The sequence below is a fragment of the Drosophila suzukii genome, chromosome 3, assembly GCF_043229965.1.
Source record: "Drosophila suzukii chromosome 3, CBGP_Dsuzu_IsoJpt1.0, whole genome shotgun sequence".
Lineage (NCBI taxonomy): Eukaryota > Metazoa > Arthropoda > Insecta > Diptera > Drosophilidae > Drosophila > Drosophila suzukii.
In genome coordinates, this window is record NC_092082.1 from 2,351,652 (window position 1) to 3,409,559 (window position 1,057,908).

Consider the following 1,057,908-nt stretch of genomic DNA (forward strand, 5'->3'; position numbering starts at 1 on the left):
GAGCTGGACCGTGTTGCGCATCGTAAATGAGTGCGGATATTTTAACAGGGCTAATGTCTGGCCAAGCGACTCATTGGGGGCTACGACCATGGCATAATAAACATTCATTGTAATCAACGTTTTATGGCATCTTCTTTGTTGAACTAGACTGGATAGTTCAGCCGAAGGAATTTCATAGCGTTTAATATTACATCAACCAGTAATGAATGCAAATAAAAACCTTTATATTAATTTAATTGGATTATCCTTTTTCTCTTGTTATTAAACAGATATCATTAACAAGATTTAAAAGTGGTGTCGCAGTTAATTTCTAAAAAGTACTCTATGTCCAATTAATCATAGCCCATGGATTTAAAAGCCCTTATGCTACTTCCTCTTCCTCTTATCGCCCTTAAAAATATAAAAAATTGTAATAAACTAATAAATAAATTGATAAACACACTCACCACCGTACGATATTGATCTTGCTGTTGCTTAGTGAGCTTTGACCAAAGCATAGCGCCTTTTTGTAGCCTTTTCTTGACGGTCAAGTGTTCATTTTTCTTCCGGTGCTCGGACAAAAAGTTTATAAAGGCGGTACTCATCATGGGATTTGGAGGAGCTCGTCTGGCCCTAATCATAGCCTTCTTGGCTTGACTACGCATACCGCAAAGGGCTTTCTTCTGCTTGGTCGACAGTTTCCTTTTCACAATCAATTTTCTCTTGACGGCAAGAACTCTGGGTCTCACCTGCATACGGAACTATATGAAATCTGCGGTCTAGAAAACTAATCCACTGATAAAACTCACTTCAAAGTGCTTCTTTTGCTGGGGCAAAAGCTTCCCCCAGGCATTTTCCCCCGACCTTTTGAGCTCCTCTTCGTCCATGCCGGCATAATGCCTCCTGAAACTCCTCATGAACCGCTTAAGGGCCTTGGACTCTGCCTCCGAATAGGGCCTCACACTCGTGGCTCCCATGGCACTGACTAACTAAAATTCTACAAAATAAACGCTTGCCAGAATTTGGCACAAACATACACGAATTTTGGAACATAAGATAGTTGTACTAGATTTCTATAAAATTTCCTTACGAAATAGTAAAACAATTTTATCACAAATTTTGGTTGTGCTAGCTGTGTTCGAAATTTGAATTTGAACAGTAGATGTTCATCTGAATACTGAAGGAACTATCGTAGCCTGCCTTTATTCCATATGAGGATTGTTTTAGCAGGCCCTTTAGGGTCACAAGTTGATAATTAATTGTATTTGGAAAGCAAATCTCTTTGTTGTTTTTCCCCACTCATCTCCATTATTTTGGCAAGTAATTAAGCAAACTTTCTACTGTCTTTGGATTTTGTTTTTATATCTAGGCCATCACGTTTGACGAGCCTTGACATGGCCGACAAGAAAATGAAGAAAAATAGGAAAAGAAAAACCAGAACGGTCCTCAATTTTCTACGTGCACACCATAAAGTTGATGTGTAATTTGTTTTTATATGCATTCAACAGAACTTGCCAAATTCTATTACAAGTTTACAATTGTATTACTACGGCAGAGAGCTCTCCGACTCGTCTCCACCTTAATAAACCATAACTAATGGGGTCGCACAAGCAGAAGTATCAACTTGTGTGCTGAAAATGTGTGGAAATTCCGGCAAAATACTGGAGGAAGACCGCCTTTAAAGCGTCAAAAGCAGCTTAGCAGCTTTCAATTTATCAAAATAACAACGTGGGGAAAACTGAGTGTAGTTTGCAGCCCCCTCCCGAGGAAGGAAAAAAGCAAACAAGTAAATGAAATTTCCGTTCTGGGCTGTTCCTCCTCTGCTCTCCCGATCGTTTAGTGTATCAATAACTGAATAACAGGCTAAAAAGACTACGCCCTGTGTGTTTGCTTGGCCGCTTTGTTTGTCCCTGCAATTTGAAGTGCCGGAAATATGCTTTAGCTTTATGGCCTTCTGCGCATCTCACAGCCAGTCAGTCCTGGAATTCTGGCTAAAAAGTTAGCTCAAATTACTGCGTCTAGCCGCACAGAGAGTTACATCTCGGAGATAATATCTTTTGATTAGTGGCAGCCGCAAAAACTTTAATTAAATTCGCACACACAGTTCTCTGCTGGAAAGTTTATGCAGCATTTGTGCCCTGTCACCAGATAAGTTTCCATTGCCTGGACAACACACGCATGTGGACCGGCGAGTTTCAGCTTTTGTTTTTCCCCTCCAGACCTGGGCTTTAAGTTTAACAATTCGGAAATAACTTAGCGGAGAAAAGTTTTCCACAAAAGTTATGCAGAGTCAAGGGGTGCGCAGTGGGCGAGATCTAATGAATTAATTAGTGGATTTCAGATGAAGCCAGAAAGCTTCCGCCAAACCAGAAACCACTTGAAGCCGTAATTCATTCAAAATTCATCGTTTAATTTATTTTGTTTATTTATTTGGCTCTGATAACTTTGGCCATTGTTTGAGGGTCACAGTTGATTTAAAACCACTTTCGTCTAAAATGTCTGCTAATTTATGGCATTTAATAGGTATATTCATGTTTAATTCATTGAAATGTTGAATGTGCCACAGCTTTATATAGATTCAAATTGGTCAATTTATAAAAGCCAATAAGTAAGCATATGCAGTTGACCCAAAAACAAACACAATTGTTATGTACAGGTTAATTTAACCTGCAGTTAACTGTAGCTCCGAAAATATGAAATTTTCTATATGTTGTATAAATAATAATTATAATAATAAGGCACTTTAAAAGCCAAACATTTTTTTATTTACTTTAATTTATTTTATTTATTTACTTCAAAGCCCCAATTGGCTGCGGCCCAGTAAAAATTCATTGTTACATTTTATTATATTTATTTATTTAGTTCTGGTAACTTTAAAGACACACGAGTATATTCTCCCTCACATTCCTATGCCATAAATTTCAACCAGGGCGAGCTCAGGACAAAGGCAACGGCAGCCAGCGACTCGCAACACACTCCCCAGAAATAACTCATATCGAATTGCACCATTTGTTGTTTTGTCTCCCGAGAGGATATTGAGTTACGCTGGCTGGGATTGGGATTGGGATTGGGATTGGGTGGAGGGCTGCGGCTCGTTGGCTCCCATTGCCCGATGCCGATGGATCGCCGCCTGGTGGCATTTTTATTCTGTTTCATTTTTTGTTTGCTTCGTTTGACGCTTTCGATTTTGATAGATTTATCACAGCTTACAAAAATAAGGCGAAAAGTAAAACAATAAAAAAGGAACTCTATGCAAATGAAAAATCTAAAATTATGTCCATTAATTGGATGGTGTGGTGGCCATCCTGGACATTGAGCCACGCCCACGCCCCCGAGCATTAAGTTTGTCTTCGCTCGCACTCTTGGATCGGGGGTCGTGGGCATCGCTGACAATGGGATGCAACATTAACACCACACCATCCTTACATATCGTCATCTCCTGTCTAAAAGTACAAAAAGCTAGAAAATCAAAGGGTTGCCCCAGTGTTTTGTCGTATATAAAATACAATTGAAATACGCTTAACCTACGACTAAAGTGTTTCTTGTTTCGTTGTCGTTCACCGACTATTTGGAGCTCTTCTTCTTTTTGCTCTTGGGCATTTCCGCCCACAGCCGGAAGAAGTACTCGTCGCGTTGGAGCAGCCTGCCGCGGGCATACGAATGGATGTCCGCATCCATGTTGTGGTCCCGCAGCCACGAGGAGGTGTTGCACGAACTCATCTCCGTGCGCGGCTCGTCCGGCAGGCTCTCATGACCTGGTTGTGGATGAGAAATTTGTATAAATAAGTCTTTAAAAATTGTACAATTAGCCAGATTCACAGTTGCATTCGCACCGGTAGTAAGTCTTTTGAGAATGAAATGGAGCAATACTCCAAGCAAGTAATTCTTAAATATGAATTTCTTTAATATACTGTCTAAAAGTATGCAGTGGAAAAGGAGTTAATTCCAAGTTTGCTGTTGCATACTTTAAGACACATATACATACTTGTATACATTTCTGCAATATACCTTTACCGTTACCCAAAACTGAAACAGAAAGTTCGAAAATATATCCGACTAAACGACACTCACCAGCAGTCATGACCTTGTAGGGCTCCTCCGATTCCAGAGGTTCACTCAGACCAATCTCGTTCTTCGCGAATATGCGAATCATGTACTCGTGGTTCTCCTGCAGATCTCTAATCTGGAACTTCTGCACGCCAGCTGGCACACGACCCACCTCGATCCACATGGTCTTCTTCATGTCACGTATAGCAATGTGGTAGCCGAGCAGAGGCGCACCTCCATCTGACTCGGGTATACCCCATTCGAATATGTGGGCATTGGCGGCGAGAACGCGCGCCTCCAGTGGAGCGGTCGGTGGTGAGGGTACGGCTAAATAAGGACCAAAATCAGTATGAGAATTTTCTAAGGGGACTACCCATTTTAACGTACTAGCATGTGTCTTGAGCGATATGCTCTCGGTGACGGCTGGTGCACCTAGTCCAACCTCATTCTCCGCAGACACACGGAACCAGTACTCGCACTTCTCCTTCAGATTGTCAATCGTGTAGTGCAGCTGGTGGGCATCCAGTGTGATGACCTTTGTCCAGGTGGTAGATGTTGAGGAACGTTTTTCCACGCAGTAGCCTGTGGGTGAGGCAACTAGTCAGTTGAGCTCTTATTATATAACTTGTAATTTTTCACCAGTAATTTCGGATCCACCATTGCGGGCTGGCACCTCCCAATCCAAAGTGACACTTCGGCTGGTAACATCCGGCGCCCTCAAGTTCTGAGGTGGCGATGGCGGCGCTGAGTATTAAACATAACCAATAACCATTAGTATACATATACCCCAAACTTTTATAACTGGTTCCTCTTACGTACCTAGATCTTCATTATCATAAGCTGTTGTCGTTTTGGGGTTAGAATTGCGCATGTTTAAGCATTAGTAGCGATTAAAATAAAAGAAGCATTTTGCGAAAGCAATAAGCAATTGTGATAATACAAAGACATCTTAAAAAACTTACTAATCTTGCGTCCCACGACAATCTTTTCCGTGGTCTCGTACGCCTCGCTGGTGCCAACCTCGTTTCTCGCATAGATGCGGAACAGATAGCCCTTGTTTTTGAGCACCTTCTCCACATGGATATTGGTGACAGTGCCCAGGGTTACGCCCACCTTTCTGTAGGTGGTTTCAGTCTCTTCCCTTATCTCCACAATGTACTCTATAATCTTTGAGCCACCATCAGTTTCCGATGGCTCCCAAGCCAAGTTGAAGACGGTGTCGTTCATGCCCGACACAGTGGTTGGACCACGTGGTGGCGATGGTTTTTCTGTGGGTTCATTAGGATTTAATGTAGTAAAGTAAATACATACATCCCTTGGAGTTTTTGAAAAGGAAAAAATGGGATTTCCAACTTACCGAACTTCTTAGTTATAGTCACAGGATCACTTTCCGTAGGCTCGGATTCGCCAATTGGATTGGCAGCCACCACACGGAACATGTATTGCGCATTCATGGATAGTTTCTGAACGGCATACGATTTAATGTCTTTGTCAAAGTCGGAGACCTTCATCCACACGTTGTTTTGGATGTCGCACTTCTCCAACGTATACTTGTCAATCTCCAGACCGCCATCATCGATGGGCGGTGTCCATTCCAAGGTGATCGAGTCCTTCTTGATGTCCTTGATCTCCAGGGACTGAGGTCTGCTGGGCTTGTCGATCACCTGAACCGTGCACTCCACATACGTAGAGCCGGATTCGTTGGTGGCCGTAACCTTGTACTTGCCGGAGTGCTCGCGGGTCACCTTCTTAACCGTGTAGGTGGAGGTAATCTCTGTGGTCTCGATGGAGACCGTCTTGGTGGTCTTCTGCTCGACCGTCTCCTTGTGCCAGGTCACAGTGGGTTGTGGATAGCCGCGGACCGTCGCTGGAATGGTGAGAGTGCTGCCCGTCCGCAGTTTCTGTGTCAGATACTTGTCCTCCACCTCGAGGACCGGTTTCTGCTGCAGTTTCAGGCGGCACGAGGTCTCAACGGAGCCCTTCTCATTGGTCGCCACGCAAGTGTAGGTGGCTTCAGTCTCAATGGTTGTCTTTTCAATGGTGTACTTGGCCACACGGTTCTCGTAGCGAATGCTGCTCGACTCGAACACCTGGCCGTTCCTCTTCCACGTCACCTTGGGCTCTGGAATGCCGCCGAACACGCAGGACAGCGTCACCTCCTTGTCCAGTTCGCTGACCACATCCTGCAGGGGTTCCCGCACGCTGGGCGCCTCGTTCTCGACCTTGGGAACCAGGCGGATGGGTGGCGACAGCGGCGAGGGGGGCGATGGTCCCACCTCGTTCACGGCGATCGACCGGAACACGTACTCCGTGTCGATCTTCAGCTTGCTTATGGTGTACGTGGTGTCCTTGATCTTTCTAATTTCAGTCCATCTGCGGATGAATGATTTCACTTGTATAGTACTTGCGCAACTCAAAGGATAACATATAAGCCGTAGGTAGGAGAACATTAAGAATAGGGTTCACGGACTATTCGTGAATTATAAGAAAAGGACCATTATGGTTAAATGTCAAAACCTGTTAATTATTTAAAATTGTTTCTTAAAGAACACTGATTTTAAGTAAGTTCATAATAATACAAATTATCTAATATTTAAAGATAATTTATATAATATTAGTGCGGAAAGAACAATATTTTAATATTTATTATTATGTTTAAAGAAATGTTGTTAGGATTACTTGCAAATTCCTAGGTACCGCTTAAAACCCCAATTTTTAGTTAAAACTTCGAACTATATTTTCTTGTCCCACTTACTTTTCTTCCTTAACATCGTGATACTCCAGAATGTACTCGATAATTTCCGACTTGCCATCGTCCTCCGGCGCCTTCCAGAAGAGCGTAATGGAGTCGTGCATTATCTCCAGGGGCTGGGGTGTTCCAGGTGCCGTTGGCTTGCCTAAGTATTTAATTAGGGTCTTCGTTCAGTTCCGCACCAATTAACTGCCATATAAGCTGTGCTACTTACGCATAATGACCAGATGTAGGCTGGCCTCCGCCTCGCCCACCGGATTGACGAGCTTGACGGTGTACTCGCCCTCGTCATCGTCGACAACCTTCTTGATGGTTAGCGTGGCCGACTGCTCATCGATGGCCGGGATTGTCCGCTTTGACTTGGGTATGACAACCTTGCGCGTGGTCCAAACGGCCTCGGGCGTTGGTACGCCCGTGTACTTGACAGTGAAGGTGGCATCGTCGTTCTCCTTAACCTTGATGGTCTGATCCTTGTCAGAGGTAATGACGGGTGGCAGTTTGAGCTCCTCGACGCACAGCTTAGTGCTGCTCGTGACGTTCTCGGCCACGCAGCTGATCTCACCAGCATCCTCGTCGTTGGCATCGTGGATGACAAGTCGTCGAACGGTACCCTCCACGGAGACCTCGTGCTTCTTGTTGGGCTTGATGGGTTTGCCCTTCTTGCACCAGGTCACCTCAACATCGGGCTGGGACAGCTGCACCGTAAACTCGGCATCCATGGTCTTGGTGGCCAGCGTAACATCCGGCAGGCGAATGACAAAGTCCACCAGGGGCTCCTCTACTGTCAGCTTGCCCTTCGAAGTCTTGTCGCCCACCTGAATGGAATATTCGCCCACATCTTCGGGCTTGGCCTTGACAATGCGGAGCGATTGCTTCTTGCCATCGATGGCCAACTGAATGCGCTCATTAAACACAACCTCCTTGCCGTTCTTGAACCATTTGACCAGGGCATCGCCCTTGCTGAGCTCCACCTCGAATATGGCATTCTCACCCTTGGTCACCGAGACATCCTTCAGCGGCTCGACAATCTCGGGCGGTAGCTCGATGACAACCAGCTCACAACTGCACTCCTGTCCCTCAATCTTGCAAGTGTACTGGCCCTCATCGTGGATAGTGGTATCGCGGATGACCAGGCGACGTGCCTTGCCATCCTTTATGAACTCGACATTCTTGTTCTCTGGCGTGATCTTCTCGCCGTCCTTGTACCAGGTAACTTCGGTGCTCTCTGTTGTCAGTTCCACATCCAAAATGGCGGTATCCTTTTCGGTTACCTCGTAGTCCTCAAGCACCTTGATAAAGTCGGGCTTACGCTGCAGAACCTCAACAGTAGATTGAGTTTCTTGCTTTTTGACCTTGCATGTGTAGGTTCCGGAGTCACGTAGGTTAGTGTTCCTGATGACCAACTTATGAGTCTTGCCATCCTCAACCACAACACGGTGATCCATGCCACTGAGTTCCTTTCCGTTGAAGAACCACTTGGTGGTTACCACATGAGAGGTCTCGCACTCCAGAGTAAGAGATTGTACCTCCTCAATGGTGATGGTCTTCTTCAGTTTCTTAGTGAAGGTCACTTCATCGACCTCGACAATCACTCGGGCACCATGAGATGTTTTGCCTATAGGATTACTGGCAATACACTTGTAGTCACCCGAATCGGTTTCTGGGTTGGCATCCTTGATGATGAGCTCGATGTTCTCGCCATCGTAAATCTGCTGGATGCGCTCGCTGGGGAACAATGGACTGTTGTTGAACAGCCATTGGACCTCGGGCACAGGATTGCCGGAAACCTTGGCTGGCAAGTGAATTTCGCCCTTCTGCGGCACATTCTGCTCCTCAAAACGTTCCACGAAGAGTGGTGGTTCAGCATTGCCACTTGTGGGCTCTAAATAAAAAAGTAAACGATTCTAGTTAGTACTTGTTGAAATAAACACTTTTTTATAATCGAACATGAAACATAGAACCTACCTTCAATTGTTAGATTAGCAGTGGTCTCTACGCTACCCATTGGATTAACAGCCTTGACCGTGTATTCACCCTTCTCAGACTTTTTGGGTGTGATCAGTGTTAGGGTATGCAAATCCTTATCAGACTTGGCATTCTTAACAGGCTTGCCATCCTTGTACCAGGTTACCTTTGGTGGTGGGTTGCCCACTATCTGGGTGGACAATACCACACTCTCGCCCTCACGTATGACCATGTTGCGCAAGGGTTCCAGGATCTGCGGAGCCTCCTTGTCAGTGGTTCGTACCTTCAGGGTGATGGGCAGACGTGCCTCGCCCTCGCGATTGGTGGCAATCACCTCATAGGTTCCCTCCTGCGACTTCTTCACCTTGGTGATGTGCACCACACTGCAGTACATGTGCATGTCCGATTCGGTAACGATGCGAACGTTCTTAATCTCCTCCTCGTCAATGTCTTCACCATTGAAAGTCCAGACAATGTCCGGTTCTGGCACGGCCACCAGTCGGCACTCAAGGATCACATTCGTGTTCTCGTCGACATACTGAGCCTTTGGTTTCTTGGAGAAGGTTGGTGGAATGCCCTCCAAAATGTCAGCCAGCGAGGATTCACGTGACATGCTGCGACGTGAGAGGGCTGTGGCATCGGATCCGTGATCCGAAAGTGGACTCTCTACAATCAGTTCCGTTGTGCTAGAAGTAAATCCAGCTGCATTCTTGGCTACAACTGTGAACTGGCCAGCATCCTCGGGGAACACCTCGCGAATAATCAGAGTAGCCACATTATCGTCATCGTAGAACATTTGGAAGTCCTGTGAGGGTTTGATAATGGCAGTTTCGCGGAACCAGGCAATCTGTGGACGTGGATTTCCCTCGACCTTGCACTCGAATTGCACCGTGTAGCCATCGGGTGTATGAATCGGCTGCAGTTTCTCAATGAATCTCGGGGCAATGGGCTTGTCTTCCGGTCCAGGACCTTAACAGTTCACAATCACAACAAAACATAAAATAATTGGTTAATGACAAAACGTAGACGGCGACGAAACAGTGTTTAGGCTAACAAATATTCCTTTTTTACCTTTGGTAAAGACAATAACTTACGTTCAAACACAGGCAGCTTATCAATTTTCTCATGCAATTTGTTTTGCACATACTGCGCGTATTCTTCGGGCTCCATCAGATATTGAGCTGGAACCCAGCCTTCCTCTTCCGTAATGCTCTTCTTGACATACCACCACTCAGAGCTGTGTCGTCCAACGACTGTTACCTTCTCACCCTCTACTAGGTTAATAGCCTCATCGTTGTCGGCAATATAATTGCAGATGGAATACATAACATTTTGATTGTCGGATTCTAAAATGTATAAAAAAATATATTACTTATATGTAAAAATGTCCTTCACAATATGACAACATACCTTCAACATTCATTTCTCTGGTTATATTAAGCGAAGCTCCATCTGTGTAAAGATTGAACATTATTAATATCTTCTCTCGAAATAATTTTAATTATTTGTTTTAAGTTGTGAACAATGAATGGTTAAGCGTTAGCAACCGACATTCAAGTTGGGTATTTTTACCTTGCCACTCTGATATCATATAAGCTGATATTTATTTTTGTAAAAGTAAAGCATTTTGATTTGTATGTAAATTACCGTTATTGCTGACAAAAAACGACTTACCTTCATTGAAAAGTTGTTGAACAACTTTACGTTTCTTCTTAAAGGTTAGAGAATCCTCATCGTAGGTCACCGAATCGCGTTTCGGATGACGAATGCCAATTAGGAACTGTTCTTCCTCCTCATCTTGAACGGAATAGGCTGGCTTTGGCTGCTTCCTTGGCTTCAACTTAAAGTCCACTTCGTCTGGTGGTAATTCCTCAACAAAGTATTCTTCTGGTTCCTCGACTTCATCGATAGTATCCTCATCGTCTCGAATTTCTTCGATGATGGGCTCCTCACCGTCGTCGTAGTCCTGAATGATCCTGATCTTGGCCTCGTCGGCTGCTTCAGAGAAGGTCTTCTTTATCGGCTTTTTAAGCTTAATCTTTCCAGACATAGAAATCTCCTCCTCGGCATAAGAGTCCAGGGCAATGTTGAACTCCTGATCGACATCTTCCTTGGTCTTGGTACTTCTGGCACGGAATGTGACGTTTTCAACATCAGCGTATTCGGGAATGTCTACTTGCTTGCGACGCTTAAGTTTCTTCACCGTATAGGCCTCCTCATCTTCTTCTGTGATCTGCAAAGGCTTTGGCTTTCTTGGCTGACTGACGACGAACTCTTCGACATCATCGCCCTCTTCGTATTCTTCTTCTTGACGCTTAATGGAAAGCTCAGCCGCAGCTTCATCGAGAGTGGTGGGCTTGACTGGTCGTTTTTTCAGCACTGTTGCAGCCTCCTCCACGCCCTCGTTAATAGTGTGGGGCTTTTTGAAGGAAAGACTGAACTCAGTTTCTTCGAGATCTTCAACCGATGGCTCGAATGGCTTCTTTGGCTTCTTGCGAATAACAACAGCTTCTTCAACGATCTCTTCTTCTTCAATTTCCACGGGCCTTTCTTCGACAACAGTTTGCTGGAGCTTTAGCTCATCCGCAGCCTCCTCCACTGGTTTCTGTGGCTTCTTCTTCTTCTTGAGCTGTACAGTTTGGTCAGAAGTTTCCTCAGTAACCTTTTTCTCTACCGGCAGCTTAACATCAACAGAGAATTCCTCTTCGGTAACCTCCTTGGGGGCCTTGGGTTTCAGGGTGACTTCAGCCACCACTTCCTCTGCCTCTGCTGGCTCTGGTTTCCTTAGTTTCACAACCGCTGCATCGACAATGTCCTCTGGCTCAGGCTTTTCTGGTTTCTTTTTGATCTGGACTTCTTCGATCACCTCTTCTTTCACGATTGGCTCAGGGATAATTTCTTCCTCAACCTTGACCGTAAGCTCCTCAGCTGCTACCTCTTCGACAGGCTTCTTTGGCTTCTTCTTAACAATCTTAGCTTCTTCCTGAACTTCTTCGACCTTTAGCTTTGGTTTCAGAGTTACTTCGGCTTCGGGTTCTTCAACAACGGGAACAGCCTTCGGTTTCTTTTTCGGTAAGATGACTTCTTCTTCCTCTACAACTTCCGGCTGAGTTTCCTTAACGCCAATCTTATACTCAGTGGGAATTTCTTCCACGACTTCTTCAACTTCCTCAATGATTTCATGAACTTCTGTCTCTGCCGGAACTTCCTCGGTGATAGTTACCTTAAGTTCTGCAGCTGCCTCTTCTTCCTTTAAAGGTTTTTTAGACTTCTTCTTGATCTTGGCTTCCTCGGTAACTTCTTGTACTGGCTGCTTCGGCTTAACTAAGAACTCAGCTTCAGGCTCTTCGATTACCTCGGCTACTGGTGCCTTCTTTTTTTTCTTTTGGATCGTGACCTGTTCTTCCGGCAGCTCTTCTACAGTGGTTTCCTTTTCTGTCTCCTTTATGGCAAAACTGAAGTCCTCAGGTTTTTCTTCTGGGACCTTTGGTTCCTCGACGACTTCAATTTCTTCAATCTCTTGGACAAGTTCTTGTGGTGGTGCCACTTCTTCAATGATTGTGATCTTGAGATCAGCGGCCTCCTCCTCGGTCGGTTGTTCTGGAACAACGGCAATACTGGTCGTAGCTTCCACTTCATCAACAGGCTTGGGAGCAGAGACAGTAACTTCCGCCTCGGGTTCCTCCTTAATTGTTGGCTTTGGCTTCTTCTTGCGAATAACCTTGACCTCCTCTTCGATGACTTCCTCAACCAGTTCACGGGGAGTTTCCTCAATGACTCTAACCTTATGTTCTTCGAAGATTTCTGGTTGCGGCTCTGCCACAATTGGTTCAGTTACCACCGGCTCTTCTTCGACAATCACTTCTGCAGGTTTCTCTGGCTCCGTTTCTTTGATGCCAATTGTATAAGTCCTCTCTTGAACCAACGGTTCTTCTTCCTTGACTTTAGTGATCACCTCTTCCTCCTCGATTTCCTCAACTATGGGAACTTCTTGCGGAATCTCCTCGGTTATCTGAATCCTTAATTCCTCAGCTTCCACTTCCTTGACCTTCTTCTTTGGCTTTTTGGTCTTGATTTGAGCTTCCTCAGTAACTTCTTCAATGGGTTTGCTTTCCTTAAGAATGATTTCAGTTGCGGGCTCGTCGGCGAAAGTAACTGAAGGCTTGCGTTTCTTAACAGTAAACTGTGCCTCACTTGGTTCTTCGGGCTTAGCTCCAGTTTCCGAAATTCGAATTTTGAACTCCTCTGGCTTTTCTTCCACAACAACTTCTTCCTTCTTTACAATATCACTCTTAGGAGCTTCAATCAACACTTCTTCGGGAACAGGGGCTTCGGATTCGACAACCTTAATTTCTAACTGAGCTTCTTCTTCGGTTTTCTTCGGCTTTTTGGTCTTCTTCTGTTTGATTGCAGTTTCCACAGTCGTTTCTTCTGTGACCTTTGGTTCAGTTATTACAAACTCGGCCTCAACTGTTTCAGGTTCCTTGGGCTTTTTCTTGAAAACAATCTCTTCAGGAGCTTCTTCCTCGAGCTGTTCTTCGACTGGCACCACCTTTTCTGCTTCAGTTTCCTTAAGAGTGATTTCATAAGAATCAAACTTCTCGACAATCCTTTCCTCTACGACCTCCGGTATTTCTTCAAGAGTTTCCTCTACATTTTCGGCTGGCTTCTCTTCAACAGCTTCGGTTTCAGTGATCTTGAACTCATAGGACTTCGGCTTCTTCATCTTCTTCTTTTCTTCCTGTTTCTCGACCTCCACAACTGCCTCCTCAACTGGTTGGGCTTTTTCTTCTTCTTCCACGACAACAATCTTATCCTCCTTCACTTCTTTTACAGGTTTTTTCTTGCTCTTTTCTTTGACTAAGACTTTCTGTTCAACCGGCTCTTCCGGGGTAGACTCAGTCAGTTTAAGTTCAACCTCAAACTCTTCTGGCTTCTGTTCAGGTTGCTCAGCTGGCAGCGAGATTTCAGCAGAAACTTCTTCGGGCTCTACTTCTACTTCCTTCGGCTCCTTCAAAGTGACTTCAAACTCTTCCGGCTGCTGTGGCTTAGGTTTCTTCTTGCGCGTCACCACCTTTTCTTCAATTACTTCTTCGGTAGTTTCTCGACGCTCATCGAAATCAATGACTCGGACTTGATGCTCCTTTGGTGCCTCCTCTGGCTCCAAAACTGTGGTTGTTATCTTGTACTCCACTGGTATCTCCTCGGGCACTTCTTTAGGTTCCGGCACTTCTTCAGAGACGACGACTTCCGAAACAGGTGTTTCCTTAGGCTTCTTCTGTTTCACCTTCACTTCCTCTGGCTTTTCGGTTTCGACGACTTTCTCCACTGGAGCTTCCTCTTCTTTCACTAAAACCTCGAACTCTTCTGGTTTCTGCACAGAAATGTCTTCCTCCTTTGGTTGCACCTTTTTAGGCTTTGATTTCTTTGGCTTCTTTTCCTCATCCTCTGATTTCTCTGGAATTTCTTCAGGCTTGGGTTCCTCTTCCTTTGGCTTAACGAGTGCTTGCTGGATGGGTTCTTCGGCCTTAGGAGTCTGAGGGACGGGACTTAGCTTTATTTTTGAGTCCGTCTCTTCTGGAGCGTCTCCCTGGGGCTTGCGGAACTTTACTTCCATTTCGGGTATTTCCTCTTCCTCCTTTGGTACCCCTGGAACGATCTCCGAAATAATTGTTTCCGGTTCGGGCTTTGACTTATCTTTAGGTTTGTATTTTGTCTTAGTTGGCTTTTTGGGTTTATCGGGCTTCTCTGGATGTTCAATTCGCTCTAGCTCCTCGGGCACATATTCAGGACTATCGAATTCAGATGGCTCGAATGGCTCTACAACAAACTCTCCTTCCTTGGGTTCCTTTGGTTGTTCTTCAACAACAACCACCTCCTTTGGTTTAGGTTTCAGAGCAACTTCTTCTTCGAGTTCTTGTGGCTTTTGCGGAATCTTTTTGAGAGTAACATTTTCGGGCTCGTCTTCCTCCTTTGGTTTTTTCTTACCCTTGCCCAGTTTGAGCTTTACTTCCTCTTGTTTTTCCTCTGGCTTTGGTGCCTTTTCAGGTTTCTTATAAGGCGCCTTTTCCTCCGGCTCTTCTTCACTACTGACGTATTTTTCATACTTTTCAAGTTCCACCTTTTCTAAATCATCCTTGATTTTCTTTATTTTCTTAGTCTTACGCGGCTTGAACTTTAGGACTTCTTCAGCCTCTTCAATATTACGAGATAGTTCACCGTTATCTTTAATGGCTCCAATATCAGTTATCTTCGGAATTTGCGGAGCCGGAGGGTATTCAACCATGGCCATACGGGCCTTGAGTCTGAACTTGGGCAGTTGAACAGTCTGCTCCTCGGCTGGTTTCTCCTTACGTTTACCGGGCTTAAGCTTAACGGTTTTGGGGACATCAGCAGCCTCGACAATTGTTACCTTTGTCGGTTTTTGTTCCTTGCGCTCGATTTTTATTGGCTCAAGAGTGGCGAATTCCGGTTTGAGTTTCTTGGGAACATCGAATTCAATTTTCTCGTATTTCTCCAATTCCGTCTTCTCGATTTCCTGCTCCAACATCTTTTTGATGAGTTCGTCATGGTCATCCGTCTTCTTTTTGACAATCTTCTTCTTTTTAGTCTTGGGCTTGGTAACGTCCTCAACAGTTCCTTCTGTAACGGGCTGTTCTTCCTCCTCTTCAACCTCTTCCACAATGGGCTGTGATTCTTCGACCTCTGCGACTTCATCGATAACTCGAACCTCTAAAATCTTTTGGGGTTGATCTTCCTCGACGGGCTCTTCATGAATAATGTTTATTTCATAGTCTTTCTGAACCTCTGGTAGTTCACCTGTTATGAAAAATGCATTAAAGTTTAAATAAATTGTGCTAAATAAGGGAGTTAAACCCGGGGAACCGTGCATTGCTTTTGCAAAGCAAGCATATCGGTGAACTGGACAGAAGACATAATTTGAAGCTATATTTACAAAAATAGCAGTTGAAGGAAAACATTTAAAAACTTAACCAAAAGAAAGGATTAAAGTCAATAGCTTAAAAATAAAAACAGTTACAAAATTACAGTTTTAATATGGTGGTAAGTAGGTATGGTAATTAAATTAATTGTATAATGAAGGAATATATAGGTGAACAACGGATTACATAGCGATTGGAAGATTAGTGTGAATTTATAATTGATACTAGTTTCTACATGTGCATAAAGTTATATATGTTGCCGTTATTTATCTATAACTAAAGGAAGCGAACGAATAATTAACGGCAAATATATGAGTCTTAACAGAATTTCTATACTACTTTAAGGTTACAATCGTTAATCATGCATACGAGAATATTTTATAGAGTTACTGTGTTGGGAGGCTTTAAAGTTGAACTGGAAGAGATTAGCACCGCAAAAATATTGACTCAAATTTATAGAGCCGAAATTCGACAGCGAGAGAAAAGAAGAGAAATATAGGAGGGAATAGGCGCAACAATTGAAAATCAACGAGGTTTCAAGGGAAATAAATAAATGCGAAGGACACAGACAAAGGAACAGAAGGTGCTGCAAGGGCGGCGGGATTTTGTAGGCTCCAAAAACTCTCTTCTAATAACTTACTTGTTTCAACGCTTTTTTGTGTGTCTGGTTTTGTTTTCTTATGTTTAACTGTTTTCTGAATTGTATCTTTAGTGTCATCTTGAGTAGGTTTCTCTTCTTGTGCGCTTGGTGTAATTTGTGCAGTGGCTGTGTCCTCGGGTTGTGCAAATTGGGTTGGTGTGATTTCTGCTGTGTCAGTGATGTCTAAAATAGTCTCTGTCGGTACGTCAGGTTCTGTTTGGTCTACGGCTTCTGTCTTTGGTTTATGAGTCTTAGATTTCTTGGGTTTGGTTAAGTCGGTGACATTTGTTGTTGGCTCGGTTGTCTCAGATTTTGTCTCTTCTGGAATACTTTCAGAAGGAGCTATTTTACCAGATTTCTCTGGCATTTCTACCTTTTCATACTTCTCAAGCGCTACCTTGGGTATTTCCTCTTCAATTAGTTTCTTTACATAATCGTCTAAGTCGTCCTTCTTAATCTTCTTTACTGTTTTCTTGGATTTTGACTTCGGTTTTTCATCAGCCTGCTGTGGCTGCTCTTCGATGGACTGTACGGGCGCTATTTCTGGTTCCTCATCAACGATAACCGTCACTGAGTCGTTATCCTCGCTTTCAATTGTTGTAATCTTGAACGTGGTTTCTTCTTCAGGTCCCTTCTTCTTCAAAACTCGCTTGGTAGTTTTTTCCTGAACCGGCTTGCCTTCTTCAGTAACAACCTCTTGAACATGTACCTCAACTGGTTGAACTTCTACAATTTCAACTGGTATTTGAGGTTGCTCAGGAGCTTCCTCTTCGACCACTTTGACTTCAACCAACTGCTCTGGAACGGGACTTTCCTCCTTTGGAACTTCTTTGGATTTGCTCTTCTTTTCTTTTTTTGGCTTTTCAGAAGGAGTTCTTTCAACTATATCAATCAAGTCATCTACTGGTTTGTCCTTGACAGTCGGCTCAAATTCTATTTTCTCATACTTTTCAAGCTCGGTCTTGGGCGTTTCCATTTCAATTAACTTTTGTATGTAGTCATGAAGGTCATCCTTCTTGACCTTTTTCGTTTTCTTTTTGGGTTCCCTGGGTCTTTCGTCTTGCTTTTCAGGTTCTGGTTCATACTCTACAATGGTTATTTCCGCCTCAGGCTGATCGTCTCTAACAACTTCAATAATCTCTATTTCACCTTCACCGTCAGGTCGTTTCAACTTTCGCTTGGTGGTAACCTGCTTATGAGTTTCACCAGTGTCATCTTTGGTTTCTTCAACCTTTGTTTCGCTTTCAATTACCTGAATTGTAAAAGGCTTTTCTTCTTCAGGTTCCAAAACACTTTCGTTAACCGAAATTTTGAAATTTTTCTCAGAGGGATGGTCTGGTTTTTCTGATACTTTTTTAGGAGCCTTCTTGCTTTCAGGTTTGGGCTCTGTAAGTTCTTCCTCTTTGATTGAAACACTAAATTCGCGAGCATCTGGTTTTTCAGTGTCAGATTCCTTCTGTGTAACCTTTGAAGGCTGTTCTTCAGTTTCAACTACCGGTTGGTCCTCTTGAATTAAAACTGATGACTTTGGCTTTCTTTTCTTTTCTGGTTTCTTAGTTTCCTCAACCTGATTTATTTTCAGTTCAGGCTCTTCTACGAGTGGAACTGATTCCACCACAGTTATAAGATCGTCACTAACTGGAGAATCCTCCGAAATATTCTCGATGACGGAAACTGCATTGTCTTCAGGCACAGTAGCCTCAACTAAAGGTTGTTTTTCTTTCTTTGGCTTTTTCCTTGTCTTCTCCGAAGTTGGTTTAAGACTGGACTCATCTATAACGGCAACTACGTCTTCGGGTTCATTCGTCTTAGGTGTCTCATCCTCAATAACTGCCATAATAAAGTCTTCGACTTCGTCTTTCTTAACCTTCTTGGTCCGTTTATGTTTTACTAAAGGCTCTTCTCGATCAGAAGTCTCCTTTGGAGTGGTGGTTGTGACTGTTACTTCAGATTCGTTTGTATCCTTATCAGTTACCTCGACTATGTCGTGAACTATTTCTTCAGGACCCATCTTCTGCTTTATCTTTTTAGTTTTAACCACCTTTTCCCTTACTATTCCCTCATCATCTGGCACCTGCTTGGTTTCTACCGTTTCTTCAAGGACCACTATTTCAAAAGGCGATTCTGCTGGCTTTTCCGGAAGAAATTCCGTTAAAGTAACCGTGAGCTTCGGCTCGTCCTTTTCAACTTTATGAATTTCCGAAATCTCCTCAACAGGCTTATCCTCAACCGGCTGTTCAGCGCCTTCTGTTGGCTTTTCCTCAGAATGCTTAAACTTTTTGATAGGTTTCTTCTTCATTTTGACTGGCTCGTCCAAGTCGATCTTTTCATATTTTTCCAGTTCGGTTTTTGGTATATCCTGCTCAATAAGTTTCTGAATATAGTCATGAAGATCGTCTTTCGGAACCTTTTTGGCTTTACGAATTTTCTTTTGTTTTTCCTCCTGTGGAACTTCTTCGTTAATTGTTTCTGGCTCTTCAGTCGTGACAATGACTTCATACTCTGGAGTATCTCCCGTCTTAGTTTCCACGATTTCGATTATTTCTTGCTTGTTGCCAACCTGTTTTTTTATTTTACGTCTGGTAACAGTTTGCTTTGCCGCTTCGCCCTTATCATCGATTACTTCCTTTTCTACTGCCTCGGTTTCAATTTCGTCTACTTGGAAAGCTGGTTGCTCAGTTGGTTTATCTTCTTCAGCTTCAATCACGACTGCTTCATGTTCAGGGATTGGCTCTTCATCTAGGTTTTCTTCAAAATTCACCCTTACAATATAGTCATGGCTTTCTTCCACTGCAGGCTGCTTAACGGTCTTGGGCCTGGTTAGCTTTTTTGGCTTGGGTTGTAGCTTTTCGTCAGCCACAGTTTTTTCTTCTATACCGATTGTATATTCAACAGGTTCTGTTGGCTTCTCTGGAACGGACTCAATCGGTTGCTCGAAATCTTCCTTAGCCACTTTAGGTACCTGGCTTTCTGTGTGTTCCTCTTCAGTGACTGTGTAAGTTTTCTGAGATTTCTTTGGTTTCTTAGTTGTTTCCTTCTTCACTTCTTCTACTTCACTTTCAACTACGTCAACTGCAACCGGCTGTACGAATTCATCTATAATATTAATGATGTATTCCTCAATTTCGTCTTTCTTTAATTGTTTTGGCTTTTTAACAATCTTTTTTTCCGGCTTTGGATTTTCTTCGGAAACTAATATATCATCGCTGGTCAACTCGACTACTGTAACTTTGGCCGTAGGCTGATCAGCACTTGTTGTTTCCGTAATTTCGAAGACGTGCTCTTTAGATCCCTTTCTTCGCGATACCTTTCGTTTCTTGACAGTTACTTCTTTTACAGTTCCCTCTTCAGTGGGTTGCGTAACGACTTCAACAGTGCGATCCATTTCTTCCAATGGAGCAGGAGACTCAACGACCAACTTATTTTTTAATGATTTTTCTTTTTTAATTGGTTTTTGTTTCTTCTTAGGAGATTTTTCGATTGGCTTATCAGCTTCCACAAATTCATCGGAAATGCTTACAAGGTACTTTGAAGAATCGTCTGGCTGTTGTGGTACTTCCTCGACTTCCTCCAACATTTCTTCTTCCTTATCCGTATCCTCAGGTTCGGGTAATACTTCCTCAACATCGAATTCGTGAATGGTAATTGGTAACCCATCAACATCTTTAATTGTCTTTTTGTGATGAGTCTTTACCTTCTTCTTAGGCTGTTTGGGCGTTGAATCCATTTCTGTTGGTTCATATTCTTCTAGAGGTGTTTTTGTGATTTCCTGTTCAATTAACTGTTGTATGTATTTATCAAGATCGTCCTTAACTGGCTTCTTCTTCTTAACCTTTTGAATAATTTTGAATGGCTGATCATTTTTGACATCTGGTGAGTCCTCTAAAGGTAACTCTGTTGTAGTGAATTCGATCTCGGCCTCAGGCTTATTCTCTTGATAGGTTTCTGTTATTTCAATGAGATACTCCTTTGGACCTTCCTTTTTCTTAAGTTTCTTGGTTGTTTTTACTTGTTTAACTTCCTCGCCCTTTTCGTTTACCACATTCTCTATAACAGTTTCAGGAGCTACATCTTCAATATAAATAGTCGTTTCAAGAGGTCTTTCGGTCGGCTTCTTTGGCTTCTTGGTTTTGATTATAGTTTCGTATGGTTCTTCCTCAGTAGGCTCTACCTCTTCATACTGTTGAGGCTCGCTAAACTCCTCTATAACATTAACAACATAGCTTTCAACGTCTTCAGGCTTTAGTTTTTTCGGTTTCTTTAATAGTTTCTTTTCCTTAGGTAAAACAATATTATCATCTATAACCTCGACAACAGTTACTTCAGCCAATGGCTCGTCACTAGTTTTCGTCTCGGTGATTTCAAATATTTGTTCCTTGGGACCTTGCTTACGGGAAACCTTCTTCTTCTTAACCTCAACCTGCTTGGTAACGCCATCATCTTCTATAACTTGAATTTCCACGGATTCATCAATATCCCTAATGACCGGTTCCTCGATCTTCTCAAACCTCTGCGGCTCATTAAACTCCTCCAGAACATTAATTACATAGCTTTCGACCTCTTCAGGCTTTAGTTTTTTCGGTTTCTTTATTGGTTTCTTTTCCTTAGGTAGAAGAGTTACTTCTTTAGGCTCATCATCTGTAACCTCGACTATAGTTACTTCAGCCAATGGCTCGTCACTAGTTTTCGTCTCGGTGATTTCAAATATTTGTTCCTTGGGACCTTGCTTACGGGAAACCTTCTTCTTCTTAACCTCAACCTGCTTGGTAACGCCATCATCTTCTATAACTTCAATTTCCACGGACTCATCAATATCCCTAATGACCGGTTCCTCGATCTTCTCAAGCCTCTGCGGCTCATTAAACTCCTCCAGAACATTAATTACATAACTTTCGACCTCTTCAGGCTTTAGTTTTTTCGGTTTCTTTATTGGTTTCTTTTCCTTAGGTAGAAGAGTTACTTCTTTAGGCTTATCATCTGTAACCTCGACTATAGTTACTTCAGCCAATGGCTCATCACTAGTTTTCGTCTCGGTGATTTCAAATATTTGTTCTTTGGGACCTTGCTTGCGGGAAACCTTCTTCTTTTTAACCTCAACTTGCTTGGTAACGCCATCATCTTCTATAACTTGAATTTCCACGGACTCAGCAATGTCTTCAATGACTGGTTCCTCGGTCTTCTCAAACCTCTTAGGCTCATTAAACTCCTCTAGAACATTAATTACATAGCTTTCGACATCTTCTGGCTTAAGTTTTTTCGGCTTCTTTATTGTTTTCTTTTCCTTAGGTAGAAGAGTTACTTCTTTAGGCTTATCATCTGTAACCTCGACTATAGTTACTTCAGCCAATGGCTCGTCACTGGTTTTCGTCTCGGTGATTTCAAATATTTGTTCTTTGGGACCTTGCTTGCGGGAAACCTTCTTCTTTTTAACCTCAACTTGCTTGGTAACGCCATCATCTTCTATAACTTGAATTTCCACGGACTCAGCAATGTCTTCAATGACTGGTTCCTCGGTCTTCTCAAACCTCTTAGGCTCATTAAACTCCTCTAGAACATTAATTACATAGCTTTCGACATCTTCTGGCTTAAGTTTTTTCGGCTTCTTTATTGTTTTCTTTTCCTTAGGTAGAAGAGTTACTTCTTTAGGCTTATCATCTGTAACCTCGACTATAGTTACTTCAGCCAATGGCTCGTCACTGGTTTTCGTCTCGGTGATTTCAAATATTTGTTCTTTGGGACCTTGCTTGCGGGAAACCTTCTTCTTTTTAACCTCAACTTGCTTGGTAACGCCATCATCTTCTATAACTTGAATTTCCACGGACTCAGCAATGTCTTCAATGACTGGTTCCTCGGTCTTCTCAAACCTCTTAGGCTCATTAAACTCCTCTAGAACATTAATTACATAGCTTTCGACGTCTTCAGGCTTTAGTTTTTTCGGTTTCTTTTCCTTAGGTAGAAGAGTTACTTCATTAGGCTTATCATCTGTAACATCGACAATAGTTACTTCAGCCAATGGCTCATCACTAGTTTTCGTCTCAGTGATTTCAAATATTTGTTCCTTGGAACCTTGCTTGCGGGAAACCTTCTTTTTCTTAACCACAACCTGCTTGGTAACGCCATTATCTTCTGTAACTTGAGTTTCCACGGACTCAGAAACATCTTCAATGACTGGTTCCTCGGTGTCCTCAAACCTCTGCGGCTCGTTATACTCCTCTAGAACATTAATTACATAGCTTTCGACATCTTCTGGCTTAAGTTTTTTCGGCTTCTTTATTGTTTTCTTTTCCTTAGGTAGAATAATCTCTTCTTTAGGTTTCTCATCTGTAACTTCGACAATAGTTACTTCAGCCAATGGTTCATCACTTGTTTTTGTCTCTGTGATTTCAAAGATTTGTTCCTTTGGACCTTCTTTTCGGGAAACCTTCTTTTTCTTAATTTCAACCCGCTTTGTTGTGCCATCTTCTTTTATAACTTCTTCAACTTTGACAACCTCAGAAATGTCTTCAATAAATGGTTGTGTCCTGTCGTCGTCGCCCTCCACAAGTTCTTCGATTCGATTGGGCTCAGAAAACTCTTCTAGAACATTAATGACATAGTTTTTGATATCTTCAAGTCTCACTTTCTTTGGTTTTTTAATTGGTTTGTTCTTTTTCAGTACTTGGAATTCTTCTAAAGGCTGTTCTTCTGTTACCTCGACAATAGTTACTTCGGCCAAAGGCTCATCACTAGTTTTTCTTTCGGTGATTTCAAAGATTTGTTCCTTCGGACCTCGCTTGCAAGAAATTTTTTTCTTCTTAATTTCAACCTGCTTTGCTGTGCCATCTTCTTCAGTTACTTGTACAAGTTGTACAACCTCCGAAATGTCCTTAATAACTGGTTGCGGCAGTTCCTCTTCCACAACCTTGGCCTTTAACAATTTTTTCGATTTTGGCTTAGGTTTTTCTTCTAAGACCTTTGTTGTTACATCCTTGGGAGCTTCTTTTGTATCCTCACGATCAAAGTCTTCCACAATGACCTCTTGCGGCTCAAAGTCTTCTTGATCGGGCTCGAATTCTCGTATTATTACCTCGTGCACAGTAATCGGTATGCCGTCGACAATCTGGGTCGATTTTTTGTGATGTTTCTTGATTTTCTTGGGCTTTCTGGCCTCTGGAGATGTCTCTAATACATTAGCTTCATGTTCTTCAAGATCCAATTTAGGAATTTCCTCTTCTATCAGTTTTTGAATATAATTGTCCAAGCTTTCAGATTTTGGTTTCTTCTCTTTGACAATCTTCACCTTGTGGTTCTCTTGAGGGGTTGAGTCAATTGATGGAGTTATTTCAGTAGTCTGGATGACAATATCTGCTTCGGGTTTATTCTCTTCATATGTTTCAACAACTTCAATAAGATATTCCTTTGGTCCCTCCTTCTTTTTGATTTTTCGTTTGGATATGACTCGTTCAACTTCCGTACCTTCTTCGTTTACTATTTTTTCGGTAGCAGTTTCCGGAGCGAGCTCCTCTACTCGAATTGTATATTCGCATATGGGCTCAGCGGTAGACTTCTTCTGGGGTTTCTTTGTCGTTTTCTGTTTAGCCTTTGGCAAACTATCTTTTACCTCTATCGAATAATCATCCGCTTGCGGAATTTCCTCAGGTTCTAAGAGCTTTGCTGAATATTCTGTGGGTATCGAATCTTCCGAACTCGGAGAAGGTTCAACTTCAGATATTTTTATCCTTTTCTGTTTATCAGTTTTCTTTTTCTTGTCTTTAGGAATACTAGCAACATCTTCAGACTTTGTTTCTTCGGGTACGAAAGGCTTAACTGTTTCCTCCTCAATTATTGTAGTGGTAAAGGAAGTATTTTTATCTTCCAATGGGCTTTCTCTGGTTAAAGCTGATTTAGTATCTTCAGATATTTCAACGATGTGTTCCAATGGGGCTTCTTCGATAATGTTGACAATGTACTGCTTAAGATTATCTTTCTTCACCTTCTTGACGGATTTCTTTGGTGCTTCCGGCTTAACTAGCGCAGGTCCGTCGGTTGTATCTTCAGAAATTTCCGTCGTTATAACTATAACCTTTGCTTCTTCTGGTTTCTCGTTTTGTGCATCGGTTTCAATTATTTCAATTTCGTACTGCTTTGGACCCTTTCTAGTTTTGACCGTGCGTTTCTTAAGTATTTTCTCATCCGTTATAGAAATTATTTTAGGAGCCAGTGGAATTGACTCAAGATCTTCCTCGACTACCACAATGGGAAAAGACTCACTTAAATCTACTAATATGTCATCCAAAGCCAGAGAGATTTTCTCATCTGCTTGTTTAATGCGTTCGTCTGAGCTACGCTCAGAATCATTTTTTTTGATGAGAAACTCATCGAATACCGGAATTGTCTCGGTTTCAACTGTTTCTTCTTCCTTAATTGCTTTCTTTGACTTTGGTTTCTTTGATTTAGGCTTTTCGATTGGCTCGTGCTCTGTGACTCCAATTTGAAGAGTTTCGCCTTCATCTATAATTGCCTTCTCAAGCTTGACCTTTTGCTTCTTGGGTTTTTTCGGCTTTCCATCTACATCGATTTTCTCATATTTTTCCAGCTCTGTAACTGGGATCTCGGCGTTTATCAATTGCTGAATATAGGCATCAAGCTCATCCTTCTTCATTTTCCTGGTTTTCTTTTTAAGTTTTTCAGCTGGCTTCGCTTCATCTTCTTCTTCGTTTGTTTCGGTTGAAGTTACAGTGATTTCATAGAGTGTTTCTTCACCGGGAGCAACAGCCGATTCGACAATTTCCAGAACTTCCACATCATCTCCTTTTTCAAGACGTATCCGGCGCTTCTTAGGTTTTTCCGTTTCTGACGGCAACTCGGTCAACTTTACTTCATAGAAGTCATGCATGCTAGTTTCATAGAACTTTTGATCCGGTTCTTCCTTTAGCTCTGTGACAAAGTCATCCAGTTCCTGTTTGTTCATTCGCTTTACCTTCTTCTTAAGTATTTTGTTTGGCCTTTCGTCAGCTTGAACTATTTCAGAGCTTGTGACTGTTACTTCAAAGATTTTGTCATCGTTACCCTCAGGAGATATTTCTACGATTTCGATGATGTTATCTTCTTGCTCCGTCTTAAGCTTGAGCTTTCGCTTTTTCTTAGGTTCCTTTGAAAGCTTTTCAGTGGTAGGTAGCGTTTCAGACGGGACGTTTTCAGGCTCCATCTCTATCACCTCGAACTTATAGAATGGTTTAAGCTTGAACTTTTCCTCTTCAGTATCAGGCTTTTCACCCTGGCGCTTGTGCAGTTTAAGCTCATCCTCCGGGATTTCTTCTTGTTCCTTTGGTTTTCCGGGAGCTATTTCGTACTGGTTTTTCTCTGGTTTGGAAGTCGGCTTCTTTTTCCTTTTGTATTTTGGCTTCCCCTGTGTGAATGTTTCCTCGGTCGCGGATGTTTCGGACTCTTCTGGAAACTCAAAGGAACTTTCAACATCCTTAAAGTCAATGGGCTCAAAGTAAAGTCCATCTTCAGGCTTGTCGGATTTTTTGGTCTTCTTCTTTTTGATTACTTCCTCTCCCACCATCTTAACTGGCTTTTCGCCAACTTCTTCCTCTGCTATACCTAGCTCAACCGGTTTCAAGCGAATTTCCTCAACAGCCTCAACATTTTGTGGAATTTTACCCTTTCCAAGCTTAAGCTTTCTAGTTTCTTCCGGAACTTCGTCTTTTAACTTTTTAGTACGTTTGTACTTCGGCCTTGGTTGCTCTTTATCAGATGGTTCTGAATTTTCAGAGTCAAAAGGCTCCAGGTCGGCTTCTTCTAGTTCCGTTTTTTCGGGCTTAGAAGGCTTGAATTTTCTCGGCCGCAATTTCAATACCTTTTCGGCTTCTTCAACATTTCGTGAAAGTTCCCCCACATCGCGATTAGTTTCCAATTCGGTTACAACATAGGGGAAGCAATATGGTGCATATGGTATAAACCTAATCCAGCTCTTTAATCTTTTGTTCTTAAAAGATGCTTCGTTTTTTCTCTTTTTCTCTTCCTGAGGTCGTTGCTTCGGAGCTTTAAGCTTAAGCATTTGTGGAAACTCAACTACAGAACTTATTTCAACCATTTTAGGCTTTTTAAATTCTACTTTTTCGATTTTCATAGGTGTAAGCTTAACCGGCTGTTTGAAAGACGAGTCACGACGAGCCCGTTGTGGAAGTTCCATTTCCGTACGCTGGTAACCTTGAAGTACAGTCTTTGGAATTTCTTGGTGTATTAGAAATTGGATATAGTCATCCATTTCATCACGTTTTGACTTCACCACTTTCTTTTTCTTTAGTTTTTCCTTCTTTTCAACTGGTTTCTCATCAGCAATAATCTCTCCAACGTTACCCTCAACCTTTTTCGACTTTCGTTTCTTATCTGTCTTGTCAGTCGGTTCCCCTATACTTTCTTCAACAACAATAGTCTCGTCAACTTCCTCAATAGGAGTTTCTAGTGTCTTTTTCTGTTTTGGTTTTTTGTCTTTAGCTGGTTTTTTTATGCCGTCAGCACTTGCCTCTTCAGGTTCAGTGATTGTGTATTCTTTGTTGTATTGGTCTGTTTAAAAAAGAATTACGTGTTTTGTGTTAGCACTAAACTAATTTTTACATATATATTTGCATTTTATATAATGCTTTGTACCACACAAACTTTGTTCGGTGCGCAAAGTTTGGTGTTTAGCGTTGCACGGGTTAAAAAATTATTAAAATTTTAAATGTGGGTTCTTCTTTTACAAACTTTAACACTTAAAGAAATTTAAAAATATACTGATTGTTCTTGTTTACCACCCTTTTTTACTGAACGGTAAGCAATCTTTAAATTTGTAAAAGATTCACCCACGTACGTTTAAGGCTTTTTGGGTATAGTTTTAATTTTAAATCCCACGTACTTTTGAGTAAATTAGGTAAGTAGTTAGTATGTATATTTTCCACAGAATATCGATCATGTTTGTTTGTATGCACTTTTTGGAATGTATAATCTGTATATATAAATGTATAACAAAATGGAATTGATCTCTACTGTCCCCAACCTTATTAATTGAGAATGTAATTTAGTTGTACCTCAAATATCTTATTAATGGTTCCTAATGTCATTTGGTTATGTATAAAAATGTGTATTTTGAGAAAAAATCACCTGTTGGCTCGCTGACTTCAATAATTTCGAGGTGTGATTGTGTTGTGTCTTCTGGAATGAGTTCTGTATCACTGAGGACTTCCTCAACAACGATGCCTTCCTCCTGTGAAACTCGTTTGTTTTCAGTTTGTATGGTTGTTTCTCCATCTTCGTTTTGTACAGACTTAAATGTCGTGATGTATACTGGGTGTTCCGTTTGTGTGTTAGCGGCCTTTGGTTTCTCCACTATATTAAGGTGTTTATGTTTGTTTGTGATTTGTGGAATGATCAAGAAAATATGTTATTAAAAGGCTTTATCACAGGTCAAATAATAATAGAGAGATATAATAATACATCTATGAAATAAATGACGAAAAAGCAAAGATTTTTTGCGTATACTTCAATTGCAGTCTTTTATGTGGAATGTGTATTGGAATGGTGTGTTTGTTTGTGTTCTTACCCTTCTGCTTGTGTGGCTTTTGTTTGTGTTTCGAAACTTTTTCATCTTCAAGCTTACTAATATCGATAATATCAGCAATGTTTTCATCGCTAACAACTCGTATGAGTGAGACGGGTTCCTTGCCCTCTTCATCAACCGTTTGAATTTGGAAATATTCGTCGTCCTCCGGACCTCGCTTTTTAAATGTTCGTGTTTTGGTAGTTTTCTTTGTTGGCTTCTCATTCTCGTCTAATTCTTCGGTGAACACAGTTTCCTCAGGAAGCTCTTCTATGGGTATGGGTGTGATGGATATTTCGTCAGCAGGCACAACTTCTATTTTAACAGTAGTCAGTGGCTCTTTATCTTCCTCCTCGATTATATGCACAGTTGTAACTTCATCAAGATCATGGTCGATGTTCTTTTTGAAAGCTCTAGACTTAACGGTCTTTTTCTTTTTCGTCCCATCAGGCGTAACAACTACCAACTCTGTCAGGTGTTCAGGCAGCTCAATTAATTTACTGTCATTTGGCGTCAAATCCGTTAAGGGCTGCTCTTTTATGGATACTGAATAGATGGGCTCAGTATTGTCTTGTTCAACAATTCCTATCTCAGTAACTTCTTCGTTATTTCCAATTAGAGGTTTTTTAATGACACGCTTCTTGGTTTTAATTATTTTTGGAAGTCCTTTTTCATCAATAGTTTTAGACTCTACCACCTCATCAGGCAAAATTACTACTTCAGAAATTTTTTCTTCTGGAAGTTCTGGGAATGGAAGCTCAAAATTTTCAACCGTTACTTTAGTTTGTGGTGCTTTTTCATACTCCTCAACAGTTTGAACCTTTGTAACTTCCATGTTCGAACCTTGAATCTTCTTGATGATTTTTGTTTTAATAACCATTTTTGTTGCAGTTCCATCCTCTTTTTCTGAAAGTATCACTGATTTCCGCTCAGGCAATTCAAATACCGTTACTTCATCTTCTGGCTTTTTAACGATTATTCTTTTCTTTAGTTTAACTTTGCCCACAATTGAAGTACTTAAATCGGTCTCTTCGACAGTGACTGTTGTTTCGGGTTGTTTATCATCCTCCTCGACGGTTTCGATCTTTGTGACTTCTTGTTTGTCACCCTTGACCTTCTTAATAACGCGAGTGCGGATCTTCTTCTTCTTTGGCTTGCCGTCTTCGGTAATGGTTTCAACCACTCGAACCTCCTCTGGAAGCTCATGAATTTCTTCTGGCTTTTCTTCTTCAAACGGCAGTTCTTCAACAGTAACAGTGGTTTCGGGTTGTTTGTCATCTTCCTCGATGGTCTCGATCTTTGTGACTTCTTGCTTGTCGCCCTTGACCTTCTTGATAACGCGAGTGCGGATCTTCTTCTTCTTTGGCTTTCCGTCTTCGGTTACTGTTTCAATCACTTGAACCTCCTCTGGAAGCTCTTGAATTTCTTCCGGCGTTTCTTTCTCAAACGGAAGTTCTTCAACTGTAACAGTGGTTTCGGGTTGCTTGTCATCTTCCTCGACCGTTTCGATTTTCGTGACTTCTTGTTTGTCGCCCTTGACCTTCTTGATAACGCGAGTGCGGATCTTCTTCTTCTTTGGCTTGCCGTCTTCGGTAATGGTTTCAACCACTCGAACCTCCTCTGGAAGCTCTTGAATTTCCTCTGGCTTTTCTTCTTCAAACGGAAGTTCTTCAACAGTAACAGTGGTTTCGGGTTGTTTGTCATCTTCCTCGACGGTTTCGATTTTCGTGACTTCTTGCTTGTCGCCCTTGACCTTCTTGATAACGCGAGTGCGGATCTTCTTCTTCTTTGGCTTTCCGTCTTCGGTTACTGTTTCAACCACTTGAACCTCCTCTGGAAGCTCTTGAATTTCTTCCGGTGTTTCTTTCTCAAACGGAAGTTCTTCAACTGTAACAGTGGTTTCGGGTTGCTTGTCATCTTCCTCGACCGTTTCGATTTTCGTGACTTCTTGTTTGTCCCCCTTGACCTTCTTGATAACGCGAGTGCGGATCTTCTTCTTCTTTGGCTTGCCGTCTTCGGTAATGGTTTCAACCACTCGAACCTCCTCTGGAAGCTCTTGAATTTCCTCTGGCTTTTCTTCTTCAAACGGAAGTTCTTCAACAGTAACAGTGGTTTCGGGTTGTTTGTCATCTTCCTCGATGGTCTCGATCTTTGTGACTTCTTGCTTGTCGCCCTTGACCTTTTTGATAACGCGAGTGCGGATCTTCTTCTTCTTTGGCTTTCCGTCTTCGGTTACTGTTTCAACCACTTGAACCTCCTCTGGAAGCTCTTGAATTTCTTCCGGCGTTTCTTTCTCAAACGGAAGTTCTTCAACAGTAACAGTGGTTTCGGGTTGCTTGTCATCTTCCTCGACCGTTTCGATTTTCGTGACTTCTTGTTTGTCGCCCTTGACCTTCTTGATAACGCGAGTGCGGATCTTCTTCTTCTTTGGCTTGCCGTCTTCGGTAATGGTTTCAACCACTCGAACCTCCTCTGGAAGCTCTTGAATTTCCTCTGGCTTTTCTTCTTCAAACGGAAGTTCTTCAACAGTAACAGTGGTTTCGGGTTGTTTGTCATCTTCCTCGATGGTCTCGATCTTTGTGACTTCTTGCTTGTCGCCCTTGACCTTCTTGATAACGCGAGTGCGGATCTTCTTCTTCTTTGGCTTTCCGTCTTCGGTTACTGTTTCAACCACTTGAACCTCCTCTGGAAGCTCTTGAATTTCTTCCGGCGTTTCTTTCTCAAACGGAAGTTCTTCAACTGTAACAGTGGTTTCGGGTTGCTTGTCATCTTCCTCGACCGTTTCGATTTTCGTGACTTCTTGTTTGTCGCCCTTGACCTTCTTGATAACGCGAGTGCGGATCTTCTTCTTCTTTGGCTTGCCGTCTTCAGTAATGGTTTCAACAACTCGAACCTCCTCTGGAAGCTCTTGAATTTCCTCTGGCTTCTCTTCTTCGAACGGAAGTTCTTCAACTGTAACAGTGGTTTCGGGTTGCTTGTCATCTTCCTCGACCGTTTCGATTTTCGTGACTTCTTGTTTGTCGCCCTTAACCTTCTTGATAACGCGAGTACGGATCTTCTTCTTCTTTGGCTTGCCGTCTTCGGTAATGGTTTCAACAACTCGAACCTCCTCTGGAAGCTCATGAATTTCCTCTGGCTTTTCTTCTTCAAACGGAAGTTCTTCAACAGTAACAGTGGTTTCGGGATGCTTGTCATCTTCCTCGACGGTTTCGATCTTCGTGATTTCTTGTTTGTCGCCCTTGACCTTCTTGATAACGCGAGTACGGATCTTCTTCTTCTTAGGCTTGCCGTCTTCGGTAACCGTTTCAACCACTCGAACCTCCTCTGGAAGCTCTTGAATTTCCTCTGGCTTTTCTTCTTTAAACGGAAGTTCTTCAACAGTAACAGTGGTTTCGGATTGCTTGTCATCTTCTTCAACGATTTCGATCTTTGTGACTTCTTGTTTCTCGCCCTTGACCTTCTTGATAACGCGAGTGCGGATCTTCTTCTTCTTTGGCTTGCCGTCTTCGGTAATGGTTTCAACAACTCGAACCTCCTCTGGAAGCTCTTGAATTTCCTCTGGCTTTTCGTCTTCAAACGGAAATTCTTCAACTGTAACTGTGGTTTCGGGTTGCTTGTCATCTTCCTCGATGGTTTCGATCCTTGTGACTTCTTGCTTGTCGCCCTTGACCTTCTTGATAACGCGAGTACGGATCTTCTTCTTCTTTGGCTTGCCGTCTTCGGTAATGGTTTCAACCACTCGAACCTCCTCTGGAAGCTCTTGAATTTCCTCTGGCTTTTCTTCTTCAAACGGAAGTTCTTCAACAGTAACAGTGGTTTCGGGTTGCTTGTCATCTTCCTCGACGGTTTCGATCTTCGTGACTTCTTGCTTGTCGCCCTTGACCTTCTTGATAACGCGAGTACGGATCTTCTTCTTCTTTGGCTTGCCGTCTTCGGTAAAGGTTTCAACCACTCGAACCTCCTCTGGAAGCTCTTGAATTTCCTCTGGCCTCTCTTCTTCAAACGGAAGTTCTTCAACTGTAACAGTGGTTTCGGGTTGCTTGTCATCTTCCTCGACGGTTTCGATCTTCGTGACTTCTTGTTTGTCGCCCTTGACCTTCTTGATAACGCGAGTACGGATCTTCTTCTTCTTTGGCTTGCCGTCTTCGGTTACGGTTTCAACCACTTGAACCTCCTCTGGAAGCTCTTGAATTTCTTCCGGCGTTTCTTTCTCAAACGGTACTTCTTCAACTGTTACCGTGGTTTCGGGTTGCTTGTCATCTTCCTCGACGGTTTCGATCTTCGTGACTTCTTGCTTGTCGCCCTTGACCTTCTTGATAACGCGAGTACGGATCTTCTTCTTCTTTGGCTTGCCGTCTTCGGTAATGGTTTCAACCACTCGAACCTCTTCTGGAAGCTCTTGAACTTCCTCAGGCTTTTTTTCTTTAAATGGAAGTTCTTCAACTGTTACAGTGGTTTCGGGTTGCTTATCATCCTCCTCGACGGTTTCGATTTTTGTAACTTCTTGTTTGTCACCCTTGACCTTCTTGATAACGCGAGTACGGATCTTCTTCTTCTTTGGCTTGCCGTCTTCGGTAACGGTTTCAACCACTCGAATATCCTCTGGAAGCTCTTGAATTTCCTCAGGCTTTTCTTCTTCAAACGGAAGTTCTTCAACTGTTACAGTGGTTTCGGGTTGCTTATCATCCTCCTCGACGGTTTCGATCTTTGTGACTTCTTGTTTGTCACCCTTGACCTTCTTGATAACGCGAGTGTGGATCTTCTTCTTCTTTGGCTTGCCGTCTTCGGTAACGGTTTCAACCACTCGAACCTCCTCTGGAAGCTCTTGAATTTTGTGTGGCTTTTCTTCTTCAAACGGAAGTTCTTCAACTGTAACAGTGGTTTCGGGTTGCTTGTCCTCTTCCTCGACGGTTTCGATCTTCGTGACTTCTTGTTTGTCGCCCTTGACCTTCTTGATAACGCGAGTGCGGATCTTTTTCTTCTTTGGCTTGCCGTCTTCGGTAATGGTTTCAACCACGCGCACCTCCTCTGGAAGCTCTTGAATTTCCTCTGGCTTCACTTCTTCAAACGGAAGTTCTTCAACAGTAACAGTGGTTTCGGGTTGTTTGTCATCTTCCTCGATGATCTCAATCTTCGTGACTTCTTGCTTGTCGCCCTTGACCTTCTTGATAACGCGAGTGCGGATCTTCTTCTTCTTTGGCTTGCCGTCCTCGGTAACGGTTTCAACGACGCGAACCTCCTCTGGAAGCTCTTGAATTTCTTCCGGCGTTTCTTTCTCAAACGGTACTTCTTCAACTGTTACCGTGGTTTCGGGATGCCTGTCATCTTCTTCGACGGTTTCGATCTTTGTGACTTCTTGTTTGTCGCCCTTGACCTTTTTGATAACGCGAGTGCGGATCTTCTTCTTCTTTGGCTTGCCGTCTTCGGTAATGGTTTCAACCACTCGAACCTCTTCTGGAAGCTCTTGAATTTCCTCTGGCTTTTCTTCTTCAAACGGAAGTTCTTCAACTGTAACAGTGGTTTCGGGTTGTTTGTCATCTTCCTCGATGGTCTCAATCTTCGTGACTTCTTGCTTGTCGCCCTTGACCTTCTTGATAACGCGAGTGCGGATCTTCTTCTTCTTTGGCTTGCCGTCTTCGGTAACGGTTTCAACGACGCGAACCTCTTCTGGAAGCTCTTGAATTTCCTCTGGCTTCTCTTCTTCAAACGGAAGTTCTTCAACTGTTACAGTGGTTTCCGGTTGCTTGTCATCTTCCTCGACAGTTTCGATCTTTGTGACTTCTTGTTTGTCGCCCTTGACCTTCTTGATAACGCGAGTGCGGATCTTCTTCTTCTTTGGCTTGCCGTCTTCGGTAATGGTTTCAACCACTCGAACCTCTTCAGGAAGCTCTTGAATTTCCTCTGGCTTTTCTTCTTCAAACGGAAGTTCTTCAACAGTAACAGTTGTTTCGGGTTGCTTGTCATCTTCCTCGACGGTTTCGATCTTCGTGACTTCTTGCTTGTCGCCCTTGACCTTCTTGATAACGCGAGTGCGAATCTTCTTCTTCTTTGGCTTGCCGTCTTTGGTAATGGTTTCAACCACTCGAACCTCCTCTGGAAGCTCTTGAATTTCCTCTGGCTTCTGTTCTTCAAACGGAAGTTCTTCAACTGTAACAGTGGTTTCGGGTTGCTTGTCATCTTCCTCGACCGTTTCGATTTTCGTGACCTCTTGTTTGTCGCCCTTGACCTTCTTGATAACGCGAGTGCGGATCTTCTTCTTCTTTGGCTTGCCGTCTTCGGTAACGGTTTCAACGACGCGAACCTCTTCTGGAAGCTCTTGAATTTCCTCTGGCTTCTCTTCTTCAAACGGAAGTTCTTCAACTGTTACAGTGGTTTCGGGTTGCTTGTCATCTTCCTCGACAGTTTCGATCTTCGTGACTTCTTGTTTGTTGCCCTTGACCTTCTTGATAACGCGAGTGCGGATCTTCTTCTTCTTTGGCTTGCCGTCTTCGGTAATGGTTTCAACAGTTTGAACATCCTCTGGAAGTTCTTGAATTTCCTCTGGCTTTTCTTCTTCAAATGGAAATTCTTCAACTGTTACAGTGGTTTCGGGTTGCTTGTCATCTTCCTCGACCGTTTCGATTTTCGTGACTTCTTGTTTGTCGCCCTTGACCTTCTTGATAACGCGAGTGCGGATCTTCTTCTTCTTTGGCTTGCCGTCTTCGGTAATGGTTTCAACAACTCGAACCTCCTCTGGGAGCTCTTGAATTTCCTCTGGTTTTTCTTCTTCAAACGGAAGTTCCTCAACTGTAACAGTGGTTTCGGGTTGCTTGTCATCTTCCTCGACGGTTTCGATCTTCGTGACTTCTTGTTTGTCGCCCTTGACCTTCTTGATAACGCGAGTACGGATCTTCTTCTTCTTTGGCTTGCCGTCTTCGGTAACTGTTTCAATTACTCGGACCTCCTCGGGAAGCTCATGAATTTCCTCTGGCTTCTCTTCTTCAAACGGAAGGTCTTCAACTGTAACAGTGGTTTCGGGTTGCTTGTCATCTTCCTCGACGGTTTCGATCTTCGTGACTTCTTGTTTGTCGCCCTTGACCTTCTTGATAACGCGAGTGCGGATCTTCTTTTTCTTTGGCTTGCCGTCTTCAGTAACGGTTTCAACCACTCGAACCTCCTCTGGAAGCTCTTGAATTTCCTCTGGCCTCTCTTCTTCAAACGGAAGTTCTTCAACTGTAACAGTGGTTTCGGGTTGCTTGTCATCTTCCTCGACGGTTTCGATCTTCGTGACTTCTTGTTTGTCGCCCTTGACCTTCTTGATAACGCGAGTACGGATCTTCTTCTTCTTTGGCTTGCCGTCTTCTGTAACTGTTTCAACCACTCGGACTTCCTCAGGAAGCTCTTGAATTTCCTCTGGCTTCTCTTCTTCAAACGGAAGTTCTTCAACAGTAACAGTGGTTTCGGGTTGCTTGTCATCTTCCTCGACGGTTTCGATCTTCGTGACTTCTTGCTTGTCGCCCTTGACCTTCTTGATAACGCGAGTGCGAATCTTCTTCTTCTTTGGCTTGCCGTCTTCTGTAATGGTTTCAACCACGCGAACCTCCTCTGGAAGCTCTTGAATTTCCTCTGGCTTCTGTTCTTCAAACGGAAGTTCTTCAACTGTAACAGTGGTTTCGGGTTGCTTGTCATCTTCCTCGACGGTTTCGATCTTCGTGACTTCTTGTTTGTCGCCCTTGACCTTCTTGATAACGCGAGTACGGATCTTCTTCTTCTTTGGCTTGCCGTCTTCTGTAACTGTTTCAACCACTCGGACTTCCTCAGGAAGCTCTTGAATTTCCTCTGGCTTCTCTTCTTCAAACGGAAGTTCTTCAACAGTAACAGTGGTTTCGGGTTGCTTGTCATCTTCCTCGACGGTTTCGATCTTCGTGACTTCTTGCTTGTCGCCCTTGACCTTCTTGATAACGCGAGTGCGGATCTTCTTCTTCTTTGGCTTTCCGTCTTCGGTAATGGTTTCAACCACTCGAACCTCCTCTGGAAGCTCTTGAATTTCCTCTGGCTTTTCTTCTTCAAATGGAAGTTCTTCAACTGTTACAGTGGTTTCGGGTTGCTTGTCATCTTCCTCGACGGTTTCGATCTTCGTGACTTCTTGTTTGTCGCCCTTGACCTTCTTGATAACGCGAGTACGGATCTTCTTCTTCTTTGGCTTGCCGTCTTCTGTAACTGTTTCAACCATTCGGACTTCCTCAGGAAGCTCTTGAATTTCCTCTGGCCTCTCTTCTTCAAACGGAAGTTCTTCAACTGAAACAGTTGTTTGTGGTTGCTTGTCATCTTCCTCAACAGTTTCGATCTTTGTGACTTCTTGTTTGTCACCCTTGACCTTCTTGATAACGCGAGTGCGGATCTTTTTCTTCTTTGGCTTGCCGTCTTCGGTAATGGTTTCAACCACTCGAACCTCCTCTGGAAGCTCTTGAATTTCCTCTGGCTTTTCTTCTTCAAACGGAAGTTCTTCAACAGTAACAGTGGTTTCGGGTTGTTTGTCATCTTCCTCGATCGTCTCAATCTTCGTGACTTCTTGCTTGTTGCCTTTGACCTTCTTGATAACGCGAGTGCGGATCTTCTTCTTCTTTGGCTTGCCGTCTTCGGTAATTGTTTCAACAACTCGGACTTCCTCAGGAAGCTCTTGAATTTCCTCTGGCTTCTCTTCTTCAAACGGAAGTTCTTCAACAGTAACAGTAGTTTCGGGTTGCTTGTCATCTTCCTCGACGGTTTCGATCTTCGTGACTTCTTGCTTGTCGCCCTTGACCTTCTTGATAACGCGAGTACGGATCTTCTTCTTCTTTGGCTTGCCGTCTTCAGTAACGGTTTCAATCACTCGAACCTCCTCTGGAAGCTCTTGAGTTTCCTCTGGCTTCTCTTCTTCAAACGGAAATTCTTCAACTGAAACAGTTGTTTGTGGTTGCTTGTCATCTTCCTCAACAGTTTCGATCCTTGTAACTTCTTGTTTGTCACCCTTGACCTTCCTGATAACGCGAGTGCGGATCTTCTTCTTCTTTGGCTTGCCTTCTTCGGTAATGGTTTCAACCACTCGAACCTCCTCTGGATGCTCTTGAATTTCCTCTGGCTTCTCTTCTTCAAAGGGAAGTTCTTCAACAGTAACAGTGGTTTCGGGTTGCTTGTCATCTTCCTCGACCGTTTCGATTTTCGTGACTTCTTGCTTGTCGCCCTTGACCTTCTTGATAACGCGAGTGCGAATCTTCTTCTTCTTTGGCTTGCCGTCTTCGGTAATGGTTTCAACCACGCGAACCTCCTCTGGAAGCTCTTGAATTTCCTCTGGCTTCTCTTCTTCAAACGGAAATTCTTCAACTGAAACAGTTGTTTGTGGTTGCTTGTCATCTTCCTCAACAGTTTCGATCTTTGTGACTTCTTGTTTGTCACCCTTGACCTTCTTGATAACGCGAGTACGGATTTTCTTCTTCTTTGGCTTGCCTTCTTCGGTAATGGTTTCAACCACTCGAACCTCCTCTGGAAGCTCTTGTATTTCCTCTGGCTTTTCTTCTTCAAATGGAAGTTCTTCAACTGTTACAGTGGTTTCGGGTTGCTTGTCATCTTCCTCGACCGTTTCGATTTTCGTGACTTCTTGTTTGTCGCCCTTGACCTTCTTGATAACGCGAGTGCGGATCTTCTTCTTCTTTGGCTTGCCGTCTTCGGTAACGGTTTCAACGACGCGAACCTCTTCTGGAAGCTCTTGAATTTCCTCTGGCTTCTCTTCTTCAAACGGAAGTTCTTCAACTGTTACAGTGGTTTCCGGTTGCTTGTCATCTTCCTCGACAGTTTCGATCTTTGTGACTTCTTGTTTGTCGCCCTTGACCTTCTTGATAACGCGAGTGCGGATCTTCTTCTTCTTTGGCTTGCCGTCTTCGGTAATGGTTTCAACAACTCGAACCTCCTCTGGGAGCTCTTGAATTTCCTCTGGTTTTTCTTCTTCAAACGGAAATTCCTCAACTGTAACAGTGGTTTCGGGTTGCTTGTCATCTTCCTCGACGGTTTCGATCTTCGTGACTTCTTGTTTGTCGCCCTTGACCTTCTTGATAACGCGAGTACGGATCTTCTTCTTCTTTGGCTTGCCGTCTTCTGTAACTGTTTCAACCACTCGGACTTCCTCAGGAAGCTCTTGAATTTCCTCTGGCTTCTCTTCTTCAAACGGAAGTTCTTCAACTGTTACAGTGGTTTCGGGTTGCTTGTCATCTTCCTCGACGGTTTCGATCTTCGTGACTTCTTGTTTGTCGCCCTTGACCTTCTTGATAACGCGAGTGCGGATCTTCTTTTTCTTTGGCTTGCCGTCTTCAGTAACGGTTTCAACCACTCGAACCTCCTCTGGAAGCTCTTGAATTTCCTCTGGCTTCTCTTCTTCAAACGGAAGTTCTTCAACTGTAACAGTGGTTTCGGGTTGCTTGTCATCTTCCTCGACGGTTTCGATCTTCGTGACTTCTTGTTTGTCGCCCTTGACCTTCTTGATAACGCGAGTACGGATCTTCTTCTTCTTTGGCTTGCCGTCTTCTGTAACTGTTTCAACCACTCGGACTTCCTCAGGAAGCTCTTGAATTTCCTCTGGCTTCTCTTCTTCAAACGGAAGTTCTTCAACAGAAACAGTGGATTCGGGTTGCTTGTCATCTTCCTCGACGGTTTCGATCTTCGTGACTTCTTGTTTGTCGCCCTTGACCTTCTTGATAACGCGAGTACGGATCTTCTTCTTCTTTGGCTTGCCGTCTTCTGTAACTGTTTCAACCACTCGGACTTCCTCAGGAAGCTCTTGAATTTCCTCTGGCTTCTCTTCTTCAAACGGAAGTTCTTCAACAGTAACAGTGGTTTCGGGTTGCTTGTCATCTTCCTCGACGGTTTCGATCTTCGTGACTTCTTGCTTGTCGCCCTTGACCTTCTTGATAACGCGAGTGCGGATCTTCTTCTTCTTTGGCTTTCCGTCTTCGGTAATGGTTTCAACCACTCGAACCTCCTCTGGAAGCTCTTGAATTTCCTCTGGCTTCTCTTCTTCAAACGGAAGTTCTTCAACTGTAACAGTGGTTTCGGGTTGCTTGTCATCTTCCTCGACGGTTTCGATCTTCGTGACTTCTTGTTTGTCGCCCTTGACCTTCTTGATAACGCGAGTACGGATCTTCTTCTTCTTTGGCTTGCCGTCTTCTGTAACTGTTTCAACCACTCGGACTTCCTCAGGAAGCTCTTGAATTTCCTCTGGCCTCTCTTCTTCAAACGGAAGTTCTTCAACTGAAACAGTTGTTTGTGGTTGCTTGTCATCTTCCTCAACAGTTTCGATCTTTGTGACTTCTTGTTTGTCACCCTTGACCTTCTTGATAACGCGAGTGCGGATCTTTTTCTTCTTTGGCTTGCCGTCTTCGGTAATGGTTTCAACCACTCGAACCTCCTCTGGAAGCTCTTGTATTTTTTCTGGCTTTTCTTCTTCAAATGGAAGTTCTTCAACTGTTACAGTGGTTTCGGGTTGCTTGTCATCTTCCTCGACCGTTTCGATTTTCGTGACTTCTTGTTTGTCGCCCTTGACCTTCTTGATAACGCGAGTGCGGATCTTCTTCTTCTTTGGCTTTCCGTCTTCGGTAATGGTTTCAACCACTCGAACCTCCTCTGGAAGCTCTTGAATTTCCTCTGGCTTCTCTTCTTCAAACGGAAGTTCTTCAACCGTAACAGTGGTTTCGGGTTGCTTGTCATCTTCCTCGACAGTTTCGATCTTCGTGACTTCTTGTTTGTCGCCCTTGACCTTCTTGATAACGCGAGTGCGGATCTTCTTTTTCTTTGGCTTGCCGTCTTCAGTAACGGTTTCAACCACTCGAACCTCCTCTGGAAGCTCTTGAATTTCCTCTGGCCTCTCTTCTTCAAACGGAAGTTCTTCAACTGTAACAGTGGTTTCGGGTTGCTTGTCATCTTCCTCGACGGTTTCGATCTTCGTGACTTCTTGCTTGTCGCCCTTGACCTTCTTGATAACGCGAGTGCGAATCTTCTTCTTCTTTGGCTTGCCGTCTTCGGTAATGGTTTCAACCACGCGAACCTCCTCTGGAAGCTCTTGAATTTCTTCTGGCTTCTGTTCTTCAAACGGAAGTTCTTCAACTGTAACAGTGGTTTCGGGTTGCTTGTCATCTTCCTCGACAGTTTCGATCTTCGTGACTTCTTGTTTGTCGCCCTTGACCTTCTTGATAACGCGAGTACGGATCTTCTTCTTCTTTGGCTTGCCGTCTTCTGTAACTGTTTCAACCACTCGGACTTCCTCAGGAAGCTCTTGAATTTCCTCTGGCTTCTGTTCTTCAAACGGAAGTTCTTCAACAGTAACAGTGGTTTCGGGTTGCTTGTCATCTTCCTCGACGGTTTCGATCTTCGTGACTTCTTGCTTGTCGCCCTTGACCTTCTTGATAACACGAGTGCGGATCTTCTTCTTCTTTGGCTTTCCGTCTTCGGTAATGGTTTCAACCACTCGAACCTCCTCTGGAAGCTCTTGAATTTCCTCTGGATTTTCTTCTTCAAATGGAAGTTCTTCAACTGTTACAGTGGTTTCGGGTTGCTTGTCATCTTCCTCGACGGTTTCGATCTTCGTGACTTCTTGTATGTCGCCCTTGACCTTCTTGATAACGCGAGTGCGGATCTTCTTCTTCTTTGGCTTTCCGTCTTCGGTAATGGTTTCAACCACTCGAACCTCCTCTGGAAGCTCTTGAATTTCCTCTGGCCTCTCTTCTTCAAACGGAAGTTCTTCAACTGAAACAGTTGTTAGTGGTTGCTTGTCATCTTCCTCAACAGTTTCGATCTTTGTGACTTCTTGTTTGTCACCCTTGACCTTCTTGATAACGCGAGTGCGGATCTTTTTCTTCTTTAGCTTGCCGTCTTCGGCAATGGTTTCAACCACTCGAACCTCCTCTGGAAGCTCTTGTATTTCCTCTAGCTTTTCTTCTTCAAATGGAAGTTCTTCAACTGTTACAGTGGTTTCGGGTTGCTTGTCATCTTCCTCGACCGTTTCGATTTTCGTGACTTCTTGTTTGTCGCCCTTGACCTTCTTGATAACGCGAGTGCGGATCTTCTTCTTCTTTGGCTTTCCGTCTTCGGTAATGGTTTCAACCACTCGAACCTCCTCTGGAAGCTCTTGAATTTCCTCTGGCTTCTCTTCTTCAAACGGAAGTTCTTCAACCGTAACAGTGGTTTCGGGTTGCTTGTCATCTTCCTCGACAGTTTCGATCTTCGTGACTTCTTGTTTGTCGCCCTTGACCTTCTTGATAACGCGAGTGCGGATCTTCTTCTTCTTTGGCTTGCCGTCTTCGGTAACCGATTCAACCACTCGAACCTCCTCAGGAAGCTCTTGAATTTCCTCTGGCTTTTCTACTACAAAAGGAAGTTCTTCAACTGTAACAGTGGTTTCGGGTTGCTTGTCATCTTCCTCGGCGGTTTCGATCTTCGTGACTTCTTGTATGTCGCCCTTAACCTTCTTGATAACGCGAGTGCGGATCTTCTTCTTCTTTGGCTTGCCGTCTTCGGTAATGGTTTCAACCACTCGTACCTCCTCGGGAAGCTCATGAATTTCCTCTCGCTTCTCTTCTTCAAATGGAAGTTCTTCAACTGTAACGGTGGTTTCGGGTTGCTTGTCATCTTCCTCGACGGTTTCGATCTTCGTGACTTCTTGCTTGTCGCCCTTGACCTTCTTGATAACGCGAGTGCGGATCTTCTTCTTCTTTGGCTTGCCGTCTTCGGTAATGGTTTCAACAACTCGAACATCCTCTGGAAGCTCTTGAATTTCCTCTGGCTTTTCTTCTTCAAACGGAAGTTCTACAACAGTAACAGTGGTTTCGGGTTGCTTGTCATCTTCTTCGACGGTTTCGATCTTCGTGACTTCTTGTTTGTCGCCCTTGACCTTCTTAATAACGCGAGTGCGAATCTTCTTCTTCTTTGGCTTGCCGTCTTCAGTAACGGTTTCAACCACTCGAACCTCCTCTGGAAGCTCTTGAATTTCCTCTGGCTTCTCTTTTTCAAACGGAAGTTCTTCAACTGTAACAGTGGTTTCGGGTAGCTTGTCGTCTTCTTCGACGGTTTCGATCTTCGTGACTTCTTGTTTGTCGCCCTTGACCTTCTTAATAACGCGAGTGCGAATCTTCTTCTTCTTTGGCTTGCCGTCTTCAGTAACGGTTTCAACCACTCGAACCTCCTCTGGAAGCTCTTGAATTTCCTCTGGCTTCTCTTCTTCAAACGGAAATTCTTCAACTGAAACAGTTGTTTGTGGTTGCTTGTCATCTTCCTCAACAGTTTCGATCTTTGTGACTTCTTGTTTGTCACCCTTGACCTTCTTGATAACGCGAGTACGGATCTTCTTCTTCTTTGGCTTGCCTTCTTCGGTAATGGTTTCAACCACTCGAACCTCCTCTGGAAGCTCTTGTATTTCCTCTGGCTTTTCTTCTTCAAATGGAAGTTCTTCAACTGTTACAGTGGTTTCGGGTTGCTTGTCATCTTCCTCGACGGTTTCGATCTTCGTGACTTCTTGTATGTCGCCCTTGACCTTCTTGATAACGCGAGTACGGATCTTCTTCTTCTTTGGCTTGCCGTCTTCAGTAACGGTTTCAACCACTCGAACCTCTTTTGGAAGCTCTTGAATTTGCTCTGGCTTCTCTTCTTCAAATGGAAGTTCTTCAACTGTTACAGTGGTTTCGGGTTGCTTGTCATCTTCCTCGACGGTTTCGATCTTCGTGACTTCTTGTTTGTCGCCCTTAACCTTCTTTATTACGCGAGTGCGGATCTTCTTCTTCTTTGGCTTGCCGTCTTCGGTAATGGTTTCAACCACTCGAACCTCCTCTGGAAGCTCTTGAATTTCCTCTGGCTTTTCTTCTTCAAACGGAAGTTCTACAACAGTAACAGTGGTTTCGGGTTGCTTGTCATCTTCTTCGACGGTTTCGATCTTCGTGATTTCTTGTTTGTCGCCCTTGACCTTCTTAATAACGCGAGTGCGAATCTTCTTCTTCTTTGGCTTGCCGTCTTCAGTAACGGTTTCAACCACTCGAACCTCCTCTGGAAGCTCTTGAATTTCCTCTGGCTTCTCTTCTTCAAATGGATGTTCTTCAACTGTTACAGTGGTTTCGGGTTGCTTGTCATCTTCCTCGATGGTTTCGATCTTCGTGACTTCTTGTTTGTCGCCCTTGACCTTCTTGATAACGCGAGTACGGATCATCTTCTTCTTTGGCTTTCCGTCTTCTGTAACGGTATCAACCACTCGAACCTCCTCTGGAAGCTCTTTAATTTCCTCTGGCCTTTCTTCTTCAAACGGAAGTTCATCAACTGTAACAGTGGTTTCGGGTTGCTTGTCATCTTCCTCGACGGTTTCGATCTTCGTGACTTCTTGTTTGTCGCCCTTAACCTTCTTTATTACGCGAGTGCGGATCTTCTTTTTCTTTGGCTTGCCGTCTTCGGTAACGGTTTCAACCACTCGAACCTCCTCTGGAAGCTCTTGCATTTTCTCTGGCTTCTCTTCTTCAAACGGAAGTTCTTCAACTGTAACATTGGTTTCGGGTTGTTTGTCATCTTCCTCGATGGTCTCGATCGTTGTGACTTCTTGCTTGTCGCCCTTGACCTTCTTGATAACGCGAGTACGGATCTTCTTCTTCTTTGGCTTGCCGTCTTCAGTAACGGTTTCAACCACTCGAACCTCCTCTGGAAGCTCTTGAATTTCCTCTGGCTTCTCTTCTTCAAATGGAAGTTCTTCAACTGTTACAGTGGTTTCTGGTTGCTTGTCATCTTCCTCGACGGTTTCGATCTTCGTGACTTCTTGTTTGTCGCCCTTAACCTTCTTTATAACGCGAGTGCGGATCTTCTTCTTCTTTGGCTTGCCGTCTTCGGAAATGGTTTCAACCACTCGAACATCCTCTGGAAGCTCTTGAATTTCCTCTGGCTTTTCTTTTTCAAACGGAAGTTCTTCAACTGTAACAGTGGTTTCGGGTAGCTTGTCGTCTTCTTCGACGGTTTCGATCTTCGTGACTTCTTGTTTGTCGCCCTTAACCTTCTTGATAACGCGAGTGCGGATCTTCTTCTTCTTTGGCTTGCCGTCTTCGGTAACTGTTTCAATTACTCGGACCTCCTCGGGAAGCTCATGAATTTCCTCTCGCTTCTCTTCTTCAAACGGAAGTTCTTCAACTGTAACTGTGGTTTCGGGTTGCTTGTCATCTTCCTCGACGGTTTCGATCTTCGTGACTTCTTGTTTGTCGCCCTTGACCTTCTTGATAACGCGAGTGCGGATCTTCTTTTTCTTTGGCTTGCCGTCTTCAGTAACGGTTTCAACCACTCGAACCTCCTCTGGAAGCTCTTGAATTTCCTCTGGCCTCTCTTCTTCAAACGGAAGTTCTTCAACTGTTACAGTGGTTTCGGGTTGCTTGTCATCTTCTTCGACGGTTTCGATCCTCGTGACTTCTTGTTTGTCGCCCTTGACCTTCTTGATAACGCGAGTGCGGATCTTCTTCTTCTTTGGCTTGCCGTCTTCAGTAACGGTTTCAACCACTCGGACCACCTCAGGAAGCTCTTGAATTTCTTCTGGCTTTTCTTCTTCAAACGGAAGTTCCTCAACTGTTACAGTGGTTTCGGGTTGCTTGTCATCTTCCTGGACGGTTTCGATCTTCGTGACTTCTTGTTTGTCGCCCTTGACCTTCTTGATAACGCGAGTGCGGATCTTCTTCTTCTTTGGCTTGCCGTCTTCGGTAACCGTTTCAACCACTCGAACCTCTTCAGGAAGCTCTTGCATTTCCTCTGGCTTTTCTACTTCAAATGGAAGTTCTTCAACTGTTACAGTGGTTTCGGGTTGCTTGTCATCTTCCTCGACGGTTTCGATCTTCGTGACTTCTTGTTTGTCGCCCTTGACCTTCTTGATAACGCGAGTGCGGATCTTCTTCTTTTTTGCCTTGCCGTCTTCGGTAACGGTTTCAAACACTCGAACCTCCTCAGGAAGCTCTTGCATTTCCTCTGGCTTTTGTACTTCAAATGGAAGTTCTTCAACTGTTACAGTGGTTTCGGGTTGCTTGTCATCTTCCTCGACGGTTTCGATCTTCGTGACTTCTTGTTTGTCGCCCTTGACCTTCTTGATAACGCGAGTGCGGATCTTCTTTTTCTTTGGCTTGCCATCTTCAGTAACTGTTTCAATTACTCGGACCTCCTCAGGAAGCTCTTGAATTTCCTCTGGCTTTTCTTCTTCAAACGGAAGTTCTTCAACTGTTACAGTGGTTTCAGGCTGATTGTCATCTTCCTCAACGGTTTCGATCTTTGTAACTTCTTGCTTGTCGCCCTTGACCTTCTTGATAACGCGAGTGCGGATCTTCTTCTTCTTTGGCTTGCCGTCTTCGGTAATTGTTTCAACCACTCGGACTTCCTCTGGAAGCTCATGAATTTCCTCTGGCTTCTCTTCTACAAACGGAAGTTCTTCAACAGTAACTGTTGTTTCGGGTTGTTTGTCATCCTCCTCGACGGTCTCGATCTTCGTGACTTCTTGTTTTTCACCCTTGACTCTTTTGATTAAACGAGTTCGAATCTTTTTCTTTTTCGGTGTTCCATCTTCAGACATTGTATGAATAATTTGCACAGTTTCTGGCGTTTCTGTGATTTTACTCGCCCGGGATTCTGATGTTTGTGTTGGTGTCTTTTGTTTTGTGTGTGTGGTGTCTGTGCTTTGTTTTGTATCTGTGTAAAAAAGTGTGCATTTAGAATATGGTACTGTATTGGTTTTGTGGCATTGCTTTGTTTTGTGTAATATGTGCTTTGGGTTTGGAGGGTCAATGTGAAGTGGAAGTAATACGCCTTTATTGTTGAACTTCTTATTTTACACCTAACTATGTACTTACCCAAATATTTTTTTACCGTTTTATCTAATCTTTCTAACTTATTAAATTCCTTTGTCATTTTCTTCTGAGTACTATCAGTGTCATCTTTTGGTACGTGTAATGGTGTCTGTGACTCAGTTGTCGTAGAATGTGCTTCTTCGTGTGTTGATGTTTCAAAGTGTGCATTTTTAGTCATCAGTTGAGGAATTTCAAGCAAGGACTCTGACACAAATTGTGTAGCTTGTAAAGCATTTTTTAAGCTACCTTCTATTAGCGTTGTCTTTAATATGTCTTCAGTATCAGGACTAAGGCGAGTTGATGTTTTGCTAAATATGTTTTGCATTGCATTTTCCCGAGTCTTTTGTGGCATCTCTTCTAATAAATGAACCTGCTCATGTGTTATTGTTTGTTGGTTTAAATACGTACTCTCTCTTTCGATAGATGGTAGCGCATGTTCCTTGTCAGCTTGAAACTTAATAATTTCCTGAACAGTTCCCTTCTCACCTAACTCGGTTGTTAAAGGTGCAACTCTAACATCACATGGTTGCGTTGTTGCATGCTTAAATTGTGACATTTTGTCTTCCAATAATGGGCTAACAGCTTCACAAGGAAGTTCCTCGCAGTAAACAATGTTTTTGTGTAAAACGGTTTCTGACATTGCTTTCAGCTCCTTTGGTGCGTCTGTTGTAAGGCTGCCCAATGATGTTGTCGCAGTCACCTCTTCTACTACGGAAACCTTCAGCTCCGAAATCGTTGCTGTGTCTGGCGAGAGCTTTGAAGTATTTGGCCTAAAATCACCATGACCCTCAATGTTTTCGTAAACATTTACGATTAAGCTTTCTGCTGGCTTTTTAACTGTTTGAACTGTGCTAGTCTTCGTGCGACACTTTTCGCCCGGCTTAACTACGAAATCAGGACTTTGTTCATATGCAATCTGTTCACAAACGTTTGCGGCCTCATGTGGAATTTGCTGCGCTACGTTGGCTTTTCCTTCGGATGGAATTTTAAGCTCAAATGTTTCTTGTATAGAACTTATGCTGACAACCTCTTCGGTAACCAAAGATTGAAATTCAACATTAGACAATTGAGCTGTATCGTCAAATACTTTAAGTTGGGGCAGGGTGTCCTCTTTTACGAATGTCGACTGTATTGTTGTCAAATGAGTCTTGTTGATATCTGCGTCTTTTGATATTTTAACAAATAGGCCCTGTTCCTTTAGATCTTGAAAGTCTTCGGTTTTTTCGTAGAAATTGACTACAGATACGGTTGTGGGTACACTGACTTCATCTGATTTGACCTGGGCATGAGCAATTTTGTCGGAAACAACTTCAGCCTCACTTTCTATTTCTAAAGGTATTTGCGTTTCTACAATGTGCGATTGATTGATTCTGTCGTTTGTTGTTAGACAGCCTAGGAATGTAACTGGCTCTACCGGTAAGTCAATATCACCCACATTTTCAACTGTCACTACTTCAGTAACAAGCATTTCCAGCTGAGGGCCTTCAATAAATGGTTTTCCAAAATACTCCCCTTGCCTATTTTCTAAAATATCTTCTTTCTGCATGATTATGTTATCAAAATACACCTGCACTTTATTTGACTCTGTAATAGCGACAAATTCTTGTTGCGCCTCCTGTACAGTAACATGAGTATCTTTAATATAAGCAGATGTTTCTAGGGCAACACTATCTACTATTGATGTACCCTGAAGGAGATCTACAGTTGATTTTGCTTTGGCCTCCTGAGGGAATGCAGACAATATTGTTGATTCCTTTTGGAAAACACGTGGTTGATGAGACTCCGGTGTGGCCTTGAACATTGTATCAATGGACTCCATAGCGGAAACAGAAGGCAGCCGTGCCTCTAAGAGTTCTTTGGATTCCTCAATCGCTCGGACTTCGCTAATAATAACTTCATGCTGTCTTCCTTCATAGATTGTCTCAGCAATCGATTCGTTTGGAGACAAACTTAATAGGTCATCAATTCCTTCAACAGGCTGAGTCTTTGTAGTCATCGCCAAAACAAGCCTCGATGGTATACGATCGGTCGTTGCTACTGAATAAGATTGCTCCTGACTTCTTAGCTCTTTCTCAGCTTCAACAGCTAGCTGTATATCCGTTGCATGAACTTGAGCGAATTCGTGAGTGACTTCCGCTTGCTGTACACTATACTTATCTACTTCGTGAGATTGTCCCATGGCGTCATAGGTGGTAGCTTCATCCACAAGCCTAGCATGAAGGTTTTTTAATTCCTCCAGAAGCTTAGCATTCTTGCTTGGAGCTTTTTCCAGTCCAAGAAAAGTTTCAGACTCCAATATACTTTGATCCTCTGAGATAATTGAATGACTTAGGTTATCCTGAATCTTGGTTGCGATTCGTTGATCAACAGATAGGTCTTCAAAACTCTCAGCCGCATCAAAAACAATGCTTCCAGTCACCATAGTATGCACATGGGGTACTAGAGACTTTTTGGGCACTATGCTTTCTGGCAACGCTGAATTCACAGATTTTGTAACGGAGTCGTATACAGTCGTTTCAGATGATTTTGTTTCATTTATAAGATCAATTTTGGGAGATGCAAATTTGTTTGATGCTGAGAAATCCTCCAAGTCACCGGTGCTTTGGCTTTCTTCCATATGTTCAGTTACAGGCAACTGAAGGAGCTCTGAAGATACGGGTCGGGCTCTCTCCGACCGCATTGAGGGAACTTTAAGATCCTGTTCTTGCTCGAGGGTATCTTCTTGTCGAACTAGAGCTATGCCTGTCGTGGAGTCCAACGCTATCTTAATAAGTTGTTCGCTTGGCTGGGCAACACCTTCCAGGAGATCTTCTTTCTCAAAAACTTCAGTTTCTCTTACATTAATCTCGAATAAACTATTTATTGAAGATTGTATCGTTTCTGTGGTGGGTAAAACTTCGATTAAGTCCGAAACTTGATCAAAAACATTCGCACGTTCTGAAATAGGTATTTTCTGTGTAGATTCACCCAGTTTCGGCTTAACCTGGACTTGCTGAGAAATATTTTGGTCCTTCAAGTCCGATGTATGTTCATTAACAATAGCAGTAGTCGTTTTCAAGGCTGTCATATTCTCGAAAAGCTTTACACTACCAACAGATGACTTGTTATACTCTGGTACATTGTACTCGCTTATGACATCAAGAGGGATGTTTTCCTCAACATTTGGTAAAGTGATTTCCCCGATATTAACATGTGCCTGGTGCTTGGGCTCTCTCTGTTCGTCTAGTCCTTTCAGCGATTCCATGTGTTGAGGTCTCATGGTGTTGGCCACTTGCAAAGCTGGCGAGGTTTCAATAGCAGCACTCTGCAAAGAGTGGGGTTCTTCAGCTGATAAAATGGTCTCCCCCTCGAAGGTTACGCATGAGCTGGTTTCAAGAGGTTGCAGTAATCCGAAGTGGCCTTCTGTTGTTTGAGTTTGAGGCTTTACGTCTTCTTCGCGTTGTTGAATGCTTTCCAAGGGCGCCTGCTCTCCAACATTGGTTCCAAATTGTCGCGACATGCTTATTTCAGCTAAAACTGCCGTTGGTTTGATTTCTTCGGTTTTGTCGGTCGTGGACTCCATCGGAACCACCTCCAGACCCTCGGTATACTTCAAAGCTTCTGTGACAGCTTGGGCTTTGCTAGACTTCTGATTGGGAAGGACATCAATGAGCTCCGTGCTCATCTCGGTTACTTGTACATTGGTCACCTCCAGAGGTTGTTGGTTCTCATCCAGAATTAAGCTACCTGTTTTGAGTTCAGGCTGTTGAAGGTCTTGCAAATGACTGGTGCTCTCTAAGAAATCAGGCTTACTAGTAACCCCAATCAACATAGCCTCAAAGACTTCATTCGCAGATACAGACTTTGTCTCTTCAGCAATAATATCAGAAGATGTCACGCCTGGTTGAACCTGGAATATGCTAGATACTTTCAGCTCAGCAGTAATCATCTTTTCTGCGGCTAACTGTGAGGTCGGTCCTTTATCGCAAGACAGGATCTCTTCCTTATCCACAGTTGTGTCCTGATTAATCTCTAATGCAGTCTGCTCGACGAAATCTAACTTGGCATCCACCATTTCTGGAATTGCGAAAATAAGTTCTTCTTCTTTGTCAATTACTGTTGAAGTCTGAACTTCTGCCGCAATTTCACATTCAGAGAAAACTACTTTACCATGTGCTGTCTTGTGATCTTCATCTGGTACCAAGCCGAGTGAATCAAATAGGGCCTCTTCCTTACTTTCTGCTGTCCCATAGGCCTTTGTTAAGGTGCCCTTTGCTGGTTTCGTTGATTGCACAATTGGTTCAATAAGCTCATCTGCTGTTTCCACAATGTTGGTCTCCTGTGTTTCGCCGATAGTCAATGCACTGGATTGCCCCAAAGTTCCCTCGGCAACATTTGGAGTATCTTTCAGCCCCAAGTCCTTTGACGTCTGTTCATTTGAAACTGTTTCGAGAGTTATTACATGGTGCTGCACCTGCATATCCATAATGGCTTCTTTCACATCTGCCTTAAAACTTGGCAAAGCCTCATTGATTGGACTCTGAGAATCTGCGGTAATATTAACTAAGCCCTCAGCTAACTCGAACAGTTCCAAAGCTTTAGTTTCGACAGTCCGTTTCTTGGTAACCTCGGCTCCTTCTAGACTCTCAAGAGGTTCGATTTCTTGCACCTGAACTGGAACCTCCTCGGCGTTAATGGTATAGTCCGCCAAACTTCTGGTCGGCTGCGTCTCAAGTGGCATTTGCTCCACGCTTTCAAAAACTGCCGTTGCGCTTCCACTGACTGCCTTGTGTTCTATTACTGACGTCTTAGAGGATTCCTGGCGTGCCTTTGCATCTGGTTTTAGTTCGGCCAAAGAGTCTTCTGGTTGGCACTCGCTAATACCAAGACTTATGTTGGGCGTTATTTGTGGTGTGATATTTTCTCCAACTGGCTTCGTCTGAGTGGCACCCCTTCCAACTGTTTCGGTGCTGATTACTTCAGTGATAATAAGCTCCTGCTGATTCAGAAGTCCCTGCTGAACGGTTTCCTCCGATGCTTGGATTGGCTTCAGCTTTTCGATGCTTTCCAATGTAGGTTGCTGTTCTTCGGTTAGCTCATGCGACAATAATATGTCACCATGTGCCTGTTGAGTTACGGTCTTCAGTGGCTGTAGATTCTCGATAGTTTCTTCCACGCTGGGAGCTTCAACCAGCAAAGGACGTAACTCCTTAACCTTGTACTGGGCCCTTACGGATTTCGGTATTTTAGAAGGCACCAGTTCTTTAGAAGACTCGTCTGTTTTTGTTTCGTCCACATTCACAGCATGCTTTTTTCTCACTTCCACCTTTTCGCTAAGCTTGCTTTCTTCTTGTCGTGGCATTGCCTTTTGCAGACCAACCTGATCGAATGGTAAACACTCCTCCCTAATGGCCAACACCTTTTGAGGTAGTACCTCGTCCTGCACCTGAGCTGAAATCGGTTTCGGAGTAGAAAGTTCTGTGGTGACTGCAACTGCAACGGATTCCAGCGTGTCAGTTGGTAGATTTTGCATGGTTAGTGTCTCGTATGTTGGCAGAAGCTGTTCAATTTGCTCGAGAGTTTCTGCCTGCGGTGATCCCGTGGTTGTTTCACGAGCCAGTGTTTCTCTTTGTTCGTATTTGGTTGCTGTGGATTCGGAAACTTTCTGTTCTTGTTCTTGTATGTGTTTTTTATGCTTTTTGGTTTTCGTCTTCTGCACAATTTGTTCAGTCTGAGCCTGTATTTGCACTTGTTCTTGTTGTTCGTGAATTTGCACATGTTCTTTTTCTTGTTGCTGTATGAATTGTTTTTCCACTTTAGTGGTTGCTGTTTCTGTGAATGTAATGTAATTAAACAATGACAATGTCGACCTCTCTTTGTGTTTCTATTACAAAAAAACAATATACTAACAATGATGTTAACAGCTTTAGGCCGTGCAAGCATCAAGCATTTAATATTTTTGGCGATAATTATAGCGAGCGGTAAAGCAAAATGCGTTGCACAATAAACGATGGGATGAATAATAATAGTTCTTCGTTCTATTTACAGGTGGTATGCAAACAGACAGAAATTTGGGATAGACCTTACCTCATTTGATATCCGGAAGTGTTCCAGTTTGGCGTGCAAAGGAATAAAGCTCTTCTACTCTTGAAAGTGAATGCGTATTGCAAAAGCATTAGAGTGTGCAAAAGTCAATAATAGTTTAGCTTATATGGTATATAGTAGCAGCAAGATATTGAACTTAAAATCAGGTAAATATACAGCTTTTAGTGGTAGTGATTAGCGGTTAATGGGTAATTTGTTTATTTGGTGGCGTCTTTTTAGAATATACACATGATTTTTTGGTTTCACTTAACAAGATTTAATTGTTATACTTGTAAAGACAATATTTATTATTGTTTTTGTATTTTCTTGTTTATTAATATTAATTAGACTGTAGTTGAGTAGTTCGTGGGATAGTACATCGTTACTGGTGGGATATTTATAACTGGTGGTTTGTTTTTACAGGACATCTGTGTTTATGTTCAAACCTTCTTGGACAATTATCGTTCGTTCCTCGACAAATGTTTCCTCTGTTGAATATGGTATATGGGAGTTTTTGGCCGTGTTTTGGGAGTGGCACGAAAAGCGTAGGTAAGTTTTACAAAGCAGAGTTACATATTAAAAAAAGAGATAAATATAAACTTTTTTCAGTACGCAAATTATAAAAATCTCCTTATACTAATCGATTTTAGGTAAGGCTTAAAGAAAACTCCTTTTTTCTTACTGACACTCACCTATTTTCACATGTGTGATGGCCTCGTGACTTTCAATTATTTGCGATGTCTCTACTATTCTCTAGATTTCCGTGAATCAAATTAGATAAAAATTGTTGAAATGTGTAAATATTTATCTGCCCACTATATACTGATTTTCTTTAAGCTTATTTAACTTTAGTTGAAATGCAAAAATTAACCCAAATTAAGGAAACGAAAATTCAACTTTAAATATTTTCTTTAAGCATTTCAACTGTCTGCACAAAAAATTTTAAAATCGAACACAACAGATACACATTGAACATGATTCAAACCTCCTTTCCACATATTTTCCAGTCCTGTGAAATGAAGTCCTCCCTAACAAACTTTCGGATGACGATCTCAATGGTGATTTCATACGTTTGAATCATGCGTATGAAGGCCTTGAATCCCACAGTTGCTGCCAGGATGGTCTCGTCCTCATTGGAAGACTCGCTCAGTATTTGGGAGATCAGCTCTTCGTGACCCTCTCGCTCAACGAGCTGCACCAGGGCCGATTGGGACTCGGGTTTCTTCAGGGATATGAATATATTTTGCTCATACATGTAGGTAATCTCGTAATGCTCACAGCCATAACGCAAGAGCAGTCCAATCGTGGCCAAATCTCTCAGAGCAGACTCGCCAATTTGGCCAAAAGACTCGGCCTCAATGGACTCGAGCAGCCACTGGACCTCTTCGTGGTGCGATAGGACTTGAACATCCTCAATCGTTATGATCTTCTGGCTGATTTTCGTGCGTATAAGTTCCACAGTTTTGGTTATCTCTATTCTCTTGCTGGAAGTGTAAGTTTCTTTTTGCTCTACTTTCACCTCAATGTCTTCTTCCTCGTCATGCTGGGCTTTCTCCTCAATCTCTTCCTCCTCCTCGAGTTCTTCGACCTCTTCGATTATATGGCTCGATCGCTTTTCGGCATCGGCAATTTTGCGATCTTTCACTTCCAAAACCTCGGATACCTCGCTCTTTTCTACGAGTATGGATACAGGTTGCCTCACTTTGATCACATTCATTGTAGTTTCTGCCGTGCTGGCTGGAATAATTCGGATTTCTGTCTTTTGAACGGTCTGCGACTCTGAGGCCCCGGATCTCCTAATCGTTGTCTTTTTCCCGGCCTTCTTTTTAACGGTAGTCTTAGTCTTAGTCTCTTCGACTTCGGTGCTTGTGGATGATATATCAAATTTGGCACGCGTCATCGTCATGCCAATCTCGTTGATGAGCTTGCAGTTGTAGTAACCGCAGTCTTCATTTGCGATTTTCAGTATTTCTAGCGATGCTTCCTGTTCCTGCACTACCATGCGATACTTTTCAGATGCCCTAAGCTGAACGTTGTTGAAATACCATTGAATATCTAAAGTCAGGGGGATTAGGAAACAAACCAAGCTACATCAGGCCCCGAAACTATAACTCTTTTTGGGATACAATACCTGGTATCGGGTTGCCTGCAAACTGAATCGAGAACTTGGCTGTTTCGCCTAAGGCAGCACGGCAGTCACGCATTTCGTTTAGTAGTGATGGCGAGCATTTAGCAGCTATAAGCACAAAGATGGCATAATATCTATGGATTAGAGACTACCAGGATAATCTAAAAGCGGGATAGATAGGGGCGTGTTTATTTTGTGTACTTACACAGGTCGTTTTTCTTTGTGTGCATATATTTTTTGTCTGTTTGTTTTCGAAACCATATGAGAAAAGAGCTATGAACAGTAACACTGGAACTTTTTTAAATACATGCAACATTGGATTATTCGATACAATGTGAAGTGTAGAGCAAGCAGCGTTCTGGGAATGTTATACATTTTCTTTGAATTGGATAAAAAATGGTGGGTTAGCTTAAGTTAAAAATAATTGCGAATTCAAAGAACCAATTACTTGCAGATGATATACAGATATGGATACTGTAAGAGATACATTTTATATACGATCGATAGATAATTTGTAATTTATACTATAAGTTCTATATTGGCGTTTACTTTTGGGATCATTTTATTCATTAAGGGCTAAATGGGTTGGGAAAAGGGGTCAAGCCTTAGAGCTGTAGGGAACCGAGACAATCGCAAAGGTACAATTTCTGGGGGAGGACACTTCACAGATTCACATATTTGTTGCTGTTGTACATGGACAAATACAAAATAGAGACAGAAAATAGAATAAGACAGGAGACAGAGGACAGACTTTGTGAATTTTGTTGTTGTAGTTTTGTGGTTTAAGACAAAGGTACAGAAGACGTTTGTGTGTTGGTAACACGAAATTAAAACACATATACACATAACAGTGGTAACAGAGCTGGCATTAGTCGAGAATACATACCTTTGAGAGCCACCTGCATTTCTTCCATCTGAGTCACCCATTCCGGCTTGCGGTAATCCTTCGATCCAACGATGCCTTTAGGTATAGATGTGAACATAGTGAAAGTAACAAATAACAATCAATTATAATATTTGTTTGGAAAAAATAACACATAGATATCTGTAAAGTTTTTCTGGTTATCCTTAAACTAAAGAAGTTTTGCCTTTATGTAATTTTCTTGTGTGAAGTTCTGCAAGTGTATAACGTATAAGTGTAAAGGGGATTTTGGGTAATAATATATTGAGATTGGGTTCGGAAGGGATTGGGTCATTTTATAAAATGCAGCTCCAAATATCTGAAAAAGAATTTTACTAACAAAGCCAAATAACAGTTGATTCAAATTATTGAGTGAACTATATGCGGAATAAACCATATTAGTACCTTCGACCGCAAAAAGCGCCGTGGTCACTGCCACACCCAATGGATTGTATGCCTCGAAACTAATTGTACCCAAATCATCGGGATAGACGTGGTTAATCACCAACACTGAGGTGCCGTCTTCGAAATTTTCGATCTGATATTCCTCGGAGGCGAATATCTGCTCGTCGTCGCGCAGCCATTTGACCTTCGGTTTTGGTTTTCCAACGACCTTAACCTCCAGCTTCGCTTGCTCGCCCTCTTTGGGCTCGATTTTCTCTGGCAGCTTTTTAATTATTTTCGGAGCTTGTTCGTCGATCGAGAGAGTCTAAAATAATTTGCGTATTAACATTTGGAATATTAGCATGGAATATCCGTCGGTTGCAATCTCAAGTACAACAATTACGCTTACTCTATCTAGTAGATCCTCCTCAGATCCTGTGAGTCCAGTGATTTCAGAATCGGGGATATATTCAAATGCTAAAAAATACACATTCGAAAGCTTTATCAATATAAGGGTGTCTCCACACGGAACTTTGATGCAACGAACTCAAAGAATAACGGAAAATTATTTACAAAAGAATGGATCAGTGGGATCGACCGTGGGAAAATAGGAGAAAACGATTTTATGGACTTGATAGACAGTAAGACTTTCAAAACAGTAGAATCACATGCGCAGGACCACAAAGCCAGTTAGTAAAAAGGGGGACGTTCAAAGAACTAAGTTGACGGGGGATAGTGTAGTTATTGAAAAACCTATCTAGGTGTGGGATGCATGTAGTGTGTAGAGTGGCACTACTTCCAGCTGGTTAACTAGTTAACTACCGATAGATACCATCTCAAGTACCTTGTATTTTAACGTTTGTCTTGCTCACGCTCTTGCCAACCTTGTTTGTGGCCACGCACTCGTATTGGCCCTCGTTTTCGGGGAAAACTTCCGTAATCTGCAGCTGGCAATTGCCTTGCAAGTCTTGCGATATCGTAGTTTCCTTGTTCTCAGAGATCTTCTCAGCATTGTGATACCACTCCACCTTTGGAGTGGGCTTTCCGGTAACTTGGCAGGTCAGCAGCAATGCCTCGCCATCCATTACCTCCACGGGTTGAATGAGTTCCTCGACAAAGCGCGGCGATTCGAACTCCTCAGCCTCCTCTTGGGGCAGAGCTTCCGTTAGGTTGACGGTGGCCGTTGACGTCACTGAACCACCCACATTCTCGGCCCGGCAAGTGAAAGGTCCTACAAATTGCTTCTGGAAGTCCTCAATCAGCAGCGTTGACTTGTTGGCCTGGCTAACAATGCGCACTTCGTTGGAACTCTTGACTGGCTCATTGTGCACAAACCACTGGAAGGAGGATAATGGCTCAGAGTCCACAACCGCTTCGATAATAGCCACTTCATGCTCGCCAAAGTATTTGGGCTCGAGGGGCTGAACAAATCTTGGTGGCCTTATTTGCTCATCGGGCTTCTGATCTGAGACCACCACCGATCCCGAAGACTTGGCTTCGCCAACCTTGTTCTTTGCCCAGACTTCGTATTTGCCTGTTCGCTTTCGCGTCATATTGATAACCTTAATAGTGGTTGTAGTCTCTGTGGTTTCTATGATAATCTCCTCATTCTCGATGACCTCGCGACCATTGCGCATCCATTTGACCTCTGGCCTAGGCAAGCCATCGTATTTGGCCTCGAAGAAGAGAGTACCTCCAGTAGGTACAACTACGGCGTTCAATGGAGTTACGGTGGGTGCCTTGAGAATCTCCCGGGGAACTTCATCAACCCGACTTAGGATATTGGCATTGCCAATGGCACGTCCAAATTGATTCTGCGCCTGGACAGAGTAGACAACTGCTTCATTGGGAGTGGGGTTGATAACCTCCAGAGCCACATCACCGGTTTTCTCATCATAGAACAATTGCACGGTCTCACTGGGGATAACTTCCTCTACACCTCTGTACCATTTCACCTGAGGATTGGGTTTTCCTGTCACTTGACAGGTCACCGTAACCTTTAGCCGCTCGGGCTGCTTCTCCTCAGTAAACTCAATCTTTAGTGGTTTTGTAAACTGGGGTGCAACTCCTTGTTCTTTTTCTATATTTAATGTGAATAAGTGTATTTAAATATCATGTGTGCTTTTGGTCTAATGTTAGGGAATTATATACATAAAGAATTGGGGTCAAGGTAAGTTAGGTTTAAGGTCGGCTTGAAATACCTCACAAAAAAGTCGTAAGGATTACACTGAATCAAAAAGAGATTCCCGCCAAATAAACATAAAAAGTCTTTTTAAAAATTAATGTTTGGAAAATCAAAACTTTTTGAGTTTTTTAAACAGGAATCCTTTTACTATAGCTAACGGACACTTACCTAATATAATGTTGGTACGACTTGTTGCGACTCCAGCCTCGTTCTTGGCCTCACATGTGTAGACGCCAACATCGCTGGGTGTGACCTTGGCAATCTTCAGCTGTGCCACTTGCTCGACGACAGTAATCTCGTACTTCTCCGAAGCAAACAGTAGGATATCATTGAAGTACCAGTTGATCTCAGGGAATGGAACTCCTTCCACCTTGCACTCTAGCACGGTGGGTTCTTCGGGAACGCATTGACGAGGACGCAGCTTCTCGGTAATCCTAGGTGGCTTAATCTCCTTCTTCTTCTTCTTAACGAGCTTGCGCTCCTGACCAATAACCTCAGCGGTGGTCGTCTCTTCCTGGTTTTGAGTAAGCTGCTGGTCCTCTATGAGCTCCTCGTCGGCCACCTTGTCAATGCCTTCTTGAATTCGTTTCTGCGTGATCAACTCCAACTCCGGCAGGGGTTGGCTGTCGTCCAGCACCACGCGACGTTTCTCCTTTTTGATGATGTTTGATGTGACTTTCATCTCGAGATCACGCCGAACGTCTTCCACATCCAGCTCGATGAGCTGTTCAGTCGTAATGAATTGAGGTCTTGTGTCTTCAGTCTTCTTGAGTAGAGTAATAGTCTTTTGTGAGATCTCTTGGGATATTTCATCCACCTTTTCGATTTCAGCAACGGCCGCTTCTAGTAGCTGGGGTTGGCCCTCGATGGAGGCCTCCTTTAGTCGTTTTGTGCGCTTCTTATGTGCCTTCTGCTTGGCCTCAGGCGTCTCCTCTGTGGGTACAACTTCCTCTTCGGGCAGAACGTCTTCCGAAACTGCCACGACCTTGATATCTTCCACTGGCAACTCTTCCACTTGATCTTCCTCCACGATGGGCTCGTCGAAGGGCACAGCCTCTTCCTCCGACACCTCATCCACTGAGGGTGTGGCCTTCTTCAGCTTGGGCTTCTTCTTTTTTTCCTTCTTAACCATAGGCTCCTTAGGCTGCTTATCTTCGGGCAGCTTGAAGGGTTCAAGCTCCAGTTCCTCCTCTTTGCTTTCTGGCTTTTCTTCTGGCACAAGTTGTGGACCGGGGATGGCTTTTTCTGGCCTTTGCGGCTCTTCCACTGGTTTTGAGGGAATTGGCTTGAGTTGAACTTCTTCCGGCTGCTCTTCGGGCAGTGGACGGCGTTTACCTGATGGCCACTTCTTTTCCTCCAAGACTTCCTCGTCCGGTTTCTTCTTCTCTTCTCGCTTCCACGGCACCTGAGGTTGCTCCTCTTCAGGCTTAGGCTCCTTCACAATGTCGATATGTTCGGCCTCCTCCAGTTGGGTTGGCTCAGCATCGGCAATTTCGGGCAAATCTTCGTGTTTCGGCTTCTTCACCTTCTTGGTCTTACGCTTCTCCTCCTGGACGATTTCTTCCTCCTTTCTCTCGACATGCTGCAAGTCCACTTCCTCCAGCTTGACTTCTTCGGGCTTGATAGAGGTGCGTTGAGTTGGCTTTAAGCGAACTTCCTCGATGGTCGCCTCCTGGGGAAGCTCTTTTCTTGGCCGAGTTACCCGCTTAAGAGCAACTTCTTCCACCTTCTCGATGATTTCTTCCTTTCTTGGCTTCGGCTTGGGTGTAATTTTTTGTTCGGGGGTAACTTCCTCGACAGGCTGTTCCTCAGGAATATCTTCGACTGGCGTCACTTCTTCAGGCTGAGTTTCCTCCTCCTCAAGCTCTTCGATATCTTCAACAGGCTCTTCGGTTGATTCTTCGGTGGTAGTTTTCGTCTTAGGCTTCTTCTTCTTGACGCGCTTTTTCGTCACATTCACTATTTGATCTTCAGTTGTGACAACAAATTCTTTTACATCGAATTCTGTTTCAGGTGTCTCGGGTTGTGTGGTTTCTGAAACAACTGCAATCCTTTTCAGGGGTTTCAACGTAACCTCCTCCAATTGTTCTTTCTCGGGCAGAGGACGTTGTTTTCTTGGTGCAGGCTTCAGCGAAACTTTTTCAACTTGCTCAACCTCTTGAACCTTGGGAGCAGGCTTGGGCTTTTTGGGTTCATCGGGAACAGATTCTTCTACTTCCTCAACTGTAGGTTCTTCAACCTCTTCTGTCTGCTCTACTGACTCCTCTTCGGTGACCTTCTTTTTCGGCTTCTTAATCTTTCTCGCCTTGCGCTGTTCCTCTGCAATTTCTTCCAGCTCCTCGGTAATTTCTTCATCTTGGAGAGTTTCCTCTACTGGCTGTTCTTCTTCTACTTCCGTCTTTTCTAAAGTCTTCTTGGGCTTCTTTACTTTTTTCACCTTTCGCTTCTCTTCCAAGATCTCTTCTTGTTCCACGATCTCTTCTTGTTCTTCGATGGGCTCCTCTTCTTGAATTTCCTCTTCTGGCTGTTCTTCAACATCAGTCTTTTCAACGGTTTGTTTTGGCTTCTTTACCTTCTTGATCTTTTTCTTCTCTTCCACAACCTCTTTCTGTTCCTCCACGACCGGTTCTTGCTCTTCAACGATTTCTTCTTGCTCTTCGATTACTTCTTTTTCGGGCTGCTCTTCCACTTCTTCTGACTTCTCAACAAAAGCCTTGGGCTTCTTAACTTTCTTGACCCGGCGTATTTCTTCAACAGTGACCTCTTCCTGGTCTTCAACAATATCTTCTTGCTCTTCGATTACTTCTTTTTCGGGCTGTTCCTCTTCGGTCACCTGCTGCGTTGGCTTGGGCTTCTTTGTCTTCTTCAGCTTGCGTTTTTCTTCAACAATTTCGCCGAGCTCTTCGATAACTTCTTCCTTAAGCACTTCCTCTTCGGGAGCAATATCCTCTTCCGGCTGCTCTTCAAACACCTCCTCAGGTGCTTCTTTCGTGGGCTTTGGCTTTTTGGTCTTCTTAATTCGACGCTTTTCTTCGACAATAGCCTGCTCTTCTTCAACGACAGCCTCGATTTGGGCATCTACCTCATCGGTATGCACTTCCTCAACGGGCTCCGGCTTGGTAGCCTTCTTCATGCCACGCTGCCACAAGACAGGCTCTTGCCTCTCCTCAGCCTTGGGCTCTTCAGGCAGGACATCGACTGCTTCCTCGTAGGTCTTAACAGGAGCTTCCTCAATCTTCTCAACAACTTCTTGTGGTACCGGCTTCTTTTTCTTACCGCGTTCCCAAGCTACAGGTTGTGCCTCAGGCTGAACAGGCTTAGCCTCTTCTTCCAGAGTGTCAACAGCAACCTCTAGTGTTTTGGGCACTTCTTCGATAACTTGCTGTTCTGGCTTAACCTTCTTACCACGCTCCCACAAAACAGGCTGAGGTTGAGGTTCAATGGGTTTAGGCACCTCCTCTTCCAGAGTGTCGACGGCAACCTCGAGAGTCTTAGGAATTTCGGGCAATTGCTCTTCGGGCTTCTCGGGCTTCTTCTTGCCACGCTCCCACAAGACAGGCTGCGGTTGCTCCTGCACTTGAGGTAGTGGTTCTTCAGGCAATTCATCGGTTGCTTCCTCATAAGCCTTTTGCGCCGGTTGCTCCACTGATTGTGGTACGGGCCTAGAGCTTTTTAACGGTTTCAGTTGGATCTCTTCAGTCTTCTGAGTCTCCTTTGGACGAGGACGGGGAGTTGGCTTCAAGGTAACCTGCTCCACCTTTTGCTCCGGCTCTCGTGGTGGAATCACCCGGCGAACAGCCGTCTTCTTTGTTTCCTCAACGATCTGTTGCTCGACCAGTTGCGAGGATTGCACGGTTTCCTGGGAAGTTATAACTTCCTTCTTCTTGCCACGTTCCCATAAGACTGGCACAGGTTCTAGTTGCTGGACGGGAGTGGGCTCATCCAACTTGTCGTGTGCCTCCTCGAAGGCCTTTTCTTGTGGCTGGGGTTTTTTCTTGCCCCGCTCCCACATGACTGGCACCGGTTGGGGCTGTTGAACCGGAGTGGGTTCAACCAGCTCATCATGCATTTCCTCGTACGTCTTTGGCTTCTCCTCGTATTCTTCCTGAACAGGTGCCGCCTGGGGCTGAACATATTGAGGTTGTTCCGGCTTCTTCCTACCACGATCCCACATCACAGGTTGTTGCTGCAGCAGCTGCTGCTCCTGCGTATCCTGACGCTCCTGTAGATGAAGCAACGAGGAGTCCTCCACCTGAATGAACTTTTGAGGCTCGCGTGGCTGACGCCAGCTAAAAGCCTCCTGCTGGGTGCGTTGGCTTATGATCTTCTGGTGCTCATACTGCTCTAGGCTCATCATCTGCGAGTCCTCGATCTGCGTGAACTGCTGGCGCTGGGCCTCCTCGATGAGGCTCTGCTGTTGCACTAACTTTTGTCTGTCGGTAGTCTGAGAGACTATCGTGTCCTCGACTGATGTCAGGGGCTGCAATTGTGGGCGCTGTTGTTGTTGGCGCCAATTGACAGCATGCTGTTCGCGTATCAATTTCTGGGCCTCCAGTTTCTCGCGCTCCGAAACATGCATAATATTCACATCCTCGGTGGTGATAAACTGCTGCTTATAAATGTTGGACTGATCTTCGTACTGCTGGAGTTCATCTCGACGCATAACCTTAGAGATCGAACCCTTGGAGCTCTCATCAATCATGACGTGTGTCTCTTCGGCTATACCAGTTTGATATTCTTCGGTGATGGCTTGCTGAGCCTGCAGGTGACGCAGCTCAACTTCCTCAATCTTGAACTTGTCGATCTGCTTGGTTACCTTCTGCACACTCTTCAGCTGCTGGCGCATTTCCTTCCAGGGAATGAGATCCTTGGCGTTTTGCTGCTGTGTGATAAGCTTATCGATCTGGTCAGTCATCTCCATAATCTCAACACTTTCCATGCTCTTTAACCGCTGAATTTCCTTGGTGCGCTGTACCTGTTCTACCTGAGCTTGCTGCGGTAGCTGCTCATCGGTTTCGATTTGACCCTCAAGGGGTCGCAGGTAGACCTCATCCAGATCAAATTTGTTGAGCTGTTGCTGAACACTCTCGACTGCCTTTAGTTTTTCGCGCATTGTTATCCAAGGAACTGCTTCCTTTTCGGTCTTCCCAGCAATGATCTGCTCCAGAGTAGCACCCAAACTCATGATACCCTGATCGCGCTCGGTTTTGATGGATTTCAGAACAACCTTAGCTGCTTCTAGTTTGGGAGTAGGCTTCTTTTTCTCAATGGGAGTAGCCTTTAAGCTAATTGTCTCCTCGGTCCAGGATTTAACCGGCTCGGGCTTGAAGCCGGGCAGAAAGACACCCTTATCCAAAGAACGTCCACGAGTGGGACGCGATGATTTGCGCCACGGTATCACCTTGGTCGCAGGCTGCAGGGACTTGCTGCGCACTTTGGGTTTCTTCTGGCGCGATCTTCCCTGGTGCTGACCCTGCCCGTTAACGCCCAAAAATTGACCAAACTGCTGGCCGGGTTGCTGGCCAGGTTGGAAAGCGTTGGGCGACTCGGGGGCACTGTCCTCCCGGCCAGAGGAAGAGGACTCATCCTCGGCGGAATCAATTGTTCGCAATTGAAAGGCCGAGATGCGTCGTTCTAAAAGGGATCAAGGGGAGGTGGCATTTAATATACCCATATACCCATAGCAAAAAGTAAGACTTATGCTAAACACATCCAGAGTTCGAGTAGAGCAAGAAAACCTTTTAAGCTGGAACTACTTACCTAAGGGTGGTTAGAAAATAAATGGTTAATGCACAGGAAGAACATTTAATGAAAAGCTAAAAAAGTGAGTGTATGCAAAAATCGGAAAATATTTTTTAGTCCATTTAGTTCAAGAGCGTTGATTGAAATCTTAAATTATTTAATCTGACAACTCAAGGCGCTTATAATTTTTAAGGTCATTGAGATTTCAAGTGGACTCCCTTATCCACCACTTACCTGCCCTCCCCCATGCAAATGTTGATGATTCGTTTGAACGGTTCTTAAAAATAAATCATAGTACTTTGACATATGTGAACAATGAACTTGAATATTTAAAATTAGTATGGTGAATATCAGAGCATACATTTTACACATAGAACGGTCTCGAAGCGGAAACCCAAAACCCTACACCTGAAAAAATGTGCGTGTGGGGACCACAAATCAAATTTGCCTGGCCGACAGCTCATCTGCGTTGACCGTGAATAACGCATAAATGGGATTGGGCCCTAGGTCAATACATATTTTTCATAATTGGCATTGATAAAAATAGGTGCGAGTAGTCAGAGTGAGGTCGTGGTTTATCTATGTTTTGTGATTCACTAATCGGGTGTGACGAATCCACTTGGGGATGATTAAAATTGCATTAGCCTGCACCTATTCTGGCACATTGTCATGACAGCAATTGGGCAAGTCGCAGCGAATAGTGACATTCGTTTGACTTGAACTCATCATCATCGTCTTTATAGGATAGGAGGGGGATTGGGACTGGGATTGTGGCCAGGCAAGTGCACAATTGAGAGCGAACAATTCAAATGCCAGTGTATACATTAAGGCCAAAAATAGATATCTGATTAGTGGCGGCTACGTCACCAGGTGGGGCTGCTCAGTTCGGCATCGGCAGAGCTACTACAGATTTATGGGCGGGGTGTGTCCGCTTCGATATTCTCGGGGCCCATATAGACTGGCCATATAGGCAGAGCGCAGTGCGGCGCACTCCAACGATCTCATTCGTTTGTAGACAACAATCGGCCGCAGAACAGAACAGATCACAAGGTAGACAGTTCTTGGATGGGGCATATAGACGTATACCCCTGCATTGACATTACCTACCTGTAGTCCTCGATTTTCTGGCGACATTTGGATGACAGGAAGCAAGCAACAGCGGTGCAATCAATAACAGCGATAGCAGCAGCTTTGTGGCAAGGAGAGGAGCGTTTGGCAGTAGTTATCAAAAACAAGTTTCCAATCATAATGCATTTCGCTTGGATTTATTTATAGACGCGATATTGGTTTTAAGTATTAAATACATGAGAGATACAATTAAACAACAAAAGAGTGTACGCGAGTGTTGGTCTAAGCCAAAATCATTTAAATGGAAAGAAATCAATCAAAGTTCAAAGTCATCGTATTGTGGTCGAACATAAAAACATATCGAGTAAACATAAACATGACAGATAATCGGGATTCTAGATACAGTAGATAAGACTTAAAACGAAGGTCGCATGAGTTTTTATGATTAATTTTTTAGTAAAGCTTCTCGCCACAAAGGAAACATGTAACAAAAAAGTAGTCAACATATTGGCGGCATAAGCGGCAAATACTTTTGAGATTCGTTCGGTTTTTTTACACGAAATGGATGATTGATTGGTGGTGAACAAGAGCGAAAGTGTGTGACAAACAAAGTATGGTAACGAAACGAATTAGTAAAAAGCGGTAATAAAAAATGAATTATAAAATCTCATGCAACATCACTACAAAATAAATAAAGTTCAATTAAATTAAATTCAATTAAAATAAACAATACAAGTTCATCATCATTTCAACATCGCCTATTATCAACATCATCATCATCATCGATTTACTGAAGGACTGGAGCGTACGACATCGGTTCGGTTGGTAAAAGTCAAGTATAGAATGGTATCTTAAAGCTTCCTATGGAACCCTTTCTAACATGGATTTCTTTTTCAGGCTGGGGACTACAGAGGGTAAACCATTGCTTAAGGACCGGAATCTGTTTCAACCTGGCAGCTAAATATAAAACTAAGTGCAACCATGAATCACTGAGGCCCGAGGCTCGATGACTGAACAGCCGTAACTGATTAATCTAATTAAATTCGTTTCTGCACCATAAACAGAATCATCAATTCATGTTCTTCCCTAATGACCAAGTGTATGAGTCGCCCGACTAACATCGGTATATCTCTCATCTCTACCTGATCCACCTTATAGACAGCATTAGCAACAACAACAACAGGTAATTTATCATTCTATTCTTCTCTCTAGAACCTAAGAAACAAACCCCAAATATATTTATTTCGGTTTCGGTGTTTTCGTTTTATTGAAAGAAAATTGAAATAAATTTCAAGATTTACTTGAGAAAATACATGAATGTTTTTCATTGTAGCTGAAAGCCAGAAATCCAGACAGCACCGCCTGGCTAAAAATAGCGGAACGGATTTTTTAACGCTAATCTATTGGAAATTAGTTCTCGAAAGCCAAACATTCTCCAAAAAAGAAATTGAAAATAGAACAGCCGCTGGGCGTACATATGTCTCTATATGTCTGAGTAGGGTGGCAGCTGAAAGGCTTTCAATATTTTAAGTTTTCTGTTTTTCAGACCGAAGTCGCTGCTCGATTTGTGCTAGTTTTTGCGCACGTTCATATGGGGGCGAAGGAACGAAAATTGGAAAATGGGAAATGTGTATCTGGCAGATACAAGATACTCGCACCACTGACATCGCCACTGTGCGCTAGATGTGTCATCCATAATATTTTATGCTAATATTCAAATGAAAAATAAAACTTTCACGCTCGAGCGGAGGCGGGACAAATGTGCGTTTTGCACACGGCCCCAAAACTATCCATCCTACTCATAGATGAGGCACATAATATCTATATGTCTATAGGTATATTTACGGACGGGCACTGAAGAATATATTATGTATGCTTAAAGTGGCCTGCTCTAGAGTACATAAGCTGCCTTATATTTATAACTCAACTCAAGGGGCTATATATCTCTATACATATTCTACATTTGGCTTTTGAGTCATTTCCACTTTCACTCAACTCGCTGCAGAAATTTTTAAATTTTCAAATTTTATTTAATGGCGGCTGCTATTGTTGCTTCTGCTGTCTTGGCCGTGCCAGAAAGAAAAATGGTCTATAAATATTTATGTTGCAAAATACTTGTAATTATTTTTATTATTTTTCAATTAAAAATTGCTTTCATTTTTTTGTGGTTCTTTTCGGTTACGTTCTCGTGTTAGACATCTTTAAATTAAATGTTTTAGCTGCATCTCATTTTTTTTTTTGTTTGACATTTTGCAATGGTTAGTAAAAATAACTCGTTCGTTTGATAGTTTAGAAAAAAATCCATGTTGAAAGTAGTTTCGACAGGTTCGCTTTAAAATATTCTTCACTCAAACTTTTACGACTAGTAGTTGATCATATATATAGGTAGGTTGAGGGGTAGTAGTAACTGTATGTAATACGTCAGTAACTCGGGGATTAATAGTAAAAGTTCTTCACGGTCGTTGTTTTGTTTTTGTTCTTTTCTTTTTTCTTTTTTGAGCATTCTTTGGAGTTGGTTTGTTGATGTTGGTTGGTTTGTTTTGTTTGTTTGAACACGGTTCGCTTACGTTTGGTTTTCGCTTGGTTTCGAACTCTGGTTTCGGTTTTGGCTTAGTTTTAGTTTAATCCTTACTTTTAACAGTCAGTTTGGCTGAGGATTCAACCTGGCCGGTGGACGAGGTTACGCGTACAGTAAAGATGCCGGAATCCTCCTCGTAGGTGGTGCCAATCAGGAGCACAGCGCTGTTGCCATCGAAGATCATCTGGAAGTAGGTAAGGGGATTGTTAGCTTTAAGTCTACACTAAAATTTTAAGGTGTCAGAATAGATAAAATAGGTTTAAACAAAGCTCGCATGCAGAAGGAGCATATACCTCTGCCTTATGCCGATAGCTTAGGAATCTTCTTAAATATAATCATTTGGTATCTCAACCCACCTGGAAATCTGGGGTTTCGGGAATCAGCTGACCCTCGCGGAACCACTGGACACTGGTGGCCTTCACTTTGCCGGTCACAGTCGTCTTGAACTGGGCGGGCATGCCCTCGGTGACGGAGACATCCTTGAGGGCGGTGATGGTGGGCGGGGCGTCCAGGTTCTCGATGGGACGGACCTTCAGCTGGGCGCTGGTCTGAATGCTGCCCAGCTTGTTCTCGGCCACGCACTTGTAGGTGCCCTCGTCCTCGGGGAAGGCCTCCGAGATGACCAGCTGGTAGTACTCGCCCTGGCGGCTCATCTGGAAGTAGCGCGATGGCTTTACAAAGTTCTCGCCTCGCATCCAGCGGGCAGTGGGGGTGGGCTTGCCATCCACTCGGCAGCGGAAGACCACTTTGCTGCCCTCCTCCACGGACTGGCTCTTCAGCTGCTCCACAATATGCGGGGCCTTCTCGCTGCCCGGAGTGGTTGGCTTCTCCGGCTTGGTGGGCGACTGGACAATGCAATCGCCATCGCAACGAGCCTCTCCGGCGGCATTGACGGCCACACACTCGTAGCGACCGGAATCCTCGGCGAAGGGTTCAATGATGAGCAGGGTGTGAACACTGTCCTCCTCAAGCATCTTAAACTTGATGCTCGGCTGAATCTTCATGCCGTTCTTCAGCCAGTAAACGTCCAGGGGGCGGGTTCCCGTGACCTTGGCATCGAAACGAGCCAGCTGTCCAGTGGCCACGGTGGTGCTCTGGATGGTGGTCACAAAGCTGGGAGGCTGAATGCCACCCTTTCCGGCACGACGACGCTCCTCGACCACGAGATTGGCACTGCACTTGGCGGTTCCTCCACGATTTTCGGCCACACACGAGAACACGGCAGAATCCTCCACGAACACCTGGCGGATAATCAGAATCGACTTGCCGCTAAAGGTGTGGATCTGCAAATCTGGCGAGTTCTGGATGGGGAAGCTTTCGCGGTACCATTTAACCGTGGGATTGGGCTCGCCATCGAATTCCACTTCGAACTTGGCCTGCTCGTTTTCAAAGACGCGGCAAGGTTGGATCTTCTTGGTGAATACCGGAGCCTTGGCTGGCTTCACAGGTCCTTGGACCACACGCTCCTGAATGGTGCCCTTGTGCTCCACCTCGGTGGTTTCGGTGGCGGTGATCTTACGGGTAATCTCGAGGTCACCCTGGATCTCTTTCTGGACCTGCTGCTGCTTGTTCATGTGAACCTCGCGTCCATGGACAGAAGATTCGGAGGGTTCAGCGGTGCCCTTGGGTGGGGCAGCCTGCACCTGGGTGGTACTGGTCTTCTCTTGCCTATAGGAAGGGGGTTTTAATTGTGTTCACACTGTACTGCTGCTTGACTACTCACAGATTTTCTTCGTACGACTGGGCCATTCCCTTGGCCTGAGAGCTGCTCACGACCTTCTCGCCGGGAATGGCGTACTGATGATTGTCCCTACGAAGGTTGGTCTCCTTTAGAAGCTGCTCAGTTTCCAGAGTCTGCAGCTTGTTGTAGTAATCTTCGCTCTTCTTGGCCTTAACATTTTGCTGCCAGTCAGGTGTTGGTGGCTTGTATTGCTTGGGCTTGAGGTGCTCCACTCCCTTCAGGGTATGTGAGCTCTGCTCGGAAAGAACCTGCTTACGCTCATCGAATACCTTCTCCAGTTCGTTTTCCTGGCGCTCCTTCTGGTAGGCAGCTAGTTCGTAATCATACCAGGCTAAACAAGAATTCATGAGATTATTCAGTGTCTCGCAGAATATATCTAAACAAAAATTCTTCATAAAGCCAGTTATAGCTCAATCACATGCACTTTCTGGATGATCTTGAAGCGTTAGAAAATAAATTCAACATGCAATAAGATCTTAAAAATTATTTACAACCGTCGACTTAGTAGAAATTATGATTAAAGAGTTAAGAACTTGGGAGGGTTTCCACAGAGGTTCACTAGCTCTTTTTGGGTTCTTTTCTTTGGAGGGGACAGCAAATGAGTAGAGACAGAGAGAGGGACAATGATCAGCTGGATGATAACCACAGTTTAGAACAGACGGAAAGTGCACACGCAAAACTACGTTATAACCATATTACCCCAGGTCCGGCAATACTTAGAAAGTCGCTCTTCTTGGTTTCCTCTGCGCGATTTCCTCTTCTGAAGTCTCTCGCTGACTGGAGTACTATAATCGATCTTTTTTGGGATTTTCAGGGATTTGGGAAGCATTTTGGGTTTTTGGTAATATTGTGCTTGTTGTCTATACTGTTTAAACTACTTGGAATGTGGCTATAGTAGTGCAATTAACGTGGGTACTACGGCTACGTAAACTTTTGTGGCATGTTGTATGTTGGAATGTATATATTTACAATGAGTTTCTTTTTGTGATATAGCATGTGGTGTCCATATTTAGTTTGGTCAGCTAAAGTCTACTGCATTTTGAAAATTGTTAACGTTCTAATAGCTGTTATATAAGTAATTCTTCCCAGATTTTCTGGCTTGTGTTGGAAATAAAACTTACGGCGTGGCGAGTTCTTCAGCACATTACGATAATCATCCGAGCGGGCAACAACCTTCAGCTCAGTGCTGGCAATCGATTCGCCCACAGAGTTGCGAGCAATCACCTCTACCTTTCCAGTATCGTACTGACGAGTCTTCGGGACGTCCAGATGGAACATGCCATCGTTGGTCAGCTTGTAGCGGGAGCCCTGTAAGGCATCACTATTTAGTTTCTAAATCTTTAAAAAGGAATCTCCAGAAAACTTACATGTACAACAGTGTGTCCATTGATCAGCCACATAACCCTGGGACGTGGGTGTCCAGTGACACGGACACAGAATCTAGCTGAATCACCCTCCTCCACAGTCTGGGGTTCCAGTTTGCTCACAAAGACCGGCTTGGTTCTAGGCTTGGCGTCGGGATCAACCTCGTCGGGCACCCTGTGCGCAGGATCGAAAAATTAATGTAGCTAATGTGAATGCGAATGTAAGGGAGCATTTTTATACTACGGACAATATTTCGTCATTAAATGTAGTATCTTGAATGCTTTAAACGGAAATTCCCTATTATCATAAGTTTGATACTTACACTTGCCATGAGGCTTCCATTTCACGGATGCGGTCAATGCTCTGCATGTGAGCTGGCAGCTGGGAATCGTAGACAATGCCGGGCTTGCCAGAAACCTTGATGAAGGCACGAGTCTCGTCCTTGCCATACAAGTTGGTGGCGCGGCACACGTACTCCCCACTGTCTTCGGGATAAACCCAGCCAAAGTTCATTGCCACATAACCGAAGTCATAGATGGGCTGGAAGCGGTTCTCTGCAGGGAATTTAAATATTTTAATAAAAGCTTGGAACGAAACACCATTCTTATAAAACTTACTGTGCAGCAAAGGCTTGCCATTGAAGAACCACTCGACCTTCATGTTGGGATCTCCCACAGGGGCTAACTGGCATTCGAACTTGGTCACGGCCATTTCGGTCAGGGTAAGCTGTTCCTTGATCTGGGTAACAAAACGAGGAGGCTGCTTGCGATCGGGATCGAAGAGATCATCCTCGGTCAAATGGACCTCGGAGGTATACTTCTTGATGGTGGCCTCCATTTGAGTAAGGGCATCCGAACGCTTCATGCCGCGAGGCACTTGGTTCTGGAGCAAGATGGTGGGCAGTTCTAAAGAAGAAATACATATAGAAGCAGAAGTTGATACTTGTACTTTCTAACTTACTCTTGCAAGATACTGTGGCCCTGGTGCGATCCTCGCCATGATTGTTGATGGCACGGCACACGTACTCTCCAGAGTCCTCTCCGTAGACATACAGAATATCCAGGGAAACGAATCCCATGTCGAAGATGTTCCTGTAACGGTGTCCGGAGGGCAGGGGCTTGCCATTGCGGTACCATTCTACGCGCAGGCTGGGGTCCGTCTTGGGTTCCACCTGGCACTCAAATCGCACGGCCTCTGCCTCATCGGCAGTCACAGAAGTGATCTGAGTGGTGAACTTCGGTGGTCCGAACTCCTCCTCAACCACCTTCGGGGCCTCTGGAATGCGTCCGCGCTCCAGTTCCTTCAACTTATCGGATGTCATGCCCTCGGGCAGTTGCGATTCATAGACAATATTGTGCTTGCCCTTGCAGGTGACCTTGGCGGTTGTGGTGGCAGTGCCCCACTTGTTGGTAGCCCGACAAGTATACTCTCCCGAGTCCCTGGCATAGATGTAGTCAACATCCAAGGCGATGAAGCCGAAGTCATTCAGCTGGTGGACCCTAGATCCGGTAGCCATGACATGACCATTGTAGAACCACTCAATGCGCATGGTTGGATCGCCCACAGGCTCCACGCGGCAGTCAAAGTGAATTGGACCACCTTCGGGCACATCTAGGTTGTCCTTTATGTCCTCGGTGAACTTGGGTGGGTTGGGCTGCTCGTCGTCGATCACAATCTCCTCACGCTTGTGCATGCTTTCCTCCAGTTTCTGCAGGCTCTCAGTGCCTGTGCGGAAGTTGGAGGGCAATTGTGGCTCCATGACGATGCCCTGGCGACCCTTGACCTGCAACTTGCAAGAGACTGTAGCCTCACCATGCTTGTTTGTAGCCTTGCAAGTGTACAATCCCGAATCACGCTGATAGCAACCGGCGATTTCGAGGATCACGAATCCGAAATCGTTAATGGTCTTGATGCGGGAGCCAGCCCACAAGGCCTTTCCGTTGTGGAACCAATCCACACGCATCGACGGGTCGTTGATCGGCTGCAGGCGGCACTCAAAGTGGGCCAGAGCATTTTCACCAATAACCATGTCGAAGGGTGAGGTGATAAACTCTGGTGGCTTGCCAGTATCGTCATCCGGCACAAATTCGGTGCTGCGGGAGCCCAAGCCCTCCAATTCGGCGATGCGATCGATGGTTCCCTCCATGCCCTTGGGCAGCTGAGATTCCATGATGATGCTGCGCTTGCCCTGGATCTTCATCGAGGCCGTGGTCACTGCCTCACCATACTCGTTGATGGCGCGGCAAGAGTACTCGCCGGAGTCCTCGGGATAGACAGGGGAGATCTCCAGGATGACGAAGCCGAAGTCGCAGAAAGTACGGAAACGAGAACCGGCCTTCAATGGGCGTCCGTTCCAGTACCACTCGACCTTCAACTTGGGATCATCGGCCGGGGTGATCCTGGCCTCAAAGTGGGCATTCTCACCCTCGCGCAGATTGTCGATGTTCTCTAGCGGCACTGTGAAGACTGGAGCCTTGCCCTTTGTCTCTTCTGTGGTTTCTTCGCGAGTGCGCACCATGCTGTACTCCAGGTTGGCGATCTTCTCCAAACCACCTTCCATGCCTCGCGGCAGCTGGGAGTCCAGAATGAGGCTGGCCTTAGAGGCGCACTTAAGCGTGGCACGAGTAACATCCTCACCATACTTATTGTGAGCCCTGGCCTCGTATACTCCAGAGTTCTCCTCGTAGCAGTATAGGATGTCCAGGATGACAATTCCAAAGTCGTGGAAGGTGCGGAAACGGTGTCCATGCGGCAGTTTCTTGCCGTTGAAGTACCATTCCACCACCAGGTCGGGATCTGTAATTGGAGTCAAACGCGCCTCAAAGTGAGCCGACTGTCCTTCCACCAGCTTGGTGACATCCACGATCTGGGTGATGAACTTGGGTGGCTCAGCAACCAGAGGAGCGGAGGTATCTCCCTGCTGTCCTTGTGGGCACTCCAGCTCCCTGATCCTCTGAAGCGAATCTGGCTGCAGGCTGTCATAGAAGACACCACCACGTCCTCCGCAATTGAGGGTGGTGCGAGTAAAGTCCTCGCCGTACTTGTTCCACGCCCTGCACACGTACTCTCCACTGTCATGATCCTGCAGATAGGAAATGTCCAAGACTACATATCCGAAGTCGGACACGGTCTTGATGCGGTTTGAGTGACGCATCAGCTTGCCGTTGTGATACCACTCCACCTTCAGCTCCGGATCGTTGACAGGGATCAGAGTGCACTCGAAGTGGGCGGACTGACCGTCCTTCAGGCCCTGCAGCGGCTGGATGTGGGAGGTGAATCGCGGCTTTTGGCCCCTCGGTTTGTCCACGCACTCCAGGTTGCAGCTGATCTCAGCGGTTCCATGCTTGTTGGTAGCGCGGCAAGTGTAGATGCCGGTGTCCTCGATCTTGGTGCCAAGAACCTCCAGAGCCACTGTGCCGAATGCGTAGATGGTACGCACACGGTGGCTGGCTTCCAAAACCTTGCTGTTGTAGAACCACTCGATGACCATGCTCTGGTCGCCAACGGGAATGAGATTGGCTTCAAAGTGAGCCAGCTCACCCTCACCAATGTCTGCGATGTTGACAAACTCTGTGGTGAAGCGTGGTGGGATTCCTAGATCCGGTTGCTCTGGCTTGGAGCCGTCCTTGCGGAGAGAGTCTTCTAGGTCCTGGATCTGTTCCAAGCCCTCAGCTCCCTTCGGGTGCTGCGTAGAATCGATGATGTTCTCCTTGCTCGAACAGAAGATGGTGGTCGAGGTGAAGGCCTCGCCAGCCTTGTTGTACGCTTTGCAGGTGTAGATGCCTTGATCGCGAGCATAAACCTCGATCATGTCCATGGTGACGAAACCAAATTCGCTGGTCATCTTGAAACGAGAGCCATGCTGCAGCATCTTGCCGTTGAAGTACCACTCGATGAACAAGTTGGGGTCCTCCTTGGGCTCCACGTTGGCCTCCAAATGGATAGGTTGGGCCTCCGACAGATGGAATTCAGCCTGCAGTGGTTTGGTCCATACTGGTGGTGGATATTGGGTCTCAGGCTTGGCGGTCTTGCTGGTATAGCGATTGGCCAGCTCCTCCTCAGTTTCCTGAACAGCCTCCAGACCGGCCTCACCCTGTGGATGCTGGGTGTCCAGGAACATGGTCTTGCCACCGGTGCACTTAAGGGTGCCCGAGGTGGTAGCCGATCCCTTGCTGTTGGTGGCCTTGCAGGTGTAAACACCGCTGTTCTCAGCATAGGAGTTGGTCAAATCCAAAGCGCAGTATCCAAAGTCGTAGATGGACTTGAACTTGGCAGCGGCCTGTAGTGGCTGACCGTTGTAGAACCACTCGATAGACATGGTGGGATCGCGAGCCGGCTCCACATTGCACTCGAAGCGCACGTTGTCGCTTTCCTTGCACTCGATGTTGTTCAAATGAGTGATGAACACGGGAGTTTCGTATGTCGGCTCTGGAGCCTCAGGACGTCCCTCCTTGGGCGCCTCCAGCTCTCCAATGCGAGGTAGCGAATCCGGATGTAGGGACTCGGCGTGCAGCCAGTGACGATCCTCGATCTTGAGGGAGGAAGTCGAAACAGCTTCACCGACCTGGTTGGTGGCCTTGCAGGTGTAAATAGCCGAGTCATCCGAACGCAATCCGTTGATGGACAGAGTGACCAGTCCGAAGTCAAAGGTGCTGCGGATGCGGGAGCCAGTGGTCAGGGAAATACCATTCTTGAACCACTCAATGCGGAGGTTGGGATCCGCACGAGGCTCCACCTGGGCTTCCAGAAGGACGTGCTGACCCTCATGCAGCTTGTCGTAGCTCTGCAGATGGGTAGTGAACACCGGAGCCTGCTGTGGTGTCGAATCCACAAACATTTCTGGCACACGGTTCATAGCAGCCTCCTTGAGACGAATTGCCTCCCAGGACTCCGGGATCAAAGGCTGACCATCGATGTTGGACTTAGTCTTGACCTTCATGGCGGTGGAGGACACAGCCTCACCAGCGGCGTTATAGGCACGGCACATGTAAACACCGGCATCCTCGGGCACCACAGCGGTGATGTCCAAAGTGACAAAGCCAAAGTCGTGAGTGGTACGCAGACGAGAGCCCATCTGCAGCTCCACACCGTTGATGAACCATTCGAACTTAAGCGAAGGATCTCCCACAGGCACGACTCGTGCTTCGAAGTGGGCATGAGTTCCCTCCCACAATTCCGAAGGCCCAGTGAGCAGTTGAGTGAAGATCGGCTTCTCAAACAAGCGTTCTGGCTCGCTGGGACGCGGAGCCACTGGTTTCTCCAACTGGTGGATGCGGCTGATGCTGTCCGGGTGCTGGGTATCCATCTGGATGCTGGCCTCGGACACGACACGCATAGAAGCGGTGGTCACAGCCTCTCCCAAAGGATTGACTGCGCGGCACATGTACACGCCCTCATCTTCCTTGCGAATGTGCGAGATATCGAGCGAGACAAAGCCAAAGTCGTGCTGCTTGGTGATGCGGGAACTGTCCTCGATGATCTTCTCGTTACGGTACCACTCCACCTTTAAGTTCGGATCTCCCACGGGAATCAAGCGCGCCTCGAAGTGAGCCGTCTGGTGCTCATTGATCCTATCGATGTTCTGAAGTGGTTGAGTGAACACCGGGCGCTGGCGAGTGCCAGGAGTCTCAGGCTCCTGGCGCTGATGTGGCGCCATCGATTCCAGCTTGCGGATCTTCTCCAGACCCTCGGGATGCTGGGTATCCGAGATGATGGTACCACGCGGAATAACGCGCAGATTGGTCGACGACACAGCCTGACCCAAAGCGTTAACAGCACGCACGGAATATTCTCCGGCGTCCTCGGCCACAGCATGAGTGATGTCCAAAGATACGTATCCAAAATCGAAGGTGATATGGAAGCGAGAAGCCGAAGGCAATGGCTTACCATTATGATAGAACTCGATGCGCAAGTTGGGATCGTGAACTGGAGCAACCTGGGCCTCAAAGTGGGCGGTTTGTCCTTCATAGATCTCAGTCGAGCCGCGAAGCTCGGCGGTGAAATGGGGAGGACTGATCGGAGTATCTCCAACCTCGGTACGGGAGTTCGGAACCTTCGACTCCAGCTTCTGGATCTTCTCCAGGGCATCGGGATGCTGGGTATCCAGGATCATGCTGCGGCGGTTCAAAACGCGCACATTGCAGGTGTTTACAGCCTCACCCAGCTGGTTGGTGGCCTTGCAGATGTAGGTGCCGGTATCCTCGCCATAGACGTACAGGATGTCCAAGGCAACATAGCCAAAGTCGTGGGTGGTGCGGTAACGATGACCTGTAGGCAATTGCTTGCCGTTGCAGAACCATTCGATCTTAAGGTTGGGATCGTTGATCGGTTCCACTCGGCACTCCAAGTGGGCGTGTTCGCCCTCCTTCAGGTGTTCCAGGTTGCTCAGCGGGGTAAGGAAAATTGGCTTCTGTCCCTTCTCCTCCACCACTGGTTTAGTGGGAGGAGCATAGTTCTCCAGCTGGCGAATCTTCTCCAAACGCTGAGCATCCAAAGTGTCCAGGTCGAGCGTCTTGTTTGCTGTTAGTGATTGAAAGGGGATTAAATAATTATAAAAGAGGCTTAGAATTCTTTGTACTACCTGTTACGTTTACAGCACAAGTCGTGACAGCTTCTCCAATGGCGTTCTTGGCCTTGCACATGTAGGTGCCGGTGTCCTCGGCATGGGCATACAGAATGTCTAGCGCCACGAAGCCAAAATCGTAGGTGGTCTTAAAGCGGTGGCCCGTCTGTATCGGTGTACCGTTGCAGTACCATTCCACCTTCATGGTGGGATCATTCACAGGGATCAAAGTGGCCTCCAGATGGACGGGAGTTCCCTCATTGACCTTGGCATTACGCAGTGGGCGCCCGAATTGAGGACGTTCTGCATGGAACTGCTCCTCGTCGGTCTTCCTCTGGAAGCGCGAAGTATCCTCCAGATGCTGGATCTTGGTCAGAGCCTCCTCGTGCTGCGTCTCATGGATGATAGACGAACGCGAAGTCACGGTCAGAGCAATCGAATTAACTGCCTCACCCAGGTTGTTGGTTACACGGCAAGTGTACTCGCCGCTATCCTCCGCGTAGACAGTCAGGATGTCCAGAGCGGCGAATCCAAAGTCGTACGTGGTACGGAAACGATGACCAGTGCTCAGGGGCTTTCCGTTGTGGAACCACTCCACCTTGAGATTGGGATCTGGATAGGGTTCAATGCGGCACTCGTAGTGTGCGCTCTGACCCTCAACCAGATTGCTGGGTCCAATCAGCTTGGTTACAAACACCGGGGCGGTGGTCACCGTGTACTCCTCCTCCTCCCTGCGCTGATACCTGCTATGATCCTCCAGCTGGTGGATCTTGTGCATGGCGGCCTCGTGCTGGGTCTCCAGCTGAATGGACGTCTTCGATTGCACAATAAGCGAGGCGGAGGTGACCGCCTGCCCCAGCTCGTTGACAGCACGGCAGGTGTAGGTGCCGGAGTCCTCGGGATTCACATACTTCATGTTGAGAGCCACGTAACCAAAGTCGTGCATGGTGGTAGTGCGGTTCGAAGCCTCAATGGGTTGACCATTACGCAGCCACTCCACCTTCAAGTTGGGATCTCCCACTGGAATCAGACGAGCCTCGAAGTGCACCGCCTGGTTCTCAGCCACTCGGACATCCCTTACCGGCATGGTGAATACAGGCGCCTGTGACACGAACTCATCCTGAACGCTGATGCGCTGACGCTTGGAGCCATCCTCCAAGTGCTGCAAACGTGGCAGAGCGGTCTCATGCTGCGACTCCAGGTAGATTGATTTCTTGGTGTGTACGACTGCCACAGCGGAGGTAATTGCTTCACCGACGGCATTGAACGCACGGCAGGTGTAGGTACCGGCATCCTCAGGCAGAGTGCACATAATATCCAAAGCCACAAAACCGAAGTTGTTGGTCTCAGTGAAGCGAGATCCAGACTTCAGTGGCAGATTGTTGTGGTACCACTCAACACGCATCGAAGGATCCGATACGGGAATCAGGCGGCACTCAAAGTGGGCCCTCTGGTTCTCCTTGATCTCAACGTTCTTTAGGGAGGTGGTGAACACAGGAGCCTGCTTGGTGCTTTCATCGATCTCCTCCCGACGGGTGTACCTCGTGCGATCTTCCAGGTAGTGGATCTGCTCCAAACCGGCCTCGTTCTGGGTGACAGTTACGATCTGCTCACCGCTACGGCACTGCAGCTCCACCTGGGTTTCATCGGAGCCGATCAAGTTAACGGCCCTGCAAGTGTAGACACCCGAGTCCTCGGCAATCAAATGGACAATGTCCAAGGCCACGTAGCCAAAATCGTGGATGGGACGGAAGCGATGACCTACAGTGATGGGGCGGCCGTTCTTGAACCACTCCACCTTCAGGTTGGGATCGGTGACCGGTTCGATCTTGCACTCGAAGTGGGCGTGACCACCCTCACGGGTGTTGGTCAAGCTCTTCGGATGGGTGAGGAAGCGCGGACGAATGTTGACCACCTCGTCGACGAACTCGCTGCGGCGATGGCGGGTCGAGTCCTCCAAGTACTGGATCTTCTGCAGACCCGACTCGTTCTGCGTCTCCAAGATCAGATCGTTCTTGGCGATAATGCGCACGGAACAGGAGGTGACTGCCTCGCCCAGTTGGTTTCTGGCCTGGCAGGTGTAGACACCCGAATCGATGGCGTAGCAGCCAAGCAGGTCCAAGGCTACGTAATCGAATTCGTAAGCGGGACGGAAGCGGTGCCCTGTCTTCACAGGTTTTCCATTTACGAACCACTCGATGCGCATGCTGGGATCTCCCACGGGCTGCAGGCGGCACTCCAAGTGCACATTGGTGCCCTCGATGGTTTCGATGTTGTGCAGACCCCTGGTGAACTGGGGCGCCTGCATGATTGTGATGTCCTCCTCCTGGTGATGGCGACGGCGAGAGTCCTCGAGCAGTTGGATCTGCTCCAGCGATTGTTCGTTCTGGGTCTCAGTCACAACATCCGTGTGATCGATCACACGCACGCAGGCTGAGGTGTGGGCCGTTCCCAAGTGGTTGGTGGCCCTAACGGTGTACTCCCCGGAATCGGCGGCCGTGGCCTTGATGATGTCCAAAGCCACGAAGCCAAAGTCGTAGTAGGTGCGGAAACGGGAACCCACGGTAACGGGGCGACCATTATGGAACCACTCGACGCGCATGGTGGGATCACCCATCGGCTCCAAACGGCACTCCAGATGGATGTTCTTGCCATCGTGGATGGGTTTGGGATCGCTCAATGGGGTGACAAACACCGGCTTAGACTTGGAGATCTCCTCGATGTCGTACTGAGGCTCAACGAAAGGCTTGTTCTCCAAGTTCTGGGTCTTCTCGTACAGGCCGCGGTGCATGCTAGATGTGTCGATACTGGAACGAGCTATGAACAAATAGGATTAGCTCTGATATCATAAATTCCTATAAACCATGCTATACTTACTTTCCACTATCATCGTTGCTTGCTGCTGAGCTTCACCTAGCTTGTTCCTGGCCACCACGAGGTAGACGCCAGCATCTTCGGCGCGCACCTGGGAAATGTCCAGGGCGACGTAGCCGAAGTCGTAGTAGGTCTGGATGCGATTGGCGGCGGTGATGGAGCGACCGTTATGGTACCACTCGATCACCAGACCCAAGTCGCTTTGGGGCTCCACACGGGCCTCGAAGTGAGCCCGCTGGCCCTCGAGGATCTTGGTGGTGCCCTTCAGGGGACCGAGGAAACGGGGAGCCGTGGTGACGTAGGTCTCCTCCTCCTCGCGACGTCCGTAGCGCGATGAGTCCTCCAGATGCTGGATCTTCTGCAGACCACCCGGGTGCTGGGTCTCCGAGACAATTTCGTTCTTGGAGATCACCGTCAGCTGGGCCACGGTGGTGTCCTGACCCATGGCATTGTAGGCACGGCAGGTGTAGGTGCCGGCATCGTAAATGGTCAGCTGCTTGATGGTCAGCGCCACATATCCAAAGTTGTGGTACGTGGTGATCCTGGAACTGGCCTCCAGGGGCTGACCATCCTTCAGCCACTCCACGCGCATGGTCGAATCCCCGATGGGTTCGAGTCGCGCCTCAAAGTGCGCATGCGCGTGTTCGCGCAGATCCAACTGGTTCTGGATGGGAGTCTTGAACTGCGGTGGGGCAATTGCCTCTGCGGCCTCCTGGACATGGCGACGCTGCTGGGACTTGCGGTAGTCCTCCAGTTCCTCCACCTTCTCGATGTAACGCTGCTGCTCCGGAATACCCAGATCAGCAGTGACCTGGGAACGTGAGTGGACACGAATAGAGGACTGACTGATGGCCTCTCCAATGCGATTCACCGCCCGCACCGTATAGGTGCCTGCGTCTTCGGCTCTCAGGTGCAAGATGTTCAGGGAGACGTAACCGAAGTTGAAGATGGCGGTGATGCGGGAGCTGGCCGTGATGGGCAGTCCGTCCTTGTACCACTCCACCCGCATGGAAGGATCGTTTACCGGGGTCACCTGGGCCTCGAAGTGCACGTTCTTGCCCTCCTCGAACTCGCCGAGATCGCGGAGTTGGCGGATGAACTGCGGCGCCTGGTTTAGCTGCTCATCGACGCTCTCCGTGCGCTGGTAGCGGGAGTAGTCCTCCAGCTGGTTGATGTACTGCAGACTGTTAGGGTTCTGCGACGACTGCTCGATGGAGGGGCGCTGCACCACGGACAGAATAGCCCGGGACTCGGCCACCCCACTGGCGTTGCTCACGCGGCACATGTACTCCCCGGAGTCGTGGCCCATGATGCTCAGAAGATCCAGGGCAATGAATCCGAACTTGAAGACGGATGTGGCGCGGGCACCTGTGAATCGAAAGCCATTAGCCATCTCCCCAAATTATCTTGATAATCTTTAACTTACTGGCTGCCAGCGGACGTCCATTGAGGTACCACTCGACGACCATGGTGGGATCGCCAACAGGTTCGATGCGGGCCTCCATGTGGACGCGGCCACCTTCGGTCTGCTGCACATTCTGCAGCGGGATGATGAACTGGGGCGGCGGATAGACGCGATCCTCCTCACCAGGACGCAGATGGGGCTTGGCGCGCTCCACATGGCGCAGGTAGATGATTTCGGGGCCAGGAATGGGTCTGATTAAAAAATAATTCTATGAGTAAGGTTCCAAAATGATCAAGGCAACACTTAGGAAAAAATCAAGATATCTTCGTAAATATAAACTGAGGAGTACTTGCTTCTTGATTTAAAGAACGATTCTTCTCGAATAAATGAGAAGACAAATTATCAAATTACTACCACTTGATCTTGTTTTTTTTCCGTATTTCTATGGGTGTAACTTAAAAACTCACTCTGGCTCGATGACTTTCGTTGGTCTCGGGAGATTGAGACGACGCTGCTCGTAACTTGGTTGTTCCCTGGGAACCTCGACATACAGCCTGGCCCTATTGGCCGTGGATCCAGCGATGTTCTGGGCAGTGCACTGGTACCATCCGGCGTCGCTGGCACTGACGCGCGGAATCTCCAGGCAGGTGGCCCCACCGTCGATGCCCACGAAGCGCTCGGCGGTGGACGAGATCTGGACGCCGTCCTTCTGCCAGGTGATCCGCGGCTGGGGAGTTCCAATGGCATTGGCACTCATGGTGATCGGCTCACCCTCGCGCACAGTCATGGTGCTGAAGCGTTGAACAAATTGTGGTGCGACAACCTGCTCCTTCTCCAGCACATTCAACTGCGCCTCGATGGCCACCTCACCGGCCTTGTTGCGGGCCAGACACTGGACAGCTCCGGCATCCAATCGGGTCACGTTGGTGATCATCAGCGAGTGGCTGCCGGATTCGTTGACCAGAATCTTGTGCGAGGCATCGTCGCGCACTTGGCGGCCGTTGATCAGCCAGAAGACCTCGGGGTAGGGATTGCCGGTCACGCGGCAATCGAACCTGGTCATGCGACCCTCGGTGACCTCGCGATCTCCGAAAGCCTTCACAAAGGACGGGGGCAATGCCTTGCCGGCCTCCAGTTGCTCGGCCATCACATCCACGGGCTTCGGTTCGTAGGCGGTCTCCGCGGCGGGTTCCACGGCCAACACGGCGGATGAAACCACACAGCCCTGCAAATTCTCGGCGAGCAGGGTGTAGTGACCGCCATCGCGAGCCGTGGCGTTCTTCACACGGAGCGTGGCCACGCCACTCGAGTAGGAGATCTCGTACTTCTGCGAGGCCACCAGACGCTGGCCATTGTGGAACCAGGTCAGCCTTGGCTTCGGGTTGGAACCCACGCGTGCGGTGAACACGGCATCGGATCCCTCGATCAGCTTGGAGCTGCGCGGCTTCTGCGAGATCTGCGGCGCCTGGGCAGGACCCTGGTTGCGGTCCAGCTCCTGGGAGAGCTGGGAGTCCTGCTCGTAGCCAGATCGGCGGGTGATGGCCTCGCGGAAGGAGACCTCACGCAGCAATCGGTACTCGAAGGTGTCCACACGGAACTCCTCCTCGATGGAGGTGTACGAATAGCCATTCGAGTAGATGTTCTTCTCCAGATTCTGGATGGGCTGCAGGGCCGGCATCGGAGCTCCCTCCGGCTGGATGTAGACGCTGCAGATGGCCTCGCCGTACTGGTTCCTGGCCGTGCACGTGTACTCGCCCTCGTCCCCGGGTCCGATCTGGTTGATCAGCAGGGACACGTCGCCGGTGGCCTCGTTGTAGCTCATCCGGAACTTCTGCGACTCGAGAAGGGGTGCGCCTTTCCGGGTCCAGGTCACGAATGGCTTCGGGTTGCCACGCAGGCGACCCTCGAAGAGGGCGTTGCCGCCCTGGGCGAAGCGAGCGTTCTTGAAGATCTGCTCGAAGACGGGCGGCGAGATGTCGCCCTGGGCATACACGTGTGTCAGCGAGGGGGGCACGTAGGCGCCTCCGATGCTGCCACCATGATGTTGTTGCACTGCAAGATCAATGGTTGGAAAACATTCTCATTAGGATCACTCAGTTGTGGGGGCAGGCGCGGGAAATGATTGCGAATGCAGCATTAGCTTTTATTAAATTTACCTTGAGTTCTATTATAATCAAAACAAAAATCGGCAAGTAAAGAACCAAATCGACTCTTAATAGTCAAGTTAATTATCATTTTGAACTATTTTAATTTTGAACAATTTTTATTTATTTTCTATTACTATTGTGTTTTGTATTAAAATATAAAACTAATAAATTTATTATGTAGTTATGAAAATTGGTGATCGAATATAAGAATATTTAACTTTCCCGTTAATGCATCTAAATTACTTTATGTACAGGCTAACCAAAATATTGAAGTGACAGCTCTCCCAAAGCTAACGACATTCTTCTTTACATTGCTAAATTAAGAAAATCTGGTTTTTAGAACTATAAGTTTATTATCTTCTGCAAATGACTTGAATTCTAAAACCGGAAAAAGAAATTTAAAGATAAATTATTTTAAGTTTATGTCCTAGGAAATTAGTTTGAATAAGTTTACCATAAGCTGATATGTGAAACCCATTAAGAAGTTAAACTAAAATTCACTATCTTGAAGTCATTCATAATCTTCATGTTCAATTCATGAACTATACCAAAAAGTTTATTTCCTTTTGATGCGTATATTTAGTTGGCACACGTACCAAACTATTTATACTTGTAATCACCCAAAAGTAAACACCTCCAAATAAATATCTATATTCGTTTCGGCACCTGTATATATAATATATATATATGCATTTGTTTATCATTTGAATCTCTTGAACTGTGTCATTAACGTTAAGTAGATATAGGTTGTCGACTTTCAACACAGCTGATCGGAAAAACTGCGTGAGGTAAACAAATGTGAATATCAGCTGACGGCTCTCTTTTTTTATCCTCTTTCACCTCTCCTTCTGACTACTCTCTCATTAGCTTCGGGTTTTCATCTTCGGGAAATCGTCTTCGTGTTTTAAGTATAAGAGAAAGCCAAACCCTTATATTCAATTCTCTCTGACACCTTGCACTCGCCATCGTGGGAAAATGTAAACAAATTTCGGGGAGTACGAACTCTTATACGATTTATATATAGTATCGGAATATGTATGTCAGTGCAGTCGTGGGAGATGAATAGATAATATTATAAATAGACCCACATTTCGGCTGTGTTCATCAATTAAGATTTAAATGATGAAACATAAGTTGACACATAAATATATATTGGAAAATGTATATCAGAACAGTTTTCAGAGCATTTGAGGGTGGCATTTATTTTTGATTTTTGAAAATTTCAACAGTGACACATGCGAGTATATATCATACAGAAAATAATTAAAGCTAATGTGTTTAATTATGTGTCTAAAGCCCCCTTTGATTTTTAATTTTCCTGGTTATATCTATACCTGCTGGCTCAAGGTGGATTAATCATAGAAATAAAGCAGATTGTCTGAATTATGAACCAAGTGCAATAAACAAATGTGGGGCTATATTTCTTTCTCTAGAATACTTTTTGTATATTTGAATTAGTCATTTTTCGATATTCCTTTCCTGTTTATGTTTAAATTGTGTAATACAGATTTTAAAAGTATTTCGGACATTGATTAATTATGAGGAAGGTTGGAAATGGGTTGCTTCTATAGATTTGGATTGTATTATTGATTAGGCGTCTAAGTAAATATTAAATACAATAAAAATCAGAGTGGTTCCAAAATTGTAATGTTTTTTTTAGGAAAGGTGAAAACTCTCATAAATAGGTAGATCGAATGATCGAATCACACCAAATCAATTGCTTAAGTTTACAATTTTTGTGGGTACGGCAACTGCTGACGATATTGAATGATGCATTCAGTATAAAAGGAAATATTATATTGGGTAGTTTACACAGGTGCAACAGAAATCTCTGGACTCAAATGTTGACATTAGTTTCGAGAAACTTATATTTGATTTATAAATATCAGTACTTTTTTATTGCATAAGACATTTTGAAACCAACAGAATAAACAACTTGGGTTAAAAGTAAGTTGACTCCGCTCGGTTCTAAATATCTTTTGTAAATTTAATATCGAATATTAGCTTTCTAAAAATTAGATACTACATTCGAACTTCCCTTACTCGAATCACTATCTGCCACCGAAACAGTTCGAGTTACGGAGACTTTGAGCTACAGAATACAATAAATGAGCGCTTATGCATTTAAGATAATACAACTGTAGTTCGACTTATAAAGAATTTGAGTTAGGGAAGTTCGAAAATGAACAGTATTATTTTGTTTTCTTAATTGGATTCTGATCTCAGTCCTTATATAAATTTCGAAGATAATGTTAAAAAGCTTTTATTGTAGAGAGCTTTTCGCAAACATTAAATTTTGAAAGAAAACACTTGGTCCTCTTTTGACCCTTAGTGTATTCCATCTTAAATATATTACAAAAAATAATGGAATATGTGTTCTAATTTTAAAAAGTTGGTTAACCACATTCAAGATCTTATTTCTGTATAGGAGTATTTTCTCTATGATTTGTATGATTCAGAATATATCTGTGACTTTAACTTTTGATAGAGGTTTTTGATTCTAGCGAGCAAGCTTTTATGATTTCAAGGCCATTTCAGTGAAGCAGCAAGCAGGATGGAAAGCATTGTCCTGGATCCTTCGGCCAACCAGCGGAAATTGCTTGGGGACAGTGGGGATTCTAAATCCACGGTGTGAATCCCACTGAGCCTCGCAAACTTCCCCCGAGATCGGCCGCCCTTCGGACACAGGGACATCCAAGGACACGGGTGACTAGGACGAGATGGAGGACTGACCTTGCCGCTGGGTGGTGACTTGGCTGCGCTGGACGTGCTGCTCGGTGCGGCTAATCCTTTGCTCCTGGTGCTGCTCCTGGCTGGAGTGGGAGTACTCCTGGGTGGAGTACTGCTGCACCTGCTGCTGTTGCTGCTGGTTTGGCTGCTGGTACGGGTTCGGATTTTGTCGTTGCATTTTGCTGCGTTATATATCACTATATATCATTTAAAATGACAACCAAATCGTTGCAGAATGAACTGCACTGTAGAATTGAACACCTCGCGATCACTCTTTCTTTGATTTGCTTCTTCACTTGATATACTTCTATATATATTTTTCTCTCTTTGGTCGCTTCTTTAAATTGCTGAAATAAAAACCATAATTGTTCAAGGACTTTCACTTTAATTAGGCAACGGAAAATTCACGACACTTGGCTTATTTATCACTGCCATTTTGTCCAACATTTATATTCATTTTGTGGTTTTTGTATCTTTGATTTACTTTCATGTTTGCCTGTCACACATTTTGTTTAATGGCTTTGAATTTTCTTTATGCGTTATGCCAGTAGATATAAATCAGGCGAGATCGGAGATCTTAGCATGACGTTCATATCACCCATCCTTCTTCATATTCATTTTCATATTCTTTGCCTGTTAGGCATTTCCAACTATTTTTAGCCTCGAGAATATTTCACTGCGACACACAGATACGCACTCACACACACTCCCTCTCACACACACAACACACACACACTCAGTGAAACACAGTCGGTGGTAGCTTCTTATTTTTCACGGGGCTATTAATAAACTTTTTTCTGGTTTCTCCTATAGGAAAACCTTGCATTGGCCCAATGATCTCTGTTGAAGGGTTTTCACAATTTTCCTAGCGCTATCCTGGCCGTTCCAGCGGGTAATCCTTGCCAGGATCAGCCAGGATAATGCACATTCACACACATGGCAGAGGGAGCGCATATACGTGATCTTTTGATATATGCAGGTTCCAATATATATATAGATCGCTTGATATCTGTTTGCACACGATTTCACAGTCCATTCGTTGAATTGGGTGCGGACCCACGAAGAACCGATCCAATACGATCCGAATCGGAATCCGAAACGAAGCACCCGATCGGGTGATATTTTTAGATATTTAGCGCACTGAAAAATTCTTTCGGCATTTTTCTCGAAGTGGTTTCGTAACCAGAGAAAATTTTCATGAACACTTTTCCATTCACTATTCCTTCAGGATTTTCACATTTTTCACACTTTAGCTTGATCCTTACTCGAAATTGCGTTATCCTTTCGACGTTTTATATATATTTGCGTGCGTGCGGGACTCTAGGCGAACGAAATGGCTGCGAACGTATACATATATCTGTACCGTGTGGTGCGTTTAGATATAGATATATGTATGTTCTTTTAAAAAATATCTATTTTCAAACTGTTTCAAGTCATAATCCCCGAGACTGAAACCAAGACGTCGATCGTTTGTGAGGTGCGAGCGAAGAATGACAAAATCTCGCGGAGAATGCGATCAAGTAGCTGTGCCTGCACAGCCGAACTTCGCCCGAATCCACACGATTGCAAACGATCTCCCACCGAGAGAGAGGTGGAGAGTTCGGCGAGTGAAGATCTTGCTCCACATGAGATATTTTTGCATTTTCCTCGGGACCCATCATGTGGTTGTTGTTGTTGTGGGAAAATACTCTGAGAGTGTTGAATGCACTACACATCACTGTGGGGCATATAGGTTCTTGGGGTCAATAATGGGCCAGCATTTATATAGTAGGTGCTTATCCTAGAACTCAAGAATTCGCGGTTTAAATTTTCAAAATAAAGTCAACCATTAAAATAAATATGGTTTCTTGTCTGTGAATTTTCTGTTTTGTTTTAATATTTAAAAATTACTTATAATATCAAAGAGCATCTTTATGTCGTGAATATCTCGACAACTCCATGCTGCTTTTCTCAATTGCATTTCGATCAAAATCAAATTGCTGGGAGTCTTTTGGCCCGGCCATTCGATAGTTTGATAAACATTTGCCCCAGGAGACTCGACAATTTGCCTTGGATCGCCAAAAAGAGAGAAAGATTCCTCCGGGGAGTCTCTATAGTCTCCCGCTGCTGCTCATTGACTCTCTCGTTGGGGATTTCGAAAAGTGTTCGGGTTTTGAGTAAGTTGGCTAAAAATATATGGCGATTTATTTTTGACACGTATTTTTCAACATTGTGTGCACGAAAACGAACAACAAGAAGACATCCTACCGAAATTCTAGATACTGTGAGAGACAAATGCATACACACGGCACAGATCCGTATCTATTGATTCCAGCTAGAGATTCGTTCCTTATGTTGCCCTCTATTCTACTCCAAAAACCAGGAGGAAATGTCCATCACAGTTGAAATTGTACAAATAAATAGGAGATCCCAGTTGCAATCAAATCTTGGAATAATAGTTTGCACAATATAATTAAAGGCTTTGGGAGATTTGGCTCTTGATTGCTCTTCCTTCGTGGGTTTTTCACTTTTTCCACATAATTTATTTTGTTTGTCTAAAATTAAAACCACATAGATGTATAGAAATGTATAAAATTTGGCTCGTCCGCCCGTTTGATACATATAACTTGATTATTCATTTTGTCTCTTAATCATCAGCATAGAGATAGATGTGTGTTTCAGTGACCAATTGGCGAAAAACTGTCGCAACTTTCTATTTCTTTTTAGCCATTTCAGAAAATCTCAAATACAAATTGCACCTAAAACGACGAGTTGGTTTTGGCCTTTTATGGCTAGGAGTTGCCCCAAGGCAGCCACTATATCGCTGTATACGGCAACCTGGTTTGCAATGGTCATGCAATATTGTTTTTTATTGTGCACAAATTAATTGTTAACATGGCCAGTAGCACTATAGTAGTAGTAATGGTAGCACAGCAACTCAGTAACAGAATCATTAAATTACAGACTCGGCGATGTAGATTCTAGGCAGCCAGGCGCAGCGACGGCAAAGTTTCGACTGTCACCGACAAGGTACAAATGTATCTACAACCATTAGAGTGGCTCGGGCAGAGATAAGCCGAGAAACAGGCAACACGCACCGCGGCTAGCTTTCTTCTGGCTGAAATATCCACTAAAACAACAACAGTAGTAACAGTTAGCCGGTTCTGCAAGGCAGATTGCAAAGACAGTTTGCGTTTTTGTTAGCGATGCGCTACGAAAATGAATAGTATGCACTGAGAAAAATTCAGTTCATTTCATGGCCGATCAAATATTTGTACATGAACCATTTTGAATTAATTTGTAAAGGCATTGGGCATAACAAATAAGAATAATTTATATAATGATTTTATTTTTTTTTAAAGAAAGGTCCACACACTGCGGTCCTAAAATTCCCAACCAGTTCAAGCGGTGCCTGAATATTCGATTAGTAATGAATTTATATTTGTGATAGTTATAAATTGTTAGCCAGAGTTCAATTAACATTAAAAATACATTTTGCACTTTTATAACAAAAATATAAACAATAAACATAATATACTTTAAAATATTCGAAGTGTATAGTTATACATAGATAAATTCATTAAATGCTAATATATCTGTGGATCTTGTCGGCTTGATCTTAGCCTAAAATTTTTCCAAGTGCACAGCTTTTCCAAGCAACCATTCGCTTGACAGCTGTCCGTAAGATTAACAGCACTTATCTATCTGGCCAGGCTGAGGCTGTATCTGAATCTGTATCTTATCTCGCAGATGCTCTGTGCAAAAATATTCGCCCAATTATGTCACTGCCAGAGAATGTGCCAACAAACACAACACGTATACAAGAAAACATTTCACTTGTCTTTTAATTAGTATTATTAATGGTTTAGTACATATAATAAGGCAACTCTGTAGGTTTAGTTCATTTTAGTTTTGCTCAAAAATTAGTTTGGCTTCTCCCAGCTCTCGAACTCGGGCGATGCATTCAATTTACTGCAAACAAGAAAAAGAATCCAAGATCAATCAACGATCAGATACAGACAAGATTGACAGAATGGAACAAACAGATGCTGGATGAGTTGACACTTGAGTTGGAAGCGGGCAAAACATGCAACATGCAACAGGCAGCGAGAATGATGGATAAATATGGATAAATATAGTATCTTTGGAAGAATGCCACCCCCCAAGCCGCTGAGCTGGCGACCCCAAGCCAAGCCGAGCCCATCTTGAAGTTATAAATACACTACAATACTTCTTTATTTTTTACCCAGATGTAATGAGTCGCGTAAGCAGATCTGCATTGCCAACGACTCGTTTTGGCATCGAATTTCACGACCATTGCAGCCAGCCTCAATCTCAATCTGAATCCCAATCCCAAGTCCCAGTCCCGGTCTTGGGCCCCTCCATTCAGCAAAACCATAAAACCGAAACGAAACGTCGTCAACTACGATGTTGCGGCGACTGCGCCCCAAGAGCACTGCATGCCAAGCGGCAATTTAGGTATAAAATGTCCAAATGTGGTCGACTTAAACCCACGAAAAGGGTATAACAACTATCAAGTAATTTTAATTTTGTTAAGTTCTAAATTAGGAAAAGTTTGCTCATTTAAAATATTTGTATAGAATGCCTGTTATATTAAGTTATACAGATACACAGACCTAGGCTGGTTATTCAAAATATTTTATCAAGAAAGAAGAATACATTTTTAAAAGATTTTATTTCATGCAGAAGTTTTTTTTTTTGTAATAGAAATTTTGAGCAAGCATATAGGTAAATTCTGAATAACTTTCAACTGATCTTTAGCCCCAAAATGTTCTTAAATTTCATTTAAATCTATCATTTTCGACATAGGAAGAGTATCCCAGAGTCGACTCTTCCTAATCAATTTCTAACTCTTCTTCAGCCTTTTCATATCAATTGTTTATAAAATTAGACACACGAGTCGCAGTCAAAGTCTCCACCTCCCAGCGCCACTGGTGAACCTCCCTTTCTGGTAAATGAAAGTTGCAGTGTGGTGCAGAGCAGTGGCTGTAATCTATATTTAGTGATTTTACATGCGGTACCTCAAAGATATTCGAAATATGTGTGTATGGATAGCGTGACATGGCAAATGGATGCGAGAGATTGAGATTGAGAGATCGCGACTGCCCATTTTGTAGTTAGCAATTTTCCAGATCGCTTGAGGATCGAATTGAGGCATTTGGCCGATGATTAATTATGGATTGTGTTATGGAAACAACATTTAATGTAAGCCTAACGAAAAATGCCAATAAAATTGTGGAATTTGTTTACCTGTTTGCTCGCGTAGCTGCGGCTCCTGGCTGAAATCCGAAATGGACACGGTCTTGGTGCTGACGTAGCTGATGGACTCGATGGTGGTCTCCCACTTCTGGAACGTGTTGATGGTGTCGCTCCGGAGAGCCCGACTCGACTGGGAATGATGATTGTTGCTCCTCAGAGGCGTCGAGGAGCGCAGCGACATGGTCGATGTGGCCGAGCCCATGGAGGAACTGGCCGGCGAACTGGTCGACGTGGAGGAGAACGAGGCTGATTTGCGCAAAGGCGTTTTATTGGCGCCATTATCTAGGGGCTGTCCCGAGGCCTCCGGCGCCGGTTCCTCTTCGGTTATGAGCAGGCAATCCGTTTGGGTGCCTTGATCTGCAGAAGATTACACAGAAAATAATATGATGTTGAAATTAGTATGAATAAGACGGTAATCTTATATAGAAACCTTTTACTACCACCACCGAAAGTATGCAAGAAACTTGATTTATACTATAAGCACTATGAAGGTTTCAAAGATCTATAGAAACCACATATTTTCCTGTTTACATATGGTATTAATTATAGATATTTAACAAAATACAAAACCTCCATTGATTTTCCTAGCATTCCTTTAAAAATATTACTTAATTAAATACTTAATTTATATTAATTTCTTTCTGTGCAGTCCTCACTGCGAGTTTTGGCGAATTAGAAACGCGGAAATGATTGGAATCTTCAGATTTTATAGCTGCACTGCTGCGTTTTTATGTTCTTGCTCAATTAGCTGAAAACAATTAAATAGTAGCGCCTTTCTGGCAATTAGCGGAATTTGTGTTTATGCTCAAACTTGGCCCCGATTTTCAGCGGAATAGAAATGAAATCCCTGCACTGTATTTTCAACACACCAAATTGTCTATTGTTCGCCGTTTTGTTTGCTAATTTACAGCGTGCGTATAAATAATCAAGTTGCCAAGAATCTTTTCGCCGCGAAAAGAGTGACTGACTTGGACAGGGTCATCAACGCGTGGCGGTAGCACGGATGTTTTGGGATCCCATTCCTAGGAACCAAACCCATTGCCATTCCTCAGTTGAGGCTGCCTGTCATCGGGGATTATGCAACTGAGTTTCGCGGCTCTTTCAAGGCGCCAGTTTTTAAGTTTGTTGCGCCCAATTAAATTAAATCTATGCATATAGACATTATAAATATTTTGATGTTTGCACAAATGCTGGGCGAACTGAAGTGCTAAATGCTTCTGGTTCTAGCCAAACATCTGCGCAGTTCTGGGCCAATTCCTTTAGTTCTCGAACTGCTGCTGGTTTATTACATTCTTCTGCTGGCCGTGGGTGTGAGGAAAACAATTTTACGAGCCTCCCAACTACTTTATAGTATCGAATTCGAATGCCTTTGGCTCTTATCCAGTTTATAAACATATATATTCGGCTAAAGTATCTATAGATTGTCGCGGCAGCCCAAAAATTTTACCGAAACCAAAGCGGAAATAGTCTTATTAAAATTTATATGTGGCAAGTGCGCCGGCCATTCAGAATTATTTGCCAGAAAATATTAATTATATAAAACAAATATCTATATTTCAGCAGTACGGCGCAGTTGTCTTAGGGATATACTCAGTAAATAGCTCATTAAGTCTCCTATGATCTTAAAGACCCTAAATTATTCTGCATTAATCAGAAGTGCGACCACGCCTTTGCCATGTTGACCAATCCAATATAATAAACCACTCAACTGGATCCCACAGAAAGACCCATCTAATGGATCACCAAATTGTTTCCTCATCCTCAGAGATCTGAACAAAACAAAGAAAAAATCTAAGAAATATGAACGAATGCTTAAAGTGGCAAAGGAAAATTTGTGTGTGGTTTGTGACTTGTTGCGCTGAGTTCATTAGCTATTTTGGGAAAATTACCCAATTAATTTTGAAAAACACTGGGAGCAGGGAAAAACCATAATGCGAATGTTTGTATAGCTGGTGGAAAAGACTCATCACAAAAAAATGTAGATGGGACACTTTGGTGGTCAAACTGTAGCCCATATTTTGGCACTCTGTGCCGAAAATCCAGGCGATTTAAAATCGTATTCGAAAAAGCGATGTTTGGCTTTGGGTATTGGAATCTGGTGAAATAACATTTACCATTTCGCGCTGGCAAAACATTTGCCACACGATACACAGATATTGTGTTTGCTCTAAAGCGAGTGAAATTTTGCGAATGTGCCAAGCAAAAAAAAGAAAGATTTTCTACGAAAAAGAAAAAAGAAATAGATATACTAAACAAAACGGACACGGCCCGAATATTTCGGATTCGCATTGGGGAACGCCACACGCGAAATGTTTTTCATATTTTTGCATCGAATTTATATTTTGACATAGTTTCATGATATATATCTCAGCGTTTTATCGGTGCGGGAAGCAATTTTATGAATCATTAAGGTGCAATATCGGGCCATATGCTCGCACTCAAAATCCGATTTCAATGAAATTACCACGCCGTTATATTTTCGTAAACGATGCACTAAGCACTGGCCATGATGCTGCAAATGACTCAGAGTACTTGCATTTGCCCTGTGAGTGGGATCTAATTTGTTTCTTGGACCGCTGCCTAATGACTAGAACACTTTGGCCAGGCACTAAGCACACACAATTAGAATTGGCAGATTGGCAGGCGGGGACCTTGAACCACCCACAAATCCCCAGCCAACCACTCGACCACCCACCCACCAGCGACTAATCATCGACAAAAGTGTGTCATATGTCCCAAAGTAAGTGGGAAAGTCAGGCCAAGAGATGTGCCAATAATCTGGGTTATGTTGAGGAATGTGTATCCCTTAAGAATAGGATTTAAATTTGAATTGTAGGTATAGTAAAATAGTCCCCTGTTTAAATATTTACTTTTGAGATACAAAAACAATTCATTTTCTTAAAGAAAAACTTATACATATTAAAAACTTAATTAAACTTTACCCAAAATGCATCCGCATTGATGATATGATGTTTAAAAAAATACATAAAATATGATTTGATTGATTATTTTTTTTACCACAAAATGTTGGATTATTAAAACTTAGATAAAACTGACATGATAACTTTTGACTTTAGAGGTTTAGAAAGTGTGAATACAAATAAATTAGCTAAATAATATTTCGATATCAAGAAAAACCCATATAAAGTTCACAAAACTGTTTCAATTTAATTGACCTCTTCTACCAAAAAAGTTTGTCTACTTTCAGTGATTTATTCTAGTAGTTTGGCAACTCTGCCGGTGATTTGGGTTCGGTGTCAGTGTCAAGGACTCTCTAAGGCCTACATACTGGGCATATGTGTACCCAATGCCTTGACAGCCGAGAGTGTTTACGTCTGGCCTGTCCGAGTTTCCTCGCTGCCCCTTTGTTTCTTGAAAATTGTTCGCATTTTGCGCGTTTTACTCGCCGTTGATTCTTGGCAAGCGATCGCCACAAAAAGAACATGCCAAGAAAATTAGATAAATAAACATTGCCGAAAGGCAAATAAATCATTTTTGAGCAGCAAAGCGAAACTTAGTCGAACCGTCAACCGCCCACCCACATTTTATTCCACACATATCCAAACATTTGTTCTACCGTTGCCTCTAAATTTTTTGAATCATTTTCTGACCTGATTTTGAAAGTAGTTTTTTGGCCTAGTTTAAATATTTATACGGCAATGAGTAATGAAAAGCAAATGACTGAAATTAATTGGTAGTCTTAGTGCTCAGCGTGAAAAATGGGACTTTAAAATTCTGTAATTCATTCAGAAAATTAAATTAAAAACTTTTCCCGAGAAAGCAAGAAAATGTGTGCTAAGAGAATCATTAATCTTGAGATCAAAGATAAACGAAATTAATGCCAAAACCAATCTGAAAAATATTTTTCAAAGATCTGAGGGATCGATTATAATGTAAACATACTATATGCACAAGGAGATTAATCAGTCATTTTTCAATATAGTTTTTAAGAAAATCTTAACCATATGGCTTTTATTTATAAATTTAAAACCCAATATTTTTTAAAATACCAAGATTAGCGATCGCTGGGCGCCATCTAGCGCCTTAACGACTCGAAAGCTTTTTCGAATAAGCGATTATAGCTTTTTCGAACAAAATGTCAGAAATTCCACATAGAGAGCGCCACTTATTAGCTTTTCACGATCAGCTGTGTACGGAAAAGCCGGAAAATGCATTAGGTAGGCCAAAAAAAACACACTTTCCTCCTTCGTTTTAATATTTGTTTATTTCATTTTCGACAAAAACACAAGTAATACTATAATCCTCTGTTGTATGCATGTATAATGGGTATTTTGGCCGAATGTTTTTCTAAAATTCCATCAGCCCAGAAAACAATAGGGTATAAAATAAGCGACGCAGGCACAGTGAATACATACACACAATAAGGCGAAACTTTGGCATTGAACAAATCATAAAGCAAATTATAATAATAGTTGCATTTAAACAAGCTTAGTATCTAAATCCGCGGTTTGTGCTCGAAACGGTCAAGTTTCCGCTGGTGGTGGCCGCTCCCAAAGGATTCATGGCGGTGCAGGCGTAGTTGCCGTTGTCGTCTGCCGGATCCCGAACCATTCCAAAGGATGCCGAGAATTCCAGGAGGAAACGAGGAAGAGAGAAGGTAGAACGATTAATGAGCTGCCCGATTTGGTTATACACAGTGCGAAATTTGGTGTACTAGTAAGGCCTAGATTATCTTGATTACATTTTATTGGTAGATATACTCGTATACCATACATACTTTACAATTAATTCAACTTTCAATTTAATTTTAAATTTTAAAGAATTTTTGAAAGCACTTCTTTGATAAACTTTTTTTTAAGTATTAATCTTATTAATACAAATCAAAGCTTTCTAGAAAATGTAATATATCTTAATAAATCATATCATTTAAGATAAGTATATATTTAAAAGACCAATAAAATACAATCCAATTACAAGTTTAATGTTTAGAATACTGGTTTAGGAAGATATTTTAAGTAATAAATAAAGATACTTCTAAAAACCATTAAATGAGATGAATAAGATGTACTTATTTTGGGAGACACATAAAGTAAATCCTTTTTTATCTATAAGTTTTTGTAACAATGAAAAGTCCTCCAATACAGCCCCCAATTTCGCACTGTGCAGATACTCGGTCGACCTGCCTGTCCGCAGTACTTACCCGGATAGGCCTGCGGCAGAGTCAGCCGGCACACGCCGTTCCGGTACTCGATGCAATGCCGGCTGCCCGGCTCCAAGTGACCGCCGTTGTGCGTCCAGTTGACCTGCGGCTGCGGATGCGCCTGCACAATGCACTCGAAGCGCGCCGTTCCGCCCACTCCGACTGCGATGTCTTTCAGCGGCTGTCCGAGGTGGAGATGGTGATGGAGATGGATCGGATCGGGGAGAGAATTACGGGTTTCAGTACTGGGGGTCGGACACGTGGTTCTTGGGTTAATGACTCGGGCTTACCGTTATGAATAATGGCTGCCTTTGTGCCAGCTCATCGCGACTCAGATGCGCATTGACGGGTTCCGTATTGGGCAGTTCCGGCACTGGAGTGGTGTGGGTAAAACCATTAGAATCTCTGGCTCAGCGTTTTCAAAGCGCATCCATTAGTGGGATTAGCACGCGGCAGGCACGGAACACAAACACTTAGAAGTACGTTTCACTTTAGGGTTTAAACACGAAGAACGCAAACAACAAACTGGTCATGCAAAAACAAGGCAGCGAGCTGGATTTTTCGGTTAGCATGCTTTTCGACTTTTGGGGTTATAACAACAAAAGGTCCTGCTTATTTACACACTAAATAGTACTGGCGATGACGATTTTTGGGGTTAATCACAAGGGCGAAAGACCACGAATGCCGCATATTGGCTCAAAAGACATAAACTTTCAACATCCATTTGGAACGTCTTTTTCAGACTTTATTCACTTGTACCTTTTAACTCTTTCTTTAATATTGGATATTTGTTATAAAATGGTATAACCTTTTCGGTCAATTTATAGGCAAGATATAAGCCCAATAAAAAGTATCAAAAGGTTAGTGAAAGCAATATACAAGTTCTCTCGGGACTTGATACTAATTGAGATTGTAGTTCAAGTTTTTTCATGAGCTGGGTTTCCAGTTTATATCTTTTGTGTTTTTTTGGTTTAATATACCAAGCGACAACCGTGATCACAACATAAACTTGTCCTAGACTAATTGACAACATCGATAGCGATTGTGATAGCGTAAGCCGTTCTGATTGATGGCTCTCATCTGGTGACAGCCTTCTGGACCTTGAGTGCTTCAATACCTGTGCGGATCATCTGATCCGGAGGCAGTCGAGGTGCCTGGGCATGGAGGCGATCCAGGTGGATATCGAGGTTGTGGCAACTGGGCAGGCTATAGCGTTTCTGGCTGTTGACTGCAGTTCGAGGGGCCATCGGCCTGGAAGTCGAATAGTTCCTGGCCTGACTCCTCCGCTGCACCTCGTTATCGGAACTGTATCCTTGAGCGGATCTCTCGTGCTGCACGGGAATCACCAGCTCATTTCCGGGCGGAAGTTTCAGTGGATAGGGAGAGTGACGTCCGTTTTGGATTGGCTGGGCATTTTGGCTCTTGCCACTGCTGTTCCACTGGCTACTGACGAATTTGTGACCCTCGCCGGGAAACAGGATGCCAAACTCATAGCCGAAGTCGTATTTGAAATATATTAAACCGGTATTGGGGTCGACGCATTTGGTTCCTGATTACAGTTTACAGACAAACATATACGATAAGGGTTTTTCTTGATGGCTTTGATTATTAGCGTTTTGATATAAAAGCTAACTTTAAATAACCCTGAGCTTATGAAGGCATTTTTATGTGTGACAAATAAAATGGTAACAAATCCTGGATGATAACGAACTGATCACAGATGAGAAACTTATAACTAAACATAAAAAATAAGGGTCTCGATTATACATAACTCATAAGATTAAACAAATTATAAATATTTACAAATAATAATTGGCGAATGGGTAAAGATTAGTACAGATCGAATTTGAACAATGAAAATAAAAGGTAGTTTAGATAATAATAATAAAGGATTAGTGTTGTATAAAATAACGAACTGTTCAATAAGATAATTTCAAATTAATTTATAATTCAACCTGATAAAAGTGATCTCAAGATGATAACGGATTAGTACTGGGTATGTCCGGTATGACAAACGAATGCAAATTTCTCAAACCAATTCAACCGAATTCTCAATTTTCAAATTTAAAATCTCAAAATACCAATTCAAGTGAGGGGAGCTGGCTCCAAATCTCTACTGCGGGCTTAGTGCGAGGATTGGATGGATTGGACTTACCATATTGGGAGACTCGCGATTCATCCCGGAAGGCCTGAGGTTGCTGGCTGCTGCCCTCGCTGGGAGCCCTCTTGAAACCCGGTCGGATGCCTATTCCATTCGATGCCGAGCTCCTTACATCCCTGCTTACTTCATCGACGAACTGATGGGACTTCTGGAGGAAGGTGGAGCCCATTCGTCGGCCCTGATTCTCGGCCTGCTGCTGGAGGGAACTGTAACCATATCGGGGCAAAGTTCCGGCCCTATCAATCTGATCCATGGACTGCTGCTGCTGTTGCTGTTGCTGTTGCTGCTGTTGCCTCATGGTGGAGTTCCTGTTCAGGGATTGAGTGCGATGCTGGGTGGTCACTGTACTTCCTCCGCGCTGCTCTTTCTTCAGGGTATTGATATCCACGTGGATTTTGCTGGGCATCTCGGGACCCCGATCGAATTCCATGGGTGATAGGACCCTCTCGTAGGTTCTTGGCAGGCTACAGGATCGACTGCCTCCTTGGGGCGGGGCCACTCGCCTGAAGCCCTTGGTCAAACCATCGCCATAGGGTGACCACAGAGGTTGGATGCGTGCTCCCTCAATCTCACTCTCGTAATCACTCTCCCGGAATTCCCCAGGCACAAACTTAGTGGGCGTGGCTGGAGGTGGCAGATGGGACTGCCTCGAGGGAGTACGACTTGTGGCGGGACTGTAGGGGAAGTGTTCCTGCACGATCTGCTGATCCCTCTGCTCCTGGGGACTATCAAAGTGGATTATCCTCTTGGTCTGCTGCATGTTCACCACACGCTGCGAACTCTCCGTGGACTCGTGCATCTGCATCACGTTCTTGGTCTCGGAGGCCACCTTGGCCAGGTGCATCGGAGCTCCAGCAACAGCATTGTAGTACATGGTCGGACGGGCGGTGGCCTGTGGTTGCTGCTGCTGTTGGGTGGCCGCTATGAACTTGGCCGCCACTGGTTTGGGCTTGAAAACAGGCTGACTTTGATGCTGGTTCTGCACGAACTTTGACTGCTTGGAGCTGCTCTCCGTCTTGATCTCATGGCGAATCTCCTTGCCAATCGGTTCGAACTTGGGCCTGGCATACTCCTGGGGAGAAGGCTCAAATTCCATGGGCGAGGGAGTAATCACCACCACCGGGGACTTGTGGCCATTGGTGGCTAGGTTTGTGCGCGGAGTGGGTGTGGGTGGGAAGACCACTCGATAGCCCTTGATCTCGGCATCGGATTCATTAGCCCGAGACACGGAACGGAAGCGTTCGTCAATCTCACTGCTGTAGTCACTAAACTCCGCCGCCGGGGTCTTCCTTTGGGCAGGAATTGGACTGGGATAGGTCACCACCTGCGGTGGTGGTGCTCCTGCCGTCGAGGAGAACTTGGTCTCCTTATGGGAGGAGCTGCTGCTGCTCTGCATGTTGTGGGAGTAGTTACTGGTCATACTCGAAGAGGTGTACTTGTAGTCCTAAAGAGATAATGCATAGTGTTATTAAAGTGTTACTTTGAATAAGGAAGACACAAAGGGAAATGTGAGTAAACGAACGGGTTTAGATATCAGGCAAATCAGTTAGGGTTAGAGGGTTGGGTAAATGAAGCATCAATCAAATGAACGAACAGGAGATCTTGTCACTTTAAGGTTTTAAGATTGAATGCTAAATGTTGATGATAATCAAGGAGCTTAGTGATTAATTGGTGAGTTTCTCTTGGGGCTTGGGTGTTAGCTAGTTAGCTAGTACGAACAATAACGACACAGAGGCTTTTTGCTGGTGTAAGGAGGAGCTTTCTTTTGAGCTCCCAGTGCTAGCAACAACGACATTGAACGACAACACAGATAGACACACAGAGAGAAAGATCTAATGCGAACCTTCGCCTCCTGGCTGCTAAAATTCGATTGAGATGGTGGCACCACCTGGGGTTGCACCTGTGGTTGTGGCTTCGGGGTAAAGTAAATATGTGCCGGTGGTTCGGGCTGCAACTTGGGCAATGCATTTCCCAACGAGGATGATGACTTGGTTTCGTAATAACTTGACTCCGACTTGCGATAGCTCGAATGCTCCTCTGTATCAGCCGTATATCCACTGGACTTAAAGGAAGTCTCCATGGAGGTTTGTTGGGGTTGATTGCGGATTCCGGGCTCCACGTCCGATTCACTGCCACTGTACTTGTACCGATCACTCTCGTAATCGCTTTCGTAGACTCCCAATCGGGTGGGTATAACAGGAGGGGGTGGTCTATAGGTGGTACCACCCAAGGGTTTGGGCTGTGCCGATGGTACAGTGGCTGGAGTCAAGGTGGGCACCGAGTGGGGCAGGACTTTACTGGGTCCCTGGATCAGGTTCTGTTCCAACTTATGTTCCATGCTCTCCACCAAGGATCGACGACGTGTCTCTTCCACCTTGGGAGCAAAGCAAATCTCTGGTGGTGTCCCTGGTTCCAGTTCCACATTAACCAAGTGAGTTGCAGGAGCTGTTGTAGCGGGTATGCTCTTCACTATCTGATTCACCAGGAAGGGTGCATTTAGCTCTTTCGTTGGCGTTGGTGTGGCCAGCTTGGAGATCACTGTTTTCTCTGACTTCTGCTCTACATCGCTGGTGTAACCAGTCACCCCAGTGGGTGTCCATAGCCTCGACATGGCCACTCCTTCGGCGGAGGGTTTGGGTGAGGGTGAGCGAGGATTCTGCTGGGCAGGAGTGGCCAACACTGCTGCAGGTCGCACAATTGGTTGTCCATACTCCACCTTCACCTCCTTGGTCGTTGTGGTTTCGTGCTGCACCGTCTGGAGACCTAGAGGTGGCGGGAAGACTGGTACACCACCCTGTGGTGGAGGTTCCTTGGGTTGCACCTCCGAAAGTATCTTGATCTTCTCGGTGATTAGTGGCACCTTTGGTTCGCTCCTTTCGGTTTTCGGCGAGTAACAGAACTCCGGGGCATCTCCTGGTATCAGGTTGAGAGTCCTTAGTTCCTCAGCCAGGGATTGCGCCTGCGGTTGTCTCACCACCGTCTCCAGGGGCTTGAAGGTCAGTGGGTTTGGTCGCTGGATGACGGTCTCCTCATCGATCTTCTTGAAGTAGTCAAACGAGGATGAGGTGGTGCTCGACTTGTGCTCGCTCTGCTCGTATCTGGTGCTCGTCAGCGTCTGCGGTGGTTGCTGCTGTTGGCCAAAGGTGGTGGCCACCACTGGTGTACAGGGTTTGGGTGGCACTGGTGGTGGGGCTTTGGTGGTGTTGACGGTGGGCTGTATCTGATCTGGCTGATCCATGCTGGCAGTGGCAGTGTTTGAGGTGATGGTGATAGTATCGTTTGTGGTTGGTGTCTTGGGACGCGAGGTCAGCTCCGGCAGATCCAGATAGTTCGATTTGTGCTCTAGACGCATGGTTGCCTCGGTGGTGCAACGATGCTCAGTGATCACTTTCGACTCGGACAAACCGTGGAGATCATTGGCACTGGTCACATCGGTCTGACTGCTCTGGAACGACTGTTGGTTTTCGCCGTTCTGACTTTGATTCTGATTCTAAATCGTTTTCAGTGTATTTTTGTGGGATGATGGAGTAGGTGGTGTGGTAAACCCGTGGAATGAGCAAAGCGAAACGAAAGAACGAACGACGTTGATATCATGAGAGGAGAAAATTCACAAAAGTTTGGTTTATTATATTGATCGATATTAAAGTATAAGTTAACAGAGTCGAAAAAGAAGAGATAGAATAGATCGGAGTAGATTGAAAGAGTTGTATAGGTGAATCGTGGAGGATAATGCATAGTAGTCGGTGGTTAGATATTGAGCACATGCACACTTACTTCGGTTTTGAAATCGCTGGATGGGACCACAGGAGCCACGGGACCCGTCTCATAGACAATGGTCTTGACCACCTCCTGCATGCGTTCCGGTGAGGGTTCCAGGATGGCACAGTCGGCGATGCTCTTGGCCTCGCCTCCTGCATTTGTGGCACGCACCATGTACTTGCCGGAATCCGAAGTTTGCGCTAAAAATAGGATAATTAATAAATTAGAGCATGTAAAATAAGTTAAATGTACTATTAAATGTTTTTTTATTTGTTTATGAAAGGCTAACAAATAGTTTCAATCGTCAGTTAGTTAGGATGTTGATATATGGCGATATTAAATTTATTTTTATATATTCTTTTATAATGTGCACGACTGCACTGCACAGATTTGCGCGTTGAAAGTAAAACAAGCAATTAAAACTTATATAAACATTTTTTAGGACCCAAAGACTTTGCATGAGATGTTTGCAAAAACATTTTAGTGGTGATGTTCGATAAAATAAACATTGCAAAAATGTGGGTTGAATAAACAAATTGCTTGTTTTGCCATTTGGCTGTCATTTTCTTTCTACTTCGCCAATCTCGAAAGAAAATTCGAAAGTAAAATTTCTAAATACCCAACATATGTGTATTCGAAATCGGAAGTTTAATATACAGAAGTTCATATTTACCCTTTTCGATTATAAGCCTGTAAGAGTTTCCTTGGGCCAGCAGGCGATGTTCAGAGATCCCAGCGTCCTTTAAGGGTTTATCGTCCTTCAGCCAGGTGACCGTGGGTTCGGGCAGCCCGGTGACCTCCACCTCCATGGTCAGCTTCTCGCCCTTCTTGCTGACCTGAGCCTGCAGTCGTCGGCCAAACACAGGCGGGAATATGGTCTCTATGTATTTCAAAGAAAAGAATACCAAACAATAAGCATTAACATATGTATGCCTTTGTGTGTCATTGCAACAGATTTCTTGCTAAATAATTTACTTGAACAGCCGTCCCAATAATCGGCCATAATGAATAATTCGTTTAGACACCCGACAGGCAGTAAAAATAATCTGAAACACACATTGCAGGCAGCAGCGACAAATCTGCAAACGGCCCGAGTAAATAAACGATCTCGGTCTTCAACGCGATTTACATAATAATAATTGCAGACATTATCCCACAGCCCCAGCCCCAATCCACAGCCATATCCACATCCCGTTCAACAACCACCCCCACGGCTGCCAGTGAATATTTATAAATTTTTGTAAGAAAATCTTTTGCATTGGCCAAGAGATTCTCCCTCACCCGGGCACATCAGCCAACAGAAAAGATTGAAATATAAACAAGAACAATATAGCCGAGAATCTTCATCATCATCCTCCAACAACCCCGTCGACGACCACTAAAAACTCATCAATATTCTGGGGAGCGTTCACGGCATTGACGTTTGAAGATCTATTGGCGCTCCGGTCCCCTCTACCCTCGACAATGACACTTTAATGCTCTCCGCTGATTGATGTGGACAGAACAAACGCCAACATATGATATAGGGTCTATAGCCAGGGGAACATGCGTATGCGGTTTTTTAGATTTGTGAACACTTTTTGCCAGGTTATTTAGTTCATTTAATTCTGGGAAATCGATTTCCTAAACAAAAGAGTTTGGGGTGGTCGTAATTGGATAGCTTAAATTAGGTCGCAGACAGCCTAACGTTGGGCGCCATTAAATAATTAACATTTAACATTTCCGTTTTTGCTAGACGTTTCTTAAGAACATTTTTAGAATGTGTTTGGAATAAATGGGTTAAGGTTTTTGAAGTAATAAAAGTATTTTGAGTCCGCCAACAAAATATTTCTCATTAACAGTAAGGTATAAAATTAAATGAACTGGAGATATTTTTAATAATCCTACTTCAATATTGAATTTAAAACTAAGCCGTTGGAGTCCTACCATTTAATATTTAGAATTCTCTTATGAATACCATATCGAATACTCACTTTTAACAACCAAATCCGCTGTGCTGGTGGACTGACCCACTGTATTGGAGGCAGTCACCGCATATCGTCCCGCATCTGCCACGCCCACCTGTTTGAGTTCAATGGTCACGCGATTGCACTTGTTGGAGATCTTGGTGTGGGCATCCTCGAACAGCTGACCTCCGTTCTTCTCCACCTTAATCTCGGGCGAGGGAAAGCCATCGTAAATGGCCTCCATGCTGACATCGGCACCTTGATCCACGATCTTTCCGCTGAGGGGAGTGGTGAACCTCGGAGCGATTTCCCTCCTGAGGCGAGTGGGTGAGTCTGGTATGGCCACGGTGGATTGCCCATTGGGTGCACTGGATTGGATGAAGCTGAAGGACTTCTGCTGCACACTGGGACTGCTCATCTCCTTGCTCTTGTGCAGCTCCTCGTAGTGGTGACTCTCCACGATCTCGGGTCTTTGCTGGCCAAGTTGCTTCAGGGATTGATCAATGTGGGCGGAGGAGTGGTGCACCTCGGTTTGCGGGGCATTTCCCTCATAGGAATTAACCTGCGAAGTGGAGGTGGTGGTAAAGGTTTGTTTCTTGATCGTCACCCTCGAAGATCCAGTATTGTGCTCCTGGCTCACTGTTTGAGCATCACTAGAGGCGGGCAGACCGCTTCCGAGGATATTTAAGAAGGCAACACAGGTGGCTTTTCCCGCCTCATTCTCCGCCACACAACTGATCTTGCCCACGGCATCGTGGGTTAACTTTTGGATGGTTAACACCTGACGTTCTCCACTTGTAGAGACCAGAAAATTGTGACCATGAACGGGTTGGTCGTTGAAGAACCAGTGGACCTTTGGTGTGGGCTTGCCCTTGACAATGCACTCGAACTTAATCACCTCATCGATTTCACCTTGTTTGTCGCTAAATAGTTCCTTAAATTCGGGACACTGATGACGATCTAAGATTTCCACTGAGGATTGACTACTCCTACGATTCTCGGGAGCATTCACGGATTTCACTATGAGATGCGAAAAGCACTTGGCATCTCCCGCTGGATTGGTGACCTTCACGGTATAAACACCCTTGTCATCGCAACTCACATTGTTCAGGATGAGTTTGAAGAGGCCTAGTTCCGAGTCGGATTGGGTGGTGATCCTTTGGTCTAACTGGAGTTCCTTATTGGTCAGGAACCACTGGGCAGTCAGAGGTTGATCACCACTGGCCTGAACTTCAAGGACTACCTGCTCACCCTCGTCAGCCAAAACATCAGAGAGAAGTCTTTCGAACTTGGGCAGGGCATCCTTGGGCAGGGATTGCCTCTCCGCCTGAGCCCGAGTGGCAGGTTCTGCCTGATTCAAAGGAGTGACCTTGAGTTCACAACTACTGGATGCTTCTCCCGCCGAGTTGATGGCCACCACTTTGTAGTGACCTGCGTCTTCTTGGTAGACCTCTTGGATAATCAGGGAACACCTGTCCCCTTGGAAAAGCAACTGAACATCGGCGGACTCCTTGACAGGTCGCTCGTTGTGATACCAGATCACCTCGGGCTCCGGCTGGCCCACAATCACGCAGTCCAGCCTCACGGGCTTGCCCTCGAATATGGAGACATCCTTGAGGGGCAGGTGGACGGCTGGCTTGATGGGCTCTATGTCGCTGGCCATCTCGGAATCGGAGGTCTCGTTGGGCAGGCGACCCTTCACTATCACGTTGCAACTGGTATAGGCCTCGCCAGCTAGGTTCTTGGCGCTCAGGACGTAGGATCCGGCGTCGTTGGGATAAGCCTGCGGGATTATCAGCGTTACGCGGCCGTATTCGTACTGAAAGTGCAGAGAGAAAATCACGAAAAGTCTAGTCAGTTTGGGTTTCGGAATTCACCACACCCCGAAAAACGATGGTGGATTTTGAATGCTTTCGGCTCGTTCTAGTTTTGTATGCTCTCTTTTTTTGCAATTAAATTTTCCTTCTTTTTTACACCGATTTAAATCTTATTTACGAGTGTGAGTGTCTATGTCTGCGGATGAGGCACATCCGGCGGTCTGGAGGGGCAAACCAAAAACACTTTGTTTATTTTCGCACAACAAATGATCTTTGTTTTGCCCCAAATTGCAGGAAGCACCTGAGTTCAGGTGTTCAACGCTTCAATGGAGAACAATCAAAGATATTTCTCCTCTAATTGAAATGGTTTAATTCATCAAATAAAAGTGAGATCATGTTGTATCAAACAAGCGACGACGGGGCAATTAAAAGTGCGGCCAATGAAATCATTTCTTAATTTTTTCATATTTTCTCCTGATTTCTTTTTTTGCCAAATGAAAATGAAAATCTGCAAATGTATATACGTAGATTTGTGTACACAATGTTGGCGCCCACAATAAACAAATTGCCTGGCCTGACTGTGGTGAATTGGATTCGCTATGGCCGCATGGCTTGTTGCACGGAGGAGCTGCCAAAAAATGCAGCTATTAGATATTATATGGCAAATAGCCGTCTGCCCAATTTATGCATCGCACTATCTGTCCGCGAAGTGCGTTGGCCTGTTTTCAAAACGATCGCCTTGAATTCTGTTTGACCAACGATCATAATTTTTCGGGAAAGAGGGGAAATGCGTGACTGACGTCAGTCAAATGATTTCTTTCGAATTATGGAACTACGAGATTGCTGAGTCTGAACCGCACAAGCAACGCCCACCGCAAAAAGTGTATAATTCTCTCTGGTTTTTCCAGCCAAAGATTTTCATGGGATATATACAAAGTTGCTGTGTATATGGAAATGGTCAGTCGCCAGACTGTTGGGGGAATTGTACTGGGTGGTATTTGTTTACCCTTCGCATGGGGAGAAAGTCGACGGAAATCTTTGGGGGTTTCCTTTCAAAAACCAAATTAAAATAACATATTTATGCTGATTTTTCTACTACATAGAGATTTTTTCAATAGTTTCAAAGTGGAAGCATAAAAAGCATGTTTTGCCAAATATTTGAACATTTTTTGTTTAATGGTTGAAACATTTCAGACGTTTGGCTAATTGCTTAATTCTTAACAACGATATGTCAACACTTTGTCTATTCTTTATAATTTACGCATCACAAAAGGGGACAAAATATTGACCAAAAATATAAAAAGCCAAATCATTCGCAGAAAATTTTATAAATAAATTTCTTGAATTACGATCTATCCGGAATTGTCAAATATATGCACTGAAAGATATTTCCAGCATAAAATATATTTTAAGATAATATTCACCTTCTAATTAAACAGACATCGAACTCACCTTGGAATCGCGGGGCTGGAAGGGTTTGCCGTTGTGCAGCCAATAGACTTCTGGCCTGGGAATTCCACTCACGATGGCCTCCAGTTTGATCTTCTGACCCACTCGAGCCATGGCATTTGAGAGGGGAACCTTGAAGCTGGGCAATTCAGTTGGCTCCAAAGCTGAAATTAGAGGAGCAATAAATTATATATATATTCCTTTATTCCATGATTTCGAAAAATTTAAATAAATTTGAATATATTCTAGCTATTAATACAGATCATAGTTTACATTATTATTCAATTTAAAATTTATGTTTGATTTAATAGGATTTGAACAAGAACCTTTCAAAAAATAAATGTTTTTATAAAAATGCGATCCACTTACGTTCCACAATGAGAGAAGCGGAACAATGTTCAATTCCCGCGGGATTCGAGGCGCTGCAAGTGTAGACCGCATCATCCTCCAAGAAGACCTCCTCGAACTTCAAAGTAGCTTCACCATTATTGTAGCTGATCACATAGTCCGGCGAATCATCGATGCACTTGTCGTTCTTGAACCACTGAACAGTGGGCAAAGGAACTCCGGCCACCACACAAGCGAACTGGAAGGAACTGCCCTCGGTGGCTTTGCCGCTCTCCAGGAACCTTAGGATCTTTGGGGGAACCAACTGGACTTCGGCAGCATTTTCCCGGACGGATAAAGTGGCGTTGGTATCGCAAGTTCCCACCAGATTCGAGGCACGGCAACTGAAACGGGCTGAGTCGGCGGCAAAAGTTTCCTCGATCACCAGCCTGCAGATTCCCTTATCGAAGGTGGTTTTATAATCGGTATTATTCTGGATGCTGATGCCATCCTTGAACCACTCAACGGAGGGCTCTGGAGTACCTGTGACCTCGCATTCAAGAACCAATCGATCTCCTTCGCGAGCAACTGCATCTTTCAAAGGACGAATGAAAAGCGGTGAGGCGTAGCGCAGTTCCGTGAAAATGGAGTTCACCTGGATGTCCTTGCGGATGTTTTCGGTCACCAGGCGCTGTTGATCCACCTGATCGCGAAGAGTCTGGAGCCTGGTGATCTCCTCCCGCTGGATGCGGGCCTCCTCTTCTCGCTTCGAACGGGACTCGTTTTCTCTTCGGAATCTTTCCTCCTCCTCTCTGCGGATACGGATCTCCTCATCCCTCTTGTTCTGCAGGCGCACTTCCTCTTCCCGGCGAGCAATCTCCCTGAGGGATTGGATCCGTAACTCCTCCTCCCTGGCAGCCTGCTCCCTGGCCAGTTGCTCTCGCGTGGCCTGCTCCCGAATGGCCTGCAACCTGGACTCCTCTTCCCGGACAGCCTGCTCCCTAAGAGCCAACTCCCTGGCCGCCAGTTCCCTTTGAGCCTGCTCGATGGCCGCCTGCTGGCGCTGGTTCTCCAGGCGGGACTGCTCCTCCCTGAACAACCTCTCCTTGGCCTCCGCCTCCCGCAGAGCCTTCTCCCTTTCAGCCTGCTCCCGGGCCTCCCGTTCCCTCTGCTCCTTCTGGCGCTGCTCCTGCTTCAGCCGCTCCTGCACCACATTGATGTCCATCTTCAGCTTGATGAAGGACTGGAAGATGTTCATCACATCGTTGTACAGGGACGAGACCTTGTTCATGTCGTGGGCACATTGCGAGGCACTATCCAACTTGGAGCGCAGGGCAGCCTCCCTGCTGGTCACATAGTTCTCGATATCATTCACCAAGTTGCCGGCCTCCACGGAATCGCGGAGGTAGGGAACCTTGTTGGAGACGCTGGTGTAGAAGTAGCTAATCTCACGGTACTCCGCGTCGATCTGGGGAATGTTAATGGGTTATTAGTATTTAAGGAACATTTTTGGATTCTTAGAGTTAGATAATGAGTTATATATATACTTTTTAAGACGTTGATAATAAGTACGAATTATTAAAATACAGTAAATGAAAAAATCATTAAAAACGTTTTTACGTTTTAAAAAAATACAAAATATAACAAAACAAAAAATCAGTAACCACATTTTTAGTACTGAAGATGTACTGCTTTTATTAGAAAATACTTTTAAACCCGAACAAATTTTAGGAACAAATTGTAAACTGTTTTTATGTCTTGAATTTTAAACACAGAAAATGTAAATGTTACTCAACAAAATCGTAAAAGCTTTGTGAATGAAAAGTCTCCTACTTACAATCCCTCTTAAAACATAATTTATGGGACTTTAATAACCCACCTTTTCGACCACCTCGAAGAACTCGGTTGCCTGGTTGAGGCTCTTTCGTTTCTGCTTCACCTGATCCTTGAAGCCCTGCCACTTGTCGTTGAGTTTGCGCAGTTCGTCCTTGACGTACCGCTCGCTCTCGGGATTGCTTATCAAAAGCTGCTGGCTCGTGGACTCCGTAAACTTCTCGATCCGCTTCTCGAGCAGCTATACGATGTGGGTGGAACGGAAAAGAGACGTGGTAATCTTTAGAGACAGCCAACAAATATACATATATCGCCAGCAAATTAACCCATTAGGCAGCAACTAAAACGCAGTGTGTCTAGGCAGAATGCAGTCAAGCGGGAATATATTCTTGTACACAGAACAAAAATCGTAGGGGCTTTCTGAATGATAAATAAGGTGTTTATGACTTGCAAAATATGAATGAAAATTAGGATTTCTTCTTTGTATCTTTTATAAAGGAGCATATTTATATTTTAATGACAAAATATAATACGGATAACTGATTAAAAACGATCTTATATTTTTTCTCCGTGCATATCCATCTCCACCCGCTTTTTGGCTTAGCTGGTCATAAAAATCGGAACGCCAGAAGCAATTTATAACAGCAAATGCCCAACAGCAAATAGAAGTGCATTAAAAAGCGGTCTGAATGTGTTTCTGTTTCGGTTTGCTGTATCCGTATCTCTGAGTAGTATTTCATGTATTCGGCCCAGAGTTTTTAATTACAAACTAACGACAGCTGCCGCTGTCTGTCTAAATCGCCCATCGTCCGCCGTTGACAGCGACAACATTTTGAAAGTTGCGATATTTTCGAAATGTCATCCCGGCAGTGCGTCGTTTCGTTTCCCATTTGGAAATTTGATGAATGTTCTGGGGCTGCCAGTTGGATGTAGTGTTTGGATGTGACCACCCAAAAGGGTAAGCGGGAAGTGATGCAAAAATATAAAGACCATGCAGGGATCGATCCGGTCTCTATCTATATATCTACTCTATGGATGTGGTCTATGGTCTATATATCCATGACTGTGGCTACCTCGATCGTGTGGGCTGTTTGGCCCCAGCGTCGCTGATGGCGCGTTGATTTCAATTGCCTGGGCATTGAACACTAGAATGGGATTAGATCATTCAATAATTTTAAACCCATCAAATGTCGACGCTAAATCTATCAGGAGAAATCTGTTCTGCGTCGTGTGGTGTCATCATTAAAGAAAATATGTAAATTTGCTCTCGAATAAAATATTTTGCATATGGCAAATAAATTATTAGTTTATGAGTTGTAGCAGATTGTATCGATATATAAGACAATACAGCTATGATATAAGGTCAAATATTCCTAGAGTAATAATGTACTTTGGGTCCTGGGATATAAATACTCCATTTAAAATATATATCTTTTATATCTATAGTCCAGTAGTGTTTCTATTAATTAACTATAGAGTTTCTAACGTTTTAGCACTTCCGTTCAGGTGTTATTTATTTCCTAGCTCATCTAAGTTTTATCTAGAAAACAAATAGTTCTGCTTTAGATTCCAGTCACTGTCAATCGACAATCCACAGATTCCCTGCATTGCATCGCTTCGTGGCCAAATGTTTACCCAATTTAAATAAATAGTGCCGTGATCGCCCGATGCGAGCGGTCCTAACCCACCTCAATAGACCGATCGGCGGGAGTTCACTCACCTCTATGGTCCGTTCAAAGTACTCGAACGCCAGCGACGTGGTCTTGGCCGCCGCCAGACTGTCGACGCTCTGGTTGTTGATCTCGTGCAGCTGCTGGCTCACGCTGTCCAGGCTGCGATCGATGTCCTCCAGGTCGGAGCGGAACTGCTCGATCTTCTCCAGGCGCTCCAGCGACGACATGCGGGCACTGCTGTTCGACTCGAAGTGCAGGCGCAGGTTCTCGAGCAGCTTCAGAATGCGATCGGTGTCGATTTCGCGGGCTCCCGGCGGTTCCAGTACTCGCACCCGATCGATCAGCAGTTCGGATTGTGTGATTAGCGATCTAAATTTATCCATGCACTGATCGCGGAATTTCTCGTGCTCCGCTATGCTGCGATCTGCGCCGGAAGTGGGTTCCTTCTGCTGCCTGGCGAAGTAGTCGTCGATCTCGCGGCGCAGCTGCACTATATTCTCCAGAAACTGCACCACGCTCTCGACCAGAGTGCGGTAGTCGTACTTGATGCCATCCAGCTTGGCCTTCAGCATGCGCAGGTTGTTGATCACCTGCTCGATCTTGGCCAGCGACGGCTGATCCTTCGTCTGGATGCTGAGAGTTGTCTGGATGCGCTGCTGGATCTCATCCTGGGCCCTCTCGATGTCCTGGGTCACGTGGGTCAGCTTCTCGCGGGTGCTGATCAGCAGCTGCTTGGAGTCCACGCTCTGGGAGGTGAATACGGGATATAACTGGGTGTCCACCTGTGTGCTCTTGGCCACGGTCTAGAAAGGGGGTCCAATTAATAAAGGATTATTGGAGGTTCAAGTACTATCTTCAAAGTTATATCTTTATGTTTATCAGTATCCTTATTTAAAATAAGGAAATGGGTCTATATGTACAAATACCCAAGTATTTCTTATAGAGCTGAAACACTCTACTAATTAATTGAAAACTCCTTTGATCTAAAGTCTTTAAAGCTGAGACAATCCATAAATCTAAAATCTCTCAGAATCTAATTGGCATATGTCTGTACTTGAAATTCGCTCAAAATGCATTTCAAACAAACCTCTTCAAGGAAATGCGAAAATCTAAATATATTTGTATTTTACTCTATAAGATCCCGACCAGACGCAATTAAATTCAGAGATCCCGATGCCCGCACTCACCTCCTCGTTGTCGCTCATGACTTTCTCGAGTAGGTATTCGACTTCTCGCTTCTCCGCAATGCTCGTTGTCCAATTCTCCAAACTGCTCGTCACGTCGACCTGCCGCTTACTGAAGTCGTTCAGCGTCTCTTGCACCGCCTGTGCCGAGGATTTGGTCTCGAGATATGGATCCACAATCTGCGCAGCGCGCCGTTAAAAATAGCATGGAAAATAGATGATTTTTATTTTTATTTCCATTTGATTTTGGTCGTCTTTTGCTGTATTTTAGTTCGGTTTTTTCTGCTGTGTCGCGCGAGCAAGGAAGGGAATTATTTTCCGAGAAAAGGCGGCGCGTGGCACGCTTTTGTGACTGACTGTGGCCAGGGTCTGCTGCCTTCTGCCACTTCTATTCGAGTCCAGGCCAGGCAGATCCGACCGACCCGACCAGCCAGCCACATACAACCTATCTATAGCCCGGCAGCGCAAATTGCTTTCTTTATTTATGGACTCAACTCGAGTCGAGCCAACAACTCTCGACGCACAAAACTCGCAGCAGAATCTCCGCGAAGAGCAAAATTTCTAATTTCAAAAATTTCTTTTGCGCCTGTTTGGCCGCATCTTCCCGGTTTTATGTTCACGTATGGGGCGAAATGACGTTGTCGTTTTGAGTACATGTTTATGGCTAACCAAATCATATTGTTTATAATTTATAGGCCCAGAGCGGGCTGGCGAAAAAAAAGGAGTGCTGGGAGTTGAAAACTGGAATACACTTGCGATTTTAAATCCTTTCTTTCAAAGAAATTCTTAAACAAGTCTCTAAACTAACGGAAATACCTCGTAATTTGAAATCACTTATAAATCTGTCCAAAAGTATGCAATGTAAAAATAAAAGTGGATCCAAAAAGAATCCATCGTAGTTACGTACTCTAAATATATCGTTGCATACTTTTAGGTATTTTTTGCAATTGTTTTCAAATCACTAGGAATATCTCTAAAATGTTTGTATTTTGCATTAAAATAAATTGAAGAGAATATAATTAGCGAAGAGTCACTTGTAATTAGACACATTTAAATGTGATTCTTCAACTTTTTTGAGGCATTTATCATTTTGCATATGACTAAATAGTCCCTAAATCGTCTGAAAAAATGGGAAAGCCAAATAAAACATTTTTTTAAGTGTATATCCCAGTTCTCCAACACCCACCCTTAGCCAGAATGCCCTATCTGGCCAAACTTTTTCGCGATTGCTTGTGCGGCGTCAGCAAAATGCTTCTGGGAGCTGATGGACAGCGTGCAAATGCGCCAGCTGTCAGCAGTTAGTTGTTCCAAAAGCAAAGTTTGCGAGCATAGATGAAGCATAAACATGGTGCAGCATGCATAACCAAACAGTGCCGCCCTGACATTAGAGAATTCCTCAAAACTTAGATTAAATAACTTATGTATGGAACTAGCTAGCGGGAAGTATGGTGGTACAAGTAGTTCGCTCCCCCGATACAGACTTTCAAGTTGATGAATCGCTGTCCTCGGGACTTCAGTTCGCCGAAGGTGGCCGCAATGCCCGTCCAAGTGGCCTGGAGGAATTGCAGCTTGTGCTCGTCGGGAGTTTGCTGCAGTTGGCGCTGCATGTTGTCCAGCTGGCTGGAGAACTCGTTGGCCAGCTCAAAGAAGTCAATCAGCAGGGATACATAATCCACTCGCTTGAGAACCAGATCCTTCAGTTCGATCCAGTGCTTGTGCAGCGACTCCGCCTTTGAGTCCACATCGTAGCGCTCTTGGGGACTCAGGGACTCCAGATGGACCTTGATGGATTCCAGCAGCAGGTTGATCAGCTCGCCTTTTATCTAAGGGGTAAACAAGGGTATCGTTGACATTAACTTCGAAATCACCTTTGATATTTGCATATACTTCTTAATAATGTAAGATTTATCAAACATTTATTAATTTCGTTAGGAATGGAAGCCATAGAGTAGTAAATGTATATTATAGGAAGCGCGGACTCACCTGAATCGAAGAACATATGTAAAGAAATTCTTTATAACGCATTTTGGTGATATAATTTGTATACCAGACATTTTTGTATAAAGATTTTCCTTTCATAGGTAGTTTGATTCAAGCCTTAAGTAACAAAAGTATTGCATTTATTGGCATGTAACTTTTTTGGCGTTATTTTATCCAATATTGAAATGATTGTTAGAGGCGTTACTTTATCTATTTTAAAATATTTGCTTATGCAAATAAATGACTTTTACTATCTCTACCATCCCTGCGTTATTTAATATTTTTGTAAGGATAATTTAGACCCACACACCTCGAGATCCTGCATGAGTTCGTGGTGCTGTAACAGGAACTGCTTGGCCTGCTGGAGATTTCTCCCCATGTCCACGCTCTGCTGAAGTTGCAGTTGGCCGGAAGCTCTTAGCCAGGCCAAAAGCTCGTTGTGATGGGTGAGGAATTCACTCAAGGCCCGCTGCACCTTCTGCTGATCCTCGCTACTGTTGGCGCAGATCCCCTGGATATATACCTTCCGGTTCTCCAGCTCATCCAGAACTCTCTTCACTCCCAGAGTCTCCGGCTGAGTCCTGCCCACTTCGTCGAGGATGCCGTAACCCAAGCGCAGAGGTTCCTCGGTGAAACTGCGGACATCTCGATCCACCTTGGAATACATGGCATAGCTCTCCGGGGAATGAGGTGGCAGTTTCACGCTTGTGAGCTCCAGTTCCAGTTTCTCCAGGACACTCAAAGTGTGCTCGGCCTTGGCGAAGAATTCCCGGGATTGATGCAGCCAGTGTTCCCGCTGATCCACCAGATCTAGGTGTTCCGTGCAGCCACTCAATACAGCATAGGCACGAGCACATGCCTCGTCCTCGGTGAAGTGACCAGCGGACTGAACCTTTTCCTTGGCCCGAGTGATCTTGAGAGCTCGATCCCGGAGGATCAGAGCCTGTTGCTTCCACTCCCTGTACTTGGTGAGCATTTCATTGGCCGTGTGCTCACATTCACCCAAACTGTACATGGTGTTCAGCTCCATCCTGGCCTGTTGGAGAGCTGCCTCCAGATCGACCAGCTCCCTACCCAGCAAAGCCAGTGCCAGGCACTGTTCCATCTGGGTCTTTCTCGTCTGCCAGGCCAGTTCCAGGGAGTTCCTCCGATCGTGCAGGGCCTCCAGCCACTGCTGAACCTGGTGAACCGCCCTCGTGGCATCTCGTTTGATGTGCTCCGGTCTTGTGTCCAGGGTCTCCAGCTTCTCCAGCTCCTCCAGCTGGGCCAGCAGTTCGTTGCCATCCTTGAGAGCGGCCATCACTCCGGTGAGCATGTCTATCCTCAGTTGCTTGAATCTGTTGAGGAACTCCTGGACACGTGGCACGTCCGGCGGATGGAGGGTCTCTTCGCAGGCCAATTCCAGTTGGTCCATTTTTCGGAAGCACTGCGTCATCTTGTCGTGGAACTGTGTGCAGAGGATTAGGAGGTGCTGACGGTCCTGTAGGAGGTTCAGGATGTCCTGCCAGATAATGTTCAAGGTGTCGGCCATGGCATTGACCAGTTCGGAGCTGATCCGCTTGCTGGCCAGCAGCTTGTCTGCTTTCTGCACGAACTCATCCATGGGTCCCGGCAGGCTCTGAAAAATGGAATTTTACAGGGTATTAAAGTTGTTGCTTTTTGAAGATTGCATGGACTCACCTGTAGATTGCGCAGGGTCTCATCGTGCTCCCTTTGCATGCGCACCGATTCATCCAGGTTCTCGCCAAGAGCTGTGATCTTTGGCTCCAGTTCCACCACTTTGATGTAGATCTTCTCCGGACTCTGAAAGATTTAAGGATTTTATTATAGGATGATGGATGTTTGAGTTTTTAAAGATGATTACTCAGTGATGTGATAATATAGGGGTTTTTTAGGAAAATGAATACTTTTAAACGATCTTTTATTCGTTTATCCCACAATTTATTTTCAATTCGGTACTGTGGTACGCATTTCTAATATTGTAAGTAACAGAAGTTAAGAATTCCTTAGCTTTTAACTATCACACATTCGGTTGAAGATCTATTTGATATTTTTACTTTCCCCCACAATTTCACTTAAATGCTTTTACCATCAAACAATATATATTTTCCTTGTAAGTACTAACAGCAAGATCGATTAGTTACTGAATATTTCTAGATCACCCACATTCCGTTTCGTTATTTTCGCATTTCCCAGGGATATCACATAGGACCCGAGCAATTCGAAGAGTTTCTCCCACAAGGGTCCGCGGCATTCCTCGGCCTGTCCCCAAATCCGTTCCAGTCACGTTCCTCCTGGGCTGCCGAGTTCCTGGGATCCCAGCGGCTGGCTGCATTCCCATTCATGCGGCTCGCAGTTGACATCGGAGGCCAGGAGAGACGTGTGCGATGATCTCGAGCGGCGGGGGAACAGCAAACCTGCTCCCGAACCACAATATCTAGCTTCTAATTTTGGTAGCACCACCAGAAGCTGCCTCCGAAGAAGCCGAAGTAGCAGAAGTAGCAGAAGTGGCACCACAACCTCAGCTCTGTTTGATTGCAATGAAGGTCAGCATCGGCTGTTTATGGTAATGGCATCCGTTAGCTTTTCCTGTTGGGATGAGCATGTGTCGATGGAGCTGGAGCTGGAGGCGAGGAAAAGTGCCACATGCCAAGGCGAACCATGGAGAACTCTGCAGTCTGATGGTTCACAAACGGCTTCTTCTTGGTTGCCACTGGTTGGGTTTTATGTTTAGGGAAAGCTGCGTGGGCGTTAATTTGTTGAACGAAAATGTTTTGGGCAAGGTACAGTCGAACCTCGGTAAATGGAAAGGCCCTTATTGTAAAGTTACCGAAGAAATAAGATCGATAAAAGCTTATATCCACCATTAGGAGCCCAAAGCTGCTGTAATATATTATAAAGTTGAAATTATAAAAAGCTCTCCAACTGCATCTATATACTAATAAATCCTTTATTGTCACTTCTTTTTTTATTCTATATACCCCAAAGTAGTTCTTGACGCAGAAGTTTCACTGTAGATTTCCAATTTAGTAGCTCCAAGGGTTTCGAGCCAGATCTGCGACTACCATTAATCAATTACAATATAAATTAATAACCCGGCTATTAAATAAAATTGTGTGCCCCACTGGCGGCGATGTAAAGCGATAAAAAAACCAGTCGAAGTCACTGACTCAATGCGACGTGAGTGAGTTTTCAATACACATGTGTGCATACGCCAATGATTCTCGAAAATCTGAATAAATTTTAAAGTGTAACGGGCTGCGGGAGTGGGGAGTAATCACGTCGCCTAACTGAAATATGAACCATAAATGGCATGACATCACTATAAACAGGCCGACCATAACTAAGCTTATGTACATACGTATATAGCATAAAATAAACCATTATGCATATGGACGGGCGCCTCACTATTTCCCCTCCCCACGAACATACGTCACTCATTGCGAAATTGAATCGTATTTCAAGTGGCTCACAAGCACGCACCGAGCCGTTAAGATTCGTAATATGCATTTGGACATTTAGAAGCGTCTTCGCTTGGCATTAGTGTGGAGGTCCGAATGGCGGAAGTACTCCAAGATCGTGGCCAAGTGGGAGTGGGAGGATTTGTGTTCGCTTCATACCCCACTCCAACCCAAAGACCCGACAAAGACGACGATGATATAATGCCAAAAGCCCCATCGGCGGTTCAAAAACAATAACACCCAGGCAAGGAATGCAGGGTGAGAAAGATGAACATTGAAATACCCTTGCCTATATAATACTTACAATCATAGTAATACAAAACTAAACAAGTGTATTTAAATTATATAGAACACCTACATAATTTTAACCATTGTCACAGGCTTTATCAAAATATAGTAATCACACCTTGACAATATTTATAAAACATTATAATGATCATAGTTTTTCCATATTTTACAGAGTGTATTATAACATGTTGATCTCAAAGTATAATCAATACTGTCTTCTCTATATTTAGACCACCTTCCCTGAATTTCATTGCATATCTTATAATTTCCTAAACTAAAGTACATAACAATTCCAGATCTTATAATTTAATGATCTTGAAGGAAATATCAAATATGGTAGTTCAATGTATATCATTTCATTTTCTGAACAACTTCCTAACTTAACAATATTTCATTAAACGAATGATAATTTCTGCATATCTAATGCTCTAATTGCTGGAATATTACAATACCCTTTTGAAGGGTAGAATGAGATCTACCAAAGCCGGATAGAATGATCTGCAGGAGATGGACGACGAAGAGGGGCTACAATCGTCCACTTTGAGGCGCTTAGCGTGAAACACGTTTTTGGCTTTTAAATTAATACTTTGCGGCAGCGGATAGAACACGATTTCGATATGAAATTACCTCGATGCTGTGGCCGTTGTTGTTTTTGCTGCTGTTATCGTTTTGTGTGAAATCATTGCGCATTTTTATAGAGCGCCGGACTGAACCGCTCTTTCATTACGGCCATTGGCTACGTATACGTAATCCCGAATAACGATCGCCGATTTAATTGGGAATCGCAGCTTGCGGAGGCGTTGGCTTGTGTTACCTGATTTATTTTACCAGATTGCCAGATGAAAGGTGTTGTTATAGCATCCTTTTCAAGATAAATTACATAAAATGTTGGAGTTTGCTAACAAATTGCTTAAGAACTTTATTCTAGGATGACAAGTTAATCATAAGAGTTTGAATGAGACTTACAAGATAAATTGAAAATATTATAAGAACTAAGAAACTGTTCATGAATCATCCTATACCATAAATCCTATTTTTCTTACAAAATTGTATGCTAAATTTATCAATCTCTTTTTTCCTATTTACATTCTAATCGAAAAATTTGGTTCACTTTTTTCGAAAAGTTCACCAGCCAGCCTTGACCCAAAATCCAAATCCACTCATCTGCCCATTAATATTCAATTTAGGTACATTTTCGCATCACATGTTTGTCTTTTTGCGACAATTTCATTTTGTGGCTGTGCGAGTGCTCCAATAAAGGTGAGCTAATTGAATACAAATTGAAATTGGCTAATTAAAGCGACATAAATCAAATGCCCGTGTGCATGTATGTTTTGCTCCTGATCAAACACAGGCCACAGGGGCCATAAAAAGTTTGTATAAACATACCAATAAAAAAACCGCATCAATATTCGTGTGTGTGAGCCATTTGATAGAGAGCAAACAGCATTAATGTATTCTACAAATATACCCATATGCAAATGAATTTACTGAATTTACCTTTTTTTGTGTGGATAGCACGCTCTGACGCGTTTGCTCTGTGCCTCCATTAAACTTAACTTGATTTTGTCATAAAATAAAAAAATAACAAAATAAGCGGCAAAAAGCATTCTGCTATTTTGTTATTGTTCATTTAGCAGAGGTTTTGCTTTTCGCCTCGATCATCAGCAACCGCCCGAGTGATGTCAGACTTTTGGGTTCTATAAATACCCATCGAACATAAAACAATTTTCAGGTTTTTGTTTGTAGGTCGCACTTTCCCAGGCCAACCGAAAAAATTATGAGTACACGTATTGGGCAATCTTGTTGCTGCCATCGAATGCAATTTAAATTTCAATTTAATTCGCAGCCAACAAAAAGATAATTTCTATAATTGTTTCTACAAATTGTTGGCCACGACTCGCGACTCGCATCTCCCATCTGCAACATCTGCAGCAGCAGCAGCAGCATCCCAGCAGCAACATCGGTTGCTGTTGCAGTTGCAGCAGCAACATCAGCAGGAGTCGCCTGCATTGCGCGACTTTCATTGAACGTTTATCGGCGACTATCAGTTGCCATGTAAACATGCAATATATTTCGCGTCTCTAACTCGAAAACCGCCGAGCCGTCGCTTCCACTCCGGTAATTACAGCAGCTGGATGCTCTACAGTGGACCCCCGGAAAGCGGAAATTACAGGGTATTTGTTAAGCAACTATCCCGTGAAATTGGTTATGTATGTTGAGATTGTGTGTATGCAAGAATTTCCCATTTAACATAGCGATAATGGTATAATAAATGGTTCAAAAGAAAGCTCTTGAACAAATTTGTATCATTTAATCTCTGTTGATTCTGGCAGGTTTATTTAATAGAAATCAAGCTAGATATTGAGAAATTCGATGTCTCTTAATAGGATTTTAAAATGTAACACTTTCGATTCAGTTTTGTAAACAATTTTAGGGAGCGGGGACTGTATATTTTGACGTGGCAAATTTATGCCCGACTGGTCTGCTCCTCCTTCTTTTCTTTATATTTTCTTGTATTACATTTTCCAAGACCGCTTTCCTCGCTTATCAATCAGTGCGTGCCAAACTGTTTTGTCAGTTGCGCTAAGTAGCAGCTGCATTAAATCCACCGATAGACAGCATATCCCCAGCCGGCTTTCGAGTGGATCCCCAAACCCATCCCCAGCCCCATCCGATCCTCAAAACCATATCTGAATCCCGAACCCAAAGACAAACTCAAAAGGCAAAGAGACAGGCGACTGCGTCTGCGCATAGAATACATTATTTTTAGCGCTCGAAAACGCTGACGACACTCACCGCCAGCTCTTGGTGTTGGATACTGTCAGTTAGTGCTGGAATTTTCAATTACTGATAAGATTTACGGCCTATTCCCCGTGACACGCCATCGGATGGATGAAGAAGTGGCCCCGTCGAAATCACTGCCTGAAATTATTTGCGTATGCCAGCTTTGGGCGTGGATTTAAGTCTTCTTTTTATGGCTGTATTTACTTAGATCAAAACATCATATAAAATTTAGGGCCAATAACAATAATGAATGGAGCTTGCATAAAGTCTGGGAGTATAATAGTATTGTTGATGAATTGGATGTGTGGGAAGTCTTCATGTAAAAATTCTCTAATGAATTTACAATTTCAATCAGGTATTGTGAAAACAAGGAGGTAACATAGTTAATGGCGCTGGCAAATATTGTGTGTATTATGGTGCCAACAAAAAAGCAAATATACAAATTTTGAATAATTCTTTTAAGTCACGACATTTTACTAATGACCAGTGACTCATTTCCAACATTGATTAATCTAAGAGTATTTTTTGAGACCTGACGTAAGCAACCTAGAAAGTGACAGCCACGCCCTTGCTGTTTGCCGCAAGCCGAAAAACCATAAATCCCAGTGACAAATCACTATCACGTGACTGGGTGGCAGATCTGAAGTCACAGTTTCTGCAAAAAGCGATCCCTCGGATCTTTGCGAGTCTGTGGAGAGCGGGCGGAATGCGCAGCTTTTCATGCGTAAATTTATGTGCCTGCCAAGCGTCGTAAACATTTCTTTCTTTTGAGCCTTGGTGCGGCTTTCTATCGCCCGTCTCTTTCGCCGCGCCTGGTGCCATCTCTTTCCCCCGTTAGACAGTGCGCAGCTGCAGCGTTTCACCCACGCCAAAAGGCCCAAGGCAATGGCACATAACTCGTACAGTGCCGGGCATAAGTACATGCTCATATGTCTGGCCGATTTATGAGTGAAAAGCTGCGATTTTACAAATGAAACTGCCATAAATTCAATTAGAGTTTTCTGCGGCTGGCGCCTTTTCGTGTGCAAATCAGAGCAAATCTCGAACCAAGATCTGAAATCAGAAATCTAAAATCCAAAATCCAGGTCGCCAGTCGCGCCCCAATTGCTTCATTATGGCCAAACCAAAGACCCAAATTAGTTTCGCGCATTAGATTCAATTAAAAGAGATCTTCAGCATTCGCGGCACGCTTCAGGTTTACACGGAAATCTATTTATTTAGAGAGTGAGTCTAGCTAAACAAATATGTAAATCTTCTGCCTTTGAAGTTTCTCTTTCCAGTTTATTTCAGCCTTTTAATTGCCTTGAAGTTAATTTTTCATTTTCAGAGCCAGCAGAACACACATAAAGCGATACATTTTGTAACCAGGCCCAAACCATTCCCCCCCCCACATTTCAAACACTTGTAAATATTTTCGTGTTGCATCAACCAACAAACATTGTAATCGAAATTTGCGTCAGAGCCAAAACCGAATCATCCATTGAGATTGATGCCCGGATGGCCAAGAAGTTGGATGGTCTGGTCTGGGATAATTACCTCTGGGTGGGGCCCAATACCAACGAGTTGATAGTTTTTTCGAGAGGGGCAGATATGTAAATCATGCCAGGGCGATTTTAGTACAAGATGAGCTAGGTTGCCCATGGAGATAAAGTTCCAATTAAACGCTTTGCTGACAGACAATGTGTTTTGGGCAATCCCTGGCCTTTGTGCAACTTACCACATGTCTTGAGCATTGCTTTCAACGGAACATCTTTCAACTATTTTTCACAGGCAAATAAACGTCATTCAAGTAGTCACCACAAAATCGCATTGTGCCACGAAAAAACTTTGCAGATATTCATATTCCCTGCCAGCACTTAACATTCAAAATCTTAATAACTCAACTTTGCTTTGCAGTTGGAGTTGGGGCACTGAGAAAAAAAAACATATTATTATGAAAACAAAAAAACTATTTTAATTTAAAAAAATGTCTTAATCAAAAATCTGTTATTAAAAATATTTCTTATTTTAAAAAGATTATCAAAAATTATTTTCTTACAAGATCGTAAACCATACATCATTAGCCGATTTTTTATAGTGCCGAGAAAAACTAACTGGAAGAATTGTCTGTTGCTTGTTTCGAAAAACAAACCCAGAAAGGAAGGAAACTTTTGACATATTTGCATAGTTTTAAGCATACAGCCGGGGGATGGAGAGGGTTATGCTGCCAACTTATTGTTTCTTTAATCTTATGCTAAAGCAGAAAGTTTAAGGAACTTCCGCTGCCCATTTCCCCCCTCGAGAAAAAATTTCGCCCAACGCCCACGTGGAATTTATAACAATAATACCGTGCTGAGCTCATCGAACATTTTTTTAGCTCATACATTTGTTTCGTTCTTCTGTGTTTTTGTTATACATCTGCTGGCGTTTATTGTGGAATATCGTGTATTTATTTGTACTCTTTTGTTGTTCTTATTTCAGCTTTTTTTGGCTCTGTTCAGTTGCTAATTTGTTTACCTGAGAGAACCTGTGAGAGAAATCGAATCGGCGATCTTGTTTATTTTCAACAGCATTTTTGGGACCAGTTCGAGAATAACAACAAAAACAAGGACAGGTAAGCAACATTTTAGTTTTTCGATCCCGAAAATCAATTTGATTCCAAGCAGGCCAGCGGAAACTTGAAGAAATCTGTGTATTTTTGGGGTCGCTGAGTTTTCGATTCATGGAAATACGAGCATGTATTAAAACAGAAACGTGTTGAAAGGCTCGCAAGTAGAATGTTTTTGCATAATTTCCAGAATCGAGAAGTGGGGGTGAAAAGTGGTAAATCAAATTAAATGTTTAACACATGGAGGCCCGTGAGTCTCGAATGGCAAATGAAGCAAAAATTATTATTCCGGTGGGGAGAGAAAAATTGGCACAAAGTGGCACGCCGAAATTTCAATGGTCCGCTGGTTGAATGAACAGAAAAGTTGGGGCAAAAAAGGGGTAAATTCCCCTTACCCCAAAAACCATATAACCGATGCTCTGCCTATAATTATTGAATGTTCGCTTTGTTTTTTCGTTTCAGGGCATGAAACTTGTAGCGCTTCATCAGAAATGTTTCTCAATCTCAAGTTCAAGTCGCAGCTTCAAGTTCGAATCAGTTGGTAGGGGGGCCAAATAAAGTTTCTCTCTTAAGAAACCGATTCGGGCAGCCAGAAATGAAACCCAGACAGGTAGCAGCTGCGCCTAATTGTCGAAAGTATCTGGCAGATACATTTCTTTTTGTCACGTTTAGTTGGCTTTTTGTGTCTTGTATCTTGTTCTGATGTCAGACAACCTTGAACCTTTTTGTGGCGCTTTTCAAATATTTATAACCGCTATCGACAACTTTTGCTTTCGTTGCTCGGAGTGCTAATTGGCGCGGAAATTGTTGGAAGCCGGTTTAAAGTTTAAACAATCGAAAAGTGTAAACCAGTTTTGGGCATTAGAAGCCCATGAATTTTTCAGTGCTAAAGTCACATAGTTTGCTATAGATATAAAAGGGGGCACATAATTGAATGAAGGTAATGTCTATTGGATAATTATAGGAATTTATCAATTAAGGTCGGAAATCTTGGAATTTAATAAATAAAGGCTGGGCCGGAGGCTGGTAAGTAATGTAATGTTTGTGTGTTTTTTTGAAGCCAATTGATTGATCGATATATTGATAGCAAACTGAGATAAGACATCTAATGAACTATTATATTGTTATATCACAGTCTTCCATCAAAAATATGCTTTTCCAAATAAAAAGTAACACCTTTATTTCAAAGTCAACTGTTTCATCATTATTTATTACAGAGAAGATTATGTCGTCATTCAAATGATTATCTCATTTGCCTTGACGAAAGGTCAATTTGTATTTAACAGATCTAATTGATCTACAGATTTTATATGGCTTGATGAAAAGTATAATTTGATTCCAGTTAATTAATAGGTTATCTAATTATAATAGAATAGCTTTATTTAACCCAATCATTTCATTCCCAAAACTATATAAATGTCAACCTGAACCCTGTTTTCCGACCAAACTACCCTCTAACGAAGTGATTCCTAGCTTGCTAAGATTTATGATTTATTCAAGATCTCCCAGTGGCATGTCCCAAATCTCTTTCCAAGTCCTCCCAGATCGCCTTCCGCATAAATTTTCGCGCACTTGAAGAGCTTTCTCCGAACACTTCTCCCGTATCTAGATAAATGTTTCTTCATGTTTGTTTCCCATTTCTTGGTCTTTTTTCCTGGTGTGTGTTTTGTTTGGTGTCGTTTTTAGTTTTACTTTATTTTCTGTTTTTTTGGCTTTTTGCAGAATACAAGAGTACAACTCACTTGTAGGAGCGCTATCACCAGCTGGATGGGTCCGCAACGGACGACAACGGTGCCGATGGTGGTGGCTCTGAGGGAGGTGGATGGTGTGGAGTGGGTGGTGCCCGATCCAATGCCCGTTCCCGTTCCCGTGGACATGGCTGTGGACATGGCCTGACTTGGAGTCGGCGACGATGATGACATTGTTGCTGAATAATTGAAGGCGTCTAGCTGGGACTGCTGAGATTGCTGCGACTGCTGCGTCTGGAGCTGGATGCTCTGCGGCTGGCGGGGATTGGGGTTCGAGGAGGAGGCGACCGAGTAGAGCGAAGACATCGATGAGTCTAGGGCTTGGCGGCGTTCCATGGTTGCTTTTCTTTCTTATTTTCTACCAACTTTCGAGAATTGAGTGCTTGTAGTTTTGTGTGTTTTGCGTGGGCGTTTATAATCTCTGTCGTTTAGTTTTACTCGTATTTTGTTTGGTTTATTTCCCCTGCTTATTTCGCGTGTTTTGCATTTTGAACTCTGCTTGAAAGTTGAACTATTAGATTGAGACACTCGCGTTGGGCTTTAATTTATGGGGTTAGTTATTGTAGTCAGGGGATTCGTTTCGATTTCGTTGCGAACGCTATCAACGCCGGCGATCGTCTGAGAACCTCTGCGAATCGGTAGATTTTCGAATCGTACAATTCTTTTTGCCCGCCGCGATGACTATGACTTCATACTCGCGCTCTCCCTGTCGCTCTAACGTCTGTTTATTATGGTATAGTGTCTATATATATAAGGCTATATAGCCGAGAGAATCGTGTGTACTTTTTGCATATTGAGCCTGAGAAAATTGCCTTTGATGCGTGTGCTAGTCTCGTTGTAGACCCCTCTACCTCTCTCTCTTTCCTGAAAAATCCCAAAGACAATGCTCGATTCGCGTTTATTTTTAAAACAACAAACTATTGAGTAATTTTCGCGATGCTAAACTGTTGTTCTAGCCCAGATACTCAGATACTACAGACACTATATAGCATATAGCATATAGCATCTAGCCAGAGATAAAGCGCACGGATGTGCGTCAGATCTGTAACATGTGCCAATTGCATTGGCAGGAGTCGTCAGTCAGTCCGTCATCTTTCATGGATTCTACAATATATTTTTGAATACATTACGCATACGTCGTGTGCACCCAGCTGCCTCTATTAGGTAATTTTTGGTATTTCTCCCAATTTTTAATAGTCGCCGCCGTCGCTGGCGTAATGTAAACTATTTTAATTGTACTTTGCGCTGGCTAAAAATAAAACAGCGCACAAAAAAATTGGGAAGAGCAAGTTCCCTTTTATAAAAGTTTACAGTAGCACAATTGAGGAAATGCTGGCCATCCATATGTTGTTGTCCAAAAAAAAATATAAACGAAAAAGGAAAAGGAAAATTGTTGATTGAAATTTTGTGGGGCGTGAACCGTTATGCCTTTTCAATAGCAAAGAAAAGTGCACATGACTCAAAAGAAAATCGCTTTTCAATGCATCAAGTCACCGAAAATTAAAAAAAAAAATATTTATTTGCCCGCATTTTGTGTCGAATTCTATTTGTAAAGCATTTTGTTTTGTATTTGAGGGTCGTCACAAAACTGAACATTTGACAACAACAATAAATTTAGCACACTTTGTTGATTTCATCTTCAGACGAGCGAGCATGAAAAAACTAGCGCCAAGCGTTTTTGAATGTCAAAAATGTTCTGGCTAAATTATGGCTGATTATTTTAGTTTTTTTTCTTTTTTAAAGTGCAAAATTTATTGTTTTCTTCCTCGTTTTTTGTCTAACTTAATTTACATAGATATTTTTTTATTCGCACATTATTCAAGCGCAGGAGAAGCGGAAAACTAAAACGCGCGCGCCGCTTTACAAACAGCCGAACAACCGAACGCCGCGAACTTCGAACAAGACTGACCAAAGATCCGAAGACTGAAGACCGGAGACCGAAGACTGCGCAGATTCTACGGGCAGCAGCAGATGAGAAAGAGCGAGGTGTTCATGTAAAATTTAACCGATTCGCTCAATTGATATAGGAAAGCTCTCTTTTTCGTTGATCTCTTGACTCTCGTTAAGCTCAGTTTTGAAAAAGCCGGCTTTAATTTTGAGAAGAGAGTGTGGGAAAGAGAGGGGTATGTAGGGTAAAAAGGAAGGGAAGACGAGGGGCTTCAGAGGAGACGACATAAATAAACAAGTGCTCTTGGCATTCGCGGCGTCGTTAATTCATGATTTCAATTTTTAATGCCCTGCGCCCGGCTTTTCAACAATTACAATACCAACAAAAGGTATGGGGCGATATAAAGGGGGATTGAGAAAATAAGAAACGAGGAGCTTGTACCCTGTAAGCTCTATTATTATTATTATTATAAATATCAGTAAGTAAGGTATATCGAAAAAGTGTTTTTTCCGATAAGACCAAAATTTACCTAACAAGTTTAGAAATTATATAATTCTTTTTTCAGAAAGTTAAAATTAATTGCCTTGGGATAATGATTTATATCACAACTAGATAATTCTTATAAATTTTCTTACAGTTACTCAAAAAATATATATATATATACCTTTGCCTCATATACCCCATATAATAAAGGGTACTCCAAACCACAATATATTCAAGTGCAGCTTTGGTACTTTAATAACAGAGTGAAGAGAGGAAGAGCAAAATAACAACACCAGAACAGCAAAAAAACCAGACGGTATCGTGTCTTAATAGGGGGCAAACTGACCGCCCGCATTTAAATCCCCTCACCGCCCATGATACGATACTCTATCCCTCAATTTATGAAGTATTTTTCACCCAAAATGCGTGTCTTGAAGCCTGACTTTGGCTCTGGATTTAATCTTCGTGCAATATCCATCGCATGCAACCAATACCATCCAGTTGAAAGTTATTATTTTTCGCTATCATCGTTTCGGACTTATCAAATTATTCTTTCAGCGCCATCACGTCACGGAATCTGGTCGATTGGCATGAAAAGAATCTCATAGATATTTGGTCTTTCTGGATGATCAGCTTGTTAAGTATAAGTTCTTTTCACTCACTCACCACAGTCGGAACATTTTATTTATATGTTTTTAATTGAGATTAATGAGCCACTTGAGTGAGGAGCTCACAAAATGAAAACCACCCCTCTTAACCCCAATTTCCCCTTTGCCCACTGACAGTTCACATTTCAGATAATTGAAATCACTTGAGGACCACTTGTTAAATGTTTAGGGAAAGGGCCACCCACAGAGGCAAATTTTAAAAAATTATGTAGGGTGAAAAAAGTCCAAAAAAACACTCAGGGGTTAAGTGCAGATGATGGCAATGACTTTTCTCGATTCCAGCCTAAGGTTATGCAATGTTTTTCTGGAATTTTGTAAAATTAATTTTACACTTGCCCTCTACTTACTTTTGAACTTAACATTAGTAATTAAATTATGTATCTGAAAACTTAAGAAGTTATTGACAAAATTGTATATGATTAGCTTTATTTTTGGGGTAAAATATTTTCCAATATTAATTGCACTATATTTTGTGACTGTGTGGGGAGAAATGGTTATAAATAAATATTAAACATACAATTAATGGCAAAATTTCGACTGGCTGTGACTGAATTTAATTTCATATTATAAATAGTTGATATATATTTTATATAAACATTTTGGAATTCTCTAATTTTGCAGGGCTTAAACTAAATTTGAACTAAGAAAATAAATATTGTAACTAGTAATTATAAAAGCTTGGAAAAAATAAAACGGAACAGTTATAAAATATTTAAAATAGTTTTTCGCAGGCAATTTAGTATCTTTTTTGGGCGAAAATAAAACAGTGAACTAGCATGCATAGTAAATTAGCAAACAAAACAAAACAGAGGAAAACTTTTAGCTCATGGGCCAAAATAAGTTTTCAGGAAAACATCAAAAATAATATGCCAACTAATTAATGGCAAGAATGTCGAGCATCGGCAGAGAAGCAAATGGCGCGGGTTAATTGGGCGGGAAATCATTGAGTTCATCTTTCAGGTGGGACAGGTGGGTCAGGTGGGCCAGATCTTTCAGGTCATCCAGATCTTCTAGAGAAATCCCTTGATCGTTTGTTTCGTTATGTTCTCGTAGTATTTACTGCGTCGCCAGGACGTCGGCGGTTTCGATTCGTTGGGGTTAGTTGAAGCCGGAGCGGTGTTATCAGCGGATAGGTAGCTCACCTCCGGCGTGTGGGCATTGGGAATCCTGGGGGTCATCTCCGTCGTGATCCCCGTGGCCAAGCTGAATCCCTCCATCTCACTGTCCGATTCGATGGCCTGGGGCAAGGGGAGTGGCAGGAGCAGGTGCTGCTGCTCCTCGTCGTCTGGAGTGGGCGTCACACTCTGACTATGCAGCTCTGCCACGCCCACCACACTATCCTGATCCTCACTCTTCATCCTCTGCTGGTGGGCGGAGAAGTAACTCAGTTCGGAGCTATCGAAGGACATGTTCACCGGGGAAGTCGGCAGTTCGGGTATCTCAAAGGTGCTCAGGGTGGAGTCATCCGCCTCATCGAAGGAGTTCTTGGCCGATCCAATGTAGGAGCTAGTGCGTCCCGAAGCCGTTTGGAAGGAGGAGGAGTGCGAGTTGGGCGTGAAGTTGCCCTCGGAGGCGGTGGCGAAGGATTCGTCCTCGGTGGAGCGGGAATGCCAGTCCTAGGGGAAATTTAAGTAGCATATAAAAAATAGCGACATCAAAGATATTAATAATGACAAAAAGTAATAGGTTTCTTCCCTAAACTTACCTCGATGCTCCCCAGTTTTTTGATGCCATGTCCTGCGGTGCCGTTGGTGATTCCATTGCTGGCTGCTCCCTCCTGCTGCTGGACATCCCGGATGACTGCGTCCAGGGACTCGGCCACCTCGGCAATGGCTCCCAGTTTGTGGGAGATGGCGGCGCAGGCCAGTTCGTTGCTCCCCGTGGGCACCACCTGCACAGTGGCTGGCGGGGATTCTGCGGGCACCTCGCTGCCAGCACTGCTGGTTCTTCCACTGTCATGGAGTGGACTTGGACTGCAGTCCAGGGGCAGTTCATCGGCCACGACACTGAAATCACCAGAAAGACGGGGGTTATCGGGTGCTCCGGAATCCACAGAGGCAGTGCGTGAGTGCGAGGGCGTTTCATTATCAGTATAGTCGCTGTGTGGATATGTTTCACTATCGTTGCGAATGAGGGCCTTGATCTTGTCCAGACTTTTGAGTGGTGGCCCAGAATCCACCTCATCCTCCTCCTCTTCTTCAGTTTCCTCTGGTATGATATCTCTTTCTATAGAGGCCTTGGCTATTTTGGTCTTGACACTCGAAGTGCTGGCCGTCTCGTCATCATCATCATCCTCGTAATCCTCATCTTCACCTTGGGTATCCTCACTACTCACTTCCGGTAGTTTACTGGCCTCATCTATGGCCTCCAAAAGTCGGCTGAGATCGCTAGAGGAATCACTTAGGATCTCATGGGGATTTCCCGCCAAATCCTCTTCTTCGCTTGCCAAGGGAGCAGAGGTATTAGTCAGATTGTGGTCCCCATTTGGGAATTTATTTTCACTTTCCTCCACTGGAGACTCAACCTCATTGGGCGGTTCATCCACCACAATGCTGGGTACTTCCAGCCTCGGGGTAACCTCCTGCTCCACTTCCTCGTCTCCCTTTGATTTGGCAAACAAATTACGAAATCTGGCAAACATTTTGAGCTTTTTCAAGTAAGTTGTCTGGTTGGCGCCTCCCTTTTATTTGGCTTTCGGGGGACTGGGGAACAATTAGTTTGACGTAAGACGCTATAACACGCTTTTGGCTAGTGGCCAGTTGAAGGGAGCTATGTCTCTCTGATAATTGTAGATTCAATTATTCACTGTGCCGGGATTAGCAACTATTTTTCGGGGAAACCGAGAGTGGCAACCATGAAGACACTTCTATATTTAACACCTTCCTATCACAATGCTCCCCAATTTGACCCACTTGTCACGCACGTTCTCCAGGAAATTCACTCTTTATCGCGCATACACTATATATATATTCTTTCTGAGTGTTCCATTAATTTGACAAGCTGACAGTTGTCTTGAAATCTCCCGCTCCGAACCGAGGAACCAATTCGAAAGAGGACCGAACGACGAACCGCACTGGACCACGCACTGAAATAGACTAATTGGATTTGGACGCCGACTCTTAGGCGGAATGATCTTCTATATAGCATAGTTCTTTTATTTTATTTTAATATTTTTTGTGCTCTTTTTCGGATTTTGGGTGGTGGAACTTTTCGAGTGCGTCGCGGCCGCTTGACATTTGTTTCATTCTGTCAAAAATTATTTTTGGTTGTCTGCGGTTACTTGGGAATTATTGTGCGGTTTGATGGGCATTAAAAGTGTTGTGCTATAATTCTTTACAAATTGGAATAAACATGTTCAATTTTATGGAGACATTTAGTAGGCGTCTTCTATCATAAAATATGATGGAAGCTAAATTAAGTCCACAACAATATTGTATATTTCCTCTTTTTATATATTTATGTTTTCCTTTTTAATTTTTAAAGAGTATTGGCCAGTTGCCTTCCTGTTTAGTACGTTTCAATTCCCATTTATCATTTCTTTTAGTTTTATTTCTAGCAACTTGTTAGTTCTTTGCTCTTTTCATTGTTGTTTTTCCTTAGTTAATTTGCCGCGAACTCGTGTGATTTGAGTGAAAATCTTTCTCATGCTTTAGTTGATATGCAAAACGTTTTGCTGTTTTTTTTCTGAGTTCTATGCGTTGAGCATAATGAAGTAGCCGCCGATATAAGGTTGAAGTCCAGGCACTCACGCAACTGCAGGGGTATTATAGATTATAATTCACTTGAACTCACCTCTTTCCTGTCAGTGCATCCAAGACGAAGGGCTCTTTGAGCCGCTTCTTCAGCAGTCTTCCCAACCTGACCATTCTTCCCACTTCGACCAGGAGTTGCTCCCTGGCCACCAGATGGCGCTGCAATCGCGGAGGCATTTCTCCCAGTGGAGATAGCCCCGATTCGATTTCTCCCTCGGCATCGCTACTGATTCCACTGCTACTGCGATTGTGCTGCTGTCTTTGTTGCTGCTGCAGTTGGGCGGATAGTTCCTGGGTCAAAAGAGGACGAAGTTCCCGCAGCTGGCGGTAGTAGGCCTCCACACTGCGATGGAAAACGGCGGAGACCCGCAGTCTGGTCATCTGCTCCTGGGCCACGGACTGCAGGCTGTGCCACGTGTGCTGCAGTTCATCACTGATCAAACTCTGGCCGGGATTGGATTGCGACCTAGATGCCGATGGATCCATGTTGCAGCAGAGACGCAGAGTTTGGGAAGCCTCCAGCAACTGGCAGCCATAGTGGTAGATGCTCTATGAAAGGGAGATAAAAGAAAAGGGCATTAGAAAGTATCAATACGCAAGTAAAGAAATAATATATAATTCTAAAGAACATAATTGTTAATATATTTATAGGTTTTAAGATATTAGAAAAAAACATCTCAATTTATATCTCAACTAACAAAATTGTTACATTTTAAGAACAACAATAAATGCAATTTTATCTTCAGTACTTTTATATTGGCTTAATAATTATATGGTGATGGGCCAGCTGGAAAACTAGATGGGCAACCTTGTATCAACGCAAAGAGGCCTTGGTTTTAAGCCAGAAAACTCGACTGGCACTTGGTAACTTTTCGGTCACTCTGCCGTTAGCCAAACTGGCTCTCCCTTTCTCCGTCTCGCACGCGGATGGACTCCCTCCACCTTAATTCCCCCAAAATAAGTCCAAAAGAGGGGAAAACTCACCCGGCCGGTTTCCTCGAACCCCTGCAGCTCGTCCTTCTGCAGCTGGATCTCGTGGATGTTGCAGCCGACATGGGAGTGGCAGCGCAGCAAGACGGCATACAGCTCCTGCAGCCAGTCCCGCGCCCTCCGCGCGTCCTCCTCGTAGGCGTGGATGTGGGTCACCTGCTCCAAGGTGAGCCGCTGCAGCGCCATCCGATGTCCGCACACCTGACGCCGCCGCCTGCTCTCGTCGATCTGCCGCCGCAGCTGGGCGATCTCGGGGCTGTAGTCCAGCTGGAGGTCGCGACCCAGAGCGTCTTTCACCGGCATCGCCAGCATGTCGCTCAGCTTTTCACCTTCACGCACAAGATCGCGCTCGACGTGGCCTGCGAATGTTAGATACATTGTATGAGAGAGAGATAGATTGGATATACACATATGGTTTAGAGATCGGTTAGATTTAGGAAATGTACCTACGAAAAAATGCACTTCTTTAGTTCGAGTTTCAAAAGATCTTTAAGTGAAAAAAATCAATTTTTTTAATAATTTTTGGATGATTACATTATGATTTAATATATAAATATGGTATGACTTAAGATCGCCTGGTTTCCATGCTTACAGTTCGAAGCATGCTCGATTTTTATAAAAATTTAAAAGCGTGACAATTGTATAATGTATTTGCTATGCGTTTTCAGTTTGAAATATTATTTGTCATACCTATGATAATTGTAAGAGCAATTTTAACATACTTTTGTCAAGGTTCGATGGCTATAGCTTTAGTTGGGACAACAAAGTTTTATACAATTTTCATTTAAATTGTGAAAGCGTGACTTTTGCGTAACAAAACAGATGTTGTAAATTTTTAAGTATTTTTTAAAACTCACCCATCATTTCCTGGTTGTTCTTGAGCTGCATGAGTAGCTGCTCCGCCTCGGGCCAATCGAGCGCTCGACTGTCCACCTCCACCACATGGTTTCCAGTGGTCAAAAGCTCCTCAAATTGCTCGAGGAGACGGTGGAACCTCAGGGCGGTCATCAGGACATTCCTTCGTCGCTCCAACCTCTTAGCAAATGAGCGACACACAAACTGCATGAAATCCCGCTGCGAGAGGAGATCCTGGCACAGTTCGATGTCCTTGGGAGATGCCTGCCTCTCCCCGGCGAATCTCTCGATCTTGTAGAGCAACTCGGCATAGCAACCGTAGGTTTCCCGGCACTCCATTTCCAGTTGATCGTGGGCTGATCGCAGGGCCTCACTTCCCCGGACATCGCCAGCAATGTTTCTTTGGCGGCTAAGTAGCTGCTCCGCCTGCTGCAGGATCCAGTTGGTGACGAAGGACACCCCCTCCTCCAGAGTGCTCAGCTCACGAGCCTCCCTCAGGGATCGCAGTAACTCCAGCCAGGCAGTCCGAATGGCCGTCTGTTTCTTCTCGATCTCATTCAATCGCAACTCGATGCGGGCCCGTTCACACACGAGATCCGGGGGCAGGAGGGGCTTCTGCTGCTGCGGGGGAACAGCAGTGGCGGAGTGGACGGGAATTGGAGGGGGGCTCGCAGGGGACTCCGAGGCAGGTGCGACCGCTTGTGGCGGCGGTGAATGCGTCTCGTAGACCTCGTTGAAGCGGGCCAAGATCGCGTTACCTGCACAATGCCCAACATGCAATAGAGTCGAAGAGAAAAGGGAAAGGGGTTGAGAAATGTACACTGTCAAAAATGTATTAGGACAAAAAATATTAATATACTCAAAATACTGCATTCAATGAAAACTTTATTCGCGCCTTATTCTAAAATTTGTATACTCGAAAGAAACATTTTTAAGCATAGGTATATTTCTAGACAAAAGTGTTTTTTCTAAAAATGTAGAAAAGACCGCCACTAATTAAATTGAAAAAGTTCATTTCTAACAGTTTTTTTATATAATAGAACTATGTAGATTTTCTTTGAACTTGCAGTAGTTTATAAACAAGTAGTGCAGTGTTAAGATTCTGCTAATATTTTACCAAACATATAAATTCCTCATTTTCTTTTTCCACAGTGTATTTAGGGCTTTCTTCGCGGGGCAATCGGATCTATGGCCATTCACACATCCACAAAAGTGAAATCTCATTCCCGGAGAGGCTTTAAATCCGAGTCTGGCTCTGTGGACTGTGGCATGTGCCACCATTTCGTTGCGCATCACAGACTTTTGTGGCTTTAAGTGAAAGGTCACGTTTGTCGTTGTTGCCAAACCCACGCACTCGAATGAGAATTCGACCGAATTTGAAGTCGTTGCTCAGAAATTGAAGTGTGAACACTGTTAAACACGGTTTGCTCAGGGCACAATGATCTCAAACCGCAAACGATTCTCGAAAATAACTTAATGAAGCCAGAAAAGTATTTGATTCTTATTCCTTAAAAACTGGTTTCCATAATCATTATAAGCCTCATTTGGTGTGTTATAAAATAAATGTTAAGCCTGTGATGAAAAACCTGTTAAAATAATATGATATATGCAAATTCTATAACTTTCGTTAACCAATCAATCAATCTTTTTAAGTTTTCTAACAATTATCCGTTGTAAACAATGCCCACTCGTATTAACAACGGAAATTTTACCTAAAAAACCTTCCATAGGCCGCATTTTCAATGTTATTCAGTGCCGTTACAGTCAACCCACAATAAAAACGACAACAAACGGCGCGCGAAAAACGAGTTTGCCAAACGTGGCGCATTTCCAATTGAAAAACACACACAAAATTCAATGATTTACTTGTCACATGTGTGTCTTTCTCCCCATCTCTGTCTGTCTCTCCCAACAACTCGTTTGCTTCGAGGGCAAACCGAATTATGTTAATTGCTTGGGGGGCAGCAAACAAAAAAAACACTCAAGAAACAAAAGACCCGAGCCACGAACTCGACTCACCCATGTCGATGGCGGATTCTATGTCGTTTTGGACACCGGCATGCAGCTGGGCGCACTTCTTCAGCTCCACATCCGCTTCCGCCGGCCGCAGGGACTTGTGCTCCCGCAGCAGAGCCAACAGTTTCTCCATCGAAGCCAGAGTCTGCACATGCGATTTGGTGAACTCGTCGATGGACTGTGAATATATAGTCATTAGGTGCCGTTCGAACGGGGCAGACACACTGAAATTGGGGCACTTACCTTGCGCTGCTGCAGCCACAGATCGTAGTTGAACTGCAAGGTGCCGCCCAGCTCTTCGGGCAGGTTCTGCGGCTCTATGAACTTGAACAGCCTCGCCTTGGACAGCACCAGGGGCTATTTCAAAATACACAGGAAAAAATAATCAACATTTTGCCGTTTCATTGACCACTTAAGTGAATTTTGATGTGCATTGATTCTTAGTTTCGAATAGATAGCTTGTATATTTATCTTCATCCGAATCAATATACATTTTAAATGTTCCAAATTATTATTATAACTATTCTTTTTCCAAGTGTATCCATTATATTAACCCAATCTAGGTCATTAGCTTACCTCTCCCTTGACCTGGGACTTGGTGCACGGCTCCACATGCTTCTCCCAGAAGCCCTCCGCCCTGACTAGATACAGATCCACATTGATATCGCCCCCGAAGAGGGAGTATATCTGGCGCACCTGCTGCCGCGAGATCCGCGAACTGCTCTCCTGGGCATTGACCACCACACTCACTCCGTTCTGCAAAACCGAAGCGCTGAAAGAGATTAATGCCGAGATGGTTAATCGGTTGGGTTTTCGAGAGAAAAGCGCTTTTAAACGCTTCATTAGCTTGCCAGTTAAGTTTGGCTTTAATTAACCCCTCTTTTTTTCTTTAGGAGGGAAAAAACTTATGTGACCCATTGGCAGTTGATTGATCACAATCAATAAATCCATAATTCATGTGGCCTTTTCTCTGTTTTTAAAAGTGTGTTTAATGGCTACCTCGTAAAATTAAACAATTTGCCTGTTGTGCCAATAAAGAAACGAAACTGAAATGGGGAAATAACAAAAGAAGGGCGTTTCTGTAGAGCCCATAGGCTGTTGTTCGACCTTTAAGTAGGGTACGAGGGGTATTTAATTTTCATGAATTAATTTTAGAGTGTTATTTTCATTGGGAACATTTATGGCAATGGGGTTTTATTTACATTTATATGTATTTTTAAAACTACTAACTTTCCTGTATATATTTGTTTTATATTTTTACAAATGAGAAACATTGCAATAATCTGTCAGATATATTTATTTTATTTATTTGCATATTAACACTTTTCCCCCTTCTACCACATGTTCAAACATTTAATTAGCTTGAGAACTCTGACACTTTGCTTATAAATAACCAGATTTTGTGAGGCCTACTCCGCACCCAAGACCCCCTTTTGGAGACCCGTTTTCAGACCCCTCCCAGCCGAAAGCCGTGTCTAATGAAAAGTGATGCATTAAAAGACGACTGAAAAATAAACCTTCATCATCTGCGGGCTATTTGCATATTTCGGCCATATGCTAATGAGTCGTCGGCCTTTCTGTTTCTAATGCCCCTGCATAAGTCCACTTGATTCCCGATTCTCACCTGAGCGACCGCTTCAGATAGTCCAGAGTCACCTGCAGATAGCGGCGATTCCACAGCTGCAGATCGTTGAACGCGTTGACAACGAAGATGATGCGCTTCTGGCGATCGAATCCGCCGGATAAGTAGGCACTCCGCGTCTGCAGGGCGTTCAGCACGTCCTCCTCCATCTGTATAGGGATTTTAATGATGGGATCGCGATGATAATGCCGCTTTTCTAAATGCTAATTGAAGCTCTTGTCGCCGCACACATTTTTCTGCTGAGACAACACGGGATTAGGATTTTCTTTTTGTTTGCAGCTTTGGAAAAGCTTGAAAATTAATACAAGTCACAGTTATGCGAGTTGTTTTCGTTGCTGCTGCTGTTTTTCTTGCCGCTGCACAATGCTGCACATTTCCAAATGCCGAGAGACTTTGTTGGGGAACACGTTTGACAAGTTGCAGCCTGAAACTTCGGTTGCCTTTACTTTACTTTACTACAATACACCAAAAAAAAATCCTAAGTTACAAGAAAAAATATTTTATGACCTTTTCATTCTTTCAAAATTTAACTTGTATTTTAGTAAACATTCCTATTTAACATTATTAATTGCTTGAGAACACCTATCAATAATACGGCATTATATAGCTCATACAAATTAATACATAACCTCATATATCTAATAATTTAAAGTTCAATAATATTCAAAGTAAGTTATTTTATATAATATTTGTTTTATCATATATAACACCATTTTTCCCAGTGCCTAGCCAGTCTCTCCACATGATTTTCACTATTTTCATGTTAGTTTAGGAGTTTTTTGTTGGTTGTTTTTCTTTATTTTTTTTCTGTTTGGGGTCTCTATCTCTGGGGCCTAATGGAAAAATTCCATTTTTGCGCATGAGTATTTTGACACAAATTGAAGTTTTAGCTCTTTTCCATGCCGGGCAGCAAGCAGCAGCCGTTTGAACTTAATTTGTCGGTTGATAAGGGGCGCGGCGAACTCAAACACTATATAGTACATAGAGGAGTAAAAAAAGAGCCAAGTAATTCTTTCACTTGCGAGCAAGAAGTACGTGCAAGAAATCCTGTTTGCTGGCAGTCTATCTTACAGTTATGCGTAAGTGGTCGATGCCTCTTTTCCTGCCTCTCACTCTTCCCATTCCTCTGGCAATCTTGCTCCGTTTTTTTCTATACTCTTTCAAGGGGTATTCAGATATTTTATAGATTTTGGAGGTCTAATTAAAGTATGTCTTATAAAACCATTTTAATGAAATGGACATTCGAGATAGATAGTAGTTTTGATACGATCTATTATATAACTGACCCTTAACTTTTTGTTAATATTATTATCGATTTCAACAAGCCAGTGTCTGTTCCATTATAGCCCAATACAACAATCAAATATTATTATTGTTAAAACTTTTGTTCATATAACTTCTAAAAATAAAAAGATCTCTTTTATAGATCTTATATCAAGGGTATTTCACTATCTGCTTCTAAGCGTTAACTTCCTTTCCCGTTTTTTATGTTCTATGTTGGCAAAGCAATTTGCACTACTTGGCTTGATGGAGCAACCTGTTCCTTTGGCTGCTTTTGGGAAGCAGTAATAATTGTCATTGCCTAGCGGTTCCCCCGCTCCCGAAAACCCCCTCTCACTGCACTTGCCTCCGCCCCTTCCGCTTTGAATTTCAATTAATGGCAGAGGACAGGTAAAAACAACCTTGCTGCACAGCAACTTCGCGATGGAGTCTTCATATTTCTGGTTTCAAATGTCAGTACAAATATTACGTGCAAAATATGAACGAAGTTATGTCTATATTTTTATATCCCACTGAGCTCAGCGAAAATAATCACGAAAAGGGTAGCTGAAAGTTTAGAGCCCTGCGGGGGACTCGTAATGCCTCGAATCTTTGGAATCGGGCACACCTTTCGGCCTAAAAAAATCACTTCCAAAATAGACAGCAACAACCGTTGCTGTTTTGTTTTCTTTCAATTTCGGTAAACTTTCTTGAGAACTTTTTCCGTTTTTCTGTTATTTTCAACTCGGCTTGGGCTTTTATTTTGTTTTATGATAGGGCGATAAGATCTATGCCAACGACGACGGCGGGCTGTTAAATTAATTGAAAAGTTCAGCAGCAACAACAAAAGTCTTTAGCATTTCTCCACACAAAATTTGTTTTAACAGCTGACAAATGTTTTCAGCTGTTTCGAAATGAGATTTCAGTTCATTTTGCGTGTTGTTTAATGTTGGGTTATTTGACTGGGCTTGATATGCAGACATACTTTCGGGAATTTCGAAATTAAAGCAGTTCTTATCGCCTTTTTCGACAGCACCGAAATGATATGACACCGATTATCGTTCATCCGCCCCGTCCGCCCGCCTGGAATTCTCGCGCTCAACTGAAAGATCTCCAAAGCTACCGATCCTAACTATGATCTTTTCATACCGGGTTTTAAGTTCGAGTTGGGGTTCGAAATGCGTTCGAGTTGCATGTGCTTGCGTGTCAGCTGTTTTTTGTAGCATTTCAATCGATTGTGGATTGTAGTATTTTTTATTCAGTTTCATTTCAGGCCCTTCTTTGTGGGGCTCCAAAACCGGTTGGGCACTTTTTTCTGTCGAGTGCAAAATTAAAACAAAACATGCGTTTTGTCTGCCGATGGAGATATCGGAGATTCTGTGGGAGCACTCTCTTATTTTCTTTATTTCCACTTCTTTCATTGCGTTTTTATGGGTATGATGAACCTGGCAAGATAGTTTTAAATGTGGGAACTTATTCAAATGGAATCACATTAAGAGAATTAATTAAATTACGAGCTCGAGCGGATGGAATATATAAGTAATCTTTACATTACATGATATGGACTAAAGTTTCAATGCTTTAAAGCATATTTCTCAACATTACAGCATTTCTTCTAATACCGTGTTTATTAATTGTGTTTATTCCAGGGCATCATCCATTCGATACATTTATTTTCCTTCTACACGCACTGGTTTTGTTGTTTTATTCATGTATCGCTTGACGTGGGAACTTTTAATTGTGCGTGCCTGGTATTTCAGACAATACCAGGAATTGCTGCCCACTTCACCATCTTCCGCCTCGCAAAGGAAAAGTACTTGAAAATGCAAAAGGATATTAGTATGCTTTTCTGACAGCAAAAATATCAAAGATTTATTCTTTCGGGGTAAACAAAATAAAAGAGAGCGAGCAGTCCAGAACCGTTTTAGGCTTCACTTGCTTATGAAAGGGACGAAAACAAATATCTCCACCCGGAAAAGGGTCACTCCCTCGAAAATTGGGGCTAGAGCATGGGGTCTGTGGGTTACGACCCTTATAAACATGTCAATCACAAGTAAATTGTTGCAGATTTAATGGTCGTCCATGGAATGTGGGTCTGGCAATAGGAATCTCCGCCTCGACAGACCGAAATCACTGAAATGCAAACGGATATTCACTGCTGCGTCAGCAGTGTCGGAAAACGTCGAGAGATACAGTAAGCACTACAAAGTAGGAAATTAACTTCATAATAAATTTCTATCTATTTTTATGTTTTTTTAATGAAAAATCATTATTATTAGGTATTAAAGGACAAATAATTTTAAATGGATCGTTTGGTTGCTTGGCAGACAGTTTACTGTACCAAATATCTAGAGCCTAGAGTCCTGTCATAGATTTCGCTTTCCATTTCACTGGCTGCCATGAATTTATAGGCAATCTTCGGAGGCCTAGGCGCGATGGTTTTGTTTAATGAAACTTAAAGTGCGTGCCAGTGCGCTCGGGCACGTATCCTTGAGCCCCTCGAGGGATCCTTGAGGGCTGCGGAGAGCGGAACTGGAAGCTGATGAAGTCAGGGCTGCACTCAATTGCAATGGCCGGCCGCAAAATGGCGTCGAAAGCACTTCCGCTCGGGTTAAAAACAAAAAGTCATGCAACGGAGCATCATCGGACGTGGAAAGTTGTTTTCCTTTTCCATTTTTTTTTTTGCTAATGTTTCTGGAGGAGTGCGAGAGAAGGGGGGACAGCTTTAACGGCTATTAGAAAATTGCGAAAATTGCGCACACGTTTTTGCAGGGAAAAGCGAAGAGCGTTGCATGCGGCAGGGCAATCGAGTGCAGTTTGTGGCCTCAGATTTATTGCACCGAGCTGGGAATATTCGAGATGGCCGGCTCGCATTTTAAACAGTTTTCGTTAAGTTTGGTTTATTAAGCTGGGCCTCTGCCTCTGCCTCTGCATAATTCATTCGCGTCAGGTTTTCCCTTTTCCCACCAATTCATTTCAATCAGGCCAAGAGAATTGGGTGGCTCGTTTTAAATCATTTAATGCGGTAGTTTTGGCCATTTTATGAGCCCGACTAAAGGAGTGCCAGGTGATGTTTATTGGACGTATGCATGCCGCATCGAAAGCGCTCCAGAATCGCTTTAGAGTTTTCCCCGGAGAAATTTACCGACTTAGCCTTGAACTTTTCCCATTTGCTGTACAAGTTTATGGTGACCAAAACTTATTTAACTTCGACATGGCTGCTGTTATATTATTTTTCTATTCGGCAATCCACATAAATTTTAAGTTATTTTAATATTCCCAACGTTTTTATTTATCACGGTCGTTAGTATTTCCGAGTGGGATTTAATTTTACCCCTGAGCATAACTTTGAGTTTTCATTTAAAAGTGAGTTATAAATTCCCCCAAACATAATTCTTGAACTTTTTCCAATTAGGGCCGAGTTGATTTAAGGTTCGCTCAAGTTTCTTGACTAAATTCTCATAAATCTTTATTTCGCGGAAGTGTTCATCTACTGAAAATGATGGCTTTCTTTCACTTTCATTAAGTGCCCGCCCGCGTATTCATCAACTTTCCTGGCCATTAGCCAGCGAAACCCAAAACCAAAGAGATACATGCGTTCTCCGAACAATTTCCTTAACCTCTTTAAGGTGCTTAACCCAATATCACACCAAAAGAAATTGTTGCTGAAATCAGAGGCGGAAGGCGTTCAAGTTTCCCAGCCATTCAAAGGGAATTTAAGTGCACACGAGCCGGGAATCACCGCCCAACCCACTTTAATTTGCAAATCTAGGCATATGCCGTCAAGGCCTTATGGTTTCCACCTTCGAAATGCCAAAAAATGAATGGAGGGAAACCCTGGGGCGTCTCTGATTACAACCGAAATATGCCACGTGTACTTGGTAGCTACACACATATACGAGTGTGTAAGAAGGTTTAGCTCTCTAAAATGGCAAAATCGATAGTGGAAAAACGGAATTCTCGTGTATTTTCTTGCCTTTCCACTCGAACGTTAATTGATTGAATTAGCAAGCCGAGCGATGTGGCAAAAAGAGGAAGCTCCATCCATAAATATTAATATTGGCCAATCAAAGCGAATGACAAGAAAATTATGCGATACAAATGTTTAAAATTCAACAATTTCTTGGATAACAACAAAGTGTTTAAATTAATAAGTGCCACTCCCATTTCCACACCCACTTTTAATCGTATTTTGCCGCTTTTCGCTGTTAGGCTTTCGCCCAAAGGTAGGCAACGAAAATTTCCCACGCTTGCGGAAAAATAAATTTTCAATGAAGCAGTCTACTTTTGCGAGGACTGAAAACTTGGTCTGGAGTTTCAGTTATTTAATTTGCATTCATTTGGTTAGCTGATTACTTTCTAAATTTCCGTTGTGGAACTATTCGCATTCTCCTTTTTTGATGTGAGGAAAATACGAGCTCCCTTTCGAGGACACTCATATATTTTCCATTGGCTTGGGTCGCCTCTTAACTTTTTGCGCTCTAACGGATCGAAATCTATGGCATCGACTGCGCTAATTGTTCTAATGCGCTCAAGCTGTAAGCTGCTTAAAATTGCTTAAATTGCAAGTGGAATAGCGGTGGGGGAGCAGGAAATTCTCGCACAAGGACCTGAAGCGAAGAAATATACCTATCGGCATAGCACTGCCTGCTGAGGCATTGACATCACTAAGGCAATAATCCATAATTACATATCGGCTTTGGAAATTACTAAGGGGTAGGAATGTGTATGAAATGAAAGAAAGCTTTTACAAGCTTAATTTAAAAAAGACACAATTTTTAAGGATTTATTTAAATTGGAGTACCTCAGGTTTTATAACAACAATTTGTTTCATATTAAGTATCGCAGAAAATCGGATATTAAAAAAATGACAAACAGATTAATATTGAGCTAGAGTTTATTATTTTATAGTTTGCTGCGATTATTTTTACTCCTTTTGAAGAATCTCTCCTTTGAGCTAAGGTCCAGCTCCTTGCCAGTTAGAGACTAGGAATTCAAGACTGGAGGTCGATGATGATGATGAAGGGCACATGTTCGATATTTCCGTATTTCCAAGTGGTTCCAGAATGGGAACCAAAAACTGCACTTCTAGACTTCATAACTCGAGTTTTTCGAGCCCGATTTTGACGTGGGATACCTCTATGAACTTGTGGTTGAATTCTCTAATATTCTAAATTAAAATTGATGTTAAAAATGAGGGTCCAAATTTTGACCCGTTTTCAAGTCTGGTTTTTCCGTATTTCCCATGGCTTCCAGAATGGGTACCCAAAACTGCACTTCTAGACATCATAACTTGAGTTTTTCGAGCCCGATTTAGACGTGGGATACCTCTATGAACTTGTGGTTGAATTCTCTAATATTCTACATTAAAATTTATGTTTAAACAAAGGGTCGAAAATTTGACCCATTTTCATGTCTGATTTTTCCGTAAATCCAATGGGTTCCAGAATGGGAACCAAAAACTGCACTTCTAGACATCATAACTCGAGTTTTTCGAGCCCGATTTAGACGTGGGATACCTCTATGAATTTGTGGTTGAATTCTCTAATATTCTGCATTTAAATTTATGTATAAAACGAGGGTCCAAATTTTGACCCATTTTCATGTCTGCTTTTTCCATAAATCCAATAGGTTCCAGAATGGGAACCAAAAACTGCACTTCTAGACTTCATAACTCGAGTTTTTCGAGCCCGATTTAGACGTGGGATACCTCTATGAATTTGTGGTTGAATTCTCTAATATTCTGCATTAAAATTTATGTATAAAACGAGGGTCCAAATTTTGACCCATTTTCATGTCTGATTTTTCCATAAATCCAATAGGTTCCAGAATGGGAACCAAAAACTGCACTTCTAGACTTCATAACTCGAGTTTTTCGAGCCCGATTTAGACGTGGGATACCTCTATGAATTTGTGGTTGAATTCTCTAATATTCTGCATTAAAATTTATGTATAAAACGAGGGTCCAAATTTTGACCCATTTTCATGTCTGATTTTTCAGTAAATTCAATGGGTTCCAGAATGGGTACCCAAAACTGCACTTCTAGACTTCATAACTCGAGTTTTTCAAGCCCGATTTGGACGTGGGATACCTCTATGAACTTGTGGTTGAATTCTCTAATATTCTGCATTAAAATTTATGTTAAAAATGAGGGTCCAAATTTTGACCCATTTTCAAGTCTGATTTTTCCATAAATCCAATAGGTTCCAGAATGGGTACCCAAAACTGCACTTCTAGACATCATAACTCGAGTTTTTCGAGCCCGATTTAGACGTGGGATACCTCTATGAGTTTGTGGTTGGATTCTCTAATATTCTACATTAAAATGTATTCTTAAATCGAGGGTCAACATTTTGACCCATTTTCATGTTTGATATTTCCGTATTTCCAATGGGTTCCAGAATGGGAACCAAAAACTGCACTTCTAGACTCTATAACTCGTGTTATTAAATCCCGATTTAGACGTGGGATACCTTTATGAGTTTGTGGTTTAATTCTCTAAAATTCTACATTAAAATGTATCTTTAAAACGAGGGTCAAAATTTTGACCACTTTCATGTTCGATATTTCCGTATTTCCAAGTGGTTCCAGAATGAGAACCAAAAACTGCACTTCTAGACTTTATAACTTGAGTTATGGAATCCCGATTTAGACGTGGGATACCTCTATGAATTTGTGGTTAAATTCTTTTGTATTCTGCATTTAAATGTATTTTTAAAACGAGAGTCAACATTTTGACCCATTTTCATGTGCTATATATATTCGTATTGCCAATGGGTTCCAGAATGGGAACCAAAACCCGCACTTCTAGACTCTATAACTCGAGTTATTGAATCCTGATTTGTAGGTAAGGGACAGATAATTCAAGTTATTCGTCATTTATATTTTAAAATACTTTTCATGTTAATGTGAAAGCTAAAAATAAACTAATAAAGATCTATTAGTCAGTTTCTTTACAGTTTGCTGCGTTTGTTTTTGCTTCTTTCGAAGAATTTTTCTTGTTGCATTCGCTTTTCCTCAGCACTTAGTTGCTGTTCCTTTCCACTTAAAGACCAAGAAGTCAGAGTTGGAGGTCGATGATGCCTGATGAAAGGCACTATGTAACGGGCACACTCCTCGGCGGCATGGAGATGAACGTGATGAGTACCCTCCACCTCGTAGAACTCAAAGTGCGGATTAATTTTGTGTAAAATTGCTATCGGCTTTTCCACTTTAGGTCCAATGTATGAAGACATTGAGGCTTTAATGACCAAGTAGGGCTTTCTTCCGATCCGTTTCGTCATCTCCTCCGCGAACCCAGGTTCCATTTGCGTTACGTTGTAATACTTAACCCGACCATCCCTGGAGAAAAAAAATTTATCTGGATAGAGCTGTGACCTTAACACCTGGCGGTGCAGCAGGTGCTTAGCAAACTCGGGAGTGACAGAGTTAAAGCTTCCTTTGGCGACGACTTTGGTCATCTCAGAAAGGGTGTACGATGGCGGCTCGTGAAGATTGCTCTCCACCTGACGATCCTCTTCCACAAGGTGTTTCTCCATGCTGTGGATTACATAGGCCAGTGCCTGCTTGGGAGCCAAACTCGAGGGAAGCAACATGTCCAAGGAGATAACCATATCCACTGTATGTGGCGCCAGTGCGGTGTAAATGAAGCTTACGATGCCACCCAGGGAGTGACCCATCAAGGAAACTTTTGACCAGCCGTACTCCTTCATCACTCTAGGAATGATCAGCACGTAATCGTCGACGGCGTAGTGCATCCCCGGCTGAAGGCGAGCGGATCTTCCATGTCCGGGAAGATCGATGCAGAGCACCCCTATATAATCGGGGAGCAGGGGAATCAACCGATCGAAGGTTCCCAGATTGTCCAACCATCCGTGGATTGCGAGGATCGGCCGTTCGGTTCGATTACCATACCATCGTCCAGAGATGTGACCCCAAGGTGCAGGTATTCTCACCTCTTTAAACTGAAAAGAATATATCAGCTTATTTTCTTCACAATTACACTTCTTCACAATATATAAACATTTTGGCGGTACCGGCTGATTCCGCTTATCTTTCACTTTTGCTTATGATTTAATTTGTTGCTTACTCACGTCACTCAAAGACAAAGTTCCCATCCCAATCAACGGTCTACTGAACTTTGTACGTCGGCAACTTTTAGCCAAGATCTTGAATTGGTGGCACACGTTCTATGTTATCTTAAGTATCAAAAATGGAACCTCCTTAGGGTACAACAGCTGGTCATAGACTAACGTCCACAATTGATTTTTGCGGCTTGGGTAGGTAACAAAAGAGAAAATAAGCTGTGAGTAATAACAAAACACCGATAAGAGAGCGGCAACTTTTTTAAAGAGAGGGAAATATAACACAACCATTTAGGAAGAGAATAATCAAAACAACATTATTTAGTGAAGCTTTATTAACTCATATAATAACTATAATTAATCTCGATGCATAGATACCGGTATTATTTTCTTGCCTCTTTTATCACAACTTCTTAGCGTGCAGTTTTATGGTCATATAACTTTATAAATTTCTTTACAGCTTGCTTTGATTATTTTGACTCCTCTCAAATAACATTTCTTGAGGCTTGAGTTTTTCTTCAGATCTTAGAGTCGGAGGTCGATGCCGCCGAATGAAGGGCACTATGTAACGGGCGCACTCTTCCGGGAATTTAAGATGGATATGATGGGTACCGCCACCCACCTCGTAAAATTCAAAGTGGGGGTTGTTTTGGCTCAGGATAGATATGGCATACTCACATTGAGCTCCGACAAAGGAAGACTTTGATGCCTTAATTAACAAGAAAGGATTTTTTAGGATTCTTCTTGTCATCTCTTCGGAAAGGCCAGGTTCCAGTTTCCATAGACGGTAGAATTTTACCCGTACATCCCCGGATAAGTAGAACTTGCCTGGAAACAGCTGGGACCTTTCCTCCTGGCGATGAAGAAGGTGCTTGGCCAACTCTGGTGTCACAGAATTTAAGCTCCTCTTGACAACGATTTTAGTCAAATCAGGAAGTGTGTAAGATGGGGGTTCGAGAAGATCACCCCTTACTTGACGATCTTCTTCAACGAGGTACTTCTCCATGTTCTGAGCCTCAACGTCCACCGCTTGTTTAGGAGTCACTGACCTAGGCAGTAAGACGTCCAGGGATATGACCATATCCACGGTGTGCGGAGCCACCGAAGTATAAATAAAGCTTAAGAAGCCACCCAATGAGTGACCCATTAGGGACACCTTCGACCAGCCGTACTCTCTCATAACTCGGGGAATAATGTAGACGTAATCGTACACGGAGTAGTGCATCCCCGGCTGAATGCTAGAGGACCTTCCGTGTCCAGGAAGATCGATGCAGAGTACCCCTATATAATCGGGGAGTAAGGGAATCAACCGATCGAAGGTGCCCAGATTGTCCAACCATCCGTGGATTGCGAGGATCGGTCGTTCCTTTGGATTGCCATACCAACGTCCTGCGATGTGACCCCAAGGAGCAGGGATTCTCACTTCTTGAAACTAGGAAAGGAATACGTACATCTATCAGCAATACAATACTAGAGTTAATGGAGAAAGTTAACATGAATGGTTTAAATCTTCAGATTTATCACTTACACCAATTTATCTATAACAAGATTTTAATTTTGAACTTGTTAAGTTATCCAATTTTGATGTTTTGATTTGAATTCTATTGGTTTTTACGTTGATTAGAAACGCTTTAGTGCAGTAGAAATCATCTTTATATATATTCCAATTAGTATAATCCATTGATATGCCAATTAATCGAATTTCACTGTGAATGTAAACGTGTGAGAATTGCGCCTATCACTTTTTGTGGCTTATGATTTTATTTGGTTGCTTACTCACATCACTGAGTGACAAGGTTCCCATCACAAAAGAAAGCCCTTTGTACTTTGACCTTTAGACTCGGTCTAGCAATCCAGTAATTGTCCACCTCCAGTATTATCTTGAGTATCTGGTTGGAAGGTCAACGTTCCGATTAGGAATCCGGAATTGCTATCTAAGAATTTTTCTTCCTACAAGGGTAACAGCTGTTCGACGACTAACTCAGATTATCACTGAGTGGAACTGCACTAAAACAGAGATTGTAGAAAAAAGCTTTTTAAGAGTGTGAGAGCAAACAAAACGATTACAAAAAATACTACTGTTAGTTCTCTTAAAAATGTATAGATATCAAGATTGGAAAACAGAAATACCTTTATTAGTCAAGAGAATTTTACAACAATTGGCATTTAATACATTGTTTGTGATTTATTGTAGTTGCTTATGTATAGGTACATTGTCAAAATTACATGGAAAGTAATACTCAATATAAAATAAAATACAGGGCTTAAAAAAAAAAAAAAATTTTGGTCTTTATGTCTAAAACAAAAATTTTTTTTAAAAGATAAGAAATACTTAAGCTTTACTTCTAAACGGAATTGGACTTTGTACTATCCCTATTTTACAACTTGCTCCGGTTTTTCTTGGTCCAAGCGAAGAATCCTTTTCGGTTCCTTAAACTACGGCTATCCTCTTTTCCGGTAAGGGTCCAAGAGGTCAAGGCAGGAGGTCGATGATGCTGGATGAAGGGCACAATATAACCGGCGCACTCCTCGGCGGCATGGAGATGAAGATGGTGGGTGCCATTCTTCACCTCGTAGAACTCAAAGTGTGGATTATCCTCAGCCAAAATGGAGATGGCCTCATTGCAACGGGATGTAAGATATGGCGACAGTGAGCCCTTTATGATCAAGTATGGTTTCTTGCGAATCCGCCTCGCCATTTCTGCACCAAGATCCTGGTCGATGTCTATGTTGTGGTAGTATTTCACTCTTATATCCCTGGAGAAGTATAACCTTTCGGGATATAACTTCGACTTGGTTACCTGGCGATGGATGAGGTGCTTGGCAAGATCCGGGGATACGGAGTTAAAGCTTCCTTTTGCCAGGACTTTTCCTAGCTCAATGGGAGTGTAGGAGGGTGGCTCACTGAAATTTCCCAGCTTCTGCCGCTCAACATCCACAAGTTGCTTTTCAATACTTAGGACCATGTAGTCTATATTATTTCTCAACGGAAGCAAAATGTCTAAGGAGATGATCATATCCACGGTTCGAGGGGCTAGAGAGGCGTAAATAAAGCTCAGAACTCCGCCTAACGAGTGACCTATCAGAGAGACCTTTGACCATCCGTACTCCTTCATCACCAGTGGAATTATAAACACGTATTCGTAGACGTTGTAGAACATTCCCGGCTGCAGGTGCGAGGATCTTCCATGTCCCGGCAGATCGATACAGAGTACTCCTATATAATCGGGTAGAAGGGGAATCAGCCGATCGAAGGTGCCCAGGTTGTCTAACCATCCGTGAATCGCCAGGATGGGTCGCTCCTTTCGATTGCCGTACCAACGACCCGAGATATAGCCCCAAGGTACTGGAATCTTCACCGCCTCGTACTGGAAAATGCAGAAATGGTAGTTCTGTTTTTCTCCAAGCCACTTATTAATGCCAAACTAATTTCTCACAACTGGTGAGCAAAGGTCGCTCATAAATCCGTACTTATTTCTTAAGCATTTCCAAAGATTACTTACATCACTCAATGATAATGATCCCATATCTTCAAAATTTTAGTATTGTAACGGCGATGGATTATCATGCGGAAATTAGTTGTGTTTTTTCTAATTGTTGATTCAACTTTCCGTTTTAACATCTATGCACAAACTAATTTATTAACTTGCAAGTCTTCGGTTTAGCAACAAACACGTACCGAAAAAGAGATTCTTATAATAATATTTTAAAGAGAGTTCCATAAGAGAGGCAGATTTGTCATAAAAAGCTTTCCTTAACAGTTAAGAGATATATATGCGATATCAGATCGCATTGCCATCAAATTTGTTCACAAATATTCACCGCAATTTACATACTTAGCGCGATTAATATCACTTTTTACTCCAACTTGCTATTTCATTTGGTTTATTTTAATACACTAGCCTAATATATTTGTAAAAAATCTTCAAATTCACGTGCGTTTCGTTTGACTGATACGACAATGTGTGCGTATAGATGGCCAAACGAAAACAATAAAAAAAGCTTCTGGTGGAGGGTTAGCTTTCTTTGTTCTCGGGGCGAATGGCATTACAAATTTCGGTTAATTCAAAAATTACTTAAAGCTACAGTAAATTTAAAAAAAACTTTTATGTTACGTTTTTCTTGATATATTTCTATTATAAAGGAAAGTTTTTTAGACATGCTTCCACCACAATTTAACAGAAATACTGACTTAGTTGATTCTATTTAATTTACAAATTATTTAAATACTCTACGAAAGTTAATTTTGAGGGACTGGTCTTGTAACTTTGAAGGCTCCACATAATCATTTTAGAATTCAAAATTCTAAACTGGTTGATATTACGGATACTTTTTTTGTATATGGGGAACATCCATTTTATGGTGTATAAAGATAATATGTGATTAAACAGCATTGACCCCTCATCTAATCTTATCGTTGTCTGCACGTATTCACAATTTGGCTCGGGTTTTTTTTTATTATATTATAACTTTCCTTTATTGTCCATGATACATTTTTCTGCATTGTAAATGGTGTCATTTTTTATACATTTGAATTACATAATTAAGTGCAATAGACATATGTATATCTTCCAGCACAACTTTGTCCTATAATAACAAATAACTAATCACAGTTTGCTCCATTCAATCGATCTCAAACTTATGTGGTCCTTACCAGGAGGATGATATCGCCTTATAAACGGCACAATATACCCCGCACACTCTTTAGCAGCTAGTATATGGAAGTGATGCTTACCCTCAATTTCGTGAAACTCAAAATCCGGATTGTTGCGACCCAGAATCGAAATAACATCGGACATCTGTGGACCAATAAAATCTGACTTGCTACCCTTTAAAATAAGATATGGCTTTGGACTAATCCTTTCTGCCATTTCTGCCGCCAATTCTTTGCTTGCGAGATACAATTTGGAAAAGTACTTCACCCGATCATCTCTGGTGGATATAAACTTATCTGGGTAAGCCTCCGATCTTTTAGCAATTCGATGCAGCAGATGATGGGCCACGGCTGGCGATAAGGATTTAAATGATTCCTTTTCAATCAATTTAATTAGGTCTTCCTTGGAACGTAGAGGTTTCTCCTGACCGATTAGTTCATCCAATTCGAGGTGTTTTTCCTGACTGAGCCGGATCCACCTGATGGTTTCTTCGGGTTCTCTGAAGGGCGGTAGCAACAAGTCCAGGCAGATTACCATGTCCACCGTATTCGGAGCCAGAGAGGTGTAACAAAAGCCGAGGAATCAGCCCAATGAGTGGCCCATCAGCGAGACTTTCTTCCAGTTGTACTTCCTCATGATCCGAGGAATCACCTGTATGTATTCCTCGGCACTATAACGAACTCCGGACGGGTAATGCGATGATCTCCCATGGCCCGGAAGATCTATGCAGAGTATTCCTAGATAGTCGGGGAGCAGCGGAATCAGTGGGTCAAAGGTGCCCAAGTTGTCTACCCAGCCGTGAATAGCTAGGATCGGTCTGTCTGCACGATTTCCATACCAACGACCGGAGATATAGCCCCAGGGAACTTCTATCGTCACATCCTCGTACTGCAATAAGTCTAAGTTGGAGAATCTTTTCACCACTCAATTGAATTTCATGAATCACTTACCTGTTCCAGTCTTAAAGTGCCCATGTTTTTTTCGGTACTTTCTCTTCAAACATTTCTTGGCAACTGATTAGTGAAAGAGCTTTTTCGGGTTTTTATTCTCCAATTTTTAGCTTTCATAAACATTCTAATTCTTATGCAGAGACCACTGAGAGTTGATATACACCTGTGTTCAAATCAATAGCAATATGTGATGACATAAAAACACAATAAAAAAAAGGATAGCAAAGAAGATTTTACTTTTTAAAAATTTTAGCGTTATTAAAACCATGTTTTTAAATACAATTATATATTTTTAATAATTAGGCCCGGCCAAATATCCCACAAATGGAGACACGGATCCCTTGATGATCTGATAACTGCAAGACTTGTTTCGATGTCAAATAATTGATAGAACTTATCACGTCCGTCCCTCGAGAAGTATAGTTTTTCCGGGTAAATTGTTGTCACCTAGCGATGGAACATGTGACGGGCCAGGTTCTGCGGAACCGAGTTATTGCTGCTCCTGGAAATCACCTTTCTTAAATGGTTGCTGATTGCTGGGATACTCAATCTTCCTGGACAACAGAACATTCAAAGAGATGAAAGTTAGTATTTTAAATAGTACTGTGTTTAATGTAGAACTTTTATTTATGATAGAAATATTTACAAATTTTTACAAAGAACTTAAAGGAAAAATACTATGTCTTATTTTAAGATCATAATAATTTTTGTATGGCTTGCTGCTCCTTGGAGATCTTAACTTAACACAGATCTTAATAATTTTTTTAAATGTTCCTTATAGCTTGCTGCTTCTTGGAGGTCTATGATTTTGGATAAACGGTACGATATAGCGGGCACATTCCTCGGCAGCTTGGAGATGGACATGATGTTTGGCGTCCTTCACCTCGTAGAATTCGAAGTGAGGGTTATCCTGAGACAGAATGGATATCGTTTCGTCGCATCGGGGTCCCACAAATGGAGATAGGGCTCCCTTGATCACCAGGTAGGGTTTCTTCTGAATACGTCTCGCCATCTCCGCAGCCAGTCCTTCTTCAATGTCGAATATATGGTAGAACTTTACGCGCCCGTCCCTCGTAAAGAAGATCTTTTCCGGGTACATCTGTGACTTGGCCACCTGGCGGTGGAGCATGTGATCGGCCAGGTGATGCGGCACCGAGTTATTACTGTTCCTGGCCAGGACCTTTCGCATTTTACTGAGGCTAAACGAGGGCGGCTCATGCTGCGTTCCATCCGCCTGTCGCTCCTCCTCCACCAAATAGCCCTCTATGTCCTTGGTCAGCTTGCTGGGATCCTCGATCCTGCGGGGCAGCAGCACATCCAGGGATATGATCATATCAACTGTGTTTGGAGCCATTGCCGCGTACATAAAGCTCATCACTCCGCCGAGGGAGTGACCCATAAGGGAGACCTTCGACCAGCCCAACTCCTTCATCACCCTCGGAATGATGAGCACATAGTCGTACACGTTGTAGTGAACGCCAGGCGGAAGGCGCGAGGATCCTCCATGTCCGGGAAGATCGATGCAGAGCACTCCTACGTGAGCGGAGAGCAGTGGAACCAGCCGATCGAAGGTGCCCAGGTTGTCCAGCCATCCGTGGATCGCCAAAATAGGCCTATCAGCTCGACTGCCATACCAACGACCTGATATGAAACCCCAAGGCGCCGGTATTGTAACCTCATCGCTCTGCAGTCGAATCTAAAAATATAAAATATTTAATTTAAGATTTCTGTAATTAAACATAATAAAGTGTGATAACAATACTGCACAAATAGCAAAATGTCATGGTCGTACCTCCAAAAATTGCAATTATTTTTTTATTTATATATAGAGTACATACTGATAACAGTTTATGAAGTCCATCCAACCAATGTTTGCTTAGTTAAAACATGTACCATCTTTATCACTTTCACCGTATCACGATTAAAAGTCAGATGTAAAAAATTCTGTTCTTGTGGCTGCATGAGTATAAAATTTTCGACCAGCTAAAAAACAATACTCACATTGCTTGGTGATAAAGTTTCCATTGCGTCTTGTACCTCCCTATCCAAACAAATGTTTCTGACTTCTCAGACAGCCTTGAACCTGAATATTTGTTTCGGCTTTTCTGCTCGTCTATTATCTTTATTATCCTATCTGAGTCGCAAAACAATTAAATTTTAAAAATTCCCAAAAGTTGAAAACTGAAGCACCGACTTGAACAGCAGAACACACCACATCAACTGAATTGTGTTTCCGACAAACATCGCGAAAATAATGCGAAATCTGGAAAAGGAATACGGTTAATGACCAAAAATGAGATAGAACAAAATTGAATTAACCCATTATCACCCATAGGTGGTGTTACTGTAAACGTTTATATAATTAATAGTAGATTAATAGCTAAAACTCAAAAATCTTTTATGCAAAATACTAAAGGGTATATATGTTAAATAAATTTTATATTTATTTTTATGAAATATACGTAATGAATGTACTAAGAAGAAGGGTAAAAGTATTTAAAATACTTTAAAATATTAATTGCTAATGTGATAATTTTCAACTGGTGGAAGTGGGTTAAGCTTGAAGAGTCGATGCTGAAACTCGCGAAAGGTGAAAGACACTCTCAACGCACTTGATAATCTAAATATAAGCTTTCATGAGTAGTGGAACATTTTCGACGATTTAGGTAAACAAACAAAGCTTCAAAGTTCACTTTCTTATAGGAGAAGATGATTACCTAGTTTTGTTATCAGTTGCAAGTTTGTATCACGGCTAGAACTGAATAAAGTCACGAAATTTTGATGGTTCAGTCATTCATGGACGTCGGGTCTCAATAAACTGCCGTGGGAATTTGGGAATGAGTCGATTACTACGTGACCCTCTCGTGAAACCGAGTTTTCCACTTCCTGTGTCCACGTCGATGCACTTGGTTACGCTGTGCTGAATTGGAGTGGTCATGTTCTTGGTCGAATTTCAGTTTTTTGGCACTGACGTTTTAAAAACTGCGACGAGACACGTTTTTCCCTCTTTCTGTAAAAGGTTTGGCGACGTTTACCTGCAAAAAGGCATAGGTAGCAACGGTAGCAATGTGGAATGCCTATGTCTGGTTTATCACTGTCTTCATATTCTTCATATATATTCTATTTCAGCTTAAAGCTCTATAAATAAAATACAGGTATCTTAGCTCTTTAGTGCCCTAATCAAATTGTATTGAATTAAGCTTGTGCTGTAAGTCCTGGACTCCTTTTCAGGATTACTTGGGGCTTCTTCCTGCTCAACTGTCTCCCAAGTGTGACTACCTTCCGCTGTCTTTCCCCTCGACTTGGTACGGTTTCTATATACATAGTTATATCTGACCCCTGCCCAAAACACTAATTTGCATTTCGCCCAAATTTCCTTGTGCATTTCAATCGTGTGTGCAAGAAGCTGCAGCTTATGATTTATCTTTAATTTATGTTTGAGTAATTTATCATGTCTGCTGGGGTCATGACGTCACCTCCGCCTTCCACTGTGCAATTTTCCCCAGGCAGGGCGCTATGCAAATTGTCTTGAGCTTTCCCCAAAGTGAAAGTGCCATTTCGCTGGCGAAATTTGTGCGTGTGTATTGGCCTTGAATCCATAATTTGCCTGTCAACGGCAGAAAAGCAATGTCGTTGTCGTTGCCGTCGTGGCCCCAAAAATGTTGTGCGCACATAATTGAGTTCAAGCATTTGGAAGCCAATTATGATTTCCCACTTTTCACCCAATTTTCTTTTGTCCCTCGCCGCGGCTCCTTTCACATCTCAATCAAAAGGGCCGCGCCAGGGCCTTTGTCCTTTCAACTTTCTCCTCCGTGGCTTTAATTGCCTCTGCCACTTAACGTATGCAAATTAAATTTAATTCTTTTCTTTCAACCGGATCTCTGTCGGTTTTTTGGGTCACCTTAAGTGGGAAAGCAGCTCACCTTCGGTTTGATAAATATTTATGATACCCAATGATAGTTCTGCAGAACAAGGAAAAAGGATTGCCGGTTTCACCTTTATTTTTCTTGTTCACAAAAAGCAAATATATGAAACGTGCACTCAGAGAAAAGAGGGGCTGTAGTACATATCATTAAAACATATAATGTTTTTCAAAAAATATATATTTCAACATGATTTTAATGAATGCAAGATAAATTTTAGTTTTTAGACACCATTAGTCAAAATAGCTAATAAGAAAATCCATAAAATGTTTTCATATACATTTTTCCTAGTGTTTGTAAAGCACTATATATGATGCTTTCAACCTGTCAGCACAGCTCCCGAAAAAATCCTTGAGCCGGGGATCAGCTTCACAAAGACACCGCCGGAAGTCTCAAGCTGATACGCATGCAACTCCCGAAAAAGGAGAAAAACCCAGGAAAAATGGCAGGAAAAGTGGTGGGGGATGTCGGCCACCCTATGCTATTATGCTTTATGTGTTGCTATTTTCCTCTTTTTAGCCGGAATTTCTTTAGACCCAAAGTGCGAGTGAGATTTAAGCCCTAACAATGGATGGAAAAAATACGGGAGTGTGTAAGGAATTGCATTAAGAAATCATTTTCGTTTTGTCGGTTTCCATGGAGGTTTTCCCAGAATTTCCCTGGTTTTCCCAGCTTTTTCACGGCTCTGCGAGTCTAATTCAAATGAATTATTTGAGCCAGAAAGTTTCACCCGCTGTATTTTTCTGGGTGTGCGGTTTTAACAACATTTCTTTGGCTAATGAATTTGACTATTATATCAGCATGTACGAGCGAATGTGTTTGCATTTGCATGTGTGTATAAATAATTGTATTTCCCCTAATTATACAGCAGAGCTGGAAATTTGCATTTGAATACATTTATATGCAGTTTTCCGGGGTAAGTCCACACGGGCATACATGTTCACGTTACAATTAAAAATTCCGGAGAATTACGAATGTAAACCAGAGCTTTGTGGCATGAAATTTGATGCTGCATTTTGGAATCCCAAGGCTTGGGTCTATTAATTGAAAGGTACAGAGTTTGCAGCTAGCCAGTTGTGTAAATTTGATTAGATTGTATGGCACAATTTAGCAGAAAGTAATATACGAAGTACATATTAGTTTCCAGTGCTACATAAACTTGGCTTGTAATCTCTATTAAATTGTGGATTGAAAGGAATATCTTGAATATAGGTATGTTGTAATCTTTTAATGATATCTACCACAACTCATTAGCTTAATCAACACAAAGAACACGTAAAGCTCAAAAGGAAGATTAATTAATAGCAAGCCAACCAGAAAAAGTAACACATTCTCGCATTATTAGTTGAAGAACTCATTAATCCACTCGATGGCCAATGTCGCGCCTCTGAGGCTGCCATGATTTATGATTTCACCCACTTTCCCCGCCCACATTTTCCTGGCTGCTCACCTAAGTATGCAATTGTTTATGTTGATATTTAGTTAATCAAGTGTCCACAAGAGTCACAATCAAGAGTCAAATGGCACGTTTCCACACTCAATCCCCAATAAATTAATTAGCCGCAAAATTTATGATTATTTCCGCAATGAGTTCGCTTTTTCTGGCGCCTTTTCTTATGGCTTTTGGCTTTGATTTACTTTCGGCCGTATTTATTTATATTTGTGGCCAAATGTTTCCACTGGCGTTTCATAAGTAATTCCCATAATTTATGCATTGTCATACACTGACTAATGGCGGTGGGGGCGTGGCACTTGACAGGCGGAATAAACCCATTGTTTACATTTCGTTCGGTTCGAAATCTCAATTGCCTGGCACTCAATTTGCAAGGGCGGCAGAAAGGAAGATTTCATAATTCAAATTCTTCGATTTATGGCCAGTTGGTGTAGTGTCCTCCGGGTTTTATCGAAGCCTCGAAGGCTACGAGTCGAAACTCGGCAAGCATTTCGCACATGAGCCAGCCCCCTGGCAATCGTAATTTACGAGGAACCAACCCAAAAACGCACTTCACTTGTGCGTAATGCCAAGACAATTGTGTGCACAAAGTGCAGAAATACTCAAAGAAAATGTTTCTTTGAAACTATGGATTCATTTTACTGCTAGCTCAATTTCAAGTTGAAAAGAAAATGTTTCAGCAGTACTGATCAAAATTTAATTCTTCATAAACAAAGACGCCTTTGAAATCACATTTGGTCTAAAATCACTTATGAAGATGTCCCTAAAGACATTATTTTTACTACTTTTTGGCACTTTTTAAAGAGGTTTCTATTCACCATTATATGCTATAAAATATTTCTTTATATATTCTTAAATATTTATAAGCTATAGATTAAATATCTATTATATTATAAGATATATGTTAATATTATTTTAGGGCTATACTATTTTAAAGGTATTTTTCCCAAGTGTGAGTGCAATCCAAAATGCAGTAGCCACCCATAATTCCCGCCTCCCACAGCGACTGCCCCCCGAAACTGTGTTGTTACCGTATATCGGATCTTGTCTGGTCATAAATTTCCGTTTTTGGTTAACTCCTGCAACTGCTGGCACTGCTACCAACTTCCGTAGGTGGCTTTACTACCGCTCTTAACCCGGAGCGAGGAAATCCGGAGGAGCATTCCGGCGGAGAAGGGGGCCCTGGAGAATTCGATTCTCCGTTGGGCTTTTGAGGTGGCACTCAAAAATTATACTGTCCTCTGCACATTTTGCTGATCCCCCGTTTGTAATTGGAGATTGCAGTTGGAAAAGTTTGCCATTCAAAGTTTACTTTTTGATGCAGTTTTCAGAGCCTGGCATTTGCCAATTTATCCGTCTGCGTTTATATAGAAATATTCTGGTGTGTGGGCGATGTTTGTTGTGGGCTGTCTCCGGGCAACTTTTAACATTTTGACCAGTAATTGAACTCGACAAAATGTCACAGACACAGCTCAACTTTCCTTCTAATTACAATCTCTCATTGGTTCGTTGTCTTTGCTGAATAGTGCCCAAAATGTACGGGGGTCTATTTCGGTTTTAATTGGGGTCGAATTTGTGTGTGACAAACTGGGGAAGGCATAAATCTTTAGCATTTCATCTGTAAAATTGCATCAAGTCACTTAGATGTGCAAATATTTTGCCTGTACCCTTTTCATATTCATAGTCTAGCAAAGTAGCCTGAAGATCTGGCAAGTTTTCTAATTAAAAACAAATTCATGAATGCAATTTGCATGAAATTCAATTAAACTTTTTATCTCCGGTCCCATCTTTACAGAAGTGTTTCTTTCTGAGCAGTTCAGAATTAAGTATACGCACTGTTGTCCCAGAGTATGTGTGTGTGATTGCAATCAAGATGATTCTAAGCATCCTTTTTGGTCAAAAACAAAAAGTGAACCGGAAACGTGGGAAAAAGAAAGTAAACTGAAATGAATAAATGAGCGAAATGAACGATGCCGCAAGTATTTTCCAGCGAAACGTGCCACAGTGGCGGGCAAAAGTTGCTGCACGTTCGCTGCATCCTTCGGGTTGTTTATTTGTGTTTGCATTTGCATTTACTTTTATTTCACTTTCTGGCTATAGAGCTCCCCGGATCTCTGGCTTCTTCTTCTCCGATTCTTGGCTCGTTGCACTCTGTTTGCCAATGGCGATGGCCGTGTAATTTCACTCAAAAACATCAACATCAAGTGCAGCGGCAACCAGAACTTTGTTTCCCCATTTTCCCCAGTTTTTTATTTCGACTGTTCACTCGCCGGTTGGTTTATTTCGGTATCAATGTAAATTTTAATTTGTTACGCAAATATTTTGTTACTCAAGTGCCGTGTGGAGCCTTGTGAAACACCGAATGTGCCGGAAAATTACAAAAAAAAGAGGCTGCTCGCTAATTTGCCTGCAAAGCATGGGGAAAAACAAGAGAAAGCTAACTGAATTTGCCAACTGAAGTGTAAAGGATACCCTAGAAAGCTTAGAGAGTAATGAGGATACTCATATTACAGTCTATTTAAAATTATTTAAATTTGTAAAATATTTTTTCACACGAAGTATTTTGTTCGGTCGGATGAATCTAAAACAAAATCTAAGCTAGGTTGTTCAACTTTCGATGAAAGTACAACTTTTAAGTCAGCTTTTTTATTGCTCGTGAAAAAGTTTTTAAACTGAACTAAACCAAAAGGCGGAACGGAAGGACTTCCTTCCTATGTATAGTATAAGAACATGTGAACATGCAACAAATTCATGAACTTACACTCTCCCCCAAAAAACTTGTTTCACTTTTGATTGTCGGCGCGCATTTAAGTGCAGAATGTAAAGTTTTCGGCCCAACTTGATCGCAACTAAGTAAGTGGCAAGGCATTTGCACGCATGCCACAACCAGTCTTAAGAACCCCTCTCATCGCTGATGTCCTGTCACTCCTCAAGCGCTTTCGCCTCTAAAGGTCCTGACAGCAAGGCTCTTTTGAACATTTTTTTAAAATTTAACCAAGGGACTGAGCTCACTGAGGGAAAATAAACTATATTAAATCAGGTTTAACGATTTTGTAATCTGAAATCGCAGAATTTATTTGAGAAAGTCACGGCAACACATTTGTATATAAGCTCCTAGATTGTTTTGACCTCTTTATACTTCGGTACTCGGATTTTTTTAATAAATTAAACAAATATTTGATCTATTTGCGATATAAAATTCTGGACTTGATGTTATTGGGCACAATTTTCCCTTTGCACTACCGTATTTTCCCCAGTGTTATTGTGTCAGTTGGACGACTTCTCCTTGGCGACAGTTGCAAAAGTGACGATGACAGGCAGGAGGTCGTCGTCATCATCGGGATCCTGGCTGCTGCTGTCAGGCACGTGGATTCGTACTTCATGTGTGTAACTGAGCAGAACTGAGGTCCTGTCCAAGGGTTTCCCTGCCCAGTCTAGACAGCACCCCACAGAGATGAAGCCTTTCTATATTCATATTAGAAATCTGCAATTTCTTTCAACTTTAAATTTAGCAACTTTAGCGAAATGAAAAATTTCTGCTTACAAAAACTTAAAATAGCATTGTTCCTATCGCACATCTCTTTGGACATTATTGTTCCGGGGACTATAAAATAAACAAAATTGAAATTTTATGCAAATTACTGAGATGTTGTAGGACAATGTGAAGCGGCAAGGCCAAATGACAATAATAATGTCAGGAAGGAGCCACGAGGATGAGAGGCGGAAGCGAAAGGAATATGTTTGAATTGAGACAAGAAGTTCATTAGGGGAGTGGTAAAAAGTCCTTTGGGCGGTCTGGTAAATGGAAAACGGGAGATAGGACATTAAGAAGCACAGGAAGTGATGCCATTTTGCTGAACAGATTTTTATAAAAGTTGTGCGTCAAAAACATTTTCCAGTTTTCGATCTTTTTTAACTTAATCTTTTATTTAAGATGAACCTAAATAAATTTAAAATCCTTAAATTTATCAAAAATACGAACCTTACAAATACATTTAATCTAAAACCCCTGAAATCAAACCCCAAATATCCTAGTTTCCCCTCAATTTGCTTTTAATTTAATCCTGAATAATACACAGCTTTAAATGTTCATTTCCGGGCAGAGACAGTCTTCTTCTTTGGCACTCGAATTTCCTTAGCCATCCTCATCCTGCCAGCGTTACTTTAAATGCCAAATGAGCTTCCGTTGGGCCATCTCAAGTCCCATCTCCTTACCGATTTTCTTGGCCGTAAGTGGAGTGGTCGAGTGGAATCCCAATCCCAAAGCCAAATAGAATCCGGGCTCAGCAAATGTCCATCCATTCGACTTATTACATAATTAATAATTATAAGGGGGATGCTGGGGAGGGGCAAAGTATTTTAATAACCCATCACATCACTTGGCCCACTCAAGTTTCGACTTGCCTTCCGCAACTGGCACATGGCAATTGGGTGGTGGTTTCCCTTGGTTTCCTTGGACCAGAAATCAATGTGTGAAACGTGCTAATTGCGGCAGCTGTGCAAATGTGTGCCTGGCCATTTGATAGTTGACCATCATTTTGATGGCCCAAAAACGGGAAAGAAGTGTGGGAAACTGGCCCTGCGGATATATCTCTAGTGTGTGCGGTCTCTGGGAGGAGAAAAAACTAATTGCCGGAAAGTGAGTGAAGGCGAAAGTTTTGCATAAATGGCAGCTCGTCTTGGCTTTCATCTCGAACTTTTCTCTTGGCCAGAAGTACGCCAGTGAGAATGTGTGCCAGTCGTAAAAAATGGCAATGGCGCACTCACGACTGGCGTAGCCCGTAATGAGATACTTCAAAATGATGTTATTGCTTTATTTATAGAGCTGCATAAAAAGTCCAGAAAAAGTGGTGAATTTGAAGCTAGGATGTGGTACACTTCCGACATAGGTTTTTCCTCGCCCCCGCTTCATAACCTTTTTTATGCCCCCTGAATGGCCGGTAGTTCGGTTTTTTGTTTCATCACATGTACACCTCCTGTCACTCTTTTACAGCCGCTCTTGTTTATTAAACTTTAACTGTCACACACGATGGTGCACTGATAAAAACAGGGTACAACAAATAGTTTTAAAATACTCCAAGTTAAAGGAGTTCCTTAAACCATTAATAATATTTGAATATCGATCGAAGTTTGAATAATATTTACAAAAATTAAATAAAGGTTTTTTTTTGAAGGAACCCCGTTGTCATTTTAATATTTTCTTAGAAAACAACTTCCTTGGCATCGTTTTTAATATTAAAGAAATTTCGTTAGGTGTACGGGGAAGAATACATGGGGCTACAAAAACTACCTATCGCTTGTGATGGCTGCATAAATCTTATCTGTTGGCAAATAAAAGCTGCAGCCAGTCGTTATCGCTGTCTCTGTCTCTTTCCCTGTGTCCATCTCTTTCTCCTCTTGTATTCTTCTCCCTTTCTATCTATCCATCTGTCTATCTCCCTCTTGCCGCCTGCTGCTTTATGATTGCCTCGAATTGGCTAATAACTTTCATGGAACTCGTTGAACTTGAGTAATTGTGCTGGCTTTCAACGCTCTTCTTAGACAGACATTGTTTAGATAAAAATAATTTTCAGTCATGAAATTATTCATGGCCGGTTGTTTGATTAAAGGCTAGCCAGCAGCGGAAAAATGAGGAAAATAAAGTGAGCTAACAAAGGAGGAGCGACAAAATATATACTTTCCTCGATAATAATAGATGAGGTCATGTCGCGGAACTAAACTTTCTTGTTTGCTTTTCCTCGCTAAAGCTTCATTTTAATTGAAAGCTAATGATAAGGCGACTTTGGCTCAGTTTTCTCAATAGTCAGCAGGATCAAAGGGTTAGCTTAATCAGCTCCATGTTCCCTTTAATTTTGACCCCTAGTTGGCCATCAACTTCAGCTGCTGACTCATGAAAAATTAACACACAAATCGCATGAGGCAGACATTTAAAATGCACTTTGTTGCAGCTGCATTGCATAAAATTATTGCTGAAACAAAAATGGTCGGCGATAATACCAGCAAAACCAACAGCGACTGAGAAATGAAATTGAAAATTGTGAAAAATCAACGACTTGGTGGATGCCTTACAGGATAATTAGATAAGATTTTAAATTGTAAAGATGTGTAGGATAAAACATACCATTTTCCAAAATCCATTTAATGCTTTCGATATTTTGTATAAGTGCCTTGGTATCAACATTTATTTTTAATGTCGATTATTATAATTGTCTAGTACCTACCTATTTGTGAGGAACTATACATTATATTGTTGCATACTTTTAGACACCTAAAAGTGAGTTCAAGTACTTACAGATTTTGTTCCTACTTTTTTTTACAAATCGTTATACTTCTACTAGAAAAAAGGTATGGGAATAATGCTTTTTCCTTGACTTGCAGCCCAATGCTTTAAAGTGCATCAATTTTAATGCAAATATGCAGCAAGCAGCATTAACTTTTGCTGCGCTCTTAAAAATTTACATAATTGCTGAGAGTCAGGCGAGAGGCGCATTTCCGACCCCCTTTTCCTCATGTGTGTGCAATGGGCATAAAGTGGGGGGGAAACTTTAATGAAAAACGTCCAGCACTTTGCACAATTAACGATTTTTCATGATTTCCCCCCACCGACCGCCCTGCCCGCAGGCAATTTGCATAAATCAGTGCAAAGTATCTGTGACACATGGAGAGCACGCCTCGTAGGTGGTAGCTTTTGGCCTGGTCAAATGGGTGAAAGTGGGTGAAAGCGGGTGGCTTTGTGCGGGGGTGGTGCCTCTGAAAAATGTTTACACATTTGCAAACGTCTGAAGGTCAGGGGTGAGGGCGAGAGGGGCGAGCCAGCGGGCTGTGCAACATGATTTAGGCGTTTGCCCGCTGAGTAATTGTTGTGCGGCGGTTCCGTGGCTCACTGGCGCAGCTTTAATTTAATTTATGCAACGGAAGGAGGCACTTCCTCCGCCTCCGGCTCCTCCTCCTGCTCCTCCGCCTTGTCGAGGGCCACTAAGTGGCCGCTTCAGCGAAATTAAATGCACTTTCCCCGGTTGTTGTCGTCGTCATCGCAGTTGTTGCAAGCGATGGCCACGGGGTATCACTGGGTATGTGATGTCGTGTAAATACTGTTTTCAAAATTATACTCATTAACCTCATGTAAAATATATAAAGAAGATCTACAAATCACTTTGTAAAACCACTTTTGAAAGTGGCTGAAAGTATGCAACATTATTATTCAAAGGATCCGCTTGGTGTATTCCTTTTTTGTTGCCTACTTTTGGACATCCTTAGAAATTAAAATTTGTTTCTTTTAAAATCTTGCTTTAAAAATTAAAACGCTTTCTAATTATTATACAGAGGAAACTATAAGTAAATCCAAACAAATTTAGCTTAAAGAGTTGATAAGTTAAATATTAAGGGAGTGGTTTTACCCAAGACTTTACGATTACAATTGCAACCGAACTTAATGAACAGGAAAATTGGTGTTCATTAGTCTCAATGAAATGAACTATCCCCATTTAATCGCTGATTCAAACCAATTCCACAGTATTTAACGGCTGAAATCAATCCCTTCCCATCACTATCTCCCCTGGCGGTGCTTAAATTATATTACTAGCCATCAAACGGTCGATTCTCGGCCATTAGAAAATAATTTCATTTGCTATTATTTACGCTGGCTGCAGCTTGCAGCTGCCGCTGAACAGAATTTATTATTATGGCCGCACAATGTGTTTAGTTTTATGGCCCAAGACGTGAAGTGTTTATAAGGAGTAGCGGGCGGACTGCATTCCCCGGACTTATTTAATGCGTAATTACAGCGCAAATCTTGTTAAGCAGTCGAAGCAGCAGAAGGAGAACCAGAAGCTAAGACTGCAAAAGGATGGATGGAAAAGCGGAAAAGCGAGACAGTTGGCCCCGAGCGTTCTCGAAAAGGCAACACTTTTCCGAGGGCCAAAGGAGCAGTGCTGAGAGGCAGCTTAGTGTTTGCTTCATTGAATTCATAAGCGTCTCGAAAAGTAAATCCCAGTGAACTTTAGTGAAAATCCTTTGCCCAGATAGTGCAAAAAAAAACGCAGAAAGCTAGAAAAAATCCCTCACATAAAAAGCTATGGGGTAAACCGAGGATTTTTTCGAGCTCCTCCTCATCCACATCCATGTCGAGTTTCCCAACCTCCGAAGAGGACAGCGGGTCGTCAAAAGTCAATTAACTGCAACACTTGCAACACAACTTCAACTAATTAGCGTGATGCTACCCCAGGTGAAGAGGTTGGGGGTTTAGGATGAGAACGAGGATGAGTAGGGGTAAGGATGTACGAATACCATCTGTATAAAGCCCCCGGGGACCCAACAAAACACACAAAAATGTGTAGCATGCTTTTGGGCTTGTGGTAAATAAGAATGCACTTAACGTCGGGTTTTAGATGAGGATGCATAGAGAGAGTGGTAGATACAGGGGTGGATGGGTGTTCTCTAGGGGCGGGAGTACCTGACTTTTACGAGGTGGAAAATTGGAAAGTATGTCAGGCTGGGAGAGGTTAATTTGGGTTAGTTGTGGCCAACAGGGAATTCCATATAGATGGATAGGTGAAAATCAAGGATGGATGAGGAATAACGAATCAATTAAAAATATATTTATGCTTAATCCCTTTAGCACTTACAAAATAATATAGCTTATCCATAATGTATAAACTGATTAAATGTGTTTAAAAAAAGCAATTAAAGGCTATTAATTATGATGCTATCAAAATTATCATAAATCATACGATTGTTTTTATACCCCAACTCCCCCATAGCATTTTGTTGCGCAAATCTATTGTTCACCCCTTGAAACATTTGATGTTATGAACTACGTCAGTGAACAGAAATGGGAAATAGTGTCAAAGTGATAAGGAAATTATTAACCAAACATGTGTGCAGTGCTTGAAATAATCAGAGAACATATGATATTAATTTGTAGCTATCATGATTTATTATAATGCTATCAAAGTTGTTATCACTGATGCTAGTGGAGTGTTCTGTGTATGTGGTAAATTAGGTTTTGGTCCCCTAGCTGAAGTTAATTTATCTCTAAAAACTAAATATAGCTTTTCCTTCTTAGTTATAACTATAAATAAGTTGATTTCCCCAGCTCTAACTAACTTCTGAAAGTTTGGAGAGTCATTTTGCTATCTTAGAGGTTCTCTGTCCCTCTTCTTTGGGTTTCTTGGGCCAATCATCATCATCATCTGCGTTTAATTAGGCTGTCGCTTGTTCCATGGGCTCTTATCTTATCCACTGCCTTGGAGACATTCGCAACAAGATGTGCTATCGGGTATCGAGTGATGATAACCACCTGGGGAAATGGTACCAAACCTCGGATGCATCTCCATTTCGACTTCGATTCCCGTTTGGAGTAGATGTGGCGTAAATTTCCAGCTGAATGAAGCTGCCTTCGAAGGTGGATAACGTGTGGAAGCGTTTCTTGGCCATGTTGTCGCTGCCGGATTTGTTGGGTGAGTCAAGTTCTGAGCTCAATTTATTTCAGCACTTACTTTGCCTTTGAATTCTGCACTTTCTAGTCCTCGGCTGTTTGTGGGCCAGTGGCTTCTCCTTGGGTTACTATGCCAAGTCGGCTTATGTGTACGATAACCTCTGGCCCCATTGGTACGCCCTGGTGGGAGGGGTCGTGGCCTTGGCTTTGACCCTGGGCTGGACCCTCAGGAAACACAAGAGGCAGCAGTACAGCTACGATCACTACTATATCATGTTCTATGGGCTGCTCTGCTCGCTGATGGGAAGCTGCTTCATGCTGACTAAACAGTTGGGTGAGTAATCAATGGAATTCAAAGCCTGATAACAGAAATTACATGAATGTGGTAGAGACTGTTGATAAAACAAGAGAGACATGAGGGAAACCTCAAACTATTATATTTCAATGTCCATGTTTTTGTTGAGACATAAGAGCCATAGATATTGTATTTACCTTTAACATAAATTTTAATTTAAATTTTGTTCACCAGCTGTTAGCTATTACTTCATCTTCGTGGGCCTGAGTGTGCAGTACTTGGCTGGCTTCAGTTACGTGAGCCTGCGCTGCGATGCCTCGGGATCAAGGCCGTCCAGAGTTGCCCTGGCCAACTCATTATACGCCGGAGGAATGGCCACCGGATTTGTGGTGTTCAACGAGATGGAACCACAACGATGCGGATTAATTGCTCTGGGAATTAACCTGCTTTTACTCTGCCTGGTTTGTCTAAACGAGCTGCTGCATCACACGGGCTGCCTTAACTACAAGGAATCCAGGGATTTGGTGTTTAATCTACTGAACGAGGAGAAGATGGTCTTCCTGCCGCGCCAGGCGGTTCTGGCCCAGTTTGTGGACAGAAGAGATTACCAGCTGGAGCAGAGCAGGCAGTGGTTGGTGCTGATCTTTGGAGGATCCCTGGTGTATCTGCAGAAGAGCTGTCTCCTGTTCTCACCCACCTACATGCAGCTGATGTGGAGCAGCACAGTGGGCTATCTGCAGAGGACCCAGCTGTATATACCCTTTGTTCTGTACTCGGCTGGCACCACTTTTGGAGCCCTGCTCCTCATGAGATACACCCCCAAGTTGGTGTATCTGCTCTTTGGACTCATTCAGATGACCCTGGTAGTGGCACTGCTGTGCATTTACAACGATGAGCAGTCGGAGCACTGTTTCCTGTTCCTTTGTTTGATATATGTCACCATGGGAGTGCTTTCGAGTCAGGGCATCCACTGGCTGCTGGAGTGCTCACCCTTCCTCTACACAGAGTTGGCCCTGGCCACGGGATTCATCCTGCAACTGGCCGTGCCCGAGGGCTCCAAGTACGAATCCTTTGCAGCGGATCCTTGGATTGCCTTACTCATTGTTAGCATCATCACACTAGTACTCACTGCCCTGGCCATTCCGGTGGTGCAGTGGCTGCAGCCCCACTCCGCCAGTTTGGTGGACGTTCGCAACCGCCTGCTGGGCATCCGACGGCAGTCCCTGCCCCCGGAACAGACCCAGTTCTGGCACACCAACCACTTCCTGGCCCACAACAAGCCCGCCAATCAGCTGGAATCCGTCCAGCTGGGCAGGAGCCGGGTATTCCAGCAGTACCCGATCAGCGGGAGTGACATCACGGACATCCACAAGGGCGACAGGTTCTGATAATAAAGTGCTGCGCTTTAAACACCCCCACTTGTTTGTGTTTTATCTGCCCCAATCATTACTCAATCCCAGTGGCATTGTCAAAGGGTTTCCTCTGCTATTTATCTTCATCATCGGTTAACACAGAGAACAAATTTGGTTAGTAAGGACTTAGCAGCACTGGTTTCTACAGAGTAATTTAAAATATTTATATGTTTTACTTTTACATTTTCCCTTTACTGCCTAGTACTAAAGATTGAGATAATCTCATATATATTTTCTTTTTCTCTCTGTTTATTTCTTAATTGCATTTGTTTCCAGAAGTTGCAAAATAAAACCACTCGAACGCTTAAATCCTTTTCCGTTAAATAAATACCACACATTCAAAGATGAAAAACCAAAACAAATACAGCTTTTTCCTCTACAAGCTAATTTCCCCACAAAGTCATTTTTACCTTTTTTCCATAAAACCTTCATAAGCTGCAGGTGCTGATAAATCCGCTACCTTGTAACAAGCCTTTCCCAGAGATTATTAATTATTTATGAGCCAGCATTATGATAACCACAACTCAAAAGAAATAAAATCGCACTGAAAAGGGCTTGGAAACACAAAGCTCGGCCGCCGGGCAACATTAATGATTTTTATTGATTTTTAAGCAAATTAAATTGTGCGTAAACCGCAAACAGAATTTATCATAAAGTCGCCTTATCAGTCGACTTCTTCTGCCTGCGCTTCTTTAGTCTGAATTTTTATTGCCAAGACATTAAACATTTATATCCGCTATCAATTTCGTAACGACGGAAAGAGCGTAATCGCATCGCGGCTGTGTGTGCGTGTTGCTGGGTGAAATTTTCCGGTTCTACCTAATTTAATTTACGTAGAGAATCGAAGAACCGGAGAGCCCAAAAACCGGAGCATCCGCCGCCGCAACGTGCAATGGCAATAAAAGCGTTAAATTTGTTTATTTTTTCAAGCCTCGCCGGTCCGCAGGGGATCCTGATCCCCCCCTCCGAACCCGCAGTACTTCCCTGTTTTCAGAACCCAACCAGCCTTTGGGTTTTCGGTTCGATTTCACTGTTTTTCCATCCGCTCGCCCGTTTAGAGTGCCGCATACCTTCCGGCCCCGCTGGAAATCCCCCCAAACGTGAGATTTTCACATATATATGGGATATATAGCCTCCGTTCCGGACGCTCCACCACGCTCCTTTGTTTTTGCCTTACCATTGTTTTAAGTGGATGTCGGCACCTCCTTTGTTTTCACTGCATCGGGTATCGGGATGGTCGAAATGGGAACCCCGGGCAGTTCCGATCCCCTTATCACTAATGAAGTGGCCAATGAACTGTAGCCCCAGAAGATTAAAGCGAAATTAAATGGCTAACCGAAAATTGATTGATCGAAAAAGGTGCGCAACCCAAATGGGTGCACCAAACCGTAAGAGGGAAAATAAATGAGAAAAATTATTTAAACCGATTTGGGTTTTGTGGTTTTAGGAGACTTCCAATATGTTGTGCGGTCAGGGGTTAAGAGAGATAAAAAGCTGTACGTATTTCGCCTCACATTCGGAAAGAATTACCTTTTAAATTGGTTTATAGTATAGGCCAAATTCACTGCAGATGACATACACTTTTTTGGTTAAATTGGTTATCGCACTGAATTGGAAATCGCATTTAATTAAATTTTTTAATAAAGCACCTTTAAATTATAAAAAATATTTTATTAAACAAATAATAGTACTTGGCACAAAAAAACATCAAGCTAAAACCCTTATAAAATCGTATAATTGACTAAGCTATTTTTCTAGAACTTGAAGGCTTTAACGAAGCATCACATGGGCATAATGAAATCAGTATCTATCAGTATCAGTTCTCATCGCGCTGCTGACTCAGAGATGCTGGCAGCAGCTAGAGGTTGCTTTTTCTCTTCCTCCGCTTGACGTTTTCTGAGTCCTCCACGGCCAGCTTGAATTCCTTGACCACCTCGGGCAGATCCCCATCCCCATTCCCATCCCCACCACCATCCACCTCGTCCACAGTCCAGTTCTCCAGTTGCGGAGGTCTGTGCCGCAGGATGAAGGGATTGATGATGGCCGCCACTCCGGCGGCATTGTTGAGGTGCACGTGGTGGGTGCCCTGCACCTCGTGGAGTTCGAAGTGCGGGTTGTTCTCCCTGAGGATGCCAATGACCTCGTCGCTCTGCTCGTCTATAAAGTTGGACTCGGAGCCCTTGATCACGCAGTAGGGCACATTCTTGATGGTCCTGGCCAATTCGGCGGCAAAGGGCGGACTCGTGTGGAACTCGGTGTAGTATTTGCAGCGGCCGTCGCGAGAGAAGAAGAACTTGGCCGGGAACTTGGTGGATCGACTGATGTTGCGCTCCAGGATGTGGTGGCAGTTCTCCAGCTCCACCGAGTAGTCGGAACCCTTGTGCAGGACCTGCTCCAGCTCGGCGTAGGTGTAGGCCGGAGGCTCCTGCCTCTTGGCATTCGCGAATCGCTCGTCCTCCACCATATAGCCCTCGATGTTGGTGCGCAGGTAGTCGATCTGCGAAGCGGGCTTCCGATACCGGGTCTTCACTATATCAATACTGACCAGCAGGTCGGTGCGGTGAGGATAGAGGGAGGCGAAGATGAAGCACAGCATGGCGCTCATCGAGTGGGCCATCAGGGACACCTTCGGCCAGCCGTACTCCTCCATCACGCGCAGGATCACGCACAGGTAGTCCACGAAGTGGTAGGCAATCCCCTCGGGCAGCTTCGAGGAATATCCGTGGCCGGGCAGGTCGATGCAGAGCACTCCCAGGTGCTTCGGCAGCAGGGGCAGCAGTTTGTCCCACGTGCCCAGGTTGTCCAGCCAGCCGTGCAGCGCCAGGATGGGTCGTACCTGCCGGTTGCCGTACCACCTGCCCACCACGTAGCCCCACGGCATGTCGATGCGCACGTCCATGGGCTCCTGTAATACACGGGAAAAAATATTAGCAATGTCTTATGGTCAAAATTCATATAAATTATCTTAATGGTAAGTTCTTATTATCAGAGAAATAGCAATTTGTAAACTGTTACATTAAAATTTCCTATAAAGTCCTGAAATGTACCATTAACCTTTGGAAGTACACAGGAAAATTATTTTTTTCTGTGTAGAAAAACGAGTAAGAGTTGCAGGAGTGCAAAAAAGTTGGCTATAAAGGGGGTGCCAAAGAGCGAGGGTTTGTCCTGCTTGTTAGCTGTTAATTGCCAGTGGGCAACTTGGTAGCTGCTTTTGGCCTGCTGTCGACCAGTTGGCTTAGTTGGGTTTTCGGGTTAGCGGGGGATGAGGATTTGACCATGGCAAATGGCATTTCCCAAAGTCCACTTTGGAAATGTTTAGTTTCATTGTGAGTGAGATACCTCAATACCCTATATATTTACCAATCGGTTTTGAAAAAATATAAATGTATAGGAGAGATTTTATAACATCAGACATTTTCACCAAAGCGCTGCTCATTATCGTCAGGGGAGTGCCTCTTTTATTCCTCTTTGGAGACCCGTATCATATGGCCATACCATTTATCTCCGCCGATGCGTACTGGTGCGTACTTCCCCATCCTTGAGCGATTTGATCAATTGGTTTGGTCGAAAAAGTTGAAGCGGTTGACAACTGGGCGAGTTTTTCGGACCGGGAGCAGGTGTCAATTGATGGACAAGAGGCCCCGCAGTGCCACGAGCTGCCTGGGCGACAATTTATCATCTAGTTTTTCCTTTGTTTCAGCTCCAATCGATAAGCGATTGTGTATCCACTGCAATTGACTGATGCTGCACATGCAAACTCCGCAAAGTTCCAACAAATGGATTTTCGTAGTTTGCCACCGCAGGAAAAACTTTTTTCCGCTTTCAGTTTAGTTCGGTCGCTCAACTTGAAAATTAGCGCCAAGCACTTTCAAGTGTGACGAAATTTTTTTAAGGGAAGGGGGGATGATACACAATGGAGAACTTTTACAAAACCCTGCCGACAGTTTGATGAACTACTAATGAGCTAGATAATCGAAGAATACCTAATTTCATCCCACTAGTGTGCACAGAAAAAAAGAGGTATTGACTAATTTAAATGTATTCGGATTCCCAATCTTGATCTGTGTAAATGCTAAGATAATAAATAACCTTTAGTTTTAAAAAGAACAAAGGTTCTATTAGAACATGAAAAGGTTTATTATTTACCTATATCAGTTCTAAATATTTACAAGTCAAGATCAATATCTTTATGATATGAGGCAATTACCAACACTTTTTTGGGTCACTTTGAGTGGTTTATGCCAAAGTTTTTGCTACCGTAAGCACTTAACCGAAACAACATTCCACCGGTAGCTGATGGCTCCGAGTAGACATTGACTTTGATTCCGCTTTAACGGGAATCTTATCAGTTCGAAGAGTCCAAGGCGATAAGAATGCAATTCCGTTCAAAGGTAAAATAAATATGTAAAAGTAAAGGCATAGCTGAAATGTGTATGATCGTTGGATTTCCATTGGAATCTATGTATTTAGCTCGATAACGGGGTCATATAACGGTATAAGGTCTAATAACTGTTTATGACAGACGCCCCACAGTTCCAATCCATCGACTCCATATAATTACCTGTTCATGGGGCTCAATGTGCTTATTTCCACCTTGAGATTTCGATGTCATTTTCGTTGGCTATCTGTCCGTCGTAAATGACACAATCTACCCACTAAATCCGACACACGCCGTGGCGGAAAATATATAAACAACGTGTGTTTGAGGAAACTTTTCTATTTTTATATTATATTAACTTAATTAGTGGAATACTAGGGAGAACCAGACGAAGAGAAGTGCCCGCCAGCAGGGCGTAAACAAAACTAAATCATGTTTCGCCAGAGAAGTCGATTAAATCCTAACTGAGACTGAACTTTAATCAGCGGGGTTTCCAAACCAAAAATCGGGAGATGGTATGGTACTGGGGTAAGAGAATTGGCGCATAGCCGATAAAGAGACTGTTTAGAGAGAGCTAAACTAAACCGATCGAGAGAGCTTTTTAGGGTTAGCTATATGCTTAGTCATTTTCTATATGCTTAGTCATATTCTGGTTGCGATATAGAGCATGAGTAAGTGAGAGGGAAAAAGCTTTTCAGTGTAACGAAAGCATCTCTTTATAAAAAATGCCAAGTTCAAAAGAAACATGCAAGCAAAATATTTCTTAGGGGACAAAGGTTAAAAAGTAAAATTAGCCAGGGAATTAATATATGTAAACGGAAGATAAATTCATCACTATGACAATAACTAATTTAACCACATAACCAATTGCTTGTAATAGCCACAATATAATAAAAATAAAACTAAGTAAAAAAAGTATAACTACATATGCAGATCCATGGATAATCAATAATGTGTCATTGGGTCCATTGGGACTAACTGTCCTTTACTTTTAGCAGACCTTATTAAGTCAATAACTTTTGCATATCCACAACCTATGTATAAAGGTAAACAACATTTATAAGTGACACTCCAATTAAATCAAATTATTGCGTTCCAAACAAACACGCCCCATGGAAAACATTGAAATTACAATGCTCATATCACGGCAACAACACAACTTAATGTATTCACCCATACAAAATCGCATATTTACGCATATAAACATAAATATTTATGGATTTTATTTTCCAAAAGTGACCATCAAATAATCGATGCAAACATGGCAAACCTCATAATGCCAAACCAGAAAATAAAATACACTTCCGAATATTGCTTTTTGATCAAAATCCAAGGATAGGTCGAAAAAAATTAAATTTCCCATATTTTATTATTAATTTTTATGAGACTCGCAGAAAAAGAGCAGTCGCATTTTGCAATAAAATGGTTTGTTTTGTGTGTTCTTTATAGCATTCTTTTTATGCAGCTTGCAATCGGTTCAAAAATTAATAAACGACCAAATCAATAAATATTTATTTAGCTCTCGTGGGAAACGGATAAAAGGCTGGGGTCAGCCTCTGTTTTTGGTGGGTTAACAGACGGATCATATTCAAAAACCCATTCGCCAACAGTTTACACAATAAATGTGTTTAGTTTTTGCTAAATGGAAACCATTTGAAAAATCCTATTGCACTCGCCTGGGGCTGTGGTTCAAATCATAAATCTTCATGGAGAGCAAATTGAATGTATTTCTGCGAGTGGCCAGCGACGGTTTCGCTAGCACCACTGCCATAAATAACGAATTGAAATCATAAATCTGGTGTTGAAAAGTATGCAAAGCTTTTTTAATTTCCAATGCAATTAAAACGGCAAAGGCCAGGATTCAGGATGTAGGATTCGGAATCGGAGAGGCCAAGACAGGAAACGCCGGGCTTTGGGTGGCGTTTAATCAAATGCATCTGGCGCTGACCAAGTGGCGGAATCCCGAATCCTGTTAGCACCTACCGACCCGTTCGGCATTTCGGTGCTCGCAGCGAAATCAAATTACGCTGCTTCTGCAGACCGGGTCACAGGTCACCTGCCATTCCGCCCCCTTGTGCCACTAATGACATTCGAATGACATTGCCGCTTGCAGCCGCCCAGTCAACCGAACTTGGCTAATGACTCCAGTTCCCCTCCACTGGCATTGCCTTCAATATGACCACATCTACATGTGGTTTTCAAATTAAAATGTACACTATACTGTGGAGCAACCCAAGTCACTAGGATTTTTAAATCACCTCTTAGGCCTTTTAAGATGTCTAAAAGTATGCAATGTTTAATACATTTTTCTGATGAATATATTAAGTTTATTTGCTTAATTTTGTTATTCACAAGTTAATTTCATTTGGGAACAACTGTTAGTTAATGTTTATTATTGCTTAGTTTTTTTGATGAATTTAGTTTAAAATATTTTTGATTTATCTAAATAGTGAGTATTAAATATTTATCCAAAATCAGGTCGAAGTAAGCCAAGCAGAATGAAAGGTGCGGTGACAGCATTCGTTACAAAATCTTTTGCACGCCTGGCTTGGCCACAGATTTACACTTGGTATTTTCTGGATTTATGCCAAAGTAAAGGCGTTGGGGCGCTGCCTGCCACGCCCATTAGCGACGTGTTCCGCCTTAATATTCCAGCTAGGTGCAAAATGCAAAGTAATGGGCTTTGAATATGCCTGCCAAGGCGGCCAACCAGGCAGGCAGAAGGATCCTGTCGAAAGCTGAGATACTCTTTAATTGTTTTAAAGATTTACTAAACACCTAACTATATAGCTGGGTAAACCCCACTTTAGTTACCTGTTAAGTCCGATGAGTACCTATACACAAAGTTAGTGCCGATGTGTAATCCTACTAATTGGCTGTAAATAGAGAATATAAACGTCGTTCACTGGCTGCCCTTCTGCCATCCAGTTTCCTGAGCTCCTGTTTTCTGGTCTGGCCTTTTGTCTGGCACTCAAGTGAAAAGCTTTTGTCGGCGCATGGAAATTTGACGGAAATTGTTTGGTCTGATGGATGCAGATGCAGCTGCACCTCGTCTCCCGATCCTGATGCTCTTCCAGGTCCTTCTGCTGGTTTGGGTGCTGTGTACCTTTGGCTAATGGCCTCATTCCTGGCCAGCCACTCCTCTCCTTTTTCTACTGTGTCAATCCTTCAGCTAAGTAAGCAGACAGTTTTTAGCATTATGGTCAGTTGAAAGGCCATAAACTGGCCTGTTCAGCTGAGTGTTGTCTAACCGAATGAAAATGGCAATTTCAATAGAATTTAAACCTGATTCTTGCTGTCGAGGAGGAAGCGAGGATTACGCCAAGCGAAATAAATGCAAATCGCATTAGAATAAATTTTGGCTGGGTGCTTTCTTTCTGGCAGCGTGACTGCAACTGCAGAATAATGTCCTTAAAATGGCCAACCAGACGAGGATCCTCCTGCAGCAAACTTTGGCGACAGGTAGCCCAGATAGTGAAGGAGAAATATATACAAACACTTTGGGAAAAAATCCTTTATAAATAACAGGAGCGATACCTTAAAGATGGATCTTTTGTATCCTGTTATACACTTTTAGCAAAGACTACCATAATAATTTTAAGTAACCCAATAAATTTTGCTTAAAACTATTTATGTTTTTAAATGTTTGTACTAAGGTTAGCTATTATTTTTTTATAAGTATTCAATTGAAATGTATTTGTGATAAATACATCATTTAACTTTTTTCCTACATATTTTATCGTTACAAATTAGTATAAAGGGTCTTAGGAAAATTTGATAAATAAGTTATCTTAATTGTGAGTAATTTTTTTTCCAGTGTAAAACTCCGCGAATAGCATCATTAGGTTGAAGGAGCATGGACCTCGCCGTGATGCCCCAACACAATCAAAAGCAAGTTGAACTTTTTAATGCATAATTTATTGTCGACTGACTTGGCCACGGTTAACTGAGAAACAGCCAAAAGGGCGCAGGTTAAGGCCAGCCACACTTTTTGTTGATTTTACTTTGTATTTTGTATTTTTTATGCGGAGCGCGAAAAATCAGTTAGAACAATGGTTGGTTGGCTGGGATGCAGATCTGTGGCGCATCATAAATATTTATGAAACGTCTGGCCAGGCACGTACCACCGAAAGCACCTCATATAGTATAGGAAGCACCGGCGAATGGCCGGGCAATTTATTGGGCTCCTTGGCAAAACTCGTCTTTAATGCCAGCACATGCGGCACATATAAATATTGAGCCGGAATATTTATTTTCAATTGATTGCTGGTTTATTTCAGGGATAAAAGAAATGAAATATAAGGCTAAATGCGGATAAAATCGGGTATTGGTGAACTTACGTTGTGTAATAAAATACAAGCTTACGTTTCTAGGCATATATGATTTGATTATAAAATATAATAAATATCTTCCAAGAAACTAAGCTGAATATGTCACATACGACTTGATTATGGGATATAATATTATTACTATATTTTTTAAGTCCCAGCACAATTAGTTTAAAAACTTAAACGATCCCGAATTTTAATTAAAACCAAGTAGAGATAGTTTTATTAACCAATTTATATCGCCATCTGTCTGCAACTGTCCGACCATTTGGCTCTCCCTTCTAGCAAAACTTTTCAGATTTGTTTGCGTGTTTCGCTGGAACTGGGTGAAATTGCAAAACCAAATCGTCCGATCCGAGTCACAACTATCAATTAAACTAATTAGCTTGATTTCCCAGCCGAGTTGCGCAACCGAGGTACACGCCCAAAACTTTCGCCTTGGACCTCGACTTCCTTTTTTCGGGTTGCGGTTGCTCTGGAAAATTCAATCAGCGCGTGCAGAAAAACGCAATCAAATGATTAAGTCAACAAATGAAGGCAAATTGCTGGGGCCGCAGCTGGCTGGTGCCGGACTTTTGGGATGCACTGTGTGCGGAAAATCGAAGCTGAAGCCAAGGAAGCAAAAAGTCGCCGTGGCGGCCAATGAGCTTGTTTCCACCGAGGTCTTCCTCAAAACTTTGGTCAACTTTTCCGCCGGGACTTCCCCGTTTTTTCTCGTATTTTTTGTGACAACAGCAGAGGGCATTTTAAACAGGTGAAAAAGCACAAAAAACTTTCAGTTTTCCTAATGAGTGCGGTACTTTTGGCTATTGATTAAATCGGGGTTGCTGTCAGCTTTTTCGCCCACCGCCTTTTCCTGCCGGCCAACATATTTTTGCCATTTTTATGCCCTTGCGAAGGGCACATTCAAATTCAATTGACTGGGCGTGGCACGTGCTACATAGTGCATATATCTATATCTATGTCTACGGGCGAGTGTGTGGCCGCCTCCTTGGAGCATATTTATTCCCCTTTTTTGGTGCGATTGCCTGGCAGGAAATTTATTTATATTCAATTTGTGAATTTATGCCACTTTTTTGGCCGGGAAGGCAGCGACAATGCCGGGGGAAATTCAGTTTGCTGCAGATGCATCAATGGGCCCAGGATGGAGGAGGATATGCAGCAGGCGAAATTGTGACGGGGACTCGATATTAGGGATTGGGTTTTGGGACATTCGGCTTGGGGGAAAAATTGATGGGCTTATGGCAAGCTAAGGGAGTTAATATTTTCTTAAAAATGAAATAAATATGATTTAGTTAGAATAATGCCAATAAATATTAAAGGAACAACGTGAAGCACATATAAGAACTTGATCAAAATGTTTAATTTAAAATAGACGTTTCAATAAGCTAGTATATATTTTCAAAGAAGAACGTATGGAAAAGCCATGAGACTTCCGATGACTTCGGAGCATTATAAAAAACAAGAGTACGATTTTTCAAATTCCAAAACTGAAAAAGAACCAAATTATTTTAAAGTTAACTTATTGAAATGCAATAAGAATGCTGATCACAAACAATTTTTAAAATTATGCGTATAAAGGTTAAGGATAAGAACAGCTCTGAATTATATTTATTTTTTTATATAAGGTAGGAAAACATTTGGTGTTTTCCATTACACTAATGATCAAATAGAAACGAGTATACATTATAATCACTGTAAGTTCCCGTACACCTCAATTACAGATAACACTATGTTTTTGGAAAGGTACTCTTGTAGATTTAAGGACTCCATTTTCTCCAAGTGCTCAAGAGAACCTTTGTTCACAACTTGCTCAGACTTGCCTTTCTGATTCATTTACTACTGCTGATGGTCCGTCTCATACTTCTGCTGCCTGTCGATAAGGTCGATTCCGTGGGTACATTTTCCGCAAAATCATAAACACATTTGGTGGCTGTTGTCGTTCTGGCTGATTACCTAATCTGAAGGACTAGGTCTGCTGTACTGAGTACCATTACCTGGTAGTTCCCAAAGGTACAGTCATAACCCACAGAAAAACCAGCGGTACCTACGGGTCGAGGTCTGCCTACCTATCTATCCATCGAAAGGTACTTAGGTAGAGGTCGCCTGAACATGGTATATATAGTCTTATCTGGCTGAGGATCCTTCATTCCGTCGATGTCCTTCCACAGCGATAGTCAGCCCCGAATCGTCGTCCGTTGAGAGCGTGAGTTCTTTGTGTCTGTGATAGTTAGACCCAGTGCCAAGTGCTCAGGATGTTATTCCTAGCGCCGCGCAAACATCTGTTTGCCAGCAACCTCATCATCCTGCTGATGATCTACGTGATGCGAAAGTGCCTCCAGCTCTTCTGCATCATCGAGAACCGCACCGGCCAGGAGGAGGAGCAAGTCCACTTGCCGGAGAGGGAGATCCTCCAGAGGCGCCGCGGTGGCTTCAAGATCATCCCGGATGCCATGCACCAGAGCATGCATGGTTTCGGTTATGGAGAGGGTCACTACCAGATCTTCGTGGAGAAGAAGGAGCGCAACCTGCCCACCAAATCGCGCCTCAACGCGGCCACAGCCGAAGTCAAGCTGAATCCCAATTAGTTGGTCTCTCGGGACCCAAGAAACCATTGACGTCTTAGGATGTCAAAGACAATGTGCCAATTGAGCCAGCAAAAAAAAAACGTAGTCCCCGAACCCTCAAAAATATCCCCTACATCCATGTCTTCTTCAATAGTCTTAAAATAATAGTTAAAAGCATGCAGAAAAAAATGTATTTTTTATAATCATCAAAGCGCTTTATTGGCCATTAATAAAAAATATAAAAAAAAATAGGCAACCACAATTTTGATGAAAGCCTTCTGGGTCTACACTTAACTCAATCGAAGTATTTACCATTATCAAATAATAGGTTTTTCTTGTAGGCTTTTATATTTGATTATTCCCTTTTCTTTGCTGTGACCATTTTGAGTGATCTGCACCTTTTTTGCCGTCTTAGATTTCCACTTCCTCGTTGATTTCTCTGAGGCACTTTAACCATTATATATCCTGCGGAGGGACGGTTTCTCTGATCGCGTGGGTGTTGCAGCAACATTTAATGGTGCCAAATTTATCACAAAGTAGCAGGAGGCACGTGGAGCAAAGGAAATCAGGGCAGGATTGGGTAGACAGGAGTGGGAAGATGGGCCCGAGTGCCAAGTCCGTGGCAACAACAATGTCTGGCATATGCTGAAGCAATTTGCAAATACACTTGCCAAAAAACAACGAAAATCGGGTATATGACATTTTATAAATTGCATTTATTTGAAATACAAATGCTACAAATTAATGAACGCCATAATTGGTTATAATTAAATTATGTTTAACGGACACTTCATTCATCAAACAATGATTTAACAACAACACATACAATAATTTTTCTATAATTGGTTATTAATAATAAGTAAGTACATTTCATTTCATTTCTTTTCCCCTGAATTTAACAATGTCGGTGCCTACAAGAATTATTGACTTTAAATTAAAATGTATATTAATGGTTATATATATAATCTGGACATGGGAAGCAATAACTGCTTACCCATAACTCAAAAGTAAGATTAAATTATTCCTTTCATTCTAAGAAATCAGTTTAATTTTATATTTATTACATTGAATAGATTTTATATGCTTGGAAATTTAAGTTTACTGATTTTAGTTGACTGGTATTGTTATTTCTAGGGTCTTACCCCAATCGCCAAAACTTGTATGGGGTTTCTAATCCGATCCCTTTGTCAGGGCATTTCCAGGTCGTCGTTTACTGGGCCACCCACTTCCATTGTTCGGCATTGGCCAAGATAAGAAAGGCGGAGAGGAGATGGCTAAGAAGGACCCGGCTTGAGCGCAGCAATTGTTAGCAAATCTATCATCATCATCTGGTTAAGCACGTGTCTGTAATGCGTGTGTGTGCGTCTGCCTGTCTCCTTCTGCCCGCCCTATCCCCGTCTCTTTCTACAGTTTATCCCCGTCTTTTTCTACAGCTTATCCCCGTCTCTGTCTCTCGACTAAGCTGGTTGAAGAAGCAGAGACAATGTGTGAGCGTGCAACATTCTCAGCATTGCATTATAAATGGAGGGAAATTTTTAGTTGTAAGCTGCATCATCAGCCCTCGAGCTGCATATAAATTATCCCGCCAAATAAAGCATCTTCCCAACCAGCCCGTCGTAGTTATCGTGATTGTTATTGCTGTAATTCTAATTCCATAACTATGCGGCTCTGGGCATTATCCATACGCCATGTGGTATCGCCCATACGCCCTGTGGAACGTGCTTTCAGACTCGTCGGCAGCTGTTGATGTGTAAAAATGAAATGTCAGTCGGATAAGCGCCCACAGGCATCCTGGCCATAATGAGGTGGCCGGGATCCAAGAGGATAACCCACACAAATACAGCTGGACTCGTTCCACCCCCTTAACCCTCTGCATGCTCTAGTTTTTTCCACTTCTGCCCGCATAAAACGTTAAGCTCTCATGTAAATCATGTCGCTATTGTTACCCTCGCAGTTCTGTTCGTGCTGGACTCATTATAATTAACAATTTATAAAGCGTTAATCCACACACACTTGCACCAAAACTCTGTTTGGCTCACCAACACAAACTTGGCTTATATACACTATAAGAAAATTAAATTGTAATATATTTTTTCAAACTATATTGTTTCTTAATATTAATAATATCATATTACATATCTATACACTTTCGGTTAACAAAATATATTAAAAAATTAAATTTCTTAGCCTGAGTAGGTTTTTATTTTTCCCAGTGTACAATATCCATTGACGGTAATTTGCCAAGGCAGCCAAAAGAGCATGTTCAGCAACAGCTATAGCAAAATCCAGCCAAACAAACAAGTCAGGGGCGTGGGGTAAAAGGGGCTGAGTGTGAGTAAGCAGCTTTCATTGCCGGAATCCCTGCCCTCCGTCTCCATCTCCATCTGGGAACCCCATCCTCATCCCCATCCCCATCCCTTCCTGCCACCTAACTGCTCCACTGGCACGTCGCGCGCATTAAGAAGATGAGCTGCATTTTTCATGCATGTGAAGTTGAGATTGCAGCTGCTCCTACTTTCTCCTCCTTTCTCCGCACCGCGCCTTGCTCATTTCATTTTTGGCTGGCTTTTGGCTGCTCCTCGGCATCGGCGTCGTCATCTCCCACTGGGGATTCATCCGCATCCGCATCCTTGCCGAGCTCCTTCGCCATCTGCCCCATCATCTCCCGCTCATCAGCGTCATTTGTATTAATTGCCCAAGCATTTTGCTCTGCGCAATGATACCGAAAATGGGGGACTCTATTTTCGTTGTGCTTGCCGCATTTCCCTTCGTTTTCATTTGGCGCTTTCCTTAATGGTTCCACATGGTTTTTTATTTGTGTTTTCAGAAATGAGCTCTCTGGAGCTGATAAATTAAAAACGGAAGCTTGGCTTTAAATGGGTTATCAAGAAAAGATTGGATAATATCAGATAGGTTTTATATTGCCAATGCATTATTGGTATTGTTTATTATTTTGACAATAAGCCGAGGAGGGATTATATATGAATTAAAAGTTTTTTTGCATTATTTAGTATATATATATACCAAATAGTTTTTAAAGATTTTTTAGGACAAGTTCAACAATTTTTTTTTCCACTTAAATATCTTAAGAAAAAGCTCACTTTAATTTGAATGAGTAAATTCTACCGAAGCAAACCATTGATTTTAAATTGTCAAGCAGCTCCTATTTGCTTTCTGCACAAGCATCCTTTAAAAATCCTGTTCAATTACTGGCATTTTTTCGCTTTTCCTCTGACTTCCACAAACAAATTGCCAATTTAGCAGTCTGCCAACAGTTTGACAGTCACTGGCTCAATGCTAGTTAAACCGCATCGACTTTTATGGACGCTCAATTAGTGGCTCAATCGAGGGAAAAACAGCGCATTCGATTGAATTTTATTGGGTCTTTAATTGATGCCATGCATCGCATACTGGGATTGCGCATTTGCACATGGCCAAACAATAGTAACAACGGCTGTGGAAATACCACCGAATTCCTGCACACACATTGCAAGGATAATTAGCAAACCAAACAGCGGATGGGGAAGTCATGTAAATGATTTACAAAATGACAGCAAATTGCCTTCCTTCCTTCCACTTTCACATCCATTCCAATTCCCTTCTCACAATTGCTTGAGGCGGCAGCGGAAAAACAAAGGAAACCATTTCAAAACCGCTCAGCTCTGAATGAGGCAATTAAGCGGCGCTAATGAAGCGACTGCCACAAAATTCGCATTGCATTTTAAATGCACAAAAATCGAAACAAAAAAAATGCCAACTGCAAATGGACAAATGCAAACTGAAAAAAAACCGGAATAAACTTTAATCAAATTGCCAAACCAAGCGGGTTAAAAGCAAAAAACCGGTAGCCATGGCATAATAAATAAATATTCGATTTTAAATCAACCAAAATGGAGCAAAACAATATGCAACATCGAAAAGTAAATTAAAACGAAATACGATAAAATTACCAGGGCCAGTAAATGCAATAAAAATATGTATATTTAAAGCGGTCTGGAATATGTAATATACAGTGGTGTCCAAAACAATAAAATGTTCGGGAAAATTTTAAAACAATTTATTTCATAATCATAAAATTAAATATAAATTTTCCTGGATCCCTTCTGATACTTCCTTTATTTTTTTAAAGCCAAATGCATCCCCTATTATATTGAACACAACTGTTTATATTTTAAGCGGCTTTCCAAGTCGATAAATGTGTGGCCACAAAAAGACACACACAAAAACCAAGCCCCACTGGTTGGGTCTCATAAATAAAGTAATTAAATTAAATAAGCCACAAAAAAACATCAGTCAGTCGACATCGTGTGTCAATAAAATCGAGAAGACATATGACCTGGCTTCCCAATTAAAAATTAAAAATCAATTAAGTTGCTCAAATGCTGGGGAGTGTTTTAAAAATGTTTCTTCACTTTGCAGCAAATTTATTTTGGTCTTTAGCTTAGTCAACTCAATTGTCGTCTTAGTGGCGCCAAAATCCTGCCGCCATAAACACATGCATGGACAATGCGCACACGCCGTGTGGTCGGTAGTCGGTAGTCGGAGGCCAAACCAGAAATGTTTATTACAAGCCACTCAATAAAGTATCAAAGGCCTATAAATTTCACTACCGATAATATGATCACATATAACCGCCGGACAGTGGGTAGCGAAAGTATGCACACAGCACTTATGGCTGATACCATTTGAGTCTGGTGGCCACCAACTTTCGGCTGGCACTGTCATGTCCGCTTGACTTGGTAAGTTTCAATTCGTTTCGACTCGTTTCGCTGCATGCAAATGGAAGGCAGGACTCGGAATCGGAATATATAGGAATATACGATATATACGAAGGAACGCCGTGTGGACTCGCTGTGACTGCGCTGACTTGGCTGGCTCCTGCTGCCAAATGGGTCAAAGTGGCAGTCAGCCAGGCGGCCAAACCGTTTGCCAAACCCAATGCCATCACACACTTTCGCACACGTTCTCAGGATGCACATACAAAATATTTTTATTTTAATTTATAATATTTAATAATTTAATATGAAAAGCTTCCACAATTAAAAGAATTTTTTGTCATTTACAAAGGTGTCTAAAAGTATGCAGCAAATAATAATATATTTTAGCATACTTTTAGGCACTTCTGATTTTACATATCAAAAGAAAACTTAACCCTAGAACTGTTTCATTTTCATTTTTTTCATTTATATCATACTATTAGTCACCTATAAATCGATTTATTATTCCCAGTGTACAGCAGAAAAGTATGCAACACAAAAAGCTGGTAGAGAGCGAAATTGTGCGCGCTAAATTCGAAATCAAACACAAAAAATGCAAGTAAATAAAGGCTGGCTGTGTGTGTGCGACTGCGTGGAGCCAAAGGCAAATGGGAAGACGCCGGGTCAGGGGTCACGGGGCAGGGCTCAGATGTTGGCTCAAAGAACCACACATATGAGCACACACCGAGGCGAACCGCTTGGCCAAACATTTGTCCAGTTTACCCATGCCATTCCCCCGGCCCAACCGCTGATCCCTACGGCTTGTAGGCACGTACAAATCCGATTTGCACAATTCAAACAGCGTAAATTTCGGACGAAATGTATGCGAATTATTTGCTGATATTGCCCGCAGTCGTCACCGGCATCCATCTGCATCTGCATCCTTATCCGCATCCTCAGCCGCATCATCATCACCACCAGGCCGACTGGCCACGTTTATTCCCTTTTATGCCCGACATTCCCTGGGAATGTTTATATAATTTTAATTAATTTTCCGCGGCCAGCTTAAATCTTCATCGCTCTGAAGGAACGTAAACCGCAGACGCATTTCCCTTAAGCCTTCAACTTTGCTTTCGTTTTAATTAAAAATGCATTTTAATGCGCTTTTCCTTTCACGCCGTTTCCCGCTTCACAAGTTCAAGGCGGAGGTTGCATTTAAATATCCGGGGAAAGTCAGAGAATCAGCGAAGCAACTGTTGCACTTCTGATGGACGGGCGTCAGAAATGGAATGCAATAAATCGCATAAAGGAGTGCTCAAAATATGCCAGCAATGGCATTAAATGTCGAATAAAAATTCAAAAAAAAGCTCCTGCACACACAATGCGCAATCAAAATGAACGACAAATGCCTGGCACACATTGCAAATATTTTCCGGGCACAATATCCTCCTCTGGAACCCCGAAACCCGAGCTCCCCGCAGCAATCTGTGGCACATTCGAGACCCCGAAACCCACATAGACGAAGATTGAATGCACTTTTTCAGCACACGCTCGGACAATCTCTCATGTGGCCCCCATCTTTGTGGCTCCTCTGCATATGATTAACCCGCACAACAAAGTTGAGATACCCCCGAGTACATTGTTGACAACTTGGCTGCTGCTGTCAGAGCCAGGGACTCTCTGCCAGGGAAAAAGCCAGGAAAATTTAAGGACTGCAGTGCTTTATGTGGAACATTTTTAGCCAGCTTCACAGCCCTGAAATTAAGTTGCTTGGGAAAATACCAGGAACATGCAGGCACAGATTATGCAGGGTCAGTTTATGAGGCCACACTAAGAACATTTTAGAGAGAATTTTTAAATTTCTGATAATCAAGCATGCCACAGAAATCACTAGGATTTTTAAATCACCTTTACATATAATTTTAGATGTCTAAAAGTATGCAACAACATGCTGCAAACTCACAAGAACAACGGATTTAGGTATTCACTGCATACTTTTAGATACCCAAAATGGCATTACAAGGTGATTTCAAAATCCTAGCGACTTCTGTGACACCCCCAAATAACATTATTTATTTATTATTAATTTTGACCACCATTTCTGCATCTATTATTTTCTGGGCATCCAGAAATATTTCCAAGTGCAGAGAAAAACAGTTTGGAAAGTGTTTGAGTGTGGCATTAGCTCTCGTTATTATCGCTCAACTTTTATGTTCCGCCCCGGTCTGTCCTTCCGCCTGCAGGACCCAATAAACACATAGTTCCCGGGTCTGTTCGTGTCATAAATTGCGCATACGCCATGTGGTATGCTTCAGCAGTCAGCGGAAAGATAGCCTTAACCCCTGCATTTTTTACACTGCAAGTGGTGCAGCTTGCGAAAAATACCCTGAAATAACTAGGGGGAGCAAAGTGAGAGCTTAAGCGGTATAAAAAGCTAGTGTGGCACTCGCGGCGTATACGTAATACGATTGGCCCTGCTAAGTAGGCAATGATTTATGGACATTTTGTCAAGGAAGGATTTAGTATTTTTTCTTATTTTAAAGAAATGTACAGCCTGAACAGGTCATGAGAGCATCTAGCAAATGGCTTGAAATGTTCTAATTGCATTCGATACAGTATTTTATTTAAATACCTGTCTCAATTGCCACATCAATTATACCGGCTCAAATTGGCATAAAGTGTTTCTAATTTCTTCGGTTTCTTGAGTTAACTCCACACCTTTTCAATTGCCTTAAGCTGTCTCACTTAAAATTTTTTCCATCCGTAAACTCTGTTCAAATATTCATTTGTCAATTATGCTGTCACAATTTGTTTTATTTTTTCAAAAGTTTATTCTGCCAAACAAAGATAAAAAGAATTAAGTAGAACAAGATTGGAAAGTATATATTTCATAAATTACTCCTTTGAATAAAAATAATTAAAATAGATATTTTACCACTTAAATTTGGTATTTACAGCGTGCAGATAAAACTAAAACCAAGTTTTAATTACAAAAGCAAGAGGGAACTAAAGCAATCGTCAAGTCCCCAGACAAGTCGAGTCAATAAATATTGAACCCAACGAGGAAACAAGTTGTGTTTGGAAGTGAGTTTTATGTTGCGTATAATTAGAGTAAGTTCGACCCCAGAGATTAGTTGGGGCTTGCTTATTGACCCCGGCCATGGGATATGGATCCATTCTGGTTAATTTTCCCCCACGATAAGGAGAGGGGCGTGGCAGCCGCAGAAGGTCGAAGTAATTGAGATTGTAATCGTTACTTATTGTGCGTACTGGTGAGGAGTTTCCCCTTCGCCTGCCCTCCATTATTCCGGGTGTGAAACTTTTCCGAGCATTAAGTTATTAAGCTGTTTGGCCGTTGATGGCCAAGCTCTGTGTGGCCCGGACTTACATCGGCACATTGAAATATGCTGTAAGCAATTAATAATACCACTCCCGCCCATTTCGGCCAACATTCTGTGGGCCAGAGATCGAATCGATGGCATCCACATTCCCATCCATGCCATCGATGTGTGCAAGTAAGCGTTTTCAATGCCATGGCACGTAATAATCACAATGAATTGCACTTGAACAGACCAAACAGTCGACCCTGGATGTGCGCCTGAAAGTATGCAGCATTCCATGGCATTAGAACTAGAGTTGGGCAAATGGCTATGTGAATTGTGATGGAACATTTTAGATTTTAAGTTTACAGTAAATACATATTTCCTTTATTTATTTAATAAATATAAAACTAGATTGAGTATATATGGTGTACAGCATTCCATGGCATTATAAATAGAGTTGGTCGATTGGCTTTACAATCTCTATATTATAGAGATTCTTACTACTCCAAATATTTTTTAAAAATAATTTAATATATAATGTTACTATTTTATTGGTTATCCTACCATCTGTAAACAAATAACCTTTACCTATTAAATACATTTTGAAATGATAAACCCTATACCTAAATTTCACAGCTCTTATTTCTAGCTACTTTTTAATAATCCTCTGTTAACACCACTGATTAGAAGTGGGTTGAATCAGGGGATGGGGGTCTTTAAGAGGGCGTGGCTTAGCCCCTTTTCGCCGTGAGCTGTGTCGTGAGGAACGTTTTTCAATATCAGACAAATAGACAACGAATTACATTGTAAGTAGCTCACGTGCCTTGGATTATGCGTGATATGCCTGGAAATTACTTCATTAGCAGCCGCAAATAGCGCTCTGCATTCTAAACAAGTGTGCAAAAGGCGGAGGAAAAATAGGAAAACGGAAAATAATAGAGGAAAAGGGGGAAAAGCCGCACAGACACAGGGATTGTCACTTTTTATGCAAAGCAGCAGGGCAAAAAATTCGCCAAACAGAGGTCACACAATACAAAAGCAAAACAATGCGAAAAAAACTAGAATACAGAGGCGTTGTGAGTGGGCGTGGCACTTAAGTGCCATTTGAAATGCGCTTAATAATCAATATTTTGAGGCGATAATTGTGTGCGTGTTTCGGTTGTGTTTAACCAACTGAGAGAACATGTTGTGGCAGTCAGAAAATTGATAATCAGCTGAGGTTGAATTTTCCATGTGTTTGGCAGAACAATCTTATGTTAACAACAGGACACGCGAAATTTTTGAAATTAAATACTGTACAAGATGCATCAGTTTAATAAGTGAATCAGGAAATATGACACTGTCATTTCAAACTGAATCGTCCATCATTAATTTAAAATTAATGTATTTTCTGCTACGTCTGTTGCATTCCGGTTTTCCATATACTTTGTCACGGCCAACAGCCGCAAAATTAAATCAAAAGGCAACCGGAATTATTTTTCTCCTCTTTTTTTGCAATTTTACCCGCTCAATTTACGCTGCATATAAAAAAAGACGGAAAAATTGCACACGTCCAGCAGCAAAAATATTGAAGATAATTTGCGGCTTTTGATTGTGCATTGGATTTGCGCAAATTAACTCAATTCATGACTGCTCATATGGCAATTTAATTAACTGAACAAAACCGAATGAACCTTTAACAGGATCAGGCTTTAATTAATTTGCATGGTAAAGATTGGAGCTCAAGTTCAAGACAAAAGTTTGGTGAATCAGAAAAGAAAGCAGGGGAAACTTTTCCCACACGCACAACCGTCACGAGGAAGAAGAATTAATAAGCTGGCTGCCATTTAGTATGCCACGAACATTGCAAATCTATGTAAATGCGCCGCATGTGGCGTATACTTAATGTGCCCAACATGCAATGTCTGGCACTAGAAGAAGCCGAAGAAGCAGCTGCAAGAACATTTATAACATTGTGTTAATGCGACTTATGTGACAGACCAGTTAATTACTGCGTAGCGAACAACACACTGTTCAACTGCTCAACTGTTCGCACAATGCCACTGAATTTCCCCCTAATTTTCCGCTTACATTTCCCATTTTCCGCACCCGCTGAGCGCCCAGACTTGGAAACGCTTTTAAATGGCATAGCAGTGGATGTTTACTTTGGCAAATGTTTCACAGTGTGATGTGTTTGCCCAGCTCTTTCCTGTACCGAGATACACTCGTATATAATTAAATCCAGCCCTTGAAGTGGGCTAAAAATATTTATGGAATGAACTTTACTTAACTTAAGTGGCGGCCGAGTATTTATCCTGACGAGTGTTGTTTACAACATTTTGAGAAGCCTTTTTTCAGGGAATTCTAGCCTAATGAGTGGCCCCTGGGGTGTGCTGGCCATCCAATTATAATGGTCAAAACCTGATATACGGCCTGAACTTTAACCTTAAGACCGGGCTTAGCCCCAGCCCCCGATAAATCATCGTTTTAAGACTTTCTGGGAAGACATAGACGGCAAAAGATGACAGGGACAGTAGCGAAACACTTGTAACACTGTAATTTAAAACGAAAACGCAGGGTCCTGATCCAAAGACATCCAGCCATAAGGAATGACAAAAGCTTTAAAGCATCAAACATAAAAAAGGAAGGAAAAAAGGAAGCCTTAACCAAAACAACAAACAAATTCAGGCAAAAGGCCAAATCCTGCCGACGGTCAACATTCAGCTGGGAACTGGGAGCAGGCGATAGAAAATGGAAAATGGTAAAAGGAAAGGCCCGGGACAGGACAGGAATTCCTGGGATAGACCTCGGCGCTACGGGCGCTTAACTTGAGCATAATCACATAATAAACATTTGCCATGCCTGCCCAAAAAAAGGGACAGTTGGAGGTTTTCATTAGAGCGGGAAAACAGCGGAAACGGAAACGCAAACCGAAACCGACATGATAATAAATATGTGGGGAAAAGTGTAAAAAAGAGGCGACAGGAAAATTCAAGATAAACAAAGGCGCGAACAGACAAATATGCATATGTGCACTCGGAAAATAATTGACTATTAAATTGGAAACATAAACTTTTTATTAAATGTCGAAACTACTTTAAAATATGTCCATAAGAGTAAAGATAAATGTTTTTTATCATTTTAAAATGGTTTAAAAAAATCCGAAACCTGAAAAAACTATTTGTTTTAACAATTTATTAGGAAAGGTGTCGAAAAGTAGGCTACAGTATTTGTTTTTATATACATATTTATTTCACTGCATACTTTTAGGCACATTTTAAGTGATTTCAATGATTTTAATTTCTTCTTTCTCCAGCTTTCAGGCTTGATTTTCTCAGTGCACATTAGGATAAGCACACACGCATGTAAACAACCTCGGACTGAGATATACTTAATGCTCGAAATTAAACGCGCCTGAATGGTTGGATTTCCAAGGCTAGACGCGGCTGTCAACCAGTCAGCCAGACATCCAGTCCGTCAGTTTGGGTTTCGCTCTATTTTCCAGGCGTTTTCACTGATTTTTTCACGCTTAATTTCCCCGAATCCCCAGGCAGATTGCGGTTTTATGTGCGCTATTATTTTTAATTTCTTTCATATTTTCCGCACTCGTTTTTTGTGGTTTTAAGGACACGCGTGAGCATGGGGGTGTCCTTTTATGGCAAAACTTTGTGATTGTTTTGGGAATTAAACTCTAGGCATTTAATTTGATTTAAAGCCTGCACAACTAGGCAAATGATGAATGTGGCCCACAACGCCCCACGCAATTTCTTCATGGGAAAAAGTCAATAGCTTGGCCGGCATAAATTGTGGAAAAGTTTGTTGACTTGCCCAGTCGTAAGTCAAAAGATGTCTTATCCCGATGAAATATGGCCCACGTTCTGCTCATTTGACTAATTGCAGTTTCCCCCCAGGATCTCGGATCTGAGATATCCAGGCTGAAGTCATACTCCTTTGAAACGATCCCTGCTTTTCGGTGGCACTTAGTTGGCAATCGCTGTCCGGGAAATGCAATCTGGAGCCGTGTCAGGGAAACTGCCTCGCCGTTTTAGGCCAGCCCCTCTGTTGTTGCCTGCAAATCTGCGAAACGTTGCCATGTTATCCTTGACTCGCCTTTTGCTGCCAAAAATCCTTTTCGTGCCAAAGGGGCGGGGGAAGGGGCAGCACCAGCTGGCTGGCTGGCTGGCAAAAACAAAAGTCGGGAAATTCGTTTATCGCGCCGCAAAATTGTTTTCGTTTTAGTATACACAGCACATAATATATATTTTAGTTAGTTTGCACTCTCTGTTTCCCAGCCTCCTTTTTTGTCTGGCTTAAAGTGTTGTAAGCAAACGAGAAGAGCAGTTTGGAAAACCGATTTTATGATTGCCCTGTCATTTACCAAGCCCATTTTAAGTTTATTTACTGTTGATTGAATGGCTTTTTAAATTTACTTAGAAACTATCGACTGAGAATTCTTGAAAATATGGTAGGCATTATATATAAATTGTCATATTATTATATAAATTTACTATGAGGATGATGTTTTAATTTAACATAAACTTTTGAAACTGGCACTGTGACAAACCAAGATGTTTTCAATGATCTTCCATTGAATGTACATTTTTAAATAAAATTTTTGATTTAAAAATGTTTATTTAAATATCACTAGAAATCGTAGGACTAGAACATGATTTTACTCCTATTATAATTCGATTTAATTTAGTACAATATAATAATCTACCTGAAAATGTTATTGTAAAATGTTCTATATTTATCCATTTAAAGCATAAAAGACTTGGCTCCAACAAAACATCTCTCGTACTTCCATTATTTAGGAATACCTTTAGTTTTATGGCACCCCTTAGCGAGGGTATAAGAAAATTGAGTTTGGCTTAAATTATGCCTGGTCTTTGGCGCCCCAGACCGAGTAAAGCGGAGGCTAAGGCCACGCCCAAACGCCCCTCTTGGCGACTGCAGCAAACAGTTTCACTTTTGATGGGCCGAAAACAGCAGCAGCAGCCAGAGGAGAACAGAACAGCAGCAACAGCAGCCAAAAGTCATTTTAGCCGCCTTTTTTGGCCCTCTCGCTCGCCTGTGTAATTTATGAGTTTGCGCCTCAAGTTGTGGGCCACACGTAACCGAAACATTCTCGTTCCGGAGTACGTAGTCTGTGGAGGCAGGATCCCTAGTCCGTAGTCCGTAGTCCGGAATCGAAAACATGGAGAGCAGCAGCCACTGCAGCAGCGGCTTATCGCCATTGTCTCGGCCAACCTTGATGTTGGTTGGTTGTTTTTCCCTTTTCAGCTGCTCTGCCGTCTGGCAGTTTATGAAAACTGCAGCGGCAAATGTTTGGCTTTTCCTCTCTCTGCCTCTCGGTGGGAAAAGCCGGGGAAAGTCAGGGAAAAGCAGTACCCACCTGCAGGAGGTGCAGGCACCCAGGAGTGCAATGTCCTTGTTTATGCGCTGACACTCGCTGTCTGTCCATCTGCAGCTCCTGTGGCGCTTGATTGAATTGTGTCCTTGTCATGGCATGTCCACCATCCTCGTCCTCCCAAATCAGCGGGATCGTGGAGCTGGAACTCAGCACAGGTGAAAAGTCCAAAATCCAAAGTTTAATTAACTTTTTCAGCTCAATTTCTAAACATGTTCTCGCGGCAACCCTCATTTTTAAGCCACAAAAGGGTAATTTAATTTAATTGCTTGGGCCTTAACGAGAGGGCAGCTGAAAGGGTTGGCATAAAGATTAGTGAAAAAATATATTACAATAAATTAGGCAACTTTTGATAAAAAGAGTGTTCCTATCAAGCATGGAAACATAAAATCATAAACTTTTGGTAGCCATTTTATGTAGACATTGACGATAAATATATTGTAAAATCTTACAACCACCAAATAAACCATTTAACTTGTATTCGATTATAACAGAATATACATATATACATTTATTAGAGAATTTTCCCTTTAAAGACTGTCCTTATTAAACATGAACAGATGAAATCTTACACATTCTTAGCCCTTTTCTACACACATTGATGATACATTTTCTCCCCCCCCAAAGAAAAGTTAAATAACATTTCACAAACACAGCAACCAATACAACTTGTTTTCGATTTGTATAACAAATACACGATCTAACGCCTTTCGCCCCTCAAGGAATGATTAATCGTGAGTAAATATTCAACTTTATTAGGCAACTTTCTCGAGCTAACCCCTGCTTAACCCCATCACATCTGGGCAACCCTTAACCCAAACAAACCCCACTAAGCTGCCGTGTTTCTTTTGGCCCACTGTCAAGTGACTTTAAATGGCAGCAGCGGCTTTTGACAGCTGCAAGCTTCAGAGCTCCAGAGCGGTATTACAACTGACAGCTGGCGTCTGATGCGGTTTATGTTAAAAGGCTCACCATTCAGCCAAACAACCAGCCGGCCCACACATGTGCGCACTCACACCGTGAACTTATGTTTATGTTAACAAAGTCGAGCCATTCAAGTGGCAAGCCAAAACAAGACAGCCTCGAATGGGCTAAAACCACACCAAAAGCCCCACACCTATGTATCCTGTAACCAGTAGCCACCTGCCCCCGGATGAGATGCAGTCATGTGCACAATGCCGAAAACATTGTAACCGAGCGCGAGTTTCAGAGATAACAGCGACAACTGCCGCTCCTTCTTGATGACGATGATGGCGGCACACTCAGAAAATGGGGATCTAAAACATGCGAGTGTCTTTAAAAATGTTTAAGTACTTTTGAGGAACTTTGCCCCAGACAGCTAAACGGTTTTGAAGGGGTTGGGTTCTACCTTACTTTCCATCTCTTTATCAAGGTAAATTAAACAGACTAATCTACATAGCTAAAAATGAAAAAATTATATATATTCGAATTCTTTAGAACTAAGTGTAATAGAAGACTCATCCATTCTTCAGCCAGACTTGGCTTCTTAAAAATAAAATTATTTTGCGATTTCTGTCAGTTAAAATTTAATGCTAAAAGGAATAAACTCTACAACCGAAATTATTTAAAATAGCGGCACGGCTCATTCAGCTTTCGGGGGAGTCTCCTCGGCATTCTCCTTGGTTGGAGCCTCCTCCTCGGCATCGAAACTGCCGACCAGGCTCTCGTGGGTTGTCCTCTTTGTAGCCACCGCCGCGTAATCCCCGAAAGTGAGATTGATGTCGTACGGAGTGCGCCGGAAGATGTTCGGCGGGGTATAGTTGTTCTGGATGGGCCAGAACAACCCATCCTCGTCGGGGGCAAAAGGCACCTGGCCGTAGATCTTAGCGAACTCATCCAACTCGTAGTAGAATCGCGTGGAGGCCAAGACCAGTTCGATTCGCTGGATCTCCGGCAGGTGCTTGCGGAACACTTCCATTGGCAAATGTTCGCTTAGAATGGATCCCTTGGACTTGGACCTCACCAGATCTTCCTCGAAATCGCTCTCCCGCACGGACACCGCATCCGGATCGACTTGCAGGCCCTCTGAGATCAGGCGGCAGATGGTCAACAGCTTATCCTTGATGATCAGGTGCTGCTTTCCCATGAGATACTCATCCGTGGGCGTGGAGGTGGGGAACTTCTCGTTGAGAAAGACCGAAGGAATCCGGCGGAAGATCAGATCCTTGGTGTAGAGCTCCTGGATGTGATCTTCGATGTGGAAGACGCGGTTCGTCTGCCAGAAGTTCTCGGCGCAGCTGGCCAGGGCCCGGGTGAAACACCCTATCATATCCTCGGAGGCCTCCAGCATGAGCATGCTGTAGTCGCCCATGTGGAGGTACAATCCACATATGGGATCCGTTGTGATGGCCACCGCCTTGCACTGTTTGTGCAGCTCCTGCAGCCGCTCGCTGAAGATGGCATAGAAGTCCTTGGGCTGGCCAGGCTCCTGGGAGTCCGGTTCCACCTCCTCCTCCTCGAGTGACTCAACAGCCGCGTGATCCTCCTCGCTGAAACGGAACGTGTGGGTTATAATTTCCTGTTCCTGTGCCACTGCTTCCTGGGCAGCTTCCTCTGGCGCTGGGATGCGTGTTGCATCCGTCGCCGTAGTAGTGGGTGAGTCATTTTCCTCGTTCTCCAAGACTGCATCCTCTGTGAAATGTAGGGAATCCCCTGGATCCCCTGGTTCGGGTTCCGCCTGCTCCACCGGAACCTGAACCTCAGCGGGCACCTCCTCCTCGGATTCCACTGGTGTCAAGTGGCAGTTCTTGGCCAAGATGAAAATGCGCTGATAGAACACCGAGGTGTCCATGTCCGCCAGCTCCATGTCTACGTACTCCACCAAGGACTTGCGCACCTGGAAGGTGATGGGTCTCTTCAAACTAAAGATGGTGTGCCTGGTCATCCGGGTGGACTTCGATTGCCTCTGGCGGGCAGCCAAGGAGGCATGGCGAGGATTGATTCGGTGAGTGGACATCCTGGCGAGAAGTTGTTTGACTACTCCGGTCGGGGTTCAAGAGCAAACTCCCAGGGTCACCTGGGTTTACCTGGAGTATCGATAAAGCTGTTGCGAACCCCCTTTGTTTCGGGGAATTTTGATGTTGTCTAGCAACTAAGCGGTTGCTTAGATTGTCGTGGCTTTCGTTGCTCAGTGGGGGAAATCAATAGACATGGCTATTAAAATGATCTAAAATAAGCAAATATTTGTTTGAGCGATTGACTTCGAATCGGGAAATCTTTCACATTTTGTTGTGTATTTTTTTCTTTTAATGTGATCTTTGTTCCTATCATTCAGTAATATGTTTTAGCACATATATGGCTTGGTGACCCCGATTCCTCTTATAAGATAGCTTCATATATTGAAATGACAAATTGGTTTACAAAACTTTTTACTCACTCCCTCAGTTTCATTAATTTTTAAAAAGTTGCTATTGTTAGATATGATTTGGTGACCCAAGTACCAAGTGCTAACCCAAGTACTTATGCTTATAGATATTTGTAACTTTACAAGTTTTCTTAAATAACCTAGTATTTCGCGCAGTGCCTACCCAAACACAAAACACCTTTGCTGGTACGTGTACAGTGTTATTATCTAACCAATGTACAAGTACCTGGGTCGCTGCCTCAATTATTATTATCATTCGTTTGAAATCTAAGGCTCTCCTCGCTCCCCATTTTGGCCGCCTTTGTTTTTGCTCGGCTTTTAGTTTAGCTTGGCTTTTGCTTTTCAGCGACTTAATTTATTCATGGCGCATTTATGAGCATAGTGATTTCAGCCAGCACCTACACTTGCCACCCCAAGAATCCCCCCCAGCCACATCCGACATCCAACATCCAACATCCAGCAACCTCGACAAGGACGTAAAGGGAAAACTTCTTCATCAGGAGCCAAACTCGTCCTTCGAGCTTCCCTACTCTCTTTGAACAATTTGAAACACTTGGGCATACAATATGTTGAAATGATAATGAGGCGAAATTGTTTTTTGACTCGCTCCCCAGGTGTTTCTGTTTCAGTTTCTGCTCCTGCTTTAGCTTCTGTTTCCCTTCACCTGGCTTCAAAGGATGATTATCCTTATCCGCCAGGACTCGCCCGAGTGGCCTCGACCGTTTTGGCCATTTAGTTTATTGACGCAAAAGTTGCGTAGCAATTTGCCGCAATGTTTTAATAACCAAGTGGCTCCATTTTCTTCGGCTAATAAGATAGGGCTTCGAGTTTGTTAAGAAGATCGGTAATTGTTTTGGAAATAAGAGTTTTTAAGTGTATAAACTTATCAAATCGTGTTTAAGGTTGCATAGCACTTCGTTTTAAAAAACTATTATTGAATATAATTGTTATTTAAACCTTTTAGTTTCTAGAACATTTTCTTAAGCTTTAATAACTTTTCGCGTACGCTTTAAAGACTTAAAGCAACATGGTTTTTTTACTTGGCCTGAATAATAATACTCGTATATTAATTATATTCACTTGCATGTTTTAAAATGTATATACATTTAGCGAAGCTTTAAAAACTTTTTCTGTAGGCTGTAATGATAATATTATCCTTTATACCTGACCCAGAAAAGGTTAGAAAATAATATTTTTCTTTTAGGTCAAGTGACCTTTACCCAGCGTTGATTCTGTGCTTTATTAGTTTAAGCTTCACCTCGGGCTTTCACTTTTTCAGCTCCCCGGTTTCACTTTCGTTGCCATGCAAATATGCCCCTGCTGGTGGTACCCTCGATTTGACTCCGAGATGTCGACATGCCACGCCCATTTGTCGCAGTCGCCGGCAGCGTTGATTGCATCGAAGTTCTTAGTCAATATTTGCCGATTTCAATGAAATGAGAATTTGACATGCAGGCAAACACGACAGACGATGGCAGTCATTCCATGGGATGGGATGCGAATGAAAAGTATCTGCTGGCGGGAGAAGATACCGATGCACTGGCTGCAGACTCGGATGCAGATGCATCTGCATCCGGCAGCTGCAACAGGAGGAAGACAAACACTGACTGGCTGACTCCAGACCAAATTGAGGCTGGCTGGCTTGGGTAAATTAATTGCGATCTGTGTGCTGGGGCATTTTTGTGTGTGGCCATGTGATTGATGTCGTGAGTAGAGTGTTTGCACTCGTTACCTTTGTTTTTCGCCAGAAAAATGGAAATTTTTGCACCCTAATGATGGAAAACCAATACGGCTTTAATTGGATAGTCAAAGGTAGCAGCTATTTACCTTTAAAAGTTTGTTTTAGGCATTACTGTCCCATAAAATCTTTTAATTTGGCTGCCGAACTCTATAAATTATCCACAAAATATTAAGTTAATAGCTCTTATGTATAAAAATGTTTTCAAACTACCTCATTTAATGAATACTAATCACTGAAAACCAACTCTATTCTAAAGTATTATTTGAACTATTAGGTTACAGTTCCGTTTTAAAATTCCAATCCACACGCAAAACCCAATAATTTCCCCAAAATATTTTGATTGGATCATCCTGTTTAACCTAATTATGAACTAAATCCAGCGCATGACCTGCAATTGCTGCGAAATCAAATTGCTGAATAGTTTGCAATAAATTCAATTAAAATTGTAAATGGCTGGCATACAGAACGGAACTTTTACAAAATTAATGCCAGCCCAGCAGGTTAAATGGTTCTAGGCAATTTTAAATTAATTCAATTATACGGAGCATCAACAGCAGCACAAGTTCGGCTCTCGATTGCCTTGGCTGGCAGAAAAGTTCGTCCAGGTGCGATGATAAAATTTAATTGTTGTTGCCTTATTTTGGCAATGCAATTAAATGCAATGACAACTTGGGCGACAACGGGGCGGTGGGATTGGGAAAAGGAACTCCTAGCCAAGGCTAATCAATTAAACCTTGGCAGCGAATCGAATCTTGGTCCAAATTGTGCATTGCTTGAGTGAGTCGCCCGCCCGCATTTCCAATTAATGGCAGCTAATTTATTTGAACTGGGCCGAAAATCAATACAGTGGGTCAGCAAGGGAAATAGACACTAAGAAAAAATAGTCACAAAAAGTTGAAAGCCAAAATGTTAAAACATATTTAAAGGTCACAAATAAAGGTGTATAAAAAAATGCAATAAAATGTGTCTTTCTTTAAATAAAAAAATGGTTGCATACTTTTTGACACCTTTATAAGTTATTTCGAAAATTTTCTTTTGTTTTACTGTTTCATTACTATTTCAGTAACAAATTTTAAAAGTTAATAAGTTAAGAAGAAAATAGTTCTTAGCTCACAAGACAATAAAAATAATGTAAACTATTTTTAAATACTTTTTAAATATAGGAATATATGGGTTAATAAAATGATCGACCTTTTTGAAATACATTTTTTTTAGTCTAATTTTTTTTTGGAAAAAACTAAGTAGCTCCATTTTTTGTCAGTGCACTGAATTCCCCATCATCGTAGCCTTGTGGCCAGGGATCTAATCTGCGTGTTGGGAGTCCTGGGAAATCGTAGGAGGCTGGTGGCAGCTCAATTATATTTTTATTTATGCGCCGACATTCGCGCACTTAACCAAATAGCATCCGGCTAGAACCGAGAGCATCCCTTTTCTGACAATGGAATTTTATTGTTTCGCCAATGTAAGCAAATTTGGTGGAAACTTTTTGTGGGCTGAAAGGCGTAGGGGATGGGACAGCATAAATAAAGTTATGTATTTGATTATGAAACAGGCCCGTGGCCAATGGATTCAATTGCTTGGCAATCTTTTATGGCCGGGACAGACAAATCATAAAAAGAAAGTGAAGGCACACAAAGGCGGCCGAAGAAAGCATTTTATGACCCAATCTCGGCTTTAAATGAAAGTGTCCAGTGAAGTGTCCAGTGTTCAATGAAAAGCATGTCGAATCGAAGGATATTTTATTTCTTTCTTAGGCTTAACCACACTTGAAATCTTTGGAAATGACTAAGAACATATTGACTTTAACCCTTTTCACCTGAATCGAATGTGATTTTGGTAACACTTAAGGCATATGTGTTTCTTTTGTTGCCAGTAGAGTGACCCTTTTCTTCCTCCATCTCACATTTTCACGCTTTCTCTCCATTTTCCCATCTCCTGTGGCATTCCAAAATGTCACTTCCGGTCCTTAAGTGTATTTCTTTGTGTCTCTGGGTGGGTGGGGCATTCAGGGCAAACATTCCGCAAATTTCCCTTTTCGCCTCCTCTCATTTAAAGCCTCCCTGTGAAAAGATACTGGAAATATTTATTTTTGTGTTGCCACAACTATTTGGTTGCATTTTTCTTGGCTCAGTGTTGGCTGCTCATGTTTCGCATATTTAATTGCAATGCCCACAGCAATTGGCATTTGAAAAATAAACAAAGCTAGATAACAAAGTGCTGTTGTATAATTGTTCTAGTACGCGAAATATTAGAAAATGAATAAAATGTTTCCAAAAACAAATATATGCATTTAAAGAACACAAAAATTAATTAAAATATTTTAAATGAAATTAATTTTTAACATATTTTTGTTTAACAAGAAGTGAACACATATATATTATTTTTCTTTAAAAATGGAAAATTAAGGGAAAAATACAGTTGCAGTTAAAATAAAATTGTATTGCCTTTTCAGGGGAACCCCGTCGACATCAAACAATGACAAAGCTTGATTGAAACACAGCGATTCGAGGACAAATGTATACGATTTCGCATTTCTGTGGATGTGCGGGCAAATATCAAACAATTAAATTACACGCCAGAACGAAAACGAAAACGAAAACTTGCACACAGAACTATATCCAAAGTGAACTCAATTTGCTGGCATCTAAATCATTTTTAATTTGAGCAACAACAAACAGCACAACAAAAACGTTTTATTTCCCAAACAAAATGCAGAGCTCAAAACGTAACATATTTAACAATAACAAAATGTAGCATACATTTGAGGGCGGATGCGGAGTGGAAAGTGAGAAAAAGAATGTTATTGTACGAGAGCAGAGTTTTCCGCGGCCCAAAAACAATAGCAGCAAAAACAGCAGGGGTTGCAGGGGAAAATGCAACAAACTCTCTGCAACTTTTCCAGCCCCCTCCCCTCTCTTTTCATCCCCCTCCGCTCCTGGTAGCGTTACACGCTGCTGCACAATTATTCAAATCTACGAGCCATGGCTGCGTGGCACCAGCGGTGGGTTAAGGTTCGTGGGGGTTAAGGGGCGGTGGGTGAAAGTTGGGAGGCCACTGGGGAGAACAGCAGAAGCTGTCATCCGTTGGAAGGTGGGAAATACCCTGTGAAATTTCAGTAGTCCTCCTTTTTTGGTAACAGACTAAATATAAATATTTTAAAAATATTTTACAATACATTGCAAAGCTCAAAACTTATTTACATAAATATAATTAACATAAATTCAATATTCAATTATTTAAAATAGTTTAAAAAACATTTAAATATCAATTTTATGTAATTATAATATAATATTGTAACACAAATGAGAAATACTATTTGATAATGTATTTCAATGACTATATATAAAGCATTTTATATCTACCCAACTTTAAGGGTATCACCAAAGCGAATCTCCAATCAAATTCGTGATGCACAAACCTGCTTTAATTTTCAGCATTTGTTCGCTGCCCCAATTTGTCGCAATAACAATGGAATTTAAATGCATAAAAAGCGAACTAAAATAATATTTGCTGGCAGATTTCTTGTTTGAAGCAATTACTCGTACACAGAAATGGCCATGATAACATTGTATCAAAGCAAATAAAGAGTTTCCAATAAAAGAAAGCCATATAAGAAAAGCCATTAAAGCACAATAATTTATATGATACTCCTTCACGTTTATAAAGATGCTCGACAAGAAGTTACTATCAATTACCTTCATCTCATTCAGGCTAACAAGAAGCTCTTGAAGAGTCCTTCTAATAAATATGCCTAAGTACTCGCTGGTTCTTTTTTCTCCTTCCCCATTTTGTGGGAATGACAAAGCCAAGCAAATGACGTGAAATATACATAAAGAGGAAGAGCTGGCCGTAAAATGGCTGCAATTCCGCTGGTGTACGGGGCGTATGAGCAACGTCGTTCCATTCGCCCACTTACAAGTAATAAGAGCCCACGGCATAAAATCAACGGAGCAGGCCAAGCACCACGTGAGCCATAAAAAGTATATGGCAATCCGAACCCCAAATAAACTCCAGGCCAAACCCGAAACCCAAAACCAAACCCAAGCCCAAACCCTCTCTAAGTCCCAGATTCTTGGGCATATTTCACGGCGCAAAGCCATCGCATAATGCGTGTGATTGATTTACCTGTTTCCACCTCTCGACCCAGCTGTTGTAAAATTGATGGCTCCCATTTGGCAGCGGGCAGAGAGATTGAAGTCATTGCCATTGAGATGATTAGGTGGGCGAATTCGCCGATGCGATGGCCATGATTTGGGAAGGACAGAGCCCACGCGTTTTCTGATCGATGTTTCGATATTATATTTCGGTCACTATTACTTACTTTATTACACAAGATGTTAACAAATGTATACTTATAAATAGAGAACGACTTATTTTAACAACACCACCCCATTTCCCTGATAAAATGTTTATAATATTGAAATCCGTTATAAAAGTGTCTAAAAGTATGCAATAAAAATGCGCTTAGTAACGAATTCTGTGCACTTCGAAAATCGTAATATATTGAAGCATGCTTTTGGACACTTTCTTTAAATAATTTCCAAAAAATGTGAGTTCTCTGGTACCGTCAATGATTAACATTTTTTATACTTTTGAAAAATAAAATAAACATATAAAAATTAAGTACTGGGAATAATGTATACCATCTTTGGATAGATATGTATCTGATAGATATTTTTAATTTTGTTCATTAAAACAATTTAACTTTTTCTTAGTAATAATAAGAAGAGTTCATTTAGACCTTTGCCTCTCTAACAGCATCCTTATTCAGGATCCTTATCCCCGTTGGAAATCTGGGACTGTATTTACTGGCCTGTGTCAAATGTCCCTGAAGTTTGTTTGCATGGGTTAAACTGTCGTCCGCTATCGGGCCAACACAATCAGCCAGACATCCAGACAACCGAAGAGCCAACGAAACAAGCCGGCAAAAGTTGGTTAGTTAAAAGTGTTTGTCATTGTTGACACCTTTCGTCTTGCCAGCGAACGCGACTTGGAAAACTCGAGACAATGAGCCCGACGAAATCCACCAGAAAGGGCAAAGTTTTTCCCCTCTCTCACTTAATTTTCCCAGGCCCTCTGTTTTAGCCTCTTGTTGCTGGCGAAAACTTTTTTTCGTGCTCATGTTGATTGGTGTTAAATATTTGGCGGCATTCTCGCATCAAGTTCGGTAAATCTAATTTATTACTTTGTGCGGTCAAGTTTAAAGCCATCAGCAGCTCAGTTCGAGTGGGTGGATGTGGTTTCGGTGTTAAGTCCCAGCACAAAACGGATTCTCATGTGACTCCCTTTCCATTAGGGGGATTTACACTTAGAGAAAAAATAGAATGTAGAAAAATATTTGTAAAACAGAAAGGGAAACCAAGTTTCTTTAGTACATATATTTGCATAAAATTTTCAAAATTTAAAAAGTCCTATACCTTTGATTAATTTTATAACAACCTAAACTTTATTTTTTCAGTGTATCTAGGGTATTGGGATTTTCTGTTTCATACCCCAATTTGCTACTTTTATGTCTTTATACCATTTACGCTTATTTTGTGGCCTGTCCTTGGCCTTGAAGCCAAAAGCTACAGATACTCAGATACTAAACCAAAGATACAGATACATCTCAGCTGAGCACACGCTTGCCATTTATCACAGCCAGCCATTCGTTATTGTTACTTCAAGTGCCTGGCTAATGAAGGGGGTTAAGAAGGGGCGGATGGGGTTAAGAAGAGGGCGTGGCAGCAGGCGGGTTGTCATTGAAAGTGCAGTTAAACTGCAATCGCGTTTGCGTTTTCATTATGCGGCCCCATAAAAATGGCGATCCTTCGAACAAAGTAAAAGTAGCGGCTGATGCCAAAGGCAAACTTTGTTTTGTCTCTTCAATAATTGGAATATCAACTAGACCAGGTGGGTACCCTATGGAGTAAAATAGATCTTAATCAGTATACTAAGTTCATCAAAAAATAATGAGAAGTAGAAGCTTTGCATCACAAATATTTAAAGAATTTTCTAATAACCATTACACTTGATAGGAAAGTTAAATTCGTGGACTTTTTTAGTTTAGTAAAAATGGACTTATTTTCGGAATGTGTAAAATTATTTTAAATTCCATTGCTTCTATGTAGTAATGCTGCAAACTAAAATACCCTCCACAATTTAGGGTAGGTTCAATAAAAAAAGAAAGTTATCAACGTAAACAATTCAAGCACTTCAACTAGTTTTGGGCGCCTCGATAGTGCTCCAGATAATGGCATGAGACTGAAGGTTCTGAAGGGGCGGTGGAAATGGGCGGGGATGCATAATGAAAAGTTACCAGTTATCGGAGTGGCTGGAAAATCGGGGCTGTGGGGGCGGTCTGCTCTTCACTCAAACGGGCAAAACGCAGAGCGACAAATTTTTATGGGCAAACTTTCAATTACCCAACTTTTTTCTTGCTTGAATTACTTTTGAAATGCTTTGCTCATACACACACAAAATACACCACTACATATAGAAGCAGGACATATGCATATGTGAGGGTAAATGTATCGGTGTTCTGTCGTCGTGCTTGTAGTTGTTTTGTTTGCTTCACTGATTCTCGCATAGATATGCACAGAAAAAAATGATTTGAAAAATGTATAAGCTGAATGGAATTTATAACATTTATAGATTTGAAAAAAAAACATACATTTTAAAATATTTGGTAAAACGAATGCCAACCTTGTGATTAATCATAAAAACTGAACAATAAGATACTTAAAAAAGTAAAGAAAAAGGGAAAATTGTATTTTAGTGTGACCAAAGTAGTATTAAGATAAGTGTTTTACTTTAGACTTTGGTCACACTTAAATTGAATAAAATAAAACTAAAATAAAATCAAACAGAGCTAAAAAGATGCGAACTCAGGATAACCGATCTGCTCAGTGATATTTTCTCCGCCTGCTCCTTTGATGTTGTGTCGTAGAGTCTCAAAATCAAAAAAGGAGGAGCACAAGGAGTTGCGGTGGCGACGGCCATTGACTGTGCACGCTCCATAGCTCCATAGTGCCACCATAATGTATATATAAACATCCCCTGTCCACCTGTCTGCCCCTCGACTTTCGCAGGGCTTCAAGGACGCACAGCCATTTATAATGCCTGTATATTATTACTTTTCACTTTGGCGAGCAAATTTACGAGCGAGCATCGCAATTTTTCAACTTGTTACTTAGCGCGAGCGCCACTTAAACACTTTTAAACGTAATTCCAGCACCGCCGAAAGGAAGCGGCAATGCGATTTCGGAGCTCAGGGCGTGAAATATGGAATTCTAAGCGGGCCAAGACAATGATTTCGCCTTCGCAATCCCCCCGGGGGAGCAGAGCCATCGTTTCAGCACCAGGCCATAAATCATAATCTGCTGGCATAATACATAAAATATTGATGCTAAAGAGTTCAAAACACTCACACATGCCATACCCGGACGGATGATAATAGCCACTAAACACCTACTTACCCCTCTCAGAGTTATTAAGCTTGCTGCTCAAAAATGCCTAAGCACTTTGGTTATTTATGTGTATTCCAGGATGGGTTATATTCTGCTTTATTAGACAGCTATTGTACATCTTTTTCGGCTCTTGATAGTTTCCATCCTGGGCGCACACACGGCGTATGAGCAATGTGCACTGGTCCGGAGAGAAGATAAACTGCAGATGCAGGGTCAGAATATTGAATATCAAGTTGAATTCAATTAAACTTAAATTTATGTTGGCCCATGGCTTTAATCTTTGAATCGCTGCCATTTAATATTTAAATTGGCAACCGAACACAGAAGCTAATCCACATAATACCAATGCCAGCGATATATTTCAGCATCTCTATTTGGATTCCTGCACGATTAACTCACTGTGTTTTGCTCTGTTTTTCTCGGGGTTTTGCATTCGATTCCCCAGCTGCAAATCCCCAAAAGACCGCAAACAAACGAAATCGACGAAAAAGGAAAATAGTGGCTAAACCTGCCATTTGAACATTTAAATTTCTATCGCCGACTGCAGTCCGAATAAATTGACATTGCGAGTTGGCAAACAAAAATCGACAGCGAGAATGTCAATGTTTGCCCCACTCCCTCTATTTTATTTGGTTTTTTTTTCGATTTTCCATTTTCCCGCCAAGCGGAAGTGTCTGAATGATGGATGCTGATTTCGCTGTGCCCAGAAATGCCCCAAAAATGCACCAGAAATGCCTCGAAATGCACAAAACTAAAATGTCGAGCTGCAATTGCAGTGTGAATTTATGGCGATGCGGGGAATTTTAAAGTGCTCCACGCCACTCGAGCTGAGCGGCTTTTAATGAAGTCATGTCCCGATCCCAGGCCCTTCCTTGCAAGATGAATTTTCGGGTCAAGCCGGCAGGCTCCTCCGTGGGGGTCAGCAATTAAAAACGCATAATTCATGCCCCAATGAATCCGGACTGATGGCCCCCGAAAAACGAAAACGAAGAGCGAAAAAGGTGTGCGCCACGAGTATAATTAAATTTGCTAACCCAAAACTAATTGGTGGCCGTAGCTATAGCTCTGAAAGCTGGCTGCAGGACACTCTGGTTCCGGGATGATCCTGATGAAGTGGACAGAGAGGCCGCACCTGACATCCCCTTTAATTATCCCGACACACGCGTGGAATGGGAACACGATATGGTTGTTAGGCATCTGCAAAGGGCGGGGATAAATTGAATGTAAGCAGAGCCAGAGCTTGTACAAAAACCGAGCCAAGGTGAGCGCTGCACTGGGAGAAATCTAGGCAAATAGCTCACAGAAATTTGATTAATTTATTAATTAGATGGAATGTCCTTTTCGAACGGTTTTGGTAGAAAATTTGAGATCTAAAAATCTATACTTATTTTGTAGCTATTTTTAAGAGCAACCGTTTTGGAAATGTGTTATATGGTTTTGATACAAGCAATTTGTTAAAAACAAATTTTTAAAGTAAAAGAGAATAGAATGAGACCTAATTGTTTATTTTGTTACGTAAATCAAGAGGTATGGCTCATTGTATCTTAAGTTTTTGGTATTTAAGTAAGGTATACATATTATCAAGGATATTTTTTCCAAGCCCGAAGAATAAGAAATATTTTTTAAAGTACCTGCAGTTTTTTTATAAAATTGTATCTTAGATATAAGTTAACCACTAAAAATGTCAGATCTCAGCCAGTATAATTTATTTTCGAGTGCAAAGAGGGAGGGGATTGGCTGGGACAGCGACAGCGACAATGACACATGATTATGTTTAGCCAGCAGGTGGGACAGCAGTGGACAGGTGGGAGCAGGGGACACCGCAGCCACCTTTGACCTGGCCAAAATCCAACCAGCACCCTTAGTTGGTAACATATTGTGGCACATTACATTAGTCTTGGCTGGAGGCTCAAATCCGCCCATTCCCCTTGATTATCCTTGTAGGACACGAGCCATTATGCATACGTATGATTAATGGGATTCGTGTTATTGTTGATGTGCACAACGAGGCAGGCACTTTTTGTGTCTGCAGCTCCGGCCTTTGACACTGGCGACCTTATCAATCAGCCGGGCCAGCACAAAGGCGCCGTAATCACCTCAAAGCCTAATAGAATCCGTCAAATCAGAGTGGGCAACTATTGAGCTGCCAAATGGAACTCCAAGGGGGGGCTCAAATTCTTTTTGCCCAAAAACCGCAACTGCATCAAGGCCATCAGCTGTGCCCGGGGCACTTCAATTTGTTGGCCCGGCGACCGCATCACGAATTCATGACCCTTCAGCCAAATAACCAGAAAACAAAACCACCAGCAGGAGATGCCCAAACCCGAAAAAAGGGGAAAAACAATATGCAGCAGCCGCTGGGAGTTAGCTGCCTGCTGTCGACCTTCTGGGGGAAATTGGAGGGTTAGCTGGACAAACCGACATAACCAACCATCAATCAAAACGTCGACTATACTCCACTGACAATGGGCGTGCCCAAATTGCTCGCCTCCGACTGCGACAGAAATGCCTTTGTTCCACTGTTGGCCACACGGCGTATGCGTGATGTGGCCACATCACAAAACCAAAAATAGAAGACTGCTGCCTGCCATGATAATTATCACCTAGCTGTGCTACATTTCCATAAACACAATTATTTATTAATTAACCCGAAAGCCCATACAATTGTAGACCCCCCGTCAGTCAATGTCAATTGAAATTTAATTGAAAAGCGGAGCGGACATCCCTTTTTGATATATCCGCGGAAGTGGGAATGAAATAGTAGCAAATCCACTGTATAGTCGGACATTTAATTTATGACATGCGCTGACAAGCGATTTAGATTGATTGTTCCCGGGGATTAATTAATAACCAGCACGCAAAACTAATTTCACCCTGCAAATTGGCTTAAATTGGAAGCCTTGTAAAATTGTTGGTCTGTCATCAAGGTGTTTTTTATTTCAAATAAATGTCAAAGGACCAAAACAGACGGACAGCTGACGAGACAAACAAATCTAGAAATTAATTTCGTTTCATTTCATTGCCAAGTTTCTGTCTGTTTGCCGAGCTGGCACTCGAATAAAACGTCGGATATTGCAGATATGGCGCGGGAATTAATTAACGCCTTCGTGCAGTGTTTTGGCCAACGGTGCGTATGATTAATATGGCCCAGTGGCGCCCAGCATTCTCAAGGATTTTTTAGAGGTCGTCGCACGTGTTTGGCATTTTCCGGCGGCACTTTTCAAACTCAACAATGCGCCACGCCCTCAAATTCCTACATTTCAGCTTCGGGGGCCCCGAAACATAAATCTCTCAAGTGTCACATAAAATTTCCGCACATGTACGGAATCAAAATGGAAAGAAATCGGGTCGGCGGACGAGGTCGTAGTGCAATAAGTTATCAAAGTTAATAATTCTTAATGTTAGTGCATAAATAAGCCTGAGACAGGGCCAGACGTATCAGGACTTGTCACAGCCAGCGCCCATAAAAGTATGCTTCCGAATAAATACGAGGGGATGAGAAGCCAAGCCAGGCATAAGGAGGAAATTTAAAATTTATGCAAAAAGCAACAGTGGAAGACTTGGAAAAAATCCAACTGACTGAAGGCTAATTTGCATAAAGAAAACGGCAAACGAAACGAAACTCGGCTCGAATGTAACGCCCAGGAATCCAATGTGGGCGTATATATATATATATGTATATTTTCTATATGTATGCTCAGTGGCCTGGCAAATATGAAACGTAAAGTGTTCCTGCTGACATCGCGACATAAAACACACACACATGTGTCGGTACAAATGTTTCGCCTTTATTTGGCAGCCCTCTCGGCTAATAGCGCTCACACTGGCCCACTGTTTGGCCAAAAGCAGCAGGGCAGAAACGCCAGTTCGACAATAAAGCGCACAAACACTAGTCATGCATGGCGTGTATGTGCACAGGGCAAATTTTCCAGATATGTTTTGGGAGCGATTCTCTGTTTATCTTAACCCAAACAAATAGTTTTGGGGAAGGAAGGATTTTAAAAAAGTTCCACCCTAAAATAACTATAAAGTTAAGGCTCTTTTTCCTGGAGGATCACAACACAAAGAGTACGGCTTGCCCTTAAAATCTAAACTTAAAAACCGAAATTCAGTAATATTTCGTAGGATCAAACCAAGAAAAGATTTTACAATATACGCCACCGAAATCCCCTAAAGTGAGAGTATCCTCTATGATAATAAGCTCCAATCTAGTGATAAACAACTTCAACCCAACAAGGTTTGTTTTAACTTGAAAACTTTTACCAGTTGACCTTAAAATAAATACAAATCAAACTTTTTCCCTGTGCAATCCATCTCCTGCTCCAAAAAAAGGGTGCTCTTGCCAATAGCAATCTAAAAGGACTCCATTTGTATCCAGACATTGGTTCGGTTTTATGTTTCTTCTGGGCCGATTGTTCGGCTCGTGTTTGCGTCCAACAAAACAGTCCGACCACAATATGCGGTCATGAATATCGAGAAATGTTATTGGCCCAATCGAATGGACTGCAAATGTCAGTGGGCTAAACGATTCGGAGTGTTTTAAGTTCAGCTTTAATTGCCTGGCCAAAAAATAATACCCCGAGGGCAACTGCTAATCATCTAATTGGCAAAACTTTTTGCCTCTCGCAAAACTTTTGACTTGGACTCGTGAAAATTTTCAGCTCATCCCGAGATAATATAAAATACAAGTACAAACAACGCTTTTGCTGTTTGGCCAGCCATCTATCTTCCGCATCTGAGAATCTCGGAAGTTATGACTTGAGCCGGCAGCCAAAAAGGCCAAAGGACTTGGCCGGCAAAGTTCATTGTGCCACATTTCATTTGGCTAAAAGTGCTTCTGGTGGTCCTCGCAAATGATGCCCGTGAGCTATCACAACGATGGCTTCAATTTTTCGATTGAATGGATGCAGTTGGTCGGTTGGACGGAGCGAGGCCCCTGTTTTAATACTTTTAACTGGCTGCTCTGGTCAGTGGGGAGTCCAACTGGCAGCATCCGAACTAGGAGCTAGCCAAGTGGAACTGGGCAAACTAGTCGGCCACACAATCCTCCAGCTCTCCAAGGTGATTATTTTGCAATTGTTGTGCCAATTTGTAACGCAAATTGTTGCCGTACACATTCTCTATGTACCATATACTATACGGCCAATGCCAAAAAAGCGGAGGCATGAGGCATATTTTGATTTCATTATGCCGGCAGAACGGCAGTACGGCAGAATGCTTCCAGTTCAGGGCCCCGTTGCTATCCCCCATTATAATGGCCAGATGTAGACATTTATGTACATTATTATGGCTCTCCTTTCTGTATTTTTACGTTCTGCTTGCCTACACCCAGCCACCTCGAATTCCCAGTCCCACTCCACTTCCTGCTCTCCATGGGGGCTTGTTAAATGATTGACCTAGGCTCCTCATTTACCTCCTCCTGTCGCTGCTATTATTGTTATGGCAATCGCTTTGATTGCACGTTAGCAGCATATAATAATTATATATCCTGACAGGGGGACTATAATTTCAGAGCCAGAGCGAGCGGTCTCTGAGTTTAAATGGCAGTTGATGGAAATAGATTGGAGTTTCGGTATTATTCAGCTGAATTGCTATCTGTTCTGGCCATGTGTGGGTGTTATTAAAGGACATTGCCATTTGGAACAGGTCATATTTCAGGAATATGATAATTTATTGTAAATATCACAAGATGGAGAGCAATTTAGCCTAGTTGTACATAGGTATTTGTGAAGCATGAAGCATTTAAATAAATGGTTTCTTACCTTCAAGTACTTTAGGTAAAGCCTTTGCATTTAAAATTCTGCAAAACATAGTAATTATTTACCTTAAAGTATTTTACATATACCAATGACAATTAAAATTCTTCAACATTTCTAAAATTAAATTCCTTAATCTAAAAATTTAATTTTAAACCATTTTAGTTCTAACCATTTAAATAGAATTATGCACTTACCTCAAAATGCTTTTAAAATTCTTCCAAATTACTGAAATTAAATTCTATAATTTAAGAATCCAACTGGCCAAAACTGTTGCCATTTCGCGGCACAAATTCATCATTAAACTCTCCCGACTTGCGCTTTTTCCAGCTTTCTTTGTTTCAGCAGTGGCTTTCTTTTGTTTTCAGTGAATGCACCCCATGGACTTTCTTTCATGCGCTTGACAAACTGCGTAAAAATCTCCGCTGACCGGAAACTAATTTGAAAATGTTATTCATTATGCATTGCACTTGCCCCTCTCGCCACTCGAAGTTGCACTCGGCTGACGCTGTTCTGCTGTTCTGGTGTTCTACTGTTATTTCGCGCACTTCCTGCCGCACTTTTCGAGTTTGTTGCAGTTGCACTTTCCTTTCTACGCACGGTCTGGGAAATCCCTGGGAGACTGGTCCATTGTGAGTGTGTGTGGGGTATACTGTATACCCAAAGTTGAGGAAAGTTTCCGTTTTCGCTTTCGCCTGGCGCTGCGAAAAAGTACGCGAGCCACTAATGCCCAGATTTGAGTTGCGGCTATGAGAGTTTTAACCAGATTGTTGCCTTAAAGCTGAATTAGCGCAGCTCTTGCGGCTGCCAAAGTTGGCTTAACCCATTTTGGTCAGGAGTGCTTACAGCCAAATTAAATTGGAACGAAATGTTGACGGGTTCTTTAAAGGTAGTTTAATCACAGCTATGAAAGGGAGCTGGAAAAAAACGTGTTTTTGTTATATTTAAAAAATAGTTCGCTTTAATTTTGTATATACACTATTTTTGGTGGTCAAGAGAGTGCAAATATAATATGAAAACTTTTAAGCAAAAACCTTAAAGTACTTCAAATTAATGTTAAAGCTGTTATACCTTTTTTTTGCTTAGAGTTTTACACATACAACGTTTACTTACAGGATTGTATTTAGTACATCTTCCTATATTTAATATTAGGTATACACTTTTAACGTCCAATATTTTGTTTAAATATTTTTTAACCTTAATAAACGTTTGCCTTTAAGGGGAAGCTATCTGTTTTTGCAATTTTCAATTTAAGACACGGATTTTAAACGGGTTAAAGCAAAGCCATGAGCTTCCTCTCGACTGGCATCCTCCTAATTGATAGCATCTTGAGCGCATCTTCGCCTGCTCGAGGAGATAAAAATTGTAAGACGACAAATTAAGCTGGGCCCGAAAGCGAAAGACGCCGCCGTCAAACGGATGTGGATGTGGCTAAGATGGCTGCGGTGGCTAAGATGGCTGAAATGGCTAAAAAATGCAGCGACAGCCAAAACGCCACAGGACCAAGGGACCAATATCAAAGGGAAAAGGGATGGCCGAGGAAACAGTGACAGATCAGGGGAGCAAAGCCAAGGGAAGCAGCCAAGTTTTAGAGACAAAAGTCTGGCGAATGCGAATGGTTTAAGGCAGGGCAAAAGGAAGCGAGATAAAAATGGCGTGCGTCGCATGGAACATGAACCAAAATGGCACCCACAAGAGCTTCCGGCAGACGTCCGCTTTAACAACTCTTTTACCCGCACTCACACCCACGCACATGTATGGCTCTATATGTATCATTACATATATATTCCTGTATAGGAACACATCTGAGAACGCCCTGCACATTAGCAACGTTTCCACGGGGGGATCTATTCCTTTTTGTGAGGGGCGGTGGCAGCGCTTTTGTCATAAACCCATTAAAAGTCAAGGACAAAATTCATGTTGCATGTTTACTCATGCACACTCACACACCCATCCTGCTTACCCACACACCCACACAAGCCCCCTCACACATAGATCACAGAGCGGAAAGAACAAGCAGTGGCAACAAAGTAGCTTTAATTAATGAAACTCATTAAAGGGATGCCAACCAGGCACTGGCACAAAGCAGAGTGGCTCAGGAAAAGGCCAAAGGCTCGGCCGAAAAAGGACCAAGGACCAAAGGACCAACCAGAGCCGAAAACCAGACTGAATTGCCCGCTTTGACCTGCCACAATGCGTTGGGCCATACATTAGCCACGTTGGCGCTGTGACTTGGCCTCCGCCATTGAATAAAATAATCAGCAGCCGCCTTATCCAGCTGCCTCCGTAAGTCCTTTTGACTTGGCCAAGGCAAACGATGTTGGCCAAAAACGAGAGACTCCCGAGCTGCCGAAAGGACGAGAGCAGAGCCGATTAAAACCAAAGAGAGGGTGTGAAAATGCAGAGAAAGTAAAGAGAGAAGTGACTTCGCAGAGCATCCTCCTGGGGAAATGGTGGTGAAAGTTTCGCTGGCACTCCGAAAATCGTGTTTATAAGGGGTTGAAAAGCAGTAAAGCCAAATGGAGCAAGCAGTTTACTTAGCAAGGATATGAAAGCAGGAGCACATGGAAGGATAATTAAGCAGTTTAAGCGAGAAGTAAAATACAAATATAACTGCTTGTAGGGACGTGTAAGCTAAGTCAATTATATTTGTAAGCTATAAAATAAATAAATATATTTTAAAGAACATTTTTTGAGATATATGTAAATTTTTAGTAGCCAAAGTCAGTTCTTACTCATCTCTATTAGATATTAGCTGTTGATAAAAATATACAATACAACTTTATCACTCAAGAGAGTTTGAGTAGAATTTGAGTAGAACAGTACAGTAGTTCAATCATATCATATGCTATTTTTCTGTCCATCTAAACTGTTTTAACTGCTTGCAGTGATAAGTATAAGAAGGATATTTTATATCATAAAATCGGGGGTGTATTTTCATCTTATACTGAATCATTTTTGCCATAAAACTATTGTATCATGTAAAAACCTAACAGAGGCAGGAAAATACACCGATAGAGGGCTCATTTAGAACAATGTTAGGAACCCTCCCCCAAACCCACTCCCAAGGTCATGCGCTCTCGCCACAGCACACCTGTATGAGTTGACCTCTCACCTGAGTCTGCCTCTCTCTTTTCGCAGGACATGCGCAGCGGCCAGGACTCTCTGCGCTCTCTTTCTCGCTGAAAGGACTAGGACAACTCACAGCGGACAGCGCTGTCTGCAGAGAAAGCAACAGCTTTGTGCTGTGGGTGGGACGCCCACCCACCCAGAGGAGCCACCCACCACCCCCCAACCAACCACGCGCAGTTCCACATCCTGGCCCATCCTGTGGCAGGCCCGGCACCTGCTGCATCTCAAAACAAAGGCCATTTATTTAGAATGGCAGCGCAAAGCGGAAGCGCCAAGAAAATAGACAACAAAACAACACAGCGACACCACAAAGGGGTGGAAGTGGGTGGCAGGGGGTGGCAGGGGTGGCAGTGGGTGGTTGCCGAGCTCCCGGTTGCCACAACAACTGACACGGACCACAACAACGGCAAAAGCTGCCCAGGAAAATTAACAAATTTATAATCGGAAAATTAATTCAAGAGCAATACTGTAAATCTTAAGGAAATCCTTGGAAAAATGCAGTTGAAATATCTTCGAACCTTGCTGGAGGGTCAGGTAAGCAATAAACTGTAAAAATAATTATGGAAATCTCAAGAATACTTAGTAAATTAACATAGCTCTGTTACTTTCTCAAGTCCTATTTCATCATTAAATCATAAAAATAACTTTATTTTATATAAAGACTCGTTCTTTATCGTAACAAAATTGTGTTTCTTGTACATTTTTTAAACGCGTTAAAAATTGTAATATATTTTTTCAAGGAGCAAATTCAAAGGATAGCGGGACTAGCCTGGTCTCCTAACCAGCAAAAACTTGCCATCGCCACTGCTGATCGTCATATACTACTTTATGATGATGCAGGAGAAAGACGCGATAAGTTCAGCACCAAGCCAGCTAATCCTTCAAATGGAAAGAACTCCTATGTGATTCGGGGACTAGCCTTCAGTCCGGATTCCACCAAATTGGCAGTGGGCCAGAGCGATAGCATAGTCTATGTATACAAGCTGGGGGAATCTTGGAACGACAAGAAGGTGATATGTAACAAGTTTCCTCAGGCTAGTGCTGTTACTGCCCTGATTTGGCTCACTTCGGGTTCCATTATTGCAGGTAAGTCTATTTTACCTAATAAAATATATTTATTTAACTAAATCTTTATCCCTATAAGGGCTTGAGGATGGCAAAGTCCGTGCTTTACATAGCAAGAGCAATAAATCCCAAAGTCTTTATGGCGGTGATAGTATTTGCATTTCCTTGGCTGCTAATACCAAGGGAACTGGCTTTTTGAGTGGCCATAATGATGGAACCATTATCCGCTACTTCATGACGGACGAGGCCACGGAACCACTGGGCAGAGTGGTGCAGCATTCGGTGCCACCTTTTGCCTTGGCCTGGCCACAGGGGGGATTTTGCGTGGGTGGCTGTGATCAGAGGATTGTGTTTTACGACAGCATGGTGAGAAAAAAGATTAATATTCCAACTAGCTATCAGTTATAAGCTAAAACATATAGTTTGGGCTCTACATTGATACTCATCACTATAGAGCTAGTTTTGTATATATCGAGTAAATCTCCTTCCTTTCAGGGTCGCCAGTTACGCACCTTCGATCATTCCAGGACTGAGGGCGAAAGGGAGTTCACTGTGGCCGCTTGTAGTCCCAATGGACAGGCGGTGGCCTTTGGAAGCTTCGACAGGATTCGCATCTTCGCCTGGAGTCCTAGACAGGGAGCTTGGAGCGAGAGTGCCAGCAAGGAGGTGGCCTGTCTGTACACCCTGAGCAGCCTCCTCTGGCGAAGGGATGGAGCCCGACTCGCTCTGGGATCCGTGAGTGGAGCAGTGCTTCTGTTCGAGTCCGTACTTCGACGCACCGTGTGGCAGGACAAGTTCGAGCTGATCTTCGTGGCGCCCAGTCAACTTCTAGTGAGCTCCCTCACAGAACCCTCGCAACAGCTCACCATTGAATCGCAGTTGGGTCTGGAGATCGATGATGTTAGGATTATGGGCAGGGATAACTATCTGGTGGCCCGCACCGAGGAATCCCTGATCCTTTGTGATTTGACAAGAAACTTGAGCAGCGAGGTTCCCTGGACAGCCTCCGGTCACCACGAGCGATTCTACTTTGAAAACCCCACCGTTTGCTTGGTTTTCAATGTGGGCGAACTGAGTTTAGTGGAATATGGTGAAAACTCTATCCTAGGATCTGTTCGAACGGAATTCGTGAATCCCCATGTGATCTCCGTGCGTCTAAATGAGCGAGGAAACGGCAGGGAAAACAAAAAGCTGGCCTTCCTGCTGGACGCCAAAACGATTTGCGTGGTGGATCTGGTTAGTAGGATGACCAGTGGTCAGATCAATCATGAGACCAAGATCGACTGGTTGGAACTAAGTGAGACTGCCCATAAGCTCCTCTTCCGGGATAAGAAACTGCGATTGATCTTGGTGGATAACTACACGGGCAAGAAGCAGACCCTGCTTAGCAATATATCCTTTGTCCAGTGGGTTCCCCAGAGCGATGTGGTGGTGGCCCAGAGCAACTCCAATTTGGCCATCTGGTACAACATCGATTTGCCCGAGCATGTGACCATGCAAAGTGTCCGCGGAGAAGCCATCGAGGTGCTCCGGGAAAATGTAAGTTGCTCCTTAGATTATCATAAACCTGTTCCCTTAATATATCCTGGATAATCTCTTTAGGGTCGCACAGTGGTTCGATCTCAGGATGGACCCAGTGAGCACAGTTACCAGTTGGATGAGGGCCTGGTGGAGTTTGGCACTGCGGTGAATGACAGCGATTTTGGCAGAGCCGTCCACTTCCTGGAATCCCTGGGCGACAAGCCCGCCGCCAAGGCCATGTGGCACAATCTGGCCCTGATCTCCCTAGAGGATGGAAACCTCCGAGTTGCCCAGCGATGCTATGCCGCCTTGGGTAATGTATCCAAGGCCTACTATCTGGCCGAGATGATCCAGCAAGCGGATGAATTCGAGGAGTCCTCTGGCTCTCCTGGCATCCTGTGTCCCGAAGTTCGTGCCAAGATGGCTCTTCTAGGATCAGATCTGCGCACTGCGGAGAGGATATATCTGGAGCAAGGAGATATTGAAGCGGCTCTGAAGATGTACCAACAGCTAGGCATGTGGGATGAGGCTGCTTCTCTGGCGGAGAGAAGAGGATACAATAGGATCTCCGAGCTGAAGCAGCAACACATGGATTACCTACTCAGTAGCGAACAGCAGGAGAAGGCTGGCCAGGTACTCGAGGAGCAGGGTGAACTTCAGCAGGCCATGTCCCTGTACCTCAAGGCCAACAAGCCGGCGAGGGCTGCTCGTTTGGCCCTGAAGACACCCCACATCCTGCAGGACGAGCAGGTGATGCTGCAGGTCACCGAGGGATTGGTGCGCTCCGAGCTCTACGAACTGGCCGGGGATATAGCCCATCGGCTATCCCGCCCCGAAGCAGCCTTGGCTCTCTACAGGAAGGGGGGAGCATATGCCAGAGCCTTGGAACTGGGACGTGTGGTGGCGCCACAGGAGGTTACTTCTTTAGAGGAAGAATGGGGCGACTGGCTGGTAAGTCGCAAGCAGCTGGATGCCTCTATTAACCACTACATAGAGGCGGGAGCCACCCAAAAAGCCCTGGAGGCAGCAGTGGGCGCCAAGCAATGGCGCAAGGCAGTCCAAATAGCCAAGGTTCTGGATGAACCCGAGCTCATCCAGCGGTATGCCGTGGATCTGGCCAAGCATCTGGCCTTTGCAGGAGATCTGGATGGAGCAGAGGACATGTTGGTGAGGGCGAGTCTGCACAAGGAGGCCATAGAACTCCTGAATCGACATGGCAAATGGGAGCGGGCCTATGTGATAGGTGAAAAGTATCTGAAGGCGGACGAACTCCGGGAGCTCTTTGTCCAACTCGCTGGAACTCTGGAGGATCAGGGAAAGTATAGAGATGCAGAAAAGGTTCTGGTTGCCGTGAACGAACCAGATCTGGCCATAGCTATGTATAAGCGAAGGGAGCTATATGACTCCATGATTCGTCTGGTGGAGCGTTATCACAAGGATCTGCTGGACAGCACTCACTTGCACCTGGCACGACAACTGGAATCCCGCGGGAAACTCAAGAATGCCGAGCTGCACTTCGTGGCCTCTGGGGATTGGAAATCCGCCGTGCACATGTACTGTTCCTCGGGTCGCTGGGAGGATGGCTACCGCGTGGCCAAGCAGAAGGGCACCGAGGGAGCCAGCCAGCAGGTGGCCTACATGTGGGCCAAGTCTATGCCCACGGAGAGTGCTGTCAGATTACTCAGCAAACTGGGTCTTTTGGACACCGCAGTGGGATTCGCCTGCGACTCCGGACAGTTTGAGTTTGCCATGGAGCTGTGTCGATTCGCTGGAAGACCCACAGATGAGGTTCATCTTAAGATAGCCATGTCTCTGGAGGATGAGGGCAAGTTCGAGGCGGCGGAGGCGGAATTCCTGAAGGCCAACAAGCCCAAGGAGGCCATATTGATGTACCAGCATGCGGGAGATTGGCAGGCGGCCTTAAACGTGGCCGAATCCCATCTACCCGATGCAGTGGGAGAGGTTCTCATTGGACAAGCTTCTGCTGCCCTGGAAACCCGCAACTACAAGGATTACGAAGCTCTTCTCTTAAGAGCCCATCGTGCGGATTTGATTGTGGAGCACTACAAACAGGAATCCCTCTACGAAGATGCTCTGCGTATCGCCGAGGAGCACTATCCGGCAGCTTTGAATGACCTAAGGCGTCTCCAGGCTCAACTGCAACGTGGCCAGGCTCAGGCGCAAGCTGGCGAGGACGCCGCCTCCATTTCCCGTGCTTATTTGCAGAAGGCAGCCGAGTTTGCCAAGAAGGAGCAGTTCCGCAAGGCAGCCGAGTGTCTAATGCAGATAGATTCCTCCAATGCCGAGGATGCAGCTACTTTGGAGAGAGCTCTCCTAAGAGCCGCTGAGATCTGCAATCAGTTTCTGGAGGGCACGGATGCCCAGGAGTTGGCTCAGTCTCTGGGACCGAGATTGCTAGCCATCAAGCAGATAGGACCCGCTGCCCAACTCTATTTGGCTGCTGATCTGCCCAAGCAGGCTGTGGATGTGTTTATCAAAACGGAGCAGTGGAGCAAGGCTCGTCGGCTGGCTAAGGAGATCGACGCGGACCTGCAGCTCCTGGCTTATGTGGAGCAGCAACAGAAGGCCAGCCTGAAGCACGAGGGCAACATCGAGCAGCTGGCGGATATCGACATAGTGTCCGCCCTGGATCTCCTCGCGGAACAGGGTCAATGGCAGCGTTGTCTAGAGAAGGCCAAGCAGTTGAATCCTTCCCTGCTGCAGAAGTACGTGGCCGTCTATGCAGCCCAGCTGATTCGGGAGGGCAATTGCACCACGGCCCTGGGACTCTACTTGAGCTATGGGGCTCCTCCAATCGAGGCTCATTTCAACATCTACACCAGGATCGCCTTGGATTGCTTGGCTTTGCGTGAGGAGCAAACGGAGGGAGGAACCCTGTGGCGTCAGTTGAGGGACTTTCTCTCCCGCTTGCTGCAATCCCTTAAGGGAAATCCAGAGCAGGCACAATCACAATTCACAGTCAGCATGGAGCAGTTCCTGTTGATAGCCCACTACTATGCCACCCGAGCAGCTTGTAAGGAGGTGCAGGCACTCCAGCCGGTGGCTTTGCGTTTATCTTTGGCCTTGCTCCGTCATACGGATATCCTGCCGGTGGACAAGGGTTTCTACGAAGCTGGGATGGATCTCCGCCAGGCAGGTCGGGAGTCCGAGGCCTTTGTGATGCTCAATCACTATCTGGACGTGTGCGAGGCCATTGAAGAGGGTTCCGGCCAGTTGGTGGACCATACCGATCTGCTTAGCACCGATTTTCCCAGCTCCGTTCCCTTGCCGGAGGATATTCACCTGAAGAACGATCCCAATCTGCACGAGGAGGTGCGCGAATGGGTTCTCGCCGTGAGCATGGATCAGCAGGTGGACCAGCAGCTGCCCACCGATGATCGTGGGCTGTACGAATCCAGTTTGGGGCCCAATGATCTGCCATGCATGCTGAGTGGTTTTCCCGTGAGGGGTCGTCAACCGGTGACCTTTCAGGGATCGAGCAACCAGGTGAATCGCGACGTCTGGAGCAAGTTCTCGGTGGCCTTGAAGATGTCCCCAGGCAGTGGAATTGCCGACATTATTTCCTTCACCGAAAAGTGGCAGGGAGCAGCCAACTACGTGATGCACTAACTTAGAAGATTGAGAAAGCCGAGAGTGTAAGTTGCTTGCAAATAGATGCTATAATTAAAACGTCATTAGGGGGTGTGTTTGGATTACAATCAGGGGATTTCTGGATTTGTGTTTGGGGAGGCCAATAAGGGGGACAATTGCAAATAAATGTATAAACTTTAGGCTTGACTTATTGTGACTCCTTACGGATCAGGATCTGAATCTGGATCTCGATTTAAATCAATGCAGGGCGTTGAAGAGATCGCCTGCGGAGGGCAGGGGTGCCAGTCCGCCGGTAACGTCCGGCAATTGGGTCAGGTCGGGCAGGTTGGAGAGGTGGTCGTGGATCTCCTTCTGCAGGCCCAACATCTTGGCCAGCTTCTTCTTGTGTTCCTGCAATGAGACACACGGAATTAGGCGACGATGTTTAAGCACAAGTAATAAAAGGGGGACTACATTAAATTTGATTCGGGTTTTTAATCAAATATATAAATAAACAAAAAGCTAGGCCAAAGGTTTGCAGAGGTTTCAATTTACAGTAGGTAAACTATTTTTAATCAGTTCTGTGATGGAAAACCACCCAATTTTTTACAAGGAAATTTATCTAGCAACCCCAAGAGGCATGCAGTGCTTAAAAAATGGCGCAGAACGTACATCGAGACGTAGCTCCGCCTGGGAGAGAAGTTCCTTCTGCTCCACTTGAAAATCTCGCAGCATGGTGGCCAGCTTGGCGCGCTCCTCCATCTCCGCCGCCAGTCGAGCGTTGTAATCGTTCAGCAGATCCACAGCTTCGTTGACCTGTAAAAAGGAAAGATATATGAATTCAAGTCTTAATTGGGCAACGTTCTGGCATAAAAGTTAAACAGATGTGACCAACGAAGTAGCTCTGGTTAGAGTTTTATCTGTTTAAGTACAATCAGGTACTTTTTTTTGACAACATCTGCATATGTACATTAGTGACTAGGACCCACCTGCACGGCCAAAGCCTTAGCCTTGTCTTTATCCTCCAGTTTGCTGATGCAGCTGATCTCGGATATTTCTTGCGGCAGCTTGGCGATTCTCTCACGCACCACAGCATCACTGGAAGCGGAGTTCTCGATGCTGGTCAGAGCCTTGATGAGTTCCTCGGGCTCCGGGGGCTCCCCCAAAGGCAAGTACGGTGGTGTGTGGCCGTTCTCCGGCTCCACAACTACTACCTCCTCGGCCGGAGGGGCATAATTGGAACTGCTGGTGCTGCTGGTCTGGGCATGTTGCCGTGGACGCTTGGACTTGGAGTGGCGATCCTCGTGCTTGCGCTTCTCCCGTCGCTCGGACTTCTCCGACTTGCTGCTGGCATGATCCTTATCCTTTTCCCGCTCCTTTTCCGGCTTTTCACTGCTGCCGTTGGACTTGCCATTGCTGCTAGAGGAGGCACCGCCAGCGGCGGCCGATTCCCGGTGCAATCGTGCCCGCCAATCGGCAATAACCTTGGGATCGTAGACGCCCCGCTCCAGCCAGATGTTCAGGATGCGCCCCAGGCTGCCCAGTAGCTTGTCCGAGCCGCACTTTTCGCCAATGTGGGCGAACACCTTGCCCAGCACGTGGTTGAACTCCTTGCCGTACTCGGGACCCTTCTTCTTGCTGTTCTGAATGACATCGTTGGCCAGGTACATGAAGGTCAGCTTCTTGGGCTCGGGAACTGTGGGGGTGGTATATAGCATGATATGTGATGGTATGGGATGCTGATCCTGCCCAGGACTACCCACCGTTCTCCAGCTCTCGCTGCCAGGTCTTCACAATCGCCGCACTGTGCTTGCGGTGGTGAATCAGCCACAAGGATAGCGTCTGGATGCTCTGCTGGCTGCTGTTCAGCTCCGCCAGTTTCTTGAGGAGCGCCGACTCCGTGAAGGCCGACATGGCTGCCCGTGATTTTCCACTGCTTTTACCGACTTTATCTTATATCTTGTCGAGTAATTGCAATTAATTTTCTTCGACCTGTGAGAAAATAAACAGCTTGGACTGGTGGTGTGACCTTTGCCGACCAGAATACCAAAGCGACTGATGAAGGGTTGGTATTTTCGAAACACTGACAACTGGTCACATCCTATTGGCGGGAAGTCAAATTTTCTTTAATATTTCTGTTGGCGCGAGAAAATATTTAATAGTTTTTATTTTAAAGAAGACCTTTCACTTCTAATGACAAGGTTTCATTATTTAGAAAATAAGGAATCTTTCTTTAAACTAGTGATTATGAGAAGTTTTGGTGTCTTTTTTCCAGTAAAAAGAAGACTCCCAAATTACAATTACAAATCACTTGGACACTGGAAAACTGTATTTTTGTTTGGAAAACAAAACAAATTTTCCAGGTCGTGCAAATAGTGTGACCGGTTGAAAAACCGAACAGAGTTCAAAAACCAGGGGTGGAAAGCCTAGTTACAAACGTTAAGCACCAGAGGGAGCCACTTCTTGGGCGCCCAAAATTCAAATTTGAATTCAAATGTAAGAAAAACCAGATGTTATAACAAAAAAATTACATATAATAAATCAAAATTACGGAAAAATGAATTATTCAATAGATTTCCCCAACAACTAACCACTCTACAGCTGTGTCATCAATCAAGCGCCACGAGCGCCAAACACTTTTCACACTGATAAGCCGCGAACGCTCCACTCCGCACTCGACTTTCAGCACTCGGCCATCAACAATGCGATTCGTCGATTCGACGACAGGTGTGTTTCCTCAGTTGGTCGCAGCAGTTGGTTGGCATCGGTCGTGCATATAGATATCGGCTCCCGCAGGCAATTAAGTCGCCTGAAATCGAAATCGGGGCGAACGCCTTATCGCGGCAAAAAAGAGTAATTTGTGATACCTGTCCGCCGTGTATTGGCTTGTTCGGAGCGCTACGCGCTTAAGTGGTGTTAATTTTTTATTAATTATTATCGTATTTATTACTCAACGAAAGTGAAGTGCGAAATCGGTCGCCTCAAGTGCCCGGCCATACGTGCAAAGCCCATAAATAAATTACACAGCCATATAGCCGTGATCCTTCACTCTTTTCCGCACTTCCATTCTGGCATCGAATTGCAGCTGATAATGCAAACGGACTCCGCCTGATTATATTTCGATTTGGAGTGCGAGTGCGGGTGAGTGTGATTTACAGACCATTAGCTATTAGCTATTACCACTCACTATCAAGGGAACATCAGACAAATTGCTAAATTAGCTGCTGTTTTTGCAGCCCAGGGAAGCACGAAATCTGAAATCCACAGAGGGTTTCCGTACTCCTCCCTCTTTTTTTTTGGTTGTCGATAAGCGACTGATTCAATGCTTATTGGGGCTCAATTTGTTGCTGGAACTGTATGGCTGATAAATAGCGTTGTGGCTAATTGTTTGATCCGATAATAGGTGATACCTCTGATTCCCCTGATTGCGGATAGCTGCCCCCGAAAATGATCCCGCTGCAGTTACTGTGATCCAAGCCAGTCCTATCCCATCCGATCTGGAGCCACCATGGACTCGTACTTCGACTCGGCCATCGAGTACAACCGCACCAATCCCATCAGGTTGGCCAGGACCAGCGAACAGTCCCAAACGGTGCAGAACGAGAAAAACTGGGAATGGTCGTATCTAGTGGTAAGTGGTTCATATTTCTGAATGGATCTATATCTATCTATAGCTATGACAACAAAAACATCTAGCAGGGGTGGAAAGTTTTATTCGGGCCATGCTTTATCTTTATATGCAGCACCAATCTTTATAAGCCAACACTCAAATCTCAACTAACCAAATTGCAACCGAATGCAAGGTTCCAAAACATTACAGACCATATATTGCTGTAATAGGGAATGATGTTTCGTTATCACCTTTATTTTTACATCTCTTATAAGCACCAATAATAATAAATTAGCTTATTACCTCCCGATGAAATCAAACGAATATCCACTCTACTTTACCTTTTTTATATATACCCAAAAACTTAAACGCTTTTTTTGTACTTATGGATTTTTTCGAGCGATAAGAAAATCCCAAAGGCCCATTCGTTCATATTCCTATTAAGGTTAATGATGACAACTATATTAGTAAAGTACCAGCACTTCTAGGTGCGACGTTAACAATAAACCTAATCTAAGTATGAGAGAAGGGCACTAAATATATACAAATATCTAAAACGTACAAACTCAGAAAAAAACGTTCTTACAACCGTTTTTTCGACCAAAGAGAGCCAAGATTGATTTAATCTCAAAGTCATGATAAAGTTTTTTCAAGGTGGATACTAATTTCAGATTTATTTTAAAATCGATTCAATTCAATGTTCAATGTTCAATGTTCAATGTTCCCAATTCTTCTGAAGAATTCTCATAGGGGAACTTCCCCCTAGCTTAAAGTTGGATCTTTTAATATAAATCTTCCCTCCTGTTCTACTGATCCTACTCTAACCACCCCAATCCCCTAGAGAAAATGTCGCAACCTGGAGCTGGAGGACTCGTACGACATGTACATGCGGCGCCTGCGTGTAGGATACCTATCCCTGTTCATCTTCATTCATGTGGCGGTGACGGTGATCCACACACTCCTCCTGCTTACCACGCCGGAGATCAGATACGTGTACGTGGACATGGTGGCCTACATTTGCTCCGGCTTGGTCATCTGGATGGTGCTTTCCGTCAACTTCCGCAGTGATCTGGTGAGCAAGCACAGCTGGGTGGTCTATGCCACCTCCTGGCTGGCGGTCTGCGTGATGGTCCTGATGGACATCGGGCTGAATGTGTACCATGCCACCAGCCATAATGACATCCTGAATCCGATCTACGATGCGTACACCCTCTATGCCATATACATGTTCATGCCGGTTCCCTATCTTCTGCAACCCTTTGTCCTGGGATCGGCAGTTACTCTGTGCTATATCATAAACTACAGCTTCGTGATCACCGCCAAGGATGACAACCAGATGCACAGCATCCTGAATGAGGCCATCTACCTGAGTTGCGTCAATCTCCTGGGGATTTTCTTTCGCCTGATGCGGGATATAGCGCTACGGACGACCTTCCTGGATCGCCGGCAATATGTGGAGGAGAATCTCCTGTTGCGCTACGCCAGAGATCAGGAGCGGAGTCTCTTGCTGAGCATCCTGCCCGCCCAGATTGCGGATAGATTGCAGGAGGATGTGAAGAACCGCATCGAGAGATCTAAGCAGCAGCACCAGCAACGATCCCAAGTGGATATGCGAAGGAGTGCGGATAGTCAGACTCTGAAGAGGTGGAGGCAACCAGATCATGGGTGAGGGTTATAAAATATCACAAGGTATTTCAAATCACTATACTGTGTACTTGCAGCACCCTCTTTATAGAGCCCCATGAGGACGTCACTGTTCTCTATGCAGATGTGGTCAACTACACCCACCTGACCACCACTTTGGACGTCAAAAAGTTAGTGGAGGCTCTGCATGATCTCTTCGTGCGTTTCGACAGCGCCAGCGAGGATTACAACGTGCTGAGGATCAAGTTCCTGGGCGATTGCTACTACTGCGTGGCAGGATTGGCCAATCCCAATGTGGATCACGCCAAGTGCTGTGTGGACCTGGGTTTAAGGATGATCAAGGACATTCGCGATGTCAGGTGGGTACAGTTTACTCCAGGCCTAATCAATTATAAAAGCCATTAGCCAGTTTGTGTTAGGCATTACTGATTAATCGGTTTTTTATTTGACCGGATGAACGCTGTGATTATTGATAGCGATTAGAGGGTAGATTATTAAAATCTAGCATAGTTAAATTAAAGGAATGTTAGCTCTATATATTAGAGAGTATGAAATGCAACTATCAAATTTAAAGTAGCTTTTTCATTGTTTTCAGGTCGTAATTATTCCAAGTACTTAACCAAATTTGATAAGACATAGAAATTCAAATGAATTCTTTTATAGCTGTGCCTAAGGTAAACCTATAAAGTGAACCTATAAATGTCCAATCAAATTTGAGTTTGCCGAAGAGCTTGTTTAAAATTTTTTGGGAAATTCTATATAGTAGATCGATATAAACGAAAATTCTTGTGAAAAACAAATCGTACATTGTAGGTACATAAATTCTTAGCAATTCCAGGGAACCTATTTAGTTAGATAGTTCAATAGGTATACTATGTTAAAGTAAAATGTTTATTCACAAAATACTTCAAAATTGTAGGATTCTATAAAATGGTTTGATACCAATAGATTATTAAACTATTTACAATTCCAGGGAGAAGCGACATCTGAACATCGATATGAGGATTGGTGTCCACTCAGGGGATGTCCTGTCCGGTGTAATTGGCGCCGCCAAGTGGCAGTTTGACATCTGGTCAAAGGACGTGGATATCGCCAATAGACTGGAGGCAACAGGAGCCACCGGAAGGGTGCATGTGAGCCAGAAGACCCTCTCCCTGCTGGATGGCGAGTACTTCTACGAGGACGGCACCGAAAAGGCTCGAGAGGATCCAGTGCTCCAGAAGCACGGCATTCGCACCTTCCTGATCAAGTCACTGCGCGTGAGTATTCCCCGGAGAACGATCCCGAGATCCTCGCCAGCACCATTACATCGAACCGAAAGTTGTAGGCCCCCATGCACGACCCGCGTCGCAGGATGAGGGAGCGGCAGGCCAAGAAGCTCAGCGAGGCCAGCAAGGCCAACTTCATGCACAACTCGACGCTCCACCAGTACAACCAGGTGCGCAACCAGGCCAAGCTGGAGATGTGCCGGGAGCTGGACAAGATGCCCATCGGCAGGATACAGTGAGTGGTCTTTTTGGCTTTGCTTTCAAAGCAGTTGTACACTGTGTAACATTCTGATAACCACTGCCATAAGAAGCAAGACTAATAGATATCCCCTTTCCAGACTCACCAAAGTATTCCGGCGAAGCACTCGCCTCACCCAGGATGAAATCGAGGAGGAGACCTTCCGGCGCAACATCAGCTCCTGCTGCCTGTTCTTCCGCATCCGCAACTGGGAGTTCCAGTACATGAAGGAGCCGGATGTGATGCTCAAGTACAGCATCGCCCTGTCCTGGGCCATCTACATGGGTCTGCTGACCATCCAGCTGCTTAGCAAGGAGTAAGTGAATCAAAATTCTAAAAGAAAGATCATCTTATGAATTGAAATCCCTCCTCAGTGCCCGCTATCACTACTGGTACATAGATGGCACCACTATCATCCTGCTCACCATGCTTCTGATCGTATCCTGGTACAAGAAACTCTGGATAATGTACATGTCCGATGCGGATGTGTCTTCTCCGAATGGCAGGCTAAGTGGATTCTTCTTCCGGCTTTCAGATAAAATGCAGCGGAATGTGGTCATCCGGATAGTGATGTACTTCCTAATCATTTTCTCCTACTGTGCGGTGGCCATCATGCAAGTGGTGGGCTGCAGCCGCGATGAGGATTACGCGGATCTGGAGCCCAGTTACGACGAGCGGGTGCAGTGCTTTCATCCTTGGGTGGGGAAAGCCCCATAAGTTAATAACTAATACCTCCATTACATTGTCTAATTTCTCTGCAGATCCTGACCAACTGCATGACCTTGGTGATTGGCATGTCGTTTCTGTTCACCCGGATTCCCTTTATCATCAAGTCCTGTTTTTCCGCGCTGATAATGATTGGATATGCAGTGCTGGTGGTGTCCGAATTCAACTTTATCTACGCCAACAGTCCCTCTACTAATGTGAACTTTAATGCAAGGTACTCGCATATTCTCTTGATGATCATCACCTTTGGAATTTTCCATCTGATGGAGCGGCAAACGGAGTTCATTGCCAAAGTGGACTACAAGTAAGTGTAGTAAGTCTATGGTTTGTGAGAAGAAGTATTCATATAATTCTGATTTAACAGCTGGAAAAGACAACTACTTAAAAAGCAGGAGGATGCCTTGATCACCAATGACACCATTAAAGTGCTACTTACCAATATTTTGCCCACGCATGTCGGTAGGTTTTCCTCCAAATCAGTGGTTACCAGTTGAAGCGGCCCATGGGATAGAAATTTTCTACGCTTCCACTACTGGTGACCACTGCTTAAAATACTAAACATTGTGTTCCATACTAATCTAACCCTAAACAACCCCTTCAGCCGACTTTTATCTGTCCAACCAACTCCAAAATGAGCTCTATTACGAGGAGTACGACAATGTGGCGGTAATGTTTGCCTCCATTAAAAACTTCGACACCGACAAGATAGGTTTGCGAGTGCTGAACGAGATAATCTGTGACTTTGACGATGTGGTGAGTAGTCTGGCAAAAGTTTCAGTGAACCCCCTACAGATATTAAATGCCTAAATTTAGTCACTGAGTTACTACAGCATGGCAATCTTATCAAAACGTAGTATAAAGAAGTTCTCTATATCCAAAGTATGACTTGTATTAGATAATGGTAACTTTTTATCTGCAGTATTTCGAGATAAATGGTACCTATTTTCAATCGAAGGAAAAGAATAGTACTTATATATAATAGTTATAGATAATACTGTCATTAAAAAAAGTATTTTTAGCTTAAATAAAGTATTTTGACATAAGAGTCATGTTTGAATGCCAAGTACAAAGCGGTCTGTGCTTAAAAACCATGGTAAATAATCTTCTTAGTATTGAGTATCACACCTCGTTAAACTCGTAATAAAAATTTACATTTATTTATTTAACCACGTTAAAAAGATGGATACTAATTTACCAATCAAATACTGTTTCCAAAATCACTTAGAAATAAAATTATATCTAGAATAGAGCTTTGGGTTTCCCTGAAGAATATACTAATATTATTATTTTTCTACTTCAGTTAAACAAGTACTCGCAGAGCCTGCGCGTGGAGAAGATCAAGGTGGCCAACTGGACGTACATGGCGGCCTGTGGCCTAGATGTTTCTCGCTCCGAGCAGGTGAATGCCCCCCAGATGAAGTTCCGCAATGTGTCGCTGATGCCAAATGGAAGAAGGAGTCGTTATGATGGAGCCCGCACCTCCAATACGGATGGAGTTCAGCGGGTGCCCTATGGGAATGGTAGCAACATAGCCCTGGATCTCGACCTCGAGCGGGGTCAGTACGAGGGCAATGTGATTACGAGTAATGGACCACGGATCAGCACCACCCAAAACGGGAGCAGCAGCAACGAGGTGGTGCGGGTGATGGCCGAGTTTGCCCTGGATCTGATGAGGACCATGAGACGTTTTAATACGGAGAATATGCAGACGGAGTACGAGGGCAGCACGGATTACGGGATGCTGAGGATCGGGATTTCGCATGGCAGGGCGATGGCCGGAGTGGTGGGGAACTCAAAGCCCCACTACGACATTTGGGGCAATCCTGTGAACATGGCCTCCCGCATGGACTCCACCGGAGTTCCGGGACAGATCCAGGTCACCGAGAACACGGCCCTTAAGCTGCGCGAGTTCAACATCCAGTGCAACTACAGGGGCATGACCTACGTCAAGGGGCGTGGCAACATACCCACCTACATTATCGGCACCGACAGCGAATACCAGTTCCTGCCGCACCGCCCATCGCCCGCGGCAAACAAAGAAGACTAGCTGAATTTACCAGAGATTAGTTGTAAGGCAAACCAGTGTATATAATTACCATAGGCTTAAGATACCCACTTTTCCGTATTTTGTAGTTTGTTTCTGTGCCAAATAATAATAATTTAAATCCTTTTTGCACAATTAAAATCATTAAAGTTACTATTATATGTAGTTTAAAAAAGTATTTGGTTGCTTAATTTTTTGCTTTGATTTAAACCACATTTTGAAACACCGTTAAAGAGCGGGAAAAGAAAAGTAAAATGTAGTGTGACCAGATTTGTATATTCATCCTAAGAGATGCATCCCTTTTGCTTACAAAATCTAAAATGTTCAGCCCAAAAGTATGCTACATTTGGGTATAGCTCTTTGTTAAACTTTAACGGGATCAAATTATTTTCAAATTTGAACCAAATTTTTTTTTAAATTTATACAAAAGAAGAATAATGTGTTTAGGTAGTGTATTTTTTTAACGAACTCTTTCAAACAGTTCAGAAGGTTGTTTTTACTTTTATGTCTGAAACTAAACTTTGCTATAAACACTTCTGAAATGGATCCAGGCTACACCGAAAATGAGGTTGACTATCGTTCCCTGGGCAACATGCCGGGCTTGGAGTGGAAACTCCTGCGGGTATATTAACCATGTTATTATCTATTCTATTATTTCTTAATAGAATTTCAGTACAAGTGTCGCGAATTACGACTGGAAGGCATTTACAATCGTCACAGCCTTTTGATTTCAGTGGCCTTTGCGAGCCAGATTTTAATTGTCGTTGAATTACTGATGCTTATTCACGTGATTCTGCTGTTCAGCGTGGTCAAGGTGGGTTGTACTCCCCTGAAAAAGTGATTTTCCTAAGAAATTCCTTGCAGGACATCGACTTGATCACTGTTCTGCCCTATTTCGCGGTGATGTTGCTTACCCCTCCCATTTTGATGGCCAGCAGCGAGCCCAATGCCGAGCACCACGATCGTACAGCAATTTTGACTAGCTGCCTGATGGCTCTTCTCCTGACATTAATGGGTTTGTGATCATATATATATCCCGTGTATACTTAACACCTTTTCCACCAGATTTGATATTGCCCATTTGTTACTTTACCTCTCATTCGCTGGTACCAAGTTACGATCATGTGGTTATTGTTATGGTTTATCTAATGTTTCCCATTGCCTTTGTGGAAAACGGAAGAGTTTACCTTTTGGGCCTGGCCGTTTCGCTGGTGTACTTTGCCTACACGGTGTGGATGGAGATGAAGATAAATGGAGAAGATTACAAAATTTGGGAGCTGACCATTTATGCGACGTACATCTTCTTCCTCAACCTGATCTGCATGTTTTTCTCGGGATTTCGAGAGTACTACATGAGGCGTGGGGTACTCAGTCGCTATCAGTTGGTCTACCAGAACATGATATATCAGATGTCCATGAAAAAGGAAAAGGCCTTGCTGGACTCCATTATGCCTCTTATGCTGGCACGCGTCTTGCAAGATGCCATTACCAGTCACATCGAGGACGATCCAAATGGTCTAGTCCCCTTCTCAAGAACTCGGTGAGTACTGTGCGTGTGGCGGCAGACAGTGGACAGATCGATGTGAAAAGGGGATAATAGACAGTAGATTATGTCATATAGCCATCTGTTCGTCGAACCCCATTCGGAAGTGTCTATTCTAGAAGCGGATATGGTCAACTTTACGCTCCTGACCACCACATTGGAAGTACCCGAACTGGTGTCCATCCTGCACGAATTGTTCGTCAGTTTTGACCTGGCTGCCAATCGGAATAGGGCGACACGCATCAAGTTCCTGGGGGATTCCTACACCTGCGTCACTGGGATTCCGGACTACTTCCCCACCCACGCCAATGCCTGCGTGAACCAGGCTCTGGACATGATTGATATAAGCCGGGAGGTGAGTCAGCGCCGCAGTCGGAAGATTGAACTCAGGATCGGGGTGCACTCCGGGGAAATATTGGCGGGTATTATTGGACACACCAAGTGGCAGTTTGACATCTGGTCGAAGGACGTGAACATCGCCACTCGCCTGGAGACGTGTGGACTACCGGGAATGGTGCACATTTCCAGCAGGACCCTGAGTTTGATGGACAATCACTATGTTTACGAGGAGGGTACCGACACGGCCAAAGTTGATCCTCTCCTGCAAAAGGCCAACCTGAGTACCTACCTGATCAAAGGTCGTCTGCCTGATTACGAAGAGCCCGATGATTTTGAGGATGAAAATTTCTCGTTGAGCGATGACTACCGTTTCAATTTCCGGGAGGATTACGAGGACATACAGATTAGGGCCCAGCGGGAGATGATCCTCGAGGTGGAGCACATGCCAGTGAATCGAGTCCAGTCGTGCAGGTTTAGACCTAAAGATGAAAAAGCTAAACAGAACATCAACGAGGAGTACCGGTTCAATCTCGAGTCGTTCTACCCCTTCACCACCTTTCGAAACTGGAGAACGGAATGGTCCTTTAACAAACGACCGGATCTCTTGATGAAGTACAGCCTGATAATGGTAGTCCTTGCTGGATTTATGATCATATCCATGGACCTAATCGAACAGTGAGTCTGCATAACTGACAGGATCTTGAGGTTTAACGTTCTTGGCTTGGTCCTTAGGATTGATGACTACGACTACACCGTACTGTTTTGTTTGTTTCTTGTTATACTGTTGGCCCTTATCGTGGCAGTCTATAAGAAGCTCTGGCTAAGAGGCCGTCGACTCACGCCCTTGACACGGCCCTCCTTTTTCCTGAGTCGCTGGCTGTTCAAGCTCTCCGATCTCATCGAGCAGTCCATATTCGTCCGAGTTCCACTGGCCATCGCTGTGCTGTCCATTCTATATTCCATGTCCTCGGAGGCAGTGGTAGGTAGCTCTTGTATTCCCTAACGTTCTTAAGTCACTGATTTCTCCACATTAGTTTTCTTGTGATATAGCCAGACTCGAGCTGGAGATTATAGACTCGGAGCTGCACAACTTTACGCCCAAGCTGTTTTGCTTCCTACCCTGGGTAGGTATCTTCCGAAAAGCGAAGCCATTTTTTCATCACACACATACATTAGGCTCGTTGGTGCTGAAAAAACAGCGAATTTTTCAGAAGATGATGGCCATGCTTAGGTGTATTCGTATAACTCGTATTTCTAAACTCCTTTCAATTTATATACAAAATCGCGAATTCTTTAGAAGATGCTGTTTTTCAGAATACAGTTTGTCTAATCTCCTTAGGTAGTGACTTATGCAGTGATCATTGTTCTCAGTCTGTTGCTTGTCATCGTTGGAGTACCGCTGATCATCAAGATGGTTGTTGGCCTCGTCATTCTCGTCTGCCACGTGTTTACTGTCAACGCCTACTATGGATTCGCATTCGAGAGGTCGGAGACCACCAACGTGGGCGTGGGATCGAGCTTAGCTCACACCTGGTACCTGGTGACATTCTACATCGTGGTGTTGGTCCGCGAAGGTTACATCAACTACATCCAGAAGGCGTCCTACTTGTAAGTAGGTGAATACTAATTCCAATTTGAGGTAACCCACCCTTTTAGCATGGGCATGTGTTTCGAGAAGAAGCACGAGGAGACCAAAGTAATAACACGGTCCATTAAGATCATCATGGCCAACATCCTGCCTTCCCATGTGGCCGAGGTATTTAAGACTCGTCGGAGAAGCGATCAGCTGTATTACGAGAACTTCCCCGAGGTGGCAGTGATGTTCGCTACCATCGAGAATCACCAGGCGGATAAATACGGTCTGAGGGCTCTCCATGAGATTATTTGCTACTTCGACGACCTTCTGATGAATTACCAGGGCAGATACAAAATTGAGAAGATCAAGGTCATGGGTTGGACCTACTTTGCTGCCTGTGGCCTTGACCACTCCGATGACTTTTCGATCAGTGTCCCAGTCTCAACAAATCTGGATATGGAAAATGCACAGAAATCCGGTAAGTGTAATGTCTTTATCTTTTAGACGTTTTATTTTAGACTCTCTTGGTCTCATTCCTAGCTTCCGTTCGTTTTGCCCCTATGGATGAGGATGATGATGAGATTGACAGCCCCTGGAACCCCTCCATGGCATCAGTAAACCAGGTCGGTAAAACAGTCCTGGTCATGACTGAATTCGCTTTAAATATGCTAAGGGTAATGCAGGAGATTCGGTCCAAGGGTGTGCTCTTTGAGAAGGACTCCATATTGACTGGCAGCCTGAAGATAGGTATAAGTTCCCCCCGTGCTTGAAATAGATTTTTATATAACTCCTGGATTTCAGGTATTGCTCATGGTCCCGTGATGGCTGGCGTTGTGGGACTTTCGAAACCGCACTATGACATCTGGGGTCACACCGTCAACATGGCCTCTCGAATGAGCTCCACGGGTGTGCTGGATGGCATCCACGTAACCCAGAGCACCTCCAACATCCTGCGAGACCTGAACATCCGGTGCAATTATCGGGGACAGACGTTTGTGAAGGGCGTGGGAGAAGTGCCCACTTACCTGGTGGCCCTGGGCCAGAACCTACAGTTCCAGCCCCACCACAAAAGCGACGATTCAAAAAGCAAATCTAGCCTAATATCCGTTGAGTGGATGGACGAAAAAGAGGCTAGAAAATATGATTATTAAAACTTAATTTGAAATAATAGTGGTATAATTTGAACTTTATATTTTCTTGAGGTTTACCATTCTAAGTATTGATCTGTCCTTTGCTTCATAAGTCAGAATAGCAGCGTAATCAGCATTTAATAAAATATTATCTAACTACCAATTGCTTCCCGTAAGTTCTATTTTCACCCTATAAATGAGTTCCCCGTATTACCAAGAGGACGTGGTGGCCTACCGCTCTTTGAGCACCATTAAGGGAATGGAATGGCGGCACTTAAAAGTAAGTAGTCCCTTCTTGCATATACCCACCACTTATTTCTTAGCATTTCTCCAAGTCCAGAAGAAGTGTCGAAGTCTCCGCTTGGAAACGGCATGTTCTCGTCTTCGGGAGATGGCAATGATATCGAATGTGGGTCGATTAATGTGGCACATTGAACTACTGATGATCATTCACATTATTCTGTTGCTGTCGTTACTCAAGGTAAATATATCTCTATAGTTTCCCCCCTTTGAAAATGAACTTAATTTCTTCCTTCAGGATGTTGTACTAGTCTCATTGGTCCCCTATTTTGCAGTAATGATATTTACTCCATTTATAATGATAGGCAGCATGCAGGATGACGTTTCGTCGACCATCCATATGGTCATCTCATGGTTGATGGCTTTTTTTCTAACTTTTATGGGTTGGTGTCTTTTTATGACAGTTTCTAGGTAATCCTCAGAGATATTTCTCCGCAGACATTTTTTCGGACCTCCTAGGAGCTATCCACCGTGGTGCGGCCTACCCCACAGTGCCCAACTATGATCACTTGGTGCTGCTCTATATCTACATGGCTCTACCGATTGCATTCTTTAGGGGCTGCTCAGCATATATCCTGGGCTTTTCGGTTTCCCTAGTTTATGTCTGCTTCGTTTTATATATGCAGTACCTCAACGACCAAATTTCTTTTGCCCTGCTCGCCTCCTATGCTATATATCTCTTTATTCTTAATTTAATATTCTCGTATTTTACTATAATTCGGGACTATGGTATTAGACGCTCGGTACTGAGTCGCTACCAGTTGGTATACCAAAACATTGTCTACCAGGTGAGATCTATAGGTACATTTGTTCTCAGAAAAAAAATCTTTTTATTACGGAACAAAAAATAATTTCCTAGACTGTAATGAAAAAAGAAAAGGCCCTGTTGGAGTCAATCCTGCCTCGCAGAATGGTTCGTACACTGCAGGAGGAAATCTGCAACCGTATCGAGGATCAGGATAGGAATATCACTCCCCTTATGTCTACTTCACGGTGCGCTTATAAGTATAACTATAACTATTAAGTACGATACTAAAACCCTTATCTTATAGAAAACTCTTCTTGGAGCCCTATCCAGAGGTTTCCATTTTGGTGGCTGACATGGTCAACTACACACATTTGACTACTACCCTGGAGGCACCGCAACTTGTGGAGATCCTGCACGACCTTTTTGTTAATTTTGACCTTGCTGCCAATCGCAACAGGGCGATGCGGATCAAGTTCCTGGGTGATGCCTACAACTGTGTGGCAGGCATTCCCAACTATTTCCCCGCCCACGCCTCCTGCTGCGTGGATCAGGCTTTGGAGATGATCAAAATCACACAGGAAATTAGCAATCGGCGCAACCTGGCCATCAATCTGCGGATCGGGGTCCACTCTGGTGAAGTCTTTGCGGGTATCATTGGGCACACCAAATGGCAGTTTGACACCTGGTCTAAAGACGTGGATATTACCAATCACCTGGAGACCTCCGGACTTCCGGGACTGGTGCACGTCTCCCAACGGACACTAAACATGCTGGACGAGCACTATGTATTCATCGATGGAACCGAAAAGGCTAGGAATGATCCCGTCCTGCAGAAAGCTGGAATCCGCACCTACCTGGTCAGCAGCCGACTGCCCGATGCAGTGGAGCCTGGGGAGTTGGACAATGACTACAGCAACGCCTCCATATCATCATATCGCCTCAGCTACTCTGGATACTACGAGGAGATCCAGATAAAAGCGCAGCGCGAGATGATGAAGGAGGTGGAACAAATGACGGTTGGCCACTGTTTCCTCGACTGCAAGCGGAACAGGTCCTCTAAGAAAAATGCTTCCAGCGAGGAGTACCTGTTCAACAAGAGGATTCGCCTTTTTCTGTGCGTATTCCGCCGTTGGAAGACTGAATGGGCTTTTCACAACCAGCCCGATCTGATGATGAAGTACACCCTGCTTGTCATGTTCTGTGCCGGACTGGCGATACTATCTATTAACTGGATCGAAAGGTAAGTAGTTCCCAAGGAGGAATGGAAAGATATGACTTTTCTATGACCCGTAGGGCGGACTACTTCGACCTCTATGTAATGTTCGGAATCCTACTTTTGCTGCTGATCCTATGTTTTCTTGCTGGGTATAAGAAACTCAGACGGCAATGTAAAAGACTTACACCCATGTCGCAGCCCTCTTTTTTCTTAACCCGCTGGCTCCTCAGGATCTCGGAACGCATCGAGGATTCTCTGTTCGTAAGAGTTCCATTGACCATTGTAGTACTGCTGCTTCTCTACGTCATGTCCTCGCAGGTTGTGGTGGGTATTTTCTTTATATCTATTGTATATTATGATATAACATAGTTTTGATATGATATAGTTTTCCTGTGATGTAGCCAAGTTGGAGCTGGGTATTATTGATGCCCACCTGCACAATGAAAAGTCCTATGCGGAATGCTTTGGACCCTGGGTAAGATTGCATATAAAAACAGTACCTTTATGGTGTCCCAAATAACTCTGATTCCTTTAGACGGTGACCTATTCAGTGGTTATTGTGCTTAGTCTATTATTTGTCATCCTGGGTTGCCCGCTTATAATAAAGATGATCGTGGGCCTTCTGATCGTGGGGCTCCACTTGGGAACCGTCCACTTCTACTATGGATTCGCCTTCGAGCGCTCGGAGACTACCGATCTGGGTCTGAAATCGGACTATGCCCACACCTGGTACCTAGTGGCCTTCTTCATTATTCTAATATTGCGGGAACGTCACATCAACTATCTCAAGAAGGTTTCATTTTTGTAGGTGAGAAAAGATCCATTAGAACCCCTACTAAACCTTCCCTTCTAGCATGCGAGTGTGTTATGAGGAGACTCACCAACAAACTGATGACAAGTTACGCTCCATCAAGATAATTATGGCCAACATCCTGCCTTCCCACGTGGCCGAGGTGTACAAGGTGCGGCGACCCAACGATAAGCTCTACTCCGAGACCTTCTCCAAGGTGGCCGTGATGTTCGCCTCCATCGAGAACTTCAATGCGGACACGGCGGGTCTGAGGATCCTGCACGAGATCATCTGCTGCTTCGACGACCTCCTGGTCAACTACCAAATGAGGTACAAGATCGAGAAGATCAAGGTCATGGGTTGGACCTACATGGCGGCCTGTGGTCTCGAGGTGGACCACTACGCCGACTTCTCGATTGACATGCCAGTCAAGCCACCTGAAGCGGAGTCGGAAACTAGGCGCAGATCTAGCGGTGATTATCTTGTTTTTACATACTTCATCCTACATATACTATTTATAATACTTTATCTTACAGTACTGACTGTTCATTTTGGTAGTACTGAGGACGATGAGATGAGTGGCGATACTGTCAGCCAGCCATTTGCCCTAGTTCAAGATGCTGCCGTCCTGGTGATGACAGAATTCGCCTTGGACTTACTCCGCATCATGTACGATCTTCGGTACAACTACGTGTTTTCAGAGTACGACACTTTTCAGTCGGGCAGCCTCAAGATCGGTGGGTTTCTTCCAGTCCATCGGTATCACTTTCACTCTATTCTTAACCAACTCACATTTTTGATAAGGCATCTCCCATGGACCCGTAATGGCCGGCGTTGTGGGACTCTCGAAGCCCCACTATGACATCTGGGGGCATACCGTCAATATGGCCTCTCGGATGACCTCCACTGGTCTGCTGGACAACATCCAGGTGACCCGGCACACGGCCAAGGTGCTGCGGCAGTTCAACATCCGCTGCAATTACCGGGCCCACACGGAGGTTAAGGGAGTGGGCAAGGTGCCCACCTATCTGGTGGTCATAGATCCGAATCTCACTTTTCAGGATCACGACCAAGCTAGCATGAGCATGAAGAGCTCAAAGAGCTTGATTATCAATCCACTGCTATTCGATCCGAGCTACGAGGCTACCAAGTCTTCCACCTCAGGGGAAGAGGAAGACGGAGCAGAGCAGGAGGATGAGGAACAGGACTCAGAGGATGAGGATGAACTGGAGGAGCGCCAAAAGGCTGGCAGTATCCTAGTCAACGGGGACTTGTATTAATATATATATTTATTTAAGCATATATAACACACGTAGATAGATGTATTCGTACAGTTCAAAGCAAATGTTCATGAGGTTAAATACGTTACGATTTGAGCACTCGCTGAAATCTCCTAGCACAACTGGTGATCCAAGTATACGTATGTGGATAACTCCGAATTGTACATAGTCGTTAAGTTATGTACTTGCTACAGATAATACACGCATCTCCATCTCCTTCATCATCAACAAAGCACCCTCTTTAAGATCAGGTTTCGGTTTCGTTTGGTTTTGTGCACAGTTTCTAGCTTAAGTAAGCATTGCAGCTGGTTTTGGGGCATGGATAGAGTCCTTATTCGTTGGCAGAACTGGAGTTTAGCAGGGCCGTGTCCTCGGGAATGGGCTTTCGCTTGTAGGCGGGCTCAGTGGCCAGGTAGACAACCAGGGCTCCAAAGACCACATAGAGCACTCCGATTACATTGGCCAGCACACCAGCTGGTGGTAAAGTGGAATACGCCGGATTTTTGCTGGGGAAAGAGGTATGGATTAGTCAAGTGATATATCTTTGCCTGATCCAGACTTACATGGCGAAGATGGCCTTCTCGGTGATGCCCATCAGGGCACTCGCGATGGCCAGCACAAAGCCGAAGAGACCGAAGTAGATGTGCAGCGGCATCATGGCGATCTTGTAGTTTTCCGTTAGACCAGGTGCCAAGAAGGCCACAAATCCGGCCACATACTGCAGCGAGAAGATGATCACCGCCGAAAGACCCAGCCAAGAGTGCAGGGAGTACATATTGGGGATGGGCGGACTGGCCAAGTTGTGGGAATCGAAGACCGTCTTCAGGGCAATCACCGTCAGAATAAAAGCGGCAATGTGGATGCCAGCGTGGGTGAGCTTCAGAGTCTTCTTGCGCGTGGTGCGGAAGCCACGATAGATCAGAATGGCTGTGGGTTGGGATTAGCATTTTAAAGATCATCGATTGGGAGTGGAGTGGAGTTGCACCTCTTCCGCTGCATATGTACTCACAATTGCCATATAGGTAGATGAAGCCGATGGTCATGAACAGCGGATGCCAGTTGAACTCCAGGCCGGGATTAGAGGTTCCCCCTAGACCCCCGAAGTGCTGGCCAATCCAGGTGCCCACCAGGACGATCATCGTCAGGCCGCACAGCTGGGTCAGCACATAGAGCACCTTGAAGTTGATCAGCGCCGGATCCATGTTGGCCTTGCCACTGCCTGAAATATCCCATAAAATTTTGCTGGTTAAGATGAGTTATAAATAGAACCCATTACGCAGAGCACGCATTTTTTGGCGATCTAATCGCGGAACTCGTGCAAGTGTAAAGATATAGAGGGGTATTAAAAAGGGTAGGGGATCTCAAGCACTCAAATATATCCCATAAATTTACTTTATGGTTACGTAAACCTTATTCAATTACAATTTTCCACCTGTCGTCTGTGCCCAAACATTAAAATAACCCCTAAACATTTGCTAATAGCATGCGACCAGAAGTTTACGGAATATATAAGCTTTCTTGAACCCATTTTTATGGGTCCCATGCATCTGATCCGGATTAATGGCAGCTGCACCCATAATGAAAACAAACAGTTCCTTTGTCGCCAGCCATCTAAATCCGATACCATGGCATAAACAATCTCATATCGGCTGGTTTAAAATTTATGGAAAAGGTCTGTTCCCAGGCATTCGGACACACCCACACACCCTTTCATCGGCCACTCATTATGCCTAATTTGCCTAATTTATGGGTAAATATTTGCCTGTATTTAAACAACATTTGGGAATAGAATTTCCTTACTTTATCTTTATGGCAGGCGCAAATATGTTATCAGTCTGTTCGCGAGATAGTCCAGCCATCTGATATTAAATCGCTTTAAATAGCATCGTATCTCTCTCTTTCTCGTTTGATGTTGCAGCATGACACATTAAATAAATTAAAAGTTCTTTTCATTCTACTACAAGTTCAGGAAGTGAAAGTAGCCATAAATTTGATTAATTTAATGGGTAATAGTTGTGGATGTATCTTATCCGAAGTGTTATTAAAAGAAAATCTTAAAGTTGAATTTATTTTTAACCGGATAAGGAAAGTTTAGCAGTTCCATATGGTCAATATTGGCATATGGATGGTGTGGTATGTATACTTTTTTAAGAATTCTACCGAGTACAAAAAACAGGACTAATATTTGAATGTTTATAACGACCAACTTATTCCAATGCACTTTTGGTCGTAAACCCTTCGGTGCAGATGCCCTCGATAAGGCCCCTATTTGTAGCCCTAATTGAAGTTTGGTATGCAAATGATGTTTTTATTCCAACCGGAGGCTCGGACGAACTGCAAAAAAGCCAGACGGCCAAGTGTGAGCTTGTAAATTGACTGATAAGTGGGCCGGAGACATTTGTAGCTGGCAATCGTAATTATAAAGGCTGGTAAGTCAGCCACGCGTCCCCCCATTCAATGGGTTCGGTTCGAAGTGCTCCATTTTGGTGTAGTGAAATTAATTGGCACATTAATTGCGATTATGATTGTTAATTATTAGGGTTAAGTGGGCGTGCCAAAGACGCTAAAATCACCAAAGCGTTGCAACAGATCGTGCGCAAAATTTGAAATTTGAACAATCTACATGGGCACCGAAAGTAAAACCCGGCCAGAAAGATGACGACTTTGGAAAAGCGTAAAAATTCGACTCGAAGACAGCAAAAGTGAAATAAACAAAGTCTGGAAAAGCAAAGTGAAATTCAGCCAGTTCGTGATGGGTATGGGTGAAAAGCGGGCGGGCAGGTGAATGGAAATGGATGGAGTGCAGTCTCTCTTTCGATGCGTTTTGCTATAAGCTTTAACTTTTACTAGTATTAAACACTCGACTTGTGGGTTTTACTTGGCACTCATCAAACTGGTAGCCAAAATCCAATGCCATTCACATTGGCATTCACTGTCTACCTGTTGATGATGGTGATGGGATTGCTGCCGTCGGAGTGGCCAATTCAATGCCAGCGATGGTTGTTGCAGGTGGTTCTGCTGTTGCAGGTGTGGCAGGTGCTCCAGATGGAGGTGTCACGTCCAGGGGCTTTTCGCCATTCGTCACTGCGATCACCGTCGTAGTTGTGGACACCGTCGTGGGGGTGGTCACCTGTGGCTCCTCCGGAATCGCTGGCTGCACCTGGACAACTCCCGTCTCCGGCTTTACGGCCTGCTCCACGTCCGTATCCTTCGACATGGTGTTCTAGGCACTGATTAATCAATAGTTCACCAATGGTTCACATGCAACAATGGTCAGCGTTAATTGCCCCAAAACTATACACACACTAGAAACACTTGTTACTAACTACACTGGTTAGCACGACACGAAGCACTCTAGGGCTAAGACAACCGAACACTTTGGCGTGCAATGCGCAAATGAATTTAAAGTTTTCCAGCCGCCGCCCGGCGACGGTTGTAAAATAGAGCTTTTCGAATCTCTCGACGGAATCTCTCGCATGCGATTTCCCCCCACACATTGCTCAGTTCGCTGTGGATAATTTGTTTGGTTTTCTGATGCGGATTGGATTTCAGTTCCAGTGGGGTTGGGTGCCAACGAATGCTGGTTAGTATGCCGCACCAGGTGGCTCGCTTCTGGCCGAGAAGGGGGTGCATTTTGCATTCCTCTGGTCTATTCAAACTATTGTCACTGAGCGGCATTCCAATTGCGACTTTGACTTTAATGTTCTGTGCATAATAATGGGATGGTGCAGGCGGACTTCTTTGGTAAGAACTTTTTTTACCAGAGGGGAAGTGCTATTATAAGCTAAAAGTGATTATTTTTGAATTTTAACATTAATAGTGTGTTTTAGCAGTAAACTTGATCTGATTTATTCAACAGTTTTTTCAAAGCCTACTCTTTTGTGGGTTTCACATTTAGTTAGTTCACATTAAATGGCTTTTACTTATTATCATTATAAATATCTAAGAGATACATTTATTTAGTTTAGTTATAACATACCAACTTTTAGGTTTATTCACATTAACAAACAACTACGTATTAGTAATACGAACTTCTATTATAGAACTTTAATGGTATGATATGAATGGATTAGTAAGACATCTTCATAGCTTTAAGAACAGCTTTTGACTTTAAGAATCTTTAAGAGCTAAAGTTCCTTTCATGGGGAGTTTGACTGTATGTGCATTTTGACTCACCCAGCGAGAACAACATGGCGTATACTTGATTGATGCTTCACCCCGGTCAGATAAGACTTGTCTCAAGACTCTTATCTTCAGCACTCAATTACTGACTTTAAAGCGATGACGCTGGGGTTTTTCACGATTTTTCTATATTTTCTGGTAACTGCCACGCACTTTACTTTACTTGTTGAACTAACTGCTTTAAATGCAGGAAGCTGTGCCTTCCATATGGAGGAAAAGCCGTGGAAATTCTGCAAAGGCTGCGTGGGCGTCGAAAGCCCTAAAGCCCCGCCCACTCCCTCGGGCTTTCCAATTGGCATTTCCATTTCCATTTCCACGAGCTTTTCCATTGGAAGCTCAGAACGGTAAAAACAAAAACACATGCAACAAACTTTCAAACACACACCACTACTGGTAAACCACTTGTTGGATATCAATGAAAAGCCGCCACCAAGTTCTATTTGTTTTGAAGAGTTCTAAAGACGTGGCTTAAATAAAGAGGTAAACTTACGGTTTATATTTTGGTCAGTAGTCCAATTTATTTAATTTGGAATATATAATTCCAAATAGTCTTCAGTAGGAGAGAAAAAAACAAAAGAGGCACAAACACAAAGAGATATTTTGGCAACAAAAATAAAAGTAATCGAATGCTGTGCAAATTTTACTACGTCAGCATTTTGTTAACTAGTTTAACTAATAAGCGGCAGATTCATTGATCTTTAATTTATTGTTAACATGACAAGGACAAGGTCAAACTTTCACTATCAAAGGGTTTTAAACTGTAACTCGATCTGTTTAACCGCTTACTCGCTTTGTTTTTGTCTGTTTACTCATTTGGAAAAAGCGGGATAACCAGGGAAGGAGATTAAGAAATATATAATCAAGGTAATACAAAATATAAGGTTAGATAATTTTGTACAAAAATAATTAGGGCTTAAAGATAAGGTTGAATTTGATTTTTGAAAATCATAAATAATATTTAATTTAATTTAAGCAAGGCAAACATATACTACCCAGCCCTGGATTAACTTACAGCTCCAGTGTGACCCTCTCAATAGGTTTCAAAATACCTTAACGCCTTATAGCACTGGCAGCTTCAGCAAAAAGCACAATTTAAAACAATTTAAAATAATAAAGCAATCACCCAATAAATGCTGGCAAAATGCTCTCCAACCTGCTGGTGACCAAACAAAAAGTGGTCCTCGTAATAGGTGAGTCCAAGGTGGGGAAGTCCCCAGTAACGCCTGCCAACTTATGTGCTCCTCCTCACCTTTGCTTTCCCCTCGCACACAGATGAGCTAAATCGGGAGCGCATTGCCCTCAAGTTCATCGGCAGCCTGCTGCACGAACAGGGCCAGGGGGCGGAGACCATCAAGACCCTGCCCACCGGCATCAGCCTGAAGCACGTGGCCACCTTCGAGGCACTGATCGCCGAGTGCGCCAACCAAAACAACAACAACAACACGCCGGCGGGAGAGACCGGTGACCTGGATGCGGGCACTCCGGGCTCAGGATCAGGGAAACCCACCGGCTTCAACGTCATCCTGCCCACACTGGCCGACCTGCTGTGCTACCAGTCGCCCGCCTTCATCTTTAGCTTCCTCAACCGCCTGCGTCGCTCGGAGCACGTGCGTCGTGTGTTCCTCTGGGCCTCTCCGCAGCACCTCCAGCATCCCCATGCCGAGTACATCCTGGCTGGCTGCGAGTACCTGGCGGAGTTGGTGCTTCGCCTGGAGACGGACAAGCTACTGTCACTGATATCGCGCAAACCCGGTGGCGGGGTGTCCAACAGGCGGTTCGCCTGCCAGGTCAGCAAGACCCAGTTCCAGGTGACGCCGCTTGACGAAGGGCTGCCCACAGGTGTCTCACCCAAACAGCCTACCCCGGAGGCGGAGCAAACCCCAGAGCCAGCCAGCAGCACCTTCAAAATCGAGCTTGACGAGGATGAGATGGTGGCCCGCAACGCACTCACCCTGCCATATGAACGGTGAGTGGATATCTGAAAATAAGATTGGCTTATTTGACGATATGATCTTCTTTATTTCAGCACCAGTGAGCCGACCGAGGGCAACATAATATACACACCCGATGCTGACGACGACTTCGATGAGGAGGATCCGGACGAGGATCTGTGCATCTAGGCTGCCCGCCAGCAGCGAACGGCAGTACAAATAGCCTTGGCTTTAAGTCTACTTAAGTCTAACCTACTAAATACATCAAATACCTGGAATTCCGGCCCCAAAGTTCCGCGTTCCGCCAAGGGGTGTGTTCAACCTCGGATGAGGAGCAGAATGAATCTTTGAACGACCACTTTAGTACATGTAGAATTGCTCATTTATTTTGGATAACTTGATATGTGAATCAAAAAATCGAAGAAACATTGTGAATACAGATTGATTCAATTGCTATCTGGTGGTGCTGCCGCTGCCTAGCTTATGACTTAGTTAAGGAATTGCGTCTAGCTAACCTTATGTACAGTTAACTCTGGATTGCCTCCACGATATTTGGCTGCAATGCGATCTTTTGGTGTCCAGTGCGTTGCGTATTTACAAGGCGTTCGTTCAAATCTAACTAACTTAACTACTTCAAAATGCTCTATGCTCTACTATTGATAAAATCAAATTACAAATGGAGCGGCGGAGTTCCGCATCCGGTCAAGATGGCGCTTAAAAGTTCACATTTATCACAACAATCTATACGAAAACATTAAGGACAAAAAGGAGCTATCAAAAAATGGTTAATTGCATATCGGTTTCTAAATCTTGGCGAGTATTTACACTAGAGAATTAATAACAAAACTGATAAATGGCAACGGCTCATTTGAGCAGGGCATCCACATCGCTCTTGGGATCGGGAGCCAGTGAGCTCCAGGCGACATCGCTGCAGAGCGGCAGGGATACCTCGGTGTCCGTCTCCACCAAGCAGCTCTCGCGGAGCTGAAAGAACTGCCCGACCAAGCCGTCAATCCAACTGTGAAGCTCCTGCCCCAGCATCCGCCCCTTGGCCAGGGACTCCTCACGCATGGTAAACTGCTCATCGTCGGTTTGGAGATGCTGCTGCCACTCGACGGGCATCTCGAAGTCCTCGGGCAGTGCCACGGACAAGCCGGCGTTTAGCTTCTCAGCTTCCGAGGATTTTTCCAAGGGATATCCCCTGTAGTAGGCCATTGGGGCTATTAGGAACTTGAGCTGCGCATAGATGGAGTTGCGTCCTATCAACTTGGCTGTCCAGATCCCGGGCGTGATTGGATGTTTGAGCAGGGTTTTCGAGTGATTTATCACATCGCTGGTGGAGTCTTCGACATGCAGTTCGTTAAAATCCTGCAAGCGACCCAGCGGATCTATCCACAGCAGGGTGAGGTTGTATGAGTGGGACGCTGCTCCCGAATCCGCGGTGGCCTGCAGTGTGTAACTCAGTAGCAGATCACTTTGTGGACCTAAGAGCTTCCCAAAGTTGCGGGCCACTTGCTCCTTTTGATCGAAGTCCGTGGAGACCTCAAAGTTGCGTAATCTCTTGCTGAAGCGGGCATTCCTCGCCAGCTTGCCTTGCTGCATCGGACGTACTCGCGTCTCCAAATGCAGCGGTTTTCCCGATGATCCTCTGGCTCTGTAGCGCACCAGGAATCCCTTGTACTGATCCCGGTGGAGGTAGTGAGTGAGTTCGATCAACTCTAGGGGATCCAATTTGGTCTGACGAGCAGATAGACGCATAACGCTGTCACCTATGCTTCTGGCCAAATCATCCCCTGATCCGTGGACATCCTCGTGGTGATACAGAGACTGCCAGTAGCCGTGCAGATTGGCATACTCGCTGGTGTACGGTCCGTAGAGCCATTCCTCCAGCTGCAGCAGCACAGCCTGGTTAATCACAGGCTCAAACTTTCGAGCGAAGAAGAGGGATTTCTGCTCTGTCGACTGCAGCCTGGGCCAATCTTCCGGCTTAAAATCATTCGGGCTGCATCCGCACCAATCCACCACATGTTTGTACTGGCACTTGCATCCCTGCTTCCGTTTCCAGTTCGTCACATGCAGGTTGTTGTCCACATAGCTGGTGCAGTGCTGCGTGTTCCTGAGAACCGTGTGGAAAAAGGACTCCGCAGGCAGCAGGGTGTGCCGAAAGAGCTTGAGAAGGGCCTGCAGCAGCTCATCCTCCTCCTTGGGATGGGTGACATAGGCCACGAAAGGTCGCGACAGCGCCACCCAATCACTACCTCCGTCCACTTGGATGCCCGCTGGCAGCTTGCGATCTCCTATCCTCCACATGTGCGTGTCGCACTCCACGAAGGTCTTGTCCAGACCCTGCTTCTGGATGAACTTTTGCGTCTCCCGGCCGTGGCCCTTGACAAAGTTCCTCCCCGGATTGGCACTTAGGAAATCCACCAACTTGTCAAGCGTCTTAACCGGGAAATCGCTTTCGCTCAGGTTGATCACAAAGTCCCAGTGCCAGTTGGACTGCAGGAGATCCTCCATGCACTGGAGCAACATGGTCAGCAGAGATGCTCCTCCCCAAATGGTGGAGAAACGCTTTCGCGCCAAACGGATGTTGGGAAACTTTGACTCCAGCTCCAGCAGCTTCCGGTACAGGTAATCTTGGCGCTAAGGGGATATACAAGGTACATTCAATTAGAATACTTAAATAATATAATATATATAGTATCAAAGCTACGTAGACACTTTCATAAACCGGGCAGAACTCAATCGTAATATTCTGTTTGTGGGCCAGGCAATTAGTATACAATGTGAATTAAATGCAGTGCTGATTGTGCACTTTTCCGCATTAAACAAGACAGTTTATATAACAAGTAACTATGTAGATCAAGGCATTTCTGATATAGTCGGTTTGTTAGCTGTAAACCACACCATATATAAATCAATTTTAGTGACCAACTATTTTGGCCGCCAGTGTGTTAAATTGTGCAAATTAGCGCAATTAATTGAGCGCGCTTTAATTGCCGAGTTCCGGCCGTTGACCCACCTCGTCCACATGAATGTAGTAGACGTGCTCCGGAGCATAGAGCGCCTTCAGAAGGCGATGCACCTGACGCAGCGCTCTTCCATTGAGCGTCAGCAGAAATGCGATCCGCACGCGCTTCATTCCCGGCGGAGGAGTGGTGGCCGCCAGCTGGGCGGTGAACTCTGCAAGAGAAGGCATAGGTTAAGAGGTTTCTATAAGGAAAATATATTATTTTGCGACTTTTCTCTGTAAAATCGATAAAATTTCTTATCTTAAGATCACATATCTAAGCAGGTTAGCCAAACATTTAAAAGATATCTATAGTTTCGTGGTATTGCTTTAAGATAATACCGTATAGCGTGAGAACGAATAACTTTAATAGTAAGATAACGTTAAAATGCATATCTAGATTTACTTTTTTTGACTAGGTAAGCCATCAGTCAGCGTTCATAACTATCCAATTAAGTGAAAAGTAATCTTGCCATTGGGAAATTACAATCTAACAATTTAAAGCAGTATATAAAGAATATTTATGGGTCGGTAAACGTGATTTAAGAATTTTAGTTGGGTACACAAGTGATAAGGGAGAGCATTATTCTTTTCGAAAACACGTAGAATACTACAAATATTCTCAGCTCAAAATACATTCAACTCCTCCATAGTACTCACTGGCTATGCCGGTCTCGTAGATGTTCATGGCGTAGTATCCTCCACAGATCTCCTTGGCGTTGCCCAGGCACTTTGTGTTGCAGCTGGAGTCGGGTATCTTCGCTGCCCTCGGCGGCGTATCGAAGCCGCAGAAGCACTCGCGTCCATACTGGACTCCTGCATAGGGGTAGCCACTCTGCAGGCACAGCTCCACGCATTTGGCGGGGGAATTGGACGTCTTGGAGCTGCTGTAGTAGCCGGCCAGCAGACGACGATCCTTCTCGTCCTTATAGCAGCCTAGGGAAACGTTGGCCGTGTGATTGCCCGCCGGACAGCTGCTCCGGAGTTGCGGGGCATAGAAGCGTCCGGCTTGGATGGCGCAGGCAATTTGCGCGATGTGTTCCCGACAGTCTTTCGTTTTGGCGCGCTGCAGGGCCGAGATGGCCTCCCGGGCGAGGATGTCGCACTCTGGCTGGAAGCCCAGTTGCTGGGCAGTTAGTTTGGTCCTGGGTGGTGGCTGGACTCGCTCCTGGGACAGCGGCGGGGGCGGACTGGCTGGCGTCTCAGCCGCATCGAATCCGGAGCCCGAACCGCCGCCCACGATGTCCAGGGATTTGTAGGCCAGGAACAACTGGATGGCAACGATGAGCAGCAGGATGAGGAAGAAGGCGCGATAGCGTCGCAGCCAGCGGGCGGACACAGATTGCTCCATGGCTAGTGGTGGAATCCGAATCTCCGGGGGCTCCGACTCCTTCCCTTTCCCTCCTCCGGATTCTGGGCGTGTGTGTGGGCTGTGATCCGTGATTCGCTGTGGCGACGAGGCGGGAACATGTTCTGCTGTCTACTGCTGGCGGGCGAAGCATCGGGACTTGTTCGACTGCTTAATTAATAACATTTTTCCGCGGAAAACTCGCCCCCGCAAAATAGTGTTTCGAGCAGTGTGACCGCACTGTGGTGGATGGAAAATACTGCACACACATTGCTGAGGTGGGCGCGTTCAGCAGGTGCCTTAGATTTAGTGATTTATTTTGTATTTTAATTTAATAAATAATTTTAATTTTACAAATTGTGTATCAATGCTCTAAAGTATTTTGTAGTATAAATAATTACTTGTAATAAACATAAGAAATATAATTCTTTATCACTGATGCTCCCCATAACTTTGTGTGAATCTAATACATTTGAGCTTAAAATAATAAAAATGTTGTTGATATTTTAAAAAGAAAGTGATTTCTAACCGATAACTGTTTCTCACACCGGTGTCGTGACTTGACGACAATCACAGTGACGGAAATAACGTTGGTGAACGCACAAACAGCTGTGTTTGGTGGCCATTGAAACATATGAAAATCAAAATCGAGGGGACTGTATTTGGATATATCTCAGAAAAATGGTCGATCCGAACCGAAAGATAAACCGCCTGGTGGAGAGGGACGTCAACTTCCTGGAATCCTGTGAGCTGGAGTTTGCGGGTCGCTTCACAGACGAGGATCCGGAGTTTATGGCCCACTGCAGCAAACCACTGCCGGAACCGCCAATTGTGGAGAACTGGATGGGTGGAGGAGGAGGAGGTTTCCAGGGTGGCGGAGGTGGAGGAGGAGGTGGACATGGACATGGACACCACCACAACAATCGCTACAACGGAAATCGCAGAGGCGGTGGCGACAGGGGCTGGCAGCGGCGGGGAGGAGCTGGATACCACAACAACCAGGACAGAGGTTTCAGGGGTAGGTTCCCGGGTAGCTCAGTGCCTATTTATAGCTAACTAACCCACTTATCCACGCAGACAACCGGCGAAACAACAGATACGATCCCAGAGATCGCCGGGATCGGGATCGCTATGACGGAGGATCCGGATCTGGTGGCTACAAGCGCTCCCATGACCATAGCCAACGCAATGACCCCCCCAGCAACGAGCCACCCATGAAGGTCAGACGTGACTATGGAAACTTTGTGCCTGCTTCTAAGGATTAGTTATCAAAAGTAGCAATTAAGAATACTCTTCACATTACACTCAATTATTCACATTTACGTTTATTTGATGGACTTAAGACTAGACTAATCCCTGTAAAACCGCTTACACGGCCGACTCGGAGATATCCTTGGGCTCCTGATCCTCGCCAGCGGACATGCCCACGCCCATGGCGCTAAACAGATTGGAGACGGGCCCGGCGCCGCCCACCTGCGACTGATAGCTGTCCATCATGTTGCGCAGCGTGTTCACATTGATATTGATGGGCTCAAAGTCCTCAATGTCGTCGAAATCGTCCTCATCCGCCTGGGGAGGAGCTTTCTTCTGCTTGCCGTGGAAGGACTTGCCCACGCTGGTCTGAGCCAGCTCCCTGTCCATTTGCTCCATGTACGATTGGATCTGTCGGTCAAGGGGGAAAACACTGCCGCCACCAGAGAGGGCATTCAGATTATTTTCCATGTCGTCCTCATCCGCATAGTCGCTCATCTCCGATGTGGAATCCCAGTTGTCCTCGGGAATGACAAAGTCCAAGAAGTTCCGCACATGTGTGCTGTCCGGCTCCTCCTGCTGGATGAGCGAGTTGCGCTGGCAGGCCTTCCGCATGGAGGGATTCTTCTTCACCTTTGCCCCCAAGCCCGTGGAAGTCTTGGCCTGCGGCGGCGGCTCGTCATCGTCGGAATCCAGCTCCGGCTCCTCGAGACCGCGGTGTTCGATACCCTCGTAGTTGGACTGTCGATCGAGGAACTCGGCCAACTGCTTGGTGAACTCCTCGGCATTCATTTGGCCATTCGGCTTGTAGAGCTTTTTGGGTCCGTAGCGATCCTGCAGCATGGAGTCCAAGTCCTCGGCGCTGATGTTTAGCCAATCATCCGAGTCGCTGGGTTGAAGGTTGTTCTCTTCATCGCGAAGTTCCTCGGAAGCGGCCTCCGTTGGATGGAGTAACAGGTCCAGGATCTCTGCTCCCGCCCGCGGAGCTGTACGAAAACGCGCCTGGTTGCCGCGGAAGTAATCCTTGGCCTTGTTTAGCAGCTCCTGGTACTCGGCACTGCCCTCGATGTTGTTGCGGAAGTATCCCTTGCCCTGCAGGCTGCGCAGATACGAACGCCAAGCAGGCATGTCCTCCAGCTGTTGGCCCTCCAACCGCTTGGCCTGGGTGGCCAAGATCTCCAGTCCGCTGGCCAGCTTCACGCCCAGCAGTTGTTCTTTGTAACGCTCCGGATGGGCCACGGGATCTGTGAGATTCCAACCGAGACGCTTTTCAGGGAGATACTGCTGGTGCGACAACATGGCGTACAGACAGCGGGTGAAGCGCACATTGGTGCGCAGGCGTGCGGCCTCCGGTGGGAAATAGCGCATGGTGCGCAGTGCCTTGACGTCCAGGGAGTCCCGTTCGCAGAAAGCCCGCACCGCCGAGGAGAGGAGTCTGGGCTGCTGCTTCAGAAGCTGTGCAGCACTGCGCGGGAGTTCCAGCACCTGCCGGTGGATGGAGAAGTGCGGCTGGGCGATCTGGTACTCCTTGAGTCTGGAATCAATGCAGGACTGGATCTCCCGCGAGCAGCGATACAGGGTGGGATTCATTCGTATACGTTGTACAGCAGTGGCCATGGTCAACGGCTTGTCCTGGCTGCTGGCGGCCGAGTTCTGGAGCAGTTGCAGGCAGCCGCCGACCAGGTAGACACGCTGCTCGCAGGTCTCCGGCGAGGCCCAGTCGGGCAGGGCATCCGCCGCCTCGATGAGCAGAAACTCGCCATCCGAATCGCTGACCCGGGCAATGCAATCCCCGCGAGCACGTGTGATCTCGGTGAGTAGATACACGATGAACCACTCGTCGCTGATGTTGTCGCCGTAGTGGGTTACGCCGTGGAAATGGGGCGGGAGGTCACCTGGGCGGGGACATGGAATGCACATACATAGTTTAGAATGCAGAAATCGGTGCTATTTATAGAAAAGCGTGCATACCCAGTTCCGCCTCCTCTTCCGGGTTAGTCTCCTCGTTCAGCAGCCGCTCCTCGGCACCTCCCATCCGGATCTGCAGCTGGAACTCGTCCTTGTGCCACAAATAGCTGCGCTCCATGGACTTTTCCTTCACAATGGCAGAGATCTCATTGCGGACCTGGAGCATCAGTTTGCGCAGAATGCCCTCATCTTGCAGGTTGTCCGGGATCTTGGGGAATATGTAGTACTCCACGAAGTCCTCCTCGCGGACGAACTCCAGATTGCTGCCTGGAATCTTGGTCATCCTTTGTCCTTTTGCTCCTGCTCCTCCTTTTTATTTGCGGGGGTGTTTAGTGAGACCAGGTGGCGAAATGGGTAAAACACCAAATGCCTTCGACCAGCCCTGAATTTACACTGCAAAATTTGTTTTTCCCGCGTAATTCAAATGGCGGTTAAATTTGAAACACCTTACCTTTAATATATAAAATTAAAATGTATTAAAAACTGTAGAAAAGATCTTGATGAAGTTACGTTTATTCTTTATCTTAATTATTTATTTTTGATGGACATCTTTGGTCAAGATTTAGTGGTTAAAAAAGAAAGAATACAATTAGAAATAACATTTGGATTTATAAATACTTTCTGTTTCTCATATAAAAGGAAAGGGAATTCACTAAATTTAGGTAGTCTCAAACCGAAGTTACAATGCATAATAGAAAATATAATTAGCACTTAAGCAGGATAAGATACGTTAAATATTTATCGGTTTTTTTACCGCTTAAAGTTTTTTTTACCAGCATTATTGAAAGAAATTAAAGACAAATATTTATCCAAAAACACTTAAAAGTACTCTAAATATCACGACCAAACCAAATCCCGCTGTGTTGACTCATTAAACACCTACTCGACTCAAATCTTGATGTGCCATTTTCTAGTAAATATGGTTTACTCACTCATCATTGCGGCATTCCAACCTAGTTGTTGTAATTAGAATCGTCGCAGCGATTGCCACTTTGCCCAACTCTCATTGACTTTTGAAAGTTGATAGGCAAACAAAAACACACGAAAGATATAAAACGCTATCTAAAGTCTGCTATTTTGGGGCTTTTATTGCTGTCACCAGAGGAACTTGGAACCAGACAATCGAAGATTCTCGTGGGAGCTGGACCTAAATATACAAGAAAATAAAGAAAAAGGAATACGTCATCATGTTCTTAAATAAACTATTAGTGAGCTTGGTATGTATTGCTGGATTTTGGAATAGGATAAGCCAATCGGGTTTCAAGTTTTAATTGGAACTTCATTGAATCCACGAGACATGTGTTATATAAAAAAGTCTCTTTTTAATACTCAAACATTTAAAGGAATATTTATTAAATGAACTTTGAAGAGAAATTTTTGGCGATAATCAATTAAACCATCGTTATTTAACAATGTTCTAATGGGCTAACTTTTAATTTCATTCCTCCTCCTTAGCTACTGCTCAACCTGGTGGCTCTTTTAATGGGAGCCACTGTGACCACCCGACGCATTCAGCCGCGGGAGACGAACTCCTGCGAGGGCCGCCAGAGTCCTGGACCCATCTGCGAATCCTGCGAGCTACTGGCTACCTGTGTGCGTCACTCGAATGGATGGGTGAACATCCCGGTGGAGTCCTGCGACGTGGCCAATGGGTACTACTGCAATGCCCGACTGGGGAGCTGCACCAACGAAACAGGACCCTGTCATCCATTCGGGATTGAGGGCAACTTCCAGTGCACCTCGCAGGGCATCTTCCCCGATCCCTACGACTGCCAGAAGTACCACATGTGCTACTTTGTGGGCGCCACTCTGGTGGCCGCTGCTGTGGATTGCGGGAATGACAGGGCCTTCGACGCGAGGACGGGTCAGTGCACCCTGACCCTGAGTGACACCGTCTGCCTGCAGCGACAGTACTACTGCCCCAACGCCGGCCACGTGGCCCCCTGGCCCACTAACCCCAATATCTTCTACGTGTGCAAGTCGACGGTTAACCAGAACTTGAACGACACCATTGTCATTTACCCCTCACTGCACCGGTGCAACGATGGAGAGACCTTCGTGGACTACGTCTGCCGCAGCGGATCGAATGTCCTTCCACCGAACACGGATGATCCCTCGGTGATCATCGAGGATCCCAATGACGATGACTTCTCCGTGCTGCCCAACACCTGCCAGCACGTGGGCTTGATAGCCGACGGAAACGATTGCCGGAAGTACTACTACTGCTCGGCCCTGAATGGAACCCTGCGGCACATGGACTGTCCCGCGGGCACCTACTTCCGCCCCGAGTTGTCCTCCTGCGTCCTGGGGACTTGCTAAAGTGGTTGCCACCCTGTATTTTATTTGTTCTTCGAAAGAAAAACCTTATAACTTATAAATAAATTAATCACAAAATCGATAGAAGGACAAAGAAAAATATTTTGTTTGTGTCATATAAAGAGCAAGTTAGGGATTTTTATATTAACCAATGTGGTCGGCAGTACAAGTAGTGAAGAAGTGTACCAAGATACGCTAGAAAATCCTTTTTTCTTGAAAGTACGTTAAAAGTCATTGATAAAACCAATAACAATTTCTTATTAGGATGACATTATTTATAGAACTTCTTTGCAATTTATATTTTAGTTATAGGGGAAAACGAATATGGAACGCTCTACGGAAAAATGTCCGAGACATTGTTTATTCGGGGATCCATCCTATGGCTCTGGATACTAATTGAAATAAATTAAGCAGATCTTGGTTATTATATGTAATAACTAGTTATATACTGATGAGGAAATTTGTCTGTCTCATAAGAAGGTCCTATAAAAGTAAATAGCTAGCAAAACTTTAAATAAATTTGATTACTTCATATCCAATTATTGAAAACATTTTCTCAGATCTTGATAATAATAAGTAATCTTTCTGAAATAATACAAACGTTGAAATAAGCGGTACTTCACCAGCTTGATAATATTAAACATACCTTTGAAGAGCTTATCGATTTAATTAAGTCAAAGACATATGTCTTTCTGATTAGAGGGTGCTATAAAAGACAGACAGCCAGTTGACCCAACCAACAGTCTTCGCAATGAGGTCTTCGCTCCCAGTTTTTCTACTCCTAAGTGTCCTGGTGGTTGGATCAGCTAAGGCTGATGATAACCCCTGCCAGGATGTGCGTCTGTCCGGCTTCGTTTGTCTGAACTGCACCACTTTGGGGTATTGTCTTCGAGATACCACCGGGAACTGGGAAACCATATCGATGCTGGGCTGCGAGTCGAACCACAATTTCTTCTGCAGCGACGAGGGAACCTTCGGATGCACCTGGCAAGCCCAGTGCCGGGTGCCTAAGAGAGGTCCTTTCAACTGCCAGCAGGCGGGAGTTTTTCCCGATCCCTACGACTGCAGGAAGTATCACGAGTGCAGCGATCAGAGTGTGGACACCCCTCGTCTGTGTTCGGATGGATCTGGTTACTCCACTCTCGAAGAATCCTGTGCCGTTCCCCGGGAGAGTGCACAATGCACCGAGCAGCAGTATACCTGCGATCGATCTGGACAAGTGGGTGCCTGGCCGGCGGACAATCGGTACTTCTATGTCTGCGCAAATTATACCCCCAATTCCCTATATCCTCTGATGATGAAGTGCCGCGAGGGTTTCGTTTTCAACAGTTACAGTTGTGTTCCTGACTCTCGGTCTATGGGTAAGGAACTACAAGTCAGGGAGACCAAGAAATGTGTAGATAACACCCGATACGAATGTCCCTTCCGAACTTCCGAGATTGAGTACTGCAAATGCGTTGCTGGAGAACTAGAGCTCATTACCTGCCCATCTGGTTTCCACTTCGATGCCAGGATCTTGACCTGCGTGAGTGAAAGAGTCCATCAGTGCAGGGACTTTGAGGTTCTCAGCTGTCCCAATACCACCTCTAGTGATGAGTACTGCCTGTGCATCAAGAACCAATTGCAGATCTATAACTGTCCAGTGGGGCACTATTATAATTCTGAGATATCAAAGTGTCAAGATGTTTTGAATGGAAGAGTCAATTAAAGATAAATGTGCATTATAATAAACAATTTGATATTATGGCATAATATAATTGATTTCAATACGGGGTGGTATAGATATAACTCTAACTCTCTAACGGATTTATCGCCTTCCCATGGTATTATTCCTATTTTTATGGTATTATGGGCATTTTGATTAAAAAAATTGTTAAATAATTCCCCAGTCAGTTAATATTTTTAGACATTCACCAAATTTTAATGAGACCCAATAACGACAACAATTCAATGGAATCTTAAACCTAATAAAGGGAAATGATCATAGATCAATCGTCGCACTCCCTCACCACGGGATGCAGGACGATGGAGGCTCCGTTGCAGCCGGTTCTATCCGAGATGAAGTCGTGGAAGTTGCTCTCCAGGGCCCACATGAAGCGCTTGTGACCCGGAAGGACTTGGGTGGAGAGGCGGCAGTCGCCACCCCGCTGAACCTCCTGCAGGTTGGCAGCCTTGAAGCAGGTCTCCGAGTCCCACAGGTAAATGTCGTTCTCGCCCTTGTAGCGGAAGAACAGGGAGGTGCCCCCGTCGGCGCCCAGGAGAACTGCCTGTTTACCGTAGGGCTTGGGACCCACATCGATGATGGAGCCCGCTCCCTGGCCCACCCTCAAGTACTCTCCCTTAATGGAGTACAGTCGCGAGGAACTCAAGTAGCTGAAGAACAGGGTGGAGGTGCCATCCGGCTTGGAGGTGAGCGCCACGTAGAGCACATCGCTGGTGGGGGCGGTGGCCTTGGGCAGGACAATGCGGTAGGACTTGTTGCCGGTGATGTCGTACACCAGGATGCTGCGTGCCCCGGCATCAGCCACATAGCTGTGAGGGATCGGAAATAATAATAATAGCAAGTTAGATAAGATATCATGCCGCTAATTCATTTTTAATTGGTTAGAAAAGGGTAAGGAGTGAGGCACACTTGTGACAACCATGCTATGCAGATAAGATATGATACATTTCTTTGTGGTTAACTCCTTTTGAATAGCTTTTTAAATCAATTCAAGATCATTTTTAAAACTAAATTAATTTAATTTTGGTTTCAACAATTACTTATTGAACTCTCATTATTATTATTTTATATAATATCATAGGTAAACTCATATTTCTCACTTGATTCATTGGACTTTTTCATAAGATCATGATTATTTTTAACCCTATACCAATTATAATTTTATATATCAAATTTCTCCACGTAAAATTATTTAATACCTATGTAACATTTAAGGTTTTCATTGTTTAATTCAGTTTCTTCTTGATTTTCAAATTGATATTGATATATATTTTAATATTTAATATATTGATAAGTTGTTGAAAATTAATTTGATGCTGCACGTTAATCGTAATTAATCCTTCATAGTTGAGGTAATTGCCAAAGCCAATACAAATGAATTAATCAGACGCATTTCACAGGTAAAATGCCTGGCAAATGGAGCTTCAATTCATATGATTTAAAATGTAATAAATGAGTTTTTCCCTGACATTTATCTGCACACTTTTTCGACCATTTAAAGAATGAAGACCCAATTGAATAGGTGGTAAAACTCACACGAAGGGCTTGTTGTCCTTGGAGTAGTCGACCACGATGAACTGCAGGCGGCTCTCGGAGGTGACCAGGTCACTCAGGTCGATGCTCTTGACCACCTTGTTGTTGGCGGTGTTTATGGCCACGATCTTGGGGCTGCACCTCCGGATGGGCTTTCATTTAAATAAATATATGTTATTATTTAATTTATTATAATCAAACGAATAAAAACTCACCTGCTCCAAAGTGTTAACAATGCCGACGTCCAAAGCCCATAAAAGTCCCTTCAAAATAAAAAGTGATACAAAACAATTAATAATTGCCATGAATTGCGGCTTATATTCATTGTTCTTAATGTTTTCATTTGCTGGCTGTTAATTGAAATGTTGTTGGCGTTAAAAATTCCACACTCGTAGATACATGGCAATAAAATGAGTATCAGCAAAAGGCACTGAATGGAAAATTGCGCAAATAAATAAATACAGTTGCGCTTTCTGTTTGCTGTTTGTTATTGTTATCGTTATGTCGACTTTTGTGTAAATAAAATAAAGAAATGATTTGCATAAATGCAGCTGAACGAGAATGGCATTTAAATGAGCACGAATTGACGGCATCAATAATTGAAGGAAATTATTGTGTTGCAGCTATGCTGGGAATTGTAATTAGGTCATTTGTGTGGCTTTCCATCTGTAATCATGTAAATATTTTGTAATACCATTGACATTTCAGAACATCTATCATTTAAATTTAAGCTGACTACCTCAAATGTTAAAATTTCAATCCAAATGCTCAGAACAGTGTGGAATCGCCTGTCGTTTTGTAGGGAGTTCAAATTATTTCTGAGTACTTTTCACTGCATTTTCATGGCACTTTTCCGCAGCCCTTGCCCTTTTATAATATTCCATTTACATAACCACTTTTTCACCCGTTTATCCGTTTATTCTTTCTCTTCAGTGGCCGTCGCCAATTGCCAGACATGAATTTCATTTGAAGCTCTTCGTTTTTGGCGCCCCTTTTATTTGATTAAAAAAGCAATTTTTGGTCGTCAGCCAGGATGGGCAGTTAAAAAGGGTAGTTGCGGAGGGGTTAATGGGCCAGAGATACCCTGGAAATTCAATCTTCTATTTGTTAGGATTAATCTTTGATTCTTTTTAGTTACAATCCTTGATATTAAAATAATAAGAGACTATTAAAACACCTGAAAAAAGGGAAACCATATTGTTCCTTAAAATATGAAAATACTATCTATCTAAAAGCCCTAACTACCCCTGGTACCCCTTCATCCGCCCACTATAAAAATATGAAAAAAGCATTTAAAAGCCATCAAAGAGGTGGCGGGTCAAAAGTGCCATGAAGAAGAGGTTGCACCCCAAAAAATAGCAATTCTTAATTAAAGGCAGAAATTGCAGTTTGGATGAGACACCGAATAAAAACCCGAAACAATATAAGCGTTAATTGCACTCACATTCTGATCGACAGCTATGTCCACGACTGACTGGAGGGCCTGGCAGTTGCCCTCCTCCTGGATGGCCCAGCATGGATAGGGGGCGATCTTGGTGAGGCACTCGCCCTTCTTCAGGTTGACCTTGCCGAGGGTGAAGGGCACGCCCTGTTTGTACCTGGGCAGGGCCACAAAGGCCGAATCCCGCTGCAGCTGGGCCCGGGTCACAATCACATTCCGGGGCACATACCTCCCGGATTGGACGTAGATGTTCTTGGTGGACTCACAGGGCCAGTGGAGACTACTACCACTCAGCTGGAAAGTCAGTTCACCCAGTGGGTTCTTGTCGCACTTGGTTCCCCCAATGGAATTGGAGGCATCTGTGGATCCGGCCTCATCGGTGGAGGAACTGTATCCTCCCAGGACCACAGAGGCAAAAACTATAACAAGCAGCAATGACAGCTGCGACATTTTTGGGTCAATTTCTTACGAAGATTCCTTGAAATACAGATCCAACACTCGATTAACCACGTTTGGCCAGAACATAAAACTGTCTGAACGGCAGCCAGACTTGCATTTATATATAAAACCCGCCGATTTGTGCAGCAAGCTCTTAGAGCGTGTTGCAGCAAGGTCGTTAGATGGTTAACACGGGGTAAACAAGCGGCAGTCTGGAAATGGAAGTGGAATGGTTACCACCCAGCCAGCACGTATGGCTTACGCCGGAAATTGGGCAGACCTCTAAGCCCGCCTCTGTTCTCGGTTTCTAAGCAATGCGGAAGCCCGCTCGGAAAAGAGTTTCCAATTTAACCCACTCCATGTGCGATCATAAAAGATTATATTATCCGTACTTTATTCGCTTCAGAACGATGTAAATAGAAAATTTAAGATGAATTACCTACTATTAATAGGTCTTATAAGTATAACCTTTAAGACCAAATAGTAAAAAAAAAATTTTTGGAAAAGCGCTTCCAGTGTCGTGAGGACAAACAGTCTTTAAAATATCGCCATTATTCTATTAAATTTTAATTTTTTACAAAAAGATGAATAGAACACATATATTAAAAATTCTATATTAAAAACAAAACAAAAAACCAATAATATTTTTAGCTAATGAATAGATATCACAACAAAATAAACGGTTTTTATAGCTTATAGGTTATTTTAGTTAGAGTCAATATTTCTTAAATAGTTCCCTTAAGGTGAGATAAAATAACTTAACGTTCTGAGGTAAGCTGATACCCCGTTCAATAAAATGGGTTAAATTATTGAAATTGTTTCTGTCACCCATCCATCGCTTGTGCATCCGATGGGAGCCCAAGTTTTCACCCTTTGGCAGGCAAAGTTCAGGGGTCAATACGAAACAGTTACCAAAGTGGCCCAAAAGTTCAATATCAATGCTGACGTCTGTGACCTGTATCTGAATTACTGTTTCTGTTTCTTTTTCTGCGAATGCGACTGGGAAAGTTTCAGTTACTTGGCTTGTGTTACCAGCTATTTCGGGGCTGACAAAAACATCTGTCAACCCGCCTGCAGCTATCAGTTGGGAAAGAGTTTCGGGGGAAAAGAGAAAGTTGGGGAGTATGGCATGGGGGTATATTACTCGCTGATAAGATTGCAATATACCAGAGAGTCGATGGAGCCACCCCCCGTGTGAGTTACCCAAAGAGTTTCGCTAAACAATTCATAAACACGCTGTCTTAAATTGATTTTTATTTCGTTTCTATTTTAGGATGATTGCGAATGCGAAATTTTATCTTACCCATCGAACTTTAAAAGGCACTCTGAGTTCGGGGATATCAAGTCGGGGGTATAGCTCAGGGGTAGAGCATTCGACTGCAGATCGAGAGGTCCCCGGTTCAAATCCGGGTGCCCCCTGGAACTAAATTTTTTTCCATATTTTTTTTATTACCATCCTGTAGCCCTTTGTGGATTTAGGAGATTTTTAGGGGGATTACATTAAAGGTGCGTCCGCCAGACATGGACAATGACCTCGTAAAGAACCCACGCATCGAACAATAACAAATAAAAAATGCGTTGACATATTTTGAGTGGGCGAAGTGGGAGGATTCGGATTCGGATTCGGTGTCCAGCAGCTCCTTTGTCTGCCCTTGGTCTTTGTGGAGCTGGAACAGCACGTGCATCGAATTATGGCCACCACTTGGCTTCCATTAAATGGCAAAATGTTTAATCTCCAAAGAGCTGCACAAAAAATGACCAGCGGCTGGTCAACATACATATTTTGATAACCCTTTTTTCGGGGGTCACTCTTTTCGGCTTCCGCATGGTGGGACTGGGATGAATCCCGAACAGACTGTCTATAATGCCAAATTACATGCAGATTGAATTTTTGTGAAATCCGTTTCAATAAACTGCCATAAGTTGCCCTCCCCCGATCGTAATCCCCGAATTTATAGCACACACATGCCCAAAAGAAGGCTGATATGCGTGCATATGATATATTATGTGGGCGGGATTGTCAGTCAGGGGAACATCTCCGTTGAATCTGTAGATAAATATTTATGTGCTTCAACATAAATAAAAGCAAAAATATCAAAATGGAAATTTAACGAGGCACACGACTAAGAATTATATACTCTACAGAAAGAGCTTATAACTTAATTGATATATTTAGCTATGCGAAATGATATGAGTACCATATTATGCAAAAACAATTAGTATTGGAATCAAAGTAATCATAATATTATTAAAAAAGGGATTTTAGGTATAGAAAGGTTATTTGTGTTCGTATTTGACCATATATTACTAAGATAATTAAGAATCTTAGGATATTTTATAGTAGTATTATAATAAGAAGACCGTTAAAGTAATTTTAACTGCCAAAAGTGTATTTATTTCTATGTTTGACCCGATCTCCAGTCATTTGGAAATATTCTCGCCCTGTGTTTGACAGATGCCTAAACCTAACCTAGATGCGTATAAATGGGGAATTTAAAAATGTTCATTGATTGCAGTTTGCGTGGAAAAGTGAATATTCAATGTGCACACTTGATGAACAGGCAAAGAGCAATTTGTCGGCGAGTCAGAAATGAAACCAACCAAACCAGCCAAATGAATTCAATTATGGCAAAACAATTAAACAAAGATGAGCCAACGGATAAAGGCACTAATTTATGGCAATTCATCGAACCATTTGCGCTGTGCAAAAGGTTAAGAACCACAGTGGACAACTTTAAGCAGACGTAAACAAAACTTGGCCGAAGAAAGAAAGCCAGCAAAGTGAAAGCAAAGCACATAAATTAGGCGAAATGGGAAGATTAACTTTAATCGCTGGCTGATGACTTTTTAATACCCTGCAGTACCACCAAAATCCTAGAATTTGAGTGATGTGATTTAAATGGTCTGTACACTTTGACTAAGGAAAATTAGAAAATGGTGTTTAATGAGGAAATTTGATGGGTAAATTTTACCAATATGGAGAGCTAAGTACTTGTAAAAATGTTTAACAACTTTTTAATATAGTGACGTGTACTTTATTTTTGCTTTGGTTAGTATTAAACAGTAAAACTACCAAAAAATGGTAAGTATGGTATGGTAGAGTTTCTATTTTAATGGCATATCATGTTAGCATATAAATTTCCAATCCCAAGCTAGAGAGTATTTATTATGTTTTAAGAACCCCTGCTGCTCCGCATATCCATAGCAGTTTGAAAAGTTTTATTTTTAATTTATGTGAAATTCCCGGTAAAAGAAAATCGCTTTCTCGGCAAAAAGTCGGCCCATTTACCAAACCAAATCAAACGTGACCACAGACAATTCTTTCTGCACATTTTCTTGCCTCTGCCGCTGCGGGACAAAATAAAGCCCGTCAAATTATTGGCTTATTTGCGTTTTCAATTGGATTTTTATTGGCACATATAAAAAGGTAAACTTTTCAGCGCGTTTTAAAGAAGTCGCACGTGTAGCTCAGATTTGCCCACATGACGCATACGCCTCGTTAAACGGGCCATAAAACGAAAAAAACTGTCAATGTAATGTGTGGAAAATGGCCTGCGGCAAAGGAAGGGTATGGTTTTCCCGAGGATTGTGGGGTTTTCCCAGTTAATGGGGGCCAGTCGGCAGTCGCCTGGCTGTCTCTTATCTACCCCAACCTTTTTTCTCGACTTTGGTTGGAGGTAAGTGTTTACATAAATTATGTCAGATGAGTAGCCCGGAAATGCTTGTCATCAATTTTTTCTGCTCTCTATGGGTGGGTATGTATCGTATAAATCATTCGGCGGGGGAAAAGCCACCCGGAATGCGGGTTTCTGACAATTTGGCATGCCAAACACGTTGATCTCTGGTATGGGGTGATTCCGGGTTGGCTGCCCATATCGAGAGGGCTTTAACCTATTTAGGGGCAATTACGTTGATGGCCGTGGCCGAGGAATTCTGCTGGGAAATCCCAAGGATGTGGGGCCTTTCTCGCACTCACTCCGTCAACCAAGTTATGGCTGGCGAAATCACTGTCTGAGGTCATTTTATTACTGGCAATTAGTTCGCTAAAAATATGTCTGGCAATCTGGTGACTTTTGTAGGGGTTCCGTTTTCAATTGATTGCAGTAATTGTAACGCCATTTCGTAAGTCAATTGGTTAATTGAGGAGGAAGGGAGGAAAGTATCCCTTTTCCTTGGCCTTTTGGCGCTAATGGCACATTTCAGGGATTTCTGTCCGGGAAATGGGTGGACTTTTCCCAAATGGTTGTATAATAAATTACAAAGATATATTGTGCACTTAATTGCTTTACATAAATTACGATATATTTTTTTTTGAAACATGTATTATAAATAAGTAGGTTTTATTAACATTATATATTAAAATAATATTATTTAATTATTGTTCCTAAATTTGGAAGTCAAAAAAGCTGGTCGACTTTATTCCTGTGCCATAAATAACGTTGAAATATTTTTTGTAGTCCCATAAATATTTTTTTTACGAAAACATTTATTGATTCAAATTACAAAAGACTTATTTCGTATAAATGAATTTCTGAACTTTAATTGCTTTTAACCCCTTTTTTGTGGGCAAGCTTTGGTCAAGGTTATTCCGCTGGCAAAAAATCAGTTTGAAAATTGAGAATTGGTCGAGAGGCACGTTGCCGGCTTGTGGTCATTCGATTCGATGGGCTTTCTGGTTATATAAGCACGCCACTTGGCCAATTTGGGGAGCACAACGCGCACGTCGTCGCTAGACTAGACCATTAACAACTGCTTCCACGATGAGACTGCATTTGGCCCTAATCCTGGGATTTCTGCTGGCTGGCCTGGAGTTGGCCCACTCACAGGGCACTAAATATGGACTATGGACTCCGGATCGGGCCCACTCGGATACCCAGCCTATTCAGTGGACGGGGGGTCAATTTGAGTTTCCCTGCGCCAGCACCAAGTCGCTATTCAAGAGTTCCGGAAAGTTTATACCCAAGAATGTGATTGCCACACGGGCCCAGCTCATCGGGGATACCATCTATTTGGCCCTGCCCCGTTATAGGAAGGGAGTTCCAGCCACTCTAGTGAAGACAAATGTGAAACCGGGCACCTGCTCTACGACCTTTAAGCCCTATCCCTGCTGGGATCTCCAGGAGGAGGGCAACTGCAAGGCCCTGCAATCGGTGGTGGATCTGGTGGTGGACCAAAACGAGGTGCTCTGGGTTTTGGACACTGGTATTGTTAACACTCTGGAGACCCCGGTGCGCAAGTGTCCCCCTAAAGTGGTGGCCATGTCGGTGAAAACGGGCAAGGTGCTGAAGACCGTCTCCCTGGAGGGCTTAACCTCCAGCAGTTCCCGTCTCCAATATCTGGTGGTGGACTATGCCCCCGATGGCGGTTGCTTTGTCTATGTCAGTGATGCCGCCAATCGGGCCATTATCGTCTATAACCTCCAGGCGGATCGGGGATTCAGGGTGGTGCTGCCCAAGGCAGTTACCGCAGGATGTCGGTCCAGGGATGTCCTCTACATAGCCCTCATCCGCCGGGACTGCGGAAGCACGGAGCTCTACTTCACCTACCTGAGCACCAGCAAGCTGTTCTCCCTGAAATCCGAGTATCTGCGGAGTGGAGTGGCCGATGGACGCATTTTGGGTGAGTTTGATTTGTTTGCTTTCTGATTAATAGATAATATATCAGTGATAAATGGCCCCCTAAATATGGGCCTAAAATAGTCTCATCAAAAACAATATTTTACTTATTATTTATTTATTTACTTTTATTTTAATCCATAGCATAAAAGTCAAGAACTTAGTATTTACAAAAAATCTTAAAAATTATTTTTTTTGATATAGTTTTTTATGTTAGTTTATTTTTCCTTAAACAAGTGATTCAAAACTAATTTGTATTTCATATTTTTTTTATAGATCTCGGCAAGAAGCCCAGTCGCATGGTCATCATTGGCACGGACAACGGCTCGGCGATTTTCTTCCGGAACGAGGGCGACGCAGAGGTCTACCGCTGGGACACAAACTCCACGTTTGCGGAGGCGAACTTTAAGCCAGTTTACCGCAGCCAGACCTGCCAGCTGGTGACCCATGCGGTCCCCGATTACAAGCGGAATACGATGCGGGTCCTGCAGAGCAATTTCCCAGATTACATGCAGAATCGCGTTGGCTGCGGGGCCATCCAGCAGTTGGGTCTGATGCAGGGCTGTTGGTAACCAGGTTAACACCCATTTTTTTGGCACCCTCCCCTGAAAACCCATCCCATACAATCCAATGGAATAGACTCCGAACTGAAAACTAAAGTGCCATGCAGTTAGATTGGCAATAACCGAGAATGAGTTGGTTTTTTAGTTTTTCGGGCCCTCGAGTGCAGTTCGCGTTTGGTATTGGTATTTTGTACATAAACTAACGACTTTGGTCGCACTTGTTGTTATCTAAGCTAAGCAAATAAACGTTTCACTTTAGTACAGAACGAGTGGAGTAAATATTTGGGGTTTTTAGATGGGTATATTGGATAAAGTTTGTTTGGGATAGTCTGTTTTCACAGACATCTAGTAGGGTTACCACTTCAAAGGCTTTTTTAAAACTTTTGGATTGCCCTAAAAAAACTAAAGTAAATATGTATTATTGTATAAAAATCCATCGCTGAGTTACAAATAAATATTGATAAATCCTTTTTTAATTGGTAATATCAATGATACTTTTATGAGATTTCTGAGAAAATACAATTTTGTTTATTTCCACTCTCTTCTTTTGATACTTTACTCGGTCCTTTCTTTGTAAATTATATTTTTTCTCCTCCAATTTTTGGTGCGTTGAGAAAAAAAGAGACCTTAATTAAGCTAATTGGATGTCCTCATGTTAAAGTACTCACTCGTCCTTATTGCATTGCCATCTCCATCTCAATATCCTATGGCCTTTTCCCCGGCGAAGTGAAAACCAACTTCGCAACCTGGAGATGTTGGGTGTGGAAAAGGCCAGGAAAAGTGTTAATTGGAAGTTGGCTGATAAATTGCACGCGGCATCCTTTGCAGTGGCTTCCGATTTCCAATTCGCGATTCGAGTCGATCCGAGGAAAGGCAGACGAAAGGCGCCGCGAGAAATTGTTCTCGATATAAAATCAATTAATCAGCAGCTCTTGTCTATGGGCTTCGACTGTGACCTTTGCCCCGGGGTCTGCGTTATGGCTTCGTGGCTTCGTGTTAATTACGCCCACCCGCAGTCTGGAGTGGATCACGCTGCAGTGGATGGAAATGGAACCCCAATAAATGTGCCAATGCCACACACCATATACCAAATACCAAACGGAATGAAAGGCACTCGAATAAACTTCAATCCCTTGCGGACTCCGGATGGGAATCCCTGGGAGTGGGAGCAGCTGCCACCGAAAAAGGCCACGATAAACTTGTCTCCTCTCGCTTGATTTACAAATGCTAAAACGTGGGCGGTCAGCCCACAAAAGAGCCGGCAAAAAGTTTATATCATAACCCAAACAAAACAAAAAGCAAGCGCTGGTCAAAATAATCTTGGCAGTTCGAAAAAAAAGAGTGGGAAGTATTCCCCTCGAAAAAGAGAAGAGGAAAATCGGTTGGGGTTGTAGAAAAACATATTATATACATAAATAATTGCTAAAAAAAATGTAGGTCACGAGAAACATAAATTTATTACCCGTCTGAATTTGGCTTGATAATGATATACATTTAAAATGCTGTCAGAAAACCAAATTTGGAACTCGGTTCCAGAGGCTAAAAATATGATGTTTACCCGGATGAACCTAGCGATATAATAATTCACATTAAATTTTAAAATTAATTTATTTTGGTAAACAACATTTAACTTTTAATTGCTTTCCTAAAAGCATGAATTTATTATAAGCTGAAATGAAAAACAATAAGTCAAAGGTTTGAGTTATAAAAGAAAAATAAAATTTCCTAATTGGGTCTGAAGTGGAAGATTATTTTCGAGTTCAAAACACCCCCTAAGGTCTGAGAAATAATTGTGCGATGTGGAAATGACAGTTAAAACTTGAATTTAAAGAACTCCGAAAACCCCAAAGTTCAACGAATTGAAAGCTCTTCCCAAGGGCCAACTCAAATTATGCCCTTTGAAGTGACAAAAAACGTAATAAATATATTTGCAAAAAAAGAGAGAAGATAACCGAAGCCCGCAGACAGTTTTTTGATGCCTTGTGTGTCAAAAACAAAAACCGAAGGTTGCCAAAGAGGCAGAAAGCCAAAGGAACGTCAGGAACGAAAGCATCAGTCCCGGCAAAAGTGACAAACGATTTTCCGCTGCACAGGCTGCCTCATCCTCCCCTTTTTCCCCAGCAGAAGATGCACCAAAATAATCCTGTGGTATAATTTAATTATACCCAGAAAAGCCCTAGGAAAATTGTAATTTTACCTGCACTTTCCAAGAAGCGCAACCAAGTGGAAAGCCCCAGAAGTTGCGTAACTTTTAAAGGGCGCCCATTAAGTTTGCACACAACAATTATTTCGGAATCACAAGCTAAGCTGGCCGAAATAAAATTTTCATTGGGCTGTGCGGACACTTCAGTGATGTCTAAAGCCACCTTAAAGCCTCCGCCTCCAGGATAAATCCACTTCAATCTGCTCGAGATTGACAGAGCCGAGTTCCTTTTCGGCGCCACCCAAAACTAACTGAGTGACTAGGGGAACAGGACTGTCAAAGTGCCACCACCATCACCTCGAGCACAAAAGGACCTACTCTTCCTTTCTCCCAAAGGAGCAAAAGGAGCAAGAGGAGCCGGAGGACACTACTGTTTGGCGCCCACTTGAAATGGGTTTGACAGGGAAAATGGCAGCTTCCCTCAAATGCTTTGATTTCTTTTGTACTCCCGGCCCTGAATTGGGCAAAACATCCCAGGCAACCGAGACACCACTTCTCCGGTTAATCGAAAAGCGAGAAAATCGACAGAAAATCGAGCTCTAGTGGAAAATTGCAAATGAAAGCGTGAACACGAAGCGCAAATAAATCTGTTAACAAAATATCAACAACTTCCGACGGCAGTTGAGCCATCGCAAGGAGAATTTAAAGTGTTTTCAGCAGATAGTTCATGTCGCCCAAGGTGATGTCGTATCTTCTTTAAATGTTCACGAAAAAAAATAATTTTCAATTACCACAATTTTTAATTTTTTATTTTTTTTTAAAGATTCTACTAGAAACGGTAAGAAATTGTGCAATATCTAAGTATATTAAAAGTAATAAAATATGTTTTGGTACACCATACCTCTGCATGTAATATTTACAATAAGAAGATATTAAAATAATGAAGGTACACTTGTGAGATTAATATTTAAAATAGATAGATATTTAAAATATATATAATTATAGATCAGAAAATATATTCTTAAACGAATATAATTCTATAACCTTGAAAATATATACAACATTTATTTTTAACAAGAAGAAAGATATATACAAATTATATTTCTTTTTATTTTGCTTTTCTCCCAGTGTAAGTTTCCTCACATTGTCTGATGTTTTCACGTCTTTCCACATTTCCATGTGGATTGAGAGGATTATCGCTACGGGGCCTCAAAGAGCTGCCCGCAACGAAATCCCTGTCTGTGGTTGGGCTGCCATGGCAGCGGAAGCATTTCGGGTTCCGTCCCTGTCAAGTCAGCACTTCCTGGAGCCCACCTTCTTTCCCATCCATTACCATTTTTCCCCGAATTTCCCCGAGTCTCCGACCATTTTCCACCATCACGGCGACGCATCTCCATCTCCATCTCCTTTGGGAGACAGTGGACCGGACAGGCGACGTCTGAGTGCTATCGGATATAGTGGGGCCACTCAACGCTCCTCCTGGGGCGAGCTTTAATGCAAAGTAGCTAACTGGTTTAGAGACACGCCCCCGGCATGTGTGGTTGGGGGCGGGACGGGGACGGTGACGGAAAAAGGCCAAGACACAGGCCAAAAATGGGTGCCAAACGACTTCCGACCAGGCTTATTTTGAATGGGTCACGTGCTGGCAGGAAAATCAACAAGAAAGAAAAAATTATGCACAGGGGAAAAAGAGAAATATATTTAAATGTTATTAAAAGCATATTTGCATATTTTGTTACCGCTTCAAATTGGGTGTTTTATAATAGAAGTCTATAATAAATACAAAATATGTTAAATTATAATATTTCCATCAGCTCTGTAAATATTTTCTGTGTGTTTCCTATGGAGATTGTTTATTTAAAGTTTTCGGATATTTTTAAAACCCTGTTACCAACATATTTTATTTGTTTTTCCATTGGATATTGTCATTTAATCGGTTTAAATTTATTTATTATTATTTGGAGAATTGGCTATTACATTTTAAGACATTTTAAAGACATTTCTTTCCGTATACCTTTATCTGTGCAGGTCTCGAGTATAATCAAATTTCTTTTGTGGCTTGCCGGCAAGTCGATGCAATTGAAAAATAATTGAACACCTCGAATGCTTATTGAATGTCATTTGGAAATTCATGGCTATGCGGATATGTGAGTACCATGACAGGATGAGGAGGAGGAGGGGGAGTAGGTTCCGGCCAGAATCAGACCTCGCATATCTAATGGATCTCCGCCCCACGCAGGCATTCAGTCGACATTGTCAACGTTCGGCATTCCACATGCCATGCACGCTGGGAAAAAAGAAAAATTATTGATTTGGTTTTAACGGCACTTAGGCCCTCATAATTGAGATCCTCGCCTTTGGCCCGTTCTTCTGGCCCTAAAGGCAAAGAAGTGTGGGTCCTGAGTCCTGTTCGAAATGTGACATAAATTGAAGGATGATTTGGAAAAGGGAAATCTGTGTTTTCTTTTCTTTTTTTTTTGGGGGAAGTTAATGCCGCCTTTGGGGGCCTGTCAATCAGAAATCTTTTCAAAATGAAGCCCAACATGGCAGGAATATATTGACAAAATTTCCTGAATCTTAAATCTCAGTTATTAATTTGCTTTACCATAACAAAAGTGGGATTTAAAATGTCGCCTGAATGACTCCTCTTTTTTCCATAATCCGGGCTTTAAAAATTCCTTAAGTTCCAATGCAGAAAATATAATAAATAGGTTTATTTCTACTGAAAATCTGTCGTTTTATTTAGCTCTTCTCACATATGTATCTTTATTTTACAACCCATTTCATTTGGAAAATCACACAAAAAAGCCAGGCATGTCATAAATAGCTAACGTTAATCAACATATGCCTAAAAAAAGAGGAAGTAAATTGAAATGCAAACATAAATTTCGCAAATAGATCCGCACATAAATCTAACACGAAGCAGTTGGGGAAAAGCGCAAGATAGAATAAAAATGTAAATAAATACCAGTCCAAATAAGATAAACGAACGTTTTACGAGCACTCGAAGGGGATTTTAAACACATTCGCAGCCCGGTCTATTAAAAGCCCGTTGTAGTTGCGAAAAGTGGGAAAATTCGTGGGGCGGGGCAGTAGGCAGGGCTGTTTATCATTTCGTTCGATGATTTATTACCCATACGCCAGGGGGCCCGAAAAAAAAGGGTTAACTGCCATATGGACGGGCTGAGGTTCCATAAATTTTTGGCATAAATACATTTTGGCGCGCTGAAAAGTCGAATGAAAACCTTTTCATTCATAAGAACAAATCGAATGGGATCCATTGCAAAAGCAGGAAAAGTAAAAGGCAAAGGCAAAACCTCTGCAAAGAAGAGTAGGAAATTGTGAGTTTTCCTCTCTCTGTTTTGAAAAGAAAATTATTTTTCCGGCTCTCTGTTTTCCACAGAAGCTGCAACTTCAACAAGTCCGCCAGCTGTTGCCTGTGGATCTCAAGTGGAAGCTGTTTTCCGCCCAGCTGCACCAGTTGCTTCTGGTGGAACGCGATTTCCCCTGGGTTTCCCCGAGTTTTCCGAACAGCTGTCGCTGCCGGCGTCGACGCCAGAAAGCTGGCAACACTTTCGACAGGCGCCCAGGAAAAGCCGACCGTCGATTTCCCGAGAGCTCGGGGAAAATCGCGAGCAGCTGCCGCTCGAGTTTTTCGCAGTTTTTCAGTTGGTTTTCCATAGCGGCGCCGCACGCACGTATCTCGGAGTTTTTCCCGGTTAACAAATAAAGAACTTGTCATCAAATCGCCGGAAAATGTGCCGCTAAGATGAAAAGCCATTATTATTTTCGGTCAAATGCGGTTGCAGTGGATTTTTCGTAGTATCTATTTTTCCAATTTGTGTAAGTTACCCTTGCCGGATTTTCATTTCGGCTGGTCGGTGAACTTTTGGTGATTTTATTCGCATTTGGTATCTGGCATCTGTGCTCGTGTCCAACTTATATTTCATTTATGGCCGAAAAAGGTTTATCTGATTAGCATAATGGCCGCCACATCCATGGGGACACTGTGCCTAATGTCCTGCAAATTGTATTCTGCGTAATCTTCTGGGTGTGTACCATTTGATTGATGTGGGTAGAGCCCAGTAATAAGTGGATAAAGAACAAAGAAACGCTGCCCAAAAGATTAAGAAAGGATGCTCAATGAGAATTTAAATACCTTTTAAATGACTTTCCTTAAAATGAAATACAAAACTTTGCAGAAACTTTACATGAGCTGTAATTATACGTATTTATGTGCCACAAAGAAGGGATTAAGTGTACTCAGAAAAATAATAGCATCGTTTAAGACTTCATTTTCAAACTAAAATTCAAAAAAACATTTTGTAAACTACCAATCCTCTATTAAAAATGAACAAATTATAAAAATTGATTAAAATTTATAATATTTTTGAAGACAAAGATTCCACCCTCATACAAAACTTTACTTTTTATGTAGTCATATGTAGTCTTATAAAATATTTTCTAAATTAATCTTGTTCCTACTTTAATGGTTAGCAAACTTTGGCAATTAATGTAAGTTATGCGGCCTTTGTAATCCCCATCAAAAGTGACTTACAAGTTTCCTAGACTTTTCCACTTATCTGCATTTTGCGGCAAACTTTTCTGCTCGCGGCAATAAATTAACTAAACATTTTTTATGATCAATGCGGCCGCTAAAGTGCAATCCAAGGGCCAGACTCAACTGGCGACTGGGGAGCACTTTCCTCGAGAGCAAGGAAAACCTGAGAAGGTTATGCCAAAATACAAAATATATGTGTGTGCGCTCGCAGGTCGTCAATGAACAAATAAACAATAAAACTGGGAATGAGACAACAAACATTGTTTGTACAAATGCGGCAAAGTCGTAAAAAGTGTTGTGAGCATAAAATTTGAATTTCCAGAAATGTACGGGAAAACAGGCATCCATGAAGGGAAACAAAAAACATAAAGTAAACCTCAAACAAATGTATACAAAAATATTTTGCATTCTGTGCTAGATTTCCTTTCTGGGTTCCTTTCAACTTTGCTTGCTGTAATTTTTTTATGGCCCACAATAAATAAAAGTCAACTAGAGAAGAAAGGCCACCAGAGGCAAACAAAAGGTTGGCTTGCGAAAATATTTGCACAGTGGCAAGAGTGGCAAACAAAAACCACCAGCTAGAGCAAAGTTTTCTAATTTCCCTCAAGGAAATGCCAAAAATACAAGCCTTTCATGTCAATACACACAAAAAGAGACACAATGCATAAAGATTTCAATTTATGGATGCCCGGAGGGTTAACAGCTTGCAGCAATTAGCCGCATGTGCGAAATTCTCGCAGCTGCCGAGGCCGTAATGCGACTCAATTTATGCTCTTGCCCGCTGGCTTTAATTGCCAGTCGAATTGTTGACACATTTAGCCAAAACAGAAGGCCGACCCATCAATTGGGGCCCCAAATAGTAAGCAGACATGCCCCTCGAAGGAACGTCAGTGTCAAGAGTCGTGGCCGAGTACTTCAATCCTGATCTCGAACCCTCAATCCCAATGCCAAGTCCATTGTGCGTAGAGCAGAACCTGAACTTTTTGGTTTCGGTTAAGTTGGGCAGCTAATTAATTTTTGTGCCAGCTGCCACCGCCAGATTCCAAGTCAGCATCCAAGAGTCCAGGCCCCCAGATGAGACAGTAATTGTCCATTGTGGTTCGTTCGGTTTTGGGCCAAGACGGGGCACGTGCCAGTGGCCCAAACCAACACCAATGGCCTGTGGCTTTTGGCCAAGACAAACTTCGGTTACATAGTCGGTGGGCTCTTGGTTTTGAGTATCATTTAAATTAATTGCCGGAGTTTAGCTAGCAAAAGAATGCAGAAACAGTTAATGCGTCGGGCATTCAATTAATTAATACTAAATTCCTTTGTTCCTCAAGCTTAAACGAGAAGTTTAAGTAACCTCAGGTTGTCTATGGGTTAATACCATCATTAGTCAAACTACAATGTATTCAAAATGTTACCATATGAAAATGAAGCTGGTATAGATTTTAAGGCAGCGTTGGCTTGGAAACTAATCCAAGAAAAAAAGTTATACATCGGAATTGCCTTGTTCCTCAAAACCTCCCTTCTTTTCATACATTTTTGGGATATATTTATTTAACTGCTGCTAAAATTCAGTTAATGTTGCAAGGAAATATTACAAGTGCAAAGCATGCATCTAATTAGTTCCGAACATCCTTGTTTCTTAAACTTTCCTTGTTATTTATTTTCCCTCGGGTCGTAACATTTAATTTGAATGCATATGCCACATGGGCCGTGGGCCTTTAAAACCCAGGCGTCAGAGCGTAAAATCATAATTCCTTATAATAATAACAATAATTCCTTTGTTTAACCCAAAAAAGCGACGTGAAGGTTGCAAAGTTGAGCAGTTGAGCCACATGTGTGGCTGTCAGAAATCAACTTTTTTGATAAAGGAAGTGGGGACACTTTACAGCCTGTTACAAAGTTGTGAGCCCTGCAAAAGTTTTCCTAGCCCATTTAGTTCATTTGTGGGCAGAATGAATAAATTCAAATGAGAATGGCTCAAAAGATTTATGCTCATTTCTTTGGGGAGTCTAGGAGTCTGCCCAAGGTCCGATAAAAATAAGACGACCACCGGGCGGGCCATTCATCAGCTATCTGGGCACGTGATGGCGTACTAAAAGGGAAAATGGTAAAACCCCTTAAAGGGATCAATAATTCACATTCCAAGTGCTGAGCCTCGAGAATCGGGGGTTGAACAGGGCAAATACATATATGGATACGTATATCCGAGCACTTGAAAGGTTGGATGCTGCGTAATATTTTCATGCAACAAACCGTTGCAAGGTCAAAACCGGAGGCCCCATCATAATCGCAAAAGTTTCCACATATGCCATGCATGAGCGGTCCATAACCATATCTCGTATTTATATCACTTCCTTCCCCATCCATCTCTTGTTCTTCCTCTTGCTCAGTCGGAAAATAGCATTGCATAAATCTGGGCAAATATTACGCATACGCAGCAGCATCGTGCGGAAAAGCCATATCAAGCGCCATATCATCTTGCCATCTGTCAGTGCAGCGCACTCTGCAAATCTCAGCCATAAATGATGATTGCATTTAAATGATATTTATGCCGATGCGTTGTACCAAAAAGTCAGTGTGAATTATGCAGTCCTCGGGGAGATTGTTTAATTAAATAAAATGCATCTGGAAAAGCAAGGATGTCGCATCGCAAAAGTTCTTGAGAAATCATGAGCGGCAGTAAAATGTCGTACAGAGAAGAACCATTAGTGGATAAGCCCTTACATTTTATTTAGTTGCTCAAAACATTTCTGAGAATTCAAATGGGTGACGTGCTGCTCAGCTGCATTTCTTACAGCTCTACAATTTTAATAAATTGCAAGTAAGGACAGGCGAGGTTTATTCCTTATTCCTATGAAAAAGATTTAGAACTATCACTTTGGCTTTGAATTGCTTACAGATGTGTCAAAAAATATGCAACAACTTATTTTGAAGACGAAAAGATTCAATCGTTTATTTATTGCATACTTTTAGGCACCTTTATAAATGAATTCAAAATGCTTTCTATTTCTGTCATAAATAAAGTGAAAAGGGATTTTTCTCGAACTTATAAAAACCTGATAAGTATTAGAAGAGTCGAAAAATTACAGCATAATCACTCTAGGGATTAAAAGTCACTGAAGATTTTTTCCGAACATCCTTGAACATCCTTATATATCTTTGTAGTACATCTCCCAATTCCGAGGATGAATAGCTAAAAAATTGGAAGAGAAACATTGCTATCTAAATACAAGTGATTGCAAGAATGGAAGCTTTAAGTCGACGCCAAGATAGATCGAATGCAATTATTCTGATGGCGCCTGGCACGAAAATAACTATTTCTTGGCCACGCTCTTTAAGCTCAAGTGCTTTGTTTTGGGGGCAAGGGACTTTCACTTGGACTTGGACTCGAACGTGGACTTGTTCTTCGGCCGACACGCTTGTGAAAATAAACAAAGCCAATGGCAATGGCAAATAGACAAAAGACGCGACAGACAGCGGCCCTTAAAAGATTATAAAGAAGCAGGGTGCTCGCTTCGTGGGTGGATGTCTGATGGCCAGACAAACTGTTGCTCATGCCCCATGAAACATGGCATCGAGCATAAGTGGAAGTCGCATCGAGGATGGCTTTCATTCTTTCTCCTTTTTTCTGTTTCCAGCAGTCTTGGTTTTTTGTGTTTGCCTGATAGCTGTCAATACAGAATCAGAAACAGTTAACAGGCAGTCGCAGCGGAAAAGTTACGATTCAGCATTATTCCTTTATGTTTATGTCCAGTTTTGTGGATAGCTCTTTAAGAGCACTCTTCCAGAGTTATGAGTTTCTTGTCCTGTCACACAAACACGTTCTCTCGCTGTCTTCCCCCAACAAGAAATAAAGAACTCTCAGCTCTAAGCTCCTGCCACAAGACAAATGGGATTTTTCAGCCAGGTCTAATTTACATATGCTTATCAGGCGCCCGCCAACCACATATCACTCCCTCTGTCCAATTTCCCAGCTCGAGAAATCTTTCTGCAACAAAGGAAATGGAAATTGCATCGAGACAGGGCATCAACAAGCTTCTCAGGCAGAGACAGATGGCAAGTCGAAACTTCTGCTAGAAAGTCGGGGCCAAGAGGTAAAACAGGAGGTTAAAAGGACGAAGGGGTTTCCAGGAACGAAATACTTTTGTGGCATAAACAGGAAGCACTGAGGACGCATTACCTGCTGTTGACATTTCGCAAGCAGCCAGGCATGGAACGTGAGGTCTTCGGTTCACAGAAGATCTAAGGTCTTCCCTTTCGCCCACTGAGCACTTGCTTGCTGCTATTTTTGCAGCATGCTGGTCCTCCGAGGACTTAAAATATATCTGGCTTAATTAAGGGTGCACAAAGCGAAATACACTTAGCTGTTGCCATTTTTGGAAAAGCTTTTAGCCACTATCATATATACCTTCGCTCTCAAAAAAATAAACTATAATAAAATGAAATCCTATAAAATTTATTAATATTTTTTCAACATCCATAGTTCTTATAATAGTTGGAGTTATAGTGAGAAATATTCACTTAGTCTCTGTCTTTCCATTATTTTCTTACATACTACATATCTACAAATTTCCAGAAAGTTATTACTTGGTTCTTATAAAATATATGTCTTACAATTATACATTCCTAATACATATATTTTTTATCCGTGCCTTATTACAATTTTCATGAGAATCTCAACCGAGATTTTATCTTCGACTTTCCCGAGAAATCTCCTCACTTTGCTACATCTGTTTCAGGCCACTTGTGTGTGCTCTAACGAGGAGTGACTTGCACTTCAGTTGGCCATTTACGGAGCACCTTTCGATGGCCAAAACCCGCATGTCATTGTCAGTCATCAGGGGTCCTTGGCCACCTCCCTACAATCTACCCCAGAACCTACATGCTACATTGTACAGCAACACGCCTAATTCATTCATTTATTCATCGGTTACCCGCACCTTTGCTGTGGCATCGTAATCGATCGCTTCAAACGATTCAATTGCACTAAGGTAATGGCATTAGACCAACTTCTGTTGGCCAGCAATTCACCTGGGCCCACAAATCATTCAGTGAGTCATTGTGCAAAAAGCAAGGGCTGGTAAATATATTTGGAACTTGCAAGTCACCAAAAGAAATGTTGGTACAACATTGTTGTGGGGAAATGTTGTAATATATACCACAGCTAGTCAAAATACCTGAATGTTATATAGGTGTGAGAACTAATCATAAGAAGTTGGGCTGTCATAAACCATTATTTTAGGATTTATAAATTAACTGGATATAAGTTCTAATGGTATTTAAGATTGAACAAAACACTGTTTAGGTACTGCAACATGTTTTAAAATTATAACAATGGGTTTTCCGATTTCTTTTAACCTTTTACTTATAAAACTCAAAAGATTTAAGCCGCATGACCTAATTCTTGGTGTTAAACCTCTTTGTTGCTCTGGCTGGAGGCCTGGCAATTTATTAGAACCCAATCCCTCTTTCGAAATTCGATGTTGGCACGTGAGAAACTGGCAGTTGGATGGGAGAATAATGGCCGGATTGGCGACCTACAACCTGTGCACCCCAAAATGCATGTCAATGGCCCAAGTGGGCGTGGCAGCGTGGCATTCACTTAGTGCCGAGTACTTTCCCCGGGCTCTCAGATGCTGCCAAGAGTTTTCCTGTTCAGGTTTCTTAAGCATTGGCTTTTCCCTTAAAAAGTAACATGTCCGAAAAACACTTTGCCATTCGACTTCTCCGGGCAGCCACTCAGTCTGAGATTTTCCCCCACCGGAAAAGTCGCAGTGGAAAACTCATGGGGTGCTGAAAGGAGGTGGTGCTGCTGTGTGTTCAAGTCTCGAGGACCCTCAAGTGCGTTACAGGCCACTTGGCCTTGTCTTACAGCAAGTCTCTCACAATGCAGCCAACGCCACTTTTATTCAGTATTCCACATTCATTCTTATTCAAGAAAACTACTCGGTTCAGTGTAATTTTCTCGAGTTGCCTAAAGATACTTGACCCAATTTTTTTTTTGAGCTTCCTCAAAAGAATTTGTGTCGAGTCTTTAAGTTCAGTTTTTTTTCTTTTGGTCTTTGAGCAGCTTTAATTTAATTAAAACACTTGCTTTGATTCTAGCTTAGCTTAGTTGGTTGGTAGGTAGGTGACTAAGGCATAAAAGCCCCCGAAACAATTCAAGTGTCCGACCGGAAAAGTGGAAATGGACAAAATGGGAAAGCAAATAGAACGGCAGTGGAAAAATTCCGAGCCACTGGGCATTCAGTTCGGTTCGGTTTAGTTGTAGTTGAGTTGAGTTCTTTTGGGCAGTTCAGGTGGATTGTCACTCCAAGGTAACCGAGCGTTTTGTAGCCGTCTTTTGTTTGCCTCGCCTTTGTCATCGCACCGAAATTTGTTACCTTTTGGCCGAAGAGGACAAGAGCTGTGTAAATTTGGGGACTCGCTTTTGAATTCCCCTTCTGAATATGCATTTTCAGAGGAATGATAAGAGTGGCAATAGAGCTAGTGATGGGCTAAATGCAGCATTTTTTACGCTTCAGGAATAACAAAATTTTAAGTCCAAAAAATATCCCCTTTATCATTTAAAACTAAACGTGTCTAAAAGTATGCAGTAAAAATCACACTGCGGTGCATGATACTTCCGTGTAAAAAAATCATAGCATACTTCTAGACACCTTTAAAAAGTAATTGCTCCATTGCTGTTAAATCTACAATAAATATTGGTGCTTTTTATCTCCATGGTTAAATTCACTCTTTTCCGTAACTCGTTTAAACCAAAATAATAAATTTCCCATCACTGACAGCACTTTCAATTTGACTGCCTGGCTTTAATCAAGCTCCAATCAGAATTGGTAAATGTAAGTGCTTCGTAGTTCTGCTGCACATAAAGGGAGCCGTAGAAATTACAAAAGCCAGCGCCATAAAATGCGAAAAACCTCAAGAGCGGACCAACACCTCCAGCAGCCCTGGGGAGAAAACTTAATTGCAGCATGTTGAGCCTGGGTAACAGTGCGTATGAGCAATATAAAGCCAACAAGTCGGAGGTGAATTCAGAGGTTCATCTGGAAGCAGCGAGAATGGGTGGCAGACTTCTCCCCAGAATAAAAGCCCCGGTTAATACCAATACCGTCGACGTCGTCCTACCTACCACGCATTCGCTTTATGTGAGTGCCTGTCTCCGTGGGAAAAAACTAACAAAAATGCAATTTATGCTGCGTCCTCTGGCCGTGACGCGAACCCAAGTCACTGGGAATATAAAAACTGGTCATAAAATACGCCAAACATGTTGCCATCACACGCATCATGTGAGAATACCATTTAAAATGTGTTTTAAATAGGCAAAAAGTTGCTGGAGGCTGGCGAAAAATGAAAATAAACATAAATAAGGCTCAAGGTCAGGTGTTGGGTGCATTGAGAGAAAATTCTTTTAAATTTAATTCCTTAAAATAATATGAGACAATTTAATTTTATTGTAAATTATACTTTATATTTTATTGAATTTGCTTAAAAATTTAATGGCGTGATGGATATAACATATTATAAAAGTACCAAAAGTATGCTGTAAAAAACCCTTTTGACTTTATGGTTCAAATAAAAATTGTTGCATACTTTTAGACACCTTTCTTAGAAATTGTTAAATGGTAGCGATTTTTAAGGCTATTTTGACTTTCTGGAAAAATAGTACTGCATACTTTTTAATACATTTCCTAATGATCTTAAAATCTAAATGGTTTTTTGTGGCTGTCTTGACTAACTTGAAGGACCTGAAAGATATTTTCTCAGTGTGCCTGGCGTGTCCCAAATATAAATGGCGTTACCGTTAAAAATTTGTGTAATTTTCTAATGAATATTATTCGCACACACGCGCTGGGACGCGATGACGGTGGCTATCAGCCCCCAGGTATGCAGTACAAAATTAACATTATCCCGCGGGCGAATGCGAGTACGAGAACGCCGCCATTGATTAGTGTGTATTAGTATGTAAGGCACGGCAGTGGCTCGGAGTTAAATGGAGCGTGGTGCGGGTTTTAATGCCCGTGCCCTAACTGTGATGGGGGGATCAGGATCGGGATCAGGTGAAGGTGAACGTTAACTGGGGCATTATGACTTACCCCCGAGGGCCCGATGCCAGAATGAAAAGTTATCCAGGCAGACAGAGCTCATGGGGAAAGGAAATATTATTCTGAAAAGTATTGAACAGCCCGAGGCCTGGGAATTCTTTTCTGCAACCGAAAGGTAGGGCACAAAAGTTTGGCCCAGGACTTTTTAATTGCGAGTTCTACATTTCTGTTGAGAAACTTTTTGGGCAAATTAATGAAAAATGCCTGGGAAACATTCCATGCTGAGCAGGCGGCTGGGCTTTAAATTCTTTAAATTTGCATGGTTCTCCCAACATTATAAATTACGCTTAGATTTTTGGCAACTTCAGCTTTAATGTGGCCAAATTTATGCATTAATTTATGCGGCAGCAGTCTCAGCAACCATTTCCCCCCAGCCAAAAGCAAACAATTGGCCATGGCCAGCTGCTGGTTGCGGGCAAGTCATTTAATTTTATTATGACATAGCAGTTAAAATGTTTGACTATGAAAAATTGATGGTACTTTTTTCGGGCTTGCTAAGATTTTTTTCTGTCGTCTAGTCGCCGCCCGAAAGGCGTCTGGAAATTCAGTTAACGCCATTATGTTTTTTGCCCTTCGACGCACACTAAATGTTGTTAGCTGACGGCTTGTCCGCCAAATTGATGGCGCTTTAATAGAAAGAAAATTCGGGGAAATAAAAACCGTCGAACCGCGAACCACCAACGGCAGCAGCAGGTACTTGATAATAAATTGAAAAATAATATTGAGCAGACTGTGCCCGAGTTTTTCTCCTCTCGATTTCTTTTGGTCCTTTTGGGGGGATTGCCTGTCATGTCCTCGCCATCGAAATTCGCATTCGTGGCCATGGCGACATGAGGACGTGCTCACCACAAGTGCCAGGGATTTGTATCAATGCTAGAAAGCTTGAGTATATACACTGAAAAATATTTTTACTTAAGAAATGAATATTAATGAAGAAAATATACACCCTTTAATTCAGAAAAATAAAATATCGGTAAATAGTACTTTTGAAAAATATTAAATATAATATTGAAGACCTGTAAAAATGAATCTTTAACATAATAAAATTTTAGAGAAAATACAAATTTAAGTTCAGTTATGAATTCTTATAAATAACAATGTCGGTACTTACTACATTTTTCTTAAATATCCACTGTTTGTGAAGAGTTTCTTAATGATCAAAGTGTATTCCACATTTATTTCTTTTAGAATTAAAATTTTTTAAGGTGTAACATTAAAAATAGGATGCAACAGGAGATGTTGTTTGTAAAATAAGATTCTCTCGAAAGGGTAGGTATCCTTGCACTCGAATTTCCCCCTTTTCTTAAACTTTTTCTTTGCTAAATTTGGTTTGCTTGTTAGGTTTATGTGGCAGCAACGGATATTATTTTCCTCGCTTGACAGCCAGCATTGGAAAGCAGAAAATATAGATTGAACAGAAGAGTTTCCGCTGTCGATAAGCTGGGTAAATGCTAAGGAATAGGACTACTATCCACCACCCCCAAGAACCTATAACTTTTTGGTTCGACGCGGTTTTGTCTTCAAGCCAAGGCTAAATCCAATTTATGGGCAAAACAGCTGCTGTGGCAAAGCGGAAGTTGATTGCTTTTCAAAAATGAAATTAAAATTTTACTGCAAGCCACACATTTGCTGTTGGATTAGCCGGCAGAATTTTAATGACCGCAAATGAAGTGTTACAATTAATAGCCAATAAACTGCAAAATTAGTTTCAGCTTTTATGGTTATTTCCTAATTACATTTGGGTAATTAAAAATGTTTAAAGTTTATGAGCTAAGCCACTATCCAATTTATATATTTTGTAGGGATTTTATTAATCTTTTAATAAGTCGGGGGTGTGTTTTGTGAGTACAAAATATTTGAAAAAATTAAATTACATTCTAACCAGTTCATTAACCATAAAAATGAATTTTCAATTAACTTGGTCATTAAACCAGCTTTTAATTGCAAGCACATAATACATTTGCATTCCCTATAAATTTTCCACTTTAAAGTCGAAAAATAAAGCCACTGTAGAAAATAAGGCGACGACTTTATAAACTTATTCAAAACTGAAAAAATCAAAAACCGAATAACATTGCAAATGACCTTAAAATTATGTTAATTTAAAACGTTTTTCCACTCCCAAAATTTAGATGATTCTGTTTCTGATTCTGGCAATACATTTTGTTCCCCATCGCCATGTGCACTCAATCAATAATAATGCTACATTCGCCAGCCAGCCAAATATTTTCTAGAAATAAACCCATTGTCAGCAGTTCATTCATAACAATGAGGTGTGAAAAATTCTATTTATCGCTGTCCAACTTTCTCTCTCTCGCTGCCCCAAATAAGTGTCATAATTTATTGATATTTTATAGGGCGACAGACAAAGAGAATAATCGCTGGAGAGCCGGGGCTTATGCTGCTAATCAACTGCCGATTGCCAATGGCAGGTAGAATTTCACTGTAATAAACATGTCGATAAGCAATAAACCACCGATGGGATGGCCTACACCCTGGACAACAACAATAAACAAGTCCGATAAGCCGGCCAGATTAATATCATATTCCGATATTCCGTGGGCCATGGGCAAACAAATTAAAATGGAAAAGTGCCAGCCCACACAAATATTATATGTGTGCAGCAGAAGGCTGCCAAATTGAAATGTATTGCTGAGCCGGCATTATGCCATATGCCACCGTTTGGGAGCTTGTCGATGGGGCGCGAATAATGGTGATATAATCGAAGTAAATGGCGTGACACTTGGCAGCGTATTCATAACCACTGCAGTTTCAATTAACGCAGATTGAAATATTAATTCGGTGGTTTCTCTATAAGTGCACCACGATAGTTTATCAATCATATACTCGCATTCAATTTAGGTTTTATTACGCTCTTCCTAGCGATAAATGGCATTTACGACCCTCGAAATAGGCCATAATAATTTTATTTGATGTATATAATATCCATCTAAAAAGCTCTCTTCAATGAAACTTAATAATTGAGATCCAGCCGAGGGCAATTATGTAATGTGGCCCGCCATTGTCAACAGTTTTAATTAATCTAAAATACCTGAAAAGGTGGGAGGGGAAAATGCGCAGGAAACTAATCAGTGCAAAATAACACAGAACAATGGCCGGGAAAGTTGGCTGCAAACTCGAGTTGTGGCCTAAACAGACCAGTAATTACCTTGACCTGAGTGAAGGGCTGACGGGATACCATCAATTTGTGCTCTGTTCTGGCAACTGTTAATGAAAAATACTGAACTCATTCAAGGTTTTAAATAATTAAACTGCAAACGTTTTTGCCTTTAAAACAATCCATATATAAGAAGAAATTATCTGTGCTTTCAGCACTTCGCGTGACTGCTGACACAAAAGGGATTCTGAGGACTTTCCCCTTAAATATGCAGCAGTGTCCTCTGTTTTCCGCTGCGTCTGCCTGATTGTCAAGTGACGGACAACCGTTGACATGTTTGTTGGTGATCCCTGGGCATCCTCCTCCTCCACAATTACTGCCCCTACCAACCCAAAAAATGCCCCTATATTTGCACCCGCTGAGCCAAAGCGTTTTGTGAATGCTTAATTACGAAATGCGCTCATGTTTGGGCGCAGACTTTCGGGGCGCCTTAACTGGGCAAATATTTGAGTGAGGCGCCGGCGAAATCGTTGACACTCGCCATGTTGACACTTTCCGCCCACAAAAGCCCACATTTATAGACCGAGTCAGTGCGGGGTTTCGGTCTCGATAAAGCCAGCGTGAAATCAATGGGCAAATAGCCACAAACACAATGGCAAGGCAGGAGGGTATAAGTAATTGGTACAATTTCACTCGGGAAAAAATAAAAAAAGTCAGGGAATCTATTTTAAATAATATTGTTTAATTTTTAAGATATTTTATTCCAGCCATACTTAAAAATCCATGTCCCTTTAAACTTTTTTCTTTGGAATCATACAGATATTTCTTTCTCTGCACAATACATTTATTGCATTAAGAGGCACAGCAAATATCGTGGAAAAAGCGTAGGAATCAAACCGTTCCATCAAAAAAGGAGGCTAAAAATATGAAAGAACAAACAAAATTGTAGCAATACAGAAAGCTTTTAAGAGCCCTCAGGAAGGGAAAGTAGTGCCTTGGGCAACAGATAAGCATATGTGTCAGAGCAAAGACGTTTCCTAATGCCCTTCAATCTTATCTTCAGTCGCTTAGGGACCCAAATCAATAAGAGGCAGCTGTCAATCAAACTTTGAAAGAATTACGCGGCTAATTGAAGCGGACCCACTCAATAATGGAGATATTAGTTCCCGAAAAAAAACTCCAGCTTAAAGAACAGAAACTTTTGGCAGCAAGTATTGCCAACGTAACTTAAGACCTTCATCAGTACAGAGTTTAACCGAGGAGAACTGTGGTGAGAACTTTTCGGAGGGGTCAATCGAAGAAGTGCCGAAAGCAAGCAACAAACACCAAACGCCAAGGAAGTTAACAGAAAAATCGTACAAAAATAATGTCGAAGTGGGAAATTTTCGCAACAAGCCACAGCAATTAGGCAGCCAGAGAAGCCAAGCCATTTTCACATGCAGAGGTCAAAACGAAATTGCCAAGCGGATGGAGAAAATGGAATGGGAAAATGACAAGTGGAAAATAGAGAATTAGAAAGTCGCCCCTTGGCCACATCCTAAACAAGAAAAAAAGTTGCCAGTGAAATGATTTTTCAAATTTTCTGCAATTTGTGCATAAGCCGCAAGTCATATTTGATTTTGTTTCTGATTGTGTTTTGATGGCTGGTAAAAATTCCATCAAACGAAAGTAGTTTGTAGTCGAGTTACACAGTAAGAAAAGGCTACTCATGCTATAACAATAAGTCTTTCAATTAAAAGGAAATTCGATTAATTGTAAAGGTGGCGAAAAGTATGCAGTAATACTTTTCGAAATTTTATAATTTGCTGCATACTTTTAGACACTTCATTAAGTAATTTCAAAATGTATTGATTTTCGTGGCCCCTTCGTGAGCACCGACCAGTTTTTTTAAGGTGTACCGGATGTTGATTGCCTGTTTCGGAATATTGGCCATACACCGCCTGGGCCCATGACAAGTGTTCAATTATACGCGCTTAGTTGTGGCTGCCATCGCCCCTTCAGCGTCCTTGATGATGGCTTCCGGTTTCGTTATTGCGGCTTCCTTCATTTTTTCTCCCTTTTTCCAGGGGGAAAGTGAGCTTTCCACTAAGTGGAAACTCAAATGTTTAAAATCTGTGCGTGTGAGCTACAAAACCGGATTTCCGGCAGCCGAAAAAAAACAAAAAATCTAAACTTTAAGTGAGCCCGGGCAGCTGCACGTGGTCGTTGTTACCTTTTGGCATAATTTTCCACAGCCCTGCCCAGTGATTGCCCGGAATGCTGGAAATGTGTGCCAGAGCTTTTCGTTTCATAAATTCACAGCGCTGCTAACCGCACATGAAGGGCTCTCCCGGGCTCTTCTGGTCCCTCCATCCTGGCAAAGTATTTCCGGCCAGCGAAATGAGCCAGCTCACATGATGGCAATCCCCTCAACATCCACCGAGGGGGTCAGAGACTACATACACTCCCACAGCACTAGATTCTCATGCTCATTATATGGCCGAAAGCCAAAAGGAAAACAGGGATATTCAGTGCACTGTTGGCTTGTGAGGTCCTGCCTTGAGGACAGGCCAAAGATGTAATTGTACTTGGCCGGAAAATGGTTGAGCCCAGCTCGTTGGGTGCATAAAAAAATATAATGGACTTGGGTGTAGTGTGGTTTTATCGGGGAAAGAGAAAAATCAGTACATTTAAAACCAGTGAAGCTTATTTCATATGAATATGTTCAAAAAATATTTATATAATGGTGTCCCATTATATTCTAGTGTTATTATTATTACACATAAGAAGCTATATCATACTTTAGGATCTTACAAAAAATTTAAAAACTAATCCTTTAAAAATCACATTATTATAGATGGCATATAGGGTTTCTTAGGCTCTTTATACAAAACATTAAAAACCTTTTATTGTAATGTAAAAGTGTTATACCTCTTTATTCAAGACATTTTTCTATAACTCTTGAACCTATTCATAAAACCATTCTACTTTAAACACATTACCCCCGATACAATTGGCAGATAATCGGATGTGGTGTCGTTATAACACCGTGTTTGGTTAATGGTCAAACCACAATCAAACCTCACTTTGTATGGACATTTGCAGTTGTCCAACTGTCAAAGGGGGCGTGGCACTGTAATTAAAATGAGGCGGTGGAGAGAGTGGATATTGGGATGGGGATGATTATGTGATTCCATTAGGTTGAACAGAGGGGTGGTATTAATAATGCAGCTGGCGATGGCATCATTAGATCGTTTAAATGGATGTTTTGTTGTGTGGTGTTGTCTATTAAGCGGCAAGTGTTGTTCCTTGTCTGAAGACCTCTGGAGACCCCTCCCCGCCTCTTTTTGGCCTGTTGTCAGCTGCCATTGCCAGGCACTTAAGACGGGTCCTCAAACCTACAACCTCTCCCCCGAATACCCCCTAAGATATTTCGCTGTTTCTGTCATAGTCAACAAGTCCTCGCATTTACGTGACTGGCCACAACTTTAACGGCCTTTAGTCCTTTGGTCAGCAGGCACTTGACACTGGTAGCCTGGTAGCCCACCCTATGTATGATACATAGGACCCAACCCACCGAAATTTCCGAAAACTTCCGTAATGGGCGGCATACGGTGCGTATTAGTTACATTAGTGGCCACCAAATGAGACAGTGGGACATTTGTTTATTGCTTTACTACTGCGTGTTTGCATTGTACCCTGCCACAAAATCTAATTCAATTATAAGCCCTGACCGCATGTTGGAATTAGGCAAACATTTGAGGACCCGCCTTAAAGGCCGTAGTTTCCCCGAAATACCGAAATTGTGTTACTTTATTGCTAATTCAATATGCATGACAAGGATTAATTATCAATTTCAGGGTCAAATATACCATTTATAATTACTTGGGCTCAGACAAAAATGCTTATCCTGCCCAATTTTTGCCAGTCAGCATCGCAGGATGCCCTGCTAAGTCACATGGCATAAGTCCAATCTAGGCCAAAATCCCCCCGCCGAAAGACTTAATCACTGTAATGGAAGTTAGTCCGGCTTACTAAACCAAGAACCAGATTTTGTGCTTGAAATCACAAACAAAAAAAGAACAAGAACAGGACAAATATGAATGGGAAATGGAAAGATTTTATTATCACTTCAAGGCTGCCAAAACATTTGGGCCAATTTTCATTGTACAGATTTATTGCCGGATAAAAGCAGAACACTCCGGAAAGCTGACAGGGAGAAAGTTACTTTTAATTAAATGTTACAGGCACAATGCAGCTGCAACTGTGGTCGTGCAAAGAGTAAAAGTGAAGATATTTTCCTTTGAAGCGCTGGGCATTCTCCATGTTTCCTCATTTGTCTAATGGAATTACGTCGACGAGGAATGCGTGTGGGACCCAGAGTGTTACACTCAGTGAAAAAACTTATGGGAACATTTATATTATTTTATATAACTTGTATTTATCAACAGCTTGTAAAAAAATTAAACTGTTGGAGCCACTTTTCTAAACCTAAAGTTCAAAAATTAAGTATAAAAGTTCTGAAATGTTTCGTTTCTAGTCAATATTTTGCTTAAGTGTACCTTGTAAGCCAGTCTCTTGCCTGCTCCTGCTACATCGTTTTGCCCACAAATTGCTGAAATCATCTGCTTCAACAGGGCCACTGGTCGTATGCGTAATATTGATTACGAGCCCTGGCCTTGTTTTCTGACCACTTCGCCCGAATGGTAATGACTTTTCTTTGTTGATTAATTTGAATTGATACTTTTGACCTGCCCTGAACTTCGGCACTTGCATGTGGCATGCAATAGCTTGGTATCTTGGGAATTCCAAAGCTTAAATTCTGCTAAAATTAAACCAAATCGACGAACGAAAGAGAATTCATTTTTTATTCAACTAACGCCTTTTGTACATTTGCAGGTAGCATTTTCGCCACGCAGCTTGCATATTTAAGAGCTGGAATTTCCGAAAAGAGGGAATTTTAATGAAACGACAGAGGCGCCACGGGGGGCAGTGAGTTGGGCAGCCGGAGAGGACACGGCGGTCAATCAAACGGAGTCCAGGAGCCAGAACATCCCGCCAGCCGACGACCATCTGACCACCGGACCAGAACCAGCTCATCATTGACACCATGGTCACGAACATGTCGCAGCCGCATTATTGCGGCACAGGCATCGATGACTTCCACACAAAGTGAGTACAGCGAGGACATGGGCTCTACGCCCCGGGGATGTCTGCATGTTAATTACTTTTTTAAATGTAATTTGCATAATGATTTGCCAGCCATCCAGGGCGCACATAATGAAATCATGTGTGTAATTGCCTACGGCCAAGGTGGCAAAAGGCTAACCAAGTGCATCTAATGCGGGAAGGCAGGGCCTAACCTTTGGCTTAACAAATACTGAGGAAAAATCCACACAATATTGGTATTTGTGGGTGGAAAGCAGAATTAATTTTTCATGGAAGATTTAACAAAATAAAGACATTAATATTTTTTTGTATATCACAAGCCGTGGCTTTCTCTGATAAATTGTGGAAGGAATACTTTGTCTGAGGCCAGCTTTATTTATCTTTCATTTGTCGTTTCTATCTGAGTAGGCAATTTACATGGATGACTTCATTTCAAGGCTTTTGCTGTTCTTTATACTAATTTCTTTAGTTTGCATATTTTAAATCTTACACATAAATTTCATACTGAGATTAAATATTGTCGACTTAATTTTAACACATTGCGGTAACTTTTGAATTTAAATATAAACATAAGAACCGAGAATGAAGATTTTAATAAAGAATATTAGAGAATTTAAGCATTCCATTCTGGAATCCGGGAAATACGGAAAAATCAGACATGAAAATGGGTCAAAATTTGGACCCTCGTTTTTCACATAAATTTCAATGCAGAATATTAGAGAATTCAACCACAAGTTCATAGAGGTATCCCACGTCTAAATCGGGCTCGAAAAACTCGACCTATGAAGTCTAGAAGTGCATTTTTTGGTTCCTATTCTGGAACCCATTGGATTTACGGAAAAATCAGACATGAAAATGGGTCAAAATTTGGACCCCCGTTTTAGATATAAATTTTAGTGCAGAATATTAGAGAATTCAACCACAAGTTCATAGAGGTATCCCACGTCTAAGTCGGGCTCGAAAAACTCGAGTTATGAAGTCTAGAAGGGCAGATTTGGGTACCCATTCTGGAAGCCATGGGAAATACGGAAAAATCAGACATGAAAATGGGTCAAAAATTGGACCCTCGTTTTTAACATAAATTTTAATGCAGAGTATTAGAGAATTCAACCACAAATTCATAGAGGTATCCCACGTCTAAATCGGGCTCGAAAAACTCGAGTTATGAAGTCTAGAAGTGCAGTTTTTGGTTCCCATTCTGGAACCTATTGGATTTATGGAAAAATCAGACATGAAAGTGGGTAAAAATTTGGACCATCGTTATATACATAAATTTTAACGCAGAATATTAGAGAATTCAACCACAAATTCATAGAGGTATCCCACGTCTAAATCGGGCTCGAAAAACTCGAGTTATGAAGTCTAGAAGTGCAGTTTTGGGTACCCATTCTGGAAGCCATGGGAAATACGGAAAAATCAGACATGAAAATGGGTCAAAATTTGGACCCTCGTTTTTAACATAAATTTTAATGCAGAATATTAGAGAATTCAACCACAAGTTCATAGAGGTATCCCACGTCTAAATCGGGCTCGAAAAACTCGAGTTATGAAGTCTAGAAGTGCAGTTTTTGGTTCCCATTCTGGAACCCATGGGAAATACGGAAAAATCAGACATGAAAATGGGTCAAAATTTGGAACCCCGTTTTAGACATAAATTTTAATGCAGAATATTATAGAATTCAACCACAAATTCATAGAGGTATCCCACGTCTAAATCTGGCTCGAAAAACTTGAGCTATGAAGTCTAGAAGTGCAGTTTTTGGTTCCCATTCTGGAAGCCATGGGAAATACGGAAAAATGAGACATGAAAATGGGTCAAAATTTGAGCCCTCGTTTTTAACATAAATTTTAATGTAGAATATTAGAGAATTCAGCCACAAATTCATAGAGGTATCTTACGTCTAAATCGGGCTCGATAAACTCGAGCTATGAAGTCTAGAAGTGCAGTTTTGGGTACCCATTCTGGAAGCCATGGGAAATACGGAAAAATCAGACATGAAAATGGGTCAAAATTTGGACCCTCGTTTTTAACATAAATTTTAATGCAGAATATTAGAGAATTCAACCACAAATTCATAGAGGTATCCCACGTCTAAATCGGGCTCGAAAAACTCGAGTTATGAAGTCTAGAAGTGCAGTTTTTGGTTCCCATTCTGGGACCCATTGGATTTACGGAAGAATCAGACATGAAAATGGGTCAAAATTTGGACCCCCGTTTTAGACATACATTTTAATGCAGAATATTAGAGAATTCAACCACAAATTCATAGAGGTATCCCACGTCTAATTAGGGCTCGAAAAACTTGAGTTATGAAGTCTAGAAGTGCAGTTTTGGGTACCCATTCTGGAAGCCATGGGAAATACGGAAAAATCAGACATGAAAATGGGTCAAAATTTGGACCATCGTTATATACACAAATTTTAACGCAGAATATTAGAGAATTCAACCACAAATTCATAGAGGTATCCCACGTCGAATTTGGGCTCAAAAAACTCGAGTTATGAAGTCTAGAAGTGCAGTTTTTGGTCCCATTCTGGGACCCATTGGATTTATGGAAGAATCAGACATGAAAATGGGTCAAAATTTGGATCCTCGTTTTTAACATAAATTTTAATGCAGAATATTAGAGAATTCAACCACAAGTTCATAGAGGTATCCCACGTCTAAATCGGGCTCGAAAAACTCGAGTTATGAAGTCTAGAAGTGCAGTTTTGGGTACTAATTCTGGAAGCCATGGGAAATACGGAAATATCAGACATGAAACTGTCAAATTTTCGATCCTCTGTTTAAATATAAATTTTAATGTAGAATATTAGAGAATTCAACCACGAATTCATAAAGGTATTTCACGTCTAAATCGGGCTCGAAAAACTCGAGTTTTGAAGTCTAGAAGTGCAGTTTTGGATACCCATTCTATATAATAATATAAGCTTTTTATTTTGAAACAATATTATTTTTCTCCAGTGACTTAAGGCCTTGCTTTTTTCCCCTTTATCCCGAACAGCTACAAATACTTTCATGGTTATTTCTCCCTGATTGTGTGCATCCTGGGCACCATTGCAAATACCTTGAACATCATTGTGCTTACCCGCCGCGAGATGCGCTCCCCCACGAATACCATACTCACGGGTCTGGCGGTGGCGGATCTGGCTGTGATGCTGGAGTACATACCCTATACGGTGCACGACTATATCCTCAGTGCCCGGATGCCGAGGGAGGAGCAACTGAGCTACAGTTGGGCCTGCTTCATCAAGTTCCACTCGGTGTTTCCCCAAGTCCTTCACACCATCTCCATTTGGCTAACAGTCACCCTGGCTGTTTGGCGCTATATCGCGGTTAGTTATCCGCAAAGGAATCGGATCTGGTGTGGAATGCGGACTACCCTGATAACCATAGCCACAGCCTATGTGGTGTGTGTCCTGGTGGTGTCCCCGTGGCTCTACTTGGTCTCGGCCATTGCCAAGTTCCTGGAAACCTTGGATGCCGATGGCAAGACCATTGCTTCGGTTCCATTGAGTCAGTACATCCTGGACTACAATCATGAGGAGGAGGTGACCATGCAGGTCATGTCCAGTACGACGCCAGATGTTTCCTGGGCGATACCAAGTGGCTCGGGTAATGGAACAGCAGTTAGTTTACTCAGCCTGACCACAGTGATACCTCTGACGACCATCAGTTCGGGTATAACCACTTCCTCGGCGGCGTTGGGTGAGCGAAATGTCACCGTCTATAAGTTGTATCACTCTGCCTTGGCGCTACATGATCGCCAGTTCCGGAATGCCACCTTCCTGATATATAGTGTGCTGATCAAGCTGATACCCTGCTTTGCACTGACCATCTTGTCTGTGAGGTTGATTGGTGCCCTATTGGAGGCCAAGAGAAGACGGAAAATCTTGGCCTGTCATGCGGCCAACGATATGCAGCCGATTGTCAATGGAAAGGTGGTGACCCCCACTCAACCCAAGAGCTGCAAGTTGCTGGAGAAGGAAAAGCAGACGGATCGCACCACGAGGATGCTCCTGGCCGTCCTGCTGCTCTTCCTGGTCACCGAATTTCCGCAGGGCATCATGGGTCTGCTGAATGTCCTCCTTGGCGATGCCTTCTTCATCCAGTGCTACCTAAAGCTGAGTGAGTAGCCCAAGATTAGGAAACCCACTCCTCCTAGTTGTCTGTAAACCGTAATTGCTTTATTGGCTATGATAATTGACTGAATTTATGGCTGGTGTTTTCGTTGGCCCGTTTGGCACAGCCATCAATCATACGCACCGCTGACTACCATAATTGCACCACAAATTTGAGGCTTCAGTGTTCGCCTGGGCCCGACATGTTCAAGGAGTGAAGTACATTTTGTTTAGGCAGTACACCTAAAATATATGTTTAATTTGGTATTTAATTAGGGGAATTTAAAAAGATTTTAAAAATGCAACAATTTCTTTTTATACTAATAATGTAGTATAACCTATTTTTCGAAAATATAAATATTTTTTGTTTTTAATAGTATTTATACAATGTATTGTATTTAGCCTGGATATATTTTTGATTATATAAAATAGTTATCTCAAGAAAAGGTCAATTATTTGTGATTTTCCTAAGTGTAAGGGACTATAAAAACTATTTGGCCTTGAACCTCGAATGACCCTCTGTGCAACCCCGCCCACAGATGGCGTGTTGATGATGTCCGGGCACTTATGGCATTTCGATTTTGTTTCCCCCGTTTCAGGTGACCTCATGGACATCTTGGCGCTTATTAATTCGAGCATCAACTTTATCCTGTACTGCTCGATGAGCCGCCAGTTCCGGAGCACGTTCGCGCTGCTCTTCCGGCCGCGCTGGCTGGACAAATGGCTGCCGCTGTCGCAGCACGACGCCGACGGGCGGAGGCTGGGCGGAAGCGGCGGCCTGGGCGGATATGGACGCCAGCGGCTGCTGCACACGGATGCCGTTAGCAAGAGCATGGCCATCGATCTCGGGCTGACGACCCAAGTGACAAATGTGTAGCAGGAAAGCAGCGGCCGGGCGGGCATGTCAACCGCAGCCGGCGGAGGAGGAGGATTTGGTGGAGCAGGAGGAGGAGTAGCTGCATCGGTGGTACTGCCACTGGCACCATCAGTGCCTGAAGGTGATGGATGTCCCGAAGCCGCTGTTTCCACTAACGACATAAGTCTGGTGGAGAAGCTGAACCACCAGCCGGTCCAGAAGGGGGCCACCATGCCCACTAACCACCACCGAAGGCGTCGCAGTGGCAGTGGCACCAAGTGCATCTGGCCCACCACGGATTGGCTGCGAAAGCTGCGTAACCAAAAGGCCAGGGGGGACACTGAACCCGCCACTGATCACCAGGATATAGAGCTGGCCAAAAGACGCAGTAGTGTCCTGTTAATGGTATTACTTAGCAGCTCTGATGAGGTGAAAGCCAAGGCTGTTTTGGTCAGTGAACAGCCGCCTAGTCCGGCGGAAGAGGATGTGGAAGATGCCATCGATGCCCTTTGGCTGTGAGAGGTCCTCACAACCACCCCTTTTTTATACCCTGTAAATTATCCTACTACCCACTAATATTTAACTACCATGTACAGACCAATTAACGCATCAAATTGTCCAGCGCTGTTTCCCCAATTTTCCCGCCAGCGTTGTCTTTGCGGATCGAGAGCCCCTCTGCCGAGACTTCGCTCTGCTGGAAAATTAAGGGGTATTCCCTATAGGGACGCCCTGGAAGCAGCCTGCCACATTTTGTGACCACACTTAATAAGTGATATACGTGACTAAGTTTCGACCCTTAATTAGTTATGTAAGTGCTAAGCATCTTCAGATACCAAACAGAAAACGAATTATCTATAGTCTAACTATTGTTTAAGAAATATTTATAAAACGTTTCGGATGGTAAGAGATTTGATTTCTTTTTCTATGGAAATAAATGGTTTATTCGATGGTAACAGAATTTTATGTATTTTAATAAATTAATTAATGTAAGTATCCTCGAAAGGGTTTGTCAAGACTTTCGGGGAATTTCATTGCCCATAAATATCTGAGGGAAGTCTGAAAAATTCATGTGTTTTGTGGTTCTGTGGTTTAAAAAATACAACGTTGTAGGGAGATCTTTGGATTTTTCATTAAAATTCATTTACATCAAATCCCTTTTCTAGATGACTTTAAGTATGCAGTCGGTTGCACTTGGCTGTCTCGAATCGCTATTACATTTCGTCGTTGAATTTAATTTTCGGGACATTTACTGCTGGCAAAAACCCAGTGATTGGCACTTAAACATCAAGCACTCGATTTCCCGGGGTCCTTCTGTCAACCGAGTTGGCATAAGGACGAATAAAATAAACGCACAAATGGCAGTAAAAAGTGACTAAAAAGCAAATGGCAACGCTGAGAGCGTCAAGGGCGTTGATTAATTGTAATTTTAATCAAGGGGCGAGGCGAATTTGTCAACAGGGTTCGAGAGGGAGTGGAACACGCACAGAAACAAATAAAAAGGACGAGAACTGATGACCCAATTCGTAGCTGCTAATGGCCAAAAGTTTCTGGACAAAGATCGAGCTATAGATATGATATATGACATGGATTGTAGGGGATGAGGGTCCTTAAAACCCCGGAAGTAGGCGAAATCGATTGCGACGTCAGAGCGAAATTCAAAATTACAAAATGCTAAGTGTTCATCATTCATGCAACTGTCCCGAGGGTCCTGCCATAAATTTTGATAAAGGACCGCCGAATCCTGAGTGGGCGAGGCATTAAACTCCCAGCCAGCCATTGGCTTGCATAATTTCTTTGTATTAATTGTGCTGAAATAGGGCCCTAAAATTGCATTAATTTAAGGCCTCCATAAATGCGTAATTTCGTAATTGGCGCTCATTTAATTTGATTTTGTTTAATCTTTTTTCCTGTTCAATGAAAATTACAAAAAATCTACATATAATTAAGCTGATTATATGATTGTATACTAAACGAACTCAATTATGCAAATGATATAAAACGTTGACGATGACGAAATTGGTAATTTTTTATATTCTATAAATTAATTTATGAGGCATTAAATTGGACATGTTGGCAAGGAATAAAAGAATTTTCCAGTTACGATTTCGTAAAGGTGCAAAGTCAATCGAACTAGATTAAAGGTTTCTGCATTCAATTGTGGGCTTATGGAATTTTGCAAGATTTGGCCTTGTAATAATATTTTGTCTGACCAAAATGCAATTACAAACCAATTTATGGCTGCAATTCAATACACCGAAGCTTTGGTATTTGCCTTAAATTACATTTTGGGGCCCATCTGTAAATCCCAAATTGTATTTACAATTTGCAGACACAAGCCGATGAAATGAAATAAAAACACTAGCTGTGAATCAATAGAGTCCATCTTTTACATGGTTTGGCCAGCTAAATGCCATTGAAAATGTATGAATGGCTATTTGATATGGTTGTCTACTCATACCCACACTAGCTATGCGGCCAATTCCCACTTTATATGTAAGGGCACTGAAAAAAATGATGATCAGTCAATGATAAAAATTATTTTTGGCGTAGAAGCAGTTATTTAAAACCCATTGCTACATGTTTTTCAAAACAGTTGATTATTTATCAAAATTAATAATATTTTATTAATAATTTAATAAATATTATATTACATTATGTATGTTACCCATATAATTTTTTCTGTGTAAAAAAAGTGCAAGCAAACTAAATTTGCAGCTCTTTTTAGAATGCCAAGAGAACGGAAGCGGGGAGTCGGATAGGAAGTGTGGAAAGGATGGAATAAGCGATATAAACGAAAATGTAATCAAAGGGTTTGGGAACACGAGTAACCAAGGGTCAAAGGACAAACGTGCAGAATGAAACAAGCCCCTTAAATCCCCTGACTCCCTCTTTTCATCACACATTGACCGATGGAAAGTTTGTGGTTGGGCAACAGCAAAACTTTTCCATGAATTTAGGTCATTTTGGGGTCACTTTGGTGTTGTTAACTTGTTGAATAGTTTAACGTACGGAATACAGAAGTTGTGTGGCATTTGAATATATATTATAGCTAAGCAATTCAACTTCCAAATTCCATGAATGTTTTACAATAAGTTAAAGAAATGATATCCCTTGAATAAATTCCAGCCAAACAATAAATCAACCAATAAGAAAACTATTCCACTTATTTTACACTCAACCAAGAAAAACTTTTTCTGTAAATGAGCAAGCCCTGACTAACCATAAAACTATAGAAAAGCTAATTATAAAACCGCTAGTGGGCCTTCTGGCCGAAAAATCAAATTAAAAATCCGTCCAACAAAATATGTAAATATTCCGCACCAATTTTCGCCAAATCATCGTCAGTAGCTTTAATTATAAAATCATCCCCCTGGCGAGTTTCAAATGCAATTGCCAGAAATTTCATTGTATTAAGCGCACATCAAGGCCGAAAAATTCAGGGCCAAAAGTCCTTGGCTGTGAAAATTTTCGGCTGTTTAACAGTGGTCAAAATGTGTGCGCCAGTTGGTGGCCAAGCAGAAAGGCCAGAAGAAATTAGCATAATAGCCGGGAGGGTTGCGAAAAAAAAAACAAAAATGAAAAGGTACTGACTTTTGCTATGACCCCACTCTAATTACCGGCTAATTTATGCTCTCCCAATGTGTGAACGTGTTGGCCAAATAATTGCATGTCAAAACTTGATGGATTCCAGCTGGAAAATCTAAACATGGGACTGTTTTCTGGCCAACCGTGATTGAAATGTGGGCTTTCCTCAAGTCTATCATCAGTTCCAATAACCAGATTTGTATTATTACTATGCACAATTTTCTGTAATTTACGCTCTATGAAAGGAATTATTATTATGTAAAAACTTGACACGCTTCCGCGAAATTTGTAGGTCACGCTTTTCCCCTTTATTCGTGCTGCAGAGCCATTTCTACATATTACTTATACGCAGTGTTGCCGGCGGATATTTATGCCAAGTCGTTAACCGAAAGCCATTGACAGCTGCGGCATTTGACGCCCTCTTAACATGTGCTTATTGTATACAAGCTCGGTTTTTGTCAAATGGCAGAGTGTCAGGGAAGTACTTTCGAATATCCACTATAAGAAAATTGTTAAAACTCAAAAAATTTCTCGCCACTTGACTATGATTGATTGGGCTAAGAAGCCAAATATAAGCTGGTAATAATATTACAAAACTTAACCATTAATCAAATTCTTGGAAACTTTGTAGATATCTTTTTTTAAATCACCCACGCAACCTGTATCTAATGTTCCTCCATAAATGCGCAAAAAAGCCCAGATCGCAATAGATTTTTTCCTGTTCGTGTGCCGCGTAGAACAAACAAACTCAAGTCGCTGTCAACAAAGTTGACAAATGTTTTAATTATGGCCAACGCCTCAGTTGGGGGCCAAAAACGGAATATTCAATTGCGCAAGTTTTCGCTGTAGAGGTAGTGAAAGGGCCGAGGGTTTCCCGCTATTTTGGATGAGGAATGGCCAGGGATTTAATTAAAATGCTTTCTTTAGGGATTAGAAATAAAAAAGTGAGTGCCAATTCACTCCACCCTTTGAAGTGGTTCATTAGTTAAATGAATCTGTTCTTATCACACGATCTGATATCATTATACATTTTTTTCTGGTGTGTCTAAATGTCCGACTGCCACGTGGAACAGTCTAAATTATTCAGCGAAGGTCGGATAAGCCGGCAGCTACAGACTACGGCTACAGCAGCACTGATTTATGCTGATGTTTTCGTATGGTTAGACATTTGCATTTTTGGCCTATGGAAATGGCAAAATACTGGTATTTATTTGCCAAATCAGAGCCAGCGGAGCCAGACGAGTGCACGTGCCATTGGTAATTGATTGATTGTAAGCAAACACAAGGCAACAGCTGACAAGATAAGCAAACAGCAGTCAGCTCACATAATCCGAGAATTGTAACATTTTCAAATTTATCTCTCGCCCGTTTTTTCTACGCAATTTAAGTTGTATGCCCAGGCGCTTTAAAGGTTCAACAATTTCTGCAAGCCATGTCGAGCTAGAAAATCCCCAAACAAATTGGTTTACAATTTTCTAAATATCTCGCAAGCATAATAAATTAGAAATATAATTTCTTGGAAACACTGTCTGGAAAACCAGGCTAGGCTTTAAAGAGTTGTTGACCCCAAAAAAAAGAAGGACATAGTTTCACCCCAAGATTGATCCGCTTACGGTTCACAAAGTAAAGCCGACTTAATTGCTTTTCAATAACAAAACAAAGGACTGCACTGACGATCCGCTGAAAACACGCAATGTCGAGCCAAAGCGTCGTAAAAAATGCAAACAACTGGTGCGGGCCCAAATCTCATTAAACACACAGCCGGCAAACGGAAGCAAGGATACCTTACGGTACACTGCAACAAATGGCTTGTTGCGTGTTATTTGTCATTTTGGATTGCGAACGGATGCCACTGGCCCAGTTAAGGGGGCGGCAAGGGGCGTGACCACCGACCGTTCGACAACAATTGTTCCGGAGTATGCGAAAATGGGAAAAACTTTCCTTGTTTATGGTTGAATAAATTTTTGGCCTGTTTTTTTTGCTTTGTCGCTGTTGTTGTCCTACCAATTGGCTGAAGGTGTCTACAGGTAAGAAAAGCGATAAAGGAAGCGGGGAAAACTTGGTGGGGGAAACTCGGAAAGTACCTGTCAGCGGGGTGCTTTTTAGGACCTTTTTTGCGGGTGTTTTGGAACCTTGGGACTCCAATAAAGCTGTTACTATTTATTGAAGTAAATTGAGGTAAGAAAAATACATTCTTTAATCAGATTGTTTTTAATATTTTATTAATTTATAAAGAATTAAATTCTACAAGAAATATAATATATATTATTTTTGATTTCAATACTTATTAAGTAATTTAATTATATTTAAAAAATTATTGTAATAGATACTTAAGCTATCATTCCCTTACTTATGTATTTCATATTGTACCATCCAGGATATCAATTATTCTCCTTATTTTCCCCTAGTGGTTCCTCTTTTGTTTTGCAATTTGCCAAACTCATTAAAAAATCGTTGCACTGAATGTTGTCACTCATACGTCCCGTGTGCTCTGAAAATATTTCCACAGCCGTGTCGTCTACGGCCGTATGGGTGTGTATCTGTGTGAGGTTCTTGAATCCGTGTGTGTGTATCTGCGAGTGGGTGCACCGTTAACTGAGTTGTTGCTCCGTTTTGTACGACATTTTTGCGGTGACGACGGCGGCGCTGCAATTGTTTGTCTCCTTGAACCAGTTTGCCATCGGAACAACAGAAAATAAAGGCTGAGGAGCGACCCAGTTGTGTCAAACAGTTTTTGACGCTCCTCCGGCAGCACACACAGCACGCAATTTAAAGTCATGTGGGAAAGCCCCAAGAAAAGCCCCCGAAAATAACTGCCTGCCTGGCCTAAAGTTTATTTTCTGGCAAAGGGAAGGCGAGAATAACTTGTCCACGTGCCGCTCTGGGAAACATCCACGCCAAATAACAGATACTTTGCTTGCCAAATAAATTTACATCTTTAAACTATTTTGTATAATTTAGGCAATGAACATTTGGTGTCCGCCCCCACAATGTTTGAGTTTCGAGTGGCGAACAGATCGAGAAACACTTTTACTTTACGGAAAAGCCGCCCCTGGCAAATCACCACCTCTTAGAACCTTCAATTCATACACTGAAAAATAAATATGGACGAGTATATTAATAAAAAAATCATTTTATATATTCTAGAATATAAAATGTAAAGCTAGTAAGCTTTGTTTTAATGATCAGCAGCTTTGGAATATTTTGTTGGGTTAATTAATTTAGTAATTAATTATGTATTACAGAGAAATGTTCAGATTAAAAGAGATTAAAATGTTAGGCATAGTCAATATTAAAAGGTATTGATTATACATTTATTTTAATTGATTTTTGATATGTATTATTTCTCTCTGTGTACCATTGGCGAGTATTTACATGCAAATGAAGACGACAGTAGGCCAAAAGTAAGCAGCTGGCAACGAGATCCTCTTCGACTGTCGTCGACTGACATTTTAATAGAATTAACTGTTCGGTGAACGAGAGCCGGAGCGCCTTATTGTTTTAGATGACTGTCATTAGATTTGATGGCTCAACTGAATGCTGTACAAAACTGGAGCCTGACACGTCCAGGATTTTGAGGCTTAAAGGCTTGCCGCCAAACCAGGAGGTACAGCTACCAGAAAAAAGAGCCACAACGTGGTCAGCTGCCATAATATTTCACCAGTGAAATTCAGCAAACTGACATTCTATTTATGCCGGGCATTTAATTTTATTTATGTGACGACAGCCCCGAACTGCACCCGGACACTTGGGGGCGTGGCATCCAGGTGTCCAGGATGTAAGCCAGCAAGGAATGCCGAACAAAGGTAAGGATATCTGTTATGACATCCCAGCGCAGTTGACACGATGACAGCTAACACATTAGAGGGCGAAAACTTTTTGAACGCACTGTAATGGACTGCTGACAGGTAGGATAACGAAAGGTCTTTTAAAATATGGCTGTAGAGATATTAATTTGTGTTTCACACCTCATTTTATGGAAATTTTACAAGCCATATATCTTTAATCTAACATTGTTGGGGCGAATATTCGCAACATGCCACAGCAAATAAATTATTCCAAGATCCCAGCAAGGCAATTCAAATCGAGCACATGTTTATATTATGCGCATACTGAGAATAATGCATAATCGGAATTAGAGGGGTAAAACAAGCAATTGAGAAAATTAGCTATATCTTTACGAATTTTAGCTACTCTACACTCAGAAAAAAAATCAAGTATTTCGTCCTTGAACCTAGTATTTTCGGTGTCAAAACTTCGCCAAGCATGGAAAATACAGAACGCGAGAACAAAATACTACTTTCGAGCACGAATTTTCAAGACCCAAAATACTAGATTTAAGAACGTTTCGGTCTTGAATCTAGTATGAATAATTCTTAAATCAAGTCATATTTGGACTAAAAACAAGAACGATTTAATAATAAAGTAAAAAGTTGCAGGCATGATTTAAGGACGAATAATTCTTAAATCAGTATATAAATGTTATGAAATTAAAATGAGTTTTTATTTTATGCTAGTAAGAGAAATATGTATTGGAAACTGAAACGAAATATATAAATAATAATAATATTTTAAGTTTACTTACGACTTGCCGCTCACGGGCATTAAAACTGTCTAATTTATGCGCCTTATATACCGAGTACTTTCAGAATAAACAGTTGGGAATTATTAGAGTTGGCAGACATTAAAAATCCAAAAAGTGCTCAATATTAGAATTTTTTGAGCACGAACGTTCTTAAATGTTAAGCATGCAATTTTTCTTAAATCAAGGCTGTTTGTACTTGTTTTTAGCACGGTGTTTTTCCCTGAGTGTAGGAAATCGTTGGATACATTTTACTTTAAAAGGCTTCTTTACAAAATAAACTAGTGTAGACTTTAAGAAGCAGCACTGATTTGTTACTATTTTATTTATTATAGATAACAATTTTTTTTTATTCATATTTATTTAAATAAAATATTTTTAGTTACGTACAAAAATTTTAAAAAACGTTTTCCATTTTAAGGTTAATTTGAAAAACATAACGTTTTTGATTGATACCTCAAAAACATTTAAATCTACAATTTGGGGTTGGAATCTGCGCCTTTTCTTTAAAGTACGCCCCACTTTCTACGTAAAATCCAAGGGCCTCAATATTTAATAATGCTAATATAGAATCGCGCAATGTTGCATAAACAGCTCATAACCGCAGCGCCAACACCAAAAAACACTTGGGAAATATTCGAGCTCTTATTTCCCAAGCAGGCAAAGTGCCTCACCACCAACCACCGACCCACTGGAAACCACCCAACATTCATATCCATATCCACATGCTCATCTACCATCCGAGTCATATGAGCTACAAAATGCGAGTGTTTATATGCGCCTCGTGCTTTTTGGTTTACCCCTACAGATTTCCTCTTTGGATTGCGGCAAAATCGCCCCATACCCTCCGAAAAAAGGGAAACGTAAAATACGAGTGTGTAAATAATATATTTAAATTGATAGCAATTGAATGAGCAATAACGTAATAGGGAGTAAGTGATGATAAGGGCAAGGATGCTCATTGATAAAGGCTTTGTTTTTCAATCGGATACCGAGAAACAGAAGAGGAAAGTTTAAAAAATATGTAAGTCAGATTAAAGCTTTCCGAGAATTCAAATAATGAAAATACCATTTAAATGTTTCTTGTAATTATTTTAATTGAGTAATTCAAATTGTCAGGACAACAACTCTTCTCATGAACTGTCATAAAGGGTTCACGAATATAATTGTCAGATGACAAAGCTAAATCCGGATATCTTAGATGACTTTTCTTTCATTTTCTTTGTGCCCAATCGCGTACTTGATGGCCCTGAAATTGATGCGAATTAGTTCTGTTGGCCCTTGAAAATGCGAATTTATATATACATTATTTCTTTCTCCGTTTTTTTTTCACTTGCCCTTGTCACTTGTGCCTCAGTTTAAATGGTCCGTCGCTTTTGTGACAAATGGTGCGAAAGTTTCGTTTTGGCTTTTCCCAGGCCCTTTTCATTTGACTTGGGATTTTATTAAATTAAAAACTCAATCCGTCTGGGGCCAGAACAGTTGTCAGGTTATTAGTTGCTATGCTCAATGGTCCTAAGTGCAAAGTGGAAGGTTTGCGTTTAATTATCATGAAAAAATCATTGAACCCCCGGACCAACGAACTTTTGGACACCCTTTTGGACTCAAGACTTAAGCTTTGATTACAGCAATTGATTGGGCAATTAGCTAAAATCAAATTGGTCCTTGAATCATATGCGGTAATCTATTCTACCTGCTGAATCTTTAAGCAGCTTAGGTCTTAAGTCGGTTTCTGGTCGCAGAGCCACTGGGTGTAGGTTCTTCTGCTTAAGTGCAGATTAATCAGAGTTAATGGCCTTCAGTCGGGAAAATATTTAATACGAAAGACAAACAACAGCAGTTAATAGGAAACAATGCTCGGGAAAAAGAAAAACCCACGGAATTTTCTTGCCGAGCAGACAGAATTGCGTAATGAATGCGAGCACACAAAAGGCAACTTTTATTCATACGGCATTAATATTCATGCCTGCATATATAACATACACAATATATGTATTATACATATATATAAGAGCCCATGTATAAATACCCATGCTTATTCTTCCATCGTATACAAGCAGAAAGTTTCAATTTTTATCTGGTAACTTTTCTCTTTATTGTTTTCCCCAAAAAAGATACAAGTTTTTGGTTGTATCAAAGTAAAAGCAGTTAGATATAGAGATGTGCATCTGTGGTAAAAGAAAATATTAAAAGAATATCATGATTCACTTTATGTAATCAAATAAATACACCAATCTATTTAAATTCAATTAAATATTCTGATAAATCCATATCGCTGGTCATCTCTATTTGTTCTTGAGTTCCTGTTACTGGTTCAGCTCATTAAACATTTTGGGGTGAAGTTCATTTCTGTTCAGTGACCTTTTCACATTGCAAACAGGGAACTTAATCGTAATTTAATTTAAATTAATTGACCCTCTTGGCATATGGAAATATTTGCAAGTCCCCCACCTCATTTCGGCACATTATAATCCGATTAACTACGTGGCTTATGTAAATGTGTGGCCTTTCAGCAATTCCCTCCCCATAAAAATAAGTAACCCAACTTTAATTACAGAGTGCCGGCTACAAATTGATTCGAAAGTTGCACTCGCAACCTTTATGGCCATTCGAGGCTAACAATTCAAAAAGGATTTACGCGAGATGTTTGCATTTTAAATTGCCGGCCATTGCATAGCAATCACGAAGTTCCCAGTTCCATCTGCGTTTCTTCATAATTCCCACGGTGCAGGTGGGATACCGAAAACTTTTGTATTTTCCGAGGCCGGGGTGTTTGGCTAGTATACATATAAGCCCTGGGCACGCCATACCATCGCAGAGATCTATGGGGAAAGTTGAAAATGCCCAGAGGTTCCTCGTGTGCGGGTGAGTGAAAATTTCTAAAATAATGCACGGACACACGCACACACTCATCAGCGGGGATTGCAGGGTGGAAATAGTTGCGAAATGGTCGTCGGACCACCCAGCCACCCACAACCACAGACAGACATATGCCAAAGGGGCGGACCACAAATGGATATACACCGTGAGAAACAGTATGGTAGCAAAAAGGATATAAATAATAAACAAAATTTAAAAACTATTGTACATTTTTGTAATCGTATGTAATACATAGTATGTGTGATGTATGAGATAATACCCGTAGCTATAAAAATGTTTCAGTTTCCGTACATTTAAACTAAAGAGTTGTATCTAAAATTTGTGTATTATATAAAAAGAGAATGAATCTTTTATGTTTGAGAAGAGAAAAGAAAACTTTGTTACTGGAGTCATTTTTATAAATTTTTTTTTTAAATTATTAGGTTAGCTTACAAAACTTCAACTTTAGGTCTTTTAACCTATTTTAATATTTATTTTAAATTTTTACAAAAATAACCTTTATTTTCTAAAAAGTACTTACAAAGCAATTTTTAACTTTTCAGAATGAGTTAGTAATTAATTAAGACAAGTGTCCAAATAAATAAATAAATAAATAAATAAATTACTTTGTGGTTAAAACAAATTGTTGTTTTACTGTGATGATTCTTTGTTTGGCTACCAGGTTAAGCGTGCTTGAAGGTTGAGTTCTTTTCACCTCTTTTGTGTGTGTTGTTATAAACTATTATTATAAATAAATAAATAAATAAATAAATTACTTTGTGGTTAAAACAAATTGTTGTTTTACTGTGATGATTCTTTGTTTGGCTACCAGGTTAAGCGTGCTTGAAGGTTGAGTTCTTTTCACCTCTTTTGTGTGTGTTGTTATAAACTATTATACCATTTTTATCATATTTCATTCAACTAAATGGTACTATTATTTAACTAAAATATATTTTTATTAGTGCACACACATCTATGCATGGCCGCCTCCGGGCGGAAATGAAAGTTTTCGCTCCTGCGGTCAGGTGCGACAAATACGGAGGGAAAAAGGTCAGCGGGGCCGCAAACTTCTGGGCGAACAAATCGACGCAATCGGAAACCGAAATCCGGTAGGACACGAATGTGCCGCAATCGAATCTGAATGGCTGCATGACCCTGGGGCTACGCACCCCAAGGCTAGAGCAAAAGTCCTGACGAAGGTTCATGGGTCTAAAAAAAGGGGTGTAAAAAGGGAAGCGGCAATATGAATATGCTGAATTGGGGCAGATAAGCCGATTTTTAGGCCATACTCTTAAAGTTCACTTGTTGAACCATTTCAATTTTACGCAGACCACAAAGTATGCAAGACAATTTGCATTTTCGGTTACGATCTTGTTATACACAAGTACTTTAGGGATATGGCCCTAAAAGAAGATACTTCTTGGGCCGAAACCTGTAAACAAAACGATTATAAAAAGCCAAGCTTTTAAAGGGGGGCAGACAAACAAAACGATTTTCGGGACACACGCATTATGCACGTGGTATAAAATTCAGTATATTTACGTTGGAATCCTGGGATCGAATTAAATCTTAATCAGCTTGTAACAACGTAAGCAATCAGCAAGTAAAAGGCTGCCAAAATATTTACATGAGTACATTTTTCAATCAGCTTACAAAAAGGTGCTTTGAAATATCCCTGTCAGCAAAAGTGCCCTTGGTTCGTTAATGGATTTCCTGGTTCGTCACTTAACTACGTATTTTGTGGGCCGTTCAAGGTCTTATAGTACACTCAGGGAAAAACACCGTGCTAAAAACAAGTACAAACAGCCTTGATTTAAGAAAAATTGCATGCTTAACATTTAAGAACGTTCGTGCTCAAAAAATTCTCATATTGAGCACTTTTTGGATTTTTAATGTCTGCCAACTCTAATAATTCCCAACTGTTTATTCTAAAAGTACTCGGTATATAAGGCGCATAAATTAGACAGTTTTAATGCCCGTGAGCGGCAAGCCGTAAGTAAACTTCAAATATTAATAATTTTTATATATATCTCGATTATTTCGTTTCAGTTTCCAATACTTATTTCTCTTACTAGCATAAAATAAAAACTCATTTTAATTTCATAATATCTATATACTAATTTAAGAATTATTCGTCCTTAAATCATGCCTGCAACTTTTTACTTTATTATTAAATCGTTCTTGTTTTTAGTCCATAAATGACTTGATTTAAGAATTATTCATACTAGATTCAAGACCGAAAGGTTCTTAAATCTAGTATCTTGGGTCTTGAAAATTCGTGCTCGAAAGTAGTATTTTGTTCTCGCGTTCTGTATTTTCCATGCTTGGCGAAGTTTTGACACCGAAAATACTAGGTTCAAGCACGAAATACTTGATTTTTTTTCTGAGTGTATCTTCCCTATGCGAAACTACCCAGAAGGCTAAACTTTATTGTTTATTATGTGCGTTTTATGACAGGCTTTGTTTGTTTGGTTTTCCATTGCGCATTTGGAAGTTTATTAATCATAACTTTCACTACAACGACTTTATGACCATAAATTTTCGAAATTTGGAATTCGGTTAAAACGAAAACAATACAAATTTTGGTGAAGTTAGGGTAAGGTAGAAGTTTCTAGAATTTCGCAAAGTGCTGAGGGACAGATACGAATTTTTAAGTGGGTAATGATGACAAAACCTTTATAGAATCTAAATAATAAATCTAAGTATTCTAAGTGTCTCCAATAAGAGAGACGTGTTTTTATAAGCATTTTGCTTTTCCCCTTGTAGTTCTCCGGTAAAAATTTTATATACACGTCTGTGACTTCAGGCCAAGATTTTAATTTATCCGTTTAATTATCCTGCCCATCAAGTATTTAGGTGGGGTATACATTTTATATGCTCTTCATTTGTCAGTTTTTTGGATCCCTCGCCTAAACAGTTTTTTTGCCATTAAAATCCCATTAAGTTTGAACCTCAGACAGCGATTTTGGCCGGTCAAGGGTCATTTAACACAATGCAACATAAAACCATTTTATTGGAAACCATTATTTTTATTATTAAAACAATTTTATAAAATGAAAATATATAATATTTACAATCATATTAATTGTAAGAGTATATAGGTATTTTCTTGTAATTAAAGTAGATGTTGAATATATTTTTAAATTGAAAGCCTTATTTTTAAAGTTTTAAATTTAAATAAGTTACCCAAAATTAATCCCCAATTTTGTAGTACCTTGTTGCATGGTGTTAACGCAACCAGTAGAGCGTAAATTGTTTTACATTACGCATACGTGATGTGTGACGACTGGCGGGGCGGGGAGTCGACAGCTAAGGCAGCCCACACAAGGACACTAATTGGCCAAATATCCTGGGCAACCGACGGATTGAAATCCACTCCAGCTTGCCTGGGGGTTTTCCATTTTATAGAGATAAATGTAAGCTGGAAAATTGAGGGCATTAAACAAAATGTGGCAGACATAATTGAGACTTGAGCTTGGCTTGATGTCTGTGCCCAAAAACCAGCATCATTATGCAAATTGCAGTCAATGAATGCAACTAATATGGGTTGAAGCTCTCTGAATCCCAGCCTGATTAGATATAATGTTATTTATAGTAAATTGCATGGAATGTTGTTTCATTGCAGCCCCCTCTTTTCGGTATAATGTGATTCTGGCCGTCCTGGAAATGTCAGGAATTAGCATAATTAGCACAGCTGGGCTCGTGCAAGGGAATAACTCGCATTGGGTTTCCTTTTCAGCCAGTTGCTGTGTTTGTCTAGGCCAGGAAATAGTAATTAGTCAAATTTCTGTGGACCCTTGCCACATATTTTAATGGGTAAAAATATTTTCAGTGAAAACATTTCTTGCTTTTATAGTGCCAAATCATTTAGGTTCGTCCAAAAGGGCCTCTAAAATTGCCGAAATGAAACCTTGCCTTTGTTTTTATTATCTCTGAAAAAGAAACTTAAATGTGTATCTTAATTCAAGGAATTCGTTGAATGCCGAGAAGGTCGCTGCTTTGATGATTTTCCTTTTTTTAGGCTACCTAAGCCTGCCTGCCAGGAGATAAAAAATATATGGCCACAAAAGAATTTAGTCCACCCATGACAGACAGATTCATAAAGTTGACAGTTGGATGCTCATTAATTTTGTCCTCTGTGATTACCTTTTTGCTTTTAATGAGCCCTCGCAAAGCTGCATATCATCGCATCGCTCTGTCAAATATAACGATTTATATTAAGGCCGCACAAAAAACATATAAAATGATATTTTAATGCAAATACAGGTCAGGGGGCTTAGCGGAGGGATTTAAATCGGGCAAAAGCAGAAAGTCCTGGGCATAACTTACAAGGACATTTGCCATTCTGTTCAATGGAGTGCTTGATTGTCCTTTAGCCATGGCCCTTCTTGCATATCACGTGGATAACCTGGAGTTCTGGGCTCTCGAATCTGGAATCTGTCGACATTTGCATATATTTGCTCTGCCTTGCTGGCCAAGTCTTTGAACTCCTCCAGAGAGTAGTTTGTTAAGCCCGCTTGTATTTTTCACCACCCTTTCATTCATCCAAGTTCGATTTGATTGCATTTCAATTTAAATGTGAATCCGAAGGGCTTTCAGTATGCAGGCAAAGACGGAGGCAGGGCAACCATCCAGCACCCAGCAGAGTATCTGCATCTAAATCTCTGGCGGTGGGTAAAGCCCGGTTTCCTGCTCTAACAGCTCTGCGGTGGATCCTTTGAAGGCGTCAAGCAATGAAAGGTGAGTGGCATTCTTGCACTGAAAAAAAATTTATCAGTTTGTGGCATATGCAACGATAAAATTAGAAATTATGAAGACGGAACCATTTAGTGCTGCAGACATTTCTTTATGTAGACGTACCGCTTCTTTGCAGGCACTTTAATCACTCTAAGAAACTTATAGTAATATAATAATATTATTGTTTAATTTTAGTATTATATATACTATTGATTTCTCTCTGTGTACCCATCTTCCAACCTTATGGTGTGTTGGTTCTTGCGTTGCGGTAGATTGAGCATACCATGCTAATGCCTCGAGGAGTGCAGGACTGGATTGACCCTTGATGCTTCGATGCTTTTAAGATTGATGCTGATTTCTGATGTCAGCTGTCATCTTTCCACGGGAAATCGCAGAGGGAAATGTTAAACTCGATCAATTTCCTTTAGCTGTGGAAAATTTTCGTGATAACTCCCTCGCTCAATTAAGGTAAATTGAGATAGCTCCAAGATGTTTTTTGGCTGGCCCTCAGGCAAAACTGTTTTTGGAAACTTTTAAATCACTTAATGGTCGTGCAAAAAGTTTACCCACGCACAGGAATCCACCATTTGTGGCCACAGGCGTATTTAGCCTTTGATTTTATTAGGGTTCACCAAACGAAAAGTTTCCCCTTTTTGTCAATGTTATTGTGAGCAGCCCATTGTTGGGTTTCTGTAATTAGTTTGAAGTCCTCTTTATGGGGCTTTAATTTCTGATGGCCCATTGAATGCACATTAAAGCTGTTTTTTTGTATATGGAGGGGGATATTTTCCCCTTGCTGCATGACCATGAATAAATTGCCACTCCGATTCCATCTAAGCCAGGCAAAGTGGAATCCGGATCCTCTGCTGTTTCCACAAATATGACACGTCGGAGGCATTTGTCAAGATGCGACTTAGCTCCTCTGATTCACATGAAATATGAAACATCGGAGGTGGGAAAAAACCAGGGCAACACTGCGTATGATTACTTTTAATTATGGAAATGTCACGGGATGTTGTTTTAAGCGAGATGAAAGCAGTTCATTAAGGTTTATCAGTTATTGGAAATGCTTTTGATCAAGGCAAGTGAGATTTACATACCTTATATAGTGTTTTATATAAAATCAATAGAATTAAAACCCATTTTTAGGAGGCCTCATTACCAAAGTTAAGTGTTAAGTGCTTGATTATAAATATTTTATAATGTAAAATGTATAGTGATTAGCAATAATTATTCAGGAAAAAGCTTTGCTACATTTTTCTGTTAAAATATACGTATTTAAATACTGAAATCTCAGTTTACATTGCTTTATAACTAAGTACAAGCTTATAAATAATGCATATATGTTTTATGAGATTATGCATACGTTTAGGTTCCTATGTTACACCACAAAATAAAATAAACTGACTTAAAATTTAATTTCAGGAAGGAAAATATAAAAGGAAGCAAGTTCACCGTAAGCCTCAATCAGTCAATCGTTGACCTTTTTCTAAGCTTTCCAGGAACTTCAAAGGATGTGCTTTATGATTGCCTTGACAAACTTATGGGAAGCGGAGAAAATCCAACTTCAAACTAGCTATCGATTTTCTTTGATACGGTCTAAAGGAAGAAGACATAAATATAATCGGACAAAAATACATAAAGCTCATCGATGGGCTTTGCGGATCCGCTTCCGCATATATTAAAAGATCATTAAATATTTACAGATGAAATGGAGTGGGAAAGCCATAAGGCCAACACTAAACTCGGCCAGAACAATCCACTTGGAATTCGTCTGGCCAGTGACAAATGTTATGAGTCCCCAATTACCTCGCACATTAATAAGTGAACGCGTTAACGCATTTCGTTACGCAATGGAATCTCGCCATTCGGCAGAAATTGTATATGAAACGTGAGAGTAGGGGGCCTTAATGCTAAATTAAAATGTTTACGTGACTTCATTACATATTTTCTGTTTTTCCTGCAGGTCCTCCAAAGCCTAAAGTGGCCCCATTTTCTTCATTTTTCGTATTCCACCGACATTTGCTGAAGGTTCAGTTTTGTGGGCCTGTGTTTATTTACTCGGGACTTGCCACTCGACTTGACTTGTTGAGTTAATTACTTCGCTGGAATGGCTTGCAGCTGCCAGTGGAATGAACGAGTGGCAATAAAAGATGAATAAATTAGTCATCAATCGGTTGTCTGTGATTAAATTTGGTTATTGATTTCTGCAATTGGAGTGCGTGAACCACAAACCAAAAGCAAAACCAAACCAAAGCGAACCGAACCACATCAGTTGCACAGCTTAATCGAGTTAATGGACCAATTGCACATGGAATTTCATAAACATCCATTAAGCCTGATATTTGCATGTTCGATTGAGCGTACTTTGCGTATTTGGCCATAATTACATACATATATGCAGCTGCCTAAGCCGCAGAAAATCGCTTGACTTAGTTAATTAAAATCTCCAGCGATGTTGCGTGTGTCTTCGGCAAACATTAATCATACGCCATGTGTGCCGCTGACAGGGAACAACAAAAGGTAGGTAAGTAAATTCAGTTATGCCAAATTTCTGGTTGAGGAAAACTCCCACATTATTTAGGGATACATCAAACAACTCCGTACAATCGGTACTCTCTCTCGAGAGAGAACATGAAATCAAAGCAAGATTTTCTCATTAATAAACATTAGTCGAAGATGTTTTTGCAGGAGTATTCCCCAGGCGCGTTAAGCTCATTAATTTTGAGGCTACCAAAAACCCCGCAAAAAAGGCTCGGAAATTCTGTCAACATAAGCCTTTCCTTTCCCCAATAAACAACGTGCCTTGCCTAGAGCATTCGATCCTATAAAATATTTAAAGGCAGCTACTACGGCAAAAATAAAGCAGAAAAAATACTAATATAATATGTTTTAGGGGGCTGGTGCCTCAAAATGATGTTGAAATGTTGCGCACGCCATAAAAAGGGATCAGCACTGGAGTCATTCATGGCTCTCTGGCCAGTCGGCCAAGTCAATTGGCTTATGATTTATGCCGCCCATTAAGCCAAAAGCAGCTCATTGGCCCAGTTCTGCGGTTCTGGCCCCACTTCTCGACCTACTTCTCGACCCACTTCTCGACCCGTGACTGACGAGGGACCAAAGTATAGATCCCACCCTAACTTTTGACTTTAAAATGAGTCCAGGGGAACCATTGTTCCGCTGCCCAAATGAACACTTGGGGCCCAGGCTCAGGGCCGTGGCTCAAGGCTCTTAATACGCATTTTATGACATAATCAGCAAAATGTAATATCGAACGCAAATAAATTTAAGGTCACATCTGCTCTGCAAACTTTTATTATTATTTTCTGTTGGTAATTTATTTTATTTACATATTAGGCCATATAGGATGTGAAAGAACATCAAACATTTTTGGATTTATATTATTTGTATTCTTGTTGAATTATTTAATTTAAATTGGAGATCTTTCTACCCACACATTACGTTTTCCTTTGTCAAACATTCAAAAACATTTCCCCGTCGTAAGTTTATAATATTGTATTGTATGCCGCAATTGGCTAAATAATTTATATAAAAGCAAATATACTTAAGTTTTCCCCTGGGCTGTGGATTTTTCCTTTTTTCATTTCCATTTCTAGGGACCTTCAGAAAACTAACTTCCTCTTTGCCCTAAAAAAAATGACTTCCTTTTCATGCATATTGACTTGCCGGAAGTTGAACTTTTCATTTGCTCACTTTGCTTTCGCTGAATTTGTTATTTGCTTGTATTATTTTAATGGCAAAGGAAACGAAGAAATAATAAAAAGCTCATCCAGCAAAGAATGCCCCTTGGCCAGGCAAATTATGAAAATAAACAGAAGAAACATTTTTGGGTACTACCCAAAAATGTGCAATGAAAGGCGGTGAAACTTTAACAACAAATATCCCGGAAGTATGCTTTAGTCTTAGCAACTCATACACAAGACTCAAAGGCAACAGTAGGCCAATTAGCATCCCCCTGAGTTCTGCGGCTAAGTGAATAATTAACTTTTTGCAGCCACCGCAGACAGTCAAAGATGAAGGAGCCCAGGTGTGGATTCCCACGCCGGAAGTCTCATCAGGTGACATGGCGAAAATGATAATGGTAATTAACCGCAGGTGCGAAAGCCAAGAAAACGCCCACGAAAACTCAAAGGACAAAGGACTCAGCCAGTTGAAAACGTTGTGAGTTTAAGAACCTAAGATCGATAAAAGGACTGGAAATTAATTTTCATTTATGGCATTTTATGTATGCCGGATGCTGCTAGACAACTTTTACCATCCCCCCCCCCCTAGAATTTCCCGAGCTTTTCACACTTGGCACAACTTCCGAGATCCCCGGGCGCTTTCATCAAAAGATATTGCCTGTCCCAGTTGCAAGATTGCTTATTGTTTACAGCTTGCCAAGATGTCGAGAGCTTTTCGAAAATTTAATTTCGATTGTTGACCCAAGGGGGCGACCGCCAGAATGGCAAGCAGGAAGCTGCTAGCTGGAGTAAACTAAATTCAAGTTCTGCTACAAATTAAATGCCCCAAATTTCTATGCACCCTCACATCCCAGGCACGTGCCAGCCTTTTTGTGTCGTGACTATAGAGCAAACTTTTCATAACTAACACAAGGAGGAAAAGTTGAAAAGCGGCCAGGCTAACACTTTCGAAATTTATCACAAAATAGTTATTCAGTTAAGTTTAACATAATAGTTGTCTCAACTTTTGGCTTTAATCAAAAAGAGACTAAATGCTGAGCCAATATTATTTAACAGAAATTATTTGGAGTATTTATGGACATAGTTTTCAAATAATGCCTAAACAAACTTTATTTTATCTAATAGTTTCCTCAGAAAAATACAAAAATATCTCTTTTTCTTTTGGTTCTAACTTCTGAAGCAATTTCTAAGAAACCACTTTAAATAAACACCTCTTATATATATATTTTTTTTTTTAAACTTCCGAGAAATGTTTTATTTATTATGCAATTTCCTATTGTTTTCCCAGTGACACCTCCCCAAAGCACATTTTAAATGGTATGTATAGCCGCCCACTCTTTGAGATACTAATTCGATTTATGTTTAGAATTTTTATGAGTGTCGCAGTTAGATGAAATTGAAATGAATGTTGTTCTTTGTTTTTTAGCCTGGCATTTGCATGTGGCTCAAGTGGGTGTTTCTGCCGCTGACTTCAAGGCTTATTTATACGGTTTATTTATAATTCAGTACACAGAATGGGTTCCGTGCTGTTGTCACACGAGTCGCAAAACTCGTGGCTTATTTAAAATGCAAGTAAGCCATGAATCAGCTGCCTCAAGTGTCAGAAATTACATCAATTCCGATTAGGATGAGCGACAAGTTCTGAAAATAAAATGGACTTACATTATTTTCAGAATATATATTTTTCTTTTAATTGAGTTATGAGCTCAAAATTCTTGCCTTAATAATTTACAAGCAGTTAACAAACTAATGAATCTAGAAGGTCCTCCTCCTTCTCAGCGGAAAACTTTCGCCGAAACGAAATCAGCTGGCTGTGTAATTAATTTTGCATGAGCAACCAGCAAACTTGCATTTGGGACTAATTTGTAACTTTTATCCAACACTTTTATAATTTGATTTACCAAATGAATTACTGAATTACTCATACGCCGCTTACAACCAGCTGCAGGGCTGAAGGATCCTGATTAAATTATCCGGGGGCGGTTTCTTAAATTATGCAGCTGTTGCTTTTAATTAATACGCGCCTAGACGTCAAGACTTAGGCTAAGAAAAATTGCCGGCCACACAGCGGGTGGAAAATTGAACGAAAACACTTGGCCTGGCCAGAACTGAAAGCTTTTGAAAAATGGGAACTGGCTTTCCATCACGTCGCCATTACGCAGATTCCTCCAAGGTACCAGGCAAAAGCACCTGCATCAAAAAAAGGTCTGGCAAATGAAACAAAAACTGACCGCAATCAAATTGCTGCGGATGTACTCTAAAGTGCACTGAAAAATAAAATTCTTAGTCAAAATTAGGTAAATCAACTTTACTGGTAACCTAATTTTCATTTTATAGAAGTATCTTAAAGTATGCAGCAAAAATTAATTTCGATTTTCTTCTGGAGCTTCTGGACTAAACATATATTATTGCATACTTTTATACGCCTTTAATTTGTAGTACATAACTTGTACTAATAAAAACAAAGGAAACACCTATAAATGTGTCTAAAAGTATGTTATTAAAAATTTTAATTTAATTTTCGTTGACATTTTCATCTCTTGACATTTTTTGAGGAGTGTTGTCGGTTCCCTGCAGTTGCTCTTAACATTTATCACCACTGAACCCCTTTCAGAACTTGTAAAACTAGGAATTTATACACTCTCAAACTGCTGACATTTTCAAATGTATGTTGTTTACTTGACGCCTACGTGACGCCTTTCGATTTCAATGAACGCATGCCATCCAGATTGATTTCCACAGACGACGACCCACAGTCATTGACACGCACAAATGCCGAGTTGAAGGAACTCCCACCAAACTGACCGCAAATTTGACCCAGCTCCCGTTTGAATTAATCAACTGAACAATTCGGGTTTATTGTTATTATGTCCGTGACCCGATTTACGTATCCGCCACAAATCGTGCAGAGGCCTTTTTTTTCTCTAAAACAAACTCGAGCCGGGAGGCAAAAACTAACTTACTCAACTTGCAAATGACACAACATTTCACTTAGGAGCGGAACATGACAAACGAAGCAGCTGCCGAGAAACGCAAATGAGGATGAGGTCCTTTAATGAGCTTTTGTTTGAGGCCAATGCGGAGCAGGAAAAGCACCCGAGTTGGTTACACCAAGTGAGCAGCAGCCTCGGGCGCTGCATTTGGGGTTTTTTAAGCCAAGAGATATACTCAAGGCGGAAAATTTGTTCAAGGACGGAAAAACCTATTTCAGGGCCAGTGCTGGCAAAGATAATGTGTGAAAAGTAGCTAAAAGAAGTGTCTGCAAATTAAAAACAATGTCTAGAAATGGGTATTAACATCTCAAAGCTATAAATTCCATAAAGAACTTATAGATCAACTAAATTTCATTAAAATAAATAAATTTAAGAGCCAAACACAGCCAAGACAATTTATTTCATTTTGTTCCAACAAAAATTTTAAAAATATAGTATGTTTGATTTTTGATATGAATAATTATGTACTTAAATGAATTGAATTTAAGATATCCATATATTAGGAACAATATATCGTCTGTAAAGTAGAATAATTATGTTGTTGACCGTGTTTAGTATTATGTTTAGTATTATATATAGAACAAGTCGACTGAAACGGAAAAGGAACTATTTATTTATTGTTATTTTTTAAAGTATACTCTCAAATTATGTTAATCTCTTTTCTTATATACATAGCTATAAAATATCCAGATGAGCAACCCTGCTAAGTGTATTAACTAAGACTCATTCGTTCTGTTTCTTCTCCTCTTAAAGTTTCTGCCTTAGTGGCCACGGACTCCGCACAATTTGTTGACACAACCCGGCCACTAAAACGGAGGACTCCCGCCCAGCGGCACGGGCACGCCCCCTGAACCCGCCCCCCTGTAGGTGCCACTTCCGTTTCCGCTGCCATCAACTTGCGGTCTCGCGCATAAATTAGTTTCCTCCGCTCATCTAATAAATTTAAATCCTCAGCCGTATTAAAGCAAATTCGGCTACGTGGGTCAGCACGTTGCTACCAACAACTGGAATATTTACCGTCGGATTTTGTTTCCTTATTCTTTATGTTGTTTATACAATTTTGGCTTTCAGTCCCGTCGAGTTTATATTTGCCTTTTGTGTTTGCCTTTTCAGCGTTTTTAATTTCGAAAAACGTGGTAACTCATTCCTGTGGCTTTTCCTGCCTGTGACAACTTGTACATTTGAGCTTTTCCATAACTTTATGTGCCACCACGCCTCCGTTTTGCTGGTTTTTCATGGGTTTTCCGGGTACTTTTCCTATATTTGAATTAGCAAGTGCCAAGTGTCCTTGTGGCCGTAAACGCCAACGCATCGAATAAAATGCAAATCGAAATCGCCACGACTTATTGCTGCCTGTTATTGTAAATTATTTTGGCTTCGCCTGTCGGATATGGATATTGTCAGGGGGCGGCAATTTTGTTTTATACGCTTTATATCGCTTTTTGTTTACAGCTGGGAATTCGGTCCTTTTTTTGTAGTTACAAGAGGGGTGGGAAAATCGGTGGGGACTGGGTCACCGTGGAAAATGCTGAATAAACCAGTGAAATGATAATATTGCAAAGTGAAAAGTTATTCACCCTATCTCAACGCCAGAAAACAGAAACACCACGCTGCCCTCTTGGGATTTATTGACTTTCATTGCCAATTCCTGTTTGAAATAGGGGCAAAACATTGGCTGACACATTTCGAATCGTCGATTTTTCTTGCTGGAAGGAAAATGTTTAGTATTCAGCTGACGGTTTGTTTGTAAACAAGAATGCACTTCTCCCCCTTTCGTGGCAAAATGACAACTTGTTTAAAGCAAACATTATATAAATGGACTGATAAATCCACAACGCCATCTCGTTTAAAGATTATTACATCTTTAAAAGGGTTGTCACTATTTTATTGCTCGAATATTATTGTAATTAGATCATAAAAAATAAAGCACTGATGAAATGCATTTCTAAGCTCCAAAAATGTTTAGCATATTATCATATTAAGCACAATATTAAACGTACAAAATAAAATTTTGTGGTCCTAGCTTCTGTTTTGGGCCAAATTGATTGGCATGCACATATGTGCGGCCAAAATAAATTGTGGCCAAGCTGTCAGCACAATGCACACTCGTTTAGAGCCACCAAGCGAAACAGCTAAATAAATATGAGGCGGAAAATTCGAACAGAATAGCACGGCAAATCAATGCACTCTCAAATAAATCTGATTTGAATAAATAAACAAATAAATTTAAATTAAGGATACGGATTTAAAAATATAGCGAATTTATTTTCCACAAATATCACTGTTTGAATTTGTGTATATGGATGTACTTAATAATCATATCCATGATTTAATTACTTTAAAAATCCCTTCTTTTTTGTTTTCTTTGTATTTATTTTTTTTTAGCTTTCCCTTTTTTAGTTCGCTGACTTTCTATACTTTTACATACGTTTTCGCTTCGCTGGCCAAAAATATTTGTTTTTTACATTCCAGTTTTTGTTTCATTATTTATGGCTGCAGATATACGCGAAATATGCGGCGATAAATTGCTTTATTTAATTGAAAAACATGCCAGGCGATGGAAGTTGTATTTCTGTTTCGTAGATACCAATAAATAGAATAAATATTTTATGGGAATTCGGTTAGCTTTTAATTGGCTGCCATGAAGTGTTTGTTGCTGAATTATTGAATTAGAAATAATTTTAGTTTTGATACAAGATAAAATTCTTAGTCTGCACTACTTTCAGTTCAAAACCTAATTTTGGCACGTCTTGCCCATTAAATATAATTAAAGCAAAAGTCGACAAATCTAATCTTTATATTAATAATTCACAGTAATGCATTGCTTCCTCAGCAGCTGCATCTTTCCAAGGAAAATCATCATTTTCTCCATGATTTGCATTTGACCCAGCTTGCTCACTAATTATGCAGTTTCTGCCGTTTCCACCCACTTCCTGCAGCTGGGAAAACTTTTCGCCTTTATTAGGTTTATAGAGCAGCACCCGAAAATAAGATGAAAAACGTTGGCACATTGTGAGATGTTTTTTTTGGAGGCATTTCTCCCCAAAGCGGAAACACTAACGAGGAAAGTCTGGCACCACATTTTGGCCAAAAACGACTTGATATCTACCAGCTGTGTTCATATAAATGTAATGTTAGATTTCTGAGAAGTAATAAAAGAATAATTCTTATAGCGAATAAGTTAATAATGAATTATCTTGGTAACAAGAATTCCAGCGAAGTAATTTTGAATGTTAGTATGGTACCTACTAATGTTTTGAAGGCAGCTGCGTATGTATTTATTCCGGCGAACCTTTGAGCCTACATCGCATTTTGGGGTCCTAATTGTCGGAGGCATATAGAGGCGTACCCTCCGCCAGCATTATAAATTCAATTTGGCCAAAATCAACAGCAGTACAAGACGCAGAAGGACAAAAAGCAAGGACTGCCTGTGGGGCGACAGACAACGTCTTAAAGGATTAAACAAGTAAAAGCAAAAGTGATTGTCATGCGCCTGGAACATGGCAGGCGACACTTTCTGCTTTCTCCCTCCCACTTGGGCACTTTCTTTAGCCCCATTTGCATAAAGGGAACCGGCCATAAATTCAACACACAGACGCGTCTGAGCCGTCACTAAAATCTACGGGTGTTTGCCTGACAAATGGCCAGCTATTTGGGGCTAGGTAAACGGCTACAATCGTAGCCCACAGATTGGCAGATGTTTTTGGGCTTAGTTTAACCAGAAGAGACTTTATTTAAGCCACTCTTAATTTAAGCAACGCTAATTTTGGGATTTAGGATTCTCGATGTTACGTTGCCTTGCCTTCAGTACGATTTGTTATATAGTGATGAAACCAATCTAATTGTGGTTCCAATTTTAAAAAAGGATTTAGGCTAACAAATCTGAAGAAATGCTATTTTATTCAAAAGTTTAATTCGCTCATTCTGCAGATCCTTGCAAAGAAAAATTACATCATACATTTAAGTTTGATTAATCTCCAAGCTACTCACTCATTTTGATATGAAACAATGATATAAATGTAAATGTAAGACGCATAAATAATGAACTTAGGCTTCCAAATTAACTTAGGTCAGAGATTATCACATGCTTTCCATGTCTAATATTTTTGCATTGCCTCGGACTTAGAACATAAATTACTGGGGCCATGATTTATTAGTCAAAACTATTTATTTATAGGATTACACATATGGCATGTGCGCTTAGCGACATAAATTAGAATATCCCTTTGAGGCTTGATAATATAAGCCACACAGCCGCAACTCTTTTAGCCGCTATTCATAAATTAAAGTTTGTCTAACCTACGAACACCTCGCACCTTTAACTCAAACGATGATTTATAACTTACTGGGTTACTAGTACTTGGCAGTATTACGCATACGCCACGTGGGCCACAGTGCATAAATTACCTGAAGCCATTACCATTACTACCAGTGCTCCTGAGACCCGTGTCCTTCTACTACTTTTTTGTATCCTTCACGTCTACAAAGCGCCATCTGTTGTCACATTTTGGCCTGACCTTAACCTCGCCTTAAGAAAAAAAGCAAAGGAAAACCGAAAAGGAAACTCCGAAGTGAAAGGCAAAAGCAAATGGCATCAAAACATAAACAAAAATGGGGGACTACAGCTGATGGGCTGCAAGGAACAGCTGTTTCCGGTGGGCGCATGCGCAGCAGAAAAGGACCTAAGAGAGCCACTTCCGGTTTAAGAGAGTCCCTTTGCAGAATTCAATTGTGTTTGCTCGGGCATTTTGACTTTGCCGAGTGTCTTTGCGATTAGAATCCGAAGACAAAGTCCACAGGAAGCAGTTGGCAACGCAGCAGTAACTGCCAGTTAAGCGACCCGAAACTGAGGATTCTGGCGCGCCATTCGCGCACAGTCTTCATCGCCTCTCGGTGGCGTTCGCATCGTCGTCGCTCGGTCCCTCCACATAAAGAATATATCCCCAGCCGAACCGAACCATCCCAAACTGAACTGAACTGAACCGTTCTGCTGACTTCCCGTGCACTCGTGTCAGTTGCGTTTTGCGTTCCGTGCGCTGCGGCTGCGTTACTAGCTGATTTCCAGTGATTAATCTTATTTAAAGGAGTTTAAATTATTTTCAAACAAACTAAAAAGTAAATATTTTCAAATATATTAAAAAGTATTAAATCAATTACGGTGTGTTAAAAGATTTTTTAACAATACTTATACGAATAAAAAAATATATTTAAAAAGAAATAAAGCTGACTGTTAAGTAAAAGCGATTTGAATTATTTTTAAAATTTTTTTAAAATTAAATATTGTTGTAGTAAATAAATTTTTGAAAATACCCATCAATCATTTTCTTAAAAAACGTTTTTATCCAAGTTTTACCTTATGTAAGAAAATACCTTATATAGGTATATCAAACCTATAGTGAACGAAAAAATCTTAAATATTTTTGCAAAACTAATATGAAAATAATTAAAAAATATATTACTCTTTTATCGAAACAGAAAGCTCATTCAATTAACTTATTACCTATGAACCCATAAAAAGCATATTAAAAATGCTTTAAAAAAACCACAGTAATATGTGAGATATTTAAAAATAAGCAAAACCATTAATTCCATAAAATCCATCAAAATGTAAATGAAACCAGAAATGACGAGATTTAACCTATAATAATGCATTAAGCAAAAGCAAATATTTGCGGAACAGCTGTTGAATAATTTGCATAAATCAACGTTGGAACAACACTTTGGGCTCTAGTTCTGTAGTAAGTGTCAACCCGTTGAATTATTTGTGTGACAATAAATTACCCAACCTACGTGCGCATTGCTATAAATATCACAACCTACTGGGAACTCTCGAGTGCTTTTTATTTGTAAATAATTAAATGGGAATCTGGGATTGCGATTGCTTGTTCCCAGGAACAAAACCTGATCGAGTGGGGCACTCATAAATTTTTTGGAAAACTTAAAGCTACTCCTGGGAGATTTCTACTCGACTCAAGAGCTCTTTGGCATGAGAGTAATTGAACGCTTATCATACAATTGCAGTAAAGTCGAAGCGCAATTTTCAGATATTTTCAGGGAATTTATCCGGCTTAATGCCAGTCTAGTCAATTGGGCAACGAGATTAGTTCCTTCTGTTTTCTCCCCCAATTTTTCAGTGGAAAAATTAATGGAGTGTTGAAGCATTTTTCTGCTCAACACTTGCTCTTAAAGGGGAAGTTCAGAATTTCGACAAAGGCCGACAAGGGTTGAAGTCCTTCAGCCTACACAGCACTCATAGGGAACCCTCAAGGATTTCCTTTGGCCATCCCTTTGGCAGTCCATTGTCCCCTTCGTTGGTTGGTAGTCCAAGACCAAGTGAGTTCTCTATCAACGAAAGATAAAGAAAGACAACAGGCCGCACAAAAAGTGACTTTGTCCTGGTCCTGAAACAATGCAAACAATCACAAAATGGCACTAGGCAAATACAAGAGCTGAACGCTTGCACGTGACATCGGAAAATATAAAAGAAAATTTGAAAACGAAGGCAAAAAAGTGGCAATAATAGAAAAACAAAGGCTTGGGCAAACAAACTTTAATAAGCAAGAAATATGTTTGCTTATTTTTAAGTGCAAGAGCTTTTGTTATTTCAGATCTTAAATAAAATCGTCCATTGTTTTCCAATACCAATTAAAATGACGTCCTCATTACTTTAATATTACCATTCTACCCAGAAAATATTTAAAGAGAAATCTTTTAGATCTTTTATCTGGTTTCCTAACACCAATACAAATATCTTAGATTAAAGTAAATCAACAAAAACATTTTTTATGTCTTGCCATGCATAAAAAAAGTCAAGCTTCCCCTTTCCATTGTATGTTTTCTATGAATCTGTGAATGCCAAAAAACAAGCTTTCCCCCAAAGTACACATAATACGAATTTCCTGCCATAGATTTGCCTTGCTAAAAATGGCAAGACTGTATATTTTTTATAAAAAGCACAGAGATTTTCAGAGCCCCCATAACCCACAGAAAAACTAATCAAAAACGAAAAACAAAGTCATCTGTCAATTTGGTATAACAACAAATAAATAAAATTTAATTAAAGGTTCTCCATGACTCTCAATATGTTAGACTTGGTGAATGACTTTGACGGGAAATTCCGGAAAAGTTTTGGTCTGGGTTTACTTTTACTTCCTGCCGCCGTAATGGGATAATATTTTAATCAAAAATAAGTTAAAACTTTGCCAACTTGGTGGAAACTGCCTCGTCAAACTTGATAAGACAGTTTGCTACTTTTTTCGACCGAGATTTCCTCTATAAATTATAAATTATATCCAGTTCACCAGTGCTGTTTCACCCCAGAAAAACGGAAAATTGTCTGATTTGCATAACGCGGCGTATGCGTAATAATGATCCAAATCAAGTCTGACGATTTGCCTTATTGACTGTATATTACTTTATTTGCGCAGTCAAATTTTGTAGAGATTTTCCTCGGCTTTTCCTATTGAATTTCATTTATTTTCGTGTGTGTAGGTGTTGTTGTTTTCGCCTTTGTTTTATGCACGCACAAATATTTCCTTTTCGGCTTTCATTTTTTTGCGTGTTTGAGTTCGTAATTTGAGTTGATTTGTGATAAGGGGGCTGCTGATTTCGATTGTTTTCCCATCCCCCATACAGATATATGTATATTTTTTTCGTTTGGGGGGTTTTTCTCCTTTTTTCCTAAAGTTGACCTGCCTTGACATCATTGTGGGCGCCTAGTTGTAGGCAATGCTTATTTTTTATGCTCGTTCGATGTGATTGAACGGGGTGGGGGTGGTATTCCCGTTATGGTTTGTTATGGGTGGTTATGGGTTGTGCCTGGCATCAGATTTGTAGGAAAATGATATGCCAAAAATACCAAAACAAATCCCCCTCACGTAATGCCAATTACATTAAAATTACTTTCAGTCCTGCCAACGGGCCAAAAACGTTTAAGATGGCTGAAGCAATTGAAACATTAAATTCAGTTCATGTTCCCATTAAATATTTGAAGGAAGGTAAACATATTCAGATTTCTTAAAGCTGTACTAAATTTGTGGTCTTTTTATTAAATAAGTGCTTTACTGACTAAGATATATCAAGTTTTTAAAAATGATATTTCCAAACTCTTTTTAGTTAAAATCAATTACTTATGTTAAGCATTTTACTCCCCATAATATAAATATACAATGAAAATCACTTCAAAAACTTTATTTTAAGTTTCCAATTGACAGACAAATAGAAGTAGAAGTCCCGAAAAAGTAACACATTCAGTTGTGAAGTGTCTTACTTAACAAACTGCACCATGGCAACAGTGAAAAGCATTAAGAAAACTTCAACTGCAAGGGGTACTTTTCCACCCACCCAATTGCCTGGAGCCACGTTCATTTTATATCCATAAAAAGAAAACACAGTCATAGAAAAGTTGACTCCTGTTTCGGACTTTTCAACCGACAATTTATTAACAACGCCAAAAAAGAGTAGAAAGTTTTTGGCCAGACAACAAAAATTGCGACAAAAATGTTGGTGGCGAACACTTCGGGCGCTTTACAACATCACCAACTCGACAGAATACAAACAGAAAGCGAAATATTCGCGATTAAAGTTGGCATCATAAATTCCAAAAAGCCAACAGAAAGCGAACAAAAAATAACCTAAGGACGACTCTTGCATAATTTATGAGTGCTCAAGTAAAGCGAAGCTGCAAAAATCATGGCAAAATGCAAACAAATTCGCGCAGAAAGCAAAAAAATGCCTAAAAGATGAGAAAACTGTGATTATGATTTGCAACATTTTGCTAAAGCTCCGCTTTTCGCTGGTACAAGCTGCCCCTAATTGTTAAATGTTGTAAATGCTGAGCCAAAATGTATGCGACGTGACAGGCTTGAATAAGTGATTCGAGATTGGAACTTTTAAAGAAAAAAAAATAATAATAATGATAACTTATTGGTATTGAAAGTTTAAGAAACATACAAAAAAAATGATTAGGATTTTGAAACCATTTACTAAGGGGTCTAAAAGAATACCGTACAAAACTAAGCACATATTGTTGCATACTTTTAGACACCCTTAATTTTTTGTTTCCCACAAATCAGCTATGAAATAATTAATTAAATCTAGATAACCACGTCAAGGTAAAAACTAAACCACAGTCTGATATCCTTGCAAACTTATGCATACCTATCTTAATGAATATACGAGAAGTAAAATAATCCCTGGCCATGCTCAGCCGTTAAAATTAAGAAAAAGGACACCTTAATGAAGCTGCGTCATCAGGATCCGCAACATTTGGCAACAGCAAATGGCCATTAAAGGACGGGAATGTGTCCAATGAATTTAACAGTATGCCGAAATCATTTCGACCTGGTTCTCATCACAGTTTCATGAGAGTCCGGCCAGAAGGTCCCGGCCGAGGGGCCTAAGTGCTGCCATTAGTTGCCGTTGCTGCTGATTATAGGATATTCCCCGACATCCAGGCCGACATCAAGAGACGCCGTAATAGTCGCCTTTATGACAGAATAACCGCTGCCTGGCAGTCGGCCAAAGAGCCAAAGGGCCAAAGGGTTTCCTCTCCTCGATTTCCACGAATCCACAGCCGGAGGCGCAAATAACAGCTTTTGGATAGCAATAGCATAAATGTCACCACCGCCGCAGTGACCCAACACGTAAAACGGGGCTACGGAATCCATTTAAATTACGTTTCACTGTTTCGGGGCATTCTAACTACCTTCTTGCCAGGCACAGGCACGTAATAGACAGCATTCTGGAACTGCAAACGCCTCTCTCATTTATTTATTGCCAAGCAATTGCAGCAATCAAATCGAAAGCAATAAGACTATGCTATGCAGAGAGCGAAAAATCAGAAAAAGAAATTCTTCGGCTTAGAATGTTGCGTGATGGAAGTAAAAAAATATTAAAAAGGTACTAAGAAAAATACCAAAATTTACTGTAACTTAAAAATTAATTTTGGAGATGGATTTAATAGTAAGAGATTTTTTTATAGTTAAAAAATTATAGGGAGTTCATCGAAATAATAAAGGCTTTTAAATCTATCCACTCGAAAGTCTTTCATAAAGATGTCTAAAAGTATGCAGTGAAAAAATAACCTCATATATCGTTGCCTACTTTTGCACACCCATATAAGGGCTTTTTAACACACTGGTTTCTGTGGTGCTTTCGAACATATGGACGTTCAAATTTATTTTTATTAAGAAAAAATTCTAAAAATCATATATCATCTGACTTGCTTGCATTGTTACTTTAAATATTTATTCTGGATAAACCCTTTAAAAGATAAATCGTTCTTAAATCACTTAAAATGGTGTTATTTCTGCATTGTGATTTTCCCAGTATACGGTGCAAAGTTTTCCGGACAAAGGGGCTGGCTGGCTTCATCGACTTGTGTGCGTGTGCCATTTGGCTTCTGGCTTCGTGTCAGCCCAGTCAAGCAAACAAATCATGGTTACAGCCCCGATCTGGGGCCTCTGAAGTGGCGGCGGTCTTACAATAGCGCGAAAACGCATCGCCAACTGCCAGACACTTTGGCATAATTGGGTCATAAACTAGTCCAAGGATCCCGATCCGATCCATCGATGACGGCTGATGACCTTTTCGAGTGCGTGCTTCATTCCGATAAAGTGCAATCGGTTCGGTTGCCGGCGCATAATTAAGGAAATGTGCACGATATTCGCATGTCAAAGGAATCCCAAGCACGCTTATCGAAAAGGATAAATTGGTAAATAAGCAATTGAGTATGGGCTTAGTTCAGTCCTCTAAGGGAACTCAAAGTACAAGAGAACTACGGCAGAGGGACATAGTAAAGTATCAAATCATTTAATAAAATTGACCTTAAATCAATCAAAAAAACAAAAAATAAGTAATATAAAGTGTTCAAATAACTTCCGAACTAAAGCTAACCCCAATTTATATTTATAGAACTCACGGAACTCATACTTACCCCTAATCAAGAATCGCTTTGACCTCGTCTTCATTACACTCTTCCAATTACAATAATCTGCTTTAATGATTGTTTTACCATTTTCTGCAAAACAAACTTGGACTTGGCTCAAAGTTAATTGGCCTCTCCACTCCATTCGAACTATTTGTCCTTGGCAATACACGTTTTAATGGGCTATCGTTCGCTATAATTAGCAAACGAAATGAATCAATTTATGCGAGCCCTCACTTTTATGTAGCTACAATTTGGCTTTGGTAAATATTTACTTGTTTTTCCAAGAATTATGAAAGTCTGTCACGTTTATCGGCAGTAGTAAAATTGCGATTAGTATAAATACGAAGTAATGCAATATTTACTTTGTCGATTGAATGATAGGGCTTCCATACATATATAGGGTGTCAAATAATAAGGAACCCAAGTAAAGTACACAATTTAGGACCCCCGGCTGAATGACATTTTCCGGGACTAATTTCCATAAACTACACTAAAACTTACAAGCAAATTTCTCAGCTTTGTCAACAAATCTCCTAAGTGCGAAAACATGTTTGTCTTTAAGCCTTTCGAACTTGCAGTCCCTGGCAATTTGTACAAGTTAATGGACACCCTGTGCCACTCACATCACTCCCATAATTCAATTAGCCCTCCTCGTCCTTAATTACAACTACAAAAGCTGGGGGCAAAGGGCAAGGAATCCTGCCCAGCGTGTGGCCACCGCCACGCCCATTTCGAGTTCATTGTAATTTTCTGTGGTAAAATGCGTAAAATAATTAAAACAACATAAATAATGTTATTATCAACAAACGCAGGAAAGATAGATGTTGGTTGGACGGGGGAGTTCGGGGGTTTGGGGAAAAAGTTCCCAGAAAGAGCGGGAAATTCGACCACCCATTGTCCTTGCCTTCGAGCTAAGTAGATTTCAAATTATTCCATTAGTGTTGATGACATTTGGCGCAAGTCCAGCGAGTCCTGCGAGTCCTGCTGATGATATGTGAAGAGAAGTGCTAATGCCTTGCCGTCCGTCTGTCTGGCGAAATTAGATGGGCAACTTAATTAAGCAAAAGTCCGGTTCCCAAGTTCCATGTTCCTCATTCCACTCCTCGGCGTCCTTGGAATCCCTGAACACCCGGGAAATATCATTCAATTTGTCACCCATTTTATCGCCCGGCGACGACATTCGATCCGATTTCCAGCTGAGTCAGACAAATAATCGCCCCGAAACTAGATTTCATCGGGGCTCAACTAAAAATTAAATGCAAATTGCATGCACGAACGCACCAGACTATGTGATTTATGCGTCTATATAATGCCAACGAAAACAGCTCTGCAAATGGATACCCATCAATCAGAAACAAGGACTTAGGCTTAGGTGCCGTAAGATGCGATGAGATGGGGCCAATTTTCACGTGGAATGGGAGATTAATGACACAGGATTCTGCCACTGACAGTGTCATCATGGCGGGTATTTATGTAGCATAGTCCATGGCTTAATAAAACAGCATTTGTAACACAAATCTCTTTTATTTTTGCGGCCAGACCAAGGGGCCAGGGTAATATTTTGGCTTCACTCTCTCTTTGACTTTCCCTCCTTTTATGGTTACATTTTGTCATAATTTGCTTTTTCGCCTGACAGCACAGATAAAAAGCTTTCCCAGCAATTGATTAAAGCTGCCAAAAAAGACAGCCGTAATGTTTTAAAGTGGGTGGATAAATAAAGGTCGCTGCCATGGATAATAAATTAACTATGGCCGACACGTAGGCACATAAACTTCGAACTGCTTTTCACGTTTCCACGCCCTCTTAGAGAGGGTCCCAAATTTTGTCAAGTGGTCAGCAGAAAACCCCCAAACCCTCCGGAGGGTTCATGCAAAATTAACATTCTAAAACCTACACTGAGATAATCCAATACTCTGGAAGAAAATCGTAAAATCTTAAAATACCTTAAAATTAAAAGTGTGAATTATAAATAAAATAGCACAACGATTTCGAAACCATTTGCTTTAAATCTTTTTAAGGTGTGTAAAAGTATGCAACAATACTTTCTATTTACTTTTTTTATTGCATACTTTTAGACACCTATTTGTAGTTTAAAATTTTCAATGAATTTTTGTAAAGTATATTATGAATGTTTATTTATTTATTGAACCCTCTTTCTTATAATTTTTGAAATATGCAGAATTCTTAAGTCAAGTATTTCGTATCTGAAAATATTTTTCCCTGTACCAAAAAAAAAGTAGGCGCCCACTCACGCACTTGACCTTGCCGGCATTCATTCAGCGAAGGACGAGGACCCAGGAGCAGGAGCAGGTGGCTCAGCTATTTACAGCTGACTTGGCAGTATTTCTTTTTATTCCTGTGCAGCCGCAGGCAGCTGCAGGCTTTTAATTTTTTTACAGCTGATATTTGAAAAAAATTCGAGGGGAAAATATGAGCCGAAAAAAGGGCAACCAATCCAAAGTCCTCGTCTGGTTGCGCCATTATTCATATTTTGACAGGCAGCCCTTGGACGGGGCCCACGCGGCGTATGCGTTTTATTTGCTTTCATGATGAACTTTCTGCATATTTTACGTAGGCCAAATATTTTCCCGGTGCCTACTTTCGGACCCTTTCCTCAGAAAAGCCTCTGAAAACGAGCAGCTAATGCGCGTGAAAATACTTGGCAGCCGGTCTCTGAGTTGTTAGCTTGATCTTTTTGTTTGGTGTAAGGAGTGAAACGTGGGTTGTGGGTTTGTTGATTCAGGCCAGAAGGGAAACTCAAATAATACAAGTTGGGGACTCTGCGATTCAGTAATATTTCATCGGTTACGGATAGCCAAGAGGGCAAGGGAAGAAGTTGTGCTAAAGAAACATTCCTCAGTTTTGACACCCCTTCATTTCCTGGATAAAATAAGATGTTTAATGAACTGCTTTAATGTCTTAAGTTTAACGGAAAATCGTCTGGGTAAAATTCTTTTGTTACTCCAAAGATAAGCTTCTCTTAGCTTTCTTTGGCAAATTTAAAACATTTAATTAAATTGATATTAGAACTTTGTGTAAAGATAAAATAAACATTTGTGTATGCACAAGCTTGACACTTTCTTTATCTAAAGAATAAAATATTTTAAACATCACACCATTAAACTTAAAAACGTCAGACGCCTACAATTAAAACTTTCAAACACTCGTTCTTTTATTAAATTTGTCAAAAAGTTGAAACTTTCTCTTGCGTTTTATAAAATCTGTCAAGATTGAGCCTAGGCAAATATAAATCTTGACTCGGCTTTTAAATACTTTATTTCTTACTCAACTTTGTTGGCTTACCTTTTCAAACGTTATTTCCCAAGCCATGAAAACCTTGAGTGATTCCAATTGAAACGTCGAAAACTCATAGAAAAGAATTTTCTTATTTAGATTTATTTTTTGACCCTTGGCCTGAACTCTCTGTCTACTCGCAACCACTCAAATGTCAAGCCAGCCCCCAGGCAGCTGACACACAAGAGTTGCCCCAAAAGAAGCGGTTCAATCTTAAAGTTTAACCGAAAAAGTGTAGTTGAGACAAACAACCGCAAACATCTGGGTGGGTGGAAACATTTGCATACCGAAAACGAGGACATGTGTTTCTGCCTGGAATTGATAAGGCCTGCGGCCAAAAGAGACCCACAACTTTTGTTGTCCTGCCACAGGACTTGCTGTTGCATAATTTAGGGTGCCATCATCGGCAGGAACAATGGTGCGAAAGCGAACTCAACTAACATTGATTTAAGCAGAACTGTCATAAATTTGAATATAAATAAGTAAAACGGTGTCGGGGCCCATAAATAAATATGACAAACACCTCGGAAGTCTCAGGTGTGTTTAAGTCCGTTGAAATGCATTTGTAGGCCACAAAATGTTTATTAAATGAGTCGTTTAGGGTTAATTTAGCATAATTTATGTGAGATGTAGGTCCAAAAATCCGGGGGCATAAATAAGGTTTTTGGGTTGCAGATACCTTTTTACTTAACCATTCACTGATAACCCGTTTTCATTTACATATTTGGTGGGGTAACTGTTTAACGAATTTATCTTAATACCTTAACTAATTTCTCTTTAAGTTCAACCTTCAAGTTAAGTGATTCCCGGGCTTTTCCCTCATTTTATTACCTTTGGTCACGAAACATTTGTAACCCATGCTGCATTCACATTTAATGTGGCCAGATCTGACTATGAGTTATGATTGTGGATAGAAAGAGGCCCTTGGCCAATGCCACTTTAAGTGTGGCCTTCATCTTGTATTGGCCTCGGACATGGCCCTAATTTTATTTGCTTTGGTCATGGCAATTACATTGCTGGACATATTCCATTTCGTGTTGTCTATTTTTGTGTGTTGGCCAAATGAAATTAACACAGCATCAACTGAGACCGAGAAAATCGAGGGAGAACGAGCGTTAGTCGGGGAAAACACACATGAAAATGAGATGCCATTAAGGGGGCGGGAAAAGTGGGCGGGGAACGGGTGCGGGCGCAGCAGGCGGTAAAATATCAATGGCAGAACAGCGGGAGATGCTGGTAGAAGCCCGATTTCCATGCCTGCTACTTATGCGTGCAGCCCACACGCACACAATGTCCCTGGGGTACACACACAGATACAGGGCAGAAAATGTCTACACTTCAAAAATCGGGAGCAAGAAATATGAATTGGAAATTAAATAAAATTAGGGTAGCTCTGAAATCGAAAAATTTTGAGATTAATTTTAAAAAGTGTCTAAAAGTATGCAAAAATTTATTTTGAGTATTGTATTCCGATGGATTCATTACAGAAGACGATATGATATTTATCACTGCGTTGGTTTATAACAGCGGTCTGCATTGTCCCTTTAATAGGGCATAGGGAATAGCTCTGCTCAACCCCTGCCGGCACACGTACAGCGTACAACAGCATCCGTCACACGCACATCGATAAGTTGCCTTCACTCCTTTATGTTAATATCGTTGCAACTTATGGACTTAATGTTGTCTTTCCAAGACTTACATTGAAATCTTTTTTGTTTAATATTATTTTGCTGTAATTTAATTTATCAGAGTGATCTTTAACTGCATTAAAGTCTTTCTCCCAGTGCTACCATCTACATATACAGACCATATATATGCGGACTCCTTCGTTCGGTCGGCTGTCAGAGTTTCGCGCTGCTCATTCATATCCATTGTGGGGGAGAAAATGCAATCAAATTACTTTGATGTTTCCATTAATGTCGTTTACTTTAACGCTGAGCAACAGCAGTAGAGCGGCAGTAGAACCGCAACTGAGCTGGAATGATAATGTCGGAATCATCTGTTTTGCAGTTTGCTCCTTGGTATGCCTCATTTGATGTCTCTGTTTGCTCAGAGTCCCACGTTCCCTGCTTTCCAGTTGTTATTGCAAATCAGAGCACAATGTCCTGCTTGGCATTTTTATTGAGCCCGATGAACGTCTCAAAGGACCCGAAGGCCCCAAGGCTCTCGACAAGCAATTCATTTGAGTTATTATCTCGGTATCAATGGCTGCTTCTCAGCAGGTTCCATTTAGCGGGAGGTTGGGGGCGTCCTTAAAGTAGATTTTTAATGCTCAGTATGTGTGCTCAGATCCCTTGAATTTGCTTGGAAAATCCTTGCTGCAGCGCTGTGCAAAGTGTCATTTCCGTTTCGGCTTTATGACATTTCCCGTCGCCATTATCTGCACTTTGCGCCCAGGCAAACCATTTTTATTTTACAATCTCCATTGTTTGCCGACGAAGGGGAAACGCATTTCCTGTTTCCAAAAGCCTTGCCACAAAATGCAAGCCATTTCGGTCAGAGGAAGTGCAAGATGTTGGCTAAATGTGGCTAAAACTTTCACCCAGCTAAGTGATTTTTTTAATATCCAAATCTCCAGTAAGTGAAAGCAAACAGAAGCTAGGTAGGATTTTTTTTCAATTATTCTGACAACTCGCCATTTGCCTGAACAAATTTACACTACTCGAGATCAAATTTTTAATTACTCTTTGCCGTTCGCTATTTACATAATTTCATTTCACGTTCACACCTTCGCCCTGACCTTGTCTCGGTCTTTTAAGGGGTGGTTACGGGAGGTTCCCAGTGCACGGACAGACCGACCTTGTCAAGGTTCCGTTGCGCCCCAATGCCTCGCTTTAATGATAGACGACGACCTCTCCAGAACTGGGCTCTTCAGGCTACCCAGTCAAGCAGTGCCATTCAACAAAATGGCTAAGCAAATAGGTCGGGCGGGCGAAAAGGGGGCGCGGCCAGAGACCAACCAGCCATGCACTTGACAAGCTGGCCAATTGTTATTGTCCAGGCAACAGCTGCTTATTATGGTACAGAGAAGGTCAAATTAATGGTACTTTGAAAAATACCTCGCAGATACCTCACTCTTTAGTCGATTTTGGTAATTATCCTTTAATGTGGAGCCCCATAAAGAAAAAACTTATGTGTGAACGCCCTTAAAGATTTTCTTATAATATATTTCCTATTTAAATAGTAAAGGGATTGGAACATGTTAGTTAATTTGTCCTTACATCCAAGTTATAACTAAATAATGATTATTCATTATAATAAAATAATGTAGAAACATTTAGTTTGTTGAAGAATATTTAGGAATATTATTAAATACTTCAAGGAACCTGTTTCCTAGTTTAGGATATTTTCTGAAATTTAGCTTCTGCTAAACTAAAAATGTTGTAAGCAAAATGAATATAGATTGTGTAACTACAATAATACAAAATATACCGTTCCGTATTTCTTTTTTAACTAAATAAGGAATAATATAATAGATGTAGTCTTTCTACTGCTATAATTTCCCCCGCAGCTGTACATCACATTATCAGTGAATAAAACCAAGTTCATGGCAGGTAATTCCTACTGCGAGGAACACGTGGTTCATGCTTGATTTGTGCTTATTGAAATGGGTGCTTACTTTGCTAATAACCTGGCTGGCAGGACTCTGAAATAGATAGGCCATTACCAAACCCAATAGGTCTCCAAATTGCTGACAATCAAAGTCCATACTCTTGGTTCAATCTCGGCTTTTTGCCACTCAATTAAGGGGAGCATTGTTTCAAGTTGCTAAAGTGAAACTACTTGCACTACCTACACACCCCGAAACTATTTGCACATGTGCAAAAGTTTCTGGCAACAAATTGCTGGTCTGCCAGCCAACACGTTTCAATTTGGACCAAAAATATGCATCAAATTCTGTGTTATCTCTTTGAGGTTCGTTTGCTTAAAATTTTGGCCAGCAGACTGCAAGCAAAACCGAAAATTCAGTCGAAAATTAGAGGGTGAGTGCGATATGAACTCATGTGTAATTGCATTGATAAGCTTACTTTTGTTTTGCGGTTGGTTTGCTGGCCGGAATATTTGGATGGCCAAAACAATGGAATTAATTACACGTACTTGGCTTAAAAACCGAACTCAGTTAAATCCTAGGTAAGCTGCTCAGCTACTCTAGTCGGTTTATCATTTAATTTACCTAATATGACGAGTCTTGTCTATTCATAAAGCCGCAGAAACAGCTACAGCTACATGATCCACCTGCTCGGGTTTAAGTCGCATTTATAGAACAATTGATTCACCGTAGACAGAATTCAATTTCGTCTGCGAATTTCCCTGCTTTGCATACTTAAAACTCTTTGAGACCAAAATTAGCCCGGAGCTTACCCACTCCCCAAATCAGTATCTCCCATTTTGCCGAATACACCCATCGCCCTGTTGTTTTTGGGGAATTACTCACTCAGACATGGGGCTACATGACGTATGCTTGATACACAGCAAATTCCAGTCAACAGGCGACAGAGCTGAAAGAAAAGCGAAAACACAGTCGAATTTTTGTGTGTGGCAGCAGTTCCAGGGAATTTTGCTTTTCGCAAAGGCGGAGGCGTCGGCGGAGACGAGCAATTTGGCAAACGAACAATGACAACTGGATGACATTTGAATTATGCCTGCGCAGCGTGTGTGTATTACAAGGTCGCGGTTTCTGCGGCCACCTGTGCGTATGGGCAACGTGCCGAAATTATGGCAACGAGAGCTTCGCATGTCGTCTAATTACATCGACAAAAACTGATTCATTTAAGCCAACAACTTTCTCGAGAACAAGTGGTAAAAGTAAAACGAGCAGGAGGGCAAGAGATAGAAAGCAAGGAGATACAAAACTTTGACAGGATATTTGTAGGGAAGTCAGACTGACTGACATCCTGACACAAATATTTACAGATTGTAACTGTATTTATGTTGGTGCCATGGAGAACCACCGCCATTCCACTCCTTGGGCTAGACATTCTGTTTTTTCAGCCGGCTGTCATGACTGGCAACTCGTGTCCATGTGAGCACCATCAAGTCATCGTCGTGACAAACGGCTCTGCAGCCCTCCAGCGGTTGGCTTGCAGAGTTCGCCGGGGAATCCCCCATCCTCAGACCCCTTGTGCCCTTAGAACATCCGGCAAAAGTGCAAATTGAAAGAGTCTCAAGCGGGGAGGCGGTGCTCGCATAATGCTTAGCCCTGCAGTTGGAAAAAATGTAAGCCAAGTTGGGGATAAGATTTCTAGGAAACTAATTAAAATCACACACAATACAACAGAATACAATTTATTTTGTAAAAGTAAGAGGGAAAAGGTAAGAAAAAGTTGTATTTTGCCATGAATACTTGAGATTTCCATATTTAAAATATTTCGTTGCATACTTTTAGACAGCTTTAAAAGTGAGTTAACATAGTGAGTAAATTAAGTGAGATATAAAAGCGTTTAATATTCTTTAAAACATCTCTTTGTATTTTGCAATGATTACACCGGGTATTCCATTTTAAAATATTTTATTGCATACTTTTAGACACCTTTTAAAATGATTTCAAAAATCCAATGATTTTTGTTAAACGCTCTGCCACAATATCGTTAATGTGATAGTTCTTGTCCCACTGTTTACTATCCCACAATAAAATATGCCTAGTATTTCCACACTTTCTCACCGTGTGACCTTGGCTATTATCCTTTCCCCGACGCACTCGAGATCCTGTTGATGACACACATGCTGCATACGCTCAAAAGCTGCGAGCACTAATGGCATACTATAATTCTAATCTTTTTGTTCTCCTCTTGCATCTCTCGAGTTTCCTCGAGAGTTTTCCCTCATTAAATTCCCGGTCAGCAGCTTTAAGGTATACTTTGCCAAATTGTTGGAGGGTAAGCATTCCTTCCACTTGGCTGGCGAAAGCACTTATCTTAAATTTGATCAACTCAAGAAACAACTCCAGCTGTCCATCTTCACATGGCCGCGGGGCTGGGGGATTGACTTCTGGTTATTTCCCCTGTCGATATTTTGCACTTCCTGTTTTCTTTTTTTCGGCTAGCCATTTAGAAAACAATTTAAAGTAATGCCACTGCAGAAAAGCAAAGCAAACAAGAGGCGAATAACAAGTTTGCTTACGTGAAGAAAAATAAAATGCAAATAAAAAAGCGTAAAACAAACAGTAGGCGAAGGAAAAGTAAACAGGGTAGCAAAACAAGCAATCAATAATCAATATGGAGTAAATATTATTTTGAAGAGCGGTAAATAGCGAAACTCGATGCTGGCTTGAATTGAAAAGAAGACTTTTCCCAGCTTAAATTTCATTCCGCAGCTGATTGTTGGCCACTTTCCGGATCCCCTGCCACTTTCAGCAGGGATATCTAAGTATTGTCTATTCTCCGGGTATTCCCGATATATATCTATGACGGCACGAATCTGTGCAACATGGCCGTGACATAACTGGTTTATCAGTCTAGGGGCTGCCCCCATATCCACAGGACAAAGGACCATCGAACATCCACATATACAACCCTCTGGCCATGCGGAAATCAGTTTTGATATAAATTTCTCTTTCACTTTCACCTTTTACATTTACCCACATAGTGGCCTTACTTACGCTCTCATTGTTGTTGGCCTGTTGCTCAGTGGACCATGTCCAAAACGAAAATGTTATTCAGTCCTGTCACTAGACTGCTTTTCACGAGCGAAATTAATTTCGGAAAATAGTTATTTATTTACGCGTGCCAAAAAAAGTTCTTTGGAAAAAAGTAAAGGCAATAAAATATTCTTAAGTGATTAATAATAATATGGAAAATTGTATTCTACGTTTTTGTTTAACCTGTAAAAGGATATTAACTTAACAAAATATATAAATATATTTTATTAAACCTATAAAATATGGAATCCTTTAGAAAAATATTACCAAAATGTGAATTCTATAAGGATAAACCATGAAAATAAATATTATATTTTAAAACTTCTTTATAAGAAAAGATTACTTATTACATTAGAAATCTCTGAAAGCAAAACTGTATTTCTGAAGTATTTTTAAGTCTTGTTCTCTGATCTTGTTTTTAAGATAAGGTATCTTTTTTCATATCATAAATTTTACAAGGTTCTTATTAACTTGTAACATAAATTGTTCAACTTTAGAATCGTGTTTTCTCTCAGGTGAAGAGCCCTCAAAGCCCTCGGACCACCCCCTTCGATTCCATTTCTTTCCCGTTCCACGCAATCAGTTAAGCTGTCAGACATTGTCTGTAGTAATAGCAACTGGCATTGCACTATGGGGAATTTGCTCACTTTTTGTGGCATTAATTAATATCTTAAGAACAAAGCAACATTTAAAAGTTTTGTTTTTAGAATTAAGTATATAAAATTTAAAGGAAGTAAATTAAAAAAAGATGGGCGTGGTCCCGCCTTTTTTTTAAGAAAAAAAAATTTTTTTTTCTTGTCAATAAAATAAAAAAAATTTTTTTTCTTGAATTTTTTTTTAAGAGACCAAACTGATTTAAAAAAAAAAATTTGCCTTTTTTTATTTCCCATTTTTTTAGTGAAATTGTAATTTTTTGTATTGTGATCACTATAATTCTTAACAAAAATACTAAAATCCTATATATCAACGTTAAGTAAGTGAAATGATGTTGTAAAATAATTTTTAAATAATCGTTATTTAATAAGAAATATAACTGCACACTGTTTTTCTTAAGATAACATCGAAACTGGCATTTACCAGACAAAAATGAGGAAAATATACCATATTAGGTAGAGGTCTTTAAAGCTAAATTTTAGAGAAAGTGCGCAAAAGTGCACTTTTATACTAACCGAGCTCAATGAGAATTAAATTCTCTACAAGATAAAAAAGGTTTCAGAGGTGGAAACTGCTGGAATCACTTTGTAGCTCTATTTAAAAATACAAATTAACTTAAAGATTTTGATTTTTTTGAGGTTAGAACTAGAACACGAATATACGAGCACCACAATCAATAAATACAATATTAAGGTCACAAACACAAGTTAGAAGTCCCTCTGATTGGATGGTATTTCAAAAACCTCAGAGCTATGTTTAATTTTACACTTTTTGACAATTTAAACTATTAAGAATAATAGGCGCTTTACCAGCGCTGCCACCTCGTTGAAATAAAAACAGGCTTTAACAGCTGATAACTTAACAGTGGTGCGTACTGTTAAACTTTTCTGTTAGTAACATTAGATATTGATGTTATCGTGATGCATTCTGATAAACAAAACCTATTTTTAACGACTTTTAAAAAATGGGTTTTGGCCAAAAAAAGTGGTCAAATTCCCCATAGTGCATTGGCATATCATTCTTCGCTATTGTTTGCAAAAATTATAGCATACATCTGCGGGCAACCGGCAGCTGTCATTCATTAATCATTTCATTTGTCACCTCTCCGGGACACACAGAACCACATCCACATCGACATCCACATCCACTCGTGATGAACGGAGCAATCATCCGGACTCCGGCCGTATATAGCCACTATATATTCGCAATTAATACAAATTTATTTCCGCTGGGCAGCAGCAGCAGTTTGTATGGCATAAACCACGGGGATTGCATGGCATATTCTTGCATAACGGCGTTCATCAAGCGACAATTAATTTATATAATCGAATTATGGCCCGGCACGATTTTAATTAATATTTGTTGGCCATTTGTATTGTGTCACAATAATATGAAACATCAGTCAAATGGGGCGAATCATCAATCAATTAATACCAGCGGTTAAAGTATTATTTAAGAAGCGCGTCTAAATAAATTGAGTTTCGCCACTTGAGCACCTAATTTACCCAGCTAAATTAACCTTTGGTTCATTTACAAGCAGCCGAAAAAACAGAAGAATATAATAGAAGGAAAATTGAAATTTGCAAATCAAATTACTAAGCTTCCTACACATTAGCTGCTCGTGCACCGTAAATTTCCTCCGCTTTCCCACCGCTTTTCACCACTTTTCACCGAGTATCTAGCGTCTATGCATATTTAAGCAGTGTGCTGGCTTTGCGGTTTCTGTGCCTCGTGGAACGTGTTAATTGCAGCCACATTCCCCTGCCCCCTGCATCCTGTCCCAACGCTTTTCCAGCGCTTTCCCAATGCTTTTCCGCTGCCAACTGCAGCTGCCTAACAAATGCAATTAAAATCTTTGCGCAAAGAAATTGTTGCAGCAGGCACGCAGAGATACTATATGGTGAAGTAGTTTCCGAGGAAAAGCAGAAGCGGGGCGACAGATAACATATTGCCCACGTCCCAGAGAAATGTGTATGGACAAAGCAAACTAGAAATAAAAAGAGGGTATCTCTCAAAAAAAGAACAAATGGTATTTATCTCTGGCCACGCTCTGGCCATACAAATCTAATTTAGACCGCACGATGGCTCCAGATATTTTATATTCCCCACTCTGATGCGGTCTGTCTAGAACTCGTCCAGCCTGGCTGAATTCGTTTATTTTTGGGATGGTTCGGGTCGGATGGTATGGAATTTTAAGGAACCTAAAGGGATGGGTTCCAATTTTACTCATTTATATGCCCTAATGCCCCAAAAATTGTTGTATTTTTTGATCCTTAAACACTAATTAAAAGATATTCTCAATTTTAAATTAAAATGAACTATATATCATATTAATACGGCATATATAAGGTATTTTCTTATATTTGGTATTTTTATGGTATATATTTGGTATATATATTTTTTGTTATATACTGTGTTTATGCTATGCCTACTTCATGAAATAAATTCATGAAATGAGCAAATTCGTGTGTGCATAAACACCGTTTCGTGAATTCGATAACACACGAAAGTTGACTATGAATTCAGTCCCAATTTACGAAATGCTGAGGCACAGCCTACTTCACAGCCTACTACTCTATAGAGCTCTATATAAAATTCAAAAGATTTGACAGCTTTACTAATATCATTTCATGAATTTGTCTGTGTTGCATAAACAGGGGCTATTATAATTTCATGTTCTGGAGAATGCATGATATTCATAGCATAAACATAGTAATAAATATGGTATATTGATTTGTGATAGTTCTTTTTAAATTTGATCTATTAGTTATTACTTACATTTAAGGGTAACAAACTAGTCTTACTCTCAACCTCCTTGTTATCCCTGCCTCAAGTGCACTCCTTTCCGCTGCTAATTAAGTTGCAAGCCAGCTTTCTCGGCAGACGTTGCACGAAGTGGATGGGATGAAAATCCCTCCGATTTGCCGACACTATGAGCATAGAATATATATATTTTGCGGGCTACTCGCTAATCGGCTTAGGACAGGCACCCAGGGACCATCGCAGTGCATCATGCAATATTTAATCACATTAGTTGATGGGGTAACGGGCCGTGTACGCAACAATTTACAACTAACATTAATTATACGTCATGTTGAACAATAGCACCGCTAACATCTCCTCCACCTCTCTCAATATTTGCAGGGGCTGCCCGTTGAAAATTAATTATTAATGCATCTGCTGGGAAGGATATACACGGCTGTCCTTGGCAGCAAATGCAGCAACAGTGAGTGACAGGCGGCAATCACAAAAGACTTGCAGCAACAGCAGTTGCAACAACATCAACCATGGCCAGTGGCAACAATGAAACTGCGCCGCTCTACTGTGGCAGCGGCATGGATAATTTCCACACAAGGTAAGCGATTTTCCCGACTTTCCCCAATGTCACGGGCAAGGCCAAAGGGGCTTTTCCCCCAGACATGGCGTCAACAAATATCAAGACCAAGGGGGCAAAAACATTGCCATTAGCCCCGGGAACCAGGGAATCGTTCAGAAATCGATTATCGCCCCCATTTTTGGGGGGTAGCTTCAATTTTGATTTGCCATACAATTTTCTTGGGCGATTAAACGAAGCAGCAGAGGCCGAGGCAGAGGCAGAGGCAGAAAAAATAACAGAAAAACAGATTTGTCAACAGCAAGGTCAACAATTGATGGCTGAAATCAATTTAATTGACCATTTCCAGTAGGCCATCCCAGTGCCCATCTGCTGCACCCATAAAAAAGTGAATCCGGGCTGCGGCTATTTATATATTCGTTGCATGCCAAAAGGTCGTAAAACCTCAAGATGATGATTAAAAGCGGTACTAAAAAATTTATGGCGGCCCAGGAAATTCAATTCCTGTCATTTTAGCCAAGTCACCATCGTTCAAGTTTCATAAATGCAAGCGATAATAAATAGTAAAGCCAATTGGCCAATAAATCTATCAATATTGTGTCGTTACCCTGATTAGGCTTCGATTAAGGTGACGTGGCTGATTTTCGTAGAGAAAAACCATTAGGAAATCTAATCCATTTCCTTAGAGTTATATAAATAAAATAAAGTGGACTTAAGTTCCGAAAAGGTCTGAACGTTATTAAGTCCCATCATTAACTAAAAGTTCAATAAATCTTACCGAATAAATTATTTAAATAATAAACAGGTATATAACTTTTGTCAAATTTGTCATAAATTTCAAGGGCCACACATTTTCGTTGCTTTAATTAATATGCGTTACATCTAAGAAACGTCTTCCAGCCGAACCCTGCCACTGGTTCATTTTTCCTACCACAAATCGAATCTGAATCTATTTCCCTACCACCATTGTTTCAGCCAAAGGAGATCGCGAAAGTCATTGGGGAACTGAAACCAAAAAAGGCCCCTGGCGGTGACCAAATAACCCCAAAAATGTTAATTGAACTTCCAAACTCTGCCATTGAGGTTATCTGTAAGCTCTTCAATGGGATTATAACTCTCGGCTACTATCCGAAAAAATGGAAAAAATCTATTATCATTATGATACCGAAGCCCGGAAAAGACCACACAATTCCGTCATCCTACAGACCAATTAGTTTATTATCGTGTCTGTCTAAGCTGTTCGAAAAATGCCTTCTAACTCGCATAACACCATATCTAGGAGCACACAATGTTATCCCTGCTCATCAATTTGGATTTCGTCAAAACCATGGAACAATCGAACAAGTTAACAGAATAACATCAGAAATACGCACAGCCTTTGAGCATCGGGAATACTGCAGCGCAATATTCCTCGATGTATCTCAAGCCTTCGATCGAGTATGGCTAGATGGCCTCATGCACAAAATCAAAACACACTTACCTGATTACACTCACAAGCTTCTTGAGTCGTATCTATACAACAGGACCTTCGCAGTAAGGTGCAATACAACAACATCCGACGACTACATTATCAAAGCTGGAGTCCCGCAAGGAAGCGCGCTAGGGCCTACTCTGTTCCTCCTATACACAGCGGATATTCCCACGAACGAGCAGCTAACAACATCTACGTTCGCTGACGACACCGCAATTTTAAGTCGCTCGAGGTGCCCAGGCCGAGCCACAACACAGCTAGCAAACCACCTCCTCGTAGTAGAGAGGTGGCTATCTGATTGGCGGATTAAAATAAATGAACAAAAATGTAAACACATAACGTTTACTCTCAACAGGCAAACATGCCCTCCACTATTATTGAATAATACGCAGATTCCCCAAGTCAACGATGTAACGTATCTCGGCGTCCACCTTGACAGACGACTAACCTGGAGAAGACACATCGAACGCAAGAAAGTACATCTAAAACTAAAGGCCAGCAGCTTCCACTGGATTCTTAACGCTCGTTCGCCCCTGCGTCTGGACTACAAGGTTTTGCTCTACAACTCCACTCTCAAGCCCATCTGGACATATGGCTCCCAGCTATGGGGGAACGCCAGCAGAAGCAACATAGACATTATACAGCGCGCTCAATCGAAAATCCTGCGAACTATCACTGGGGCACCATGGTATATTCGCAACCAAAACATCCACAGGGACCTAAGCATTCTTACCGTTAAAGATGAAATAGACAAACAAAAAGCGTCCTACAACGAAAAACTCTCTGTGCACCCCAATCGCCTCGCAAGAGGCTTGACTTGGGTTTCCAGCCGATCCCGTCTACAACGCAACGACCTGCCAAGCCAGCTATAACTTTCGGGCCCCTTTAGCACAACATCAGTCATATGACTGTGAGTTAGATTAATTAGTCTAAGATTTGATACACTTATTGTTAGTATCCAAAGGGAGAAGATTCAATAAATAAATAGCAAAGCAAACAAAAAAAAAAAAAAAAAAAATTAATATTTATATTCTCAGTAAGCTCAAATTTTGCTGACTGATGGGCCATAAAAATATTTCCTAGTTTCCTATGCATATTTTTCCCCTCCCTCTCGGTTTCATAAATTAAGAATATTACCCAATCGGCACATAAATCATTGATGATCATTTATTTGCCGTGTGATTAAGCTGCGCTCTGTGTGAACTGCGAATTATTCATTCTACGGTGGCGAAGCGGCCACCAAGGGGTCGCCATCTAGACCAGGGCTTTTAGTTTTAATTAGAGCCAGTCTGGGCAGTGTTAATGGCCACAAAGTGGCTGGCCACAGCAGCCCAGAATGCCGCATTCGCTTTAATTAAAGGTGGAAGAAGCTGGAGTTTGAAAGATGACTGTATGGCAATTAGATGTGTAGCCAGAACACTTGGCCATTTACTTTTGTGTCAAAGACGTGCCAAATTGCCGGCGAAGGCGACACTTGACGCTGTCACGCCCCAGACAGACAGAAACCGCCCTAGAGCCACCCAAAAACCACCCACTCAGTCGTCTCCAGGCGCCACTCAAGCGGCAATGGTACACCAAAAGACCAGAGAGCCAAAAGAAAAAAACACACACAATTCAAACGCCAATGTGTCACACACTGCCACATCGAAGAAGCACAACCCTTCCCCTGGCGGCAACGTGACGTATACGCAATATATTTGGCAAAGCAAAAAAGGCCCACCAAAAAAAAACGCTAAGGAAAAACCGCAACAAAACACGCACAAAACAAGCAATTAACATAAATAATAAAGAACGCACAAAGGCGGTTCTTGGTTGCCAAAGAGAAAAGCCAGTCCCTAAAAAACGAAAATGGAAAACCCTAAAAACCGAAGACCCAAAAAATGTGTAAAATTGCTTTTCGGAAAATATTTAATTTTCCAAATGCGTTGTCGCTTTTTGCGGCCGTGTATTCCCCAAACAAATAAAACAAATAAGCGCACACATCGTCTGACGTTTCATGTTAAAGGCTTCTCATTCTGATGGACAGGATACACAGAAAGTATAAACGTGAAGTGAGGTGTGTCTACGTGCCCCGAAAACAGCGAAATTGAAACGCTTTCCAAATGCCGGCGACACTTTCACACAACCCTCGTCGTCTTTTTGGCCAACTCCTGGGGAATTTGCAACTCCATTCATCAACCTCACAAAAACTTTTGGCTGCAACACATTCTTGGGTCCGCTGTCGCAGGATTTTACCTTGGTCCAAAATCCAGACTCCCGAACCTACGCTGAGTCTAATTTATGGCCTTTGATAATCCATGTTGATGAATGGCGGCAGCGACAACGACGTCGACGACATGAATGAAGTCCTGGAATTGTTTTGGGCCAGGACAGTATTGGCAGAAGGGGGACTGGCTCAAAGTTATTGGCCTAGAAATCGAGCATAGTCAGCTGTCGAAATGAGCCCCGAAAAGCAAGAAAACTAGACAATAAAAACTGTTGTACACCGGAAAAATGCATATCATTAGGAAATCCTTGTTAAGCAGTCAAGCTATTAATTTGTATTATTAAACAGAAAAAAAAGTCTATCGAAAAATATTTTGTTTAATATTTAAAAAGGATTTAATTAATTAAACATAAAGGTCTAATAAAAATTTATGTCGAAGGTGCCACAGCAATAAAAGAAATAAATAAATTTTTAATTTTTTTTATTTCTGAATAAATATATTGTATTTCTGAGCTTAACATAATGTTGCATACTTTTAGACGCTTAAAAGTGACATTTATGCCCTAGTGATTTGTGCTGCAGACCCGATAATTTCTTATTCCACTTTCCATTAATAAGTCATTAGGAATATCTCCATTTTCTCCCTCTGTAAGTCATTCAAATTACAATTAATTTAAAAAATTTTCAGTCAAATTTTTCATACAGTACCTTTTCATACCTTCAGATACTTAAAATATTAGTTTAACCTTATCATTAATCAAAATCAATCGATTTTTTGCCTCTGTAAGCCGGGTCAGCATAAGCTTCTCAATGAAATCCCTACGAAGGACATAACTACAGAATCGAAAGTTTCATGCCAGGTTGAACATAGTTTTTCTTCTCTAGTTACCAAAAAGAATAGAGACAATTTCCAACTCCCCCTGCAGTTGATTGCATGGTCGGTGCAAAAAGTTTTTTCAGTTGGTTTGGGGCAGAAATTCCGTTGGCAAACAAATTAATATGAACTGCCAAGCAAGCAAGCATTGAAAACTCGGGTCTAGATTGCATGAGACCACCTGCAGTTTAAGGTAACACGACTAAAAAGTTGCCCACAAATTTGGCTTAGATTCTTCAATAAAACTGTCATTTGGTTCGCTGTGGGAATCCCCCCATTGTTTCGAGTGAATGGGGAATTTCGCACGAAAACAATAAACAATTTAACTAAAGCCCTGACACCGACAGGCGAAGCACAGGACACACACGTGTCACTCCTATTTGGAGAGAGCTGTGAGTTTATTAGACATTTTTTCCAGCCAGTCAACCGCAGGGTTTTCATTTGCATCCTGCAGGCGTTAAAGTGTCATGTTTGTGGGCCTCTCCTCGCATTTCTCCCATAGAAATTTTATGCTAAGTCTAATTTGTTGGCTGCAACTTGCATAAAAGCGGGTGTGGCAAAAATAAATAGGATAAAAATGCTGAAAGGCAAAGAGTTGCTTCGGTTTTTCCTGTGCCAAATTCCGTAAAAGTTTAGCTAGAAATTTGAATTCTTCCCCTGGATTTCCCCTTTCCCGCGTTTTTTTTTTTCGTTTTTGGTCTCAAAGCGCTCGACGAAAACTAAACAAAAGCTGGTAAAATGTTTATCCCACAAGGGGCGGCGTGGGCGTGGCTATCTTAAGCCCTAGGACCTAGTGAGTTTATTGCCTCAACTGCTGCAAATGCCTCTGCCTGCCAAGTCAACGGAAATGGCTTTTGGATGGTTTTATTGCCTGCTTGGCCAAGAGAGAGAAAAGTAACAAATTGGTTAAGGCTAACTAGAGCATAATAACCGAAACATAATTTGGCAAATGCCTACCACTCACTCACTTATTTTTTTTCGATTTGTGTCTACTTAAGCTTGAGATACAAGTAGCTTTGCTTACTTGTAACTTAGACCCTTCCAAAAATGTTTTGAAATCCAATAAATCCTTTGCCTTATTTTCTAATTTCAAGATAGGAAAAGCCACAAATTGAAATGAATTCAATTTTTTTTTATAAAAGTACTCAAAAGTATGCAATGACAAAAATACACATACTTAAAGAATAAGTCCCTAATTTGTTGCATACTTTTAGACACTTTTGTATATGATTTAAAATACATACCTATAATCTGTGACACTACGCTCTTTACTAATCAAAATTTTTTTTATTCCCATCTTTATTTTTTAGCTACAAAAACATGCATGGCTATGTTTCGCTGGTGGTCTGCATCCTGGGCACCATTGCGAATACCCTAAATATTATTGTGCTAACGCGACGGGAGATGCGTTCCCCGACGAATGCCATTCTCACGGGTCTGGCGGTGGCCGATCTGGCAGTTATGCTGGAGTATATACCCTATACCATACACGACTACATCCTAACGGATAGTTTGCCGCGAGAGGAGAAGCTCAGCTACAGTTGGGCTTGCTTTATCAAGTTCCATTCGATTTTTGCCCAGGTCCTGCATACCATATCGATATGGCTAACCGTAACCCTGGCCGTTTGGCGTTACATAGCTGTGGGCTATCCCCAGAAGAATCGCGTTTGGTGTGGCATGAGAACCACTATAATAACGATAACCACAGCTTATGTGGTGTGTGTTTTGGTGGTATCACCTTCACTTTATTTGATAACTGCTATTACGGAATATGTCGATCAGTTGGACATGAATGGCAAGGTGATAAACTCGATTCCCATGACCCAGTATGTAATTGATTACCGTATCGAGATAATGAGTGCTAAGGCGGCTGCTTTAAATGCCACGCCTCCTAGTATTGCACCGCTGAATAAAACTATGTGGATGAATGTGAGTTCCTTGATAACGTCGACCACCACTTCGGCACCACCCACTCCATCGCCAGTGGTGCGAAATGTGACGGTCTATCGGCTGTACCACAGTGATTTGGCGCTGCACAATGCCTCACTGCAAAATGCCACATTTCTTATATACAGTGTTGTGATCAAACTGATCCCGTGCATAGCACTTACCATACTATCGGTTCGGCTGATCATGGCATTGTTGGAGGCGAAGCGGCGGAGAAAGAAACTGACCAGCAAACCCATTGCTCCGGCAGCCAGTAATGGTACCAAATCGATGATCAACGGAAAAGCCGCCGATAGACCGAGGAAAAATAGTAAAACCTTGGAGAAGGAAAAGCAGACGGATCGTACTACTCGGATGTTGCTGGCGGTGCTGCTGCTTTTTCTGATCACCGAGTTTCCCCAGGGGATCATGGGTCTGCTGAATGCCGTACTCGGAGATGTCTTCTATCTGCAGTGCTACCTAAGACTGAGTAAGTGGAAAATATATCAAAAATCCCTAGTAGTGATAGATAGTATCTACAGTATCTAATATACTTACAAAATGCTCAGTCATTGTATATATTTTACAATTTTGTTTAAAAACCTTTGATTTTACTTACTTTACCTACAAATTAAAAAAAGTAACCTTATATTTTAGCTTTCGAAGGATTACAATAATTTTGATAATATAATTTAGTGCCCAAAAGAATGCAGTAAATAAAGGATAGGCTTTATTCACTGTACATTTGAGTTTAAATGTAAAATGTTTCGAAATGCTAGTGCTTTGCGTGGCACTTTGAGTATATAAACCTGTATAAAATATATTTCTTCAATTACCTTTAATATTAACCATAATTTCTGCCTCTGCTGGGACTAATTCAAACCTTTATTTCAAACTCTGCCCTCCTGCCAGGTGACCTCATGGACATTCTGGCCCTGATCAACTCCAGCATCAACTTCATTCTGTACTGCTCGATGAGCAAACAATTCCGGACAACGTTCACGCTGCTATTTCGTCCCAAATTCCTGGACAAATGGCTGCCGGTGGCGCAGGACGAGATGGCAGCAGCTCGAGCCGAGCGCTCGGCGGTGGCACCTGTCCTCGAAAAAGGACGACAGCAGAGCCAGGTGGTGACGGCCGCCACGACCACCAATATCACACAGGTGACGAATCTGTAGCACAGGAGGAGGAGTCGTGGTGGCCGCACCCTGCTCAGCCGCCTGCTGAGTGTCCTGAAACGCAGCAGAAGGGAATCCTCCGGCGGAAGAGGAGGAGGAGGTGGTCCTGTGGCCGGAAACGGGGCAGTGGAGCCTGAGGCGGATCCCCTGGCCCTGCAGTTCCAGGCCGTTGTTGTGGTCGTGGACAAGGTGAGCGGGGCCACGGATCACCAGCTGTATACCGCAGAACCATCTCGAATTGTGACGTAGTGTTACCCAGATGATATATATTATACGCTTAGTTATCCTTGTAAAAAGTGAACTAGTTGTGTAAGAGTCCCCAGCTAAGCTCGAGTTATTTGCATACTTTGGTGAGAAATCGTAAAAGCCGCATGGTAATAGCAATAAAACGCTAGCACATCACTCATACGCACCATTGGATTCGGCTATATTCCCTCTTCACACTCAAGTGGAACCTGCATGAATTCGCAAATAAAACTTACAGCTGGGATCAAAATATTAGTACTACTACCTTCGCTTTAAAAATGTTTCAAATTTTTGAAATACTTTAATTTTGTACTTACCTTAAATGCTATTATATTTCTCCATAGAGACCTTATTTTGTTTAAATGGAAAACGTATTATTTTTCTGTTTATCAAACATACTTCTTATTTTATATTTGGATAAAGTTTAAATTTGTATGTTAAACCCCTAAAAACTATCTGCACAGCTATTATTTTGAACACAGCTGTACAGCTTTTCTACATCAATCAAATCAAAAATGGTAAGCTCTTGCATCTTTTTCATTTTGATCCCAAGCGTTTTCATGTTGATTTCATTCGCATAAAGTATGCAATAAACGTGCTCACTCAAAACTACGAATTTTTGGCATCGATTTAAGGAGTATATATTTGCAAGATGTTGTAAATACATAAAATATAGATACACATTTATGTCCGTATGTTTATTAGTGGCAAATTAGACTTAATTGTACGCAAGAATGTCTTAGAAATATTTTTATAAACTTAGTTGAAACGATTTTGATGCAACCATTGGACAAATATATGGCAGTTGCAGTGAAGTGCGTTAGTTAAATAAAATATTTTGTAAATTCTTTTATACGAAATCGGATTTTGGGCTGTGAATGAAATTATGATTTTCCTTAAACTCGTTTGGGAATTCTCTCACGTTTCATGGGTTTTTTCTGAATTTATTGGAAATAATTTAAAGGCAGTCACTGCATCTGACCGAATAATCCAATGAAACAATGCATAAATATTTGCAAACCTTTCCTCTCTTGGGAAAATTGTAATTGAAATCGCTTAAGCCCCTCGACAAATGACAAATGGCCAGCGAACGCATAAATTATGATGATTGAAGTATTTGCAATTGAGCCCCGACAAATATTTTCAATCTCGTTAATAATGAACACATAAATCAACCACACACGACCTAAAAATAAGTACATGTGAATACACAAAAAATAAATGTAATTATGTGTTGCTTTTACAACGATTAAATTAGCTACTAAATTGAAGAAAATTACTCTAAATCCTATATATTTAATTATAAAGTTGCCACTTTGCTTACTGAAAGTAAGCGTAAATAATAGATTAATTGTTGTTTGTTATACCCATTTAAATTGACGGATAAGTGTGATTTAAACTACTCAATTAACGAATTGAGGGCCACAAAAAAAGGTTTATGAAAGCGTAATTAAGTTTTTATATAGCTAATGAAAAAAGGTTTAAATCGAATTGAACAGCTCACTGATTGGTATTTAAATTTAAGCAAAAGGCTAAAAACACATAATAAAATTGAATTAAATCCACAAGACTTGTTTTATTACTGCCCGAACATCATTTTCGAACAATTTATGCAAGTTTTTCAATTATTTTTAATATAGGCCAGTAAATGACCGAATAAACTCCTCTTTGAAACATATTTTAGGGAAGTTTAATTTGCGTTAGCCAGAAAATACGGCGAAACCGCAGGGAAAAGTTCACACAAATATATAGAACGAAAGGGAATCCAAAACAATAAGCATGAGAAATGGGCCACAAAACTTTATGGCCCAAACGAGCACGGGCAAAATGTGGCAGGAGTTGAGCAAAAGATGAAAAATGTTGGCTGCCAACTTTTTCCCTAGTTCCGAGTAGTTGTTGAAAATAAAAGATTACTCCAGATTGCACTGGCGCTGATAAGCCATGGAAATGGTTGTCTAAAAGACAAGTTAGTTGCGGTCAAGACTCGAGACTTCCAACATTTTATTTGGCTTAATGTTGGCGGACAGAGTGTACATCATCGGAAAATTCCCAGTAACTTTTTCTTTAAAATGCAAAGAGAAAGAAAGCAAAGTTGAATGGGTTTACCAAGGATAATCATCTTTGAACGCCCCTCATTATCTGTAAGTATCGCAACCCTGGCTGATTTCCGCCCTTTTGCTTATTGAATTATTAAGCCATTTAAAGGTTGTTCTCCCCTCCTTTAATCTGCTAATTAACTCAATTGACGCCTACCTGGACTTACCTTTAGCCAATTATATGCCTACTCCTTTAGGTCTTCCCTTTTGGGTCCGCCAATAAGTTTACAATTTTGTAATTAATGCCCCATTCTGACAGCTACAATTGGCTACGCTTTTATTACCGCCACTGTTTATTTGGCCGTGCTCAATTAAATATGAATTCGGAACTTGGCCCTTTGAATACCAGGCCATAAAATGCAGCAGTGCGGGACCAGCTTGCGGCACTCATAAACACATTTTATCGAAGGCAGTTAGCCGAAAAAGAGGAAAAAAATGGCCAAACTTTGGCCATTATTGGAACGTGCTGCGACTGGGAAAAGAACGGCCTACGATTGCAGGCATAGAACCATGCAACGTACACAGGAAGAAATGAATGGTGATAAGCAAATTCAGTCTATAAAAATATATATCTGATTATTAAAAAATTAATACTTTCTTTAGCTCATTTAACTTATTAGTAACTCTTAGAAAAATACAACATTACTAGATTCGAAATATTTAAATATAATAACAAACCTTTTTTGAAGAACACTTTTAAGTTTTGGGTATTTATACTATTTTATTTCTTTTTTTCCCAGTACACAAACCTCTTTTGGGGAAAAGCCTTTAACGAAAGTCCCAGCTGCCAACACAACGTATTTAATTGCCCTTAAATTTTGACTAAACTTCCCATATAGACGAATCACATATTAATTTAATAATGGTTGTTTTCATACACGTTAACCTGTTGAGTATACGCACTGTGGGCTTGACAACTGTGGCGCTGCTGCTGGTGCTTCAAACTTTCCATATGAAACATTGATTGAAAAACTTTGCTCAGAGGGAACTGCTCCGCAAAGGGCTGTGGACCTTGAAGTCTCTGCCAGCTTTGCTGCACTTGGGTGTTGGGTGTTGAAAGGAAATTCCACCTAGTTACCCAACGGGCAATATGGACAATGCCATGGCAGCAACTGAGAGCCCTGCTCTTTTTGGGGAAGTGGGATATGCAATCTTCAGTTTCCACTAGCCTTTCTCCACTTAAATGTTGGCCAAAAGGAAGCAGGCCTGCTCCGCCCACCGGTCTCAGAAAACCCCGACCCCGACCCCTCATCCCGTGTCCATTTGCATAATGGATTTGGCTACAATTAGCAGGCAGCTGGCAGCTGCTCCTGCTACTGACATGACTTCAAGTCTGCCCACCGTCGGGTCCCACGCAAATCTCACTCTCTCGCAGATCTAAGCTAAGTTGGCTTTATAGATATATTACAAAAATATAGAAAATCAAATAGAATAGAAGAGTGAAAACAATTTAGTTATTTACCTTTCTAATCAAAAAATTATACATAGCTTATTTAACATGTTATTATTTACGTCAATAAACTTAAAACATTTTTTTAAAAGACCGGAGATACAGAAATAATATAGTATAGTATACTATTTTATAGTATAGTATTTTTTAAAGATTTAAAAGTTTAAATTATTCCGCCTAAAGTCACCCCACATAAGTATGCTACGAAAAAAGAACGACGTTTTAGTGTTGCCTACTTCTAGACACAAGTAAATATAATATAAGAATATAATTCTATGATAATATGTTATATAATAAGCGAGTTTTTAAAATCAGGAACGAACATTAGCTTGGGTGTGACAAATTGATAACTGTGTTTTTGTAGCTTCTGCGTTCTTAAATGAATTACTTGCAATTTCCGGCCTTGTGTAACCGATGGTTGGCAGCACTGAGCCACACAGTCATGAACTTGATCATCCGAGCCCAAGGGGCTGACAGCAGCAGTCCTCCTGCAACATTGCATCACTGCAACATCCTGGCAGCCTGATTCAGTTCACTCGAAGTACAAAATGGGAGATGGGAAGTACGAAATGCGAAATGCGAGTGAAACCAAACCAACCAACCAGTCTGAACCGCATCTTCTGTGCATGTCTCTCCAAGGCCTTTAACCCTTTCAAGGGGCTCCGGCTGGTACTCCGCAGTAATACCTGGCATCGTTGCCCCTAATTGCAGGCCCTTTAAAATACTTTTCGCAGCCAGGGGAGCGTACCACTTAACCGACGTTGGGGAATGTGGATTGTGTACTTTCAGGAGTCACTGTTGCCAGTTTCGACGGTTTTTTTACGTTTTTTTTGCGTCCATCCTGCAGCTGCAGCTACTGCGCGTTCTAATGAGGCTCATTAACGTAATTACGTGATGTTGGCAATAACTGGCAAAAATCCTTCCCTCTTGATTACAACGATGACGAGGGATTCTGTGTGCTCACACACTCCATTGCCTGCCACATGTATGTTTAATCCGTCTGAAGCCGAAAGCAGTTTGTTTATTAATATCTGCCGAGTGAAATTGAAACGCGAAGTTATCCAAACGAATGGCCACAGATTAGCAACTAATTTATGAACTTTCCTTTGGGAATCATTGGCTGTGCTTAGGAGTACACGAAGTGAGACATATTTGCCACTTTTAGCCTCATTAGGTAAAATAGAGCTTGATTTTTTTTATTTTATCAATGTACATTCCTTCTGACTAAAATATAAGTATGCATATACCAATTAAATATTAAAGAAGAGTTTTTAATAATACTAAAAATAAAATTTTATAAATAAAGCCATATAAATAAATAATAGAAAATCATTCACGATATTTTCCCAGTTTTAGGGCCCTTCAAACTTTTACTACCACGCAAATCACTCAACCGAAAGTGATTTGTCAAATGCACTTTGCAGCGAGTGCCAAGCCCAAACTCAAAGGTACTTATCAGACTCACATATGTTTTCGATTTGCAGACTGGTGCTGAGCCGATTTAATGGAGGAATCGGAGCCACAGCAATTAATCTAATGGCAGACGTAGACCTGAGCCTAATGCATGCCTAAATAATTCAGGTGGAAATCAGCTTAATGTTCTAGTCTGCCGGCCATTTCGCAGAAAATTGAAAATAACATACTTAGGGATATTCAATCTTTGTCAAATTATTGCAACGGGACAGCAGCTGTCCTAAAACCCTGTCTGGCCGAAACGCAGCTTACATATAATTGCTTTTTCCGACCAGCCAACAATTTTTCACAGAAAATGTCTTTTTCTAGCTGAGTTTTTCTTGTAGCTGTCAATTGTCAGAAACTGTAGTTGGTGGGATTTCCTTTCGGTCAGCAGATTTGTGTCTTGAGATTTAACGCCACGCTCGAGTGCCTTAAAATCTCCCTTGATGCATTCGTTTTAAAATATGTCCTTTGAAGTCATTGCTATTTGGAAATTCTCTTAAGCTAACTTCAAAATTTGGGCCTATTTATAAAATGCAATAAACAAAACCACCTCAGGATGGAATGAAAATATACAATAGAGAGGCGAGGCAATATTAGAACAAGAAAGATCTTTAAAAACTAGACTCCCTTAGGAAGGAAAAATAGTACGATGTTGTAATAATATGTAAATTTTTAAAAAATGCCGATATATATTGATTTCATAAAAGATTTATTTACGACTTGTTGGACATAAAACTTCCACCTTTTAATTATATCTCCCTCCACTTTTTCAATTAATTTACCCAACTAATTCGTATAGAAACTCAAGTGAGCCGCTCAACTTACCTAAATGCCATTTCATTACCTGTGTTTATCCACCGAGAACAAAATGAAACATGAGCGTGGAAAAAATGCCTGGGTGGCCGTTTGAAATTTATGGCGGCCTCTAGGAAACGGCTACCCGAAGTGGCCAAAAAATGTTTGATGTAAATAATTAACAAGCCCTGAGAGAGTTGGGGTGCGAGGGGATTTCTGCCCCATAGAGTTCTCTAGCAAAATGGCCTAATGTTAGCCAGCTTTATGGACCATGGAGCTCCGAGAAGTGGGCAGAAAAAAGAGGCTAGGAATTAACGCTGGTAATTGAGTGAAATTGCCACAAATAAAATGGCCAAGAATTCCCTAGCCTTTTTGTTGGCTTAAACTAACGTCGGAAGTGCGCACACATAAATTAGTCAAAATGTTGCCGGGTTGCCAAAAAAACAAAAAGAACGCTATAGAAAGCTTGAATTTTTTCAGGCAATGAAAGTTCGTGCTCTAGTAGATTTTGAATAATAAATAAATTATAACAAGCACTTGAAAGTTTATTAATATTTAACTAATGAAATTTGCCAAGAATTAGTTGACGCCCTGCGTTACTCGATGAATAATTGATCAAGTGAATTACGCCTTCAAAAAGTTTAATATTTAAAGCCACTTTCGAATTCAACGGAACATCGAAGTGCTGAATTTCTTGGTAACGAAATGGCCGGACCCACTTCAACAGTTTTAGTTCGCCATCAATCCCTAGGTTGCCATACCAATAACCAACTTTTGGCACATCAAAGCAATTGCCCTAAACCACATTTAAAATAATTGCTGTTCAACTCTTTGAACCGATCACAAATATACTGACTATTGACTTATTTAGTTTAATTTGGCATGCTATTTGATATATAGAAAAACAAGCATGACCTTGTAACCATAGCTAAAAATATTGAAAGCCATAACGAGGAATTTGTGTGTGTGTCTGGAAAATCTTACGGAAAAAGGGGAAAAGAACATTTGAAATTTCAAATTTGATATGATTGGATTATTTGCTCTCTTACCAGCTTATTGTTTCCTTCTAGACATTTTATAGTTTTTGTCTTCCTATTTTTGAATGCCAATGCAATTCTCTGACAGTCGAAATAAAGCTTTGCAATGCACTTCACCTTCAATGTTTGCCAAAGGAAATCCGTAATTTTGTTTCACCATTTTTCCCGTTTGACATCCATCCATCTTTTCATCTTCCGCATGGAGCCAATCGACAAAGCTGCAAAATCAGCTTGCCACTACTCAAGAGCACTCGTGTTGCCGTCACAATTTGCATAAATCGAGCAACAAGCTGCAGCTGGGAAACTCAACAAACAGGCAACAGCTAAAAGCCAGCAACAAAGTCAGCCAGCCAGCGTCATTTTTAACACCTGTCAAGAAGCCGAACAACTCAGTCAGCTAACACACATGATGGTAAATGTTTGCAGAGCAAGAAAAATGTATTACTTACTATATTAATAGTAACACAATGTTAAAGTAGAGCTTTTGAACGCATTTAAAAGTCTTTCAAATATTGCAGCATAATATTTGAAATACAGAAGTCATTGCAGACTTTTAAACAACTCAAAAAATATATTCCACAATATCTAAATATTTATACAATTATAAAGATAAGTTTATTAAATTAACTTAACCTTAACATTTACTTTATTATTATTATTAATAAGTATACCACAATAATTTAGAGGTCTGATGGAAAACAGCTGAGTTTTTTATTGCATACTTTCAAACACCTTTGTAAATATAAATCCATCACTTAAATAATATATCATTTACAAAGTTGGATTAAAATTACCCTTCTATTTTAATATTTATTTTCTCAGTGCACACTTGTTATAGTTATATAGAGTTGGGTTGTTGCCACTTATGTTGGTGGTGTGAAAATTTGTTCAACATTTTGCGACTCAACCATCTGACGGCATCTCAACTTTAAGTGCTCGAACATAGAAAACATATTCAAGCTGAAAAAAGGAGCAACAACTATGTGGCGTCTGTTCGCAAAGTTTGTTCTGCAGCAGAATATTCTTCAAACTTTTTGCTTCCTCCCGCCGCTGGCAAGAAAAGGCATCAAATACGAAAATAGCCTTAATTAATCTGTTCGGGTCGCAGACAAAATAAAAGTTAAGAAAACAATGGACCAGTATTCCTTTTTGGCTTCTGCCATTGACTGGCGAGTTGAGGAAAAACTTTCAATTTTCTCTGGCCTTTGGCGATTTTTTAAAATTGATTGTGCAAGGTGCAGCGGGGCGTATGTGTAACAATTAACTGACTTAATTAAAGCGATGCTGTCATGACAACAGCCAGTTATGATGGCAAAAAAAAAGTGGAAGCTTCAAAGTTTTCACTTAGCTCCTAAGTGCTATTAGAGAGATTTTCCAGCCAAGGACTCTTGGTGGCGTGCGCTGCATATTACGCATACGACGCGGGCAATTTGCCAAAATATGCATACATATATAAAAAAGAGCAGACATAAAGGGAGGTAAGTATAAAGCGACACACTGATTTTTATTTTGGGAGTAAGCCTATTTCTGGTACTCTTCCGTCAACGTTTTTAAATAATTAAATTATAATTTATATTTGCTTTTCTAGCAACTTAAAATTAAGGATTTTGTAATGTTTTTAAACATTTAGTAAACTATGTTAAACATTTTCTATATGTAATTCATTTTTATACGAGTTTGCTTTATTTGTTCATCTGGTCCCATTTCTTTCCAACAAAAAAATACAGTGTGACCATGCCATATGTGGAAAAGTAAGAATTAGGTGTTTATTAGAAAACCAATCAACATTTCGTAGGGCATTGCTAAATTTTTTACAGAGCATTTGTGCCTCTGCTTTCTTTTTAGCCTTTTTCAGATTTCCCGCTTGCCGCAATGCCAGTGATATCCTTGGGATAATAGTAGCCCACAAAATATTCCAAAAAAGTGGCGCTGAAATGAAATCTGTGCTGTAGCCTAGATGAAACACGAGGGACTACGCTATATGCCCACCCACCATAAGCTCCACCACAAATTGTCCCCGCTCGTTGACATTTCAATCGCCTTAAGTTGTCGTGGATTTCGCTGCCCGCTTTCCCTTTTATCTGCTGGTTTTTGAGCGGCTGCAGCGGGGGCTTAAACAATATGCGTAGATTTAAAGTGCCCAGCAGAGAGTTGGCGGCTTTTGGCCTTTTATTGCATAAGCCGCGTATCATGTTGGCATGACCTCGATCATGTCGGACTTGATGGGATATGGGCTTTGGTGACCGATAAGGAATTTTTGCAGAAAACCCCAAATTTGCATAGCAACATCCGCCATTTTTGTGTTTGTTCAATTGCTGCTCGCCCGATTTTGTCATTAGTTGGTTTCTGTGCTTGTACACCTGTAAAGCTCGTTGATTGCCGGGTTATAAATGGGTTTTCCTGTGGATTGTTGTGTTCTTTTCCATGCCACAAAAACACATCATCAAAGTTTTAATAGCTGCCAACACTCACATACGCACTTCATTTGCTAGCTTTTATCTAGGTTGCTTAATTTGTTTTCATATATCAGGGAAAATATTTTTGATTTAAGTCAAAGGTCAGCTTCTACCACACAGATATTTAATTTGTCCAAATTAGGCTAAAGGCCAAAGGCAGCTTTTAATTTTAATTACACAACTTTTCTAAATTCGTATCAAAAAGAAAAGGTCAATGAGCCTAATTAGACTAAAAACCAAACCTATCCACTTAAACTTAAAACTTTAACTTTGAAAATTTCCCTGAATTTCCGCCCGTCTGTTGGATAAATTCAGTAGCTCCCTCTTTCTATTTTCAGAAAGGTCAGTTATACAATTTTTATCTAGCATTAACATAACAAAATACAAGCTGCGCTCAGAAATATCCCAAAAAGCTATAAACAAATCGTCGTAGATAATGAATTCCATAATTCCGAATAAATTGTTCGATTCTTATTTTCTTTCGTCGTACGCTGTGGATTTTCGTCGAAATTGGACTTTTGGGCGCCATAAATAATGATTGCATTGGACTCGGACTGCAAACAGGTAAAAACAAACCACAACAAGCCAGCGAACCTATTAGCATAAACCACTTGCCAGATAATCGCACCGTAAGCTGACTGAAACAACAAAATGCAATAACATAAAATGGACAGAGGGAGCAAGTGAAAACCATTCCGAGTCCTTGAACTTGGTCGCCGTGTTGGGAATTTCGTTTACTGCCAATTGCTCGACAGTGATGGAAGGAGTACTTTCTTATTCATAGGTACAAGATACTTGAAAAAAATAGGAAAAAGTGATTGCCATTCAAGTTGAAAGGTTCAGTTAAAAATATTTTTTCAAATTAAATATGTTATGCCTTTATATAAACTTGAAGATCTTTTATAGGACTTTGTTATCACTTACAAGGGTGTCTAAAAGTATGCAATAATATATTTTTAATCTACAGACCGCTGGGTTGGTGTTAAATGTCAATAATAAATTTTTAAAACATTTTTATAGGATTTGGCTAACACTTGAAACGGTGTCCAAAAGTATGCAACAATATTTTTTTATTCTACAGTCCGATGGATTTATGGCATGCTTTTATACAAATTTGTATAGGATTTCAAAACCATAATGACCATTGACCATATATTTTTCACATAGAAAATATATAAAAATGGAATACCTAAACTTAGATACTTCCCATCACTACCGTTTTTCTGGCAGATGGTGCGCGGTGGATGTGGCAATAAAAGTGGCCCACAGCTTGGTCGTGAGATTTACTGCTGACTAGAGGACACGCAAAAGCCAGTGTTTGCATGTCCACTCCAGCGATTTGCTGCAGTTTGCTCAAATACCTTCCGCTTTTCCACCTGCCATTTTCCGCGATTTCCGTGCTGGACCAACGGAAAAAAAATAACGAACAACTAGAAGTGCAACTTTGGTCCGAAAGCTGAGACAAGAAAAAGAAAATTAAAAACGTTTCGATTGAAGGGAGGTCCTTCAGGCCAAGTCAATGTGTCAGGTGTCATCGGGGTGGTCTTAATTAAACTCGATGCCAGGGCTCACCTATTGGCCAAAAAAAAACCTGATGCTGGCAATTAGTTGGGCCAAACTAACCCTAAGGAGTCCAGAGAAATTGCAGCGCCCACGCTGCGTATACTTAATATCACTTAACTGTCAGTAAAAGCAGCAAAACTGCAGCAGCTGCATAGCAATGTGATTATAATTAAAACTTCGAGTACGGGCCAGCTAATTAGTGGAAACTTGGCCGAAAAACATGCATACCATTAACTGCAGCCCAGGAAAAGCAAAAGCAAAGGGAAAGCTGCAAAACTGGAAAACTGAAAAACTTTTCATCCCCAGACGGGACAAAGTATCTCAAAAGTTGGCTGCCGCCAGCGTGTGCCTAAAATCAATTGAGAATTAATTAAGCGGCAGACATAAAACTTTGATGCTGGCGGCATTTTTCAACAATTATGCCAAAAGGTGAACGGAGATGAAAGTCCCGCAACTTTCCCTCAGTGTATGTAGGGAAGTAGGTATTTCTGTAATTCGATTATTCCGAACGAACACGAATTCAAGTGTCGCCTTACATGGTACTCACAAATTAATTATCTCAATATTGTATTACACTTAATACCGGCCAAATCCCTGTTGAAGTCATTGCCTGAAGCTCCGTTGGTTTTGTTCATTCCCACGGCTGGTTCTACTGCTTGTATTTAAAGGACCATTAATTTGCATAAAATTCCCATAAAATGCACTCGATGAATAAGAAACTGTTGAGCAGGGACTCAGTCGAAGGATTATGGGGATAGCGCAAAAGTCCCTCAATTGAATCATCATTAAGCATTCGGTCTTTTGCACGAAAATCCCAGAAATTTACATTCACATTCTGCCAAATGGCTGACAACTATGCACAAATTTATCCCCGTCTGTTTGGTCAACTAAGTAAATTCTAAAGTCTGCTAGATTTTGCCTCTCTTGGTTTTCTGGCAGTTTCCTTTGACCAAGTGTGTAAATATCTTTAACATTTGCAATTAAATTTCGTTTGTACAAAGCATTTTTTTCCTGTGATAATTGGATAAATTGCATGACAAGTCGAGAACAAGGAAGGTAAATATACACACAGAGAAGCCAAAATGTGAGTACTATAACATTGGAGATGGCCAAACCTTTACAACAATGCTTTTGATTTTGTTTCAGACAATATAAGTTGTCTTAACTCTTTAATGCCATTTTGAATTGAGGAATGTTACTTTATCAACACAGCCCAAAAAAATTATCACTTATAAAAGTGTCTAAAAGTATGCAACAATATATTTTAAGTTGGGAAGTCCAAAATGTGTTTTTTATGCATACTTTTAGAAACCCTTAGTTTAATTTCATAACACTAGATTTATTTTTCATTCTTCTTAAAATATATTTTTGTTGAACTGCCTTTTGCAACCAATGATGATGCCATCGATGTTGTTGGCTAACTCTATGCGACTTTCCTTTGGCTTTCTGACTTCAAAAATGTCCATTTCCTTTTCCTTTTCCATTTTCCCCCGATTTTTCTGCCAACTGATTTATGACGCCTTTGCCTGGCGAATGGCAATAAACTCTTTTACCCCCTACAACCGATAATCCCTGGCCAATTAATTGCCAACACGAGACCTTTGGCCCCTGACTCTCAATCCGAAGCCCCGCCCTCATCATTATTCACCGGGGGGCACTGGAAGTTGAACGCTCTGATAAGAAATAATAAAAACACACGCTGTTTACCAATTAATTGTAAAATATGCTAATTGGCACTGCCGGCCAACTTCATGTTGATTTTTCGCGTTAAGACACAAGACCCGCAGCGGCTTATCAGTATTTGCACAGGATCTGCTCAAGGAGTTGGCCATTAAAATCTAAATGAAATACTTTGATTCGACTCGGTCAGTGGCCATAAATTTAATGACTTGCCCTTCGGACGGGGATTGCCTTATTTATGGCCCGCCATCTCAATCTGGGTCTGCTTAATTAGATTATTTGCGCCGCCCAAAAAGGTTTTTTGGGCCGAGTTCATCTAGGACAGCGTTTTATGACACATCTAATGAACACAACACAGCCGCCCCCACAAATCCAATTGATCGATGTTGGCCATCGACCAAAAACCGCAATCATTGCGCTTAAAACGAATCAATTAGAGTCCTCTGACCGGCCATCATTGATTTGGGTGGGTTATAAAGCCATCCAACCATTCAACCATTGAACCCTCCAGCCATCACCACCCACCATAATATGATGATGGGTGACGACGAGACTTATGGCCTGCGGAAATCACTTCTTTGGGCAGGGGTTACGCAAAATTCGGCACTAAACTCGTAATACCAATTTCTATGTCATGTTTTTGGGGGCTAAATAGATGATTAAATGAGAATATTCACAGGAAACAACCATGTGTGTATACTACATATATATCGACAAACAAAACAGCCTATATAACATTAATTTCATATTAACAAGCCATCAATTATATATATCATCAAAACAAAACAGCCTATATAACATTAATTTCATATTAACAAGCCATCAATTTATAAAAATATGCAACAATATATTTTTAAAACCTATAGATTCATCGAAGCTTTTTTACTGCATACTTTTAAATAACTTTAGAATTCAAACTTTCCCATATCTATCACATGTTGGTAATCATTTCATAATGATAGCATTATATTACCAAAAACCACAAGCCAGTAAATTTCCATTTTACCCTGGAAACGTAATATATTTACACACCACCATAAAATGTGACATCATAAGTGGTTGTTAACCAATATTTATATTTATCCTGCCCCTTTTTGCCCATTTTGATGTAGATATTTTTCTAGGCCAAACATTTCATCAGCATTTTTGTTTCACTTGTTTGACATGACAACAGTTTAATGTCATCGATCAATTTAAGTGGGTTTTGGCAGCAAAGGACAGGAAAATTTGCCATTAATTAGCCAAAGTTTGGAAGACATCCCTTTCGACCTCCGGCGAGCCCGAAAAAAACTCTAGGAATAACAAACGACGAAAAAAATGAAGCAAAAACAAATGAGCAAACCGGCTAGACAAGAAACGTGGGTTGTCTCTAATGATGATGATGGGCCTAAAAAACAAACTAAGCAAAGGGCAAAAAAACTGTGGCCAATTTATATTTGCCACTGGAAGGACTCGGGAAAAGGGTCACTTAAAACCTCCTAAACTGAAAAATTAAATTTAGAGAACCAGTAAACAGAAATATGGTTCGAAGTAGAATAAAATTCATTAGCAATTAAATAATAAATTATAAGTTTATAATTCAATATATTTGTGGCATTTATTTGTGCATAATTAATGAATTGCCGATTTTCGTATTATCAACTATGAAAATAAATAAGCTAATTATGTTAAACTAATTTACGTACGTCATTTTATTGTATCGCATTAATTTCTCCATTTAACCATGCAATTATGCCATTTAATGTTTAATTCGCAGAATATTTAATAATCCGGTTCTTATAAAAAAGTTAAGAATAATTAAATTCACTAAATAATAAAAATAATCAGAAGCCATTTGATAATCAATAGTTCCAAAAAAGTTTTCTAACAAACAAATTTGGTTTAATTAATGTTAATCAATGCAAATATATTATTTTTACATTTTTAATTGCAGGTCACAAATGTGGAAAGTAAATAAAAACAACAGAGTCGAAAAACCAAATCAGCAAAAGCTGCTTTTAATGTGAAATTTACTGAAACACGTAGTACGTGGTTAAATATTTGTATCTTTTTTTCGTTTTTTACCGCCGAGTTAATCAGCAACGTGCTTTTAACGAGCTCTTTGTAGTGCTCATGGTATGACGTGAGGCATTAATTTTTGTATTTTTAATAAACAAGAGAAGGCAAATCGAATTATGGTTGGCAGGATAAATGGCATCGCTGGAAAAGAGGTCATAATCCACTGCCACTGAATTTTATGTGCATTTCAGGGGGAGTTATAAAAATCGAAGGCAGAAATACACTAACCATATAATATAATATTATATAATATATAATAATATAATAAGAAAAACTGGCTTTCTTTAGTTGAAATTTCCATTTTATTTTAAACCACTATGTAAATCTCTTAATTACATCTGTAAATATTATTAACCAAGAACATATAATCTCAATACAATAATTAAAACTCATGAAAGTATAATTGGAAGGGCAAGCATAATAAGCACTTTGGAAAATAAGACCCCTTTAAGTTATCTGTAAAATGTAAGTACAACATCCAAAACGTTACCAAAGTAACATAACCTTTTGTGGGAAGGTTAAACGCCAATTTGATGGCCATTTCTGGACAAGACGGCTCACGATAACCGTTTAATTTCATATTAAAAGGGCCCAAATTGAGCACGTGTCTATATGGAACTGGTAAATGCAATTACTCCAGAATGCCCGGCGGTTGTTGCGAAATTTAATTACAAACGTAAATGTTGAAATATGTGTGCTTCCAGCTAGCAGCGACATCATTAACTTTTCACAGAACCAGCAGACGAGGCGCTTTTCCTTCAGCCTTTCCGCCCACTTTTCCGAACCCCCTTTTAAATGGAAATTTCACCGCAGGCGTAGATATATATATACAAAATGCCATGTGTCCACACGTAGGTGGCCTACGGAAAAGCTCAAGCAGATCAACGGATGAGGAGCGGGAAAATGGCAAGTGTTCACCGGAGTGGGCCCCTTCTTATCCTCAGTCAGTACCGAGTACTACGTATTATTTTTCAATTAAAGGACAGCCAAAGTTTCTTGGTCTATTTTGGTTCTCTTGTCCGTATTTTAAATATCAATTATGCAAATGGACATACTCGTTTTCATAATCCGCAATAAAGAAACAAAAAATATTATTACATATATATAAAAGTATATAATGGCCGCAACTACATAATAACAATTTGCATTTATGAGCACTTGTTGAAGAGTTCCTCCGGTCTCTTTTTGTTTTTCTATTGTTCTGGCCAGGCTGACGTCAGGATAGCACCGAGTTGGTATAATCTGGATGGCAGAGAAATTGTCACTGGGATTAACATCTTTATAATGCAGGCAGAAAAGTTTTGCCGCCTAACTTTTGCTCACACAGAATCGTTTTACATGCGCTCATAAATCAGTCAGCGAGTTGAAGAGTTGTGCAGATTTTCAGCGAGGGCCATATGTTATGGCCCAGAGTATACCAATTTTCTATTGAATTTTCAACAATTTATTGCAGCGATATATCAATCTAAAGTTTGCCAATTTTCGGTGTTCAAATCTCTAGGGAATATAGATAGGTTTCTCTACATTTTCTGGAATCAAATTCACAGTTTACAGGCCAACGAGCTCAGCTTCTTTATCTTGTTTTTCCTCTGAATTGGCAAACTTTTCATTAGCTAATGCCAGCGGTTGGCAATTAGTCGTGGGAGTCGGCACTGAATGATAATCCCCACCAATTTTACCCACTAATTCCAGACAATTTGAGCCGCGTGCCACGCCCCTTGAACTTGCGCGAAACGAGAAAGTGAAATGAAGTAAATTATTGTTTTTGATCCGAGTCTCATGTCGGCGGCACCCACGTCGAAGCTCTGGGCGCCTGCAATTCCCACAATAAATTCAAATAAGCCCACTTACGCCACCGAAACCATAACCATTCGTCCATCCACATCTGCACCTCGGATCCCTGGATCCCTGGATCATTTGGGAACTTGGTAACTTGGGACCTTGGGTCTTTGGGTCCTCGGGTCCTGGCATTCCTTTGGCCCACTGAGCCGTCGACTTCAAAGGCGTTTAACAGCAGCTGCTACTGCTGCTGCATCGGTGGTATTTAGTAATGAGCTCCTGGAAGGGAGCCTAAGCCATTCTTAGAACCCTACCCACCGCAGTTGAGTTCATACTTTGGCCACCTTTGGTGGAGAAACCGATACGGAATCACATAATGGGTGGCACACGGTTAATTCGGTTGGTAAAAGCTGGAATACCCTGAGAAAACTGAAGGTCATAGAGAGATCTCCAGTTAATTAAATGGAACTATACCAAGTTTGACTGCGGTATCTTCAGAAAAATAGCTAGCTACGGAAAACTAAAATTACATTAATATATCTACTTTCCTTATAGTGTTAATATTTTTAATATTACTATTTCAAAATCCTGAAATTTAACTGCTAAACTTATAATCTATATATATACAGCTATCCATTCGAAACTAAGAATCCACGCGAAGCGAAATCCATTTGGATGATAGTAGCTCATTATATTTTCATAATTATATCCCTTAAAGATTTAAAACAAGTATTAGAAGAATTTTAATAGTGTTGAAACTTTTAAAAACTTAACATTTGTAAGCTTTTCTCTTGAAACTAAAAATCAACGCACAGCGAATCCATTTGAATAGAACTAGCATATTTTAAATTCACAAATATATCCCCCAAAGGTTAGAAATAGCCCATTACAGATTTTAATAAAGTTTAAAACGACTGAAAGTTGTGCAAATAAAATACCATCTGTTAGGGTATATATATGCGCTGCCCTACATGCTTATACACATTATATTCGCAATGTGTACTACATGCACAGACATAATGTGGGCGTGACCCGTGCGAAATTCGAACGACAGGGCAACTGTCAAAGTGTCGACCCGACTGTCGTCTTGTTTTTTGTGTTTTGGGTTCTGGGTGGTTTTCGGCTCTACAGTTCTGGTATTCATTTCGGGTCTGCTTTGCCAGCTGTCGACATTCGCCTGAAACTCCGGGGTGACAACATTTGTGCGATGCTTAGGGTCAGAATATTTGGCAACAGGCGTGACACTCTGCACCCACACCACCTCTTTTTGACTAATTAGGCAACGACATCGGATGGTGCAGGAAAAACATAAACCTTAGACATCAATTTCCAACAACTAGTCTGGTAATTGCATAAACCCGTAAAGTGCTGACATAAAAGTGAGTTACTGCACAGGGAATAAAATTAGGGACCGGAAAAGCTTAAAGCTTAATTTAGGAAATGAAAATTACTGAAACACAAGTTTATTTAACGAGGCCTAAAAGTATGCAACAATATAGTTTAATTTTAGAACACCTTTGAAATCATTCCGAATAAAGTCTGATCAATTTTTTAAAGCATACTTTTGGAAACATTTATGGGTGATTTGTAAATCGTAGTGACTTGTGTGCCCCTACCAATTGTTTTATGCATCTTTTACCCAAAGCATTATATAGTGTAGATGATCAGTTATTTTCCCAGTGCTTGGAAGTACTCACTCTGACTCCTTTCAAATATTCCAGACCCAATTCAGTCATACAAATTAATGTGCTGTGTTACGGTATGTGAAAATCCTATTTAATTGCCTAGGCAACCAACACCTGCATGGGTCGGTGACCATTTTCATTACGCTGCCTGCCATTTGAAGCGGATCTCAGACAGTCTGTATTGCACTTCATTTCCAATTAACCACGCTGCCATTTAAAGTTGATGTCGCCCCACTTGTAGAAATTAAAAAACTGAAAGTAAAGAATGAATAAAATGGGGAAATTGTTGCAGATAGCTGGGGGAACCTGGTGTCTGGGTTGGGGAATGGATAATTTCACACATCTGTGGCACGTGCAGTGGCCAGACTGAAAGAGCTGATTTAGATTTATGTGGATGGCGACAAATTGTGGGGAAAAAACTGAAGTGGATTATAAGAGCCGCCGGCGGGGTAGAGGGGAAAAATTGGAAGATTACCCAGCTTGAAAGGAAGACTTTTTAAACAGAAATTGCTACGAATATTAAAGACTTTAATTCGCCCACCTCCTGAGAATATTCTGCATATTTTCAGAACTTTTTCTCGCTTGACTAAACCCCCTGAATAACACCCATTGTTTGGCCAGCAAAGTTGCTCTCTAAATAGCAACAGCAGGAATAACAAACAATTTTTCTAGATTTGTCATGCATCAAATATTGTTTTGTCCATTTCCATATAGAAATCCCATGTCTCTGCTTTATGTCGGATTTTCCATTCTCCTGCGCCATTTTGTGGCGTTATTAAAAAGTTTGTAATGCAACATTTTCTGCTTTTCACCGCACACTCTCCACATATCATGGCTACATTTTTGATGGTCAGCAGGGAAAATGGATTTCACCTTCTTTGGCCTACTTACTCTGAACTCAAGTTGTTTTTCCTTTTCAAATTTTACAACTTTATCTGCAGTACCCACATGCTGTCTGGATGGGAATGTAGCATAAAAAGGTTTGAGTCCTCTTATTAAGTTAGCCAGACTACATATCATAAGCAAGTTGAGCGGTCAACAGATGTTGCCACAACTTTTGCCTTGGCCAAAGCAGAAAAGAGTAGAAAACTGAAATGGTAAAAACCAGAAAAATCTCTACTTCTTTGACTCGGCTTTGATCTAATGAATTAAAGCCATTTTGAAAGGAAATTCAAGTAGGTTTATTTCCTGTGGTCAACAGCAATGGGATCAGCCACTAGTAGTTTGGTTTTTAATGGAAAGTATATATCTCAATGCAAATTAGGTCCTTGACAGACATAATTAAATAAGGATTTAAATTTAATTTATTTTTTTTGACTTTGTTATGTATACTTTTTTTTGATAATAAAACCGTAATGAAGAGTATTTATTGTGCTAAAAGTAAAACTAAAGTTTGACTTATCTTTCAAAATAAAGATATCCTGGGATTATCGTAACGAACTCTATTCAAGATATTAATTTCAAATAGACAATGAATCCATTGGCTTACTCTCGCAAGAGGTACAGAAGATCTCCACCGAGAACAAAAGTTGGTTACGTCTTTTTGATCATCACAGTGTCCATTCTGGTGGCACTCTGGAGTATGTTCACGTTCGTCCTGCTGACGTACAAGTCGGCGGAGGTCACCAATTCTATGGTGACCGTGATGCCCAATCAGACGCTTTTCAGGAGTGTCCAAATACAGCACGAATCCGTTGAGATAAGCCTGAGAGGAGCCATTAACCCATATCTCACGAATCACATCCGCAAGTGGTCCAACTTTTCATCCGTTGGAGTTCGTCTGGAGTGGCGTGATCTGGAACGGAATCACAGCTATATGCGCACAGCCCAGTGGATAGTGTACATGTCGAAGGATAGCAGGAAGATCCACGAGGTTGACAAGGTCTTTCGGCTTTCCCATGCGGGATGGTATAATCAAGATAGGATGATTGAGCCTAACGAAAGTTCATCATATGAATGGGCCTATGCCAAGACGGTTATTTCCTTGGAGAGCATGAGTGAGACACCAGTGGGTCTGCACATGGTGGTCAATACTTCCCCATTGGAGACCAAATACTGCAAATTGTATGCCGCCATCCTGCTTATCGCACTGTATATAATGCTAATCTGGGATTTGGGGGACAGGACTTTGTGCACTCTGCTGGTAACTTCTGCTGCTCTGGCCACACTAACAGTGGTGTCCAGCAAACCCAGCTTGCAACATATCATATCTATGGTGGACTTTGAGACACTGATGCTTCTTCTGGGCAATATGATCATGATGTCCCTGATGTCGGAGACGGGACTCTTTAATTACCTGGCCGTGGTGGCCTATCGGATCTCCAAGGGTCATGCCTGGCTGTTGATTGCCCTTTTGATCATGGTGGTGTCCCTGAGCTCCGCCTTTATGGACAACTCTACGGTGGTGCTGCTCTTCAGTCCCTCGGTCGTAAGATTGTGCGAAGCCATGGCGGTGAGAACCACTCTGGTGCTGATCATTGTGGCCTTATATGCAAATATCGGAGGATCCATAACCCCCGTGGGTGGACCACCCAATGTAATCATATCCACCAATGCGGTGGTGGAGGCCACTGGTTTTACCTTCGTTCGATTCTCCTTACGCATGCTCCCGCCTGCCTTGATTTGCATGGTGGTGACCTTTGCCCTGATCTACTTGACCATGGGCAAGAAAATCTTTGTCCTGGACCAGCTTCAGTTGGACTTGGCCGAGAAGAGGCGGGATGAGATGAGACCCTCCTTCGATATCCAGCTAAGGATTGCCGAGCTGCGAAGGAATCAGCCCAGGAGAAGGTGGATCAATCCGGCTGCCAATTACTTTGTGACCCTGGCCCACTTGGAGGCGAATAATAGGATACGCAAGAAGATGCTACTGGTGCAATCCCTGCTGGCCCTGGGCTTTGCCGCCTCGTGCTTCATCCTGAAATCGGTGCCCTCGGCCATTCCCGGCGCCTCCCTCGGCTGGATATCCATTCTGGCCGCCTTCCTGCTGCTCATCCTGGCCGACAAGAAGGATCTGGGTGAGATTCTGGAACGGGTGGAGTGGAACGTCATGCTCTTCCTGGCCTCACTCTTTGTTCTCACCGAGGTGCTGCACGAATTGGGCCTCATCCACTGGGTGGGCGAGCAAACTATTAAGGTGCTAAAGAGGGTGGACGAATCGCACCACACCATGGTGGGCATGCTCCTGATCCTCTGGCTTTCGGCCCTGCTCTCTGCCGTCATCGACAATGCCGCTGTGGCCACCATAATGGTGAAGCTCTGCATCGATATGACCTACGAGCACCATGTGGATGTGCAGCTGCTTACGATGGTCTGGGCCACCAGTTTGGGCTGCAGCTACGGGGCCAACGGAACCCTCTTGGGATCCTGCTCCAACGAGTTCGCCTCGGCAGTTGCCAGAGCTTCCGGCTACGAGATCAGCTTCCGGCAGTTCTTCGTAGTGGGGTTCCCCATCATGCTCGTCACCATTGTCATCTCCTCGATTTACCTGGTGACTGCCCACTACGTTTTTGACTGGCATTAGAAGTCTTACATTAGTAGCCTTTTATAATTTCCTACATCTTATGAACAGCAAATTAAGAGATCTTTAAGAACTTATAGACATTCTTATTGTTTAACAGATTAATTTTATTGGTTCCCTGTAGCATTCAAATGTTATTATATTAAATAAATATCATTAGATTAGCATTCTTATAAATCTTTTATAAATTCAAATATCAAACACTTTGCAGGACCACAAATCACTTTTATTAAAACCAAATATCCAAATTGTAGCAATATGTTTGCGGCTTGCTCATATTTTCTACCGAGAGTTTATGGTTTATTGGCAAATTTGTGGGCTTCAAACAGTTGGCTTGGCAAATATTTGCAGAAACCGTTTAGTATACAACACCATTTTCTGTCATGGCTGGCAAATGCAAATGAGTTTTATTGTTGCCTAGTCAGAGGCCCCAACCAAGTTTTTGGCGCCGACAAAACGCGTGCATACAGAAAATTTATACGTGAACTGAGAAAAATATGTGATAGTAAAAACTGTAGGGATTTTAAATATTAGTAACATTGAAATTTTAATTTCTTTATATTCTGTGTTATAAAATTTTGTACATTTGTACTACTAATCTTAACATTTGTTTTATATTTATTTAAATTGGTTTTCCAGGTCAAAAACATATTCATAGCCCTATTTATTTCACTATGTGAACAATAGTTGAGTATTCTGATGTATTTTTCTCAGTGCATAGACGCGTACCGATGCACTCGCACGCACATATGGGCGTATGTATATTAAATCGCATTTTCGCTGGCGTCTTTTGTTTACCAAATTGAATTTTTCATTACCGCCTGACCAAGTGTTGTTGTTGGGTTGTTGGTGCAGCGGCGGTTCTGGTCCTTTGGACGCCCCCTCCCAAGGACCCCTTTGGCCCATCCTAACACCCGGCGAACACACACGCTTTCGGTTTATAATTGGATTTTGATTCGTTTTGCATAAAAAGTATGCTTACATCCAGACGCCAGACTATTCGGTGAAAGCGCGCTATATATGATCGAATTTTATGGCTTCCACAGAGGCGTCGCTTTGTCCATGGCTAAAATCGAAAAGAAAAAAAGTGCGTGACCCAGTCGCCATAATAACGAAAAAACATCTGGAGCCCCCTTGGAAGCCCTCCGCTCCTTTTCCCTTTTTTTCTCGATTGGCAAATAATTCGACTGCATTTTTACTGGCCGTATATATGGCTTTAGTATTTATTGCATGTCCACACAAAAAAAATCCATACGTTATATTGTATTTGTCAATTTACATATTGAATTTACATACGATGCTTATGCAGCTTCATTTGATTGGCACAAATAAGTCAAGTTGCGAAAATCGAGAAAATGGTGATATGAAAAATCAGTTTTGGTCATGCCAAGCAGCTGTTGTCCTGATGACTTAGTTTACTTTATTGGGTCATCAGTTGGGATTTATCGGGATCAGCAGTTTAATATATGAGTTAGAGGAAACAGAAGGGCTGCAAAAATGTGATTTGTGGTTGAGAAAGATATCAGGATAGACAACTTTAATAAATTAAATCAAATTGATATTTATCTTTATTCCAATTGTATTTACCAATCCAAAAAATTTGTTAAAAATGTACAAGGTAAGCAAAACTTTTTTTCTTAGGCCAATTGTTTCTTTTTAATGTTATATAATACTTGTCTTAAACGGCGGTTACCCCAAATCATATAAAGAGTTTATTTTTAATGTAGGAAAAATGTCTTTACCCTTCCGCCATTCTCGCCATTAAGCCACCTAAATGATGGTCAACTAAAAAATGAGTTTACAAGGTTCCGGAACAAGTGGCTCGTAAGTCGGGTTAATCTCTCCATCTTGTTACCACTTACCACTTACCCAGGCCTAACCAACCCATAAATCTAACCCATCCTCTGAGGTGGACAATGTCCAGTGGGCACACCTTCCCAAAGACCCATTCCATGGGGCATATTTAATTTTCTTGTTTTTTTAGACCAAGTCGAGTTCTGGCCCCGACATGCGTGCTTTATTGGCCATAATCCCGAGGAGGAGCAGCAGTCGGACCACGAGGCACTTAGCACTCCTTAAGTTTTACAACTTCACGCTCAATCAGACGCTGCCAACGGCTGCATGCCATAAAAAGTAACGCCCCGAACTTCAAACTTTAACCCCCAGACAAAGTAGAATGCGGAAGGATTTTTTATGTATCTTTAAGGTAGCGTAAAAACTTGGGTTGGGTTCTCTTTTTTTTTGGTCTATTGTTGTGGTTGGCCTAAACCCGGAAAGTAAATAAATACTCCCGGGCATTCAGCTGTCCCAAATCCCCTTTGTTTATCTCTGAAGCAGCTGAACACCTTTCCTCTTGAAAATTTAGGCATATTAACGATGACAGAAGTTATGCTATAATTCGGGAAATTAAATTGTGTGCATCCGGAATTTCTTAACTCCTATTGCAATAAATTTAATGTATTTTAGTTAGATTCAGGAAAATACATTCCATTTATTATGACTTTTTTATTGCACAAGAGTTTTTGTTTTCGCTATTAAAATTTCAAACAATATAAAGTTTTATTGCTTAAAAGATTTCGATTTCCTTCAAATATAAAGTTCAGCTTAGGGAGCTACATCAACTTAACATTTTAATGGTATATTTTATTGTGAAGAACATGATTAACTTACCAACTTAACACAAACCTAACAGTTAAAACTGCGTTAAAAAGAAAAAGTTTACCTTTTAGGGAATTCAGCGAGTGACCTATCTCACTTTCCATTTTTCTGTTTTTGTTTTCGCTCTGCGGTGGTTAACTATTTTCTGTTTTTTAGGACTGACCCCTCTTGAGTTTCCCAGGGCAATGCTTTTAAACAAATTATTTTATTTTGCGTTGGGAAAAATAATAAATTATGGCAACGGAAATCAAAAGGCCACTTCAGCGACCGAGTGTGGCAACCAGAACAGACATATTTTGCTACCCATTCTATTATCCAGTACCCGGATATATAGTTGCCATGGACGGGGGGAGGGGTTTTTCGGGGGGGGGTTACGTTACCGGGTAGATGGGCATAATAAAGCATAACGAGCTTCGAGGGGGAGGGAGGATTGCTACACTCCTGAGCTTGTTGCAACCGTAACAAAAACATCAACCACTTGGCCCGGTTGCTTGCTTTGTTTTATGGCTAATTTTAGACAATTTATGAAGTGTTGGTTATGCTTGATAAGAGCCTCAAGCGGAAGCGGCAGCAACAACAGCCAAAACAAAAACAATAACAAACTGCGGAGCAATTCATGCAAATGAGCTCCGCTTAAAGGCACATTACGCATACGCCCCGTAATGCGCGACAAATGATAAAGCCGCGTAAGCCGCTCCCCGAGTTTCTGTGTATGTTTTGTACCCTTCAAGGGGCATAAAGTTATCACGGCTGACATATGAAGTTGTTAATTTTCAGCAGCAACAATGCACAGCACACAGAGTTCAAGATGAAAAAGCGGAAACATAAAGAATGTCTTTTCACAAGAGTTGTTGACAAGAGTGGCTGACATCTTCATCTGAATGTATATGTTTGGTTTCCCTAATGTTCCCATGCGGGAAGCAGGAAAATAAACTTGATAACTCGAGAGTGGTAATTAAAAATTATCCGCGGAAATCCGAGTGCATTTTGGGTTAAGGCGAAATCATAATGAATAAATAATCACAGGGAATGGAAGCTTTATTTGTTGAATATAAAATTGTTACCACAGAAATAATTATAATTAGAGATTTAAAATAACTTTTAATGGTGTCTAAAAGTATGCAACAACTTTTGCACAAAAAATCGTTCCTTTTTCTCTGCATACTTTTGGGTGTCAAACACAAGGATTTAAAAACTACCATAATCGTAACACATTGGTCTATGAAATCACTTTTAAAGGTGTCTAAAAGTATGCAACAATTAGTAATCATAACATTCCGTACCATAATCATAGCACATTTTGGCCTTTTGACCTTCACAATTAACAAACATAAAGCCTTGTAAAGCAACATTTTACATTGATTTGTAATTAAATAAAGCCAAACACAATATAAGCGGTAATTAAAAGGCTACTGCGAAAATCCAACTCTCGGAAAAGTGAACAAATTGAATGAAAATTAAAATCAGTAATACAATTTCCAGCACAACCACATTTCAAATTAGCCAACAGCTCGACATTTACTGTTTACATTATTAAAAGTAATCAAATATTATTCCCCCTTCGCATAATCAACCAAAATAGAGATGGACGTTGGCCGAAAGCGAGACCCTTTAATTATTCAAATGAAATTCTAAATAAATTGATAGGCAGCAGTTGGCAAGTGTTGTATGTTTCGCCACTGGAGTGTCGAGAGTTTTGTTTGCGCAACCATTGAGCATTTTCAAAACTTTATTTGTCTGGCTGCTGGCATTTTGTGGTATTTGCAGTGGTCCTTCAGGAATTTGTGCCCCCGAAAATTCCTTAAAAAAAAAAAGGCTAGCATTAATGTGGCAACCACTTTAAGCTCGAAATCCGCTTACGGCGAAGGGACTAGACCAAAGTCAACGAAAGCCATCAACTTGCTATATATATTTTTATGGTCCTTTAATAGAGTCAAAAAAGTGCATTGTTTTGATCACCGTCAGACTGGAGGATGTTTTGAATTATGCGGGATTTTATTAATGGCCCGCTGACATGATAAGATGGAGATGACTATTGATTTATGGAGGTAAGTCGTCTGTGTAAGCTGCATTCCCATTCTCCATGGTCATGCACTCACATAGTTGGAAATCCAATTAAAAGTATTTCGCCAAACAGCTATTCAGCTTAATGAACTATTTCCTCCGACTGGAAATCAAACATCTTCACATATTTCAAAGCATACACAGAAAAAAATTATCGAAATAATACAACTCACTAAACAACTTAATCATTAAGCATTTGCGTTGGTATTTCTAAAGAATTCGCGGTTGAGATGTATGATTCGTGTACATAATAGCAATGGCAACCTTACGAACATAAACTCCAATTCCATTCGAGTTCCAACAGACGAGATACATTTCCGTTAGCAACTGATTCTTAGGATTTATATATTTTTAATCATTATTATTATTTTGAAACACATCTGAAGCAAATGTTTCAAAATTATTAGAAGAATATGAATGGAAAATATGGTATTAATTAAATTATTTCCCCAAATTATTGCCAGGGGATGTATCAATAAAAATCCCTCTTACAAAGAAATAATTTATTGATAATACCTAGAATAACCTCTTTTTTCATATAAAACATTTACAACATTAAAAACACAAGAAGTGTTTCCAGTGAGAATCCTTTTTCTGTTAATAAGTATATTTCGTTTGTGCAAAGCCCTTTAGAGAATCGACCTCGAAACAAGTTATTCAAGACCAATCGATCCGGTAGCGGATTGAAATTTATTCCGTTTCACAGACTTAAATTCGACATTTGGTTCATTGAACCGCAATGCAAACCTTTCGCTCTTTGAGTAGGAAGAAATCTCGGTGATGTATCCACTATCCCGATCCCGACGTGGGTCACTCCAACACGCGCCAAAGTTTGGTCAACTTTATAAATGCTGTCCCGTACCCCCCGTTCATTCCCATTCGGGTTTCGCCCTCTACTTAAGCACGCGCTGCCAAGTAAAATGTTTCGGCAACTTTCAACTTTGACATAATGCAAATTATTTGATTTCATTTTATTATTTGTTTATCTCAGCGACTCGCCCATCTGCAAGTTCGGTAAGTGTTTAATTTGGTAAAGTCATTTGAGGGGAGTGGGAGAACGAGGACCTGCCATACATTTTAATAGCCACGGCACATAAGCCACTTTGACTTGCTGTGTGGAATGGAGCAGTCGTGGTCATGTCAAACCACAAAACAATTTAAGTTACAAACATTGGGAACTTTTCTATTTGTCGCAGCAACAAATTCGCAACAGCCAAAAGTTTTTCTGGGTAGAGCTGTTGGGAAGCGAACAACTTTTGAGCTTTTTTTGTTTTATTACGAATTTTTGGGGCAACATCCTGGATTCTCCACTTCACTACTGGTCGACTGGCCATTCCTTATACGCCCCGTGGGCGAGAATCGTGTCTGTCAATTGCCGCTGGCACACAGGGCGTATGATTGACATCGCCCCAACGCACAGCTCACAACTAACAACGAATTCAATGATTAGCTCACTTGAGTGCACCGCTCATCCATTGACTTCCACTTATATTATGGTGCTTCATTTAATATGTTTGGACGTTGATTAATTGTCTGTTTACATTGTGTTGTGCTCTTCGACTTGGCACAACAGATGTCTTCGATAATTATTTTTCACACGAGTTCCCAATTTATCGTAATCTACTTTTATCTCAAGTCGGGAATTCTTAACCTTCATTCAAAACAATATCATTGATAAGAATTAAAAACTTTCTCCGTTTTTTTTGAAGTTTAAAGTTAAATTTATTAATTAATTTTAAATCAGTTATATTTATAATGTATACATATATAATTTTTACAGTTCGTAAAGCTAGCTCGAAAATGTTTTTCTTTTCCACTATCCATAAATTTTCACCACTTTTACCATATTGGATTTGGTTTATTTCGGGGTTTTCTAAAGTTTTTGCTCTGTTGACAATTCTCCAAATGTAGTTTCTGAATACGGCTCTAATACAAGGTATATACGCCTTAGATTTCATATATGTGTGAAATCGCGGACGTGGCGGGGGTTTTTTTCTGGCTGTCTTAAAATATCATACAACTTATGACCTCTAAGCGGTAAAAGGATTAAGGATTTAACAACAATTGTAGCTAACATTTTAATCATATAACGAAAGTTAACTAAAAGTGGGGAGAAAGGGCCGAAGCTAGAACAAAATAGGTTTCTTTCACTCGATAATTTGTAAATCCTCCGTTCTGGCAGGGCAACAGAGACTAAAACGAGATATATTAGCAGCAGGAGTGGCTCGACAACGGAAAAACACAAATATTTCCAAACATCATCTCGTGGCATCCTTCTCCTCCTTGTCGGGTTGAAATAATAGTCTTTAAAAAGAAATTTGAGATGCTTCAATTAAACTTTTTTAATTAACGTGCGCAGAAATAACTTTTTAGTAAAAGTATATAAATTGTTTAATTAACTTGAAATGTTTTAGTCCGAAAAACAATTTCTTCATGGTAATATAAATTTCATTCTTCAATATTTTTTATTAAAAGCGTCCAAATTGATGATTACTAATAAAAACTTTAATAAGGTTTACACTTTAAGGATGAATGCATAAAAGCATGCATAAAATGAAAATCCTTCGAGTTTCCCATATTTCGTACATCTTAAAACCCAAACAAACCCAGTTTCGCACCTGATCTCGTTACAGAAGCTCAGCCAAGTCCTGCTCCTGGGCCAGCTGCTCCCGTTCCCGCTCCCTCTCCCTTTCCTGGATCTCCTTCAATTCTCGAGCCGCCCGCTGTTGCTCCTCCTCCTCCTGCTGCTGCTGCTGTTGCTGCTGCTGCTTCTTGCGGTGCTCGTAGTTGACCAGCCGCTGACCCACCAGATACTTATCCACCTTGATGGAAAGGTAGAGCTTCTTCAGCTGCTTGATCTGGAACAAAACGAAGCAGATGCTGCCCACCACTATGAAGCTAACAGGGTACACGAGACGGGCGATGGCATGCCGCGCATAAGCGTCGGCCAGGAAAATCGGGAACACCATGTGGGCCAGAACGTAGGGAGCGGCCAGAGCCAGGCCAAATGTAGTAACAACCGGCACCGCCAAGTCCCGCATCACAAACTTCAAATCAAAATCGCGCAATCCATCCATGTAGGCGCGCTCCAAGGCCCGTTTCAAGTGCCAATCCGGACCCATCAAAGTCAAGGCGATGGCTATCTTGCTGTACAGCACTCCGAGCGCCCAATCCTGCCACAGGAAGTGGATGGGTGTCTTGCGCAAAGGAACGCGTAGGGGAATCACCACCACCAGTTCGAGTAGTAATCCAAATAGCAGAGGAACCAGTACGAATATTCCGAGGAGTGTTAGAACCGGCAGGGCATATTGTAATGCCACTCGCGCCCAGTGTTTTAGTTTGCTGACAATAGCCGCTCGTCCTTGGGGCAACAGGGTAACCACCACTGCCACTCCCCGGCAGACAATCCAGCACAGATAGCCACCAATCTCAGCGGTGTACAGCTCATGCGAGCGCAGCAATCGCTCGTTCTTCCTGGCTCCTTCCGCATCCAATGGCGCCAGATTTCCAGCCACTTCTACTGCTCCTGCTGCAGCTGCCGCACCCGCTGCCTTTTCACCCGGCTGTCCAGTCCAGAGCATCATCAAACGGCGGCCAATGTACACGGGAACCGTGAGCGTCAGCATGGCCGCACACACGATGGACAAACACATGAGCGATAGGAGGGCGCACAAACGGATGGCGAACAGCGACGGCTTGTCGTACGGCTGGAATCCCACGGGTGCGTCGCGCTGCATCATGGCCTGATGGGCGGCGGCCAGGTTTCGTGGAGCAGGCGCCGGTTCCACTGGCGGTGGCGGTGGAGGTGGCGGTGGTGGTGGCGCTGCAGCTCCCTCAGCCTCGCCCTCCTGGTTTCCATTCTCGGCAGCGGCATTCTCCCCACCCTCTTCGCCAGCTGCGGGATTTTCGGGCTCGGGTTCTGGTGCTGGGAGCAGGTAACTTCGAATTCCCAGCAACCAGGCCACCGCTGTGCACCAAATGCGTAGTAACCCCTTTAGCCAGATGCGTGTTTGGGTCTGCTCGAAAAAGCCTGGCAAAACGATCTGCAAAGGGGATGTTGAAATAGTTTTAAATTATCAATAAAATACAGCAGAAACTCACCTGCAGGAGCAGCAATTGAAGACTAAGATCGTTGACCTCCGCATCGCCGCTCAGAGCATAGGGCAAGAAGTTGGGCCAGGCCACCTGCAGAATTCTAATAGGCAGCCAAAGCATCAAGAACACCGCGAAGCCAAAGATCATGGCTGAGGCGACCAAACGACGGATGTGCCTCACAATCGGTACATGGATCATCTCCTGGATGGGACTAAAGTCCGGATCGTTGACATTGCGGAATATCCAGAGCACTCCCGGCCGAAGCACCTCCCTCAACAGCGAGATAAAAGCGGCAAAGTAGTACACATAGACCATGCCAAACATCCAGTGGACAAATAGAGAGGTGCCCGGAGCAGCCTTGAAGCTGGCCTTACGATCCTTCAAGCTGGCATCCAGCAAGGGTAACGAACAGATGTCCAGCCACCAGCCGCAAATTAGCGGAAGCACTCCGATTTCCACCACAGAGAGTAACGATACCTTGACCACAATGTAGCACAATCCGATGAACCAGCATACTCTTCGCAGCCGGAAAACTCTGGCGAAGAAGTGCAACACCACCAGGGTCAATCCGATGCAACAGTAGCCGAACAAAGTGGTAATCAGGCCGTGGAAGTGCAGCAGTGGCTTTTCGGGCTGCAGCAGATCCATAGAGCTCAGGATAAAGTTGCCCACGCAGTAGGGACAGAATGCGAAGGTGAATATGAACATTGTGTTCAGCGAGATGATCCAAAAGACGTGCTCGAGGAAAACCAGCGAGCCATCGAGTCCGAGGAGGCGCTCCCAGGTGAGCTCCTCGGCAGCCCGATCCCATTCCATAGGATTCCAGTTCTGTTCGTCAGCATCGGCGTCCACAGCAGGAGCAGCGGCCGCTGGAGCGGCAGCATTCTGTCCCTCGTTGTCCGCCGCGGCCGGCGCTTCATTATCCATGGGCACATCTTGCGGCGCATTTTCTGCATTGTTGTTGTCGTCCTGAGGCAGCAGTGGAGCTGCCTCCGCAGCGGGAGCTGGCGCCGGATTAGCTGCCGCTGCAGCCTGCAGAGGGGCATCCTCCCGCTCCAGCCAGTCGGGTCCGCCGCCATGGAGAATCTGCTCGCGCAGCCAGACCAATCCTATAAAAGATAGCAGCGTGCAGGTGACCACAAAGCAGCCGCGAAAAGCATCCGCGGCGAGGTTCTCCATGGAGAAGATGTCGAAGGGCAGCGTGAGGATCATGTCGAAGGAGCTGGCGCGGAACAGGTACCGGTAGGTCCTATAGGCGGATAAAGGGACCACGCCAAACCAGGCCATTCCTACCAAGGAATAATGAAGCCAGCAGCGGGCGCCCTCCAAAACGGCGGACATAAGGCCCACCAGGACGTCCTTCAGCGGCAGGACTCGCGGCATGTCCGGGGCGTAGATTGGCTGGAAGCTGAAGCGGTAGCCGCACAGTTCGCAGTACTCCTTGTGCGAGTAGCGCATCCATTGCATCAGACAGTCCTGGTGGATGTACTTGATCGATCCCGTGCAGATGCACGGGTAGAAGAGCGGCCTATCCGGCTGTGCCTCGCAGCGGCACACGCGGCAGATGTCGCCCTGCGACAGGTCGTCCATCCTGATGATCCTTGTATCCTTGGGCCTTCTTCAGTTCAACGGAAAAACCGAAGTTCCATCGGCCATTTGCGCAATTCGCTGGGCAATTTCGCTAATTGGCCCGAGGGGGCTGGCCGTTCCAGCCGATTCTCCCCGCCTTTTTCAACTACGCTAATTATAATACCCGATGTCTGCGGAACGTTTAGCGAGTCTAACACTTGAATTTTAACCGAGAACTTTATTATTACGACAAAACAAAAATATGCAGCTCACTTCACAAAAAAAGTGGCCAGGCGCAGTGTGTGCACACCCCGAAAATGGTGAAAATCTTTGTAACAGAGTTGCCACCTAGTTCGTAACAGCAAGGAAAGGGAAACAGTCACGATATAAATCTGTACTGATAAATACGTTCTAAAGATTGACATATATGCATATTTATTGTGTATTATTCGCGGTACAAACAAATAAATGGGTTAATGCAATACAATTTTTTTGATTAATAGATAATAGCTCTATTTTATTGACGCTTATTTAACTTCTTTCTGTCTTCAATAATGAACTTATATCTATATCTTCACATTATTTAAAAGCCAAAACTAAATTTCATTTCAACGCTAGATCAATGGATCAAATATTTTTTATGGAATAAAAAATGTAAGAGTTCCCATAACAATGTGTCCACACCTTTGGTGGAATGCCGGAAATCGAGTGATCTGGCAACTCTCCGGGCGGTGTCATTATTTTGCAATCAATTCTCAAGGTATTTTGCACTTTTGCACTCCAGAAAAAGGCAGACAATAAGCAATGCAGCGACAGATGGTAAATATCCTGGGGCAGACGACGCGTCGATTGGTCGGTGGCCAGCAATTCCGGCCGTTGTCAGTCTCCTCGCAGCGCCAGGAGATCTTCAAAGTTCAAAGTGTCGAGGATTTCGACAAGAAAGTGAAGAACAGCCAGCAGCCCGTGATTGTGGACTTTTTTGCAACGTAATTTGGTTTCTATATAATGTAATATATATCCTTTTAATGTATATATTATACACCAACAGATGGTGCAATCCGTGCAAGCTGCTGACCCCCAGAATCGAGAGCATTGTAGGCGAACAGGCGGGTTCCATCAAATTGGCCAAAGTGGATATAGATGAGCACAGCGAACTGGCTCTGGACTACGATGTGGCCGCCGTGCCCGTCCTGGTGGTGATGCAGAATGGCAAGGAGGTCCAGCGCATGGTGGGCCTCCAGGATGAGGACAAAATCCGCGCCTGGGTTGCCGCCGCCGTCAAGCAGTCAAAGTAGGATCGTAAGCCCCAGGAAATCCCCCCAAAAAAAATATGAAGCCAAGCTTTAAGTTAATTCGGACTTTCGAAATAAATGTTTAATTACCCTGTTGAAACAACAAAAGAGCTAGAACTACAGATTACTAAACTAAATGGAAAACCAGCCTGGAGTGCCGGGTCGCTTCTTGTTCCTGTCCAGAAATCTGCGGAAGCCTTCTTTCGATTCATCCAGCGACTTTTCCTCCTTGGCCTGTCTTTCAGCCTTTTCCGCAAAGAAATCGGGGAAGACAAAGGACTCTTCCCTCGGCTGGAGAAGGCAGATATTATAAGTAATAACCTTTTAAAATATGACATTGTAAAAGCCCATACCAATGTTACATAAGCCAGCTTCACGTCGTCTTTCTTGGTGATGTATCCGTAGGCCTGATCCTTCTTGGTCTCTCCCAGGGCGATTCGAGTGCGCACATCCACCACTGGCAGCTTGTAGATCTTCTCTAGATAGCTGCGCACATCGTATTTGGTCATTTCCATCGAAACCGAAAAGGTGACCACATTGGGGGGCTGCTCCTCCGTGGGGCGGATCAGCTTCATCCAGAAGTTGGGCAGGAAAACGCGCAGCTGCGGATTGCCGCGCTGGTAGATGGGATACCACCTTGTGGACATGGTGCTTCAGCAACTCTTGTTTTTAGTCAAGATTAAAGAATTTAAATTAATTGTTGTCCGTTTACAAAATGAACTAAAAAAGGCCAAATGTTTTGTGTTGAACCACGGGCGGAGAAAAGGGGTCGAGTAAGATTGCTAAGTATACTGAAGATAAATTGTAATATCTGTATAAGAAAAATATAATAATAACAAAAACAAATGGGCTTATATGTAAGTTTCTTACTGCAATAATAAAGAAAGAGCTGAAAATATATGTATATTTAAAGCCCTCTTAAAATATTTCTGCCCGTGCCCCTTTCAAACCACGTGGGTTGTCCAACACTTGTCGATAACAGCTGATTGCCCAAATCACAAAACTTTTTAAATGTGATCCGGCTGAAATCGCTTGTAATTCCCGCTCGAAATGGTTAAAATCAGGAAAAAGGAGGCAAAAAAGAAGCCATTGACCCGCAAGGACCAGAGAAAGCAAAAGTCAGAGGTTAAAAAGCAGAATAAGCGACTTTATCATGCCGGCAAAACTAACGGTCCTCAGCGCGTGGCAGCGGCGGCAGAGGCGTCGGCAGCGCAGTCGCTGCAGCGCAAAAACAAGAAGAAGAAAAGGAGCAAGAAAGTGATCCAAAATCCAGATGAAATTCCCAAGGAGCAGCTTTTATCCGGGGAAATCGCCAGCGACGATGATGAGTCCATCGATTCGGACTTCAGTGATCCCGAGGTGGATGCTCTTATGCCCAAAAGGGCGAAAGTAGAGGTCTACGAACCGCTCCAGGGGAAAAAGGCGAGGAAAGGAGGCGCCATCCAAAGACAGGATGAGGAGGCGGCCAGGCGGAAGGAGCTCCGCCAGCAGCGGGAACTGCAGACCAAGTCCAAGAAGCAGCGACTTAAGCAACTCCGCCTGGAGAACGAGGAGGAGGATCGCGAGATCAACAAGCTGGAGAAGAAGTTGAAACTCAACAAATCAAAGGATAAGAACCGCCTGGTTAGGAAGATGTTTAACGATGGCCTGGATTACCTGCTGGACTTTGTCCTGGATGACGAGGAGGAGAAGCTGAAGTGGGAGGAGAAGCAGGAGCGCAAGAAGCGGCTGAAGGAGAAGCAGGAAAAAGAGGTGGCGGGCATGTGGAGCGACGAGGAAGAGGATGAGGAGCGGGATGAGCCCCAGGATAACTTCCCCGAAGACGACAGTGGGTCGGAGGAGGAATTGGATGATGAAGACCTCAGTGGAGATGAGGAGCACAGCGACGAGGAGTCCGAAGAGGAGGAGGAGGCACCCAAAGGTGAACAAGAGTACCATATAGTAACTATCTCGTTAACTCTTTTTTTAATCCTTCCCAGTTAAAGAAGACATCTACGGACGCAAGCGTGATGCAGAGGGCAACATCCTGCCCGATCCCGTGGAGCAGGAGGCCTCTGCCGCCGGCCAGAAGTACATACCTCCACATCAGCGAGCTCTGATGGCCGCCAGTGCGGGATCCAGCGAAAAGCAGGCCGAGATTCTGGCCCGCCTTCTAAAGCAATGCAAAGGTCTGCTCAATCGTCTGTCCGAGGCCAATCTGCACAAGATCGCTGCTGGTATAGAGGCGCTCTACATGAAGAACTCGCGCTTCAACATGAACGAAACCCTGACCAAGTTACTCCAGGAAGCCCTGCTGGGCTCCACGCGAACCAATGAGCGAATGGTGCAGGAACATATGGTTTTATTGGCCTATCTGCATGCCCAAATAGGCAGCGAGATTGGAGCGCATTTTCTGCAGACCTTTGTTGAGCTATTTGATGGTTATGTAAAGAATATCGCTAACCTGGACGTTGAGGACAAGCAGTTGAATAACTTAGTGCTAGTCCTCTGCTACATGTACCTCTTCAAGATTTACGAGCTGAGCCTGCTGATGGAGCTGATAGGCAAATTGGCCGATCAGCTTTGCGAGAAGAGCGTGGAGTGCCTTTTGCTAATCTTCCAGTCAATCGGTTTCCGCCTGCGCAAGGACGATCCATTGGCTTTCAAGACCATGATGCAAAGAGTTCAATCGCAGATTGCCACTGCCCCACTGGAACTGAAAGAGAATCCCCGCTTACGTTTCATGGTGGACATTCTGAATGCTGTCAAGAACAACAATATGCAAAAGCTTCCCCAATATGATCCTGAGTTGGCAGAGAATCTCCGAAAGCGTCTGAAGGCCATGTTGAAAAATGATCGCTATGTGGTTACCTTGAACATAACCCTAGAGGATCTCCTACGTGCTGATAAAGTGGGAAAATGGTGGATTGTGGGCTCTGCCTGGACGGGAAATCTCGATGAGATGGGTTCCGCCAAGCAAAAGCAGGATAAGAACTCAGCCAAGACTGCAAACGGAGGCTTCGCGGATCAGTTACTGGAGCTGGCCAGAAAGCAGCAGATGAACACCGCTGAAAGGAGGAATATCTTCTGCATCATAATGAGTGCCGCTGATTATGTGGATGCCTTCGAGAAGATCCTCCATTTGGCTCTGAAGGATCAGCGGGCGGTGGCCTATGTGATCATCCATTGCGCCCTCAACGAAAAGCGCGCCAATCCCTACTATGCTCATTTGGCCCTCAAATTCTGTCAGTTCAATAGAAAGTATCAGCTGGCCTTCCAGTTTGCCAGTTGGGACAGGATCAATGATATCGAAAAGCTTTCCAGGCCCCAGATTCGCAACCTGGCTAGTTTCCTTCAGCAAGTAATCCTAGCTGCTGGTTTGCAGCTCTCTGTGCTCAAAGTGGTGGACTTTATGCAGCTGGACAAACTGAGCTTTTACTTTATGAAAGAGGTGATGGTGAGGTTACTTTTGGCGCCGGATGAGCGGGAAGTCTATCAGACCTTTGAAAGAGTAGCCAAAAACACCAAGCTGCAGCAGTTTAAGCAGAGTGTAAGGCTTTTCCTGCAGCATTTCCTTTTGAAGGAGGATCAGCTGGAGAAGCTGAAGCTCAAGGAGGAGGAGCAACAGCTTCTGAAGCAGCGCGTGGACCACCTGGACAAGCTACTGGCCTATGTGGACTTGTAAATATAAGTTAACTTAAAAGGCGACCTTAGTTTCTTATAAAATAAACTTAAAACTTAAGAGCAACATATATTTCTATATATATTATATTTTTTGTAAAATAGAAAGGCTCTCTTTATTTAAATCTAAGGGCAAACATTAACAACTAACATAAACAACTAGTCGAAGCTTTGGAGGAGATCGCGTGCCCGCTGGTAACGGGTGGACTCGATCAGTTTCTGCCTTTCGGCTTCATCCTCCAGCTTTTCGCCCTCCTTGTCCAGTTTTTGGATCACCTCCTCGGCCAGTTGGCTGATCTTTGAGCGCGCTGCACCCTGAGAACTGGCCAAATACTCCAGAGCAGTGGGCCACAGCTCTGCATCCAGTTTCTCCTCATCGAAGGCGGTCTGTTGGATGGAAATCTGACGGAGTTTGTTGAATTTCCACTCCTGACGGGATTCCTTCCATTTTATGAGGTATTCCTTGTTGATTTTGGCCTCCTTGTTGGAGTTTTGATTCTTTTGGGCTTCGAGGCGCTGTTGGTGCTTCTGTTTCTTCTTTTGTCGAACGGTGACCACCGCATTGACGTTTTCCGGACGAGCAGCCTCCTTAAGCTGCTCCTCTGTTGGCTGGGAATCCTCTTCGTCGTCGTCCGAGTTGGTTTCCTGCTTGCTGCGCTTCTGCTTTTGGGATTTGTTTGCCTCCTGAGCTTGTTTTCTTTTTAGAGGCTTCTGTGGGGCATCTTCCTCGACACCACTGGTGGCCACCTGCTCCTCCACGGCGTTTTTCTTGTTACGTTTCTTGGCGTCCAAGGCTTCGTCGCCTTTTTGACGCCTCTTGGGGGGTTTACCTGCAAGTTTTGGATGTGTTATATATAGCTGATGCAGATATAAAGCCAAATTAACCTGTTGCAGCCGCCTGTTGCTCCACCTGTGGCTCCACAATCAGACTTTTGTTGGCCACCTCGTCGTCGCTGGCCGCATGTCCCGCATTCTCGGCCGTCTCGTGCTTGCGTTTCTTGCCCTGGCGTTTGGCCTTCTTCTCCAGCTCAGTGCGGGCCATTTCAGCAGTGTGTCGATTCAAAATCAACTCAAAAAACCAAGTAATCCAAGAGAAAATTAAAAAATCTTTTTAAAATCTAAGCGAAATGTGTTTAAGCGTTGCGGAGTTGCCACATGGTCAACAGTTGTGCTGTTTACCAACACTGCAAAGTACGTTGTGTACCCAGTCTGGCAACTCCCTCACCATATGACTTGTCACAATCAATCAGGCAACTCCGACAAACATTGCCAAATTTTAGCTTTTGTTTAATAATAAATAAATAAGTAAATTGGCAAGCCATAAATAACATAAAGTGCATTTCGCGTGTTTAAGGCATGGCCTGAGCCACCACCTATAGTTTTAATGAAAATCCGGTCGAATTTTAATGAAATATTTGCCATGCTACTGGCGGCGCGTAAATAAAACCCGTGTGATAGTTGAAATTAATTAAAATAAAAGCCATCTAGTAGTTAGCTATTCCTTAACTAAGGTAAAGAGGAGTATTAACCAATTAACAGGTAAGTTTTCTAGACAAATTATTCATATCCATAATTTATCTGGCGGCAGCAACAACAAATCCAACCGGCAAATGCAACTGTTTACTCGCGCGTGTGTGTGTGTGTTTTTGGCAGTGCGTGCGTGTTTGTGTGTCGCCGGCAAACTAAAATCGTGTTTTCGGTTTCAAATCGACAAGGGAATATGCAGCTTTATCATTAAAAATACAAAAAGGATTGTATATGGAGAGAGGAGTTGTCGGAAGTCCTGAAACAGCTGTTGTTTGCTGGGAGGAGGACATGAAAATCCAGCTGTATTTTTAAAGGTGAGTGTAAGCCGCCAAAAACATTTACCGTTATAAGCTAATGCAATTACACGGAGTACCGTTCTTTCTTTTTATGTTATATTTCAGGGGCGGATTCAAGGGTTTTTGGGGGTTAAATTCCCCTGTCCAAAATAAGTAAACAAACATTGTTGTTTTTATTTTATTTAACTTCATTGTTGTGTACATATGAGTATTACTAAAACAACATTTTTAAAAATGCATGCTCCTAAAAATGTGTATACACATTGGGGAAACGCTTCCGGGAATGGTTAAAAGTTTAGGAGGATTAACGAACCGTGTATTTTGTATTTGCAAGTAAAGTTTTATTTTGGCAAAAACTGCAATTAATCCTAAGGACTTTCGGAATGATTGAAAATAATCGGATGCAGCCAGCCGTTATTTATTATTTATCGTTAATATATTCATTTTTGAAATAGTACTATTAAAAATATCAGGTGTATAAAGAATTTTGACTATACATAAGAAACATTAACTGTGCGTTGTTCAAGAGTGCTACTGTCCACGGTGACATAAGACATAGAAACAATAATTGGTTTTTCCGTGGGCACATACAAACTAGGTACAACATTGGGCTCTTTCGTGGGCCCATGCAAGCTAGGTTCAATAATCGGCTCATTCAATGTCACATACGAACTAGAAACAGTACTAAGACCATCTTCGGGAATAGTTTCCATCCTCGTCATCTTAATATTAACTATACCCCTTGGAGAAACGCTTCCAGGTATGGTGATGGGACTAGGAGGATGAACCAATCCATTTTTCATCTCAATACAATCGAATAGGCCAACGGGAAATATTATTTCAATTTGACTCATTTTTTTTAGTTTAAGAATCAAAACGGCTATTATAGGTAGAAATGCGGCACCGACTGAGCCGATAATATAAAATATTTTTTCATCACCAGAGGGTTTGGACTCGCTCGTTTTATAATCGGTGAAGCTGGGACCGTTCCATACCATGCCTCCGCTGGTCCCGTCCTCGTAAAGGGCCACCACCGCCTTGTTTAAATCAGCTGCCTGTGTTTTGAACTGGAATTTCTGCATAGATGCTGGCACAGGCTCTGAATGTAGACCCTTTTGATCCTCACAGATAAAAGTTATGTTGGAGGATACGAAGCACCAGATCACGATATACGAAATAAGTTTATTTACATCCTTCGGTGGCTTCCAGGTCATGGTTTGGTTGTCTATATGGTACCAAAGGTCCTGCGGTTGGTGCAGCTCCGAGTTGGTCAGATCTGGAACATTGAGTTCGGAGCTGTTCTCCGATTGCCCTACGGAGTTTTTGCTCCAAACCAACACAGTAGCCGGCTGCCTGGGTTCCCATTTATTGAATATGGCGGAGCTTTCTCCTGTATGCAGCGGCTTTTTACTGCAAGTCAAAATATAAATTATCATTAATAAAAATTATCAGAACTTAAAAAAAAACCAACAACTTTCGACAAGATCTGACGGATGAACATAATTTTACTTCTATACTTGAACGGGTCGGAAATATCCCCTTATCTGCTATGCATACTTTTGACTTAAATTATAATACCCTCTACAAATACCCTCTGGTACCCTGTACAAAATCTTTAGGCTAGACAGGCTTTAGCTTTATGGACGATTGTGGCCGTTAGAGTTCGCTGAAATAAATTTGCGATGCACAAGAATCTCTAGAATATACATGCCTTCTTTTTAGCTTTTATAGTTTCCGAGATCTCAGCGTTTATACGGACGGACAGACGGACGAAGTATTCGCTTACCTTGTGTCTGTACGCACAATATAGGTTAAGTCAGAGTCGCCAAACTCCAGACTGTATATATGGTGCCAGAAAACGTGAAGATGTTTTGTATCTGGTTCGTAATAGAACACATCGTTCAGTAAGTACGGAGGCCTGCCGGGCCGATAAGTATCCGTGGTGAATTTAACAGCGTAATAATCTCTCGTCCATGGATTATTTCTGCCCCTGTAACGACGCCACACATGCACTACAAAGGTCTGGTTATAGTAGTGCGGCGTATGGAAGCATATCTCATCCTTAGCCCACAAAAATTTTTGGAAAACTGGCTTAAGCTCTTTCTTCAAACCGACTCGTGGATTTTGCGGATACAGCATAAGCTTCCAATCGTATGTGTCATAGACTGAATAGGATCCAAAATCGATGCAAGTTAAATTGCCTGGTTTGTTGTTTATTATTGGCGAACTTATCGGCCAATGCGGCACTTTTATTTGTGTTCTATTGAAAAGAAATATCTGCTTTTGCAATGTATATCCCTTTTGCATTTCAAGTGCAAAGGTTAGGATCGGGTTTTCTGATGTGGTTAGTGAGTACTGGTTAGTGCACTGAATTTGAGTCCCCATCGATTGGCACTGGTGCTTTTCCCCACTATCTATGCTGAGATAGTATTTGGTGGATTCCCAGAAACCTCTAAATACCAGCTGGTTAAAGCTACATTCCGCCACCAATATGTCCCCTCGACTAATGCACTCAAAGTCCTTGACATTCAGCTTTGGTACCACTTCAATGGCGGAAGAAGTTGTGGTGAGGTCGTGCTGGCATATAAAAATCAAAATTCCTCCTTCAGGCGGAGTTTTTATTACGCTGTGCTTGATGGTAAAGTTGTCGATGTGCACTGTATCCAACTTGAGGCGATCGTTAGAAAGTAGATTATGAGTACCCTCTCCACGACAGGGATCGTAAGAACAGATCAAATCAAAAGAATCTCCGCTTATCGGGTGTTTAGGATTGGTATACACTATTAAATTACGATCGCACAAAGCACTCAAACCACTGGGCGCTGTAGCTATAAAAAAACACGTCCACCAAATCATGTCGCTAAAAAACTAATGTACGCAAAGCAATCGTGTTTTCAAATTCCATACTCTTATCACTGGATTTTATTCAGCTGCAGAGATTATTATTTTAAAATAATTTTTAATAAAAAGAAACAAGGCAAACAATGCACGGACGCCTTGGGGAATACAAGTTATACAGTTCGAGTCCCGCAATCAGCGGCACCACTAAAAAGGGCACCCTATAGACTATGCCGATTATGACATTAAGTTTGAAATGAAATGGCAAACAATTTTGTAAGGATTAAGAGGAAGAATTGAATTATTTATCTTAAAACATTGGTGACCTTCAGTATAATCAGTATATTAATATAGTGCATAAAGCATCATTAAATCTTTGTTTTTTTTTGCAGAACCAAACGATTTTAAATAATTTATGTACCGAATCTCATTAAAAATTGTACTTTTTGCAAATGATTAAACTTTTTAAATAATATAATAAAAAATTAAACCGGATAATGTGACATTTTCAAAAAGATTCTTTGCAATTCCCCACCAATTGTAATTTCACTTTCATCCGATGAACGCCGGCGCGCCATTTACACAAAAAATCGTTGTAAACAAAAATGGTCGGCTGAAATGCTCATACAAAATTTCCTCACAAGCCTTTGGCTCTTTGAGTAGTTTTCCGGCGTGGGGCAAAAATAGAATTTTTCCGACTTTTCCTGAGTTTTCCGCCTAGCCACGAGTGAGAGGAAAGCTCTCACTCAGGGGTCGTCTCAGAATTTGTTGGCCATTGGATTCCTCCGCTGGCCATTCAGTTTTGCTTTGGTTGTGTTCCCGTTCGCATCGTGTTTTCCCTTCGCGTTTTCCGGCTTTTCCGTCGCGATCTTTGGTGCTTTTCCACGCGTTTCTATCCCGAATTCTGACAAAATCACTTGGTGTTCTCAATCGAAAAAATCCCAAAGATACTTCAACAAATTTTTGGCGGTGAAAGAACGTTTCGAGATTTATATGGAATATATCTCAGGTGTATAAGTCACTTTCTGATTGGTAGGGCGGCATCTTTACTGGCTAATTGGATTGTCCACAGTTACAACAACAAAAAGTGCAGACAGCGGACCTGTCACAACAAATAGAAAAAAAAGAAAATAAAGGCTAACGACTCCGGTTAACTTCGCCGGTAACACGCGTGTGGTTTTGTGTGCCTTACCAGTAATCAATATAGTGGCATTTGTTTTCGCGCGTTTTACTTTCTAACATACTTCGGTACCTCGGTTTTACCCCTCGGATCCCTTCCCCAACTGAACCCTGCGGTTTCTGTGACAACGTGAGCGGCCTAAACAAACCTGAAGAGGCCAACCCCAAACGAAACTCAAGAAATATCACCCAACTTTCTGTTCTGGAATGATAAAGCTCGGCATATAAATGCTCGACAGTACGCGCTATAAGTGTAAGTTATAAATGAAACTAGTTTATATAGATTACAATTCTTTCTTCTTAGAACCCTATAGACTTTTAAGTATGAGAACTTTCTTTAAAGTTTCTGCTTTTGATTTAAGATTAAACTGAAGAAGTCAATCTATATTTTTGAAAAGAAATTTAGATGTAGTTTAATCTTTTTTCTTTATACAGCTGTATTAAATTCTTTTACTCTTTATAAATTGTTCTAATTTTTTGAATACATATAACATTGTATATGCTCCAAATTGAAATCTTTTAGAATTGCTTTATGCATTTTCTCGCCGTGCAATTTCCTTATTTGTTTATAAACATTTCGGCACACCCGTTGGAACGACTATTACATCAGCTGAGGTAGAGAGGTGTGGTCGCGGTCCACTTGTGTGCGTCCATCATGATTCAGTTTCGGATTCAAATCTGTATCTACTCTATGCGCTAGCAACTTGTATCTATTTGGCATCCGCATCTTCGGAAACGTATTCTACCTCGCCTGCGCCGGCGTTTGTTTTTCCAATAGTTTTCCTCTAAAAATGGATCGGTTCATCGGCAATTAGGGCCCCCAAAAATAAGATATATTTATTCAAACTAAACTCATTCGTTCGTCTAATATAAATGATTCAGTGCTGAACATCATTTCTCTTCAATCGTGTGGGACTTGGAAGGTAGTATATCATTCCAGCAATTTTGGAAACGTCAAAAACTGATGATGGTTGCATTTGGGTGTGAGATTTTTGTCCTAAAGTTGGATGTTCTGTATGTTTAAGTGTCTCTGGTGTTATTGACATTAAAATTTATTTCTTTGGAAAGAACTTTTAGTTTTCATTGACTTACATTTATTACTAATTCATTTGTTATATAAATTATATTTATTAAACATTGTATTACATATTCAAATCGTTGTATTTTTACAAAGAGTATATATTAAACGTTCTACATCTACCTTGCCCCTTAAATTTTTTTCTATTTTTGCTTTGCGGCACTGGGAAAATGTATACTTTGAGCACAAATGTCAAATATCGCTTTTTAAGGGTCACCGGCTAAATATTTTCGCTCTGCATATTCATTTTTCAATGTTGCCCATTGCAACTTGGCAAGTTGGCCAACAAAAGACGTTGTTTTCTTTTTTAGTCTTTGCTTGCAAATAAACCAGCCCTTTGGCTCATCGGTGGTTGGTTGTCGGATGTTGAGTCATTCTCTATAAGGGTTGAGTGCATTTTTATGCTCTATACAGATAGTTAGGTCGTAAATTCTCTGACCAGACTATGAGCAAACAAATCGCCGGCTTCCTTTGCAGCTTATAATTTGCTTTCTAATGGTTTCTTACTATACGCTTTTTGATTTATTTCCCCAAATAGAGTGAGGCATAAAGATGAAAACACATTCATTAGCTTTATTTTGGTTCTGCTTGATTCCAAAGTCAGATATTTATTCTGTTCTCTTTCCATTCGAATTGACGTCAAATTGTTTATGCAGCCCATGGGCCGTTTAGTTGATGGCCGGCTGTTTTATATATTCTCTATATGTGGATGGATATCTATATGTGCTACTGTTTGCCGATATTGTGATTTCTATATAGGGAAATTAAACGGCCTCTTGATTTCAGATGCAAGTCAGGATTTGGCGACTTGAGGGCGTCACAGATTTGCGCGTTCGAAACGCGAATGAAATTTTAATGCAGCGGCTGCCTTTTCGCCTGTTTTTCGAATCGTTAAATACACATTATATAGCCATATTCCATTTTTTTGGCTTAAATGGCGTCGCGCCGACACGCGCACTTCCGTCACCCAAATGTTTTCAGAGAAAATCCCACAAAAAACAATTGCCAAAATATAAACTGAAACAAATACAATTTGTTTTTCGGGCGACAGAGTAACGACATGGGGAAGCAAGTGTTAAAATAAATTGTGACAGATTGCTGGGGGTAGCACGCAGACTGTGTTCGATAGCTATATAATATCAGGGTCTCTTTACGATATGTCGCGTAATTTTAGCTCGTTAAAATATGAAAAATTGTCTGGTCAGGACAGAAAAACCGATCGAGTCGGGGATAATGAGAAGCAAACAAAGATTAATGGAATATGTTGAAATTCTGGCTGTAATGAGCGGTGTTAAAGTCGTAAATATTGATCATGAGTGGTTCAATGATCTGCGAATATCTTTATGATATTTATCCCTTTTTTGAAAGTGAAATAAGTGTTAAACTCAAAAAAGGAAATTAAAAATGTTCAAAAACATGAAACAATAATATTGTTGGTACCCAAGTACGAAGATTATTTTTTGATAATATTTCCCAATTCCTTTCTCCTAACTCATACCTTATAATATTTTCTTTAAAGACTTTAAGTGACTTCCTTTAGCTTAAAAAATGGAATTCTCTTCCATCCATTTTTCTCGCTTTGAAAGAATTTTTGGATAAATAAAATTGTAATTTTCTTTCTCAATAGAAACCCCCAAAAATATTTTAAAATGTTTTCCTATAGAATTTAAAAAAATTGTCTTTAAATAAATTGTGCAGAACGAATTCCTAGCTAGACATTAATTTACTAGACAGACCGACAGACATATATAGAATGGGCAAACAACAAATGGCCAGAATATTCTAAATGGGATACCTAAAATAATCCACAGATCTGACGACATCAGTGGCGATACGAAAAGCCTTGAGGAAGTGTGTTGCAAAAAATAAAAAAACACTTTAGTTAGTCGATTTTGTTTCACGTGACCCTGAAAGAGTAAAATTGAACATGAAATATGGTGAACTAGGTCAATACAAGGGGGCAATATGGGTTGACTCAATTTCGCGGACAACGAGGTCGGGAAAAGATGGGCCAACCCGTTGAGCATGGCAACCAAAACAGAACCCAAACCCGAACCCTCCCCCATTATCCAATAAACAATCCAATTAAAACAATTGCCAGGGACAACGAACGATATCTCAATGCGTTTTGCATTGCGTGTATTTGCTCGGGCCTTAATGGGTCAAATATACTCGAAGTATCTGATGGATAGTTTCCCAGCTATAAGTTTCTTCGCCCTATCGCTTTTCCTTGCCCCATTGGAAAGAAAGTGAAAGTCCATGTGCGTCGGGGCCAAGCAATTTAATGTACATTTCTGTTCATTAATCTTTTCTTTTTTGGTTTTTTCAGTTCGCCTTTTTTTGCGATAATGCTTTGATTGTTTTGCTCCATGTGCGACTGCTAAGGTTTTGATTGATTTGGCGTGCCTGGTAAAAGCCAGAAAAATAGTTGGTTCTTTCTTCATTCTGCGGTCGCCCGCAAATTGATACAAATTAACATTCGAAGTATCAAATTTGATTATAAAATGTTAATTTTAGAGCACTATTCGGGCTAGATTTAACACTAGCCCCATTTCAGATCATCAAAAGATGAGAAGATAATGCGTTAGACTTCGTACAACTTAATTATTTGGCTTCGGGTCAGAGAATGTTTGTTTTCAGCTAATTATGATAAATGATCTTTGCTGTTTGGTCAGCTTAACAGATTAATTCTTGATTTTAACTGGCTTAGATAGTGATTTTAATAAGAGCAGAACTTCAGAACTTTATAATTTTTAAGATAACTCTTTTTTCTGGTTTGCTTTCTATTCTAGTGACCTTTTTATCTCTAGAAAGAAATTAAGAAACATCTAAATGTACTTCCAAAAACTGAGGTTCTTTTGATAAAAATTTGAGCCGAATTCCATTGAAAACAAATGATTGACATTTCTGGTTTCCAGCTGCCATTCCTTGGTTTTCTTCCGTTACAAATACCATACGTCTTGTAGGTTTCTCCCCCAATTTGCCAGCTTATTAACTGGATCTCTCCGCTCCTCTTGAGATCCCATAAACCTGGGCGTGCAATCAATCCGTCTGTCAGCATATGGGGACAGGATTGTTTCGGGCTCTGTGGGTTTTTGGTATAATTACGGGCGTGCAATTGTCTGTAACCCAATTCGAGCTTGGCATTTCATTCAAGTTCAGATGGAAACACGTTTGCTGTTATTCGATATTGCTGCGTGGGTTGGAAAATCGTTTCGCGCCTTGTTTTTTCGTTCCTTTACAGAAATACAGAAAAAAATCAAATTGAATTTGCATAGAGCTGAGAGAGGTCTGGAATAAAAAGATCGTTATATATGCTGCGCCATGTAATTTGAATTGAAGAATGGTTATTATGATATTTGCATATAAGTTGGCAATTAATTGGCAACCACTGCGAATGACACACCTTTCGTCAGACGTCAAGGATTGGCCATGGGCCATAGGATGCATGTCGCGGATTAGGGTCCGTCATAGGAATTAACATAAAATAGGCAAACAAATTTCTCGAACTGCGTTCGAGCCCAAAACGTGCCTCTCTATGGCATTCTGGTTACTATTATATATATATATTTTTATTTTGTTCACTACTTTTTCTAAGCAAACAAGAAACCGTGGCACGTGAGCATTTTACAAATGAACCGACAACATAAAGAAAAACCAAAACCAGAAATAACAACATCATAGCGCACCTACAAACAGACGATTTCATAAAAATACATGAGTAAAGTCCATAAAAAATTAAAATAAAAACCAAAAAGTAGCAGCTGCATAGGTAAAAATGGTGAGAAACATGGTATTTTTGTTTTCAAATATTCAAACGTACTTGCTATCTTTCTGTATCGATGCGTACGTTCTACGAGGCATGCGTAAGGTTTAATGGAAATAACATGGGGTATTGCCACATAGAGAGTAGGTGAACATGGATTGCTCTATAAGATATAGTTCTGTATTTTTACAGAAATTTAAAATTTCAAATATTCATATAGACTTCAATATTTAAAGATCCTTAACCTTATAAACACGAAGCCTGCCAAGATATAAATCTTCTCTGTTTAGTTTATTCTGTATTACATATAGAGCTATAGTATAAACCTGATAACTATATAGTTATAGGTCGTTAAAAATTAAGATTTAGTATCAATTTATTCATTTTTATTGTGTTACTGTGCTATTTTAATGAATGAATACCATCCTGTGTAGAGTATCCAAATTTTTCCCCTAGCTATAACCCATCATAACTTGAGATCTGGACGTGCTGTCGATGCGGGGCGGGAGTCAGTTCTCATTTAGATTGCATCTGGCATGGCGAACGGACTTGAATTCTGGGGCCCTATTTATAGGCGGATTGCGCATTGTCTTCTAGTTTCGCCGTCGAGGTGCTGATATAAAACGCCCGATTAAATTTATGCACACACCATGGAATGGCGATGCCAACACACTGGGCTGCACTTTTCACTTGTGATTTATGCCGCTGGGGCGTGGCAGCTCAACTGGGTTGGGTGCGGGTGCAGTTGCTCAAGTCCCAAATACCCAATCCTCAAGAATTTCTTAATGGTCAGTTGGTTGGATGGTCGGTTGGTTGGGGGTCTCGTTACGTGACCAGCTGGAAAAAATGCCACAAAATGTTTTCTTTTTATTGCGAAAGCGTAAAATCGAAAGTGCCAAGTGGCAGATTGTCGCCGGTTGACGGTTGGCTCCTTGGATTGAAGCCATCTCCTCCACCTCCTCCTCCATTTTTCCTCATCTGACTGGCCAATTGCCGCATTGCATCATCTTTTACATCTCATATTTCGTATAGTCGTCTGGCCGGCTGTAAATACCAAATATAATTGTTTAACTGTCCATAAAAATGAAGCAACATAAAAGGAGACCCTTTTGCGTCTGCCAACGAACGTCCATTGAACTTGGGGCTCCAAAAACGCCTCAAAGAGATATCTTTGAGCTGCCTCCGACAAAATAATTTCACACCAATGTGGCAGAAAGTATCTCGTGGATTGTTGAATGCCCCCGACTACCTGACAGTGTCCCATCCATCAATCGGTGGAAAGATTGCGCCACAGGTCAGCAGGTGTTTGAGTTGTTTGGGGGTGGAACTCATAGGCGTAGAGCCAGATGATCTCTGGGTTTTGGTTTCCTTGAGAACTACCAGTTGAGACATCAGCAAGGTGTGGGAAATAAAGGGAATCGCATCAAGGAAGCTGCATGGTTAGATCTGGGATAATTGGTATGGGAATTTTCGTAAATATAGTACTAATAAAACCAAAGAAAAGGTTAATTTTAAAAATGTTAACAGAATTTAATCGATGGTAAATGTAAATAAAAAGAATTAATCCTCAAATTACATAGTAAACTACATGTTATATCCCTTCCGTGGTTATATAAATTTCAAGGATAATAAATTACCCTCCAATCATGAAATACGATTGTATAATTATCCAACTGTCTAATTTGATAGTGAGTTTCTCAACCATTTCGCTAAAATGCCAGATGAATACGGTTCGAAACCAAAACTCTCTATTACATCGGCGGTTCCCTTTCGCCACATTTCGCCACATTCCTGATCATTAACTGCATTTTGTTGGCCACACAATCTGTCGCCATAAACCGCACCGAACCGAATGTAAACCTCTATTGAGCAAACTTGATTTATGAGCGGTTGCAATTGCAGATATTTCGCTATCGCCGCACTCTCACTCTCTTCTGGTCCATTTGGAAATTGCATGTCAACGGAAATTGCTTAATCATTTCCACGCATATCATGTATACTACTATATACCATACCATATGACTAATCCCATCTGTCTGTCCTCTTCCTTTCTTGCAGGTAAGTTTCACCGATATCGTTGTTTTTTGGGCCATAGGCAATCAAAGGAAATCGTTGCGTAAGTCAATAAAAAAACGGAGTTCATTTGTTTACTTAGGACTTCCCCTTGGGGAGGACTTATATAATCCGGTTCCTGCAAGGAAGTGAGTTGTACATAAAAAAGGGAGCCATTAGCATGTGCAGTCTAAAAAAAATAAAGTGAGGCCCATAATGGATTTTCCAATCAATGCAGGCAGTGATTATGGTTACCAGTCGCGACCAATAAAATTATTGGCTCATTTGGTCAGGCGGCTAGCAAAATACGAGGGAAATAAACTAAAGAGATACCCTCCACTCCTTGATTATCATGACCATCGTATCTCCTTGGCTCAACCACCACTACCTGACCCCTTGTCGCGCCTAATGATCTTTAACCTGGCCAACAACGATCCCATCTCGGCCCAGACAGTCTGCCTCTTTTGTTGTTATTGATCGCTGTAAAACACAGCATTCAAACGTGCGTCGAGTACTTTGTATCTGTGTATCTTTGTATCTGGCGAATGCATTTCGTTGTATCTCAAGTGTCTGGGCTTGTATCTTTTTTTTACGAATGTTTGCCCGGCTCATTTGCAAAATCTGCTGGGTAATCAGACACCGGCTAGGGATGTCAATTAGCTTTTGCTGCTGTTTTGCCAAGTGCGTGACCATTGAACCTGCATTTCCCATTTCCCTCCTGCTGGTGCTGCTTAAAGTGAAAGTGAAAAATGGCAGTCGTTCAATGAACTTGCTTGGGAACTTGGCAAAATAAAAGAAGTTAGGCTCTCCCGCCCCCAGAACTAATTGAAGATTTCATATCTCGGATTTTATAGCCTTGGCCCTTCGCAATCTCAGTCGACTCCTAGAGTAAAGCAGACAATTTATGATACAAATTAAATGCATGGAAATTATGATGAATGCGAGGCAAAATTTATGCTGATGACATACCCAACAAAAGAGCGCCAATCCGCCCAGACTCCTACGGCTCCCTAAACTACTCCTCCTCCTTCGGCTCCTGCTCCTCCGTTTCCTGGAGGGCAGCTCCAATCAAGAGCCAGACGATCCACAGACAACAAATCGCCGAGTCGAGGAGTTTGTGGCCCAAGTCGTTTGTTGTGCATTTTTACACAGGGAAGAATATAAAGCTCCTAGTGGGTACTACTTGATATAAAATCGGACTTAAAGGTGTCAAAAAGTATGCAGTAAAATGGGATAATAGGATTCAATATATTATTGCCTACTTCTAGACACTTTTAAAAATAATTTTAAAATCCAAGTTGTTTCAGTACCACCCGTGATAAAAGAGTTTTTAATAAAATTTGAAAATTTTCAAGGTATATAAACCTACCCAACCGCATATTATTTAAAAATCGATAAACGATCTAGTTGCTCCCCAGAACACAAAGATGGTCTTCTAGTATATTAGCTATTTAATTTTATTCTTTTTATGAGGCTGTTCCAAAAAGTGAACTTTAATCTATATATATTTTAGCAATCAAGACAGATCCCGAACCAGTAAAAAATCTGGGAAAACTTCTATAATTTCCTGCTAGTTTACTAGATTTTTCTTTGCACTTTTTTCCCAGTGTAGGCCTGGGTCTGGTCCTAAGATCCAGTGCCTCCCGCCCCTCCCTTTATCGCTTTTTGAGCAGCTGCCGAGGTGGGGAATCCAGCCACTTGGACTCCTTGTGGCCTGTGCAGCCTGCCTCTAGCCGAAAGTTGTTGCGTATTTAAAATGGAAATTGCAAGTTTTTCGCTTAACGTTCCCAATGTCTCCTTCCCTGTCTCTCTTGCTCGCTCGTCGGCGCTTTTGTTTCACTTTCGTTTGCTGATTGCAGGTTTTTTGTTTTCAGCTTATTTTGATTTTATTTTTCCCCGTCTCATTCGGTGCATTTATCACGGTGCCACACATTTGTGCCACAAGATGCCAGAAGACCGGGCAGGCATGGCCAAGGAAATTGGCAAAAAGCAGCCCCAAGTATCATTTTCCATTTCATTTTCATTTTTGCAAATTGAATGCGGTTTTTCAGGCTGATTTCAAGGGTGTGCGATTGTTGACCGGGGCACGCCCCCCTCGTCATCATATTTGGGTGAAATTTCTTACCAAGATACCATCTTGTCCATCCGCAGTTTTGTCATCTTTGCCTGTTGGTCTGACAGGTTATGAAATATTTCGCAACTTTTGCTGCGAATAATTTCCTGTTTTTCTTTATTTCACTTACGCACTTCTCTCCTTCGACTGAGTTCGGTGGGTTTCTCGGCCGATCGGTATTAATTATTATGGTCTCGTTTTTTTCGCCTTACCAATTTTTTGCAGCTTTTATTTTTAAAGCCCGGCGAACCTGTTGCAATGCGTTCCACAAGCTGAGATTTGCTAAAGGGTGTGGGGAGATAAATAGCTATGAGGTTTTGGGTTAGATTAGGTTGGACCGAGCACCAGGAATACTGGGAAAGGGTTTTTTCTAAGAGGGAAAATACATATTTTTTTGACTCAGTATATTAAATAATATTCATATAAAATGTTATTAAACCCCTTTAAGACTATAAGTTTCGGTTTAAAAATTGTTATACTTTTTTTTGGTGCTGTTTTTACTATCCTAAAAATCATCTTTTCGCTTTACCAACCCAAATACTTACTCCCCACGCTTTAACATCCCTTAGCCTTTCACCCATTAAAACCATTTAGCATTCATTAAGCCCAATTTCTGGCCTCATAGTGCTCGGAATAATCAACAAATTAACTAAATTCCTAGTGGGCGCCTCCATCCACAGTAATAATCCGAATTCCGAAGTTGTGACAACAAGAAATGTCGAAGCGATTTCAAGAGCAGGCCCAAGAATCGTGCAACCGTACATTCCAAAATGGGGCCCAACCTGTCCGATCCAATGGTTATCACAGATATTTCCCAACATGTTCGAAGCGAACCTCATTATGAGGTTGCATGGAATCCATGAGATACAATCCACAATATACTTTGTGGCCACAACCCAGCGGAATTTCAATTCAGTTCGCGCTCAACTCACAGACACGATGGTCATGCAAACGCGTTAACGAAAAATATATAAAAACTAAAATAAATAACAACACGAATTCACATAATAAACACACTAAAATATGCACTAAGCAACGTACTGTACCCAACGACCTGTAAATAATTGTGTAAATAAACTAAGGCATAAACACACATCAAAGAGAAACCGCGAAATACTAAAAGACCGCTCAAGTTCCCATACATTGAGCTGGCCAATTGTGTTTGAAAATATTTGTTTGATCGATTTCGTGTGTGAACAACACCTTGTGAAGGCATTTGTAAAACCCATTGCCATAGCAAGCAAAGTGTGTTAAACAGGAAAAAAAACACCCTCTCAAAAGTTTATATATGTCTACAACCCCCTTCGATCGGGTTAACCAACCAACCTACCACAAGAAAACAGAGTTTAATACATACCACTTCCTTTCAAAGTTTCGGTTTTTACGCGCCTGCTGACTAATTTACTTTTATATAGCCCGACTATATAAAACTGTACAATAAGACACGGCCAACTCTTATAATTTTGGAACGCCTCAGTTAAAGCTGAAAATCGCTTCGCTCTCAAGTGAAGTTCTAGATTCTCGCAGCGAAAACGTTTTTCAATTGATTTTCATTAAGTGAGAAAGTCTCGAGAACGCCTTCTTTTTCGGTTTCTAATTGAACACAATTGCACCAGATCATAAAAAGTGAACTGCATTCCAAGTAGAGCAAAACAGTAACAACTTCATCATCGTGGTATCATCAAGATTCAGATGCTGCATAATTAGCATTCGTTTGTGTGGAGCAACGAAATAAAAAGAAGCGGAAAATGTATCTCATACAGGTGAGGCCAAGCGATACAATAGATCTCCCTCTCATAATTAAGTGTTTGCTCTTACTTATCACATGCTGGCGGCACTGCACTCGCAGACTGAAAAAGATCTTCATTTAAGCGTTTTTTAATTGTCCGCCAGCTGAGATTTCTTTACTTAAGATCCCCCCTCTGATGTGAAAACTGTGTGTGCGTGCCTCTCTAGCGTATATAATTTGTTTAATTTGTAGCTAATTTATCTTTCCACTTGGCGGCGGATAGATCGTATGGCGAACGTATAGGGGTTCACTGGAGCAGGTGTCTCTCATTACTGCACTCTGAACTTGAAACGGTGTTACGATTTACAGCTGCTAATGGAATACGGTTAGATATCCGGGCTATGAGGTAGCAGAACGAAATGTTGGCTTTGGATTTCAATTACAATCAAATATTTGGACATACCCATGGTAATCAATCATTTTTATATTATTCTTAGCCCTTAAAAGCTTATTATATATGTTTAAAAACCTCTTCTAGAGATTGGCAATACGATCAATTCTGAAAACATTCCCATTTTTAAGGTTTTTTTTTATTTTCCTTGATGATATTACTAGTTAAAAGGATATTTACCCATTTATACAATAATTTCTTTTCAAATTTGCTTTCCGCAATAATAAAACAATTTCGTTATGAAATCAGTAACCTTTGAAATACCTGTCATTTCATTTTTCATCACAAGTGTTAAGGTATTGCATAAATTAATCAGAAATCTAAAGGAATTCTCCGAACTGAATAAAAATTAAAACAAAATTTATTAGATCTAAAATGTCTGAAAATTCGCAACCTCATGAATCCGAAGTTACCTTGACTGTGCTGCACGCCATATCGGAGATAGTGAATACTGGTCTAAGTAAAGAATCTCTCAAAATCTGCATGGAACTCTTGCAACATGGTGTTTCTTCTCTTGCGTTAGCGAAAGCCATCAAAGCCATTAGAAAGGGAGTTGAAAAGAAGGAAAGAGAAGAAGAGGACACTCAATCGGAAAATGGGGATTCAGGCCAACCATCTCCCGTAACATGTAGAAAATTATTCTGATTCTAAAATTTATTTCAAACATGTTCAAATATTGTTCCTCAAATTAAAAGTTCAGGTTCCAGATGTTCTGCTTTTGTATATTCTTTGAAACCAGTTTTAAGGACATCCATCGCAAGTTTTCCCAAGGTTCTAAGATTCACCCACGCTATTTGTGTTCATTAATCGCAGTTTATTGCGATTGTTTCTGAAAACTGTATAAGTGCCAGCCATTATAATAAAAAGCTGCACCACCTTAGCTTGATAGTATGTCTATAGGATAATATATCATAAGTAAGGTTATAACCATGAAAAAAAACCACACACTTGCCTGTCTTATATAGATGGGCAATGGAATATGCGACCGATGAACGTGATAATCCATTCCTCTGAAAAGCCAATAGCCAGGCCACGCCCCCAAACTGGCAAAAAGAAAAGGGGCGGCAGTATTGTAGGCGTTCTCGAAGGATTTGGAGTGCACCAACTGACTTATTTCCTCGCCAAGATTATGTATTTGAGGTGGGCTGACCATTTCCCTGGTTGGTTCCTCTTTTTTCGTGATCTTCAGGATTTTCTTCTTCAGATTGCCGTAATAGTTCTGGATGCCCATTTTTGGAATTTATTTAACTCTTAATTTTAGAATAATTTTGACTGAGAATAGAAAGATATATCAAGGCTTACCTGGGCTAACCCGTGTCTTCAATATCATCTTCTGGCTTTTTATGGTTAACTGTTTCCAATTTTATTGGCATGCCGGCAGTTTGACCCATTGAAACCGTTAACAGACCAGTAGCTATGATGGCCAATTGCATCAGTTTGGCCTGCTGATAGGTCTAAGAAAGTAATTTTTAAAATCAAAATTTTGGATTATATTTAACATTATCCCACCCTTTGAATGTAGAAACCAATTCTCTCTGTTTTCCGTTTAGATTGCCAATTGTATCCACGCCAAAACCAAAAAGCTGGCCAGGATAAAAAGCTCACTTGCAAATAGGGCATCATATCCATTATCTTCTTGGAAAAACCCTTGGGAGCATTGCGTTCCACAAAGTCCACAAACTCCAGTTCATAGTTTATAGGTTGGTATGTTTGTTTCTTGAACGTTTGCAACTTCAGATCTGGGGTTGGCAAATCCGCAGAGGTTATGGGTTCCGTGGTATCAGATGGAGAAGTGTCGTCTGGCTTCTCAGTTTCCTGATTTGAAACTTCCGATGTTGTGGCCTCTCCAAGCTTCCCTTCCTCATCCTTTGTGGTCACGGAGCTATTAAATAACTCGGAAAACTTCTGGCGCAGCGTATCCATGCTGAAAAACTGATTTTTCCACTTAAAATTTAAAATTTTCCTTTAGGTGCCAAATTGAACAAGGAAAGCTTACTGTGTTTTTGGTCGAAAAGTTCACTGCATAAATTATCCCCTTAACTCGTTGTTCGTTCATGCGGGCTTACATTTGTTTTGAAACTAATTTACCTTACTTAATTTTTATATTTGTGTGTCTTTTTTATTTTGGGGGCCCACAGAAGCCGCAGAACAAGCTTTATTACGGTGCGACTGCGGGTGCCCAAGACTGGGGTTCTATCGAATAGTATACTATGGAATGGTATGGTATATAGTGTGGTGCCAAAGTGGGTCAGTTGGTGCAGCGGTTCATGCAATTATAAAGCGCATATCTACAGGTTGCATACCAGATAGATACCTCCACTTCGACTTGGACTTGGGTCCATTGTGTGGCGGTAGCTAACTGCTAACGGCTTGGACAGCAGGTGTCTCCTCAGCTCATTGTGTTTTATTTTTGTGTGTTGTGTTCTCTATGTTTTGTGTTTTTTTTTTGGTTGTAAATGTGGCTTACCTTCGACGAAAATTTTTGTGTGTGCCAGCAGCTTCCTGCCACTATCTGGATTCTGTAAACTAGTTTTTCCCTCGCTCGATGGAGAACGCCTAATGATCAATGCATTTAATCAAGTAAATTACGAAAATACCGAAAGAAAAACCATTTAACGGTGGATAGTATGGCTTATACCGATATATCTCAATGGATTCTCCTCCTGGGACAAAGACGCCCCTAATGAAGTGAAAATCTTTGGTTCTATTGTGGTAGTTCTTTGATTAGCCAGCGGAATGTGTTTGAAATATTCTTTAGCCGTTCCTGATGGTTAATCAATCATGTGGAAAGTTGACATCTAACACTCTAACAGTGCTTTGCAGATCTGCAGATGAATGGAGAAGTCTTAGAATTGATCCACTTGCCCACTTATTTACCTAAGCGTATCAGTATTACCATTTTGAAGCCATTATTTCTCCCCGTTTCCAGCATCTTTTCTTCAGGCCGAACTACTCAAGCGTTCAGCTTGTATGGGGGGCTTTCATTCAAGACGTTTTGAAACCACAAATTGCATTTGTAAGACTTCAGACATACAGATCGATTCCCAAACTCTCCGTCTCTCGGTGTTCTATCTACACATTTCTCTGGAAACCAGCCTACACACAAAAATCCTTCTACCCTTTTAACTGTTCAAAGTCAAGCTCAATTAACCCAATTTCAATTTGGAAAATGATTTGCAAAAAGCCAAATAAATTGTTTTGAAAGTCTTGGGCCTGTTGTCAAAACACTCGAGCATAAATCACCACTACAATGAAATTTCTTTTGGCCAGAAAACGCCAACTCGCCAACTTTTGGGCCCACCTGCAATTAGTCTGCTCAGGTGGGTGTCTGGCCTCTCTTTCTCTCCTCGAATCGTGTGAAATTGCAACTTTAACTGCGGTCAATGCTAATACACCTTTCGGCAAAAACCATTTACTGGTAAATTGTAAATTGTATAATCAATTTACGGCTATAAATGTCTGGTTTTTCTGTGAAAGGTCTGCTCGGGCGACAGGTGACGACACTTCAGGTGTCAAGTGCGCAAAATTCGTTTGAGATTGGTTACCAAAAATGGGTAACATTTTATTACTTTAACGAGAGTTGCTTAATTTGAAATTGTGATGATTAGGCATTGTGAGTCGTTTAACAAAAAGTTGAAAGATCAATTAATGTGTAAGAAAGTTTAAAGATTTTGGGGCTGAGATATATGATCTATGCTTAAAGTACCTAACTTATGACCTTAAGAAGACTGCAAGTTCCTTGCTTCTCACCTAACAACCCATACGTTTCTTATAGAATTTTCATACTTAAAAGCTTTTAAAGCGAAGACCATCTAAGAACTTTCAAAATCCGTTTACCTTGACTTTCCATCAAGCAGCAATCTTGATCTTTTTTCAACTGCATGTGCCCCTTATCCACTTTGAGCTACCGGCCTTGTCGGAGAAGCAATGGATCTTCAATCTTTCGGACCTGCCTGCAACGGCAAAAAGCCAATCCCCAATAGCATGTCTCATCATTCTTATTCTCTGCATTATTATAAAATGCCGCATCACTCCCCGCCAATCTCGACTAACCCATCTCCGAAAGGGGGCCCGCATACCAAAACCCCGAGCATATTACTCAATTTTCAATGCTCAGATTTCGGACAGACAGCGAAAAACAAAGGGCAAAACGAAGATGCCACACCAGACTATATAAACACAAACAATGCTCACAGTTGACACTTTGACAAATGATATTGCGGCCGAGTCGATAAGAACTCGGAACAGAAAGCCCCATACATCAAAAATGCGACATATTCTTCCCAGAATTTTATGTTATTGAAAAAAAAAACAAATTCTAAAGTGAATGTGATGCTTAGGCTATCGCTAAAACCTTGGATTGCCGTTACACTGGGTCAACAACTTGGGAAAAACGAGACGGGACTCATCTAAGCTGATATTGATATGGATTTGCTCTAGATTTACACATGAACGAGTTGATGATCCTCAAATAACGTCTGTGGTTTTGTATTCAAATTGGGTTGGGTTGGGTTGGAATCGGTTGGGATCGGTTCGGTTCGATGGGTAATAAGACTCTTACTATAGGAGTCACTGGCCATTTGATCTTGGCCATTTTAAATCCCCGGCTAAGCCTTGTGGAATTTTGTTTGTGTTTTGGGCGAGGCCTTCATCCTCTTTTGGATTCCTTTCTCTTGTTTTCTGGGGTGTGGACCATATAATTCCGCATTCCCCTGACATGAAATATGTATCAATTTAATTACCCCGAAGTCCTGAACACGCAATTAAAGTTCAGGGGGAACCCTTTTCGAACCATCCCTGAAATGCCTTTGTATCTTTTTCCGAAACAAACATTTTTATGAGGTTGCAACAAACAATGAGACGACACACCTACAACTACCTGAAACTAAAGAACAGGATTCTGTAATTCCTTGAAATGGCCAGATGCTAGAGAATAGAGAAAAAATAAATACCCTACGCATTTGATTCCTACCTGTTTCTTTCTTCGCCGGCCTTTCTTCTGCACTTTCCGTAGATGATTTATCTTTGACACACTCATTTCATGCCCTATCAATTGGAAAAAGAGGGGATACCTTTGAATTTGAATATTTTATGAGACTTCAAGTTCATTGCCTTTGAGGCGTGGTTCTTAATGCAATCAAAAGCCATTTGTTAAGGTGTTTTTCGTAGGCGTAAGAGTTTTTTATTTAGAAGTTTTTGAATCACCCCAAGTTTTGATAGCATTTCATTTAAACGAACGTAGCGAATCAAGCGTATATATTTCCCACCTAGAACCGTTTTAAAAGCGGAACTCACGCTCCAATGTAACTCGATAGACCCACGAGGAAAACTTGTTTCGTATTTGTATTTTTTCCATCGATAAACTTGGCATGACGACTGAGGCCACGAGTGGAGGCAGGCATTATTTTTATTGTTGCGCCTTTATCTATATTTAATTTAATCGATGCAAACGCTTGGGAGTCATGAACATTGGATACTACTGCCCGATGACCTTCAAATGTCTGCAAAGAAATGCGTTAAAAAAGTTTAACTTAATGACCATAATTATGTTCGATTGAACCACTATATTAGCTTTTTTTTCGTGTATTATTAAGCGAAATTATTGGCTGGTCATGTGATTGCCGCACGTGTTTCAGCACTGGAAAATAAAAAGAAATCACAAAATACGCTTCGTATGCTGATGCTGATGTGCATGTCCATGTACCCATGACACATGTCAGGTGGAGATTGGGGGGATGAGGGCAATCCCCTGCGTCTGACATTGATGAAATGGGCTTTTATGGCCATGTTTTTGGAAATGGGGAGTTGTGTAATTGTTGTCTCACGTTGAATGGCATGCCGAATAGAGGTATGATTTATTTTCTTTGTTACTTACATAAAGGCGAATAAGGGGGAAAAGTTTTACTCCTTAAAGGTTTCAACATATAGTATATGTCATACATGAAACACCTGGCTAATATTCTTTAAAATGGTCTGTTCTTATGCTGGTTCCAATTTGCTTTTATTATTCCAAGCTGCCGTGTGCACGTCGCCTGAGTAAATGAAATTTATTACGTGATCGTCGCGGTCGACAACTAAATCTTTGGCATTAAGTGGAAAAATAATCTCGTAAAAAGTAGATGGAAAATATAATGGAAAATCACTAGAAAAACACATGTGTGGTCCAAAGATGCACTGAAGTGGGGAAAGAAAAGGCAGATTGATATCTTAAGATCTAGATCGGGATAGGTTGCACAGAAAAAAAACATAAGCATATAAGTTGTAGCACTATTTTCCTTCAACTGTTTCTGCTGTACTTGCATGTGCACTCGATTGTTTGTTCAGTATTTTGAAACCATTTCTACTATGAAATTTGCCTTTATTGCACTTTTATGTGGCTCACCACGAACAGTTTGTTATGATAAATAAAATTAATTTTCGATAGAAACTCAATTTTGATGAAGCAATCGCTGGATGCAATTGCATAAAGAAAACAATTTTCCAATTTTGATTTCTTCTTGGTTTTCTGTTTCTCTTTTTCACCCATTTCTGTGTTCAGTAATTACCAAATCCAATTAAGTTCAATAACAACAATTTGGGTGGGAAGGAGAAGACAAAACAAACAAAATCAGATGGGGTTTGCTTTTTAATTACTCGGTTTAGCCCTTAGTTTATTGCTCTTTATCGCAGTCCCCTTTGGTCAGTTGGCCATTTGGTCATTTAATTGAAGCCCCTTAAGGGCAAGTTCGATGATATATCTTTAGTGCCGTCTTTCATTTGATGATGTCGGCTACTTTTTATTGTCAAACACCAAACACAAACACAAATCGATGGCACTCTTTGGAACTGGGGGTCTTTAAATAGGTTTAAGCCTGGGCGAAAAAAAAAACAAAATCGATAGTGCGTAAGTGCTGAGTTTTTGTGTTGACCGCTGCCTGTCTTTCATAAAGAAGAATGTCAAGAGGCCACAATAATTGCAACTAATCCGCAATGAAGGCTCGAACCTTGGGCCACAAAATCTAGACCACCTGTCAGATGTGCCTCCATGTAAGCCATGTTTCCATGCATCCACGTTCACAGTTTGTTTGGCCTGATGCATTGACTGTGAAGATTGAAAAGTTTACCATATAATTTATGGGGTAAAGCGAACCGTAGTCATTCAGTCCATTCAATTGCTGTCTTTGTTGCCAAGCGGAAATGTAAAATGCCCGCTTCCGGCCATTTTTATCCGCTCTAAGGATGTTTAAAACTGCTCGACGCGATATGTGAAATTAATTTTAATGCCTTTTTCGCTCTAGCATGCAAATTGTCGGCTTCCTTTTTTTCTAGTCAGTTGTCTAGCCAAAGTCTAAAAACATATGCCAAACTTGGCCTTGCCCTCGGGCCTCGTAAATAACAAGAACTATTTGATTCGGCACACATAGAAAAGAAATTCAGGTTGCCGCATCTGATTCAAAAGTGATTCATTCGCGAAAGATTCGCATTTTTCATTCGCAAATCTCCTCTTATATATACGAAGATTTTGCCGGCATTAACTAAATATATTCTTATGTGGTCTTTCCACATATATTTATATTATTTTCACATCACGATTTTCTGCCAAAAAAATCTTCTCTAGCTTTTAACTTAACTGTCTGTCAGAAAAGTGAAGAAAATTGAAAAAGAAACACACTCAGAAATTGGGAACACAATTTTTTGAAAATTAACACAGAGTAAAAATTGAAAAGTTGTGCCGGAAAACTATTGATGCTTAGATATGGTGCTGAAATAAAGTGCTGAAATAGTGATTGGGTGTGGGAAAAAGCGATCAGTCACTGATTTCAATTTTAAATAAAATAAATTAACACAAATTACTGGATACAGTCTACCTTTGACTTATGCTATATAAATATATTTCCTCGTATAAAAGAGTTCAGCTTCATGATTTTATAAATTTTAGGGACTGAAACAAGCACTGTTTTACGTCATTAGTGGCTGGATGGTTGCTGAACCTTAAATGTAAAATACTCATTACCGAAAACTTATTTAATCTTCCTCTAACACACCTCCAAACAAATTCAAAGATGCCAAATAAAATACGAACCCACCTCTCGTTTGGCTGCCGCTCAATTTTTGTGTGTACGCATTATAAACAATATGATGATGTGAATTTTATTTTTTTTGGGGCCATGGCAAAAACCATTTCGAGTATTTTCAACCCAAAAAGTATTACGGAAATAGCTGGATAGCGCAAGAAGATGTACGTTTCTTTCGTGTTGTTAATGTTGTACAACCATATAGTGTATAATTTTCGAACAAGTGCCTTAAGCAATTCATAATTAATTCCGGCATACATGACATTGAAGTTGGTAGGGGAATTCTCTTTCACCTCGATTACCCCGATTTTTATGTTTTTTTTTAGATGGCTGGGTCAAGGTCTTGGGACTGAAAGTATTCGAGATTCGAGACGTGTTAATGACTTGTTAATCTCCCAACGCAGCACAAAAAACAAGTTGAACCGTAATAAACGACTTGTAAGCGTGCAAAAAATGCATTTTCTGCCTCGTCTTTACAGTAAAAATGTTCCGCTTTGTGAACTGTAACAAAGATCGCGCTCTGTGTTTATTTATAAATCTTTCCCAGCCTTTGATGGAGTTTTCCCTGCTAGCCCTAAATGATCATAAAAATTATATGACTTCATTCGCAGCCCACGCAAAACAAAACAAACTTTTGAAATTACTTTTCAAAGACTTTGTTCTGTGACCTAAGGTATAAGGAAATCGTCTCAGAATTCTTTGAACAAACGCACGAATCTGTCAAGGTGTTAATTGTAGATCCAAATTGAAGCGGAAAATAAGTTTATATGGAATTTGAGATGCTAATTGAACTCGCAATTCCAACGAAAAGTAATATTTATTTTAAGTGTTTGGAAAAATTCCTTCCCTTTAAAATTAATCTAACAAATTATTACTTTTTCAATCTGCCAGATAAGCCTCGAACAAGCAGAATAATTAAATTGTTAATAAACATAAAAATTCCCATAAAATTAAATTGAGGTTAATGACTGAACATATTTTAATAAACCCGCAATAAAAATGTAACTAATCTTATAGAATTCACTTTTAACACATTAATCTTAAGTAAAACTAAACTAGAGCTGTATAAAATCCTGAAAACACTTTTTTATGGCCTGGGGGATTTTTTTAATCTGTTTTAACGTACTCATAACCCAAAATTTCACCATTCATAATCACAAATCATTGTTCAAGCATCGATTAAGCCATCACAGGTGAACCAACCTGTTGCTTCGATCATCATTTCATTCATCCAAAATAAAATCCCAAACCCCAAATCCCACGACTCCATATGGAATAACATAAGCTTACGCAAAAGGTCTTCAGCAGTTTCGCGTAATTATGCAAATGTTGTGTTTCCCTATCGAATCAAACCTAACTAAACGCTACAAATTAGCCGGCTTTTTAACTCAATCTCTGATCTCTGGTCCCCCTTCCAAAAATGGTGGCTTTATAATCTGACAAATAATTTTCATAAATTTAAATCCATTCCACCTGCTTGTTAGGCTTTACATTTCCCAACGAACATTGGGGAGCAATTAAAAATCGATTTACATGTGTGTGGATCAAATGCTTATTTCTTTAACTCACACTCGAATTTGGGTGAAAATTAATGACTTCCAGTGAAAGTCGGTTTTGTATAACAAACAGCCCAGTAAGGTAAAGTGTAAACCAATAGGTAAAGGCCCAAGATCTCATGTCAAAAGCGGCTTTTCTGAGAAAAGTTCAACGCCCTGCCATTTGAAAACGAAAGCGACGAGTTGTTTGTTGTCTTATTATGTTAAGTCTTTTTTTTCTTCGTTTAAATATGCAAAATATCTTTTCATGCGTCGGCTACGCAGAATTTTTATTTTCTTATGAAATTACAGCCACCACAAAATGGCAGCAAAACTACAAACACTTTTTATGCCTGCGGCTGCTTTCAAAAATTGTTTCTCGTTTTCATGGTCTGTTAAAGTTGGGCGCTGAGCAGCGAAAATATTTAACAAAAAACGTTTGCTAAAATTTGGAATAAAGAAATTTTTGAAAACATTTTATTGGTCGAGTGGAAAATTGGTTTGGGTAAAATTAGAAGAAAATATTTAATTGCAATTAGCTGGGAAAAAAGCAATTACAATTAAAATTGTAATATTTATGGAGGTGGTAAATTTAAATTCTAATTGAAGGGCAAACTTCACAAATGATTTTACAGAAAATCCCCCAGGAATATATATTAGATTAACTCAACCGTAGAAACCCCCAAGAAGAACAGTCTAAAATTCTCAAGTAACCCCATCCGACAAAAACCATATCAGCATAACAAATTCTCACATTTTTCGGCTCTGGCCGACGTGAAAAATGAACAAAATATGCATAATCTGAAATGCGAGGAAAGCTGAAAAGCGTGTTAGCTGAGCGTACTTCCTGGTTCAATATGATATCCAAAAGATACTCCCTTCTGCGATTCCCTCACGCAAGGGAGCACAGTCGAAACAATGGGAATATAGCAACATCAACAATATCACGCACTAGTCATTAGCTCGTCGGGATAAACAAACATATCTACTTGCAGTCAAGAAATGCAACACGTGCTGTGCATAAATAATAATAATGAAATCGGGGGGTCGAGCCAGAACACGGAGTTTAAAACAAAGTTTTTCCATCTGAGTTGGTCAGTTCTAATGGTGTGTTATTGACCCCACGTTTTTGAGCAGAGAAATTAGTATAGATTATGCATGCTTGAAAGCCGAACCGCAGAAAGACAGAGACATTCGTTTGTTTGGGGCCATCCCGAATGAATTAGAAGTGGTGCCAAGTGGAGCCCAACCACTTGTTTCTGTCAGCCTCAAAACTTCATCTCCACACAGAAATTTCTTAATTTCAGCTTGGCATTTGAGTTTGCGGCTCTTTTTTTGCATAATGTGTGTGATAAGCTTGGGGGATTTTCTGCTGCTCTGACACAGATATTTCAACTTCTTTTGATGGCCCAGAGATACTTTCGCAAGCGGATGTGGCAGATACTTAAAACGGTATTCAAACTACACTGCCAAGTTTATAAATACGCTCTACAAATCCCTTGATATGTACAGCATTTGCTGCATAAATCTTTCCCGCTTTGAAGTCCCCAGAGCAAAAATATCAAATTGAAGTCCATTAAAGATGTAATTAAAATTCGTGTTTCAGTTCATTAACTTCTCGTTGCACAGCTGCAAAAAAGGAATTAGCGAAACCGATTTGAATAAATTTTTATTGAAGCGGTTAGGAGAGAATCCAAGGTTATCCGAGTTTACCCAGGTAGTTCTCTACTCCCAGTTCTCGAGAAGTGTGACCCATATTGCCTCATTCCTCAGGCGTCTGATCTTTCTTAACTATAGATATATTTATATATATAGCAAATGCTCCTCTATAATTAGATGGAACTCACTTCACCCACTTTCGAGTGCACTTTAGTTTTGCCGCCGTCTAGATCTTCCGCATAGCTCGTGGTTTTGTGTTCGATTTTCCAAGCTGTCTAAACAGTTTTTCCTACCTTTGGACCAGAGATAATTGCATTAGCCATCGTTTATATACAGGCCGAGTGAATCATTCGGACATGTTTATGTGACACAAGTGGAGCATCTTCGATCAGTATTATAGAGAGGCTATTTTCAGGGAACATTCATAACCAGAAGTTGGTCCCATATTCCCTCCTCCTTTCCCGAAATTAATGAACTTGTTAATCGGGCGACAGAACAGAAAATAAAAGGTGACATACACTCAGATGGAAAAATTGTACAACTGTGTAAAAATACTAAGAAATACAGCCAGACCGAAACAAATAATACTAAGTTAACAGATTTTCTATTCTTAAAGTTCTCTTTAATGGTATTAATGCTAAAACGATATGCTTCTTAGACATAATATTTCATATCCCAATTTATAGAGCGACAAAACCATTTTAAGAGCAATTTATTTCTGAGTGCACGTTTGTATTTTTCCGCTTCAGCTTTTGGAGGATGAATGTACGAACCGCCTTCACCTGAAGAGTTTTCCCTGCCCACTTAATTGAATTGTGTATTTTCGGCCTTAATTAAACGGCCTAAAGGCTGGGTAAAAGTTCATTGACTGACCGGATGGATTCGTGATACACTTTTAATGATCATGGTTTTGGGGGGACCTAGAAAAATCAATTTAGTTTCCATTTGCTGTTTGCTTAATTGAAATTTAGCCTAGGGCCTAGGGACTAGGGACTAACTAAAGGGATTTCTTATAGAGCATCGCCTCTTTATAGCCCCTCAACCATGTAAAATATACTCTTGGGAATTCTTCACCCCATTCGCAGGTTCTCTTAAGTTCTATATCTGCTCTTACGCCCATTTGGGGAGCTTCTTTTGGGAGCTTTTTTAGTCGCCTTCGAATCGATCTTCACGGAAAGTTTTTCCTTAGCCATAATCAGTCTAGAAAGCGTGCGTGCCCGCTACGGATCGGATCGGAACGGATTGTACCTGTATATACCTCGATCTATATCGCGCGAATTTTGTATTTTCCTCCCAGTTTGTACTTTTGATGCCTGTTTTATTTTTAAGTTTTCTCAAATATTTCTCGTTTTGCCCGTCTTGTTTTTTGTTTTTTTTTTTTGGGGATTTGCCATTTGAGTTTGGGGAATCTCTCGTTCGGTTTCGCAGCTGGAGTTGCGTGTGCTTATTTATAGTTTCCCCAGAGATACAATCGCACGTTTGATATGTGTTCCTATTGTTGTTTGGTCGGCTTACGCCATTGCGTATGAGTGATTTGTGTTGGCCATCTTACTCAGCCATATATGATTTTCTGCTTTACTGGCACATTGCCCGACATTACGCAGCTGTTTAGGAGACCGTAAATTCCCTAGTAAAAATTCTCATGTAATTTACATAAATATAGTCTAAATCAGAACTTATAATGAGTCTCTAAAAACCGATTGTGAATCATGTCGAGGAACTCACATAAAAGTTCTTTGGGAAAGTCTTGCATAAATTTCATTCGTAAATCAATGTTGACAAGTGAGGGACCACAAGATGAGACATGTGTTCTGGGAAGTTTTTCGAAATTCAGTCGAAAAAGTTCTTAACATTTTTTACGAGACTTTGAATTGTTATGAAAGACAAATTTTGAAGATTTGTACATTTTTAGGTGGTTTTATACGATTGATTAATATCAAGAGTTCACCAAATGAGATCATAGATAAAGTGGATTATAATAGAGATTGGTACTTCAAAAAGATAATTGAAAAATGTACCGTTTATTTTAATCCGTTTTGACAAAATCTTGTAAGATATTTTCATTATTCCATAACTTCCAGATGGAGTGGCTTATAATAGTGCTAATAACCCAATGTTTTCCATGATAATTTGAAGTGATCGTTGCTTACAGATGCCAACCATATCGAATATCATTCGACACGAGCATAATCTCTTTATGCTTATGTTTCCATTCTCATTCTTATTGTTTACCACTTGGAGGGGAAACAAGTGTAACCCTTGGGATATTTTTTACCCCAATATCATTTGCCGTCATCCTTAGCTATTTTGAATGGCGTCAGCAACGGAAATGAGGCGTCCAGATCCCACACACCGCCTGGTGCCCCAAAATTCAGCCCAATTGCAGAGCTTTCTGTATAAACAAATATTATATATGCGCCCTCCCCATCGAATTTCACACGCAATTTGGTTTATTTTCGTTTAATATCCTCAAAAAAAGAAACAAATTGAAACCGGAATGGAAATTGTATGGAGAGGGCTGTAAAATAAATTAAATTAATTAGTTTCAGCATTTGTTTGCGGGGCCTTTCAATTGGCAAATGGGATTTTTAGATAAGATTAAATGGTTCCTTGGGTCTATGAGTAAAAAGCTTTGATGGATCATGAGTGAATTGGCTGAATTGTTTCCAGGAACTTAACAATACATTATGCATTATGCATGAACAAACTGATAAGAGCTTTATCTAGATATCTTTTTTTCCTAGCCGGTTTACTAAGTACTCTGCTAAATGTCTAATTTGCTATGATAATAAGCAGCTTCCGCTCTGAATTCACTAAAAAAGTACGAACAAGTACCGCGTGGGAGCTGTATGCAAATGTTTTCGCATAAATAGAAAAGAATACAAATTCAACTTGACACGTTGAAAAAGATTAAAGTTAGATGTCTCTTACACTCAGAAAAAAATAAAATTTTGAGAACATTTTTTCATAATGTAGTGATATTTTCCATTAAGTTGTTCCTATAGGAAAAAATCTCTTTTATGGGATTAGATCCAAGAGTTTAAAAGACTTAGGAATATTTTTTAAGAGACCAACGACCCTGTACAAGATTAAGTTATATTTCTAGTTGTCATGTAAATGCTAGCGACGTGAGGTCGTAAAAAAAGCTCAAACCTTTTAGATAGCCGCGAAGATCGTTAAATGCTCGACTGGGTTTGCTTATCTTGAGGTCTTTGGGCCAAGTTAACACAAGTTGGCACCACGTATCTTATCAGCCTCGCGGTTCCGCGAGTTGCGGGCAAATAAAGCATAAATTTATCTTGATTTTGATTTGAGCGAAAAAATAAACTAAACACTCTATTTTTCTCGATTTATTTACAGACTGTTCAGACCACTTGGCGGCCACAATTGCCGCTGCCCAGGGAGCTTCAACTGACCAATGACCGGAACAGCGCCGACGACAACGATTCGAAGGTGATCACAACCACCACCACCACAGCGGACATCCATCACCACCACCAGGAGGAGGAGGAGGACGAGGAGCAGGACATGGATCGGCTGAGGGGCAATCAAAGCATCGGAGGATCCTCGCAACAGCTTTCCGGCAAACAGAAGTGGTCCTTCGGGAGGCTGTTCCGGAAAAAGAAGGAGGCGGAGAGTGCCTCCTCCAGCGAGGAGGATCGCAAGGCGGGTTTTGTGCCCGCCCAGCGCCAATCAGCCGGCAAGCCCAAGGGAAAACATGGCAAAGGATCGCGAGGTAGCAGTAAATTCGATCACATTGTGGTTAGTCCGCGTCAAGAGCAGGCTCCACCACATCCTCCACAACCTCAAATCGACAACGAGTTCTTCCTGCCCTTGGAGAATATACAACCGGAACCCTACTACCAAAATCAACCGGGCTACTACCAGCGTTCTAGTAACTCCCTGGACAGGAGATTACTGCTGCAGCAGTCCCAAGGAAATGGTTACCAGCCGCATAAATCCCGCTCGGTGCAACGTGGTCCCAAGCCACCAGGAGCTCACTCCAGTGAGGAGGAACTGATCTCGCTGAACTCCTCCACGTTCTCCAAATACCGCAGCGATGAGAGCATCCACTTGGGTTCCGCCGCCGGACAAAGTAGACGCAGTCGAGCGGCTCGCAATGAGCGGTACTACAAGCGATTGTCCCGAGATGGCGAACCAAGTCATGGCGGAGCACCAGTGGTTAGCCACCAGCAGCAGCAGCAGCGGTACAAAACCCAGCCCCTGCCTCTGTCCATCTACCAGCCAACGAATGCCTCCAGTGGCTATGTCCAGTGGCAGCCGCAGCCCCAGAAGAACCTCCAGAATGCGATGCAGAGCGATGGAAAGCGGAGCATCAGCTACGATAGTCACATACACCTGCAGAATTTAAATGGAAGGATGCAGAGTAAACCGTTGCCACCACCACCGCCGCCAAGGGATCCGCTGAGAAGGGTGCATGTGGGAGGAGGATCTGGTCAGATTGGCTCCAGTTCCGGAGACCTGCGTCCCGTGTCCTACGCCTTCGATCACAACAGTCGATGTGCCTCCGATGACCGCATTTGGCAGCCACCTCACTACCAGTCGGTGCACTCGCTCAACTCCCAGCCCAGTTCCTCGATAGTCAGTGCCCCTGTGAGTCAACAGCAGCCGCACCACAGGAGATTTATAACCCGTTCCGAGAGGAATGCCAATCCCGGCAAGCAATCCCTGCCGAATGGCATTGATTTCCACTATGTGGCAGATGCAACACCGCGCTCGAGAAAACCCATACACATGATGGATGCGGGCAGGATGGATAGCACAGGAGTGCCAGCATCCAGTGGAATACTGCGAACTTCGAAGAGTGGGCTACCCACGCCGAATCCCGCTCCCCAGCAGCCTTTGGCCAAACCGCGATCCTTCTCCAGCTCACGACTGAGTGAGCTGAGAACCTATCCCATGCCGATGTACTCCGAGGTACAGAAACCCAAAAGGAATGTGCCACCGGCAAATCCTTCACCCAGTCAGGATAACATAGTTTGTGGCAGTCTGCACATCAAACCCACTGCAGAGCGTGGTAACCAAAACTATGTGGAGATTCGTCATCGGGATGTGCACAAGACCAACTCAATGCCGCATCATTATCAGAATAGGCGATCTGGCGAGGATCTGCCCAACAAGTACGAGGAGTATGTGGCGGAGAAGAGGGAACAGCACCAACAGGCACCTCCTCCAGTTTATCCGGAACGCAAAATGAGCTCCACACCAGCAGTGGCACCACCTGTTTACTTCCCCCGCAAAAAGCCAGCCAACTTGGAGGAGGCCATCAACGAACTGGAGGCCATTTACAAGTCACTTGGACTCACTGAACCAGCGGAGCCCAAGCCGGAACCCAAGCTGGATGTGGTATCCAAAATGAGGGTACCCACGCCCAGTGATTTTGAAAAGTTCGCCTTGGCGCATGCCGATGATTACGAGGATGAGGATTCGCCAACCGGAGAACCTGATCCGGTCAGAGATGATGTTGCCTTCAGGAACCTGCAGTTGGCCAATCTGCAGCATCGCTCCTCGGAGAAGCAGCCACCATTTGGCATCCCTGTGGGACCCATTGTGCCTGCTCCGCAGTCGGATTATCTTCATGTGGAGCCAGTGAGAGTGAAGAAGAAGACGGGCTCTCCTGACATCATTAAGGATGATCTGGCTGTGCGTTCTTTAAGGAAAGACCCTCCCGGTCCAAAATCCAGTTTTATTTATCCGATGCAAAAGAAGCAACGGGCTATCCGTACCCAGTCGGCAAACATATACAACCTGATCCAAAGAGATGCAGCGAAACCTTCGGGAGGAGATCTCAAGAGCTATATGGAGCTGACCCGCAACCTTGAGAGAGCGGGCAGCATGTCCAATCTGCAGGGTGAAGTGGATGGCAGTGATACCAAAGATGTACCCGCCACACTCGATCTGCTGCGCAAGCTAAAGGCGCAGGATGAGGAACTGGATTTGGCTAGGAAGCATCATCCCATACCCTTCAGGCATCCTAGTCAGGGAGGAGCTATTGCCCAATTGCCCGAGCGACTGACCAAGGAGGAGAAAACTCCACCTGTGCCGGCTCCCCGCAAGAGTTTGTCACCTGAGCCCATGTTGGACGATGCCCTCAACAAGATTGCCCAGGATGCGCAGGCCAGCAGCATTAAACTCAGTCAGGAACTGCACGAGCTCCGAAAGGAGGCTCTGATCACAGCGGCCAGGCCCAAGTTAAATGCAGAGCAACAGAGAATGGAGGATGAACTGCAGCAGATCGAAGCTGTTTCCGAGGCAGCCAAACGCTGTGGCCAGATGCTGTTGGAAACTCTGCCCGATGCGGGAGAGGAGGATCAGGAACCTCAGGACAAACCCCTAAGGAAGCTACACAAGGAGGGCAAACTCATCCGGGCCATCGACGAGGTCTCCGAGGCGGCAAATGCCGTGTGCGAGAAGATCCTCAAGGACATTGTGACCACAGAGCCACCGGTGGTAGTACACGAAGCTCTGCAGGTCACCCAAACCACAAAGACTGGAGCCGGAGGCGAACAGCTAGTGATGCCGCATCTCATCAAGAAACTGGATCCCATACAATCCGACAAGATCGAGCATATCGCCAGGCGCTGCATGAGGCAGTTGAGCGAACTGGCCAACAATCCGGACTATGACAACCTGGCCACCTGTAATATGAGCAACAACAGCACCACCAATGCAACGGGTGGTGCAGCCGCTGATGCCACTCTCGTTTGTCCCGTTCCAGAGAATCACGGCAAGAGCCAGCCGACGACGACGCTCGAGGAGATTGACAAGATCATGCAGGAGTGCGAGCGTCAGGCGAAGAGCAGCAGCTCGAATACGACCACCACCACCGATGATCAGCGCACCACCGCCCCCAGCATGACGAGTGGGAGTGGCAGCGGCAGCGGGAGCTTCCCACCCAATGTGAGCACCACCGCCAGTTCGTTCAGCTCGAGCAGCGACTGCCTGGCCAAGTCGTCGAGTCCCTCGCGCGCCAGCCGTCCGCTCTCCTCGAGCATCACCTCCTTCAATCCGTACTCCTCCAGCGACTACATCAAGTCGCAGAGCAGCGATTACCATGCACCCAGCACCGATCCGATCAAGACCTTTAGCACCACCTCGTACGAGGTGCAGTCCACACCGCAGAGCACCACCATTAGCACCACCAATACGATGAGCACCAGTCAGAGCAATACGATCAGTAGCACCACTAATCCAAGTGTGGAGGAGTCCAAGCCAACTGTCTCCTCCAGTTCGCCACCACCGCTCCAGTTGACTCCGGTGGGTGAGAGGAGGGGCAGGAACCGGGATAGAGGAGCATCCTGCTCCTCCACATCCTCACCATCGCAGTACAACTCCAGCGAGGAGCTGGCCGCCATTTTTGGCATCGAGGAGCAACCAAAACATCATCGCAGCCGGCTGACGCATAATGCCACAGGTAACGGAGATGATCCCGCCACCGCCACTGAGGCCCCGAGTTCGCCTGATTCCGAATCCGCCAACGCCAATGCCAATGCCAATACCACTGCCAATACTACTAATCCCGCCCAGCTCGATCCAGCTAATAGCGCTACTAATCCCGTTTTGAATGTTCAACTTGATGTTACTACTAGCACCTCCACCATAGCCTCAACCACCCATCCATCCTCTAACGATAATGCTAGCACTTGTAGTAGCCATAGTTATAAGCTTGAGACAATTCCGGAGCAGGATCACGAGGAGGTGGAGTCCACCCTGAAGTTGTCGCCCAACTTTAATCGGATCTATGCCAGTAAAATTCGCATTGTAATGGATCGTGACGAGGAAGGTGCGGGGAATGCTTCTCTAACCCAATTCGATTCCTTGAGCTCCCTGGAGGAGACCTCCTCCAATCCGGACTCGGGGAATGTAAGTCTCACGGACTATCCCCTGGCTAACCATGCGAATGCCTCACTGGAGCTGCAGACCACCTATAATAGTCGCTTTCAGGTCAGGGAGCATTATGTGTCCGAGGTTTCCATCAGTGCTTCGGAGTCCACGGATGACGAGCAAACAGATAAGGAGTGTTTAGGAAGTGGTGTTCGCATGGGGGCCGAAGATTTTCCACCTTTGCCCACAGAGGAAGAGTTGGAAGAGAGTCTAAGGGAAGAAATAGAGCTTAACGAAAGTATTAATGCAGCAAATTTGAAAATAACTAGGGAGAGTAGCGAAGAAACTGGATCAACAATTGAGGAAGACAGCTTTGCGAAAGAAGAAATAGTATCAGTAATTGAAGAATTTAAGCTTAACGAAACCGTCAGTCTGAGCCAAGATGTTTACAATCTGACCACTGAGACCCTTCAAAGAATCTCTCCAGATGAGGTAGACGGCTTAAGATTTGCTGTAATCGAAGTTAGCGATAATTTACTCAATGAATCTTCCCTCGATGAAATGCATTTTAAACTTGACGAAACGGAACTGGACGAATCGGAAATAATTGATAGAATGCTTGAGGCTTCGTTTGATGAGTTAGATGAATTAGAGCTTGAGGAAAACAAAGTGGACGAAAGTCTATTTGACGAAGAAAATCTTAACAAAAGTCGTTTCAACGATACCTCTTATAATGAGCTAGATAGCATAGATCTTGACGCCACAGAACTCAACGCAACAGGACTTAACGAAATTTCGTACGATCAGTTGGAGGAACTAGAACTTGACGAAAGCGACTCGGTGATGCCGTTCACACGCCGCAAGAGCATCGTTTACGAGACCCCCCAACTCAACCTGAGCATTTCCGAGCTGAAAGTGAATATCGAAACCGAAGTGGAGCAAGAAATTAAATCAGAACCACTCAACGAAGCCATTAAATCGATTGACGATGACAATGTTGATGAAGATACTGGAAGAGAGCAGGCGGGCAGTGAAGCAAGGGCGGATGGAGAGGAAGGCAGTGTAACTGAGACCCAGACACATCAGCGTCGCAAAGGACTTCCGGCGAATCCCGATCATAATGATGATGATGAACGGCCGACTACCAGCTGCAAGGCTCTTTCCGTTTTTGGCGAGGTGCGAACTGTGGCACCACTTGCACCACAGGCGGCTGACGATGCAAATGCAGCTGGAGCTGGAGCGGTTGGTGGTGCAACCCGTGGCAGTTGGACTACACTCGAGCACGTATTTGTCGCCTGCACCGTGGGCCTGATTACACCGAACGATTTGCTCACTTTGTGCCTGATCGTAATTGGTGTGATTATCATTATTGCAATTGCGCTCACCTGAATGCCTCGTTTATGGGGCCTGATTGTTGTTGCTGTTATATTGTTTGTTGTATAATTATGGAGAAACTGGAAAGAGAGAGAAAATTATGATTTACTATTTTATTTTTACATATGAATTAGCCACCAAGTGCACTTAAATTTCCACTTACAGTAATTAGCCATAGGATGAGAAATATACCTATATGTACATTTACTTTTAATTTAGCTTTTATTTCCAAGAACCAAAAGTATTCTCAACTTCTATGCTAAGTGCAATTTATGTTATACGAAACGAAACCTATGTTTATTCTAGTTTATTTTTGGAACCCACTGTGCAATTGCAAACGAAAATTATACCATTCATCTATGCTCTCTAACCGTGGCAAGAAAACAACAAATGAGTTCTTTAACACAGTTCCCTCGTTTTCCTTCTTAATTAATTGTTAATTTGACTGCAACTTGTGCCAATGATTTTTATACGTTTACTTAATTATGCCCTATTAATTAATCAATTAAATACTTAATCCACATTATGTACTCCCTCAAAATAATTGTTAAGCACTTAAACGAGATAATCGAAACTTCGAAGTTACCAACGAACTAAAGAAATTTACATTTACCATCTACATCTACTAATGATAAAATATTTTCTAAAATCTCTTTGTATATTTTCAGCTCAAAATTTAATAGTTTAAGTTTGACAGCGAACCATTTTCTTACGTAGCATTCATTATTTCGCTATAATTTACATGTTTATATAATTTACCAGACAAATGGAAGCAGAAGCCATGAAGCAAATAAACTTTATATTAATAAAATGTTATTTAAAAAACAAACGACGATTCTTAGAAGTTTTTGTTTTAGTTTCCTTCTCTGCGATGTTAATGCTTTATGTTTATATTTGTGTGTAGTTTGGCTTTTATATCCCTTATTCATTTAATTTTCCTTGATTGACTAACATATTTGGTAATAAAAATTCTCGAACCAAAAAATATTTATTATATATATGTTGTTGTTGTTGCCGCCGCAAATATTATGGATTATTGCTAATATGTAGTTGGATAATTATTAAAATTACTCAATTTTCAGATTATCTACTATTAATATGTTTTTAATGTTTAAAGAAGATATGAGACGTTAAACATTATCCCGGCCACACCTTTTTTCATTATTTATTTTTAAAAGTCATAACTGATTGCAAAAAAAAGGGGGTGGCCGCGTTGATATGGAACATCCCTTATGTAAAAGAAAAGCTGTTTTCTCTTGGTTTGTGTCTCTGCTAGCCGTCTTTGAATGCACGGTTGATTTTTCCCAGATATAGATGGCGCTGCAAAAATAATGTAGAGTTGAGTGTAAACAAGAAAGACTACTAAAGTTGATGCCATCGACTATCAGATACCCATTACTCAGCTAAGTGTACTCTGAGCACTCAGGGAGTGCGAGGCATACATATACAACTAGCAAAGCGTCTGTTCGCAAGATTGAACACATTATTTGCATGTAATTAAACATTAAAATTCCAAACAAAATGTCATTCAATTTTTTTTTGCTTTTTAAAAAGTTTTGCCTTATATGGTTACATCTAATTTTTAGGTACAAAATATAATCGTTGGGGATTTCATACGGTTTAATTTAAATAAATTTAAAATATTTATTTTATTTAAGGGTTTAATTAACCACAAATGCATACATGGGTTAAAAAATGTATTTACTTTAATAAAAGAAACATCATTTTATAGAAACCCCCAATTGAGGTAAAATAAAATTTTCAAAAGCATACCTTAACTTCTTTCTAGAAACTTTTAGTGAACATCGCAAGGCAAAATGCCTAAAATTCAAATAGAATCCCCGACCAGACAGAGTTAAATAAAAACTTTTTAGTGGGAAAGGTGGAAACCGAAAAACTTGCCTAACTCAAACTTGGTAGCGAGTATAAAAACAAATGAAAAAGTTAAATATTTTGTGGGAAAAAACGTTGATGTGTATGGGGATGCTGTTTACAATTCGTCTGTCTCGTGGGGTCACCGACTGACGGGCCTTCATCTCCCAAATCAAGCAGGACCCGAAAGGTATTTGTTTTTCTTTTGAAAATAGAAAAAGTAAGAGCTTAAAGCTAAAAGTCTTCTTACGGCAAAAAGAACAACAAAAAGGGAAAGTCGTGGCCTCATAATGAAACCAATTCAAGGAGCTCCTCAAACTTTTCTTGTGGCTCCTCCTTTTTTTGGTTCATGATGTTGTGGCATAAAAAGGACATTCAACTGCAGGACCTGAGTTTGCTCGGGCATCTTATTGTTTTATACGGTTTGTGTCTCCTCCTTTTTTCATAATTATGTTTGGCCCTTTTTGCCTAATGAGGTGTACGCTTTCAATGGGTAATTTCAGCTAGGAAAAAAGGAACCCTTGGGGATTTACGTTTTTCTTTTCAAAATCTCTCCATCGATTCGTTTGTCGCTGTGGGATTTGAGACCCAAGATTTATGTCGTCAATCTCTGTGGATTCTTGGTGTAATTGAAAATTGCCCAACGGAAGTGTTTACCCGTCAACTTTAGGCAGAAAAAAACAATAGGGTTTCAAGCCAAGGAACTTTTTTCCACAAAGAGTTCATTTACCTTAGAAGCCGAGCAATGCTCTCGTTACACAAACTCTGGCACACACAATCACCGGCACACCAGGCTAAATAGCAATAAAAATGTCACCCGGCTCTAATTTGTTTTTTGTCTACGGCGGGACTCGGATGGCAGAACCCCAGCTCAAAGGACCTCAAAATGTGGTTAAGTAAAGGACGAAAGCCTCTACAGCCAGAGAGCCATAAATAAACCAACCACATATATGTATGTGTCCTGGAGTAGAGTTCCTTTTCTGCATGTTCGCCTCCTTCTTCTATCACTGAAATAATCATAACTCACTTAACCCCATTAAATGTGCCCTGGGAAGCCCAGCGGGCGTATGAGCGATATTCACTCGAATAAACCCCCCCCCTGGCTTGGGGGCGTGACCAAGTGGGTGTCGGAACGGAGGCGGCAAACGCTTCATTGACAACCTTTTGTGCGGCGGCACTGTGCCCGATAATTACTATCAGGCAAGACAGGCGTTCCCCTTTTCAGCGTTACTCATACGCCGCATGGTACACCGCAAAATTCGTAATCATGTGTGTGAAAAGTGCACAGAGAGAGTTATAGATATATTATGTAAAACATAATAATTTTAAATTATTTCTTAAATATAAAATAATAACATTTAATAAGACTTGTCTTAAATTTGCAAACGATTATATTTCAAATATTTAAAGAAATCAAAAGATTATATTATAAATTGAAATTATTTATTATTTGTAAACTCTGGTTATTTATCTTTAGATTTTCCACTTTAATGGCCATTTTTGGTGACACATTTTCCGCAGTGCTTGAGTATTTTGTGGTCTCGATTGCCAGCCGACTCGAGGTGTGCGGTCAAGTGTGGGTTGCGTTTGTTTTGTCGCTACTGTTGCGCAGCTTGTTGTGGTTGCATTTCGAGGCTCCCCCTTTGGCCGCTTTCCCCCTCGCCCACCCACTGCCACCCACTTTTCCCCTTCAATCTGATCAAATGGGGGCACGCCACAAAATTTTACAGTCGAGAACTTCGACAAACATAATTTTAAGCGGGGTGAAGCGGCGTGGGCAACTCTTTGGGGTAGGCAACTTGTTCAATTTTGTGTGTGGGTTGTTGTAGTAGTTGCTTTGTTGTGTGTAACGGGGGTGGAAGTTTTAGGGGGGGAGTTTAGGGGGAGTGAGAGGTCCTTGCCACTGCGCAGGTACAAACAAAATATGGTAATCCAGAGAGGATTTGCCACGGCGAATTGATAGGACGAAAGAGAAAGGCTATAAGTCCTGAGAGAACATCATTGCCAGCTTTAAAAATCTAATTTCAGAATTTTTAATGAGATAAAAATATATAACGGTAAAAGTACAATATTTTTAGAAAATTTTAAGTATTTCATTTAGTAAAAAGTTATTAAACAGATAACAGGTAAATTATCTTTTTAATCGAAATTAAACAAAAATCAAATGTTTTCAAATTCTAATTATTTAAAAATGTTTTGAAAAGTATGCTACAATATATTTCTAGTCAAAAAAGCCTAATGAAATGCGAATTTTTTTTAAATGCATATTTCGGACACCTTTTTATTTATCTAAATTATAGTAGTTTCCATAAAATTATATCCATTTATTATGGTTTTAAAAATGTATTAATAACTAGAAGTTAAAGGGAACTCGGCCGTTTTGACTGTTAGTAAATGAATTAAAATATTTTTTTTTTTAATTTTCGGTTGCTTAGAGAATTTTTTCCAGTTTTTCTGAAGAGAGGGTTGAGCACAGAACTCTCTTTGCGACCTCCCAATTCGCCGCTTATAAAAACCGGCTAGAAAAGTCAGCTGTTTGGCCGCTCAGGACTTGGGATGTGGTCGTTGTTATTGCAGTTACTGCCGCTGCCTCTTTATTACTACCAAAAGGTGGCGAAAAACGACAAACGCACCGAAAACCAGTCTCTTAAAGCCTCCTGGCCAGGCCATCATCTCATCGGATTCCAGTTCGCGCTCAGTTCTCCAACGATTCGGAAGTGGCGGCGGATGCGAGTATTTTGTGTCCTTCGAGTCGGGGACTTTACGTAAATCTAGAGGGAAACCTCTGTGAAAAAAAATCAACGTTACAAGTTATTGGTGCAAGATATTAAAAGCAATACGGGGAAAACCCAGAAGAAGAAAAAACCCATCAGGAAGCCCAAAACAATAGCTAAACAAGGTGCGTTCTGTGAAAGTTTTCCACTTTGTTGGGTGGTGAAAATGTCCGTATGTGTGTGAAAAATGCACGTGTCCGTCTGAGGGGGGAAAAGCCCTCTGGAAAACCCATTCTGGTCAGCAACAGTTAAGCGGAAATTTCCGGAACTTTTAAAGTTGTGGATTTTCTTTATTTCCGCTTTGATTGGTCGCTTGGCCGGGAATAATTTTCTGCAATTCATTTCACTTAATGCGTAATCCATGTCTCTTACATGGTCATGACCACGCCCCCCGCCGCCCCTGAAACACGCCTTTGTCCTGTTTTGGATCCGTCTGACATTTGTTGGCCAATTTCCATTGTTGCCGTCGCCGTTGCCGTTGCCTTTGCCGCCTTTGTTGGTGCGTTGAACCCGCTTGACTTTTCCCCTTTTCCCCCATCTGCCCCACGCGATTTTCAACGCATTTTGGTGGCTCAAGTTCACTGTTGTTACTGCCTTTTTCTGTAGTTCTTTTTGTGTTTTAGCTTGGAGTGCAGAAGTTTCCTTTCGACTCATCAGCATCTTGTTGCAGCCCTTTGGCTTATTTGCATTTGCATTTCAATGGGCGGTCGCGGGGATTTCCTTTCCATTTCGGCGGTTCCCCCGAGTCATTGTGTGGCTAAGGACTTTTATATACCTATTTTTATATTTTCGACTGGCTGCTTGGTTGGTTCTTGACATGATGATGGTTTAATGTGGCAGCAGAGAAAGGAAATTGGGATTTTAAAGGCTAAAAAATATATAAAAGGGAATGGAAATAATAATAACACATAGAAAAGCTAAGATTGTTATTAAAAATCCCTTTAATTTGTTATAAATTCCTATTAAATGAAAATTTCAGTGTCTGTGAAACGTAAGATTCAGGAGAAATGTACTTCAAACAATTTAAGGCAATAAAGGCTAAAAAGAAATTTAAGGAAATGAAGAGAGGACTGATTGACAAAATTGTCAGGCAGGGAGAACTTTAAGCTGATTGGTTCGTCTTAGTCAGGGAATTCTGCCGTATAATTGTTGGTCTTCCGTTCGCTTTCATTTAAGAGTTTCTCCTTTTTGGTCTTTCAATTGGCCTCCTCTGTCATTTGCCACCTACAGATACATTTTACTTTTACCGTTTCCCAGCTCTTTGTATCCTTCGGATACGTGAGTGATTCAACATAATTATGTTTCATCATCGGTTGGCAGATGTGGCTATAAACCGTATTATAACGGTTATTTGTGCACGTATGCACGAAGCAACAGTTAAAGCCAAAAAGTATTTCAACATTCATTTGGATCTGCCAGGAAATTGCCAGCGGATTGTTTCAGTGGTTTCAGCATTCGCGCGGCATCATTAAGCCAAAGTGGGTGAGATACGTAGATACAAAGATATGAGCATTGCAACATAAAGAATGAAAAATGTGGTTCTATAAAATAATCTATAAATATTTATTAGCAATTTAATAAAAAAATAATAAATGGAATTTATTGGTTATAAACATTAAGGTCAAAATAGCTATTAATTATTGCATAAAACTATAGATTGATTTAATCACGATTTTTCTTTTCTGAAATTTATATTATTTTTATAAATATATATCATACGGCCACTCTATAACAATTAGGTAAATTTTTCTCTTTGGGATCATATTTATTGACAATACAATAATTTATTTTCGATCAGCATAGCACGCATTTGACTGTTATAATTTTAAAAACATTTAAGAAAACCAAAAAAATATGTTTTTATGAATACCTTTGGAGTTAACGGTTCGGCGCTTTCAGTTCGATTCGAATTCAACACACCTGACACACCACTCTTACCTTTACACGCCCATTAAGGCCGGAATTTTGTGTCTTGGTAACATTGAATCCGTGGCCAATTAGTTGGCATTAAAGGTCGAAGAAGGCGAAGTGAATTCCTGGTCTGCAGAGGTAAGCTCAAAAAGTGTCCTTCATGTGGGTCCTGTGTGTTTGTGGGATGGTCGGTTTTGGTCTTCCGAAAAGGGTATAAAATCTACATAATTCAACATTTTTGGGCACGCCATTTAGAAAAGTTTTCTCCTGCCCAAAAAATGTCACTGAAAAGTTGCCAGGTCTTTTGGCTAATTTGCATTTTTTGTCAAGTGTTATTAACTTAAGAAGGATTGATGTGTTCATACTTGACTGGGGTAGTATTTCAGGAGATTTATGTGGTGGGTCATTAGTTTCAAAATGAAGATCTCACTTTTGGGTACTTTGGTTTAATTACGGATGGAGGTGTAGTGATAAAAGTAATTAACTTCTCAGAGGTATAAGTAAATAATATATAGAACTAGTTGGTGTCTTAAATCAGCTATTTTTTTTATGGGTAGGCCTTTAAAAATTTTTTAAAACCAAGTTACTACATAAAGATTTTTAAAGAGGTCATGCCAATTTGCTGTTATCTTCTTGTTCATAAAACGTTACTCAATCACTTTAAGCCTTATAAAGCCTAATTGGATTAACCTCATTCCAGTTTTTTTGAGGATTTAATAACAGCATTTTAAAGACTTCTGCCGAGACGGATGGCTCTCCTTCCACAGCTCCCCATTCCCCTTTGATTTGAACCTGAGTGAAATATGATATGGCCTTCCGTTTAGCATAAAACCGGGGTGATCATTCATCAGGCGCCAGTAATCCAAGTCCTCGCATCCCTTGCTCAGATTTTTATGGACAACGTCCGACGATGTCACGTGACTTTTTGGCCACTGCCGAGGGCAATAAAAGCGGACTTTAATTAAAAGTCCAAAGCAAAAATAAGTCATAAAGAGCCAGGCGAGCAAACAGGCATAAACCATAGGGAGCAAACAAAGAGCTAAAACGCTGACAAATAGCAACTGAAATGTTTGCGAATAAAAACTAAACTAAAAACAAACCCAAGAAAAGCAAATAAAAAAGTTACACGGGAACCGGCTCGAAACACTCACTCAAGTTGTGTGTTTTTTTCACTCAAAGGCAGGCAGACACCCACAACCCATAGAAAAACTAGCTCCCATTTTTCCCACCGCTTGGAAATAACTTTTCAGTTTGAGTTGCCGGCTGTCTGGCAAATTAATTAGTTAATTATGCTTTGTCGCTATTTTGTATCTATTTTTTCTTTGTATTTTGAGGCACGTGCCACAAGACTCGCGACGTGACTTCATCATTTTCGCAACACTCCAATTTATCTGTTGAAATATGTACCATTTTTGCTTGCCGCCGCCTATTAACATGCTATGATTTATGATTAATTCCCCGAAATATAAATTAAATTTTTCCGCTTTTCCATCTCTTTACAGGTGAGTCACGACGAGTATTGAGTATTTTGGCATTCGCCCCCCGACTGTCTTTCAATTTTTTCCCTTCTGTTTTCGGGTAAGTTGGGGGTTTACTGCGATTTAACTTTTTATGGGCGGTATGAAAACAGAACCGTTTATTGAAAATCCATTGGCGCTGCAGGTCGTATAAACGTTTACGGCTTGAAAATAAAACGTACCTTTAAGGGAAAATATTTGCCATATAAAAAAGGTGGGACCTGAAGTGTTTTCCGTTATCCAGTTAAGCAAAGTGAGGAATTTGCAATGGGTTTTAAACTATTTTTTACGATGTCGGTAAAAGTTTAAAAAATAATTGCGGCTTGTTAAGATAATTTGTATTTAAATTCTAAGTATTTGCACCGCATTATATGTATTTCGAACCCCACCTTCTTGTGATTTTTCTATCCCCTGCATTTTCAATAGATGCCTCATTATCTAAACAACTTTGATTGAAGTATTTGGAATATTTTTCTTTGCCTCCTTTTATTTGCATCTGGTTGGAGATACCAGTCCTCTTCCAATTTCAAATGCAATCTCATCTTAAACTTTTTCTTCTGCAACCATTAAACTTGGCCCCTCATCAGCAGTCATCGAGACAACTCCAATCCCCATTTCCATCCACCTTCTTTTCCCCCTTCTCGATTTCCGATCCCATCCCAATCGCAATTTGAAGTGCCGCCTGCGCAAAATATAAAAAATAAATAAAATAAAAAACACGATGATAAATAAAAGCAAGTGGAGTTCTATATGCAGGTAGAATCCAGAAAATTCTGTGTGCAGTTGGGTTTTTCTTACATTCTGTGTCTCGGTTCCTACGCAATAAATATTTTCGTGTTCGCCGGGAGATATGTGAAGTGTTTCTGTGTTTATACATATTTAACCACTTTTATGGACAGTCGGAGAATAGTTTGTGGAAATGTTTTCAGTGGCAGTTTGCCTAATGGCATTGAACTTGCTCTGTTCGGTTTGGTATGGTTTCGATTCGTTTTGGATTGGATTGGTCCACTCTGAGATCCATTGGACTGGTTGGGTGACGAGCGAGAGAATCTATAGCCATGATGGCCATTTGGAGCAGACGCGTTGCGAAACGGTTCATTAAGCAATTTTCCATGGCATTTCCGTGCTTTCCGAGCTTTTCATCATTATTACGACGGAGATCATGATCAATTCTTGACCATTGCATTGCATTACTTATAACGGCACCTGCATTGCCAACTTTCCTTACCTGTAAATACATAGGTGTTCATTGGCCATCAGCTTCTCCACTCATTCCCCGGTGGTTGTCATTAAGGTCCAACTGCTATGATCACTGGCAATTATAAGAAATCAGTGCGAATGGGTGGGCAAGATAGAGTGATCACTGGAGAATTAGAAATTCTAGGGGGTTTTAGTTATTTGGTATCTAGGGGACAAGTTGATCTGATTCACTGAATTTTAATTACTAACTGCATTGGGACTTTGAGCATAAATGGTTTTATTTAGTATCCTCAGGTGTTTGAAATGATAAGAAAATGTTCTGAAAGTATTCTACAAAAAAGGTGACCAAAGGTCACATATTTTTTAAAGTTAGATATTTTTTAGTCAGTCAGAATTTTAAATTATCAGAGTTCACATTAGTACATTAAACAAATCTTATAAAGTATAACCTCAAGAGCCACTTCACTTAAATTAAACAATTGAATATGTTCAATTCCTTTATACTTTTAATTGACCTCACCTACATACATAAAATTATAAATAAAGCACTTCTACTAATTATTTTAGTAAAGTAAAGGCCTGTATACATATAAAGTGTACTAACCTTAATAATATATGTCACTGCTCTAGAACTACAAACAATGAAAACTGTGATTTTAAGACCTTATCTTTTATGGCTGTCCTATTAATAGGTTAATTAGTCTGGTACTAAAAAATAAAAAAACCTTTGGCATTGACTTGTTGATATATCTCCACCGAGCATCTCGCTCTCTTTCTCTCTTTCAGCAATGACAAACTCGAGCGCCCTTTCCCTTTTCAGCAATATTGCTGTAACTGTTGTTGCTGGTTCTTTGATTTTGCTCTTGCACTGCAAACACCCACACAAGTACACTCGATTCGTACCACTATTCACAGATACACTGGAAGAAATTAAGATAGTTTTGGAACCTAAAAGATAAAAAATAAAAAAAATATTAAAGTTTTAATGAGAATATTTTAAAAATATTGTTATAATTATTTTTATATTATACTAAAATTTAATAACAACATTAAAATATTGTAAAATCAGCAACGGGTTCTTTGAAATTTTTTTGAAGCTAAGTTTTCTTGAACTAACTTAAAGCATCCTTTTAAATCCATTTTTGCAGTAGTACAACTCAGTTCGGTTTTTGTTTCTTGCTCCAAATAAAATACTTTATTAAATACTGTGGAATTTTACAGAAAATACCATTTCTGCCCTTAAAGTAACTTTTTTTTTATTGTTTAGAACAGTAAATTTCAAACTAATTTAAAAATACCTAATAAAAATATAAAATAATCAAAGAAATTTAATAAAAAATAATATTAAAAGAAGAACGTTTGTATTTTAAAATAAAATTAAATTAATTTTAAAAACCTTTTTTAAACAAAATATTTTTAGGTTCATTCTATTAAATGTTCTTTATTTTCGGTGTACTCATACAATTGCTATCGGTAGACACGATCGGTCGATCGTTGTCGTTGTTGCTATTGTTGCCGTTGTCGTTGTCGTCGCTGCTGTTGCTGTTGCTGTTGCTGTTGCTCGACGGCAGCAACTTTTGGCGCAGCGGCAACTTCCAACTTGAAGCTGGCTTCAGTCTTTTGTTTGCCCTGCTCGCTGTTGGATCGCCGGCTCTCGGTCGTCGCAATTGCAATTGGAGAGTTCTGTTTCGTTCTGATCAGAGTTTCCGCTCCAGCCGCGTGTTGTTGTTTTGTGTGTGTTGTTGCTGTTGCCGCAAACAAGTTTAGCAATGCGTTTCAAATCTGCACCGATTGTTTCGTTTATTGTCATGCTCGATTTACTCGCATAGAGTTGCGGCAGTACGAAAATATATATAAAAAAAGAAACAAGACAATACGAAAAAAATGTTGATATGAAAACTGCATGTGGTGAAATATTATAACAAAAAAAAGAAAACAGATTGCAAAACAAAGCCTAATAAATATAATATGTTCGTGACTTAGTGATGCAATAAAAAGTATTTGAGTAACAGGAGAGTTGGAATCCTTGAGAAGTTGTCTGCACTTGTAGGTAAATATGAAGACATCTGGCAGATAAATGTACATAGCTAATGTATGTTAAATGAAAATTAAACACTCAATCCCAAACCGCAAATATCAATACAGAACTGCAACAATTTGCTAAGATAATTATCCAACTGCTAATTTCATGATATATTCTTGATATCTAAAAACCATCATTAAATATTCTTGATTACCAAAAACCATCATTAAATATTTGCAAATTTTTTTAATTCTAAAGGTGTACTATTTTGTTTTGAGTGATAATATCTCTTTGGAAAGTTAAAAAGGGACCCAAAAAAAATAGAATGTGACAGATTGAGAACTTGCCCTCTCGCTTCCACATAAAGCTGTAGAAACTGTAAATTTAAAGCTCTAATTTCGATTTATTTTTGTTTTTTCTACGGATCTACACTTGACCGACAAAGAGGGAGCGAGAGGCCACTAAGCCTCTGACCTGCTCTGTCACTCTTACGCTCTCCGTCTCGCTCTCTCTCCCTTGTTATTTTTAGCTGGCGGCTTATCAAAAGTAGTCTCTATTTTTAGCTTAAGCTACTTTAAATATAAATGGACACATTCTTCATGTGCGTTTTATTGCGCGAATTTGTATTAATTTAATTCACTCACTGCTCGCCGAGCGTAAGAATCGCGTTTTTTCCATCTGAACTCTCAGAATAACACACAGCTATGTTCAAGATAATAGATTTTTATTGCTGATTTTATGAAGTGGAAAAAAACTGTTTCTTAAGATATGTTTCATATGTTTTTAATGCACTAATTAAAAAAAAACTATACAAATTATGGTTTTCTAATTTATTTTCAAAATTAAATCCCAACAATTATATTTAATTGTGTTATATTATGATTATTATGATTTTTGTAATGTACCAAATTTAAAATATATTGTACAGGTATTTATTTTTGATAAGTACTAACAAACCTTATTACAAGAATAATTGTTGTCTAAAATATATTAAAAATGAAACTTAAAAATGATATTTTAGATTGTTTTATTATGATAAACTATTATCTTGAACATATGTGTAGATGGAGAGTGGTGGGGAGTTGACTAAAAAGGGTGGAGAGGTGGATGGAGTCACCTGCAGCTCGTTTGTTGTTGTACCGTTCTTGTTGGGGGACTTTTGTTGTTGGATTTGGGGCATTGAGGCGTGCGTTTTGTTTGCACGCCCTTTTGTTGTTGTTTGTACTACTATTGTTACTATTTCGTTTTTTGTTAGTGTTGTTGCCATGGCAAAAACCAACTTTCAACTGCATTTAACCGATTGCAATTAAATTTTCGAAAGTTTTTTTTTGTTTAAAAGGTTTTAAAAGCTTAAAAAATGTCGAATGTTGAAATTCAAATCAAACTAAACACCAAAATATATTATTCCTTCCTCAACTAAAATCAATACAATACAAAAAATGGTCAATTCAATTTGCCAGCCATTGTTGTATGTGGACCATTATAATTGGATTATTTACCGAAAAATATTTTCCATTGTCAAAAACCCACATAATGCTCAGCTTTTATTTTTCTGCACTCATTTGTAGTTTTCGCCATTTCCGCCAACCTTTATCTCTTTCAATTTTCATAGAATTCGCACAACTTCTTTTCGAAGGTTACATTGCACAATGCCCAATTGCAAATCAAATTTTCCGCAACGATTTTCAGAAAAATTCCGCTCATTATTTGCCATCATTAGAATTTATTCGTTCCATTACGAAATTCAAGGAATTTGTTGCACTTTTTGCCGTTGGTGGTGGTTGGCTGTTGGCGGTTGGCTTTTTGGCGGACTTTCAACTGCGAAACTACAATTTGTGTGGCCCCTGAGCGCGTTAATTGTTCAGCTGGCTCTGGCTCTGTCTAAAATGCAGCACAAAATGCAGTTTTGTGCAGTCATCAGCGAAATGCCATAAAATTTTACTACCGCCGTTGCTGGGATGTATCTTTCTATCTATGCGTATCTGTATCTGTATCTGGTTTTCGGAAACGCAGCACTGCTCTGCTTAATTATTCCAAGCCACAAGCAAGTCAATAATTAACCGTAATACATTTAATTTTCATTTATTACACTACTTTTTCTAGTCCCTCTTCCTTTCACTTTGTGTGGGGGCGTTGCTGAAATTAGAAAATGTGGTTCCGCTTGGTGATGGTTAGTATTTTCAATTCAATTTTCCTTTGACAATATTCGACCTCTTACTTTTCATCGAAAGTTTGCGTATAAATTTTAATTATTTGATCATTCGAGGGGAAAGAAAATTTATCGTAGTTTGTAAGTTAAATATAGTTCATGTTGAATATAAGCTTGAATAAAACTTGCAGTTTTGAGAAGTTACGCATTCGTTCTCTGCTAATCTAGACCTAATTAAAATGTAAGTAATAGCTCTTTGCATATGTGGATCCACTTGTGGATGGTAAGGGTTCTCTTTAAGATTCCCCCTAACAATATGCGACCTTTTACTTTCATTTGTGGCCATGACCAAAACCAAAAGTTTCTCTGGTAACAATTGCAGCGCCCCAAAGGTCACCCTACTTGCGCTCCCCCACTGAAATGTTTTCTTCTTTTCTTCAGAGTTGGTTGGGGTTATCTTTCTTTCCAAGAATAACCTTCAAGTCTGGCTCACCCAAGCACCCGCCCACCCACTTTATCTTGGCTATTCCATTGCCAAGACAACGCGATGGTGGCCTTCTTCCGCGATTATACCCCCCTGTTTTATGACAAACAAAAATTTATTCGTTTTTATTCCTTTGCTTACGCTTAATAAATCTCACTCTTGTGATTTTTTTCTGCTCCGCTTAATTGCGGAATTTTCCTGTCGCCATCAACAGCCAACGAAAGTTGGAAATGTAGGTGATTTATGTGTGTGCCGTCAACGTGGCGTATGAGTAATGCCCAAAATGTAGGAACAGATTGACAAACTGTCAGCCGATTGGTAAATGCCAAAAGTCACAGAGTAGTTCACTTTCATTGATTAATTTCAATAGCATTAAAAATGTAAAGCCAATTTAGAAAGCGTGCCAGCACTTTGGCGTATTAATGCGATCGATAAATCCGTAAATAGCATTTACAAAACGCGCGACTTTTCAACGTCAGCAAATGGAGATTCATTCCCTCCAACACCGAACCCCCACCAAATACTATGTAAAACTGTCGCCTCAGTGAGTGTGTCTTCCTTCCGCTGGAATTTCCTTTCCCCTCGTTTACTTCCTGTGAGCTGTCAGCTCAATTGACTGACGAAAGCCCGCCGTACCACCCATCCTTCGCCCAGTGAGAATCACCCACTACTCGCCCATTGTAACAAATGTCAGGCTGCGTCAGTGGAATCCCCTTTGTTGGCCTTCCACTCAGGAAAAAATTACTATATTAATGGATTACCATTACCGATAACCACCTCAAAATTCGTAACAAATGTATTGATGCTCGTTCTTAATAATAATAATTGTTTATCGACGATTATTTCGATATATTATCGACTTAATACAATTTAAGCAAGAAAAAAAAAAAAACAGTTATTGTTTTTGATAAAAATCATTCAAAATTAATAAAAGCTCCCAAAAAAAAAGAAAAATTATCCAAATGTATGTAGAACGTATACATTGGAAGAATTTTCAGGGATTGTATTGCCTCCGCGACTAGATTTTCTTTAAGATAACCTTTCTTTCGATTGTTAAATTGTTTTATTTTTTATTATTCGTTTGTAAGATAGTATATTAAAGGACAATTTCTTTTCCATGTACTGTCCTTCGAGCTGTTGTTGCTTAGACTCTGTCTGTCAATAATATACACAGCAGAGCTCAAGCCCTTAAATCTATTAAGTAAACAAACAAAACAAATATGGGGGAGAGATAGATGCCATAAGCACTTGGGGCCTATTGGGGACCAGGACTAGGACTAGTACTAGGACCGATGGAGAAGGACATCGGGCCTTGACAGGATCAGATCGCCTGTCAGGTGACAGGACTCAACGAATTTCCGTTGACAGCCATTTTTGGCTAGCGTTTTCGGAGGCACTCAGCCATGATTCGTGCACCAACAGCAGCTGACGACAATGAGCCTTTGTCAATGTGGCATCGAAAGATACGATTTGGAAAGATACTTTTCAGCTTGGTTTGCTCTTTGTGGCCTCATCTTTTGTGCCGGTGTGTGAGGGATACAATTTTTGACAGCTCCCTCGTCGGTCGTCCTTATTGGGAAATGGAAAATCAAAAGGGGATGGGGTGGTGTGGTATTGGATTCCAGGGGTTGGTAATGAACTTTTCTTTGACAACCGAATGAATGAGGTTCGAGGAACGGAATGGGATTACAAATTGATGGAAGTTGATGCTGAGTGACGAGAAAGCCCTCAAATTGGTGTAAAATGAAGTGACAATGGTGCTTAAAAGCATATGCCATAACCGCATTTGGATTACACAACTCTCGGTGCTAAGAGCGCCATAAACTTGCATCCAAAGAATACTATTATTCCGCCTTTAAAGCTCTCCGGCTCTTGGGCACTTAGCAATAATTGAATTCCATACTTGCACTTCCTCCTGCTTGCATATTTTCACTGCCCTTCCGAAACTATTTGGCACACTAAGCCCACCTACTTCAGCATCCCCAAAAACCCCCAAAAACCACCCTCAGTAAGTGCATTGCAAGCATAACTTTCATATTGCATTCCCCATCCCCTCCGTCGGAACTTTGGCACAGTTGGCAAACTTTCAAGTCAATATGCGACATTGGACATCAAAAAGAGCCCACGCAAACAAATGATGATGAAGCTAATGGTGATTATTGCAGAGGAAACCAATAACGTATCAGAAGTCAAATTTGATTAATGATAAATAATGATATTTTCTTTGAAAATGCCAGTTCTGCTCAAGAAATGTTATTAATTATTATACGATTTGCCACAGAAATTACTAGGCTTCTGAAATTACTTAAGTGTCTAAAAGTATGCAACATTAAGTTCTGAAATCAATCATTGTTAGTTGCATAGCTTCCGAAACCTTTCTAACTTTAACTTTAATTTCTTTTTCTATTCCTTATCTTAATAAATTAATTCTATACGTATTCCATCTCCCAATGACCATTTTCGTTTTAAGTAAGAGAAAACCCTTCAGTTATAACAGAAAATCCTTAAGTTTCAAAATAACGCAAAAACGATTGACTTACATTTTCCATATTTCTTTCGGTCAATGGTTCATCTATTTACCCACATTCAAAGAGTTTTTCCTAGATTAAACTTAATCGCTGTGTAAATTATGGTAACATCAATAGTCATTAGCTTTCTCTCTTGTTTTCTTTGGGTGTTGATAAAAACTCAATCGGATTATTCATATTTCCTATATCTTGACGGAGCGGATATCTTTTTTGCTGTTCGCTTCGGGTTTGATTATTATGTCACGCCTTGTTAATTAATATCTCAAACAATCTCTTTCACTCCTTGGCAGCCACATCTTCATTTTGAATTGCATACAAATTTCCACTCACAATTATTCAAGCATAATGAAATGAAGTTGCATTTTATATTTGCATATTTTTTGTTTACCCTTCGTTTTTTCCCTTCTGTTTTTGTTTTGTTTTACCATCTCTGAGCGTCTTCATTGCATAACTGCTTTGATTTCAGATTTGTGTTTTTTAACGCTTCGTAATTGGAACAATTTGCATATAAATTTTAGTTTATTGATCAATCAATTATGCCTGTGTCCGTTTATGGAAAAGTGTTCACTTCGCACTGTTTCTAATTGACAATCTTGAACGGTTTTTATGGGTGCCTTAAATTTATGCACGGTCGTGGGAAAATGTTGGAGAAAATATGAAGCGAAATGGGAACTGGTTCATCGTTCACACAAACGCTTTAAACTTGGCCCAAGGGATTCCGAGTCCGACTATCCACGATGACATCATCAGCGGTCGGCTTCATCACAAGTCAATTATCGTGTTATTTAGCAGCACTCTAATTCAATTTGCAAACAATCAAATTTGATTTTCGCATTTCTGTGATCATTTTCCCAGGCGCAGCGGCAATTGCAACAGATTTGCTTGCATTCATGATTCATTTTCCAAACGCTTTGCTATCTGCTCGTGATTTGCACTCAATTTGCAATTCATTCACTTTTTTTCGGAGCTGATAAAATTAGCAACATTGTTTTTGCAATTAAATCGATCTGAACTTGTGGCCCTAAGCAACAGACCACTATAAATCTGGTAATTTGCACATGATTTGTGGTTTATTGATAGAAGCGACAGCTTCAATGTATATAAAACTGAATTTTTATAAATCATTTATTTTTAATATTTCCTTCGTTTTTTCTAAGTGCATTAGAACGCCGAGTCATCAGAAAATGCACTACTGTCACCTTCAAGGGCCACGTAATTTGCAACGTGCATCGACGCTGAAATTTCAATTGAAAGCAACAAAAGACAGCTCGCACTTGAGGGAAAACGCCTAGAAAAGCGAAAAATAAGAATAAAAAAATATATATAACGAAAATGGTGATGGTAATATAAACAAAATAAAGAAATAAATGCGAATACCCTCGAGTATACATATATAGTTGTGTAAAGGCAAACTTGACCCTAATATTGGGAACGTTGCAAAAAATAAATATTGTGAGCCAACAAAGCGCCTTGTTAGATAAGACTTTTAGTGTTTTCCGCTAAGGTGGGCACACCAATTTCATGGATAAATAAACCGAACCAATAATGACATCATTACTTGTTTGGGCTTAGTCACTTTATCGGACTTTGCATGTCAAGTGGTCCGAAATAGAAGAGAATCTTTCACGGCGAACTGAATAAACAACCTTATTCATAATTAAAATGTCGCCTAAATCCGTACCTTTAATGGTCAACTGTTATTCCCCAGACATTTATATGCTAATTTCCTGCATTCTCAATGATTTATTATTTATTCAACACTTTGGCTTATGCAAAATCCATTCACAACCGCCCACAAAATAGTTTAATCCCTAGACTTGCAAAAAAAAAATATAAAATTTCCGAAATGAATAAGTACCACAATTTATTTCCGGCGCCCACAGCAAAAAAATTTTTACTGACTATACGCCGCAGTTGTTCGAAAAAGACGAATAAATTTGAATTGCTCAAAGGAAAAAGTTATGGTTCTTTTGGCCGGGTTTTTACTGTCAGCGGTTAAATGTCAGAAATGTTCGTCAGTGCATTAACGGATAACCACATGGCATCAACGTCATCATCAGCATCATTTGTGGGCTGGAGTTATCAGCAAAGTGATTCCTTATCTGCAAATAGGAAAGTATTTATATATGTATAGGGCGAATTCAAGGTAGCATCCAAGCTCATTTCAAGCTACGAGTTCATTAACAGGTTCTCAGTAAGTGAAAAAAGAAGTGAAGTTATAATCAAAAAATAATCCCTGTAAGTTTAAAAATAAGTAATTTATTTGACATACCAACATACATTACGAATATTATTAATATTCCTTTAAATCTAGACATATTTATACTATTTGGGAATATTAAATAGAAAATAAATGTTCTTATTTTTTTAGTTCAGATAATAAGGCTTCTTCCGCAATTTTCCTGAGGAGCAAAACTACATTTGTTTTTCCTGCCTTCCGTACTCTAATAAAAGCCATTACTAAGCAGTAAAAGTTGCCAAGGAAGCGCGAATTAACACTAAGCTGCAATTTGAAATTTCCCTCGCAGACTTTCCCTCGATATCCTGTTGTGTCTGTTCTAGAAAGCTTCTGCTCTTGCCATGTGCCGCAAATTAAATATAATTTAATTGTGATTAAATGGCGCTGCGCAATTATGCTTTAACATTGTTGATCAAGTTATTTCTTTACGAAGTCGCTTCCTCAGTCTCGGTTTTTCTCTCGTTTTTCCCGCATTTTCATTTTTTTTCCTTCGCTCTGGCTAATTTACTTTTCCAGTCGCCTGTCATGGCAACTGCATTTGGTGTCTCTGGCTTGTCGCTTTGTGTCGGTTTAAGTGCACTTCTTTTCCGTCTCTATATCACATGTACTATACATTATGTACATGGAATCCCATTGCTCATTCTTGTGCTGCCTTAATTGTCTTTGCTAATTGCGCCAAAGTGCGAACAACGCAGGCATTTGCAATGACAGCCGAGAAATCGCAGCCTGTCCAATCTGAATGATGGCCAAGATATTTCCCCGATGGCCAACGAGTACAATTTGATGTGTAGATTACTTGTCCCGCGGCCTTTTCCAATGCTGCACTGCATCCAGCCTTGAAAGCGGGAAAAACATTATCAGAATGGCCCACCTGCGACCTTGTGTTTGCCCACTTTCCATTTGGATCCCAACGCCTACTCGTTTTTAAAAAAAACTGGCGCCTCCAGGGGTTCTTTGGGATCTTTTTCTGGTATTACATGGAAAGAAAAACGTACTCATATAAAAGCTAAAACAAATATAAAAAAAATTAAAAGCTTAGCTAATTTGTTGTTTAAAATCACAAAACGCGAATTCTTTAGGTCTTTTTTTCCACAATGAAAGAAAGTATTCCTTGTACAAATCCCACTTTTTAACATATCTCGATGTCTTCTTTCGGACTTTTTTCTTTAGTGCATCTACATCCTGCCGTTGGCTTTATCATGACGCCTTTTAAACTGGTTAAATGGGCGTGGCGAGTATTGACATGGTTTTCCATGCAGCCGCCCACCTCCTCCACAAGTAAAAGTAGGTTGCTGCGGTCAGGTGGCATCAGGTGTGCTTGCAGCTAATCCACTTTCATTGCTAAATAATGCGTTCTGTGGCTGCACCACTAAATGTTTTCCACATTTTCCCCCCATTTTCCTACACTTGCACTCCCCAGTGGCTGTCAAACTGCGAGTGGAAAGGGCGAAGCCAATGATGGATGAAAAGGTCGATAAACCAAAAAGCAAACACTTTTATGGTTTGTTTGGTCTAGTCTTCACTTGGCTTGTGTCCGGACTTCTTGGTGTTTATGTCAGTCCGGGGATATATGAGGAAATGGCTAGAGAAAGTGGCCAAAATTAAATGTAACTTAATTTGTGGAAATTTTCTTGGAGATAACTTAATCCAAGACTTTTTCTCTATTAAGTTTGACCAAGGAACTCGTATAATCTAACGACTTAGGGATTTTTTTTCATTTAAATATTTAATATATAAATTGAATTTTTTCTCAGTACATGTATCCCACTCAGATTTGTCAGTTGACATCACTTGAGTTATAGAGCGAACCCTGTGTGATGCATTATTCAATTATGCGAGTGCGTTTCGCAGGCGCATCAATCATACGACACGTATGCTGCATATTAATAAAACCCAATTATTGGCATAAATCATGCGTCATGAGAGGCGAAAAATCTCGACTGTCGCTCACATCACTGGCGGATTCTACTCAACTCAACTCAGTGGCGGGTGGAGTAATCACAGAATTAATAATTAATTAATTAACTGGCCGCGTGCATGTACATTTTCCTACTCTAATGGACAGCTTTCCGCCCCCTTTCTCTGCTCATGTTTACATCATAAATGTTCAACAACAGTGCGAGATAACGAGACAACAAAAGCAAATACTGGCAAAAAGGAAAACAACTTGCCGCATTTGGCCATGACTGGGGTGATGCGAGTTCAATACAGACAGTTCTTGGCAAATTAATAGTAAAAAGAATTTAAAAATAATGAAAAAATTTCTTATAACAAAAAAAAATGTAACAAGATTTATTTTAAAGTACAGATTTTTATTCTTAATTGTTTGTATGGCTGAAAATTTGGTTTTACAACAATTTATTTAACTAAATCTTAAACATTTCTTATTCAAAAAAGTTTTCATTGAGAATTAATATGTTTTGTTCATTTCATTTTTAAAAAAATTCCCAAAATATATAAGTACTATTGTTTCTACCTCTGCTGTAGACAAAATGGTAAACACAATTTGTAGCGGGTGTAATGAACAAGTATAAAAAGAACTCGGAGTGCAAACTCATTACGGAAATGAACGGGCAAGAATACGAGTATTACGAGTGGGCAGACAAACGAGCCAGCACAATCGGTGATCAAAACACAGGGGAACAAGTGACAGTATTCAAAACATAATGCTTTCGCTTAATAAATCAAGATGCAACCGATGCTAGGTGGCGCTTACTGGTTTCAATTTGTCACGGGGCTTAAGTGGCAGGAAGTTTTCGCAGCTTTTCTCCGCTCTTTTGTCATACAAAATGTATAAAATACACACATAAATTGACACCCACAGCGGAAGTTTTTGTTTTGCTTGGCAAAAAAGCGAAACTCAATTAGTTGGCGGGGCTCTGATGTGATATCTCCATGGGATAGACGAGAGTGTGTGTCTATGAGGTCACGTCACTCCGCGCTGACCCCAGAGCCACGTGCCTGAACTGTGAGATTGCGCATACGCCTAGTTTCGCCTTGGCTTGCCCATCAAAATTGATATAATAATCGTGAAAATCCTACGCTTCGAGAGAGAAAGAGAGAAAACGAGAGCGAAGTTGCCCTCGCTTACATGCAAATTTATCGGGGTACAAGGGAGGTCAAAGTTCAAGCACAAAACCGCTTGACATTTGCCATAAGACACATACACAAACAAACAAAGGCCCCTTTTCCAAAAAAAAACAACAAAAATACTGGCATAAATACTGCAAAACGTCCGTGTCACACAGGTTGAAAAGCGAGCTTGCCAAAAGTAAAAGTTTTCTATGCACTACGGATGCTCGAAGAAAATTCGTGATTTCTTGTATTAATAATTATTGCATAATTGTAGTTAAATTTTAATACATTTATTTTTCTATGGCAATCATATATATATGATACAAATAATAGTTATGTGGTTTTTCATATTAAAAAAGATTTATAAATTGAAGATTGAATTTCAAAGATTAAAATACAAACTTTACAAAAGTCAAACATTACAAAATACTTACCGGAAATGTTCAATAAATAGAGGTTATTTTTTTCTCTGCACTCAAAATAAAAGCCAATATTTTTGGTGGCCTTTTAGTGGTGGTAATGGAGCCTGCGCCGTTTTTGGAATATTAACCATACGCCCGGTTGTCCGCAAACAGGTTGCCACAATTCCAGTTGGCTGCTGAACCAACGCATCCTCCAAGCTGGGCCACGCCAATTATGGCACGCACTCATTAGTGTCCCCCCTCCCCTGCCCCTGCCACGCCCCCCGCCCCTGCCCAAGTTGGATTTACCGTTGGCCAACCTCATAAACCAGATAATACCACTGCCGCAATTCTGTTTCTGTTTCTGGCTTTGGCTCTCCTGCCGTTTAATGAGCTTTGTTTCTAGCTGCAGCTATTTTACCTATCATGTGGAGCACACGATGCTCCGGTCCACCCCGATCCCTTCCTGCTTTTTCTGCTTCTGGCCAGCAAGTCCCCAGGCTGCACCGATGCTTGAATTGGATTGCTGGTGTGGCATGGTGACATGCCCCGCCATCTGCAGTTGGTCCCGTTGCAATACCACCGAGTGCTACAGTGGCATGTGGATGGTTTCACATCTCTTGAACATGTGTTATAATACAAGTAATAACTCTTGGAAGAGTATTTGCCTCTGTTTTTATTCCCAATATAGTGTTTTCATTATTGTTCAGCTACTTTACAAATTTCCCATCAATTCCTTCAGTTTAATTATATTTTGTTTTAATTTTAAACAAAAAAGGTGTAAAAGATTTTCACTACAAATTTTAAACATCTGTACCTTTAAAAATACTTGTTATAATATTAAATATATGTGTTTCAAAAAACATTTTTAGTTATAATCAAGTAGGTATTATTTAAAACTGTTAGTAATTACTTATACCCTTAATTATTTGGTTGAAATTAGGAAACTATACGTTCCTCTTAAAAAGACAGTTTAATTTTTTTTAATTTTCAGTAATGTAGTATTTTAAAGAACTATATTTGCTAAAAATTTTAGTCATCTTAGAATTGTAAGAAATATTTTTTCACATCTTTAAGAAACGGTGCAACATTTATCCAACTGACCCATCGATCTGCTGTTCCTCTGCCTGTTTTCCTCACTCAACACTTGCATCCAAGCAGCTGAGTTTTCCCAGCTTTCCCCCCACAATACATTTCCATTCCATCTCCGGCATCTTAGCTTTTCACGCCTTGTGGCAGTGTTACCGTTGAAGCACGTTTCTCGTTTTGTTTTGGCTATTTTGTTTTGATTTCGCTTCTTCCACTCACGGAGCTCTCCGATACACAGATACTCTCAAAAAATAAATAAATACACACACACACAAACAGTCGGCGGGGCACACAGATACTCACAAACACTTGCTCGCTTTTTGTTTTAATTCTTTTGCTTCGCCGAGTAGAAGATACAGAATGAAAACGCAGCACACAGGCAGGCAGCTCCGAGTTCTAGATACTTTTGTCTAGCGCTCGCCGCTCAGTCGCAAAATCGTTTAGCGCCGAGACGGACGGCCAAGCCGTTGGGAAATTATACAAACGAAAAATAAGACACAAAAAAATACGAGAAAATCGCTGAAACAACACCAAACGAAGACGACACGTCGAGTGTCTCTTGTTGTAACGTTGACGCGAGTGAAAAGCGCTTTTCTATTTTCGCCTCAAGTGCAGCCTGCTCGCTGCTGAAAACTCAAAAAAAAAAAATAACAAGTAGAAAAGAGTCCCCAGCATCGTTTCGCTTTTACACAAAATAAACACTTGACGCGTGTGTCTTACTTTCTAAAATAAAATAAGAAAATCCGCAAGAAGATTTTTGTTAGATCTAAAAAAGAAGCCAGACGACCGCGTTTTGGGGCGGGCCAATTTTAGCCAGGCTGATAAAATGCTGGCCCTCAAGGAGTGTCTAATACGAGAGGGTGTTCTCAATCTGGACAGCCCCGAAAAGTACCGGCCATACCATCTACACGGTAGCAGGAGCAGCGGCACTATGGATATTCCCCGATATCGCAGTTAGTATCTATACATTCCGGACATGACTAAATCGCAGTTGATAGCGGGTATCTGTCAGATATGCCGGCCTTTTATGAGATAGATTTGCTGGTGACCGTGAATGGATACCCTATTTCGCATGTGATATGAAAGAACCGATCTGTAGTGAATGGTGTAATTTGCTTCTTAAATAAAACTGAAATAACTGAGTAAATATTCGATAGAACTATTTTTAGCACGCTAAATCATTTTCTAATCTCAAAGATCGTATTTGTAAGATGTGTAGTGCGCTGGCGAAATATTTTCACTATTTTCAATGAGTCAATAAACACCATTTATAGGGACTTTTTGTCAAGTGAATCATTCTCTAATCCAGCTTCATGGGAAGTTTTTATCTTTCTAGAAAATGAAAGAAATATTTATTTTTAACTTAATAAAAACAAAATTGTAATCGTCAGAAAGTATCATTTAATTCCAAAAAGGTTAAAATCCATATGAGGTCATATTAGCATCATACAAACATTTTTCCATTTTCCATTTCAACTCTCGTTATCGTTATTTTTTTTAAAAACATTCGAAACTATATAACGTGTCTTAGAATGTTATACATTAGTCACAACTTTTCATGATAGCTTGCACATTTTTTTCAATTTATAACAATTTTTATCTCAATGGACTGTTTGTTGTGCCAGCTTGTAGACTCTGCCCCGAAAGAATCAGTTTTCATTCCAATTTGTTGTTTTTAAACGCTGGCGTCGTTCTGTTGAACAGTTGTCCAGCTATCTGCGGTATTTCCTATATAAATGCACCTATTTTTTCACTGGATTATTGTTTAATATCTGTTAACGATTTGTATTGGCATTGTTTACCATCAAATTGTTGCTGGAGTATTGTCTTCGTTACTTTTGAACTGCCCCAACCCATTTATTGTCTAAAAAATAGCTTTTTTTTCCCCAAAGTTTGTGATAAAGCGAGACAAGTTAACCGAACCCGGACCCAGAAAGACTGTGTCATTTGTCTATGGAGTGTGCGGTGTTCCTTTGTTTTACCCCCTGATTGTTGGTGCTTGTAGACCGGGCCTGCTTTTATTTCATTTCGATTGTTTTTACATATTTCTCTCTCTCTAAGTCTTGATGTATGGCCATTTTATTTGATTGTAAAGGGCTTAAGTGCTAAAGAGAGGGATCCAATTCGATTCTTCAACCTGCTTATAAAGTTGTTCCAATCAGAGGTCATTTGTGTATACGACCTGTTATCCAATGATGGGGACAGAACGGACGGGAAAGATACTTTGGCCAAGCCGATTAATGCCGATGGCTATCAATAAAGTAATTTACTTTGGGGAATTAATTTGTATTTGGGGTGATTTGCCTTAAATGACTTACCATGACCCTTAAACTGGAAGATTTATTACGTTGTAAATTGTTGGGCAACTAAGTTTCCGAACTATAACTTATTAATTTTGAGTCGCTGGCTATCATAAAATGGTAAAAACCAATTATTTGGGATCGTAAAGGGATCTATAAATAAGTTTTTGATAAAACTAACTTATCAAAGGTTTCATTTACAGAGTGAGACATAGTAAACAAATAGGGAAATAACCTGTAGGCATGACTCTGTTCATAGCTTATCAGGTATTGGAGCAATTTTCTTCAAGTAAAAGTCAATTTCACCACTCATGAAAAACTTAAAGTTTCGATTACCAAGTTGAGAAAATGTTTAAACCCCCAAGCTTTCTTGAGGGTCTCTCGTCTAGGGTGTATCCATTTAAAGAAATTATAGGATGGATACTCTGGTTAAATATCCACTTCCCGCACAACCCACGCTCAAGAACTTTACTTAACCCAATTTCCTGCGGTGCTCCCACACACATATCGACATCCATCAACGGCTTCCCAGGCGTTCTTTTAACTGCTTTTGATTGCCAAACATGAAATTACACAATTTGATGCTGCACTCGTTAAGAGTTTCCCAAGATTCTTCCCCAAGAAGCCCATCAAAAAACCCGGGGCCACTTTATGACCGATGTCGAAGAGGGGTTTTCTGGCTGTTGATAATTAAATGTGTTTATTGCATAAAAAAGTAAGGCAAGTCGAGGGGCCAGTCGACGCAGTCGTGGGCAGTTTGCCCTTGCATTTAAAAATAATCCCGAACGACGTTGCAACATTTTGCTGCCTGTGCTGCTGCTCTGTGGCAAACAGCAAACTGCAAACTGTAAACAACGAGACGGCAGGCAGCCACTTCTGTAAAATGCACTTTTTTCCTCAATATTGATTCAACTTCTGCCTTTTTTCGTCCCTCGCTGCCTTTTTTTGCTGCTGCAGCCACACACGTATTTATAGGCATTGGATGGCTTTTCTGAGTACATTTACAAAAAAAAATCGGCTCTTACTTAAAATTTCTGTTGCATTGGGACATGTAGAGCGTAAATGATATTGAACATTTGGATTTACTGAAAGCTATTTTAAACAGGAAAACTTATATACTTAAGGGTGAAACTTGTAAGTTTTTCTTGCTATATAATAGGAGTATAATCTGTTCTGAAAAATATTTAAAAAAATGGAAAATATAATAGAATTGGGTTGACCTCAAATAAATCATTGTAAGTTAAGATATAATTTGGACTTATAAATTTAAAGAGTTTTGAAAGCATTTTTGATGTGACTCTAAAGTATGCTACAGTAAGATACCATTAAATGAATAAAGGGATTAAAAATATATTTCTCATGGAAAATGGCATGCCTATTAGACCTCTAAGATTATTAAAATTTAAGAAAATTTTAGTTAAACTTTAGATAAAATATAAAGTCATTACTGGGGTCACAGAAATTTGTAATGTCTTATAATCACCTATAAGGGATCCTTAAATTATGCTACGATAAAATACTAAAAAACCTATAAGGGGTCCGAAAGATAGTTCTTATGGCAAAATAATATATAATTAAATTCCAGAAAAAATAAGAGTTATAACACATGAACTCATAATTCTCAAGCTCGTTTTCTTATAGTGCACCTTTTTTCTGGTCTGCCTCCGACTGGGATTGCCTTGACAATATGATATTTTTGCAGCAAGTTTAAGCCGTGCCCCTGCCCTCTCCCCCTCCCCTCACCCCTCTCCACAGACCCCTTACCCCTTATTAATTATGCAACCTGGGACTGCGGGACAAGACGCAAGAAGACAAGAGCCAATCGATCAATCAGTTGGCTGAGTTGGCTGCCACACACAGAAGCGTTTGGTAATTCAACGCAACGAAGCCGCAAAAATGTTGACAGCAGTTTTGTTATTGCTTCTGTTGGTTATTTCTTTGAACGTGTAATTGTTATTGTCCCTGGAAGCGTTTTAGTTACACAAAACTCCCAGCTGTTTTGGCCTACCAACAATAATTAGTTAAAGTCTCTTTGGCCTGCAAGAAATCTTTTTTTTTTTGCCAAAAGCTGTTTGCAAATCGGTTTTCTCGCATATAACCCATAAGGCAACGTGCCAACGACTTGGTTTATTTATTTTTCTGGTTTGGATTTGGATTTTGGCATGCAACCCATTCATATATGTTGGAGAATCCCACGCTGGCAACTTGCCTTGCAAGATTTTTATTTTCAATTTGTTTATGACCAGATTTAGGCATTGCGTAAATGCAGTCGGAAATATAATATTTTTTGGGAACATTTTGATCCGTTTTCCATAAGCGAAACCTTATAAAGACTCTGTGCATTCAACTCTCGGCCATTGTCATCCTGAATGCAATTCTTGCTCTTGTTATTTTTAAAAATATCGTCTCGTATCTGGCCTTTTTGGCAAAACAAAAACAAAACTGTATATTTGCTTTCGATTATTTCTGTTTTTTCCGGTAAGGAAATTGGGTAGCGATAAGTATGCAAGTCTTTTGTTTACCTTTGAGTTCGATATTCTTTTATACACATTCTTTGTTTTACAGCCAAGGGAAAAAAAGTTCTTAAGTTTCCCATAAGCTCAATATTTGTTTAAGTCAAATATCAAGACAACATTTTTCTTAGATTGTAACAAATACTTCCGATTCAGTGAACAGTGCCTCTTGACATTTGCGATTCTTAGAAATAGCAAAGCACGTGCACACATTGTCCCAACAGATTTGTTGCCTTTATACGGTTTGCTATACAATTGCCAATTATAATGTATTCTTTGCACTTGACTTGGCCCAGAAAAGTTTCTCAGGTGATAAAAAATAAAGGCGACTGAAAATCCCATGCGATTTTGTTTGAAAAGAATTGAGATAGGAATTTCTTTAAGCGAAAAAAAAGAAACAAAATACATTTCAATCAATTAAGAGATCCCAAAATAAATAACAAAATGCTAAGGCAGACAGAGGTTGAGGGGGGAATGGCGCCTGGCAACATATTGCCATAGCTCTTTTTTAATTGAGCGTGGGATGTGACCTGAAAGAGGGGCAACAGGGGGTTAAACAAGCCCTTAAGCCGCTGATTGGAATTACTGGGGGTCTATTGGGAGTGGAAGGGTTCAGGGGCGTGCGTGTTGGTTGTTTATAAAGTTTAGGCTATGACAAATGCTCGCCCACACTTGTCTGCTTTTTGGCTGTTAATTGAATTACAAATATTTGTGTGCAATTTTAAATTGCTTAAAAAATATTGTCACACAGTTAAAGAAAATTTTTCATTCCATCAATAATACTCTTTGATATTATATGGGTAACTTAAATAAACAAAATATACACTTTCAATGAATGTTATTTAAATCAGTCCGTAACTGATTATATTGTATCATAGCAAATTACTTTTTTTTCAAATGTTTACTTACCTGCAAGCCATGTTTTTTCTACCACAAACCTATTTTTTCTGCCTTTTTTCTGATCTACAAATTGACTTTTGCTTTGTGGCTGTTTGCTCTCATCGTCTGATAAGATATGCGGCTGCGGCTTTATTTTTATTTGCCCTCACGGGATGTGCTAACTGTTTCAATATTTGAATTTCACTGGGCATTCGTAATTGCTGGACAAATAGGTATTTCCCAAAGATCACTCCCCACTCTCTCTTATTTGCCTGTTAATTGTATTTGTATAATTTTTTCTTCATTTTTGACTGGCTGTCATAATAAATTAGATGCGAAAAAATTCGCTGAGCTCTTACATTTGTTCAACATTTGGCCAAAGAGTCTCGTATTTTATTTGTGCACATTCGTGAAATTCCATTTGGGCTCTTGGCACTTGAAATGTGCGCAGCAACTGTCAAATAAATTGTTTATATCATAAAATAATAAGTTGCATTACTTTCTGTAACAAAATTCGGTTATTTTTCGTTTGAGACGTTTCTCCCGAAAATACAAGATTAATTAGGCCCCCGTGAGCATCCTGATTTTTGCCGCACAGAGAGCATAACTAATCGCTTATGCCTTGGCAGTTGTCAAATGAGATTTGCATTCACATTTACAGTCACTGCCAAAAGTACGAAGCCCACAAAAACTGCACTCATTGCCAGAGCAGATGCTTGGCTATAAAAAGCAGGCAACCCTCACCTCACCTTGACATGGTTGTAGGTGTTTAGTGGGCGGAGATGGGGTCCAAGATGAGGGGGCGTTTTGGGTTGGTTGTAGATGCAATATATTAATCCGAGTGCTCAGGTGCAATTTAATTGCTGCCAAGATTTGCTTTTTTTACGCGCCAAGTGCGGTGCGGGAAAAGGGAATTAGAAAAGCAAACACACGGGTGGGACGAGAGGAGAATTATGCACGGGGGAAAATGGTATGTTTAAAAGGAAACCTCTGAACCTCTGAATATATTTTAATATTTAAAAGATCGTGTTCATTTATGTTCTTGTCATAACTACAAGTTTGTAAGAGTTTAGTTATTTTTGTTGACTGTTAAAAAAGATAATTAAGAATATCTCTGAAATCTCTGTTGATTTTAAAAATACCAAGAAAAGTGTTTATAAGTATGCAACAATATATTTTTAATAAGGAAGTTACTATTTCACTGCATACTTTTAGGCACCCATATAAGTGATTTCAAAAACAATGGTTTTAGATATCATATTGTTTTATAGTTGATTATCTTTTTAAAATTAAATAGTCTTTTTTTTGTCTAGTGTAAAAGTCCCCAGTTGGGGGACATCTAGCTGCATTAAGCGGAAACGCAATTAGGGGAAACCAGTTAACATTACTTTTCATTAAGCCCACTCTGACTCATGGTTCTTTTTCTCCCTCTCGTTCGCAGAAACCATTGCGGCCTCAAGTGACTTATCCACAGCACCTGCCACTGCCAAAACTAGCTGCCAGCCACCTGAGCCACAGAAACCGAAGCAACCGAGAGATTCGGAGGATTCCAGTTCGCAGAAGTCCAGTGCTCCGTTGCCCCAGTCGTATCGTGGTCAGCATCCGCACTTTCATCACCACACCACGCCCGCCTACTACACGGATCTCCAGCTGAGGATCCACACGCCGAATGCATCGGATGTGGGGGCGCTGAACGAGAACTATCGCAGCGTTTACAGTACTCCCAGTACCCAACTGGTGGAGCAGCGTTCGTTTCCCAAAAGCTCCACGGCCACCAAGGATCCACCGCTGCCCATCAGTAATCCAGCCAGGGGAACGTTTTTTCGTGGCGACTCTGCGTCCAGCGACAGCCACACAAGACTCCGCCGCAGCCAGCTGAGGACCGGCAGCGAACCGGGACGCTTCTACAGATACTCTCAGGGATCTGCGAGCCCTACCAAAGGTGAAACATCAGGTGGTGAGCCACCCCTCGTCGTCAGTCACTCCCCCAACATCACATCCACCAACAGCACCACCACCACCTCCAACATCAGTAGTTGTAATCCCGTAGAGCAGGCTAGTCCACCAACACCACCACCCAGTAGCGTAGCCAATCCCAGCGGATCCGGATCCGGTCGCACCAGCCGGCACAAGCAGCGTTTCCACAGTCGATCCAAGCGAGCGGTGCGCGTGCGCAGTGAATCGCGTCCAATTAGCGCCCTCTACGACATAATATGCAAGGAGAAGAACCTGGACAACAGCAGCAGCAGCAGCAGCAGCAACGAGCAGGAGAAGGGTCAGGATCGGGATCAGCTGAAGACGTCGACGACTGATCAGGAGAAGCCAACAGCCGACAAGCTGGCGACCTTTTGGCCCCTGCACCATCACTACCTCAATCCCCCGATGAGCAGCGGCAACTCGGGCGGCACTGGCAGCAATCCCAAGCAGCAGCAACCGGAGAAGCAACATCACCAGCAACTTCTTGTCCAAGGAGCAACCAAGGACTTGCCGGCGGGCTGCAGCAGCAGCAGCGATGATGATGAGGTTTCGCTGCGGGCACTGCACTCCACCCGCAAGGTCACCAACCTGCCAAGTGCCAAGGCCACGTCGCTGCCACCGGAGGAGGGAAATCCGGAGGAGATCGCCCTGTCCCGGACCTCCTCCAACCGACTGAGTCTGCGATTGGCCAGAAGTCTAGAGCCCTCGGTCCGTAATATCCCCACATCGGCCTCCCAGGAAGTCCAGAACTATGATGCTGGGGAGCCAGTGAATACGGAGCGTCTGTTTGTGGAACCTCCCAACATACCATTGTCGGCCATCAGGAACACCCTCTACGATCATGATCTGGAGATCGAAGACTGCGACAGCACCACCCAATTGGATCAGGGGGATGTCCGCGATACCCTCAAACGCTGGAGCCAGGAGCTCAGCTCGGGGACGCAGCTAATGAACGGAGCCAATGGCCACCATCAATCGGATCCCGAGGCAGACCACCACGACCATGACCACCAACCCGATCATCTCGAACACGATCAGCAGCATGCACATCAATCATTGCCAGTAGAACCCAAGTCTCATCATCATAATCAGCACCACCAGGCCACCAATGCGCGCAGGTAAGCTGGAACCCCATCCCCGCATGGAATCCGAATCCACCTCCCCGAATCTTGTAACTTCACCAGCCCCTAAATGTATCTAACTATCTGTTTCGGGAGCAATTACCCGCATAATTAGTTCCTTTTTTGCCAGTCGTTAGCCAAGTATGGGTTGTCCTGATTACACCGCCAGGTGTTGGGTGTCCAACTCCCCCTGCATGTTGTTATTCCAAGGTGCTTAATCACGCTTCGATGAACAGCGGTGGATAAATAAATAGTAATTACAAATGATTGTAGAAAATTTTGTGTATTGCAGTTTTCAAAAATTATTATACTAGCTAAACCAAGTTTAGTTTTATTAATATAATTAGAAACAATTTATGTATTGAATCCAAAAAAATTCATGTTAACCTTTTAAAATATATGCAAACGGAAGAGCCCTATTAAAAAATCTTTTATATTTTTATTATAAAAAGTTTAATTTTCGTTTTCCAATTTTGAAAGGTTTTTTTTCCTAGCTTTTTGAAGCTTTCATTTATGAGTAATCTTGAATATAATCTGAGTAATCTTGAATATTTTATATTTCTGTCCTATTTATTTACCCATCACTGTGATTGTGTGTGCTGTGATTGGAATTACTCGGGGGTCATCAAGCTGATTACCGTTGAGGGTGAAAGCGTTTTGTTCTCGGAAGTTGCGGCTGATTAACCAGCAAACATAATGCGATTTTGGTTGGGTATATAATTTCATGGACAATGTTAAAGCTGCCACTTGCTTCAAAGTTAAACTCTCTCCATTTCTATGGGTCTAATCCGTGCTCAGGCTATACCGACATAATCCTTGGCGCACAATCAAAACAAATTGCATGTATTGTGGGCCACCTTTTTCTTGTCGAGCCCCATGTGCTATATGCTATATGCTGTATGCCGTATGCTATCTTCACCCATATTGTTCGACGTCGTGTTATACAATGCGACTTGGCGGCTCTCTTTAAGCCGGGCCCCCAAACAAATCGAGATTCACAGAGGCAGGGGGCTTGTTAACAAACGAAATCCATGTATTGTTCGTTTATTTTTTTCGTCTTCTGTAGAGTGTTACGTGGTCCATTGTTTTGGGGTTGGGATTGGGAATGGTCTTTGGGTTTCGCTCTTCGGTTTTTGGGATCATATCGCAGCGGCGACATCTTCGACAATCGCATCAGTGCGTGGAGTGCAATTCGCAGCGGCCTCAGGTCTCTGGTTCCATCAATTATAATGTGATATATCAAAGCGAATGTTTTCCCCCGAAGGTGACCCCCCAACCTCGAAGAGGCTACCTTCTCTTCCTCCTACCCCCAAAATCAAATCCGGCGTAGAAAGCACCTGTTTTACAGCCAAACCCGAAACTAGCGACAAGTTTTTCCAATAGGCTTTCGCTACAAAAATGCATCATAAAAAAAGGCGCGTAGCATAATAGAAATGAAGAGTGGTGGAGAGAAACAAAAATCACAAGAGCCAAAGAGACAATTTTCTAAAAATGCATTCAATGTAGAATCTCGACGAGGAAAAATTTGAATGCACCGGCAATTAAGTGTGGAATTTATCTCAGGCCCCGTTTTTGGCCGTTTTGTGGTGTCAACACCGTCATCTGATCACCTGCTGCGTCTGCTTGGGTATCCATTTTATAGCCAGTTAGCCAGTTGGTTAGTTGCCAGTTAGCCTGGCCCAGATCGTCAATGGTCTAGTCCTGGTTTCGCTTTCATCGCAGCTGTGCTCCATCGGCTAGACTCCCAAAAAAACGAGGAGACACCAAAAACAGCATCCACCAAACTGGTTATTATCACTTTTCCTTTTTCCCCCGAGTTTTTCCAACGGGTTGGAAAGTTCTCGGGCATCCATCCAGTAGCAGATACGTCATATGTGTCTCTAGCAATTTATACAATTTATGGAAATTTCCATTTGACGGACGGGCAAAGTCAAGAATCAAGAACATAAAACTGAGAGCTGGGTAGATGACGATCGTAATGATGATCAAAGCAGAGGTTTGAGATTGAAGGCCAGGGGAATACCCTTGAAAATGTGGTTCCAAGAAGTCCAACCCAAAGGTTGATTGCTGAAATTACAGTAATGAAATCTAGAAAACAATTAAATTCAATCCAATTGTGTTTTCTGTGAATTTCATTTTTTTACAGAAATAAAATATATTGTTAGATACTTTTTTTCATCCAGCGACCAATTAAATTTAACAATCCCATTACAATAATATTTAATCTGTTAAGAATCTGTCTAGTCTGTCCGAATGCCTGTCCTTAACTCTTAAAGTCTGCATCTACATATAAACATCCCATTTCCCTTTCAATTACTTAGGGTTTTCCACATCAAAATATTTTCCCAATGCCAGACATTCTATTTTCGTTTGGGTTAATCCCTTAACCTACTTTCTGGTGACTAGAATATCACTCCCCCGGAGTATTTTCCCATATTGACCATCGATATGATCATGCCCTACCTCTCTACAAGGACGGACTGCAAGATATTGTGTCTATGTGTCTGCATGGCTGCGAGGCACGAGACATCATAAAGTACACAAAGCGAAAAGAAGTGACATTGATGCGTCGCGACATTTAAATGTGCACAGCCTGTCTACCTGAGAAAAAAGAAAACAAAATAAGAAACCCCGCAGATAGACAAACCGACGGACAAAATGGACAGCTAGACGAAGTCTTGCGCTTGATTGAATGTCTGCGATCTGCGACAAGCTGCAAAATTCTTCACTCGCTCGCTAAACAGACATATATATATGTATATCTGGGCAAAAGATGCATTGTCAGCGATGAGGAAGTGTATATCATTTACATGGACGGCACAGACTTTGAGATACTTGGCTTGAGATACTTTTAGCTACCTGCGCACAGTGCCTTTTGCGCATGCGTGCAATAGTCACACCAATCCATAACAATAACAGACTTGTTACGCTTTGTTCTTTGACGGTCGGAGTAGAGATAATGCCGCAGTTTGTATATATCTATATATATATCTTGTATCTGACAAATACCGCTGCTACCTGGCGCAAATGTGCGAATTTTGCAGCGCTCTCTTTTGAGTGATTTCGGAGTGGAGTGACTTTGTTGCTGTTTTGCTGTGTATCTGCAAGATACCAAGCGGCAAAACCCAAAAAAAAAAAAAACAAATAACCGACAAAACCAAAAAAAAGCGGCTCCGTGGGTTTCCACTGTGTTTGCTGGGCGAGCCGGCGGCAGTTGCCGAGCGTGTTTGCTGCCGTCTAGCCGTGCCGCATTTAGCGGAACTCCACTCTCGAATTGTATCTTTGTATCTCGCAACTGTTCGGATATCTCGTTTCACAGCGACTGCTATTTTGTTTTGGTGTGTTCTGATCATACACATTTCAGCTCCAGCCGCGTTGCGTGTTCATTTCCGTGTAACTAAATTAGTTTAGAAAACCATTTGTGTGAAGTGAAATATAATTAAGTAATCCGAAAAACGCCTTCGCAGATTCATAACGCGCACCACGCGCTCCGCCAGTCGCCAGAGTTCCGCCGGACACTCGCCGCCTCCACCGCTGCACCGCAGTGACGACTCCTCCAGCAGTTCGCCCTCGCCCACCCGCAGAAGGAATAAGCCAGGTGGTGCTCCCACTCCCGCCACTGCTGCCACCGATCCACCATCCTCGTCAGCGAACGGGAACAGCTCCGCCTATGAGACGGCAGCCACTACTGTGATGACCCATGACCAGCAGCAGCGACATCCTCCAGTTGAAGTTCCTAAGGCTCTAGCCATCGATCCGCAGCAGCCAGAAGCCATCGTCCTGGGCGCCTGCCCCACTGCATCTGCCAGTTTAGGTGAGTCTTTCAATCCTCAATACGTATCTGTGTATCTTTTCTTGTTGCTTGTGTGACGTCTCTGTGTTGCCTGTTTGTGTGTTCGACTTTGAGTTCGTCCTTGAGCGTTTTGTAATGTCCTAGCCAGCCTGCTTACTGATCCCTCGCTTGCCAAACTGCGCTTACCTTTCACAGCTCTTTAAAAAATCTATTCTTACCCTTGGGAACTTTATAAAAATTCCACTTTCAGCCTACTCATGCAGCCTTTTCAAATTTCATTGTATAGGAAAGAAACCCCTTTTTACCCTTACCGAAATTATAGTTCTCATTACACAATATATGTATACTTGGAATATTAATATCAAGTTACTGATCTTTATTTACCCCAAGATCAATGGAAAATCCAATTTATCGTAAATAATCGTAAATACATATGTTAGATATCAACGCCGCTCAGTTTATAATTATATGATCCTTTATTTCCCCCCTAATTAAAGTTTACAGAGGCACAGATCAATTACACAGTTCAGTAGATCTTTAAATTATCCCACGCTTTGGTTCTATGCTATTACAATGCTATTATAAACCTTTCAACATATTCAGTAAATCAGTCTACACATATATGAGTTCATTTAGTTTTTTGACTAATGATGATTAGTTTATCCTGAAAATCCTTCAGTGATCATCATATTGATCTTTAAATATCTTTTCCAATTACTTCCCCTCTCTGCTTACCATTCACGGCTATTTCCGTTGATCGTTTTCTGATCTCACACTTTAATTTACCTTCGCTTTTCCCCCCATTTTGCCAACATTACAAATTCATTAATTCTGGGTCCAAACTTTCCCAACCAAAGTTCGGTAATTAGCCCGCCCCATGCCGATTTTAGCCCTGAACCGTGGGCCTGTCAACGTTTTCTGCAAATTAGACGAGAAATAAAACCAAACTCCATCATCAGAAGAGGCGAGTCGCCGCGTTTCTTCGTTTCTTTTGCACACTTAAAAGCAATTTAAACTAAATTAGATTTTTGTCGGCTTGCCAATCAAGCGAAAACGTTTTCTAGACAAATGTTAATTTGGCTCATGAGAGACCTTCGGCCAAAACATTTAAATCAAATTGCAATTGAGCAACGCGATTCAAAAGTCGAATCAATTTCAAAATATTTTGACTGGCGAGGTTTCTCGGATGTCAGAAAAGTCTAAACTGGCCGAATTATATAAGACAATTTGCGCAATTTTAGTTCGCATTATGTATTTTTTGCAAAACTCCACTGTGTATAAATGAATAAAATTGTTTGTCATTTAATAAAATCGATGCCGATGTCCAGACTTCACGCAACTTAGGCTAATGAAAGATGCCATAAAATTGCTAATAGATCCCAACCAAAACCCGGGTTGTGCCCAATTTTTTTTATATTTTGTTTATCAATGAATGGATCGGAATCGGGTTTATTATCAATGGCTGGACAAGGGTTTCATACAAAATTTTGACAGTCCCCTTTGTATATCTCTCGCATAACGGTTTTTTGGAGCTCTTGGGAAAGTCTACCCGAAGATCTTTGACACAGATCTGCATATCACATGGTTATGGGAAGTTTCCGTTTTAATCGGAAAGATTTAGTAAGCATTTGTGGCCACACAGAACGCGCAGCTGCCAAAAAACCAATAAACAAATATAATTCGATGATGATCGATCAACCATATCGATTTCGTTTCAATTGTTTTTCGGTCTTTGTTTTCCCATGCGCGTATTGATTTCAATATTTACCAATTTGGCAATTTTTTGATTCACTTTATGTGAAATTAATTTGATTTCTGTGCGCTGTCTAGAGGGCCAACGATCGCGGCGGAAAGTTAGGAGCGTTCACTGATCTTTGACAGACGAGCAGGAGGCAATGAACGGGCGGTTCCCGGAGATGCTGGCAGATGATTTGCCGAAAAATGTTTTATTTTTCGCCCATTTCTTTTGCCCCGTCTTCTGAGTGGATTATGAAATCGTTTGGAATTTACATAAGCCACAACTTGTGGGGGCAAATACAAGGTTGAGTTGGATTACAGTGCTTCAAGTGGTTTCGTTTGAGAAGAATATTTTAGAAATCCAAAACAAATGTGTTTACCCATTTTTAGAAAGTTCTTACTTAAGGTCTCTCGTAGGTTTATTATAAATTTGTTTTTCCATTAAGAAAATATATATTTTATTATATTGGATTTGTGAAATAATGATATTGATTATCAAAAAAAAGTTCCCACATTCACCTCTTCAGGGAGTCATAAATTCTGGTTTATTTGTGAGCGAAATCTAATCGTCGGTCGATAATCTAATCGCTGGCTCTGTCAGTTTAATGTCCAATAATGTCGACAAAGTTAATACATCATCGTTAAATAGAGACCTAATGACCTGTGAGATCGAGGCTCGAAAACTTTCGTTTTGGGCTTAATGCTTTTCTATTGTCACCAAACGACTTTCGCAACTATTTCGTGTTTGTCACCTCACCAATCAATCTTTGCCAGCTAGCCATTAGATTGGAGCCGAGTTTTTTCTCCCATAGACCCCCATATTTGCATTATGCAATCCTAAAACCATTCACGCACACACCCAAAACAACAGCAACATCAACAGCAGCAACCACAAACAAGCAGCAATCATAAGCTTTAATGTCTTACTAAAACAACAAACTCCACGCATTTTAACCTCTTAAAAAACACAAAAAAAAAACAAAACAACAGCCAGCCAAAGTCGAGGAAAAGCTGGCAAATGCAGTATTAATTGCACCTACAGCCACAGCAGCAACAACAATTGCAACGCGAGGCAACGCAACGCCAACAACAGCAGCAGCAGCAACAACAGCACTTGCAACAACAATACTAAACAGCAACACGCCACGCCCATGCCGCCCCTATCTAATGCCAACAAAGCGCCGTTAATTGTGCTTAAGACAGCCACATCTGCAGCAGCAGCAGCAACAGCAGCAACATCCATTGCAGCAGCAACATCCACCGGCACAGCAGCAACATCTGCTGCTGGTTCGCCCATTAAGCGTCGCAAGAATCCCCTATCGCCGCTGCGCCTTGGCAGCCAGTGCCAGTCCACCATTGCTCCTCCGCAGGCCATTGCCAGTCCGCTCCTCAGCGGCGGCAGCTGCTCCTCCTCGACCACCTCGCCCCAATCCTCGCCAGCGGTTCGCACCACCAAGGCGAGTCGCCTCCGCGCTGCGGCGCTTGGTGAGTCTCCCCCTCCTTTCTCTGCCTCCCATCTACATCCCTGAATCGGTGGAGGTCATCAGGTTTTCCATCTCTCCAAATCCATAACCCCGTTGTCTAACCCCAGTAGTTTGTTTTTTGTGCACTTATGTTGACTACAAGTACACAGTGAAAAAAGTTTGCCGAAAAACCTTTTATAAGGTAAAGGCTAAGATCACACAACATATTGGCATTTTTCCTTGTAATGTTTGGAACTTTATAACATACGAAAAAAATACTTTCATTAAAAACATTTATTTTCTTAGATGTTATTAATCAGATAAATCGATTATATGACTTTTTGTGAACATTTTTCTGAATTTCTTTAATATATTCCAACTACTTTTTATCAATATTATAGAATATAGATTTTTTTTAAAAATAAATCTTGAATTTCAAGTAACTAAATCTAACATTATTTATTAAAAATTTGAATTAAAAAAATCATAAACATGCTTTAACTCAAAAATTTTTTTTAAACCTTGCTCTTTAAAAATTTTTAAAGTATGATTATAATTTTTTCTCTGTGTAACCACGATCTCATTTCATCATCCTCAATATCGTGTGCGTTTTCCCTCTTTCTAAAAAAACCCGCAGATAAAAAGAAGGAAGAGGAGCAGCGCCAACGCTACAGTTCGCCCGTATCCCCAAGAATCCCCTCCAGCAACGGAGGAGCTGCAACCCATCGACGTCTCAGCAGCTCGGAGCTGTCGCCTAAGTCGCCAGGTGCTAGTGGATTCAACTCGGAGCCAGTACCGTCAGCCAGTTCGGGAAAGATCCCGGCGAGATCTGCCTCCCAGCCCGAGGACACACCGCCCACCCAAAGACGCCAACCCCTGGTGGCCGTGGGTTCGGGAATCTCCATGAAGCAGAGCCTCAGCGAACTGCACTTCACGGGCGGAGCAATTAGTCCGCCCAAGGCTACGGCGGAATGTACACTGCGGATGCGACCACGTACCTCCACAATGAGCACCGAGAACACGGAGAACGGACGACGTGACCACTTGGCTAATCTGCAATTGAGTCCCGTGGAAAAGCACAAGAGAACGGTGAGGCAAACTCTTAATTTTAATTGAAATAACTAATAACTAATTATAATTATATTCCCCAGCCCGAAGTATCCCCACGTCGATTGGGAGATCGCGACAAGTCGGCCAAACGGAAATCGAATCTCAATCGTTCGTTGACCGAGGAAGCCACCAAGGATGGCGGTAAGTTGGCAACAACTGGATGCAGTGCAGCACACAGCAAACCAAAGGGGAGATGATCAGCATGGCACCAAATTTGGACTGCCTTCAAGCTTGAATGGCTATCCAATGAGGCCGCAGCAAAGATAACCACGAAGATGACAGACCTCACTGTGAATCATTCGATCTTCAAGCGCCATGTGGCTGGCAACGTTTCAGAATCATTCAACTTTTAAATACCATTTTCAACACTTTCATTTAAATCATTATGTGCTGCGTCACGAAAGCTTTTTCATTGAAGAAACTTGTGTAAAATATGTTAAAATCCAAGCTGTGCCAAGTCCCCATTTAATGTTATGCACGTGTTAAGTCCTCTGGCTGCTTTTTAATTTCATCATATTTAAAGAAACAAATACTAATTCTCTGATCTTCTCTTGCAGATGAGGTTGCCTCTTCAACACGCCGACGCCGTCGTCGTGAACTGGGAATGGCTCGTCCTCTGGTTCCTGGCGGTGATGAAGCCTTGAGGTATTTGCTGCAAACACCACAGAAAAGTTCCTGCAGCGAGTCCACCAACTCAATTTCGGAGCCCTACCGTCAGTTTATACCAGCCGTACGTCATCCGGAGGTTCCAGTGCGCACCATGACCGCGGTTTTGCCTACACCACGACCTTTGCATGCCCCAGTGGCCAGGAGTGTCACCCAGAAGTTTAATGAAAGGACCAAAACCGATCTGGCGGAGATCAAGAAGATTGCCGAGCAATCGGAGGTGCAGCAACAACAACCTTCTGTGGACGAGAGCCAGAAGATGTCGGCCATAATGCGTAGGAAGAGCACGGATGAGAATGGAGCAGTTGCTGGGGGATTACCCAACCAGAATTCCCCACCTGCCCCTAATCAAATTGTATCCATACTGAAGAAGAAGGAGCATGGAATGGGCGATTGCAACTCCAGTGCCTCGAGCAATCCTTCGCCAGTGACCTTCTCCTCGAGCGTTATGGATAATCCGCTGGCAGGAGCCGCTCGATGCAAACGGCAGGGAATACTCAAGAAGAGGTCAAGCCTGGATGAATCCCGGTACTACTCCCGATCCCATTCACCCGATGAGCGGAGCATTCTTATCAAGTCAGCCAGGAGGAATTCGCTGGAGGAAGCGGGCACTGGCTTGAGTCCAGCTCAGGCTCATGGAATCCTTAAGCAAAGCAGTTATGACAGCAGCAAGAGTGATGGCTGCCCATCGGCCACGGAGAGCCAGCCGCATAGCATCCTGAAGAAAAAGGACTCGCTATCCACACCCTCGGATGGCGGTTGCCACAAGCATGTGTCCATTTCGCAGGCTGTGATCTTGGCTGCGGCAGAACTGGCCGCCCATGATGGCATCACCTTCGAGGATGGTGAAGAGCACGAGATACGACCCATCCTTAAGCAGGAGAGCACCTCCAGCGAGGAGGCAGTGCGTCCGCCGAAGCCCATACTCAAGAAGAAATCCTTTGGCGAGGCCGATGAGCATGAGATACGTCCCATACTGAAGAGCTCTCGCAAGAGCAGCCGTGAGGAGTTTGACTTAAGTGGTTTGGAGAGCGAGGTCAACGATTCCCTGTCTTCCATCCTCAAGACAGACTCGCCGTCGAAGCGTCGATCGCTGGGTTCCGCATCGCATGATCTGGAGGAGTCCAACACGTCTCCCAGCCTGTTGAAGAGGCGAACCCGCTCGCTGGAGCGACGGGATGTCCAGCCTGGAATGGATTTGGCAGCTGCACTGGATGCTATTGCCACCTCGCAGGTCGCACCCAGCACGCCAGTGGATTTCGTGACCACACCAGCGAGTATTTCGGTGGCGGAGCGGATTAAGCGCATGGAGATGCTCTCCACGCCCACTTCCCGTGAGGCGGGCGGGGCCAACAGCAGCTGGGAGTCGCCTCTTCAGGCATCGTCATCGGAGCCGGGAGGTCCTGCCACGCCAAGGGTACTCAAGCCCAGTGTCCTGCGCAGGGATTTGCAGAGGGAGCGCTACAAAACGCAGCCCGTGACCAACGAGGAGAAGAGCTTGTAAGTACAAAGTAATAGGAACTACTGCATCATATTTCAAAAAATATCTGGGTATTTAATATATTTCAGTTTAGATAAATTCGGAATTAGTATAAGCCTGTATGTTTTAAAAATATTGGTGGAGGAATCAAAAGGATTATACAACTAAACCCCTAAAACCCACATAGATCTGAAAATAAAACATAGCTAGGTACAATATATATTCTGCATAATACCAAATAAGCAAAAGTGCAATACTTATAAATATCCTTTTCGGGCATTCTTCTTGCCACATTCTCCCTCACAAATTGCGCATACGTCGTGTGGCCTGTCAAGCTGTCAGCTGATTCTGCAGCGGACGCCAGTTTACGCTTCGATGGTCCCAAGAATTCCAGCCCCCGAATCCGAATCGGTATCCGTATCTCTGTTTGCGTGGAGCAATATTTGTCTATATACACTCGCATTCATTGCTATTTTTGGTCCGCCGAGCACATTTCTGGCTGGCACTTGGCCGAGCCTATAAATATTTATACCATCATGGTGCCCACAACACCCGACAGACTCACTGTCAACTGGAAAATGTTACAGTTGTTAGACCATTCATATGCCATAGCCATTGCCATCGTCGACATTATAATCCAGTCATGATCGGCTTAATTAACTTTATTGTGGACATACTTCGCTAACCACGTAGCCATAAATTAGCTGCTAGCCCATTCTGATGAAAATTTCATCACACATTTTGCCAGGGGATATTTTGGCAACATATTTTAATTGCTTTTCCATTGCTCAGCCAAGTGAATGTCAACAAATTCTGTTTCCGAAAAAGCCAATGAAATCCTCCATGTCTACTGACCTCAATTCGATTCGCTGTCATATAATTCACTTTTCTCTGCCGCCTTTTATTTTTTATTGGCCCGACTTGGTGTCACTTAAGCAGCTTATTGCTTGCCTAATTACCTGCGCAACTATTGAGGCCAACAAGAACACGAGAGTGCGCGAAATACAACTAAAGGTTAGTAATGGTGGGGCGATTATGGAAGGTCGATTGGTTTTACCAGTTTGGAGGAGGGGATTATGTTTGCAAAGCTGTAGAAAATAATAAAACGATTTATTAATATGGCAAAGAGGTAGAACATATGGTAAAGACTTATTTATATGTTTGATTTTGGTTTTATCCTATCATAATACCTATCATCAATTTGATATATTTTTCTACCGACTTTCATTCGAAATTGTATTTACAGAAAAGTTAAATCTCTCATTTGTTTTTAATTTCCATAAATGATTCTTTTTATATAAACTGATTTGTCTGATCCTCAAGAACTAGACAAAAGAAAGGTATTAACTCTTCGCAGCCAGGAAATACGAAAGAAATCCACAATGGATTTGATTGTCTACCTTTTAAGAACCGCAACCAAATCAACTACAATCGAGTACTATCATACCATCGTTCCCAAACAATTAGTTGTTGAATAAGCTGGTTGGCCACAAATTCTCTCACCTGGGATGGGTAATTTCTGCGAATTGTGGATTGGCCAATGTCGGGCTCGTAAACCTAGTTTCTTCGCTAAAAGCATTTTAGAATTTCGACTAGAAGATAGAGGAGCACCTCTTCCACTTCCAACGCCACAAAGTTGCCAGTTCTTGTTTAACTGTGTTTTTATGTCAGCATTTTATGTGTGTTTGGTTGCCGGTGAGTGTTTTGCTGGTTGTTATTATGGTTGGGTTTGTTTTTTTGGGGGGCTTTTGTTCCACTCTGGCACTCCCTTCCCTCACAAAAAAAAATATCAACCAACAATAACAATATAAGCCAGGTTGTTCTGTAAGGCTTTTGTTTTTTTTAACACTCTCGCTGACTGTCACATTTGCATTCAGTGAACGGTATTGTCAATATCTTTTGCACTTTTGCCGACGCTTTGTGCCGTGAAATTTATGCTGTCCATACGTTCCGTTCTCGTAGTTATATTCGCATTCAGTTGCATTCAGTAGGTTGCACCAGGCGAACGCGTTCAGATACAGATACTTTCGTATCTCTATCCATTTCCGTGTCAGAACCTTTGGACGAGGAGGATTTCCCAGTTCCATGTTGTTGCTGCAGCGACGTCAGAGCGAGAAAATGTTTGAGGCGTATATCAGAAAACGGTAAAAAAGAAACCAAGCAAAAATCGATCTTAAAATCTGTCAAAGCAAAAAACCAAAAAAAATCGTGCAATAATCGCCGGCATTGAGATATTATAAAAATGCTCGCTGACATGTGTTGGCCTGGCCGATTAAATCGATACACCTCATATATGTCCTATTCGAAGTTATGCTGTATCTTTCCTAATCTCCCGATAAGATAACCAAAAAAAAGTAACAGTTAACCACAAAGCAACTGCCTTTCATTTTACGACTAAAAAAAGAATCGCTTTAATAGCCCAATCGTAAATATGTCAAAATAGGAGCTGTGTGAAGAAATCTTTGCAGGTTACCTATGGGTAAAATAATTATTTTATGTGCCCATTGAGAAATATCTGCAGAGGGGATATTTTCTAAATATAGACCATCCGTGTCACACCTCAGGCGGTCCATTCATAATTTCTATTTAAAAATGAAGCAAATACTGAAATGACAAACTTAAAAGAATTTTAAAAATATATTAAATAGTTAACACACAAAAAACCAGTATGAAAGACATAATATTTCATATATTAAAAGTATGATCTTGTTTTTAAAGTGGTGCACTAAGGTAAAGGTATCATATCATAATAATTTTTTGACGACAACTTTACCGCCTGCTCTTTGCACTCTCAAAATTTCTCTTTCACAAAATTGAAGAGTAAAAGAAAATCCACCGCAAAGGAAAAGCCAACTAAGACATTTCCCAGCCAGACGGCGGAAAAGAGGGAAAATACCATACCAAAATAAATACAATAAAAAAAAGGCAAGAAAACCAAGCTGAAAATAATTTAAATTTGCCGACAGCGACGTCGACCGCGGCAGAGCACCGCTGAACCACCGCACCACCCAACTCTCCCCACCACCACCACCGCACCACCCAATTTTTCTCTGCCGACGTTTTCTGCTCTTCTGCTCGGCGTTTTGTTTGTACAATTTTTGCGCTCAGTTGCTCGCGATCGCTTTTTCAATTTTCACGTATCCGCCAGCAGCAGCGCTGAAATATAAATTATATTTTAAGTAAAAAATCGGAAAAACAAAAACAAATATAGGAAAAATATAGTAATTTTCCCCTTGAAAAGAATAAATAGTGAATAGTGTGTGGAAGAAATTGAAACTAACTGATAAATTTATCAACTAAATCGCTGCCCGGTTCGGTTCGGTCTTCATCTTATCAGGTGCAGAACCAGATAGTAGATACTCCCTATATGTGTGCCTAGTGGAAGAAAAACCACGTTCCCTTCGGAAATTCTTAGCCAGTTGCCGGTAGACGGGCTCACATACCGCGTGTGAATTGGAAAAGGTAGTTAATAAAGTTAGTTTTTGGAAAAACCCCGAGAAAATCCAGTGAAATGTGGTCTGAAAATGTTAAAATATATTTCGGCCAGCTCTTTAAAAATACACATTTCGTAATGTGCTATAAATAAATTCCATGAAAAGGTGCACTCGTGCACCCCATTGAAAATTCCAATTTTCGAGTGCTACAAATTGTGCCAAATTTGCGAAACATACTTAATTTCTATATCGTTAAAAAGCAATGCCAATGTCTGCATAAATTTCTGGTTTAAATGTGTGTTTTTTGGCTGTGAAATATTCCGCTAAATGGCTTTATGTGGTTTGTGTACTCACTAAGTTTTGGCAAAATCAAGAGCTGTTTTTATATATATATATAGCTCTCCTCTTTGATTAGATCACTCGAAATCTACAGTCATAAACTTTTTATAATTCTCGGCAACTGTTGCCGCTAATCATCATGTTTTTTGTGTGTTTGACATATATATTTCAAATGTAAAGGCAAGAATTCTCACGGACTTGTTTCCCCTCTCCCTTCTCAACCCAAATCCAATTAGCTTAGTTGTTGCATTTAAATTTTTGTATATTTTTAGTTTTTTCCTTCTTATTTTTGTTATTTTCCGCTTCCTCTTTTTAACATTCGGTGTGCGCCAGGCATGGAAAATGGGCCTGATAAACAAAATAAATATTGGAAAAACTCAAGAGTCGAACAAGTTGTAGGTGAGACTCTATATATAGAAGGGAAAAATTTCAAGAGGCCTTCTAGAGGGTGATAAACTTGCAAGTTTATGCAGTAGAGTCTGTGAGGAAAAATATACACCCATCTGTATAGGTACCTAATTTCCTTTTCTTTTTTCTTATCAACAATTCAATTACCTTTCACTGTTAGCGTTTTATTGCGAAAACATTTTGGCTAATTCTTGTGGACCTCCTCGAGCTGGTAAACTTTTACCTTCACTCCCCCGGAGGCTCCAAGCGAATCAACAAAAGCACCAGCCGCCAGCGCCAAAGTTTCACCACCAAAACATAATTAAGTTGGCCAAAATTGCCTATAATTATGTCCGAGTATTGTTGTCAGAGAGGGAGAATGATAGAGACGAAGGCACACAAAGAGATTCACAGTGTATTTAAGCCCGTTGTTATGTAAATTTCTGCACAAGGGAAATCAAAAGTTTCTTAGTCCAATGTCAAATCGGGGTGATTTCGAAACGGAACTATAGTGAATGGATAAATCGGTGTTTTATAAACAAAACACATTATTTTGCAATATCTTTTAATAAACTTTTTATAACAAACCAGTAATAACTCCAGTTTTTATAAAACTTCATTTCCAACTAAAACTAATAAATATTACCAAATATCCCATGGCCATGGGTATTGTGATAAACTTATTGAGGTTTATTTGCCTTTTGTGAGATAATAAATAGAATTATCTTTTTAATACTCATTGTTCATCAGGACAGTCTTTTATATTTATTATAAACTTAAGAAACCACAAATTTGATGACCCATTTAGCTGCTGCTTATTGATTTGTATTAATAGTATTTTGTTTTCCCCTTGCAGCTTTAAAGCCAACTCCGCGCCCTTCGACATCTCGGCCACGTCGGCCTTCAAGCCCACCAAACCGCTGGACATTCGCTTGACCCACGCGCAGCAGCCACCGCTGATTTCGCCGATCACAGGACAGCCACTCAGCCACGTGCCCGCACCACTGTTGCTATCCTCGTCGACGAATTCCGGAGCGGGAACTTCCTTCCGGCTGGCCCGCAGCTCCACCCAACCGCTGCAGTCGCCCCGAGTTGTCCACCTGGCCAGTACCGGCGTATCATCACAATCACCACAATCCTCGCTGTTGGCACGCCAGCATTCGGTCAACGACAGCAGCGTCAATCTCAGCGAGCAGCTAACCCTATCCATCGGCACGGACAGTGAGCACATCTTCGAGATGTCCGCCCTGGAGGAGGATTCGGCCATTCAGTCGCTGAGCGATGAGACAGCCGCTTCCGCCAACTCTGCATCTGCAAACTCAACCTCCACCGCAACCAACAGCACCACCACCACAACACCACCGAGTGGTTTAACGCGGAGCAACAGCGTCCGAGCCAGGGCCAATATGTTCCAGCAACTGCAGGAGCAGTCGCGCAATCAGCGGGCAACGGGTTAGTAAAATAGTAGTGAAGGTCTAGTGCAGGTCGGGATCCCATTCACCCACCCATTATCATCGTCATTCGCTGGCTGTGCTGAAAATTAGCATGAAGCAATAAAGCAGACGAGCAGAGACCGCTAAGTTCAACCGGTGGCACTGCGAACCTGGTTGGCCCATGTCGCAAACCGACCGTAACAAGAAGGCCAAGACCACAGTGGCCAGAATAAGAGCAGATTAGAGCTAGAGTTGAGCTAGGGCCACAATGGTTTCCTATAGAAACGGCAGCAGTACCGATGTGCTGAGTGCGATAAACCTTTACGAAGCCAAATGTTTGATCAGAAAATCAGTTTTCGGATCGTTACAGACTGTTTTGAATATAATTTCTGGGTATTTAACCGGAGACCTAGTTGAAAAAGCTATGATAAAACTAAGATTCGGGGAAAAGAGTGTGTAAAATCATCTCAAATAGATAAACCATCAATTTATTAAGGAGAAAGTTCATATTATCCTATATTTTGGGTTTAGTAAAGCTAAGGGTACTTAACTGGAGAGCTAGTTAGAACACGTTCCTTTATAACATGGAAAAAATATAAAAACTTGGTTTTTGAAAATATTGTTTAAATTATACCATGCCAAATCCAAGATTCGTGCAAAGAAATATGTAAAAACATCTATAATAGTTAAATCATCAATTTATAAGCAAAAAACTTGATAATTGGCTGTATTTTAGAATTAGTAAAGCTATTAATTTATGTAAGTTATTTAAGCTTGTAAACAAACCTCACAGATAAGCACTTATTTAGATAGGGAGTATTTTAGGAGCTATAATATTGACATCAAATAAAAATGAAGAAATTATTTAGGCAGCTATAACTCTCAGCAAACACTTAAATATTTGTTTAGAAGCTTTCAAGATCCCTAGAAAAACCTCCATACCTTTTGCGAATTTTAATTAGTTAAATCTGCTGGTCAGTGTGTGCCGCCTTTTCCCGAGTGTTTGCCAGATTTTGCCATTAGCGTTGGTGTTGCTGCAAGCAGTCCTCTCATGGTTGTTGGCCAAGTTAATAAGCTGTAAAATGTATGTCACTTGCCTCACACTCACCCGCACTTTGAAAAGTCGCCGACTCCGGCAATCAGCAACTAATTGAGGCTTGCGTGTTGGGTAACATTTGCTACCAGATGATTGGGGAAGGGTAACCGGGCTATATGGTGCAGGTCACTCGAGATTAGACTTTCGTTATCGAAACCGTAGCGAAATCATGTAATAGTACATAGACTACATTTGAGAACTATGCCAAACTAGTGTCTTTATTACACCCAAACTCACAGTATACATTTCCTAGCAGTAATCTGTTTATATGTACAGAACATGAGGAATCAAAAGCTCATGAGGCCCTCTTTTCAAAGACGCAGTGGAGTAAACATTTTAAAATTATCTATTTCAGGAGGCTCCCGTCAATCTCCACCAGGTTCGACGGAAGTTTCCTCGACTGCAGCAGACAATTCCATGCAAAGTGATGAGCTGTCCACGCCAAATGCAACCATAGATGCGGAATTTGGTAAGTTACTATATATATATTTATGGGTTCTCAAGAGGGGAGGGTGTAACCTAGATGAGTGACGAATATTCAAATAAATTCCAGCTTATCTAGTTTACAACTCTCCCCTCAATTTTGCCATTTCTACGTTTTTGTTTGATTTGCACGATTTGCTCATTTGGAATGATAAAAAATATATAATTCATATAAAAATATTTATTGTTGTTGTTGCTTACTGTGTCTGTGTTTTCTTTAATTTTACATATATCTTTTTTTATTGACTCGCCTGAGACTAATTTATAATTAACTCGAACAAATTTGCAATGGCCGATGAAAATCAGTGACGACTTCGGGATGCAAAAAAAATGCAGCCACGCCAAATTGCGCAATGAAAGAAATGGAAAAACTGCAAAAACAAAATCATACACTAATTTGGTTTTCCATGCATGTGCGTTCATCGGGTTTTCATTTATGACTTTTTCATTATTTACGCCAGTTTGAGTTTTCTAACAAATGAATTAACTCCTCGTTATTGTTGTTGCCGTTGCTGTTTTTTTGACTTGTTTTATTGATATTGTTGTTGCCGCATGAGAAAACTAATAACAATTTATTCCCCACAACTGTATGTTTATGTAATTTAAGACGCGCGTGATTTATTTTTCCATATTTATTTATTTGCCATATTTCCATCGAGGTCTTTAGAGCAGTTAATTAAGCGTTCATAATTTTATGGCCTTTATTTACAACATTTTTAACGCCCACTCGATATGAATTTTCTTCCTTGAAAGTGATCCATAATACCTCCTGACACACTTGGAAAATATGTGAAGCTAATGGTAACCGGCTTTTATCAGTCAACAGTGGGTTTTTTACGGCCGAAAGATGGGAGGGTACATTTCTTAATGTTCTTTGTGATTTCGACCGAAAAAAGGCTGCAAAATTTATTACCGATAAGGCGAAATGACGTTGACCTTCATAGACGGCAATAAAATATATAATTAGCATGTGGATAGGTTTAAAATATTTAAACAAAGGAATATTTGCAATAATTGCCTAGTTAAACATCATGAAAGAAGTTTGAAATGAGTGATGAATTGAATTTGTAAGCTACATTCATTTTGATGTTGAATATTACTATTTAATAGGTTTTTTCCCGGCATCTTTAAATCATGCTTACAAAATTTTCCATAATTTCTTTGCGACTTGTTTATCAGTTAAACCCAAGCCCACACACAAAAAGTCACTCAAACGCTTACAAAGAAAGTTCATATCAATTGAAAGCGTTGTGGAAGAACCAATATCGAAAGTTACAAATGAAAATGAAAATCGACAAGATGAAAGATATATATATATATATATAGATGTAGTGGACAAAGCGAGCGCAAAAAAGTGGCAAATTATAGAAATTGCTTTAGAAACGGCAGACGAACTTTCTATGATTCAGTTACGCGGGGGTAGAAATCTTTTGTGATGGTCGTCGGTCAGTTTGTTTAGTGCTTGATAAAGGCAGTTGGAAATGATAGCGTAGAGCGGGAAATATGAACCATTATCGCAGCATTTGAGTGTGGGCAGCGGATATAACCGAATGCGCAGTTCGTCATTGACTCTTGTAACTCGTCACATCTCAAAGAAACCACAAGCAACCAGAAAACCAGCAGCAGCAGCAGCAATAAATATTTAAATTCAAAGATTCAAAGATATAAAGTAGCGACTCTGAGCAGACTGAGCAAATGCAATGCGTAAGTGGTGCAAAAACCACAAGGATTCAGTGTAGCAAAAACTAATCTATAAAACCCAACCCCATATATATATAGAACCCTCATCTTTGTCGCTGGCCGAGCGTCTGGCCTTCTTCAGCAATCTCTGCGAGAGCGGCGGCGGCGGAGGAGGTGGCAGTGCCAATGGAAGGTACCGCAGTCGCACCAGCAGCTATTCCAGGAGTCCGCCCATCGATCGCACCACGCCGAGGAGCAGCACCACCGCCAGCAGCGCCAGTGTGACGCCCACGCCCATGGACTACTCGCCGATTCCCCATGAAAAGGAGCCATCTAGTCTGACGCTGGAGAGCATCATCGAGCCCGAGCAGGAGGAGATGCGGGAACATGTGGATCAGCAGCAGGAGGAGGTTAAACTGAGGAAGAATGAGCCGCCCGTTTTGAGGGAATCGCCCCTGCACAATGGCTTCCACGTCCTGACCAGGTCCGCCACCGATCCTCCATCGTCCACTTCGCCCCTGCGCCTAAATGTACGGACCATTGGAAAGCTCATCCTGCCCGATACCTTCCGCGGTGATCGCAACAACAACAATAACAACAACAGCAGTAACAAAAGTGGCAGTACCAGCTGGAACTCCTGCATGGTCAAACTGCAGAGCCTGGATCCCGTAAACCTCACTGTCCAGTTGCGCACCATTGGCAAGGTGAAGTCTCCGTTCATCGAGAAGCAGCAGGAGAAAGTGAATCCCGAGAAGCTGTCTAATGGAAGCAGCGACAGTGGCTCGGATTCGGGCAAGGAGAACTGCGCCTCCAACCAGCAGGAGAATCAGCAGTCGCAGCAGCAACTGCAGCAGCAGCAGCTTCAGCAGGATGAGGATCGAGCTCCGCCCAGGGTGTCCGAGATGCGGAGGAAGATCACCAGACTGGTGCAACAACAGCAACCGCAACCACAGCCCGTCAACCGGCGTCACACCACCGAGATCACCACCGTGACCATACGATCTCCCAATGTGGACGATCGGTTTGCCAAGTATTTCGGGGTTAAGGAGAGTTTCAATAGCACCACCACCCTGCTGAAAACGCAATCGCTGCCGCCAACGACCAACCAAGTAGAGGCCACCAATTCCCATGTGCGACTACCGGTCACCACCGTGGTCTCCAAACGGCGAGAGCTGCTCAAGAGGACGCGACCCCTGTCCATGGATCACTATTCCAGCGGCTGCACCAGTCCCACAGCCATGCCAAGTCCGAAGAGAGCACATTCCCCGATCAATCGGCGAAAGGCCACCATTTCCAGCATCGAAGATATTGAGGTCACCCCCGATGAGCTCCGAGCCGCTGGCAAGGACTTCAAGCTGTTGTACGGCGAGTTATTGGGCTGAAAAATTGTCTATTTTGGCCAAGCATTCAAAATTTCCCAATTTTTCAAAAAATCGTCCAAAAGCCCTACCTTCATTTTCGAACCCAAAAATTACGCTCTCTTCGTGTGGGTCCTGCGCTCAGTGTGATAGATGCGCCCGATCCCATTCCAATCCCCAAAACTATTCACTTTGTAGTAGTCTCGTAGTAATCCATCCCAATAAAGATACAAAAAAACAAAAAGAACGAAACGAAAATTCCACAGAAATGTCAAACGAAAACGAAGTAATAAAATGAAAAAAAACTATAAATGTTAGGCATTGTATTTAAACCAAGAGACAGTTTTATCCCCAACGGCTCGTATATTATATGTCTGGCCAGCGAAAACCTTCCAGTTAACCTATATCCTATATATTATTATGCGAAACTGCTTTTGTGCTTATTTATACATAAATCACTACTTTTTATTTACATTTAAAAACGAATTGTACCTTAAACGGAATTATATTATGATGAGTATGTATTACATTTATTATTATTATTGTAATATTTAATTAATGGAAGTTGTTAAACCAAGAAAATAAATCCAAGAAATGTGCTAAAGAAAGGGAGGTGCATGAATATGAGGGGATAGTTCTGATACTGCGTAAGTACTTCGTGATTAAGCATGTTTGCGGCTACGAGCCTTTCTCTGCGCTTCTCAAATTTTGCAAGTAAGCATTAGATGAGCATGATATGATTTCTGCCTGCCTTTTTAATGGATTGATTTGCTGCATATTTTATTTATGGACACAAACTATAATTCGTCCACCTAAATGTACATATATTAATAATAAACATTTTTTTTATTTTATAGGAAAACCCACCGGCGAACCACTTAAGAGCATTCTTAAGACTGGAAAACCCATGCTAAGCATGGGTCGCGGCCTAATGCCCGTGGATCTCAATGCTGAGCTGAAAAATCGCCTCAAACGCTCCACTCATGCAACCGTTTCCAATCTCCGCAAATCTGCCACCTCGGCAGATGCCACTAGAGGAACTAGTGATGAGGTGGACAATCCGCAAAGGAATTTAGCCCAGATCCTGAGGAGTGTGTCCAAGGAGAACTCCACGCCGAAGCACGATGATGCCGTCAGTCTGGTGAGGAATCTCTCCACCTTGGGACAACCTCGATCGGTGGCCAGTGAAGATGCAGTCGGGAATTGTGCCTCGGCATCGGAGGGCGAAAGTTCGGGGGGTCGCGAGATCGAGGCCATTATCAAGAACAGTGCTGTGGCTAGACGTCGCCGGCAGCAGCAGCAACAGCAATCGCAGCAGCAGCAGCAACATCAGCCAGATGGGTGAGTCCTGGTCCTGGTCCTCCACGTCCAGCATCCGAGTCCTGTGCTTCGTGTGTTAGTGCACTAATCCCTAGCTACTAACAACCCAATCCTCGAGAGACTCCTTAGTGTGCAACGATCCCCGTGGATCCCCATCATGGTTTTTTACTCGTATATACATAACGTTTAGACAGCGCCATACATGCATCAAATGTGTGTGCTTCTCAAGACTGGTTCCCAAAAGTAAAACTAAATATTTACAATTAATGCAAAGTTGAGATGAAATTTACATTAGTTAGAAGTTCACACCGTTTTGTATCGAACATTTGTAAATGTCTCCGCATTCTCCACATCTTGTGTTCGTTTGCCGAAAAGACTTTTGCTTTTGATTAAACCAATTTTCCGCACTCGAACGAAAAGATTCCTAATCAGAGTGCAACCCGTGGCAAGAAGCTATTACTGTCCATTTGGCCAGAGGCCACCGCAACAGTCGCAGTCGCAGCAGCAACACCAGCAGCAGCAGCAACCAAAATTGCTGGCACAGCAGCAACACTTTCAAATATTGCAGGTACAGCGGCAACAGCCACAGCCATTGCAACCGAAACCCTTTTACAAGCTTCTTCGACCGAAACAATTTGTAAAAAATTAGAAACTAAGTTTAAACTTGCATTGCTTACTACTGTTTGTGCAAAAACTAATTAACTGATATATACACGAAAAAAAACAATATATTTTATCGACAACTTGTTTAAACGATATATTATGCCACAGTATATTTTTACGTGATGCCAAAGAGCAGATGAAAAACTAAGAAACAAGTAAATAAAAAGAAACATTAATAAAGTTGACGGAAATCCTATTTAACTGTAGTTTTGTTTGGCCACTAACTGTTATTCTCTACTAACTGTATGTTTAATAACAGCATGGAACTAAATATATTATAACCTACATGTCCCCGCTGAAAATTATTTTTAAAGGGTTTTAAAACCTTTGGCGCCAAACTTTTATATACCAGCGTTGCCAGATGTTGTTCAAGTTAAAGATGCCACTGTAGTTTACTTTTAACATTGATATCGTGGTGAACTTCGCAGTGATGCCACCGAGTCAAAAATAGGGGATATGGTTTCATCATATGTTTTTTTACAAACTGTTTTTAACCGGCTTTTGCATTTTCATACAAACACCAAAAAAATTGTTTTTTATTTCAAAAGATAAATTAGTTGGAGTAGGTTCCGTAGATTCTATCTCTGAGCCCAAAAGGGCCGAGTTCGGTCCCGGAGCCAATAATTTTATTGTCTTCTTGCTTAATATAAGGTGAACGTAAACAAACGTAAGCAATAACGTAAGTGTCAGTAATAAAGCGGGATAAACGATTTCGAAAAGCAGAGAGAGCGTAAATAGGGATGGAAGACATCGATGTCGGCCTGCCAAACATCGGTTACCGATGCTTTGAAAACATCGATAACATATTACATCGATGTTCTTCCACCTCTAATTCGTTGTCGGTTTATTTCGATTTATTTAAAAAAAAACGCCAGCTGCCTCGGTCGCGTGCGGAGTTCGCTCGGATGTTTTTGTTTACAAAACATATCACTAATAGTTGTGGATGCTAGTGCCGCACAAAAGTACTCGAACTTAAGTTCTACTAGTTAGTATACAACGATTTTGTAAGGTTTTAAGTGCGACAACGGGTTTTTATACTTTGTTTACCTTTTACAATAGCGCGCGCATTTGTGCCGGTTGCAAATAACTCGTCGTTTCGCCAATTGAATTATGCTAATTTAGCGGTCCGGAGATAATTCGTCACTGCTCAAGGCAATAAGATCTTAGTACATTCGGTACTTAATTAAAACAATTGCTGGCAATTGAAAGTGCAAGTGCAAATTGCGACGGAACAGCGGCATTTACAGCTATCTTTAAAAGGTTTGTGCAAATTATAGTAGTTTCCATAAAAAACCAGATGCAAGTTCCTTTAGTTTTTTTATTGCCAAGGGTTCAAACTGTCTGGCTCCGTCTCGCTCTAACTCCTACTCTCCTTGTCTTACCTGCAGTCAAACAGCCGAAAAAACTGTAAAATGGTTGTTTTGTTTCCATTCAAACATTTTGCTGATTCACCGAAACCTCTGCAGACTTTTTGTGCACTGATAAAAATTGGTTGGGGGAAAATATAAAATAAATAGGGTAGTATTTCTAAGAGGTGTCAATCAGTTTTATAATTATCTTAGGAAAAAACCCATAATATCCTTGAAACTCATCGAATGATTTAATACTTTAGTAATCAACAACTATATTACGTGTGGTATTCAGAATTAATAATGATTAACAAAAGCCCCCTGATCAAAGTTTTTAATATTTTTAATGAAAGGATTTAAAAGCTTTATTTCTTACATATGTTTTCTGACTAAAATAAATGTTCTTATCTGTCTAGGGAACACCTCTATAATATCTTTTTTTATGAGATTTGTCAAGAATTTATTTACATAGATGTTTTGTTTATTTTTTTAATTTCCTTAAGATAGATTGGTATCGAATTTATAACATTAAAAGTTTCTGAAATACAACTACGTATTTTTCCAAGTGTATAACCCCGACTCGCAGATTATTGTTGAAATGTTGTTGTTGCTTTTATTTGCTATACTTCTTGTCCAGACATTGTTGTTGTTTTCGTGTTTGCTTGCACTTGGAATCCCAATCCCAAACCCTATTGTATTTCTCTCTCTTGGTCTCTATAAAAAAAGTTTGCAGCCGAATCTGTATTTCCAGTTTTCGAGAGTCCGTCTCGCTTGAGCAATTTTAGCCAAATTTTGTTGATTTAGTCGATTTTAATTATCAAGTGTTTAATGTCTATTGTCTTTAGGTTCAAGGTCCCCGATTCAGGCCAGCATTTGCATAAGTATCCGAAAAGCAGGCGCGTTCAAAAATTAAATCAATCAAAATGATGTATTTTCATTTTTTATATTTGTTTATTCAAACCTTTCTCAGTTTTATTGCATAATTCGGGTTTGGGGTGAACTCCCCTCGAAACAGGTAATCCAAAAAATCTCAGCTAATGAATAATCCAATACGGAGCGAATCAAATGTTTAAGTTGTGCGGAGAATGCCTTTCGTTTTCAATGAATTTGCATAATTTGTGATTGGTTTTTTTATTTTTTCTTTCGTTTTGGCCCGTGGCAAATTTCTTTTGGCGGTGCCATTTGAAAACGAAATTAGTTTGCAATTTGTTTTATTTGCCAGGCCTTAATTTTCGATTTTAATGGGAAGCGTGTCTGCCCACAGCCAATTATAATAATAGTTAATCGACATGGAAAATAATGCAGTCAATGATTCCAGAGAAACTGATTAGTCTCATATTTCAGCAGTTTTGATTATTTAAAAGTACTGAATACGAACCAAGAAACTAATCCCTATTAGATTTCAAATTTGTTGAACACCAATTGAGCTGTTTTCAGATAGAATTCGAAGAATGCTTTGTATATAGTATATTTCCTTTGTTGCACTCTGCTTAAATACTAGTTTAAATTTAACTTAAGTATTGTAAACCTGACTAAAAAAATGTTTAGAAGTTATCTTGACGACTATAAGTTTATTTACTTAGGACATATATTACTATAGAGTTAACATAGATAAGAGGGCTATAAAAATAGTTGTATCGGGAGTTTTCTTTACTTAGAAAATAAATGTCTATTGAGTTTACCTAGATAAGAAGTTGCTTCTTCGATTTACGTTTTAATGGCAAACTGTTCATTTGTAAACAAAACAACCGATTGGCCATAAATATACACTCGAGAGCTGCTTATCGCTTCGGATTTTTATGATAGTCAAGTGGCACTCGGGGTTAATTTCTCTCTATCCGCCGCATGGGAAAGTGTTGGATGTGCATTACCCCAAATCAAAATGCACAGGCACCCATAACTAGGAAAGAAAGAGACGGCAGACCACCGGGGGATAGAGATAGCAGTGCCCGATCACGTCGGTGTAGGAAAAACGTGAGTCCAAACGCTAATGAGCCAAAGCTAATAAACGAAGCGGATTGAAACAAAGTTCTGCGGGAAAAACTGAGGGGCCTCGCCCTGAACTCACCAAAAAATATAGTATAGTATAGTGAAATCCAGAAGAATAGAGTTTGATTTTAGAGAAATATCATAGTAAGAAATAAACCTCATGGAAAAATATAGTATAGTAATATAGTATGAAAAAATGTCATGGTACCAAATATGGAAAATGCTTTTAATATTCATAATATTCATAAGTATTTGCCAATCTCTAAATCTCTAAAGACCATGAGTTTTTTTTATTGATGAATAAATAGTAAGGAATTTGGTGGAGATAAAGATAAGAAAGAACCAACATCCGTTGAGAAACACATTTATATTAAACAAAATGTTTGTTTCTAAGAAATCGATCTATGTATTTATAGAAATTTATGCTTGAAACCCATTTGTCTGAGTGCATAAGGCAGCTCGGTTTGGTTTTAGATCGGCTGGCATTAATTGAAAAATGCCGCCACCGCCATCGCCGCGTGATCGAATGATGCATTATCAAACGGAAAGCTTTGTGGCTGATCCGATCCCATAGCTATATGCCATATACCATATACCCATTCCCAACCGATATCCCCGTCCCCAATGAAGTGGGGAAACATTTCCATTTAGAGGCATGTTATTTGATGCTAAGCTGCGTGCTGAGAAATGCATTTCCAGATTACACAACCATTAAACTCACATAATTCCAAGGCACTGATCCATTAATTATGTTTTCGCTTCGGTTTGTTCTGGTCCCGCCGCGCGGCTATAAATATTATTTTTATTGGAAAAAATCTGTGCAGCATCGTTGAATAAAGTTGTTCGGTGGGAAGTCTGGCGAAGTTTTATGAGTCCAGGTCCTGCAAGTGATTCCCGATGCAATCTCGTTTGCCTTCCCAAAGTTGTCTAAAATATTACACAATCTTTTGGCTCTGGTACATTGACTCCTTTTCGGTTTATATGTACTACACTGTTTGCTTAGCTGCCTCTCTTTCTAACTTTTTGGTTACCGTTTGCACAGCTGTTGCCTTGTATCTGTATCTCATATCTTTGTATCTTTTGTATCGGAAAATGTATCTACTGCTGGCGGTTACTGTTACTGGCAGTTTCAAATGCTCCGCTTCCTCAATTTGTCGGGGCAAGTGTTTTTTAGGGGCAAATTGGCCTGTGGCGTTGATTGACCAACTATCGTTTAATTGGACTTAGTGGGGAGATAAACCCTTGATTGAGTTGCATTATGTAATTCATCTCCCACACTCGCGGCCCATTAAATATCCCATAAATGCCCCCACAGTTTTAACTCTAACTAATTTATGGCTATGGGCTCCCCTTCTACACATATGTGCTCTCAAAACTTGAAGTTTTCGCAATTGGAATCGAATTAGTTAAAAAATACAAGACAAAAACAAAAAGCAAACTAGAAAAACCATTGGCAGGAAATGATGAAATTTGAAAATTGGCTTAGTGGATATGGCTGACTTGATATGATTTTAATGAGAACTAATTGCCAGATGTTAGAGGCGATAGATATGCTTTGAAGAGCTGTGGATCTTAACAGTTTCTGGTGGAGAATTGAGAATAGGAATTCTATTAATATTTAATTACGCTGATTAATAGCCTTTTAATGTTTATTGCTTTCGATATTTGATGTTAAGATCAACGCTTTATTACTCATCTGGGGTTTTAAGATTCAATATGTAATAGCAGCTTATGGCTAGAAAATCATGGAGGTAACTATCAGTTCTAGTCAGTTACTACACATTTTATGAGTCATTTTTGGCCAACGCATCCGTATCCTTTTATGCTTGGTCGCCACTGGCTTAAGCCATAAATCTAGACGGTTTTTTATGGCCAGAAGCGGAAACGTGAGTCGCCGTTTTGCGGCCGCATATTTTTCAGGGGGCAGGAGCTGTATTAGATGCACTTAAACTGTCACTTCACCAGTTCCAGACAGAGTTTTTCTGTTTGTCTGACATTGACTTTGACACTCGCGAAGTCAACAAACCAAACACAAAACCCCCCGACAGGATAATATGCAAATCCCCATGGCTCTTTAATTTTTTACTATTTGCATGCCATGTTTGTCTGCACTGTCTGGCTGGCAAATAAAACTCATCAGGCCAGTTGACAACTCATTAGCTGGGGCATTCATGGAGGCCCTTTTTTTGGAGGGGAGGAGAACCCAGGAGATCTTGGTTTAACCACCTCCTTCGCGTCCTCGTACAATGAACTCATTTCGGACAAAGTTCTGGCCTGCAACTTGGACTCGTATTCGCTACTTTTGTTGTCTGACAAGCGCTCATAAATCTGCAGCTGCAGCTGGTCCTCATACTTGGAGAAATATTGTACCTTTAAAAATTAGAAAGCAATGATCCATAAAATTATAAATTGAAAATATATATCTCTAGATACCTAAACAAATAGCATCTTCGGCTCAAATTTATGTAGAAAATTAGATATATTGGTGATTAAATATCAGTTAATCTGATTAATATTTTTCTGTGTGTGCAGCTTCCAGGGAATGCAAAGTGGAGATGCATCTTCCCCACTGCCCTCGATCTCCTGCTCCAAACTCCAGACTCCATCTTCCAGCAGCTGAAAGCAGCTCTTTGTGCCGGGCCTGCTGGCTTGGCTCCTTTGTCTGTCTGCCCTGTCATAGATATCATCATTGGGCATTTATTATTTCAGTCCTCGGTTCGGCTGTGCATCTTCGTGTGCCTGGTTATTCAATTTCCTTTGCTTGGGCAGCTTCCTTGGCATATACAAAGTATTCAGGCCAACATTTCCCTGCCATTCTGCCACTTGCTATCGCATAGTATCGATTTCTGGGCGACAGAGTGACAAACAATGAGCTGTTTTCCTTTGATATATTGAATTGCATTGTTTGGCCCTGGCTGTCAGTGCATTGCCATTTCCATCTCCAACTCCATCTGGAGCTGCAGCTCCCGGCCAACTTCCATCCAACTCCCAGACCCCCAATCATCCCATCTTGGCTGTCGACTGTCGCTTGTCAGTCAATCAATTAGACACCTGTTGCTCGGTGCTTAGGCTTCTACGCGAAAAGCGAGACAGCTGACATTAACTGGCGGACTTCCATAAATCAAATCACATCAAAATGTCGATTTAGTGAGGATTATAAAAGTCAATAGCGGAAATATTTTTAAAGATTTATTTAGGAGTTTTAAATAGTTGATTATTGGAATTTTTTAAGTTTATAACAACTTAAAAGCTGTAAATTCTATTTTTAAAGGTATTTGAAAGAGTTTTGAATAATTTTTTAGGATAAACAAATCTTTCCGAATTTAATGGACCTAGATTAGAGTTTTAAGAAAGTTTCAGATAAGTTTTTGAAGTTTCATAATTAACTATTTAGTCTAATGCCCTAACCACTGATTTTCTTCAGTGATCAGATCAGATTTTTATTGACCTAACGATGATAGATCGCATAAGTATTTCAATGGCAGGTAATCTCCTAAATGACTCACTCTCTCTTTTAACCCAAAGGAAACTCGTACAACTTCCTTCCCCAATTTCCTGTGACTTGAGACTCCCAGTTTCCAGCCTTCATCTGCCATCGTCATCAGCATCCTCTCGCCATATACTGATAATCGATTATTAATGACTTTGGCGCAATTAAGTAACAAACAAAGTAAAAATCGCTTCATCGGGGCAGCAACAACATGCCATTACCCATTAACAGGCGGCACCACAAACTTGGCCAAGAAGGAGACAGGGCGTGGCGGGATCGGGTGAGGGGGCGTGGCGGAGTTCCTCTGTGTTCACTGACAGTAAAAGTTGCAACTTGCCACAGCCGAAGGCAGCAAGTGCAGGCTGCTGGCAGGCTGCAAGTCAGAAATCTTAAGAAAATCAACATGCAAAACCAAAAACAACATACGCCTTAAAATGTGAAAATGCGAATGACCCGAATACACCGACACATAGATACTTACATACTTACACACCCATACAGTTGCGCTGAAATTGATAGCGTACACGGCGCATGCGCAACACGCCAAAAGCCTTAAAAGGCAAAAAACACCAACAACTTCGATGACGACGGGCGACGATTTCCTTTTCTGCGCTTTCAGTTGTTGGTTTTTTTATATTTTCAGCTCCAGGCAAACTAGTTTTACGTACAGTTGGTTAAATACCCTATAAATGTATGGTTAGCCAGGGTATATCTAGTTAATGAGCAGGATCAATTGGTGTGCTTTCAGGGTGTAAAAAAAAAATATCTTTCCATATGATGCTTGATACCTAAGACACCTTGAAAAGCTATAAAAATCTGTATAACAATAACTAAAAAGAAAAATCTATAATTTTGATTAGTGGTCTTTAAAATTGTATTGTAAAATGTATCTTAAATTAAAACCTTTTGAAAACTATGTAAATTAATCACTTACATTTCTAAAAATGTGTTTTCTTTTCTCCACACAAAATCATTTTTATTAATCATCATTTTTACAGGATGTTATTTATTCGTTACCTCATTTACCGACTGCAACATTTTTTCTTAACTTTTGTTTTTGGCGACAACGATGCCGCCATCGCACTTGCAACTTTTGCCTTAATTGGCCAGGCTGTCAGCCTGCTTCGTTTTGGCATAAGCAATTTTCATTTATTTATGCAAAACATTTGCAAATATTTATTGAGCATTTTTCACTAGCTGCACTCTCTCACGTTGCATTAACACATTTCCCCCAATTTTCTGTCTCCCCAATGCCCCAATGAAAATGAAAAGTTCACGTTTTCGGCCGAGGAAAACTCGTTTCGATTGGTTATGCATAACGTTGACAAGCCTCAGATTTTTGTTTATTTATTTTTTCAGTTTTTTTGCCATGCCTGAGTGGGTTAGACCCAGAGTCTCAGCTGGGACTCAATGAAGCGCGTAAATTGTGCCGTCAATGTGGGTTAGGAATGGAGTTCTGTAGCTTCCATGAGTAGGTGATTAATTCCTCACATTTCAACATCAGCGATATCAGATGAAAGCCAGTGCGGAGAACTTCAGGAGTTGAGTAATGACCTGGTGTTTTGGTCAAATCAATTAGGTTTTTTATGGAGTGCAAAAATTAATTAACTAAAAACGGGGGATGACAAATTGAAGAAACTCGCCATGGCTGTGTAAATTTACTGCTTATAAATAACAATCTTTATCACCAGCATAATCAACACTCCCCTTCACATTCCTTAAGATTTCCACCGGCAATTATTAGAGCCCACGTCGTAAACACCCAACTACAAGTTGCATTTTAATTAGTTTTGCAGCAAAAATAAATTAAAAATGGCCACTCCCCTCTAAGTCTGCAATAAAACGCATCCAGATTGACGTAATCGCATTCCGGGAATTACACATAAGTGGCATACTGCTCATACTCCTCGGTTCTGGTCGGTCCATAAAAAAAACTAGCGTCGAATGCCACGCCAATTGTGCTAATAAATGAGCCACTTGCTCTGCGGCCAACAGGTGTTTCTTCTATGGCCATGTCTTTGTTTTCCCTCGAATCTTGTTCTTTTTTCTTCAGACCCTAGAAGGCGGAGGCATTCACAGAGAAAAGCCGACTTGGCCATCGACTTAAAAGGGAAAGAAGCAACAAAAACTGAAAAAACAAAAACCCGAAAGCCATAAAAGCCAAACGTGTTCTTTTGATTGGTAAAAAAAGGGGCAGGGGCTTGGGGATTGGCACCCATGAGCGGCCAGCTTCAATGGCTTATAGCCATTCTCCAGTTTGGTCAGGTCTGTGCTCTTCCACTTTGATTTTCATTGCCATAAATGGCACAATAATTTCTGGCTTGTCTATCTTTTCCATCTCAAGATCTTGTTGAATTATATTGCATATTGCTCATTATTGGCTTAAATAATTTCTTTATGCGGTGTCATTAATCAAAAGTGTTTCCGTCTTGAGGTGTCGAAAACGGAAGAGCCTCGAGCTGGTTTTAAAAATCTCTTTCTTTTCGAGACCATTAATCATAATCCTAGGTTATGGTCATCTAAGAAAGAGCGAGAGATGTTTTAAGAGTTTCTAGTCAATATACAATATGCTTCCCTTCCTTAAAGGTTAAAAATTTTAAACCCCTCCAACAGACACAAACAAATTGCCAGAACTTCCTTCTTTTTCCTGTCTAAATATTTTGCTAGTTCCTCCTTTTTTTGCCATTTGCGAAATTCAATCCTTCAACCCCTTTTTGTAGGGTTAATTTATTTGCCAGAGGGTTGAATTTCGAGTTGAGCTTGTGTTTGCCCAAGGATTGTGCTTGTTTGCCTTGGGACTGCCCTTTCTTTAATTACTTAGCTTCTTCTTGAGAAAGTTGTACACTTTAGTGGGCATTAGTTTAACAAATTCAAAAGCTGCTTGAACTGATCGTCGAGGTTTAAAGGGGTCTCTGTGGTGGTTGGTGGCTCAGTGGGTGCCTCCGTGGTTGTGGTGGTGGTGGTCGTCGTGGACGTCGTGGTTGTGGGCTTGGGCATGGGCTTCGGCTTGACCCGGCCATCCAAACAGGCCTGCAGGTGGTTGTAGTTCTTGGCAGTGGACTCCACGTAATGGCGCTCCGCCTTGCGGCAGCACTGTTCGTACTGCAGATCCACCACTCGGTAGCGCTCCTCCAATAAGCTGGCAGACTCGGAGGCATTGCCCGAGATGCTGTACGTGGAGACGGTGTTGTTGGAGCCCTGGAATACAAAGAGTTGTAAAGACCATTTAAAATCATTTTTGAAAATCGAAAAATCTTAAAAAAATATTATAAATGTGAAAGAAAACGATATCATTTTTCAGGGGAGTTCATGATTTTAGAGAAATCTTTGAAAGAGTATTAGATTTGGTATACCTAACCAATATTATACAAAATTGAACAGAGTTTATATGTGTTTTTGTAGGATCTACTGGATATTTAAATATACATAGATTACACAGATTACACTTTAAACAATTTTTAGTAAGATCTTACTGTGAAAGATCCCTAGTGAGATCTAGATTCTGGAGTCAACTCACCACACGCGCGTGACAGTTGAAGGAGTCGAGGGTTCCGTTGATCCCATTGCAAACCCTGAGCTCCTGGCACACCCTCTCGGAGGAGAGGAGGATGGTCCTGCGAGTGGCAAGGAAATCGGTATCGATGCCCTTCCTCGAGTTCGCCGACGCCTTGGCGCAACCGGTGAAGTTGGCACTGTACAGTTCCGCGATCAGGTTGGATTCACCGATATAGCCGCCGAAACAGGCCACCGAGGCGAAGGGGTCGCGATGCGTGACCCGCGAGTTGAGGAACAGCCGGGTGAGGCCATCCTGGGTGGGCAGACCCACGTAGGGAGGCAGGGGCCTGCTGATTCCCTCCACGGGGGACAGAGCCACCAAACCGATCACTGCCAAAAAGGCTAGCACTTTCACAGACGACATTGCAGATACTCCAGATATAAGGTATATCAGAACCGGAGACAGAAGCTCTTTTGACGCACTGCCTCTAGAGAAGGTCTCTTTTATATGTGCCATCCCGATGCGACTGACAGTGGAGATGATAAGCCTGTTATGTGGTTTCCTTTCGCGATGCTCTTATCTGTTTTTGCAAAACTTTTCTATTGCCTTAGCGCATTATCTTTTGGTTAATGATAAACCATAGATAAACACCAGACTTGTCTAAGCTTAATTGAATTGGGATCGCGGAATATTTACAGCTTTAGAGAAATGCGTACCTTCTTAATTTACAACTATGTATGTTTCATTTTCTATATGACACTCGAGAGGTTGTCAAAGTCTCGGGGAATAGATTTCCACGGTGTGAACGCCTCCTAAGTAGCCAGTTAATATTGGCCCAAGGTAAATACAGTATTTTACGTTGATAAGCTCGGGATTCTTTATAGTGCGCCACGCTCATCCGCTGTTCAAATACCTTTTGTTTGGGGGCCTAATTTTATAATCACCGCAAATATTGAGACACTGTTTGTGGCTAAGCCCTGTGAGTCGCATTGCGTTGAAGGGGTTGTAATAGAAGGCGAATGAGTAAGCGGTTTATTTATAAACGCTCAACAGGTTTTCACCCCTGGAGTAACTAAGTTTTTATTTATTGTGCCTGGTAGTCACTGAACAAATTCTTTATAATCCCAGAAGATTGTCAACTATTAATTTTAAATAAAAAAGTATTTATTTTAATAAAAAAAAAACAAGTTTTTAAGTACTCAACGATTAGATAATAGAGTCTTACGTACTATATATCACGAATATCCCAGTTACCTTTAACCGAAACCCTGAACTGCTGCATGAGTGTTAAGTATTACGACTTTCTGGGTCTAAGACCCACATTTATGCCCGAAGCTGAGCGCAGGATAAAGTTCATCATGGGTTTGAGCTCCTCTCCAAGGGGCAGCAGTTCGTAGAATCTCAGGACCTTGCTGATCAGGGACTTCATTTCCAGAACAGCAAACTTCTGACCTATGCAGTTCTTGGGCCCAGCACTGAAGGGCACATAGGCGAAGTTCTCGTGGCTTTCCTCTTCGCCACCCAAAAATCTTTCTGGCTTGAAACTTAGGGGATCCGGGAAATAATCCGGATCCCGATGGGCGAAGTATAGAACTAGGTAAATACTTGTATTGGGCGGAATGATCTTGTTTCCAATCTTCAGCTCCTTGTGGGTGTGTCTGCCAATTGCAGGAACTGGGGGATACATCCGTATGGTCTCCTTGATAACACAATCCAGGTACTTAAGATCCTGCAGCTGGGATTGCGTCACTGGAGCGTGGGGATCTTCTCCCAGAACCTGCTGCAACTCCTCGTAGATGCGCTCCTGAACGTTGGGATGTCTGGCTATGGCATATAGCGCATGGGAAACACCACTGCTGGTGGTGTCATCGCCCTCGAACATGAAAGTATCCACCTCCTCGCGAATATCGGCATCGGTTAGTGGTTTGTCGTTAATGGTCGACTGGAGGAGGATGTCCAGCAGAGCCATTTGCGATTTCCGACCGATTTCTTCATCGCCCAGACCTGCAACGGATTAGGTAAAAGTCAGCGGGGATTTATAGCTTCCTGGTGATTCACTGCACCCACTCAGCGGTCTGTAGGTGCCGTCGGCCTTCGCCCGCTCCACGGTTTCTCGCCGCTCGCGGATGACCTTGTCGGTGAAGTCGTGCATGACGCGTATATCGCTCAGAAGTCGGCGGTGCAAAAAGGGGGCTGCCAGCGGGAACATCCAGTCGTAGCGCTGCGAGAACTTAAACATGCGATCCGGTTGGATATAGACCACACTGCAGAAAGGGGAACGAAAGTGTTAGAATAGTGTTTATTACAATAACGTTAAAAGCCCACCTCTTCAGCGCCTTTATGTAGGGAAAATCGGGGTCGTTCTGGGCATTCACCTGGACTCCCATGGCGGCCTCTGCAAAAAGGTTCAATAAATCAATACTCAACATAAGAGTTTACAATAATAATTTAATAATAACTTTTTACAAATGGGACCCAGAATTCGTCTAGGTAAATTAAGTAATGTTGTCTTTTCAATACCGTTTATTACGTTTTAAATATATTCACAGGGGAAAAACATTTTTCTTTTTAAAGTAGCAAGCACGTTTTTGTTTATGGCAGTATATATATAAATGTGTTATATAAATTAAAATAAGTAAGAAACACAAAGGCAATTCTTAGAATATATAAGACCAGCCATGAATCTTCTTTGTTTTAATTACCTTGTAATATATCTTAACTAAGCCAAAACCCCCTACTAACCTGTTATCACATCAAGAGCCGCCAGGGAAACATACTTAAGCATGTCCACCGCTGTTTTACCATCGGCACACTTTCTTAGATTCTCCACCATGACCCCACTATTCCGATCCATTATCTCCACATAGTGCTCGAGAACTTTGAAGTGGAAGGCATGGGTGAAAATCTTTCTCCTGGCATGCCACTTTTTACCCGTGCTAACAAGTAGACCATCGTTTAGGAAGGGTCGCAGAAATTGGTAGAGCTGACCCTTTTCCAGGAGGGTGGTACTGGCCAAGATGGTCTCGAAGTACTTTAGATCCTTTGTGTAGATCAGGGATTCGCCTAAGATCCAAAAGCGAAACGTCTTGCCATAGTTGTCGAACTGTTCGCCCACCCAGGAGATAATATCTGTAAGGAATATTTTGGTTATCATTTAATATTAGTATTAAGAATTATGTTATGGTCGATATGACAACCTGTTGTTGTAATCTACATTATTCTGGGATAATACTGTTGATAAGAAAAAATCTTTTAGTTTATGGAACCCCCAAATGCCAAAGATTTCACATATGTTTAATAAAGATTATGAAATCAACTGATTTTTTTAGTCAGAGGCAATTTGTTTTTATAATCTTCATTGATTTGATAATAGTATGATAAAAACGTATTCTTTTAATCTATAATACGCGGTATTGACGAATATTAAAAATATTTCAATTCCAAAAACATGTCCTTCTAAAAAGACATTCTAGGACTCACTCTCCGCTCCCAAGTGCAAGGCCTGGAGACCACATCCTAGGATTGGGATCGAAATAGGTCCTGGGATCTGGGATTTTTCGAAGGCAGCAACTCGCTGCCTTTTGCGTCCAAAGTCCCAGGTCAGGAGCAAGATCAGTGCGCCAGTGATCAGGGTCAGCCACATTTTGCACTACTACTTTGTTGCGACCTTTCGGCGGCGATTAAAACCGGGGATCAGAGTTGGATGCTTTTATTTTATTTGGTTTCACTTTTTTGCGTTGTTGACACCGCCGCTTTTGTAGATCAACTGTTTGGGACGAGCGATGATAACCGGCCGCTTGACCAGCCAAGCGATATTGCGGATTTCAAAACTATATATTGTCTGTAGAATTAAATTCTCTCGCTCTCAGTTAATTCCTCTCCGGGGAACTGGTTTTGGTTGAAACATATGAGTCTTATTTTGATTATGAGTTCGAGTGTTGCAACTCGGGGCGTGCGTTTCGCATTCAAAGCGATATATGGCGAGCTTTTCGTTCTGCCAGATAGTCGAAGTGACCATGCCGAGCAAGCAAGTGCTGATATTGAATGTGTTAAATATATGTGAATACAGTGGACGATCCATGGAGGGAAATAAATAAGATCTTCGTAGTAAAGATTTGACAGGCCCTTAGATTTTTAATCTTACCTTCAAGTGAGTCATACAATTCTAGATTTTATCATTGTTATTAAAATAATTACCGACTATGCAATTAAAAACCTATTATAAAAATTATTTACTTTTCGTTTGATTACTGTATATGCACATTTAGGTTGCCTTATTAAAATGCGGGTCGGTTTTAGAATTTGTTTACTCGTGCTTCGTAAACCAGCAACAATTAACAAGCTTTTAAATTAAAAGCAATTACTTCCAAATGACATGTGGAATTTGTTAGTGTATCAACTCATCAATCGAGCTATAGGCTCAAACTGCAACAACGTCTAGCAATTAAGAGGTAAATTTATGCGTCAGACCAACCCCCTCAAAAATAGCAAATTCGCGACTTCGGAGGAGGGAACATGGAGGAAACCCAGGAAACGGTAGCATCTTCCAATGAGCAGAACAAGACACTTGTCAAGCCACCAGTCCAAGCCCTCCAGTTCCTCCATCTCATCACCTGCCCCGCCAGAAAAAACAGCTGTGACAATCGGAGCGAGGCGACAAGACACGAGACCAGACCTCGAGACTACACTGGGAAAAATACTGGGACTAATAATACAAATAAAAACAAGGAAGAACGCTATAGTCGAGTACCTCGACTATCAGATACCCGTTACTCAGCTAAATGGAGATATGCAAGCAGCAAAGCGAGATTAAAATGCGCCACCTACCGGCGGTATACAGATTTAAGCGTTATGGGCGTTAGAGTGGGTGTGGCAAATTTTTTTTGGATCAATCGATAGGTATTGACGAGACCAATACATTTCAGTTAAAATTTTTTATCTAGCATGAAAATTGTGGGCGTCACAGGTTTTCGCGGTTTGTGGGCGTAAAAGTGGGCGTGGCAAACTTTTTTTTGGGTCAATCGATAGGTATTGATAAGAACAATACATTTCAGTTAAAATTTTTACTCTAGCACTAAAACTGTAGGAGCCACAGTTTTGGGCGGTTTGTGGGCGTTAGAGTGGGCGTGGCACTGTACTGAAACAAACTTGCGCTGCGTAAGAAGCTCAGGAATCTGCTCGCCAAATCTCAATAGCCTAGCTCTCATAGTTTCCGAGATCTCAGCGTTCATCCGGACAGACAGACGGACAGACGGACAGACGGACAGACGGACATGGCTAGATCGACTCGGCTAGTGATCCTGATCAAGAATATATATACTTTGTGGGGTCGGAAACGCTTCCTTCTGCCTGTTACATACTTTCCGACGAATCTAGTATACCCTTTTACTCTACGAGTAACGGGTATAAAAAGGATAAAGAAAAAGAGTTTCTGAAATGTAGTTCAAAATTCTCGAAAAAGAATCCTAAAAAAAATTTTTTTTTAAGTAAGAAACAAAAACTTTGATCTTTAATAACTGGTTTGAAGAAAAAGGGTTGATAAAGCATACAAATATTTTCTAAACAATTAATAATTTTTTGTTATCTGTTTTATGTGATACAGTTCTATATATTTAAAGTATTTCCATTTTAAATCTAATATCATATCTTCTAATATCATAATATCAGGCTTCTACAATTAGGAAAATCTTTTCATATTCAACCTTTTACAATTAACTGTCATAACTATGCCTGAGTTCATCAAAAACATTAGATAAACTAAATTAAACTTAGAGATTTCCAGAAGTAATTTTTTTCTGAGTGTACTAGGTCCCCAGTTGAATGGACTGCGATTGCTGTTCGTAGTTCTGGCTGCCGTTGTTCCCGGTTAACTCGTTGAACTTGGCGGCAGAGTTCATTGGAGTTGAAGTAGAAGACCCCGGATGGGGGTACGGGTCTTATGGGTATAGAAGATGGGCATGGGCGGGGACAACTAAACAACGCGACAACACACCGGAGACAGTCGTAGCAAGTACATTCACTTGGCGGTCAATTAAGGCACTCGGATGACATCCGCACATGTTCCGCCGACATGACAGTCGTGGGCCTGGCCAGAAACCAAAACAAGTTATCAAAACGTCGAATCCCCGAAAGAAGTTTACCTTTTCCATGACGATGACGCTGTTCCTCTGACGCCAGCAGAACGGTAAATGGGAGCGTCACATCGTTAATATATATATATCTCCACCATAGAAGATACCAGATATAAGCAGAAAGAAAAGCAAACGCCGGTAAGACAGTCGGCCAAATTGTAGACCAGCTAAAAAGCGTTGACTCACGTTATTCCCAGGGAAACTGAAGCAGAAAGCGGAAGAATTTCATGGTGGAGTAATAGAGGTAATTATGCGGGTCCAGGAGTTGGGGCGAAGATATAGGAAAACTCAATCAATAAGTGCACGCCCATCTGCTAGTCAAGGGGGGAAAACCGTGACAGGCACGTAGTACTACAACCCCATGGCAAATGCAGAAGGTATACCCCGCCTTTCATACGATATATAGCTGCATCCGAGTCTGGCAGATCTTAACCAGCTTTTAAGTGGGGATACGACTAAACTCCTTTGTTTGCCCTGCCCAAAAAACGCATGTTTCCTGCTTCCGCTGCAGTCAAAACACGGAGTCACTCAACTGCCATTTGCCGATGGCTCCCAAACTCCCAAAAACCACCCAATCTTCCCCTGATTCAACACCCCATCCATAACCATGGCCATTGACACCAAACAAAGAGCCGGGTTTTGTTTTGACGCATTTTCGGTGTTACCCCGGCAACCGGCAAACCGAAGAGCCGAAAGAATAACATGTCTGGGGATCCCTCAATGGGATGGGTTTCGGGTGGGTTTGGGGTGCTGGCGAGGGGCTACTCACTGGAGGGTTGCTTTTGTCGACAGCACGTGTCTGAAATACTGCGCCTGCTCGTGGAAAAACAAAAGTCAGCTGATTGCAAGAGTCCATCAACAAAGTTGCAGACGCAAATGTTGCCAGTTTTAACCCCAGAAAGCTTTGGGTTTGAAAACCATACAGTTGACTAATTGAAATAAAACATAAACGTATGGTTATGAAGAACTTTTGTCTAGTTGTTACCCTAAATGATAACATGAAATAAATACCATAAATAACAAAAACATTTTTGCTGAGTTATAGGGTTAGCCATTGCCAAATTTCGATTTCACAAAGTCACAACCAAAAAGTCGCGACACCTTGAACTTGAGGTGAAATTTCAGCTTTTAACCCAGAGCACAATTAAGCAAGATTTTCTGCTGGGCAAAACTGCTGAACAAAAGCCTCGAGAGTTGGTAACTATTTTTGCTTAAACCTCGCGCGGGGTCGGCCTAATGAAATGTCGAATGGCCAGACAAAAGAGCAAAACAGTCGGGGAAAAAAGCGAATGAGCTGTAAGCCCATGTTGACGTTGTAATTTTGCATCATTACCGCCGCCTTCAACTGCTCCTTTCCTCCGACTTCAAAAGCGGGTAAACTGCGGCGTGGGAAAGTCAACCCGAAGCGAACTTGAATCTGGCCAACTCTGGGATCTCGGATCTCGGATCTCCTAGATCTCAGAGATCTCCGCTCATTGTCCGGATTGCTCTCATCAACTGTGGTTTTGGCTTGGCGCCTTCGTGGGTAATCGTCACTCTTTGGGCTGCCAAAATTTGCTGCTCTTGGGACTTTTGCGATTCGCATTCACTTTCTGCCATAATTCATTGCATAAGTCAATTTCTGCTTACCTGGTGATTTATATGACGCGAAACATTACCGGCAATTCACCTGAGCTTCATGTGGCTGCACTCGCAAAAAGGAGAGGTAGTAAGATTGCTTAAGGAAATATTAATCGGAAAATGAGTTGATCAAAAGTATCTATATCTTTACTTGGGTTCCCTAACTCATACATTTTTGGAATAGGGATTCTTAAATATTCTCGTTTTTTGATAGTGCTGAAAATTATTATAATTAGATAAGTTTAATTTAAATTGAGCTCCATATCTTAAAGTATAGGATCTTATAAAGTTCTTTATAATTATATATTTTTCTGAGTGCTGCCACACGATCCAGCTTGATGGCTTTGCCTGATATAATATTTGCGGTTTGCCATCGAGTCTGATGCTTCTGTTGAAAATATATCATGTTTAAGTGTTATTAGCTGCGAGATATTATTATTTTTACTTATTTAGCCTCAGCGGCGACTGTAACCTTGTTCAAAACCGCTCAAACCGTTGCCAATGCCGTTGATTTATTATTGCTTTTGTATCTTATACATCTTATACATATCTCAGACCGAGCACTTGACACAGCGACAATGACAGAGACGCTCTAGAAACGGGGAGTTTTGCATTTGATGACAAGAGTGCAGCAAGTGTTCTTCGCATAATTTATAAGATATTTTTTGGTATTTCTGCATACATTTTCAACACCTTGAGCAAATCTGCCAGCTTACAACTCCATTAGAGACGAGATCACTAGATGCTGTCGTGTGAGGGCCTCATAAAGCCAGGGCTTGATGGCGTGCAATTATTTATGCCGCGCCAAATAGTTTATAAAACAATTCATTTTGTTATATCATTAAGACCCCATAAAGCAGCTGCCGCATTGCCAAACCGATCGCGTGATCACTCTCAGTCTCGGTTCGCATTCACTTTTGGCTAAAAAGAAAATGTTAATTACCGCACTGGTAATTCAATTACAAAACGCGAGTGAGTTACTGGATGGATGATCAACGATCCTTGGGATGGCTTCTAATTATATGCAGAAAACGTATCTTTTCCGCGGAAACTGAGCTCTCAGCTGTCAGTGTTGAGGAATGAAAGTGGTTTTCAGCTAGATTGTTATATTTCTGGGTGTGTCCTAGCCATTGGACCGCACCCAGGAGTTTGGCACTCAAACTAATTGCCTGCTAAACGCTTTCCAAAGGGCAATTACTGCATTAAAACTATAGCTATCGGTGGGGGAATAGGGAGTGGGAAACCGGAGAAGTTCAAGCCCAGGAGGAGCCATTCGCGTGTCTGCCCTCTGACCTACGACTGCTGGTCAAAGATAATCCCCTCTCACTCCATCGTGTCTGCAATTTTTGCCATTATTCCATTAGCCAAGCTTTTACTTTGATTTCACGTCTCAGCAGTTGTGGCTAAACTTTGAACTTTAGCAATGCCATTTTCCATGTGGTTATGCATGGTAATTGAATTCGAGCTTGAGTTTCAATTGGAGTTTTGATTTTAGAGATGTATAGATTAAGCGAAGATTATGTAAAAACTATTGAGAGACTTGGATCATATAGTTTTTACTCTATTTTTAAACAGGAAACGAATACCACAGGCCTTAAAATAATTCTATATTTTACAACCTTCTATATATCATCTTCGTAATTCTAAAATACATATTTCGATCTATTTTTTATTGTTTACACATTCTACATTATTTGGTATTTGATAATCCCCATACTAATTTTAAATATATCCTAAAATCAGAGCTCCTATTTTTAACATATTTTTAAATCCATAAATAAATTAAATTATCACTATTATTTCTTAATACATTTTTCAATATGGGTAGTACTCCCTAGTATTCCCTATTTCTAGAGTGTTTTATTTGTATTCAACTTCAAGGTGCTAAAACTCAGTTTATGTAGTTGTCACGCTACTCTTGACCAGATTTAAACGCGATCAGCGAGCTGTGGACAAACACCCTATTTCCCAGGTAGATGAGGTCCGAAAACCCAGCACCTGGTCAGCGTTGGCCTGTCAAAAATGTTTTCCAAATTAATATGCAATTTAGCTGTCAGCAGTTTGGCTGTTTGTTTACCTGCCGTCGTTCGGTCGGCAGGTGATGAGCTTCGGCGGGATTGAGATTCAGATGGGTGTTCAGTATACCTAAGTGTCTTGGGACCCAGTCTAGGTTGCCTGCTCATTCGTCTTTGTTCGCTCTTCGCGTGCAGTCCGCTTTTCATTCGCTTTTCCAGTGCCTCTTGGACTGCAAAAAAACAAAAACCACGTGCTGTGATTTCCCAAATGTGAGTGCTCTTCGTTTTTCCTTTTGCATGGCCATTGCTAAATCCAAATCCAAACAAGTTCTTAGCGGTTTCTTAATGCCGCCTGTCGTTCCGAATAACCCGTGACATATACAAACGCCGGGCTCATTTCATTGGATTTTGGGTTTCCACCGGATTTTTGACTCACGCTGCGAGATATATATCTCAAGGCGCTCAGAGTCCAGAAATCAAAATGTACCGAAACATGTCCGGTGACTAATAAGTGTCTGGCCAGAAGTTTATGAAAAATCTTTGAGTCGTTCTTAACGGTGCCTCTCAAAAAATATAAAAAACAACAGCGAATTCATAAGGCGGTTTCCATTCGATACAGATACAATCTTGTACTGCTTGAGACAAAGACCCGCTTTTGATCAGTGGAATGTGCGGAGAATAACGTTATGCAATAGATCAAAAGATTTGAGTTGAATTCTATGCAATTTTCATCAAACTAAGATTGATCGTGGAATGAATAGGCATTGGAATCGACTATAGTCTCCATAAAAACCTTTTCTATTTTTTACATGTTACGAGACATTTCAAAGAATTTTGTTAAATTGTTAAACAATTTAAATTATAATAATTTCATGCTGCAAAGATGGATTTAACCCAGGAATACATATACATTTAAGTATTACCAATCAATCTACAATCTGATTTAATAGGCAATCATTTTTTTAAGTTAATTATATACGAATCCAAGAATAATTTGCATTGGGATTATATGATTAATACAGCAATATTTTCCCCTAATACCATCCAACAAGCTTTTCCATGTCAGTTGGAGCTTGGGAACTCGATAGTTTGGAGGATAATCCCCCGAGCCGAGCAATCAACTTGTCTCATTAACCGCCCGCGGTTTGTTAACGTCAGCCATCTGACGGCCAATAAAAATGAGGCCCAGCCATAACAATAACCAATCCGGCGACCATTTGCAGAAGAAAATTCCATTGCCATCTATGAGGAAAATCGCTGCCCAGCGCCTAATAAATGGCCATGGATGGTCCCCTATTAAAGGAGAAAGTTGGCTTTGCTTTTGGTCTGTCTGCAGAGCAGAGCAAAAAAATCTCAACAGAAATAAAAGGCCGACTGTCGATCGCTTCCTGTGCATTCTATTCGAAGGGGGACGTACGAATAAGGCAGCTCACCTCGCTCATTAGTGGCCAGGAAAATGCCATGTCACGAGTTTCCCATTAAGATGGGGGAAAATGGGAACGGATTGTTGCAGTCCATTGAGGAAAACGCACGTTTTCAGTAACTCCTGAATGCAGTCGTATCTGCACTCGAAGCTCTTTATCTTGTATCTCATGGATACGCACCTTAATTGCCACACTTTATGCACACTTTTAACGGGCGTTATCGTTTGTTTGTGTTTTTTCTGTTGCAGTAATCTCGTTGCGAAAAGCAAAAGTCACTCGGGCATCTCAGCACCCATCGGCCTTGGCCCCCAGCTACCACCCCTTCCCCTCGGCGGCGGCTTCGTGAAGTTGCGTCATGTAGCCAAGGAGGAGGAGACCAGCAGCAGCAGCACATCCTCCGCCAAGGAATCGCCAGATAAGCAAAAGGATCCCAGTCAGGAGCAGGGAGAAGCTTCGGGAGACTCGTCCAATCCAACCGCTCTGCCACAGTTTCTTCAAGGCGTCCAACGATCATCCACCGAGGTAAGTGGGGATTATACATCTATATATATAAATCTGACCACCCAAACCTAAGAATCAAATCACAGTCATATAATGACTTACCATAGCATTATAGTAGAAGATAGTTGTGTTGTGGAAAGGTAAGAGTTTTCAGGAATTCCATTGAAATACTTTTTAAAACATTTAAAAAATGATCTAAACAGTAGTCCTTGCAAAAAGTGTTTATTCTAACAATAAACCTATTGATTAAATTGAATTAATGTGTGCAGTTCTGATAATTTTACAAAAGAATTCTTAAATTTTTTTTAAATAGTGTTTTAGTAACTAATAACATAATAATAATATTTGATTCGAAGATATCACATTTTTTATAATTATACTTCATACGTCGCTATGCTTATTAAGGTAATTATGTTTGATATTCACAATCAATACAAGAGTGAATGTACTAAAATTTTTAATAATTTAATTTAACTTTAAAATGGGGTTCTTAACAAAATTCTTATTGTTCAAGAACATATTCACAGTTATAAGTGCTGTAATATACCAAATCGAACCATTTATCAGTTCTCTTTGGTTAGTTTCAATGAAGAACCCCCCTTACTGTATCTGACCCAGTGTCAATTAAAACGATTCACGTGTCAGCTGATCCCAACCAACCTCTATCCATTATCCATTTATCCAGGTCATGGGCCCCGATCAGCGGTCCATGGTGATCGCGAAGACCGGCTCCATTGCGGAGCGTTTGGCGGCGCTGCACAAAAGTGGCGAGGACGACTGGAAGAAGCGCATCTCGAAGCGCGACGAAGTCGACGATGTACACCGCGAAAACTTCGTAAACGTGAGTACCCAGCACTTGTATCTTGAATCTTGTATGGGGTACGGGGTATATATGGTTTGTGTATGGTATCTGAAAGATAGGTTAAGCTGCAACGCATGCCGGTGGTCTTCCGTGGACCGCAACGAATCCGATCTCAATCTCGATCTCGCTCTCGATCGCAATTGCGTGAAAATGGTTTCCTTATTGCTAATCGTTTTGTTTATTAACGTTGTTGCACTTTTCTCTGCAATTTCTGCAATGTGCCCGTTGTTCGTGCAATGCCAACTGAGCGTTAAACCTGACGGCAATGACATAATAATGCGAAAAGTGCAAGTGATACCGATCGCGGAGGGATGCGGGTGCTATCTGGATCCGATGTGTGTGACTTACATCCCAGGCGGGGGGAGTCACGTGACGTAATTGGAGTGAGTTCCGCGATAAGGTGTGCGTTGTTTGGAATTGCGTATATTTTTATAGTGAATAATCGGGATGGCTCATAGCGCTAGGAAGGCCATTATTTACTTGCTAAGCCCACATACCTGTAAATTGGTTCATGGTTGATGAAATTATACAAGAAATACTCGATAAGAACGCTTAACACCTAAAAAACCAATCAGACTCCCCCAGAATGAATGGAAATTGAAGGATACTCTGTTCCTTAGTGTGTATTTTAATCGTATAACAATCTCTTTGAATAAAAAAATTTATTTATTTTATAATTTATTTAAAAATATGTACCAAAGTCATCGATATTCTTGATTTTCTTAACAAATTTTCCAGTATACTACAACACCTCTTATAATAATTTCTATAGATAGTAGAATTTGCTTATTTTTTTTCTCATATATTACAAAATGTTCATAAAAATACTTTGAAATTTTAAACATCACCGAATTTTTGGGTTTACTTGACAAATTTTCATTACGTATACGTCTCGTGTACTACATGTACTTTACACAACAGATGTAGCATACTTTTAGGTACAACGCCACCTAGTCAGTGCGAAAAAGGGTACTTTTTACAACAAATGCTGCATACTTTCCGGCAGCAACTGCGCCAACTTTGAAATGCGCAAGTGAAAACGAACTTTTTCACTCTTTTATTTTGGGGAAGTGCAAGTTTGGCAAGTTTTTGTTTTCTCTAACCCATTCAAAAGTTTCGCCTGCTTTTGGCTTATTTTTTATGGGCATGGGCACTTTGCAGTTCGTTTTAGACAGGCTTTAAAATCCGATTCCGTTTGGACTGTCAATTAGCCGATCCATTTGCTAGCTTTTGGCGAGACATGGAGTTTAGTGAACTCTCTCTATTAAACGGTTACTTCTGGTCCATAATTATGCGGGTAGTCTTCGCCCGCCCTTTTCGCGCCTGCCCCTCAAAAGTAGTCCCCCAAGTAATCACACTTAATTACTGGGACTCCGCCTCCCTATATGGGTTTATATGGGGAACCTACCCAACTGTTGGGAGAGAGAAATTGTGAGGAAATCGTGTCAGAGTGATCTTCTGACCCACACACCAAACAAAATGCATATTATATTCCCCACTCTCAGGCAAAATGAGTTTTCGAGTGCTGTCGCGTTTGTTATTGTTATTGTTGCTACAGCTGTTACTGTTTCGGTTTGGTCTCTATTTTCTTGGATGTTCGATGCACTGGGAAAAAGAATTGTATTTTATATAAAATACATTTCTGAATTAAGAATATATTTACATTTTAAAATATTCTATTGTGTATTGTTCTAAATTTGATCTTAAAGCATCTCAAGGAACATTAGTTTTCAGCAGAAATAAAATAGAAGTATAGAAAATCATATACATTTTTTTTATTGTGTGATAGATGGTAAAACACTGGGACAAGGTCAACAAGCAGGGAGTATTTTAAGAAAGATACATCATCTGGGAGGGAGTGCCCATTTTCCCTACTCTCCCCCCAAAGTTCTACCCTCATTTTCCGCCACACGACACTTGACGACCATTATAGTACAATTTATTAATAATTAAGATGAATTTCTGTTTTCTCTGCTCTGATGGACGCGAGAGACTCGAATTCATGCGCTGTTTGGCAGACATCCCAGGTGGCGTATGCGCAATTAGTCTGCCCAACTCTTTGACGCAGTCCCTGAGCGTGTGTCAAAGCAGAAAGAAATCTGCTGTAATTTAGCACAATTTATCAGGCCACGATCGCAGAAAGCCAACGAGCGGAGCAAATGAAAATGCGCATAATAATGAAGGGCACACTGGTGGATGCAGCATCCAGCATCCAGAATTCAGAATCGAGAATCCAGGAGTTTCAGTTCCAACAGGGCAGCTAAAAATATAAAGACAGTCTTGGCTTTTCTCCTGCTCCTGCCCTCACAGTTTCGAGGCGGCTGCCAACTTCCATTTTGCCATAATTTTCTAAACTTGCCTTGTGGGCTGTGGCAACAGCAACATCTGAAAAAGCAACAGAAAATGCAGCACCACACTGGGGAAAAACCTCAATCTTAAATACTTCTACATTTTAATGATTTTGAGTCCCTAAAAAATTCTTCAAAATATTTTCTACAAATATTTAAAAATTATAACAAAACGATGTTCCACTAAAATTTGGAGCTTTAAAACTTGTTTGATTCATTGAAAACTTTATTGTTCTTAATCTTGTTTTGTATCTTAATCCTAAAATCTATGAATGTTTTTTGAAGTAATAATTCTTTAAAAATATGTGCTTTAAAATTTAAATGACTTACTGAAAACTTCATGGTACAAAATTTTTTTTGCTAGTTCCTAAAATATCTGACAGATTTTTCCTGAATGTAGCAACAATTACAAAAAGAATAAATAAAGATGGAAAAAGGAGGCTAGCGAAGGTTGGTTTCGGACTGCTTCTAACTGGCAGAAGTTGTTGTTTAGGGGCTATGTTCGTATGTCTGGTCCATAGCATTTGATCTCTGTCTAGATCTTGAACGTGCTCATCTTCCAGCTGCAGGCCTCGCCTCATGCTGTTGTAAATTGTTTTGTAAATTTGATATACTTGCAGTTTTTTGTGGCTCTCCACTGTCTACTTCATTATCATTGTTGCTGGATGTTGCTGGCGTGCCTTGGATGTTGCTGCTGTGCTGTTGATGTTGCTGCTGTACTTGTTCATTAGTCCATGCCCTCTCAGCAGTGACAACAAGAGCAGAAAATAAAAATAAAAAGGCAGAAAAACAGCAGTAGCCCGATCTGTTCATAAACTTCTAAAATCAACTGCTGCCCTCTGTTTCTCCGTTTGCATCTGTATCTGTATTTATATCTGTATCTGTATCTGGCCGATGTATCTACAAGCTGCAAGAATGCCTGCTTATTGCTGATTACTTTTATTGCTTCTGTGTGTGATTCATTACTTTTCGAGATAAGGTGGCTTGTCGCCTGGTTTCATTGCTCTTGCTCTCGTTCTTCTACCTTTTTTCTTAGTTCTTTGCTATTGAATTGAATTCTTAGACAATTACCTCATTGTATTTCATGCTGTTGAACTTGCATTGGTTTATTTTTAGTCCAACTGAATGTAAAATTTCGCGGTAGGCCTTCTTGGCTGCCAGAGAAGAGTCTGGTGATTCATCAGCTTGGGCAGATGTGGACCCATCCCAAAAATTTTGCTGTCCCTTTTTATGTGGTCACATTCCAGCCACGAAAGTGTACAGAAAATTTTCGTGTATAAAAAGGATATATTTTTGATTTGGTAGTATTTATTTAGCCTTGATTTTTAAATTCAGTTACACTAGATAAACAAAAAGTTAAGAATTTTTTTTTAATTGGGAACTAAAAATATTTATTGATGATAATGTAATGGTTCTCAAGGTAAAATTACAAAATCATTCCTATCTTCAGTTGTTATACTTGAAAATCTATTTTCCCTTAATCAGCCCTCTAAGTTTCTCCCTTTTTTCTGGTATGCCCACAATGATCTTGTTTATAACGCTTAGTTTAATTTAAAAAGCCTCCTTAGCTGACGTCTTCGCAGCTCTGTCTTCGTCATCGGAGCTTCGTTTCCTTCGTTCGAAAGACCCGGCTTTTGGAAGAATCCGATACGATCCCCAGTTCCCGACTTCGTCAGCTTGTAAATTTACGAGGCAGTATGAATCGCGACTTGGAGGCGAACGGTTCGCACTTCGCAGCGGCAATTCGACTTTGATTTCCAAAGTCTCGATCCGATTCGCCTGACTTTTATTTTTTATTAGTATGCATTATTACTCGCTGCCGGTTTCAATTGACATTAAAATTGATAAGCGGCAAACTAAAAATAAAACTAGAGGCCCGTTGCGGGTTGCATAAAAAGTAATGCGAAGTGGTTTCCTGAGTTGCATAAACTCAAACTGTCGAATGCAGCAGGAAGCGAATGGCAGTGTTTTTATTTATTTTTTCATTTTTTACCTGCCATTTGCTCGGCTGACTTGAAAGAAAAAGTGAAATATGAAATTATGAAAAACGAAATATAAATACCAAAGTGTTTCAAGGCTGGCTATTCCACTTGTGTGTGCAGTGCACATATAATAAAAATAAATAAAAAGCAACACCCACCCACCTGCAAAAAGAAACTTTCTCAAAGTGCGACTGTCAAAATAAAATCTTTGAAATGAAATCTTCGAAGTGACCGCAATCTCTGTGGCCATTACAAATCGTGTAGAAAAGATTCGGAAACAGAAACAGAACCAAAAACCCACGCAAATGGTTCACAAATAAGCATTTCGCTTCGCTCAGTACAAAGTGTGTTCTGAAATCTAAAAGGCGCATCTGTTTTCACATCTACATGCGCTACACATGTCTATATTAGATGGGAAAATTTTACAGAAAGATGACACAAATTTCTAAGGGGCGCAAAATCAACAATTAGCAATTAAATCCCATAAATCACAAAGAGGCACCCTAGTTGTTGTTGTTGTTGCTGCTGATCGTGCTGTTCTATATTTGGTTTATTTACCTACGTGAGCTGTTTGCATATGTCGGGGTCTCTGATAAACCAGGCAAATAATACCCAAGATGATACGTAGACCACAGTGGAAATGTGGAAGCCCCTGCAAATATTTACTTCAGTTTTGCAAGAGATAAATAACATAGTACGAGAAAAAGCTATAGTTTGCAAAAAGAAAATATAAAAATATTTCTTTGAGAACTTTAAACTCACTGTCTTTCTACACAATAATAAATAATACTTATAAACCTATAACTGGATTTAAATGTAAATTTAATTCAGTTTCCATTGAACAATATAATTAAAAGGCATTGATAATCCATATTGAGAAATTACTTTATCTCGGTTATTAGTATGCAATTTGAGAATGATCAAAGATTTATTGTTCATAATGAAATTAAACATTAATTGAATATTATTTATTTAAATACCGATCATGGGAAATTTTCGTTTGCTTATAATAAGAACTGAAGCATACATATTTTAAACTATTGAAAGTGAAACACTTAAAAAAAAGAAACCTTAAAAACTCTCAAACTTTGAACCAAAAAAGTTTAAAATCGTTTTGAAAAACTATCTTTTTAACTACCAGAAATGTAACGAATTAAAATTATCCAATAAGAGTCCCTCCAAGGGTTAAGGATTTTTTGCACTTCGCTGAAAGAACTTCTTTGAAATGAAAGTTGCCCATCTGCTGGCTCCCTCGCACCCGCACGTTCTTATCAGAAGTAACAAAGTGCTTGACCCAAGGAGACCCAACCAGAACAACAACAACAGAGGCAGCAACAACAAGAGCGCAACAGCATCTTCCGATTGCCAAACAGAATTCTGCGCAAGTGCAGCAGGCTGCTGCCCAAAAGAGCGAGCGAGAGGCCAGCAAACTCAACGAAAGAGAGAGGGCCCCGCACTTCCAATAAGAGAGAGAGCGAAGCGACGCGCGCAGCTTTCGTTGAGTTTTTGGGGAGCAGTGTCGTTGAATTTGGCGTCGGCATCTACGTTCAAGTTTAAAACGGGGAGCCAAAGAGAAAAGAACGACCGCGAGGCGCAACGGAATACAAAAAGCGTCGAAAGAAACACAAGAATCCAATCCGAAACCGCTCACAAGAAATAAAAACAAATTGCAAACTAAATAAATAAATAAAGGTCGGGATATCGGATGTCGGGCCAAGATAAAAATACGCACTAATGATATATTCAAAATATAAATATAAATATTAATGCGAACTGCAGCGCAAAGTGCAAAACGCAGCGGACACCACTTGGAGAAAGGTGTGTGGGTGTTTGGGGATTCTAATCCTTAAAAAAAAAATGGAAAAATATGAAACTTTGAATTTGATGTTGCAATGTTTTGATTCTTACTTCTATACTTTTTAGGAAGTTTAAAAAGTAAACTTCGTTTGTTTTAAAAATGGTTTTCTATAATTTTTTATACCACCTAAAGTAGTGAAAAACATTGCAAACATAAATCAAGCTTCACTCAATATTCTAAAATGTGATAAAATCAAAAGCCTACAAATAAATATAAAGACAGTTTCAAAAAACCATAAATAAAGGACAATTTATAAACTCTAAAAACTCATAAAAATCAGTACAAAATAAATTAATAAATACAGTTAAAAACTTTAAAATCAATAAATAAATGTAAATATATTGCGAAAACCTTTATCGTAAAAACGGAAACTAAAAACACGAACAAAGAAAAACTCCAGTCACGGAAGACATTGCTAAATAAATAAGAAAACGAAGTAAATATTTTGCAATGTGTTCCGTTCTGCAACAAGTGAATGCCAGCCATGAAAATAAATAAAGTATTCCATTATTTAACCAATCCCCTTTGTAGAGTGATGTGATGTCATAATAAAACTTTGCCCTTATCGACATTGCAAAAACGATATCAGCGGAAAAGCGAGGTAAAAGTTAATAAGCGCCCGCCAGCGAAATCAAATTGCAATTTGTGATAACAAAGCGAGCATGACGGAGTACACGGATTACTTGGAAGCCGCCTGGGAATATGCGGAGTGGCTGCCCTACCTGCTGGTCACCTATGTGGTGGTCACCCTGCTCCCAAAGTCCCTCGTACGGATGAAGCGCTTCGCGGATGCGGATTACGAGGCGAACAGGAACAAGTTCCATCGCTGCTATGGCCCGGAGCTGTGCTGCCATGTCCTGGCCCAGGATCAGGCAGCGGGAAAGGTGAAACAGAAGGCCAGGAAACCTGTGACCCGAGTCTATCCCAAGCGTCAGCAGGTGGCGCCCAAGGCGGAGCTACCTCCTCCGAGTCCAGCGCCCGTGAAACGCAGCAATGTGACCAAGATTGCCAGGATGTTCGAGACGGGCAACACGCGCCAGGTCAACCGGGTGGCTCCGGTAACTCTGCCCGAGATCAGGATGTTCGGAGCCAGCGATGAGTCCAGGGATTCCACGCCCTGTGCCTCGCGGAAGACCAGCATTGCCAGCCAGCTCTCTGCCCAACTGCAGCACATTGAGCAGACGATGCACCTGTGGCAGGAACTGGAGGAGGAGCCCGCGAAGAAGTCCTCCGCCGGGCACAGCGACTGGGAACCCATGGCAGTGCCCGTTCCGAGACGCACCCGTGGCACCTCGGCCACGCCCTCGACAGCCTCTCCTTTGTCCAGCTCCCCGGAACCGGAGCACTCTAGCTCCCCAGTTCGCCTGAGGAAGCCTCCCTCCCTGTGCCTCCAAACCAGCATGGAGGACATCTTCCAGGTGATCGCCAGGAGTGCCGAGGAGCCGGAGGACTGTCCTGATTGCCACTGTCTCTCGCCAGTGACCAGCATCGATGATATTCTCTCGGAGCGGAGGTTCTCCCGGCCCCTGTCCGCCTACTCCATCACCGATCTCCTGGCCGAAGAGCAGGCCTCCTGTGTGGAGGAGACCACCTACATCAACGAAACCAGATGAGGATCATATGGGGATAGAAGCGCCATTTTATAGTGCCATCATCTCCCACAGGGTCGGATGGAATCCTCTGGAGACCTTGCCAAGCCTCAAGTTTCCTATAGTCTGTCCTATAGTCCCTCCCCCCGGCATTTTGTTTGTTTAATCGATGAAAACTTAAACAAATCAAAGTAACAACTCTGCAACTCAAATTGCAAACAGTTCGCAATCGAAGTCTGTACTTAGTATAAACCCATTGTATAAACGTTTTGTTTTGTCCAGAATCCCAAAATTGTCATTGCGAATTATCTCATTATAAGAGAACAGTACTGCTAAACTAATGTCGCTGATTGTACGTATTAACTTATGAATAAATATGAATTTGTATGGTAGTATTACTTATCGTTAAATGTACTATATGTTATGAATAAACATTGTATCAAATGCAACACACACCTAATAATATTCTTAATAAAGAGAAAATGCACAGCTGCTAGAAGCATTTCGAAAATTTTTAAATAAACGTATATTATATCTACTATTTGCACTTTTACCTCGATACAGCTGCTAGCTAATTTATCTGACAGTTTGGCAAGTCTTCAACCGACGAAGCGAAACTCAATTTGTCAAATAAATTGAGGCAAATCAAAATGTTGGAGTGATGATCATTAATTATAAATTGGGAGATGGGAAAAGTTTTGACCACAAAATGATTGTGATGTGAGGTAATTTCGTTGCTGTGGCTTTTGATTGATTGAAGGCACTGAAGCGGATTTATAATTTACAGGGGATATTGAATCTTTAAGATACTCTACGGTGAAAGGTCTCTCTGGGGAGTGGAAGATCAGATCAGAGTTCCCTGGACCATTGAACCTTGTACATTGCAACAAGTAGCCACTGCAATAATATTAATAAGACAGCATAATAAATCCACAGCTGGCGACCTTATCAATCCCATTCTGTGCCTCCATTGAGACCGCACCCATGGAACTACAGATAAAGCTGTTCCGGGGAAAATTTCCAGTTTATTTATCCACAATTAAGCTGCTAAATTGGCCAGATGCCCACGCATTCCGCACTTGATCTTGAATCCTAACGAAATATCCAAATGGCAACCTCAACTTGGCCTAATTGGCTTTGATTTCGGTTTGGCTTGGTTTAGTTTTACCGGTTGCCAAAATTCCACCCAAAAAAGAAAAATGAATATATGTTCATATGCTAATTTTAACATTTTGTGTAGTTTCGAATATATATAGTATGTGCCTGCAAAAACCAAATGTCAATAAAGCGACGCAAATAGGCAAATAACACAGGCAGCCCAACAAAAGCCGTTAAAATATTGTAAATTGGCGTTTATTGATTGAGATTCTGTGGCGTCATACCTTTTGGGTGATGTGTTTATAGCACTTTTTGGGGCCCTCCTCTAGCGGAAGAATTCTACCTTTCGGTTTCCATCACATCATCGGTTAATCAAATTATTGTCGCGCTTTGTTTTCCTTGTTCGTTAGCCGCCTGCTTTTACCCAGTTTCGATGTGTGTTTTATCAATTTATATATGGGATTCGGATGATTCATTCCGAGTGGTTCGGATTCATTGATAGGTGCTTTCATGTATGACACACGCTGAAATTCAAGAGAAATACGAAAAGAGTTGAGAGGGTCCTCAAGGTTGGCTACTATTTTAGTCTCTTCGAGTGCAGCGCTCGACAATCAGGGCTTTAAATTATCATAATTAAAGGCAGTAAAGAATTACCCGCCATATAAGTGAGTTAAGAAGGGGCTCTGAAATGGGGTCGCAGTCGGGCAAACATAAACAGAAATTCCTAAACATTGCATAACCATATCAAACATAAATTCAACGACATCAAACAAGATAAGCTGATTATGAACTTCACCCCAAGACACAGTTTTGGTGAGATAGGATTGGTTCGTAATAGCTCTTTATCGATATTCCAGTCGCGCCATAACTTATGCTGATGCCCATGTAAACACATGAATTAAGTTTGTGCCTTGCACTGACAGTTTATAAACTACAGGAATGTAAACAAATCGAGGCGAGTGCAGGGGAGTAAACACTTCTACCCATATCGGTAGTTATTCTTATCTTTCCGCGAAAACTGGTAGACAAAACACTATGAGAAAAAATGCATATAAATGGGACAATAAGATTGTTGACTTAACTTTACTCCGTTTAAGATGGAGAGATTGAGATCAACTGCTTTATAATATCATTACAGATTAATTATTTAAAACTATTAAAAAGGCTAGACCTAGAAGATCCTACAACATTAAGTTTAAAAAAATTGTTTGTCATTTAAAATGAAGACAATGTTGTATTATTAACAGACAGTTTTTAAGCAATTTAGTCTCGTATTCCTAATTTATTGAGTTTCATCGATTCTCAATAATTTTTTAAATATTTGTTCATTTCAAAGTTTTTAAAGTAGATCTTTAGTATAAGTACATTCTTTTTTGGTTTAATTATTTGTATTATTTACCTTATTAATAGGGCTTTTGTTCTTTAAGTTTTAGTAAATTCCAATAACTTTTTTGACTTGGGTAATAGTAACATACAACTTCTAGATACATTCTCTAGCCTTGGTAGTTTAGTTTAGCCTGCCATTCCGCAGTGCAGCCTTATCTAATCGCATGACTCGCACTGTCTCCCGCACGGGCTCTCCAGCTGGCGGGTCTAGAGCTCTAGAGCTTCGCGAAGGTGCGCAATTAGCCAGGCGGCGATTGGCAGTCGCCAGATTGGCATTGTGCTGGCCGGCAGCAAAGCGAACCCCACTCGAGTCGAGTTCCCGATACGTTTGCTCACTTGCTCATCCATCGCGGGTCACTAATGGAGCGTACTTGGCTCTAAAGACCTTCAGATTTCGAGGTGTGCCAGAGGGAAGTGCGCCGCAGCAGCTGGAAAATCGCTATTCGCTAATAATAAACAAACAAGCTATTAAATCGCCGGCATGGAAAAAGTAAAACTGGTAAAAGCAAGCTCTTTCCCTTCCTTTCCTTTCCTCAGCTCAAAACTGTTGACAAACAGAAGCGTTTCGGTGGGTGACTCATCGAAATTGGGAACAACCCAGCCGATAAGGCCGCAAGATTGTTGACCATATATTCGAGGCTATTAAAATGTTGTTAATTTCTTTATAACGCGCTCATATTTGGGGCTTAAAGCGTGGGTGGTCTTAAGTTTTGGAAAGTGAACGTAATCACGATCTCGTCTAACTCTTGTGTTTCAGGAATCGCTATCTCTGGCCCACTCGCTGTCGGACAAACCACTGCCCCCATCGCCTTTGATACCCACAAGTTTGGAGGGCGGCAAGGTCTCGGATCGTTTGAGCAAACTCAAGTGCAACTCGGAGAACTGGAAGCAGAGGATAGGTGAGTAATATACCCTAGGTTATCTAGAAACTCCACTAACCAAATAATATACACCCTCAGAACAAACCGATGCCAAGAAGTTCACAGTCGCTGGCCGACTGCAAAAGAAGGCCCAATCCCCCGTGGAGCTTCAGTTTGAACGTTCCGCCAATGATGCGGCCAAAAAGTGTCCCATGCTGGAGGTGCGCAGCGCCAACCAGCCGCAACTGGGACTGGCTAAGAGCCCCTCCATGATGGTCACCTCCAGTGCGAATAGTTCTAGTACCGCCAACAAGACCGCCCTCCGCAGTCTGAGTGTGAATCCCGAGGAGGAGGTGCCCAACTTGAGTCGCTCCAACAGCAGCAGCTCGGAGTCGGATGGAGATCGCAGCTCCCCCCAGAATGCCAAGCAGAACAAGGAACTGGCCAACAACAAGAGTGCCGCCGCACCCACCAATGTGGGCGCCAGGATTCAGGTGCCCCGCCTGGACGACAAGGAGACCTTCGAGAACTTCTTCGCCTCGAAGCCGAAGAAGGAGGAGAACGTGGAGCTGGAGATCAGCGCCTTCGATGACATTAAGCCCACAGAGCGGTGAGTTCAATTCCCAGGAAAGAAAGACTACTTTAATTGCAGGTTGACTTTCATAACTCGATTAATCATCATCTACCCAAAAAAACAATGTTAATTCAACTTCAAGCTCAAAGTTTTCCGTAAAAATTAGGCTAGCACAAATACAATGTATTGAAAATTCTAAACAAAATTCCCCCTTTAACACAGTTTGGTGAGCAAGCGCCACGTGCAGGGTCCCAAAGGACGACGGGCCGCACGCAATCCTCTCAAGAGCTTGGCTGCTCGTGAGGACATTAGCTCGGAATACACGGAAATGAGGACGGGCATAGCTGAGCGGGAACTGCGACGCCTCAAGCTGGAGTCATGTAAGTTAGCCCATCGCTAAATTAAAGAGCCAACTAAAGTTAACCGTTTCAATTAACAGATGGCCATAATGCCAACCTGGCTGCCGAGGCCATTGCAGGACTGGCCTCCATTGAGGACTTTAAGTCAGTGGCCCTGCGCTCCTCATCGATTCCCCTGCAGCAGATGTGGCTGCCCCACAAGCCGGTGATGCTGCTCCATGTCAAGGGACGCACCCATGTCCAAACCCGATTGGTGGAACCCGTTCACACCTCCCTAAATCGCGGCGATTGCTTCATCCTGGTCGCGGGATCGCAGCTTTTCCGCTACGTTGGATCCTTTGCCAACGTGATTGAGATCTCGCGCAGCAAGAAGATCTGCGCTGCCATTGTGGAGAACAAGGATCTGGGATGCACTGCCACTCAGGAGGTGATCCTCACGGATGGCAAGTACTTGAAGGAGCGGCAGTGGCGTCAGTTCTGGCAGCTTTTGGGCAAGAAGGAGGATGACCCATCAGAGATAGCCGAGTGTGGTCATGCGGATGAGGACGATGTGTTCGAGAGCAGTCTGATTGAGACCAACAAGATCTACGAATACCAGGATGAGGCCCTTGTTCCGATGGAGAAGTTCTGGGGCTGCATCCCTAAAGTGGACATGTTGGACACCCGAAAGGTCTTGGTCTTTGACTTTGGCAGTGAGCTGTATGTGTGGAATGGCAAGAATGCCCCTTCGGATGCCAAGCGGGCTGCCATGAGATTGGCCCAGGAACACTTTGGTGCTGAGGATTCGGCGGACTATGCCGAATGCTATCTAAACCCGCTGAACTATGTCTCCATTGTGGGTCGTCGTGAGAACGCCAAGTATGCCAAGAGGACCGCTCAACGTCCCGAGTGGTGTGTTCTCGGCAAGATCACCCAGAACATGGAGACGGTGCTGTTCAAGGAGAAGTTCAGCGACTGGCCAGAGCTGGAACGCGAGGATCTGGAGAAGGACTACCTTTCGAATGGGGTCCATGTGGTGCGCGCCCTGAACGGAACCGCCTTGCACAAGGGAGAACCCTACCTGGAGCCTAATCTGGTGCTGGAGCAGGCCAATCTGGGTCGTGGCAATTTCTACTATGATACCGATACCATGCGGCACTTTGATGTGATCACCAAGTCCACGGACAAGTGGCAGATTCATGAGTTCAACTTTGATGCGGCCACTACCCGCGAAGACTATGGTCACTTTTACTCTGCGGAGAGCTACATAGTACGTTGGATCTATCAGATTTCGGTCACGGTTCGCGAACTGAGTGGAAAGGTGTCGAACAGGAGCACAGTGGGTCGCGACAGGTGTGTCTACTTCACCTGGCAGGGTCAGGACTCGAGTGCCAACGAAAAGGGTGCAGCTGCTCTGCTGACTGTGGAGTTGGACAAGGAGAAGGGTGCCCAGATGAGGGTTTCCCAGGGCGATGAGTGCACAGCCTTTGTCCGCCTGTTCCGACAGATGTGGCAGCATCGTGGCCGCAAGGAGCAGTGTCTGGAGAGGCGTAGTCAGTGGAGACTCTACCAGCTGCAGGGCAACGTCAACGAAGAAACCCTTCTTAAGGAAGTTGACTGCCAGTCCGGTCAGTTGCGCTCCCGCAGCTCCATGCTTCTGATCCATGGCAGTCAGGGAGATGTTATTGTCTGGCATGGAGCAAAGAGTGCTCCTCACACACGCACCGTGGCCTTAGAGGCTGCCCAGGAGCTAATCAAGCTGGTGCCCAAGGATCTCTTCAGCAGCGAAACTGCCAGCTTAATTGAGACGGAGGAGGGTTCCGAGGACGAGCAGTGCAAGAAGGCCTTGGGATTGAAGGAGTCAAGGGATGACTACGGCAGCTTGCTGAAGTCCACCAAGTCTTTCGATTACCAAATAAGGATCTTCAACTTCTCCAGCACCCAGGGTGTCTTCAAGGCCCTGGAACTGAGCGATCCCCTGCGCTGTCAAGATCTGTACAGTCCGTATCCCTTCAGTCAGGCTCAGCTGTACAATGCCAGACAGCCGACTATCTTTTTGCTGGACGATGGCGATGAGCTGTGGCTCTGGATGGGATGGTGGCCCCTAGAGGATGTGAAGAGTAAGAACTAGATCTCAAGACTGATATTGGTAATTAGAAATATTTTTATTTAATTTTTAGTTAACACCGATGAGCGAAGCAGTCCCACCAACGACAACCGGGCTGGAGTAAATCGCTGGATCTCAGAGAGACGCGCTGCCCTCGAGACAGCCGTCGACTATTGGCGTGCCAAGCACGGCGAGAACGAGAAGGAGCCCTTCCATGGCATCAAGGGCCAAGTGGTGTGGGCGGGCCTGGAGCCACTGGCCTTCAAGGCACTTTTCCCAGACTGGACAGAGCGTCCGGATGTGAGAGAAATCAACGAAGAGGTGAGTGGCTGCAACCCATAAAAGTACAACTTTGTTATACAGATTTTGTATTCTCCCTGCAGGATGGGCGAACTGATGCTTCCATAACCATCGGCACAATGCTGGCACAAATGACACAGACCGAGTATCCGCTGGAGGTCCTTAAAGCGCGTCCTTTGCCCGAGGGAGTGGAGCCCACGCGACTGGAGGTCTATCTGAATGCAGAGGACTTCCGGACAGCACTGGGATGCAGCCGGGCGGAATTCGAGCAGCTGCCCATCTGGAAACAGACCAAGCTGAAGAAGGAGCGTGGGCTGTTCTAGGAGAGAGGCACAATGCAAACTTATAGACTTGAACACAATCACAAAACACAAACCAATCACTTTTCTAAGCACTTTTTGTAGGCGGCGATGCTTTTGCAACGGACACAGACAGATCTGAACTATCGTATTCTATAGGCCTATATAGTATAGCATATACACACGTGCGCATATCCCTATGTACTCTCTATTTTACACATATTACATAGCCCTTAAATATGTAACGACTATTATACAAGTGCACGATGCCAGGCAATAAATTTCAACTCGCTTCATTCGATAGCTGTTCGGAGTTTGAAGTTCTTCGATTTTACCTGTACATAATATTAAGTTGAGTTGTTTTACCATTATTTTATTTGATATTTTAACGATTTAACGAAATTGCATTTGTTTAATCTCTGCAAACACCAAAAAACCAACGAGCTCTCGTTTTATCATTGTTTTCAATTCGAAATCATTTTAATGCTAGCTTTATTTTCCTAATTTTGTAACTATGTATTTGTGTTTTTATTATGTTAAAACCTATTGCGTAAATTTAATTTTTATTAAATAACATTTTATTGTATTTTAATTTTGTAATACTTATTTGGGGTAAAAAGATCTTCGGAAAAGTAAACATTTTTCGATGTGTTTTTTTGCTGTAACTTGGCCAAACATCAGGGGTAACATCACTTATTTTTGCGAAAATCGCTCAAAAATTAAGTTTTCCAGGTTTAAATGCCAATCGATTGGGAATTTTATTACGAGTTCAGCAAGGTATGGCATTCCATGTTTGGACTGTTACTTTTGTTGTTTCGTCCAAAATACTACTCATTTTTGGGGTAAAAAGAGTAACTTTGGATTTTTGTAAAAAATCAACATTTTTCGATGGGCTTTTTGCTGTAACTTGGCCAAAACTGGTCTTACACCTAAAAGACGCACATCTATGAACAGCTAACAAGCCACGTAATCGATTTCTATAACTTTCCGGCTGATTTACAAAAATTCAAATTTTCACAAATTTTCGCATTTTTGATAAGGGGTAACATCACTTATTTTTGCGAAAATCGATCAAAAATTAAGTTTTTCAGTTTTTAATGCCAATCGATTGGGAATTTTATTACGAGTTCGGCAAGGTATGACATTCTATATTTGGACTGTCACTTTTATTGTTTCGGCCAAAATACTGCTTTTTTTGGGGCTAAAAATGCATCTTCGGATTTTTGTAAAAAATCTACATTTTACAATGGTTTTTTTGCTGTAACTTGGCCAAAACTGGTCTTACACCTAAAAGACGCACAGCTATGAACAGCTAACAAGCCACGTAATCGATTTCTATAACTTTCCGGCTGATTTACAAAAATTCAAATTTTCACAAATTTTCGCATTTTTGATAAGGGGTAACATCACTTATTTTTGCGTAAATCGATAAAAAATTAAGTTTTTTAGTTATAAATGCCAATCGATTGGGAATTTTACTACGAGTTCAGCAAGGTATGGCATTTCATGTTTGAACTGTTACTTTTATTGTTTCGGCCAAAATACTACTCATTTTTGGGGTAAAAAGTGTAACTTTGGATTTTTGTAAAAAATCAACATTTTTCGGTGGGTCTTTTTGCTGTAACTTGGCCAAAACTGGTCTCACACTCAAAAGACGCACAGCTATGAACAGCTAACAAGCCACGTAATCGACTTCTACCACTTTCCGGCTGATTTACAAAAGTTCAGATTTTCGCAAATTTTCGCATTTTTGATAAGGGGTAACATCACTTATTTTTGCGAAAATCGATCAAAAATTAAGTTTTTCAGTTTTTAATGCCAATCGATTGGGAATTTTATTACGAGTTCGGCAAGGTATGGCATTCCATGTTTGGACTGTTACTTTTATTGTTTCGGCCAAAATACTTCTCATTTTTGGGGTAAAAAGTGTAACTTTGGATTTTTGTAAAAAATCAACATTTTTCGGTGGGTTTTTGCTGTAACTTAGCCAAAACTGGTCTCACACGCAAAAGACGCACAGCTATGAACAGCTAACAAGCCACGTAATCGATTTCTATAACTTTCCGGCTGATTTACAAAAATTCAAATTTTCACAAATTTTCGCATTTTTGATAAGGGGTAACATCACTTATTTTTGCGAAAATCAATAAAAAATTAAGTTTTCCAGGTTTAAATGCCAATCGATTGGGAATTTTATTACGAGTTCAGCAAGGTATGGCTTTCCATATTTGGACCGTAATTTACAATAATACATTTAATTAAATTTAATACATTTGAATTTTCTGTGCCATATTTTGCGCATCACTGATGGGTGACCATTTTCAACATTTCTCTTCCACCCAAAAAGTATGCTACCTTTCGCAGAAAATATAATGCGGTGGCAGCCCAAAAGTATGCTTTAGCATTTACCCCGTTAAAATTCATTTCAAACCCAATTTCAAACCAAGGAAATGAGATGAGATATTTCTAGTTTATTTTACATAATTTAGTTAAACTATTCCCTATGCTTATACTGTAAATTTTAGGACAATCCGGGTGAGTCTTAGATGCGAGTCTAGTGAATTAACTAATGTTAAATTTAGAATCCAACGCTATTTCTTCGTTCGCTGCCTAAGCGGATGCCAGGTGGATTTCCCGGATGAGACGGGATACCAGTTCGCAGCAGGCCTTCTGTCTGTTCTTGGCCACAGCCATGACCTAAAGAAGGAGTACTCCAGTTAGTTTTCTACTTTAATAAACATGAGAGTAGTAAGAACATACCTCCTCGTGGTTGGCCTCCTCATCCTTCTTGTCGCTGTACTCGGTGGCGCACTTATTCGTGATCAGGCTGAAGGCGAACACCTTCATATCGCAGTGCCGGGCAGTGATCACCTCGTGGACGGTGGACATGCCCACCGCATCCACGCCCATCATGCGCAGAGCCTTCAGCTCGGCGATGGTCTCGTAGTTGGGACCACCGAGGCAGGAGTAGACGCCCACATGGATGTTCGACTCGATGCCCATGGCCTTGCCGATCTCGATGGCCTTGTTGATCAGATCCTTGTTGTACGAGTTGACGAGGGCAGGGAACCGGGGTCCGAAACGAGGGTCATTGGGTCCCTGGAGCGGGGAGTTGCCGGCGAAACCCAGCATGTTGACATGGTCGTGCATCAGCATGATGTCGCCCACCGCGAAGCGCGGATTGATGCCACCCGCCGCATTCGTGGCGAACAGGTACTCCACGCCGCACAGCTTCATCACGCGCACCGGCATCGAGCACTTGGCCAGCGGGTAGCCCTCGTAGAAGTGGAACCTTCCCTGCATCGCCATCACGGTGGCGCCCTCGAGGGTGCCGACCACCAGTCGTCCGGCATGGCCCTCCACTGTGGACACCGGGAAGTTGGGGATCTTCTCGTACTCGAAGATCTTCGGGTCCTGGATGATATCGGCCAGCGAGCCGAGCCCAGAGCCGCAAATGATTCCGATCTTGGGGCGCATGCCGGAGCCCTTGGTAATGAAGTCGGCGATCTCCTCGATGACCTCATAGGGGTACCTAAAGAAATTCGGAACAGGAATTAGTTATTAGAATGTTTATAATGATATTGCTGTTTCGGACAAAGATATTGATCGTTCACTTATTTATAATGGAAAGAATAAACGATATGGTACATGGTACACTGGCAAGAGATCCTTTTTATCTGATTGCCTCGATGATAAACAATGCACTGAATAAATGGAGTTCCCAGAGGGAACAAAATAAGATACAGGTACCAATTGATGAAATTCCCCTAGGGAATATAAATAGATACAAAAACCAATCAAAGTTTTATCGGAACAAATAAGTTTGATGATAATAAAACAACAGAAGAACAACACAAAAATCTACTGTGAAAAATAATAACTATGAAGAATGGGACTACTCTAATTTGAGATAGTTTAAATGAAAATAATGCAGTTATGGAGTTAACTGTGATAAAAACAAATCATATATGGTTAAGAACTTAAAAAGGATTCACAATAACAGAAATGTAATTTAAGGACAAGGAAAGCTCCGAAGAATTGATACACCCTTCGTTGAGATCCTCATTAGCTTAATTTTACTGCCAATCACATAGATTATGGATAATGGAAACCATTTGGTATTTGAATAAACTCGATGAAGATTGAACACAGAAAAACGGAACTCAGAAGAATTGGTCTACAAACGTGTCTTCGTGGAGAACCCGCAAGGCCCTTAACTCTTCGGGCGTAAGCTCGCATCGGATTTTTCCACTTCCGCTGCAATTGAGGGAAAAAAATTGTTTTGCTAAGTAGGTTACCAAAAGTTTTATGATAAACAGATATGAAGCTGAAATAAAAGTCAACAAAACACAGAGATAAGAACCACCTCGTATCATGGTACTTTTTTCTTGACAATCACAAGAATGTAGCAAAATTGCCGTGACCATTTATCTCGCTTGATTGTTGGAACCGGCAATTAAGTTCTATTGTAGCCATAAAGAATCCAGGTGGTACGAGGCTAAACTGCTCGAACTTGAACTGCAAGTCGAGTTATGTTAAGATGTTGTTACCAAAACTGAACTCACGACCCCCCACGTGTTTGTTTTCGGATCAGTTCGTTATAATTGATAAGCATCGTATGATGATGATGCCGTATATTATCAATATTACATGGGGAAAAACAAAAACAAACCTTTAATAGTAAACATAAAGTGCGTCATTAAAATGAAATCTCTTAATCACGCATAACTTACACTAATTGGGAACATTTACCATAATCTCATTAATTAATTGATTATTCGGTAGCCAGTAATTTATGGAAATTCGATATGAACACGCGACGCGGCATTTTCGCCGCTTCATCAATATTCAATATTCCATCGAAAGAAAAAACTAGTTTCGAAACTAATCAATGCGGCAACATGTTATAGTAGCGTTCTTTATCGAACCATTTGCCAATTACCCGTATCTGTGGTAAAGATAACGAGTCGAAGGCCTGTGTCAAGATCAGGGAACACACCCGCTTTGCACAGCCAATCAGTAGGAACCGATTCCCCCCAGCTAACTGGGCCATTAAACACTTACAATCTTGGCTTTTAATCAGCAAATGGTTTGGTACACCGAAAAAAAAACATTAAAAAATTCAAAAATGATCACAGAACGTGACTAAACAAATTGTTTACTGTATTATTTATATGGAAAAAACATTAATAGGGGGACCATCTTTAAAATTGAAGTGCTGATATATTATTTTCTGTGTACTAAACGGGGATGAACCCCAGCCAAGCCGAACCACTCCATATAATCGTATGCAGATTAAAGATCATTTTAATGACTTGCAAGAGTCGAATGACGAAATTGATAAGCCTGGAATACTGGAATGTCTTAATTTAAATTCAAGAGTTCCAAGTTGAGCTCATTTCTTGATAGTAGCATTAGGAGCGGAAAGATCAAGGACAGGGTCTAGCTCTGTCATTTGAATTTATTATTTTTAATTTAGGTTGGTCAAAAACAGTAAACAGAGAGATCGGAACTTACAGCTGACTTTCGGGGGTGACTATGATTTGCAACCGAGTGGCAGGATCGTTGATGGCGGTTTTGGTGCCAGCCTTGCCCTTGGGATTCGAACAGCAATCGGTGTTACACATTTTGAAGCCAGGGGATATAGTGTTTTGGGGATCGAACAAATATAACCGACTGACAGGTAGGGCAGGGGCTCTCTATCAACTTACAGCAGGCTCTGTGGAGTGGGTATGATCTTCTCGCCATTCAGACTCCCTGCCTTGGCGCCCTTCTTGTCCGTACAGGTGTTGCCTCGATTGGAGCCACCTGGTCCGGAGCAACAGTCGCGGGAGCACATTCTGCGGGTTGGTAAGAGTTCTTAGCCCCAAAACGGCACTAGGCAGCGAATTTTGGTTGGGGTTTCTATGTCGGAACTTGGATTTCCTGTAGGCCGGAGCGTGTTTTCTGAGTGACTGAAAGTCACAGGCGTCAGGAGAAGCTACTGGCAAGGCCTACTGGATAGCCAAGGCCATATCGATTTGGCCTCATATTAAAAGCGGGTCAGAAAAAAAAGAGGTGAAGGCAAAGAAGAGGCTTGCAAAAGGACAGGTGGCGCAGTGGGGTTAAGGCGAGACCATAAAAAGCATTATTGAAAGCCAAGCACACTCTATTGGAAGTTTCAATTAAAGCTGATTGCACTTAACGAGCTCCTGGCGTGTGGGCCTCCCATTTAATAGAGCCCCTTTATAGGTCTTTAACTATAAACTCCCCACACTTACGTGGGATTCTCCTGGGCTGTGTAGTCCGCCGACTTGTGTCCATTGCAGTGTCCATTGCTATGTCCATTGCTGTTTCCATTGGTCTTGGCTGTGCCATTGCCATTGGCCACCTTGTAACCCGTCATTGTTGAAGTCGAAATGGAGCTGGAGATGCGCTCTTGTTCAAACGAAATACACTGCAATTATATAATCGCCTGAGACGCGCTTCTTCTGGTTATGCAAATCTAACTTTCACGCTTTGCGAATTATGCCAAAATCGACTGTCCACGCGAATCAAAGCTAATTTAGAAATGTGCAACTGGAATTTCCTTTGTAATCTCGTTACGTTTCACAAATGTTGTTTTATATGGCCGTATGTGGTACTATATGTGTACTTTATGAGGTATTTCTTCTTAGCGTTTGCTGCCTGCTCGAGTGCTGATTGTAAAATGAACGCTGCCGACTGATGGACGAGGGTTTATAAACTGGAGGCCCGACGAAGTCGTCGTCGCTCTGCTTCAGGAAAAGATTCTGTTTCTGAATCTCGGGGATCCAGATCGACGATCTGCTCTGCCGAGCCTCTGCCGGCGTTGATTGTTCAGCATTCAATTCAAAATCGTTTAGCGGGTATGGGTGTCGCATATTGTTGTAGTGCCGGAATCGTTGCTCCTAACTAATTGAATTGAGCGAATTTAAATATTTCAAACAAAGTGTGTGCCGGAGAAGAAAAACAACTCTTTTAGTTACACACTCGATGGGGTCTAATACCAAGAACCATAAATGATTCCGTAAATTTCCGCTGATAAGTTTTTAAAGACTTTTTGATATGGGTATGCTTGCATTCGAAAAACACCTGCAGTTCTTCAGTGAATTAGTAAGTTGTAAATATTGGTTTTATCTTTATAAAATTAGGTTATTAAAAGGGAAAGTATAATATAACAATATGGTAACAATATTCGAGATTAACTAAAATTACAATTTTCAAATAGATTGTTCTAGTATTCTTAAGACATATTTTATAAATGGGTCTTTAAAAATATTAATAATGTACTAGCTTTAAGTTCGAAACCGAAAAACCTTATCAGAATTGTTTAAATCGTTGGCCAAACAATATTATAATCAGTCGCGCTATTTTTAAATATTTTTCAAAACATCCCACTTGCCGAGAATTTTCTATAATTCGTTCGCTAACCTTTGATAAGGATTATCAATAGACTTGTCGGAAAGTTTTACCAGGTCATCAGTTTCCAGCCAGACACCTTAGAGTCAACACGAGTCGAATATGTCTGTTGTAATAGGGATTGGCTTTTGAATCACCCAGCAACCCATTCATCCCCCCGATAAGAAATTGCGAATGGATCTTAGTCGCACCCGTAAGTACTTAACCCAATAATGCGATTCTTAATAAAAACAATAAGCAATGATGTATCAACACTGATAAGGATTCAAAATCAATATAGAAGAGCTTATCTCTTCATGGGGGGTACATAATTCTTGTGTACTAAGCCACAGTGACGATGATCCGAATAGCAAGGCCTGAAATCGGTAAACAACTTTATGGGATTACGCAAAAGTACAATCAGTATCAGATCCAAATGAAAAACATTATTAAAATTGGTACAGGACCCAAACTGTTAAAAAATTATAGCTAGTCAAGGCGAAAGCTTTTACAAACAATATTGCTTATAGACCCTATAGTATTTCCCAGACTAGACAAACTAATCAATTGGGATCTGAAAAATATTACAAATATATTATACCCTTCGTTGCTAGGGTCTCTGTTGCTAAAAGTATTTTTCAATTTCACTAGTCGTAGTCAGCAGAAATTTAATCAAAACAAGATTGCGTGAGAACTAAAAAGTCATGATAGTCAAACCGGGTATTGAATACTCTAATCAATCGGTGTAAAATAAATCGTCTTTTAAAATTAAGTAATGCCCGAGATAAAAATGGGAAACCCAAAAACCAAAGAAGACCATTAAATTTGACCTCTGCGCAAGATGCGTGCCACCAAAGTGAGTGGAAAATTCCCAGATGATAAGAAAATAACCCACGAATGCTGAAAAATGTTCCATTCATGTTTCCGTGGAAGATTCGAAAGACTGGCTCCGATTTTTGTATCTGTTGGTGGCCTCTTCTCAAGAAGCGTGTCTATTTCTATGTTGGATTTGCGACAGAGTTTCCCACTTTATGCAGTACAACAAACCCATTAAGATGTTGTTTTTAAACCAGGAATACTGGACAACTCAGGCAGATAAGAGATTGTCAGGCGAGTAAACAATAAATGCATTTCATATTTAGGTTTATTTCAGAGTATATTTATTAGCACTTTTTTTGTGATGTATTATTTTCCATGATTTGTAAGATTGGTTTTGCGATTTTACTTTTCCATTTACTTGTTTAGCTAATTGCAGTTTTGTCATCAATATTAATTGGCTAGTCGCAGTAATTGCATAGTGTAGTGTTTATTTTATGAACTTTTACAATCCTTTTTGCGATGGCCAATTCAGTTTTGTTTGTTTTTTTTTAATTTATTGCAAGGGTAATTTAAATTCCGATTCATATATGTGAAAGTAGTAATAATACGGCAATTTTCATTCACCCATGTTAATTATTCAATCGCCAAAGAACTTCGCAATTTCATCGAAAGATTTACAACTTAGCAAAGAATTTTTATCTTTCTGTAAATCTATCAATAAAATTCAGACTTTGTTTGGTCACTAAATTGAGTACACAAAATGTAAGGAAACTGATTTTGAAATAAACAATAAAAGAAACCAACTGAAAAGTTATACCAAAAGAAAAGAACAAATCAAATATTAAATCACTTGAGCTGGGAAAACACAATAAAAACAATACCTTTTTCGGAATATTTTGAAAAATGGAAATATTTTTAAACCTCCAGATGGATTCACACCTCTTCTTGTCGAAGCCACAAAACCCAGTCAACTTTGTTTGCAAACGGAGAACTAAAATAAGTATTTCGAAAATGTTTCAAAACCTACAAGCGAACTGAATAATGTTGAATATCTAATGGGTAATATAATTTACTTGATTTAAGGCATTTGCGGGACTTTAAATGTTTCAACGTATTCGTGACAGAGGATTTCGGAATCTATAAATTCGGAAGTTGACAGTTCCCATTGGAGACCCGATTAGATGGTCGTTATATCCTCTGCTCAATTATTATGGTTGGGACGGTTTTTCGCAATGAAAAAGGCACGAATGTGTTCTGTAGGTGTCATACATTTCGTTTTTTTAGGTTTGCGACTGGCCCCTACTCTTTGAGAATTTCGGGGCAACAGCTAAATTACTTTTATCATTTAATTTGATTTAATTTTACGAATTTTTAACTGGTTTTTTGATTGTTAGTTCGTTTTTTTTTTGTTTTTTGAGTGTGTTAAATACGGTGTAAAAAACGCTTACAAACAATTACCCAAAAATAAACTTTAACTGAAGTACATTCTCAAAAAAATAACAATTATCTTGAAATACGGCTGAATCCGGTTTTTCGAAAATGAAGCGGAAGTTTTGCATTCATCATCGGACGCGTGCAGCGTCTGAATTTACCGATTTCATTAATTGTTTTTAAAAAGGTGTTTTTATTATTTTTAGTAAGTAATAACGGTTGATTTTGTTTTGTTTTTTTGTTGGTGGCACTGTTTAGAGGCGAGCTTTTCAAAAGCTATATTAAGGACTTGCGACGAGACGATTGAGACACATGCGGTGATTATGCGCTGCCGGCCATCGGATCCACGGGATCCTCCAGATCTGAATAGACCGGAGTTTCCACCTGGCCACGGCCGGGGTCTTAAAGTCAAATAGAGACAGAGTGATAGAGAGAAAGAGAGTATTCGTATATACGTATATTGATAAGTATTATATGCTAATTGGTAATCAACCAAGGACTAGTTGCTAAATTTGTTTTTTTTTCCTTTTCCTCGATAAATCAAAGTCGGTTGGATTGTTGTGGCCTTCGCGGGGTGGGGTGACGCGTCCATGGGGAGTGGAAAGTTTCAATCGGATACTATCCGATAAGAACGAGAGCCTTGGTTTATCATACATACACCGGCATATGCACGCGGTTTTATTGCAACATTTCGAAATTATAAGGTAAATAAAACTACGTACACAACACAAGTACACGAAGAAAATACAAATACAAACAACTAAGAATATGAAATACAAATACTAAAGGTTCGTTAAATATATCTATACAAAGTAAAAACAAAGTGAAAAACAAAGGTACAGTCACGCCCATTCACACAGACATACTAGCTAACGAATAGAAATCGCTCTTGAAGCTTGCTTTCTTTTGTTTTTTGGCTGCTTAACAAATTTGGGTGGACATTTTGCATTGATTTGGCTGCTAAAGCTGCTCGAAAAGAAAGCGACACGTATTCGGCACAAGATATACAATCTTTACTATATCTCGTAGTCAGTAACTTTCCCAGCAGCCCGCTTGGTAACAGAAAACACACACTTCCACTAGCTTCTCTACTTAAGTACTTAAATGACTTTCAGGCATAGCATACAGTACAATACTTTAGCATTAATTTTAGGGGGATAGTACAGTACATTTCATAGATGTCTTGACAAATTACTGTTGCACACACATATATATCTAGAATTGAATATTATTGAATATGCTCTAGTCATTAAATTACACAGATTAATAATTAGAAAAAAACGAGACACTCCCTCGGGTGCTTTCTTGGGTTAACTTAAACGTTATTACAATATTATCTTTATAATCTGCCTTTTATTTGAAGCAGTTCTTAAACCGTTCAAGTCTGTTCAGCGAATTCCTTAAGTGTTCTACGCCTTCGTTTGCATTCTCAATTCAAGTGGTTCTTTTTTGGTTTTGGTTGGCTTTTAAAAAAGAATTCCTTTCGTTTGTTTTTTTTTCGTTTATTTTTTTGTTTTGTTTTTAAATTAATCATAAAAATCAGTCAGTCCAACGCCTTTTTTGTTAGTTACTTAGCTTCTTCTTTTGGTTGTGAGTTCGGTTTTTGTCGGGGAAGTCTGAGTGCCATCGGTTGGATGTTGGGCCCGGTTTGAGTCAGGGTTTCGGGGTTTCAATTCTAACCGAGATCTACTGCTACTCTAACGCTCCTGACCTTCTACTTGCTGCTTTCCTTGCTTTCTTTTAGAATAATTACGTCTAGTTGCCATTAGGTTCGATAGGTTAAAATGTAGTACGTATGTATAATAGATGTGTGTTTTACAAATAAATTATATTATCATTACATGCATATAAATATATAACCGAAGAGATATATGTTTTTATATACGCACTTGTTTTTTTCATTTTCATTTTTGTTTCTTGTGTGTGTTGTGTATGCATATATGTATATAGACTACAATATATACTGCGTATGCTTTTGGTTTTTGGCTACTTTGATGCTTATCAACTAGAATTCAACTACTTCTTTTTGGCCGCCTTCTTCTCGGCCTTCCTTATGGCCTTCTCGCGCTCTCTTCTCTCCCGCTCCATGTCCTTGCGCTCCTTTTCGATGTTGGCCTTCAGGTCCTTCAGACGCTTCTTCAGCCGGTGCTTGTCATCGCCGCAAACGCCCAGGGTTTTGAAGTCCTTCGAGTCCAGGGTAAGCAGGGCACCGCCCTCCACGTTGTGCTCCTTGAAGACTGGGATGTAGCGCTCCAGCTCAATTCCCATCAGCCAGTGGCCCACCTGGAAGAGGAGTAGGATTAAATCTTGGAAGTTGATTTGATAGGACTGGACATACCTGATCCTTGGTCCATTCGTGAACGGGGCCACCCTTGTAGGTATAGCCAGTTGCTAACGCCTTGCGATCGGAGAAACTAGAACTGGATCCGGACAGATCCAGGGTGCGGCTGGGGGAGTATCCTGGCGAGGAGCAGCCGGAGGACATGCTGGTGGGCGACGGCGGACCGGTGGTGTGGGCGGACGGCTGCTGCTGGATCTGCTGGTGGTGCTGCTGCTGCCAGGGCACTGTGCCGGGCGGGGAGAGTGATTGTGGAACAACTTGTTTAACTTTGGAACGGATTTACGCATTACGGGTTAGTCGAGAGAGAAGAGGAAAGATAGAAGAGTCTGGGTTAGTAAGATTGCACTGGATCCCTTGGCGTTGCGACGCAGAGCACATGGTATCGGTTGAATGGTTTAGTTTAGACATTCATAGAGATATTTATAGAGAGATATACATATGGGGAAATGCGAGTAATGTAAACGGATAACAGCTGCAATGAACTCTCAAAACCTTCGCATAATATATATGGTTATAACGAAATAACAGTGTTCGATTAGTTGGCTTTTGAACAGTAAACGTATGTACAGATCTGTATGAAATGAGATGATGGGCATGATGTCTTTCGTTTTTTTTCTTGAGGATAGGATCGATCTACTGGTTAGTCTACGGTCTGGCTAGAGAGATTCGGAGGATTGTGCTGGTCTGGTTGGTTGGTTGGTTGGTCATAGTTCACCTTTGGGCTGTGCTTCGTTCACCGCCTGGCGGATCTCGTTGATCAGCGTCTTGCAGTTGATGGCCGCGGCGCTCTGGCTCTTGTTAATCTCCGTGTAATCGTCGCTGGAATGTCGCGAGGATCCATCGCCGAGTCGCCTGCAAAGGTCGAGCAACCGTATAACAGAGTGCATTATAGTTTGTGTGTGTGTTATGCCCAGTATTTATTCCATTTATGATTTTTAACTTTAGTTTCCTATTCCCATAAAATGAGCTAAATTATATCTTTAGTTTTAGGACTTCTATGATTAAAAAATATTAAAAGTATTTATATTCGGAACCCTTTTACATTGGAAAACTAAGGCAAATGTAATTCTCCATATTTTTTCTGTTCCTAAAATTTTAAAATAATTGAAGATAACAAAAATAATTAATTGGAATGCTCCTACATTATAAATATATAATTAATTGAATTGTATTTGAATGTTAATCGAAGACCATGGAGACCATTAAAAATAAATAAGTTTAGCCTAAATAAATAAAGACCTTAAATCGAAACAGTTCTTCAAAAAACATATGGATAGATCTTTCATGAGAATAAATCAAGTGTCTATTGGAAAAATAAGAATTATTCAATTTTAACCAACTTCTAGTGAGTAACCTAGATACATTATTTTCCCTTCACCCGGCCAACTCTCTAGAGAGCCTTAACCCACCTCTCGCGATCGGACAGCGCCTGGTTGAGTTGATCCGTAAAGCTGGATCCGGGCAGTGGAACCTTGCTGCCATTTGGCGCCACCCGCCTCCTGGAGGGATACATCCAACTCTCCGCCGGCTCGTTCTCCGCTAGCTTATCGTTGGAGCCCAGGATGGAGTCGTACGAGCTGTTGAGATCACGATTGCTGCTGGTGGCTGGGCCCTGTCCAAAGGTGGTCATACTGCCACGATGGAAGTCGTTCAGCCCGTTGTCTGCCGGAGAACCCAAGGAGTTCTTGAAAATGCTGGGAATACTGGTGGTCACTGCCTGGGCCGCCTGCTGCTGCTGTTGTTGCTGCTGCTGCTGCTGCTGATGCTGCTGCTTGCTGGGATCCTTGTGGACCTGGGCATACAGCTGATTTATCTGTGCCTCCCGTGCCGTCGACTGGTTGGATGAACTGGACGAGGCGGAGGAGGTGGAGTTCAGCAGTATGGCCGTTGTGGTGCCCAGGTGGCCATTCGAGGGTGTGGTGACCACACTGGCTATTGCAGGCGGATGGTGCTGGAGCAGATTATTCACGTTGGCCAGCAGATGAGAGTTGCCATTGGACAGGCTGATGGTTTCATGGGTGGCAGGAGCACCGGCCAGGTTCAAGGCCGATCCCTCACGCTCCTCCTCCTCATCCGTGTCGTCCAGTGTGCAATCCGAACTGCGGCTGTTGCTCCGGCTGCGCTTGAGGAGATTCCCGTTCGAGAGCTGGCCAAGATCGCCGACGGCTCCGTTCGAAGGGTTACTGTTTCCATTGGCTGAGGGCAACTGGCGATTGGCTAAACCACCACGGGAGGCTTTTGTTTTAAAACCGATTTCGATTGGCAGGGTGCGAATTTATTTTTGATTTTGGTGTTGGTTTTTCAAATTGATTTTGATTTTTTCGATTTGTTGTAGTTGGGCAAAATGAGGGCGCAGCGTGTAGGCGTGGCAGTCACAAAAACACAACGAGCATAGAACGTATAACAAACATGAACAACGATATAACGTGAACGTGAACAGACGGCACACAGAGATCAAATAAAATCGAGAGAAATGGAAAGAAAGAGAATAACAATTAGCACACAATGACAATGACAGAGCACAAAAGAAGAAAGTAGCAAAAGGAAATCAAGAGGAGGAGAAAGTGATTGAAGCTTTAGCCAAGGTGCAGCTCAAAGCACAAAAAACAAAACGCTCACTTAAAACAAGATTATCATGGTTGAAAAAAAAAGAGTTTTTAAGTTAATATAGGTGTTTTTGAAAAATATTGACAATAGTAATGCTTCAGAGCTTTGAAATCGCCTTCGATTTAGTTTAAATCTGGAAGGTCAATGTATATTTTCCATAGCATAGTTTTTGGTTTTATTTTTTAAGAGGTTTCAAAGCTTTTGGGATTTAATTAAAGAAATTGTTTTAAAAATATGTCTAAAAAATGGTATAAATTAATGAAACTAATCTGGTTAATAGATCCATAGATCCATGGTGCATAGGTTACATTTTAAGTATATTTTATTGTATAACCATGACAATCTTGTAGTATAATGAGTAAAAAGGTGCTTGGGTAAGATAATGTGTTGTGGTGAGGACTCACCCAGATCGATTTTGGTCTTGTTAACCGAGTTATCCAGCAGCTCGTGCTGCGGCACTGCCGCATCCAGTTCGTCCTTGACCGGAACCTTTCGCTCCACAGTGGCTGTCTTCACACCATCACCGTCGGGTGAGAGATCGGAGATCTCCGTGTCCGACAGCTCCGTCTCCAGCTTGTGGAAGAGCGGCTTCGGCGGAGTCTTGCGCATCATTTGGGGGGTCAGCTTCAGGGTGGCACTATCGTAGGGCAGGCCCACGGGGAAGCCAGCCTTGCGCTGCGTCTCCTGCAGCTCATGCTCCAGATTGATCACCCGATCCTTGAGCTTCTTCACCAGCGCATTGTACTCGGTGTCCTTCTCTTGGAGGAGCTGCTGATAGAACTCCTCGCGATGGCACATGTCCAGCTCCCGCTGCTGGTACTCCCGGACCAGCCGCTTGGCCTTGTTGTACTTCTTGTCCAGCGCCATGTACTGGCCCTGCGACTGCTGCAGCATGTTCTGCAGATTGGCCGCCTCCTTCCGGATGTTTCCCAGCTCCCGCTCACTCTGCCGGAGCCGCTCACTGAGCAGCTCGTTCTCATTTCCCGTCGTCTCTAGCTTAACCAGCTGGGAAGGTGTAAACAAAATATATTAGTATGCTGTACTTCGAAATCTTTAACAGTTGTGCGATTGATGGATGAGATGATGTCGGGGAAATAATAAATAAAATAACAGAAAACAAACCTTTCGTTTTAGGTTTTGAATAATCTCTTCCTTTACCAGACAACCCATTTCGCTCTGGGGAATACAAAACATAATACATCTTTGATAAGAAAAAATAAGATTATAACAATAAATAAAAAAACTAAATACCATACGTAATTCAACTCAAATTCTGCAACTTACTGAACCAAAAATCAACTAATTACCAAGTTACCAAAAGGGTAAAATACTCAAACGTAATCAAAGTGTTTTGATAATGTGCTCTACAATTTTTCGAGTATCTAAAATTTCGATTTCAATGATATTTTCAAATCCAATTACCGCTTTGTGCTGCATTTCAATATCCACACAATTTTGAAATTCAGCAAAAGGAGAGAGAAGAGAACACACAAACACACAAGTTAAGCAAGGCTGCAAGAGAGATTCTTTCCGGGATTGGCCATCCCAGGACGCCCTTGAGTCCTTACCTCCTGTAGCAGCCGCTTGAGCGACTCTACCTCCTGCGAATGGGTGGCCTCCACCTCCATGGGATGTTCCACTTGGACGGGACTCGAGGGTCCCTCGCAGACACTCGAATTGGCCGAAACCGGCTGTGTGGAGTCCTCGGAATAATCGAGGGTGCGTCGCAGGTACTCCTCTTGTTGGCTAAAATAACTTCAGATCAATTAATATTTGTTGATTTGACCTATATCCCTGGTTAACTAACCGCTTTAAGCGCTCCTCCTTCTCGCGATCGGCCTGCAAACTCAGTCGTATGAGCTGGGCTACCTCAGAGTTTTCAGGATCGCGCTCGCGTCCGATTTGGAATTTGACTAGACCGGAAGTATTGCGCAGCACCGAAGCTGCATATGCCTGTGTGACGCCCACGAGACTCTTGCCGTCCACCTCAATGATCTGATCGTTGACCTGGGATTAACAAATAATATAATTAGTATTCTGTTTTTAAATATTTCTTAAACCCAAAAACCCACCTGAATTCGACCGTCCCGGGCTGCTGCTCCGTTATCGGTTATGGTTTTCACAAAGATTCCTAGTTTCTCTAAGCCTGCATCGGCGCCAACGCCCATGCCAATTATACTGAGACCCAGACCCTCAGGACCCTTCATCAATTCCACGGGGAAGACGTGCATCTTCTCCACGCGCTTTTCGAGCTCGTATTCCGCCGAAGCGGCCACAGGATCGACATCTTCGTTGCGGCGATCGTAGTCGTTGACGGAGAAAGTGGAGTACACGTGGATGGGACCGGAACTGAAGCGAACTTTGGGATTCTTGCGCACAGTGATGGGCGGATAAGAGCAGTCGTCGTCGTCAAAGTCTAGGAGACCTATAAGATAAAGTAGAATATTAGTATTCTGAACCGCCATAAAGGATAAATTGCAACATACCAGGCACTTCCATCCAGAAGTTGCCATCCTCGAAGTAGTGCACTCCAGCCTCTACAAGTACCTCCTTGCTCCTGACAGGCGGATATTCTGGGATATAGTACTGACTGTCGTCTAGTTCGGTGACCCCAGTGCTCAACACCGTCGAATTGGTGGCCTGTTCGGCATCTGCCAGGGAGTAGGTGGAATTGTGCTTGCTGGAGATGATGCTGTCGTCAATGGTCGTGGTCTGATTGAGTGTGGCATCCGATTGGGTGGACTCCACTGAAACTATGGACTCGTGCAGCGATTCTCCACCAGCGACGTATGTGTGATTCAGATCGGAATGTTTATCTTGTAGATCGTAGCCGTTTTCCAGCTCTTCCCGCTGACCAGGTCCTCGGGACGAAGTAGCGGAGGTGATAAGCAGATTCTCTAGACTGCGCTTGGGTGCCTAAAAGGGAGGGGAAATTATGGATTAAGATATAATCTATACTTTTATTTTATATACTGCATATTAGGGACTCTCCAGAATGCTCGTGAGAGTTCTGGCACACCCCTGATATGAACGGATCCCACCTCAAGGACATCCCGTAGCCACTCGGGCTCGTCGTCGTCGTGGCGAGTGGTGGCTGTGGTGGCCGTCGAGGGGGTGGTGGTGGTGGTCTCTGTCTCTGTGCTGTCGGCCTTGACAAAGGTGGCATTCAGTGGGATGGAGGCATGTCCATAGCCTACAATGTCCACGGCATCAACGTCATCGGAATCGCCGTCAGCCTCGCCGTCGCCATTCACATCGAACTCGGCCCTGGCGTGGTCCTCTTCCTCGTCCTCCTCCTGGAACTCCTCCTGCTGTTCCTCCTCCTCCTCGTCCTCGTCCTCCTCGACAATCGCTGGGACAGCTGCAATTTGAATGTCCTGCTCCCCGTTGGCAGCGGCAGAGGCAGATGCTGATGATTGCCCGGGCAAATCCTCAATGAGATTCTTGATGCTGGTCGGCGATGTTGCTGTGGCAACAACGGCAGCAACTGCCACGCCCACGCTGGGGGCGGCGTTGAGTATTTGCTCGACTTCCTTGGCCTGTTCGTCCGACAGCAGCGACTGTTGTCTGTTTACGATCGGAATTAAAAGCAAGAAAAATAAAAAGAGTTATAGCCAACGTTCTGCACTCTCAAGGGGATCTAGTAAAATAGAGCGAAAAATACAGAAAACAGGACCAACCTGATTTTGTTTTCCAAAATGCTACGCAGACAGGATACAACAGGACAGGAGACACAAGCACAACACAATAACAGGCAATTTACGATAAATAAATGAAAGTAAACAAAGGGAGAAATGCTAAAATTATGAAATATTTATAAAGAGACATGCAAATCATTTTAAATAATACAAATAAATGCATACGATTACGTGCGGCGCTTAAAGATTTATAAACGTTGCAAACGGGCATGTAAATAAAATTAAAGTGCATATAATAACAGTAATTAAGTGGAGATCCCAGCAGGCGACAAGAGTGCGCAATTAAAATGTAATGCAGTTTTAATTCACACTATCAAGCGGTTGGGGTTCCTCCAGTTACCCAGTTACCAGCTACCATTTTCCGCTTCCGATACCAATTTGTTACCTCCAAATTGGTTTTCATTTGTGACCGAGTTGCGGAATCAATTTGCAGGCACCCCTTAGCTACCTTAAACTGTTGATTGCTTAACGCGAATTCTTCAGCAATAATAATATTATCGATAGTCGCAACATTTTTATCGATTTCTTTGTAGGTCTTAGGTTATACCTTACTATTTCACCTTAAAATAATACTGAGTTTTTATAAATAACCATAGATTGTTTAACAACCCTTCTTTAAAAACACGAATTCTTCAGCATCATTAATTCCCTAGAATATTCCATCGATTATTTTGCATTCTTAGCTGAGACACTGCACTAGTTTACCTTAAATTAATAACAAGTCACCCCTTAATTGCACATAATAATAAAGTAAACTTGAGGTCGTGAAATGCAGTCAGCGCCGCAAAGTACGCAATGCCAAATTAAACATGCACGCTTACACGAGCACGTAGCCCAGGGCGAGTTGGGTGGAAAATCGGGTGAAAAGTTATGTCGCATACGCCGTGTTGCACACGCAATGGCACCTGAAGTGAGGAAAACAGGCAGAATAGGTAGAACAGGCAGACAGTTGTCAGTTAAGTTAGCTGGGTGCATTTAACGTTTAAGTGTTTGTCACTCTCACTTGTGCGTGACGTCACGTGTAAGGTGGATATCTCCCTATAGCAGTGTTTGTTAATTACTGCCAACAATTTCCAAGCGACAACGACAACGAGGACGAGTCCACACGTGGAGAAATTAAGGGGATAATAATAATAACCTTTCTATTTCTTCAGGAAACTATTAAAATAAATATTTAATCTTGAAATCCTCATGTTATAGCATTGAACACTACATTTTTGAGTATTAAACTAAACAAATAAAACCTTTTTAAATATGATCTTTCAAGTATTAATATCAAGTACGATCTGCGAACCATTTACTTTTTAGGTGTATATGTAATACAAAATATTTTATAATTAAGATAAAGATTTTTCTACATAAAAATAATGTTATATTGTTTTGACAAATATTTTTCCGTCTTGAAATTGAGCATGGCAGTCCTTTTGAAAATGTTTTTAAATGATAATTTTGTACTATTTGAATTAGTATACTGGAATATTATGTTGTTTCAAATATTTATTTCCAGTGCATTAAGAACACGGCGGCTAATCATTGAAACTAACACACTGAGCCTCAGTTGTTGCAAGTGGTTGATTATGTTGTTGATAATGAGAGCCAAGTGGCAGACACTGAGGCAACAACAAACAGACGGGCGAAGGCCCAAAGTGGCCACTTTCCCGCTTTTCCACTTTCCTCCTCCCATTTTCCCCCCAGGTGGTGCATTTGTGTGCCATGCATTTAAATGAGTTTTTCAGCAGAGTTTCAGTGCATTTATGTAATTGCAATTGCCAATTGGCATTTTCACACGCAAGCCAACAGACTGTAATTAGCTTGGCTTCCCAAAAAAAACATATTGCAAATGGCCTAAAATTCAACGATATTGCCAACAGTTGACGTCAATTTTCGGGGGGTCCATTGGAAAACAATTCGGATATTTCGATAACCCCAATGCAATCCAATAAAATGCAATAAAACAATTAGCCAGCGATTTGCGAACGAAATCTCTATATTTCTCTCAATTTCGTGACCACTCGAACAAAAAACTAACAATCAACACAAAAACAATTGGAATGGCCCAAACAAAAATTGAAAACTTATTTCAGAAGGGGTAACTAAGCGGCTTACGGGTGGAATTTCAAATGGAGTGGAGGTGGACGGATTTAGTTAGGGGTTACGGTTTGGGTAACCCCCACACCCGATGATCTCCTGTAGCCAGGCAAAAACGAAAAGGAATTAGCATAAAGTTATGGCTTTATAATTAAAATAAAAATAACACGCTACCGTTTTTAATTGCTGGGGAATGTGGGACAATCCTCCTTTTTGCTTTTTAAAACCACACCTCTGTGGGTCGCCTAAAGCGAACGCAGTTGCATGCATAACAAAATATTACGCATACGCCGCGTGTGACGCGCGAAACAACGATGACAAAGTTTCGTCAGCGGTGGCAGCGGGAAAATAATTATGAACAAAAAAACCAGGGAATGGGCATCGACTTTAATGATATTTAAAAAACAGATGCGCTGGAAATACTCCAAGCGTTGCACTATGGGAGCTTTATTTCCATAAGTGAAATGTTTAAAACATAATTGTTATTTCGAAACTCATTTGCTATTTATTTTTCTAAATCAAAATAAGAGATTTTAGAAAGCATAAAATACTTAAAAAGGGTATCGATGTAAATTAAGATAAAAATATAGAACCACAAATTTCAATAAATATATTTTTTCGGGCTTTGTTTGTTTTAAATAGCTCTTTAACAACCCACTTTGATTTATGGCAAAAGAAAAACTATTCCCACCCATAGTGCGTAAAGCAAAAAAGAAAATGCGAAAGACAAATGCAATTATGCGACGCTTGGAATTTTCCGTTTGTCCCGTGCAAACAAAGGCGGAAAAGCCGGAAAACCCAGAATGGAAGCGATGTGTGTGTGTGTGTGCTTCAACACTTTTCGTTGCCTATTTATTGGAGCACAAGTTGATTAGGAAAAACGCAACAGACATATGGGGAAAATGGCATAAAGAACGTTTGCATAGAGGGGGTCGCAAACAAGGTCAGTCTGATTATTGTTTCGTGATACATTTTTAATTAATTTAAATAGCAACGGCCAAAGGAAAACCGCAATGCAAAAGCCTTGCCCCACAAAATGAGAGCGGCAGATAAACTCACTCAAGAGCGAGCGGGCGGCTTTCCCTGTGGAAAATCGCTCTCCGAGTGAGTTTTCCATGTGCCATGTGCCTCGCCATTTGGCCCTGGCCCACAATGACGTCATGTGTCTGACTCGGTTAGCCTTCCATTGTTGTGATAAATTTAACAGAATTTATGTTTAGTCATTCGAGAGTTTTACAGCGAGCATTTTCGTTTATTAATAGCTGTTGGCTTGGCTTAGGAGGCGGTGGACTAGACTAGATACTTCCTCCATCCTGCACTCGCATCCGACCATTCGACCAGCACTTTTCAAAGTCACTTGTGTTTGGCGGCAGGGAGAAAGGAGAGGAGAAAATAGAGAAAGTTTCGGCCTGGCTGAACCTGTGCAGTCGAAAAAACCAAGTCAAGGTGAGCTATGACGATGATAATGCGACGATATACGTGAGCGGGGAAAAATATATATAACCACAATTACCTTGTCTATTGTTTGTTGTGGGTTTGGCTTTTAAAAAGTACTCTTACTTGGTTTACAATATTAAGTAATAGGAATCAAATAGAACGAATCAAAATGATAAAAACTGTTGAGGGGATATAAAGAAAAATGAGTCTAGAAGTATGCAGTGAAAAAAGATATCCCACAACTTTCAACTTTTATAAGAACTTTTAAAGACCTAAGGACCCATCGTATTTTTTTTAGTTTTCTGCGGTTGACTTTATAGTTTTTAATTTCATTATGGTTTTTGATTTTGAGGCAAGGGTAGTAAGAAATCTCTAAAATTGCCAAATCACCTAAAAAGGTGTCAAAAAGTATGCAGTAAAAAAGATACAATCGGGTTTTCACATTTCAAATGATTTTCTGCATACTTTTTGGGCACAGCAAGAATATTTCAAAGTCCAAGTGATTTCCAGTTCACGCATCGATTTTTTTTTAAACACCACCCAGATTTACGCATATTCATAGAAAGTCTCTGCGGTTGACTTTTCAATTGTTTGGCACCATTATCGTTTCTGATTTATTTGCATAAATTGGGCCAGCACATCAGAGGTTAACCCGTTTAGCTCTTAATCATATGCAATATCAATTTGAATGCACAGACGCGAAAGCGAAACATTTTCCAGCCAGGGCGGCTATGAAAATTGAAAAACCCATTTTATCATGGCGAACACGTACGGGAAGAGCACAAATTCCACATCGCAGCAGTGGAGAAACAACAATCAGCCAGGAACAATATTTACTGCGTGCGCACTAAAGTATGCTGCAAGAAAAATCACAAACGCAGGACGACGACAAAGGACATCGGCGAGGAGCAGCCAGGGGGTACGTACTGTGAGCACATACGATGACAATGTTGAAAATGACAACTTGGCAACAATTATATTCCAGCATGAGAACGTATTTGTGTGTTGGCCCGCATATGAACAAGAAAATGGAAACAACAATGTCAACAGGATGAGCAACGTTCAATTGAAAACCCATTCGATTCAAGTGGCACGACAATACGATAAACTGTTCTGGAACAATATCAACGTTCTCCCCCCATTCATTGGTAGATTGTGGAGGAAATTGAGGTAATTAAACGCTCGAAGAATCACTCCGAGGGAAAATGAAAAACTTTGCGTCCTTTAATCAGTTCAGAGCAAAAGTTACCTGCCTACATTATTTTCTCCTTCCCCGTTTTTTCTATTTTTTCCAGCAGGGCTCGGTGTGCCAGATGCCAACTACTTAAGTGCTATGCATACACAAATATGTATATAGAAAACTGTTTTAAATATAATTTTGGCACAACTCGACCCACCACCCAAAAAAAAACCCCATCTGGAGGATAAAAATTCCATAACTTGCTACTAAAATGCAAACTTTTGGGAAAACTTTTGCCCGAGCAAAGTGAATGCAACACTTTGGCATTCCCACTTGCAGGCAATCAACGTGGTAAATAAAAACACCCCCCTTCCAGAGCTCTTCACCTATTTATCTTTATCACCCCGGCTTTATCTACCGAATTAGCAGAAACTTCACACATCGCACAACGCCACGGCGATAAATTCTAGTATTTGCCTCAAACTGAAACTTATGCGAACAACTGGGTAAACAGTCACCAGGATTCCGGGACACTGGGACTCCGGGATACGAGGACACCAGTCAGCAGGACAAAACAAAGTGCTAAAGGTGCGTCGTCCCGACCATAAAGTCGCCTTTGGAGAGCTGCTTTTATATCGGATGGGGGAAGCATTAGTGGACCGACGTTGAAGGAATCGCTGAGGGCTAAAAGGAGTAATGGGGGTGGAAAACTTTATAGAATCACGAGTCGCTGGCAGATCACCCTCTGGGTCTTCAGATTTAGTTTGTAAGCCTTTGAATGCTGGACTTTTCATAAAACTTTCCCCTTTTACATGTAGTAAATCATTTATGTTTGCATTTACCTATTTTAGTGTCTTGGATATAAGACATTTTAATTTCTTTTACTTATTTTTCCTAAGCAAACTATTAGACTATCTGATTAAACCAGATACTGGTACAAATATTTGTTTCCTATCAAACAAACCCCTTTATATTCCTATAACAATGTTATATAAGTCTGTTTTATCATTTTTCATAGACCAAATAATTATAATAATTACATTCTCGAACCAAAGAAAGACTTTCTTGCTATTCAAGTTAAATTTAACTGAAATATGTTCCCATCGAACAACCCCCCTCAAATAGTCACCATTATTTTTGGACCCCTTCTAAAACGTAGAGTATCTCAAGAACTATTGAAATAAATACCAACAAATGGGCCAAAGCGTCATTCGTGCTCCATTTCCAAGTTGCCTTCGAAACTTTTGCGTTGCACTTGCAGTGCACTTCCTTTCGCCACCCAGAGCCACCCACTTTGTTGCCATTTTTTGTTGCAATTGAGTGGGAGGGGGCTGGGGGAGGAATAAAAACACTAAAAAATAAAATAAAAAACAAAAGTGGGCAGGACAGGGGCGTGCGATAAGCCAAGCACACAAATAAGATTACAACGCCCGACCAAAGCAGGGGCAACAATAATAAAAGCGAAAGAAATACTAGCACTAAAAACGCGAAACCAAAAACTTTTTTTAAATGCAGTCAAAAGCAAAAGTTCAAGCTAACCAAAAAAAATGAAAGAAAGAATAGAAAAGGGGGAGCTAACCGAAATAAAAATAAAAGGCAAAGTTAAAACCGCCGAAAACAAAAAATTATTGAGAAAGCGTGAAAAAAAGTTGCCAAGCGAAAAGGCAGCGGAAAAATGCTAAAAGCAAAGGGCCAAGTTAACTAGAAAATGGCCAACGGCTAGAGTCATCCAAAAATGGCGCCAACAGAAGTAGCTGCCACTAAGAAAGTTAACCCTCCAATCAGTTTCAGTTCTGCATTCCACTTGTACGAAGACACTTAAAAAAACTAGCTAACTTTTATGAATATTATATATTTATGACCCATAAAACTGTGAGGTGCTTTTCAAATTGTGTAGGATTCAACTTAGGCACAAATTCTTTAATATTATACAATATACATATAATTTTTTAAGCCAAAAGTATGACTTTAGTTCGCAATCCTTTGGGATTTAAAACTATTTCTCAACTGCAGCCAAGCGACCAAACTTCAGGACAAACATTTCTCATAGTGCAGTTGAAAGTACTCCGCAATTACACAGGCCAGTGCCGAAAATGGTCCACAATTGACCAGCAAATTGCCCAAAAATTTGGTCCACTTTCCTCCAAAAAAAAAAAGGATAAGGGAGGAGTCGAGGAGCAGGCCTTGTGTCAAGGACAAACGTTTTGGGGACAGCGAGCTCAGCTGGGCAGGCTGCCAAAAGTAAGAAACAAAAAAAAAATAAGGAAGAGTTGCTCCTGTTGAGCCCCACAAACATTTGGCTGCAAGATAAATGAGAGTTGGACTTGCAGCTGGTTCCCAATTCTTCCACTGGCCACACGACTTTTGGCCAAGGACGACAAGGACATCATCAACACATGGCCGTAACTGCTGTCTCTGCTGCAATTTATGTAAATTGCGGGCTAGTTGAAAGAGGGAGAGTTGAATGCCAGAAAGGCGAGATCGGAGAGTTAAGCAATGGCACTTGCCACTTGCGACAACGCTGCGTATGTGTGATTTCTCTGGGCCTCCGATTTTGCTGCCCTTTTCCAAATGCAAAGGGCTGCAAATGAATTTCAATTTTGCATTTCGAAAAGCATTCCCAGGGGGCGTGAAGTTTTTCAATTAGTTGACCAACTTGCACTTTTGCCGCTCCCAGGCAAATTGTTTCTTTTTTTTGTCCTGGTTGAAATTATGCAATTTATTTCAGTCCATGTGAAAGTTCGAGCGCACAGATAAAATCATACTTCCAGCCCTGAAGTTATGCTAATTGTACAGGCGATAATCATGGGGAAATTTTTCATTTCAACAAAGGGGCTCTGTCGAATATATGGGGTTCACCATAGTAGGGGAGAAGTTTTCCATGTATTCCCTTTCAAGGGAGAAATTGTGCAGAAAATTAGGCAATAACAACAAGAAAAGCTTCGAGTTTATTGCCCTTTCTTTGGGGAATTGAATCAAATGTCTACAGTTTACAGCCATAGAAATTGCAAGGGCTTCAAAATCACTTATAAGGTGACTAAAAGTATGCAGTAAAAAATTACTGTAAATATATTGTAGCCTACTTTTAGACACCAAGTTAAATATCCCTTCTATTGCTTTATACTCCCACGACAAATCCTTGACTTATCCGATCCCACATTAACTCATTTTCCACTGCTGTCACTTGGCTGTAAAATGAGACACTTGTACAATTTAACTAAGCACAGAAACCACTTGCACACAATGCACTTATAGCCCACTATTCATTTCCCAGCCACACCACTCGAGCACCACTGAACCACCTCCCTTTAGCCCACTGAAGCCCCCTGTGGCTTAAGTCGCCACCGCAATTTAAATAAGCTTAAAAGCGCAGCGAAGACTAAAAGCAAACTTGGCTGAAATGCATTTTTGCCCCCGCCTTCTGCTACCAAAAAAGCCAAGGGGAAAACCCAGAGATTCGGAAGGGAAAAACCCAGCATATTGAATGCCAAATGAGCGATTAGCACTTGTCGCCCTGTTGATGCCTTTGGCAATGTCTGCCAGGATGTGACGATGATGAAGGAGCCGGGATAAAGCAGGGGATCCCCCGTTTGTTGGTTTTTTGTGATTGCGCTTAAATTACACTTAACACAAATTCCATTTGAATAAACCAAACGAAATGCACAGGCAAAGTAGACAAGCAAAAAGCTCATTAAAATGTTTAATCAGGAAAATGTGTTGCAAGCCAAGTTGTCTAATGGTGGTCTATTCAAATTAGAGAGGAAAACTTGGTATCATGAAAATGGTGGCAATGTTGATTTAAGTAATTAACACATTGGACATTCATTAGCATAAAAAAGAAGAAGTTTCAACTGATTAACATAATATATAGTTTACGGATTCATATTATTAAATAAGTAATTTAATCTAATGAAACAAATTGCATCATCAGAATGGATAAATATTTATTTACAACAAACATGAAAAGAGGTTAATCTTTTAATTGTATTTTTTTTAAATCCACATAAAAATAGTTCGAAATAAAATTAAGTTCTTGATTATTCACAGAACCATATAAAACAAGAAAAGTTTCTAAATGCTTAGTTTTCAAACATATGTAATTAGCCTAATCGACTTGTAGCTGACCAAGTATTTGGCTTTTCGACCGCAAAAGCCTTGAATGCAATATCTTCGAAATAGACGAGGAGAATGTCAAACCACAAAAGCGTCCTATCAGCAAACAAATCATCATGAGGATGCCCAGAACCAATTGCCATTAATGCATGCGAAGGGAAAACTACAGTAATGGGGAAAGTCCGGAGATGGAGATGGAGTAGGAGAAAGGGAGAAATGTAGAAATGGACAGGGGAACATGTCTCTTTCCCGTTGGCTAGTAAGTACGCTTATTGACAGACTGAAAACTGGCTGAAAACTGTTGAAAACTGGCCACTAACGAGACTCGTGTGTGCGATTCTCGGACACGACAGTTGTCTAATTAAAAGCCAACATGGCAACTGATAATGCCAGCCATAAGGAACCGGATATAGCCCTGAAATGGGATCCGTTCATCATCATCATCTTCGTCGTAGGGGGGGCATAAAATGAAAATGTCATCAGCAGGCAGAAAATAGAGCAAAATAAAATTTCCAACGATGAGCGAACATTAAATATTGATAATAATATTTTTCCACCTACCAAAAGGCGCCCGCACTGTTGACACTTCAGTCTTTCTCCAGTTTCCAGTTTCACGACTTAAAGTTTAATTAAAACTTATTTCCTGCGCTCGAGCACGAAAATGTTAATTAAAACGATGTTCAGAGAGAGATTGCCTCACATTTCGTGCGTTTTTCCGCTTTTGCCACTTTATTTTCAGCCAGCCAAAACGGATTTCGTTTCGCGCGCGGTATTTCCTTTTTTTCCGATTTTCTATTTGTTTTTCTTTTTGGATAGCGTTACTATTTTCCAGCCATGCGACAGGATGAACGAGCGGCGGGCATGTGATTCGAGTGGCTCCGCAAATGCAGGACAAAACTGCACAGGACACGCAGGAGCGGAAAACGAGTGGAAAGTGCAGGCGAGAGCCAGAGAAAACCGAGTGGAAAATCGGTTCGGAAAATGCTCGTTCTCCCTCTGTGTTTTCACTCCAAGTTGAGCGGGCCTCGTCGTCGTCCTCGTCACACGGAAAACGTTCATAAATAAAAGGCCAAAAAAACGGTCGACTAATTGACGTAGCTCACATATTGCCAAAGAAACTACGGTTAAGTGTAATTTTTTCCGCGGCTAAAACGAAATTGGTTATTTGCGTGCGAAACGTGAAAATTCCATGAGGAGGGGGTTCCAAAGAGTTCCAAAGGCAAGGCTACGTAATTCCTGGTAATGGCTCATAATAAATTGCCCCCAAAACAAAAAGCGTCGAAGAGGGAATGCAAATAAGCGTAAAATGGCGAGCATAAAAACTATAACGATTGCTGGGGAATCGTTTGAAAATTGCATTTTAATATGTGGAATGGTAGGAGTTGGGAGCTTCAGGTTCCTCAGCCGGAACACAATAAATCAATGGCAAGTCAATTCTGGGAGCAGCCACGAATCGCTCGCAGAAAGCCAGGCCAAGAATAAATGACTGCGAAAATCTAGATATACTTAAAGCACACACAAAAACCCTTTACCCGCCCTCCTCGAACTCAAACATATTGAGTTCACCTGCAAATGGCTGTCAGTGATGGGAAAAAACAATCTACTGGGGTGAAACATCCATGACTTTTCCAACTCACAGTTAAAGTAAGGTATTTCAGAAACTAAATGGATTGGGTGCAAAACGTTTTGAAAAATACTTTTTAAATTTTCTGTCAATGAACGAGTAATGCGATATCTAGTTATAACCATTTATGAACATTTGAAAATTTAACAATGTATTACTAACATATATTTAGATTTATTTTTAAAAAATCTTAAAGATAATTTAGAAATAACCTTCAAAGAGAACAATGAATAATGGGAAGTCCTCTTTACTGTCTGAAGATACAAAGTCAAGGATGTTCAGGAAACCCTAGACCAGGTGAAATCCACCAAGGAGCTTACTCCCATTAAACAAACTTCAGCCTTAAAGCCCAGGGCCAGTTGGATGGATCAGAGTTGGGAATAGTTAAACAAGTTTGGCAGTTTAAAGTGGCACCGGCTTAGACCATCTACTCAGCTGCACAAAGGGGAGTATTCACATGTACTCCATCTAAAACTCCACCTCCATCTTTCCAACTTGAGCTGCAATCTCATCCCTCCGCCGGAGTCAACACTTCCGGGCGGAACTGACTGCGGATGGCGAGTGCATCAGCAGTTGACAAGCGACAGATTAGCTTACAATTACAACAAAGCCGGCGCTGAAAGGTGACTAAGCCGATGATGAATAGTAACTTGGCTGAGAAGAGTCCACAAAATCCAGAGACCGAGAATGTGGGTGAAATGTAAATGTTTGCTCAATGTGTGAGCGGGTGAGCAAAGTTCAGGCAGGGCCAAGAAAATGATGGGGATGCTGCACATGCAATACCTGGATTTCAGGATTAATTATTGGCTACAAGTAATACAGAAAATGCTAATGAGATGACTACTTAAAATCAACAAAATGGATAATGGCAAATATTGGTATTTTATGTGGTTTTAGGACTGATTAGAGTTACAAGGTCTTTGTGCTGATGAGCTAGGAATAATTGAGATTTAAAATTTGAACAGAGAGAATAAGTTGTGACTATAAAATATATCTATTGCGCTGCTTTAAAATATTAAATTATAATAAAGTAAATAATAAACTAAATTATAGGAAGTACATGCTGGACTATAGATGCAGAAATACATATTTAATTAAAAAACAAAATACTTAAACCAAAAATGTAAAAGCTACAGAACATAACAATAGAGACACATGCTTAAACTACAAGTAATGAGATATTTTTTGATCATAAAGAGATGGTTTCAGGCGACTCACCTAGAGCTCAACAATCGTTCGGCTTCGGCGGCGGTCATGTCATCTGGTAGGCTATCCTCGCGTGGAATCGCCGCAGCCGGAGGAACAGCTTGAGTGGGAGGAGCAACTGCCACACTGTGGTTCACATGAACCTCGATCACCTCATCGACGAAATCGTCGATTAGTTCCACATTCAGTAAATCGTCGGCCTTGATGATGTCTTCTTCATCCTCGCCGGCGCTGGTATCCGCATACTCCAAGTCCTGCAGCTCCAGGGAACCTTGAGCCAAAGCTCGTCTTTCGGGAAGGACAGGAGCCTCTTCCTCCTCCTCCTCGTCCCGCTGGACGGTCAGGTGCTCGTCCTCCTCCTCGAGATCCAGTTCCTCCTCTTCATGCGCATCGATGGAGGCTATGGGGGCAATGCCCTTGATCAGGGCTGCACGGGCGGGGGAACAAGGAGGCGTAGACTTGGCGCTGCCTCCTCCGCCAACACTCTGATCCTGGTTGTTGCTGCTGCGTCGCCTTATGGGTGAAACCACTCCCACTGGTGGGGAATTGTAGACGCCACGATGCAGGGGAGATCCCTCAACGCTCGAGGATGTGGGCGACTGTAAGTGAACCGCTCGCGAGGGCGCCACTGGCTGGGATTCCGGCACATCCGTCTTGATGATGGCATACACCGTGCTCGACTCCTGGGCAAAACCATTGGCTCCATGGAACTTGCGCTGCATGTCGCTCACCTTGGCCGTGTCATAGAGCTCCGCCTCCGATCCGTAGACCTCGCGACTCTCGCTGCCATCGGGATTAAGGCGATAGCCCACATCCACGTAGTTCAGGCTGTGCGGCTGTTCCTCCGCCTCCCGCTGATCGTAGGCGGGCTGCAGCTTGGCCTTCAGCTCCGGCGTGGACTCGTTGAAGCCACCCTCGTCCTGGCTGGCCGTCGATATGATGCTCGGCGGACGCTGACCAAGACCGGCGGCTGGCATGTTGACCGTGATGCTGCTGCGCTTGTTGGCCACTCGCTGGGGAGATCCGGTGGCGGAGCCCGGAATGGAATGTTGCTGCTGCTGCTGGGAGCTGTTGGCCAAGGCCGGAGTTTCGTCCACAGATTTGCGACCTAGAAAATATGGATGTAGTATATTGTTAATAAACCTGGCAAAATAAAATATTTAATAAAAGGGTAGTAAGTTGTATATTCTCTTTATTTATTAAAATCATTATCTGTAGTTAAAGTCTGATCTCATAATTTACATATTCATAAACCCTTTAAGCTTTGAAGTTCTTTTAATAGATTTTATTTAAACATCAAATGATCCTTTCTTTTAATAAATCCTTATCAGTGATTATAGGCTGATCATCCAAACCAAGGATACCAATTATCTTTAAATTTTGTAATTTATGCAAAGCATTAACTTGTTTTATTATTTAAGACCCTTTACTCCTTACAATAATTTTGATTAACTTTTTTTAAACACATAAATTTGATTATAACGCCAAATCCTCTTTCAGCATCCTAATTAGATCCGTTTGCATATTGAGAAGCAGATGAACACGTTCCGAGTTGGAATTCTTTTCCAGATGTGATTCGAAATCAGAATTATCCTGCATGTGCTGCTCAAAGAACTCTCCGTATCTTTTCAATTCCGCCTCCAAGATGTCTTTGCTCTCCAAGTCCGGTTCGCCACGCAGCTCTTTCCTGATGAGTTCCATCAATTTGATCATACGTTTTCGTGCCTCCTCGGGTGACTTGCGGCTATCTGAATTCCGAAAGGCATTGGGAATTTTATTTCTGGGTCGGAATCTAGCGGACGAAGATAGGGATCGACTTCTGGTTAAATGGGTACAAGTGGAGGAGCGGCTTAAACCGAAATTGGCTCGATTGTTTCGGAATATCTGATGGATTTCCTCATCGCTGGTCGTGGGAACGGTGCGAAGCAGCTGCCGCCTCTTGGATATTGGCGATTTGGGTGAGGATTCGGTGGTTCCGCCCGAATGACGACCACTGAAGGAGTCCCAGTACTCAGATGTGCGGTGTCCACTGCAGCCACACGATGAAGTGGAGGCCGGCGCAGCTTGAGAGGATTGGGTTAGCTCACAGGAACGCTGCATTGCAGTGGCCGTGGTCAAAAGCGAATGGTTCACGGATTGTGGAGCCGCTTGATTCTCCGAAAAGTTCACCCAAATCAATTCCGCTGGCGGTGGCTCCTCAAATATGCCCGTCAAATGCTTTTGGTTCAGGCCAACTATAAAATGACTCATATAGGCGTTGCGCATGCGCAGATCATAAAGGGTATTGCAGTGCATGGTGGTCAGCTTATTGAACCACAACCACGCTGTCCTGAAGTCCTTTGACTGTTCGCAGAAGGCCTCTTCGGGACTTGGGGCACAGTCCAGCATGAGGACAAAATCATTGGAAAGCAGGGAGCTATTTTGATCGTGCTCATCCTTGTTCCCAGAACCACTCAGATCCCTACTATTCGATCCATCCCTTACATTTCTTTGATGCAGACTAGTGCGACTCTCCACATGCTGGACATGAGTGGAGGATGTGGTCAAAAGCAGGCTTGCATGACTATTATTCTTCCTTCTGTCAGTCCCCACTACTTTTGAGTTGGGCATAGTTTATTTGTGAACTCCTGTTTTTGGTTTATATAATTTTGTTTTGTTTCCAAAATGTGTCAAAGGTGAGTCACAGGTTCACAAAATATTTTGACACTTTCAATGAATTTTTTAATTAATCGTCCGCGCCATTATTTTCACTTTCCTAATTTATTTATTTATATACAAATTTGCTGGGGAATTCGTGTTCCCCTTAATGGATCAGAGCTAATCGCAAATTGTATATATATACTTTGGGGACTTTTCAGACTATTTTCGTGTGTAGGTGCCCATGCTAAAGCTGTCAACGGAAGGCATAAATATAGCCGCCTCCATATATATAAACACACATCTTTAAATTGGACCTTAGGGGATCTTTAGTGGGGAGATGGAGCAGACAGGCGACATCTCAGTTTTTTTTTTGGGGAAAACGTGTAGGCATCTTCCAATTGGCAGTGGAATGTCTTAGAAGTTTTGTAAGTTTGCCAATTATATTATCCCAAGTTGTTTTACATATTTTAGTTTATTTTTGTTTTTATGGAGACTAATTTATCTTTTTTTTTCTTATACCAACCTCGACAGGCTTGACAAAGTTTTCGCAAACTGAGACACATTTTTTTTCACTAAACTAGCACTTGTTAATGTTTTGAGAAACGCATGTTGTGATTAGCTACTAATTATTAAATATTATTAAATTATTGTTGTGAAAATTATTTTTATAAGTATAGGAAGGTTAAAGACGTTGCCCCGAATATCATATAGTAACTTGTTCAATTTTAAAAAGTAATTCACAAGAAAAACTTTAAGAATATAATAATACACTGTATGCAAATTAGGTTCGAATGTAGGTTTGCATATGGAAACCTTAGTTTATAATTAAACTTTTACAATTTTAATAAGGAACCAAATTAGCGATAAATATACAAGCAATCCTATGCATTTTAACAGATTTACCTCAGTAAACCCCACTATTTCCCCGCAAAGAGGGCCTGCCACAGACAAGATAACAAAGCCAGGACTTCGGCTGTTGCCAGTTGACCGACCACAGGAACCGAAGCTGGCCAGCTTGCTGGACCTGGTCAAGTGCACCCTGGCGTATGCTTAATGCCAATTAGAGATGCGTGCGCTTTTAATTAAGAGCAGCATGAATACTTAATGCAAACCGGGGGCAGGATGAGCGGGAGCAGCTGGTTAAGGCCAATGCGGCGTATGTGTGATTTCTGTTTCTGTTCGGTTCAAGTAAATAAACTTGATGAAAATCCAAGCCAAATTCCGAAGGTCGCACGTTGAGTGGAAGAGGCGTAAACAAACGCAATTGAAATCGATGAAAAATCGAAGGGGCAAATGAAAATGTGTGTTGTATAATGAGATGCGAAAATTAATGAAAACCCGGTCCAAAAATAAATGCTTTGCAAAAAAAATAACAAAGAAATAAAAACAAACGCAAACAAAAGACAATTAATGAGAAGTAACAAATGGCAAATCAGAAAAGGGGGAAAAGCGAAATGGGAAAAAGTTTCCAATAAATCAAGGTTTATAAATAACTTTCGCAGTAATTGAAGCAATGAACATGAATAGGAAAAAATGCATCAACATTTATATATACATTGTATATATGCATCAAATGGTTCCAATGAATCAAAGGCGGAAAAATCGATTTGAGTTTGTTAAAAAAAATGGGTGAAACAAAATATGAAGGCTCTTGCTTTTCACTTTGGGGAACCTACGGGTAAAAACATGAAAAATTTGCCTTGCAAAATGCAAAAATAATTGTTTGAGTAACCACAACAAAGCAACGTCAAATTAGAGAAGACAAAACCAGAGAAAAAGAAGATTTTGCAAGTGGGTAAAAAGAAGAAATGTCAAGACAAAAAACGGAAGTTGCTGTCAAAATGTGCCAAAATCCAGGGATAAGGAGGGGAACCCCCGAGAAGAAAGCCAAATGCAGTATGTGGGCATGTCTGATGATATAGTAAGTCGGCTTTTTTGTGTGTGTAGGTTAGTTAGGTCAACTTCCAAAAGTCCTGACAATGCAGATATGCATAATGAAAACACAACTAGACCAAAACAAAGGAGAGTCTTAAATCTCTGTGCCTAGAAAGAGGACCAAAAGGGGGCCTCCTGCATGTCCTGCAAAATAGCTGAACAGGCTAAACTCCTGGAAATTCATTAAAGAAAAAATAAACAAGAATTTGGACGACTGCACAAATATTTCAAATTTCATCTCAAGATAAAATGGTATGTCATTCAAACAGATTTGGAATGTTTGAGGCATTCTCATTCTTTTAATGCCAGCTGAAAATGTCTCAATATAAACAAATCAAATAACTGTCAGAAAAATATGTTATATTCGTAAAACAAACAATTGTGCGGACGTAAATATTGCAATATCTGTAATGGAAATATATAATTTATTACCTAACTGTTGTTTAAATAAATAAAATAAAGATTGCAAACTATATAGACGACTAAATAGAATACTTTGCATTTCTTAGCCCCAGGAAAATATCTCAATGTAGTCAGAGAATATCTTTTGGCCACATTCCTTTCCAGCAGCAACAGGCAAAAAAACAGAAAACAAAAACTCACACTGAAATATTTTACAACCTCTGAATGGCGAAAACTGCAAACACATGACAATTGCAAACATTTTTGTTGTGGCATACAATTTCAAATTTGAAAATAAACTCGGCAAAAGGAGAGGAAGCAGCCAAAGTGTCCGAGAAAAATGTGAAGAAAAAAATAAGGGAAAAGTTTAAACGTTTGCTTGTGGCTGTTGCCAGGCCAAGAAAAACTCTGCCCACCACACACATGCGAGGGAATTTTTTGAATATTTTTTATTTGTTTGTCCCCACAACAAAATGCAGTTCGCTGAACCTCCGCAGAAACAAAGAAAGGCTTCCATACTTGTTCGATGTATCCAAAAGATACTTTTTTTACAGCAGCCAGATGTCTTTATGCACTTGGAGATCTGTGTCTTTTTTTCGCCATCAATTAACTCTTTTAATAGCGAAAATGCCGCGTAAATTAGGGTCACTCGGACAGTTTGCAATTTAATTTCAGTTCAAATCCATTACGCAATGCGTAGAGTTTTAAATGAATGAATACAGCCACACTTGAATATTTTTTTTTAGAAAAAAAAAGGGAGGATCGTCATTCAGTAAAAGTACTTTCCCGGAGCAGTTCAAGATCTCAACTGATCGACCAGCGAAAGCCAGACCTCACCAAACCATTCAAGACATTTCCAGACTCCGAGACCGAGACCAGAGGATCCCTTATCAGCCAAGGAGACAAAAAAGCCAAAAACGGCCCCTCACGTGCCCCTCGAAAATCGAAATCGAGCAAACCCACAACAATAATCACGCCCCTGTCTCATGGTTACTATATGTTATGGAATATCATTTTTGATTCGGGGCAACGTGCGGCAAATAATTTGTTTTGATTTGCACGGTTTCGTTTCACATTATCTTCATCATTTACTATATAGGAATATTTTGTTTTTGGGAATTCTGTCGATTACGCGTTCGAAATCTTCTTGAATTTTATATGCGAAAGTTCTTGCCCGCTTATCAACGCGACATCAACTGAAAGAACGGCCGCAGAAATTTTTCGCTTTTTCAGCATCGCCGCGAAAAAAAAAGAGAGAGAATGAATGGAAAATGGGTATATAGCTGAGAGATCTGACAGATCGGCGGACTTGGACTTCTCTCGCTGCCGTGTATATACGTATTTTTTTGGGGCCAGACATGTGGCAGCCAATGTACAGGGTATTTCGCGTTGATTTCGAACCGCTTTTTTCGAGGGCCGCCACTTGTCAAGATGCCAGATTGCAAAATCCGCAAAATGAAATGTTGGGAAAGGCCAGAAATTCGAGAGAATCAGTCAAGTGTCGAGACAGATTTTTCGGCTAGTGATATCTAATTATAAAATTAAATGAAAATAGACAGGAAGCTGTGTGGAAAATCGACTGTATAAAATTTTGGACCATAATTTAGACGGAAATTCTATAAAAATACCATTTTTATGGCGCTAAAGTTCAAGCGAGCAGCATCTGCAAATCAATTTGACTATTGCATTGTGTTTATCTACACAGGAAAAATAATATGACCTTTATAGTCAGTGGAACATTTTGTTTTAAAAAGAAAATACAGTGCAAAAAAATTTGAAAACAAACAAACAACCAAAAATTCCAGTAAACCTAAAAATTGTTTGAGTTGTTGTAAGAAAAATATTTTTCTTCCTGTGTAGCTGACTACTTAGACTTCACACAGCGATTGTGGCGATTTCCAAAGAATTTCCTCTCTTGCGAAATGTCGCCTTGATGATTTTTTTGATGTGAACATATTTTAGCACATTTTCGCAATGGACGTCATCAGTTTGGTGTGAAAAGAAATGAAAGAAAAACTGAGAAAAACTACAAAATAAAAGAGAAAAATGTAAGAAGACGTTGGGTGGTCAAAATGGGTATCAAAGAAGAGGAAAAGCGGGGAAACTGTCCGAAAGTGGCTGTTGAAAAAACCACGCGCCTTTCATTATTACTTAAGGTCATTGAACTCTGGTGGTAAGGTTGTGTCTGTTGAGTCAGCTTTGAAAAGAACAAATTCATTATTTTCGGAATATATTGTTTTTTTAATATTAAGGAACTTCTGCAGACAAGGAAAAATTCGCTAAATTAATTTATATTTAAGAGGATCCTTAAAAATGGCACCAAGTCCTTTTTTTCAAGATCTCGAACTTATTACTAGTGTAATTATTGCTTTTTGTACTTTTCATTTATGTAAATATAAATAAACTAATACCCTATATCTGCGCAAAAAAAATATTTTAATAGATAAATTTAACTTAGAAGCCAAAACGCGAGAAGGAGAAATATGTGGTTCTAGTTTTTGAGAATCTTCGAGTTTGGATGTTCGAGATACGGAAGTTAGACTGTATTTTGAACAAGCAGAGCAAGCAGTGCTATAACGCTGGCGCCATCTGTTGTTTGGCGGCGCAAGCTATGGCTTGTGGCCAAACTACGGACAATCGGACTGTAGCAGTGACTCAACCCATATAACTCAATACAAGTAATGTCAAAACTAGCAAAGACTCGAACCAGCGTGTAGATGTTATAAAAGTGCACTGAACAAAATAGAAAAAAATACAATACACACATAAAAAATACCCTTGCAAAAAAAATCAAGAAGATGGCTAGATAAACTTTGTTCCTGATGCTGGTAAAGAATAAATATACTTTATGGGATCGGAAATGTCGTATTCACTGCATTACAAACTTCTGACTGAAATTATAACACCCCTTCCAAAGGTCTAACAAGAATAATTTTAGTGTTTGTCGGTATTTGTGCTTCGCATGCCGGCATTTTTTATACGTATGTATACGTTGTTTTTGTTTTGTTTGCGTAGGCGTCACACAAGTGCAGTCGAGACTCCCTTTATAAGAACCCCTTCCCTTTGCCCAGTCTGTTCATAACGTATTGTCAATATTTGAGCGGCTTTTAATTTGTGATAAATAATACCTTCCGTTTGGGATTAACAGAAATATGAAGATAACATATTTGTGTCCATCATGTTTCATTGTGCTGAAATAAAGTGGAGCACAAGCAACTTTTGGCAGGCATCACTTACAGACACAGACAGAAATACAATGTGCACTCAGAGAAAAAATTTGAGTTAACAATTAATGTTTCTAAATCTTTACTTTACTACCCATGAAGTAAAAACATCTAAAACTATATTACGAATTGATAAAAATAACCCTAACAAAATTTACTATTCAATATAATTTTTAAATTTTAATAAGGATATAATAAATTTGAATATAACTGAAGTTGATTTGTTTTTTGTGAGGTTTTCTTAAAGTGCATTGTTTGGTTCTCTCCCCCACCTGAAACCACCCATCTTTCTCTTGGCGTCGTAGTAGTTTTTGAGTAGTATTTTCCGTGTTATTTATAAACTCTTGAATGTGACAGGCGGGCACAAGCCATTCAAAATGTGCCATGCAGCACCGAAGCCTAGGCCTTCTTTTCGACTCTATGTTTCCATTTCTCTTTATCCCCATCCCCCTCCCGATTTTAGCCCCCAACGAGTACATGCCCCATTCATGTGTTCTCGTCATGTCTCGGGTCTGACAGTCGCTAAGGGTATGGCTATAAGTACAGTGGTCTCTTAAGAAATATAACAGAAGAGGGGTTTTAAATTTTTTGAGAATTTTTAGAAACCAAAAAGTATATTTTAGCATACAAAAAATGTTTTTAGAAGTATTTTTAGCTTCCCCAGCTCATATTCAGAGACATCACTGTACTTGAGATATAATGTGTATAGAGCACAAGGAACTTATGGGTGTCTGCAAATTCCTCTTTGCATATAGATGGCGCTAAGCATATGACGGGTGCTGTGTCAGCGAAACGACAAGAAAATGCCGTAAAAAATTGTGTTTGAGCTAGCTAAAAGAGCACAGAAATAGACAAATTGGAGGTAAGGGGAAAAACTTCGGAACTCTTCTTGAAAAAACTGGGACTTCATATAACGCAATTGCAGACACAACCTACCCCAACTTGAGCACATAATCCAATCCACTTAATTCCATTTCGCCCTCCACTGCGCCATCGCCTACCCATCAAAAGCAATGAAATCAATAAATCAAGGTAAGCCACGCCCCCTTCATGGACACAACACTGCCATTTATGAATTAAAAAGAGTTCCAGACCCCAGTTCGCATCGCCCAGATAAGCAATCATCAGCAGAAGCTATAACTCGAGGAGTCGAGCAGTCAGTAGAAACAACAAGAAAAGGAATGTGGGATTTCAGTTTTCCAATTTTTAAATACCCTTATAGATGATAGCACCATAATTACCGAACTGCATACAATATTCTTAGTCACATTATATTTTCAAGTGCCAATTAGCTATATAAGCATATATTACATTTTAATTTGCCAACTATATGTTAATGTGCAGAAAAATATTGGGCAATCTGCCAGGATTTATGTAATTAATTGTGATACAGCGAAATAATTCTAGAAATTTTTATTCAAATGCATTGTTTTCTTGATTATGATAGTGCTTTATAATATTGTACATTTGCACATCATTTTGTTAAAAATACAACCCCAGAAGTTACAGAACCCCTGCAATCTTGATGGTATAACCATAATACCCACCGAAAGGGGCTCGAAATATGGTATCTATGGGATGCGAGACTCGAACTGAGATTCAGAACTGAGGCTGCTGGCGGAAGTGCGGCGTGCAAATTCCAATTTTGTAATCAGCAGCTGGATGGGCTGGTGATGGTGATGGGTTGCGGAAAGCAGCCACAAGACCGGAGTGAAGGCGACTGCGAATGGAGGCAGAAGTGCAACGCATCATTGAATTCTTAATCTGGCATTAATACAATTTTATGTATGGAGTCGCTAGAAGAGGAGGCCTAGGCCCAAGAAGACCTCAAGAGGGGGCGGCGATCGGGAATCGGGAATCCCAACAAAATCCGCAAAACGCCGACGAGCCTCGGACCATGAAGATGGGCGACGACAGATTGTGAGCATTGCACTCGAGGAGGAGGATGAAGTGCATCTGGGGAGAGCGGGAGTGGGGCCCCAGCGGTTCCAAGGCACAGCGCTTGGAATGTTGTCGAGCCGTTGTCGTTGGGGGCTGCATTTGATATGCCTGCTGTGTTTGACCCATATTGGAATTTGCCTCCAGAGCACACGAAGAAAAAACATAATAATCTAGGCTTAGAAACTCAGAATTTATGTCGAGTTCTATTATAACTTTGATTAGGGCTAACATGATCATGTTTTCTATAATGGTTTTTTTCTGATAAGGTAAAATTCCTTAAGTATATATATATATATATATAAACATATTTTCTCCCAGTGCAATAACAGCAACAGAGTGGATTTTCAAGAGGGGGTGCTTAGAAGACAGGGAAGGGTCTTCGGTGGAGAAAGGGCGGAGTTGGGGCGGCGCACAAGTCACGATTTGTACACCGCTTAGAAAAACTTGTAATGAATGTGGGATGCAATGGAATGGAATGGCTGGGGATGAGCTGGATGGGCCAGTGGATAAAGCGGGAGGGTCTTGAGGGGCCCAGTGGAGGACAACAGGAGGCCACTGCACAATAAAGTCGACCTGGCAGTTCAGCACAAACACACACACACACACGCAGCGAGAATGTCTGGAAGGTGTTTGAACTCCAGCCAAAACTTTCAAATGAAGGAAGTTCGAGAATGCCCTGAGACGAGTTGCTTCTGGTTCCTGATTCAAAAAGGCCATCAATTATGTCTAGAGAGGAAGGAAAAGCCCATAACAAAATGGAGCAAACTGGAAATTAGACGTTCTGTGGATTAATTTGGTTTGGGTGTTCTGGAAGGAACTTTTATAACAAGATAAGAAAGACCTAGTTTATGAAGCCCTTTAACTTACACCTGTAATCGTAGCTGTAGCAGCTTAAAGATGAATCATCAAAATATACGGCATTGTCACCTTGACAGCGCTATCAATTTTTCAGTATTTTTCCTGAGAATAAGGTTTTTTTTACTTTCTGTCAATAAAAGTATATGAATAAAGGTCAAAGACCTTAAACGACATCTAAAGGTGATTTCAACGCTCCTATATATATTTTATACACTTTTGTATCTCTTTTAAAAACTCACCTTCATTTTCGCTGCGTCGCCGCCTGGGAACACTGTTATAGTTGCTACCATGATAGTATTCCATTTCCGACTTCTCCGTGGACTCGTTCTCCTGCTTCTCATCCTCAGTGTGAACTGGTGACGAGGGTCCCGAGGAGGCACTGGCCACCGGTGATCCCGAGGTGGCCGAATTGGTGCTGCCACTAAGGCCATTGCCAGGATACTGCCCGTTTCCGGCTCCCCCATCCAGAGATCCTCTCTTGGCCGGCTGGATAATGTACGAGCTGGTGGGCGAGGCGCAGGATGAGGGCGTAGAGCAGTTGGTCATGGGCTGCATATCCTCGATGAGATCTACGGACTTTTTGCGTGGCTTCTCCGGCGGAATGGGTGCCACTCCCTGATCGCCGGCATTCCTCAGCAACTCCTGCTGCTGCTCCTGCATCAGGGATCGCTGGAGCACAGCTGCCGACTTCGCCGGAGGTGGAGGCGGAGAATTCTCCGCCGTCTTGGTGGGCGACTGGCGCAACGGATTAAACTTCACCGGACTCACGTTCTTTGGCTTCACCGCCGGAATGGGCGGTAATGGCGGCGATTTGACCGGACTGCCGATCTTTCCGCTCCTTGGCTTGATCTCCGGCGGAGCCTGCGTTCGCATCGGCGGATTGGGACTGGCATTTGGCGGAGGTTGTGGCGGTTCCATTGCCGGCTTGGACACCTTTTCGCAATCCATGATCAGCCCGGTTCCGGGCACTGTACGTATGATATCGCAGCGATTTAGATCGCTGTGCGTCCGAGTTGTTTTGGTTTTAGTGAAGTGGGAAGTCCACTTCTTCTGCTTCTCGATCAGCTCCCGGGAGTTGAACTTCCGCTCTGGCTTCTCCGGCTTATCCCCGCCTGAGCTGGCAAACAGAGCACTCACTGAACCACTGGCTGGTGGTGGAATCGGTGATACCTCCTCCGATTTTATGCGGGATATATTGTGCTGCGGGTACTTTACCACCGATGTGGGTACAACTTGCGCCGCTGGTTCTACAATAAATTTGCTGTTGCTCAAACGTTGCTCGGGAGGAATGCCATTCTGGGCCACTGCGGCGGCATTGTTGTTGTTGTGGACGAGTGAAACGCCCGAGGGAAACGGAGTCCTCCGCTTGGGCGGCGATAGCGAGCGATCCGAGGAGCGTGAGGACGAGCGATCAGAGCCGTCACATAGATTATCCTCCCGCGATCCACTTCTCAGCAGTCGGGAACTCACATTCGAGTTGGACTCCACTCCAAGTTTTTCGAATAGAGCACGGGCGTTATTGAATCTGGCCGAGTGGGATTCCGTTCGCGCAGCCGGAGCTCCTTGGCCGGCTTGGGCGTGGTGGGCAGCTGCAGCGGCGGCGGCAGCGGCGTGAGCGGCAGCCACGGCAGTCAGCTGTTCCACCGGCTGGATCTCAATGGGTTTCCGCTGGAAGATGTTGGCTATCTGGCTCACCTTACCCACGGCAGCCGGAGCGGGTGCATGGTGCATCGGTTTCTCCATGATGAAACTGCAAGTAAGTTAAAGCAAAGATCGTTAGAAAATGTTCAAAAACATTCAGAATATTTGAGTTTTATTATTGTATTTGTCGAAACTAATATCTACCTAATATCTACTTAATTTATGGGACCTATGATTTTGGTTAGTAAACTCTTTTAAGTCCGTTATAATACCAATTACAATCTCTCTAATCCACATCCGTAAATTACAAGATATAAATGAAGAGATTATGAGAATTATCCCATTACCTCATAATGCAATTATTATTACAAATTCCGCTGTTTTCCCTTTATTAACGGAAGTCGTATATTCTAAGAGACTCCAGTTATCTGTGATAAAAATTCCACTAACCGCACCCTAATGGCCAAACTGATAAAATCGATGGGGAACTTTTACGTTTATTGCAGTGTTACCTTTGCCATTTTCTTGCTCATCGATTTGACTGACTTTCGCAACGATTTTCACCTTTACTTTCAGCTGAATTTTATGATTTTTCCTTTGTTATGCGTTTGTTTGTTATTTTCTGCACATCAAACACAATTAAGGCTCTATTGATGGGCCCCCTCCAATGTCTCTCCCTTTTCTTCAGGTGTTGTTGGATGTGTGAAAGTCTTCGAAAAAGTGAACAAAGTGGTGCTGCTTTGCCGATTTTGGTGAGAAAGAGAAGGCATTGCCATATGGTAGGCTACTGGGGGCTTTCTTCGCCCTGAGAATCGGAGAAAAGCTGCGAAGAGAGGGCCTGAGAGACCCAGAGAGCTGTGAGTGGTGAATGTCGGCTTGTCGGCGACATTGAAAGCGATTCACTCGGGTGTAGGTCCCTCCATGTAGCTGATAGGGTAATGGTTACCGTTATCGGCTCGGGCGCTATTGATTTACGAGTTGGGCTAGGTTGGTTCCCCCAGTTGCCCTACTGGCAATAGGAAATATTCCATCCCAAAATTGGTTTTACATTTTTATAAAACTAAGGATAGAAATATGTAGAAGCAAACTATACAAATTATCATTAAATAATTTCTTGATTTTGAAAAAGATACAATAAATTTTATAACTTATTAAATATGGTACTACATGGTATTGTTAGATTTTCTTAGAATCTTAAGTCTATGAGTCTCAGTTTAATTGGTTCTCTATAATCATAACCTCATTAGCTGGTTTTATTTTCTATGTGTCAGAAGGGCGGGCGAAAAAAGCGCATTTTGTGCCACACAGACTATCTGAACTAAGCAGACAGTCGAAACTTATCGCAAAGTCAATAAGAATAAGAGCCTAACTAGCTGGAAACGAGCAAACACTGGCGAAGAGGTAAACAAATGGCCAGATAGTGAACTCACACCCATGTCCACACAATTAGGAGGAGAGCAAAGAACGTGCGACGGAATTAAGACAAAGGTCGGATCTGAACAGTTGGCTGTACTATATATGGGGTCTGGGTTTTGTAAATATGGATCCGGGACAAAAGTCAGAGCCCAAACACGAGACAAAGGCGACGGATAGAAACTTATCTAATCTAATCGAAATGCACAATGCATGTGACCATGAATTAAGATAGACGGGAATGAGATAAAGATTACGGTGAGATAAATTTAGCCGGTGATCTCGTTCGTGGCTATATTATTGAAAAGTACAAGTACGAGTATCACACGGCGGATGAGTAAAACCGTAAAAGGCTTCACTTAAAATATCACGTATCCGCCGCATGTTTCCTTTTTCCCCAAGGGAAAAGCAGCGTTGCATTCGGTGCATATTACAGGTAATAAATGTTTAAAGAGCTGGCAGATTTATTTGGCTGCCGATGTGATATTGATTTAATGACAGTTCCTCTCCATCCATCCATCTATCCAACGCTCATTATAAATTAATGCCGCAGAAAATGGCCAGAGAAGCAGGAAGGACGTGAAAGGACATCGACATGGACACGACCAGAAAGCTGCTCAAGTGCACAATCCATGCAGCTTTTGGGGTGGTGGTATTGGCTGCTCGGTTGACAGCCCGCTATTTATAACAGCCCCATGAGGTCCGCATCCTTGTCCTTGGATGATCTCCCATTGAGTGCTGTATGCTTCAAGGATATAAGGAAAATAATGTATAGCCCATAAAAAAGACATATTTTATGCGTCGGATTATCGATTTTAATTCTGTTTATAAGTATCAATATATCATAACAATAAGTGTTGATAAAGACCAATGGAATTTGTATTTAATTTATCCGAAAGCAGAACGCTTCCTTACCTATAAAAGTTATTGCTGGCTTGACTACTAAGCCCTTTATATGTATAATATTACTATAAGGATTAAAAAACAAACCAATCACCCTCCATTCCATTATGTACCTAATAACGAACCATAATATCCATTACAATTTCCGTGTAATTTGCATTACAAAACCACGAAGAATCCATTCAGGCACCCCAGTGCTCACCTCTTTTTTCAGCATAAATGTCACCATTATCATTAGCATAAATACGGATTAAGACACCCCATTAAAAACTATAATCAGCGCTAAATGCCCCCGATCATAACGATAACGATCATAATTTGCGCCTTGCAAATGACAAAAAACTAGTTTACCCCTATCTGTGTCTCTCTAATTTTTGCATAAATGTTAATTGCACTCGGCAAAATGTTAAATTGCACTCGTTAGCGCAAACACGTGATCAAATCCAGGTGAGAGATGGGGGGCAAATAAAATAAAGGAGGAGGAGACCAGGCCAGGTGAGCAGCAGGTAGCCAACGACGCCATGTGTTATAATTGCGTCAACATTCAGTCTCTTGAGCGTGAACAAGAAAACAATGTCAACAATGAAATGATGGTCCCATTGTAAATGGCAATGGTACGGGGGGGAAATGTGGAAATGTGGGGGAGTGAAGTGGCGGGCACAAAAGATTGGTAGCAATTAGAGAAGCCACCTACCTACTATACCATTCCATACCACATACCATATAATACATTTCACTGTGAGTCGAGGACCCCCACTGGGAGGTCTTGCAGTTGCCCACCAATTCCCATGATATAAAAACTTGGCGCCAGGAAAATGATTTCTTAATATGATATGGATATAGGAATCGGAACAGCCGTAATGATGATGAGGCTGGGAACCATCGCAAGTGCTGGGAAGAAAGATATTGGGGTTAACAAGAGTATCACCCTCTTGAGCTAAGGTAGTTAAAAGTTAATGATTATAATAAAAATAAAAGTAAGATCTTTTGAGCTTCGTTATATTTAAATCTAAACGTATTCAACTTATATGTATATGTAATATCTATTTCACGTTGGTTAATATATAAAGAAATATGCATTTTGTTGTTCTAGTTATAAAACATTTTATTATAAGGCATAAACAATTAAATTTATTCATTCTAATGGTTTTGTATTTTTGTCACTCTCATCAGGAAATAATAAACTAATTACTAGGAATGAGCGAGTTTTAAATGATGCCGACAGAATTTATGTTGTGTTAACCAAAAGACAACTTCCTTTGTAATGGGATAATATTATATAATATTCATTCATGTTTTCAAGATTTCCCATGTCAACATTTCAATTACATTTTCTTAATTTAAAGCCCAACCTTGGACGCCACTCCATAAAGAGTCGCAGTGGTTCCTAGTATTATTCTCTAGCTTTTGTATATTTAACAAGTTGTATTTCTTTTCATTCCGATTCCAAGCCCAACCTCCGTCGGTCGTGACAACTGTCTGGCATACAGCCTTATAGACTTACAGACCTCTAAACAATTTTCCGCGTAGGCCTGGTTAGTAACACAACTAACGAAGGAACAAAAAGTAAGAAGAAATAAAACACAGCCAACAACATTCACTTATTAAACGAGAACACAACAACTCAAGATATTTTGATACGGTTACCTTACGATGAATACGAAACGAGTTGTCGCTGGGTTGTTGGCTGTTGGCTGTTGGTTGTTCTCGATGTGGTGTGTCTGTGGTTCGTTGGTCTTGTTAGACAAATTATGCCAATTAAACGGTGGGAAAACAAGTTGGCAAGTCTGCACGCGCTTGGCCCCCAAGAGTGGGTTTCTCGATCCCACTCTCCCACTCTGAAATTCCGACCACGAATCCGAACTGGATTGGGCCTACGTTCGTTTGGGCTTCGTTTGACGGAAAAAAACAAAAAGTGCAGACCCCACTGAAACGGGTCTTCAAAGGATGCGCCCCGGTAAATTGAATAACCACAGCAGCACTAGCCACACACTCATGAGATCCCAGACTAGAACCAATTGAGATACGTCCTCAACGCATCAAAGTGTTTAGAGCCTCACACATCGATCGGGATCCATTTGCATAATCGAACCGATTGACTTTTATAAGCCTGACAAATGACTGCCAGTGAGTCAGTGGCCTGGAACGGTTCGGAATTGGTGTCGCCGGTATGGCGGGAAACTATTTATAAACTCCCAGGAGGCTGGCAAATTTGCATACACTCCCTACCAGGTAGAAACCAACTTCATATGGTAAATCACACAGGAAAATATGCTTTTAAAATGCGCCATATGGAATTTAAATTTATTTTATGATTGGCTAAATCATAAAACTTTCAAAAACTAATATGATATAATGTATGCAAAATATTGAAATTTTAGATTCCATAATGCTATTAGAACTAAACAAAATATAAGACTTAAGACAGCGTGGTTAAGATAAGACTCCCATAACTACAACTGCATTCTGACTACAAAAAACTTTATCAATTGAACGTATATTTTATTGTAGGTATATGAATAAAATACAAAAACAGTATTATAATTTTTCTAAACTTTTTCCACTACCCTCGAGGGGTAAGAACATAAACTAAACCCCAACCTGGCGCCATCGTCCTCGCATTTTCCCCCAACGAGTCTCATGTGCGCATAATTAAGGAGTCCAGGGATCTACAAACTTGGCTAAGGACTCGCCACGTATGTGTAAGTGTGAGCCAGTTTTTTATGGCCTAAGTGGGAGATGGGCTTCTAAAAAACATTTGTGGCAGCTTTGGGAGAGGAGTTGCCCCGGCTCATAGAACAAATGTTCCCATTGCCTAATATATGACTTGGCAGAAGGGATTATGCTTCATCAGCTATAAGTTGGGCCATGCATAAATTGTAGTTTGGGGACAAACATAAACAATCTAGTATGTAATCCGTATAATATTCCACTCAAAGTATAATTATATTTTTATAATACTAGCATTTTATGATACTATTAAAGATGTAAACCGCTATATACTAAATACTTTCAATTTGAAAGTGTAATTGAAATTTATGGGCATTCCGCGGTTCATGTAATCTTGCAATAAGCCCGCTCGGCACTTGGATTTATTGCCCTACGATAGCCAAACTGGACTCACCTTTCTCTTGGCCAATTCAGGTGCTGCTCGGTGCGGTGTCCTTCCTCCTCGCTGGCTTCCTCCTCGGCTTTTCCTTTGTTGTTTGATTAAACCTGCTCAACACCTAAAGCCTGGCTCCGCTCCAAACATTTGTCATTGTGGCGGGATGTTTGTAGTGTCGGTTTTTTTTGTCGATTTTTCGTTCAGCTTTTTTCGTATTCAAGTTGAGCCAGGTGATGCTGCTCCTGCCCCTCCGATTCCACTACCACTTCCACTTCCTCCCACTCGATGGCACTGAAGCGTGTCTAGTTGTGTTTTTTCTTTCTTGCTCGTGGACGTCGTCGTCGTTGTCAGCCAATCAACCCACCGCTGGCCTCATCGGTGTCAGCATTTTTTTGTGTGTTTGCCTTTTGCGCAAGATGAAAATGCAAATTTCTGCAAAAAACAATCCAAGAAACAAAAGCAAACAAAAGTTAGGAGAGCGATAAATGCAGCTAACAGAAATGGAAACTTAAATGCTACACGGAAAGTAAGATGTTTTAGAGGTTTTAAGTTATATATAAAGAAATTGCATCTGAAAGTGATCTAAAGAATTCGCGAAGTCTTATTTGACCATTACATTTATTTACAAGACATTATTTTTATACCCGTTACTCGTAGAGTAAAAGGGTATACTAGATTCGTCGGAAAGTATGTAACAGGCAGAAGGAAGCGTTTCCGACCCCATAAAGTATATATATTCTTGATCAGGATCACTAGCCGAGTCGATCTAGCCATGTCCGTCTGTCCGTCTGTCCGTCTGTCCGTCTGTCCGTCTGTCCGTCTGTCCGTCTGTCCGTATGAACGCTGAGATCTCGGAAACTATGAGAGTTACAATACTGGGATTAGGCACGCAGATTCCTGAGATTCCTGCGCAGCGCAAGTTTGTTTCAGTAGAGTGCCACGCCCACTCTAACGCCCACAAACCGCCCAAAACTGTGGCTCCTACAGTTTTGATGCTAGAATAAAAATTTTAATTGAAATGTATTGTTCTCATCAATACCTATCGATTGACCCAAAAAAATGTTTGCCACGCCCACTCTAACGCCCATAAACCGCCCACAAACTTCAAAAAATCATAAGTATGAACGCAGATATCTCGGAAACTATCAAAGATAGAGAATTGGGATTTCAGATTTAGATTCCGTAGCCTTGTACGCAGCGCAAGTTTATTACGCGAATATGCCACGCCCACCCTAACGCCCACAAATCGCGAAAAACTGTGGCGCCCACAGTTTTGATGCTAGACATACAAATTTAACTGAAATGTATTGTTCTCATCAATACCTATCGATTGACTTAAAAAAAAGTTTGCCACGCCCATTTAAACGCCCACAAACCGCGAAAACCTGTGACGCCCACAATTTGCATGCTAGATAAAAAATTTTAACTGAAATGTATTGGTGTCGTCAATACCTATCGATTGATCCAAAAATAAATTTGCCACGCCCACTCTAACGCCCATAACGCTTAAATCTGTCTACCGCCGGTAGGTGGCGCATTTTAATTTCGCTTTGCTGCTTGCATATCTCCATTTCCCTTTGAGTAACGGGTATCTGATAGTCGAGGTACTCGACTATAGCGTTCTTCCTTGTTTTTTATAACAAAATTAGTCACATATTTTTCCCAGTGTACTTGCAAGTTCAATGAACCAAAAAACAGCCGAAAGCTAGCCAACGAAACCAAATAGAATTGCCACATTTTTAAGGTGGCCCTCCGGGGCATACGAAATTAGTTGGGACTCTCCTCCGAGGGGTTTCGCCCAAGGGTTTCTCGCCGGAAAATTGAAGGTGAAATGTTGCAAACGGAAGCAATTAGTTTCATTTGGAGCTGCAGCAAATCGAAAGGGGGGAAAACAAAAGAGGAGTTTAAGACAAGCCCAATCGACTGAAACCGAAAATAAAAACGGGGAGAAAGTTCGGCCAATTGATAAACAGAGAGCGTCGTTTCCAGTAGCCAAAAATCGTCAGTCATCAGTCAACAATAACAATGTTATTAGCTTTTGGAGGGTAATAAAGGTGTCGCCTTAATTTCCCCCTCCTAACTCCCCGTACTTCCCCATTTTCGAGTCTTTGTCCCCAAGGTAAACTCATAAATTTCGTCTGCCTTCTGTGACGCCTACGAACTCACGCTAAACATCATTCAGCGCATTGTAATTGTCTAATTTATTGTTGTTCAACAATTTCACTCGTTTACAGTGCGTGAGAAAATCGTGGTGGGTGTAATCAAATGGTTAAACAAAATGAAGAAATTTAAGTGAAATGCGAGCCGGCTTAAGTGAGTTACTTGGGGCAGGTCGTGAAGTTGTGGGATATACCAGATAAAGGCCTGAAGAGCCCAATTCGGTAATAGATAGTACAAGAGTGTGGGATCAAAAGTGAAAGTAATGGGTAGAAAGAGAGATTATGGATAGTAAATACTATATGTATGGGTAGTAAATAATATATGTATTATAAATTTTTTTGGGGAAACTGGGATTTTTAAGATTAAAACTTTTTCTAAAATACTTTTAAATGGAAAGTGACAATACGAACTATTAAAACCCCAAAATGTATACTTTGAAGGCCATTTTTACTGACATTTTCTTCTCCCAAAATGTAGAATCACGGTACAAGGTCGCTTTGGCCAGTAAACCTCCTTTTCCACCCATTTTCCACCAACATCCTCCTTATAATCAGCATGCAATTTCAGCAATTGCCGCTTGACATTTGCGTTCCATAAACCAGATGCCGGTTGAAAGTGCCAATAACTTGGCATTAGAATCTGCTGTCTTGCGAGGCCTTTAATTACAATCAATCAGATTTCTCCTTGGCCAAAAGCCCATATCATTAGCTGGCCGGGTTTATTGGCATCAAGATTGGACGAGGAAAAGAGATCTGTGCGGTTGCGTCGGCTCATAACGGTTTGATGTCGGTTCGAGCCATATGTGATTATCAAGTTGTATTTCGAGATGCGTATAAATCATGTCAGCAACAGCGAAAACCACTCGTTGGCTCTGACTATAATTATTAGATGTCATAACTTTCAATCACAAAAGAAATAATGCGTTAAGAGGTTGTTTTGCTACGATTTCTTTTGAACAGCTCTTTGTATCAAGGCCGATCGAAATGATTTGATGAAGACTTCCAAACTACTTTTTAGACAACTTGTTAAAAAGAAGCAAAAGCCCTTGCTGTTTTCGTTTAGGGTTTGTCGTGTAAATTACTTTCAAGTTACCTCCATGTCATGTTTTAGTTTTATTATGGACCCGGTTAGGTGTTGGCCTCCTTCTCCCACTTCATACTCCCCATTCTCTGGGCTTTTTATGGCCTCATAAGCTGCGATGTCTGAAGAGGAAGAAGTGAACAACTTTTTCACGACCTTTTACGGTGCAGAAAAGCAGAAGCAGCTGCCCAAACCAAATCTAAAACTAAAACTCTGGCTAAAACTGAAACACCGATGAGCAGCATGACTTCGCCGGTAAGGCCATGTAATGCCAGAAATTGGTTTCAGACCAGAAAAGTTCTCGCCGCGAATGCGATGCTGTCTTTCCTTATTAAGAGCCAAGCTTTTAGGTGGGATGTCTGGTCCACCGAACTCCGGATAGACCAATAAAAAGCGGCTAGCAGTGGGAAAATGTTAGAAACGTTCTTTTTTTTATTGAGATTAAATGGTGAGTGAAGTGAGTCAGGTGGGTGGCTTTTTGATGTCTGTTGAAAGGTCGTTTAAAAAATTCAATTGGGTTTTAGATAGAGAAAAGGCGAAAAAATAGTGACTTTTAAAGTGATATATAAATAATCCCACAAAAAATTAAACCTTAGCAATTATATAATACTATACTTTCAGTTGTTATAGTAAATAATCTTTAAAAAGGATGTTCCAACAGCAGCAACTTCCCATGCTAACTTATAGCTTATCTCTTAAGTGCTTCTCAATTTCCAATTCCACCAAGACATTCTTCATGTTTTCCGCCTTATAATCAACTGAATTATCAGATTGCATGCCCCATCATCGCAGCTCTTGACGGTAATCGGGGAAAAGTATTTCTAATTCACAGTTAAGCCCGCAATAAGCCGCTTTTAACAGCTGAAAAACGTGGTTTCCTCAACTATTTTTTATGGCAGTGCGAAAAAATGATAATAACAATAAACCAGGCATGCGAAATAAATTGAGCAAAAATGTTGCAAAATTAACCGCGCAGTGGAGCATGTAAGTGTTACATTAAATGGAGGCGGGGCTGGGATTTTAATTGCCAAATCCCCTCAGCAGATTTCCCTGCCGTCATGGGATCGTAATTATGGCCAAGTAGATAATCGCAATAAGGCAAGAGTTGCAATTACAATTGCAATTGGTACGAAAGCCATTAAAGTAATTGAAAATTCCGTAAGAAATGTATGGGGCATAAAAATAGCTACAGAATAGGTAAACCATTTTCAGGGCGTTACCCATACATAAAGTAGATGAACATGCAAAGTGGCGGTGATAAAATAAGGCCTCTAACAACTTTCACAAGTCCTGTGTCTGTCTGTACTCTCCATTTTCTACCTCCACTAGACAAGCTCATAATTTATTGTCGCTGCGGAAAATTGCTTTTCCAAGGTCTGCAAAGTGAGTTGCGAAGAGTGCAGCAAAGTACATGTTGCATGTCAATTTTAATTGCATATTCGAGGCTGTCAAATTGAATTTGACTTGCCAACGCGGGAGCACGTGGCCCTCAGATAAGATACAACTTATTATATATACAAAATATACTTCGTCTTACTTTTATTGGGCGACAATTATTGATTGGGGGCCCAAAATCACGCGCTCTTATCAGCAGATAACCCGAATTTATACCGATTATTCCATTCAATATCAAGTCTGGCCAATGTCAAGTTCAACCAACTTGGACAAATCCGCCAGCAAAGACGGAACTCTGTAAACAAGTTTCCATTGGAAATGTTGCAGCTTGCACAATATTGACCATAATAATAAATCCTCACTCGGCAATGTGCATCATCCACAGCTTTTCCCCGGCCTTTCCCTCCTCCAAGTGATGGATTGTGGCAATGAACTTGACATTAATAGGGTTTCCTCTAACTGCCGCCTTGCGTGACCGACCCCGCCCGCTTTTCTCCATTTACCATATCCCATAGGCCATATAGCATATTCCATACCATGTACACTGACCCACCTGACAGACGAGAAGTGCCCGGCGAAGAGAGGAGCACACATTTTCTCATGCCCCCCATGTTGGGACAAGTCAATCTCCACCAGAGTGCGAGTGCGAATCGTGGCAAGTGCATAAAGAATTTTTAATTGTGCAGGAGAGATGAACAGAAAGACACTGGGAGAAAAGTATATCAGAAGCTTTATAGGGGACAATTGAAAAAATTGATTTAAAAATAAAATACCTCTAACTTGAACTCTACAATTTCAACATTAAAAGATCGTAGAGATGATCAAATAAAATCTTATATTAGTTAGGAATTCTATGTCTTATGGGTTGTTTCAGAAATATTCAGTAAACTTTTGATAAAGATTTTTATTTTTATGACTATACTAATGAGATGTTTATTTTTCTCTGTGCATCGACAGTATCCGACAGATAGAGAGAGCAAGGCCTAGCCATAAAGACCCAAAAGGCAATGTCCGTAGATGGCAGGGCTTTCTTTAGAAAAAAAATCAAACCGCAGGCAAACGGAACTCGTGTTTTAAGCCTTGACTTGACAACGGTCAATATCTGACACAGCAAATGAAATGAAATGTCAACTGCAAATGGAATCATCTAGGGGATAGAATGACCCAAAAAATGGCATCAGAAAGGAACTAAAAAGGATTACAACCGCAAGCCCTGAAAAGAGGTGTCAGAAAGCGTGATGTAAATTAAAAGCTTTACCAAAAGTGAGTGTGAAAAAAAAGGGTCGAACCATTTAAACAAGTGTTTGGGATTAAAAAAAATATAAGATCTTCATGTCATGGCTTAATAGAAGCTTAACACATTTCAAATAAAATTCCGATGCCCAGGAAGGCAACATCCAAATTAAAAACTTCTCAAAAGCTTTTGATTGCAAACGCTATTAAAAACGATTTTAATTGAAGAAGTTTGTGGCGCAAATTAAAAACTCGTTTAAAAAAGTGTGACAAAAATCGACACCGTGGCCATGACCAAAGGTCTTTACTTTGGGAACTCCCCGAAAGTACACCTTTTCCCCCTTTTTTCCACCATCCTGACGTTTTTGATAAATGACTACAAATGCGTGGCAGACATCTGGTCGCCAAGCAACTCGCTCTTAACCCCTTTCACCCGTCGACAGATGAAAGCGAAAGACTGAAAACGAAAATAAATAAATAAAAAATAAAATAAGCCGTGGAAAGACGAAACTAAGATCATTCCGAGGGCCCCAGTCCCAACTCCCTCTTTTTTTTTGCAAGTGAGAGCGTGACAATGTCAACAGAGTAAAAAAAAAGTAACAAAATACGAAATACATAATGAATAAACACACAAAAACCAGGTAAAGCGTGGCCGAATGGAATTTAACGCTTCGGCCCTAAGAAAGCAAAAGTCTAACAAAAAGTAAAAGGCAAAAACTATAATTATTTCAACCTTAATTTTTATCTTTTTCATGTGTAATGTGCCAAAGATCATTTGCAATTTCCTATAAATTGTCGTGTAATTGTAATGCACATGAGCTGAGATAGCAAAAATAGTTGGGTAGATAGACTAGAAGTGGGAGATAGGGGAAGTATTCTTCAGCAATGCGGAAAGTATAATTTGGCTAATGGAAGTTTCGACAACGCTTTATCATGAAACTGATACGAGAATGGCAAGTGTAAACGTTTATATTGTTTAGATTGTTAACCTGAATGAAAAAATACACATGATAAATATTATGTTACCATGTGGGAATATCCAATTTCTGTGTATCAAATTTCTATCAATGAAATAGGTATACCTACTATTTATGGAAAGTTTTTAAGGGACCTTGAATTTTATTTAAATTTGTATAACAAAATAAATTCCTTTACTTTTCATTAGATGTGGCTACTTTAAACTATAAATATACTTAATCTGTCCAGCTTTGAAATAATGAAGACATTCCGTATTGTAATTGAAATTGTAACACTTTTCATTTCTATCTTAATGATTTCGACACACCTATCAGCTGACTTTAAAACTTTTAAATAAAGAGCTTTTAGAAGCCAGAAAAGGAATTACCACTTTACCTAAAGTAACCCAAATTTCCTTTGGATAAAAGATATTTACACAAATCTCCTTTCGTAATCGCTTTCGTCTGCAAGTTCAAACATCTCCATTTCACACCCAGCAGAACTGAAAACCATTTTAGCACCCCATTCAAAGTTCAGCATTTTGCGACTTTGAACTTTTAAGGTTTTTGCACACACGGGGGAAAATATTTCATAATATTTAAGGCTAGGAAAATGGAGAGAACAGTTTCCATTTATTTGCATTGGATTTTGCATTTCTCATTTTTTTCGCCATATTTTTTTCCATTCTCCCCACTAAACGAAACAAACACACGGGTGGCAACATATAGAAAGCAAATCCAACAAATCCGCTTAGAGTGCATCAAAAAGGAAAAAAAAATGTAGCAATTGCCAAGTTGGCTAGAGTAAACTACTCCATCAACCCCCCACAATTTCCACATTTTGCCCCATGTCTGCTGTTTTCCCCACTCGAGTCAAGTGCAGTCAAACATTTGAGACGCAAAATGGGAAAATTCTGCATTTTCCAAGCCCCCGCAAAGTGGGTAATTTACGTATTCGCCAGCTGCGATTTCATTCCGCCGACTTGTGCAATCCTCGTGACAGTCACGATGTCTAGAACTGAACTTGGATTGCCGCTTATCAGCTGATTCACACCAATTAAATTCCAATTTTCGCATAATTCTACCATTATCTCCGTGCCTCAGAGAGACTCTTCCTTATCAAGTTCTAATTCATCTGCCATCCATTGATTTGTTTCACATGAACTTTGGATCATCATCATCATTGTTTTTTATTTCGCACTGCGCAGCTTTTTTATATTCACATTCTATTTCTATTGTTTGCTCGTTTGAAAGGGGTTTTTGTCTTTTGGCAAATTTTAACTCCTCTTTGGAATTGATTTATGCATATTTATCCAAGTGAGAAAGCCCATTAAAATTGTCATTCGCCTTTGTTTGTTTGCTTTAATTGGATCCTGCGCCATAACGCAAACACTAACATTGGTCTGATTGAATGTCTGGGCAGTATATATTATATATCTACATAATTCTACGCATCTGTTCACAAAGGTTGCTTTCGAATGTGGAGCACTCGTTTAACTGCTGAGTGGACATACATTTTTAATAGCACTGCAGTGGGGCACAAACAAGTTCAAGGAACTTTAAACCGAATTGTTCTTGATTTAAATTAATTTTTTTGGGGGGCTGAAGCGTATGCAAATTGAATAAAATGAAATGCTGCTATGTGACACAGTAAGTAAGCTACCTATATTACAAACTCAAAGTGATTTATGTTTAGTCTTAAAATAAAATATATTTAAATTAAATTATCTCTGCTTTATGTTGTTATCCCTCCAATCAAATGATTCCCCTCGCGTTTTTCGCATTTTAGTTATCCAAATTGCATTCGCCTGACAATCCCAAATGTTCCAATTTGCATTCAGCCCGCAGCAGTGACTCAAAATAAGCTTCGATCCACAGAATCCCTCCTCAGTCCTTCCATCTTTTGATTCCCGATTCCTGATTTCTGTCACATCCCAGGTTTTGCAGGGTGTCATCTGCCTGGGGCAACTTATTGATTTATGGCCACGCGTCGCCTGTCACTGTCAAGATAAAGTGCCATGCCGATGTAGAAGTTGAAGTTGCAACCGAAACGTGCAGTTGCACAAGGAAAAACTCAATGGTTTTAGGGTCTTAGGTGTCCCAGAAATCTTATTCACAAGAAATTAAGTGAGAAAGTGGTTCGTCGATAAGGAAAAGTCCTTTGATCGTTATGAAACTCTGAATTCATATATATTATCCTCTTTCTTGAAGAACAACATTGTCTAAAAACGTTAAAAATCTAGAATTTTAACTATTGTAAAGATAAGAAGGTACGTTAAAGTATTAAAATACTGTGATCATTGTAATTTTTTTTTAATTCAACTATATTTTGGGATCCTAATTGTAAGACCTCTCTATTGAAGGTCTTATATTTTTACAATCTCAAGATCAGAATAAGCCAAATCCATACCAATTTCTTTCTGTGTAGGGATGGATGGATTGCAGTTAAAGACTGCCGACTGAGACTGCAGTCTGTGGGCAGCAGGCGTGACAACTACAAATGCCAAAGGACGGCGTAGAGACAAAGCCAAGAAAGAAAGGCAGAATCAAAGTTGACTCAACCTTAAGTAGACACTTCACACTTGGCAGGGTCGCTGTTCGTCCGTCCCTCCTCGTCTATATAATCCAATCCCGCCCCCTTTCGCAGTTCCCAGGGTTCTTGGTTGCCCTTGCAGCGGTACTACTGTACTTTTCCAGAGGCTGCTGTGCAATGGAAGCCAAGGGAACAACCCCTAGAAATGCAAGCTGGCGAAAAAAGCTTAAACACCAAAGGATGCAGGCACTGAAAAAAAGTTGTAGTTCCTATAAACCTGTGTATTTAAAGATCTGTTCGTATGTAAGTTCCTATAAACCTGTGTATTTAAAGATCTATTCGTATTTTAAGAGAAGCTTGCAAATTCATAATACTTTCAGTTCATAATACATTAAAATTTTTTGTTTCTGATTTTAGGAACATACATATCTCTATTATAAAAAATCGTGTTCCCTGTGTACGAAACAGTATAAAAAGGAGGAGAACAAGGAGGTATACACACCGGTAACTGCAAGGAAATTGAATGAAAAGGCAGACACAAAACCAAAACAAAGCGAAAAGAGCTTCCCCAAAGGTTTTTCAGTTTTCAGTGCGAGAATGGGAGGAAAAGTGAACCGGCGGTTGGGAAAACTTTTGTCATTATGCAGGCAATGCTTTTCTCTACATTTTCCGCCCGCCTCCACTTCCTGCCGTTCATCAAACAACTTCCCCTGCCAGCCTCGCTTATCTGGTAAATTGTCAAAAACTTTTTTGCCATCAGTGGTTTTTTCAGTTCTATGTATAAATAACTCGCTAGAGCAAAGGAACCAAATTCAATAAACCAAAAAACACCTCCCTGAAACTCTGGAACAAAAACCAATCCTCCAAACAAAAACCCCCCTAATGTGCATCCCTAAAATAGGCAAATGAAGCCAATAAATGTTTGCCCTGAAAAAGCTACTGAAAACTGACAGGGGAAATGTTTATTTTTAACACGGTTCATTTACCAAATTGGGCCTAATTTTTGTGGTCAGGTCCTGGAAAATGGGGTCAACTGGAAATAGGGTTTGGTCGGTTGGAAAATATAGTAACAAAGTGGGGGAGGTGTCCTAAATTAGCTGGCAATTAATTAGGCAAACGGACGGACGGAACGCAAATCCATAAAGTTATAAACAGCATTATCTCGGTTTAACTTTGCGTGCTTTTGTTATTTTTTTGGAATGGATGTGGGGTGTCAGAGGGCTGAGAATAAACCTTGAAGGTGGCGATGGATGGTGCAATTTACATTGTTAACTAAGCTAAGGCGGAGAGACCGACCAGTCATGCAACTTTGGAATTCTTGGCAGCTTTATCTCAGCTCTTTTCCTAGCCCATTCAATTCAATCTCGCTTCAGTTGCAATTGCAGCCACAGAAGGTTGCTAAATTGCATAATTCAGAAACTGCACACTACGTAGGGTTAAAGCCTTCGACAACGTGTCAGAGTATAAAACGTACAGTAATGTTTTTGTAATTGGCTTAGAAAGTTGTTAATTAAGGAAATTGCTAACATGATTAAATTTATGATAATATTTTAATGTATTAATTAAGTTTTTTGTTTCTATGGGACTGTAGTTAGTTAGATTTTTATCATTATTCAAGATTAATCATGATTTGGCCGTATAATTCCCAACTGGTTTTGGTTGGTTTGGGATGAATTCTTTTTCTAATATTTTTTTTTTGTTTCAAGAACTAACTTCATTTATTTCCTGTTATTTCTTGTATTATTTTTTTGTGATTCTAAGGGTTGTAAAATGGTTAAAGCTTCGGTAGACAGACACTCCATAGGATGTCCATACCAAAAGTATGTTAATAATGCCCCAAGACATTGCCCGCAGGCTCATTATGTATTTACATTTTTATATCGATTGGGGGACGAGGAGGCGTCATCTGGAGGGGGAGTACCTCAAGTGGGCCAGCATAACCCACCAATTTTCGGTGTTGCATATTATGTGATTTGAAAGCTTCACCCCGCCGGATGTTTTTTCCCCTCTCTGGTTTTGTGTGTTCGGTTGTGTTTCGCCGTGGGTTACAAAAAACATTTCAAGTTGTTCCACAGGGTTTTTTTCGGTTTGCTGTCCGGACAAGTGGACAAAGTGGTCCGCAAGTGGTTGCATGGCCATTAAAGAGGTGTGGGTTGAACTCTGGGCAGGAATAGGGGGTCTTTTTGGGCTATTGGACCACTGCAGCTGTGGCCAACTATCAATTACTTAAATGCTAGCTAGTGTAGTCATTGAAATATTTTACCAAACGGAATATGACACTATTAACAAAGTTATTTTAATATAAAGCAGATCAAAGCTATGTTAGAAGCTGTAAAAACATATATTTAAAATCACTAAATAATCATTTATTTTTCAGTAAAAATACATCAACATTTTTAAAGGTGTTAGTGATTTAATGGCCATAAATACATGTTTGTTTTAAAACTCCTAAAACCTGAAAGATAAGTTTTACTATATTATTGGCAGCATGTAAAATACGTAATATAAACATTTTGCTAGTCAACTACATTCAAGTTCAAGATTTTATTACTCTATATAGCACCATTTTTCTGCCAAATTAGACCAACAAATTTAACTGCAATCTGGGTTCACTGAACCCAGTAAAGATCGAATAAAAACCAAACCACAAATGGCCGCATTAGGCTTAGCTAATATCGCTTTTCTTCGGACAATAAAAACCAAATGGCCCCAAGCCATGAACAACCCATGATCATTGATCAACCGAAAAACCAAGACCCAAACTCGCACACAATTTGGAAGCCTTATATGGTGAATAGCCAAACGGCAGTTCCCCAAAAAAATGGATGAATAAATAAAGGCGACATTTTGCGGCAAGCTGCTCATATCATTACAGATATATAGACCTATAGCTATTGTATGGGTTTCCATTGAAAAGTCGAACGAAAATGCCAGAGATCCAAGATCATATGGGCCGAAACATGGAAGCCAAAAAGAGTCGTGTGCTAAACTTGTGCCAAATCAAGTGACGCAAGAGATAAAGTCAGGGGGTATAATATGTATATATTTTTGGGGGGTTATCGGGGAATTCCTAAACTTGATTTCGCCAGCTGCGCGTGGGCCACCGAAAAAAGATACGAAAACAAACGGGGGAAAATAACACTCAAGAGCTTGGAGATATCGCTGATCTCGATTTCGTTCGAAATAGTTGAGTTTTTTTGCTTGTTTCGGCATTGCAAAAGTTTTTCATAAATGCGAAAAGTGTAAAACAATACTTTTCCGATTAACATAAAACTCAGCTTTAAATGTAAATAGACTTTGGCTTCTTTAATTAAGAATAATGTGTTGTATAACTTTTGCGATGTGTGTGTGCCCTTGATTAATTTAATTTGCAAAGATCTTCGATGTAGATTTCTTTGGAAATAGTTAAAACAAGATTCAGAAGCATAAATGTGAAGCAATAAATCTAAACCATTTAAATTTGGTCATCTGGCGAATAGATTGATGTATGACTTTTAAAGAGCCCACAAAAGACAGATTGAGTTTTGCCCTGTCAAAAGTTTTTCCATAAACAAAATGCGAAAAGTTGAAACAATAAATCGCAGCCATATAGTTAAAGCAATTAGCATAAAATCACGATTCGCTTGAAAATTATAGCTTTTAAATGCTCGGTCTGTCAAGTAGATTCTTATATGGTTGTTTCTTTAATTAGGAACAATTTGTTGAGTAGCTGGCTGCATTTTATATGATACTTAAAAAGTTTTCCATAAATGCCAAAAATTTGAAACTATAAATTCAAAGCATAGAGTTAACTTTTGGCCATCCAAGGCGATTAGCATAATACCCAGATTTGCATGAAAATTAACGCTTTTGAATGTTCAATCTGTCAAGTGCTATACGACTTTGGCAGTTTCTTTAATTAAGAATAATTTGTCGGATAACTTTTTGTGCCTGCATTTGACTAATTAAGTTTATGCAAATTGGGCGAGCGTAGGCGAAAGTTTTATGGCGGCGGAAAGAAAAAAACTGGACATATTTTATGAGTTTTTAAATCGCCGACAAATTGACGATGAATGTTGTGTGGAAATCGAAATTGAAACATTTAAGCGAGGCAACTAAAAATAAACATCCGCAGAAGTCATAAAACAAAGACGGGCCCTTATTCTCCCCCAAACTCCTCCTCATTGTTTCTTTTGTGGCTCCCTTTTCCAGTGCACAGGAAACAATTTTGATATAGGGTTTATAAAATTCACTCGATATAAAGAAAAGTAAAGCTATTTTTCTATGGTACTATAGGCAAAATAATATTGGTATTGCTAATGAAGTACAAGATAAAATGATCTATTAATTATATCATGTGATGCAGATTTTAGCATGGTATTATATAGAAGGTATTATGTTGAAAAGAGATCTAAATTATTATAGCACCAGGTTTTATAATTTTTAGAGACTACAAGACGGACTTAACGAAATATTTTGATATTAAAAAATATTTTGTTTTAAAAAAACCTTGATCCTAAAATATTGGGGTCCTTATACAATTTTTTTACGTGTTTGGGGGAATGACATGGAGCGCAACTGTTTCTGCAAGACAAAGAAGGAGAAGAAAGGAAAGCGGATGAAGAGGGAGGAGGAGAGAAAAGGAGCAAAACAGAAAACAGAGGGAAGTCGTTGAAATTAAATACGGTTTGTAACCAGAAATTCCGCAACTAAAAATAAACAAATGAGAAAAAGAAGCGCGGAGCACGCGACGCACAAAAGAGGGTGAAATTGTACCCACGAAGAGCTCAAAGTTAACAACAATATAATATTCTTGGCCTCGCCAGCGATTTTTTATTGAGGAAATAGTGCAAATAGAATTGTGATTTCTGCATATTTGCATAAATTGCGGCCACTTGGAGAATTGCAAAACGAAGAAAAGCGATAAATAATGGCAAAAACAACGATAGCGAAATTATCAGAAGAAACCCACACAATATCACACACAAGCAAACAGAACCTAAGACAACAAAAGAAAAACAAAAACAAAAGTCACTTTTTATTTTGTTTTGGTTTTTTTCCCCAATGTCTTGCTGTCTCCCTCTTTTGCTCCCGATCGCAGTTGCATTTTGCGATCAACGGTTCTTTGGTTGGGGTATATTTCCTGCTCGCTCGCACCTACGCAGCAAGGCTCTGCAAAACCAGTTATTAAAAGCCATAAAAAGGAGAACCATTTAACTGTTTAAGGTGTCTCATGTTGGCTTTTTTCGCCAGGTGTTTAAAACTCCGACAGCTGTTGGCCACAAAAAAAAGAAGTATTTTTGTATTTTCGCATTTCTGCAATTTGCAATTGTTTTTCTTTCGGGGTTTTTTTCGCTGTCCTGCTTCTGCGCAGAGGGTGCGAGCAGGACGGCAAGGACTCGAACTCACTTACACACCCTTAAAAATGCCGCTACTCCAAATGCAATTTCTTTTTTACCGTTGTATTTGCACTAAAATCGGAATCCTAATTTGAAGGGATTTTCTTTCAAAATATTTGCTTGCAGCCAGACTTTATATGGTACACCCCCACCCCATATTTGTTTTCATATTTTGCTCAACTCCGGCGCAGCTTCGTTTTGCTCTCTATATACAGCTTCTTTACGTTCCTTTTTTTTTTGTTAAATTTCTTTGCGCAAAAGGAGTGGCGTTGTCCAGGATTTTTCACACATACACAAGGACCTCATATACGTATAGTCGGCGTCCTTTTTTTGCATTTGCACTATGTTTTGTACTTTTTTCCGGCACTTTTGCTTATTGCAAAACTCCATTTAGCACTCTTTTTCCAGGGATTTACCTTTGAAAAGCTTGTTGTTTAGCCTTTTCGGTATACACAAATCCTTTTTTCTTTAATATCCGCGACCCGAAACACTCGAATTCATGCAATTTCGTACGACGCGACTCGTTAAATCAATAAGACATTCGTTTATCATATAAATTAAATACTCGCGGCATTTAAACTTATTGTTGATATTTCACTCAGCAGCGGTAAAACTCGCGACGAAAACGCGTCCGATTCGCTCGGATTTTGGGCCGAATTTGACTAGAGGTGGTGAAAGAGCGATTGCTTTCCTATTGTATCGAATATCGATGTCTTGTGGGCTATCGATTAATTAATATTTTTGCCATCACTAGCGGCTGTTAACTAAATTCAATAAAAAGGTTTGAGACCTAGATATAACTATTTCATACTCAAACCATGGTGCATGTCCCGGGACTACCCGTCGGTATGTTTAGAGTGACCGTTTTTATTTATACATCTTGCCTGCGTAATGTAATGTAAAAACTAGCTTTGACTCAAACCTTTGTGATTATATCAGGGAAAAATACACTGAACACAAATCTCTTGAAAAAATAAGACATAAATAAAAACAATTCTACCAGTTTTGTTTACCAACAAACCAAGCATCAGACCGCTTGATTTTAATGAGATGATTAGGCATGTTACTATGACATATAATTCCAATATAATTTTTAAAATGGTACGCCCTCTTTCATGGTTTTGGATAAATAGCTTATTATCCGAATGACTTTACATCCTCACAAAAAACCCACCAAATATTAAAATTCAAATTATTTATTTTTTTGTATTTTTTTTTTAATTTTGAGATTATATATATATAATAATTAGATTTACATTCATTTCTGTATCATTTTACTTGTTTTATTTTAGAAATAAAGTAAGCATTTATTACTAATTCTTTAATTTTTTTGTTTTAGATGTGCATTTTAGTGCACTTTTCTTTTCCATTTTGCTTCGATGAACATTATTAAATACGGGGGCGTACAATCATTTTATAACACAAAAACAAACAATATTTTAAATATACTTCTTAATGAGACTTTCTTTTTATATCGTGTGGAGAGTGTGGTGTGTGGAAGAGGAGTGGGATGAAATCACGCAAACAACACAAAATAAGGCAGAATTAGTGTTCCATGGGGGATGTTCTCAGTGTGCGCCAGTTGGGGAAAGGTTCTATATGCACTCGATATAGAGATATTGCAACATGACCACTTTTGATATTGAAGCTAGTAAAAACACAAAGAAAATGCACACAGTACAACAAGCGGAGATGGTTCGTAAATGGTTATCAATTTTAACATGCTACGATTTATAGAATTTTGGTTTAATTTCCCTTCTCGATTCGTTCATCCATTTGTTTTTTTTTTCTTTTTTTCTTATCATTCTCCTGGCTCTGTATAAAAGTTCAGTAAAAAATGCAGCTTAACTAGGTTCTCGTTTGTAATTCCCTCCAATTTCGTTATTAAGGTAGCTCTCCTCGCAAACGTCATGGTGCGTTTTTTATTTATTTCCATTAGATATCCTCAATTGTTGCAAGCTTGCTTGGGTTTGTGTTGCTTTCGGCTTTATTTTACATTAATCAATTATTTACTTGTTTATCACTTAGTTTTTACAATGGCGTTTTATGTGGGTTTTTGTTTGCTCTGCTTCGCTTCGATTTCCATATTCATTTCCATAAAATTAGCGCGCAGACAATAATTTATGTATAAATGTACTTTTTGCTCTCTCCACTAACATGTTATCATCATCGGAAACGCACAAATAAATTCTATTTGATAATATCAAGAACAAAAACTAACTGCATATATTTTCTTCTATATTTTCTGCTTTGTGCAGAAAATTCGATATACTCGTATATATTTTGTGGCTTTCTCTGCTGCGCTGCTGGTTTTCAACTTAAGTTTAACTTGTAAGCGAAATCAAACACAATCGTGAAACGACATTTGAAATGAATCTGAATCTGAATCGTGTGTGTGCTGGGTGTGTTCGTTCAGTTATGTAACGTCAATATACATATACACCGAAAGGATGGAGGATACAAATTGCTTTAATTGCGGTTGCTTTCGTTTTCTGACCAGATCTGACAAAAAACCTCGACGAGTGAGCTTGAAATGTTCGTCTCTAAATATTAAGTAGATTATTTTTTATATATATATAGGGCTCGTGTTGATCGAGTTTTCTTAGCACATTTACTAATTGAAACGTTGTCGTGGTGAATTTCATAAGCACATTTTCATGATCTCGGGTTGTTTGTAGGTGTGTTGTTGTTGTTCTTGTTGTTGGTGTGTCTGTTTTAGGATATCTCACTTAAACGTTATGCACTCTTCACTTAAATCAGCTAATTATCTTTTATGTGTTCGCTTTAGATACTTTCTTTTTCGTTTTGCTTGTGTGGTAAAATAAGAAGAAAATGTTTATGGGGTTGTTTTGTTTTGTTTTGTTGCCGGTTGAGCAAATCGATCGCTGGGGCGTCGATCGAAGGCTGCCTGCCAAGATCATCGATCATCTAACGTCGATTGGATTGGATTGGATTGGATTACCAATTGGCCATGCCCGGTTTGTTGAGCGTCATAAAGTAGATTTGACACGATGAAGCACCTTTGGCACTGCTGAAGAATACTTTGTCGTTGCGCTCGCAAAGGAATTTCAAGCGCTGCGCCTTTTTGTGCATGAACACACCATCCAAATGGCCGCTCTCAACGGAACGTATCTGAAATGGGGGCAGAAAATCCATTAATATTATTATCCAGGGCTCTCAAAGTAAATATCTCACCTCTATTGCTTTGTTGCCCCAGCCCATGATTTGTCCAGTGCCAATGTAGGCCACCGAGGTAGGCATCTCGCCCCACTAAAAGGCATTAAAAATATACCATTAATATACTTGCAAAGTAATAAGCTAGCTGGATTCCCCAATGACTTGCCTGCAGCACAATGTTCTTGGAAACCCGGCCCACAGTGTTCACATAGACGCCCTCATTGTCGTAGCACAGCAGCAGTTGCATGCCATTTGAGTTCGGAAGCGCCACAATACAATGCGGAATGATTGCACCCTGAGTCTGCAGAAATAGTAATTATTTAGCAAGCCATTACAACACTCCTTTAGTCAAGCCAACTTACATGCTTGGGAAGATAGATATCGTATACTTCAGCTGAATCTAAATCAACCGCATGGAAACCCTCGGCGGAGCCATAGATCACCTTCAGTCTCGACTGATCCTCAATGGTGAGATCGACCAAAAGCGGGCGATGTTCCAATTCACCAAAATTCTAGGAAAATGTATCGTTTAACGAATATTTAAATATATAACTTGAATTTTAAGGACCCACCTTAAATGCCATAAATTTGTGATATGGTTTGGGAGCCCATGCATAAATTTCAATAGAGTCTTTTAATGCAATCACTAGGAACTTAATCCTCTCGTATTTGACAATCTTAAAATGTACAGCACCTTGTAGATCACCCACGTTAATCCAACCGTTGCGACGCTCCACTTGCTGTGGGTACAAATTATATTGAATTGGATGGTAAGTGTTCCCAATTTAAAACTCACATCGGAGAGTCCATCGGTGCGCAAGATCTTCGACTTGAGCCAGGACAAGTAGTAGACACGCACTCGGTTTTTCTTTCCAGATATGGTGACCAATATATTTTGACCCTCTAGCACCTCCATTTGTTGGAAACGGCGTCGCGAGATAAGCTGGTAGACCTGTGGCGAAAAACATTCATTAGATGCTGATTTTTATAGGACTTCTTAAGAACGCGAATTCTTTAGGAAAGTAATTTCAATCGATAACTCACCTTGCCCTGACCGGATCGGTCCAGAAGCATCAAACCATTCTCCGTTCCGATCAGCAGGTTGACGCCCCACAGCGCCGCGCACAGGATCTCCGAGTTGAAGCGCTTCTTATACTTACGGATTTCGGGCGTATCGTTGGCCGCCTCGTGGGAGGTGGGCGTTACGTTGACATTGACATGTGACTCCCGGCGCGAAGGACCAGAGCCGCCGGCCCCGAAGCCAAAGGTCAGGAAACTGCGCTGCTTCTGTTGCAGGGCGTAGGCGTGCGGGGGCAGCGGATTGGAGATCGAGGCCGAGGACGTCGAGGAGCAGGGCGTCAGGTGGTGCAGGTTCGCAGAGGAGGAAGAAGCAGATTTGTGCAAGAGATTAGTAATACTGCTGGAGGAGCGCGTCTTGCTGATCGAATTCTTGGGCGAATTCTGGCGCGAATTCGAGGACGAGGAGGCGAGCGATATCGTCGATTGTGGCGAGTGATTGCTGCTGATAATCACGCCGCCCACAACGCTACCGCCCCCCAAACCGAGACCGCCGCCGCCGCTTCCGCTGCTAGCGATAAACGATTTCGATGGCGTGGAATGCACGGATGAGCTAATGGCCGCCTGATACTGGTTAATCGATACAAGTTTCGATTATTTCGATTGTTTTACATTTCATTGGTTTTAAGTTGACCATTGTTTGTTATCCATACGTTTTGATTATTTGATGTTGTTTTAGATTTCATTATCGATATATTTCGATTATTTCGATAGTTTGAGTTTTTACATTGGGTTTGATTGGTTTTGGGTATTTTTTATACAGAGAGAAAAGAAAAATAGAAAAAGTGCAAGAAAAATTTCAATTAGTCTTGAGATGTCAACTAAAAATAAATAAATAAAATAATTTACACATGCAAGGTTTGGGTGTGTGTTTCGGTTTATGTGGGCATAAATACAGCATTACAAAAGTAAATTGTGTGGTGTTGTTGGGTGTGTTATGTGTGGATGCTTAACCTAACATTAAATAAAAATGTAGCGGAAACTCAGACAATGTTAACAGTGATGGAAAAAAAGGCGGAAATGTATTAGGATAAACAAAAACAAATAAAAAATCGATATGTGATTAGTCTTTCCCAAGAGGCCATTGATAAAAATAAGGAAAAATGTTTTAAAAATAATTTGTGTGTTTTTTGTGTTTTGAAAACTTTTTGGAAGCCTTTCTTCCAGTGTAGGTTGTATGTATGTATGTGGATGTGTGTAAATTATAGTTGCACTGTAGACGAAAAATTAGCGAAAAAGACTGGCTGCTATACAACGCAGAAGACAGTGGATCGCATTGGAAGCTCCACAGTTAAAATTATAACATTGTATTTACAGAGAAAAACTAAAGTCATTCCTAGTGCTGGGAAATAAATGTACAGAAAATGTGTGAAAAATTATCTTCAAGATTTCCATATCCTTTAAAGAGAACAGAGCTATACACATACAATAAATATGACACATTGTGATAATGTGATGAAAAATCATAAGGTGGAGAAAAATAAAACTATACACAAAAGTATTTTCTTGTTTTGGTAGTTGTTGGGATTTGTTGTTTTTTTATAAGAGAGCAAATTATACAAAATAAAGAGCATTTTGTCGGTTTGGGGACTATTCATTCATACTTACTATTGTAATGTTTTGTTTGTTTTTGATTGGTAATTTGTAATTTGTTAAAATATATCGTAGTGGCCATCAGCTCAAACGTTGCGGAAAGACAAAGCACAATTAAGAAGAAGAAATTTGTTTAAACGTTTTTGGTTCTATATATTTTATTGTTCACGGTAAATCATTTTTACTAAGTCATGCACTTTGTAAGAGCTTCATACGAGCATGCAAATTATTTTGAATTCTCAAAATTTGTCGACCAATTCATTGTTTACCCTCTTCATAATGAACTTTGCTCCACGTCAAAGAAATATGTTTATGCTAGAGATGTTCTTTAACTTAGGGATTAGTCACATATATATTAGGGGTTAGGAATAAACTGACAAAATAAAAAAAAACTCAGTTGTTTTTAAAGTAATCAGCTTTGAAGACTATAAAAGTACAATTCAAGGCAAATACAAAATATACTTTAATGAAAAACATTAAAAAAATAATACAAAAAAAATTCGTTTTGAGGATTTTCCAATAATTACTCAGGTTAGTATATTATGAAGCCACCATACGGAAGTGTTCTGATTCACTCATTATTAAATGTACTTGAGGTGAAATTGTAAAATTAATGACTGATAATGAACTTTTTTATGATTCTGCTATCGAACCGGAAGAACTTCAGCGGTGTTTTCTTAACCATGAATCCTAACAAAGATAATGGAAATGAATCGGCCTGAACGACAGACGGAACGATACAACGAAATATATATTATCACAATAAATAAACTCAACGTGGACACAAGGGTTAAGAACGTAAAAAACACAATGAAAAATCGATTAAAACGAAAAAGACAAGAGGACGAAAGTGGAGTATTTATGGGGCATATTACTCACCTCCTCACTGGATGATTTATCATGGCGTGGTGGCGTTGCCGGCGACGCCTGGCTGAGTAGATCCGGCAGGACGCTGCTGGTCCTTGTCCCAGGAGTTCCCAATCCAGTGCCATCGGCGCCCACGCCGCTGCTGCCACCGCCTCCTCCGCCGCCGCCTCCTCGATTCTGTGTGGGAACATATAGAACAGATTTAGTATATCAAATACATCCGAACTTTACAAACAATTGTAATGAAGTTTTAGAGAGATAGAGAGAGTGGGGTTATAGAATGTCGGAACAGAAATAACAACGAAATGAGTCAAAGAACGTACAAAAAGAGATTCAAGAGCAGCAGCACAAAATAAATGAATGCCAATGAGACACTTTGAGGTTGCCTAATGATGACCCCTCCACTACTAAGCCTCGAATTTTAGCCGCATAAGGATAATAGGTAAAGATACAGATATAGATACAGATAGAGTTGTGGGTGCGGGTTGTGTGTGTATCCTTTTATACAGAGAGCTTACAGGCTATAACATTTATAGGTGTTCGGTATCGAGTCCTCTGTGTTCCTCAAAATTGTTTTAAAGCTAACACTTAAACTAAATTAGCAACAGATTTCAGATTCAGCGCAGCAGGCAGAACGTGGCTCAAGTTGCAAAAACAATCTCTCAGGTTGGGGGCGGTGTGTATTATTTATGTTTCTTAATTAACTTTTCCTCTTGCTAACCAAACCAGCAAACTTTTTAATTGATTTCGAGTTTGTCTTTGTACAGAGAAAAGCTTTAAAACAATTTTGAGCGAAAGCAATAGAATATACAGATGATACAGAGCAGCATTCTAATTTACAGAGTTACATGAGGCAGCAAGAGACAGTGGGTAAATATATATATAACTATTGTCTATTTAAAATCCAAAAAAAAAGTTAGTATTTTTGAAATATATGTAATAAAATAAATAATTCAATCTATATTTGAAAACCAATTAATTCCAAGTAGTTTACTTTTATTTTACTATTTAAATTCTTTGAAGTTGATTTTTCTATTTTTAAATGATCACTGAGCTGCCTCAAATACCAAAATTCAATCATAAAAGTTTATCGACACCGTATTATTAACATTTAAAAAGTAAATTTAGGATAGCTTCAACCTGCACTACGGGTATTAAACTGATCTCATTAGCATTCGATACTTTTGCCTCTTTTTTCGGGATTTTTCGTTATACACATGATTTGGTTACCGATTTTCGACTGTCTACCGGTTATTTGCATTAGTTAATCAGAGTTCTTAAGCGTATTAGATAGCCTTAATTACGGTTGCGGTTAGCTTAAGTCCTAAAATGGCGTGGGTTCTGATTGATTAAAGGAAATTATACAAAACAAATGAGAATGCAATAAGTAATTAGATATAAAACCAAATAAAACCAAACATGCTCAAGCGATGAAAAGCAAAAATATACATATTTTTTAGTTTATCCCTAGATGTTTTTACATTTCCAGCTGTATTTTGATTAGCAACAATGGGCGTGTATTGTTTTAATTAATTTTTTATATACGAGCTATTAGTTTAAAGTGCGTGTGTGTGTGGATGTGGTGAGTATGGAAGTAGCGAGCCAAATGGTAAATTTCAGCCTTGTTTTATGGGTAGTTTGGGTTTGGTTTACGTTTCTGGCGCCAAGACAAAACACAATTTAATGGGATAAATATTTTTGCAATATTCTTTTTGGTGAGTTATGTTCGCAGCATTTTTTTGGAATAAATGTTTGCCTCTCTGTTGATTTGGTTGTTTTTTGTGCGAGCTGAGAACGTTTACCTGCTGCTGCTGTTGCTGCTGCAGTTGCTGTTGCTGCTGCTGTTGCAGTTGCTGCTGCCTTTGGGCGCGAACGGCAGCATTTTGCAGCACAATGACGGATTCAGTCTTTTCGCGACGCAGTCGCAGGAAATTAAAGTTGGCCAGGGATTTGGAAGGTTTCGGAGCAGCTCCCTTGGTGGCAGTAGTAGTAGTAGTAGCAGTGGTAGTAGTTGTGGCAGCTGCTGCTCCTGGTTTACCAGTGGCTGTGGAGGCTGCTGCAGTTGCTCCTGGTTGGGCATTCTCCTTGCTCTTGCTGCTGATGCTGCTGTTGTAAATGCTGTTCCTTTGGTACACGGCACTCGATCTCTGGAGCTGATGGGCCTGCGTGGAGGGCGCCGCCGATCCCGATCCCGCCGTGGTTCCAACACCAGCAGAACCACTCAGCACCGCCGAGTGTCGCTTGGTCAGGGGGAAGAAATCCGAGTTCTCGCGTCGAAAACCACGCACAAAATTCATCGGCAGTCGGGAATCCGAGTCCTGGCGCTTATGCGCCGTGGAGTTGGAGCTGCCACTTCCGCTTCCGCTTCCCGATCCCGATCCTGATCCTTGTTCTTTGGCAATACTTTGGCTGGCACTTGGTTCCGCCGCCTTCAGCGGCTGATAACCCCTGGGAACGGGTCTCGTGATGGCCTCCGCCACACTGGCCCTCTGCAGCTTCGTCTCCACCTTCAGCGTACTCAGCTGGGAGCTCCGGCTCAGGCTGGCAGTGGTGGTGGGACTACCACGTCCACTGCCCCTCGGACCAGGGCTTCCGTTCTTGGGAAAGAAGCGATCGAAGTCCCAATCCCTCAGCAAATTGGATTCATCACCGCGACGCGACGGAGTCACATTCGCCTGCGATGTGGAGGCGGACTTTTGCAGGCGGTTTATGTTCTGCTCTAGTTTCTATTCGGGGGGATATTTCAGGTTCAGGGAGGAGTAGTAGTTGTTGTAGTAGTGAGTACGCAGCAAGAGAAGAATGGTGTTAAGTTGGTCTGGTTTTAATACTGGTAGGCTTCTAAATATCGATTAAAAGAGAGCTTGGTTCGTCCCCACCCACCACAGCATGGAAAGTTTTTCATGAATTCTGCTCTTCATTCCAGTAGGTTACTAAATATACACGAGGGTTGATATATAATATTGCAGATATTCCAGAAATATATATATAGCAAACCCAAGTATTCGAAAGATATATGGGGTGTGTGTGCAAATGTGCATATATATTCATATGTATGTACAATATATTTCGATCGTGTCAACATTCTATGCACCAGTGCATTAATGTTTATAAACTTGCAAACATCACACATGGCTCAATCAAAATATACAAAAAAGTTGGTAACGAAAATTTGGAAAATAAATTTGTACAAAGAAAGAAAAATTCACGAAAAAGATTTCACACTGTTTACGCCATTAAATTACTATAAAAAATATATATGTATATAGATCAAATCAAGATTAATTTAAATTCATATAAATTTAGTAGGAAAATCAAATCATATTTTAGGCTAGTCTTAAGTAACTCTTTAATTTAGAGAACCACAACCAGGTTGAACTTAGTTTATATTACTCTGTTTGAGATTTAGTTTTAAACTATAGATTGTTTTTAATTTGCTTGGGTTGGCAGACCTTTAACCCTACAAAAGCTAGTTTACATATTTTTTGTACAATTGTCACCGATTCACAATGCATATTCTTCCTATGGCTCATTCTGCTCTAGCCCTCACTGATTGCATCTCATCGGAAGAAATCAAAACTAAGAACTAAACTAAACAAAGATTCATACGCATATATGTAAGGATATAGAAGTTGGTTTCGGGGGGATGTGGGTGGTGCAACTTACGCGCTTCATGATCAAAGTTCGATCTCCGGCCTGATCGTCGTCATCGGGCGTGGGTGGCAGTGGGCGGTTGGGCGGCCCACCGCTGCCATGACTCAGGGGCGTTGTCGTATTGGCGTCCTCGGAGACGGGTCCCAAACCGGGTCTATATGAAAATTCGGGTCTGAACATAACGAAAACCAAAAGAAAAGCCAAAAACAAATCGAAAACGAAAAAAAGGGGCGGCAAATCGTTGTTGACGATGGAAATGAAATGGGAGTGGGTTTTCCATTTGGGTGTAGTGGGTGTGGTTGGGGTGTAATTAATGGGGTGTTTAAATAAGTGAGAGACAAGAATGTTGTGAAGTCGGGTTAGTATTCAGAGAGAGAGATGATGTGTTCTTCCTAATCAGGGACCGCAAATAGGTTTTATATTATATTATACCAGCCTAATCACTGAAATTTATTTTACTATCAAGTTAGACTAATGTTTATAGCGATAATCTTATGACCGGAAATAATTATTCCATTCTATGGCTGACATTGATTTTGTACTTTAGTTCAAGGGGAATATTTATAATATCTCAGATGCTTACGTTGTTAACTATATTTTTCTTAAATAAAATACTTTAAAGAACTCGAGGTATACTATATCATTGGAATACAATTAAAAAGTAAACATTCTTAACAAATTCCTGATTACGGTCCCTAGTGTTTTTTAATTTTCAACTGTGAACTACTTTTGCATCTTCGATTTGTGGAATTTTGCTGCAAACTGCCACGCCCCTTCTTTGCGGTTGTACTTACAGCGGTTTGGGCGGATCGCTGGCCAGTAGGGTTCCATCGTTCCTGGCCCGATCGTTGGGCTCATCCGGCTCGCTGTCCGAATCGCTGCTGTCCAACGGATCCAGCGGATTCACCGGCTGTCCCAGATGATTGTTCGACTGCTGTGGCAGTGCGGCGGCCGGCTTGGACGAACCGCCTCCAGATGCCGATCCTCCCGAGGAGGACAGACCGCTCGACTGGCGATTGTTGCGAGGAGGCGCCTCCGGCTGTGCCTGCTGCTGGGATCCCTGGCCACCGGCGGCTGTCTGCGGCTGTGGCTGTTGGGAGAAGACCACGCCCAATTCACTTAATTGTGCTGCTAACACATCCAAATGATCCTACAGTTTTACAATACATTTGTTTTTTTGTTTTTCAGGGGCAGGAGGATTTGTGTGTGTGTAGTTTTTGTGTTGTGTATTTGGTTGGGTGTGTGTTGAATTGCACATGATACCACAGTTTTTCGGATTTTCGTTTTATTTTTTGAGAGGGGGAATGGGAACGAAAAGTAAGAGAGCATTAGATTGGTTTTCCTCCGATACGGTACTTATAGATAAAAACGATCTAACACACGCCAGGCGAAAAAAGTGTTTTTGGATCCAGCAGAGCATTACATAGAATCGGTTAGAAAGCTCGGTTGTTAGTCTTTATCTACGTTAGGTGGATGTATATTCCCATTTCGGCATATTACTTTACGCCGTAACAGCATTAGAAACGCATCAATCAAACAGGAAACTCTATGCTCCAGGTATCAATCTACTTGGGGGGTTAGTCAATCGGTTGAGTTATGGAATATTTAGGCTTTGGAAGTTTAGTTCTCAAGTGGCACGTGCAAAAGGTGTTGATTTTGGGTTTCGAGAGTTACGAGGTGGGATTTGTGTACCTCCTTTACAGTAATTTTGACTTAGGTCCAAAAAGGGGGATTTTTGGGGTTATACACATGGAAAACATTCGACGAATAGAGATCGTTGCAGAACTTTTGGGTAATATTTTAATACGATCTTAAGAAATACTTCAATTTGATCAAAATTAGTTCTGAAACGCACTCTATATTTTAATGTATGCAAACTTTATAGGAAACTCAAGCAGTAAACAAAACGGAAAAGATGCGACAGGCTTGAACTGAAAATCGTAGGACATACCTCAGGTCTCCTTGGTGGTAACTGTTGTTGTTGTAGTCATGATTGTTGTTGTGTTTTTATTAATATCAAGTGTTTGTTTTGTTGTAATCGTGTGCGGTTCGGAAATCATACGTTGGTTTAACGGCGCAACGGGATGATGTACACATGAGTCAAATCATAAATCGAGAGTTACGCATATAATATATACGGGTTATCAATGCATATTGGTATATGGTATACGTATATATATTTATATTTATAGATTATGTAGGCGCACAAAACATGAAAATAAAAGAGATATAAATTAGGATAAGATATGGTATGGTATCGACTTTTACATGGTTTATAAATATGGGTTAAACTAAAACATTTAACTACATCAAGGGCGGGGGTTTCAAATTACGGGGTACAGACAGAGCATCCTTGGGGAGTTGCCCCAATATAAGCCGGTATTATGCTTTCCCCAATGAAAGTCATTGCTCTGGAGACCTCCCCATGAGATCGGATTTCCCGATTGCCGCCTTATCGGCCCTGCCCTTTCGCTGTTAGTCTACGCCCGATACGCACCGATGGCTTGAAGTTATTCTGCGAATTGCGCTGCTGCTGCTGCGGCGTCTGTCCCGCCGGCTCGCCGCACTTGGGGGTCGGTGGCAATGGCCGATTGGCGTGCGGCGGATCCGGCACCACGATCAGGCGCTGTGGCGGTCGTGCCGGCGGACCCGGCTCCTCAACTTGCTGGCGCTGTAATGGAAATTGGCAGAGGTTTAATTTCATTTGTATTTGAAATATTTACAATCCCCATTCCAAACGAATTATCATCTTACTATAAATATAATAAAATGTCTGAGTACAACTAAAATCTGAAGAACTCGCTGTTTCTTATGATGCTTTCCCCAAATAATTCGCGGTTTCAATCATTTTTGAAAATATTTATGTGATGACTTATCATTGAGAACTGAGAACTTCGAGGACTGAAAAATTCGCGCTTTCAAACAGTCGTAAAAATATTTTTGTTACATTGAGATCTAAAGAATTCACGCCTTATCACAGTTTTTGACATAACTTTGCACATCGCTTTAATTAGCACCCCAAATAATCTTGTGGTTCCTTACCGATGGCGGTTTCGGCTGTCGATTGGCCTGTGGCTGCTGGGCCTGCGCCTGCTGCTGGGCGGCCTGCTGAGCCTGCTGCGCTGCATGGGCTGCCGCTGCTGCTGCCGCCGCCTGCTGTTGCTGCTGCTGGAGTTGCGCCTGAGCCTGGGCAGCGGCATGGGCGGCAGCCGCCTGAGCCTGTGCCTGGGCCATCAGGTGATGCTGCTGCTGCTGCTGTTCGGCGGCCAGGCGACCCTCCTGGATCTGCTGGAAGTTGCGGCGCAACGTGTCGCCACCCGGTGCCTGGACAATGGAGCTGTGCTCACCGGCCAGCTGCGGCTCGTCGTCGTCGTTGTCGGAGCCCGAGTAGCGATAGTCCTCGCGCTCCTTCTCCTGCTTGCGCTTCTTGCAACGATCGATGTGATCCTTCAGCTGGATGCGCACCTGGCGATCTGTGGGCTGGTCCTTGATGAAGGCGTGCTTCAGCAGGTTCTCGGTGTAAGGCCGCTGGTGATAGTCCTTAACTGTTGGCAAAGTCAAGGGATTAGTTATGGTTCTTATGGGATTATGATAAGTGAATAGGATGAGTCAAAGAGGAGACCATTAAAGCAGATGACTCACCTAGCACCGTGTCAATAAAGCCGTGGAACTTCTTGGACCACTTCTTCGATTTAAGCCTGGGTGGCGAGTTGCGCGGAATCAGGAAGAGGGCGCGCATCGGATGCAGATCGCAGAGCGGGGGCTGTGACTCAGCCATCTCCAGAGCGGTGATGCCCAGGGACCACAGATCGGAGCGATTGTCGTACGTGGCGTCGGGATTCTCGTCGCAGGCAATGACCTCGGGGGCCATCCAGTAGGGAGTACCTAAGGGGGGGAGAGAGGGGGAGACAGAAAGCCAGTTTAGCAGGTAGGTCGATCGACAGTTGCAGGTGACTCATTTAACTCACCGATGAATGTGTTGCGCCGGCCTATCGTGCGATCCAGCTGGGCGGACACACCAAAGTCCACCAGCTTCACCTCGGCGTTGTCTGTGAGGAGCACATTCTGCCCCTTGATGTCGCGATGGATGACTTTGTTCGAGTGGAGGTAGCTCAGGCCCCGCAGAATTTCGCGGCAAATGTACGCGATCCACTCCTCCTTCAGGCTCTGACCCTTGGTGGACTTGACCAGATCCGTGACCGATCCGGCACCGCAGTACTCCATCACCAGCCAGAGCTGATCGTCCTTCCCGGGCGGCGACTTCTTGATAAAGGCTCCGTAGTAGGTGGCGATGTTGCGGTGATTCGAGTATTTCTTTAGCACATTGATCTCCAGCTTGATCTCCTCCTCTTCGTCCTCGGTGACGTCCATCACCTTTATGGCAGCCAATTGACCAGTCTTCGTGTGACGGCCCTGTGAAAGAAAAATGTAAGTGTTTGGTGAGTAATCGTTACCATTAATATGCTTCTTAACTGTTATTTACTAAAGTTTTTGATGCTTTGGAAGAAAAAGCTGTTTTAGAAACAAGTTTCAAGTAGTTATATATCACTTATATATACTCGTTCCACATTTGAGGAATATGTTTGTTTATAAATAATTTTTTTTTTCTCGAATGTTTGATATTAAAATTATCGTAGCAAGAAAAAAAATGAAACTAAATGACGAATTGTTCTTCTTATCGGTCATATAAGTCATGAAATGAAATATACTGGTTTGGAAATGTAGACTAATGTAATGTATGGTATTTATAGGCTAATCATTTGTCTTTCTTTATTTTTACTAGGAAATGAAATGCGGAAATATTGTCTTTGAATATTTAAAAGCTTAGAACTTCTCCAGCGAGAATCTGAACCGAGTTGGTCATGAGCATTGGCAATGATCGAGGTCAGGCCGGGTTGGCTGTTCCAGAACTCGGTTCATTACGGCATTGAGGCTGTTTAATGCACTTCAGCACCCTCCATTATGCTCTCGACGACAACAAGACGATGACGCTGACGACGACCATGGAGGCGTTGGCTAGTGCAGCGCTATACATATATTCTATATATTTTATATGGTCTGTGGGTCTCTGACGCCTTCCCAGCCCCCGCCGGGCGTCAACCAACTGCGACGCATAAAAAGTGATTAAGTAAACAAAAGCAGCCGCAACAGCATCATCGGCATCGACTCCAATGGAATCAAACAATAGAACGCAACGTGGAGAGAGAGAGGAGGAGCAAGTGGAGGGCAGAGAACTCTGTCTGGAGAGGAGCATCAACCTCGAGTGGGGTAATGTGTCTGCTCAATCAGAGTGTCAAGTAGTTAAGGTAAACATGCCACAAATATCTATTCAAGAGCGCCACGAAGGTGACTAATTCAAGGCCTGGAAGGGGAGTCTAAAAAAAAGATTGAGGCACTGAGAAAAAGGATTTCAACTGCCGGAATGTTTTGTACTCCAGTTCAAAGAACACTTGAGGTTGAGTAAGGTCTTTCCCTCTTTCGAAATAGTCTTACAGACTTTAAGGTCAAGAGTAAACAATCTTCAAGTATAAATACTTATTCGTAACTTAATGTAAATCTATCTTTAGCACTATACATTTCAGGTTAAACACTTTAGAATAAATGATTCCATTCAGTAAACATAAAACGTCTGCGTTATTCTTAGTTTCAAATAAACAGTCTGTTCTCAAGATTGTATATTTTACGATAAACCATTAAATCTGTAAACCAACGTATGTCCCTTTTAAGGGTCATTGACTTCTATAGTTTTGGAGTGTTATATCCCCGTGAATAAAACTCTTTTAATCAAGAACTCTACTTTCTAATTTGTGACAGTTTAAACTACTTGGTCTGAGATTGAAGAGCTCCAATTATTTGCCTAAAGTTTTCAAGTCCCGCCTGCATCTTTGGCGTTTAGAGCTGGTATTTAGACCCAACCCCAACTAGTTTCAATTAGCCTGCCACTTTAATCAAACTCGCAAATTGTTTTTTATTCTCCACCCCCCTCCCTTCTTTCGGCCAAGATTGAGTTGTCCTGACCAACCGGTTCCTGTTTTAAAAAGTGCTCCAAGCATCAGCTGCCATCGCATCCCCGTTGCGGCTGTCGTGTCGCCTAAGCCGCTTTTAAAGTCATTTTACATTTAATACAGTTTTAATTGAGTGAGCAGGAGCATCATGCTGCGGCCCCATCCATAAATCAAAATGCTTAACGAGAGATGATAACAATTTAAGTGACGATAGTCAGACGATGAAGATGACGATGCGGCTATGGTATGGTATGAAATGTTGCCCGTCGGCTCTTCGATGTTCTCTTTAAGAGGGTGATTACGATTTGGTTTCTAGTTTGCAACCCACGGGGAAAACACTTTGGAAACTCTATCGTTTCGATGATCTATATCTGTAATGGCTTCAGGTTGATGGCTGTATTTTAGGCACTATTATAGGTTGGTTATGTTGGTTTTGTTTATATATGTTTTTGTTAAGTGATTTATGGAAGACTATGGGTTTCAGTTTATTAGTTTTCTAAATAAAACATATTTTCTACTTTTCGGGAACCTCAAGAATTCGCGTTCTTTAGAAGATTAAATTAGAAGATTAGGTAAGACCGAAATCTTTCAAAACTAAATTGTTCCTAATGGTTTGGTTTCTAGTGTATTCCATAACTCTTGGCAAAAACCAGTCATTTTCTTTCCGCTTATTGATTAGTTAGATGAGGCGTTACATCTTGGCTAGATTCTATCAAAAAGTTATTAAAAAAAAAAAGGTTCAAACGGAGCGGGAGGAGCTGGAGAATATCTTGGCCATCATCGCATCATCATCATCAGATTCTAACTGTGCTGCAGATTTTATGCAAATTAATGACATGCACTAATGGAGCCTGACTTGTGAAATTGTGCATAGAGAAATCGATTAGACAGGCTCAAAAAAATATAAATCAGAGAGATGGGGAAATTTCTAGCAGGTGTTGTAAGTACAATTACCAGGAAATGGTCGTCATTGATTTTTGACTGAGTTCAAAATACCCCCCCGAGCTACACATCTATGTAATCGAAGAAGAAAGATGATTGCCGCAATTAATACAAAGAAAAATATTTGTGAATCACTCAGTGCAGTCCCACTCTCCCCAGGCATTTGTCCACCTCCCTTCGGTTTCTTCTTAAAAGCCCAAAAGCAAATAGAGCTAAACAATCCGCAGAAACAAATAAACAAAGCAACTGACGACGACCGACAACGACGACAAGCCTTTTGCCATATAAAGCCCCCCGCGACCAAAGAAAAAAGAAAAATCGCTGAATTTGTAATATAATCAAAATGTGAAAATGTTTTAAAGGTAAAGTCAACAATGGAATGGAACTCAGTCGACTGGTGCAGCTGTCCGATTCGGGTTGGGATTTGCCTACCTATGCACAAGAGATGGTTTATGATTACCACACCGAGCACGAGTATCTGTCAGATATACCGGGCATACTCACATTCACAGTCACACTCACGGCTGTAGAAACAGATATGGATACGGATACCAGCGCAAATAAAATCAAGCGTGAAAAGAAACCCAAACAATAAAACAATCAACCCGATGATATGCAACAAACATACAGATACTTGGGTGCTAGGGTGGACCTTAATGGGTGAAGACTTCAAATCTTAACTACAATGTATTTCAATTCAAGGCAATAACTTTACTTGAATAACTTTACTTTAATGTTTTTTATCCTTTAATTCCACAAAAGAGTAAGCCCACTTTAATTTTAAACTGCAGGTCCGCCCTAAAACGCCTTAGTGTCTATAAGAAAACAATAAAAATGCATAATCAGGCGGAAAAAATATTCTCATAAGCATTGTATATACCGGATCGTACAAAGTATACGTAAGAAAAGCATTTGCAATATCTTGTTTTGAAAACTCCACTCTACCCCCTTTCGGAAACTATGCAAGTCGTGTAAATTGTCGACAAAAATCCCAGTGGAAAAAAATGGAAGAAAAATTCGCAACAGACGCTGACAGAAAAAATATGATTTTAGTCTGCAAGCTGGCTGATAACAGAGGAGGGAAAAAATATAAATATATAAACGCAAGTCGGAAACTGACGTTGCATAAGAGGCAAAAAATGCAGTCAAGTGCTTGCCTCTCCTATAAAAATGGCCCAAAAAGATCAACTTTTTGACATGTTTTTCAAGTTGCCTCAACTTGGCACGCAAATCGCTTGATACAAAGATGAGGAGAAAGGGAAATGCTTTTTATACACACTTTATATGCACGGGGGAAAATTGAGATACAGTTGAGTTAGCTAGAAAAAATGGTGTTCTGTTTGCGATAAGGCCAGAAATCCCCACTGTTGTTGATGAACCGGGCAAACATGTGTTCCATACGATGGTACAGAGGAATATAAAAGAGGAAATGGAAATGTTTTAATAGATTAGCAGAGAACTGGGATCAAGGAAAATGGAAAATTAAGATATAGGTCGTCGAAGGGAAATGACTCGACATAAAGATCACAGGAGATCCTAGAACTAGAACTAGGAATATGATTAAAGATATTTCCAGTTAGCACATATATGACCGTCATTTATTATTAATTTATGATGGTTTCATAAACTAGATTCTGTCCCAACTTCCCGTTCCACTACTCCCATTTCCATGCAAATTATATCGACAACGACATGGAACTGGATCCACCCACCTGCCGATGGTATTGGGTAACCCAAAGCCAAAGAGTCCCAACCACATGAAGCCGAAAGGAAACCAAACCGCATTGTACTGCCACATTTTTTCTTCTCTTCTGCTGCCTGGCACCTTTCATTGAGCTTTGTGGGCATATTAATTGTGGCAACTGAATCCAACTGAATCTTGGAGCTCCCACACAGCCGCACAGGCAATTCAATTACAACTCGAATACGAATAGAAAACCACAGCACCACGCCCGTGCGATGCGTCAAGTAAGGTACAATATATATGTATATACGTGGTATCATAAGTAACCCACCAACCCAAAAACCCACCGAGTGGCAACAGCCTCCAATTTGCCCCACTGGCCCACAGAGCTGGGAACCTCCAGTTTGGAGCACCAGTGCAACTCACAGCTGCGTTTGGCCAACTTACGCAACATTTGTGCATAGTTTTTATACATTTCGGTTTTTTTCTCTGCCAGTTGATCAGTGTGCAAATTTGTAGACTCCATTTGAAAGGTGATTAGGTGGGCTGTTGTGGGGTTAAGAGGGCAGCGGGGCGGGAGGTGGAAGGTTAGCGCTCATCAATTACCAATTGTTGTTAGTTTCGTTAATTAACTCGGGTAATCAAAGTTTTTGTTGTGTTGCCCCGGCGAGCAGTTTAAAAACTTTTAAGTATACCCCTCCCGAGAGTGGAAAACAGTGGAACATCTACAACATTTTGTTAGGATTTAGTATCATTCTTAGTTTAGATCAAATTATTTGTTGTATCTAGGAAAAACTGTATTAAAGTGGGAAAATATATTTAGTTTTGAACACTTTGGAAAATATTTAGTTGGTTTATTTAATATAAAGTTCATAATACTCCATATCCAAATATTAAAACGATTATATGATCGCAGGTTCAAAATATGGAATTAAATGTCTTTCAATACCCTTTTCAGTTTATTATTATTAAGAATGGTTCACAAATTTAAACATTCTCAAGTTCTAAACATTTTTGAACCCTTTCACAATACGGATCTTTTGGCCTAGGAAAGTGCAACCTGAGGTTCCACTGTAGTTGGAATCTGGATCCAAGTTTCCACATCTCGTTTGGTGTGCGAGTGTTTGCAGCTGGCTCATAAAACGGCAATTGAAGGAGAAATAGTGCTTGAAATTTTTGTTTAAATTTATCCCCAGATATATATGGCTCACAATTGGTCAGCGTTCGAAGTGCTTTTCTATCCGCCGCTGTGTGCCGAGAGTCAATCGCCGTGGGTCGGTGGTGTGGGTCAAAGGTTAGCCGGGCCAATAGTTGCATTTACAACCCAACTTGCCCCCCCACATCAGCTACGTTTCCCTCTCGCTCTTTCATTGAACCACTTAACAGGCTTTTTAGCACTTGGCTGCATTTCATTAAATTGAATTTTCCCAGCCGTCAGGAGAGAGGAGTGTGTCTGAGTGAGGGAGTTCGAGTGGAGCGTCGGAAAAAACCGAGTTCAAAGTGTTTGAAAAAGCTTTCCATTTTGTGTTATTGCCAGGTTGCTGCTGCCATAGCCTCCGCCACCTGGTTAACCTAGTTAGTCAAAGTTTGTTGTTTGATGTGCCAGTTATTTTTGGATCCAAAGTGCTGGGGCAAATGTAATTTTGGCATTTACGGTTTAAAAATTTATAGGACATCGCAAAACACCTGTCTAGACAAATTGCCAGGGAATAAATTTAGCAAGGAAATTTAACCCATTTTGAACTCAAAGAAAATCGATTAAACATGCCATACATCCTATCATTACATCCTTTTATATTTTACAAAATTTTAGATCTCTTTTAAGAGGTTATTATTTTGTAAAAGATTTCCGAACCCTTTAATAATCCCTAAACCATTTTTTATACCCACTTCCGACTGCCCACATTCGTAATCGAAACAATTCTCCCCCATTTCACAATCAATTACCAGCACAATTATTGGTTATTCATTAGTTTTGCCACGCATTAGTCGCCTGGCAATCACAAAAACAATTTGCATGGGCCAATTTCCTTATCAGTGGAAAATACCTTGAAAATTGACTCATTGAATCTATTTTTATTGTTGACTGCCAAAGTGTTTATTTGCCAAGAGATAAGCGCACGATGAAATTGTGTCAAAAGATAATTTGGGCAAATATGGGGTATTCAAATGGGTGTGTACATCATATATGTATATAATAAAATAAAATACAAATAATGTATTTTGTGATAATGACGTCACTTTTGCGTGTCAACATTTTCCGGTTTCCTTTCAAAAGTTCCTCATCACATAAGGGTGTGTTTTGTGTATTATTACTTCCCGGGTTTATATTCTAATTAATTGAGAGCAAAAGTGTGTCCCCTAAGAGCTGTCAAATTGCGATCCCCATTTCGGTAATTGGAAATTAAATGAATTAAGCGGAAATATAGATAGGGAGGTCTCGAAAACAGAAACTTCCAGCCGCAATACGACTGCGGGTCAACGGGTTCGCTTTTTGTTCTCAGCTTTTCCCTCCACAGATTGTGGGCACAATTACATGGGACAATACTATATGTATACTCCGATGTCACATTGTAAGTCAATATGGAGATAAGGGTCCGCCAGCAGCTTTTGAAGAAGCTAGGGCCATATCATCAGTTAGATAAGTTCAATTCCCTTTCGGCTGGGAAAAGACAAAGGCTTTTCTTTCTTGCTTGCAGCAAATTATGCATGCAAAATAACAAAACTTTCACTCATAAATTAATTGTTCAACAGCAAAAAAAATAGACGGGGCGAAACAAAACTAAATATGCCCGAAAAGTGGCCAACCAAATCATGAAATTCCATAAAAACAATCTCTGAGTAATCAGCGAAATGTTTGCATATTTAATCGAGCCATACATATTAAAACGTTTGCTTATTGCCAAAGTTAACCTTGTAAGCAACACAAAACAGGCATACTTGTGGCAATTGCTGAATAATGGCCAAACATAAAGATAAAGAGAGTTATCTTATTTGCTGATTTGTGGGCGGTTATTGGTCATATGGTTTCAAAGTTTATTTGGAAAAGTAGGTCAATTGTCCATCAGCATGGAAAAAAAGCAATTCGGAATGGTTTAAGATCGAATCAAGAGATCCAATGTGTTAAAAGTTAATTTGGTTTTTATGATAGCCTAATAAAAGCAACATAATCATATTATTTACGATATTGATAATATATTTTGAAAGCCCTTATATTTCCGAATTTTGTAATGTTTTTAGAGATCATATGATATCAGTTCCAAATTCTTCATACAACCCTTAAAAAAACTGCAAGCCATTTGCTGTATTAAGTGAATCATACTCTTTTGGATAAGCAAACAACAAAACATGGATTCCCCTGTTAAACAGAACTCTATATTTTATAATAAAATACATTTCCAAATACTTGCTAAGCTGCTTTTCCTGGTATTCTTAATGAACCAATTAGCAAATCAACATTTGTTTTGCTTTTCCTAATGCCCGAAACCCCGACCTTTGATCAACCTTTTTTTTGTTTTTAATAGTTTTTTGTGGTTTCACTTTGTTGGAGAAGGCAGACCACAAAAATTTCACACGCCGCCTTCGAAAGTGATAAATTTTCAACTTCCAACATGCATATATAATTTAAGCCAAAAACAAAAGTTGTTAAAAAATAAATAAAAGCTGAAAAGCAAACAAAAAATAAACGAATGAAAAAAAAACAGCAACCCACGCAGACAGATTATAAAAAATGCATAACTTAGCAGCTTCGACACCAACTCACCGGGCGTTAAAGAAGAAGAGGCAAGTTCCCAAGGTCGTTACTGGGTGCCCACACATATATATCTATACCTATATGCCATATTCCAGCTCTACGAAACCCCCAACACCTCGACTTTGATTCCAAGACTTTCCCATCATGTATTGCTGCGGCTAGCGAAATATACCTTTTCTTTTTGTTTTTCACATTTTGCGAAAACACTCGAAAACGCACAACGTAAACCCAAAATCCCATTTATTGTTTTGGCCAAAAAAAAAGAGCGGGGAAGGGAGCATACAGGTTGCCTTGTCAATGAAAAAAGTGTCAGGGCTAGAGATTTAATTAAGCGAACAAAGCGAAGCAGAAAGCCCGAAATCAGAAATCCGACAAACTGAAAACTGAAAACCAAAAATACAGAGCAAACACAAAGTTAGTGAACCTCTAAAAATACAATGAGCGAGAAATAGCGCAGAAAATGCAGGGAATGGGTAAAGATACAGATACAGAGAGGAATCATTTAAATATTTGTAAAGCAGAGAAAGAGAAAGGAGACTTTACTGCACTACAAAAAATGAAGTGAACTTTCAAATATAATAAAATATATTTAGAACTTGAAGTAGAATCACAGAAATCTGGGTGACTAAAAATTTTTAAATATAGCTTGTAAGATCTTAAAGTAAGATCCTATGTAAAACTTAATCTTACATATTTTTAGATAATTTTAAACTTTACAATACAACTTTTATGATCTAAAAGTTCTTCAAAACCGATCCTTATAAAGAAATATTTTTATAAAATTTCAGAAAACAGTCCTTACATGTATTGGTCACATATCATATATTTTTATATAGCTCCCTGAATTAGATTAAATATCTTGTCAAAGATTAGATTAAAGAGTGTACACTAAACCTAAGTATATATCTAGTTTTTCTTTGTGTGTACCCACTGTGGGAACGTGTCAATGACTTGTGTTTTGTTTAAATGTGTTTTGGAGCCTACCCAACAAATACTATTTGCGTAATAATTACTTTTTTTGTTATTTCGGCACTTTTTAGCTGTGTGACATTGAGAGAGCCTTTTATGCTTTTTTGGGTACGCGTGCACTAATTGCCGCCTCTTTTATGGGGTCTGAAGTCTGTGTCTATATAGTTTCTTCTCTGTATTTCTCTGCCTTTTCCTATTGCTGCTTTTGCTTTTTGCTTTGGCTTCCTGCTTGATTTGTTTATTGGCTTTAATGTATTTTGCATGTTTTGCCTGTCGTGTTTTATTTTTATTGACTGCCCTGCACTGCAGTTTTTGCCTCTTCAGCTTCTGCTTCTTTCTGCCTGGCTGCGCCTGCGCCGTTGGTTAATTTTAGTAGTATTTTTTTCTCATTTTTCCCCCATTTATTTGCTTGCGTGCTTTATTATCATGTCTCGCTCATAAATATGTATTGTATCTTGCTGTCTGCACTTGTCTGTCTCAAACTGAAGCCCCTCCTCCAATCCACCGCCTCCTCAATCCATCTCTTCATGCGCTTCCTTCTCGAGTTCCCCGTAATTGGGTCAAAGTTCGCCCAGCTATGAAAAATGTTAATTATACGACAACTGTGGGCTGTCGTCGTTGTTTTTATTGTGTGGGCGGAAGACTAACGGGAGCCAAGCCCCAAAAATAACATTTATAAACATTGCGGAAATTGTATTTTTATTTGTTTGTTTGGATGCCAACGCGTTTATGTGTACTTAGATCATGAGAGATTGTATAAATGTTGATTTAGAAACATGGGTTCTGATATCAGATTAACAAAATATAGTGCTGTAGAATTTTGAATCAAATCTGATAAGATTTATTTATAAAACAGTGCACTCAAATCTAGGAATCAAAGAGCATTCTACTATAATAATACAAGATCGCATTGAAACAGAAATATTCTTTAGCATTAGAGCAATTTAAAGTAATGCGCCTTAAGCAATTTTTCTTATTTATTTTAAACTGGGCTTAAACTGGCACATTCTTTCCACAACTAACTTTGCGTTAAGTTAAGCTCACGATAAACTAGAAATATATTAGACAGCTAGTAAATTTCTTTCCCATTTCTAAACTTTTCTCAAGTTTCTTTGTCCGAACTTTGCCTTCTGGCCGTTGTTCACAATTTCCAGTTGACCACGTTTAAAGTCAGACTTCTCATTATACGTACCACACCCTCACAACCCAAAAAAAAAATCAGTGCACATGGCACAAAGCCGTTAACACGTTGCACTTGTACGTGTTCCCTGGAACCGCATGTGGCTAATGATCCCCCCTCCGACACTCCATGATTTCATTTCAGCTACTCTGACTCTGACTCACTGACGACAGTTTGGCCAGCTTATTAAGTGCGATAAAAAGCAAACATCGCAGTTGGTAAAAATATCAAGTTATCAATAAAACGGAAGTGCCCTAAACAAAACAAACATGAAAGCGAGAAAAAATTAAACAAAACGGGGGAGACAAGGCAGATAGTCCATAAATCAATGGAGCTTTGCGAAAAATTAGGATTCCTAGAAACGAAATTAAGTCATGCTAAAGATCGTCACTGTATGGAATTCACTTTAAATGCTGTTTGAAATACCCAAGAAGGAGAAAAAACCAAGCCAAAATGAAATTATGATTAAGCAGGCAGGCCAAATGGCAAAAATTGGCCAGCACACACACAGAAAACTGTGACGTTTGATAAGCTGCTGGGGCCAAAAAGGTGGCTCTCGGATCTCAGCAGCTAAATAACCAAAGCGAATGTAAACCGGTTGACCGGGCCGCCAGTCAGTAAGTCAATAAATCGGCGTGAAGTCGGCTAAAACCACAGCCAAATAAATGCCAACGAAATGAGACATAAACCGAGCAAGTGGATGGACACCATCCGTTACTTTTCAAGTGCCTTGGCGTTCTCTAGTCACATGCAGATACAGATACAGAATCAGAATCAGATACACAAAGTATCTGGGGGCATTACTCATGCTAATTTCACACAGATGCTCGACCACTGCGGAATAATGAACTACTTAAAGCGCCAAAGAAGTCGCCGAGTTGAGTTAACAAGTTCTTAAAGAAGTGCGGGTACACAGCAAAAAAAATATGATGACTTATTCAGTTGTTTGCTTAAAAGCTATTCCTTATTAAACTAACTTTATTACAAAAGAATGATCAACAAATTTGTCTACTATAAGTAAAGGATTTCAGATGTTAAAATTTAAACTACGTTGCTAATATTTGTAACTCCAAAAAATTATCTATGTTTCCCCAAGTGTAGCAATATTTGATCTGCAAAGCCTAAACAGTTTTTTTGTGTGGGCGAAACCAATTGACAGGCATTTCTTTGATTCCAAATTTGCGGTCATAAACATATGAAATTTAAGATACTTTTGAAAGCTGCCAATTGATTGACAGTACAATTTCATGAAATGGTGTAACCGATAGAGCTTAATCCACCTGGAGAACCTTATAAGGGCAAACGTGAAAGAGCTGGTCATTCCGAGATGTTGAATAAAAATAGATATGGAAATGAAATTACTTGGGCAAATTTGAACGGCCGTGCTCAACCACATTCAAATGGAAAGTCACTGACTGGATTACTCATTCCTGAGATATGTTAACTCTACGATGATTAACTTAGTGCAAAGCTTATATCAGATGGGAATTCAAGGAAATGCAAACAAGTGATGATATGGAAATGAGGGTGCTGTTAGAAATAAATAATCTTTTTATGTAATAAGAGTCTTATCTTTATAATATTTTATCAAGGAAAAGTATTATAGATTAAAGTAAGGAGACTGCTCTATTACAACAAGTGGCTCGAGATTTTTTTGTAACTTAAAGCATCCGACTTCCATGAATTCGATCTGAATTTTTTATCAGATGTAGTAAAACTTTATTGCTTCCAAATTACTCCTTTCAATGCAGCTTCAAACCTAATTCCCAAATCAAATTACCCACTTCAAGGGTATAAAAATACTTTAGGATCTGTAGAGGCGATAAACAACAACTTGAGGCAAATCCAGCAGCGAAGGCAACTCAATTTGGTTGCATTCATCACAGAGATGCCGTCGGCGACCCCCACAAAGTGCAACAGCAACATGCAACACCAGCAACAACAACAGCAATATGAACGCCCAAGCACAACAGCAACTTGCCGTTGGCCTCCCAAGCGGCGCATGCCACACTTTTTCCGCTTTTTCTGATTTTCCAACAGCTAACGGTAATTTACAAAAGCAATGTCTATTTTTGTACCGCCGCCGCCGCTGCTGCTGCACAGTTGTATCTTGCAGATACATTTTAAACTTATAATTTAAATACAAGCACAAAGTCAAGGCATTGTTTAGCTGTGTGATTATGATGATGATTGTGGCTCTTGTTTCTGTTGTTCTTTCTACCCTTTTAGAGGGTATTCTAGTTTTAGACCAATCTAAAAAGAAGTACAGTGCTGAAGAATTCGCGTTTGCATTTACTTCTAATCAAACTGTAGAATAACCCATTTAAATATTTATTTATATTTCGTTAGATTTATCTATGTTTTAAGATGGTAATAACTATATTCAAACAGATGCTGAAGTAGTTCTTTAACAAGCTTAGAAACTATTACATAGAACTTCAGTTTTTTAAGGGTATTTCAACTTCGTCTTTTGCACTTGGCCCTCGCTTCATATCTTCTTATTATTATTCCTTCTATTATGTACTATTAGCCCTGCAGGCCAAAAGCCAGAAAAATGTGTTAATGTGTGAGAAGAATCCGTTCGCGGCATTTTTGTTTTGGCTTGTAGTCATTTTTTGTTTTGTTCTCCGCTTTAAGTTATTAGACAACATAGCGGACACAAACTAATTAAAGCGACCAGAAGAACAAGACGGAAGGCGAGGCGTCACCCTGTAGATACAGATACTCGGATACATTTCGTTTTTGCAAAAAACATACTGCAAAAACAACTTAAACGAAACGCAGTCAAGCATAAAGTCTAACGATTGCTAATTATAAAGAGACTAAGTGACTCTCAGAAAGAGTCTGAGATCATTGCTCTCTCGGCGAAAATTTGCTTATGAAAAGAAAGTCGTAAAAACTTCACACGAGCAAAATTTAAACACGAAAATAGCCACAAAAATGGCAAGTAAATAACAGCTAATAAAATAATAGAAGGTATGTATATAAATTCGCTTACCTTGTAGACCTGACCGTAGGTGCCATTGCCCACAACTTCGATGAGTTCAAAGATGCCAGCGGGATCCTGAAAGAGATATAGAGATATGGAGAACATGAGAGATGTGCTACGGGAAAATCAATGTGGAAACGCCCAAATAAAAATCCTTTTTCCCCAGCTGCCTCTCTGTCGAGCAGGCAAACAAAGAACCCTCGAAATCCCCTCTTAAGTCCCTCTTTTTCGGAACCCGCACCACTTAAACAACCTTTAAACACGAACCAGGCAGCGTTTTCTCGTTGTTTTTGTATTGTTTGTAAACAAATTATTAATAAGGAGAGACAAGTCCGGAGCGGTACTGCCACTGCGTTAAAAATAAAAATCCTCGATTTCCAAATTCCGATTCGGGGTTCGGATTCGGATTCCCCGCCCCCATATCCCACTTCCATGCCCATTCTCGATCCCAAAAGCCATACAAATTGCATGTGAGTTCATTGACACGCAACTCGTGACACGGGGCGTGACACGGAAAGAAAAAGAGGAGGCAGCCCTCCTCACCGGGCTTTCTATTTTTATTGGAGCGCAGGTGATGGAGAAAGGGAATGGAAAAGGGAAAGGGAAAGGGGGAACATTCGGATTACAAAGACGTCCAGAACGACAGGTAAGGCAAATGCCAATTAAAATACAAAACAAAAACAAGAACGCCGGCATTTCAACAGGTAACTGACTTTTTTGACAACCCCAGTTGACGCATAAAGGTACGAGAGGTTGTGGGTTAAGAACCACGAGGCACACATAAAGAAATTGTACCCAATAAATATTGATTTAATAGGCTATGAAGATATTCCTGGAATGTTATTATGGCTTTTTGATAGACTTATTATCCTGGGGCAACAAAAACAATATCATTATCATTTTCCTTTAGACTTATAAGTAGGGTTCGCCTGAAATAAATTAATTGTAAGATTAATGTAGCTTTACTGATTCCGATTTAATAAAGATCTAGTTGTTTAGTTTTCCAGACTGTATAGGTTCTTTAAATTGGTTTGAATATGTTATTCGTTTTATACCAAGTAATCTTTCGATATTATAAAACATATTTCTTAGTACAATACTTTCAGTGTAAGATTCAATTTATGTTCCAAAAGAAAGGTGGATAAAAAAATGTTAGTAAAGTGCAGTTACTGCTCCAAATTCAGTTTGTGCAAAAGTTCCACAACAAGTTATGCACAAGAACTCGTCGAAAGAAGGTTGATTGAAGTCTTACAAGTTTCAGTTCTCACAAGAGACAGGCGCCCCAGAGAAATCCATATATTATTGACAGGAGAATGGTATTAGGAAAATCTATTCTAACGAATATTACTTTTGGCATCCTGAAACGATTGATTTATGGGGTATCATAAGCTGTCAGCTATATTCGACTTTAATCCCCATCAAAGGAACTGCAGTTTTCCACCCCCAGAGTGAATTTCCACAGCCTGGAAGCTCCTTAAGCTCCAGGAATTGGAGACCAAAAGACAAAAAGTCAACAGGCAAAAAAATTAAAGAAAAAGTAAAGTAAGAAACCACGAAATAAACAAATAGGGGAAAATCCAATGGATGGGGGGTGTCGGAAAAGCTGAAGAACTATGGAAGCCGCTTTAAGTAGATTTATGGCTGCACCCCCAGCCACATTTTCTACCACTCGAAACCCAGAAAAGTGTGTCAAACACATGCAATAAAGGAAAAGGCAGCGGAAAAGGCAAAAAACTGGGAACAAACACCCCAGAGACAAAGGGAACATGCTGGGAGTGCGGCGGCAATTACTGCTATTTATGGCTGATTACTTCACGTTGTAAAAATCAATTAAAAATTCACGAAAAATGAACTCACTGAATGGAGAGAAGAAACGACAAAGAAAATCGAGAGAAAAGTATCTGCTGGAACCGCTCCATTACTCATTAGCGTTGACATGTTAAGCAAGACAACAAAAAAGCAAAACCTACCAAATGAGCAGTGCAATGGGCGAGTGGTTCGGAGGAGAATACCTGGTTCAGGTAGCCGTTAGAAGAAAACTTCTAGACGGTGGTCAGCGATCGTACATGGAGAGAAAAAGTCATAAAAATAAATGAGCTTTACTCCGAAATAAAACATTTATATCTTACAGATTCAATCTGTATGTATGCATGTTCCAAACAAGAGCTTTAAATCATTCAGACATACTCGTAATTATATTGTTTATAACAAAGGTTTAGTTGTTAAGAGGAAAAATCCGAATGCAAGGTTCCTTATAAAAATGCGAAATTAATATGTATCTTTGTAATATCACTTTGGACATGATCTTTTAATACTCAAAAATTGTTTTCAGTACATTTTTTTGGTAGATTAAACTTAATTATCAAGATAATATCGATCAAATTTTAAGTATAACATTATCATATGGGGCTCCTTAGAGTAAAAACAACAGGAATAGAATTTGTAGACGAAAATATTTATCTTTCAGGGGTTATTAAGAATATTGGGTTTATAATATATCTTGTTTTTTACTGTGTAGATTTGGTTACAGTTATCAGTTACCAGCAGGCAAAACAGGCTGGTTCGGATGTTGTTGTTACTGTGGCTTATTCCTGCCGCTCTCTTTGGAAATTGTCCAGCTGCCGCCACATGTGTGCCCCTCTGTGCCCCTTCCCCCTCAACCCCCCTACCCCCTTTGTTGCCTTTTGTTTGCTTTTCCTCTCTGGCCCCCCGATATTGTTGTTGTTTCTGCTCCGGCCGCTGTTTGTTTTTGTATTTGTCCAAACGGGTACAACTAAAACTAAAACTAAACAACCCGTTGGAGGCCGAAAGATCGAGTCGCGGACCAACGCAGACGCTGGAGGTACAGTGGAGCTTGGCTTGGAAAACTTTAGATTTCAATAAACAATTAAAAAATGAATTTTAAGTTCCTATATTAAAAAATATTTAAAAAGTTTATAGCCCATTATATAAACTAAGTTAATTTTGATATTATCCTTAAAACTACTTCGATCTAAAGGTCGGTATAAGTATCTTCAAAAAAATCTGTCTTTAACGTTAAATCATTGAAAAATAATATAATAAATCTTTATAAATACTTAATAAAAGTCTTATAAACTAGAAGTTCAATTCCGTTATCGACTATCCACTGTCTTTAGAAGAAGTTTGTCGCCGTCGGACTCTTCGGTTAGTTGCTTCATTATTACAGTTTGCTTGGCCTGGCAAACTGGAATTTTTGTTGTTGTTTTGTTTTGTTTTGTTTGTCTAAAAGCGCAGAACTCCCTCCCCTTCCATTTGGCCCCTTTCCCCATCAAAAAAGGCTTGGCCCAGTTAGCAGCAAAAAATGCAAAGAGCAGGAGAGTGGCTAAAAACAGGACTGACTGCATATTAGGACGCCCATGCAATTTAATGGAGCTGGCTTATGCAGATTCAATGGCTGCACTAAGCAAAATATTATTAAATTGTTTGTAATTCATAGGAATATACATAAAATCCAATTATCAAAACTGTGAGGCCTGGTAATATATTTAATTATATAACTCTTCTTGACATTTCCTCAAGAAAAATAGTAAAAACATACGTTTCTAATGTTTTATGCTCTACTAAATTGTTCAGATTAATCCAAAATTGTATCTTGTCTTTCACCATTTTAAAACTAAAATATATTACTAAATATTATTTCCATCACATTTCTCTCAGTGATCCAAACTATGTCTGCCTGGTGGCTTAATTTGTGTGGGTCGCGTGGCCAATTCGATTAGGAATGCACTCTGCTGACGTCACAAAACCCATTTACCTACATTTTAGGTATCAGCAAAATGAAGCCAACTCTGATTAGAGCTGATAATTTTTCGACCAATTTCCACAGTTCCACGTGGAATAGAGATGATTTCCCAATACTCTGGGGAAATTCGCTTCTATAAACACACTCGCTAGCGCAGAGATGCCTCTTCCCGAACATTATAAAAAGTATTTTCCCGGGGCCAATGTTGACTTAACCCACAAAAACTGAAACATGTGTGGATTTTTTCCACTCCTCAGAGCAAATTGCAGCACAGACGGACACATGGAAACCGAACAAATGTGGGCGAACACGTTTTTATCGCAGCTAACGAAATGCAATAAATGTTGATTAAAATAAACACACACTGAGGGAAAAATGGCTCTACAGATTAAAGTGAAGTCCGAATCGAAGATGAAGCAGTCTACAATATATTTCCCCTTAAAAGACCAATAAACCAAAACGCGAATTCTTGTGGAATGAAGTTTTTTAAATGCCTGAGACTTAATTTTTGACTTACAAAACTAAAAATGTTCTCATCTTCATTGGATAACAATAAAACATTTCCAATTGATTTTTCCAGTGCACATGCGAGTAAAATACACAGAAGGAGCCACACCAAAATTAAGACAAACCGCGTTTGAATGCTTATCAGAGGAGAATAAAGAAACTGCACTAAATACAAATAAAGGGGGAGTCGTAAAAAGAACCAGAAATAATTAATGAAATTTGTGCTGATGAATGCAGTTTGCGGTATCTTATCGGACATGAAGAATGGAGTTCTTATCGGGTGGAGAAAAAACCAGAACGGAAGCCTCATAAAACAAGCCAGCTTTCGAAAGAAAGAAAACCGAAGCTTTAAGGACTCTGACCTTTTCTCGTTTTCTATTTCGGGACATTCCGCAGCTATCGCATCTCCCTTTTCCCATTGTGTTTAATGACCTTTAAAAGCCACGCACAGACAGGTCAGCAGAATATGGCAGACATGCAGACGGGCGGTCCCCCACGCCCCCACGCCCACTTTCACGCCCCCTCCGGCAAGTGGAGAAGGCCAAACAAAAATAAAAACAACACTTCAAACAAGAAGACACACACAATTCATATATTCTCATGCCTGCTGCCATTTTTACTGATTTTGCTTTGGGTTCGTCGTCATTTTTCTTGGCAGCCCAGTGTGTTGTATGCTCCATCTTAATCATCGTTTTCATCGTCATTATCATTTGAATCCGCATTATCGCCATCTTCAAGCTGTCTGCTGCAGCCAAGATACAAATACGAATACAAATGCATACACAGAGATCCAGATACATGCGGCTCACATAGATACAAAAGCACGCATGGTGTTGCTCTGCTCGCTTCTGCCTGCCGCCTTTTAATAAAGTAAACTAAACAATTTTCATTCTTGTCTCGTTTTTGTCTCGTCTTCGTCGCTCTGCCATCGACTATGAACAATTTTTCATAAACACACACGAGCCGGAACAGTTGGGACCAAAATAATAGCAGTCCAAGTGTATCTTGTTTCTAATAAGGGAGCATTAATCAGGATGGCCTTCATTGCTTATTATCTTAGAAACATTAAGTAATAAATACATTTTGTAAATTTAATAACATTTTTTAATACTCAAAAAGGTTCAGTATAAATTAGAGGTGCAGAAAACATCGCTTTTTTGATGTTCTAACAGGCAAACATCGATGAAACATCGTATAAATAGCCCTTAAAAAGTCTGAGCTTAATAGAACTCGAAAATTAAAATTTTTAGTATCAACTTAACATGACATTACATAATTATTGTTATCTCTTATAAACCAGTGACTTCAGTTGCACCTAGGTAATATTTACGATCTAAACTTGGTTTATGGAGTTTTATATGGTATACCTCATTTTAAGAACAGCTTTAAGGCCTATTATGTTGACCTCATATGTGTGGGGCACACTTACAACCACAGTGGCGCACATGCCGGAGCAGCGAGGCGACGACCCAAGCACCACCACCCATCCACCCCCAACCACCCCCCCCCCCCCCCTCCATTTCCAGGCAGAGTCAACAAACGGACACTCACACAGACACACGCAACCGTGCCAAACTGAACTTTCGGTGGGTGCGCAAGGCAAAAGAGACGGCGCCCAACGTGGGGCAGGCGGGCGTGGTGAATTCATGTTCCGTTCCGCCACCGAGAGTGGTGAGAGTGGTGAGTGTTTGGTGAAAGAGAAAGGCAACAAACGCATGCGGCAGTGCGTGCATGCGGGCCACGGGGGGGTTAAGGGGGTCGCCGAGGCGGCCGAAAGGGGGTTAAGACTCGACAAATTCATTGAGAAACGAAACGAAACAAAAAATAGCTTGGCAAAGCGGAGAAGATGACACCGGCCGGTCAAAAGTTGCGCACACCACTCTCACATATAAAAAACACAGGGTGGGTGGTGTCGAGTGGGTGGTTTTCTATCAGGCAATGAAATCGAAATGCCAATTTGCATTTATCAACTCGATTATTATTGTGATTGCTTCCATGGGGGAGGGGCAAAAGTGCAAAGAAAAAAGGCTTTTTTGGTTGCCATGGCAAAGTGCGAAAAAAACTAACGAACACAAAGAAAATGTTCGCTTTTGTTGTACTTTTAAACAATTTGCATAAATGTGCGGGGGAATCCTTCAAGGGTTTGACGACTGCAAAGGCCAATCGAGTCGTGTTGTATAAGATATTCTGGGGTATTTATGGAACAATGTTCCTGGCAGGGGGTTCTAAGCGAATCATACGGCTTTAAAATTCAGTATACTCAGTATACCTCTTTGAAATGTTAAGTTAAAAAGCTTTTTGTTAATTCTCGTTTTAAAATTTCAATCATCACTAGTAAAGTTATGCGTGATAATGTAAAAATTATTTACATGATAATGTAAAAATTATAATTTGAGATACAGACAAGTTGAATTCTAATATAACAATTACTTTAAGTAGGTAAAAAAGGTGGTTTTTAGTAAATTTAAAAAATAAATAAAATAATAGAAATCGGTGAACATTTGAATACATTTTCAAGCCAGTATTTTAGATAAACCTCAGTTCTGTCGCTGATACATGAATAATGTTAAAATTTATAGTCGCTCCAATTAGTTTGAATTATAAAAAACATGAAAAGATAAGTTCGAGTATAGGGGATAACAATTAATCATTGTTTTTTTTAAATAAATCGAGTTATACAAGTTTTAAATTTGGATACACCACCTTAAATTATGAGAAATCAAATCTAGAAACAGAGAAAACCATAAGGGAAACTAATTTAGCTCCATCAAACGAATCGATTTATAGAACCTTTTAGATTGTATAAATAATTTTATGGAATCTAATAGTTCGGCAAACGGAAATTGGAGTGTAAACGACCACACCTGGGAGAATAATCGCGGGGGGCGGTCACTTTCCCGTTAATCGGGCGAGGCGTGTTAATGAATAGAGCTGTGGGGTGGCCCTACTTTCGGGGGGCTCTGTTTGTGATAGATAACCCAAACCGAAACCGAAACCCAAACCCAATCCCAAGATATGAACTCACTTTTAGGGCCGTCAGATCGATATCGTCCAGTGAACAGTTGACCGATGGAGCCAGTTGTTGTTGCTGCTGGTGCGCCATTTTGATTTGCTATTTTTTGTTGTTCTTCTGGATCTGGAGAATTGCTGCTGCTGCTTCTTCGCACGCAGAAGGAGGTGGGGAGGCGGTGGAGAGAGGAGAAATGCAAATGAAACGGCGAACGGGAAAACAACAAGGAAGGAGCAAGAGCGGAGAACTAGATTTCGATTTCGATTTCGTATTTAATTTTAATTTTATTTACTTTACGTTTAAGTTTAAGTGACGAACAAAAAACCCGTGCAATTAACAAACTATTTGTTGCTGTCATACAACTTTTCTCTTTTTGCTTCTCCGCTCTTCTTCTCTTCTCTCTCTCTCTCTCGCGCTGTCTCTTTTGTACCACTGCGTGCGTGTGTGTGTGTGTTTTTGTGACGGAGTGTTTGCGTGTGTGTGTGTTAGTTAACGTTTGGCAAACGGGGCGCGGCTCTTTTTCGATTCCCCAGCACTTTTTAAAATCTTTCTTCGCCTTTAAAACATTAATTCATCACTGCTGCTCCTTCCGCTCCTTCGCACACTGCACAATTACAATTTTTACTTAGCGGCGCTCCGATGGACCTGCCACACACACAAACACAACCCCGCACCCACACCAGCGCAGCAGCCTGCGTATGTGTTTGTGTAGGTAGACAGAAAAAATCTGCCACTCGCTTTTCCTCCCGATTCGATTTTCGATTCGCTTTCGCGCAGGACTCGCGGATTTTACTTCCGGAATCCTGGCATCCGGATGACAAACTCTACGTACTCTTCACGCACAGCGATGGGCGGCCTATCGCTTTTGCATCGCACGTCGGCAGACAGAAAATCACAACTGTTTTGTCTTTTACGCGACGCCAAAACACCCGCACTTCCAATCCGAACGAATGACGATGACGATTACGATTGCGATGACGATGACACTAGAGTTGGCAAGAAAGCGATTCCAGTCCAATTGAGCATCGATTAATCGATAATTTAAATCAGCCGATATAACATCGAAGTAGTAGGGACCACAGCCGATCAAGTAACCGCAGCAGCTCTGCACAGCCAGGACAAGACCCAAGATGTTGGGATGAAATGTTAAGATACATGTTATTAACAGGTCCACTTTTAAATTTTATTTTAAATAAAAAATTGTCTCATTTGGATGTTAAAATGTTAAAGAGACTTTTTAATGAAATAAGTTGACAACTCTGGTTTTCAGCATTTCAAAAACTAGTTCTAGATAACTAGATAAAATAAAAACTATAATAGTTACGGCTCCTTTTTTAAATAATATTTTTTAAAAATTTATTTTTGACAGCCCGTTTTTTAGGATTTGTTAAAAACACAGAACACACATATAAAAAACAGAATACATGTTATATTTTTAATAATTTAAATTTTTTACATGGTAGAGGTGTGCAAAAGTACTGCGGTCTTCGTTATTTGGTTCTCATCGCGCCTAACAGCACAAATAAGAAGATAAGAAGTACTGTGCCGTTAGGACAAAATTATTGAGCTCGACGCGCTACACAAACAATTTGGCCGAACAAATTCGAAAATGGATTGCTAGCCCGAAATTGAAGAGAAACAAAACTCTATTTACTCTTGACCACAATTTGCCTAAAAATCAGATGCATACGAGGATAACATTTAAAAAATGGACGCAAAATGGGCCAGTGAAGTCAAACCATCGCGCCTAACAGCACAATAAAAATTACTTTAACAGTGTGCTGTTAACGCAAAGCTATCGAGTTTCGCGCACCTCTACTGTCACACTGCGTCTTCCCTCTCTTTCTTTTCTTTTCCACCGAAATTTTGGTACGAACCACTTCCGCTGCCGAGTTTTTAAAAAAAATAATCGTAGAATTTAACAATATTCGTTGCACATCCAGAAGAAATGTCCCGAAAATACGGGGCATGTTACTGGTGTCGCCCGACGTGCCCGATATTTCGTTTTCGTGGCGTGTTGTTAGACGAACGGCGTTAAAAGATCATTTTACGATTATTTAGTGTCACCTGAATCCGGATTACTAATCTTGTGAATTCTACCTTTGCAGCAATGGGTCGCGTTATTCGTGCACAGCGTAAGGGCGCTGGTTCCGTGTTCAAGGCGCACGTGAAGAAGCGCAAGGGAGCCGCCAAGCTGCGTTCCCTGGACTTCGCCGAGCGATCCGGCTACATTCGCGGAGTTGTCAAGGTGAGCCCATGTTCATCCCACTTTTTGGGGATGAGCTAGATCTACAGAGGAACTAGTAACCCTATGTACACTCTAGTTGCAAGGGATCCCCATGTTTTGCATGTCCAATGGAGTGAGCCAAAACTTGTGTAGACATACTAATTGCCACATCAAATAGCTATGATATTTTACTTTAAAAACCTTCTATATAATGATCCACTTCTCGATGAGTTATAGTTGGAAAGAGATTTTTAAATCCCAGGTATACTCAAGTTGCCAGAGATCCCATGTGTTGCATGTCTAATTGAGCTAACCATAACTTGTGTAGATATACTAATTGCTAAATCAGATAGTTCCTGTATAGTCACCGTAATATACAGGTTTGTTTTAATTCTTCCAATATGTTCATTCTCATATTCAATCTAGTTGAAGAGATCTGTCCAATGGAGTTACTGTTCTAGCATATTTAAAGACGCCCACCTTAAACACATCTGCCAAATCAGAAAGTTGGTTAAGCATTCTAAATACAGGGTTACAGATACTCAAAGCAAAGCTTGAACCAAAGTGCTTTTCATATCATATATCAAATTAAAAACCTCGTGTCTTGACCATATTTCTATGTTATAATATATATCATATCCACTATTCCAACTTGGGGCTCCACTAAAGATACAACTTTCCATGTACAACCAACTCTAACTCCACCATTCCATCTTTCAGGACATCATCCACGACCCCGGCCGTGGCGCTCCCCTGGCCGTCGTCCACTTCCGCGACCCCTACCGCTACAAGATCCGCAAGGAGCTGTTCATCGCCCCCGAGGGCATGCACACCGGCCAGTTCGTCTACTGCGGTCGCAAGGCCACCCTCCAGATCGGCAACGTGATGCCCCTGAGCCAGATGCCCGAGGGTACCATCATCTGCAACCTGGAGGAGAAGACCGGTGATCGAGGCCGTTTGGCCCGCACCTCTGGCAACTACGCCACCGTGATTGCCCACAACCAGGACACCAAGAAGACCCGTGTCAAGCTGCCCTCCGGCGCCAAGAAGGTCGTGCCCTCGGCCAACCGCGCCATGGTTGGCATCGTTGCCGGCGGCGGTCGTATCGACAAGCCCATCCTGAAGGCCGGTCGTGCCTACCACAAGTACAAGGTGAAGCGCAACAGCTGGCCTAAGGTGCGTGGTGTGGCCATGAACCCCGTGGAGCATCCCCACGGTGGTGGTAACCACCAGCATATTGGTAAGGCGTCCACCGTCAAGCGAGGCACCTCCGCCGGTCGCAAGGTCGGTCTCATCGCTGCCCGTCGTACCGGTAGGATCCGTGGTGGCAAGGGCGACAGCAAGGACAAGTAAGCACTGGCTGCAGCAGGAGTCCGGCGTGGCGCAGGTTCCGCCTGAGATCTGGCTGGTAGCCGCACTCCTCTGTGCGGCGCTGTGGGAGAAAATGCTGTTCTACATGGAAAATCTGTATGTTGTAGGCATACGCTTGACACGGCGGAATAAAACTTATTTGTAAAAATATCGTTTTGTTTTTGAAATTTTTTGGTTAACACATTTATGGTTCTAATGTATTCAGCTCAGAAAATAAGAATATATATTATACATGTTCTGGTATTAGAAAAAACTGCTGAAAAGTTGTAGATAAAAATGTAAACCTCCATTAACGTTCTGATTTCTTTAAAGAAAGTATAAAAAAAAGCGGTGCTTGGATTGGTTGTACATTTAGATACGAACGAATACCTTAACGATGGATAAAATTGAGAATTTGAAACAGTTGAATTAATTTTGAAATACCATTAAAAATAAATTTTAATTAACTGATACCACAATCCAACAAATCTGTTATTTGTGGTTAATTTAAAAATGAATGTGTACATATAAATCCGTCATTGATTAATATAAAATGGAGTACTGTTCAAAATTAAATTTAAATAAAAAAATATAAATAACTTAATTTTCAAAGTAAAAAATATGTAGCTTAAGTATTCAGTATATTTGGTATTCCAAATGCAACGCATGGTCCCACTGCACAAGGTATTTCGCAAAAACCGCCGAACGGTCTGCCTAAACGTTGTTGGTGTGCGCGGAGGAGCCAAATAAATCCAAGTAATTTCCGTCGAGCGCTGCAAAATTATGGATCGCACTTTCTACGAGGGCTGGCTAATCAAGTCGCCGCCCACCAAGCGCATTTGGCGAGCAGTAAGTGTCCCCAAAAATCGGAAATCCTTTGGATTCGGGAAAACCCACGCAGAAGACCTAAGGAATTTTCCTGGAAACCCCAGCTCAAAATAAAAATCAAGAAATTCCAAGCTAAGCGAATCAGAAATTCCAAGTGATTAGTGAAAAGTGAAAAGAGATGAAAAGAAAACCGCAATTGGCTAACGGTAAACTTAAGACCGGAAGAGAAATACCGTAATCTGTGTCCATCGATTGAGTCACGAAAAAGATTAAAAAAAAATGGAATGGATAATGGAAGTGGCATTTTTTTGTACAATTACTCTAAGCCTGTATTGGTGCCTGCCTCAGAGTGTGTGTGTGTGCGAGTGTTTGTTTGCCGTTGTTGTTTGTGGTATAATTTAATTCATTATTAAGCCGAGGGATTGCGATTCCAGTATTCCAGTTGATTGGAATGCAAACAAGCTGAAAAGAAAACCGCAGCAGAAATTGCGAAAATGTGAATGAATTTACGATGGCTTCCTCTTCCTCTGCGTTTTTCCTCTCTTTTGTTGTTGCTGTTGCTCCTCCCCATCCTCTCCTCCTCCCACTCTCTTTCTGTTTATGTTTGCTTTCTGGCCGTGGGAACGTGTTTTTGGCGCTGGTCTAAATTTACGCTTAATTAATTTTCCGTTTAATGTTTACTTTAGGGAGTCGCTTTTGTATTAAATTACCGCCAACTGTTGCGTTTAATCAAATTTATTTTTTTCCGTAATTCGTGTACATATACGTATGTTTTTAATGTGCATATGGCCCGTTTTTTATGCCCATGGGCGATAAGCCACATCGGATCAGGCAGAAAAACAAAAAACAAGAGAAACTAGCGACGGGAGCCACAAAAACAATGACGCACTTGTCTTTCCAGATCCTCGTAGTTGTTGTTGCTGCTTTTGCTAGAGATGCGTAGCGTGAGTGTCGTGAGTCTTAGTCTTCAAAATAGTTTTCAAAATCTTTAAATCTAAAAAATGTTTTTTCAATACCACTCTTTTGTGGTTATTCGACTTGTTTAGCTTAACAATTACGTGCTTATCTTTTATTATTCAATTTAATTTAAAAATTACACTTCCCGGAAGCGTTCGTGACACGAGACTCTACTCACGCGGCCACCTCTGGAGCGTACATTTGAACCCACTTATAATGGATACCACAGTTCCAAGAACACCCAAAACGTTGATCAAAAGGTCTGCAATACAGCGTTTTTCAATTACAGCTAACCCAACTATGGGTTCACTGTACGGGCTTTGTTTCCTTGTGTTTAAACATACAATAGCTGTCAAAATAGAATCATTAAATACTATAGTTTCAATATTAACGTTTCTGGAACTTTATTCTCTTTGTAGAGAAAAGTATTTAAGAATAGTATAATTCGAGGTTCCTAAAAATTAAAACCTATTTATAAAACACCTTATCTAAAATGATTTGAAAGTACAAAAGAATTCAGAAACTGGGAAAAGCATTCTCATCTATGCATGTAAAAAGTAAACAAAGCATTTTCCAAGTTTTTAAAAATAGCCCGTTACATTGTCGTTTCTATAATTTTGAGCGCCATTGTATAAACAAACTATAATGATGCCTCAAGAAAATAAGCTTCGTATTATTTCCAGCGCCTCGGGGTGCCAATTTCTGGCTTGTGTGCGGCGTTATGTTTATTGTTTATAATTCAATTAAGCGTGATATTATACAGTCCGAGAAACCCCATCCATTATCAGTTGGAGTTTACGGTTTTCAGCGGGGTCTCGAACCGCTCAGCTGCTTTGGCAATCACTTAACGGTAACGTGGGCGTGGGGTGTTGATTTTATGATTCGTTGACACGTGTGTGTGTGTGCCTGCGGATTACCCAAGAAAATGTCAATATAAAACATGATTCGCGGAAAAGCAGCGGCGCTGCTGTCTCTGCCGCCGTCGGCTTCATCACCCGCTTACTCACCACCAGTTAATGTTAATGCTGATAGTATAGTCAGCCGTTGAGCTGATCAGCCGTGCCCTACCCCCATATCACCATCCACAGTCCATCGCTTAAACAAGGGTATCTTACTTCTCGACAGAATCATCAACAAACATTTATTTCCAGCTCAGACCACAAAAATAATGTAAGATATCTCTTTAAAAGCGATAATCGTAGAGTAAAACAAAACATTTTCAGTTTACTTCTAATAATAATCGTGAATGTGTGAGCGGAATGCATGTTTATAATAAATAATAGAATATTAAAATTAGCCTCCATATTACTATTATCAATTATGACCCAGCTAACCCCTAAAACAATATATTGTTTTTTTCGATCTATTCCTTTAATCTGAAATTGAGTAAAACCGTATGTTTATATTCGTTCCTGGAATACGATTTCTTATACGAAAATCGTTCTACAATATTATTAGTAGGAACTAGCTAGCTTTCAAATTGATTTTCGCCCAGATGACTAATTATCTCTTTGAGTTAGTCATCACCTTTTATACATCTTAGATTTGCACTAGCAATGTTATCTTTTTAAATTATCACACAGCCTTCATTTTATTTCATCGAGTAACTTATTAATAAGAAGAACCTTTTTTTTCTGGGATTGTTTCTTTTTATTGCGATAATCGAAATAGAATGGGGGAGTTCTAATTTCGACAGCCCTTAAAGCGCAATGATAACAGTTCAATTTAAAATAAATACTATCTCAAAGAATGATACGAAAGGTATTTTAGAGCTTTTAAGCCTAGATCTAGACTGTGACCATTCTTGTTTATTTACTGACTAACTCCATGTTTCCGATTTATCTTTGCAGCGCTGGAGGCGTCGCTGGTTCACGCTGAAGCAGGGCGAGATACCGGAGCAGTTCTGCCTCGAATACTACACCGACCACAACTGCCGCAAGCTGAAGGGCGTCATCGATTTGGATCAGTGCGAACAGGTGGACTGTGGCCTGCGGCTGGAGAATCGCAAGCAGAAGTTTCAGTACATGTTTGATATCAAGACGCCCAAGCGTACCTATTACCTGGCTGCCGAAACGGAGGCGGATATGCGTGACTGGGTCAACTGCATCTGCCAGGTGTGTCACCTGCACGATACCAAGCAGTCGAATGAGTTGCCATTGGGAGCGGTGGGTGCTGGTAAGTCTACCCAAGCAACACTCATATGGTCCCCCATCTAAAGTATGTCTTTGTTTGTAACATCCAGATGAAAACCGCACCCAGCACACGAGCTCCAGTGGCGGGCTGAGCAACTCCACTCAAAATACGACCACCACTTCGCTGCACTCCTCCGCTGGAACCACAGCGGCCCAAGCTGCGGGCCCAAATGCTGGAGGAGTGGCCCAACTGCGACGACCGGCGGTCATTGAACAGCAACCGATGCCCTCGAATGCTGGGAACAACAATTCAGACTCAGTATATGTCAACACGGAGTACAGCAATCGCGAGACGATGCTCTGTGATGCCAACTTTGACCAGCAGGATCTGCTCTCGGCTGCCCAGCAGCAACCGCCACCGTCGCCGGCAACAGCTCTTTATCTGAACCACAGTGCTTTGATCCAAGCTCAGGCGGCAGCCGCAGCCGCCGAGCAACTGCAGCAGCAGCAGCAACAGGCTGCCCGCTTGGCGGTCAACGCCAATGGAGTGGTGCGTAAGCTGCCGGAGCACCTGGTGCTGACGCAACAAACCCTGGCGGAGGCAGCAGCCCAGCAACACAGCAGCGTCCAGGCCTCGCCCGCTTTGAGCACAGCCTCCGGGCCATATATACCCATCAGCGAGTGCTTCTCGGGCAGCCCGAGATTCCTGCCCGGCAGTGGAGCTCCCGGTGCAGATGTGGCCATACCAAACAACCCCACCACGCCGCTGAACAACTTGGATCCCAAGTTCTACGATACGCCGCGCAGTCATAACAACATCGGTCTGAATTTGACCAACGATCAATCGTACTCACCGAAGATCACCAATTTGAGTCTGGTAAGTTGGGGCAGTAAGGTTAAATTTTAATGACTTACTAATCTGTTATCCCTCTGGTCTTTCAGCAACAGTTGGCTAGTACAAATGCAAGTAAACAACGCTCCGACTCGGATTCGGAAAGCGTTTTTACCGATGACGATGAGTGGGCCCATCCTTTGCCCCTGCGCGAGAATGTGGGTAGGTTTTTAACAGTCACTTATCCAAGAGAATACGTATTAATCAAAGCTTTATCAAAGATCGCAGCACACGACCCTCTGATAGTTCCATTGAGAACGAATCGTTTGTGCTGACCTACTCGCAGCGTTTCTCCAAAATGCCCGAGGAAGGCGGTGCAGTGGTGCCGCCGACCGAAAAGAATTCCAAGCTAACGGGAGCAGCATCTCTGGGAGAAGCTGGTGACCAAGGAACGCTGGACAAACTGGCCAAGGTGCTAAAAAACAAAAATAATCTCATATTGGACTTTAAGGAGAATGAAAAGTTAGTTGGCAAAGCAAAGTCAAAGGGTTTTGAATGTATACTTATGGTAATTTGGTTTATTTCCAGAATTCCGCGAGATCTGCCCCAGCTGTCGGATACGGAAAACACTTCACCGGCCATTGTGGCCCGTCGCCATGCCCACTCAACCCTTATTGAGGAGAGCTACGACATTCCACGCTCCCACCAGCAACCCTACTACAATGTCAACCAGCTGCTGGGCGAGCGACCAGTCACCAGTCCGCACAACTCTAATCCCATTGCAGCATCCACACCGAATCTCATGGCCGCCGATTTGGGTTCAGTGGCTGCCACATTAACGGCAGCGAATTCCGGCCAGATTAGCGGTGCTCAGACGGCCGCCTCATCGCCCACCAGTGCAAGAACGTTGCCCCGACACTGCTACACCAATGCAGCCCCCACAAAGATGGAGGGCAATGTCTTTCGGTACGATTTCATGGAGCAGGCGGACTGCCCACCGGTGAACCGCAAGCTGAAGCCGAAGGTGGCGGGAGGATTGCCTGCCCTGGAGGACAAGCCGCCGGAGGAATTTCCAGCAAAGCCCCCGGTGGGCGTAGAGCATTTAACTAATAAACTGGGTGCTGCGCAACTGCAGCAGCCGATTGGACCCCCCAGTGTGGACAGAAAGTGCAAGCCGAATGTCTTCAAGGTGAGATATAAATGGGGATATATGAATAAAGTCTTTATAATAACGCCCCATTTTAGTTGGGAACTTCGGCTACCATGTCGCCGTCGACACGTCGTTCCTCTGGAGCCCCTCTTTCCATGGTACTGCCACATGAAACGGATGTCCACTCACCGGGTGCCGCCTACTTCCACGAGACGCGCACCCTGCCTCGCCAGCAGCATCGGCAGCATCCCAACAGTCCCGGCAGCATGTCCGTGCAACATCAGCGCACCGCATCGGCAGCGGCTGCCATGATGAGCTTGGCGGGAGCTGCCGGAGCTCCCAAGCAGCAACCACCGGCGCAGGCTGAGCACAAGCTGCAGTACTTTGATCTGGATGTTACCAACAAACCGCCGCTGCTTAACAGATCCAGCATGAGTGTGGGCAATCTGTACTCCCAAGGTGGAAATGGAGCCAGCGGGATGCGACTCGCTGGCGTGGACACGGGAGGTGCCCGGGCCCCAGTGCCCAGCAGTGTGGTCTACAGATCGGTGGACTTTGTCAAGACGGAGGCATTCAAGAGGATTCGGGAGGAGCGAGAGAGCAGCGGCAACAAGTGATTCTGCAGTGTCAGCGGAATGGTTTCACATCTCCAATTCAACCATATGACAACGTGCAATAATAAAGGACCACGTTGCGGATCCAAATTTTTTTAGTGCCTATTTGGGGTCAGCTGAGGAGAGCTGGCTCCATCCAAAAACAAGAAAAGTGCAAATTCCGAGTGGCTTTCACATTCGTTAACATCGTCAAATTCACAACCCATTAATTCACATATCTAGCTTTTAAGTCGGCACCAGCATTTTTGGGTGCTGCTTTGAATCTGTAATTCGTATCTGAATCCATGTCGTTCGTATTCGTATTTAAATTGTGCTTCCAACACTTCCATGTCTATATGTTAAGCTTCGAAATCAAAATGTAACCATGACAAACGATCTTAGTGCTAATTTTACAATGCAAACAGTTATTTTATATACGCAAGCGAAATATTTATATACACGAATTTTATATGGTAACAAATTATTTACAATTTATAAATGTAACACGTGTGCGACACAAGCTGTAGCTTGACTTTGTGCTTTAAAAAATATATATACATTAATACCAACTTTTTGGAGTGTGTCTGAAAGTTCTAGAGGAAAAATTGAATTTCAATTGTTTGAAAAGTTTTTTATTTATTTCAAAAAAACTTTGGAATACTATGGCAACCTCTGTTTTGAGCAGTAACAAACGAAGTTAGCCCAGAAATACTTGGCAACACAGGAGTCAATATCAAACAGTCATTATTAAACGGATTAGTCAGTGAACTAGCACGCTTTAGAGTTCTTTACTTTCAACCTTATATATTTGCATTAATAATGTCGCTGGTCTACATCACCCATCACGATGAGAACATTCTCGGGTGTGAGCATGAGTTTGAGAAGGCTCAAGGACCCAAGGAATCTATTTTTGTGTACAAAAATCGTAAGGATATATAATAAACTATCCTTCTAAATATACCTTATATTACTTTCAACATTCAGCTGTTGTGGAGAGGGCTGCCAAGTATGCCAGGAAACTTCGCGAACGCTTGAATGAGGAGGACAAGAAGCTATCGGTTGTCCTGCAGAACGATGGCACTCGCGTCCTCACCGAAGCCAAGAAATCATTGCATCGTTCCATGGGCTGTGCCCACACCCCGATTGACCCACCGTGCGCCTTTCTGCGCAAGAACCAAGGTATCAAATGGCGGCGCGAAAACACCCACAAGTGTCCCAAAATGCCGCCAATGCCCCCACTACCTCCACCGGGCAGTGGCGGGCGCAAGTCGAACATGGCGCCCAATTTCATAAAACGGAACAAGATGTGCGCCGGGCAGACCATTCCCTGTCCCCCGCCACCTCGCTTCATAGACACCCCCGGGGGCACTCGTCAAAATCTACTCAATTCCGGATTGATTCCGCAGTTTATATGCCGCAAGGATTTCGGCAAGGTGCCGGTGTATCTCAAGAAAACCAAGAGGATGCTGGCCGACATGAATGCGGTGTGTGCCAAGGAGCAGGCACGTTTGCTGGAGCTGTGCCGCGGGATCAAGGGATTCACCAGGGCCTCCGTCGACTTGGGTGGTCCGCCGCCGATGCCAGGAATGCGGGTGATGGAGCAGCCGGAGCGCAATGAGATTCTAGAGGGCCTTCGCCTGAGCCTGACCGACATGACCAAGCAGTATCAGTCCATGTCGCTACTCATCGACAGCATCGCCAAGCGGCAGCGCAAGAGCAAGCTGGAGTCCGATCTTCGCCAGGTGGAGCAGGACATTCTGCTGATCGAGACCACTCCCATTATCTACGTTTCCGAGTATTAGCTGATTCATTCATTTACTTTTCTTTTTCCCCCCGATGTGTGTCGGCATCTGGTAGCCGAGTGAGGTGTTTCTTTGGACGCTCTTGCTCCGCTCCTAGAGGCGGACACGCAAAACAACTTGGTAGTTAAGGTTGAGAATAAATTTAACGTTTATGCATGTAACATTTCCACGGCGAAGCTTCCATGGCACACGGGGCATGTGAGATTCCTGCCCAGATCGTAGAGTTCCTGCAGATTCTCCAGCTCGAACAGGATTGTACGTTCGCAGAGACTGCAGTAGCGTCGATCCAGGCTGGGGGAAATCTACATAGATATTTTGGATATGTTTTAAAACCAAAATGGTGTAAACTTACCTCCACAAAGGACGCAGTGCAGCGCAAAACTTGCTTATCCGTAGGATCAGCTATTACAGGATTTCCCAGCTTTTCATGCAAAAACTGTAGGTGTATACCGATTTGGTCAACAAAAGCCTTTGTGGTGGCCCCCAAAACATGCTCCTCCGTAAAGTCAGCCTTTAGTTTGTTTACCAGTCGTTGGGCCTCCTCAAACATGCACTTTATCACAACCTCCTGGAATGGGGTTCTTTGACTTAGTGAACCAATAAACTGGAGTCTTAGTCTTATGTGTGTGATGAGTAGCATCGCCACAAGCAACTGCATTTCATCCTGGGTATTCTTGATATGAACCGTCAACTGGAGGAGGCTCGATTGCAGGCGGAGAACAGATTGAAGGACATGGAATTTGAGTTGCAACTGCTGCAACTGAATTTCCGTGGCAGTCTCCGTAAATTGAAAGGAATCCAACGGTCCATAGTCAATGTATTTTTGCCAATTTTCTTCGGCAAATACGTGAAGACGGAGTTCCGCCAATAAATCGATGTAGTTGTTAATGGGTTTATCGATTTCCAGCCTGCTGCTAAGCTGAGCAAGTGCATCCTGTTTCCCGACCTTGAGTATTTGCATTACACACTGCTTTTTTTGAGACACAGTTTGGCACATATACTCCTTGTTGCGGTAGAGAAACATGGTCATTAGGTTCTTGTTCCCACTGGTACAGAGACCCATTAACTGGAAGTCCTGCAGCCCATACATGGCTATCGATTGCATCTTTAGGCTGAGCTGGTTGTTCTCGTGGATAATTTGAATGTGTTGCAATTGGCTAGTGGCGGTTCCAGCCGCATAGCTAGTGTCGTCCAGGCTGCAGAGTCCGGTGATCTTCACGCCGCCCACATAGAGTCGTGCTTCCAGGCACTCCTTCTCCTCCGATCTTGGCATACACCAGGTCAGCAGATGCGCCGCCTTGCAGCAGGTTATGTAGTAGCAATCCTTGGCGGGACATTGGGTAATGACTGCCATTTGCAAGCCCAAGCGGTCTGCTTTCTCCCACAAAGTCTTTGTCAGGATAAGGCCGGTAGTTTCCTGTGCTGAGAATTGGTACAGATGGATGAGTCCGTTGATGTCGCCCACTAGCAGGAGACCCTCGAAAGCGTGTATATAGCAAATGCGACCAAGGGAAGTCTGCGTTTGTTGGTGACTCAGAATGGTTTTCACATCGGGGCTCAGAGTAAGCAACCACAAACTACCGGTGGCGGTTCCTAGGATCAAAACCATTGAACCATTGGCCTCTGATTCATGCGGCAACCAAGTGAACATAGTGATCCAGGCGCGATTAATGAATGCCTGATATTGCCTAAAGTTTGTTATCTTGGCTATCTCCATTTCGGGCAGTAAAGTGTCCCTCAGCACCACGGCGATGTTGAGCTCCTCCAGCCGACTCCAGCGGTTGTACTCGGCCGGTTTGCTCATTAGGCTCAAGGACCCGTAGGTGTTGAGGGAGGCCAGCAGAAGATTTCCATTGGCCAGCAGCTTGGGTGCCCTCTTGACAGTTACCAATCTTGCTGGTGGCACAGAAAGGGAACAAACGGCCGTGTAACCCGGCTCCAGAGCCAAGTGTTGGGCCTCCAGGACATTGCAGCTATCGTATATGGCCACCAGGTTCACCTGGTTGGCCAGAGCATCCAGAGGTCGCAGCTCCTCAACGTTGGACTCGAAAATAGCCACGAAATAGGGAAAGGGATCCACGACCATGAATTTGCTGTTTAGCTCCAAGGTAACCACATCCGATTTGGAACCACTTAGGGCTACAAAGTTCCTGTCCGCGTGACTGCTTACAAAATCGTGTATGGAGTCCTGACGGACGAATCCCTTGGCTAGCACAGGGAATTCCAGATTAGCTAAGGGGAAAATATGTACGGATATTATTATATTAAATAAGATTATTTTTGATGTATTGTATCAAAAGATCAAAATCTTTAAACATTTTAGAAATCTTTAATAAATATCTACAAGTCCATACACTTTTTGGACTTTCTTGTAGCTTACGGAGAAAGTAATTATACAAATAATGATTGGTTATTAAATTACAAACTTGAGAAATTTTAACGCAGTTATCATAGGAATTTCATTTTGTATTATGCTGTTTTATCTTCGTAATTAAATTACCAGCTTAGGACATTTTAATAGAGCTATCATAGGTATTTTAGTATGTCATTGAAAAATTTAGATAGATAGCCATATTTACAAGTACTTTAAAGGTGCAAACAGGGCGACCAAAACAAATCGGAAAAATCGGCTTTCATTATCTCGGCTGTGTTGGCGTGTCTATATAGCACTCATACACTTACGTTTCCCGACATCTTCGACGCCGTCTGAAATTTCTCCCTCAGTAACTTTTGTCATTTCCTCGTGCTCAGTTTAGTTGAGAATCCAAATCCAGCGGAATGGCGACAAAAAAACTTGGAATGGTTAGCACACCATGTGATACCATAGAGGTTCATAAATAACTCGAGTTTTTTTAAGGACTTCGTGAAGCAGATGTCCGAATACGCCAGTGGTTCAAACGGGTTCGACAGGGTTTTAAGAATGGTAAGATTATAAACAATAAATGCAACAAATTGAAGCGGCGAGAGAAGAGAAACAGCTGACTCGGTCGGCAGGGATGGTGTTATATAATATGGCTTGCTACTATCGATAGGTCCGAATTTGAAATGCTCATCTCTCGTGAGATCTAAAGAGATTTAAAAATTAAGTGCAGGACTTAAAATTATTTTTTATAGTTTAGTCCACAAGGGCCATTAACATTTAGTGTAGTGCTTTAAAAAAAACCATAAGCTGGTATAATTTAATAATTTCTTTCTTTTCTGAACTCTGAATGTATTCAAACCTAACAGATTTCGAATATGCTGCAGGAAATTTATTAGAGAAGACATATTTCTTAAAATCCTAATAATTTAAATTTGTATCCAAAGATTAAAATCACTGGTGGAGGTGATGGTCGCGCTGTGGGAGAGTTCACTGTGGCCCAGGAGCACTTGAATCGGCAGGGAACCCTACATGGTGGTCTAACGGCCACAATTGTTGATAATTGTACCACGTATGCCCTTATGTCGAAAGGTAAGATACATTTAATGTGGTATTAGAAATCTTTAATTAAATAAAATGAAATTTAAAGGATCCCATCCTGGAGTTACGGCTAACTTGAATGTCAGCTATATCGCTGCTGCTAAACCTGGGGAAGTTATTGAAATTGATTGCAATACTGTAAGGGCCGGTAAGAAAATGGCCTATTTGGATTGCCTTCTGAGGCGTAAATCGGATGGGAAGATCATTGCCAAGGGAGGACAAGTCAAGTACATTCAATTTGACAAGGAAAAGCTGGATTTTTAGACCAACCTGTCGAACTTAAAGAAGAATAAATAAACTATTTTAAAATGTATATGGCTATTTTAGTTTGATACGTTACGTACCATTTCTTACTATTTTATGATGTCATAAATTTGTTCGTTAGATTTTTTACTTTCATTGAAAAGCGGAAGGCAGCACTCGACGATAAGAAAATCAAATATTGAAATGAAATCAAAGCAATCCATTTGTTATAAGTAAAGGTTAACGATTTGTAGTAAAGCGATTGCTAACAATTGTTCAAAAAAAATAAAAAAAAATTGTAAAGAAAAGATAATGGATGGAATAACATTCAAATCCAGTGATCACACTATGATTGTGCCAACATGCTTTTTTGAGGCTCATCCAGAGCAGCTAGCCAAGTTAATGTCTACCTTTTTCGGGCTCCGTCCTGTGGCGAAACCACAAGGAAATTCCAAGGAAGCGATTGATGGTGACGGTAATCAGAAGAACAATGAAGAATTTCAACAGAAGGTCACTAGAATGATCAGTAAACATCATGGAGCTAACAAGTCAGTTGAATCCATTGTCACTGGTCTGGATAAAATGAAAAAAATGCAGGAAGAGTTTGATGAGTTGAAGACATCCCTTATAAGATTGCTTCCTGGTAATTCTGGTAACGGTGATCTGGAAAAAGACAAGGAATCTCGGAAGGAGGTGGTCATTGTCAATGAGTCCAGTAACGATGATTTTATTAACGATGATCAGGAAAAGGAAGAAGTTTCAGTTGATTTCTATGTTAGGAAGGATATTGAGCAAGATAAGTTATACGAGACAGATTTATCTGACGATTCTGACGCTTAAAACCGACTTTGTGTTCAAAATATATAATGAAGTCTAAAGTTCAAATTACATGAGGTGGAGAACGATGTTAGAAAGGAGAAAAGGCAGTCGACGTCCAGGCGCTTCAAGAAAAGAATTTGAAGTCAAAAACCCATCTTTATAAACAAACAGCTGTAGACTTATTGAGTATTAAATATAATTGGACTTTAGCTATACACAATCAGCTCATCTTCATTTTATTAAAAAATTAGAAAACCATTTCCCAATGAAGTCCCGATATATTTGAATTTGAAAATATTTTTGGTATCGATTTTTTCGCGGTGTTCGAAAAAGCATTTCGTTTAATCGATGACTGGCACGTCAATCGAAAGACAGCTGTTGTTTGTTTTTAAATTGTCATTGTTTTTTTGGAAGGAATTACGTTATTTTGTGCGATTTGAATGCCGGTTCCAAAGGCTTTCCGGCCGTTATTTGGTAGGTTCAATATTCTCCACTGTATCATGACATTACGTAATTATTGTTTACCTTTCTTTTGATAATTTACAAGTTGTTTACTTACGTCAAAATGCGGAAAACTGCACTCGAAGATAATGAAGTCAAATACTGCTATAAAATCAAAGTAACCCTTTTATTAACCTCATACACTCAATTTCAAGTTATATGTACATCTGCAACTTTTGCTTCCGCAGCAAACTGTTTTCTTTTATATGTAATATAAAGGTAGACAGACCCTCTATCAAGTCCTAATGTCATCAGATCTTAGCCTTGTCTCCCCTTACAAATCACTTTACAATAAAAATGGATTGTTCTGTAGTTCCTTGTTGACTTATCACTATCGAGAACTTGACTTTTAAGTGGCCGATACGTCTATCTATCTATATCTATGGATCTATCTACGAAACAGTATCTAGTACTTTTCTAACCTTCCCAAACAAATCACAATTTTTATTGCAGTTGAGTAGACTCTATCGAATTGTCTGTTGAGCAACATCTATAAGCAAAAAACATGGGAACTCGAAAAAAAGGAGTTGAATTCGCCAAGCATATCACCGAAATCATTACCAAATCAACGGGTTTTGAGAGTCACCTTCAAAAGGTAAGATCATTAAATACCCCCACTGCAGCTGCATTATCTAATCTTTTATTACATCCATTCTAATAAAGGTCAAGATTGTGGATGGCGGCGATGGAGCCTGCACTGCTGAGCTGAAAGTGGACCAGGATCATGTCAACTTGTATAAATTTATGCACGGTGGTTACATCATGACCCTGGTCGACATGATAACCACCTACGCCCTGATGTCAAAACCCTGTCATCCCGGCGTTTCGGTAGATCTAAGTGTAAACTTTTTGAATGGAGCCAAGCTGGGTGATGACGTTGTGATTCAGGCCAATCTTTCTAAGGTGGGCAAGTACCTGGCCTTCATCGACTGCACTCTGAAGCACAAGAAGGACGACATGGTGATAGCCAAGGGCACGCACCTGAAATACATTAAATTTGACTAATGTTACGAAAAATATTTACATTTTGGGAGTTGCTTTAATAAAGATATTTTCTATAAGGTGCAGTGCCAAATTCTAAGATCATTTGAAATCTATATTGATTTATAGGTGTATCTGAAAATAAACCCATATGTTTTAGTTAAAAATTGGTTCTTTGATTAGGTTCTTTAATTGAGCTGTTTTTAATAATACTTTTATAAAGTTTTTCTTTTTCTTCATAGGTTGTATGATAATGAATTGGTAATCTATATTTTAAGTAAATAAAGAGATAAAAGAAAAAATATATATAAAGTTTATGAAACAACATATCAATAATTTCAATAACTAATTTTAAATCTATATGAATTTTTATACTAATGCAATTTTAAAATGTATCTGTTAAAGTAAATAGTCCTTGATTTTAAAAAGTTTTTCTTTCCAATTTCAACGGGACTGTAAAGTATCGTTCCAAAGTTTCCAAGACATTTCAAATAAATTCAAAAGGACATATATTTTTATGGAATATTAATGTGCTTTATTTTATTACATGTGTAGCAGTACATTGTTAGTTAATTGTCAATTAAACATGCTCATTGCGCAATTGCCGGTGTGTTTTTTTGTTTTTTTTTTCGGTTTTGATTAGAGTGAGTGTGGCTACTACGGATAAACGTGTACATCGATATGCGTAATTCTTCGGCTGATTCTTCACTTGACCAGCGGGGGGCAGTGGGGGCAGCAGGCCTCGGGAGGCGTGAGTGGATCCACTCCCGGCGGACAGCTGACCTCGCCACATCGCTCCCTTAGGCAGTTCACTTGGCCGTGGAAGCAGTTGCACTTGGTGCACACATCCGGCGACCAGACCTCGTTGTTCAGCCGCGTGGTGCCCTTGTCGTCGACGCAGTGGCTCCTCTTGGGCTTGGAGATCACTTGGGCCGGTGGTGCTGCTGCTGGCGCCAATTGCACCACCTGAGCCACCGGTTCGGAGTCAACGGCATTGCAGGATTCCTCCACTTTTCGCAGTTTCTTGTGCAGCTTCTTCAGTTCCTTCTGGAAGCTGCCAATCAGCTCCTCCAGCCCGCTAACCCTCTCCTCATTCACATCATAGAGGGACTCCAGTGGACTGTCATAGCTCTCGGCGGTGGTCACCTCGTCATCTGCTCGTCGGAGATCTCTCTTCTGCCGGCTACTCCTCTTGGTGTAGGTTTGGGGTATATAGGAATCGAAGATGGCGGGTTGACTATTACCGCACCGGCCACATTCCTGCCAGAGGTAGAGATTGATGCCAGCTATATCCTCGCACTTCTTGTAGCCACCCTGGTGCTTGGCCAGAATAAAGACATTCTCGGTGACCTCGTCGAAGTTATCACCCACATCGCAGAGCACTCGACCAAAGTTGGCCTGCTTGATTTGGACTAACTGCTGGGGTGAGAACACTCCGGGATTCTCGTAGTACAAGCGATCGCCATCGCGAAGGCGCTTAAATTGTTCCACCAGGAGGCACTGGAAGAGCGGACCCACCTTGCCACCCTCCACCTGATCCTCCAGGATGCCGCCCAGCCAAACGTCCACGTTATCCGGATGCCCATACAGATCCTTCATCTTCTGGCGTATCTCAGCGTTACTTATCTCCCCAGCCAGGTCCTCGAAGTCCTGGGCCACTGTGAGATTACACAACTTCCTATAGACATTATAGCCAGGCATTCCGTGATCCCTGCCCCTCTGGATATTAATGGCAGCCAGATCCAGGGCCACGGCATGGGCAGTTTGGAATAGCTTCTCGGTGAGCTCCGTATTGAGGTTCTGATCGGGGGTCTTCAACTTGGCGGGTACGGCCAGAAAGCCCCTCATCAGGGGATCCACACCACCCTCGTAGGCCAAACGCCAGGGGGCAAAGAAGGCCTTGTGGAGGAGCAGGTGACCCTGGGGAATTGGCTGGAAGGTCTCATTCAAGCGGTGGAGTATGGGATTGATGATGGTGTGTCCAAATCGCAGAGCTGCCGTGGCAAACTCATTGGCTATACTGGGATTCACTTGAGGATCATAGCCCTTGTACTCGCCCATCATCGCCATGCCACTTTCACCAATGATCAGGGGCAACCACTGCTTGAAGGTGATGTGCTGCATCTGGGCGCCCACTATCTTTCGCGATTCCTGGTATAGAGTATCACCATCCCAATGGGAATTGATTTCCTTTAGCTTCCTGGCTATCCTGTTATGCTCCCTCATCCAAATGGTGTGCATGGCCAGCAGACCCACCTGTTCATTCACTCGGATATCTCCGGAAACGAAGCAACTCATGGTGTTCTCATCGAGATTCCTCCTGCAATCCATGCCATCCTGCGGGGCGGCAAAGGGCAGCATGTCCTTCTGTCTAGGGAAGTGAACCCCCACCCGGAGTAGACCCTCCTGGGCCGTAAGATTCCTCAGTTCCTGGGCAAACGGAGTACTGTAACCATAGACCTGGGATGCGTCTATATACGAGGTGAGCTGATTGATCTGCTCGCGATGCTGAACGCTGTCGAAGAAGAGGGAGGTCATGCCGGATCCACAGATGGCACTGGATCGCACCACATCGATGCAACGGCGATTCCGGACTCGCGGATCATTCGGTGGCACCTCGATGGGATAGCAGGGAGGAGCCATCTCGCAGCTCTTCTTGCAATCGATGCCATCCCAGCTCTCCGAACTCACCGATGGTATGGCATGATCCAGATCGTGATCGAGGAACTGTCCCCACTGCATCACCATGTGGGTGATCCTGGCGTCCGGTGTGATTTCTTTGGTGGCCACTAAGGAAGTGGAAACCAATCTTGCACTGGGCTTCGCATGGCCGGAATACAACATTCCCTTGGTCCAGCCCACAGGCATGCTGAAACCATTCTCGTAAATGGGTGGCGCCAATCTCCGGAAGGCGGTGAGTGAGGCACCCCAGGTAGGATGTTGTAGATTGTTGCAGGTGCCATCGATACTACGGTAACGCGAATGGAAGCACATATCCGTACAGTTGGGCATCTCACGGTGCTCCATGCATCCGGAAAGCTCCGCCACCAGATGCAGATGCTCCCTGGACAGCAGATCCCTGAACTCGTACTCCTCGCTCTTCATGGTCAGATTATCTCCTTCCTGCACGTGTTTCCGGATATTAACCAAAGTTCTTTCGTAGATCTCTGCAGCACGCGCCAATTGCCTGGCCTGGCCAGTGGGAAAGCGGAAAACCCGCAGTAGTTCACCATAGTTGGGGGGAGCTTTGTCGGATCGGTTGGAGAAGAGCATGTCCAGGGTGTTGTTAATGGCCAGGTCAATTTCTTTGGCGGCCTCTTCGAAGGCAATGCGCACATAACGATCTCCTGGAGCCAAATCCAAATTGTTTCTAAAGGGGAAAAACAAAAAACGGTCAAAAAATTAGTTAAAATAATTAAGTTAGATAAATAAAAAATGGTGACTGCAATATTTCGCTTTTATAAGGTGAAAGATTCTTTTCTGACTTGTTAAAGGTAGAATATGGATACCCATATTTTGGTGACCCCAAATCGTTTTAAGCAGAAACTGAGATCAACAAAGTATGCAAATTGGTGACCCCGATACCTAGTTTTGTCAAACTACAAAAACAGCTAAGCCGTAAAATGGTTAAGAAAGTACAGTTTAGAGACCTCTTTATGATGTGATAAGGATACCTTTCGTTCTAAACAGATAGATAAATTGATATAGGACTGAAATTGGTAACCCCGATTCATTGTTATTAGCAAAATGAAAAGTCTTCTCTATGCAGTGCTAAAGGTAAAATTTAAAGACCCTTTCATTAAGTAATAAAGATAACTTTTGGTGTCCACGAATAGTGGTGTCCTTTTGGGCACCTAAAGTATATTACTCTACAAACTTGCGAATTAATTTTTGATTAATCTTTATTAAATGCCCTGAGCCACAAGTTGACACCTCCGTAAAGAACACAAAGCGCTGAAACAATCAAGATATCTTAGGGAATTTGCACATTTTAATTACCATAATGCCAGTGCCAGGAGTCGCCCAAATGGCCGCGTTGTCTAATAAAAATGCCAGCCAGTCTATTTCCCCATTTTCTGCGCTTTCTTCCCTACATAAAATTATGCTGAATTCTTTTGCAAAAAGATAAAAAAAAAGAAGAAAAAATACCCGCTTTGCTTTTTGCTTTTCAACTTGGGGCTCTGAATGGCGGGAGGATTGGGTGAGTGGGCCCAGCATTAACAACAATTCATGCCGTGCATTCTGCTGCCAAGGAATGCTCCTTTAGGAAACTTTCGCCTGTGTAAACTTTGGCATTGTGCGGCGGGACGACGTTGTAGGTAATAACTTAACGACCATAATACACCCTGTTGCACCAGTAGTCTGGCACTATCAGTTGCCACTGGGTCTGCTCTTGGTCCTTCTGCTCCTGGTAAGTCGTGGTCGTGGTCGTGGTCCTCCGCCTTCAGGCAGTGGATACTGCGGAGCCAAGGACTACATATTTCCACGCTGCCATTCTGCGGCTGCCCTTTTGCCTTGTACTTTTATTTTTGTTTTTCGGGCGACTCGACGGGACGTCCGTTGTTCTACAGCTGACTATTGCCCACGGTATTTTGGTCATTGATAATTTTTCAGAAAGTTTGGGAATCGCTCTTGCAATTATTTTAGCAGATAATGGTTTTCTAAGGAGTAGGCACTTCAAAAAGAAAGAGCAAGTCATTGTGCAAAACATTATAGAGTACTTAAAGAAAACCTTAACGTGATTATAAATTGGGGAAATTATTTTTTATTATTATTTCGAAATGTAATATTTTTCTAAAAGTTCTTTCAAATATTTGTCTTAATATGGTCCTTGCTTTAACTTACCCCGTAATTTGTAGAATTGCGCAGTACCAAAAATAGATTAAAACACTATTTTCAACTATTTTTAAGCCATTTGTTACAAGCATCTATCTATCTACCAATTAATATATATATAGCTGTCTATCTATCTGTCTATTTAAAATTTATATTGTGTTGAGGTCTTTATATTAAAATCGATTTTAAAAATCCTTTAACAATATTTTATTTTAAAGGTTTTATCTAAAGAACAGTTCAGAATATGAAGGTACTGTGAGCACTAGTGAATTGTTTTCTATAAAACAAATGTAGTTTAAAATATAAATAAAATATATTTTGTAGTAAGGGTATCCCTGATGTCACCACTTTCAGTTGCCTAATTTGGTGTAAAGTTTTTTCGTGGATACCGCCCCGACTTCCGGCTCACTCTCTCTTTTTGCCACATGCTGCGGCGTACGGCAATGTATTTCCGTGGTTAGCCTTTTTGCCAGCAGCAGGATCACAGGAGCAGTAGCAGTGGCAGTGGCTCCACCTCCATAAGGAGCCGGCAGTAACAGGATAAGCTTTTGTTTTACGCCCAGCATTACCCACAACTTAGGCGGGTTTCTGTGTGTTTTTGTTATTTTTGTTGCAGCGGTTTCGCCGGGGTCTTTCAGCGGTTTTCGCTCACTCTTTATGGAGGTTGGGGTTTGGGGATTCCCCCGAATGCCGCCTTCTTCCAACATAGTTTTTAACTTTTGGCGCGCTGCTTTCTCACACCCTCTCCTTTTATTTTTTTTGCGCAGATTTTTTCTTTATAATTTTCCAACCCCGCTGCTTTGTTGCGGTCTGGCGACTGGGTTTTCCCGGCGTAATGAGTAAAGTTTCTAATGCTGCCGGCGCAGAACTGTAAGCCGATTCGGCTTCCGTCGTCACCGGCACTAAATGCTCCTTGCAACCCACACACATGGAAATCCCCAGATTTCCACCATTATCCCACTGCTTTTCTGCTGCATTATGCATCGGGAAAATGGCTGTGTAAGCGGTTCTTTTGTGGGCCATCATTGGTCTCCACTTCGCCAGTCGGCGGTTAATGGCCAAGTTCGTACCCCCGCCCAGAACCTTTTCTACCGCCACCTCAAATTGATTTACGGCCTGTGGCGGATGGATGCGAAGACCACTTGCTCAATAAATTCACATCGTGTCGCTTTTTTTCGGAACAAACAATTTGAAAACTTCTAAGGCCGCAAAAGGAGAGTAAAATTTGAGGTACAAGATTGGGTGCAAGTTCTAGTTTCGATGCACCTTAAGAAAAAAATCTAAATCTTTTTATTAACTGACTGAAAGGTTTTTTTGCATTTAAGAAATGCTCCACTGATTTAGCTTCTAAGCAGTAAAATATTTATAAGGTATTTCCTCTAAACAAAAATTGTATCAAAACAGACATCAAGTTTTTCCGAACCTAAGTTTTATATGAGTAGGTCAAGACTAATACAATAATAAATGTATTTAATTTTTCAAACTCTAGTTTCTCTGCTTAATACTCTTAGCATTTTAAATTAGGTGGGAATTTTCAGAAAATTACCTTTTAGTTTATAAAATATTTGTGTGAAAATCAATTGAATGGAAGAAATTTGTACAAGGCACACTGAGAAAAATGTTCTTAAATATGACATATCTTTACATTCTAGAACACTTTTTCTAAATTTTTATATAATAACTAAACAGCTTGAAAGTCTCAAAATTTTATAATTTAATAATAATAATTTTATTTATAAGTTAATTATACCTTCAATAAATAATATACGAATATTAATTGATTGTTTTTTTTACTTATAATTGAATTTTTTTCTTAATTCCTTATCTAAATATCTATATTTCCCTTAGTGTGTAACATTTCTATTTCTTGTTGCAGCCAGCAACTTGTCAACTCAATTTCAATTTGGGCAATTTGGATAACTTGTGCGGTTGCCTCAGTGAGGAATTTTCACTGCCTGTGTCTTTTGCCATTTTCCCCGAACCGAATTCGCATGTAGGTGTGAGTGTGGCACGTAGCTTTTCCGGGCTTAGCACGTTTTTCAGTTTGGCAACTGGCAACAGAAAGCTGGTAACTGAAAAGTGGCAACTGGCAACAGAAAGCGGCGACAACTTTTGTGCTTTCCTCCGCCGCCTTTTGATGTTCTCGGTGGAGCCTTGGTGCATATTTTATTTGCAGTTTAGCTGACAACACAGTGGAGCTTGGTGCTTGGTGGCTGGTGCCTTGGCAACTGGAGAGGATTAGCAAGTTTGTGCAGCTGTTAACTGCTTCTGATAACAGGCAGTCGGAGTTTGATGTTTATTCTCGATGGTGGAGAGGTTCATATCTCCCTTGGCTTTCCCCCTGAATTTTCCCAGAATTTCGCCTGTGTTTCCCTGGATTTCCAACCACTGTGCAGCAGTTTAGCTAGCAGCTTTATTTTATGGTTTTATGTTCTTTTCATAGTTTTGCGGGAGTGGTTTCCAAGCAATTTAGTTCAGTGGAGCTCCGCAAGGATTAAAAAATCATTTGAGGCTGGCAGATCCCAAATATGCCAGCCACAATCTAAAACATTTTGGTTACATTGTTGTAACAAACTTTAACTCATTATAAATAGATTACAATGATAAGAATTAATGTATAAATCTAATTTATATATGCAAATGGCCAGTAAACGTGTTATACAAAATATTAATAATGTATTTAGCAAGTTATATAATTTAAAATATATTTGTTACTTTTAATATCTTATTTTGTTATTTTCAATTTATTTAAGGAACTTTAATTAAAAGGAATGTTGCCTATAACGATCATAAAATATATCCCACCAATTTCCCAGCATCTCCCTTAGCGTCGTTAAGTTAATGTTCAGTTTTTCTGCGGCTCAACTATTTTTCAATTAATTAAGCAACTTTACCGCGCACTTAAACGCATTTTAAGTGCGTCCTCTGCTGGCAGAGGCCTTTTCTTTCCCAGCTTTCCCCCAGTTCTTTCGCCTTTGAGCAAAAGTTTTCCCTTTGATTTTAATGGAGTTTTATGCAATCCGCCCTTCACACCGCCGACAGCGCAATTAAAGTTGCGGTGGGTGCTCAAAGTTGAGCTATTTGATTTTGATTCGGGATCTTCCGTTTGCTCACCTGATGGTAACCAGCGCGGAGGCGGAAACGCGGCCAAACTGGTTCTTCAGCTGGCACTCGTACCGCCCGCCATCTGGGATGGTCACATTCTTGACGAAGAGACTGCCGGCGCCGCTTATTTGATATTTCTCCGTCAGCTGCACATTCGGATCAATGAGTCGGCCATCGTGACGCCAAGAAATCTGAGGAGGTGCAGAGGAAAAAATTTAAATTTTTAAAAATATATTATAACGAACTTTTAAAGAACATATTAAACTTTTGTAATATTTTAATTCCTTAAAATGTAATTTAAATAAAAATTAAGCAATCTATCATAAAGCTGTATAAAAGTATGCAACGATTTTTTTTAGAATTAATCATCGGATTGCCGAATTGCATATATATAGAAGAAAACTTGCAGAAGAACAAGCGTGAGAACTGAGGCTTGTGATAACTACATCTTTCCAAAAAAAGTTGTGGTATATCCGGTATATCCTACCTACTACATACTTTTAGTTATATTGTTATTATGGTAAGTTTTCAAGCTGATATGCCAGAGATTTCTGATATTGCTATCCACCAATTTTGGTGATATTTTTTCCGGTGGCCGAGCGGAAAATGAGACCAAAAGGGAACGTCAACAAGTGGCGGGTAAATAAAAAGTTTCCGATTCCGTGGCCAATCCGGGTAAGTGAGTTTACCTGCAGTCCGTCCTCCGGCTGGTCGGCCTGGCAGGGCAGCTCGATGGTGGTGCCCGTAATGGCAGCCAAATTGGTCGGCTCGATGGCGAGATGCGGCGGCGATTGCGACCGTTCCACTTTGATGGTGGCCTCCATGCTCGTCTCCCCGTTCTCGTTGCGCGCAATGCAGCGATAGACACCTGAGAGATGAGAGAGGGGGAATCCAGAGGATAATGTCCAAGGTTTCGGATTGAAATTAAATGTAAACCGTTTTGGAAATCACTTTCCCTACTCACCGGCATGCTCCTGGCGGGCCGAGCTTACCACCAGTTCGGTGTTCTCGTTCTCCAGCTGCAAATCAGGGGTATTTTCCGCCAGGAGGACTCCATTGAACTCCCAGTCGATGGTGGGCAGCGGATTGCCATCGGCGTCGCACTCCAGCACAAAGGCCTTGCCCAGTTTGATTGTTTGGCTTTGCGGGGCCGTTAAAATTTCGGGCAATTCTGCAAGAGTGGCAAGCGGTGCAACGGGGCGAATGAGTGATTTTCGAGCAATTTTACTGCTCCAAATGGCAGCAACAAGCGACCAAAGCAGGGGCTGCGTTTTCGGTTTGGTTTCTATGAGTCTTTTGTTGCCGCGGCACCACCAAAACACCAAAAGCCCACCCCCAAAGTTCACCCCTTGACCCGCTTTAACCGCTGGGCAGTGGGAATTCATAACAACTATTTCTAAAATCGCCAAAAACTACTTTGAAATGGTTTACGATTGCTTGTACACGCTTATAAATATTAATTCGCAGTGGGGAAACAACAAATTTTAAGAATACTCTAAATTTATTATTCATAGGTTTATATAAAGTTTAGAAATTTAAACAAAATAAACTATTTCAACTATTCTCATAACAAATTTTTATTTTGAAAACAAAATTTTAGTTCTAAATAGAATAACAATTTGTATTATCGCCAAATATTTTTTAATATTTAAGAATTTGGTTAAAATATTTATTATTATTTTTAATATTTTATATATACTTTTTAAGCACCTAATGTGTTTTGTATCCCACTGTGCTTTCGTCCAGGCCCTGGGGGCGTATGCGTAATATGCAATACAAAATTCTCGCAGCATACTTTTCAGCGCTGCCGCCATATTTATTTATATACGAATGTTTGTGTTTGCTCGAGTGTTTGCCCGTGTCTGTTTATGCGTTTGCGAGGTTAATTATGCTGACCAAGCGCCATGCCTGACTGCTTAAACAGTTCATCCGCCCCGTGGTCCCCGAAATCTCCGTGATACTAGAGATCCCCTAATTCCCATTCCCGCGCACCACCCATTCACCATATTTTCAAAACCGCAGCTCGCAATTTGTGCGTGCCCTCGCCGCACATAATAGTTTATAATTTTTGCACTTAATTCTGCAAAATAATGCATAAATTTCGCACTTCATTTTGTGCCGACAACCACAAATTATAATGAACCATTGTGCTGCATTCAAGGCGGTGGATGCACTTTTGGCCGTCTGTGATCTCCATTCCCCCGGGGTTATATATATATACTGTATATATTTCAGTCCCCGTTGGCCGTTTCTATTGCGCCATAAAGTACAGTCACGTACAAACGCTCGAAATACGGCAATAACGAATGGAAAAACATAAAAAGCTCAAGTGCCAAGTTGTTTCGAGGTTAACCTCCTGCCGGGTACACTTCTTCGGTTATTTAATGAGCAGAAAGCTACGAAGCGAAAGCGCTTAATGTGCGCCAATCAAACCCAGAGCAATTTATTTACTATCGCATAACGTCACAGCACTTCAAAAAATAATGGGTTACAAAATAATCAAAACAACTCAAACCAAAAACACAAGGGTTCTAAATACAAATGAATTGGGATTTAAAATAACTACCTATTTTTATATTTTAAGCTTACAGAGCAAATTCCTATTTTCAATTGGAAAAATATAACATTTTATTCAAATTTTTAACAGCTAAACAAATGGATTGCATGTTTTCTCAAAAAGGAATCAACAAAATTGCTTTATATTTTTTCGCCAAAAATCGCAAAATTCCCCGAGTGCAAAAATATAAACTTTTGTGATTTGATTTGTCTACATGAAGTTCCATCCAATCACCGACACCACCTGCTGTCAAAGTTGTCGCAATTTTCCCATGGCGTAGTGGGGTTTTTTCCGCCGGTGCCAACTCCTCTGCAAAGTCCCAATGCCCCAATATCAGTTGAGTTGGCGTGGCCAGTATCCTGGTCAGTCTCGATGGCAGTCTCCCCGGTCTCCGAATCATTGCCATTTCCCATTCCCAGACGAAAACAAATTAAATCGACTGCAAATTGAGTAAAACGCGACAGTTGTGACTCTTATTCCGGGTGCAACTGTGTGGCTGTCACAGGACGATGGTCTTAATGGGGACCCCATTGGAAAAGGACACTGGATGTGCTCAGTGATGGGTAGTACTTAGGTACATATTTGGGGGGATATGTTGGACTTATTACCTAATTTGTGAAGTATTCCTAAAGCAAAAAGATTAGTTTTTAACGGGATGTTCGGAAGTGAACCTAAACACATAAATCTCAAGAATTCGCGTTTTTGCTTACATTGAATGAATCCTTTGGAAAATTGGGGAAAAATACACGTAGGTACTTTTAAAATCTCTATCGCATAATACCAATTATAAGAAAGCATAGCATTGCTGTAAAATATTAATTGTAGGCTTAAGTTCCTCAGTCAGTCCTCAAATATTTCCTATAATATTTGTAGACCTCTGTTGTGTAATGTTCGTGTGAGGCAGAACTGCGGCAGACCAACGGCAGAGTACTTTTTATACCCCCTGGGCCACGACCACTGATTTAGGCCCCAATTCTTAACATGTACCTTGGTCCAAATATATATCCCACTCAAAGTGCAGCATCTCTGGAACATTTACTCACCCTTCAGCTCGATGCGGGCGGAGGCCTGGACGCTGCCCAAAGAGTTGCGAGCCTCGCAGCGATACGTGCCGGCCGAGAGTTGGGTGGGCTGCAGCAGGATGAGGCTGCCATTGGCCTGGAGTTGGAGGCTGGGTGTCGACTGCGAGAGTTGGCGGCCATTGACGAACCATTGTATGTCCGGCTGTGGCCAGCCAGAGGCGGCGCAATCGAGGAGCACGTGTCCAGAGCCATGGAGGGCCACAATTTGGTCATGCGGCTGGTGGGTGAAGTGCGGTGGCGATGGCGATGGCGATGATGGCGATGGCGTGGCTGTTCCGGCATCCGCCCACACCTGATTGCTGCGGGCATCGGGGAGGGAATCGAGTGGGTGGTCACCGCCATTAACTACCAGGCGGACAGGCTGGGAGCGCAGTTCGTCCATCTCATTGCGAGCAATGCACTGATAGATGCCCATGTCGCTGGCCTCCACACTGCGGATGAGCAGACTGCCGCTGGGCAGGATCTCCGCCCTCGCCTGCTGCTCCTCCTCACCACCGCCCCCACCGCCCACCTCCTGGGTGTTGTGCATCCACGTGATTTGGGGGCGTGGCAGGCCGGTGACCTCGCAGCTCAACTCCACCTGCTCCCCGGCGAAGGCCTGGGCGTCTTGGGGAGCCACCAGGAACTGCGGCTTCGCTGCAAGTAATCCCATTCAGAGCGGCCATCAATTCGGTATTAAAATGCATCTGTGGCGGATATCAAAAATCATGCCTCCAATCGTGTGGGGCTTTTAGTGAAATTTCTTTCAACTCAATTTGATGGAAAATTTATTTAAGTATGAGGCGTGCTCGCGTTTTTAAACAGTCAGCCCCATACAATTTTTTTTAAAGAAGTATAGAATCAACTACTGTTTGAGACCCCTTTCTTAAATATACAAAATTTTTATACAAAATAGTTATATAACACATCGTCTGTTATTTTACTTTTTAAACCATCTATTGTATAATATCGTATATAATATTATTGTAATAGTTATTGTTAGATTAAGTACCCCCTACAACTTATCACTTCTTTTTATATATTCAATAATATATTTTTTACTTACCGCACTTAAAGTGATGCTCGCTCAGGCTGGAGAGTCCTTGGTTTTGGAGCACCTGGGGAGAGGCGCAGGTGAGCGAGATGGACACCAGTTGGCGCTGGACATCCAGGTGCCAGCGGCGCCAGAGCGAATAGACTCCACAATTGCAATCGATGGCATTGCCATCCAGTCGCAGGCGCTTCAAGTTGTTCAGTCGATTAAAACCATCCACGGGCAGTTGGGTCAGCTTGTTGTTGTACACGATCCTGGAAAGGGGAAAAGAACAAGGACAGCCCAAAAAGTTAGTGACAGGCCCTGGAACCCCCAGCACCGCGAAAAAAAAGGGGAATCATCATCGACTTACAGGCGATTCAGGCGCGGCAAGTTGTCAAAGAGCCCGGCGGGCAGCTGCCAAATGTCATTGTTCTCCAGGAAACTGAAAGCGTAGAAGGACGATTGTGGGTAAGGCGATTGCTCGAGGGGATCCTTAATTAAGGCGGGTTCACTTACATCGCCTCCAGGCGCGGCATTCGCTGGAAGATGGCCGCCGGTAAGCGGCTTAGCCGATTATTGTTCAGATAGAGGAACCTCAGCGCCGGGAGTCCATTGAGAGCCCCATCCTGCAGGTAAGCCAGCTCGTTGTCATTCAGGAAGAGCGTCGTCAGCTGGGCGAGACCACTGAACGCGTTGGCCGGTAGCTCCTCGATGTGATTGAAACGCAAATCTCTGCAAAAATGTTACCGGGTGCGGGAACAGAAGAACAGCGGAGAGAGCGTGAGTGGATGGAGTGGAAAAAGGGCAGAATGCGAATCCCAGATTGCAGATAGCAAAACGTTTATCTGATGGATGGATGCTTGTTGGGTAAAGAGTAAGCGAGGAGGTGGGTGCACTAAAAGAAAATGTATAACCCGAATTTAGAATAAAAATTGAGCAAATGGTTGTCAATGATGCCAATTATGAAACTCACTCACTAATGCCAAACTTACAGGGCTAACAATGATGCCAACTCAGTAAAAATCGCAACTTGGTCAGTGATGTCTGTTCTGGTAAAATGCTTTAAGATTTAAAGTAATCTGTCCTGATATTTTTATGGGTATTTTGAAACTACCTAAGGAAAAATGAATCATCCTGGTTTAGCATTAAATTCCAATGAAACAGTGCCAAATCCAAAACAATGATGCCAACTCTGCAGAAAACGCAACTTGGCCAAAGACCAATGAAGCATATTCTGCCAAACAGCAAAATTACAACAGTCTGTTTTATTCTATACTAAAATAGTCCCCATTAAATTCTAAATTTGGTGATTCTCTTTGAAATAAAAAATCAGAAGTACGTCATTTCTCCTAGTGCACTGAAACTGGAAGACTTGCAGTTGATGGTAAATCAATTTCTGGTTCTGTTCTGGCAAATTGCTGCAAGTTGGCAATGCCAATTCTCGTCATGCGGTCTGTTCTGCTCCTTCTTTCCTCTCATTCTCACACTATGTGGGTGTTTTAATGGGTGTTTGGGGGTCTATTTTTGGGTAGTCAGGTGGGTGGTTGGTATATGGATGTTATGCAGCATTGTCATATGCAATTAGTGCAAAGAAATTCCGTTTGGAGAATTAGATGCCTGCAAGTCTTGGCCCGCACCCACTAATTTCAAGCGAAATCCAATTATTTGCCCCAGCTAAGCACAAACTTAAATTGTATATGGTATACCCCCGCACCGGTGTCGCGTTTATCCGCCTCTTAGAGCGCTTGATAAACCGTTCTAACGACATCCGCTTGATATGGCAGAGCTCTGCAAACAACAACATACTCGTTTACACAAACATTTTGCGCACATTAAAAATTAATTACAAAAAGTTGATGTTCGCATAGTTTATGCCCGTGCCCGGCGACAAAGCAGCCAAGCGATAAGCCGGCAACCCCGGCAACCAACTGGTATAAGGTATACCATATATAGCATATAGTGCGGAGTTGGGAACCCAAGCCACGGATTGAGGTCTCCTCGCATATGCCAAGCTCACGAGCTGCCATTAGCAACAATACACTCTAGGAAATTAAGATAAATTGTAAAGTAAATTGATAAGTAAAACAAAGAATGTTATTTTGATAAAGAAAAACCACAACATTTCTCAAACATCTGCTTTCTAAAAATAATATTTAGAAAATCCTTATAAAAAGTTTGTACATGTATTTTTAAATTAAGTGTTGTTATAACAATACATTTTGTTATTAAAAAAGTTTTTAAAAATTTGTTTGTATATTGTGTTTGTTTATTGTGATAATGCTGATTTTTTACTAATAAAAAACTTATTTTAAATTTATATTATTTAAATACTTTAAGAAAATATCTATAAATGTAAAATAATGTATTGTAAAACCATTCGTTTATCATTTCTAAAGATTATTTTGTAGAAACTATAAAAACAAAAAATTTTTTTTTTAATAAATTGATAAACCATTTTTTTTAAATTCTTTATTTAAAGAACCTTGAACAGCTGCGCACTACACTCTTAAAAAGCCATAAAATAATTTATCCGAGTGCAGGATCTGGTTGAGGGGCATGGCTATAGGATTTCAGCGGGTTAAGGATGTAGCTGCAAGAGCGGTTAAAAAAGTTTCTAATCAACTCATGAACTTTGTTGCTGTTGCTTTTGGCCGGGTTTTAGCTGCTTGCCTGCTAGCTGGTTGCAAATTCAATGCGGCAGCGAAAAAGTTTCTTGGCCAAAGTGAAAATTATACCGAAAATGCAGCTGGTGCCGTTGCCTGCCTGCCTGCCTGCTGGCAACATCGTTTACCGCTGCCTGATGTTGCAGCTGTCTTTGTTGGCGCAATAATTATGACCCTGTTATTTTTCTTTTTCTCTGTACTGAACCCCTACCTTATCCCTTTTGGCAACGCTTTTGGCCAGAAGCCACTGCAATTGGAGCTGGGTGGCTAAAGTTGTCTAAACAGAAATTATGTTTTGTGGCCACTGTAAACATGCAACGCACAAAGTGCAGCCAAACTAACTAACTACCAACAGCAACTAACGCCGGCAACAGCAACAACAGCAGCAACAACCTGCAACCCTAATTGGTGTCAGCGTTTCACAGTGTTTCCATGCGAGTGTGTGTGTTGGCCAAGTGCAATCGTGTCTGTTTCTGTGTCTGTGCTCAAATTGCAACTAAAGACGAGGATGCAGCACACAGGAAAAAAGGCAAAACCTCGCACACAGGACAACAAAAAAGGCAACACAAACAACCTACGACAACGAAAACAACTTACAAATCCAGAACAGAATAGAGAGTTTTAGTCAAGGGATGCGACTAATTAATACCCATTAATCACTGATTCGTTGGGATATGTATTGCATACCTCAAAGGCGATTGCGTTTATATCCTACATAATCATGTATGTCCTACAGAAAACATAGAGTTTCAAAATCACTTCTAGGGGTGTCTAAAAGTATGCAACAATATTTTCATTGTACTGAAGTGCTGTATTATAAAATAACTCTTTTAAAAGTTACAAGCTATTTTTAACATTAAAAAAAAAAGTAAGAAATAAACGGAATCAATTTTAGCAAATCACTTTAAATCGTTTATTCTTAATTAATACAGTTTTATAATAATATATAGATAGATACGTTTTATCAGTTGATCATAAATATATTTTGCAAGCTAAGAAGGACTTTTCTCTTTCCTTTCCCTGATATACCTAAAATCCCTTTTTCTCCTACGTCTAAGGGGTACCAAAATCCAGAACAACACTAAAACCACTCACACGTAGAGCTTGAGGCCCCAGCCCAACAATAGCAGCAACCACAGGATGGTGGTGGGTGGTTCAGATGGGCGGTTGAGTGGGTCATGCATACGCCCAAATGGAGCCACATAAACAAAGCAGCTACCGCCGGTGCACTTCTCACTCCTGGTCTCGGTTTCGGTCTTGGCTCCATCTCTTGTGCTCTGGCTCTGGCTCTGGCTCTGGCCTGATGAAAGACCCAAGTCCTGGGGCCAGTCGACCCACTGGTGTCCATGTGGTAACCCCGCTCCCAGAGGTACACTTAAAGAAAAGTGGTTGCCTAATTTTAACCATCTAGAACTACCTAGGAAAACCAAATTTTCCTAAGCTATGTTATCCTTTTTGTCAGAATTTCTTGGGCTTGAACAACATAAATTATATATTTACAGTAGATTTTAAGAAATTTTGGTTTTCAACATTGTATTATGAAAAATAATTGTGAAATATTTTTTAAGTGCTCCCCAACTCCTCGTAAATATTTTTCTTGGTGCACCAAGTTGGCAACCTCTTGCAGTTGCCGTGGGTCCAAGGAAGTGGGGCAGCAAGATGCAGGCTGGGATGCGGGTGGCAGCAACAATTTGCAAAGTTGCTCGCATTTCTCCCCAAGAAAGGAGAGAACGGTAGGGAAAGGGGTCTTTGTGCGAATGCGGCTGCTTGATCCACATTTTTGCCCACTTCTTACAAACTCCATTAGCCCCGCCACCAACAGTCAACAAGGAATACAGCCACATCCAGAGCCACAGCCACCACATCCACATACAGATCCACAGTGGGTCAAGCCGAGTGGTGCCGGCAAATGGATCAGTCTAATTTGAATCAACAAGGAACTGGGCTTCTTTTGCCCTTTGACTCAGACACCGCTATCGTATTTGCTCAGCCGGAGAGTGCTTTAAAATTCCCAGCCACTTACCGATTCCCTTTCTGCATAGCCAACACCTCTCCACTTGGCACCACTGTGCCATCTCCACATCCACTTCCCCATCCCATTCCTCACCACCCACTCCCACACCTACCATGTGTGACAAACGATGGTCCACTTCAATGTGCACACACGCTGAGTGCGTGTCCGGGTTCCGGACTTCGGACGGTGGACAGTGGACTCTGGAATCCCCAGTACGATGCCTCATCGAGCCTACGCAAATGGGTCACACAGGAAAAAATGGGGTTCCAGGTATATAATATAAGAAGAAAAACCATTTATGGTTAAATTTTAAAGAAGACAAAAATAAATAAAGAAGATTTGTACTTTTAGTTTTCTAAAAAGAAAATATGAATATATAATATAACGAATAAAATATAAATGTAATTCAAAGATCAATGACTGCTTATAACCATCTTAAAAAGTATATCAAAAAATTCTTTTGCTTCTAGCATTTAAAACTCTTTAAAAATGTTCGCAGCAGCAGAAATAATATAACTTTTTTTACAATTTTTGATATTAGAAAGTTTTAATCGTTTTAAATTAAATCAGAAGCTCTTTTTAATGTTTAAAGGGAACATTTTCTGTTAGTAAAATAATAATGTGTGACATTTTAACGATGCAACTTAAAGAAATTTCTATTGAAAGCTTAAAATACTTTAAATCTAATTGGGAAATTAAAGGGAACCCTGTTCTCTCAGTGACAATATGCCGGAACCCACTCCTGAACAAGTGCGTGTTAAAGTTGCTCCCTGGATAAATGGGGATTCAGCGGGGTGCCGTTGCAATGGCCTCATAGAATGGCGTCATGTCAGTTGCGCAACTATTTACGGAGCTGCTAAAAAAAATAGGGAACCGAACGGAGACATAAATAACTGGGATGCTCCGACGCAGAGACCTCAGAGAAGCCCCGCCCCCAACCACGCCCCTTAAAGCCCACCTGCTGTGATGCACGTCATGTGTGTGCATGTGTGTGCGGAAACGGAAATTGAATCTTGAAACTTCTTTTCAGCGCATGTGACACTTCCGCCGGCCTGAATTTTGATAATGACATTTGCATTTTCGCATTATTCGATATTTTCAATTAAATTTGCAATGTGCAGGTGCGGTGATGGTGGTGTTCGTGTGTGTGTCCATGTGTTCGCATGTCCTGTGGCGCGCGAGTTTGGGGCTCCATTGATGCGCCTCGGATATCCTTGGTTTGATTCCTCTCGCATCCATGTCTGCACTTAATTAATGCATATTATTGACAAAGGCATGTTCAACTCTGGCATGTTTGTCTATTCACGCATGCCTGCACACCCACACTCTTGCAAACAGGACATGCCACACTCACACACGTATGAAACTATATTGCGTATACGCTTTGATGTCCATGTCGAAAATTTATGGTTAGCCAAAACTGAAGCCAAGAGCGATATTTTAAAGCGGCGTGCAGACAGCAAATTGAATGAAAACAATTAGCATTGTGTAGGGTTTATGGTTAACCCATTGACACCCCCCCTACACATTTTCCATTTCCCCCTGAAATTTCCCCGTGCCGAGGTGGAAAATCTGGTTCGTGCTCAGCGAGCGTTAAGCTGTTTAGTGGCTTCACTAATTTGATTTCAATTAGTTGTCACAATTAGTGAAGGAAAAACCGCAGCAAGTAAATTAGTGGGGATTTCCCGAGGGGGGTGTGTGTTGTATTTGAGGAAAATTCGGCAGTGCATGTTTGTGGTGTCCGCTTTGAGATTTCTGTTTGATTATTTCGCCTCGAGTGCGGTTTTTAAGGGAATCGGAATGCCTTATTAAGGTGGGATTTCAGCTAACTGAAATTCGACAATTTTACTGAGTGAGAAGTCATGATTTCAGTTTTTGATTTTAATCTTGTACAGAAAGTAAAATTAATCCTTGTGTGATCCATAAAGAAATAAAATTGCAAACAAACAAACATAATTGCTTGGATATAATCCTTCTCTACTTTGAAGTTATTATTAAGACGGATGTTTATGTTTAGAAAAAATTTAAGAAAATAAATAAGCCCGATGAAAGAAATATATTTCTCATTTGGTAAAATGCCACAAATATACTATCAACTTTTAAACAAATCCCCTCTTACCTAGGTTCAATATTCCTTGCTTCAAAAGTTGATTGCTGATTCTAAAACGTTTTATCTCCCTTTGAGACTGACTATAAATGCATTAAAGGTTTAATTTTCTCCCTGGAATTGGTTTCTGCTAGCTTTCAGCGTCAGTTAGTTTTTATCATAGAGTCAGTATATTTTCCAGTTCATTGCATTTTCATTAGAGTTAACGCTTACGCTTCGCTTTTTCCGCGTTTCACACACACGGCTTTTCCCTTCCTCCCTTTTGCGCCATAAAGTATGCAACATAAACAAGGCCATAAAGGTGGGTAAAAGGGGGAAAAGGCCACCTATCCGCTGCCTTATCAGTGGCATCAGCTGAACCCCCTTAACCAACACCCCCCTATACGATACCATCCTCCCACCTGGTTGTTAAGGTGATTCCGGCTTTGTTGAGCTTGTTGCCTTGTGCTCTGATTATGATTTGTCTGGCTTACCCACATGCCGAGCCACCTGAACACCCCACCCCACACCTCACGTGTGCCTGCAGCTTAGGCAGCATCTTATGACGCCTCCTGCTCCTGCGCCAGTATAAATCCTTTTACGGTCTGACGGTCCCCTGGCTGCCTTTATGGCAAATGTGACAATAAAAACATGATTTAACTTTGGCCTGCCGCACACTCACATCCGCACCCACGCCACCACAGAGACCGCATTCCCAAACAGAGAGAGAAATCTCCTTGGCAATCTCCCCTGACAAACAAAAATTGATAGGGTTTTTAAATGGTTTATAGAGGTGTTAAAAAGTATGCGTGGAAGTATGAGTAGACCACTTTTCTAGAGTTTTCATACATTGTTGCATACTTTTGTGCACCTTCCAAAGTGGTTTTAAAACTGTGATTTCTGGGACCCTCTTATGTTTTGTATCATACATTCCAAATGTATCGAAACCAAAGACGTACAGGCTTTCTAGAAGTATCAAAACTTTTCAAATGGCAATAGCAGAATGAATAATATTATAACATACTTTTGGGTTTTAATGATCTTTTGGTGGTTACTTGAAATGAAATAATAATGAAAGATTAATACTATAGTACCCTAATAGAACATTGTAGCATACTTTTAAAGATATTTATCAACGGATTTTTAAGTTCCAGACATGTGTAAAAGTGTAAAATATTTTTCTACACTCCTTTATTCACAAGGTTTTTTCCAGTGCTTCATCACAGGCTCAGATTGCACATTATTGTAATAACATGGCTTACAAACACGCAAGCAACAGCAGAAATAGCAGCAGCAACATGGCCAGCAATAACAACCGTAGGAATAAAAGTGCCTGCAGTGGCAGGCGCATCCTTGCACGCCAGGACTCACATTCGCACAGCCAAGTATCCGGGTTTCCAAGTATCCTGCTTGCTGCTGGGTTGCCCAGGTGATTTGCCACTGACGATAGTCCAAAGGACTCATGACAATTGCTCAGCCTCACTGTGTGTGTGGGTGTGTGTTTTCTTTTTTTTGTGGGAACCACTTGGTAATGTAATCCTTCAGCCGCTCGGCTTCTCGGCCGTTTATTTTTGCCCAGTGACATTTTATTATTATTAAACAAAGGACACCCCCCAACAGCCTTCCCCCATTGCTGTTAACCCTTGACATTGTTTATCTGTGTGCGTAAAAGTTCAGCTGTCAGTCAGCCAGTCACTTTGTCAACCTGACAGTATGTGTGTGTGTGTGGGTTAATGGAGATGGGCATTACGGGTTCAGGGGTTAAAGTTAGTTACCGTTCTGCCTGCAGTGGTCGTAGCTTCATTTCCTCAACTCCTTTTGCACTCGAGCTTATTTTCGAGCCATTCCAGAGCTGTGATTTAATTTTCGTTCTGTTTGCTTACCCCCAATTTCGTTCACTTCCTACGATGGCTCTATATCTCTATAACCCTTTATCCCCCGGAAAATCCCCCCAAAATCCAACGATATCTCCCTGCTATGTGTGTGCTAAACTGTTAATGTAATTGTGTCCAGTTAGGACTGTTTGAGATACTTAGAGCACTTTGCGTAATTGGCTCGGAGTGTGCATGCATAAAACGCTTTGTTTAGCCCAGATGGAACAACAAAAGATTTCGGCCCAAAGAGTTTAGAACTGTAGATCAGAGCTTAATGAATTTTACCTGCAACGGAGAGTCTAATGGCTTCCGTAAAGTGGGTTGCATAAGTAATTAACGTCCTCAAAGTGACAATGTCTTCCTTGAGGAAATTACCATTTAAAAAAGGTTACAAATGAAGTTTGTTACCTTTGGTTAAAACATAAACCAATATTTATTGTAATAATTTTTTTTTCTTTCGAGCTTATATGATTTTTAAAATGTTTTCATTTTAACTGTTTGTTTATTTAATTCAATATTTCCATTCCTTTATTTATAGTTTGGAATTTTTTCCAATATACTTTGTCACTACACATATATTTCGCAACAAACACTTTTTTGTTAACCAATAAAAATGTCTAAAAGTTTACAAAAGCCATGAAACAAAGAAATTCCACCACTTTGGAGACGAATTTTATAGCTTAGCGGATTTCACCTGTACCGGAAAGTACAACAGTTGAGTCAGTCAGCCGGCATCCGAAAAGTAAACTGCAAAGCAATTAACATTGTTTCCCCGAACTGACAAAGAACGAAACTTTTGCTACGACAAATCCTTGGGCTAAAGCTGCACAACTTTAAGGATTTGGCAGGCGGACAAAAAAACCAGTGCGACTAGTGAACTGTGTGTTCGGGGTGCGGGTGATTCGCCTTTGGCCAAGTGTAAACGATAAAGGATCCGCCCCGTCCACTGACCAGGACACGGCCAGGACATTCCGGAACTAGGACTGCAGCAAGACCAGTTTGTCCGCTCACACGGAATTGATATGTGGCCTGGCTTCCCACCGATTCGGCTTCACCGAGAAGCTGCATCCGCCGCCGTGGCTTTTGTTGCACTTATCTGACGCTGCTACGCACAAGTAGCTAAGGCGAAAAGCTATGCACTGAACAAAAATAATGCTGCTCAAAAATATCCCAGAAATTACAAAATGTTCTATGAGGGTGTCGAAAAGTTTGCAGTTGAAAATAAAAGTGGCCTTTTAAAATTTACTGATTCAAAATATATTGTTGCATACTTTTTGGCACCTTTCTTGGAAAACATGTGTATCTTATAAACCAAAACAGCCTCAATAATTTTCTATATAAAATTTTAAAAATAAAACACGAGTATTAATCCTCAATATTTTAAATTTTTTTAAGGAAATCATTTTTGTCAGAGAAGCCTACTTTAAAAATGTATAATAATAATGATGGAGATTTTTAAATAATATTCAAACTCTTTCTAATAATAGAAAACTTCACCCAAATGAAGGGATCCAGGAAAATATTAAAAATATTTTATTAATTTAGAAAATGTAATATTAAAAATTGCTTCTCTAAGTTTCTTCCACACCATTTTTCCAGTGTCCCTTGCAACATCCTCCCCGTTTTGGGGGCCACCACAGAATTGTTATATTCAGTAATTATGTCCAATAAGCGGCGAAGCGAGAAGCCAACGCCATCCTGCGGATCTGCCACCCATATCAACCGCCACCCCCTCCCACAGGAAGGAAAACGATGTCGTTAATGTTGTCGTTATGTAAGCTAACCCAGTTTTAGCGTCGACATGGCATTTCCTTCCTTCCGGTTCCTGCGTTAAATGCAATGCTTGAGCAAAAATCCGCAAGAAAAGAATGAAAGGCGCCCACTCAAGTTGGGTCCTGGGTTCGGGTTTGGGTTGGATAAAGATTGCTGACTGCATGACACGCCAGAGCAGGCAGCAAAAGTTAAGCCACGTGCAGAAAATTCACTTCCGTTCCACACACACTCGCACACACTCTTAAGCAGAAAGGACTCGGGAAGAACAAGAGGCATCTAAACTTGCATTGCATACTTTTGGGCTGCCACCGAAAGAAAAACTCCTGACAGCATAGCAAAATCAAAAAGAAAAGAAAAGGGGTAGAAAAACGCTTGGAGCATAGAAAGAAAGAAAAAGCTGAGAGAAATGCCAGGGCTACAAATTTCTTCAGCCTTCAAATTGCTGTCTCACTCCTCTGTTTTTTTGACTCTCCTGTTCTCAAGTTTTACCCAAACCCAAAAAAAACCTATCACTAAGATTGGCCATCACTTTGCAGTCTTTTACCAGAGCTACTTATCATAATAAGAGTGTTTTAATTTTGTTTAATTTGGTAGAAAAGGGTAAGCAAATTGGTATTTTAAAAATGTTTAAAGAAGATTAAGACCCTAATAAAAATCTTGTTTCCTTATCATGAATTATTTAATCTAATCAGCTAGTTTTCCCATTTGATTATTTAAATCACTTATTAGGACGTCTAAAAGTATGCTTTGAAAAATTTTATAATGTGCTATATTTTTATAGCATACTTTTAGACACCATGTTTGGTAGAAGCCCCAAATTTCCTTTTCTGACTTTTAAAATGTTATTAATTTACTTAAAATTATGTATATAAATACTATATAATTCTGAGATCCTAAGTTTCATTAAAAGTGAGGAGCACCTTGAACTTTTTTTGGTTTTCTAATGTGTTGTGCCTCAAATAATCCTTTAGCTACAGCTCATCCTCAGCTTAGAATGCTCTTCCTATGGCTCCCGATCCTGTCCCTCAGTTTCCAAAACCACCTTCCTTCCCATCGACATTTCTACAGGTGTAAATGTCTCACAAGTGCACTCTCCACACATGCAATTGCCGGCAGTCCTCGTTCTCGTCCTCGTCCTGCGGACTCCTTTCCATCGCAAAAGCCCACCCACATCATCATCATCCTGGCTGCTCGTTCTGGCATGCTTAAGCTGCTTCCAGTTTGGCCAGGCAAACACCTTCATGGTTAAAAGTGGCCACCTGGAGGAGCCTCACCATCATCCCCATCCCTTCACCCTTCACCATTTCGCCCTTCAATATATAATTCACACATTTTCAGGCAGCAGCCATCCCTGCACACACACATTTTGCCCAACGCGTGTGTATTTTTGTTGAAATAAATTTTATTTAAACTTTCGCTGCCGCTGGTTATGTTTTTTTTTCTTATTTTTCGTATTTTGTGCACCATTTTGGTATTATTTTTTTCTTTGCAACGTGTGAAATTCAATTATACAGCAGATTTATATGTCGAGCATGGAGCTGGGTGCATGAGCAGCTCGTCGCTTTTATTTGAGAAGGAAAACTCAGCCCACACACTCATACCATACAATATATGTGCGTTATAAAAATGCAATGAAATCAGTTCGCCATTCAAGTGGAAACGGTTTAATATGCGTATAAAAGGCGAATATTACCGAAAGCCCTTTTGATGCAGTTTTCTATTTCAGCCATCGCTGGGATATGCGAGATAAACATTTTTGAAGTGAGGTGGATGAAAGCTTTCGCTACGGTAGCAGAAAATTAATAAATAACAACTACAGGAAGCTACTAAAATAATATTCAATCAAATGTTATTACAGAAGCCCATCTTAGCAACCTTTTTGCATCCAAGAATCTTATTAATTTTTAAAAATAAATGAAAAGCACTTTCCAAACTTAAATAGAATACATTTAAAATGAGCCAGCTTATCATCAATGCACTTCGTACACTTATTGTTCATTTCATGATTTGGCTTTCACCTCACACACAACCGAGAAAAGCTTCAAATTTCCCAGCATATTACGCATACGCCATGCTGTTCACTTCCCACCGACCAAAGTCGCAAGCGCTTACATTAACATTATTATGCATCTGTCTGGGCCAAGTTCCGTATTCCGTACTCTGGCTAGCTGCTATCTGCTATCTGATGGTTACGTGGTCCGCCACTTGGCTCGGACTTAAACTTGGACTCCGACCCCCGTCCCACTTGGTTTGCCGCCTGGTTGAGCAGTGAGCGGAGCTCCTTTTCCTTGGCTACCTTCGAATACCCTTCAAGGGGGTAGTGTATTTTGGCAAAAAAGCATATATTAAATAAATAAATTCTTGAACAAAATAATAAATAAAAGAAATTTAGCCCACAAACAATAGTAATTCAAATAAACAGAGTTGGCCCATTGAAAAATTGGGCATTTTTTAAAACATAATAACATAAATATAAAATTATTCGAATCTGTTATAATTTTAAATTGTAAGGACCCCATTTCTTTTATTTTAATTTTTAAAGGTATACGAACTATAGATAATATCGCATACTTTATACGGAAATATAACCAAGACGCAGCTCGATTTAATTTATTTAAAAGAGCATTTCCCATTTCGGCAAACAAAATTGGCCTGGCTTTCTTGTTTTTTCCTTGGCCTGGCCAACGCCTGCTGTTGACTGTAGTCCGGGCCACATGATGGTGGCATCTCACCTGGTCAGGTGGTGTGGCGAAAGAGGGGGGCATGCCACATCTACCAGTTGTATTCCTTCTTTTTTATTTGCGCTCTTATTCCTTCGCTTTTGGGCTTCGCTCTGTTGCCATAGCATACTTATGGGCTGCTGCTCCTCTTCTACTGCGATTCTACTGCTGCTGATGCTGCTTGTTTCTTATGCTTGACCGCCAGTTGCCAGGCCCTGCACTGCGGGAAAAATCTATATACTTCTATCCCAATTCGGGGTTAGAAACCTCCATATTACTAATATTGGATATATTCTTTGAATGTAGTAAAATATAACAAAACATTTTATATCAAATAATTGTTAATATCTAAAACACCCTTTTGAAAACCTGAAATTGTGATGCCATTGCCTAATAGTGATCAATTTTAAAAAATCCTATTTATCCTTAAACCTATTTTTATTCTTAGGCATAAAATGTTTCAAAATATTTAGTAACATTTTATATCGAATATTTTTGAATCTTGAACAAAACCCTTTGAAAGTCGAAAGTTGTTAAACCACAAGTTTGGTTTCTGAATTTTTAAAAATTATAGAAAAGTCTCTTAATATTTGATGACTAGAACCTTTATACTCTTCAAAAATGTGTGATAAAAATATTGAAAGTTTTGATTCATGCTGTTAGTATACATCTTATTCTATAGAACTCTAACCCAATATTAAGAAATTAAATTTTAATATTAATTTTCTTTTTTCTCGCAGTGCATGGCTGTTTTCCGTGTTCAGTGTCCTGTTCTGTGTCCGTTGCACATGCCGATTGCTCCACTTTGACATGTTGCTGCTTGCCACAGCCCCGCCCCCTTGGCCCGCCTTTCTCCTCGGTGGCAAAATAACTTTGCTTATAAATTGTGGCATGTGTTTGTGCAGCGATGATGTTGCCGCTTCTACTGCTGCTGCATTTTGCACACAGCTTTTGCTATCTTGCTACTTTGCATTCTTTGCTCCGCACTAACGAGCATGCGAAATGACAAAGCTGGTGGGCGTGGCAATGGTTCCGCAGGATTCTCTAGAACGAGGACTGCTGGCAAATGAACCAAGTGGCACTTTGTAGTATTAAAGAGGGAGAGAAAAAACATGCAACTTTAAATGCAAATTGAGGGGGTTTCGGGAAATCAATAGAAGATTTTTCTATGTCAAAGTGAAGCGAAGCCTGACTGGCAGACAGATTCCTCGACGGAATCTGTAATCTCGAGTCTGGTTTCTCCAAACTCGAATCTGGAATCTCGACTCGACTCTACCCATTTTCCCCAGCTCGATTTCCCAGTCTGCCTGTGACAGTGAATTAAAAATGCATACGCTTTGATTGGCAAAAACTTTGCCTTCGGGGATTTCCCTTTGATGTTCGTCTATAGCCTCGTATAGTATATGTTCCCAAACGTTCAGCTTTAATCAGTCAAAAATGCAACTTCCCATTCAATTGGGTTCCTGGTCTACCGCTTCATTTGCATAATTACAAATCATATTACAGATTGGGCGGCGAAAATCCCCCCACATTGTTCACATACGCAATTTAATTTTATTTCCATGTTTTTCTCGTTTTTTCGGGCTGCAAAAATATGGCAACAATTGAAAAGTCAAACCAGACTGAACTGGTGGGGCAAAAACCGTAACAACAATAATATTATATTTCACAAAAGGGGCAAAATCCTGACAAGTGGGCGGGGTCTCTGGATGTAAAAAAGAGACGGATGGCGTGAAAGCGAGACGGCGACGTTTGAATGCTCTTTGATTGATTGGTAATTGAATTCGAAATGCATTTAGAGGATTTATCGCTAGACAAACGCAGACGGCTTTGATTGATGGCCCCGCGATCTTAGGAGGATGAGTTTTTTAAATTGCAAGTACCACTTTAGGAAATTGAATTCAACGAAGAGTGCCTAATGATGGTAATTAACTTAACACACTACAGAAATAATTATTAAACTAAAATCAATTAAAATGGTTTTACTAACTAATTCTAAGTGGATTACTGTCTTTAGTCACCTAGAAAATTATGTAAATATTTTTGGCTTAAATTTGTTTTGTTTTCTATTTTACCCATGTAAACTAACATTTTTTGCTTGTCTATGACATTATTTAATTATAAGCCCCATAAAGCCATAAATGTCATTAGCCAAATTAAAAAGTCGCAAATCATTGAATTAAGCTTTCCATAAATACAGAAACATATTTAGCAAAAGAAAAATTGTATACATAAATATTATAGTCAAAATAGATTAAATGCTTTTAATAAATTTGATTTATCTAACTGGGGATAAATGAAAATTTAACATTTTAAAAGTTTATCAAAGGAACACACATCATTAGTTGGCAGTATCATTTCTGAAACTCTTGAATGGTGTTATAATATATGTTATAAATAATTAATCTCATTAGCAAGTTATTTTGCATTTGACGAGCTTCATAAACTCACCATAGCTCAACACCAACCAAATGAAATACTCACAAATCACAAATCAGACAGAATTCAGACAGCAGAAACTACAACCGACAACTTGCCGGCTGTTATAATTATCCACACCCAACAAGCATGTATTTTCCAGATAGATATATGTATAACCCTCGACCTACACACAAAAAAACTTTTTGGTAAAACCCATCGAAATGCCAATTTGACCAGCCATATAGTTACTCTGCCAGCATCAAAGTACACACATCTAGCCATTTGATGGTACTTTTACTAGAAAATAGTAACCATTTTTAACAGTTTTTAGATTTGTTTACAGTACATAACTATTCGTATTGTTCAATTTTACCCGTAAAATTGTTCTGTGTGTACCAACCTCTGCCCTGCCTAACAATTCATCCACACCTGAGCCCGGAGATCCGACTTCATCCGCCTTCATCATCCTGCCTGCCCCACCGGAAACAAGTTCTCTGGGCTGGAATCTGCTATCCATTGGTAACAATTTCAATATTTCCACCGACAAATAAACAGCAAATGTAAATGCAAGAGTCCTGTGCAAAAAGGAAATTTATGCATATTTAATAACAACATGGCAGGGGGAACTGGAAATGGAACAGGAACAGGAACAAGGATATGGAGACGACGACCGGCTACAAAATACAAGGCATTTCTCACGCATAAATGCACCCGACGAGATGAGAAATTCAGAAAAGTATGGCGGCCAAATCGGGGACCTCTATAAAGCGGGGAAGCCATAGAAGGGGTCGAAATGAAATAAAAGCTGGACCAACAGGGGAGTTGAAACATTTTTGCTAGCAAAATAGTTTTCGCAAATAGTTGATTCCCAAAAAAAAAGGAAATAAGCCGAGGCAAATATTGTCCATACATATATATTCATGCTCATGTTCATATATGCAACTATATATATGCCATGCGGTATGGTTTATTGTTCGAGTGGGCGGCGGTGGGCGTGGCAGAGTCAGCGAACTGGACGCTAATCAAACTTTTTAATATGCCATGCATGCAACGTGCGGCGACTTTTGTTTTGACACACCGCATTGTGGGCTGGGTAGGGGGGTGAGGGGGCGTGGCAAGTCGGTCCGGCGATATGAGATATATTTCATATGTGCATAATGCCCGAGTTATTAGATGCCATGTGTGGCGGAGTTGCTGCCGGAGAACAGATTTAGTTCATATGCCTTGGCTACATCTGCGTTTTATGTGCTCATCTTTTCACCAAGATGTAGTGAGCGAAAAAGTGTTAGGGAAATTAGAACAAAATATGTTATAAAATACGTATAGAACAAATTTTTATATATTCTTGAAATATATATTCTTTCCGGTCTGTATTAAAAAGTTATAAGCTAATAAAGTGTGCAATCGCGAAAACAGCCCATTTGCTGCATGCATATCTCCATCTCCCTTGCACTCCCTTTAGCTCAGTATCAGTATCTAAAAGTCGAGGCCGTCGTGTATAGCGTTCGTTCTTCTCTAAAATAAGTTTCTAGGAAAATATATTAACTCCGATATTTTCAAGACTTCTTTAACTTTGAGAACCTATCAGTAATAATTTTTATACAAGTGCTCAAATATTATAATGTTGAAAGTATAATACAATCAGACCCATTACTATAATGGACTATACTTTTTGTTTTAGAAATACAAATATAAGGAACAAACCAGATTGTATAGTATTTATTGAGAGAAAACTTTTCTAAACCAAAATTATACTCTTTACAAAATTCATTTTGAAAACCGTTCCTAACCATATATGTCTTACACTTTATCCTCCACCATTTGTTTCCTATTGAAAAGCAATTTTTTCTCAGTACTTAAGGGTTATGGAGGACTTTGGGGCTGGAACGGAAGTGGGTAAATCCACTGAGAGAGCTCCTCAATCCCGGGAATAATGACAAAGCAACTGCCTCCATGAAGGAAGAAGAAGAGATGTGTGCTTTATGGGAGGTCAGCTAAAAATGCATCATCATGAAATGAAATCAAGTGCATTTATTTAGCTCGCAGGGAGAATGGTGAGGAGGATGGGATCTGTTAGTAATGCCCCCTAAAAAACGCCCCCTTTAACAGCTGCCATGTGAGTGGGCGGTTGGAGGCGTTGGGCGGTGGGGGCGTGGCAAGATGAATGATGCAGGCGAACGGCCGCCGTATGTTACACAGTTTCGACTTCCATTTAGTTGCCAGTTTAAATACACACGGGACGGGCCAAAAAATGTTTGGGCCTTCTTTGTTCGAGGCAAGTCAAGGATATAAAAGGAATGTTCGAGTGGTGGGTGGGTGTTGCAGTTCTAGTACTTTTTTATGACCCCATCCCGGCGAGAACTTTCAATGGCTGCGAAGGCAGCGACTTTATGCCTGATGGATGGACAGTCTGAAAGAAGTGAAATGTGGCTTAGGCCTTGAGAAGGTTTGAGCTGCAGCAACATTAAATTGAAGCGGAATGGCAGCTGAAGCTGAAGTGTGCAAAATAGAAAAGAATTTACTGAAAAGGTTTTACACGGTTTGACAGGAAGTCTTTGAAATGAGGGTCTCTCGAAGATCGTTAAGAAAATGAACCACAATTTAAGATATTTTGGGTAATGCACATTACTAGGAGAATGAATTTTGAATATTTAATATTGATTTCTTAAAACTATCTTTTATAAATATCTAAACTTTTTTTTCCATGCATTTTTATTCACCTAATATTGTTTTTTTCGGTACACGAAATTACACCTATGTATATTAGCCCTCCGTTGAAAATCCCTTCAAGATTATGTTCCTTTTAGTGAGAAGGTCAAAACCCATTTAAGTAGTCAAGAAATAATAAACAAGAAAAAATAATTCTTTGACTTTCGCAGCTCTTTATTTTTTTGGATAAACTATTTTGCACATCGTCGCTTTTGTGTTTGCCCGACATTTATCTCCTGACCTCCGGACAGAAAATGTAAACAAAATGTTCCCCATTAAGAAAATTAAATAAAGAATATTTTCATGAAGACCAAATTCTGGCATGTGTGTGCCATAAAATGGCAGTGTCTCTGGCTGGGAAAATGTGTTCTCATATTTTTCGACGACTGCCGAGAAACATTTCGAGAATTATGGAAAGAAAGCAGGAATCTGAGTCGACAGAAAACAAGAGCAAAATGCACAAACATGTGCTTATGGAGGGGAAAAAAGCAAGAGCAACTTTTAGACACATGCAGTAATAAATGAAACAAATTAATTAAAAGTGTGCAACGGGTCGGCTGCGTAATAAATGAAAAGCGAATCGCAAAGTTGCTCTGTTATTCAGTGTTTTCAGATTTTTTTCTATTGTTGTGTGGAGAGGCGAATGCTGTTGCTCTCGAGGCATGATAAATTATGCAGCCATCACCTTATTTAAAATGAAGATTAATTTAAATACTGCCAAGTACCCCATTCTCCAATTTCTCCAGACTTTTCTCCCCAGTTGAGAAATTGTTGTGTGGCGAGCCAAACAAATGGAAAAGGATGTGATCCTCCGAGTGAGATTGCAAATGGATGTAGATTCTTTCTAGGGGGAATGGATGATATGCAAATCACACATTATACAATAGAATATTTAACTACAAAGGCATTGTCGTTTGCACATAGTTTCGCTTTGTGCCGATACGTAGGTTAGCTCAATTAATAATTCTGCGGCAAATGCATACAATGTATTATTTTCATTTTAGAATTTCTAGATTTTTACAGCCACCAGTGTTAGCTAACCATTTGGCACCTGTCAACAGTGTTTAAACACGTAATACAATAAAATATAAATTTATGGATATTGTTGTGTCAATAGCCAACAAACTAAATAAAATATGTGAAGCATTTGAAATATTTGGGCATCTGCGAATGTTTGTTTAGCAATTAATCATAAAAAATATGCGTTTTGCGCTTATTGAACGTAATAAAATCTAATCCCTTACCCCTATAAATTCAGGCTACAATTGTTCAATAAATTATAAGCTTTAGAAGTTATTATAACATAGGTTCTATACACTCCTACAATATTTTTATAATTTTGCAAAGAGTACTTAACGTACTTCATGTTTCCATTAATAATTGATTGCCTTTTTTGCAGTTAATTGAACAAAAATATAAGAGCAAACACTTTTTATAGTGAATATTTAACTAGCTCAACTTCAGATAGCTAAAATTAATTAACTTATCGATTTATTTGGGGACTCTAAAATCGTTGACACTTGCAGTAATTGGTTTCACCTATTTTCCCGACAAGTGCGGCTTTTATGCACCCATCAGGAAATTTAAAAATGGCAGCAGGTGGTAGAGGAAATGCTCTTTCGGTTTATTAAATTCACTTTAAATCAGAAATAAAAAATCTATTTTTTACAACAATAAGTACCTCCAATTAATTCACTTTGGTACCAACAAAGGTATTATATGTATTGTATAAAAACAATTATAAACTTTTTTCCCCTCACAAATCTATTTGTTTATGTATCAAATTAAGCTTGATAGTACTTCACCAACTTATGACAACAATCTGTGGATAATATTCCCCGTTTGAGTGCTCTTTGGACTTTTAAAAGCCGCATAAAATCGATTTATATAAGGCTTCCAAAATTCGCAAATTCGTTGACACGTGAAGTGAGTGGCTTCACCTATTCCCCCGACAAGGATGCATTTTGCACCTGACAGGCGGCGTGTGTGTGGAAATCCTTTGCTTTTTCCTCGCCGCGAATCGGCATTTCCCAGATACGACCATCAAACGCGGCTCAAACCCCCGTGGAAATTGAATTCTCCGTAAATACCACGAAAATCTTGCTCTGTCTGTCCGGATTTCTTGTTGTCCTCCAATGGAGGAGACTGTTTTTCTGTCTGATAACTTGCCGCCGGCTGCGGCAGCTGGTGCAATTCACCAGGATGCGAGGTTGCGAGGATGTTTCTCGGGGTTTTGGGACATGCCACGGCCTACATAAATATGCATATGCTCCACAAACATTTGGCCAAGTTATATGCGATGTGGATGTGGATGCGGATGCAGTGGTGGTCCCCCGAAAATTCATACGAAAACTGCTGACATTTTCGAAAATAAATGCAACGTCAGAAATATTGCACATGCATGCAAATACGCGTCAGGCAGCGTGATAAATATACAAATCCCAGTCAGCTTTTGCCGGTTAGACATCCGTTTAATTGAGTCAACATAGCGTAGCTCGGCGGAAGATTCATGGAGTAGGAGGAGGATTCCGGAGGAGGAGGAGGTGGACTCCGCTGGAGAAAGTGGGCAAGCGGGCGAAAGGGGGCATCAAATTAACGCTGTCAACTTTTCGCAGCGTGCACAGAAAACATTAAAAACTAATTTATGGATTTGCAAGCAAACTCCCGCGTTGATTTATGTACACTCAGGGAAAGAGAACTGGCAACCGAAGTTGGGCAAGAACAAATATTAAAAGTACATTTAGAAACCACGGACTCTTACTTCGGTTAGGGAAATTCAAAGAACTCCTCTCACTTAACTTTCTTGTTTTAAAAAATTATGCGATTTAAATTTCTTTGAACAATTAAAAATTATTAAAACAAATTTCAATATATTATTCTGACTTCAGTTAAATTAAATGTTGTTTAAAAATTGTAAACTTATAGTTTGGATTGATTTAGGCATATTTAATTTCCCAAAAAGAGTTCATTTAATATTGCCTTAATTACTACGATTTTTTTTCCAAATTTTAATTTAGTATAAACAAACATTATTTATCTCTGAAATAATAAAAAAAACTTTTCAGCTGTTTATAAATCTTTTAGAATATATTAAACTTATTAAACATTTTCAAATAATTTTAAATGAATTACTTGTACTTAAAAAGTGTAGATTTATATTGAAAATAATAATCACTTATGTAATATTTCAAACTTTTAGTGGCATATTTAGATATTTAGGGGCAAAAACTCGAATTGAATTTTTAAGCAATCTATGAGATATATTTTTTTTCATTTGTAGGTGAATATCCCTGGAATACTTACAGCGTTTGCGTATCCTGTGGCACTTTGGGCACGGCGGAGAGCTTGGCACGGATGCAACGCACGGTTCGGTCCAGGCAGGTGCATCCGGCGGGACAGTAGGCGGACCGGGCTCCTCCGGAGAGGAGGACCACGCCGAGCAGCTGCAGCAGGAGCAGCGAAACTCGCATTTTGAGGGCAGTCAAAAATCACGCACTTCTCACCAGATGGATATTCTTGCAAGAACTGTTCAAGGCGAAACCACTCGCGACGATAAGCGCCTTCCACGGGCGGAAGTTCGAACCACTAGCTTGCTTATCACTGGCCGTTGGACAGCGGCTATCACCAAGTGTGGTCCCTAAAACACTGCGCTCCAGTGCGCCTTACATATCGCCAGAAGCTCACACAGCTACAAAAAGAGAATTCCAAGAGATATCAGCTTGTATCCCAACTAGTTGTATCTGCTGTTGCTTGGAATTTAAACGGTTCTTAAAAACATTTTCAAGAACTATGATAACTTCTAATATTTTAGAAAGTTTTATACAACTAACAATTATATAATTCAGTTTTTAAGTTATTAAAATAATGTTCATTCGTTTAAGGCTAATAATTTTTAAGATCTTCTAAGCATAATAATAATAATGTAACAAAAGAAAAGAGATAACGAAATATTTGTTTTTACTGCTTCTGCAACACTCGGAAAAATATTATTTTAATGATTTATAAATAAAGGTATTCAAGATTTTATTATACACTGTAAAATTTTTATATGCTATTAAGAAGTTTCCATTGAGTGATACAAATAGTATAAAGCTCTTATTTTATGCCATGAATCGAATTCCCATTTTTATGCACTGAAGTTTAAAATATATTATATATATTTTTTTTTTGTTCTTAAAGTATATTTTATTGGATTGCAGTTCCACAAAGCATGAAGATAGCTCTAAGCTTACAAAGTTCTCCTTTTGGTGGCTCTAAAAAATTACCAAAATCCACGCGAATTCACTATTATTTTCTCGCAGTACCTCCGCGAAATGTTTAATTTTAGAACGTTATTTGTTATTAAACGGGTCCCGGAATTTTCGACCGAGTGAAGTGAACTGCACGCGCCAAATGCCGACTAGCATCTGAGCGCCGAGGAACTGAAACTGAAAAGCGGAATGTGAACCGAGTCGCCGAGTTGCACTTCGGCAGAATCAGAGGCAGAGGACTCCGTGCCGGATGCAGACTGTGATAACATTTTCCTGAGGCTGAGGCTCTGGGTTCTCAAGAGTTCTCGATATTAGTTGGCCAGCCTGCGACTGAAGCCTATGGCTGCCTGCATGGGACGGATGGATGACTCTATGTCCAATATATATGGTATACATATATGCCATATCGTATAGTATCAAGGCCGAAACACTTGTGTTGCACCGGCATTTTCAATGTATTTTCAATGCGGACGCAAAGCGAGCAAAACAAAACACAACAAGCATACGCCACGTTGCACTTGCACAGCATCAAATGCCCTGCCATCCTCATTTTTAATGCATGAGGGGGTGGTCCTTCGTCCCGGTACACTCCATTTGTTTTTTCATCATTGGGGGGTGGGGGTGTGAAGTGATACGGGGTCTGCAGATCCGAAACTGCTCGCTTAAGCGGTCGGTGATAAGACGCGAAATCAAATTTAAAAGCTATCAATTTGATATTAGTTGGGGGACCTGCGAAAACCCTTTGGGGGAGCGCTTCCAGAGCGTGCCAGAATGCAGAAATCGGAGTTTCGTTTTTGTTTTTGGGAAGGATTCCCCCACAGAGAAAGAATAATACAGATATTATAAATATTTCACGTACTAAAAGCTTTCGATTTTACATTGATGATTGATTACTAACCATGATATTGTTAATTATAAAACATGTTTGGTATCATAGACAGACTAAAGTAACAACATTGTTTTACCAAAACAGAAATGTTTTTTACGCACCTTAATATAAATATTTTTAAAATTTAAATATTTTGTTAGCAAGTCAAAAACAATCATCTAAGCTAAGTATTTCTAGATCTATATTTTCAAAATATTATATATTTTTTATTAAAAAAAATTGATATGAATGAGAAAAACTATGAATCGTGGAAAATATATTAATTTATTTTTCAAGCTGTATCCTTATAATACGGTATTTAAGGAATTTTTCTCACTGTAACCTATTTGTTTTTGTCCGACATATGCTGCAGCTCATAAAATTTCTCCGTTTTGCTGCAGCTTTTATTTTGCCTCCTTTTTTCGGCAGCACTTTTTTGGTTAGCTGTCGAAGTTTTGAAATCAATTTGCAGATGATTTATTATGTTCCACAGCAGGAGGGGGTCTAGGCGAAAAGGGGATTCCATAGAGGAGGAAGCTGTGCATACGACATCGCAAAATGACGTTGATGAATGCCGCTGTGTATTGTTTTGCTGTCAGTTGCGATCAAATTTCTGTTTCGGGGCATCGAATTCCAGGTGAAGCGGAAAATTTGCAAGTTATGCGACAGTTTTATGCGCCCATTTTTTTTTGATGGGCAAAAAGGAGGCAACAGGAGGTATAAATTTCTACGCAAATTGATTGCAAGTCTAGGGAAAATAGATTTTCTCGAGGGAATTAGCAGTCGGTAGGGGGAATAAGTTTATAAAATGAAACAAAAACACTACATTATTGATGACCACTTTCAAATCTGTTACTATACATTCGTTTCAAATACCTTATTTAGATTGTAAGCCATTTTCAAAAAGTAACCGCCTTTAAAGACAATGCTGCCCATTCACTAATCAAAAGTAATTGAATGGGCATCACCTTACCATCTCTAGCACAGCTGTTAGTTATCGCTGTTATCGATAGCACTTAAACCATCAAAAACAAGGGATTTAAAAAATACATAAGCAAGCTTAAACTTAAAATTTTCAACTAATGCTACTGGATTTTTAAAATATTCACATTATTAAATAAAACCAGAAATCCTATAGCAACACTATTAAGGCGCCCTTACCAACACTGTTCGATAAACAGATGTTTTTCTTCAAATAGAAGAAGAATCAAATATAAAACTTATATTTGCAAGCCGAAAAGTCCGAAAAGTGCAATGTTATAGCAGCCCATATATCTGATATGTCCAAGCGCAACAACATTTCGTACGTCAAGCCGCAGGAACCGAGTTTTTTGAGGAAGTTGAAGGAGGAAATTGGCTACAAAGAAGGACCCAGCATAGAGACCAAGGTGAGTTTTTGGCAAAGGTCTCGCTCTCTGTAATCCGGGCGAAATTCTAATGCGAATTTCTGGGCCGTGTAATCCCGTAATAGCGCCAGCGTTTGGAGACCGAGCAGGAGGACTACGATTCTGGGGAGGATTCGCGGCCGGAAAGGGAGGACGAACTGCCGCAGGTGGTGGTCCTTAAGCCGGGAGATCTTTCCGCCGAAGAGGCCAAAACGGAGAAACTGTTGGCCGCCAAAGGTCGGTACATATATACATATCTATATAGTACATACATACTTACACGCTCGCACACACACACTCACACATACTTAGCCGACGGCGGCGGCAGTTGCACGTGTGTGCGTAGGTAGGATGTTGTAGTTGGTCTTTCAGTTTAACTTTTCAGTCAGAATCGAGCGGTTGTCTTCTTCTGCCCAGCGTTACATATATCTAATATATATATGTACGCGCATATATACATAGCATTATTTATATATGTGTGCGCGCGTGTGTTTGTGCATTTTTGCCACTGAAAATATAACGGTAGTGCAAAAACAGCCGTTTGTTGCAAAAAGTAGGTGTGTTTTTTCTAAGGCTAGTTGCATACTTTTCCATTTCTTTTTTTTCAAGCTCAAGTTGCCATGGCAATCTTGGTAATTTCCGTCCTAAAGATTCCCTATTTTTGCCCAGCGGAGCACCCCTCACACAGACACACTCACACACACACGCACTGGCTAGCCGACGAGGCATACACACTGACATTTTCATTGGGGGGCTCCGCTAAAGCAAAACATGTGATGAAAATCGTTGGCAAAGCGGGCGGGCCGATAAAGCAGCCGGCAAAGAAGTTAACAACAGCTGCCGCTCGCTTTGTCCGCCTCTTCCGCTTCCCCCGCCCCCTTTCCTCTCCCCCCTGCTTCCCCCTGGGAAGAGCGCAGAAAATCGGGTGAAAACAACGTGGGCAAGAACGAACGGATGAAGGAGGCGGCCAAAGCGGAGAGACAATGATGAAAGAAGCAGGCGAGCAAAGAGGAAAAGAGCGGGCCAAAGTGGCTTGACGACGTGGTGGTAGCGAGGGAGGAAGCGGGTGAGGGGGCGGTAGCGGAAGAGGGGGTGGCGAAACAGCGGGGGCGGGTTGCGAATCAGTTGGTGGAGCAGGAGGGGCAGAGGAGGAGCGGTGACGGGGACTTACCAGGGCCGAGAAAAACATCTTGTGGGTGCTGCTTGGAAAAAGGGGGGCGAAGAGGGTCGGTGGGCGGTCTGTTCTGATTTTCCAACCTTCGTCATGTTGCAATTCCTTAAACCCAGATACATTTTCCGATCCAATAAAGCATTGGAACCATCAAAGTCTCTGTTCTTTATGCAAAATCGGATTGTGGTCATAAATTCACTTATTTGTTTTATCAAGATAATCATAGTTGTTTATGGTTTTTCATATAAACATTTTCGGAACCCATTAAAAAAATGGAAGCGACTTAATCTATAAGGAATTTCGTTTTTATAACACCTTATGATATTCTAGAACCCAGAAACTTTATATCGAATAGTGTTTCTGATCGAATACTTAACACTCTATACCTTTAGAATGATCATTAAGTTACCAATAAAATGCCGGAAACCTGATATATCCATCAGAAATTAGTAAACGTAGTATCTATGGATCTATCTTGGCTATTTTATAAAGTTTCACCTGTTATAGTTTATAAGTTGTCATCGCTTTAAACCACAACTAAAACCCATATCCAACCTTCTCCAGAACAAGCCGAAAAGCGTGCGGATCTGACCCAGCCCATAGTCTTCAAGCAGCGTGTCAAGCAACCCAACATCGAGGAAGATAAGTCCCAATCCGGATCCAGCAAGAGTTCCGAAAAATCCGGGAAGAAATCCGAGAAATCCAAAAGCAAAAAATCCAAGGCCGCCAGCAGTAAGCTGTCCTTCAACGAGGACGAAGAGGACGAGCCGGCCGAGTATTGAGGATTATCCGGCAATAACTTCCACTAATCCAGTTAACCCGCAGCGAATGATTAAGGTGAGAAATTTAAGTCAAAAACTGTAAATGATGAATCTCATAAACTGAGCTTTGGGTTTTCTTTGTTGCCATGTCAATTTTGTAGGTTAAAGATCAAGTTTTGCATATGAATGTGTCGGAATAAAAGAATGACCCAGCCATTATGTTGAACAACAGTTTTTCATTTCGCATTTATAACTTGACCAAAAATATTAAGAATTTGGCATTGATTTCGTCATACCATATTTCATATCAAACTGTTATCTCTACGTGAACTACTTAATTTGTTTTCAGTAAATATAGTACATATTTCCTAAAATTGTAAAACTTAAACAAGTCTTTAAGACATTTTTAAAAACTTAATGGTCAAAGTAGTCATTGATATTTTCAAATGAATCATTCAAGTATTAGATCACCAGTAACCTCAGCCAAACATAATCATAAATATAACTATTACAACATATTTATCAAACTACATTTTTAATTTTCATTTAAGAGCTTCATATAAAATTATTTATTTGCAATTAATTGCCAATTTTGTTTATCGGGTTAAGGGATCAGTTCAAAACAAACCCGCTTTGATCCTACTGCATTTTAGAATACATTATTGACTCATTCCATATTTCTATTATTTTTCAACAACATATGTATTTATCATTAGTCATACATTTTGGCAAAACAATCTTTAAGCGAGTCACGCCCTAATATCTTTATGCAATTTTAGAAAAATTTCTTTGTTCTTGTTAGTTTTTTTAATGTAACTAAGTTTGTTCCCGAATCGTGATCTTATAAATTGAGTGTTTAAAAAAATATATATTTATATTTTTATTTAAAATTTTATTTAAATTTATATTTTTTAACAATTAACTATTTTCATAAAAAAAACATTATGTTTTGATCATTTATTTGATACATTTTCATATCTTTAAATCAATCCAATACGTTATGTATATGTATATGGGCAATATACATAGTTACATCATTTTATTTATTTATGTTTCAACAAACTAGAGATGTATCTTTAGATGTGATCGTGGTTCAAACTGAAGTTTAACCTATCTACGAACTAAAGTTGAAGTTTAAAATTATTACTTCTGTTAATTGTCTAACTAATGTGGTAATTCCCCTTTAATAACATATCAAATTCCCGATCAAACTCATTAAAAATGTATCTACAATTTATCTTCAGTTCCGATCCGAAAGAACAGATTTTAAAACCGAATCGCTGCAGTAATTTTCGCCCAACTCGGCAGTCCGAAATATGAATTGGCTAATTTACTTGATATCGAAAAAGGTCACGTGTATGTATAACATAAAGTGCGGAGATAGTTGGGTTCCCTGGGTTAGGGTTCGGGGCTGGGGTTCGGGGACGGGGTCTTTAATGGGGCCCAGCGATGGTGATGATGGCGATTGGTTAGGTGACTTACTCCTTGCTCCGGATGCCCTTCGACCTCTACCGATTCGATGATGATCACGGGGGTGGGGTGGGAAGTCGAAGGGAAGGGGATGGAAAATGCGCCACAAGCGGGTTACTTTCAAATTTTGTACTTGCATATAGACCAAATCGCACAGACATACACACACCTACTACTACATACATACGTACAAACATACTGAGCCTTACATACGGACATACATATTTAGTTGTATGTATACATATAGATAGGTATGTACGGTTGTATATATGCCGGGGCCGTGGGTGCGAAAGAGAGGGGCAGCGTAATCTGAAATAAGTTGGAGGAGAAAGAAGAAGCATCAGCAAAAGTATCGTGATGAGTATACAGTTTAAGACGCTAGTATGGGTTTGTATGTCAGTGTGGGTGAGGCGGTTGGCGAGGGGGGCGTGGCGGCGGGGGAGCCGCAACTTGCCATATTCATTTGCGATATTTAGAACAATTACAAACTTTTCGCGCGCTCTATTTGAATTTCTGCACATGCCGATTCGCATAAATCCATCAAAGTAAAACCGGCGACAAGCAATGCCGTTTCAGTTTTGTTTTGTTCATTTCGTTCGTGGCGCGCGTACAATTGTCAAATTTGTTTTCCCTCCCATTCCACGCCATTCCATTCATGCACACACACACAGCCAAACACAGGCACATGTGTGCGGGCCATGCGCTTCCCACGGTTGTTCGCTATTTTAGAGAGGCGTTTTGAAAACAAGAGAGAGCTCTCTCTTGCTGGCCGGCAAAGTAAATGTTTTTGCTGTTTTTATATAAAGAAGAAATATGCATTAATGTTGCAATTATGTTTATTTAATTGGCAAAGCAATTCGGCAATCGCCCCTCGTTATCGATGGCCGATAGTCGATAGCCGATAACGTGATGCAACCCTGCGCGCGCCCCGGCTGTTCGTTGCAACTCTGTTTTTGCTTTTTCCGCCTTACACATTTCCAGTTTGCCTTGTCTGCTTGTTCGTTCGCTCGTCTCTTGTGTCTCCGCCTTCGGCGTTCTTTCCACTCAATTTTTTCTTCAACAAAAAAACCCCACGCAAAATTTTCGGATTTTCCCTGGTTTTTTCGCCACGAAAACGATCCTTGATTTTTGAAACCAGTATTTATTTTGTTTATTGTGATCGGGGGAGCAAAAGGGAGGCGAAACAAAACAACAACCTGCCGAGTGTGAGGGGGAAAATGTGAATGTAAGTGCGGCTAAAAACAAACAATGCCGAAAAGCTGCAGAAAAATGTTTTTAGTTTGAAAAGAACCTCAGTTTTTTTGCTATAAAATATTTAAATTTAAAAGTAAGGTGAGATCCAACATAGAAGCAGAAAAACACACACACACTCACAAAAGCAAGCGCCGCACACGCACACACACAAGCAAGCACTAGCGCAAAAACACGCTCCTGTACCAAAAAAGTACAACAACAACAACAGTAGAATACTCCACCACGCCGCCAGCCGAGCAACAAAAACAACTAAAAAAGCTATAGCCAAACGTCGTCATCCGTGCCGCCCCCCGCCCTACGCCCCTGCCCCTTTGCTTACATACAAACATTCGTACTTATATATGTGCCGTTGTATATATAGACTGTATATATATATGTGCAAGCGGTGTGTGTGCGTTTGTGTCTGTATGTATGTCAATCGTTTTGTTGGCTCTGCTCGGTAACTGTTCGTTTGTACATACAAACATTTCATATAAATATATGTTTTTGTACATATGTATGTAAGTGTCTGTTTATGTCAAAGTATATAAATTACATATATATATCGGCAAACAATAACTCCCCCTGCCCTGTTTTGGTTTTTTTTCGCAGTGTAATGCCATTTACATACTTACATTACATATTAAATTGTATTTTAGTTTTAATCCAATATGGCAGCCATTTTGTATTAAACCATTCTTTGAACTCCCCCCTTCCCTTCCTTCGCCCCTTGCCCTTTTTATGTGGTCCGCCTTTTCTTGAATTCACCTTTTTTAATTCACCTAGATTTTCAAATATTTTTCGGTGATTGTTAATTTTTCGCCTCTTCTTTTCGCCCGCCCTCTTCACCCTCCTCTTTCTGCAGTTTTAGCTCTTTTTTTATTTTTACTCTTTGCGCGCTGCGCTTTGTGCTGCTCATTCGTTGCTTTTTGATACTTTAGTTTTCTTTAACGTGCCAATTTTTCCGGTTGGTCTAAAGAAGCGCTCCCCCCATTCATTAAAAAAAAGATCCCTTACCGAGTTTAAATTTTAATTCCCCACTTTTCCCATATGTCTCTTGCAGAAACACAAACAGCTGGAAGATAAACCGACTTGGGCACATTCCACGGAGCAGAGAACGGACCTCAAATGACTGAAGTCGATGTCGTTTTGCCGGAGGGCGTGGCCGAGCCCACGACAAAGCTTGCCAGCGCATCAAGTTCCCCAAAACAGTCCAAAACATCAGCATCAGTAGCAGCAGCAGATGATGATGAGCGAATTGGAACAGAGGCAGTGGTGATCGAGGAGGAGGAGGACCACGAGCAGCAAAAGGAGGAGCACCTGACGGAGGCACCATCCAAGGAAAAGCTGGAACTCCTGGCCTCCGGTGACAAGGACATCGCCAAAGAGGATGTGGCCCAGGCCTCTCCACAAGCCCCAGCGCCCGACGAGCTAATGGAGGTGGACGCCAACGAGGTGGTGGAAGAGGAAAACGACTTGGAGAACGATGACGAGGACTCACAGATCACCAGCAGTAGCTCCAAGGAGCCCAAGCTGGATGAAGAAGATGAGGAGGAAGAGGAGGAGGCCACCACCAATGGAGATGGGGATCATGAGCCTGAGGACGAAGACGAGGCCGAGAAGATCGGTAGCACGGCGGAAAACAGCTGCGAGGCCGAAGATCCCCTGGGAGCAGCGACGGTCCAGGAAGAGGAGCTGGCCAGGGGAAAGAAACCCCATCTGGATGGCGAGGAGAGTCTGGCCAGCGAAGCAGACGATGCGGTGGATCCCCCGGCAAAGCAGGAGAATGGATTTGGGACCAGCCCCAAGCAGAAGGAGAACGGCCAGGCCAGCTTAGCAGAGGCCAAGGCGGCAGTCGCCTCCTCTGACGGCGGTGTGGTCAACCTGGATGAGGACAGTGACGAGGATATGGATGATCTCACGGACCACAAGGAGGCGGCTAAGCCCACCGAGAAGGCAGCCAAACCGGCCTCATCCAGCGGTGGAGAATCCTCCGACGATGCCGTGCTGATAGCTTCCGATTCGGATACAGAGTCCCCAGCTCCACCGCCGCCAGTAAAGAAACTCCCCCCAGCAGTCAAGGCCACGCCGCCGCCGCCGCCCGTGCATGATGATGAGGACGATGACGACGACGATGACTGCGTCGTGATTGAAGACGACACACCGCCAAGTATTTCACCCAGCGGCAAGCGCAAGAGCGACCTGGATGACCTGCAGCTTCAGCAGCCCAGCCACAAGAGGCAGCGTAGTTCGACGCCCTCGGGAATGGGACAGCTGACCATCAAGGATGCCCGCTCGCTGATGCCACACGATGGTAGCCCGAGCTCTGTACCCGGACCGCGGGATTCAGTTTATCCGGTGACCATAACGAATGCTGTGACGGGAGCTGCCACCAATCTGGGTGTTGTGCCGCCCAAGTTGGTGCCCATGGCGGGAGGTATTAGCGTTAATCCAGTGCAACTGAATCCGCCGACGTTATCGCTGACCGGACTGCCCAGCATGACCAACAATGCCAACCTGCTGCCCGGTCTCACCGACGACATGTTCGTCTTGGAAGCGCCCTCCTTTATTGTGCCCTACATTTACGAGAAGCCACCGCACGAGAACATCTGCGAGGTGGTCAAGGCCATTGAGACCAAGTATGCGCTGTCTGCAGAGGATTTGGCCGAGGCGGATAAGGGTGACGAGTTCGACATGATGACCGAGCAGAACAAAGAGGACAAGCCAGCGGAGCAGGGTGAAGAAGGCGCCAAGAAAAAAAAGAAAAAGCGAGGAGATGACGAGTCCTGGTCGGAGCAGTCGGATGATGATGATGACGAAGATGACGACGACGATTCCGAGTCGGGGGTGCGCACCAAGGTGCTGATCAAGGAGGCAAACGACGACCTGAGCGCCCTGAAGGTGGCCATTAAGCCCGCTGCCGCATTGGCTACAGCGGGCGGAGTGCCGCTCAACAATCCAGCCGGCAGCAAGCCCGGGCAGGAGAACTACTTTGAGAGTCCGTTGGGCAAGTTCTTCATGGACATTGGCGTGGGTCTGGTGCAAGAGTACGTTCAGGCGGATCTCCTGCGTCTGCAGAAGCGCAAGATGCGCAAGGCACAGGTGCAGAACTCCAAGGAGTTTGAGATGGCCATCAATGCGCTGTCGGGCAACCTGCAGGCATCCAAGACGAAAAACGCCCCCTTTAAGTTCCGGATGAAGCGCTGCGAGTTCTGCAACTTCAAGTCGGAGTCCGCCATGGCGATGGCCAATCACTACGAGACGCCGCACATGAACGGAGTGCTGTACAAGTGCAACTTCTGCACGTTCGAGATACGCAACGCCACGGAGATCGTCTACCACATGGAGGCGGTGCACAACATCAAGGCGCGACTAATTAAGCCACTGCCCTACCACCAGTGTCCCAACTGCGGCTTCGAGGACAACGGCAAGGCGAAGCTGGCGCGCCACCAGCCTGTCTGCGCCAAGAAGTTCCGGCCGGAGTTGAACCTGGCGCCGCCTAACGACTGGGAGGCACCGGCCAAGATTCCGCGCATCAAGCCACGTCACGGTCTTGTGGGCACCGCCACCGCTTATCAGGTAGGTGTTTCTGCAATAAAATCTTTGATTGATTTGTTTTTAATCGGCATAATCTGTTTCAGGCCATGGCTGCGCAAGCGGCAGCACAAAAGGCCGCTCTGGCCAACATCCAACAGCAGCAGGCGGCAGCGCAGGCCAGGAATAATCTGCAGGCAGCTGCGTTAGCCGCCCAGAATGCGGCCAAGATGCGACAGCGAGCCCCGCAGCCACCCAAGCAGAACATGGTGCGCAATCCGGCGCCTGTGCGGGGAGGCAACTCAATGAGTGCGGGTCTTTCGTTGCCAAACAGCTATCAGCTGGCTGCCGGACAGCTTGTCCAGGTGAGCTAAGGCGACAACCTTTAAAGTTGCACTTAAATCTTAAGTTAATTAGTTTTAGAATTAAGGTTAGGGACATCAAGTTTGAAAACGTAGATATCTACATTTTTAGATATTTCATTTAAGATTCAATAATTGCAAAAGGCTTTTTTATAAATTCATATTTTCAATATTCTTACTCATCATAATTGGAATCTTAAAGTAAGGTTATAATATGTTTTAGTCTTTATCTTAAATCCATTCATTTCAATCTTCTTGTTGTATACCTCAAGTATTTGGAATTAAGTTTCTTTTATGTATTGGTGTACCAACATTAACTCCATGTCCCTCTCATAAACCGGTTTTAATCGAATAACTTTTTATTAAAGCAGGCGTCCAAGAAGCCGATGGCCGGACAGCCCAGCATCTCGATAACGCCATTACCTCGACAGAGCTCGGTAGGCGCCGGAGCGGGTGCGTCGTCCAGCAAGGCGCCACAAGCGGCTGCAGGGATGAAGCCCGGCCAGAGTCCCAGCGGCAACAACAAGGCGCAGTTTGTCATCTGCGAGATCTGCGATGGCTACATCAAGGATCTGGAGCAGTTGCGCAACCACATGCAGTGGATGCACAAAGTGAAGGTACAGCTGAGTTTCCATTTGTCCCCAATTTCTCTTTTGCTAATGATAACTTTGTTTCCCGCAGATTCATCCCAAGATGATCTACAATAGGCCGCCATTGAATTGCCAAAAGTGTCAGTTCCGGTTCTTTACGGATCAGGGCTTGGAGCGACATTTGCTGGGTTCACATGGCTTGGTCACGAGCTCCATGCAGGAGGCTGCAAATAAGGGCAAGGATGCCGGACGCTGTCCAGTTTGTGGAAGGGTAAGTCTTCGTAATATCCTGACTCCTGAGTAAATTCTAATGTCGTGTATTTTCCCCTGCAGATGTACCAATGGAAGTTGCTGAATCACGTGTCGCGCGATCACCACATGACCCTGAAGCCCGCTCACCTGTCCTACAAGTGCACCGTTTGCACGGCGACCTTCGGCATGTACAAACAGTTTGAGACGCACGTGTATACCGCTCACAGTACCGTGGCCAGGAAAGCGATGGACAGCAAGAAGAACAGCGCGCAGTCCAGCGGGTCGGGATCTGGGGCAGGGATGTCGCGCAGTTCGCTGGGAGCGGCCAATGACTCGCTGCTGAAGCCGCTTAAGATCAACGATGAGATCACCATCATACCACAGCCCGCATCGAAGCCACGCATCACAAATATGGAGAGTCATGTCATAGGTACGTATATCCCAGATCGGAATCAAGGTTTCAATAGTTAAATTGGGTATTTGATTTAAACAACTTTAAGCTTTTTCGAATACAGAAACTTTTCTTTTTAAATTATTGATTGATTATACGGAAAAGCTTGTAGTATATTTAATATCAAAGTATATTTTATATCAAAGCGAAAACGAGAATTCGTTGCTTCCGAAAAACAACTTTTTAAACTTAGTTGAATTCAGAATCCGAAAACATCTAAAAATTGTCTAAAGATTATTATCTTTTAAATTTTGTGATAGTATTTCTTCTAAAGTGGGCTTCTATTTATACATTTTCTTTTATCTTTGCAGATTAAAGAGCGTGTTGGATCAACCAAAAACCTAATCTCGCAAAGTTTGCAGCATTGACAGCGCTTTAACATTAGTTTTGTTTTTAAGCCGAACGCGACCTTGCCGCCCAAGGTCACGCCCTTTTACTTGTGTAAGTCGAATTGTATAAAGAACAAGATTATAAAAGGAAACTGAAGCGGAAAAGGAGTAGGAAGAGGAGGAGGAGTTGAGTGGAAAGCCGGAGTGTTGACCACCTGACCTGTGACCCCTGACTAAACTAGAGTAGCCCGCAATTCGCTGCGGTTTAATCACCAACACACCACCAGCTACAGGATCGCGATACACATAACGCTAACGGCCTAGATACAGATAGAGATACTAGTTACGGATTTTAGTTACATACGTTTTGGAGTGTGCACATAAGTTGAAGTTGTAGCTACTACTAAAATATACCACATACATACATATATATATTTAACTATATTTAAAGCATATTATGAAGAAGCCGCCAGAGCGCATCGTCAGCATGATGACTATGTAAATTAGTTAAAAACTAAACTATTTATACGAGAACTACGAGTATCCAAATGTGTGTTGCAGTATGTATATACATTTTGAATAGGTCCCCGCCCACGTAATTCGGCGTGCTTCGTTTCGTTCTCCTCTCGAATCTTCTAGCTTATTTTTGCGATTAGTCGATGAGGCACAGAGAGTTACTCGAAGCGAAGCGAATCGCAGGGGAGAGGACTCTTCTACACTGATCTGAGAGACGTTCGACATTTTAATTTTTGTGTACAAGTTTAAACTTATATTTATATTACACATTATCTATTAATATTAAAGTATATATCATCTATTACCACCTAAGGTCCCCCATGTACTACAGTTATAAAGCAAAACCACACACAACCAACCAACAACAACAACAACAAACCAACTGAAAATGAGAAAATTAAAAACCTAGTTAATATAAAAATGCTAAGATCATAGATGATTTTCATTTGAGGAGGGGACTCTGAGCCGGGCCTCTTACTTTTGGATCCACTCCATCTATCCAGCCGACGTCAGAGGTGAGAAGTGATTGGAATGCTTTTAGCATTCGCCACTCACATGACTATATGACCACCTCGCACCGCCCGAAGACCAGATAACACCAGTTGGAAAGATCGGACGCCTCATTTACCTAGCACTAATGCGAAATTTATTTTTACTTTACAATAGAAAAGTGAAATTCCAACCTTGTGATGTGACCAAGGCAATAGTGCCGATCTCTTGTCCTCTCGTCCAGTCTTTTCTAGCACTGTAGGTACTTAAGTGTGTGAAGCCATAAAACTAAGTAGATCTAGAGTATACGTATTTATAGGTTGTATGGTTGAGAGCAACGCACTGCATCGCGATGAGATTCCTAATCCTCGGGTTCCGCCTGGGCCACCTCGTTATCGGCGGCCGGATTGATGGGCACCGACTGGCCAATTGTCGACGATGGCGGGAACAACTGGGCCGCATGGGTGAGCTTGGCCAGTGTTTCCTGGTCGAGGATCTGTGGCTTATCGGCGGCACTGGTGTTGGATCTACTCAGTTGATAGAAGGCGGTGTCGCTGTGCGTGATGTTCACGATGCTACCGGTTAGGGGCAGGGTCTCCAGCAGCTCCTGGGGGCTGCTGAAAGCTCCTAGGTTGACGGGTGCAATACCGGTTAGCACTTGGCCGGTGACGTTCGTCTGGATGGGCAGCGGGATGTTGCCCAGGTCAATGTGGCTCTTGTTGCTGTGCGTGTCATAGAAGGTCAGATCCACGCGCTCCTGGCTCTCGAAACTGGTGTCATTCTCGCCAACCTCTGTTAGGATGCCAATCTCGTAGACCACCGCCTTGACCACATATCTGGAAAGAAAAAAAAACCAGTTAGGAACCTTTCTACGCGGTAAGAATATGTGATAATAAATATTTCTGGTTATTTATACATAACAAAAATCTAAGTTTTGTGTTATTATCTGCAATTAACACTATTTAATAGTAAAGAAAAAGCACAATAAATGAATATGCGTACTAAAATTAGAATACCATACTAATATAATGGATACCAGAAAATCTACATTATAAATATTTTGAAAAGTTATTGTCTTTATGACAAGTAATGACAAGTAATAATATATTTCACTTTTCTCCAATAAATTTTTGAAGTAGTGTTATGTTGAACTTTAGACCTCTATTGATATTAAATCCTATAAATCTGTGTTCTAAAAGCAACTTTCTGTTTAATCTAGTATTGTGTTCAACTATAGACCTTAAGTTAATTCTTAGAAATTTGTGGGTTATTAAATCCAATTATATGAAATCTCTATGTACTGACACCACTTTTTTAAGATAAACTTTGTCAGGAACTTTTGTATCAAAAATATTTTTATATAATTTTCAGCTTACAGGTTCTTGGGACTGTCGTTCACGCTGGCCCTAAGCTCCTCGATGGTAGCGTTGTCGATGCCAGAGCTGACATCCAGAACGGGCAGCGATCCTCCGATGGCCAACAGCATGCCGAGCACGGCGGCTCCAAAGACAGCCTGGTGTACCTGCATCTTACGGCTTAGGCTTTTTGTTGGCTGAAGGAAGATGGAGACGGCCTGCTGTGTAGCTCTGCTGGGATAGTGGCTCCGGTGCCTCGCCTTCGTTGACTTTCGCGCGTTTAAAGGTAATTAGTGCAGATCGGAGCGCTTTTATAGCGGCGGCGAGCTTCGGCCGGGTCCGCTGGCGAGGCGCGATTCCGCGTAATTATCGACAACTGTTAATTGCCCGACAGGTTTGCCACTCTCCGGGGTCTCCACATTTCATCCCCAGTTTCTAGGCTTCCGTTTCATTTGGAACCGGGGACTGGCGATTGTTTTCGAGAGACCCAGACTCTAATTAATTGTGCTCGTTTTGGGAGCGTGTCCCAGGGTCTGTCCCCCAGACGAATCGCCATCCCCACAAATATTGACCGTTGGCAAGGGCTGTCTACGCACATCTCGACTTGGTGTTTACGCCACGGATCTGGCCGAAAATAAGTCCATAAACATTGCACCTGTGGTGACGCATTTGCCGGGATTATTGCATGTGGCCTGGGACACGCGCCCGTCTGCCAAGTGGCGAGCATTCACATTACGCATACGCCCCTGCTGACGTGGGCATGTGCTTTGACCGCTAAATATTCCAAATCTTTTGCATTTAATATGCAATGTGAGAGTTTTCTCCATCACATGCTAAGCTTCATTTGATTTTTAGCTCTTAGTATTACGCATACGCCCGGTATGATAATAAAATATCAGCAACCCGTGGCAAATCACTTTCTTCTAGAAATCAAAGTTTGATTTCTTGAAAGTTTCTTCTAGCTTTATACAGGTAAGCTTCAATATGTTAAATCGAGGAATTATTATAAGTGTTCACTGTTATTTTTATATAAATAAGTTTCAGAATGATTAAATTTTCAAATGTGGTTAGAATTCTTTAAAAAAATTTGTATTTTAAAGTCCGAGTAATGACTATGACTAGCTAATATTTATTAGTTATTGCCTTAATATATATTAAGGTCTTTACAAATACTTAAACATATTTTAATAAGTACATTAAAAGACCATAGTCTAAAGAAAAAAACATCGTATGCCATTTATTATACAAGTTTCCTGACATTTGTTTTTCCAGATGCTTCCAAGTTGTACGATAGCATACAAATTCTGGAACCTCTAATTATGGAATTTCGACTGCTACCGAAAACATGCTGACTCAGAACCAGAATTAGTGCTCAGATGTTGAGATATTGCGCACATCCCCCGCCGAATGCCTTAATATCTGTAATCAAATTAAAAACTTTAAAGATTTTTATAACCCACCTGGTATTCGAGTTATTCCATACTGGAGCTAACCGCCTAAAGCCGCCCATTCTCCGGCATAACCAGCCAGATCTTGACTTTCATTCATGACCGCCCGGATTTTTTTTGGCATGCAGTCTTTCTCCGGCGAATCGAAGCCGCAGTAAACGTTTTGCGGTTTTTCGATATGGAGGCAAATCGGTTTTGAGGCACGTTTCTTTAACAAGTTTTCACCTGAGCATGGACCTTTGTTTCAGCGGAAAATTTTCGAAATTAATTTGCACATTTCGCATATCAACTTTGTGCCCTGGTGATCTCATGGCGACCGCTCTAATTATGAAGTGTTAAAGAGGCACAGTTGTAATTGCCCTAAAGTGCAGTCATCTGAGGGATGCAGAAGTATCTTGTGATTCCCATATCTCCAAAATAATATGCGGTTTATAGCGCGTGTTTGTCAAATGGACATGTTTTCTTTTTTTGGACGATTGTTTTGGCCTTTCAAAGTCTCCAGACTTGTGTTGTTTTTATTTTGGTTGTCTTCTTGGATTCGTATTTGGCATTTATTTTAGTAAATATATGTTAATTCCCACAATTAAGACAATCAACTTGGATTTAACAGCGGCGCTTTCAGATGTGCCTCAAAAACTCCTGGGTCATGTAGCACAGAAGACGCTCTCCAATCTCCAATATGTTAATCCTTGGGATATATTTAAGTTTTTAACTAATTGAACTGAATTGGTAGCGAAATGAAGGTCTATGATATTATCGTTCATTTACATAGTTGGAAAGATTATATTCTAATATAAAGATTTTTCTTTTGAATATAAATAATAGAAACAAGATTAAATGTTCAGACAAAAATAAAACATTTTCTTAACACGATGAAAAATTGTAATATCACCTTGTTTTTGTTTGGGAAGAGAAAGTGCTATGGCATTTCTCTTCAAAATCGTAAAACTTCCATTAAAAATGTTTAAGTTTAAATTTCCTTAAATCTTTTTTTCCAGTGTCGAGACTTAGAAGTTGGCCAACAAACAGAGCACGAAGGAATACAAAATAGAATAGGTTTGGGCCCAAACATCGAGGGAGTAGCACGCGCAGGCACCAAAACAAGTTCGGCAAACCAAGCGATCTAAGTGCTAACTGAACGTAATAATAAAGCTTAGCCACAACTTTCAGTCGGCCGTTCGGCGGGCGCCGGAAAACTTTAAAAAGTCGCCGGCCACTGGGACGTAAACTTATTTCCGATCTGAGCTTGGAGCTGAACACAACCCATCCGGACAAAATCAGCAATAGCAGTGGCCATGAAGTGCACTTTGCTAACCACCGTGAGTAGGGATAACATAGGGGAATTTAGATGGTATAAATCTTACAATGTTTTTGAAAACATAAAAAATGTTTCGGGCTCCTAAAATTTATATAACGTCATATTGTTTCTCTTGGTATTCATTTAATCTTTCCAATAATTTGTAATGATCAAATTAAATCAAATTCTAAGGGTTTCTGCTATTCTTAAGATAGTATCCTGTACTATTCAATCCATTTCTTATATTTACATTATTTTTCTAGTTGCTGGCAACCCTGGCGGTGTCCTCTTTGGCCGCCCCCTTCGATTTGGGTGATCTCTTCCCGGGCTTCCAGCCCGTGGAGAAACAGGAAGTGGTCAAGCGGCAGGTGCAGGCCAATCCCGATGCCGAGCTGAAGCAGATCTCGTTCCACGGCCTGATCGGAGATCTGGAGGACAGTCTGTTCCAGTCCGCCCTGAGTCTGCACCAGGCCAGTGCTCCGGGCAGCGAAGTGGAGGAGGTGAAGCCCCAGTCCCAGGCGGCAATCGCAGAGGATGAGGACCACGCGCTGGCCAAGCGATCGGATGAGTCCACCCCGGCCACAGATGCCGCCATCTCCACGGACGATGGACGCAAGATTCTGCTGCAGACCACCAGGAAGGTGCCCAACAGCGAGGATGGTGTGCCCGCCCACCTGATCATCGACCATGTCTCGGTGCAGCCACACAATGGCGGTGTCCTTTCGCTGATCCCCACCTTCCAGGTGCACCACACCAAGGTGATCTCGGCCACCATCAAGGAGGATTCGAGCAGCGACAGCAGTGATGGCAAGCAGACCAAGATAAGCATTACCAAGACCTCGATCACGTCCACGGCTCCCATTGAGAGTGTGGAGGAGGCGGTGGCCATTGCCGGCTCCCTGGGCACCACCGAGGAGGCCTCTACCAAGACGGATGCGGTGACCACCACTAAGGTCACGGAGAAGGAGGAGACCACCACCGCAAAGGCGGTGGAGAAGGAGGAGACCACCACCGCCAAGGCGGCGGAGAAGGAGGAGGCGGAGAAGAGCTCAACCACCGTCCTGACCATCGTGGGCAGCTCCACCACTTCTACCACCACCACCACCACCAGCACCACCACCACTGAGGAGCCCATCGAAAAGCTGAAGAAGGACGAGGAGAAGCTCAAGGAGAAGGTGGCCGAGGTGGAGGCCGATCCCGTCATCCTATCGGCTCGCGTTTAAGCCAGTCGACCTCTGAACCCTCTAGTTGTAACTCCCTCATCTCCAACTCATCCCGCCACTCACATATTTATGACACGCCAAGTTCAATTAAAGTCATGTGACTCGATTTGATGCGAAGCTTCTTTATTTGCATTTCCAATTCACACGGCCTACCCGGCGAGCTCTGCCAAATTTGAGGCTCTAATTGCTCGGATAAATACAGGCCTTAATGAAGCTAGCGGTTCAGCCAGGCATGAACGATTCACCCGAAACCTTCCCAGAATCTGCGGCGGGAAAAACCTCACGGCAATATGCAAATATTTCTGTGAAAAGCAAATATTACAATCTGTATTCTCGAAGCGCGTTGCAAATGTGATCTTCAACTGGGTTAATTAAACATTGCCAAATTGTCGGAACCCAAACTATCCAATCGATGTGTTTATATCGGTCCCAAAGTGTTAATCAGCTTCATTGCCTGATGACCAACATTATTAGTCAACAATTTGCGAATCAATTGTTTGCTTTTTGATTATAAAATTGTGGAGAAAGCGGAATGGGGTTTTATTTGATTTTGATAAAGCTAACTTCCTAAACAAAGCAATAGACAATACTTTTGAATTCAACGACCTTATACGCTTATAAGAAATTTGAATTTCTTTGGAAAATATTATATTTTCAAGCGAAGAAGATGTTATATTCACAAAGTTTTTTTTTAATAGATCTTAACGTTGAATGCAATATGATTATTATTTTTGGTTTTGTATAGCAGTTTTATTTATTAAAGTGGCAACATATATCTGAAATGTTGATAACTTTTAGTTGGCATACTTTTTGCCTATTTCCAGAAACAAATAAATTCAATAAAAAATAGAATACACCCCCGGAGTTGTAAAAACGGTAGTTGGTTTAATAATATTTTGAGGTGTGAATTAATTTGAATGGGTTACCTTATATTATTCGGTGGCAGCATGTACATTGTTTATCAAAACAATTACCGGCGTTGTGGGTTGTACATTTTTTAGGTGCTTCCTTGGGTGTATTATGAATCAGCACCGATAAAGAAATCCCCTACACCCGCTCACTCAATCACTTACAACCTATGAAGATGATAGCCCTGAGTACACGAGCCGAAAGGCTGAGCGTCCGAAATATCGAGTATACGCAACGTGAGCGGGAAAATTGATAAGTCAGCCACTTGGCGTTCTGTTCTGATAAACTCTTCATCAGCTGTGGGTTTAAATTTAGTTCCTGCTAACTGGTCAGGTACTTTTATTTATTTACCCACCTGGGGGCAGGTTCGCCTATATTTGCGCTCCGATATATCTATGTTTTCTGAGTGATAAAGCTAAAAGCTCGTTGATAAGGGGCATTCAATTTGTATTACAAAATCAGCAAAATATTTGCACTCTGCTATTGTGCAATCTGGGGTAGTCAGCAATCCATGCTGGTGCTTTTGATAACAGGTGTAACCCTTAAAATTTCATTAGGTTTATCTTATCGCTGGGAAAGAGCGGAGCGTTTGGAGACCCAAAGTCGATGGCCATTCGATGGAAGAGCTCAGTGCAAAGGAGGCAGTCGGCGAATGCGTTTCGCCTTCCATTTTTAAACTTCGAAAAACACGCGAATTGAGTTCCATCGGTGAGATAACGATTTGTGATCTGGTGTGAGTGTTGTTTATGGGCAACATTGCGTATACTTTATTGAAGTGACGACAGCGTAATTTCCTTTGGTGATTCATACAATCGAGAGATTAAACAGTTGTCCTCAAGTGTAGCAAGAAGCAAAAGAATGGCCAAGGAATGATTGAGCTATCCTGATTCCATATGCAAAATTCACCAAAAACTAATCAAGCTGATTAGATATCTCTCCCAATTGACGAATTGTAATTTCAAATTGAATTTATAGCCCCAGAGCGTGCGTTGTCTTATCGAGTAGGCAATTGGCTAGCCCAGCGATCACCGGTTGCACAACCCACTCACCGGAACAGAAAATATCCCCGCCAAAGGAACTCTATAGTATAGCACCTCATCAAGATGGCGGGCATGGGCACTGGGTTTTCCAAGTGCTTCATACTCTTCATGGCGGTTGTCATACTCGTGAGTGCTATAAAGATTATTAAACATTCCTTTTGGAATAGTCAGTAATTTGACGAAAATGATTTTCAGGCCCAGGGAGTTGCTTATTTGGGTCTGTCCATCTGGGGCATTACCTTCCGGGAGTGCCCGGATGGGGTCACTGACTTCAGCGAAAATCCCTTCAAATATGCCATGGAACTTATTTACTTTTCAGGTGAGTTCATATGGGCTTAGTATGAATTTCTTTGGATCTAAAGTTATTAAAAACTGTTTTGATTGTCGAATATTAAATCATAACTATGTTTCCAAAGATTAAAATGGCACCGCTGATAAGGAAATAATCTTTTCTTTAAATTCCTACTAAAAACCATTTCGTAACAGAGCAGGAATGTGGTGATCCGGTGCTGAAGATAGACAACCAACAAGTTGACTTGAGCATAGATTGGACTAAGTCCTTCGTCATAACCAACAGGGAGTTCATCTTCATGATAACCTATGCAGTGGTAAGTGGCCTCTGGGTGGCCACTTCGGTGTTGGTTATAAGTGAGTTTCTCAAAAGCTTTGTTATTCTGGTTAATAACCAATGATTCATTGCAGCCACTTTGTGTAATCGCACCACTAAGCTGATCTCCGGAGTCGTCTACTGGCCCTGGTTTCTGTCCGTCTTGGCAGGCAGTATCCTGGATGTGGTGGCCTCGGTGTATCATGGCATTGACTTGAGCCATACAACGGTAGAGAAAATTATTTATATGACTTATACTTTATAAATTATAATCCTTCCTATTGTAGTCTATGAAAGATGCACTGGATTACATTGGAATTGCCTATACGGATACAGAAACTACCAATGCTATCTGGACCTTGATGGAGCCCTTCGGAGTCTACTTCTCGACGCCTTCGATTCTTCTACTGTGCCTCACAACTCGCGTGGCCATTATCTGGCTACTAAACATCATTGGAGTCAGCTTTTGTCTGTCGTTGTCCGGAATCATGGCGCAGCAGAATGCCACCAAAACCGCCTTGAGCAACAGTCAGGCTCCCACCCGCCAGCCAACGCCTCAGCCTGTGGTTACGCCTGTCCAGCCGGTGGTAGAGGCCACTGTGGTGGAGACTATCCAGCCCTCGGCTCCGCTGGACAGCCCTCAGTATCCGGAGCAGATCCGCCCCAAGCCGCTCCCCATTTTCATTCCCTCGGAGCAGAACTTCCAGCGTCAGGAGTCCCAGCAGCAATTTGCACCAGGAGATCGCTCTACTCTGCAGTCGCCGGTGTTGGTGCTGCCGCCGCAAGTTCCTCAGCAGCAGAGGGATGTGGTTTCTCCGCAGCCGGACATCAATACCTATCGTACCACCGAGGCCCATCCCGATCGCCTGAACTATCCTCCGTCGGAGCCGCAAACTCCACGGTCTCCTTCGCCAGCTGTCCAACAACTGGCGGTGACTTCACCACTGAACAATCGCTATAGCGAGATGTATCCCGCTCCGGTTAATCCACGTGTCAGCGAGGAGCTGCGCAACCAAATGCCCTGGTCGTACACCAGCATGGTGACCAAGCCTCCACCGCCGCCGCGCAAGCCGCAACTCCAAGTGCAGATCTACCCGCAGATCCCGGAACCCGACTATGCGGATCACTAGTGCGGATAGTGGGAGCAGCTCGGAGCTGATTTGAGTTTAATCAGTCTAGATGCGCGGTTGTTTGTTGTGTGTTATTGTTACCTTTATTGCATAAAGCTAAAGCTGATGGCCAACTGATTGACTTCTACTTTCTTCTTCGTCCCGATGAAAGCTTCCGTTCAGGAGACTGTTTTTGTATTGGCTGTGTTCTGATACTAGTTTTAAAGCTTCACTAAGATCCAGCTCAAGTTTTTCGCCTTTACTGAGGTGCACTTCCAGTTTTGGGGAATCCTGCTGGACTGCCTTGGCCCCCACCACAATGGTAAGAGGATGACCTAAGCGCTTGGCTTCCAGCAAACGTTTGCCTATGGTCAGTTCCTTGCGATCGTCATGCAGCAGCTCTTGGTGGCCACAAAGTTCTCCCACGTTAAGCAGCAGTTCGTTCTCTATCAACTCCGCAGCCGGCTGCTCCTTGCTGCCTTGCTTGGGTCCTATTAAACACACATCGTAAGGTGCCAGGAGCCTTGGCCAATGGAGTTCCTGTTCGGTAGAGAGCACCTCCAGACTCGCAGCAATTATCCTTGTGATGCCGATGCCATAGCAGCCCATGACTAGCGGTTGTGGCTTGCCGGAGGTGTTGAGAAAGGTGGCGCCCAAAGGCTTGGAGTACTTGTCGCCCAACAGGAAGGTGTGGGCCACCTCAACTCCCCGCACTTCTCTTAAATCCAAGCTTTTACAGCTGGGGCAGCTGGCTGGGGATACTGTCTGCCCTTCCAGGACTTCAGAGTTGCCCGCATAGCCACAGGAGCTGCACTGCAGCAGGGTATCCTCGCCCACGGGCGATACATAGTGGTACTCATGGGAAACACTGCCACCCATTATGCCAGTGGCGGCATTTACTAGAAGGCGATTCTAGAGTTTATGGATTTTCTTAGCTAAATGTTAAGCATATCTACCTTTAACAAATGGAACCTCTAGCTGTTTGAACAGCCTGTCGTAGGCGGCACTAACTGTGGAGTATGTTTCTCTGGCTGTTTCCTCGGAGACATCAAAGGAGTACATGTCCTTCATCAGGAATTCCTTGGCTCGCATTAAGCCGAATCGCGTTTTTAGCTCATCCCTGAACTTGGGGCCAATTTGGTAGAGCCTCAGGGGCAGCTGGCGATAGGAAATGGGTGAAGTGGTGGCCAGCATGGCTGTCACGGCCTCCTCGTGGGTCTAATCAATGAGATAAGGTTAAATTTGAGTCATGAATCGGGAAATCTGCTCACTCACTCACTGGACTCATGAGGAACTGTTTGCCACTGCGATCCCGCACCATATAGAACTCGGAGATGTCGCCCTCCAGTCTTCCTGTCTTCTTCCATAGCCCGGTGGGCGTCAGGATGGGCAGGGTGATCTTCTGCCCTCCAGCCTGTTGCATGTTCCTCTGCACCAGGTCAATCAACTTGTCCACCGATCGCTGGGCCACGGGCATTATCTGGTATGTACCATTACTGCCAGATTTCACCAGTCCCAGTTCGGTCAGGAGCTGGAAATATTTATATGATTTCTGTTAAGACTTCTTTCGTAACAGCATAGTGAATTCCCACCTTCTGACTGCGGGACAGCTGTTCCGATTGCTTAACCACCGCATTTTTGGGCGTGATGAGAGCCGGGCAAAAAAGGCGGGAGGCTTTATTCATGTTTTCATTTAGTTTAAGTTAATTAATTGTTATTACTCCATAAAAATACCGGTAAAGTAAATGCAAAAAAAAGAATGCAAAATGCCAGTGTGACCAGAGATGAGTAGACAATATATAACTGACAACTGTGATACAGTGCACTCCCTTTGACGTGAACAATTAAAATAAAACAATACAATCAAAATCAACATTTCTCACATTAAATGCATCAAATGCAATAAAATTGTATTATAATATATATATATATCTTTTTTGGGATATCTTTAAATGAAATAATAATAATGGTGTTCATTCTTACTCGGTAGAAATTTCATCGTAGTCGGCGCGGTCACACTGCCCGATAGACTTACTCAAAATATCGCCTCCCGTTTATCGACTACAGCCTTGTTTTTGTTTTGGTTTTTATAAATTCGCAATAAAAATGAACTCGAGCTTTCAGGACCTGTACAAGAAGGGTCTGGACATGGGCGAGCAGCAGAAGCAGCGCCAAAAGGACCTCCTGAAGCAGCAGAAGCTGCGCCGCCAGCAGGACCAGGATGACTCCCGCCCGCTGCAAAAACCCGGCGAAAAACCGCCAAAGAAGAAGAAGAACTGGAAACGTGCTGGTCACCAGAGAGGAATCCCCTACAGACCACAACTTTCCGAGTGGCTGCGCCATAAGCCCGAGGATCTTGGCGAGTGGCTACTGGTTCCTTGTCCCGTGGGCAAGAGATGCCTCGTGGTGGCCAGCAAGGGGATCACAAAAGTGTACTCCAAAGGCGGGTGGATGTTTATGGATCTGCGATCATCTTTGCCCGGCGACTGGCAGCTTCAAAAAGGTCAGACAATCCTTGACTGCGTTTACGTGGAGGATGTTGATACCTTCTATGTCCTGGATGCCATATCATTTGGCCAGCAGGACTTGCAGGACTGCGAGGCATCCTTTCGCTTCTATTGGCTGCGCGCCCGCTTTGAGGAGAATGATTTTTCCAAACTTAACGAGCACAATGAGAAGCCATTTGTGCTCCTGGACCACTACGACTTCGAGGACACCTCTGCTGTGGAGCAGGTCCTGCACAAGTATCCGGTTTTCCCGGAGAACAAGCCCCCCCTAGATGGTTTCCTGTTTTACCACAAAGAAGCTAGCTATGTGTGCCAAGTAACTCCCTTAGTGTGCTGGCTGTTTCCTTTTATGATGATGGATGTTCTGGGATTGCCTGTAAGCACAAGTTATACGGCTCCCGAGGATTACCAACCCAAACACGCTTTGCAATACATGGATGAGTTTGATCGCAAATTGACAGAGCATAGGAAACAACTAAAGGAGCAGAGAAAGGCAGTTAAAGTAAAGGAGCAGCCTGAGGTAACCATGGAGGCGGAGGAGGAAGCTGACAGCGATGAGTACGCCGGCCTGAAGGGAGTCCTCGATCACCAGAGGCGCCTGGAGCTCGGTGAATTCGATATGGACTGTGCGGAGCCGCCAGCAGCTGACGTCTGCTAGGCAAAATGAGCGGCGGTGTGAGGGTGACTTTTCTGCGCAGGCGCAGTGAAAACTCGGCCCTGGACAAACAGGCTCAGCTCGCGCCCAGGAAAACCAGCCCAGATTGCGGCCAGCCCAGCAGCAACAAAACTTGTTAAAATTATTAAAAAATTTATCTAACCAATAATGGTCATTCAGCGAAGTTGGAAAATCCCCACCGATGTGGGGGGTTCCTTAAACAGCAACACCACATCAGCGAACGAAGTGCAGCAGCGTTCTTCTCCGGGTATGCAGCTGCAGGCAGCAAACTCCTCCTCAGACGACTCCGACTGTTCCAATCAAACCACTCATTCAATGGACACACGGGTGGCCAGTCCGGTGGAGGGGGTAAGAAAGCAGGCGGAGAAGGATGCGGCAGCAGAGAGCAACACAATCACCTTGTCCCTGCTGGGCGAATCCACATCCTCGGATGCGGAGTCCTCGCAGGTAACTATGAGTTTATTTCTCCTTGTACCAGAGAAGTTAACTTTTCATTATCCCTCAGAAATATGTAACCACACCAGACATGGCGGAGAACATGTTGCAACGCATTCGCCAAAGACTTGGTGGTTCACATAACACGGAAAGTGGCGGCAGTGCAGAGTCCGCCATGAGAGCTCTGGAACTTCTTAGGATTAGTGTACAGCAAGCCTTCGATGCGGAGGTCAACGAGATAATCAAACGATATATGCAAGTAGGTTAATGCTTACTTTTAAATGAAACTGCTTTCTAATTCCTCTTATCTTACTAAATTAGAACTATTTTAAGCCCGCTTTTGGCAACATCAAGGAGAACCTTGGTCAGCATACAGTCAACGAGGAAACGTTGCAGAAGATGTCATCGTGTGCTCTGTTGGAAAACGCTAAGGCTCAGTACACGACCTTTGTGCGCCAGCATCGTTTGGTGGCTGGCGCTACGGAGCAGCAGCGCCTGGCTCTCAAACGCACAGCTAAGCAAGAGATTAACCCAGTTAATAAAGTATTTGCTCCAAACACGAGCTTTGTGGCCACCAAACCGATGCCCTGCACGGCCACCACGGTCAACCAGTTGCCCACACAGAACCAACAACCTGCTCCTCGGCCTCTCCTGCTCCAACAACCGGAGTTGCAAACAGTTCAGCCCTTGCAGCCACAGCAGGAACAAACACAAACTCAAACGCAAAACCAACACCAACCGCAGCATCGCTCCGCAGTTACTCCATTGGTTGGTGGCACTCTGCCCACTCCTGTGCGCCGGCAGATATTTTGGAACACCGCTCAGATCTCCACCACCACCAAGTTTGTGCTAGATGTGCAGGCCAACCTAGCGTTTGGTTTTGGCACTGACGGTAAGGAGCGTTTGGCCAGCAAGCATCCGGAATTGATACGCTACCTACCGGATGGCGAGGACAGGGAGTGGCTGGCCACTCGAGGCATTATTCCAGCCGAGAATCGCAGCTCGAGGTTCTTGTTTCTAATCTACGATGAAGTGTGTCGCCTGCAGCAAACTCACGATCTGTATCGCCACAAAACCAACATTGATCTCAGCATGATGCTCACCTTTAGTGTGACCGATGCCATGATACACAAGATGCGCCTGTTCTTTGTGGATCTGAATATAAAGAGCCGCGGGCTTATAACCAATTCGTATATTATGCCCAGCCAGCAGCAGTCGGGAAATGCCAACAACAGTCATCTGAGGAATGCTCTGCTGCAGGGCGCCTCAGCGCAGCAGCAACAACAGGTAGCCACGCCGCCGTCTGAAGAAACTGTGCTAAAGGAACTCCCGGCTGCTTCTCCCACTCCCTGCTTGCAGGGACAGGTGGTGGGCAGCACGACAACGCCGCTTAAGACCAAGCTGGCCGCCAGTTCCACCCTCAGCTCCTCGCACGCCACACTTACGGCTTTGCTTAACAACGGAGGAGTTGTTGTGGGCGCAACTCCTGCAGGCAGTTCCGCTCCCAGCACCATTGGGAAATTTAGAAACTAAGTCAAGTGAATTAGAAGTGTTAGTTTATTTTTAGTTTTACCAATCAAAAAAATTGTATGTATTTTAAGTTGCTGGTTGAATTAAAAACAATATTTTTGTCCTGTATATTTGAATTAACAAACGTAGTTTACATTTTCTTGGAGGTATTTTTTTGTATCCACCGTCAACAAAATAGAAAAATCCAAGAATAATAGACAACTTCAAATAAATATTTGATGTTTATTGAAACTCAATTTGATATACATATAATGTGGGTCTCTTTTGGTTTTTCTACAGTTATTTTAAATATAATAATATATAATATGTACGTTCATATTCATATAGTTCACATCTGTGTATATTGTTTTACATAGTGTACGCAGGTAATGGCTAAGTTATTTTTTAACAAGTAGTAGATTTGTATTCTTATAAGCCTTGCTACAGCCCACTCGGCACTTTTGAAGCGCAATCCTCCCCAGATTCCAGCCCAACGCTACACGCTGATATGGTGTTATTTTTACAGTTTTCAAAGTCCTCTATACCAACTTCCGGCTAAGTACAATAAGTAATAAAAGTCGTAGTATTAGAGTTATTTAGTAGAAAAGACCAAAAAGTACCTAAGAGTAGTTGATAGCGGCTCACTTTGCCGGAGAAATAGCTCCATCAACGAGTAGAACATTAGTAAGTAGTTTTAATTTTGAGATAGCACAACCATTTTAGTTTTCGTTACCCAACTAGGTATATAAAACAACAGCCAGATTGTGAAGAGTAATTAGCCAACCGAAATAAAACAGGAATATTTCTTTTACCCTGACTACCTTGACAACTACCAAGTACTTACAAGATACAACAATGGATTATCTGGTACTAAGTATTTTCTCTTTGGGTTTTTAAAGCAACATCTAACAATAAGAAAGGCCCGCAGCTGCCCTTGAAACAGATACAGATGCAGATACGGATATATAGTTGCTGTCACGGTTAAAGAGTCGTTAAGTTTCGCACAAGAAATGGTTTCGGCTTAAGGACCTTTTAGAAACCGTGACTAGCGTTAAAAGTGTTAGGACAGTAAAAGTTCCACAATGTCTTTGCAGCTTAAGTACTCTAGGTAATACGACTCAAGTGTAAGCGTTGTATAAATAAATCTATATGTGTGTTTGTAACTTTAGTTTGAAACTCCAAGTCGTTAGGCTGTATGCTGATTAGATATTAGATTTATACACAAGTTCCGAAAATGTAAATTTTTCACTTTTTTCATTACACGAGATTGTCCTGTTTTGTGTGGCTGAAAATCCTCTTAGATAGTTTTGAAAAAGTGGGAGAAACAGGAAGAGGGGGATGTCTTTAATCGGCTGTGTTGCAATCAATGCCCTACCATAAAATGTCTACAGTAAATTCGTCTTAATCACTCTTTAATCGCACTCAATTCTCACACCCACACAAGCACACACCCATAAAGATTGTCGATTTAAACTAGATTCCTTTCGTTCGATTTTTAGATTTTCAGATTTTTAAATTTTGGGATATTCAGGTTAATACGATTTTTAGAGGCTCAGCTTTGTAGACATTTAGATATTCAGATTTCGTGTTTGTGGAGCAGTTGAAACCATGGCGGGGTTGTCAGCTGTACGGATAGTTGGGGCTAGCCTATTCGGCTTTTATTTTCTGCGCAACATTTAATTAACACTTATTAGGATACAAGTATGCCTCTGTTAGCTACCAAGCTTTAAATCCCTCTCTGTGGGGTGAGTGCTCACCCACTTCGTTGCCTCGAAATTTCAACATTATTGTTTTGGTGCCCGTTTCGTTTCCATTCCTCAATCCCACTTCCATTCAAATGCGAACATCATTAAACTTTCACAAACACAACAAGCAAAAATATATAAACGCGTGTATATACTATATGCTTCTCGTACTCCGATTCCTCAATTATTGTGCTGTCTGATATGGGTACTACTCGTACTCCCCACTTTAGTGCTGCCTTACCTGTGTACCTTACTTACAAAGCTCTCTCACCACGAATGTATATAGTATTTGGTGTAACATAACCACCTGCCAGCCCGTGCTAAGCTCATTTAACTAATAACTAATACATACAGGGGACGTAATGCTTCTATGGGTTATATCTGCATATCTCAGAGTAACAATATATATATAGTATGGTGTCCATTTCTTAGGCGCTAACAAATTGAGCTTGCAGTGGCATTCCGATCCCGAGTTCCTCCGGTTCCAGGGGACCTCGACCTCGGCACTGCCTGCGGACTGCGATTAGTGGGTTGTTCGGTCAGGGAGAGTTGTCCGAGTCGGAGCCTCCGTAGCTGTGCATCGGGAAGAGCGGATACCATCCGCTGATGGGCTGTCCAATGCTCACCTTGTCCAGGTTCACCTCCGTGCCGCCCAGGCCCTGGTTGTGCTCGAAGCCCACGCACCGCTGCCACACCATGATGACGATGTTGCGCCCAAAGACGTCCGAGCTCTGCAGTTGCATGAAAATTCGTTATCGTTATGCGTTATTCGTTTGGGTAATTACAAGGCCTCCAATAAAAATATGGCACGTGCCCAACGGGGCGCATCCACCTGTGAAAAGTTAACCCTCTGTGTACCCACGGAACTTTAAGGACCTTTGCTTTGACCATAAAGCAATTATAGATTTTTATAAAATATTTATAATTGGCAAACTAAACCAAATAATAATATTTTTAAAAAGAATATTGTCCAAGAAATAAAAAAATTTAAGAATTTAGACAATATTTTTTTCTGAACAAAAAATGACTTAAAATTTAAACATACATATATTAATATATTAGCCACGTACTAAAAAACAATTAAATTACGGTCCACGTCTGGAATGCCATATCTTTCTGAACTCGTTATAAAATTTCCAATCGATTGGGATTTAAATGATTTGCGTGTGAGACCAGTTTTAGCCAAGTTACAGCAAAAAACACATCATATAATGTTGATTTCTTACAAAAATCCGAAGTTACACTTTTTACCTCAAAAATGAGTAGTATTTTGGCCGAAACAATAAAAGTAACAGTCCAATAGTAGAATGCCATACCTTGCTGAGCTCGTAGTAAAATTCCCAATCGATTGCCATTTAAACCTGGAAAACTTAATTTTTGAGCGATTTTCGCAAAAATAGGTGATCCAAATTCATACTTTTAACCCCAAAAATGAGTAGTATTTTGGACGAAACAATAAAAGTAGCAGTCCAAACATAGAATGCCATACCTTGCTGAACTCGTAGTAAAATTCCCAATCGATTGACATTTAAATCTGGAAAACTTAATTTTTGAGCGATTTTCGCAAAAATAGGTGATGTTACCCCTTACCAAAAATGCGAAAATTTGTGAAAATTTGAATTTTTGTAAATCAGCCTGAAGTTGATGGATATCAATTACGTGGCTTATTAGCTGTTCATAGCAATGCGTCTTTTAAGTGTGCGACCAATTTTGGCCAAGTTACAGCAAAAAAACGCATCGAGAAATGTTAATTTCTTACAAAAATGCGAAGTTACACTTTTTACCCCAAAAATCAGTAGTATTTTGGACGAAACAATAAAAGTAACAGTCCAAACATGGAATGCCATACCTTGCTGAACTTGTAAAAAATTTTTTAATCGATTGGCATTTAAACCTGGAAAACTTAATTTTTGAGCGATTTTCGCAAAAATAGGTGATGTTACCCCTTACCAAAAATGGGAAAATTAGTGAAAATTGGAATTTTTCAAAACCAGCCGGAAAGTGATGGATATCGATTACTTAGCTTGTAAGCTGTTCATAGCAGTGCGTCTTTTGGGTGTGAGACCAATTATGGCCAAGTTACAGTAAAAAAACTCATCGAAAAATGTTGATTTTTTCAAAAAATCGGAAGATACACTTTTTACCCCAAAAATGAGTAGTATTTTGGACGAAACAAAAAAAGTAACAGTCCAATCATGGAATGCCATACCTTGCTGAACTCGTAGTAAAATTCCCAATCGATTGGCATTTAAACCTGCAAAAATTAAATTTTTGACCGATTTTCGCAAAAATAAGTGATGTTACCCCTTACCAAAAATGCGAAAATTTGTGAAAATTTGAATTTTTGTAAATCAGCCGGAAAGTGATAGAAATCGATTACGGCCTGCAGAGCCTGGGATTCGCCCAACTGGAACATGCTGCCCTTGCGTTGTTGCTGCTGCATTGGATTGGTGGGCAGCAGTTGACCCTGTCGACTGGGGTCCACCGTGGCTTGTTAGCTGTTCATAGCAGTGCGTATTTTAAGTGTGAGACCAATTTTGGCCAAGTTACAGCAAAAAAACGCATCGAAAATTTTGATTTTTTTCAAAAATCCGAAGTTACACTTTTTACTCAAAAAATGAGTAGTATTTTGGACGAAGCAATAAAAGTAACAGTCAAAACATGGAATGCCATACCTTGCCGAACTCGTAATAAAATTCCCAATCGATTGGCATTTAAACCTGGAAAACTTAATTTTTGAGCGATTTTCGCAAATATAGGTGATAAATAAAAATGCGAAAATTTGCGATATTTTGAATTTTTCTAAACCAGCCGGAAAGTGATGGATACCGATTATGTAGCTTATTAGCTGTTCATAGCAGTGCGTCTTTTACGTGTGAGACCAGTTTTGGCCAAGTTACAGCAAAAAAACGGATCGAAATATGTGGATTTTTTACAAAAATCCTAAGTTTCACTTTTTACCCAAAAGCAGAGTAGTATTTTGGCCGAAACAATAAAAGTAAGAGTCCAAACATGGAATGCCATACCTTGCTGAATTCGTAATAAAATTCCCAATCGATTGGCATTTAAACCTGGAAAACTCAATTTTTGAACAATTTTCGAAGATGTGGTATTACATCTAATGATGTTTTAAAATATTTTTCAGCTCTGCAAACTCAGTTTAAAAGTTCTAAAATTCAAAGCATAATTTTTTTCAGCACAGTCTATTTTAAAGGGCTTGAGATCTCTAGGGTACACAGAGGGTTAAGGCCATCTGTCAGCCACCCGCTGTTCGCGGAAATTGGCCTCGTCGATGCGGTCCGGCCAGCAGCCATTAATCGCATTACAATGCAGGCAGCAGGTAATAACATCCTGACGTGGCCATGGTCAGCATCAGTATGGTGGGGCCATCATCATCCCCATCACCACCATCATATCATCATCATCGTCACCTGCCAGGCGCTACAACAATGGGCCATTTGCTCACCTGGTACTTAATGGTCTGCCGGTAGATGGGCTCCGCCGCGTGGCGCACTACGCGCGTCTTCTTCTTGTGGCGCAGGCGGTCCCCGTCCTTGATGTAGCACTTCACGTACGTATCCGGCGGAGTCTCGCAGTCCTCGTTGACAATGTTACGGGCGCAGATTAGCTGGAAACGAGGAATAGCATAAGGGGCAATAAAATATGTGTGTTTAATGGACATCTCCCAGGGACCCATAAGCCGAAACTCCTTGCTCATAACAGCCGAAGTCATATTTCGATACATTGTAAGCCAGCGTATAACCAAGGATATAGGCTAGTTTGGGCTATAATTTTTCGGTTGTGTATTGCGATTATGTTATTATAAGCTTTTTTTTTTAATCTCCTATGACTATGTCATTATTTCTTTACTTAAAAAGTTGTATTGGAGCAACTTCACTAAAATATTTAAGCTTCTAGATTTATAATCTAAGGATCTTCTGAACTTAAGATCTTAAAACTAAAGAATGAGCTTATTTCTTGTAGAACTGAAGTCCACTTACCTCCACCTCCACGTTGCCCTTGATCTTAACGAATCCCATCTTGAGCTCCCCGTACCGCGCGGTGGTCAGGCGATAGCCCTTGGGATGGATCTGCGAGGGTCCCAGTTTCAGGCCATAGCTGGACTCCCCACCTGTGGTGGTGGAAGTGTTGACATAGCTCCCGCTGAGGGTCTTGACCACACTCTGCTTCCGCTGCGGACTGTCGGGTCCGGGGCTATCCACACCCAGTCCGAAACCCATTCCACTTCTCTGGTAGACGCTGCCCTTGCGGGTGGGCGTGCCCAAGGGAGGGGTCTCGGTGACCTTGGCCACGTACATGCTGCCCTTCCTCTGCAGCGTGGTCGTGGTGGTGGGACCCTGGACGGCCTGCAGAGCCTGGGATTCGCCCAACTGGAACATGCTGCCCTTGCGCTGCTGCTGCTGCATCGGATTGGTGGGCAGCAGTTGGCCCTGTCGACTGGGGTCAACCTGGGCCACATTCGAGGTGGAGGCGGCCTGCTTGAGCCGGGAGAGCACCTGCTTGGGACTCTGGGGCGGCAGCTGGCTTCCTGATCCCTTCCAGCGCGGCCTGTAGCGCCTGTCCTCGTCCTCGGAGGGCGGACTGGTGTCCGCATTGCCCACGCCCATGGGCAGTTGCTGCTGCAAGTACTGCTGCTGCTGCAACTGCAACTGCTGCAGCTGTTGCAACTGCTGCTGTTGCTGCTGCGACAAGTCCAGAACAGAACTCTTGCGACTATTCGGTCCGCTCGGCAATCCAACGCGACTGGCACCTGTTCAGGTGAAAATCAGAGCTTAGAGCATTCTGTTGGGAGATCTTTAAACGCGTTTGAACTCAACTCAAAGTATCAAGTTTTACTGGCAGTGATGGGAACACTACCAATCACTATAAAGCTACCTATGTAGAGGGTTCAGGCAAACTACCGATAGATCTAAGATCATAACGTTCGCAGTCCTCTATAAGGTATACCATGCAGTTTATTACTGTATTGAATTTCATATGAGCTTATGTTTTATGGATAGGATAGTTTAAAGATTTCTTTTAAAATGCGCATTTCTTCTTGTGAAGCTATCAAATTTAAAGATTACATTAAAGTAGATTGTTTATTATTATATTAAATATATTAAATCATTTAAATTTCTTTTATAAAATGATGAAATTGAATTTTATAGTTTCTGTTAAATATTAATTTTTATTAGATCTCGTTTTAGTTATCCTATTTTCTTTCCGTGTTTCCCATCACTGGCTTCCGGGGGCGTAGAATGAAAGGTGTTACAGGACTAGGACTAAGATAAGAAAAAAGGGAAAGCTACACTGAACAAAGCATGCAGCTAAACAACATCTAAATCACAATTGATTTTGAAATTCAGTCGTCTTTTATTGCATATTTCATAATGTTTCTCGTTTATGTCGCAAGGTGAATTTATTAAGATTTCAAGATGCCGGCAATGGATGTGGACACCGCCCTATTGACCATGGGTAAAACCACATAGACTTTGGCTACTGACACTCAAACTTTCCAACGATCTCCACCAGGATATGGGTGTGGTCAGGTGATAATCTTCGTCGTGAGCTTCTTCGTCTACATGTATTCTGTGTCGGAGTCCATGAGCGCTGGCTATCTGGTGATTTTGACGTCCTGCGATTTCGCGACCTCCCGAGGTGAGAAGACCCTATTGGCCAACTCCCTCTTAGGTGGAATGGTGGCCTCCGGATTGTTCATTGGCCTCCTGGCGGATCGGTACGGCAGAAAGTTCATTATCCGGATAGGTTTAATTGGAGGACTGTGCTGTTCGATGATCTCTGCCTTTATGCCGGACCTCTATTCGCTGTCCGTGATGCGGATGATTGTGGGAATCTTGTGAGTGGTTCCTTAAAAACAGTTTCCAGTCTAACCATCCCTCAATACCTCATACAGCCTCTCCGGAGTGGCCTCCCTACAGGTGGGCTTCCTCACGGAGTTCCATGCGCCAAAGTGGCGACCTTTGGCCGTCACCCTTTGCTCCCAATCGCAGAGCGCAGCTCTGATCTACTGCCCACTGATGGGCATGAGCATCCTGCCCCACAACTTCAGTGTGACCCTCAGCAGTAGTTACGAAATGCGGGCCTGGCGATTCCTAATGTTCGTCATCGAGATCCCTGGCTGGATAGCTCTTTTGGGTATCAGTCTGGTGCCGGAGACCCCGTACTTTCTTATGTCCGTCAGGCGTGAGGAGAAGGCCATTGCGGCCCTCCAGTGGATTTGCCGGATGAACAGGAAAAAGTGGGAGGACTTCGACATATCCATAACAGAAGTTCCCAGGGCCACTATCGTTAGGGAGGGTTTCTGGAAGAACTTGTGGGACGAGAGTATACGGCTCTTCCAGCGTCCCTACGTCGGCAAATTTTTTCTCTGTCTTACGCTTATCTTTGGGATATTCTATGTGTGAGTGGTTAAAGTGTACAACACTAATTTTGATCCTATTATAGATCGCTTTCTGGCTTTATCAGTTAAATTATGGTAATCAGATTCCATTAGTTACACAGTATTTTTAACTATGCAAAAAAAAAGTACATTTACTTTCATCAAAGATAGAACATGTCTCTAAGTGAAGTTAACCATAAGTTAAGTTAACCTTTACTTAAGATAGCCCTATGTTAAGTAACCCTTTCTGGTAACCATGGCTAAAGGTATTCCTAAGTTTTGGTAACCCAATGTTAAGGCAACCATAAGTTAAGGTAACCATTAGAATAAGTTGAACGGATTTTAAAAGGAGTTATATTTACATCCACTAAACTAATGATCCCAACTACTCGCAGATCCATTGGATTGGGCATCTGGTTTCCGGTTATCCGCAACATGGACAACTCGGGCTACAACAGATTTTGCGATCTCATCAATAATAACCCAACCTTAATGAAACGTGAGCCTGAGATGGTTAACGGGACGGAGGCAGAGCCGCCACCTTGCAACGACGTGATGAGGAACTTCATCGATCCCATTTACTATGGGTTGACCTATATGAGCTGTTTCATTCTGTCCTCCCTGTTGCTGCAGTGCTTGCCTAGGAAGTACGTGATTGCCTTGCACATCCTGATAGCTTTCGTCCTGGGCGTTTCGCTAAATGCTCTTAGGGAGCCCACCTTAGTCCTGATCTTCTTCACTCTCATGATGGTCCTACCCGGTGTTCTCATCCCGTTGGCCACCTCGGCGCTGGTGGACTGCATGCCCACCCATTTGCGAGGCAAGGCAATCTGCATGGTGCGATCCCTGGCGCGTTTTGGAGGCGTCCTGGGCAGCACTACGATTGGAATGCTGATAAGAGTCACCTGCGATGTAACCTTCAACATTTTCAATCTCGTTTTGGCATGTTAGTTGGATCGACATCTCTATGGTTCGGATTTTAAGTGTAACCTATTTATTTGCAGGTTGCGTCGTTTTGGCTGTCTTTCAGCCCAAAGGCCTACAATCATAGTTAAATTACATGTGCGTGTTGTTATAAAAATATATAAATTTAAGGATTTTACGAGGTAAGGCATGGTCTTTCGTTTCAACTGTTTTAAACTTGCTCTTTTAGGTAACGTAATCGCGACTTCTCCTGGTTGTTAAATGCTAATAAGAACCTATTAAACTCTGGAATATGGGCTCCGTCGTCTAGGCTCAAAAATTTGATCTGATAAATCTTCCAGAACTGATTGAAGGTCCAAGAAGCTGTTCTTTCTTGTGTAGTCGAGATTTATCTACAAATAAAGAAATTTACCTTAAAAGTACTTTATTTTAACCACTCATTTTTACAGCAGATATATTTTATATTTGCCTAGCAATCCGTATTTAAGTTTCAATTCTTGATTTTACAAACCTTGAATATTACGAACTTTTTATACATTTATACATTATAAGATGGTTAGATCGAGTGCTTACGATGAGTGACATTGATGACGTGTTTGCCGAGTTGGGTAAGTCCTTCGCCATCCGGTAGATGATTTTATGATCTGATCCATGGGTTTTTTCAACCACAGGTTTCGGCAAGATGCAGTTTATTATTCTATTTTGCTGTCTTGTGCTGCAAATTTGGATTACCAACGAGCAGCTGGGCATCGGAGTGGTGCTTGCCGGGGCAAGTTGTGAACTGGAAATCCACGACAAGAGGTTGGCCTGGTTAATGGCGGGAAACTTCACCGCCCAGATGTTGTCCTGTCTTTTATGGGGCCAAATGTCGGATGTTTACGGAAGACGCAAAGTGATTTTGACCACGGCGATCGGCTCAAATGCATTATCCATTCTGTCTGCTTTCATGCCCGAATACTGGGGATTCTTCGTTCTGCGAGTGCTGTCGGGTTTCTTGTGAGTAGTATAGATGATTCTTTTGATCCGAAATGTATTTATCTCGACCTCCTGGATCTGCCAAGTCTCTCGGCCTCCGTGGTTTGTTGCCTGACCTACTTGAGCGAGTTCACAAAGGTTTCCCTGCGACCCAGGGTCTTGACCATCATGAGCTATGCGATTGGTCTGAGCCTCATCTATGTGCCGTGTAAGAATCTATATAATACCCCCTTCAGATGAGCAGATTTCTTCTTCCATCAGCTCTGGCTGGAGCTGTGTTGCCCCTGGAAATCAAGCCCAGTGGCTGGCGTATCCTGCTCCTGTGTAACCAGCTGCCTGGAGTTATCGGAATCATCATTTTAATTTTCCTGCCCGAGAGTCCTAAGTACTACTTATCAGTTGGCGAGCAGGAGAAGGCCATGAAGGTTATGGAGAGGGTCTGTCGGATGAACAAGGGCAAGAATGTCACTCTGGAAAGCTTGGGTGTGAACTCACTCACACAGCCTCGCCTGCGCCATATGTAAGGTTTCGATTTTGATACAGTTTCGTATCTTAAAGCATTTCCCTTGGGATCAGGTCAAGGCCTTTCGGCCCATGTCACGATATCAAGACTCTTATGACAAAATATGTCAAAATCATGTGTATTTTCATTTACGTCTTCTTTGCCCTGTCTGGACTGTGAGTTAGGCCAAGGCCTTTATTATCTCGATTATTTAATTTTATTTTTTAGATCCTTCTCTCTGCCCATTTGGATGCTGCGAATCAGAGTTCTCACCAGTCATATTACAGAGCACCTGACGGTTTGTGATCACTTGCAGGGGAAAACTACAAGTCCAAGTCACGGTGTGAGTATTTTTTTTGTACAGGTCAGGCTGTTCTTACTATCTCTTCTTCTTATAGTGCTACCTAAATTATGAGGAAATGGAGGATCCTATTATCCACGGATTCGTCGTTCTGATCCTCTTCATAGTTACCAGTCTCCTGTTGATTTGTCTCAATCGTCGAACAATCATCTTACTCTATGTTGCCATTGCGATTTTGGGATGTGTGACCTTAAACTTTATGAAGCATCCTACCCTGATACTCATAAGTTTTTTCGCCATAATAGATCCACCCACGTGCAGTATTAGGTTGACAAGTTCCCTGCTCATAGATCTCGTACCCACTCATCTTAGGTAATATTAGCTCTATATGATGTACTGCTAGGTAAATATTACTACTTTTCAGGGGTAAGGCCTTTGCCCTTACCACAATGATGGGTCGTTGTGGTGTTCTAATGACCAGCTTGTATGTTGGCTATACATTATCGCACCTCTGCTATGTAACCTTCAATATTTTTATTCTGGTGCTCATAGGTAAGCAATGAATTTCACCAAAAACTATATGTTTCCAAAATACTATCCCAACAGTCTGCGGTATCCTCATGTACTGGTTACCCGCAGAATACAGAAGGGATAGCTTTACAGCGTGAGGCCTGTTGTGTAAATTAAGAAATAGAAGTGAATATGACTTAAATATTCCCCCTGCCTTAAAAACTTTTATTATACTAATATAATTTTATACAAATTTTGGTGGTGAGTACCCAGCAAAGGGTTTTCCCTATCGGCTCTGCCAATCAGTCAATCAATCATTCAATCAATTGGGCGCACAGCACGATGTACAAATTTGTTGCCCCCAGTGCGTTCAAATCGGAAAAAGGATTATGGCAAAAGTTCAAATATTTTTGTGCACCAGCCAAAAATAAAATAAACGTCAAATAAACTTGGCGACAGCTGCGTTTATATAGTCTCGAGTGTGTTTTTTTTGTGGTGTGTTTTTGAGCCCAGCGGATATGAAAGTGCGTAAAAGGCAAAACGGAAACGGAAGGCAAGGCAATCGCTAAGCGGCTTAATAATAACTGTCGAGCAAGAAAATCGAATCGAATATAAGGGAAAGAAAAACGAGAAGCAAAACGAGAAAACATATTGGCAAAGACAGCCGACTTTTTGCTGAGCCAGCACAATAATAGGGACATCTTGCCAGCAAGGTTCCCCAGCGAGAATGGAGCTGTCAATTCCCGGATACAGCATATACACAAATGCTATAGGGTACATACATATCCCTAAGTATGTAGAGGACTTTCTCCAGACACAGACGCTGCTTATTTTCATATTTAACGGCTTGTTTGTGGCTCTGGGAAATGCGAATTTCGGCTTTGTTCTGTTAGCGCGTTTCATTTTCTGTTTTTTTTTGGGTTCTTTCTCTGAGTTTTCATATTTCGCATTTCCTTCGCTTTTGAAAAGTTAATTTCAAGGCTGAGCTATTTCGACGGGGCGTTGAAGGGTTTATGAGGGCGGCGAACTGTTGCGAAGCCAACAGGTAATATAGGGGGTCTTCCCCTTTTGAGCTTTGCATTTTAAACACAAATTTGCTGGCTTTTGTTCGCTTGTACAGTTTGGCAACTTTTCCTTCTTTTTTTCTTGGGCTGTGAAAATAGCATCAATAAGCTTAAATAAGACCCAGCCCAGCTGCACAGACGAGACGAGAAGTTTCCAGGTCCCAGATCCCAGGTCCCAGGACACTCCTCCACCGGATTATCGGGGAGTACGTGAGCCTGGATGAGTGTGTAATGAGATTTCGGCTTTTTCGCTTTTTCGCAGCTCGCAAACATGCAAGCGAGGCACCTGTGTATATATAGACGGATACTACGAAGTAATTGTGTATGAAAGTGGGCGCTAATTAAGTGGCATGCATGCAGCTAGCTGGAATCAAGAACTCCAGGTATATGGCGCTAATTAAGGTGGAAAAAGAAGAAACCAAAATGCCAAACGCAACTCAATGTCAATCTCAACTCAAGTTCATTTTGCATTCTTACCAGTGGTGAGTGATGTTTTTTGTTGGTGGTGTTTTATAGTGTGGTACATACTGTAGTCTTGCCTTAATGCATTTTACTTTTTGTTTAAATACTTGCTGCTAAGCTCAATTTGCAGGTATTCCTATTTTTGGTTTCTTGTATAATTTACAAAAATTTTAAGGTTTTTGGTTTTCGGTCTTGCAGATTTCTACCATTTGTGGTTGCTCTGTTGGTGGTGCAGTGTGTAAGGGGCTCTCGAGTGAGCCCTTTTCATTAGATTAAGCAAAAGAATTACGAGTGACTGACAGGTGCTGAGGGCTTTAAATAAGTGGCTTTAGTTAGTGCTTTATGCGTTTGTTTATTTGCTTTTGATTTAATTAAGTTATGTGTGGCTTGGCTGGGCATTTCATTTAGTGTTTTGTCCAGTTTGTGTAGGGTGTGTCAAAGCTTTGATAATGCGACACCGATATTGTGGCTAATAGTGGGAAAGATATGGAAGAAGTTATTAGAGAAAGACAGTTGTAAATATATGTGTGAGTGTGAGATGCAATGTCAGATATAGTGGGTGTCCACATAGCATATAGCAGCAAGGCACAGTTGGGGTTTTTGTGGGGGATTAAAGGAAATGCAGAGAGAGAAAGACACAGGAATATAGCAGATAGAAAAATAGAAGGTAGCAAGAGATCTCTTGCAGGAAGAGTTTTAGATCTCGGTTTTAAATACCCCAATCCCACCCAGATTTCGATGACATAAAATAATTCCCATGAGCATTTAGCTTATAGCATAACTAAGCTTGACAAAAGAAGCTAAGGTAATTGAAAATTTGGAAAAAAAGTTTTTAAAGTCTCTCTTTAAATGATTTCATTAAGAACATGGCGCCCAAACAGGGACGGTTTTGGACATGAAAAAACATGTACAAAAATTTTAAATATCAAAATCATCTAGAATCAGTCACATAATTGTGCTATACGCCAGTGTTCTTCGGCATTATATCATATCACCTTTGATTGCTTCTCCGATTGACCACTTTTGAATGTAATCCCCTCTACTCACGTCTCGATCCCATGCGCTTGTGCTGCTCGGTTCCCAGACTCATGGTGCGCCCCAGCTCGCCGCGGACAGCCTTCAAGGATTTCAAGATCTCATCCGGGTCGCGTCGAGCCACGGACGAACGGCGCCGTCCCACCAAATAAGAGGTGGGCGGCGTGGCCATGGCGTCCTCCTCCAGCCGATTTTTCTCGGCATCCTGGAAGCTTGATCGACGCGAGCCCGGCAATGAGCGCGAGAAGTCCTTGCCCAGCTGGTAGACCTCCACCTCCATGGTTTCCGATTGTGAGGAGCCGCGTCGCGAGCCAGCTATCCAGGCGGTATCCGGATGCAGCAGCGAGGTTCCATCTCCGATGGAGTCTACGTCATCGGAGTTGGAGCGCTGCATGTTGTAGTCGCGACGCAGCAGCCGGGTCACATCGCCACTGGGTGCTCCGGCCCCGGCTGCAATGGAGCCGCGTGGCGAAACACTCGGCGACTTGCTGATGCTAATGCCACGCAGCCCCTTGGTATCCTCCAGGCGGCACCAGATGGCCTGGTCGTCGAGGAAGGCCTGCTGCAGCTCGATGCTGCACTCGCCCAGGAAAATGGACTCGGTGTGGGGCACCAGGTCCCACAGCTGAATGTCTATGTAGCGATCCATCAAGGTGTCGGCCTTCACATGACCGAAGGTCAGTGTGGCGTTCCAAATGGGGTTCTGTGTGGGTCGGCTGACCTCCGTTTGCTGCACGCTGCCATCACCGCTGCAGAAGGGAAATGTATTTCATGTTCTGGTTAACACAATAAAGAGTTATAGCTTAAAGCTACATAAATATAAGAATTTTTCTAAAAAATTGTACAAATGAGTAGGGCTAACATGGCGCCCAAGCAGAGGCTTTAAATAAATAATGCAAACTAGTAGACTATAAAAATGGGAGATATAACATGGGTCTCCAGAATATCAAGACTAATATGGCGCCCAAACAGATTGTTCACTTACCATTTCGGCAGGATGCGGACCTTGGCATACGCCTCGGGCAGATTGCCGTGTCCGTAGGCCTCATCCCGCAATGCCAGGTCGTCGCCGGCCATCAGGGAGACGACCAGCTCGTTGCGCTCCGCATGGTACCACACCTGGATCTGCACCCTCCCGGTGACCATCTTCTCGCGGGCAATTTGCTCCTGCGGCGGGTATCAAAAGGGTGGTTAGTTCTCGGTTCTCAAATATCTCGGTCTGCGATTGCCTGCCGCTATTCAAATCTCAACAATCGCTAGGAGTATATGGTATATGTCTAGATTTATCAGCCTAGTGCCTAAACAAAAGCATTTTGTTCGCCTTTTTGCCTATTTACAGTTGTACGGCTGGCTTGTTTTCTGAAAATTTGCGTGTTTGTTTCGCTTTTTGTGGTGTTCTGGATGTTTGTGTGTGAGTGTACATAACTGAACAACAAATTAAAGCAATCAAAACGTAAATAAAACTAATTAAACGAGTGAGAACGAAGGGGTGGTGGGTTGAGCATGCTAGTTAAATTGCAATGCACCATGCCCCTGGGGGCCAAAAACACAAACATAAATACGAAATACGAAACTGAAAAGCAGGCACACATAAATATAATGCAAATTATGATGTTCGCACACTGGAACTCTGAAACACTGAAACACCGATGTGCATGTGTTCACTATTTACAAAAGGAAGAGCACACATGCACAGATAAACAAAGGGGACCGCAAATGCAATCTGCTCGGGGGCCTCTGTCTAGTGTTTTGTATGCCCCAAAACGGAAGTCATTGCGGCGCAGTTGCGCATGAAGGTCCTGCGATTGTTGCTGAAACTAGTACTATGTGACTGTATGCATATGTATGTGCACCCAGAAAAAAAGAACGAACTATTCTTTACAGGTTCCAAACATATATCATCTTATATGACTTGACCAAAATTAGGTATTATATAAATTCTTTAATATATTGGTATATCTTCTCCCAGTTTTCTTTTAACCTCTTTTACTAGAACATTACTTCTTATTGTTACAAATTAATATATATGAATATTGAATTAAAAATTCGTAGGGGCTTTAAGTCATATACAAAGGCATCCAAAAGTATGCAATCAAAAAAACAATGAACCTGTTAACTTTTGTCTTACACATTTACTGTAGCATGCTTTTAGACACCTATAAATATTATTTCGAAATCCTAGACCTTTTCGATCCACCCTTGATTGTATTGATTACTTTGATAAGAAAAGTCTCTCCCACTTTATTTTACTCCTTCTAAACTGTACATTGTTCCGAAGTGTTGCAAATCATTGTAATTTACCGAATCGGCTCCAGTGAATCCCCCATTGGTTTCGGTTTTTTCCCGTGTGCTAGTAGTTGGTAATATCGTGGCTTCATAACATATTCATGGCGTGTACATGCGCAGCAGCAACAACCACACGTCCGAATTGACTTTCTCCATGGCGGATCTGCAGCGGAAGCCGCCATATTGCAATAACGTGTTGCGAGCGGAAATGGAGCCCAATCACACATACACTCGCATCCCGAAACTGCGAACTGTTGCTTGGTAACTTTTTACGAGCGAAAAGGAAAAATATTACATTATGCCGCACACTTTTCATCTGTGGAAATCGAATTCGTGTTGCGACTGCCTTATATGTAAGTATGGGAAGGTGGGGGAAGTCTGGGGGGATGTTTATTTTTATCTACAGGTAAGCAGGCACATGTACTTGCTGGATTATTGGAGTTTATCAGGCATCAGGCAGGCGCCGCGGCGATAAAAGCCTAAGCACTTGAAAACTTTCTGTCCCGTCGTCGATAATAATAATGACGAAGGCTCCCGCAAAGAGAACCCCGAATTCAGGGCAGGAATTGTTGTTAAAAGTTTTCTAATTTTCGACATTTCGAGCATTTTATGCCTCCCAGCTGTCAATTAAAGGGCCACAGCACCTGTTGCTGACAAGTTGCCGCCAAGACAAAAGTCACCGGGGTTCGGGTTTGATTTCGGGATGGGGATCGGGATCCTTCGGGATGGGCACGCCCCCAATCGTAATGAAAAACTCGCACGCCCACTTGACACCTGCCCGGTGGTTTTTCGGGCCCTTCGATGTGCTCCAAAGTTTTCGGCAAGCCGCAATTCCCCCTTTTTTCCCTGGAAGATAACTCAAAGTGACACAAAAGTTTGCGGCAAAAATTGCGTATGAATAATAAACAAGGACATGCCAGTAAATGGAAAACACATAGACATAGACAGCTAGGTGGGCCACAAAAACAAAGGTATATATACAAAAATTAAACACTTATTACCAGTGCCATATGCTACAGATATAACAGATATTTACAGAGGTGGAAAAAGACAAGGTTTCTTGCTTTCAAATCGAATTGACTATACTTTTAAGAGTCGTATGCATATTGTGGGTTAACTGATTACATTCAACAGATCAATCAATCAATCAATCAGTCGCGTGGAAAGCAGCACAGCTCAAGGGTCAATTACTCTGTCATCAATTTATGATAATGATGACAGTCGTATTACTCTCGCTTTTAATTTTGTACATATATTTAGATTGGTTTCGGTTTTTCGGTTCGATTGTTCTTGTTGTTCGCCTCGCTTTTAGAGGTTTTCGAGTTTTTCGGTTACTGTTTTCTTTTGGTATCTTTCTGTTTATAGCCATAACTCGTGCCAGCTGGGGTTACATTGGTTGTACAGGAAATGAAAATTGAGTTTTGTATACAATCAGCACATGTTGTTATTTATATAGTTTATTCGTAAGTGATTTTAGTTGTTTAGTCTTTTAGGAGAAATGCTAATCGGTTTAAGATTCAAGAGCCACTAAATGCTAGTCAAACTTAGGCGTAGGTTTTATGCAAATTAGGCAAAATGCAAACAAATCAAAGTGATGTACTCAAGGAATCCAAGAGGAAATCAACTCAAATGGAATTGCAAATCAGGCAAACCCAAGAAAAGAAACAAAAAATCCGAAACTGAAAAGTTGTATGGTGTTTTTTTATTGTTTACCCTGGTGACCCTGGACAAAAGTATTCCTGGTACTATACACAAAAAAACCTGGGTTGATCGTCTCTATCTAAACACGAACATCAGGTACATTAGCGCACAATAAGCTTTTGTTTCGACGGATAGCAAATGCAAACTGAAAGGATTCGTTACGGAAAGTGTGTGTATTAATATGTGTGGTACAGGGCTTCGCATCGGAGGACGAGCAAATACAGCACTATATGGTTTATGGTTCACAGATATGTATATATACTTTCTTGCGGGAGAGCGGCATAATTAAAGAGTGGTCGGTCGGGTATTATGCAAAGCCAAACTGAACAGACAGATCCAAACCAAACGAAACGAAGCGGTAGAATCGAGACGAAAGTAAAGGTAAACATTTGCTAAGCGAAAGCCAAACAAAAGCTCATAAATTGACAGAGAGGTGGAAATTGTGGAAATTGTGTACAGGGGACACAGCGTGGCGGCAGCAGGAAACCAGGAGAGAAAAACAGGGCGTATACGTAATAAATAAAATGGAACCAAGGCGAACATAAAAGCAAATTGTAACGCAGCAATACATGGAACAAACGAAATACCAAAAACAATAACAAGAGAAAGCGCACTTTACAATACATATTGACTGAGGAAGGGCTTTACAAAATATCTTATAGAACCTAGCTATGTTACACTGGTAGTTGCTGTTGGTCAGGATTTTGTTATTATAATAGTTTTTTGTTCTCTAAGGATACTGGATACTGAATACTGGGTGCTAAAACTGTACAAAGGCTGAGGTCTGAGTATATATATATATATATTCATTGGGTTGTTGGGTATGCTTAATGTACAGGGTACTTGGGATAGAGTTGCTTTTGTTCATTTACCATTTGAGTGATGGCTTCGGGGGTTGGTTGCTTGATTTTGGGTGGATCGACGGATGGTAGAGTTCTGCGGATTTGGCGGAAATGCGGGTCTGCTGCGAAAGGATATATAAAGCAAGTCCAGGCAAGAGATATTCTCAATTGTTTGCACGCGGTTCGTTTTTGTTTTGCAGTTAAATAGAGAGACTTTATTTTTCACATTTCTTTTTGTTAGCCGTTATTCAGTTAGAATTAGGTTCTTAGCACATTTTGGTACGCTGGTATACGCATTAGTGACTATTAACTGGTTGTATATAGGTATATATATCGTATAGCGTAGAGTTGTAAATGTATACATATGGATTTCCAACTAATATCTCAACCTCGAGCTGCGGTTAGTGCATGTAATCTAAAAAAATGTTCTTAAGTTTTTTCACATTTCCATCTCCCAGGGAGCTCCTTTCAGGGACCTTCACACTTGCCCAAGTGACTTTTGTAAAGGTTTTTTCGCATTATAAATTTAGTACATAATTCAGTTACAGGTATTAGTTACAGTTACAATGTAAGGTTAGAGTTACAGTTACAAGATACGATTACAAGTAGGTAGTCTATACAAAGTGTCTAGTGATCGAAATCAATGTTAAGTTATCACCCATCTGACAGGAGTTACATAGCTACAAAGCATGTGTTGGTAAGGTAAACGAGTAAATTCAGTTAGTGACTGGAAAATGATTCTACACTCATCTCTCTCCTCCGTTTAGCACTTCGTTATTGTGTTTCTTAAATACGAGTACGAGTATGTTATATATGTTCTTTATGTAGGTAGGTGGGCTCCATAGTGTTCGCCTTCGCTTCCGTTTCCGCTTTCGCTTTCACTTTCTATTTCACTTTCACTTTTGGTTTCAATTTCAATTTCGACTTGACATTTACAAACACAGCTCTAACACTGACATATATGTAGAGAGAGTACGGGGTCTACAAATGCGCACAACTCTCGGACTTTAGTCGTGTACCATACATATATAAGGTGTTTCGGGTACTTTGGCTTAAAAACACATTTAAACATTTCAACAACAAACTACTACTTTTTGTCTTTTTACTTATGGTTTGTCCAATTCGGTTGGTTTTTCGATTTTGCTTACGATTACATATATATATATCATAAAGTCAATAACATTTAAAACACACACAAATATTGTTAAACTCTGTTCGCTACAAATTTGCACTAGTAACATTTATAAAGATTTCGGTTTATCTATAAACTATATTATAACTGGCCCAAGCTGAGCCTTTACATTAGTTCTTTTTAGTGATTCTCCGTAGGTCTTGTTCCTTTGTTATTATTGTATCGATTCGTAGAGCCTAGAGATGGGTTCTACACAAGCGGTATTTCTTTTTTTTTGTTTTTGTTTTGGGATAGTAGTTCAAAATTCGTTACTCGATTGGATCTCCAGCCGAGAGCTGAGATATCATAGACACGAATGTTACGTTAAAACTTTTATATCTTAAAACCCTATTGTTGGTGCTTTGTTCTTACTGTGATCCCGGGGCAATTGGATTGCCCGCGAAGAAGAAGGTTTAACCAAGGAAAAACAGACTTTGAAACGAAAAACTTTACGATACGGACTGTATCGGCATCGTCTTCTTTGAGCATCCTCCACTCCTATCAATATATCGCTTAGTGGCTATTTAACCGTCTATATACGTTAGTTGGGCATGTTAGTAATATATTTTTGTAGTTTCTCGAAATCACTAAGTTCTACCAACACCGAAAAATAAATATATGTAAGTACATCTGGTGGTTATATGAAAAGAATAGCAATGAACACATTTAGCCATTTCTCATGGTTAGTAATCATAATCTGTAGTGGAATATCAAATACCAAATATGAAAGTAAAACTGCAAATCCAAATCGAAAACAAATCAAGGGGAAACACATAGAAATCAGGAAATATATATTACTCGGTTAGCTACTGTAAATATCGGGTATGAATGTGTTACCAAAACGAAAAGGTCAAAGGAAATCGTTGAATCAGTGACTAGAAAAGGTGAGTTTTATACGAGTATTTATATATATATATAAATTTATATATAGCAGGAAGCTGCAATCAAGTACGAAGAGTTCAATTCATTTCGTGAGCACTTTGTGAAAGCTGAAATCGTGTGGAAAACTGCTGCCAATGCTTAAGCTGCATTTAATAGCTACTTTATATCGTATGCATATGGTTTTCAGTTTTTAGTTTTTAGTTGGGTTTAGTTTGGCTTGCTGCACATAGCTCGGTGTGTTCTCATTTAGGCGGTAGTATCGTTAAATCTTTAAATCAATATAGTATGTTCACTTCCTCGACTGCTGCCGCAGCTTAGGTTCTCTTACTCAAATGAATAAAACGAAATAGTTTTATACCGGAGTTTTTGGTAATTTCCGTCTAGTTGGCGATGCTGGTGATTTGTCTGTGGTGGTTTCGGGTTCTGTTTTTCGATAATTCGTATGGTCGCGATAAGAAGTAACAAGAAACGAGAGCAACAAATGAAAATTATGTGAATGTCATAGCTGTTTACTTACAGGGTATATTATATTATATTAAATGGTGGGGTATTATTATGTACAGGGCAGTTAACTGGGTTGTATTTCGGAACTTACCCGCTATGAGGCCGAGGCCGACGGGACCGTCTCCGGATCGCCGAGGTCCGCTCTGACCGCCGGCATTGCCGGGCGGCAGGTTCTCGTCGAACAGATCGCACATCCTGAAATCCGTGGCGTGTTCCACCAAAAGCTCCACAATGTCCCCGGTTCGGTCCATGATGGAGCACACCTCCTCGAAACTCCGGTCGATCAGCGACATTCCATTCCACTCTAGTATCTGTGAATGGGGGATAATGAATATAACATAGGATAGTTAGTTTGATTCCTTTCTACCTATGTCTCCCTTTAAAGGAAAAGTATAGGTTCCTACTCAATAAGTTTTAATTAGCACAACTATTCGAAATAACTTTGCATATGATGATTAGTATTTTAAAATCAAATAAAAATAAAATAGTCCAATAAAACCGATAACAGTTTTAATGATTAAAGTATCTTTTAAATATATTGCATACGATTTATTTAAACTCTTGTTATAATTGTGAGCTTAACAGAGGGTTGTCACTTTTAAAGTTAGTTTATAAATCTCTATCTCCTCTATTTCAGGTGATTTTTCTTACTTTTTAAAAGATAATTAAGATCTTTTGTTACAACTGAAATGTTTTTAATTTTTCAAAGAACATTGTTGAAGAACAAATATTATTTCAGCTTGCTTTTCTTACAGTGTAACCCAATGTTCCGTGCCGAATATCATCAATCATGTGCCATTAATTTACGACAGGCAGCTGGCCGAGTGGGCACTGCGGTTGGCCGCACTTCAGCACCCTTTGAGCCATTACCAATCAAGGCTTAGTCTGGCTCAAGGCCGACCCACTCCATTCCACGCCATTCCACGCCCACACTCACCTTGTCGCCCTGCTGCAGGCCGTTCTTCTCGGCCGCTCCTCCTGGAACGGTCCACACAATGTAGGCAAACAGACGGCCATCGGCTCCGGTCTTTCCGCCGACCACTCGCATCCCAAAGCCACGTGCTGCGGGGAGTAGACAATGTCAGATTTAATAAGAGCCAGGCTCACGCACTGGGCGATTAGGCCAAGAGGACTGAATAATCAATATGGAGGCTCTTGAACTGGCCCAAAAATCGGGGAGTGCGACTAGGCACGTACTCGCAGATACAGATACAAATTTCGGGCATGTGGAAACAATTTGCGTTGATTTCATTTGCACTTTGCAGTGGCGAAAAAGTCGCAAACCGAACCGAAAATCCGACCAAGCCCACGTTGCGTATACGCCATGTCGCCCGCCCTGTTTGTGTTTGTCTGCCAAGTTCCCTCCTTCTTTTTTTTGCCAAGTCAGCGAGTTTGGATGAATGTGCGCTTTTGTGGACTTTCCAGTATATTTCTTTCTCCTAAATTTGACATAAATTTATTTCTTCAACATAAACTTGACCCCAAGGACATTTATAACAATTTAAGTGGCCAAAGTTCTTTAAAGCAGTCTGCTTATTTGGCTTAAAAAAACAGTAGCACTTTAGTTTCTAATATGACAGGTTTTTCTGATTTATATCCTAAGTGAAACACAAAAGACTGGAACTGAATTTGGTGACTGGGAGATTTCGTTTGCCGAATCCAAACAATTTAATTAATTAAATTGCAATTTGGGGGGCCTGCAGTTCAGTTTCAAGTACTTATCATTTGGCGCAGAAAACTAATTTCAACAATTTGTGCACCCAAAACTTGGAAAAGCGGATTTCCGCCGCCGGAGGACAGAGGACAGGGCTGCAGACAATGGCCAGGAAAGTTAACCAGCCACCGGAGCAGCGATGACAATGAAATTGTGTCTTCAAGGTGAGATCTCCAGGGAGCTGAAAGAAAGGATAAGGGCAAAAGGACGAGGGAAACCGGAAGGACAGCTTGGCAGGTCCAAGTTTTGCGCAGGAAATGGCGGCAAACTTGGGCAGTATGCAATAAAATGTTGCGCATCCGCCATCGCTGTTGATTCAGGCGCATTGATACCCAATTAGGATAAGGCGACATTTTCCTTTCCACGTCCCCCGTTTGTTGAGTGTGTTTTAATCAAAAGTTTTTCCCGGCCTCCGCCTTAAGATTGCAATAAAAACGATATAAATAAAACGTAAATCCTTCTGCTGACAGCAGGGAAAAGGCCCAGATTATTCGATGACGCCACGCTTTTTGGATAACTCGCGATTTAGGCATCCACAAAAAAGATACCTAAATCAAGGAAATTCGGTAGCGTTTTTTAATGCGGTTAAAGGTCTTTGTTTTTAGGGCAATCGAATGTATTTTCCTTTTTGCTGTTTAATACTCCAATTTCCAAAGGAAATGAAAATGGAAAATAATAAATACAGATATAACACAGGTTTCCAATTCCCAAATGGGGAAATCTATTTATCTTAGTGAATTTTAAATTTAAATAAAAATGGAGAAAACTAAAAACACTAAGAATAAAAATAACATATATTTTTTTAATCTCTCTCTATTTTTCTTGGTATGCCCTCGAAAATGTATAGCGATTTCTTAAGATATTTGTTTCAATTTCTTTCTGAGTGCAGTCATTTGCCTTAAAGCCGGCACTTAACATGGAGCTGAGTGAAATTTTCGATTCGTTTTAGCCATAAAAATCATGGAGGTAAGGTTCTTGTTTTTGGACCTGTCCAAGGTCCTTTTGTCTCATTGTCCCGCTGCCCACTGTCCGCTGGCCTTTTCCGTGCTTATTTGCCATTCCTGGCCGGGCCAGACTTTTATGATACAATTTGTTTGCCGGATGGCCAACGATTTTTTATGTGGCCATCATTGGGATTTAATAAGCCGCCCGGCACAGCCACACAAAGGTGTGTTGTTTATGGCCAGAGGGTTTTGGGGATCGGGGTTTTCCAAGGGTTTATTCCTATTTGGGGTATCCGTTTCTTTTGTTGGCCAGGGGCCGTAAACATGCTGGCAAATTGAATCAACATTTGTATGTAGGTCATTATGTAGGCCCAGAGAACTGAACTTTCACTTTGAAAGTCCGTACCCTTCAGCTAAGCCTAAGCCTGTCAAATGTTCTGAAAAATCAGTTTTCAAAGAATTCTCTCTTAATTGGAAAACTATCCCTAAGCTCTGGGCCTTTAAAAACTCCCTCTGAAGTTTCCTTGGCAAGTTTTTAATTTGTGCCATGTCCTTGCATCCTTTCTGCCAGGCAGACACATGCTCCTCCACATCCTCGTAATGGCATTAAGTGAGCAAACTTTTAGCTGACACACATTGAACAACTTAATCGATGCACACCTGCCTGCATCCCAGGATACCTTCGTCCTTTTCCTTTCCTGGGAAATCGAGTCATGGAGTCATGAGCGTAAGCGATTTAGTGGCTTCTATCAGCTCCTATAAAAATTGTCTCTTAATTAAACTAGCAAAGCGAAAGACATGCAAAGATAGCACTAGTATATCCTGGCTATCAGGTTCTCAGTGGGCTAAACTAATAAACCAGTTAAAGGCGAAGAGCATCCTTTGGTGTGGGAAAAAACATCCGATTAGATGATCTAATGATGATGATATGGAAGTATTATTATTTTAGTATTTTCCAACTAGTTTGCATTTATAACATTATTAATAGAGTTTAAAGTTTGACCTCTTTGATAATGTTATTATTTCATTGACATGATATTATATTATTGCTATAATATCGGGTTTCCCATAGATTTTAAGGCTTAACTTTATTTTTGAAGTTATAGCGTTTTTATAATTGCTTAAATTCCTAAAATTTGCGTTCGTATAGACGTAAACTTAGTTTTTCTTGGTGTACCATGAGGGGAAATGGCTCGATTTGAGTGACTTATGGGGTGGAGAACTATGAAAGGGCAGCCAAGCGAGCCACCTGTAGCTGGGGAAACCAGGCACGCAATGCCAAAACCCGCTGTTCGTGATTCGCCACAATAAATGGATGTGTGTATGTGGCTCATGAGGCTGCATAAAATTTCATTAGGCGTGCCAAGGCGCCATTTGCTGCTACACCTGGTGCCCATTCTCTCCTAACCAAAAATCCCCCACCTTCCCCAACGATTAACAGTTGCTATCGGAACACTTAAAGCGATGCATAATTGAAGAGCCCGCCGAAATGCTGGTTGAATTGAATTACAAGCAGTCGTATCCATTGGATGCCTAATTAGCCATGCGAGTGCAGCGGCTAATTACGCTCACCTGCGTGCAAGAAGTGCACCTGCGAATGTTGAGGCAAAAAGTGTAGCATGTTTCAGGGCGCAGCGTTCAAATTACAAGGCATCAACTCAGTCAATATATCAAGGCGAAATTGCAGCACAGCTGCCACAACCACAAGCCATATCCCTCGTCTATGTGCCGTGGTTAAGGGGACGCAGCAAGGATAAGGCTGGGAATAAGGATAAGGTATACTATACGGCACAACAAATGCCAGGAGCAGCCAAGGAAATGGTTTAGCACATTAAAATTCCACTTGCTTCGCTGCATATCAAACATGCCGGGCTAAGCAGGCACACACATATTCCATATATATATATATAGACAAGGCCCTCGAGAGTGGGTTTAACTCATGACATGGCCTGCATGTATATATGGTATAGCCACCCACATTCCGCTGCAGCTGCTTGTGCGTATTTGTTGGGTATTGACATTTTTTTATGATATGCAAATTGAAATTTTATATTAGCAAGCGCACGTCGCACAGGTGGCTAACCGATGGGAAAAATGCAGGAAAAACTCTGTGTGGCGGCTAGTTATTTTGATTGGTATTATATAGGCGCTCGTTAAGAGCCCTCCATAAGATTGCACTAAATGCCACGTACTCCAAGGGGATTAGGAGTGGTTTCGAGGGCGGTTTTAAGTAGGTTCTTTGGAATGGTATGGTATGGTTTCATTATTGAATTTAACAAAAATTCAGTAATATTTATAGGAGTAGTTCTGCGAATGTTTTTTCATTCAAAGTTAAGCAGTGACTATTTACCAGCTGTGATATCATGTTTCCAGGAATGTTTTATTGAAGAATTTTAAGAATTAATATGTGATTTTTATGTGTACTCTGTTGACAGTTCTGGGAAGTGAAATGAGTTTTTAATAAAACTCATTGAAGAGTAAAAAAGTAATCATTTTCCGGAATTTAAATTACATTTCTCACATATTAAAAAATATTTCCCTTCTTATATCAAGAAATAAAAATGTCGATCAATAGTTCTTGATTTTTACAACACTTTTTCAATTACCAGTAGATATTATCTAGTTTTCTTTCTTTGTTATGCTCTGTTTCTTGACCGTACTTTTTACTTGCGAGAAACTGGCAATCAATTTCCACTTGGAGCTGTGCTATTTTCCAAAGTTTTCAATTTCAACTCGAGTCTGCAGCCCCCAAGCCCCTGGTCTTCTGCCAGTCTTTTGAAATTTGAAATTTGGCTTTGCCCTTGTCGACAGTGCATCTAAGTGTCGAGAAGGAGACTGCCTTTCCACACATTCCCCACCCCTCCCATCGACCAAGGCAAATGGAAACTGGCCAGGATGTTGGCCACTTTTTACTGCATTCGACTGGCATGTGTTCATGAACTGGCCGAAAGAGCTGGCCATGCATGCATGCATATGCCAAACATTCGGGGGCATTATTATTTATGGCCAACAAGGCGTAAAGTTTTCCATTCCCTCTGTTCGATTTCTACTTTTTTTGAGAACGGAGAAATACCCCATTTAAATTTTCCTCTGAATTCTAATGCCCACGCTCACGTTCCTTTTCGTATTGATTTTCATGCTCCAAGTCCGCTGTCGATAATTAAAAATTCATTTGGCCTGCTATCCTGGCCAACTGGCCCCCTGAGGTATGCAACAAAAATGCATATAATTAAAATACATCCACAGGAAGTGGGAAACAAAGCGAGGGAATAAAAACCCTGGCCCACACGCACACATACATACACCGTATACCCCATATACCACCCAAATGACATTGGCCAACAATGCCGAGCAGCTAAATGTTGGGGTGTCCTTGCTGCTGCAACTGGGAACTGGAAACTGGGGAAACTGGGAGCTGGGAGCTGGGAACTCGGTGCCTTTATGTCGATGAAATCCGCTCAGTTGCTTAATCTGCTACCAGTCTGCTTCCGCTTTGGGTTTCATTAAGGCCCACGGGGAACCAAACCACATTATCCTTGCTGTCCCACCCCCACACCCACCAGTAACCGAAGCTCCTGCACTTTGCTGGGGGAATTAAGGTACCGTGCCCACAAATACCCACAACCGACTTCATCGCAGGATGGAGCGCGCTGCTCTGTCGAATTAGCATAACCAAACGTTGTAATGAGTCCTGTTTACTTGCCCATTTCCGGTGCGGTTCCAAGGGCGGGACAACGGAGCAACCGAAGCCGGATGGAGCGGACAAGCAAATCGACCTCAATCTCCTTTACACACGGAAAAAATAGAGTTTTTGAATTGGCACCTTAAGTGCTATAAAAGTTATAAAGATGTTATAGAAATCACTTTTAAAGGTGACTAAAAGTATGCAGTAAGTAATGAATTGTTGAATGTGTACTTATAAAAATAAGTTTTCCTATTTCTTTCTAGATAGTTGATAAGTAATTATAAGAAACAGTGCTTAAAAGTATGCAGTAAATTAATTCGTCTGGACTCAAAACATATTGTTGCATACTTTTACACACCTTTATGATTTCAACAAGAAATAACGTTTTCTTATTTCTTTCTCGAAATAAAATGTGATATAGGAAATGGGTTATTGGTTCTGTATCTGCAGAGTTCGTTTCTCCCAGTGCACTCCCACGCACACTCTTAACCAATCTCGGGCACACATTAATCTAAGCCCCGGGGCTTCAGTGCCTCGTGTCTTAGTCTCTAAGCTCCAAACTCACTGCGGTGCGCCTTGTCCGTGGGATCCCGGCGCAGAATGATGCGCCGCTTAGATGCACAAATCGGACCCGAATCCACGTCGTGTATGACGATCCTTATGGCCTCGCCGTCCATTGATGTTTGCCTCCGCGGAGCCTCCAAATCCTCTAGATTGGGGCCCGTGAACGAGGCCATGGGCGGCGGAATCGAGGATGGCGGCACCGCCGGCAGAGCGCCACGATTCTGCAGCATCGCTATGTCGGGGCTGTAAAGAGGGATAACATTAATAGTACGTTTAAATATTTTGTTATATTTATCTATTATAGAGTAATGAAAAGTAATTTTTGTTAATTTCATAGTCCCTAGAAAATGTTATCCCATTATTTAGTTATTGTGCTTTTGGGACTATCTAAACTTTAATTTCTGTGTGGTTTGGAATGGTTTTATTTAATCTAAATATTTATTCACTATTTTAAAGACCCCTAGAGCATTTCGACCCCTTAAAAAAGTTAACACTTACAGCTGGGAACCGCGTCGCCGCATCCGTCGGTCATCGTCGACGGTCAGGACAGGACTTCCCTTATCCGGCGAGCCCGGCGAGTCGTCGTTCTGGATGTCCTCCGAGGGATGTGGCACCCGGAACGAGGGTCTCCTGGATCCGGGCAGCTGGATGGGCGGCATGATGCCGCCCTCGCACGGCGACCTCTGCAGCTGCGTGGCGGGCGTGGCGCCTCCCTGCGTCAGCCCGGGGGCAAACACATCATAGGCGGACTTCCTGTGGGTCAAAAAGGTGGAGGATTAATCCGATTGCCCCTTTAACCCCCCTTAAAAATCGCCCTTACCTGCGCGGCATAGACGGAATGCCGAGGCCCGCTCCATCGGCCCCCAAGCCCAACGCAGGACCACCGCCGCCCATGCTGCCGCCCACGGGTCCGGTCTTCATGTCGTCATCGTAGCTGTGCTGCCGCGCCACCCGCGATCCCCTTCGCGACTGCATGCGCGACAGGGGCGCACCGAAGGGGGGCTGCCCGTCCTCGCCCCTCGGCGGACTGTTGGAGCGACTGGGCGCCATGCTGCGGCCACCTTTCATTTGCTAAAATGCATTTAAAAAGGGGTTTTAAATGTAAGTGTTTGTTAGAGCTAAGATGTCTTAACAATTTTCAGTTATCTTAAATGGACAAAAAACAGCACGATCATGAAATAATGTATCTTTGATCTTCAATTCACCAGGTTTAATATAGTTTAAAATACATATATGTTGATTTATTATTTGATTAAATTTTAAACAAGCTAAAAATAAAGACCTTAGTATGAAATAATTGAAGGATACATGTTAAGTAAAGTAAATAGTCATAGTAATTCAATAAATCGGTTTTAATTATTGAATTATAATATCATATTTAGGATTGTAAGCTTTAAACCATGATTATCCCGGTGACTTGTGCATAAAAGACTTTAAGCAGAAACTTAACCTTCAGAAATTTCAGTTATGAAAGCTTGTTATAGGAATGATTTGAAACTTCTGAAACATACATCGATAGGTAGTGTGTAAATCTTTTTTATACCAAACATTTTGTTTATAATGAAATATCTTAAATATTTTTGAATTGTGATATAGACCACTTACCCTTTCCAGCTCCTTGAGCGAGGCTGGCGAAACGTCCGAGTGGCGGCGCAGCTCGGGACTTCTCGGCGGGGCGAGGGCGGCTCCGTTGCTGGGCGCCAGCGTTTGCGTGCTGCTGCCCAGCTTGGCGTCCGAGTGGCGCCGCTGCAGTGCCTCCAGCACCGGGACGTCCAGCATGGAGTCCGTCGAGTCCTGTGGAATGCACACCCGCGAGGCCATTTTCCGGCGGCACACGCTGCAGCGCCACATGGTCTGGTAAATCGACGGAAAAAGAGAGGAGAAAATCAATTTCCATTGCTGTGGCAACGCGACAACAAGTAATTAAAAATTTCCAGCTTAGCGTTGGAATTTTTTGTGGCCGCACAACAGCGCCCGCTAATATTTATTAGTGGCCAGCGAAGGCTCAAGAAAACCCATTATGCTGGCCAGCGAAAATAAATATTAATTACTTTCAGAACAAAACTTTTCGCCCCCCCGCAAGGCGTCGAGCACGTTTGCAGAAAAATCCTATTTCCAGGACAGGACCTCCACGCAGGACCTCCGCACCCACAGAGGCGGAAAATGGAGGACACAGGTGCGGCTGCACCTTGCACCCCCTCCACCCCCAAAACCCGCCTCGCTGCATTTTCCACTTCCTTTTTCCGCGGCACGCCCGCACAATGCTCGTTACATTTCCACCTGGCTGCTGATTCATTTTGCCCAGCGGCTTCAATCGTCATGTGTGTCACCCACGTCCTTCTCTTCCTTTCTGCCCATTTCTCCTATTTCCACCCCTTTTTGCCACCCATATTCAATGGCTGCCCTGGCGGAAGCTGCCGCCATTGCAATGGCATTGCATTGTAATTAAGTTGCTGCACGGAGAAAAACCACCAAAAACTGCCTTGAAAGGTAAACAAAATAAGTAATTTCTGATTTATTTGTAATAGCTTGAAAAAATTTGAGTTTCCCAACATTAAATCTTTTAAAAACGCCCAGAAGTATGCTGTGTTATATATAAAAACAGTATTTCTGATGACCAAATGCCGAGGTTGTTTTTATAGCATACTTTCAAGCACCTTTAAAAGTGCTAGCAAAAAAATGTTGTTGGCTTTCATTTTAAATCCTTTTAAAATGGTGCCTGAGAGTATGCTACATTATACTATATAAAAGCGAAATTAATTGAGGAAAAGTTTTTAAAGCATACTTTTACGCAGCTCTAAAAGTAGTATTGATTTGTTTTGATTGAATTTTACTGCCTTTAAAGTTGATGGGTATTTTTTCAGAAATATAAGCAAATGTATAGTTTTTCTACGATTTTTTTTTCTCCGTGTGGCTATGCACATGGCCTGCACTGTACCAGCTGCAACTAGAGCCCGGCTCTGGTTTATTGCCTCGGTGCTCCCCAGTTGCGTGCTCTGTAATTACATGGTGCTGCGGCAGTGCGGCTGCCAGTTCATGATCCCATCGAGAAATCGACTGAAAAGTTATTTCCATGCTGCCACAGCAACGTCAGCGAAGAGCAGCCAAGCACGCTGCATGCTCATGAAAATTTAAGATTTATTTTGCGTTCATCGCGCATGCAAAGGCAGGCGGAAATCGATTTTGAAGTGCGAGCTTAACGCTAAGCAGGAAGTCGAGCACGAAGCTGAAAATAAGCCATACAACATCTCTAAATAATCAGCACTAACGGGTATAGATCTGGAATTCTGGTGCGTCAGTATCTATGGAGATTATAGCAACGATGTCACAAAGTTTTAGAGATTCCTGTATACTCCTATGGTTTTAGTGTACTGAATATTATTTCTGTCATATAAGAGTTTAACTTGATATCTCTGAAAAGATTTCTGTGCCACACTAATTGGACTTTTGCCTGAAATGTATTTTGATTTATCAGGAATTAATGAATGAGTGAAGTAAAGGGAAGAACAAAGAGAAATTTGATTTTGGGATTAAGAACTCATAATTCAATTTGGTTTTCTACATTGAAAACGAAAATAACATCATCACTATCTTCCTAGTGAATTTTGGCTTTGTGGTTTAAACTACCATCTCCATTTCTCCGAAATCAAATTCCCATTTGGCATTGTCCATAACGGAGTTCATGAACAATCGAATGCCTGGTTAGAGCCCAGTGTTGTATGCTCTAAATGATTATTTCAGCTTTCGGCAGCGAAGCCTCCCCATGTCCAGGGATGGGACCACAATTGAGGACCCAGCTCCTACGCCCCATCCTACGCTCCTACTCCTCCACCATTGGCAGACCCATAATTACACTGGGTGGTTATATAACAGGCCGTGGGTTGTGGGCTGTGTGCCTGTTGTGTGCTGTAGTCAACGCCCATGAACATCAATTTCAATTAGCCAAAGTGGCCAGGTTGACAGACAAACGTTAAATTTTATGTTCGGGGCGTTGGCGTGGCTTCTTGACAAATTACCACAAGTTCGGGTGAAGACAATGTTGCACGGTGTGGTTATCAATGATCATTATGCGGCAAGTGTTGATAGGATGGGATAGGCGATGGGGGAGACAGGCCATCGGATGGTCAGGAGTGCAACCGAACTCCCCGAACTGCCGGGGGTTGCCATTTAATCTCGTTAATTCGGCCTTTATCTTGTTAATGCCCCGCGATGAATAGGCCGCAGTTAAGCCCAGTTGGCCATTGTCACCGAACCCCTTTTCGCCACGGCCTGTAATCTAATTTATGTGCACTGACCCATTCCTTTCCCCATTCAGTGACCGCCACCCACGCAGTCATTATCACAGGGGAAAAATGGTAAACTCGCGCTTTGTTTGCGAAATCGAGTTTAAAACTTGGCAAGGCTGCAGAAAAAAGATGCTTTGTTCTTAAATCACAGCCGACAGCATACACATTTTAATCATATATCACAGTTAATTCGATTGTAAATATACCTATCAATGCGAAAAGGCTTTTTAAATGTGCAGTGGAATATGTAAAATTTGTAAACTTTTATTTGTTACCCTTAAAAAAATACTTTTATAATAATAACAGGTACATAAGTACATTAAACTTGGTTTATAGACTACATTTTTTTAAAGAAAATATTTAAGCTACGTTCTTCTATTAACAACTTCATGGGAAAAATGAATATTAATGGACGTTGACTTTACATTGAAATTTGATGTTTTGATTTTGAGAAGTACTTAAGAGTGTTGTGAAATAGGCGATTCATAAACTTTAGTTATATATTTATTGCTTTTGGAAATGTTTCTACTTTAAATCAACGTTAAGGACTGTCTCATAAAACTGCTGTGGTATATAAGTGCTTTAAAAATGTCTGAATGTATAGGGTTTTTAAATGTAATCCTGAAATTTGTTCTGTTATGCTTTAAATAGTAGCATTATCTATCTTTTACAAAAGTTATTTCCATTTCGTAGAGCTATTTCCATGTTTAGAAGTATTTTTCCCCCGTGCCCGACGCCCTCGACTATTTTCTTATTAATGAAGTGCCAGAGTTTATTTCTGCCGCGCGGACCACGCGACCCTGGCGCATTGCCTAGTGGCCCGGAAGGTGCATCCTGCATCCCGCATCCTGGCCAGCCTCTACCTACCACATCCTCTACCCTACTTACCGCATCCTCGTGCTCGTCCAGCTTGCTGTAGCTGGCGCAGTCCTCGCACACTCGCTGCTGGCACTCGAAGCACGTCTTGTGGTAGTCGTCCGGCTTGAAGGACTTGAGGCACACCCTGCAGGCTCCGGCCCTTCGTCCTGGCTCCTGTTTGGCCGCCGCCCCGCCTCCTCCGCCTCCAGCCGTGCTGCCACTATTATTATTGTTGTTATTCAGACTGCTACCGGAGTCCTGCTGCTGCTGCTGCTGCTGGCTTTGATAGCTGGGCGAGCCGTAACTGCCGCTGGTATCCGCATCCGTCGGCACCAACGAGGGGCGTGGCGACATTTTATTAACTTGGGAAAGAGACAACGGGAAAATGCATGGGGTTATATAATCAATTACTGAGGCAACCAGCCAACCCCTTCCCCTTTGTGAAAACTTGTTGATTTTCCGCTGATTGCATGGACTTTGGACTGACCCAAATGCAGTGTATGCTCCATGCTTAATTTGTTGTCAGCGAACATAATTTGTTTGGTGTGCTAATTGCCCAAGCGACAGGCAGCCAAATGCAATAAATAAAATAATAATCGTGTAAAACGGAAATTTCCGACAGCCTTCGCTGCCCATTAAAAGAGATGGCCGAAAGGAAGTAGTGTAAATGGCAGCTAAATTGGATTATTTTCGATTGGTAGATACTGCAAAGTTTGTCTGGTCAACATTATAAATTATAAAAATTATGAAATTATTTAGGAAACTTTAAAGTTTATGTTTAAAAGGTCAAGTTTTTGTTGAGTTTTAATGCCCTTCGCTTGAAAGAAAACCTTATTCCATATCATAACATTTTAAGAAACGAAAATAATAACAGTTTATCAACCTAACACATGACTTCATTTTAATATTTAAACTTAATATGATTAGGCAGGGAAATATTTTGATAAAAAACAGAAGGAAATGTAAATAAAACCCCCTTGAAGGATTGAGTCTGAAGCACTCTACTAAATTACATAAAATCACTTATGCAACATTTGATTTTTCATTCTAAAAGTGTTTTTTCTCTGCTAGCGAAAAACCTGACAAACTGAAGCCTTTTTCCCTCAACTGGCACACATTTATATGATTATACATGCTTTATACGCCGCGTGTGTGTTTTATATATATTGCACCCTTGAGAAAATGGTGAAAAGTTTTATGCGGCCCGGAAAAAGTCGCGGTGCATTAGTCACAGTCAGGAGACAAGGACAAAGACGGGCTTTTGTTGTGCACGTTGCATTGCTCATACGCACAGTTGCACCTTGTGCTTTTTCACCTTTCGGCAACTCACGCTTGACATTTTCAGCCGTAAAAGTGGCAAAGCAAATATAAAACAATGCCAGTAAAAGCCAGCGAGGAAAATCCTTTTCCCTTTTCTTGCTTTTTTTTTGTTTCAAAAAGCGATTTCACCTGCTCAAGGGAACACTCTGGTGGCAGGAAAGATAAAAGAGCTGCACAACTATTAAAGGATTTTGTAAGTTTTTTCTGCTTTTAAATTATGTGTCAGCTCTTCACTGTGGTTGGCCACAAAAATCTGGCGATTTGTCAACTGGCTGAAGAGCCCTTCTGCAGCTACATGCTTTGGGGAATTGTTTAAAAAGGGCGACACGAGTACCAAAATATTTGCCCAAATTATGTGCGCAAATCTGTCTCGCTCTTTTACGACCCGGCTAAATAAACATCGTGAAATAAGATTTCATTTCGTTCTAATAAATCGAATGGCTTGGCCATAAAATCAACAAACCACAGCTTTCGCTTAGCTGGTGGCCAACTAAAATGTGATAAAAATAACACAAGAGTCAACACAACATTCTCATGTGTCCCGCTGCTGAGCTGAACTGCTACTGAATAAATACAGCAGGGCTTGAGATAATAGTGACTTAAGAAGCTTTTCAATATTATATTATGATAAGAGAAAAATTGAACATAAGATTTTTTTAATGTTTTTTTAAAGGAATTAAACATGTTTTATATACAAAAATTGAAAAGAAAAATTTTTTTATGAACAGAAATATATAACATTTCCTATTTTTTATATTTTTCCGTTTAAAGTTTATAACACATTTTTAAATGAAGCTCATTTTTTAAATATTTTCTCTACAGCAACTAAAAATCTTTCTCTTTTCTGTTTATTGGAAAGATAACCCATATGAGGTAATAAAAAAACTTGATTGCTCTAAAGATCTGCTATTATTTTGAGAAGGGCTGTAAGCTGATGCTGAAACAGAAGTCACCGATTTTATTGACTTCTCGCAGCGTTTATGGAGCCCCATAACAATGACAGTGTGAATGCCGATGACTTGGCACTGCAGCAATCCAGTGACCCCTTACATTATTCAATATGCGATGCAAACGAGCGTGAGCAGCAAATATTGCGTATACGCACCGTTAGCCGCCGAATGTTCATTGCTGGAACTTACGTGAGCAAGTAAGCCCGCAAGAAACACACAAGCGTACACACAAAGTTTGCACAAAGTTTAGCAAGCAGCTTTACTGGGGGCACTTGTATGAAAATTCATGCCATAAATTCGCATGCACTTACGGCAAGGATAACCGGCAGGATAACCCCACAAAAACACATATGTGTACACAAATACTTACCTTTGTCTGTGACGGTGAGCAGCGAGGAGGAAATCGTAGCCTTCATCTTGTTCAGGGCCCCCGTTTGGGAGGCCCCGCCCCCCGAGTCCGCTGCATGTTGCTGCCGTTCGCTGGTCTGCTCATCGGTGGCCACCATCTGCGGAAAGTAACAGGGGAAAATCGGAAAGGTGAGAGGTCAGCGGGCAGGGGTGATGCTACACTTTCAGGGGCTAAGTAAATGTGGGTGAGCATTGGCGTATCGAGACCTGAGTTTGATTTGCGCCAGCTGTAAATCTTTATTTGGGTCCTGGCTGGCCACGAACATAAAACGTGAGCCAAAACGACGGGATTATTGGCCGTGGATTACTACGACAAGTTACCCATTTCATCAGCTAAAAGTCTTGTGCAACTGTTGGATTTCGATTTAAGTTAAAAGGTTTTCAGGGTCTTTAGTGAAATCTCCAGGCCTATGATAAAAAAATATTTTTAAAATAAATGTTTTTCTGGATCATCCTGGAAAACCTTGAAAATCGTTCAGTTCCTTTCATAATTTCTTAATAATTTGAAGTTTTGATCCGGATTTTCCGTTCAAATATTGGTCGGAATACGGAGTGTAATACCTTTTTGAACTCGTAAAACAATTTCCAATCGATTGGCGTTCTCACTTTGAAATATTATTTTTGACCCATTTTTGTCAAAATTTGTGATGTCACCCCTTTCAAAAAAATCAAAAAATTGAAAAAATTTTAATTTTCTGAAATCTGTCGGAAATTGATTGGACTAGTTAGCCTAGGTCTCCAGCAGTCCAAAACAGTCCGATTTATAGCTGTGAGTCGCGGTTTGGCCAAATTACCCAAAAAAACCTCCGAAAAATGCGTTTTTTGACCAAACTTTCAATACAATTCTTTTTAATAAATTTAAAATTTTTTTCGAAGTTGTAATTAAATTGAATAGTTAGCACAATTTTTACTACAGTAAAAAAGTTTATAAGTTAAGTAATTATAAAATAATGATAATTTTTGTTGATATTTTCAGTAATGCCTTTTCCTTTTGAGCAGTTTACCCTTTATATATTGTTTGTTTATACGCCCTTTTTTTAAGACCACGATGAAAAATCATTTTCATACCCCTAGCTTAACTAAACTAGACGAATATTACCATTAAATTCCCTGCCAGAGAGCCGGTTACCCTGTGAGCCATGTTATTACCCTGATGCTTCTCAGATTTTCCCTGTTTTTTTGCCCAGTCATCACAGGCACGCAGGTGAAAGTAACGCGGGGCGTTTTATTTGATTTTTCTCGGGATTCTGCTGGAGGCGCCTCAAGCGCAACAAATTGCCAAGAAATCGTAAAGTGTGGCAAGTAATTTTTGATTAAACAACGGAGGACCAAAGGCAAAATCCACCAGAGGCTTTCAAAAATTGCCGTCATTCTTTTTAATGCACACAGACTGTGAGAAGGGGGATTCACCGGGCTTAGCTGGCTGTGTGTGTGCTTCTGTGTTTTTCAGGGAAAAGAATAACAATTGGAGGCGACTAGCCGACCAGCCGAGCCCCGAAAACATAAGTGCTGCCCTGCTCTGTCAGCATTTTATGAAGTGGAAATTTTCTATTTGCCAAAGCGCCAACGCTACCGGAACAAACAGCCCAGCACAGTAGACTACACAGAAAACAATTAAATGTTTAATTGGTCTGGAACTACACTTTAAGTATCCTCTATAAGAAAAAATGCAGATAATTTGTGGATTAAAATATATTATTTTAAAAAAGTTTGAATGATATGAAACATATGTAAATATCATTTCTATATGCTAACACTAATTAAATTTCTTAGAAAGCATTGAAATATAACATTAATTTAATGCTGTTTTTAGTTTCTTATAAAAAATACCATATCTACATTTATTTACATTGATAATAAGATCATTAGGTCTTTGAAATATTTATTATACATGTATCTAACTTGTTAAGGAATATCCAAACTAATGGGTTTCCTTAATACGCAAATGTCTGTTTAATATTTAATCTAACATCTGGAAACATTCTACAATGGATTATAATATTTTTCCCTATGCATAAGGCCCATATAGTGCAGCCATCTCATTCGCACGGCGCAAATTACGCTAAGTGCTTTCGGCTGCAGCGTTTTCGGTTGCCTACCTTCCGGGGGGCGCAGGGCTTTAGGGGGTTAAGACCGGGGGTTTTCGGGTACTAGGTCCCCAGATCCAACTCTGGCAGGAACTAAGCGGCATCTAGTGTCAGATTATGGCCGCTTTGTGCTCAGCTTGGGCTACATTTTTGATGATGTCATTTGATGTCGGCCTGGTAATATTCATGCTGCGGATTTATGGCCCCTCCTGCTACTTTCATTTTCCCTGCCAACTTTTTGAGGGGGGGTAGCCCATGAAATCTTAGTGTAATGTATAGTTGTTTGTTCGGGTATCCTTCGTACAACATCCTACCATCCTGCCAAGCCAAAAACCCCACTTAATTTATGTGCTCAGGTGTCTGACGCCATTTTTCCTCCACAAGGGTAAACTACTCTGCATTCCTCACGGTCCCAGCTCCTCCTCCACAATTATTGCCGTGTTAATTTTGTCATTTATTATGATTTTTTGCTCGGCTGGCGTCTGGGTCTTATGGCCCGGAGCCGCAAATAGTTTCATGTTTAGTGCCGAAAATTATGTGTTGACGTTACGGAGCTGCCGTTGCCGCCTGTGTGAGTTTTCTTCGCTTTTCGTCGCTTTTCCACTCACTTTTCCTTTTGCTTTTCCCGCCACAACAATAATATGGTATGGCGCAATATGTGCGCCCTTTATGGCCGCAAAGTGTGCTACATAAAACAGCAGCCAATACGAGAAGAAATGAGGAGAAAGTCGGTCGCCATCAGGGAGAAAGTTGCGCCTTGTCTGCCATGAATGAATGCTTTTGCATTCCGCCACGACAGACATCCTTGCAACCGGAATGGAAATCAATAGCAACTGAAATGAAGGCAGCGAGCAAATACTTTGCCACTTAAAACTTGCGCCCAACTTTATAACGAATGTCTTACAGAAAACTTAAGGACAGGAAAAAATCTGTTTCAAACCCACTGAGGGGAATAATTAATAAATAAATATTTTTATTATTGTTCTTTTAAGTACTCTAATTGGCATTCAAATTTATTTGCACAGACTGTTTATAAATACATTGCACTCTTGAAACTAAACACATTTTTTTCAGTTCTAAGATCAATTGTTTTAACTTCTAACCTTTGGAACCGTTTTAATTGATGCACTAAGAACATAATACATTTATGGAATTTTTTCTAGGTGTGAGAAGTTTGTCTTCAATTGTGCAAAACTACTTGTACCATTTAATTAATGCACAAATATGCAATCTAAATGAAATGTGTTTTAAGGCTGGTGCTTAAATTTGTGTAATTTTATGAATTCGCTCTACTTTATTAAGTACTGTTTGACCATTCATTTATTTACCTCATACTTTATGGGTCCTTTGCTTAAATAATTTAAAATGTGTGTGCTATAGACAACATTTTAATAGGTTTCATTCTGCTAAATAAATTCTTTCTAAGAACTTAGTACCTTGTCATGTACATTGTAAATATTTTCCTTTGAATAATGTCTTTTCTTACCAAATATCTAACGAGATATAGTTTCCTTTATTTTATTTAATTTTTTGCCTGTGTAATAAGTGGTTTCTGGGGCAGGCACGTGCCTGTCATTGGACTCAAGGCTCCGAGTCGCCTGTTGCAAGTTGCCTGTTGCAAGATGCCTGTTGCTGTTTATGGCCTGCACCAAGGCACAATAAAGTGCAGCTCACAGACAACGGGCAACCGACTGGGACACGTGTGGTCAGAATGGAATGGCCAGGATGGGATGGGATGGTCAGGATGGCTTGGTCAGGAGGGCATGGCCAGCAGGATGGTCAGGATGTGTCCACAGCTAAAAGGCAGCCGCAAGCAAATGTGTAACGAGCCGAGTGCGGCAGTTGCCGGGGAGCTTTACTTTACGGCGGCAGGACTATTAAGGAAATTGCTGCAAATAAACAGCAGGAGGTCGTGCAGCTGCCAGGACCTTCGGTTTCCATTTATGCCTCCAGTATCCTTTGATGTCCTGCGGTCCCTGCGCATTGTCGCCAAATTCTAAAATACCCCGACTGGTTGGGTTCTTAGGCATTTGAATGGCAAATAGAAAAAGTTTGCCAAATCCTTTTCGCCAACAGACTTGCTAACAGACTGTCAACGGCTCATCATTGTCTTGAGATGGGTCCTTGAGTCCTCGAAGAAGTTGGTTCGCTTTGATTTCGTGCTTCATTTGGTCTAATCAAACTTGGCGAAAACACAAAAATCTTCAGCATTTAGTTGGCTGGCATTTGCTTGTCAGCCAGCCTTTCCCCACAGCCTCTAATTTCCAACTTGGTTTTTATTAACTTTGCAAAGAATTTTGTGCCAAACAGGAATTTCCCTGGAATTTACACTCTTCCAAGGCTTTTCCTTTTCTCCCTTTCCTTTTTATGTGTATTATTTTTGGCTTCACACGCCCATGCATAATTTTATTTTTTCTTTTTTTTATCCCAATGCCGAAAACAATTTCCGCATTATAAAAAGGGACACCAAGCCAACGGCAGGTGCTCGGCAGGATAATTGAACCACTTCGATTGCTGCCAGTCCGTTTGCGTTTTTGCTTTTTGTGTATTTTTGATATTTTTCGGGCCCATAAACAAAAGGGAAAACCAGTCGAGCGGGAAAAGCATTTAAAGGGCTTTTTAATTAAAAAGTTTTGTTTGCCCTTCCGCCGGGCGTTTGTTTTCGAAGCCTGTTTGAAAAGGCCTTAAACGATAAACCAACTTAAAGCTGCAGCTGTTTAATGTATGCATTTCTCGAGAAAAATAATGGCAGAATAATATTTACTTTTGTGTTAGGGATAGGAAGAGAGAAAAAATATTTATCTACCACATCTATCTGGATTTCAAAAGATTTATTTTATTTGGGAACGATTTCAGCGATTTAAATTTAAGTATATGCACTTCTTGGGCAGAAAGCAGGCAAATGAATTAAGAATTCGCCTTTTATTGCATTTCATTTGCTGCTCATTATCATCGGGGAATAATTAAAGAATCACAACTGGCGAATGAAAATGAAATTAAGCATAAATTACGAGCTTCTGCCAGTGACAACAAGGGCGGTCTCAGTGATTTATATATATTCATTAAAAATCGAAGTGTCACTTACCTTTTTCATAAACGACATCACATTGGTTGGCAACATTTTGACGGCTTTTTTACCTCTGGTTTTTTCCTTGATTGAGAATGGGTTTTCCGTTCGTATTCCGTGTGTGTTTAAAGTGCAATTAATCATGCATCCGCCGTGTTGGACGTTGCGTATACGTAATGTTTGCTTTGTTCTGGTCGCTGGTAAGCCGCTTTAAGTCATTCCGATTTGGATTGTTTTCGCTCCTCTTCTGGGCCATGTATTGTGTATTATTCCCTCCGCTGATGGCCATTTTTCATTGGCCATGTAAATAGGCATTGACATGGGGATATTGGCATTCCAGCAGAATTCTACATGTTGCGCCCGAGTTCTCTCGATCCGGATTGATTTATGTGCAGCTCTAGTTCCGCTCCTGGCTTTTAATTAACTTTGGCCATAATTCACAAACGTTATTATTATTGCCGCCGGCTGCAGCTGCTCCTTTTGTTGGCGGGGAAAACATGGAAAAGTACACCGAAAAAGAGGCGGAAAATTATAATTAGTCATTTGGCAGTGGGAGAAAGTTGCACGCGGTGCTTAAAGTGCTCGACTCACGGACGTGTAATGGTCCACCCGGCTTACACCGTACTTAGCTGGGCTCCATAAATTTCCCTACGATAACCATCAACAGTGTTTTGGGTTTTCTAGTTCCCCCTGCACTCCTCTCACACCCATGCTTATGGGGGAAAGTGGTGAAAAGTCGAGCGGCAAAAGTTTATAAGGCGGAAATAATGTGTCGCCTGGCATGCATAAGGGCCTTTTCTTTTGTGACCTGTATAATAACCAGTTGGCCCTGCTAAGTGGGTTACCCAACGAAACCTTAAAGTTAACGCTCGAAACTGATTTTCAATAAGTCATTTTAACCCAGTCCCAAGATTAAGCTCTGGTATACTTAAGGATCTTATAAGGCAGGTCCAGCTTGGGGGATATCAGCAGAACACAGAGAAGCGTTTTTACAATAGTGGGTAGTTTATTAATATTTATAATAATAATAAACAGCCGAGAGTAAAAAAAAGGATTAGATTTTATATATAGACCTAAAATATCTCTGAGATCTCTGAATCGAATACTTAGAATAACCCATATCAACTGCAATATCATAATAACTCATTTTTTAAATTAAACATATTTAGAATTTTAAAATAATGACTAGGCTTATTTAAATTCCATCTTTAAAGTTTTGGACTTATTTAACTTAAATGGTTCTCTTAGATCATAGCAATATTTTTTTAAGTATGTATTTGATATTGTTTTAAATTTTTTATAAATAAGCTATATCCATTTGATTTTCCCCAACTGTATGGCTGCTTTGTTAAGCTCTCTGGCTGACTGATAAGCTGCTGTAGACCATCGCCAACAAGCAGTGCAGTCACAATGCTTTGGCCAGCTTATCGGGCATTCACTGCAGCCGGGTTTACTGTACTGCAAATAGAGGGGGAACTAAGGGCTTTGCTTTGCTTTTGCCTGGAAATGGAATTATTAAATGAAATGACCCACATAGCAATTCAATTGTCGAGCTATCCGCTCGATTTGAGCTGCATTGGTCTAGGGATATATAGGGATATATGGGGATATATAGGGATATGGGATATATGCACTGGTATTTGCAATTCCCATTTCACTACTCCCAATTCCCATTGATGTTGCCGGGACAACGGATTAAAAGCAGACGGATGCCGATCAAGTTTGAAGTTGCCAACTTTTGGGCAAGTCATTGGCCCAGAATGCAGTTAGTCTCGCCCCTTTTTTATTTTTATTCGACCATTGTGCGAGCATTTGAAAAGTTGATAGAAACTCATTCGACATGGGGAATGTGCTTACGCCCAATGAAGTTCCCGACTTGCCAAATGAGCGGGCGAAGTTTCTAAATTGTATTTGGAAAAAATGAAAATTAGTTGCCGCTTGAAGCTGTCAAAATGCCAGCAACAGGACATGCATTCCGCGCAGCAAAATCAGGACGAGTTGATTTTCGGAGGAGGATGTAAGGCCAAGTGTTACAAGTGTTTGCTTGGTGGAGGGGGTGGGGCTCGGAAAATTGGGTGGAAAAGCGTTGCGCTGGGAAAGCGGGAAAGCGACGACAGGCCCTCGTGCTTACACAAGCTTAGCGCGCAAGGATGTGCTCATAAATTGTAACTTTCCGTTGGCAACGTTGTTGGTGTTGGTAACAAGCATGAAATCTCATGAACACATACTCTCGCACACTCGCACACTCCGAAATCAACAGGACGAAAGGACGAGCAGGATGCTGGCAAAGTTCCAGCCAACTTGGTCGGCTGTAGTTGGCACCCAGTTAATTAGCGCGAAATTGGGGGAATGAGTTTCCGAATCGGGCTCTGGGCCAAAAAGGAACCTCCCCGGGCGAAGAGCCTTCCTGCTTCGTCCTTCGTCCTGTGCATGCTAATGAAACTGATCAGATTGCCATTAGCATTAAAGGTCAGTGTGTGAGGGGAGTGAGTGTGTGTGTGTTTGGCTGGCATAATACATGCATTAAATAAAGTCCAACAAGATTTATCACCCACACGCTTAGATCCTGTCCAGGACCCGGGACCCAAGGACATCGCAATTGTCACGCACAGGCAAACAAAGCTGGGGAAAACAAAAAAGAACAGGCCGTATCCGAACCAAATCGAAATTGAAACGCTTGAATATAAAATAGAGGCTACTGCACCGGAAGAAAAAGGTCTCAGATATTTTATACATTTGTTGCACCAAGGTATAATACACGGAAAGTATTCTTAGTCTACAAGGATATTGAAATGGTTAATATACCCTTGCCAACTCATTTAAAGACAGTGCGTTTTCAGTTAAAAGGATCTATAAATTATTCAACATTTTGGGAGGTTAGGAACTTTTTTATTACTTACAAAACTTGGTTATAGTTAAGGATATGGCCAGATTTTAAAGAAGCTTATTTTTACTAAACATCTGAACTTGTTAGTCCTTGTTAGAGTTGTGTAAACATTAAATGTTATTTTAAATTATGTCATGATATTTTATATAGAAGAACTTTTAAGATTAGAATTTATTAGTCGTCAGATTAATGTTAAGTCGTCTTTCTTAACCTGTTTTTTTATGACTACTCATTGTCTAAAAAAATCAAAAATAGATTAGACTTAAATCGATTATAATAATTTGTGACCAATCAAATTATATTTTTGTCAGTGGATGCCTAGTTAGAATTCTTTCAAATTTGTTTTTTATTTCTCCGTGTGTTGTGTGTGGGACTGCGGCAAACTTTCTATGTCAGGCGATTTATTGCGACTAGCGTCACACAGGGTGTCAAAGTGAATTGTTATGCCGGAACGTGCATGGGACACAAATTAAGTGCAGGCCAGTCCGAAATAAATGGAGGAAAAAGTGCGGCAAAGGCAATTCCTCAGCCAAATGAAGCGCAACAGCTTTTGAACAGGGTATATAAAAAACAAAAAAGCAGAGCCAAGAGCAGCAGCAGGTCCAATTGCAGTTGAGAAATCGCAGCGCAGTTCATAAATAAACCGGACAACAGGGGGCCTGGCCAGAATCACCAGAATCACCAGCAGTCGAGAGCTGGGAAACCGACCTCATGAATGGCATGAATGAAGCGTTGTCAACAAAGCCAAGCGATGGGGGATTTCCCCGGCGAGTCTGCAGATTACAAACCCAGTGTCCTCCCTTTTTCCTATTTTTTGTCCTGTTGCTCGGCTTGTTAACACACTCCGTGCTGGGTTGTCCTGGCCTGGCTGGATTCCGATCCCAAGGACCAGGACCCTAGGATAAGGATAAGATGAGTGCCGAGTTACCCACTCCATCTTCCATCCTCCATCTACTTGAGGTGCCTGCACAAAAACTGTGTGTGTCACTTGAAACTATGAAGAATCATAGTTTATCGATCTCGGGGCAAAATTAATTTGCCCTGGCGAACAAGAGAAAGTTTTTGAGGGGAAAACTTTACAGAGTAGAGTAGAGCAACTTTCAATGGGCCACAGGACAATCCAGTGACACGTGCAAGCTGAATTTGGATATGAATTCTTTGAATTCTAAACTTTTAACTGTCTTACTCAATAACGAAATTAATAAAGTTTATTTTAAATGAAATCAATTTTATGAATACAGTTTTATTTAATTTAAAGGGGTTGCAAGTGCTAATTGCATTATTTCAAATATTTGATTATTTATAAATATTTAATTAGGTAAACTGAAACAATATTTGGACACAAAAATAATCAAAACAGTTTTGATTAATTAATTGAATATAAATGTTATAATAAATCAAGGTATAATCGTAATTATATAAAATGTATATGAGCTAAACGTAACTCAGAATTCAGATAGTTATAAAACGTATTAGGACTGTAACTATTTACCCTAAGTAACCCTGTTTATAGCGTACTTTTACTAGGCAGACATTAAAATATTTATATTTTGTAAAACTTTTTAGTGTTAAATTTGGTGAAAAAGGTTTCAGATCCGAATTCAATAACTTTTTGTTGGCCAGGTAGAAGTTTTTCGCTCAGTGCTGCCGCGACAGGCTACATTGTTGGCCAAACAGGATTTTTAATGAACCTGCGACCGCGGCCTGTTTGCTTCTGGCCATTCGGTCGTCAGGACATCAGACATCGGAACATCCAAGTGGCAAACGGACTGGATACTGGATGTCAACGCCATGGCTGGCTAATTGACAGCGATGGGCTTACGTGGCGGCTACGCAATCTTGCCGTCGTGTTTCCTGCCTCCTTGAAAATCCTTGGAAAGGTTTAATTGCTGGAAATAAACAGAAGACGAGCGCGGCCATGTTGTTGTGGGCTGACCGAACAGATTGCAGCCTGTGATTCTGATTGTGAATCCGAATCGGAATCCGTGTTCGATTCGGGCAGCACATGGTAGACGCCCATTGACATGGCCATTTCCATTTACAATTTCCCCAGGATTTTCGAGATGCCAAACACGTACGCGGCGAAATGAAATAAAACGTTGAGCTTTTCGCAGGCTGAGAGCAAACAAAGGCTGGCAATCGTTTAAACTGCTGCCAAACTCAATTATTCAAATGGCTGGGAGTAGGGGGCGTAACCAGGGCAGGCGAAGGAGGCGTGGCAGGGTGCAAAGGGCAGGGCTCATGTGCCTCAAGTGGCACTCGCTTTGCGGTCGCACACGGCGATACTTGCAACTTGACGTTTAATCAAAGCAAAAGCCTAAGCGAGAGTCCTTCAGCAGACTCATGCCTCGATTTGCTCTCAAGGACTTCGTTCTGCGGTCTGGCCACAAAACTGTTGACACGTCGTTCTCCATATCCTGTCGACTGTATCCCGACTTTCATCTTAATTGAAATCGAATCAAAGTGTTTTCACTCAACAAATGAAATTGTCTGCTGCACGCATTGTTCCGTTTGCCGAGTTCTGTGTTTTGGCCAACTGTTGCCACCAACTAATGACCTGGCATTGTGTTGGGTTCTCGGGTTTTACACTCAATTTGCTGGTATTGTGGGTTATTGTTTCATAAATTATTTATTAGAAAATTTTATTTGCTCTTGGTCTCCGGCTCTTTCTCTTTATTTGCCTCCTAGGGAATTGGTCAGGCTTTGTGTGGGCTTATTTGATTATGGACTGGTAGCAGAAACCTAAACTGAAACTGAAACTGAAACTAGGACATGCACTTCACAGTGCCAGAAGTGGCGTGCCTAGATTTGGGCCATTGGATTATGGCAGCCATATTGTTCCATCCGCAATGCGTTTGATTTCTCCTCCAGATCTGATTACACAAAGCCTGGTTGGGGACTTATTGGACATCGGAAACCCATCGTCCAAATGCACTGGGCTACAATCGAATATCAAACGACTGGCGAGTGCTTGGCAAATATTACGCATTCGCCCTGTTTGCCATTGCGGGGGAATTACGCATACGCCATGTGCACATCTGACATTACAACAGAGAGAAAAAAAATATTGCTAGTCACTTTTGATTGACATAAGAGACTAATAAAAATATAATCTTCCAATAAAATTTATGTTTTATTACTGGAAATATTTGGTTAAGAACAATGTTATCCAATATTAAAGAACACTTAAAAATGTTATTGACAAATAAATTTATTTTTACTTTATGCAATATATTTACAAAATTATTCAAATTAGTTATTGTATTTTAAGGTAAAGAAGAATATACTGATCTTAACACTATATGATCTTATTTGTAAAATTAAAACTGATTTGCTAAACAAAACGTCGAATTTACTTTATTATTTAATTGTTGGCATGTATACCTTTATGATACTATTAAAGCTGATTAAAACTAGATATGTTTTAAGTCCAAATAAAAATGTTTTTCCGTGCAGAGCAATAAAGTTCGAGCCAAATCAACTTGATATGGATATGGTCACAAAACCCCTGAGTTTGCCAGGCCCTCATTAACGCTTTGTAAAATGTGCAGCTCGACGACTATTTTCTTGCATGACAACACGCAACTCTGCCACGCCCCTTTCCCCTGAAAAGGGGGCGGGGTGGGAGAGGCGTCGCATTTATGATGTCGCGCCAACGTGGAAAACTCATTAGGAATGCGTGAAATTCAACACAGTCTCATCCGAATTTAAGGGCGGCGACAGTGCGCAATTGTCGTAAAAGCAGGGAAATGCTACTTAATTTTCTTATAAGGACATCATTTCTACGCATCTCTTGATTTATTCGCTGCAAAAACTTTATATTAATTACGCAAGGCTGGCATAGAAAATTAAATCAAACCGAGCAGAAAACAAAAAAGAAAGTGTGCAGTATAAAAACCTCGAACCTCGTAATAACACAAAACCCCGACAAACCAGAAAAAAAGGCTTAATGGCCGTTAAGCGATGGCACGACCGTAAAGATTTTGGGCATACTGGGAGCCAGAGAGCAAAGTGACCGCAATTAATTAACCGCTAGTCGGCGAATGCCGCTGGCAATAAAAAATAATTATAATTATTTTCAGCAAGTGCTCGACAAACGAGAGAGATACACTCATAAAACAAGAGCTCAAATGGCTCTTTTGTAAAAAAATGTAGAAAAAACTGATTAAAGATGAACTTTGTAGTATTTTGTCATATAAAAACAATGGACAACAAATTTATAAGGGATTTTAGAACACCAATAATTACCAAGACATAGTAGTCTTGATCAATTAGAAACTTGACTTGCAGAATATGATTCAATATTTCTGGAGATTTTCTAAACATTAATTACAGCATTTGATAAGTGTAGCCTTAGAAAGAATAAAAGTTTTGGGGTAAAAAATTCCACGAAGCAATATAAAGTGCTAGGCATTCATTGCGTAATTAAAAGCTGGCCCAAAGTGAGCAGGGCAAAGGTTAAGCTGACTGGCTGTCAAGGCCCGGCCTTTGTGCCCCAACATATTGCCAGTTAATTATTCAGCATATGCATGAAGGATGTACCAATGTCAATGTCAATGTCGAACTGTCGGCCAACTAAACAAGCCGTGAAAGCAGCTCAACGGCCTCATGAACTTTTGCAGCGCATCTAATGCGAATTCAATGTCGTCCTGGCCTTCATTGGCCCCACCAGCCTGCCTTCAACTCGTCCTTGGAAGGACGACCTCGTGGGCCGTTGGCAAAGTCAATTAAAATTATGAGTGCAAACTAAATAAATTGTGATAAATATGCAAAAGAGCACAAAATATATTTTCTGCCAAGGACATGGCAACCTGGATTCTGAATTTAAGCCATTTATTATGGCTTGTTGTTCTCGGCATTATGCATAATCATGTCTACCATCGGTATCCATGACTTGGGCGTATGCTGTCATTATTGTTATTACTCGCACTGTCGTACAACAGTTGTTGTGCTTACTTATCGCCCCACACATAACATGTGTCTCGGCTGTCGCAGCTGTCTGTCTGCGGTCCTGTGGAAAGTGGAAACCCATTTTCCCCGGCGTCTACAGCTGTCTCCTATCCTCCGGATCCCAATACCACTTCCATACTTTCATTCCGACATTCCCTGCATGGCACCACAGCAAAGGCGGGGCCTTGTAAATTGCATTGCAAGTACTCGGGAATACACGGAGGAAAACGGCAGAAAATCAGCCCACCACATATAAATACCTCTTACTTAAAAGGGAATAAAGGAGATTCTCAAAATATCAGAGTATAATCTTTAAGCAAGCAAAGTTTATTTATTGCTGTACCTAAATTTATTTTTACGTTGAGATATCTTCAAATAAAATATTTGTTGTCCCCATTTAGATTATAAAAATAAATTAAGGGTCTATGCATAAGGAAATTTAAAAAATAAAATAATACAAATTTTAAAAAAATATACTATAGAACCCCCATTTTAGAAATATAACACCTATTTTAAATAAATATCAATTAAAGCAATTGGTTATGATTTTTTATTGATTTCCACATTGTTAAAGTTTGTATAAAAACAGGTATGTAGTATAAAAACTTTTTAAATGATACCTACAGCTTTCAAAGCTACCATACTAAAAATGGAAAAAAAGGACATATCATTTTGTGATATAAATAAAAACCCGTAGACCATATAAAAAACTACCAGTACATAAAGAAAGTGTTATTTTAAATGTCACCGTAAAATCGCATATCATTCTCTATTACGAATGCAAATTCTCTTGCAACACTTAACAAATCTGTGTGGCCAGAAGGTCAAATGTCAAGCCAGCAGACAGACAAATATTTAATCCCCACAATCGCACACAATCCGCCCGACCAGCTTGCCCTTTTCTGTTTCATTATTTATGAAATATTCAGCACTTATATTCATTAATTTGATTGCGATCCGAATTGATGCATTTTTCATATGGTCTGCCAAATTGGTTTTAACTTTCTAGTGAACGAATCGAAATGGCAAATTGGGCTAATTCGGTCTGATGAAGTACTAATTAAACGCGATGCCAGCTCCGATTTCATGGTCGTCTGTCCGGGGTGTATTCAATTAAATGCGAAAAGGCGATATTGATTACAAGGTCGAGGGAAAAATCAACATGAATCCTGGTAATTTATGACAAATCGAGCAAAGTAAACACCATGCTGCGTTTGATGTTTTCCTTGTGTGGCATATTGCGCATACGCCGCGTGGCCAGTCACAGCCCCTAGTCATTTTTCATGATAATGTATTTAACATACATATTAATCAAAGGCAGGCGGAGTGGAGGTTTTGGGGGGGGGGGGGGATTGGCAAACCGCAGCGAAGGCATTCTGTTATTGAACCCCACAATTTAAATTGATCCACAAGCAATAGCAAAGCAATAATTGCTGTGGTTTGGCTTTGCCAGGACGAGCAGATACTGAAAGACCTCGGCCGAGGCCATTATTCGACCGCACATCCTTGCCAGGACTCTCCGCTCTTGGGCTCCGGAATGCCGCAGGCATCGCATATTGTTCGGCGCCCTCGACTCTGCAACTCAAACCTAATCATCTGCGCACAGTAATCCCATCATTTGTAATGCATACTCACTCGGGGAGTTGGGGAGAGAGCACTGGGAAAAATGTCCCTAATGGGATTTCTTTTCTTGGAAAAATATATATTTTTTTTATATATTTTTTAGCAGGAAATATATTCTCTATAAGAAGCTTTTTTTGGGGATGTTCACACACGAGTAACGATTTTGACAACTCGTTATTAGCAATTATTACTTAGCGCAAATTTACATATTTTTGAAGGCTAAAATGATTTTATATACTGAATACATAATACCTTGAAACTATGATTTCTTTCTTTGTGAAATATAATGTTATTTTGAATGTATTTTTAGCAGTAAAAATGTTTACTAATTTACTAATTTTTGCAGAATAAATGGTTTAACTGGATTCATGACACATTTAAGCTACAATTTCTACTGTAAAAAATCGAGAATTAACTAATCAAAAAATGTTGAAAAAATCTCATTTGAGACCCAAAATGCCTCAATTGCTGGTCGAGCAAATTGTCAAAATGCTAGATTTCTTAAATTCAGACACCAGGCGAACATAAACGTTTAGCAGGTGGAGAAACGATCAGCTGATTTGTTTAAACGTAGCTAATTGGAGATGGCCTCGTGACTGCTTACTTTTTGCACGGCCTATGCAAATGCATAGGATTTCACATTAATTTCGTGCTTATCGTGACAAGCTCGTGAAACGGCTATGGTTGCTCATCTCTAGTCTGCGCCTTGTTCTCAACTAACGGTTGTTTCCGATGGTGATAAATTCCTATTGGTCAGTGGGGGTGGGGAAATATGGAAAGGTCCGCCATCTTGAAAATTAACAGCTGTAACTTGCCCAAGCGCCCACCAGCCACTTGCTACGGATTATGTTGGCCTGGTGACAAAGATCAAAAAATTAAATTTCAGACCTCATTGAAATGTCAATTCATAGAAATCATAAAACGAAAACACCTTATTTGCTCATGGAGAAAAATTTCAAACACCAGGCGAACATAAACGTTTAGTGGGTGTAAAACGATCAGCTGATTATCTTAATTCAAACTTTCTTAGAGATGCTCTAGTGATTTCATCCTTTTGGCATGGCCTAAGCTTATACATAGGACTTAACTGTTACTTCGTGCATATCGTGACAAGCTTGTGACAAGATCGTGACAAGCTCGTGATAAGCTGGTGACCCGACGATGGTTGCTCATCTCTGGTCTGCATTTGTCTCACAACTTACGGTCCTTTCCCATGGAGATCAATTCCTATTGGTCAGTGGAGGGAGGGGAAATATGCAAAGGTCCGCCATTTTGAAAAAAGACAGTTACTTAAGTTCACTTTTAGCTACCAGCTGTCACTTGCTAAGTTTTCTGTTCGCCTGGTGTCTGAGATCCAGAAGTCCAGCATTTTGACAGAGAATATGTAACGAATCTTTTCAATGTGTTAAAGTGAATTAGCGATTTTTCAATTTCAATGGTTAAAATGGGTTGTTATACCTTTAAGTTGTAATCTCGATCTTTGTGAATTATAATATTATTTTGTATCTATTTTAAGAAGACAATTTTTTCTTTCTAAAATATTTTTATGGAGGTTTATTCATTAATTTTAGGTAACACAAAAATTTCTGTTGTAAAAAAAATAAAACTAACTGAAAATAATCTTTAAAAAATTTACCTTTTTAGCCGGGTACATAACATACCAGTAATTGCCAAAAATCTATATATCACAAACTTTATTTTGAGCAATGATAAACCCATAGATCTCCCTAATATTTTCCCGTGTAGACCCAGAAATACCGCAGTAAGTTGTAGGTAGGCCTCTCATCTGGCCATTGTGGCAACAAATTACCTGTGCGATTTGATTTCATTTCCGTTCTCCAGCCACCGCCTTCAGCTTCATCTGCAGGTTGGGCTTCCAATTCGGTTTCGGGAATCCGACCGTGGCTACACCTACAGTTCCAGATCCTTAACCAATCCTTAACCAATCCTAAATCATCATCATCAGCCTCGCCGAGTCGGAATCATGCTGCTCGATTTATTGGGCGCCGTCGATGTGCATTCGGTTTTTTGGCTTTCGATTCGAAATCGGGCGCAGGAGCTCTGCAAGGACATGTGGGAAGGGGAGAATTGTTGTGAGCATGTCCTGGCATTAGACAGCTGTCGAATGTGAAATGTGGGGCATAAATCAAATGATATATTCGGCCGGGCGGAAAGCTCTCCGCCTAACTGCAATCAGGCAAGCCAGCGCTCCAAATTCATCAATTTTCATTCAAATGGAATCAATCGTTATTACAATAAATTTGATTTTTCCCCGTAGAGAATATTTCGAGCTTATTTTTGAAAATCTATCTAATAATGGTTTATTTTTTAATCTAAGAAATATGTAAATTTAATTGAGAGCTTATGACACTGGCCATTATCGATTCTGTTTGAATGGGCCCTTGTTGAAATGGCCGCTCTATTAATACTTTATCACAACAGCTGACTTTTCTCCATTTACTCCGGGCACTAAGTACCTACTAAGCCCCCAAAGTGCGGAGAAAGTATATTTCTATCATAAATTCGGCTGACTTGGAAACTTTTCGACGGCTGCGGCATTTGCGGCCCTGTTGCTGTGTTGCTATAATGCTATGTGTATATAGTATGTATACGCTTTATATAGCTGGATCTGAAGCCTTCTTCTTGTGGCTGTTGTCGTTACTCTCGTAATTATGAAAGTTGGCCAACTGGGCTGCGGTCGCGCGTTCCCTTGGGGCATTATAGTCCTCACAATGCTCCTCCCTATTTTGGCGCCCTCAGCCATGCAGCAGCAAATTGTATATGCGGAAATTGAAGGATACCATAGTTATATCGTCCTAAAGCCAGGGTGTGGGTGTGTATTTTTCAGCACAGGACATCCTCATTACGTTCAAGTGGCACATTCAGAATGCAGAAATTCTGTGGCCAAAACTTTGGGCGACTTAGAGCTGTGCGTTTGTTGAAAGTTTATTCAAATTACTAAATGGGAACTGTAGTTGTTGGCCGGAAGTTGTCGTTGTCAGTCGTCGACAGCAGCTCGAAAAACAAGGGCATAAATTACACAAAGGCGGCCGAGGAGGTTTGAGTCCAGGACCAAGTCCATTTTCGACAGCATTAAAGTCACTCAAGCACACGGGCCATAGTCGAAAAACTTGGCCGAAAGTATGCAAAAGCCAGGCCGAAGTGAAATTATGAAGCACTGCCAAATTCGTCCAAATTGCCAGACAGCCAGGACGCCAGTCAGTCAGACATCCTGCAGATCCTGGACGTACGTGCCGGGAGCTCTGGGTCTTCAGCTGGGCGAAGAGTTAACTCTGGCCACCACGTAGCCACTTCACTTCGATCCCCTGCTAACTTGTTTTTGTTCAATCAACAACAGGGCTCTATTGCTATTGCTACTGCCAGGCATTGTTGGTAACCCCTTCTCCATCCGGATTCAGTTTTAGCCTTCAGCGCCGCTGTCGCCCGCTTGTTTGTCTAAGTGAAGTGAAGTGTGCCAAAGATATTTTCGCCCGATATGCGTCCAGGCATTTCGGGTTAAGACCCCGCTCCCAGTCACTCTTTTAGTTTCGGCTTTTAGTTGTGCACTGCCAGAAAATGTCAACCAGTATGCAGTTCAGAATTTCAATATAAACTTGGCCATTTGTGAATTTTACAGATTTCTTTGAACCTTTAAAATTGGGTAACGTTTTTCAACAGTATATGGTTAGAGTGACCAACACTGTAAAACAATTATGTGGTATTCAAAAAATTATTAAAAATAAATACCACTTATGGTAAACTCCCTTCATAGTAGCACTAATTTCCGTAACATTAAGAATGCTTAGTAAAAATTGTAGTTCTGTAGCCTCATGGTTTTCTATCCACATTGATTCCTATAATTTGGATGCACATAAGAAACTTACGCTCTGAGACTTCTGTGAAACCCCCTTATATTATTACCATTAATAATTTACCAATATTATTCTCTCTGTAATCCCTTAGAGTAGGCAAAAACCTGGTTATGGCCAAATGACTGTATCACTCAATAGCCAGAATATGACAAAGAGAGTACTTGGGCCTGATGGAGCAATAACCAGGCTGGCAAACAAGTATTTCACTCAGAACGCCGCTTCGTCTAATGAGCCATCCTTTCAGCCGGATTTCGCTTCCTGGCAGCGGAAGAGCACCGGACACACGTGTGCCTTTGATTTGAATGCGACAAAAGAAATTAGTTCCCTGTGCAGGGGTTTCGAGGGGGGTTAATGCTCCGAGGATTATGTGGAACAAATACAATCAGGCGTAAAGCCATTTTTTCTTTCCTACGATTCATTGATTCTCCTTGTCTTAATAGCTTGTTTTGAAGTATGTGGCAAGGGAAATGACTCTCTAGGGGTTTTCAAGAAGATGTTCAGCTGTCATAAAATATTTTACACAGAAAACAACAATCATCCGAATATAATTAAATTATAATTGCTTTCTTTTAAGCTCTCCAGGGGATTTCATGAAAACTTCGACTGTCAACTTCAATTTCAATTCATTAAAGGATATTTTTTGCCTGATCACACAAATGCTGTCAATTTGGTTAGGAAATTGTCAAAGTCTTTCCAAATTGAAACCAATACTAAATATATACAACAGAAGGCCAAAGAATTCAGAAGCTCAAATCACTTAGTCTGCATATGGCAGCAGTATTAATAATTCCCAGAAATTGTTGTGGCCAGCGAGAGCTAAGCGAAGTTTTTAATCCAATCATAAGTTATTAGCACCCACTCTTTCTGAGCAGGAAAAGCTCAAAGTGGAAAATAAAAAAAAATAGAAAGCCATTCACTTGTGGAGTGACTTTTTTCGAGCCACATTTCTGCCATGCGAGGGCGGCGAGGAAAGAAAGAGGAAAAAAGCCTTGATTCATGGACCGCAGTTTTTTTCTATGGTCCACCACCGAGTTGTAGGCAACATTCAACGAGGCGTGGATCTGGATCCCTTTCGGAATTGAGTCCCCTTTGATGGCCTTTGTGGGTGGCCATGGATATGAATGTGGATATGGACATGGATGTGGAGGCTGTGCGTTGACGGCAAGTTTCACAAATGATTTCACATTTTTGCATAAATAAATGTCAAGTGTGCGCCGGAGCATGCGGAGAGTTGCTGACAGTTTTCTAATAAACCCGAAGGGAGAAAGAAAACAGGATAATCAGCGCGCACGACGGGGATAAAGAAACCGGCGCAACAAGTTCCCATATCCCATAGATACATGGTATATCTCTGTGTGTGTCCACTTTAGCTTAGCAATAATAATATCCTTGGCTGCCATTTTTCACTGCGCTTGTGTGGTTGGTTTTCTCCACATGAAAATGAAAATGAAAATGACAATTTCCATTCCTCTCGACACTCGACACTCGACAGTCCACACATTGCCTGGGTGCTATGGTTATTTTCGGATTTCCCAGCAACGCTGGCAATTTTAATAATGTTTACTCAAGGCGTAGACCTAGCCCACTTCTCCCCCTACCATTTCCTCGAAATAATAAATAATAATGGAAGAGCTGGGAAATAAAGGAAAAGTAGCCAGAATGCAGCGAGGCATGCCAAATGACAGCTGCTTGTAAATGGAAAATGGAAAATGCCAGGAGCTTAATAAGCAGGCCATAAGATGCAGCACACTATTGCAGTGGAAAACTGACAACATGCTACGTGTTTTCTGTGTCTCCGGGTCACAGGCATCGGCATTCCTGCCATTAGAGCCACAATTTATATTCCAACCGTCCCAGAAAGGGGTTCGTCCAGAAGTCACATTATCCTTTGGCAACACAAAGCATTTATATAAATATCATTTTAAGCTGCCACTTGCTGCAGCTGCTGCCTAATGAGCGGATTAAAGTGCCCCAATAAAGGCGCCTCGTTGCTTCCCGTTCTTGGAAATGTTTTTCCGCACTCTAGTTGGTTCCGGGAAAAGCCAAGGCTGCAACTCGAAGACCCCCCAAGGAACATCAACTAGTGGAATTTTCTCGCAAGGGGGAGTCTTCTGGGAAACCAAATTGCTTCACATCCTTGGCAATCAGATATCAAAATCAAAAAGTCCTTGAATATATAGTTTCGGAGTTTCGTTTATGTAGAAAGGGTTTCGGGGCACATTCATGGACGAGAGAGTTTTTGTCAATCAGACTTACTAATGAAATATTCATCGATGATTTCTGCAATTCTAATGCTTTCATTCTAAGACAGATTTACGGAAGGAGAACTAGGATTGAAAGGTGCTTACACATATAAAACATTAAATATCAAGAATGTTACCTAAAGTCAAAATGTTGAATACCTTTTGTAAAAAGAAAAAATAGATTTAATTTTTTAAGTTTCAAAGATTTTATTTTCTTATAAAAAATCCACCCACAGTGCGTATACGCAATACGTTCCTTTTCTTACAATTTTAAAACAATATCTAACACATTCACCTTTAAGAATCGATAAGGCAAATGAGAATTAAATGCTAGAATAACTCACATGAAAAGAAAGTAAAGTAACATTTTATAGGTTTAAAGTTGAAACTTTCCTAAAAATAAATCCAACACAGTGCGTATAAGCAATAAGTGCTTTTCGCCCCCCTTCCAATTTCCTTACAATATTTACAATAAAAAGGAAAAAGACTTTGATTTGCATGCGGGATCCTTTGAGCTGCCTTCGTTTGGCTAAAGATTTTTGCCCAGAGACACAAAAACATATTGCCTCCATGCGTTTATATGGGAAAATATTGATTTACCTGCTATCAAAGACAGCTGCGACTCGCCTCGCCTCGTATTTGTGTTTGCACTTGGTGCGAGGCAGGACCACAATGCCAGGACCTTAGGTCCCCGCTGCCAGGACACTCTAGCACACACACATAGTGTTTGATTTCGCCTTTATGCTCCAGTTGCCAGCCATAAACGCAATAATCAATACGGATTGTCGGGGCGCAAAGTGCCAGGATGGCAGGTTTCGCAGGATGCCAGGATGCCACAAACGATTCACATTCCCACATCCACATACACACTTACTTCCATTTCCATTCCTGGCCTGCAAGTGTGGCCAACTCAGCCCGAGGGGCTCAACAAGTGCAGCCAGAGCTAAGGCCACATCATTAACATTTGGCGCGGCACTCAATGTCAAGGCAACGTGACTGGCGGTATGCTTATAAAAATGAACACAAGAGCATATCCGCACAGGGAACCTTTGTAGGCCTAAGGTCACGAGGGCTAGACGCACCTCGAGTATTTTATTTACAGCGCCCGGACTTGAATTGTGTTTTTGTACGCGGCTTATTGCGAAAGGACCTTCAGGAAAATGCTACCGAAAGCCATTTGTCGGTTTATTTTGACCTTGAATATTTGTTATTCTTCAAATAACTTCTCCAACTACAAGTCAGCCACATTTTTTTAAGTAAAAGCAAACTGTTATTATTAAATATAGATTTTGACTTGTACTTACTAAAGAAATTTATGATAGAAATTGTTAGAACTTTATATTTATAAATATTTAACATTAATGTTAGAAAATATGAACATTACTTTCGGGTTAAATTAATAAATTGGGCTGTTTTGTAGCTATTGTTGCTTTCTTTATGTACGGATTATATATATATATTACCATCTTGAAATCTAATACCATTAATTACAAGTCAAAATGAAGCTTTGCACTTCCTGTTTTTCATTACGTTTATCTTCTCAAAATATGGAAAGCACAGAAGGCATCACGTGCCTAGAAACAGTAGAACCTTTGACCCAGAACGCTGGGAACATTTTTTAGAGTAAATCTGACAAGCTTTTTCCTTTCCCACGCAGCTCCCAAGGTATTTTTAGAAATGCTAATAATTCACTCGAGAAGTGCGAGCTGCGTGGGGTCGCTTCCATACATTTTCGACTTAATAAGTTGACAGGAGCAGTCAATCAGTGTGGTGGCATTGGGTTTCCAGTACCACCCACGCAAACATACTGCCTTTGCCATCTGAGATTTTCCCTACCCCTCTTTCCCCGTTTTCACTCATTTTCCACACCGCACATCCTGTCGCCGACAGCTCATTTAAAAATCATTGTTAGATCTGGCAAACTGTATCTTTAATTAGCCCAAGGACCTCGGGAACAGATTTCATGGCTTGGCACATGTTAAATGCAAAACGGGTCATAAAATCTACCAACTAATGCGCTCCACAAGTAACACGCATTTTTGGACTGCCAGCCTGTTGCTGGGGAAAAGGATTTTCCGGGGGGGCCAGGAAAAAGGAAGGCGGTTTTTGTGGAATGCGAATGTGGCTCCCTCTGTTTGTGCAAAACGTTACTTTGGGCAAAATTATGCAAATTTGATGTGCGTTTTGTTTGGCAAGAGCACCGCCTGCTGTGCTAGTGTCTGTGTGGGTGGTTTCCGGGTGGTTTCTGGGGGGTTTTTGGGAGGTTTCTGGGTGTTCCTGCGGTGGTTGCACCACATGCCAGGACCTGGACAAACAACTTCCCCGGACAGCAGACAAAGTGCATGGCAAACAGAGCCACTTAAAACACAGAGCGCACACACATGGCCAAAAACAAACGAAACTTGCTCGAAAGAAACCAAACATTTGTGTTCTTAACCATCCTCAAGTTGAGCAGTGAACTAAACTTCTGGTTGAAACTTCAGGTGCAGAACCTTAAATCGATGGCCTCCAGAAAAGTAATTCTCCCTTTTCTGCTCAAGAAAAAAAAGGACTAATCTGATCAAAGCGGCGCAGCTAGCAAAACAACAAAACAATTTCTGCAGCAAATGGAAGAAAAACACGAGAATCCGGCCAAGTTTTTCGGTCCTTTGAATTCGGCTTCGTTTGTTGTGGGTGGCCAGGGAAAATCGGGAAAAGAACAAGTCAGGACCTTGTAACCGGAAACCACTCACACTCGCGCATACACACACACACATACGCTATCAAATAAACTGCTCATTATTATGCAAAGTTTTCACTTTTTCGCTATCTGCGGAAGTGTAAGTTGAGCAACTTCACTGAGGGCAAAAAGGCTGGCTTAAAATAAAGGAAAACTTTCTTAAATTAAGCAATTTGTAGAGGGTAGGCTGATACCATTTTGTAACTAGGGAAATTCCCAGAGCTTTAAGGTTGTGTTAAGAGGTTCCCAAAAGTATGCAACAAATTATTTCGAGACGAGATAAACTTTAAAAGAACATATTCTCTTTACCACAGCATACTTTTAGGCACGTAAATAAAATATTTCAAGATTTTAGTGTTTTATGTGGTGTCCTCCAGTATGTACCTTATAGTTCTTCCAATTCTATTGACCTTTTTGAATTTTGGTTATATTAGGGTTGTCACAGATCTTTCTCCAGTACGCTTTCCTGACTTGTGGAATGTATGATTTTAAAACCCATTTCTCTCTGTGTTTAAGTCCGCTAGGAGCAACAGTCGGTCGGATAACAGAGACCCCGCTCCCTCGATTTAATTGGCCCACTCTACATATGCTCGTAAGGGGAGTGGCTCAAACAGACGTTGGCATATGGCCAGTCAGTCGACCCCAAGCTTTATATTTCGCTAACGTCCTCGTCGTCGTTTCCGTTCATTTTCTGGCTAAGCACACGCCTGGGATTTCGCTGGATGGCTGGCTCATCGACCAACAAAAATGACTGCACATAAAGTGAACTAAAGTCTGTGGCAGAAAAGAAATACGGAATTGAATTTGTCCGGGAATGGGGAGGCCGGAATTTGCCAAAAACGATGCTTAATGCGCCACAAAAATGTTGCTGCGCCATGAAAAATGACTCAAACAAAAAGAAGACGAAGGAAAAAAATGAAACGAGCTAAATTTAAACACATATTTGATTTATGGCCAAGCTCAGCAGCAAAAGTGAAAAGTTTCGAGTTTTGCCGTTTGGCTTTGGCAAATTTAAAGGCCCTGCGATAAGACGAAGGCTTGGTACCAATCAGCATATGCAGGGCCACGCAAACAAACACAAACAAAGGAGCACTCAGACAAACAAACAAATAAAGGAACGTTAGGGTGGTCCTTTGGAATTAAGAGAAAGCTTGGTAAAGGTGTCTAGAAGTATCCAACAATATTATTAAGAAACAAATATTTATTTCTCACTGCATACTTTTAGACACCTTTAGTAACCTTCCTAAAAAAAAACCATGAAAATAAGAAAATTTAGATTCTGTTCTAAGTTTTTCATTAAAATAAATATTAAAAGATCGCGGTAAGGACTTTCAATTTCTAGAAAATCCTTGGCTCACCCTACTGTTACTACAGACTGAGTTTATTTTTTTGCAGCATACTTTTAGACACCTTTAGTATCCTTGCTGAAAAAAACAGAAAATTTATATATTTGGGTTGTGTTCTTATTTATAATAATAATAATTTTTAATTAGTCTAGATAAGGACTATAAATTTCTAGAAAATCCTCTGGATCTGGTCCACCCTGCTGTTAACACACACATGCACAGCCCGCCCCGAGAAGTATGCAAATGTAAGCGCCCGTTAAACATGCCAGAAAAACACGCCTCAAAAACAACTGGCAACAAAACCAGAACGTAATTGCCTCGTTTCATTTTTAATAACTGTCAATCCTTTTGGCTGTTTTTGGGCGCGGCAATTGCCCAACTGGCACAAACCGCCTTGTAATTTGCGTCCTGCACATGAGCTGTGGCAACATCGCGATACAAGGATACCCGCAAAAACCGCAGGACCCGCAGCCACGAAACCAGTAACAACAAAGTGAAAAAATGTCGACTTTGGAGGGAACCCAACAAACAAAAAACCAAACGAAACAACAAAAAAAAAGAAAACGTTAAGCCAACTTGGGATGAGATACTAATACCCTGCGAAGGCAATCAAACTAAATTGAATACATTCCGATAAGAAAGTTATAGTCTCAGATGGCAGATGAACCCAAATTGAGGCGAATATTTATGCAATAATAAGACCCCAAAATTATTTACTACCCGAAACCCAGGATGTCTGCTCACAAGATGGCTTACCCATAAAGGGTATTTTATTGTCAACGAACCGCAAATAGTTTTGCCCCATTTCCTTTTTTACAGCGCTTTTCGGGGGGTTGGAAAAGTTTTGCTTAGCTCGTTTGATAAATGTTTGTGCCAACTTTTCGCCAAACTGTTGCTCGGCTCTCGGTTTCCACATTGCATTGTAGCGATATCGGTGGATGCCAGCCCACAAAAAAAGGGGGAAAGACCAGGCAAAAATAAGGAAAATTTACCTAAAACTTTAGGCAAACAGCTCGCTGCTGATGCTGGCCGTTTGGACCCAAGGTTCCGCTCTAAAACTTTTACATTTCAGTAAAATTACTTTCGATTTTGGGCATTTGGCCATCTCGGGAGGCATTTTTGTTGTTGAACTTTAAGCTCAGCCTGTTGCCCTTCCGATGGGCACATGCATTAATCATCTGGGGTACACAACACGGCCAGTTGGGCCAGTTTGGCCAGTTCAGGCGGTTCAAAGTGTCAGACTCCCCTGTAACCGTGACCCTCGGGTACCAATTACATTAATCAAGGCATAAAGCGTAAGCTGCACTCATAACACGACTCTTAGCTGGCTCAAATATTTCATTAGGCCAGCCCATCCCCAGTCGATCCAGTCCGAACCAAAGCAATACGGCAGTCCACCCATAGGAAAATCCACTCCATTCGACCCATAGAAAGGGCATAAAATGTCAATTTTGCGCAGAACCGAGAGCAAGAAAAGACAAACAATGCGGCAAATTTTGTTTGCCAACGGGGCACATAAAAAAAGTGGTCCTTTTCCTAATTGTATAAAATAATCTACCTTTTTAAGGGATTAGTATACAATTTTTTTAAATCAGTAATACATAATTGAAAATATTAAGAACCACCAAAAAAATTGTTATACATTTTTTTTCTCGAAGTTAATGAAAACTTTAATAATTCAAACTCTACTTTGGAAATATATTAATTAAAATTAATATATACATATAAATAACTTAGGCACATTACAAAAGATGTGAACCGATATGAACTTAAATTTTTAAGCTATTTAAAAATCTTTATAAAATGCTAGAAAAATCTTTTTCGAGTGTGTTTGTACTGGGAGGATTGGCTTGGCGTCAGTAGCCAGTGGAGCTATTATCAGCTGCTTTGAGCGATTACACGTTGGGGAAAAAGACTGGGAAGAGAATGGAAAGGGACTGGGAAGTGAATGGGATGGGAATGGGAAGGGACTGGGAAGGGACTGAGAAGGGATAGAGAAGGGACTGGAAGGAGCTGGTGGGATCTGCTAGGATGGCTCCGGCAGAGTGGGACGCGGGTCAGGGTCGCGTTTAACAAAATGTAAACACAGGGCGGCCAAGTAACGCTTTGCCTTGGTTATCTACCTTCTGTCACTGTCTGCCTGGATATCCTATGTATCCTATATATCCCTGTTCCCTTGTCCTTTGGCCCCGCCTCCTCTTCACTTTTTGTGTGGGCCGGATATTAAGGATAGTCCGCGTTACGGTAATGACAACGCCAACAGCCGGCGGACAACGTGGATACAGAACGAGACTTTAAATGGCGCAAGGAAATTGTAAAATTTGTAGCATTTTGTCACTGTCTCTGTGGCGGCGATTTGGCCAAGTTAAGGCAAGTGGGCTGGGTTACTTTGGATTTTTTAAGCTCACAAGGAGAATTATCTAAATTGGACTGTCAAATAAAGTGATGTTAAGGCGTGGGAGAAAAGTAAGTTATTTTTTGTAACAAGATAATTAAATTTCTTAGGCTTATAGTGGTAAACGAAAAATGTTTATGAGATATGTTAATCATATTCATGTTGGAAAAACTATTAACGTGGTAAAAAACACTATCCCTAACACGAACTTTAATAGAATTAATTTTGTGTTCTGTCAAAAAGTTCGAAATCCTGTTACAGCTACAAGACATGAAAGTAATTTACGTCAAAGCTGACTTTAATTCACTCAAAGTTCACTTTATTTCCCGGGAATAATTCAACATTTTCAGGATTAAAAACGAGCGAAAAAGTGTAATTTATTTCTGCCAGCCAACACTTTTTTCCACCCCGTTCCGTTGGATAGTTGCTTTTTATGGGACCTCAACGAGAAATTGTATTTTCGGGTAACAGTCACGCATCCGCATATGCAAATTACCAGTGAACAAGAGCGGCTCCGAACTGCTTTCCGGTGCCAGAGTTCCAGAACTCTGGGTAAACATTTTAATTGAGAATTCGTCGAGCCGCAGAAAGTAAATAGAGGAGTGTGCGAACGACAAGTGAACGGAGCGATTGCGAATGCATGACAGCATCCTGTGGGTGGGTGAAAAGGAAAAATGTGGGGGTATTTTCCCACCCAAAGCCCTTCTACTCCTTCCACTTAGAACCCTTTCCCAATTTTTTTTACATAAACCTGCACTTTGCACATTTTTGCATGCGTAACAAACGAAAAGGAGGCAACAAAAAAATTGGAAGCCCTCCTGACTTCCGTGATAAGTGGACATGCCAACGAAATTCAATTAATTACGTTCCCCACTGCAAGCAATCCGTATTGTTATGCACAGCAACCAAGTTAGATATATTAAGAATTATCTCCTTTCGTTTATTTAATGATTTAGTATCAATAAATACTTTAAACGATGACTTTAAAAACATAAATTAGTATTTATATCACAATATTCAAAAGGTTATCTTTCGATAAAGGAAACATGTTCCTAAAGGAAACAAATGGTAAATGTTCTTTCTTAAGGTTACGTGAATATTGTGTTATGTATAAATATTAAACAACTATTATTAAAGCTACGGACCTTTCATTATTTAATAGAACCAACAGAACTTTTGTACCATTGCCACCAAGAACTCATTTAGCGAGTAAACATATTAAATCAGATAAGAACCTTGTAAATATCAGCTTTAAAACGATGTATTTTTTGCTCTGCACCAGTTTTTTCTGTACCTACCCAATGGGATGTCCGCATAAAGTCAAATACAACAAATGTGAGCGACTTATTTAAAAATGTAAAATAAATATTTGTGCCTGTGGCCAGCATCATTCACTTTATGCGCTTTATGTCGGTTATTTGTTTACGCGTTTTTTATCTTTGGCCCGGAGTTTTTTTTTTTGGGCCCTCCGCTTGTTTGCGTCCGGAAAACCCGGTCAAAAGCCGTCGACGGGGAAAAATTCGCTCACTTTGCTGCTGCTGCTTTATTAAAAATTGTTGTGCAAATGAAGCGGCAATTTGGTATTTTGCATCTGGCAATCCGGGAGTCGTTCATTATTCAGTGCACACGCGGCGAGTGAGATAAGAGATAAAGCCAACGGGAGTCGGGAATAAAGTTAATTAATTTTTGCTTTTGATTAAAGCGCAACCAGAGTAAGCCAAAGCCAAAGGCAAACACGGCTAAGCAGGGCCCAAAACAAAGGGCTTAATCCTTTTGCGGGGACCACGGGGCGTATGTGTGATGTGTAATGGGCAAAAAGGATATGCCCCGAGCGTGTTCAACATTTTAAACACTTTGACTTTGGAGACGACATTAATGAAAACATTTCGACAGACATGAGGGGGGTGGGGGGAAAGTGGATAAGCGGGAAAATGGGAAAACTGGCCAACGTTCAGTTGTTTAAAATGCCATTAAGTTCACTGGGATGGCCAGCCTGTCAGCATTTGCCTGCTGTCCATTTTCCGGTTTTTCCCCCGCCTTTCCCCTGCTTTTCCACTGCTTTTTCCCTCCGTTTTTGGCCCGCTTTTCCCACATTTTCCGCTGCGAGCTGTCAGCATGCATAACTGTTGCTGTCAGGATTACGGCTTGTCATATTATGTATTATGGAGTCTTTTATTTGCTTTCAATTAAAATGCGTGTGTCACTCGGCTGCGCATATAAATTGCCAACAAAATAAGACGCAAATTTATGCAAACGATCCGAATGAGTTTTCTTTTTTTTTGTTTACATCAGTTTTCCCTAGTATTTGTTGTTATGCGGATAACTTTTCCCCTGTCTTGTTGCTGGCGATTTTGTGTGGAATCTGAAATGAGTTTTGCCGCTCGATTTGCATATCCGCTGAAAACAGGAAAACTAAACAACTTTGTTTACTCCTTTCGAATCCCATAAAAACTTTCGCCCAAAACAGTTGGGAATATCAATAGCAATTGTGATTCTTGTAAAAGCAATCAAAGTAAATTGTTAGACATGGGATTGACTTTTAACAAATGTTTTACTTTTTGGTATATTAGAAATATTTTATTGGCTACTACTAACATTGGCATTTTTTAATTTATTAAAATAATTGCTATTGATTTATCTATATGCAAGTTTTCAAATGAACGCAAGCTGCTAATATTGTAAATTAAATTTCTAATCTAGTTTAGATTCACAAACAAATTACATTACCATTAATAACATTGCATTTAATTACATTTTGTAAATCAATTATAACACTTTCACTTATTCGGCAAAGCCGATAGTAATATATTTTCTGCAATAACAAGTGGATGAAAATTGCCAACAAACTTAATTTAATTCTAAAATTCAGTAGAAAAACCAAAAATAAAATTCAATCTAATCTACGGACTTCTGTAAAATAAACGTTTAATGGATAATTATGTGGCAAGTTCTGAAAGCCAGGAATAAAAATCATTTACCTTGGCTTTAAAACCCAAACTTTGCGTTGCCCACTCAATGGTAAAGTGCGATAAAATGAAGTTTTTGTAATAAAAATCAAGCGGATATTAAGCTAATGCCCCTGACCTTAATGGCTAATATCTTTTCTTTTTTTACGCTTTTGTTCTGTCTGTGCGGGTGGACAAAATGCTTATTACTGATTGATAGGAATCTAAATTAAAATGGCGTAATAAAAGCACTCCGGAGCAGACCTCGAGCAGACGCAAAGGCAGGTGTAAGTGCAGGGGTTTTAGCTTTTGGGAACTGGGCTCTGGGTTCCGGGCTTTGGTCTCGGATCGGCGCAAACTTTGGCAGGGATTAGGGCCAAGAGTAATGACAGTTGGCTGGCCAGAGGGAGGCATTAGCCAATCCCCATTCCAAAGCCAAACTGATTGCCATCGATACGGCAGGCGGGTCACGTTCATAAAGTCTCAATCGAAGGGAATTGCTGGGCCAGGTGGCGGAGACAGCTTTAAGTTGCCCCCATCCTTATCCTGGTCCAGAACTTAAAGCTCAGCACCTAGGAGCCAGGGAAATCCAAGAAGGCCTCGGGCAGATGCTTAACTTAATTATAAATTAATTAGACGAGGGCCAGCTACATCAAAGTATCAATAATTAATCGCCTTGATAATGTTTTCAATTTCTTGCTTCATTAAGTTGTTTTATTTCGCAGCCCGTAAGGTGTTGGGCCTCCGTCTTTTCTCTAAGCCCCCGAGGGCTAAGACATAAGCCTGGTTAATACATTTGGAATTAGTTGGAGTGGTGGCTCCCAACAAGAATCAATAGCTCTGGGGTAATGGTGTTTTACAATGTTTAAGCCCTGGCTTTTGGATTCCATTTCTGGATAAGGAAAAAACTTCTGAAGGATATACAAAGTTTGCCATTACAAGCCAAGGCTTAATCAAAAACATTAAACACTCAGGAGTTAATCAGTTCCTTTACCTTTACCTATAATTAATAATATGAAATATTACTAGTTCCACTTTAAAGAACGACTTGGCAATTTGAGGCTGCCAAATTTTCACCATTAAAATTTCAGCTCTAAAAATCCTTTTCTATTTTATGAAAAGAACTCAGGAATTGTCAGCCGATATCCTTGCACATGTGAATGAGCAGTGAGCACAGACGGAAATAAAACTGAAACCGGATGTGCGCCTGATGGCCAGACCGGAAATTAAACTATTTGCTAGCCAGCCGCGCGAGTCCTTTCATAACAACCAGTTTTAACACACACTGATTTAACTCACCTGCTGGTCCAAGCAATTTTTTTGTTTTTGATTGAAAGTAAGTGTAATATTTTTCAGCGGAAAATGTATATATTTTCGGGTAGCGTGCGTTAAGCGCTGTTTCAAATTTATTCGTCACTTATTTTGGCTTTTGTTTGGCCAGCAACACGGCCACGCACACAGACACGCACAGGGACACACGCACACACACCGCCACACTCGCGCACACGCACACCTTGGCCGGGAGAAGTTAGAAAAGCTATATGGGTTCTATTGGGCCTGGGTTCCTGGTTCCCAAGTGGAAGTTCCTGGCCACAGGATATGTCAGCCTCCGCGTTTGGTGTCCTGCTCGCGAGACGGCTCAACTCGAACTGTGACGAGGCTGGCCGTTCTGGTCCTTCGAGCCGAAGTCCTTGCCTTGCCTCTCTCTCTGTCTGTATCGCTCTCCCTCTCTGTCGCACTCGGGCCTTTTCAGTATACACCCCTCCCTGTCGCTCACTGGAAGTGCTGCCACCAGCTGGCCCAGCATTAAAAAGTAATATCAATTTCCACCTTGCCAAGTCGCACACGAAAGCAACAGCTAAGCGATTTCCCTGGATGCGGATGCAGGCACATGCCCCGCCCCCCACGCCCACGCACTTGCCACAAGGTGCGCGCTCTCTATCCACTCGGCTCGTCCAAAACCGCCGATTCAGCTGACGATGCCGATTTTCGGTCTACACGAGCGCACAATGGTGCCCGAGTGGAGACTTTTCATAATTGTTGCATGCCCAGAGCCATGATGCTGATGCGCTGCCATCATGATGTCGATAGAGATGGAGATGGTGGGACAGCGAGATGGTTATCAGGACAATTCGGGGTTCTAGAGATTTTGGGGAAAAACATATGGATATGCCAAAATATTTATAAAATTGGTTTCAATAGATAGGATTATTATAGGATTATCATTATTATAAAAAGTAAGTTCTGATTTATCAGGATATTTCGGCGCTTTTGGCTTAAAATTATAGGAATATACCAATATATTACAATATTATAAGGATTAATTTCTGGTTAATCGGGATATTTCGGGTTTTTTAGGGTTAAAATTATTCGGATATACAAAAAAATTAAAAAATTATATCATTATTATAAATAGTAAATTCTGGATCATTAAAGTTGTTAGTGATTTTATGTTTATAATATTGAAAAATTAAATTTTTTTGAAGAAAAACAAATAATAAGAAAAAGCTTTTATGCGGATTTGTAGTAAAATGCTCGAAGGTTTTGTAAAAAAATTAAAGTGTTAAGTAGAAAAATTTTTAAAATATTGTTAAGCATTTTCAAAAATTAAAGCTCATAAAATATCCAAAATTAGGTGTATTTTTGAGTGCTCGATAACAGAATTAATTGCGTTATTTTGGAAACTTGAAGTTGACTCTGTCTGAATACAAACTAAGCCAGTCACCCATACTCGCACACAGGCGTTTGGAAAAGCGCAACAGGACCAAAATAATTGCGCGTTAAACATGTGCCAAGCAACAGCCGAACAACACAGAGAGAGGGATAGAGAGAGCAGCCAAGAAAGGACAAAGCCTTTCACCGCGAGAGAGGGCGACATTGAAAGCCGAGCGGAGCCGAGGCCCAGAGAGTCCTGCTGGAAATGTTCAACTGGTTGCGTTTCGCAAGCAACAGGATACGCTGGAAGGCAGGAGAACATCGCCGAGGACGAAAACATCGCACGCACACCAGCACCAGCAGACACACACACACACTCGCAACTCGTAACTCGCAGGACCTGCAGCAGCAGAAAAAAACAGCAAAACAACAGAAGCACAAGGAGCCGAAGGATCCCAAGGAGCAGGAGCAGCAGGACGGCCAACCACAGGCATAGAAGAAGTCGCGTGCTTTAAGCTTGAATACCAAAACAATTTGAGCGCACAATAAAATTCAATGGGTCCCCAAGAAAAGTGGAAAAGGGCCAGGGAGGAGCTGCGAAAAAAAGCTGAGGAGGCAGCTAAAGGAAAATGTGCCAATGCGCGGTGGAAAAAGGGAAAATAAGGGGCGTTGCGTGTGAAAGGAGCAGCGCCTGTTGAAGGACGCACGGCATTAGAATGCTGCAAACGGAAGCGCACACGGATGGACTTGGAAAAATCCCTATAGGCGTCAGAAAAAATAGTTTAGAAAATATAGGATTTTTAAAGAAAACCGCTTTTTATAAAGCACTATTCCTAAATTACTAATATTACTTAATTACACTATTTACAATTACCCATGAGCTAAAATTAATATATCAGAAATATATATCAGATTTCTTTATTCAAAACTACTTAGAAACTTACCAAAAAAAAATATTTAGTTATGAAATATTGAGTTATCATTATGGGAGGAAGTTAGCCCTTTTAAAGTAACACTTATTTTTAACCTTTTAGTATTAATAGGAAGTTCTACCATAAGAAATTGTTAATCTACTTATAATACGAGTTTAACTTTAAGTTTTTAACTTACCTGTTTCATGGCTTAAGCCTAAGCCTTCTTCCTTGAATTTTTCCCCAACTCCGATTCCATTTATTTTGCGAGTGTAGCCAATGTTTACCTGTTAGCCAGCCAGTCATCGGGGGATGTTTGGTTTGGACCTGTTCGAGAGACCCCTCCCCAGCGAAGTCGGGATGTGGATGTTGACTGGCGATTTCGCAGGCCTCCGAAAAGGTATGCAGCGTCTGTCGATTAAGATGCCAGGGTCTGGGCCTGGGTATCCTGGCCATGGTATTGTTGGGGGGCTTAGTCCGGGACCTGGCTGCCAGCTTATCAATTTGTATGCCTGCAGATATTTATTTATGAATATCCTTTGGACCCGCGCCGCTGCTCGAAATGCCGAAATGCTGAAATGGTGAAATGCCGCGTAATCCTGACGCACACCTTTTGCCTTTGGCCAAGGGTCCTTCGGCAGGTCCTGCGTGCGTCCATTTTTCTCGGCTCTCCTTTATGTGCCACCATCTCCGCCTTCGTCTCCCTTTTTTTTATGGGGCACGGCCTTCCGTCGTCTCCTTAATTTTATTTTTATTGCAGATTGATTTTTTCAGATTAAGTTTTCCGTTTTACAGGCGACGTTATTTTGACTGAGGAACGCTGGGGCAGTAAAATATCCGCTTCAATTAGCGCTGCACAACACTGGGGAGAACCAAAAACAAAAAACATAAAGCAAACAAAATGCCCCGTTTTACCCTCCGTTTGCTCGTCACACACAGAAAGTAAAAGTAAAACATTTTCATGCAAATGCTTTTGTTTAACCATGGAATATCCCCGACATTTGCACACATTCTCGGCGAAATTCAAGCGCGTGTGAGAGTCTTGCGGCAAAAGTTTTCGCTCCGCACGCCCGCTGCCAGGAGCAAACAAAATCAAACCGAGCGCAGTAAAGCAAACCAATATTGACCCACGGTCAGGCGGTCGGACAGGTCAGGGGTTAGGGGTCAGGGTTAGGGAGTGTGGACCGATGAAAAAACCAGATGGACCGCCATGCCCGAGGTTCCTGACTCCCGCAGTCACCAATAAAAGGGGATGCTCCATTCTGTTGCCTACTTTTTGGGGCTATTTGGGGGTTTACGACTTTCATTCTCACAATTAAATTTGTTATTTGGTATCCCAACGATTTTTAAATTGTAATATATCGTACTGTCAATAAATAAATATTTTATATTACATTTTAAGGTATCCTTAATATTTATTTTAAAATCTATTAAAATCTTAAAGGTTTTTTAAATTTTACTATATCGACTTATCAGTTAATAAACATTTTATATTCCAAGTCATGGTCCCCTCAATATTCAAATCAAAACCCTTAAGATTCTTCTACGAATGTGCCCTAGAATACTGATAGCTCCTTTCGTTAAAACCCTTTTACTCCCACAAGAAATATATATGACTACGGTGGAATAAAGTCCCACGTAAAACACCCAAGTCTCAGTGGGAGAATTTATGAGCCAACATCTGCTTTGCGCTAGAAAAAACCCAGCTAATTGCCTGCCATTAGATTGGCTTAAAAATCTATTTTGCGATGGCCAACTGCAAGTGCAACTGTCATTGAGTTGGATGACCAGCTGGCAGTTTATCCCTGACGGTTATGTCAACTAAATGCGTAAGCTTATTTTGCATTCGCCATGACACTCAATTAATGGCGACGGGGCAGTCAGGATGGAGGAGTGCCAAAGGACCAAGGACAGCAGTCCGAGGACCGAGGACCAGGCATAATCCTTGCCCACTTTCAATGGCTACAACTTAATTATGTGGAAGCCCTAAGAAAGACAGCCGAGCACTTGACGCTAATGCTGGGGCCACTTGAATCTCAAATCCTCGCTCGCCAACAACCAAGATGGCTGAATTAAGAGGAACCAAATACAGGATGTCATTAGCTTGGGTTCACTGAGTCTCTAATACTCTTCCACAACTAAATTCATTAATTTGTCATTTTTTTAAAAAATTAAATAAAAGAAGTTAAATATTCACATTTATCAAAAATCATCTACTTATTTTTTAAAAAGCTTTTAAAAATCTTCTCATATTAAAATATAATATTAAATAATATTAGTTTTTTGCTATTCTACATCTTATAACTTATATAATATTATAAAGTCACTAAAAATCCTTTAAACGAAGTGTAAGCTAACCAGCTTCCCAAAATGGATATGTCTCCATTTCTGTAATGCCTGTCAAAATTCCCTGATAGTCCCAAAGGACCCTCTATAAGGGCATCAGAAAAGGACTAAGAAAACACAACTTAAGTGCTTCATTACGATTTTAATTTGGCATTTTACCTGCCCGAACACCCCCGCCCTTCGGGCCAACTTCGTCGCCAACTTGGTCTTCTTAATTAGAACAATTTGCGAGGACGACAAGTGGTCTTAGCATAAACTTGAGTAAATGACGCAAAAATCGCGAAAGCCAGCCATTGTTGTCCTGGCAATTTTGTGTAAATGTTCAATGCAAATAGTTTGCCAGACAGATTTTCTGCTAGGCCGTCTTTTTGCCTATTTACAGCGCGAAGTTAATTGAATTTTCACACCAAAGCCGGCAAGAACAATGGCTCAAAACGCTTTATTTGACAAAGTAATTAACTCTGAATAATGTGCCGGGAAATTGCTGTCGAGTGGGTCATAATTTGCGAGGCGCTGCAAATTCCTTTTGTTAATCAAACGGCGAAAAGAATCGTGTGCCTTCGCGTGGCCCAATCAAATGATATCGATCAGTGGGAAAGCGAAAGCTGGCAGGAAAGTGAAAAGTTCACACCAGCAAGCAACAGTTTGACTTATGGGCTGGGTGGATAGATACAGGGGGGACTGTCCTTTGGCAGGGGTAAGTGGAAATGGCCCTGAAGGATGATGACCAACTTGTTGCTCGGCCATGTCAAAAGGCAAAAGCCAAGGAGAAGTACGCACATTGCGTGGCTCCCTTGGGGCTTCGGCTAGAACAGTTTAGGAAACCTCTATAGGGCGGTGATCAAGGGATTTGGCCATAAGTATATAAAGAGAGGGGAACGCTATTTATGGGTTTACTTTTTAAAAAATATACCTTGGACTGGGTAAAAAGCTCGAATGATTTTATAGGTCAAATTGCGAAGACAACGAAATAAATGTTTTGCTTTTATTTGACTAAGAGAAGCAGTTAGTTAAGAATAAATTTCATAAAATTTTAAATTTATGAAATATTTAGTAGTGTTTGTCATTATAAAAATCACCTTTATAAGTTTTTATTCAACTAAGCACATACATTGGTTAAAAACTAAAAGATATTTTAAGTCTCGCAGATAACTAGAACCTTAAGCATAGAACTAGCAACCTTGACCAACTAAGTTTCTTACTGTAACACCGAGCCTTTTGCCTTTCCGCTATTAAAATCTATTTTTGTTTTAGCTAAATTCCAAATTCGCAGAAATAAATCTCAATTTTCTAGACTGGCCATCGGAGGACGCCTTATTTGTAGCGCAGCTCAAACACAATTAGGCGAGCGTGGAAAAACCAGCACAGGGCTCCTTCGACAAGGACCAAGAACCAAGAACCAAGAACCAAGAACGAAGGACCAAGGACCTCAGGACTATGATGATGGGGGCGTGGCGAAACTTTTCGCTTTGGTAAGCAACTGACGCCATTTTAATAACGCAAATTACAGTCAGCGTTGTATAAATTTAGTTCGCAATGGGTGGTTGTGGATTCGCGAGGGTGGATGGGTGGGTGATATGGTGGTGCTGGATGGTTTTGTGTGGTGCTGGTGCTGGGCAACTGTTGCTGGCACATATTGCAACTGTTGTGGAATGTTGACGCTGTTGTTTTCGCTGTGGCTGCCAGCCAACAATGACCAAAAACAACGCAAAATAGATGCATAAATTGCCATGGCTATAAGGCAAGTTATTAAAGGTAATGGCTTACCTTAATTGGGGGAAAATATGTATGCGAGCTGGCCAACGATTCAAGAGGGACTTTAAGCCCTTCGATGACAATCGGTGAATGGCAATTCAATTTTCAAACAATAGATGATTACCTAAGCTTAATACTGCCAGAGAGCTGTGTGGCTGGATACTTAAGCCCTTAATTAAACCAGTGAATGGGATCATTTTCATAAAGGACTAGCTAAAGTCAGTCAAAGCTGATTGGCAATGACCGCTTTTATAAGCTCCTTTGAGGCATGATTATTGAGTGCATTTTGTGAGCTTGGAAATCTAAGAGAACTTTTAAAGCGGAATAGTACATAGTTTGACAATTACACATATATTTTATAGCACAACTTTGCTCTCCAACTTTATTTAAATTCTCAATAATTATTTTGACTATGAAAGCATGCAGTAGATGACCTATCTGGAAAAGGATATCTATAGTGAGTTGCTAAATAAGTTCATATAATAAGTTACAGCATAAAAAAAACCCCTCGAAAAATGTTGATTTCTTACAAAATTCCGAAGTTACACTTTTTACCCTAAAAATTAGTAGTATTTTGGCAGAAACAAAAAAAGTAAGAATCCAAACATGGAATGCCATACCTTGCCGAACTCGTAATAGAATTCCCAATCGATTGGCAGTTAAACCTGGAAAACTTAATTTTTGACCGATTTTCGCAAAAATAAGTGATTGCCCCTTACCAAAAATGCGAAAATTTGTGAAAATTTGAATTTTTCAAAACCAGCCGGAAAGTGATGGATATCGATTACTTAGCTTGTAAGCTGTTCATAGCAGTGCGTCTTTTGGGTGTGAGACCAATTATGGCCAAGTTACAGTAAAAAAACGCATCGAAAAATGTTGATTTTTTCCAAAAATCGGAAGATACACTTTTTACCCCAAAAATGAGTAGTATTTTGGACGAAACAAAAAAAGTAACAGTCCAATCATGGAATGCTATACCTTGCCGAACTCGTAGTAAAATTCCCAATCGATTGGCATTTATAGCTGAAAAACTAAATTTTTGAGCGATTTTCGTAAAAATAGGTGATGTTACCCCTATCAAAAATGCGAAAATTTGTGAAAATCTGAATTTTTGTAAATCAGCCGGAAAGTGATAGAAATCGATTACGTGGCTTGTTAGCTGTTCATAGCTGTGCGTCTTTTGGGTGTGAGACCTGTTTTGGCCAAGTTACAGCAAAAAACGCATCGAAAAATGTCCATTTTTTACAAAAATCCGAAGTTACACTTTTTACCCAAAAAATGAGTAGTAATTTGGCCGAAACAATAAAAGTAGCAGTCCAAACATGGAATGCCATACCTTGCTGAACTCGTAGTAAAATTCCCAATCGATTGGCATTTAAACCTGGAAAACTTAATTTTTGACCGATTTTCGCAAAAATAGGTGATGTTACCCCTTATCAAAAATGCGAAAATTTGTGAAATTTTGAATTTTTCCAAACCAGCCGGAAAGTTGTGGATATCGATTACGTGGCTTGTTAGCTGTTCATAGCAATGCGTCTTTTGAGTGTGAGACCTGTTTTGGCCAAGTTACAGCAAAAAAACGCATCGAAAAATGATGATTTTTTACAAAAATCTGAAGTTACACTTTTTACCCAAAAAATGAGTAGTAATTTGGCCGAAACAATAAAAGTAGCAGTCCAAACATGGAATGCCATACCTTGCTGAACTCGTAGTAAAATTCCCAATCGATTGGCATTTAAACCTGGAAAACTTAATTTTTGACCGATTGTCGCAAAAATAGGTGATGTTACCCCTTGTCAAAAATGCGAAAATTTGTGAAATGTTGAATTTTTCTAAACCAGCCGGAAATTGATGGATATCGATTACGTGGCCTGTTAGCTGTTCAAAGCAGTGCGTCTTTTGGGTGTGAGACCAGTTTTGGCCAAGTTACAGCAAAAAACGCATCGAAAAATGTCAATTTTTTACAAAAATCCGAAGTTACAGTTTTACCCCTAAAAAGAGTAGTAATTTGGCCGAAACAATAAAAGTAACTGTCCAAACATGGAATGCCATACCTTGCTGAACTCGTAGTAAAATTCCCAATCCATTGGCATTTAAACCTGAAAAAATTTATTTTTAGAGCAATTTTCGCTTAAATTCTATCGAGAGTCTTAAAATATGCAAAATTATTGTTCCTACAATCAAATAAAATCCTTTTTAAATACCAAGAAGTAGACAATGGGCAGCTCCTTCCGTCGATGGGATATTCTTTCAAAGGATATTCAGGAGCAGATAGTCTCTGTGTGAGGCACCAAAGCACAGCAAGAGGTCCTGTGCTCAACACCGCCCTCCGTGCTCCTTTCTCGTCCTTTGGCTGTGAGCCATTACGCTTGGCAGCCGTCCAACTATGGAATATCCGACAATTGTTGCCATGGCTACTCCACTGCCACTGCTGCTGCAATTTTGCGTCATATTGTTTGCTGATTTCGTTTCGGGTCTAAAAATAAACAACTCAACTCGATTTCAGCCAGAGCCCCGCCCCCCAAAAAACCCCCAAGTGGGCAAGTGGGCAATGGGCGGTGGGCGGTGGGCCGCCAATCAAGGAATGGCCGCTTTGGCTAATGATAAGCCTTGTTTTGTTGATGTTGTTGATGCCGCTGTGGCTGTGGCTGCCATAAAATCATTATGATTGCGTATTATTCTGTCATTGATTTTAATTTTAATGTGGAATTTATCTTGCGCTGGGGCGTAATGCGCTTAAATGCGTATTTATTATGCTTCACAGAGTTTAAAACTTGGCCAAATCATTTTGAGTTTAGCTTGGCTAATCAGTTGGGTAAGTAAATCAAGTCCAAGTGCCTAAGGGCACGGCTTTTTTGAAAAATGAATAATGTTTTTATTTAAGTTCTTGAACATATTTAAATATGTATATATAAGTATATCGGTATATCACTTGTTATGTATTATTTTATAGACTTTTATCCTTTTTGTTGCAAAAAAATTACACATAGTTCATGACGTGATTCAGTTTATTCTGTATTGTATTTAAATGAAATCTCTTTTAAACGCAACGCACAAAAATTGTTCAAGCCAACATATTAAATTAGATATTTAGGTAATTAAATTTAGAATTAATCAAACAATAAGCTTAGTTATGGTAATTAAGTTTGATACTAACAATAAACGTATTTATTAAATTAATATATGAATTGTTATAATGGAAACGTTTCTCATTTGTGTTTAAAGCGCGTCGATGATAATTATACTTTAAGCTTACAATCCAAGTTTAAATCAGATTATTGCAAATGTAAACAAGTGTCAAGTGATGATTAACTTTTGCTTTGCGGGTGAAATGTGTGAAATTTTAGACTAGATCTAAACGTAGAGTATATATAATTCGCTTATATAAAAATATATTTATTGGTGTATTGAGTTCTTCACATTTTGCAATTTTGAATTGGGCTTCCTCTTTAGTTTCTGTTTCCTATTGAAATGTGTCCTTCGCTTAATCATTACTTTTTTCAGTTTACATTTAAAATTAATTTTACTGAGCCCTACACTCAAAAATATGTCCGAATGCTTGGCATGCTCTCAATTTACTAAATACACTTAGCCGAATATGTACGAATACAAAAGATGAACGATTACAATTTCGAATTGCGTTAGACATGGTTACAAAATGTGCGTTAAGTACACGCCGCAGGATCGAATTACTTTACGAAGTAGCTAAATTAATTGTTTTTAATATATTTTCTTTAGAATTAATTTAAGTAACGGAATTCGCTGTGCCTAAGAATGCAAAACAAAAAGAAATATGAATATATATTTTTCCTAGCATTTAAAATGAAATTGATCAGAGTTTAAATATTAATTTAACTGGTTGTGGCTTCGACTACTTTAAAGGCTTTTTCTTTCCTTGCAGGAAATACTTCTCAAATTGTGTTTTAAATATTTAATTCAATTTTGCTTTAAAATTAGAATTAAGCACTGCGTAGGCTTTAAATAATTTAATTCATTTCATTTTAAATAGAACTTAAAACAAAATTACTGAATGTGTTTCACTTAAGTCGTTCTCACAACAAGAATATAATTTTTTTACGATTTTCAAAGATTTTTTGTTAAACTTATTTTCTCTTTTCCTTTGCCGCTTTCTCTCTTTTCTTTTCTGCAGAGCCTGATCCTCATCCTGGACTCAACTCATTCATTCTTCCATTCGGTTTTGTTAGTTAGATTTCACTCGCATTATTCTCAAATTGGAATGACCTTCATTAGAAACATGTACTTTTGTTTTTCTTTTCTCTCTTTATCGATCTTTACAACATTTTATAGGCTTACGTTTTAATGATAGTTTATGATAAGTTTTACTTGTTATCCTTTTCTAAATGTTTTGGCTGTTTTTTGCGGTTTTTGTTTTTCTTGCTTATATAGGAAAGGGTGCAAAAGTATGGTTTTTGGAGTGTTACTCCCGGCAATTTTGGCATTGTTTTTTGTTTTTCTTGGAAATAGTAAAGTTTCGAAATTTCAACTGACGTTCAAATGTTTTAAATGCATTTAGAAAATAAATAGGATTTTTTTTGTTTTATTTTGTGTGTGTTTGCTTTCTTCGAAACGAATTCTTCAGGAATATTTTTAGAAAAGTGAGCACCACGCTGGATTGTGTGTTTGTTGTTTTCTTTTTTGATACGGAACAAAGTTGGGATAATATATAGATGTGTTTTTGAAAATTCTGCTCTGCCTTTTTGGGGGTTTTATGAAAACATAAACCACCTAGACCGTAAAATCTCCCGCCGCCCAGTTCATCTTGTAGTCGTCCATGTTGAACAGATCGAATATATCGCCGCTGGCATTGAAGGCGTCCACGGCTCCACCGCCGCCGTTGTCCACGCCCATTCCTCCACCTGTTCCATTGGCCATGCTCGTCGACGTCGCGTATTCGCCGTGTTGGCCCACCTGCGGTTGGGTCACCGCCTGCATGAAAGAGTTGAGTGTGCTCTCGAAATCATCGCAATCCATTGGTGTGCCGTGGCTGCTAAAGTGGCCATTCACCGCCGACGACGAGGATTCCATGGATCCATTGCAATTGGCCCCCGGACTGTTGCCATTGCCGGTGACATGCTGACTCAGCTGGGCCACAAAGCTATCCGCATCGAAGTCCACATCGGCACCCGGATTGTTGTTTAGCAGCACGCCGTCCGGACTGCTGGCATCCAGCAGCTCATTGATGGACGGCTGCAGGCTGGGATTGAGATCGCGTCGCAGGTTGCCGTTGTTGTTGCCATTCTTGGCCGCCGAGGTGTGACAATAGCCACTGGAGTCGTCTCCCATGTCCATCTCCAGCTGCTGCGACATGAGCTCCAGCAACTCGTACTCATCAAAGTGATTGAGCTTGGCATCCGGACTGTTGGGTTTCTCGCTGCCGCTGTGACAACTCTTGGGCGGTGTGCTCGGCGGGGGAGTGGCATGGTGCTGTTCCAGGAAAATGTCCAAGGTCTTGGCCACACTCTCGGCATCGATAACGCTTGCATCCGCCTGCAGGGGCGAGTCCATGTCTATGTTCTCGATGAAACCATGATTCGTGGGCTGAGCGGTGGCGAAGTTCACGTGCGCTTCATTCGTGTCCATGGCCATGTCGAGGTTTTGGACAGGCGTGGCGGGCGCCTCCAGCTTGGGCACCAATGGCACTATGCTGGCTCCACCCGCCGCCGTGGTGGGCGTGGCCCCATTAAACATGGATAACTCGGGCAGCGGGGTAAGCGGTGTAATGGGCTCCAGGGCGGCACTTTCCGGCAGTTCGCCCTGCTTGATTAGTATGTCCAGAACATCGCTGACCTGTTCGGACTTGATGCCCGCCGACTTCCGTTTGCTTACAGGAGCCGTTGGTGTCAGAGGAGCTGCAGCCGGAACGGGCGATTGCACGGGCTCCTCTTTAATCTTCACCAGCGGCAGGAGGCCATTTAGAGCTGCCGCCTTGCTGGCCGCCAGTTGCTTGGTGGCCTCCTCGTACTGCGGTGGTGGTGCTGGCGAGGGCTTGATGTCCACCTGGATGAGTTGCTGCTGCTGTTGCTGCTGGACAGGCTGGAATTGCTGCTGCTGCTGCTGCTGCTGGAGATGTTGCAACTGCTGCTGTGTGATAATGGACTTGGCTTCGATGGGGAAAACAATGCTGGGCAGGGAGTTTGTGCGTTGGTGGCCATTCAGTAGCTTCTTGGGAGGAGCTGTGGCAGATGTTGCAACCGGAGTTACTGTTGCCGCTGGCGGTGCTGTTGTGGTGGTGGTCGTAAGGCTGATATTGCCCAGCGTGTGCGCCGTCATGTGCTGATCGTTCAGACCCACCAGGAATATGGTCTGATTGCCCTCGTTCCACAGCAGACCCAAGTTATTGTGATGCTGCGTGGCTGGCGGTGCTGTTGCCGTAGCCACTGCCGTCGGCTTGGTTGCCTGCAATATGGTTGTGGTGGTTGTATTCGTATTGCTGGCGGGCACATTGGATTTCTTGGTTGTTGTCTTGGCAGGAGCGTTATTTATGTGATTGTTGTTGTTGAATGGAATGAGTACAGTTTGTGTCTTTTGCGTGAGCAGGCGCACCTGTTGCTGTTGCTGCTGTTGTTGTTGCTGTTGCTGCAGTGCCTGCTGCTGCTGTTGTTGCTGCTGCTGTTGCTGTGCGGCAGCCGCTGCCGCTGCCTTTTGCTTCTGGATTTTGGCCTCCAGCTGCTGCTTGACCACCATTTTCTGGTTGATGGGAGGTGGATTCGATGAGGAGGTGTTGCTATTGCTGTTAGAGTTGGCTGGCTTCTTAGCTGCTGATCCCTGCTGCTGTAAACCATTTACCTTATGGCTATTGCTGGATCCACTAGCTTTCACCGTCACCTTGGCTGGTATACTCTTTTCCACCTGCTGCGGCATTACAGTCAGCGTCTGCTGCGGCCCATTCGAAGTCGTGGTGATCAGCGTAATCTGCGAGGGCAGAGCATTCACCACCTGGGCTGTGACCGTCTGCTGTTGATGCTGCTGCTGCTGTTGCCGCTGGCGAATCTTTTGCAGCTCCTGTTGAGATCGCTGCAATTGCCTCTGCAACTCGTCGATCTTTCGCTGTTGCTCCCTAAGCAGTTCCTCGTTGGTCAGGATTATGGTAGCAGTCTGCGGTTGAGGTGGCAGAATCGTCTGCAACGTCATAGGATGCGTGTTATCCAGCTGTTGCTGCACAACATCCATCTGCTCGTGCTCCATGCCCGCATCGGAGACCAACATGGTCACTGGTGCGGGTTGGTCCACCAACCCGCAGTTGCTGGTATCCATGGCATCGCTGATGGTGATCACTTCGGTGGTGGTGTTGCTGCTCTGGGAGGCAGGAGTTGATGCCATATTGTTGTCGAGTGCCTCCAACGGGAGATACGGTTTCAGCCGCTCAATAAGATGCGGCTTGGGTCCCGAGACTGGTAAATTCCTGCGCTTAAGATGCTGCTTCAGGTCCGACACCTTCATCTTCTCCAGCCGGGTCAAATCCGTAATGGAACTGGTGGTTGATTCGGCATAACTGGTGGCCGGACTGGGCGGAATCGAGGAGCTAACCGAAAGCGCCGGCGAGGGCAGGGGTGGCGGATGTTGCACTGCACTTGGTTGATGCAGCTGATGTTGTTGCTGGTGCATCTGCACTTGTTGCTGCGGTGCAGCAATCAGCGATAGAGTGGGCGGCGTGGGTGTGGCCGCCGGCGTGGGCGTCAACATAGCTGCATCCCCGAAATTCAGTGGGGCTCCTCCTGAACTGCTCGTTATGGAAATGGTATTGGGCAGACTGATGGGAGCTGGAGCTGGAGCAGATTGAGAGGCCAGTGCTGGCACCGTCTTCGTGGTCACCGTAATGCTGTTGTTGGTCGCACCAGGAGCTGAGGGAATCATAACACCCGGCGCACTGGGCGCTGGGATGATGGACTGATTCTTGTTGAGGTTCTCCAGGAACTTCAGCAGGCAGTTCTGCTGCTCCAACATCAGCTGGTAGGAGGTCTCCTCCGGCTGCGTTTGATCCTGCTTCTGGCCAGCGGCACTGGGTGGCCCCTTGTACTCGTGGAATTTAATAGTTCGCGCCTTGGACACTGGCTTGGACTTGGATTTCTTCCTGTTCTTATCCTTCCCGGGAGCATCGGACTTCACGGACACGGGCTGCAGGTGCAGACGTGTGGTGTTTATCGGCGGTGGTGGTGGTGAGGCGATGGAAGACAGGGGACTTAGCGTGGAAGTGCTCGAGGCCATGGAGCAGGGCGATGCCAGCATGGGCAGGTATTGATGGTTCATCGGACTCGCTGTGGCTCCCGTCACACTCTGGCACAGTTCCTCGAACAGATTGGCCGTTTCCTGCTTCACCTTGATGACACTGGTCACGGGCAGCGGTGGTGGCGGCGGCGGAGGTGGTGGCACTGGCGCTGGCACCACCACAGCCTTCGGTTGCTGCTGCTGCGGGAGAATCTGCGGCGAGGTAACCACCAGTTGACCAGCTGTGGGCATGGTCAATGCCATGGTCACTATTCCCGCCGAGGCTGCCGCCGCCTGCAGCACATCGGTGGGTGAACCGGTGGAGACTGCCATCGCCTCATCCAAACGCGGTGGCGTCTGCCGCGTATCACTCTCCGAGCTCAGCGAGTCCTCATCGAAGGTCACATAACTGTGCGGATGCTGGGGTCTGGTGAGCAAACCCTCGCTGGTGGCCTTGAAGGATACGAGTCCTTCCTTGACGATCTTCTCGATCGGCTTCTCCGTGTGCAGGATGTTCTTCTTGATGAGCTCCAATGGACCGGGGCGATGTTGGATCTGCGAGTTGAGTTGGTCCGCCAGGCGAGCCTTCTTCAGCATGCGCTGCTTCTCCGCCAAACTGGGATCGATGTGGCACTCGTCCTCCTCCAGAATGTGTAGCCTCTCCAGATCTTCGCGGTTTGGACGCTGCTGGATCTTGGCCTTCAGCAGATCGCTGGTCTTGGCGCGCTCCAGTTGCTTGCATTGTTCGTGGATAGCGGGCGAGGTTTTCAGAGCTGTGAATTAAAAGAAAATTTAAATTAGTTAAAGTGAAGTGTGTAGTTTCGGAATCTAATAAGTAAACTAACAATTTCGCTCGTGTATTCTTTAGCTTACATTATTAGTTTTAATTTGCGAAACCTTCAGACTACCTTTTCCATTTGCACTAGGGAAATCTTTAGATTATAATTTCAATTTTTATTCGCGATTTAATTTAATTAAATTTATTTAATGTTTTAGAGTAAGCCCAGTCTAAGCAAATTATTTTTGACAGAAATGCGTGTTAGGTTTTTAATGTTTTGTTTGTTTGTTTATTTTGCCATTTCAATGTTAAAGACCTTCAAACATTTCCATTAGTTCAACGGCGTGTGAAGAATATTTGCCTTTGGACTTGCTCATCAACATCTAATAAATTTAATGCATTTCCTAGCCATCTCGACTACAGCCTTCCCCCATTTTGGATACACAAAATGTATTTCTGATCCAGTGACCAAAAGTTGGCTCAGTTTTTCCTCGCTCTTGGCGCCTCAACATTGCTGGAAATTTATCATTTAAATTCAAATTCACTTTCGGCTGCGTTGAGGGCTTTGAATTAGTTTGTAAATATGCGTATTTCCCAGGATTCTTTTCCTTGGTTTCGCTTCTTTTCCTTTGCGCATAAATTTGAAAGCCATTGAAATGAAATGTTCGACGGCAGTATTTGCATATCCTTTTTGGGAGCCGATGAATTGGGCGCCAGCAGATGCTCTGAACCGGCTAAGTGAGGTTAATGTGTATTTTATCGATCTGACTAAGCGGCTAAAGGCTGTGACCCGGGGCAGGAACAAAATCTGCTTTTCGGACGCATCTACTTACATGGTATGATGCCCTGCTCGACGAGTTGCGAATGTGGACGTCGCACCATGAGCTTCACTTTCAGCGCTGCAAAAAGATGGAAAACCAAAGAAGCAAGTTAGTAAAGCTGCACCAGTTGTTAGTGGATAGTGAAAAAAAAATCAAAAATAAATTACTCTACTTAACAACAATTGTTTAAGGTGTGATTAAAAGGGAAATTCTATTATTATAGGTGTATCTCGCGTAATCTAAAGCACATTTCTTATAGGTTTGGTTATTTTAAAAAAACACTGCAAAGTTGTATTTCATTTTACTAGAACACGATAAAACTTTTAGAAAACGATCTTGATTTTCACTGTTAATAATTGCTCAACTTCAATTTACGTGCTGGAAGAACAAAAGTTAGTTAAGCTGCATGAAGCCCGCAACTTGTTAGCAACAAATCAAAAACCACAAAAATCATAAATTATACAACAATGCGCGGGGAAGTGGAGATCAAACATAGGAATCCCATAAAAAAGTGCTCGAAACAGCTGGGGGAAATAATTTTTGGGGCGAAAAGTTTGCCTTTTCCTAGCCTTTTGACAATGCCAGGGCAATGGCAATAAATGTCGAGAGGCAGCTGCGAATGGGAAAAACAAGGCAGCGCGAAAAAAGGAAAAGTTTTTAATATCTTTATGTGCGGGCTATTATGGGTGTGAACAATGTGTACGTATATTTTCCAAGAGTAAAAAGTTCGGGGCTGGAAAATTAAATATTTAAGCCAGGGGAAAGTCAAAAGCTTCGGAGTCTGGAGTCTGCAGTCTGGCGACGAAGGTGTGGCCCCATGGGGCGTATGCGTAATAATCTGATTAGATTGCCACTGCTTGGGGCGGCTAAATAACAGATTGATGTCAATTAGCTTGGCATCCAGTCAATGGAAGCCGCTGTGGAATAACGACAAAGTGACAGACTCATGGCGAAATAAATAATGAAAAATAAGGAAACTCCTTCGACTTTGAAAGATGAGACAATACCCTCTCAAAGTCGCTCTTCTAATTATAATCGCAAAGCGTATAAAATAATCAATTAATGGGACATTATCCTTTCAACATTAAATCCGGAATGGACGATTAAATGCGTGCAAGCATTGTGTAATGTAATTTCAGTCTCCAGGGAATGTTTTGGCATATTAAGCATACGACCTGCTGTCCTAATATCATTACCTTCAATTAGCATTCCGAGCACTGGCGAAATTGATTCACAAAATGGCCAGCCAGCCATGTAATTAAAACGAAATAAAGCCCATTAAGGCGCAGGACACTGCGGCGTGGAGAAGTGGGCCTCATCTGTCTATCGAAAGCTGAAAGCAGGGAGCTGAAAGCTGCAAACTGGGGGTAAATAAAGCCAAAGCCGCAAATGAAATGAAAACACAAAATCTTATGCTCCTACGGCGATTCGGGGCAGCAAAAGCCACCCGGAGGGCATTGCACTGGGTGTTTCTGTGGCTAGCAACCAAGGCCAGGAAAGAGCATTAAATACCGGAAATGTACAAAGATGCAGTACAAGTAAAAAGCTTGTGTTTGAATTAACCAAGAAAAATGTCATTTAATTATTTCAGCAAAGCTTAAATATGTGTCATTTAATTTACTATGTGCAGATAAATTTTATTCATTTATTTCTTTATTTCTTTATTTTAGAATTTTATTTTTATTTTTTCAGGGTGCATATGATTGCGTGGCCCTTTTCTGGCATTAAGAACCGGAAATGTAGAAATATGCAGTACGAGTAAAAAGCTTATGTTTAAATTAACCAAGAAAAATGTAATTTAATTATTTCTGTAGAGCTGAAATATTTGTCATTTAATTTACTATACGCAGATAAATTTTATTCATTTAATTTTTTCCTATATCAGAATTTTATTTTTTTTTTTCAGGGTGCATATAAATGCATGACACTAAAAACTGGAAATGTACAAATATGCAGTACGAGTAAAAAGCTTATGATTCATGTTACCAACAAACATTTCATTGAATTATTTTAGTAAAGCGAAATATATTTATATATTTAATTTACTATCTATACCTTTTTATTGTTATATCAAAGTATATTTCATTACATTTAATATTTTAAAAATTTGTTTTATTTTTTTCAGAGTGCATATAAATGCATTGCCCTCTTGTGGCATTTTGCACTTTCGACTATTGCGGCTTGTGTGCATTTAGTGTGCAATCCAAGTAAGTGGGTTAGCAGAAGCCTTTCCCCCGTTGTATTTCATTTTGGATGCTGCCCAGGCAGACACAAAAAACACTTGACGCCACAACAAAGTCGACATCAAAGTGACGATGACGTTATTAAAGTAATTTGGGCTCTTTGTCGGAAATCATCATAAAAAGCCAAGAGAGCTGCCAAGGCGCGTAATTGTCTCAGAAGACGGCGGTGGCAGCTGTTGGCGATTTTACGATTGAAGTGTGCCACAGAAAAATGTGTGCAAAACAACCAAAACAAAAAACATTAGAAGGAAAAATAACCGAAAACAAATTCTGGTTTTTGTTTATGGCAGCCAGGGAAAATACTCGACTTTTTGGCCATGTAACACTGGAAAATCTTCTCGGTGACGACACTGTCGCCCCCGTAAATTAATTATGCGCGAAATTTTGTTTTGCTCCTTGTCGACACACACACCTCGCCCTCCAACCTCCAACCACCTCCCCACTCGATTGATAAAAACAATAACATAAATTCCAAATTAAACACATAAAAGTTTTATGCGAAAAGCAAAAAATGTGTGTAGACATGGGCAACGAGTTTCTTATAGAATGCCTGCTGGTATTTGGCTGCGGTCAGCTGCCCTTCGCCGAGAAAACCCAGTGCCTGTGGCGAAGGTCAGGTAAACAATGGCCGAGGAAAATTAAAATCTGGTCAGAGAGCGGAAAAACCTGGGAGAAAGAGAGAGAGCGCCCCCACAAGTCTTTATAGGTAAATGCGTGTTTATACGTTGTATTATAAAATCGATTACGTGATCAACTAAACGAAGACGCCATCATCTGAGCAAGGCAAATGCATGCAACCAAGGGGCAATCACAGTGGGCTAAACGGGGCACTAAAGTGCTCAGACAGTAATTTAAGAGGTTTTATATTTCTCAGAAATTTTAAAGTTAAACTTAAATATTTTGTAAAATAAAAAAAGACCAGAAACTAGAGAGGTGTCTAAAAGTATGCAGTGAATAAAGAATAGTAGTTCTTCTGACTGAATTTATGGCACATCTGAGTTTAAAACATTTTGTTGCATACTTTTAGACAGCTAAAATGTTTCCAACAAATGGCAACAATTTAGACCATAAAATAACTCAATTCAAGTCCATTTCCGATCCCAAAAACCAATGTGCAGAGGCCACCGAATGCCAACTGAAAATGCCTTTACAACTGTCGCCTTGCCACCGTTTATTTCCGCTCTTCCCTGCGTTTTCGAGTCGCGTGCAGCGTGTTTATTTGTCAAAACATTTCTGCAGCGCCGCCATCATTGACTGCCAGCCATGTGTTTATAATAAATTTTTTTCACAAAATGTTTACACACACCCTGAATTGAACTGACCAAAACCAAAAGGCCGAGAGGAAAAAAATGGGAAAAGAGCTGGTGGTTGTTGCTAAATATGCAGTTTATTGTTAGATAACTTGTTGGGCGCCTGCCGGAAATTTTCACCATACATTTTTGGCAGTTTTTGGCGAGAAATAAACCTTGTTTTCATAAATATTTGGATTTGCATTTAGAGAGCCTTTTTGGTCAGGGTCAGGCCGTGTGAACTTTTGCGTCCATTTCCGGTTGCACCTCAAAAATCGTGCAAGTGCAGGCGACACGAGCTGTCAAAACTATTAGCAACGTGCAGTATATATATACGATATAAGATATATATATGCTAGATCCACACCATGGGTCTGTCATCTTTGGTCATTCAAAATTAATAAGAGTATTTCTCTTCACTCAAAATGCCAAGCAAATATGTAGGCCAGCCAAGAAAGAACGGAACGGAAAACTGTTGACAAAACACAAAAACCATATTTTTGAATGAGTTTTCGACCGCTGCCCGCCGGAGGGGGCGTGGCAGCACCTCAAGTGTACGCCTTAAGTGCCTGTTGCGCCGTGACAGCTTCATTAAAACTGTGTGCGCCCTGTAAGAGTCACCAGACCACCCCACCCCAACCCGCAGGCGGACGTCAATAATGGGGCGGGCCCGGGAGGATTGCGATGATGATGATGATTCTGGCGATGATCGGCGTGATGGGCATCTTGGGCAGCTTGGCAGTGGCTGGCATTTATGACTAAGCAGGGGGCACCAGATGACAAATGCCAAACAGCCGCCAAAAGATGGCCAACGTGGGCGGCAACCATTGAGTAAACAAGCGCTGAACTAACAACTAAAGGGTTTTAAGAACAGTGAAGCGCCCTAAAGTGGATTGATCGCCAGCTGTCAGCTTTTAGGCAGCTCATAAACATTACAAATGTTGTAATAACTATCAGTAAAAGCTAGGAAGATATATATGGGTTACCCCATGTTATCTGCATGCAAGGAAGCATGGTTTGCCCTTCCTAATCTGCGAGTTTTGGGCCACGTTTTATGTACTGCTTTCCCATTGCATTTTTCACTTTCGCTTATGGAATAGACCCCCTTCCAGTCAACTCACATTCTTTGTTCTTGTCCATGGCCGGTTGCAGCGGACTGGAATCCACGATGGCCTTTGGCGGCGACTGTCTGGCATCGTAACAATCCGAGTTGTTACCATCATCGCTGCTCCCCAGAAACGTGGCATGCAAACGCTGCTCGCCTGAAAGCAAAAGGTAAACAACTATTAGTAAAAGCCTATTTTGAAAAGAGAAAACCACATTAGAATGAGTATTTTTAAAGTTTACCTTTAAGGAATTCCAATTATCTATATATATAAATCTATGGTAAATATTTTAAGAATCAATACAGAACTCCAAACTGTAAAGCTACATTTTTAGGAAATATTCTTTCTTCTAAGAATGGATAATATGAAAGTAAATTCTTGCTAGTATAACCAATCATTCTAATGAAGTTTTCCTGATCCTTAAGATAACAGAACATGAACCCACCCTCCGACATGTCGTCGTAGGCCTCGTGCAGCAGTATGATGTCCTGAAAGGTGTGCAAGGCCTTGCCGCTGAGCCTGGTGGCCAGGAGGCCACTGCAGGCGGCGCTTGAGATGAGCTCGACGGTGGTCAGCGGCGATGTGGAGATGGTGGCCAGCAGCGAGGAGCTGCCGCTGGCGCTGTTTCCGCTGCTGCTGCCGCTACTGCCGCTGCTCAGGCTGTGCAGGGAGGCGGACTTGACCAGCTGGCCCACCTTCTGGTTGCCGCTCGTCTTCTGGGTGGCCTTGAGAGTCCTCGAGAGGCTCTTGGTGGGCGACGTCGAGGTGGATTTGTTGAGGAACCTGCTCGCCGTCGCTGCACCGGCTCCCTTGGAACCACCACCGGAACTGGAGTTGGAGTGGCAGCTGCTGCTGCTGTTGCTACTGCTGCTGCTGCAGCTGCTCAGGCTGCTGCTGATGGACTTCTTCGAGGAGTTGGAACTGACGGACGAGGCGGGCGAGGCCGACGACGAGCTGTGGCCCAGGATGACCGCCTGCTGCTGATGTTGCTGGAGTGTATTTGTATTGCTGGCGGCTAGCTTGGTGTCAATGGTTATGGGTATGACACTGGTGGCCACCAGTTGGTGATGCTTCTGCTGGGCCTGCTGGTGATTGTGCTGCTGCTGCGGATGCTGGTGGGGATGCTGCTTGCTGGCCGCTCCTCCTCCGCCGGCTGAGCCCTGGAACCAGCTGGGAAAGTTGCCCTTGAGCGTGTCAATGAGATCCTGATCGAGCGTTAAACGCCACGATGCAGGTCCGCCGTCCACGCTTTGCGTCGACTCTGCAAAGGGAAAAAAACCCATAAATTACAAATTGAAACAAGTTTTAAAACATCCTTAAAGTAATACAAAATATGAACAATTTAGTTACTTGATAGTTAACAAGGGGTATTAATAAATGAATATTTTTCATTATGTCTCTTTAATTTGAGATTTAAAAGGTATATCTATTTACATTGCCAACAAGGTCATTTATAAATGAATTAAATGTTATTTTATTTTAAAATAGACCAAAATGATGGCCATTTTTTATTGTTGAAATCATAATTCATACATATACGTGGCTGCACAAAAAAGCAGGGCATTTTTTCTTGGTAAACTTTTTACACAGTTCATACATAATTTAATTTAAGTCAACCCAATTTTCAGCTGAACAAATATATTTTAAATAATTCATAAATATCAAATGATTTTTATATTTATAAGACCCAATTAAATACGTGCTATTGTCATTCCTATTTAAGTCCCACCCACATTTAATAGCTGAGGCCAAACCAATGCATTAATTTGCCATGATTTAAAACGCGGTGTTAATTTGATTTTCCATTTTCCACATTATCCGCTCTATGCTTTTCCTCGCCACACTCACATTTATTTATTTTAATGTGGCTTTTCCGACGATTCTGATGTTGCTGTTGCTGCTGCTGGCGATGTGGCCACTGGTGTGCTAGTTATTTATGCTAAACACTGCCAAGTAACCTAGTTTGTTGGCCCAATCCCCCTTCCCCGACAACGCCCCCGCATAGAAAACATAGCAAAGCGCGTACTTGGTATTTATTTTTCAAATTCTTTTCTATTCGCCACTGCTGTGCGGTTCTGGGGCTCTGAGTTTCGTGTGCCTGATGAGATTTTGCGGCACTTTTTGGCTTGGGAATTGCCTCGGGATTGGGATATACATAGATTATAAATGTATAATTGCAATTTGCCGAATCACTGGGCGCACTGCTGCATTTACTCGTAACTGGTGGCGACAGTAATGCGAAATGGCGAAATTGCGCCGAAAATCTTGGCAAACGGCGACATTGCATCATGCGAAAGCGACATTCCCAGACACGCCTCGCATTATGCAATATTCGGCGATATCTGGCGACTACTTTTAGACGGCGATCGTCGGTTAAAAATAAGTGCCATATCCCACCAAAAAAAAGAACTCTTAGCTGACTGACATGCACTTGTCAAATGTCCTCCTATTTCTGGCACTAATTTCTGCTTCCTTTTCCTTTGATTGTTATTTTTGGCGGGCTTAAAAAGGTTTTCCTACATTGTCGTTGTCCGAATTTGGATATTTTTAGCCTTTTAAAGAGAGACCCCATCGCAATTGTCGCATTTAGGTCGCCTCCAAATATCTTTGGCTAACACTGCGTGGGTCGAAAAACTGTCACACTTTCTGTTTTACTCAGCCGACTTGTTTGTTTATCTAAACTAAATTTAAAATGGCCACGCAAATAAATGGATAACTGTGCCGAGCGCTGCATTTGCACGCGCTGCGACATTTATTGGTCATTAAGGCGAGCGCCAGAGCAAAAGAAAAGCGGCAGCAGGAAAAGCTGCAGCAGCAGCAACAGGCGAGCAAACAAACAAACAAAACAAACATACCAGCCATCCAACCGAGAAGCAACAACAAGCTGCCCAGCATCGGAATACACAGAGAAAAATATGTAACAATAAAGAATTTAAGTTACATAAAGTATAGCACTTTTTAAGGAGGTTTGTCAATGAAAGTGACCAAAATTAGGTATCCGGAAACTAGTAGTTTTATAAAGGATCTACAAAATAGAAAACTTAAGGTGCCTTGAAAAGAGATGCTGTCTGGGGTAGCTAAACTTTTTTAAAAATATTTTATTAGGCTTGGGTCTGTTCTAAAATTAATATTTGTGGCTTATAGATTCGAATATGACGATTTTCTTACAATAGAAACTTATTGATACTACCCAATTTTTTTTCTGTGTACCTTTAATGCCTGCCCCAATCTTTGCGTTTGGGCTCCGCTGTGTGCGGTGTCGCGACATGTTGTCCACACGCAGGCACATGCTTTTGAGATGATCGGTCGGCGGACGAGGGAGCCACCAAAGCCATTGCCAAATTCTATTTTCGCGCCAGCAGCCAGCGAATGCAAGTGGTTTCTCTTGGCCAAGACATCTCCAACCCGCTTGCCAGGGAGTCCCCTCGTCTGTCCTCCGTCCTTCACCCTTAACCCACCGCCCCCTGGTCCCCTGCCCCGCCCCCACTCCCAACGCCGCCTTGGCCATTACACTTTGTCAACGGGGCGTATGCGCAATGCTGCCGAGGCAATGACAAAACAATTGAATTGACAAAAGGAACCAAGAATGAAAAGGAAACCGCTGCTTCAAAGCGAAAATTAATGAATCGAAAAGAACAATTGAACAGGCGAGAAATTGCCCAGAATTAGTTGGCTTAAAATATTTCAACTAAAATAGAAAAAACAATTGCGGAATTGGCCATTTGCTCAAAATAAACTAGACATTGGTTTTGTAATACTTAGGAGGTGAAAGAAAACTGTGAAAGCTAAAATAGGTATAACAAGTTTACATTTCTAATGGCAGAAATGCAAATTTGACAACTTTTAATGTATTAAAATACCATCAATGTAAATTAGAAAATTCCTTTTGTAAATAAAGTCAAATAAAATATATATTTCCATTTTCCCTTCCACTTGTTGCCATTATGTAAATTATAATCAAAGGCTGGCACACACACACACACCCCCCTGATGAATCAATAAATAGAACAAATACACACTCAACAATTTTCCAGAGATGTTGACAAAACTATAACCTTGAGCGGGAAAACTATACAAACACACACACACTCACTGGGAAACCCAGCCAAATGGAACAGTTGAAGAATAAAGGACTTTGGGCCAGGCACTTAGTTTGATTTCATGGCCAGGAGGAGGACTCCATGGCCAAAACTAATCATTCAAGGCGAGGCGGAAGTTGTGGCGGAAGTTGTAGCCCAGTCTTCCGCAGCCGCAGAAGTGTGTGTGTGTGTGGGGTAGTGTGTGTGCGGTAGTTTGGCATGGTTACTTCAGAGTAAACATCAATTATGTATGCTGTATGCCGGCAGCCATACACGAATCAACGCGCCGCAAAGTATGCTACATTGAGGTTGCCCCCTGCGTGTGTGTGTGTGTGTGTGTGTGTGTGTGCGTGGGAGCCTGCGTCTGTGTGGGCCAACTTCCTTTTGGCAAGACAGGAAACAGGATGCTGTTACCGTTACAATTCGACATAATCGATGCTTGTCGTACGAGGCTCGCATTTAACCTGGCAATTTGTCTGCGGCTGCATAAACATTAACTTTCATTTGCAGTTTATCTTCCGCCACACGCCATAAATCAAAATGTGAGCGAAATAAATAAATGGATCCTTGATACCTCCGGTACGGATGGCAAAACAATAAATGTTATAGGTTTTCAAAGGGTTTTATATATATTTAAAAAGGGACATTTTATTTCTATGCAGGCTTTCATTTTTTTTTTATTTGTAGTCTTTGTTTTTTAAAATTAATGTTCGGTTTATTCTATTTTCGATTTGTTGAAAAATATATCCTTGATATGTATATACAGTTGAGTCCAAGGTATTATAAATAAATTCTATAAACAAATAAATTCGGTAAACATTAAACATAATACCCAAATCGTCTGCCCATTCTAAAAACATTCTTTAATTTAACTTATATGATAGGTATTTAATAGATTCTCTATTATACCAAAAATTTCAATACTCTTTTGATATCCAATTAAAACTCATAATTTGTGTGCCTTATCAAGTGACTCATCGCTCAAAAGATGTAGCTGCACTCAATTTATTAGAAACGTGCTACCTGCTGACTTTTGCACCTCGCAAATCGTGACCACTGCCATTGTTTATTGTTTCGATTTAGCGAAAACAATCTGCGAGATGCGACGTTTACATATTCATTTGAATGCCAATAACAGCTGCAGTGGCAACATTGCTGACAGCTTCGACAAGCGAGGATTATGCAAGCGCCATGAATCCCAAAAAAAAATATAAGAAAACCAAAATAAAAAAAAAGTACGAAAAAGAACCCCCCAAAAAAGTGGAAGGAAAATCAAATGGATCCGTGGGGGAAACATCGGAGCAATAACAAACAGAAAATCGCTTGCCATGTGTCGTTGGGTGGGTGTATAATGTATAATGTACAATGTACATGTATATGGGGCTGCAAATTGAAACGTATATTTGTAAACAATACGCAGACGTCATAGACAAAACTCATTTAAATGGGAAAAACATCCAGCAACAACATTTAAGCGGAAAAAACTAGTACCAACGATCACAAGCAGCACAAATTAAAAGTGTAGTACGCCAGAGCCAAGAAGCTGCGTCGATCGTTTGAATGCACTGGCAAAAAAATTAGGTGTTTATTTTTAAATCTTTATCTTTAAAAACTATATATACGTTTAAATTTTCATTAAGAATTTTCATAATAAAATGTAAACTTTTGTTTCTGTGTGAATCAACGACTGAATAAGCTCTCTACCATTTTGGTCACAAATGTAAAAACTTGTTTTTCCACTCGCTCGTCGAACCAAAGATTAATACAATATATAATAAAACAATCTATGGCGAACGTTATTTTATAGTTTTTAATATGCATAAAGTGGTATTGCCTTTTTGGTGCAGCTTTGCCAGAAATTTCGCATGTTATCGCCGCTTGACAAGTGTCAGGTAGCTAACAACAACAACAACCAACAACCAAACAACCGAGCAACAACGAACAACATGTGTGAACAACAATAACAAATTTTAGGAGCATGTTTAGAGGTGCGGGGAAATATCATCGGACAAATCAACAAAACATCTACTCGAACTGGCATTGAAATTGGAAATATTATTCTGGTCGAATCTGTTACGTTTTTTTGGGCCTCTGGCCTTATCAATGGAGTGAGTCATGGCAAAGTTCGATGTTTGTGTGGGGGATTTTTATAGCTTTTCTACACAAGAAACGATTTTTTAATAACATTTATCATTTTGTAGGTGATATTTAAAAATTTAGCAACATAAGTTATAGATTTAAATCTTGAACGAATACATTGTTAAATTTTATGAACTGTATTTAACTTGCTACAGAGCTTTAGTCTGCTTTTGACCATTTTTTATTACAAATATTAGTTTATTATCACAACTTTCAAAGGGTTTTATAAGCTCAAGTTATCACAATTGACTTTGTTATTATTGATTACTTTATTTTGTTCTTGTTAAATCTATGTAGAGCTGCTTTAGTTTTTTCATTCACTAGAACTGTATTTGTAATTCATTATTTAATTAAGAATAAATTCTTAGCATTTCTGTGACAAATTGTATTTCCATTTGCTGTCAAGCTTCTAAAGTGATTCTAATGCTTGAATGGTTTTAGATAAAGGCATTTTGCTAATTCAATTTCATGCTGCACGAATTTCTATGAAATTATAATACATTTTCACACCTTTCAATAATTTGCAACGCTTTCGTGTGGCTTCTTATCACTTTTACTTATTTATTCTTGGACATTTTGTTTTGTTTTCTTTATTTTACGGCTTAGGTTAAGTTTCCAAAGCACTTGCATATCAGCACAGTAAACAAAAACCCCCGATAACTCAAATCGTTAACTGATTCATAGAGCCATTATCAGTCGCAGATATAGAAAGGCTTCTGAAATCGCGTCCGGCGTGTTGAGAGCAACCCGGCAAACTGAATATGTGAAACAAAAAAAAACTCAAACTGGTCGAGCGGCTAATGTTTTGGGGGCGCTGCTCGATTGTGGAAATGGCCAAGTGACGTTTACCTGACCAACTGACTGAGTGACACAGGTGGGCGTCATCGACTTAACTGGCATTATACGACAAGCTCCCTCTCTATCACTCTTTAAACTAAAGTTCTGCGGTGCACAGAAAGAAATTTTATAAACAAATTGGGTTGGTATAAAACATTAACTATTTCGAGGGTAAATATTACGAATGGCTCAGTATAAACAAAAATAAATAAAATACCATATCATTAAAGGTTTGTTCATGCAATATCAATTCTAAAAGTAATATATCTTTCATTTATAATAAGCAATAAACCCCTATAAAAATCAAAGACTTTTATTGAAGATCTTAATAAAAAGTCTTACACAAAATATGATTATTTCTAAGGATATTTTTTAGTTATCCCTGAAAGTAGTGAACCTTTGTGTCCCTCTGAGATACATTGAAAGTACCCGTATTCCTATAATTGATCTAAGATCTTTATAAGCCATTTTTATCAGTGATGGTCATGTCCGATAAATGATTTTTGGCTGCCCGTGTTGACAAATTTGCGCTTCATTGCGTTGATTGTTGCCGCAGCTGCAGTTGCTTTCTCCCCTGAACAATGGCTGCTAATAAGCGCCAGACGGGCAGTGCAACTGCAACTGAAACTGAAGCTGAAATTGAATTAAAGCTGTTTTTGTTCAACTGTTGCATGCAAATGAGTGGCGGCCATGTCGCCTTCAATGCCTGCGGTTTCCATTCTGCTGCTGCTTCTACTGCTGCTGATGATGTTGCTGCTGGGCGACGACGTTCGCTGCCACCTGAACCGAACAATTGCTGGACAGCAAAAGTCAATTGGGCAGGCACACACGCAACAACACACACAACGCACAACACACAACCCATCGCACACCCAAACACCCACAATCCAGGCGCTTCTCTGCTGTCGGACATGTTTTGCATACAAAGACCCCACTGACGTTGACTGGTCTTTTATGTAGTTGCATGCGTGAGATGCGTGTATGCACTTGAAAAAAAATCTCATAGATTTAGAAAGGTTTAAGGAAAATTGTTTAAGGGTATGCAATTTATTCTAGAATACTTAAACACATCCTGTACCTTTTATGGTCTTACAACTAATATTATTTGGCCCGTTTCTATCATATACTTTTGAAGTTCTCACAAAAACGAAACCAATGTTATAATATTTAAATTTTAATTTAAAAAAAGTTAATTTAAGAATAATTAATATTAAGAAAGGTTTTAAAATAAATATTGATAAATATTAAATTTTTTTCAGTGTTTTGGTCCTTGGAAAAGGAGTATATTTTAATAAAAATTTGATGAACTTTACTGAGTTCACTGAATTTGTGATGTACAAAAAGTTAGTTGTTCTAATTACCAAACTTGCTTAATTTTAACTACCCTTAGTCTAATGTGTTAATAACATTAGAAGCCCCATAATAACAGAAACGTGCATTATGGGGTGTTCCATTTCAAAACCTAAATCAATCTAGCTTCGTTAAGCTTCTAAGTCTAGATAAAAATCTTTTTGCAAAGTGCACTTGTGCGGCTGCCACAGGATGCACTTTCAGGATTGTAACACTTGAGCACACAATGGGCAGTGGTCAGTTGTGCATTTTTGCCAATGCCCAGCACACTGGGCTGATTGAATTGAAAGTTAATTAGAGTGAGAGACAGGTGTGATGATGATGGTCGAATACGAGTGTATTCCAGGAAAATGTGAGAAAACTTTTCGGATTCGCCATTCAACAGCACCCTTTTCAATGAGTTCCGCCTACCCCCGAAAAAAACATCACATTTCGTATAAATAGACCCAAAACGACCGTGTTTTTCGTAAGGGTGTGGCTGTCTATGTGGGTAGTGTCCTCAATTAAAATTAATTATGCCCAAACGATACGCTCAATAAAATTTAATTTGCGAAAATATGAGCCAAGAAAATGAGCCACATAGGAAAATGTGACATTTAAGTGCCGGGGGCCAGCATCCTCAAACTATTCGGGCAACAAACAACAAACATACACGGTCGGGTCTAATAATTGAAATTGAATTTTCAATGATAGCAAGGCGAGGGCCCAACGATATATATGTGGCTATATCCACCCCCAAACGAGCAGAGATTTTCGGCAAACTATTTATAATCAAGAAGACTTGCTTGATTCTTTTTTGGCAACTGCAGCTAGCTGTGGTGTTTTCTAATTTTTCTCAGGATTTTCTGGCAATGTTTTATGTGCGAGCACTGGACCACTGAGAACACCTACTTCCGTTTTATTATGCCCCACAAGTTGTCTACTTTTAACCTTTAACCAAAAAAGCAGTCAACACTTCTTCCAGATCTGCCCAAGTTGAATAAACACTAAACACTTGACCGGATTCTCGTTTGCATTCAATTTATACAACTAAGCTCTCTGCTGTTTTATCAAATCCAAGCGAAATCGTATTAAAAATAAATAAAATTAAAAGTGTAAAATGCACACACTCACATGACTTTTGGTCATGCTGCGTGCCAAGTGGAAAATATTTCGCAAGTTTTTCTACACATTATTGTGTGAAAAATACTATGTATATAGTATCCCATAGATACATGCGTGTTTAAAGTCGGACACAGGCAGGCTGCCTGTGTGTTGTGTTTAGTTTTGTACATTCAATTTGCCATTGTTGTTGCCTTCTATTCTATTGTTGCCGGCAAAACAAAATAAAACAACAGAAAATGGTAGAAAGAGCGAAAAAACAAGGCATAATAAGCAGGCAAGAACACAAAAATAAAAAAAATTAAATAAAAAGAAGCATAAAGGAGATGAAAATGAACATTTTTTGGCAAACAATTCAGGGCTAAATATTTTCATTGTGTTGTTGTGCTTTTATCACAACAGCATAGGTTCGTATCCAAGCGGCAACAGGAAAAATCTAGATAAAATCATCAAGATTCTAGCAATTTAAAGTCCCGCATTATTTGGGTGCGAATCATCTGATATTTTTGGGAGGCATCTTTGTCTTATTCGCGTTTGTAGTTAATTAACGGGAATATAAAAAATTGCATTCATTTTGGTAAATTAACAATAGTTGGTAAAAATAACCAAACCAATAAATCCCCGTTTCAAATCCAAACCTTGTTTTTTTAAACTATTAAACTATAGAGTTTGATAAAACTCATCAAAAAATCGTTCTAAAATTCTGATTACAACCAAATTCAATTCTCGGAAAACTCAAAGTAATGCCCAAAACATCCCAACTTCTTCGGAGTTTATACTTAAGATGTCGCCAAGTTATTAGTTAAATATTCAACGCTAAGCCAAGGTAAAAGTTTGGTTAGTTCAAAGGGTTTTGGTTGGGGGTTTTCGGGGTTTGGCTTTCGGGCCCCACACAAACACACGTACACATTTAATTGCAAAAATGCTTAATTATGCATGAAACATTGAAGCACACACACACACACACACCAGAAAACCAGTGAAAGATGAATAATTCATGGCAAATGGAGGATTCGTGGATCGGTATTTCCCTCTCTTTTCCCGATTAAACAGCGCGCGTTGCTAGAACAAACAAACAAACAAAACAGCATAAGCAGCAATATTTTGTAGCTCCTAATGACGTACGTCGCTTTTTCCAGACGGCAAAAAAGAAAAGCAGAATTTGCGAAAATGCGAAAACTTTTGCCTGTGCAATTCGCACGTCAACATTTTCCCAAAACACCAAAAAGTAATACTAATGGCAGCCACAACAATATTTTTGGCAGCTTCGGCGGTCAAGTTTGTGTTGTGATGTTGTAAAGAAGCCTCCAGTGGCCATACCCTTCCCATAAATCGGAGAAACCGAGGACATTCAATATGGAAACAAGGTGAGAATTGATGGGACAAGGCCCTCGTTATATGGAAAATACAGTAAACAAGGTAAAGATTTCCTACTTTGGTAATCCAACCAAAATCTTTTAACATTTGTAATGTCTTTGTATCACAGCAAAATTCTATTATAAGTTTTCACTATTAAATACTTGTACTATATGTAAATATAATCAAAAATAGAACAACAAATTGGAGTCCCTAAAATCCTGTTGGTTTTCTTTAGACAAGCATCACTGTAACCCCATACCAAACATAAATACCAACTCATTCTCGCCAAACAAATTCCAATCGATTGGTCACAAAGGAAACTCACCTGCAAAGATACAAAAAGAGAAGACAATAATTAGCCAGAAAGTCAGGGAAAACACACGAATGTAATTTGTCTGAGCTGAATCAGTAAAAGAATCAGAGGAAAACGATTTTCTTTTGGGGACTACATATGAGTCTATGAGCTTGTGTGGGTTGTCAACCGATTGCGCATACGCCGCGTTGTACGTTGGTCAACGCACTTTCCAAGGCTGCCAAAATCGCGAAAGCAGCTGCAGCTCGCCAGCCGCTAATCATAATTTTGATCTACAAATTAATTAGCATTCGCACGAGTGTGATTGCAATTTATTGGACACCAATTGAGACGAAAACGCGCATTTTCATTCATAAACATTGCAAAATACGAGTACTAAAGGGAACCCATTTTATTAATTGCTAGCAAATGTTGGGCGTGTGTTGCAAGAGTTTTGCGATGGCGATTGCAATGGCAATTGCAATTGCCATATTGAAATTATGTCGTCATCTTCGCGTCGCCGCGAAAGTTCAAAGTTGCAAAATCTTAGAACATAAAAGTTTTTCGCACGTTCCGCACATTTTGAGAAGGGGGCGGGGATCTCTAGGGGCTGTCACTGTGTGCCGAGAATTATTCATGGCGCATATTTCAACGGTTTGGCAATAACCCCCACCTCTCGAGAGCCGAAATAAATAATTGCAAATATTATTGGCCACTCAGCGCATGCCAACAATAAGGACTATAAAAATAGCCAGCGAATTTTTGCAGTTCGCATAGTTTCGCAATAAGTCGGCGGCAGCGATGATGATGATGATGACTCAAAAGTGCAAGACCGAAAATTATAACCATAAAAATGTGATGTGTGTGGGAAATTATGCCTTTTGGCAAGGGGCAGTTGGGCATTTTGGGATGATGAACCGAGATCTGACAGGTTGAGTAGGAATTAGTTCTGGCGTCCCGGTTCTGTTCTGTTCTGGTGGGCTGGTCAATTGGCAGGACTCGCGTCTCGAGTTAAATTAGCCGGGCGATTCGAAACTATTTCAAGGCCCCTCAGGTCGCCAAAGCCCAAAGCAAATCAATCTGAAACATAATATTCTCTTGTGACATTGATAAAATCTGAATATTCTCACAAATTCTAAATACTTGTGGGCGAGAAGTAAGTCTAAATGGCTGCACTTATAGTACTTAAACGCTTAATTAAGCTGTAAAATATTCTTTATTCGCTTTCGGCTGCCAAATATCATTTAATTGATACTAAGCGCACTTAAAAAGAAAAACTATTTCCCACAGAAATTATGTGAAACACAATATTTTGACACATTTACGATTTGTATAACAGTGGAAAATAGTAATTTAAACAAACAATAAAGCAAGACACAAAGAGAACATTAATTAAAATAGTTTTTGTATTTCAAAGTTCTTTATGATTTGCAATTTAGTATCCAAAACTTAGTAAATATTCTGCAATTTCACACTTATCGTAGAGAAAGATATGTAATATATCATTTTTAAGTGGGTATATATTAAATATATCTGTTATTTATAGCCATAACAAATGGCTTAAACTTTAATTTAAATATTTTAATTTAATAAATATACAAAAGACGGATTTTGATTGCCAAACAGAATAAAATATAAACCATTTACTTTCTCAGGATGGTGGTTTATTAATTCTTTTTAAGCAGTTTTTCAGGAAATTCTGATGCTGTTGCTCTGTTCTCCAGGCCTCAGCCCTGTTGCATGCCACATAATATATTCGGCATATGTTGCAGCCACCTTAAAAGAACCCACCCAACCACCCACCAGGTGGTGCAGTGGTGCAACTGTTGCTAGGCGGGCGGCTGTGTTTGTGACCGCCATCTGCCCACTGGCAGCCAAAAGCAGGCGCAGCGCCAATGCTGCCAAGCAAACCAAAACCGCACGTCACCCGCACATACAGTCACGACCATTACAATAGCTATTAAGTGGAAGGCTTTTATTTCTTGGCAGCCGGTGTCGTGTTCTACGGGTCATTTCGACTGTATAATGTGACTGCAATTCGGGGGGACACAGAAAAATGGGAATTTCTGCAGCAATCCATGCGAAACGCGGAACACATTCGATGTGTATTGTAATCACATCGGAAATTCCATTTTGAATTATTTAGAACCGAGTGTTTCGTACATGTTTTTGGCCCTGAACAAACAAAAATGTACAGAATGAATACACTTGGTGTGCTGGCCGGGATTAAATGCGGTGATGCATGGTGGTGCGGCAATTGGGATTTAATTAAAAACTTAGTGGGCCAGCAGCAAATGCACACTTTGATTTATGATTTAAGCCAAATAGTTTTAAAGCGCCGGCGGCGAGACATAATTCTCCTGTATTTTACATGTTAAATTTCGCGTAATAACAAAAATGATATATAGAAAATAATCATAATTTTCACACTTGAAAGAGCGACACAAGACGACGACGACGCCCAGTCGAATCGCCTAGTCTTGTGCATTATTTCTTAATTAAATTTATTAATTGCACACAACACGAGCCGACGGCCGTACAACGGGGCGTATGAGCAACGCTCGCCCCCGCAAAAGAGGTGCAAATGAAAATAGGCGAGTGAGAAAGAGAGAGGAAAAGCGGGAAAATCGAGAGCAAGAAAGGCAAGGAAAAGCCATTCGAGTGATTCATTTACGTGCCGAAAACTTAATTGTGCTAGCAGGTAAACCGCTTGTCGATGACGCCAACGGGTAAGAGGACAAAAGATAATCTAATAGCCATCTAAACAAGGCTTTATAAAAATGGTCATCTAAATTAAATTTAATTTTAATAGAAGTTAGGTTTTTAATTAAAGAAAAAGAAAAGGTTGGAGACGTTTATTATATACTCATCTACAAGTTTACAATACATTTATGATTATTTATCTGATATTCATTAAGTATTCAAACCAGAAACAGTTATGAGTATCAATTAGATACTCATTCTTATAAATCATATAAAGTAAAGAGTGTCTCTTTTAAATTAGTTAAAATAAAAAACGTATTTTAATTTGAATTGAATACTCATAATAATAATAATCATAAGACAAGTTCTTTTCATATTCGATGATGATGATTATCAACGAAATTTCTTTTCAGTACCTATACGCGATTGTACGTTTAATAAGGGTTCCCAAAAATGGTCACATAAACTGCCCAATAATTGTATACTAATTTTCACTTTTCACTTGATGTTTTCGCACGTCACTAGGGGCTTTTCACGATTTTCTTGAATGACTGCAAGCAGCAGCCGAGCATCCAAGCAGCAGCTGTCAGTTCAAAAGTATATCTCCGTCATTTGGATCTGTCACAATGGCGAACTCTGGGGCATTTGTCACCCACTCACCTTTGCCCCCGCCGAATTTCTCAATTCCCCGCCGACCCACCAAGACAATTAGTCCCAAGTAGAGCAGCGCAAATCTCAAAAAATGTGTCATATTCGGCCAAAATAAAAACAACAATATTATTTTTGTGCCACGAATATTTCAGATATTTTGGTCTAAGCAAACAAAAACCCAGCGGGACTCTCGAGTTGAGTATCTCTTCTTCGGAAATTAATTAGGTTTACTAAAGCAAGGATTGCAGCTGAAAAAGCCACAGGGGGCCAGAGGGGGTTAAACCGAGGGTCCTTGGCCAAATGTTTTCCATGACAGTTGTCGACTTAATTCAATTAATTAGATGCCATCTTTGAATGCACCAATTTCACAGGGGCAAAGCTGTGCGGTGGAAAAATGTGTAGAATAAGCAAATATTTTGCAATTAGAGAAATACCTTTGTTAACTAGGGGGATTCTTTGCACTGCAAATAAAATTTGAAAATGGAAAAAGGAAAATTATTTAAGTTATGAAGTACAGGTATAAAACATCTATTTTAGACTATATTTTGGCATATTTTTTTGTTGATAAAATTTAATATATAACGAGCTTTATTATTCAAATGTATTATCCCCGAACCCCCAATAAACATTAATATTTTGCCTACACTTTTTCCCTCTGTGCTTAAACCAAGCCAACGAGAGTAATTGCCTTTGAAATGCATGCATTTTATTTGGCCACATTTAATTCAGCTCTGCAAACTTTTCAATTTAAACTTTTGTGAATTTTTGGGCAAATATACCATTGCATAATTCGTATTGTGTACACACTTTTTCTATTTGCAACGTCTCATTTTAACTTTTGCCTCCTTTACCGAAATTTCCCTTTTTTTCGCCCGCTTAGAGCAAACATTTGCATAATTTAAGTTTGATGTGGAAAGTTACGTGTTTGCCAGCGAAATGACAACAAGCTGGATGGGTGAACTCAACGGCTCAATGGGAAAACAGAAAAACAGGTGCAGCAGGTAGGTGGGCAACCACCCACACAAACCAACCATCAAACCACCCACCCACTCGCGGAAAATGAAAACGAAAATCACCACCCAACTGCAACATTGTCGGATGAAAAATTGAGAGCTTAGCTGCGTTTGCCTGCAATGTTGCCAGGGAAAACCAGCTAAATCAGGAGCAACCTTGTCGATTCGCGGCTACAGGTGTTTGTTGCTGTTGCACATGGATTTGCATTTAGATATACTACAGAATTCTCTAGTAGATTTTACCTTTGCGAAAATGATAGCTGTGGGCATTCAGAAAATCGCAATCCTCTATCTCCATTTCCTGGAAAATTGTCCATAAAATATTTACAAAGGTAGAAGTTTAGTATTTTATTAAAGCAGTAGTATTAAAAGATTGTACTAACTCTCATTTTTACTATATAATAACTATAGTTTTGTCCCTGATTGTAAACACTATTTGTCAATTTTCTCTGACGCTTTTGGACAATTTGTAGTTTGTGCTGTTGCTCAGTATTTGGTAATCTGTCTGATTATTTAACTTGCGCTAAATACAAATATTTAGAAAATATTTTGCGGCAATTTTTATGTTATTTTTCTTGGCAGCTCGTCTATTTGGACACTTTCCCTCTCCACCGCCAAAAGAATGAGGGTCATTAAGATACATATACGCCGGACAAAATCTTATTGTTATATATATGCTGTCTATATGGCGAAAGCAATTTTCTTTCTAATTTATTCGACTTAGGCTTAGAGGCAAGCATGAATAATTATAACTTAATGCTCAAATAGAGGTCAAAATGGACATGTCAAAGAAATCGTCAAAAATTTGTATAGAACTAGGCCTTGAAAACGCCTTTCTCTAGTTAACACCCACCCAAGATGGCACCGTTTGGACTGCCTCAATTAATCTGGTAATTTACAAAATACCGGCCGGCAAAGCTAAAAATACCAAACACACAAACAGGAACAAAAAATAGAAAAAAGAGGAAAAACTAAACACTTAACAATGTCGGAGGCGTTGAGTGCCGAACATTTGTGCAAACAGTGATTAATAAATTTTAGGCTTTGCACAATAAAACCAAAAACGTGTCAGGGCAACAGCTGCTTTAACTTGAAAGCGTATATATATTTGATTCCCAAGCAAAACTATCAAACAAATAATTACTATGCTTTTGTGAGCTACTATAAACATAAAACAAACATACGCTGATAACATGGAATACTAAAAATAAATATGTCCATATTTAATTCAACATTTCGTATTAAATATTTGAACTAAATACATAATACTGAAAAGATTTCTATCAATAAAGTGTAATATATATATTAGTAATATTTTGAATATAAATCAAGTTCTCTGATAGTTCACAAACAACCCAAAGTCTTGACTTTTATGCCTTGGAGTAATTTTGAACATAATTCAACGACTTTTCCTTATTTTCCTGTTGCGTACTCGCTTCGCATAAAATGTAGCTGCTCCTCATTAAATCAGCTAATTTTCCATTAAGCTGAAAACAGCATCCAATTTACCAGCCATCAAATTCATAAATTATAAACATCGCCTGCACCGAAAATAAATATCTCAATTAAGAGAAGCGGGTGAATGTGAAACATGCCTAAAATCGCAATAAATAAACAAAACGGCCAGAAATAAATGGAAATGTCGCTAAAGAAATTTGCACCGCCACCGAGGCGAACAAAGTGCAGCGCCATCTGACACATGAAGCAAATTAAGAGCACCAAATGGCCAAAAACAAATAATAAAAAATAAAAGCAAATGTCGCCCACGAGCTTTGGAAAATGCAAAGAAAAGAAAAAGGAAATCTGGACGAGACGACAGTCCGTCATTTGATAAATTTGCATGGAATGATTTTAATTAAAAACCTGTAAATCTCATGAAGAAACCCAAACACAACATTTTTCTGCTGGCCGCGTAATAAAGTTGTCAAATATACACCGACGACTCGAATATGCGCATAATTATGATGGATGTGCGTGCGACATTTGCCAATTGATGGCTTCTGTTCGCCTTTGTTCTAAAATTCCGCTCATTCATATGTCCCCATGTGGGCATTAATCATTTTTGTTTATGCCAAATTCAAATCCAAAGACCAGACAAGAAGGGCAGACTGTCTGTTCCATTGGCAATTTATTAGCATTCAATTTATTTATTACGCCTGCTTACGTGCACTTTCACTGCTGTGACAAATCAATTAATTTACTCTTTCCATGACGACATTATCCCCTGGATATAATGTAGGTAAAAAACTGTCAATAAATTGAATTTCACATAATATTATTGGCAGAAACAATTTGTACTTAATGATTAAAAATCAAACAACTTAATCTCAGTCTATTAATATAAAGTTAAATGACTAATTAAATTATTTTATTAATCCAAAGTCATTAAAGAGTTTTCTATAATATGACAGAGATTTAAAAGTTGATTTGTTGAACTTTTTAAAAACTTTTATTATAAATAGTATTCCTACCAATTAAAGTCTCATAAGATTTGAACAGAAATTAATCATCAAACTCGAAATAGTTTCTTCTTTATCGAAGAGGCCTGCCAACACGCCCACCTAACTTCTCGAAACCTCTGAAGATCTCTATAGAACATATATATACGCTATACTTAGTGCCACCTTAAGGCAACGTCAAAGGTAAAAACTTGGAAAATCTCTCTCGAAAAAAAGCGAAATGGGAACGCCACAAATCTCCGTCCGAAAATAGACGGGGACAAAAAGAATGAGATGGACAGACAGGCGGACGGATTTGAGTTGACTTCGACTTCGCTGCCGGCGGCGGGCGAAAAGTTGGTAACAAAAGTAAAAGTTTATTGAGGCATTCCATTCTAAGCTGATTTGTTGTCCAGCTGCCCGGGCTTTTCCTTTCGCCTCTCGATTGGATGGAACATTTCTGGCAGCGGGCATTGCACAAGGGCAACAGTTGTCAGCTGCCTCGCTGCTCCAAATATTTACATGGAATGCGTGTGTAGCCAGATTTTCCCCCCTGAGAATTCGTGTGTGAGCGTAGAAAAATGTTCCACGCCGGACGGCGTAAATCAAAAGATGGCACAGCCCACTCGGCTGTCTCGACTTTTCCGAGGCTGCATTTCCCTTTGAAGGCAACTGTCAAAGGTATTTGACAAGATTTTCGGCAAGATTTTCGAGCATGCGGTAGAGTTTTAAACGAGGATCCCTTCGTGCATTCCTATTCGTTGAGTTAAAAGGGTGCTAATCTTAGGGACATTTAAGACATCATATCCATAAGGGTTTAAAGTTGGATCTCTTAAATTAATATAAATAAATCAATGTGCTGTTGTACGCTGTACGTGTGCCGGCAAAGGCTAAGCAGAACTATTCCTTATGCCCTCTTTATGAGAAGCTGCCGATCGATCGAATAAGTGAGTGAGCTTGGTCAAACTTCTCCAGATATTAAAAAGCCTAATCAAGTTTTAACGGGTAAACTCTTTTATCTTAAATTCAACATTTAAGAATCATCTTTTTAAGGAACAACTCAAAACCAAACATACAATTTCGCAGAAAAGCCCAGTACTTAGGCCGCAAGGCCTTGTCGTTTGTTGACACTTTTCCTTATTTTTATATTTATTTTCATTTCGCATTTGTTTTGCGTTTGAAGTTATTTACATGTGTCGCCGCCTGACAATTTTCGCTCTGTCTCTTTCCCTGCCTGTTTCTGTCCCATTTTCACTTACTTTTTTTTAGCTCCTATCCGCGCATAAAATGCTAGCGGTTATTTGGGTTTTTTTCAGCTAGACAGCCTTCTTTTTTTGTCTTCGTTTATATCAAACGTTCAAAATTTGTTGACAACATGTTGCGACTGATTGTTAAAGTCGCACCATCTCCCTCTTTTCTTATCCGCCTGTCTCTTTCTAATGCCCGCCGCCATCTCACTCTAACTTCCAAGTCATCTACAGCTGAACAAATCGATTGATTGATTTCTCAGGTGTGTTCGATTGTGTTGACGATGAGAACGATAAAGATTTCACGATATAAAGATGGCAACTTAGCTAAGGAAGAGCCGCTTTCTTAACCCAAAACAAAATCCCTTATTAGTATATTTTTGGTTACTAGTTTTTATTAAAAATTATTTTCTTTGTATATATATTTTATCGGTAGTGTACGTATTTCATTATCTATTTGTTTGTTTTACTAGGCGGTCTAATAAAAGTAAGTATCTCCAATGACTTCACCTAACTATTGCTTAAACATGTTTCTAACTATTGGAATCGATAAAACAAGCTGTTTCTGGTTTATCCATTTAATTTTTTCTTTTCTTCTTAGCTTTCTAAACTTTTGTCACGTGCTGGCACTCATTTGATTCGCATCACTAACTTAAAGTTGGGTCGTAGGGTGTGTAACAACGTTTAGTTTTGTGTAACGCCATTTTATTTTTATGAGCTCCGCATGTGATACCCTCCATGTATCCATGTCTGCGTGAGTGAGTATCTGTGTGTGGTCATGTATCTTTTAGTTTGGATTGGGAATGGATAGGGTGTGTTTGCATTTGGCGGTTAACATCGGTTTGATTGAAACGCTGATTGTTGGACCGTAACAAATATTTACGAGTGTAAACAAGGGTGAAATAAAACTAAGCCACAATAAATTAAATAAAATTGTTGCAGTTATAAAATGCATATGTTTGGGGTTACAGAACAATATAAACGAAAAACTACTTTGTAATTAAAGTAAGCTTCGTTGAATTAAATCATTCCTTCGATTTCTAAAAAGTTTTTAGATAAAAATTATATTTCATATTAATAAAAGTATCTAATCAGAGCCAAGTTATGAATTATAGAAATCCAATTTTGGGTTCCCATTCTGTGAAACATGAAAATAGGCTAAAATTTTGACGCTCGTTTTAGAGAATGACTTTAATGTAGAATATTAGAGAATTCAACCACAAACTCATAGAGGTATCCCACGTCTAAATCGGGATAAAATAACTCGAGTTATGGAGTCTATAAGTTCAATTTTGGGTTCCCATACTGGAAGCCAATGGAATTACGGAAAAATCGAACATGAAAATGGGTCAAAATTTGAACCCTCGTTTAAAAGAATAAAGTTAATGTTAACTAATAGAGAATTCAACCACAAACTCATAGAGATATCCCACGTCTAAATCGGGATAAAATAACTTGAGTTATGGAGTTTAGAAGTGCAGTTTTGGGTTCCCATACTGGAAGCCAATGGAATTACGGAAAAATCGAACATGAAAATGGGTCAAAATTTGAACCCTCGTTTAAAAGAATAAAGTTAATGTTAACTAATAGAGAATTCAACCACAAACTCATAGAGATATCCCACGTCTAAATCGGGATAAAATAACTTGAGTTATGGAGTTTAGAAGTGCAGTTTTGGGTTCCCATACTGGAAGCCAATGGAATTACGGAAAAATCGAACATGAAAATGGGTCAAAATTTGAACCCTCGTTTAAAAGAATAAAGTTAATGTTAACTAATAGAGAATTCAACCACAAACTCATAGAGATATCCCACGTCTAAATCGGGATAAAATAACTTGAGTTATGGAGTTTAGAAGTGCAGTTTTGGGTTCCCATACTGGAAGCCAATGGAATTACGGAAAAATCGAACATGAAAATGGGTCAAAATTTTGACTCTCGTTTTAAAGAAAAAAGTAAATGTAAACTATTAGAGAATTCAACCACAAACTCATAGAGGTATCACACGTCTAAATCGGGATGAAATTACTCGAGTTATGGAGTTTAGAAGTGCAGTTTTGGGTTCCCATACTGGAACCCATTGAAAATACGTAAAAATCTAACATGAACATGGGTCAAAATTTTGACCCTCGATTTAAAGAAAAAGTTGAATGTAAACTATTAGGGAATTCAACCACAAACTCATAGAGGTATCCCACGTCGAAATCGGGATAAAATAACTCGAGTTATGGAGTCTAGAAGTGCAGTTTTGTGTTCCCATACTGGAACCCATTAGAAATAAGTAAAAATCAAACATGAAAGTGGGTCAAAATTTTGACCCTCGATTTAAAGAAAAAGTTTAATGTAAACTATTAGAGAATTCAACCACAAACTCATAGAGGTATCCCACGTCAAAATTGGAATAAAATAACACGAGTTATGGAGTCTAGAAGTGCAGTTTTGGGATCCCATACTGGAACCCATTGGAAATGCGTAAAAATCGAACATGAAAGTGGGTCAAAATGTTGACCCTCGATTTAAAGAAAAAGTTGAATGTAAACTATTAGAGAATTCAACTACAAACTCATAGAGGTATCCCAAGTCTAAATCGGGATTAAATAACTTGAGTTATGGAATTTAGAAGTGCAGTTTTGGGTTCCCATACTGGAAGCCATTGGAAATATTGAAAAATCTAACATGAAAATGGGTCAAAATTTTGACCCTCGTTTAAAAGAATAAAGTTAATGTTAACTATTAGAGAATTCAACCACAAACTCATAGAGGTATCCCACGTCTAAATCGGAATAAAATAACTCGAGTTATGGAGTCTAGAAGTGAAGTTTTGGGTTCCCATACTGGAACCCATTGGAAATACGTAAAAATTGAACATGAAAATCGGTCAAAATTATGACCGTCGATTTAAAGGAAAGGTGTAATGTAAACTATAAGATAATTCAACCACAAACTCATAGAGGTATCCCACATCAAAATCGGAGTCCAATAACTGAACTTATGGACTTTAGAAATGCAGTTCAAGACCCGCATATAATATAAATCCGATTATATGAATAATATTCTGTACTATTCAGTACTGCTTCTCAACTCCTCAGAAAAACCGCGAGATCGATGAGCAATTCGCGACCTAAAACCTAAATACGGTGCTATTTTCGCCAATGCTCATTTAGGTACGCAAAAAATGCGCTTGATCTATGCTGATCCGATTCGATGCCATCCACATCCACATTCACATCCCCTTCGATTCGAATGTGGTCAGCCGCAGATGTATAGAAAGCAATGCCAAATAAAGATTCAACTAGAGAAGGACTTTTTGCGGCTGGCCTGTAAATTAATTACAGTCGGGCAAATAAAAGCCCAAAACAAAACAATTTTCCAAGCAAAACCAAAACTAAAGCCGAAAACAAAACGAAACAACAGAATAAAACACACACAACAGAGTCGACTTTTGGAATAGAAAAAGGAAAATCCAGAAGGAGGGACGTCGTGCAGAAGTCACAGAAGGGAAAATAATAAAAACAGCAAATAAAATTCTCGTCTGACGTTTGGTTTTTGCATTTTTTATGCAGACCAAGCAAGAATAAAGTAGAAAATTATCCAACAGACAGACAGACCCGAGTCCTAAATAAACAAGACCAAAAACTGCACGGACATGGAACCCGTACTGCTGCTGCTATTTTCCGACATAAGCGGACAAGTTAAGTTTCGAAATAATTCGGGCAGACCAGGGAAAATGCATTAGAATCTGCTTTTCATGCATGTAGAAAAAGCAGAAAAAAAATTCTGAAAAAAAAGAGGAAAACCATAGGGAAAAAATAAAGGCAAGACGACGTCGACAAGATGCGTGCCAAGTTATTTGCATTGCCGCCGTATTATTTGGTCTTATTTGGTCTAAAAAAGCGGAGGCCTATTGCCATTGCTCTGGGCTCAGAGAGTCTGACAATGCTTAGGATCCCCGGATCCCCGTATTCCCGTTTTCCGATCCCCAATCTCCAATCCGACTGACAGTTGGCTCGTGTCGATAAAATGTTGCCGCGGCGGCTTAAGTGCCATCGCTGGGCCAATCTATTTTTATTTGGCCGCCGGACGTTGCAAACAACGCCTCTACCACATTTCTATGTCCAACGTGTGCAGCATAAATTCAAATTGAGAAACGTAAAAAAGCGTAGAAAAGCACTAAGGCAAAATATTTTTTAGCACTTGGAGAGCCATCAAAAAATGCACGACACTCGAATTAAATAAAAAACCATTTAGCCAGCATAAATTTGTTGCTCTAGTGCTCAAATGGGAATTAATTGCGAAATTCCGGGGCAAACAAATAAATATTCTTTTAAACGGGCTTATCTGAAGCTTATTTATGGGTATATATTACCTGTTGCTATTTAAACAGCACATAAACATATATGCTGCGCTAAATTAGAGGAATATTTGAAGAAACCTAAGTCTTAGTCACCAAAAACCTAACTAGATACACTATTTAAATATTTTAATTGTTTACGCCCAACAAAAAGGTTTCCTTTGTCGTGCATCATACATTTTATATGCTGCGAATTGTTTACAATAAATGTATATCCAGGCAATTACTTGGCAAACTTTTCCACTTTTCAACAATCTTTTTCGAATAGGGACAAACCGGCAAATAACGGACAGTTTAAAATCGAATTACTCACATAATTTATATGCACAGCCTCGAACAAGAACAAAGTTGGAATAGAACGAGGGAGACCCAGCCGCCCAGAAGAAATAGGGGCTACGGAAAAATCCAAAACCAATGCAAAACTTTCATAGAACGCCCTCGCACTTTCACCTTCTCAGTCCCAACCCACAATTTCCCCATTTTCCCCCGCATGTTTGTTTGTTTGTTGTTGCTGCCCGCCCGTTCGCCCGTACAATATTTGTCCTTCATTTGAAAGTCAAATGCGTGTGAAGCAAAGAAATCTGTTGCTCTCTCGACCAACCGACTAACCGCCCTGGGGTCTCGAAAAAAAAGAAAATATAAAATAAAAAAAAAGAATCACAGCCTCCCTCGCCGCGAAGACAACAAAATTATTTTATAGAAAGGAATGAAACAGCCAAGACAAACCATGAAGAATGTATGAAAAACACAACATAAATTCTAAAAGGCTGACAAGCATATAAAAAAGCATACACCACATATAGAGTATAGCACCGTCATTGATATAAAAACTATGGAACGACGGGAAATTGGGTTAAAAATAAATGCAGGCCCATCCAAATTTATGTTTATGATGTCGCTGCCTCTGTTCAAGCAATTAACAACAAGAGGAGGGAGTCCGAAATATGATTTAAACCCTTGAGGTGAATAGGTCGGACCCCCTCGAAGGATACAAAAATAGTACTGAAAATCATTTTCATAAAAATGAAAACAAGTTTGAAAACTTATTTGATAAAATTATAACCTATTAGTCATTATAGTCTTTTTAAAGTCAAAAGGAAGTATAGAACATTAATACTTAGAATTGATATTATATAAATTGTTTTAAAGGGAATCATTCCTTCCGATGTTTTTGTGTTTTAACTCAACACATTGAAGACAAACGTTGGCTGATAATAAAAACTAGCAAACGAAATCTCTTTCAAATTCCAAACGTTTAATCGGTGACTAATGTACCGCCTGCAATGGCAGCTAAATATTTAAGTTAACAACAGAGCACAGCATAAACATAAACAATTCAGATGGGAAATGCGCAACTGAAACCAATAAAAAAGTCAGGCCAAAAGCAGACAGATCAGAACTAAACAATAGCGAATCGAGAAACAAAAAAAAAAGGGAGGGAATAAAACAGATTTATGCAAATCAACAAATTTCCACTAATTGTAAAAAGAATCTTGATGGCGGAGGTTATTGGCCAGGCCCATCAATTAGGCCAAAACGAAAAAACAAAAAAAAATCACAAGATGGCCAACACAAAATATCCATCGGAATGGGGCATTAACATGTGATTTGGCTGGAAAGTGTTAATTGCCATTTGATTGTTTCACATTTTCACAGGCGGCCCAACATCGCAATTTATGCAAAATCTTTGTAAAATATTGGGCCATGTCTGGGCTTACATTTTCATTATGGTGTCCATATTTCATCTTTCTTTTTCGGTTTTGGCCCCAGAAAAATTGGGACACAGCTTCATCTACGCGGGCTAATGGCAAAATATTAGCGAGATGTCAATGAACTGAAGTGTCTGCATGTGTTTTTTACAATAGCAGCAATATATGCCCCCTTATATCACACCAAATAAATATTTATTGGGCACAAAGTTCAACGCTCGAAAGAAATTGTAGAAAAAACCAATTTTCAATATGGGAAAATAAAGATTTTTCCGTAAAACGTGAAGATATTATTAATATTTTATGATGTTTAGAAACATACAATACCATACACATTAAAAAAAACATTTTAACACTTTTATAGAGATCTTAAACACCCTAAGCACCCGTTATAACTTGTATTCCCTGGTGAAATGTAATTTTTCCTGAACTTACTTTTCCCAGACACTTTCCCCAATAACCATTAAAAGTTAGCTGGCTAAATAATCTATGAAGTGGACCCAAAAAAGGAAACCTTAAAGTGTATAACCGCCTGATGCACAACAATTGACTCCCCAGAGCAAAAATCATCACACCGAAAACTTTCCTGTGGGACAGCAGCACATCTGATTACGTATACGCCCGGTTAGCAGCTTTGGCCAACAGCCAAAAACCGACTGTGATGCGTTTTTAAGTTGACTCTTTGAGTCTCTACTTTTTTCGGCTTTTTTCTATTTGTTGTCCAAACTTTTCCATTACCACATCAACAGCAACTACACTTTAAGCCAGGGGACACACAGGAGCTACTTTTTGGGGTCAAGTCGACATTAAAATAGTTTAGGGATTTGTATTTATGTTGATTGCATTGTCGGGCCAACTAACTGGCATGTGAATGGGATTTGTGGAGGAAATTGAAAAGTTGTGTGTGCTGCCAGTTTCCAGAGATTTGCGCCATGTCAGCGAGTGTAAAATGCAATTTCTATCAATGCCACACCAAGACAACAATGCAGGGCAAATAAATATCTATTTTTTAAATATTTTTCCTAATATGTATCCTTTTTCAAAGTCAAAAGAGTAAGTAGCTGTCTGCTAAAGTTCAAAAGTGCAAAGAAACAAACAATTGACCCCCAACCAAGAGCAAAACATTGCCGCAAACAAAAAAGTGTAGAAAAACTCGAATCGTGCAACATGCACCTGTTTCAACTTCAGATCGCGAAGTTTCTATTTTTATATATGGCCTGCAGCGTCTGGTCTTTATTTCTTCTATCTGTACGTTTTTGCTGTTTCAATTCCCTTTTTGCCATATTTTTTCCTGACCCACATTGACAATATTCATGTTTATTAATATGCATCAGACAACTTCGCCCAGCTGTTGTTGTTTGTTCAGCGGAAATGAAGTTATCCGACTTTGCAGGCTTTAATTGCCTGGTACAAGAACTACTGCGAGAACTACTCTAATTAAAGGGAGCTCCATAAGCAGCGAGTAATTGTTCGCAAAGTGAGGTAATTAGCAGTCAAGGGAATAGGGGTTTTTTTTACAAAGACGTTTATGAGGTTGTGCTCGAATTTCAGAAAAATAATGATACTTTGCCATTGTAGCAACAAAAGGAATCATTTTTAAAAATGTCATTACCATGAATTTCTTTATTAATATTTATTATACTTTCAATTCAACTTTATTTAAAAATTGCTCAATATTATATCGACTCTTATTTTGTTGAATACTTTTTGTATGCACCCAGGAATGGATTTATTTTTCATCATTAATTTTATGATTGTTATGCATGGCCAGCCAAAACAAATATATGAAAAATCCCCGCTTAATTTCAAACACACTTCACGTAGATTTTCGAGATATTTTTTCGGATCCCTGACTAATTAGCCACTCGGATCACGCGTCATTACGGTCCTTTCAATGTCTATTGAATCAACACTGTTGATGTTTCTGTTTCTGGAAGAGCCATCGCATCGAGTCATCTATCGCTCAGCCGTCTTAGATCCTCCGCCCCCGCCTTTTGGCCATTTATCTATATCGGAGCGGCATTATAAATACAATGACCACACTTCTTGACATGCCATGGTCAAATTTTTGTGCATTTGTCAAAGCGAAAATAAATCACAAAACGCCAAACAAACAAAACGCAACGCAAATGACAATTTCTTTTGGTTTTTTTCGGGTCTTTTTGGTATTTTTATTTTGGCAATTGCGTTGCGTGTTTTTGGATGCTTTTGTTTAGAAGAAGTGTTGGTCGTTTTATGCACTCGAAAGCAAATGGGGAATCTGACATAGTTTCCGCCGAGGCAGAAAGTCGACAGTTTGAGATATAGATGCCATATAGTCCCGATTCCGTTGACAGCATAAAAAGCGCTGCTAAAAAAGCGAATTATATGCAAAAAGCAAATTTCATGCCACATTTAAAATAGCCACTGCAATGTTTTGTAATTTATCAACGCCCGCCCGCACCAGATATCGCATATATAGTATCAGTATAGGATATATATATAGTATATATGGTGGCAGGCGTGTGACTGCTGCTGCGATGTTGCAATGCAATGGCCACGGCGAATGCAAAATGCAGACATTTCTTGACACTTCTCTAAATAGTTTTGCGTGCGACGCAGGGAAAACCAAAGAAAATGCAAGGAAATTCACAGGGAAAAAGCGGGGAAACGCACACGGTCACTCGAGTGCCAAAATGTCCCCGCACGCCATTAAAAATGTTGCGAAAATTACACAGCAAACTGAAAGGTGTTCTAATGAGGCGTGCGCCGGACTCTGTTCCGAAATGTGTGTACTTTAGTGGGTGTTTTCGGTTTAAATGGGGCTGCTTGGGGGCTAGATGGGGGTGCCATTTGCAAGAGTGTTGCCCGAGTGAGCGCTCTATCCCGACATAAAAAATAATCGTAAAAGTTTAGCCAATGTTTATGGACTGGAAAGCAGCTAAATGGGTTGGTCCCGAAAATAATTATATTATTTTCTGACTCACGTAAGATAACTAATACCAAACAGGTCTTAGTAATCTCTATATAATTACTCAGTATCCCAAGGAATAGAAAAATAACATATGATAAAACAAAAACTGAGTCATATTCATAGCATGAGATTGTTTAGCTTTCTCAAGTCTCATTGTATACTCGTTTTAATAGTTGAAGTTTTATGTTAAGTAGTTTTGAAATTCCCTAAATATCCTTTAAATTTGACCAATTTCAAGAAGATTTCCACTTCATTCCACGCTCATTTCACCTGAATTACTTTCAGCAACCTTGCAGAATTTTCGCAACCATTTTCCGTACTCAGCCCAGCCATTGGCCTCGATTTTAATGCTGCAATTTTCATTGAAATGAGTTCAAAATCAAGGTCGCCGCCGCCATCTCGTCCCGGTTTCGGTCCCGGTCATAATGGTCATGCTACATCATCCCGGTCTCGAGAAACTTGGGTCTTGAACTCGACCCGAGCGGTGCCATGAATACAAATTGTTGCATTTACAATAAAAAATTCATGGGATTCCATTTCAATAAGCGAAACGAGCGAATAAATGCAGCCGAGGGAACAGAAAGGCAATGCGAATCAGTTTATTAAATAAAAGGCAATGTGAAACATGAAGAACGACCTTTGCACAAAAAAAAAACGACAGACACACGCTTCTCGCATGAAAACTTCACTAAATTACCAAGAAAAACATTTGCCAATAAGACAGAAAGAAAAAAATTAGTAACAATTCAGATACGGAAAAAACGGGAGCCGGGTAATTTGTTTATCCAGCGAAAGGAACACCTGCAGATTGCCATCTCTCGAGATCTCAGAGACAAATCCCTCTATTTTCCTCTCATTCTCTGTGTTTTCTCGCAATTTTTCCGCAATTCTTTTGTGAGATTGGAATGCAGTAGTTTCCAGTGGCAATGGCGAATTATTGCGCTTATTGAGGAAAATGAGAAAATCCCCAGACACAAAGGAGCTAATGGAAAAAGAACAAAAGCTTACTTAGCTCTGAAGCAGATTACGAAAAGCATATTAGTTCGGATTTATGTACAAGAATTACATTGAAAAAGGTTAGTTCTAACATTACATATGTTAATAATCAATTTTTATTCTTTTTACAATGTTTTGTAGTTAGGTATTTTTTTAAAAATTCAAAATATCTTGGCATAATCATTTTTGGAGAAATTGAAACGATGATATAAGCTCGCTTATCTTTCATCCTGATTTCTATATCTAAAACGCCCACTTGCAGGAATAGTACCCATTGTAAACTATTCCAAACTTGCTTAGATGTGTGTAGCTTTGCGCCCACCCCTTTTAGAAATCCACCACCCACCCACACCCCCACCTGTTTTCCACCCCTCACACGCCTACACATTGTTTATTTGCACAAATGCGTGCGCTTTCGTTTTCCGAATTTTCCAACGAATTTCTTGGCCAGCGAAATTGCAAAACGAGGTAAAACTGGACAATGTGGGCTATATAGCGCTGCCATACGTTGGGGATTTACATATATATTCACGAAAAACTGCCTGTTGCTGTTGTTGTTTGGGTTTCTGGCTCGAGAACATGTGTCTGCAACATGCAAAAGTAATGCACAAAAACTAAACGGGGAGAAAATTGGATCCTTCTATAGATGATTTTACCAAAAATTGATTCATTTAAATTATTTCATCGATATTTATTGATTTATTGATATTTTATTTTCAAATATCCTTTAAAAAATGGTTGATTAGAATATTTACAATACCTTATTTCAGCCATGCATTATTATATTATAAATATTAAATATTGATCAAGGGTTTTGGGATACCTTCTCCCCATTTTTTGAAAAATCTACTTCTATAATTTAAAAAATATTAATAATCAATGTACTATATCCACAATTTGTATTATATTTTGTTTGGACCATCGGATATTATATTTTAATTATTAAATTCTGATCCAAGTGCTACATTAATTCCTTTAGTGTAGCAGAATTTCTACCCAGTTTTCCTTAAAAAATCAAAGATCGATGCTCATTTTCTCTCTTTCTCGTGTACAGGGATTTTGACTTTGACTGGACGCTGCCATTTAATGTGTGTAAACATTGCGCAAGCTAGAAAAAACAACAAAACTGGAAAAAATCTGGAGTAATAAATTCCTATATTCATACGCCGCGTTGTACAAGCTCACCCAAAGAACAAAAAACGAAAAAAAAAAGACGTCAAAAAGGGAGGGAGGTTTTTCTGGCTGATTCAGACAACAACAGAAATTCAACTACAAAAATGGGCAAAATGCAAATATACACACAGTCCGCCGCAATTTCCATGTGTGCGTTTGGCTTTTTCGGCAATTTTGCGGCATGTTTTTCACACATTCGCGCGCTGCGAGGAAAAGCAAGGAAAAGCGAGGAAAAACAATCGAACACGACGCCCTGGCTGCCATGGAATATGGTATATCAATATTCATACTCGTATTTGCACTGGCATTCGTATTCCTATTCATTCCATTCGATACGATACATGATGATGATGATGCAAGTGCAAATTTATTTGCCACTTTGTGTGCGGCTCGCCGAGTTGTAAGTGAAATTTTGAATTTCCCACTGGACGGCTGGCTGGAAAAGCCTCCAAGTTGATTGATTTTCCAATTGCAAACTGAGTGCTTTTGAGTTAGTAGTTTTGGGGCTACAGAGAGAGAAAATGGGCAGCTAAAATTGGATAACTTTTAATGAAAAATAATAGTTATACAACATTTTAAAAACCAATTCCATTTTAAGAACACCTTCTTCCAATCCAATAATTTAAAAATACTATATACTACTTTATTTGTATAACTTCCTCTTAAATAAAAACCATTGAGAAGTTAAAGGTTTTTCCAAATGAGATAAATATCAATGTTAAGCTAGGTTATGTCAAAAATGCAAATAAATGAGATTCGAGTTTAAGATCGTATTAGATAAAAACCCATTCCCTCAAGACAAAAATCCACCTTATTTCAAGAACTTATATTTAACATTTTTGTATTAACCAACATTCCATAATTTTTTCTCTGTGCACTAAGCAGTTCAATGAGCTTTCGTTCAGTCAACGAGTGATCCCCAAAATTCTTCGGCTGAACAATTGAAAATGAAAATCCCCCCTGCTCAAATTCACAGTTCAGCACGATTTTCCCCCCCGCCGTCGAAAAAGAAAACGGCAATCGAATGAGATGTCAGGAATGCCCGGCCAAAGGGAATTCTATGGATGGTAAGGGGTTCCCGAGGAGGAGGACTGGAAGTAGCCCCAGCGACACTCATTTCAAAGTGTTTAAGAGCGCTCACACGCAGAAAACACACAAAACGACAACAACACCTTGTGCCCCACTCAACACTAAAAATTACATTGAAAATGCTCATAAAAACAGCGGAGGAATAAAAGAAAAGCTGGAAAAAGAGAGCAGTCGTTTTGGGTCTGCCTCGCTTTTCTTTTTCATTAAATTTAATTTTATTCGGCCAATTTTGCTGAGCAGTCTGCCCCTCGTTAATCATGTAAATAAAAAAGCCATAAACGAAAAAATCTAAACGATATTTTTTACATTTCGCTGCAGTTGTCTAATCACAGGCATCAAATACACTATATATATAAAAAGGAATAGAAATATATGTGTGTTCGCAATACATTAAAAGAGTGTCAAGGCTTGGAAAATTTTACGTTCCGATTAGCCACAAGAAATGGAATTTTTTCTGCTCTTTTCTGCTATTTGTAAACAAGCTTGCATTGTTGTAAACAAGTCGTTTATATGGCCAAGATGATTTGGCTTAGCCTGTTGTTGTTCGCTGGTTTTTTTAGTTTGATTAATTCTGGGTATTAGTGTAATTTATTTATTTTTAAATGCTTCGGGGGGTAGTTTATTTATCGTGGCTTTCAACAAGTGGCAGCGGTGAATTATTTGGCTTTTCAAAGATAAAAGGAGTTTTTCCTTAAAGGGTGGATGGTTCTGGAACCCAAGTTAAGGTAATTTAATAATTGGTATTTATTTTTTAAAGGTGGATTGTTTTGGACCCCAATTTTGAGTTTTGTAATTATTTTTGCTTATTTTCTAAAGCTTATATAAAAGTTTATTTGCTGTTGAGTCTGAAATAACAGCCAAATGGTTACGAAAGACCTCTTCCTATATGAGTTGCATTTTCCTTTCCTTCTATATCAAATATTTCCCGCATGATTTTCGATTCCCCGGCTGCGTTTTTCTGGGGGTTCGCCCACGCTTTGTTTAACTTTGGCATATATGCTGGGTTCCTCGTTATATTATATACTCATACAATGTCTGCATTTGTTGACAACATTTTACAATGCTTTATTTTTAACAGCTCGTTAGCCAAGGCGGAGAAGGGCTGAGGGAGGTGGGTGGTGGTTGGTGGGTGGCAGTGGGTGGGGAAAGGCGTAAAAGGGGGCGGGGGAAGGTGGGCTGGTCAGTTTGACATTGAGCGCGTGCCAAGCAGAAAACGCACGGCCAAAAGGCAGATAGTCTAGAGAAAAAACAAAACAGCCTCCCCTCATTAGGGACAACACTTTTGCTTAATTAATCTAAATTAACTAAAATAAAGCTGCTAGATATTCCTACATTTTTAATTTTAACCTCATATTTACCGCACTTTAACGGTGGAACTATCAATCTTTACATTTTGCAAGCTTAACGTATAGCCCAAAATAAATTTAAACTTTTTTTGTAAATTTACAAACGTAACTTTTTAATATTTGATGTCCGTCCAAATTCCAAATCTGATTTATTATGAGTTTGTGGCTATGGAACTTTTAAACACTATGTCGGTTGCATTCAAATAAATAAATCAAATACTATAATGCTAAGACCGAAATATGCAAATAAGTGAAGTATTTTTACTAGTTAAGAGTTAATGTTGAATGCTTGGGAGTTAGGAACTGTAATCTTTCCAATTATATTTACGCCATTTAACGAATTCAAAACAATTGTTGTATCAAATGCAAAGCTCATGTTTATGGCTCATTTCAGAGGATCCGAAAGATAATTGAAATGAAAATCCTCTTTGAAACATAATTAGTTTCCTGTGCAAAATATTTTGACATTTCCGGTCAGAACTTTAATATTGTCAAAAACGCCACGAAAATCCATTTTTCCCCAGCTAATCTCGAGGCCTATTTTTTGCAGTCGGTGGCGTTAGCTGTCATGGTTTTCCACTACTGGTGAAAAATTTTAAGTAGACGCGTCAGCAGTATTCTTTTTTTATAATTTTTTTTGTTGTTAGCAGGAAAAACTAAGTGCCTAGCAATTGCTGCCCCTGGGCAAAAGAGCAAGAAAAATTAAAACAAACAAATGGAGAGCAAAGTTAATGTCAGTCAAGTGGCGGGGAGAAATTGGGTAGGCCACGCGGAAGGGGGCTGAAAATTAAGCATAAATCTTTCAATTGTGTTTGGATTTTGGGCCGAAGTTAATAGCCAATCGGTTAACGAACCCGCACTGCACTTTTCCGGCCTTTGTTTATACAGAGAAGAGTAGGTGGATAGATAGGTGGATATTTGGATAGGTTGGATGTAAGATCTAGGCATACCCTCACAATGTTTGCAACATTTTGCTGGTGGCTCATCGCTGGCGGCGTCGGCAATGACCGGCATGGTCCCCGCGAACCACTAAAACCACCCGGTGGTGCTGCAGATACTACTCGGGATTTCACACAGCTCGATGAACGGGCGTCTGGGGGTTTTCAGAGACACATCCTTGGGTTTGGGCACTTGAGACACTCGCGTTTGACACAACCACCTGATGAATCTATGTTCTCCCGTTTGTTATTTTATTTTTTTTTTTTTGGTTTTAACAATGGTTTTAGCAATGGAATGTTGGCATTTTCGTAACACTTCTTAGGCTAAACACTTGAAGATCAGTTAGATCGGTTATCGTAAGATCCTCTCTCGGTTCGCTATAGTCCGCTACTGACGGTGCTAATCGTTCTGCTGTCTGTCGTCTGTGTGGGACGTCACGCCAGGCTATTTCTAGTCTTTTTTGGCTTTCACATTGCGCTTTTCCGTGGAAATCGTCTGTGTTCGTTCGAGAGACGTTCAAACGTGAAACCTCCGCAGAGACCACTGAGTGTAGATATTCCGGGCGCACGCCGATCTGCTCCCATTTCGAATGCCGAATTCGAAATCCTCAAAAAATCTTCGAAATCTTTGAAATCCCCGCCGCATCTCGCCACTGTTAGATAATTTGACTTTTTCACCATTTTTCCTCAATGAAACAATGAACTTTCACATTTCGTACACGAACAACAACCGAGATCCGAGAATACGCTCGCTCTTTCACTCTCCCAGTTTCGAAAACGTTTTTTCGAAAATAGAACGCAAGATCCTCTCACCGGAGAGTCCGGCGATCGCCGATCGGCGCACGGCTCTTAATTTCGAAAAGTTTTCTTCAAAGTTTTCGGCCGATTTTCCCGAGCACCCTACACTAAGGAGAGTTGCTCATTTAGTCAGGTATTACGGGTCCTACGATCGTTTGGGTTTCGTTTCTAAGTGGGTTTCTGGGTCAAGGCGTGTGCCTGCACTTAGTCTATTATTTTTTACGGGTTCAGTTACGAAGAAACGCGTGAAGGTCCCTCAAAGGTTGAAGATGATTAGAAAGTAACCTTGGTTGTCAAAAGATAGCAATTAATGTATTTTTAAGTGGTACTTAGTATAGTTTCCGCTGAATATTAAATTTTATATAATATACTGTATAGTATTATATAAATATCTTTAAGGTTTTTAGTTTAAGGATTGAAATCTTTAAGATCTTGGCCTCCTCTACAATGTTTTTTATACCTAAAAAAGCAATAACATTGAAGGTCAGGTCCAAAAAGGTATGCAGCTCCCAAAAATGGACTCCTAAGCCCCTATTAAAAATAAAAACCAATTATTAGCAAGCTTGTAAGCTTATATAAAATAGATGAACAAAAGAAAACCTCTTAAAGTTCAACGCATCCTAAACGAATTCAAGTTCCCAAATAAATATAGCCTAAGCACTTTTTAATGTATTTTATTTATGACTGACTTCCTAAAATATATTTCCCCATTTCATTTTCCAGTCCCGCGACACCTTTCTTTTATTTTCCCTGCCCACATATCAAAAGGAGCAACAACAAGATATGCCAAATGAAAAATGCGAAAAAAATAATATTTATTATTTGGCCAACATCCAAAGCAGAGATCTTAACTGCAAAAATCCTTTGCAAACAATCCAACGACCTTGAAAAGCAACGTCTCTGAAATAACTTTCGCCAGATCGCAGCATAATTTTTTGCCAATAAACAAATTCACAAATTGGGCAATTGGACGTTGGGGAATCGATTCAAGATATAAAATCTAATTTATGATGGTTGTAGAATATCTAAACACAAGACGAACTGTGAATTGATTCGATGTCGATTGTGGTGGGCCGTAAGATATTATAAGAGAACCACCTGCATGACTAATCCCCGATCCGTAACCCCCTCGAATTTGCTCTTTCGATTGATTTTGCGGCCGAGGAATGCAGGCAGAGGAAAATCAAAGTAAATTGCAAGTATAAATTTAGAACACCGACAAGACTAATTGGGTTAAATTTAGCACAAACATATATATATTTTTTATTATTCGCAAACAGAAATATACATTTAAAAGAATAACATAAAATCACATACCAAAAGCAGCAACTAAAAATAAGAAAATTGACTCAGCACGGAATTTGGTTGTCGTTCGTTTCGATTTAGCGACACAAAATTCTTGCTCTGCCCGACTGACGAGTGCAGAAACTGTTGTAGAAAATCATTTTTCAAATTTATGGCCAAATTGGGCGCAAACGTCAAAAGACTTTTCAATCCCCTGGGGGAAAATCCGGCGAATGGGCGGCAGATTTACCAGGCATCATCTTCGATTGTGTCATGGCTGTGGGCGTGTTTTATGACGCCTTCCGACCCCAACTCGCAAAACTATTTCCGAATACAGTGGGAATTAGATATAGTTTAAAGATATAACTTGTATATTCTTACATAATAGTCGTTATATAGGTAAAAGAAACCCTGCATATTTTTTTTTATTTTAAAAGATAAAATCGTTATGATAAATGGTTACATGGCCCTTCCATAAACAATCTGAATATTGTACTTGGGGTGGATGGTAAAAAAATACCTTTTAAAGTAGGTTACATTTGATTTATTCACCTTATTTTTTAAGTACTCTTATTTTCTAAGCACCACTGTATGTATAGTTAAATCTTGTTTGCCTTCGATTTCTCAATTCTTTGCCTTTCTGAGCAGTCCCCAATTTAGAAATTGTCATAAACAAAGCGAACCATTTTTCTTGGGAAAATATCGCCCATTTGAATTTTCCATTTGCTGCGTTTGCACAGTTTTCACATTTTCCATGCTGCAAGTGCAATGTCAGGGCCAAACAAATGCACCGAAAAAAAGGGAATTTATTTGCGAATTTCGGCGTTCGCACACTTTTATAGTGCACATGCTAGAAACATAAAAAGATATGTGTGCACTTCCATCCGAATTTAATTGTTGCCACTGTCAAGCACCTCGTCCAGGGTCACAGACAAATAGTTTGGCCTGTGAGTTATGAGTGGGCTGACTTTTATGGCCCACTGTGCACCCGAAAACGGCCCCCTTTCCCTCGTTTTCCATCAGAAATGATGCGAAAATCCATTCCATTACCGATCGTCTTAATGCAGGCATTGCTTATTTATTTGTTGGATTTTTTGTGCATAAATTATAAAGCGGGTAGCATAAAAAATATGGGAACAAGGCACCAAGACAAACACAAATCGAGCGCGTCAGAATTTTTGGCGTGGGCGAGAAAAGTTTTTCTTTCTTTCGTTTTTTTTTCGGGGCAGCAGCAGCGGCGGAAAATTGAAAAACATTTTTCACCGTGCGAAAGTTTCTGGTGCTTTTACTTTGACGTCGTTTCATAATGACGAAACGGCACAGCGAGCATTTAGTTTTAAAACAGCTATAAACAAAGATCATTTGAAGACAGCGGGAAGTTTCAAGAGATTTTCCTCACTAAATTTTAATATTTTATTAAAATAAAATAAATAATCTAATATAAATTAAAAAATTTATAAGATTTTTTTAGTTAATCATGTAGAAACTATCAGAACAAAACTAAAGGACCATGAGCACGTTCATTAGGTTCTTTGAACTTTCTAAACTATAATTATATTTATTTTTCCGTATTATTAAATTTGAAATACTGAGATTATCCCCCAAATTTTTCATCTGTCATTAATTAAAAGCCCTTTCCCCAAGGAGTCCACTGAAATACACAAAAACTTGAGAAATAACAGCCAATTCCATAGCCTGATTTCATAATCTGTGATAATTTATGTGATTACTTAAATGAGCAATGTTAGATCGGTCAAAATAAGAAAAAACTATGCCAAGAACATCTAATTGGTCGAGAGAAAAACAAAAACGCTGAAATATTAAATATGTCTCACACACTGCCAGCGAAAAGTATGCTATTACTTTTGTGGGTGGCCAGTGGCAACAGGTAGAGGGTGAAAACTTTTGGCAGGCACTGTGGGGCGACAACAAGCCACAATATAAATAAAAAGGCTAACAAAAAATAAGAAATAGATGCTTGACAACACGGAGCACAGCCGCTGCAATAAATAAATATTCAAATCGGCTAATAATATTACAAAATACACACAAATTTTTGTAAATGTCGAAATGGAAACGAACGAATAATGCTTACACTTTCCTATCAAACTTATCAAAGAATCTATATGAACCAATTTTTTAACTATATACTAATGGACTAAGTAAGCTGCAGAACGTTAAAAATAAATAACAAACAGTCAAAATATTTGTAATATTTATGTATAATGAAAAACGATCAAATAAATTCTCGAATTTCTTATCTTGAAGTAAAGTAAGTCGAAAAACATTTCTTATCTGGTTCTTATATGTAAATATAGCTCGGCACATATTATTATCGATTCAGCAGGGTCTTTTTACAGAATTTATAGAACTGATGCCTTTCTGCGGTTTTCGGATGATAAATACAAATCCATAAAGTGTAATAGTCAAGAGACTGAAACCTTAACCGCCGCCCACTCGCTAATTATTGTATGATGTTTCATGGGACAGGTGGGCAAGTTTATTTTTATTGTTACAGACAATATTCTATAAATTAAATTGTTTGTAACGTGCACTTTAAAACTAATTTTACATTAAATTTATACTTTAGATAGTAGGTTTAATTTAATTTATATTTTCATATAAGCACATTAAAATAGAGATTTTTTCATTGTAGTTTTATTTAGATTTTTTGTTTTATTTTTTTAATTGCATTATTCATTCTATTAGAGTTAATATAATATTTTTTGATATTTTTTTAAAATAAACTTTGCTTTAAGCAAGATTTACTGTAGTTTTGTTAATAAAATCAGGAAAAATAGGGGACTCCCCCGATTGCTTGTAATATTTATGTGCAACCTACATTTTTTAATTGATTTTTTATTTTCAATCAAAAATCTTTGAAATTTGGGAGAGAAGTTCCAATTGGAAAAAGGGCGTTGCATGTTCGAACAAAAGGAGACAACAAAAACGAAACGCCGGCAAAACAAAGACGCGAAGAGCGGCACAAAGCAGAGAAGCGAAAAGCGACGAAGAGGAGCCACAAAGAGATGCGAAAACTTTGCGAATATCTCGCAAAGCGGATTAAAAGCAGCCAAATAGATATACATAAATGCAATTAAATAAAGGGGCCTACGTGAAAATTGCAGCAGAAATCAAATTTAGACGGGAATCACACGCACCTCACACGCACACCACCTCACACACACGCACATTTATATAAATAAACAAAAATGAAGCATAAAAAATAGCAAAATTACCTCAGCGCACGTTGTTGTTTTTGTTGCTGCTGTATGTGTGTGTAGTTGCTGGTATTTTTTATAAGATATTGTTATTGTTGGTGCAGCTGCTGAAATCGCAGCGATTTTCGCGACACGTAGACGGCCGACGATGGGGCGAGAAACTTATTGCACATTGGAAAAGTGTTTTGAGGCGCGGGGCGAACTCTAAACGGTTGTTAAATAATGTTTATATATTTAATACAATTTTTAACAATACGCGACGTTCTTAGTGTAACCGTGTAATTATAGATAAGTTATACCGTCCGGCCCTAGGAAATACCATTTCTAGATATTCAAATATACCGAAAATGTTTCAAACGGTCACACCAATAATCGAGTTGATAGAGACACTATCGTTAAAAATCAGTTAAGGCGCGCTAAAATTACAATTTAAAATATAAATATGTACAATAAGGTATAGAAGGGAAATTTTAAAGTATTTTTATCCAAGAAGTATTAAATCGGTTAAGAAGTTTTGTGCCATAAGTTTAAATTAATCAAATAATGAGAGACAGGAAGGCACGAGGAAATAATTTCAACTAAGCTCCTGGGACATATTAATGTGACACAAATATTACAAAATATCTGCTCACTTTAAAAAGGTGAAACCATAATTAAATTGTTGATAAGTTTCAAAAATGGATATGCTCAGAACCTTCGTTTTAAGGGTGACCAGAATTTAACATTTACTTTCGAAAACTGTTAAGCCATTAACACCTAACAGTATATAAGACTTAAATAAATTCGTGAAATGTCTTAATCTTATTTAAATGCAATAATTTTAATATAAACAAGTAAATATTATCAGTAGCAGCTATAAATATATATACATATTCAAAAAAGTAATTAAAATTTAAAATAGCCGTTATGTCGTATTTTAACATTTCGGTTCTGAGAGCGAGCCTAACAGAGAGAGAGCGACGCCGTTAGTGATGGCAGATAATTCGATAGTGCACATAACATCGATATTTCAAAGATTTCCAAATCGACGTCCCCCCACCCCTATCATCAAGTTGCAACCCTAGAGACGCCGGACTTGGTGTAGAAAAAAAATCTTTTAGCCTGTAAAGTTACCCCGAAAAACGTGAAAAGACCACCGAAAACGGAGCCCGAGGTAAGTGAAAGATGGCGCTGGGCGCCAGGATGGAGAGCAGAATAACCGAGAAACCACTTGCTGTGTTCCCCAGGCCGAACGACCTACGTGTACCGCAGGAAAACGAGGAATATTACGAACAAGATGTCGGACATCTCCAGCGAGGACCTGCGTCGCGAGATCCAGGCGGTTTTGAAGGACGCCGACCTGGCCACCATTTCTGCGAAGAGGGTGCGCGAGCAGGTGGAGGGCAAGCTGAACTGCTCCCTGCTGAGCCGCAAGAAGGAGTTCGACAAGATCGTGATGGAGGTGATCAACGAGCAGCAGGACGAGGAGGATGAGGACGATGACGAGGGCAAGGACCCGGACGCGGAGCCCGACGAGGAGAGCGAGCCCAGCGAGGAGGAGGATCCCAGCAGCAGCGAGGAGGAGGCCCAGAAGAAGAAGAAGCCGGGTCCCAAGAAGAGGCCACAGCCCACCAAGCACAAGGCCCCCAAGAAGAAGCGCAAGACCCTGAATGCCGACGATTCCGGCACCGAGAGCGATGCAGGCTCGGACTCGGACTACGAGGTGGTCAAGAAGCCGGCGGCCAAGAAGAAGCCCGCCAAGGCCGGAGGAGCAGGTGGCGGTTCCGGACGCAAGAGCACCGGCTTCACGCGAGCCTACAATCTCTCACCCGAATTGAGTGCCCTCATGGGGGAGTCCTCGCTGCCGCGCCACGAAGTGGTCAAGAAGGTGTGGGCCATCATTAAGGAGCGGGATCTGTACGATCCCAAGAACAAGCAGTTCGCCATCTGCGACGATGAGCTGATGAAGGTGATGAAGATCCGCCGATTCCGCACCTTCGGCATGCTGAAGCACCTCAAGCCGCACTTTCTCGACTAAGTCCGCCCGCCGATCCTCTCCAGATGCAAATATATATGTGTACGCCTCTCAGCCCAGCCTGGTTTACTGATCCACTGTAACTTTCGGCTCCGCTTGGATTTGTTTGTTCCACACACACACACCTTTGATTAAGATTTAGTTGACGCATGTGTTTAGCATTAACCTAATTAGGACGGGTTTGATATGCACTTTACGGCATTTTAAGAAGTTTGTACCGTAAGCGGTAGATGAACGGAAAAATTATATAAAAAACGATTGTAAAACATAAAGTGTATGATTTTTTTATAACAAACTCGTGTAGTTTACATTTTATAAAGTATCAAAGAAAAACATAACAAGTTTAAGGCAAAGTATCGAGTAATAAAACGAGAAATAGACGAGTGATGCATCTGAAACATACGAAATGTGACTTTTTCTGGGTTTGCCGAATGGGGGGGAAAATCAATCAGTCGAACAGCGCATATTGCTCAATAAAGAATTCTTTTTTTATTGTTTTGCGTTTCTCACAAATTTCTTACAAACATTTTTCACTTTTCTCTAATATACATATTAGGTGTATATGCAGTGTATATATATATAATTCTCGATCTGATATATATGCCAGCGTGTATATAATTGAATAAATGGAATTACTTTGCACTGCATTTCAATCAACACTCTCCGGACGAAACGAAAGTACAAAAGTGCCATAATCAAAAGCGGGGGCATAAACGATTAACAAATTAAGTACGTAAACAATACGAGAGGTTAAGTCGATCACTTGTTGTAAGGCTGCTATAGCTCAAAAAAGGGATTAATCAGGGAAGTCGTTCAGATTAAGACGTACATTGATTTTAAATAAAAAAGTAAAAGAACTATAGTGCATAGACTGTAAAATTCTATTTAAGCTCGCATTTAAGAAGAGATTTTAGAAAATCGTAGCTCACACAGAATATAATTAAAATTTGAGACATTACAAAGGGAAAAATTAAAGTTATGTGGAATTCCATTCATTCCTTTTATAGATATTAAGAATTAAATGAGCTAATCGCATCTTTTGAGCTACAACAGTCTGATTAAAAAGCCATCGAAATGTCTAAAATAAATTCAAGTAACCGGCTATAAAAACATTTCAAGGGGATAAATTCTTGGGGCAAGATTAGTTTAGGGCTTAGAGAGTCATGGGGGGTTAGTTAACAGAGAGAATACTCCGGCGGCTAAAGCGAGTGCTAAATACTATATCGAAGACGTTAAATGCTAACAAAAAGCAACCAAGAATTCCGCTCGAGCTAAACTAAGCAATACAATGGTAATAGTAACTTTGTGTTCTCCTTTCCATGTCCTTTTGTGTGTCCTCTGTGTGTGTGGTGTGTCAACAATTGTTTTTAAATAGTTTTACTTCTTCGCAAAGACAATACTTTCGTTGGCGTTGTTGTTTCTCCTAATTGCTGGTGTTATTGTCCGCATCCGCGCACCCTCCATCCTAGTAGCGGTAGTAGTTGGGCTTAAAAGGACCGGCCTTGTTCAGCCCCATGTACTTTGCCTGCTCGTCGCTGAGCTCCGTCAAATGGGCATCGAAGGTGGGCAGGTGAAGGCTGGCCACATACTCGTCCATTTTCTTGGGCAGCAAGTAAACGTCCGACTTGTAGCGTCCGGGCGGGGCATTAAAAAGCTCAATAAGGGCCAACGCCTGGGTGGCCGAGGTGATGGACACGGCGAATGAGGGGATGCTGGAGCAGCTCAGGTTAACCAGCCTTCCCTCGGCCAGCAGGATTATGTACTTGCCCTCCGGCCAGATGATGTGGTCCACCTGGGAGCGCACCTTCTCCCAGGTCAAATCCGGTGTGCGCAGCCCATTCACATCGATCTCCGTGTTGGAGTGGCCCATGTTGCACACGATGCAGCCACTCTTCATCTTGTCCATGTGCTCCCGCACCACCACGTTCTTGTTGCCCGTCGCCGTCACCACGATGTCCACGTTGCGGATCACCTCGTTCAGCTTCACCACGCGGAAACCGTCCATGCTGGCCTGCAGGGCGCAAATAGGATCGATCTCCGTGATGTACACAATGCAGCCCTATGGAAAGGGGGTAACAAGTGAGTTTAATTGTCGGCTTCACGGTTAAAAGAGTGGTTTACCTGTCCCTTTAGAGCCTGAGCACAGCCTTTGCCCACATCTCCATAGCCACAGACCACCACCTGCTTTCCACCGAACATCACGTCCGTGGAGCGCTTGAGGCTGTCCAGTATGGACTCCTTGCAGCTGTACAGGTTGTCGAATTTGGTCTTGGTCACCGAATCGTTCACATTCATCGCCGGCACCGTCAGCTTGCCGGCCTTGGAGAGCTGATAGAGTCTGTGCACTCCGGTGACGCTCTCCTCCACGATTCCCTTGACCAGCTTGAACATGGTCGGGTACTTCTTCAGCATCAGGTGCGTGGCATCACCCCCGTCGTCCAGGATCATGTTCGGCTGCCAGTTTTCCGCGTTCACGCAGCGATCTATGCACCACCAAAAATCTTCCTCCGTCTCCCCGCGCCAGGCGAAGATCGGGATTCCAGACTCGGCCAAAGCAGCGGCCACTTCGTTCTGAAAAATAATGGAATATTAGTGGGTTTTATGCAGAGAAAAGATCTAATTGTGTATGTAATCTGTTGTTTGCTTTGCAAAGGTATTGAGGTTAATGAGCATATTATAAGTCTATCCAGTTTCTTTAACACTTAATATTATACTACTGTAGTTAATAAATATACCCAAGTCATTCTTTTTTCAAGACAATAATTAGACAAAAACTTAAATGAGTTTTTTCTCCTATCAGCCAATATATCTTTGTCAGCGTAATCGTATTTGTAAATAATTAGCAGAGGGGAAATATATTCATCATTTCTAAAACACTGTTTACCTTATAATTTAAAAGGTTGACCCGCCTAAATATATTTTCTATACTTCCAAATTCCTAAGTCTATATATCTACATATCTACGTAGTGTTTTGGTAAAAATTTCTCCAGTACTTAAAGGAATTTAAAAATAGGTTTCTTAAAAGGTTGATAGTACCACTTCAATTTTTAAAGACTATTGGTTTCCCAAAGTTTTAATGGAGTGAAAATGGTAAGAATTGGAAGGGTATTAAACTTATTTTTAACATTTATAACCCCCAAAGAGCTCTATAAATCGAGCCACCCTAATTCGGTGTAAACATTTGGTAATATCTGACTTATATCGGGCTGATAGGAAATCGGGCTGCACCCTCGCTAAGCACGGCACTCGGAACTCGGCTGATAAGCCCCAGGTGATACAGGTGAATCAGCGTGACAAGCTGTCGGGGGCCCATGGGCGATAAAAGCTTCGACGGGTGGGTGCATAAATGGGCAGGGTGGTACCCGCGCACTTGGATCGCTTCATTAGAGATCCCATAAAATGTTTAGAGTCAGCAGACTCGTGATAATTGCATCAGCTACGCCGCAGGACTGGGCAAATAGTTCGAGAAACCGCAGCCGAATCGATGCTGGAACTGAACATGAGACTGCGTCTATAACTTCCACTCCACAACGATGGAGCGACCCAATTCAGGGCACATCAATTACTCAGCGATTGCCAAACACTTGAGCCGCGGGCGCTTAATTGATTAACATGGCTTGATTGATCATTTGTTTGCGCCGCCTGGCGTGACAACAATTGTCTCCAAGCGAGCAGGCAGATCAAGTGACCAAACTCGAATATAAATGTGACTTCAAATAAATATTGGAAAATTAGTTGTGGTATAAATTCAGGGAAATTCGATTCAATGCATTTAGCACTCCATAAAGTGTGGTTTTAAAGCATATTACTTATTTCAGCACATGACATGGAATAATTAAGATATAATGCAAAAAAAGCTAGGAACTTTTAAAAATAAAGATTAAAAATCCTATCTAAATTACGAATTGTATCAAATTGAAATATTTCTCCTTGAAAAGATCCCTACTAACTTTAGATATAAACTGAAATCTAAAGTATGATATTATTTTCGATGTAATGAGAAAAGTGCACACGAGAAACACGTAAAAACAATTTAAAAACCCATCACCTATTCGAACGACAGTTGGCAGTAAATAGCTTAATGAATGATGTGGCGGGTGGGCCATAAACTTGGACTCACCTGCGTGGAGTAGATGTTGCAGGCGGCCCAGCGCACACTGGCGCCCAGCTCCACCAACGTCTCGATCAGCACCGCCGTCTGGGCGTTGATGTGTGTGCATCCCACGATCTTGGCGTCCTTTAGCGGCTTGTCCTCGGCGGCCCTTTTCTTAAGCGCAATGATGCCCGGCATTTCCTGCTCCGCAATCTCGATTTCCCGTCGTCCGAACGCATGCTGGGCGGCAATGTTCCTCACACAGAAATCAGAGCTGCCCTTGGTGTTCTTCTGGACCTTCTCCCGCGGCGGCACATCGTCGCCATCTTCGCTGCTGCCCGTATAGCTGGCGGAACTGAAGGAGTCCGTGGAGGAGGCACTTAGCGAGCGGCTCCTGTAGCGGCTGGTCTTCTTCAGAGCCGAGGATTGCTTGGTGGCCGGCGGTGGAACCACCACGCTGGCATCCTGCGGCGCGGGTCCGGCCTGCTGCTGCTTGTCGCCGCCTCCGAATCCAGGATCCACTACCACGGTGTCGGCCAGGTTGTTCATGATGGAAGGAAGTAGGGGTTTTCTGGGGATGTCCCTGGGGTACTGATAAGCTGAGGTGCTCTTTTTGGCTCCTTGGTGTCTCTAGCTGCTCCTGTGCTCCACCTTCTCAAGCTGCTGAGTTTCCACTCCAAAAGCAATCCTATGCCGCTCCTCCTTCGAAACGACCGCCTTGGATGTTATGTAAAGCCTGAAATCCAAGCAGGATAAGCTGAAAGTAGTTGTATTCCTGGCTCGGGGATTATACTAACCAGACAATCACGTGATATATGGACGTTGTGTCGCCCACAAATTGCCAATTTAATTGTTTTTAGTCTGCGTCTCCTTTGTTTCACCTCTCCTCTATTGTTGTTGTTCTTCTTCTTCGACTTTTCGGGGGGGCTACGCACTTTGGATCCGGGGTTTCCTGGGCTCTCCGGGGAGGGGAAAACGATATAGCCGTCGGTTGTCGGGCGACGTTGTTTGTGTGGCGACCAAGTGGGGATCGTTTGGCGATCGTTAGTTGAATTTGATTTTTATCTGGAGAAAGAGAACTAAACCGAACCGAACTGAGGGCAGTAAGCGAGAAACGCGAAAATACCAAAACGCAAAGAGGCGTTATGGTTTCAGTGTGCTGCGTTCACACTGGAACACTGAAAAGTAACGCTTTTTTAATGTTCGTATAAATATAATAATCAAACTCAATATTTAAAGGATTCCCATGCACAACAATTAACAGGAGAATGTAATATTATTCGATTTTTATTTAAAACAAATAGTTAACATGTTGTTCCTACATTTCCTCCTGTAGGTATCCGCACACCTCGTAGTCATCCGCCGTGGTGACCAAGTGGGCTTCCGTGAGCAGACCCTCCTTGTAGGTCTGCCTTTTGTCCACCACCCGCGACATTTCCTCCGGAGCAAGTGGACCACGCTTGGCGTGTTTCTGGATGAAGTCTGCCGCCACTCGCCGATCCACGACGGACATCTCCAGGCTGCGACTCCAGGCGAGCAGGGCCAGAGGACGCTCCGGACTCAGAGTCTGCGATGGTGTGATCAAATATCGATACAGGCAACCACTCAAAATGTCCTGCAGTTGCTTCACTTGGCCGGAAAAGGCGCAGGGATGGTAGAGCATCACAATGGCACCTTCTGCCAGGTTGCGAAGGTATCGTTGAGGTGGCAAATAGGTATAGGTTCCATATTCAGCGGGCATCGGACGATAGGGGCCACTGAAAATTAAGATTTAGGTTTATTACCCAACGGAAAGTAAAATATCAATTGGCGTACTTGGTGGCAGGAAGGTGGGAGTAACTTATGGGCTCATTAAGGCACTTGGCAGGTGGCAAATAGGCGCTGGGCAGGAAGTGCTCCGTGAGAATGGCTTCCCTGGTCAGGTTCGGCTGGTACAAGGTGCGGTTGCTGCTGATGCACAGGTAATTGAGGCTATCACGGATGTCAGTTGGATCGAAATCCACGGCAAGATTGCTCTGGAAAAATGGGTAAAGCGAAATATTTATATGGAATAATGTCAAATACTTGATTTCTATAAAAATTAAATTTTTTCAAGAAACCCTCATTACTTTGTGTAATATTTATTTTCATTATAAGTTAGTACTTAGAAAATAGATAAAGCGAGTTGTTGAAGCTTCATCATAACTTGGCCTTATAAAGTGGTGTCTAATTTCTTTAATGGGGATTTCCCTAATTCCGGAATGGGGTTAGTACTCACCTTGCCGTCATCGCAAATGTTTTGTTTACTTTTGTGCGGTTCCTTGGGATCCTGGGGAAACCACTTGCCCGGCCAAGTATCCTCTGATTTTTTCCCAACCATTGGCTTCTTGCTTATCAAGTGGGGTTCTCCTGGAGCTTGAGGAAACCACTTGCCATGCCAATTGTCCTTCGTTGTGGAGTTGCCTGATTTGTTCTGGATGACCAGGTGTGGTGCACCAGGGGCTTGGGGAAACCACTTGCCCTGCCAATTATCCTTGGTTGTGGACTCCAGTGGGGGAACTCCAACCGTGGTGCTCATTTTATAGGATTCCTTCGTAGCCTGCGGTTCCCCTGGAACATGGGGAAACCACTTGCCCTGCCAGTTATCTATTCCGGGTGCAGCCCCCAATGGCACCTGCACACGTTGCACATCATTGGAAATATCTGGCGGGGGTATCCCCATCCTACCCAGCTTCTCATCCAGATCAAAAGTGGGCTCCAAAAGGTTAACATGCGATTTCTTGATGGATTTCGCCTCGTTGGAGGCGAACCAAAGGCACACAAGTGTGAAATATTGCCAAATAAACATAATTATAGTTAGTCAAAGGAAAACAAAAGAGGAAAACAAGCAAAAAAAAATATTATTAAGAACTTAGCAAACAGCTGTGGAGCTGCGTTTTCCAACACTGGACAAAGTATGACTTATTTTAACAGGGTATCAACAGGTGGTTTTTATTTTGAAGGCGGTTTACGTACATAGTTTAAACAAAGTACTTTTTTAAATTGTAGTAAATTGTTCTTAAAAGAGTAATGAGCATGGGAAGAAAACAAAGAAATCAAAATCATTAATACTTACGTATGGTTAGATATAGTTTTCTAGATTTAAATACAAAGTGTATTTACTTGAAGTGTGTTTTATAAAGCCAGTTTTTTATAATTTAAAGTATCAAATCTCTTAAAAATATTAAGTTAAATTAATTTTAAATGTAAAGTTTTCAAAACTACCCTTTCGCACCTCCCCCGCAGCGCCCTAAACAGTCGTTATTTTGCGCCCAGCCCACGCCTGGTCACACTGCGCACAGCAACAGAAAGAAGAAGAACAAGGGCCAACTTGATGGTCACCTAACTGCGCTTTATTAATTCATTATTTTCCAAAATAATGCACATATACACCCGCCCACAGCCGCCCTCCGCCCCCGCCAATCATAAAATGTGAGTGGTAAGCATTTTCCTAAGAGTCTTATCAACTATTTGAGCCCCAATTCTCAACTCTTCCGTTTCCTTGTTTCCTCGCCCACCCAGAAAACAATAACAAAGGTCTGTTATTGTTGTTGCTGCTGCTGCTGCGCTGGAAAAAAAAACAGATTCACAAGAAAATTTAAAACGCACAAAGGAGAATCGGGAAATTTCGGATTAGGTTGAAAACCCAGGCAAGATGTCGTGGTTCAATCCCTGGGATGGCCTTAAGACGAAAATGTGTCGCTACCTGCTGCAGCGCTATTTGGGCCAGTTTTTCGAGAATAACTTGAACCTGGAGCAGCTGAAGGTTGATCTCTACAATGGCAAGGCGGTGGTGGAGGACATATTCCTGAAGGTCAACGCGTTCAATGACCTCTTCGAGGATCAGGGCTGGGCCTTCGAGGTGGTTTCGGGCCACATTGGTTGCCTCACAGTCGTTGTGCCCTGGAACGCCCTGATGACCAACGACAGCAGCCTGGAGATCCACAATCTTACGATCACCTTGAGGCCAGTAACTCGCTTCCAGAGCGGCACCACCATGCTGGAGTCCATGTGGTCCTCCGTGAGCAGCTCCATGCAAATGGCCGAGGAGTGCATGAAACAGGTGGACGACGATGTGCCCTTCCTGAATCACAATAACGCCCTGATTGGCTTGGAGAAGTTTGCCGAGACCATCGACAATGTGCTCAATCGCATACGAGCCAAGCTGACGAATACCACTTTAAATATAGAGTACCTGCTGCCCAGATCGGACAGGAAACTGGTGCTGTCCTTTCAGGCCAGTCATGTGGAGTACAAGAACAAAACGGGCTACGAGATGTCCATGTCCACCTCCCAGGACACCGAAACCGAGGAAGATCCCAACAGTAGCTTCAACGCCCTGCCCATGATAGCCAAACATAATCTGGTGATCGAGGGACTCAGCTTGCACACCTCGGAGGTGCTCGATGTGATGGACCACCAGTTCGGACCCACTCGCTACGAGCAGCTCTGCAAGATTGTGGAGCTCAAGGGGGCGCAGAACATACAGATAAACATCAAGCAGACAGAGAACATTGCGGGGCCGAAAGTCAGTCTGGAACTGAGTCTGGATGACATATACTTCATGATCACGCCGCGGCAAATTCACCTGCTCATCGAGCTCTCCAAGGGATTCAACAGCGGTGGCCAGCAGGAGCGACCCAAAAAGGGCAGGAGCTTGAAGTCGGCTCCACCCAGTGAGTACCAGATGCAAAATCAGCAACAGCCCACCAGAATGACGGGGATTCTGGGTCAGAATGCAGATTGGTGTACTGGAATGTCTGATGCCGAGCACTCCGAATACTCCGGCTATGGTAATCCCCCGAGAAGCGCTTACTCACGCAGTCGAAAGATGAGCGAATCCACAAACAGCATGCTCACCTCCTGCACCAATACCCTCCAGCAGGAATTGGGCTACACGGAGAAGTCCGGCGAGATTCTCAAGTTCAAGGTGCAAATCTCCAAGATCTATGGAGTTGCTCTGCACCAGGATATTCTCATTCAAAACACGGCCAACATCGACAGTTGCAGCACGGTTTTCGATCACGCCAGTTACCTTCGCTACTCGGACACTGCCAGTGGTTTCTTTTTGGGCACTCTCCTCGACAACCACATGCCCCTGCAGCAGCAGCAGTATCTCCTGCTGCGAGCAGCCCCAATCATTGTTGGTGGAAGCCAGCAGCGCTACTTCCAGGAGCTCACGTCTAGAACTACTCTGTCCGCCACTGCGGTGGATCTCTGTGAGGTGTTGGACAACTCTGTGGAGCACCTGCTGCAGTTCGATCGCCAGCGGAACTGCCCGGATGGCTACCACATCCGACCGGAAATTGTGATCACCCAGAGCTCCTCGTTTATGTTCAAGCAAAACCACAATCGTTGCACCAACAAAATCGAATGCAGTTTGGACGAGTGTACGGCTGAGTTGGATATATCTATATACGATCGCTTGGGAGCCCTTTTTGGCTGCTCGCCGTTTTCCAGAGATTCGGCTCCTTCAAATCCTTATCCAGACGATCCCAGCCAAACAGAGTTTAGTGTAAAGTGCGAGAATCTGCGTCTTCACTTGCGTTTTCCCGTTGTAGATGGCAGAGCTGCTAATGACCCGCAGAAGATTCCCTGGTGGAAGAAGAACGTGCGACGGGATTTCTTGGCCTTGGAGTTCCGCTCCCTGGTGGTCAGTTCGAGGACTCAAATCAGCATCGTTTCGGATGAACTGGATGCGTTTTACTGTGATGCAGATAAGGAGAGTGCGGTGCATCTCCTGAAGTGCCAGCAGAGAATGCAGTCGAATAAGAAGATCCAAATTGATATACTCCAGCTGAAGGACACCAGTGATAGCCAGAAAAAACCCCCAAGGAAATCGCCCTTTAGCTCAAAATGTACCTTTGGCTACACTTCCCATGTGGAGGGACTCGATGGGAGTCTGGACAAAACTGATTCGCTTCTGCCGGGTGAAACGGAGGAAATCAATGAGTTCTGCGATAGTTGCACGCAATCCTCTAAGCTGAAAATCTTTGTCTTTATCCCACTCGTAAAGGTTGTGCTGGAATCCAAGAGCATGTATGAACTGATATATAACCGGCTGAATGGAGATCTCTTCATGTGGGAGCCACGTTCCCCGCACTATGACAACAATCCGGAGGAGGAAGCAGGAGAGTCAAAGAACCTGGACGCAGAGCCCCAGTTGGAGGAGTTCAGGAGGAACCTGCTTCTCAGCACCAGTGCAATGGAGAGCAGTATTTACTTTTCCATGGCGGAGCCAACGGTTTCAGCCGCCCCGGCACCACCAGTTCGAAATGAAGCCTTCTCCTTTGAGCTGTTCGTGGAGCAGGGATCCTTGATTTTGTTCTCCCACTTTCTCGATCCCGAGAGCAATCAGCGCTCCAAGGAGTGCGGCAAGTTCCAGGTGAATGTCAAGGAATTGCGATTGTTTACAGTGAACGGCTTGGATAACGATTCAAACAGGAGTTACTTCTGCATCCAGTTGGGCGAAATTGAGGCTTTGCACTGCGGAAACACTCTCCAGGATTTGGTGCTAGCCTGGAGTGATTCGCCGGACAAAAACCTGCTTCCCACCATCTATAATTTTCCGAATGAACACCAGCAGCAGGATAGGAAAAGAACGGAGGTTTTATCCCTAGTGGCTGAGATCAAGAAGCAACCGGAGCAGCGCATCAAGAGGATGAAGATGTCGTTTGGGATAAGTGGCGCTGTCCTGCAGCATCACTCCTGCCCCTCGGAGCATACTTGGCTGAATCAATTAATTGACTTTATAGACGTGGCTGACTTCCCCATTGAGGAGTATGAACCCTTCGCCCTGGTCTCTGAGTTGCAATTGCATGTTTGGAATGCTGGAATTGACTATCGCCCGAAATTCTTCCCTCAGCGCGCATTCCTCGATCTGGGTTACTGCACCCTGAGCAGCAATATCATATCATCCATGAGCGGATGCACCCTGCGGCTCCTGGCCGAGGATTGTGTTCTCCAGCTGGGTCTGGTTAACGAATCCAATGACTCTTTGATACCTGTGCTGAATCTAGGACTACTGAATATATCGTTTAGGTTGAATGCGGAAGGAAGCGGACAACCAAGAGTGGATCTGCGCTCCTCCATTCACGATATGCACCTGAAGACCTGCTACGATTCGGCGGCTGCTCTGGCCCAATTGATAGCCTATGTGGCTAACGACAGGGATTTGTGTCCGCCCGAGGAGCCCATCTTGAATGAGGAAATCAAGCCCGCAGAACCGAAAGCCAATGATGAGCAGGAGGTGAGCGATCACACCCAGAACCATGTGAGCAAACTGATGGCCGATGCTGTGATGGATGTACAGTGCTCACCTAATCCCAGAGCTGCCAAATCTCCGGGCGGCAGGGAGGAGGGAATCGAAATCTTCTATTTTCCGGATGAGCCGAAGGAAAAGAGAAAACCCACGCCCGCCAAACAACAGACCAAATCCCTGATGGTGGAGAGTCCCTCGGTCATCGGAGACATCCTGGACTTTGAGTCGAACGTGATCTTGCAGTCGTACTATCACCAAAGTCAAGTGCACCCGCAAACAACATTGGGCTCCGAAGTGCAGCTGGAGCTGGGATCTCTGGGCAACGTGGAGGAGCGCGATTTCGATATCATCCACGACGAGGAAATATCACGCATGGACAAGTTTGGCATCAAGCAGATCTACATCTCGGAGGATCCGCTCCAGATTGTGGATAACCACTTCGAATTGCCCCACGAAAAGGTGGATCTCCTGAGGCCTCCAGCTAATTTCCCTGTGGCCGAGAGCAGTTACACCCTCTGCGAGATGACCTTCACCTGGCACCTTTATGGCGGTCGGGATTTCCCGGATGAACCTCTCAAGAAATCCTCTTCATCCGCCACCAGTGGTTTTGGCATGTCGGATACCTACAAGTATGGAGTGTCCCAAGCTCAGGAACAGGATAAACAGGACAGGAAGGGTTCCAAGAAAAGTCTGCCCAAGCAGCCCAAAGGCTCCAAGCGCAACTTGGAGGTGCTGGTCGAAATACAGCTCTCCAAGATTCGGTTCTCCTACGAAACCTATCCGTTGACATCTATGTACTCATCTCGCCAGGTGCTCCTCGTCTCGGAAATTGAAATAAGGGACAGACTACGGTCCTCGGACATCAACAAGTTTTTGTACCACCCGACGGGCAACAATTTGTCCCACAAACCGGACGAGAACATGGTGATAGTAAAGGCTCTGAATGTGCGTCCAAATCCACAGAAGAGCTCCGCGGAGGAGTGTTCCTTGAGGGTCTCCATTCTGCCCATTAAACTCAACATTGACCAGGATACACTTCTCTTTCTGGAGGACTTCTTTTCGGGCATGTTCCGGAACTCTGCTGGAGCTACTAGTGGCGGCAAAACAGAGAGCAGCGGCTCCTCCGCAGCGGATATGCCGGTCATGTCGGTAAGCAAATTACCGGAGGATCTGTCCGATGAGCTGCCCGACTCCGAAGTTAAGGAGATGGTGGAAAGGAATCTGAATGTGCTGATTGAAGAGAACAGCGTGGAGATCGACCTGGAAGAGGATCCTGCCACGGCTCCACCTGTATTTTTCCGCGAGGTGATCTTCAGTCCAGCGCTGCCCATTTGTTTCGACTATCATGGCAGGCGAATTGAGCTCTCCCGAGGACCTGTCACCGGTTTGATCATGGGTCTCGCCCAGCTGCAAGGATCTGGAATTAATCTAAGGGAAATTGTGAACCGCAGGGGCATCCTGGGATGGAACAAACTCTGCGAGTTTCTGGCCAAGGAGTGGCTCAAGGACATCAAGCGGAATCAACTGCCCAATATACTGAGCGGCATTGGTCCCACAAATGCGGTGTTGCAGCTTTTCCAGGGTGTCTACGATCTTTTCCGGATGCCCATCGAGCAGTACAACAAGGACGGACGGATTATCAGGGGATTCCAGCTGGGAGCACAGAGTTTCACGGCCCGCACAGCACTGGCCGCCTTGGAGATCACCTCCAGGATCATACATCTGCTACAGTTCACAGCGGAGACTACTTTCGATATGCTATCTGCAGGTCCGTCTATGAAGAAGAGGAAGGGCGGCAGGCAGGGCAAGAGGAGGCGGCAAGGACGACCCAAGGACCTTCGCGAGGGCGTGGCCAACGCCTACACCATCGTGAGGGAGGGCATCAACGAATCGGCCAACACACTCATCGAAGCGGCCATCACGGAGCACGACCAGAAGGGCTACAGCGGAGCAGTGGGCGCCGTAGTGCGCCAGATTCCCCAGCTCGTCGTCTGCCCAGCGGTGCTGGCCACCCAGGCCACCACCAACATCCTGGGCGGCGCAAAGAGCTCACTGGTTCCGGAGGCAAAGCTGGAGGCGCGCGACAAGTGGAAGCAGGAGATCCACTAAGGGAGCTGCTTCTCCAATTCGATTAGGTTTACGGTAGCTTTAGTTCAAGGGGCTTAAAACATAACGTAATGTTTTCTATTGTTTTACTAATAATAAACAATGTACATAAAAGGAGCACATGCACAACGAGGGGTAGACGAGCAATTGTGAGTCCCGAACGGTGATTCCGGAATGGGTGTGATTCAACTTGTTCTTTTTAGCCATATTACAGTACATAAAAGTTATATTTTTTATTATTTTACCTAAATAAAAATGTATATAAAATGTATTTGGAGTTGTATTTATTAATCTACGATTTGAATGAAGCAGAAATTATCAATTTATATAGGTATAATGTATATTGATCGGAGATCAAACGTCTATATCCTAAACAAGTCATTAAAAAGTCCGTCGATTTGTAAAAAGTTTTTTAACTAATTATACCATATAAACACTTAGAAAAATAGTTTCACAAATTTTTATGTCAGTAATTCTAAATCAGAAGGTTATAGTGTAGTTGAAAAGGAGTTTCATTCACTATTTATTCTATTTTTAACGTATTAAGACCTGACCCGTTTTTATTTTTATTATAATTACAGAGCATGGAGAAAACTATAATACTTTCGCAATGAGTGTGAGATATTTCTAAAAATGAAATTCATTTGTTAAACTGATGCAGTCCAATGAAACCTCGTTTTACAAAATAAATATTAAGATTATATATTTTAACGATTCAAATGATTTTCAACCGTTATTATTTAGCGGGATTTTTGACTAACCGATAAATCGTCATGTGTGAATGGCATCTTTGCGAACAGCTGATGTGATTTGCTGTTCGGGGCGAATGTCAGTTAGTTGGCGCATGGTTTACGTAAAAGCCGCACAAATTGGTTGATTTTTTAATAAAAAATATATTTGTAAGTAGAAATCAAAGTGCAAAACCATGTCTGCCGGTTTGACTCGCTTGTGGGAGCGCCTGCCACTCAAAAAACAGGCGGCCCAGAGCAGTATTCGCGTTTTTTCTAACCAGGAGCAGCAGCAGCAGCCAGAAGTGGAAGACGATGAAGGTAAACAATAGGGTGTTCCTCAGAAAATTCAGACATTAATGGATATATCTTCACGTTCCGTGTACAGAATTCCGGGTGCTCAGTTTGCGGACCGTGAAGCAGCAGTTCCAGCGACGCCAGCAGGTACGCAGGGATCCCATCACACCACCGCGCACCGGTCGCATGGCGGTGGATCAGGATTGGACGGCCGTTTGGCCCGGACCACGCTCCTTTCACCCGGCCAGTGTGCCGCTGCCACTCCGCCAGGGATTCACGGAACGCGGGGCAGCGGCCCCGTCGAAATTCGCCAACGCTGAGCTGATGAAGATACCCAACTTTTTGCACTTGACGCCACCGGCCATTCGTCAGCAATGCGAGGTCATCAAGAGATTCTGCACGCCATGGCCAAAGGGTCTGGAAACGGAGGCCAAGTGGCAGCGACACTTCCCCGTGGAGGTCACCACCACGGACTTTTGTCACAGTTTGCCCACGATCAGAAATCCGGAGGCCAGGCGGGTCACCATTTCCCTGAAACTCTCTGATCTTAAGTTCGACTCGCATGCCCGGGATAAGTTCCTGCGTCTGGTGGGCGATCGATACAACAAGGATACGGACATCCTTACCTTCGTCACGGATAGGTGTCCGCAAAAGAAGCAGAACTACGACTACGCTCTGTATTTACTCACCGCTTGCTACCACGAATCCTTCGTCACCGAACCCTGGGAGGCAACCAAATCGGAGGCCGACATGGAGGTCTATCTGTTCGAGAGGAACCAGTCCAAGCTCTCCGCCGAGGGAATCCTCAATTGGAACGCCAAAGAGGGTGCTCCCAAGGTGGCTCCCAGTAAATCGTATGCCAATTGTGTGGAGCAACTGATAAACGAGGGGGAAAACGAGTACAACTTGGGCAAATACAAGGAGGAGGTCAAGAAAATGTTGAACATTGCCTAGAGAACCGTTGTTGAAATCAATAAAAAGAGATGTTAGTAATAGAACTACGTCAATTTTGTAAGACGCATAAACGGTAATTTCTTTTACGGCCACATAAATGATAGTTTATTTAAAATAGAATATATATAGTAAATCCACTATAATTCTTTCCTAGGATTCGATATATGTAGGTATTGATAATTTTAAATTTAAAAAGTGAACCCCCCTTCACACGGCGCCCTTTCTTCTGGGTGAATGCCCGAACAGCTGTTTTGCGGCTGGTGAAGGCGTTTCCATGCGAACGGCATTAGAACAGCGCCAGAACTGCCAAAAAAAACCTAAATTCCGCGGACGTGGAAGCAACATTTTGTTTTGCTATGCTAATTAGTAGTTATTAGTTTGTTCAACCCAGATCGGATGGACGTTTGAGTGAATAATACTTTTCACAAGGTGAGAGTAAGTGTAAGCCTGCAAAAAACTATGAAAACACCTGATAAGAATTCACCTGCTGATGACGTTTCACCTGATTATAAGTCATAAATTCTGGATTTATAAACAAAACAGGCGGCTTATCGGTAAATTAAAGGCTGTAAAAATACTAATTCTTGTATCGAACATCGTAAATCTTTAATATATACGCGAGATAATGTAAATATCCAGCGGAAGTTCTTCTACCATATACATACATGTGTAATTTCTTTTATCTCAACTTTCAGTTCGGGGAAATTGTTTCCCTTATCTTTTGGTCATTTTCTTATGTGCCACTCAAAAAGATATTTATGTATGTGCTTACGTTTCTGTATTTTTCTTTTCGTAGGCAAGGTTCTGGAGGGAAAAACACGTTGCAGTGCTAGATAGAAGACAACCCAGCAAACACCGCAAAACACCTGAGCTAACAATCCACTATCACCAGTATTCCGCGGCATTGAACCACTTTTAATGGTTCACATATTCACCCGTAGAGCGGACACGTAGCCACGGATTTCCGGCAAATATGCGGCGACCCAATCTCAAGTGGATAGTGAAGGCCTCGCTGCTTCTGTTGGTCTCTCTGACGCTCTTTATACTGATAACCAGTTGGATCTCCTCCAGCCCGTATACCAATAAACCCGTCCATCATGGAGGCGTGGAACCTTTGCCCGAAAAGGCTGGCCTTTCCGGCGATATTCAGTTAAGGGTGCCAGCTATTAGACAACCAGAGCCTAAAAAGCAACCGGAACCCGACATTGAAGAGGATCCTGAGCTGCAAAAGGTCGATGAGCCGGAACAAGACGATCAGGATGTCCACAATCCCAGACCTGCGGACGATGAGTCTGGGCAGCAGCCCCAGGAGGAGCTGCAGATGGCTCCGCCAGCTGATGCGTCGGTGAAGAAGGATTGGCACGACTACACGGCCATGGAAAAGGATGCCAAACGAGTGGGTCTCGGGGAGAGGGGGAAGGCCGCCTCGCTGGACGATGAATCCCAGCGAGATTTGGAGAAACAAATGTCCCTGGACAATGGATTTAATGCCCTGCTTTCGGACTCTATATCGGTCAACCGCTCCCTGCCCGACATCCGCCACCCGCTGTGAGTTTTTCATAAGTCACATATTTTTGAGGAACGTAGTAGCTGTGATAAGGCTGTGGTTCTCCAAATGAATACATTGTAGCTTTCTTATTATGTGAAGGAAAGCTTATCACACGTCACGTTTATTGTGATAATAATTCGATAAGAGCCTCGTGGTTATTTGTTATTTAAATGTTTATTGTTTTATATCACTTTGGAAGATCTAAAAATAACTTTGCATTTATTTATCTATATTTTTTAGCTGTCGCAAGAAGGAGTATGTCGCCAAGTTACCCACTGTCAGTGTAATCATCATTTTCTACAACGAATACTTGAGCGTGCTGATGCGCTCAGTTCACAGCCTGATCAACCGCTCGCCGCCGGAGCTGCTCAAGGAAATAATCCTGGTGGACGATCACAGTGACCGAGATTATTTGGGTCACGATCTGGAGACCTACATTAAGGAACACTTCAAGTGGGTCCGCGTGGTGAGATTGCCAAAGCGCACGGGCTTGATAGGAGCCCGAGCGGCTGGAGCTAGGAATGCCACTGCCGAGGTGCTCATCTTCCTAGACTCGCACGTGGAGGCCAACTACAACTGGTTGCCACCGCTGTTGGAACCCATTGCCCTGAACAAGAGGACGGCGGTGTGTCCCTTTATCGATGTGATTGATCACTCCAACTTCAACTACCGGGCGCAGGATGAAGGAGCCCGTGGAGCCTTCGACTGGGAGTTCTTCTACAAGCGGTTGCCCCTGTTGGAGGAGGATCTTAAGCACCCGGCCGATCCCTTTAAGAGTCCTGTAATGGCTGGCGGACTCTTTGCCATTTCCTCGGAGTTCTTCTGGGAACTGGGCGGCTACGATGAGGGTCTGGACATCTGGGGCGGCGAGCAATACGAGCTGAGCTTCAAGATCTGGATGTGCGGCGGCGAGATGTATGACGCTCCCTGCTCTCGCATTGGACATATATATCGAGGACCTCGCAACCATCAGCCGAGTCCAAGGAAGGGCGACTATCTGCACAAAGTGAGTAGATCTATAAAGAATCAAAACCAATCAAAAAGCCGGTTTAAAAGGGTCATTAAAAGAGATAATTAAAGCCCCGTTCTTGTAAATAAGCAATATATCTATAGTCAGCATGAAGAGTCGCGCCCAATAGTCTAGCTTTTGCCAAAGAAACCAGTTTCCTCTTTTTATTACGGGCCCTATTTTAGTTCGTTGGTCTGTAAACATGACTTTTATCAGATCCTGTTCTCATAAATATATAGCTTGCAAGATTTCAAACATTTTTAGCCAGAAAATTTGACGTGTTGTTGCTAAACACATATACAGATATTCACGCCAATATAATCTTGTTGAAATATCTTTATTTGTTAGTAATGTTTACTTTTGATCATTGGGGTCAGCAAACTTTACACTCAGTTGTTAAAAGTTGTTTTTACAATGCAGTAAGATTCCTTACCATGTTAATGTAAATTCGAGCCATTACAACAAATGCGTTTTGAGGTTTCTTTAGATCGTTTTTATGATCACATCGCTTTATAAATCAATTAATTAATAAACCCTTGCTTATTTTGCAGAACTACAAACGCGTGGCAGAGGTTTGGATGGACGAGTACAAGAACTACCTGTACAACCACGGCGATGGACTTTACGAGAGTGTGGACCCTGGAGACCTGACCGCGCAGAAGGCGATCCGCACCAAGCTGAAGTGCAAGTCCTTCAAGTGGTTCATGGAGGAGGTGGCCTTCGATCTGATGAAAACCTATCCGCCGATAGATCCGCCGGCATACGCTCTTGGTGCCATCCAGAATGTGGGGAATCAGAATCTTTGCCTGGACACGATGGGCAGAAAGAAGCACAACAAGATGGGCATGTACGCGTGTGCCAACGATATAAAGATCCCGCAGAAAACGCAATTCTGGGAGCTGAGCTGGAAACGAGACTTGCGGCTGCGGCGAAAGAAGGAGTGCCTTGACGTCCAGATCTGGGATGCAAATGCGCCCGTTTGGCTGTGGGATTGCCACAACCAGGGTGGCAACCAGTACTGGTACTACGACTACCACAAGAAGCTGCTCAAGCACGGCTCGGAGGGCAGAAGATGCTTGGAGCTGCTGCCCTTTACGCAGGAGGTGGTGGCCAACAAATGCGACCCAAGCAATCGCTTCCAGCACTGGAACTTTGGCTCCTTCAATCAAACCGCACTGGACAACTACTCGCAGGACCTAGTCCTCAGCCTTTAACCGCTGCACAGCGATATCACTTGCCATGTACTTAAAAAGCTTCGATGTAAATAACTAGGCTAGATAGGTTGTACGGCCATTGGGCCAATTTACAATTTACCCCGACTCAAGCGCACATTTCCATTGCTATATTAAGGACTTCAAATGTATCTTTATAAATAGTGCATCTCAAAGTAATTCCCTTTGCGACAAACATGATTTGTGACAAAGTTTTGGAATTTTGTTTGGTTTTAAACAAAGTTCTGAGTAAACAATTTATTAAAGGTAAATTTATAGTGAACGTTAACCATGAAATTGTCTTAGGTTTTGTACTCCAGGAAATTTGTATTCCAATAATTTTTAAAATAACAATGGGCTAGGTAGATACTTTACTGAAGTATTACCCCCACAAACCCATTTCTAAACCGTAAAAGAAAAAAGCAGTATGGCGATTTTAACTTTGTTTTCGTTTTATTTAATATTAATATCTGGTTGCTTTCCATGCGCGTACTTTAAATAAATATAATTTATGTTTTTTCTCATCCATCGACCTTCGTGCTTCACAATCTGTATATACGTTCTCGTTTTGTGTGTATCGTTTTACAATATGTATGTATCATCGCAATATCGTATCTCTCGCTGATTTTGCACCTGAAACTCGCTAAATCAGGTGCGTTATCTTCTCTTTTCTGATTTCTAATTTCTGATTTCCGCTTATTACTTATGCTGCTCAGTGTTAATTGGTTTTTGTTTCTGCTTTATCATATGCCAATACGTATAGTTTATATATAAGGTGCACGCCGGGCGCCCCGCGAAACTCAAAAGTCGGTTTGGGGTGTGTAACTTAATGATGGCAAAGGATTTGCTTTTATTTGAAAATGATAAAAAAGCATTTACAAACTATAATAGTTGTTGGCTTGCGTAATCAGTTAATCAATTATCATAAGTTATATTAATATATATATATTTATATAAACATTTAAATATTTATCAAAACATGTTTTTTCTTGTTGCTCAAAAGTCTTCTTCGCTGCCTTACATTTACATTACATTACGTACAGTTTACATACGATCTATATGTCCGTTCGTCAAATTAAAAATCGTATTATCAATAACCGTTTTTGCTTATCCTTTCCTTGTTTTAATTTGTTTTTTATTTTTGTTTTGTGCAAAATATATTTATATGTAGACTAATTTGATTTGAAATTCAGTTGCGCTGCCACATTTGCATTCTAATCTTTAATTTTTATTTTAACTTTTGGATGGATGCAAATTATTAATTGAGTTTTATACAACAATTACAAATGGTTAGGCAAATAAGTTTAGTATTAGTTGTTGGTTGTTTAGTGCTTAATACTTGATTGGTTTCGAGTCTTTTTGGGTTTTTCAAACTAAATCTTGCAGAAATAATAATAACTAGAATTAACCCCTTATTTGCCGTCGATTTGCGCATAAATAAATATATTTAACTTTCGTTTGTGTTGCATGTGTGTGTGTGTGTTGCTTAAACTTAGTTTAAATTATGATTAAAGTTTAAAAAATGTCTTGCTGCCTTACATTTCCATCGGTTCGTCTCTTTCTCACCGAGCGTGTGCCGCTCTGTTTGTCTCTTTCTCACTTGCTCAAAAATATTCAAATCTTCTCTAGTTGTAGTTCTAGTTGTCCTGCTCGCACCATTTTCAACTGTTTTGCTTGTGGTCTGGTTTAACGGTAAATCAGCTGAGCATATGGGAAATTTCTTTCAGTGTTCTTCTTCAACCTGAGAGGAATTCCTCATTTGCCCTTTTATACAATTTAAATTCGTTTGGCACTGCCACTCAATTTCGAGCCAATCCCAAAGGACAGTCAAATTGTTGGAAAAATGGGGTATTTAACTAAATTTAAAACTCTTGTAGTGTAGTGTAGTTCTTTTGTAAAAACTGTTTTCCTCTGTTACCAACTATTTTCTTTTGTTGTCTTGCGAAATTCTTTACGTTTTTCTAGTTGCTTGTTAAAAAATGGTTTATTTGTACTTTTGGCAATGATCTTTCTTTTTTCAACTTCCACTAACTCTTAATATGACTTTTTGTTTCTAAGCAAAAATTTCTTTATTTAGTTTTTGTTTTAGTAGTATTCGTTTTTGTTGTTGTTCTGTAGTTTGCATTTTGCTTGTCTTTAAAAAATAACTCATTTAACAGAAATTGTTTTGTTGCTGGCTCTTAAGAAACTAAAGTTAATAGTTGATTTTAAACTAACTGCATTATCAGTTTAGAAACTTGTTATTTTTGTGGTTGGTTTTTTGCTGAGTGAAAAGTGTGATGTATCTGGGTGTTCTTTTTTGTGGAATGGTGACAACTCTGGCCTGGCAGCGTCAACTGTACTTTTTTTTAACTGCAACTCCTTTTCCGGGGACTTTTCATACTCTCCTCCTATGGCACACGAAATCAAACGCATTTACAAAAATAATTAATTCTTCTGTCTCCGTTTCTTTTCTTTGCTTTGAGTGAATTTTCAGTCATACAACCCTGTTCTTTGATTTCACTTTGATTTATATGGGTGGATTCATAATTTGTTTAATGGATTGGTTATGTTTTTTTAACTTTATGATCTGTTAGAATTTCTTGAAGTTGCTTAAATTTTTGGTTTGGTTCTACTCTTGTTAGAGTTCGATAATTTCAAAATACAACCTACACATTAAAAATTGTCAAATTTTTTGGTTTTTGATCTAGCTTTTTGAGAGAACTGTGCGTTTTAAATAATTTTAAAACCCAAATTTCTAGAAGATCTTGATTTCAAATCTGTTTTGAAAAAAATTTGTTTGAAGGCTACTACGTTTTTTGAAACTGTTTTTGAATTTTAAAACCTTAAAACCCTTCTTAGTTGTTGGGGTATTCAACATTCAACGTTCAATATTTATTCTTCCCAAATCAATTTTGAAATTTTTTTGGAATACAATCCATTTACTACTTTCCGAGCCACCATCGATTGTGAAATCCGGAACAGGGCTGATTTGTGTGGGTGCTTAACATAAGGGCTATCCAGCGGACTCCGGCGGTTGGTTACCAGTAGTAGCCCCTCAGCCTGAAGAGATTCAGGTCTGCTGCTGCTGCGGCAGCGGCTGCTGCTGCTGTTGCGGGATGGGTGGTGGAGCTGCTCCGGCGCCAGTGGGCGTGCCCGGCGGAGGGTGGGTGTGGGTGAGCCCACTGCCAGGCGGAGGAGGCGGCTGCTGCTGCTGCTGTTGGGCGGGGCAACCACCACCGTTGGGGGCGTTGTTCGTGGACGAGGTCGGACTGCTATTGCCCTCCGGATATTTCCCCGAAACCACGCACGGATGCATGGGGAACAGGGTCGTCCACGACGTGGTCGTCAGTGTTGGTGCGTGGAGGGCAACCTTCTCGTTTTTTGACTGCTCGCTGGCATTCTGGGATTTTTTGGAATCACTGCTCTTCTTCTTTTTACTGCCGCTGGCTCCGTTCTTCAGCTGCTGGCCATTGGCGGAGGACTCCTTCTTAACGGGCGGCGGATCGTCCATGAGGGCATCCTCATCCAGATCGTCCAGATCCTCGCCAGCCGCCTTCTTAATCAGTCGCTCGCGTTCCTCTTTGGCTTTGTTGTCCAGATCCGTGTTGATCTTCTTCACCCGCATCTTCTCCTCCCACTCATCGATGCCATGTCGGCACCTATTGAGATTCCGGTGCTGGTAGAAGATCAGGGTCATCCGCGTGGGATGATGACGGTCTGGCCTTCGCACCGCCGTCGTGGCGTGCATCTCGTGTTTGGCACACTCGATCAGGACACTCCCGTGATTCAGGGCAATGGCCACGCCGCCCATTTGGGGATCCTGGAAGGCCTCGATGTTCTCATTGATCTCGGCCACCTCGCCAATGGGTTCGATCTTGCTGGTATTCGTGCTTCCCGGCGAGGCAGCAGGCGGTGCCGTGGATGCTGCACTTGCTCCACCCGTGGGTGTTTGGTTTCCTGCGGGATTGCCTGATCCGACATCATTGCTAGGGGATTCGCCAGTGGGCGTGGGTGTAGCTACTGTATCGGAGGTGGTTTGGCCATTACTCAGGTCGGGTAATATCGTTTGTGGCGCTTCCTGTTGCTGCTGTTGCACCTGTTGCGCCTGCTGCTGCTGCTGTTGGTGCTGCTGTTGCTGCTGCTGCTGTTGCTGCAACACCTGCTGCTGCTGATGATGCAGTGGGCCTGGCATTGGAATTATGGGTTTCTGGATGCCCACGCCCGCAGGCGCCGCTGCACCATGGGTGGCTATTAGGGAGCCCGCTCCCGCTGCAGGGTTGGCACCACCATAACCGGAGTTGACGGACCCCGTCTGATGGTGACCATACATATTCCAGTTGGGAGATGGTGGAGGAGGCGTGGGCGGAGGCGTCTGCTGGGGATACATCCCGTAGGGTGAGTACGCCTGGTGATACCCATAGTTGTAGTTCATGTTCTGATAGGCATCGTAGGCGGAGTACGCCGAATGCGGCGGCGGTGGTGGAGGCGGGTACATCTGGTAGTTATTTGGATACTGAGCCGTATACTGGGCCGTATAGTCGCTGGGCGGTGGCTTCGGCTTCACGAATCCCTCCTGCGGATGATGATGCGAGGTGGTCAGCTGCGCGAGGTTCGTCATCGGTTGCATGGCCGTCAGGGCGGTTAGTTTGCTCTCCGTGAGATTGTGATGGTGATGATGGTGGTTCACCAGAGTGGTGGAGTCCGGGTTCTCCTCGCCGCTGACCAGCCGGCTCTTGAGGTCACCTGGTGCTACTCCTCCGCCCACCGCGGGCAGACCACCTGGTATGGCTCCTCCCGTTAGGGCTGTCTGTTGCTGTTGGGTTTGCTGATGTTGCTGCGGCACCTCCGTGGTCACGCCAACGGGATTGGTTAGATTCGAGGCGGGATTACTGACCAGGGTTTGATAGCTCCCCGGTCCATAGCCATTGCTCGTCTCCAGTTGGGTGGGAGTGGCCGAAGGAGGAGCTGTGGGCGGAAGTGCCCCTGGCGCCCCCGCTCCAGTGGTGGTTCCTCCGGGCACAGAGGTTGCCGGTGGCACGCCCAGTTGTGGCTGAGCCGTGGGCGTGGTAGGTGTCAGTGGTGGCACTCCGGCCACCGCCGCTCCCCCAGGACCCCCTGCTCCGCCTCCTCCTGGTCCTCCTGGTCCCACCTGCGCCTGCATACCCATCGCGGCATGGGGCGTTGGCCACTGGCCATAGTAGTTCCTGGAGTCTATGTAGGAGCCCGTCTGGTAGTCATAGGAGTACGGCGAATCCAGGACAGTGCTTGAGATCTGGTTGGACTGCAGTTGGGCATCCGTGAACGTGTCGATCATGGTGGCCATGTTCATCAGGCTGGAGTTGGAGCTCATCAGCTGTCCGGGTTGATTGCCCGTTCCCGCTGCCTGGCCACCGTTGCTCTGGGGATTGGCATTGGAGCCATGGACTGGTGGCGTACTGAAAGCACTGCCCGCCGGACTGGGATTGTTCGTCACGGGAGTCTGGCATCTGGGCGAGGGCGTCGACGGAGGCGCTGATCCCGGCGTGGAAGCACTGGAGTTGTTGGACTGGTTTGACTTTCCCTTGCCCTTTGACTTGCCACTCGCTCCATTGGCGGTTAATCCTCCTGCCCCGCTGCCGTTTTCCTTCTTGATGTGGGCCGTTCCCAGGGCTGGCGGACTACTCTGCTGGTTGTTGGTCTGCGTCTGGGACTGGGCTCCATTGCTGGAGCTGCTCTGGCTATTGGCGTCCCCGACCGCATCCTGATCTCCGTCGGGTGGCACCGCATCGTCCCCATCCTTTCGTTTCTTGCCATGCCTTCGGCAGGGTATCAGAGGTGTCGATCGCACGCGTACTTCGCAGGGGAATCTGTTGAATTGGTTGAAAAGTTGGGAGTATATATTAGCATAGTTCGGAAATAAATACACTCGGAACAAAAATCGAGGTATAATGAGGGAACTCGCTAAAAAAACATATGCTAATAAAATATTTTATAAGTTTAAAATGAAAATATTTAAATATGTTCTAGGTTCGGGTCTTTAAATTGGCGTTACTTAATCATTTCGTAGCACAAACCTGTACTTTAGTAAGAATGTATGCTGGTCTAGCTTTACTATTTAGGGATCTAGACTAGTTCTCTAAATTTGAACACGAATTTTAGATATATCAAAATTTAAAAATGCTTTTCAGTGACGATTTCCCCATTTTAAGGTCGATTTAATTTCCAAGTGCCTGGGAGCTGCTGCTCAAAACTCAACGGTACACTCACTTGTCCAGCATTTGCACCGCCCCGGTGCGGTGCTTGTCCCTCTGACCCTCGACACTCTCGAACTCGTCCGTGCCGTCCATCGTGTAGAGCGGCAGGACGTGGAACTGCTCGTCGTCTGGGAGGCGGGTGTCCCGGTTTCCGGGCTTCAGCAGAGCCACATGGACCGTGCAGCCATCCTGCATGTTGTGCAGATCCCTGTGCGAGTGGGCGCAGAAGTCCAGGCAGGCGGTGACTCCGGAGAAGGGTTTGCCGGGCTCCAGACCCAAGCGACAATCGCTGGCCTCGTGCTCGTACTTCGTCTGGTTGTCGTAGGATCGCGGACACACCTGCTTGAAGACCGGAGCCAACAGGGTGGCGATCAGGTTCATGTGGTCCTCGATGGCCGCCTCCTCGCTCTTCACCGACAACCGGAACTTCCTCACCGTCTTGGAGCGGGCGTACTTGCAGCCATTGTAGTACATCGACCAGGAGCAACCGAAGGAGTACGAGGCACCCGATGATTCCGGATCAAGTCCTGAAAGAAAATGTGATATATATTCATTAGGCTTTGAATTGGTTAGGAAAAACATGTTAAAAATTGAACTTATAATATTATATTACGGATGGATTTCTTTGGAGTGTTTTATGATCACCTTTGCTCAAAACCATTCTTAGTAAAATTAGTAGCTGTAGCTTAACTGAACTTTGTATTGATTCTTTAATTGGAAAATATAGTTTTATATATATGGAAAATATATATACCTTGACAGGCACAGGTGCGATTCTCATTGGTGGCACATCTTCGCGTGGTGGGCAGGCCGTACTTGTTCAGCTTCGGGATCAGATTCTTGTAGGCATTATCCGCCTCCAAGCGAGGCATTCCGTCCCAGGCCACCATACAGACTACAATATAAGCAGCTATGCATCTGGAAAATTAAAGTAAAGTAAAGTTTTAAGACCATGAGAATTTAAACAGTAAAAGTAAAGCCTCACCTGTGGCCCGGTCGTTTCTTGACCACCACCAGAATCTTCTCTTCGAGATCAGCTCTTCGGATTACCCACTTGGCCACAGGACATCCTTGCGAGGTCTTACCCTCCTTGCCCGTGTAGACAATCTTCTCGATCCTCAACTGGCGACCCGTGAGGTTGCAACGCTCCTCGAATTCTCTTCGTAAATCCATCAGGGAAGAGGCCGTGCCTGAAAATAAAATGTATTACAATTAAAGGATTTTTTTAATTATGGTTTTTGGTAACCAACAAAAATTCTTAAAAATTCGGAAAACCATTATAAGTTCTAAGCCTCATTCGTTAGTTTTTAGTATTTTAAAAGAATGTGTTAGATTGAATTGAATATAATAAATCTGTGATTTTAGTGATATGGATGACTCACCTAGATGCGTGTAGTAAGTACCCGGTTCCGGAGGATTCTTGTCTGACTGGAAGCACTCGCACTCGGGAATCTCGGTCTTGTTGCCCTTCTCCAATCGATCCGTGGTGTCGAACAGGGGATTGATCTTCTCGTGCTTAACCACAATCTCTGGGATTTCATCTGGTTTCTGTTTGCCCTTGGCCTTGCCCACTCCCACCAGGGGTTTCAGGCCATTGCCATGGGTGTCGATCAGCTCATCCTCGTCGATGAGTTCCTCCTTGGGCTGAATGCCCAATCCCAGGCAGGTTCCGTCCTTCAAGTGCTCGGCGGTGGGAGGACGCGTTCCCCCCTGTCGGCAGCAGGAGAAGCCATTATTCAAGGGCTTTCCCTCACCACCCAGATAGGCATATCCTCCGCCGTGTCCCAGCATTCCCATGTCCTCGATCTTGGGCTCCAGCATCCCGTGGTGACTCAAATGCGGTGGAGCTCCGTGGCCCAAGGCATAGCGATGTGGCGGAATGGGATAGGCGGGTATATCCTTCTCGTAGTTCGTGGGCAGTGGTATGATGCTGTTGGTGTCCGGCTTCCGGTCCAGTTCCATTAGACTTTGACCATGTCCGTGGATCTGGTTGGCTGGGGGTTTCCCCCTTCCCCCGTAGGTGGAGTGCTGATAGCCTGGGACAAAGTTCTGCTGGAAATTCTGCTGAAAACTACTCGCTCCGGCGCCATAATAGGCGGAATTGTGATGATATCCGGCGTAATCCTGCTGCCCGTGCCCATGATGTTGCTGCACTGGCTGTCCCTGACCATCGTTTTGGCAGAAATCCGCATACTGGATAAAGTTCTGGTAGTTCCGCTCGTAACCCTCCATTTTGTTGGGTTGCGGAGGTCCCAGCAGGCCAGGCTCCGTTTTTATGTACTGCGAGTGGTAGTCCTGACCAGGTGGTCCTCCGGGTCCGGCATGTGGATGCGGGGGATAGTGGGCACTCAGCGGTTTAAGGCCACCGCCTCCGGGATCCGTGGAGTTTCGATCCCGATCGATCTCCGCCGCTGCCTCCGCTGCTGCTGCTGCTGCCGCGGCTGCTCTGCTGGCTTTGCTGCGACTCCTGGACTTCTTGGGCTGAGCGGTTGGTACTGGAGGATGTTGTTGTTGCTGTTGTTGTGGTGGCACCACCACCGGTGGCTCCACCGAGTGGCTGATGGTCGTGTGCTGTCCTGGCTGGTGTTGCTGCAACTGCAGCTGCAATTGGGCATCTTGACCCACTGCTGCTCCTCCTCCTGGATAGCCACTAACCACGCTGGGTTTCTTGAACGAGTTGGCGTGGTGCGGCTTCCAGATGTGATCGCCACCACCTCCGATCGGCTCGGCAGCCACTGACCCACCAACCGCCTGCTGTTGCTGCTGCTGTTGTTGCACCTGCTGTTGCACTTGCTGCTGCTGTTGCTGCTGCACCTGCTGCTGCTGCAGGTTGGGCAGTGGGTGGGTGGGCGTGGCACTGCTCGGTCCGTTGGCGCTCAGCGCCGCTTCGGGCCGGAGATGGTGGCTATACGATAAAAAATGACCGGTCTGTTGTTGCTGCTGCTGCACCGCCGACTGCTGCTGCTGTTGCACCTGCTGCTGCACAGGCTGCTGTTGCTGCTGCAGGTCCGGCGGCGGATCCTTGGGATCGCTCTTGCGCATGATCATCGACTTGATGCGGGTGTTCAGATGGAGTCTCTCACCCTGGGGGTATCCCTCCGCAGCCAAAGATTGCTGCTGCTGTTGCTGTTGCTGCTGCTGCTGCTGCCAGTTCCAATCCTGCATGGGTGGCGAGGCGAGATGTTGCTGCTGCTGCTGCTGGGGTGCCACATAGGGCTGCAGCCCATTGCCCGTGGGCGACTGATGTTGCTGCTGCTGTTGCAACATGTTGCTGCGTGTGGGCGACTGGGGCACCGCCTGAATGGGTGGCTGCATGGGCGAGGAGGCGGGCTGGGCCACAACAGTGGGTGGTGGAGCTGGCGTGGTGGTGCCACCACTGACCACTGTGCTGGCATTCGGGGGATTGCTGTTGCTGGTGTTGCTGGGGTTGCTGCTGGTGTTGCTGTTGCTGTTGTTGTTGCTGTTGCTGGCTGGGGAACCGCTGTAATCGCCTGAATACCCGTTACAGTTGAGTGAGCGCGGCGGCACGCTGCTCACCCGCGGATATCCAGGCGTGTCGTTTCCCGACGACATCGTCTTGTTGAGGTCCGCTCCCAGATGTTGCTGCTGCTGCTGTTGCTGCTGCTGCTGTTGTTGCTGCTGCGACGGCGGCACTGGAGCAGCGGACACCTGTCCTGCGTAGCTGGGTGCAAATCCCGCCACACTCTGCAGACCCACCTGGTTGATGGCCGACGGAGCCGTGGATAACTGCTGACTCTGGAAGTCGTAGCGCTGCACTGGCGCCGCATAAGGCGACCGCCCGTAGTTCGGATCGAATCCCAGTCCCGACTGGACGTAGCCGTTCGAGGGATACGCGTACGACTGAGTCTGGAAGTCCAGCGAGTTCAGCGAAGTTATGGCCGGTGTGTTCTGTGGTATCTGCTGGATGAACTGGTTCTGCCAGCCCTGTGACGGATCCGCCTGCCATGTGGGGTAGAAGGCCATGGGTGCCTGAAAAAACGGGATACAATTCTAAATTAGTACTTGGAAAAAAATAGTAATCAAAGATTTAACTTTAAACCATACATATTATTAAGAATTTTAAGGATACGATCATATTATATTTTATGAACCAAATTGTTTCATAATCACTTTCATAAATGTTCTGATAGTTACATCGATTGAACGTTGCCTTAGACTTCAAGATCTATATCACTACTCTATAAGACACAACCAATATAATGTATTCATGTGCATTGGGTTCGAGGGATGTAGTTCCAATAAATCTGGCTATAACACCTTTTCATTAAAAGCGAAATAGTTAAACATGCTTTTATATAAAATGTGATAAAACCTCTCTAAGCCAAAACGCTCTCTAACTAAAAGTTGTCAGGATAATGATAAGAAGTAGGTTCAAAACCAAATTGCATTTTAGTTAAACTATCATTTATTACCCAAGTAATGTTACATTTTAACCACCTTACCCAAGTAATGTTACATTTTAACCACCTTATTAAGCCCATATCCCATATCCTTTCATTAAATCCGGGTCTAGACTCTAGACTTAACCCAAACCAAGCTCAACGCCATTAAGACCTCCACTCCTTTACAACACCATTCATAAATAAACATTTTGGTCGTAAAAACAGTTCAGAAACTGACATGAATTATGTACCCAAAGCCGGGCTGAATTGGCCAGCAGTCATAAATCATATTTTGTGTGCCCTAATTAGGCTCAGTCTAATTGGTGGCGGACTCCAGACCCCAAAACAGAAATTTCCTTTTTGCCCAGAGTTACAACTTCCGCGGCGTGTACACAAAACACCACTGTTAATTAACGCGCCTCAAATTATGCAACATTTTTTGTTCGCTGAATAAACAGGAAAGCCCCATGAAAAGAAATAAAACGAAAAACGTGAAATAAAATGGAAAACAAGCCAGAAAAACAAAGCCAGACTGTCGGCCAGACCCAAAAACTCAACCCGTTTTCATTTGCATTTTTACGAGCGCTCCGAAAAAGTTATGAAAGTGAAAGTGAGGAGCAGTGGAAGGGGTCTGCAATAAAATCCAAATAAAATGAAAATAAAAATCAAATAAAAAGACAAACCATTTGGATTACACTAAGGAAGAAAAATAGTGACATTTTGAAGTCCTCTAGATTTCTATCTAGAAAAGTAAGTGTAAAGTGTCCGAGTTCGAGCACAACCGCTGTTATGTTCTTATTTTTAGAATAAATACAAAAATAAAATTTTTAAATATTTCTCATTCTTGGTTAAATTAAAAAAGAATATAATAAAATTTAAAGGAAACACTTTAGTGCTTAGAATTTTTTTTTAAATGGTAAAAAAATTTTTTTTATGATCTATGCTTTTGTTATATATTAAAATTGATGTTATAGATACTTTGTTGCCTTTCAATTTATATTTTAGTAAGCGTGCCCTAAAATGTATGAAGTGATGCTCGTATAACCACATTTTTTCCCAGTGTATGCCAGTTGAGTTGCCAGGCAGCTGGCTTCCTGTATCTGGAATTTATCTGCACCTGGCTCACGTGTGTGCGTGGTGTGTGGTTTTGTTTTCAAAAGCATTTAGCAATCATTGATAAAAATCGACAAAATCTTTATGAATGAATGGGGGACTGTATCTACTATATATATGTATGTGATGTCTGGCTCTAGTGTGTGTGTGTGTGTTTGCACAGCTGCAATTGATTGGGCCCGGGGCCACGTGACGTATACGCAATGTGGCCGAGCGGATTTATGGGTTTGTGTTGTGTTTTGTATTTTGCATTTTGCAATTGGCTGCCTTGAAACGGAAAATGAAATGAAAATCAAAGCTGATTGACTAGCAGAGGGCGGGGAGGGGAACAATCGAAAAGGTCAATGGCATTTAAGGGGGAAAATCGAAACCGATTTACTCACCATGGGCTGCTGCGGTTGATCCTTCATGGTTTGGATTTGTGCGGTTATCTGATGTTGCTGCTGTGGCAAATGTTGCTGCTGTGCGTGCTGCTGCTGCTGCTGCAAGTGCTGTTGCTGCTGGAAGTGCTGCTGTTGCTGCTGCGGCTGCTGATATTGCTGTTGCTGCTGCGACAGGAGTTGCTGCTGCGACAGAAGTTGCTGATGCTGCTGGTATTGCTGCTGCTGCTGCTGTTGCTGCTGCAGGTTGCCTGTTGCTGTTGTGGTATTTGGCGATTGCTGCGGCAACAGTGTTGCTGCCGGCACTGGACTTAGACGAGGCGATGTTGCTGATGCAGCGGCTGCATTCAGTTTGTTTGCTTTGGTGGAGTTTTTGCGGGCGCGTGACTGCTGAAAAACAGGCAAGAAATAAAAGGAATCTTCAGTTAGTTGGGGTTATTGACAAAACAAAGTGTAAACTTTAGATAAGCTGGCTTAGCCAGCTCTAAATCATATGAAACAGCTATAATCTGCTCTTGCTAGCTTGTTATTCTCGTATTTTTCAGGCTTATTATTACAATTTTATTATATTTTCATTTCTGTATTTATTGAGTATTACTTGTAGGTGTAACCTTATCTATAGCTTTATCAAAACTGTATTATTCAAGCACCGATAACTACCCATTAAATATGGCCCACTCTTGTTTGCTCGTTTATTGAAAACTTTACATTCTGTTGATTTCACTTTGGCCAACTCGTAATTGCACAGTTTAAAATATTTTTTAATTAAGGAAATTTGTTAGTTGGCACAAATATTTTAATTGCCTCCCCATCCGATCGCATAAATTATGCCCGCTTCGCTCACATAATTTCAACTTGTTTTCAGTCTGCAAACGCCGGGCAACATGTAAAATTTATGTTGCCCACGATTTATGCGCAATTTATTTGTGCAGCCAAATCCGAAAACAGAGGAAAAATGTTGCAAAAATTCGTAGCAACAGCTGCGGTTGCCATTTGTTGTTGTCGTTGTGGCCGCTTGCCATTAAAGGCTTTCAAAATTTATGTTCATAAAAGAGTTGCCGTCGTTTCTTCTCGTCGTTTATTAGTTTTATTTTAGCCATTTTCAGTTTTTTTTCTTGGCCAAGGGATGCAAAGTCTAATGGAAAAGGCAGAAATAGTTTTCCACTGCTCTTGGCAGGTCAATCGATAATGTCAGGTCAGATATTTTTGCATAATGCTAGAGAGTTTTCTTTTGTAAGGAAACCTTTAAGTATTAGTTTTTGATTACCTAACTATTTTTTAGCAAGGCTTATGTTTTATTTTCTCACAATAATAAGAATATATTTATCGCTTCAACAACTTATTCACCCAATTAATAAGGCATTGCTCTTCAAATATTTAAAATGCTGACTGTGCAAATATGAAATTACAAACAGCCCAACTTTTATTGTTCTTCCCCAACATTTTGATTGAAGGGGGAATAAATCCCAGGAAGAGGAAGCCGTATAAATAAACATTGTGTCTGTCGTAAATTTCTTGCAATAAATCAACAGAACTCCTTGGGTCCAGGGCAAACAAATATTTCTCGAAATATTTTGCTAATTGCGAAAGGCACAAATCAAAAATGGCCCAAAAAGGCAGCATCCAATTAATGGGGCTTATGTGGCAGGGAGTTTTGTGCAGACAATAAACACAATTTGCATACATGGTCAACAAAATGGCAGTCAAAGCAAATCGTTTGTGCAAATTGGCTGCAATAAAGTGATTTATATTTTACACATGTGTGAAATAATATTTGCCACCTTGCCCCCTCTCTATAAATGTATCTATATATTTAGTATGGCGTATGTATGGTATGTGTCGCATAATGCTATGCAAATAAATCCAACAATGCGAGCTGGTAAATTCGAATTCCTCTCCTTATCTCTGGGACCAGGTGGCAACGAAGCAGCCAAATAACTTGAACAAACACCGGGCTGGAAAAAAAGGTGAGGGGGCGGCGATGGGCTTCCCTCTTTTGCTTTCTAAAAATATTTGCATTGCAAACACCGATGGAGCCGGCAAACGCAGGTGCAAAATTAAAATAAATTTGCACGCAATTTCCAATTGAAAATTGCCAATTATTTTTGCTTACATTTCCTTTTTTGCATTCTAAGAGCAAACAATCCCAAAATAAATACAGCTACAGATGTGGGCATAGCAATAGGGCAAGGAATTTGATTTATAAACATATAAAATCATTTTAAAGTAATTAAGCCAATAATTTGAATGCTTTACATAATATTCATGTACTTTTAAGATACAAAATACATAAAAGAAAACGTTTTTAGGGGAATATTATTTTTAAAAATCCAAAAATCTTAAAAAAACAAATTAATTTTCAAAAAGTTTTTAATCGTATAGTATCTGTGAATAAAAAAGCAACTAAAAATAAATGGGTGTTTCCACTTATCTTTCACCGCGCCATAAAATCATTAAAAAGTTACAATGTAACCATTTCTTTGCCAATTCTAGTTCCACTATTTTCCTAACCTCCGCTGTATATTAGTACCCCATAAATATTAGCATTGAAGTATTAATTAAACTTTTGCAAACACTGGCGAAAACATTTGCTTAGACATCGGCAAACAAATAAACAAACACGGCGCAAATGAAAAATCGTAAAGAAAGTAAATAGAATGTATTTTCAGACCCGAGGTCTTGGGTAAATATTTTTCTAGTTTTTCTGCGCTGCGTTTAATGCATTTTCCCCACTATTTACCCAGTTCATAAAAGTTAATTAAATTTTTATGATCGTCCGTTTGCATCGCGGCAACTATTTGTTTCTTGGTAAAATAAATAAAACGTTAAAGAAAGATGGCACCGCCAGAGATATAGGAAGTTCATGTGTATGGGTGAGTATCTGTGTGTGTGAGATAGTGAGAGATTAGTGAGTTGCAGTTGACACAGCTACAACAACGCCAACAACAACGAGTGCCGCGGGCAATGGCCCTGAGCGTTCTGTGTTTTCCCCCCCACATTTTTTCTGAGTGTTGAAAAGAAAATTGCGCGCTGAGTAAACAGCAATTAGTTGTGTCGCTGTGTGCGTTTATCTCCCTGTGTGTGAGTGTTTTATTTTAATGTGTGTTTTTTATGGCTGTGTGCGTTACATCGCCTTGATAAGCAGCAAACGAAACGCAGCGAAATAAGGTTAAGTAAAGGTAATATCATTGCTAGGACAGTCTCAAAATGCTCTATTTAAAATCATTGGAAATATTTGTAAAGGTTCCTTAAAATATTTTAAAAGTGAATAGATTACTATGAAACATTTTATTATAATAATTATAATTTGATATACCATTGCATACTATAAGACTACTACTAAACAATTTAAAATCTCTAGATACTTTGAAAGTTTTGAGTTGTATAACCCATCATTCTATATCGTTTTATATAACTGGTTAACTGCTCCTAGTTATTTATATGAACCACGTCGTATGTATAATAACACCGATTATATGATTTTGAAAAACTCAATTAACCTTCCTTTTATATGCTAATTTCGCTATAAACCCAGCCTGATATTGTTGCCGGGCACTAACTATTTTACCACCCGTTCCACATTCTCGCTGATAAGAACCATATAACACCTCTCTCGCTCTTTGTTTTTTATAGTGTGCCAGCCCGGCCGTCATAAATTACACACATAACAGAGTATACAATATAAATTATTTACATGTCCCCAAAGTCAAAGTCTGCTGATAAGGCGTGGGGACGGAGAGGAATAAAAAGCAAATCAACGACCAAAGTAAAGAAAACAAGGTAAAAGACAGCGAAAAAATAAAGAAAAAATGCAGCGGGTAAATTGTAAATAAATCAAATATTAGTTATCGTTAGCGCTGGTGTGCGCTCTTATTTATTTTTAAGTTTATCAGCAGTTTATCTATCTACAGTCATGTCGGGTGTTTTATTGGAAAATGGAAAAATAGGTAAGAAAAATGTTCTTTAGCTTCTAGAAAAAGTACAAAAACGTAAGTCGGAAATGTTAAGAATTCTTTTGTAAATTGCCCATACCAACATTTCAAGAAGGGAAAATTCTTAAGCTGCAGAAAAATAATTTGAATTGGTAATCGGTAACTCCTTTTCTAAGATTATCCATCACTCTAGTAACTGAGACCCTGATTAAATGTTTACAATTCGGAGTTGAGGACCTCGGGATACACATCTCCCATTTTGGAATAATGGCCAGCAATTAAAGCAAATCTTTATCGGGCACATTTCGCTTATGCGGCAGAATACTTCATTTTGGACTCGCAAGCACCATTTGCTCTAACGGCAAATGCAATTTCTATGATTGCATCCAGACATCTCGTACTCGCCTGCATTTTCCATTTTCCATTTCCCTGGCACTGGTTTTTCGGTTCTCCCCGCTCTTAATGCTCCATTCTTATGCTCGTTTCGTCTCTCGTTCGCTTGAAACACCTTTGGGCTGCTCAAATATTTAACTTGTATTTCGTATTCATGCTAATTTTGCATTTTCCACAATTTTCCCGCCCACCACCACCATCTCCTTGGCCCTCTTTTTATGTGCACAGAATGTTTCTCCTCCTGGCCGACGTTTTCTCCTCCATGTCCTGCTTTATTCCATTCCATTATCCTGCAGCATTTTGGAATGGCCATGCTGGTACAGAGAGAGAAAGGTGTTCTTTCTATTCCAAAAATATTTCCAAGACTTAATTTTTTTAAGGTGTCTAAAAGTATGCAGCGAAACACAGAACATAGAGTTTTATTTCATGATTTTATTGCCTACTTTTAGACACCTTTATTAAATCTTTTAAAATTCAATGTTTTAAATATTTTTCTAAGTGTTCTACAGTTTCAGGCTCTTGAGATTCTTGCGGACTGTCTGGCTATCTCCTCTCAAACACACACACACCGTCGTATAAGTAATTGCAACTGCATATGTGTGTGTGCTGTTCTGTAATTGTACGTGTCGAGTGTGCGCCGTTGAGCAGGCTACACTTTTTTCCCTCTTTTTTTTCTGCTGCCTTGTTAGCATGTGTCCGTGTGTCGAGGGCTTGTCCTCGTATCTGTGTGTGTTTTATTCAATTTAGCTTTCAATTAGGCTGCAATTGTTCGTCCATCGCACGGACAGTTGCATTCTTAAGCAGCTCGCTTCTGCGGCAGCTTAACTAAAATCGAAATAATCCACTGACATGACATTTGCCCCCAAGAAATGCCTGACTAATTCAATTTACGCCTGCTGAATTATTAAAGTTTCAGTTAGTCAATCTAGGGGGTCTTTCATCAGGCCATCATTGATTGCATTCACTTCCACTCACATCATCATTTTGATTGCATATTTGCGATAAATTAAATTGGAAAAGGGCGGTGGCAATGCACATTTGCTGAGGGTTTGAGTGGGCTGCCAGTTTATAATCAGTGATTGAAAAGGTACTGTTTATTTTTGACGATGTGAGGTACAAGGTAAATATGTACAAACAAATTAAACTAGGAAAGGTACGTTTTACATATCAAACAGCGTTTAAGGGTCTGAGTTTGTTAGTGTACAGGGTTGTATTTTATTAAAAATAGATACACTTATATTTGTTATTATTTTGTGTAGTTTGGGAGAGTTTATAAAAAGGCAGATCCAAAATACAGAATGTATGGCTCCAAAATATGCTCCAAAGTAAATGTAAAGGTACTTTAACCTACAACATTTGCATCCCTGGTAATAAAAAATTTCTGACTGGTAATCAATAGAGCAAATATTTGCAAATCGCACCCGAAAAAGCAGGTAAGCAGACTTTACATTTCGGAAAGTCATTTGGAAATGGATGGAAATGCTTGTTATATAATGCATTTCGCTTCACTCCGCCCCCGCAGCTTTTTTTGTCAGAAAAACTTGTTTGGATGCTCTGTCCCTGTCTCTTTCTTTTTGCCTCCATCTATCTCTGTCTGCTCTTTTTTGCAGCGTCAGCTTCGTGCTGCCTTGTTTTTGTTTTAATTATTGCCAGGCATGCCATTAATTTTGGCATGTCGAGTCGTTAACGAATTCCTTGGCAATTCTTTTTTGCTCTGCTCTCCTCTCTTTTCTTTTTCTTCCCTTTCCTTTATTTTATTTTATTTTTATTCTTCTTTTTTGGCACGCCATGAAACCTCTATGGTTCTCCTTTTGGCTTTAATTTCTGTTTGCTGGCTTCAATCGGTTTTTAAGCTGGCGTTGCTAATTGTTGCATATTTAAGAAATATTTGCTGTCATCTCGCAAATAAATAATTACTTATGCATGTTCACCTCACAGAATGCAGTTTCTTTCGTTTGTATTTGTTTCACATTCGGTCGAGAGTCCTCGAAAGACTTTGGCATCGTCGTGACAAAAGTTAATTACAAAGTTTGCAGCGCGGAAACTGCCAAATGAACACGAACAAAGCGAAGCCCCCAAAACGGGGATAGCATGCAACACAGCAACACTGCAACAGAAATTGCAACTGCAATAGCAACACAATGGAAACGATACTTATCCGTTGGTGCACGGGGAGAAATCGATGTTTTTGTAGTATTTTAAAGTATAAATACAAATCCTCCCGCCTTATAAAGGTATAAATAATTATGATGCTCAAGAATTCGCAAGAATAATTTTTTTGGCGCCCAACGTGGGATGTAGAGATAATAAAATTGTACTACACACATAAACGGGAATGGTGTTATTAAAAATATGAACACAGCTCCTTATAAGCCTTATAAAGCTTGAAATGATTTTGATCTCCAAGAATTCGCGTTCATATTTTTTTTGGCGCCCAACGTGGGATGCTTATGTTTTCTGAGTGCAATACTAAAGAATTCCAAACACCAACAACGTCACAGGCAGTTAGGCATTGTGGATACATCGCACACATGGGCGGCAATTGGCACACACGCACACACACTCTGCCATTCGGACCAAAACAAGTGACTGGATCGCATTGTACAATAGAAAGTTAGCACAGCTCGTTGAAACTCGACTTTGAGGCAGGAATGGGAAATGGAAAATGGGTTTTGGGAATGGGAATGGGGACTCCACTCTACTTGTTGGATTCGCAGGGAAGATTGTGTACATCCGACAGCCGAAAGCAGAAAGCGATCGTAAATGTCGGCACTTGACACTAGTGTGAGAAATTTGTCATGAGGCAGTCTAAAATGTATTTAAATGGTAGAGAAGGGGAGAAATATAATCAAATAGAGGGAAAAAGGTGTGAAGAACGCTTTAAATTTACCCAATTAATAGATACAGCATTGTAGTGAATACTAACTATTCAAAAGACATTTGTAGAAGAACAGAACAATAGCATAAGACGGTTTTCCCTCTAATTGAAATATTCGAAAGGAGGTAGATTTTGTTCAATTATTTATATTCCACCTGCTTATATTAGAATAGATGTCCTTAGTATTTTGCCTGCCAAATTCATGCAAATGCTGTCTTACTCAAAGACCGAATGGCAAATTGGAATTGTCTGTTATTAACCATTTGTTTGAATAGAAAACCCATTAAGTGCGCTCGAGTCGAGTGGAATATTACAATTTATGTGCCGAAATGCTGTTGGCTTAATTACTTAGCTTACTAAATACTAAAATACAAAGTAGCCGAACTGCGAAGAGGCGTTGCTTTCGTTTGGCAGCTGCTGCGAAGTATAAACAATTATGCTAAAATGCAATATTTACGGCCTCGTCGACTGTTATGCTAATCACGTTGTTTATGCTGCGAGTGTGTGTGTGTGCGGTGTGTGTGGTGTGTGTTGTGCGGCTGTATTGTCGATTGCATTTGCATACAAATTGCAATGTAGACGAAGAAGCAGCAACAAAAGCTGCAAAAACAGCAGCCACAATGCAGAACAAGTCTCGCATAATTACAAGCAGAAGGAGAAGATTTTTCGCAGGCCGCCACACTAAAGCGAAAATATTTCCCGGCTGCCGTTGCACTTTATATTTGCATTATTATTGGCATTTTTAAACCATATTTTTATGCATTTAATTGGGCACTGGGAAACCATCGTTATGCTTTAGGAGTGTGTGATTAAGATAAAGATAAATATGCTTGTTAGAGCTGAAAAATAATAGACGGGTGTTTGATTATAAATATTCTAAGTGTAAACTTCAAGTAACATTTTGTAATATACAACAAAGTAACCAATTTATGACTCGAAACTAATTTCAAGGAAGGCTGAAAGTATACAAAATATTTTAAAATATATTTTTAAAAAGGTGTAAGTCTATTATTTTCATTTGATATTAAATCTTAGTAAATAGAAATAATTAGTTGATCATCATAGTATTTATTATCAACTTTTTTTCTATGTGCCTTTGTATTTCCAGATAAACCATTTTAATCGAGTGTTGTCTGCGATAAGTAACCCAACAGAAATTGATTCAATTCCTGTGATTGGAAAAAGTAAATTGAAGGCAGCAGTTGCTGTGTTTTTCCTCACTCGATTATTTATCCTTTTTAGCTGCACGCGATGATTTAATGCCGTGTGCCACTTCATTTTCAGGCTGTCCTGTCCTGGCCATATTTAAATTATTATTATGCCAGGCCATAACAGACACAACAACAACCACAACAACAGAAAAAACGACGGCAGAAACATAATTAAAAACTTGTCTTCAATTGCCATAAATTCACGTCAAAGAATCTCGTTGCTAAAGTTGCCAAATACAACATTTTTTTTTGCGGGCTGCTCTACTCTGCTTTCGTTATTATTATTATTTTTTACAACAATCTCTTTGCCTGGCCGGCCTGAAAATTGAAGTCATTATTATAATACTAGTTTGTGTTAGTTTTTCAGTTCTTTTTTTGAAGTAAACTAGTTTTGTGGCTTGGCCGCGATTTAGCCAAGTGGAAATGTAAGTATTTGCAACAGTTTTCCCCTCGGATTTCCCACTTGGGTTATTAGATCAACTTGGCTAATTGCCGGCAAATAAAGATACATATGTATCTACAAAGTTGTACGTGAGTCATGAATGGGGAAGCTTTTAACTTTTCTTCGAACGGAAATACCAAGCTGGCAGCTTTTTTCAGAGGAAGCTAAAACTTTGTTTTATACCTCGACTGCTGAGCAATTCGACACCGTGAATCACTTTTATCTGATTTGTTTATGTATTTTGCGTATATGTATCTATTTTTTATTGCCTTCGGCGAATGGCATTTATATTTTGATGAGCTGCGAGCGTCTAGTCATTTAATGAGTTAATTGCTTGGCACATCAATTGAAAGTTAAGCGAAGTGTTTTTCCGATGAACAGAGGCATTTGCATATTTTAATCAATTAAAAATGCTCAACAACATAATATGTTCTTCTATGCTAGAAAATATCCAGCAAGTCATAAAGTTGTTCTAGATTTTTTACAATTTTATTTTTATGTGTGACGATTGTAAATGCATCGGTAAAATGTTTAGTTACCGGGTTCTGAGTTTTAAACTAAAAATAAAAGTAACAATATATTATTTCTGAATGTTTACACATTTTCATGGATAATATATTTCTCTACCAACCAGTCTTGTTTAATATTTACTGGGCTGCTTTTAAAGACTTGTTCCAGTTTTATTTACACTTTCCCAGCATTTCCTCATTCGTTTTTATAGCTCTGCCAACAAATTTGCCAGTAATAAACTGTTCAAACAAATTTTGCCCAATTTGTCTTCATTTATTTAGCATTTTTGCACTTCCTCTGCTCGATTATTGATTTACACTCGCTTTTACCCCACTCAACATTCATTTTGCACACCTGTGTGCCGCCCTCGATTGGCAACGTCATCGGTTACCAGGCTGGGCGCAAAAAAATAAACAACCAAATCAAAATAAACTTTTTACCCTCGCTTTTTTGCTTGGCAACGCGAGAACGTTGAAAAAAATGACCACAAAAAAAGACTACAATTAATTGTATGGGGAAAAAAATGACAGAACCCAAAAAAACCTAAACAAATAAATATCAAAAATTTAATACCAAAAAAAATGGCGAGAACAAGCTCTGAAAAAATAACAAGAGCGGCACGCGAGTCGGTGTATCAATGGCTAGGGGGCTTCAAAGCCCCCCAAACCCCTCTCAAAAAGCAGTGGCCTTAGGCTAAGCAAATACTACAAAAAAATGAAAAATAAAAAAATCTCTAAAGGGTGAAAAAAGTGCTTTGAAAGTGTTGATGAATGAGTTTTTGGTTGATATTGCTGCCGTTGTTCATATGTTGTCGTTGTCAAGTGCATAACAAAAAATAACAATAACAAAAAAAGGGTGAAAAACAACGACAACTGGCAACTACAACCAAATGACTCAATTTACAATTGTAAAAAAATGGCAAAAAAAAAAGTTGTAAAAAATCCGCGTAGCGTTGTTGTTCTCGTTGTTGCTGTTGTAAAATGTGCAAAATGTCAACGACAACAACGACGTCACAACACTGTTTTTTGCATTCTTTTTTGCCATTTTTCCCTTTTTTTTTATGTGAATGTTAAATTTTTCAGTGTGCGAGTGTGTAGTTTAAAGTTTTGCTTGTATTTTGTATTTGGCGCGCTGTGTGTGCTTTGCGTTTATTGAACTCGCGACGCGGCATGAGGTTAATTGACCTCGTGCTTAATGCAAAAATAAATATAATTTTGTGCGGCAACAAAAGCAAAAGGAAAAAAAAACCAGGCAACGACAACGAAAACGAAGTCAAATGAAAAAGGGTCGCAGTTGCCGTGTAGTTTGTGTAGTAAGAAGTTTAAAAAAGAAGGTAAAGAGCAAAGCAAACAAGTCAAAATGAAAACACGTTTAAAGTGTTTAACATACAAACTGATATGCGCAAGTATGTGAGCAGTGATATGTGCCTGGCGAGTCTAAAAATGGGGGGTAGTATGGGGTTAATGGGGCAGGTATCGAACCTTAATATTGCATTAGTATCTACAAGTAGAAGTTTAGATATTTTTTATTTTTTAGAATTTTTAACCTGAGAAATACGTCCATTAATATTAAATAAATGGGTTACTCTTCCCAAAACTTCAGAAATAAATGTATTTATATTGAAAAAATGGGTAACAAATGGTCTACTCTTCACAAAACGAAGCCCAATGTAAAAATAAGGAATACTAAGAGGGTTAATGGGGAAGGGTATTATTCTTGATGTTGTGTTAATATCTTGTAGATTTTTTTTTATTTTTAAGAATTTATACCTTCAAAAATAAATGTTTTTAAATTAAATAAATGGGTAACGAATGGTCTACCTTTCCCAAAACAAAGCCCAGTGTAATATCTTGAGCCCAAATTGTTTCCTCCACTTCAATTGCATTTACATAGATATAATAATTCCAACACTTGAGACTATTTAATATGCATGTCACACCATCGCCCACACACAAATCCACTGAATGGATATTTGAAAAATTTCATTAACTCCAAGTCTATGCAAATGACAGCAACAACCAATAATAATAACCATCCATTTGCCACACCCAAAATCATTGAACAATTTATTCTTAAAAGCGTAGAAAAAGCTAAATTGTTTTGCATTATTCGCTGGTGCTCGATTCTTTCGCTCGAGTATTTATTTATTTTAAAACTGTTGCCTACTTTTGGTTCATTGAACTGCGGCTAAATTAGAAACTTTCCCAAAATATTAATGAATAATTTATAATTGAAATTTATGACCCAATAAAATGAGGCATATTTTATGGGGAACTTACAGGTGATATCATCTCTTCGATTTAATTCAATTCGATTCAATTCAATTTTGCTTTATGACACAAACGATCAAATCTAAATGATATTTTTCTATATGACATGCATAATTTATTTGGTTCAGGTTAATGCCTTAAATTCGCTTTAAAAATGCAAAATAGCTTTTAATTATGCATAATTATTTTTGGTTAGCCGAGAGTCTAATTAAACACAATTAAAATGGTTCTTTGCTTTCGAAAAAAATGCAAATGAGGAAGAAGTGGTTGAAGACGGAGGTTCAGTGACCGCCGAATAAGTGAACTTTTGGCCAAGAGTTTTGAGGCACTTAAGAAAATAAGGTCTTGAAATTGAAGTTAAGAGGCGGATCAACTTAAGATCTAAATGAAGAGGCCCGCGATTGAAGTGGAGGCCCCAAATCCTGGACTTATCTAGTAACTTTTTGGGATTACACCCGGAATCGGGTTCTAGCCAGCCAGCCATCCCCTAAGCCTGCTCATTTCGTGGCTTATCCCACGTCATTAAGTTACTTAATCACTGTATTTAATTTCCTTACGGCTCGGCTCATTATCTCGTCGAGTTACTGGAGAGTAAAGTGGATCTGGGGTTTGGGGACTGGGGAATGGGTATGGGGAACCCGATGTGAGTTGGAGCGTACTAAGAGATACTCGTACTCGCATGAATCACTCATACCTCCGATTCGGCCAGCTGGTTTTGGCCTTTTCTCTCCTTCTTCATCTCACTTCACTTTACTTTACTTTATTTATTTTGCGGAAATGTTTTCCTTTCCTCGGCGTTTACACCAGAAACTCGTTTCGCTAATTGGCCCCAAAAACAAAGAGCGGCACAAAAAATGCGAATAAATTGGCGACAGACATTAAGTGACTTGTCTTGTTAGCCCGATTCCAATTCCAATTCCGATTCCCATCCCCACTCCTTACCAACCAAGTCGATTTGGGTTAAGCACAACGCAAATGTCCAGAACTTACCTGCAAGGGAAAGCGAAAAAAGTGTTAATTAGTAAAAGTCGTCTGCTGGCCAAGTGAAATCAATAAAAAGTGCTTATCAAATATGGATACTTAAGTGCAATTAGTACAGAGAGAGAAAAATGTGCTTATGATACGATATGATGGTTCTTAATATATTAAAAATGTTGTTTATGGGTTTATGGGAAGGGTTCCCAAAGAGAAGTAGGTCGGAATGCAATGATTGTATTTCAGATTGCTATGAAACCGAATAATTTATGATGAAACTCTATGACATTTATAACAAATTTATATTTATAAGGATCTATTGTAACAATTTTGTCTTTAAAAAATTTATTTGATATCCTATAAAGATATTTGGTTTTGATCTATCAGAATCCCCTATCCTCATACATTTTTAAACACATTTTTATATGATCTATAAATGCGATATCATTGCTTAATTTTTCCCCGTCTGGATCTAGCTTTGGGGTTATGTGCCCCCTTAATTATATCGATTGCAATTTATAGGAAAATACTCTACAGATCCGAAGGCCAGTTTTGGATGGGACAAAGGAGAACCTCGGGTTAGTGGTTATCCTTGAAATAGTACAATGCCTGCTGTCCGTGGAGGCTGCGACGTCGGCTGCGACTGCGCACTGCCAAGGTAAACACTGTCGTAAGGTCGAACTGGTGCGAAAGAGAGGGCCCGATGCGGACAGACAGAGACGGCACGTGAGGGAGTGAAAGAGAGAGGGAGGCAGCATAAACAGGCTCCAGAAAGAGAGGGCGAGTGCACATTAAAAAATGGGAAGAAGACAAACTGCTTTCAGATTGAGAATCAGATTCTTTTCTTCTCCTCCTTCATCTCTTTTTGCTCTTTGTTCGTTCGCAAGAAGAATACAACAAAAAAAGACAAAAACGGAAAACAAAGAGAAAGAAACTGAGCAGCAACAACAAAACTCGATTAACTCGACATTAATTTTAATTCGACATTTGCCTGTTCCTTAGTTTACTTTTTTATTGTCCTCTTTTGAGCCCTATTTTATGTGGAATTTCTTCTGATTTTTTTCTCCCGGTTTTTTCTTTGTTTCCCCGCAATTAAATGTTCGGTTTTTGTTTTAAATTTTTATATTTCCCGTCTGGCCCTCACCATTTGCCCTCGAGTGTCTGCCAAAATGCAAAGTGTTTTTTATTAAACGAGTTCTATTTCCGTTTTTGGCTGACTTTAACGAGGAATCATAAATCATCGAGGGTCTGTATCTCCACCTTTCAAACGAATGGATATCTTTTTTTAGTCCGCAGCAGATGCAATGGAGTCGTAAAACTTATTTAAAACCAATTCATATTTATATTAACGACTTCCCTTTTAAGAAGAAGGAAATATTCTAATGAAATCCATTGAGGGTCTTTATCTTGGCGACTTTTCCACTAATTAGGTAATTTATCTCAGGCCCGCAGGTTGTTCAAAGCCATAAATAATTCCGGAAACATTAAGATTATGACAACTTTGCATACTTTATAATGGGAACTAAGAGTTATAGGTTAAGGAACTATTAAAACAATTGTTTAACGTAAGTTGTTTATAACATTATGAATATATTTTGCTATAATGTAATAAAAGTGTATCTTGATGTCATTAATTAATTTCGCAGACAACACATTTCTCAAAAAAATAATAAAAATGGCCAATGATTCGCTGGAACCCCAGCTCAAGATTCCTTGGCTAAAAGTGCAGTTAAACGATGCAGGAATAATTGATTCGCTCATCGGCCCCGTCGAATGTGGCCATAAAAGTGGCCAAGTGTTTGGGCCAGGGTCTCGGACTCCGACACCTTTTTCTTGTGCATTCCCAGGTTCCGAAGAGGTTAAGAAGGGGGGTTTACGAACGGACCTAGAGAAGACATGGGGCTTTCGAGGCTGTGTCGGGGTCACGTAGTCCCCATTTATATCAAATTATCTTACCATAATAATGAATTGTTGGCAATTATAGGCATTATCGTTATTTATGGCCCTCGAAGTCGTATTCCAATCTCTTTGCATTTTCAACGTCCCAAGGGAGCCCTTAAGCCCTGGCAGACATTAAAGTAAATCTAATTAAACGAGAATGTCTTGCGATCCGATGTCTAGGAATAGAACCTGTGTGTAAATGGTCTATGTTTATAGAGGGAATTTCATCCGATTCACTATGTGCTGTGACTCATTGTAATTGGCAACATCCGCTGCGCAGGGCGGAATTAATGAAATGTCTTCTCGAATCGACATTGAACAACTAATTGAGTGAAACATTAATTGCCCTAGATTTTCCCCCGAAAACAAAACAAAACAAAAACAAGCCGAATGATGATATGGGGAAGGGGTGCCATAAAAACATTCAGTTGAAGGCAATTTCGGGACTGATAAGCGTTCTCTATTTAGTAATATGATGTATGATATGGCCGAGTTCCAAGGAGAATTGGTGAAATATGACGGAAGAATTCAGCAGAGTGGCAGGGAAATTTTCAGAGAGACATTTCAGGTGCATTTATGGACTTTTTAGGGGGTTACCCTGTAATCACTATCATACTTTTATGGCCATTATAAAAATGAGTTATTTACGCAGACGCAATGTTATTTATTTAACACCCAAAGCTAATTGTTTTAAAAATATTTACTTAAATAATAAAGCAATTCAGCTAATGGCATTTCCTGTTTCGATTTAGTTGCCAATCAAGCGATGACTTGTAAATTTTCCCTGCACTTTTGTTCAATTTAATTTAAGAGGGTCTGTATTTTTCCATTTTCACCCAGGACACACCCCACTTTAAGGCTTAATTAGAGTTTGCGCTTTTATATCCCATTTCCTGTGTGTTGACTTACTCGGCAACAAAGAAAAATCAATCAGCCAACGAGAAAAGATACAAAGCGAGAGGAAAATGTTAATCAAAACAGTCTATTTCGTTGATAAAGAGAAACAGAGGGCTGGGGAAAAGTAAACATAAATGTACATAAATAGTGAAATGACCACCATTAAAGTATTTATATAAATGTCACGAACAAAATTGTTTTGTTATGCAGTTAAACTTAAATAGAAACGACACAAATCAAGTATGCAAAATAGGCAAAAAAGTAGTCAAAATTTAATATTTTGGGGGATTTTTATGCATCTCTTCGTTAGATATTCAAACTAATAGGCTAACTGTCTATTTTAAGATAAACGTCATATTTTGTGATGACAGCCATTAATCTCTACTTTTATATTTATTAAAATTTGGCATTATTTGTTTAAATATGAAATAAATTTTAGAGATATATCTTTTTAGTTTGTGTGCTACATGTTATTTTCATGTTTTGGATTTTGTTACTTATTACGGGCCTTACTATTTTATTAGCATAGTAACCTATTCCACTTATTTTTAACAACTTAGGAGGTATTTTTACAGCCTCGACTTCATTTGGGTACCATTTTCGTTGGCACTTGAATTTAATTAAAATGAATGCAAATGCAGAAACCATAAAGTTGAAAGTTTATTTGCATTGTTATTGCAATTTTGTGATTGTCACTTGAATTGTTTAGTGTTGTTACTGCATTTTTGTTGGCAATTTTCATAGCAGCATTTTTTGTTGGATTTGTAGTGCGGGCATTTGTTATTTTTTCGACTTGGCTGCGGTCTTGTGGTCCCCTTGGCATTAAATGAAAATTTATTTCGCAAGTTGAGTATGTGAAAATTGTTGCTCATGTGGAAAACTATTTTTGCACGACCAAATAAAAAAAATAAGTAAAATAAAACAAATGTAGGAAATGGCCAAAGAAATGTGTCAATTAAATTTGAAGTCCAACAGCAGTTGGCGATTGACTACAAAGTATCTAGTAGATGTATCTTCGTATCTCAACATCTTAGCAACTCTCTTTTCTTTTGTACAACCAATTTGCATTTCTTTTGGCCATATTTGTGGAAAATAAAATTAAACTGCAGTTTAAACAAAGCAAAAATTAAAAGCAAATATTGCCGGGCCAAGAAGAAGAGGAGGAGAGCAAGACACATTTACATATGCAAACATGACATAAAATGTTTCCCCGCCCCCCAACCCACTGCCACGCCCCTTTCTACATATATCTCACATGGTTTGAGCGTCTTCTCTTGAGTTTTCACCCCATGCCGACTGAAATCTTCGGGTCTCTGCAGGAATTTTAATAAACGAATGTCAATATTTGCCCAACATAAAGCAGAAAATACAACGCTGGCTCCACAATTGTAGTTGTCGAGTGAAAGCGGAGGAAAATCGGGGGGAAAATGGGTGGCGCTGGTAACTCCGGATACCAAAAGTCAGAATTTTCTGTGTCTCCTGGTGTTTGCTTAAATTTTGTATATTTTTTCTACCGGTCAGTAGTTGGCAGCTCCTCGATTTGGGCAATTCAATTAATCTGCAATTGAAATGCGATTGCTGTCACAGGTGTTTGGAATCGATAAGCTAGGCGAAAATGGGAGCCAAAGGAGTTTTGATGGTCTGCAGAGCATTTTTGGCCATAAAATGTTGCAGATTTTAAAGTTTCATTTCCTAGGTAGGTGTTAAATTGAGGCAATAAAATTGGTAATGTGATTTTCTTGTTTTTCATTTTGAGTTCAGAATTTCTTCAATCATTTAACTGAAATATATTCTTATAGTAGCACATAATTTGCATAGCATAATTGCTTTGCATTGATGCCTATAAATAAATTGAATACCAAGATTCTAAAGCCTAAATAAACTTGAGTTACTATTAATGCAGATAGAATTTTCGTCAAATGTCTGTGAATTAATCAGAAGCAATTGCCTGTAACCTATTTGCAAATGAGGGAGAAATTTGAATCCAATTTCAGGTAAATTGTTCTGCAGCCCGGCAGAAACTATTCGAGATAATCTACCTTGAGCAAATAAGCAAACAAATGCCAGGCAGTTGTGTTTCCATATCAATGTATCTGTGCAGTCCATCGGAAAGGAGGAGAAAAGGAGCAAACATGGCCGTGTATAGATTACAAGGCAATCACCCAACACCTGAGCCAAGACACTGATAAGGCCAAAACCCATCTCCATCCACCTTCTGGCAGTACTTATCGATATGTGTATCTATGGGGAAACACTCGACGTTCGCCAGTTTTGTATCTTTTCTGCCTCAATTTCCTCCCTCCCGAACGCAGCACTCGATAATCGTTAGCAGTTATCATGGGTTTTGGCACTACACGACAGCTAAAAAGTGGAAAAAATACAAAAAAAAAGAAAAGCTAGAGAATTGCTTTGGCAACACTCTGCGGGCCAAGAAAAGGGCACTTGAATCTCCGCTTCCTTGCCATGCAAAACACTTAACTATAATTTTGCACAATTTTTTTCTGCTGCTTTTTGCAAGCCCATCTCGTTGCTTTATCAATTTGACATATTGACGTTGAGCGCTGAAAGTGCATTAAAGTAGCTGGCAGATGCATAGATACAACTGTATCTGGAAAGCCAGTTTTCCTCTGGATTTTTCTTTTTAGCCTTTTCGGTATTGACACCTGACCCGATTCATGGTCACAACCGATGACAAATTGTACTTCAGGCCAAAAGAGAGAGATGGAAACAGAGGGATAGAGAGAGAGGGATAGTTGGCTGAGCGATAGAGATAGCCTGCAAGTGCTTGTTAGCGCTTTTGGCATTGTTTGTGCACTATTCTGGCCCAAACCATTCCTTTTTCTCTTCTTCTCCCTCTGCATACACACAGTTCACTTGGCTTTTTTGCCTTGCACGCTTTTTCGGTTTTTAGCAAAGTCATGGAGCCGCATTTCTCACATCAAATGTGGGGATCCCGAGGGACGGGGTTGTCGTACTCAGACTATAGTCTATATGGAGGGCCCCAGACCCAGACAGGATATGAAAAATTGTCGGTGTATAATGGCAAAAGTCTAAGATATACTGGCAACAACAAAACAAATACCAAAGTGCAAATAAAGATGGAAAAATGCACTTAAACCCAAGTGAACTCTGGCCGCAAAAAGTCAGAGGGAAAAAGGGTTTCCATTTGCCAAGAACTTCTAGCGAAAAAGTAAGAAGAGTTTGATTTCATTTCAATTTTGTTTCGATAACATTGTAGTTTTCTTCGAACTCATGATTAGCGGGAATATTTCAATCGCCTGTCATAAATATCATCAATTTTGGACTTTCGACGAGTTGTTTTGATGATGACTCAAAGCAATTGTGGGTAATTTTATTCCCATTTTATTTCCTTATAAAGACTAGTTTATCGGCTTTGGTATCTGGTTAGAGATAAGAACAATTTGTTATCTGATTTATGAGTTCTTCACTTTTGGAGTGGGAATTACGAAAGTCTTTTATATACCTAAGCTATAAACGTGCTATGATGAAATTAAATATCTTCAAAAATATAATTGTTTCTTATCTGCTTAATTCCGATTAAAGATTACGAAAGTTTGATTACTTTAAAAGGCAACCAAGGCTGCCAATAGTTTGCCAAATTTTTCTATTATGTTTAATGGAACTAAGTATCTTTTTTAGTATTTTAAACTAATTACATAACCTTTTCAAGTGACATAATTTTAAATGAAAATATCAACTCTGCTTTGTGGCCTTTAGTGGAGCACTAAAGCTCTCTCTATAAGGTCCACTGGGCCAAATTGTTGGCCATAATAACCAAAAGGCAGCGTAATAAATTTTAAATAATTACCTATTAAGGCTTTACTTGGTCGTTGGCTGTTACTTATACATGAATCAACCATTCGTATACGTACATTACTCGGTTTGTCTGTATGAACGTGGCCATAATGGTCTAAAGCAAAGAGGAAGAAACACGAAAATGGCTCTCGAAATTGCTGTAATTTATGATGATGTCCTAGATTACATGAAAATTGTTTTCTTTCGATTACAGTTTGCCACAAATAGAGATATATATTTATAGTTGTACATTTAAACGTCTCGTAGTGCGGACATTTGTCACAGTAATTTAAAAGGCCTTTGAAAGAGTTAAATTAAATGTAAATATAAATATAATAAACGTGTAGCATAAATCCATGCCATGACAGTTTGCCCCTAAAACCCTCGTCTCGCCAACAAACTGGCAAACTGGTTGCGACAACTTTCTATAGATACTTAGATACATCTGACGGCTTCCTTGAGCGTGTTTGCTTTTCGTAAAAAAGCAAAAAAAAAATGGAAAAAATTAAATGCAAAACTAAACCTAAATATTTGATCTAAACTATGCCAACCTGGTTTCGTTTCTAAAACCGTATATAAAGTTTCTATTATGTCTTGGGAAGTTAAGCAGTTGATTTACTGCCTCTGGTGAGTACTTTTTCTATGTATGTGGGTTTATCTGCCAGAACCTTGCCGCTACATATACGCTACACTTTTTTTGAGGGGGAGAAGTTGGGGGTTCAACTATCGCATTATTTATGAGTTTGTTTGCTGCTCTTGCTCGTCTCTCGTATCAGCTCATTACAATGATTTATATTGGGCATTAGATAAATGCTATTGTGAAAGTTGTAAATGCTGTGTCTATATATTTCAGACGCTAGCATATAGATATTTTTATCAAATTTCCCCTTTCTAAAATTAGTCTAGGAAAATTGCCAAGAAATACATTTTACAGGCCAATTTATAATGCTGAATGCAACAATTTCTTGGGGGCAACTGACAGAAAATTCAATTTTCATTTAGAGCAGCGAGTAGTTTTGCCCACAACATTGTTGGAATTGCTTTCGAATGCTAATTGAATTCGCCATGGTCGAGCATGATGGCCTAATGGGCATTATTAGAGGCTAAATGCTTTTGGTCAGCTGTCTGAGCATTTCCTTAGAATTTTCTTACTATTTTTATTTATTTGCTTTCGTTATAATTATTTTTGTGTTACCTGTATTCTCAAATATTCTGTTAATTTGCGAACATTTACTCCTTTTTCGGTCTGTTATATCCACCCTACCCAATGCCTTGCAATTATTTTGTAATCTCTACAATTTTTTGAAATTACCCATTTACAAATTTCATCAATTTTGTGTAGATTTCCTGCATTTTCTTTCTCCCAGTCATGCAACTACATTTTTGGTTGTTGGCTAACTGCAACATGTAGCTGCCACAGCTGACTTTCTCACATGAACATTTTTGTTTTTATTTTCTTGTAGTGCCTCTAATGATCTGCACGAAGTAAAACTTTAATTTATGTATAAATTTAATTTAATGCCGGAAAATGCATGAAAAATGTGGTGTTTTTTGTTCGCCTGGCTATTTTGTAATGAAAATTTGGCAACAAGCAAATGAAATAATCGAGCGAAAGGCAGAGGCGCAAAAACTTTTGCCCAAATGTCAGGCATTCATTTTTCAATTGCCAAAGTTTTCTTTGGCTATTTATTGATTGTTGGTCTTACTTTTTTGTCAAATTTTGTTATTTAGTTTATGTAATTTTCTTTCGGTTTGGTTTCATATTTGTTTGATCAATTTGGGGTTGGCAATATCAAAGTGACTCTTAACTTTTTGTGCTATTCAATTGTTTGAAAAAGTTTTTCAACCGAATTCCGATTATTTTGTTTGGCATTTAGATATTTTTGGATGGAAAGTGTTTAGTCATTGCTTGTTAGGGCTTGTTTGTTTTAGTATTTTATGATGAATACGTTTGTTTACTTAGCCTAAACTATACTACATTCAGCTGGGAGAAAGATATAAACTTAAAATATCTTTCTGACGAGCTGTTTATAAATGGAAAGTACTTTGTTATAATCTCATGCTCAGAGAATTAATCGCTTTTAATTTTCTGAGGAGCATATAATGAAGTAGTTAAGAAATGGGAACACCTATTCCTAAATCAGTAACCGTAAGCCAATCAATTAAGATTACACATCCCAACTAGCACTCAACTGGATTTATGGACCTTAGCCCAAGGTAAAACCAAATAGATATGGGGGGGAATTTCCCCTCGAAAAAAGCAGCTGCAATACCTGAGATTAATGAGGGTAGGGGCACAAAGAAGACAGTCCGTAAAAAAGGGTTGATAAGGAATTTTCGATTAGAACCTGAAAACAACTCTGCCCAAGGGTTAGATAACTTTTTGCCCCTTTTTTTTAAATTCCTTAAACAGAAATAATAAAAAAAACGGAATTTAATGAGTTTTTGCCGGGGAAAAAGAGGGGGATTCTTATGAAGACATGTGAACTTGATTGCCAAATTTGTTTTTGCTCTCATAATTGTTTGTTGCCATGTACTTTTCGTGTATGGGAAGAGCAAAAGTTGAGAAATTGCGTGTGTATGCAAAACTTTTACATGGATTTATAAGCTGGGAAAACTTTTTCCCAGGCGACTCAAAGTTTTGTGCAGCATTGGAAAAAATTTATGACAGTTTGGGAAAAGTTTTTTGTTCACTTTTTTTTTCTTGCTGCCCAGAAGAGAAGAACAAAAATTACTTAAAAAATGACAAAAGAAGGAGGAGTAGTCGTCGTACACAAATTGAAGGCGTGGCAGCAAGTACAAATGCGTAGTGAAAAAAAATAAAAAACTGAGAAAGAGAAAGAGCAACTTTCATGAATTGAATTGCATAAATCATGTGGGGAAAAGTTTTGTTCTTCGGGAGGATGGAAAGCGTAGAGATCTCAAGGTAGCGCCTATTGCCAGGCAGATAAATTCACAGAGACATGCGGAAATGCAGGGGTTATAGCAGGGGTTCACCGGGCGTATACTTGATATGGTAATTTATTATGTTTTTATTGCCTTTTGTTGTGTGCGATGAGCCAAAGCGGAGCGGCCTGCAGCCCTTGCCTGGTCATTAATCTTGGTTATGCCGCTCGCTCGCACACATGCAAGCCGTATATATCCCCGGCTCACACACACAGGCACACACTATGAGTTATCCTTTTGCTTTTGTTCGCAACTTGAGTCGCGGCCAAAATGCCGCCACGCATAAATTCGAGTCTATTTAAGTGCGCCACAGAAGGGTATCTGCAAAGTCTCGATAGGGGTTGGGAAATAAGTTGCTTAAAAGTAGCAAAGTACTTCAAAAATGTCACGTTAAAATAATTAAACATTTTTAGAGCTCGGAAAACTATTTATTTAAAATGTAAAACTTTATAGACAGCAAATTGTGATATTATATAAAGTTTAGAACACTGCTTTTCGAACATTTCATTTCAGATTTTACAATACACAGATGAAATTATGTAAATAATATGTTAGAGGTTGAGAAATATATTACTCTTGGCGGTAAAAATGTAGAACATTTCAATGGTGAATTTGAAGACGAAACTAAAACAATGCGAAAGGAATTTATCATTAAAACGTAGCTATATTCTAAAAGTACTTTTTGATATTGAGAAAATAAAATAATCAGGGATCATTTTTAGAAACAATCTTCTTTAAATTTAAAGGAAGTTTGGAGTAGGGCATTATTAAGTCGACTTCACACTATCGCCACATTACTTTCTTCCTGCTTTTTGCTAGTGTGCGTTATGGCCACGTGTGTGCTTGTGTGAGTGTAGCGCAAAAAAATTAAATTGCGCAGATAAATTTGCGCAACGCTAATAAATTAATATTTATGGTTGCCTGCCCTGCATAATTGTAATTCTGGCTTTCCATCTCCCCTTTTGCGCTCGTGTGTTTATTTCGGTATTTCTGTATATTGTATCTCGCATTTTGTATTTCCTTCTTATTTATTTTGTGTTACTTTTGTACATTTGGCTCTCGGCCATCGGAAAATTAGTGCAAGGGTTGTTTTAGTAAGTGTATCTTCAAGATGCACATCATATAAATCTATATATATACACACACGATCTCGTTATTGTGCGCCGTAGTTTATATAGCATGTTTTTCTTTTATTTTTATTTTTTTGTTGAGTGAGTGTATGCTTTTTTTTCTTACTGTTTTTTATGTCGTGCCATTTCAGCGAAGCTCGGCAACAAAGCATAATAAAACTAATTGTCTGCGCTTCGCTCTCACACACAGATACACCCATACAGGCACACACAATCGCAGATAGTTTCGCGAAGAGAGAGACGGAAAAAAGCGAGGAGAAACGGACCACATGTTTGCCATTCTGAGTGTTTCCTTCGCCTGGAGAAACAACAATAATTCTCCCATCTCTGGAACAATATTCCTTTTCTTTTACTTTTATTTTACTCTTTCTTCTGCCTCCTTTTCGGCCTTTTCTTTGACACACACCAAATTTATGCGACCCGCCATTTTGCATTACTCGATTCGGGGTCCTAAAAAAAAGTTTGATATTGTTGCAGTTGCATTTTGTCTTCATTAGTTTTGCTTTTCCAATTCGGGAAATCTATTCTTTCAGATCAACAAAAGTTCAGTTAAGGAATTTCCCCTAGTTGGGAGATCCAAAAATTCCTTGAAGATCAGGTTTAGCCTCAAGAGAATTCAGTTAGACCCATGATTGATGTTTCAATATATAAGTTGCTAAAATTTTCCATTATAAACATTATTTAGCTTGCCGTGATAAAAAGAATTCTAGCCCTTTTCAATATTATTTATGGGTCAATAAACTAGTAAAATATGGTATTATAAACTTTCGTTTCCCATGTAATAAAAACATATAAAGACCTTTAACACAGGGCTATCAATCACATGAAGTATTTTGAAGACCAATTAAATTAATGATGATTATAAAATAAAGGCCAAAAATCATATTCATCTGTCAATTATGTAATTAATTGAAGGTAAAGTTCCTACTTATCTATTATTTTATTTTTTTCATGAGGTTTTTATTACTTTTTAGTTTTTGTATTTACTAATAAATACTTTGTAGGAAAAATGAATTATTAAACTCGCATTCCTATTATTAGTAATGCCTATGCTTTACAAGATTTTCCAACCATGTATTCCCAATTGCCCAACTCGAAGGAAATCTAATTTTTCGCTCCGCTGCAGCGATGTGTTGCGGGCACACAACATTTTCGCGCGGTGCACGCCTCATCGACGTCATGCAATGTGCAGATACAAAGTAACACAATGTGCACAAGTATCTGGCGGATCCATGGGCTATTTTTTCGGATTTTTGGCCATTCGCCGCTTTTCGCTGTGTTCCAACTATTTCCAAGCGGGAAACTTAATTAATTCATTAAAAATGTAGGAATTGCATGCTTTGCTCGCTTTAAGAAAATGAATTATTAATAGAAAAAAGAGCTACAGGGCAGCGTATCTATATCTATTTATTCATAAGAAGGTTCTCCCGGATGTCGAGCAGCGCTTTCTGCGATTTTTGCAAGTGTAATCAATGCCAGAGAGCTTTTTTCTTGATTTCGTTTATTTGCTTCTTTCATTTATCTTGTCTTCAATTCAATTTCAATTCGTTACGCTTTGATTTTAATGCAAAAAAGCTGTTGTTGTCTTATTTCTTTGATTTGTTTGTTCTTCAACTCTCCACTCGAGTACATTTATTGATTATATCGTCTGTGAGTGATTGAAGTTCCATCGACCGAGTCTGCGATGACAGACAGAATGTGATTTCTCAGCTGGCTTAGTCAGCGTTATCCCCTCGGAGAATCCGACTCCGGAGTCATAACCTTCGACATCCCGAAGCGGATTTATTTTGGGGGTTCGATTGGGTAAAAAACCATTGTCACGACCTGCCATGACTTTTGGTATTAACCGTGTCTCAGGAGGGCAACGAAATGTATTTTATTTTTTGATTTATGATAAGTACTGGTTTTAATTCAAAAACCTTGTTGTATCAACTTATTTCGGTTACCAATTCGTTGTTATTTCTAAAACATGAAAACACCACTCAAATTTAAATTTTAAAATATTTCAATAACTGCCCTACCTTTTATATTTCTCATATTTCCTTACCACTTTAAAAGGCTATTTGGATTATCATTCCCTGGGAAAGTCTACATTAAAAAACGTATATTAAATTCCTTACTTTAATACGATTCCAATTACTCGAGTTTCTTTGCTATTTTCAAGGGTTGTTTGTCCCCTTCAATCGCTTGTTTTATATGCTGCCCTTTGGGGTGGGAAATTCGATCAATAATAATCTACATAAGTTCACTTAAGTCGCTGAGGTGAACGTGGAAAAAGACGAAAGAAAATCCTGTCATGATTGATGTCTTTTTTTCGCTGGGAGTGTCCGATTTAAATGGGTTTTCAATATCGTTCGATAATCGACGGGAGATCACTTACTTTTTATCACGTTTTAAAGCTGCTGGGGATATATCTTTCAGTCGCAATATGGCAAGTCTAGGTTGGATTTTACGATTTCGTTATTTAAGCTGCACGTTTGAGTTTTGCGTTTAAACGCTTCTTATTATTCAATTTGATTCTGGCTCTTATCGGGTTTGGTTCTTGAGTTATTAATATACTTTTATGGCTGTGATGGTTGTTGGTGTGTTGTTATTTTAGAAATAGATTGCACGGAATTATCAGATTATTTTCTTTGTTATTATCCTACTACGTATTCATTGAATATTTATTATGTATAATTAAATTTAATTTTGCTGCACAACACAATTAAACAATTAAATTGTTTATGCTGGATACTATTTACACAATTACTTGTTAGTTGTTGAACAATATTTTGTTTCGTTTATTTTTTTGTATTTATTTACTTAATGATGGTGTTGCTGTTGATGTTTTTTTTTCGCTGTGCACTTGGAATGACATTTTGAATTTGATTTCGAAGCGCGCGTAAATTGATTCTTATTTACTCGCTGGCCTAATATATATACTATATATTGCTCGTGTGTGTGTTGTGGTGCTGGTGTTGTTGATAAGGAAATCACATTTTTCAATTGGCAACTGGCCCAAATTTCATTAGTTGCTTGTGTTTGTTATCTTTTTGCTCGTGCTGCTGCTTCTGCTGCTGCTGCAGCGGAAATAAACAATCAATTTTAGTTAAAGAATTTACGCAGGCACACCAGTAAATACAATCAGCAATACTCTCTCGTCCCGCACACACAATTCGTATTTGTTGGATTACTTCATATATTTCTTTTAATTTTCTGAATAATTTCCCCGCTTATTTATCTTTGAATTACTTTTGTATCTTTGAGATGCACAAGCGCGGGGGGAGGGGGTGTTTTTCTTTTGGCGTTGTCGCTGGTGTTAGTGAGTGTGAGTGGGTGGTGGGCGCGTAACCGTTGAATAGCTATAGCTGCTCAAAAACCGGGCTGATCGGCCGACGTTTCACGTTACGTCCTCGAGGAATCGCGTTTACAGAATGAATCTGAATCTGAACGTGGAGTGTAAGCAGCGTAAAAGATACAGATACAACGTCGACGACTTCGGCAGCGCCGTTTGTCTTTGGCTGTGTGCGTGTGTGCGGCCGTAGGTGTGAGCGTGTGGTGGTGGAGCCGAGAGCGCATGCGAGAGAGCCGAGCGTCGCCGAAGAAACGTGTTTGCCGCCATTGTGGTGGCCGCGAGAGAGCAGAGAGAGAGCGCCGCTCTCGCGCCGGCATTCGCCGACTGCGCTGCCGACGCCGCCGTCTTGCATCTTGGTGTGGGTGTATCTGTGTGCGGTTGCTACGGCAAAAAGGTAGTAAAAAATAACTGCGGTAAACCGAAAAAGGCACAAAAAAATTAAAGGAAAGGCGGGGAACGACCGAAAAGAAAACAAAAACTGAAAACGAAAACGGGGGAACAAAGCCACCCACTAACCCCCTGGAAAATCCCACCCCTCGAAAGCCCCCAAATTCGCAGTTCTTAAGTTCTTTTCAATTTCTTCAGCCATTTCTGACAGTAAAATGTGCAAAGTCTTGGGAATTGGCTTTCCCGATAACCGATCTCCACCTTTGTTGCATATTTTTAGGCTACTTACAGCGCACTAGGACTATATATTTTAGGCCGAATAGCTGGCATCTTGATAAGCAGTAACTTACCTGGAACGAAAGAGAAGAAAAGATCGATTAGATAACGAGAATAAGGTAAAATGGGGAGCAGGCGAAAATAGACGGGGGCAATTTAAATCTAGATAGGCTAGCAAATTCCTTCGATGGTGATTGCTTTGGGGATACAAATTATAGTACAGACTAAAGTTCATTGAGCTGGAAGGAAATACGTAATAGTATTTGAAAATTTGTAAAAATGTTGCGAGTAAACATAAGGACACATTAAAATTGGAATTAAAATGGAATATATCTTAATATTATATAATTTTTTAATATCTTTAAATAAATAAAAAGTAAAAGCTCAGTTTGAATTTCAAATCAGTAAAAAAAATAAGTGTAGTAAATAAACTAAGTTAAGAACCCCAGATTTCTAAGAAATAAATAACTATCATACAATAAATTGAGACAAATCGAATTAGAAATAGAAAATACCAGGAATACACAAATTCCATTGATATAAATGGCCAGTATGGTATATTCTAATTGGCATTGTAGCTCCCCAGAATCAAGATCGAGTGAGTTTGAATTAACGCCGAAACTCCAAGGGGCCAACTTTATATTGTGCCATTTATATTGATTTTGGGTGGGATATACGCATATCGTTATGGCAGCTGGGACGATGATCAAACTCAATTTAAATTGGTTTCCTTGAATTGCCATTCCCCAACAGTTTGCAACTTCAACTTCCTCTGTTTTTGACCATTTCTATCTTGCTTTTTGTTTTGCTTTTGCTCTTTTGCCACGCAACTCATTTTCGAAAAAAAACTTTAGCCGGCAATATTTCATGCCACCCATTAAGCTATAGCTATATAGCCACCCACAACTCCACCGCCCCTCTTACCCTCCCCCTTTTCTGCTGGCAATTTCGCCCCCTCACACAGATACAAATGCGTGTGCGTCTGTGTGTGTGGGTGAGTGTGTTTGTGGAGAGTAAAAAAGTGGCTTCATTACAAATTTCAATTTTGTTTTATTATTATTTTCCTTGGCCTTTTGCCATTTTCTTTTTTTTATTATTATTATTATTATATTTTGCAAAGTTTGAGACCCAGGAAAATGCCTTTATAATTTTCACAAGCACACACAAAAACAAGCTTGCAAAAGGCAGCTGTTGTCTTGCATTTATTTATTTTGATTTGGCTTTTCTTTTTTCTTGCATTTTCCTTGTGTTTTTTGTATTTCTCGCTGTGGCGTTTCTTGCTGTTTATTTTTTGTTCGATTTTCGCCTTTGTTGTCTTCGCTGGCTGCCCCATAAGTGTTTTCTTTTTTCCTTTATTTTTTGCATCTTTCCATTTTATCTGCACAGCGTTCTGGCCTCACCGCCCCCTCGTACCCGCCCCAAAGGCCCCCTCTCCTCGTTTTTGCCTGTGTCTACGCCTTTCAAGAGCCGAAACTTCTAGCCCTATCACTTAGAAAAAATATAGTTAGGTAGCTTAAATAGTTGAGTTCAAAAAAGATTTATCTTAGTATCAGTTATCTTATTTTTAAAACAAAAAACTAAGAATGCTTGGTAAAATTGATTGATTAAACAACAAAATTGTTTAGAAAACATTGTTGCATACCTTAGTGCACCATTGGAAATGATTTTAAGTCTCTACAATCTTATAAGTTCGTAAATCGAAGAAATCATTGCATACTTTTGGGTCAAAATGCATATGAACTTTTAAATAACCAAAAAAATAGTTATAATATTAAGTAAAAAGTATTTAAAATAACCTAGTAAATTAAATGAACATCACTATTCACATTACATGTTTATTTCCCGCAGTGCAGTCACCATCATCGACCTCTTTTCCGCAGCTGCAGGGGGGTTTTCAGGGACGTGTGGTCGGGGAGGGGGCTTGCCAAATGAGGGGGTGTGGGTGTGTTTTAGGGGGCGGTGGGGCGTTGTGTTTTTGGGCTTGGGGCAGCATATGCCGGCTTCTTCTGCTTCTTCTTCTACTGCTTCTGCTGCTGCTGCTTGCTCTTCTGCCAGCGAAAGCAACAACAAAAACTGCAACACTCTCGCACACACACACACACACAGTGTCGCAGAGCGGGAGAGCGAAAATAGCAGTCAATAAAAGCAGGAAAAGCAACAACAATCGACAAGCCTTTGGGGTCATTATTCTCTTCGAGTCGCGTCGCTGCAATATGTGTGAGTGTGTGTGTAGCCTTGGTGGTTGCACACGCACACTTGTGCATTTGGGGAGACTCTCTCCGTCTCTCTTTCACCACCCCCCCACTCGCCTCCTCTCTTTCGCTCTTGCAGCTCTTGTTGTTGTGCCTCTCCAAACAATGTAATAAAATTCAATTATTCCCGTGTGCGTCTTGCACTTTGTTTCGTCTTTTGTCTGCCCCTGCATGTGCTTGTGTGTGTGTGAGTGCTGCGCGTATTTCGCGAATATCGCCGCAAAATGCCAAAAGCAAAAAGTACAGGCAGCAAGGCTTTGGATTATTTTGGGGGTGGGGGGCAGCACAGCAACAGAGCAACATCAGCTACACAAACAACAACAATGTGCCTCCTGCGCCACCAACGCGCCATCACACACACACAGAGAGGCCATAACAGCGAACACTTACACCACTGCAACTCGTGCTCTTGCACTTTCTTAGCCTGCACAGTGGGTCAAGTGATCACGGGGGGAAGTGATAGATCCTAAAGGATTATTACGTATACGTGTGTATACTTAATATAGGTTAATATTTAGGGGAAGCATTACGATTATTTAGAATATCTTTGTTATAGCTTAAGAATTTTCAGAGAATAGAAGTAATTCTAAAATAAAAGTTAGATAAAAGGTGTGCTTTAAGATAATATCATTACCCGAGGAACAGTTTTGTATATTCTAAGTGCAAGTTAAACTGAGTTCTTAAGTAACGCAATATAGGAAGTTTTATTATATTGTCCTAAATATAAGATCATAGCTGCTTTGAATGAACTTTCCAAACTTTTAAAATATTTTAGGGTTGATGTATCAAACTTGATCGTTTTTTGTGTAAGCAACAACCTGACATTTTTGTAAAATTATTTTTAGATTTGATTTTCATTTACTCCCCTTTGACCCCACAGTGCACTGTCGCCGAGCAGCTGCTTTAGCTTCTTCTCCTGCTTCTCCTTCTGCTTTTGCTGCTGCTGCTGCGCTGCCATCGTCGCAGTCGCTGCATTTTGGCGTTCTTTTTGCGCTTTGCCTTTTGGCTTTTCCTTCACATGCGCTGCGCTGCTTCCTCTTGCTCCTGCTCCACCTGCTCCCCCTCCACCCCTCCCCCCCTCCTCCCCTCCTGCTCCTTTTTGTTGCTGTCTCTGTTGGTCTTCTTTGTTGTCTCGTCTGCTTTCGTTGTTGTTGTTTGGGTTTTAGTCCTTTGCAGCGCATTTTGCATAAGCAGCATCTCCTCTTATTTAGCTTTTTGTTTTCCCTTACTTTCGTAGCTTTTGGCTTTTCTTGTGTCGCCTTGCCAATTTTCTTATTTTGCTAATTTCGCTTTGTGCTTATTTTAGATTTGTTGTTGCATTCCCTTCGCCCCTTTCTTCGCCTGCTCCTCCCACTTTCTTTGTGGCGAAGAAGAGTTAATATGCAGCTGCTCTCTCTCTCTCTCCCACCTCCCCCCACTTTTCGGCCCTCTCTTTCGCGCTCTCTTCGGCGCATGCGTTGCATTTGATTGTTTGTGTAATGTAAAAGCGTTGTAAGCCGCCTTCCGCCTGCCCCTCCCCCTTTTTCCCAGCGATCCTTGCTTTTCCGCTTTTCAAGGCTCTCCTTTCCCTTCCTCGTTGCCCCTTTCTTTATTTTCGGCCAACCTCAACTTTTATTTCCCCCAAAAATGACAAAATAAAATAACCAAAAAAAAAAACATTTAAAAGAGAAGCAGCAGACAAAGAAAAAATGCAAAAACAGCTTGCAGTCGCTCTGCCGACGCCGCTGCCTGCGTCGCTGTCGACGTCTCTGTTTTCCATTTGCCTGCAGCGTATTTTGTAAATTACATTTCCGGCAATAAATTTGCATACCTCTGGCATCTTCTAAATTGCTATCGTTTGTTAAAAGCGCCACCCGAAATTTTCACCCCCTTTTGGGTGGGGGAGGTGGTTTAAAAGTGGGTGGGGTGAAGGTTGGGGGTGGGAGGGTGTACTAGCGGATGGGTGTGTGTGCACCTTGCCACCCCCAGACATTCTTTGAAAAATTCCTAACCTGGGCCGCACCTTCTTTTCGCTAAAAACAGGGATGAGTACACAGAAAACATACAAAGTTTCGTAGAATTAAAAAAAATTGAAAGGTTAGCTATAAGAAAACAGTTTATGATCCTACAGGTTTCAAGTCAGAAAAAAATATACTGCATACTTTAAGGTCCATTCATTTGCTTAATATGAATTCACTTAAAAATTCATATATGTATGAACAATGTCGACTGCTTATTCATACTTCTTCCTTTTATCTTAAGTAGTTTCATAACCATTACAACATTATTACATTCAAGTATTTTTAATGAAATCTGGAACCGTGAACTCCTTCTTATAAAGCATATAAGTTTTTTCCCGTGCACACGTGATTGTACAAAAGAATAGAGAAAATTGGATGGGGGGTGAAAAGTGGTGAGGAAAGGGAGTGTGGTTAGGTGGGTGGGGGCGAAATGGGGTGGGGCTCTGAAATCCTCCAGAGGGTGACTTGCCACCACTCCTTACCGAATTCGATATTGATTGTCCTGCAATTAGAAAAGTTCTCGGGCCGTGTCTCATCGAATCGACTTTCACTGCTCGGCAAATGCTCAAGGATATGCAGGAAGTCCAGGCTAACAAGAATTCGTAGCGAGAACTTTTCCTCCCCCCGCCACGCAATTCTGGCCAAAGTCTGGCATTGGATTTTTCCCACAACAGGTTGTTGCATTTCGAATACGTGACGCCCCAAATAGTTGGAGTTTCAGTTGCTGCTGCTGTTGCTCTGAACTTGCATTACACGTATCCGCCGGAGAACTGGGATGCTGGAGGGGATTTCATGGGGATCCGAGCTCGGGGTCCAGGCGGGACCAGGGACCATGGAATTCCAGCGAGGGTGTCGGCAGCCAACGCTTATATAGGTCGACAAACTTTTGCGGCACGCTCCTTGTTGCTGCTCTTGTTGCTGCCGCTGCATAAAAATTCAAATTTCGCGTCTGGCCAAAGCCAAAGCAACAATGAACCAAAGTATAGCGGAAGTCGACTGGTTAATACCCAGGGAAAATATAAAATAGTCTTTTAGATGGAAAATGTGCCCAGCAATTGATATATTATAGCATGATACCTGATATTATTATAATATGATCTCTGCTAAATATTATAATTATTATTTTAAATTTATAAAATTGATTTTTGACTTAAAATAATATTTGGTTCCTTATTACTGTTAAAAAGAATTTTGATTTGCTGATATTTCTAATTATTATTCTGAACTTATGAAACAGATTTTTTAATTTCAAAATAGTATTTGGTTACTCAAAGATCCAATCTCTTATAATTTGAACTCGATATATACTCGTAATAATATAATCTCTGCTGATTATTATAATTAATATTTTGAATAACATTTGGTTAAGTCTTAAGAAAACAATCTAAAAACCCACTGTAGATTTATAGGTTTTTAAAAATTGATAACATTGTACAAGAACCACCCCGCAGTTAACTTAAAACCCGAATAGTGGTTGCATTTTCTATGCCAGTGCCAGTCGACCGTGGGCAACCCTTGAAACGCATTGCTGACTGGCCCTGACTGAAAATAAAAGTGCAAATGTCCTCGCCAGTCGGGGAATTGGACAAGGTTTTAGCGGCAAAGGCAGGAGTGCAGGAGTGGTAGGACCATCAGGACCGTCAGGACTACCAGGAGCAGGCAGCAGGTCAGGGAGTCATAGTCACCGAGAGCCAGTTGCATTCCCATCGAGCATGGTTGCAAAAAAACACAGAGGAATAAGGTCCTCGCGTTTGGCCCAAAAAACGTTTCTCTTTCGATGGCCGAAACTTCTTTTTTATGGCTCGCCTGCTGCTGCTGCACCACGCGGCGTATGAGTGATGCTATACGCTGCTGCATGTGTGTGAATGAATCCGTGGGATTGCAAGCGGCTGCACATGTGTGCGTTCCATGTGCGTGGTAAAATGTAAATGTGTGTGTGTGCGGTTCATTCATCGCTCAATCGGCAGGTGCTTTGTTTTGTGAATTTTCCACCGATTTTCCACCACCCACCCGCCAATTCCCCCGCGAATTTTTGTGTTTGCCGATAGTTTTGACCTCGTTTCAACCCGCGATTGCGATTGCATGCGTAATTGATGGCCGGCCAACAGCTGACATTTGTTTATATGCCCGGCGTCGGGGCCAAAAACAAACAATAAATACTTGGCGGTTGGCATGGCAATGCAGGTGGGTTTTTTTTTTGTTTCCACCACCCCCACCGCCGCCCACATGCATTCATTCATAACAATTTCCACGCTGCTGCTGTCGCTTTTTTATGTACAACTTTCAAGTTCATAATGTCAACCTTCACACACACACACTCGCACACTCGCACATTCGCACACCGGGGGGAAAAGCGGCTAACACAGACAGCGTGAAAGCGTTTAGCTGGCAGGTTTGAGGTCCCCGAAGTCCCAGACACGAGATTCCCGGATTCCTTTGTGCCCGGCGGGGGGTTTTGGGTTCCCGGTTTTTACTTTCGCACGCGCTGCCATGACGTTGCATCTACATCCTGGCCGGGAAAATCCGCAGCTCCTGCTGCCGCTTTTCCTCGGTCCTCCGCTTGATGAGCAACTTTTTTTCCTCCTTTCTTCTTGCCTTTGCAACAATTGCCATGCCTCTGCCGCTGATGCTGCCCTGAATTTCCCCAGTTTGCCTCGCGCCTTTCGCCCTTTGTTATGCAATTTCTTTGGGGCGACAAAATGGAAACTTCTTGTCTACAACGGAAGCAGCCACTTAAAGACAAAAGTGGCCAAGCACTACTTTTTTCGCATTTTTCTTTTCCTATTTAAGTTTTAAAACTTTTCCCGCTGCTTTATTAGCGCTTTTTTCTAATTCTATATTGTCTGTCTGTTTTGTTGGCCTAAGCTTTTCATCTTTATTATTAGGTACTTATATTATTATTATTAAAAAATTTCTTTGACTTTTTGGTCCTATTAATAGAGACAAATGAAATATACGCATTTTTCTTAAACATTTTAAAGCTGGTATTTTTATTGATCGCTTTTTATTTAATTTTGATTCTGTTAATTAAAAAATTGACTTACTAACTACTCATGTGTTCCTATGTTTTTCTTCTTTATTCTTACTTTTATTATTATTTTCAATTTTACTATTATTGAGACATATTTAAAAAGTATTTAACTAATTTTTCTTAAATTTGATTTAAGCTGGTATTCTCATCAAATTCCCATTTTCTTTTTTCGAACTCTTTTAATCAACAAATTGCCTGTACTAACTACTCATGTCTGATTTATCTGGTTTTTTCCTATTTCCCTAATTACAAATATTCCTTTTGACATCTTACATTGAAGCTGGCCATTAATTAAGCTCAGCTGATTAAGTAAATGCAATCATTCAGGTTCATTGACATCCCTCGCCCCTTGCTATAAATAGAAATCAAAACAAGTCAACTTTTTGCCACGAATGAAAAGCGTGTTTCCTGGGAGACGCGCCCAAGGAAAAACCTAAAAAAAGTAGAGGAGGAAAATAGCGTCGGAAAAGCCCGTGGAAGGCGGAAAAAATCGATATGCCTCAGACATAGACAGCAGCCGCGTGGAAATTGTGGAAAGTTGGGGGTTGTCAGCCAGCAAGGGTAGCAAAATGTTGTGCAAACTCACACAGGCACACTCGAACTCACACACACACACTCTCAGCTGCCTCGTCATGTCATCGTCCCTTTTTGGCACTTGCTTTCGCCTTTCTCCACCTCGCCTTTCTCCGCTTTTTGGCGTTACTTCCGCTTTGGCGTTCTCTTCCGCTTTTCCTTTGAGTTTGCGCTCAATTTTCGCTACTTTTCCGTCTTACGCTGTCTCTTTTGGTTCCGTTCTTTGCCAATTTTTTGCCCATTGATTTTCGTGGTAATTATTTTCTGGGGGACGGGGGAAGGGGATAGATTTCTAGGGGGAGGGTTTTTTGGTTTTGTTTTTATCTGGGGTCCCTTTTATGGCGCTTCCTCTTCCGGTTGCCCCCCACCCCTTCTTCCTCTTCCGGTATTTCCCCCTCGCACACACACACACGCACATTCCTGCGGCTTAAATTGCTCTTATTGTTCGGTTTTCGTCCTTCGTCCTTCGCCGTGGCCACCCCGGCGTATACGTTATTTTATTACATCAAATGTTTTACTGCCACTTCTCCGCTCTTCTCTCCTTTCTCTCTTTTCGCTTCGCCTTTCTCAGCTCGCCTTTCTCTCCCGCCGTCGCAGTCGCAGTCGCTGCCTCGACCAGCGTCGCTGCCTCCGTCGGCGTCGCTGTCCTGTCTGCTTCTTCTTCCTGTTCTTAATTGAAATTTGCGGCTTGCATCAATATTTGCTTTTTCCTTGTGTTTTCCACGTTATTAAAAACCTTGTGCAAGTTTTCCTTTCTCTTTTTTTTTGTTCTGTTTCTCCTGTGTTGTGTTGTCTTTGTTTTTGGTACAATATTATATTGCAGGATGGGTGGGATATGGCCAGGACCTTTCAGTTCCCCGACTTTCCCGATCTTTTCACCGTCTTGCGGCCTTAGTGTTGTGCTCACTAATTTGTTTCGCTTGCGGGGAGCATTTTTAAATGCATTCGCATTAAAGTTTCAGCGATTGGGAAATTGAGCTAAGTTAAGGAATTTCCAATTCAAGGGCTTGTAATTGGTGGGATACTCCATAAATAATTTAAGTTTAAGATAGGGGCTTGAAATCAATAAGGTGAATAAAAGATAGTCGTCTTTCTGAATGAATTCATTGAACTTTTGAGTTTAAAATATATATTGTTGCATACTTCTAGGCACCTAAAATTACATTTTAAAGTGATTTTAAAACTCTAAGAATTTTTGAACACCCACCTTAAAGTTTATTTCCCTGATTTGATAGTAAAATTTACAATTCTTTAAGAACTAAAGCACTTTCGAATAGCAACCAGCACAAAGTGAAATTCAATATTTCACAATTGATTACCAAAATACCCAAGTCAATTATGGAAAATATTCCAATCACTCTTTGAACACAATATGGATTGGATTGGCCTTAACTAATTCCGAAATGAGCCGAATCAAAGCCCTTGGCCTCAACGCACATCACGTTCAAATGGATATGTTTTCACACATCATTGGGTTGGGGATATAAAAGGGGCAAGTTAGAGGGTCCAAGTGGGGAGCAAAATGTATGCGGAGCTGTCTGAAATTATGCCTAATTGAAAATGCATTTTAAAGCAGTTGCCGGGCGACTGCAGCTCCTTCCGCTCTCCTGAATCCCAGGCACTCCGACAATGCCACGGCCAAGCGGAGCTCAGCTTCCTTCTGCAATAATTGCCATTGGCCCGGGCCACTCCCACCGCTCCCGCCGCCCATTCTGGCCCCGCCTCCCGCCCTCCTCAACCCTTTTCCTTTCCCCGTTCCCCGCCCGCCTGTCTGGCACTCGAGAGGAGCGGAGCCGAAGGCTGCAAGCTGCCAGCTGAAGGCTGCCACTGAAGGCCGCATTCTGCACACTCCAACTTCAGTTGCACACAGAAAAAATAATTATAAAAAAATATTTCTTTGAAAAATAAACCATTTTCTACGATCTATTAGAATTATACATTACTCCTTATATCTTTTTTAAAATATTTATTCAACTTCCAAGTGTTCATTAAAGTGTAATAAGTATCTGCATATGTTTGCTTTAAAAATATATTTTTTATATGTTTTATATATAAAAAACATAGGTTATAGGTAATTTTTCAATTGCCTTTTAACCTGAGAATAAACAAATAAATAAATAAATTATTTTTTAAAGGCAAAATAAAATTTATAAAAAAATTGTAACTGTTTGTATGAAGTAAGCAAATATTTTTTAAGGTGCTTTTAATTTCTGCCTACGATATGCTATTGAAAAAAAATGTTTTATTATATGGTTTTAGTTCTAATAAATCTGTGACCATTATGTACAGTGAATAAAAATTTTTTTTTATATGTTCGAGACTGAGTCACTTTAAAGTCTTGACTGTAAACATTAGTTAGAAGCAATTTCTTTAGAATCTTTTCGAGTGCATTGCCAACTTCACAGCCTCGGCTTCATGTGGCTGCTGATGCTGCTGCATTCTGCATGGGGGAATTTGCAACTGAAATGCATTAATCAATCATTCATTAAATCAATCAATCAATTTATGTATTCCTCGCGGTTTTTTATTTCACTCCCCCGCCCCACTCTTTTGTTGTCCTGGACGCTTTGTTGTTTAGCTTGAGCGTTTTGCCAGTTTTTGATTGATTGCCATTAATAACTCATTTTTTTCCTCGTGGCTTAGCTTTGTTTTCCTACGTTTTTGCTGCTTTTGAAAATTTATTTGTTTTGCTGGCTTTGAGTTGAGTCGGTTTTGATGAGTGTGCCGTTGTCGGTGGAGGAAAACTATAGAGTTTTGGCCACGGTAATTGGACGGGGACTTGGGGAGCTCAATGTGCTCCAGTTGAAAAGAACATTGTAGTAGAAAGGAAATGCCTAGCTTTTCTGATTGGGATTATAAATAATTGCTGCAGGTTTAGGATAATTTAAGTTTAAATTATGAAATTGTAGCTTAGTTAAAAGACGATGACGTATTATGTTCTTTACAACACTATCATTTAATTAATCTTCTTACCAACCCTGTTCATCTTCTCTTGATTGCCTTCTGCTACTCAATCATTTGTATTCCGTAATGCAAATAGCTTACATTAACATTATTATTGTCAATTACGGTAAAAGCCTATCTCTCATTGCCATCAAGTTATTCCTTTCCCTTTACCATTTTTCTTTTCAATTCCATACACATATTGCAATTTGCAACACTGTTCGATGTTCAGAAATCGGTAAATGCATTTTGCTGCTTATTTGCATATTTGAGTGAGCATTTTCTCTCATTCTCTTGCCATCTCTCTTGCCTGATTGTGCTCTCCAATGTTAAGGATGCGCAGAATATCCTGCGGCTACTTTGCACAAAGGAGGAAGGAGCAACGAGGATTGCATGCAGTAAAATGCATTGCAAATTGCATGCAATATCCTCGCTTAAATGTTAAAGATACTTTAAAAGCATGAAACGGGATATTTTTATGGCCCAACCAATTTACTCATAACTTTAACAACAAGGACTACTTGAAGAATAATAAAAGTATTGCAAAATCATTACATTTTGAAAACACTTATAAAGGCGTCTAAAAGTAAGCAGTAAATATTTTGTTGCATACTTTTAGGTATACAAAAGTACTTAAAGAATAATAAAAGTATTGCAAAATCATTAGAACTTATAAAGGTGTTTAAAAGTAGGCACTAAATATTTTGTTGCATACTTTTAGGCATATTTTAAAGTGGTTCCATAAACTCTAAATGTAATTAATAAATAATCCTCTTAATCCAGAGTAAGAAAATGTTGTTACTTACTGCTCTACTACTTCAATTAGCATCCCAAAAGGAAAGGCGACTTACCTGGAATGAGAAGAAGCAATTAAGATAATGATTAGCCAAATGTGAGATATTGAAGCAGATGAAACTAATTTCAGGGGGATGGGATGGGGGATCGGATCGACAGAGAGGGAAAACAGCTCCAGAGCGACAGGTAGTTTAATTTATGTGAATGCTCGATGCGATCCCACTCCTTTTCCTCTTATTTTTTCCTGCTGCATTTTCGCTTTTTGTCTCGTCCGCTGTTCCCTGCCATTATGCTGCGTCGTTTTAATGGCCAGAAAAGGCAGAAAAAAGTAAAAGAAAAATACGGCAGGGAAAAAAAACAGGCAAGTCACGAGCTTCAACAATGGCGATGCCGTCGGCAGAAGAGGCAGCGGCAGAAAAAAGGATAAAAGGCAAATAAATAAATAAATAAACATTTTGCCAGGGCCCGGGAAAAAACAATTTCGTCTGCGAAGTTGGCCCAAAAGGGGAACAACAAAAATTATGCGCTCTAAAAATAAAACGAAACGAAATCAAACCAAACGCCAACTAAAAAATAAAAAAAATGCAAAAAAAACGTGACCGCGCATTTTTCAATGTCAGACGAAAAGGTTTTCATTGCTCTGCTGATTACTTGAACATTTTTTTATTTTAGGGTCAGCCTCTTATATAAGAACACAGAAAATCTATAGTTATATTTACATGCCGCATATGTGGCCCAAACACAAAGTGGGGTAAGTGTAAAAAACCCCTTTCAAATAGCTCATGTGTAAGGGAATGGTTGGTTATTATTTTTTGTGTGCTGCCATAAAGAATTTACGCTACATAAAATTTAATAATTTCATTTTTTATAGTCACACACATGGCTCCCAATCGTCTTGTCTTTGTGTGTGTGCGTGTGGACTGAATTATAGCATACTTTTAGGCGTGTGCCAGGGCAGGCATTATTTCAGCTTTTATGGCTTACATAACGAGCCAAGCGGAAATAGAGAAAGAAAGGCCAAAAAAATATGTGAGAGCAGAGAAACAGCGCACAAGAAACACGGGAAAGGGGGCGGTGGCGGTGAAAACTCTGCGGGAAATAGGGAAAATTGGTTGCCTTCTGGCTGGGAAAAGCGTCTAAAGAAAGTTCGTAGATCCCATTAATGTAATGGCGCTATCCAGAATTACTTTAAGAGCTTCATATTTAAATTGGAATCTGCCTGGAATTTTAAATGGTACGGTTCTCAAGATTCTTCAAAGCCATTTTGGGTATGATAATATTTGAAAGTACTTTTTCTTTTGTCATACTTTGAAAAGAATTTTTGATATCATTTTGTGTTTGTTAACCCAAAATTTAATAATGCCATTAAAGTTCTTAACAGGATATCTAAAGTTTTTGTAGTAAACGGAAAAACAAAATATTTTTATGAATGAAAATAAAAAAGGACCGCTTCTAAGCAATATTATATTCTTAAAATGAAATATTAAAACATTTCTTTGGAATTTTGTTTATTAAGTCTAATTCTTGAGAATATAAATAAATGTTTTATCGCAAAGGACTACCAATAACTTTCTCATCCGCACAACTGCAGTTTTCAAAGCTTTATCATTTTTTACAGATCCCCTGGCTTAAACCATAATTTATCCAGCGGCTTTTTGCTATCGCCTGGATATTTGCTGGATATTTCTCATAGCGTTTGCGTTCTTTATTTTCATCGTGTTGCTCTTTTTTCTGCGTTAATATTTCACTAATGGCATTGGCTGGCGAAATTGCATTACGCTCAAGTTGACTCATTTTAATTGAATTTTAACTTCAGTTCGAAATTGAATTACGTGCCATGGGCCAAGATGGGTGGCGAAAAGGGGGGAAGGGCATTTTCCTAGTGGGTGTGTTCATGTGTGTGCCTTTGTGTGTGTATTGGACGATGGCGAAAATGCCCGCTGCTAGTAATGAAAATTCATGGCGCGATCTGAGAGCGAAAAGCGAGAAATTGCATTAAGTCAGTTGCCATCATTTTGGGCGAAATGAAAGAGGTTAAATGCAGCTCGCCACCATTTTCATTTTTCCCCAGCACATTACACACATTTTCCCCAGTTAAAAGCTTAGTTCCAGCTCGTGCCAGAAAGTGACCAAATTCACTTTCCTTTGGTTCGCGCAAAAAAATTTCATTATTTTGCACTTAATTAAAAACACTCGCATATCCATAAAAAAAAGAACCGCCGCACAAATATCAGACTTTCAGCCAGGGTCCAACACAGACCACACCAGACTCTTTTTCCCATTTATTCTCTACCCTTTTCGCGCTTTTAGCCTTATTTTATTGGTTTTTTTTTTCAGCTCGCTGTTGCCGCGAGCCTGGTCAACTGGAAAAAAGGCAACAGCAATAACAGAGAGCCTGTCTGGATGTTGGCCATATAACTCCCCGACCCCCCGACTCCAAAACCCCCTTTAGCCCCTCTTGATTTCGCATTGCCGCGTCGCTAAAAATGTTTTGCTGTTTGATTTTGGACTTTGGCAAAATCCTTTCGCTTTCATCCATTTAAATGCCGGGCGAGGGAGGCGGAAAATGTGAAGTGCTGGCGTGTGGAGTGTGGTAACTATGGCCAGACAGTTTGGCCAAAAGGACACCAAACGGGTAACAAAATTTGCACGTGGTCCATTGGCGGAAGTTAAATAAAAATAGAAACATGTTTTAAAGAAATATTTGTCCTTGAAAATGTATTCGATCTGAATTAAATCTTTGATATTATTTAGTAAAGTAATAGAAAATATAGATTTGATTTTACTAATTTTTTTATGAAAGCCACATGATGTATTCTTTAAAAATATCTTCAATGCTCAGTAACAAATCTTTGCAAATATTGAAAAATATTATAGAATATAAAAACAATTTTTTTTTAATGCTCAGAAATAAATCTTTAATTTCATAATAAAGTCGTATAGATATTGTTAGTTCGTTTTTAACTTTTTTTTATGAAATCCACTCCATTTATATGATCCCTCACTGCATAAATATCTTTAAGCCAAGGCTAATAACTGCCTTCTCCCACTCCCACTGTCAACCGATTTTTAATTGCCTGTCTCGGCTGAGTTTCTGCATTCGGTTTTATATCAAAGACATAAAAAAGAAACTAATTTTCCATTTCGTTTCTGACACCGACTCAAATTCAGATGAGATGGGAATCTTTTGCCGGGAGACGAAGAGCAAGGGCCCACAACTTTTGCCACTATTTTATTTATATGCCTCAAAAAGCAAAAGGAAACGAAAAATGGCAACAAAAACGATGCAAAATGCGGCCATAAACTACAAATCATGCCAAGAAAAGGCAGTGGCGGGGGTGGGAGAGGGGTGAAGGTTAAGGGGGGTTCAGCAGACGGTCGGCAACAACAAAAATTGTCTAAAAATTCAACATAACCTCGAATGATTTATGGATGTCTGCGAATATTTAAAAGGTACAAGGAGGCAGCCCGGCCACAACAAAAAGGCAACAAAATTGAGCTGGATGGGCAAAAAACAAAGGGAATACAAGAGCAAAGAGTTGCAGGATGCTGCAAGGGGGTGAAGTGGGGGAGGGGGGAGGGGCATGCAGCATCTTTTTGCCTCTGGAGCTTAAGTGCATTTTACAGCGAACAGCAGAAAGGACATAAAAGCTCAAAAAGGGCATGCAACAACACCAACAGCCGGCCAGAAGCTAAGAAATGTGCGAAAAATTGAAAAAACAAGGGAATGCACAGTGGTTAAAAAGCACAAAAAATAAGACTTTAAATAAAATAAACAAAGAAAATATAAAATGATTTTATTTTTGAGGTAGACAGGGATTTTATAATAATGCTAAAGTGGGTTTTATTCTTAAAATATAGCCACAATTTAAAAACAATGTGTTTTTCAACTTATTGTGCTATTTTAGTTTTAGCTGTTTTAAGAATATTGCACTTTTATAAGACTAAATAGTTTAGAAAAATATATTTAATAAATACATTTGGGAAATGATCTAAAAATTTCACATAATTTTGTTAATTTTACTCATACTTTCCAACCACTGTTCTAAGTGGCAAAATAAAGAAAGAACTTGTGTAAAAATGTACTACAAAAAGGCGTTAAGCCTGTTGTTGTTACTGTTGCTTTGGCTGCAAGGAGACAATGGACACATAAATTGCATTTTCACTTTTAATATTTCCCGATAGTCAATTAAACAGAAAAAATAAATTGAATCTTATAAAACCCCTTATAAAACCTGCTTTAGCATACTTCATTATTTTTAATATGTAACAAAGATAAAAAATATTTTTAATAATAAAGTTCATATGATAGAACTCTAAAATATTGTTTAAAAATTAAAGGATAATATGACACGTGTTTCTGTGTAAAAAATAGCACGTGCAATCTACTAAATGTATTATAATAAATTGTTAAACCCTATTTTATGATACCACAGCAATATTAACGTAATCCTGGAACATATTTGATCCTTTAGAATGCAAAATCTTTTAAAAACCTTTACGTTTTTTGTCAGCCAAGTACATTTTTGCCCAAAATCGCAACAAAGCTCCTTGTCTATCGATCCTGGACCCAAGTATTTGGCACTCTTTCCCGACTGCGACCCAAAAGACCAGTCCAACGAGTGCTGGGGGTCAGGCTATCTATATCTCATGAGTCTGCGGCTGCAACCCCAAGGCGCATTCTTTTTCCTTTATTTAATATGCATGCAATTGTTGTCTGTCTGTGTGCGAGGCTAAAAATATGTTTAAATCGCGCCCAGAGCCAAAAAGGCAACAAAAAGCTGGAAAGGCCAGGAACATTTGGCGGGGGACCGGGGGCAAATCAAAAACTCGTTTTTAGTTTGTTGCTGCTGCTGTGGCATTGTTGCCAGTTTCAAGGCGAGTTGCGAGTTGCGAGTTGCAGCTGGCCAACTTGTTGTTGCTGCCGCCTTTAGCTGGTTTTTAGAACTTGGCTCGCTTACATTTTGGCCGTGACCTTTCGTAGTTACTCTGCCGCCCGCCAGCTTCATTAAAACGCGCATAAATATTAATTAAATGATAATCCAGCGAAAAGCTGCATACTTTGTGGCGCCTAATGATCAAAAAACACTCCCACACACACACCTCTTAATAATAGCATTAAAAACGTGTTTATCTTTCGCACACAAGAGGGAAATCGGCAAAAGAAAATCGTTTGGAAAATCCACACAAAAGCGAACAGTTCAGCTTTCCCCGCCCACAAAAAGCTCTCAAAAAAATAACACGAAAAGAACTTGAAAAAAAATAAAAGAAAAGCCAGCGAAGGCAAGCAAATTGAATTTTCCCTGAGCAAAATTAAATTTTCCAAGGAAATTGAATTTTTTGATTAGTTTGCTTTTTGCATCTCCCTCCAACACACACACACACACACACGAAAGAGTAGGGCGGGGAAAACAAAAGTAAAAACTGAAAAGCGTAAGGAAAAGCCAGCAGAAGAAGAAGCAGACGACGAAGGAGCTGCCAGCAAGCTTTTGATTTAAAAGTAAAATGAAATTAAAAAACACGCTGTGCCCAAAGAAAACTGAGTCGAGGAAAATTTGCAACATTCTGAGAAGGAAATAAATTGTGATGAATTTTCCAGAATTATTATGTTGGCCACTCTGTTTGAGTTTCGTTTCTAGTTATTTAAATAAATACATTTAACGCTGTTCAGGGTGGGAAATCATATTCATAAAGAAATAACTTTAAATAGATGTTTAAATCATAAAAAAGACTTTGATTAAATTTGGAATTTTATAACTTGATATCTAATAATATATTTTTTGATACAATTTTAAATCTTTAAAACGATGTTCTATTACACTTAGTAAATTATCTTTAGATAATGAAATGAACAAATACCTTATAAAATTTCTTAGATAATAGTTATACCCTATAGTGTTTTGATATTTGAAATCATTTTAAAGATTTTCCTATTCCAAATCTCTGAAGTTCCCTTTTCTCCCTGCAAATTCCTCAGTTTCCAAAGATTATGTTTGGGGGAACCCATATCTTAAGATCGAAACCTTATCGGGCACATTAAGAACAGCCACAATTGTTGCCCTTTTTTGGTGACAACAAAAGGAATGCAAAAGAGTGGTTTGTTTATTTGTTTGTTTGCCTTTCGACTCAAGTTTCGATGTTTGTCCTTTTTGTTTGCCTTTGTTTTCGATTTCGCCGTGTGTTTGCTTATTGAATAATTTGATTGCAAGAGTTGATTGCATTTGGAAATTGTGTTTTGGCAAATAAAACTTGGCGGCGGGGAAATAAATCAAGCTGGATATAAAAAGGGCCCAGCACAGCGGGTAGCAAAAGGTAAGACCGCGGTCGGGTTTATTTTCATATACATTTGTGCACTTTTTTATTTTTCGCTCTCATTCTCTTTTTTAATGACGTTACGCCCGCTTCCTTTTGGGGCCACGAAGATGGAGAGGGTTTTTTATTTTTATTTAAACTCCTCCGATCCATTTCAATTGAATTCGCTTTGCGAAGAAGCAGCCCGGGTCTTCTTCACGTTTTTTCCATTTCGTGTGTTCCCCTTTATATTTTTTTATTATTTTCGCTGGTTTCGCATCGAAGAAGTATTTTTAATTTTCTGCCTTTTGCACTTTTCTCAGCGTTTTTACCGGGCCATAAAAATCATAAAAATAAAACTTAAACTCGAACGAGCGAACGAAAAGCAAAGGAAAACGAAAATGGAAACGTGTACGAAATTTTGCGATTTTAATTAAATGATATGAAAATTGCAAGCAGTCGAGGAAGAACCGAAACAACACAGAACGCAAAAAAATAATGTTGCCGAGGGTGTATCTATATATGTGGGCGTAGGTGTGGCCGCGCCCAGTTCCTCCTTTTTTTCGGGGGAGTGTCCCTTTCGAGCGTGTTTCGTGTTTGGCAATTATCTGGAACTTTGTTTTTCGCCCCGTCTTCCTCCTTTTGGCCCTTTTGCGACACTTGAACTGCAATGGCTTTAAGGAGCATTCCGTAGATGGGCCCCGAGAAGCTGCATAATGGAACCCCGACATTGAATTATACGAGGTACGCGTGTGTACATATTGAAATCCATAAAAACAACCGACAATTCTCGGGCAAAAAACGCGCTGAAGAAAACATTCGACGGGTGGAGGTGGGTAAAGCAACATTCGCAGCGAAAACAAACAACACACAGACACAAACAGTTGGCAATATTAAAAATGTTGCTGTCGTTGTGGGTGCAGTGAGAAAAAAGGTGTTGTAAAACAAGAAAATCATGCTTATTAATTTAATAAAATGTTAAGAAGGATTCCTAGCATATACTTTTATTAGAACATTTGGTAACAAAATATATAATCACGAAAAAAATATTTTTATGAAAGACATTTTGACATAAAATATCTATAAAATACTTCTATGATATCTTGTCTTCGTAAAATGTAAAATATCATAATTTGTATTCTTTTGATTATTCCAATATATATTTTGTATACCTTTTTCTTTAATATTTTTCTGTGCCTTTCAAGGTAATATAGCCACAAATAATAATAATATAAAATTATTAATGACATTTTAATCTCAAATATTTATCAAATATTTCTAAGATATCTTGTCTTCCATAAAAAGTTAAATTTTGTAATTTTTATGTTATAGATTTTACCAAAATATTTTTGGTATATATCATTCTTTATACTTTTCTCTCCCTTTCAAGGGAAAATACACAAAAATAATAATAATATAAAATGGCGGGCAATGTGCAGTTTGTTTGGTGTGCTTCTTTTTTATACCATTTTGTTTGTGATTTTTCTCTTTGCTCTTCAGCTTCAGAACGCAATATATTCTGGCTTGGTGTTGTTGCTGTCGCTTTTATGGCTTTAGTTTCGCTTCCAGACGTTGCTGTTGTTGTTGCTGTCGTTGCCTCTGACCCAGCAGCAACACCAACAACAACCAGCAGCAGCAACATCCAGGGGCAACAACAATATCAACCAGCAACGTTGCCACGTTTTAATGGAACATTAAAAGCAGCTTGCGCTGGCTGCTTAACTGCCCACCCCCTCGTATAACCCCATCTTTGGCAGCCCCCTCTATAGAACCCCCTCTATCAGCCCGTTCTAAACCCACAAAATGTTGCACAGCTCGACGAAACTTTGAAATTAAAAGCGAAAACTGTTTATATCTGTTTGCGCTTGTTTGCGTCCCACGTTTTGTGCAACAAGATGTTGCATTTGGTGGGATACAAAAATGTTAATATTCCACTTGATGGTTAATTGTCTGTGCCCCGGGCCACAAAGGAACCTGAAATACTGCTGATGGTTATGGCCGTCTAATGGAAAGTCTAAGCGACTGTCTTGTGGGTTAAGGCTTGGAAAATTATGGTTTTTCTGGTAATTAAATTAGACGTTAAGGCAATTTTAACAGCGTGAAGCTTTAACTTCACTGGGAATATGCTTTTCCTTCTAAGAATTAATTCAAAATTTTTATTTGCTTTAAGAGAATATGTGAAATTTTATTCCGAGTGCGTTAAATGTAAATTACTAATATTTTATAAGCTTAAACTTATATTTTTTATATTTATTCTTCACCTTCTTTTCAAGTCTTGAAAATATGTCTTAAAGATACTTCCCCATAGTACTTGTTTAATTATTCATTGTGCCCACAAGTCATAAATATCGTTTTAAATTAGCTTTTCTTGCATTCATTGTCCGCCTCAAAGTCGACGGCTTAAAATTGACAGAAAAGCCAGTAATCATTTAGCATGATTATTTGACAACTTCCGGCATCCGGTTTTAATCAGCTCTCTCGCTCGCTCCCACTGCCCTGATAATTGCACATGAAAATTGCCCTGGAAAAGTGTGAGCGAAGTACGGAAAACCTAAATAAACATAAAGTATGCCAGTTTTTATCAACGTTGCTGGGGCAAACATTATTTACTCGTAATATCTTTCTCCTGGCCATCGTGCCTCTCTTTCTGGCTCTATTTGGACCGACTTTTGTTAGTTTTGCGGCTGTCGTTGTGGACATTGTTGTTGTAGCTGCTGCCACTGCTGCTGCTGCTATTATTGTTGTAAACTTTATGCATTAATTTTACATTTTCCTGGACCAACATTGCCACTCCCCCCGCGCCGCCCGGAAAACCCATCCAAAAGGTTGTATCTGTGTATATCTTGTGTGAGTCTGTGTTTGCATTAACTCGCCACATGCAAAATTTACGTTTATTTATTATGTGCCCCCCCTGGCCACGCCCCTGCTGCCGTATGACATCACGCCCCCTTTTGGACTGCAGCCTGTGGCAAAAATGTGCAGCCAAACATTTTGCGAGATTTCATATACATAAAAGTTATGTAATTATCAAAGTTTTAATGCACCTACAGCCGGAGATCTGAAGGGTTGTGGGTTTTTCGGGGGGGCAGAAATGGGGGTCCGTGCACCCTGTAGCACATATATCACTTAACTTATATCACATGTTTCATATTCCCCTTTTTTATGGCCCCACAGTTCTGACCTTTTCTCTATTTTCTTTGGCTCTTTTATGGATATTTTTCTTTGGTCGAACAAAGTTTTTGGGAATTAGCTTTTGGGAATAGTTTTGGGACAGGAAATTGTAGTTGTCGGAGATGAAAATGTTGATTGAAAAAGAAACTTTACACTATAGTATATTATATGAAGTGGTATATGATAATATAATATTGAGGGCTTTTCTTTTTTATTTTTAAAAAAATATTAGAATGCTTGAATGGCCATAATTAGTTGCTCAATTTCCTCAACTTCGATTGCATTTTGCATTTTCCACTCGCTCGTCCGCTTTATTTCCCGATGTTTTTCCGTCTTATCTCGTCTATAAATATACCTCATTTGCATAAAATTCTAATTTAACTGCTGCTGTTGCCGCTTCTTCTTATTTTTCTTCTAACTTGTCTTACTCTTCTGGCTATTTATTTTTCCAGCCATCTCGCTCTGTCTTATGGCCCCTACTTTCGGCCCGTTTTTATGATGCAATTTATTTTATTTTCTCTTCGGTTCGTTTTCCAGCAGAAATTTTCCTTTTTTTCCTGCTCTTCGCTTTTCTTCTTGTTATTTTTCTTGATTTCAAGATGGCAAAAGGGGGTTAAGGTGGGGTTTTGGGGGTTAAGAGAACTAGAAACAATTTTCGTTTATTTATTTTTGTTTTCCCTACTTCTTATTGTTTTTCTTGCCTCTGTGAAGCTCCGCTTCGATTATTTTCCTTTTTGTTTATTTTGTTGCGGAGTTTTCTCGATTGTTTTTCCGGTCGCTGTTGTTGCTGTGGTTTATTATTATTATTCTGGTTTTTGTTGTAACTGTGGCAACACACATTATTTATATTTATATGTTTATTTTATAGTTTATTCATGCAAATTGCAATAAAAATTGCCTTTATTTTTACATTTTTATTGGGCCGAGGCGAGGTCTTTAAAAGGGGGTTGCCCATATATGTATATGTAAGGCTAAAATAAATATACAGACACGTAAGAAAATCAATAAACTTCCTCAAAGTATTCAGTTGTCTTCTCTGCACATTTTTTCTTTTTTTAATTTCTTGTACGCGCATTCGTATGAATTATTTATAAGCCTGAGGAAAACCCCCTCCATCGACATAAGCAACAATTTTTATGGCCGCCAAACAGCATTATTTGCTTTTTATATTTTTATTATTAGCTGCTGGAATTTCTGGCACAAAAAGTGGCCGGTTTTTTTCCAGCAATTTTCCTTAATGCAAAATACAAATACGCATTTTAAAAAAGTGTTCCACACACACACACATAAAATATGCAAAATATTCAAATTTTCGTTTTTCAAGTGAATTGGAATTTTAAGCAAATGAAATGAGTGCGGCATTTGGGGTGGCGGTTGGCTAAAAGGGTTGTTTGAAGGGTTCTTTTTTAAATGTTAATGGCAAAATGGGAGTTGGCTTCCTCATGGCAGGCCAACCAAAAACAAAACAGCATTTGTTTATTCAGGGAGGCAGGAAGGAATAACTGCGGTCGAAGGGCTTCACCCACCATAAGGAAAGTGATTAGGATCTTTACCGGGAATTCGAATTCGAATTCAGTCATGTATTAAAGCATTTATATAAATAAAACTAAATATAAAGCTCTCATTAAAAACCAATTAAAAACTTTAAATGGCTGTTTCCAAGGAATACAATGATAAGGTCTTTCGATTAATTTATAAAAACTGAAACACCCCGGTAATATCTCAATCAAAAGGAATATTAAAATCGCGCCAACCCTTTGATTTAGTAACGATTGTCCTAGGCCAACACCCCTTGTCGGTCGCCTTAAAGAACTTGTCAATCTGGGCGACCGGCTCTGGGCCTCACCCTGCCACGCCCCTTTTGGCCATCGCCCTGCAATTTACTGCAATTTGCTGAACGTCCCTGCCACGCCCCCTGTTTGGACAGAACGGGACAGCTGCCTTCGCTTTTTGCCGCTGCTCAATTATGAAAAATAATTTTTTAATTTGTTTGTTTTCTGTTTTCCTGCCGCTCTTGTGGCCGCTTTATTTTTGTTTATTTTTAGCGAGGCTTCAGACAGCGTGCAGTAAAATGGGATTTTCATTTAATGAATTTACTCTTGCCACTCTTATTTGCTGTGGCATTATTTTTATTTATTTTCCTGCATCGACGTCTTGCCGGCATTCTCCCTTGGCGCGCTGGTGTGCTTTAAATATATAAATTATTAATTTTAATTTTCTGCATGCATACTTCAGTGCACAGCCAGGACATTCACACACACACAGATACACACACACACACACTCTAGCAACGCCCTCGCAAAACTTGCTCGCATTTCCCACCCCCTTTTGGCCATTTTCCCCACTTTTCCCGCCTTGTCATCATCATTTTGCCAGTGTTCTTTTGTGTCTGGCAATTAATTTTAAATTGGGCGTGCATACGAAAAATATTCGTAGTTTTCTTTCCATTTTCACCCACACAAACACACACACACACACACTGGTAATGTGCACTTTTCCTCTTTTCCTGTGTGTGCGTGCAGGGCAAGCAAATGGCGGATAAAAGTAGAAATATTTCTGCATTAAATGAATTCTGTGGTGTTTTACCGATTAATGCGATTTCGCTGCAGGACTTTACTTTTGGCCTGAATTGGCCGTGATGTTGACTATTTGTGTTGCCCTTAATAAAACACTCAAGAATTACAGGAGTAAAATAAATACTATATTTTTAACTTAAGCTTGAGCATTGGAATCTCTAATGGAATATTTCAGAAAATTATTCATTTTAGTATTTTTTTGTCGACGAAATTATGTCTGGAATTTTTTTTTATAAACTATTTATGTAGATATGTATCTTGTGGGCTGCGTAAAGTTTCCTTATATTTTAATACCATTTACATTTGGTGCAACCGCAAAAACAAAACCATCAGTGGCAACAATCAGGGCCAAACAATCGACAAAGTCCAGTAAGTTTCGCTGTTGCATTTATTTGCAGCTCCTTTATTTATGCGAATTTTTCCGTGTTTTTTTATGTAGACTATTTTCCCTTAGCTGTTGGTTTTGGCTTGGTTTTTGCCCGGCCAAGTTGGCCCAACCCAGGCAATAATAATAATAACAACTACAGCAAAACAACAAAACGAGGAATGTACAACATACTACAACGTCGAACTTTAATTGCATAATTATGTGCAGTTTGCAATTTATCATTTTCATTTTTCCATGTTGTTGGCTTTTTTCATCTTCCTCAACTTCAACTTCAGCTTTTTGCTTTTCTTGTTGTTGCTTGTCTGTAATTTATGTGTTCACTTCTCAGCTTTTTCTTCTTCCCTTTTTTTGCCCTGAATGTTTGGTTTTCTTTTTGCAGTTTTTGCGGAGGAAAAGGGCAACAAAAAGTGCGAGATACAATGCAGCTGAAGTAAAATGAAACTTAATGCAGCGCAAATATTGGGAGAATTTTTTACACATCTTGAAGTTTCTAGGACTTCTGCTATTTATATAATTGTTTGTTAATTCTTTCTTAACTAGTTTCATCTCTGGATTTTATTTGACTTGTTCTTTTTGAGATACTTTCATATTTTAGGAACTAATACTTAATTTATTTATATTTTGCCCTCTAATAACTTTAACTTTTACTTGCTTAATTTTATTCCCCAAGTTTTTCGGCAGTTTCCTTATTTAATTAACATTGCCTGCTATAACTTTTTATTGTATCTTTTATTGGCCAACCAGTGATTGTTTTTAATTTTAAAGCTCTTGCCTTTTTTAATTGATTCTGTTGTTGCCTTGGTTATTCTCCATATTTGCAGATCATACAGATATTGCCCTTGATGTTTAATTTATTTCTTGGCTGGGCTTAACCCTTTCGGATATTGCTTTTGCCTTTTATATATATCTTTTTTACGCTGTCACGCCCTTCGGTCGTGATCTCGGGGTGTGTATCTTTTATCCTCATCTCCGGTTCTTGCGTGTTGCCTATATTAATTATAATTTATGTTGAACTCTGGTCGGGATCATCGCTGAATCGTTTGAAGTTTGCGGGTTGGTTAGGGGGTGTGGGGGCGTGGGAACCGCATTGCTAATCAAGCAATTAGCGAGTGCCATCAAATGTGCATTAGACAGACGAGACAGCTCCAGGACCAGACAGATTTTCACCCCTTTTCCCCCGGCCATGCATTTTCGATTATGTCTATGACCGTTTTGGCTGTTTCGTTGAATTTCGGGGGTAAGATATACAGATATATATATATAGGGGGCTTTTATATATAGAGAGCGGGTGGCCAGACAAAGAGAATCGCCGGAATATTGAAAAACAAAGAAAATTAGTTGCAGTAGTGTGTACGTGGCAAAAAGTTGACTCCGCCAGAAGACGCAGACGGGCAAAACAAAGCAGAATGGCCGGCAAAAAGCGTTCAACGGGTCGTATGAGCAATGCAGGCATTTTAAGGGTTGCAACTAATCGCAGACAAAAGCCGTTCGTTGTGTGGGTGTATCTGTGTGAGTCTGTCTGGCAGACTTCACATGTGAGTAGAAGGATATATTCCCATATAGATATAGACAGCAAGACTTCGAGAGAGAGAGTGAGATGGAGAGAGGCAGGGTATAAAGAGGTGGTGGGGTTGCAATTGGCCAACATCAATTAGCCAAAATGCCCGCGTAAGTAGGCAATGAAAAATTTAAAGCCCTACACTGCAACTTCAAGGCAAATATATTACACACCCAAAAAAATATATCTATGGAATAATAACGGGAAACAACCCCCAGGAGCGCACTTAATGCATGCCAAAATTAAAGCGAGAGGCCCCACCCCCTCGCAAAAACCACCCAACCTCAACACCACTGAGCTGAGCACTCAGACAGACACACAGATACACACACACACATGGGGGGTGGGGGGAGGTTGGGTGGTAGTGGACGGAGAGAGTTGGTTTATATAAGGCATTATAGACGCGCATTTGTGTGGGGGTGGCAATTGAAAAGCTTTACTGCTGCCATCGTCATCGCCATCGCCACCTCCATTTCCATCTACAACTTGCGGAATACCCATTGTGTTTGATAGGGGTATGCTGAGATTTTCCATCCAGCTTTTCTTATTTTTCTCTGTATTAAATATTAAATATAACACTTAGTTTACCTTTAGTTAATTTTAATATTAAACTGGAATATATATATAAGTCTTGGTGCCTATTCTACTTTAATATTTTCTTAAGTGTCATATCAAAAAATTGGATAATAGTCTTGGTAAGGTACTATAATATTATTCTTTAATATATTACGGCTCATCATATTTTATTTTTATTTTTTGTATTATTTATTTTTATAGTTTTTACAAATACAACCTTGAAACTAATCAGAAATATTCTTTGAGCATGAACTATTTAAAATAGTATACACATTTATAGTAATGTCACAGTTTGGTTTTTATTTAGCTACCTTTTAACCACTAGAATATTATATTCTTTATACCAATCCCAAAAACCCATCGCATTCTGTGCAAAAAATTCAGCTGGGTATCAATTGAGTTCAATTTTCTTGCCAGTGTTTTGCCTTCATTTTCTTCGCTTACTTTTTGTCCAATATAGCTATAGGTATATACATTTATACATATAGATATCTATATATATTCGAGTGTATATATGTATCCTTGAATGTGTGTGTGTATGTGTCGCTGCCATGCACATTTATCAAGTGTATATAGGAGGAAGCTGGAGCTGAAGCTGGCTGCCATTATGTACGGTGGAAAGCCGGGGAAATGGCGGGGAAAATGGGGAAATGGGGGTGGCTGTGGGCGGCTGGGGACGCGTAAGACAAGGCAGTAAACAACAAAAAATAAAGCACGCACACAAATACACAAGAAATTAACGAGCAAACGATTTTTATGGCAGTATTTTGTGCCTTAAAGCGCTTAATGCGATTTATGTGTGTGTTCGTTCGGCTGGCTGTTTGTGTGTGTTGTGTTTGTGCCTGTGTGTTAGTTGAAAAATGTTTTTTAAAAATGACAAGCTTCGAAAGTTGAAGCAATTTATGTTCATTTTAAATTGAATTTCAAATTTATTGCTGCAATTTAGCCTCTGTGTAAGTCGGTGCCTTAGAATGTGTGTGTGTGTGTAAGCAGGAAACGGAAGTGCTCTTCCTTTTTTGTGTGTTAGAGTGTGCGTTAAAAGTTGTAAATTTCATTGTAGCAGCCAAGAAAATTAATTAAGCAAAACGACAAGTCAAACAAATGAAAATATTAAAGCGAAATTGGAACCTGGAAATTGAGTTGAAGTTTTCATTTGCCAAATGTCACAAGCACACACACGCAAACAACCAGGATTGTCCTTAAATAATTATAAAAGGAGATGCGAAAGAGAGCTTAAAAAGGAGGAAATGAAAAAAGGCAAAGGGGCAAGTGAAAATCCTTTGAAGAAGGTCAATCAACTGGTTGGCCAGAAAGGAAACCTTTCTGGGCAGACGCCCGGCAGACTTGTCTGGCCGGGAAAAAAACGATACCCCGGCTGAAAAAGGACATGCAAATGCCGCCCCAAGCAACAGTTGATAAAGTGGCTAACGAGACGCACAAAAACAGAGAAAAAAGCAGTCCAGAGAAAGCAGAAAGTTGCGAGTCAGCGGCTCACAAAAGGTTGACGACACCAGCAAGGATGCGGTGGCAAGGACCTTTTTATTTTTTTATTTTATTTTTTTTTGGGTTGACTGGATTTGACTCTCAAGGATGTTCGAGCAACAGTCGCCGGCCAAAAAGGGTCAAGTGCCCGGGCGCGTGCCAAAGGACGAGGCACTGGAAAGGACATCAACCCGGAAAAGGGTTAAATTAAGCTCATCGCCCTTTTTATTATTAGACGAGGGCGGGCGCTTCCGCTTTTTGAGGGTATTTTCATGGCCTTTCGCCCACGACCTTGACCCACAACAAACGGCGCAACCTTGACATTGGATCATGGGTCTGGTCTGGGTCTGGGACTGCTTTCCCTGTGCTCCTTTGCCTTTGCCTTGGCTTTTTTTTTGTATTTATTCCATTTCGGCCTTTTTCCCCCGGCCCTCTTGGCTTGGATTTCAATGAAGGTGCCGCAGGCGTGTCCCGTTTGCAGCAACAGCAACTGAAACAGCAAGAGCAACAGTTGCGTGGCCGCTTTCAGCGCTTTCATTGTTCGACTTAAGACCCACACGGGATCGCCTGCCGGTCCGTCCGTCCTTTTGGTCTTTCATAAACGGAAAAACGAGACCGGGGAAGGCACGGGGATGGGTGTGGGGATGGGACTGGGGACGTGGAAGTGCCATGCCAGCAGGACAGGAGGACGGAACGACAGAAGCCACCGCAGACAGGTTGCCCGGCTCACGTGCTGCGTGTGCCAAAAGTCGCCCTGTTCTGTCGCCCGTCTCCTCTTACAGTTTGGGACACCAGCCAATGCACTGCGAGAAATAAGCAGGGATATCAGGAGCAGAAGGGGACTTAACAAAGGAAAATATGAGTAAGAAATATGATCAATGCCTCCTAACAGTTGAATATTAGGTGATATAATAAATATAAAAATTAATATTTACCGCAGATTACTTTTTATTTTTATTAGTTTTTAGGTAGGAGATCAATTTTAAAGATCTCAAGAAATTCAGAAAAAAGGTATCTCAAGTCTTGGCAAATCATCTTTCTCATTTTTATATTGTCTCTGAGTATATCTTTGATTATATTTATATTTTTAAATTTGTTCCTATTTAGAAAATGTTTTTTTTGTTCTGCTTGACTTGTTCTGTTTGTTTCAGGCAAGGACTGTCTGATTTCTCCCATTTTTTCTCCCTGTGCAGCAAGTGTTGCTGCTGCTATCCCTGGTGTTGCCGGTGCCTCCAATGCGGACAGTTGGACGACAAATTGTCTGCCTGCCGCCTGCTGCTGCTGCTGCTGGTGGAGCCAAAGCTGAATCTGAAGCTGATGCTGATGCCACGGGCCGTGGGTCTGTTTTTCTGTTTTTTACGAGCTGTTTGTAAGCTCTTGTATCGCCATCGCACGTAGGAGTCCCCTTGGTGTTTCATGTTGCTGCTGTTCATGTTGCTGCTGTCCCTGTTGCTGCTGCTGTTGCCGTAGATGTTGCTGCTGTCACGGTTGGTGGTACTGTGCCACTGAGGTAGCCATGCCAGCCAACTTGGCGCCGACATGTTGGCATTTACGATTATGTCTGCCCCACAGACTGCAACTTCTGTTTGTTTTTTCCGTGTTTTTTTTTTTATTTTTTGAGTGATGGCCAAGGTGTGGCCAAAGTCTTAAAAAGCCTTCGCTTTGACATTGCCAACAGGAGGAGGGAACCCGTTGAGCGGCTTTTCAGCAGGCGCCGCCTAATTAGACGTTAAGTGCACGAGTCGGCTGCCAATTGAAGTGGCCCCTCCTCACACTTAAAGCCTCTGCGCCCAGCCCCCATCCCCCAGCCCCCAGCCCCCCTTTGCGTGCCATGTCCATGTCCAAACATTGTGACAGCCTGATTGCATCGCCGGGCATGTGTTGACTAATTGCCAGGGGCGCTGGACGGGGGTCTTTGGTCTTTGGTCGCCAGTAGTCGGCATTCGGTAGCTGGAATGGCCCCATTCCCAGCTAGAAAAACGCCAACGCCATAAAAAAGAAACAAAAACACCACTCACAACAAGAATTGTGGGTGGCTGTGGGTTGAGCAGGGGCGGTAGGAGGTGCCGTTTTAAAAAATGCATCGTAAATGTGCAGAGCACACGGCTACAAAAATGGTTTTTATTATTAATGTTGGCCTGAGAAATTGATGCACACTTAAAATACAAAGTTCGAGAGTTAATTGGGTATGTCTACAATTTTTTTTTAATTTTCCAGACTTTTTCATAGGTATATCTATCTTAAAAAGTAATTTATATATTTTTATTGGCTTTAATTGTATTAGTTAACACATATTTTAAGCACTTATGTAAATCTATATTTATTCTAATTTTTGGTGAATTTTGTTTGTTCATCTTAGATGCCAGAAAGCTTGTATAAAGAATAATATTGTTTATTGCCCTATTCCCCATACATCTTCTCAATAATTGATTTAAGAGAAACCCCTTTCCTGCGGTAGAGTGTTGTCCCCATTGGCCGGGATGACAAACTCAGCCGCATTCCGCATAAGCCCATGTATATGCAGATTCGCAGCCAGATGGGAGAGGATAAAGACCTGGTTAAAAAAGAGGGGAGTGGGAGTCGAGGAGTGGGAAGTGCAACAAGTCGCTGTCGCTGATGTTGCCGTTGGCCAAAAGGACAGGGCCGACATGGCGACCCCGAATCGCCGACTGCGGAGCTGGACTATCGAGGCCATCAAAGCCAAAAAACCCGACTCAACTCAGCGCGGCTCCATTTCAACCCAATGCGACCCAATCCGCGACCCGGTTGGACTGAACAATGGCTAACTGGCTGACTGCCTGGCCAAAAATGTTGGTAACTGCAGTCAAACATGAACATGAAGGCCAAAAGGTGCACGGGAAAAAGGAATTATTATCGAATCTAGAGATATTAAGGATTGTCTGTTCAATAAAGTTTATAAATTTGTAATCCAATCCTCTTTCTAATATGAAGTACTTAATTTTAAAGCCTTTTTAAAAAGGTTCTAGAATATGGCAAAAATGGCATGTAACTTTATATCAATTCTAAAAATAAATATGTTTTTTACCCAATAAGTAGTGTATTTTTCAAAATAATCCGCTCGCTAATTATTTGCTTTTCGAAGGTGAAAATGTTGATGTGAAAACATTTTAAGCAACATTTTAATAATTTGAAATCTGACTTGAATCTTTATTTTTTAAAAATTAAAAAAGTTGTAAAAGTATTATAATATTTAAAATGCAGTAATTTTTCTGATTTTCAGCATAAAAAATTATATTTTTTACACAATTTTATTTCATTTATTTTTATTAAGTGTCTAGAATTTTTCCCAGTGTAGGATGCGATGCCCAGGTCCGCGTTGCAGGCGTCAAAGCGTGCCGCCAGCGGAGTTTCGCGGAGTGGGACTTCGGGCAGGATGGAATGGCAATGCCCCTGACCATGGAAATGCAGCAGCTTTCCGAGCTCGTCCTTGGCCAAATCCCAAAGCCCCGTGTGCTGCCAATGGATTTGCCTTTGCCGGCTCCTCTATTACTGTTTTTTTTGTCCCATCGTGTGCACGTTAAAAGGTCGCCAGGGGGGTGTCAAAGGTGGGGCAGCAGGATTTCCTGGCAAATGCAACGCGACCTGAATTCAGTGGCAACAACAGGAGCAGGAGCAGCAGCAGCAGGAAAAAATGAAGTAGTAGCCGTGTTTCTGGTTCTGTGTCCGTGTCACTGGGCCACCGAAAACTTCACTTCACTTTCCCCCTTTAGGAACATTTGCCAAAGGAAAACTTTGCAAGTGTTGCACTCAGCGGGGGAAAATCAAGGGGAAAAGACAGAGGACTGCCGCAAAACTTGAGGAAATTTCTAGTGGTTCTCCCCCAGCTCGTGCAAATCGCAGCCAAAGGACCAGGACGACAACCTGTTGCTGATTTTATGGCCACCGGAGCCACACGTGATTCAGATTCAGAGCTGGATGAGGATGTCTGGTTGCCTTTTTTATGGGCTTCTATGTGTGTGTGGCTCCACGGGGAGTCTCGAAGTCTCAGGCGCTGTGACGACATAATCAACGCTCCATTGGAGGAAAGTCGCGTCCAGACGCAGATGTTGCCACCAGCCACAAGCCACTTGCCAAACAAATCGTTGGCTTAGACTGATGGCTTGGGGAAGGCACTCCGCTCCACTCCACTCGGCATAAATTGGCTTGAGTGATGAGCCGGATAGACGAGCTGACTGTACAGGGGTAACTCCTTGTGTGGAAGGAGATTTCATTAAGGAACCACAAGTGTCAAAAGTAGGAGGGAGTGTAAATAATGTGTATCATTAAACATATAAAATAGATGGAACCGATCTGACAAAAAACCTATTAATATATTATCTTATTTTTTAAAACGCTTACATACATTTTTCTATCTCTTACAGAATATTGTCTGTAAAAATACTTTAATAAATATTTTTCAGTATTTATTTTTAACAAATAAATCATATTCTTAGTAAAGATAATCAATCTTATATTTTTAAACCATTTAGTTGGTTGAAAATGAAGCCAGTTTCAGAGGTCCTTTAACCCAAGATAGCTTTATTATTTTATTGGCTAAGATGATTTCTTTTTATGTGGGAGTGCCAAAAAAAGATATCCCCAATTTAAATGTCCCTGTCACCGAAGCTCAAGACCCTTGTGGCTGGCATTCACTGTATTATGTAACATTCATACACCGTATTAGCTTGTGTCATGTTTTTACGACGCTGCCGACCTTGAAATCGCAACGACATGGAGGACTGACACCGAGGAGCTGTTGCGTGAGCTGCTGAAAGGGAAATCCCCCGGCCGATCCGTCCCGTCAAAGGTCAAAGTCACTGGCAGTGGCAGTGGCAGCCACTGGCGTTTTCCCGGGTTTCCCCAAGAAAGGCAAAGTCGGTGAGGTGGTGGTCCCACAGAGAGTTTCCCAGGGCGACGGATGCGGAGACGGGAAAAAAGAGACCCAGACCCTGGCAACAATAAGTAGCCATCCTCTGGGCTGCGGGCTCTTGGCTCTTGGCTGTTGGCTGTTGGCTGGTGGCTCCTGGGTCTTTTGCCTCTGGTTTCTGGCTGCTACGTGCGGCTTGTGGCTGCCACATCCACATCCACAATCCGCAGCACAAGTGGCACGGCGCAAGCTCGCCTTTGAGCAAGTCAACACAGAAGGCGCAACTTTGTCTGCCCCGTTTGGCTGTTATTTTTTTCCCTCTGCTGCCAGGTTTTTATGGTGGTGACCCCCAGCTACGTGCGGTCGGTTGCCTGCGGCGGAGATTATGTCTGGTTGCTATGTCTACCCTGCACAGAGGACAATTTTGTGATGGTTCCAGAATTTTCACTTTGTGAAATTATCATTTCCAAAATGGTACTCAAAATAACAAAAGATTATTCTCTTCTAAAATATCTCTATAAAAATATCTTTGTTAGCCTTACTGATTACTAATAAAATGAATCCTTTTGAACTTAATTTCTTCAACTATTTTTAAAATGTATATTTGGAACTCCAGTAGCTCATAATTTCTAAGAAGAATAACTTTATCTTTTAAAGTTTAACTCAAAATATCTGAAGATCATTAAAGTACGAATTCCTCCCGAAATTAATATTTTTTAAGCCTAATTCAAAAACATGGCTTATATATAAAACAAGAAATTTGGGTTTTGGGCCAGATTAGGCTTACAGATAACCAGTTTCTCCCAGTGTATTGGCCTGAACAAACAAAGCAAGTGGCGACGGGCGTGATGACGTGGAAAACGTTGCTGTGGCATGCCGCGAAAAAAGACTGGTGGTCCGTGAAGGGGTCTGGGTATCAGGAATCTGGGGTTTGGGGCTTGGGGATTGGGGATTGAGGGTCTGGATGTGGATGTGGGTCTGGCCTGGGGTATGGGACCTGGGCCTGGGCAATCCCTCGACCGCAGACAGTCTGTCTGCGAGTGTCGTCGCGTGACTTAATTAGTTCCCATGAATAAAATGTGGAGAGGTGGGCTTCTGGGCTTCTGGTTGGGCAATAAAGGCGAGTTGACGTCACTTACCCCAGTTGTTGGTGTTCCATTGCCGGCGGCGATACCTGTGGCGTTAACCGATCCATTTCCGGAACCAGAGGACTTTCCCTTGCCCCGGCCGCGTTTCGAATCGGGTCGAACGGGCTGACCATCGGCTCCAAAGACGATCTGCAAAGATAGAGAAGAAATATAAGTATTTTGCGTTTTACTAATAGAAAAAAATATTAATGCTAGAAGATTAAAATACCTTTCGCTTTTATTAAGCTAAAACATTTTTTAATTCAAGAAAAAATGAACTTAACGATATTTTCCAGACATTAAACTCTTTTTAGGAGTGTCTTATATTTAGCTCTGCTGTTGCCGTTAACGACGTTCCCAATCATTTTAAAGGAAAATTTTTTTTTTACCAATTTTTTCATTTTTTAATGGGGTTGTGTTGCATTACTTTTTCTGGGATTCAGATTTTGGCCAAAAATACACATTTTTTAACGGTTTTTCAATCGTAGTTTAGTCAAATCAAGGCGTACAGCAAAAAGACCGACAGTTTTGAGCAGCTAACATCCTAAGCTAACAATCCCAATCATTTTAAAGGAAATTTATTTTTTGACCCATTTCTTCATTTTTTGTATTTTTGAGATTCAGATTTTGGTCAAAAACACACATCTTTTAACGGTTTTTCGATCGTAGTTTAGTCAAATCAAGGCGTACAGCAAAAAGACCGACAGTTTTGAGCAGCTAACATCCTAAGCTAACAATCCCGATCATTTTTAAGGAAACTTATTTTTTGACCCATTTTTTCATTTTTTGTATTTTTGAGATTCAGATTTTGGTCAAAAACACACATCTTTTAACGGTTTTTCGATCGTAGTTTAGTCAAATCAAGGCGTACAGCAAAAAGACCGACAGTTTTGAGCAGCTAACATCCTAAGCTAACAATCCCGATCATTTTTAAGGAAACTTATTTTTTGACCCATTTCTTCATTTTTTGTAAGGGGTAGCATCATCTATTTTTGAGATTCAGATTTTGCTCAAAAATACACATTTTTTAACGGTTTTTCGATCGTAGTTTAGTCAAATCAAGGCGTACAGCAAAAAGACCGACAGTTTTGAGCAGCTAACATCCTAAGCTAACAATCCCGATCATTTTTAAGGAAACTTATTTTTTGACCCATTTTTTCATTTTTGAGATTCAGATTTTGGTCAAAAATACACATTTTTTAACGGTTTTTCAATCGTAGTTTAGTCAAATCAAGGCGTACAGCAAAAAGACGGACAGTTTTGAGCAGCTAACATCCTAAGCTAACAATCCCGATCATTTTTAAGGAAACTTATTTTTTGACCCATTTTTTCATTTTTGAGATTAAGATTTTGGTCAAAAATACACATTTTTTAACGGTTTTTCAATCGTAGTTTAGTCAAATCAAGGCGTACGGCAAAAAGACCGACAGTTTTGAGCAGCTTACATCCTAAGCTAACAATCCCGATGATTTTTAAGGAAATTTATTTTTTGACCCATTTCTTCAATTTTTGTAAGGGGTTGCATCATCTATTTTTGAGGTTCAGATTTTGGTCAAAAACACACATTTTTTAACGGTTTTTCTATCGTAGTTTAGTCAAATCAAGGCGTACAGCTAAAAGACCGACAGTTTTGAGCAGCTAACATCCTAAGCTAACAATCCCGATCATTTTTAAGGAAACTTATTTTTTGACCCATTTTTTCATTTTTGAGATTCAGATTTTGGTCAAAAATACACATTTTTTAACGGTTTTTCAATCGTAGTTTAGTCAAATCAAGGCGTACAGCAAAAAGACGGACAGTTTTGAGCAGCTAACATCCTAAGCTAACAATCCCGATCATTTTTAAAGAAACTTATTTTTTGACCCATTTTTTCATTTTTGAGATTCAGATTTTGGTCAAAAATACACATTTTTAAACGGTTTTTCAATCGTAGTTTAGTCAAATCAAGGCGTACAACAAAAAGACAGATAGTTAGGAGCAGCTAACATCCTAAGCTAACAATCCCGATCATATTAAAGGAAATTTATTTTTTTCGGTAGCGATTATCAGCCGTTAAGTACTTTTGAACCTAGCGATATCGATACATTCATCGATATTCGATAACAAAGGCCCGCGGAACGTAATTTACTGTAAGTAGTGTCATGTAAAATGACAACTGCGTATACAATTGTCTACATAAGAAATTTTAAACTGTATTGTTCATAATAGTTCAGACACAAACCAATAATTGGTTCAAGATTCGTACGGTAGGTGGCGCCACGCAATGGTTCAAGTCTGAGGAAATCGCAGCAAAAACGGCGACTTGGTGGCAAGACGGAGCGAATTCAGAGCGAACTGAAAGACCGGAAGCACATTTTTTTTGGTTTCAGATAAGGCCGTTAGAGGCGCCCTACATTTGGCGCCAGTTCAAATTCAAATGCAAGCAGTTCACTCTGGCAGCGATTGGAATTAATGGTACTTATTTGTACACGAATAAAGTCAGTTATAAACTCAAAAACAAAAACTAAAGTTTAGTCGAAATTAATCACTTTTCTTCACAAATTTTGATATCATTTTTTTTTTGTGTTGAGGTAGATTTTACATCGTCAGTACGTGTCTCTATTTGAAGTTTTCGATTTATAAAGATGGACCGTTTACAATTTTATTTACAACCAGTTCTTATTTATTTTTGGGGTTTTAATAACTATGCTTTAACAATTTAAGGATATTTTCTGTTTCTGTTTTGCTAGTAAGATGTATACTTCAAAACTTTCACTGAAGGCTGAGCAAAAACACAATATATGTTGATTATAAAGTCTTCAAATAACAAATATAAATAAAGATGAGGTTATTTTTTGTTTAGTAAAAGGAACATGAAAATCCAAAAATTATATTGGTTTCCTTCTGCCCAATAAATCAACGTTCCTTTTCCCTTGAAACATACAACACAGCAACTACTCATCCTGATCCCCAAAATTCATTTTCCGCTCCCACAGGATCAGAACCATGCAGTTGAATAATGACATTTAACCTCTGAGGAAACTGGCTGCCATATTTAATTACTTCAATGTACAAGGAACATATGGATACCGAAACCATAGATAATTCCAATAAGCATGAAGAAGGCTGTAGGCCGCCTGTTGAACCAAACTCAAAATCTATTTCCGGCGCAGAGTCGTAAATATCAGAGCCGTGGAAAAAAAGACTGAGACGCGATCGGGTCTCAAAAGAACCATTAGGCAAAGTGCTGGGAAAGCGTGGAAACAAACGGTAAAGTTGGAGAGCTAAAATTGAAAATGGAAATAATGGATGTACATGTGTACATTAGAGTGTGTGCGCAGGCGTGCCCAGAGCTCCACAGTTGTTCAAAAATAGATCGAGGAGTGGAAGAGAAAACGGGGGAGGCGACATATGGATCCCAATCGGATCCAGACAGCTTCGCAGGAGTGCCTGTGGAATGCCCTTGTCTGAGTCTTTTCGGTGGCTGATTGACAGCCGCTGCATCTTAACGGTAAATAAGCGACGCCATCATAAGCACTGCGAGAAATTGAAGCCTTAGTCTTGACTGAAGATTGTATGTTTGAAGTGGGTTCTAAAAACTCCGAATTTAAATTTGGCAAGGATATAATCATAGGAAGAAATCTAATAAAAATTGGTGAAATAAAATTCAAGACTAGACATATGGTATCAACAATTTTACAAGATATAATCTTGGGAACTAAACATCAAGGAATCCTACAGAATTTTTTGAATCACCAGTCTGAATTAAAAAACTGTAAGTCTTATCGAATTTTTTTCTCAGTGGTCCTTTTTCTCCCCAATCAACCCCATACTGTACATACACCATCTCCATCGCCAAGCTGCATTTACATTGTTGGCACGCGCAGGCGCGCACACATGTTGCCAGAACGTCAACCTTTTGGGGGCGACCAGGGAAGTGGGAATCCGGGAATCGGGGAATCGGGAATCGGAGATCGGGGAACTGGGAACAAAATGCGTCTGCGTACAGGGCACTTTTCAATTTTAGCAGCAGTTGTCATTTCGGAAGCAATTATTTTAATGCAGAGCCAAAGTAAAAGTCACACAGTTGCATTCACAGTCGCAGTTGAGAGCGTGCCAGTTGCAGCCCCCCAATGATGAAAAGACTGCCACAAGATGGAAAATGGAAGATGGAGACGATGTCACTGGGCCTGGAGACTGGTGACTGGAGTCTGGGGATCTGGTATCTGGGATTACTGCAACTTGGGGTTGGTTCTCGGTGGCGTCTAAATTTAGTTGCAGCCTTCGGGAGATCTTGAGGTGTTTTCGGGTGAAACCGATACGACAATGTTACGCAGCGAGTGCAATTCGTACAGTTGTGCTCGGTTCGGATAAGTTTTTGAGTTTGAAACGGGAGGAAATATTTTAAAGGTGACTGTAGAGGACTTTTAAATTGGAAATCAATTTGGTTCAAGATGTTTTACATCTTGATTGTACTCAAGGCTTTTGTTGTGTATGTCTTAATTAAGACATTACATACTGATTCAAGCTATTTACCAATTTAATTTACGGGTAGTGCTTTTTGTGCAGGGAGATTTTGTAAATAAATTGATTTAATTGCATAGAAAATAGTTGAAGAATGTAAGGAACTCATTATTATTTATTTGTTTATTTTTTATTAAGTTATATAACTTATTGCCACAAACATACAACGAACATTTGTTAAACTACACACAATAACATCAACATATTCCCTAATAAAATAAACATTACGCTGCTAAACGCCTCATAATTCAAGCTAGAAAAACCTGCCAGCAAAGCTAAAAGCAAAGAAATACAGACAATCGACTTAAAGAAGCCCCCAAAAAGCCGTAAAAACGAGGCCAACGACCTATAAAAATAGGGCCAAAAGTAGGCAACCCAGAAAGCACACAAAGCAAGCAAAATAAAAGAAAACCAACCCTGCAGACGGCGAAAAACACATGCATAAAGTCCTGTGATGACAGCTTCGTCATTTCCTCGCCAAAAAAATCGATGACAGTCTATGAACCTCGAGAAGAAACCTTCTTTAAATCAATTTTTTCACAGCTTCCTGTTGAAAGGCTCACAAAGCCCGGTGCCTGGCTTTTTTCCATTAACTGCAGCGTGGTTTTTTCTGTGTTGACTTTATTAGCGCCAACAATGCAAGAGCACAAAACGCATGTCGACTTAATTGGGGCTATTAGTTTTTATTAAAAGGCAGGCAGGTGGCAGCTGCTGCGATGCCATAATGAGCTGCTCAAAAAGCCCGCCGGTGGCTCACTTGTTTCGATGGATGGCAGAGAGTCCTGGGGCTCTCGTAACAACGGGAGCCGAGCAACAGGTAGCCCCCAATTCGAATTCGAGTCTGGGTTTCTGCGGTTGGCAGAAAGGCCACACGCACACAAATGGGCCAAAAACCGAGCACTGACCTAGGCCAATTCACTTTGTGGTAGGATCCGGAATCCGGATCCCAACAACACGTTGGGAAAAGCCAGCGGGGAGGGTTTGGACTCGCTTTTTATGACACAATTTGGGGGAAGCGAAGCCACTGGAGAATAACCACAACAACAACAACCCCTCGACGGTTTCTACCCCTCCTAATGAGCCATAAAAAGTTTGGTTTATGTGTGTGCCACAGTTTTGGCAACCCTTCGTCGAGGCTGATGTATTATAAAGCCCCTACATCGAACCCCCAACAGCTCCACTTGGGCAGACACTGTGGGAAAGTGAGAGTTTGAACCGGAATGGTTAAATCAGGTATAATGGATTTTTTAATATTCTCTTCAGTTTTAATAACCTTATTGAAATGAAAAGGTATATAAAGATATATTTTTAACTACTAGTCTTTCATGTAACAAACATTTTTGGGGGGTTGATTAATAGATTTCCATTTCCGGTGGAGAAATAAACATTCAAAATGCAATTAAAAAACGCAACTTACTTAAAGTGGAAAGAAATTTTAAAATTCATTATTTAGGAAATCGGTTATATAACTTTATTATATTTGTTTTAATTATTCCTTTCACTTTAAAATATATACAAAAATGAATATTTTTAACCAACGTCTTCAACAAGACACTAAGTACTTAAACACTTTTACTTGTTATATTTGAATAACAACTGGGTTTTCAGTGGAATTTGTTCATTTACAAAGGTGAGATGAGAATAGAATGGGTAGTGGAGAAATTTCCAACGACGCAACCTTGACCTGTGTCAAAATAAAGCCTTAATTACTTCCACGTCAAGGACAACCCTTTTTGGGCGAAACCAGCCTCCAGGAAGTGAAATCGATTTTCGTAGGCAAAACATTTCAAGGTTGTCGCAGTGGGAATCGCACCCAGAGCCCCGAACCCGAAACCCCCCAACACTTGCCACCTTGAGCCCTGTTTATTTTGATTATCACTTTCGTGGGGGAGGCGGGCCTTCTGATTAGCCCCGGCGTCCTTGAAGGATGCCGAAAATGCCGTCTGGAGAAATTCTGGACGACGACGATGATGATGATGATGATTCACCAGGGCCAAGGCCTGTTGGATTTGCTTTTTATGGCTTATATCCCATTTTGATTGCGGCTGTCAGACTTTTCTCTGGTCCTTCTGTTTTTGGGGGTTGACTTCCTCTATATATATATCCCTGTACATTTAGAAACGAGGGTGAGTTTCGTTTCATTTGGCATTGTAATTGCAGCCACCCCTATGTGTGTTATATATCTGAGGGATACATACCTACATATCTGCTTTCTCTGGGGGAGGCGAGAGTAGAGATGCGTCATCCGACGATTTGTTACACGTAATTTAGATGCGAAATTTTCAATGTCAATCTCTCCCCCGTTTTCGGTGTGCCATGTGCCCCCTTGAGATGTAACCGTTTTGATATGTGCTAAAAAGCTCACTTCACAAATTTATCAAGGTCAAGTTCAGAGGGGGGAGCGTTTTATTGTTTGTTGAGGTAGCGGAAAAAGCGGAAAAAGCATCGGCGAAAGTCACAGGCCACGAAATGAGTGATAAAAGGGGTAAAGCACAACAAAGGGCATTCGGTTGCCTTGTGACACAATTCGAGGGTCTGGTTTTGGATTGGATTGGGTTGGCTTGGGTTGGGTTCGGTTTATTATTACCATCAAGATGGGGGAACCAGCATCGGCATCTCGGTGTTAATTGAGCGGCTTTATGGGTTTGCAAAACAACTGAAAAGGGAAACAATTGCCGATGGAAAGAAGGGGATTCAAAGGCTTCTCAGGATTGCTGGTGCACGGGTACAAAGGAATAAGAATTTTGACTCTACAAAAGCTTCAAGTTGATCTTCTGATTTGGTTCTTTGTTTGATTTCTTTCAGTATTGGGAAAATCATATATATATTAGTCTATGATTTTTTGGAGAGGTACTTTACTTTCTATACATCCTTTTTAGGTTTTTATATAGTTATTTTCCGTCAATAACTATTGAACTATTAAGATCTATCTGTCAACCTTTCAGAAATGTATTCCTTTGGGTTTAAAAGATTCAAGTCAATATGTTTCGAAGAAAGTTTCTTTTGGCACAGCATTTTAAGAGCTGTTAAATTTAATCAGCACAGAGCGTAACATAAATCTAAGATCCCTGATTAAACCAATTGCCTTTATTATTAAATTTAAAAATTTTCCCAATTAAGCCAAGCACCTTTATGCCAAACAATCAGGGACAGCTGTGCCATTCGACCCAAAATCCCAGGAGGGAGAAGGGACAATGGAACGGAACTTAATTAGTTATATTTGGCCCGGTTGGGACTGCAGATGCGTGCTAATGAAAGTGCATTAGCACTGGGACTCGGACTCGAACTCGGACTTGCTGGCAGGACTAACCAAGGATAATGGACTGGATACCGGCTTTTGCTGCTGCCGCGGGGCTAATACTCCCACTGAAAGTGAGCAAAGTGAGGCGAACGGGCAGAAAAGAATTAATTTGAAATTCCATTTCGTAGATTTAATTGAGTTGAAATCAAATTAAAAGCAATTTATTTTCAACCCTCATTGCGAATTTTTTTCCTTGTCTCCCTTTTCGATGCTTCCACGCACACGCACGCACTATCATCCCACACTCCTCCCACACTCTTCCTCTCTATTCCTTCCTTTCTCCTTTTATTTTTTTTCTCAGTTTTCCCATCGTTTCTGGTATTTTCTAAAAGTGCGTGGTCCATCTGTAGGGTGGGGGTGAAAAAAGCAGAAAAAATTCAGACTGGTTTTTGGGGTTGCAAAATTTCATCGCCTGCATTGCAAGAGGAAAATCGATAAAAATGTGCCGGTGCTGTGTGCAAAAAGCGAATTCATCCTCTATCCTCGAACGAAAGGATATATGAGAATGGCCCACCGCTCTATCCCATTGCTGATTGCATTTTTCGGTAGCCTCTGCGATGCGGCATTAATTTTTAATTCGTCGCATGAAATCCAAAAATGATTTATGTCCAGCTCGAATCGCAAATTAAAAAGCCATTCCAGTTGCATATTCAAACAGCAAATAAAAAAGAGCTGGTGAAATGCGGGCTAGAAACTTTTCGCATCCACTGTGGACCAAACAAGAAATGCAAATAATGCGCTCGAGTTGACAGAGTCCAAGTGGGTGGGCGGGGGTCGGGCGGCTGATGAGGGGGCGTGGCACAGCGCTTCAAATTGCATTTGATAGAGCCGCAAAAACTCGGTTCGTGTTCCTCCTAACCGCCACTGCCAAAGAGTGACCATTAAAATGCATTAAATGGAAGAGGAGTTGTTTTTTAAGTTCCGAAGATCTGAATACTCTGAACAGCAGGCTTTAAATAACTTAATTAGGACGGAAAATTTTGTGGGGAAGTATAAACAACAATAAATTATATACCAGGTATAATTAATATTTCATTATATTAACACCTTATAGTTGACATAGAAATCTGCATCTCAAGATCTTTTATATAAAAACAATTAAAAAGTGGTTTAAAAAGCAAACCGCCTATCTCAAAAATATTATATTATAATATTAAGATGTATTATAATTTAATAAAATACGAAATTCACTTAGAGGGATAGGGCAGAAATATCTAACAAATTTAGAACTTCATAAAATGTATCAAGGAAAGATACCACGAGTTATCAAGACCATAATTGATTTTAGATTTACAGAACACCATTTATAATTTTGTATTAATAAATCCCAATTATCTATTCAGACCTTCGGCTGCATAATTAATTAATTTTCCCCAGTTGGCGGCCTCACCTGCCAATCGCCTGATGGAGTTTATGGACTCTGTTCAGGGCATGGAAATTGAAAATAAAATTCAACAGCGCGCTTTGGCAGCAGAAATGTTGTTTAATTTGGCAGCAGCAAAGTTTCGAGGCAGCAGCAAATTCAGTGGCAGTGGCAGCTGCAGTAAAAGTGGCTTTTGTACGTGCAATGACCTACCAACACATAAAAAATGCAACGCGAAGGCACGAATCGCGCGCTAAAATATGCAAAGGATGCGAAAGGACGAGAAGTGAGGATGATGCCAGGATGCCAGAATGCCAGGATGCTGGTGGGATGGCAGTGCCAAAGATGTTGCCTTTGCTTTTCGCAAGGCCCCAAGGCAAAAGTTTCTACGGCAGCAGCTCTATTTGCAAGGACAAACTTGGGGCTCGGGGTCCTGGTCCTTGGTCCTTGGTCCTTCGTCCTTTTGGCTCCAACTTCAATAATAGTCAAGTGCAGTGAAGCGTTTTGCCAACTGCAAACCTCCATCGCCATCTCGCCCCTGCCAGATGAAATCAAAGCGCAGCTTCCTCCATTTTATTTGGCATTTTCTTCACTTTTTCTTTTTCTTCACGATTTCTCCTCGTTTCTCTTATTTTCTCTTATTTTCTTCACTTTTTTCCTGCAACATCCTTTTGGCCAACACGCATTTTCCCCCCGGTTTTTCGCTTTTTTCGCCATTGCCACTTTCCCAATGTGTGAGAGTGTGTGCGAACTTTGCATTTACCCTTGGCAAGGACTTTTGCAGCGGGTGGAAAGCCAACGAAAGCAAAAAGTTTTATTTGCACAGTTTTCTTTTTCTTAAACTTTTGTTGTGAAAATCCCCCTCCCCTCCCTCTGTTCCCCTGCCCCTGCTGCCGTCACGAACTGCCAGCTTGCAATTTGCTCAAACAAGTCTAAAAATATATATATATAAATGTATGTGCTTATGTACTATATAGTATATGTATATATGTATATTCCTGCTCGACAAAAGCTGCCGCAAACTGCGGGGGAAAAGTGTAGCATGCTTTTGAGCGCTCGCTTAGAAAATTTCCTCCACTTGCCAGCTAAAACGAGGGAAAATGGAAAATTTTTATAATTAACAGCGACAAAGTAGCACAGCAGATGCAGATGCATCGCAGCATCTCAAACATGGCAAACATCGGTTGTTTATCAGATGGGGCAAGATGCCAGCGAAGGCTATGGTAATTTTTCCATATTTTCCCTCTTTTTCCTGACAGATTTCTCTCGTTTTTTTTTCGAGGGTGCCAGTCGAAGCAAGACTTCTGGTTTTTCCCCCATTTTCCTTCTGCGGGCGGCCTGTGAAATGCAAATATTTATACCAACTACTTGAAAAACGCTGGGGAAAATGGCCAAGTGCCTCACGCGCAAAAGTGCGTCATCCTGGGCCACAGTGAATATCAATTAAGTGCAATTCGGTTTCTTGACACTTCAGTGAATCAAAAGGGCAAAGGATGCAGGCTTAAATTAGCTGGCATTTGAGGGGTTCACACCGCTTTGATGTGCGTTTGATGTTCGGATTTTGAGAGTGGATTAATTCGGAAGTACATTGCAAATATTCGGGGTGAGGTCCTTGAACCCAAAAGGATATTTGAAGAACTTCATTTGAGAGACAAGCAGCTTATTTGTTATAAAAAATGTCAATTCATTTCTTATAGTGAGTACTATCATATCATTTATTCAAACCCAATTTAATATTCTCATAAAACATAATTTTTTTTTATATTTTGATATCTGATTAAATAGTTATCCTGAAACTGGACTCCCGTTCTGCTTATCACTGGTTCACTGTAATACCGATAGGGTTATGTTCTGAAGATCTTAAAAAGTGAGGAAAGGTAAGGAGCCCAGGGAGTTCAGCCAAGAAGCCATTGCAGTGCGTTCTTTTCTTCCATATTTTTTTTGCAGCCCTCTTCTAGTTAGTGTTGCTGTTGTGTTATACGCAATGTGCGTAAGGAGAAAGCTTGAAAGGAGCGCAAAAAAGAAAGTGGAGAATGGGAGAGTGTGCCTGTATTTGCACATGTACCGTTCACTCTGCTGCTGTGTGCGTGTTGAGTTTGTTATTTTCCCTCTGCTCGAGCGTCCTCTTATTTATCCCCTCCTCAATTTTCCTCCTTTTTTTTTTGCATAAAGCGCGGGTGGGTGTGTGCGTGCATATTTATGCGTATTTGTTTGCATAGCTGATGATGTGCCAGCAGCAACAGCAACAACAACACTTTACGAGTGCGTGCGAGCCCCATTTCCCCATAGGTCCTCCCCCGGCTTAACCCCTGCTTAACCCCCGGTTAAGCCCTGCCTTTGAGCCCCCTCATCTGCACTCCTGATATCCTTTGGGGGCGCCATTGCAATTAGAAAACTTGCATCGCAACTTTTTTTTTGCGCCAACAACTTGTAATGCAATGCGCTAAATTGTTTGATATCACACGAACATTCGCACACTGCGAAATGCTAAGTGCAAAGTCCTGCTCAGAAGTTTTGGTCCTGCACAGGGAAAAATGGTACTACCTATAGAAATCATATTACTCAGGGTGAAGACAATCAAATTGAAGATTACTTGAATTTAAAGTCAATTTCAAAATTTCAATTCAATTTATAGAAACTCAAACAATGTTTTTCGAAATGATATTAAAAGGACTTTTAATCTTCTGAATTTTGAAAAAAGAACCGATCATAAAATAGTTTTATCTTAATGATATTTTTGTGGATCAAAAAAGATCTGTCTTAGAACAGAAATTCTTTCCTGAAATACTCCACACATTTCTTCCAAATAAAATAGATAAAACTGTCTAAAATTTCCAAGGTTTCCATTCGAAGTGCATCCCAATTTCTTCTAGTGTACTTTACAACTGCCAGCTACGTGCTGTGAAATTTTTTCAGCGCATTCATGTTGCACGTACGGCTCATTGTTGTTGCTGCTGGCTGATTCTGTGGAGTTTTTTACTTTATTTTATTTTTTTGTTGTTCGAAAAACATTTCTTTAATTCTTTCTTTTTGCGTTTCTTTCGCCGCTTGGTGTCTTGACTGCAAACCACCCCCGCGTTAGGGGATGTTTATGCGCGGCAGGACTTTCGTACTTTGGCAAATGACTTGACTTTGGTCAGAGAACTGCGACCGAGACCAACTTTTAGTTGTTAGCCGGAGTCGGGAAAAAACCTGAAATTAAATTGATTTTTTTCGTTCTCTTTGGCAGCAGGAAAAGCAAGTCGAGCGAAAACGAACAAATACACATAATCCCGGGCAACTCTTTCAGTGCTCGACAACATAACAATTTATTGTTTCAATTATATTTTTCAAATTGCGCCGACAAACAAAAGTCCGCCAAATGCAAAAAAGGCTCTCAGCTATAAATAAAATAAATAGCAAACGAACTGAAATTTGTTTTCCACAGCGCGGTGATGGTTTTTTTTGTCGCTGTGTTTGCCAGGTTTATGCGCTGAATGGGGGATATATATGAAAGTTATTGAAAGTAAACATGATATAAAATAAACTCCGCACAGAGCCACTTTTTTCCCGTTTGTGTAATGCTGGTGAAATTGTCTCAAATAATATTTAAAGAAAATTAAATTGAATTTACGGCGGTTCCTTGTTGTTTTCCCAAGGAGGAGGCAAAAGGAAAATCGAAAGGAGGAAGGAGCAAACAGAATGATAAGCAAAAATAATCAAAAATCGATTTGGAAAGTGCGTCCCCGTTTTTGCTCTTTCTCCTGCTCCTTGTTTTTGTTGTAACAATATGCCAGAATTTTCCATTTCCCATTTGTTGTCAAAATGCAATCATTTCGATGTTGCTGTTGTTGTTACAGCTTGATAGGCACTTTGTAAGCAGAGCACAACAAGAAACGAAATAAGGAAAAACAAGCAACAACTTTCTCCGGGAAACATTTGGAAATTGAAATTGTAAGGCGACGGGCCTGGCCTTACGTTTTAAAAACTCTGTGATTTTGTTTGATTCACTTGACTTAAACGGATTTGGCCAAAAAGGGAATCCAGCAGAAAGCAGGAAACAAAAAGTTGGCAGGCAGTACAGGAAATGTTACATATTGTAATTTGTAAAAATGGAGAAACAGGATCATGGACTGAGAAAAACATATATAGATCTTATTTACCCATAAAAAAATTATAACTGCCTTTTAACACATTACAAAGCAATAAAAAATGGGAACATCAATTTAAACTCGATAAATTGCTAGTTTAATTGTACCCTTAATTATGTAATTATATTTAAATCCTTCTCACACCCCCGTCAGAAGTTCAGGCCACGTTTAGTGCCCCATTTAGCTGACTTTTCCACCGTTCTGTGCCAAAGGCCGTCAGCAATTAGTAAGTTTTGTAACCTGCTGACCCTCTAAGCCATTACAGTTAAGTATTCTCGTTCAAACAGACGTGTGTATGTATCTGTATCTGCCTGCCTATGGCTGCATTTAACCCCTCGGAAACTCGGAAACTGGACTAAATGACAACCGTTTCCTCCGACCCCGACTCCGCCCCACATTTTCATTTTCCTGCCAGTTTCGCCTTTCGCTGGGGTGCGAATTTGCTTAGTTTGTCGCGCAGTTAGGAATAAGCTGTGAAAAGGGTCCGCCGACGACGACGACGAGTCGGTCAAGCTGAAAAATGCACTGCAATTGCACCTTGCACACAGATACACATGCACAGCAAATGCTGCACTGCGAGAAATTTCGAGGGGAGAAAGAGAAAGGATTCTTTAAAAAATATTTCCTGAATTTTTGTAGATTCAACAAAGGATTTTCTTGAGTTTCAAATAATTAAATGTTCTTCTAATTTTAAATTACTGATATATTTTTAAAGTTTTTATGACAGAACTTGGTTCCTGGTTTTTGTTCGGTATTGGGAACACCTTAGCATTTTTTTATAATTTTTATTTTATTAAACATTTCTTGCCGTGCCATTTTAACCCCTTTTTGGCCATGCATCGCTGATATTTAAATTGAGCCAGCGGGCAGTGAAAAGTTCTGAGGGGGCCGGCACCGGGTAGAATGCACTTCAAAAATAGAAAAAAAGGGTTCTGTGGGTTCCGCGCTCCTAGGACTCTGCATGTGCAGGGATATCCTTGATCTATTTGAGCTCTAACTGACTGCTTTCTCTGTACCTCTGTACCTTTCCTGTTTTTTTTCCCCTGCCCCGCCGGTTGCTGTGGCAATTAGCGCCAGAGTTTGGTGTCTCGCTTTGTTGTTTGTTTATTAATAAACAATAACAGCCAACAAATTGCTTAATTGCTGGATTGCACCTGCCTAGGTCCAAGGATGCCGGCTTAATGCTTCAACAGCCAAGGACCTCATTACGGAATGGATATTTGTGTCTCTCATTAAAAGAAAAAGCAGAGAGAGGGCAACTGATTTTGCACTCATTACCGAAGGAGCACTGGCAATGCGGCACTTTTGTCCTTTAACTATTACAAGGATAAGTACACACAAAGACCCGCTCCTTTTCTACTTTTCTCAGCCTTGCCCTTATGCAAATCGCCATCAAGTATACGCAGCGTGTTCCCTCCATGCGTAATTATATAACATTAATTTGCATTTCTCGCTTCTTTCCGCGGTGCTGTTCTGTTCTGTTCTGAGCTAGTGCAATCAATGCAAATGTTCGCCCTGCTGGCAACTTAACAAGGATGTGAACATTTATTTATTAAAATTTAACAACGCTTTACGATCAGCGCGCAGATTTATATAAATGTGAAATGTGTGCAGCCCAACGCGACTGATTGCCATCAGGCAGAACCAGACCAGAGCCAGAATCAGAATCAGAACCACCACCAGAATCAGAATGAGATTCAGAGCCACCAGATCAACCCAACCATCCCATCATCATCGTCCACATGAGCGGTAAATCTGTTCCATAAATACAGCAACAAAAGCATTCAATTGCGCAGACTGGCAAACACTCACACACAGACAGAGTCAAGCATTTTATTATTTAATTTATGCGGAGACAACAGAACAACAAAAATCTGCTGGTAAAAAAGAGCACCGAAACTACCACACAATAGTTTCCTCTACATAGATGAAAAGATACATTTGTATCTGCGGGGTAAACAATAGAAATGCAAGTAAAACGTCGCAAAAAAACATTGGGCTCTAAATGGTAGAAAATAGATTAAATAATTGGTATAAACAAAAAGAAAATGCAGATGAAACAATTTTAATCATTTCAATAATTAAAACCCACAATCCCCTTAGGTTGATAAAATCCCTTCAGAGCTTTTAAACCTTTTCTGCCCGTCATTTAAGAAACCCCATTATTCCTCGGATTAAATGATACAAATAATTCAATGCACCCAATACAATTATTAAATAACAATTAATTAATGCCCCTGAAAGTGCAAATATAATTACATGAAAATGTATACGTACGGTTTTGGCTTTGGGTTCCTGAAAGGAAAAAAGATAGAAAATGAAAATAAATCAAGTGTAAATACAAATAAGCTGTGATGCATAAAATAATTAGCAATAATTACAAATTAAATAAATCTGCGCACAAGGGAGGTTGGCCAACCAAAAATTACTCAATGCTGGAAAATAAAACCCTATATGTGGTATATATGTGTTGTATAGTACAAGTGTATATAGACCGACTGTCGCGCTATCAAAAAATAAGCCCACTAATTGGCTGTCATGGCGGCAATTTGCGTGCCCAAACAGCCTCACCAATGAGAACCCATTAAAATGAAAAAGGCAAATGCGAAAAAAACAATGCAAATTTAAAATTATGGTTTTCAAAGTTATGGTTTAAATTTTGGCAATTAAAAGACGCACACATAAATCCCCGCAAAGCCTAAGCTGCTTAAAATAAAATAATATACAGAAAAATCATTCATCAATGCCATTTTAATGGATGTGCGTGCATGTGTGCTTCAACTGAATGGGGCTTAAGTTCTGCTCTTAGGACTCTCTGCTGGCTTAGGATTCCGATTATAATTCCAATTCCTATTCCGATTCCGATTCCTATTCCAAAGAACACAATGCGAACAGATGTGCAGGCGAGCGGGCTCTGCAGATGGTCCACGAATAATAGTGTGTGCTCCCTGCAACAGATGAATATGCAATCCTTCGAGAAGGAAATAAAACAACGGAAGCTGCCTGGAATTTTCAATAGGATTTTGTGGCCGGGCGGCCTCAGGACACGAGCTCAGATACAGAGAAAAAATCATGATATTTTTTTAGGATTGATTTTTGTATCTCTAGGATATTTTTCCTTTGTTCAATTTTTATGAAGTTAAAATATTGTAATACAAAATATATGGAACATACATAGTTTATAAATCTATTAATTCCGAGATTTTAGTATTTTCCTTTTTTAAGTTCTCTAGACATAATATTATTGACTTACGGGATGTAAAATTGGAATATGTTTATATAAATATTAATTAAAACATTCCCTAATTTTCCTCCGTGCTACTTATCTGAAACCCAAAACAAAACTTTATCTGCCAGCTGAGTTCAGAGCATTGAACTCAAACTGAAACTGAAAAACCCAAACTCAAACCCGAAATTCGGGGAGACATGCCTGGCAGCATCTTTTGGGACTTATCGAATGACAAACGCACATATTGCTGCCAATAGATTGAATGATTGAATCACTGGCGGATGGCAAGGACGGTGATTTTTGGAGGGCAGAAGAGGGCGGCAGTCGTGTGCCTGGCCACAAGCGACAATTAACCGAGAGACAACAAATTTTTGCCCAACATATTTTTCGATTTTTCGGCAAAAAGCTGAGTCAGAAAGGGCCAAGTAATATCCAGGGGACGGAGATAGCTGGGCAGGATGAAAGAGGATGCCCAAGTGCAACTGGATATCCGAGGAGCACGACCACGACCGAGTATCAGATTGCACAACATGTTCATAATGAAGCACATCCAGGGCATTATCGCCAACGTCATCGTCATCATCATCATTACCACCACCACCATGCGTTGCAGTTGTGGCTCAAGTATCCAGCGGAGAGTGTGTGTATGGGTATTATCCTGTTTTCCAGGAGCTGGCAAGCCAACGTGCCAAAAACTGGGCACTGACAGAAACTAGAGCACAGTCCGTTAATAAACTTTAAGTTCTGATCTTAAACTTCCCGAAAAAAGAGAAATTTATCTTAAAACAAGAAACGTTAGATATAATAATACTTTGTTATCTTATCTTTCTAGCATGACTTAGGTATAAATTTTAATTTAAAGTTACAATTCTAATCATGTATCTATATTTTTTTAATATTAAAAAGGCTTTTCTATTGATTCACTTTAACAAGTAAAGGATCTCCTTTGGCCATTTTTGCATATAAATATTTAAGAATTTTAAATTTAAGCCTTGGGCTTTGACCAACTTTTTCTGCCAGTGCACGAGCCACCTTGGCAAGTGCTCTCCTTTTTCGCCCCCCTCTATCTGGTAGTGTATGTTTGCCGAGAGTATGTCACGAACGGGGAGTGCTGGTGTGTGAGTGTGGCCTCAAGTAGGAGCAATGCACTCGTCCTGGCCCAAAGAAGGACTACGGATAAGGATACGGCGAGTGGTTCGCCTGAGTTCCATTCCATATGAGCATATGCATGTTTCCGAGCATTTTGTATGCATGAAGCGAAAACCTTTAAGTTGTTATGGCTGTATGTTGGTTTTTAGTGACTCCAGTGCATTTGCTTCAATGAAGTTGGAGCGAAACGTGAATTGAAAATAAGAGTCGGCAAAGAAAGGGGAGCAGGTCTTAGAGGATGCCAGAAAGGCATTCTTGGACAGCCCAATGAAGTCAATCACTCAAACCCCACCGAACCGACTCCAAATGGACTTTCGGGGTTGATTCCTTTGGCTTTCGGTAACTTTCCTTTCACTCAGACACTTTCAATATTTGCCTCGTCTTGTTGTTGATTTTCTTTTATTTGTGGATGCGGAAAAAACGTAGAAAAAATGTTCAAATTTTAATGAGAAAATTCCTAAGAAAAACTGCATATTTAAAGAAGAAAAAAATACCCCAGACAAATTGAGCGACACAGGAAATATCCTCTTAGATAGGCCTGTCCAGAGATTTCTCTTTTTTTTTCTTATTGGGGGAAGATGGAAAACCGCGGTGGGAGTGAGTTCGCTGAGCAATTCAAATAGCCAAGTTAATGACTAAGCCCGAAGGTCTTTTCAGCTGATTTGGGAAAGTATAAAAAGAAATTACAAAAAATATTAAACGAAAAATCCAAGAGGGAAAGCTGGCCGGAAAGGGACTTGAGTACATCTTAAAGTATGAGTTGTATTAAAAAAAGTCAAAAAGTGCATTGATCTGCCTTCGATGGGAAACTGAAGAATGAAATAATTCACGTTCAAAATTTATCGCCATTAAGAATAAAACCGGACCAAAGAAGCTCGACAGACGGGACCAGCTGTGAGTTTTAGCTGAGAACTTTCAGGCTGAAAAAAAAAACCGCGAAAACCTTGTCATTATAAAGTCCATGGACAAAGGCATAAATATATGAGCACATGAGTAATTTCAACATACACTGGTCTACATGGAAAAGCAGAAATTTCTTAAAACAAATAATCCATTCCGTCTTTTTAAATTGACAGCAAATACAGTTTGAAAGACATTTATAAAATGTTGTTAAATTTTTTTGCATTTGTATTTTAGTTGGTAAATAAAAATATTGAAATGTACTTGAAAAACTAAAACAAAAAACATCTCGTTCCAATATTATGGAACCCAAAAGTCAATATAAAAATCGATTTGCTGATAAAAATACAATACGAAATTCTACAGACTGTTAAGGATTTGGACCGCATCCTTTTCACTTTCGCAAAACTCCAACCCAGTGACATAGTGTACCAGTAGCTCAGCCGACATGTGAGGCAGTTGGACAATGAAAACCCTGATAATGATGTTGCGGATGGCGATGATAAAGCAAAGGAAGATATAAAACTAAAGCGTCAATTGTCCAGGTCCAGGAGGAACCAGGGGAACTGGAAGGGGAAGAGCCGGGGGAGCTATACCAAATTGGCGTTGCACTATCGCGTCGCGCATCTTGTAGATACCCTGTCCATATTGACATGTCAACTGTTGCTCTTTTCCTTGGTGAAACTGCGAAATTTACAACTTTATCTATGTGTGTCGTCTAAAGTAAAGGGGCGTAGAGGGGGGCGGTTCATATGGAGGGGGTTCATAAGGAGGGGGCAGTTTTGTATAGGGGTCTATAGTATAGTAGAGATCTCTGCGTGCCATTTTCTCGTTTGACGGCCTTTTGTATAGCGCCCGAACTCCTCGCTCCTGTCAACCTTAATTGTCCATTGATGCCGTCTCTTTCTGGCAGCCTATACCCCTCTCTTTCGCACACTCCCATATAGTTTTTTTTGTTTCCTGTTTGCAGTCCGCTGATCGCGACTGAGAGACAAAACGCTGCGCACTCGCTTATTTATTTATCTCTGTCTGTCTGCGTGTATCTGTGTGTGCCGCTTTGTTTGCCGGTGTGTGAGTATCTCTATCTGTGTGCGAGTGTGCGATCAAAGCCGCGTTTGTAACTTGTGAACATCTGCTCCTTTCCATTCCTTTTATTGTTGTTTTCGTTGCCTCGTTTCGTTATTATCGTTATTTTTATTGTTGTTCTTATTTTATATATATGCCATACTGGGCATTTGTTGCTGTTGTTTTTGCTGTTGCTCTCGGACGTCTGTATTTGTATTCCGAGGCCCCGAGAAAATATCGCCGCAATATGGAAGCGTCTGTCAATATTGGAAATACTCCAAATACCACGATTATTCGACGGGGTTTTGAGATTTGGCAAACTGGTGGGGGAAATTGGAACAAGACCTTGGACAACTGACAAGCTAAGGAAATTCTTAAGATATCTAATCACTTGATTGTGGCAATTATACTGGAACAGTTTACAGTACAGCCGGATTGTAAAAAATATGGTCCTAACATGTCATCATATCTATCATTTGGTATAGAGACTCCCAGAAATACCAATTCTTTACCAAGAAGTTATCATGGTGCTATTATAATTTTAATATTCATAAATTACTATTACTTTAGTATGGTCATAACTTTTATAAGGTATGAATGGTTATTAAATTCATACCTATTAACAAACCCTCTTAAGTGGTCTTAAAACTACTTCAGTACTCTGTGAATCCCAATACAAGCCTACTACCCGAGTTCTTCAACTTTAAAAATGCTATGTGTAGAAAATTGAGATGTACACACACATATCCTTGGCAACGGATCACTTGAAACTCCTTAGTGGTCCTTGGGCCATTGAACTTGTTCCCGAGATGCCTCCACTTCACCTCGAATCCACCCAGTCCAGAATTCGAGTGACGACATGCAGCGCAATTTGAGATCCCAGATTCGGGGCCCTCTAGCGCACACATGTGCAACCTGATTTCCGACCGCTCAAAGGACACGCTCTGCCTGCGGCATCTTAAGTGATTTCGAAAAGGAGCTGGGAAGCGGCATAATAAAGTATCTGTAGGATGCGCGGATATCGGATCACTCAGCTCAGATGGTGAGATGCTAAGATGCTCGGAAGCTCGAGTGCACCTCGTACGCAGGCACTTGGGCACACACACACTCCTCTCATTGTAGGTTACTAGTTAAATCTTAAATCGAGGCAGCTGGAGAAAGAGACGGCAGAGGCTGCCGGAGAAAGAGATGGGACGAGGCACTTGGCCGAGGAACATCTGTTGCGCTGACATAAATCCTGAGTGACTGACCGCTGGTGCGAAAGACCGCGAATCTTGAATGCGAATGTTCATGTGGATGCGACTTGCCCGCCGGCTCTCTTTTGAGGACCAAAACCAGTTTCATCTGATTCCCAGCTGCCCGTTTGGGCACTGTGGTTGGGATATTGGTGAAAATTTGATACATAATACTATTGAGACTCTTAATTTAACCTATTTAAAGATGTTACCAAAAGAAAGGAAGATATTAAAGGTGTACTACTTTTTTTATACTTAAAATCATTTTAGTTCTTGGTAAAGAACTAATTCTTCTTGAAAATGTCTTCCACTTGATTGTAGTCTACCCAGAAACCCACTGTGATCGCCAATTTCATTGAGTAACTTTTGCGCTGCCCGTGAATGAATCTGTGGGATACTCCACACCGATTCGGTGGGTTAGGATCTGAGAATGGAGAACCCATGAGTGAACTCACCTTCTTCTCGGTGAGCTTCTCGCAGCGGCGCTGCTTGCAGATCTGGTGGCTCTTGTCGTTCCTGCAGGGGGCGCACTCCCCACAGTTGTCCTTGCGCTGGCATCCCACGCACTCGCCGCACCGCTTGCGCTTCTTCTTCGACTGGAAGAGAGAGCAGGAAGAGGAGTTGTTGTCGTTGGAGTGGTTGTGGTAGTGGTTGTGGTTATGGTGTGGGTGGTGGTTGTGGGTGGCGGGTGTGATTGTGTTCGTGGGTCGTGGCAGTGTGGGTGGCGGAAGATGGTGGCGACGACCGTAGTCCTGTTAATCGCAGCGGTTGCCAGTTCGCCCCGTTTCGCTTGTAAAGCGGCAGGGTTGTTGAAGATTTATCGGAATATATCGGTTTTATCGATAAGTATCGATCAGCTAGATTTTTACTTTATAAGTTTTTTCTTGGAACAACGAATCAGCAAGATATGCCTGTGATTTTACTTTTATAAATAAAGTCATATTATATAAACTTATCGATATTTTCGATACATCCCGTAAGCTTCAACAACCCCACCCACCGATCACCTACCTGCTTGTCGCATCCGCTGGCATTGGCATCGTTGCTGTCCCCCATTCCCAGGGCACTCAGCGGACTCTTGAAGTTGGCCGTGCTGGAGACGGCGTCCACTTGGCCAGGATTGCTGGGGTCTACGTCCATGCCGCTGGCCTCGCTCTCGGCACTGGACTCCAGCGAATTGGGCCGCTGTTTCCGGCGCTCTTTCTTCCGGGCCTCCAGTCGAGCTATCGGCGACTGCAGGAGCTTCTCGACCTTGACCGGCGTGGTTGTCGTGGGCGTGGGCTGGTGTTGCTGCTGTTGTTGCTGGGTGGTGGTGTGTGGCGTGTGGCTGCCACTCCCACTTCCAGCCGTGGCCTGCGGATAGCTGTTGTTGCTGTTGTTGCCATCGTACGAGGTGGGCGTGTGCATTCCCATGGGAATGGGATGCACTGGCTGGCCGTGCTGCAGCGGATGGTGGATCAGTCCGCCGGCGCCACCACCGCTGTGGCTGAGATCAAAGTCCTCCTTCTTGAGCAGCATCTCAAAGTCGCTGGCTCCCGAACTGGGCTCCTTCTTGACACTCAACGGGGTGAATCCCGGATAGAGTGGCAATTCGGCATAGGGCGTGGGATACCCGGTGACTCCGGCGCCTCCTCCTCGATGATGGTGGTGCGGATTGAGGGCGTGGTGGTGCGCAAAGGCATTGGGCGGCGGTGGTGCCGGAAAACTGCCCGCCGATGGCGGTGTGATGCTGGTCTGCAGACTGGATAGCTGGGTCAAGGGTGAGCCCACGCTCATCATTCCCGGTGAGCTGACTGAGATGCTGGCCGGGGACATGGCCACCGTTTGCAGGGAGCTCATGGCGGAGCCTGGTCCCACCTGGGATCCTGGCACAGGAGGCACCGATCCTGCTGCTGCTGCTGGTGGCGGTACTCCTCCTAATACTGCTCCCACTGGCACCGGCATGGGTGTTCCATCCGGTAGTAATTGCTCATTGAAGCCATGGAACTGGCTCTGAAAGGAGGGCAGCTTCGAGAAGGGTTCAAAGCCGCTCTTTAGTTGCAGATGATGGGGTTGCGTTTGGGGTTGTTGGGGGCCATTGTCCTTGGACTCCATTTCCCAGGGACGCGTGTAGCTGCCGTTCGAGTTGGAATTGGAGTTCGAATTCGAGTTGGCCGTCGAGTTCTGGGGATTACCCGGATTCCCTACTGCGGTGGAGGCGGCGGAAAGGGCATTGGCATTGGCATCGCCGTGCCGCTGGCCAGTGTTGCTGCCACCAGTTGCAACATTAGCATGATTGCTGCTGCTGTTGCTGCTGCCCAGAGGCGCTGGAACCGTGGTATTGCTGCCGTCGGTGTTGCTGTTGTTGCCGTTGCTGCTGCTGTTGCTGTTGTTGCCGTTGGTGTTGCTGGTGGCGGCCGCTGGCTGTTGCTGTTGCTGCTGCTGCTGCTGATGTTGCTGCTGCTGCCTGGCATAGTAGTCCCAGTGCTGCTGCTGTTGCTGTTGCTGTTGCTGCTGCTGATGTTGCTGCTGCTGCTGCTGCTGCTGGAGGTGTTGCTGCTGCGGATAGTGCTGCTGCTGGTAGTGGTGATGCGAGTGCGAATGCGGATGATGGTACGGCGTGGTGTAGTGCTGGCTCAGGCTGCTCAGCTGATTCAGATGGGTGTTGTGCAGGCTGGACACAGTGGCCTCTACGGATGTTGCTGCTGCCGCTGCTGCTGCAGATGCTCCCAAATTGCTGCTGTCGACGGTAGCGCCTGTGCTGCTCTGGGCTAAAATTGAAGACGCCATTTAAGCTCAAACACTGGCATGGCTATGCAGTTGTCTTTCAAAACTGCGGGGCTTTGTACTGATTTTTTAAAGATTGGTTTTTTACTGATTTTTGTACACTTTCGGTTCACTTTTCGTTCGTTTCTCTGCTTTTTGAGGTAGTTCTTCTTTTAAAATGTGTCTCTGATATTTGACTGGTTTCGTTTTTCGTTTTGTTGGCTAGTGTAAAACACTCTGATTATATCCGTTTAATATATTTGTATACTATCATATAAGTTGAAGCTACTCCAAGATTTGTATTTCGTTTATTTTGAACTCACTGGTTTTGCGTGTTTTTTTTTTGTATTTTATTTTTAATGCAAAGTTGAATATCTATTTTATTTAATTGTGTTCTTCTTTTGTAAAGTGCTTTTATTAAATTGTCGTTTAAAAATTGTTTAAGATTTGTTGTTGGTTGTTTTGTACTTTATTCTTTTGTTTGTTTGTAAAACGGCAGCTAGGCAAAAATTTGTATTTTGATATTTGATTTTAATTTGTAGCAGACTTCGTTTGGTTTTCTTTCCTTTAAAAATCTTTGTAAATTTGTAATTTGTAAAATTTGTATTTTGTATGCGTTGTTGTTGTTGTATTTACGTTATTAATTACTTGCTGTTTGTTGTTGTTGATAATATTTGATGCTTGCTTGTTGTAAATTGATTAAGATTTTGTACTCTGGTTTTTGCTTCGTTTTTCAATTGAATTTGCTTTGTTAATATGTCGTCGGATATAAAAATAATTTAAGTATTTATGTCTAGTAAATTGTACTTAATGTGTAGGCTTAAAAATCTTTGTCTTCCGTTTGTTTGTTTGTTTGGGTTTTGGTCTTAACAATTAATTAAACATTAGCGCGTTATTTGTTATTGGCTTTAATAGTAATAATATTTTATATTTCATATAAGTTGTGTGTTTAGCTTAATTCATTTTATGCTTTTTGTTGCTTTGCTTTTTTGAATTTTGATTGTGGGCCGAAAGGGGGTTTTATTTTGTAAGTTGCTTTAAAGATTTCCAAATTATTTTTGTGTTGTTGTGGCCGTTGTTCTCAAATCCTTTGATAAAAAGCTGTAAGAATGAGAAGAAATAAGTTCTGTTAGCAAAGTTTCAAATGGAGGTGTTTGGAGTTTCTTATAAAAATATCCTTGCTGAAAAGTTTACTTGTTCTTTTTTTAATTTTCTGTTTCTCCTTCTGGCCTTAAACATCTACAAACTTCAACACATAATTATGGTCTTTGACTATATAATGAGCGGCCAAGCCAGCGAGGCAGGAAGCGGCAAAAAAAATAATAAAAAACGAACAGCGAAAAAAATGAGCTAAAGGACACTCACTTCTGGCTTTTTATTGCCGCTTCTGTTGTTGGTGTTTTTTCTCGTTTTTTTTTTTGGCTTGTAAGTTATGCTACCAAGTTGGTTTTGGCTTTGTAAAGCCCCACACACACACTTGCGAAACACACTTACACCATCACATAAGCGTATTTCAGTTGCCTTCAACGCCGTTGTCATTTTCTTGCCTTTTTTCGCCATTTTTTCGCCCCGCTCTTGTATCTTTTCCCTTATTTTTATTTTTATTATTTTTTTTTCTGCGGCACAGGTGTACTTTTGGTTTCTTTTTTTGTTGCCGAGCGCGTCCTTTGGCTTTTTGCATTTGGCCAGCGAACATTTCGTTGCGCTTCAGAAAGTTCATTGGGCTCGGAACCTGGGCTTTTTCATCAGCCTGGTGATGATGATGATGAGGATGGGATGATTGTAATGCATGCACTGAAAGCGCCTCCAGCTGCACTACTTTTGTAATGGAAAGATGCATAAATTCATGGCTTTTGAGGTGTTTAAGTGAGTGCAAATGTGATATTAATAAGCTCGGGATAATTAGTAAGGATTGTATTATTCAAAACATTTTCTAGGATTTTCTAAAAAGCTGAAACGGGTTTCTTAATGTTGATACTCTTATGGCTAACAGTTCAAACACCTTTCCATTCCAAATGAAGTTATTAAAAATAGCTCCTAAGATACTTTGGTCTTGAGATACTTTGGTTTTTCTAAAAGGGTAAAAGATACTTTGGTCTTGAGATACTTTGGAAGGCTGTAGAATTTATTAGACATTATATTACTAATTTCTGATGACTTTCAGCTTAAGATATTTTTTGTAATTACTATCACAAGTAAGTTGACTTTGCTGGTTCTAACTTTATAAATTATTAAAAATGTATCTAATTACTTATAGTTAGTGTGAGTATAAATCATATCATAACGATATGCTCTTTTCGTATCTTACATAGTCACATTGCGAGGTACCTTAGATGTTTCCCATAAGATTTCCCACACTAAAAAGGAAACATTTCGCATCTTTATGCACATTTCACCCCCGAGTTTTGAAATTGCGAAACTTTTCGCCTGATTTCGGTTGACAACTGAGTCATCTGCCCCATTGTTTTCGCTCTCCTTAATTTCGTTTTGGGTTCCTTGAGGTTCTGTTCTGGCTGCCTTGAGTTCAGTTCCTCTGCACATTGTTGCAGAACGACAATTAAAGTCTGATTATTTTGTCGACTGCAATTTGCGTGCTGCAATTGCCCCTCTCGCTCCCTCCCCTTCGTGCCATCTCACTCACATTATCTTTGTTGCAGTGCCTTCAATAAAAACGGTAAAAGGCCAACGGCCAAGCCAAGCAAACCAACAAAAAAAAAAAAAAAACTGAGGAGGAAAAGGCAAAGAAGAGAACCTGCAGCGAAGAAAAAAAAACGCACACACAAAATGTTGCAGCTGCCACAATTTGCTGCACTTTCCGTTTTATGCGATTCCGTTTCGCGTTTCCACTTCTGGCCTTTCATCCTGTCCTGTTCTGCAGCTGTAACTTCGGGACTCCTTCTGCTCCCCAGCCCCCCTAGGTCCTCCCTTTCCTGGGAGAGTTACGAGTCTTACGCTCGACAGGGCGCGATAAAGATCCCGATCCCAGCGATCCCGAACCATCGACCATCGCGATTTGCCGAAATTGGGCCAAAGAGTTGGGAAAATGGCATCATGTGCTGCCTGCAATTAGCGCTTCCTTTTTCCTTGACCCAAGCCAAATCCTGACTGCACAGAGAAAGTTTTTGGTATTATGTCTTATCTAGGGCTCTTTATAAAGAACATATCATGAAGAACTCTAGTTTTTTATTCAAAAAATTGACATATGTTTAAGATCTGCTAATAAAATACTAGTCCTAATTTTTAGTTTGGGTTAAATAAAGGTTTATGTAATGTATCTTTACACCCAGAAAAAAACCCGTTCGAAACGTTCAAAAATCAAGACCAAACGTTGTCAAAAAGTGCGTGAGCCCGTTTGTTGACAGTTCATGAACGGTCGTTCGTAAAATGTGACCGAAACTTTAGGTCGGGTTCCGAACGAATGGTGACAGTTTAAGAACATTTCGGGCTTAACCTGAGAACATAAAAATCTAAAAAAAAACGAGGTTTGTGTACACGCTAGACTTTCTGGACGCCTGGTATAGATTTATTTAATTTCCCACCTTATATTTTGTTATTGCTAGAATTCAATGTATTTTGGTTATTTTGCTGAAGACAAAGAATTTATTATTAAAAGAAGTACATATAAACATTAGAAATAATATTTTAATAAAACTTACAATTCACAACCGTCTTCTCGCGGACTCGAACCTGTGCTTCCATGAGTCGGAGGCGGACGCTCTAGCAGCTGGACCACCGAGCGATTTTTTCGAGCGCGGAAAATCGGGACACTAGACCTACATACATGTTTTTATGAACGATGTTGATAATTTATCGATTCCGATAGACTCTACCGCGTTTATCGCAGCTTTTTCATGATCGGCGTTCGATATCTGAGAACATTTTTCGCAATTTGGAACCAAGTTGTTCGTCGGTAGAAATTGTTACCAACACCGTTCGATTTTCGTGAACAAACGTTCGAAATGTGAGAACTAAAAATGGAGAACGGATTGTTCGCATTTCATGAAAAATGTTCTTGATTTTTTTCGTTCTTTTTTTTCTGGGTGTATATATTACCTATTTATAATAATTTTCTATTTATAATTATTTATTTATTACACTGCATTATCAGCTACTTAAGTGTTATACCTAAGTATGATAGGCAATTTCGATCAGAAAAAATCGATTTGAAGATAAGAAAACTTTATTTCTCAGCATGATACCGATTTCTAAGGCGTTTCCGTTGCCAACAAATGATATAACACCAAAATTATACAAAGTGTTTGCCAAACCCTTCCTGGCACCTAAGCAAGCCCTGATCGAAACTCAAAGTTCATATCTTATCTTATCTTGGCAAGCTCCCAGGCCAAGTTTCAATGTTATGCATATACGGGATGGTCTATATAAACAGGGATTTCTATTTCCAACTGGAGCAGTATGGGTGTATGCTTAAAAAGTAAAAAAAAACCCAGAAAAGTAAACGAAAGCAGAAACAATGACCGCAATTCACTTAAATTTCTTGTTTGCTGCCCGCGCCTAATGCAGCACATTTTTGCAACATGTATGTACAATGTACGTACAACATTCCTTATTTTTTTCGCATTCTGAATTTGCAAATTAAACACGCAGACCAGACGCATACAAAAGTACCATTTACGAACGTACTATACACGTATATGTGACTGAACAATGCGTCATTTAAAAAACAAAGTCGCTATGGAGTCGTGGAGTGAAAATGGCATAGAATCTAGGTGACTGCGAGGGCTGTTTTTTGGCAGTATATATACGAATATTATAAAGAGGGGTAGGGAGTATACCGGGATGAAGAACTAGGCTACACACATACTCGTAGAAGGGAGTTGCATGTGCAAAGAGGAGAGCACGTGAAGCCACAGGACGAAAAACAGGAACAGCACCAGAAAACAGAAGCCGAATCTGGAGGTTCAGGTGTATCCAGAGGGAAACCATCCACATCTACCGGTGCTACCTGTGCGTTGTTTGACTTCGCATTTGTTTGAACTGAGCCGGGGCCCCAGAAATGGGAGAGAAAAGTGGAAAATATGATGTGAATTCGAGATGGGGATGTGGAACTTGAGATACCCTTAGTAAGAAATCATAGAGGAAATTCTCTAGATATTTCCAAGCTCTGATTTATAACTCGCCATTTACTTTAAGTATTTTGAAACTGAAAATTATTTTATATATTTAATGTGCTAAGCAATGTTATATCTTTAAAATTCTACAATTATCACAACTGTTTTGATAGTCCTCTGATCATATGGGTGTATACATTAATAATTGTAATATTATGTTTGATTCCAAATTCAAGGAATCCCAGTTAAACACACGAATCTAGATACCCCTTGCCCACAACAACCTATTTTAATAACAAGTGCAGCCAACGACAGTTGGGCAGGATCATGTTCCGAATATCCCAGCGCAGAATCCTGCAGGAATCCTCCGCCCGCCTGTCTGTCTGTCAGTCAGTCAGTCTCTCAAGCTGACGCTCCATTTGTGCAAATGAAGTGGTCCTCTCCCATCCTGAAGCCCTCATCCTCATAACCACTTTCCCAGCTCATCCGCTTCAATGTAATATTTTAATATGTTATCCGAACATTGTGGCGCTTGTTTACAACTTTTGCTCATATGAGGATTGTTCAAAAGCAGTTGGGCTAAATATTTATTAACATTTTTCCCCAGCATTTCGACTATTCTGCAACTACTTTTCGGGTTCATAATAAGTTTGCATATTTATGCATGTTATACAATTGCCAAATGTGCAACGCAGCAAGTTAATGAATAAAATTCCAGTTTCGGTGGGGTGGCATCATTTTGGATGGGTTATATTTCAGGAAGCCCTACGAACTGGTTAAGGGGTAGGGAAATAATTACGTTTTATGTTAATGATACGAACTAGACGGCTGAAATTGCATTTCTTGTGAAGGTGGTGGAAGTACTTGATCGAGTTGATACTCGTATTGTGGAAGAAAGGAAGTGTTTCAAGACATTTGATAAGTTGGTGAAGGAAGTTAGGCACTTTGTAAAGGATTATGATTTATACATATACCATTTAACTATTAGCAGTCGAATAAATTTTTAAGTCGCTGAGGTGTGTCTATGTCTGTTTTGCGGGTTTTCCTAAAATACTTTTTTAACCAAAGTTCTATATTAGAAGATTCTATAAAATAAAGATATTTCCCCAAGAGTGAAAAATCCTTATAATTATTTTAAAATGCCTCTCGTGGGTTGATGCTCCACATCTCGTTCCTCTGTGTGTCACGTGCAAATTGAGTTGTGCCGAAGGTATGGCCCTATATGTGTGTGGTATGGGTGGTGCGCGGAGTGGTGCGGTGGTGCAGGTGTGGATGAAATGAAACGTGCTGTGCGGCCCAATGAAGCCATGCAAGGAGCTCATGGACAGGCATACGCGGCTGAGTATTAAGCGTATATGAATAGGAGCAAGGGTACTTATGCCTCGCATTCGCCCACCCAAAAAAAAAGCACCACCCACTTCCCGTGAGTGTGTTGAGATTTACGAGTTTGTCATTTGCCTTGCATGCTTTCAAAGTCACGCACGTTACCGTTAACGAGTGTGGGTGGGGTGGGGGCTTTTATATCCTGGGTGTTGTTTATTTTTCTCTAGGTCAAAGCCTTAATTTGCCTGCGTGTCCTTTTGCCAACTTTTATTTTCGGCTGGTGCTGGTATTTTATGAATGAATGGCAGGCAGGCGGGCGGGGAAAATTGTAAACAAAATATAGAAGCTAAATATAGAGTGTATCTGTAGAATTCATTGGGGGTATGGCAGTCATAAACTTGCAGGCGGCCGACAAATTGCATCCATCAGATACATCTACAGATACACAGATACCATCCGCTGAACTTGAACTTCTTTCGCGGCCTGCGCCTCAATTTGTTTGGTCTTATTATTTATCTTTCTTTAAATTCTCTTTATTGCCATGTCAAGGCGGGCTGAGTAAATGTATCTGTATCTTGTAGGAGCACAAGTATCTTCTTCTGTATCTTTAGCTTTTCGCTTTCTGTTGTGCTTCTCGTTCCCTTGTATTTTTCTTGTTTTTTTGTTTTTTGGCGCTTCTGTTCTGAGCGCGCCAAAAAAGTATCTTGAAGATGTACGCACGTTACTGTTAGTTACGAGTATCTGTATCTTTGTATCCCTCTTTGTATCTCTGTGTGTCGCTTCTCTGGCACGTTTTCAGAACCTCAACTCAACTCTTCACAACCAGAAGAACTTCAGTGCCCGCTGCTTTTTAATTTAAGTTGGCGCAAAGCAAACACAACGCCAAATGTATCTATCAGCAACAGTTCTCCTTCTGTTGGTCGTCATTACTCATTTCAAGTCATTTTGCGACCCAAAATAAAAACTTTGCCTTCTGCCTCCACTTTAATATTATTTTTATTTTGTTTATTCGACTTGCACAAATAAAGCTCCTTAGCCGTCCGAAATTGCCTGTTTAGGTGATTCTCATTTTTTGAGGCTCCCTTTGAGCCTGCACTTATTGTAATTTGATCCTCGGATGACCAATAACAATTGTTATCTGTTTGTTTACGTTCTTACGCTCGAAAGTATTTCCTGCGGTATAAATGCAAATTTCAATTGGAAATTTGTTTTTCCTCTGCTTTCGGTCGAGAGGTGAGTTTGATTGGGGGATTAAGACCCTTCCTATTAGTAGTATTTTATATATCTGAATGGAGCTGAATATTTTTATATAAATATCTCCTCAATTGGCTTAATTAATTGGAGTCGGTTTTATGAAAGGGATATTGTGTTTCTTGGAATCGCAGCTTGGGTTAACTTTTCAAAGAGTTAATTATGTTTGGGATTCGACTTGTTGTGCTTTTCTCTTGCTTGAACTCAATTAATAGAACAGAACCAGCTTATGTTTTTCTATGTTTGTAAAATACATGAAAACTGACATTAATTAAGCAAAAACCATTAACAATATTGAACAAATTAAAATTGGTTTTAGTTTTTACATTTCTAAGTAAGAAATACATACATACAAGCTATTGAAAAAATGTTAGAAATACTTTTCAAAATTCTATAACATAGATATTTTCCTTATACTCAATATATTTTCCCACAAATGATAGTAGAAATATTATAAACTTTTTATTCCTTTCCTTTATAAAAGTTTCTATTCTTAATTTTCAATTTTATTTTATTTATTTTAGTGAATTTACAATCCTCCTTAGAGGACCGCTCTTACAAACCTTTGTTGTTAATCCATTTTCTTCGCCTTCCTCGAATCGTTTCCCTCGGAAAATGCTGAGTATTTTGAAGCTATTGGAAATCCATGCCAGTTTCACTGCCCATTTGCCGCCCGTTGTTGGACCGTTAGAAAAGCCGCGAAAAACCGCACGAAAACGAAAGTTGACAATAACAAACCGCGACGCGAAAACCGAACGAAGGAAACGCAAAAGAAAGAAAATGCAGGGAAAACCAGAAAACCGAGCGCGAAACTGGAACTGCAGATTAAAATCGGGAACGGGACTCAGATGAAAAACTGAAAAACTTAGAACGGCAGATGCGGCATCTGCTGCAGTTCTCGATGTTTGTTATGGTTTTGGGTATTTTATTTCACTGGTCACATTGGCAAATGATTTGGGTTTGCCCGTTTTTCGAAACTGGAACAAGTTAGTAGCGAGTCCTTGAACTCGATCACACCGAAAGGATAGTATTTCCCGAAATTAGTTAGTTAGCTGGCTAGTTAGTGGGCTTCTCTCGCACTCGCACTCGTTTCTTTTCTAGCGCTCGAACGGCGACGGCGGTGCAAAATTTCGTGTTTTGTAGGAAACTTTTCACCCGAAGGATACACAACAACTGATTGCGCCGTGCAGCGCACGAACCGAAAGATGCGAAAGAAAACCAAAAGATACGCAACATGTTCGACGCGCACCAGCAACATGTTGGAACACCATGGGAAATTTTACCCATTTTTGTGGATGAAATTAAGAACTTAAGCACTGAGAGACTTAGTTTATTTTTGTATGCAGGTTTGTTGTTTGTAACTCAAGATATTTTTGCTGTAGTATTAGATTTTATTAACTATTGTGAATGTATATTTATCAGATTATTTTAATGTTCGTCTTATTCCCAGAAGAAAATCATATTTCCTGCCGGTTTATTCCTTTGTAATTCAATACTCTATAATTATTATCAATACAACCAAATTAATTTTTTATCATGCTATATCTTTTTTTAATTTATGTATTACTTGTATCTATATTGTTCAGAAACCCTTATTGAAAAAAAGGTCATTCTTTATCTAAGTGTAATGGTTTATGATCGATCCTTTCCTTCAACCATTCCTTCAAACCATTTTGGTTCGAAAGTCCTGGCACTCACACATTGGTATTTACACACAAACACTCACACACTGAGGCACACGGATACGAAGTGCGCTTTTGTTGTTGTTGCTGTTGCTGCGCCGCTGTACAGTTGTTGTTCCAATTAAAAATTTTTTTCCCTAGTTTCGCGCTCACAATGCGAACTTGCAATCTATGTGCACTACGAGATATTTTCCGCTGCTTTTATTTTGCTACCCCAACAGAGGGTATTATCATTTTGCTAAGGGTTTTGTAAAGCAGAGCAGAAGGCACTTTTGCCACTATAAATGCTATGATCAACAAGTTTAATCAGTCGTTATTAGCATGTGCTTTAGCTTTTTGATTTACTCATTTAGTCAAAACTATCCTTGTTTATCTATTTAATATTCCTGTAAGCCATTTAAGGTATAGAACCAATTCTACATCACTGGATTGTTGAAAAAGATACGCCTTCAAACATATATCTGATTTTGTTGGGGATAACGAATGCGATTTCAATAGAACACTTTATTTTGTTATACAAAATTGACTTTTTATTTCTTACTTTTTCTTGATATGATCGATATACATTTTAATATCATGAACTTACAAATAAAATATCAAATATAATTGAAAAAGTTGTTATGTCTTTCATATTAAATATATATACATACCAACGTTGTTATGAAGTAGTTTAAAAAACTATAATTTTTAGAACGGCTCAAAGATTTGTATCATGTCAAACTATTTAAATAAATCACCAATATTAATATTTCTACAATCTCGAGGGTATTCAAACTTCGTCCTGCCAAAGCTAACTTTCTTGGTGGCTTCTGTTGCTGCGGTGCTGTTGATGTTGCTGCTGCTGCTGCTGTTGCTGCGGTGCTGTTGCTGCTGCTGCTGCGCTGGACGCAGGACACGGAGGCAGGACCTTGTGGGCATGTGCCATATATCCTGGCATTGCACTGGCTGCCGTTGCGGGATTTTGGTACAATTTGCCTTCTGTGTTTTGCCCCTTTTTTGTTTTTGCGCAAAGGGAGAGGAGGCGGCTCTATATGTCAGTTGATTTCATTTTACTTTTTTTTCTGCCGGTCTTTTTGCAACCTCGTTTCATGCCAACTATTAGTGGAGCTGCCATTTTTTCGCCTTTTGATACAGAGAGCAATCCACGGCGGAAAATGGAAACCTTGACAGTTGCATTGTTTCCTGGCGATGACAGAAAAAATAACAATACAAAGCGAAATACGCGGAACGCTGCTGCCTATTTGCATTGCGTAATGGAAAATCGTTCAACCTAGGGGCCCAACCCTTAACCGAATAGGAATACGCATCCCGGTCCTCGGAACACTGACCTGTCCCATACACATAATACATACCCATAAAATCCCACGAGGAACCTAAAGAAACATCTGCACAAACAACAAGATGCAGCCGGCTTTTGGGCCATCATTTTCTCTTAGATGGTTCTTAAGTTCACGATCCGCAGACAAGTTCTTCGTGGCTGGGATTTCTAGACTCGAAAGCTGCTGCAAGTTCCTCTTCTCTCATGTGCGTTCTGCTCTCCAGTTTTTTCTTATTTTTTCGCTCTTATTTGCTTTCGGCGTGTCCTTTGTGAGGACAGCAAAGGACATTCACACTGCAAGCAGCCACAATAAAAAGACGAACGGCAAAGGAAACCAGAAATGTATCTGACAGTTGGTGCTGCAGAAGTATTTGAAAAATGAATGAAATGTGTGCAAAAAATAAGAACAGAAATATGCTGAATTTATTAAATATGAAAAATGTCATACACTGCAGTTGGATCTAGATTTAATATTAAATTTAAGCAGAGCAAAGGAAAAATGTTCTCCCTTGTAATAACAATTCCCGATCGGGTAAAACAATTTTATTTAGCTATTTGCTGAAAATTGTATGTATAACTTATGTTTAAAATTAAATGCTTCAAAGGTAATGCGTTAAATCTTACATTTATGCATCAATATGCAGAGGCTAAGGATAGAAGAATAATAAATTTATTAATCTAATAGAATTTTTTATAATACTTTACTTTAAACGGAGTTTGACTAATATTGACTAAAATTTCGTATGATGTAGTCAACTCTCAGCTCGATTTATTGTACCCTACGCATATTCAGACTAACTTCTCCAAGGGCAAACGCTAAAGGAAGAGTGAAAATCTCTTTAGTGAAGTTGAATGCACCAGAAGATACATGGCACATCCGCCAGGACCAAAAGTATCCTGTGGATAAATGTGTGGATGCAGCCTCGCCACGTTTTAATTTATTTCATTCCGTTCAAGATCCGCCAGTTGGCCGCTGCCTGTTTTACTATCTCGCAGCTCCAAAGGAGCCTTTCCAGAGTATCTTAGTATCTCAGCATCCGAGTATCTTGTATTTTTTGTTGTATCTCAGAGTGGCAAATGCACACGTAATACGAGTAAAGCAAGCCAAATGCATTAACGGCTAGAAAGAGAGGGGTATATGCCGAGTGAAAGAGAGAGGTATACACACCCATACACACACTCGCCCATATATATATGTATATATTTTTATTTGTGCCATTACAGCCCTCGTTGTTGTACGAGTTTTGAGTTTTCCGAAACTGAAATCATGAAAGGAGCAGATGTTAAATTTTTATACACAACGACGACGCTGGCAGCGCTGCCGCTGCATTGTTGCTGCCGCAGCCCTGTTGTTGTTGTTGTTCTCGATGCCTTATTCTGCACTGCTCGTCATCGCAGGCCATCTCTCTTGCTCTCCACTCGGTTGCCAGGCAGCCGCAAATAATGCCCTCTCTCTCTGGCCAGAAACTTCAGCTGCTCACTGTTGTTGTTGGTTTCTCAGGGGAGGGGGGTTGCCAAAGCGAGGGGGGAGGGGGATCTGGATATTGACCGTCCTTAAAGGAGCCTGCAGCTCCGAAAGTTTCAGTGGCCAAATCAAACTTTTACACAAAGAAATCTTATAAGAAAGTGCAATTAAAGAGTTACTAATTATGTATCTTATACCCATTGAATTTTTTTTTAATTTTATAAAATTTTTTATTTTTTGAAAGCATTTATTTTCTACTTCAACTTTTTTGGTACATATAAACTACTTAATAAATTTATCTGCATTTAGTGGTAAGCATTAAAATAAATATAACTTTTAACTTTGGTTTCATACTTTCATCTGTAGATGGAATTTTTATTTTGGAAAATCATTGTTTTTAAGTAAGTATGAAATAGAATTACACATATACCATTTTTATATGCTTAAAATGTGTTCGTTTTTAATTTAATTATAACTTCATCAAAAGTAATTATCTTGATTAAGTCATTGCTTAAACATGGTGACTACGAAATTTCCTTAGAAAATGTAGTTTTGCAAAGATTAGATGACAAGGTAACTAATTATTTTTTATGTTTTCTCCCTGCCTTAATCTTTAATTGCAACAATTTCACCGCTCCATCCCATGCGAGTTGGATATATTTTTGTTTAGCAGACTTATCCTTACCTGATTTGTCAATGCCTTTTTACCTGGTTGTCGACTGCGTATTGGAACAATAGTTTTCCATTTCGTGATGCTAATCATTGCTAAAACTCGGCACAATACAAGCAGGCATCCCTCTCACTCTTCAGTTTTCGCTCTCGCTCACCTACGTATCCTTATAGAGGACAAATTAACCCTCGGCAGAGTCACGGGGTGTGAGGAGAGCCTCAATAGAGCTCGGTGGGTGGGTTCCGTCCCACTGTGCCAGTTTGAATCGCTGCCAGTTGAAAATACCCACTGTGTGTGGGTTGGTCGAGTTGAAGTTGAATTTTCCACAACAGGTACAAAACACAAAATACAGAATACAAGCTGCAGCAGGACGAGGCTGTTGCACCTTGGCTTAATTGAGATTTTCGGCCATGCAAACACTCGAACTCTGACTTATCAATATATATTTTCCAGGGGTTATGCAATGGGGAATATTGCACAACGGGCTGTAAACATCAGTGATTATTCACGAGTGTGTATAGTTAGGTATTTAACAGGACACCTGGGATGGACCATGATATAACCAAATGGAGAAAGGGGTTCATTTATTTACTCTCAAGAATATTGGATAGGTATAGAAAAATGTACTTTTTGAGTTTACTAGTAAAGGGACTTTAATCTGAGTTGCCTTTATAAAAATGTGTGTATTAAATGCAGTGAACAGTAGATTACTTAAAATAGGTATTTCCAAAATAGATACCCAAGATATATGGCTCGGGATCCTCATGTATTCTATGAGTTTACTAATTTAGGGAATATTATTCTATATAATAAAAGGCACTGTACACAAAATTATTTAAAATGAGAGTATCCAAGTGAAAACCGAAGATATATCGTACAGGATTCTTAAACTTCAGCTGCTTCCTTCCATACTTTCCATGCTGTCACCAACTGGGGACATCTGGAGCACTTTTGGTGTCACAGATGTACGGATACAGGGGCATACATCATCGGGTAATAATATCGGCCATCAATACATCCATTCCATATCCTCTGCAGTCATATCCTTGGAGAGTCCTCATCCGTATCCTCATCCCCATTCTCCCTTCCCCAAAACAAGCCATGTATGAGTGGCCCCCTTTTTTTGAGCCGCGCTTCGTGCGCGTGACACCTGATGTTATTTTACGATTATTGTTTCTGGATTTATGGAACGCAATTGCATTTGCAGCACGGCAGGTGTTGCTGTTGTTGCTTGTTTTTGCTGCGGAAATTCTCATTTCGCCATTTCACAATTAAAAGTTGCGAATCCTTTGGGGCTTTGCTGGCATAGCTGGCAAAAGGAATAACTATATTAATTAAAAACCACAAAATCCGATTTGCACTATGCCCAGGGCTTAATAAAATTGTTTGTTGGCAATCTTCCTGTGTCATTACGTGTATTTCCAGGGATTGAAATGTGTGCGCAGTGCCAGTTTTGATTTAAAGCATGGTGCTTATTCGAATTTATATAGTTAACGGAGGAAAAATATTTGGTATTACGGAATTGCTTTAATTTTATTAAAATGGTAGGGACCTTGTATAATATAAGACATATTTTTAATAGAATATAAACTTACCATAGATTTCCGCAGCACCAAAATTAACTTGAATATAACATCGCTTCGAATATTTGTTTATTTGATATCCATTAGATCGCTCACAGGGTAAGACTAATGCTACTATGCAAAACGCAAATGGATTTTGCGGGCATAAATCCAATTTTGCATGCCTCACTCGATGTTTTCGATTTTAAATTACATTTTTAAGAACTACATTGTGTGTTTGTGTAACTACATGAGAGAGATATATTGAGTGTTTTTTGTGTTTTGTGGTTGTGGGGGTGTTGTGTGTGTGTGTTTTCGTATCATTTAGTTATCAGATATGATTTTGCCAATATGAATAGCCGCCGAGGATGTGGTGTCCTGGGTCCCCGTCCATTTAATTGGCGGCTATCGTGCAGACACAGCAACTGGGAAACCAGAACGTGTCCTGGTACAGATTCTGCCCATTGCCCTGGAGCGCAATTAAGCGTTTTTGCACAAACTTCTGCTCGCATCTCGAGTTGTAGCCGTTGGGCAATTCGCACAGGTTCGAGCAGGTGTTCGAGCTGAAAAATAAACGATATAAGTGCCGGATCGAATGCGAGGTGCCCAAACCAAATGCTAAAAATCAACAATTGCCGGGAATTTAGTTGTGGGTTGCTGGGCATAAATAAAGAGCGCCGGCTGCGACTCGCGACTCCTTCGAAAGGAAGAAATGCGGAGATCCCAAGTCGCAGGCGGACCAGAACAGAGTTGAAAGTTTAACGAACTCGTTAAAACGGGAATCGTACGTAATTGATAAGGAGTCGCAGTCCGAGCGGAAGCAAAAAACGGTAAAATCCCTGCACAGGAAATAAATATGGTCGAATATCTGGTTTTACGATTCTATTTTTGGGATAACATTATTCGAATATATAAACAAATTTACTAGAACTATCAAAATCCTTAAAATTCGTATGATATTTTTTAACCATTTGTGATTAAGGATCTTAATTTTCATCTCAAAAATGTATCTGTCATAATGTAATATATTTTTGGTTATAGAAGCCCTTTTGATAAGTTTTAATATTTGTAAAACATTTTGTTCAGATGATTTCTTAAGGTAATGGTTTTTGATAAAATTTTATATATAAGATATATTTATATTATTCTCCGTGTAGCCCTGCTCCCAGCTGTTCCTTGGCCAAGATTTATGCGCGCCTGCGTAGGTACTCCATTTGGTTAAACAAATTGCGCCAAGTACCGGGCTCAGTGCTAACAACAAGTGGCCGTGGAAAATGGGAGGGGAACCCGTGCATCCAGAAGGGAAAAGGGACTCGATTTGAGACTGGGAAGAGCGGGACAAACGGGCAACAATTAGGGCAACGCGTTGACCCAGCCCGAAGAACCAGCAGAGAACCACCTCACCCCAATTTTTACTCCTGACATTTGTTTGCGCTTTTTCCGTACGAGTGTGGAAAGGTTTTCGAGTAGCGCACGCATCCAAAAAAAGGGGGAAGGACCAAAGAGAGGGGAATAAAAAAAGGGGACAAGGATATGGCCTAATGGCAGAATGTGCCCTGCTTTGGTATTTCTCTCTCGTTCTCGGGGTGTGATAATTCGTTTAACCGCAATTATGACACCGTATAAACGGTCCTTAGTTCGACCTGCACTAACCACGTGCCCAGCAAGAGAAAGACCGCGAGGGATTTCCCCTAGTTTCCACAAAAAATAAATAAAAGAAGGGGGAACCTTGGGCGTCCCGCTGCGAATTATTAACATTGGAAGGGGGTTGGCTTGACACCTCTGCCACTGATTACAAGTGCTGAAAACGGTAAGGGGTGTGGAATCAGGACCAAGGGGAAGGATTCAAAATAATGAGAAAAGCTACTTCAAGGACGGCTGGATGGACAAGTCACTCACTTTATCCCCTAATGCTACAAAATTAATTATGAGGCACAACAACAAATAAAAGAATTCAAGTAACATCTGGTTAATAATGGAAATAACAATAGGTTTTATTTCTAACAGTTGAAAAATATTAAAAGGGGACGTGATTGTAAGGTAAAAAAATTATTCATTTTCCACGTTTTTTATACGTATTGCCTGCATCCTCTCGTTAAATTATTTTAGAAAATTTCCCTTTCAAACTTCAATGCTGAAATAAAATTCAGGCTCTAATGGTAACTTTGAACATTTTGTCGTGATTTTTTGTGAATATTTTGTGTGAATATTTTTAAAATATATACTAAAGGAAACACAAATTATAAAGGTTGTTCTGTGACGTATGCCACATAAAACAAATGAATTTCTTTAAATACGATTTTGAATTCCAACTGACTCCAATCATCCAAGCAGTGCACTGCTTTCTGAGCTCTTAGTCGAGACACAACCCCGGTGTTAAATGTATGTAGAATTATTTTCAAATTTAAACTTGTACTTACGCACAGAGCTCCGCCTTGACCATTTGGCGGGCTGTGTTCTGCTCATTGACCACGAACATCCAGTTTCCGCGGCTATTCAGCGCCGCCTGGGGGGTGATGAACTGCGAGGTCGTCTGGCAGAGGGTGGAGCGCCCCGGACTTTGGCGCTTCGTCCTCGAACGCTTCTTAAGCGGATTGGGGGCATCTACGCCCACGATATCCAAGAGATCCATGTTGAGTGAGATATCGCGTTTGCTTTGCGGGTGATCCTCGGCTGGTTCATCCTGCTCCTCAGCCTGCTCGTCCTGCTCCTCCACCACCTTCTCCTCCACCTCCACCTCCTCTTCGATTTGCCTCTGCTTCCGACTGAGATCCCTGACTAACCGCTTCAGCCAGAGCGTGGCGTTGTAGGGAGTCGTCTTTCCGGCCTGATTAAAGTACAAGTGACCGCCGGAGGATGAGGCACCACCTCCCTGGGAATTGTAACGCTGTCCCGAGCGATGACCTCCGCCAGAAGAGGTGTACAGGAGATACCTTAGAAGTCCCAGAGGGTTTAGAAACAATACATTAAAATCAGAATGTTTGAAAGAAAAATGTGACAAAGGATAACAAATCATGGTGGTATCTAAATGAATATGTTTTGGTAGTTTTTCGTAACTACAAAATAAATTTCTATGTAATTGTAATTAGCTTTTAAAAAAGTATATAGAATTAAAATTAAATTATTAAGTACTGTAATCATTTTTCTTTAAAGCATACATTTAAATAGCTTTTTTAAACCCATTCATGGGTGCATTATAATAATTCTTCTTTGAAGGTTAAAATATAAAGGGTTGGTTGGTATCGAGTTTTCTCTTTTCTGTTATGCCATAAGCAAATTTAATCTTAAAGCCTTTAGAGTCAGTTATCGGAACAGTCGAGTTTTAATTGCTGGTCATATATTAAAATGTTTTTATGTTAAAAATGTTAAAAAATACTCACGTTGGCGCTTCCGTAGAGGGATTGCTGACAAAGAGGGGGTTCCCCCCGCCACTTGGCCTATGGGGATTGCCCCCAAATGGGGTCTGATAACTATATCCATTAAAGTCCTGGGCATTCGGATCGCGGGGCGGGAAGATGGATTTGGGATCGTAGAAGACGGGAGTATCGTGCCACGCCACAGCCGCAAAATCCTCCCAGGTTTCGTCCACCAGCAAAGTGCTGGCCTCATAGCCCCACTTTCGCACGAGGCTCTTGATGAGATATCTTTAAAAAATAATGAAATACGATTAATATAATTTTTCCTAAATTTTTAATGGGCACTAAAATGACATAACTTTAATTGTTCTTAAAATAACTGTTAATAAAGTAATGTTCGTATTTATAATGGTTATGAACAAAATTTAATGTTTTTATTCTATTTTTCAAAACACCTTTCCAAAAAAGTTAATCATATGGAAATATTTTTGAATTATTTGAAATTCACATAAGATTTTGGATCTCAAAGACTTTGTTTTCTGTGGAGTGTGTACCACTTGTGTCTGTTAATAACGAGTGGAAAATGACCTTATTTTTTCAGATCTTTTTCCTGCGCGCAAGAGGGAAACAATGAGTGATGCAAGCTGCGATATTTAACGGGCTGGGAAAGCGTGTACCCGAGTACCAGACACTTGTCGGAGTCTCCGAATTATGCAAGTCACAGACCGACTGACTGACAAGTGCCAGAAATTGCTATGGAAATGGTAATTGCGGAGTTGCCCAAGCCAAATCAAATATGAGTATCATAATTAATATGCGGCCGCCGGGCAAGCCGACAAAAAAAAAGGGGAGGCGCAGACATCGTTAATAATAAATTGGCAGTGTGGCAGTTTTGTTTTTATTTTGCTTCTCTTATCAACAGGCATCGCATGCCCGTCACGTGCCGCCAAAATCTGGCAGGGAAAGGTAAGAGTTAAGGGGCGGGAAAGACCCCACCTATATACAAACATATAGTTAAAACCCGCTTGGGGCTTTCCCATATCATATCTTTTATTTTTTGAGAATTATGCAACGCACTGAAATTCCAAAGCAAGCTTTGTAATAAAAATGCCTATTTAATTGCCGCGTCGGCGCCTAGGGCTTATCAACCCATTCGCATTACCATTACCAACTAACGCACATTATTTAAACCCCAATCGAAGAAATGCTCTAAAAATAGACCCAACAAACATGACCAACCAGTCGAGCGAAGGCGGATGATAAACAAACAAACAAAACAACAAATTTGAGTGCCATCTTTGGAGCACGTAAGACAAGAGATGCACTCTGGGGGTCAAGTGGAGAATAATGAATGCTCTACCGTTGGATTTTACATATAATTTAGTTCATTTTTTATTCGTCTGGTGTTTATTGTTAGTTAGCAACAATAAAGGGGCTGGATAAAACATGTTTCAATCTCTAGATTTTATGAAAGATCTAAACAAATTGTAAGGAATATTTTTTAATATTGTGTAGATCCTTATCAATCTCGAGATTGTTTTAATTTTGGTATTCCTAACTCTAAATATTTGACTAAGGTTTATTATTCAATGTCTTATAAGTCTTAAGACTTATCTTATATATAATACTATTATTTTGAAAAATATCCATAACTTAACAACCAAAATGTTTTATTCATTGAAAATACCACGCTGTTCTCCAAAAAAATCTAAAGCACACCCAAAATACCCTGGCTCACGCGCCAAAGTGCCGGTCTAAGCAACTTGTGATGCCCCGAAGGCACGATTATTCATTGGAGGCATTCATAAATATTCGAGAAGCACGCGGCCAGTCGTCGGATAGTCGCCAAAGTTATACTTCATATGTATACTTGCTAGTAGGAGCCAAACAAAAAGTGTCTTGAACTGTCAATTCAAGTTTATTGGGTCAAGGAATTCCCCCAGCTGGCTGAGAGCAGAAGCATCCAAAACAGCATCAGTTCGAGTATCTGAGTATCTCAGTATCTGAGTATCTGAGAGCTTGTCGCGGAAGCAGCTACAAAAGATACTCACTCGATGCTCGTATGTTAATGCGATGCCAGCGAACAAGTTTCGATGGTGAACAATCTGAAGCCGAAATTGTCTCGTGGCCAAACATTTGTTTGAAATGCATTTGAATGAAGTGAATATTGATCAGGCGTTCTTTGCCCATTTTATTTTTTCGTTAAGGGTTCTCTCTGCTCGCTGTTATCTAATAATGTTGTATTAAAAATAATTTTAAAATAACTAAGTGCTCCCAGCACTGAAAGCTGAAATTCTTATCGTAGGGCTCAATTATTACGACAAATAGGTCTACAGGGTATGTTTTTGTGTTCCCCAAATGCGAAATTAGTATATTATATGTATTTCAATGGAAGTAAAAATGGGTTTTTGGTTTTTTTTGCTGTTGGAAAGTTTCTATTTAAGCTGCGAACTAATTTTATAGAGATCCAGTCGAGTTATACTGCCACGCAGAAGGTTTCTAAGTAAAAAATGTTTTTTTACGTCAAATTGCTCAGAGCAATTCTTGTCCTAACTATTGTGAAGAACTCATCGGCTGATATCCAAAACTGTGACTATTTTAATACTGTTGATATTTCGGATATACAAAGAGTCAACGATACGTATATATATCATGGACTCGAAGTGAGTGCTAACCGGACTGGGTATTACAATTACACAAAGTTAATAACCGGACCCGAGGAGCCTGTGGAAAATCATTTAAGAGCCTGTGTCTGCGAACTAAAGACTTGCGTAAGGGTCTGTTGCCCACAAAAAAATATGTTGCCACATGGAAAGTGTAATAATAATGGCTTTAAGGAGGATATTGGTTTAACAATTTTAAATCTAACTTTAAATGAGGCTAATGACGTGTATCTAACTGATGAGGACCTGAAGATGGCACCGTTGTCCAATTTAACCGACCTGCTCGTCCTACGAGATCCGTTCCATATGTGCGACGAGATGGTCAATTTGAGGGAAGATGAGTACGTGATGTTCAAGGTTTGCCCTACAATTTCCCAAATCTTTCTCCGTTTCTAAAAAATACTCCTTAGGATGGAACCCTATATCAATACAGCACCGAAGAGGTATTATTTAAGCAAAATTACTGCCTCTATCCTCAGTTTCATTCGGACTTTCCAAAATCCATAGCGGTTGTTAAGCATAGGTGTGTTAAAACATGGCCCACAGCGTACATCGAGAGTAAGAGATTTTCTAAATAATAGTTTTCGATGTCACCTATACTTTTCCGTCTTTATACTTCCAGTCATGGCAATATCCCTACTATGCTATATCCTCACATTTTTGGTGTACCTTTACGTTAAGAAACTCCGGAATGTCCTCGGCAAGTGTCTTATATGTTGCTTTTTCAGCAAGTCCATGGTGGATCTATTGAACATACTGTCTAAAATGAATTGGTTAACCCAATTCTGCTCATTAGCAGGTCAGTTGTTAAAATTTAATTTTGAACTTGCCATTTAAGCTTTAGAAGATTGGGGCTCTGGAACTTATTGATGATGTAACATTGGCTTTTCTTAGGTTACAGTTTCACCTTCTTCACGACGATGGCCAATCATTGGGATGCTGTTATTAGCTTTCATTTATGGAAGTTATTGACGTCTATGAGTCGGGAAATACCTCGGTATCAGTTTCTTAAATACAGTGCCTTTGTGTTGGGCACTTCTGTGATACCAACAGGAGTTATTTTTACAATGAATCTAGTTTGGGAGAAGGATCTCCATAAATGGAACTGGATGCCCTTAGTTGGCTACTCTGAATGCGCGGTCAAAGGTTTAATTAAAAGATACATTAATCTATGCTTTTGGAATACTATTCCTTTTGTCCACAGTTTTGGGGCCCTCTTCCTGGATATACATAGATGGACCAGTACTGATCCTTACCACCTTCAATGTGATCATGTTTATCATGACGTTCATTCACATTTGGAAAACGAAGAGAGAACTGCACACTTTTAAGCGAGATGGGGAGAGAACTACAAGCTGCTTTAATATTGACACTGAGACGTAAGAACTAACCTCATCATCATTTGAAAAGCAGGCATAATATGTATTTCGAATTCTGATCCTAGCCACATAATGTTCCTGCGGATTTCTGTCATAATGGGAGTGATTTGGGTCTTCGAAATAATTATGTTTTTTGACATTGGCAAGCGTTATTTGGGACCGTTAGACTACTTTCTCTCCTATTTCGAACGCAGTTATGGAATTATCGTTTTTGTGATGCTTATCCTAAAGCGCAGCACCTTAAAACTGCTCATGGAGAGGTAAGTGCTCTGTGATTAAGACAGATTTTCGAGTAACCAGTTTTCTGTTTCAGCAGTTTTCAGGGAAAACGGTAGAAACAGAGACTTCTGATCAGTATTATTTAGCTTGCTTTCTTAAAGTTTTCACAGCTTTGATTCCCAATTCCTTAACAATTATAATTTATATCCCTTATTAAATTCCGAATTATCCGAGTTAAGCTCCTAGTAGTTCCCTGGACTATTAGTACTTACGTGGGATAGTTATCGGCGTGTTCGCAGTACGTCTTTCCTGGACGGGCGCAGGTGGGCGTTTGTCCAGGTGGCGCCGGGAGAAATTGGCAAGGCGGAGCTCCATAAAGGCCGCACGACGGGGGCGAGTTGTGGGCGGCTACTGTATAAGCTAATATCTGGAGGAAATACACTTTTAGTTATATCAAACACTTCTGCGACTAGGAATACTTACCACATAGGTAAGGAGAACTCGTTTACAACTAAAAGGGGGCGGACGTTTAATACTCTTTGTCATTGTCAATTCATTCGCCGTCGATTTGCATTTGCATTTGACTCGATTGCGATTCAGCAACTGTCTTCAACGCCAAGTCTGAAATCTGAAGCGAAAGAGAAACTGCCATGAATTATTTTGCCAAATATTAGTCGCAAAAAATGGCAAACACGGGGCAATTTTTCACACCATTTCCATGGGGACACCGAACAGACAATAACTGATGGTTTTTCCGCAGCGGAAATGCCTCAAAGTGCTTATTTGTTGTGCAGAGTTCACTTGCGCTTATTGTTAAGTCAAACAATCAACAACTAAAACAATAACATAAACACGAACTGCACAACCGACAACCTCTAAGGCAAACAACACCCAAACAACTCGAACAACACCCGTAAACAGCGAAAATAAATTGCCAAAAGTGAAAGTGACGAACCAGCTCAAGACAAAGCCTAATGATTTATTAGCGCTTCTAAACTTGGGTTTAAAGTGGCGGTGTTTAAATGGGATGTTTTCTAGTCTATTTAAGATTAAATCGAAGTGTTCCTAAGAATGCGAATTAATAAAAGTAAAAAAAAAACCACTGATATAATATTTATCTTTGTTGAAATCGGTTTTTAAATGTGGAAACTAAAAGGCAACTAGTAATATTATTGTGTTACTAGCAAAGTATATTATTTATTAAAATATCTAAAGTATTAATTATAATGAAGTATGTAATAAGAATGAAAGCTTCCCAAAAATAAACCTATAATACAATCTATAGTGGGACTTTTCCCATTCATTTATAATGAACTACAGACAAAACAAAGGTAATTAGGGTAAAAATAGACCAAAAATGTAATATATTTTAATTATTCCAAAGCCATGGTTACAAGTGATCCAATCAAAAGCTGTCACAGTCAATGTTAAAAACCGGACTTCGTGTCAAGCTGTGCTTTAGTTTCAATAAAAATGTGTACCGCAATTATTTATAGAAACAAATAGCAATAACTACCTGTCATGTGGCGAATGTAAAGGCAATGGGCATTCAAGAATTAATAGGAATGTATGCTGATACAAAAACACCTGCCACAAGTGTGATAGGATTTCCGGGATCACAGGCTCTTTTGCACAAGCCGAGCAAAACAAATCAGTCAACAATCAAGCGCCAATGACAAAGTGTCTGGCCAAGTACACAGAAAATAAAATAGATATTAAAGTTCTATAATAATAGGTGATAAATCAATTTTCTTTAGTCTAAAATTCTACTGCTTAAGTTTTTTAATATAAGCTACTATCGTTAAGGCCTTAATTGTTGAAATTAAATGATAGAAAAACCAAATAACAGAAGAACATATTTTAAAAACTTTTTCAAAAAAGATTTGTATATTGAATAAATACTTTCCGATTTTTTGTATGTTAAATTTAAGGTAATGTTCCTTTGTAATTAAACCAATTATTACAATATTTTCTTCATATTTTTTTCTCTGTGCATGGACAAGCTTTGTTTAGTGTTTGCGATCTGCTAATGTAGTCTTGCACATGGCTACACCCACGTATTGCTGGTATTTCCCGATGCCAAAGTTGCGCCAGGCGATCACCTCATAAATCACAGAGTGGCCAAAAAGAAGTTGGACATGGTCTCCGGTATTGTTTCCCTTAGCAACTTTAGTGGCTGTGTGTTTTATGGTGTGTTTTGGGCCATTTGCACATCATTAGGCCGACGGGCCAAGAGTTAATGAAATTTTTAAAGATCTTTGACCAAGCTTTAGCGGCTAATCCATTGGATGCGGCTCCATTTTCGAAATTGAGAGCTCAAAATCGCTGGGCACCATTCAATTTATTTGAATGATTTGACCGCAAAATCATCTATCTATATTTAATTGATTATACCCCGCCTGAGTAATGATCGATTGTCAGATCTTTATCTTTGTCTCGCCCAGACAATCTCACTTATTCACCCGATTGGAACTTTTTGAGGGGATGAGTTTAGATATTTTGATGGCAGCTAATTGAAGCATTAGCAAGCTACATAATGAGCTGAATGAGGAGAAATTTTGTTAATTAATTATAGGGCTATTTAATAAAATAAATGATTTTAATCATTAAAAAGCTACAAAGTGAAAAAAAATCTTGATATCTAAACAGATCATAGTTTTCAAGAAATAAAATACCATCTAATTCAAACTTTTTGACAATAATGAAAGACTTTTGGTTTTTAAGTTTACATTAATTCTCGTATATCTTTCCGTAACATAAACTTTTTCAAAGATCGATATAAGTTTGGATATCTATTTCGGACTTACATATTTTCCGTTTTTTGGTGGCACAATGCGTTTGGCTTATTTAATACCAATTTAGGGACTAAAACAATGGATTCGATTTGAGCCAGACAAATAGCTGGGCTTCATTATAATTTTTTAAACATATATTTTATGCCTGCATTTAGCTGAGAAATTAAGCACGACTTTTCAAGGCTACAGCTAGTTTTTTTTCCCCACTTTGATTATATTTTGTTTTTATTTACCCAAAGTGTTGTCTGCATTTTTTGTGGATTTTGTTTTGTGATCGCTTTGATTTAATTTGTGTTTGCTGGTTTCCTAACATTTCGGTTACAAGTATATGGACGAAAAAAACAATAAAATGTTATAATAAATCAGAGCTGCGATGACAGATTAATTAAATTTATTAATTTATGGCAGTGGGTTAAATTATTCGCTTTATTAATTACTCACCTATTGCGGGTTTATTGTTTTGTTTTATTTTTTGACTCACTGTTGTTTTTTTGTTAACCTTTTTATTCACTACCGTAGTGGGTTGAGCTTTGCTTTTTGTATTTTTGTGAATTATTTTCTCTTTTTTGCTACCGCACTCACTTGAAAATTTTACTAATTAATAAACTTAACACGTACCGAAGAGCAGCGCGGAGATTTCAAATTGTGTTTTTCGGCTTTGGGTTTTGGGTTGTCGATTTAGGTTTCGTTTTTTCCGTTTCACGCGTTTGCCAATGCTCACGGCGGCAGCTCGTAGCCAACTGAGCGGTCTTAGCCAAGTTAACAGCGGCCCAGAGCCGGGAACTCGGGGCAGAGAAAAGCAGAGCTTGGGCCAGAGCAGCGATATATGGCAAAAGATACGGCCAGCCGGCTCCGATCTACCCAGCTAATCTCTCAATTTAGCCCGCTCAACTTTGAACTTTTTGGCCCGTGATTCATGTCGTTGGCCACATACTATAATATGATATGTGCGGTTTTTTGCTTTTCTGGCCCGATTCAAGACCGGAAGTCCAGCGGTTCGGGCCATTCAATATGACGCGGGCCTTATTTATTGACAACTTTTATTGTTTGTTTTACATTGTCGCCAATATGCGAACTGCAATAAAGTGAATTTATTTAAATTGTTAATTTTTTTTTGTCGCCGCTCGCCAATTGTTGTTCGGCGTTGCCGTTGCCGCCGGTTTTGGCCCATAGAAACGATTCATTGTTCGGGCGACGATTTTGGAATTTTATGGCCAATGAAGGTCATTTAACAGCTTTTATCTGTCGCAGATTTGTGACTGCTGCCGTTGATTTGATTTGATTTGGCGCTGCCGCCGGCGAAGACATTGAATGTTGGCAAGAAAAGGCTTTTAATGGCCAAGACCACGCACAATTGTAGGAGTTACCGACGTTTACGTCTCTCGGCAAAGGCATTTAAATCAATTTTTATGCTTCACCAAAGTTGGAATGAGGGAAATTATTGCATAAGGGGTATATCAGCTTGATTTTGTGAAATTTCGTATACATCTCTAAATAATGTTTTAATCATAAAATATCTAAAGACCATTAAAGTAATAAATCGTTTTTTATAAGCTTGTTTAGAAAGCGATGAGTAACAATTTCTCTTCCAAATTTATGCAACTATAAAAAGCGGGTACATTAGTAACACAAGTAAATATAGTTATTATTGAAGAATATAAGGATATTGTTTTAATAATACAATGCATTTAATACAAACATAGCTGTCCATATTGTTTAACACTCCTTTATAAGTATTTACTAATATGAAATTTTATTTCTTTAATGACATGATGTTAATAGGCATATAAAACAAAACCTAAAACATGTGTTTATTAATGTTCTTTAAGTACTTTACTTGTACTTTAATAAACATCACTACTTAATTTACAGAGTATCCTTGAGTCCATCTCGCGAATTCCAATCATTATTTATTTTAACAGCTGATTGCCAATAGGCAATGTCCCATAAAGCATGAGCTTTGCACTCTCAAATCTTCCGAGGCTTTTTTGGAATTTTATCCGTTGCCTTGTTGGTTTCGACGTTTAATTTTGGTTTTTTCGGTTTTATTTTGGCACAACTTTCACAAAGACGAGACCTAGACCGCGAGGCAGAAAAGTACGGGAAAACCCTTGCCGAAATCACGATATGGGGAGCTCCGCAGCTCTTATCGAAAATGGTTTTTAATGCGTTTTTAAGTCAAATTAGTGACTTCATCAGTCTGCCGGCCGAGCAGGCTCAGTTTCGATTTGAGATTCACTTAAGCCGCTCATTAATCAAACTCCGAGCCCCAGGTATCGGGACCAAAGTCATTTTATAACTAAAACTAACACGTGTATATGCATATGTAACCCGTGGAAGGGCCACTCCCCCCTAACTGCCCACCGCCTCCGCCGTTTTGGGGCTTAGCTGCAATTGGGAAAGGGTTAATTAGAGGCTGGGCCTGGCCATCTCAATGCCATCTCAATCGGTTGGCCAACGAAACCATTAAAATCGCCGTTTGCCCCGGGCCAATTTCATACCTCTGTCGCATTTTTTTTGGCCCACTAACCCGTCGAGCATCACCCGCTGTAATAGCTGTTTCAGGCGGACAGTTTTTAATTTCGACTTATTTTATGAGTTCCCTCCTAAAAAACCATAAAACGTTTTAAAGCCCCACCGAAAACGCTAGAAAATCGCGGGCAAAACGCCTTTTTGGTTGTGATCTTCGATTGGTGGCTGACAGAAGCTTTATTATATTACACTTATCTGATATTTTCATTTGAACAAAAATCGTTTTCAAATATATCTATAAACAACAGTAAAGTCTATTTATTATCTATTTGTTAAAAATATTTTTCATGCTTCTATCAGACTTTAAAACAATTTACACAATATATGTTGAATGTTTGGTTTCATCAATTTTATATCACATCTGAAACATCTTTCAAACATTTTAAGGCCACATTTTAAATTTCTTGCATTTTATTGCCCACCCTACATATTTTAACAGTTAATAAAATAGTTTAAATTATGATTTCTCTTATATTCAAACGCAATTTTCTCCTACTTCTTTTTAGCGCATAGCACATTATAAAATCTGAAAACAATTCGTGCCGGGTGTTCTTTATGATTGTTTAGCCATAACAGCCTCCTCCTGTCACTTAGGGCATAATTTATATTCATGACTGGTCAAGGCGCCTAAAGAAATCCCAAGGTGGGGGAAAAGACAAAGAGAAAGCAGGAACTTTTCACCACATGTCCTTCAGATAAACAGAATAGCACAAGAGAAAACCATATGTCTTGGATTTCAACACCATAAGCGGTTCTGTTTCGCCCTTGTCTACGCCTGTCATTTAAACTAAATGGCCATAAATAATGAGGACTTAATAAGTTTCAATGGCTGTCGTAGAAAACATTCCTTTAAATCTATAAAAAATGCTGTGCGAACAGTTGAGTGTTTTTTCACACGGTTTGAGTTTCCATTATAGGCAGTAGGGTTATTTCAAGATGCGAGACGTTTCCTCGAACTAAGCTATTTTTTGGAGATTTTAGTAAAATATAAATACAAATTAATAGACACGTTTTAATAAAATTCGAATATCCCCTGTAACAGTTAAGACATATGAAGTTAAAAAAATTAATAGCTTTCCTTTATAAAGAGATTTTTAAGTAACACAACAATTTAAAATAAATATATTCCAACTTTTAAGATTACAATGTATATCAGAACAGGGTAACCCCCGCGTGTTCTTCCGCCTGACAACTCAAATAAAATGTGTGGTATTTCGGATTTCAACCCCCATTGGCGTTCCCGGAGCCTCCGCCCCTGCTGGCGTTTCGAAACGCCGAGCGCCGAGCGCCAAAGGCCCATCCGCCATCAGCTGGCCACAAACTCACCACGACGGCGGCGTCGGCAGAGCCGGATCCGGCTGCAGTGGCTCCGGCGGAACAGAACAGCACGGAACGCTCTCAAAAGCGCTGGGCCACAGCTGAGAACGGACGTGTGGTGGGTGCCTGTGCCTCCGGTCGTATACTTGATAATAAGCATTGGGCGCCTCGGGTTCTCCGTCGTGTTTTGCTTTCTGGCAGTCTGTCGGTTGGCCACTTGGTCAGTTGGCCAGCTAGTCGGCAGCTGGCCATCAACTGTTACCAATCCAAATGCAACTCCTGGCCAAAAAGAATAATAAACCAGAAAACAAAAAGTGTGTGTGCGCGGAAATTCGTGAAAAAATGCCAAGAAGTCAATGAGGAAAAATTAAAAATTTCGAAAATAAATCAAGTGTGACAAGAGAGAGATTTGCAGAGAGAGAAAGCAAAAGAAAGCACAAATACCGAAACGTATAATCTGAAATCTAAATTTCTAGTGACGCGTTTAAAAGTGCAGAAAATGTGGCCATCGCAGTCAATCAATTGATTTTTCTTTCTTTCGGCCAGCAGTTGGTGCGGGAAACTCTAAGATATTTGTATCTCTTTTTTTTGGGGTCACAGGACATTAATAATGCCAAGGCAGCACGTTTTGGGGGAAGTTGTATCGTAGTATGGCAAGAACTACCAATAAGATATGTTTATCTGGGTAACGAAACAAATTGCCAAACGGAAGCCCAAATACCAGATCGTCGAAGCCCCAAAAACAGGGTCATATGATTGACAATGGTTAAATGGGGGTTGCTACTTAGTTGGCGTCAGGCGGGAAAAGTCGGGAGATTCGGAAAAGCCAGACAACAGACGCGGCGTCGCAATAATCATAAAGGCAATAACAACACGGCCAAAGAAATCATAAATTCATGTGTCAGCGATTTGGGCTTCCTAGGGGGTTTCCATTCTCGTTTTCGTTTTCAAGGGGGTTTCAGTTTCGGTATCGTTTTCCCCTTCTTGGGGGCTAGAGTCTCCCCTTGATTATTCATTCATGGGTCGTAATTAGCCGAGTAGTTGCAGTTGCCTGAATTATTTGGCAGCCACAACGCAACTTGGCCAATTAGGCGCTTAAAAGATATACACACACAAAAACAAAGACAGGTGGGCAGAGCACACAGAACGGAGAACACCGCACACTTTTCGCTTGACTAAGGTCAAAAGTTGTCGCTCAGTCTCCATAAAGATGGTCCCCCAAAAAATAGAACCCATCTGAACTTGATGCTGTCGCTGAGGCTGCCGACGCATTGCGAGGCTGTTTCGGCTATTTTTAACAAAAAAGCACGCCCGCACGGCCAATAAATTTACCCAGAAAATGAAAAGCCAACAAAAAGAAAAGCCAAAAAAGAGGAAAACACAGAGATCGGAAAACTATATGTACGATGTAGTATGTAGCCTACAACCGAGGCATTCATATTAATTAAACTTTGCAAGTGGAAATCTACTTTGAAAACTTCAAAACTCATTTCTTTCGGGGCGGAATGTAGTTGTCAAATCGCACGCACAACAGGGAAAACAAACCAGCGGGAGAGAGGAAAATCCCAAATACTCTCACACAGAGAGAGAGGGAATTTTCCGAGAGAGAGAGCGCCAGAGAGAGCCATGGTTTTCCAGGAGGTTTGGTTTGGCTTGGTTGGGGCCTTCCAAAATAACACATTCCTCGTACAAAGGATTGGCTTCGCATTGACATTGGAAGCCTCTCGGCTTTCCGCTTTTCCTGCTGCTCGAGTTTGGAGTTTCCCCGACGCTTTCAGTTCGTGGCTAGACTTTGGAGCGTGCTGTGCTTGGAAAAACTGTGTGCGTGAGCAGCGGAAAATCGGAAAAGCCTCCCGTGCCCCCACCCCTTCTACACACACCGCACCTACACACACACACTCACTTTTACACACCGCATTTTCCACAGGCCAGGGCAAATGTGTAATAAAATCGAAACAATGGAACAGCAAACAAAACAACAGAGAATATAATACCGAATTGAAGTTCATTTGAATTGTGAGTGTCGGGGGCCGCAAGAAAAAGTGTTTTCCCTCGGTGAAGCAAGGCGTGTACCACCCATAAACGTACGAATACAAATACAGTGGGGAAAAAGGAAAAGGAGAGGCCCAAAAGGCAGACAGATAGGCTGGCGGAAAAGGAAAATCCGCTAGGACTGGCATTACCATAACGCTAACTCGCCGTATAAGTTTTCCTTTTCAAATTATAACAAAAAGTGTAACTTAAGATGTGTTTTCTTTGTTTTCCAGCGCGTGTGTCTGTGACAACTGTTTTCCTAAAGATAATAGGATAAATGAAAATTCCCCATAATACAATTGGAAAATGTAAAATAAATATATTCCTATGCTATAACAAACAAAACACAAAATCAAAAAACTTAATCAACGCTTAAACAAAACTCCCTAAGTAAATCTTAAACGCAAAAGAAGTTAATACTCCTTAGTTGGTGAGTAGAAATAAAATACTACGTACGTATTTCTTATATTTCTTAAGCTTGTTAAATAAAATACTTAAGTTGAGTGGTATATTACAAAACTACACTACATTATTTCTCTAAATTCTATATACCAAAAATAGGTATGAGAAATGAAGAAATTATTTGTGTATTTCCTGCATACCTTTCTTTATGAACTTATGCTAATACAATCGATATTTCTACTCGTGCCGCACTTTTGGCAACTTTACGAGTCAATTAGCGTTTGTAATTTGACATGCTACTTACTCAGGCTTTCCACATTTTCGAGAAGCCCTTTTCGCATTCGAGCTGGGGTTTTTATCGGCCACAATTACCCGAGCTGCGCAAACACATTTCCCAAGTTGTCAAACGGCCTTAATGGCACCTATGCGGGATCCAGATCCGCCCCGCCCCCAATCCAGATAAGGAATAAAAATAATATAATACTCGTGCTAGTTGACAGACAAGCCAATAATCAAGCGATGTGCCGCAAATATTGTGATAAGGCGGTGCTATCCACCTCGGCGTTTTCGCCCCTTTTTCCACCTGCAGCTGGGAAAAGCGGGAAAGTTTCGGGGAATTTATGGGGGAAATTCGGCTGGGCGAGGCTGGGCCATAAAATATACTTAGTCCAAACATTGTTCGCAGGTGATAAAATTGCTTTGGATGTGTAAACAACAACACTGCACGCTTCTTAATGGCTTGCCAATTTTGTTTCCGTGTTTGGGGGGCGTGGCCCACATACAGAGCAATTTTCTCCAAAGTGAAAGGTTTCCAAAGGGATTGACGGGATTGTCGGGAGCGAGTGAGGCGGAAAAGCCTGTTAGAATTATGGAAAAATCAGTAAGTGCACTCGAACACGCTCTTCTAATCTATAAATCAGCTTGTGTTAAATTGGATGTAGGTAAATATTTTGAGAACCTTTTACTCTCAATATCAAGCATAAGTTTTGTTGCCACTTACTGCTTGTGAAAAATTATACTAATTCTTAACATGATTATAAACTATTTTCACAGTTGTATTTTAAATTCTTACAAAATTCAGGACATCTGAGTATCTAAAATAAATTTGTTTTTAATGCACTATTTCGGATACTATGAGAAATTATAACTAATAGGTAAAGAGAACCACAGATTATCTTTCACACTCATTGCAAAATCATACACAATTGTAATGTAGCTATAAGCAAAATATATTCTCAGATATGTCAAAAACCAATGCTCGGAAACTAAAATAGCTTCAGAGCTCAAAGAGCTATTTCCGCACATTTTGTATTTGTTTGGCTTTATAATAATCCAGTTTACTTCCCCATTCGAATATCTTTAGCTGCCATTCAGCCAAAAGTTGGTCCTGAAGGTTGTCCATAAATTTGGTCTTCGGTCTGCGCGCTTGTACTTATTTATCTTTGCACAGTTGCCAGTTAAAAGCTATGAATTGTGTTGGCTGTCGAAATAAATACCAGACCGTTGCAGTCTGACATTTTTATGGCAGTTCCAAATTATTCAGCTCTAGGAGAAAGGACGATGCGAAAGTAGATGCTGAATGAAAATTCCATACGGCATTTGTTCGGCTTTTCCCATCACTTTTTTTCTTGTGGTTCCGAGTAAATTGCGGCTTTCAAATTGATATATTTGTGGTTGTGGATTTAAATGATTTGTCAACTCATTGAACACATGGTATCTTGGCAAACAATGATTAAAGAAATGAGAAAGAAAGTTGTCCTTTATTTTGCAAGTATTTGTTAATGTTCATGGTCCATTAGGCGGCCAAGTTGGGCTTTTATTAGAGTTTGCCAAGTGTGGCATCGCTTACTTGGGCCATTAAAGTTGTTAACTGGATTTGAGGCCACCATGGGATCCTATCCTATCCATCCGCTTGCCATGGTGATAGTTTTTTCTGCCTGCACATTACTTATCCCGGATGTGCTTTTTTCGGCCTGATGACGCGCATACGTCGAAGTTCGGGCTTATCTTGCCCCTTTTTCTATACTCTAGACCTCCGGATTGAGACCGCACCCGTACCCTATCCCCCGGATTCTACCACCACTTGAGCGGAGTCAGCGAAGCGCGCTTCCATTCATGTTTGAGGGCACATAATCAATATTTGGCAAGCAGCCGAATCGCATATGACAAACAGCGACAGGCCCGAGAACTACGCGATATATGCACGGGTAGTATGGTATGGGAATATATGGTATATGGGTTATAAGTGCCACGGGGACTGGAGGAGGGGTCCAAGGCGGAGGCCCATTGCCATCCCATCAGCAAAGTGCATCAGCCCATTGAATCCTGCCTGAGTGGGCTTTTGATGATTTACAAAAACGGATTTTGTTTTTGCCAGCGATACTCTTTTGCATAAATAAAATGGGGAGCGGAGTTGATTTGCTGCTAAATTCTGCATTTAAAAGTAGGGAAAAGTAGGTTGAGACCTTAGGAAAACCCTTTCTTTTAGACATTGTTTTATAAATATATTTTAGGATCATTATTTGGTATATTTGAACATAAGAGATTTATTTTCTGTGGTTTCAGTTAGTTTAGGCTATAATACATTATGGTAGATATAGGGCACCTTCTAATATGAGAGTATCTCCAATTCCTCATTGATATTCCACCGTTTAAATCCGCTTTGGGCTGGCAAATCAACTTCTTGTCGGAGTCGCTAGTTGAGCTTTGTGCAGCTCCCCGAGGCGATAAAAATCAATGGCAGTGGCAGTCAGAGAGTCGCAGGCTACGGATATTATTGCCCCGTAGTTTTTGGCACACATGCAATGCCACGCTGCCTACTCCTCCGCTTTCTCCGCCCACTTTCTTTTTTCATTTCACCCTTTCGCGCAGCGTGGGAGTTCAAAAGTCGCCGCTCTGCTGACATGGGCTGCAAAGTGCATTCTGCATTCTGCATTCTGCAGGTGCAAGATTCTGGCGTGGGCGTTACCCGGCGCTCAGACGACAACACAATTGGATTTAAGGCAAGATGACAGCGAAAGGCGGGGAAAATCGTGGAAAAGCAGCCTGAGCAGTCAAAACTTTGGGGCTTGTTGTCCCCCTTTTTTTTTTGTTCCACCGAGCCTTGTTTGTCAAGGCAGAGCTGCCAAGAAAACGGCAGCGCGCCACAAATTTTCCCTTTCAATTGGACAACTAGAGCGGCAAAGGGGGTCAAGACGAGTAAACACTTGTGCAGTGAGAGAAATCTGTCATGAAAAAATTCTGGCCTAATAGAAAAGTAGGAAAATATCTATCAAAGATTTTCATAAATATGTTTTAGACATTTTTGAAGGCATTTAAATTCCAAGCTATCTTTATCATAATTTAAAAAATGCCAATATGATATTTTGTTGATCTTTTGAGATGTACAAATTTAATATAATATATTAAAAAACACAAGCCAAAATTGTATTGCTTCATTTTCATATTATTTTCAATCTATCTCTCTGCATACACTGAATCCTGAACTTTCTCCCAGTCCATAGAATCTCCTCCCAGGCTGTCACAGACTTCTGGAGCCTGCTCGGATCTCCGATTCGCAGCCTGCTGGCTTATTTATTCATGTGCTTCGAGTGGATTGCATTTGCCTGAGCGATGGAGTGCCAATTGCTCACGCCCAAGGGATTCCGCTTCGATTTGCTGCGCAACGCGGCGTATACGCAACGCGATTAATCTTGGCCGCCCAAAACGTAGCTCATTAGCATGAAAGTGTTGTAGAAAAAGAAAACATGGAGCAGAAAAACAGTGCAAGATTAATTGTGGGTCGTGTGCTCATCGTAGCTCCTCTTTTCGGCCACTTTGGAGGCAGCCGCTCGTTTTGGCCTAAGTGCCAGCACATTTATGCTAAATGGCCAGCCAAGAATTGTCTGCGGCAACAACTTGAAACTAATTGCCTCTTGACTTTCCTTTCCCTGCCCTCCATGCGGATGATTTTCCACCCACTCTGCTGCCATCGCATTTTGTCCTGGCTGGGTAATTGTTCACGGAGAACTGCACTTAAACACACAACATTACCGGGAATGTGTGGCAAAATGCTCAAATGCAATTGCTATTGCGGCTGTGGCCCGATGTGCGATGTGGTACACCTCTAATCACACAGCAATGGACGGGGCAAGACTGGAAAAGCCACAGAAAAATATATAAAATACGCAATATAGAATGGAATGGAGAGGATAAACTTGCTCATGGGTCGAGAAAAGTAAAACAAAACTTTCACTATACCAAAAGGTGCTTTAAAGTTGATGGCTTATGAGTTATTTCGAATTATGTGGTGTGTGGAGAAAATAAAAAATCAAGATTGAGGGTCAAAACTTTAACATTTTCTTGTTCGATATTTTTGCAAATTCAATGGTATTCAGAATGGGTACCCAAATCTTCACTTCTAGATACCATAACTTGAGTTATTGGAGCCCGATTAAGACGTGGGATACCTCTGTGAATTTATGGTTGAATCCTCTAACAATTTACATTCAAGCTTATCTTTTTAACGAGGATCGAAATTTTAACCCATTTTCATGTTAGATTTTTCCTTATTTCCCAAGGGGTCCAGAAAGGGAACCCAAAACTGCACTTCTAGAATCCATAACATTAGTTATTGGACCCCGATTTAGACGTGGGATACCTCTTTGAATTTGTGGTTGAATTATCTAAAAGTCCACATTTAAATTTGCCTTTAAAACGAGGGTCAAAAATTTAACCCATTTTCATGTTCGATTTTTCCGTAATTCCAATGGTATTCAGAATGGGAACCCAAAACTGCACTTCTAGATTCCATAACTTGAGTTATTGGTCTCCGATTTAGACGTGGGGTACCTCTTTGAATTTGTGGTTGAATTATCTAAAAGTCCACATTAAAATTTACCTTTAAAACGAGGGTCAAAAATTTAACACATTTTCTTGTTAGATTTTTCCGTATTTCCTAAGGGGTCCAGAAAGGGAACCCAAAACTGCACTTCTAAATCCCATAGCTTGAGTTATTGAACCCCGATTTAGACGTGAGATACCTCTATGAATTTGTGGTTGAAATCTCTAACAATTTACATTCAAATGAATCTTTTTAACGAGCACTTCTAGATTCCATAATTTGAGTTATTACCTCTTGCTTTGAGAAACTCTCCCCGAAACTAACTAATTAAAGGCCAAGAAAGTAATTATAGTGATAATCAATCACCGCGCACTTCCAACAATTTTCATTACGAAATTAAACTCGGTTTCATGGAGTGTGATTCCTGGAAATCTTTTAGCTGCATCCGAGTTTTTCCCCAGCTGCCACGAAGAGTTTTCCGCCAGCAAACCACGCTTTTCCGCTTTCCGTGGCCAAAGGGTGCGGGGAAAATGGGAGGAAATGCCAAGGCTGTTGCAGTCACCATTAGCGTCATCATTACCATGGGAGTGATCATGAAACTTCATGATTGCCTGGGTTTTCTTTCTTCGCCCAAGTGATAAGTACCTAAACATGAGTTTTCCTTCCCCCAAGCTCACACTGGCATAATTCTTTTTTAATGGCGTTGAGATTCAATTAAGTGAAACCCTTTCTCTTGTCATTTCTTGAAATTAAATGAAAATTCAGCTGGTGAGTGTGTGCGCTCGGGAAAGTGGGCGTGGCATGCCTTGCGTATGTTTGTGATATCTTAATAAAGTTAAAAGCGCTAGCGCTTTTTGTTCCAACTTGTTACTGTCATCTGCACACGATTGTGAGTGAAAAACTGGAGGAAAAGCGGCGAGGGGAAAGCTTGAGGAAAATCGAGGACTTGGCGCAAACTTTTCGTCGCTTTTTGCTGGCGACATCCTGGCCTGTGCGCCAGATCAAAGCTGCTCAAGGAAATTGAAAAATAAAATTTTGCACTCCCAAGGAAAGAAGAACAAGATTTGGGCTTGGTTTGGGTGCCCACAAGCAAAAAAAGAAAGCACAAATCTGTGAGGCTGAAACAAGGCTTAAATTTCGTGTTAAGAATCCGCCTTTCTCCATCGCTTTTTGTCCTTCTGGGATAATGGTCACGCTCTGTGTCGCTGCCACTTTTATCTGCACCGCCGTTGTTGTTTTTGTTCCATGTCTCCGGCGGCGCAAAAACGGAGGAGTTTCGCTGGAAAAGCAATGGAAATGTCTACGGCGCTGGCTTTTACTCCACGGGCTTTGTTCCTACGGTCTTGGTTTATTTATGGCACATCTGCTGCCACTGCCTTTCCCCCGGAATCTTTTACAGCAGGACCTGCACCCAGCGGATGTGCAGCGTCATGTGCTCCAGGGGGGTACAGGTTGGCCTGACTAAGCAGCAAACTTATAAAAGAAATAAAAAATAAATATCTTAAAATATCTATCAAAGTTCCATTGTGTTTAAAATCATTTCAAATTCGTATTTTAATACTTATATATTTATTACATATATGAAATTACTACCATTATTAGAATAAATAGGTAATGTGATGAAGGCACAAAACACATCCATGCATAATTAATATTTTTTCTGATGGAGGCTCAACAAACTTTTGTCTAACTAAATTAAATTACCAACTTTGTGGCTAGGGTTCCAATGTGTCTTTCAATTTAAAATTATTTAATAGGGTTAGCAGCAAGGCACCATTTATGTCATTAAAAATTTAAATGATGGTTTCAGCTCCTTATAGCACCATTAAGTGAGAGACAACACTTTTACTATTATTAAAAAAAATAACAACAATATATTTTCCAAAAAGCAACACTTTTGGGTTGTTTTTCTTTAGAAAATCAAATATATTTATCTAAATTTGCTTTCAAAGCAAAGCTTCACTGTTCGGACAGTTACTTTGCATACATATGAGCATGTTGCAAGTGAGTTCTGTTGGAATATATGGCTGCACTTTAACTGAAAGGACGACGGCGAAAACTAAAAGGGAAATGCGCCTCGGGCAGCCCTAAAAACAAACACACACAAGCACGCGCCCGCAGGTGACTGCGAGTATCTGTGTGTGTGTGTGGTGCTCGGAGAAGTGACATCTGTATCTTGTATCTGGCAATATTTGCACTCAAGGTGCGGCACCACGGATGCAGATACAAGGATACAGGATGCTTCCTGTTGCTGGATTCCCAGGGAAAAAAGCTGATGGGGAGGGGCACGAATAATTAATAGTGTCTGGGCCCGGTCAATGTGTGCTAACGATTCCAGTTGGCTGCCTGCAACGGTAACTCGAGCTTTCCCACACGCTTTCCACCTGTCCGTGTGTCTGTGTGTGCATGTCCTTTACTATTTAATGAGCACTCAGCCGCAGGTTTCTGTGGGCGTGTAGATACGAATATATATTCCCATCCTGCGGAGGATTCTGCCAGTCACCGTTAAAATGGAAATGCAGAGAGATGGGTGGGAGGAAAAGCGGGAAAATCCTTGCCTATTTTCAGGCGCCTTGAGTGGAAAACTTGGCTGCTTTACGATGCCCCTTCTCTAGTAATTTTCTAAATTTACCTTTTGGGTGCATTTACGGCCAGGCGCTATAAATAACTCCCGCAGACGTATCCTTTTTGTTTACCAAGTTTTTGAATTAATTTCGCTAAGAGCCCTGCCATTTTACCTTTTTTGATTTCAGCAAAGGCCACCCGCTGAAAATCGATTTGAATCATATGGATCTGCTGCCAATAAAATTCGAAAAAATCAACATAGGCACTCGGGCCGATTGCAAACAAATCAATAAAATTGAAAAGTTTATTTGAATTATAAATATACAAATCAGTTTTTACGAGCCTTTCCATTGCAGCCAGTACTTATCGTAAAAATTATGAAATTATGTTTATAAGAGGGCCAACAAAGCGATCGCATTCCCGAATCGAGTAATTTCACATGATGAAAACTTCCGCCCCGAAATTCTCCATTGATTTGTTTGTTTGATCAGTGCGATGGGATCCAGGGGCCAAAAGCTACAAAGATAAATATTAATATTACGATACACACATAAAACACGGCCAATTGCTCATAAATTGCTCGGGTATTCCTCGTATTTATTTACGGCTTCATCATCATTAATCGATGTATACATTGCCAATGCCTCAATATGCAAATGTGCTCCCGGGCAAATGGCGAATTACCGCCACTAGACATAAGTTGGCTTAGCCGCAAAACGAGTGAATATAAGCCAAATCCCAAATGGCATTAGGCCTAATAGGCCCACTACTGAAAAATCCAATTGAAATGGCTTAGCCAAGCACTTAAGGCGGGGGTCGCAAAACTTTCTATTCGGTGGTTGGATAGTGGGATGATTATGCGTCGCTCTGCATCGTGATCAGCAGTTCTTGAAGTTTGATAAAAATACATTTTATTGGCAAAAAAGATTTCATTTTATTTCTATTTCCAGGTGATACAATTATTAATTTAATTTTATTTTAATTTAATTTATTATAATTATATCTTTATATAGACCATGAAAAATATTATTATAAACAATAAATTAATCCATTGAAATAAAATACGTTGAACATTAAAATATCTTATAAAATTAAGAAAATTACCTCATCATTTAAAAAAATTTCCGAATCTTTTTCGGAACCTTTTCCAATCCTCCGCATAAACGTGTTTCCATTAAAGCATAAGACCCTTATTTGCTCATCTACAGATGCGTTCGCCTTTCTGTGTGGTTGTGAGTTGTTTGAGTGTGTAAGTGCCTGAGTGTATGTTTATGCTACTGCGGTGGCTGAGTGTGTGTGTGGGTGTATCTGTGTGCACCGCTCGAGAACTCTTGAGGCTTTAAGCTGGTGCTATATAATCACACTCGACACAGTCATCAACATCATTGACGTACTCATCATTGCCGTCATTCGTGACGCTTGAAAATTTTCTTCAAATTTCAGCCTTTTTTCAACCATATTTTCCATTTTCTTTTCTATTTTTTCCAAGTGTTTGGCACTCGAGTGAGAGATTATCAAAAACTGTTTACTCGACTCGGGACTCGAGTGTGGTGGAGCTGCCAGTTGGCAGTGGCGAGGTTTTTCTCCGCTTTTCCCAATCTTTTTGCTGTTTGCCTGTGGATTTCAGCCACATGTCCTGACACTTTTTTCTGCTCACTTGCCACTGACAGGCGCCCTTCAACGCCCGGCCCTGCCCCCACCCTCTTTGGACATAATTTCCATGAAATTGATTGACAATTGCCGCATTTTGTGGCACATTTGCAAAACAGGCGGCCGCCCGTGGCGCGCTGTATCGATTAGGCCACGGCAGGATGCACGATGTACCACCGGACACGGCGCTGAGTTGAGACCTGACAACTGCCCACCCCGGCAAAATGAAAGGGCCCTCGATTTCAGGTCCCCGGGGTCTGGAGAGCCCGGCCCTTTCCCAGAAGTTTAATTAAATTGCCTGGAGCATTGTGGGACACCAGCGAGGGCAGGCGAACTTTTTCAGTTTTTGAAAAACTCTATTGAACTGAATTTGTAATTAAAATAAAAATTTACTTGATGGTGTTGTAATATATCTTTTATAACTTTACCATAGAAAATGTTTTAAAATTAAAAATTATATCCTCACTAATCTTTTCTTTGAAATATTTAATATATATAAAACAGCTTTATATCAATAAAAGAAAAATGTTTCTAAGATCGTAGGATGGGTAACCCAATTATGCTATAAATAAAAATATATATATTATATAATATAACAATCATACAACTTTGTTTTATTTTAGTTACAGAATTTTAGCAATCAAAGATTCACTCTGTAAAATGGTTGAGCACAACGCAATTCAGCTTCCTTATTTCAACAAAAATATTTCGGTTTCTCCCATACGATTTTTCTTTTTCATTTTCTCTGTTCTGGTTCATTTTGGTTCCAATTGTCCAGTCTTTTCTGCCTTAGCTTCCGTTTCTTATTTCATTTGCAGTGTTTTCCCCAAAGGAATGTCACAAATTTGTGTAATTTGCGCCTGTTTGTAGGCAACACTTTTTGCGCTGCAGCTGGCACTGAAACTGGTGGCCTGAGATGTGCGACTAGGACCCTATTCTCCTGTCTCCCCTCCGCAGATTGCTGCAGATTATCTCGTTGTGCCCGGGCTGTCAAAGGACTCAGCCAGGCAAGAGGCAAAAAAAAGATGGAAAATGAAAACAATTACGTGCAGCGAGTGTGTGTTTCTGAGCCTCTTGCATGGATGCACTCGCAGCTTGACTTTGGCCCATTGTCTTGTTGTTTTTCCAAGGGTCCCTGGGCATCCAGCGACAAGTTGCATCCTGGGGATCCGGGAAACATCTTGATACTCGCATGCAAAACCCCCTCCATTGTTATCCGTCTCAACGCTCTCGGCGGCAACAACAGGCATTTAATTGTGCAGTCGCCAGATGACAGATGCACTCCAAAGTAAACTCGCTTCCACACACAAAAAATAAATCGGAAAATGAAGGGAGTTCGGAGGCAGTGGGAAAATGGGTTGCATCAAATTGAAAATTCTTTGGCCATTGTAAACAAACTGAAATTGTTTGCTTTTCTCCCTTTTTACTGGTAAATTTGTTTCTGGTCCATTGAAGTTGGGTTTCATGTGCTTGATTTGCTCACACAAACAGGGGCCTTTTTTGAATAGAGATAGAGACAGGGTCATCATTTGTATAAATTATTGAAATTATTATCTTATAAAATAAGCGAATCACGCGGAAAAAATGTTTATTTCAGGAAGTAATTCATGGATTACAAATAATATTAAATAATATTTATACTCAAACCAGATCAAAATTTGAAAAAATCCCTAGTTTATCCCAGGTTTTTTCTTTAAAAGCCACAAAACCAGGGAAAATAAATAATGGGGAAAGGAGCTAAGCACTTGGAATCTAAAACAAACATTTTCGGATCGGGTCGTACCCTGTGCATTGCGTGTGTCTTTCGGGGCGTCTGGCAGAGAATTTCCATTTATCAGGTGGTTTCCCAAAGGCCTAAAAATAGCAATTGTTTTCAATGAGATTCCGCTGGCGCTCTTTTTCTCTCGGTCGGGGCTATGTGGGCCACAAAAAATTATATATATAGATATAGCCGGTATATTCTGCGTTTTCCGAGCTGCAGTCCCACTCTCTTTCTCCTTCTCCGTGTGGGTTTTATTTTTGATTCAGCGAAATTGAACAAAACGCTGGCCACCAAAATAAACTGTTACTCATGTCGCCTTCGGTGTGCTTTTTTAATTATTTACAAGACATGTGTATTAATAATTTCGCATATTTAATTCCATGGCTGTCAACGCTGCGTATGCGCAATGACCGAAGTGCACTTTGTTTGCTTGCTTTTCCTTGGTTTCCCAGTTGTTATTGTTATTATTCTGGCCCATTCACGCTCTACGACTTGAGTATAAACAATTTCCCGAGTTTGTTTATGTACAAACACATCGATGAAAACGCCGGGACGTGAGTGTAGATAATTTTCCATAACGCAATGAAAACTGTTTATGGCTAACATATGCTCCGTGCCCAAATCAGGGGCTCTTCCGATATATATCCGCACTTGTGTACCTATATACTTTTTGTATAATTGTTTATTGCTATATTTCGCGCCGTTCCTTTTTGCCAAATGTTTTGAGATTAAAATTTCATTTCGCCAACGAGGAAAAGCTCATTTTCAAATTTTCACATTGCCACAACAACAATGAGAGGCGAATGCAACGGTTTGTTCTGGTCCGATGTGGTTTTCCTCGCTTTTCCAACGGTGGCGTCATCAATTTAAAAATGTGCAGCTGATAAGAAGTCGGTGCAGGGAGCACGGCGCAGGAAATGTGAGTGCCTCGCCCGTGAGTTTTCCTCCGGCGCGTTTTCCATTAATTTCCCGGCAGGCGGGGAAGGTCATTGTGTTCGCTGGCTGCAGTTTATTTTCGGGCGACACACCTACTCGCCGGATTCTCTTCTTTCCCCACCCCCAGCACACAAAATTTGCACTTTGCCGCATGCGTCTGCGAATTTATTTCCGTTTAGATTGTGTCATTTCGGTAATTTTGGCCCGCACGGCGTATACGCAATTTGCGAAAGTGCGCGGGCGGAAATTCGCACCTCGCAAAATGTGTGCACAGAAAGAAAATTATATAAAACACAACTGTTATTAATATTTTTCTTTCTTTTATCTTGTCAGAATGGGATACATATATTATAAAGTATTTTATTTTCAATTAATACCAAAAATATTACTTATCTTATCTTTGATTTAGATTAATATTTTACTTAATACTAAAAATAGAGACCTAGAATATCTTCAGTTTTTTTAAAATACTATGTAGTTAGCCTTAACATGAGAATGCAATTAAGCCTTCGCAATACTTAAACTATCTTTAAAAAATAGTACCAATTAGACCCTGACATGGTGTATAATTTCCATTTCTGTGCTGCAATAACTAACCTGCATTTTGCAAGAACATGATTATGGCCAGCAATTGCACTTATTGCGAATGTCGAGAATGGTGAAAATGCCGCTGGAAAGGCTAAGGTGAGAAGCTTATGGAATTCCCCCGCTAATGGCACCTGCCAACAGTCATCTTCTGGCCAACTGACACCTGTTCAATGCCCAAAGCATTGTTGGGGCTTTATTGATTTATGTGGTGGTGGTTCAACCACTAATGACGTCATCAATAGCTGCTATAAATGACAAATAAATTGAGTGGCAGAAAGGTATTCTTTCATTTCATGCAAGAATTTCTGTCAGCTTTTAGCCCATATCAACTTAATGAAATGCGAAAGCACTTCATTGTTGTTCAAAACCTGTTTGTAAATAGTTAAACGGGCAGAAAGGATATTCAAAGGCGGGGAAAATATAAATAATCGTTTTACAAGGAAAAAGAATAGAGCTTTCCCTGTAAAAGACAATATTTTAAGCGAAAATAAAGGATGCAAAATGCCAATTAAAACGGAAAAGTCCGATTGCGATTCCTTTGTTCCGCCAAACAACTTTCCATTTCGGGACCGCGAGCCCCAGAAAATCTTTTGTTGGGCGAAAGACAAACACCCTGCCCCCGAAAGAGCCCGGGAACCCCACTGACAACCATTTACGCTGAATGGGAGCGGACACTGGGCAAAAACGCGTTTAAACATAAAAACTTAATTATGTGTCAAAAATTGTTGCCGGCTCGTTAACGCAGTGTTCAACATTGCGGCCACGGGCGTTTCATGTTTGTGCATACATTGACGCCCCCCTTTTGCCATTTTCCACCCAGAATTTCCCGCATGCGAGTGCGGCGGTGGGAGAGGCGGAAAAGCCCAAGCTGGGCCAGGAAAATCGGCGAACGACCGCAAACACAAACAAAATAAAGCGAAAATACAAAACTGAGCGAGGACAAAAATGAATGGAAAATCGCATGGGTGGCGGGGCCAAAGGGGCAAAAGGGGTGAGGGGGTGAAGGGGCTTAAGGGATGTGCAAGCCAATAAAAAGTAGCTGTAAAATGGCCTTTACGGCATCCAACTACACGAATTTATGGCCCTGTTTTTGCTGGGTAATGCGCAATTAAAACTGCCAAGTGCATTACATTAAATTAAAATTAAAAATGAAAATGCAATGACAACAGAAACCCGTGTCCATGATAAATTGGCCCGGCCATGGCAGATTCAAGTGCCCAGAAATAAGACAGATTAAATCGAGTATGCGAGTATGTGGAAAATCTCAAAGCGTATATCAATGAAATTTCCCATTTCCCTATCACATGCCAATGAAAGTGGCATTAATCTTGCCAATTTGCGCCTTAATTTACGAAATTTTTTGAATTGGCTACTCATAGTTATGATCATGAATTTATAATATTAATTTGCCAGCATTCGTTGCAATTCACAGGAATATTTTAACAGCTCATGAATAGACGAGCTTATTCAAAGTGCACGTTTAATGGCTATTATAGTTTTAATTAAAACTTGGCACTAGTGCCATAATTTGATTTTAATTATTGAAAAACAGGCGTTAGGTGAAAAGTTTTTAGTCGGTGATTCAGGTGCAGAGAAGGATGTTTCAGATCATGTTTTGAGGAACAGAAATAATAGCGAGTGAAATACTAAAATAAAAGCTCAAAGATTGACAGAATATTAGGCTCCTTTATACAAATTCAAATACATTTCCAATCAAAATATATTTGAAATATTTTTTTCAATATCCAATCAATTTAAAATAACACTTTCTAAGGATGTTGAAGACTTTTTAACATCGAAGCGAAGCTTTCTCCCCTAAAAATTTCCTCCGGGCCAACGCTGCGTATGCGTTATTCATGCAATTCATTCAGTGCTAGCATCAGCTGTTCCCCCATCGATTCGCCATAAACAATCGAAACGAGAGGAAAAACCAATTAAAATCATGCGTCGAAATGCGCGAACACTTTGGGAGTGGGAGTGGCACAGGGGGCGGTGGGTGGTAGTAGGTTTCTGTTCAGTGGGTGGCTAGTGAGGGGGGTAGTGCGACAACACCACAAATAGCTGGCATCGAGCATCGTCAGCTGGTCCATAAAGTATTTTGGCCTGCCTACGCGACCATTAATGCTGTAAAAGCATTGCGACGACGTCGAGATATGCAAAAAAAACCAGAAAATTCAAGACGGAACGAAAATAAAACTGAAATTGGTTCATTACTAAGGGGTTTTTTTTGGGGGTCGGGATGGGGAGAGGTCCCGAGGGGGCGGCCACCTTGACGTTGCTGCTTGAACTCGAGCCAGAGAACTATTGAAGGGTGTTGCGAAGGCCTGCGGAACTGGCGATGATTTGCACTTATTATAATGGCCGAATTTCCGATTCCAAAAGAAACAGTTTCATATGCTTTTGGCCTTACGAGTCCATTTACACGTAAACAAATTGAGTTGCTCTTGAATTTCGCCCGAAGTGCCGATGTTTCTCTAATTAAATGACAGCTATCTGCCTGTCTATCTGCAACTTGGAATATGTTGTTTCAGTTAGTTTACTTAAGAGCAAAAGTTTTCCATTAAGATTACCCCGGTATAGATTAAACATACGTATATGGAATGTTAAGGGTTTCTATTTTCAACTAATGATGAATATATATATCTTATATTCTTATGAGAATAAGTTGTAGCTATGTATATGCAACTGTGAATATTTTTAATTGGTTGGTTCATATACACCTAAGCTCTTTTCCTTATTACCTATTTCAACAATAATCATGAAATGATTGCATTCAGCTTTTGCATATAAGATTTTCATTTGCTCATACTTTATGCCGCAGCAGTTTTCATTTCGCTTTAACGATTAGGAATTTAGCTCGGGGATTTTCTTTACTTTTTGAATATTTCCATGAAAAGTTGCTACAAAGTACCGACGGCCCATTATACATTTTCACTGGAATTTGTTTTGTTCCACGGCTGTTCGCACGTTTGCTAAATAGTGTTCCCGATGTATTTGCCACTCGAGTGGGCCACAAAATGTGATTGATTAGAAACGAATTTGGCCCGAACGGCGTACAGATGAATCACTTTTGAGAGTGCTGAGTATTTGCATCTGGCCGCCTGGCCCAAAGTTGCGGAAAAGTTTTTCCCGCCCGGCATGTGACCGCTACGTCATGAGTGCGGAAAATGAAGACCCCCGAAAATGTATCCCCACTTCTGACGGGACTTCAAAAGCCAAAAAGGCAGTTGGCAATGTCGAGGCGACTGGGGGACTTAAATGTTTGGCGCATTCATGTTGTCAGTGCGGACATGTCACATTCAAACAACAATGTGTGCCGTACATTAAAAACAATATTCGGATACCAAGTATCTGTGGGGCGGCTCTCCTTGGCAATTGGCCCAGTTTTTGTGGGAAATGCGACAAGCCAAGGGCCTGGATATGTGGGACTCGGAGGACGCCATTGAACATCTTGTCTACAATTAGGTGTGTCAGCTGCAATTAGAATTGATGCCCCAAAATACAAGATGTTCATACGCAGTGCGGGAAAATCTGAGGTGAATCACTGGGCTTTCTTGTAATAAAGGTTCCCAAGAAAAATAATCATTATTCTTATTATTCCCTGGAATTAAATTGAATGTTACTTATTTTCCGTTTAACCCAACAAATACTTTCAACTATCACCAACAAAATCTGCTTCCAAATTGCCAACCAATTGCTTTTCACTGCTCTATTTAATTTGGCTAAAAGCCCATGCCAAAAAGTGAAACCCGTCATCTGTCCACAGATCTGAATATTAAAAAGAAAGTGGAGAAAAATGAAATCGATTTAGTTGAATTGTCAATAAATGGAAAAGTGTTATATAAAACTAATTAGACAGGTTAAAAACAAAGAATTACTCGTTGTATAAATATCTTTTGAAATATATAAAAGCCTATCTAATGTATGATTTCCTATAGTAGAGGACCTAAATCAACATAATTGGCATTTAATTCAGGTTTTTCTTATAAATTTACATTTTCAGCTCAAAACATTTAAATTGTGTTTACTAAAATATGTAGTGCATAATAATGAATCAAAGCTGTACAATTCCCATCCATTTCCACTTTCTATAAACATTGTTTTAAAACCATAACTTTCCTCACCACATTCTGTATTTATTTATATTTATTACCAAATCCTCTAAAAATGTTCATTAAGCTAATATAAGAGCTTAATATTTCACTTCCACTTGGCATTTAAATAATGGATTCATCGATAAATACGCACATTGTTTTAGTGATTATTTAGTGTTAGAAATGTGCTTACAGAAGTGTTAAAAAGTCGTAAATTATCTAAAATGTTCTCGGCTTCCTCTATTCGTTTTATTTTATGAGGCACTAATGGCCAATGGCTGAATATATTTTGTTAGTAACTATTATTTTGTTATATATTTTTATATAAAAAGTGTATGCCTTTTCCAAAGGATGGTAGGGAAATAAAATTATATCGTCTCTTATTTCTTTATTCACTTTACATGACTGCACTTAAATAGGTATTTCGCCTTCAGGCATTTAAGTAGATACTTTGCCATAAAATTGATTGGTTTTCGTCATTATTGAAAAGCCAAAAGTGCTCTTTATTTCAGTCAAAAGCCAGTGACGAAGTTATTTCCCCGCACGAACCACCTCTGACCCCCGATAATAAATAACATGGTATGTATGTAGTTTTTGCTGATCCATCGCCGGCTCCAGCCAGTCCAGCTCAGTGCCAAAAATAGCAAAACGATATTAATTTTTGTTTGCTTTGTTTTGGTTTCTGTTTCTTTGGCCACCGAAGCCGCAAACAGGCAGGAAATGAGAATTGAATACAATAAAAATCATTCAATAGTATCACTCGGCCCCATTGTTCCTCCGAATTAATAATAGATAACAATGCCAATGGAAAGCGGAAGCCCAAAGAGGAAAAGCCGAAGGACTCACACACACAATGGCCAAAATAAAAGGGCAGAAATAAGGAGGAGACAAGTGGATTATGAGGACCGAAATCCATCCCTGGTTTAATTAACTCTTGACGTGATTTTCCCTGCTCTTCCAGCGCTGAGAAATGGCCAGAAGTAGTAGGGCCAGAACGGGCCATTCAATTCCGGTGGTCAGGGGCTCGTAATTTGAAGTTATGTGCGGTCTGATGTAACCAACAGCCCAACAAGCTCCATCCAGCTCCTGCGAGAAATTTCCATTTAAGCCGGGACAAGCATAACGAACTCAGTTTTCCCTTCTTGGCCATAAATCATAAACAAAAGGCAGCATTTTTGGATAACAAAAGGCTGGAGAAAAAGTTTACAAATTCGGATTTAAAAATGTTGGTAGTTGGAAAAGAAATTCATAAAAGAGTTGGGGAGTTCGAGTTCCGAAAATGTTCATCATCTGTTCAAATGCAAAGAAGAAACTTCCTGCAAAAAATTTTTAAACAACGGGCATTGATATTGAGAGAAAAAGGCGAAAGAAAAAGTTCAGAAAGTCAGCTTAAAAAATTTTCTTGTCGAGAAACAAATTTTCTGCTCACTTTTATAACTAAGTCCTAAGCTACCAAAATTAACTTAAAAGAACAAGAAAGCTTAGAAAATTTAAAAGCTTGAGCAGTCAATTATTTCTTAGAGAATTTAAATCTTAAAAATCCTTTTATTTAGCAATAAATATTTAACTTTAAAGGACTTTTCGTTTTATTGTAAAATATAAGGCCCTAGCTGCGAGCTATCTCCCCACACTGATTGACTCGCAGACCAATCTCCTTGGCAGGGCAGAGTATAAATGACAGGTCATAGGTGGTGGAACAGGATACAGAGTGAGATTCAAGCCTGGCAATGTGGTTGAGTGGGGCTCCTTGCCAGTGTCCTTGAATCAGACACTCGAACTCGACCACAGGCAACGGGAACGGCAGTAACTTCCAGCAGCGAGGTGGTTCCCAATGGGTGAAAGGTGGTGTAGATGGTGGAGATGGTGACCTCGTGGAGTGACTGCACCTTCACCTGTCACACGGGCGGGGAAGTGAAAGCCAGCCCAGGTGCACGCGTACCCAGCTGCGAAAATGGAAAAGGGGGCTCCGAGATTGCCAACTAACCAAGTTTTGTGGCATTGGTCACAGCAGCAGCAAAGGCAGCCGCAAAAGTAGAGGCACATGCTACAAGAGATCACTGAGAGAAATTAGTGGGGGAAAAATTATAACAACTAAAAGAGCATACGATTGAAAGGATAAATAAAAAAGTATTTTCTGGTAATAACGTTTTATCCTGAAATCTTTTTATTAAAACACGGTAACCAACCTATAAATATAAATATATAAATTAAGCAATTCATTATAAGTGTTATAGAAGTTTTAAAATGGTTTATGTTTTCTCAGTATCTCAGACAATTTTCAAAAAGTTAAATTGTTTTCTTTATAATTTTAAATACATCAACTCTATATGTTCAGCATGAAATCTATATATTTTGTATAAATTGAAAAGGCTTACAACTGTAAACGGAACGAACCTGCGTATATCTCATATATATATATATCATATATCTTCATATATATTTAAAATAAATGATTATCCAATTTTTTATGTTAAATATATTCTTCAGATAAAATCCCCAAAGCACTTATAGCAATTTGCAATTTTCCCCCAAGTGTTGGGATTGTGAAAATAGCGAAAACAACGCTCGTTCAGCAGAGTTGTATCCTGTTTCCAATTTTCATTCAGTATCCCACTTCCACGCGCACTTCGTGTGCCCCCGCCCACCACCCACTACCTCCCCCTTGCCAAGCACCACCCACCACCCACCACCCACCGACTTACATCCCAAAGTAGGTCGTCGCGTCTGTCCTTGCCGTGGAGCGAAGGCAGACACAAAGGCGAGCACGACGAACAAGGAGCTGCAAAAAGGACGAAAAACTTCACCTAACCTCATTACGAGTTTCCCTACGCACACACACACACACGCGAGTCCCCACTGGTGACGTCATTGGTTGGGCTGTGTGCCTTCGCTTGCTCATTCGCATGTAAAGGCTGCGCACGATGTGGGTGGCATTCAGTGGGTGGTGGAAATGTCAAAGGTTAGCTCAACAAAGCATGAAACTACCTGTAAGCTTATTATAAATTTTGGAAAAATAAAAAATACTTTTATATTAAAAAACAGAAAAATAATTTATTGAAATACCCGTAAATTGGTCGTAAAATTCTCATAGATGAGTTCACGGGCGGATCAAAGGATCTAAGCAAATGAATGGAGCAATTTCCCTTTTGGCCTGGAAAGGACCTGCGCAGTGAACAGAGAGACCCAGAGAGAGTTATTGGAGTCGTCGGCTTTAGATTTCCTGGAATCACCAAAAGGACAACAACAAATTGCAGTAAACAGTAGAAAAAGTAGCCAAAAGTTGGGAGGTGGGCGGGATTAATGGGCGGTATAACAAGCAGGCGAAATGGGGGTGGGGTAAAAGGGTATCATGCGTAGCGGCAACTGAGACATTGGAATTATTATTACATTTTACTTGCTTTTATTGCGTTTCAGATACGTTTTCCATTTGTGTCCCTCTTTCAATTTGTTTCAATTTTTTATTCCAAGATATATGTACCTTTTTTATACTGGTTATATTAATATTATTTTTACAATTCAAACAGGAGAGAAATGTCTGGCCAGAGTGGATGGCAAAATCTTCACTAATCCCATTTGAATTTCATTCGGCTGCCAAATGGATTTCATTTTAATTTCGCATTAAGCAAAGACAAATCCCAGTAACAGCTTTCGGCTACCGAATTGAAATGCGTTCGCAGCTGATTTGCATGCAAATAAGCCAGATTCTCCAGACCCACCTCATCCGCAGGATGAACATCCTTCACATGTTGGGTGAAACTGCCAGATTGCCGAGCAAATATGCGGGAATGTCACGGCTCATCGCTTCGTCGCTCAAATAAAATAGATAATTAACATATCCATGGGTTATGCGGGAATATTTGAGTTTGCCGATGGGGTTTTCTGTCTGACTGATCTGGACCAATTGAGTATCCGCTCAACCGGCACTAATTTAAGTTTGTATTTACTATTTGCCAAACATTTTTATTTATTTTTTAGGGTAAAAGTTATATGTTCAGCATAAATTAATGGAATTCAAATATTGCATATACATTTACACGCCACTTAATTTGCTATGGGTTAAAGCAGTTTTCCCCTTTTCTATTCACTGATTTTCATGGGTTTATTTTAAGAAGTTTAAGTAAACCAGCTTTGTTAAATTTTAAAGTCTGCAAGGTAATGTAAATATTTCTTTATAAAATGGTTGTGTATTTATTTAAAGAAAATGCATTATTTCCAGTTCTTTTATCATGATACGGATATTTATTCTTAAAAATCTGTGGATTGGCTTCCGTTTAAAGTGTCGGAATTGGCATTTTCCCGTATTAAGTAGCCGCCACTTGAAACGACTGCTTATTCAGCCAATTGTGCTGGCTTTCGGCCGCTTGTTATTATTTTTATTGTTATGAATTTCAATTTTGGTATCCCAAGGACGTTGCTCGAAATTAAAGACCCGAAATATGCGCAACACTTTCGCGCCACTTGCGCACGTTTACCCACCGTATTAAAGTGTGTGTGCACCGTCCTTGGTGTGTGTGCTGTGTGTGAGTGGTACGCGGCGTATACGTGATGTGTGTTCTAAGCAATCCCTGCTCACTTCTCGGGCTCTTCCGATTTCTGGGGTTTTTCAATTTCCTGTTGCTTTCGTGCATTAAGCCCCTTGGAAAAGCACGAGCCCGAAAACTAATCTGCAAAAGGTACATTTCATTTTTGTGAATTAATATTCGGGTTTTTTATTTTCTGAATGGAAACTGCTTTAAAGATGAATCTGTGAACCGAGTTTGCGCTCCTTTGAGGTCGTCAGTGTCCTTGGCATTATATACAATTTGTACTTGGCTTTATGTATTCTCTTTTGGCTTTCTCCTCTTTTTTGTTCGGCTTGCAGTTTCCCCGGTGGCGGCGAGATTTTCCCTCCTTTTCCCCGTTGCGTGTTCTGGTTTTTCCAGATCAGTGCCTCGCAGCTTGAGCCATATTTTCCCCTGGCATAATTGCAAGAGGCGAAAGCCCCTAAGTGGCAGGATATAGGATATGGCAGGGTGAGCGAAGGATGTCGCCGTCTGAAAGCAATTTCTTTGGTTGTTTGGCTGGCCAAATGCCAGGGGCCATATTTCAGATTGAAAATGTAAAGATTTTGAATTTTTTGATGACATGGTCACACTTTTACATTGCCAAGGGGGCTTGAATAATTTATTTGAGTAAATCAAATATTAGCTATTCATTATTTAAAAAATTAGATATTGCAGAGTATCAACTAATATTACTTTAAATTTTCAATAAAAAACAAACATTTTTACCGCGTAACTTAGCTTGCCAAAATATTTAGGATGTGTTGTAGGAAGAGTGACGAATGTCCTTGCCTCCATGAAATCTATTATACTTTCAGCTGGCAAAATGCCAGAGTATAAATTTCCATTTGAGTGGCAAGTCAAAACTGCCAATAACTCAGGAAAAACTCGCCTGATTTTCAATTAATTTCCCTAATATTTTGTAAACAACAGTGATCTGTGTTCCATGACGTCACCTGGGTGAGAAATCAAGAAAAGCCGATCGAAGACGTAGAAAATGGCTTCGTATCTGTGCATCTGATGGATAAACAAATCGCCTGCGTGCGCTCATCGATTTTTATGAGTTCAAAGATTTACTTTCTGCCGCATTCCAACGCAGAAATCCCTGCATTGAAAATCCAATGTGCATTCGCATGCCAGAAACCGGGGAAACAAAGGCATAAACCAGTGAGAAAAACAAAGAGCAAAACAAAAATATTAATGGCGTCATTTGTCGAACACAGAAAAAGGCCCCCAAACGAAGTGCAGAAGAAAATTTGTTGCTCGCCAGGGAAATGTTCGGAAAAAATAACAAATAAAATGAAAATATTTGCCACAACGAATGGGAGGTGCTCTAAAGAGTAGGTGTATTTGGAAAATAATCAAACAAGCTTAGGTACATATTTATAAAATTCATGCCTCATCAACATATTACATATTCTTTTATTCACACATTCCAAAATCAAAATAAAACCAAGCATTCTTGTAATTATTTTTCTTCTTTTTTTAAAGTAGATTAAAGCCTAGAGTATGCAAATGCGTTCATATCACTTCTTATACGTTTTCTTGTAATATTCAAACAATAGATATTTGATTTACAAATATTCGAAATATTATGCCAGGAAGTGCCAATCCATCCGCAATTAAAAAGCTTTCAGCCAGAAAATCTGGTTTTGTTTGAGCGCATTTAAATTTTTCCTCCCAAATAGGCACTAAAAAACTCCCAGAGATGGAATGTTTTTGGGGTCAAAAGCCAAACACGTGCTTTGCCAAAACATTTGACTTTGGCTTTAATTGCGAAAAGGCACGCGAATTCGCCAACGATTCAGAAACGCCCCCAGGAACTCAATCTCAGTCTCAGCGGGTTCCGGCCAACTATTTTCGGATGGCCAATTAATCTTTGAGCAGAATTTTCACTGCGTGCGGTGGTGTGGAATTTTAAGCGATTTGCTAGTCATTATTTATTTTTCTCCGTGATCGCCGAGTGAAATAAATCGAGCTAAAAACAAGGAAGAACGCTATAGTCGAGTACCTCGACTATCAGATACCCGTTACTCAGCTAAATGGAGATATGCAAGCAGCAAAGCGAGATTAAAATGCGCCACCTACCGGCGGTATACAGATTTAAGCGTTATGGGCGTTAGAGTGGGCGTGGCAAATTTTTTTTTGGATCAATCGATAGGTATCGACGAGACCAATACATTTCAGTTACAATTTTTTATCTAGCATGAAAATTGTGGGCGTCACAGGTTTTTGCGGTTTGTGGGCGTTAAAGTGGGCGTGGCAAACTTTTTTTTGAGTCAATCGATAGGTAATGACGAGACGAATACATTTCAGTTAAAATTTTTTATCTAGCATAAAAATTGTGGGCGTCACAGGTTTTCGCGGTTTGTGGGCGTTAAAGTGGGCGTGGCAAACTTTTTTTTAGGTCAATCGATAGGTATTGATGAGAACATTACATTTCAGTTAAAATTTTTATTCTAGCATCAAAACTGTAGGAGCCACAGTTTTGGGCGGTTTGTGGGCGTTAGAGTGGGCGTGGCACTCTACTGAAACAAACTTGCGCTGCGCAGGAATCTCAGGAATCTGCGTGCCTAATCCCAGTATTGTAACTCTCATAGTTTCCGAGATCTCAGCGTTCATACGGACAGACGGACAGACGGACAGACGGACAGACGGACATGGCTAGATCGACTCGGCTAGTGATCCTGATCAAGAATATATTTACTTTATGGGGTCGGAAACGCTTCCTTCTGCCTGTTACATACTTTCCGACGAATCTAGTATACCCTTTTACTCTACGAGTAACGGGTATAATAACACCAAAACAAGAACTTGGCCAGCAATGAACTTACATCGTCGAGTGAGGTGAGCCGCACCGAAATCATTTATCATTATCAGGGGACAGCGGACATTTGAAACATTCATGAGTCGGTTATTGCCACCGACTTGATAAATGCTCCGAGCCTTGGAACAAATAACGCAATTGTATGGAAGTCAGCCGAAGTTTCGTAAACCCTAGCATAGGACGGATTTTCATAAAGTTTATGGTATGCTATCCCAGGAGATTTGAAAACTAAAGCTAGAATGCCGAAAGGAATTTGAAAATATATTTTATGTGTATCTCTTTATTCGTAGTCCCTTGACCAACAGACAGAACATTCTTATGATTATTGATTTCTGTACCTAAATATTTAGTGGAATTTCCAAAATCACTTATGTGCCTATCTGTGGGTGGTAAACTTTTGAAAAAGTAACAAGCCCCATTGCAATAAGCCAATCGAAGACACTATCAATACTCGATTGGAATTGTTATGGCATGCATTATTTAGCTCCCCTCCCTGCAAATGTCTATGACTTATTAGGGCAAACACGCACGGCTAACAGGTTGGCACATGCACTTGAAGAAAAAGGGTGGCATCAATTAAAAACTTAAAATATTTTATTAAATCTCCATATTTTTGCCACCTTTGTCTGGTTTAAATTTCTTGGAATAAAACCATAATTGGATTATTGTTAAAAATTATTTTAATGGTCTTTAACCAATCCAGTATCACTAAATATGATAGGTTACTTGATTTTGAGTAGGAAACATTCATTTAATTCATTTACTAGTCACAAATAAAATTTAAGATTTATTAAACACCTTTTTTCTCATTGTGCACCCATTGAAGGGGTGTGCAGTGACCATAATCGAAAATCAATAAGGCGGCTGGCACATGTGAGGAATATGGTCGCCAATGGTAGACCGTTAACGCTAACGGGCAATGGCCCAAAGTTGATTATGAATATTTGATGCGGTCCGTCCAACTGCGCAGTTGACATGGCCAGCAGATGAGGGCCGTAAAGGTAGCGAACCGAGTGCAGCTATTAACCATGGTTTGCGGCAGACAGAATAGCAATTTGTGCCGGGTTAATGACACCTACCACTCGAATAATAGCACACGGTGCCTGGCGCACCCTGTTGCCATCGATTTTGGCCAAGGGATCCCGGGATCAAGATGACGCCATGTCGGAATGCAGGACCTCGGGGCCATAAAGCCGCGTAATACCCAATAAAACAATTAAGTTAATACACGAATGCCCCGGAAAGTGTGCTCTCTCTTTTTGGCCCCCTTTTAGCGGGCTGCCAAGTGCAACAATTGAGCGAAAGTGAGAACGAGCACCCACACACATAGAGAGGGACCCTAAATGTTAGCCAAGGCCAAGTCAAGTTGGTCAAGAGGCAGAGGAAGAAGAAGCAGCAGCAGCAGAAACCGCTTGCATGCCAATGGCCAATAAGTCGCTGTGGCACGCAAAAGAAAGCCCCAAAAAATAGGGAAAAGAGGCAGGGAAAGCGGCGAACACAATTAGAGTAACTTGCTTAAATTTACAGAAATGGAAAGTGTGCTACAGAGTCGTGAGAGTTGCTTCCACACTAAGTTTGTTTGAACGCCCCTCGCACACATTTTGGTTAGCCCAATATAATTAGAACATGGCACTGGAAGAAATAACGAAGGAATGTACAAAAATAATCTATTAGACCAACTTAATGAACCGAAATAATAATAAATTTAAAATAAATTAGTGTGACCAGCCTCAACAATATAACTTAAAGAACTCAGTGTGAACTTGCATATCCGAAAACGGTAAAAACTAGGCAATCGTTTATAAATCTAACTAAAAATGTTAGTTAAGCAGAACATTTTCTCGCTATGCAGTTTGGGGTCAGCTGCTGGCGGATGTGGATGTGGCCGGAAGTCGATGGCGTCGAATTGGGGAAGACCCGCCAGCGAAAGGAAGTCGGCCACACAGACACAGATAGAATGGGGCCCAAGTGTTGAGGTTGCCGCTGACGCACTCTGTGGAGACGCCCTTCGCGGCCCTTGTCGAGCATTTAAAAATAAATGCACTTGACTTGCAAAATGCTTGCACCAAACAAAACAAAATGGCGCCCATAAATTTAGACAATGGCAATGGCGACGCTGGAGAGTCGGCAATAAATGTTTGCCACTCGCAAGCGGAACAACAATTGGCATAACAAGAACTACGGCCTGTGCAACATTGACACGCTTTTCGTACATATTTGTATTTGCATTGCCTTGTTGTTGCCACGGGCCTTAGATTTAGTTTAGTTTTGTTTCAGTTAAGGTCTGGTCTATTTTTCTACCCCTTTTGCCGGCAAAAAGCAGGAAACATTCCGCCATGCAATATGCAAATGGAAAAAGCTCGGAGTTGGCTGCTTTTAGCACTTAAGTGGATTTTTGGCATTTGATGCAATGTATCTTGTCCGAGGGGGGTTTCGGTGGACAGGGGAGTCCTTAGAGTCCAAAGTTCTACAAATTTATTCTTGATAAAGTGCTTGGAAGTCTGTCAAAGTTAGTAATGGAAGATATATTAACCTTGTAAAAAGAATAATATGTTTCTTATTTAAAGTCCCATTCTAAACAAATTAATTAAGTTGGAATTAATTTACTGAGTTACCCAATACATTTTAAAGTATTTTTATACCCTGCTTTTCTAGACCCCATAACTCAAGTTATTTTATCTTGATTTAGACGTGGGATACCTCTATGAGTTTGTGGTTGAATTCTTTAAAAGTTAACATTAACGTTTTTCTTTCAAACGAGAGTCAAAATTTTGACCCCTTTTCTTGTTTGATTTTTAACGTATTTCCAATGGCTTCCAGTATGGGACCCAAAACTGCCCTTCTAGACTCCATAACTCGAGATATTTTATTTCGATTTAGACGTGGGATACCTCTATGAGTTTGTGGTTGAATTCTCTAATAGATAACATTTCACTTTTTCTTTAAATCGGGGGTAAAAATTTTGACCCATTTTCATGTTCAATTTTTTCACATTCCCATGGGTTCCAGTATGGGAACCCAAAACTGCTCTTCTAGACTCCATAACTCGAGTTATTTTATCCCGATTTAGACGTGGGATACCTCTATGAAATTGTGGTTAAATTCTCTAATAGATAACATTTCACTTTTTCTTTAATTCGGGGGTCAAAATTTTGACCCATTTTCAGGTTCGATTTTTACGTATTTCCAATGGGTTCCAGTTTGGGAACCCAAAACTGCTCTTCTAGACTCCATAACTCGATTTATTTTATCCCGATTTAGACGTGGGATACCTCTATGAGTTTGTGGTTGAATTCTCTAAAAGTTTACATTACACCTTTTCTTTAAATCTTGGGTCAACATTTTGACCCATTTTCGTGTTCAATTTTTCCACATTCCCATGGGTTCCAGTATGGGAACCCAAAACTGCTCTTCTAGACTCCATAACTCGAGTTATTTTATCCCGATTTAGACGTGGGATACCTCTATGAGTTTGTGGTTGAATTCTCTAAAAGTTTACTTTACACCTTTTCTTTAAATCTAGGGTCAACATTTTGACCCATTTTCATGTTCAATTTTCCCACATTTCCCATGGGTTCCAGTATGGGAACCCAAAACTGCATTTCTAGACTCCATAACTCGAGTTATTTTATCCCGATTTAGACGTGGGATACCTCTATGAGTTTGTGGTTGAATTCTCTAATAGATAACATTTCACTGTTTCTTTAAATCGGGGGTCACAATTTTGACCCATTTTCATGTTCGATTTTTGCGTATTTTCAATGGGTTCCAGTATGGGAACCCAAAACTGCACTTCTAGACTCCATAACTCGAGTTATTTTATTCCGATTTTGACGTGGGATACCTCTATGAGTTTGTGGTTGAATTCTCTAATAGATAACATTTCACTGTTTCTTTAAATCGGGGGTCACAATTTTGACCCATTTTCATGTTCGATTTTTGCGTATTTTCAATGGGTTCCAGTATGGGAACCCAAAACTGCACTTCTAGACTCCATAACTCGAGTTATTTTATTCCGATTTTAACGTGGGATACCTCATTGAGTTTGCGGTGGAATTCTCTAATAGATAACATTTTACTTTTTCTTTAAATCGGGGGTCAAAATTATGACCCATTTTCATGTTCGATTTTTACGTATTTCCAATGGGTTCCAGTATGGGAACCCAAAACTGCTCTTCTAGACTCCATAACTCGAGTTATTTTATCCCGATTTAGACGTGGGATACCTCTATGAGTTTGTGGTTAAATTCTCTAAAAGTTTACATTACACCTTTTCTTTAAATCTAGGGTCAAAATTTTGACCCATTTTCATGTTCAATTTTCCCACATTTCCCATGGGTTCCAGTATGGGAACCCAAAACTGCACTTCTAGACTCCATAACTCGAGTTATTTTATCCCGATTTAGACGTGGGATACCTCTATGAGTTTGTGGTTGAATTCTCTAATAGATAACATTTCACTGTTTCTTTAAATCGGGGGTCACAATTTTGACCCATTTTCATGTTCAATTTTTGCGTATTTTCAATGGGTTCCAGTATGGGAACCCAAAACTGCACTTCTAGACTCCATAACTCGAGTTATTTTATTCCGATTTTGACGTGGGATACCTCTATGAGTTTGTGGTTGAATTCTCTAATAGATAACATTTCACTGTTTCTTTAAATCGGGGGTCACAATTTTGACCCATTTTCATGTTCGATTTTTGCGTATTTTCAATGGGTTCCAGTATGGGAACCCAAAACTGCACTTCTAGACTCCATAACTCGAGTTATTTTATTCCGATTTTGACGTGGGATACCTCTATGAGTTTGTGGTTGAATTCTCTAATAGATAACATTTCACCTTTTCTTTAAATCGGGGGTCAAAATTTTGACCCACTTTCATGTTCGATTTTTACGTATTTTCAATGGGTTCCAGTATGGGAACCCAAAACTGCTCTTCTAGACTCCATAACTCGAGTTATTTTATCCCGATTTAAACGTGGGATACCTCTATGAGTTTGTGGTTGAACTCTCTAATAGTTTAAATTACACTTTTTCTTTAAATCGATGGTCAAAATTATATAATTATAACTGCAAGGGTATACAAACTTCGGCTTGCCGAAGTTAACTTCCTTTCTTGTTTATTTCTCAATTCCTTCATTACTTATTAGACTCTATATCCCATATTCTTTATAATTGATTGCCTCTCCTGCGTCAGATTTTAAATTTTCAATCAGTCCTGCCTCCTTTTTCCCCTTAGCAACCGAGTTTTCTAATTATTTTCGCTAATGTTTGCCCAACATTTTTCAATTAGCGTCAACAAAGCAAAGAAATCATTAATCACACATGAGGCTGCTCAGACTTTCAGCTCTGTCATTCAATTTTGCCAGCAACTTTATAACATATCCCCATGGCTATACGGCTGTATGGATGTTGATTTAGCCCAGTTTAGTAACCCGAGAAGCCCTGTTTGAGGGAGAATGTCTGGGAAAAGTCAAGGCTGCTCGGCGATGGACAATGTCAAACCATTTGAGGGCAATTAAGGGGCCATTTTGTAATGTTCTGCATACGTGTTTAGCAAATTATGTTTGCGGATTTATGGGCTTCACTAAATGTGAGAGTGTGTGGGCGTGTGGGTGTTGCCATAAATTTCTGCAGCCATTATCTGGCCCAGTTTTTATGACAAGGCCAGAAGCAGTCAAAAGAAATGGCTTTCGCCCTCTCTCACGCTTTTGGCCAAGTTTCGCAGGGAACAACGAAAAGGTCTCACCTCATTAAAATGGGAAATTAATTGCATTCTGCGACGGCCTCAAGGCAATTCAACAGGTTCCAAGGTGAAGTTGGCCACTTCTCACACACACAGATACTCACTCACACAGCCAAAGAATTAATTGTCGAGCTGCGGGGCTAACATGTTGCATGCATCCTTAGCAAAAAAAAATATTGCAAAAATACATAAAAGCCAGCTGCAAGAACAAGAGCTCCGAGTTTGCATGCAGTTTAGTTTCATTTTGCGCCAGAAATAATTGCAATAAAATGAGAGGAAAAAACTTTTGCTTTTCGTCTGCACGCGATTAAAATAAATGGAAAATTCAAGCAGTGCTAGTGAAAGCTTTCAATTTAATCAAAAATGATGGCTATAAACGCAATTAGTACCTGGTGGCTAAGGTAGAATGTGGTAAAGTAAGGGAATAATTATTAAAATGTGGTAATTATAGCGCATAAAAATAAATATTTATACAACCTTAGAAAGTAAATTGTTGGAAATTGACTAATAAAAGAAAAAAGTAAAATAATCTTGGAAACTAGTTATTAAAGTACACATTTCAAGTTGGGTAAATAACAATATCCAGGCTAAAAGTACTTATATTTTAAGCTAATCTCATTCATATGTTTATGCCTGATGATTAAATCGTAATAAAAGATAAATATGGTCTATATATTTTTTTTTATTTTTAAATCCCAATTTCCTCTACGACTTTTCTATTCCATCATATCCCACTGAAAAGCATTCCCCTTGAGCCCAAACTCGCTGGAAATGCTGTCAAAAATGTGACTGCTCGAGCTTTGGCAATGCCATTCGGCAATTACATAACTCCCAGTACGAGTACCCACTTGGAGTTGGATGGAGCTAATAAACAACAATTTAGTCGGACTAAAATGCAACAAAACTATATAATTTGCGTCGCAGCCATAACTCGCGAACTCTGACCCCTGCACTATGGGGAATTTGACCACATTTATTGGCCAAAATCGATTTTTTAAAAGTCGTTAAAAATTGGTTTTGTTTATCACGATGCATTAGGATAACATCAAACTCAAATGTTATTAACAGTAAAGATTAACAGTCCACGTCACTGTTAAGTAATCAGCTGTGAAAGCACGTTTTAATTTTAACGAGTTGGCAGCGCAAAGAAATCGCATTGTTTTCTTAAAAGTTAAAAGTGAAAAAAAGTGTACAAATAATCAATTTAAGAGCAGTTTTTAAAATGCAGTGCATTCAGAGTGGTTTGTAATAAGTGTTTGTGAACGTGAATTGTAGAAATAGATTGTGGTGTCCCTATAATCTTGTGTAAGTTCTAACCTTAAAAAATTGTAAAACCTGTAGTTTATTTTAATCTTTGAATAGAGCTACAAAGTGAGTCCAGCTCTTTCCACCTCTAAAACTTGTTTTATGTTGTAAAGTAATCAATTCTTATTGTACCTAGTTAGTATAAAAGTGCACTTTTGCGCACTTTCTCTGAAATTTAACTTTTTAGATCCTAACCTCACCTTTGCAAACAGCGTTTTGCTTGAAAAGTGGATGTCAGAGGCGACGAAAAATGCTAAGGAGATTGCCATCTTCAATTACATGAAATCGGCAGTACGCGGACCTTGTTCTGAACACGATAAGGAAGTTTTGGCTGAGAAAAGTAAAATCATTTGCTACAAAATCTCTGATTACTGGCTAAAGGCCAAAAGAAACCTAAACCAATTCAAGCGAAGGCATTCTTCTTGGCTAAGCTCGCAAACAGAAATATCTATTAAGAAGCGTTTAGGATCTGTTGGACGGCCTGCGTTAACTTACCTATCTAAAAGACATAGATCACAGAGGAAAGAAGCCTCAGATCTAGCATCATTCAAGGCAGGCAATGTAAGGCTGCTAATTCAAGCTGCAAGTGCAGCTGCACGCAAGCGCGCCCAACCTGACCTTGCATATGTCTTGAAATTGTTAGCTTTATCGCCGGAAAAAGCCAAATTCATTCGAAAGGTTTTAAGTGAGCCTATTGCAAAGCCAACAAAGGTTTCTGCTAACGAGGCTTTAGCTCTTCTTTTAGACCAGGGCCTAACAAAGCAGCAATATGTCGCAGTCAGGGAGCAAACTAAAAACAACATATATCCGCTGTACAAGGAGGTAGCTGATCAGAAAAAAAATTGCCGGCCCTCTGAACTGCAAATTTCCGAGACAAAGGCAGAGGTACCTCTACAAAACCTTCTCGACCACACAGCAGCTCGCATTGCATCCTTGCAAGAAGAGGTATTTCTGAGCCTAATGAAAGAGCAAGGCACGGATTTTTTAGCTGCAGACTTAATTCTGAGCTACGGGTTTGATGGCAGTTCTGGGCAGTCAACCTACAAGCAAGGATACTCATCAGAGCAGCCCTTCACTGCTGACTCGAGTATTTTCGCTACTACAGTAACGCCACTGAGACTTATTGATGCCTCTACTAACATATTGTGGAACAATAAGACACCTCAGTCTATTCGCTTTTGTCGCCCATTAAAATTAGCGTTTATGAAGGAAACTAAAGACTCAATTCTTAATGAAAGCGAATATTTAAAACGCCAAATAGATAAATTACAATCGTGTAAAATTATTTTAAGTGACGGAAAATTTGTTTACATTAAGTTCCGCCTATACTTGACGGTTATCGATGGTAAAGTCCTGAACGCATTGACGGGAACTAATTCCTCTCAAGCGTGTCCGATTTGTGGGGCAACCCCTAAGGACTTCTTAAACAACAAAAATTTTAAATGTGAAAAGTTTCTCCCAATTATGAAAAATCTTCATTACGGATTAAGTCCGTTGCACTGCTGGATTCGTCTTTTCGAATTTGTGTTGCATGCAGGCTACAAATGCCAAATTCGAAAATGGAGGATTTCAAATGAGAATGACAAAAGAGAACTTGCGAGAAGGAAATCCCTGATACAGGATTTATTTTGGAAGCTGTTGTCGCTGAAGGTCGATCAACCAAAAGTTGGGGGCTTTGGCAGCACAAATGATGGCAACACAGCTCGCCGTGCCTTCAGTGAACCTGAAACATTTTCCGAAATTACTGGAATAGATCTCAGGCTCATTAAAAACCTGAGAACTATTTTAATATGTCTGTCAAGCCAGTTGCCGATAGACGTAACAAAATTTCAAAGTTTCTGCCACAAAACTGCTGAAATTATTGTGTATGAGTATTCTTGGCTACCGATGACGGCGACGGTACACAAAATCCTTGTACACTCAGCTGATATCATTCAGAACACAGTCCTTCCAGTTGGTTACTTTGGGGAAGAGGGTGCTGAGTCGCGGAACAAAATTTATAAATCCGATCGCCTGCACCATGCCAGAAAATGCTCCCGTAAATTAAATTTTACAGACGTGTTCCAAAGAGCAATGGATACGTCAGATCCCATTATCTCCAGTATAAACCTAAACAGGCGATTACAAAAAAAGCTTAACCTTCCAAGCGAGGTTATACAACTACTGTCTTGCGAATTCAAAAGTACAGGCGACTTGGAAGATGATGACGTGGAAAATAATTTTCTTGGAAGTTCATGGGATATCCAGCTCGAAAACGAGGGCCACGATCAATAGGTTTGCAAAATAAATATATATAATCAAAACAAAATTCTAAACATCTATAGTTTATTACAGATTTGTTGTGCTCTTCTGAACTCTTTGTAAATTTGTTCAGGAAAATGTTCTTCAAAATAAACAAATTGCAATTTCCAGTAGAAAAAAAACGGTAGGACCACTCACATTTTTTATCAAATGATGTTACTTTACAACTCTAGTCACAATAAAAAAATTTTGTTCTGCTCAATACTAACCAAAAAAAAAAAATTTTTTTTTAAGGCGTGACCACGCCTTTTTTTTTTTTAATATATTCCTTTTTTTATTATTAACCAAATTCTAAAAACAGAACCCAAAAATATTGCTTAGTTTTTAAGTTATTAATTAATGCCACAAAAAGTGGTCAAATTCCCCATAGTGCCCTGGCACGCGAGGTGAAAGGGCAGCGAGAGTGACAGGTGGCGCACAAATCAGCAATCTGCATGCGAATTGGTATTCACATGGGCCGAAATGTGACTATGTGAATACGAATACGGGAATGAATACGAAATGAAGACGTTTTGAACGACTATAGCTGTAACTGTAGTCCGAGGTCAGTTAACATTTTTCAGGCCGCTACGCATGGCAATCCATTTGAGAAATTCGCGGACGGTTAGGCATATTACTTGCCATTTCCGGCGGGGCGTAAAAATTCAAATTTGATTGCAATGCGGCAGAAACTGAATCACAGGGTTGAAATCTGGGCAAAGGCCAAATAAGCAAAGGGAAACCAAAAATAGGCATTTAAATGCAAAGGCCCAGCCTTTGGCGATTGCAAATTAACGCTAATAAATAAGGGAAAGCGGCCTCGATTCTTCGGGCCAGGAATTTACCAACAATTGCATTCATTTGCATACGCAATTATGCGATAATTGCCACCAAGTTTCCCGGCCCCGAAATGTATGCTACAAATAAAGCAGAGTCGTTGTGGAAATGAATACTGAAAGAAGAGTGGAAAGCGGTGGGAAAACCTTACCCACTGATTGCTTTCCTATCTTATCAGTTGTCCGCAACTATTGATTCATTACCAACAGGCACAGTGGGAGTGGCTGCTTTAAATAGCAGGATTCAATGAAGGGGTTCTGGGTGGGTGATTTATGGGTTAAGCGAATGCCGGTGTCCTCGAAATGGAAGTGGGTTGGGATACTTTAAATTCGAAAGAATACATTTTTCGGATTAAAAAAAAAAACCTCCGTAGGTATTATAGAACTATTTTAACAACCTTTAAATTTATAATAATATATTTATAATAATATAGACATATATGTAAAAATAGAAATAATAATAAGCTTAATTAAAGCACAATCTTACACCTTTTTGGCCACCTGTTCGAAAATTGTAATAACAGATAACACCAAATTAATTAGATTTATTTACTTCTATAATATCATATCATAAATGCACCACTGTGCGCCGTGTGTTTGATTACTCGGCATGCATAATTAAGGTGCTCGGTATTTACGTGGCTTATCAGGCATCGATATGCGGTTAGATATAATTGCTTTCCAATAAGCGACTTTTACTGATTGCCGTCTTTTTATCTGTGGTCATAAATTGCAGCTATTGCCCCCACAAAATGCTGCCAAACCACGCCTGAGCCTCAATCTCAATCTCAACCTGAACAAGGGCCAGAACCAGAACACAACTGTGATCATAGACATAACAACGAGAGTGGCCAGAAGCCAGGGAAAACCAGGGGAAACCAGAGCCACAGCCAAGGATGAGGGAATCCGGGGACACAGCCAGCAGCCTGCCAGACCGCAAGTGAGCGATTTATAGATCCGCAGATAATACCGGGCCCGGAAGTCGGAATCAATTGCCCCGGCGATAGCAATCGGCAGAGGAAAAGAGCGGACATCTCACACAGGAGCAGGACATTCGCCATCGGAGGCTGTAATGACGACAATTGACGCGATGTAGCGGTGAGTCCCCTAAAACAAATGTTTTAAAATAATTGGATATTCATAACCTGCAATATAGAATTGCCATGTCTTCGATAGAAGAGATACTACTTCAGCTTTCTTTTTTTTATGGATACTAAATCAGAGCTTTCCCCTTGCAGCAGACTTATGGTCGGCGAACGCGACAGGGACCGTGAGGCGGTACGCTGGGCAACGGGTGAATCAACACCGCTTCAAACCAATAATGGAGTATTACAAATGGTCGGGCAATTGCAAGGTGGACAGGCTGCTGGCCAGCAACAGCAACAGCAACAAGCGACTCAGCAACAGCAACTCTCGAAGCAGCACCAGCAGCAGCAGCAGCTGCAACTCAAGCAGCAGCAACAGCAACAGCAACAGCAGCAGCAGCAGCAACAGGACATCCTGTATCAGCAACATAACGAGGCAATTGCAATTGCACGCGGACTGCAGGCTGCAACACCTGCCGACCTCGGCGATAATCAGCCCTACTACGATACAAGCGGTAATGTCGATTGGGAGCGGGCGATGGGAGCCGGTGGAGCTGGTGCATATGGTGGCATCGGCATCGGATCTCTACCAGCAGCTGGCGGTGCTGCTTATCACCTTGGGCCAGCTAATCCCGCAGGCCTCGTTTCTCGTCACCTGGATTACGCTGATGGCGGCCACCTTGCTGGCCCATCCGCCGGTCTTCCTCTTGCCGCTGTACCAGGATCGGGAGCAATATCGGCAGCGGTATCGGGAGCAGGATCAGGAGGAGCAGGATCCGGAGGTGCTGGAGCAGGAGCAGGAGCAGTCACTGGATCTGGTCCAGCCGCAGCAGGCAAGGAAGTTCGCTACGCCCCATTCCCAGTCGCATCACCAACGCACTCGATTCCCACAACCTCCCAGCAGATCGTTGGCAGCGTCGGTGGCGGGGGCGTCGGTGGTGGTGGAGGTGGCAGCCAATCCATCTCGGGCGGTGGTCCCACCCACAGCCAGAGCAACACCACCGGCGCCCTGCAGCGGACACATTCCAGATCCATGTCCTCCATACCGCCGCCCGAGCCGTTCATGATAGCCCAGTCGAAGGCGGTCAATAGCCGCGTGTCCATCAACGTGGGCGGGGTGAGGCACGAGGTCCTGTGGCGGACGCTGGAGCGGCTGCCCCACACGCGGCTCGGGCGGCTGAGGGAGTGCACCACCCACGAGGCCATCGTGGAGCTGTGCGACGACTACTCGCTCGCGGACAACGAGTACTTCTTCGACCGCCATCCGAAGAGCTTCAGCTCGATCCTGAACTTCTATCGCACCGGCAAGCTGCACATCGTCGACGAGATGTGCGTGCTCGCGTTTAGTGATGACCTGGAGTACTGGGGCGTCGACGAACTGTACCTGGAGTCCTGCTGCCAGCACAAGTACCACCAGCGCAAGGAGAACGTCCACGAGGAGATGCGCAAGGAGGCCGAGTCCCTGAGGCAGCGCGACGAGGAGGAGTTCGGCGAAGGTAAATGCGCCGAGTACCAGAAGTATCTCTGGGAGCTGCTGGAGAAGCCCAACACCAGCTTCGCCGCCCGGGTAAGTCCAGTCGGTTGCCCCGGCCTTAAGGTAGTCTATAGTGTCTTGAATCCAACACCCCAAAAATACCCACGGAGAAAAAAGATATCACTAAAAGTCCATCCGATATTTTGAATATTTAATAATATACCTTTCATGATATCATTTTATTTTTAATTTGTTTTATCGATATTTATTAATAGGAAATTATGTGTTCCGATTTGAATTAGTTTTCAAGATATAACATTTCTGATCAGTACAACAGCTAGTATTCAATATTTAGATAAATAGATTTAGAGATATTAAAAAGCTTATCAATAAACGAATCTTTGAACCTTGAAGTCCATTTTGGATTGTCTAAAATAACGATAGTAAATTGATAATCTCTTTTCTCCATGCCCTCCCAAATCCCTCCCACCGTTACCCAAAAGATTCTCATAGATGTGTTCGTATTGTGTTTCTAACCGTTGAACTGTGAACCGTGTCAATGTCAAGCGTAAGAAACCCTCTTAAGTTCTCGATAACCAGACTCCCGATAACAAATAATCCCCCTCCTCCAACTTATATTCAACCTTTTGAGTTCTTGATTACCTTCTGAGTTACTCTTATGTAGTTGAACTTTGGTTCTGTGCAAAGTCACTATTATTTTTACACTATCGCCAGCTCCTGCACTCTGTAATATAACTCAGCCGTCGAACAGATCAGAGTACTATATAGTGTAAGAATAACAGCAACATATCTATCTCTACTCTCTAATCTCTATCAATAATATAAACCCACTCTCAATGCTGTACAAATCTTGCCAATTCATCACTTGCTTTTGCGACCAAACCGATATGCTTGCACTCCGAAAAACAGATATATACTCGATACTTTAATCGTTACTCGTTACTGGTTACTCGCTACTCGTTTCGAATGTCCGCCAGTTATCTGTACCATATGATGTGATATCGCCTAACTACTATATATCCCGCTGCCTGGCGCGCAGATCCCCTGGGATCCACATCGATGTTTGTACATACGGCTGATCTCATGTGTATATCCCATATCGAAGTGCTTCAAGCTTTTGTGTCATGTATCGTACAGATCGGACAGGACAGTCTTCCTCTATCGAACGGAACTTGGAAGTCCCCAGAGATTTGAGAAGAGTAACCTCTATAAGATATAACGAAAGATGAGGAGTTTACGGCACCATATTGAATTGAGTTTCCTTAAGTTCACCCTATAATTTTCGCTTTTGCCTAACCAATCCCTCACCCCTCTTAGGCTAAGATGCATTCTGTGTTTTAGTTTGATCTTTAGTTTTAGTTCGAGTCTTAGTTAACAAAACACGCGACGACACCCAGAGAGTTCCAATTAGCTAAAAGATCAAGCCAGTACTGATCGAGCAATCGAATTTGCCAAAATTGTTTACTAATCGTTTCTCTAATCCAGTCTTTTTTACATCACACACAGTATAATTGCGAAATTGACAAGCCCTGTATACATACAACTATATATAAACTATTATATCTACTCTGAATATTATTAATACGTATATCTCTTAATTGTTGATGATGATGGTGAAGTAATCTCTCTGTTTATCTCTAATGTTATCTCCCCAAAACCCCCAAAAACCCCACTGTAACCATGTTTGGGAATGGGCAATAAGCGATATGACCAGGCGGCAGGTGTGCTGTAGAAATCCTCGAAATTATTGTTACGAAAAAGGACTCTGGGGAGAAGTGGCCAAAGCGGTGTTGTAATACATTTCCATTTTCCATGTGCTAGGGTGAAAATTCTATTAGGATCAGGATGAGGTCAGAATATTTCAGAGGATTCATAGTCCTTTATTCTGACTTACCTTGTACCATACCATATCTAAATAGCCCCAAGTTTAGCTTTAAAGACCCAGGCACACAACCACACATCTATAAATATCACCATCGAAACACTCACTCAAAACGACCTCAGTTTGGCTTTAGCTTGTATTATACAGCCGATAATTTGCCCCGATTTATTGCGTTAGCTTTGGCTTTAACCAAGAAAATTGGTGGGAGAATGGAAATAATTACAACATTTTTGGGTGCATCTCCTACAATTTTTCATTCGATTTTTAGTTCCATTTTTATTTGAATTATGTACTTTTTATTTTAAAACTCACTTAGGGTTACAACTTTTTATTTGTCTTTATTTTGTTAAGTATATGGAATGAATTCTAAGAAACTTCTGAAACCTTATTTGGATTTTCAAAAGAATGTTATCATTCCATGTACATTATTATTTGAACTTAAAACTTTTTCTTTAAACTTTTCTGTTCTATTTAAAAGGTAATGAAAAATTTCCAGAGCCCTTTGCCAGTTGTACTTTTATCGTATTTTCATTTTGTTTTTTCTTCAACAACTAACTCGATTTTCCGTCAGAGAGAAAGAAGAAACTAACCAAGATTTTTAGTTCTGTACTTTTTTAGTTTATTTTTAATACCACGCCTAAACACATCCTTTTTTCAACGAAATGATAAATATGAGAACCAAAAAATCTAGCTCTGATCTAATAACCAAAGCAGTTAGAAAACTCAGTTGATATCTTCGCCTCGTTGAAAGCGACAAACAACTCAGCAAGAAACCAAAGCGCGCTCACAAGACAAACAAAAAACAGAAAATACCCAAAAAATACTCCAAGAATATTCAAAAACGTTTATTTTATTTGTTATATCCACACCACCGAAACAACAATATCGAAAATGGAAAAATATGAATCCAAATTGTTGTTCAGTTGTTTGCCTTTTGTGTTGATCTTTTCCTTTCCATTGGCGATGATATATGTACATATCTGTATGTCGTATATAAACCCTGTATTCTTTTCCTATATATTTGATGTCATGTTGTAATCTCGTGTGTATTGCATAAGGAAGAAATTTATTTAACTCTCGTTGTTATTGTGTTTTAACCTAATTCCTTTGTAAGCTATTGGACCTTTGATTACCTACAATTTCCGACACTTGAACAAATACACAAACACTTACACACACACAAACACACAAATTTATACACTTGGAGAAATGTCTACGGTGCCTTCGAAGTCTTAGTCCCCTCTTTAATTCAGCATTAATTCAGAGAATTATCTTCCATACAAAGCCCTTAAGGTATAAATGTAAAGTTCATTGACTCCGTTTGGTTTTCACTTTTAGTTTAGTCTTTTGATTTCGGTATACGAGACCCGTAACCAAACTATATATCGATCGAACAAAATCTCCTACTTGAAATATTAACCCACCAAATTTGCTGCATTTGAATGCCACTAGTATAGAATTTCGTAGTCGATTCGTACTGAATTCTATAGCCGTTTGTATCGAATTTTGTTTGTTTTTTAGTGAGTCGAACAAAGTATGCGAACCAACTCATGCACCCACCGAAAACCACCCACTCCACCACCTCCTCCACCCCAGAGAAACCCCAACAAACCACCGAAAAACCGAAAACCGAAACCACAAAACGTACAACCCGTAAAAAAACACTCCACGTGAACCAAATGCAAACCTGATCAAATATTTTAGCCGGAACTCAGTTCCCATCGACACACAGATACACACAAACACACACCAAAACACGCCGACACTGAGCAAAAACACTCAAAGTTTTGCACTCCCCTATTTTAAATTAAAATTGAATGTGATTTTTAGTTTTGGTATTCATCTGACCTGAAGTTTACCCTTTTTGATCTAGATTTAGTTTTGTATGTACAGCGATTGCGATGAGTGCCCTTTGTAAACATTTGTAAATTTGTATATCTATCACATATATATCTCTTTATACTTAAGACGAAACTCTTTTGCCCCGATTTTCTTGTCGCATGAATTGTTTTTTGACTGTTTTTTGTCCTTATTTTTTCACAACCTCAGCCCATCACTTCTCGTTCACTGGTCACCTTTACCTTTCTCCTCACTTTGCTTCAACCCTGAGATCTTGTTCTGTTATCCATCGACTTTTCATTACTTGTAATTCAAGTGGATTTCAGCCAGGTTCAGGGAAGTTAATTCAAATTTGTTATCCTTTTTGATGCGATTGCAAAAGCTCTGTGTTTTCCGTTTAACCCTCATCGTTTAGGGTTATAAAAATTTAATTTAAATTTTTTAGATCTATAAATTTGAATTTAAATGTAAATTTTGAATAAAATGTTGATAAAATCATTTACTTTAAAATAGAAAATTAAAATAATCTATAAAAATCTTTAAACTTTGCAATAGTATCCTAAACGGTCGGATCACCGACTTTCAGCTTCCTTTCTCGCTTCACATTTTTTGTACATCTTGTGGCTCTGTTGTCAGCGGCTTTATAGAAAGAATTTTGAGTTTTGTAGGCCTCAAGCAGCAGAAACCGCTTTTGGCGACTCGCTACGCTTTGAACTTTGTAGTGGCTGTGAGTTAAGTGCATTTTCAGTTAACTTTTGAGTTGATTTTCCCCGGAGACTGTGATCAAGTAAGCCAGCTAGGAGTATTGCGATATCATGTTTAGTTTTCAACCCAGCGAAACCTTTCCATAACCCCGAAAACCCCCCAACCACCTTCATGACTGAGCAGCAATGGTAGCAGTTCCAAAATCCAAAACTACAGTATGCCAAAGTGATAATTCGCACACAAATTTTTTGTTTACGAAACTATACTCCAATGCATTCTGTTCAATCGAAAGCGAAATAAGAATCGAAAGTGAATTTGTTTGTAAAGCCTCACCACCATCTCAAGTAGATTGTTGAAAACCCCGCCCCGCCCTGCCCCGCCCTGCTCAATCCCGAATCCCCAAAAAACTATGGAAATTTAATTAACTTTCCCGAAGTTTGACAGTCCAAGACCAGGACCACTTCAATTCAAGAACATCTCCCCCTCAAACTCTATGTACCCAAATCTGTATATCAAAACCCCCTCTTTCTCTATTTCTAAGTCCCTTCGCGTGCCCTCTCGCACTCGTATCTTACTATATAGTATCTAGTAACTAGTATCTGTACTTTGACTTTATTCCACTCCTTCTTCTTCTCATCGTTGCTAACTAGCACCATCCAAATGTTTTCTCTCTTTTTTAGTTTTCTTTTTGGTTCAGTTAGTTTGTGTATCCTTTAGTGCGTTTCGTTTATCCTTACGTAATGACTCCTTCTTGACTATGTATCTTTTGTCTAATAACTGCATAATCTGTATCTTTAACTTTTGTATCTATACGTAGCAAGCCATAAGCCATATATAGAGAAGTCAGCTCATCCAACGAAGCAGAACTATGAAATTCAGCTTTCCCAACCCAAGAACCCCCATGTCCAAGATCCATGATCCATGATCCAAGATCCCGTTCCGAATCCGATTCCGAAACCAGAACTGCGTGGTTGCGTACAGTGGCCTACTATGGTAGATCTGGACACTCACAGAGTTATCTATGCATACCACTTGGGGGCGTGGCATGTCCAAGATGTTCAACCTATCTCTCTCTCTCTCTCTATCTCTATCTCTGACCCCCTCTCGAATGTCAGTCACACGCACACCACCCAACATTCCACCCAACACTCAGAAGCCCCCACACCACATAAGCCCCGATTCCGATTCGGAATACGATACGAAGCCATTTGACCTAATGTGGCAATGGGAATCCATCTGGCATTGAAATCGCAATTGAAATTCTGCATTTCTGACAGGCCTCCTGTTCCGGCCTCCCTAAAAATCCATTTCTCCCCCCCTCCGAACACTTCAATCTAATCTCTGCAATTGGCAGTTTTTGGTAAATTAAATGTATTATTTAGAACCAAGCAATTAAAATTGTTTAAGTGTGTTTGTTTACAGAGTGGAATCCATCCAACTGGCCCGCAAATAAATGCATAATTTCACGGGGTATTTGTGTTTCCGTGACAGATGCAATTATTTGATGGACCGCCTGGCGATTTCGAATTTCTAATTTGATTTCCTTTTAATTTGATTTGGAATCCCTATCTCGTAATTGTAATTCCTAGCTCGTTTGGTACGAAAGTTATGCATTTGGATTTGAATTTGAATTTGAATTAGATTTGGATTTCTTCCTTTTGTCATCTGCTAGAACTATCATGAATTTGAACCACTTCAGTTTCTAAACATTATTTTCCAAGAGAAAACAAGTCAGACCCAAAACAAATACACAAACAGCGAAAGAGCGTAACCATCGGTGATTTCTGAGGATATATTGAAAATAAGGTTATGATATAATAATGATAATGTCGACTGCAGACCCCAAGGGTAGCGTCTCTTATTTAACGACGGAGTGCCCCCCCTGGTTCACCCTCATACCATAATAGAACCAATTAGACACACACACGTATAGCTGATATGTATGTAGGTGTGTTATGTCCTTGTGTTGCGTCATGTGATCTGTCCCCACAACAAAGAACTCACACTACAGTAACCCAACAACAACTATAACCACAACCACAGCCACACGCACACCACCAACCACTAGCCACTGAACCACTAACCACAGAACCACTTTTTACAGAACCACCTACCACTTACACCACACACACCATCCAGAGAAAGAGTTGATCTAGACTAGAGACCCCAGAAACTTCGAGACCTAGGATCAAAATAATACCCAACCCATGTTTTACGTTCTTGTGTTTTCGTTTTTTGCCAACCTTTGATTTCACTTTATGGTTTGTTTGATGAAGAAGGATTCACGACGAATAAATATATACTTCACATATAGTACAGCAGCCTTTGAAAAGTACAAAAAGCGTTTAGGAAAGCCAACCAACCAAGACCCCAAATGAAACGAAACCCCTGCCCTAATGAAACGATATGGTTACCACGAAATAACAGACCCGATTTCGACTAACAATCCCCAGATAAAGCTTGATTCGAGACCAGAACTCTAACAGAATGTTTACTTACCCCCATAAAAAACAGATAGTCAAACAGAATCAAAGAGAACTCGCTGAGAACTTTGCTGATTGTTGTAACCGTGTCTTTCGATTAATTAAAAACCAAAAACTTGATGTGTATAAAAGACAGAGTTGATATTGAATGAACGTAACGTGTTATGTGCCTACCAAACAAAAAAAAACAAATATGAAATATGAAATACCTTACAAATACCTATTATCGTTGTGATTTGATTGCATTGAAATTGAATCGTTGCTGAATCATGGTCTCGACAAAGTCTCGATTGTTCTTTACCGTTCGCAGGTTATCGCAGTGATATCCATACTATTCATAGTCCTGTCTACCATAGCCCTGACGTTGAACACCCTACCACAACTACAACACATTGACAACGGTACACCACAGGATAATCCGCAATTGGCAATGGTTGAGGCCGTGTGTATCACGTGGTTCACTCTAGAGTACATACTTAGGTTTAGCGCCTCGCCGGACAAGTGGAAGTTCTTTAAGGGCGGCCTTAACATAATCGATCTATTGGCAATACTCCCATACTTTGTTTCGTTATTTCTATTGGAAACGAATAAGAATGCAACGGACCAGTTCCAGGATGTGCGTCGGGTGGTGCAGGTCTTTCGCATCATGCGCATCCTGCGAATCCTTAAGCTGGCCCGTCACTCAACGGGCCTGCAGTCGTTAGGCTTTACGCTGCGTAACTCATATAAGGAACTCGGTCTACTAATGCTGTTCCTGGCCATGGGCGTTCTCATATTTTCTTCGCTGGCATATTTTGCCGAAAAGGATGAAAAGGATACAAAATTCGTTTCAATACCGGAAACATTTTGGTGGGCGGGTATTACAATGACAACTGTTGGCTACGGGGACATCTATCCCACAACTGCACTGGGAAAGGTTATTGGTACTGTGTGTTGCATATGCGGTGTTCTGGTAATCGCTTTGCCTATTCCCATCATCGTTAACAATTTTGCTGAATTTTATAAGAATCAGATGCGACGCGAAAAGGCCCTCAAGCGTCGCGAGGCACTCGATCGTGCCAAGCGCGAGGGCAGCATTGTCTCCTTCCATCATATCAATCTGAAAGATGCCTTCGCCAAGTCCATGGATCTCATCGATGTGATTGTCGACACAGGTAAGATCTATTCCTAGCCTAACTACCCATAAGGAATGTGCCTTGCTTACGTATCTACTAAACTAGCCGACTGAAGGGATCTGCTAACTCGATCCCCCGCCTCATGCTATGCTTACTATCCACCTATCTATAGATACACAGAAAAATATATGATATGATATTTCAGAATGCAGAATGAATCACCAAGAAACATTTTTCAAAAATTATTAACTACTAACAAACAAATTTTTGAAAATGTAAATGATGATTCCTTTTGATGAAATGAGTGATAAAGAAATAATGTTACATAATATCTACATATTTTGGATCATAACTGATTTTAAGTTAGTTGTTTTGATCGCCTATCCTATGTTTTCTGTGTACATCCTTATAATCCCCTACTATCCCTTTTCCTTTAACTTTGCTTACTCTTGTGTAGTATTGTGCGTTAGCTGTCTAAGTACTCATTTTAATATTTATATACTTTTGGCATGAACTTTTTTGTTCCTGGCTTTTTCTTACTATCAGTTCAGATTGGTTTAACTTCTTTTCCGTTACCAAGCTGTATCTAAAATCCAGCCTAGAGGCGTGTAAATAGCAATCACAGAAGTCGGACGCGAGTCCTGCGACTGTTGAGCCGTAAGATGATAGAAATTGTTGAACCGTTGATTATTCCGAGCTCAGACTTACGTTCGATTGATCAATTGTAAACTAGTTAAGCGATTTGCGTTACTTTTAAGTTCCCTTTAAGTAGCCCTTAGACCCACAGTACCCCTACAAAACAGAAAACACCCCCAGCGTCACACGATAATGGTCAATTAGGCAAATGCTTTTGTACTTATCGCATTAAACGGGAAATTAGTGGGGTTTTCACTTGTACAAAGCACACACACCCCGAACCCCCGAAACGCCCCAATCGACACCCTCTGCTGTATAAAAGCCCGCGCGCCTAGAAGTAGGCAATGGAATCTCTCACGGCCCTTTAAAGCCGACCGAAAGCCCCCTTTGACAAGCCCTAACCCTCTCAACCCTCCGACCTGTGTTTTATTTTAGGCAAGCAAACAAATGTCGTGCATCCGAAGGGTAAAAGACAAAGCACCCCCAATATAGGCAGGCTCGATGTGCAAAGCGCCCCAGGTGACTACATTGCGTATACGTAGCCTAGTCCACTCTTTGCCACCCAACAACTCGTATTATTCAACTCAATTAAATCCGCAGCCGTAGCCTTTGACAATCGCTTGCAATAATAGCCCCTAGAAAAACACACGGATACGAAACACAGATACTCACACACACACGCGCCAACTACAGCTACACACTGTTGTACCATATATATTTTAGCACACTCTCTCTCCCTCCCTTTGGAGTTCTCTCTTTTTCTCTTAGTGTATTTTGGTATACTTATCAAGTTATGGTAAAGATATATACAGCTTAGTGCAGGGAGAGAATCCACACGGCTTAAGCTTTATTCTAGCAATTGCTAAGTGGAATATAGGTAATTGCAGCTGTCCAGGGACTTGCTAAATTGATAAAAACATTGGGAAACTCATGAAAAAAATGTATGTTTAATAAATACATCGAATGCAAATAATTTGGTATTAAATTTGGTATTATTCATTAAATACAATATATTTCATTTTGGTAAAGATTATTATACCAACTACAAATGAAGTTTTCATTAAGTCTTAAACTTTATATAATCTCTTTAATAACAATTAAAGCAATAATGAAGAACATTCTTGTACTCATGTTTATATCTCATTTATTTAACCTACGACTCTTTACAAGTAGAATTGAATTTATTTAGTAGTTACATAACACTTACTTTTAAATATTATTGCAGTACTGTAATATACAATGTAAAGTCGAAACTCGATAACTATAAATCATCATTGTATTTATAAAACCCCCAAATATCTCGCCCCGCACAGCTGCAATCCAAAGTATATATAAAGCCCCCCGAGTCGTCCTGTATATAAAGCCAAGGATCCAGTGATTAGCTAGGCAATTGCTGTTGCAATTTGTTGCGTTGTTCGGTTTTAGTTTGCCTTCAGTTAAATTAAGTTTGCCTAATTGCTGACTTCAGTTGGACATTTGCCCAGAATTGCGAATTATGATGATGACATTTTGCTACTCATTGCTTGATTCTTGTTTTGATTCCGCCACAACCATAGCAAATTTGAATGCTCAACATAGAGTTACCATTTCGAACTTAATTACCAAAGTCAAAAAGAAAACAAAAAAATTTTTATAAATACAACAAACATTTTTAGAAAATTTTCAAGTGCTGATTACATACATTTATATAAAGAAAAACACGAACACACATGAAACCATATGATGTATATGCTCATTCTCTTAGCCAAATGTAGTTGTAATTTAGCGAATCGAAGTCGTTATGGGGCCTATGCCTAGAAATACTAGACTCCAATATATCTACCTACAACGTGTTCTTTTCTCTGCTCTTCTTTTTCTACTTTCTGCTCACGACATTCTTTGAAAACATTACTTTTCGAACATTTCAAAACCCAAAACATTACACACACACAAATACGAATATTAAAAATTTGCAAAAAAAAAACCAAAAAAAATAAAAATACACTGAATAAAAAAACGTTAATTAAATTAAATGCGGCTGATTTTGACCTAGGCGAGAAAAACACGCTAATCGAGGCGCCTCCGCCGCCCTCCTTTGGCACGCCCCGTCGCCGCGCCCTCTCCGCCAGAATCCAGGAGCTGAACCGCAGTCTGCTGGAGGAGCGGGACGCCCAGCAGCAGAACAGCTCCAGCGACAATGAAGACAGCCGCTAGGAAACCGACTCGAGATCGCCCAGAAATCAACCCAAAATCGCTGACAAACCGCTGCAACCACAGCAACAACAACCCGACCCCAAAACAACCTACAACAATCTACACTAAGCGAAATTAGCTAAGAGAATGACAGGCGATTGTTATATTGTATATGTAAATTAGTCGAACAACAAATGCAATTTGTTACAAACACACCCACACAAACACACACACGAATCAATCACACACACACACAAGAGTCCTAGACTTAAGCGAAAGTACTTCCAAAACAAAAAAAAAAGAGAAATGAATAACATTTGGTTAGCAGTAATCCCAAAATGCGTAGGCTTGCTTTGAAGCTTCGAATCAATCAGAAATCAAATGAATTGTGTACTTCCATTTTTGATTTATTTTCCAATTGAATGTTGTGATTAAATGTAACTGCTTTTAGGCGCCCTCATATACACATACACACACAAACGCACACGAGACACTCAAACTCATACAGACATGCTGTCACACACACATACGCGCTGCTGCTAAATACCCGTAATTATGCATTGCGCATACGCCACGTTGCCATAGTTTGATTTCTTTTTTCGTTGAATCTCTTTTAAGAGCTAGATTTAATAAAGGCAAATATTGAGTATCCTTACATGTATTTCTTTATTTTATCTACAATTAGTAAACATTTTATTTTCTCAATTAAAGGCAACCAGTTATTATTATTTTATTGTTTCACCTAACTCTTACATTCATCTGTTTGTATTGTGTGTAAGAGCTAGATGCAAAAAAAACTAAAGGCGTATGCTTCATCGTACTATCGTATATTGAAAGTTTTGCTAATGTCCATCAGCACTTGAAAATAATTCTAAAATGAAATTTAAAGCCGTAAACGAAATGAAGATCCGCTCAAATTTGCTGATGTTCTCCTCAGTTTCATTATAACTTTTGTTGATAACCGATTGCCTGGCCAGTTTATGCTATATCTATCCATTTGGTTCCAACGCGAATTCGTCTGCAAGCAAAACTTTCAAGTACCCAAATGTGATTTGCAGTAGTTGTGGGTGTGGCAGCATGTGTGTGAGCGGAATATCTTCCAGGAATTACCATATTCCATCCCATGTAACCCAACCCAATAAATGAGAAATGCTAACACAACACGCCATTCGAGAGAGCCAAAACTCTAAAAATACAATCCGCGTAAGCACAATTTTGATTTAGTCTAAATCTTAGCGATTAACTAGGCCTAACCTCTATGTAAACTCCAAGAAGGCATTTATCGAGCGCATTAGTCAAAAGAGAAAGAATTCCCTCCATGGACATAAAGCACTTCAAGTGGTCGCCATGAGGTGGCGAACCAAATCCAAATCGAAATCATAATCGAAATCGATATAGAAAAAACCCAAGAGATGTGAAAATCCAAAACGAACAACAACAGAGCAAGCCTTATTTATGAAATTAGTTGTTGTAGCTGTGAGAGGGTAAGCTTAGTTTTTAATTTAGAGAGCGCATCAGCGATATAGCGTGCATTAGGTAATACCAATGAAATATACATATACTCGTTCCATATGTAGAGACAAGAGAACTTAGCAAACGATGGCGATACGTTCCTAAAAACGCATATAGCACAACGGAAAACAAAAGAAATTGCCTTATTTAAAGCAAATTGCTCCTAGTTTGCAGCCATATATAAATACTTTAAGATAGAGCAGGCCACACAACCGAAGCTGAAGTTTTGTTAAATTGTAAGCCCAACAAGATATATCGATATAAATAAGCGAGCTGAGCGGTTCGAGGTTCGAACGAACTAAATTATATACAAATTATATACAGATTTTGAAATCCTTTTTTGTGTGTGATATTTGAACGATTTCCTATGATTTGCCTTGAGTTCCACATGTTCAAACATTTCTATCATTGCGCTCAAAGAAGCTAGAGTCCTGAAAAAAACAAATCCTGAACAAGAATCAACCGGACTGACTTTCCAAAAAGCCTTTACGTGCCTTTTACTTGATATTTTTCCATTTCCCCTTATTTTTCTTACCTTTAACCTTATTATATATGTGTGTGTGTCTCGACCTTTCGTTTTCACATTATTAACGCTTCCGTTCCGAAATTAAATCCAATCTAACGCGCTGCATGCTCTAATCCTATGAACTAATCTATAGAAACTGTGTACGCTCTCTTTATGCTCAAGCCATGTATGATCGAACAAGAACATATAGTGAATATGAATACTCACTCGTACCCGTACTCGTACTCGTACTAACCCAAATGAATAACTGTGTACTGTACTCGTACTTTTGTGTACTACTGTTAAAGCCGTAAAAACTTTGTGTGTCTGTGAAATTAGCAATAAAACCAAAACCCAACTGCGCTGTATTATTTTATTGTACCAGCTAATCCAAACATTCCGCCAACCCATGACTGTCTAAGTATATACATATCCATATATATTTGGTGTTTAAAGCTTGACCAGATTTTAAACTCAAGCCTTGAGTGCAGAAGAGGCCAGAGGAAGGGGTATATTTTACTCGCAATTCATACTGACTCATCACCAGAAGGTTTTCTTTTCCATTTCACTCATTACATTTTTTTGTAGTTCGGTCTAACTATACAAGATCTCACACCTGAACATGAATGGCGTAAACGACCATGAATCGGAATTTTGTCCATTTGAGAAAAATAATTAAGAGAAGAATGTTTCGCACATTTGTTTTGCCGCGTCCATTTAAAGCACTTGACATTTCAGACACTCACTATAATCACAAATAGTTCCAAGTTTTGGTAATATTTTTTTATTCAATGTTTTTAATATAAATATGTTTTTTCTTGGGATTTGACCGAACCAAGCTATTCAACTTAAGATCAGTGAATTAACCACTTTATCAATCTGCCTTCCTCAATTTTGTAATATATATAATCTCAATATTTTTATAGGAATTTTTTACCTTGTATGAAACTATTACTTCACTTAAAATGAAACTAATAGTTATTCCGATTATATAAACTAAACAACTTTAAGGTCAAAACTAAATTGTTTTCCGTTTCCACTCAGTACCTACTATTTTCCATAGAACTGTTACTATTAGTTAAACATAGCTACTAACTTTATGATTAATCAAACTATAAACTAGAGCTCTAATAGTGTTTATCAGCCATTAGCATCACCAGTTAACTAAATGTCGTTCTAACCCATTTAATCACACTCAAGAGTAAGCCCTAACACTGAACTATAGACGTCGTTCTTCAATGTTGTTCTTACTGTATCCCACTAAAAATAACTAAACCAATCTTAACTTAGCCCCCAACGTTTTTGTGGTCGCCGTCGTCATCGTCGTCGTAACAATTATTAACCAAAATATAGCGAAAAATAAAAACATTCATGAAACTCATTTTTCTTTCTTTTTTCCCTCTTTTGATTTGAAACGAAAAACCAAACCAAACCAAAAATAAAACACCTTCATTTGCGCTCCGAACAAACCTCAAACAAATCCAAAACCCGCTCTAATTCATTCAAAACTATATATACGAAATATATAACCCTGTGTATATACCACCACTGGCGTCTGTCGGCTAAACAAATGCGAAACGAAACTGGCGACAAAATGCATTCATGGCTTCTTTGCGTGAAATCGAACAAACAAACAAACCAACCGATCGTGAATCTGAACATATAACCTGATAACTCGATAACACGATAACACCCATCCACACTGAAACACCCACCACACTGATACACCCACACACGAATGCCCAGCAGAAAAGCGCGAGAGTCACACACGATCACTCAAAAATTGGCACCGTTTAACCCACGCGCTCCGCCGATCGCCCACAGGCCACAATCTCTCGCAAACGGACGGCAACAGCACCGAGGGCGAATCCACCAGCGGACGCAATCCGGCCACCACCGGAACCGGGTGCTACAAGAACTACGACCACGTAGCCAACCTGCGCAACTCCAACCTGCACAACGTAAGTCCTGTCCGAGGAATCTCTAGAGTGTGTCCCCGTCGGGGTCACCTTTTGTTCTACAACACTGATTCAGTGGAGAACCAGAACAATTTTTCTTCAGTTAGGATGGGATATCGAGCGATATCGTTATATGTTATGCACATCTTACTATAAAAAACGTTTCTGTAGAAATAGAAGTAAAAGTTTAGTTGTTGAGGTCACCTTTCTTGGCCAACTCTGGTTCCGAGGAAAACCAAAAAAATTTTTCTTAATTTAGGATGTGACCTGGCGCGATCTTTTAATATCTCATACAAATGGTACAATAAAGGAATAACCTAAAAAATTTAGTAGCTGAGGTCACCATTGTTTTAAAACACTGATGTCTCGAAAGAAAAAAGAAATTTTTTACCCGGACTAGGGTGTTATTTTTCGATATTTCGTCGTATCACATGCAAATATTGTAACAATTATTATTGTTAAGATGACCTTAATTAACCAATTAAGCCATTAAACACAAATAAGAATTTTTTTTAAATGATTTGGAAGTTTTTTAAAAACTGAACCACCCTCGCGTTTTCTTTTTAGGGTTTTAAAATATTGGTTATGTGTTAATGGTCTATTCTCAGAAGAAAATCAAAAAAATATATGCAATAAACTATTCTACGTATTACCACTTCCTACCTAAAATTGAATCGAATAACATAATTACCTTGGTTCCACATTCCAAAAAATTGCAATCGTGTGTTGTAAGTACGTCTCGCCTTAAAGGGCCTAAAGAGTTGATTGAATTTATGTATTTCGTTTCGTGACTAGAAAGTGCACTAACCTTTTCCCATCTCGTTTGACCAGCGTCGCGTATCCAGTTCTGAGCAGGATGCAGTACCGCCCTACAGCTTCGACAATCCCAATGCCCGCCAGACCTCGATGATGGCCATGGAGAGCTATCGTCGCGAGCAGCAGGCATTGCAGCTGCAGCAGCAACAGCAACAGCAGCAGCAGCAACAGATGTTGCAGATGCAACAGATTCAGCAAAAGGCCCCCAACGGAGGTGGATCCGGATCGGGAGTGGCCAATAACCTGGCCATGGTGGCCGCCTCCAGTGCGGCAACTGCAGTGGCCACCGCCACAAATACCACTAATACCAGTAATACCGCCCAGGGGTCAGAGGGCGCCGAGGGAGGCGGCGGCGAAGATGGGGGCGGGGTCGATGACGACAACCTGTCCCAGGCCAAGGGACTGCCCATCCAGATGATGATCACGCCCGGGGTAAGTCTGCGAATTAAGGGGAGATACCTACTCATTGCCATACTCGCAATCGTATTTCTTGAATATCTTAATGTTTTCAAAGTTCCTAAACCGTAATCCTATGTATTAGTAAATGTGAAGCCGTTGAACTGGATCGAAATATATTCAAATTATTCTAATTATATCCCAATTATATTACTCACGTTTGGTTCCTTCTCATTTGCCAACTGTTAGTCGGGTAAATTTGATTTGAGTTTCAGTTCTTATATACCACATATGTCTTCGGTATCCTTTGGTTGAGTATTCCTGAGTTTCCCCCATTGGCGGCCTCTTTTGGTAGTTTTTAGTATCCCTAGTCTGTTTAGCTTCATGTTCTCTCTTGATTTTAATCAAACAAATCCCAATCACCACAAAAATTGTACCAGAAAAAATAGTAGATAAGAAAACTAAGACTCTTGAGAACAATACCAAGTTCTTTAACAACATTCACACATTTCAACTTTTAGATTTTACGGGGACGCAGTAAGGAGGTACATTCAAAGTATACACAAAGAACTCAACCTACTCTAATACTCTACTCTACTCAACTCGAATGCATTTGTGCCACAGCTATATATCTTTAATATGTATTCGATTTTTGCCAACTGATTAATTTTGAATGGATTTGCGGATTGATTGTCTTCTTTTCAGTGGCTGAACCAATGCTACAAATATTTTATTATTTTTTTGGGCGAACGTGCAATTGCATTTATGGATTTGCCAAATCTAAATGAATGCCTATCTGATCGAATGCCCAAAAAAAGCTGCATAGAACCATTGATTTTGAACCCAGTTTATTTTTGAACATTTTCCAATTCTTCGACATATAGCTTAAATCTGTTTAAAATCGTTTTACTTTCGGTTTAAGTTGGTTTGCTATAGGTGCTGATTTACTTAACGAATGACCAGGAATGGATTTCATTTCTATATTCCGTATTGGAAATATCTGCCAATCAAAAATCACCTATGAAATTAAATAACTAAAGATTCAAATGAATTTTAGTTGCCGCTGCCGCCTTGGAAGAAGTGTTTTATGTGTACATTGTAGATATACTTTTTTTATTTAAGAAAAATATATATTTAGACCTAATTATTGTCATTTTGCCTTTAACATTTTCTCAGTCTGTAAGCCAATAATTTTGCTCTGCTAATCTCATAACTTTTACTACAAAATAAAATTCATCTGCAGAAATGCTATTTGATTTTGTAAATTTTTTAAATTTGTAACAAAAGAAGAATGCATTTGAATTTGGTTATTTTTCCCAAAACCATACACTCACATTTCGTCACAAACAATTACAGAGATTTAATACTAATACTTTTTTTAGGAAAATATGTCGGTCTAAATAACGAAGCTAGAAAACATACCTACTAATACTAATACCTTTTTTAGGAAAACATATCGGTCTAAATAACGAAGCTAGAAAACATACCTACTTATTTTATGAACCATCTATAGATTAACTTTTTTATCTATAGGTATCCCAAAGATGAAATACTAAACAATTATAACAAAATAAATATTTTTGAACTAATATAACCCCATGCAAAATAAAAATGTAATTGGGATCAAACGAATTTAAGGGAAATATATAATTTTTTGGAAGGAGACAATGCTAAGGAAAACTTTTACAAAATATAGAAAAAAGAGTTCTTAGGCATAGATGTAAAGCTAAGTGTATTCCAAGTTGGCATAGGAATTAACCCTCGGCAGGCTGATGAAATCGCTGGAACCGGCTCCGTTCGTGGGGTTCGTAGGACCCTGACCCTGACCCTGACCCTGGCCTTGACCCTGGCTTTGACCCTGACCTTGACTGAGACCTTGTCCCAGCTGCTGCTGCTGCAGGAGCAACTGTTGCTGATGGGCCAGCGTTCCCGGAAGACTGGGGGCAATCATGGGAACCGCCGTGGGGCGATCATACTGCTGTAGAGGCTGCTTCAGCTTGTCCAGCAGAGCGTGTAGATCCACTGTGAGTTTCGGCTGGACGATGCCCTCGGCCGCTTGCAGGCCCACCATCTGCGAGGACAGTGCATCCACATCCTGGCGAGCGGCGAACAGCAGCTGATCGTGGGCCGCCAGCTGAAGCTGGGCAATCTGGGCCCGAATCGCCGAGGCGGCCACTTCCTGCTGGGCGGTGTGCAGGGAGGCGGTGATGCTGCGCACATGGTTGGCCGACTCCTCCAGCTGCGCCTGCGCCGAGGAGGCCACCGACTGCGCCTTCCTGATCTCGGTGGCCTCCAGTTGGACCCTCGCCTGGGCCACATACAAGTGCTGGACGAGATTGCGTAGCTCCTGGCGCCTCTGCTCCGTCTCATCCTGTTCGGCATAGGCATTGGGAGTTCCCTGGGTGATTCTGCTTAATGGACACGCCTGCTGCTGCTGCGGCAGAGCCTGCAACTCCGTCTGCTGGGGTTGCCAGTTGGATTGGTACAAGTCGGCAACGGGGGCACCTGGGGCAGCAGGGGCAGCTGGAACCGCCACATTCGGAACCATTTGGCAGGTGTTCAGGGCATTTTGATCCGACGCCTGAGTTTCCATGCCGGAAGCTAGGAAGAGCAGGGATTTCCAGATACTATTTATGAAAAACCGAATGAAAATTCCCCTTACCAATCGGATCTGCATCCAGTAGACCTTCACCATTAGACCGCTCCATTCTCCGCTCCACACTTTCATAATTATTCGCCTTATAATCACCGCTCAGGGAGGATTCCAGCTTCTCCCGATTTTTCATACCGCTGGGTTGAGCTTCTATGCCGATTGCGCAGATAATTATAGATAGATGAACTACACAGACATCGAATTCAGTATTTATGCCTTCCCCAACAAGATTTTAACTCACCGATCCAATGGAGATTGCTTAGGCGCATTTAGAGCACATTTAGACCAGATTGAGCCGGGTTCTGCGGCAGCAACCATTGAGCTGGATACTAGATTCTCGGCAGTATCTCTTTCATAAGTTTTTTTAGGTTTTCACCCGATTTAAAACGAGGCGATAATGACTTTTAGTACTTCACTTACTGGATTTACATTTTGTTAGGAGAAGTTTCCCTGAAGAAAAAATATTTCTTTTATTTGGGATCATAAAACAGTAGACCTAAAATCACCAAACACCCTCACACAGCTTGAGCCGCATGCACACAGGACTACTATACCGTTTTTCTTGCTAACCTTATTCCAAGCGAAAAACTTAACTACTTCTAATCCCGAGACTTACTCTGCATGCGGCATGACCTGCATCCGGTGATCCTACTGTACATAAGCCTAGAATCTAGATATATATTCCGATTGTTAACGATCGATGCGAAACGAAACGAAACACTCACGTGATGCCACCATCCCAACACCCAACTATTTATAGGAAGTGGCCGAGCTGCGTCGCCAGGTGGCTCTGGAGAACCTGCAGAACCAGCGGATGGACAACCTGGAACAGGATGTGCCCGTGGAATTCGAGTGCTGTTTCTGCACCACCAAGGTAACCGGGGGGAATGGATCCTACTGAATCCAAATCCCCATCCCCGTAGCTGTGACCACTCAATGTACCTGTTTGCAATGTTCGAGCCGCTTTTCCATGTAATGTGCTATGTGTTAGTCGCATGCCTGCACCCCGATTATCCTTATCATTGCTCTTTGTTTACGTTTCTTACTGATCTCTATTAAACCGAACTAAAATCATGCTCAACCTGTACATAGCGCCGCATAACCGCCATTGGCAGACTGTGAAATTGTTAACCCCAGCATATTGAACTCCGATCCAGACAAGACTTTTGATTCGGGGGTGTCACAGAAATCTTCTTTAAAGATTTAAGATAGGTTCTAATATCAAATATATTATAATTTTGTTTTGATATATCATGTTTAACAATCCCTAAAAAACGAGAATTTATCAGATTAAAGTATCTGCGAATTTCTGTGACACCCCTCTTATAAATTAGTAGAGACTTGAGCTTCTTGCATAGGTCCTGCTAAACAATAGGCGACCCCGTACTCGACCTGAAGTAGTTGGATTGGTAGAGCAGCGATAACGATACCGATTCCGATACCGAAACCAAACGAACGTTGTTGCAGGATCGCATTTGTGTTTTCCACGATAAGGAGTATAGCATCAAGCGGCTGGCCCGACCGCCGCCCTCGCCCAAGAACTATATGGCCCTCAAGCGGATGCTCGAGGAGGGCACCATCGACATATACTATCTATGAGGCGGTAACACCCCGAGATGGTAACACCCAGTGTTGTCCCACTTTTAAGATCGTTTCGTTTCACTTTTGATTTCTTTTCGTTTCATTTTGGCTTCCTGTGAGATTGGAATTGGATTGGAAATGAAAATTTTATGTTGACCTTGTTTCTTTTTCGTTTCTTTTCTTAAAGGGTTTGCCGGGATGTCATGGCGAGTGTATTCCATTGCGCGCGAATAGCGTTTAGCCATATTCTCAAGACCCCGACACGAGTTCGATATAGAAATCGGAAAATACTTAGTGTGTGCCGGGCGCATCGAATGCGTGACCGGAACTGCAAATTACGATTAGACGTTAACTAGCCTTAAAACTACCAACAAATTACAACTAAATGTTATTATTACTACTACGATTATTATTATACTGTTATCAACGGGCCTGGCGTGACGTGACGTGAAAGCTAAAGAAAGACATAGCGAATTCTAAGAATTTAATTAAATTAACTAAAACCTAATCTACCATCTAAAACGCAACCAGGAACGGAGAGGAGAGCAAAGCAAAGCAGCATGTGTTATTATTTAATTTAATTTAATTTAATTTACAATCTGTACCAAGTGACCGGAGCTTGAGGGCTTGACGAAAGTTTAAATCGATTCTTTTTATTTACACTAAGCACGTAATTACAATTAGCCTAATACCTATTTATATCCTAGCAAAATGGCCTAAGCCTTAAGTATAGTAGCTGCAACTTGCAAACGCCAAAAAAACATCAACAGAAAACCAGCAAAAACAACGAAAATATTTATGAAAACCAAACCAAACATACAATTGTTTAGTTACTTGAACATAAAATGTTAACGCTCTCTTCATATTAGTTGTTTATTTCCTGTTATCACTCAACCAAACCAAAACAAAAAAAACCACAAATCGAATGAACAAATTCTGCAAATAAAAATACAAAACAAACAATCGAATCTATTTTTGTTTACCAACTTTACCTATTCGCACTCGACTTTTTGGCACTCCACTTCTTCTACTGATTGTTTCCGTATTGCTCGCCTAGAATTTTATTTTTGGTTTCGGTAATACAAAATCGATTAGAGTTCTTAACTATATTTAACGTTCGAGTAATGGAACCACTTCGAAGGCAACTGCTAGCGGTTTGGTAAGTAAGACGTTCTAACGTCTGAATATCGAAACATTAAACCATATGCGTTTGCTCAACTTGGGGACTTTTTAAATCTACTAGGGGAAATAAAAAAATACGACATACAATTCCCAAGTTTATTCAGATAAATATTTTTTATTTTCTTCTTTAAATCTTCATAATAAGTTTTATTTCTATATTTCTTAAATATAGTAATCACAGTTTTCTCTCTTTCTCTGCCTCAAATAACAAGTTGAGAACTCGCACTGCCCTTTTTTAATTTAATAAATATGACTAAATGTTAACAATAAATAGCGCTGCACGTTTGAGTTTTACTTGGCGCCTCCTAGTTGCATGTTAATTTTTGTTCTTCAAGCGAAATAATAAAGAAACAAATCGCACACAAATAAAAAGCTAACTCCAGACAACAGGTACACCAAACTAAATCAGACACTAACAAGCAGCCAGAAAACATCCCGAAACACGCAAATATATTATTGAAAAACCGGTCTAAAAGATCTTACTTCATGCGAAGATAAAGCCGATATGATAGAGCTCAAGCTAGAATTCAAATAATTATATTTTAAAACATGAAATACTAATATTGACAAATTTGATTTGAATTTTAAAAATTAAAAAAGATTGGATAATAATATAATACCTAGGGAAAAGAATACCAAAATTGTATGATGTGCCAAATAAGAATCACTTCTTTACCATATCGGCTTTATCTTCGCCCTTTGATTTGATTGATCCGACTGTATCTAAAAACATATCACCTCCCAACCCCCGCTCGTTGCAGGACTTCAAGGAGTTCACCGATGCGGAGGGCGTGATCTCGCTGCCCACTTCCGACTTCCACAAACCGATCTGCCTGGAGATGCGACTTGCGGAGGCGAGTCGTCAGGCGGGAGCCTTTGGCCTCCTGTCCCCCCTGCCAGCCCCTCTGCCACCGCTCCAGGGTCCGCTCCTGGCCCTGCCCCCGCCGCCCCCGCTGCCGCCAACGTCCTGTGCCGCCGTCCTTCTGCCCGCCATCTCGCAATCCTCGTCCACATCCTCTTCCTATGGCACCACCACCTCCACCACCATCGCTTTGCCCTTGGATGTATCTCTGAGATACGGGGCTACCATCTGCAGTTCATCGAACTTCAACCACAACTACAACAACAACTTCAACACCACCACAGTGGGTGGAGTGGGTGCGAATGGATCGCTGCTGTTCGGTGGCAACTACAATGGGAGCAATAACAACAATGCCGATCTGGCCAGCGTGGACAGCTCGGATACCTATGCCAGTTGTCAGACCCACCCATTCCTCTCCCAGGGAGATCTCACCGCGGACTTCAATGACGAGGCCTGTGCCCTGGACATCGACATGGATAATCTGTACATAAATCCCCTGGAACGGGAGCAGCATCAGGGGATCAGCAGCTCCACGGGCTTCATTGTGGGCCTGCCAAGCACCACATCCTCGGGTGTACTGCGTGCCCAGGTGAAGAAGAGCGCCTCCGGGGACACGGCCCTGAGAAACTTGGCCTCCGGAGGCGGAGGAGCCGGCGGTCTGAGTCCCCTGGACGATGTCTACCAGAGCTTCGATGTCCAGGAGCGGGGCAGCCGGGTGAGCTTAAACGAGAACTCAGTGCCAAAGCATCGGAAGACGCGGTTCCAGCAGAGCTTCACCGCCATGCGACCAAGTGGCGCCACCGGCGTCCTGGGGGGCATCCGCCCTCGGGCCCGCTTCGAGGACACCAGGCTGGACGACGAGACGGGGGGCCGCCCGGAGGGGGGACAAGCGGGCGGATCTGGCAGCCCAGCGGCCAGCGGATCCGGCGGATTCGGCGGTCAGGGACCCAAAAAGAAGCGCTCGGGCTTCATGCCGGGCAAGAGCTTAGCCACTGCCACCAAACTGATCAACCAGCATTTGTTTGGCATACAGAATGTGGGCGCCAAAGGTGGGTAAAACTGGTCAAATATAAGAGATTTCAGAGATTAAGACCTTAGATTCTATACTTCAATATTAACCAATTCCTCCTCGATCCACAGCCAAGTTCGAGAGCAAGCATTCCTCATCGATAGACTCGATTGACGCCTCGCCCAATCTGGAGCACCACCGGCGCTCCAAGTCGATCCTGAAAAACAAGTCTGATATCTCGCGCGTCCTGTCCGATCCGGAGAGCGAGCGTCTCCTGGCGGACAACATGTCCGGCTCCGGCGTCTCCGACAACGGCACCGTTATGGTTCGAGAATCCCCTAACATATATATACTTCTTACAAATATTAACCAAGGCTTTTACAGGGCGAATCCGGCAGCGATTACTCACCGAATAAATTACCTCATTCAGTTTTAGCTAAGTCTATATCCCCACCACCCCTCAGGCACCGCACCCTAATGCACCAGCGATCAGTACCAGCGACCTTGCAATCGAAGCCCACGAAGTTCCAGACACCCCGGTATCCCGAGGAGCAGGCTCTGCGCCAGGTGAAGCCGCTCCTTTCGCGAGCACCTCCATCCACATCCGCATCCGCGTCCGCAGGATCCGCGGATGGTCAGCAGACCAGGGACAGCAGTCTGGGTAGGTGGTGGTGAGACTAGGTGACCTGCTGGCAGTGATGGGAGCTTTGTGGAGGGTACTCCTTTCAGAAATGGGTTTAAAAGATATGGGTTTAAAAATAATAATTATAATTATATCATACCCGGATAGGGATATATAACTATTTCATGTAGTTTATATAGATATATGATGATTTATTTTGAAATTTTAAGATGTCTTAATCAATCAATCAATATTTTTATTAGTTCTTATCAGAGTCTAGAGGCAATATCTTGAAGATATGTATATGTAGATTATTGTGTAATCATGTACCGTTTTTAGATAACGTATAGTAGATTATTGTATCGGATAGGGTATACCTTCCATCACTGCCAGTTCGCTCTTCTTCCTTCCATTTGTCTTTCCCTCTCTCTTTCTTTCTCTCTACCTGTCTCATCCTGTAAGTGCGTCCTGGGGTTTCTTTCGGCCATGACGAAACCAGATATCATCTACAACCATCTTTTTATCTCTCCCGTTTCCCTCCGCTTGCTGGCTGGCTGTCAGTCACCGTCTTCGATGCCGCCTTCTGAATCCCCGAACAACACCCATCGCCACCCACATCCGCATGACCCCATGAACCCACAGAAACAGACACTGACACACTGACACTCCACGGAGATCGGAGGCCGTCGGGCGGGCGATCTGTTAGTATTACCGATCCGATCTATATAGTGCTTACTGAGAGCGATCCGAACGATCGTGCCGCACCAAACTCACCGTTCGAATGTCCTGATTTCGTTTAGCACCCAGCTGGGATAATCCGAGCGCCAGATCGATGTTAACAGCTTTAGAAGTCGAGCTCACACAGCCCTCACTCATACACCTCACACACATGATCACCCACATGCCGCTTTATGTTTAGCACCTTGATAAGGACTAATCCATTTTATGAGGCCAGAGAAAAAAAATATTAAATATGTTATCTGCTATACATATAAGTAAATGGAATTCCACATTAACTTTCAAAAAAAACAATTTTTAAATTATGAAAGTGCTTATAATGATATGAAATCATTTTAATATGCTGATTTGTATCCTTTAAAGCAAAACATGAAGTCGAATACGGAAAATGTAAAAGTTAAAATTAGAAATCCGATACTCCACATAAAATGGGTTAGGAATCTTTGTCACTCATTCTGTGTAATCGGTTGTGATGATGTACCTGTATAACCAAGTGACTAATCATTACCCCTCTTGCCACACAGACTCGGAGACGACCTTCACATCGCCCGTGAGCAGTCGAGCTGGCGAGGATCCCCCGACTGCCGCCGCCAGCCAGGCTCCAGCGGCTCCTGGCCAGGAGGATCGCGAGGAGGAGGGCGAGGCGGAGGCCAACGACGAGCAGAGGGCCCTTCTCCAAGGACGCGACGCCGAGGAGGCTAAGAGGCCGGGGAACGAGGGCACGTAGCAATTAGGGACCCACACACAAAACGACACCCCAAAAATGTAAAAAATGACAACCTACTCCAAAGGGAAACCCTCACACAACACACACCCACACACCCCACACACATACACACTCACAACACACAAAAATACAAAAGGGAAAACTCAAAGTGATAGCAAAGTTAGCAAACATGGAATGTGAATTATATAAAAGCAATGAACAGTATCCTAGTCTAGAGATGGTGGGACGGTCCCTGGCAGATCCCCGGTATTCGATCTGAGTATTTTTACAAATAGAACAGAGGAAAAATTAAAAATGATAAAGAAAGAGCTACCCGAACTGCAATGAAATGTTTGCAGAGCCGCGCAAGTCGTACAAAAAGCCTAACAAAAATATTATTATTATAATATACCCTAAAAGTAATGCTACCGTGTAAATAGCAGAGCCCAATCCACTCGTGTACAGAGCAACCTTTATTTACCGCCTTCAGGACACAGCTAACAGAAAAAATATATAGACGAAATCACCAGAAAAGCCTAAATAGCAACAAATGAAACGGAAATATTCATATTTTGAATGCAACTTATAAATATATACAATATAGAATATACACGCATCGCAATTGCAGCTCGCATATTTACACATTATATATACAAACTAAACGATAAATAAGTATATAGCTCGAACTATTTTTCAAACCGCGCGCAAAACCCCGCAGATCGGAGGCTTGAGGAGGCTATAGACGAGGAGGGGGATACGACAGCCCCACCCCATAAATTAGATCCGCATGGCCATATGCATATATCTGTATGTAAATCGTTCGTATCGTTCGCGTATCGTTCAAATTCATAATGTCAAAAAGTCAAAAAGTAGTTGAAAATCGTTGGGCAACCAGTTCGTTTCTAGATCTATAAGTACATGTGCGTGTGTGTAGGGCTTAGGGCTTATCGATAGAGCTTGGCTTGGCATAGTCCCCCGATAAAATCTGATTTGCAGAACGAATAGTAGAGATTGAGGTTGGTTGGGTAATTGCAATATTGCTTGGATGTAGATGTTGTTATTTATTATGCGGCTGGGACAAGGCCACTCGAGGGTTGCCATCGAAGTCTGTAGAGATTCCGAATCCCCTGAAATGGTATTGTACCCACCCATATGCTGTTAGTTAGTTATGGAGCGTGTATGTGTTACGTATGTTAGTTAGTTCAGTTAGTTAGATCTACCCTAGGCAGTTGACTCGATGTTTAGTTCCCTAGTTCCGTTTTCCGAATACGTAAGCAATAAAATTGGAAATCTTCACCCGAGGGGGCGTTTTCCCCGTTCGAAGAGCGTGTTTAGTCAATTATTGCAACCCAAGTTGTTTGTCCACATTCCATTCTGTGTATGCGTGCGAGAGTGTTTTGGTTTTTGGTGTTCTAGTATATCCTCCATGGGTTACCCCGATCGATCTGTCCAACTGGCTTGGGTTTGTCCTGCTTAGTTGCCTCTGCTCGGCCACCGATGAGCCAGGATGCGAGTTAGCCTCTTAGAAACATATCAGTAAAGGGAATACGAACTCACTCACTCACCCACACAGCCACACACCCAACACCTCTCACAGACACACACGCCCACACCCACACACCCTCAGAAACCACAGACATCACACTGTAAGAAAACTACACAAATTTTATTAAGAGACGATAATAAAATGTCTCATCGTCCGCTTTTCGAATTGATAAGAAAACACAAGCATTGACACAAAAACAGAACTAAACCAAAAAAAAAAAAAAAGCAAACACTATTCGATAACTAATGTTAAAGCCAAGAACTCGAAGTAATATAGTTAAACATTTTTAGAAATATGTGTACGTATTAACAAATGCTTGAGGCATCAAAAAATTTTGTAAGCAATTCATTTAGGATTATCTACACGGTTTTTTGGTGAGCACCGGCCACATTCCGCCACTGCATAATTTTAATTGTACCTTTTGTAAATATTTATTTCATATACAAGCCCCTAAAAGCAAGTTTCAGTTCCGTTATTTTTTAAAAACATTTACGCCAGCAGCAAACGAATTGAACTTGAAATAAAACTAACGAGATATATTAAGTAAATGAGCAAAGCAAATACACGTGCGAACGCAAGATGTTATTAATATTTAAATTATTTACCTAACGATACATACATTTTAATGTAGTCTGAGGACGACGACGATTGTAAATCAGCTAAATGGAATACCGGAAATCGTTGACAAGCATACAAATTTATTAAAGCGTATTTAAATCTATATGAGCGAAAAGTCATGAAAATATATAAATCATTGAGTAACATTTTACAGTTGATCTTTATTGGGGGGTTGGCAAAGGATAGTGTAAGTATTAACTATCCCCATTGCTGAACAATGTGTAATTTCCTAGACCTGTTGGCGATATTCGAAGTAGGCATTATCGATGAGCTTTTCCTGGATAAAAAGTTAAAAGGAATAATGTTAAAATAAAAAACATTAACAGATATTTGGTACACCTACATTTGCTTCAGACAAAGGTGGATCCATATATGTATGCAGCTTAAGGGGACTTTGTAAGCTAGGATCTCGAAGCGATTTAATCCTCCTGAAGAGATTTCCAATGGAATCATGAGGCTGTTGTCCATGATCGATATAGTAGCAGTATAGAAACTCCAACTTTTTACAGTTCTTTATGATTTCTATTATTTCTCCTGGCGATATGTAGCTAAAGATACTATCCACATATAGAGTTCGAAGTTCTGTTAAATTGGCCAAAGGTGCTAGGCAATTGGGTCCACCAACGTTCAGCGAGAGTTTGGTTAAAGAACTGATCTGCGATATCAATTCATAATCCGATCGAAGCTTAAGGCACGCCCCTCGGATCCAGAGTTCATCCAACTTTGGAAAAGATTTCAAAATAACTTTAACACAATCGGAGCATTTGTCATATCCTAAAAGTAGTAGTTCCCGCAAATCGGGAATTAGTTGAAAGAATTCCTCAAGGTAACAAATGCAAGACGGAACGTTTACACTCAAATAGTCACAGGCTGAAAGTTTAAATGGTTAAGTGTTTAATTTTTCCATGGATTCATAATAGTACTTACCATCAGAAGAGAATCGAAATATATCCTCAAGTTTTGGTATTTCTTCTAGGCAATGCTGCAAATCGATTTTGTTGTTTGCCTTTGTAAGAATTCGGAAATCTTTGACGACGTTTCCAAGATCTTCCTTATCGTAAGTATGTCCTTGTGTAACCCCCAGTGTTTTCACATTGTTATTTACGGTTTTGAAAAGTTTAATGCCAACCGATGAATAATATAATACTGGTTTGCTGACATCTGCATCGTTTCCATGGAATACTGGAAAAATGGCAGGCGATTTTTCGAATATAATCTGTCGAAACCTTGTAAAGGTTTCTGCTAGGTTTACAAGGTCTTTGACACTTAGATATTTCAATATATGATGAAGACAGTCGTCATTTAAATTAAAAATACTTAAGTTGACCATTTTCTAACGGAGATCTTTCTAACTACACAAATTAATTTCAACTGAAGAAGGTTGATCGCGAGTAAGGGCAATAAATAGGCATGATACAGATTAAGGGGACTACAAACTTATTACGATAAAGCGAAGATATCCCATTAATCTTGGACCATTATGAGAAAACAGCTGGGTACCATTATCAGAATTTATCCAACGATGGATTTTTCTTACATCAATTGTCAACAAAAGCAAGTGTTTTTATCTTTTTCTACTAAGATATTTGCAAATGTGTGTTGTTTATCATGCCTTTTGAGGATAAGGTTGGGATAGCTGCCAATGCTAAAGTGTTGATAAGATTTTTAACAGGTTCCAGGTAGAAAGTATCAAAAAGAGTAAAAGAAAATTCTATAAATTCCTGACACTACAAAATTTATTTTGTACATCTACATATACCATTTCTGCTTACATATTCTGTTTTACAACCTCTGATAAGATTTTTTCATCCTAAAGCTTATTATCGCGTAGCTTTTCTGGAAACTTTTCTTGCGCCAAAAATAAAAGCTTTATACCAAAAGTCCGATGAGCTTTCAAAGGATTTAATATTGCCTGAACTTGGTGTGGACCTAATTATTGGTCTGGCTAATTAACCACAGGACATGTCGAGAATCACATCGTTCACCCTTCTTCTCCTGCCAGCGCAAAGTATTTCAATTATTTAGTGAAACTTTGCCCACGTAATGAGGCGTGGTTTCTTGCCTCTGCTGCTGAACTATCTAATTAAAACCCGCCCCGAACCACGCCCCCCTGATAGACCCTATAAATGGACGATTAACACAATTAGTCCTCGATTAGGCAACATGTACTCACCGGAAGAGGAGGCCGAGCTGAAGAGGCGCAACTATCGCAGCATCAGGGAGATGATCCGACTCGCCTATACGGTGGGATTCAATCTGATGGATCCCTCGCGATGCGGACAGGTGCTCAGAATGTGGGTATTTCAAATGGAAAGAGTAGGGAACTAATGGATCCGCTTTCTAACCCTCTTAGCTGGACTATCATCCTTAGCCTGAGTAGCTTGGCCTCGCTCTACGGCCATTGGCAAATGTTCTTGAGATATATTCAGGATATCCCTCGAATTGTCGAGGTGGGTTACTAGATTCCATATCACTCTATCAAAAACTATATGTTTTATTTCAGACCGTTAGCACTGCCCTGCAGTTCCTCACTTCGATAGCAAAGATGTGGTATTTTCTATTTGCCCATCAGCAGATTTACGATCTATTACGAAGAGCCCGGTGTCATGAATTACTCCTCAAGTGCGAGCTCTTCTACAGGATGTCAGGTATGTTTCTTTAAAGTAGGATCTACACACTATTTTCATTTTATTCCCATTAAATTTCCATAGATCTACCTGTAATCAGGACGCTTCGCCAGCAAGTGGAATCCACAATGGATCGCTACTGGGCCAGTACTAGAAGGCAACTTCTTATCTACTTGTACAGCTGTATTTGTATTACTTCAAACTACTTTATCAACTCCTTTGCCAGTAACCTCTATCGATATTTCACCCGTCCCAAGGGAACCTACGACATTGTACTACGTAAGTAGAACACTTAAATAAAATTAAATTGCAAAATAATGTTGTTTGATTTATAATAACCTCCCTAACCGACTTCAGCTTTACCTTCACTATATCCAGCTTGGGAAGACAAGGGTTTAACTTTTCCCTACTACTATATACAAATGTATCTGGAGACCTGCTCTCTATATATCTGCGGCATGTGTGAGTAGATAAATATGATAATTTTTTCAGAAATTAGTTTATCATTTTTGCTTGAATAGGCGCTGTGAGCTTTGATGGAGTTTTTATTGTCTTATGCCTTCATAGCGTGGGTCTAATGAAATCCCTTAACCAAATGATAGAACTATCTACATCGGAGTTGGTTCCTCCAGAACGCAGGGTTGAGTATTTACGATGCTGCATCTATCAGTATCAACGAGTGGCGGAGTAAGTGTTAGGAATCTTAACCTAATAAAAAAATAGAATAAAATTTTTTAAGGCTTAAAATATAATAGAATCTTGAATAGACTTAGTGAATAACTATAATAATTACTTCCATTGTTTATAGTTTAGGTCACATAATTCTATTTATGTATATTTTGTTCTCTTACATAATCTTATTTGAAAGTGGTTTTCTATTATTTGTATATTTTCTTACCCCGGTACATACCCTTTAACCCTTTTCAAAAGCTTTGCAGCTGAGGTCAACGACTGCTTCCGGCACATCACATTTTCGCAGTTCCTGCTGAGCCTTTTCGGATGGGGCATGGCTTTGTTCCAGATGAGCGAGGGATTTGTAAGGCCTTGATACCCGAAGAATCCCAAAAAGCGATTCACTGAATGGGGAATTCACCATCCACTTTGCAGGGCAGCAACAGCAGCATCACCATGATCCGGATGACCATGTACCTGATTGCGGCCGGCTACCAGATAGTTGTGTACTGCTACAATGGGCAGCGATTTACGACGGCTGTGGGTGACGTAACGGGGGAATCCCCATCCCCCGAATCCCATATCCCCCCACTGATTGATGTCTAATTGCGTGACTAATCTCCATCCGCAGAGCGAGCAGATTGGCGAGGCCTTCTACGAGGTGCGATGGTACGGGGAGTCCCGGGAGTTCCGCCACCTCATCCGCATGATGCTGATGCGCACGAACCGGGGCTTCAGGCTGGACGTGTCCTGGTTCATGCAAATGTCCCTGCCCACGCTGATGGCGGTGAGTAGAGTCCTGGAGTCAAAAAAGCACCCTCCGCCAGCCCATTCCACTTGATTGATTCGCAGATGGTCCGGACAAGTGGACAGTATTTCCTGCTGCTGCAGAATGTCAACCAAAAATAGGGCTCAAAGTTGAATTAAATCACTGTGTGTGCAGTGGCAAAATGTGTATTTTTTAAGAACCAAACACGTGTGGTATTTGTGACAGTTCAAAATGCCAGTGCAGAATATCAGAAAAATTGAACAAAATGTATGTGCACTGAAAAAAAATACTTTTTTAAAATTTAATTTAATTTAAAATTTGTTATTGGGACAATCACTAAATGTTATATTAAAAAAATATATATGAAGATACAATTCCTTGCCCTTGAAATAAATAAGAGAAGCACATTATCAAAATAATTTCATACAGTTGCCTTAAGCTAAAAAATATTGATAATTATTTAAGGAATTTTATTCTTTAACTGTTCAACTTTTGTAAAAATTAATATTTAAATTACAAAAAGGATTATTATTATTAATAAGCATTTTTTATACTTTTGCTTAATCTTTTTTTTATACATTGTAAAGTTTACGAAAATGAACTTCATCAAAAGTCATAAAGCAAAATTTAACTAGGTATTGCTAACTACTTATTTCTGATAGTGTGCACCAAAAGTTTTGGCAGATACTGTTGACAGGATGCCGAGTTCAGTCAATCAATACTCGAATGTCCGTTGTCCTGGCCCAGAGTCCTGGCCCAGTGTCCTGGCCCGTCCTGTCAGTCAGATTGCTCCGCCCATAAGTTTTGATGGTCGTGTGGCGCATTAAAATAATGAAATTGCCGGCAGATAAGGAGCATCGATGCCGCTGCCATGGCCGTTTCTAATCAATTTTATTTATTTGGCCTGGCATTCAGCGGAGCGAAAACCAAACTTCGTCGATTGTCTTTATGTGGCCTGTGTACATAAATATAAAAATATATATGCGGCTTTAAATGCCTTACTTGCCAGCAAATCACATCTTTAATTGTTAGTTTCGGTTTTATTCCCATCCCGGGGACTCTACCAGAATCTCGATATTTTTAATGCACGTTTTCTGTTTGCGCTTCCTTTGTTTGCCTTTCTTCACTTTCTTCCCCCTCTTTTATCATCCCTGCCACACTTTAGTGCCTTGCGCAAAAAGGACATCTTTTCTTTTCGGTTTATTGAGGCACATGAATATTCTTTAGCTGCTTATATCCCCTTCCCTGGCCGAGAACGCCTTTTCAGGCATTTATTTTTCGCATTATGTTTTATATTTGTCCAAGGACAACAATACTTTATGCATCATGGGAAGGCTGTTATCCAGTTTGTGTTTCGTTTTCTTTTTCGAGACCATTACCGGGGAGTGAAATATTGGAACTCGACACTTGCGAAATAAAATGGCCGAATTTGTTATACCGAAGGCTGGGCTTTAATAAATTTCTTGATTCTTTTATGAGAATCTAAGGAATGCCAAAATATTTATAAAGTATTTTAAAAGGAATTAAAAGTTTCGGTACTTACTTATTTCTGCTAGTGTAAGTCTTTTCAAGTGACACTCGCCACCTTAAATTAAATTGTGGCACCTTTTCTTGTTTGTTTATTTGTTATTACTTTTTATTCACACTTCGCGGTCCCTTGGTAATTGTCCAATTAGACCGACAACAAAATAAAAGTTGTTGACTCACTGGCCACCGCTCATTAAGGGCATCTGTACCTTCAAAGTTTGCTCTTTTGCCTTTACGTTTCACCGGGGAAAATGGATTCGTTCGCGTGGGAAATGGTGAAAAGTCAGCGGTAAAAGGAGGCGAGTCAAAGACTGGCATGATAAATGAGCTGCACTCGAATGCACACGTGGGAAAAGCAGGACTCCCAGGACATTGTACCCCCACTCCAACTTCCAGTGCCTTAAATACCCTTTTTGTAATGCTGTACATTTGTTTGTCTAGCACACAATTGAGCGAGTTTGTATGCGTATGTTCCACTTGTCAGTCCTTTGGACTGGAGCCACAGGGCGTATGCGCAATGCTACGTATATTAAGTACTTCCTAGGAAATATAGCGATTGCTTTAAACGAGATTCTCGTTAAATGAAAGCCAAATGTTTTCATTAGCACTTCGGTGCCTTTGCTTGTTTAGCAAATTAAGAGCAAAAATATACAAGGCTAAGCGAAGTTATCAGAGTGAAAGGAATTAAAGAAAACAAATGCCTTAGTCTGAAAATCTTAGAAATATTATCTTTACCATCCATCTAAAGATCTTAAAAATGGTATATTATACTAATATACAACAGCGGAGGGGAGCGTCCCATTTAGCGGGCATAAGAAATAGTTTTGCTCAGCCTCTGCCGGCACACGAACAGCGTAGAACAGCAGTCCTCACACACTTCCATAAAAGACAGAATTTTAGTAAGCCTCTTAACTATTATTGTCACTACACATTCAAAACTACAAGAAAAAATCTTCAAAGGAGGTCATGTTCATGTGAAATGAATTAAAATGATTTATTTAGAAGTTCAGTGAACTGAAATTATTCTGAAGTTCTACATATCCTGTATGTTAGTCATAAAATGTTTTAGCTTAAATACAAATGGAAAATTCCATTGCTCAGGCAGGCAGAAATAAGTAAAAATAAATCAGTTATATTTACTTCCGCCAACTGCTGTCCACACATTCTGCATATGGATGTATTTTAGTTCTAACTTACTAAGTGTTTGCCCACGTAACTCCGAGTATCCTGCTCACATATTGACCAATGCGAGGAATGACAAACAATATTCCTGTTTACTGTTTGTCCCACCGGAATTCAGAGTGCCCTGCTCGACTTTTTTCACCATTTGTCCACAATTTGCTTATGCCCTGTGTGCTCTTTTTTCCCCATGGCACTTGATGCGTAATCAGTGGGACAAACAGAATTCATCTATGACCATCTGCCCGAACATTGCTGACAAATCCGATTGGGTGTCGCATTAGAAATGGGGGTACATTCAGTACCCTACCGACGACCCAAAAGGAAGGACCCTTCTTCTGTTTCGGCTCTATTAGCTGGATTGTCTTGGCCATAATGGAGTTAATATGTATGTATATGTATGCAGGAGCTGTCTTTGATCCCACCGCTCGAAAAGGACGCAAACAGGCGAGTGTGGGTGGCGAGCACGTGCTGGGGAAATATATGTCGACTTTAGGTCTTCATTCGGCAGTGGAAGGAATATTAGTCAATTGTATGCTGCCCCAAAAGTGCGACATAAATGCTAACAGAATTCTATGAAAACAAGCTTGAACAGGGGAATAAAATAAGCTCTTAAATGACTCCTAAAAGGCTATCTGCAATCAACTTGGAGGCAATCTGGTGTTTTTAAGGGGAAACCCTTTAGCTATATTTTTAAAGATTTAAAAAAAACTCTTTTCATAACCTACCCATATAGAATTTTTACTGCGGAATTACACTCGACTGCCATTTCATTTTTCATTATGTTTTCTGACTAAAATTCTTGGAAAATTAAATATTCCTACTAAATTCATATAGCTTTGCTTTGGTTCTAAAAATTCTTTGGAATTTTGCAAACCATTGCATGGTCTTGCTTTACAGTTTTTTCCGCTTTATTTAAGATGTGGAATTTATTGAGTTATTGCAGCATGTTGGTTCCTTTATTAAACGTATTTTAGTATCCTGCAAAAAGAAGACTGCATATTGGAATTTCCCCCAGGCACAGGAAAACCATTTTGGCTAAATGAAATTGAGAAAAACGCCGGTGCACAGACAAAAGAAATGCCAAAACCGTTCAAGATCTGAGCACACAAAAAAGCAAGATACGATGGTTGCAACGTTTCGGTTCAGATACGTGGCACTTCCATGAAATTTGCAGGAAGCTTTTTTCGTTTTATTTCCAAGGCGGAAGGGCCGGCCACTTTCGAAGGCCTACAACCGGAAATGTCCCTCAGTCGTAAAACAATGTCCTAGTACCAAGGCCCCGTAAGCTCCTGTTAACCTGTGAACCTATTACACTAAAAAAAAATTATAAAAATGTGTGAAAAATAAAATCATAATAATAATAATAAAAATTAAATAAAACGTTTCACATCATATTATTCTACTTGTATTCAAATTTCTTTATTTGAAATGTTTGATTAGCAACTTTAAAAAATTCATCTACATAACCGTTTTTAATCTATAAATTTCGAAATATAACATATGAACTGTTCATTAATAAAAATGATGAAGGAACTTTGACTAGTTATAAAGAATTGTTTAAACGCTTTTAAATATTTTTCTCAATTGCTAAAAATAAAGTATAAATAATATTGGTTTTAATTAAATAAGTTAAAAATACAAATAACCTTCTGAAGTAGCACTCTTTTAATTTCGAGTGTTCTCTGTAATGTTGCAAGTACTTCTGAGGCTGTAGCCACTTGCGAATGCGGCCAAGAAAGGCTGTGGAAAGTGTGGCTTAAACTTTTCCGGGGTGAAATTTAATTTGCTGCACTTTAAGCTGCAGGCGCCACTTTGTCGTTTTCCTTTTCCCTTTCCAGTTTTTCAGCATTTTCTTTCTTCCTTTATATACATATATTTTTTTGACTCCTCCGCGGGCAGCTTTTCATTTTATCCAGTTGGTGGCGTTGTGGATGCGAGTTTTCATGCAATTTCTTTTTTAATTTCGCTCAACTTAGTCATGCGAAATGGCACTTGATGCTCCTTGGTTATGCGTGTGTATGGGTATCCTTAAGTGAGTGTGTGTGTATTTGTATGCGTATCTGTATCTGTGTGTGCGTGCCACTCTGCACATCCGTTTGAGTTTCATGGGAATTAACGCTAAGCTGCAGGATCCGCGTTTCCATCTTCATCGCCATCTTTCCTCGGAAAACCCACCAGCCATCTTCTGCAGCTCCCGTTTTCCCGCCTTTTCCGCCTTTCCCGCTTTTCCTCGCACATTTACACTGCAAATGAAGAGCGAAAACAGCAACTACAACAAGGACAAAAAGCACAAGGACGAACCAGCAACAGTCAATTGTTGTTTTTAACTCTGTGGCAACAAGAAGGTAATGCAAATACTTCGGCCTTCTCCCCTGCAGACACACTCAAAAACACTTGCCACTTTATGCGATATGCCACGCCCCCTGGCATAAGTTAAATTTACACAGAGCAAGTTTTCAGATTATAATTCAAAAACGTCTGAATACTGAAATTATAAAGGGACAGGAAAACTTCTCTGTTTAAATATAAGACTATTTTATTTTTTATTAGTTTAAGTGTATAAATAATTTGCATTGAAACTTCAAAAATAAATAAAGTGGCACCAGCAAATAAATATGAAATGTATTTTAATGTGTCAAACTCTTGAGAAAACACTTTATTTTTTGTTGAATACGGAAATCTGCAAGCAAAAATGACCTTCGCAGGCACTTTGAAGCCAAAAAGCATTTTCATGTTGCCCTAAATTGAAGGCTGCTATGGCCAAATAGTTTGTTTTTAAGTTGCGGTTGGTTTTTTTCGCTCCCCGTCAATCAGATGTTTTTTCAAATCTTCGAAATATTATTTACTGAAAAGGTTGTTTAAAGGAAATGAATTTAAAGTACTTTAGATACTTATATTATTATGCAGTAGAATGTTAAGATTCAAATCACTGTCTCCAATCCCCTTTGACTAGACTAAACACTGCCGATGATCGACTATTTGTCTCAGGAAATTATTGCACAGCATTCCGTTTAACCAGATTGATTGCTGTCCTACAGGTAAGCCCGTGTATATAAAGTAGGTGGTTCAGTGCCAGTTGAGTTGACAACTGCCGGGCCGAAGCCATTTGCATTCTGAGCCTGGCCAAGGCAACCGGCATTCCGACATGTGCAAGTGGACGGATGCTGGCCTGCAATCTCGGAGTCAATGCAAATGCAGTAAGTGAATGTAGAGTAAATGCAGCAGCGTCTGTCGGGGCGGTAAATATGCAAATAAATGCATGGGACCGGGCGAGTGCAATCACGTGCCTTCAAAAAAGGAACAAGAAATGCGACTGAGACCGGGGTCCAGAGTCCTGCCATCCTTGGCATACATAATTCAGTGCCACAGCCACTCGGTTGTGTTCTCCATTTTGTTTGATTGCATTTCAATTTGTAGGGTCTTTCCCTTCGATTTTCCACCCACGCGGAAATTAAGTTGCCACGCAGTGGTCCGCGAACATGCAATTCTTTTTATACCCATGCAAACATTTATTTAAAAAACAGCAACTTACCACAGTTCGTGCCTGGATTTGATTTGTATCTACCTATATATTTTCAGCGGAAATAAAAAACATAAAGACTATTTTTGATATTCATTCTATATTATAAAATTTATAGAATAGCCTTGGCTTTAAATAGTTAGAAAAAGAATTTGTCAGATACCGAAACTTAAATAAGGCAAAAAGTAAGCAAAATATATTTATACACCTATGTCTTTCTGTATAAAATTTAATATGGAACTGTTTTATATTTTAAACAAAACAAGTATGCAAAAATACCATCTCAATACGTTTCTTTTTCATTCAATTATATTTTAATACGTCTAACTTTAATGGGAATTCCGCGCTTAGCACCAGTCCAATTGAACGATCACCTAATTGCTCCTTTTGTAGCAATATAAATTCCATTACAACTCACATTCAAACAAATTGTTGGGCTATTCAAAAACCAGCCGCAATAACAGTTTCGAAAATGGCCCTGTCCAAAAGGAACTCGCGTAAATTCGTCCTTTTTCCCTTTGACTTCCGCTCAATTGAACATTTTCAGCTTTGGCAAATGAAAATCGTTTCGAAAATCGTTTCGCAACTGCAATGTTGGGCCATTGAAATTCATTTACAAACGGATTCCGCGCTCACATGTCCTCCGAAATCACAAAATCCTCGCAGAGGGACAATGCTGACGTCATGTCAGCAAATAGGGGAAAAAGGGAGTAAATATGGCAAAAATAATTCGAAATATTTTGAGTGATCAACGAAAAGCCGCAAATAAATAACAACAGCATGACGCAGGCCTGTAGAAATTGTTTTTTTTTTGCGGGTGACGCAAATAGTGGGCCATTTTCTGATATTTTTGGCCAATGGTCCGTCGGATGTTTTCATAATTTATGTGAACTTGATTTATTTCTGCGCATTTCCGCTCGTTTCGATTCCATTACGATTGGCGGAACGCTCCCAGGCCATTCTCCCCACAAGAACCCCATAAACTTCAACCTGATTAATGGGCGCCAGCACGACATGTGAAAAGTGTTGCCTACTTCGGGGGACCTGTTAATTGCCGACCATAAAATTTGACCAAAACGCTCGCCGGCACGCGAACTAGTGGGTCTTCGTCCTCGGAAAAAAGAAATCAAACAATTCAATCTGCTCCCAATTTCTGAAAACAGGATAAGAGCCAAGGAACCAGGACTCTAAACGTGGCCTAACGAGCTGCAAACAGCACTAGGAGCCATTTCCCCAGCTTTCCCGTTTTCGGCTCGCTCAGCCAGGAAAAATTAAATTCACAACAAACAACATCAGTTACATGTCGTCGCGGCGCGACTGGAACTAGAGCCACCCAAAGGCCAAGAGCAGGAATCAGGGGTCAGGAATCAGAGGTGACTGGAAAAATACACATAGGAAAAATGCTAAAAAACATTTAATTAAAGGAAAAATATATAAAATAAAAATCTCATATAAATATCTTATACAGGTATATTGTATGATGAAATAAAAATGTTTACAAAATTAAAATTAAATTAAGTTCTTCAAAAATTAACTTAAATCTATTATTGAAATTAGTTATAATATATATCCCAATGGGTTTTCCTTAACAATTCAATTAACAAATATTCAGAAAACATTTAATCTGATAGAATATGACTTTATCCTAAATACGCATAAATACACATATCATTTTAAATTAACAAATTTATATAGATGTATTCTTTAATAAACTTTTTTTAGGTACGATGTTACAAAAGATTTTTTCTTTTGCATTAAAAGTTATAATCCATGTCTTTCAAAAACTGTTTTATTTTGAAAATATATTGTAAAACTATTTTTCTCAGCAGTATTTAGTAGAATTTTTCTATTATATTCTTTTACTAAATTTTTTTTTGGTATGGTATATTGTTTTCTGAGTGCAGGAACGATGGACGTTAGGCAGGAGTTCACATGTCGGCGCCGCTTCCTTTTCGAGGAGTCCTGGGACCTGGCGATGGCTTTATAGCAATTTAATGTGTTCGTGTTGCTGCTCTTGTTCTTGTAGCTGTTGTTTTCACTTTTGTGAAAAATGAATTCGCTTTACTCGCAGCCATGGGCAAGGCAAAAAAAAAACAACATATAAAATACAGAAAAAAACAAGAAGCGAGCAATTTGTCTGGCCTACTAGGAAAATCATCACAATGGCGGTTGTGAAGTAGGCGGAATCCTTGATTTGGCTTCTCCAAAAGTTAAGGGAATTTCGCGTTCATTTGCATACACGCGTGCTATTACATACATCTGGTAATTGGGCTCCCCATTACTTTTTTGTGGCTTGTAGGCCTTGCTTTTGAAGGAGGCGTTCCAGCACATTACTTTATTTTCGTACCCCTTAAACAGCTTGGGATTATCTGGGCATTGGCTTTTGGGGTCTTTAAGATACATTTAAGTGCCTGTTTAGTATTTAAGGTAAAGAGCCCTATTAAGTGGCTTAGCATTAAAACATACGACTGTTAAATATTTATTACTTATTTAAGGGAGCTTAGGTTACTAAACATTATAAAAAAACAATTTTTAAATTTATGAAATAAAACACGCACATCCACAATTTTTAATATGACGTTATATTTTCCTTTCACTCTAATTTGGCCTCAATAATTGACAGACAGGTCACATCCGACATCCTTGGAAACCACCATGCACATACCATACTGCACACCACACCCAGGGATATCAATAAACCTTGTGGCCTGCAGCTATTGATTGCTGGTGACATTGAACCTTGACATTGTTGCCTTGGATAAGGGGATTCCCCAGTGCCTGTTCCTGTGGCATATTAATTATGCTGCTGGTCATCGCTCGTGGCTGGCCATTAATTAATGGCAGCGAGTTCAGTGTCCCCTAAAATTGCTGCAATTATTCGCATTATTTTCTTGGGGAGTGGCAGGCAATTATGAAAATTAACATGTTTGTGCATAATTTCACACAAGAGCTGCAAATTGTGGCCCCAAAAAAGCTTTGCATATTCACCACCCCATGAATATCTTCAAGACCTCGGGAAGTGGGTGGAATCTCGTGTTTTTTTGTTCTTGACTTAATCTGCTTGCTTTATTTGTCATGCACGTCCAGGTTGGTGAATTAAATTTGAATTTTCGCCGACTGCCTGCGGGGCGAAAAGTCGGAAGTCGGAATTTCCCCGACTTTTCCCAGCTTCCTTCTTCGTTTCACAGCATCCTGGCCTTGGCTTAGTCTTTGGTTACATTTGATTTAGCTTTTTAATCTGCCTGCACTGACGTGGTACTGTGGAAATTGTTTTCAAAACTCATCGAAGCATGAAATACATTTTCCTAAGCCTATAAAGGTTTTGCATAAGCAAATATTTATAAAATTATAAAGGATCTAAAATTAACTTAAGTCAATTGACTTTTTAAAAAGCCTTAATATCTGTGATCATTGAGAAATTGAGCTCATATTCAGTGAGCTGTGAATTCGATTTATAATAAAACTGTTTACCATGAGCAAAGAAGAATAGTCCATTTATCATAATTATTAATATAGTAAGACTATATATACATCACAATTTTTAAACAAAGTTTAGGTAAAATATTAAGTGTTCAGAGTACAAGAATATTATGGTGTATAACATGTTTTACAGCTCTGAGAATTGACAAACACATCCCTCGACTATTTCATACTCTTCATTATTTCACCGCTCTTCCCACAGTGCGACCTCCTACAGTGAGGCCTGAGTTATTGCCTCCATTTCTTGGCCCTGTCAACGCGGCCATCTCCGATCTCCGGGCCATGTCAATGATTTGGTCGACTGGAATGCGGCGTTTACGCTGAGCCATCTATGCAAATCTTTGTCTGGCCGAAGGACTGCCAAGCCCATTTGCCATTGTCATCAGGGGCAAATGGAATTTGCCTGTTAACTCTTCCATCTGGTCACCTTTTGCCGTTACCTGATTTTTACGCAGTTGTCAACCCGTCGAAAGCGACTCATTCGCCACACCTCTCAGGTGCTAAAATCAGGATAAAGGTATACGAATTTGGATATGCAGTCACGCTGTGCGTGTTGGAATGGTCGACGGTTTTATTGTCCGGCAATGGACTCTTGACACAAATGTGGATTTCCCTACGCCTAAAAAAGGATTTTCAGGCACTTTTTATGGCCCTTTGCATCTGGCTGCGACAGTTGAAGCTTTATTCCCCAGTTCGTTGTTAATGAGTGTCGAGATTGTTTGCTTTTTTAGCTTATTCAAGGGCCCTTGAATAGATTATATTATTCATAGCAAAAAAAAGGGTAAAATAGTTCGCAAAAGAGCGCTGGTAGATTGTGTAAACTTAATTTAGTTTTTACACATTTAACACCTGCGTTTATTAAATAAATTAATTTAATCTTTAAAGAAAAACGTTTTGTTGTGATTTTTAAGTTTTTTAACTTAAAAGTACCTATAGTAAGTAAATTCTAATTACGAATAATAAAAATATTGCAATAGTTATAAAATGTTCATTTTTTTAACATCAATAAATGGAGGAACAACTTAAAATTGACTTAAATTGAACGCTCTATTAATTGTTTAATATTCAATAAGGCCCCAACTTTCTCCCATCGGTTGATTTAAAGCCGCCATGGGTCTTTAATACCCTCACAGCAACAGCAATGGCAATTACCCATCGATTTGTTCGATTTGAAGGTGCTCAAGTGCTTAAGCGTCCTTTAACCTTTTTGGCAAAGGCATCCTGGCGAATTTGTTTGCATTTGCGTGGCGTTTATTTGTTTGCGCGCTGTTGATGTCTGCTGGCTTTCGGTGGATCCCTTTTCGTGGCAGAAAGGGGTCCTCGAGGGGTCAGGACATCCTGCAGACGTGTGGGTCAAAGGTTCCTGCTGGGTATTCCATCGGTCCTGCCGGTCACTGTTCCCAGGTGTGCCAAACAAATAAACGGCTTACTGAAATTACAAGGCTAGGGAAGAAATGAAAATTCGCATAAAATTTTTATACCTTCTCGAATTTAACGAGGCTCTTTCCCCCCTTCAATTCATCTTTTGCATTTTGCACTCGAAATTCCTCAAATTAAGTAAAGTGGATGGGGGAATCCCCCTTCCCATTTATATTTGCATAAGAGGCATCGACGGATGCGGATACGGATGCGTATTCGGATGGGTTGCAGTGCAATTGGGCGAAGTGAAATTGCGTTAATATTTAACAAGCCAGCGAAAGTGCAAAAGCGAAGCGCATTAAATGTGAAAAGCGGATACGGAAACGGAGCCCCTTGGGGCAAAGTGCGAAATTATGCGGAGTTCAGGGAGATCCGCAAACCCTTTCCTTCTGAAGCTCCACCGCCAAGTTATAAATGTTAGCCATAAGGTCAAACGAATGTGAAAGTGAAATGTTTGACCCCCAAAGTTATTATTCTGCTTGTCTGTAAGCGAAGCACCATTAAAACATACTTTTTAAGTAAATATATGGATACAAGGTTCCTACACTGATAGATAAACTTGTTTTAAGAGGATTTATATGTTTATATTAATTATTCAAAATAAAATCATCATGCGGATTGAATAATAGCCTCTATAAACTATTAAAACAATATGTATTTTTTATTTCCGTAAAATGACGGTATAACGATTTTTGAATTTTTGGCGCCAATGGATGCACCGTTAAAATACCGAAAATATACCGCGCTCGCCTATCGATAACGGCGATCAGCTGTGATCATCGATGGCAAACAGCTGATGTGGCTCGCGATTTGTTTGTTGTTGCTTGCACTTTCTTATTTTGGACTTTGAAACGCTGCTCTCGAGTTTAAACACGAATAGTTACCAAATTTGGAAAGCCATCGAGTGGAGAGCCATGTTCCGGACCCGGGTGCACCGCAATCTGTCGTGGATCTCGACGAATTCGTCGCGGACGACGACTACTCATGGCCAGCACTACCAATATCTGCAGTGTTCCAAGCTGCCGACGTTGTATTTCCAGCGCTCCCTGCCGAGATTGCCCATTCCGCTGCTGGAGAACAGTTGCCGGCGGTTCCTGGAGGCCACCCAGCCGCTGCTCTCGCCGGCGGAGCAGGCGGAGACCCAGCAAACGGTGGAGCACTTCCGCCAGGGAATCGGCATGGAGCTGCACGCAAGGTTGAAGAGCCACGATGCGGAGAACAAGCACACCAGCTACATATCGCAGCCCTGGTTCGACATGTACCTGGCCGATCGAGCCCCTCTGCCTCTTAACTATAATCCCCTGCTGGTGATGAAGAGCGACTCGCGGCCGGAGTACCAAAACCAGGTGGTGAGGGCCACCAACATGATCATCAGCTCGCTGAGGTTTTGGAGATCACTACAAGCGGATCTCCTGGAGCCGGAGGTCTACCACATGAACGCCAAGAAGAGCGACACTGCCAGCTACCGCAGATGGATGAAGGTGGCCCCCAAGGCCTTTGCCACCTACGCCTCGTATGCCTTCAAGGCGTTCCCGCTGGACATGAGCCAGTACAACCGGTTGTTCGGCACCTCCAGGATTCCCAGGATAGGCAAGGACGAGCTGGTTCAGTCGCCCGACGCCAAGCACATCCTGGTCATGCGACGCGGTCACATGTATGCTGTGAATGTCCTGGACTCCAGTGGCTACATCGAGAGCCCCAGTGTGATTCTGGGCAGGCTGAGGGCTGTCCTCAAGTTGGATGCAGACCGCGAGGCAGCCAGTGTTCCACTGGGTGTTCTAACCTCTGGACAGCGCGATGAGTGGGCCAAGAGCAGGCAACAGTTTGTTAGTAACCCCAAGAACGCCGATCTTCTGCAGAGCGAAGTGGATGCGGCTCTGTTCTGCGTTTGTCTGGATGGTGAGGAGGATGGCGTCTTTGATGAGAACAGGCAAGAGCCACTTCTCAAGCATCTGCTGGCGGGAAAGGCACAAAATCGGTAAGCAATGCGGATTCAGTATGTATTCCTGGTTCACCAACGTCCATTCTCCTTCCACAGTTGGTTCGACAAATCCATTTCCCTGCTTATCAGCGCGGATGGAACCACGGCCATAAACTTCGAGCACTCGTGGGGCGATGGCGTGGCAGTGCTGCGCTACTTCAACGAGCTCTACAAGGACACTCTAAATCAGCCCTTTGTGTCCACGGAGACGGTGCACACTCCCGCCGAAGGGGATTTCAGCAATGTGCGACCCATCAACTTTGACATCGACGAAGCTACCAAGTCGGCGGTTTCCGAGGCTTATAATAAAAACGCCACCATTGTGGATAGCTTGGACATGAATGTTCTGAAGTATCCACATATCAACAAGCCCACATGCAAGCAGTACGGCCTGAGTCCCGACTCCATCATTCAGCTGTCCTTTCAGCTTGCCTATCGACAGGCCTACAGTGGCTATGTGGGCAGCTACGAGTCCTGCAGCACCTCCGCCTTCCGACATGGACGCACGGAAACTATGCGACCTTGTACAAATGCGACAAAGGAGTTTTGTGAGGCTGTCCTGCAGCCGGAGAGGAGCAAACCCAGTGCCGGAGAGCTGCGAGCAATGATCGACAAGTGCAGCAAGGTGCATGGCCAGCTCACCAAGGACGCGGCCATGGGCCAGGGCTTCGATCGGCATCTCTTCGCCCTGCGGCACACGGCCCAAAAGGAGGGCATACCCCTTCCCGAACTCTACGAGACTGAGGCTTATAAGCGCATTAATAACAATGTCATTAGTACCTCCACCCTTGGATCCGATGCCCTGCTGGCGGGTTCCTTCGGTCCGGTGGTCAGGAATGGCTTTGGAATCGGGTAAGCTTTCCGTTGAATGTCTATTGAATGTGTGGTGGAATGTCTGGTATTCAAACACCGTAACCATTTTTTAAGTCTCCCCCGACAAATTGTTCAATTGGTGACAGTTGATAACCTATTTTTCTTTTAGCTATTCGATTCAGAACGAATTCGCCGGCGCCATTGTCACCACGTACAAAAACCAGGCTGATGGGAAGGTGTTCATAGACAGTCTGGAATCGGCATTTGATAAAATTTGCGCTGTCATCCAGCAGAGCAGCAGTGGCAAGAAGTAGAAGGGAACCTCCTGCAGTCCGGCCCAGTCCCCCGATGAATATGGCTTTAACAAAACAAGGAGATTTATTTTGATGCTTTTACACTGTATCCCATGTGTCTGAATTGCAATATCTTATTTCTAGCTCTACAATTTATAGATTATACACTGAAAACATTCTGCCCCATCTAAAGCATCTGTGTCTTTGCCTTTATCCAGGCAGCTTTTATGGCTTTGCGGCTGATGGGATAATAAATTGGCCAACATATTGTAGGGCTGCTGCAGGCTTGACAATTGGAATTGAAAACGAGAAATAATGTACGTCTTAAAACACACAAATAGCTGGAAAGCATTAAAGTAAAGAATTCGGATTCGATAAAAATGAAAGAATGTAAAGGATAAAAGCATACAAATTTCTCTTAGGCTGTAACTCAATAATTTAGTTAAATTATAAAAACCTCATCAAATAAAAATGGGGAATGTAATTTTATGCATTAAAGATTCTTTGAGCCTAAGATAATGTTTTCTTTGAGAAACAACTTTCCGTTCTACGTTTTCTTGAGTAAAATCAACAAGGACAGCCTTATATTGCATCAACCTTTTTGATATGTAAACTTTGACCTTCCATTGTCACTTAACTTTAACAAGAAGTGTGCCCACGCATACACTCACCCCCCTTCCCAACTTGTGTGCCCCGAAGGAAATGGAGGGAAACCCTTGCATTAAGCAGTTTCTGATTAAAGGTTTTCCGCACGCTGACCCAGAAAACTTTGCTGGCAACCCCTCGGGCCAAGTTGTTGGCTTTTGATTTGCGCCCGCACACGTCAATCGCGAGCTCCGTCTAAGCATGGCTAAAAGTTTATCACAACTCTGCCTTTGGCCTGCGAAAGTGGATGTCGCTAAATGCGCTGACATTATCAGTTGATTTATCGCCAAATTTTGTTGCCAACTGGCGTTTCGTTGTAAAAATTAATTAACTTGCTCGGAGAGCTCGACCTGATATATACACGATTGCGCCTTAATGGGCGGTATTAAAAATTAAAAAGGAGACATTCCCGCAGCGGAGGGGTCATTAAAGCCAAGTAGATTCTCCCTGCCAGTGGCGGACAATTAAAAACATATTAAACTGACGTGCTGGAAAGGATGTGGCTGAGGATGTGCAGTCTGTGTGTGCGAGGATGTGGCTCCATGATAAATGTGCGGTAGCCAGGATTTAATATTGCGCATACGCCGCCGTCGCCGGGCAGCTCATTAAATTATTCAAAAATGAGACTCCACTGTCAGTCCAGCTGGCTACATAGTTGTGGTATATATTATATATATATCCTAGTATCTCATCCTGTTGGTCCATTGTGTTGGGGACATGCGACATGTGGCTGTAATAAAACGTTCTAACGTGCATTGCCTGCAGATGAGCTTCAGGTTTTTTCTGGCGGTCTAACTTTTAACTTTTTATTCAAAATGCCATTGAACGACGGAGGACAGACAAAAGCCGGGTTAGAAATCAATAAACGTTCTTCTAATTGAATATTAATATTTAATTTATGCCCTCCCTTTGCCGGTAAACGCATCATTGGGCCCGGGCATCTGTTGGCAAACTTTTTCCGGGCAAGGGCTATGGCCATCCGCAAACTGATTTATGACCCCTGGATTTTAGCACTTGTCTTTTGTTCGTGGCAGGCAGCTTCAATTTGTGGCAGCAATAATATTTGTTCGACCACAGCAACCGCAGGACCACAAAGCTGTTGGCAACTTATCAGTGACCACACCATGGGCCACGCTGCGTATGCGTAATCTTGGTCAACCGATGCCGCATGTTAATGCAGGACGGGGCCAAAAGCAAGTACCACTTCCGCACAGGGGGCTAATGAGCAATTAATATGGAAATCAGTTTTGGCCATTACAAGGTGCCGACCAATTATGATGCGAACTGGCCGAATTAATGGCCAGAACATGTGGCAACGTGTCGGGAAATTACAATTCCCCGTTGGTCAGGACATAAAGGAATGTTCAGGAGTACGAGCTTCTCGGGAGTTTATGCTTCAGCCTGTGATGAATTGCTGGTGGTCTCTGTAACTGGTATAGTCTTGTTATTTAATATCTAACAATTACTCTGAAGCCCACAAACTAATTTATTTATGAATATGGTTAGTTATTAGAAATTATATATTTGGTTAAATTTAGAGACTTTAAAATATAAAGTGGATTTAGGATTTATATTAATTTTTATCATATTAAGCTGACTTCTCTATGAATATAACAAGATATTATATATTATTTAAACTATTTTTTGGTAAAACCAAAACACTGCACAAACTGCAGTCGCAGCCTAAACAATTAAATTAAATAATTAAAACTTTCTGTTTGAATTTTCAAAAGGGGTCATCGTTTTAAAGGCTTTCAAAAGTCAAAGTGTCAGCCACCGAAAAGAGGGCTTAAGCCCAGCCACGTGTTTTTTCAAGCGGGTCCTTGGCATTCGTCCTTGGGTAATTAAGATCAAATTTATGAGCAATTCATGGAAAATGTCTGCACAGGTGGCTGAAAAAGTACTTGAAACTCAATTTAACGCAGCTCGTGCCGGTGTTTAGCATTCAAGTTAATTGATATTGCCCCAGGACATTCGGTGAGACATGAGCACAAACAATGAGAAAGCCCTATTGAGGCCAAAATCAAAGCGGAATAATCATTTCTAATTGCTGGCAATTATTTATGAAATTAACAAATAGTCAATGAGCCAGCAGCGGAAACGAAAGCCAACCGAAAATTAGCAAAACAAAATGGGGGAAAAAAACTATTCGTTTCAGGGGAAAACAAGAAGGAGATCTGTGCCAAAATGAGGTAAAAACTATTTGAGTTGGTTTTCTGACGATTGATTCACTGTCCCACGGTTGGATGCCAGCCAGTTTTTCCGAGAGAAAAGCGAAAATTCAACTTGAGGTAGTCGGAAACATTTGTTTATAAACATAGGTATTTATATTGGTTTATATATGTGTTGTTACTCAAAGAAACTTTCTTAATTTTACTTTAAACTAAACAAGAGCAATTCATTAAAATATAAAATTAGAAGAAAAAGTAATATAATTAAATGTTTATAGAACTTGCAAGTAAATATGGGTATTGAAATGGAATTTCCAAGGCAATGAAAAAATAAACAGTTTGTGCAAACTAATTAATGAGGTGAAAACGACTTCAGTTTTAAGGCGATTTTTTGGACCTCACTTTAAATAAAAGAAACGGATTGTATATTCAAGTGATCAAAGATGAGATATATTTATCAAGGTTAAAAGTCTGAAAATGGAAGCAAAAATTACGAACTAACGAAATAAGAATTTTAGATACAAGACGAATCAGCTCTATAATTTGTGAGGGAATTGTTATTGGCTAGTCACAAACCCGGCAACATTTGTGTATATACAAACTGCCAAGACACTTGTTGCGTGCGCAGCGAAATGTTGCAGGGGCCAACGGCGCGTATGAGTCATTTTTAATTAAGATGTCAGTCACACAATGGTCCTTAGACTTAGGCTCGTGCCCTATCTGCCTGGCAACTGGAGCATATATTTGCCGCATCCTGGACGATTAACCCCATGCAGCCAAAGGGCCAAGTCAATTAACTCGAGCCACAAAGCCGGCCATTGTTACGCAACTCGAGTCAAGACGAGTCAATTGTGCCTCGTCACACATGTGGCACACTTGTTTACATTTCCGCATGCCCAATGCCGCAATTTTATTATCATCGTGGTGCCATCACTCAGTTGAACTCAAATCCCAACCCGCTGGAGCCAAGGATGCGGAAGGATACCAGGCACTCCCAGGATATTCGCCGGGGCTTAATTCAATTTACTGCCTCGTAGGCCTCCGAATTTCGTGATTGTCTCGACACATATACACATCCAATTGGAGCAGTCATTCGGAAATGCAATTTACCACAAAACGCGGAAAAGTTTCGAATTTTTCAGCCCGCCTCAAAACACTTGCGGATTGGCGCCAAAAAGTTTAACAATTCACTGGAGCAAATGTGCTCAGAGCTCTGGCTCATAGAGTATTCATGAAATTTTAGTTGCCATTTGTTGTTTTTCCACAAAAAAATATCTTTTTTTATGCCGGCACCCTGTAATTTAAACTTTTGAGACTTATA

At 41.2% G+C, this 1,057,908-nt stretch overlaps 79 protein-coding genes, 2 long non-coding RNA genes, 1 other non-coding gene and 1 pseudogene across 198 annotated transcripts; 42 read left to right on the forward strand and 41 right to left on the reverse strand.

Annotated features, from left to right (window-relative positions):
* Positions 1 to 217: 217 nt before the first annotated feature.
* Positions 218 to 1,156, reverse strand: LOC108012721 (uncharacterized). Of its 2 annotated transcripts, none has more exons than XM_017078152.4 (3): positions 789 to 1,156; positions 450 to 728; positions 218 to 390 (listed from the first exon to the last, which is right to left on the reverse strand). In XM_017078152.4, exons 1-3 carry the CDS (start codon positions 954 to 956, stop codon positions 367 to 369), a joined length of 471 nt encoding a protein of 156 aa, XP_016933641.2. In that variant the 5' UTR covers positions 957 to 1,156; the 3' UTR covers positions 218 to 366. The 2 variants fall into 2 exon arrangements, with proteins under 2 accessions (XP_016933641.2, XP_016933640.2); XM_017078151.4 differs by having other exon boundaries at positions 447 to 728; positions 789 to 1,153.
* Positions 1,157 to 2,810: 1,654 nt separating this feature from the next.
* sls (sallimus) lies at positions 2,811 to 87,099 on the reverse strand. 14 transcript variants are annotated; one of them, XM_065864835.2, is made up of 32 exons: positions 86,872 to 87,098; positions 85,610 to 85,953; positions 81,197 to 82,781; positions 80,751 to 80,980; positions 79,328 to 80,692; positions 76,469 to 79,267; positions 70,849 to 76,407; positions 70,506 to 70,793; positions 70,211 to 70,442; positions 69,891 to 70,062; positions 69,645 to 69,831; positions 54,811 to 54,885; positions 53,928 to 54,032; positions 52,782 to 53,851; positions 52,489 to 52,549; positions 52,243 to 52,284; positions 45,737 to 51,544; positions 27,891 to 45,575; positions 27,452 to 27,676; positions 16,325 to 26,875; positions 10,418 to 15,562; positions 10,154 to 10,195; positions 9,838 to 10,089; positions 8,744 to 9,712; positions 6,993 to 8,660; positions 6,782 to 6,923; positions 5,384 to 6,399; positions 4,989 to 5,294; positions 4,666 to 4,770; positions 4,414 to 4,608; positions 4,051 to 4,353; positions 2,811 to 3,734 (listed from the first exon to the last, which is right to left on the reverse strand). In XM_065864835.2, exons 2-32 carry the CDS (start codon positions 85,782 to 85,784, stop codon positions 3,544 to 3,546), a joined length of 58,548 nt encoding a protein of 19,515 aa, XP_065720907.2. In that variant the 5' UTR covers positions 85,785 to 85,953; positions 86,872 to 87,098; the 3' UTR covers positions 2,811 to 3,543. The 14 variants fall into 14 exon arrangements, with proteins under 14 accessions (XP_065720907.2, XP_065720892.2, XP_070852138.1 ...); XM_065864820.2 differs by lacking the exons at positions 52,243 to 52,284; positions 52,489 to 52,549; positions 52,782 to 53,851; positions 53,928 to 54,032; XM_070996037.1 differs by lacking the exons at positions 16,325 to 26,875; positions 27,452 to 27,676; positions 27,891 to 45,575; positions 45,737 to 51,544 and having other exon boundaries at positions 86,872 to 87,089.
* LOC136116955 (uncharacterized) lies at positions 64,035 to 65,516 on the forward strand. Its single transcript, XR_010654085.2, has 2 exons — positions 64,035 to 64,186; positions 64,282 to 65,516. It is a non-coding gene; the product is annotated as an uncharacterized lncRNA (long non-coding RNA).
* Positions 87,100 to 89,404: 2,305 nt separating the features above from the next.
* On the reverse strand, positions 89,405 to 126,970 carry zormin. 8 transcript variants are annotated; one of them, XM_065864837.2, is made up of 19 exons: positions 126,840 to 126,970; positions 125,021 to 125,521; positions 115,836 to 115,958; positions 114,466 to 115,773; positions 113,657 to 113,998; positions 112,179 to 112,355; positions 111,039 to 111,794; positions 110,392 to 110,463; positions 109,365 to 109,559; positions 107,528 to 108,953; positions 107,162 to 107,322; positions 103,920 to 105,711; positions 102,620 to 102,826; positions 101,962 to 102,146; positions 100,031 to 101,677; positions 98,182 to 99,631; positions 97,144 to 97,575; positions 90,857 to 91,222; positions 89,405 to 89,557 (listed from the first exon to the last, which is right to left on the reverse strand). In XM_065864837.2, exons 2-19 carry the CDS (start codon positions 125,360 to 125,362, stop codon positions 89,550 to 89,552), a joined length of 10,989 nt encoding a protein of 3,662 aa, XP_065720909.2. In that variant the 5' UTR covers positions 125,363 to 125,521; positions 126,840 to 126,970; the 3' UTR covers positions 89,405 to 89,549. The 8 variants fall into 8 exon arrangements, with proteins under 8 accessions (XP_065720909.2, XP_065720912.2, XP_065720916.2 ...); XM_065864838.2 differs by lacking the exons at positions 89,405 to 89,557; positions 90,857 to 91,222; positions 126,840 to 126,970 and adding exons at positions 95,072 to 95,418; positions 96,027 to 96,207; positions 96,317 to 96,399 and having other exon boundaries at positions 125,021 to 125,638; XM_065864842.2 differs by lacking the exons at positions 89,405 to 89,557; positions 90,857 to 91,222; positions 97,144 to 97,575; positions 126,840 to 126,970 and adding exons at positions 95,072 to 95,418; positions 96,027 to 96,207; positions 96,317 to 96,399 and having other exon boundaries at positions 125,021 to 125,639.
* A 1,492-nt stretch (positions 126,971 to 128,462) lies between these two features.
* LOC108013566 (SEC14 domain and spectrin repeat-containing protein 1-B) lies at positions 128,463 to 137,733 on the reverse strand. Its single transcript, XM_017079488.4, has 9 exons — positions 137,303 to 137,733; positions 136,255 to 136,450; positions 135,922 to 136,035; positions 135,682 to 135,856; positions 133,665 to 134,420; positions 132,802 to 133,166; positions 131,858 to 132,366; positions 129,771 to 130,071; positions 128,463 to 129,681 (listed from the first exon to the last, which is right to left on the reverse strand). The coding sequence occupies exons 1-9, from the start codon at positions 137,467 to 137,469 to the stop codon at positions 129,076 to 129,078; spliced, it is 3,189 nt and encodes a 1,062-aa protein (XP_016934977.2). The 5' UTR covers positions 137,470 to 137,733; the 3' UTR covers positions 128,463 to 129,075.
* A 7,710-nt stretch (positions 137,734 to 145,443) lies between these two features.
* Positions 145,444 to 146,840, reverse strand: LOC108013461 (probable serine hydrolase). Of its 2 annotated transcripts, none has more exons than XM_017079339.4 (2): positions 146,675 to 146,840; positions 145,444 to 146,545 (listed from the first exon to the last, which is right to left on the reverse strand). In XM_017079339.4, exons 1-2 carry the CDS (start codon positions 146,696 to 146,698, stop codon positions 145,535 to 145,537), a joined length of 1,035 nt encoding a protein of 344 aa, XP_016934828.2. In that variant the 5' UTR covers positions 146,699 to 146,840; the 3' UTR covers positions 145,444 to 145,534. The 2 variants fall into 2 exon arrangements, with proteins under 2 accessions (XP_016934828.2, XP_070853193.1); XM_070997092.1 differs by having other exon boundaries at positions 146,671 to 146,829.
* A 260-nt stretch (positions 146,841 to 147,100) lies between these two features.
* On the reverse strand, positions 147,101 to 148,662 carry LOC108013463 (probable serine hydrolase). The gene is made up of 2 exons (XM_070997093.1): positions 148,446 to 148,662; positions 147,101 to 148,097 (listed from the first exon to the last, which is right to left on the reverse strand). The coding sequence occupies exons 1-2, from the start codon at positions 148,467 to 148,469 to the stop codon at positions 147,120 to 147,122; spliced, it is 1,002 nt and encodes a 333-aa protein (XP_070853194.1). The 5' UTR covers positions 148,470 to 148,662; the 3' UTR covers positions 147,101 to 147,119.
* A 116-nt stretch (positions 148,663 to 148,778) lies between these two features.
* LOC108013462 (probable serine hydrolase) lies at positions 148,779 to 150,644 on the reverse strand. Its single transcript, XM_017079340.4, has 3 exons — positions 150,345 to 150,644; positions 150,169 to 150,287; positions 148,779 to 150,033 (listed from the first exon to the last, which is right to left on the reverse strand). Exons 2-3 carry the CDS (start codon positions 150,190 to 150,192, stop codon positions 149,044 to 149,046), a joined length of 1,014 nt encoding a protein of 337 aa, XP_016934829.2. The 5' UTR covers positions 150,193 to 150,287; positions 150,345 to 150,644; the 3' UTR covers positions 148,779 to 149,043.
* A 388-nt stretch (positions 150,645 to 151,032) lies between these two features.
* On the reverse strand, positions 151,033 to 152,411 carry LOC108012739 (probable serine hydrolase; annotated as a pseudogene).
* A 460-nt stretch (positions 152,412 to 152,871) lies between these two features.
* LOC108012620 (serine hydrolase-like protein) lies at positions 152,872 to 154,498 on the reverse strand. The gene is made up of 2 exons (XM_070997094.1): positions 154,272 to 154,498; positions 152,872 to 153,966 (listed from the first exon to the last, which is right to left on the reverse strand). Exons 1-2 carry the CDS (start codon positions 154,293 to 154,295, stop codon positions 153,046 to 153,048), a joined length of 945 nt encoding a protein of 314 aa, XP_070853195.1. The 5' UTR covers positions 154,296 to 154,498; the 3' UTR covers positions 152,872 to 153,045.
* Positions 154,499 to 166,953: 12,455 nt separating this feature from the next.
* On the forward strand, positions 166,954 to 169,041 carry LOC108012654 (uncharacterized). The gene is made up of 3 exons (XM_017078081.4): positions 166,954 to 167,104; positions 167,171 to 167,416; positions 167,612 to 169,041. The coding sequence occupies exons 1-3, from the start codon at positions 167,032 to 167,034 to the stop codon at positions 168,763 to 168,765; spliced, it is 1,473 nt and encodes a 490-aa protein (XP_016933570.2). The 5' UTR covers positions 166,954 to 167,031; the 3' UTR covers positions 168,766 to 169,041.
* Positions 169,042 to 170,439: 1,398 nt separating this feature from the next.
* On the reverse strand, positions 170,440 to 173,598 carry LOC108012398 (probable serine hydrolase). The gene is made up of 2 exons (XM_017077756.4): positions 173,351 to 173,598; positions 170,440 to 171,694 (listed from the first exon to the last, which is right to left on the reverse strand). Exons 1-2 carry the CDS (start codon positions 173,399 to 173,401, stop codon positions 170,648 to 170,650), a joined length of 1,098 nt encoding a protein of 365 aa, XP_016933245.2. The 5' UTR covers positions 173,402 to 173,598; the 3' UTR covers positions 170,440 to 170,647.
* Positions 173,599 to 179,632: 6,034 nt separating this feature from the next.
* On the forward strand, positions 179,633 to 180,305 carry LOC108012773 (uncharacterized). Its single transcript, XM_017078207.4, has one exon. It carries the CDS (start codon positions 179,751 to 179,753, stop codon positions 180,081 to 180,083), a length of 333 nt encoding a protein of 110 aa, XP_016933696.2. The 5' UTR covers positions 179,633 to 179,750; the 3' UTR covers positions 180,084 to 180,305.
* Positions 180,306 to 195,034: 14,729 nt separating this feature from the next.
* LOC108012635 (uncharacterized) lies at positions 195,035 to 196,620 on the reverse strand. The gene has a single exon (XM_017078058.4). The coding sequence runs from the start codon at positions 196,446 to 196,448 to the stop codon at positions 195,075 to 195,077; it is 1,374 nt and encodes a 457-aa protein (XP_016933547.2). The 5' UTR covers positions 196,449 to 196,620; the 3' UTR covers positions 195,035 to 195,074.
* An 18,691-nt stretch (positions 196,621 to 215,311) lies between these two features.
* On the forward strand, positions 215,312 to 221,214 carry Oseg2 (intraflagellar transport protein Oseg2). Its single transcript, XM_070995712.1, is given in 5 exon segments — positions 215,312 to 215,467; positions 215,674 to 216,072; positions 216,074 to 216,364; positions 216,494 to 217,537; positions 217,601 to 221,214. Coding segments are annotated over 5 exon segments (5,322 nt in total). The 5' UTR covers positions 215,312 to 215,428; the 3' UTR covers positions 221,150 to 221,214.
* Positions 221,177 to 223,153, reverse strand: LOC108012435 (regulation of nuclear pre-mRNA domain-containing protein 1B). Its single transcript, XM_017077801.4, has 4 exons — positions 222,874 to 223,153; positions 222,100 to 222,806; positions 221,783 to 221,926; positions 221,177 to 221,521 (listed from the first exon to the last, which is right to left on the reverse strand). Exons 1-4 carry the CDS (start codon positions 223,022 to 223,024, stop codon positions 221,369 to 221,371), a joined length of 1,155 nt encoding a protein of 384 aa, XP_016933290.2. The 5' UTR covers positions 223,025 to 223,153; the 3' UTR covers positions 221,177 to 221,368.
* Positions 223,154 to 223,830: 677 nt separating this feature from the next.
* ACXD (Adenylyl cyclase X D) lies at positions 223,831 to 230,711 on the forward strand. Of its 3 annotated transcripts, XM_017079531.4 has the most exons (12): positions 223,835 to 224,251; positions 224,514 to 224,741; positions 225,562 to 226,385; positions 226,442 to 226,723; positions 227,338 to 227,623; positions 227,692 to 227,867; positions 227,971 to 228,186; positions 228,245 to 228,569; positions 228,632 to 228,900; positions 228,961 to 229,055; positions 229,198 to 229,349; positions 229,897 to 230,711. In XM_017079531.4, the coding sequence occupies exons 2-12, from the start codon at positions 224,619 to 224,621 to the stop codon at positions 230,641 to 230,643; spliced, it is 3,495 nt and encodes a 1,164-aa protein (XP_016935020.2). In that variant the 5' UTR covers positions 223,835 to 224,251; positions 224,514 to 224,618; the 3' UTR covers positions 230,644 to 230,711. The 3 variants fall into 3 exon arrangements, with proteins under 3 accessions (XP_016935023.2, XP_016935020.2, XP_016935021.1); XM_017079532.4 differs by lacking the exons at positions 223,835 to 224,251; positions 224,514 to 224,741; positions 225,562 to 226,385; positions 226,442 to 226,723 and having other exon boundaries at positions 227,482 to 227,623; positions 227,686 to 227,867; XM_017079534.4 differs by lacking the exons at positions 227,971 to 228,186; positions 228,245 to 228,569; positions 228,632 to 228,900; ... (1 more) ...; positions 229,198 to 229,349; positions 229,897 to 230,711 and having other exon boundaries at positions 223,831 to 224,251; positions 227,686 to 227,826.
* Positions 230,712 to 231,138: 427 nt separating this feature from the next.
* On the forward strand, positions 231,139 to 235,267 carry LOC108012599 (adenylyl cyclase X E). The gene is made up of 11 exons (XM_017078017.4): positions 231,139 to 231,262; positions 231,314 to 231,454; positions 231,505 to 231,655; positions 231,706 to 232,180; positions 232,262 to 233,197; positions 233,255 to 233,501; positions 233,557 to 233,646; positions 233,862 to 234,130; positions 234,179 to 234,576; positions 234,639 to 234,845; positions 234,900 to 235,267. The coding sequence occupies exons 1-11, from the start codon at positions 231,182 to 231,184 to the stop codon at positions 235,247 to 235,249; spliced, it is 3,345 nt and encodes a 1,114-aa protein (XP_016933506.2). The 5' UTR covers positions 231,139 to 231,181; the 3' UTR covers positions 235,250 to 235,267.
* An 89-nt stretch (positions 235,268 to 235,356) lies between these two features.
* Positions 235,357 to 239,562, forward strand: LOC108013105 (adenylyl cyclase X E). The gene is made up of 12 exons (XM_017078752.4): positions 235,357 to 235,508; positions 235,569 to 235,709; positions 235,767 to 235,911; positions 235,967 to 236,316; positions 236,388 to 236,521; positions 236,581 to 237,516; positions 237,570 to 237,816; positions 237,878 to 237,967; positions 238,028 to 238,296; positions 238,346 to 238,755; positions 238,819 to 239,019; positions 239,087 to 239,562. The coding sequence occupies exons 1-12, from the start codon at positions 235,425 to 235,427 to the stop codon at positions 239,560 to 239,562; spliced, it is 3,483 nt and encodes a 1,160-aa protein (XP_016934241.2). The 5' UTR covers positions 235,357 to 235,424.
* Positions 239,554 to 244,524, reverse strand: LOC108013102 (plasma membrane ascorbate-dependent reductase CYBRD1). Of its 4 annotated transcripts, XM_070996517.1 has the most exons (5): positions 244,235 to 244,524; positions 242,503 to 242,785; positions 240,572 to 240,781; positions 240,126 to 240,489; positions 239,554 to 240,068 (listed from the first exon to the last, which is right to left on the reverse strand). In XM_070996517.1, exons 2-5 carry the CDS (start codon positions 242,777 to 242,779, stop codon positions 239,894 to 239,896), a joined length of 1,026 nt encoding a protein of 341 aa, XP_070852618.1. In that variant the 5' UTR covers positions 242,780 to 242,785; positions 244,235 to 244,524; the 3' UTR covers positions 239,554 to 239,893. The 4 variants fall into 4 exon arrangements, with proteins under 4 accessions (XP_070852618.1, XP_016934239.2, XP_016934238.2 ...); XM_017078750.4 differs by lacking the exon at positions 242,503 to 242,785; XM_017078749.4 differs by lacking the exons at positions 242,503 to 242,785; positions 244,235 to 244,524 and adding an exon at positions 243,739 to 243,897.
* A 250-nt stretch (positions 244,525 to 244,774) lies between these two features.
* On the forward strand, positions 244,775 to 246,131 carry Elp5 (Elongator complex protein 5). The gene is made up of 3 exons (XM_017078751.4): positions 244,775 to 244,934; positions 245,017 to 245,710; positions 245,771 to 246,131. The coding sequence occupies exons 1-3, from the start codon at positions 244,886 to 244,888 to the stop codon at positions 245,862 to 245,864; spliced, it is 837 nt and encodes a 278-aa protein (XP_016934240.2). The 5' UTR covers positions 244,775 to 244,885; the 3' UTR covers positions 245,865 to 246,131.
* Positions 246,035 to 250,285, reverse strand: oxt (Xylosyltransferase oxt). Its single transcript, XM_017078747.4, has 3 exons — positions 249,346 to 250,285; positions 248,698 to 248,858; positions 246,035 to 248,318 (listed from the first exon to the last, which is right to left on the reverse strand). The coding sequence occupies exons 1-3, from the start codon at positions 250,034 to 250,036 to the stop codon at positions 246,540 to 246,542; spliced, it is 2,631 nt and encodes an 876-aa protein (XP_016934236.2). The 5' UTR covers positions 250,037 to 250,285; the 3' UTR covers positions 246,035 to 246,539.
* Positions 250,286 to 250,620: 335 nt separating this feature from the next.
* Positions 250,621 to 251,355, forward strand: LOC108013520 (heterogeneous nuclear ribonucleoprotein A2 homolog 1). The gene is made up of 2 exons (XM_017079415.4): positions 250,621 to 251,051; positions 251,111 to 251,355. Exons 1-2 carry the CDS (start codon positions 250,715 to 250,717, stop codon positions 251,296 to 251,298), a joined length of 525 nt encoding a protein of 174 aa, XP_016934904.2. The 5' UTR covers positions 250,621 to 250,714; the 3' UTR covers positions 251,299 to 251,355.
* On the reverse strand, positions 251,333 to 253,604 carry ecd (ecdysoneless cell cycle regulator). The gene is made up of 2 exons (XM_017079414.4): positions 253,256 to 253,604; positions 251,333 to 253,179 (listed from the first exon to the last, which is right to left on the reverse strand). The coding sequence occupies exons 1-2, from the start codon at positions 253,533 to 253,535 to the stop codon at positions 251,402 to 251,404; spliced, it is 2,058 nt and encodes a 685-aa protein (XP_016934903.2). The 5' UTR covers positions 253,536 to 253,604; the 3' UTR covers positions 251,333 to 251,401.
* Positions 253,605 to 254,248: 644 nt separating this feature from the next.
* On the forward strand, positions 254,249 to 255,610 carry LOC108012728 (uncharacterized). Its single transcript, XM_017078160.4, has 2 exons — positions 254,249 to 254,469; positions 254,708 to 255,610. The coding sequence occupies exons 1-2, from the start codon at positions 254,440 to 254,442 to the stop codon at positions 255,569 to 255,571; spliced, it is 894 nt and encodes a 297-aa protein (XP_016933649.2). The 5' UTR covers positions 254,249 to 254,439; the 3' UTR covers positions 255,572 to 255,610.
* Positions 255,611 to 256,313: 703 nt separating this feature from the next.
* Positions 256,314 to 257,302, forward strand: LOC108012693 (uncharacterized). The gene has a single exon (XM_017078120.4). It carries the CDS (start codon positions 256,320 to 256,322, stop codon positions 257,274 to 257,276), a length of 957 nt encoding a protein of 318 aa, XP_016933609.2. The 5' UTR covers positions 256,314 to 256,319; the 3' UTR covers positions 257,277 to 257,302.
* A 159-nt stretch (positions 257,303 to 257,461) lies between these two features.
* Positions 257,462 to 260,797, reverse strand: yellow-g (L-dopachrome tautomerase yellow-g). The gene is made up of 4 exons (XM_017077988.4): positions 260,269 to 260,797; positions 259,040 to 259,087; positions 258,828 to 258,976; positions 257,462 to 258,100 (listed from the first exon to the last, which is right to left on the reverse strand). Exons 1-4 carry the CDS (start codon positions 260,713 to 260,715, stop codon positions 257,557 to 257,559), a joined length of 1,188 nt encoding a protein of 395 aa, XP_016933477.3. The 5' UTR covers positions 260,716 to 260,797; the 3' UTR covers positions 257,462 to 257,556.
* Positions 260,798 to 262,050: 1,253 nt separating this feature from the next.
* On the forward strand, positions 262,051 to 262,122 carry TRNAC-GCA (transfer RNA cysteine (anticodon GCA)). Its single transcript has one exon. It is a non-coding gene; the product is annotated as a tRNA-Cys (tRNA).
* A 3,278-nt stretch (positions 262,123 to 265,400) lies between these two features.
* On the forward strand, positions 265,401 to 267,147 carry yellow-g2 (L-dopachrome tautomerase yellow-g2). The gene is made up of 2 exons (XM_017077953.4): positions 265,401 to 266,322; positions 266,595 to 267,147. The coding sequence occupies exons 1-2, from the start codon at positions 265,464 to 265,466 to the stop codon at positions 266,888 to 266,890; spliced, it is 1,155 nt and encodes a 384-aa protein (XP_016933442.2). The 5' UTR covers positions 265,401 to 265,463; the 3' UTR covers positions 266,891 to 267,147.
* Positions 267,148 to 272,707: 5,560 nt separating this feature from the next.
* On the forward strand, positions 272,708 to 295,883 carry MsR2 (Myosuppressin receptor 2). The gene is given in 4 exon segments (XM_036815944.3): positions 272,708 to 272,867; positions 289,678 to 289,950; positions 292,953 to 294,076; positions 294,669 to 295,883. Coding segments are annotated over 3 exon segments (1,962 nt in total). The 5' UTR covers positions 272,708 to 272,867; positions 289,678 to 289,888; the 3' UTR covers positions 295,445 to 295,883.
* A 26,946-nt stretch (positions 295,884 to 322,829) lies between these two features.
* Positions 322,830 to 350,346, forward strand: MsR1 (Myosuppressin receptor 1). The gene is made up of 4 exons (XM_017079547.4): positions 322,830 to 323,123; positions 342,045 to 342,255; positions 348,096 to 349,201; positions 349,624 to 350,346. The coding sequence occupies exons 2-4, from the start codon at positions 342,188 to 342,190 to the stop codon at positions 349,887 to 349,889; spliced, it is 1,440 nt and encodes a 479-aa protein (XP_016935036.2). The 5' UTR covers positions 322,830 to 323,123; positions 342,045 to 342,187; the 3' UTR covers positions 349,890 to 350,346.
* Positions 350,347 to 369,612: 19,266 nt separating this feature from the next.
* On the forward strand, positions 369,613 to 371,775 carry LOC108012730 (P protein). Its single transcript, XM_017078161.3, has one exon. The coding sequence runs from the start codon at positions 369,664 to 369,666 to the stop codon at positions 371,713 to 371,715; it is 2,052 nt and encodes a 683-aa protein (XP_016933650.2). The 5' UTR covers positions 369,613 to 369,663; the 3' UTR covers positions 371,716 to 371,775.
* Positions 371,776 to 378,131: 6,356 nt separating this feature from the next.
* LOC108013342 (E3 ubiquitin-protein ligase MARCHF6) lies at positions 378,132 to 382,420 on the reverse strand. Its single transcript, XM_017079148.4, has 3 exons — positions 380,536 to 382,420; positions 379,053 to 380,477; positions 378,132 to 378,738 (listed from the first exon to the last, which is right to left on the reverse strand). The coding sequence occupies exons 1-2, from the start codon at positions 382,117 to 382,119 to the stop codon at positions 379,062 to 379,064; spliced, it is 3,000 nt and encodes a 999-aa protein (XP_016934637.3). The 5' UTR covers positions 382,120 to 382,420; the 3' UTR covers positions 378,132 to 378,738; positions 379,053 to 379,061.
* A 401-nt stretch (positions 382,421 to 382,821) lies between these two features.
* Positions 382,822 to 383,498, forward strand: LOC108012468 (thioredoxin C-1). Its single transcript, XM_017077860.4, has 2 exons — positions 382,822 to 383,084; positions 383,147 to 383,498. The coding sequence occupies exons 1-2, from the start codon at positions 382,903 to 382,905 to the stop codon at positions 383,391 to 383,393; spliced, it is 429 nt and encodes a 142-aa protein (XP_016933349.2). The 5' UTR covers positions 382,822 to 382,902; the 3' UTR covers positions 383,394 to 383,498.
* On the reverse strand, positions 383,441 to 384,128 carry mRpL23 (mitochondrial ribosomal protein L23). Its single transcript, XM_017077859.4, has 2 exons — positions 383,744 to 384,128; positions 383,441 to 383,681 (listed from the first exon to the last, which is right to left on the reverse strand). The coding sequence occupies exons 1-2, from the start codon at positions 384,035 to 384,037 to the stop codon at positions 383,523 to 383,525; spliced, it is 453 nt and encodes a 150-aa protein (XP_016933348.1). The 5' UTR covers positions 384,038 to 384,128; the 3' UTR covers positions 383,441 to 383,522.
* A 232-nt stretch (positions 384,129 to 384,360) lies between these two features.
* Positions 384,361 to 387,121, forward strand: LOC108013456 (nucleolar MIF4G domain-containing protein 1 homolog). The gene is made up of 2 exons (XM_017079332.4): positions 384,361 to 385,311; positions 385,370 to 387,121. The coding sequence occupies exons 1-2, from the start codon at positions 384,441 to 384,443 to the stop codon at positions 387,052 to 387,054; spliced, it is 2,556 nt and encodes an 851-aa protein (XP_016934821.2). The 5' UTR covers positions 384,361 to 384,440; the 3' UTR covers positions 387,055 to 387,121.
* A 19-nt stretch (positions 387,122 to 387,140) lies between these two features.
* On the reverse strand, positions 387,141 to 388,230 carry LOC108013457 (cholesin). Its single transcript, XM_017079333.4, has 2 exons — positions 387,936 to 388,230; positions 387,141 to 387,880 (listed from the first exon to the last, which is right to left on the reverse strand). Exons 1-2 carry the CDS (start codon positions 388,090 to 388,092, stop codon positions 387,210 to 387,212), a joined length of 828 nt encoding a protein of 275 aa, XP_016934822.2. The 5' UTR covers positions 388,093 to 388,230; the 3' UTR covers positions 387,141 to 387,209.
* An 865-nt stretch (positions 388,231 to 389,095) lies between these two features.
* On the reverse strand, positions 389,096 to 391,729 carry LOC118877251 (uncharacterized). Its single transcript, XM_036814909.3, has 2 exons — positions 390,660 to 391,729; positions 389,096 to 390,283 (listed from the first exon to the last, which is right to left on the reverse strand). The coding sequence occupies exons 1-2, from the start codon at positions 391,727 to 391,729 to the stop codon at positions 389,365 to 389,367; spliced, it is 1,989 nt and encodes a 662-aa protein (XP_036670804.2). The 3' UTR covers positions 389,096 to 389,364.
* An 815-nt stretch (positions 391,730 to 392,544) lies between these two features.
* On the forward strand, positions 392,545 to 517,242 carry Svil (Supervillin). Of its 20 annotated transcripts, none has more exons than XM_036814886.3 (19): positions 392,545 to 393,143; positions 418,688 to 422,762; positions 454,942 to 456,595; positions 460,066 to 460,412; positions 463,119 to 463,613; positions 464,229 to 464,680; positions 464,743 to 464,842; positions 465,259 to 466,867; positions 471,864 to 472,459; positions 473,892 to 474,005; positions 477,915 to 478,398; positions 500,803 to 501,076; positions 501,741 to 501,896; positions 512,936 to 513,077; positions 513,138 to 513,648; positions 513,835 to 513,992; positions 514,052 to 516,070; positions 516,131 to 516,378; positions 516,441 to 517,242. In XM_036814886.3, the coding sequence occupies exons 2-19, from the start codon at positions 418,856 to 418,858 to the stop codon at positions 516,678 to 516,680; spliced, it is 13,506 nt and encodes a 4,501-aa protein (XP_036670781.2). In that variant the 5' UTR covers positions 392,545 to 393,143; positions 418,688 to 418,855; the 3' UTR covers positions 516,681 to 517,242. The 20 variants fall into 20 exon arrangements, with proteins under 20 accessions (XP_036670781.2, XP_036670787.2, XP_036670788.2 ...); XM_036814885.3 differs by lacking the exon at positions 392,545 to 393,143 and adding an exon at positions 402,843 to 403,662; XM_036814887.3 differs by lacking the exon at positions 392,545 to 393,143 and adding an exon at positions 416,546 to 416,623.
* Mzt1 (Mitotic spindle organizing protein 1) lies at positions 404,325 to 404,787 on the forward strand. The gene is made up of 2 exons (XM_070995959.1): positions 404,325 to 404,375; positions 404,448 to 404,787. Exon 2 carries the CDS (start codon positions 404,455 to 404,457, stop codon positions 404,722 to 404,724), a length of 270 nt encoding a protein of 89 aa, XP_070852060.1. The 5' UTR covers positions 404,325 to 404,375; positions 404,448 to 404,454; the 3' UTR covers positions 404,725 to 404,787.
* Positions 404,744 to 405,341, reverse strand: LOC108012458 (uncharacterized). The gene is made up of 2 exons (XM_017077847.3): positions 405,032 to 405,341; positions 404,744 to 404,973 (listed from the first exon to the last, which is right to left on the reverse strand). Exons 1-2 carry the CDS (start codon positions 405,308 to 405,310, stop codon positions 404,854 to 404,856), a joined length of 399 nt encoding a protein of 132 aa, XP_016933336.2. The 5' UTR covers positions 405,311 to 405,341; the 3' UTR covers positions 404,744 to 404,853.
* On the reverse strand, positions 405,169 to 406,084 carry LOC108012457 (uncharacterized). The gene is made up of 3 exons (XM_017077845.3): positions 405,589 to 406,084; positions 405,382 to 405,533; positions 405,169 to 405,298 (listed from the first exon to the last, which is right to left on the reverse strand). Exons 1-2 carry the CDS (start codon positions 406,000 to 406,002, stop codon positions 405,387 to 405,389), a joined length of 561 nt encoding a protein of 186 aa, XP_016933334.2. The 5' UTR covers positions 406,003 to 406,084; the 3' UTR covers positions 405,169 to 405,298; positions 405,382 to 405,386.
* Positions 488,652 to 489,846, reverse strand: LOC108012456 (uncharacterized). The gene is made up of 2 exons (XM_017077843.4): positions 489,386 to 489,846; positions 488,652 to 489,066 (listed from the first exon to the last, which is right to left on the reverse strand). The coding sequence occupies exons 1-2, from the start codon at positions 489,785 to 489,787 to the stop codon at positions 488,725 to 488,727; spliced, it is 744 nt and encodes a 247-aa protein (XP_016933332.3). The 5' UTR covers positions 489,788 to 489,846; the 3' UTR covers positions 488,652 to 488,724.
* On the reverse strand, positions 490,507 to 493,147 carry Cyp4d20 (Cytochrome P450 4d20). Its single transcript, XM_036814910.3, has 5 exons — positions 492,845 to 493,147; positions 492,107 to 492,493; positions 491,690 to 491,759; positions 491,432 to 491,628; positions 490,507 to 491,368 (listed from the first exon to the last, which is right to left on the reverse strand). The coding sequence occupies exons 1-5, from the start codon at positions 493,005 to 493,007 to the stop codon at positions 490,659 to 490,661; spliced, it is 1,527 nt and encodes a 508-aa protein (XP_036670805.2). The 5' UTR covers positions 493,008 to 493,147; the 3' UTR covers positions 490,507 to 490,658.
* LOC108012455 (uncharacterized) lies at positions 506,044 to 510,232 on the forward strand. 2 transcript variants are annotated; one of them, XM_017077842.4, is made up of 2 exons: positions 506,044 to 506,162; positions 508,637 to 510,232. In XM_017077842.4, exon 2 carries the CDS (start codon positions 508,768 to 508,770, stop codon positions 509,716 to 509,718), a length of 951 nt encoding a protein of 316 aa, XP_016933331.1. In that variant the 5' UTR covers positions 506,044 to 506,162; positions 508,637 to 508,767; the 3' UTR covers positions 509,719 to 510,232. The 2 variants fall into 2 exon arrangements, with proteins under 2 accessions (XP_016933331.1, XP_016933330.1); XM_017077841.4 differs by lacking the exon at positions 506,044 to 506,162 and adding an exon at positions 507,792 to 508,065.
* Positions 510,825 to 618,312, forward strand: RpL8 (ribosomal protein L8). Of its 4 annotated transcripts, none has more exons than XM_065864926.2 (3): positions 510,825 to 510,828; positions 616,673 to 616,812; positions 617,512 to 618,312. In XM_065864926.2, the coding sequence occupies exons 2-3, from the start codon at positions 616,675 to 616,677 to the stop codon at positions 618,142 to 618,144; spliced, it is 771 nt and encodes a 256-aa protein (XP_065720998.1). In that variant the 5' UTR covers positions 510,825 to 510,828; positions 616,673 to 616,674; the 3' UTR covers positions 618,145 to 618,312. The 4 variants fall into 4 exon arrangements, with proteins under 4 accessions (XP_065720998.1, XP_065720997.1, XP_065720999.1 ...); XM_065864925.2 differs by lacking the exon at positions 510,825 to 510,828 and adding an exon at positions 548,417 to 548,420; XM_065864927.2 differs by lacking the exon at positions 510,825 to 510,828 and adding an exon at positions 575,671 to 575,676.
* On the reverse strand, positions 510,901 to 511,312 carry LOC139353154 (uncharacterized). Its single transcript, XR_011604309.1, has 2 exons — positions 511,077 to 511,312; positions 510,901 to 510,957 (listed from the first exon to the last, which is right to left on the reverse strand). It is a non-coding gene; the product is annotated as an uncharacterized lncRNA (long non-coding RNA).
* LOC108013380 (purine nucleoside phosphorylase) lies at positions 519,108 to 523,357 on the reverse strand. Of its 5 annotated transcripts, XM_017079204.4 has the most exons (5): positions 522,917 to 523,357; positions 522,368 to 522,496; positions 520,842 to 520,913; positions 519,417 to 520,188; positions 519,108 to 519,353 (listed from the first exon to the last, which is right to left on the reverse strand). In XM_017079204.4, the coding sequence occupies exons 1-5, from the start codon at positions 523,039 to 523,041 to the stop codon at positions 519,267 to 519,269; spliced, it is 1,185 nt and encodes a 394-aa protein (XP_016934693.1). In that variant the 5' UTR covers positions 523,042 to 523,357; the 3' UTR covers positions 519,108 to 519,266. The 5 variants fall into 5 exon arrangements, with proteins under 5 accessions (XP_016934693.1, XP_016934694.1, XP_016934691.1 ...); XM_017079205.4 differs by lacking the exon at positions 520,842 to 520,913; XM_017079202.4 differs by lacking the exon at positions 522,368 to 522,496 and having other exon boundaries at positions 522,917 to 523,356.
* Positions 526,949 to 580,050, reverse strand: Spn (protein phosphatase 1 regulatory subunit spinophilin). 12 transcript variants are annotated; one of them, XM_036814903.3, is made up of 16 exons: positions 579,813 to 580,050; positions 564,680 to 565,093; positions 557,838 to 559,348; positions 546,611 to 547,706; positions 534,933 to 534,953; positions 534,294 to 534,819; positions 533,739 to 534,168; positions 533,325 to 533,677; positions 533,060 to 533,259; positions 532,821 to 532,998; positions 532,375 to 532,428; positions 531,657 to 532,257; positions 530,055 to 530,880; positions 529,361 to 529,497; positions 528,643 to 528,869; positions 526,949 to 528,587 (listed from the first exon to the last, which is right to left on the reverse strand). In XM_036814903.3, exons 3-16 carry the CDS (start codon positions 559,339 to 559,341, stop codon positions 528,321 to 528,323), a joined length of 6,420 nt encoding a protein of 2,139 aa, XP_036670798.2. In that variant the 5' UTR covers positions 559,342 to 559,348; positions 564,680 to 565,093; positions 579,813 to 580,050; the 3' UTR covers positions 526,949 to 528,320. The 12 variants fall into 12 exon arrangements, with proteins under 12 accessions (XP_036670798.2, XP_036670793.2, XP_036670794.2 ...); XM_036814898.3 differs by having other exon boundaries at positions 528,643 to 528,911; XM_036814899.3 differs by having other exon boundaries at positions 528,643 to 528,911; positions 530,055 to 530,862; positions 532,821 to 533,007.
* Positions 548,013 to 549,684, reverse strand: LOC108012949 (uncharacterized). Its single transcript, XM_017078488.4, has one exon. It carries the CDS (start codon positions 549,206 to 549,208, stop codon positions 548,075 to 548,077), a length of 1,134 nt encoding a protein of 377 aa, XP_016933977.2. The 5' UTR covers positions 549,209 to 549,684; the 3' UTR covers positions 548,013 to 548,074.
* msn (serine/threonine-protein kinase msn) lies at positions 580,754 to 615,551 on the reverse strand. Of its 14 annotated transcripts, none has more exons than XM_065865133.2 (19): positions 615,397 to 615,551; positions 614,580 to 614,707; positions 607,294 to 607,359; positions 593,730 to 594,174; positions 593,404 to 593,646; positions 592,804 to 593,306; positions 592,259 to 592,432; positions 591,713 to 591,733; positions 590,556 to 590,851; positions 589,774 to 589,933; positions 587,913 to 588,836; positions 586,123 to 586,287; positions 583,618 to 584,220; positions 583,370 to 583,525; positions 583,146 to 583,313; positions 582,936 to 583,085; positions 582,740 to 582,874; positions 582,592 to 582,666; positions 580,754 to 582,528 (listed from the first exon to the last, which is right to left on the reverse strand). In XM_065865133.2, exons 2-19 carry the CDS (start codon positions 614,655 to 614,657, stop codon positions 582,355 to 582,357), a joined length of 4,536 nt encoding a protein of 1,511 aa, XP_065721205.2. In that variant the 5' UTR covers positions 614,658 to 614,707; positions 615,397 to 615,551; the 3' UTR covers positions 580,754 to 582,354. The 14 variants fall into 14 exon arrangements, with proteins under 14 accessions (XP_065721205.2, XP_036671005.2, XP_065721207.2 ...); XM_036815110.3 differs by having other exon boundaries at positions 589,774 to 589,915; positions 590,556 to 590,911; XM_065865135.2 differs by having other exon boundaries at positions 583,618 to 583,860; positions 590,556 to 590,911.
* Positions 618,313 to 618,829: 517 nt separating the features above from the next.
* dos (daughter of sevenless) lies at positions 618,830 to 625,202 on the forward strand. Its single transcript, XM_017078882.4, has 7 exons — positions 618,830 to 618,990; positions 621,777 to 622,101; positions 622,169 to 622,935; positions 623,001 to 623,112; positions 623,172 to 623,412; positions 623,479 to 624,079; positions 624,136 to 625,202. Exons 1-7 carry the CDS (start codon positions 618,925 to 618,927, stop codon positions 624,655 to 624,657), a joined length of 2,634 nt encoding a protein of 877 aa, XP_016934371.2. The 5' UTR covers positions 618,830 to 618,924; the 3' UTR covers positions 624,658 to 625,202.
* A 125-nt stretch (positions 625,203 to 625,327) lies between these two features.
* Positions 625,328 to 626,596, forward strand: LOC108013183 (enkurin). The gene is made up of 2 exons (XM_017078884.4): positions 625,328 to 625,558; positions 625,618 to 626,596. The coding sequence occupies exons 1-2, from the start codon at positions 625,453 to 625,455 to the stop codon at positions 626,433 to 626,435; spliced, it is 924 nt and encodes a 307-aa protein (XP_016934373.2). The 5' UTR covers positions 625,328 to 625,452; the 3' UTR covers positions 626,436 to 626,596.
* On the reverse strand, positions 626,560 to 629,327 carry LOC108013182 (uncharacterized). Its single transcript, XM_017078883.4, has 3 exons — positions 629,118 to 629,327; positions 626,788 to 628,667; positions 626,560 to 626,737 (listed from the first exon to the last, which is right to left on the reverse strand). Exons 1-3 carry the CDS (start codon positions 629,170 to 629,172, stop codon positions 626,585 to 626,587), a joined length of 2,088 nt encoding a protein of 695 aa, XP_016934372.2. The 5' UTR covers positions 629,173 to 629,327; the 3' UTR covers positions 626,560 to 626,584.
* LOC108013184 (acyl-coenzyme A thioesterase 13) lies at positions 629,099 to 630,208 on the forward strand. Its single transcript, XM_017078885.4, has 4 exons — positions 629,099 to 629,237; positions 629,293 to 629,358; positions 629,742 to 629,886; positions 629,945 to 630,208. The coding sequence occupies exons 1-4, from the start codon at positions 629,214 to 629,216 to the stop codon at positions 630,157 to 630,159; spliced, it is 450 nt and encodes a 149-aa protein (XP_016934374.1). The 5' UTR covers positions 629,099 to 629,213; the 3' UTR covers positions 630,160 to 630,208.
* A 219-nt stretch (positions 630,209 to 630,427) lies between these two features.
* Positions 630,428 to 632,539, forward strand: LOC108012612 (acyl-coenzyme A thioesterase 13). Of its 3 annotated transcripts, none has more exons than XR_010654102.2 (3): positions 630,428 to 630,831; positions 630,883 to 631,431; positions 631,505 to 631,581. XR_010654102.2 is itself a non-coding variant. In XM_017078032.4 (3 exons), the coding sequence occupies exons 2-3, from the start codon at positions 631,964 to 631,966 to the stop codon at positions 632,461 to 632,463; spliced, it is 432 nt and encodes a 143-aa protein (XP_016933521.1). In that variant the 5' UTR covers positions 631,284 to 631,431; positions 631,912 to 631,963; the 3' UTR covers positions 632,464 to 632,539. The 3 variants fall into 3 exon arrangements, 1 of the variants encoding a protein (XP_016933521.1); XM_017078032.4 differs by lacking the exons at positions 630,428 to 630,831; positions 631,505 to 631,581 and adding exons at positions 631,912 to 632,053; positions 632,122 to 632,539 and having other exon boundaries at positions 631,284 to 631,431; XR_010654101.2 differs by having other exon boundaries at positions 630,428 to 631,431.
* A 410-nt stretch (positions 632,540 to 632,949) lies between these two features.
* Positions 632,950 to 667,714, reverse strand: Pxn (Peroxidasin). 2 transcript variants are annotated; one of them, XM_017079003.4, is made up of 10 exons: positions 667,560 to 667,714; positions 666,598 to 666,982; positions 645,551 to 645,766; positions 645,405 to 645,476; positions 645,065 to 645,306; positions 643,981 to 644,655; positions 641,345 to 641,551; positions 641,070 to 641,248; positions 640,390 to 640,571; positions 632,950 to 635,809 (listed from the first exon to the last, which is right to left on the reverse strand). In XM_017079003.4, the coding sequence occupies exons 2-10, from the start codon at positions 666,762 to 666,764 to the stop codon at positions 633,145 to 633,147; spliced, it is 4,605 nt and encodes a 1,534-aa protein (XP_016934492.2). In that variant the 5' UTR covers positions 666,765 to 666,982; positions 667,560 to 667,714; the 3' UTR covers positions 632,950 to 633,144. The 2 variants fall into 2 exon arrangements, with proteins under 2 accessions (XP_016934492.2, XP_036671057.2); XM_036815162.3 differs by having other exon boundaries at positions 667,527 to 667,679.
* A 1,888-nt stretch (positions 667,715 to 669,602) lies between these two features.
* LOC108013149 (uncharacterized protein KIAA1143 homolog) lies at positions 669,603 to 671,965 on the forward strand. The gene is made up of 4 exons (XM_017078838.4): positions 669,603 to 669,800; positions 669,884 to 670,034; positions 671,533 to 671,805; positions 671,891 to 671,965. Exons 1-3 carry the CDS (start codon positions 669,693 to 669,695, stop codon positions 671,748 to 671,750), a joined length of 477 nt encoding a protein of 158 aa, XP_016934327.2. The 5' UTR covers positions 669,603 to 669,692; the 3' UTR covers positions 671,751 to 671,805; positions 671,891 to 671,965.
* On the forward strand, positions 671,622 to 680,893 carry MEP-1 (zinc finger protein MEP-1). 2 transcript variants are annotated; one of them, XM_017078837.4, is made up of 7 exons: positions 671,622 to 671,805; positions 675,496 to 678,011; positions 678,074 to 678,331; positions 678,700 to 678,945; positions 679,010 to 679,189; positions 679,252 to 679,600; positions 679,933 to 680,893. In XM_017078837.4, exons 2-7 carry the CDS (start codon positions 675,561 to 675,563, stop codon positions 679,935 to 679,937), a joined length of 3,489 nt encoding a protein of 1,162 aa, XP_016934326.2. In that variant the 5' UTR covers positions 671,622 to 671,805; positions 675,496 to 675,560; the 3' UTR covers positions 679,938 to 680,893. The 2 variants fall into 2 exon arrangements, with proteins under 2 accessions (XP_016934326.2, XP_016934325.2); XM_017078836.4 differs by lacking the exon at positions 671,622 to 671,805 and adding an exon at positions 674,210 to 674,424 and having other exon boundaries at positions 678,697 to 678,945.
* A 196-nt stretch (positions 680,894 to 681,089) lies between these two features.
* Positions 681,090 to 682,603, reverse strand: LOC108013150 (uncharacterized). Its single transcript, XM_017078840.4, has 2 exons — positions 682,332 to 682,603; positions 681,090 to 681,791 (listed from the first exon to the last, which is right to left on the reverse strand). Exons 1-2 carry the CDS (start codon positions 682,481 to 682,483, stop codon positions 681,317 to 681,319), a joined length of 627 nt encoding a protein of 208 aa, XP_016934329.2. The 5' UTR covers positions 682,484 to 682,603; the 3' UTR covers positions 681,090 to 681,316.
* Positions 682,604 to 684,918: 2,315 nt separating this feature from the next.
* On the forward strand, positions 684,919 to 686,384 carry LOC108012495 (mucin-22). The gene is made up of 2 exons (XM_017077904.4): positions 684,919 to 685,077; positions 685,319 to 686,384. The coding sequence occupies exons 1-2, from the start codon at positions 685,054 to 685,056 to the stop codon at positions 686,276 to 686,278; spliced, it is 984 nt and encodes a 327-aa protein (XP_016933393.2). The 5' UTR covers positions 684,919 to 685,053; the 3' UTR covers positions 686,279 to 686,384.
* Positions 686,385 to 687,742: 1,358 nt separating this feature from the next.
* Positions 687,743 to 690,077, forward strand: LOC108013605 (uncharacterized). 2 transcript variants are annotated; one of them, XM_017079543.4, is made up of 6 exons: positions 687,743 to 687,895; positions 688,163 to 688,353; positions 688,423 to 688,546; positions 688,714 to 688,875; positions 688,930 to 689,063; positions 689,122 to 690,077. In XM_017079543.4, exons 2-6 carry the CDS (start codon positions 688,291 to 688,293, stop codon positions 689,962 to 689,964), a joined length of 1,326 nt encoding a protein of 441 aa, XP_016935032.1. In that variant the 5' UTR covers positions 687,743 to 687,895; positions 688,163 to 688,290; the 3' UTR covers positions 689,965 to 690,077. The 2 variants fall into 2 exon arrangements, with proteins under 2 accessions (XP_016935032.1, XP_065721066.1); XM_065864994.2 differs by having other exon boundaries at positions 687,827 to 687,918.
* ProRS-m (prolyl-tRNA synthetase 2-like protein, mitochondrial) lies at positions 690,021 to 691,735 on the reverse strand. Of its 3 annotated transcripts, XM_017079540.4 has the most exons (4): positions 691,536 to 691,727; positions 691,223 to 691,474; positions 690,900 to 691,161; positions 690,021 to 690,842 (listed from the first exon to the last, which is right to left on the reverse strand). In XM_017079540.4, exons 1-4 carry the CDS (start codon positions 691,626 to 691,628, stop codon positions 690,061 to 690,063), a joined length of 1,389 nt encoding a protein of 462 aa, XP_016935029.2. In that variant the 5' UTR covers positions 691,629 to 691,727; the 3' UTR covers positions 690,021 to 690,060. The 3 variants fall into 3 exon arrangements, with proteins under 3 accessions (XP_016935029.2, XP_016935030.2, XP_070851695.1); XM_017079541.4 differs by lacking the exon at positions 691,536 to 691,727 and having other exon boundaries at positions 691,219 to 691,360; XM_070995594.1 differs by lacking the exon at positions 690,021 to 690,842 and having other exon boundaries at positions 691,050 to 691,161; positions 691,219 to 691,474; positions 691,536 to 691,735.
* A 224-nt stretch (positions 691,736 to 691,959) lies between these two features.
* Positions 691,960 to 693,108, forward strand: Snup (snurportin-1). The gene has a single exon (XM_017079539.4). The coding sequence runs from the start codon at positions 692,050 to 692,052 to the stop codon at positions 693,106 to 693,108; it is 1,059 nt and encodes a 352-aa protein (XP_016935028.2). The 5' UTR covers positions 691,960 to 692,049.
* A 165-nt stretch (positions 693,109 to 693,273) lies between these two features.
* On the forward strand, positions 693,274 to 695,215 carry LOC108013601 (uncharacterized). The gene is made up of 3 exons (XM_017079538.4): positions 693,274 to 693,573; positions 693,632 to 693,820; positions 693,883 to 695,215. The coding sequence occupies exons 1-3, from the start codon at positions 693,274 to 693,276 to the stop codon at positions 695,092 to 695,094; spliced, it is 1,701 nt and encodes a 566-aa protein (XP_016935027.2). The 3' UTR covers positions 695,095 to 695,215.
* An 84-nt stretch (positions 695,216 to 695,299) lies between these two features.
* On the reverse strand, positions 695,300 to 762,879 carry Fife (regulating synaptic membrane exocytosis protein fife). Of its 6 annotated transcripts, none has more exons than XM_036816408.3 (17): positions 762,540 to 762,879; positions 747,531 to 747,781; positions 736,279 to 736,731; positions 731,069 to 731,204; positions 728,459 to 728,790; positions 724,890 to 725,138; positions 724,105 to 724,355; positions 723,783 to 724,037; positions 723,286 to 723,527; positions 717,315 to 717,439; positions 716,469 to 716,688; positions 716,232 to 716,296; positions 709,977 to 710,158; positions 709,004 to 709,740; positions 700,817 to 701,586; positions 700,282 to 700,443; positions 695,300 to 697,546 (listed from the first exon to the last, which is right to left on the reverse strand). In XM_036816408.3, exons 3-17 carry the CDS (start codon positions 736,402 to 736,404, stop codon positions 697,355 to 697,357), a joined length of 4,044 nt encoding a protein of 1,347 aa, XP_036672303.2. In that variant the 5' UTR covers positions 736,405 to 736,731; positions 747,531 to 747,781; positions 762,540 to 762,879; the 3' UTR covers positions 695,300 to 697,354. The 6 variants fall into 6 exon arrangements, with proteins under 6 accessions (XP_036672303.2, XP_036672302.2, XP_036672305.2 ...); XM_036816407.3 differs by having other exon boundaries at positions 736,279 to 736,737; XM_036816410.3 differs by lacking the exon at positions 747,531 to 747,781.
* On the forward strand, positions 702,136 to 704,505 carry LOC108012965 (synaptic vesicle glycoprotein 2B). Its single transcript, XM_017078523.4, has 6 exons — positions 702,136 to 702,293; positions 702,351 to 702,675; positions 702,733 to 703,239; positions 703,614 to 704,164; positions 704,223 to 704,324; positions 704,372 to 704,505. The coding sequence occupies exons 1-5, from the start codon at positions 702,254 to 702,256 to the stop codon at positions 704,267 to 704,269; spliced, it is 1,470 nt and encodes a 489-aa protein (XP_016934012.2). The 5' UTR covers positions 702,136 to 702,253; the 3' UTR covers positions 704,270 to 704,324; positions 704,372 to 704,505.
* LOC108012966 (synaptic vesicle 2-related protein) lies at positions 704,637 to 706,894 on the forward strand. Of its 3 annotated transcripts, XM_070996922.1 has the most exons (10): positions 704,637 to 704,750; positions 704,814 to 705,138; positions 705,204 to 705,325; positions 705,379 to 705,637; positions 705,694 to 705,795; positions 705,848 to 705,962; positions 706,018 to 706,162; positions 706,226 to 706,292; positions 706,345 to 706,472; positions 706,527 to 706,894. In XM_070996922.1, the coding sequence occupies exons 1-10, from the start codon at positions 704,717 to 704,719 to the stop codon at positions 706,586 to 706,588; spliced, it is 1,359 nt and encodes a 452-aa protein (XP_070853023.1). In that variant the 5' UTR covers positions 704,637 to 704,716; the 3' UTR covers positions 706,589 to 706,894. The 3 variants fall into 3 exon arrangements, with proteins under 3 accessions (XP_070853023.1, XP_016934013.2, XP_070853024.1); XM_017078524.4 differs by having other exon boundaries at positions 706,018 to 706,292; positions 706,527 to 706,888; XM_070996923.1 differs by lacking the exon at positions 705,694 to 705,795 and having other exon boundaries at positions 706,018 to 706,292; positions 706,527 to 706,893.
* Positions 762,880 to 771,897: 9,018 nt separating the features above from the next.
* Positions 771,898 to 817,658, reverse strand: Mrtf (Myocardin-related transcription factor). 3 transcript variants are annotated; one of them, XM_017078992.4, is made up of 5 exons: positions 817,146 to 817,658; positions 783,816 to 784,631; positions 783,386 to 783,526; positions 778,745 to 778,810; positions 771,898 to 777,906 (listed from the first exon to the last, which is right to left on the reverse strand). In XM_017078992.4, the coding sequence occupies exons 1-5, from the start codon at positions 817,207 to 817,209 to the stop codon at positions 773,654 to 773,656; spliced, it is 5,340 nt and encodes a 1,779-aa protein (XP_016934481.2). In that variant the 5' UTR covers positions 817,210 to 817,658; the 3' UTR covers positions 771,898 to 773,653. The 3 variants fall into 3 exon arrangements, with proteins under 3 accessions (XP_016934481.2, XP_070852977.1, XP_070852978.1); XM_070996876.1 differs by lacking the exon at positions 817,146 to 817,658 and adding an exon at positions 786,581 to 786,653; XM_070996877.1 differs by lacking the exons at positions 778,745 to 778,810; positions 817,146 to 817,658 and adding an exon at positions 786,581 to 786,653.
* Positions 817,659 to 823,431: 5,773 nt separating this feature from the next.
* On the forward strand, positions 823,432 to 824,857 carry Non2 (upstream activation factor subunit spp27 homolog Non2). Its single transcript, XM_017079023.4, has 2 exons — positions 823,432 to 823,589; positions 823,663 to 824,857. Exon 2 carries the CDS (start codon positions 823,713 to 823,715, stop codon positions 824,451 to 824,453), a length of 741 nt encoding a protein of 246 aa, XP_016934512.2. The 5' UTR covers positions 823,432 to 823,589; positions 823,663 to 823,712; the 3' UTR covers positions 824,454 to 824,857.
* Positions 824,858 to 824,914: 57 nt separating this feature from the next.
* Positions 824,915 to 829,654, reverse strand: AhcyL1 (Adenosylhomocysteinase like 1). Its single transcript, XM_017079022.4, has 4 exons — positions 829,342 to 829,654; positions 828,572 to 829,280; positions 826,572 to 827,021; positions 824,915 to 826,509 (listed from the first exon to the last, which is right to left on the reverse strand). Exons 2-4 carry the CDS (start codon positions 829,091 to 829,093, stop codon positions 825,916 to 825,918), a joined length of 1,566 nt encoding a protein of 521 aa, XP_016934511.1. The 5' UTR covers positions 829,094 to 829,280; positions 829,342 to 829,654; the 3' UTR covers positions 824,915 to 825,915.
* Positions 829,655 to 829,815: 161 nt separating this feature from the next.
* Positions 829,816 to 831,468, reverse strand: LOC108012478 (uncharacterized). Its single transcript, XM_017077875.4, has 3 exons — positions 830,802 to 831,468; positions 830,360 to 830,559; positions 829,816 to 830,301 (listed from the first exon to the last, which is right to left on the reverse strand). Exons 1-3 carry the CDS (start codon positions 831,369 to 831,371, stop codon positions 829,863 to 829,865), a joined length of 1,209 nt encoding a protein of 402 aa, XP_016933364.2. The 5' UTR covers positions 831,372 to 831,468; the 3' UTR covers positions 829,816 to 829,862.
* Positions 831,469 to 831,844: 376 nt separating this feature from the next.
* On the forward strand, positions 831,845 to 838,200 carry Atg2 (Autophagy-related 2). 2 transcript variants are annotated; one of them, XM_036814911.3, is made up of 2 exons: positions 831,845 to 831,994; positions 832,085 to 838,200. In XM_036814911.3, exon 2 carries the CDS (start codon positions 832,218 to 832,220, stop codon positions 837,930 to 837,932), a length of 5,715 nt encoding a protein of 1,904 aa, XP_036670806.2. In that variant the 5' UTR covers positions 831,845 to 831,994; positions 832,085 to 832,217; the 3' UTR covers positions 837,933 to 838,200. The 2 variants fall into 2 exon arrangements, with proteins under 2 accessions (XP_036670806.2, XP_036670807.2); XM_036814912.3 differs by having other exon boundaries at positions 831,852 to 832,001.
* Positions 838,201 to 838,743: 543 nt separating this feature from the next.
* Positions 838,744 to 839,979, forward strand: mRpS35 (mitochondrial ribosomal protein S35). Its single transcript, XM_017077917.4, has 2 exons — positions 838,744 to 838,978; positions 839,046 to 839,979. Exons 1-2 carry the CDS (start codon positions 838,855 to 838,857, stop codon positions 839,906 to 839,908), a joined length of 987 nt encoding a protein of 328 aa, XP_016933406.2. The 5' UTR covers positions 838,744 to 838,854; the 3' UTR covers positions 839,909 to 839,979.
* Positions 839,980 to 840,178: 199 nt separating this feature from the next.
* Positions 840,179 to 843,960, forward strand: Pgant6 (Polypeptide N-Acetylgalactosaminyltransferase 6). Of its 2 annotated transcripts, none has more exons than XM_017078472.4 (4): positions 840,179 to 840,337; positions 840,705 to 841,456; positions 841,698 to 842,463; positions 843,018 to 843,960. In XM_017078472.4, the coding sequence occupies exons 2-4, from the start codon at positions 840,882 to 840,884 to the stop codon at positions 843,678 to 843,680; spliced, it is 2,004 nt and encodes a 667-aa protein (XP_016933961.2). In that variant the 5' UTR covers positions 840,179 to 840,337; positions 840,705 to 840,881; the 3' UTR covers positions 843,681 to 843,960. The 2 variants fall into 2 exon arrangements, with proteins under 2 accessions (XP_016933961.2, XP_016933962.2); XM_017078473.4 differs by having other exon boundaries at positions 840,187 to 840,343.
* Positions 843,961 to 844,107: 147 nt separating this feature from the next.
* Positions 844,108 to 949,174, reverse strand: Tet (Ten-Eleven Translocation (TET) family protein). 4 transcript variants are annotated; one of them, XM_036816223.3, is made up of 11 exons: positions 948,587 to 949,174; positions 938,647 to 941,481; positions 938,091 to 938,231; positions 932,335 to 932,352; positions 916,772 to 916,909; positions 855,792 to 856,178; positions 851,275 to 853,882; positions 850,878 to 851,082; positions 850,647 to 850,810; positions 849,906 to 850,419; positions 844,108 to 849,505 (listed from the first exon to the last, which is right to left on the reverse strand). In XM_036816223.3, exons 2-11 carry the CDS (start codon positions 940,402 to 940,404, stop codon positions 846,730 to 846,732), a joined length of 8,709 nt encoding a protein of 2,902 aa, XP_036672118.2. In that variant the 5' UTR covers positions 940,405 to 941,481; positions 948,587 to 949,174; the 3' UTR covers positions 844,108 to 846,729. The 4 variants fall into 4 exon arrangements, with proteins under 4 accessions (XP_036672118.2, XP_036672116.2, XP_036672119.2 ...); XM_036816221.3 differs by having other exon boundaries at positions 855,792 to 856,175; positions 938,091 to 938,387; XM_036816224.3 differs by lacking the exon at positions 932,335 to 932,352.
* A 5,619-nt stretch (positions 949,175 to 954,793) lies between these two features.
* On the reverse strand, positions 954,794 to 965,877 carry spz5 (spatzle 5). The gene is made up of 6 exons (XM_017077971.4): positions 965,574 to 965,877; positions 962,821 to 962,965; positions 962,610 to 962,764; positions 958,101 to 958,364; positions 957,141 to 957,653; positions 954,794 to 955,283 (listed from the first exon to the last, which is right to left on the reverse strand). Exons 2-6 carry the CDS (start codon positions 962,881 to 962,883, stop codon positions 955,115 to 955,117), a joined length of 1,164 nt encoding a protein of 387 aa, XP_016933460.2. The 5' UTR covers positions 962,884 to 962,965; positions 965,574 to 965,877; the 3' UTR covers positions 954,794 to 955,114.
* LOC136116904 (probable G-protein coupled receptor Mth-like 7) lies at positions 960,992 to 962,534 on the forward strand. The gene is made up of 7 exons (XM_065864566.2): positions 960,992 to 961,096; positions 961,150 to 961,297; positions 961,362 to 961,538; positions 961,634 to 961,885; positions 961,944 to 962,118; positions 962,184 to 962,378; positions 962,435 to 962,534. The coding sequence occupies exons 1-7, from the start codon at positions 960,992 to 960,994 to the stop codon at positions 962,451 to 962,453; spliced, it is 1,071 nt and encodes a 356-aa protein (XP_065720638.2). The 3' UTR covers positions 962,454 to 962,534.
* Positions 965,878 to 969,034: 3,157 nt separating the features above from the next.
* Positions 969,035 to 1,035,634, forward strand: Shab (Shaker cognate b). Of its 18 annotated transcripts, XR_011604274.1 has the most exons (14): positions 969,035 to 969,099; positions 971,249 to 971,445; positions 1,006,109 to 1,006,470; positions 1,006,611 to 1,008,024; positions 1,015,172 to 1,016,015; positions 1,017,048 to 1,017,131; positions 1,022,626 to 1,022,762; positions 1,023,591 to 1,024,007; positions 1,027,385 to 1,027,498; positions 1,030,149 to 1,031,298; positions 1,031,390 to 1,031,583; positions 1,031,643 to 1,031,919; positions 1,032,442 to 1,032,581; positions 1,033,143 to 1,033,285. XR_011604274.1 is itself a non-coding variant. In XM_065864900.2 (13 exons), exons 4-13 carry the CDS (start codon positions 1,006,618 to 1,006,620, stop codon positions 1,033,343 to 1,033,345), a joined length of 4,827 nt encoding a protein of 1,608 aa, XP_065720972.2. In that variant the 5' UTR covers positions 969,035 to 969,099; positions 971,249 to 971,445; positions 1,006,109 to 1,006,470; positions 1,006,611 to 1,006,617; the 3' UTR covers positions 1,033,346 to 1,035,634. The 18 variants fall into 18 exon arrangements, 17 of the variants coding, with proteins under 17 accessions (XP_065720972.2, XP_070852517.1, XP_065720976.2 ...); XM_065864900.2 differs by lacking the exon at positions 1,032,442 to 1,032,581 and having other exon boundaries at positions 1,033,143 to 1,035,634; XM_070996416.1 differs by lacking the exon at positions 1,033,143 to 1,033,285 and having other exon boundaries at positions 1,032,442 to 1,032,583.
* Positions 1,025,620 to 1,027,040, reverse strand: LOC108012852 (uncharacterized). Its single transcript, XM_017078318.4, has 3 exons — positions 1,026,866 to 1,027,040; positions 1,026,634 to 1,026,810; positions 1,025,620 to 1,026,572 (listed from the first exon to the last, which is right to left on the reverse strand). The coding sequence occupies exons 1-3, from the start codon at positions 1,026,891 to 1,026,893 to the stop codon at positions 1,025,698 to 1,025,700; spliced, it is 1,080 nt and encodes a 359-aa protein (XP_016933807.2). The 5' UTR covers positions 1,026,894 to 1,027,040; the 3' UTR covers positions 1,025,620 to 1,025,697.
* A 30-nt stretch (positions 1,035,635 to 1,035,664) lies between the features above and the next one.
* On the reverse strand, positions 1,035,665 to 1,036,835 carry LOC108012317 (uncharacterized). Its single transcript, XM_017077617.4, has 3 exons — positions 1,036,416 to 1,036,835; positions 1,035,832 to 1,036,358; positions 1,035,665 to 1,035,765 (listed from the first exon to the last, which is right to left on the reverse strand). The coding sequence occupies exons 1-3, from the start codon at positions 1,036,816 to 1,036,818 to the stop codon at positions 1,035,718 to 1,035,720; spliced, it is 978 nt and encodes a 325-aa protein (XP_016933106.2). The 5' UTR covers positions 1,036,819 to 1,036,835; the 3' UTR covers positions 1,035,665 to 1,035,717.
* Positions 1,036,836 to 1,037,410: 575 nt separating this feature from the next.
* Positions 1,037,411 to 1,039,920, forward strand: Or63a (Odorant receptor 63a). Its single transcript, XM_017078087.4, has 10 exons — positions 1,037,411 to 1,037,782; positions 1,037,842 to 1,037,938; positions 1,037,992 to 1,038,136; positions 1,038,200 to 1,038,394; positions 1,038,473 to 1,038,577; positions 1,038,637 to 1,038,802; positions 1,039,046 to 1,039,151; positions 1,039,223 to 1,039,327; positions 1,039,419 to 1,039,574; positions 1,039,640 to 1,039,920. Exons 1-10 carry the CDS (start codon positions 1,037,532 to 1,037,534, stop codon positions 1,039,694 to 1,039,696), a joined length of 1,383 nt encoding a protein of 460 aa, XP_016933576.3. The 5' UTR covers positions 1,037,411 to 1,037,531; the 3' UTR covers positions 1,039,697 to 1,039,920.
* Positions 1,039,921 to 1,051,492: 11,572 nt separating this feature from the next.
* Positions 1,051,493 to 1,053,963, forward strand: CPT2 (Carnitine palmitoyltransferase 2). The gene is made up of 3 exons (XM_017077722.4): positions 1,051,493 to 1,052,662; positions 1,052,723 to 1,053,517; positions 1,053,648 to 1,053,963. Exons 1-3 carry the CDS (start codon positions 1,051,599 to 1,051,601, stop codon positions 1,053,790 to 1,053,792), a joined length of 2,004 nt encoding a protein of 667 aa, XP_016933211.2. The 5' UTR covers positions 1,051,493 to 1,051,598; the 3' UTR covers positions 1,053,793 to 1,053,963.
* Positions 1,053,964 to 1,057,908: the final 3,945 nt, after the last annotated feature.

Bases quoted from the DNA above. Each gene is read 5' to 3' on its own strand.
- LOC108012721 (XM_017078151.4), bottom strand. From the start codon at position 956: ATGGGAGCCACGAGTGTGAGGCCCTATTCGGAGGCAGAGTCCAAGGCC. The intron at 729-788 runs GTGAGTTTTATC...TTCCGTATGCAG, and splicing joins AGCAAAAGAAGCACTTTGAA to GTGAGACCCAGAGTTCTTGC. The intron at 391-446 runs GTGAGTGTGTTT...TATATTTTTAAG, and splicing joins AAGATCAATATCGTACGGTG to GGCGATAAGAGGAAGAGGAA.
- sls (XM_065864835.2), bottom strand. From the start codon at position 85,784: ATGCAACGACAAAATCCGAACCCGTACCAGCAGCCAAACCAGCAGCAA. The intron at 70,794-70,848 runs GTAAGTTAGAAA...TTTCTTCTTTAG, and splicing joins GGCCACAGTATCTTGCAAGA to AACTGCCCACCATCTTGCTC. The intron at 70,443-70,505 runs GTAAGTTTTATA...AATTCCCTGCAG, and splicing joins TGGCAAGCCTTTGCTGCACA to AGAACCGCTTCCAGCCCATC.
- zormin (XM_065864837.2), bottom strand. From the start codon at position 125,362: ATGGAACGCCGCCAAGCCCTAGACTCATCGATGTCTTCGCTCTACTCG. The intron at 112,356-113,656 runs GTCTGTATCGGG...CGCGCTGCGCAG, and splicing joins AGCGATTCATCAACTTGAAA to ATTGTGGATCCATATCTCGA. The intron at 97,576-98,181 runs GTAAGTCCAATC...AACTGTAATCAG, and splicing joins ATCGCGAGTCTCCCAATATG to GAACCAAATGCGTCGACCCC.
- LOC108013566 (XM_017079488.4), bottom strand. From the start codon at position 137,469: ATGGAGGAGGACGTGCTGAACGCCCTGCAGACGCGGAGTGCCTACTTA. The intron at 136,451-137,302 runs GTGAGAATCGGG...AATCTCTTTCAG, and splicing joins TATCTGAAGCGGTCGCTCAG to CGCTTCGGTTTTGCAGAACG. The intron at 132,367-132,801 runs GTGAGTTTTCCC...TCCCTTTCATAG, and splicing joins GGTTCGAGGAAACCGGCCGG to AGCATCTACCACTATGGCTG.
- LOC108013461 (XM_017079339.4), bottom strand. From the start codon at position 146,698: ATGGGAACTTTGTCTTTGAGTGAC. The intron at 146,546-146,674 runs GTGAGTAAGCAA...TATTCTTTTCAG, and splicing joins GAACTTTGTCTTTGAGTGAC to TTTAAAGAGGTGAGAATACC.
- LOC108013463 (XM_070997093.1), bottom strand. From the start codon at position 148,469: ATGGGAACCTTGTCACTCAGTGAT. The intron at 148,098-148,445 runs GTGAGTAAGCAA...TTCCTTTCCTAG, and splicing joins GAACCTTGTCACTCAGTGAT to TTTCAAGAAGTGAGAATCCC.
- LOC108013462 (XM_017079340.4), bottom strand. From the start codon at position 150,192: ATGGGATCATTATCATTGAGTGAT. The intron at 150,034-150,168 runs GTAAGTAATCTT...TGCATTTTCCAG, and splicing joins GATCATTATCATTGAGTGAT to TACGAGGCGGTGAAGATTCC.
- LOC108012620 (XM_070997094.1), bottom strand. From the start codon at position 154,295: ATGGAAACTTTATCACCAAGCAAT. The intron at 153,967-154,271 runs GTGAGTATTGTT...TTATATTTTTAG, and splicing joins AAACTTTATCACCAAGCAAT to ATTCGACTGCAGAGCGATGA.
- LOC108012654 (XM_017078081.4), top strand. From the start codon at position 167,032: ATGAAGCTGCCTTCGAAGGTGGATAACGTGTGGAAGCGTTTCTTGGCC. The intron at 167,105-167,170 runs GTGAGTCAAGTT...TGCACTTTCTAG, and splicing joins GTCGCTGCCGGATTTGTTGG to TCCTCGGCTGTTTGTGGGCC. The intron at 167,417-167,611 runs GTGAGTAATCAA...TTTGTTCACCAG, and splicing joins CATGCTGACTAAACAGTTGG to CTGTTAGCTATTACTTCATC.
- LOC108012398 (XM_017077756.4), bottom strand. From the start codon at position 173,401: ATGACATCGAAATCTCAAGGTGGAAATAAGCACATTGAGCCCCATGAA. The intron at 171,695-173,350 runs GTAATTATATGG...CGTGTATTACAG, and splicing joins ACATTGAGCCCCATGAACAG to GAGCCCATGGACGTGCGCAT.
- LOC108012773 (XM_017078207.4), top strand. From the start codon at position 179,751: ATGTTATTCCTAGCGCCGCGCAAACATCTGTTTGCCAGCAACCTCATC.
- LOC108012635 (XM_017078058.4), bottom strand. From the start codon at position 196,448: ATGTCCACTCACCGAATCAATCCTCGCCATGCCTCCTTGGCTGCCCGC.
- LOC108012435 (XM_017077801.4), bottom strand. From the start codon at position 223,024: ATGTCGGCCTTCACGGAGTCGGCGCTCCTCAAGAAACTGGCGGAGCTG. The intron at 222,807-222,873 runs GTGGGTAGTCCT...CCACCCCCACAG, and splicing joins GCAGCGAGAGCTGGAGAACG to TTCCCGAGCCCAAGAAGCTG. The intron at 221,522-221,782 runs GTACGTTCTGCG...GTCTCATTGCAG, and splicing joins AGGCGGAGCTACGTCTCGAT to GAACACAAGAAGAAGCTGGC.
- ACXD (XM_017079531.4), top strand. From the start codon at position 224,619: ATGGACTCGTACTTCGACTCGGCCATCGAGTACAACCGCACCAATCCC. The intron at 227,868-227,970 runs GTGAGTGGTCTT...TCCCCTTTCCAG, and splicing joins ATGCCCATCGGCAGGATACA to ACTCACCAAAGTATTCCGGC. The intron at 228,187-228,244 runs GTAAGTGAATCA...ATCCCTCCTCAG, and splicing joins ATCCAGCTGCTTAGCAAGGA to TGCCCGCTATCACTACTGGT.
- LOC108012599 (XM_017078017.4), top strand. From the start codon at position 231,182: ATGGATCCAGGCTACACCGAAAATGAGGTTGACTATCGTTCCCTGGGC. The intron at 233,502-233,556 runs GTAGGTAGCTCT...TCTCCACATTAG, and splicing joins CCATGTCCTCGGAGGCAGTG to TTTTCTTGTGATATAGCCAG. The intron at 234,846-234,899 runs GTATAAGTTCCC...CCTGGATTTCAG, and splicing joins GACTGGCAGCCTGAAGATAG to GTATTGCTCATGGTCCCGTG.
- LOC108013105 (XM_017078752.4), top strand. From the start codon at position 235,425: ATGAGTTCCCCGTATTACCAAGAGGACGTGGTGGCCTACCGCTCTTTG. The intron at 236,522-236,580 runs GTGCGCTTATAA...CTTATCTTATAG, and splicing joins CCCCTTATGTCTACTTCACG to AAAACTCTTCTTGGAGCCCT. The intron at 238,756-238,818 runs GTGATTATCTTG...TTTATCTTACAG, and splicing joins AACTAGGCGCAGATCTAGCG to TACTGACTGTTCATTTTGGT.
- LOC108013102 (XM_070996517.1), bottom strand. From the start codon at position 242,779: ATGTCGAAGGATACGGACGTGGAGCAGGCCGTAAAGCCGGAGACGGGA. The intron at 240,490-240,571 runs GTGAGTACATAT...CCCAACCCACAG, and splicing joins CATCTACCTATATGGCAATT to CCATTCTGATCTATCGTGGC. The intron at 240,069-240,125 runs GTAAGTCTGGAT...CTCTTTCCCCAG, and splicing joins GAGAAGGCCATCTTCGCCAT to CAAAAATCCGGCGTATTCCA.
- Elp5 (XM_017078751.4), top strand. From the start codon at position 244,886: ATGCTCTCCAACCTGCTGGTGACCAAACAAAAAGTGGTCCTCGTAATA. The intron at 244,935-245,016 runs GTGAGTCCAAGG...CCTCGCACACAG, and splicing joins AAAAGTGGTCCTCGTAATAG to ATGAGCTAAATCGGGAGCGC. The intron at 245,711-245,770 runs GTGAGTGGATAT...TCTTTATTTCAG, and splicing joins CTCACCCTGCCATATGAACG to CACCAGTGAGCCGACCGAGG.
- oxt (XM_017078747.4), bottom strand. From the start codon at position 250,036: ATGGAGCAATCTGTGTCCGCCCGCTGGCTGCGACGCTATCGCGCCTTC. The intron at 248,859-249,345 runs GTGAGTACTATG...CTTCTCTTGCAG, and splicing joins CTACGAGACCGGCATAGCCA to AGTTCACCGCCCAGCTGGCG. The intron at 248,319-248,697 runs GTGGGTCAACGG...ATATCCCCTTAG, and splicing joins ACTACATTCATGTGGACGAG to CGCCAAGATTACCTGTACCG.
- LOC108013520 (XM_017079415.4), top strand. From the start codon at position 250,715: ATGGTCGATCCGAACCGAAAGATAAACCGCCTGGTGGAGAGGGACGTC. The intron at 251,052-251,110 runs GTAGGTTCCCGG...TTATCCACGCAG, and splicing joins CCAGGACAGAGGTTTCAGGG to ACAACCGGCGAAACAACAGA.
- ecd (XM_017079414.4), bottom strand. From the start codon at position 253,535: ATGACCAAGATTCCAGGCAGCAATCTGGAGTTCGTCCGCGAGGAGGAC. The intron at 253,180-253,255 runs GTATGCACGCTT...GTCCCCGCCCAG, and splicing joins GGAAGAGGAGGCGGAACTGG to GTGACCTCCCGCCCCATTTC.
- LOC108012728 (XM_017078160.4), top strand. From the start codon at position 254,440: ATGTTCTTAAATAAACTATTAGTGAGCTTG. The intron at 254,470-254,707 runs GTATGTATTGCT...CCTCCTCCTTAG, and splicing joins ATAAACTATTAGTGAGCTTG to CTACTGCTCAACCTGGTGGC.
- LOC108012693 (XM_017078120.4), top strand. From the start codon at position 256,320: ATGAGGTCTTCGCTCCCAGTTTTTCTACTCCTAAGTGTCCTGGTGGTT.
- yellow-g (XM_017077988.4), bottom strand. From the start codon at position 260,715: ATGTCGCAGCTGTCATTGCTGCTTGTTATAGTTTTTGCCTCTGTGGTC. The intron at 259,088-260,268 runs GTGAGTGCAATT...TTTATTTTGAAG, and splicing joins ACATAGCTGTCGATCAGAAT to GGACTTTTATGGGCTTTGGA. The intron at 258,977-259,039 runs GTGAGTTTTTAT...TTTAAATGAAAG, and splicing joins TTGTTAACACTTTGGAGCAG to CCCATCCGGAGGTGCAGCCC.
- yellow-g2 (XM_017077953.4), top strand. From the start codon at position 265,464: ATGAGACTGCATTTGGCCCTAATCCTGGGATTTCTGCTGGCTGGCCTG. The intron at 266,323-266,594 runs GTGAGTTTGATT...TTTTTTTTATAG, and splicing joins GGCCGATGGACGCATTTTGG to ATCTCGGCAAGAAGCCCAGT.
- MsR1 (XM_017079547.4), top strand. From the start codon at position 342,188: ATGGCCAGTGGCAACAATGAAACTGCGCCGCTCTACTGTGGCAGCGGC. The intron at 342,256-348,095 runs GTAAGCGATTTT...TTTATTTTTTAG, and splicing joins ATGGATAATTTCCACACAAG to CTACAAAAACATGCATGGCT. The intron at 349,202-349,623 runs GTAAGTGGAAAA...CCCTCCTGCCAG, and splicing joins GCAGTGCTACCTAAGACTGA to GTGACCTCATGGACATTCTG.
- LOC108012730 (XM_017078161.3), top strand. From the start codon at position 369,664: ATGAATCCATTGGCTTACTCTCGCAAGAGGTACAGAAGATCTCCACCG.
- LOC108013342 (XM_017079148.4), bottom strand. From the start codon at position 382,119: ATGGACGACCTGTCGCAGGGCGACATCTGCCGCGTGTGCCGCTGCGAG. The intron at 380,478-380,535 runs GTGAGTTTCTGC...TCCCCTTTGCAG, and splicing joins TTCAATTGCTGCTCCTGCAG to ATCGTTTTGCCAGGCTTTTT.
- LOC108012468 (XM_017077860.4), top strand. From the start codon at position 382,903: ATGCAGCGACAGATGGTAAATATCCTGGGGCAGACGACGCGTCGATTG. The intron at 383,085-383,146 runs GTAATTTGGTTT...ATACACCAACAG, and splicing joins ATTGTGGACTTTTTTGCAAC to ATGGTGCAATCCGTGCAAGC.
- mRpL23 (XM_017077859.4), bottom strand. From the start codon at position 384,037: ATGTCCACAAGGTGGTATCCCATCTACCAGCGCGGCAATCCGCAGCTG. The intron at 383,682-383,743 runs GTATGGGCTTTT...TGCCTTCTCCAG, and splicing joins AGCTGGCTTATGTAACATTG to CCGAGGGAAGAGTCCTTTGT.
- LOC108013456 (XM_017079332.4), top strand. From the start codon at position 384,441: ATGGTTAAAATCAGGAAAAAGGAGGCAAAAAAGAAGCCATTGACCCGC. The intron at 385,312-385,369 runs GTGAACAAGAGT...AATCCTTCCCAG, and splicing joins GGAGGAGGAGGCACCCAAAG to TTAAAGAAGACATCTACGGA.
- LOC108013457 (XM_017079333.4), bottom strand. From the start codon at position 388,092: ATGGCCCGCACTGAGCTGGAGAAGAAGGCCAAACGCCAGGGCAAGAAA. The intron at 387,881-387,935 runs GTTAATTTGGCT...CAAAACTTGCAG, and splicing joins GCAACAGGCGGCTGCAACAG to GTAAACCCCCCAAGAGGCGT.
- LOC118877251 (XM_036814909.3), bottom strand. From the start codon at position 391,729: ATGATTTGGTGGACGTGTTTTTTTATAGCTACAGCGCCCAGTGGTTTG. The intron at 390,284-390,659 runs GTAAGCGAATAC...TTTGACTTGCAG, and splicing joins ATTGTGCGTACAGACACAAG to TAAAAAGCCGCTGCATACAG.
- Svil (XM_036814885.3), top strand. The intron at 460,413-463,118 runs GTGAGTCTTTCA...ACAAAACAACAG, and splicing joins CACTGCATCTGCCAGTTTAG to CCAGCCAAAGTCGAGGAAAA. The intron at 501,897-512,935 runs GTGAGTACCCAG...CTTGTGTTTCAG, and splicing joins ACCGCGAAAACTTCGTAAAC to GAATCGCTATCTCTGGCCCA.
- Mzt1 (XM_070995959.1), top strand. From the start codon at position 404,455: ATGTCTGAAAATTCGCAACCTCATGAATCCGAAGTTACCTTGACTGTG.
- LOC108012458 (XM_017077847.3), bottom strand. From the start codon at position 405,310: ATGGGCATCCAGAACTATTACGGCAATCTGAAGAAGAAAATCCTGAAG. The intron at 404,974-405,031 runs GCAAGTGTGTGG...ATTATCCTATAG, and splicing joins TGCCCATCTATATAAGACAG to ACATACTATCAAGCTAAGGT.
- LOC108012457 (XM_017077845.3), bottom strand. From the start codon at position 406,002: ATGGATACGCTGCGCCAGAAGTTTTCCGAGTTATTTAATAGCTCCGTG. The intron at 405,534-405,588 runs GTGGGATAATGT...TTACTTTCTTAG, and splicing joins TTGGTTTCTACATTCAAAGG to ACCTATCAGCAGGCCAAACT.
- LOC108012456 (XM_017077843.4), bottom strand. From the start codon at position 489,787: ATGTCGTCTGTGAAAGTGCTAGCCTTTTTGGCAGTGATCGGTTTGGTG. The intron at 489,067-489,385 runs GTGAGTTGACTC...TTTGTATTCCAG, and splicing joins TCAACTGTCACGCGCGTGTG to GGCTCCAACAACACCGTCTC.
- Cyp4d20 (XM_036814910.3), bottom strand. From the start codon at position 493,007: ATGTGGCTGACCCTGATCACTGGCGCACTGATCTTGCTCCTGACCTGG. The intron at 492,494-492,844 runs GTGAGTCCTAGA...TATTCCTTACAG, and splicing joins CTTGCACTTGGGAGCGGAGA to ATATTATCTCCTGGGTGGGC. The intron at 491,629-491,689 runs GTGGGCTTTTAA...CCCTTTCTGCAG, and splicing joins TACATAAAGGCGCTGAAGAG to TGTGGTCTATATCCAACCGG.
- LOC108012455 (XM_017077842.4), top strand. From the start codon at position 508,768: ATGACGGAGTACACGGATTACTTGGAAGCCGCCTGGGAATATGCGGAG.
- LOC108013380 (XM_017079204.4), bottom strand. From the start codon at position 523,041: ATGACGGGTTACAAGGTGGCCAATGGCAATGGCACAGCCAAGACCAAT. The intron at 522,497-522,916 runs GTAAGTGTGGGG...ACCAACCCGCAG, and splicing joins ACAGCCCAGGAGAATCCCAC to AATGTGCTCCCGCGACTGTT. The intron at 520,189-520,841 runs GTTTGTAGACCA...GAATTTCTTTAG, and splicing joins CGGGTTCTCCACGAAGACAC to GTACCCCTATGAGGTCATCG.
- LOC108012949 (XM_017078488.4), bottom strand. From the start codon at position 549,208: ATGCCCAACTCAAAAGTAGTGGGGACTGACAGAAGGAAGAATAATAGT.
- Spn (XM_036814897.3), bottom strand. From the start codon at position 559,341: ATGGAGAAACCGATGCACCATGCACCCGCTCCGGCTGCCGTGGGTAAG. The intron at 533,008-533,059 runs GTTAGTTAACCA...ATTGATCTGAAG, and splicing joins AAGGAGGAGCGCTTAAAGCG to TTATTTTAGCCAACAAGAGG. The intron at 528,588-528,642 runs GTATGTCCAGTC...CTCCTCTTCCAG, and splicing joins ACGAATGGACCAAGGATCAG to GTGGGCCACTGGCTGATGGG.
- msn (XM_065865130.2), bottom strand. From the start codon at position 614,657: ATGGCGCACCAGCAGCAACAACAACTGGCTCCATCGGTCAACTGTTCA. The intron at 593,307-593,403 runs GTGAGTCATCTG...CTTTGCCAACAG, and splicing joins CTTTATTGACACGGTGCTAG to TTAAGGACTATCACCAGCGG. The intron at 588,837-589,773 runs GTAAGTTGCACC...CCCCCCGAATAG, and splicing joins GAACTTTGATCATGAAGCGC to AAACTAGAGCAGAACATAAA.
- RpL8 (XM_065864926.2), top strand. From the start codon at position 616,675: ATGGGTCGCGTTATTCGTGCACAGCGTAAGGGCGCTGGTTCCGTGTTC. The intron at 616,813-617,511 runs GTGAGCCCATGT...TCCATCTTTCAG, and splicing joins ACATTCGCGGAGTTGTCAAG to GACATCATCCACGACCCCGG.
- dos (XM_017078882.4), top strand. From the start codon at position 618,925: ATGGATCGCACTTTCTACGAGGGCTGGCTAATCAAGTCGCCGCCCACC. The intron at 622,102-622,168 runs GTAAGTCTACCC...TGTAACATCCAG, and splicing joins ATTGGGAGCGGTGGGTGCTG to ATGAAAACCGCACCCAGCAC. The intron at 624,080-624,135 runs GTGAGATATAAA...GCCCCATTTTAG, and splicing joins GCAAGCCGAATGTCTTCAAG to TTGGGAACTTCGGCTACCAT.
- LOC108013183 (XM_017078884.4), top strand. From the start codon at position 625,453: ATGTCGCTGGTCTACATCACCCATCACGATGAGAACATTCTCGGGTGT. The intron at 625,559-625,617 runs GTAAGGATATAT...TTCAACATTCAG, and splicing joins TATTTTTGTGTACAAAAATC to CTGTTGTGGAGAGGGCTGCC.
- LOC108013182 (XM_017078883.4), bottom strand. From the start codon at position 629,172: ATGACAAAAGTTACTGAGGGAGAAATTTCAGACGGCGTCGAAGATGTC. The intron at 628,668-629,117 runs GTAAGTGTATGA...TTTTCCCCTTAG, and splicing joins CGTCGAAGATGTCGGGAAAC to CTAATCTGGAATTCCCTGTG. The intron at 626,738-626,787 runs GTAAGTTTACAC...ATATCTATGTAG, and splicing joins GCACTGCGTCCTTTGTGGAG to ATTTCCCCCAGCCTGGATCG.
- LOC108013184 (XM_017078885.4), top strand. From the start codon at position 629,214: ATGGCGACAAAAAAACTTGGAATG. The intron at 629,359-629,741 runs GTAAGATTATAA...TTGTATCCAAAG, and splicing joins TCGACAGGGTTTTAAGAATG to ATTAAAATCACTGGTGGAGG. The intron at 629,887-629,944 runs GTAAGATACATT...TGAAATTTAAAG, and splicing joins GTATGCCCTTATGTCGAAAG to GATCCCATCCTGGAGTTACG.
- LOC108012612 (XM_017078032.4), top strand. From the start codon at position 631,964: ATGGGAACTCGAAAAAAAGGAGTTGAATTCGCCAAGCATATCACCGAA. The intron at 632,054-632,121 runs GTAAGATCATTA...ATTCTAATAAAG, and splicing joins TTGAGAGTCACCTTCAAAAG to GTCAAGATTGTGGATGGCGG.
- Pxn (XM_017079003.4), bottom strand. From the start codon at position 666,764: ATGCGAGTTTCGCTGCTCCTGCTGCAGCTGCTCGGCGTGGTCCTCCTC. The intron at 641,552-643,980 runs GTGAGTAAATGT...CCACTCTTGCAG, and splicing joins CGCCCGCATCGAGCTGAAGG to AATTGCCCGAAATTTTAACG. The intron at 640,572-641,069 runs GTAAACTCACTT...GCACCTCCTCAG, and splicing joins AGCCGGAGGACGGACTGCAG to ATTTCTTGGCGTCACGATGG.
- LOC108013149 (XM_017078838.4), top strand. From the start codon at position 669,693: ATGTCCAAGCGCAACAACATTTCGTACGTCAAGCCGCAGGAACCGAGT. The intron at 669,801-669,883 runs GTGAGTTTTTGG...ATCCCGTAATAG, and splicing joins GACCCAGCATAGAGACCAAG to CGCCAGCGTTTGGAGACCGA. The intron at 670,035-671,532 runs GTCGGTACATAT...AACCTTCTCCAG, and splicing joins GAAACTGTTGGCCGCCAAAG to AACAAGCCGAAAAGCGTGCG.
- MEP-1 (XM_017078836.4), top strand. From the start codon at position 675,561: ATGACTGAAGTCGATGTCGTTTTGCCGGAGGGCGTGGCCGAGCCCACG. The intron at 678,012-678,073 runs GTAGGTGTTTCT...AATCTGTTTCAG, and splicing joins GCACCGCCACCGCTTATCAG to GCCATGGCTGCGCAAGCGGC. The intron at 679,190-679,251 runs GTAAGTCTTCGT...TTTCCCCTGCAG, and splicing joins GCTGTCCAGTTTGTGGAAGG to ATGTACCAATGGAAGTTGCT.
- LOC108013150 (XM_017078840.4), bottom strand. From the start codon at position 682,483: ATGCAGGTACACCAGGCTGTCTTTGGAGCCGCCGTGCTCGGCATGCTG. The intron at 681,792-682,331 runs GTAAGCTGAAAA...TTTTCTTTCCAG, and splicing joins AACGACAGTCCCAAGAACCT to ATATGTGGTCAAGGCGGTGG.
- LOC108012495 (XM_017077904.4), top strand. From the start codon at position 685,054: ATGAAGTGCACTTTGCTAACCACC. The intron at 685,078-685,318 runs GTGAGTAGGGAT...TTATTTTTCTAG, and splicing joins AGTGCACTTTGCTAACCACC to TTGCTGGCAACCCTGGCGGT.
- LOC108013605 (XM_017079543.4), top strand. From the start codon at position 688,291: ATGGCGGGCATGGGCACTGGGTTTTCCAAGTGCTTCATACTCTTCATG. The intron at 688,354-688,422 runs GTGAGTGCTATA...AATGATTTTCAG, and splicing joins TCATGGCGGTTGTCATACTC to GCCCAGGGAGTTGCTTATTT. The intron at 688,547-688,713 runs GTGAGTTCATAT...ATTTCGTAACAG, and splicing joins GGAACTTATTTACTTTTCAG to AGCAGGAATGTGGTGATCCG.
- ProRS-m (XM_017079540.4), bottom strand. From the start codon at position 691,628: ATGAATAAAGCCTCCCGCCTTTTTTGCCCGGCTCTCATCACGCCCAAA. The intron at 691,475-691,535 runs GTGGGAATTCAC...AAATATTTCCAG, and splicing joins AGCTGTCCCGCAGTCAGAAG to CTCCTGACCGAACTGGGACT. The intron at 691,162-691,222 runs GTGAGTGAGTGA...CTCATTGATTAG, and splicing joins AACAGTTCCTCATGAGTCCA to ACCCACGAGGAGGCCGTGAC.
- Snup (XM_017079539.4), top strand. From the start codon at position 692,050: ATGAACTCGAGCTTTCAGGACCTGTACAAGAAGGGTCTGGACATGGGC.
- LOC108013601 (XM_017079538.4), top strand. From the start codon at position 693,274: ATGGTCATTCAGCGAAGTTGGAAAATCCCCACCGATGTGGGGGGTTCC. The intron at 693,574-693,631 runs GTAACTATGAGT...ATTATCCCTCAG, and splicing joins CGGATGCGGAGTCCTCGCAG to AAATATGTAACCACACCAGA. The intron at 693,821-693,882 runs GTAGGTTAATGC...TTACTAAATTAG, and splicing joins TAATCAAACGATATATGCAA to AACTATTTTAAGCCCGCTTT.
- LOC108012965 (XM_017078523.4), top strand. From the start codon at position 702,254: ATGCCGGCAATGGATGTGGACACCGCCCTATTGACCATGG. The intron at 702,294-702,350 runs GTAAAACCACAT...GATCTCCACCAG, and splicing joins CACCGCCCTATTGACCATGG to GATATGGGTGTGGTCAGGTG. The intron at 702,676-702,732 runs GTGAGTGGTTCC...TACCTCATACAG, and splicing joins CGGATGATTGTGGGAATCTT to CCTCTCCGGAGTGGCCTCCC.
- LOC108012966 (XM_017078524.4), top strand. From the start codon at position 704,717: ATGAGTGACATTGATGACGTGTTTGCCGAGTTGG. The intron at 705,326-705,378 runs GTAAGAATCTAT...TTCTTCCATCAG, and splicing joins GAGCCTCATCTATGTGCCGT to CTCTGGCTGGAGCTGTGTTG. The intron at 706,293-706,344 runs GTAATATTAGCT...ACTACTTTTCAG, and splicing joins CTCGTACCCACTCATCTTAG to GGGTAAGGCCTTTGCCCTTA.
- Fife (XM_036816410.3), bottom strand. From the start codon at position 736,404: ATGATTAATTGCACTTTAAACACACACGGAATACGAACGGAAAACCCA. The intron at 716,297-716,468 runs GTAAGTTCCGAA...ATCGAAAAACAG, and splicing joins CGGCCTCGGCCTCATAGCGG to AACCCGAAACCACCACAGAC. The intron at 697,547-700,281 runs GTGAGCAAATGG...ATGCAACTGCAG, and splicing joins GGCAGACCATTAAGTACCAG to AGCTCGGACGTCTTTGGGCG.
- Mrtf (XM_017078992.4), bottom strand. From the start codon at position 817,209: ATGCCGGTCATTGCCGACGCCGCCAGCGATGAGCCACCAGCAAAATGT. The intron at 783,527-783,815 runs GTGGGTTCATGT...TTTTGCTTTCAG, and splicing joins CTACGACGACATGTCGGAGG to GCGAGCAGCGTTTGCATGCC. The intron at 777,907-778,744 runs GTAAGTAGATGC...TTTAATTCACAG, and splicing joins CGAGCAGGGCATCATACCAT to CTCTGAAAACCTCGCCCGCT.
- Non2 (XM_017079023.4), top strand. From the start codon at position 823,713: ATGTCGGACATCTCCAGCGAGGACCTGCGTCGCGAGATCCAGGCGGTT.
- AhcyL1 (XM_017079022.4), bottom strand. From the start codon at position 829,093: ATGAACAACCTGGCCGACACCGTGGTAGTGGATCCTGGATTCGGAGGC. The intron at 827,022-828,571 runs GTGAGTCCAAGT...ATTATTTTTCAG, and splicing joins GCAACATCTACTCCACGCAG to AACGAAGTGGCCGCTGCTTT. The intron at 826,510-826,571 runs GTAAACCACTCT...CCCTTTCCATAG, and splicing joins CTCAGGCTCTAAAGGGACAG to GGCTGCATTGTGTACATCAC.
- LOC108012478 (XM_017077875.4), bottom strand. From the start codon at position 831,371: ATGTTTATTTGGCAATATTTCACACTTGTGTGCCTTTGGTTCGCCTCC. The intron at 830,560-830,801 runs GTGAGTACTAAC...CCATTTTTCCAG, and splicing joins ACATTTGCGATGACGGCAAG to AGCAATCTTGCCGTGGATTT. The intron at 830,302-830,359 runs GTACGCCAATTG...CTTAATTTTCAG, and splicing joins TCCCACCTTCCTGCCACCAA to TGGCCCCTATCGTCCGATGC.
- Atg2 (XM_036814911.3), top strand. From the start codon at position 832,218: ATGTCGTGGTTCAATCCCTGGGATGGCCTTAAGACGAAAATGTGTCGC.
- mRpS35 (XM_017077917.4), top strand. From the start codon at position 838,855: ATGTCTGCCGGTTTGACTCGCTTGTGGGAGCGCCTGCCACTCAAAAAA. The intron at 838,979-839,045 runs GTAAACAATAGG...TTCCGTGTACAG, and splicing joins AGAAGTGGAAGACGATGAAG to AATTCCGGGTGCTCAGTTTG.
- Pgant6 (XM_017078472.4), top strand. From the start codon at position 840,882: ATGCGGCGACCCAATCTCAAGTGGATAGTGAAGGCCTCGCTGCTTCTG. The intron at 841,457-841,697 runs GTGAGTTTTTCA...TATATTTTTTAG, and splicing joins CCCGACATCCGCCACCCGCT to CTGTCGCAAGAAGGAGTATG. The intron at 842,464-843,017 runs GTGAGTAGATCT...CTTATTTTGCAG, and splicing joins AGGGCGACTATCTGCACAAA to AACTACAAACGCGTGGCAGA.
- Tet (XM_036816221.3), bottom strand. From the start codon at position 940,404: ATGGCGTCTTCAATTTTAGCCCAGAGCAGCACAGGCGCTACCGTCGAC. The intron at 851,083-851,274 runs GTGAGTCATCCA...TTTTATTTTCAG, and splicing joins TACTTACTACACGCATCTAG to GCACGGCCTCTTCCCTGATG. The intron at 849,506-849,905 runs GTGAGTGTACCG...CCAATTCAACAG, and splicing joins GCGGTGCAAATGCTGGACAA to ATTCCCCTGCGAAGTACGCG.
- LOC136116904 (XM_065864566.2), top strand. From the start codon at position 960,992: ATGGCACCGTTGTCCAATTTAACCGACCTGCTCGTCCTACGAGATCCG. The intron at 961,097-961,149 runs GTTTGCCCTACA...AATACTCCTTAG, and splicing joins ATGAGTACGTGATGTTCAAG to GATGGAACCCTATATCAATA. The intron at 962,119-962,183 runs GTAAGAACTAAC...TTCTGATCCTAG, and splicing joins TTTAATATTGACACTGAGAC to CCACATAATGTTCCTGCGGA.
- spz5 (XM_017077971.4), bottom strand. From the start codon at position 962,883: ATGACAAAGAGTATTAAACGTCCGCCCCCTTTTAGTTGTAAACGAGTT. The intron at 957,654-958,100 runs GTGAGTATTTTT...GGGACTTCTAAG, and splicing joins CCCTCTACGGAAGCGCCAAC to GTATCTCCTGTACACCTCTT. The intron at 955,284-957,140 runs GTAAGTACAAGT...TTTATTTTTCAG, and splicing joins GTCAAGGCGGAGCTCTGTGC to CTCGAACACCTGCTCGAACC.
- Shab (XM_065864900.2), top strand. From the start codon at position 1,006,618: ATGGTCGGCGAACGCGACAGGGACCGTGAGGCGGTACGCTGGGCAACG. The intron at 1,027,499-1,030,148 runs GTAACCGGGGGG...CGCTCGTTGCAG, and splicing joins GCTGTTTCTGCACCACCAAG to GACTTCAAGGAGTTCACCGA. The intron at 1,031,299-1,031,389 runs GTGGGTAAAACT...CTCGATCCACAG, and splicing joins ACAGAATGTGGGCGCCAAAG to CCAAGTTCGAGAGCAAGCAT.
- LOC108012852 (XM_017078318.4), bottom strand. From the start codon at position 1,026,893: ATGCGCCTAAGCAATCTCCATTGGATCG. The intron at 1,026,811-1,026,865 runs GTGAGTTAAAAT...ATGTCTGTGTAG, and splicing joins AAGCAATCTCCATTGGATCG to TTCATCTATCTATAATTATC. The intron at 1,026,573-1,026,633 runs GTAAGGGGAATT...TGCTCTTCCTAG, and splicing joins ACTGGATGCAGATCCGATTG to CTTCCGGCATGGAAACTCAG.
- LOC108012317 (XM_017077617.4), bottom strand. From the start codon at position 1,036,818: ATGGTCAACTTAAGTATTTTTAATTTAAATGACGACTGTCTTCATCAT. The intron at 1,036,359-1,036,415 runs GTAAGTACTATT...TTAAACTTTCAG, and splicing joins ATTTCGATTCTCTTCTGATG to CCTGTGACTATTTGAGTGTA. The intron at 1,035,766-1,035,831 runs GTAGGTGTACCA...CTTTTTATCCAG, and splicing joins CACCTTTGTCTGAAGCAAAT to GAAAAGCTCATCGATAATGC.
- Or63a (XM_017078087.4), top strand. From the start codon at position 1,037,532: ATGAGGCGTGGTTTCTTGCCTCTGCTGCTGAACTATCTAATTAAAACC. The intron at 1,038,137-1,038,199 runs GTATGTTTCTTT...AAATTTCCATAG, and splicing joins GCTCTTCTACAGGATGTCAG to ATCTACCTGTAATCAGGACG. The intron at 1,039,328-1,039,418 runs GTGGGTGACGTA...CTCCATCCGCAG, and splicing joins GGCAGCGATTTACGACGGCT to AGCGAGCAGATTGGCGAGGC.
- CPT2 (XM_017077722.4), top strand. From the start codon at position 1,051,599: ATGTTCCGGACCCGGGTGCACCGCAATCTGTCGTGGATCTCGACGAAT. The intron at 1,052,663-1,052,722 runs GTAAGCAATGCG...CTCCTTCCACAG, and splicing joins GCGGGAAAGGCACAAAATCG to TTGGTTCGACAAATCCATTT. The intron at 1,053,518-1,053,647 runs GTAAGCTTTCCG...TTTTTCTTTTAG, and splicing joins AGGAATGGCTTTGGAATCGG to CTATTCGATTCAGAACGAAT.